Consider the following 959,222-nt stretch of genomic DNA (forward strand, 5'->3'; position numbering starts at 1 on the left):
CATTTTGTGACTCCCACCTTAAACCAGGAAGTTAAATCTGCAGCTGTTGTTTGAGCCCAAATGCCACAGAGGACTAAGGGCTAGGAGCCAGATGTAGGTACCTAATACCGGTCGGAAACGGCCGATTTCGGCCGTTTCCGACCGGTATTTGGCCTACTGAGATGTAGGGGACCTTTTTTGTCCGATTCGGTATTTTACCGATTCGGTAAAATTACCGAATCGTAAAAATACCGAATCGGTAATTTTACCGATTTTTTTTAAATTTGGGATGTAGGTGGGACTACTTTCAGTCCCACAGGCCCTTCAGATTCGGTATTTTAACACCCAATCCAATTGGGTGTTAAAATACCGAATCCAAGTGTGCATGCACATGTGTGCATGCACACCTATGCCATGTGACAGACCGACATGCCCTTAGGGCATGTCTGTGTGCCACATGGCTCACATGCCTTTTTTTGGGGTGCTGGAGGGTGTCAAAGTGACACCCCCTGCACCCTTGCACAAATCAGTAATTACCGAATCGGTAATTACCGATTCGGTAATGCCCATTGATTCCTATGGGCTTCAAGGCCCATAGGAAGCAATGGGGGATACCGAATTGGTATTTACAGAATCGGTAAATACCGAATCTTACAGATTCGGTATTTACCGAATCTGAAATACCTACATCTCCCCCCTCTAATTTACCACTTCATAAATACCGATTCGGTATGATTCGGTATTTATGAAGTGGTAAATGTAGATTTACCTACATCGGGCCCCATATGTAGGTAATGAAAATTTACCGATTCTAAAATACCGAATTTTACCAATTCGGTATTTTATAATCGGTAACTGCAATGTAGATAAATATTTGGTAAGTATTACCGAATCGGTACGATTCGGTATTTCAGGGGTGTGGAAATTTTTCAAAAATCTACTTGGCCAATGGACAAAATGTTACAGAAATCTACTTGTCCTGGGAAGATATTTGCTTGCCCCACCTATTCCATAAATCACCAAAGTGGGGTCTGCACGGCAATCAGTGCAACATACTGTGCCATATATACTGCAAATGCAAGTCCAATTATGCAGTGCATAGTCATACACCCTTAAATGCAACTGTTGTACTGGCTGGATATACAGCATGTGTGCAGATGTGTCTGTGTGCACTGGACCCAATTATTAACCAGTATGCATGTGACATATTTTCAAATTTAGAGAGAAAGTAAATACAGGCCGATGGCAGACTGGTAATTGAGTACATTTCTTGAAGAGTATTTGGCATAGACTGTGTTGGAATGTGAACCTGCAAGACAGAAGGGTGTTCTCTATTCTAGGGCCAACTCATAGCTGTCCAGTTTAAAAAATACTCCCATGTGATCATGCTCTGATAGACATACAGATGAGGATAACCACTTCTCGGCGGAGCTTCTGAACTGTTCATGGGGCAGCAAAAATAACATAGCAGGTGTGTTTAGTTCACTGAAGCAGTATCCACAAGTACAAATACACAAGAGGCAGCAAAGGACAGTTAAATCAATCTCTCCTTTTACACTCCTGGGCAGGTAAGGTGTGATTATATTATTGTGCACTTACTGCTACAACTCCACATTATTCTACCACACAAGGAGCATATGCAGCTCTGGCAGTAGCAGTACAGGGTTCTCTTGTGCACAGTACTGGTTAGTAATGTCACCAGCAGAGTAAGCTTCCCTAACATGAAGAGGTGCAGGTCAGCAATAGATGTGCGCGTTTTTCTCACTGAGATTTGTAAAGTACTCACTTTTTTCTTCAAAATCCACGTTCTCTGCCACTTGTCTCTCTCCTTTCAAACTCCCCAGCACCCCATTGGCCACCCTTTACTTCCGGGAAGTCCTTACAATTCTGTTGCTGAATGCGGACATACGAGTATTGGAAAGCCTGTTCAAAGATACGGTTTTAACATTGCAGCAACTTGTGCAATCAGTTTCTTTATTTCAGAAGCGGAGCATCCGGAGGGTCTGTGGGATGATGCTTGGATAGTCGAAAATGGGCACATACATAAAGAAGGCACAAAGCCAGGCACCCATTGGCATATCATGTAGGGAAAGAAAAACAATCCTTTGTCTAGATAGGATGAATACTCCCACAGGTGGCAGAGTCACTTGTCCTTGGATCTGGTATGGGCTTATTTTTTACTGCTGGCGTAACTGTGCAAAATAAATGCAACACTACAGGGATTGCATACAATTCTGAGGTGGGAACATTGTTTATTTTTACCCAGTTGTCAATAAAACGTGATTGTGAGACCTACAATTTTGTATTTTGATCATTTTTGCTTTATCCTGAGCTTCCTCCAGCAATTTCAGCCATTTTATATTGTTCCACATGAAAGATGGTCCCCCACTTATGGCAGGTCCTGTATATACATGATTTATATATAGAGCCACTCTAATTATGAGATTCTATAGCTGAGGCGTTTTCCCACATAATTTGCCATATAATCCAACACATGCTGCCTAAACTGTATATTTTAACAAAAAATGTAAATGCTAGCTCAAACAGATCAAACGTTACTAAAAAGGAGGTAACATGTCCTGCTTCACATCCAGAGGAAAAGCCCATCACAAGCAGTGACTGGTCTCATTGATATTGGTGTATTTAAGTCTTAATCTGAAAGTAATGAGGCAAAACATTTATACAGGCAGTGTTAATGTGTACATACGTCAAAATAATAAAGTAATACTATCAACAAAAATGTGCTGCATTATGCTACATAATTCTCATTTTTGTGGCTATATAATCTAGTCACCCCTGCCGCATAATTTAGACCTTCTCTACCGTTTCATTACAGTGGCTCTGCTTATTTAGCACAAACTGCCAGAGCATTATGAATGGTGGGGGCTGTTTACAGTAGGTACGGGAGACGAGAAATGCAACCAAATAAAAGTTACAGGCTAACGGGAATGGGCCCAAAATATGGAGAATAATCAGTTTCTTGACAGGATTAAATAAAAATCGGCACGGACGTGAGGCTTTTCCTCTGCCGCAGTGGCAAGATTAAAAGTGAACTTGTGGACACTGATTAAGAGAGAAGCCATGAAGCGAAGGGGGAGGTAACGAAATAAGGAAAAGGCAATATAGACTGTAGCGGAGGGTATTGGTAAAGGAGACCTCATCTTGGGCACAAATGTGGACATTGCGACCTTTCAGATGCCAAGAGTGGATCACATATCAGTGGGCAGGGTGAAATACGCTGCACTCACAGCTTTGCCTGGAATACGAAGATACTTTCTGCCTGCTGCATAAGTGGCGTTTCCTTTATTCAACTTTAGCTTGATTTATTTTACACCAGGAAAACTGTGCAATTTAAAACCTGTTTCTATTAACAGCGCCTGCATAATCGTAGAAGGCTGCATTTTCTGTAAGCTTTCCAGGTGTTTAGAGTAGTATTGTTTGCTCGGTGCACCCAAATGCGACCTCATCCATAAAAGCAGAGACTAAGTAAAGGTCAATGTCTCTCTATATTACACTTACTTTCATCGTGTTTTCACTCATCAACGCTGCACTGATTCTATTGTTACATTAAGATAGGAGAGGTTTCCGCCTTATTGTAAATTGTTAACATGCCACACACATTTAACCCTGCCCCCACGCTCTCTGAATCCAGACCATTGTACGCAGAATTACAATTAACATACTTTTCTTCAGACTCGGACGGCCGCAAAACCCATTATCTGACTGACTTGCCTGTTGGGGGATGCATAGTTTGTCAGAGACGCCGATTTCCCGCTCCTGATTCCAGGAAGTGCGCAGGAGCGCACCAAAGATATGTGGCCTGCCTTCGACCGATCCCACTGGACAGGAAGATCGAGCATGCAGCAAACAGCAGCCGAGAGACCACCAGCCCACTCTGCGCACAGCGCAGGGACCTGGCAGCAGAAAAAGTGTTTCCTGCCTCGGGGCCTGCCCTTGAACGTTCGGCAGCTGCGTTCCAAGAGCAGGTGGCCTGCACCAGTGTTGAATCCGTCTTAGAACACTGAACCTTAGCTCAAGATTCCTGCAACCAATCACGTGCTAGATAGAGCCCAGTCATGGGCTTCCAGCCAATCTAAGGCGTCCAAAGGCTTTCTGGCAGCATTTCTAATTGGCTGTGACCCCAGAGCACCCGCAGCTCATATATTTTTTTGTGATTTCCTGTCTACTTGTCTGTCGGACAAAATAGACAATAAATCTTCTTGCCCATAATTAAAATCTACTTGGTTCGGGCGTCGGGCGATACGATTCCCCCACCCCTGGTATTTACCGAATTGGTATTTACCGATTCAGTAATTCCCATTCATTCCTATGGGCCTGGAGGCCCATAGGAATGAATGTGAATTACCGAATCGGTAAATACCGATTCGGTAAAATAGGGAAACAGTCAAGGGTGGGCAGGGTGTCACATTGACACCCTGTTGAACCCCTGAAAAGTGCTTGTGTGGACATGTGGTACACATACATGCCCTAAGGAGGCATGTATGTCTGCCACATGGCACTGTTGAAAATGCACTGATTTGCATTTTCAAAGGTATTCGTTATTTACCACCTACTAATACTTGGTGGTTAATAACGAATCCTTAAATGTAAAAAGCACTCACTTGAGTGCTCTCTACATTAAGAATTCGGTGATTTACCGAATCGGTATGTTAAGAATTCAGTAATTTACTGATTCCTTAAATTACAGATTCGGTAAATTATCGAATCCTACTATAGGGCCACCGACATCTGAAAAGCCTAATTCCGGTCGGTAACGGACGAAATTCGGTCATTTCGGCCGTTACCGACCGGAATTAGGCTTCCTACATCGGGCCCTAAATGTCTTGGGTTCAAATTGGGAAAAGCAACTGTTGCTAGTGAGAAGGCAGTTTAAACTATAGTCTGTATAAAGAATGGGTTTATCATGTTCATTAAATCAGCTTTAAGTTTGTAGCTTGTTTCCCCTTTCAAAAAAGGACCTCAGTGGCATGATCTGCTTTCATCTCTTAGGGAATGTGATTTAGGTCTAATATAAGTATGTATCTTTTTTTTAATATAACATATTATGGGGTCACTATATGCAATCTTTAGGGTGTGCCTTGTCTTCACATCGTGGGAGTGCTGCTTTCCCTGTCGATGACACTTCATGTTTTGTCCTTTCTGCTGGCCAATCACTCCATTTGTCGTGGGGTGGTTGGATGACTCCATGCTTCGACCTTCAGCTCCACATCCCAGCGACTTAACCTCTATGCAGATCCCGTCACTCCCGGTAGACTCCCACCTAACAATCTCATTCCCTGCCGGATGTATCATGGTATTGCACGTTGTTATGTTCACAGTCCATCTCCCCTGGCTGAAGCCCTAACCTCACTGGGAAGCCACAAGGAGGTTGGTTAAGCTAGAGTCACCAGAGTGCGTCTTGCCCACTTAATTGGTGTGGGGCGGAAGCAGTGTAAGGCTATGAAATAAGGTGGTATGACTGCACCGGACCACCTCAAAAGGCCTACCATTTGTATCTAGGAGGTTGTGGAGAGTACTCGTTTTCACACCAGCCTTGGGCCTCCGATGCCATGGAACACAGTGAAGTAGGTTCGTTGCAATTATGGAGTCATTCCAGTATACTTGGTAGGACATAGACATAACCCCCTCAGCCCAGGGCTCATTGTGCAAGGTTACAGCCTGTCTTTGGTTACAATCCATCTCCGCCAGGGTGCTTAGAGGGGAATATTGCTGGCCTTAAAGAATCTACAAGAGCTTAGTGGGAGCACCCCTAGGCCACCTGCCTATGAGGTCAGCTGTTTTTTTTCTTTCTAGTTGTTAGGCTGTACGGTGGGGTGAGAGGACATTCTCACTTCTGGTAAACAGCAGCTCGGACCCCCTATAATCCTTGCCACCACAGGTATATTGCCACAAGCCATTTTTATATTTTACAAAAGTGAATGTAATTTGTTTCGTTAAACATTCCTTTATTAGATAAGTCACTGTGGTGAATTAAGAGACTGAAAATGCAGGAGGCGGAAAGACGTTTTTGCCACTTTTCAAAGGGACTGGATTAAAAATCCAGGAAAGATGGAGGAAGGTGGACAGGCCTTGAAAAATAATAAAAATGTTACTAAACCTGAAGGTCTAGTGACTTAAATAATCAACTCGACCTTTTGGTAATGCTCTTGACCCATAAACTGGTTTCAAATTATGTAATGGGGGAAATATTTTAATTAATTGAGCCGACATTTTCTTCTTTATCACATATGAGAGCACCTTCAAATGTGCGAGTTTCAGCTTGTCTGCTGTACAAAAACTGTTTTGTTTGATTTAATAGACTAAACTCTTTTCCCCCATATATAATACAAATCCAGCCAGATATAGGATACACATGACCTCTGACTTGCCTCTTAGTTCATTAACAGCATTGTCATTAGGACGGGGGCAGGGATGTTTGTCAAATCATGTTTAAAACTATCACTTAATAAATACATAACTAAAGAATGAGTGGCAGCACACTGGCATTAGTGATCAGCAGGTTTTAGATTGAGATGGCCACAAGTTTGCCCACTGACATGCGGCTTTACTGATACTATATAGTATAAGAACAATAATGTTTGGAAATAGAGTTTCTGCAAATATGTCATTTGCACATCACCAAGTAAAGTTTTCTGGTTTGTTTTGCTCCTACCTAACTCTGTGTTTGCATCATACTTCTTAATCAGAAAGAAATGTGCTTTTGTTATTCCTGGTATATTTTGAAATATTTGCAGTATTAATTACTGACTATTCATATAAATGTTATGTGTTAGAGATTTTTCTCAAGTGAGCTGCCTGAAGATGTTTCTCTAACTCTAGTAAGAGAGAAAGAACTGAACATTTTCCAAGCAGCAATTAGTTAAAAGACAAACTGACATTTGACCTCTTTCCTTGAACAGTCAGCAAATGTGTCAAGATAAAAAAAAGATTTAATGGCATCTTTATTGCATTCACTTTCTGAATGAACAGAACACCTGTTCCTTTCCACCCGAATATACTCGCCAGATGGGACTAGTTGGTACTAAACATAGTTTGACCTGATGCAATTACGAGTGGGCAAGTAGATTTTTCGACAACTGGTGGGGTTCTAATAATGTCTCTCGACCGTAATACATGGGACATTACTGTGTTTACTAAGGGCCTGGTGCTTTCAGGCAAGCCTTACATTTTTCGATATGGAGTACATTTTTTCAAACCTATGGAAAATTGGATCTTATGATGTTCCACCACGTTCTTGAAGATTCATTAAAACACCTGCTTAAATTCAGTGTACAAATAATTATTTTGGGCGAAACTGTATATTTTTGTGTGACGACAGGAATGGGACACATCAAGGCTGCATTACAAAATAGTTATCACTGGCTGCTCCCTTGTACCAGGGTAGGATTAGAACTGACAGTGCACTGCACCACGATTGCATGCAGTAATACCCAAATTATTAAAGTAATGATGCAAGATCAGAAACCCATCACCAGCAATTGATTGTAAACATTTGCAGAGAAGAAAAGGTTTCAAGCACCTCAGAGAAAGGAAATGGAAGGATAGGGAAAGTGCACATTGGTCTCCACTGTCTATGCCATCTACTTTAAATATGTGACACAAAAAATGTATTTGGCTCAAAGACAGCGCACTCTGATCATCATCCCTCTCTTTCGTGAAATGATCTGCTCTATTAAGTCCTCAGAATCTAGACAATGTTACTAATAGAAAAACTAAACATCCTGTTATGGATACGATCCTCAGAAGTCTCCTCTCTCTGAGCCTTCATCAAAATAAGTACAGTCAAGTATGCTTAAGAGCCAACACACATGGTTTGAGATTACGTGATGGCCTGCCTGAGCACCTAGGCTTCTTTTCTTTGCTTTTCATTTTCTTTTTATATTTATACATTACTTCAGACAAATTTTCTCCAGTGTCAAGTTCCACAAACATGTAAGTGTGCACTCTGAGGATCAAGTAAGTAGTTTCTTTCTTAAGTTAAGTTACAGAATATGGTGGTTGCAAATGTTCAACCAGCTTACCTAATAGTTCACGCATACACCGATTGACCTGCTGATTGATGTAGGGATGGATGGAATAAAGATAAAATAAGAAACCAATTAACAAAAGAAAGAGAGGAGGAAGCATAGGCGCTCGTTCTTTGAGTTTGAAGACATGCTGTTTCTTCAGGCATACATAACGTCGATGGGCAGTACCTTCTCCCCAAGTGTGGCAGGGCTTGATGTCCATGATTTTGAAAAAAGATACATCTTGAATACCTGTAATCCCTTTATGCCGAAGATAAAATTCTGGAAACGCTATATCGACAACATTTTGTTGATATGGGAAGGATCAAATATCACTTTATTGGAGTTCCGTGGTTGGCTGAACAATTGTGACACCAACCTAAAATTTACCTACACTGTGGAAATGGACAGCATTACCTTTCTGGACATACCCATTATTTATGAGAACGCCAGTTTACAGACGAAAATTCATTACAAACTTACAGCGGAGAACACCTTGCTGAAGTTCGATTGTTTTCACCCCAGGGCTCTGAGGGGAAACTTACCCTACGGCCAGTTCTTAAGACTACGAAGGAACTGTAGCAAAATAAAAGATTTTAAAACTCAATCAAAAAATCTCACAAAAACTGAGGACCAGAGATTATCCGGAGAAAATCATCAATAATACCTTGAAAATAGCTAGAAATCAGAACAGAGATGCACTATTAGAAGATACTGACAAGAGCCTCACAGAACCACCTCTGACTTGCTTAACTATTTACAGTACGATCTCCAATTGGATGAAAAAGGTCTTCAATAAAAACCGGAGGACCATACAAACAGGGAACCTTAATTGGGAAAAACCCAGTTTCTCCTTTAAAAGACCACTTGGTCTCCACACGCCCAAGAATACCGCACCCTTAGAACACAGTATGTAGTGCTTGGTGATTACCAGATGTAACGGGCCACTATCCTTGTGGCAACTGTAGCGTGTGTAACTTGACCTACAGGACAAAAACTCTGGACTTGGAACCTAACAAAACATGGCACCTGAAAAAAAAACACCAATTGAAATTCCAGCAACGTCATTTATATGATAACATAACAAATGCGAGTTACGTTTCATAGGAATGACAAGTCGGAAGGTCAAAATAAGAATCTGTGAACATCGGAGTAACATCAGATATAAACGCAACACATCAAAAATGATGGCCCATTTCCTAAGATCCAACCACACGACCAATGACCTGAAATGGGTGGTAATAGACATTTGGATATACATCTAGATGACCCTCAGAATGTACTCCTGTAAAAGGAACAGATAATGCTGTACCGCCTTTCTACGCATCCACAGGGCCTAAACGATGACATACGCTGGAATTCCCTAATGCCCAGGAGATGAGAGTAATTTGCACGGACGCCCTGTTCTTAGTCACACAGGGCAACCTCATAACGGAAAAGGCTAGACTCCCTGCACAAACAATAAAACGCCTAGACCTCTCATAATGGAACAAAATTGTGTACCCCAGAAAAAGAGATGAACCCTCCCTATATTTCTCTTTGGCCTAACTTTTTTTACCTTAACCTTTCTTTTCCCAAAAAGGAGTTGTTCTCTGTAAGAATGAGCTACATGCTTTAACCCCTTCACTGCTAGGCCTTCCCCCCGTGCTAAGCCTTTGTTTGGCTATTTGGGGTAGTTTGCGCTAGGCCCCTGTAACTATTTGACCACATAAGGTAACCACGCCAATTTTGTGTCCTCTTCTTCAAACATCATGGGGATTCTAAAGGTAACCATGGTTTGTGGATTCCCCTGGAGTGGACCCAGAAATTAGCCAAAATACAGCTATATTTTGTTTTCTTTGGGAAAAAAGGGCTACTGATGAAAGCGTCTGGTTTTCTCCCTGCAAATGGTATCAACAAAGGGGTTGCGGTGCTGAAATCACCATCTTCCCAGCTTTCAGGGACAAGCAAACTTTTGTCAGAAAACCAAAATGTTTTGCACAGTTTTGGCATTTTTCTGGGACATAGCTTATGTTTGCTATTTTTTGTGCTTTCAACCTCTTTCCAGTTAATGGTAGTAATTGGTATGAAAGCAATAATGCATCCTTCCTGCAAAATCCTGAATTCAGCAAGGGGTCATTTGTGTAGATCCTTCAAGGTTTCTTTATAAAAACTAACTGTTGAATAGAGGGAAAAATTGCAAATTGGTTAAAAAAAACAGCTATTTGTGTCAACGTTTTCACCTGTAACTTCTTCTAATTATGACAGCTGTTTGAAAGCAATATACTGTTACATCTGCTGGACCTTTCTGGTTGTGGGGATATATAGGACTTTTAGGTTCACCCAGAACCCGACGCACCTAGAGCCAATAACTGAGCAGCATCTTGCAATGGTTTTTTATTATGTACCGGGTATATAGCAATATATACATGGAAAAATCGGTATGAAAGACACCTATGTATTTCTGAAATTGGAACAAAATATAGAGTTTAGATACAGTATATATTTGTACATTTCCGAAATTGTGAGTACCCATACTAGCATGAGAATTATAGGTCATTCTTCAAAATGACTTCTTTTTTTACACATTGTAGCTCTGCCGGCACCTAGGTAAACAAGGCAAACCTATACATTTTTAAAAACTAGACCCCCAGGGGAATCCAGGATAGGGTGACTTTACTGGCTCTCACCAGGTTCTGTTACCCAGAATCTCTTGCAAACCTAAAAATATGTCCAAAAAACCCCACATTTTCCTCACATTTCTGTAGTGGAAAGTTCTGGAATCTGCGTGGATCCACAAAACTTCACCCACCCCGCGTTCCCCAAAGTCTTCCGAGAAAAATGGTTCCTCACTTGTGTGGATAGACCTAGTGCCTGCAACAGGAAACTGCCCAAAACGCAACGTGGACACACCGCATTTTACAGTGAAAACTGACCCTTTTTTTGCAAAGTGCCTAGCTGTAAATGTTGAACCCTAGCTCTGCCGGCACCTTGGGACACCTAGCAAACCTATAAATTTTTTTAAACTAGACACCCAGGCAAATCTGGGATAGGGTGACTCGTCTGGCTCTCACCAGGTTGTTACCCAAAATCCCTTGCAAACCTCAAAATGTGTCCCAAAAAAACAAATTTTTCTCACATTTCTGTGGTGGAAAGTTCTGGAATCTGCATGGATCCACAAAGTTCACCCACCCAGTATTCCTCAAAATCTTCAGAGAAAAATGGTATCTCACTTGTGTGGGTAGGCCTAGTGCCCGCAACAGGAAATGGCCAAAAACGCAACATGGACCCACCACATTTTCGCAGTGAAAACGGACCCTTTTGCAAAGTGCCTAGCTGTAGATTTTGTAACCCTAGCTCTGCCGGCACCTAGGAAAACCTAGATAACCTATACATTTTTTTAAACTAGACACCCAAGGGAATCCAGGATGGGGTGACTTGTCTGGCTCTCACCTGGTTCTGTTACCCAGAATCACTTCCGAACCTCAACATCTGTTTAAAAAAACCTCAGTTTTCTCACATTTCTCTGGTGGAACGTTCTGGAATCTGTGTGGATCCCCAAAATTCCACCAACCCGCATTCCCCAAAGTCTTCCGAGAAAAATTGTACCTCACTAGTGTGAGTGGGTCAAGTACCCACGACAGGCAAGGGCCCAAAACCTATTGAGGCGACATCAAAATTACCTATCGCAAAACAACCTGGTTTTGCAAGTGGGGTCCCATGAGTTTTTGGCCCCGGGCTCGGCGGCCATCTAGGGAAACCTATCAAACCCACACATTTCTGAAAACTAGACACCTGGGGGAGTGCAGCAAGGAATGGCTTGCATGCGTCCCCCAACATTTCCCTACCCAGAATCCCTTGCAAACCTCAAATTTAGCTGAAAAATCACCTTTTTCTAATATTTCTGTGTGGGAAAGTTCTGGAATCTGCATGGGTGCACAAATTTCCTACCACCTTGCGTTCTCCCAGGTCTCCCGATAAAAATGGTACCTCACACGTGTGGGTGGTTCAAGTTCCGGCGACAGGCAAGGGCCCAAAACCTATTAAGGCGACATCAAAATTACCTATCACAAAACCGCCGAGCCCGGGACCAAAAACTCATGGGACCCCCTTGCAAAACCAGGTTGTTTCGTGATGGGTAATTTTTATGTCGCCTCAATAGGTTTTGGGCCCTTGCCTGTCGCGGACACTAGGCCTACTCACACAAGTGCGGTACCATTTTTCTTCGAAGTCTTTGGGGAATGTGGGGTTCGTGCAATTTTGTGGATCCACGCAGATTCCCGAACTTTGCACCACAGAAATTTGACAGAACCTGGTGAGAGCCAGACAAGTCACCCTATCCTGGATTCCCCGGGGTGTCTAGTTTTAAAAAATGTGTAGGTTTGCTAGGTTTCCGTAGGTGCCTGAAGAGCGAGGGTTCAAAATCTACAGCTAGGCACTTTGCAAAAAAAGGGTCCGTTTTCACTGTGAAAATGTGGCGTCCCCGTTGCGTTTTGTGTCGTTTCCTGTTGCAGGATCTTGGCCTACCCACACAGGTTAGGTACCATTTTTTCGGAAGACTTTGATGAATGCGGGGTGGGTGGAATTTTGTGGATCCACGCAGATTCCAGAAATTTCCACTACAGAAATTTGAGGAAAATTTGCTTTTTTGGGACAAATTTTGAGGTTTGCAAGGGGTTCTGGGTAACAGAACCTGGTGAGAGCCAAACAAGTCACCCCATCCTAGATTCCCCTGGGTGTCTATTTTTCAAAAATGTATAGGTTTGCTATGTTTCCCTAGGTGCCTTAAGAGCTAGGGTTCAAAATCCACAGCTAGGCACTTTGCAAAAAAAGGGTCCGTTTTGACTGTGAAAATGTGGTGTGTCCACGTTGCATTTTGGGCCGTTTCCTGTCGCAGGCACTAGGCCTACCCACACAAGTGGGGTGCCAATTTTTCTCTGTAGACTTTGGGGAATGCGGGGCGGGTGGAATTTTGTGAATCCACACAGATTCCCGAACTTTCCACCACAGAAATGTGAGGAAAACATGTTTTTTAAGACAAATTTTAAGTTTTGCAAGGAATTCTGGGTAACGAAACCTGGTGAGAGCCAAGTAAGTCTCCCCATCCTGGATTCCCCTGGTGTCTAGTTTTCAAAAATGTATAGGTTTGCTAGGTTTCCCTAGATGCTGGCAGAGCTAGGGCTCAAAATCTGCAGGTAGGTACTTTTCAAAACAAGCATTTGCAATGCAACAGGTCTCACATTTGCAAGAGTTAAAGCTTTTGGCAATGTAAATGACAATGCCTTTTATTTATCTGTTTTGCAAATTAACACATAAATAAAAGGCACTGTCATCTACAATGCCAATAGCTTTAACTCTCGCAAATGCGAGACCTGTTGCATTGCAAATGCTTGTTCGAGTATGCCAGACCAGTAGCCGTGGGCCCTGGTGCAAGCAAAGAAAACTGCCCACTTGCCTGCTGCTGAGGTAGTAATAAGGAATTAGTTACTTACCTGTACACTATAGTTCTCCAGTATTATCTTTCATAGATTCACATGCTTGTATCTTCCCCGTCGTCATGGTGGGAGTCTCACGGTAACAGAATGACCAAGCAGTATCATAGAGAAGAAAAACTGCATAGAAAATCCCCATAGGGGCTGTATTATTTGGTAACCAGACCATTTCTTTGTTTTGGTCCAAAAGCCAGCCAATCAGCATTGCTGCCCTGCCCTCACACTCCCCAGCAGCAGCTTCCTGCCTCAGATTTCCGTCCCCGAGTGAGAGACATGGATAAATACCGAGAAACAGGATCTGCCTGAGAAACGGGGAGGCGGGCGGGCGCATGTGAATCTATGAAAGATAATACTGGAGAACTATAGTGTACAGGTAAGTAACTAATTCCTTCTCCAGTATTACATCTTTCATAGATTCACATGCTTGTATCAGAGTAGTAAGCAGTGCCCACCATACTTGTAGCGTTTCCAGGACAGAACTCAGAAGGAAGCTCTGCCGCAAAGCAATGATATAACAGTAGCTACGAAAGCATCAGCAATACGATAAATGCATGGATAAGTACAAGCCAAAGCACTGTATAGTAAAAAAAACAATATGCCATTAGACCATACCTTACTGGAATAGACGCTTCAGAACAGCCTGTCCCACTGCCGTGTCCTCCTTCCACGCAGTGTCTAGACAGTAGTGTCTTGTAAATGAATGCACACTCTTCCACGTGGCTGCTCTGCAGATGTCTGGCAGTGCCACTCCTGCGAACAAGGCCATCGAGGTTGCCATCTTCCTCGTTGAATGTGCATGCACTTTAGAACATAGCGGCTTCCCCGCTTTTTCGTGACATTTCAGGATAGCTGAGGATATCCATCTAGCAATACTCAGTCTCGACAATGGAAGACCTTTCCTCTGCCCTTCAAATGCAATGAATAATTGCTTGGACTTGCGGAACGTTTTTGTCCGTTCAATGTAGAACTTTAGGCATCTAGAAATGTCTAGAGAGTGTAAGGCTCTTTCTGCTTCCGAGGAAGGCTTGCTGAAAAAAGTAGGTAAAATGATGGGTTCGTTGAGGTGAAAAGACGTCGCCACCTTGGGAATAAAGGTAGGATTTGTTCTCAATATAACCCTGTCCTGACGAAATTGTAAGAAGGGTTCCTCCACTAAAAAGGCCTGGATTTCGCTAACCCTCCTTGCAGATGTTAAGGCGAGAAGAAGGGCTGTTTTCCATGACAGGAACTGCAAGTCTGTCTTATGTATGGGCTCAAAGGGTGGCCTCATAAGCTGCGATAGAACTGTATTGAGGTGCCACGGCACAGGTGGGCGCTGGATGGGTGGGAAGACTCTAAAAAGTCCCTTGATAAATTCCTTTATTACTCTGGATGACCAGAGAGATGGTTCATTTGGCTTCCGCCGGAATCGTGATATTGCTGCTAAATGCACTTTGACCGAAGCATGCGACAGACCTGACTTAGATAGTGAAAGCAGGTAAGGCAGGATACCTTCAGGCTGAACCTCAAACGGATGCAAGTTTTGTCTGTTGCACCAGTGGCAGAAACGGGTCCACTTTGCTGTATATGTTTTGTTCGTCGATACAGCTCTAGCTTGAGAGAGAATATGCCTGCATTCTTGCGAAATATCTAGATTTTGAAATTCCCGCTCATGAGGTTCCATGCTGACAACTTTAGAGAGTGCAGGTCTGGATGCAGAATCTGCCCTTCCTTCATGGAGATGAGGTCTTGAAATGTCGGGAGCTGGATCTTGTCGCCCCTCGACAATTGAAGGAGGTCTGAAAACCACGCCTGTCTTGGCCAGGCTGGTGCAATCATTATAATCCGGCACGGTTCCAATCTCATCTTGCGCAGGATGCGCGGTATCAACGGGAACGGAGGGAACGCGTATGCAAACCTTCCTGTCCAGTCCATGAGGAATGCATTTCCCTTGGAGCCCTGTTGACGGTACCTGGACGCAAAATGAGCGCACTTTGAATTGTTTTGAGTCGCGAACAAATCTAATGTGGGAGTGCCCCACCTTTGAAACAAAATGCGAATCTGAGTGTCGTGTAGTTCCCACTCGTGTGTCGCATTGGGAGTGCGGCTCAGGGCGTCCGCCCGAGTGTTGAGGACTCCCTGTATATGCTGAACTTGGATCGAAATTTCGTTGGTTATGAGCCATTTCCAGATCCTTTGCGCCAACGTCGACAGCTGTTTGGATCTCGTCCCGCCCTGTTTCAGCAGGTAAAACATGGTCGTGGTGCTGTCCGTTTGTATAAGTACTGACGATTGGCGTATTCTGGGAAGGAATGCTTGAAGCCCTAGGAACACCGCCTTGAGCTCCAACATGTTTATGTGAAGCTGAGCTTCCCAATCTGACCAAAGGCCCTGAATTTCCAGCTCTTGAAGATGCGCGCCCCATCCTTTCAGCGAAGCGTCCGTCGTCATCACGAAGTCGTGATCTCGAGGAATGAAGCTCAAGCCCTGGTCCAGGTTCTTTAGGATCTTACACCATGACATGGCCACCTTCATACGGTTCGTGATGACAATGCGATCCTCGAAGGTTCCATCGGCCTGAACCCACTGTTCGTCCAGCTGTTCCTGCAAAGGTCTCATTCGAAGACGACAGTTTGGTACCAATGGGATGCAGGATGACATCATCCCCAACATGGACTTGTAAATCCTCACGGAAGTGGACTTTTTTGCTTGAAGGGAAGCCGTTAATCCCCTGATCTTTCTCATCCGATCTTCGGAAGGATAGGCTTTCCCTGCTCTGGTGCATATCCATGCCCCCAGGAACTGGATGCCTTGGGCCGGAGTCAGCGAGGATTTCTCTAAGTTGGTCCTCAGACCTAATCGCTGAAACAACCGGATGCAGCTCTGTAGAGCTTCTGCTGCGTCCCTGAAAGATGGACCTGTCACCAACCAGTCGTCCAGATATGGGTAAATGTAATGCCCTTGCAGTCTTAAGTGGGCCGCCACCGGGGCCATGCATTTGGTGAATACCCTCGGGGCTGATTTGAGTCCGAATGGCAGGACTTTGAACTGGAAGTGGCGACTCTCCACAACAAACCTTAAATACTTCCTGTGTTTCCGATGAATGGGAATATGGAAGTACGCATCCATGAGATCCAAGGACGCCAAGTAGTCTTTGTCCTTTAACATGAGTAAGATCTCTTGCAACGACAACATTCTGAAGGGTATCTTTTTTATGTACTGATTGAGATCCCTCAGGTCCAATACCTGTCTCCATTTCTGGGTCTGTTTCTTTTTGATGAGGAAGAAATGCGAATAGAAGCCTCTCCCTCTGAGATGCTGTGGTACTTCCTCTATGGCTCCCTTTTGCAGAAGCGAGAGAACTTCCTTCTGCATTTCTTTGCGATGATGGTTGAGCCTGAGTACTGGGGGGTGGTCCGGTGGTATCTCCACAAATTCCAGCGTATGGCCCCTGCATATGACATCCAGAACCCATTTGTCCGATGTTATGGACATCCAGTTGGTGTAGTATTGAGACAGATAGTGGTCGTTGTCCGGGATCTTTTGTGTGGGGAGCGCCTGCCTGAAATCATTGACGTCTATTAGACTGCTGATTTTTCCCCCTGGCGTTAGGTTTACCTCTGGACTGTTGTTGGTAAGAGGAGTTAGAGGATCTGAACTGGTTGTTTGTGTTAAACTGACGATATCCCTGCTGATTGTACGGTTGATATCGGTTGGATTGAAAAGAGGGTCTTTGATTAAATTGGCCTCTTGCGCCCCTCTTTCGAAAGAACTGAAACTTTCCCTGCTGAAGAGATCCCAGCGCTCTAGCCGTATCCGTATCCGACTTTATGCCTTGCAATGCCTCATCAATATGTTTCCCAAACAAATTTTCACCGTCAAAGGGCATATCGACAATCTTCGCCTGCACCTCTGGCCGAAAAGAAGTCGCCTTGAGCCAGCCCTGTCTGCGAAGCGAAACCGCCCCGGCCATTTGTCTGAAGGCCAAGGACGAGACATCCATGGCGATGTCGATAGACTCGGCAGACGATTTTGCTCCTTCTTTGAGAAGGGCTGCCGCTTCTTCCTTTCGGTCCTCCGGAAGCGCTGACAGAATGGGTGCCAGATCTGACCATATCTGCCTGTTGTAACGGCCAAGCAGTGCCATAGCATTTGCCGCTTTAATGGTAGAGGCTGCCAGGACCGCAAACCTCTTACCTGCTCCATCCATTCTCCTTCCTTCCTTGTCTGGTGGCACTAGTGAAGTAGCCACCGGGTTTTTAGAATTTCTTTGCGCCGCCTGTGTCACAACTGATTCCGGCCTGGGCTGTCCAATGAGGCAGGCTGCCGTAGATTCTGGAGCTCTGTATTTCTTTTCAATTCGTGGAACTGAAACCGCTATAGAAGCCGGTGTTTTTAGAATCTTGAGGCCTTCCTCCCAGATATGAGGGATAATAGGTATTGAGCGAAGTGACCTTTTGTTATCATCCTTGAAATCGTACAAGAAACAATCCGTCTCTTGCACTTCCACATCCAGACTGAATCTCTTGGCCGCTCTTTCCATTATATCATGGAAGCCTCCGATGTCTTGAGGAGGGGAGGTAAATTTGAGTGGGTCAGGTGATGCAGCCGATGGCAAGACGTATTCGTCCCATTCCTTCCCCGAGGCATCATGAACCAGCTCTCCGTCTTCGGGCTCTTCATCTTCATCGGAGTCCGTTAGGTCGTCCCTTATAGTAACCACCTGCGGAGATTTAACCCCTTGATCTTGAGGGGCAGGTGCTTTTTTAGGTGTCTGCGGGGGAGGCGTCTGCGTAACTGGTTGCGAGGAATTCGCCTCTGGGAAACGACGATAGTAGTCGTTTAGCATCAATCGAAGATCAGACACAAGTGTGAGGGGTATAGAAACCGTCTCTTGACGTTCTGCCTCCCGTGAGTCCACGTGCTGCTCTTCTTCATCATCATAATCACCAGATTCCTGGAATGATTCATATCTGGAAGATTGTGGCCTGTCCCTGAAGGAATAACTTTCCTCCTCATCCGTATCTTGGCTTTTTATTTGAAGCTGAGAAGGACTGTAGGCGGCACCTGAGGACTCCTCTCCATCTGAATCCTGCTCCAGCAGCGATGATGGTGGCAAAGGAGAAATCTTTGTCCATGAGGTGAACTCTGCGGATTTACTGATGGTAGCCGAACCTCTCGTCGACTGAAACGAGCGGATGGAGATCATGGTCTTCGACTGAGGAGAACTGTACGCTTTAGCCGATGAAAGCAAGATTTTCGTCGACGGAACCATCGTCGACGGAACCACCGCCGACGGAACCATCGTCGACGGGACCATCGTCGACGGGACCATCGTCGACGGGACCTTCGTCGACGGAACCTTCGTCGACGGGACCTTCGTCGACGGAACCTTCGTCGACGGAACCTTCGTCGACGGGACCGTCGTCGACGGGGCCTTCGTCGACGGGACCTTCGTCGGCGGAACCATCGTCGACGGGACCTGCGTCGACGGGGCCCCCGTCGACATCCTCGACATCGAACCTGTCGTCGACGGAGTCGTCGTCGACGGTCCTTTCGCTGACAGAGACATCTTACTCATCGATGTCGTTGCCGTAGACGTCGTGGTCGTCGACGCAGCCTTAGATCCTGTCGTCGACGAAGCTGTAGTCGATGGAACTGAAGTTTTCACCACAGACTTAGTAGCCGAAGCCATTGAACTGGTAGAAGGTGCAGATTCAGGTCCTTTAAGACTTGACTGCTTCTCCAGAGGAGTAATAGGAAGAGATGATGTCGATTTTTCCTTAGACTTACTCCTTTTAGACTCCACTTTCTCCACAGAAACAGAGGCCTTTCTTTTCTTGGGAGTGGAGTGAGAAGATTCTTCCTCAGAATCTGAGCCTGATGTGGCCTTCTTCTTCTGAAGCCATAACAGTAATCTAGCCTCTCTGTCACGTTTAGTTTTGTCAGAAAATTTTCTACAAAGCTTACAGTCCTTCACCAGGTGTTTAGGGTAGAGGCAGTAAAGGCAGTCCTCATGTGGGTCCTCAGAGAAAAGTCTGGCCTTCCCACAGGATCTGCATGGCCTGAACAGCCTCTTTTTAGAGCTTTCAGCCATCATAAGTAAGATAAGTACACACAATACCTCAATTTAGAAGAAACAGGATTCCAAAGGGTCAAAAGTTCACACAGGAACAGAAGAAAACTGAGCAGAGCTCAGGGAGACTCCTTTCTCACACGAAGGCGGTTGGAAATCTGAGGCAGGAGGCTGCTGCTGGGGAGTGTGAGGGCAGGGCAGCAATGCTGATTGGCTGGCTTTTGGACCAAAACAAAGAAATGGTCTGGTTACCAAATAATACAGCCCCTATGGGGATTTTCTATGCAGTTTTTCTTCTCTATGATACTGCTTGGTCATTCTGTTACCGTGAGACTCCCACCATGACGACGGGGAAGATACAAGCATGTGAATCTATGAAAGATGTAATACTGGAGAAACAACAATTATTGGCGTTCAATGGGCCCGTGCAGTCACTGTGCGTCATGTTCTAGTTCCAGTGAATGAGACACTCATCCATCTCTGTGATGGGCGTCAAACCGCCCCCTGGCCATTTGTTCACACTTACAGCCAGTTATCTCTGGCTCACACATGTGCCAAACAGGACGGCCAGCCTGAGACCCCAGAGAAACGGGACCAGTCCCCCTTCCCCGTTGTCTGCATTCCAGCCTGGGCTCATCAAGGCTGCTTCCTGCGCCCGTCTCCGCACACAGTAAGGAAGTGTAAACAATAACGCAAAATTTATGTTTGCAGTTTTTTTTTTATAGCGCGAACTTGGCCAGATGTTATTGTAGCTTATTAGGCACTGATTTCCCCAGCATGTTGAAACGACACCGGTTCACCAGTACCAAGGGCAGTAGCGCTGGACAGCTCGTAGAAAGTAATACTGCTGGAAAGTTCATGTGACAACTGTCGTGAAAAATAGGGGGATGGAACACATAGAACCATACACAAATTCAGCTTGTCATACTGCACTCAAGTCTCAAGGAGCTCCGAAGTGCACGTGCTGGCCCAACTTGAACCTTCCATTCAAACGCGCTGGGCTGCATGCATGCCTCCGAGGGACACAGAAGGAAGCTGGCCGTTTACACTGTAAAGAAGGTCGTACATCGTAAATGAGATGAGAGTCGCCTAGGCGATATACATACTGCGGCTGCCGTGGACTGTCCCTCCCCCCGTGCAGGACGGCAGTAGGAAGGTGGCAGCTGCTGTTCCTAAACCCACATGCCATTAACACCGGAGGGTCTTTAAACTGGACTCCAGACAGATGTTGCTGCTGTTGATGAGGTCTGTGCCCTTTCTAATGAGTTCGCTTTTAGTGCTGGACAAGTTCCTTTAGTCGTTTCCTGGTAGGGACGGGAAAGTCACTAAGGGGCAGTGAGTAGCTCTAAGCAGCACGGTACATACATCCCATACATAAAAGTATATATATATATATATATATATATATATATATATATATATTACCTACTGGCAGTCACCAGTAGGTATATATAGTTAGGATTTTTTTGAATAGGGATTTCTGAAAATTCTATGTTGAATAACTTTGGCGTTGAATGATGGAATTGGCTGAAATTTTTAGGAAAATGGCACATTTTGTTTATGAGCGTCCCCTGAAAGTTTGGGGGGGTTTCTTGAAGTGGGGGCCGAGAAAAAAGGGGGGTCCCAAAACGTGTTTTTAACATTGAGTTTTCCATAGGGCGGGAATGTAAAGCAATTTGTTTTACCAGTCTATAATCTCTTGAATGACCAAATTAAAGGAGAACCACACCAGGTATATATATATAAAATATATGTATTTATTCTAAACACACCCTACTAGCCTCTTTATGAGGCTAAAGGTAAAAGCACTTATGTTACACTTAATATCACACAGTAAATTAGCACAATATACATTGAGCCCTAGGGGCGTACCAAACCATATATTAAGAAAGTGGTATAAGCACCACGACTTGACTAGACACAAGGCCTAGAGCCTGTAGAATCGCTGGGCCCACAAAGAACCACTCAAGGTAATGACACAGGGAAACAACAGGGGATGCGTGCAGTGTGAGAACACAGCAGCGAGACGATGTTAGCTTCTATGAGGAAAGTGGCAGTTAGAAATTTAAAGATTAAGGACACTTAGGAGAGGACTTTGAGTAAACCCCTTTAGACTTAAGGGGTTCTAGGTCCAACACCCATGCGAGCACAGGAGTACTCGAGTTACCTCAACCAGGGAAGCCGGGTGCATAGGTGTCTTCTGGTATCAGGAATCGGCATTGATTTCAATGGCCAACTGCTGCAAAGTGCTGCTGCCGTCGAAGTGGAAAGTGTCCGGTGTGATCCAAGCCTGGCTCAAAGATGAGAAGAACCTGAAAGCAGAGGTACAGAGTCTGGTTAACTTGCCCGTGACCAGGGGCATGATAGTCGAATGCCCACCGATGTCGGGTGATTTCAGAATGAAGAGGTAGAATGGAATGGAATTGGTTTTTATAGAGCGCGATAGCTACCCTGAGGCATCCTAGCGCTGTGGACTGGCGTGTGTGGTTCAAAGATGGAGCTGACTTTATTTATTGAATAATAGGGTTTTTAGCTTTTTACGAAAGGATAGAAGGTTGGGCTCTGATTGAAGGGGAAGGGGGAGGGAATTCCACAGTCCTGCTGAATTGAAGGAGAATGTTCTGCCCCCGCACCTGGCTCTCCGAATCTTGGGTATTGTGACTCAGAAGGCATGGGCGGATCTAAGCTGCCTGCTTGGGTGGTACGGGGAGATCAGAGAGTGATTGATGATAGCCCCCTTTCTCCAGAAGGTGCGATGTGCAATGCACATGCTCTTAAATTCAATTATTTTCCTAATAGTTAGCCAGTGGAGGTCTCTTAGTTCTGATTTTACAGGGAGGCGGCGGGGATCTGGAGGAGGGTTCGTGCGGCACAGTTCTGGATCACCTGGAGCTTCTTTAGGGTTGATTGGGGGGCTCCCAGGTAGAGGGCATTTCCAAAGTCCAGCCGGGAGAGGATGAGGCCATGAATCATAATCTGTCTTGCCTTAAACGGAAGGAGGGGAAGGATTTTATGGATGAGCCTGAGTATACCAAAGCAGGTGGCTGAGAGTTTGACTGCTTGGAAGGTGAAGCTTGACTCTGCAGCCACGAGGACCAGAAGCATCGATGATGACGAGAAGCTGGATTCAAGCTGTCCCATTAAGGTTGTCGAGTGCCGTGGCATCGGTGATCGGATTGGACCCAACAAGCCTTCACAACAGCAACCCACGCAGAAAGTGAAGAAATGCTTTGGTGCGGATCAGCAAGGTTAGAGGGACTCACCAAATGGTGGAGAGTCAAGGCATGTCTGGAACAACCAGGAAAACCCATGGAAAGTCAAAGTTGCCTTCTCAGGGACCCAGCAGTTGAAGGACCAGGGATCACAAAGGTACCTCGAGCTGAAATGCAAAGAGTGAGCTCACGGAACACTCGTGGAGTGTAGGCCCACAATCTTCAGTGCAAAAGGTGCTCGGGTCTGGGCTACAAGTAACCCAATGCACAGCCTCAAGGGACGTTGAGATGCTGATGCACTTGCAAATGTGCACTGTGTCCAGGAGTTCCGATTCCACATCACTCACGAGGGCTGTGGGTCTCAGCTTGGCTGGGTACTTGGGTCGGCCTCTGAGAAGTCTGAAAATACACTTCCTGGGGTGCAAACACTCCAGCGTCCGGCGGGTGCTTTGGAGATGCAGACCGGTCAGATACATCTTTGGTGTCTGTCAAGCAGGGGAGTAACTCCTTTACTCCGAGGGAGATTCTTCAGTCATCTAGTCATGTAGATCATCGAAGTTCCAGGATATCTGTAGCAGAGTTTTGTTCAGGTGTAATCTAAAGTCCTGTAGTCAAGGGTTCCTTTCTTATACCCAAGGAAGGGGTTGGACTAACTCTGGGGACCCACCTATGGAAGGGTTTGGAAAGACGGGTGGCTACACCCATTTCTTTTGTCCAGTTTCGTGCCATTCAAAACAATTAGAATCCAAAGGACTAAAAAAAGAGAATATTACAATATATATCTCTTGAACTGTAGTAGTTCGCTCAATGTGAAATGTGAAAATAAAGAAAAGGCAACACAAGAAATGATAGTACTCAAGATCGCCTCGGGATAGCTGGTATCCCATTAATACACATTCATGTGCCCAGTGTCCTCATCTGGGAATCCAAACACTTTTCTTCCTGTCTCTCTTCTTAATCAGAGAGAACAAAGAAGGAAAACCGTATCCTTCTATGCGATATTTCTCTCAAGAAGGAAAAAACAAATCGAATGTGTTTGTCAAAGAGATAAAAAATAAAGGTAATCTCTGAGGTGCAGTGCAAACGTTTATTTAGTGTAGAAAAATGTGCATGTTAAAAAGGATGAGCTAATGAGATAGTATATCTTTCCTACTGCAGATTATTATGTCAATCTCTCATAGTTCTCCTCTTAAAAACAAAGTGAAAAGTGTAAGGCAAATTTATAAATGGTGCAGCTTGAAACTAATTACTCAATTAATGGTCAACATGTTTTTAGCCTTAGGGGACAGCTATCCCCAGCTTTCTTCAGGACCAAGATTTTTCTGTTGTCACTGGCTTCAAAACAAATATATAGAAAATCATACATACAATCTTGTTGTCATGATCGTCGAGTTCAATCCCTTGTGAAAGTATGAAGGGTAAACTCCATCTATAGAAAATAAATAACATGTCTTTGTGTACCATTTCTCATCATAATTCACATTTCCAATATTGATTTACATTGTCATATGAACTTAGTTTCGATGGGCTTACCATTACTTAGTCATGGGTAAGCCGCACCTCACTCGGCACCAGCTCAAGTAAAATTCCTGAGGCCCCGCTCTGCAAAAGAAATGACCAAATACTGATGGTTTGTCTGGAAAAATGTTGATGTTATGCAATCATCAACCCTTCCAAATTCATCTAAAACTCCAAGAAACATCACATGTAGCATACTGTAAAAAAAACAGTTATGAAGAAAAAATGTCGACTGGATCATGTGTTTAACTCTTCTTTATTTATGCTCTCAAGATGGAGATGACTCATTATCGCATGTGTCTCTCGAATTCACGTTCGTTTCTACCGAGAGAACGGTTATAATCAATGTACAAGATCTTGATTGATCATTTTAACGGAGACTCACACCCATGTATATAGATTTTAAAACGATGTTAGGGCTCCGCTGTAATTAATAGTGGGTGTCTCGAAGGTATTATTAGGGACAAGTCATCTGCCCCATCATTTCATAGGTTGTACTGCGGTCGACCCACTAGGATTCTTCACATTATCAGACTATTTTTATAAGTCCCGTGTGCACAAACAGGGCGTGAAAGAATAACAGTTTGCTCTTAACGAAAGCTAACGTTCGTGCAAGTAACAGTCCTAGCATATTGTGTAATAACTGTGCAAGAGCACTCACCTGTCTGTCGGTTCCCCTTCACAAAGAGTTGAACTGGAGTGGAGGTACCGCCACGGATGCTGCTCTGCCATTTTATTATTGTGTTGTGGGCGTTTCCCATTCCACGCACGAAATGCATGTCACTCAATCGCCCAGATGATAGTAATCATGGGAAATTAAGTTCGATTCGTTATCCCAATGATATACTATCCTGCCATTCCTTCATATACGTGAGAGGACATAAGTGTTCCATTCAGATCATAATCATTTATATTTAACGTCGTTACTTAGATCATGTTAAAAATAAAAAATTAATAAGAAATAAAAGTTCGTAACGAGGTTATCCTGTCAATGAAGTTTTGTCAATGAAGTTTTATTGTCAATAAAGTTGTGCAAGAAAAAGCATTTTTCATTGAAAAGTATCATGCTCGATCTTCCTGAGACCCAGTGTCTAGCTTGTCGGCGGTGCACAGCGATCTCATCTTCCACAGAAGATCATTTCTCCGCAACAAATGTGTTACTGGGAATTGCAGTTCTCAATATTCCAAATTAATGGCTATTATGAATGTGAGAAGTTGGCCTGATATATAATGTTCACTATTCTAGTGAGCACTTTGTATCAGTCCAAACAACCCTTATGGTGATTGGTTGTAAGTCAACCTTATAGACCAGCTATCCTAGTAGCGTGGATACGAGCAGTCTTCGGGCTAAACTCTAGAGGGCGTGTTAAGCCAGCTGTTATACCATCACATATACCCCTTGAACACCAAGTGAAAGGACACCACACAAGTGTTATGAAAATAAACAGGGTATTTATTAGAATCACAACAGCCCTGTACTCTTTATGAGGACAGGGTACTAAGCACAAAACAAAACTCTTACGAAAATACTTGAGTTCGCACAAATTACACAAATGCCCGAGGGGCACGGAAAACCATATACTACAAAAGTGGAATGCGAAATTACTAGCAGGTAAGTACTGTACTAATAGGCTTTGGAATCGCTAGGGCTTGACTACTGAACCTTTAGATTACTAATAGGAGGCCTAGGGGACTCGGGTGCAGAGTGTGCACTCTCACGCGTGATGCGGGACAAAGTCTATGGTAGCTAGATTTCACAAAGTTAGTGTTCTCGGGCGAACCCGACCTGGTAGGAAGAAAACGACAGTGGATCCTGACCCTTGGATAGTGAGGCTATGCTGGGGCACCGAAATGCCGAAGTTACCTAGCCCAGGGGCTGCAGCTGCATATGTCTCAAAAGACGTCGGGAATCCTCGTTGACGAACCAGGAGCCTGAAGAAAGGAGGGGCTGGCAGGCGACCAGTGAAGATAGTTCGAGTTGATCCAAGCCTGGATCTTGAAGATAGATGACACCTGAAAGCAGAGGGGACCAAGTTTGTGACTACTAGCCAGTAGTCAGGTGGCACCAGGAGGGCACCGGATGGTAGTCACCTCAACTAGGTGAGTGGGCGACGCTGTGCTCTGCAGATCTCACGGACCAGGAGGCGTTGTCGGCGACCAGGATGGAGGTGCGAGCTGTCCCACGATGGATGAAGCTGTCGACGTCGCTGGACCCAGGATTGGGGCAACAAGTCTTGGCTAATTCAAGCCCACGCGGTGGACTCAAAATGGCGTCTGGAGTGGACCAGGAGGGTCCGGGGTGCTCCTCTTTTGGAAGGGAGCAAGGGCCAGTCTGGAGCAACCAGACCAGCAGCAGTGATGTCGTTGGGCGTCGTTAAGAAGGCCACAAGCCAGCGGGCTAGTAGCCAAACAACGCGGTGAGCAGCAAAAAGCAGAAGGGCCTCACGCAGATCGTGGAGATGCTGGGAGGCTGAACTTCGGTGCTGGAGCTGCTCAGGGTCGGGGCTTCTCGGACCCCAAAGCACTCACCAGAGGATCCCTCGGCGGTCGTGCTGGAAAGAAGTCGTGCAGTCTTGAAGATGGCCGGTCCCTCGAGGTCTCGTCGCACCCACGGTTCTCAGCTTTGCTGTAGAGGTGGGTAGAGGTCAGAGGTGCCAGGGAAGCCGGTTCTCGTCGAGCTGGGCAGTCGGATTCCGGAGGAAGGACTTGCAGCAGACCGCAGTGTTTCTTAAGATGGTGCCTGCGGATGCAGGGTGACTACTCCTTAGTCACAAGGGAGAATCTTGAAGAAGAAATCTTGAAGTCCTTTCGTAGAAAGTCGTGTCTTGATTCCAAAGATGATTTAATTTGGAAGGGTCCCCGCTCCTGCCTTTATCCTAAAGAAAGGGGTGGGTATGCGACTAGGTCCTGCCCTAGGGGTGGGACCAGGAAGGGGGGTGGTTACACCCCTCTCCCATGCTGGACTTTCCCCAGGCCAGGGGCTGGTGTGCCCCTGGAACTGGTTCTAGCCGGCAGATGCGTAGTGAGCACCGGGGTGCCACTCAGCAGTCACCTTCCTGTAAAGCCCTGCCTACCCAGGATACACAAAACCCTGTCTGGGATGGTGCTAGCACCGCCCCTGACAGGAAACCCTTTGTCTAAGCTCTCCTCGCTGGAAGGACTCCCAGCAGCAGGAGGTCAGACTCGTGTCTGTGGTGGCAGCATCCATTTTGTGGAGCTGAGGCTTCGTTTAACTTTAACCGGGGTTCACAGTTACATACATGTCGTGTCCCTCTAGAAGGGTGGAATGCTAACCCCGTCGCCAGAATTGGCGAGGGGTTAGTATTCCAATTAGTATGACACCTTACTCGACATGTTTTGATAAAGCAATACCAAAGATAGCATTTAACCGCGAGGATTATAATGCACTTAAGAGTATATGGTATGCGTTATCATGGAACAGCTATTAGGACTTGGTTCCGCAAGCTGCAAACGGGCTCAGCTCATGCCAGAGCACAATTTCACACGATTCCAAGCACTCTGCCTTCAGGATTGTCAAGGCCTGCTATAGGAGTGACTGATAGGAATCTGTGTGTCCACTTTTAGGGTTAGATATAGGTATACCATATCTAAAGCAAAGGGTGATTACACCACCTTGCCCCAGCTGTCGTGCAGCCAGTTGTGTCAGATTTAGATGGCCATCCAGGGGTGGCATAATACATGCTTCAGCCCCTGTAGGCCCTGGGTACACCTATGCCCTGAGTTACAGGGTCTGATAAGGTGGCCCAGTTCCAATTGGATCATGCACCTAAGGTACACATGTCAATTTAGTGAGAGAACAGCTAGGCTGTGGGTCTGATTGGCAGGCCCACAGCCAGGGAAAGTCGTAAACCAGTGAAACAAAAGCAAAAAAATCTGGGTGATCATAGGATTGCAGACCCTACTCTCCTACATGACCCCCCCCCCAAACTTTGGGACAATAAACTAACCTTGACCAGGTGAGTCTTCTTGCTCTAAGTGGAAATACCTGGAGAGCCCATCTGCATTGCCATGATCAGCGCCATGTCTATGCTCCACTGTAAAATCCATCCCCTGTAGGGAAATGGACCACCTAAGCAGTTTGGGGTTTTCACCCTTCATCTGATTTAGCCACAAGAGGGGCTTATGGTCGGTCTGAATCTTGAAATGAGTGCCAAACAAGTATGGCCTCAGTTTCTTCAGGGCCCAAACCACAGCAAAGGCCTCCCTCTCAATAGCTGACCAATTTTTCTCTCTGGGGGTCAGCCTTCTGCTTATAAAAGCAATGGGCTGGTCTTGACCATCAAAATTCAGTTGAGATAGAACAGCTCCCACACCCAACTCAGAAGCATCTGTTTGGACAATGAATGGTTTGGAGTAGTCTGGACTCTTGAGGATAGGTGCTGTGCACATGGCCTGCTTTAGGTCATCGAATGCTTTTTGACAGCCTGCTGTCCACTGAACCTTTTTTGGCATTTTCTTACTTGTCAGTTCATTAAGTGGAGTCACAATTGATCCATAATTTCTGAAAAAACTTTCTGTAGTAACCAGTCAGGCCCAAGAAAGCTTGAACCTGAGTCTGGGTGGTTGGAGGAGCCCAGTCCCTGATTGACTGTATTTTGCTCTCCAGTGGTTGAACTTGGCCTCCACCTACAAGGTGGCCCAAGTACACAGCCTGTGTCTGTCCTATCTGGCACTTTGTGGCCTTGATAGTGAGACCTGCTGCTTGCAGTGCCTCTAACACTTTCCTCAGGTGGACCAGGTGATCCTCCCAGGTGGAGCTAAAGACAGCAATATCATCAAGATATGCTGCACAGAAGTCATCCAGCCCAGTGAGAACATGATTCACCAACCTTTGGAAGGTGGCAGGTGCATTTTTCAGACCAAAGGGCATTACCACAAATTGATAATGCCCACCAGGGGTTGAAAATGCTGTCTTGGGCTTGGCATCCTCAGCTAACCTGATTTGCCAATACCCAGCTGTCAGGTCAAATGTACTTAAGTAGTTGGCAGAAGCCAATCTATCTATAAGTTCATCTGCCCTTGGTATTGGGTGGGCATCAGTCTTAGTGACTGCATTGAGACCCCTGTAGTCTACGCAGAACCTCATCTCTTTCTTACCACCCTGGGTGTGAGGCTTTGGCACTAGAACTACTGGACTAGCCCAAGGGCTATCTGAGGGTTCAATGACTCCCAACTCCAACATTTTCTGCACTTCTGTTTTGATGCAGTCTCTAACATGATCAGGCTGCCTGTAGATTTTACTCTTAACTGGCAAACTGTCACCAGTGTCAACCTCATGGGTGCACCAATTGGTCTGACTGGGTGTTAGAGAAAACATATGTCTGAAGGATTGAAGAACCTGTTTACAATCCTTCTGTTGATGTTCAGAGAGGCTGCCACAAAAGACAACACCATCTACTGACCCATCATCAGGACTCTGAGTGAGCAGGTCTGGGAGAGGGTCACTCTCTTCCTCCTGTTCCTCATCTATGGCCATGAGCAAGCTCATGTCCTTCCTGTCGACATATGCTTTGAGCCTGTTAACATGGAGCACCCTGTGGGGGCTCCTGGGAGTTCCAAGGTCCACCAGGTAGGTGACCTCTCCCTTTTGCTCAAAAATTGTGTGGGGCCCAGACCATTTGTCTTTGAGTGCTGCTGGGGCCACTGGCTCCAACACCCACACCTTCTGTCCAGGCTGATAAACAGTCAGGACAGCCTTTTGGTCATGCCAAGCTTTTTGAAGTTCTTGACTGGCCTTAAGGTTTTCAGATGCCTTCTCCATATACTCAGCCATCCTGGAGCGTAGGCCAAGTACATAGTCCACTATGTTGGTTGCAGGCTTTTTGAGAGGTCTCTTCCATCCTTCACCAAACACAGGGGGCCTCTCACAGGATGCCCATACAAAAGTTCAAAAGGGCTGTAGCCAACCCCCTTTTGTGGGACCTCTCTGTAAGCAAACAGAAGGCAGGGTATCAGGACATCCCATCTACGCCTGAGCTTTTCAGGTAGTCCATGAATCATCCCTTTTAGGGTCCTGTTGAACCTTTCAACAAGCCCATTGCATTGTGGATGATAGGGTGTAGTGAACTTGTAGTTGACACCACATTGCTTCCACATAGCAGTTAAGTAGCTTGACATGAAGTTTGCACCTCTGTCAGAGACAACCTCCTTAGGGAAGCCCACTCTGGAGAACACTCCAACTAGGGCTCTTGCCACAACAGGTGCTGTAGTGGTCCTAAGGGGAATAGCTTCAGGATACCTGGTGGCATGATCCACTACCACCAGTATAAACTTGTGCCCTGATGCTGTCTGGGGTTCCATTGGACCAACAATGTCAATCCCCACTCTTTCAAAGGGCACCCCCACCACAGGCATTGGTATAAGGGGGGCCTTTGTTGTGCCACCTGACTTACCACTAGCTTGGCAAGTGACACAAGAGCGACAAAACTCCTTGGTATCCTCATTCATATGAGGCCAGTGAAAGTGTGAGACAAGCCTGTCCCAAGTCTTTGTCTGGCCTAAGTGACCTGCTAAGGGAATCTCATGGGCAAAGGTAAGAAGGAAACCTCTCTGAGTCAAGGGGATAACCAGCCTCCTGGTCATGCCAGGCTTGGGGTCTCTTGCCTCAGTGTACAGGAGTCCATCCTCCCAGTATACCTTGTGGGTACCTGTGGCGTTCCCAGCAGCCTCAGCAGCAGCCTGCTGTCTGAGGGGTTCAAGGGAAGGGCAGTCTAATTGTTCCTTCCCCAGGTCTTCTCTTGAGGGTCCCCCTGAGCCCAGGAATTCAACTTGATCAAGTTCAAACTCTTTAGGCTCAGTTTCCCTCAGTTCCTGTAGGTCAGCCTCCTCTGAGACTTGATCCTCAACCTGGGGCAAGGGGGAAGGCAATGCCTTAACCCTACTGCTCTTCTTCTTGGAAGGTGTCTGGTCCATTGTTCCAGGATCCAGCACCTGTTCAGTGGGGCATCTTCTGGCCTGTGACCTAGTCACAGCAAGCACATGTGCTGGCAAGCCTAACATCTCCATGTGAGTCCTATGCTCCACTTCTGACCATTGTGATGACTCCAAATCATTGCCCAACAAACAATCCACTGGGAGGTCTGAACTAACTACAACCTTCTTTTGGCCAGTTACCCCTCCCCAGGAGAAAGCTACAATTGCCATACTATGACTGGTAGTGACATTGCTTGCCTTGGTCACCAGGAATTCTGTACCTGGCATGATCTGTCCAGGGTCCACAAAGTTAGGTGTCACCATTGTGACACTGGCACAAGTGTCCCTATAGGCCTGAGCCATTTTTCCATTAATAAAAGGTGTCTGTCTGTATTTGCCCAAAGTATTGGGACTGACATCAGGGGATATATCCACATCCCCTGTACAGACAAGGACAGCCTGAGTGAGTGTGCCAACTAAGTTGTCATACCCCTCAGAACCCAAGGTTAACCCAACTAGTCCCTTGGGAGGTGCACTACTACTGCTGGCTGTACTAGGGGGCACAGGTGCCTTAGGGGCTGCAGTAGTAGGAGCCTGCCCTCCTTTCTTGGTGCACTCACTAAACCAGTGAGTTTTACTTTTACAGTACCGGCACCACCTTTTAGATTGGCCTTCTTGATTCTTCTTTTTCTGGGAAACCTGACCCCACCCTCTTTGGGTTGTTGGGGACCTGTTGAAGACTTCTGGTCATTTTGTTCACCCTTAGAATCTTTACCCTTCTGGTCTGCTTTCTTCTGACCACCCTGGTTCTGGCCCTGGTTTTGCTTGACTCTTGTTCTGACCCATCTGTCTGCCTTCTTTCCCAATTCTTGGGGAGAGGTCAGATCCGAGTCAACAAGATGCTGATGCAACAACTGGTTCTGACAATTGTTTAAAATTTGTTCTCTCATGATCAAATTATACAATCCTGTGTAATCAGTAACCTTACTGCCCAGCAACCAGCCCTCCAAAGCCTTAGTGGCACAATCTACAAAGTCAGACCAATCCTGAGACTGAGTTTTCTGGGTATCCCTGAACAGCAACCTGTACTGCTCAGTGGTTAGGCCAAACCCATCAACCAGTGTACTCTTCAGGACTTGGTAATTATTAGCATCCTCAGCTCTAGTAGTGATGAGCTTGTCTCTACCTTTACCTTCAAAGGAGAGCCACAAGATAGCTGCCCACTAACTCTGGGGGACACACTGTACAGTGCAGGCCCTCTCCAAAGCAGTAATCCATTTGTGGATGTCATCCCCTTGCTTAAAGGGGGGCACTATCTTACTCAGGTGCCTAGTGTCTAAACTCCTGTTTTCCCTTAGGGGAATGCTGCCACCAGTGGGAATTGTCCCACTCAACTCTTGCTCTCTAGCAAAGGCAAGTCTTTCTTTGGCCAGGGCATGTTCTTCCCTTTCAATCCTCAGATTGACTTCCCTTTCCTTGGCTTCATATACTCTCCTCTGAGGGGATGTCATCCTCCTCTGAGCAGAGGCCTGAGAGCCATTGGTTCGAATGGATCTGTTAGAGCCTCTTGATAGAGACCTAACTCGTCCATTCCCAATGTTAAGCTGGCCTGAGAGGGGCCCCAGGGGTCTCCTAGTACCATTCTCATGCCTGCTTATGTTGTCCCTTGTTAGCTGGCTAACTACTTCTGGACCTTTGTCTGCCTCATCCTCAGATGGCTCTAGATCCTCATCCTCCTCTTCACCTTCTGCAGAGAGATGGATAAGGTCTGGGCCACCTGAGGTTCCCTCTAGGGGAGGCATGTTCCCATCTGGATTAGAAGGGTCTGGGTTAACAGCCCTCCTGGCATCATAAGTCTCTAAGAGACCAATCAGAAAGGGAATTGTGGGGTTAGACCCCTGTTTTAGTTTCCTGGAGGTACACACTTGTCTCATCTCCTGGAAGCTAAGAGCAGCATACCTGGAAGTGACCTGTGGAGGGTCCACTGACACAAGGGGAGACTCAGAGTTTCCTCCTTTGTCTGACATGCTGATTCTAGTGTGGTGTAAGTGATGCACCTACCTACACTATATGTTTGCCTACTGATCCCTTGCTAAGAGTTGCAGCCAAGGGGTGCTAAGCCTTGAGGAGCTACAACAGCTGGTTCAGTAGAACTCAGAGTATTCTAAGCTAAGTTATATGTACCTGAAGTACTTATGTGATCTTTCACAAGATATTCTTAGGATACGTGTGGTAAAACAACAGCAAGCTCAAATCCCAACCGCTGCTCACCAATGTGAGAAGTTGGCCTGATATATAATGTTCACTATTCTAGTGAGCACTTTGTATCAGTCCAAACAACCCTTATGGTGATTGGTTGTAAGTCAACCTTATAGACCAGCTATCCTAGTAGCGTAGATACGAGCAGTCTTCGGGCTAAACTCTAGAGGGCGTGTTAAGCCAGCTGTTATACCATCACATATACCCCTTGAACACCAAGTGAAAGGACACCACACAAGTGTTATGAAAATAAACAGGGTATTTATTAGAATCACAACAGCCCTGTACTCTTTATGAGGACAGGGTACTAAGCACAAAACAAAACTCTTACGAAAATACTTGAGTTCGCACAATTTACACAAATGCCCGAGGGGCACGGAAAACCATATACTACAAAAGTGGAATGCGAAATTACTAGCAGGTAAGTACTGTACTAATAGGCTTTGGAATCGCTACGGCTTGACTACTGAACCTTCAGATTACTAATAGGAGGCCTAGGGGACTCGGGTGCAGAGTGTGTTCTCTCACGCGTGATGCGGGACAAAGTCTATGGTAGCTAGATTTCACAAAGTTAGTGTTCTCGGGCAAACCCGACCTGGTAGGAAGAAAACGACAGTGGATCCTGACCCTTGGATAGTGAGGCTATGCTGGGGCACCGAAATGCCGAAGTTACCTAGCCCAGGGGCTGCAGCTGCATATGTCTCAAAAGACGTCGGGAATCCTCGTTGACGAACCAGGAGCCTGAAGAAAGGAGTGGCTGGCAGGTGACCAGTGAAGATAGTTCGAGTTGATCCAAGCCTGGATCTTGAAGATAGATGACACCTGAAAGCAGAGGGGACCAAGTTCGTGACTACTAGCCAGTAGTCAGGTGGCACCAGGAGGGCACCGGATGGTAGTCACCTCGACTAGGTGAGTGGGCGACGCTGTGCTCTGCAGATCTCACGGACCAGGAGGCGTTGTCGGCGACCAGGATGGAGGTGCGAGCTGTCCCACGATGGATGAAGCTGTCGACGTCGCTGGACCCAGGATTGGGGCAACAAGTCTTGGCTAATTCAAGCCCACGCGGTGGACTCAAAATGGCGTCTGGAGTGGACCAGGAGGGTCCGGGGTGCTCCTCTTTTGGAAGGGAGCAAGGGCCAGTCTGGAGCAACCAGACCACCAGCAGTGATGTCGTCGGGCGTCGTTAAGAAGGCCACAAGCCAGCGGGCTAGTAGCCAAACAACGAGGTGAGCAGCAAAAAGCAGAAGGGCCCCACGCAGATCGTTGAGATGCTGGGAGGCTGAACTTCGGTGCTGGAGCTGCTCAGGGTCGGGGCTTCTCGGACCCCAAAGCACTCACCAGAGGATCCCTCGGCGGTCGTGCTGGAAAGAAGTCGTGCAGTCTTGAAGATGGCCGGTTCCTCGAGGTCTCGTCGCACCCACGGTTCTCAGCTTTGCTGTAGAGGTGGGTAGAGGTCAGAGGTGCCAGGGAAGCCGGTTCTCGTCGAGCTGGGCAGTCGGATTTTGGAGGAAGGACTTGCAGCAGACCGCAGTGTTTCTTAAGATGGTGCCTGCGGATGCAGGGTGACTACTCCTTAGTCACAAGGGAGAATCTTGAAGAAGAAATCTTGAAGTCCTTTCGTAGAAAGTCGTGTCTTGATTCCAAAGATGATCTAATTTGGAAGGGTCCCCGCTCCTGCCTTTATCCTAAAGAAAGGGGTGGGTACGCGACTAGGTCCTGCCCTAGGGGTGGGACCAGGAAGGGGGGTGGTTACACCCCTCTCCCATGCCGGACTTTCCCCAGGCCAGGGGCTGGTGTGCCCCTGGAACTGGTTCTAGCGGCAGATGCGTAGTGAGCACCGGGGTGCCACTCAGCAGTCACCTTCCTGTAAAGCCCTGCCTACCCAGGATACACAAAACCCTGTCTGGGATGGTGCTAGCACCGCCCCTGACAGGAAACCCTTTGTCCAAGCTCTCCTCGCTGGAAGGACTCCCAGCAGCAGGAGGTCAGACTCGTGTCTGTGGTGGCAGCATCCATTTTGTGGAGCTGAGGCTTTGTTTAACTTTAACCGGGGTTCACAGTTACATACATGTCGTGTCCCTCTAGAAGGGTGGAATGCTAACCCCGTCGCCAGAATTGGCGAGGGGTTAGTATTCCAATTCGTATGACACCTTACTCGACATGTTTTGATAAAGCAATACCAAAGATAGCATTTAACCGCGAGGATTATAATGCACTTAAGAGTATATGGTATGCGTTATCATGGAACAGCTATTAGGACTTGGTTCCGCAAGCTGCAAACGGGCTCAGCTCATGCCAGAGCACCATTTCACACGATTCCAAGCACTCTGCCTTCAGGATTGTCAAGGCCTGCCATAGGAGTGACTGATAGGAATCTGTGTGTCCACTTTTAGGGTTAGATATAGGTATACCATATCTAAAGCAAAGGGTGATTACACCACCTTGCCCCAGCTGTCGTGCAGCCAGTTGTGTCAGATTTAGATGGCCATCCAGGGGTGGCATAATACATGCTTCAGGCCCTGGTAGGCCCTGGGTACACCTATGCCCTGAGTTACAGGGTCTGATAAGGTGGCCCAGTTCCAATTGGATCATGCACCTAAGGTACACATGTCAATTTAGTGAGAGAACAGCTAGGCTGTGGGTCTGATTGGCAGGCCCACAGCCAGGGAAAGTCGTAAACCAGTGAAACAAAAGCAAAAAAATCTGGGTGATCATAGGATTGCAGACCCTACTCTCCTACAATGCACATAAGTATACAACTGAGATTAAGCCAGTTTCGTGCCATAGCAGGGGCTGGTAGCCCCTGCAACTGGTTTGAACTGTGCTATGCACAGGCACACCAAATGTTCCCCCAGTGCAGACTTCAAAGGACTTTCAGAGTGCACCCACCCAGCCACAATACACTAAAGCCTGTCTGGGAGGTGTTTACACGTCCCTGCGACAGGAAACCTATTGTCCAGGCCTCCCCTGCCAGAGTTTCATCCCGCAGCAGGAGGTCAGACTTGTGTCTGTGGCTGCAGCATCCATATTGTGATGCCAGGGTTCTTTTAAACTGGTACCGGGTATACTGGTGTGTACATGTCTCTCCCTCCAGAACGGTGTAATTCTATCCCTGCCACCATTACTGGTGGGGGGTAAGATTCTAAAGTGTTTGACACCAAACACAACGTGTTTCCGTGCAGCCATTCCAAAGTTAGCATTTACCGCAAGGTTATAATGCCCTTAAAAGTATATGATCTGGCTGTATCACAGAACAGCCCCAGAGAATAGGTTCCGAAGGCTGCAGAGGGGTCCTGCTCATGCATTGGCACCCTCTCACACAAAACCAAGCAACCTGCCTTCAGGATTGATAAGGCCTGCCATAGGGGTGACTGATAGGTTTCTATGTGCAGTGATTTAAGGTAGATATAGGTAACCTATATCTAAGTAAGGGTTGCATGCACCCCCTTACCCAGGCTGCAGTAGCAGTCCGGTGGTGTTATTTTGGAAGGCTTCCCAGGGGTGGCATAATACATGCTTCAGCCTCTGGCAGGCCTCTGGGGTACCTATGCCCTTAGTACCTGATGTACCATATACTAGGGACTCACAATGGTACCCCAGTAACCAAACTGGAGTGTACCTAAAGTACTGGGAATCAATTTATAGATGAAAGCATATAGGCTGTGGTCCTAAATAGCAGGATCCCAGCCAAACTAAGTCAAAAACCAGCAGAACACCAGAAAAAAGTGGGGGCAACCATGTAGTCAATTTCTATCTTCCTACATAACCCCCCCCCGTCCCCCACCCCCCCCCCAACGAAAGGAGATGAGGCTAACCTTGTCCAGGTGAGCCTTTATTGACTAAGTGGCCATATAAGGAAGTTCCTGCACTAGCATGGTTACCCACTGTCTTATGGTCCACTAAGCAATCCCTCATCCTAAGGGTATGAGAGGGTCTCCGCCATTTGGAATTACTACCTGTGGTGTGTTTTGGTAAAGTACCAGGCTGGTGAGGGGTCTGAGTAGGTAAGTGAGACCCTAATAAAGTTGGTCTCAGCTTCCTCAGATCACTGGTCACATAGACTTTCCATGACTGAGTTGCATCTTGCTCTAAGGGTCAACCATTGGCTGCCTACAGCGGAGGGTTGGGCCCCTTTGGTTGGAACACAGGAGAGGCATGGTACGTTTGGGTCCTTTTGGTTCCGGGTTGGCCTTTGCCTAACAGAGTCCATCTGGGGGTGGCCCCAATTCAATGTCAAAAGGGATCCCTCAGGGGGTTGAGGAATTTTCGCCTGGCTAGGGCTACTAGACTGGGTGCTCCTAATCTGCAGATGGGGGGTTCCTCTGGACAGGGAGCCCTGTGGGGTCCATTGACCTCCCTGACCTCTTCAGCCTGGGTTGACTGAGGCAGGGTAGAGAGGGCCAGGCTACCTGCTACAGACTGGGTACCACCTTGGAAGGGTCCCCTGCCATCAGAGGTGTTTCCGGGACAGGCCTGACTGCCACTGGGGCTGTTCCTTCACAAGGAGTAGGATGAGTTCCCTGAGGAGGCTGACCCTTACTGTTAGAAATGGGATTTCTGGTTGGCTAAGGCTTGCGCCAAAGCCAGGCAGACACCACCACTCTAGTCAGGGCAAGGGAGTTACACGCCAAGATAACACTTCTCACCTCATTGGTAGCTTGGCACGAGCAGTCAGGCGTATCCTGAAGGCAATGTGTAAAGCGTTTGCGCAATACACACATACAGCAGAAACACACTAGGTACACCACAAAAAGGAACTCCACACAAGGTTATATATAAAAATAGCCTTTGTATTACATTAACCCATTAGATCCTAATCACACAATTACACTGTGCCAACTGGCACTGGACAGTATTTACAGGGGATTATATACACATGACAGGGCCACATGGGCCACTGTCATAATCAGCACTTAGCAGAAATAGCACTTCTAGAACATAGAATAATTGTAGCACAAAATAACAATTGGAGGACAATTGGAGGACATAACCACTGGTACAAGGTAGGAACACACTACACAATACTAATCACCTTAGGCATAGATCACGCAGGTAAACATAAACTCAGTAGTATAAACTGTACTAGGCAAAACAACCTCCTATGCATTAAAACACATTTAGAGGTATCACAGGCATAAATCACATTAGGCAATTGTCATCACAAACATAGTAGGTAATCACATTGAGCAAAAATCACATTAGATACTGACCCCAGGCCACTGGCCTTCCACAGGGGCTCAAATGCCCTTTGTCCAAATAATCAAGGCGTGCTGCCTAGGCAGCCACAGCAAAGATGCTCAAGAGTTCGGGCCTAAACGTGGCAGCTTCCCACTACTTGCTGGGAAGCTGTGTAATCCCAAAGAACCTGTACCCTAGAAAAATGAAGAACCTAAACGGTGCAGCTGCCCACTACTTGCTGGGCGGCTGTGAGGCAGGGACAAATGCGGCAAGGGCTCTCAGTAGCCCTTTTAAACAAATTGCGCCAAACGTTGGAGCCCTCTAGGCTCTGAAATCACCTATGCCCCCAGAGCCCACTGGCTCCTTAACTAATTATGCACCAGATAGAGGGGAGAACGGGGCCCCAACCATTGTAGAGTCATCTGGCACTCTAAATCAACAAGCCCTCGAGGTTGAAGCGGCCCGCTGCCATCCGGGGCCGCTCTAAATGTGGGACCGGCCTTGGCCTCGAAGGACACCACCCGGGGCAAGAACACAGGCCCCTCTTGGCCCTCACTGGGCGTCCCAGCGCTTGTTGCAGGGGGGGGGGCGGGGGGGGGGCGGCCCGAACCGGGCGAGGCTGCTCCTGGAGAAAAAACACAACACTGGAGGCAGGCACTAATCGCGTGCCTCGGTATGAGCCCCCCTCCCCACCGGCATCACTCACAGGCAGATACAGGCGGCTCTCGGGGCGGACACCGTGCTTTCTCCTGGTCTGTGCGTCGCTCGGTCCCTCCTCTGGGACCGAGCCTTGCTAGCGCTGCACCGGCGGGGCTCTCTCTCAGCGGAGGAGAGCCCTGCCTGGGATCTTACGTTCAGGGCAGCACGCGGGCCCCTTCAGCTCACGGGAGCCCCGGACACCTCCACCTTCCTCCTCAGTTCGTCGGGTGATGCCATGGGCGCGGGGCTTCCCTCGGAAAGCGGAAGTCCCGCCCCACGTCAGGCCTTGCACTGCCTGACTTCCTGTGGCCGACTGGGCCCGCGGCTGTGATTTTCTCGGGGCAAAACGCGGGTTAGGCACCCTCTTGAGTAACATTATGTTGAAGTGGGGTGGGCACCCGCGTGGGCACTGATGAGCGGGGTGGGCACCCGCATTAGTTACAAAGCAAATACGAAGACACAGGGTGGGCACCTGCGAACTGGGGATAATTAAGTATAAAACAACCGAACACCATGCAGCAATGGTGCACAGCCCAGGGCTACCAGGAGAAGACGAAGCACTCCTCAGGAATATAAAGCGCTTACCCAGGATGAAAAAGAAAGCGCTTCCAGGCACTGGAGAACCAAAGTCCCAGGAAAGTCTTGGAAGGAAGGCAGGTTGGGGGCAAAGGCTGGGCCCAGGGCCCAGCTCACAGGGCCCTCCAGGCAGGGAGGCAGTCCCCAGTGGCGGTACCTCCTGGCGCCCAGCAGCAGCAGCAGGCCCCCATCAAGATAGGATCCAGAGAACACCTCTCATGGGGTCACAGCCCCTTTTTATACACACATATCCTTTGTCTCCTAGCACAGGGTTAAGGGAAAACCAGATGCAACTGGTTTTGGAGCACTTTGTTGTGCTCAGCCCCTCTCCCTATTCACAGGGCAGGCTAGGGACATCAGACGCACCACAGGGGGCGGAGCCATCATTGTGGAGGGAAGGCACAGCCCAATTCAGGTCCCAGGTGCAGCTCCTCCCTGCAATCAACATGCAGATCTCCCCATTCACCACCGGGCAGATCCATCCTGACTCCTGGACCCAGGCACACCAGCCAGCTCCAGTCAATCACAAGCCAGACAGTCAATTCACATTCACTGCACAGACATGCCAACTTCTAAAAGTGGCACTTCCACACTAGAGGCAGTAAATCTGCGCACACCGTCGTGCAGCATTTAATCTCACGAGTTCGCACATACCAAACGCGCCCCTGCACTCCCCACACATCAGGAACTACCATGGACACACATATTCCCCACGAATTCCTATGAGAGGGCAGGCCAATCTCACCACACGCACTCAGATTGCGCACCCACTTTACACTGGGACACAATGTTAAAGTGCGCAGAAGCCAAAAACAACTAACACCAGGTCACCTTTAAAAGCAAAAAAGTCTGGGGGTGAACCTGCCAAACGGGCCAAGTCCAACACTTACCTATACGATTCAGAAAAGGGGGTGGTGATGAACAGAGTGTCTGAATTAAGCAGACCACTCTTACCCAGTCCAAAGATCAGGGTTTGATCCATCACCGTTATTTATCTCACTGCACCATCCCAGCTCAGAACCTGGCTATATGCAAATCAGTCTGTCCCTGGCCCAGTGCATCATGGGAACAGGGCAGACTAAAGTACCAAGCCAATTCTTCACCAGAAAGGAGACAAGCTACCGGGGACCGGTTTCTGGCATTTCAGCCGTCTTCGGCCCGGCTTGCTTGAATCCTGATGGTGCAGTGAGAAAGGGACTCATGTCTGAGTATACCCTGCCACACCTATAGTGGCCAAAAACGATTCAGAAAAGGGGGTGGTGATGAACAGAGTGTCTGAATTAAGCAGACCACTCTTACCCAGTCCAAAGATCAGGGTTTGATCCATCACCGTTATTTATCTCACTGCACCATCCCAGCTCAGAACCTGGCTATATGCAAATCAGTCTGTCCCTGGCCCAGTGCATCATGGGAACAGGGCAGACTAAACTACCAAGCCAATTCTTCACCAGAAAGGAGACAAGCTACCGGGGACCGGTTTCTGGCATTTCAGCCGTCTTCGGCCCGGCTTGCTTGAATCCTGATGGTGCAGTGAGAAAGGGACTCATGTCTGAGTATACCCTGCCACACCTATAGTGGCCAAAAACGATTCAGAAAAGGGGGTGGTGATGAACAGAGTGTCTGAATTAAGCAGACCACTCTTACCCAGTCCAAAGATCAGGGTTTGATCCATCACCGTTATTTATCTCACTGCACCATCCCAGCTCAGAACCTGGCTATATGCAAATCAGTCTGTCCTTGGCCCAGTGCATCATGGGAATAGGGCAGACTAAACTACCAAGCCAATTCTTCACCAGAAAGGAGACAAGCTACCGGGGACCGGTTTCTGGCATTTCAGCCGTCTTCGGCCCGGCTTGCTTGAATCCTGATGGTGTAGTGAGAAAGGGACTCATGTCTGAGTATACCCTGCCACACCTATAGTGGCCAAAAACGATTCAGAAAAGGGGGTGGTGATAAACAGAGTGTCTGAATTAAGCAGACCACTCTTACCCAGTCCAAAGATCAGGGTTTGATCCATCACCGTTATTTATCTCACTGCACCATCCCAGCTCAGAACCTGGCTATATGCAAATCAGTCTGTCCCTGGCCCAGTGCATCATGGGAACAGGGCAGACTAAACTACCAAGCCAATTCTTCACCAGAAAGGAGACAAGCTACCGGAGACCGGTTTCTGGCATTTCAGCCGTCTTCGGCCCGGCTTGCTTGAATCCTGATGGTGCAGTGAGAAAGGGACTCATGTCTGAGTATACCCTGCCACACCTATAGTGGCCAAAAACGATTCAGAAAAGGGGGTGGTGATGAACAGAGTGTCTGAATTAAGCAGACCACTCTTACCCAGTCCAAAGATCAGGGTTTGATCCATCACCGTTATTTATCTCACTGCACCATCCCAGCTCAGAACCTGGCTATATGCAAATCAGTCTGTCCCTGGCCCAGTGCATCATGGGAACAGGGCAGACTAAAGTACCAAGCCAATTCTTCACCAGAAAGGAGACAAGCTACCGGGGACCGGTTTCTGGCATTTCAGCCGTCTTCGGCCCGGCTTGCTTGAATCCTGATGGTGCAGTGAGAAAGGGACTCATGTCTGAGTATACCCTGCCACACCTATAGTGGCCAAAAACGATTCAGAAAAGGGGGTGGTGATGAACAGAGTGTCTGAATTAAGCAGACCACTCTTACCCAGTCCAAAGATCAGGGTTTGATCCATCACCGTTATTTATCTCACTGCACCATCCCAGCTCAGAACCTGGCTATATGCAAATCAGTCTGTCCCTGGCCCAGTGCATCATGGGTATAGGGCAGACTAAACTACCAAGCCAATTCTTCACCAGAAAGGAGACAAGCTACCGGGGACCAGTTTCTGGCATTTCAGCCGTCTTCGGCCCGGCTTGCTTGAATCCTGATGGTGTAGTGAGAAAGGGACTCATGTCTGAGTATACCCTGCCACACCTATAGTGGCCAAAAACGATTCAGAAAAGGGGGTGGTGATAAACAGTGTCTGAATTAAGCAGACCACTCTTACCCAGTCCAAAGATCAGGGTTTGATCCATCACCGTTATTTATCTCACTGCACCATCCCAGCTCAGAACCTGGCTATATGCAAATCAGTCTGTCCCTGGCCCAGTGCATCATGGGAACAGGGCAGACTAAACTACCAAGCCAATTCTTCACCAGAAAGGAGACAAGCTACCGGGGACCAGTTTCTGGCATTTCAGCCGTCTTCGGCCCGGCTTGCTTGAATCCTGATGGTGCAGTGAGAAAGGGACTCATGTCTGAGTATACCCAGCCACACCTATAGTGGCCAAAAACGATTCAGAAAAGGGGGTGGTGATGAACAGAGTGTCTGAATTAAGCAGACCACTCTTACCCAGTCCAAACATCAGGGTTTGATCCATCACCGTTATTTATCTCACTGCACCATCCCAGCTCAGAACCTGGCTATATGCAAATCAGTCTGTCCCTGGCCCAGTGCATCATGGGAACAGGGACAGACTAATTTGCATATAGCCACTTACCTATAGTCTGGAGGGAAGAAGACTGGTCTTCATCCCTTGTGCTCTCTTGTAGAAGAGAGTGGGCCATTCTTTCAGGCTCCATCACTCCAAAAATGTCCTTGGGTTCGGCTGTGGCCCTCACAGCCCCACTAACCCTCTCAGGGACGCCCAGCATTCTCAGATGGGCTTGGTGTTCAACCTCAGCCCAGGCTGAAATTTCCAGATCATTGGCCATAAGGCAATCTGCAGGCAAGTTTGGGGACACTGCCACTCTTTTTGGGCCTGTGACACCTCCCCAGCTGAGATTGATTATGGCCATGGGGTGATCTGTTCTGACACCACGTATGATGGTCACCTGGTATTTAAACTCAAGTAAAAGCTGTTGAGGGGGACAAGTCTCCCTGTCACCATGGTGACACTAGCCCCTGTGTCCCTGAATGCCACAGCTTTCTGACCATTAAGTATAGGCTCCTGTCTGTACCTGCCCAAAGCATTGGGACTCATGGTAAAAGTGGCAAATCTCATGTCACCATCACAGACTAAGGAGGATTGTGAGGAGGACCTGTCTAAACTATGGCCCACCTCTGTTCCCCATGTGAATGCACCTAACTTTTTGTAGTGTAACACTACCGCCTGGGGGATTACTACTAGTAGTACCAGGAGGAGTGGTCGTGTTAGTTGTAGGAATATTTTCTTTATTGCCAGTCCTGGGGCAACTGGGATCAGTTTTCCAGTGGCCAGGCTTTTTACAAACATGGAAATATGGTTTCTTTTTAGGCGAGAAAGGAGTTTGGGACTTTTGGGGCCCTGTAGGGGACTTGGCGTTTGATTTATTCCCACCTTTCTCTTGGAACTTGGTGTGAGAAGGTGGCCTGATATGCAGTGCTCACTATTCTAGTGAACCCTATGTATCAGTCCAGCAACCCTTATTGATGATTGGTTGTAAGTCAACCTTATAGACCAGCTATCCTAGTAGCGTGGATACGAGCAGTCTAAGGCTAAAGACTCGAGAGGGCGTGTTAAGCCAGCTGTTTACCACACAAATACCCCTTGAACACCAAGTGAAAGGACACCACACAAGTGTTATGAAAATAAACAAGTTATTTATTAAGATTCACAACAGCCCTGTACTCTTTATGAGGACAGGGTACTAAGCACAAAACAAAACTCTTAAGAAAATACTGAAGTTAGCAAAGTATATACAAATGCCCGAGGGGCACGGAAAACCATATACTCTGAAAGTGGAATGCGAAATTACTAGCAGGTAAGTACAGTACTAATAGGCTTTGGAATCGCTAGATCTTGACTATAGAATCTTCAGATTACTTCTAGGAGACCCAGGGGACTCGGGTGCAGAGTGTGCACTCTCACGCGTAATGCGGGACAAAGTCTATGGTAGCTAGAAATTGCAAAGTTAGTGTTCTCGGGCGAACCCGACCTGGTAGGAGGAAAACGAAAGTGGATTCTGACCCTTGGATAGTGAGGCTATGCTGGGGCACCGAAATGCCGAAGTTACCTAGCCCAGGGGCTGCAGCTGCATAGGACTCAAAAGACGTCGGGAATCCTCGTAGACGGACCAGGAGCCTGGAAGAAAGAAGTTGCTGGCAGGCGACCAGTGAAGAAAGTTCGATGGATCCAAGCCTGGATCGATGGAAGATGACACCTGAAAGCAGAGGGGACCAAGTTCGAGACTACTAGCCAGTAGTCAAGTGGCACCAGGAGGGCACCGGATGGTAGCCACCTCGACTAGGTGAGTGGGTGACGCTGTGCTCGCAGATCTCACGGACCAGGAGGCGTTGTCGGCGACCAGGATGGAGGAGCGAGCTGTCCCACGAAGATTGAAGCTGTCGGCGTCGCTGGACCCAGGATTGGGCAACAAAGCCTTGGCAAATTCAAGCCCACGCGGTGGACTCAAAATGGCGTCTGGAGTGGACCAGGAGGGTCCGGGGTGCCTCTATTGAAGAAGGAAGCAAGGGCCAGTCTGGAGCAACCAGACCAGCAGCAGTGATGTCGTCGGGCGTCGTGTAGAAGGCCACAAGCCAGCCGGCTAGTAGCCACACAGCGCGGTGAGCACGCAAAAGCAGAAGGGCCCCACGCAGATCGTGGAGATGCTGGAGGGCTGATCTTCGGTGCTGGAGCTGCTCAGGGTTGGGGCTTCTCGGACCCCAAAGCACTCACCAGTGGAGCACACGGTGGGCTTGTTGCAAAGAAGTCGTGCAGTCTTGGCGATCGTCGGTCCCTCGAGGTCTCGTCGCACTCACAGTTCTCAGCTTTGCTGTAGAGGTGAGTAGAGGTCAGAGGTGCCAGGGAAGCCGGGTCTCGTCGAGCTGGGTCGTCTGATTCGTGAAGAAGGACTTGCAGCAGACCGCAGTGTTCTTAGGATGGTGCCCGCTTGATGCAGGGTGACTACTCCTTAGCCACAAGGGAGAATCTTGAAGAAGGAAATCTTGATGTCTTTCGCAGAAAGTCGTGTCTTGATTCCAAAGATGATCCAATTTGAACAGGGGGCCCGCTCCTATCTTTATACTAAAAAAGGGGGCTGACCCGGTGACTAGGTCCTGCCTATGGGTGGGACTAGGAGGGGGGTGGTTACACCCCTCTCCCCTGCCGGACTTCCCCAGGCCAGGGGCTGGTGTGCCCCTGGAACTGGTTCACACTGGCCTATGCGTAGTGAGCACCGGGGTGCCACTCAGCAGTCACCTTCCTGTAAAGCCCTGCCTACCCAGGATACACAAAACCATGTCTGGGATGGTGCTAGCACCGCCCCGGACAGGAAACCCTTTGTCCAAGCCTCCCTCGCTGGAAGGACTCCCAGCAGCAGGAGGTCAGACTCGTGTCTGTGGTGGCAGCATCCATTTTGTGGAGCTGAGGCTTTAGTTAACTTTAACCGGGGTTCACAGTTACATACATGTTGTGTCCCTCTAGAAGGGTGGAATGCTAACCCCGTCGCCAGAATTGGCGAGGGGTTAGTATTCCAATTCGTATGACACCTTACTCGACATGTTTTGATAAAGCAATACCAAAGTTAGCATTTAACCGCGAGGATTATAATGCACTTAAGAGTATATGGTATGCGATATCATGGAACAGCTATTAGGACTTGATTCCGCAAGCTGCAGACAGGCTCAGCTCATGCCAGAGCACCATCTCACACGATTCCAACCACTCTGCCTTCAGGATTGTTAAGGCCTGCCATAGGAGTGACTGATAGGAATCTGTGTGTCCATTTTAGGGTTAGATATAGGTATACTATATCTATAGCAAAGGGTGATTACACGACTTTGCCCCAGCTGTCATGCAGCCAGTTGTGTCAAATGTAGGAGGCCAGCCAGGGGTGGCATAATGCATGCTTCAGCCCCTGGTAGGCCCTGGGTACACCTATGCCCTGAGTTACAGGGTCTGATAAGGTGGCCCAGTACCAATTGGTAAATGCACCTAGGGTACATGTTGTAATTTAGAGAGAGAACAGCCAGGCTGTGGGTCTGATTGGCAGGCCCACAGCCAGAGAAAGTCGTAAACCAGTGAAACAAAAGCAAAAAATCTGGGTGATCATAGGATTGCAGACCCTACTCTCCTACATGACCCCCCCCCAAACTTTGGGACAATAAGCTAACCTTGACCAGGTGAGTCTTCTTGTTCTAAGTGGAAATATCTGGAGAGCCCATCGGCATTGCCATGATCAGTACCAGGTCTATGTTCCACTGTAAAGTCCATCCCCTGTAGGGAAATGGACCACCTAAGCAGTTTGGGGTTTTCACCCTTCATCTGATTTAGCCACAAGAGGGGCTTATGGTCGGTCTGAATCTTGAAGTGAGTGCCAAACAAGTATGGCCTCAGCTTCTTCAGGGCCCAAACCACAGCAAAGGCCTCCCTCTCAATAGCTGACCAATTCTTCTCTCTGGGGGTCAGCCTCCTGCTTATAAAAGCAATGGGCTGGTCTTGACCATCAAAATTCAGTTGAGAAAGAACAGCTCCCACACCCAACTCAGAAGCATCTGTTTGGACAATGAATGGTTTGGAGTAGTCTGGACTCTTAAGGATAGGTGCTGTGCACATGGCCTGCTTTAGGTCATCGAATGCTTTTTGACAGCCTGCTGTCCACTGAACCTTTTTTGGCATTTTCTTACTTGTCAGTTCATTTAATGGAGTCACAATTGATCCATAGTTCCTGACAAACTTTCTGTAGTAACCAGTCAGGCCCAAGAAAGCTCGAACCTGAGTCTGGGTGGTTGGAGGAGCCCAGTCCCTGATTGACTGTATTTTGCTCTCCAGTGGCTGAACCTGGCCTCCACCTACAAGGGGGCCCAGGTATACAACCTGTGTCTGCCCTATCTGGCACTTGGTGGCCTTGATAGTGAGGCCTGCTGCTTGCAGAGCCTCTAACACTTTCCTCAGGTGGACCAGGTGATCCTCCCAGGTGGAGCTAAAGACAGCAATATCATCTAGATATGCTGCACAGAAGTCATCCAGCCCAGTGAGGACTTGATACACCAACCTTTGGAAGGTGGCAGGTGCATTTTTCAGACCAAAGGGCATTACCACAAATTGATAATGCCCACCAGGGGTTGAAAATGCTGTCTTGGGCTTGGCATCCTCAGCTAACCTGATTTGCCAGTACCCAGCTGTCAGGTCAAATGTACTTAAGTAGTTGGCAGAAGCCAATCTATCTATAAGTTCATCTGCCCTTGGTATTGGGTGGGCATCAGTCTTAGTGACTGCATTGAGACCCCTGTAGTCTACGCAGAACCTCATCTCTCTCTTACCATCTTGGGTGTGAGGTTTTGGCACTAGAACTACTGGACTAGCTCAAGGGCTATCTGAGGGTTCAATGACTCCCAACTCCAACATTTTCTGCACTTCAGTTTTTATGCAGTCTCTAACATGATCAGGCTGCCTGTAGATTTTACTCTTGACTGGCAGGCTGTCACCAGTGTCAACCTCATGGGTGCACCAATTGGTCTGACTGGGTGTCAGAGAGAACATATGTCTGAAAGACTGAAGAACCTGTTTACAGTCTTTCTGTTGATGCTCAGAGAGGCTGCCACAAAAGACAACACCATCTACTGACCCATCATCAGTATTCTGAGTGAGCAGGTCTGGGAGAGGGTCACTCTCTTCCTCCTGTCCCTCATCAATGGCCATGAGCAAGCTCATGTCCTTCCTGTCGACATATGCTTTGAGCCTGTTGACATGGAGTACCCTGTGGGGGCTCCTGGGAGTTCCAAGGTCCACCAGGTAGGTGACCTCTCCCTTTTGTTCAAGAATTGTGTGGGGCCCAGACCATTTGTCTTTGAGTGCTGCTGGGGCCACTGGCTCCAACACCCACACCTTCTGTCCAGGCTGGTAAACAGTCAGGACAGCCTTTTGGTCATGCCAAGCCTTTTGAAGTTCTTGACTGGCCTTAAGGTTTTCAGATGCCTTCTCCATATACTCAGCCATCCTGGAGCGGAGACCAAGTACATAGTCCACTATGTTGGTTGCAGGCTTTTTGAGAGGTCTCTCCCATCCTTCCTTCACCAAACACAGGGGGCCTCTCACAGGATGCCCATACAAAAGTTCAAAAGGGCTGTAGCCAACCCCCTTTTGTGGGACCTCTCTGTAAGCAAACAGAAGGCAGGGAATCAGGACATCCCATCTACGCCTGAGCTTTTCAGGTAGTCCATGAATCATCCCTTTTAGGGTCCTGTTGAACCTTTCAACAAGCCCATTGCATTGTGGATGATAGGGTGTGGTGAACTTGTAGTTGACACCACATTCCTTCCACATAGCAGTTAAGTAGTTTGACATGAAGTTTGCACCTCTGTCAGAGACAACCTCCTTAGGGAAGCCCACTCTGGAGAACACTCCAACTAGGGCCCTTGCCACCACAGGTGCTGTGGTGGTCCTAAGTGGAATAGCTTCAGGATACCTGGTGGCATGATCCACTACCACCAGTATAAACTTGTGCCCTGATGCTTTCTGAGGTTCCATTGGACCAACAATGTCAATCCCCACTCTTTCAAAGGGCACCCCCACCACAGGCATTGGTATAAGGGGGGCCTTTGTTGTGCCACCTGACTTACCACTGGCTTGGCAAGTGACACAGGAGCGACAAAACTCCTTGGTATCCTCATTCATGTGAGGCCAGTGAAAGTGTGAGACAAGCCTGTCCCAAGTCTTTGTCTGGCCTAAGTGACCTGCTAAGGGAATCTCATGGGCCAAGGTAAGGAGGAAACCTCTCTGAGACAAGGGTACAACCAGCCTCCTGGTCATGCCAGGCTTGGGGTCTCTTGACTCAGTGTACAGGAGTCCATCTTCCCAGTATACCTTGTGGGTACCTGTGGCGTTCCCAGCAGCCTCAGCAGCAGCCTGCTGTCTGAGGGGTTCAAGAGAAGGGCAGTCTAACTGGTCCTTCCCCAGGTCTTCCCTTGAGGGTCCCCCTGAACCCAAGAATTCAACTTGATCAAGTTCAAACTCTCTAGGCTCAGTTTCCCTCAATTCCTGTAGGTCAGCCTCCTCTGAGACTTGATCCACAACCTGGGGCAAGGGGGAAGGCACAGCCTTAACCCTACTGCTCTTTTTCTTGGAAGGTGTCTGGTCCATTGTTCCAGGATCCAGCACCTGTTCAGTGGGGCATTTCCTGACCTGTGACCTGGTCACAGCAAACACATGTGCTGGCAAGCCTAACATTTCCATGTGAGTCCTCTGCTCCACTTCTGACCATTGTGATGACTCCAAATCATTGCCCAACAAACAATCCACTGGGAGGTCTGAACTAACTACAACCTTCTTTTGGCCAGTTACCCCTCCCCAGGAGAAAGCTACAATTGCCATACTGTGATTGGTAGTGACATTGCTTGCATTGGTCACCAGGAATTCTGTACCTGGCATGATCTGTCCAGGGTCCACAAAGTTAGGTGTCACCATTGTGACACTGGCACAAGTGTCCCTATAGGCCTGAGCCATTTTTCCATTAATGAAAGGTGTCTGTCTGTATTTGCCCAAAGTATTGGGACTTATATCAGGGGACATATCCACATCCCCTGTACAAACAAGGACAGCCTGAGTGAGTGTACCAACTAAGTTGTCACACCCCTCAGAACCCAGGGTTAACCCTACTAAACCCTTGGGAGGTGCACTACCACTGCTGACTGTACTAGGGGGCACAGGTGCCTTAGGGGCTGCAGTGGCAGGAGTCTGCCCTCCTCCTTTCTTGGTGCACTCACTAAACCAGTAAGTTTTACTTTTGCAGTATTGGCACCACCTTTTAGATTGGCCTTCTTTCTTCTTTTGGGGAGCCTGACCCCCCACCCTCTTTGGGTTGTTGGGGACCTGTCGAAGACTTCTGGTCATTTTGTTCCCCCTTAGAATCTTTACCCTTCTGGTCTGCTTTCTTCTGACCACCTTGATTCTGGCCCTGGTTCTGTTTAACTCTTGTTCTGACCCATCTGTCTGCCTTCTTTCCCAATTCTTGGGGAGAGGTCAGATCTGAGTCAACAAGATGCTGATGCAACAACTGGTTCTGACAATTGTTTAAAATTTGTTCTCTCATCATCAAATTGTACAATCCTTTATAATCAGTAACCTTACTGCCCAGCAACCAGCCCTCAAAAGCCTTAGTGGCACAATCTACAAAGTCAGACCAATCTTGAGACTGAGTTTTCTGGGTATCCCTGAACAGCACCCTGTACTGCTCAGTGGTTAGGCCAAACCCTTCAACCAGTGTATTTTTCAAGACTTGGTAATTGTTAGCATCCTCCACTCTTGTAGTGAGGAGCTTATCTCTACCTTTACCTTCAAAGGAGAGCCACAAGATAGCTGCCCACTGACTCTGGGGAACACCTTGCACAGTGCAGGCCCTCTCCAGAGCAGTAATCCATTTGTGGATGTCATCCCCTTGTTTAAAGGGGGCACTATCTTACCCAGGTGTCTTGTATCAAAACTCCTTTCCCTATTGCTAGGTACAATGCTGCCACCAGTGGGGACTACCCCACTTAACTGTTGCTCTCTAGCAAAGGCAAGCCTCTCTTTGGCCAGGGCAAGTTCTTCCCTTTCAATCCTCAGATTGGCTGCCCTTTCTTTAGCTTCATACACTCTCCTCTGAGGGGATGTCATCCCCTTCTGAGAGGAGTGTTGAGAGCCATTGGTTTGAAGGGATCTGCCAGAGCCTCTGGATAGAGACCTAGCTCGTCCATTCCCAATGTTAAGCTGACCTGAGAGTGGCCCCAGGGGTCCCCCAGTACTCATCTCATGTCTGCTTAAGTTGGACCTGGTTAGTCTGCTGACTTCTACCTGTCCCTTGTCTGCCTCATCCCCAGAGGGATCCTCATCCTCCTCCCCCTCTTCAGTCTCAGCTGAGAGGTGGATTAGGTCAGGGTCTCCTCTGGTTCCCTCAAGGGGAGGCATACCTCCATCTGGATTAGAAGAGCCAAGAAGTTTCTCAGCTTTTCTGGCATCATAAGTCTCTAAGAGACCAATCAGAAAGGAAGTTGTGAGGTTAGACCCCTGTTTAATCTTCCTAGAGGTACACACCTGTCGTAACTCATGGAAGCTAAGCACAGTATATCTGGAAGGGAGGACCTGTGGAGGGTCCACTGACACAAGGGGAGACTCAGAGTTTCCTCCTTTGTCTGACATACTGTTTCTAGTGTGGTGTAAGTGATGCACCTACCTACACTATGTGTTTGCCTACTGATCCCTTGCTAAGAGTTGCAGCCAAGGTGTGCTAAGCCTTGAGGAGCTGCAACAGCTGGTTCAGTAGAACTCAGAGTATTCTAAGCTAAGTTATATGTACCTAACAGTACTTATGTGATCTTTCAACAAGATATTCTTAGGATACGTGTGGTAAAACAACAGCAAGCTCAAATCCCAACCGCTGCTCACCAATGTGAGAAGGTGGCCTGATATGCAGTGCTCACTATTCTAGTGAACCCGATGTATCAGTCCAGCAACCCTTATTGATGATTGGTTGTAAGTCAACCTTATAGACCAGCTATCCTAGTAGCGTGGATACGAGCAGTCTAAGGCTAAAGACTCGAGAGGGCGTGTTAAGCCAGCTGTTTACCACACATATACCCCTTGAACACCAAGTGAAAGGACACCACACAAGTGTTATGAAAATAAACAAGTTATTTATTAAGATTCACAACAGCCCTGTACTCTTTATGAGGACAGGGTACTAAGCACAAAACAAAACTCTTACGAAAATACTTAAGTTAGCACAGTATATACAAATGCCCGAGGGGCACGGAAAACCATATACTCTGAAAGTGGAATGCGAAATTACTAGCAGGTAAGTACAGTACTAATAGGCTTTGGAATCGCTAGATCTTGACTATAGAATCTTCAGATTACTTCTAGGAGACCCAGGGGACTCGGGTGCAGAGTGTGCACTCTCACGCGTAATGCGGGACAAAGTCTATGGTAGCTAGAAATTGCAAAGTTAGTGTTCTCGGGCGAACCCGACCTGGTAGGAGGAAAACGAAAGTGGATTCTGACCCTTGGATAGTGAGGCTATGCTGGGGCACCGAAATGCCGAAGTTACCTAGCCCAGGGGCTGCAGCTGCATAGGACTCAAAAGACGTCGGGAATCCTCGTAGACGGACCAGGAGCCTGGAAGAAAGAAGTTGCTGGCAGGCGACCAGTGAAGAAAGTTCGATGGATCCAAGCCTGGATCGATGGAAGATGACACCTGAAAGCAGAGGGGACAAAGTTCGAGACTACTAGCCAGTAGTCAGGTGGCACCAGGAGGGCACCGGATGGTAGCCACCTCGACTAGGTGAGTGGGTGACGCTGTGCTCGCAGATCTCACGGACCAGGAGGCGTTGTCGGCGACCAGGATGGAGGAGCGAGCTGTCCCACGAAGATTGAAGCTGTCGGCGTCGCTGGACCCAGGATTGGGCAACAAAGCCTTGGCAAATTCAAGCCCACGCGGTGGACTCAAAATGGCGTCTGGAGTGGACCAGGAGGGTCCGGGGTGCCTCTCTTGAAGAAGGAAGCAAGGGCCAGTCTGGAGCAACCAGACCAGCAGCAGTGATGTCGTCGGGCGTCGTGTAGAAGGCCACAAGCCAGCCGGCTAGTAGCCACACAGCGCGGTGAGCACGCAAAAGCAGAAGGGCCCCACGCAGATCGTGGAGATGCTGGAGGGCTGAACTTCGGTGCTGGAGCTGCTCAGGGTCGGGGCTTCTCGGACCCCAAAGCACTCACCAGTGGAGCACACAGTGGGCTTGTTGCAAAGAAGTCGTGCAGTCTTGGCGATCGTCGGTCCCTCGAGGTCTCGTCGCACTCACAGTTCTCAGCTTTGCTGTAGAGGTGAGTAGAGGTCAGAGGTGCCAGGGAAGCCGGGTCTCGTCGAGCTGGGTCGTCGGATTCGTGAAGAAGAACTTGCAGCAGACCGCAGTGTTCTTAGGATGGTGCCCGCTTGATGCAGGGTGACTACTCCTTAGCCACAAGGGAGAATCTTGAAGAAGGAAATCTTGATGTCTTTCGCAGAAAGTCGTGTCTTGATTCCAAAGATGATCTAATTTGAACAGGGGGCCCGCTCCTATCTTTATACTAAAAAAGGGGGCTGACCCGGTGACTAGGTCCTGCCTACGGGTGGGACTAGGAGGGGGGTGGTTACACCCCTCTCCCCTGCCGGACTTCCCCAGGCCAGGGGCTAGTGTGCCCCTGGAACTGGTTCAGACTGGCCTATGCGTAGTGAGCACCGGGGTGCCACTCAGCAGTCACCTTCCTGTAAAGCCCTGCCTACCCAGGATACACAAAACCATGTCTGGGATGGTGCTAGCACCGCCCCGGACAGGAAACCCTTTGTCCAAGCCTCCCTCGCTGGAAGGACTCCCAGCAGCAGGAGGTCAGACTCGTGTCTGTGGTGGCAGCATCCATTTTGTGGAGCTGAGGCTTTAGTTAACTTTAACCGGGGTTCACAGTTACATACATGTCGTGTCCCTCTAGAAGGGTGGAATGCTAACCCCGTCGCCAGAATTGGCGAGGGGTTAGTATTCCAATTCGTATGACACCTTACTCGACATGTTTTGATAAAGCAATACCAAAGTTAGCATTTAACCGCGAGGATTATAATGCACTTAAGAGTATATGGTATGCGATATCATGGAACAGCTATTAGGACTTGATTCCGCAAGCTGCAGACAGGCTCAGCTCATGCCAGAGCACCATCTCACACGATTCCAAGCACTCTGCCTTCAGGATTGTTAAGGCCTGCCATAGGAGTGACTGATAGGAATCTGTGTATCCATTTTAGGGTTAGATATAGGTATACTATATCTATAGCAAAGGGTGATTACACGACTTTGCCCCAGCTGTCATGCAGCCAGTTGTGTCAAATTTAGGAGGCCAGCCAGGGGTGGCATAATGCATGCTTCAGCCCCTGGTAGGCCCTGGGTACACCTATGCCCTGAGTTACAGGGTCTGATAAGGTGGCCCAGTACCAATTGGTAAATGCACCTAGGGTACATGTTGTAATTTAGAGAGAGAACAGCCAGGCTGTGGGTCTGATTGGCAGGCCCACAGCCAGAGAAAGTCGTAAACCAGTGAAACAAAAGCAAAAAATCTGGGTGATCATAGGATTGCAGACCCTACTCTCCTACACTTGGTAGAATCTTTCTTCTAGTCACCACCTTGATTTTTAGGTCTTACTCTGGTTCTGACCCATATGTCTGCGTTCTTTCCCAATTCTTGGGGAAAGGTCAGATCAGAGTCCACCAGGTACTGGTGTAAAAGCTGGTTTTGACTGTTTCTAAGGATCTGCTTCCTTATAATTAAGTTGTACAATCCTTTGAAATCACACATCTTACTGCCATTTATCTAACCTTCCAGAGCCTTGATAGCACAATCTACAAAGTCACCCCAGTCTGTAGTCTGTGCCTTTCGGGTGTCTCTGAACGTAATCCTGTATTGCTCAGTGGTTAAGCCAAACCCATCAATCAGAGCACTCTTCAAGACTGTATAATTATCAGCATCCTCTTCTCTAACAGTGAGGAGCTTGTCTCTACCTTTGTCTGCAAAGGAGACCCTCAAGATTCCCCACTCTGGCAGGGAGGAACAATCTTGTTTACATTCATATGGCCATGAGACCTAACTCTACCACTAAGAAAGTTGCTGCTACCATGGGACTCTAGTCCCATCGTCTTTCTAAATCTTTGGAGTTATAGGGCCTCCCTTTCTAGAAGGCTTGCGGTCTTCTGTCTTCTGATTCTAACTTGAGCTTCCTCATACTTCAGCTGCCTTTCTCTCTTCTCCTGGGAGGATTTCTTCCTATGAGAAGAAACAGAGGTCGCTATAGATACACGAGAATGGTCAGAATCCTCAGAAGGAGATCTGGGCCTTATAGGCATACCTCCAACTCTTCCTGGTGGAACAAAAGGGGGGTCCTTCCTGGCATTCATCCTCATTTCCAAGAGGAGCTGCATTATCCAGGTCAAGGTCATTGTAACCTTCCTGGTCAGCATCAGAGCTCTGGTCCTGGTCATCCTCACCGTTGAGCCTTTCCTCATCTGCTGCCCCCACCCACTCTGTCTACCTCCTCAGGCACTGATGCCTTTCTGAGATCATCCAACAGCCCACAATCTTCGGTACAAAAGGTGCTCGGGGTGGACTACAAGTAACCCAATGCACAGCCTCAAGGGATGTCGAGAAGCTGATGCACTTGCAAATCTGCACGGTGTCCAGAAGTTCCAGTTCCACGTCACTCACGAGGGCTGCGGTTCTCAGCTTGGCTGGGGACTCGGGTTGGCCTCTGAGAAGTCTGGAAATCTACTTCCTGGGCTGCAAAGTCTTCGGTGTCCGGTGGGAGCTACGGAGATGCAGACCGGTCAGATGCATCTTTGGTACCTGCCAAGCAGGGCAGTAACTCCTTTACTCCAAGGGAGATTTTTCAGTCATCTAGTCTTGTAGATCATCGAAATTCCAAGATATCTGTAGCAGAGTTTCGTCCCGGTGTAATCTAAAGTCCTGTAGTCAGGAGTTCCTTTCTTATACCCAAGGAAGGGGTTGGACTAACTCTGGGGAACCACCAATGGGAGGGTTTGGAAAGAGGGACGGCTATACCCATTTCCTTTGTCCAGTTTTGTGCCAGAGCACAACCGGTTTGAACTGGTCTATGCACAGAGACACCAAATGTGCCCCCAGTGCAGACTTCAAAGCACTTTCAGAGTGCACCCACCCAGCCCCAATACACAAAAGCCTGTCTGGGAGGTGGTTACACCTCCCAGCAACAAAAAACCTATTGTCCAGGCCTCCACTGCTGGAGTTTCGTCCAGCAGCAGGAGACCAGACTCGTGTCTGTGGCTGCAACATCCATTTTGTGATGCCAGGGCTCTTATAAACTGGTACCAGGTATTCCGGTGTGTACATGTCTCTCCCTCTAGAAAGATAAAATTCTACCCCTACCTCCAGGATTGGTGGGGGGGCTAGGATTCCAAAGTGTTTGACACCAAACGGCATGTTTCCGAACAACCATTTCAAAGTTAGCATTTACCGTGAGGTTATAATGCACTTAAGCGTATATGGTCTGGCTGCATTACAGAACAGCCCCAGAGAATAGGTTCCGAATGCTGCATAGGGGTCCTGCTCATGCATGGGCACCCTCTCACACGAAACCAAGCACCCTGCCTTCAGGATTGATGAGGCCTGCCATAGGGGTGACTGACAGTTTTCTATGTGCAGTGATTTAAGGTAGATATAGGTAACCTATCCCACCTTACCCAGGCTGCAGTAGCAGTCCTGTGGTGTCATTTTGGAAGGCTTCTCAGGGGTGGCATAATACATGCTTCCACCCCTGGTAGGCCTCTGGGGTACCTATGCCCTTAGTACCTGGTGTACCATATACTAGGGACTCACAAGGGTACCCCAGTAACCAAACTGGAGTGTACCTAAAGTACTGGGAATCAATTTAGAGAGGAAAGCAGATAGACTGGGGTCCTGAAAAGAAGGATCCCAGCCAAACTAAGTAAAAAACCATCAAAACACCAGAAAAAGTGGAGGCAATCATGTAATCAGATTCCACCTTCCTACACTCCCCCCCTCCAAGAACGTACTCTGTCAGCGGTTCAACTGCTAGCACTAACAATAGCGGGGACAATGGGCAACCTTGTGGAGTCCCACAGGATATTGCTTATTCTAGGGAGAGGGTTCCACTAGTTTTGACCCTTGCTGTCGGGGAGGTGTATAGTAGCTGGACCCATTTGAGCCAATCCGGTCCCAGACCCATTTTCTGCATAACCCCAATTAGGTAATCCCAGCTGACCATGTAGATTGCTTTCTCCAGATCCACAGAGAGCAGAGCTGCTCACTGTAGATTCTGGGACTCAGCATGTTATAATACCGGGTACAGGTGCCGGAGATTATAAGATGTGTTCAGAGAAGGAACAAATCAATTTTGGGCATGGTGAATCAAGTTTTTCATATGAGGTATCAATCGTAATGCTAGGATTTTACTCAGTATCTTGAAATCAATATTGAGCATAGACAAAGGCCTTTAATCTCTTACCCCTGCCTCCAAGCTTTCGGTCTTAGGAAGTGGTATTACCATTGCAGAGCGTGTGGAGGGTGGTAAGTTTCCCATTCTAAAAGCCTCATTATACAGAGTAACTAGACACGGGGCCAAATGTGGCCCCATACTTCACATAGAACTCTGTAGGTAGACCATCAGGACCCAGAGTTTTACCCCCGGCTAAGAATGCTATGGCACCCCTGACTTCCTGGAGCATAACTAGTCCTCCCAATCCTCCACTGCTTCCTATCTTGACCACCTTCAGGGCCAGGGGAGCCAGGAAGGTGACAATTTCATCTTGTTATGCTCCTCTTGGGGCTGTATATAATTGTTTATAATATGTCTGGCATGCGCTATTTATCGTGTTCGGGTCATGCTCGATTCTATCCTCTGCAGTCCTGATCCGAGTGATCAGAGAACCCGTGATTCAGGCCTGACGAGCAAACCCAGTAATACCCTGCCTTCCCCTTATCACTCTGTACTCTATCCATGCACGTTCTATAGTCATGGGAACGAAGCCTTTCCGGTGCCTCATCATATTGCTTTCACTTTGCAAGTAATTGCTTGCGTGTTCAGCTCCCTGGCCCATGCATATTATCTAGGGTCCGCAGTTCCTTCTCAAGCCCTGTGAGCTCTCTATGCAGCTCTCTTTGTATACTAATAGTCTGCCCCATACAAAATCCCCTTACCAAAACTTTAAACGCCTCCCATTCCACGATTGCCTTGGAGGGGGTATCCGCATTTTCATTAAAGTATATGTCCACGGTAGCACGCAAAGACTCCGCAAACGGCTTACCTTCAAGTGTTTAACCACCATGTGAGTATCGGGGGCCTACACCTCAGAGGGCAATATGTCAGCAACAGAGGACTGTGGTCAGAGTATGTGCGGCCTAAATATTCGGTAGATTGGGTAAGGGAGCCAAAGGACTGGGAGCACCAGAATGCATCTATTCTCATGTGGCGGTGATGTAGGTGCGAGTAGAATGAGTATTCCCTAATCCCACTATACTGTACGTGCCATATATCATGTAGGTTCCAGTGTGCAATCCATTCCCATGACCCCATGGCCGTCCTATGTGTTTGGGCTCCCAGCAGTGGTGGATGTGAACGATCCAATAAGACATCTGCCATACAGTTAAAATCGCCTCCCAACACCATCTGCCCAGATGCCATGTTCAGTATGTGCGTATAGCGTGAGGTCAAGTATGTCAGTTGGTCTTGATTGGTAGCGTAGCAACAACGAGTGTTATCTCCTGACCTTGCCACCAGTACATATCATCCCTCTTTGTCTATTGCATTGCGAGTTGCCTCAAAGGGGACTCCCAGTCGAATCCAAACAAACACCCCTCAGGCAAACGCTGCAAAACCAGTTGGTCCCCTCCATCACCTCCCCAGCCTCTCCATCTCCCCCTTGGTCAAGTGGGTTTCCTGCAGTAACGTAATTTGCACACCCCGTCACTTCAGATAATTATAAATCTTATAATGTTTAGCCATGGTACCCATTCCCCTGATAGTCCAGGTGAGCAATTTCACTCCTTGTTTTGCCATCACCCACCCGTCAGGCTATGCAAACCACCCACCCAACCCCCCATCCCCTGGAGACAGCAAACAACATCAGCCTGGCACCCCCATATGCAGCAGAATCATGACTGACCAATTGTAATGAACCCAAACTTGAAACAACTCCCTGGCCCCAGAGCATAATGGCAATGGCCATCTGCCCAAACATCCCCGTATCAAAACTACAAAGCAATGAAGGCCCAGACCATATACAGGGGGGTCGTGGTTATGCTACCTTATCAATTCTATCACAACCTGTAACAGATCAAGTCCTGCGTGAACCACTACATGGACTTCAGCATCGGCCCAGTCACATACAGTTCAAAGCGATCGCTCCCAATTATATAATGTTATCCACTGTGTGTGGGGTCACCACTGGGAGCTCCAGGCTACGTTTGCCAGACGAATCTGATTCCATGTCACTAGACTACTTTGTAGATCTGGAACCCTGTTCCGACAGGGGGGCCCTCCCCGGGCTATCTCCGCGACAGCATGCAGTGCCAACGCTATTTCCAGTTCGGTCTGAGATGAGTTTAGTTTCTTCACTCCTATCCTTTCTGACCATATCTGGGAGTGCTTTTCAGCTCTCCGGTCTCTTGCCGGCCACTGGGTTTTTGGTGCCATACCTTGCTTTTCAGTGCAATAGTATTCTATCCAATTCCAAACCATTTGAAGGGAGTCACAGAAGAGAGTCTTGCCATCAACTGTGATGCGGAGTTTGGCTGGGAACATGAGCGGCTACTGGACCCCCTCCTCTCGGAGTGCCTTTTTGACTTTAAAGTGTGAGGCCGGTATAGTCCGGGAACATGGAAATCTTAGCGTTATCAACTTTGAATGGGCCTTCCGCACTGGCTTTCTGTAAGATAATGTCCCTATCTTTGTAGTGTAGCACCTTAGCCACTACTGGTCTTGGGGGATGACTCAGTGCCGTTTGGCGGCCGGCACATGTGTACCCTTTCTAATTTGAAGAACTGTGTCAATGCTCCAGGGGCCACCACATCTTTGAGCCACGGCTCCAGGTAAGCCACCATGTTCCCTTTTTCAATTCCTTCCGCCATCCCCAGAATTCTTATATTGTTGTGGCAACTACGACCTTCTCCATTCTCTGTCCGTTGCTCCAGTATCCGGACCTTGTCCATAAGCTCCGTCACTCGCTGGGAGAGGACCTTATGTTCTGGCGTTAGTTCCTCGAGTCCCGTTTCCACTCCTTTCACCCGCTCACTCAATTTCTAATGCTCTGCACGGAGGAGGCCCAGGCCCACTGACACCATACTTATATCTTGGTGGAGCGTGGCCTTTGTGTCCAAAATGGCTTGTAGTATTTTGTCCAACTGCTGCTGGATGGGATCTGATCTCCGGTGGAGTGCAGGGCTACCCCTCTGTTGCTCAAAGAGCTCCATTTCGTGCTCAAGGACAGTGCTGGTTTGTTTCCCCAGTGGTCTCCCCATCAGTACAGGCTTCAGATGATATGGTGCCCAGCCACAACGCATAAAAAGAGGCCTCAAGATGCACTCTGTTGGGTCACAGATCGCTTAGCGGGCCTTCAGCACACAGTATTAACCTCACTGGTCGAGACCAGTGTCCCAAGGCTGCGTCAGCCTCTTCCTCTGTGCCCTTTGCTATCCTGGTGCATCTCTCTTGGGGTCCCCCTCAATCTTGCACTTACGTAGTTCCGGCACCACAGAAGAATTCCCCCAGGCTGATCCCCTATCTGGTTATTGTTGTGCCTACCGCCGGTTCCACCATGGTCCAATTTAGGCCGACTGTGCCAATGATCTGATTGCTTAGCATGGACCTTAAACCCTCTGCTGCACCCTGATGGTGCAGCCCAGTCTCTCTATGCTCCCCAGGCCAGTACTCCATACAACTTTCACTGTGCAGCAGGGGCCCCACAGTGTGACTTGCTTTCCCTCTACCACTTCAGGAACAATCGTCTCTCCACTGCTCGTGATTTGCCATATTGATCACTTCAGCGTATCTGCGTCACAGCCGTTATGCTGGGGGCTCCAAAATAGGCCTCCAAGGAAAGCCAGTGTACTTTCCACAATGATGCGTAGAAGAATCTGTCTCAGCGGGTTTGTCACTTCAAGGCTGGGTCCCTCTCCACTCCCTCTGCTGAGCGGCTCCGGTAACTCTCTAATATGGCAACCCCAGGTGATGCGCTCGATGTCCTACCTCCCGGCCGGGAGGGTTGTGCCGATCCGGGGTATTTCAACCAGTCACCCACCTCCAGGCAGCAGTTGTCCACCTCTGCAGGGTCATCTTCATTTGCTCAGGCCCCACAGCTCTTTGTAGTGATCGCCTGCCAGCTCTGGCGTCCCTGCTCCAGTCCAACACTCGAGGCCAGAGCTCGGAGCAAGACCACTGACTCATTGTCAGTGAAATGGCTCTCCCTCCATCGCAGCTACACCATTAAGTGAGGCCTTCCCCCGAGCCTCGGCACTCTCGAGTGTTGGTGTTCGAGGCTCTCCTCCACCCGCAGGTTTCACCTTGGCCTCATCTCTGGTGGTCCAGTGGACCTCTGTCTCCATTCTCTTGCTCTGCTTTTTCTCTTCTTTTTTACTCGTTTTTTTCCTCACTTCTATCTCCCCCTTCACTCTCCTTCTGGGTCTTAACCTCCATTTTCCATTGTTTTCCCCCCATTTCAAGCTCTCCCCTTCACTCTCCTGTGTCTTTCCTCCATTTTTCACTTGTTTTTTACCCTCATCTCAATCTCCCCCTTTCACTCTCCCGTGTCCTTTGTCTTTCCTCCACTCTTTCTTGCACTTTTGCTTCCTTATTTGCACTTTTCTCTCTCTTTTTGCCTTTTTTAGCCCGTTTTTCCCTGCTGCTGCTGGCCCCCACGGCCCCTCCCCCCAGCACGATCAGTGCGACCGGCCCAATCCAGCTCCCCTCCCCGCTCACGCCTCCGAGCTGCTCAGTCCTCCTCGACCGCTACTTAATGGCTGCCACTGCGGGGACAGGCAAGCAAGACCACTGACTCAGTATCAGTTAAATTGCTCTCCCTCCCTTGTAGCTCCACCATTAAGTGATGCCGTCCCCTAAGCCCCTGCACTCTCGAGTGTTGGTGTTCGAGGCCCTCCTCCCCACGCAGGTTTCACCTGCGCCTCGTTCCTGGTGGTCCAGTGGACCTCTGTCTCCATTCTCTTGCTCCGCTTTTTATCTCCTTTTTACTCGTTTTTTCTCTCACTTCTATCTCCCCCTGTCACTCTCCTTCTGTGTCTTAACCTCAATTTTCTGTCGTTTTCCCCTCATTTCAATCTCCCCTTTCACTCTCCTGTGTCTTTCCTCCATTTTTCACTCGTTTTTTTACCCTCATCTCAATCTCCCCCTTTCACTCTCCTGTGTCCTCTGTGTCTTTCCTCCACTCTTTCTTGCACTTTTGCTGCCTTATTTGCACTTTTCTCTCTCTTTTTGCCTTTTTCCTCTTGCCTTTTGGGTGCCCGTTTTTCCCTGCCGCTGATGCCCCCGCGGCCCCTTCCCCCCAGCACGACCAGTACGACCGGCCCAATTCAGCTCCCTTCCCCGCCTCCCAGCTGTCCAGCCCTCCCCGACCCCTACTTAATGGTGGGCACTGCGCGACTGTGCAGCGGCGGCGCCGCCGGGGTGACAAAGGCAGGCCCTTCTGCGCCCGTCCGAGACCTGACTGCGACCAGCGCCAGGAACCCTGGATCTCTGCACCGCCAACATTACGACCCAGCAGCACTCCAAGTTCTCAACCCAGGCCGCAACAACTGCAAGCTAGCATCACCAGCCGACACCCACGGACTCTTCAGCTGTCACCACTGCCGGCACACCTGCAGCACTGCCAAGGCCACTGACCCTGCAACGTCCGATCCCTCCACAAACAGGCCAACGAAGTCTGGGACCTCCTCGACAGCACTACCCCGGACGTAGCATTCTTTACTGAAACCTGAACCAACACCACCTCGGGAACGGACATCGCCATCGCCAATCCCCAAGGATACAAGATCTCCAGAATGGACCGCCCCACCCGCCCTGGAAGAGGAATCGCAATCGCCCACAAATCCACCCTCCACCTGAGCACACTCCCCGACGAGCCCACAGACCTGATGGAACACCTTCACTTCAAGATACTAGCCTCCCCTACCTCCACCCTCCGTGGAACCCTCATATACCGACCCCCTGGACCCCGCAGACTTTTTGCCAACTCCATCACAGACATCATATCCCCGTATGACTTCGCATCCACAAACTACACCCTACTGGGAGACCTCAACTTACCTCTCGACAACCAACTGGACCCCAGCACCAAATCCCTCCTGGAGAACCTCCACAACATTGGACTCCGCCAGATAGTGACCAAACCTACACACTCAGCAGGACGCACCCTCGACCCCAAAACAGGAAACTCCATCACCTTGATCCACACCACCAAACTCCCATGGACTGACCATCAATGCGTCAACTTCACCTTCAGAACACCCACCATCCACAGACACCAGCACCTGCTCCCACAAAGAAACCAGAATCACCGACGACCAGCTAACCTCATCACTCAGCAACTCCACCCCAACCATCGCAGAAAACGACAAAGCCAACACCGCAGCCCGAACCCTGCACAGATGGATCTCCGACAGTGCCAACACCACAGCCCCCCTCAAGAAAAACAACACCCACGCCAAGAAAGCTAGATGGTTCACCACCGAACTTCAAGAGTCCAGATGCACTTGCCGCCACCTCAAAAAGGCCTGGAGGATCACTAAATCCACAAAAGCCCACAACAACTTCAGAGCCGCCTCCAACGCCCACCACCAACTCATCAGAAAAACGAGGAAAAAAGCGATTGAAGACTGAATCTCCACTCACGCACACAACAGCAAAGAACTCTTCAACATCATCAAGGAGTTCGCCCAACCCACCAGCGAGTCCACCGACATCCCTCCCTCACAAGACCTCTGCGACAAACTCAGCACCTTTTTCCACCACAAAATCAAGAGCATCTACGACATCTTCACTGAACCCTCACCAACCACCTCTGACACCCTCAAGCAAGTGATCGACAACTGGACAGCCCTCACCACCGAAGATACACTGAAGACGATGAAGTCAATCCACTCCGGGGCCCCCACGGACCCCTGCCACCACCACATTTTCAACAGAGCCACCAACACCATCGCACCCATGCTCTGCCACACCATCAACCACTCCCTGGCAACTGACTGGAAACATGCTGAGATCAACCCCCTCCTGAAGAAACCCTTGGCGGGCCCCACCGACCTGAAAAACTACAGACCCATCTCCCTGCTCCCGCTCCGAGCGAAAGTCATCGAGAAAGCCATCAACAGCCAACTCGCCACATTCATCGAAGAGCATGACATCCTCGACTCCTCACAATTCGGCTTCATAAAAATCCACTGTAAGGAAACTGCCCTCCTTGCCGTAACCGACAACATCCGTATCTTACTAAAGGAGAAACAGCAGCCCTCATCCTCCTCGAACTCTCAGCGGTGTTCGACACAGTCTCTCACCGCACCCTAATACGCAGACTCCACGACGCAGGGATCCAAGACAAGGCCCTTGACTAGATTCGCTCCTTCTTCTCTGGCAGAACGCAGAGGGTCAGACTCCCCCTTTCCTCTCAGACCCTACACCTGCCAGATGCGGAGTCCCGCAGGGGTCCTCCCTCAGCCCTACGCTCTTCAACGTCTACATGGTACCGCTCGCCCCATCGTCATAACCTACGGTCTCAACATTGTGTCATAGGTAGACGACACCCAACTCATCCTCTCCCTATCCAACTAACCCAACACCACCAGACACAACTTTTGAGATGGCATGGAAGCTGTCGCCAAATGAATGAAAAACAGCTGCCTACAACTAAACACAAACAAAACGGAAGTACTCATCATGGGCCCAAACCCAGACGCCTGGAACAACACCTGGTGACCCCCCGCCCTCGGAAGCCAGCCCACCCCCACGGACCACGCACGCAACCTGGGAATCATCCTGGACTCAGAGCTTAAAATGGACAGCCAAATCAATCAACTCCGTCTCGTCCTCCTGCTTCCACACCATCCGCCTCGTACGTAAGACCTTCAAATGGATCCCCCTCGAACACAGAAAGACCGTCACTCACGCCCTGGTCACCAGCAGGCTCGATTACGGTAACGCACTCTATTCCGGAATAAACAAAAACCTCACCGGCAAGCTACAGAACATCCAAAACGCCACCGCAAGACTGGTCCTCAACCTGCCAAGCCACTGCTACATCTCCTAGTACCAGCGCACACTCCACTGGCTCCCTATCAAAGCTAGAGTCACCTTTAAGATGCTAACCCACGCTCACCAGGCCCTCCACAACACCGGATCTGCATACCTGAACAGCCGACTCAAATTCCAGGCACCCCAAAAGACCCTACAATCAGCCCATCTCTTTTATGCCGTGGTCCCCCACACCAGAAAGACCAGATCGGGAGGCCGCTCCTTCTCCTTCCAAGCAGCCAGTGCCTGGAACAACCTCAGACAGATAACATCACTCCCCATCTTTGCAAGAAACCTCAGAGAAGTGTGGCTCAATGGTTAGAGGAGGCATACCCGGAAGCTGAGGTCAGACCCGGGACCAGGGTTCAATTCCCGACGCGGCAGGGTCTGAGCCCAAGTGTCCACGGACTCGATAATTCTCACTTCGGTGCCTTCTCGAATCACGGGTTCACACTCTGCAACTCTGGGCAATAGCTTGCTTAATCTCCACTACGCCCCCCCGCGGCGGGATGCCTGGCTTTCACCTTGGGGATGCCCAGTACGGGTTATCTCACAGAGAAAAGCCAGGACGGGTTCCCAATGCAAGCGCCGGGACACCCCGTTGGGGTAGCTGTGCGCTATATAAGATACACAAAAAAAAAGCCTGGCTCAACAGAACCCTTCTTGATGGACTGGAACCTGCAGACTCCCCCACACCCCCAGCGCCTTGAGTCCCTTAAGGGTGAGTAGTCACGGTTAACAAACACCTGATTTTGTTTTGAGGGCTTTAGGGTCCACCCCCTCCCCAGTCCGACACTCGTAGCCGGGGCTTCAGGCTCCACAGCTTCACTCGATAACCCCTTTCCAGCAGGCCGTGTCGCGCCTCCATGTTACCTTTTGGAGTCAATGCCTCAGCTCTTCACAGCGGAACCATAACACACAGCTTGGAAAATGGGTTTGCGCCGCTCATTAGGTCGGATAAGTTCAGAGCCAACGTGGAGCACTGTGCTTACCCGTCCGCCATCTTCGGCAGCTCACCACGCCCCCCAACTTTTTTGCTTCTTCCTCCTATTTTTCATGACGTGTTTTTTGTTGGCTTTAGGACTCTGGGCACTTTACCACTGCTAATCAGAGCAAAACTGTTTATACTCTCTGAGTAAATTGTTACTATGATTGGTTATCCATGATTGGCATATTTGATTATTGGTAAGTCCCTAGAAAAGTGCACTGAGTGTGCCATGGCCTCTAAAATCAAATGCTACTGGTGGGCCTTCACCACTGATTGCGCCACCCACATAAGTAGCCGTTTAAAAGGTATCTCAAACCTGCCACTGCAGTGTCTGCGCGCTGTTTTAAACTGCCATGCCAACCTGGAAAGTGCATCCACTTGCCAGGCCCAAACCTTCCATTTTCGTACATATAAGGCACCCTTCATGTAGGCTTAAGTTACCCCCATGGGCCGGGTGCAGTTTAGGTAAAAGGCAGGACATGTGCTGGTGTGTTTTGCTTGTCCTAAAAGTGAAATACTGCCAGTTTTGTTTTTCACTATTAAAAGGCTATCTGTCTCATAGGCTAATATAGGAGTTACTTTGTAACATCTTACAAGCATAACTTTCCATTTGGACAAGATAGAGATTTGGAGTTTAGGCTCTCTGAAGTCAGAATTTAATATCACATCATTTTAGGGAGATGGTTTTTCAATTGTATGTTTAAAAATGTAACTTTTAGAAAATAGGCTTTTTCTTTTTTAACCATTCGGTGTGCCTCTGCTAGTTTGTGTATTTTGGAATGACAGGGGATGGAAATGTGCATTCACTGTAAACTGCAACAAGGGGGGTTGGGGTGTGTTCTGCCTTTCCTGGATGACTCAGAGCTGAGATGAATAGACCTTGGCTGCATTTAGAGTGGTGGGAGGAGTTTTACTTACACCTGAATAGGCAGTGTCTCCTCTGCACAATGCTGTCTCCACCTCCTGTAGTGATGCTGCACTAAAGAGGACAGAACTGGTTTGGACTTGGTTCAGATACCCTTGCTACAAACTGAACAAAGACAACATGGGGTAAAAGTAGTGGACCTTAAACCCCAGAGAATTAGATCACTTCTGGATTCAAGCAGGACCTTATGTCAAGGAGAAGAGCTGGAGAGCTGTAAGGAGGAGTACTGCCCCTTTGCTGTGTGCTTTGCTGGGTTAGCTTACTATTGCTGCTTCTACCAAGGAAGAGGACAATGACTAGACCTTTGCTTTGAAACTGCTTGAATAAGAATCTCCAAGGGCTTTGCGTGTGTCGACCCCCTGTTCTGAAGCCTCAGACACACAAAGACTTCACCACCAGTTCGCCTGTACTCCACTGCTGGAAGTTGTGACCTGCCAGGAGGTACCTATTCCATTTTTGGGCCTCTGGAGGTTGTTCCTGCTATTGGGAGCTGGAAGAAACTTAAAGAAAGCAAGAAAAACAACTTTGACACCGTCAGCACAGCCACCAATGATTCCGTGACCTGCACCACCGAGGCCAGGGAAACCACTTGTAAAGTGTGTGACACAGAGCCCCACATGCACCACAGCTCCGACGCCTGCAGTTATCAGCCTTCCCAATGCCAGCACCCGCACCAATGCAGTCATCGTCAGAGCTAGCATACTGTCATCGTGGAACTGATAACCAATGAGGGTGACTTCATGAACTCTTCGACTTTGCATCGCCTCATCGGAACGGACACCTCCTTGGTGACCCAACGCCTCGGTTCCCCTGTGGCAACCAGGGAACCAACCTCGACCTCAGCACCATTGCCTCACCTCCATGGTGCCATGAATCGTCCATGGACTTTGTTTTCCAACGTACTGTTGTTTGGGGGATCCTTGTGACTCTGTGCCAGACACCACCTACCTCACGGCCGGTGCCGTACTTTGGATTTATGCCCGTCACGACGTTGTACTAGCCCCAAGTGGAGCTATTTGTTTCTACAAGTGCTATTTCTTCAAGTAACTATTTTTAAGTGCTATTTTGATATACGTAAGGTGAATTTTGGTCATTTTCGTCTTGTTTGGTTTAGATACCTTATTATTTTTCTAAACTGGTGTGGTGTTCATTTGTGGGGTTTTCACTGAGTTACTGTTTGTTTTGAGTACAAATATTTCCACATTGCCAAGCATACTAAGAGGGTGAGCAGGGGTTATCTAAAGTGTGTATTCCCTTACCCTGACTAGAAGCAAGGATCCCTACTTGGACAAGTTAGTCAAGGATAACAAATCTTGACAGCAACAGCTAGTAATTTGTTTTAAAAAAAAAAAATGTATTAAACTATTCTCATATAACTTTGTAATACACTATATAAAGACAATTAACCCCTTCGCTGCGGGGATAATTCCCCCGCTGTGCTGGGGGGGGCGCGCACAGCGCCCGCATGCTCATGACGAGCTCAGCTCGTCATGAGGCACGGCGCTCCTGTGCTCATGACGAGCTGAGCTTGTCACAGGTGAACAGGCTCCAGTGGAACGCTCAGCACAGCAGGGGAATTCTCCCCGCACCTGAGCGTTCCACAGGCCATGACGAGCTGAGCTCATCATGAGCACCGGAGCGCCGTGGCTCATGACGAGCTCAGCTCGTCATGAGCATGGGAGGGGTTAAAAGAAAAGGCCACAGCCTGAATTCAAATGCTAGCAATCCAGATGTTCACTATTAGGTCAATTTATTAGACCGAACATGCCACAAATGTGAATGGGCATAGCTAGGAGATTGAATGTTCCGGTTATTTACCAGCAATCTTCATTACTCCAAGTTCAGGTCTTCCCTAATACAGTCCTGTATTCCCACTCTTCCAATCAGGAGGTGAGATTGATTATAATATGGAAGTTTGTTTTTGAATGGAAGCTTGTGAAATGGACAGAAAGTGATGTTGGTTATCCTCCCGTTGATACTGACTGCTGCGTAATTGCAGCCATATTGGGAAGTTTTTTAGATTAACTAGGGAACAGGTTTTGTAGGACGGAAATGAAATCTTGCAGGTAAGGACTGGATTGGGGAAGATTGACAAGGATGTAATGATAAAGAAAGTCTCTTGAAATATTGCTACATTTCACAATTTGTATAGATGTATCAAATGGCACGGCAACATACTGGAATATAAATCAACAAAATGTTGTTAATCATAACATTCAAAATAAGTTTTCCATACGATATTATAAATGTGCCTCTCACTTCCTTTATATAATTCTTTCAAAAGATGCTACCTGAGACCTTCTGGAACCACTGGTTTCCATTCAAATGGAATAGCTCTATTGGCAAACAGAAACACCAATAAAGAGTATATTAACACATTCACCTTTTTTATTTAGTGAATTTGCAGAGTGGAAAAGGATTTTTTTTTAAGTACATTTTATAAAAGGACCAATGACCAGATATATCATTACAACAGTATCAAACAATGAGCCCTGAACTTTGTCACACTTATTGAGTATATTCTGTAATGCTTCACCTCATATTTGTATTTCCAGCATTAATTTTAATCTATCAAGTTGAACCTGTTAATTCTCCTGGATGTTCAACATTCGATCCTCTAGGAGATCATTATTTTGGTATCCAAGGCTCATCAAAAGGGATTTTTACATATGATGTTGTTACACAATAATAAAATGGTCAGCTTTGAAGAAATGGAGACGGCTCTTTTTCAAATGGGAAAATAACAACCCAGTACACCTCAAATGAAATATTGTCTGCCACACTCATTGGCCATGGTAATATAATTCCTTACATAACTTGTACATTTCCAGCACACATTTTAATCCAGAAATGCTACTTTGGGAGACACTGTTACATAGGAAGGTTGTTGTAAAATAATGACATGGTCAAGTTTCAATAATTATGGACTTTAAATGAAAAGTAATCACCCTATTTTAATTAACGGTGTATCGTGCATTCTGGCTAATGCATGCTAAGGAGAATAATACTCCAATGATACAAATCGATAAAGTGCCAACGCCACACAATCGAGACTGTTTATATAACACTGAAATTGATTTGTTAATGAATACAGACAATATTGAGTAGAAATAGTCACCACTACAATTCAAATTGTGTATATAAAATTAACTTAAATAAAGAATCGATTCTATGCTTAAACACTTCAAGATAAAATATCACGTTTAAGAACACACTTGTTCATGTTATTGTCTACATTTGATATCACATATGTATCTTCCCATACGAACTCAACTTTAAATATTGCGGAATATATGCATCCGTTCGGGAGACTGATTTGATAACTGATTGTGAAAGATGTCTAGTTTGGTTATTCTTTTTTTATCCATATCAATACTAGTGGAAAGCTTTGGGTTTAAACGGTATGTACTCTTGATATTGATTGGTTTCATCCAGCTACCAGCTGTGGTAATTTGTCGATAAAGATGAGTCATTCGTATGCCATTTATTTAGTACTGCAAGCCTCCGTCACCCTTCAGAACACCAAGCAACAGATAGGTCATGGAGAAGTTGAGGTAGGATGAAATGGATGAAGATGGTGAGGGCGAGAGAAATAGATGAGAGATCAGTGAAGGGTGGAGGTACACTATGTTGAAAATAACATTTTTTGGCGATATTCTGAAGCAAGTTCCCCGTTTTCGGTTGTTTTTGAATCAGAAAATGATTCGTTGACAAGGCTTGTCATGGATTTGATGGCCAGCCATTTCAAGCCAAATATTGCAACCTAGTAAACGGGAACATTGATTATATTGCTTCTGCCAAGTTTAACTAAAATAAAACAAAAATATAGCGAGCAGATTTGCTCCTTAGGCTGATCCTTAATAAGCCTAATAAAAAACCTAACATAAAATAGGTACTGTGCAATTAGATATTGCGGCGCATGTGGCTGAAATATTTAGGTCTCCACCCAAGCAGTATGGAGAAAGACAGCAGCTTAAGTTGGTATTCAAACTTAGTGAAGCCTTACTAGTTTACCCTCTATATGAAGAGCTGCCTTTGCATGATGCAAAATGTGTACAAACTAATGTTTACATAAGCACAGTATGCCATATTAGTGAAAGTATCTTCAGACACTTCAAACCATAATATAACACTTGAGTTTACAAAACTTTAATCATACATCATACTTCATCATCAGCAGTTGGCGTAACTCTCATTTAAGAAAAAGTCAAATTAAATGTTCACAGTAGTACATTTAATTGCAGGAAAATTTGCCTATAATGACAGGGGAAAAAACTCAAGCACCTCCTTAGCCATAAGTGGTTCATAATCTAGCCGCCAACAAGCCACACTCATTTAGAAACCTTGTAAATTAGCCTGCTCTTTAGCTCTCATTGCCAGTGCAAAAGCATCGGAACCCTCAGTTAATTGATATCCATCTGAATGAGGAGTTTGCCAGTCACTCGCATCGGGTACACCTTCTTTTGTGTATTGTTCATGCCCCTCTGAATCATCCTGTTGCCCAACTTCCTTGGCAAGCTGCAGAACCTCTGAGCCAAATGTCTTCATACGTGACAGCTGGTGGTCTTCTGATTCCACCTGCTGCCTTGCCCCCAATGCCAATGCCAGACCCTCAGAACCTCCTCCTCTTATAACTGGTGGAGGATAACCTTCTGGCTCAGCCTGCTGCTTGGCCCTCATTGCTATTGCCAAGGCGTCTGAGGACCCTCTTTCCTGACTTGGTGGTCGATATCCCTCTGAAACAGCCTGCTGTCTTGCTCTCATTGCAACTGCCAGAGACTCAGAGACACCTTCTCTCATAGGAGGATGATACATTTCTGAACCTGCAAGAAAAAGGAGATTGCATTGTCACATTATGTGCCTTCATATGAGATAATGCAAATATTTGGACATCAAATCGCAAGCTGGCAAGAAGCTTTTTTATAAGGAAATTCATATTGTAAGTGCTTCTACTAGGTAAGACGTGCATGTCAAATCTTGCCCTTGTTAAAAAGTACACGGCGAACTGGCAATATTGAACAGGTTATCTCTCTTCAGTATATGTTGGGACGAGGATATCCATTTGCCAAAAGGAGGTTCAAAAAGCAAAAGGCGCATCATGGAAGCTGAACTGCTGGTTGCTCTGTAAATAGCACTGGACATGCTGGTTTATATCAGATTGTGGATGCGGGCCACCTGGGTCCATACTATCTTCAGTATTATTAGAAAAATGAGTCCAAAAGTATTTGGAGATCTTGAGCTTAATTTGAAGATGTTTCTAAACACTGCTTTGGGGGAGTTCTAGTGTTCGAGGTGGAATGCGAGAGTGCTGTTGCTATTAGACTGTTGCTTTGAATGAGGGCATGTGTGGTCTACTTTTCTTTCTGTTAGCTGCAAATCACAAGCAGAACCCCAGCTCCCTGGGTACTTGTTAGCCCCAGGCAAAATGCATATAGAGAAGGTATTACTCCCCACTAACCAGGTGTACAATTGCCAGAGAGAGCTCATGCTGTCTTCCACTGGGAAATTGACAGACTGCCTGTTGTATGTTTTCCTTACATCGGTAGCACACAAATAAGGAAGCCATTTCTGTCTGTCTCCACAATCAGTAACATCCAGTATCTGGAGCATTGGTTTGCAATTAATGACCATCATTCTAGAAATTTGTGTAGCTGTACTCCCACGTTTTGCTTTATCTCTGCCCTAGTTTAAACGGCTGGCTAAAGGACTTTGAACCTTTGCAGCCCGTCGACTCTTTGTACTCCAATTTACGTACATATCTTTCTGCCTTCTTCTTTCTACCCCTCGTCTAAATGAGGAAACGGAAGGTCGCAGCAGTCATGGTAGCCCCTCCTGGGAGTAATAGAACTACCTTAAACAGCTTCTCAAAGCGTGCAGTAGCAGTGATCTCCAAGGAAATTGAGTTAGCGGAACGCTGCCTCTCAATTTCATCACCACCAGGATGGGACCAATTTTGGGTGTTCAAAACAGCGTTGGGATTAATAAGAAATCTACTACTTCGAGGAGCCCCTAAGTACTGAGACCACTGTGGTTGCTCCCCCTGTGGATGAAATAAGCATAGACATGAGCAATGAAGCTACTGGGGGTCAAGCAGGAAACAGGAAAGGAGCAGTGGTGTACTTTAAGTGGAAAGAATCCCGTATAGCTCCTATAGCCCCAATACACTCAGTGAGTGGTAAAGATATGACCGACTCAGCTGGCTTCCACAGGTCCCTGGAGACTTTTGTCAATGATCTTAAAGCGGCTCTATTGGATCACATTTCAAGCTGTTTTGGCTCCCTCCTGATTGAAAGCTATTGAGGCCAAGTTAAAGGATCTGACCCCTTCTGCCTTTTTCTTTTCCCAGAGCTTTATATAGCGCTAACTTGTCCCGAAGGTATCAGAGCGCTTAACATGAGCACCAAATGGGTTACACAAGGACACATTCATTTTTTTGTTAGGCACAGGGAGGTTAAGTGATTTGCCCAGAATCACAGGATGTTGAGTGTCATTGCAGAGACTGGAACCCAGTTCCCCAGATTTGAGATCGACCGCCTTAGCTGTTAGGCACATCCTCTCCTTAATGCCACAAAATAGCATTTCAATCTATTATTAGAGTGGGGGCAGGACCGGGGGTAGGACCGGGGCGCCCAACCCGCTATGAACCAAACCACTGGTTGTGGTCTCCCTATGTGACTACCAACTCCTCTAAAGGCATGCTTACTCACTTACATGCATGCCCATGCACCAAGAGTGCGAGACAGCTAGATAAAAGGCCTGCTTCTAAACCGGACTAAGTTGCCACTAGGAAAAGGTATATCTAGGGAAGTTCCAATCATTCCAGAATCTAGGCATGCCTAACCCCAACTCCCCCCGGATGTACTCATTATTATTATTATTTTTTTTAAATGTATTTTTATTTCCGCCCCCCAAAGGGCACATAAAGTATAAAACATATGCAAATCAATATACCATACAATAATACCAAAAAATCATAGATAACCATAAGCATGACTTTAGGCTGTTTAAACATACAGGTATTAAACAAATATTTTTATACATTCTTAAATTATAAAAGAGAAAAAAAGAAGAAAAATATAAAAAGAGAAAGTACAACGACTAGAGGAGAGGGAAGCTAGACCACATGTAGAACATGATGCGGTCGCTCAGATAGGGAGTGATTTAAACCTAAGGGGGTTGCTTTTCCTTCCATTTGTTAATGGAGTCCCAGATTTTAAACCCAAGCGCTCTTCCCCTCTTGCCCTTTCTTGCATAGATCCCCTTCTCTAGATTGTAGGTATTTAACAGCTTAGCCACCCATTGATGTAGAGTGGGTGGTGTTCTATCCAGCCATGCTGATGCAATGCAAATTCGGAATACTGCCATAGCGACGAATAAGAAGTAGTCATATTGGCACAGGAGCAGATCATCCACAACCCCTAATAGAATCCTAATTGGGGTCAGCCTGACCTCTATTCTTAAGAGATTTTTCATAATTAATTTAATGGAGTTGAGTTGAGGCTGTAGGTGAGAGCAAGTAGCAAAAATATGTATTAAATCTGCCTCTGAGCTATCACACCGTGGGCAATTAGTCCCCTGTGTTCCTCCCCATTGTGCAATCCTGGCTGGTGTGTAATATAATGAGTAGATGGTCTTATAATGCTGTGCTTATAGGGCCGACGAGCAAAAAAGCTCCTGACCTAGCTGCAGCAACAGTTGTAAAGCCTCCTTTTCTACTCCTAGCTTAACTGCCCATTTGGATTCATATTTTGCAAGATCATCCTCTCTACTTTCGATAAGCTCAGTATAGAATTTTTTGATTGAACATCCATTTCCCCTTGAATGGCCTCCAAAATTGTGTTTTTCTCGAACCCGCTTAGACCACCTTTTTTACTGATTAGGAAACTCCTAACCTGCGTGTACTTAAAAAAATACCTTGGATTGAGGCCAAATGTCACCTGAATATCCGCGAATTGGCGCATTCCGTCCGGCCCAATCAAATCACCCACTTTTGTAAGCCCCCGACTCCCCCATTCTAAAAAGATCGTATCTGAAAAGATCTCTTGCGGTAGTGTAGGATTCTGTGTTAACCTAATGTATGCATTGAATCTTCCCAGAGCGAACCTTTTCATAAATGCCTTCCTAACCTTATGTGCTGCAATAACAGTTTTGAATTTGGTCCTTTTGAAATAACTGGGGTCAGTATACTTCAGAAAAGCATTCTCCGCAACTTCCCCCATGACTAATGCATTGTGATACAGGGCCGTCCCCTACCTCGCTGATGTGGCGCCCACCAGGGCCGTCCCCCCTCTCGCTGATGAGGTCCCTTCCAGTACGATTCCCCACTTCAGAAAACGACCCTGAAGCGTCCCTGACGACCGGGACTCCACCCCTCTGTCCTTCATTGCAGGACCCAATCGGAGCCGGAGACAAACCGGAAGCACCATCCCGTGACCCCGGAAGTCCCTCCCTAGTCCTCGAGCCGGAACACGGAAAAGACGGAGCCCAGGAGAGAACAGCGTTCAAGACGGCGAACTCGTGGCAGGAGAGTCGAGCGTACAGAGAATCGGAGAAGGCGACATCGGAAGAAGAAGAGGACGTGTGGAGTGAAGACTGGTGGAGTCCGCAGGAGGTGGCTGGAGAGCTGCCGCAACTCTCGGAAGAGTTGCGGCGGGGCATGTGAGTACCATCATTCCATGTCTAGTAATTGTGGCCCCAGTAGAGTTGTGTGTACAGAGTAAATATTTGTATATAGAAGGATAGCACCACCTCGGGAACAGAGAGGCACTATAAATATATACCCTGTACAGCAGCACCGGAGCTCACACGGACACCGTTGTAATTAGACTCATCACCTGCCCCATACCTAGCACCTTCTTTGTCTTACCCAACCTTACCTACCTATCTACAAAAATACCTCCCCCCTTCCTTCCTCACAGTCTCTTTTCATCCCCCACAACCCGGTGTCGGTATCAAGGTGACCATTCCGGTCCAGTTGGACTAACAGCCCTTCTTTCTTCTGTCTCTCTCCATACCCTCTGAGGACACACCAGGACCACCAACCGAAGACCCTGACGTCCTGTGTCCCCTTCACAGAAAAGACCCTGACATCCCGCTTCCAAGTGAAGGAGAAGACACGGACCCCATCCCTGCGTGTTCATCCATGTGTTTCCTTCTAGAACGTTATATGAACTATTGTACAAAGCTAATAAAACCAGGGGAACTATCGCCCACTATATCCGGCCTCCACGCCTGTTATTCCGGTCCGCCACACCTCCACGACCACAGTTGATGTCAGAAATGGGATACACCGGAATCATGGAGGCTGCAGTACAGAAATTGGCAGAGACCCAGGAACAGCTGGGGAAGATGATGGAGCAGTTCCTCAAAACGGCCGAAGACGATAGGGAGCAACTACATGATGTTCTTAAGGGACAAGGAACCGCCCAAGACCAAGCGATGGGAAGACTCACTGATGTCCTAAGACAACAAAGACCAGTGGCTTCTCTCCCTTTGGTTATGCTACAGAAATACGTACCGGGGGAAGGCCCGGACTATTTCTTCACTAACTTTAAGCGTCAGGCACAAGCGGCTTCTTGGCCCCCTGATCGTTGGGGACAATATTTGGGACCCCTGCTGACAGGAGCCCTACAGTCAGCCTATCAACAAGCCAACATCCAGGAACAGACTCCTAATGAGGACATCAAGAGATGCATTTTGGAATGTTTGAAGCTCCGTCAGGCCAAGGAAGGTCCCCAAGAAACTCCCCGGGCTCTGTCTTTCCGTATTAGAGACCTGGCTAACCGGTGGCTAAAACCTGCAACCGCAACAAAAGAGGAAATCCTCGGGGGGCGTGGCCAGCGACATGGAGGAGTGAGACGTGCCTCGGCTCAGCTCCCGGCCCGCTGCCTAAATCCGGCGAAAATTTCTGTCCCAAACCGAAGGAAACCCCACAAAACGGCAACCAGAAGCAGTGCGGATGTCCTGACCGCGACTTCGCCGGTTATTCTGCCGATCGGAGCCCGAAAACTACCTAAGAAGGAACGGAGGCTGGAGCGGCGCTGCGGAGGCAAGATGGCGCCTGTGGGGAAACGGCCAGCCCAGTCCTGATCGGGGCTACGCCGCGGCACGTCGGCCCGAGAGATCGCCGGCGGGCGGAGTAGAGAGAAGGGGAGGCTCGGAGAGGAGAGGTTCGGACATCCGCTCGGCGCTTCCGCACCCGGTGAGTGCCTGCCTGCCCGAGTGGTGTGGTGGATCGGCCTGCCAAAGGCCTCTACCTCGGAGCGGGGGGGCCTGGATCTGGGCTCGGTGGAGACATCGAGAAGGCCGCGTGGGAGCGGCGCTTCCCTGGGCCCCTCTTCCCCCCCCCCCCCGGTGATTGCAATCTGGGGGGGCCAGGAGTGCAACAGAGGACCCGTCGCAGAGGGGGCGAGGTGGGCTTGCTCGTGCGGAGGTCCCTGCCGGAGCGGAATTGCCTTAGACCCTGGGACGCCACGGACAGCGTCTGGACACCAGAGCAGGCTTGATTGGCCGGGGGCCCACCGCGCTACCTCGTGGGTACTAGCAGTTAAGCGCATGCAGAGGGGGGTTTTGACCCCTGATATCCCTTGTGGCTGCCCAGTGGTGCCCGATTTATTCGAACACTGTGTGCGGGACGGACGCGCTCTGGGAGAGTCTTTGGGACTGGCCCCCTCTTCGGCTGTGTACTTCACCCTCCTGCGCGTTTGTATTTGGCACGTGGAGAGCTATGGGGAAAAGGGATCTGCCTGCGCGAGCTGCCAGGCAAGAATTCATTGAGAACTACACAATGGCGAAAGCACAGAAAGAGCCACCCCAGAATCCCCCTGAAAAGCACGCTGATATGGCCGCACTCTTGGAAGTGATTCAGGCCTCTAGAATTGATATCAAAGACTCCAGAGCAGCGCTGGAAACTAAAATAGGAGAAGTGGGATCCGAAGTGCTGCTGTTGCGCCAGGACTTTCGCAACCTCACTGAGAGGGTAACTACAGCGGAATCCAGAATCAGTGAAACGGAAGACTCCGTCGCCACCCTCCGGAAAGACATGGCAGAACTGCAGGCGTCACACAGACAGTTGCTGTGACGGGTGGATGACGCAGAAAATAGGGCAAGACGGAATAACCTCCGCTTCGTGGGCTTTAGGGAGGGCATTGAGCGGACTGACACGGCAGCCTTCCTCCAGGACTGGCTGCGTACCACCTTCCCGCATGCCCAGTTCTCTAACTGTTTTGTTATCGAAAGAGCACACTAGGCACTGTTGGCGAGACCGCCGGAGGGGGCGAGGCCGCGGCTGATCATTGCACGCTTTCTGAACTACGCAGACAGAGATCTCATTCTCTGTGAAGCCAGGAAGGCGGGGGAGCTGACCTTCGAAAACGCGCACATTATGATTTTCCCGGACTATAGCCAGGATGTCCAGAAGCTGAGAAGGTCGTATGATTCGGTCAAGGCGAAACTCCGAGACCTACATATCTCATATATGCTGCTCTTCCAGGCTAAGCTAAAGGTGATGTTCAAAGGCAAGTCACATTTCTTCAGCCGCCCAGAGGAGGCCTGGCAATGGCTGGAAGAGAGACCCCTGCTTCGAGAGGCGAAGGAAGAGGGCCGCAGGATCCGAACGGAACTCGCGGCAGCTAACTTTCGGAAAAACTCACCGAAACCCCGAGGTCCCAAATTCCGCTAATGCGGCGAGGCTCACAACCGTCACCCTATGTGAATCCCCGTTTGAATGGCAGAGGAATGATGGACTGCGATGCATCCACGGAACATAGAGAGACCAGGACCAGAGGTCAAGCTCCTCTGTGCTCAACGGACGAGGGAGAAATGGACAATGGGTCCCTATCGGACGTGGATGAGGCACCGGACCGCTCAACGCATCCGCTGGAGGTGCTGATCCGGGAGATGGAGCAAGGGGCGACTGGTGGCACAGAGGAGCAGGACATTGATACACAAGACTCACATTCGTGAAGAGGTTTGGGACAAACATCCGTGTCGGCAGCGGGCCGCTGCTGATACCATGCAAGTTGTACACACTTTTTCTTTTTTTCTTTCCATAAACTCAGTTAGATACTTGAGGGGTGCTGTTGTGGGATATGTGGTCTGGTTTGCTCCAGATACGACAGGACTCGGAGCACAACGCACTCATGGAGTTGGCAGCCATGGTGGAACTCTAGTTTGAACCCTGGGGCTAGTTTGATATCTGATCTAGTGGATGGGCGACAGACCTTTACCGCCTGAAAGTCCTAGTTGTACATGGTTTCCTGGATGGGCTGGATGGGGGGAAAAGGTGGGGAGGGGGGTGGAAGGGGGGGTACAGTTGATATAGTTTTTTGCGGGGAGGGGTCCTGGTTGGGGGGTAGGGGGGCTGAGTTGGTTATTTGCAGTCAAGCAGTCTGGTATTATGTGCAGTACTTTCACACCGGAGGTCCCCTGACCTCAACGCCCGGATGGCAAATACACTGTTGGCATCAGCTATGGATAATGGGAAACTCCAGGTTCTGATATGGAACGTAAATGGTCCGGGTAACAAAATAAAACGGGGTCTGGTGAGTAACTACCTAAAGAGAATAGGCCCAGACATCGTTTTCCTACAAGAGACTCACCTTAAGGGCACGGCCTGTGCATTCATAGCGAGGGGTAGATACAAAGTGCTGGGACACGCGGGATACACGACTGGCTCCAGGGGGGTGGCGATCATTGTTAAGAATACCTTCCCATTTCGTATCACCCGTACATGGGGTGACCCACTAGGAACATGTGTAGGAGTACAGGGGACTTGGCGTAGACGCACCTACACTCTTGTCTCAGTGTATGCTCCTCCGAAGTTGCAGGCAGCGACGTTGAAGAAACTAGCGACCATACTTCTAGACACCTCAGACTCTATTCAGATAGTGGGTGGGGATTTTAATGATGTGATGGACAAGGGTGTGGATAGATCAGGGACGCCCAACACTCGAGGCCTGCGGACCCCCCTCACTCAAACAATGTCTGAAATAGGCTTGACTGATGTCTGGCGGCTGCTGCACCCAGACGCTGTGCATACTCCTTCTACTCTGCTGCACACAAGGTGTTCTCTAGGCTGGACTATGTATTCATACACAGACAGGAACTAACCATGGATGACACAGCAGAATACCTGGCAAGGGGTCTCTCTGATCACTCGCCACCCCTAGTGTCGATTGGCCGCTCGGGGTATAGAGGAGAGACCTCATGGCGCCTTGCTGCCTGGGACCTCACGAATAAAACAGTACTTAAAGGCATTAGAGCTGACACCCGGGTTTACTTGGCTGACAGTGACGGATCAGTGGATTCAGCCGTGACTCTATGGGAAGTGCTGAAGCCTGTAATGAGGGACAGAATAAACAGAAGATTAGGGGAGGAGAAGAGGAAACAGCAGGAGGAGGTGGGGAATGTTGAGCGGGATATAGTAGAGCTAGAGAGAGAACACATTCGTACTAAAAGCACCACGATACTGCGTAAACTTCTAGACACTCAGAGGCACTATCGAGAACTAGTTTCAGAGGAGGCAAGAACGCAAAACCTGGCGACACTCCATCGACTGTATGACGTAGGGGATAAGTCGGGCAAACTCCTGGCATGGCTTAGTTGTAAAGAGAGAGCGGCGAGATGGGTAGATGGAGTCATGGATGACAGGGGAAGGTTGGTATGTTCAGACCCTCATATTGCAGACACGTACGCGACGTATTATGAACGCTTCTATGCAGCCAGACCACTGGGCACGTGCGAGGATGCCCTTCTCTACTTGACACAGGTTACTCTACCTGTGGTGGACGCTGCGGCCCTTCCGGCACTGGAGGCCGACATCTCTCTGGAGGAGGTGAAAGCCGCCATCTCGGGACTGAAGCCGGGTAAGGTTCCAGGGCCAAATGGTTTTCCCCCCGGAATTCTTTAAGGGTACGGCTGATATACTAGCGCCCCAGCTGAGAAATCTCTTTACTGAGGCCTGCCGGGAAGGAGGCCTGCCGGCTGACCTCGCCATGGCGATCATTATCCCTATACATAAGGAGGGCAAACCACGCGGGGATTGCGCCTCATACCGACCCATTTCCCTGTTAAATACGGAGGTGAAGGTCCTCGCTACGGTCTTGGCTCGACGGCTAAGGACAGTAATACCTGACCTGATACACCTAGACCAAACTGGGTTCTTGCCGGACCGGGCCACGAAATTCAACCTCAGGCGCACGCATAATTGGCTGCAGGAGGTGAGGGATAGGGAACCGCCACACTGGTTCCTCTCCTTAGATGCCGAGAAGGCCTTTGACTCGGTGCACTGTCCGTTCCTAGAAGCCGTGCTGCAAAAATTCGGCCTCGGTCTAAAATTCCGTACATTAATACGTCTCTTATATACCAATCCACGTGCCAGGGTGAGGGTCAATGGCAGGCTCTCTCGCGAAATAAATATCCAAAGAGGCACCCGACAGGGCTGCCCTCTATCGCCACTTCTATTCACATTAACTATTGAAGTGCTGGCAGCCAGGATTAGGCAAAACCACAGGATCTCAGGCTTCCGGGTCGCTGGCACGGACGACACACAGGAGAAACTATCCCTGTACGCGGACGATGTTCTTTTGTACATCACGGACCCGGAGACCACAGTGCCCAAATTGATCGGAGAGCTTGAGCGGTATGGCAGCTACTCCGGTTATGCCATCAACTGGCACAAATCTGTCCTCTTTGACCCTAGAGGAGTTGCCCGTGGGGAGGCGCTGCCGGATCGACTGGTAGTCTCTGAGGAAGGCTTTCAATATTTAGGGGTATACATCACGCTTGACAGGCAACTGTCACGCCACAAAAATGTAGAGAGAATACTCGTGAACTCCGCATCGGATATGGACCGCTGGCGACAACTTCCCTTGACACTTCTATGCAGAGCAGCGATGTATAACATGATAATACTACCCAAATACCTCTACGCCCTACAGAATGAATACTACCAGCTCCCAGACAGCGTACTACGTAAAATCCATGCAGACCTTCGAGATTTTATATGGTTAGACAGACAGCCGAGAGTGGCGTTGACTACCCTCCAGCGCCATCAGTGTAGTGGTGGAATCTCGCTCCCCAATCTTGAAGCCTACTACTGGGCGGAACATATATCCCCCATTAACGACTGGCTCCATGCCCCGGCGGACCACCCCACGTATGCACTGGAACTGGCCAAACTATCCCCACATGCTCTACTGACATATCTGTATGGCAGATCAGCGACGAAATCGCTGCACCCGGCCACGAACGTCACACTCCGAGCCTGGAGAATGGCCACAAGACCTACCGGTTGGGATAAACGGCCTACCAGACAGACTCCGCTCTGGCACTGTAAGTGGCTCCCGGAGCTGTATAGACTTACTGGATTTAAGAGATGGGACGATATCGGGATATCCACGATTGGAGACGTAATCGCTAGAGGTGCGCTGAAACCCTTCACGACCTTACAGGCGGAATATGGTCTACATTGAACACAGTTTTATAAATACACCCAACTGCGACATGCGTGGAGGGCACAGGCGCTGACTTTAGAAGGCCTTCCCGAGTATGCCCCGCTGGAAGGTAGACTATTACAGGAACGGATACCGAATAAGGCCGTATCGCTCACATACAAAACACTTACCAACAACATGCTGGGGGACCTGGCGAATCTTAGAAGAAACTGGGAGACAGATGTGGGCACACTTGAGGATATCGATTGGGACACGGTTTTAATGCACCCCAGGGAGGTGGCTATTAAATCTCGGCTCCATCTAATTCAATACAATGTGTTAGACAGAACACACATAGATAGGGTGAGACTGTTTAAAATAGGGAAAACCTTGGATGCCAAATGCCTAAGATGTCAATGTGAGGGAGGGGATTTCTTTCATATACTGTGGACGTGTGATAGAATACAATCCTACTGGACCCTCATATTTACTGAACTTAAAGAAGTCTTGTCTGTGCCGCTTGAACAGGAGCCCAAGCTGGCCGTCCTGGGAATGACTAATGATGTTGATCTCCCACGTCCTTTGCTGGTGTTCTTGACCTTGGCGCTGGTAGTGGAAAAGCGTGACATTGCAAAGTATTGGGGGGCGGGGAATGTCCCTACTGTGGAAGAGTGGAGGAGAGGGCTAGACTTATACATGGCAGCGGAGAGGGTGACATATAAAGCGAGAGGTTGTCCGACTACGTTTAAAAAGGTCTGGTCGAAATGGAGACACTATCACGGATTGGATGGAGGGCTGGGAGTGGGGGGCCCGTGAGCATGACTGATGCTGTGGAGGGGTCGAGAGGGGGCCGAGGTGAACCTCATGTGTTTAACTTCTGCACCAAGAAACGCACTGCCGGATGAACATTCTTATACTAAATGTCTACCGGGCGGGGTGGGGAATGGGGACTGGAGGAATTATATAGAGTCACTGCTACGACTGCTAGTTAAGTTCTGAACAAGAGTTGTTAAGACGATTTTTTCATGCACACTATGATGTTTGTTCTGGGGAAGGGGGGGGGGGGGGGGAGATAACAGAAAATGCAGTTGCCTAGATGGTTCATATGAGCGCCTCCTCTATTACGTTGTTGTTATGTAGAGAGAATACCACTGATGTTGTCGGATTCATTCTATTGTACGTCTTGGAGAGGGTCGGAGGGCTCCTTGGGTTTATTTTGAAGTGTACCAATGCTTACTCTGAAACATGTATGTTAATGTGGACTTACTTCCATCTGAGCATCTGCAATAAAAATAATTTCCCCCCAAAAAAGAGGAAATCCTCTCCAAAATCTATCTAGAACAGTTTCGGGCCTCTTTGCATCCAGCCACCCAAAAGTGGGTCCGTCAACACGCACGTCTCACGTTGGAGACTTCCAGAAAGGAAAATACGACCACCCCACACGGTTTCAACACCCTGGCGGATCTCGACCTCACAGGGCCCCCCTACCCCGGAAACCGGACCACGTCCCTCTTTTGCCTTATCCTGTGATACCCAGGCCACCCCCTCCCGTGCCACAGTGTTACCACTGCGGGAGTTTCGGCCACATTGCAAGAGTGTGGCCACAGAAGGAGGAGCCAATGAACGTGGGACTGGCTAGGAACCTTGTTTGTATAACCCCGGGTTCTACACCTCCACAATTGTATTGCCCTGTAAGGATCAATGGGCACCCTGTTCTGGCTCTTGCAGATACTGGTTGCAGGCAAAGCGTCATCCGGCCTCAGGAGTTACCAATACAGGTGGGTCCTACCACCGGGTCTGTAGCGATTCAATGTGTGCATGGCGACACGAAAAGCTATCCCACTGTGCGAGTGCAAGTTCAGCATTCCACGGATCCAGGAAGCCTACTCACAGTTGGCCTAATACCCAACCTGCCAGAACATGCTATTCTGGGGAGCGACTATTCTGGCCTTTCACCCCTCCTCCTGGACACAACAACCTCCTTGGAGAAATGGTGGTCAGAAGCTCCCTTTTCCCATGTCCCAAGATCCCCGGGATTCCCCGCTTAGCTAAGGAAAACAAAAAATAAAAATAAGAAAGGAGAAAAGAAGTCACGTTACAGCTTATCCAGTTCACCTTGATAAACATCCCTGGGAGACGGACAGAGAATTCCATGCCGCTCAGCAAGAGGATCCTGTCTTACAGGATGCATGGGGAAGAGCCCTGGACAATAAGGACCCCCTACAAGTAGGTCCTTACTTCTTCAAAAAGAACGGTCTCCTGTACAGAAAAGTGTTATTTCTTGCCCACAGCCATTTACTGAGAGGCCATTTCAGTGATGGGAAAACGAGCCAATCCATTCTCGAGAAGTTCTACTGGCCAGGTGTTTACCAGCAGATTAAAATATATTGTCGCAAATGTCCAGTATGTCAGAGAAACAGCAGATATCGGCCCCCCAAAGTATCTCTCCAACCCCTACCCCTCATTGACATTCCCTTCAGCAGAGTGGGCATGGACATTATAGGCCCTCTGCTACCTTCCCGAAGCGGTTGCCGGTACGCCCTTGTCCTGGTTGATTACGCCACCCGTTTTCCTGAGGCCGTGCCCCTAAGACAACCCACCACTCAAAACATAGGTAAGGCATTGATTTCGATCTTCTCTAGGGTTGGTTTCTCTAGAGAGATCCTAACGGATCAAGGGACCCCGTTCGTTTCCGCCCTTATGAAACAGGTGTGTTCCCAACTAGGCATCAAGCAGATTAGGACCTCCGCTTACCACCCCCAGACCGACGGGTTGGTCGAGCGATACAACGCCACACTGAAATCCACCCTGAAGAAACTGTTAGCACTAGAGACCAAAAGGTGGGAGGAAATGTTACACCTAGCCCTGTTTGCTATCCGGTGCAAAGTAAAGAGTTGCACCGGATATTCGCCCTACGAGCTACTTTATGGGTGGCCCCCCCCGAACCCTTCTGGATATGGCTCAAGAGACCTGGGAGACTGAACCAGATAGGACAATACCCCTCCATGAATATGTAGAGAATCTCAAGACCCATCTGGGGAAAATTAGGGACATTGTTAGACAAAATATGGAAAAAGCACAGACGTCCCAGAAACATCAATACAACAAAGGTACCAAAACCCAAACCCTTGCTGTAGGAGACCTGATACTCCTGCTAATGCCATCTTCTGACCAAAAACTGTTGGGTCAATGGCAAGGTCCCTTCTCTGTTCTGAGACAAATAACCCCGGATACCTATGAGATTGAGTTAGATCCTGTTTGGGGTACGACCCAGATCTACCACATTGACCTGCTCAAACTGTGGGAGGGATCCCGGCCGGTACTAGCAGGCTTGGGTCCCTCTCCGGATCTCTCTTATGAGAACTGTATAGACCAAGACTTGACCGAAACACAGAAACAGGACCTTCGGGAGGTCCTATCGCCCCTACAGAAGGTATTCTCCTCCAACCCCGGTCATACTACCATCATTGAACATGCTATTCAGACCGATCCGGGGAAGATCGTACGCCGAAGGCCCTACTGAGTGCCAGAAGCCCGTAAGGCTGTCATCAAAAAAGAGACGGACCAAATGCTCCGCATGGGAATCATTGAGCCTTCCATCAGCAGTTGGAATTCTCCCATTGTACTGGTCCCTAAACCGGACGGTTCGATAAGATTTAGTATCGACTTCCGCGCAGTAAACAAAATCTCCAGCTTCGACACCTACCCGCTCCAGCGTGTAGACGAGATGGTAGAAAGCATAGGGAGAGACAAATATATAAGCACGCTTTACCTCTGCAAGGGATATTGGCAAATACCATTGAAAAAAGAAGACAAAAATAAAACAGCCTTCTCCACACCAGACGGGCTGTTTCAATTTACCGTCCTTCCCTTTGGCCTTCATGGCGCCCCTGCCACTTTTCAGAGAGCCATGAACCAGGTATTGCTGCCCCATTCCCTATACGCAGGAGCGTACTTAGATGATATCATTGTCTATAGTGACAACTGGGAACAACACCTACACTACTTGCGACAGGTAGTCTCTTCCCTGGGTTCCTTTGGGTTCACCATCAATCCCGCCAAAACCACCCTTGCCGCGCAAACCGTGAAATATCTTGGTTACCTCTTGCGTGAAGGTGTCATCCGACCCCAAAACGACAAGATAACCGCCATTCAGTCCATTCCCTTTCCCCAAACCCAGAAAGAACTTAGAGCATTCTTAGGGCTTTTGGGATACTATAGAAGATTCATCCCTAATTTCTCCCAAACAGCTGTACCCTTAACAGATTTTCTAAAAAAATCCGCTAACCCAGAGGAGACCCTGAGAAATCCTTCACCCCACTTATTACAGGCTTTTAATAAACTCAAGCTTTCCCTTATGTCTGATCCTGTACTCATTAGCCCCGACTATTCGCAACCATTCATCTTCCAAACCGATGCCTCAGACCAAGGATTAGGGGCCGTTCTCTCCCAAAAAGACAGGAACGGGGAAGAAAGGCCCATCCTTTACCTGAGTAGGAAGCTCTTCCCCAGGGAAATACATTATGCAGTAGTGGAAAAAGAGGCTCTTGCCATCAAATGGGCTATTGAAATTGATATTACCTGGACGGACGAGACTTTATACTTTATACAGACCATGCCCCACTCGAGTGGATGGCCAGGAACAAAGGACACAACGACTGTGTCCTTAGGTGGTTCTTGTCCTTACAGCCCTATAGATTCAGGACCCTACACCGTAAGGGGGTAGACCAAGGAAACGCTGATTATCTCCCCAGGCATCCTCCTCCTCCAAAACATACAAGAAGGACTGCTAGGGGAAGGGATGTGATACGGAGCCGTCCCCTACCTCGCTGATGCGGCGCCCACTAGGGCCGTCCCCCCTCTCGCTGATGAGGTCCCTTCCAGTATGATCCCCCACTTCAGAAAGCGACCCTGAAGCGTCCCTGACGACCGGGACTCCACCCCTCTGTCCTTCGGTGCAGGACCCAATCGGAGCCGGAGACAAACCGGAAGCATCCTCCCGTGACCCCGGAAGTCCCTCCCTAGTCCCTGAGCCAGAACATGGAAATGACGGAGCCCAGGAGAGAAGAGCGTTCAAGACGGCGAACTCGTGGCAGGAGAGTCGAGCGTACGGAGAATCGGCGAAGGCGACATCGGAAGAAGAAGAGGATGTGTGGAGTGAAGACTGGTGGAGTCCGCAGGAGGTGGCTGGAGAGCGGCCGCAACTCTCGGAAGAGTTGCTGCGGGGCATGTGAGTACCATCATTCCATGTCTAGTAATTGTGGCCCCAGTAGAGTCGTGTGTACAGTGTAAATATTTGTATATAGAAGGATAGCACCAACTCGGGAACAGAGAGGCACTATATATATACCCTGTACAGCAGCACCGGAGCTCACACAGACACCGTTGTAATTAGACTCCTCACCTACCCCTCACCTAGCACTTTCTTTGTCTTCCCCAACCTTGCCTACCTATCTACAAAAATTCCCCCTCCCCCTTCCTCACAGTCACTTTTCATCCTCCACAACCCGGTGTCGGTATCAAGCCGACCATTCCGGTCCATTTGGACTAACGGGCTGTTAGTCTCCTTTCTTCTGTCTCTCTATACCCTCCGAGGACACACCGGGACCACCCACCGAAGACCCTGCCGTCCTGTTTCCCCTTCACAGAGAAGACCCTGATGTCCCGCTTCCAAGTGAAGGAGAAGACCCGGACCCCATCCCTGTGTGTTCATCCTTGTGTTTCCTTCTTGAACGTTATACAAACTATTGTACAAAGCTAATAAAACCAGGGGAACCATCGCCCACTATATCCGGCCTCTACGCCTGTTATTCCGGTCCGCCACACACCCACGACCACATGCATATATCGCCACAGACCCTGCTGCTTCCTCCAATTCAGACTCCGCCCCCCCCATCAGTCCCATCATTTGCTGGAGGGCTTCTGCCCAATAATATAACATATAATCTGGCAGTGCCCAACCCCCTCTATCCCTAGGAAGTGACATGTATCGTAGTGCTCTTCGTGTTTTTCCATATGCCCACACAAATCTATTTATCATCTGTTCTAGGTTGTTAAACTATTTCCCTTCAAACATAAGCAGGATTGTCCTGAACAGGTATAGAAACTTTGGGAGAAGGATCATTTTAATGATGTTAACCCGCCCAACTATAGACATGTGTAAGTTATGCAGTCGGTCCAGATCTTTCTTGGCTTTGTTAACTATGGGACCTATATTTATCTCAACCAGCCTGTCCAAATCCGCTGTTATGTTTATCCCTAGGTAAACTCCTGGCGGGACCACCCGTGAATCTGTACAAGTTGCCTGTGCATTTTTAATAATTTGGGTTTTGGATTTATTCAGGGCATACCCTGCGATCCGGCAAACCGCTCTGCTTCCTCCTCTGCCTCTCTGATGGATTCTGTAGGTACTGGTGTAATGACCGCCACGTCATCGGCATAGGCCAACACCTTGCAAAACTCCCCTTTAGTCTCTAGTGGGTGATTCTGGACATTCTGTTCCAGCTTTCGAATCAACGGGTCTATCAACATAGCGAACAAGAGCTGGGAGCACGGACACCCCTGTTGTGTGCCTCGAGTGATTTGAAAGGGAGAGGTGTGTCCTGCATTGACCCGAATACATGCTCTGAGAGCAATGTATAACGCTTGTATTGCCTTATTAAAACCCTCCCCACACCCGGATCTCCTTAAAACTGCCCAGAGAAAATCCCAAGAGACCTGATTGAATGCTTTTTCCGCGTCCAGAAGCATAATTGCCATCGGGTCTCTTGGGATATCCGCTGCGTCAAACAATGTGATGACCTTACGAAGTGGTGAGTAGTTCCTCTTCCTGGTATGAAGCCATGTTGGTTTGTGTTGACCAGTATGCCTATGTCCTTTAGAAAAAATCTTTACATCTGAATTCATCAACGGTATTGGCCGATAGGAGCCTGGCTCAGTAGCTGGTTTCCCTTACTTTAAAATGATTACAATATCCGCTCCCGCCCAACTATCCAGTACAGACCAGCCTACTTGCGCCTCCTGTAGTGTAGTAACTAAGTCATGAATAATTACATCGAAAAAGACCTTATATAATTCCCCCGGTATTTGGTCTGGACCAGCTGCCTTACCTGAGGCCAATCCTGCCAGCAGCTATCTCGTCTTTCCCTAGTATATCATCCAGCGATTCCCTATCCTCGTCCGATAATATATAATTGTGAGTGTCCTGCAGGTATCTTTTTATTTCTACTGGATCTTTAGGTTGTTCTTTATTGTATAATTTACTATAAAACGGTCGAAAAACGTCCCGAATTTCATCAGTATCTGAGACAAGCTTCCTGCCAGAGTCCTTTAACTCTTTGATTTCACCTAAGACTACCTTCTGTCTGGCCCGGACCGCTAATATGTGGCCCACCGCTCACTAAATTCGTGGCATTTCTCCCTTTGGGCTAGAAAAATATCTGCAGCTTTAGTTGCAATTCTCTCTCCCGCCTCCGTCTTTGCCCTGGCAACCTTAAATAATGCCTGATCAAGTAATTCCCCAGTTGTCGTACATTGTGGCAGGTTCTGTTCAGCGCCTAATAACGCTGTAGTTAACTGTTCTGACCTTAAAGCTTCTTTCTTCTGTTTGGAAAGGCTAAACCTGACCCCTCCCTTAAAGGCATCCCAAGCAATCCCAGAAGCAGTACTTCCTCTATTAACCTCCCAAAAGTCTTTGATCCATGAATTCATATGCGTGACGTAATTTGTATCCCTCAATAAACCCCTTTCAAATGTCCATCCCCGGTCCTGCCATTGTATTGCCGCTGCTTGTATTGTTAATATTAAAGGGTTGTGATCGGAAATGATCCGGGGGAGTCTTTCTATCTGTACTTTGGATATTAAAGAGCAGGATATCATAAAGTAGTCCAATCTAACACATATCTTGTGAGGAGCGGAGTAGTAAGTGAATTCTGGATCATTAGCTTTTAATTTCCCCCATACATCCATTAACGCCTTATTTCTAGCCAGTCTCAGAATTGCCTGACAGACCTTCTTTTTACGGCCCTGATATCTCCCGCCGGAGTCCAAACCTAACCCTTCAGCCCCATTGATAGTAAAATCTCCAGCTAGGCTAACCCGTGGAGCCCATGTTTCTAAAAAGTCCAAGATCTCCGGGTCGTCTTCAGTTGACCCGTAGATTGACCCCAGCGAGACCCAGCCCCATCAATCAAGCATTCTATCAGGACCCACCTACCCCATTGATCTTCAAGTTTCTTCCTTGTCACCACATTACTGAATCTAGATAAAATAGCCAGCCCTCTGGTCTGGCCCCTTGCCTTGAGTAAGCCAATAGATGAAACCCCAGCTGCTTCAATAAAAAGCCCTTAGATCCCTCAATGTGCGTCTCCTGAAGACACACAAAATCTGCACATGTATTTCTAAGCAGCACTGCTACTCGCTGCCTCTTTACCGGATCATTTAAACCACATATATTAAGCGTTATTATTTTCATGTTCATTAGGGTGCATCCATTGGCTGTCCTACCCCCATCATTCCAGACCATCGCCCTCAACTTTTCTCTAATGTCTAGGACAAATTTCATGCATTTCCTGACCACAGTCTCAAGTTGCCTTCTCTCCCCTATGAAAGAATCCTGTGTAGAATAGTGCATTTGTGCCCTGTGACCATAACCACCCCAACCCCTACCCTCTGCCTTCCACCCCTTCACCGCCCATACAGGCAAATAGGTCAATCCTGACCTATGTGTGACAGCTTTAAGCCCACAGGGAATTGCTGCCCCCCCTCCAAGCAGAAAAAAAGAAATATATGATCCTATGTGATTATGCCAACAAAGTGCTTCTAATACTTTCTAACTATAAAATTAGTAGACTGCTCTGGCAACCAGTCTGGGGATTCACCCATCTAATCTTATCTTGATTATCTATCTGCAGTGATAGAGATCCTCTGACCCCTCTTTTCCTGCTCTGCCAAAAATGTTTGAGCCTTAGGCTCTGAAAAAAACATCCTAGTTTGTCCATCCACTATCACTTTGAGACGAGCTGGGAATAACAGATAGGCTTCACATCCCATCTTCTGAAAGGGCACATTTAGTTGTCTTAATCGCCACCTCCTTTCTACTGTCACATGGCAAAAGTCTGGGTGTGCGAAGAATGTTATTCCATTAAAGGTGCGCTGGGACTGCGGCTTTGCTTTGTCCATAACTTCTTGCCTGATTAGAAAGTTCCCAACGTAGACCAGCATTGCCCTGGGTTTGTTTGCCTGCGATGTAGCATAGCCCTTCCTCTGAACCAGGTGGAACCGGTGTGCGCGCTGCACCTCGCTCTCCCAGTTCCAGGCCGAGAGGTCAGGGAAAGCCCCCTTTATTAGTGAGATGACAAAGGGCCGTGCATCCTGCCCCCGCCCCCTCTGGAATGCCTAGGAGCCTGATGTTATTGCGTCTCTGCCGATTTTCGAAATTTTCCAACTTCTATTAAACGTCCTCCGTGGCTTTCTCCTGGGCTTCTTTAAATTCCTTCCAACTTGAGACCTCGTCCTCCAGCTTCCCCGTCCTCTCTTCCACCTCAGTGACTCTCCCTGCCATTTCTGCACATAACTTATTCATTTTGCTCAGTGAGCCTTGAATCTTCTTGTTTGCCTGCTTAGCTCTTCTGCTCTCGGACCTAGCCTCACCCTGCATCTGCTTCAATGTGGCATAGAGCAGGTCCAAGGTTGGAGTCTGAGGTATGGTAGAAGCTTGCTGTTGCTGTTGGCCGTTTGCTCTTTCATCCTCGTGATACATAAGTGAAGTGGCGGAGTAGTCCCAATCCAATTTTTTAGCCACTTTCAATTGTGAGGGGCTGGTGGGCGCCTTTTGTTTCAAGCGCGGTCTGTTCTTCAGCTGCTTTGACCTTTGGTTCAATGAAGCCCTCTGGATTGTATCCTCTACCGATAGGGCGGTGTCTGAGTCTGAACCAGTGGTGTAGCTTTCCCCACTCTCCTCAATCTCGCCAGAAGATGAATCGCCGTTCACTGAGAAAAAAACAATTGTCACTGGGTGAGCCTGGGCCAGGGCCAGGGCCTGGACCTGAGCCATGACCTAGGCCTACTTCGAGGGGGGGGAGGGCTCTCTGCCCCACTAGGGATGAACCCCCTGCGCCACCAACCTCCTCCAAATCCGGGATTTTTGCTCCTACAATAGCCATGTCATTCTTTCCTTTTTCCAGTCCCCCAGTACTTTTGTATATGAGATCCTCCTCCTGTTGGGCTTGTACTGGTGGGATTGCCTCTGTCTCATTCACTTCTATTATTGTCCCACTGCCTCGCTGCCCCTGTGCCCCCTCCCGGGCTTCACCTCGCTCAGTCAGATCCGCACCCTGTGGATCAGCGTGGCTCAACACAGCGTGCCCGTCTCCTGCCTTGCTCACCTCGATCCGTCGCACTTGCTCCGCATCCCTCCCTGTCTCCTGGGAGGGCTTGTCCATCCGCTGATCCTCGAGGGCTGTGTCAGCCGATGTACTCCATTCTCCTTTCGTTTGCGGTGAGGCGAGAAGCCAATCGGGACTGGAGCCGACCGCCATTGCCTCTGCCTCGCTGGATGAATCAGGATTTGCCGAGTTAAGAGCGACAGCAGAAGCGGTAGAGAATGATTCAGCTAAGGTGAGTTGCCGTAATGTGCTCCCCTTTGGAGTGTTTGCGCTAGACTCCTTGTCCTTTTGCTTACTCTTACTCCCCTTCTTTTTAGCTGTGTCGGCATCCTTCAGTCTCGTTCCTCTCATGCCTAGTCCCGGGCCATCTGTATTGCCTATATTTTTCGTGGTCTGTGTCCTTGTCTGGAGCGCGAGGCCTCTGGCGGAGCCAGGTGCGGTGGCAGGGGCTTTCGTGGCACTCAAGTTTAAAGCATCCTTCGGTTCTTTTGTTTTCATTACCTTTGGCGCCATGGTAATCTTCCATGAACAGGTTTTCACTGCGGCTGGTACAAAAAAAATCTCTGTTGTGCCTGTAGCATAACCGGCGTGAGCAGACTACTTGTCAGGCAGCGCAACCAGCCAGAAGCACCTAACATCCTTCAGCATTTTATCCGCACATTTCACACTGCAGGGAGAGAGGGCTAGTACGACTTCACCCTACGGCCGGTCAGCGGCCATTTGCGCTCGTACTCATTATTTTTTAATGTTAAAACATGTCCCTACTCTTTGGTAACATGTACAGGAGGACTTCCTAGGCCTGAAGAACAACATTATTAATTGTTTCAAGGATATGGGGGCCTGGATGGTGGACCTCCTTTCCGAAATATTGATGGTCCAGAGAACCCCCTGGCTGGGCCCTGGTAGAAAGGAGTCAACATGAGACTGTGTGATTGTTCACTTTTAGAACCCTGATGGCAGCAAATATCCTTTTGGATGCGCAGGGTACCTAATCTCAATCCTTAAGTAACATTCAGGTGCTTCCTCTAAGATATTTTTACAGACCATCAATACTATCCAAATCAATCTTGCCCAAGTTAAATACTGTTTAACTTCAATTAGTCGCAGGTACAACATCCCAACTGGGAATTTTTTCGATCCTCTGTCCACACTGGAGAAAATTGACTGACACTGCAAGAAATCATCTTTATCCATTTGCAACATATTGGTCAAACCTGCAATACCTCTACGTAAGCATGAGCGGATTTTGCGGATTGGCAATCCGCGAATTTGCGGATTTGCAAACTCGCAATCCGCAAAATCCGCGAATTCCCGCGAATTTGCGGATTTTTTTTTTTTTTTGTGTTCGCCCGTGTTTCTGCCAGTTCGCGAGGGTTTTTACAATTTCGCAATTTGCGAACTTACCTGTCGGGTCGCAAGTTTTGCGAACTTGTTGTTTCTACGTGTCCAACCTGTTTGGGACACTCTTCTTCATCACTGCCACTCTCTGTCACCACTGCCACTCTCTGACTACTCATGCCACCCTCTGGCCCACCCATGCCACCCTCTGTTTCATCACCACACCCTCTGGTTGTCCAGTGTACATTATTTTTGGCAAAGCAAAGCACACCTTCCCTGCCTCAAGTGACCTGAATTAATTTGGGGCTGATTAATGTGTCACAGAATATTTTTTTAGCTGGCACCTGCTTCCTTAGTGCGCCCTGATTAGTGATCTTTTGCACTTGCTAAGTGCTTTCATTGTTGCAAAATTAGTTACAACACCTGCCCTGCCCCAACTGACAATAATGAATTAGGGGCTGATTAATGGATTTTAACTTCCAGCCTGGCTCCTGCTTGTCTCCCTTAGCTGTAATTCAGGACCTTTGTGGCATATGTGTAACTATTCTGAGGTTCAGAGCAGGGTCACATAATAGTTTCAACTGGCAACTGAACTCTGGAGGGGCCCCTCAGGAAGCACTACAGGAAATGGCTACTAATGATGAGCCTGAACTTTTGAACCTGGTAAGTAGTTACTTTCAGTTTTGCTAAAATCGTATTTCTGCAATTTCGCACTTATTCGCGGGGCGCGAACTCACGCGAACAGTGCGAGCAGTGCGAGCAAAATCCGCTGCTCGCGGATTTGCGGATTTTTCAGGAAATTCGCAAATCTCGCGGATTGCGGATTTCCCGAAAATCCGCAAAATCCGCGAGCGGAACGGATTTTCCGCCCATGCCTACCTCTACGCCTGAATTCACTGCACCCAAACAAGGGAAGACTGCATATAGGAGCAATACATTGACTGTGGTCCCAGAGAATTGGTACAGTTCCAGGCTGAAGTAACTCGTATGGTATGTCTAGTATATATAGTTTGGTCTCCTGGAATATTGTGGGAGCCTGTCCAAAAATAATGAACCCTGATTTTATAAATGTTATAAACACCCATGACATTATATGATGTCAATAGACCTGGAAGCAATCAGATTTTAACCTAAATGGGTATTGGGGCCTTTTTCAACTTACTTTGCCTTCACAGTCAGGCAAAGCAAGAGAGGGGTTGGCCACCTTTCTTTCCATTAAATTCACGGATACAAATATCACAACATGTTGGTCTTCCTCCTATTTTCTTGTTTCTCTTTTACTATTGTGGGGTGATTTTGCTATACTGTTAATTAATTGTATATTAATATTTGTAATCAGTCATCCAGGAACCTCATTGATCATCTATGTGATTTTCTAAAGGATTTCTTCCAGAATGCCAAACGTGCTGTACATAATTTTTGGGTTGGTGATTTTAACATCACCTTATTCAGCTTTTCAGATGCTAGGGTCTGTGGCCTTAGTGACATCATTTTGGTAACCCCACCAATTTCTCATTCTGTTTATGGCGAGGCACTAAATGATCTGGCTCTTGAATATAACTTTGTCTTCCCTAACAACGTTTAGTGGACAAAAAACGCCTGTATCCCAACACATCTAGGGAACAATAAGAGCAGTACTGTAGATTATATTGTATTGTCGTACAAACTATGCCCATTTTTAATCAATTTTGTGATAACCAGTAGCTGTATAAGTGATCATAACCCCCTTTTTATTAAATTGAATTCTCTAATTAAAACCCCTAAAGTAAGCCGGCCAGATAATTTAGAGCAGATTAGGAATAAAGGTCTCAGAATAAAATGAGATAAGATCTATTTAGTCGCATTTAATCATTTCATTGTTGATGAAGCAAGGACTTCTATTATGGCGTTTCTTTCAGAAGAGATGAGACTGGCCCGATACAGCTTGAATTCCCCAAAATCTGTAAAACTATTTCCATTAATCTTACGTTTCCTAACCCTGCCCGGGAGAGGAGACTTCACCACTAGTTAAATTCGGCATGTTAAGCCGCACATAGAACTTTGCTAGCTACACTAAAAATATTTCCCAGGGTAGCGTCGGAAGTCAAGCAAGATAGGGGCTTATATAAACAGGTCATGGAAGAGAGAAAGGCCAAGATTAGAAGTAAAGCTTGGGATGACCTCTAAGAGGCCGGTAATTTGAAAGATAGTAACCTAATTTTGGTAAGTGATCAATAGACCATTTTTTAAAGGGCATTGCGATCCTGGCATCAATTTTTTTTATCTTCATGGAGGCATTGGTTGTGTATTATTCAAGAAATTTTGCCCCTGAAGATGCGTCCCCCTTACGTGGCCATGACTGTAATTCACCTTTACTCCCATGTGATTTTCAATCTCCTTTTGAAGTTCATGAGGTTATTAACTCTATAAATAGGAGTATAGGAGGCAAGGTTTCAGGCCTAGACGGGGTCCCAGTGGACTTTTAAAAATCTAATTCCCTCCTTAATGGCACCCTTACTTACTAATGTGTTTAGATCCTTAGTGCATGGGTCGATTCCTGAGTCCTGGAAGTCCGCTATCATAGTCCATATTTTAAAAAAGGGAGACCGGTCGCAGGCTACCTGCCTCCCGCCGATCTCTTTGATCGACTCTAGTGCTAAGATTTTAGGCCAAATTTTATTGTCACATCTCGAAGACTAGGCTCTAGCAAATAACATCTAATCAGATGTCCAATTTGGTTTTAGACATAGTGTCGGTACAACTGAGCACTCCCTATATCTGTATTTGATTTTGGGGAAGTATGTGATGGCTAAGAAAGGCTCTTGCACCTTGCTTTTTTCTATTTATCCAGTAACTTCAATCTTGTGAATCGCATGAAGCTGTGGGATTTAATGGTCAAAATGGGAGTGAAACACAACTTATTGACATTTATTATGCATGTAAACCAGGATCTTACTTATTGTTAGTGTCCAATATGGCCTTCACGTGAATACTCACTCCACATCAACTAGGGGCATTAGGCAGGGGGGCATCTTGGCCCCTTTTCTTTTTCTGCTATATATCAACGGTATTAGTAACCATTTAGAAGAACATTGCAAAGATGTACCTATGGGCTAAAAATCCATTCCCATTTTATTATACGCAATAGCACGGTTCTGATCACAAGTACTGCAAATAGCCTTAAGTCCCTTTTAGAATTGTTTTTAATGTTTATGGAGGACGAGGATCTCAAAGTAAATTTCTCACAGTCATATGTAATGACATGCGCCCGCCCCAGTACAAACTCAGAGATAAATATTTTTAATTAGCTAGGGCTTTTGTTTAACCAGTCACTGAGTTGGACCCTACTTTTAACACTTAGATAGCAGACTTTTAACCTGAACATTGAAGTGATAATAAGATTTGCATGTAAGCTCCAAATTAACCAAATTCCAGAAATGCTGAATCTATACAGGAGCAAGTGCATCTCAGAGGGGGTATATGGTGCTGGCCTCTGGGGTTACAAAAAGGTAGATAATTTACAATGTACAAAAAGTAAATGTTTGTGTAGGCTACTTTCAGTCCAAGGGGGCCCAGCTACCTTAATATGCCATGAGGAGCTTGGGATGCCTCACCTGGAAGCTCATATTGGATTAGCCCCTTTATTATTGTGGGTTAAAATATGTTCATCTCCAGGGGCTGGTCTGATTAGATCTTGCATTTCAGACTGCATGCCATTAGATGTGGTAGACCAGATACAAGGGCTAAGATATTAAAAGGCCAACTTTGAAACATTAGCTCTCCTCGATCTTTATAAATTCCCCCAAACAATTGGTCCCAATCACAAACTATGGGTTAAAGACCTGTTTTTAGAGCATTGTATGAATAAACGTTTGGCCACCACTCAGGCCAAACAATCAATTGTAAACTATGCCACAGTTTCAACTACTTGGGGTTTAGAGCCTTACTTGAGGTTGTGGGTTTCCCCTGCATATCGTCACTGGCTGACTTTGTTTAAACTTTGGACTTTGCTCTTTAAATTTGCTTTTCCATTCCCGGGGACGCAGCAGCAGGATGTATATCTTTGTGTGCGTGACAACTTTTCGATCCAAAGCACCGTCTATTTATTTTTGTTTTGCCTATTGTATCAAGATCCAAGACACCATTTTTTGGTGCCGTTGCTGCGCAAGGCAAATTTAAGACGGCATAAGGAAGGGTTTAATTTTCATGCAGTCTTTAGACTCACCTAAAATCTGTTCTGCCGTTTTAAATATTATAAAATCAGTGTTTCACGTGAGGAAGAGATATGCATTTTAAGGGCTATTTTTCAATGTTTTAGACATGATTTAGACCATCTGAATTGGCTCTTTTAAATATTTTATCTCAGAATTGCAATTTGAAATTTGGATATTGTCTATGATTTTGTACTAGATGAAATCTTTAATCCATGTCTATTTTATGCGTGCTTTTATAGCCTTTGGCCGAATAAAGTTAACTTTGACTTGACTTGTGCAGCTGTACAAAGAGTCCTCGGATATTTCTGACACTCAACCCTTGAGGAATAATTGCAGCTCTTAAATATTGGGGGATATATTCTCCATGAGTGTCTATTCTTTTTCTTTTCTTTTTTAGTGCTAACAGCGTGTTCCAATCATCGTTCAATAATGGGGCAATGTTAGTTTGGTCATCAATGACATCTGACTGCCCACTAGTTTTGCACTAGTGTCCCCCTGTTTTTCTTTTTATATTCTATAACATTCCTCCCATCCGGGGGACTGTGGGACAGTTCTGAGCCATCTTCTGCCCCTCAATTAGTAAATATGGTTATCCTATCCAGAGTATGTTCCCAATGCAAGTTGCCAGTTGAACCACATTTTGCAGTCTCTTTTTTTTTTTGATAATCAACTTTATTGAGTTTATAGAACATCGAACAAAATTAATTGGCAGCAGCTCACAAATCAACATAGATAGCAGGTCTGAATCAACAAGACTTTAAGGCAGGGGTAGTCCATTCCAGTCCATCATCTCATCCTGCAGGACAATAGTAGCAAATCTTAAGACAAGCATTCTGGTTGGAGTCATGGCGGGATCATGTTGAACCATTTCCCCCATATTTTGGGGAACAATTCCAGAGAACCTCGGGATGCAAACAGGGCCTCCTCCTGGGTGCCGCACCAGTCCACCCCCCTCCTCCACCCCCCCACAGTGGGCGCAGCACCTCGCGACCAGTGTATCGCTATGTCCCTCTTGGCCACGGCCACCACTGTCCCAAGTAGGTGCTTATCCATCCTGGAGCCGTCCAGGCCATCAAAGATCCCCAACAACATGCGTAATGGGTCATGAGGAACCTCCCAGCCAAGGGCCTGCGTGAGTTCCCGCTCCACTCCCCTCCAGAACCTCGCAAGCAAAGGGCAGAGCCACACCATGTGGTAGAAGTCAGCGGGGGATGAACCACATCTCGGGCAGTCAGGGGAGGGTCTCAATCGTGCACGGAAGAGTTGCTCTGGGGTGAGGTAGGCCGCGTCGAGGTAGTATATCTGCACCAGGCGGAGTCGTGAGGACGTGGTGAGGGTACGTGGAGCCATAAGGGCGTCCCTCCAATCTGCTTCTTCTAGGGGGACCACCCATCCCTCCCATCGGGCGCACAGTTTGTCTATGGACGCAGGGCCGTTGTTCACCAGGGAACGATAGATGAGGGATACTCCGCCCTTACCCAGATTCCCCATCATCACTTGAGCTTCGAGCGGGCTGAACTCTGGGAGAGTGACTGGAGAGGGGAGGTGTGTATGGATGGCATGACGCAGCTGCAGGTATCTAAAATGCTGGGCATGGGGAAGGGCGTGGCGCTGCTATAGGTCGGCAAAGGCACGGATATGGTCCCCCACCCAGACGTCTCCGAGGACCGAGACACCAATAAGATCCCTTCGACGCAAGCCATTTAAGGACAAGACCTTCCGGAGCCATGTACCGTGCCAGAGTGGTGTTTGTCGGGTAAGTTTACGGTCCCATCCCGTGTGACGTAGGGCGGCGTGGCAGGCCAGGAGGACCGCGCTAGTGATTGGCGCCTTGGTGCGTGGCACTGGGCACCCGTAGAGGAACGCCTGGATCTGTGAGAAGTCCGTATCCTCTAGTTCCACGCGATATGCTGGATTGGACCAGCCGCCCACGTACCAGTCGTGTATGAGTAGCAGTTTGGTGGCAAGGTAGTAGAGGTAGAGGTGAGTCACCCCCAAACCCCCATCGAAGGAGGGGATGTGGCTGTGTGCTAGAGAGATCCGTGGCCGTCCGCCACCCCAAAGGAATCGGGATAAGGACCCGTCGAGCTCACGGAACCAGGTGCGCGGGAGGGGAATGGAGATATTTTGTAGGATGTAGAGGAAGCGGAGAAGGACCATCATTTTGAACAGAGCGCTTCGTCCTAGGGGATTGAGGGGAAGGGATTGCCACTTTTTAAGATCTGCCCTCATCTGGGTCACCAGGGGTGTGATATTGAGCGCCCATTCTAGCTCCGGCAAGAGGGCCACCCATATCCCCAGGTATTTAACCGAGTGATGTCTAAGGGGAATGGATGACTGCCAATGGTAGCAGTCTCAAGAGGGATGCAGCGGGACCAAGGTGGATTTGGCCGCGTTAAGTCGGAGTCCGGAGACCCTCTCAAAGTCGCAAGGATTTGCAGGCACTTGGGGCCCGAAGTCGCCGGGTCCGCCAGGTAGAGGAGCACGTCTTCAGCATAGAGGGTTATTTTGTCTACGTGGGTCTCGTTCCAGGTCCACCCCTTAACGAGGGGGTCTTGCCGGATAAGCGTCACCAGGGGTTCCATCGCTAGCGCAAACAGGAGTGGGGAAAGGGGACACCCCTGGCGCGAGCCTCTACAGATCGGGAAGGCCTCTGAGAGCGCCCCATTGACCAGCACTCGGGCCCCAGGGTTAGCGTATAGGATCCCGATGTGGCAGCGGAACACCGGGCCAAAGCCCATCGCCTTCAGCACGTCCTGCAGATAGGTCCAGCCCACCGTGTCAAAGTCCTTCTCAAAGTCGAGGAAAAGGAGGGTCAGATATGGGGTCAGGCGGGCGCGGCGGGCCAAAGCTAAGTGAAGGCGGCGTATACAGTGACGGGTGTCCCTAGCGGGCATAAAACCACATTAATCCTGGAGGACCAGATCCTGCAGGAGGGGCTTGAGCCTCTAGGCCAAGATCGTGGCAAAGAGCTTGATCTCGGTATTGATAAGGGAAATTTGACGGAAGGCCGTGCAGTTCGTGGAGGGTGGCTGGGTCTTGCAGATGACCACGATCGTGGGCAGGTCTGATTCAGGGGGGAAGGAGCCATTCTCCACTACGTGTCGAAAGAGGCCCAACAGTCCGGGAGCCAGGATATCCCGAAAAGCGGCGTAGTACTCCTGCGGGTACCCGTCCGGGCCAGGCGTCTTACCAGGGTGGAGAAGGGGGATAGCCTCCAAGACCTCGTCCAGAGTGAAGGGCTTCTCTAGGGCCTCTGCGGCTTCAGGAGCAAGGGAGTGGAGCCGGGCACCAGCAGTGTTCAGGAGGGTAGTCAGGGGCACGTCCGTCGGCCGCGCCGCATAGAGGCGAGCGTAGAAGTCTGCAAAGGTTCCGGCTATGGGCACAGAGGTTTCCTGGAGGGTGCCATCCAGTGCACGGACCTCCGGGATGATGCAGTGGACCTTGGGGTGAGAGACCAAATTATGGAGGATTTTGCCATTTATGTCACCCCAGCCATGGAGTGGTGTGGATCACTGGTTAGAGGTGGCAGACCCGGAGGCAGAAGTCGGCCCGGGACCAGGGTTCAATTCCTGACGCGGCAGGGTCGTGGACCAGGGTCAGCGGACTCGATAATTCTCGCCTCAGTGCCTACTCTAACCAGGGGTCCCACTCAGCAACTCTGGGCATTAGCTTGCCTAATCTCCACAATGGCCCCATCAATGCCGGGGATGCCTGGCTCCACCTTGGGGACTCCCAGTAGGGACCATCCCACAGGGAAAGCCAGGACAAGTTCCCCAGCGGTATACAGCGCCAGGACGCCGACAGGCAACAGTGCGCTTTACAAGTAAACTTTACATTTACATTACATTTACACCCACGCAGCCGACGATCACCATAGCATTTGGGTCGAATCCAGTGAGAGCTGGCGAAGCTCTTCTCGTATCAGCGCCAACTGCTGGGTGGGGTTCATCCCGTCCAGCAGAGGCTTGCTCAGCCCCCAGTCGGGCAGCCTGGGACTCCAACTCCGCGAGCCGGGCCACTCGGTCCGTCCGCTTGGCGTGGACCAGCCCCCTCGCCACCCCGCAAATCACTGCCTTACCAGCCTCCCAAAGGGTTCCCGGCGAGGGGACCGACCCCTCGTTGGTAGAAAAGTAGTGGGTAAGCTCCTTCCCCAGCGTGTCCACCAGTGCAGGATCCTGTAGGAACCAAGCGCTAAGACGCCAGACCGCTCGCGGCCCCATCGGGGCAGAGCCAAGTCGGAGGGAGACGGGGGAGTGGTCGGACAGTCCCCTGGGCATGATTAGCGCTCCAGAGACCAGAGGGCAGTCTGTGGCCGGGAGCAGGAGAAGGTCAATGCGGGAGTGGGTATGGTGGGAGGCCGACGTGTGGGTATATTGGGCTTTGCAGGGGTTCCAGACTCGCCACAAGTCACAGAGCCCCAGAGCCGAGGCCCAGCTCGATAGAGCTGCTGCTGCGGAGACCCGGGCCAACGGCGGGGTACCGGTTGTGACCCGTTGGGGCTGCATGACGGCATTAAAGTCACCACCGACTATCGTAAGGCCGAGTGGGAAGGAGGAAAGAACCTGTGTGAGGCATCAAAGCGCCAGGGACAGGAGGGCGGGCGGGCTGTAGAGATTCAGGATATTCAGGGGGCAGCCCTCCATCACGCCCGATATCGCCACGTATCGTCTCTGTGGGACAGCGAACGCCTTAACCAGGGTAAAAGGGAGACCTCTCTTGAGCAGAATTGCCACCCCCCGGGATCCGCGTAGAAACACAGAGTGCCAAACCGTCGCAAAGCCGTATCGGGCCAGGAAGTTGCATTGCGTTACTAGGAGGTGGGTCTCTTGGAGAAGAAGGACGTCCACAGCGTGGCGGTGCGCCACCCAGAGAACAGCTGTGTGCTTAATACGGTCAAGGAGACCATTGACGTTCCAGGAGAGAACGTGGAGGGGTCTAAGCAGCGCGTATGTCGTTAGGGGAGGGGGGATGTAAAGGAGCAGGGAACACAAGGGGGGCACACCCAGAAGGAGAGGGCCAGCAACGCCGCGCCGAGGCAGAGGGAGATCAGCAAGGCTGATTAGCAGAGCGGGGCGCCGGGGTCCAGGCAGGGAGCAGGGGAAAGGGGGCCTCCGCCCGCGGCCGCCCCCTTTGGCGGCCCGTGGGCCTCCATAGATAACAAAACATCGGGCAGCAGGAGGTGTGTGTCAGGAGTGGATATACCCACCGCATCTCGTCAAGAGGAGGAGCTGCAGCCAGCCACCCACAGGTAGCATCAACAAAGGCCAAGGAGCGGCTGAACAAAGCTAAACTAAAAAGCGGCCCGTAGGCGGCTGAAAACAATAAACCAGTGGGAAACAATGGACCCCCCCCCCCCCCCCCCCGGATACCCCCCAGTTCCGCCACCCTACACTTCGAAACAGGAAGCATCTGTAGCCCCAAAATCCAATTAACCAGAGGAAACCCCGCTAGGGGAAGATATTAAACTTAAAACGGTTAGTAGGGAGCAGTAGCACCAATCAAGAGTTTGCTAAGGAGGACCCACCTCCACATTGCCGGATAAATGGCAGCAGCTTTAGACATTAGAACTTCAAAGGTGCGTACATTTCAGGGTAGTGGCAACAGTCTCACAAGTGACAGAAAGGGATGGGGTACCAGATAGGAAGAAGACTGAGTAAGAGCACAGAGTAAGAGAGTGCGGACAGTTCAGGTTCTTGCCCCCATGGGGAGCCTCTCTGGGCATCCAGCTCTCCAGGCGGTGAATAAGGCCTGGGCGGCCGGTCAGGGCACAGCTGGCCGGTCGGGTTCAGCCAGCGAGGAGCAAACAGCAAGTGGCTCTGGTTCAGGCCTCAGCATCAATTGGGGTTCCTCGGATCACAGGATTTCCGGACAAGTCCGATTTCGATCTTGCCCTCCGTAGGTCCGCACTCGACTCAGAGATCCGATCGATGACGACCAAGGAGGAGGACGCAGCAGAAGGGGGGGCGCCCGGGCCAGGGGCGGAGATGAGGGGCACCGGGACCCCCCCCCCCGGCGAGTGAGAGGCCTCCGTTCGACGGCGGCCCCGCCTTCGGGAACCAGTCCGGCGGCGCCACGGCTTGGGCACCTCGTAGTCTAGGCGGGGCGTGGGCCCCCGGACAGGGGACGGAGTCCGCCCAGGCATAAGGGGACGCTCCTCTGTGAGCCAGGTCCAGGCCCCCTGCGGACAGTCAAAGAAGAAGGTCTTGTCTTGATAAAGGACCTTGAGGCGGGCCGGGAAGAGGACACCATAGCGCAGCCCCAGTGCCCTGAGCTTTTGCTTGACCTTGTCGTAGGATCTACGCTGGGATTGGACCTCCCTGGAATAGTCGGGAAAGATCATTATTTTAGAGTTCTGGAAGTGCAGGGGGCCCAGATCCCTAGCAGCCCCCAAGATGGCATCCCGGTCCCGGAAGTTGAAGATACGGAGGATGAAAGGGAGGGCAGGGGCTCCAGGGAGCGGCTTAGGCGCCAGGGAGCGGTGGGCCCGTTCTATCGTGAACCAGGGGGAGAGCTTCTCCGCAGGCATCCACGAGCGGAACCAGGCTTCGAGGAAGACGGCGGTGGGACCCTTATCCACTCCATCCGGAAATCCCAGGAGGCGTAAGTTGTTCCTGCGAGCCCGGTTTTCGGCATCCTCCACCCTGTGATGGAGATCCGACGTCAGCGTCTGAAGACGGGCCACCTGGGTCTTCAGAGTGGTCAGGTCATCATCCGCCGTGGAGATACGAGATTCCGCTTCGGTGATGCACGCCGTGGCGTTGCGGAGGTCCTGCTGAATGAGGGCTACGTCCACCCTCACCTCTCCGATCTTATTTTCATCAGAGGCCTGGGAAGTGCTGATCGCCTGGAGGATGGTGGACAAGTTCCCCGCCCTCAGCCCCGGATGGGGGTGGGGGCCAGCAATGGACTCGTGGTCGGGTTTGGTGAACTGATCCATTCACATCTGGGTCGGGGGACCAGGGTCTGCGTGGTCTTTCTCCTTCCCATGGTCGCTGTAAGCCGGGAGTCGGCGTGTGAGGGGTGGTGTAGTTGCAGGTACTCACTCCAGAGGATCTGACTTCCCGGCCTCTCGGAGGGTTCAGGTCCCCGGATTGTGGCGATAGTGTGGTAGACATAGACCGCAGGCCCCCAGGAAGACAGGGCGAGCGAGGGATCCCCAGGCGACCCTGGAGGACGAGGTGTCGGTGACCAACGGGCTCAAGCAGTCACCAGGGGAGCGGAGCAGGGCTACAGCAATCCGGACCGCGGGATCCGACGCCCGTTGCAGGCCCTCCCGCTGCCAAAGCCCCGGAGATGGGGCAGTAAGGGGTCTAAGGCAACAGTGGTGAGCGGGCGAGGCGTTCTCAGGCCTCCAGGCCCGTGGGGAGCAGGTCCGGAAGCGGGCGTCCGGTGGGCGGGCGTCCGGCCGGTCCGACACAGTGTCCAGTAGAGCGGAACGGGGCCCAGCAGTGCAGTCCGCGGGCTCCGGCGCCACCGCCAGTCCTCGCACCGCCGGAGCCTCGGAGAGGGAACGGTGAGGGTCAGCGAGAGCAGGGGTAGGCAAGCAGGGCGCTCATGGCCTCCAGGCCCGTGGGTCGCAGGTCTGGAATGCAGGTGCCCAACCGATCCGGTGCCCCAGTCAGTTCAACACCCCCAGGGTCCCGGGGGCCAGGTAGTGAGCAGACGGAGGGGGGCGGTCAAGGGTCGGGCGTGGGGGCTGTCTCTGCCAGTGCACTCCCAGGGCTCCCAGGCCTTCCAACCCCGGCTGAGCGGCACGCGGGCGAGACCACTGGGGAGCCCTCCGCCCCGCCTCAGGCCTCTCCTCACCTCAATGGGGCTCGACAGCCCCCGATCGCTGGACAGGGTCCACCGATGTGGCGTTGGCGCGGCCGCTGCCGGATCAGCCTCACAAGATCCCACAGCGCCCCAATGGCCTAAACGGGGTGTCCTCAGGAGGGCCCCACTGCAGGTGGCGCTCTCGTGGCTCCCCGGCCTCCCCGCCCTCTCTACCAACAACACGGGCGAGGCCATGGGGTGCCTCTCGCTCCAGGGCAGGCCCCCTCTCCGCCGCCAGGCCCGCAGCAGCCTCGGGTTTCAGCCGGCTGCAAGGGAAGGGCCGGACGGCGCCGCAATGAAAGGATCCGGGGCGGCCTCACCACAGCTCCCGGGATCCGCGCTTAGTCTTAGGACTGGGCAGGGCAGCACGGCGGCTCCGGGAAGGCTCCGCGCCCAGGTGGGTGGACCGCGGTTGGAAACAAGCCACCGGAGTGGCCTGCTTGTCCGGCGGAGGTGGAGAGCCCGCCAGGTAGCCAGGAAGTGCCGTTCATCGCTCCCAACGGCAGGTCGCCTCGCCGTTCAGCTGTGGGGCCGCCATCTTGCGGACCTCTTGGCCGGGAAGTATCGTGCCGGCGGAGGCGCTGCCAGACCTCAGGGAGACCCCCAACACCACCGGTGAGTAAAGGGCAGCCAGGGGAGTGCAGTAACCCAGGGGCCGTCCACCGATGGTAGCTGCTGCAGGCGGATGATGGGCGGATGATGGATGGGGGTCAGAGCACTCTTAGAGTGCGACCGCCATCTTACGCCTCAGGCCACGCCCCCCTCTTTGCAGTCTCTTACATCCATAGGCCCAAGCATGGTTTTGCTCTTTCATTTAATTTGCACACTCCAATATTTTTTAGTTGTAGAAAGCGACGGCTCTCTTGATTTCCTTATTTGCCTGAGCTCTTGCGTTTGCTCTTTCATTCAGTCTACACGCTCCAATACTTTATAGTTGTAGGAGGGTATGGCTCTCTTGGCTTCCTTATTTACACGGTACCAAAGTAGTGGGGACCTCTTAATTAATTGCTTTTCCTTTTATTCTTACAACAGCACATCTAATCATCGAAATAAATTGTTTTTCGTATCAGACTCTCTAAAAAAAAGCCTACCTTGGAGGTCCTGAAATTGGGAATCCATCCAGTTCTTTATAGGTATTACATGTTTGTAACATGGTATCCATTTTGTGATCATTTGCCAGATTTGGCTGACTTACGTACCAGAGGCTTTGGTTTCCTCTCAAGGTTCCACTGTAGTCATCCATTCCCACTGTGAACCTGTGAGCCTATACCGCGCATTGGTCTCTACGTTTATCAGACCCCCACCTCATTTTGGTAGGTTTATATATAGTTTACCCACTAGCTGGACTTGTAAGGTTCTGGTATCATCTGCCTTTTCCAAGATTTATCAAAAGCACCATGCACACAGAGTATTAAGGATCACTATTGGAACATCTTTTGGTCTTGATGAGATATAAGGTGGATTTGATCACAAAACAAGCAAGTGAAGTATGTGGTTGACCACGTGGAGACACTTAAACACTGGGCTTGGTGATTTGGTGTTGCACATATGTTGATAGTAAATCTGCGGCGCAGTAAGTTTTGTCGTTATTGTTTTTAGGTTGAGAACTTATGAGGGATGTTTGTACGTCGCTATACTGAAGAAGGCAGCAGGTGTTTAGTGATAAGCATGTAGATTTCCATGCAAAAGCCATGCAATTCATTGGACATGTATAAAAAATAAATATAAGGAAGAAGTTGTATCTATTTTCTAAAAGTGTATATGGCATGTTGATACGATCCTTGCTAGGACAGGACAATTATATATTCTCATGTCTGTATGACAGGGAGTTCAAATCAACATACCACATGAAAAACCTATTCTCTTTTCCTGTTTGGAATGTTGATGTGATGAAGATATGAATTTTTTATTGCATCAGTACGTTTTTCTTAGATACAACCCCAGTGTAAATGACACTGTAATAATGTGTTTTTTTTCGTCTGCACAGTTATGATAAGAAATATGCAGGCACATGCATCTAAGGAAAAACCAGTTGCAAACGGGCAGATTCTCAGAATCTACCCCTTTGCGACCGGTATTTTTGCATTTGGATGCATCATTTTGCATGGAGCAATTTGGGAGTACCTACTGGTACTCGCAAATTGCTCATGCAATCTCCAATTCATTCCTATGGGCCTGGAGGCCCCCGGGAGCGATTGGGACAGCATTCCTAAATTGCGACTAGCAATTTGCAAGTAGAAATTAAGGAATGTGTAGGAATCGCCATTTTTATAGCGATCCCTACATGCATAGGCTTTTGCGATTCCTAAATAGTGATTCCTTAAAAATCGCTATTTAGGAATCGCAATTCCTTTTGTAGATGCATGTGGCAGATACTATTTACTAATTTTTCAATGTAATGTATGAACTATTTTGTAAGGAGAAATCAATAAAAAATAAGAAATTACATGCTAGAGTGGATTGTGCCGCAAATGTCCTCCTTTTGAATGAGTGTTTTTATTGTCGCTTTAAATAGATAGGTTGCCGGGGGAAGTCTTTTCTTATTAAGGCATATCAATAACTTGGAGTCACCATAACACATAATCTTTTTTTTCAAATCACACAATCTTAACAGATGACCAATGCCAATTCAAGTTCCATGGAAATGCTACAGTTTTTAAAGCAACACGAAAACATGACATCGTATTGCTGTAAATGCCGAAGATACAGGTACTCACACTTCATGGCTTTAATGCCTTGTTGGGCCTTGTTAAAATGGAAGGACATTTATGGACAGCTTACTTAACTTACAACAAGGCACTTCAGTTAGGGTATATGATTGGATTGGGTTTGCTTGGTTGCTTGCTTGTGCGCCGGGACGCTCCTTCGCTGGAGCAGCCGTGCGCAATACAAATAGCACTAACATAACATAACATTGGTATAATGTTCAAAGGTTGCATACTCCTACAGGATGGTTACAAAACGTTATTGCACAAGTCTCAATCCAAGAATTGGAAAGTAAAAAGAAGTTTTCACTTATGTTACAATTGTATGTGGGGATTTCGAAGCTCACATTTGGGGCCCGATGTAGGTGCCCTAATACCGGTCGGAAACGGCCGAATTCGGCCGTTTCCGACCGGTATTAAGGTTTTCTGATGTAGGGCATGCATTTACAGAATCGGTATTTTACCGATTCTGTATTTACCGAATCGGTAAAATTACCGAATCTGTAAATACAGACTCGGTAAAATACTGATTCTGTAAATGCAGATGTAGCTGGCACATGTCAGAGTGCCACAGGGCTTTAAGAATCGGTATTTTACCACCCAATCCAATTGGGTGGTAAAATACCGAATACAGGTGTGCATGCACATCTGTGCATGCACACCTGTGCAATGTGAAACACAGACATGCCCTTAGGGCATGTCTGTGTGCCACATGGCACACAAGTCCGGAATTGGGGTGCAAGAGGGTGTCAAAGTGACACCCCCTGCACCCTTGCAAAAATCGGTATTTACCGAATCGGTAATGACCATTGATTCCTATGGGCTGCAATGCCCATAGGAATCAATGGGCTTTACCGATTCGGTATTTACAGAATCGGTAAATACCGAATCTTAACGATTCGGTATTTACCGAATCTGAAATACCTACATTTCCCCCCTTCTAATTTACCACTTCTTAAATACCGAATCGGTATGATTCGGTATTTTAGAAGTGGTAAATTAGAATTACCTACATCGGGCCCTTGGTGTTTTATCACAAGCCACAAAAAATGAAAAGGCAGTTGAAAGGTATCATAGGAGCGATATGATTATGACTTGTCTCATTATCTTAAAATGAAACAGCTGTTTAATTAAACCATGATTCAAAAAACAATCTGGTATCTTAAATCTTATTTATTCATTGGACAAACCACTTGGGGCCAGATGTAGGTAAGTATATTTTACCTAATTCATAAATACCGAATTTTACCGATTCGGTATTTATGAATCTGTAAAATAGAAGGGGGAAGATTTAGGTAGAATCGGTAATTGAATTACCAATTCTGTAATAATCGGTATTTACCGAATCGGTATATACCGATTCGGTAATGCCCATTGATTCCTATGGGCATTGAAGCCCATAGGAATCAATGGGCATTACCGAATCGATATTTACCGATTCGGTAAATACCGAATATTGCAAGAGTGCAGGGGGTGTCACTTTGACACCCTCTAGCACCCCGAATTCAGGCACGTGTGACATGTGGCACACAGACATGCCCTAAGGGCATGTCTGTCTGTCACATGGCATAGGTGTGCATGCACACATGTGCGTGCACACCTGGAATCGGTATTTTACCACCCAATTGGATTGGGTGGTAAAATACCGATTCGGTAAGGCCTGTGGGACTCAGAAGAGTCCCACCTACATCTGAAAGTTACCGAATCTGTAAAAATACCAATTCAGTATTTTACCGATTCGGTAAATTTACCGATTCGGTAAATTTACCGAATCGGTAAAATAGGGCCCCTACATGCCAAATACTAAATACCGGTCGGTAACGGCCGAAATTGGCCATTACCGACCAGTATTTCCGCTCCTACATCTGGCCCTAGGTGTTCAAAGATGAAAATGTATGGTTGAGGGGAACTATTACATGATCCTCACTATTTCCATCATCAACATGTTTCTGTCTTGCGGCTCTACTGAGTCTGTAGTATTTTTCAGGACAAACAAAGGGGCTCCTGATGAGGCAATGTTGTACTAAGAATTGCCTCGTTTGTAGGGTGACCTGTGTCTGCCTCTAATCTAAAACGGTTCATAGATACCCTAACGTAGCGTCTTCAATGCCCCATGGAGGAAGGGCTAAGGGACACCTGTAGTCACACTTGCGTCAAGGTGCATCCCTCGCCGTACACCTACACACGTCTGCTCCTTCCTCTCGGGTAGCTTAATTTGTGTACATATAGTAGGTTGGAGGCTGGCTCACCATTAAGTACCCATATCCTCTAGTTCGCTCCCCTGGATATCCCTGGGGGGTGGTGCTGATAGTTTATTGACAGTCATAGAAAAACCAGGTATCCAAGGGTTACCCTGGCCAAATTTGCCGTGCTCAACACATGAACTGTGTAGGAAGTGGTAGTAAAGCACGGTAAAGTCTAAAACACAGCAAAACTGTTCGATACAAACAATCCAATGCACTGGACAAAAAAGAAATATTTAACTAAGTGGGATCAAGGGATTTAGCATTTGCACCCAATAATTACTACAAGACAACACTGTCCGTCTTCCTCACCCCAGTCCTCGTTGTACTGTCACTGAGAGTACAAACTAGACATTACTTGGATTGGATGTAGTTCCGCTGGAAGTGGTAGTAAAGCACGGTAAAGTCTAAAACACAGCAAAACTGTTCGATACAAACAATCCAATGCACTGGACAAAAAAGAAATATTTAACTAAGTGGGATCAAGGGATTTAGCATTTGCACCCAATAATTACTACAAGACAACACTGTCTGTCTTCCTCACCCCAGTCCTCGTTGTACTGTCACTGAGAGTACAAACTAGACATTACTTGGATTGGATGTAGTTCCGCTGGTTGGGGCGGTTTCTTTCCTTTCTGATGCTTCTGAATATGTAATAGCAGATTCCTAGATGTGTAGGCACTTATTAATTAACCCACTGAGATCTAAATTCATGAGCTTGAGTATAAAATAACAAATAGTAAAAAAAGTAAAATTCTACGGTACCGGCTCCTCCGCAATTGCGAAGGAGCGCAGCCCCACTGGCTCAGAGCCAGCAGGTGAAAAATAAAACTGTGTCCTATCATTGTTTTATTTTTCATTTGCCCGCTCTGAATCAGCACATGTGTGGAGGGGTGGGCCATGGGAGGAGGGAAGAGGATTGCTATGTACACTTCTAAGTGCGCATGTGTGTTTGGCTAGCAGTCCCAGGTCTGCCAAACACACATACGCACTTTGGTATCTCCAACCCGAATGTACTGAACAGCCAGGTTGAAGAAACAGCACAGACTCCCTGTCCTGAGCGGAGTGTCTTTTCAGCCCGCTCAGGCCAATCCCAGTGCGGCTCTCATAACATGAGAGAAGCACAGGGATTGCACAGGGAGTATGTTCCAGTGTCTGCTGGGACCAGGAAGAACAGAGAGGCGTGACACGGGAGGCAGCCAGCAGCTTCTGGCATGTTCCTTTTAAAAAAACATTATTATTAACCCCCCGCACTACCTCCCCTCCTCTTTCTCTTACGCGCTACCTCTACCTGCCCCACTGCCCTTTGTTTTGTGGCAGTTCTACAAACAGTTTGATACAATGTTTGTATGTTATTAGTGAAAGTCTGCTTACCATGAGCGAACTGATTTTCCTCTGGTGACCTGTATGATGTTTGAGGCTGAAAAAGAATAACTTTTACATCTTTTATTTTATTATGTAAAAGGCATTTAATTAAAACAACAATTAGAACCTTTTAAACCACAATTATTTCAGTATCAAGAGATTAATTCTTTATAAATGTCAAAATAGAATTGCATATCAATGGTATTTTAAAGGTAATAATGTTATTGTGATACTAACTCCAATTTGGGTGCAGATTTATCATTGAGTTGTGTCGCCCTTGAGCCAGGCAATGGAGTGCAAGGGCGGTGTAACTACTAAGTCAGATTTATCAAGCCACGCAATGCCACCTTGTGTGGTCTTGCATGGCTCGATAAATCTAGAGTAATGCAACGCAGTTTAAATCGCTACATTGCATTACTCTGCCACAGAGAAGCGTTTCATGGGTAGAGAATTTACCATTACTGGTAGATGGGAATGCGTGAAAATGCTATGCCTCCCTCAGGTGAGGCGCAATGAGGAAGAATTTTTTTTTTCTCCTCGTTTTTTCCTTTTTCTATGTGTGCCTCATTCTGCAGCACACATATAAATAGCAAAATGCCTCTTAGGATTGTTTATGTGCAGGAAGGTGTTCCTTCCTGCTCAAAAAACATCCCATGTGCAATCAGGCACCCTTGCACCAAGGGGCAGGGGTGCCTTCATTGACACTAGGCAGCACATTGAGCGCCAGATCTAAGAAGGAACTGGAATGCGCCGTATGATCTGAAATATGGCACACTCCTGCCCTTTACCTTTCACGAAGCACAGTGCAGCAAGAGGACTTGCTGTGTTGCATGAAATAATGATAAATCTGCCACTTAGTATTTTATGTGGCCTCAACAACACCATTACAAAGGCAGGAATCTGGGCAGAAGTGAAAACCATGGACTAATGTGAGAAACACCAGTCAAGTGTTAAACTCCTCGCTTTTTAATGTATTACTAGGTTAGGTTTTTTTTAAAGTAAATGGGAATGCGTGACAGACCTGTTGAAGTACTTAGTGCCTCGTTTCTGTGAGAAATAAAATAAAACATAAAGGAAAAAATCACCTGAACACATTTAAATACTCTTTGAGAACGCAGTTAAAGCAGCAAATGTGGTCTGGAACACCAGGTTAATACTCTAGAAATAAGCATCATTTCTCATCCCTGCTCCAGGTAATAGACGTTCTATTACTCATGTAGGGCCTGATTACGAGTCTGGCAGTCCAAGGACCACCAGACTCATGGTGGCACAGCGGTGGAAGCCCAGCCACTACCGCACCGGTGGTCCGACTGCCCTATTGGGTGGTAGGAAAGCCACTGCACTGCCGCAACTGCCTGGCAGCGGCGTGGCAGACTTGAGGCCGCAATATGCTTGGCAAGACTGCCAGGGTCCTGACAAGCATATTACGAGTTTCTTCTCCGCCGCGGTTTTCATGGTGGTTCCTCTTCCATGAAAACCATGGCAGAGAGGAAACACAGGGGGCCCTACAGGCCCCTCTCAGGCCTCAGGGCCATGGGGTAAATGCATGGGGGGTTCATGCTGTGCCCCACTGTGTGCATGCACCCCAGTACCTGCACTGCATGGACTGCACCAGTCCATATAGTGCAAATACTCCCTTAGAAGTTACCATTCCGGTGCCTATTTCATAGGCCCTGCAGTGGGAATGCCAAGGAACCGCCCACCAGTGACAAAAAAAGTCATAATCTGGCAGGCGGTGTGCACGTGGGTTTGGCAGAGTGGGAGCGGAACACCAGTGTGGCAGTCTCGCTCTCGCACCGCCAAAGTCGTAATCAGGCCCTTAATGTGTAGGTCTCCAATGAAGTGGAGATTCTGATGGGACTACTGGCATAATTTTCTTTCAGTCACAAAGGAAACTGTGTAACAGGGAGGTCTCCTAGATAAGTTGGAAATGGTGGACAGACAGTGGTGGAAAATGGACGTATCTACCCTATAAATTAGATGTAAAAAGCCCTATGCCTTGTGGCGTGCCAACTCTACTCAAAACTTTGAGCAACACATTTGTATACATAGAAAACCTGGTCTGCTTAATCCTTTTTGTGGCATGCAGGTCCAGGAGAACATCTACCAGGAATTCTTCGCAGTATCCAGAGTGCTTGTCATTGTCTGGAGAGAACATGGACGCAGGAAGTTTTGACAAATTACAAAGAAGATCCATAGATTATTGGTAACCAGAGTTCACTGTCATATTTCCGGGATGACTATGGCTGCTATTACTTGAGACGGAGTGCACTACTCTTTCGTTGTACTTGATGTAGTTCTACTTTTGAGGACAAGGAAAAGGACTGTGACCTCCAACTTCTAATTACAATATTTTTTCCACCTTTTCCCATCCCTTCCAGTTCCGCAAGTAAACTAGATGAAGAGGCACATCTCCCTTTGCCATATTGTGCCTATTGCTTCTGCTTCATTTTGCAGGCCTCTTGCTCCTTTTAGCAGAAATTTGAACCTCTGGAAAGTGGATATAGAATTTAACCAGCATGTGTGACACACCGGTACTCAATGCATGAATTTGTTCTGGTGGCGAAGGCAACATTGTAGTTCTCTCATACCAATGGGTGATAGTGAAAGCAGCTGCAAACAGCACTTGGTCTCTCGGCCTTCAACATTTCAACACTAGATGCTTGATTATCCAGCAGCCATCTTGAAAGGACCACTCTTAATATTTTGGAACTATTGCACACATAATTGTTGTAAGCTGTTTAATTAGCTCTGTAACTGTTGCATATCATAGGTACTGCTGTGAAGAAAACACTTGCCACCCATTGATAGTTGGCGTGTGCCCAAATAAAAACATCACTCTTGATGAAATATACAGTCAGTGCCAAATTGAATTGAGACTGCATGTAAAAAGATAAAATCTTGCATCAACCAGTCAGTAGAAGCCTGCTTAATTAAAGATTGGTGAATAGCATAACACCAACATATGTTGCCATGCTCAGGTCTAGATCATGCCACCACACCTAATCCATGAATGCACTTTATGTATAATGTAACCTCTGCAGATGATTGCATTTGCCTTACATACTAAGTAACTGTATGATACTACTAAGTAAATAACATTTTGCTCTTGTACTAGAGTATTTTTAGCATAATTCAATAATGTATGTATGCCTGCATGGACACATGATCTACTATAAGTGTGTATTTATGTCTGTGCTAGAGACACCTATAAAATACACAATTATGGGGGTGCGTGGCTAAGTCGCACATGGAGTGAGATGTGTTTGCTTGGGTCTCCGCTTCATGGCGCTTGACTAAAGCTGTCTACGCCGGTCGCTGGGGCTCCTGCCTGGTGTCTTATTGCTGCTAAAGGATTGAGGGTGCTTCCGGTTGCCCGTGGGAGATCCTACCTGTCCTGCCGATCCGATATCCTGAGCCAACTCCCCATTAAAGCTTGGTAGCCGCCATTTTAAGCGAACCTACCAGCAATGCGGACGGCCTTTCCAGACCCAGGAATCAAAGCGGCTGAAGCGGCGGAGGGAGAGGCCCCGCTCAAGGTGTCCTGGTAGGTGAGATCAATCTGGTGCAGCAGGACTGACGAGCTGGTATCCTGAGCTGACTCCGTACCGAAGCTTGGTTGCCGCCATCTTGGAGGAGCCCCCACACAGCGCGGACCTCGCTGGGCGGTCTCCCTTGAACTGGACTCACAGCGGCTGGGGTTGTGACGGGGGAGACAACCGATATCTCTGCATTCCCCTAGGCTTCATGCGGAGGCCTACATGGAGGCTCCCTCCTCAGGTTCTACGAGATCCTGTAAACATAGCTGACATCCGTAAGGAGATCAAGGGCTTTTTTTTGGTGAATTACCTCACAGACACTTCTGAGGTCATCAGGTGAGATGCTTTTAAGGCTACTATCCAGGGGGTTAGCTTTACTATCTCAATTGCGAGAATCCTTGAATGCCGCCTTGTAGAGAACGGACTTACCGTGGACATTAAAACATTAGAACGAGGGGATCACCTCCAGCTATCCCTTCAAAATAAACGTCTCCTTGCGGAGATACAGTGTCAACTACATTTACATCGCACTAATAAGGCGGAGAGATTGTTACTTGCCCTTAACCAGAGATTTATGCGGGTGGAGACAAGGTGGGGACATGTCTTGCGTGGTGTCTTCGGGCTCGGAACACGAGAACGCATATAGCCAAACTCAAGGCCCAGATGGTACATGGACTATCTCAGAATCCACTAAGTCTACAGTTCGCTCGGATTTTTATGAGGCACTTTACGCAGATGCTCCCGGCCCTCATGAAGAAGTCAGGGAATTTTTGGACTCCTAGCTTGATACACTATTAGTGCCCATCATAAGGGTAAACTGTAAACTTCGTACTTGTATAGCGCACTTATACCCTGAGGCCTCTAGGCGCAGTACCCATACTGCTGTGGAACCCTTCCTGGCTTTTCCCTGTGAAGTGCCCACTCCTGGGCACCCCCAAGGTGAAGCCAGGCATCCCAGCGCTGTTGGGGCTGTTGTGGAGATTAAGCAAGCTATTGCCCAGAGTTGCAGAGTGGAACCCATGATTAGATTAGGCACCGAGGCGAGAATTATCAGGCCCAAGGAAATTGAGCCCAAGACCCGCCAAGGCGGGAATTGAACCCTGGTCCCGGGCCAGACCTCTGCATCAGGGTCTGCTGCTCTAACCATTGAGCCACACTTCTCCACTGATGGAGGAACCCATTTTGCAGGAGGAAATAGCGAAAGCTTTGAAACAACTCCCAATCTGGAAAACTCTGGGACCCAATGGTCTACAGGCAGCATTTTATCAGATCTTTTACCCACAAATCCGAGAAATTTTATTACACCTTTTTAACAGTTTTATGGAGGCTTTAGGCCTTACTCCAACTATGGCGGAGGTAGAGATCGTTCTTGTGCCAAAACCTGGCAAGGATCATTCTCTCCCTCACTCGTACCGCCCAATCGCCCTCTTAAACACAGACGCTAAGATCTACTCTAAGATTCTGGCGAACCGGCTAGAGCTCCATCTTCCGGGTCTGATTGACCCTGATGAGGTCAGGTTTATCCATCAATGGCAGGGAGCGGACAACATTCGCCGAATCGCCCATATAGTGGAGAAAGCGCAGATCAGGGATATACTGGCTTGTCTGATGTCCTTCAACGCGGAGAAAGCCTTTGATCAGGTAGACTGCTTTCTTCTGGAAGTCCTATGGAGGGTGAGTCTGGTTCCACAAATAATCTCTGGATTGAGGGCCTCTTACACGCATCCTACCACCCGTATTCAGTTTAATGGACGCCTCACTGCTTCCATCCCGATTCTTTGCGGTACCAGACAGGGATGCCCTCTGTCCCCTCTGTTGTTTGCCCATGTGGTGGAACCCCTTGCTATTGCCATTAGACGCAATACTGAAATCCAGGGTAGTCCTTTTGGGGGATATAATCATAAGGTTTCCCTTTTCGCAGATAACCTTTTGCTTTCTCTTACCTCCCATACTCCTCTCTTCCAGCGTTAGCCACACTTTTACGATCTATCAAGATAGCATCGGGATTCCGAATTAATCTTGCTAAATCTCACACACTCAACCACACCCTATCAGCCTCGGAGGCTCATGACTTAAAAGGTTTACTCCCTCTCCAGTGGACAGATAAGTCGATCAGATACCTAGGATTAGATTTGACCTCCTTGCTTTCTTCTTGGACATCGACAAATTGGCCTAGATTTAGGGGGGCGATACAAGAGGAATTATGTAGATGGAAGGATCTCCCTTAGGCATGGCTGAGATGCATTAATGCTAAAAACATGTCACTTCTTCCGAAGATTTTGTATTTATTCCAATCCCTACCAACCCCAATACCTCAGGCTGACATTCTTTTGCTTCAGTGGGACTTCACCTCTTTCATATGGGGGCGAGCACGCCTGCATTTTTCTAACAAGAGCATGATGTTACCTCGGGACCAAGGTGGGCTCGCCCTAATCTTTTGGAATACTATTGAACATGTCACCTTCTGTACATTTCAGAGTGGGTGGTCCGAGAGAGTGAGAAACATTGGTTTCATATGGATTGGCTGTTTCCTGTAGGACCTTGTGGGACCTGGCATGGCTTTCTCGTGGAGCTCGTCCCCGTAGTGCCTACATTGCTACTCCCACTAAAACTGTTCTAGAGATTTGGGGCAAATTGGCGGTATCTCATGGTCTGACTACTTCCCCCTCTCGTAAACTCCCATTATGTGTTATCTCAATGTCCATCCCCCCCCTCCCCCCCCCACCCAATTGCACCCTCGGCCTGCCGAGTCACCCAAGATTTGTTTCAAGGCAACAAATTCCTCTCTTTTGATCAATGCAAACAGTCTTTCCACCTTACAGAGGGCGCTCAGATGCAATACTATCAGTTACTAAGGCACTGGTTGCTTGCTCAGGCCTATGCCCAAGGAGCCACTCGAAAACTCACAGATTTTGAAACTCTAGTGTGTCAATTTACTGGGTCAAGGGGACTAATCTCTCGCACTTACACCGTCCTGCAACACTCACATCAGCCCCTGCCTCACACTTATCAAAATCAATGGAATACTGACTTAGGGGAAGACATACCTCCAGAATTTTGGGCCTGGTTGTGGCAGGATATCCCAAAAATATTACATAGCATACCCCAGCGTGAATCAGCGTACAAGCTTATGTTGCGCTGGTACTTCACCCTGGTTCGACTTCACCAGATGCTACAAAACTTCCCCCGACTTGCTGGAGAAGTCAAGCTGACAGAGGAGACTTTCTATATATTTGGTGGTCCTGTCCAAGTCTTGAAATGTCTTGGACAGAGATCCTCAGTCAGATAAAGGACGTAGTGGGTTTCCCTATTCCCTCCTCCCCGATGGTCACCATACTAAGCATTAGACCCCCGACAATGACGGCCATGAAATATGCAGACTGGCGGTTGATACTGCAGAAGTTGGGTGCAGACAGGCAATCCATAGCTTTATTTTGGAAGACCCCCCCCCCCCCCTATGGCCATCTGGTTTCTACGTTTGTGGCATGTTTACCACTTGAATTGCTCACTGTACACATCAACCACGCTGATACCAAATCCACCCAGGTTTGGCAGCCCCTAATACGACATCTTTCTAGTATGGAATATTCTCAATTGGCTCCCCCTAGGTTACGTGCCCTGCAGCTGCTTGACGACTCCCTTGAACCTTATGCACGGGCCCACAGGCAAGACTCTCCTGAACCAACTACTTCGTAGAAAAGGCCTCTAAACCAGGAGCTCTGTCCCCTTCCGACCACAGGCTATATTTAACTCAACTTCCCTTGCTCCCTCGCTTGGTTGAGCGGTTTGACCCCCCTCCTCTTTCATTCTGTTTCCTTTTCTTTCTTCTTTTCTATTGTTTAATTTGAGCGATGTGCCTCTAGTGTCGCTCAATTTGATCTAATAGGTTGTTTAGTGCATGAGCAGGTGAGCGTGCTATCCTTTCGGTTGCATTATATAAATCACCTAATGCTGTTGGCTGGGGAAACCTCTATGAGACCTTAGTGATGCCTCCCCTGTGTCTTTCTCGAACTCTGAGAGAAGTTATGTAATTGTGACAGGATCAGTAGCATATTGTTGCTTCACGCTGTACTTTCTCTCTCTTCCCTGACAGAGTGGGCTAGGGTGGGAATGTACTAACTCCTTTATTTCCATTTTATTTGTAATGCTCTGACACCCAAATTGAGTGACGATGCCCTTTTTATGTCTTTTTGGTGGGGCTACATAGGCTTCACTTGTCCGTTACATTTTCAATAAACAGATTTGAAAAAAAAACAATTATGTAAAGTTCTGATCATCAGGGGGCCATCAGTCTGCAGTGGAGGAGATGAAAGGGTAAATTGCACACAATATTTCATATTATATCAGCTGCAGGGCCTAGAACCATCATAAACAAGGGAGTATCATAGATAGGGATCGCAGAGTAACGGACCCAGTAGGGAGCAATTCCCTATGTCGAGTCCAGGAGACACAAAGACCAGGCCCAAGGGCAACACAAAGCACTGTGCAGGTCAGCGGTGTTGAAAGATGTGGCCATTGCCTATTTTTAGTGAGCTTAACTATGGATTTCTTTTCACAGACTCAGAGGTTTTCTCACTCAGGTATGGAAAGCAAGAAAATGATAGTATATACGTTGGCCGCGATAATATAGGTGTAACATACATTTCCCAGGGATCAATTACTTCTAGTGCTTAGGGATAGAAATTACTATTTCCTTTGAAAAATAATAATTTTGATATTTAGTTCCAATTACATGACAGTATTACTTATTATGGTGTAAAACTGGTGAATTTCAAGGCCCACTAACCTCTTTAAAAGCACTTTCATTTGTACTTGAATGAGTTGTGCTCGCCACTCCATATCTTTTCTGTAGCTGGTTAAGTTCTTCTAGCAGAAACATTTTTTTCTTTCCTTCCTGTTAAAACAAATACATCCACAGGTTATCTCAGCACATTCAGGTTGCAAAGAGTAGTGTTAGCGATGACATCACAGACACGTTCATTTTCCACAAAAGACCCAGCTTGCCTCGCTGGAGTTTGTTTGAGCAAACAACAGTAACGTGGTAACATATAACTGAAAAAGCATCTTTTATGTGGCTTTTGTGGCTGGGGCAGGATGGCCACCCAACTAAAGAATGTCTATTAGACAAATTAGGCCTGATTGCAGGGTGTGCGGAGCAGAATTCTCACTTAAAATGAAGGTCTACTCATTTGCAAGTGGCCTGGTATCATGCACACATTTTTTTATGTGCCACATTTACTGCACCTCTGGGAGCGCTAACTAAACCTCTTCATTCAACAGGAGTGGGTTGGTGCATATCACTTGAATGATGGAGTGGGGGACTTGAGAATTATTACCAATCAACGGCTGCTGCAAATGTCAAGCCAACAGTGATGCACCAACATCAAATCCACAGGATGACTGCACTGCTACATTGCACAAGTTGGTAATACCATGGACAAATCAGTTCTTTGGAACTTTGGGGCCTGGCTCTGATTTGCTTGGAAGCTCAGATTGCATATTCTTGGAAATTGTGCAGAAACGCTCCATTCTGGAAAACAAGATTGATACTGGATCTTGATGTTGGGCTCCTCAGGGATGATACCCCCAGAAGGGGTAGGTGCATCTGAAAAGGAATGGGCTAAAGATGCAAAAGTGCATGTCATCCTAAAATTCCAACCAATATATCCTGGTCTGCACTGCGCATACCTCAAGAATAATGATTCAGTAAAACCCTGAGGGATTCAAGCACATAAGAGGCACAGAATGCGATAAAGAAAAAGTATGCCTAAAACTGCTAACAGAACCAAGGTATGCAACTAACTGTGCTTGGGGCATGTTAACCCTCACTTACCAACTCCATTGCAAATCCTCCGTCATTTCCCAGTACGTACGCATTATAACGATTCTTTTTCAAAATCACTCCTTTTCTTTTGGATATTCAATGTTCCCAATGATTTAAATTGGTGACATGGCTTTTGTTTAGTTCACTTTTGGCAGCAAACAAAGGCTAGATCATGGCATTTAATTTCTGCCCTTGGTTGAGCTCATTTTCAATGAGTAGAGCCCCCGTGCAAAGGCACGAGTGTCGTCCTTGCAAGCTAAGTGTTTGCACTAGCAGTGCATGTGCTGACATTCTTTGCAGAGGAAACCAGTCCAAATATCAGACACGCAAAGATGACCAAAAATGTGAATACTCTTGAAGAAGCCCTTACAACGTTACACCTTTGACCCCCAATACTGCGGGGTTCCCTGCAAACATCTACACATTCCGGAAGTGGTGATAGTACACAATCTGAGAGAGGTAGACAGTCAGACCCTCACCAGGCTGGTGTACACTGAACACTTACTTCTGCACTCCACCAGCAGAGCAGGACACATAGGCATGATTCGGAAAGTTATATTTCTTTTATAAGTGCAAAATAGCTTTTGCATACAAAGTTGAATCCAGCCTGTATGTAAAAAGATACATTTTTGCTTCAACTCACTAAAGTCATTTTGCCCATGCAAAACAATTTATTCACATTGAGGTTTCTCTTGTGAGAGGGCGGTGGGTTTTCTGGGGATAAGCACGTCCTGGAGATTTGTGACCATCTTTGTGGGTATTAACACACGCCTCTCCTAGCACTTTCTTCCCTGCCCTGGAAACAGCAATTTTATTCTGAGAAGGGCTAAATTATACTCCTTCAGGGCAGGTATGAACAGTGGATACCCCCAAATTAGAAAAGGGGTGCAGGGTTTATATGTTCGCATGAGAAATATGAATTATTGAAACCTTTTCGGAATTGTGCTGAAAGCTGTGACTTTCCAGGCATTAACACAAAAGTCATAATTCTGCACCTATGCAATGTAGTAAGCAGGCGCGTGCAGACTTATGACTGAGAATTAGTTCACATTGAATACAATACTAGGCTCAGCAAAATTTTACACCTGATGCAGCTTACCTTACACTCATACCTCTCAGTCCATTGCGGCTCGTAGTAGTTAAGTCAGGAGTTTGTGTCTAGTGATCGTATTAAAGTTAATGCACAAGAAAACAACTTGGAGGGTGTGCAAAGTTTGCAGGGTAGGTGACCTCATTAAATCTGACAATGGTACCTTAAGTTTGAAGTACCCGTGAATCGGCTTTCCTTTTACCTAATTATAAAAAAGAATTTGTATTCAAGGCAAAGCGTATTTGTTTTTCAGTTTTCTTTATAAAAATTTGAAGGTTATTATTGCCTCATCTTGATATCATTCAGTCTTTGTCATGGCTCCTTTCCAAAATACTCAGTCTCTGTGTTAATTTGAGGCCTTTGACTCACAATAAGGTGTGGTATACTTTGCTTCTGAGCCATGACAGGCACGTGTTCAGTAGGCTACAATTGGCCATTCATTGGTTCTGTCTCCAGAATTTTTGGTATGTTCACTGTCTCAGGGAGGCCAAGAAAGAAGCCCTTTGCGCATTGAGGCAAGCATTGAGGCAAGCGCCAATCACCCCAAGGACCTCTTCAGCATCGTCAGGGAATTCTCCTGCCCCACCACCAACGAGAAAACAATCCACCCCTCTCAAGCCCTCTTTGGCGTACTACTTCCACCACAAGATCACCGACATCTACAGCAACTTTGACCCACAACCCACTGATATCAACCACCTCTGCACCCAAACCAGTGCCCCCACTCCCACCACATCATCGCCCGGAAGTTACTCATGACCGAAGACACCATTTCCATCATGAACTCCATCCACTCTGTGGCCTTCACCAACCCCTGCCCGCTCCACATCTACAACCTAGAAATGGGGGTCAACTGCAGCGCCCTTACAGAAATCCTCAACACATTCATTACCACAGCCACCATTCCCGATGTTTAGAAGCATGTGGAAATCAATCTCCTCTTGAAGAAACCCTTTGTCATCCCCAACGAACTAAAAAACTACCTTCTTCCCTTCCCCGGCAACGTCCTGGAAAAAGCCATCAACTGCCAGCTCACGGACTACCTCGAAGAAAATAACCTGCTCGACCCCTACCAATCTGGCTTCCGGCCCAACCACAGCACCGAGATTGCCCTGATCGCAGCAACAGATGATGTCAGACGCTTCCTCGACATACGTGGAATGGCAGCCCCCATCCTCCTCTACCTCTTGGCGGCCTTTGATAATGTCTCAAACCACACCTTTGTTACCAGACTCTACCACATTGGCATCCAAGGCAATGCACTCCACTGGATCTCCTACTACCTTTCGGGCTGAACATGAGGATCCACAAACCTCCCTTCTCCTCCACCCCCAAAGACATCATCTGTGGCATACCCCAGGGCTCCTCCCTCTTCAACACCTACATGACACCTCTTGTAGACATCGCACACACCCACAGACTCAATATCATCTTGTACGCCGACGACACCTATCTCGTCCTCTCCCTCACAGAAGACACTGACACCACCAAGACCAACTTCCGTAACACCATGACAAATATCGTCATCTGGATGAAGGCCAACTGCCTAAAACTGAACTCGGACAAATCAGAAGTCCTCAGCTTCGGAAACAAGCCCTCCCCTTGGGACTGGACCTGGTGGCCCAACACACTTGGCCCCTCTCCCACTCCCACCAGCCATGCATGTACCCTCAGAATCATCCTGGAAATCCAAATGACCATGAATCAGCAGATCAATGCTATCGCCTCTGCCTGCTTCCACACCCTCTGCATGCCTGCAAGATTTCTGATGAATCCTCGTCTCAATCAGGAAGGCAGTCACCCAGGCCCTCTTTTCCAGCTGACTCGACTATAGCAACGCACTCTACGTCAAAACCACCAAACAGCTCCTAAGCCGCCTCCAGACCATTCAGAACTCAATAGCTAGACTCATCCTCAACCTTCCCAGAACCATCAGCACCTCCCCCCACCTCAGAGCCCTCCACTGGCTCCCTGTCTGGGAAATAAGCCTCTTCAAACTTCTCACTCATGCCTACAAAGCCCTCCACACATTTCAGACCCGCCTACATCAACAACTACCTGACGTTTCATCAGCCGAGCAGGGAGCTCCACTCTTCCACGCTAGCCCTGGCCCACATCCCAGCATCAACAGACGCCGCTGCAGAGGTTGTTCCTTCTCCTACCTTACCGACAGGTCTTTGAACAACCTCCACCTACGCAGATCTCCCTCACTGGAGCACTTCAAGAAGAAGCTCAAGACCTGGCTCTTTGACCACCATAGCCACCCGGCCGAGGCTCACAGAACCCCAGCACCTGTAGACTCCCTGGGGTGACAAGTTGTGCGTTACAAGACTGTATGATTGATTGATTGATCAGTGGGTTACTCTTAACCCTAACCCAGGTACATACTTTAGTGCTCATGTGTAAAGGTATAGATGACTTAGATTGTATAGTATAGTCCTCCATAACAAAAGGAATCAGCATTTATGCAAACATATCTCTGGCCAAGGATGACTACTTGCTTCACAGCCCACCTTAGGATAAGAAACTCCTAATTCATGACTGCTTGGCCTAATCATTTTGCCCATTATGTTTGAATAGTGCAGGTACATGAGGACCTCTGCAGTAAGCAAGCCAACCCATGTTTATGTTACATTGTTGGTTAAGCTACGGTAATTGGCTTTTACCGGTAGTTTTGTTTGGATGAAGTCTGGGCTAATTGCCCTTTGTTTGGTCTCCCCAAGCTACGCCTCAATTTTTTAAATCATCTAGCTTATTTCATTCTGTAGGCCCATATTTAGGCTGCACTGTGACTTTACTAAAGCCAACAACTTAGCATTCTCACTCCTATTTAATTCTTACTTTGCTCAGAGACCAGCAAGGTGCATCACTCCCTGAAATGGGCCTTCTTTGATCAGCTGGGGAGTGAAACTGCCACCTCAACTGTCACTCTGTAGGGACCATGGGATCACTAAACACCGGGAACCTTGTCACTACTGACCACTTACAAAGCATGAGGGGCAAATCATCCTTAATTCTGTAGAAGATTTTCTCCACAACAAAACACCTACTGCCTTCGCTCACTTGTTTCCGTCTTTCCATTGTCATTATTAGGAGATCAGTCTATACGTTGGAGATCTACCTTTGTGGATTTGCCTTACCAGCAGGCCCCCAAATAACACTTCCCTCAATATATCCTTCCAATTTAGGACCCAAGACAAGGGGATGGGATCTCAACTGATTCTGTTGCTACATAGCCCAGTGGTGGTGGACCGTCAATGAAAGAGGAGGCATGACTGATTTGGTGCTGCTTCTGTTACATTTCATCCTGTTTATCCCTTTGTAAGTCAGAACTATGAGTACCAGAAGACAAGCAAAAACTAGATGAGCTATTCATGCACTGACCTGGGAAAGTGTGACTCGTGGTTGACTCTGCATGGACAGCCATCCAGCTTTGCGTGCCAGCTGGAGACCAACAAATTAGTGTCACGTGCACTCATGGTGCTACAATCAGTCCCACCAATTAGAAAGCCAAAACAATACAGCAATGAAAATCTTAGCATGGTTTTCTGCAAAGCACAGAGCTTTTTGGGTTCTCGTAAATGTACTAGACAGACGTGTGGCCCTCATTCATAAAACACAAAAAGGCCATGGAACAACACAACAAACGTGAGGCTCTGATTCCACGTGGTTTTAGAATATTTTGTAGATATTTGAGTAATCAGTGCTTTCTCATTCTATTGAGCACACCTTCTTTAGATACATTGATTTACACAAAAGCAGAAACAGCATATTCAGGCAAATGTATGCACTCACAGACATTTAGTGGTAAAAAGTGGGAATGGAACATACATTGGCAATCTGTTCTTGCAGGAGCTTGACCATGATCTTTCTTCCTTGTATGATCTGCCAGTAAAGGTATGAGATAATTCTGCAAAAGAAAATAATGTGTAAAGAAGTAGCTTCACTGCCGATGCACCCTGAAGAGTTTTTTATACATGTTATCAATGTCACTATATGATATTCTAACAATAAATTCTATTTATTGGTGAAATCAAAACCATCTACAAATGAGACATGTTCTCTTAAAAAATGAAAAGATTTATTTTTCTTTTTCAAACATATCCTGCTTTCCTTTAAGGAAAACGGGCTGCATTTTAAAAAAAGTATTGCTTTATTTAAAAGCAGTTACAGGCATGGTGGTCTGCTGACCCCAGCAGGCCACCAGCCCTGTGTTTTTGTGATTCCCAATGGGTTGCAACCTGAGACCTACCGTAACAATATTCATGAGGTAGGTCTATTTGTGACCCACTAAGAGTCAGCTAAATGTGTAAACCACAAAATGTACATGGGTGTTTGCGATTACCAAATAGAGAATCGCAAAAATTCACTACTTGGTAATCACAAACAATTACCTACATACATCTGGCCCTCAGGGTATTTTGAAATCAGTAATTCAAATCTGGACATAAAAGGATGCATAACTGCCTTCATATGGCGATTATTCCATTGCACAAAACCTTGGAAATGATCTTTACTTTAAATACGCATTATAAAGCTAATAGGCCACTATCAGAGCTACTGACTTTGATAATGCTTGTTTAAAGTTGGCAGGCATCTCAAAATGATTTCTTCCATTCTTTATTATTAAGAAAGGATTCAATAACCATTCAAAGATGTCCGTATGCAAGGGTTCGCATGCACCAGCATCCATCTTGAAATAGTTTTGAATACTATACTAATAATAACAAGCATTTGCAATGCAACCAGACTTGCCTTTGGTACCTTACATGTATTTAGCTATGCAGCACATTAGCCTGGGTGCTGAAACATCTACTGTTCTTTAACATGGAGGGAAAGTAAGCACCAAACTGCGTGGCACGCCAGGTATGGAAACACATGGAGAGAAATGTTGCCTTTCAGCGGTAAACAGTATAGTCCAAAGCTCTGTTTTGAATAATAAATACATGATTTAAAAAAACTATTATTGTCTACGGGTCCTTCTGGAAGACATTTACTATGGACTGGAATCTAGAGAATGCAAAAGTGATTCTGGTATTTTACTGGCCTCTGCTGGCCGTTTTCTGGCAAGAAACTCAAATAGAGGTAGTTGCCAGAAATTTTTTTAAAAGAAAGTCCCCCAGCAGAAAGCAATTCTGGTATTTTACTGACCTCTACTGGACGTTTTCTATCAAGACAGTTAATTTGAGGCAGTTTAACAGAAAAAAGTCCCTATGGGGAAGTAGACAAGTCCTAGGGCTGATCTCCAGAGCCAGCACAGTACATACAGATATAAGTATATACTAAAGTATATACAAGAGGTCTCAAAAGCTCGACCTAAAAAACGGAGACCCATTATAAAATTGCAGACATATCTTTGTCTGTGTGGGATGCAGGGCACTGCAAGCAGAAATGAGTGGCATGGTAGTAGTGTCTGAAAAGGTGCTGGGCCTTTGCCAAAGTAAAAAAAGAAATCTGTAAAAGGAACAAGTAGTGTTTATTTAAAAAGAAAGAGTACAGTGACCCACCAACCCTTACACCAAAGGGGCTATTTTTAAGACGGATGCACACATAGTGTACGAGCAAAATGCCATTACTCTCAGAGAAAGGAGACAGTTTCTGAATGAGGCTGATTCTCTGCCCCATCTATATGGTCAGGTGGGAGGAAGCAAAATATGAATGACAATGTTACAGACCCATCGATGATGGCTGCTGACTCTAAGTTCATCAATGTATGCATACTTATATATGGGTTTTATTTGAGAATTAAAAAACAATATGAGCTGGAAAGGCAACTAAATGTTCCCAGGGGCCAGACATGAAAAGAGTGCCTATTCATGTGAATATTCTGTCATCACCTTGCAGAGATGAGAAACAAAAAGGGGAGCCACCAGCATGTAAACATTCATCTTCTTCACAATAGCAACTGCATTGTCACTGTGTAAGAATAAAACAGCCAGCTATACAATTTCCAATCCATTAAGTAAATAGTTAATATGGGAAATGTACAAAATACATCTATTTCAATATTTGGGATTTTACCTGGGCAATTGTGGGCGTTTATGCAAATCCACCATATGCACATTTGCAACTCCTATGTTAATTTATTTTCTTTGTTATAAAGTCTTTAAAACAGTCACATATATTTCTTAGAGTTTCAAACTAGTTTTAAATAGTTTTTCCTAAAAGATGTCCCTAAAAGTAAAATAGCGTTCTCATTATTTCAACAAAACATTTCAAGCTGAATGATGAGCCTGGTTAAGTGTATTATTTACTCAGCATTTATACATATCTATTTAAGAACCGCATCTCCTCAGGAGCCATGTTGAATTAATATGTATAATAACAAAAGAATACGAATATTTTGTATATCTACATTATTTACCTTCACTTCTGCTGACACTACTGTTGCGTGTTTATCTAGGTTCCTGATCGATACTGTGACCTTATGCCCCTATTCGGCTATAAATCCATTTATTCCCTATATTGGCATAACCGTTCAAGTGCGATTTTCTGAAAAGTCATCTCTGGCCTCACACGAACAGAGCCACATTCCAGCATGACTCTCTGCTACTTCCTTTGCGACCAATTAGTGCAATGACAGAGCAGCAGTCACTATCTGATATTCCTAGATAACACTCCGAGTTCTTCAACAAGATAAAAACTCAGCAAACTTGGAAATCCCCGCTTGCTATGTTTTGATTAGTAATGGAACTCTAATGAGCAACTGATAACTATCACTTCCTAGTGACATCTTTAATTGACGTCTTATGTCCAGCAAACTTGCGTCAAACCCGGCACCTGTCAGGTATAAATATTACCAACGTTGCCTTAAGCAATGTTCGTTGCCTGTTGCTGATGCCAGCTGCCTGCATGACCCTGTGTTGGTAAATCTAGCACTCTGTCGCTGCAGCCTGCTATCCTGTGGTGGTGAAGCTGCTGATTACCATTATCGCCGCTACAGCGCGAACTATGGTGCAGTACGCTTAAGGAGCTGAACAGCCGTCCTCTGCGAAGACATCCAGCAGATTCCAGCTGCCCGTGGACGCTGTCACCCCTCCTTCCTCGACGCGCTGAAGAGCAACCGCTGCCTTTCTCGTGCAGAGAAATCCAGTCCCGGCGCTTCCGGTTTACCCTCGCGGGTGACTGGGATATCGAGAGAGACCCCTGAAGGAGATACCAATCCTCCATCATTCTATTCAGAGGTATGGTGTTGACGCACAAGTTACTACTTGTGTAACGATATATCTGTAAGAGACATTAGTTAGTGATAGATTCCTTACCTTAGAATATCCCCAGGCGTCAGACTGGATCCGGAAATTTTTGCGTAGCAATACCCCTGCGCGCTGGTAGGCGTCGTCTGCGGCTCCGCGTCCGTCGTCGGCGTCGTGAGCGCCGGGATGACGTCATCGGAGTATATAGACGGCGCCCATGCGCGCTGACGTCAGTTCTGATAACACAGCTTTTCCGCGCCAGATACGCAGAGCCATGATAGAACTAACACTGGTGCCATTGAAACTAGGGCCCTGAAAGGGGATGACCTTAACCCTAAATATCGGTTCGCAGAACGGGGAGGATGGGAGGGCGGTAAGGAATCTATCACTAACTAATGTCTCTTACAGATATATCGTTACACAAGTAGTAACTTGTGCATCTGAAAGAGACACGTTAGTGATAGATTCCTTACCTTAGAATAGATACCCCAGCAATACCAACCCCGGTGGTGGGTCTGCGAACCAATATCACACCAGAAAGTCCTGGAGGACGGAACGGCCAAAGAAGCCATCCCTCCGGACTTGACTGTCCAGGCAGTAGTGTCTTGCGAACGTGTGCAGCGAGGCCCACGTGGCTGCCTGACAGATGTCCTGCAGGGGGACACCGCGGCCCAGGGCAGTTGTCGTTGCCGTGGCCCGAGTGGAGTGAGCCCGCAATCCAGCCGGGGGCTCCTTCCTCGCCATGGAGTAGCATGCTTGGATGCACAAGATGATCCACCTGGAGATGGTCCTCTTGTGTACAGCCTTTCCCTTCTTCGCGCCCACGTAACCAACGAAGAGTTGGTCATCCACCCGGAATTGGCGAGTGCGGTCCAGGTAGTAGGAGAGCGCACGTTTTGGATCCAGACGGTGGAGCCTCTCTTCCTCTTTCGAGGGATGCGGAGGCGGAAAGAAGGTGGGCAAGGTGATGGACTGCCCGATGTGGAAGGCCGTGACAACCTTGGGCAGAAAGGAAGGTCGTGTACGCAACACCACCTTATCAGGATGAACAGACAGGAAAGGCGGAGAAGAAGAAAGAGCCTGGAGCTCACTCACCCTCCTGGCAGAGGTGATGGCAACCAGGAAAGCCGTCTTCAGCGTAAGGAGACGAAGAGGACAGTTATGAAGTGGCTCAAAGGGAGCACACATCAGATAGGTGAGAACAAGGTTCAAGTCCCACTGGGGCATCACGAAGGGAACAGGAGGGAACATGTGTGTGATGCCCTTCAGAAATCTACTCACTATAGGGGACTTGAACAAAGAAGGCTGATCTGGTAGCCTCAAGAAGGCTGAAAGAGCAGAGAGGTACCCTTTAAGAGTGCCCAGAGCAGAGCCCTGCTGGGCAAGGGAAAGAAGAAAGAGCAGCACTTCCGAAAGGGGTGCAGAGAGGGGATCCACAGCCTTTGCTGCGCACCATGCCACAAATCTATTCCACCGGCAGGCGTATACCGACTTAGTGGAGGGACGCCTGGCTGCCAGAATGATGTCACAGACTTCGGGAGGCAAGTCAAATGGCCTCAACTGCCGCCGCTCAATCTCCAAGCTTGTAGGTGGAGACTGGACAGGTTCGGGTGCAGGACCGTCCCCTGCTGCTGCGACAGAAGGTCCTCCCGAAGAGGCAGACGAATCGGGGGATCGACTGACATGCTGAGTAGCTCGGGATACCAGTATCTTCGAGCCCAGTCCGGAGCCACAAGGATAACTTGGGCCCGGTCGCGCCTGATCTTCTTCAGCACTCTGGGCAGAAGTGGTATAGGCGGAAAGGCGTACAACAGGCCGCAGCTCCACTCGCGACGAAAAGCGTCTCCGAGCGAGTGCCGCCTTGGAAACTCCAACGCGCAGAACTGCTGACATTGCGCGTTCTCTTCTGTGGCGAATAGATCTAACCAAGGCTCTCCCCACTGTCGAAAGAGACCTTGCGCCACGTCCGAGTTCAGACGCCATTCGTGATCCATCATGCACCGGCGGCTGAGTTCGTCCGCCCTGGCATTCAGAGAACCTGCCAGGTGTTGAACCACCAGAGTCACGCCCTGATGTTCCAGCCACTGCCAGAGGCGCAGAGCCTCCTGGCAAAGGGTCCACGACCCCACACCGCCCTGTTTGTTGCAGTACCACATGGCGGTGGTGTTGTCGGTGAACACTTGCACCACGCTCCCCCTGACATAGGGGAGGAATGCCTTCAGTGCAAGACGAATCGCCCGCAGCTCCAGAAGGTTGATGTGGAGCCGGGACTCCGCCGGAGACCAGAGGCCTCTGATCTCCGCCTCTCCCATGTGGCCTCCCCAGCCCTGGAGGGACGCGTCCGTCACAACTACGTGCTCCGGCTGGGGTAGAGAGAGAGGTCTGCCACTGACCCAGTCGCGGTCCGTGAGCCACCACTGCAGTTGTTTCGCAGTGCCCTCCGAGATCAGGACATGATCGGACAGGTTGCCCTGATGCTGGGCCCACTGAAACTTCAGGTCCCACTGCAGAGCCCGCATCCGCCACCTGGCGTGACGCACCAGAAGGATGCAGGAGGCCATCAGCCCCAGAAGCCGCAGCGTCAACCTGACCGAGACCCGGGATAACGGCCCGAAGATAGGAATCAGAGCCTGAATATCCCGAACCCGCTGCTCGGGTGGGTAAACCCGAAACTGCGCCGAGTCGAGAACCGCTCCGATGAAAAGGAGCTTCTGAGAGGGACACAGGTGTGACTTCGGCACATTGATGGAGAACCCCAGCAAGTGCAGGAGGTCGGCCGTAGTCTGGAGGTGGCTGACGACTGTCTGGGGCGAGCCCGCCTTCAACAACCAGTCGTCGAGGTAGGGGAAGACTGACACCCCTTGCCTGCGCAGATGGGCTGCGACCACCGCCATCACCTTCGTGAACACCCGTGGGGCGCTGGTAAGGCCGAAGGGGAGCACGGTAAACTGAAAGTGCTCGTGGCCTACCGTGAACCGCAGGTAACGCCGGTGGGCCGGCAGGACGGGGATGTGGAAATAGGCGTCCTGCAAGTCCAACGCTACCATCCAGTCTCCCGGGTCCAGGGCAGCCAGGACCTGAGCCAAAGTGAGCATCTTGAACTTCTCCGTACGGAGGAAGCCGTTGACGTTCCGCAAATCCAAGATAGGGCGTAGGCCCCCTTTGCCCTTCTTGGGTACCAGAAAGTAGTGGGAGTAACAGCCACGTCCTACTTCTGGCCCAGGAACGCGCTCGATGGCCCTCTTGGCCAAGAGGGCCGAAACTTCCTCTTGCAGAAGTCGCAAGTGATCCCCCGACACACGGTGGCATTGAGGTGGCATGGATGGAGGGGAAGACTCGAAGGGGAGGGAGAAACCCCTTCGGACAATTTGCAGCACCCACCTGTCCGAAGTGACTGTATGCCAGTGGGAGAGGTGATGGCGAACCCTGCCTCCCACAGGCGTCACATGGGCCTGAAAACTCGGACTAGGAAGGTTTTGAGGCGGGGGCTGCTGAGGGAGGTGTGGACTGGCCTCGCCGCTGGCCCCGACCACCGCCACGGCGGTTCCCACGGCCGCCACCGCGTTGCTGAACATTCTGCGGCGCGTGGCTGACGGTCCGTGGTGGGGCGCCCCTTCCGTGGCCACGAAAGGAGCGAAAGGCACCCGATTGCTGGCGTGGGGCCGCAAGGCCCAAGGACTTGGCCGTGGCCCTGGAGTCCTTAAAACGTTCCAGCGCATGGTCTGCCTTGTCGCCGAAGAGGCGACGGCCATCAAACGGCATGTCCAGGAGAGTGGCCTGGACATCGGCCGAAAAATTGGCGGACCTCAACCAGGCGTGGCGTCGAACCGCCACCGTCGTTGCCATCGCCCTGCCCAGTGAGTCCGTGGTATCCAGTCCACACCGGATGGAAAAGCGTGCCGCATCTCGGCCGTCCGCAAGGGTTTGGCTGAGTTTAGCCCTGACCTCCTCAGAGCATTGTGGCAGCACCTCCGCAACCGTGTCCCACAGAGTGTGGGTGTAGCGGCCCAAGAGACAGTTGGTGTTCACTGACCGGAGCCCTAGGCTCACAGACGAGAAGACCTTCTTCCCGAACTGCTCAAATCTCTTGGATTCCCTGTCGGGCGGGGCCGACGGGAATGCGGACTGGGAGTTGGAGGCCTGGATGACCAGGCTCTCGGGGGTGGGGTGGGTGGACAAAAAGCAAGGGTCGCCCGGTGCCGGGCGGTAGCGTCTGGCCACGTTCCTATCCACAGGGGGACCTGTGGCGGGCTTGGACCAAGTGCCCAGCAGAACGTCACACAAGGCCTCATTGAACGGCAGAAGGGGCTCCGCGGAGCCGGACTGCTGTTTGAGTACCTCAGTGAGGAGATTAGTCCTCACGGCCGCGACGGGGAGCTCAAGGTTTAGGGCCTTAGCTGCCTTCGTCAACACTACACTGTAAGCAGAACCCGCCTCCGAAGCCACAGTCGGGGGCGACGTAAATCCAGTGTCTGGCGATGTGTCAATACCACTGGCCTCCCCAAGCTCATATGTCCAGTCCTGATGAGACTGGCAATCCCGTGCCAGAGGGTCCTCGGACCCCTCCCACTGCTCCTCGTCACCCAGCTCCTGGAGACCAGGATGAACAGCCAGGGCCTCCTCATGGAGATAGAATTCTCCGACGGCCGACGGAATCGGCGCCCAGCGGCGCCCCTCCGACGTCTGAGGCGGACCGTAGGAAGCATTGGGGTCGGCAACCACTACGGCTGCCGGGGACGACACCTGAAGGGACGTCGCCGGTGAGGTCGCAGGGTCGACCGGTGAGGTCCCGGATCCGGAGCCGGATCCAGCGAGGTCGCGCGGCGCCGGGACCGAAGTCGCCAGCGGCGCCGGGGCCGAAGCACCCGACGTCGTCGGGGCCGAAGCGCCCGACCCGGAAGGACCTCCAGACGGAGCCGATCGGCCCGAAGGCGCCACGGGAACCGACTGAGGAGGGAGGGCCCTCATGGCCATGAGGTACCTCTCGACCTCCTCCTGCGACGCGCCGTGCCCAGGGACCCGAAGGTGTGGGGCAGGCGGCGACGCTTGTGACTCCCGCGGAGCCGCGTGGGCGGTGTCGCCCGAATCCCCGGTCGCATCGTGCGAGCGACGGGGCGGGTCGGAGGACCGATGGTGTCGCTCCGACCTCTCATGCCTCTTACCTGAGGACTTGGAACCAGACGATCGGTGACCACTCCCGGAACGTCGATGACTCCGACCTCGCGACCTGTCCCTCGACCTCCCGTGGGACCGGGACCGGGACCTGGAGCGGCGCGGGGCCGACTGCCTCAGCTCGAGACGCTTGCGGGACCGCTCCCGCCTAGCCTTCGACGTCAGGGCCCGGCAGTCGTCACAGGTTCGATCGTCGTGGTCGAGGCCTAAGCACTTCAGGCACCGGCGATGGGGGTCCGTGACCGACATGAGTCGGCCGCACTTCGAGCAAGGCTTGAACCCGGGCATCCCTGGCACCGATAGTCGAGAATCGACTAAGTAGAGGATCAAAAAGATCAAAAAAGTTTTCAGTCAAAAAGTGACTGGGGGTAGAGCTTCTTCCGGATCTGCGCTAGCTGGCGCGGAAAAAAGAAGAACTGACGTCAGCGCGCATGGGCGCCGTCTATATACTCCGATGACGTCATCCCGGCGCTCACGACGCCGACGACGGACGCGGAGCCGCAGACGACGCCTACCAGCGCGCAGGGGTATTGCTACGCAAAAATTTCCGGATCCAGTCTGACGCCTGGGGATATTCTAAGGTAAGGAATCTATCACTAACGTGTCTCTTTCAGATTAAACCCTTAGACGAGAATTCTTGAAACAAACCTTGGCAAAACCAACTTAACTTAAAGCTACTTACTTACTCCCCTTTTCACGTGTTAGGCTTAGGTCAGGCACACTGGGGTAGGCTTAGTTAGAAGCACCAGTTGAGTATGTTAGCCTAATGTATATATGACTGTATATATGTTTTATTACTTTTAAACCATTGTATGGCTAAGAAACCATATCAATGCTTTTACAGTTCTATTTCGCAATACTTATCTTACTGTACGTACTTTTTATAATAACAATTATTGCAATTGTGGCAATACGTTTCTCTTGTACGAGAAGAAAGACTGTTCAATAAATGTTAACCTTTATTGATACACGCCCGTCTCTCTATTCTCTACATCTGTGAAAGTAAACTGCACTAGACTGACTGAGTGAAATCTATGTCTATTGTTTCACACGACCCTAGAGATCGACTCTTGATCTGAGGAGCAAAGTTGTCATGTTGCACGGTTGTTGGAAAACTGAATCCCTTCTTGTCTGTGCCAGGGAAGCTGATCACTTCCTATGCAGAGATGAAAGTTTCCAGTGACCTCTGAGCTAGTTGGTAACACAACCCAATTAAGTTTAGCATAGTCAGTGGAGGCCTGGAATATAAGCAGTTCCACGTCGATACTACTGTTTATGTTATTCCAATGCGCAGGGCTTAGTGGGAAACTAGGAACTACACTACATGGCGCCCTAACGTTTGGTAAGGCGATAAACTAACGCAAGACTTGTAGAGTAACTCAGTCGTGCATATTTCACACCCCTTTCTCCCGTAAATACTCCAATAGACGTCTGGAGTGGGTGAAAGGTTAAAATCCGCCCGACCTTAGTAGGAAGAGATTCCTATGTAAAGCTCTGGTTTATTCAACGTTGAAGGATACAGTGTTCCAAAATATTGTGCACCTAATCTTTGTCTCCTTGGAGACCTACTCTGCAAAGCCTGCATTTTTTTAAAAAAAATGTCAGACAGTGAAGAAGAAAGGGAAGCAGCTAGGCTGGCTTCCATACTAATAGAGGAGGACTCGAGTCTCCTACAGACAGACCCGGATGCTATTATCATCCCGGTCCAGTTAAGAAAATCTATAACTTCAAAACTTATAGAAAACGGACTGACACCTCAAGGTGGTACAGTAATTTTCGTGATAGAGGCTCACGAATATCGGCAGACAGAGGTATTCTATTCATGGATAAACTTTCCAGCGGTAAACGCTAGAACAAAAGAATTTCACTATTACAAAATAGAGAAACCCCCGGAAGAGTACGCTCCTTTCGAGGAGATTGAAATTCCACTTAAATTTCAAGAGCACCTGCTCTGGTTTAATGGCGCCCTAAAACACAATGATCACATAACTAGGCTCGGTCCACTAGGTAGACCAGGAGCAACGTGGCCGGTTCTAGCCAGCTACACACCACATCCTGACATTGCAAAAATGTCTAAAGAAGAGCTGTTAGTACAGCTAAACACATTAATAAAAATACATAGGCAATTAGTCCAATATGTAATGCGGACTGCAACAGTCCAGCCAGCTGTTAATACACCACAGCTGACCCCTCATCAGGGGAACACAAATAAAATTACACCACAGAACATACAGTCATGTCTTGGTAAAACACCCGTAAAACGGGAACAAATTCCTTTCTGGTTAGCACAGAAAATCACTCAAATAGAGGCAGTATTTCCTGATACTACCCCTATTGAGAAACACAGAATCTTGACCATCTGCCTTCCTATGGGAATCGCACCACACGTGGAGGACTGCGACACTTGGGGTACAGTCTTTGCTTCCATTTACACAAAAACACACGGTGTTCCGTCTATGGCGGTAATACCAGAAGTGCTAAAACAGATTCAAAATGAATACGGTCCAGAGCCCGCTTTAAATCTAGGTATGAAATTACTGAAAGATTTCAAGCAGGTCTCGGCTATATTATTAGCCAATATAAGAGGAGAAGCAGCATCTGTGGCGATCCGCCAGAAGTTGAGGGAAACAGATATAAAAGATCCTGTTGAGCTAGCAAAAATCATAGAGAAATGCTATGAAGAATTAGGTAGAGACAGCTTGGGTGGAAAACCAGTTAAGCCCCAACTGCTCGAAAATCCTGAAAAATTATTTATTAAAAATAATTTAAACACTCCTAAAAAGAGCTGGGATGGAAATAAACAATCCACTCCCAAGGAAAAAGTTTTCCAGTCCAGAGGAAGGTCTCCTCGACGGAGGGAAAGAACTCCGACTCGAGAACGCCAGTCTCCCCAACGGGAGCCCTCTGAGAAAAGATATAACCTTAGAAATAGGGATAATATAAAAAAACCTGATAGATATCAAAGTATTGATACACGTCCCTCTCGATCTCTTCCACAGAATTCGGAAAGAAGAGGACGGTCAGACCCAGGAGAGCACACCAAGTCCAAAGACAAGGAAACTGCTCAAAATAAGAAATCTCAATTTCAGACAAAGAAGGTAGCCAGTATTAGAGTAATCAACCATGCCGAGAATACTGAGGACACAGTTGAAAAACGGGGAGTGGGCATTGACAATGTTGGACAGTGCAGCAGAAATCAGTATAGCGCGCAAGATCTTGATGAGTCATCTGGAGACAGTGGACACGAATGAATACATTCAGGTTGAAACTGCCGACACCAGACTTAGCGAGCCCCATAAAATATACGAAATAACATTGCGTATAGAGGGTGATAAGACTAGGAAAATTAAGGGTCTATTTTGGGATAAGCTCTCAAAAGGCTATGATATTCTGTTAGCTGAAAAAGATTGGCCCCCAGAGTTTGTCAGGGAGTGCCCTCGTGGCGAAGAAGTGATTATGCCTGCCTTCTCGAATCACATTCCGATTCACAAAAAATATACCTATGCAAGGAAATGGGCAGTAGCCCAGGCACCTGCATTATATAAAAATCATGTAGGATGGGATGAGGATTCACCTCCTCACAAAATCCAATTAAAAAGTGAACCAACTGCCCAACGGCAGTATCCCATAAAGCAAGAAGCTAAAAAACAAGTCAGGGAGATCTTAGATCAACTTGAATACCAGGGGGTGATTGAAACATGCACCTCTCAAATGAACAATCCTTTGTTTCCTGTCTCCAAGCCAGACAATTCATATCGTCTAGTTTTGGACTACAGACATCTTAATACATGTTGCAAAACCTTTGCAGTACAAAACTCGCATAGTGCAGCCCTAATGAATAACATAGTTAGGAAAAAATATAAAACGACATTAGACATTTCTAATGGTTTCTTTTGTCAAAACATTGCACCAGAAAGCAGATATTTGACCGCTTTCTCCGCATTTGGGTCGCAGAAAAAATTCTGTCGACTCCCACAGGGGTTCAAGAACAGCCCAGGACTATTCTCAGCTAGGGTAACAGAGTTACTACAAATCTATGATGATGAAGCATTATCTTACGTAGATGATATTTATCTCACAGACGACGACTTGGATACTCACTTGAAAAGAGTGAACACCATTATACTTGGGTTCGCAGCAGAGGGTTACAAATTCAACTTTAAAAAGTCTCGAATTGCCCATCTGACAGTACTATTCTTAGGGTACGAATTATCAAGTGAAGGGAAAAGCCTAGCGGACAACTTCTTAGAGCAGTGCGCTGTACTCCAAGCTCCAAAAACGCTGAAGAATTTACAATCCATACTAGGTTTTCTGAATTTCGGAAGAACTTACATCCTAAATTACGCAGAGAGGGTTAAACCTCTCTACGAACTAATTAAACCTGATTTAAAACAAATCAATTGGACTCAAAAACACACAGAAATTTTGAGATCAGTGCAAACAGACATGTTAGCAAAAACTAAATTAGATACACGTGACAACACACGTGATCTTGTAATCCGAGTCATCCCAGGAAGATGCGGATTCACGTACCTAACCTCTAATGAGGGAGAAAAGGTACCCATTTCAATTAAATCTCACTTGTACACACAAGCAGAAAAAACATTCAGTCACACAGATAGAACTGTGAACGCAGTGCAAATCGCATTAGCAAATGAACGAGAACTAGCACACGGCAAAAGGATTAATATCCTCACAGCGGAATCCGCCTTCGAGGCGCTATTCAGCCCAGTAAACCTGCCTACAGTGTCACTGGATCCGAAATGGATACAGTGTATAGATTCTCTAGGAGCGGAAGATGTGAAATACTATTTCGCCCCGCAATACGAAGAACTGAATGATTTAGAATATGAAGAAGAATATCCTCTGCCAATCGAAATTCTGCCTCTCCCACAATACGCCTGTATAATATATACAGATAGCTTTGTACAGCATTTCAACGTAGAGAGAAAATCCTACGATGCAGCATGTGCGATCATTAAAGGTTGTTGGCTGTGCGGTAAATTCAGACCGAAAGTAACAAAAACTTAATCTGTAAGAAACTGTTCGGTTCAGAGAACTGAAATCAGATCTTTAAAGATGGCGCTCGAAAATGCAGAACGTGAATTCCCGACACTTATAGTGTGCGATTCTCATTTTTGCGTCAACTCTTACAATAACAAACTGCAGAGTTGGATCGAAAACGACTACAAAGATGACACAGGTGCCACAATAAAGCATAAATTGCTTTGGGAACAAGTAGCTCTTTTACATAAAGAACTACAAAAGACTCACGTGATTCACGCACAGAGTCTTCAACGTGATGGCGTTCACGTTGCAGGGAATTCATTGGCTAATACAGCCACCGCGGAAGCAACTAAACCGGCTTCCGTAGCCACAAAAAAGCGTACAGATAAGTACATAGACGGGGAAACCATGCTGGCAGTAAAAACGACCGTAAAAGGCGACTGTGCAGCACTACCCGTAAACTATCCACTCAATTATGCATACATCATCGATGCAAACTCCGTTCCTTTTGCTCGAATCCCTGGAGTGGGGGACAGAGTAATTCCAAACAGGAGCAGGAGGGGCTTCCTATTACTGGAAGAACACATGGGGTTGGGTCTGAAACACCAAACAATCAAAGCCTCTCTGAAAGAATTGCAATCAGAGTACTGGTGGCCAGGAATGAGTATAGATATTCAATGTTTTGCTCAAAATTGTGAAGACTGCAATAGAGATCGCAGTAATGAACAGGCCAGTGTAGTTTCAGGATCCCTTCTAGACAGCATAAGGCGGTCTATCTGCGCAATCAAAGAAGAGAAGCGCGTCCCAGTGTACACCATTAAGACGAAAAGCACTTTAAAAAAAATGAGGCCTCCAGCGCTCGGCTGACGCTAGAACGGTTATAAAAGATTTGCGAGTCCATATCGGCATATACGCAATTACCACATTCCATTCTGACCAGGGTCCTGCTTTCAGCTCTTGAGCTTATAAGGAGGCCATGGCCAGCATGGGAATTGGGTTGCGGTATTCTTGTCCGTCATACCCCGGAAGGGAAAAGTGTGGTAGAAAGAAAAAACCGGGACATAAAGCAATCTATAACAGCGAAGGTATTAGGTTCAGGCGCTGGGTGGGTCAAACATTTAATAAGTGTCCAGACTAGTCTTAACAACATGCCAAGAAATTCTCTAAAAGGTTTCAGCCCATACGAACTATTGTTCGGAATTAGAATGCGCGTTCAGGACCTCGATAGTCAGATGTCAGTGGTACAAGAAGAAACAACGCACTTTGATGTAAAGGATCGTTTGGCTGTTTTACAGGAACTGAATGAAACAAGAAAATCTTTAAGCAACATAAAGTTAAAGCAACAGCCAAGTACCACTGACGAGGCACCACCCGCAACAGCCCCAGCAAGGCCTGTCTGGATTCCAAAGATTGGGGATCTAGTCAGAGAAAAGATCGCGGTTAAGAAGGAATTTGGGCCTTCTTACAGAAAAGCAGTACCTGTCTTGGCAGTCACCGGAACAAGATCAGTTGTGCTACCGCCCCTTGCTGGAAAAAAGGAGAACAGAATCGTGTCCATTGATCTGGTAAAACCACAAGCATGTGGCCTATAATCAACAGTAGGCCCAGTGGACTCCCAAGAAACAACAGAATACCCAAACTTGCAACAATCCAAGAGGTTCAAACTGAAAGACTCATCACATTCGATCAGCCTGCAGTGCACAATGAAGGACTATGCAATAATGCCATGGAACTCGTGCCTCTTGAAACACAAATTGAAACAGTTCGTCAAGAAACATCACCAGTCTACACTAACGTGGCATCAGAAAGTGCCACCGAGAGACAGATTGAAAGAACAATCCCATCAATTGACAGAACTGCCTCTGGTTATTTCATCAACTTCGACAACTTCTCTGAAGATCAAAATGAGCCCGAAGTGATGCCAGAAATAAAAAAGTCTTTTAAAGAAAAAGCAATGGAACTCTTTCATCAATTGAAGGAAATCTACCTCATTTCCCCTTGGCTAGAGTTCTGGTTCGGTCTAGGTGTATTTTTCCTCCTGCTTTGGCTCATCATGGTACTGTGTTTGGGAAAATTCATTGAAGGAAAATATATTACAATGGACACAGCAAGTCAGAACATCAACCTAGTCCTGAAACCACACAGGTCATCCCACGTGAAGAAAAGAGAACTGTCAACAGTAAATGTCACAGCAATTCCAATACCTGGTGGGGTAGTATGGGAGAAAACAGACTATGAGATCTATGGTCCGGTCGAAATCCTGAAGTATCCTCATCAACTAAAGGTTTCCTTGAGTGACTTTGTGACTCCTAGTACATTCTCTGATGATTGGGACTTTAACAGTATTAATGACATGATGTCTGATTTAGTAATGTCAGCTAGATTCACAGATCATGATTATTTACAAGGTTCATCTAGTTATGAGCAGTTATTCTGTTACACCCACTATGGGGATCATTACTTGCATAAATCTGCACAGCCTAGAAATGTTTTTATGTATAATCAATGGGAACATTGTGCTACACCACCTAAAAGCAGTTCTAAAGCATTTTTTGAGAAATTCAAATATTTTTCAGGGTTTAACACCAGTGATGCAGAAACGTTTTTTTATAAACTGTTAGATAAAACAGGAATGAAAACAATGCTGACAAATTCTAAATTGATATATTCAGAAGCATTTTATGACAAAATGATGACAATTGGTTTTGATTATTGGAAAAATAATATTGAAACGAAAACAACTTGGGGTACAAAAGATTGGCAGGTGCAAGGCATTGAAGCACTATTTAGAACCTGCATGATACCAGAACAAATGTTATTTTTAAATGACACTGTACACCAAACATCTTGTCTTGGCCTAGCTAAGAACAAAGACCTTAAAACACTGTCTATACCAAAGCCAATAGCTGAGAATGCAACCACAGATATTGAGTTAGACGTGTCACAAATTTTACATTTCAACAGAACACATCCTGATTGGAAAAAATGGTTAATCTGGCCTACAGACACAAATAGCTGTCAAGATAGATTCCTGAATAAAACACAGGGTTTAAAAATGACCAGATTAGACTCAAGATATTCCCAGAGACAACATCCAGGGATTATAACAACATACAGTGTAGGGAAGCTCTGCCTTGAATGGCTAAAATCATCCACACTGGCTGAAATTAAGCAACACTTGTCTTTATTGAAAGATGGTGCTGATTTGCGCGATTTCATTCTTGGACCACGCAAACAGCGTCAAAAGCGTTTCATAGCGACCAGCATCTATGCTGCTTACAACGAGGCTTGGAAAGTAAAGCAAATTGAAACTGCTGAAAAAATACGAGAAATTGATCGTATTAATTTGGAGAAATCACTTTCTGTGGTAGACAATGGGTTAATGACTCTGTCTTCCAGAATATATTCGTTGGACAATATTGTATCCTCTGCCTTTGATGTGATAGACAGAGATTTGCTAATGTTACAACATGGCCAATCTCAATTACGCTCTATTATAGAATTAGGCTGGACGCTGCAAAATCTTCGTTCAGGCTATGTGCCTTGGCGTTTAATCAACACAACGTCATTATTTTCCAGTTTTAACCTTACTGATAAACAGATCAGTTTGGCACAGAAAGGAGCAGACTATACAATTCTGAGCATCGAAAAACTCGAGCGATTACCATTGACAATGTCAGAGAGTCCTGTCATTGAATGGATAATACACGGAATTATCACAATTCCGATAACAACTTTCCGATTTAAAAAGTGCCTTGAATACATACCTGCTGGCCAGTATGAACAATTGGGTAAAGGATATGTAAAATCTATATGGAAATTACCATACACTCATTCTTGCTATAGTGACAGCGACAAAAATGTATTTCTTAGTGGTGATAACTGTAAACATTCACTAAGCGGTATACTTTTGTGTCAGGGTATTAATTTACACGGAGCATGTGATGGAAATTCAAACAACCTTTCATGCCACCAGCTAGTCACACCTGCAACTCAGATAGAGCCCTTCTTTATGCAACTCGCAAACGGGAGTTACATTCTTAGAACGGATCACAGGTGTTGTGGCCTCGCGCCAGGGAAAAGTTATCTAGTACAAGTAACGTCCATGGTCAAATGTTGTATGCAAGCATTGTTTCCGAGCGGGCCTCCAGACATAGTGACTCCCATCTGGCCTCGTCTGAATCTCTATTCTATACGAATTGATACATTAAGCAAAATGAAATCTGTACTTTTACAGACAACAGTGCCTATAACGTCATCTAAAGAGACGTATGATCTTCTAGTCGCAAGGACGGCTACTGAGGTTCATGACCTTTTATCAACAAATTGCCCCGTGCATTTCGTAGAAATGTTCAGCCAACTCCTTAACATGTCTAGTGCAACAAGCATCCCAGGCATATTTAAGACAGTCTTTACGGGACTGCTAACACCCTTCCAGGCAATTTTGGGAATCTTTCCTAATTTTGTGCACTCCATTTTTGGCGGCATACCATTATTTTTGGGACTCGTTGCAGGGATTCTATTTTTGACCCTCCTGCTACGTTATGGCAAGCCTCGGCTCAGACATAGCTCCCATGGGAATGGAAGAAACAATCCTAGCAATGCGCTACCGGGACAGGATAACTAACGTCCTCGGATTGGCCAGGCTGAGAGATCTAAACATGACCTGGTTCCTTTCATTCAGACCGATATGGCAAAATTGCATTTTACCTGTGCTACGGTGTATGCTTTGCGGCGATGAATGCGTGTTGGACATCTGTCTTTCACTTCCATCAGCAGTACCAATGGACGTCGATACTTTGCTCAGTCCAATAACGGCTCACGCATTGTGTTGTCCCCAGCGGCTACCAATCCTGATGACGGCATTCGTGGAGACTCCTGTACTACAGCCAAGTGGTAACAGTGGAGCGAGTGACAAAAGCAACATCATCCAGGTACAACGTTCCGTGAGCATTGCTGGTCCTGCCTTCGATGACAGCAATCATTCTCACTCCTGCCAAGTTAAAGCGCTATCTAATTTGGTTGAACTATCACCTGAATTTGTAGACCAATTCTTTGAGAGCCTGTCTGATACGATGTTCTCACCCGTAGAGAAACAATAACTTTAAGAAGCTTTTCCGACACACAGTGTTCCCATGAACTCTGAATTCGGCCTTCAGTTTTGATCAACAAAAACTGCCAAGAGCTTTGGAAATCTATTTTCTTTGAATTGGACAATTTTTCTAATATTGACCTTTTTTGGCACGAACAATTCTTTGCTTAACGTAAAAACTATTCTTAGAGAACAGAAGCTTCACACTTCTATTTCTAAACACATCTAGAGACATAACAACATAACACCAGCCTCTAGCACACATGTTATTACAAAGCATTTTTATGTGATGATTTATCTCGCATTTCTTCTGTCAGAGATACTTCATGTGTAATTCTTTTTGCATAATCGTTCATTGATTTCATATGCAATACTTTTTGAATGATTTCTATGCTTTTAAAAAACGTACAGTACCTAAATTCCATGTATTACAAGTACGCCTATTTCGAATGCATTTATGTATTTTGGGGTGGGCAATGTTACACATGCATCTAATTGCTTAGTTTTAGTAATTTTGATGGACATTAACCCGTGGAGTGGGTGTTGCGTGTTTATCTAGGTTCCTGATCGATACTGTGACCTTATGCCCCTATTCGGCTATAAATCCATTTATTCCCTATATTGGCATAACCGTTCAAGTGCGATTTTCTGAAAAGTCATCTCTGGCCTCACACGAACAGAGCCACATTCCAGCATGACTCTCTGCTACTTCCTTTGCGACCAATTAGTGCAATGACAGAGCAGCAGTCACTATCTGATATTCCTAGATAACACTCCGAGTTCTTCAACAAGATAAAAACTCAGCAAACTTGGAAATCCCTGCTTGCTATGTTTTGATTAGTAATGGAACTCTAATGAGCAACTGATAACTATCACTTCCTAGTGACATCTTTAATTGACGTCTTATGTCCAGCAAACTTGCGTCAAACCCGGCACCTGTCAGGTATAAATATTACCAACGTTGCCTTAAGCAATGTTCGTTGCCTGTTGCTGATGCCAGCTGCCTGCATGACCCTGTGTTGGTAAATCTAGCACTCTGTCGCTGCAGCCTGCTATCCTGTGGTGGTGAAGCTGCTGATTACCATTATCGCCGCTACAGCGCGAACTATGGTGCAGTACGCTTAAGGAGCTGAACAGCCGTCCTCTGCGAAGACATCCAGCAGATTCCAGCTGCCCGCGGACGCTGTCACCCCTCCTTCCTCGACACGCTGAAGAGCAACCGCTGCCTTTCTCGTGCAGAGAAATCCAGTCCCGGCGCTTCCGGTTTACCCTCGCGGGTGACTGGGATATCGAGAGAGACCCCTGAAGGAGATACCAATCCTCCATCATTCTATTCAGAGGTATGGTGTTGACTAAACCCTTAGACGAGAATTCTTGAAACAAACCTTGGCAAAACCAACTTAACTTAAAGCTACTTACTTACTCCCCTTTTCACGTGTTAGGCTTAGGTCAGGCACACTGGGGTAGGCTTAGTTAGAAGCACCAGTTGAGTATGTTAGCCTAATGTATATATGACTGTATATATGTTTTATTACTTTTAAACCATTGTATGGCTAAGAAACCATATCAATGCTTTTACAGTTCTATTTCGCAATACTTATCTTACTGTACGTACTTTTTATAATAACAATTATTGCAATTGTGGCAATACATTTCTCTTGTACGAGAAGAAAGACTGTTCAATAAATGTTAACCTTTATTGATACACGCAAGTCTCTCTATTCTCTACATCTGTGAAAGTAAACTGCACTAGACTGACTGAGTGAAATCTATGTCTATTGTTTCACACGACCCTAGAGATCGACTCTTGATCTGAGGAGCAAAGTTGTCATGTTGCACGGTTGTTGGAAAACTGAATCCCTTCTTGTCTGTGCCAGGGAAGCTGATCACTTCCTATGCAGAGAAGAAAGTTTCCAGTGACCTCTGAGCTAGTTGGTAACACAACCCAATTAAGCTTAGCATAGTCAGTGGAGGCCTGGAATATAAGCAGTTCCACGTCGATACTACTGTTTATGTTATTCCAATGCGCAGGGCCTAGTGGGAAACTAGGAACTACACTACACTACAGAGATGCTCTCTTCAAAATTGAAAGTCAAGGCTAATAAATAGAAATGTATAATCTGCTAACTTTACGATTTTTACTGCTAGCTGCTGTGAACCTCTTTTTTACTTTGACATCCTATGCGCAGAGGTTTTACATAATGTGCTGTGGTTAACATGTGACAAAATCATCTTGAGCCATGGCTACACTGGAGGATGGGAAGCTATGGAAGGAGACACCTCATTCATTGGAGATGAAATAAGAGGCGTGGCAACACACAGAATTGCCTCACGGTTTCCTTAAAGTGATGTTTGTCACTGATACAGTCCTATGTGTTTCTAGCTTACTGATATCAACACCTGGCTTCAAAGGGTGACTATAGGGCAGCATGTGCAGTTAAATTCGTCTCTGGATGACTACACCTAAGTATGCATTCTTGCAAAAGTTATATGCTCCCCTTTATGCCCCTGGGTTGTAAAGTGGGCAACTGCCTCAATCAAGCAAATAAAAAGCAGAAAGTGAGGGAAGCACAAATCCAAAAACACACGTGAGGTAATCCAGAAGTGCATCTCCAGTCCAGAGACCGCAATACAAGGGCAGGCAAATGTATCCCTTAAATGTTTACACCAAAGGCTGGTAGAAGCAATGGTATATGCGTTACTCTGGCGATATGGCAACACATTTAGATAAGCCAATGAATGGAAAGTGCCTTAACGACTTATAAATAGAGTGCAGGAAAAGACAAGAATGGTTGCACCCTATGATTCTTTATACCTAACAATATCAAACAAAACCTTTGAAGGACTGGGTTATTTAGGACCCAGCGGTGCCAGGGGACAACACCTGAAACCTTCGTGGGTAACCTGCTCCGGCGTACGAATCACAGAGACACGGGACACTTCCTTCGGCGTCAAAGATTCAAGGTTTATTTGCTGCAGGGAAACACAGAAGTCACAGGAAGTACAACGAGTGTAGTTCGGGGAGACTGCTTCAAATTGGTTCAGTGGATTGCTCCTTTTATACAGAATTCTCCCATAGGTTTGCATAGCACACAAAGGTTTACGACCCGGTTCCCATAATCATCCCCCAGAGGGGTCGCTTTGGTCACTTTGATACATACAAGGTCCGGAACATAAGTGCGGAAACATTTGGCGGTTCCCAACTGTAAAAACCCATCTTCCCACCATTAGTACATTCCAATCAGCAGTAAAACAGATCGAAGAAGGAACAAGGACAGGTGCAGAGGAAGATGGAAACAGTGGGGAGATTGGAATAGGGTGTAAAAGGGGAGGTATCGGGAAACACGAGCTACAGGCATCAAAGGGACGTGCCTAATGAGTTGCACGGCTGAGACAATAAACCGGCACGGCGAGATGAGCCTCGAGCGGGGCCATCTGCCTTACAGTATCATCCCCCTCGTCATAAAGACACTCACAAAGAACATGTGTCTTCCGCAAATATCTTGGGAGTCCCAGGGTCGCGAAGCGGACAACGTCCGTTCGCTGGCTACTTGAGGGCAAGAGACAAAATGGATGCCGTATCTAAGATGGAACGCATGGGTACAGATAGAAAAACCCACGTAACAGACGAACGGTTTAGGTTAGCACAGCGACACTGCGTACACCCACTAAACTCGTCATTTGCGGTTCGTAGATACCAGACTCGACCATATTCGTGCGAGTCGAAAACACCATTTACAATTGTATTATTGCTGCAATTCTCTCTGGGGTCAACCGCCTTCCCTCCTTTGACAATAAGTGACCTAAATAGGTGACTTCTTGACAACAATATTGGAGTTTAGAAGGTGACACCTTGTGATGTAAATCGCAGAGATGTTGCAGCAACGACACCGTAGCAATTTTGCAAATGTCCTGAGTATCTGCAGCTACCAATAAGTCGTCGACGTATTGGATTAAGGCCGCACCAGCCGGCAACATAAACGCATCCAGTTGACCCTTCAAGGCTTGACTGTAAATCGATGGACTTTCACAGTAGCCCTGAGGAGCGCGTTTAAACCGGAAGCTGCGTCCACCAAGAGAGAAATCGAAAAGGTCTCTGCTCTCTTCTGCGATCGGGATGCTGAAGAACGCATTCTTCAAATCAATCACCGAAAACCAAGATGCAGAAGCTGGGATCAGAGTCAGTAGCGCCGTAATGTCAGGCACAACGGGGAACTGAGGAATCACAATTTTATTTACCTCCCGTAAATCGATAACAAAACGATAAACAGGTGGTTTCGAAGGATCAGTACGTTTAAGAATGGGCAGTACAGAGCTGTTGCACACGTTTCCCCGAGTCTCCTCAATAACGTCTTTCTCGATCAGATCATAGATGATCGCTAACAGTGCTCGTTCACCGTCAAGAGAGATACGATACTGGGGAATACGTGGCAATCGCACATTAGATTTCAGCTGAACAATATGGGGTGAGATGTCAAGCAGGCCCACATCATTGGGACCTGTTGCCCACAAAGACGCAGGAAGAGAACTCAATTCCGGTGGAAGCTTATCGATAGACAAGTACATAGGAGAGACAACCTTCTCTCCCAACGTAAGCTTTACACCCGCAGGAGAACAATACAAAGTTGCATACAAACGTTTAAGCAAATCCAGGCCCAAAAGATTTTCACCACAACCAGTAGTCAAAATCAACGGAGCTTGCAGCTCATGAGGCCCAATTGTAAGGGGCAAAGGGCGCGAAACTGGATTGCTAACGGGGGCGCCAGAGAATCCAACGGAAACATTTGTTAAGCCAGACAAAGGTGCGCCAGGGAGTTTCGAATGCATAATAGAACTTTTCGCTGCACCAGTGTCCAACAGAAAAGGCTCAACGACGCCCGATGTAGCAACTGCGACGTAAGGCCCTCTCTGATCAACCGGAACTGATACCACTCCCTCTCCTTGTCTATGGCTGTCCTAGTAATTACTGTCGTCAGTTCCCTGATCGACGTAATAATCGTCTACATTGTACTGCGCAGATCGACCTTGTGATGATCCACGTTGATCAAAACAGTTATTAGAATTCGATGAGTTATCTGAACGGTCATTCTGAGCACCACGACCCCTACCGCGTGACGTCTGCTGTGAACCACCACGACCTCCTCTAGATGAATTACCGCTATTACGATCGTTTAGAACAGGACAATTAAATTTTAAATGACCCTCCTGTCTACAATAGGCACATTGATTGTACCCTAACGAAGATCTTTGGGAAGAGGAGTCATTTCGAGATTGTGATCGGTTCGATTGCGACTGCGATCTATTTTGTTGCGGAGCATTCTGATTCGAACGTGGAGGATACGCTTGCTGTAACAACACCTTAGTTTTAAGCTCTTTCGTCTTTTTATCAGCACGGTCGTTCTCTTCTTTCTCTCTATTCTCATAATATTGTGCTGTGGCCAATATCTGAGCTGAGGTAGAAACGGCCCACGCACTTTCCGAATTCTTCAATTTATTGCTCAAATCGGGCAATAAGTTAGAGACGAATTTATCCACGAACAACCGTTGACCACCCTCAGTGCCCATATCCTGACCACTATGGTCGATGAATGCCTCCTCGAATCTCGTAAAGAAGTCGGAGACACTCTCGTCCTTCTTCTGTCTACAAGCTGACAATTTGTCCCAATTCACCCTCATAGCTGGCATAAGAGTTTTCATTAGCGTGATTATTCTTTGAGGAAGAGCAGCAATCAACTGCTCGGGTTTAGCACCACCAGTTTGTCGACCATCTGCCGCTATAATGGCAGCCCAATCACCACCTAATTCATTCGGATGATTTTCCTGACGAATCTTAGCCCACACCGGTTGCGGTACAACATTACCAAAGAGCATGTCAATATCGGCAAGATTCATTACCGTAGCGTCTACGAGCTGCGATAATTCTTTATAATACCCTGCAGGATTTTTGCGAGGGTCAGGCAAAGATTGCTTCACCTGCAACACTTCTGAGCGTTTCCAAGGGAGATGTATCCACACTCTCTGAAAGTATGGTGGAATAATGGGGTTAGCATTAGGATCGCCTGGCATCCACACTGGTGGAACCTCACGCATAGGAAACTGGCCAGACTCATCTGACTGTCTTTCAACATCCTCAACAAACAAGGCTTGAGGTATAGGAGTGGGACGGAAAGATAGCAACCGCTCAACAGCACGTCGAACGTTGGTATCCACTATCAGTCCATTCGAGAACTGAAGCTGTAGATCAGACAAAGCGGTCAGCACCTCGTCAGGTGCATCGGCAGATATTTGATCACGAAGGACCTTACACATTTCTTCGAACACGAATCTTTGGGTTGGTATATTGAATTGACAAAACGTATCAAGTACAACACGTGGTGGATTTCTAAGAGGATGTGTCATCCAACCCATCGCCATGTTATATAGCGAAGCGCGTTCCCTGTTACCAGGAAGCTGACTACGTCTCTGAGGACCATCTGAACCAGCGGACCCAAGAACGGGTCCGAGAGAATGAAAGAAGCTAGCCGCAAGAGGAGAAGTACGACTACGAGTAGAGGGAGAAGTATAGCACAAAGGACTAACAAGTGAAGGAGTAGAGACAGAAGCAACAGCAGGGGTTAACAGAGCAGGAGCAGTAGCGGGAGCAGGAGTATGTGGAAGCGGTGGAGCAGTAGGGATAGCAACGGGCAAAGGAGCAGGAACAGTCGGAAGAACGGGTGCGGGTTGAGGAACAGGCGGAGGAACAGGTGTAAGAATAGGTGGAAGAACAGGTACAGGGGGGGCCACAGGAGCTGCGGCACCCTGTACATACGGAGGTGGCGACTTCATAAGATAGGACATTAAAGGATCCTCAACTATTTCTTCCTTCTTTTCCGACTCCGTAGGCAAAGCAGGATAGCATTTATCTGTAGTCATGCGCTGTAGCCTATCAAACACTTCCTTTTCCTTAACCTCCTTGTCACGCTGAAATTGCTCTGCTTTCTTTACAATGGCAGCAACACCGTCTCTCTGATTTAGTTTAGTCTGTCTGATTTCCTTCTGTCGGGCTTCTTTACGCCACAACCGAAAGGCATCAAACATGGCCGGCCTTGACTTTTTCTCGAACAATTTAGCCTCTAGATTATCTAAAATCGGGGTCTCAAAGCTACCATGAGGTGGCCAACTAAGGACACCGTCCTTCTTAGTATAGCGAATCCAATAATCATTAAAAGTAATCGGGCCTAGCCCGTGTTTGCTGTACAGTTCATAAGTCGGAGTTCCAACCGGAGGTATCGGACACGAGTCCTCCAGTCGGGAATCCGTACCACAACGTCTGAAACAACTAAACAAAGTACTGCGACCAGGCATCTTGCACACTAGCCGAGTTTCACAAACGTCAAGGGTTACGGGATTTACCAAGTCCCTGCAAAGAGCAAAAACCCTCGGTTTTTGGCGGCTGCAGTCGTCAAACAACACAACAAAGTACCAAGAACCACAAATGCAATGGAACCATGCAACAACTAAGCAACCACAACCAAGAACTCTGGGAGCGACCCACAAATACTTAACTCAAAGATCGATGGCGTCACCAGGAAGGCCCGTCAATCGTCTCGCTCTACCAAGGTCTACGCCAGGCGCCAAAACAGGTCTACAGTCAGGGCAGCAGTCCGTCGCAGCCGTCAGGAGGCGGGAATCTTCGCGGGAAAAGTCTTCGGGCCACTTGTTTCGACAACAGGATCGATGAAGCGGAGTGCACCTTCCCTCGGAGATTTCACACGAAGTTCCTCACGATCGTCGGGCTTGGACCGGTACCACTGATGCAGCCTCACGTTGGGCGCCAACTGAAGGACTGGGTTATTTAGGACCCAGCGGTGCCAGGGGACAACACCTGAAACCTTCGTGGGTAACCTGCTCCGGCGTACGAATCACAGAGACACGGGACACTTCCTTCGGCGTCAAAGATTCAAGGTTTATTTGCTGCAGGGAAACACAGAAGTCACAGGAAGTACAACGAGTGTAGTTCGGGGAGACTGCTTCAAATTGGTTCAGTGGATCGCTCCTTTTATACAGAATTCTCCCATAGGTTTGCATAGCACACAAAGGTTTACGACCCGGTTCCCATAATCATCCCCCAGAGGGGTCGCTTTGGTCACTTTGATACATACAAGGTCCGGAACATAAGTGCGGAAACATTTGGCGGTTCCCAACTGTAAAAACCCATCTTCCCACCATTAGTACATTCCAATCAGCAGTAAAACAGATCGAAGAAGGAACAAGGACAGGTGCAGAGGAAGATGGAAACAGTGGGGAGATTGGAATAGGGTGTAAAAGGGGAGGTATCGGGAAACACGAGCTACAGGCATCAAAGGGACGTGCCTAATGAGATGCACGGCTGAGACAATAAACCGGCACGGCGAGATGAGCCTCGAGCGGGGCCATCTGCCTTACAGTATCATCCCCCTCGTCATAAAGACACTCACAAAGAACATGTGTCTTCCGCAAATATCTTGGGAGTCCCAGGGTCGCGAAGCGGACAACGTCCGTTCGCTGGCTACTTGAGGGCAAGAGACAAAATGGATGCCGTATCTAAGATGGAACCCGTGGGTACAGATAGAAAAACCCACGTAACAGACGAACGGTTTAGGTTAGCACAGCGACACTGCGTACACCCACTAAACTCGTCATTTGCGGTTCGTAGATACCAGACTCGACCATATTCGTGCGAGTCGAAAACACCATTTACAATTGTCACGGAACCTCACCTTGAGGAAAACAACTAAAATTACTTCTAGATACTGGAATTGGGTTTTCTTGACCTTAGAAATAGCGAGTGAAGGATATTGGAAAGTCTTTTACAGAATACTGTATCATGCAGGGAGGACCATTGTTTATAAATCCGGACATATCAGCTGCATCATAGACAATTAAAAAGGAATGGAAAAGAAGAGACCGGAACAAATATGAGGGAAGTCAATTTTAAGAACAGACTGTATTGAAAAAGACGTTTTCAAGGAGAGAAGCACCCACAGCTGGGGACCCACTTGGTTTTACACACAGCCTACACTCCCTACAGAAGACAATGAAACTGTATAGACTTGGAAGGGGCAGGCACTGAACCACTGGGAAATACAGTTCAGAAACCAATTCCGACCAAGATCATAATCTGTTTACAGGTGCTACATTAATACAATGTGAGGTGTATTTCATACAACTGTAAGCCCTGTCAGAGATGCTATATTTGTCTGAAGCAATATCAATGGCTTAAAGTTGATTCATTTTGAAAACTAGTTACCCACTTGTTGACGGTGGCTAAATCAGTGATCTCATATTAGCTGAAATATTTGTTTGCCTAATTTTTCATAAACATTGAGTGGAAAACACTATGAAATTGTTATGACTTGAATCCTTCAATCTATATTCAATTCTCAAGAGCCCAAGATGTCCAGCCCTTAGTAGAGGTTTAGGAGAAGGTTCTGGTGGGCGTCAGAGTTAATTGCCACACTCTATACGTTGTATACAGAAAGAACCTTATACATATCTGTTGTTAAATACTCCAAAATAAAAATCCCATAAATTTAACTAGAGCATTGGTGACAAACACCGTCTGAGTGGAAATAATTTCATGCTTATGTGGATGCACACAAATTAATCTATGCTCGATATTATTCAATAGATTTTTTGATTTGGTAATCTGTAAGGTGATAAACAAACTACTAGTAACCACTACCGAGAGCCCTGTAAGGAAGGGAAGGGGAGTGAAACAAAAGGACAGAAAAGTGCAGCGAGAAAATTCACAGCTCTCTGACACAGTATATCTATTCCATTTCTAAGGTGCAACTAATATTTTGTTTGAGTTGGACTGTCAGAACACCTTTGAGAGGGCCACTGGTCACAAAAGGGTTACTGGGCGCAACCATGGGGGTTGAGGCCTTATACGCCTGTTGTACGGAGCCTAACCTACTATAGATACAGAGCACCTGGGCCAAGTAATGTTTCTGCACCTGACTCTCAGTGGTAGTTGTGGTCAAACAGTCAAAGCTCCCATGGGGGGAGATGTAAATACAGGTCAGTGAACCCAACTCATAACTCAAAGGGAAAACCGTACGAATAATAAATCAATGTCCAGCCAAATATTTGCTTTTATGAGAAAAATTAGTATTTTTATTTCTAACTCTACACATGAAAATGCATACGACATTCAGAAGCAACCACACAATCCCTTTGAGGTCAGAGCTCTAGTAGTTGTTAGGAAAATCCATGTCTCACCCATTTTGTGTAACATGTTTGAGGTTAGTTCTCCTTTACTGGTGGCCGCATCTAGGGAATGCTCACTATTAGGCCACAGTCAAGAGTTTACTTTTGACTCTTCAGGTTTTAGTCAAGAGTGTCTATGGTGCCCCAGCGCCATTAGCAGTAAGTCCCCTTGGGCACAACAGGCCCCGTTCACGTCTTAGCCGCTCTCGCAGCATGGAATAGTTAAGTGGTGCAGAGGGTCAGGTGCCCTCACCACAAGCACCCACGAGTCCTGCTACACTGAGAGAATATGGGCTTGTCGTGGACCAAACGAGCGCACACTAGGGCAAGCTCTCTCTTCTGATCGATGCTGTGATGTTTTCTCAGATATCAGAGCAGCTCCCAGCTTGCAAAGACGCAGTAAGTTGGCTTTACCCAGCTTGGGCAGGGGAGAAATGCTTTCTTTCGTTTTTGACTGGAGCTGATGAAGGTCTGATGTCATTCACAGCATCCTCAGCAGTCCTCAATACTGAGTAGGGGAAAGTGTCCTCTCAGTGCGAGTCAACCCGCCGAACATAGCTCAGTCTCTCCTTTGAGCGGCAGCCTTAATCCTGTGGCAGCATTGGCAATGGCAGCCACTCCTGACGTAAGGGGTTACTGCGGAATGGAATAATATTGGGGAAAGCTCCTCCAGCACAAGCCTGGATGTTGGTCACAGTGATATGTGTTTCCAAAGGTTAATCCCAGACTCCCAGCTCTCCTCTTTATGATTCCATTACCAACCCCAGGTCTTTTCCTGAGATGTGTCCAGTCCCCTTCCTTTTGATCTATCACAGAATCAAAGAGTAGTCTTTTAATGTGTAAAGGGTCGATCTTCCTTTCCTCCTCAAGTGTGTGCCCCAAGATCACACAAATGCAACAATACACAAATCTGAATGGAGGGATTCCTCTCCTCCTCGTGTCTTCACCGGGAAAGCCTGGGCTTCCCAAAATGGAACCCATGGTCCTCCATGTTATGTACCATTGCAGGCACACTACCTCAGTGTTCATTCATAGCACATTTACTGTCCAGCACTGCTACCTCCATGTATTATACCATTACAGGTACACATGCATTGAGCACACACACTCCGTCTGCACACACTGTTTAGCACTGAAGCTTTTCTATATTTAACCAGGATGAGATATTTACAAACACACTCACTGCCGGTACACACACACACCATGTGCACGCTGCACAAAACGTCATCCTTTATGTATTGTACTTTACGCAAGCACACTTATACCCAGCACATGCATTAATTTCACAGATACTGCAATGCACTACATCTCTTATGTAATGTGCTCCTCACAGGCATACATACTACAACCAGTACTTGCACTAACCACACATGCACTAAATAGTACTGCTCTATTCCTTACTTTACCCTTCCAAGGCAAGCATACATCCAGCGCAGAATCACTACCTCCGCTCTGAGCCGCACTCCACTTCTACTTGATGTCTGATGTAGGCCAAAGGGTGAGTTAATTACACAGCAGCATTACTTTAAAAAGGTTAGGGAGACTGTCGGCCTCCTTCCAGGGACACAAGGAAAAAGGTCCTTTTCACTACTACTGATCACTACGCTGCAAGCTGCCATCACTGCCCTCGTGCTGCTTAACTCTTAGTAAAGACAGTAGCCTTCCATCAAAATAAGGGTATCGCTTTAGGTGCCACTTCTGGTCCAACAAGATTGCAATCCATGAGCAGGTCCATGTCATCGTACACACATAAGATCCATATGCCAATGGCAAAATAATCTGCATTAAGGTTCCAGATTACTGTCAGTTGGGCAGGGGTATATGTCTCTTACCATGTAAAGAATTGCCATTGGTGTGCAATGGATACAGGGATGGGCTGACATTTTCTCAACAGTCTGTTAAGACTTGATGTCACTTTCGCAACTTGATGTCACATTCGGATGACCCTGATGAGAAACTGGGCAGTCTAAGTTCCCCTCTGTAACAGTACATTTTTTGCCAAAATGCAGGCAAAGTTCCTCTACGCTTTCTTATCAAGCGTAAGCTCTTACCCCAAATGCTGCAAAAACAGCAGAAGCTAGATTATTGATTCTGCACCCACAGCACAAAGGTCATACAGCCTGTTTGGATCACAGATATATAACACGGAGGAAGGTTCAACTCCCCTTCTGAAAATTGGAATGAGTGCAGCTCAAGTTCACCCGCACATTCATATGTGGGTGTCCCCTTATTTGGCCTCGCCTCTTTCAAATGATATAGTCCTATGTGCATGGTGCATGCTTATATTACTAAATCATGTACAGTAGCAAAGAGGCTTGGGGTGACATGCAAAATGGCCGGAGGTTCTGGATATTTTGCACCCCTCTCATGAGAGCCCTTTGAAGACCCCAGGAGAAACCCCTTACACGGACTGCAGTAATAAACCCATGGGGAGTTTCTCATCTGCTCTTCCAAGAGGCTGGAAAGTGGAGTTCACATGTGTAGAAAAGGTCAGTAATGCAAGGGCCTCAATTTAAATCTCTGTACTTTGGGCAAACTGCACCCTCGTCCTTGAGTGAGTACTAAAGGCCCCATATTGTGGGTGCAGTTTGGGATAGCACTCACCCTCATGAAGATCTTCACCATCAATGGTCATAGAGATTCTCAGCACACAGACCCAGAATTTAGATTTGCACAGTTTGGAATGTTTGCTGCATTTTTCCTTTCACAGGGTGCTTTTTTTTAGATGGCTTGCATGACAGAAGAAGTATTTTTTGTTAATGGGTGGCATTGCACAGTGGGCAATTCAAACGCCCAGATAGGGTGCACACATGCCCACACCAGGTTGCAGCCCACAAGCCACCACTGCTGTTCATACTAATTGCAATTTTTGATTATAACAATATTCAAATTCCAACTCTCACTTAACAGAAACAATAATACATTAAACAATAGAAGCTCTGCTTCACTCATATGTTGATGGCAGAATGGGTCATGCTTGTGTTTCTCTCCCGTGCCCACCACAGCATCAAGAGGAGGGCCCTGCTGAAAGACTTGCTGCTTGATCCCTCTCTCAGTACTACAGACTTAAGCAGCACACATTGAGATTTAATAGATATCTCTTTTTGTTTGTTTGAGTGTATGTACAGCTGGTGTGACTGCAGCCACAGCCACAGGAGCTGGGGCAACAAGGCCCCAGGAGGTGGGATGGGTTGTGGTGCAAGGGTGTTTTGCCACTATGGTGAACCAAGCAATGTCTGGTGCGGTTTACGATTCCTGACACGATTGATAATCTGAGAATTTTTACAGTATCTGGTGTTGACTTCATGTGGTAGTGGCAGAATCAATAGCTGCAGGAGGTGGGCGGCGGGGCTCCTGGAGGCGGGGCGGTTTGTGGTCTATGACTGCTTTGTGGCTACAGTAAAGCAGATTGTGTCTGGTACAGTTTGCAATCCCTGCCTCGCCTGATAACCTGAACATTTTTACAGTGTTTGCTGATGACTTCATGTGGTTTTTATCTCACTGTGTCACCTGGGTTGGAGTGGTCAAAGTGACTAAAGTAATCAGCGCCAGAGAAGCACAGCCTGGGAAAGCCCTGAGAGTACTTAGAATATGTGGACCTCATTGTAGTCATCATGGTAACCACTGAACATTAGGAGCTGGAAATAGTCAAGGTGTTCAACAACTTGGGTGCCACCGAGGTGAAAGAATATAGATTTTGTTTTCACCACACTACAGCTGTTGTTACGTATCATTGCGAACAGAGGTCAAGTTTGGATACAACCTTTTGGGATTTTTGATTTTGCTACCTGTGTCATGGTGCATTTCTATAGTCCTTTAGAACTTTTGTTGCTGAATAATATTTTATGTCTAAGCTATACAAAGATACAGTGAGCCACATCTAGTTCTGACAGAAAAGGGTTTATTGCATTTTTGTAACCATTAAACATTAAAGTTGCACTTTTTTAAATTAAACATTTATATTTCTAAAAGTCCAGTCACTGGTCTATATACAAGTGAAGTTCAGACTCTATCAATCATCATTAACATGAATAAGGTTGAATCCCAACATTGGAGGGCCTATCATCACTAGTCAAGAGTCTGCAACTGGAATTTGCTTTAACTTTGTGAGTTATCATCCCTTTTCTCAGGAGGATCGTTACTTTTATGCTCTTTCATCTGTTTAAAAAGGATCATCTGGCAAAACCTTTCAAGTGATCTTAATCAGAAGTATTTTCTTTCTAAATAGGTTTCTTTTTCTGTAAAGGCCTAGGGCTGTGCATATTGACCTGTTGTTCGAGGACAACTGGGGTTCCTACTCAGGGGGTCCGGAACTGTTTTACATAATGAAATAATGGTCAAATAATAAATTAAAGTTAATGAGGTAGGCAAATAAAGAAGCAAAACTGAAAATGTGAAAACTTTTTTATATATATTTGATTGTGAATTAAACAAAATATCAAAATATTTGAGCATCTGTTTGGTTTTATATTTTTGGGTATTGATTCAAAACCTAAAATTTGCTTAGGAAATGGGTCCCCGGTTTCCAATAATGACTCAGTAAGGGGGGGGAGGATTCCAATAATCATTTAGTAGGTATTTATAGAAGTCAAAAGGTTAGCAACTGCTGGCCTAGGGAAATACCAAATCATAAATCTTAAATCAATTCACTCTATTTGGTATGATATAAAGGCTAGGAAAGACAGCGAGATGCAAATGTTTTGATAAAGATTTTGTCTATTGTTGAATCAATCACGATTCAGAAAAGGGGGGTGGTGATGAACAGAGTGTCTGATTTAAGCAGACCACTCTTACCCAGTCCAAAGATCAGGGCTTGATCCATCACCGTTTTTTAGCTCACTGCACCATCCCAGCTCAGAACCTGGCTACATGCAAATTAGTCTGACCCTGGCCCAGTGCATCATGGGAACAGGGCAGACCAAACTACCAAGCCAATTCTTATACTGGGAAGGAAACAAGCTTCCGGGGACCGGTTTCTGGCATTTCAGCCGTCTTCGGCCCGGCTTGCTTGAATCCTGATGGTGCAATGAGCAAGGGACTCACATCTGAGTATACCCTTCCACGCTTATGGTGGACAAAAACGATTCAGAAAAGGGGGGTGGTGATGAACAGAGTGTCTGAATTAAGCAGACCACTCTTACCCAGTCCAAAGATCAGGGCTTGATCCATCACCATTTTTTAGCTCACTGCACCATCCCAGCTCAGAACCTGGCTACATGCAAATTAGTCTGACCCAGGCTCAGTGCATCATGGGAACAGGGCAGACCAAACTACCAAGCCAATTCTTATACTGGGAAGGAAACAAGCTTCCGGGGACCGGCTTCTGGCATGTCAGCCGTCTTCGGCCCGGCTTGCTTGAATCCTGATGGTGCAATGAGCAAGGGATTCACATCTGAGTATACCCTTCCAAGCTTATGGTGGACAAAAACGATTCAGAAAAGGGGGGTGGTGATGAACAGAGTGTCTGAATTAAGCAGACCACTCTTACCCAGTCCAAAGGTCAGGGCTTGATCCATCACCGTTTTTTAGCTCACTGCACCATCCCAGCTCAGAAACTGCCTACATGCAAATTAGTTTGACCCTGGCCCAGTGCATCATGGGAACAGGGCAGACCAAACTACCAAGCCAATTCTTTTTTTTTTTTTTTTTTTTTTTGTCCTCATCCACGCCCTTGGTATCTGAGTAGTAGTGCGTAGAGATAAGTGTACTGTCACAGATATACTGGTATAGGCATTGGATGTTATGAGGTGGTACGCCCATCAGTACTTCTATATGCTCCCACAACACCACGTCAAGATAGCCATCAGGGTAGTATGCTGCAGTCAAGTACCCAATCCTGTATCGAATCGCCCTATTGGGTATACAGACGTAAAAGAAAATGATTTCCAAACAGCGTAATCATTGGACTTCGGGGAAAAAAAAAAAAAAAAAACCAAAAAAAAGAAGAAAAAAAAAAAAAAAAAAAAAAACCCCGATTACATACTCAACTATGGCCAATGTAGTAAAGACCAAAAGTTTCTCTTATCTGGATTGCCCGATCTTTGTAGGTCCATTTTTGATGTTTGTAGAACTGAAATTCGCCAGTCCTGCAGGGAGGGGGGTAACGGATCTTTCCACTTCTTGCAGATTTCCCGTCTGGCTAACAAGATTCCAAAAAAGAGTAAGTTCTTTGCTGAACCCTGGAATTCTGGTGCAAACCCAAAGATTATAAGAGCGGGGCATGGCCGGACTTGGGAACCTAAGGCGGTAGTGAGTGTAAGACAGACCGCATTCCAAAAAGAAAGTAGCAAAGGGCAATCATAAAACATGTGTAGATCAGAAGCCGCCACCAGACCACATTTAGGGCATGCCACTGCTGAATTGTTTGGGAACTTTGAGAGCCTCTCGGGCGAGTAATACGCCCTATGTAGGGTAAAAAGGTGGTTTCGGCGTAACCAAGATGGTTTCACTATATTCCACAAGATCTTAAGGGACTCAAACCACAGGTTCTCCACATTTTGATTTGGGATGTGTGCGGCCCACAATGTGTCGGGCAAATGAAACTCACCATCAACCTCCTCCAGTAGTAGGTTGTACCAGAATGACACCTCTTTCTTTGTTATTGGCTTGTCAATTAAGAGGGAGACCATGTTGCTATTACCCCCTAACTGAAATCTACCCTTAGCAGAAACCTGTGAGTGTGCCCAGCTACGTATTTGCAGGTATTTAAACCTGGAGAGCCCTGGCCCTATCCTAGAGAATAACACCTCCCATGGGAGTAATCTACCCTCCACAAAGAGGTCCCCCCACTCCTGCAATCCTGCCTCTCTCAGAGGTGCTGCGAGACCATCCAAAAGCCAACTCGGGGACCCGGGTGAGTTCCAGAGTGGAGATCTACCAGAAAAATAATCAAGTTTTATGGAGCGCCTAAGTTTCGACCATGTTTTAGATATATCTCGCAAAACCTTCAATTTTATTTTCTTAAAAAACTTGGGGTCTCCAAACTTAAACAAGAATGCATGCTCAGCTATTTTTTCCCCTCTAAGCAATGCTGCAAACATATACCCACAGGCAGAGTTAATGGGTGATTTTAACAACATCCTGGCGTGTGAGAATTGAAAAGCCCACGCATATAGCTGGATATCAGGGGCCGCCAAACCACCCTTTTCCCTACGGCGCCTTAGTTTCTTCCAAGCTATTCTAGGGATGTGATCATTCCAAATAAAAGACCTTATATCACTTTGAAGTTTGGCTATTATAGAGGGTTCAAAAAAAAGAGGGATGGTATTAAACAAAAAAGTAACTTTAGGGAGAATAGACATTTTAATTAAGTTGACTCTGCCCAATAGAGATAAAGGAAGCGAAGACCATGATTTCATCAATCTGCGACACTCCTTAGCAGTAGACGAAAAATTTGATGGAACTATTTCGTTTATATCATTATATATATTTAGGCCCAGGTAGCGTAAAACAGAACTTAACTGAACCCCTGCCACAGGCTCAGGGTCGTTCCAGACCATGATGTCCGTCTTCGAGGCATTGATTTCATAACCAGACACGTTACCATAATCCTGGGCCAAAGCAATTATAGCTGGAAAAGCCGAGCGGAGTTCAGAGGTAAAAACAAGGACGTCATCCGCATACAGGGATACCTTCTTCTCCCATCCCTCGAAGCTAAAGGGCTTGATGTTACAGTCGTCACGTAGCCGCTGAGCGAAAGGCTCAATATATAGGTCGAATAGGAGGGGAGAAAGAGGGCAACCCTGGCGGGTCCCCCGCGTGATGTTAAATGGGTTAGTTAATTCACCATTGACTAACAAAGAGGCAGATGGATTTTGATACAAAAGTCTAACTGCACGCCTAAATTTTTCGCCGATATTAAATTTTCCCAAGACTTCCGATAGGTATATCCAATTGACCCTATCGAAAGCCTTGGTGGCGTCTAGAGTGAGAACAGCCAGTGGAAGGGATTTTGCAGAAGCCATATCAATTGCTCCTATGAGATCATAGGTCAACTCATAGAGCTGGCGTCCCTTTACAAACCCCTTTTGATCTGAGTGCAGGATACTTGCAGCAACTGCCCCCAACCTATTTGCTAACACTGATGCAAAGATTTTGTAATCAGAGTTCAGGATAGAGATTGGTCTATATGACCCACTACAAGTTGCCGGTTTTCCTGGTTTCAGTATCAATGTTATTGAAGCACTGTTCCAAGAAATAGGAGGGAGCATTCCATCTTGGAGGATATCATTAAACAACTCGGTAAGGAAAGGGAGGATTGTTAAATTCAAAACCTTATAAATTTCTGATGGCAAGCCGTCTGGGCCGGATGCCCTTCCCTTTTTACTATTAATAATTGCCAATCTCACTTCTTCCTGGGAGATTGGATCATCTAAAACAACACGTTGTTCTAATGTAAGTGTAGGAAGAGAGACTCCCGTCAACCAACCTTCAACTTGTTCGATTTCAATTTTTTTGTCCTCACGGTATATTTCACTAAAAAATTCCCAGAGAACCCCCCTGATTTCTTCATCAGTAGAGTATGTTATACCATTGGAGATAATTGAATAGATATTATTTCTGACCTGCTCGGTCTTTGTTTTCCAGGCTAGTAACTTTCCAGCCCCCTCACCATACTCAAAATGAGCCAACTTACCTGCCTCCCATCTCTCTAGAACCCGAGCGTTCAGAACTGAGCCCAATTCCCCTTTTAGAGTAACTACTTTATTTTGCCACTCCTGTACTTTGGTCATAGGGGCATCCGGGTGCATGACTATTTCTGTCTGGACTCTGGTCATTTCCATTTCTAAGGAAGTCACAGCTTCTCTATAGATCTTATTCTTATGTGTAACTTTATTTATTATAAGGCCCCTTAAGAAGGCCTTTAGTGAATCCCATACACTCCCGGGAGAAGCTGTTCCAACATTATCCTCCAGGTAATGCTGCACCTCCACATTGAGGGCATTGATAACATCCAACGAGGAGAGCAATGAACGATCAAATGACCAGTTTCTCATACGACTCTTAGGAAACCCCTCCAGTTCTAAATAGATGGCTGCGTGATCTGATAAATGAAAAGGTAGGTGAGAAACTGATGTCACCAAATTAACCAAAGATTGACTTATCAAAATAAAATCAATTCTTGACTGGTGGTGGTATCTATAATTACGAAAAGTAACACCTCTTTGTTGTCCATGCAAAGATCTCCAAATATCATTGTACCCTAGTTGCTTCATGCTATCCTGCAGAAAAGACCTGGTTTTAGATAGAGGCCTAGCTCGGTTAGAAGGGGACTTATCCAATAGGGGATCTAAAACTATGTTAAAATCTCCTGCTAGAATAACCGGCTCAGGGAATGTATACAGGTGGGAAAAAAGGGTCTTCAAGACTGACGGGTCGTCCTGATTTGGACCATAATATCCTATAATAGTGATTGGGGACCCTGCTATGATCACTGATACAATTACCCACCTTCCACAAGGATCAACCAGTTTAGAAACCAACCTAGCTTTTATAGATTTTTTAAAGATTATTGCCACACCTCTAATATGTACAGACTGCGACGTCGTTATATATAGATCGATCCACCTATTCTTTTTGACCAACAGATCCATTTCAGGTTCATCAAGATGGGTTTCCTGGAGTACTATAATCTGCGCATCAGCGTCTCGAAGGTACTGCATTATGTTACCAAGCCAATTCTTATACTGGGAAGGAAACAAGCTTCTGGGGACCGGTTTCTGGCATTTCAGCCGTCTTCGGCCCGGCTTGCTTGAATCCTGATGGTGCAATGAGCAAGGGACTCACATCTGAGTATACCCTTCCACGCTTATGGTGGACAAACACGATTCAGAAAAGGGGGGATGGTGATGAACAGAGTGTCTGAATTAAGCAGACCACTCTTACCCAGTCCAAAGATCAGGGCTTGATCCATCACCGTTTTTTAGCTCACTGCACCATCCCAGCTCAGATCCTGGCTACATGCAAATTAGTCTGACCCTGGCCCAGTGCATCATGGGAACAGGGCAGACCAAACTACCAAGCCAATTCTTATACTGGGAAGGAAACAAGCTTCCGGGGACCGGTTTCTGGCATTTCAGCCGTCTTCGGCCCGGCTTGCTTGAATCCTGATGGTGCAATGAGCAAGGGACTCACATCTGAGTATACCCTTCCACGCTTATGGTGGACAAAAACGATTCAGAAAAGGGGGGTGGTGATGAACAGAGTGTCTGAATTAAGCAGACCACTCTTACCCAGTCCAAAGATCAGGGCTTGATCCATCACCGTTTTTTAGCTCACTGCACCATCCCAGCTCAGATCCTGGCTACATGCAAATTAGTCTGACCCTGGCCCAGTGCATCATGGGAACAGGGCAGACCAAACTACCAAGCCAATTCTTATACTGGGAAGGAAACAAGCTTCCGGGGACCGGTTTCTGGCATTTCAGCCGTCTTCGGCCCGGCTTGCTTGAATCCTGATGGTGCAATGAGCAAGGGACTCACATCTGAGTATACCCTTCCACGCTTATGGTGGACAAAAACGATTCAGAAAAGGGGGGTGGTGATGAACAGAGTGTCTGAATTAAGCAGACCACTCTTACCCAGTCCAAAGATCAGGGCTTGATCCATCACCGTTTTTTAGCTCACTGCACCATCCCAGCTCAGAACCTGGCTACATGCAAATTAGTCTGACCCTGGCCCAGCCAAGCAAGCCGGGCCGACGACGGCTGAAATGCCAGAAACCGGTCCCCGGAAGATTGTCTCCTTTCCGGTGAAGAATTGGCTTGGTAGTTTGGTCTGCCCTGTTCCCATGAGGCACTGGGTCAGACTAATTTGCATATAGCCAGGTTCTGAACTGGGGTGATGCAGTGAGCTAAATAACGGTGATGGATTCAGCCCTGATCTCTTGACTGGGTAAGAGTGGTCTGCTTAATTCAGACACTCTGTTCATCACCACCCCCTTTTTCTGAATCGTTTTTGGCCACTACAGGTGTGGCAGGGTATACTCAGACATGAGTCCCTTGCTCACTGCACCACCAGGATTCAAGCAAGCCGGGCCGACGATGGCTGAAATGCCAGAAACCGGTCCCCGGAAGCTTGTCTCCTTTCCGGTGAAGAATTGGCTTGGTAGTTTGGTCTGACCTGTTCCCATGAGGCACTGGGTCAGACTAATTTGCATATAGCCAGGTTCTGAACTGGGGTGATGCAGTGAGCTAAATAACGGTGATGGATTCAGCCCTGATCTCTTGACTGGGTAAGAGTGGTCTGCTTAATTCAGACACTCTGTTCATCACCACCCCCCTTTTCTGAATCGTTTTTGGCCACTACAGGTGTGGCAGGGTATACTCAGACATGAGTCCCTTGCTCACTGCACCACCAGGATTCAAGCAAGCCGGGCCGACGATGGCTGAAATGCCAGAAACCGGTCCCCGGAAGCTTGTCTCCTTTCCGGTGAAGAATTGGCTTGGTAGTTTGGTCTGCCCTGTTCCCATGAGGCACTGGGTCAGACTAATTTGCATATAGCCAGGTTCTGAACCGGGGTGATGCAGGGAGCTAAATAACGGTGAAGGATTCAGCCCTGATCTCATGACTGGGTAAGAGTGGTCTGCTTAATTCAGACACTCCGTTCATCACCACACCTTTTCTGAATCGTTTTTAGCTACTACAGGTGTGGCAGGGTATACTCAGACATGAGTCCCTTGCTCACTGCACCACCAGGATTCAAGCAAGCCGGGCCGACGATGGCTGAAATGCCAGTAACCGGTCCCCGGAAGCTTGTCTCCTTTCCGGTGAAGAATTGGCTTGGTAGTTTGGTCTGCCCTGTTCCCATGAGGCACTGGGTCAGACTAATTTGCATATAGCCAGGTTCTTAACTGGGGTGATGCAGTGAGCTAAATAACGGTGATGGATTCAGCCCTGATCTCTTGACTGGGTAAGAGTGGTCTGCTTAATTCAGACACTCTGTTCATCACCACCCCCTTTTCTGAATCGAAACAATCAATCAATCAACTTTAATTGATCTTTTTCTGCAAGTTGGAGAAGGTTAGTTTTACTTAAAAGCAAATTTAAATCCTGAAGTGATTAGATTTTATATGAATTTTAAACTAGGGTATTTACCAATAGGCAAATATATTTATCTTTCTTTTACTAAAAGTCTAAAAACCAGGGTTATTCAATTGTTATTGCAGAACATCAAGATATAAATCATGTACTTTTTTGTCTCTTTCTATTATGTTATTAATTTTTTTACTTAAAAGCTATAATTATATTGTGTAATCCTAGTTCATTTTTTAATGCCTTGTCCCTCTCGTGTCTTCCTTGCATCAGTAAATGTTTGGTAGCGATTGTATACATTTTTATTGTATTGTAATTTGAATGTTCTTTGTTTTATTTCTTTTACTGTATTAATCAAATGAATATTCCTGCGAAATATTTCAATAAATAAATTAATAATGTTAACCATAAAACAAAATAAAATGAGTGTATGAGTTTTCTTCAAACATGTCAAGAGGCTTATCTTTGTATCTCATTAGCTTTAATTTAGATTGTTAGTCTCAGCTACAGGCAGTTTTAGTGGTCTGTTGCTTAGAAATTTTGTTTCCAATACATTCCATATACTTAGAGCATAGGTGCTGGACGCAGGGGTGTTAGACCGGGCCGTTTCGACAAGTTTATCCCCAAACTTTTTATCTTTTTCCTCCTACTTTTCTGACCCTGTTTTCATTGGCTATAGGATTCAGGGCACTTTACCACTGCTGATCAGTGTTAAACTACATATGCTCACTGAATAAATTGTGACAATGATTGGTTATCCATGATTGGCATATTTTATTTACTGGTAAGTCCCTAGCAAAGTGCACAGTGTGAGACAGGGCCTGTAAATCAAATGTTATGAGTGGGCTTGCAGCACTGGTTGTGCCATCCACATGATTAGCCCTGTAAATGTGTCTCAGGCCTACCACTACAGGGACTGCACATGCAGTTGTGAACTGCCATGTTGTCCTGGCAAGTGCACCCACTTGCCAGGCTCAGACGTTCCCTTTCCTCACATGTAAAGCACCCCTAAGGTAGGCCCCAGCTACCCCTATGGTTCAGGATGCAGTGTATTTGAAAGGTAGGACATGTACTGGTGTGTGTAGCATGTTCGATAGTGAAATAATGTGTATTTCGAATTTCACTGTTGAAAGGCTATCTGTACCATAGGCTTGCCCTGTAACATTTTTACACGTGTAACTTGCAATAGGGACATGATAGGAAAATTAAGTTTAGGCTCTCTGAACCCAGAATTTATGAAAGCGGTTTTTGAATTCTGTGTTTGAAAATGCCACTTTTAGAAAGTGGGCATTTTCTTACTTTACCATTCTGTGTGCCTCTGGCTGTTTGTGTATTCAGCGTCTGGTGTTTTGAGTGGTGGCCAGTCTAAATATCGAGTTTTTTTTATCGACTGGACAGAATATCAACATGGCAGTAATATCGAGGTAAGTAATATCGATGTTAATATTATCGATTTTTAAGTGTTTTAAAAAATATCGAAGTATAGAATATCGAGTAGTTTATATAGAGTGTAGAAAATATTGAGTTTTTGTATAAGTAAAAAATATCGAATGTCAAAATATAGAGTGTCAGAATATCGAAAGAGAAAATATCGACTGTTAGAATATCTATTTGTTGAATGTAGAATTTTTATAATGTTGTACTTTTAATTTATTTTTGTAACATTTTGTTTATGTCTGTTATTTAATGTAATAAAATATATAAATAATTTAAATAAAAATAAATAAATATGTAGTTAAAAAAATATTAGGAGCGGGTAGAGGGTTTTTAGGGGAATAGGGTGGGAAGTGTTTTAAAATATATAGAAATAAATTATAAAAAATGTATAATAATTGTAAAAATGTATGTTTTAGTAGTGGGTTGTGGGTTTTTAGGGGAATAGGGTGGGAAGTGTTTTAAAATATTTAAAAATTAAATATCGAAAATATTTTACATTTATTTGTTTAAATTTAGAAATTTTTATAAATTGATTTGTAAATTAATGTGAAATTATGTATTTAAATTTAGAAATTAATTTGAAATAATTTCGAAAATAATTTTAAATTTATAATTTAAATTTAGATAACTATTTGACAATAATTTCTAAATTCATGTGAAATTATTTATTTAAATTTTGAAAATAATTTGAAGTTAATTTAGAAAATAAATATAAATTATTTTTTTAAAATTTCAATATTTATTTGAAAATAATTAGGAAATTAAATTTAAATTAATACTTTAAATTGAGATATTTGATTGAAATTAAAATCAAATTTAATTTGAAATAATTTATTTAAATTTGGATATTTATTTGAAATTAATTTCGAAATAAATTTAAAATTATTTATTTAAATTTAGATAATTATTTGGCAATCATTTCTAAATTTATGTGAAATTATGTAATAAAATTTAGAACATAATTTGAAATTAAGTTAGAAATTAAATCAATTAAGTTAAAAATAATTCGAAATTATTTATTAAAATGTAGAAATGTATTACAAATAAATTATGAAAATATTTTGAAGTTATGTATTTATATTTCGAAAATTATTTAACATTGTTTTATTGTGTGAAATATTTATTTTGTATGATTGTGTAGTGTAATTAATGGGTAATAATGTAGGAATATTTTAAAAAATAGAAATGTAAATGTATACATTTAATAAAAAATAATTTATTAAATGTATAAATTTATACAAAATTTTACTTTTATTACATAATTTTGTTTTGAGACTGGGTTGTTCCTTTTTTGGGGATTAGGCTAGGAATTAAAAAAAATCAAATTTAAAATTAGAAAATAAATAAAAATATTACATGTAAATTTGTAAAAAGTTTCTACACGTAATATTGTATGAAATATTTAAATATTTGGGAGTGTTTTGTAGAATTTTTGTAAGTTATATGGTTTTAGTGTCCAGTATCTTTAATGAGTTTATACTTGGTGGAGTGGGAATGGGAATTTATATGGTTTTACTGCCCAGCTCCTTCCCTGAGTTTAGACTTGGTGGAGTGGGAATAGTAATTTATATGGTTTTATTGTCCAGCACCTACCCTGAGTTTATACTTGGTGGAGTGGGAATAGTAATTTATATGTTATGTTATTGGTTTTTATACCGCGCACAGCTGCCCCAGCAAAGGGGCGTCCTGGCGCCAGGAAAGGTAAACACAACATCACAGAACGCAGCAAAGTCAGGAAATATTAATTAAAAAGAAAAGTTTTGATGGCACGTCTGAATAACAATAAATCCTCCATAGCTCGGATTTCACTGGGAAGAGAGTTCCACAATATGGTTTTACTGTCCAGCACCTTCCCTGAGTTTATACTTGGTGGAGTGGGATTAGTAATTTATAGGTGTTTACTGTCCAGCACCTTCCCTGAGTTTATACTTGGTGGAGTGGGAATAGTAATTTATATGGGTTTACTGTCCAGCACCTTTCCTGAGTTTATACTTGGTGGAGTGGGAATAGTAATTTATATGGGTTGAATGTCCAGCACCTTCCCTGAGTTTATACTTGGTGGAGTGGGAATAGTAATTTATATGGGTAAAATGTCCAGCACCTTTCCTGAGTTTATACTTGGTGGAGTGGGAATAGTAATTTATATGGTTTGAATGTCCAGCATCTTCCCTGACTTTATACTTGGTAGAGTGGGAATAGTAATTTATATGGGTTTGCTGTCCAGCACCTTCCCTGAGTTTATACTTGGTGGAGTGGGAATAGTAATTTATATGGGTTTACTGTCAAGCACCTTCCCTGAGTTAATACTTGGTGGAGTGGGAATAGTAATTTATATGGGTTTACTGTCCAGCAATTTCCCTGAGTTTATACTTGGTGGAGTGGGAATAGTAATTTATATGGGTTTACTGCCCAGCATCTTCCCTGAATTTATAGTTGGTGGAGTGGGAATACTAATTTATATGGGTTTACTGTCCAGCACCTTCGCAGACTTTTTACTTGGTGGAGTGGGAATAGTAATTTATATGGGTTGAATGCCCAGCACCTTCCCTGACTTTATTCTTGGTGGAGTGGGAATAGTAATTTATATGGGTTGAATGTCCAGCACCTTCCCTGACTTTATACGTGGTGGAGTGGGAATAGTAATTTATATGGGTTGAATGTCCAGCACCTTCCCTGACTTTGTACTTGGTGGAGTGGGAATAGTAATTTATATGGGTTTACTGTTCAGCACCTTCCCCGACTTTATACTTGGTGGAGTGGGAATAATAATTTATACGGGTTGAATGTCCAGCACCTTCCCTGACTTTATACTTGGTGGAATGGGAATAGCAAAAACTTTGTAGAGATATACATTTTGGTTGGTAGAATATTACAATTATTATTTCTATGTAAATATATTAACTATAGTAGTAATTGTATTTATTGGTATATTAGTAGTAGATTGATAAAGAAATCAACATTTTTATGATTTGATAAAAATTATTAATAAATAATTAAAAATATATTTACATTATATTTTATTTAGAAAATTAAAAAACAAGACACACACATGTTTAAGTGAAAACATTTTATTAAGATGTAAAAAGAAATGGGAAGTAGAGGAAACGTTTTTATTTGCAGTTTAATTTTGTAAGTGAATAGTTTAAAAAAAAAATTAATAGCAAGGTAAATATTTTTATATTAAAAACATTCAAAAATTGCAATGAGTTAATGTTTATGTTAATTCACATATATTGGAAATGTAAATTTTTATAACAAATATAATTACATAGTGTACAATTTATTTTATAACAATTATTTTGAATCACATACAAAATAGAAATATTTTAATAGTAAACATGTTGCAAATAATTGGTATATTTGTTGTAGATAAATTTTTTGTATTTTATAGTACAAATAATTGATAGATACATTTTTTACAGATCTCAAAATAGTAAAATGTTTGTTGGTTACAAAATGAAAATATTTTTTTTATAAATTAATAAAATTATATTGAAAATATTAATAATATTATTTTTTACAAAAGTAAATAATGAGAAATAATTTTTAAACTGTACATACATTTTATAATCACATTAACATAGTTATAAGAATAAGATTTAGCAGAAGGTGAATGATAAAAGTAATTTCAACATTATAATTAATTACAAAGTGTACATATAAATAATATTTTCTTTTTCATACTTCATTAAATATTATTGTACCTCATTTTTTAAAAGAAATATATATTTATAAATATTTTAAAAAAATATTAGGAGAAATAATATATAATGTAAGCCTATATTTTTAATTTTTAAGTGTAAGAAAATAGAAAATAAATAGGCTTTTCAGTTATACAGGGACTATTTTTTAACCGCGTAATGTTATTTTGTTTGATTTGGTACTGGAACAGCTTGCGGTTGGATGCTGCGTCGCGTTGGAGAGGGTACGTTTGTTTTTGTTGTATTTTATAAGGTAGTAGATTTAATTTATGTGAATGTGTGGTGTATTTAGCTTGAGTAGGATTGCAATATATATCGTACATTGTGTTTTAGGTGTTAGCTCGAGTGTACGATATTTAGTGTTTATCGCGTTTTAGTGATAGGTGTGTGAAAGATGTTTATATGTTTAAATGTTACTAAATGCTTATGTTCATAGTGTAAATATGTATTTTTATATGTGTATGGGTGTATTTTTGTGGGTGGGTATGTGTTTTTTCTATTTTTAGGTTGTCGTCACCCTTTTAGTTTTTGGAGGAGGTCCATTTTTTTTAAAGTAGTGTGACGAGTATTATATACTCAGATTTTTACACACATACTTTGTTTTTCCGGTTTTCCAGGACCGTTTATTTTTTTAAATTACTACTTTCGGGTTTTGAATGGGTATACTGTGTGGATTACATTGGAGAGGAGTCGCAATGGATTTGCTTGTATTTTTTCATTGGTTTTGGGCTTCCTTGGATTGTATGGACATTTTGGATTATTTGCTATGGATCTTTCAAGATTGGATTACTTTTGAAGAAGCGACAGAAACTGTAAGTATATAAAGAAATGTTTTTGGGTGGGAAATCTGTTTAAATTTGTTATATTGCTATGTTATATGTAACAGTTTGAAAGTAAATTATCATAATACATTTAATAAATGTGTTTATAATTTATTTGACAATTTAATTACAATTTGTTACATAGGGTAATGGTGGGAAAATGTGTATTTATAAAAGGCTAATGTATGTATAGTTGTGATATATTTTATAGAATCGTTTTAGCTATCATTGAGCGATATTCGAGTCCTCTGGTACTTGGATAGAGGGTAACTTGACTTTGGAGTGTGTTATACATTTTTTTGGTTTCTTTAGTTAATTTTGGTCCTATCAGGGTTACTAATTGCTCCATTCGGAGCTCTTGGTAACTCTGTTCTTTTTGTAGGGATTGAATTAATTTGTAAAGAGTAGGTGTTCCTCTGCCTGTGGTTGCTTGGAAGGCGTTGTGCCATCCTTCAACTGCGTTGTTTATTTTTGCTTCCTTATTTAGGGTGTTAAGGTAGACATTCCACCAGGCTATTTGATATTTAGGTTGTCTTCTATGACCTGATCGGTGTAGCCTTCCTACCCATGTATCTTCGAAGTAGTCAAGCATAGGGCTTAATCTTTCTTCGTTTGTTTTATAGTAGGGGCTGTCTATTAATAGGTTATAGTGCTCTGCAACGTCTGTTACAGGAACATAGGCTAGAGAAATACGTTTTTTAATTTGATAAGCAAAGGTGCTATCTGTGGCGTATTGGACACTAAGGGGCCTAATCCTTGCGGTAAACGGGACCGCCCGCCTAAAGGGCGGGGGGTCCCGATGTGGGCATTAGGATGCACCCGCCACAGTGGCGGGCGGATCATGCATTAATAACATTGTGGCTGCCGGTTTTCACACCAGCACCTGCTGCAATGCTATTAATGCTTGTGATGCATTTGCATAATGAAAGCGGCAGGTACCGCGCGGTGCCTGCAGCTTTGATTATGCAAATGCAGGGGGGTACCACAGGTACGAATGTCTGACATAATATCGACAGACAGAATATCGAAATACAAAAATATCGGCACAAAAATATCGACATCAAAAATATCGGAGTCATATCTTCATAAAGGTAAGTACAAAAATATCGAAAAAATAATAACGTAGTACAAAAATATCGAAATTAAAAATATCGTTTTTTAAAATGTATTAATAATAATGTAAAAATAATTTTAAAATACATATAATTTTACAAATATTAAATAAAAATATTAAAACAAAATTAAAACTAATACATATACATTTAAAATAAATAAAACACTTAATAATTTAATGTAATTTTATTTTTTTTAATTTAATTTAATCCATTTAATGTAAAAAAATAATATTTTTACCCTGTACGCCTGTACCCCAAAAACCCAAAACTGACCCTGAACCCTAAAAATATCCCTGTACCCTAAAAACCCAAAACTGACCCTGAACCCTAAAAATATCCCTGTACCCCAAAAACCCAAAACTGACCCTGAACCCTAAAAATATCCCTGTACCCCAAAAACCCAAAACTGACCCTGAACCCTAAAAATTCCCCTTTACCCAAAAACTGAAAACTGACCCTGAACCCTAAAAATACCCCTTTACCCAAAAACTGAAAACTGACCCTGAACCCTAAAAATACCCCTTTACCCAAGAACTGAAAACTGACCCTGAACCCTGACCCTGAGTGGAGAAGTGTGGCTCACCGGTTAGAGGAGGCAGACCCAGAAGCAGAGGTCGGCCCGGGACCAGGGTTCAATTCCCGACGCGGCAGGGTTTGGAGCCCAAATGTCCATGGACCTGATAATTCTCGCTTCGGTGCCTACTTGAATCAGGGGTTCACGCTCTGCAACTCTGGGCAATAGCTTGCTCAATCTCCACTACGGCCCCCGTGGCGGGATGCCTGGCTTTCACCTTGGGGGTGCCCAGCTGGGCCATCCCACAGGGAAAAACCAGGACGGGTTCCCAAAGCAAGCGCCGAGATCCCCTTTGTGGTGATACGTGCGCTATATAAGAGACTACATTACCATTACCATTAACCCTAAAAATACCCCTTTACCCAAAAACTGAAAACTGACCCTGAACCCTAAAAATACCCCTTTACCCAAGAACTGAAAACTGACCCTAAACCCTAAAAATACCCCTTTACCCAAAAACTGAAAACTGACCCTGAACCCTAAAAATACTCCTTTACCCAAAATTAATTAATATTATTTAATTACCAATTAATTATTAATTAACAATACCAATAAAGTAAATATATTAGCACATTAGCTGTAATTAATTTAAGCTAATAATTAATATTATTTTTCCCAATTAATTAATTAAGAATAACAAAAAATTATATATAAAAATTACTCTAATTAATGTAATTAACTAATTAATATTAATTATTTACCAACTAATTAATATTTAAAAATATGTACAAAATTATATTAATTAATTAACTAATTAATATACATTAATTACCAATTATTTAAAATATGTACAAACATATATTAATTAATTAATTATTATTAAATTACTTCCCACCCTATTCCCCTATAAACCCATAACCCGCTACAGAACATATTTATCAATTAATCAATTAATTAAAATTAATTAAACATTAATTCTCAATTAAATATTTAATAATTCCTACTAATTAATAATTTAACATAATTAAATTACTTCCCACCCTATTCCCCTATAAACCCACAACCCGCTACAGTAGTAAAAGACAATATTTAATTAAATTACATTAAAAATAAATAATAAAATATAATAAATACAATATAATATACACTAAATTTATTTAAAAATTGATATTAGTAACATCGAAGTTATTATTTCGATATTATTGACCTCGATATTTAAAACTTCGATATTACTGATATCATACTAATATCGATATTAAGACTGTCGATATTACTTACCTTCGATATTTTGTCCCATCGATATTTAAACTTCGATATAATTGTATATCAAAATTTAAAACTCGATATTTTGTCTGTGTACCACAGGTACCCCCGTGTGCACCCACTACTGTCCTTTACTCAGGGGGCCCGCAGGGGGCCCCTAGAGTGAAGTCCGCATGCCTTTCCGTGGCGGCATTGCCACCATGGAAAGGCATTGAAATTTGGGCATCATAATATGGCTGGCAGTGTCTGATAGACGCCGCCACCATATTATTCCTTTTCCGCCCCGGCCGCAAGGCGACCGGGCGGAAAAGCGGCGGACGGTCTTTCCGTCCGCCGAGGTCCCCCCGCCATACTAATATGGCGAGGGGGAAAACTAGAGATGATGGCGGGCGGAATGCCCCCGCCAGCAATCCGCCCACCATCATAATTGGCCCCTTAATGTAGATTTCTGTAGATGTCGCCATATACATTGATTAAAATGATAATAGCAACCTTGTATTGCTGAATGTGGGTATATTTTTAGGATACGGTTTATCATTGCTTTTTCGAAATCAATGATAATTTTTTGTGGGAAAGAGTCATTAGTTAGTTGTTTGACTTTGGTTAGGATTTCTTGGTAGGTAGATTGTTGTTTGTTTGGTAGGAGGGCATATAGGAATGGAATATTATCATTTTGGAAATGACCATGGTTAGTGTACAATTGGTAAAAAGGTTTAGGACATACTGAAAAAGTACCATCCATCATCCAAGTTTGGCATTGGTTTAGTTTAGTCATGTTGTCTGCAGTGGCAAACAGTATTATTCTTTTATCTTTTGAGTTGTTGTCATATAGTATAAATGGTTCATTATTATGAGTTACACAGAGTTCAGGGGGAAATTGCACTTCTTCAAAAGTTTTAGGTGTGGTTGGAGTAGTTGCTGTAGCTCTTTTTTGTCTAGCTTTGGTTCTTTTAAGGGAATCTATACTTGGTAGTTAGCTAGAGGCATGTTGGGGTAGAGCACTTAATTGTTGTTTTAGAATAGAAGTTGTTGGTATATCAGTAGTAGTGCTAGCTTGTTTAAGGGAATCAAGCACTTCTCTAATCTCTATTTCTGTAACATTGGGTGGGAGGTTATGTTCCTTAGTATAAGTTACAGTGGATTCCTGACTTATAGCTCTCCCATAACATTTGTTAGAATAGTATTTAGTGCATTTCCAAAAAACTTTCATATCTTTCTGTTTCTCTTGAGTGTATACATATCCCATGTAACAAAGAAGCATTTTCCCTTTCTGAGAATACACAAATTTTGCTCCTTCAGTCATATTTGCTTTTTGGTGCTAGGAGAAATTAAACATTACATTATTAGAAAAGTATTTAAATAATGTATTTAGTATTATAAAAACATTGATTTGCACGTTACTTATTTACCAGTTTATTTCTTGGTTGAATTCAGTTGGTGCTTTTCTTCGAATTATTCTTTTTGCTGTATTTCTTCTGTACCTGTTAAGATGGAGATGTGTTACAAGAATGTATATTTTTTAAAGTTTCTTTTGTTGTGCTCTGCTAGCTAATTTGTCCTTAGTTTTCTATTTATTAAGGTTTTTAGTAATTGTTTTGATTAGATACCTACTTTTTATATTTTTTATTTGAAGTGTTGATGTTGTGCAGTTTTTCAATAATTTCTTTTTATCTGTAGAAAATAGAGCAGGAATAAAAGAGATGCTTCAGTTATTTGTTTTCAAAATACCAGTTAGAAGTTTTAGATTAACGTTTTATAAACATATAAAGGTGGTAGTACTTACTGTAGATAGGTGTAGCTGGTTTTTGGTAGAAGTAAATCCGTTTTCTTTCAGCAAAGTGGCAGAGTTTCTCCTTCTTTTTTTTGGTGTTTTAGATTGCGATTTTAGCAGGTGTAATTCTTCTTTTTATAGGGTGTGTTAAATTGTTTCTGAAAGTTTATTGGTTATCCACTTTGATAGCTTGTTCTTATTGGTTTATTTGATTTTTTTTTACTTGTTTTGGTAATTGTTTCCCTTAAATGGGTGACGCCAATTAATAATTTTTTATGGGTAAAGCGTTTTTTTTTTAATGTTTAATGGCGTTTTTTTATATTTAAAGTGAAAGAATATTTATTATGTGTGTTAAGCAATGTTTTATTATTTGCAATGTTGTATATGTATTATGAAATGTATATTTGATGTGAATGTTTTTTTTAAAATTTTAGAAATGTTTATTGTATGTTGTATCCTTTTTAAAAAATATATTATGTATATTTGTGATGCGTATAATATGTGTTTTTTATTAGAAAGCGTATTTTGTAAAGTCGATAATATTTAATTTTCGGTGTTATAGTATTCTATATAGTGATGGTCGATATTTTGACTGTTTTATGTTAAAGATTGCTGGTCGATATTTTTTACATGCGATAATATAGATGGTCGATAATGTTGTAGTCAATATTTTTTTATCGATATTGTTGTTTTGATATATGTGTTATTTCTTGTTTAAGTATTGGGAGTTGATATTTTTGTACTCGATAATTTGTCATCGATATTTTGTCTAGTCGATATTCGGACTGTCGAGGTTATGTCAGTGATTCGTTTTGAGTGACAAAAGCTGGGATATGCATTCACTCTAGACAGTAACGGGGGGTGGGGGTGTGCCCTGCCTTGCCTGGGTGACTCATTGGAGGTCTGAATAGACCTCGTCTGCATTTAGAGTGGTGGGAGGAGTTGCGCGTTCACCTAAATAGGCTGTGTCTCCTTTTTCACAAAGCTGTCTCCACCCTCTGTGGTCATGCTGCACCAAGGAGGATAGGACTGGTTTGGACTGGGTTCAGAGACCCTGTCACAAAGAGACCAATGACATTTTGGGGTATAAGTATTACACCTTAAACCCCAGGACTTTAGATTACTTAAAGAATCAAGGGGGCCCTGCCAAGAAGAAGAGCGGAAGGACAGTGTGAGGAGCCCTGAATTTTCTGAGTGAGGGGTGGGTTGGCCTGCAGATGCTGCTTCTCTCTGTGGTGGAGGAAAAGGACTGACTCTTTTTGCCCTCCGGTGGCATCCTGCTTTTGAAGAGAATCTCCAAGGGCTTGTGTGTGCTGGCCTCCTGTTGGAAGTCTCAGGGAAATCAAAGACTTCAACCTAAAGTAACCTGCCTGGAAGGAAGGCTGGGAGCTGTGTTAGGAACGCTGCCCCTAACGTGTGTGGGGTGGGTGGGCCTGAGGTTACTGTATCTGTCTAGAATAGAAGGAGGACTGGGCTGTTCTTTGCCATTTTACTTTGAAACACGAAGGGAGCGCTGTATTCTTTGTCAGCTTAGTGCAGGGGGAGTGCTTGTCTTTGCCCCCAACCTCTGAACACAATAGTGCTGTTCTTCCCAGTCTAGAGCATGCAGAGAGCCCTTTGCAGGTGGGAAGTGCATGGTAAGAGCTACGTTGGGCGAGTCAATTTTTGTATGCAGTCTAGCACATGACGAGCGCACTCTATACTTTGAAGTGTGTCCTGGCTTCTGAGGCAGCCACACCAGGATGGGTCAGGGACCGTGCCCGAAGCAGTGGTACCGGAAGGAGCCACATACGTAGCCCCCACAGGTTGCTGCAGCAGCGAGAGGAAAATCTGAGGAGAAAGCAGATGAGGTTCACTGACTTCCTGCTGGAAGCGAGGCCAGGGGTTAGAAGCCGCTGGCATTGAAGTTAAACCAGGAGTACTGCGACGGTTCAGTCCCAGCAAATGCCTCCACACCCATGGCGGGGCTGCCCAACTTTTTTCTGGCTAAACCATAGTCTCGCGGGCAGCTGTTGGTGCCATCTGGAAGGAGCGGGACCCAGCAGAGTGTTCCCAGTGATACCTTTGGAGGAGTAAGCCCCGGAGATCACTTGCACCTGCACCGCGTGGTTGTGGACAGGTGCATCCTGTAATTGCAGTGTTTACGGGCGCTGCAAGCGGAGGCACCCCCAGCACCAGTGAAGCTGCACCCCTCTTTGCAGGCAGCCTCCTGAGATTGCCCTGCGCGTGGCGGTCCAGGCAAGGTCGCTCTGCTGAAGGGTACCATGCGAGTGTCCCCCATGCCTATGCGCATACCTGGGAACACTCGATACACAGAAATTTGTTGTATGCCTTATGTGGGAAATCATTAATGGAGGCTCCACTCTAGTGTGCAATGCCAAGGAACTACAGTAATTTCTGTGGTAGATGTACCGGTGTCCCTGTCACCTACGTGTTGTGAAAAGTCCAGTATGAAAGCTAGTAAGAGTACAGAGGGTGCTAACAGATAAACCTACTGCATTTTTATGTCCTGAAGGCAGGATTGATGTCATATTATGCCCTAATGCTATTACGTGATTCACATTGGTGTGTGCATTATCTCACTGCCTCATGTTCAGGAGTTATATTGATATGTACAGCGATGATGCTCTTTAATGGCAAGTGCAACCTATAAGTAGTTGCTTTATTGGACTAAATTTGGTGTTATGAACAATTGCCTGATTGGCAAAATTATTTACAATTATTTATATAACCTTGTAGGGAGTCTCTTTTGTGTTGTGCCGAGTGTGCCACTGGTATGTGAGTGAGTTGAGCAAAAACTTTACACATTGCCTCTGGAATAAGCCTGACTGCTCTACCAAGCTACCAAGGGGGTGAGCAGAGGTTATCGTGGGTGTGTAACTCCCTTACCCTCACTAGAGTGGTGAGTTATGCCAGGCCTCTGTGTACACCTTAGCCAACCAAAACCCCCATTTCTAACAAGGGGTGATGGGGAGTGCTGCAACACCCTTGGAAATAATAAGAGTTCAGAAGATGAATGATCAATAAATATGACTACATTTTGTGAGTATCCTTTCACATTTGTTGCACGTTCAAAGAAAAGCTCAAATTTCAGACTAGACAAATTACTGCTCATTTAGGAAACTGGATTTTACGTTTGTTTTGCTGATTGCAAATTGAGAGGATTTTGTAAATGTGATCTATGCTACAATCCTGCTAGGGTACAAAAAACGAAAGGAAAGGCTGTAGAATATCATGTTTCTTTCTAACACAGAACAATAATTAAATATCAGAATAGGAACTAAACACATATTTGAAATTATATCAACAATTAGGTAAAGCACACATGAAGCACTTTTTGTAATTCTGAAATGTAATGGTAACAACAATTTTAACAGGATAAAAAAAATCATGTTACTTTATTTGTATGTGCTCTAATGATAAATTTTCACTGAAACTGATTTCCACACATATTCGCTTTTGCACCATATACTTTTACAAGTAAAACAGCATATCTATCCAGATTTAGTGGATATTTTAACAGAAAATGTGCTGTCTGTAAATGACAGTACACTGCCTCACCAGTGCTCCAGAATGTACCACAAGCTACATACCTTACCACTCTCCTAATGAAAGGGCATGGTATATTTTCTACACATTGTTTTTGTATGCTGTTTGGATCTTTCACAGTCCCTATGGATTTAGTGATATACAATTTATGGCAACAACTCCACTCTAAAAAATATTCCAGCAACCGGGGCGAGGGTAACAATGTATTACCACTATTGTACAGACTGATTAGTTTATATCTAGGTGGACATCGTGAACAGGGCTAGGGTGGGACCCGGGAGGGGGTAGTTTTACGGGGTTAGGGGGGTAAGGGTAGTTCAATGCCAATGTTTTATCCTGATTACTGTATTGATTGCTATTCTTTGCTTTTTGATTATATGCTCACAGCTCCTCCGGTGTTCGCAGTACTGTGGATGTCTTGCAATCTTATCTGAAACAACAATAACATTTTGTTCTGAAAAAATATATATATATTCCAGCACCACTGACTTGGAGTGGGTTTTGGATAAGCAACTTGCTCATGATTGGACGTTTTCTCTCTGTCTCACTTCCCTACACCTGATTAAATAGCTTTCTGCCCTTTTCTTGTGTTTGTCCTGCCCAGGAGCATTTTGGTCTCACAGTATTCAGACTGGATAACCAGTAGAAGGAATTGGCTATTTTCTTCCCCTCTCTCGAGTTGCTTTCCGTTGTCCTCACTCTCCTTTCTTCACCTCATCACCACATCTTCAACCCACCTAGCAATCCTTGCCCCCTGACATCCTTGTTTGTTTTTAACAATTAGAATTAGTTGACTTCCATGTTAAAATGTTTTTCTGACCATTCCAATATGGCCACACATACCTCAGAGGTGGGCATCTCCAAAAGGGTATTGTTTTATTTGAACATATCCCAGTCAAAGATGGCCACAATGGATGTGCTAATATCCATGGCAGCAATTATTTAAAGGAATTTGTTAAAATAAAATGCATTCAATATGACACCCCGCAGATACATATGCATCCACTGCAGCTGAACGAGTCACCCAAAAAAACTGACAAAGCCATGAGGGTTCACAGTCGAAACATATTAGCTTTTCCAATTTTTTTTACTATTTCAACAAGAGGCAGACAACATATTCCACAGCATTCTCTATTTCATTACTTGTACTTACAGGAATTGTGTATTAAGACGAGTTTCCGACTAGATACGCAATGCTTTGGATGTGGGAACTGAGAAACAGAAATCTATCAATGTCACATATAATCCCAAGATAGCCCCCCAAAGTTTCTCCAAGTATGGATATATCGAGTAATGGGCAAGCTAGGAAGGTCAGTATCCAGATTCCCCAGGCATGTGATAAGGCACAGGAAAATTGAATGTATCTCCAATGTTGGGAGGATGGAATCACTAATTCCCCTCTCAGGTCTGAAAACAACTTGATAAATCCGTTAGAGACAAGGTCCTCAAAGTGATGGATATCATGAGCAATCCACATAGGTCAAAAAATGTTTTCCTCGCTGGCCGTAATGGTTGCACTGAAAAACAATGGGGCTTTTACCCCAATACCACTCAAAACTTGCACCAGCTTGTGAGCTTATTGCCAAGGGTACTAGGAAGTGTGAATGATCAGATTACTGAGGGGAGTAATTAAAGGTCTTGAAGTGTAATAGACAGCTAGATCTCCGGAAGACTGCAATATGTGAAGTTCCATCACTACCAATAAGGGTGTGGCCCTAGAAGTGGGCAACCAATATTAGCCAGCCAATGACCCTCCAAAGGTGGAAGACATAAACCATCCTTCTCTGATGTGGAGTAGAGCTTAACACCCTGGAATATGGGTCTTTCCGACCCCCAAATTAATTGAGAGATGGAGCGCTATATGCTCCGCAGACAGGTATACGCAAATGATGATGATTGAGATACTCTACTGGTGGATTATAATAAAGGACTATGGGAAGCACGCCTTAAGTATAGTTTTTTTAAGATCCTGCACTATTGGCACTAGTCCTCAGTAAGGTTATTCAGAGTCCACCTTGCTGTGGATTCATGATGTTGGAGAATGTGGCCTTCTGAAGGCTTTCTGGATGTTGGTTTTGGATCATACGAGAAGGGCCCTTGGGGTGGACAGACCTTTGACAGCCCGGTTGGTGTTACTACATGACACGTCTGACCTTCCTTCAGTGAATCAGCATGTTTGTAGATGGCTATCCACTGCTCTAGGAGTTACTAAATTGGTGATACTGAATTTTTGGAAATCAACTCCAATATCCACACCACAGACTCGGTTGGACAAAATGTATGATATGGCATGCTTTGAGCATCCTATTTATAAGTTGAATGACAAATTGCAGATATTTGACTGGGTTTGGGGCACGGTTCTTAATGATTGAAGTGTCAAGCTCACCTATTCATTTAAGATGTCTACTTGAAAGTGAACTGTTTCATATTTCATACCAATCCCTATTCTCCGCTCCCTGGCCCATCCTTTCTGGGGTTTCCCAGCTTTGACCCCTATTGCTGGATGTGTTGGAAGATGTGGATAGATAGCCATCATATCTTATTTCTTCCCATATGGGCGTTAATCAATTTATTATTTCCTTCCCATTGCAGGTGCATGTCTTCCATTTCCTTCTCCTTTTCTTCCTTGTTGGTTGTGTTCTTCTTTTTCTTCATTTTATTTGGTTTTAGTTATCAATTAATATTTGCTTTAAAGAAGAGATGGCATACAGTTGGACTTTGGATTAGCATTTAATTATGTTGATTTTCTTGCCCTGTGTGGCGACTGGCTTTTCAATTTTTATTGTACAACTCTTGTTACAGTGATAGGAAAACTCAATAAAAAATTGAAATATCATTAGCTGTACTTACAAGATAATAAGTGTAAGGATGAAAAAGAAGAGAACACTTTCAATCAAATTGTGATAAATCCATACGACCCATTTTAAGTTGGTGGTCCAGGATATTGAGTCCACCCAGATGGAGATGGCACTGTATGGATGATCCAGGTTTCGGAAAGGACCACATGTTGATGAAGAATTCCGACTGGAGAATCAAAAGAAAGGCCTATTTATTAAATCAATTATGACAAATGTAAGACATCCAATACTTGAGTGTTGCATGGCATCATCCCCTGCCTTTCAGCAGAATTATAAAAATTACTCTGGTCAACAACCAACATTATTAGAGCTTATGGGCAGTAGTATTTCCATATAAATGACCACACGGTGTATGAATATAATTTTAGTTTTAAAATCGAGCCAATCAATAAGTTTATGTGCAGCTTATTGATGACGATGTTTCTACCTTATTTGAAGTGGACATGTCTCTTCGGGACAAGTCTCTTCAGGACAGGTGATAACTGGACACCTTGAGCCCCAAAGCCCGCCATCCTATCGGAAATCGGGACCGCCCGCCCTAGGGGCGGGGGTCCCGCACGCACCATTAGGATGTGCCCGCCACAGTGGCGGGCACATCCTGTATTTATAGTATTGTGGCGGGCGGAGCTCTCTGCTCCGCCCGCCACAATACTAAAAATGCTTAGCAGCCTTTACGTAATCAAAGCGTCAGGCACCGCGCGGTGCCTACCGCTTTGATTATGCAAATGCAGGGGGGTACCACAGGTACCCCCCCGTGTGCCACCCCCCTTTGGCCTTCACTCCGGGGGCCCACAGGGGGCCCCCGGAGGGAACACCGCCTGCCTTTCCGTGGCGGCATTGCCGCCGCGGAAAGGCATTGCTCTCTTCCCATTGTAATATGGCTGGCGGTGTCTCATAGACACCGCCACCATATTAATCATTTTCCACCCCGGCTGCAATGCGACCCGGGCGGAAAAGTGGCGGGCGGTGTTTCCCTATGTTGCGGTCCCCCCCGCCATTGTAATGTGGCGGGAGGGGGGTAAAGGGTGGCGGGCGGTCATTTCTGTCGGACGGATCGCCACCGCCACCATGGAGGTGGCGATCCACCCAACATCCTAATGGAGCCCCTTATGTTGTAAGAGGGGCCATATTGCTTAAATCTGTGGTTCAAAGAAGAGCCAATGTTGAATACTTCAGTTTAACACCATTGGTGAGGATAAAGAGATGGTACTTACTTAATGATTCAATAATGAACCATCAAGTTTTGTGGTAGGCCTGTAGTTCAGTCACGAGAAACAAGGTTACTGAGCTGTAGCACCATTGGCTGCTCAACACAGTAAGCCAGTTTAAGGTCGCTCGACCACTGACCATCAATGTCTCGCAGTCCTGGAAGTATCCAATCTAAGTAAGGGATAAATGGCTGATCAAATTAAAGACAGCCTGAAGCGTGCAGGAATTCATATAGCTTGTTTCTCAGCAAATGCTGGAGAAATGTGAAATCATTATTGTCTATGACAGGAGCATTCGTTTTTGGTAGCAAATCATGTATGTGCATATAGAAAAAACTTTAACGCTACATTAGTGCTTCCATTAAAGTTTGATTTGAGGATCTCTCACATCCCTGAAAGCAGCCAAGTGCTTCCCCTCAATATTCCACCTTAACATCGACTTCAAAATATGCTACCAAAATATCATGTAGAAAATATTGAGAACCAAGATATCGACAAGGTAAGTATACGTTTTCCTTTCTTAAATCTACGTATATGTACCATGGCGAAATATATATTTTCAAGGAATGTAGATTTGGGGTTAAGAATTGTACATCTCTTCTTACCTTTATGCACTTGTTGATATTTTGACCTCAATATCTTGGCAACAATATTTTGTTAGAGCGATGTTTCTTTCAGGAGTCGATATTTTGTCATACAAAGAAACACTCTGCTTACTTTGCAGGTGAGGTGGTCCCCTGTCCTGTATCTGTTTCCATGGGTATGTCGAAAATAGCACCAATAATGCTAGACTAACAACAACATGGCCTATGGTCAACAACCTGCATTTGTCCAAAGCAATCTAATGGATTTAAAACTCAAGTCTCATTAACATGCAACTCAGCAAGACACAAAATTCACAAAAATCTAAATTAATTATGAAAAATGCAACATACAACTGTGGCACACTTTCCTACCTCCAAACGGTAATGCCCACAACTGAAAGAACTCCAGTGAATGATGGAAAAAAGAGGAGAAAAATAAAGAGTGTCGACATCTGTGAAGCTCTCCAGGCTCTTCGGGGTGGCACACAGTTCATCATCAGACTGACCTGAAAACAACCAGGCACACAAATACCATCAACATAAGTAAATTAGGTATTAAAAGGCCGGTGTAGGTACGTGTACAACCATATAGCAACACCCATCACAAATTGAACTCAATCATAGTTTAGTAATGAGCCCCCAACAAAGCAAAAACATCCATTAATAACATTGGAGTCACATTTTGAACTCCTTCCCTGGATGTCAGAGCTGTTGATTTGGTGATTTGTATAATTATGCTTTGACAGATGCTTGGTTAACTTCTATTATTGTTTAGGCTTCACCAACTCATCCATCATATGAATGAATCCTCACTTGTATTGTACTCATCATCACATAGGTCTACCTTTTAAAATGGTAGGAGGAAATAGCAAAAAGAGCAGGTTTAAAGGGTATTTAGATCATTAGAATACTGGAAGTTCTACTGAAGACAAGGAAGTGGCCAGGGCAAATAATGGCTGGTACTGGACTTGGCCCTTTCTGCAGGGTCATCCCCAAAATGTTTGCCTTCCTCCTCTTTTTTTTCCGGAGTTCTTTTTTGTTGTCTTTAGAACTCTTTGCTCTTTACCACTTCTAACCAGTGCTAAAGTGCTTGTGCTCTTGTCTCTAAACATGGAAACATTGGCTTATACCCAATTGACATATTTAATTCACTTATAAGTCTCTAGTAAAGTGGTACTACATGTGCTCAGGCCCTGTGAATTAAATGTAACCAGTAGCCCTTTAAACATGCCTTAGACTTGCCATTGCAAAGTCTGTGTGTGCAGTTTTAAACTGCCATTTTGACCTAGTAAAGTAAACTATTTTTCCAGGCCAATCCTTCCTTATTAATACATGTAGGTCACCCCTAAGGAATGACCCTGGACAGCCCCAAGGGCATGGTGTGGAGTATTTAAAATTGGGGACATCTGTTTTTCAGTTTTACATGACCTGGTAGAGAAAAACAAATGTTTCACTAGTGCAGCATTGCATTGCCTTATTACATTTTATAGGTGTAATTTACAAATAGGAAGAGATAAGCTCTTCACGTTTGGTGTCTCTGGAATCACAATTTAGGATCCTAACTATTAGCCCCTTCTGATCTTATGTGGGAAGGTTAAGCTTGACACATGTACTGCATTGAGTTTTGTGGAAATGTTTGATCATAGGCATAAAGATTGTAATGGGTGTGGTTTTAGGATACCCCATCTGCCCACAAGTTCACTAAATATTCCCCATAGTGTAATTACACCAGCTCAGTCATGCAATGTTAGAGGGAGATCGGAACCCCACACCCCAAAGGGTTCCTAATCAATGCGAGATCCATGATAAAACACAAGGTAGAGTTAGGAGAGTGTTTTAAAGGCTCACAATCTTGACTGTGTTTTTATTACTGAATCTTGGGCAAACTAAGCTTTGGGTCCCAATCTAGTAGATACTCAACACACAGGCCTGATTTTAATGCATACATGACAACCTATTGTATTCTTGAATTGCTGGGTATCAACTATACCTCCTAGGCAAGATATGCTTACACTCTTTTAGTCATACCCACCATATGTGTATGGTTATTATTAATAAAAGATTCAACCAGAGCCATGCCCCAGTATTCCTAAAAGCATTACAGATAATACTGGCACGCTAGTCATCAACAGTGTGAAACAATATAGAAAAAAGTGTGAGGTGGGTTAGAGAGTGCCTCACGTAAGCAACCACCACAGAGCTGCTGGTAGGTACCAGGTCACCAGTGTGCTGACTATCACCATCATGAGAAAATTGTATTTTTTTTAATATAATAATTTTAACTACCATTACATCCCCGTAATATGCAACAAAGATTCACCTGAACTCCCCATTAAAATAGGCTGTGAACACCTATCATATGTATTTAATGTTTGTCTAGTGTTCACACCCACTTAAAACAGGCTTTTACAATGCAATGGTCTAGGCATTATTCAAGGTAGAGCTATTGGCATTGCTCATGACATTTTTTTCATTCTTTTTTTTAAAAACATAAATAAATGGTATTGTCATTTACAATGGCAATAGGTGAGCATTAGAGTAGTAGAGAGTATTCGCGGACACAGAGCCACACACACAGAAAGCCACACACACACACAGAGCCACACACACACACAGAGCGCCACACACACAGAGCCCCACACATACACACAGAGCACCCCACACACAGAGCCCCACACACACACAGTGAGCCACACACACACACACAGCGAGCCACACACACAGCGGGTCACACACACACACACACAGCGAGCCACACACACACACACACAGCAAGCCACACACACACACACACAGAGCGCCCCACACACACACAAAGCCACACACACAGAGCCACCCACAGTTACCCACACACAGCCACCCACACACAGCCACCCACACATAGCCACCCACACACAGCCACCCACCCACACACAGAGCCACCCACACATAGAGCCACCTACAAAAATAGCTACCCACACAGAGCCACACAAACACACAGACAGAGCCACACACACACACACACAGAGCCAAACACACACACACACACACAGCCCAACACACACACACACAGAGCCCAACACACACACACAGAGCTCAACACACACGCACAGAGCCCAACACACACACAGAGCCCAACACACACACAGAGAGCCCAATACACACACACAGCCCAACACACACACACAGCCCAACACACACACACAGCCCAACACACACACACAGCCCAACACACACACACAGAGCCCAACACACACACACAGAGCAAAACACACACACACACACACAGATCCCAACACACACACACAGAGCCCAACACACACACACACAGAGCCCAACACACTCACACACACATAGAGCCCAACACACACACGCAGAGCCCAACACACACACAAACACAGAGCCCAACACACACACAGAGCCCAACACACACACACACAGAGCACAACACACATAGAGCCCAACACACACACACACAGCCCAACACACATACAGACATCCCTCAGTCTAGGTCAGCCACACGCCCATCTCTGCCCAGTAACACCCCTGGAAACAGAGGCAAGAAAAAACAAGCAGTTTATTTGAATCCTCTCTACTGGTACCTGCTTGTAGTGTCCTAGGATTTAGCCTGCGCTCCCGGGGTTTGTTGGCTGACAGTGCAGGAGGGATGTATGAAGTTCTGGGTGTCTCCTGCTGCCTCTCACGGAGGGTCCATTGCTTCTTGGCAACCAAACTGCGTTCAATGCTGGTGGAGCGGATTAGAACATCCCCTGCTGTACTTAGAGACCAGACTGATATCTGAGCCGCTCAGTGCCATTGGGTAGTAAAGCAGTACATAGGTGCTAACCAAGGAGAAAGTAAGGCGCTATACAGAAGAGTCAGATGATACTGAGTGGAAGAGGACGCGGGAAGCGGCGGAAGGATGGGGAGAGCGGGGATTGATGGAGAATGCTGCGAGGGTACTTGCTGGCAGGGATTGCTCTTGGATACCGTTGCAGCCCATATTCCAGCGAAGCCCGGGGACAGCTGACACACCGCTGGGATGGCGGGCACGTCTTAGGGGGTCGCCTATAAACGAGATGTTATGATGGGTATTGGGTCCCACTAGAAACTGCGGGGGGCGAGGTCGGAGATACCTCCTTTAATAAGGGTGATATTAGAGGGAGGGGCTAACACACCTGCCTCGATAGGAGGCCCCTGAAAGGGTGAGTGCTCAGACCTGCCTCGCTCGTGACAGTCCCACGGGAGGGGTGTTGGCTTTGATCTGTCCGTGTCCTGGGCCTCCGTGGCCCCCCGGGGTCCCTGCACACCAGCTGCCCTCCGGCGCTCCCCGCGCATCCTCCGGGCCCGCAGAGGCAGCGGGCAGTGTCCTTCCAGAGAGACCGGCGTTCAGTGCATCCTCTGCAGCGTGGCTGTCTCCACAACACCGGCTCTTAGTGCATCCTCAAGGGCCTGCTCGTCCCCGAGAGCCCCGTTGCCCGTCCCCGCTCTCCACGGCTCGCCTCTGCTCTATCTCTGCTGCTTGCAGGCGGAGTGCGCCCCTGGAAGCGGTGGGCTGGTCTCTGATAATGTGTTGTGCTCCCTGTCTGTTGTCGGTGACCTGGGGCGCCTGACAGCGGGGCGAGAGGGGGCTTCCTCTTGTGTTCTACAGTCCATCTCGAGCTTCCGTCCATGGGAGCTTGTGCCGTCTATGAAGATTCCTGCCTTTCTCTGACGTTCTGCATCCATCATCCACTATATCAAAACAAAAATGGAATTCCGTGACTTTTTCGCCCCGTGCCCTACGCAACCCCAAACACAGTTAAGCGCTTACTACCACTGACGAGGCGTTCAAGTGCCTAACGCTGGGTCGCACACTGCTCTAAAAAGGCGAGCGCAGCTAGGGAAAAAGGCAAGAAAAAGACGCGCGCAGCTAAAGGCAAGAAAAAGATGAGCGCAGCTAGGGAAAAAGGCAAGAAAAAGACGAACGCAGCCAGGAGGCAGAGGCAACCCCCTCAATCCCAAACAGACGGGTCTTGAACGGAGTGACCCCCCTCTCCTCCAATATCTGGCCTCCGTTTAGGAAGCCAGCCAATGGAGAAGAGGGGCATGTTCAAGCCCCATTCTTAGAAACATTAAATCTTCGGACCGAACTGCGCAAGCGCAGCCTACGGTCCTCGACCTAAAAATGGCATGTTTAGGCCAGTACCTACCAGCAGCTCTGTGGTCGATGCTTACGTGAGGCACTCTCTGACCCAGAGGATTTCGCAGCATGGCTAGGCACAGCTGCGGATAAGGTTGCTCCCTTGCGGATTTTTGAGCAGAAGATGACACAAGGAACATATCTGGAGAAGGAACGATGGGGAGCATGAACGATTGGCCTATAAGTCCATAATTAGGGATTGTAAGAAAGCTTTTATAGAGGAGAAATCAAAATACTTTACGATACTCATTGAGGCTACAAACTCCTCTAAAGAACCCTTTAAAATTGTTCCGCTGCTTTCCACTCCTCTGGCCCCTGCGGCCTTTGCTGGTTCCTATGAGTTTTGCATTAAGTTTGTGGAGTTTTTACAAGCCAAGATTGCTAATATCTATAAGGAGCTTGAATCGACAATACAAGCAGCGGACAGTTCGTAGAGTGCAGCAACCATAGCCCTTTAGCTCTTCTAATCTCATGGAAATAACTACAACACGGCTCACAATGTTTCCTTTTTTGACTCCAGAACTTGTGGAAGATCTTCTACTCAGTACTTAGGCTGGTTCTCCTTTAGAACCCTGTGCTCCTAAGATCCTTCATATGGTGGCGAGTCTGTTAGCGCACCCCTTCGCATCTATAATGAATGTAGCCATCTCCTCCGAGTGTTACCCTCAAGTATTGAAAAAGGCAGTTGTGAAGCCTCTTTTAAAAAAACCTAACCAGGACCCCAAAGATCCCCAAAACATCCAACCGTTATCCTTTCTTTCAGTTCCTGCCAAGATCTTGGAACAACATCTTAAAAGATACCTGATGGCTTGTGGGGAAGAGCAGAACTGGTTAGATGTGTTAACCTCTTCGGTGCTCATGACGGGACCAGCTCGTCATGAGTCACAGTGGAGCTGTGCTCATGACGAGCTGGTCCGCTCTGCCCACGCGCGATTGATTCCCCGCCTGCGCGGGCAAATTAATCAGTGGGCGGGGTCGTGACGAGACCAGCTCGTCATGAGCACAGCGCCACTGTGACTCATGACGAGCTGGTCTCATCACGAGCCCAGCGTCGCCGCTCTCACCCCCCATGCCCCCTACACCGTGAGGGAATTATCCCAGCAGGGAAGGGGTTAATATGTGGATTCTGTAAAGATCACTGTACTGAAACTGCATTATTGTTGGCTATGGATAGTATCAGGCAAAATGTGGCACTGGGCAAGTAGCAGCTCTGATCCTGATGGATCTGTCCACAGCCTTTGACCCCATCTTTTCTGACTGATCGTCTATACGAACTTGGTGTCTCAGGCAGAGCGTTGAAATGACTGGCCTCTTTCCTCAATGACAGATCTCAGAGGGTGGCAGTGAATCATTAACTATCAGATCATTTTTCTTTGCCATGTGGGGTGCTACAGGGCTCATCCTTAAGACCCACACTCGTCAATCTGTATCTCTCCCCCCTTGGCAAGATTATTTGCTCATTTGGGCTTCAAACACCAACACCCAGCTTATCGTGTCAATCTCAAAAGTCATGGTAGCAACAGCAGTCAATTTCAACCATTGCCTTACAGCAGTAGCTGGGTGAATGAGGAGGAACTATCTGAAGCTCAATGGGGAAAGGTTTGAGGTCTTGCTCTTTGGAAATCAAATCAAATCTGGAATCACAGTTGGTGGCCAGAGACACTAGGCAATATATGCCTACTGAAAAGGCTAAGAACCTAGGGTTCTTTTGTTAGATTGTCACCTCTCTTTAGACCCCCAGGTCAATCGTGTGGTTGCAATGTGTTTTTGGTTCATCAGGATGTTAAGATAAAATGTTCCTTTCTTTTCCCGTGCTGCATGGAAGCAAGCGGCTTTGGCATTAGTCATGTTGAGAGTCGATTACTGTAATGCCTTATATTTAGATACCAACAAGAGCACCCAAGCTAAATTACAGCAAGTGCAGACTTCACTGGCCAGGCTCACCTTAGACATTCCCAAATGGCAGTCAGTGAATACTGGGTTACAACATCTTCACTGGCTTCCTATAAGGAAACGTATAACGTTCAAATTTGTTTACGTAGTGCATAAGGCCCTCTCAGAGCTGGCTGGCAGGACTGATGGCTAGGTTTCATAGCTACATAACTGGTAGAAATCTTCGCTCTGCTCACAATAATTTAGTGACAGTGCCCAGATTTCTGAAGAAGAAGTGGTGAGTGAGAGCCTTCTCAACCATAGCAGCTAGACTGTGGAAATTCACCGGCATTAGAGCTAACGCCCCCTCCCTTTAGGAAAGCCTTAAAGACCTGGTGTGGCATCTGTAGCTTGCTGTGCTGCACTGCCATGGTTACCAGGGAATGTATTCTCTGTGTTGGTATCTTAGTTAGAAGAGGAGTTGGAATGTGATCATTTGAATGATCTGGTGGACTGTTGGTGGACCCAGCTGCTGGGATCTGAATGGGATCTTCTTACTACAGAATAAACTTGTACTTCTTTCTGAGACCTGCCTTGAGTGATCCTTTCTGCTGATACCAGGATCCTACATTGGCGTAGTTGGAAGCTCAAACATTGTGGGGAGAATAGTGGCAAGGCAAGAAAATCTCAACAACCTCAACAGTCATTTTGACAGTTACAAGAGGTCGTGAGTACACACTTACCTTGACTTTTGCGGTCTCATATCCTGCGGGCTCTGTGTCTCACTTTGCTTGCTTTCTACAGATTTCTTCGTCCTACTTCTACTGTGTGCTGGGCTCCACGCTGTACTGAGTGTTGCTCTCTCCACAGGGTCCCTTGCGGATGTCACAGTGCCCTTGCTGGTTTTCGTGGGTTGCGGTGCTCGTTTGGGACGCTGTTTGGATTGAGAGTACCCCTCCGCATTTTAGGCCGCCTTCGACTTCATTTGCGGCAACAAGTACTGAAGGAAAACATGTTTTTTGGGGCTTTTGCTGACGTCGGTAAAACAGTGGCCAGTGTGTGTGGTCATTTTGGCTGTTTCGCTCAATATCCCTGCTGTGTCCTTGGTGTGTGCAGAGGTCCCTCTTGAGTTGGCACGGGCGCGCCCCTCTCACGAGTGCTGCTCCATTTCACCGGTACATGCCGAGGCGTCCTTTTGGTCTTGCAGAGGCGTTCTCTTGGTCACGTGTAAGCGCGTCTTCCCAACACACCTTCTCAAGTACTCTGCTGGCTCGGCTGCCTGACGTGACTGTTTCCACGTCGCACTCGGCCATCACCATAGCAACCCTTTTTATGTGCATTTTGCTGATTTGCACAGCCACGTCTACGGAAAGTCTTCATGTTGTGAGCTCACAACTCATGTAACTATGGAGTGACCATAGCCACGACACGTCATGTTTGTGTATACGCACAGCCACGTCTCTGCTTCACTGGTGCTTATCCTCCATGCTGATAGGCACAGCTTTTTGTCTGTGCTTGTCCTCGCTGTGTCTCACAGCCATCTTTTTTATTACAGCAAGCTGTGGGAGTTTTTGGAAAAGTATATTGCACTCACTCTCCTCGCTGGTGAGCACAGCTAATTAATATGCACAGCCCTTCTTTTCATATAAATGTTTCTTTTTATTCCTTCACAGTGACAAGCAATCTTCACCTGGAGCAACTAATATTCTTAAAGAGCTATTGCCGGTAATCAGTGTCTGGTGCACTGTATTGTAGGAAAACTATTGTTATTGTGTTTTTCTAACCTTTAAAAACGCAAAATGTAACTGCTCCTCCTTTCTTTAGAATGTCTCCTGGTGAACCCCCCATGAAATGGCAAAAGTGAAAGAAAGTTTTTGAACGTTATGCTAATATATGTGGCGCATCATTGAGTGCAGAATGCAGGTCTTCACTTTTACTGCACTGATTGGGGTCAGAGGGACAAGACGTTTTTGACCATCTCCCTGAGTTGATTGATCCTGAAGCTGTAGTCTTGAACGAGTATGATGTTTGTATTAAAAAATTAGACAAACATTTCCTCCCCAAGGTCAGGACGATCTTGGAGAGATATCATTTTGCGAGGAGGTTGCAAAGTGATGGAGAGACGGTTGAAAGTTACATTACTCAGCTACGAAAACTTGCTTCATCCTACAAATTTGCCAATCTTCGGGATGAGAGAATTAGAGACCAATTCATGCTTGGATGTAACATTGGGAGGACTAGGGAAGAACTGTGGATGAGGGGTGAACCCATTCTTGATGAGGAGATACAAGTTGCTAAAAGAGTCAAACACTCCTTGAAGTGTGTGGATACCACCGAGAAGACAGTCTACTGTTCAAGTGGTGAAAGAGGATACTAAGAAACATGTGGTTAAAATTGAGGGAGGTGGAATGAGAAGTAAACCCACTACACGCAAGTGCTAAAGGTGTGACAAGCCTGGGCATTTGGAAAATTATTAGAATTGCCCTGCGTTAAAAGTAGTTTGTTCTAAATGTAAAAAAGAAGGGACACCTTGCCATCATTTGCAAGGCGAGGTTGACTTCTACTACCGTGAAGAGAGTTGAAACAGAGTACATTGAAGAGGATTTTGTTTGTGGGTAGAATTGGTTCAAGTTGACACGCCCAAAATTAAGTGCAAAACATGTCCTGTTGATACCATCCTAGAGGGAGGAGAACCCACCCTGGTTCTCTTTGATTCAGGTGCTAATATTACAATTATCTCCAAGTTGTTTTTTCAATATAAGCTTGCACACAAGATTTCCTTACACAAACTTGATAAATATCCACTAGCGTATGGTGGCGAACCAATACCCCTGCAAGGTTAATTTTTAGGTTGGATTGAGTATGAGCAATGCTACACCTCTGGGAAAAAAATGTATGTCTCTGAAAAAGGTGACATTATAATAAGTTGGTTTCACCAAGGTGACTTGGGTGTTATGCTTGACCCGATTAGTGCTACACCCATCCTGTTGAAAGATAAGATGAACATGATTTAAGGGAGCTTGCTTCTCAGAGATTTCCTAATGTGTTTAGGGAAGAGATTGGGTGCCTCAAGGGCTTTCAGCATGAAATACATTCATGTGCTGGAGCTCAACCTTCATGCTGCAAAGTAATAAGCGTACCTTTGGCTGTTAGAGAATAAATTAAAAAGGAATAAGGGAAACTTAAGAAAGGGGGCATAATTGAAGAGGTGGAAGGTAGTGAATGATTGGCCCCAGTGATCGCTGCTCGCAACACTAATGGAAGGCTTCGTCTTTGTGTAGACTTAAGGCAGCCTAGTAAGAGTGCCATTGTCATATCCTCATCCAAATATTTCAGAATTATTGATGTTGCTGGGAGAGGACCAAGGTGTTCAGCACAATTGACCTGGCCTCGGCTTACCACCAGATATAATTGAAAGAGCCTTCAAGAGATTACACAGCCTTCATTACACCATTTGGCACGTTGAGGTTTGTGAGGATGCCGTTTGGCTTAGTATCAGCAGCATTCGTCTTCCAGTATGCCACGGAAAAGCTTCTTACAAGTTGTGAGGGGGTCTGTGTATACCAAGATGACATCCTTGTATTTGGTAAGGATGAAAAAGAGCATGGGTGTTGTCTTGGTATAGTTCTAGAAAAGCTTGACAATGTGAATCTTACTATTAAGGCTGAGAAGTGTCAATTTGCCACCACCACCATCAATTATTTGGGTCACACCATCTCTGGTGATGGTGTCATGCCAAAGTCTAATTTGGTAGATACTATCTCTCGCATGTGTGCCCCTACTTCCAGAGAAGAGTTGATGACATTTTTTGGTATGATTGAGTACTATAACAAGTTTGTTGAGAACTTTGCGGAATTTAGTGTCAACATGAGGATGCTTTTGAAGAAAGGGGTGGAGTTCAACTGGAATAATGCTTGTGAGAAAGAGTTTACAATCCTCAAGGAAAAGCTCAATTGTGCACCAAGACTTAAAAGTTTATACCCCTCAAAAGTATCTATCATCACCACTGATGCAAGTCTTAAAGGTTTGGGGGCAGTGTTTCAACAAGAAGGTGATGAGGGCACGAATACTATTATGTTTGTGTCACATGGGTTGACGGGTGCTGAGTCTCGCTATTCAATCATTGAGCAGGAAGCTCTGGCTGTGTTCTGGGCTATCTAAAAACATAAGACATTTTTGTGGGGAACTAAGTTTCTTGTTAAAACAGACCACAAGTCTGTGTGCAAAATGTCCACTAAAAAAGGTATAGATCTGGTTTCAGGCAGGATAACCAAATGGGTGATTGCCTTACAAAAATATAATTTTGAAATAAGGTACATGCCAGGCATAGAAATGGAGTCGCTGGCACGTTGTATAGATTGCTGGGAAAGGTCGATGAGAGTGAGACTGGTGAGGATTTTGAGGATGATGACGTTCACATGTGCTTGTTGGATGATGATATTGTACCTGAGGATCAGTGGCAAGAGGAATTATTTTCTGATGCAGTACTTCCTGAAGTTTTGCTTCTGGTTAATAAAGGGTGGCATTCCAAAAAAAGGCTACTGAGAAAGCTGGAAAATTTGGGGGTTTGAAAGATGAGTTGGGGGTGTGTGATGACCTTTTACTTCGTGGCACAAGATTGGTACCTCCTCTGAAACACTGTAGCAAATTGATCGATTTGGCTCATAGTTCTCGTCTAGGAATGTCCAGGACAAAGGAGAGGCTTCGCTCCTCATATTGGTGGCCCGATATGGACTTACAAGTAGAAAGGCTGGTAAGAGATTGTTTAGCATGCACGATGTGTGAGAAGTCAAAAGTTGTGAGAGTACAACCCATGGTGGTCAGAGAGTTACCTTGTGGACCATGGAAGGAAATAGCCTTGGATATTCTTGGCCCCATTCATTTGGAAGGACAGCAGCTGTTTGTCATAGTCGGTATAGACATGTTTTCGAGGTGGCCAGAAGTTTGCTTCACGAGTGGGATTGAAACTAAAACGTGATTGTGTTTTTGGAGAATCTCTTGGCTAGGGAAGTTACCCAGACACCATTTTAACTGATAATGGCATTCAATTGGTTTCTCGAGAAATGGAAAGGTTCTTAAAGAAGCATGGCAGCAAGCACAAGAAGTGTTCCCTGTATCATCCTGAAACCAATGGCATGGTGGAGAGGGTTAACAGAGTTTTGAAAGAGACAATTGTTTTGGCTAAAGGTAGCAGTCTTAGTTGGAAAAAGGAGGCCATAAACAAAGTGGAGGTTTATAGGTTAACTCCTCACTGTACAACTGGGAATTCTCCATTTACTTTATTTAGAGGTAGATCTCCTTGTACTCTAGTGAAGCCATCATGAATAAGAGACTTGGAAGGAGCTGCAACCAAGAATGTACGCACTGATGAATGGCTTGAGAGAGAAGCTGGAAAATCTTAGCAAGGAAATCTTACTTTGACTCTAGAAAGGCTGCAAAGAATACTGTGGTTGTGTTGGTGACATGGTGGTTATCAAACAGTCTGGATTCAGTTAAAATTTTCCAAGCCCATTCGGGTAATCAAAGTGTTTGAGAATGCCATTAAAATTGAAGATCACAGTTTTTGGAAGCTAGGGAGAGTTGTTCCATACAATGTTCCTGTGTGTCTCTCTGATTCTTCTGTAAAGGGTAATGACAACCAGGGACCGGTTGTTATTTCCAGATTGTCCTATAGGGTCAGCAAGGAGCCATCCTATTTGAAAGACTTTGTACAGTAGTTTGGAAGTGCAAAGTTTTAGCCTCTTTGAGCAATCCTTGCCCTTCTATCCTTTTATTTCCTTTTCTTTACTATCACTGTTGTATGGTGTATTTTTTCTTTCTTTTCCTCTTTTCTTTTCCATCTTTTCTCTCTTGCCCCACTCTCTCTCTTTCAATTGTGTACACAGTTTTTTATGAAAGAAGGGAGGTGTGTGGCATCTGTAACTGGCTGTGCTGCAGTGCCATGGTTACTAGGGAATGTACTCTCTGTGTTGGTATCTTAGTTACAAGAGGGGTAGGAATGTGATCATTGGAATGATCTGGTGGACTGTTGGTGGACCCAGCTGCTGGGACCTGGATGGGATCTTCTTTCTAAAGAATAAACGTGTACTTCTTTTTACAACCTGCCTTGAGTGATCCTTTCTGCTGATACTAGGATCCTACACTTGGCTTTTCACATTTAAGCTCTTTTTTGCTGGACAGTGTGTTCGCTACTCATAGGTGGACCCTTATAAATGCAACCTTTGCGCATTGATGCCTTCGGGCATTTGTTGCGCTCTACAAATACCTTTCACATCATATCATGTAGTGAAGCCGGATTTCTGAAAAAGCCTCTTTTAGAAAGTTTACGTTTTCTTGCCTCAGCCATTTAGGGGCATATGTATCAACCTCTGTGTTTGCGATTCTCAAATAGCGATTTTGTAGAAATCGCTATTTGAGAATTGCAAAATGGAATGTATTTAAAATTTCTTTCAAATTCTTAATATTCCTTAATTGTGATTAGCAAATTGCAAAATCGAAATTTGCGATTGTTAAGGAATTGCAAATTTTTCGATTCCTTAAATTTGCGATGCGATTATCCACATAGATACTGTTTTCCGAATTTTGAGTCTGAAACGCTGCATTTTTGCGATTCGCAGCGTTTGCGAATCAAAATTCAGTTGATACATATGCCCCTATGTGCCTGCAGCCTGTCTCTGGGTCCCCTGACTGGGCGTGGTTGACAGTTGGCTTTGTGTATTCTTCCTAGAAAGCCATACACTATTGGGAGCTTAGATGGGGCTGGATGGGCCATCACTGGCAGTGTGGGAGGGATGAGCTGGGCACAGCCCTACTTACACTTGAATAGGCTGTGGCATGGCTCCGCAAAAAGGGCTGCATACCCCTGTAGTTAGTCTGGAGCCAGAGCAGGGAAGGCAGGTCATATGTGCACTTCAAAAGCATGCCTCTAAAATCCTCTCTCCCTCCAAAGGAACACATGTCCATAAAAGAGGGACCTCACACACCAACTCTTCTGTACACTTCTGGACCTGAAAAAGGATTGCTGTGCTGCTTCAAGGACTGCCACTTTGCTGGACTGCTGCTCTGAAGAAACTGCTGTCCTGCTGCAGTGACTGCTGGTGCAGGTAAAAGTAGTGGAACGGTGGGGAGTCGACAGATGACGACGAGGAAAAATAAAATAAAAAGAAAACCACTTACCTTGCGATCACTGCATCGCCGAGTGCAAGGTCATTTTTTAATGTTTTTTTATTTTGTTTTCCCTCCTTGTCATCTGCTGACACCTCCCCCCGCCCCACTGCTCTTACCTGTACCGGCCGTCAGTGCCCTTTTGCCTTCTTCCCTCTTGCCTGGGAAAGAAGAACTGGACCTGCAACTTTATCTTGAGCCCAGGAACCCAGAGTGGCTTAAAGGGTTAGTCTGCCGGCCTCCTGATCTGAGTCTCAGGGACATAAAAGGCTCCCCAACCAGCTCCAGGACATAGCTGCAGCATGTTGCAACCCACCAAGAGATAACTCTTAGATACTGGATCCTTTGTGTGGCTCACAGGCTCCTAAACCATGGTTTTATTTTTTTGCGGCTGAAAAGGGCCAAGTCGTACTGAGACAGTGCCTTTCGCACAGAAAATCAGAGCGAGCCGCCGCAAGCCAGTCTCTTCGCCCAGCAGCACCGACAGCCTGTGAGGGACCACCAACAAGAAGCATTAGCCTGCCAGTCCACACCGCCTGGCCTGCTCTTTGCACCATGCCGACAACCACCTGCTATGCTCTCCGCAACCCTCTCCAACGCGAACTGGACTCTTGCCACCAAACTTGAGACAGTAAACCTTCAGCAAGACTAATTTGAAACTGCATCCTACGCGCGCTCCATCGTGGTCGGCCTGCACAGGGTATCACATCCCTTGAGAAAAAATAGAGAGAAAAACAATAGAAGGGAAGAAAGGGAGGGAAAGTGGCATGTGTTGTGTTGAGTCAGATCCCAGTGTTGTATTGGGGGAGTAATGGATGCTGAAATTAAATCACATATAGATAATTGCCCCTACTAAGTGGGATCTTGACTGATGTGGGTCAAGTGCAAAATTCAAAGGTAAGTAGGGTAGGTTAGTTCTTGGAATTCGTCTGAGAGGTAATGTATAAGAAGTGTCCTCACCTTGTCAAAGGATACTAGTGTTTGTTTTGCCACTACCATCAGCTCTTCAAGCCCTAGTAAATCCCATAGTTTGTGGAGCCAATCCCTGTGGGTCAGGACAGTATCTGAGCCCCATTGCACCAGCAAAAGTTATTTTTCTACTCCTAGTGCTAGGGTGATAGCTCAAGGGATATATCAACAGGTTCGGGGCCCTACTTGTATGCAGCTAGGAAACTGGGATTTTCTCTTATATATTGTGTCAACAGCATCTAGCACTTCTTGCCAGTGTTGATTTTTGGTCACTGCCATATAATGTGGGTTAGTGTTCCCCTCTGCCCGCATTGCCACCAGCGTGCACAATCTCGGCTCACTTTCCAGTGTGCAATTCTCGCTGGGGTATAATACCAATAATGTGCAATCTTTAGAAACATTTCTTTACTGGATGTGCTACGTGGGGAGGCACGAGCCAGGTGAAGTATGTCTCACCATTCTCTATCTGTAAACATGTGTTTGCAGTCCCCATCCCATCTGTGTTGTGCTGATGTTTTGGGTAACTTCTGTGGTGTAATGAGCAAGGCATATATGTCAGACAGCAAGCATTTCTCAGAGTATCGTATAATTAACCCCTTCTCGAATGGTGTGATGGGACTACTGGTGTGAGGATGAATCGTGGGGTGAGATGGATTAGTTACTTACCTGTAATCCTAGTTCTCTTCCAGGGGTATCCTCATCAAAGTCATAAGCATTAGAATATTCCCGCCCATGCACAGGACCCCGGAAACACTATATTATATGTGCCCCACATATATATACTCATATATATATATAAATACATATATATATATAAACATGAAATAGCAGCCAAATAACATCAGAGCTGAAATATGCTGTGAAGAATTTCCACCATACATGAATAATAAGCATTAGAAACATGAGAAACAACATCAAAGATTGTTTAGAAACTGTTTTAATGCTCAGAAAGCAGTAGAAATTCTCATAACTCACTAGAAGCATAGGAAGCTCCCAGGCTGCATTGCAAACACACAGTCTAAAAAGACTGAAAAGCTAACCTGTAGCTGAATAGCAATAAACTGACACCGTGCCTTTAAGGCACCCATGACCCCCTGTATCCCATCATGCCCCAGGGGTGACAGTTAGGTCAGTTGTTCTTTTCGGAGACTGAAAACAAACCCAGTAACAAATAGGTTAACTATATCTCCTTATTAAAGAATGTCCTTTGCCCAGGGAGGCGGGAGGGTTGCTTATGACTTTGATGAGGATACCCCTGGAAGCGAACTAGGATTACAGGTAAGTAACTAATCCTTCTCTTCCATGGGATCCTCATCAATAGTCATAAGCATTAGAATAGAATAGCGAGCCTCTCCTCTTCCCTGCGGGCAAAGGAATGATAAGACAGTAATCTCATCAACAAGTCTGAGTAGGCTATAGGCTACCCAAACAGATTCCTCAAGGAGGCCTGCCCTACTTGAGTATCGGCCCTGGAATCAGATTCGAGACAGTAATGCCTCGTAAAGGTATGAACTGATTTCCAGGTTGCAGCTTTGCATATTTCTGACATTGGAATGTCATGCAAGAAAGCTACCGTAGCGGCTTTCCCTCTAGTGGAATGCGCTCTGGGTGACCCCAACAAAGGCTTGCCTGCAAGCTGATAGGCCAATTTAATGCAAGAGACAATCCATCTAGAGATGGACCTCTTGGCCGCTGGAAAACCTGTCCGCATTGAACCATAGTTCACAAACAGTTGATCCGTTTTCCTAATCCCTTTAGTCATTTCCAAATACAACTTGAGCACTCTCTTAAGATCTAAGGAGTGAAGTGACCGTTCGGCTGGGGTCGTAGGATTTGGAAAAAACGAAGGGAGGGAAATGGACTGATTTATATGAAAATCAGAAATGACTTTAGGCAAAAAAGATGGATGAGCCTTCAGGACTACTCTATTGTGATGGAAAACAGTATATGGTTCTTTCGCACAGAGCGCTTGTATCTCGCTTACTCTGCGCGCAGAGGTAATCGCCACCAAAAAGGCCGCCTTCCAAGAGAGATGTTGCAAGGAGGCTTTGTGGATGGGCTCGAAAGGAGGTGACATTAACCTGGACAGAACCAGGTTCAATTCCCATGGAGGAGAAGGGTTTCACACAGGGGGATACACTTTTTTCAACCCCTGGAGGAAGTCCTTAACCACTGGAACCTGAAAGAAAGAACTCTGATCAGGCGATTTTCTGTATGCTACTATGGCTGACAAATGCACCCTAATAGAAGTGTACTTTAAACCAGCAGTTGCCAGGGAAAGGAGGTATGGCAAGATGACGTCCTCCTGCCCTTTAGTCGGATCTAAGTGATGATCCCTACACCATAAGTAAAACCTTTTCCACTTGAACGCATAGGACGCTCTCGTGGAAGGCCTCTTTGCCTCCTTTAAAATGTTCATGCATTCGGGAGGCAAGTTCAAATGTCCATATATCAGGACCTCAGGAGCCATGCTGTTAGGTTCAGTGATGGGAGGTTGGGATGCATTATCCTCCCGTTCATCTTGCTCAACAGGTCCGGCCTGCAAGGAAGTCGTCTGTGTGGACACGCAGACAGATGTAGAAGGTCCGGGTACCACCACTGCCGCGGCCAATCCGGAGCTATCAGGATCATTTCCATGTTCGACCTGAGGAGCTTGGAAACTACTCTCGGAATCAGAGCCAGGGGAGGAAACGCGTAAGCGAATGTCCCTGACCAATCCATCAGTAGAGCATTCCCCTGCGTTCCTGGCCGGTGGAACCTGGACGCGAAGGCGTGGCATTTGGAGTTTTCGTCGTCTGCAAACAAGTCTATGGTTGGACGACCCCAGCAACGAAAAAGCTCTTCTACTACTTCGTCGTTTAGCACCCAGTCTGGCTGATCTTCGAAGTGCCTGCTGAGTGCGTCTGCTTTTACGTTCAACTCGCCTGGAAGGTGCACTGCCACTACTGTGAGCCTCTCAAGAGAGTGGGCGAGATCTTGTGCCTCCTTGTTTGTTCAGATAGAACATGGTGGTCGTATTGTCCATCTGAACTAGGACTGAGTTGGACTCTATCGCTGGAAAGAAAGCTTTGAGAGCCAGGAATACCGCTCTGAGTTCCAGCATATTGATGTGGTATGTCTGCTCCTGCGCAGACCACTGGCCTTGAATTTGAAGGGGACCCATGTGCGCTCCCCAGCCTTGCAGAGAGGCATCCGCCACTATAGACTGGGATGGAAGAGGTTGGTGAAACAGTACCCCCACCAGTACATTCTTTCTCTGAGTCCACCATTTGATGGCATCTTTCATCGCTTGGGAAAGAGTGATACGATCTTCCCAACGTCCTGTCGCTTGGTCCCACTGGTCCTCTAGAGCCTGCTGTAGAGGACGCATTCTCAGCCTGGCGTTTGGGATGAGAAAAATGCAGAACGCCATGGAACCCAGCAGGGATGCTACTTGTCGGGCTGTTGGAAGCCGAGACTCTAGCAGAATCCCACATTTCTGACTCATGGAAAAAAGTCTCTCCTCCGAAGGAAACGCTTTTCCCACTCTTGTGTCCAGAACGGAGCCTAGGTAGTGGATGGACTGTGTAGGCCGCTGGACTGACTTCTCCAAGTTCACATGGAGGCCGAGCCTGTGCAACTGGTGCAGGCACAGTTGTGGATCGTGCGTTACCTGTACCGTAGATGGGCCTTTTAGGAGCCAGTCGTCCAGGTATGGGTAGATGAAGAGTCCCTTTTTGTGAAGAAAAGCCGCCACCACTGCCATGCATTTGGTGAAGACTTGTGGTGCGTACTTGAGACCGAAGGGTAACACCTTGTACTGGTAGTGTTTGTTCCCTACGACAAACCTCAAGTACTTGTGATGTTGTTGAGCAATTGGGATGTGAAAGTACGCATCTTGCAGATCCACCGAACACATCCAATCTCCGGCTTGAAGATGTGGGCATATTTGGTGAAGCGCTAACATGCAGAACTTTTCTCTGATGATGACTTTGTTTAAAAGTCGCAGATCGAGTATTGGTCTGAACTTGTCCTCCTGATCTTTTTTGGGGACAAGAAAGTATCAGGAGTAAACTCCCTTTCCTCTTTGAGCAGGAGGAACTTCTTCTATCGCTCTTTTTTGCAGCAGGACTTTCACCTCTCTTCGGAGCAAGCTTAGCTGGTGAGGGCAAAAGCTCTTTGGAGGAATGCTCTTCGGAGGCGCATGGAAACGTAGCCTGTATCCATTGCGCAGTATATTCAGCACCCACTGATCCTTTGTGATGCTGACCCACTCTGCCAGGGGTTGTGAAGCACTTCCTCCCACTGGAGTGGGTAACGGCGCCAGAGGAAGCCACTGTTCAGGCCTTTCCTCCTCTTGTGGTGTTAGAGGATTGTTGATGACCTCCTCTACCTCTGCCGGGTTTGCCTCGGAACTGGGATTTCCCCTGGCTCTTATTTTGGGACCACTGAGGGGTTTGAACCCTCTGTTGAGCCCCTCTCCCCCTGTTGGTCTTGAAGCGGCGTTTGAATTCTTTTTTCTTCTCCAAACCCACCGCTTTCACTGTATCTAGTTACGTCTTCATTCGGGTCATTTCTTCGTCAGCATGTTCCCCGAAGAGAGCGGAACCCGAAAAGGGGAGATTAAGGATGCTTTGCTGAGCATCCGGCTTCAGACCTGTAAGGCGCAACCAGGCCGACCTCCTGGCGCAAACGCCATGTGAATAGGAATGCGCTGCAAGTACAGCACCATCCGCAGCCGTGCTTATCATCTGATTCGCCACCAGACATCCTTCTGTCACAGTCTCTTCAAAATCCTGCTGGTCTTCCTTTGGCAGTTTGGATTTGAACCTTTCCATGGAGTCCCATAAGGCTCTATCGTATCGACCCAGAAGCGCAGCCGCACTAGAAACCTTAAGAGTGGATGCAGCTGAGTTGCAAACCTTGCGACCCCAGGAGTCTTGAGATTTGCTGCGTGCGTCTTCCTCGCCACTGCCATAATGACAGAGTCTGCTGGAGGGTCAGATCTTACAAAAACCGGGTCAGAAGAGGCCGGTTTGTATTTCTTCTGAATGCGGGCTAGCACCGCTCTGATAGTCGCTGGAGTTAGGAAAACCTCTTTGACAGGATCCATAATCCCCGGGACTAAAGGCAGCAGTGGACGGGAGATAGCTTTTTTGTGTAGAGTCTAAAAAATGACTGTCGTTGTAACCTGAGGAACAGACATTTCAATGTTCAGTTTCAGTGCTCCTCTTTGCAGGACACCCATATACGTGCCAATGTCATCCACTGAGGAGGATCTGGACGTAGGACTGTCCGTCAACGTAGGGGAGTAGTCCCTCTTGGAAGACCTGGAAGAAGAGGTAGATGAAGTAGACGGCGTTCGTCGACGTCTACGGTGAGCACTGTGTCTCCTCTCCTGCGATCTTTTTGAACGCTCCTCCCGTCTAGGAGAGCGAGATCTTATCCGATCTTCTGAATGAGGTCTTCTTCTGGGAGATCGGGACCTTCTGGGAGATCTGGTTGGTGTTCTCACAGGTGATTTGCGCCTGGGAGGACTACGCTTGTCCATCTCCTCTACTAGATTTTGAAGAGGAGACTTGTGTTGTGGGCTGGCATATTCTTGCATACGTTTGGTAGCCCCAGAATCTCTCCAATGGTCCAAAGACTTGTACCATCTAGGTGATAGTCTGACTTGCTCGGCCGAAGGATCTGGCCGACGCTCAGGAGATCTGCGCACAGGACTTCTGGACTTAGAAGATGCATTTGAGGAGCCAGAGGACCGTGAAGTGGAATGACGGGAAGCTGACTCCGTTACCATGATCACATCTGAATGCCTCGACGTCGAGCGTTCTTCCCTCGCCACCGAACGCCTTCGGGGAGTCGGCGGGTCAAACAATCTCGACTTTGAATGTCTATGTGAGGATCTATGGTCTCTCGACGTCGAGCGGCGATGACCAGCCGTCGACGGAGTTCTCTGTCTCGACGTCGAGCGGCGATGACCAGCCGTCGACGGAGTTCTCTGTCTCGACGTCGAATGGCGATGACCGGCCGTCGACAGAGCTCTCTGCCTCGACGTCGAACAGCGATGACCGGCCGCCGACGGAGCTCTCTGCCTCGACGTCGAACGGCGATGCCCGGCCGTCGACGGAGCCCTCTCTCTCGACGTTGAACAACGATGTCCAGTCGTCGACGGAGCCCTCTCTCTCGACGTCGAACGACGATGCCCAGTCGTCGACGGAGCTCTGTGCCTCGACGTCGAACGGCGATGACCAGCCGTCGACGGAGTTCTATGTCTCGACGTCGAACGGCGATGACCAGCCATCGACGGAGTCTTCTGTCTTGACGTCGAGTGCCTGTGCAACGACGGCGGAGGGGTATTGGACACCCTCGACGCCGAGCGTCGACGAGACACTGACGGAGACTGCGTCCTCGACGCCGATTGACGAGTTACTGTCGAGTGCGGAGGGGTCTTGGTCCTCGACGCGGAACTCCACTTCTTGGACGACGGCGGAGGGGTCACACTTCTCGATGCCGGTCGTCGCCTGGATGACGACGGCGGAGGAGTGACCTCCCTCAATGTAGATCGTCGCCTGGTTGACGACGGTGGAGGGGCCTTTGATCTCGACGCCGACCGTCGCCCGGTTGACGGCGGCGGAGTCACATCTCTCGACGCCGATCGTCGCCCGGTTGACGACGGCGGAGGGGATCTCGACGACGGAATTGGATCCTTCGACGTCGTCGACGTACCTGTTCTTCTTTTCGATGGCGGGCCCTCCGTCGACGTCCTTTTTGATGCCAAACGATCCACCAGTAGTTCTTTCCTCAGCGCCAAGCCTGACGCTGAGGCTGAAGGGATGGAAGACTTGTGTTTGGAAGATGTTTTAGTCTTCTTGGAACCCTTCTTCCCCGGAGACCTTCCTCTGGATGACCTATGAGCCAGGCCATAGATGCGAATTCTCTCCCTGTCTTTGAGAGTTCTTCCTGACAGGTGCTCGCAGTGAGGACAGGTGCCTGGATCATGTTCTTCAGACAGACACAGGATACAAACATCGTGGTTGTCTGATTTTGCTTTCTTGTTACCACAAGAAGGACACTTATCAAAAAGTGAAGGCATTTTCCACTGAAAATGCCCAGTAAACTGACTTAAAAATGGGGTTCCTTACTTGACAAGATGAAAAATGTCAAAGTAAGTGAAAAAAGTTGTTCAAAGAGAGTAATTTTCTGTCAGAAAACAGAAATTAGTGGAGCTGTGTAACCAGGATCCTTCCTGAAGGAGCCGGAAAGAACAACTGACCTAACTGTCACCCCTGGGGCATGATAGGATACAGGGGGTGATGGGTGCCTTAAAGGCACGGGTCAGTTTATTGCTATTCAGCTACAGGTTAGCTTTTCAGTCTTTTTAGACTGTGTGTTTGCAATGCAGCCTGGGAGCTTCCTATGCTTCCAGTGAGTTATGAGAATTTCTACTGCTTTCCGAGCATTAAAACAGTTTCTAAACAACCTTTGGTGTTGTTTCTCATGTTTCTAATGCTTATTATTCATTTATGGTGGAAATTCTTCACAGCATATTTCAGCTCTGATGTTATTTGGCTGCTATTGCATGTTTTTATATATATATATGTATTTATATATATATGAGTTCACAATTCACAAAATAAGACGAAAGATTTGTTTAAAATTGTGAACGATCTTAGTAATAGTGACAGAACTACTCCTCTTGTCACCCCTACACAGGATCTCTGCAACTCACTGAATGTTTTCTTTTTAAACAAAATCAGTACTATAAAACAGAGCATCTTAAACTCCCTGCCTTCCCCTCCCCTGGATGATGTGTACCATAATCCTTTCACGTTAGAACTCTTTCCCCCCATTGATGCAAAAATGTTGTCTGATCTTTTTGTAAGGGTTAAATCTGGATCGCCTGATGACATCTGTCCTCCTCATATCCTTAGAGAGGTGGGGTTAGCAATCCCACAGGGCGTCCTTCCGCTGTTAAATGGTTCACTTACACAGGGTAAAGTGCCTAGCTGCCTTAAGAAAGCCCTGCTTATTCCTTTGATTAAGAAAGCAGGAGCAGATCCGCATGATCCGATAAATTACAGACCAATATCTCTGTTACCCTATACATCTAAAATACTGGAAGCCCATGTTTCCACAAATGTGTCCAAATTTATAGAAAAATCTGAATATCTTGAACCCAATCAGGCAGGCTTCCGTCCTTGTCATTCAACGGAAGCGGTGATCTTGGCGGTTCAAAATACTTTAAGGCGGAATGCTGATAAAGGTATCCATCAGGCCCTTGTACTTCTCGATCTCTCGGCAGCGTTCGACACGGTTGATTATTCCATTCTTATCAACCGTGTCGAACAAGCCGGTCTCAGGGGCCCAGCTTTGAACTGGATCAGTTCCTTTATCACAGGGCGCACACAATCAGTAAGATTAGGCCCTTTCACAGCCCCCACTATCCCCACCACTTGCGGTGTGCCTCAGGGCTCAGCATTGTCACCTTTATTATTTAATCTGTATCTTCGCCCACTATTATACTCCCTAAGGAATGCTAAAGTTACCATCTACAATTACGCGGACGATCTCCAACTCATCTTTCCTCTTAACACCAAGGACTCTGTGGTGGAATTTCATAATACCATGACACATATACAGAGATGGATGAGCCTTAATCACCTGAAACTTAACCCAGGCAAGACAGAACTGATCTTGCCTGGGAAAAGTGAATTAAGTTGGAGTCCATGCTTCTGGCCATCTAGTATGGGGGCTCCACCTGAGAGATCGTCCTCAGTTAAAAGCCTGGGAGTTATACTTAGTGAGGATCTTTCTTTGAAAAGACAAGTTGGCACTGTAGTGTCTGCCAGCTTCTTTCAACTTAAGAAAATAAGAAAAATTGCCCAGTTCCTTACGCGGCCCGCTCTTACCCAGGTCAACATTGCCCTTGTCCTGTCCCGACTGGACTTCTCAAATAGTCTTTATTTGGGACTTCCAGCGGGCATCTTAAAAAGACTCCAGCTGGTTCAGAATCAAGCCGCAAGGCTTATTCTTGGACTAACGAAGTGGCAATCCATTAGACCTGGTTTAAAACAACTGCACTGGTTGCCTGTGGCACAGCGAATCGCGTTCAAAACTGGGTGTATCATTTTTAAAACCTTACAAGATACAGCCCCTAAGTTTATAAAAAACCTTGTTTCCAGATACAATCCACCACTAAATCTTCGCTCTGCTCAAAAAGCTTTGCTGACTGTTCCATCCTTTAAAAAGAAACGTCTTGGCGGAGGCTGCTTTGACCATCTTGCAGCCACCTTCTGGAATTCGCTTCCGCTGCACTTAAAAATGAGTGGAGATCTTCTCAGTTTCAGACACTCTCTTAAAACTTGGCTGTTTATCCAGGCCTACTGCTGAGCTGTATTTTATTCTGTGTTCTATTTTATTCTGTGTTGTGTTCCCTCTGATAGCGCCATGAAGCCCCTGGGCGTACGAGCGCTTAATAAATGTATATTAACATAACATAACATATATGTGGGGCACATATAATATAGTGTTTCCGGGGTCCGGCGCATGGGCGGGAATATTCTAATGCTTATGACTATTGATGAGGATCCCCTGGAAGAGAAACCCAGTGACGCAATGTAATGTACTGCCAAATAGCCTTGGAGGAGAGGCCATAAGCCTCCTGTAGCTGAGAACATTCCATAAGACCCTCACCATCAAAAAGGTCTCCCACTCTTTTACAGTTGGCTTCCTGCCATTTGTTGTAAGAGGAGCCCTGCAGTGAGGGGAAATGGGAGTAGACAGTCCCTTCTGTACTTGTACTTTGTGCCATACCCCATAGTGGCATGGAGTATCTGAGAAATGGTTACCCCAGTCGGTCGTTGTGCCTTTGGCAACCACTGTACCTTTCAAACATGCACTCCCGCCACTACATGGTCAATAAAACACTAACGTTTTTCAGTTTGGGGGCATGACAACTCCACCATGTATCGCAGCTGTGCAGCTTGTTAATAGCTCTCCAGGTAGGGAACTCCCAAACCCCCTAGCCTCCTGTGGCAAATATGCCTGTGCCTTTGCCATCCATGACTTTCTCCCGTCCCAGAGGAACTCCCAGATAAGAGTTTGTAGTTTGTCTAATGTCTGCTGTGGCGAATGGAGTGGCAGTGTCGGCATGACAAATAGTACCATCTATAAAAAGTCATCTCTACCGCTGCCAAGCTGCCCAACCATGAGAGACCATAACACTTCCATTTAGACAAATCAGATCATGCCCTTCCTACCAATACGGTATAGCTCTATTCAGCCGGTGCAGTGGTAGTGGGGTGTATCCGCAGCCCTAGATATTTCACCCCTTGTGTAGCCCTAGAGAATGGAAAATCTGACTCCAGCGAGGACCTGTCCGCCTAAGGGATATTGAGATTGAGTATTGATGTTTTTTTTAAGTTGGTTTTGAAGCTGGAGGCTCACCCCAAAAGTCTTGAGGTCCTCCATAACTGCAGTTTGAGATGTGTATGGGTCTATTAGGGTAAACAGGACGTCATCCGCATAAAGCACTATTTTACGGGATCTGCCTCTCATGCTAACACCAGAGAGCCGCTGGTTGCCACAAATTGTTTCAGTGAAAGGCTCCATATACAAGAGGGGTGATAAGAGGTAGCCCTGACAAATACATCTCACAATAGGGACAGGTCGGGATAGAATTCCATTCACCCTCATCATTACCTTAGGGGAGGCATAGCTACTCACAATCCAACTGCGAAACCTTGGACGAAGGCCAAAGCGCACACGTACTACTTGGAGATAGGGCCAATGTACTCGGTTGAATGCCTTCTCTGTGTCTATAGTAAGGAGTAGGGCTGTAGTGCAGTAGCTTTATGTCTTATCAAGAAGGCGACAGAGTTGCTTAGTGTTATCGCCGCAACGCCTTTCGGATATAAACCCTGTCTGGTCTGGATCTACCAAACGTTGCATATAGGGGGCTAGTCGATTTGCCAAGATACCTGTAAAGATCTTGGTATCTATATTAAGTGAGGATATAAGGGGATACGAGGAGCAGTGCCTTGAGTCCTTTCCGAGCTTAGGGATAACAGAGATCGTGGCCAGTTGCATGGCAGGTGCAAGGGAACCCATGGAGCTAAAAGCATTGTAACGCCTTGCTAGGATAGGGGCCAGGAGAGTCCCAAAAGTCTTATTAAAATCTGCACTAAAACCATCACAACCAGGCGCTATACCATTCTGTAGAAACTGTATTGCCATAAGAAGTTCATTGGGGGTTATGTCCCTGTCAAGGCCATTGGCGTTTGTGGGGGGGGGGATCCGGACTAAGGGGATCAACTCTAGGTATGTCACAATGCTGTCAGCATTAAGACTCTCCTCGGAGTACAGATATGTATAGAAGGACTCAACCTCTAGCAATCAGCTCGATCTGATGGATCAGGGTGCCATCGGACCTCAGCAGCTCGTTCACTCTGGTGGACCACCTGAGAATGGAGGCGTGGGCTAAAAGATGTCCCGCTTTGTTCCCCTTACATAATACTTTTGCTTGACCCATAACAGGGCATATTCCGCCCTATGCATGTCAATTGCTTTTAATTGTTTACGAGCCATTGTAAGTTTGAGCCAGGATGCCAGTGAGTCTGTAACGTTATGGGTGGCCTGAGCTGCCTAACCACAGCATCTAGCTGCAACCATTTGTTACGTCTATCAGTGTTGAATCTCATTGCTATGGCAATAAATAGGAACCTCACCACAGCTTTTAATGCGACCCATAGTAGTGTAATGGGAGTGTCCAGTGTGTCATTCTTTGCCAGAAAAGTCTCTAAAGTGTCTTTAATCTCAACAAGCATAGTGTTATAGGTGAAAGTTTGGCATTAAGACGCCAAGTGTGGGGTGGGGGCGAGATGCCAGGTGTCATGAACCGTAACGTAAGGGGTGAATGATCGGATAAGGCAGCTACCACTATGTCCACTGCTAATGGAGCCTTTGAAATGCATGGTGAAGTAAGGAAATAATCAAGGCAAGCGTACAACTGATGCACCACTGAGAAGAAGGTGAAATCTTGTGTAGCTGGGTGTATCTGTCGCCATATGTCCGAAAGACCAATTTCAATCAGCCATTGCTTAAAACCTGCAGATATAGCCTAGGCCTGCCTCTGTCTCTGAGTGGACCTATCCAGCTGCGCTGTCTGTTGCCCACATGTCTTACCTTTCGCTTGTGAATTAATCTCGTAGGGAAGACATGAACAACAACCACCACCATCTCCCACCTTACCCTAGAAATAGCATATGTACTGACCAGGATGAAGATGGGGACCGGGGAGGAAGTCCTAGAGATATGGGAAGATATCCTTTAGGAAGACATGAATGGTGTACCCACTGGTGGTCTCGGTATCCCTCTAGGATACACCGTCTATAAGGAGAAATATATGGGCAAGCACTATCACCTCTGATCTTACTCACACAGACTCATTCACAGTAGTCAACAGTGCTCAGTCAATCATATACTCACCTGAGGCTTGGTACGATAACAGATGGAAAGGTTGTCTTCACCAGAAGTAGAAAGGAAAAGAAATACTGAGCGTCTGCGCCTACTACCTACTCCATGAACCAAGTATGCGCTCATGTGCGCTCCTGCGCATTGAGTCCCATAGAAAAGAATCAAGTAAGTGCTCCTGCACGTTGTGTTCCATAGAAAGGAACCAAGGAAGCGCTCCTGCATTTTGTGCCCCAAAGAAGCGCTCCTGTACGTTGTGCCCCAAAAAATAGAACCAAGGAAGTGCTCCTGCGTGTTGTGCCCCAAGGAAAAGAAACCACGAATGCACTGCTGCGTGTGTCCCAGAACACCAAGCGTTCCTGCGCTTTGTTTCTGAGGCACCAAGATAAATGGCTATGCGCTCCAGCGCTAGCAGTTAGGTAATGAATGACCAAGTGCTCCTGCGCTTGCCTCAAGTTGGTAGAAGGAGCCTTGTGCACCTGCACAAGCCACAAAGTTCTTTAACATGCAATCGTTCCTACACTTGTTTCAGGATGCCATGACAAGGGGCTATGCATACCAGCGCTAGCCGCAAAGAAAAAGGAACAATCAAACGCTCCGTCATTAGGGACGTACATATTAGCCAGCGTGAATCAGTACAATTTTATGTAAATGTGTAGTGACAAAGGTCTGCCTGGCATCTCAGTGTGTGTTTGTCTCACCCTACCAGGGAAATGCATCACAAAGAGGATCACCAACCCAGCCTTTTTAACAGGTCCCGAAGAGAAGGACTGGCGGTCAAACCACATGTACCGTAGCCACCTCTAGTCAGTTTTAAGCAAATTTGTTTCCTGCAATAGACAAATACCACATTTAACTTCTCTGAGAAAGAAGAATAATTCCAGACATTTTATAGGGGCATTCATACCTCTAATGTTAAGGCTAATTACATAAAACATGGATCATACAGATGGTATTCTCATGTATGCAACTTATGTGCCCACTTGTAAAAAGAAGACCCTCCAGGATCATCCAAAAGAGATATCTATATTGGTATATAACCCAGATGAATCTCCATAGGGGAAGAAAAGGAGGATAAGACATAAAACCATGTAACAAAATGATTCTCCGCCTGGGATCTCAACCAATAAACCTGTGAGGGTCCATGTCATCTAAACTAAGTCCACTTTTTGTTGACATAGTGCCCCAAAGGGAACTCCACTACTCAAAAAGAAGTTCGCTTTTATGGGATGCAATGTTATCTGAGACCAGGACTGGTAGTCAAATAGGAAAAATCAAAGTGGTCTGTAGGTGGCACCCACCCCAAGGCCAGACACTGCCAGGAAAGCCGGGGATGTCCATGCATCAATGGGCACTGTCCGCCTCTGAGAAGTTATACTTATGTTGTAGCTGGCACAGAAGTGTGGTTCCCTACCTGCAACTCTTAGCCTCCGAAGGTCTGTGTATCTTAACCTTTTTTGTGTGGGAAGAACGACGGGGCCTGAGTTTGTGAAGACGTCGGGGTCCTGAAGGAATCCTGTAACTTTGGCATGTCAGTTAGTGAGTGGACACTCTGGGTTTCATTGTTCCATACAAATTGGAGGTGAAATGGATGTACTCATCTATATCTGACACATTTCTCATAAAGTATGTCCATCAAGGTTTGGAGCGCTCGACAATGCTGCAGTGTCAACGGTAAGAGGTCTTGATATTATCCGATCTCAAATTCTTCAAATTCAATAGTAGGTTTATGATGGACCGCTGCTAGCATGGACTCCCTCTGCCTGTAGTAGTGTAGACAAGTAAGTAGTCCCCGTGCTTGGCTGGGAGAGTAAGAAGAGCAGCCAGCCATATGGATGCTCTCAAGAATGATCTCCTGGTTTCCGAGCTCCAGACCCCCATGTCGAAAGAAAGGCATGGTAAACTCCTCAAGGCTCCCCATGACAGCCCGCACAGGAAATCCCTTAATTTGAATATTAGAGCTACAAGAGCGATTTTCCAAGTCCTCCAACTAGTATTGCAAATCCAAATTCTTATCCCAAAGTTCAAAGAGTTCTCTATGGTGGCTATCCATCTCTTATTCACTGGCATCATAGGTTTGTTCAAGGGAATCCAGGTTGTTTTGGCCCAGATCTCCAATGTCCTTTCTAAGCTCGAACACCTTCGAAGCTATGTCTTGTTTCAACGTGGCTCTGTCATCCCTAAGGATCCAAAAAAGTTGTTCCAAGAATGAACACATCACAGGGGCCAAGTCGTCCGCCTGTACCTTTTTAGGCTGTTCTGCTTTCTTCGCCTGCGTCTTCGAAAACAGATCTCTTAATGTACCATCCTGCTTACCAAGAGCGTGGGAGGCCATGATGATAGGTAAAGAGCACGGCCCATTTTATAAAAGAAACACAGGCCAGAGTAAGGCAAGCATAGGATCTTCTGTCCACATAGGTTCAATCAGACCCCGAGGACCCCGTCCTTCCGCAGAGCAGGAGGCTCCAAAAAATGCCAAAGTAGAGATGTAGGCGTCTCATCCACTAGGCCCAGGCAAATCCGTCGAGCCAGTGCCCTCTCAACATAGGCTACGCAGCAAACCAATGTCCATTGATTGTGTCCAGACGTTGGCCACCCCTCTGCCAGATGGAGGCCACAATCTATCTTCTACTGGTCTCAATCACGGCCCACATTGTGTATGGCTGGAAGTGCGGGCCTGCCAGGTTCTGTTCGACAGGTGCAGGGCGACACGACCAAGGCTCCGGGCCTCGCGTAAAGCGTCTGCCCGACTCTCTTCACCTGCAGCCGGGTGCGCGTCTGCTGGAGCACTGGTGCTTCTTGACCAAAACGGCTTGCAGAAATGGCGGCAAGGTCTGCTCCGGGGAGCTAAAAATCTCCGGCGAGCTTCCCCGCCGTATGGGCTGAGACACTGTGTCTCGGGGGGGGGGGTCGTGGAAGTCACAGGAAGCAAGACGTCATAGGGCTTGCCACTCTGTCCACCCCTCACCCATGGTCAGAAGGGCTCAACGAATCTCGAGGGTGTTGCAGGCCACTCGGCCACAATCCAAGCTGTCTGGTCTCGGGCGACAATCAGGGATGCCAATGTACACGCCCCTGGTCTGGTATAGAGTCAGGCTGGGCTGGATCTGCTCCGATGCACAAGGCAAGCAGGGGAGCCTACTCCACTCCTACTCCATCTCCATCTTGGGCACGTCCTCCGCTTTATGCTTTTAGGTGCTATTTTGCAGTTTATTCTTTTAAAATTCATAACTCCAGTTTTACTGATTATATTTTTGTTATTTGGTCTTTTTTTATTTATTAAATTAAGCTCTATTTTCTAACTTGGTATACAATCTTTTTGTGTGGTGTTTTCACTGTTTTGATGGTGTGAAGCATTGCACAAATACTTTACACATTGCCTCCAAGCTAAGCCTGACTGCTCTGTGCCAAGCTACCAGGGGGCTGAGCGCAGGTTAATTTGGGGTTTTCTTGTGCCTTACCCTTGAGGTGGCGGGTTTTTAGGAACCCGGTGGTGCCAGGGGATAACACCCGAAGACCTCTGAGTTCTCCCTGTTCCGGACCACAGAAACAAAGAGTCTTCTAGGTAAAGTCAGAGATCGAGTTTTATTGGCTGCAACTAAGTAACAAGTGTCCTAGAAGTACAACAGCACGGGATGTAAGTTCTCAGGAGACTGTTCGTTTTTACAGAACCAGCCTTCTCCTTTTATACAAAAATAACAGCTGCAGGCAAGAATTCTTCAGTTTACAATACAGTCATATACATATTTCCACAATAAAGCAAAAAGCAAAGTCATGTCGGCCAACCCATATTTTAGATGTCCAGTTGGTGATAGATGGCCCAGCCCGGCCCAGAACTACTACCAGATATCGATGAAACCCCAATAAAATCGGGCACCTCCTCATCGTAAAACTGGCCATAAACAAGAAACATGGACAGTTGTATGTGTGTAGAAAACAGGGTCTGTATGTAGTGAATGGTTTATGGCATGTTGTGCCTTGATGCTATCTTACTCGGCCACTGGGCGAGGAACTGCCCGAACAGGTTTGGCTGGAGGCAGTGGAGTCAGCTCGGCCAGGTCATGGGGAAGTCAGCTAAGGTGGACGTGTCCTTTCAGATCAAGCTCGGCCTCAATCAATTGACTATATGAGGGCAAGCCATAAGATGGATGCCGTTCACAAAATGGAGTCCGAGGGTTCGGAATGGAAACCACGATTTAAGGGTGTTAGCATCACTCAATCACGACGCAAATGCATAGGGATAATGTCCTACTCATTACCGGTCTGCCGACACCAAATTCGTCATGGTACGATGATATTTTGTGACACGAGGGTTGGGCCTCGGTACCATGTTACAGCAGGGTCCAGAATTTCAGAACCACAGACCCTCCTTTTGCCCTCATATTAGGCAATAACTCATGCTAATCTGAGTCCAAATCTGTATTCATGAATTCATGGAGATGCTGCTGTAGCATCATTCTGTTGCTCAATTCGTCCCTTGACACAGGCTTCCTTACACATGAAGTAGCACAGAGGCTACATATTGGAGGAGCGCACTGCACAAACAGGCAGAACATAAACAGAATGGCTAAGATCATCCCAATGAAGATCAGAGTTTTCCATCCCCAGGCAGAGATCAGTTCCCAGGACCACCCTAGCAGGGACCAATCCCCTTTATCCACGTGCAGGGAATCAGAGATTTTGTGCAGTTTGGAGATGGCCTGGTACACTGTCGGAGCATTGTCAGGGATGAAAATGCAGAAACTGGATTGGATCACTCTACATACACCACCACGGTCTGCAAGTATGACATCTAGGGCAACCCTGTTCTGAAGAGTCATAAGTCGGTCCGACTGGAGCTCAGCTGTCAAGTTACTAAGGGCACCGGCCGTTTCGGTCACGGCGGATTCAACTACCCTCGTTAACTGGCGAATGTTCCTGCTGTTCACCATAGGCCCCCAAAACGGCAGAAAACCCTTTGCGAAGTCTCCAAACTCTTGACCCGGTGTCGTCTTGACTCACGACACCCCTAACTGTCCTTGTCCGATGGTAATCTGCCTCGGCCGTGTAGGTGGGTGGCAGCAGAAACAAGATAAAACATGTGCCGGAGAAGTCAGGGGCAACCAAGTGTATGCTTTGTCATGGCAGACGAAGTAGGTACCCTTAGCCGCTAAGAATGGAGGGGAAGTTCGGGATGCAAACACATACGTTTCCGTGCATACGCTCTTCCCCAACTGTGCTTTGGGATCCCTGCCAATACCTTGCAGACATAGGTGACCTCGGTGGGGTACTATCCAGACCGGGGAGGATTTCTTTGTTTTCTGGCTCTCACTCAAGGAAATCCCATACTTAGTGATGTTCCATCTACTGTACGGGGTAAACTCATCTTTGGGAATCGTTCGATACGTGTCGATATCCCTGCTCATATTCCTTATTCCTGCCACTAGTGCCTTGTTGCCGGAATTGCTCCCTGTGGGACGCGGGGGATATGGTTCTATGGCAAACAGGAACATTGTCTGGAAAGCCCACAGAGAACCATAGTAACTGAATGGCAGGACAAAATACGGGATACCCTTATCAGTGGTGTGTGGCATGAGTCCACATATCCAACAGTTCGATGTGTTCATTATAGACTGGTGCTGGTGTAGGAGCTGGATGAATGAGTTATTTACAAATTCTAGTCTTCTGGCAGACTCGTGTTCAGGTAGAGGGTGAAAGGAGTGCGGAGAAACAGTAGGAGGAGGTGTGGTCTGAGTGCTATTTACAAAGGTAACTCGAAATGTGAATAAAGTATAGCCAATCAAGAACATCGTTATGCTACACAACATTAAAATACATATTATCAAGAATCTTTTTCTGGCCATCACAGTGCATATTTTCTTTTTAAAGTTCGTGGATCTAGCAGGTCTCTCTACCCTTGGAAACTCCATCCTCTAGTTGCTGCCCGCGGTGGGAGATTGATTCTGCCAAAGAGTGCTTTCTGTTCAGCCCAGGGTAATTCCCTCGGACCAACCAGAACCGTTGACCTAAACGTCTCCAGCTGCACTCCCCAGACTGTCAACCGCGACCCTAGCAGCAGAACCGGATGGCGGTTCGAAAATCAAAAATGAGCAAGTTCCCGGGGCGAGAGAGCTGTAAAGTCAAAAATAGTTCTGGGGGGAAAGGTCTTATTAGTTTGTTTTCATTAGTTCGTTTCTCTTGGCCTCAGATTATACCGTTGTTTCCCAGGTATGGTGTGGTCTTCAAACAATGTTTCAGGTTCTGTAGTGTCCAACTGCATTGACGGTGGGACAAATCCTTGCAGAATACGATCACTCTCCTTTTCGGTACCAGATACTTTCAATCGTGCATCGCTGAAGGGTGCAAAGCGTGGTACGGACTCGGTCTCAGAGTCAGCAATTCCCTCCTGGACCCACCGGACATATGGAAGAGGCAGAGGGATCCGTTTACAATGGATCCCGTGGATCCAGTTCTTCTTTCCTTCCACCCGAACGGCTGATCTCGTGGAAAGAAGTACGAGGTATGGGCCGGTCCACCTGGGCTGTCCGTTCTTTGTTCTCTGAAAGTTTTTCACCAATACCCAGGTGCCAGGTTCAATTGCGTCACCTGGATCATCAGATGCTGGCGAAGAGGAACCGTGAACCTGTTGGTGTAAAACACGCAATTTTGTTGTCAATTCGCACAAATAGTCAAGCAGTACAGGGTGCTCTATCTCGCTTAGTTTCTTGGGCCTTGGCACTCCCCATATGTTCGTTGGGCGCCCGAACACAATTTCGTGGGGGCTAAGTCCCAATCTAGAATGGACAGTCATTCTGGTGGATAGGAGTGCTAAAGGCAAGGCGTCAGGCCATTTAAGACCTGTGCTGGCTTGGATCTTGGCCAATTTTAACTTTAACGTGCCGTTGTAGCACTCTACTAATCCCGCTGATTGGGGGTGATTTGCAGCGTGGAACTTCTGGTGTATGCCTAGACATTCGCACACTCTCTTCATCACTCGTCCCACGAATTCACTTCCATTATCACTCCAGACCATTCTGGGCATACCAAATCTAGGGAAGAATTCCTTGACAAGGGTTTTGGCAGTTGACAAGGCAGTGTTGTCCTTAAGGGGATACGCTTCCACCCACCTGGAGAAGGCGCAAACAACAACAAGCACATATTTCAGATTGTTGCATCTTTCCATGTGGATGAAATCGAGCTGCAAAACCTCGAACGGATACGTTGGAGGCGCAAAATGACCAGCTGGAGTTGGGGTTCCCCTACCGGGATTGTACTTCAAACACACCATACAGTTCCTGACCAAATTCTCTGCGCATTTCGGGATACCACTATTCTGCCATATTGGGGCCAACAACTTACAAATTCCTTTCGCACTAATGTGAGCCATTCCATGGGCCATTGTCACCACTGCAAGCACATATGCATCGGGTAACAGCCATCTTTGATGCTCTGATAATTCGACCCAACAACCATTCGCATCCAATCTACCCTTGCTTTCTCTCCATTCATTCACCTCTTTTTCAGTGGCATCAGATTGTATAGACTTCACACTTTCGATAGTGTCCTCACACATACCCACATCAGCAATCCATCTCGCAGGACCTACAACATACATTCGACTCATCGTGTTCCTTGCAGTCTCTTTTGCAACTTCATCTGCAAATGCATTCCCACGACCAACATCATCTTGAATCTTTCTGTGTGCACTGCATTTCACAATTGCAACTTGTAGTGGCAAGGTCAGTGACTCGAGAAGCTCGTTCACTAGCTGACCATGTTGGATTCTTGCACCATGTGACGTCAGGAACCCACGTTCACGCCACAATCTTCCAAAGCTGTGAGCCACGCCGATGGCGTATTGGCTATCTGTATACACATTCACTCGCTTTCTTTTTGCCAACACACACGCCCTTGTAAGTGCAACTAACTCGGCTGCTTGCGCGGAATTATGGGGAATGCGCGCAGTCTCTACAATCGTGTGCAATGTTGTTACAGCGTATGCTGCAGTCGTATCACCATTCGGCAACTTGAAGCATGAACCATCAACCCATAAAGTATCATTACATTCAGGAAGGGGAGTGTCCTGCAAGTCTACTCTCCCTTTTGTCTCTTCTTCTGTCCTAAAGCAGCAATCATGCTTTTCAACCTCATCTGTCTCTGCCGGAATAGGCAATAACGTAGCAGGGTTGAGTGCATCACACCTCTTTATGTGTATGTGACTTGCTAATAGTGTCCGCTCATAACTGTACAGTCGAGCACTAGTTAAATGCTGCGTCTTCGTTCTGTTTAGTAAAATGTCCACTGCATGTGGGACCATAACGATCAGTGTGTTATTCATGACTAACCCAGCAGACTGTCGAATACAGACAGCTGCTGCAGCAGTGGCCCTCAAGCAACTTGGTAATGCCTTAGCTACAGGGTCTAGAGTCGCTGAAAAATACGCGGATGGGCGCTGTTTGTCCCCAAAGTATTGTGTCAGGACTGATAATGCGCAACCTTCCTTCTCATGGACATATAATGTAAAAGGCTTACTGTAGTCGGGGTTGCCCAACACATGAGCCGAACACAATGCATCACGCAACTCGTGGAAACTTGTCTGACAATCTTCAGACCAAGGCATAGGATCGGGTGTGTCTTTACAGATTAGTGCCAGCAAAGGTTTAGCCAATAGTGAAACATTCGGTATCCATTGTCTACAGTACGATGTAATGCTCAAGAAAGCACGCACTTCTCTTTGTGTCCTTGGGACACTCAATCTTGCAATTGCCTGTATTCTTTCTGGGGTCAGTCTCCTTCCCTCCTTCGATAAGATGTGACCTAGGTAGGTCACTTCTTGTCGACAAAATTGCAGTTTTGAAAGAGAGACTTTGTGCTTCATGTCACATAAATGATGCAACAACGACAATGTGGCTTGCTTGCAAATCTCTTCAGTATCTGCAGCGATCAGCAGATCGTCTACATACTGAATCAGAGTCGCACCATCAGGCAGAACAATCGTGTCAAGTTGTGTTTTCAGAGCCTGACTAAATATCGATGGACTTTCACAATAGCCCTGAGGAGCGCGTTTGAAGCGGAAGCTTCGTCCTCCTAAATTGAAGCCAGAAATATCTCTGCTCTCCTCAGCAATCGGGATGCTGAAGAAAGCGTTCTTCAGGTCAATCACCGAGAACCAAGTGGCTGAAGCTGGAACCATAGTCAATAGGGCAGTAATGTCAGGGACAACTGGAAACTGTGGTACAACAATCTTATTCACTTCTCTGAGTTCAATCACAAATCTGTACACAGGGGGCTGTGAAGGATCAGTACGCTTTAAGACTGGCAAAACAGGACTGTTACAAATGTTGCCTGTTGTCTCTTCAATGACATCTTTCTCGATCAGATCGTAAATGATCGCTAACAACGCCTTTTCACATTCGCTAGAGATCTTGTATTGGGGAATACGTGGCAACCTAACATTGGCTTTCAATGGTATGACATACGGCGCTATCTCCAAAAGACCCACATCATTAGAACCAGTAGCCCAAAGTACATCTGGGAGAGATGACAATTCTGTTGGGATGTTTCCCTTGACAGATACATCGGAGAAACCACTTTCTTACCAAGGGTAAGTTTTACTCCTGAAGGAGAACAGTACAAAGTTGCATATAATCTCTTTAACAAATCCAAACCTAACAAATTTTCCCCACAACCTGTTGTAAGAATGAGGGGTGCTTCTAATTCACATGAGCCAACAGAAAGGGGCATAGGACTAGAGATCGGGTTTCTAACCGGGGCGCCAGAAAAACTGACTGAAACATTCATTTCGCCAGACAAAGGTGCGCCAGGAAGTTTTGAGTGCATAATCAAACTTTTTGTAGCACCAGTATCCAGCAGAAAAGGTTCTGACACTCCTGATGTAATCACCTCAACATAAGGTCCATTCTGATCTACTGGAACTGAAACAACTCCCTCTCTTTGTCCATGGCTGTCCTAGCAATTATTATCCTCATTCTCGTTTTCTGCGTAATAGTCATCAGCATAGTACTGAGTTGTCCTAGAAGACGCATTATTCTGTTGATCAAAGCTATTCATAGAATTCTGAGGCGGAAAAGAAGTGGCATTCTGGGGGAAATTTCCACGACCCCTACCCCTAGGAGCCTGTTGAACACCTCTACCTCTTGCACCAGAAACACCATTTAAACGTCGCAATAAAGCTGGATAATTATTCTTGAAATGACCCTCTTCCTTGCAATACGCACACTGATTCGGACCATACGGTAAACGCTGATGAGAAAACTCGTTTCCTTGTGAGTTTCTCGAATACTGCTGTGGTTGCTGATAATTGGGCTGACTAGGAGTACGAGGTGGATAGGCTTGCTGGAGAAGAACTTTAGTTTTTAAATCTTTAGTCTTTTTGTCTGCCTTATCTAGCTCGTCTTTGCGCCTATTTTCGTAGTACTGGGCTGTGGCTAAAATCTGCGCTGACGTGGAAACAGCCCAAGCACTCTCTGAATCTTTCAATTTATTACACAGTTCAGGAAGCAAATTATGTACAAATTTGTCTACAAACAATCTTTGGCCACCCTCTGTAGCCATATCCTGACCACTGTGGTCGACGAAAGTCTCTTCAAACCTTGTGAAAAAGTCAGACACATTCTCATCTTTCTTCTGCTTGCACGCAGACAACTTGTCCCAATTTACACGCAATTCAGGCATTAAGGTCTTCATGTACGTGACAATTCTACCAGGAAGTTCAGCTACTAAAGGCTCAGGTTTGGAACCACCAACTTGTCTAGCATCTGCAGCAGTAATATTAGCCCATGTGTCACCTAATTCTTGGTCATGGTCTGTATGACGAATCTTACTCCACAAGGGCTGAGGAACAACATTCCCAAACAACATGTCTACATCCGCTAAATTCATTATACATGAGCTTGCAGTCTGTGATAACTCCTTATAATATCCTGCAGGATTTTTGCGAGGATCAGGTAATGTCTGCTTGAGTGCTAAAACTTCAGATCTTTTCCAGGGGACATGTACCCATACACGCTGGAAATGTGGTGGAATGGGTGGATTTGCATTCGCATCACCTTCCCTCCAAACTGGAGGAACTTCTCTCATAGGTTACTGTCGCGCCTTTTTCCTACAAGACATGTCATCCTCATATAGTAATCTAGACACGTTTCCCTTACTCCTATAAGATAACAACAAATCTATTGCTCTTTCAACATCGGCACCTACAATCATGCCTTCATAGAATTTGAATCGCATACGGAATAATTCCTGCATTTTGCGTTTGGGATCATTTGTCTCCAAATCTTCGCAAAGATATACACACATCTCTTCAAATACGTATCTCTGAGTGGGTGCATCCCACTGTCGGAAGACTTCCATAACAGACTGAACATCGTATCTAACAGTATCAGTAACCCATTTGCGTGCTAACTCATTCAGCACTTCTCTTTCCTCATAATCAGGCAGTTGACAACGCAACTGTCTACGTCCTGTTTTAGGGGTCGTTTTAGGCGACCCAAAGAAGGTGAGAACAGACCAGTGACAGTACTTGCCACTCTCTGTCGAACAGAAGGAGAAGCTTGCGGAGAGGCAGATGTGCCGGAAAAGACAGGCTGATAAAAAGAGGAAGTCGAGGCAATAGCAGAGGGAGTCGAGGCAGTGGCAGAAGTAGTATCATAAAGAACAGTTGGAGCCGTAGGTAAAGTCGTAGGAACAGTAGAGGTAGTATGTAGCAAAGGCGGTGGCCCTTGAGAAGGCTGCGCCGGAGAAGTAGGAACCAGCTGAAGAGGAGCTGGTGCTTGTGCAAGAGCTGCATTTCGTGCGCCAGGGCACGGTATAACAAAACGCTTCAGGGGTCCAGTAATACTCGATGAATATGGGGGTGGTGAATTCAATAAATGGGACATTAATGGATCTTTCTCGGATGTTCCCTTCGAACCTTGTCCTTCATGCGGCAACATTGGGTAGCATTTATCTACTGCTAACTTCTTGCTTCGGAGCATTTGTTCACTCTCCTGCTCTTCCTCATTATCCCTGTATGCAATGGCAGCTTGCACCATTGACATACCTCTTTTATTTTTCTTAGCTAGTTTTATTTCTTTCTGTTTGGCTTCTTTGCGCCACAAGCGAAAATAGTCAAACATCGCCAGCCGGGCTTTCTTCTTGAAGAGTTTGACCTCGAGGTTATCTAAAATTTCTGCGTCAAAGCTACCATATTGGGGCCATTTTAAAACACCATCTTTTCTGGTGTACTTTATCCATACCTTATTATATGTGATAGAGCCTACTCCGTGCTTTATATAGAGCTCATATGTTGGAGTTCCAATTGGAGGAACCAGACACGAATCCTCTAATCGGGAGTCCTTACTACAACCAAGACAAAACAAGTTTCCAAGTCTGCTAAGACCAGGCATCTTTGCTCACTAGTCTAGCTTCAAACTTCAAGGGATTATCGAGTTATGATATTCTCGTGAATACACGAGTCCCTCGGTTTTGGTGCTTGCAAGTTCCAAACAAGGTGTATCTCATAGATACCAAAACTAAGAACAAAACTAAGGACTGGGAGACGCTCCACTTATACTTAACTGAAGTATTGAAGATCGATGACGTCACTAGAAGACTCGTCTATCGTTTCGCTCTACCAAGGATCACTGGGTCCAAAACAGGGTGATAGTCAGGGCAGCAGTCCTTCGTAGCCGTCGGCACGCGGGGAACCTCGCAGCAAAGACCTTCGGAACCACGTCGACATACAGGGGTCGCTGAAGGGGCTGGCCGTCCTCTGGAATTTTCACACGAAGCTTCCCACGAACATCTGGCTTGGACTGTCACCGCTTGATACCGCCCGAGTTGGGCGCCAACTGAGGTGCCGGGTTTTTAGGAACCCGGTGGTGCCAGGGGATAACACCCGAAGACCTCTGAGTTCTCCCTGTTCCGGACCACAGAATCAAAGATTCTTCTAGGTGAAGTCAGAGATCGAGGTTTATTGGCTGCAACCAAGTAACAAGTGTCCTAGAAGTACAACAGCACGGGATGTAAGTTCTCAGGAGACTGTTCGTTTTTACAGAACCAGCCTTCTCCTTTTATACAAAAATAACAGCTGCAGGCAAGAATTCTTCAGTTTACAATACGGTCATATACATATTTCCACAATAAAGCAAAAAGTAAAGTCATGTCGGCCAACCCATATTTTAGATGTCCAGTTGGTGATAGATGGCCCAGCCCGGCCCAGAACTACCACCAGATATCGATGAAACCCCAATAAAATCGGGCACCTCCTCATCGTAAAACTGGCCATAAACAAGAAACATGGACAGGTGTATGTGTGTAGAAAACAGGGTCTGTATGTAGTGAATGGTTTATGGCATGTTGTGCCTTGATGCTATCTTACTCGGCCACTGGGCGAGGAACTGCCCGAACAGGTTTGGCTGGAGGCAGTGGAGTCAGCTCGGCCAGGTCATGGGGAAGTCAGCTAAGGTGGACGTGTCCTTTCAGATCAAGCTTGGCCTCAATCAATTGACTATATGAGGGCAAGCCATAAGATGGATGCCGTTCACAAAATGGAGTCCGAGGGTTCGGAACGGAAACCACGATTTAAGGGTGTTAGCATCACTCAATCACAACGCAAATGCATAGGGATAATGTCCTACTCATTACCGGTCTGCCGACACCAAATTCGTCATGGTACGATGATATTTTGTGACACGAGGGTTGGGCCTCGGTACCATATTACAGCAGGGTCCAGAATTTCAGAACCACACCCTGACAAGGATTGTGGTTGCTGCTTGACCAGGGCTCAGATCCCAGTCAACCAGCAACCCAATTTCTCACATAAGCCTTCTGCTCCAACATTCCAATGTTTGTCTGTTTCGCCCTTTTTAATTTAGAACATTAACACCTTCGCTGCTAAGGCAATTCCCCTCCTGTGCTGGAAATTGCTATTTTCATTGTTTTATGACGAGCTGGGCTCGTCATCAGCACACGACCACTGTGCACCATGACGAGCCCAGCTCGTCATCAGCATCGAAAGGGTTAAACCCTCAATGGGGGAATGTTCTAATAGCCTTATTGTCCTGCCTGATGTTGTATGGTTGTTAAAGGCCCTACCCCTCTTTTATAGGCTCTTGCCTGCGTCTCAGGTATAACTCGGGTTCTAACCCTTTAGCAGCTGGAATAGCATTCCGCAGTGAGCTATAAGGCTACATATAATATACTATGACAATAAGAAAGACAGCATGAGTCTGTGAGATAACATTAAACAGAAAGTGTAACAGAATTTTTTTATCTGCTTCAATCTTAAGTTGTGCAGGCTCACAGCACTCGGAACAGTTTACAAATCAGTGCAGCTGACAGTTGGTGAGGATGGCGGCAAATAAAACCAAAGAAACAGAAGAGATTATGATGTTTCATAGGCTGCAAAAGATTAACATACCTTATGGGCTGCAAAATGTTTGCGGGTCCTGAAGAAAGATATTTATAAATAAGTGCAGGAAGTGTCTTGGATATACTGTTTATTTTTGTGACTAAGATATTTTGCAGGTTTGACATGGATGCAAGTGATGTGAGCCAGAGTCTTGAGTGTACTGACCTCATGGTGTTGCTGCTGCACTCTGAATCTGGGGAAATGTAAAAGTTAATGTTCTGGCAAGTCAAGATGGAATAGGTTGGTCTACTCGAGTCATGAATTTATGGGAAATCCCTCATCTTCAAGGGGATAGAAGAGGGGATTCAATTTTCCAAGCTTAAGTTGTGTGATGTGCTAGCAACAAAACTAATGTGGACACAAAGAGTACATTTAAAGCTGAGGATACATCCTAGGTTTTTGGCCTTTAATTTTAGGGTGGTCGCCTGACAAAGGATAAATGGAAGAGTGGATGTGGAAGAGTGGATGGATGAGAAGTTGGTAGTATCTTTACTGCTATTCAGCTTTGGACTTGATGCATTGCATTCAATGGTAGATGGTTTTAGGGTCTGATATTGATTTTGCCTGGTAATTTGTAGCTAATGATAGGTGTCATGAGTGAGCAGGATACCTTTCTTTGGGTGCATATTTGTGAAAGGTATGAGTTCTCCATTGTGCCTAATTGCACTACACCCTTCACATACTTAAGATCCCTGGTATCAGTCACTTTCCTCTTAGGCTCTGAAATCCTCATTGACCTCCTCGCTTAAAAAAATGCAACTTGACTCAGTCCTGGGAGTGCACGCTAAACCTGTAACTTTAATCCTTCCCCTTTCCACACTATTTTTTCTGCCTCCTATTAAAATTCCAGTAAAAAGACCTTGTCTTCAATGAATATCAATACTCCAGCATACGCTAAATCACACTTTGCTTCTTACTAGCCTTAACAAGCTCTATATGTATATGCTTTAACTAACTCTAGTATGCCTATATGTACAAGACTTTGAAACTGAATTCATCCATAGTGACTTTAAAGCCCTACAAAGCACAGATCAATTTGTGGAAGAGGTATATAGATGATATTTTCCTGATTTAGTAGGGCACCTCAGAGGAAGCAGAGACCTTCTCTTGGTGCCCCTTGAACCCATCCCTTAAATTCATTAAGAATATGAGTAAACAGGAACTAGCGTTTCTTGACTTTGGAATTTATTTGGTGGAAAGGACGCTAAAAACGGAGGTGTACTACAAACCCACAGACAGGAATAGCGTACTCCATTTTGGAAGTTTCCATCCACGCTCATTAGGAGAGAGCCTTCCAGGGAGACTATTTCTATGGTTGAGACGCATCACAGATATCAATTAGTATATTCCATAAACATAAAGAATCCTACTCGGGGTGTACACCTCAGGAAGTGGGGGACACCCAGTGTTGTGTTTAATACCCCTCACACACCAACAGGCCCCTTGGTGTCATGCTTCATCATCGGGGTCTTCGCACCCCGCTAGAGGGATGCGGCGTGCTACGACCAGCGGCTGCGCGGGAGCACTAGAGTGGTTGACTATGTGTGGTGTGTGTTATGTGCTTGTGCTGGGGTACATGGGAGAATGTGAGTGAAGGGTGTGGTGAGGATTAAAAAGACACCTGGCCAGTAGGTTGTGAGAAAAATTTATTCGAAAACTCTGGCTGGTGCTATTAAAAAAAGTGCAAGGCGAGGTTAGTAGTCTTGATTATGGACTCTACCTCTGGTGTGCGTACACCACAAGCACATAACACACACCACACATAGTCAACCACTCTAGTGCTCCCGCGCAGCCACTGGTCGTAGCACGCCGCATCCCTCTAGCGGGGTGCGAAGACCCCGATGATGAAGCATGACACCAAGGGGCCTGTTGGTGTGTGAGGGGTATTAAACACAACACTGGGTGTCCCCCACTTCCTGAGGTGTACACCCCGAGTAGGATTCTTCTTGTTTAATTATCAGTGCCCGTGGAGTGAGAATCCTATCTCCATACTCTACCTCCCTCTGTTGATACTTGTTATTCCATAAACATGCAAGAAAACTCACTGAGAAACTTAAAGAGAAACATTATCACAAGAGGTTTATCAAGAATGCTAGAAAAAGGGTTACAAATAATAATAGGGACCAACGGTGAATTATTCAACACAGATTGGAAATTGCAAGACCCATCAGTGTGACCATACTTTCTCCTAGTTCGAACAAAAAACGTTGTGACTAAACATTGGAACATTTTAACTTCAGGTGCTATCAAAATAGAATAGAAGGGGGCAGAGTCTCTATGACATGTTGGTACACACACGTCCAAGACTCGGGGAGCAGAGAAAAAAGCTTCTACTTTATAGAACCTACCACCAGCCAAATGACATTTCCCTTGTGGAAGCTAATGAGTTAGGCGCTTTACAAGGAAAACCAGGGATCTGGACCTGGGTCCCTGTACTCCGTAGCATCTGAGTGGATTAATTGACTACAACTCGAACAATGTTATATATGTGTTAAAATGCCTTTGCCCATTAATACAAATGGTTATGACTACATAGAAAGTATAGGTCAGAATAAATGAGCACAGGAGTATGTTAGGTGCAAAAAGGACAACATGAAACTGACAAGACATTACCTTGAGGAAGGTGACACCGAGGATGACAGAGAGTAGTGCATCATTGAGAAACTGAAACTACTACATTGTGATATGATAGCCACCTTACTAAAATAAAAACAATGGTGGGATTCCAGGTACAACACTGACACACAGGGCCTGAACTATGAAATCCCTTGTGTACAGCTTAAAAGTTATGTGCAATAATTTAGAAAATTTACATTTAGAAATCTGGCAGCAATCCCAATTGTCAACTCTAGCATGTTGATCATTACCTACCATAGTCCCAGTGGGGAGGCCATGCTAAGCTGCCTTTGGCTAATGTGACACAAAATATTGTAGATCTGCACAACCTACTCTTTTCTGGGTATCAAGTTTAAAGATGTTTTTAATGGTATGCAATGATTACCATATGTGTTAGGTACTCACAGACTAGGCTCTGCACACAGGCACACATTGGTCCCTTCAGGTATGTCAGTGACATTACCTGGGTACTGCATTTCATGCAACACATTCAAGTATAGGATTGGAGTTTAAACTCTTATATATTTATTATTAGGAGAATAACCCTAATGTTACTAGGCTAGTTCAGACCTCATTTGTAACTACTACATCTCTCTATCTATATCACTGATTGCTTATGGAATACATTTCGAACCCACTTTAGAATGATATTTTACAAACAACATGATTTGTTTTTGAGTTCATTCAACAAACTACCAATAGTTCAACTATCATGCTTCCTGACCAATATTTAATTCAAGTGAAAAATTTGAAGGACTGAATGGACTTTCTCACCAATCACCTAGCACTTGTGTTGTTTGTGTCATTTGCAGTAGAACTTTCTTCTCACATGTGTTCATAGAAGTGCTTGTGTCACACTGTATTACAGAGCATGATTTCGGGAACCAACAAATCCTAATATGATGTTTAATCTTCCTGCTAGGTTGGCCTATAAGACCGGTGAAGGTAGGAATATCATGTCTCACTTGGTGTATTTGCATAGAATATGAGAAAACAGGGATCATTGCACAGCCCTGATGAATGCCCCTGACCAACCCCAAGGCACCTGTATGGGCAGAAACATGTTGCCACTTGAAAGGATGATAGGGCCATTGCACCCATAACCATCCTAGTGTAATCTATGTGTCTTATTCATGCATTACCTTATCTCAAGAACTATATCAGAGAAGAGTTTGAGACTGCCCTGGTAGTACCATCTTACCAGGGTAGGGTCAGGTCACCAATGATGAAGCATGTCACATAATGTGGGTGAGGCCGCTTCATCCAAAAATGACTACTTTTTAGGTTTTGCCCTGGCCATAGCACGCAGTGCCCCGCCCAGGGCGAAATCTTATGATCTCCAGTATGGGCCTTCGTCCCGCCTCTGTCTTCCATTGGCTAGCTCCATAAATGGAGGCTAGCCATTGGAAGAGATTGGCTGTCAATCACGCTTTCATCGTGAAATTGCGATTCGGGGGCGCTTCTCTGTCTTTTTTTAAGTCCCGCCCCTTTTTGCCGTCATGTCTTTCTGGGCTCCGCCCCACTCTTGTTCCCTGCCGTGTCTTTTTCCCGCCATGAAGATCACCGCCGCCAGCCTGGGGATCCTGTGAGGCGCAGCGTCGTGATGTAAAGTATTATCGTATGGAAGGCAAGAGCAGAGAGTGAAAGGGGCAGGGCAGTGGGTGTGGAATGGGAGTGGCTGTGGGAGGGAATCGCACAGCAAATGAAAGCATCACTTCCTCCCGGTAGCTTAAATCCCTCCTCTCCAAGCTCCATGGCTGCTGCGTGACACGGGCTTGCAAGAGCTGCAGCAGCAGGAGAGAAAGAACCCAAAGGAAAGAGAGGGGAAACCAAAAAGCAAAATATAGTATACAATTATATGCAGCGCGAGCGGGCTTATTGACGTGAATGCCTCGCGCCCGGGGTGACTGCTCTTGGGAGGGCGGGAATGACTGGTGAGGGTGCTGCTTGCTATGCTTTCTCCACGTTCCTTCAAGTAAGCCGCCCGAGGGAGGCAGTGCACACTTCATGGGTGAGAATTGTAATATACCTCACAACATCTAACTGGCTCCAGAATGCTCTCTCCCCTGACCTTCGGTGTACCGTGAAGGGCCGGCGCGAACTGGACCTCTAAGTTCCCCTCTAGTCACGCTCCCGCCATTGCTTGTTTTTAAAGGCAGGCAGGCCGCACCAGCAACCCTAGGCGAGAGGCTTCTGCCCCCGGAGAACTCCACCCGTTGTACTTAATGCACACTGCTCATTTCTAGGTGACCACGGGGTCGTCCCTCCCTAAAGGTCCTGCCTTCGCTCACCCCTTCCAGCTCCCATCAGGCCACTGTAGCTGCACCCACTCCGCGCTGTCTGACTGGCGTCACTCCGGGATCAGTAAGTAGATGTTAAAGGTGAAACCTACATGTTTCACTCCAGTTGCTTGGCCTTAATAATAATCATGACGGATCCTGCTTTTCTGGTTTGCTCATGGCGAGCGCTTGTTATTATCATCTGGCCTGTCTTCCCTGCTCTCACATTAGAGCGTTTTCCTTAGCATCATTCTTGAGAGAGGGGCTGTACCTCGTGAAGCACTGAGAGCCACCAAGTGCTGTTTGAATTTTAAGCTCGGACTGAAAGGGGTAAAGGGGCAGGAGTGGGTCAGAAGTAGCGAGCAGTGCTGTATAGGCAGCTAAGACTTTCTGGAGAGTGCCAGTAAGGGTAGATAATGATGATGTACAGAGCGCAAGGAGTGCCTGTACGCATAGATGCCAGTACTGTACCGGGAGCGAAGATTGCCTGGAGAGTGCCTGTACATAGAGTGTCTGTACCGGTAGATTGTAGCACTGTATATGTGCCTGAGTACATGGAGAGTGCCAGTACGGTGGATTACAGTACTGTACATGGAGCTGAGCACATGGAGTGTCTGTACGGGTAGGTAGTAACACTGCACATGGAGCTAAGAGCATACAGATAGTGTATATACCAGTGCATGCAGTGGGAAGCTTAGACTGTCTGTAGAGTTCCTGCACGAGCAGATAACAGTACTGTCCTTGGAGATAAGGTTGCTTGGACAGTGCATCTACAGGTAGATAGCCGTACTGTGCAGTCCGCTAAGACTGCCTGTAGAGTGTCTGTACTGGTAGATCACATTATAGTACAGGGATGTATTATTGCTTGGAGTGTGCCTGTAAAGGTAGATAACCGAACCGTACTGTGCAGTTCGCAGAGAGTGTCTGTACCGGTAGATAACAGTGTTGTCTGTACAGGGAGTTACGATTGCTTGGAGGGTGCCTGTACGGGAAAATAGTGCTTTACATGGAGCGAGGAGTACCTGGAGAGTGCTTTTACGGGTAGTGCGTGCAGGGAAGGCGAAGATTACACGTAGAGTGCCTGCACGGTTAGTTCACATATAGGAATCAGGAGATCTTGGCCACGGCCCCATTGCTACTGCGCAGCCAGTTCACAGTGAGGCAGGTCAGGGAAGCCCCATGGAGGAGATGAGCCATCCGTGCTCAGAGAAGGGCCTACGAGTTCAGCTGAATCTCCAGACGTGAGCATGTCCCTACGGTCGGTCTCTTCAGCTCACTTTTCTAGCTGAACCAGGTCTAAGGGAAAGTGAACCCAGAGAAAGGTTCTGATTTTGTTTTTAGATCTAAGCATGAACAATGTATTTGGAATGTAAACTGGACCACAAGCCATTATAATAGTTTGTTTTTAATACAATGAAAGTTGCACTTCTACTGGGGAGAATTGTGACAAGTGCGTATTTATTGGATTAGTCCTCAAATAAGCCCCTGGGGTCTCAAGACAGGGTATATTGAATAGGAACAAGGGTGTGAAAGCACAAACCTACACCAGGTGCTCCCGAACAAGCCTCATTTTGTTATCCTTCGTCAACTGCAACTTAAGATAACACTCCTCAGACTGGTGTAAATGCAGCCTCGCCATGCCCGTCTCATCTTCTCAGACAGGAGTAAGTGCAGCCTACACTCGCCCGTGTCACACCTCTGACAGCAGTAAGTGCAGGCTGCTGCTGCACAGAGCCTCCTTAAGGTGTTCCCGTCTTGTCAGCACCCCCTCAATTCTGACTCTTTGATTTTAATTATATAGATTGTTCCGGCTGTTTGCATATCTCCTCGCCGTCTTGGTTCTAAACACTAGGAGCTTTTAACTGCTTGTGACCCGGTTTTCGTGCCTCTGTTCCCTGCTTGTGCCTCTATTCCCTGCTTGTGCCTCTGTTCCCTGCTTGTGATCCAGTTTTCGTGCCTCTGTTCCCTGTTTGTGCCTCTGTTCCCTGCTTGTGCCTCTGTTCCCTGCTTGTGCCTCTGTTCCCTGCTTGTGAACCGGTTTTCGTGCCTCTGTTCCCTGCTTGTGATCCGGTGTTCGTGCCTCTGTTCCCTGCTTGTGACCCGGTTTTCGTGCCTCTGTTCCCTGCTTGTGCCTCTGTTCCCTGCTTGTGCCTCTGTTCCCTGTCCATTAGGAGCAGTGTCAACCTCACTTTGAATATTGTACCAATTGCTGTCCCACATTTTCATAACTGGACCCATTTCCTTATGGAAGTACATCTGCACCACTTTCTCTACTCAATTGACCGTAACTCAATTTGAAAGGAATATTGTTAGTAATTTGCATTTCACCACTATTCTTTCAGCTACAATTTGCTCCTCTTCAAGCTCCACCAAGAATCATTCTATAGTTGGACTGATCCCTTACGGTAACCACTCTAGCTAGCAACATTAACAAGCATTTGCAATGCAATAGGTCTCGCATTAGGAAAGATTGAGTTATTGGTATTGTAAATGTCACATTTTTTATTTATGTGTTGGTTTTGAAAATAGCTAAATTAATAGCTTTGTCATTTACAATGCCAATAGTTATACCTTTCGCAAATGTGACACCTATAGCCTTTGTAATGCAATATGTGTTGTATTTACGTGACTTAGATGTATTGATATTACAAATAACAATTGCTTTTGTTTTTAAAAAAAATTAATACTTAAATAAAAGTTATTGTAATTTATAATGGCAATAACGTAAACTTTTGTAAATAACTTTTGTGAAGATTATGTTCAGTGTATTTTATTGTGACGAAAATCCAAGAACAGAAGTGAAATATTCACATTTGTTTGTGACATTTGTAATGAAGCTTGAAACATTGAGAGAACATATTTGAACCAGTTGTTGTTAAATTGTTGCACAGATTGATGCTGTGGTGGCGACGAGTGATGCTGTGGTGGCGACGAGTGATGTTGTGGTGGCGACGAGTGATGTTGTGGTAGCGACAAGTGATGCTGTGGTAGCGCATAGTGATGTTGTGGTGCCCCTGAGTGATGCTGTGGTGGTGCTGAGTGATGCTGTGGTGATGCGGTAGATAGACACATAAATAAAAATGTTGTCATTTACAATGCCAATAGCTCTAACTTTGGCAAAGGCGAGACCGTTGCATTGTAAATGCTTGTTTTTCTTTGCCTCTTGGTTTCTGACTGTATAGGAAAACAACTCTATTCCCTATAGCTATTTAGTGTGCTCTTTAATGTTATTGAGTTTTTATCTATCTCACCATCACTCCTTGTGGACCCCTTCCCCCTCTTTCCACCCTTTCTTGGCTGAAGCTGCTAGGTGAAGACCAAACACCTTGTAATATATACATATATTGTACATATGATCTGTCTACTGTTCTACCCTTGCTCTGTTGCAATGTTACATTTCCTCCAGGCAGCATGTTTAACAAAAATAAATCATCAGATTCCATCTTTCAGGAAACTATATCTCGCAATTAAAGATCAAATGATGTTATTTTAGCAGACATTTATAGCAGGTCAAACGGCTAAGCGGTTGATTACTCAACTGGCACAGTGGAACATGTGTGGAAATTGTAATCATTCAACATTGATAGATAGGTAATAAACTATCACCCACAGACCTTCGAATGGCTTGGGAGAAGGTCTAAAGGTGTTCCAGTTACATAAGCTGGTAAGTCACACATTCATAATGAGTTGGGAACAAGGAACCCACAAATTAGAAAAGCATACTTTCTTTCGACTTGGAATAATTACTACAATGTGGTGGTTTAGGGTCGGACAGAGATCATTTACAAGTATGAAATGTTGGTAGGATACTTTGCTAAATACTTAATGTAAAGCTCTGGTGGGCGGTGAGGATACAAATGTGTGCTAAAGTTGAGAACGTGAAACGGCTTGTGAGCAGGCACAAGGTGTCTCTCAAACTGTATAATGTTCAATATGTTTTTACATTTTGAGGAAATATTGTCTAATATCTGGTGAAGCTTAGAATGATAACACTTGAAATTGGGAAACATATGAAGGGGATAATATTTTAATACAATTCCCTAAACAGCATGAATATCGTCAACACACTCACTCAAAGGTACATTTAGAACCATACCTTTTTCACGTAGAATATAATGAAAAGTTTTAAGATTTGAATCAGTGGCAACAAAGGTGAGAAAAATATGCCAATCCTGCAAAAAGAAAAAAAGAATATTATTGCTTACTGAAAATGAAATTCTTTCGATATTATGCTTAATTCTGCAGCTTTTTTCTCTCCCCACCAAGGCACTGATTTTGAGTTGGCCAGAGCGATATCCCTCATGTTGATACAGCCCCATCTAATAATAAGTGGCCAGGTGTTCCTGCACCTAGATTACGGTGGTGGCGAGTGGCAGAGCGGACAGGAGGATGTGCCCTTGCAGCATTAGATGCTTTTCCATATCTTTGAGGACATGGTATAGGGCCAAGCTGCACCACAGCCAATATCCAGGGCAATTTTACCAGGCAGATTGCTAAGTCAGTAAAATGAGGTCTAGTATTTCAACTAGACCTCATTTTACTGACTTGGCAATCTGCCTGGTAAAATTGCCCAGGATATTGGCTGTGGTGCAGCTTGGCCCTATACCATGTCCTCAAAGATATGGAAAAGCATCTAATGCTGCAAGGGCACATCCTCCTGTCCGCTCTGCCACTCGCCACAGGCAATACCCCAACCCTGCCTCACACCACGCCTCCTCCTATATTTACCACTTGCTCAGAGCAGGTACTGACTGTGTGCATTAAACACCCTGGAGCTGGGGATTCTGTGTGGAATTCTGTTCAATAAATCCAGGCCAATGCAGTTATTTCTTATTCTGTAGGTTTAATTCGTAATAGACTGATGCATGTATGGAGATGTTGTCCGTTAATGGAAATTCTGCCTATTTATCCGCCTGACTCGTACCTGGCCCCTAAGATTAGGCGAAGACGTATTTTTGTTTATAATAACAAAGCAATATACTCGATTAAGTCTGACCCAACATTCAATTATGAACTTCAGAAGGCTACTTAGTTATAGTCAGGATAGATAGAGAATAAGCAGTAAAATGATGAAGCATTTTTTTTTAGTTCTCTTTTGAAAGTATAAACAATGGTGTGAATAGCAGGAGGAATGTCATTCAAGGCTCGGCAAAGTGTATCCCTACTTCTTACCAGACTATACCATACCAACAGTTGTGAACTCAGATTTTTCTGGGACAAATTCATCGGATGAGGGAACCACTTATTCAGACTCATGGGCTACCGACAATGACCGAAAAAGAGGGAACAAACAGGGAAACAGAAGAAGGCCATGGGGAAGTGTGGTTCCGTGGTCCCGAATTGGGTTCGACAGTTCCGAAACCCGATTTATAAAGATCGTCGGAAATGGACGATTTTGGTGTCAACAGACCGCAAATGGCGAGTGTAGCGTGTCTGAGTGTTTTCGTATGAATCGATATAGGGGAACACTCTGCATTTGAGGATTTAGTTTGAACCCTCGGGTTCCATTTTGTATGTGGCAGCCATCTTGTGTGGTTGCCCTAACATAGGCCCTATGATCGTGGCCGAACGAGTCCTTGACACGTACGCCTTAGTTGACTTCTTGTTGACCTGGCAGAACTGACTCCTCGCCTGGGGCGAATCCCGCTGAGCCAGTTCCTTGTTCAGCAGCTGCACTCATAAAGATCAAAGAGCAGGACGTGCCCTGACTTTATGGCACACCGTTCCCACTCCTCTATCTCCTTTCCATCTGTTTCTGCCTTTCCTTTACGACAGGTTCATCGATCTGGGTTGAAGGTTTTATGGTGGGTTTGTCCGGCCTGATCGAGCAGGAACTTAGCATATGTGCGATCGTTTTGGTGGGCTGGACAACGGAAAGTGGGATTAACTTTGACTGTCGTGATTTGTTACTTTTTGAAATGCTACTTGTTCATTGGTTAGTTTGTATGCACCAAATGTAAATTGTGATGTTGCCAGAGGTGTAATTTTCGGCATAAAAGACCGAGTTTCGTTCATTGAGTTGGTGCAGTCTCTGTCGAACTACCCGTGTGTACTTCGTAGACCTCTGTCCCTTGTTGCAACCAATAAACTTTGGTCTTTGACATCATCGAGAAGTATCCCGTGTCTCTGTTTGCCAAGACAGGGGAATCCGGGGTCTTTGGGTGTTGCCCTGACACCGCTGGGTTATTTCTAATAGTATTGGTTCAGAGAAAACCCAGTACCTCATTTGGCGCCCAACGTGGGGCGACTTCAGCGGTACCGGTCCAAGCCAGAGGTTCGTGAGGAGCTTCGTGAGAAAATTCCAGAGGTTGGCCAGCCACTTCAGCGACCCCTGTATGTCGACGTGGTTCCGAAGGTTTTTGCTGCGAGGTTTCCCGCGTCCCGACGGCTACGAAGGACTGCTACCCTGACTGTCGCCTGTTTTGGAGCCTTAGACGTTTGTAGAGCGAGACGATTGACGGGTCTTCTGGTGACGCCATCGACAATTCAGTTAAGTATAAAGGGAGCGTCTCCTAGTCCTTAGTTTGTTTTGTATCCTTTAGTGGATAGCTTTGATTTGGTACCTGCAGGCCCCAAAGCCAAGGGATTCGTGTATTCACGAGCTTATCGATTTTAGATTACCCTTGTTGTTTGAAGCTAGACTAGTGAGAAAGATGCCTGGTTTTAGCAGTTTTAGGAATTTGTTTAGTTGTGGTACGTTGAGGGATTCCCGGTTAGAGGATTTGTGTCCGGTTCCTCCGATCGGAACTCCTACATACGAGTTGTATGTGAAACATGGAGTAGGTCCTATTAGCTACAATGAGATTTGGGTAAAATATACGAAGAATGACGGCGTCCTACAGTGGCCCCGTTATGGTAGTTTCGAGACAGAAGTTTTAGAACCTTGAAGTGAGGTTGTTCAAGAAGAAAGCCCGGCCGGCAATGTTTGACTCTTTTCGTATATGGCGCAAGGAAGCCAAACAGAAAGAAATTAAGTTAGCAAAGAAGAATAGAAAGGGTATGTCAATGGTGCAAGCTGCCGTTGCATACAGAGATGACGAAGAAGAGAAAAACAGTGAGCAGATGCTTAGAGTGAGGAAGTTAGCGGTAGACAGATGCTACCCAGTCTTGCCGGCTAAAGAGCAGAAAGACGATAAGGAGCTTGTGATGTCGCATTTGCTAAATTCACCACCACCTTATGTGCAGAATGCTACGGCACCACCACCACCTGTTGTAGCCGCGCAAGCACCTATTGCTTTGCCTCCTGTTATTCCTCCACAGCCAGCTTCTTCGTTGGCTGTTGTTCCTTAAGCGCAGCCTTCTCAAGGGTTGCCAACTTTGTCTCTTCCTACTACTACTGTCTCTATGCCTGTTCCGACTATGGATCCTACTACTACTACTACTGTTTCGTCTCCTCTTGTCCTTCCGACTGTTCCTTCTCCTAGACAGCGGGTGACCGCTGCCTTTTCTAATTTTCTAACTCCTTTGTTGGGACAAATGGGTATGTCTCCTGTGAGTGAGCGTAGACAATCACGTAGCCAATTGCCTGATACAGATGAGCGAGTGGTTTTGGACCATATGGCACGTAGATGGGTGACGTATAGGTCCCAGTATGATCTAAAAGGTAATATGGATGTTTTCCGACAATGGGAAGCACCAAAGCAGCGCTATGTTTTTGAGCTTATGTGTGCGTTCCTCCATGAACAATGGATGGACGGATTGGGTAGAGTTCCTGTAGAATTGTCTCAATTACGTTCAGAATTTGCTAAAGGAATGATTGTGAGTTTGCTCGATGAGGAGAAAGCAGTATCAAAGTTATTGTCACTTCGTAGCGATGTCCCTACTGAACGGCTGTTTGAGCCAGATTCATCAGTTAGAAGACATGCGCGTCAATATCCGATGCGAGAGGTTCCTCCGATATGGAGACCTGCTGATGCTGCTGCTAATCCACCTGTTGTTGCGCACTTTCAGCGAGTGTGGGTTCATATACCATGGAAGCGTGCAGAAGTTTTAGCGCTTAAGCAGACCTTACCAGATCCGAGGAAGAATCCTGCAGGATATTATAAAGAACTTACGCAAACTGTGAGTTCGTGCGTTATAAATTTGGCGGATATAGATATGTTGTTTGGGAATGTTGTCCCACAGTCCATCTGGAATGTCATTCGGCATACAGATAATGATCATGAATTGGGCGATTCATGGGTAAATCTTGTTGCAGCAAAACGATAGACAACTTGGAGGTGCTAAGCCTGAAGATGTTATTGCTGAACTCCCTGGTAGAATTATCACTTTCATGAAGACTTTAATGCCTGAAGTCCGTGTTAATTGGGACAAATTGTCAGCCGGTAAGCAGAAGAAAGACGAGTCTGTTTCAGACTTTTTCTCGCGTTTCGAGGAAACTTTCGTTGATCATAGTGGTCAGGATATGGCTACTGAAGGTGGCCAGAGATTGTTCGTTGATAAATTTGTGCACAATCTTCTTCCTGAGTTGTGTACTAAGTTGAAGGATTCCGAGAGTGCTTGGCCTGTTTCTACGTCGGCGCAAATTCTTGCTACGGCTCAATACTACGAGAATAGGCTTAAGGATTAGTTAGAGAGAGCGGATAAGAAGACTAAGGAATTGAAGACTAAGGTTCTTCTACAACAAGCTTATCCACCCCGGGTTAATAATCAGCGCGATTATCAGCTGCCTCAACAGTATTCGAGGAACTCGCAAAGAGACGAGACTCCTCAACAACAGCGTATTCAGTATGGGCCTAATCAGTGTGCATATTGCAGAGAAGAGGGCCATTATAAGAACAGTTGTCCGGTTTTGTTGCAACGTACTAATAGTGCTCCTGGTGTTAGAGGTAGAGGTGCTCAACAAGCGCCTAGAGGTAGAGGTCGCGGACAAAACGCGCGCCCTTTGCCTCCGCAGAATTCAATGAACAGTTTCGATCAACAGCAGAATTCTTCTGGTAGGTCTACACAGTACTACGTAGATGATTACTATGCTGAAGGTGATGAGGAGCAAGGTAATGATTGTTAGGACAGCCATGGACAAAGAGAGGGAGTTGTTTCAGTTCCGGTAGATCAGAGTGGACCTTACGTGGAAGTGATTGCATCAGGTGTGTCAGAGTCTTTTTTTTGCTAGACACTGGTGCTACAAAGAGTTCTATTATGCATTCTAAACTCCCTGGCGCACGTTTGTCTGGCTTTAATAATGTTTCTTTAGGTTTTTCTGGCGCCCCCGTTATGAATCCGATTTCCGTTCCATTGCCTCTTTTTGTTGGTCCTCGTAGGTTCGAAGCACACCTTCTTTTGACTACAGGTTGTAATGAGAACTTGCTAGGCCTTGACCTGTTGAAGAGATTGTATGCGACTTTGTACTGTTCTCCGTCAGGAGTACATCTTACTTTGGGTGAGAATGTGATCCCTCCGATATATGTTTCGAAAGATTGTCTTCCACCTGAGTTGTCTTCGTTACCGGATTCGTTATGGGCTACGGGTCCAAATGATGTGGGCCTGTTAGATATTCCCCCATATGTTGTGACGCTGAAGGCGAATGCTCAGTTACCGCGCATTCCGCAATATCGTATTTCAAGCGATGGTGAACGAGCGCTTTTGGCGATAATTTATGATCTGATCGACAAGGGTGTTATTGACGAGACTCGAGGTAATGTGTGTAATAGTCCGGTTTTGCCTGTTTTGAAGAAAACTGATTCTTCACAGCCTCCTGTATATAGGTTTGTTATCGATCTTCGTGAAGTGAATAAAATTGTTGTTCCACAGTTTCCTGTTGTACCCGATAGTAATGTATTATTGACATTGATTCCGGCTTCTGCTACCTGGTTTTCGGTGATTGATTTGAAGAATGCTTTCTTCAGCATCCCGATTGCCATAGAGAGTAGAGATATTTTTGGATTCTCTTTAGGAGGACGAAGTTTCCGCTTTAAGCGCGCTCCTCAAGGTTATTGCGAGAGTCCATCTATCTATAGTCAAGCTCTGAAGACGCAACTTGACTTGTTGGCCTTGCCCGAAGGTGCAGCCCTTATCCAGTATGTTGATGATTTGTTGGTCGCTGCCGATACAGAAGACATATGTAAGGATGCCACCGTGGGTTTGTTGTCTCATTTGTCTGAATGCCATCATAAAGTTTCTCTCTCGAAATTGCAATTCTGTCGCCAAGAAGTAACCTATCTAGGTCACCTCTTATCGAAGGAGGGAAGGAAACTGACCCCAGAAAGAATCCAGACTATTGCGAGAATGAGTGTCCCTACGACACAGAGAGAAGTACGTGCGTTTTTGGGCATTACGTGGTATTGTAGACAGTGGATCCCAAATTTTTCCCTTCTAGCGAAACCTTTAATAGCTCTTACGGTTAAGGATACTCCAAATCCGATTCCTTGGACTGAGGAATGCCAAAAGAGTTTCTCTGAACTACGTAATGCGTTGTGTTCGGCTCCTGTGTTGGGTACTCCCGACTACAGCAAGCCTTTCACATTGTATGTCCATGAGAGAGAGGGATGTGCATTATCGGTTTTGACTCAACAATTTAGTGGGAAGCAACGCCCATGTGCGTACTTTTCGTCAACATTAGATCCTGTGGCTAGAGCATTGCTGAGTTGCTTGAGAGCAACTGCAGCAGCGGCTGTTTCGATTCGACAGTCTGCTGGTTTAGTTATGGACAATACATTAGTGGTTATGGTTCCACATGCAGTGGATACCTTGTTAAATCGGACGAAGACACAGCACTTGACTAGTGCTCGGTTGTCAGGGTATGAGCTTACGTTGTTAGCAAGCCATGTGCACATCAAGAGGTGCAATACCCTAAACCCGGCTACGCTGTTGCCGATTTCGCTTGAGACAGACGATGATGGCGAAGAGCAACACGACTGCTTCTTGAGAACAGAAGAAGAAACCAAAGGGAGGATAGATTTAAGAGATACTCCTCTTCCTGACTGTAATGATGCTTTGTGGGTTGACGGCTCATGTTTTAAATTACCAAATGGCCATACCACTGCAGCATATGTCGTGACGACTTTACATACAGTTGTCGAAGCTGCACGTATCCCGCACAATTCTGCGCAAGCGGCGGAATTAATTGCACTCACGAGAGCATGTGTGTTGGCGAAAAAGAAACGAGTGAATGTGTATACTGATAGTCAGTATGCATTTGGAGTGGCTCATAGCTTTGGACGATTGTGGCGTGAACGTGGATTTTTGACATCGCATGGGACAAAGATTCAGCATGGGCAGCTGGTGAATGAACTTCTTGAATATCTTACGTTACCTTTGCAAATAGCGATCGTGAAATGCAGTGCCCATAAAAAGATTACGGATGATGTTGGTCGTGGTAATGCGTTTGTGGATGAAGTTGCGAAAAAAACTGCTAGGAATGTGACGAGTCGAATGTATGTTGCGGGTCCAGCGAGATGGGTTCCAGAGAAGAGTATGTGCGAAGACACTATTGAGAGCGTGAAGATTATCCAGAGTGAGGCCACTGAAAAAGAGTTGAATGAATGGAGAGAGAGTAAGGGTAGGTTGGATTCGAATGGTTGTTGGACTGATTTGTCGGAACATCAAAGATGGTTGCTGCGAAACGCGTATGTGCTTCCAGTTGTTACAATGGCGCATGGATTGGCACACATTAGTGTGAAAGGGATTTGCAAGTTGTTGGCTCCGGTTTGGCAGAATGTGGGAATACCCAGATGTGCAGAGAATTTGGTCAAGAACTGTATGGTGTGTTTGATGCATAATCCTGGTAAGGGAACTCCAACACCAGATGGTCATTTTGCTCCTCCTATGTATCCGTTTGAGGCTTTGCAGCTAGATTCTATCCATATGGAAAGATGCAACAACTTAAAGTATGTGTTAGTGGTTGTTTGCTCTTTTTCTAGATGGGTAGAAGCATACCCCCTTAAGGACAATACTGCTCTGTCCACTGCCAAAGCTTTGATAAATGAATTCTTCCCTAGGTTTGGTTTGCCGAGAATCATTTGGAGTGATAACGGAAGTGAGTTTGTGGGTCAAGTGATGAAGAGAGTGTGTGATGGTCTCGGAATTAGACAGAAATTTCATGCTGCAAATCACCCCCAATCAGCTGGTTTAGTTGAGTGCTATAATGGCACTCTGAAACTTAAGTTGGCCAAAATTCAAGAGAGCACTGGTTTACAATGGCCAGATGCCTTGCCCTTAGCACTTTTGTCCACCCGAATGACTGTGCATTCACGAATGGGTTTGAGTCCGTATGAGGTTGTGTTTGGTCGCCCGGCGAATGTTTGGGGCGTTCCAAGACCGACGAGGTTTAGCGACCTCGAATATCCTGTTTTGCTTGATTACTTGCATGAATTGACAACTAAAATGAGTGTTTTACGCCAACAGGTATATGACTCCCTTCCACAAGCTACAGAAGATCCAGGCCACGCCATAGAACCTGGCTCTTGGGTCTTCGTCAGGAATTTTCAGCGCACGAAGAACGAGCAGCCCCGCTGGACTGGGCCCTACCAGGTCCTGTTGTCGACGAGATCTTCGGTGCGAGTACGTGGGAAACGCCATTGGATACACGGCTCCCACACGAAGAAAGCACCCTTACCTTTGCCGTATGATAAGTGGGTTCAGGATGGTCTCGCAGATTCTGAAACAGAAACAATACCGAAATTTGTAACGTGCAGTGGAGAGCAATCGTTTTTTGCAAGCATCAATACCCCCTGCAGATCGATTGGACACTACTGAGCCTCATCTTTTGTTTGCTGATCAAGAGTTACCTGGAAGAAATCGATACAATTTGAGATCGAGAACTAGGGACAAATAAAAAATTAATAAAGTTGATTTTTTTTTACTGTTTGCAGGTTAACTCTCCACCAAGGATCTACGTATTTTTGTTTTTCTGAACTGCCATCCGGTTCTTGCTGCTAGGGTCGCGGTTGCTACCAGTCTTGGGAGTGTAAGCCTGAGACACTAGGTCCTTGGTTCTGTTGGTCCGAGGCAGTCTTCCTGGGTGCAGCAGAGGCACTCTCAAGCAGAATCAACCAACCACCGCGGGCAGCAACTTTAGTTTAGGATGGATTTCTTTGAGTTGGAGAGACCAGTGCAGACACTGACTTTTAGAAAACGCATTTGCAAAATAATGTCGAAGAAATGCTTTTTGATACCATGCATACTTTTACTACTGAGTTTCGTAATTTTCATAGTTGGTTATGTAGCATTTCTTTTTAAAATGACGTCTAATTCCACTGTGCAATCTACACCTTCACCTACTGTTTCCTCTCATTCTTTCCACCCTTTGCCCGAATATGAGGTAGTCAGACGTAAGGAATTCTCCAATAATTCCTTCATAGGGGGAGGAGCTTCGCGGGCGAGCAAGATGGCCGCGTAAGCTCGGAGCTCCGCAGACCCTCCGATCCTCCGCACATATCCTGGACGAAATCCTGATCCACGGTGGTGGATTCTAATTGGCGAGTGGCCGTAGATACGGGATCCACTTTCCGTTTCTGAATCCGACATTCCTTGACGAAGTTATGTCGTGTTGAACTTTGTTCAAAACAAATTGGAGGTTCCCCTGTTATTTGTAGCAGGGAGGGGGATAGTAACGTCAGAAAACTTGGAAGTCCCTGTTTATCCAAACAATGGGCAGAAAATTCCTGTATCCTTAACTATGAAAATGGTCTGGCTAAAGGAATAGTTTTTCTATAAAGTCCTAAACATTGTACAAGTAACTCACTAGGCAGAGGAAGATACTGAACCACAATTAAACAAACTTAAGACCACAGTTAAATGTGACGGACAAACACTTTTTGTAAAGTTAAAAAAAAGGATAGAATTTATTGCTTTCCTCCCAGCTGGGTTACAATCTAAAACAATATCACAAATTCATTAAAAGACCACAGACCGTGGTGTTCCAAACAATATATTACGCTCAAAACAATGGTAAAAAAACCAGTCAAAAACAGTCAGAACAGTCGACGCAGCGTTTCGGTGCTTTCTTTCTTTTGACACCTTCTTCAGGACCTTAGGACTTTTGAGTCAAAAGTCCACATTTAACTGTGGTCTTAAGTTTGTTTAATTGTGGTTCAGTATCTTCCTCTGCCTAGTGAGTTATTTGTACAATGTTTAGGACTTTATAGAAAAACTATTCCTTTAGCCAGACCATTTTCATAGTTAAGGATACAGGAATTTTCTGCCCATTGTTTGGATAAACAGGGACTTCCAAGTTTCCTGTGTTGAACTTTGTGCCAGGGGTGCACCATTGTCCCGGAGATGGCCGACGGCCGAGATGACGCAGAGCATGAACGATATGCTGAGTGAGCGCTCTCTGATTCTGCTGGCGGAGTGAACGTAGCCGCGGAGTTGCCTGCTGTTGACTTGACATTCGTGGTGGCTACGCTACGCGCCCGTTTGAGTGCTTGCAGCGACATCGGACTACTACCCTTTGTTCTGCCCGGACCCAACATGGCTGGCAGGGGTGATCTCGACAGGACGGCGAACCGGGCCAGCAGGAAGACGGTCCAGCCCCAGACCAACAAGATCGACCGGTACGCCCAGCAAAGGACCTCGCCCACTGTTGTCGCTCAATCTAAGGACTCCCTACGGGCGGGCTCGCCCGATGGGTCGGAGCCCACTCTCCGCGACATCATGGGGGCTATCGCTGGCATCAGGACTGAGATGCATAAACAACACGAGGTCCTGGCGCATAAGGTGGACACCCTAGCTGTTGATCTCAATCTGATTAGGGCCGACCTGGGCAAAACTAACGATCGAGTGAAATCGCTCGATATCAAAACTTCTAGCCTCACGACCGATGTCTCGGACCTGCAAGCGAAGGTCCGTACCTTGCGGTCGGTTAATGATCTGTTCTCAAGGCGGTTGGAGGATTTCGAGGGACGTGCCAGGCGGCAGAATGCGCGCATTATTGGGGTACCGGAGGGAGCAGAGGAAGCGGCTGCTGACCTCTTTGTCGAGGACTTGGTTAAGACTCATCTGGCTCCAGCAGGCCTCAGTCACTTCTTCTCGGTCGAGCGGGCCCATAGAACACCGGGCGGCCCTCCGAAGACGGGCGTCGCACCGAGACCCATCATCGCCCGTTTGTTCAACTTCAGAGATCGAGATGCGATCCTACAGGCTTTGAGGCGACATGGGCCTCTCAAGTTCCAAAACGCGGATGTACACTTTTACTCGGACTTCACCAGGGCTGTTCAGAGACAGCGCCAAAGTTTTGCGGGAGTGAAGCGGCGCCTCAGAGACTTGGGGCTGAAATACTCTATGTTGTTCCCCGCTAAACTGCGCATTGAACGCGATGGCCGCGCTCTGTTCTTTGATATGCCTGAGTCTGCGAGTGACTGGCTGGACACTTTGCCGCACCGGCGCGAGGAGCAGGAGGAACATTCTGAAGGCGCCTCTGGTGGCCCCGGTCCTCAGGAGTAGTACTTCTCGCACTACCTTTGTCGGTTGGTGTGACCGTTGACTATGACCAATAATGCCAAGCTGTTGCACTTTATTGGATATATCCTATTCTCTCATGGAGGGTGGCAGGGGGGGACTGCGGGGGTTCCTTTCTCCTCTGGGGTCTTTTTGTAGCTTAGTTTATGGGGCGACAGGCACACTGCTGGTTGGGGGGCTTTTTAGTCTGCTGCAGGGGTGCAGGGTGGGGGGTGGTATGAGGGTTGGTTTTGTGTGTGTTCCTTGTTTCTTTCTTCTTTCTCTTAGGCAACGGGTTGTAGGCTCTGCTTTGTTCCATGCATCGGTAGGGCCTCTGGGGGCTGGCGAAGGCTTGGGGTACGACGATGGGGGGTAGGAATTTGAAAGTTCTTTGTTGGAATGTCAATGGCTTGGGTGATCGTATTAAGAGAGGGGTGGTATTGCAACTGTTCAAAAGACATATGCCTGATGTTGTTCTTTTGCAGGAGACACACTTGGTGGGGAATACGTGCCGAGCTCTCAACAGGAAGGGTTTCAAGATGGTGGCACATTCGGGGTTCTCTTCGGGGTCCCGGGGGGCGGGTGTTATGGTGCGCGCGTCTCTCCCGTTTGAGATTGACTCCACTGTTGTGGACGAGAGGGGGCGGTATGCAGCCGTCGCAGGGCGGTGGGAAGGGCGTGTCTTGATTCTGCTTTCGGTTTATGTTCCCCCCGGGCTGCAAAACAACACTTTCCAGGACCTTGGAAGCGCCATTTTGAATCTGCCGGCAGGGTTGCTTATTGTGGGGGGTGACTATAATTCGGTTTGCTCCAGGTCCTTGGACAGACATCCGCCTAGAGACCTCCGTAGCTCGCAACTGTGGCTGCCCACTTTCCTTGATACTCTGGGGTTGGTCGACTGCTGGAGACTCCTGCATCCCACTCAAAGCCAATATTCTTTTCACTCTGGCGCACATGGTAGCCTCTCGAGGATTGATTATGTTCTTGCCTTGGCTGCTCATGCACCGGCGATCTCTGAGGCCCGCTTCTTGGCGAGGGGCATCTCGGACCACTCCCCGTTATGGGTCTCATTCGATTTTAACATTGTTATTACGGACCGACCGGTGGTGGTCAATCCGTGGTACTTTCGAAACCCAAAGACGCGTGGTCTCTTGGCCAAGGCTATCGAGCTCTATTTTACAGAGAATGTGGGATCAGTTACATCGGCTGCCACCTTATGGGAGGCGTTTAAAACGGTTTTGCGGGGTGAGGCATTTGCCCTCATAGCGGAAGCTCGCAGGAACAGAGACGCCGACATGGTGCACATCGAGACGGAGATTATGGAGTTGGACTCTCAATTGGAGGAGGGCCCCGTGCCCGAGCTGCTACATAATCTCTCCCTTAAGCAATTGGAGTATCGAGACCTTGCCACCGACACTGCTCTCGTCATGGGTAGGGAACAGCAGGGTCGGATTTACGACGTTGGTGACAAGGCGGGCAAGCTGTTAGCTTGGCTCGATAAGAAAGAGAGGGCCAGCCGCGTCGTCCCGGAGATACTGGGTGACGACGGGTTGTTGGTTACTGACCCAAGCGCAATCGCTGAGTCATTCTCGGATTACTTTCGGGGCGTTTACTCCTCTGTCTCGGACCGGTCTGAGGCCGTCTCGGGCGCTCTCCTGGCGGATATTGATCTCCCGTGCCTGTCGGAGGAGGATCGAGACGATTTGGACAGGGACATAACTGCGGACAAGGTTGCACTCTCTATTCGCTCTCTGAGGTCTGGCAAGGCGCCTGGCCCTAACGGTATTCCGGTAGAGCTATATAAAATCAAACCGGACGTAGTTTCCCCGCACTTGCGGAACATGTTCTTGGAGGCGCGGGAGGCTGGCATACTTCCCCACGACCAGAGGTTGGCCACCATTGTGGTTATCCATAAGGAAGGGAAGCCAAGAGATTTGTGCCGATCATATCGCCCCATTTCTCTGTTAAACGCGGAGCCTAAGATTCTCGCCAAAATGCTCGCCAATCGACTGATTGGCGTCATCGGAGACTTAGTGCACCCGGACCAGTCGGGCTTTATTCCACACCGCAACACTGCTCTTAACCTTCGTAGACTTCATGGGGCCCTCGCCAGGGCCCATACTCTTGAAGAGCCGGCTGTCCTGGCGTCGTTGGATGCCACAATGGCTTTTGACTCTCTTGAGTGGAGTTACCTGTGGGCAGTGTTGGCGAAGCTCGGTTTTGGCCCGGAATTTGTGGGGTGGGTCAAACTCCTATACGCCGGTCCGCTGGCTAATGTAGCGGTCAATGGTCGAGTTTCAGCACCCTTTGTTCTTCAGAGGGGCACTAGGCAGGGCTGTCCTTTGTCGCCCCTCCTGTTTGCACTTGCACTCGAACCGTTGGCGGCCTGGCTACGCAACCACCCCGACCTACATGGTATCCGGTGGTCCCCTGACTTCGAGGACCGAGTGTCACTGTATGCAGATGACATTCTTCTGTACCTCACCTCCCCCTGCAAGTCCCTTATTGTGGCCTGCGATGTGTTGCGGCTTTTCGGTCAGTACTTCGGCCTAGTTATTAACTGGTCCAAGTCACATTTGTACGTCCTGAAAGGGGGAACGCCTCGCCTTCCGAGAGGCTGCGGCATACAGGTGGCGAGCAAAGGCTTCAAATATTTAGGGATCTACATCTCCACTAACTCCAAAGCGCGATATGAGCATAACTTGCTTCCCCCTCTTCTCCGCCTTCGGAGAGACGTAGAGGGGTGGCGTAAACTCCCGCTCTCTCTGCTTGGGCGCGCGGCGTTGTTCAAAATGATGTCCTTGCCCAGGTTCCTTTACGCCCTACAAAACACTCAAGACCCGGTCCCAGCCCGATACTTCGGTGAGATTGAGAGCCTGCAACGCGCCCTACTTTGGGATGGTCGCCCTCGCATCGCTATCACGAAGCTTACGCTACCGTGGTACGATGGGGGGATAGCGCTGCCTGATGTGCGGAGGTATTACTGGGCCTCCCAGTTAGCAGCCATTAATCATGGCCAATATGGTCCAGTGGACAACCCGGGGTATGCCATGGATCGGTGGCTTTTGGGTGGTGGGAAATATCATAGGGCACTCTACACGAGGTCTCTTGACCGGTGGATGTCTGGTCCAACGAAAACCGCTGTACATATTTGGAGAGCAATTACAAAGGCACAGGGATGGAAAGATAGGCTAACAAAGGTGACCCCACTCTATGACTCGGACATACTGGGTAGATTGTGGCACACTTAAGGCTTTGATTAGTGGGACTTGATTGGCATCTCCAGGGTGGAGGACATGTTGCTGCGTGGTGAGGTAAAATCTTTTGCCCAGTTACAGACAGAGTTTCAGCTGGGTGAAACGGAATATTTCCGGTATGCTCAGCTGAGACATGCACTATTGTCCGCCATGCCAGAGGGTGAGGCGATTCCCGACAGTTCTCACTTGGAGGACAGGGTACTGGATGGCCACATGCCAGACAGTGCCATTTCACTGACATATAAGAAGCTTATCAATGTCCGTACAGATCTCCTCCTGGGAGTGAGGGACCAATGGGTGCGGGAAGGGATAGAGATTGACGACGAGGATTGGCAGAGTGCAGTATCATCCCTTAAGGAGGTCGCTGTCTCTTCCCGTCTTCGGCTGGTGCAGCTAAAAATCTTGCACAGAGTCTACGTCACTGGCCCCAGACTTGTACATATGGGACACTCTGTTGATGGCCTCTGTAGGCGTGGCTGTGGTGCCCTCGCCACATTCATGCACATTATTTGGGAATGTGATGCAATAGCTTCCTACTGGCGACGCGTGCACTTGATCATGGGCGAGGTGACTGGGGTGGAAGTACAGGCAGAAGCCAGAAGATGCCTCCTGAATATATGGGGCCCGACAGATTATAACGTGGCCCAGACCCGAAGGGTGACCCTGGGTAATATGGTTGCGAAACGGGACATCGCACAGATGTGGGGAGCTACAACGGCTCCGAAGGTTGTACAGTGGAAGGCCAACATGGATTGGTGTATGTTCCGGGAAAAGACTGTGTATGTTGCCAGGGGTAAGCCTAAAAAGTGGCAGAAAATACGGGGGGCTTGGAACAAGTATAGGGGTGACATTTGCGTACCTCCAGAAGCAGCTCCACAGGAAGAACACTTGTCACCGTAGCCTATGATTCCAACCGGCGATTTGATACTCTGCTATCCTGTGTTTCCCTCCCCCTGCATTCCTAGTATCCCTATTGTACTGGTTATTACTGTGTTCACTGTGCTTGACCGGCCCCTTCACTACGCCTGACTGTACTTTAATTCCATTGCCTTCTTTATTGCGCCAGTTTCGGCGCTTCTTTCTTTCCCTTTTTCTCTTTCTCTCGTTCGTTATAAAACTTTGAAAATTAACCTTCACTCGTTCTGATGTACTGATTCTTGCACTTTGATTTACTGTGTTCCGCTCTGCTGCCTAGCCTCCGGGATGTAAGGCTGAATAGCTGTGTGCACTGTTTTAAAATAAAAGTTTTAAAAATCAAAAAATAAATAAAAATAATTCCTTCATACAGCTTTTGCACCAGCATCAGTTAGTGATCAATACAACGAACTGCTAGATTTGTGGTTGGATGCCTCATACAACCGATAAAGGAATTCCTTATTTGGTCTTGCCCTTTAGTTTGAATGGTTCGATTCGAGCTTATAGAACCATGTTCATATATGCCCACAGTGTTGACCCCTTACGTTCACCGAGAGATAATCCGAAGAATAGTCCTATAGCTAGAGGCATAGTCGACATGATTAAAGGGACTAATGCAGTAGAGACTATTCCAAAAGATGAGAGGCAACCATATAGTGGTTGGAACGTAACTGGATATGGAGTTAGTCTGAGTATTAACCAGCGAGCGAAAAGTCCTCTACCGATCTGGATAGTGCCCCATAAGGGCTACTATTGTCGACAGGGCAACGGTAAGAATCCGAAGGCTCAGTTAGGGAAGAGCGTTTGTGCTGAGACTATGTGTTTCCGTCTCAGTCTTCTCCAGCGTTCCTAGCTGCTAAGGGTACTTACTTTGTTTGCTATTACAAAGCGTATACATGGTTGCCCGCCGACTTTTCGGGCACATGTTTTGTTTCCTTTCTGTTACCCCCCACTTTTACAGCTGCGGCAGATTACCACAAGACGAGAATTGCTAGAGGTGTCTTTAGCTAAGAAGACACTGCAGGACAAGAATTGGGTGATTTCTTCAAGGGTTTTCTGCCGTTCTGGGGACCCATGGCTAACAGTAGGAACATTCGTCAGCTTACGAGAGTGGTTGAGTCCACCATGGTGGAGATCGCCGGTGCCCTTGGTAACCTGACTGCTGAGCTCCAGTCGGATAGACTTATGACACTTCAGAATAGAGTTGCCCTAGACGTTATTCTGGCAGATCGAGGGGGAGTTTGTAGATTGATTCAATCGAGCTGCTGCGTTTTTATTCCTGACAATGCTCCGTCAGTCCTCCAGGCCATTTCCAAATTGCACAAGATCTCCGATTCTGTCCATCTGGACAAAGGGGATTGGTCTTTGATGGGATGGTTATGGGGATTGATATCCACTTGGGGTTGGAAGATTCTGATGGTCATTTGTATGGTTTTAGTGATTTTGTTCATGTTTTGTCTCTGTGTACAGTGTGCTCCGGCTATTTGTGGCCTTTGTGCTACTTTGTGCGTACGGAAACCTGTCCGGAGAGAAATGCATAGTAATAAGATGATGCTACAACAGCATATCGATGACTTGATGAATATAGATCCGGATTCAGATTAAAATGGGTCTGGGTTTATTGCCTATAATAGGGCAAAAGGAGGGTCTGTGGTTCTGTGGTCCCGAATTGGGTTCGACAGTTCCGAAACCCGATTTATAAAGATCGTCGGAAATGGACGATTTTGGTGTCAACAGACCGCAAATGGCGAGTGTAGCGTGTCTGAGTTTTTTCGTATGAATCGATATAGGGGAACACTCTGCATTTGAGGATTTAGTTTGAACCCTCGGGTTCCATTTTGTATGTGGCAGCCATCTTGTGTGGTTGCCCTAACATAGGCCCTATGATCGTGGCCGAACGAGTCCTTGACACGTACGCCTTAGTTGACTTCTGGTTGACCTGGCAGAACTGACTCCTCGCCTGGGGCGAATCCCGCTGAGCCAGTTCCTTGTTCAGCAGCTGCACTCATAAAGATCAAAGAGCAGGACGTGCCCTGACTTTATGGCACACCGTTCCCACTCCTCTATCTCCTTTCCATCTGTTTCTGCCTTTCCTTTACAACATGTTCCTCGATCTGGGTTGAAGGTTTTATGGTGGGTTTGTCCGGCCTGATCGAGCAGGAACTTAGCATATGTGCGATCGTTTTGGTGGGCTGGACAACGGAAAATGGGATTAACTTTGACTGTCGTGATTCGTTACTTTTTGAAATGCTACTTGTTCATTGGTTAGTTTGTATGCACCAAATGTAAATTGTGATGTTGCCAGAGGTGTAATTTTCGGCATAAAAGACCGAGTTTCGTTCATTGAGTTAGTGCAGTCTCTGTCGAACTACCCGTGTGTACTTCGTAGACCTCTGTCCCTGGTTGCAACCAATAAACTTTGGTCTTTGACGTCATCGAGAAGTATCCCATGTCTCTGTTTGACAAGACAGGGGAATCCGGGGTCTTTGGGTGTTGCCCTGACACCGCTGAGTTATTGTAATAGTATTGGTTCAGAGAAAACCCAGTACCTCAGAAGACCCTGGCAAGGGTACAACTATCCACCAATGCCACAGGTCTTTCAACCTCCCTTTCAAATACAGGGCCAACACATGATGCCGTGGGGTCCCCCCTTTAACCCAATGATACTGACACAGTTCACAAACACCCAACGCCCAACTTTTTTAGGTAGCGGACAGGGCCAAAGGGGCTGAAGAAAAAAAGACCACAGAGTACATTGAGAGACAGAGGACTCACAAGTGACGACGCGTAGCATGACACACGTGCCACAGGGACCCATCATGTCAACAAACTGATAATACAGGAGTGACGAGTTCAGAGCGGCCAATCAGACATGCTGTTACATACAAATAAGGTCTGAGTGGGGCAAGGTGGATTTTCGATCCGTCAGTGAGACCAGAATTACTTTGGTCAAGTTGGCCAGAATGTTTCAATTTTTGAGGTTTTGTTCCGGGGGGAGCGGTTTTATTCCAAGGAGAAATATAAGCTGATGATGACAGCTGTCGAGCATGGTGTTGATGTGCTTCCAGAGGTTGTGTTGAGAGTCAGGAGTAAACCACAGTTTATATACATAGAGAAGTACATTTATATGAGCTGGAAGAGAGAAGGCTGCTCGGTTCCTGACAATATATAATTCTGAAAAGCATTCTAGTTTGTTATAGACACAATTCTTGCAAGTGAACTGTTGAGAGTAAAATAATTGTTGCCAATTTATTCTTAATAATATGATTTCAACCTGTAGTAGAATCACTTTCCTCAAACCATCGCTGCTTTCAAAATACAAAATGATATGCAATTGTTTTTAAAGAATATCCTTATTTTATGCTTGAAGTATAAAATACTTTTGCTAGTATGGTAATTGCTGACATAAGATTGTGCAACACCAACTAGAAAAATGTGCATTGAACAAATACTGTGTAAAATTGCGAGGATATTTTTAGAATATGATATTTGCTAAGGATATGACCTCAGCGTCCTGAACAATTGAATCCTTTACTCATTAGCACTTAAGGGTTAAAATTGTAAGGTCCCTTGGCCATGTTAATGGGCACTATACTAATCCAATTACTGCTGGCCCCTGTTAACATTGTTTCTGAAAACCTTTTTTAGTTCTCCGCCACAGACAGCTGGGCATGTTTAGATGGCGATATTGTCTATGCGTTGTGCAGTCAAAGCAATGTGTCAAATATGAGGAGCTGTGGAGCTGCAATGCAGGAACCTCCGTCATTGTCTGGCCTGCTGTTGAGAAAAGATTTGCAATGTGAGTGCCTGTGTTGGGAAATCCTTACACAAGTGGCGGTTCCAATGTGGGCTTCAAGGATGATGCGGAGTTCTTTGCATCAGGAGAACCCAACACAGCAGAGGCGATGCGTCGGTTCTGCAAGTGGTTGCTCCACACAACAGAGGAGATGCATTGTTTCTGCTGGGTCCATAGATGGACTGGCCAAGTACCTTCAGGCCCCCTTCCAAGAGTCCAGGACTGAGGTGGCACAACTTGGCAGGGCATGACTCACAAATGGCAGAGTCCAGGTGCTGGGTTGAAGGTTGTTGGAGCCTTCTGTCCCTGAGGATCTAGTCAGGAGGCCAGCCAACAAGCCCCTGGAGTCACTTTAGGTACCTGGATTCAACAGATGCAGGTACAGTCCTTATCTAGGCAAGAGGGCAGCAGGCAGCAGGTCAGCACAGTAGGGCAACACTTCCTTCAGAACAGTAGTCCAGCAAAGTGGCAGTACATTCAGCAGCAATGTGCCGGTTTCAAGGAACTGTAGAGCTGCGAAGCGAGAACCTGTGTCGCCGAGGCTGACATCGACAAGACATTTACAATGCAAAGCATCGCAAGCAGTGGTTCCAATGCAGGGTTTAAGGTTGGTGCAAAATCATTTGCGTTGGGCCCACTTCCAAGGGTCCAGGTCTGGGGTGGCACCAACACTTGGCTGAGTAGGACTCACAAATGGCAGAGTTCAGGTGCTGGGTTTAAGGTTGCTGGAGGCTGCTGAACCTGACGCTGTATTCAGGTGGCTGGCCAACTAGCCTTTGGAGTCACTTTGGGGTCCTAGGTTCAACAGATGCAGTTCCAGTCCTTCTCACCCAGGCAAGAGAGTAGCAGGAGCTAGGTCAGCACAGTAGGACAGCAGGACCTTCAGAGCCACAGTCCAGCAGAGTGGCAGTCCTTTCAGAAGCACAGAAAACCTTCTTCCTGGCAGAGAATCCACATGCCCAGAAATCTACTGAAGAGGTGGTGTCTCAGGTCCAATATTTCCACGCTCGGGAAGGTGGGAGAGGGTTCTAGCAATTCTCTTTGAAGTGCACAGGGTACTGCCTCCACTGCATTGGCTCCAAACTATACAGGGTGTATGCAGCCGTGTATGGAGTCAGGACACATCCTATTCAAGTATAAGTAGGTCTGTGCCCATCTCCGCCCTCCCGTCCTGCCAGTGATGACTCATCCAGGCACACCTACGCTCTCAGTTGTGTGCGGCTGTCTATATGGAATAAACAAAGCCCAACTATCAGGTCCACCCAGTCATGTGACCCAGGGACAGACTACAGGCACTACATGACTAAGGAGTAAAATGCAAACTTTCTAAAGGTGGCATTTTCAAAATTTGAATTTAAAATCAAATCTGACTTTACCAGAAGAAAGGATTTTTCATTACAATTCCAAAGACACCAAACATGAACTGATTACCTACTCCCATTTAAAAAGTTACAGCTAATTAAATATAGTAAGATAACTCCAACGGTACTCTAAATGAGAGGCCTTGAAGTCGTGAAAAATGAATGTAAGTGTTTTCACTACGAGGACATGTAAAACCTAAAAGTACATGTCCTTCCTTTAAAATACACTGCATTCTGCCATTTTGAGCTGTTCCGGGCCTACCCTAGGGGTGACGTGTGTATTAACAACGAAGGTTGGACCTGGCAAAAGTGTTATTTGCCAAGTCAAAATGGCTGTTCAAAACTGCACAGATTGGCTGCAATGACAGACCAGAGACATGTTTAAAGGACTACTTAAGTGTGTGGCACAATCAGTGCTGTAGGCCCACAAGTAGCATTTAGTTTACAGGCCCTGGATGCGTGTAGCACCACCTAACTCAGACTTAATAGCCAATGAAATATGGCAATTAGTGATAAACCATTTTACCACGTTTTAAAGAGTGAGCACATGCGCTTTAGCTCTGGTTAGCAGTGGTAAAGGGTGCAGAGTCCGAAGGCTAGCAAAAACAAGATCAGTCAAAATAAGGGGAGGAATGTAAAAATGTTTGGAAGAAGACCGCCCTGACGCTGACATGTCTAACATTTACCTTGCCCTGTGGCTATCTTCACATTTTGAACCTGCAATTTTTGCACTTTGACATTTACGGATTTTTCCTAATGCAGTTTGAAATAAGTATTCTGAAATGATGCCACGGGATCACTACAGAAAGCAAATGTTTTATATGCAACACTGATACACATCTAAAAAAGTGTTTGACAGTTTGACAGTTTGTAATCACTGATCCCATGCTCATCACTTCCTAAAATACAAACATGAAATGCATTTTGAAAAATGTGTAAACTCAGATTTAGAAAAGCAGTAATATAATTCAAGGTGTCACACTAAGACAGAGGTCATCGTTTTTGGTCATGAGGCACAACTATGGTCTTAAAAATGATGGGTACAACCCATTGGAGCTGGGGGAAAGGACTACCCGGTATTTCTCACTTGCCATACACCGGTCACCTTGGAGGTTTTCTAGACAATGCACGGTTAGGAAGCAGGCATGAGTGGGTGGCATCTTTATCATGTAAAGTCATGGACGTTACATATATGTAACTGAGTGCGCTAGCAGCTCCAGTCCCACAGTACAGGTCCCCATATGGTGGTAGCTGAGTGTCTAGTGAGGGATCCCGTAATCCTTGCCTAGCATCTTTGCGTTTTACTACAGCATCCTGCCTACACTATTGTTGGCACTCGGATCCTACATCTCAGCACTTCTTCGCTTTTTGCGGCCTCTTTGTATCTTTCTCTACGTTCCTTTTGGAGGTTAGTTCCTGAACCTCTTCCTGACTTGTCTGAACTCTGCTCCAACTTACATCATCTTCTGAAACTGATGTATTTTTCTAGGTCGTGGTGACGGTAATCTTAGATTTTTCTGTTTTCTAGCTTGGTATCAAGTGTGAGTATTCTAGGTTTCATACTGACTGCAAATTAACTTGATAGCCTCAGATCAGCACATTGCTAATGCATGTTTCTCTACAGTTAGACTTCTTCAGAAGAACTCGCTTATCTCCTAACTCTTTTAGGGTATTTCTACCACCTACATTTTTAACCTTCATTGCCTTTTGTCTAGATTCCAGTAGTTCCGGAATGGTGGTACACCTTAAATCCAGATTTGAAAATGTCTGACATAGCTTCTCTGACTCAGGAACTGTGTCTTTGTTGCAGTTTTATCTAACAGGTAGATTTTTGCCTGCCTTACCCCATGTCTTTTTATCCTCGGCACATTTAGTATCGTTTTTGAAACCCTAGAAACCCACAAATGCATCCAGAAGAGACCATATCCAACTTGTCAACTGGATTTCTCTTGGGGGGAATATTACATTTCTCTGTATTGTCTACTGAATAATACATCATTCGGGGGACTCATGTTACAGGGCTGGTGAGACAGATCAGAACCCTCTGCCCAGTAGAGAGTGAGGACAGGATACGAACTATAGCCCTTTAGAAGAATTACATTTATTGACAATGTCTATGACCATAAGAATGTTCATTGACTTTAAAGTTTGCGTTGACTGTTTTTTATGGAATCTCCATTCCTGAGATTGATATGAGATTGTCGCTGCCCGTTAAAGCATGTGAAGCACGGAGAGGCGCTAGGGGGCGCACAACGGAATGGCTGGGTAAGACCGCATCTCCGCCGGACGGTCCAGAACGAGACGCCCAGTACCGCTAAAATGCCCTAACACACACTTTCAGAGCGCCGGCCCGTGTGTGTGAACGTTATCGGCACAGAATGGTGTAACAGCGGGACGTTGGCGATCGCTCTAACCGCAAGAAAACGGTGAAGATAGCCCCGCGTCCGGGAGCGAACAAGATGGCGGCCGCAGCTTCGCCACTGGAGCCAGCACACTGGCGATAGCGGCGATCACCCGGACTAAGACTGGGGGCAGCGCCGGAGGCTGACAACAAGTACGGGAAGAGCGTGCTGCCGGTCCGACTGCAGCGCGCCACGGAGCGAACGCTTTGGGAGCCGATTACCGGGAGGAGGAGCATAGCAACATGGCGGCACTGAGACAGACGAGTCTGACCTACAGCGGTGAGTGCTCCTGGCGTGCTGTGCGCTAGCATTCACGGGTGGCCGGCGATTGCTCCACAAGGGTGTGACATGAGACATGTGCAACTGAGGCTGCACCACAACGCAACCTGCCGAAACCTGCTCGAGGGGGGGTGCTGCCGACATGTGGAGCGCGACTCCTACTGAAACCTGGGGACCTGGCCGTGTAGCCCTCGGGATTGGCACACTAGCTTGCGAGGGACTGCACACATAACCTCCCAATCACTAGCGAAGCACTCTGCTTGATGCGGACCACGAAAGGGATCACGACCAGCCACACTACATCAAATTGGCTATTGGAGCGCGTTATCTACCACAACTACGCGTAAGGGATCCTCAAAATGGCGCAGCACCACCCCTCTTCACCAGGCACCAGTCCCTGCGGGCCGGTAGCTCACGCAGACTGCTGAGGACGACACGCAAGAGACATTGGAGGTCTAGTGTGTGCCCCGAAGATCGGGGAGAGCCTTGGGTTGCCATAACGCAGCTACCCCTCCTCCACTGCTCGCCGTCAGTCACAGACCACCAGTGCTGGAACCGGCACGTTCTGCGAAGAACCAACACGGCGACGGCCAGCAGGAAAACGAGACCCACCCCGCGTGAAGAGACGACGCTCACCCCCCCTTCATCGACAATGGTGAGGCCAGACAAGCAGCAGCAGAAAATCTCCTTTGATTCAAAAAAGACGCCCAAATCCACCGACACGACGCCTGTCACGATGAGCGGATCACCGAGCGAACAGACTGCTGGTAGCAATATGGAAAAGATACTGCTCGCGATCCAATCTAACTTGCAAGACATCAATGGTAAATTACACAATCTAACATGCAGAATGGATGGCATGGCCGCCAAATTGGAGAAACATGGAGAGAGGCTAGAGACGGCGGAAACACGACTCTCGGCGGTGGAGGACGAGTCACATGCCACCACTGTTAAGTGCACGTCTATGGAGCGGGTTCTGGAGGTGATCAAAGTGAAAGAGGAGGAATTGGAATCGCGCTCTAGACGCAATAATATTCGCATCACGGGTTTGCCGGAGTCGACCAATACAGGCCGCATGGAGCAGTATATCGAAAAACTGTGCAAAGACATCTTCGGAGTCGACTCGATGTCGCCAATTTTTGTAAGAGAAAGGGCGCACAGGTCCCTTGCACCACGTCCACCTCCTGGGGCGTCACCGCGTCCAATCGTTGCAAGGGTCCTGAATTACCGGGACAGGGACACCATCTTGCGACTGGCACGAGAGAAAGGCCCTATCACCCATCAAGGTAATAAGCTGGAGTTTTACCCCGATCACACTGTAGCCGTGCAACAAGTTCGCAGGGAGTACACAGCGGTGAAATCCAAGCTCAGGGAACTTCAAGTCAACTACTCCATGCTATACCCGGCAAGATTGCGGGTGCTATGGGAAGGCAAGCCTGTCATATTAACGACTCCAAAAGCTGCGCAGGAATTTGTGAAAAAAATAATTTTACAAAATAAATCTGGGGCTCGTGAGGCAAGCTGACACGGAATGAACACAGTGGTCCCCAGGATGATCGAGACTGTCAGTGAGTATGACAATGCATATTGCTCCGCAGGTACACCTAACTAATATTGCCTGTGAGAATAACTTTTGCGTGCCCGCAATAACCATGCTGCTTTGAGCCACCTGATGGGGACTGGTGACCAAGCAGACCAGAGCCAGACTTGCGTTTAGCCACTGCGAGGATGCTTGATTCCCTACTGTCACCGGTTCTATGGGAGTGTCTCATGGTGGACTAGCGAAGGAGTTTTAGGTACACTCTCCTGGATGTTTTAAACTACGTTTTTTGTTGCATTACCAGCGCTAGAGCCGCTCATGACCTTTCAATACTTAACGTCTAACATACTTACTGATATGCACTATTGTTATGGGTATGACCATGCCTACGTTGTCACCGTTTCTGCACTCTATGACAATTATGCTTTGTGAGTAGGGGACATGGTACATCTGCAGAGAGATGCATTGGGATCCTAGCTTTTCCAAACCTGATTGGGTTGTTCTGCAATGCAACTTCTCCTTTGAGTTCGGGCTAGGTACAAACGACATTGGCCGAGCTCTCATATGTAAACCTACTAATATATATTCATACGAAGGGCTGGAGCGGCCTGGGTGTTATGACACAGCGAATATGTTTTTCCTAACGCATGTAACGCCGTCCACTTCCATTTAGTTGGAAGGAGAATTGCGCCTCCAGCGGACCTCCACTAGGGAGTTCCCCACACAAGTTCGACGACAATGGGTTTGATGTTTAGCCCCGATCTGTTGTCGAGGGCACTGGGGGGGAGAGAATGGCTTTGGCATGTTTGGGTTGCTGGAGTGGGAGGGGGTGGGTGGGATGAGTTACCTGTTGATACTATGAGAACTTCACGACAGAATTATGGCTGTCACCTATGTTATATGAGACCAGGGAACTTTTACATGTACATGTTTGCAATTGGACACTTCTCGAATGTCCCCCGACACCACTACATAGCGCACCACATACAGATGCCACTGCCGTGCCGATGACCCAGAGGCCGACTCAGATTGCTAACACACACGTAAAGCTCCTAACGTGGAATGTGCGAGGATTGACTCGACCCAAAAAAATCAGACAAGTGTTTGCTTACCTAAATAGACATTCAGTAGACATCGCGTTTCTACAAGAAACGCACATTGCTCCGAACACACATCACGCTATAGGCATAAAATGGGCCGAATCTGTTCATGTCGCTACATACTCTTCCTATTCCAGGGGGGTGATGCTGCTGTTGCGTAAAGGGCTGAATTTCACGGTGATACAGGACCTAGGAGGGAGGTATGTTATAGTGTCAGGGAAGTTGAGGGGTAAGGAAATAACTTTACTTAATGTCTATGGCCCCAACGTAGACTCCCCCGACTTCTTTCAGACTCTGTGGGGACATCTGCAACGCTTTACACACACTATGATACGATGTGGGGGCGACTGGAATGTCACGATCGCTGATGGGTTGGACCGATCTGCACAATCCACGAAACCTCACAAAAACACCAGAGCAAAATTACAACATATAATGGCTGACATACAACTAACAGACATATGGCGACACAAGTTTCCCATGGAACCAGGTGCCACGCACGTTTCTGCATGCCATGGCAGCTGGTCCCGACTGGACTACTGGCTGGGTACTAGGGACATGGTATATTGGACTAATAAAATAGACACCCATCCGAGGTCATTATAGGACCACAACCCGGTATTATTGACGCTCTCCGTTCCTGATCATGTTCCACCCCCCTATCAATGGAGGTTTAACGCACGAGCATTGACAGACATACTGTACGAGTACGCTATACACACTGCAATTAAAGACTATTTCCTACTGAACGAATCGGCGGTTGATGACCCATGCCTCCTGTGGGAAGCCTTTAAGGCGACGATTCGTGGGGTATGCATGAGCACGACTATAGGAACACTACGCGACATACGACAACGGATAAACAGATGCGACACGCAAATGAGGGAGTTGGAAAGGGCATACGAAACTACCCAGGATGTAGCCTATTTGGGTAAATTGCGCACATTACATACCGAATACCAGAACCTAGTGGATGATGAGATAAAGTACATGGATAAAAAACACACTGCTAGAGCTTTTGGTGAGGGAGGTAGGCCGGGTGGACTTCTGGCGGCAAAAATTTGTGAGGGCAGGAAACACACAGGGATACTTGGCATCAAAACTGACAGCGAAGTTGTACTGACACAAACGGAAGATATACTAAAGAGCTTTGTCGCTTCTTATAGTGCCCTGTACACATCACAACCAATTGCATCCACAGAGGCAATAACGAGTGCTTTACGGACGTAGCCATAGCGTGGCTGTCTGACCACCAACGGGAATACTTAGCGGCTCCCATCACAGTTGAGGAAGTCACGGAGGTGATCAAGACACTCCCGAATGGTAAAGCACCAGGCCCGGACGGGTACACAAACGAATTTTACAAACACTTCGTGGATATTCTAGCTCCCAGACTGACAGAGATGTACGGGGCCGCATTTGATCAGGGCGAACTCCCTCCAACACTCCGAGAAGCGGTGATAATAGCTTTATTGAAACCATCCAAAGACCCGTCCCAATGTGATTCATACCGCCCGCTGTCACTAATAAATGTTGACTCTAAAATACTAGCTAAGATTATGGCCACGAGATTACCACCGCTGATGACCAATTTGGTGCTGCCTGACCAGGCGGGATTCGTTCCGACTAGATCCACGTCCCACAATACCCGAACGCTGTTTGCCCTAGCTCATTGTCTCAAGCCAGAGATGAAGGCAGTGGCGGTGCTACTGGACGCTGCGAAAGCATTCGATTCTATCAAATGGCGGTACTTGATCGCGGTGCTCCATCGCATGGGCTTCCCTAAAAGATTCGTCCAATGGGTGTCCCTACTTTACACTAACCCACGAGCCAGGGTACGCATCAACGGGTATTTATCTGATAGCTTTGCTATAGAGCGTGGCATCAGGCAAGGCTGCCCGCTCTCCCCCCTGATATTTGCCCTAGCGTTGGAGCCCCTAGCCTGTATTATCCGACAGAACTATAAGTCATCTGCCCTGCAATTTCCCGCCAGACCACTCCACATATCTTTATACGCGGACGACATGGTGCTCTACGTGCGAGATCCCGCTATACACCTAAACCAGCTGCTGCGTGAATACAACAAATTCGGTGGACACTCAGGCCTCACAATAAACTGGTCGAAGTCCTCCATCATCCCCCTCACGGACACTATGTCCCCTTTTGACATTGACTACCCCCTAGAATGGCAGGCAGACCCGGTGCGATATCTGGGAGTGATGTTCCACAGAGACCCGGACGTAGTGATCCGCGCAAATTATGGCGTAACAATAGCTAAATTGGAAGATAAAGTGAAGCGCTGGATACAGCTGCCACTGTCCCTGGGAGACCGTATTGCGATAACTGAAATGAATATATTGCCAAAATTACTGTATTTATTCACTAACATACCCATCACCCCGCAGGGAGAAGTATTTTGTCGCATCAACTCCTTGGTCTTACAGCTTATTTGGGCGAGTAAACAGGCGAGGATCGATCTCCAAACGCTGACGCTCCCATATGCAAAAGGAGGCTTTGGAGTGCCAGATTTTAAGCTATATTATATATGCGCGCAGGCACAGCATGCGGCTTACTGGTTCCACAAGGTGCCGTATCTAACGCACACAGCGATAGAAGAAGGAGATGCACATCCGATCCCTCTCACTGCCATCCTTTCACACAAACGTCCACCGCTACACGCCTGTGACATAAATACAATCGACACAACGGTTAGGGCGTGGCAAGAACTTGGCAGAATGACACACAAAACCCCACCGTACGCACGCAACATGCCGCTACACTACCATTCAGCGCTATCAGTTACGCACGAAAAGGTGGGAATGTCGCTATTACAACAGGCGGGCATTATGCAGCTGGGTGACTTGTATCAGGAGGGTAGGTTCATAGACACTGCAGACCTCCAGTATATTCACAATAAATCACAGATGTTCTACTTCACACATTACAGACTGAAGCGTGCGGTGAAGGACTTCTACCCCACTTTTCCTGAGGAACCGGCCACACTGGACACTCTACAGCTCCTCATTACCACACAGGACCTATCACACCTCACATCACGGCTATACTCCTCAGCTCAAGCTGAACTCCCACATTCTACAGTTAAGGCCAAGGCTAGATGGGATCTAGTATTAGATAACCCACTAACAGACAAAGAATGGGAACAGGCATGCGCACTCACACAGATTCTGACCCCCAACGGTAATCTCAAACTCACGCATTTCGGATACATACATCAGGCATACTATGCCCCTGCGCGAATGTGCAGATATGGTTTGCAAGATGATAGCAACTGCAAAAGGTGCAGGGCAGACAATGCTGATTTTGTCCACTTGGCCTGGTACTGCCCCAAACTTCAGGAGTACAGGAGAGAGGTAATCACTAAGCTGTCCGTGATGGTGGGGGTGGAGGTTGAGTGTACAGTTCGTTGCTGCTTGTTGGGACTTGTGCCACATCTTAAGTCCTCTAAACGTAAATTCTGCGCAATCGCCTTGTTATTGGCCAAGAGGCAGATCTCGCGATGTTGGCACTCCACTCAAACACCCACCGCTCTGAAATGGCTTCAAGACATGTCCAGCTGTAGGGACAAACTACTGACCTATGAGGAGAGCCTACCACTGCGATCTAGGCCAAAGGACTTTTGGCTATATCTCACTGAATATTTGGCCACAGTAGAAAGTGACACGGAGTGACATTGGAGGATGAAAGGGTGGTAAATAGACTGTAATGGCGGGGCTGGGTGGGGGGACACGAGAGGTTCGGAAAAAATGACAGGACATATGCACAATTGTACTTCTACATGTGTACAGCTGACAGTGGAGGTCTCGTTGTTGGGGTTAATGGTTTGTTTTTATTTCATTGACTTTTCCTTTCTGTGTATGTTCTAATACACCAACAAAATTGGAAAAAAAGGCCTAATTTATGAGCTTTACGCCGCCGGACGGATGTTGTCGGCTGAATGGCTGTGTAATATCTACATTATAACGCTCAATCATAATACTGCAGCTGGCCTCAGGGTTGTAGGCTCCCGGCTGTGTATACTTTTTATTTGCTGGTCTGAATAAAGGTCTACCAAAAAAAAAAAAAAAAGCATGTGAAGCACAGTAAAATATGAAACTTCTTGTTTGCAAAAGTGGAAGAGCTGCTGACAAGATGTGTCAGATTGTAATTTGCAGCTCATTAAAAAGACTATATTGGTGATGACATATGCATGGTAATGGTCCATTCTCACTGCAGTATTGACTGAGCTGTGAGCTTATGCAGAAACAGGTAAGATAGTGTAAGAAACCGATTGTGATGATATACTTTATGTCTGAAATTTATGAAAGCGATTGCCTGGCCAAATGGACTCATCTTTTGCTGAACTGATTTGGTCACTCAAGGACTTTTGGTGTGCTGCGATGAAGAGCCTCTAGTCATTTTCTGTAGAAAATTGAGAGACTGTAGTTTGGCAATTTTAATGCGCCTTTAGTTAATGAGATCCATCTCATGGGCACTGGGGATTGGATCCCACACTAATAATGTGAACAGATTCAGACATCCCAATGAGAATGTGAAGGTAATACTTTTCTGCCATGTCTTAAGATCTTTGCATTATGTGTGCAAGTGTGAGTCACATTTGTAGCTGTGCTGTAAAGAATTGCTCCTTTGAAAGTACAAGTACCTAAAGTAACAGGGCACAGCTCTTATCCAGGAGACCAGGACCTGCATTGTGCTGTGGGGTAAACCATCAGCTTCAGTGAGCGTCAGGGTGCTGACATCACATTTCTTATCTCAAGAGCCTGATGGTTAGAGCGGCAGACCCTGATGCAGAGGTCTAGCCCAGGACCAGGGTTCAATTCCCCGCCTCGGCGGGTCTTGTGCTCGAAAATTCCACGGACCTGATAATTCTCGCCTCGGTGCCTATTCTAATCATAGAGTCCCACTCTGCAACTCTGGGCAATAGCTTGCTTAATCTCCACAACGGCCCCCACAACGCTAAGGATGCCTGGCCTCCACCCTGGGGGTGCCCATGAGTGGACGCCTCACAGGGAAAGCAGGACGGGTTCCACAGCGGTATTCGTACAAGCGCCTTGAGACCCTTGCGGGTGAGTAGTGCGCTATACAAGTATCAATTTAATTTTTTTTTTACATTTTATCATACTCACTAAAATGTTCATCTTAAAGCCCATGTCCCATCCCTCTATTGAATGTGTGCGAAGGTGGAAGATGTTTCTCTGTATTCTCTAACAGAGTACCCGGGATAAGAATGAGCATGTTCAGTTTTGAAACCCTTATAAAACCCTGTCTCTTTCCTTTATAATTTGTATATTCACACTGTAGTTGTATTGCTAAGATCACATCAACGTAGTGTACAATGAATTTTACCAATACATATTCCTTATTTTTAGGCTATCACCTACCATGCCAATGTTTGAGCATATATCAGATCTAAAACATTTCTTGCAATGTCAAATTCTGGCATTCCAAGTTTTTTGCAACATTTGGTGCCAATAATCCTGAAAAATAAAGAAAAAAATATATAAAGTTTGGAAGATACAGTAATAGCAGATAAAGAAAAATGTATAGTAAAAAAAGCAAATAGACACCTTACAGTCTTGCAAACATTACATCTTCTTTAGGCTAACTCATATTTTTGTTTACTATCTTTCAATACAACATTGTTCTCTGCCTTCGAAGTCATAACGCAAAAAAGAAAAAAAAGATACTTTAAAAGGAACAGCACTCTAATCACATTTTACTGTTTGTCAAAAAGCGAACACAAACACCTATATCTCTGAGTTTGTACGTGAACCGAATCTAGTACTTTATGCATGTCACTGCCAGCTACACAACCAGGAACATGGAAAATAAGTCAGGTTAAAGGTGATTTCTCTCCATTTAGGAACAATTGCTGGTGGAACCCCGGCTGGAATTTGTTTTATTCTGTAGATAGATAGATAGATAGATAGATAGATAGATAGATAGATAGATAGATAGATAGATAGATAGATAGATAGGTAGATAGGTAGATAGATTGTTGTATTCTTCGATTGGAATATTATTTCTTCTGTGTCTCTGAAACTGGCATATGAATGTGCCAGGTAACATCTTTTGAAGAGTTACATGCAAGACGTTTTATCATCTAGTGTTCAGAGGTTCAGAATTCCATTCTGAGTAGCCTGTTTGTTTAGGGTTAGAGCCGCAATCCTCCAGTGTCTATAAACAGTAGTAAAGTTGTTCAGAATTGTTGTTAGAAAAGAATAGAGCAGACCGAAGTCAGGATATTGGTTTGAGGTGTCACCGTATGCATAGGCAGAAAACTGGACTTGATCTTAAGCTGGGATTTTTGCTAAAGAAGGGTCTTGGGGGTACTGGAATTCTGTGGTGCTTAGGCTTTGGGTGAATTAAACTTCAATAACTGCTGGAACTGAATTAAAAGAATGGCTAATTTGTTTAATTTATTTTTGCTATTTCTTCTGGTGAGGCCCTTTTGGGGTGGAATTTGAGTCAGCTGTTCAGGTATGTTGGTCCAGTGTCGTGGAGGGCCTTGTGAGCATGGGTTAGCATCTTGAAGGTGACTCTAGCTTTGATGGGGAGCCAGTGGAGTGTGCGCAGGTGCTGGGAGATGTGGCATTGTCTTGGTAGGTAGAGGACCAGTCTTGCGGCGGTGTTTTGGATGTTCTGTAGCTTGCGGTGAGGTTTTTGTTTATTCCGGCTTAGAGTGCGTTGCCGTAGTCGAGCCTGCTGGTGACCAGGGCGTGAGTGACGGTCTTTCTGTGTACAAGGGGGATCCATTTGAAGGTCTTACGTAGGATGCGGAGGGTGTGGAGCAGGAGGATGAGACGGAGTTGATCTGGCAGTCCATTTTCAGCTCTGAGTCCAGGATGTTTCCCAGGTTGGGTGTGTGGTCGGTGGGGGTGGGCGGGCTTCCGAGGGCCACCAGGTGTCGTTCCAGGTGTCTGGGTTTGGGCCCATGATGAGTACTTCTGTTTTGTTGGTGTTTAGTGGTAGGCAGCTGTTTTTCATCCATTTGGCGGCGGCTTCCATGCCTTCTCGAAAGTTGTGTCTGGCGGTGTTGGGTTCGTTGGGTAGTGAGAGAATGAGTTGGGTGTCATCTGCGTATTACACAATGTTGAGTCTGTAGGTTCTGACGATGGCAGCGAGTGGAGCCATGTAGACGTTGAAGAGCGTAGGGCTGAGGGAGGACCCCTGGGGGACTCCACAGGTGGTAGGTGTAGGGTCCAAGAGGAAAGGGGGGAGTCTGACCACGCTGCGTTCTGCCGGAGAGGAAGGAGCGGATCCAGTCGAGGGCCTTGTCTTGGATCCCTGCGTCGTGGAGTCTGCGTATTAGGGTGCGGTGAAAGACTGTGTTGAACGCAGCTGAGAGGTCGAGGAGGATATATGTGCATCTTCAAAGAACAATAGTGGTCCAGGTGAACAGTGGTAGAGACAGGTGCAGTATGTTTGCTGAGGGTGGCACTGGTGTGTCTGTATGTCAGAATAACGACTAAAAAAAATTAAAACCATAAAAATATCATGACCAGAATACCCACTGTTAAAATATTGTGAAGGCAAGTGTACATATGTAAATATACATTTACTATTCTTATTCCCATTTCTAGGTACCTTGAAGATATATATATTGGCAAGTATCACATATGTGGAGTTAATTATAGTAGGCAGTTGAGCGCTGTAAAGTTTCACTGACAAACAGAAAGTCAATAAATGGTAGGAATAGTACCTAAGTTGTAGATGGTTAATGTAGTGTGATATAGAGTTCCTTAAAAAGGTGAGTCTTTAACTCCTTCCTAAATTGGAGCATCGTTGGGGCGGTCCTTATGGACACAGGGATATTGTTCAAGACCGCGGGTAAATAGATTTAAAATCCCTGCTGCTTTTTACACTTCTTAGTCTACTATCTGATGGCGTGCTAACTGTAGGTGTGCCAAGAACAACAGAGATATTATGCTTGTCCACAAGATAATAGGAGTGCTGGTCATAGCTTCTTCATAAATGATGCCGTCAGTTTTGAGAGGGTGTGGGCTGACCATGGGAGTGAATGGAGTTCCATTAGGATGGGGATGAGCATATTTTCTCAGGTCTTGGATGTAGCATGTCCTTAACGGTGTGAGTGTGGATTATCAGAGGCCATAGAACTTGATGTTACCACCATCCAGATGCAAGAGTAAGCTCTGTAGTTGCTTTCTGAAAGAAATGGTTTCAATTTCTTTGGAAGAGAGAGTTGGTAGCAAGTCATCTTTGAGTTTTTGCCAATAGGTTCCTTGAGGTTAAGGTTGGTGTCCAGGGTGAATCAAGTGACTTGGATTTCAATGAAAGTTGGGGTTCGAAGTTGTTTAGGTAAATGTCATTGATTCAGGTTGGTACAGGTTTAGTTTTTGTTCATCACCTGTAAGAGGAATTCTTTCTTGGCTGGATTGAGCTTCAGCTAGGTTCTCTATTATCAACATATGGCAAATATTGATGCTGTTATGTGTACCTATAGCAACAGGTGACTACATGAAGAGACTGAAAATGACAGGAAACAGTATGAAACCTTGGGAGACACCACAGGTGACAGGCATCTTGTAGGGCTTGGAGGTGCCAACCTGAACAAACTGGTGTCAGTTGGAAAGGCAGCTACAGTGAAGGACATTTCTGATAAATCCTATTCTAAGGTGAGCATGAGGTGGGGATATTTGATTGAGTTGAAGGCCGCTGAGCTGTTTGACAACAGTATATGCTTAATTCACCTGCACATCTTTACTTCACACTAGTTGGATAGTCGATATTCTTGTCTTACAGTGTTTGCAGTTCTATATCTAAAAACCAATACTCTGGTGGAAAATCACTGACTTGTACCTAGAATGGCTTACTTTGCACAATGAAGCTGCTAGGCCTTTAATGAGGTTAACATAAGCAAATTGAAGAAACCTTTCAAGAAAGGAAAATAGAACTTGATACTGGACCCAGGAACTGTGTTAGAGGAAGCTGCATAAAGGTGTAAACAAAGTGTTAAATATAACAGTTTGCATGCCACCTTTTTCCCTTTGTTTGTCTTCTTACCCACTTTTACTTTCTTTTGATCACTACTAGGAAGCATTATTAGCACAGTAATTATTACATTGTTTATATTAAAATCATAACCAGTATCTATAAGGAGTCTAAATAGGCTACAAGGACTGCGATTGGATACTCAAAGTTATACATCGTCTCTTGATGTTAGTACAATATTTTGAAGTGTAAATATATACGACACCCATACCTGTCCTAATGCAACACAGCTGAACTTATATTGTATATTTACCTTCGCATAAATTCTCCGAAGAAAGATCCCAGTAAGGAAAATATAAAATCAAACATGATCAGCCGATATATATCCTCGCCAACAAGGGTCTCCCAACACTAAGAAAAGGATAACAATGCTTTAGGCATCACATTAGAAAAAATCAAACATCAGCATTGCCAGATATATAAATAAGTTTGGTTTCTCTTTGTTGTGCTGTAAATTGGATGCAAAATCTATATACAGTGAATGTGAATAGAATGATACTATGTTACAGGCAAAGTGATGATACAATTGTTATCAATCAATATATTAGTCTATTGAAATATTGTTTGGCCTGCAGACAGAGGCTACTTTCTTCTGTCTGTTTAAAAAGAAAATCTACATATCAATTCAATCCTTTTTTTTTATTCCTCACACAGAATTTGATTGGTTGAACAATGCTGATTATTCGTAGTTTTTCACATTTTAATGGCTCCACAAACAAGACCTCTTAGAAATGGGGGTTTCTAGTTGGCATGTTGTCCAAGTAGGGACCCTTCCTTCTCGTCACCACGAGGGAGTTACACTTCTAAAATAACCGCTGTTCACCCCCTTGGTAACTTGGCACAAGCAGTCAGGCTTATCTCAGAGAAAATGTGTAAAGCATCTGCACATAACACACAGTAATACAGTGAAAATACATATAAAGGGCACCACACCAGTTTTAGAAAAATAGCCAATATTTAACTGTGTAAAACAAGACCAAAACCATAAAAAGATATGCATTTTGCAAGGTACACTTAAAATACAGTTCCTTGCAGTCAATATCTCTGTCCGGGGCTATCTTGGTGTCATGAACAAACAAATTCAACAGTTCAGGTTGACCATAAGATTGTGGGCGAGGTACAGTGTCAGAAAGACCAGCAAACAGTACCTTGAAAAAGCATGGCGTCATGGACCTTGCGATGAGCTCCGTAGAGGCGGCATCGGCAGGCGTCGTAATTGGAGGTCGGTGTAGGAATCATCAGGCCCTGGAAGTTACACTCGTTGTAGAACAGACTCCGTGAGGTTGACATCAGGAGCAATGGTAGGCATCGGTGCTGTGGCGTGATGTGGAGCAGTGTGGCCTGCAGTGCCCTCAGGATGAGTTGCAGTCAGCGGCTCAATGACGGCATCCAGTGGCTTTGGTGAGACAAGGGTGGCGGTTTGAAGTGGGGCGGGGCTCTTTGCAATGCTGACAGGTCATAGTGCAAGCAGCAGCGGCATCGTTGCTGAAGTGTTGTTGTCGGTAGACCCAAGGCTGCAGTGCCAAGTGGGCCAAGACGGTGTGTGGGGCCCACAGGTCACGGTGCAGACAGCGTGATCGGTTAATGATCTAGAGTTGATGGCGCTGGCCTCCGTGGACCAAAGCTGCGGTATGGGATGGGGCAGTGCTTGTATACCTTATGAGCGGTGCCTTCAGGCCACGGTGCAGGCAGAGGCGTTGTCATCAGCTTGGCGCGTCGTTGTTGGTCAGTTTTGGACAGCGATGTAAGGTGAGGTGGTGCGGCGTACGATGCTGACAGGTCACGGTGCAAGCAGTGACTCTGTGACAGTGAAGAACTACGTGGGTAAGACCAGTGTTGCAGTGCGAAGTGCGGCAGGGTTCGTTGAGATGCCAACAGGCCACGGAGCCAGCAGTGGCGTCATTGATGGCATTGGGTTGCTTTTCTCTCTGTGGAAGCTGAAACAAACATGTACCCAGAGGATGGTGAAGTATTTAGTGTGCCTGAGACTTCCAGCAGGAGGCAAGCTCTACTTCAAGCCCTTGGAGAAACTCAGGAAATAAGTTGCAGAAAGTTAAGTCCAGTCCTTTCACTGCCCCAGACAGAACCAGCCACTGCAGGCCAACACAGCAAAGCACACATCAAAGTGGTAGTTCCTCTTGACAGCTTCTCCAGTTCTTCTTCTTGACAAGTCAAGTTCCTTAGTCCAAAATAATTCTAAAGTTCAGGGATTTTAGGTCTGATACTTAAACCCCATTTTCCCATTGAAGTGTTTGTTCATGAAAGCCCCCCTTGCTCAGTAAAACCAGTTCTGTGGTACAGCCACACTACAGGGGGTGGAGACAGCATTGTGCAGGTCTTCCACAGCCTATTCAGGTACTAGTGACAACTCCTCCCACCACCCCAGCCCTGGGTGGCCCATTAGCATATGCAGGGCACACCTCAATACCCTTTGTGTGAGTGTCTGGAGTGAATACACAAACAGCCCCTGTCAGTCTAAAACCAGACAGTGAATCCACAAGCAGGCATTGACAGACCGGATGGTTAAGCAAGAAAATGCTGACTTTCTACAAGTAGCATTTCCCAACACACAATTTAAAAACCACTTTTGCTAAAAGATGTTTATTAATTTGTAGCTCAGGGAGCCTAAACTCCTTTTCTCTATTGTTTCCTTTTTTTATTTTTTTTATTGACAGCACAGAGTGAAAACATGTCAAGACGTTGCTAATATACCAATAATATCTATACAAGAATATATACAGAATGGCAAAAAAAAACAAGAGTACAAAATACAAGAAATATACAATGTTAAACAAATTATTCATACCATTTTAAGTGAAATCATATGCACGAACAGATTTTAAATAAAGTTGGCCAAAATGTTCTCAAATTTAAGCAAAGACCTGGTACCCTTAATTCGGGCTATTCCTGCTTCCATGCTATGGATTTCATTGACCAAAGCCCACCATTGCATAATATGTGGCGGCTGTGGCGATATCCATGCCCTAGCTATCGTATGTTTAGCACAGGAAAGTAAAATAGTAATTAAAGCCTGTTGCGGTAAGGTACTACTATGAATATCTAGGAGTACAGTAGAGGCAGAAAGCAATGGTGGCCTAGCTAATTTCAGTTTCAAAACTTTGTCCAAATTAAGCCAAAAATCATTCAATAGCGGGCAGGAAAATAACATATGTTCTATATTAGCGCCCATCGTATCACATTTAGGGTATTTGGTACGCTCGGAGTATTGTACATTTGAACACCAATTAAGAATCACTTCCGGGGTGTGATATAGCAGACAAGAGGTTTTAAATTGTTGTAATCGTAGGCTGGCGGATTGTACCAAGTTATTGATTTTAGAGAGAGAGTGAGCAATCTGTTCTGGATAGATTGTCAGTCCCAGTTTAGAGCTCCATTTCTCTGCTAACTTGGAGCAATAGTATTTTACATAAGATATTAAACAGCTATAGCCAGTACTTATTACTGATTTGGTCTTAGATGAATAGAGGCACTCCCAAATATCAGAGTCTGAGATAGTTAAAATGTTCATTTTACGGATCAAAAAATCGTGTATCTGAATATATTTAAACCTCATAGGCTCTGTAAGATGGTATAAATTTTTTAATATCTCACAGTCTAAAAAGCTATTGGTGCCATACAGGTCCCCCAAGGTTGCAATACCATGAGTTGCCCACACATTAGCCTGGCTGCCAATAAATATCCCCGGAAATCCTGGGTTATCCCAAAGTCGTAATTTAAACTGAAAAAAAGAGGTCTTACAAAAAAGCAAAATGCTGAACCAAATCTTGGCAATATCTCGAGCAGTCTTAAATTTGACTCTTTTGTAAAAATTTGGGCCATTCAATCTAAGCAAAAACATGCTTGCATCAGAGTTCAGCATAATGGTATGAACAAACAAATGTTTTGAATCAGAATTAAGCAGGGAACGAAGACGCCCAATAAGGTAGCCCAGAAGTAAAGTTTATATCAATATACCCTTTTAATGAAGATAAGCTTTTACGTGCTTTCCGGTAACCCCAGATGAAACTGCTGAAAATTCCATAGAGTTTCTTAAAAAAAATATTATTAACTGCCAACGGGATAGAACGAAAAAGATAAAGAAACTTAGGAAGAATTTTCATCTTGATTAAGTTTATTCTACTAATATTATTTAGTGGTAATTTATGCCATTTTTTAAGAAGCATCTTGGTTGATTTAACATAGTTGATGGGGATTATGTCACAGATTTTTTATGACATTTTTACCCCTAAATAGTTAGCAGCCTGACATATCCCTAAATTTACCCCCATAGGTTTATAGTTGACCACTATCTGGGTTTTGTTCACATTTAATTTATAGCCGGAAATATTGCCACATTTTTCTGTTTCGACCATAAAGCCCTCTAATGCTGATGTGACATTGGAGGAATATATTGCAATGTCGTCCGCATATGCAGTAATTTTCAAGCAATGGGATCCTGAGCTAAATGGAATTATCCTAGGTTGTACAAGGAGTGCCAGCAGGAATGGCTCCATGGACAGGGCAGAGAGCAGAGGTGACAGCGGGCACCCCTGCCGAGTGCCCCGTGCAATTAAAAAGGCAGAGGATAGCATACCTGAATAGCTAATTTTAGCCGTGGGTTTATCGTATAGAGCCTGAATCCAGCTGACCATTTTGCCCCTGAAACCAATGAAAGACAACACGGACCAGAGATAATCCCACCCCACCCGGTCAAAAGCCTTTTCGGCATCTAATAAGATCATGCCGAGTGGGGAGGTTTCTGTCTCTGCCATGTCGAAAGCTGTGATAGCTGTGTTAATATGGGTAGTAGTGTCCCTGCCCAAGACAAATCCGTGTTGTTGTTCACTAACGATCCGAGGGACAACCACGGCCAGCCTGTTTGCTAAAACCTTAGCGAAGGCCTTCGCGTCTGAATTAATCAAAGAAATTGGCCTGTACGACCCACATTCTTCAGCTGGTTTGCCCTTTTTTAAGAAGAAAATTATTTTCGTTGTGTTTCAGGAGTTCGGGGCCTTCCCTTTTGCCCCAATATGTTGTATAATTAGGAGTAAAAGGGGAATTATTTCTTCCATACAGATTTGATATAATTCCACCAAAATTGAATCCTCCCCTGAGGCCTTCCCCTTAGGTAAGGATGAGATAGCCTGCCTTAGTTCTAGCTCGGCAATATCATCCGACAGATGTTCTAAGCCTGATAGATTGCGTTTTTCCTTAAAGTTATTTTCCAAATAAACTGAAATATCAGATGTGAGTAGTTGGTTCTCTGGGATATAAAGGGTGTTATAATACTCCGTAAATTGCGTCAGTATCTGCGCCGGTTGGTTATAAATAATTTGATTTGCGCCTTTTATACATTTAATACGGGTCTGAGCTCTATCATCCGCTACTTGATAGGCCAATAGCTTGCCAATTTTATCCCCCCCTTCATAATACAGAATGTTAGTCTTATGCATTTTAGCGCAGCTTTTTTCAATAAAGATTGTCTTGAGATTAGATTTTAATGTTTCAAGTGTAAGCTCTGTTTCAACGGTATTAGTGGAGCACAGACGAAGCGAGTCAGCCAATAGAATTTCATATTCCCTAATATCTGCTATTAGTTTATTATTAGTTTTACGGCATTCCGAATTCTGTTTATAAATATATTGTTGTGCATGGCCTCTAATGCTGGCCTTACAAGTGACCCAAACGCAGATGTGAGAGGCCGTATGAAGATTTATTTTAATAAATTCACTCAAATGCAACTTGAGCTGAGAAATGTAAGCAGTATCGGTCAATAGATAACGGTGAAATGAAAACAATCTTGGAATATTTTGGCCTTCAGAATAGCTATATGCTAATAAAATAGGGTTGTGATCTGAGGACACCCGGGGGCAAATTTCCATAGAACTATTCTGGATTATTTGATCCGTTGCCCATGCCATGTCAATGCGTGAACAAAGTTTATGAGGGGCTGAGTAAAACGTATAACCAGGTATGTCTGGATAGAGAGAGCGCCATACGTCTTTAACATTGTGTACCCTACTGATATCTAAAATAGCAGCCCTCACTTTATGCATACGCTGAAAAGTACCCAGCCTTGTTGTATCCTGCTGTTAATCCATAATACAATTAAAATCCCCCATCATAATAACTGCTCCCTTCCACCCCAACAATTCCAAGTTCAGTTCATCAAAAATAAAAGCTTCATCCGTATTAGAGCCATAAATTCCACAAAGTACATATTTATGATTGCCGATACAAACTTGCGCTATCACCCAGAGACCCAGTTTATCAGTACCAGATTTGATCGTTCAATTCTACATCTTTTGTCTTTTAATATAGCAACTCCCCTAAGCTAAATCTGTTGAGAGGAACAAACTACAACCTCATAACCCAGCTGGTTAAGTAACTTTCTATCTTTATAAGAAATATGTGTCTCAGATAAAAAAATTAGCTGAGGGTTGTACAGCCTTAACGCTTCGGAGATAAGTCTTCTTTTGTTTTTACTATTTAGGCCTGATACGTTCCACGCTAAGCATTTTAAAACATGCATTTTAATCGATAATTTCAAACAGTTTTGCATAATGTACATTATTGAGCAAAAAATATAGTGACAAACAACAATACATTCATTTCAAATTTAAACCTTCCACACAAGGTGCTGTCTTTTTTAATTTTTTGATCCTACCCCAAACAGCTACCCCTCGGAGAACCTGGGCCCACCCCCCTTCCCTCCCCTACCTTTACCCAGAACCAGAGGGAGCCCCCTATGTGACTGCTGCCGTTAGATGGGCAGCTCAGAGCACAACAGCACCGGGGCCCCTAGACCACCCGCCTTTCTCTTACAAACATCAACAAAAGATAAGAAAAAGAAGAATTTTAGTTGCTATCCCCCCAGAACTAAAAAAAAGTCAAGGGGAAAAAAAGAAAGTAATACTCGCTCAAATTTTTAACTCAAAGCTTAGCTCATCTTAGACAGCATTATTTCTGCCTCCTTCTTATCCGAGAAATAATAAGTATGAGCTCCTTTAATGACTTAAACGAGCAGGTTCCTGCAAAAATGCTTGTCCCCCAATGGCTTTAAAGGGGTCTATCAGCTTTTTTAATCTCCACCTCCTATCCATTTTAGGTTTGCTCAAGTCTGAGCGTACAAATAAAGACATATTCTCAATCTTGATAGGAGAGTTTGGGTGTGCTTTTAAAGCTACTGCCTGCCTTAACACCATGCGCGAGCCGGCTTTTCCCGCTGCGCGCTGACTTTTAAAAAAACCTGCGTTACATGACGAGCTCGGCTTGTCATGAGCGTACCAGAACCGTAACTCATGACGAGCTGAGCTCGTCATGAGCGTCGAAGGGGTTATGAGAAAATTCCCAAAATAAATAATAAAGGGCCTTGGGTATTTGCCTTCCCTATTCTTCTGAAATGGGGGAAGATGATGCGCTCTCTGGACCCGAGAGGCCCAATCCCAATCAGCTAAATCAGGTAGGGCTTTGTTTAGTAATTTCACCATGTACGCCCTTGCGTCTGACCCCTCAGCCCCATCCGGAATGCCAAAGAGTCTCAAATTTGATCGCGTTGGCGGTTCTCTACGTCCTCAACCTTCAATTGTAAAGCAAGAATCTGACTTTCGTGGTCATTCAGATCTGTTTCAGTGTGAGCTGCGCTCTCTTGGATACCAACAACTCTCTGCTGAAGGTTCTCTATTTCCTGTGACATCCCTCCTAGTTTGGAGGTCATGTCTGTCAATGAATTCTGAAGCTTGGTATTGTCTCCACGTAATTGCAGAAAGCGTTCTTGCTCCTCAGCATGATGGCTAGTTAAAGTGTGTAGAATAACCTCAAAAGGGGACATTTCAGAGCCGCCTTTCTCCATGCCGTCTGACGAGATATTATAGGGAGAATCCGAGTTGCCAGAAGGCATACATGTCGTAAAGCCAGGACCATAGCTTAATGTTTCGAGACTGACAGGGGAAGTTATCAATACTGAGCTTGATGCCCCATTAGTAGGGCCAAGTAACGGGGGAGTGTCTACATCCACAACTGGAGCAGGGGGAGCTGGGGAAACTGGGGGAGACAGGCGGGGGCCTGCGCAGTTTTCCTGAGATTCTTCAACAAGAAGGGTGGAGCCCAACAATCGAAGGGTCATATTTTTCACTAGTCCCTTAGCCTGAATCCATTTTCTAAGAGGACTTTTGTCCAAATTTATATATTTTTTCATAGCTTGAGCGGTGTTACTAAGGGATAAACCCTCTGCTGGTGGTCTTTTGCCTTTCTTGCTTTTGGCATTTTTCTTTTGTTTAGCTTTGCCCCTCCGATCCGCCATGTATTTGGCTGTGGAAACTCTACCCCAGTCCCATGCTCCTCTCCCTCCTCTGTCTCCTCTGTCTCCTCGTATTCCGAGTCCTCAGGAGAGCAGCTTCTCGCTCCTTCACCTCCACCTTCACCTCCACCATCATCATCCCTATCCTCCGCCCCCCCTATGGGAGGTGTCACAGTCACAGTAGCTGAACTAGCGCTGTTTTACCCAGTAGAAGATTCTGGGAGATTATCAGAATCCAATTCCAATTCCGGCTCTAAGATAGGGTGCGAGTTGTTTGTTTCAATCGCACTAGCAGGACAAATACCATCAATAATCAAAGTAGGAGGGCGCAGTATTTATTATTATTTATTTAAGAAGCTTATAGAGGGCACGGCTACCTCCAGCGGGGGTGTCCCGGCGCTAAGACTACTTGTTAATCAGAGAGGGGGTTACCTGGTTCATGACTATCTGTCACAAGAGCAAGTCTGCACCAGAATTTGCTAGCTAGTGCTTGGAAAACAGCCATGTTTTCAGTTTGCGACGAAAGACAAGTTCAGATTCGGAGAACCTGAGGTCCAAAGGTAGGCTGTTCCATAGCTTGGCGGCCGTAACGGTAAAAGTTCTGCCACCAGTGCGAGTGAGTCTAAATCGAGGAACGATCAGTAGGCGTAGACTGTTGGATCTCAGGTGCCTTACCGAGGAGGCTATCTTAAGCCTTCTGCTCAGATAGCCAGGGCCAGTGCCATTAATTGCCCTAAAGGCAAGGATCAGAACCTTGAAGTCAATGCGACGGGCTATGGGAAGCCAATGCAGCTCCTCTCGGTACGCTCTGATCGAGTTACGGGGGGGGATGTTGCCAATAAGTCTAGCTGCCGCATTTTGTATAATTTGAAGTTGATCAATGAGATATTGGGGGGCACCGGCATAGAGGCTGTTGGCATAATCAAGGTGTGCCATGATGAGTGCCTGGACCACTGTCTTACGGGAAGACTGGGGGAGAAAGGGAAAGATCTTCCTGATCATACGCAATTTGTTAAAACGAACCGCCGCTACTTTATTGACCTGGGTTTTCCCGGACAAGGTGTTATCAAATATAAAGCCCAGATTGCGGGCTGATTGCACTGGTATAGGAGGTGGGTCAAGAACGCTGGGCCACCACAGAGTGGCAGGGGGAGTAGTTTTCTGGCTGAAAAAGAGGACCTCTGTCTTTTCAGTATTGAGGGCGACATGGTTAGCAGCCATCCAGGTGCAAATGTTGCCAAGGCAGTTTCGAAAGTTGGAGAAGAGGGAGTCAGAATGGTCTCTAAATGAAAAAACAAGCTGAGTATCATCAGCATAAGAGACCACCCTGACTCCCGAGGACTCAACTACCCTGGCAAGAGGGGCCAGATAAACATTGAACAATAAAGGGCTCAAAGCTGAGCCCTGGGGCACGCCACACAAGAGGGGTTTGTCTTCGGATTGAAATGAATGTAACAATACCCTTTGGGTCCTTCCGGACAGAAAGGATTTGATCCATGCCAGGGCAGTGCCATCAATCCCCAGCTGTTGCAGTCGAGCTATAAGAATGACATGGGAAACCGTGTCAAATGCAGCGGATAGGTCGAGGAGGACCAACATGGCCTCCTCACCCCTATCCACTGATTCCCTGATTGTTTCGGAGACTTCCAGCAACGCTGTCTCGGTGCTGTAGCCGGTGCGAAAGCCGGATTGGGAATTGTGTAACAATTTGTTAGTTTCCAGAAATTGGGCCAGTTGTTTCTGAACAACTTTCTCCAACACCTTAGCTGGCTTAGGCAGGAGCGAGATAGGACGGTAACTGCAAAATAGAGAGGGATCGGCATTAGGTTTCTTGAGGATGGGAAGTAGCCTAGCTTGTTTCCAAACCAAGGGGAAATGACCCTGGGTCAGGGAGGAGTTCCAGATGGAGAGGAGGGGATTGATGAGGACAGGGGCAAGATTACCCATCACTTTAGCAGGTACTGGGTCCAAGGGTGAGCCAGACTTGATGAAGTAGTGATAGGGCAGAATCAAATGGTAATTCACTGAAGGAATTAAAGGAGCATGAAGTGAGGTGAGAAGGGTCTGGGGGAGGGTTGGGCGAGACAGAAACAAATGAGGAAGCAAGTTTGGTAATTTTGTCCTGAAAAAAATCCGATAGACCATTGCATAGGTCTTGGGTGGGACTGCATTGGGTTTTGATGGCCGAAGGGGTAACAAAATCTTTTACAATCTTGAAGAGGGTTTTGGACGAGTTCTGCGCCTGTTGAATGAGGCTAGAGAAATATGTTCTCATGGAAGAGCGTTTGAGCATTTGAAATTTGTTTAACACAGTTTTATAAGCCAGTTTTGCCATTGGATCGTAGTTCTGGCGCCAAATACGTTCCAGCCTTTTGCATTTGCTTTGTTCCAACGGGGAGAACCAAGAGGCCGACGGACGAGATCTGGCAGACGCCAAGGGCGCAAGAGGAGCGATGGAGTCAAGTGCTGAAGTGAGGGCAAAGTTGTATCTTGCCGTTTCCTTATCCAGATCTTCCGTATGATTAGGATGGTACTGAAATCGGGATTCAATAGCCTCGCAGGTAACCTTGGTCCATTTACGACCACTAACTCGATTGAGGGAAGAGGGAGGGGGAAGGGAAGGTCTGGAAATATAGAAGGGAATAAGGAAGTGGTCAGACCATGTAAGGGGAAGTAAGGGAAGGACATTTATGCCAGGGTGATTTGTAAAGATCAGGTCAAGCGTGTGGCCAGCTTTATGCGTGGGACCTTTAACTAATTGGGACAAGGTCAGTCCTTGTAGGGTTTCCAAAATTGAAGAGGCTAGAGCACAGGAAGGGTTATCAATATGGAGGTTAAAATCTCCCAACACTGTGAAGTGCGAGTGTTTAAGGGAAAAGTCCGCAATTGAATGCATCAGGGCATTGAGGGAGGAAGCAGTGACGGGAGGGGGGTTGTATATCAGGATACCGGCAAAAATAGTGCATGCGGCATCCTTAATTGTGAAATACATGGCCTCGATAAGACCGAGGTTAGCAATTTTAGTCGAGCTCAGAGTAAGGTGGGATTTAGCAATAATCGCGAGACCCCCTCCAGGTTTGATGTTATCTCGATTAATACCTAGTAATCGGAAACCAGGGGGAATGGCCAGGTTGATATCTGGCATGGACGAGTCTTTAAGCCACGTTTCTGTGAGAAATAATAAGTCCCACTTGCTCGACTCTAGCAGCAGCCAGATGTCCGACGCATGTGCGGGAAGAGACCGGCAGTTAATTACGGCAGCATGTAAGGTAGGTAAGAGAGAGCAGTGAGTGCCAGTATTGGGTGGTGGAGTCCGTTTAATGAAGGCGGGAATGGGATAATTGCAGCAAAGATATAAGTAAGAGCCGGTTTCCAAACTGTGGGGATTGCAGCATATAGGCGGGGTGCAAGTGTTGCGGCGAAGAAGTATGAGTTGCTCCGAGGACCAGGTAAGCAAAGAGGTGCGAGAGGCAGGGGGACTGGCGCTAAGCACGGGTCCAGCGCGGACGGGCGCAGACGGGCTTGCCTTAGGCGCGCCCGCTGCGCCCGCCCGCTGCGCGGACGGGAGAGCCCCTTCCTTATATCCATGTCTTGCTGAGAATGGGAGGAGGGTGGGAGGCGTCCAGGAGCTGGAGCGCTACCCTGCCTCCCCCCAAGATGGCGGTTCAACAAGCAGTACCTGTTTGTTCGCTCCGATGGCTCCCACCGGTGATTTTGCAGGTGGTTTTGCTGTAGTGTTTGGCAGGCTTGAAGAAGCCATGATCGTAGCTGACACAGCTGTAGTAGGAGCCACAGTTGAGACCCGAGCCATCAATGGTGTTGTTACTTGGTCGATTACCACGGTTTTAGCTGTCCAAGTGGATCTAGGTACATTTTTAGGAGCCATTTCTTCCACTTTCTGTAGCTTCGGCAGGTCTTCTCCTCCCCAAATTTCGCACTCCGAGGCGCTCGTCCTCGTCCGCAACCAAGTCGCCAACCGGTCCAGCCGTATACCGATCCCTTGCTTAGGTAAGCCAGGCGCTGGGTGGATTGTTGCACCAAATGGCGAATCAGCCAGAGCAAAAGCATTCAGCACCCTCCAGCAAACCTCTTCCTATGCTATGAAATAATACGGCGACGGCACCGCCAGAGAATACCGACTGTCCCTTATATGCAGTTCACCGTTGACAACTTGCCGGCATGTCCACAATATAGAAAAGCTCAATGAAACGTGAGACCATCAGCGAGTTCTTTACCAGAAGAAGAGGAAGCATATGAGCTCACACAGGCTATTCTCATTGCTTTCTGGTACTTGCAGTGTTGTTCTCTTTAAACAGACAGAGCTTAATGTCCCCTAAGCGCAGAGAAAATATAGGCACGGCACACACTCGACTTAAAAAAAAATATGTGGAATGTCATGTTAGTGTGCTCTGCCTTCTCCTTTTATCATTTACCAGCAGCTTCTAACAGCCGACTTCTCTCTGTCGGCTCTCACCCAGCTTCCGTCTCGCCTCCGCTGTAGGCATCAGAGCCCTCGACGGAGATCGCCGCAGATCACGTTGAACGACAGAACCTTGCCGGTAAAAAGACACCTTTTCATCTCATCATAGTCGCCACCTCCATCGAAGTGCCGAAATGTCGGAGGTTTCTCAAGCTCCACAGACCTCAGATACAATAGCGTGCTGGGTGTAAGTATAACTATTGTTAAGTATACAAAGCCTCTGACACCATGGATCACACAGGTTATTTTTTGTTCAAGTCCTATTTATTGACAATGAACGCTCATGTATTAGCACATTATTTTGGGATTCAAAAAGGGTACACATTGGGTGTGAACAGCTCAGCTTTGAATATCTCCTTATGACATAAAGTACATTCACTATTTACAACAAATAACTTGTTAGCTACTAGGTAAATCAACGTGAGGAAAACAAAGTGACAAAATTACAGTGAAAAAATTAATAAGTTCAAATAACAACAATCCACAAAAAAAGTGAGTTCGTGTATCAACAAAATCTTATTTACAATTGATATTTCAGGGTCCTACTATGAATCTAAGGGAAATTATATTGGTATCCCAGGGGAATGTTATCAATTTGTCCCTCTAAGGGAAAAGTTAGTTGTCCTGTATCTTGCCAGGGAAAGTCATGTATTCAAAAGTATTTAATGCCTAATTGTGAGATGCGTCTCTCACTATATATGTCCCAATTGTTTAGTTAGATCATATGGCATATGTCTCTCCTGGCACTGGAGTTGAGCCTACGCGTTTCGACCTTGATAAAAATCTTGACAGGGTGGGAAGTTTGGGCAGGTCTTCATCAGGGCTCGCAGTAGGTGTTGAGGACCATCATGTTACACCTACGGGAAAAAATTTTTAAGGAGCATGTTTTAGTGGTTGGGTATGGAATATGGGACCAGTTACAGTGCTTATAAGTAATATTTACAAATATTATCAAATATGAGTTATTTAGATTGAAGATCACGTACCCAAGTGTGGGAAAATCGGTACTGCATACAATGAATACAGTTGAGTAACAGGAGGCGAGGTTTCTCACACGCCGGTGTGGTGAGGCTGTGTGTCCGCAGTCTTTAGTTACTGTGGAGAGAAGCAGGGAAATTGGGTTCAGAACTTCGTGTGGATCAAATAGGTCCTGTGAGCTTCTCTAGGTACTGAGTTTAGTGCCTGTTTTATAATGCGTACGAAAAAAGCGGCGTTTGCCATTCTCAATTGGTGTTAAGCTGGCATGAGGCGTATGCACTTTGTTGTTAATTACAGGGTTATGGATAGCCATGCTTTGTCTGTAGTTTGCCAGGGCGTCTTGTACCTGGGGGAGTCTGGAGGATTCTTCAGTAGCGCCACGGCGTTGTCGTTGCGGGACAGTTTCTCCGCAAGGTGGAGGAGCAAGGGTGCATCACATTCCCGGCGTCTCCTCTCAAGGGCGTGTTGCTTCTCTCTCCGCTACCGCTGTAGTGAGTTTACACAGCGTTCAGAAGGCTTAGGGTCTTACGTCTTGGTCGAGGATGAAAGCGAAGCTCTCATAGGCGTGTTCGCCGACTTTGGTGTCTCAGCGCTTCTGATAGGACAGCGTGATCGCGTCATGTGCACATGCGCTTGTTGCTAGGAGATAAGGACGTTTTTTTCGGCGGAAGCTTCCGACATCGCGCTGGAGTTTGTATTGTGTTTAACACATGAAACTGGAAATTTCCGATAGTTCATTAAGTCCGTGGTTGACTGTATCTAGATACATGATTGTCTTGGCTTCTTGCTTGGACAAGTTATCGGCCACATTTTTACCTTTCACTTGTTTCACCACAGTCCATTTCAGGTCATCTGGTCCGTGCTGTTTTTCAATGCAGTGGGAGACCATGGGTGCATTTTCCTTTTTGCATCGAATTCTGGAGCGATGTTGTGATATTCTTGTTTTTATGGGTTGGCTTGTTTTACCAACGTACGCAAGTCCGCAAGGGCATATGGCACAGTAGATAACGTTGCAGGTATTGCAGTTTGTAAATACCTCATGTTTGATTTGTTTCAGGCCATAGAAAAAAATTGTTCCTTCTATGGTGCTACTACAGGAAATGCAGTTGCCGCATTTATGATGTCCTTTGACTGGCGGAAGGTTCAGGAGTGACTGAATTGAACTGTCTTGCCTTGGTAATGTTGTGTCAGCTCGAACCAATTTGTTTCTCACACTCTCATTCTTTTTAAGTGCGAAGATAGGTGGACCTTCAAATGGTTTCAGGCTCCGTACTGTATTCCAATTTTTTGTGACTATTTTCTTGATTTCTGCGGTTGCTCCGGAGAAGGTTGTCACACATACAATTGGGGTGTCTTCTTTGTTCTTATCTTTAGGAGTCAAAAGGGTATCTCTCAGGATATACCATGCTCTCTTCATGCTTCTCTTTAGTAATTTCCTGGGATATCCTCTTTCGATTAGTTTATGTAACAGCTCTTGGGCATGGTGGAAATAGTCAGTTTTCTTGGTGCAATTCCTGCGCAGTCTCATGAATTGGCTGAATGGTAGGTTTTCACGGAGATTGCGTTGGTGAAAACTGGAGAAGTGTAAAAAGGTGTTGCGGTCAGTCTCTTTGGTGTATAGTGTGGTATACATGTTGCCCTCTTCATGTTTGACCATTAAATCCAAGAAGTTTATTTGTGTTTTGTTATATGTCAGAGTGAATTGGATGTTGGGATTACGGTCATTGAGCCAGACAGCAAATTCTTTCAATGTTAGTTCTTCGCCTCGCCACAGCATGAAGACGTCGTCTATATAACGTCGCCAAACTTTTATATGTCCTTCGAATGGATTGTTGTTATAAATCCAAGTGGCTTTGTATAGAGCCATGTACATTATAGCCATTTCCGGCGCGAAGGGACATCCCATGGCCGTCCCCATCGTTTGGAGGTATTGTACGTTATTGAATTTAAAGAAATTGAATTTCAGACAAATTTCCGCTAGTTTGATTAGGAAATCAGTAGGGACATTGTGTGGCCTTTCTCTCTTTTCGAGGAAAAATTCAAGTGCTCCCAAACCGTCTTCTTGCGGGATATTCGAATATAAACTCACGATGTCCATGGTGACCAGAAATTCCATTGATTCATCAAAGGGTTGGCCATCTAGAAAATTTATCGCTTCCATCGTGTCTTTAATGAAGCTTGCAGTCTGGCCAACAAGAGGTTTTAAAAACGTGTCTACGTATTTAGCCGGTCGTTCCAGGATTGAGTTCACCCCCGATATAATCGGGCGGCCAGGAGGGTTCATGGGGTCCTTGTGGACTTTAGGTAGAATATACATCAAGGGCGTGCGTGGGTTCTTGTTTATTAAATATTCTCCCTCCTTTTTGGATAGCCATCCTTCTTTTCTACCCTGATTGGCCAGCGTTTCTAGGCGATCTTTCAGTTTTTCGTTCCAGTTGTCATTCGTTTTTTTATAGTATTTTTCATCTGTGAGTTGCCGTAGCACTTCAGCTTCATACATTTCCCGTGGGAGGATAACAATCCCCCCACCTTTGTCTGCCGGCTTGATGATGAGACTTTTGTTGTCTTGGAGTCCCTGTAGGGCAATTTTTTCATCCAATGTTAGATTCCATTTTATGTATTTTTTCTTCGTTCTCTTTTCTAACGTGTCTAGGTCACGTAGCACGTTCTTCTCGAACGTTAGTAATTCCACGGGCATCTGACTAGAATTGGGAAAAAAGATAGAAGGATTTTTCAGTCCAGAATAGTTTCTAGTCATTAGGTCTGGTTGGTTTTCAAAAAATATTTTAAGTCTCATTTTTCTAAAGAGTTGGATGAGTTCCAATTTGGTTTGACAGATATCTGGACGGACAGTCGGAATAAATGTTAGGCCTTTCTGTAGCACACTTCTTTCGCTATCTGACAAGGTGTGGTTGGACAAGTTGAAGACTGCGTTTAGGCACGGGTTTACCATCGGTAAACTCGTCTCCTCGTTGTGATCTCCCCTTGTTATTGTTTGTAGGGGCGGTTGAACCACCTGTTGCCTCTCGGGCGGCCACGGGATCTGCCTCTGCCTCTGTCGGAAAAAGGTGCCTGTTGGTAAAATTGGCGGGCTTGGTCGTCTCTGTTGCTGGTGGAGGCGTCAGCGTCACTTGAATTGGTTGATGCAGAGGAATCTTCTGAGAATGTTAGGAATTGTCTTCTACTTCTGCCTCCGTATGTGCGTAAGGCGCTGGTGTTCTGTTGTTGTTTGTAATAGTCCTTATCCAGATATGGGTAAGTTTTTTTCTCAGAATAGTTTGTAATGTCTTTCAATAGTTTCTGTTTTTTGAAGTCTTCTGTTGTTTTCTGGAAGATTTGATTTTCTTTTTCTAATTTACTTAATAGTGCCAGGGCGTTCTCGATTGCTTTGTTATTCTTGAAGGCTTCTTCCAGTTCTTTAATTAACTCCTGTTCTTTTAGTCCTATTCGTTCAGCAGTTTTGATTGAATGAAACATCCAATCTCTTGAACATTTAGTGCCGATGTGGCTGAATCCTTCCAAATATTCGGGATCGTCTGTAAAGATCACCGGCACATTTTTTACTTGTAAACCAACTGGAGTGGTTCCCGCTCTTAGGTGTTCTAGTAGTACTTCCCCATGGAGGGATGTTCTAATTTGTTTTTTCTTAAGGCGGGCAATTTTTTCCAATTCAGTGGATTGGCCAACTTGTAGTGCGGTATTTCCAGGATTCAATGTTGATGGTCTCTTCAACAGTGTTTCGATGTCTTCCTCTCTAATGCTCAGAGTCTTCGGTTCTGACATTTAGATATCGACAGGTTGAAATTTTAATTGGAGTTCTCGGGTACGTGAAATTCTAGGCTAGCACTGTTTGTAAGGGATAGGTTTTGTGTTAGGTTGGGTGTCACACCGGTGTACCTTGGATTCGTTTAAGCAGAAAGTGAACTTATGGTTCTGCTAGGTGGAGCATGTCTCTCCGGTAGGGAAACTTGGATTTCCAAATAATCCCTCGTAGACTTGGTGTCTACACTAAGTTTTGCAAAAATCACAGGGGATTGATTCTGTTTAGGTAATCAGAGGCAGGAATCAGAATAGATAGGGTGTAAGTATAACAACATTTCTTCCAGCATCAAAAACGGGTATATCCACGGGAGCCCCGGCGGCAGCTGTGCTCTAAGGCGTCCTCACTCCGCCATCTTGGACCGCCTCCTCCTCACTCTGCCTTCTCTATTGTTTCCCAATTGAAAGTTACACTTGTAAAATGTTACAAGGTGACTCCAATGATCACCTATGGGAAAGACAGCCTTCCACTGGTGAAAAAACAAAATACATAGTATTTCACTTTCAGGACATGTAAAACACACCAGCACATGTCCTACTTTTCACATTCACTGCACCCTGCCCATGGGGCTACCTTGGTTCTACCTTAGGGACAACTTATACACAATTAAACGGAAGGGTTAGGCTTGCCAGTTGAAACCTGCATGTGCAGACACAGCACTGGCAGGTCTGAGACTCCTTTGAAAGGCTACTTGGGTGGGTTGCACAATCAATGCTGTAGGCCCAATAGTAGCATTTGATTTACAGGCCCTGGACACATGCAGTGCCCCTTTACTAGGGACCTACCAGTAAATCAAATATGCTAATCCTGGATAACCAATCATAAACAATTTACAGTAGGATCACTTGCTCCTTGGCACTGAATAGCAGTGAAAAAGTGTGCAGAGACACTTAACCATCAAAAATGAAGTCTAGCATAGCATCAAAAACAGGTCAGAAAGTAAAAAGACAGGGGAGACACACCAAAAGATGTATTTTTAGAAAAATATATGGAAAAGTATATTTTTCCCTACCTGTAACCACGTTTCTAAAGTGGTAATAGCCAGGGAAAAAATATAAAACTGAATACTTACTTACATCTAAGACACGAAGTAATTCATTATCGAATCAGATAATGACTTACCATCACCATGTATCATGGCAGTTTAACAAAATTTAGCAAAGTTCAGTAAAAGTCCCACAGTCACAGAAATCACTATGAGTGAATGTCTTATAACTTAACAAATTACTTACCCAACTTACCTGCAGTACCCAAAATGGATTATCTGTGCACCATTATAAATAATCCTGCCAAATTTCATGAAAATTTGTTCAGCTGTTTTCACGATATGTTGAATAAAATAGTCTATGAAATATGCGTTGGTGGAAAAACACATTTTGCCCCTCCCTTTTTATCTTTACAAACCCTTAAAGATTGACCACAAACATTTACATTACAAAATGTAGAAAATTCGATAGGTTTGGAAAGTTTTGTGGTGATTTTCAAACAGGTGGAAAGATATTAGGGAGCAAAAATCTGAGGAATTCCTACCTGGGAATTCTAACTAGAACTACAGAGTGGCAATCAGACTTAAGCGACTTCTTTCTTTTTATCTAGTGTAATTGTTATGTATTTATGTATTGGTTGGATAATCATGTGACCATAAATATGTCTTTTAGTTGTTCATGTAGTAATTCCAAATCTTTACATATGCAGTGTAGCTTATTTTGTGGGCTTCCTTGCTACTTTTTGTAGTATTGTGCTGCATATGAAGCTCAAAGTGAATTAAAGTCAATCGCTGTTGTCATAAAAATAGAGATTTTGTTTTCCTAGTTATCAATCATCATATCCTCCATATAGAAGTTTGTGTAGTTCACTGCTAGGTCATGTTTCCATTTCGTTGCATAGGAGTGAATAATAAATATTGTTTTTACTTGACTTGCTGGGCACACATTTATTTTGTGAGCCAGAGAGCATGCAAGGAAAATGTATGTAGATTAAGATGTATTCTCTTTGTTGTCTATATGTATGATGGTTTCCATTTGCATAAAATCATAAATGGATCTTTCAGTTGTTCACATAGTAAATCTGAAAATGTACATATGCAGCCTAGTTTATTTTTTAGGCTTCCTTGCTACTTTTAGTAGTATTGTGCTTCAGATATCACTAAAACTTAGGCCCTTATAACTTGATAACATCACTTGCAATAGCAAAAAAGAGCAATAAAAGCAAAACATTCCATCATCTGCCAATGTAGAAGGAAGCTTTCCAAGTGAGGTCCAGAGTCCGCCAGGTTTGTTTAATTTCACCTTTTCTCTTCGTGTTGGGAATAGACTAGATCATAAAGACATTCAAAGCAAGGAGAGGAAATGGAATCCAGTGGACTCATTGGATGCAGCTAAATGACCTGGACTTTGCTGGCGACCTGGCCCTACTTCAATATTTTTGTTTGAATCTGTTTTATTAAGTTTTGAACAAGAGTAAGTAGTTGACATGTCAGGACAAGTGATATTTCCTTTCATGCTCAGTTACAGCATGTAAAACGTTGGTAAGCCTTATTATGCTACCAAGTGCGTAGTACACAGTATTGCAATATGTAACAGATAACCAGGCACTTGGTAATTTGAAAATACCACACAGTACATGCGCCTCAGTGTAATGTAGTCCCGGACAAATGTTCATGATGGGCCAACTGCAGGATCCAAGGCCTGCGGTGCTGGCAGAGGTACAAATTATTTACGTAATCAACAAAAAAGAGGGGGCAGCTAACTAACCCCCCCCCCAGTGGTGCCACAGAGGCAGGAGTGGTGTTGCTGTGTTGTAACATAGCAAGTCTGTAAACAAGTGTGTGAGATGTGTGCCTGTCCCCGTGGCATATAAGTATTGCATAGTAAGGTGCACTGAATGTTCCCGCATCATGTGGCCCCGTTTTGCCACCCAACATAGTGAGTAGTCAGTTGTGTATAAGAAACTGGTAAGGTGGTAGGCCCTCTTCCTCCACCAATGAGTTGTAGGGGCCAAGGGCACCATCCCGGTAAAGGTCCCCGAGGGTGTGTAAGCCAGCCTCCAGCCAGGCAGATAGTTCCACAGACGCAGAGGTGGTACCAAACCTAGGTGTGCCGAGCAGGGTAACGCTGGTGCACATGGGATCATGGTTCGCTTGAGGTAAAGACATCGACAGTAACAATGAGACTCGACTCAGAGAAGCAGTGAGTCTGGCAGTTCACCATTAGTGCATGGGTAAGAGAGTCGAAGAATCGCTGGGAGAGTCCAGGCCAGCGACAGCATGGCAGTGTCGGACAGGTGTAAACCTGCCAACCGCCTGGCTACCCATTTGAATTTGGAGGTAAGTTAATACTGTTCCATGTTCAGCACTGCAAGTCTATCCGGTTCTGTGTGAAAATAAAGTTGTGACAGCGTCACCCTACAACGCGAGAGACTACAGATGAACTCTCTCAAAAGATCAAAATAAGGGAGGTGCAATGTATAGATGTAAATTGAATGAGCAACCAAGGTAGAATCAAGAGCTATGCAGTCAGTCACAGACAGTGGGAGTTTGCGCCAGAAAGACATCTGGGACCTAATGGCTGTTGTAGCACTCACAAAGTTAAATCCAACAAGTCACTTGGCAGATAATACACCCTGACTCCCAAATATTGAGATGTGTCAGGGTGACAGGGTATTGGTACTCCAATAAGGGCAAAGGTCGAATCAGTGTAAACCTGCCAACCAGCTGGCCACCCACTGGTTTCGAGAGGCAAGGTAATACTGTTTTGATAGCTATGCAGAAAAGTTTAATGAGCTCCTGTGTAAATGCAATCTTGAAGTCTTAGTATCCAGCAGAGAAGAGGGAGAATCACCTAAACCATCTTTCCAAGGTAGAGGTAGCCCAACATGTATTGATCACATTATAGTGTCTACAATGGACTGAAATATTGTGGGCCACTCCATATTGGATTCACAAGTTATAGCGATCATGCTTCTCTGACTCAGCCCATAAGTGCTAAAAAAATAGGATTGAGGCTAAATTATTGTTACCAAATATAGCGGTAGCTAGGAAAAACAGCATCAGCATAAAATGGACAGGGATAAATGAATATAACATGCTGCAAAAGGTGTTTAAAGACAACATAGAAAGTTTCTCTATCTGTACAAACATAAATTCTTCTCCTGATATGGTAGTGACCTTCCCATATCCCTTCTTGATTCATCAGTAAAGATCATGGGAAGAATAGTAGTCTGGAGATTGGAGGCATGGGCTATTGACAGTAACATATTGACAGAATCTCAATATGGCTTTAGGGTGAGATGGGGACAGTAGAACAGTGTATACATCTCAATTTAATCATTGGTAAATACACGCTGGCCAAGGAAGAACATATCCATTTATGCTTTGCAGACCTGAGCTCTGCCTTCAACTGTGTAAACCACGCTAAACTGTGGGAGGCAATGATTGATATGGACGCCCCAGATGTAATTGTGTCATTCTTATCTTATCATAACTCTATGCAAGACTTATGGCTAGAGTAAGGTATGGGAGGGTGGGTGAATGCACCTCAAGCTTCAAGTTGTCTAGGGTATTAGACAAGGTTGTGTCATCGCACCCCTCCTCTGCTCACTATACATTATTTAAATAGATAACACCTTCAAAGATTTGAACACTGACGCCCTGAAAATAGGCTCTCGTCCAACCCTGCTGCTCCTGTATGCAGACGATGCTGTCTTAAATTATAGAAAAGCAAATGGACTACAATTGAATGAAACCTTTGCCTCATACATGGAGCAAAGAGACCTAAAATTAAATCTCACCAAGCCATTAGTGATGATCTGTGGACAGGGTAGCACCAAGAAAAAAAACCACAGCTTATGGCAACAAAAACTGACAGAGGTTCAAAATTTCTCCTATTTGGGTATCTTATTTTCTCACAATAACAACTGAGGTCCTCATATAGACCAGACAAGACTTAAACTTATTTAAACTATGGAGGCTATGTTTAGATTTTGTAATATGATAGGCAGGAGGTCTATCCGTGAGATGCTGAAACTATATGGAAGCAACTATATGGAAGCAAATGCTTATCAGTAGCAACCTCTGGCTCTGTAGTATGGGGGTAACGCTTGTGTGAATATAATACAATCCTGCGAGAAAAAAAAATTCTGCCGTATGCTGGCTGTACCAAGGTCTATATCTGTATATCTCCTACCTAAAGAACTCGATGCACCATATGTTGCTGATCTAATACAAGCCAGAGCTTTATGTTCCTGGCAGAACATTTGGCGCTTGTAGGGAACAAAGTTTACCAGGCATATAATTATGGACTGCAACGCATTGGAACATTTTAATAAAATCCCTTGGCTAGCGTTTATGGACAAGCTACTGAAGGAAGCTGATAACGAGCTATCAGTGACAAATACTGTAGGAATTGTGCACCCATCCTCGCTTTAAAAAAAGCATTCAAACTACAGCTAACCGTGTTGTGCACCTCCCACTTTTCCTTTTTTGTAAATACTGTAGGAATACTGCAATACGGCAAAAACATAATGAAAAAGATCTACATTTTAACTGAAAGGTTACGATTGGGCACTGGTGGCTTTTCCAAAACATGAAAGATGGCAGAAAATAGTTTATAGATGCCATGTGACGGGAAAGCCACTCAGTCCACGATGCACTTGAGCTGTTCTGCAAGTTTTACCGAGATATAAGGCAAACATTTTTAAGGCCAATTTTCATGGCAAAGAAACTTTTTCTTGTATAAGGATGTCATGAATTTTATATGTCCCCTTGAAAACGAATTAGCTTGTTGAGCTTTTGCAGGATATATAAGCTGGCCTATAAAAGTAAGGAAATCCCTTACATTTCTAGATAATTTAGTTTACGATGTTGACTGAAAAATGATTTTAGAATGATTGTTGATCAAACCTTTTAACCTTTAACTAAGAATAATTTACGTATGAAGTTTTAACAAACAATTGAATGAATCTTACTTTTATGTATGATGCTCTGGAGCCATTGAATGTCTGATTTTTTTTTTATCTTATGTACTTTTATGTATTGATAAAAGAAGACTGTTCTAGGTTCAGCATTGCAAGCCTACACTGGTTTGTGGGTAAGGATTAGTTACTTACCTGTAATCCTAGTTCTCTTCCAGGGGTATCCTCATCAAAGTCATAAGCATTAGAATATTCCCACCCATGCGCGGGACCCCGGAAACACTATATTATATGTGCCCCACATATCTATACACATATATATATATATATATATATATATATATATATATATATATATATATATATATATATATATATATATATATATATACATGCAATAGCAGCCAAATAACATCAGAGCTGAAATATGCTGTGAAAAATTTCCACCATACATGAATAATAAGCATTAGAAACATGGGAAACAACACCAAAGATTGTTTAGAAACTGTTTTAATGCTCAGAAAGCAGTAGAAATTCTCATAACTCACTGGAAGCATAGAAAGCTCCCAGGCTGCATTGCAAACAAACAGTCTAAAAAGACTGAAAAGCTAACCTGTAGCTGCATAGCAATAAACTGACACCGTGCCTTTAAGGCACCCCTGACCCCCTGTATCCCATCATGCCTCAGGGGTGACAGTTAGGTCAGTTGTTCTTTACGGAGACTGAAAACAAACCCAGTAACAAATAGGTTAACAATATCTCCTTATTAAAGAGTATCCTTTGCCCGGGGAGGCGGGAAGTTTGCTTATAACTTTGATGAGGATACCCCTGGAAGAGAACTAGGATTACAGGTAAGTAACTAATCCTTCTCTTTCAGGGGATCCTCATCAATGGTCATAAGCATTAGAATAGAATAGCGAGCCTCTCCTCTTCCCTGAGGGCAAAGGAATGATAAGACAGTAATCTCATCAACAAGTCTGAGTAGGCTATAGACTACCCAAACAGATTCCTCAAGGAGGCTTGCCCTACTTGAGTATGGGCCCTGGAATCAGATTCGAGACAGTAATGTCTCGTAAAGGTATGAACCGATTTCCAGGTTGCAGCCTTGCATATTTCTGACATTGGAATGTCATGCAAGAAAGATACTGTAGCAGCTTTCCCTCTAGTGGAATGCGCTTTGGGTGACTCCAACAGAGGCTTGCCTGCAAGCTGATAGGCCAATTTAATGCAAGAGACAATCCATCTGGAGATGGACCTCTTGGCCGCTGGAAAACCTGTCCGCATTGAACCATAGTTCACAAACAGTTGATTTGTTTTCCTAATCCCTTTAGTCCTTTCCAAATAGAACTTGAGCACTCTCTTAAGATCTAAGGAGTGAAGTGACCGCTCGGCTGGGGTTGTAAGATTTGGAAAAAACGAAGGGAGGGAAATGGACTGATTTATAGGAAAATCAGAAATGACTTTAGGCAAGAAAGATGGATGAGCCCTTAGGACTACTCTATTGTGGTGGAAAACAGTATATGGTTCTTTGGCACAGAGCGCTTGTATCTCGCTTACTCTGCGTGCAGAGGTAATCGCCACCAAAAAGGCCGCCTTCCAAGAGAGATGTTGCAAGGAGGCCTTGTGGATGGGCTCGAAAGGAGGTGACATTAACCTGGATAGAACCAGGTTCAATTCCCATGGAGGAGAAGGGTTTCGCACAGGGGGATACACTTTTTTCAACCCCTTGAGGAAGTCCTTAAAGACTGGAACCTGAAAGAAAGAAATCTGATCAGGTGATTTTCTGTATGCTACTATGGCTGACAAATGCACCCTAATCGAAGTATACTTCAAACCAGCAGTTGCCAGGGAAAGGAGGCATGGCAAGATGACCTCCTCCTGCCCTTTAGTCGGATCTAAGTGATGATCCCTACACCGTAAGTAGAACCTTTTCCACTTGAACGATAGGACGCTCTCGTGGAAGGCCTCTTAGCCTCCTTTAAAATGTTCATGCATTCGGGAGGCAAGTTCAAATTTCCATATTGCAGGACCTCAGGAGCCATGCTGTTAGGTTCAGTGATGGGAGGTTGGGATGCATTATCCTGCCGTTCATCTTGCTCAACAGGTCCGGCCTGCAAGGAAGTCGTCTGTGTGGACACACAGACAGATGTAGAAGGTCCGGGTACCACCACTGCCGTGGCCAATCCGGAGCTATCAGGATCATTTCCATGTCCGACCTAAGGAGCTTGGATACTACCTTCGGAATCAGAGCCAGGGGAGGAAACGCGTAAGCGAATGTTCCTGACCAATCCATCAGGAGAGAATTCCCCTGCGTTCCTGGCCGGTGGAACCTGGACGCGAAGGCGTGGCATTTGGCGTTTTCGTCGTCTGCAAACAAGTCTATGGTTGGACGACCCCAGCAACGAAAAAGGTCTTCTACCACTTCGTCGTTTAGCACCAAGTCTGGCTGATCTTCGAAGTGCCTGCTGAGTGCGTCTGCTTTTATGTTCAACTCGCCTGGAAGGTGCACTGCCACTACTGTGAGGCCTCGAGAGAGAAGCCAATGCCAGATTGTCTGAGCCGCTCGAGAGAGTGGGCGAGATCGTGTGCCTCCTTGTTTGTTCAGATAGAACATGGAGGTCGTATTGTCCGTCTGAACCAGGACTGAGTTGGACTCGATCGCTGGAAAGAAAGCTTTGAGAGCCAGGAATACCGCTCTGAGTTCCAGCATGTTGATGTGGTATGTCTGCTCCTGCGCAGAACACTGGCCATGAATTTGAAGCGGACCCATGTACGCTCCCCAGCCTTGCAGAGAGGCATCCGTCACTATAGACTGGGATGGAAGAGGTTGGTGAAACGGTACTGCCACCAGCACATTCCTTCTCCGAGTCCACCATTTGATGGCATCCTTCGTCGCTTGGGAAAGAGTGATACGATCTTCCCAACGCCCTGTCGCTTGGTCCCACTGGTCCTCTAGAGCCTGCTGCAGAGGACGCATTCTCAGCCTGGCGTTTGGGATGAGAAAAATGCAGGATGCCATGGAACCCAGCAGGGATGCTACTTGTCGGGCTGTTGGAAGCCGAGACTCTAGCAGAATCTCACATTTCTGACTCATGGAAAAAAGTCTCTCCTCCGAAGGAAACGCTTTTCCCAATCTTGTGTCCAGAACAGAGCCTAGGTAGTGGATGGACTGTGTAGGCCGTTGGACTGACTTCTCCAGGTTCACATGAAGGCCGAGCCTGTACAACTGGTGCAGGCAAAGTTGTAGATCGTGCGTTACCTGTACCGGAGGTGGGCCTTTTAGGAGCCAGTCGTCCAGGTATGGGTAGATGAAGAGCCCCTTTTTGTGAAGAAAAGCCGCCACCACTGCCATGCATTTGGTGAAGACTCGTGGTGCGGACTTGAGACCGGAGGGTAGCACCTTGTATTGGTAGTGTTTGCTCCCTACGACAAACCTCAAGTACTTGCGATGTTGCTGAGCAATTGGGATATGAAAGTACGCATCTTGCAGATCCACCGAACACATCCAATCTCCGGCTTGAAGATGTGGGCATATTTGGTGAAGCGCTAACATGCAGAACTTTTCTTTGACGATGACTTTGTTCAATAGACGCAGATCGAGTATTGGTCTGAACTTGTCCTCCTGATCTTTTTTGGGACAATAAAGTATCTGGAGTAAACTCCCTTTCCTCTTTGAGAGGGAGGAACTTCCTCTATAGCTCTTTTTTGTAGTAGAACTTTCACCTCTCTTCGGAGCAAGCTTAGCTGGTGAGGGCAAGAGTTCTTTGGAGGAATGCTCTTTGGAGGCGCACAGAAACGTAGTCTGTATCCATTGCCCAGTATATTCAGCACCCACTGATCCTTTGTGATGCTGACCCACTCTGCCAGGAGTTGTGAAGCACTTCCTCCCACTGGAGTTGGCAACGGCGCCAGAGGAAGCCATTGCTCAGGCTTTTCCTCCTCTTGTGGTGTTAGAGGACTGTTGGTGACCTCCTCTACCTCTGTTGGCTTTGCCTCGAAACTGGGATTTACCCTGGTTCTTACTTTGGGACCACTGAGGGGTTTGAACCCTCTGTTGAGCCCCTCTCCCCCTGTTGGTCTCGAATCGGCGTTTGAATTCTTTTTTCTTTTCCAAACCCACTGCTTTCACTGTATCTAGTTCCGTCTTCATACGGGTCATCTCTTCGTCAGCATGTTCCCCGAAGAGAGAGGAACCCGAAAAGGGAAGATTAAGGATGCGATGCTGAGCATCCGGCTTCAGACCTGTAAGGCGCAACCAAGCAGACCTCCTGGCACAAACCCCATGTGAGTAGGAATGCGCCGCAAGCACTGCACCATCCGCAGCTGTGCTTATCATCTGATTCGCCACCAGACGCCCTTCTGTCACAGTCTCTTCAAAATCCTGCTGGTCTTCCTTCGGCAGCTTGGATTTGAATCTTTCCATGGAGTCCCATAAGGCTCTGTCGTATCGACCCAGATGTGCAGCCGCACTGGAAACCTTCAGAGTGGAGGCAGCTGAATTGCAAACCTTGCGACCCCAGGAGTCCTGAGATTTGCTGTCCTTGTCTGGTGGGACTGAAGAGGAACCGGCAACTGCGTGCGTCTTCCTCGCCGCTGCCACTATTACAGAGTCTGCTGGAGGGTCAAATTTTACAAAAAACCGGATCAGAAGAGGCCGGTTTCTATTTCTTCTGAATGCGGGCTGGTACCGCTCTGATAGCCGCTGGGGTTAGGAAAACCTCTTTGACAGGATCCATAATCCCCGGGACTAAAGGCAGCAGTGGACGAGAGATAGCTTTTTTGTGTAGAGTCTCAAAAATGACTGTCGTTGTAACCTGAGGGACAGACATTTCAATGCTCAGCTTCTGAGCTCCTCTTTGTAGGACATCCAGATAAGTTCCAATGTCACCCACTGGGGAGGATCTGGACGTAGGACTGACCGTCAACGTAGGGGAGTAATCCCTCTTGGAAGACCTGGTAGAAGAGGTAGATGAAATAGACGGAGTTCGTCGACGCCTACGGTGAGCACTGTGCCTCCTCTCCCACGATCTTTTTGAACGCTCATCCCTTCTAGGAGAGCGAGATCTGACCCGATCTTCTGAACGAGGCCTGACCGGCTTTTCTCTTCTGGGAGATCGGGATCTTCTGGGTAATCTGGTTGGTGGTCTCACAGGTGATTTGCGCCTGGGAGGACTACGCTTGTCCATCTCCTCTACCAGACTCTGAAGAGGAGACCTGTGTTGTGGGCTGACATATTCTTGCATACGTTTGGCAGCCCCAGAATCTCGCCAATGGTCCAAAGACTTGTACCATCTAGGTGACAGTCTGACTTGCTACGCCGAAGGATCTGGCTGACGCACCGGAGATCTGCGCACAGGGCTTCTGGACCTTGAAGATGCCGTTGAGGAGCCAGACAACCGTGAAGTGGAATGACGAGAAGCTGACTCCGTTACCATGATCACAGAGTTTCTTTCTGAATGTCTCGACGTCGAGTGTTCTTCTCTCGCCGCCGAACGCCTTTGGGGGGTCGGCGGGTCAAACAATCTCGACTTCGAATGCCTTGACGGTGATCGATGTGAGGATCTATGGTCTCTCGACGTCGAGCAGCGTTGACCAGCCGTCGACGGAGTACTCTGTCTCGACGTCGAACGGCGATGACCAGCCAACGACGGAGTCCTCTGTCTCGACGTTGAACGGCGATGCCCGGCCGTCGACGGAGCCCTCTCTCTTGACGTCGAACGACGATGTCCAGTCGTCGACGGAGGCCTCTCTCTCGACGTCGAACGACGATGTCCAGTCGTCGACGGAGCTCTCTTTCTCGACGTCGAACGGCGATGACCGGCCGTCGACGGAGTTCTCTGCCTCGACGTCGAATGGCGATGACCAGCCGTCGACGGAGTCTTCTGCCTCTACGTCGAGTGCCTGTGCGACAACGGCGGAGGGGTATTGGACACCCTCGATGCCGAACGTCGACGAGACACTGACCGAGACTGCGTCCTTGACGCCGATCGACGTGTTACTGTCGATGGCGGAGGGGTTTTGATCCTCGACACCGAACACCGCTTCTTGGACGACGGCGGAGGGTTCACACTTCTCGACGCTGGTCGTCGCCTGGATGACGACGGCGGAGGAGTGACCTCCCTCGACGCTGATCGTCGCCTGGTTGACGACGGCGGAGGGGCCTTTGATCTCGACGCCGACCGTCGCCCGGTTGACGGTGGCGGAGTCACATCTCTCGATGCCGATCGTCGCCCGGTTGACGACGGCGGAGGGGATCTCGACGACGGAATTGGATCCTTCGACGTCGTCGACGTACCTGTTCTTCTTTTCGACGGGGAGCCCGCCATCGACGGCCTTTTTGAAGCCAAACGATCCACCAGTGGTTCTTTCCTCAGCGCCAAGCCTGACGCTGAAGCTGAAGGGATGGAAGACCTGTGCTTTGAAGATGTTTTAGTCTTCTTGGAACCCTTCTTCCCCGGAGACCTTCCTCTGGATGACCTATGAGCCAGGCCATAGATGCGAATTCTCTCCCTGTCTTTGAAAGTTCTTCCTGACAGGTGCTCGCAGTGAGGACAGGTGCCTGGATCATGTTCTTCAGGCAGACACAGGATACAAACATCATGGTTGTCTGATTTTGCTTTCTTGTTGCCACAAGAAGGACACTTATCAAGAAGTGAAGGCATTTTCAGCTGAAAATGCCCACTAAACTGACTTAAAAAGGCAGTTCCTCACTTGACTATTGAAAAATGTCAAAGTAAGTGAAAAAGTTGTTCAAAGTGAAGTAATTTTCTGTCAGAAAACAGAAATTAGTGGAGCTGTGTAACCAGGATACTTCCTGAAGGAGCCGGAAAGAACAACTGACCTAACTGTCACCCCTGAGGCATGATGGGATACAGGGGGTCAGGGGTGCCTTAAAGGCACAGTGTCAGTTTATTGCTATGCAGCTACAGGTTAGCTTTTCAGTCTTTTTAGACTGTGTGTTTGCAATGTAGCCTGGGAGCTTTCTATGCTTCCAGTGAGTTATGAGAATTTCTACTGCTTTCTGAGCATTAAAACAGTTTCTAAACAATCTTTGGTGTTGTTTCTCATGTTTCTAATGCTTATTATTCATGTATGGTGGAAATTCTTCACTGCATAATTCAGCTCTGATGTTATTTGGCTGCTATTGCATGTTTTTATATATATATATATATGTTTATTTATATATATATATGTATATATATGTGGGGCACATATAATATAGTGTTTCCGGTGTCCCGCGCATGGGCGGGAATATTCTAATGCTTATGACTATTGATGAGGATCCCCTGGAAGAGAAATAAAGTTTTGACGGCGCCACACTGCAGCGTGAATTACTGCAGATGAACTCTCTCATGGTTCCCTAAAAAGAGCGAAAGAAGGGAGGTGCGGTGCATAGTAGCCCATTGGTAATGCAATAGAGCAACCGAGGTAAGGGAACCATTTTAAGAAGGCTTAAGGTGAGTCACAGACAGTGGGATTGTGCTCTAGAAGGGCATCTGGGACCTAATGACTGTTGCAATCCTCACAATGTTACCATCGAACAAGTCAGTTGGTAGATGATACACCCTGACTCTCCCATATCAAAATGTGTCAGGCTGCCAGAGTGTGAGAACTCCGTTGAAGGCAAATGTCGGATGGGGACATGCAGGGGCGATTGGAAACAAGCATGATTTGACCCAATTAACCTTCAAACCTGAAAGAGTGGCGTAGTCGTTTAGCATATGGGCTACAGCATCAGGAATGGAGTGAATGTGTCAAGTGTACAGGAGGAAGTTGTCAGCACAGAGAGAAATTGCATGAGTAATGTCTCCCAATGGAGGGCCCCAGTCCTCGCCTTGAGCCTGGGTAGCAGCGGCAAGTGGTTCTATGGCTAAGGAGGAAAGTAACAGGGAGAGTGGGCAAACTTGAAGGGTGACCCTGTGTATTTGAATTGGGTCTGATATATAGGAGCCTGTTCTGAATATAGCGAGCGGTTGGGTGTGGGACAGCCAATTCAACCGGAGAAAGCGACTCCCAATACCTTATTGAGGCAGGGGGGCAAATAAAAAGATTCATTCTAGGGAATCAGAAGCTTTCTCAAGGTCCAGTACCAGACACCCAGAATGAGATCACTGATGTGAGGAATATTCAAGACACAAAAGAAGCACCATAATTTTAAGGAGGCATTGCGAACCGGGACAACCCCGTTCTGGTTCAGATGGAACCAATGATGGGCCTAAGGGTGCTAGGCAGTCTACAAGAACATTGGCCATTATCTTGTAGTCAGTATTGAGTAAAGCCAAGGGTCTGTAGAATCCCAGAGGGGTGGGATCCCTGTCTGTTTGAGTAAGGAGATGAGCAGGGCCTCACACAGGGATTCTGGAAGGCAGGAAGCCAATAGGGCTTCTCCATACAGGGTGTGTAGCTGAGGGACTAATAAAGGAGTGTAAGCTTTATAGTACTTAGCTGGTAAGCCATCCAGTCCCAGAGACTTTACCATTGCTACAGTCCTGATAGCCTCCTGGAATTCTGTGTGAGTGATGGGTTCTTTGAGCTCTGCCAGCTGCTCAGGTGTGAGTCTGGGCAGGTATATTGAGGAAAAGAATGCCTCAATGCCAACCTGGCTAGCTTCTGTTACCGATTGGTGTAATGATGTGTAGTGGGGTGTCAAATCTGTGTGTACATTGTGTTGGGTATTGGGTATAGAGTAGTTGACCCATAGAGGAGTGTAGTGAAAGGAGAGGGTGCCTGATTGAACTTGATGTAGCAGCCATGCCAGTAACGGGCCCACGTGATCTGAGAATGAAAAGCCAAGATCCTGAAAGTTAACACAGCCAGCCCAACTGCAGTCACTCTTGCAGGTGATGCACTGCAAGATTTTGAAGCTTTCACCTACCTGGGCAGCGTAATAGAAAAGCAGGGCATCACAGATGCCGATGTCAAGACAAGAATCGGCAAAGCAAGAGATGCCTTCATTCCGCTAAAATGAATCTGAAGCTTTCAGGGTCTAACGCTGCAAAAAAAAGATCAGGCTTTTCAACACCAATGTAAATCAGTCCTTCTGCATAGAGCAGAAACTTGTAGGACAAGAGTGACCACCACTAACAAAGTCGAGGCCTTTAGCAACTTCTGTCTAAGTAAGAGCTTCCAAATCCACTGGCCACACACCATCAGCAACAATGGCCTATGGCAGCAAAGTTTTAAACTCACTGCAGAAGAAAAATTGATGAAAAGACGGTGGATTGGATGGGTTACACCTTCTACAAACCTGTATAAAACATCACCAAGCAAGCCCTGAACTGGAAACCTCAAGGGAAAAGGAAAAGAGAACACCTGGCGCTGACACCTTGAAGCTGACTAGAAGGAGATGGGGTACACCTGGAGTAAGATTGAAAGAAGAGCCCAGGGCAGAGATGGCTGGAGGGTCATGCTTGATGGGCTATTCCGCAGAAGGGGAAGTAGGCATAAGTAAGAGCATGCAATCAAAACCTATCTAGATTAAGATGTATTCTATTTGGTATTTATTTGTTTATTGGTTTCCATTAGCATTTTTTATGGGTCTTTCAGTTGTTCATGTAGTAAATCTGACACTTCACATATGCAGCCTAGTTTATTTTTATACATCAGTAATGCTTAACCTAGTTATACAGCAGCACACATCATCTGTATGATAAGAGAGGTTGCATATTTTATTATTATTTTAAAGCGCGTTCAATGCAATTTTACGAAGCTTACATGGCCATCGCGCTGCAACTCGCTCAAAGGCTTTTTACGACATTCTGTAGCAGCGGAGTTTCCATGTTAAGGTAATACTCATATTTCGGCGCTTCAATGTGGGAGACCAATGCACACATGTAATGCACTACTTAACATTCCTTTCCTAAAATTGGCAGCCCAGCAATTTAAACTGCAACCGCATAAGAGAGGAGCGACAACTTTAGCTCAAAACAATGTATTCTTTAAAGACAGGTTAAAGAATTTTACTAGTTACAATGTGTTTTGGCAACTATGTTTCAGTGTATACCACTTACAGTACATTTCAAAGTAAAACATGTCAAAAAGCACCCATCAAATGAAGGCGTTTCGTTCAGACAGCGTGTTTGATGCAATTTCACAAAGCTTTTTACATTAAACTTTATTAGCGCTATGGCAATCCTTGCTGAACTCCGGTCGAGCGAAAGTGTTTGGATCAAAATGCAAACAAGACCCCACTGAAAGAAAAGCTGTCATTTGAAAACAGGGGCAGAAACAAAAGAAAGCAATATAGTGTTTAAACAAACCTGCATGCACAAAAAGGCAAGACAAAATGTAGTAGGGTCAAACTCCATTGTAAGGTTCGCCACACGAAAGAGGGGACATATAATAAACACTGACCACAGAGAAGCAAGCCTTTAAGAAGGATAAGCAAAGCAACAAATCAAAAGTGAGCCCACAGAGTAGATACAAAATGTCTAGGTGAGACTTGAAAAGGATCATCTACATAGTTCAATATACATTATTGGGAAATTTAATTGCAATCTGTTGACACTGATGTCATCAGTGATGTCATTTGAGATGTCATCAGTGATGTCACTGACCATGTCATGAATGATGTAATATGTGACATCATCAGCAGTGGATTGCGGGTGCGCGAAATATAGTTAGTACAACTAACTATATAGGAGCAATTTCAATGGTTTTTTAAATTCTAATTCCTAACTATATAAGGCCTGAAACCTATGGTTTTTTAAGTGAATTTGCAAGTTTTTTAAAATGCTAATTCCTAACTATATAAAGCCTGAAACCTATGGTTTTTAAGTGAATTTGTAAGGTTTTTAAAATGCTAATTCCTGACTATATAAGGCTTGAAACCTATGGTTTTTTCAGTGAATTTGCAAGGTTTTTAAAATGCTAATTCCTAACAGGCATGAAACCTATATTTTTTTTTCAATAAATTTTAAAGGTGTTGTAAATGCTAATTCTATTAGAGGATAACGTTTATATATGTATTATCCTTCTGGGACCACCTGAGCAGCCATCTTGTTTCTCAGGAGAAGTGAGACACAAGAGAGCACAAAACAAGAGTGGAAAACGCGAAAAGGGGGCAGGGTTGAGACCCCTGACCCCCTAGCCCTTCTCAGTGGGTCCCAGAAGGACCACCAAGTGCAAAAATGTTTTTTTTTTTAAATCGCGGGGTACGCGCACGGCACGCAGTGAGCGTACCCCGCGATTTTTAATTTTTTTTTTTGCCCTTGGGGGTCCTTTTGGGACCCCCTGAGAAGGGCTAGAGGGTTGGGGGTGCATACCCTGCCCCCTTTTCATGTTTTCCACTCTTGCTTTGGGCTCTCTTGTACCTCAGTTCTCCTGAAGAACAAGATGGTGGCCAACACTTCCTGGTTTGGACAGTTTGGAATGCTGACAGTTGACTGCCAGCCAATCAGAAACTCGCTCGCGCACGTAAGGGTACGCGCACGTACACGTACCGTACGCGTACCGTACGCTTACGGTGCGCGTACGGTGAGCGCATATAGATATATAATTTGCTCAAATTCAATTTTCTCAACAACTACTGGAGGGATTTTCACCAATTATAGAAAAGGCACTACTGCATACCTGTCCCTACCATTTTGCCAAGTTTGGTGTAATTCCGTTCAGCCGTTCGGGCTGTAGCCGTGTCTAAAGGTCCCATAGAAAATGCCATTTGAAAATTTTCAAATTCAATTTTCTCAAGAACTACTGGAGGGATTTTCACCAAACATAGCGAAGACACATCTGCATACCAGGCCCTACCATTTTGCCAAGTTTGGTGTAATTGCATTCAGCCGTTCGGGCTGTAGTCGTGTCTAAAGGTCCCTATGGAAATTAACATGGGGAAAACATGTTTTGGGACCCCCCTTTCGGCCCCCGCTTGACAAATCCCCCCCGAACTTTCAGGGAAGGAGCGGAGCTGGCCAAAATTCTGGAAAATTACACACAGATTCCTCAATCGGCGCCAAAGTTATTCCCAATAGAATGTTGAGCGCATATAGATATATAATTTGCTCAAATTCAATTTTCTCAACAACTACTGGAGAGATTTTCACCAAATGTAGAAAAGGTACTACTGCATACCTGTCCCTACCATTTTGCCAAGTTTGGTGTAATTCTGTTCAGCCGTTCGGGCTATAGCCGTGTCTAAAGGTCCCATAGAAAATGCCATTTGAAAAATTTCAAATTCAATTTTTTCAAAAACTACTGTAGGGATTTACACCAAACATACAAAAGGTACTGCTTCATACCAGTCCCTACCATTTTGCCAAATCTGGTGTAATTCCGTTCAGCCGTTCGAGCTGTAGCCTTGTCAGAATGTCCCTATCGAAATGAACATGGGGAAAACACGTTTTGGGACCCCCCTTTTTTCTCAGCCCCCGCTTGACGAATCCCCCCGACACTTTCAGGGAAGGAGCGGAGCGCAGCGAGGCAAATTTAGGGAAAATTACAGGCAGATCCCTCAATCGGCCCCAAAGTTATTGCCAATAGAATGTTCGGAATTTCCTATGGTAACTAGGTCCTAACTATATATACCTACTGGCGACTGCCAGTAGGTAATATATATATATATATATATATACATGTATATATATATATATATATATATATATATATTACCTACTGGCGGTCGCCAGTAGGTAGTTATAGTTAGGATTTTTTTCAATGTTAAATCTCAAAATTCTATTTGGAATAACTTTGGCACCGGTTGACGAATCTGCCTGAAAATTTCCTCAAAATGGCCTCGTCGAGCTCCGGTCCTTCCCTGAAAGTTTGGGGGGGGGGATTCGTCAAGCGGGGGCCGAAATAAAAGGGGGGTCCCAAAACGCGTTTTCCCCATGTTAATTTCCATAGGGCTGTCGATTTCACTTTTAGCCCGAACGGCTGAATGGATTTCCACCAAATTTGGCAAAATTGTAGGGACTGGTAGCCCGATGTGCCTTTGCTATGTCTCAAGATATGTGCTCCAGTGGATTTTGAGTAATTTAGGTTAAAAAAATATATATATCTATAGGCGCGCTCCGGTGCGCGCACCGGGGAGCGCACCAGGCGCGACACGCGACTTGCGCGCGGAAAGCTGATTGGCTCACGGGTGTCTGTAAACATTCGAAACAGTCCGGAGCGGCCGCCATCTTGTGTCTCGGTAGGATCGAGACACAAGAGGTGACATAAAAAAAGGGAGAAATGACTATAAGGGGGCAGGGTAGACCCCCTCCTGACCCCTTAGGTTTAATGTGGGGGCTAAAATAGGGTCCCGCGGGACATTTAATTTTTTTTTTTTTTTTCGATTTGCGCGGGGGGAGCGCGGGGGGAGCGCGGGGGGAGCGCCCGGTACGCGCTCCGGGAAGCGCACCAGGGAGCGAAGTACGGGGAAAATCCAGGACCTTATTTATGAAGGCCTTGCGACAGTTTTGTGCCGCCTGTGCGTCACTTTTTGTGACGCACCAGCAGTGTAAAAAAATGCGCATTGTTGCGCTATATTTAAAAATTGACGCATCTAGGTAGATGGGTTACTTTTTAAAACCCTGCGCCACATTATACTTGCGTCAGGTATAATGTATGCAGAGGGGGCGCTCCCCCGCAAAAAGCTTGGTAATAGCGACGCAGTGAAATCTATGAGATTTCACTGCGTCACTTTTAGGATGCTGTTGTGTCAAAATCTTGCGTCTGCCTCACAGCAGGTGTAAGACTGACGCAAGACCTTTCACATGGTGCTTTCCCTATGTGAAAGGACGCATTACTGGAGTTGCGTTACTTTTGTGACGCAATTCACAAATGCGTCACTTTTGTGTTTACAGATATGTCAGAAAAACTGACGTATCTGTAACTCCTTGCGACATGATTCGTCATACATTAAATATGACACATCTGGAATGTCGTAAGGAGTGCGCACAGAAAAGTGACGCATCGCACCAGCGGTGTAAAAAAATGTGCCTCATTGCGCTATATTTAAAAAGTGACGCATCTAGGTAGATGGGTCACTTTTTAAAACCCTGCGCCACATTATACCTGCGTCATGTATAATGTATGCAGAGGGGGCGTACCCCCGCAAAAAGCTTCGTAATAGCGACGCAGTGAAATCTATGACATTTCACTGCGTCACTTTTAGGATGCTTTTGCGTCAAAATCTTGCGCCTGCCTCACAGCAGGTGTAAGACTGACACAAGACCTTTCACATGGTGCTTTCCCCATGTGAAAGGACGCATTTCTGGAGTTGCGTCACTTTTGTGACGCACTCCAGCAATGCGTCACTTTTGTGTTTACAGATACGTCAGAAATACTGACGTATCTGTAACTCCTTGCGACATGATTCGTCATACATTAAATATGATACATCTGGAATGTCGTAAGGAGTGCGCACAGAAAAGTGACGCATTGCACCAGCGGTGTAAAAAAATGCGCCTCGTTGCGCTATATTTAAAAAGTGACGCATCTAGGTAGATGGGTCACTTTTTAAAACCCTGCGCCACATTATACCTGCATCAGGTATAATGTATGCAGAGGGGGCGTTCCCCCGCAAAAAGCTTCGTAATAGCGACGCAGTGAAATCTATGAGATTTCACTGCGTCACTTTTAGGATGCTGTTGCGTCAAAATCTTGTGCCTGCCTCACAGCAGGTGTAAGACTGACGCAAGACCTTTCACATGGTGCTTTCCCTATGTGAAAGGACGCATTACTGGAGTTGCGTTACTTTTGTGACGCAATTCACAAATGCGTCACTTTTGAGTTTACAGATATGTCAGAAATGCTGACGTATCTGTAACTCCTTGCGACATGATTCGTCATACATTAAATATGACATCTGGAATGTCGTAAGGAGTGCGCACAGAAAAGTGACGCATCGCACCAGCGGTGTAAAAAAATGCGCCTTGTTGCACTATATTTAAAAAGTGACGCATCTAGGTAGATGGGTCACTTTTTAAAACCCTGCGCCACATTATACCTGCGTCAGGTATAATGTATGCAGAGGGGGCGTTCCCCCGCAAAAAGCTTTGTAATAGCGAAGCAGTGAAATCTATGAGATTTCTCTGCGTCACTTTTAGGATGCTGTTGCGTCAAAATCTTGCGGCGCCTGCCTCACAGCAGGTGTAAGACTGACGCAAGACCTTTCACATGGTGCTTTCCCTATGTGAAAGGATGCATTACTGGAGTTGCGTTACTTTTGTGACGCAATTCACAAATGCGTCACTTTTGTGTTTACAGATACGTCAGAAATACTGATGTATCTGTAATTCCTTGCGACATGATTCGTCATACATTAAATATGACACATCTGGAATGTCGTAAGGAGTGCGCACAAAAAAGTGACGCATCGCTGTTTTCACGCAGCGATGCGTCACTTTTCAGAAATGAGGCCTCCAGTTTATTCACTGTGTCACCTCTACGACCCTTTCTTGTGTCAATACGTTCCTTTTGCATACATTACACCTGACGTAGGAATAATGTGGCGCAGGGGTTTACAAAGTGACGTATTTACCTAGAAACGCCACTTTGTAAATATGAATATATAAGGTGCATTTTTTATTGGACTGATGCGTCACAAAAAGTGATGCTTTGGTGGCGTTAAAGTGACGCATGGCTTCATAAATGAGGCCTTCTGCCTTCAACTACAGCAATGCATCTTTTCTTATCCCCTTCCACACCCCTGTTCCTTTTCAACATTTTCTTTGAATATCAACATTCCCCATATTCACTTCTCTTCTCCTTACTTTCCTTCCTAACACTCACCTTCTTTCAGTCCTCCTACTTCACTTCCTTTCTCCTCTCATACCTTTCTGTTCTTTCTTACTCATTCTCCTTTCCATTATCAATGCACTCTATTTCACTTACTCTTTTTTCTTTTTTTTTAGAATATAGCTCTTTGATGAGAATTGGAGGTAGTTCTGAAAAGAACTTTTGGTTTTCTTCTTTTTTCTAAACAGGAACAAAAACAGGGAATGGAAACTGCTCAACAGGAGCAAAAAAAACAAAAAAAATTAGGGGTGGGAAGAGCAGCGATGGTTTTCTAATGCTCGAACCATGAGCTGTACACTTTGTTCTCCAAAGGTAAGCAGTTGATTGCAGTATCTGCATCTGAGGGCACCATGGTTAAAAGCAGGTTGAATGTTCGGAACCAGCTCTTGTGATCTCCCCCTCCCAGAAGAAGTTGCTCCTCCGGTTGATGTAGAGGCCCCATCACTGGGAACCTCTTGTGCCAGAGCCCTGACACTTTCCCGGGCAAAATTCTGGGGGTGCTTCCTCTCCACATGTCGGATCATCGTGTAGTTTCCAAATGAGTACTTTTTTAAGGGGTTACCCCGCGACAGCACTTCTTTGCAGATCCTGCACTCCACTTTTGGAGCATTCACCTTTTTTTGATTAGGTGGGATTTTAAAAAATTTCCAAATAAAATGTTCCTTAACTTTTCGTTGAGGAGGCTCTTCATTAATTAATTCTGGCTCTTCCTCACTGCTGGATTGTCTGGCAGCCATGGTAAAACCAAGAAATATCCAGGAGCAAAAAGGCAGGTCTTGCAGTCACAAAAGTGAAAGAAGAAGTGAAGGAAATGGGTGGGGATTTCATTCTTTGTAAAAAAAACTGTTAGCAACCAATGAAAAGTGTTATTTTAAGGTCACATGACTTGACGCGCTGACGCTGCGCGCTCCGGAGCGCTTCCGGGTGCGCACACGCGGCGCGAACGTAGGCGCTTCCGGGGCGCATACGCGGCGCAAACGTAGGCGCTTCCGGGGCGCATACGCGGTGCGAACGTAGGCGCTTCTGGGGGCGTACACGCGGCGCGAACGTAGGCGCTTCCGAGGGCGCTTACGTTGCGCGCCGAAGTGACGTCATCATACTTTTACGGAAATGCATAATCATTTTCCTCATAAAAAAAACTGCTTTTATTTGTATAGTACGAAATGTTTTGCATTATTATTAACTTTTCATTCTTATTTTTTTCACGAACGAAAGTAGCACTCTGGGTGCGCTTTCCGGAGAGCTTACCGGTGAGCTTACCGGAAAGCTTACCGGAGAGCTTACCGGAGCGCGCACCCAGAGCGCTCCAGGCAAAAATGATATAAAAAAAACCTCAAAAATAATACTTACACAAAACAGCAAATTGTAAAAAAAACATAGGTTAGAAACTTGATATAGAAAGGAATTAGCATTTAAAAAACCTATGAAATTCACTGAAAAAACCATAGGTTTCACACCAGTTATAGTTAGGAATTAGCATTTATAAAACCTATTAAATTCACTGAAAAAACCATAGGTTTCACACCAGTTATAGTTAGCTGGAAATTTTATTGACATAAAACTATTGAAATTCCCACGTTATAGTTAGTTGGACTCACTATAACTTGCGCGCCTGCAATGCACTGCTGATGACGTCACATATTACATCACTCATGACATGGTCAGTGACATCACTCATGACATCACTGATGACACCATCCTTGTGACAGAGTGACAGACCTCCTTTCAGTGTAATGTGAGCCTTGAAACACATATTCAAGAATAGTATTTAACATTTTCAAAAAAGTGGAGATACCCATACCAGTTACAATAAACAATTCAGTAATTCCACCATCTATATACACATCCACTCATTCACAAACAGTTCTATATAGTCACTTATACATATACTTACTCATTATATGTAGTGATACACCTATACATCCTGTTACACACCGACAGTCATCCAAAAGTTACTCACACACATTCACACATGCAAAAAAGTAATGAACATTCATTTATTTGCATATACAGCTATACACACACTACCACTTTACTTCTAAGAATACTTACACATACTTACTCTCTTAAACAATCACTTATATAAACACATACTAATTTAAACAGGAACTCTTATAATCTCTCACTCTCACATATACTCAGTTTTATAAATCAATACTCACATATACTAGATTAAAACATGTCGGTACTGAAAAAGACAATAGTGAAACAGTTGTTTACTCAATAACATACACATATACACACTCATCTATCCATAGAGTCCTGCACATATGCTGTCTTCAAAACACATACAAACAGTGAGTCAGTCACCAACCCATACAGCCACTTATACACAAAGTGAAACACTGATACATACATTTCAATATATAAAAGTTACTTGCTAATATATGTATTCACTAAGATACACTTAATAAGGCAGTTAACCAATCAATTCTTTTAAAAACAAACATACATTTACACACTTATTTAACCATTTATTCTTCCATCGTACTTTACAAATACATAAAAAAAAATATTTTTCAGAAAGACACATTCACTGGATGGTGTCATCAGTGATGTCATGAGTGATGTCACTGACCATGTCATGAGTGATGTAATATGTGACGTCATCAGCAGTGCATTGCAGGCGCGCAAGTTATAGTGAGTCCAACTAACTATAACGTGGGAATTTCAATGGTTTTATGTCAATAAAATTTCCAGCTAACTATAACTGGTGTGAAACCTATGGTTTTTTCAGTGAATATATGTATATATATATATATATATATATATATATATATATATATATATATATATATATGTATATATATATATATATATATATATATATATATATATATATATATATATATATATATATATATATATATATATATATAAAATTTATTTATTTATTATTGATATTTATTAAGCGCGAACGAATACCCGTAGGCGTCTCGGCGCTAAACCAACTACGATCTTAAAAGAGTGTTTCGCTACAGTTTTATTTGTTAAAAAGCCAGGTCTTTAAACACTTGCGGAAAAGGAGAAGTGAAGGGCTGGTCCTAATGGATTGTGGAAGAGTGTTCCATAGCTTAGGGGCCGACACCACAAAACGGCGGTCACCCCAGGTAACCGTTTTTGTCCGTGGCACCGCTAGCTGATTCAAGGTGGCAGAACGAAGATTTCTAGAGGGAGTATATGTAATTAACTGATCCCTGAGAAACTGCGGGCCTTGATTGTGTAGTACTTTATAAACTATGCATAAAGTCTTAAACTTGATTCGGTTATGAATCGGCAACCAGTGATAATTCCTTATTATGTCTGAAACAGATTTAAATCTAGATGTTTTAGAAAGGAGTCTGGCCGCCGCATTCTGGATGGTTTGCAATATATTAATCACTCGAATCTGCGTATTTATGAATAGTCCGTTGCAGTAGTCCAGGAAAGATAAAACTAGGGCAACCACCAGGGTTTTTCCAGCTGTGTCAGGTAAAAAAGGAATAATTTTCTTTACCAGTTTTAGTTTATGACAAGCTGTAGCCGCTGTTTTCCTGGCATGGGCCATGAAATTGAGGCCATCATCAAATGTCACTCCCAGGTTCCTCACCTTAGAGGCTGGCTTGGGGGGAACTCCAAAAGATGCTGGCCACCAAGCTGGAGACCATCCTGGTGAGAGAGGTCCAAAGATGACCACCTCCGTTTTCTCAGAGTTTAACTTAAGACAATTGAAGGCCATCCACTCCCCGATTGCTAGCATGCCTCCTTGAAAACGTTCTGCTACCCTGTCTCCATCACTATTTATGGCCAGAACCAGCTGTGTGTCATCTGCTTATGAGGTTAGGCTCATCCCATGGGCTTTGATGAGTTTGGCCAGGTCCGACACATAGATATTAAACAGTGTCGGACTTAGGGATGAACCTTGAGGAACCCCACACGGCAGAGACAGCTGATCTGATTGGAAGGATCCTAGGGTGACCATCTGAGTCCTGCCAGCCAAAAACGAAGCCAAAAAATCTTTGGCCAGCTGTTGGATGCCCATTTTTTCGACACGGTCTACTAGAATCTTATGGTCGACCGTGCCAAAGTCTGCAGATAAATCAAGCAACACCAGGACAGCTGTTCCTCCCTGGTCCCGAATGACTCTAATGTCATCGGCTGCCTTGATTAGTGCTGTTTCCGTACCATGGAATTTACGGAATCCAAATTGGGTGCTGTCCAGCAGGATATGGTCCTCAATAAAATATGAAAGCTGTTGATTCATGGCTTTTTCAGCTACCTTTGCTAGGAACGGCAGGCTAGCTATAGGTTGGTAGTTTTTTAACTCGTCCCTATCCAGGTTTGATTTTGTTAACAGTGGTTTTAGGAAGGAATTTTTCAATATGTCTGGGTAGATCCCAGATCTAAACATGGTGTTACATAGTTGTGTGATCACCGAGACCAGAGAGTCCATTACCGGGGGCAGAACTCTAAAAGGACATGGGTCTAAGGCTGAGCCTGATTTAATGGATGAAATGCGTTACTTACCTGTAACAGCAGTTATCCAGTATTGGTGTCTTTCATAGATTCACATGCCTGAATCATTCCCCGTCGTCGAAACGGGAGCCTCCGGTAAATAAAAAAGTAATGTCCATAGACATACATAGAGAAAAAGGGTCTAAGGGCCTCCCCTTAGTAGCCTTTCCTTGTCCTTATGTAAAAAGGACCAAACTCTCACAGTCAGCCAATCAGCTCCGACCTCCCTCTAGAACCTTCCTGGGAGGAGCCTCAGTCCCTCAGATTTTCGTACGCACCCAGCTAGGTTGGCGTAATATAGTCCGAGAGGGAAGTGAGTCCTTCCAGGGGAGGCGGGAGGGTTGCATGTGAATCTATGAAAGACACCAATACTGGATAACTGCTGTTACAGGTAAGTAACGCATTTCTTATCCAGTATTAGGGGTGTCTTTCATAGATTCACATGCCTGAATCAGAATAGCTAGCAATCATAGTAGCACATTTGTAAAGTAGAGTTGCTCTGCCGTCATGTTAGATAATGCATATAATATCATACAACAAGGAGACAGCATAGATAGAACATCATCAGAGCAAGAATGTGCATACCTGGAAGGCGGGATGTAGGAAGGCTCACCTCACTGAAAGAGATGGCGAAGCACCGCCTGGCCCACTGCCGCATCCTTCTGGAGTTCGATATCCAGGCAGTAGTGTCTTGAGAAAGTATGCGGTGACTTCCAGGTCGCCGCTCTGCAGATGTCCAGGATCGGCACTCCAGCAAACAGTGCCGCTGACGTGGACATTGCCCTGGTGGAATGAGCAGTAACATGATCATTCAGAGGCCGGCCGGCCTTGTCGTGGCAGAAGGAAATCGCAGAGGAGATCCATCTGGAGATGCTTTGCTTCGTGAGAGGCAGGCCCATTCGTGGTCTGCTGTATGCCACGAACAGTTGTGAAGATTTCCTGAGAGCCTTAGTCTTGTCCAGGTAGAACTTTAGGCATCTCATAAGGTCCAAAGAATGCAGCGACCTTTCCGCTGCTGTAGAAGGGTTGGCAAAGAAGGACTTAAGGACTATTGGTTCATTGAGATGAAAGTCCGAAGGTACTTTTGGAATGAACTTAGGGTTTGGTCGCAGTATCACCCTGTCATGTCTGAATTGCATATATGGTTCCTGAATGGACAAAGCTTGCAGCTCGCTCACCCTTCTGGCAGATGTTAGAGCGAGCAAGAGCGCCGTCTTCCATGAGATGTGTTTAAGAGATGCCCGATGAATGGGCTCAAACGGGTGACGCATGAGTTGGTTAAGTACCAGATTAAGCTGCCATGTAGGAGGTACTTTCCGAGGCCTCGGAAAGGATCTGTATAGCCCTTTGAGGAATTGCTTGACTAGCCGACTTGACCACAGAGAAGGACCTGTGACAGTCCTGGTGAACCTCGAGATAGCCGCCAGGTGAACCTTGATGGACGCATGCGCCAGTCCCGACTGAGCCAAATGCAGGAGGTATGGTAATATCTGTTCAGGGGTGATGGTGAGGGGCCGTAGGCCCTGGTCGGAACACCAAATGCAGAACCTCTTCCATTTGAGAGTGTAGGTTTTGTTCGTACTGTCCGCCCTTGCTTTGGCTAATACATCCCTGCAGTCTTGTGGGATATTTAGGCCACCGAACTCTCTGTGCTCAGGAGCCAGGCTGATAATTTGAGCGATTGGAGGTTCGGGTGTTGCACTTGCCCGCTGGACATCGTCAGGAGGTTCGGGTGTTGTTTCAGGCGAATCGGTGATCTGATGGAGAGTCGAAGCAGATCCGAGAACCAGTGTTGCCTCGGCCAGAACGGGGCAATTAGGATCAGGGTACATGGCTCCACCTTCATCTTCTTGAGGAGCCGTGGGATCATCGGGAATGGAGGAAAGGCGTATGCAAAGGCGCTGAACCATCCGATGGAAAATGCATTTCCTAGTGACCCTTGTTGGGGATGCCAACTTGCGTAGCTTGGGCATTTGGCGTTCTCCTTGGTGGCAAAGAGGTCGATGTTCGGGACTCCCCATAGAGAAAAGATGTGAGTGAGGGCGCTGTCTGAAAGTTCCCACTCGTGGGAGAGGGATTTTTGCCTGCTCAGGGCGTCCGCGATGGTATTGTCCTTTCCTGGGACATATTCCGCTTTGAGCGGGATTCCATGCAGCACTAGCCAGTTCCAGATCTTTTGCGATTCGCGTGAGAGAGAGAGCGAACGCGTTCCCCCCTGTTTGTTGAGATAGTGCATCGTCGTGGTGTTGTCTGTCCTGACGAGCACCGGGGAGTTCTGGATGCGTGGCAAGAAGGCTTGGAGAGCCAGATACACGGCTCGTAGCTCCAAAATATTTATGTGGAGCGATTTTTTGTGGGTGTCCCATTTGCCGCTAATCTGAAGGTCCTGGAGAACAGCTCCCCATCCCTCTAGGGAGGCGTCTGTGGTTATCACTAGCGGTGATGCTGGAAGGAGAAACGGTAACCCTACAGTTAGATTCTGGCGACGTTTCCACCATTGCAGAGCTTTGGACATTTTTGGTGTGATCCGAATAATGTCTTCGAAGGAGCCAGTACTTTGAGTCCATTGGCTCGTGAGTGCCTCCTGCAAGGGCCGCATTCTGAGTCTGCAGTGCGGGATGAGGAGTATGCAGGAAGACATCATCCCGAGGAGGGAGGTGTAAGTCCGAACTTTTTGGTGCGTTTTTGCTGCCACGGCCGTGGCTAGGGATAAGATCTTGTCCGTCCTCTCCTTCGAGGGGAAGGCTCTTGCGCACTCTGTGTCCAATGTGGCCCCTAGGAAAGTAATTTTCGTTGCGGGGACAATGCAGGATTTTTTGAGATTGAGCGTCAATCCCAGTCTCTGAAAGAGATTGGTGCAGGCGTTGGAGGATGTGACTGCGTCTCCAGGTGAGGGTGCTTTCACCAGCCAGTCGTCTAGGTAGGGGAAGACTTGGTGGCCCAGTTGACGCAGGAAGGCTGCCACTGGCGCAAGGCATTTCGTGAAAATCCGCGGCGCAGACTTGAGGCCGAATGGCAGGACTTTGAACTGATAGTGACGGCCCGCCACCTCGAATCTCAGGAATTTCCGGTGATTTCTGAGGATGGGGATGTGGTAGTAGGCATCCTGGAGATCTAATGATGTCATGAAATCTCCTTTCTCGAGAATGCCCAGAATTTCTTGAATCGTCACCATCCTGAACGATTGGCTCCGTAGGAAGGTGTTCAGCGCCCGGAGATCCAGGATGGGCCTCCACTTGTCCTCTTTTTGCTGTACCAGAAAGAAGTGGGAGTAAAATCCTTTCCCCTTTGAGGAGGCCGGTACCCTTTCGATTGCCCCTTTCTGTAGCATTGTCGAAAGTTCCTTGAGAAGCAGGCGCGGGTGTTTGTGCGTCCGTCTGCGTGGAGGGGTATTGGGAGGGATGGAGGTGAATTCGAGAGAATGGCCGAATCGAATAATTTGAAGAACCCACCGGTCCGTGGTGATGTACTGCCAATTGGTGAGGAAATGGGTCAGTTTTCCTCCAATTTGAAAGGATGGAGAGGGTGCGTGGACTGGCTGGAGTAATCGGTCACTGGCGGCCGCCAGCGCCCCTCTTGGTATTTTTTCCTCTGTAGCTAGATCTTCCAAACGAAGATTGGCGGCCTTGTTGCTGTTGGTTTTGGTATTGGCCTTTGTGATTGTATGAAAACGAGGACCTGTTCTGATAGGAGCCTCGATAAGAGGACTGTCCTCTGGACCTGTTGCCCCGAAAGGACTGGTTTCTGGACTGCAGAGTGCCCAGTGCCCTTGCCGTGTCCGTGTCCTTCTTAATGGCCTGCAGTGCCTCGTCGATTTTTTCTCCAAAGAGGTGTTGCCCGTCGAAGGGCATGTCCAGAACCTTGGATTGTACTTCCTGGCGGAATGATGTCGCTCTCAGCCATCCCTGGCGTCGTAGGACTGCAGCCCCCGCAAGTTGACGGAAGCCTGTCATGGCTGCGCCGATAGCACAGTCAATGAGTTCCGCTGCCGAAGATTGACCTTCCACCAGGAGCGCCTTCACCTCACCCTGGACTGCGTCAGGTAGTTCCTTCACGTAAGGGGCTATGTCCTCCCAGAGTTGGCGATTGTAACGCCCCAGCAAGGCAATGGAGTTGGCCACCTTGATGGACATGGCCGATGTGGATGTGAAACATTTTCCAATCGTGTCAAGTTTCCTGCCCTCCTTGTCCGGGGGAGCGGACAGTGGTGAGGAAGGGTTGCGGGAGTGTTTCTGGGCCGCCTGCGTCACCACCGAGTCCGGTTTGGGGTGACCATTGAGGCAAGCCGCCGCAGTAAGTGGTGCTCTGTATTTCTTGTCTAGGCGTGGAACCACTGCCGGTACAGAAGCAGGCGTCAGCATTAACTTCTTTCCTTGTTCCCACAAGAATTCTATAATTGGAATAGCCTTTGCGGACTTTTGAGTCTGTTCCTTAAAATCGTGCAAGAAACAGTCCGTTTCTGTTGATTCCACAGCCATATGGAATCTCTTCGCTGCTCTCTCCACAAGCTTATGGAAGCCGGCAATGTCTACAGGCGGGGAGTCCGCTTGACGTGGTTGTGGTGAAGCTGGGGATGATGCTACATATTCATCCTCTTCATCCTGGTCTGAGTGGTCTGAGTGGTCCGAGTGTACCTCCTGGACCTCTCCTTCCTCTAGTTCTTCCTCCTCCTCATCATCGTCCGAAGAGACCACCACCTGAGGCTGGACGTCATGGTGGGTTTGAGGGTGATGCTGAGTTTGTTTTGGTGCGGAGACCGGTACTTGGACTGTAGGTGTCCGATTCCCCTTGTCCTCAGGCGCATGACTCTTAGGCGCTTGACCGCCTCTGTCCGCCTCTGGAAAGCGTTGCTTGTAGTCTTGTACAAGGAATCGTAAGTCATCAACAAGTGTCGCCGGTAAGCATATCATGGGGGTGACTTCCGTGCGGACACTAGTATGGACAGAGTGTTCCTGATAGGTGAAGTCTTCCTGCTCTTCATCAGTGCTTTGGCATTTTATGTTAAGGTCCGAGACCGAAGTAGCGGGATCCAGATGGTCATCCTCTTCGGATTCTTCGCTTTGGAAGATTTCCTGAGGTGGTTGCTTTTCCACCTTGCTCAGAGACGTCGTTTCTGGGGTAATTTGTGGTTTGTTAGGCTTGCCAGACTGCACAGCAGAGCCTGTCGTCGTTGAGGGAACCGTCGACGGCGGTAGCATCAGGGTCGATACCTCTACCAATTTCGATTTTTTCCATGGTTCCGGCAGCGCCTCCTTCGACGACGAGCTCTCCGTCGACGGTGTCGTCGTCGAGTCGTTCGTCGACGGAGTCTTTGGTGTCGTCGACGAGTCCTTCGTCGACGGAGTCTTCGTCGACGGGGTCAGCGACGACGAGCCTTTCGTCGACGGAGTCGTCGACGAGGTCCTCGTCGACGGTGGAGTGGGCGAAGGGATCTTGGTCGTCGACGACTGCGGAGTCGTCGTCGACGTCTTCGTCGACGGTGCTTTCGTAGACGACGTCCTCGTCGTCGAGTCTCTCGTCGACACCTTCGTCGTCGACGGTGGGATCCTTTGAAGCGCCTTCGACGACGATGGGCTCGTCAATGACGACGGCGTCGTCGACGGTGTAGTCTTCATTGTCGACATGGTCTTTGTCGCCGACGACGATTTTAGAAGAATAATAGAAGAAACAGGTCTACCTGAAGATGAGGAGGACGTAGTCGTTGTCGTCGACGCTGAAGGCGACGACGCTGACGTGGTAGACACTGTGGTCGTGACTGAGGTAGTCCTCTGGGCTTGTCTAGAGGACGGAGCAGGCTTCTTAAAGGTTTTATCCTCCTTAGCAGACACTGACGATGTCGCAGATCTCGCCTCTGAAGACTTTTTGTGGGTCTTCGTAGGAGGAGTGTCTGAGGGGCCAGGGGAAGACTCCCTAGGCCTCTTTTTAGAGACAGCTGAGGTCCTGGAAACACTGCTCACAGAGGAGTCCAGATGGTCTCTGTCCTTAAGCCTGTCCAGCCAAATAAGAAGGCGGCCTTCTCTACCTCTCACGGTCTTCTTTGGAAAAGACCTACAAATCTTGCATTTGTCTGAGACATGGTCCGGGTAAAGGCAATACAAGCACAGGTCGTGCTGATCATCCACATGGATTCTTTTCCTGCTACAGGAAGAGCAGGCCCTGAACAGGGCTTTCTTCTTCGAGTCAGACATGGAAGAAGCAGTGGAAAAAACACACTTACTGTCCAGACAGTGTAGTGCAGTAGTCCTTGAAGAGTTGAGGGTTTAGAGAACACTTTCCAAGAAAGTTTGATGAATTTTGAGTAATCCTGAGGAGAGCTCAGGCTGGAGACTCCCTAGCACAACGTGCGGTAGAAAATCTGAGGGACTGAGGCTCCTCCCAGGAAGGTTCTAGAGGGAGGTCGGAGCTGATTGGCTGACTGTGAGAGTTTGGTCCTTTTTACATAAGGACAAGGAAAGGCTACTAAGGGGAGGCCCTTAGACCCTTTTTCTCTATGTATGTGTATGGACATTACTTTTTTATTTACCGGAGGCTCCCGTCTCGACGACGAGGAATGATTCAGGCATGTGAATCTATGAAAGACACCCCTAATACTGGATAACAAATAATATCCATTGTCTGGTTGTCCGTAAGATCTGTAAATTGCAGTAATGGGGGGTGAGAGACAATACGACAACTGGAATTCAAGAGGATATCCATTTTAGAACGAAAAGCCAAATAAATGTCATTTACTTTCGTAAAAGAGAAATGTGCGAGCTCATCACATAGTGATTGAGAGGGTATTGGCGCTAAATCAGGAGTAGTTCCCGCCAGTTGTTTTGTTATCTCATAGAGTTGCCTGCTGGAGTTTTTTGCCTTATCTATTTGCTCAGTAAAAAACTTCTTCTTTGCCTCGGCAATCATAGCTTTATAAATTGAGAGCATTTCCTTGTAGCTAATTTTGCTCTCTGAGCTGTAGGATTTTCTCCATTGCCTTTCCTTGTTCCTGCAGAGTTGTTTTTGTTTCCTTAAATCCTTATATATAGGTTTCAGACACGTTATAGTTGGGAATTAGCATTTAAAAAACCTTAGAAATTCACTGAAAAAATAATAAGTTTTGGGGGTGTTATAGTTAGCTGGACATTTCACTCGTACAAAACCATTGAAATTCTTCCGTTATGGTTAGTTGTACTAACTATAACTCGTGCGCTTGCTATCCACTGCTGATGATGTCACATATTACATCATTCATGACATGGTCAGTGGCATCACTGATGACATCAATGATGACACCATCCACGTGACAATCTGATACACCTCATCATACACTAGTATAACCTTTCAACACTCATTATAAAATATGGAGTGCCATATCTGAATGCATTGCCACACCAATACAAGTTTCTAAAAACCCACTCAGTGATTCCTACATCACTGAGTGATCCCCGGGGCTGGGGGTCCATCACAGACCCCCCAATGTACATATTTAGAGCCCCGGGGAGGTGGTGGTCGTCGGGGCGTGTGGGGGGGGGGGTTCAAGCCCCCCACACAGGTTTTTTTTATTTACTAAAAAATAAGCCCTGGGGGGTGGCGGTCCCCGGGGCTGCGGGGGGGCCTTGTGACCCCCCGCAATTATACGAGGGGTGGCGGATCCCGGGGCAGTGTGCGGGGGCAAACTGCCAGAAAAGTGATTGGAAAGCAATGACATATTTCGGAATACATGTGGTAAATCCGAATGAACGAGGAGGAAACAGACAAAGGAAACTAAGACAGATTGAATCACGCTTCATAATCAGACTTAAAACAAAAGTGCCACGTGGGATGAACTTCGATGAGGAGCTTTACGTACACCTGGACTAAAGAGAAGAGGAGCTTTACGCAAATCTGGACCAAAGAGATGACCATAAAGGTCCCAAGAACAGTAAAAACTTGAGTTAAAAAAAACGGGTACTAACCCTTAACACAGAACTCACTTGTAAATAGACACAACATCAGGAGAATACTATATCTCAGCAATGAATATGTATGTAATCTGAGTAGGTACAATCATATACATAGAATGTGTCGAGAAACGCTAACTGCGCAAAAGCTGCTGCACAAATGCATTATGAGAAATGTAAATCAAATGTAAATTGAAAATGTATTGAAAAACTCTGCTGCACAATGATCAAGAGCACTGCTTGTCACAATATAGCAAATGTATAAATGTATATAGTTTTCAACTACTGATCCCATAATACACCTTAACAGCAAAATGGGATAAAGAGTAAACACAAAGGAAACATCACTTACCGTGAACAAAGCCTTAGTCAGGCTGAAATGCGTCGGCCCGAGCTTGAAGGTTAAATAAATAAAAAATTAACATATCCAAATGCTGAGTGCTGCGTCCCTGGTATGCAAAAATTGTGGAAATTGGGCTAGGATCAGGCCCCCATGCTGAGCACCAGGAATTAAGCGCACGAAGTTCAAGGATCACATTGTGGCAAAATATATATATATATATATATATATAATAAGAAGGTTGTCGCTTCTGTGGGAGGCACTCACTGGGGGTAAGCCAAACAGGAAGGCAGCGCTTTCAGAGCCTCTCCCCACGCTGGTACTGCCGAGGCGTTTCAAAATATCTTTCTTCCTCTGGGCAGTTTGAAGATAATGAGAGGCAAACAACAGGCCAGCAGTATATCCCCTCTTTTAGTTCCAAAAATCAGGTGAGTAAAAACTTGTATTGTGGGACTGGTAGTCTTAAATCTGGGCTGCAACAGAGACAAACAACTTGCAGGGAATTCATTTTTAGAGGCCTACACGTTTCAGATATCCCTGTCCTTGATCACAGGCGAAATGTATGGCTATTCAGAAAAGAACACTGCAAGCACCTGTTAACATTATGCCCTTAAGTGGGCCTCCCAAGTGAGTTACAAGCCAGTGTATGTCGGTAGTTGAAGTTCTGCAATATACATTTTACCCAATTGGATTTGTTTTAGCCAACCAGAAATAATAACAATGTATTTAACCCAACAGTGGGCAAATTCCATGTTACCTTGCTGTTTCTGTTGCAAATATCCAACCTGTTGTTCCATTCATGACTAAGAGTAACAGTCACAGCAGACCTGCTCCTTTATGCAGCGGAGCTGCCTCCACGGCTGGACTGGCCATAATATTTCACAGAAAAAGTTTGCCCTCGAATGGAAGGGCACACACAAATCAGATTTTTTTTTTATTACGGACTGCAACAGAGACAAACAACTTGCAGGGAATTCATTTTTAGAGGCCTTACACGTTGTAGACATGCATGTCCTTGATCACTGACTAAATGCGTGGTAATTCAGAAAAGAAAACTTCAAGCACCTGTTAACATTCTGCCCTTAAGTGGACCTCCCAAGTGAGTTACAAGCCAGTGCATGTTGGTAGTTGAAGTTCTGCAATGTACATTTTTCCCAAGTAGGTTTGTTTTAGCCAAACAGAAATAATAACAATGTCTTTAACCCTACAGTTAGTAATCTAATGTTTTTAAATTAGGAAAAGAATTCATTTTCTAACATCAAATGGATTGCAATTTATTACATTTAAATTCAATATAATTTAGTTTTTATTTATTTACATTAAGTTTTGATATGTAATTTAATGTAACTCTATCTGTACACAAACCCTAAAAAACTGTTACCCTGAAATAAAACATTTACTTGACCTCTAAACCACCTGTGCCACCCTGAACAGTACTCATCCTTGAACCCTAAAAACAACTTTCTACCTTTAAAACACAACCTATCCCTGAATCTTACAACCCAATACTACCCCCAAATGCTACCCATCCCTGAATTCTAAAAACTCTTTATTGCTCCAAACACTGACACAATTTAAAAAAAAAAAATATATATATATATATATATATATATATATATATATATATATATATATATATATATATATATATATATATATATATATATACATATATTTTTTTTTTTAAGTGGTAGAATTAATTTATATTGACAACTATATTATTATCCTGTTTTTTCTTTAGGGCTTAACCATGAATTACCTTTAGCATAATTTGTTTAAATAAGTCTACTTTGTAACATAAATAATGTACAACTAATTTAAAAAATACAACCATAACATTGTATGTGTATATATTTGTAAACACATTTCGCAATGGCAGTTGCCACTGTGTAGTTATAGTTAGGTCAGACTTCCCATAGGAAAGCGTTTTTTGTTTTGATAATAACATTGCTGTCACTAGACAAGTGTTCAAGAAAATCTCCATACAAACAGTTTGTTGACCTCAGCTACTTCCTGGAAAGTTTCAAGGTCATCAGTCAAGCGGGGAGGTCAACAAAATGGGGGTCCCAAAACGCATTTTTTCCCACGGAAATTCTAAGGCATGTTTCAGAAAAAACAGCTAAACTGAATTTTGCCATATTTTTCAGAAAGCTAGATCTATACTTAGGAACGGCGCTTTTTGTAATTTGGTCTACATCTATTCAGCCAAATTAAGGGTCAAAGACTAGTGATATCTGGATGGTTGGTCCCGTGCTACTCCTGCAGTATCATAAATTCAAAAAATAAACCACTCTGATTGCCCAAGAGGGCTGTTTTCCCCATCGGCCACTTCAGTACTGATACATTTGATCGCCTATCCACAACATCAACAGAAATGTTGCAACCACCATTACAGGACATAGGGACATGCTCCCTGTGTCCTAAATTAAGCAAAAAGTGAGTCATACAGGGGCTGGTGGAGGTACCCTGTTCCCCTGGTCCGTTTGTCCAGAGCGACTCCCTATGGAGTCAACTGAAAATAAATATTGTGCAACAGGTCCCGCAGTACTCTGTGTGGGACTCAGCAAGGCCCACGCGGTACATGGGACTCTTTCTAGACCCAGCATGGCCCTCCCTTGTGGTCCTGTGGAAGTTCTGTGGTACCGAAAAAAAATTAGGGGTAGGTGTCTGTGGGGGATTGTGTAACTCTGAGGAGTTGTTCAGCAATTGGGTGTTGGCCACCCTCTGGGTGTTGGACAACTGTGGTGGTGTTTGCCAAACATGCCTGGTTGGGTGCAGAGTCTGGCCCTGCTTACAACCCTCTACTATGCACAATAGTAAGGTATGCTCAGTGAAGGAGTTAGGTGCATAGGATCGGAAAAACCCAGATATTCAATGGAAAAAAACAAAGGTTAAAGTGAAGTTATAGTTAATTATGGTAACAATACCGAATTGTACAATAAAAGAGCCTAGAAATTCACTGAAAAAGACAAAGATTAAAGTGACATTATAGTTAAGCCTTGTAATAATAGAAACATATTTTACAACAAACAAACACTGAAATTCATCATTTATAGTTCACTGAACTAATTATAACTTGCACCCCCATCATGCACTACTTAGAAGCTCAATTACTACACCACTGATGGCATGCTAAGTAAATTTACTGAGGACATCACTTATGACATTTCCAATCACATAATTGCTCTAATAACTGATGATATCAAACAATCCATTTGACACCGTTCTATAGGGTTTGTGGCCTTCGTGTAATTAAATGTACTACAGGTGTGGACAATTTTCCATTCACCTTAATGAGATTACTCACTTAAATCCTAATTTTGAGCCACAATTTTAAGTCAAGAGCTTGATAGGTAGACATTTTCCACTGTAAAAACACTTTCTTCCAGACCCTATGGACAGGACTTTTTAGTAGTTTAGTAAAATGCACAGCACACGTTCCTGAGACGGGCACAGTGGCATAAAGTAGATCCATGCTTACAATACTAGTGAGATATAAACCTCCTCTATGTGGGACACCTCTACTTTTACATTATTCAGAAATATACAATGCCTCGAAATCGTCAGTGAAGTTCTGGAAATAAACATATACACTTTATAAATGTTCTTGCTACATAGAATTTGCCTAAAGCACTGTACTACAACTATTGAACATGGGCATGTGCCAAGATAGACTCTGGTGGATAATTATTGTCAACAAAAGGTTAAGTCTTTCTCACAGATATTTTGGACTAGGCTTTGGCTTTACGCTTCAACCTGCTTTGAAACATATCTATGCAACCCACATGAGGTGCGCTCAGCCTTTACCTTCTTTAACAAAGAGTCATACTAGACAGCAAACCTCAGTGATTTGTTTAAGGTACACCACATAACTTTCAACATACACAATCACACTTGCTTCCAGGGCTTAAGCTATTTCCATGCTAAGGACCCACACATGTACATTAAGTAACTCTATGCTGTATACATCTATAGTGTTATCAGTGATGCCATTTAACATGCCATGAGTGTTGTAAAATGTGAGTTAATAAGAAGGGTATGGTGAGGCTGTAAGTTATAGTTAGCTTCATAAACTATACTTGGTGAACTTCAGTTTTTCAAACATTCATTTTACTTTACACTCTCATATGCTGTTAAGGTTAGGTCACTTACAACTGGGCAGTAAAGACTTTGGATGTAACTTCCATGATGTAATGACTTTTAGAGTAAAAAATCCAAAATATTGGTAATTAGCCCTTCAAGAGTATGGAGAGAAGATAAAATTGTCCAGAAAGATTAACTTACCTCCTGGAATAATGTTATTAGCAGTGAGTCCCTACAAGTGTGGCTATGTCATGAAACACATGTTCTGTCCCAAAAAGGAATGAAACCATTTTTTCTAGGAAGCTACATCTCTGACAATCTGGGAATTTGTGTGTGAGTATGTTGCTTAATTAGGACCGTTTACTATGCATTATACTCTCAGGCACAAAACAAAACCTCCAGAGATGTAGTTGGAGGGGACCTCCTGAATAGGTTGGCATCATCAATACCATTCTTGCTTGTAGAGATGGTTGAGACTCTGGAAACAAAGTAGTTCCCTCCTCTCTAAGTGAGGCAGGCAGTACTTAATTTGAACAGGTGGTTTCTGGTACTCGGCACTGGCACTTAATTGTCAACAGTGGCATTTAAGATAGTCTGCTATTTGGTGGTGCTGTCTATCTAGATTAGAGATTAGAACAACAACAGTTGTTTATTCATTTAATATAGATTGGAAATTACTAATATCTACCACCCAAGCCATTGTTATAGCTTTGGAGGGGCGTGGCATAGCCTGAATTGTCACATTTGTAGGAGTGTGATGGTTAGTAATTATGTTTGGGGTGTCATTGGTAGCACTGGCTGAGGCAGTGGGTGGCCAAGCTGCTGTGGCCACTGAACGAGGGCCTGGCACTTATTTATTCACAAATTAAGCACTGGAGGCAGAAGAACTGAGAGTTGAGCACTCCAATATTCCATCACCACCCTGACTCTAAATGAATGTCATAATATGAAAAGTTAGCCTTATAATGATGATTCTTCACTTTATTGTGTAACCTTAATATATCTATTATACCAATGAAGTAATAATGGATTCTTCTGAGCGGTGCAATTAGACACAGGAACTCGAGTGAAGAAGAAGTCACTTTTATTTAGTTAATCCAGACAGCACAACAACAATCCCCATCCAAAGCTCAGGCTGTCAGCTAACATCTGACTCGCCTTGGAACTCTAACTTCTGAATCTACTTCACCCACATTCCATTTGATACATACTACCCCATGGACACAAGAACACAAAACATCTTCCCAATTAACAACACAACACTAACACAGTCAACAAACAAAACACTACAAATACCACACCACCTAACAAGCACCAACACCCTAGCGCAGACTAAAACTGACACCACACCAAAAACAAGCCCAACCACATAAACCAGAACTCTTAAGCATGACCAACTGATGCCCCACAGCTGCAAAACTGGAGCATCACTCCAAAACATATTCCTTCAAATACTCAGGTAGATGCACCCTTCTCTTTTTCATTAGGCTGAGCTTGCCCAACCTGTACAGGTTCAGTCTGTTCAATCAACCACCATCCTTCTGCTTGAGAGCTCTCCTTGTCATCATCCACTCTCACATTACTTTTGTCTCCTACTAGGATAACTTACACTTCACTTGCTCCACCACTTTCCATTCTCAACCAAAACTGCATGTTTAGAGACCTTAACAATATGTGTTCTAGACACAAAATTAGAATAGCTCTTTTTGGCTCCCACTGCTCTTTTCACTCTGACCACATCCCCCCCACCTGAAAGGGAACCACCCTCGCCTTTTTGTCCTTGTCATTGCTTATTTTTTTTTCAGCTGAGCCCTCTCCTCCTGTTGAAAAAGGTACAGGCAGAGGACCTTTTCCGAAAGTTGCCCGGCGTTAGTCGCCTCTATACCCACTCAAGTTTACCCAAACAAAGAGGCAGGCGCTGGAGACTGGAAGGCAGGAAACAGAAGTTTTATTCCGACGGAGCAGAACACATCAAATCAGACAACAGGGTATCTTCTCGAGGTGCTCTAACCGCATCTCTGAGGCCTGGCCTCTTATACACAAGTTTATTGTTTTATTAGGTTAAACACATCTCTGTCATTTACTTTGATGTAAGGAAAGACATCCTCGGAATCCCCGCTTCAGGCCCGTTCCCACACACATTTACAGTTGAAGTCCCCACCCCGGTCACAACAGGTGATGATTGTCGCGCAGCTGGACATTCCGCCGATTCACGGAATGTGTGAGGTTGATCGGATCTCATGGGGTGGGGGCTTTGATCAACTCTTGGATCCTTTGATGGGGGAAACTTCCTACTGTACAGGAGAGGGGGGCAATGACAGTACCCGCGGGCCCAGGTGGCGGCCTGGGAACGAGGAAGACAAACGGGTACAGAGGAAAGGGGGTTTTATCAAAGGATCCGGGACCATGAAAGGAATGGTGGGAGGTGTCGCGCTGGGAACAGGATGAGGTTCCGAGGCAGAGCTGTGTGGGAGAGGGGTTTACGATCCAAGGTATGTGAGAGCTGGGGCTGTCAGCGTGCGGGGGATGCTTTGCGAGGTCAGGGGAGAGAGAGAGAGACGCACTGGCTATCAACGATGGGCAGAGAGGCCATGGTACTCAAAATGGCTGTCGCTTACGTGCATGAATGGGCTCGAAAAGGGGGGCAATATGGCGCCGATAATGTTGATGCTGCGACCTAAGGTTTAACAGTCCTCCCTTTTCAACATATCTAGCCAGCTTGCCTATTCGATATCAATCTTCATTAAATCCCTGACCTCGGCATCATACAATGCTCCCATGCGTTCATTTCTAAAGTCCACAGTTTTAGGGCAAATACAATTTGTGCATAGTGAACACAGAGGTGGCAGACATTGAATTCCTAAGCATAGACCACATATCACAACTACAGGAATCAGGATAATGGTAAACAGTCTCCAGCCCCAGTTCTTAACAGTACTCCAGAACCATCCACCAAGCGACCATTCTTCCTGTTCCTGGTGGACTTCTGAAGAGAGTCTGTGGAGATGTTCGATGGCTTTGTACACTGAGGGTGAATTGTCCGGTATGAATGTACAGCAGCTGGACCCAATAATCCGGCATGCTCCACCACGGTCCGCAAGAACCACATCTAGGACAAGGCGGTTCTGGAGTGCCACCAGGCGGACCGCTTGAAGTTCGGCGGTGTTGTTAGCAAGGATTCCAGCTGTGATATTCATTGTTGTCTCAACTGCCTGAGTCAGATGTCGGATGGCACGGCTGTTTGCCATTGGGCCCCAGAGCGGAACAAGTCCCTTCATAGCATCGAGGAACTGTGCTCCTGTTGAGTCGGCTTGTTCAATGTCCATGGCTCGTTTTTGTCTATGATGGTTCGCTGGAGCCACATAGGTCGGAGGAAGGATGAAAGAGATGAAACAAGTGCCCTCCCAGCCTTTGGGGAGCCAGGTGTAAGCCTTTGTGCCGCAGACGAAGTACATGTTTGGGGACGACACAAAGGAAGGTGGATCGGTGGAGTCCAAAGTTCTGGTGAAACGGCAGGCACTGCGGCCTACCAGCTGTGTCCCAAGCCCTTCTATGCACATGTGGCCTGTGACGTTGATGACTGACAGGGCCACAGTCAGAGTGGCAGCCGTTCGTTTCCGCAGGTAGGAGAAGGTGGGTCTGGTTGTATTGTTGAACACCTGCATTTCAATTCGTTCTTTAGCAGGGATGTCCATGTGGATTGAGTCGTTGGAGGTCTGCGGGCAGAAGTGTGTCTTTGTCCGGTTTCGCCAGACCCCATGATAGAAGTGTGTCATGGTTTTGCCGGAGGTAGCATTGTCTTTATAGCTTTCTTGCAGGAGGATCAGCCAAGCAAGGCAGGAGCCGTGAACTGAAAAGGGTGAAGGGATGAAAGGTATCGAGTGTCCAGTGGCGTGGGGTAGCAACCCACAGATCCAACAGTTGGTGGCGTTGGTGGCAAGATTGTGCTGGTGCAGCAACTGTACAAAGGAGTTATTCCAAAATTCCTTTCGCCTCTCTCTGAGTTGAGGAGAGAGCGAAATCAGGTAATGTTGCTTCATGGTGGTAGGCTGAGCAGTGGTCAGGAATGTTTCGTGAGCAGGTGCATTTTCTTCCATAATCCAGAGCGTGGTCATGAGGAGAAAGCAGAAAAGGATCGTGATAAAAAGTGCAATTGTCTTTGAGCTGTGGAGTCTGTCTGCTTTCGGGTTTCTGTAGTGGGTATTTCCTGTTGCTTCCATCATCTTCTTATTTGGCGCTTCCATCATCTTCTTATTTGGTGCTTCCATCATCTTCTTGTTTGGCGCTTCCATCATCTTCAAGGTGCTCGGTAGTGGGCAGAACCACAGACTTTGTTTAGCGTCTCTCCGGGTGACCCTTGGTGATGTTTAAGTCACCGTTCTGAGATTTAACTTAGTCCGTGGTCTGCTTAGCCGGAGCTCCCTCCTTTCGTCGCAGGAAATACCCTTCTCTGGATGGCACAGTAGGATCAGAGAAATTTGCAAGTTCAAGGGCTTCGGAATCAGGATAGCAGGCTAAAGACGGTCGGTCCTTGTTCAGGAGCTCTTCTTGGTTGTCGATGTTTTCTGTTGTGGTCAGGGTCGAGGAGACCTTCTTGCAGTGGTGCGCGTGCAGCCAGTGCCGTTTCCCCTCCACACGAAGAGCCGTCCGGGTGGTGAGCAGCACTTGCCAGGGGCCCGTCCACCTGGGTTCCAGACTTTTCGTTCGCTGAAAATTTCGGATCAGCACGAAATCTCCAGGTTGGATGGCGTGACCCGGACCCCTGGAAGCATCGGGGATGGCCTGCTGCACCTGCTGATGAATAACAGACAGAGTTTCAGTCAATTTATACAGATAATCAGACATTAGGACGTCCGGGACGTCATGAATGGAAGTTGGTTTCGGTGCAGACCAGACACTCATGGGTCGACCAAAAACAACTTCGTAAGGTGTCAAGTGGTGTTTGGTGGGGGTGGAACGCATCGATAGCAATGCCAGTGGGAGGGCGTCTGGCCATTTCAGACCCGTGGTAGCCACTATCTTGGCCAATTTGAGCTTTAGGGTGGCATTGTGTCGCTCAACGAGACCCGCAGACTGGGGGTGAAAAACTGCATGGAACTTCTGCTTGATGCCCAGCCCCTTTATGATGAGCTGGATGACTTCGGCTATGAAGTGGGGGCCATTGTCGCTCCATAAAATCCGACAAAGGCCGTAGCGAGGGAAAAATTCCTTTAATAGTACTTTTGCAGTGGCCATAGCAGTGTTGTCACGGGTTGGGTATGCTTCCACCCACTTGCTAAATGCGCATACTACTACAAGTACATATTTCAGGCTTTGGCATTTGTCTAGCTGGATGTAGTCCATCTGCAGGACTTCAAACGGGTGATTTGGGACCCCAAACCCTCCCCGGGGTACTACAGTTCCTTTCCCGGGGTTGTGTTGCAGGCATATCAAGCATTGTTGGACCAGACGTTTGGCAGAGTCTGTGATTTTATCATTGTGCCAAACTCTGGGGACAAGTTCAACCATGGGGGCTGATCCTATGTGGGCAGGGGAGTGTGCCATAGTCAGTATGGGAATCAGGTACGAGTCAGGTAGCAACCATTTGTTTGTGTCTTTTGTCCGCCAGCAGCCTTCGTCATCCTTTAATCCCACCCGTGTCCATTCAGTCAGTTCGTGTTGTGTGCTAGCCATTTGAATGTCTCTAATAGTGTCCCTAGCGTCAGTCCATTTTTCTGCTTGTGACCTGGTCACGTACATACGTGTTGTCGTCCTATTTTCGGCTGTCGTTCGGGCAGTGATGTCGGCTAGTGCATTTCCCTGTCCAATAATGTCCGTCACCTTCTTGTGTGCCTGGCATTTGATGACCGCAAGCCTCTTGGGGAGAAGGACAGCTTCGATCAAGGCGGAGACTAGATCTCCATGCAAGATGGGGGTGCCGTGTGAGGTCAAGAATCCCCTTTCTCTCCAAAGGAGCCCAAAATGGTGAACCACCCCGAAGGCGTACTGGCTGTCAGTGTAAATGTTCGCTGTGGTTCCTGCTGCTAGAATGCAGGCTCGAGTCAGGGCAATCAGTTCCGCTGCCTGGGCAGATCGTTGCGGATGCGGGCTGTCTCGACTACAGTTCGAGCCGTGGTGACTGCATAGGCAGCTGAAGTGGTGCCATCGGGGAGTTTGATGCAAGAACCGTCCACCCACAGCTCTCCGTCAGGGTCAGGAAAAGCCGCGTCTCTGAGGTCAACCCTACTTCTAGTCTGTTCGTCCGTAAGAGTCACGCAGTCATGTACAGGGTGCACATTGGGATCGTTCTCTGGTAAGGGTAACAGAGTTGCCGGGTTCAGTGTGGTGCATCTTTTCAGGGTGATATGGGGTGCAAGCAAAGTCAGCTCGTATCCAGTCAGTCGTGCACTCGTCAGGTGTTGCGTCTTGCCTTGGTTCAGGAGGGTGTCAACTGCATGGGGTACCAGTACTGTGAGGGGATTCGAGAGTACGATCCCCTCACTCTGTCGGATAGAGATAGCAGCGGCAGCGGCAGCTACAGCTCGAAGGCAGGCAGGCAAGGCTCTGGCTACAGGGTCAAGAGTGGCAGAGAAGTAAGCGCACGGTCGTTGCTTTGGGACAATGGACTGGGTCAGGACAGACAAAGCGCACCCTTCCCTTTCGTGAGTGTAAAGGGAGAAGGGCTTTGTGTAATCGGGGGTACCTAGGACAGGGGCCGAACCAAGGGCATCTCGTAGTTCCGTGAAGGAGGTTTGGCATTCAGGGGTCCAAGGGAGTGGGAAGGGGACATCTTTGGCTAGCAGAGAAAGCAGCGGTTTCACAATGAGGCTGAAGTTTGGTAACCACTGTCGGCAGAAGGAGGTGAGGCCTAGTAGGGAGCGAACCTGTTTCTGAGTCTTAGGGACAGGTGTTTCGAGAATGGTTTGGATCCGGTCGGGAGTGAGTTTCCTTCCGCCTTTGGACAAAAGGTGGCCTAGGTAAGTGACCTGGGGTTGGCAGAATTGCAACTTCTTCTTGGAGACCTTGTGGCCGTTTTCCGCAAGGAAGTGCAGGAGTTGAATGGTGGCTGCAACTGCTAATGGAGTGGTGTCGGCTGCCAAAAGGATGTCATCGACATATTGTACTAACACCACTCCATCGGGTAACTGGACTTGATCCAGTTGTCTCTTGAGGGCCTGGCTGTAGATGCTAGGGCTTTCTGTGTAGCCCTGGGGTGCTCGGCAGAACCTATATGAGCGGGCTTTTAGGGTGAAGCCGAAGAGATATCGGCTGTCTGGGTGGATGGGAATGGAAAAGAATGCGTTTTTGAGGTCAATGACAGTGAAGGTGGTGGCAGTAGAAGGAATCAAAGTCAGGATGGTGGTGATGTCTGAGACCACGGGGTACTGGGGTACCACCACTTTGTTGATCTCTCGAAGGTCAATGATAGAGCGGTATGCTTTCTCATCTCCCTCTCCCTGTTTCTTGATGATGGGCAAGATAGGGCTGTTGCAAACGTTGCTAACCACTTCCTCTACCACTCCTGCGTCTATCAGTGACTGAATGATCTTTACCAATGCCTTCTCGCCCTCAGGCGATATCCGATATTGTGGAAGTTTTGGGAGTGTTGCGTCTGGTCGGACAGTAATGTGCACTGGGTCAATCATCATGCGTCCTACGTCCGAGTCCGTCTTGGCCCACAGATGCGAAGGCAGAGTGTTAAGCAGGGATGTGTCAGCGTCAGTGATGGAAAACATGCGTCGGGGAGGGCAATGTCTAAGCAGAACGGGGTTGTCGTAAAGGAAAACTCGAACTCCGTCTTGAGAACATCTGATTGTCGCTCGGAAGTGTTTCAATAAGTCAAGTCCCATAATGGCGTCAGGGCTATTGGCAGAAAGCAAAAACGTGGTGTCAGTAGTGTTGTTCTCTAAGTCGAAGAGGATCGGGGCAGACAAAGGGTTAGTGGAGGGCGTTCCATCGAAACCTGTCGATGTTATGAGTGAGCCAGACAAGGGTGCCCTTGGAATCAGTCGTTTAGATAACGCACTACGTGTTGCGCCAGTGTCTACCAGAAATGGAGACTTTGTACCCAAGACCTTAGCAGTGACGTAAGGGCCTTGCTGGTCAACATAGAGCTCGACTGGATCCCTCCCTTGCCCTTGGCAGTCCTATGCAAAGTCGTGGGCGTTGTCATAGTCAGATTGCTGGTATTGGTTCTGTCTGGGTCGATCAAATGTATTTGGTCTGCCTGATCTGTCATTAGTCGTGTCATTTGAAGGCCCTCGCTGTTGTCCCTTATTTCTCGGTCCATTTGCTATGTCCTTGGGGTCTTTGTTTCTGATTATTTCCAAAAGGATCGGGCATTGGGATTTCCAATGGCCAGTTCCTTTACAGAAAGGGCACTGGTCCTCTCTAATGTCTGTACGTCCAATGTGGGGAGTCGAAGTACGGTCCTTGGGAGGTGCAGTCTTAGGGACGTTCATCTGATAGTTTCCGCTGTATTGGTCACGTCCTATAGTCACCCCTTGCAGTTGTGCGATCATCACCCTCTCTTTCAAGTCTTTCTTCTTTTTCTCTGTTGCTCTATCGTTTTCATTTTTCTGATGTTCGTAATATTGGGCCATTTGGAGGATAGCCGTAGGTTTGGAGGCTGCCCAACTACTCTCGCTGGCCTGCAGTTTCTGGGAGACCTCTGGTGACAAACCCTTAACATAATTCTGGACGAACAGATGGTGTCCGGTTGCAGAGGTCATGTCCTGGCCGCTGTAATCGGAGAACACCGTTTCAAACCGGGAGAAGTAATCCGATACATCCTCCTGGGGTCTCTGGCGACAGGCCGTTACTATCGACCAGTCCACTTTCTTTTCTGGAATCAGGGTTTTTAATTTCTGTACGATCTTATCTGGGAGGTCTAAAATGGATTTCAAAGGCTTTTGTCCAGGTTCTCGTTGTTTATCAATGCCATCGAGTTGTGACCAGGTATGTCCAAACAGCTCAAGGTGGTCGACTTTCCGGATTTGCTTCCACACATCAGCTGGTAGACATAACCCGAAGAACAAGTCGATGTCAGCCAGGGTCATAATCGTTGAACCTAGGGCTGTAGCTAACTCAGTATAGAAGGCAGTGGGGTTTTTACGTAGATCAGGCAGGGATTTCCGAAACGTCAGAATCTCTTGCCGGTCCCACGGCTGGTAGACCCAGTTGTACACTACCCTTCCTTTTACATCTTTGTTGTTTGCATCATCGTGAGTCCCTTCACCTCGTGGAGGAACCCAGTAAGGGGCAGCTTCTCGTATCGGCATCATGGCGTTAGATTGCTCAGTTTGTGGTTCGGTCACTACGGACGTCGTGGTTTTAGTTCCCGATTCTTGTTCAGTGAGGTGGCGGAAAACCTCAAGCGTGCGCGTAAGGAGGTCCGCCACATCACACTCGCCCTCATCCCCGATATCGACCTTCTGGTACAGAGTCGTTAGGCTCTCGGGACCTTTGTCTCGATATCGATCCTCGTATGCGTTCAAGACATAGTAACACAGTCGAACGGTAAAGTGTCGTCTGTGACTTCCTGTATACGATTTAAACATATCTGTGATATACTCTTCATCTTCCTTTCTTCCTACCAGTGTCCTTGCTATCTTGTCAATCCCTGCTCGCTCATCTTTGTTTAATCTGTTTGTTCTTTCAGAACCAGCCCTTCGGGTCTCAGAGTCGCCTAGCGTTGTCGTTTGTGTAGGATCTAGTACAAGGGGTTCGGCCGGTACGGAGGCCATGGGGGCCGAGGCTGTGGCGCTACTCTCGTTTGTACCTGGGGGTGGTGGGTGCTGTGCTAAGAGTTGGGAAGGGGAATATGGAGGGGGCATGTAGATGATCGGAGGACCTAACAGCAGATCATCGTTGGCTCGTTGTTTCGAGGGTAATTCAGGATAGAGCGTAGGGGGCGTTCTAACCGGACACTGGTTTGATGTTTCTATTTCTAGTTTCTGTTTGGCTTCCTCTCTTTCTTTTATCTCTTCTTCTAGTTTCTGAGCAGCTAGGTGGGCTGCTTTTCGCAGCTCTTTTCCCAACCTACTCTCAGTTTTCTTTTTACGTTTTTCAGTTTCTTTGCGCCACATGCCGAAACTATCAAGCATAGTTTTTACCAAGGGCTGTTTCTAGCGCGCTCATTTTATCATCATCGAAGGATCCTATCAGTGGCCACTGACTTTCTCGATCCTTTTTCGTATATTTATGCCACAGCTTGCTATAGGCTATAGCGATTAATCCATGTTTCATGAACATGTCCTTATTAGGGGTGCCCTCCAGTGGAGCCGGATGGTTCATGTCTAATAAGCGGTCCGGGCTAAACAGGCTACCAATCAGTGGGGAGAAGACAGGCATGACGGATCACAATGGGGACAAAAGTCAGCACTACCTATCTTATCACTGCGTGCAAAGACTAGACAGAATATTTCTATTCTACGTTGTTTGCAGGCGGTGAATACCTCAAGAACCAATATCAAACAGTCAATGCTCGGTCAATCAAACGATCAGTGGGGAGAATAAATAGGCACGCAAAGGTCTGCGTTCCCTACCCTTTCACTACCTGCAAAGAGGGAACCTGTTCTTTCCTGTTTGTAGACAGAGAATCTCCAGAAAGCAATCCGCGAACAGTAGTTCGGGTTCAATCAATTAATCAGTGGGGGAGAAAGATAGGCACGACGGCTGCGTTACCTATCCTTCACTGCTTGCAAAGAGAGAGAGCCTGTTTCTCCGTTTGCAGACAGCGAATCTCCAAATAAATCAATCAAAGAATAATACTAGTATTTTCAAAACAATCAAACAATCATTTCGCAATTCGTCGTGTTTACACGACCTTACCCGGACCGCATGGACAGTTTCTTGTCTTCCGAATCCAGCGCCCGATCGTCCTCTATTCTTCGTATTCCTCGCGGCACTCCTGATGGTTCCCAGTCAGGACCGTAGATCACTCGAGAGAGGTCTGTTCGGAACCAGTGAAGTTCGGATGATCGGCTGTCAGACGAGGGTCTATCGGACAGGTGCACTCCCGATCGTTGCAGCCGTTCACTCTGTCGTCAGGACCTCTCCCACTGGATCCACTGGTCGCTGATGGGCCCTACGTTTGGGACGCCAATTGTTGAAAAAGGTACAGGCAGAGGACCTTTTCCGAAAGTTGCCCGGCGTTAGTCGCCTCTATACCCACTCAAGTTTACCCAAACAAAGAGGCAGGCGCTGGAGACTGGAAGGCAGGAAACAGAAGTTTTATTCCGACGGAGCAGAACACATCAAATCAGACAACAGGGTATCTTCTCGAGGTGCTCTAACCGCATCTCTGAGGCCTGGCCTCTTATACACAAGTTTATTGTTTTATTAGGTTAAACACATCTCTGTCATTTACTTTGATGTAAGGAAAGACATCCTCGGAATCCCCACTTCAGGCCCGTTCCCACACACATTTACAGTTGAAGTCCCCACCCCGGTCACAACAGGTGATGATTGTCGCGCAGCTGGACATTCCGCCGATTCACGGAATGTGTGAGGTTGATCGGATCTCATGGGGTGGGGGCTTTGATCAACTCTTGGATCCTTTGATGGGGGAAACTTCCTACTGTACAGGAGAGGGGGGCAATGACAGTACCCGCGGGCCCAGGTGGCGGCCTGGGAACGAGGAAGACAAACGGGTACAGAGGAAAGGGGGTTTTATCAAAGGATCCGGGACCATGAAAGGAATGGTGGGAGGTGTCGCGCTGGGAACAGGATGAGGTTCCGAGGCAGAGCTGTGTGGGAGAGGGGTTTACGATCCAAGGTATGTGAGAGCGGGGGCTGTCAGCGTGCGGGGGATGCTTTGCGAGGTCACGGGAGAGAGAGAGAGAGAGAGACGCGCTGGCTATCAACGATGGGCAGAGAGGCCATGGTACTCAAAATGGCTGTCGCTTACGCGCATGAATGGGCTCGAAAAGGGGGGCAAGATGGCGCCGATAATGTTGATGCTGCGACCTAAGGTTTAACACTCCTTGTTGCAAACCGGTCCCAGAATAGGTAATCTATCCATGCTCCGTGTATGTACCAACACCCAACTGGGACTCAATTTACAAGACCCATACCTTCCCTTAAGCAACACAAAGGGAGAAACTCCTCTGAGGGAGTGGTTTAATAGCACCATAACTTGTCTTGCACATCTACATCTGCTATGATAGCCAAATGAATTGCCTCCTTCAACATCCTATTCACTCTCTCCATCATACCATCACCCTGTGGGCTATACAAGGCCACCAACTGGTGTTTGACTCCATACGACTTCAAAAATGACTGCATCATCTGTGACTTGAACTGGACTATACTGTTCGTAATAGTTCTGGGAACACCTTCCCTATGAAACATGCCCTTCAACATTCCTACAACCGCTTAGATAGTTGGTTCTTTCAAACACTTGCACTCGACCCATTTCGACAAATGATCCACCAGCACCAACACATAACCCTAGACAGAATTGAGAATATACATTGGGCCAAAGAAATCCATCCTCAACTTCTCCTAAGAGCCATTGGGGAATTTTACTTGGTGGAGAGGGGTATTGCTCACACACAAAGTCTTGTCTGTTTCTTGGCAACTCAAACACCTGCCACATGCATCTCAACTTCGGCATCCATCCCTGGCCACCAGTAATACAGGTGTAGATCTTGATACCTGTCATCCCAAGATGCCCCTGATGGGCAAGAGGAATTAATCTAGGTCTTATTTCCAAAGTGGGCACTAGTAAATTTCCCCTCATAATGGCATCCTCCTCAATGGTTACTTCATCCTGGACGTTATGATAGGACTGAAAACCATCACACACCTTTCTTTCCTCTGGCCAACCCTTGACAATGAGTTATTTAATTTTCTTTTGAGACTCATCCCTTTTGGAACCCTCCTTCCATTTATGTTTGCCAATAGCTCCCTCCAGCACCACTAACTCATCAACCAAACCAACGACTCATTTCACCTCCTCTTCCGATTGATTACTCTGAATGACATCAATGGGACATCTGGAAAGAAAATCTGCACAGGAAGTCTTCCTGCCCAGAATATGCTTCACCTCAAAATTAAACTTATACTTCTTAGATAACAACCTCACTAACCTCGGGCTGACCTTATTGTGAGCCTTTTAGTCCATCAAGTACACCAAATTTGATCAGCAACATGGAGGAACCTTCTGCCCCATTAAAAGGTCTCAAAAGGCTTGGGTGCCGAAAAAAGCTTACAGACTGTTATCGATGGCCTCCACCAGATCTGTTTTAGGCTCAATCCCTGCTCCAGAAATGTGATGCCCTGAGCTTTATAGACTTTCAGGGTCAAACATACATTTCTCTTTCTGAACCATGAATCTATGTTTCTCAAGCATACTAAATAAGTCACTCAACAAACCCAACTGCTCATCAGTAGTACTGGAAAAGATCAGAATATCATCCTGATATGCCAATACATTTTTACATTCCCCAAATAATTTAACCATCAACTTTTGAAACTCGGAAGCCACAGAGGCCAAACCAAATGACATTCTTACAAACCTGAAAGCCCCAAAAGGTGTATTAAATGCTGTCAAAGAACGTGACTCCTCTGCCAATTTCGCCTGATGATATGCTGCCATCAAATCAATGCATGAGAATATTTTGGCACCGTCCAAGCAAGGATTTCCTCTATTTTACGCAACAGGAAAAAGGTAATTTAAATATTCCTGTTGAGTGCTCTCAATTCAATGCAAAGTCTAAAGTCCCCCGCCTTCTTTTTTTCCACTACAATGGGTGAAACCCATTGCAAGGAGTCAATAGGTTCAATGACCTTCCCTGCACACAACATTTCTAGATGCTGTTTCAATTGGCTACGAACACTCAGAGGAACATTCCGCACCTTATGGATGACAGGCACTGCATCATTTTTTGAGTATTCCTCTGTGTTCATGGCCCTGCACCGTACCCAACTTGTCCTCAAACAGAGATATGTGTTCACTTAACAGCCGCTGAAGTGTCTCTGTCAGTGCTAGGATCACTATCAATGAAAATGGACAAGACGTACCTGGTCTCAAAACCATTCAAAATTGACCTTGGTCTTTCCACTTTAAAATGTTGTATATTCTCTTTGCCACATATACTTTAGTGAAAATCGACCTGTCTTTGTAATGCACATAATCCGAAAAATAGCCCATCATGTCTATGTCCTGTCTGCCAAATGCCACAGTGCAGACATCTGGTAGTCATAACTGAGTGGAGTTCCACTCCTTGAAGTACAAATCATTGATTACAAAAGTAATCAGAGACCCTGAATCCACTGTGACCTGAACTTATACATCTTCCTTTGCAATTGTACCTAATATATCCCCATTGTCCTTCACACACAAGGTTGTATCCACAGTTTCTACGGAAAACATGACCCTGTTGCTGCCTTGAAATGTACATACACTGGTATCTAAACTTTCATCTCGATGTTCTAGCATGCCAACTTTCTGGGTATTTATGCACACGTGTGCAAAGTGTTTACTTTTCCTACGCAAATGTCTTAACTGTGGACGGATCATTCTCCGCACTAACTAAGTCTGAGCTAGACCCAGATCTAAAGCAGTTGACAAGCCTCTTGTCCTCTGGAGCCTACGGTATAAAGGTTTTGGGTTTAGTCACCACAGCATTGACAGAATATACATTCAACTCATCCTGGACTTGTTTAATTCCTTTGAGGCTAAGATTGATCTTTTACTACCCCTTGCGATCTCCAGTGTTTAATTTAAGCTGGAGTTTCTACAACACAGGAGCCTCTCTTCGTTTTTTTGTTAAAATAATTCATCACCAATTGATCCCTTAAGCAAGAATGAAGGTTACCATCAAATTCATAAGTGGCTATCAAGATACGTAGTTCAGCCAAGAAATAATCATTAGACTCATGTTGTAATTGGTGTCTCGTATAAAAGCGGCGTCTCTCTACTATGATGCCTGTGTCATTTTTGAAGTGGTTACGTAGCCTTCACCAAGTTTCCTCATAAACATTCCAGTCAGTTTCAGAGGTTTGAGTAGCCGCAGGTAAATGATCAAAATATGTTGGCTTTCTCATTCTAAACAATGGTATAGGAGGACCAACTTCCAAACCAGTTCAAACTTGGGACCTTCAATTGCAATTAGGTAGCTGTCAAACCCCTTGAACCATTGTTTCCATTTTGTTTTCTGGACGTCAACTTCCACTAAAAAATTTACTGGATAATTTATATTCTGCATGTTATTCACCTGGTAAAAATAGTAAAAACTAAGCAAACATAGGGAATCTTGGCAAAGAAAAATTATCTGTATCTTATATGTGTTGTGTACAACTTCAGTACAACATTAAAATCACTATAATGTCCCACACACAAACAAGGTTAGTGTACTATGCCTGTGACAGTTCAATCATAGATGAACCAATCACATAAATGACAAGGGGGGCCGATTCACAGAACTAATCTGAGATAAAATCCTACACTTACTACTTTTGGTATTCACAAAAGACATTTAGTAGTAGTAAAGTTAGGACTCCTAACTTTACTACTACTAAATGCCTTCTGTGAATACCAAAAGTAGTACGTTTAGGATTTTATCTCAGATTAGTTCTGTGAATCTGCCCCAAGGACTTGGACCAATCAAAAGTCTTGAACCTTGTTCACTTTCTTAACGGGGGACATGACTGCCCAGGATATTGAGTGCAAGTTACCTGCTTCACAAGAACCATGCCAATAAGAAACGCAGACAATTGAGTGAGATTGCTTGTAACACCTGAATTGAGGCAGTGGGTAGGGAGCTCCGTGGCTCAGGGGGAAAGAACCTCCAGGATGACGCACAGACAAAATGTGATGCAGCGCATGTAGGCTAGCTGCTGTTGGGGTGCGCGAGCAGGTGCCAGTCAAGATGCTACTTCACACGTAACTCACCAGCACTCTGGCCTAGCTCATCTGTTTCAGGCCAAGTTTTTCAACTATGCTACTTAGAGTCCAATTTAGAGCCTGCGCCACCGTACCTTACACAGTGCCAAATGAAGGTAACTCCGATTACATTCGCAACTACAGTGATGAAAACTCCCGCTGTGCCATTAGAATGTGCTGCCTGGGCCCAATCAACGCTACATTTTGTTGGGTTCTTCTGAGTAGCTTAAATAGACACAGGTACACATGTGAAGAAGTCACTTTAATTTAGTACATCTAAACAGCACACCGACAATCCCCATCCAAAGCTCTGGGTGTCAGCTAACAACTGACTTGGCTTGGAATCCTAACGTCAGAATTTACTTCCCCCACATTCCATTTAATACGTACTACCTATTGGATACAAGAACACAAGTTATTAAGTAAGACAGTCCACGATGTGACTCCTGGAAACCGTGAGGTTGCTTCCTAACCTTTATACTTTTTTTAAGGGAAGTAGTTTCAAAGTAAAAATATGCACTAGTGTAAAACAGATAACAAAAAGTTTCTGTTTCCTGCTCAAGGGCATAATTCTAAAATTAGTTTCCTGAATTTTCATTTCTCAATATAAGATTGGAGGCAATTATTACAAAAATTATAGCAGCACTTAAAAGTGTGCTGAGTTTGGTACTTTCATCCTGACATACTATGCTTAGCAGAATACAAAGGGTGGTTAAATGGAAGGACCGAGGGAGAATGTTTAGCCAGCAAGAAGAGAGTCCCAATTCATGTTAAATGGTATGATGGTTCAGTGGGGTTACGTGAATGAAGCGCAGAGCCCACTAAATCAGATAGTGGGAAACTACCAATAACACAGCGCACTATACAACACACATGTAACATATAGAAATATTGTGTTAGACCCACTATAGTGCTACAAAATATGATGACACATAATATACTGATTAGCTGAGTTATAATTGTAGCAAGTCCTACTAAAAAAACAGTGCATGAGACAAAGCAATATAAAATCTTAATGGTTTTCACTGTGTGTCCATCGCACACAGTACACCTTGATTTGTTTTGATGTTACTAAAAATAGTAACATCATACTTCGTATTTAAGAGGTAATGTCACTGCTTAATTTGAGCCGGTGGTTGCAGGTAGGGCCCACTAGCACTAATTTTGGGGGACTTGCACTTTTTTTCTTTATCAGACATTACACCAGAGCAATACAGTGAGAACGTAAAAGGAGGAAAGGAGAACGAGCAGACATCCGGAAAACTGTTTCTCTGGTAAAATACACAGGATTTACACCTCACCACTTGTAATCTTACTTTGGATTTTTTTTTAGCTATAATGGGATTACTAGGACAGTCTGAATGAGCGCTATAAAGTGCTATACTTTAACTTCGAGCCACAGCTAGACTATCCATTGGCAGTAATTAATTAAAGTTCCCATAGAGTACTACTGACTCAGTGTTCAGTAGCTTTGCCAAACTCTTAGCTTAATTCTTCATTAATGTAAATGAATGAGATCTATTGATTTAATAGAGATTTCTGTATTTGGTCATCTGATAATGTAAGAAACCTAAGAGGACCAAACAAAGCTGGTAATAAACTGGTTTCTGTGTAGGAGCATAATGTAGTTATCTGTGTGTTAACTGCAGGTTCCACATTTTAATCTTGAGTAGACCAACTAAGCCTTTCATACTTCAAACGTCGATAAAATTATATAATCACCATGGATTTGAGTAATATAATATCTTCTATTTGAGTGCCAGGAGCCAATTCACAATTAGGCGGGGAGAATCAAGACATGGATGTGTTAAATATTTTCAAAATAGTGCATAGGGCCAGGCATAAATGTATCAGGGTAGAATACTGAAAAACTCATGAAGGCCTAACAAGGGACCTTGGGATTGGCACCCGGGGAATATCTGTGCCTCAGAAATCATAGAGAACTGCTAAACCATCACTTACGGCTTGGGGTTGATAAACCCTCAAGTGGCATTAGAAAGGCAGCGGCTACAATATGGGTATCAGAGTGTACATCTCACTGTGTCATTAAGAGCCTGGACCTAGGTACAGAACAGTGGAATAATCAGAAAGTGTGCTAGACAGTGAGGTAGTGCCAGGCCCCCCAAAGCTGAAGCCTCAGGGCAATACCAACGTTTTTAGACTTCTACTTCATTGTAAATGGCCTGGTGCATTAGTATTTCCAAGGATTTGCTGACTGGATTACTACCATGGGTCTTTGATATTCTATGGTATTGTGCTCACCTTCTCTTCTTTTCCATCCCTCCCCACTGAGAGCAGGCAATAACTCCAATTGCAGTGCACTGGTTTCGCGAGGTATTGTTTTAGGGACACCAAGATATTACTGATGCAAATGTGATCACTATTTGTTCCAGAGATGCTCGGTACTTTAATACACTTTTGTTTTTGTATTCTTCTCTGGCTTTATGTTTTTGATATCCAGTTCCACATGGGATCTGGGGGGACCTTGTATTTGAAGGTTTAAGTTGCCAAGGAATAGTCCTTGTGCTCAGACCATTTCTCATGCAGGATGGTTGTATCACCATCCCATCTACCTTTTTTCAAATCCCCACCATTGCCTGTCTCTGGACTTGAAGGTTTATTAGCTTTATTAGCCTTCACATCTTACACTGTTGCACTTTCCCTGAGATGCACTTGTCACAGTAACAGCGCCAGTTGTCTGGCCCTGCTCAAAGTGCACATTGATTCAGGAAAAACATTGCCTTTCTGTCCAGGGGCATAAGCTGTACCTGTTTCTACTCTTCCTTGTGCTGGCTTACATACAGATTGAGGGATTCTAATGGGTTGCTACTGCTGGTGCTGTAGGTGGTTCCCTTGGAGACTGTTGCTCATTCTCCTGATGAGATATTATATTTAGAATCTTGAAATGTTCTACTGTTGATGTTTTTACTACTCAACAATTCCAATAACTTTTTATTGTGGTTGCCCGCGGCTCAGAATTACAACTCAATGACTTTGTACTGGGCGGGTGTCTTGTGGCCTTCCCCCCACTATGTGCCCACATTTTCAAGTCAGTCATTTTCCTTTTCGGACAATTTTGCCCACAACTTTAATGACATTATATAGATGGAACTGGCCTTCTTGGAAAACAGGCTGGTATTTCCCTTGCTGAGATACCCGGTAGCACTGCCACATATTTTGCACAGGTTGAGACTGATGTAGAAATACAAAACGTTTTTACAAGCCTGTTCCTGTCTTTGCAGAATAGCAGCAGATTAGGATGCCATTTTTAGAGAATAGAACAAAGGACGTCCCTCACTTCCCAATGGACAGGAAAAAAGAACGTTGTATTCCCGAGATCATCAGATTTAACAATAGAGAAGAAATTCAGCTCACACCCACAATGTAATCAAACTGTTTGGGACTTACAGTTTCACTCCGATCGCTAATTCACTTCTTCGCACACAGGCCCTCGTTGCAAGTGGACTGAAATATATCTTTTTATTTCTCCAACCCGGAACCACCAGTCCTGGAGGTCCCGGGGTTCCAGTGGAGGTTCAATAAGGAGGATTATGCGGTTGTGGGGAATAAACATGTGGAGGTTGGTCATTCTGTTCCGATGTCCGTGTGTTTTTCTCAGTTATTCTATCTTGCAGCAGGCGAAATATCAGGGTGAAACACCACAGATAAACAGCATTACTCCAAACCGCCTGTCAACAAACACATCTGAATTGAACGGCCACTTGCAATGAGGCCCACAGTGTTCCAAAAAGGCAGTAAAAGACCTATATTTAGACACCACCTTATGCCTTATTTATTATGATGTCCTCATGACCGAACTGCTCCACCCTGGCATTCCCTGACTCCTTGTCTCTCCTATTACCTTACTTATTTTCTTCTCCGCACCTCTTTATGCATTTCCCCTAGAACACCTTTTGCTGTCTTCATATGGTTATCTGGAATGTGATCCTCTGGCATGTCCTCCTAGATCATAATACTTTAAGTATGGCCTCAGGATGCTTAAGGACCCCCTGACCTTCACATGCGGTCCCCTGGTCAACAGCAGCACTGGACTGCTGTTTATTTGAGAGAACACTAACATTTACAAAGATGTTGAATAAACAAGCTTTTATTTACGCGTAGACGCAAGAAAAAGAAAAGACGCACATAAGGTGTCCTGCACCACTTAACTTTGGGAAAACCTACATTTTTAAAGACCTCTTGTAACAAAGGTGTGAAAATATGATAAAGTCACTCGAGTATTCCAAAGTCTATTTCATTAACATGCAGAAGTATTTCACCTTAGTACATCTGAATACATCAGTAAATTGAGAAGTATTTTTTTTAAAGTGACAGCTTAAATAGAATGAATGTAGAAACATTCATAACCCGCCCACCCTGAACTAAGCGGTAAGTCAGTTGTGATGTGGATACCTCTGGATGGCTTGGATTATTATATACATGGACAACATTATGGTTTATTAAATCCAACACAAGTTCACTGTTGTACAGCGTACACCCAAAAGTCATGTATTTCAAGCTGCTCTTGTATGTGATAATGAAGAAAAAGGAGGCAAAGTGAAATAAAACAATTGCCTAGGATCATAAAGTTTGGGCAAGTGGGAAAGCGGGATTGGTTCCAGTTTTATTGGTTTCACATTGTGCAATTCTATTTAATTTCAAGTCAATAATGAAATTACTTCCTTTTTATACTTGACTCTCCCAAGCAAACAGGGAACGCTTACCCCAAGGTGCAGTAAAGGTTTATCGGTCTAGATACATCCTAACACAGTAATGTCAAATCGATACCTCCTCTAGAGAGTATTATTATTCATTCCTATTCTTAGCATTTGTAAAGCGCACTGTGACCAGACTGGTATCTTGGCACTGAAGCGTAAAGTTGTTTACTGGGGGAGAGGGGGCAAAGTATATTTACTGCTGTAGCCATCTACTGCTCTGGAAATAACCAAGTCTTCAAGACTTTCCTGAATCTCAACAGGTCCGTGTGTACTCTTACATTAGGTGGAAACTAGTTCCACAACTAAGCAGTTTTCTAAAAATGCTAGTCCCCCTTGTCGGACCTTTCGGAAGCTGCTTATCTGATTGAGATTTTCAGTGGTAGAACGAAATGACCTCCTGGGGACATATCTTTTCAGTCTACGTTGCAACAGCACAGGGCCCTAGTTATGAAGGGCCTTGAACACAATGCACATAGACCTAAAAAGGATACTCCGTTCCATGAGAAGCCAGTGGAGTTCTCCAAGGGCAGTCAAGTCAAGTCAAGTCAAGTCAAATATACTTATATTGATTCGTTAAAAAATCGTAAAAGGATGGCAAACCATCATAAAACACAATACATTAAATGAAAATTTTTTTTAAAACATGAGAAGCGTGAGACGTGACCACAGTTAAAAAGCTGACAAGCAATTCAATAAAAAAAAATTAAAATTCCGGCCAGTAGGTTGTTTGTTAACTTGTCCGCTTAAATCAATTTTTCCAGTTCCTTAGCAGCTATTTTCCAGAGTTTTATGGCACTGCAGGAGAGGGGAATTGAAAGCCCTCCAAGACACCTGATGACTGCAACTCTGCAAGTTCTTATTTTGTTCAATTCGAAAAAACTCCGGAAGAATGGATTTACGGATTTTCAGTAGGAAAGGGCATATGCATAGTAAGTGTAATAGTGACTCCTCCCCTTGATGACAGAGGCGGCATTCCTTGGATGGCCATGTAAATTTCTATTTTGGGGTCAAATCCTTTGAGGGGAATGATCCCATACGTAGCAGCATCAGGTAATGCTTTTTATGGTAGGAGAGGTGTTCGGTCAGATACTGCTGCAGCTTAATCCTCTGGTAGGCCTGTATCACAGCCCAAGCGTGATTTTTTTTGCGTAGTTCATTTTATCGGTTGACAAAGAGGTCCGCTTGATTGCGGAGTTCACGATGCTTTTAAGACGCGAATACGTTAATGGTGTTAACCAAGCCTCCTCTAGCTGTAATGCCGACAAGGATTCCTTTAGGATTATCGTGGTCGAATTAGCTAGTCTTCCTTGATTTTCAATCTCAACCCAACAGCGGTGGGCTGGGTGTTGTCTTCTGACTCCCTCATCCTCCAATAATACTTTACTAGGGCACGTTGTCTGGCAATGATCTGATTTTTTAGTCTGAATTCTAAACGGATTTGTTCCTGCGAGGTATGTAGCGGTATAAAAAACAGTTTTTTTAAAGAATATCGATTGTGCTGTATTTAATAAAGTAGCATCTTTAGTGTTCAAAATTTCAGAGCCATACGAGATGGAAGTTAGGAATTTTGCGGAGATCACTTTAAGCAGATGACCAGTAGAACAACCTATAAGCTTTTTCTTCAGGATTTTAAAGGCAAATAACAATTGTTTTGCTTTTGTGCGTCCTTGTTCCACGAGTAGCTTAAAATTGAGCTTGCCATCGAGCAAGAAGCCTAGATAATTGTAGGAAGTAACACGGGCCAGTGGTTGTTTGCCCAGTTTCCAGGAAAAGGAGTGCCTATTCAATGTTTTATTATGTTTGGAGAAACACATGACTTTTGTCTTCTGATGATTGATTGTAAGATGGTTTAAGGTGATATAAGCTTCTAGTCCTGTGATCAATTTCTGCAGGCCAACTGGTGTTTGTGATATCAATACAATGTCATCTGCGTATTGGAGGCACGGTGTCGGTATTTTGCCCAATTTTGGGGGGTCAGCTGGGATAGACTGGAGGCACTTGTCGAGATCTGATATGTATATGTTAAACAGGCACGGCGCTAAAACACAACATTGTTTTAACCCATTTGATGTTGGAGTCTTACCGGTTACGCTGGACCCGTCTCCTTTCTTGATTTGAACCCACGTGTGGGAATACAGATTGATAATGGTATCCAGGAGCCTTGAAGGAACCCCCCAGGCTTGCATTTTTGCCCATAGAGAAGCTCTTGGAACTTTATCGAAAGCCGCTTTCAGGTCTACGAAGCAGGCATACAAGGGCCTTGATTTTGCAAAGGCTTGGTTGGCTAAAAGAGTAACCGCAGAGATGTTCGTAAGGGTGCCCATCCCAGCCCGAAATCCAGTTTGCGTGGGAGGTATTAAGTTTGTTTGACTGGCCCAAGCGTCTAGCTCTACAAGGAGATTAGATGCGTACATATTTGCCTCCACATCTATCAGCGCAATCAGACTGTAGTTGGAGGGGTCTAAACGGGAACCTGCTTTATAGATTAGATTAGGATGCTTCCTCTCCAGGACTCGGGGATCAGACTATTAGCTTTGACTGTGGAGAAAAGAGGAGTCAGGACTTGGGACCAGAATGGAGGGTCATGCCGGAATAGAGCGTTTGGTAGTCCGTTCGGACCTGGAGCTCCCTCCTTTTTTAGATTTTTTATAGTTTTCAGAACTTGGATTTCCGGGAACAACATGAAATCATTGGGGCATTCATAATTCGTTGTATAATTGGCTTTACCTTGACCTCCAGCCTCCTTCCCTGAGGGTAATTGGCAATTTGGGGCCAATTGGGGTATAGTTTCATTGTATAGGCGTTCGATATGAGCTCTCCATGTGGCCTCCAATATGTCCGAATTATGATGTCGGTTCCGGCCATTGATTAGTTGGTTGATGTGTTCCCAAAAAAACTTGGAGTCCCCTAATTTACAAGCATAAAGGAGTTTCGCCCAAATTTGTTCTTGATGTTCTTTTTTGGTAAATTTTATATCCTTTTTTAACTTTTTTCTTGTTTTTGCAATTAAAAGCAGGAGCTCCTGGTGGCGTTCTGGTCCCTGAGATCGTAGCTGTTTGATGTATTTATTTAGTTGCTGTTTTTGTTTCCTCGGGCTATTATTGAACCAGGCTGCCCCTTTTTTGTATTTTGCTTTATTAAAGTGGGATTTTTTAGAGAATTTCTTAATGATTTCATTGATAAAAGACTCCCAGGCTTCTATGGTTGATGTTTCAGATTTGGGTTTTTCCAAAAGGCTGGTGTAAGTACTTGTAATATCTTCAATGTTGTCCTTATTTCAGCGGAGTCGTTTTAAGTTGTAGCATTGTGTTAATGTTGATAACGCTTTTGATTTCTCATGGGTTGTGAATGATTTAATAAAGTGAAGGATTGCGGCTGGTGGTCACTTTCCGCCCTGTCTTTTATCCGGAAGTTCACAATGTACGGGAGGAGGTCATAATCCGTAAAGGTGTAATCAATAGTAGAGCGTGTTTTTTGTGTAACCCTGGTGTTAGCTGCGGGCCGATCACTCGGACATTGGCCATTGTGTACACACATTGAAAGGTCTTTCAAGAGGGCCGCGCAGTTTTTGCCAGATGTGTCCTGTCGTATTGGGGCTGGTATGGCCTCCGTTTCACCCTTACTCCTGGTGTGTTGTAGATTCATATTAAAGTCACCTGACATAATAGTTTTGGCATCTGGATAGGCGAGTTTTAATGTTGTTAATGAGGTAATTAGTTGTTCTGTTCTTAACTTCTTTTGTTTGGATGCGGGGTGAATATAGATGTTGAGTATGAGCAGAGTCTGGGACTCCGAGACGTCTATTTTAACACACAGCATCCAAGAACAGTCTAGGTCTATACTCAAGGCGTGCCGTGGGATTTCTATTGAAATAAAGGTAGAGAGACCCCCTTTTGCTCTTTCGTGTTTTGTAGCTCTGTTGGCTGGGTTCAGGAATTCTTTAAAACCGATTATTGGAGATGAGGTTATCTGCCAGGATTCTTGAAATAGAAGAATGTTGTATTGTGTAATAAAATCCATGAAGTCTGGGTCTTCTAATTTTGAGTGGAGGCCGTGCACGTTCCAGGAACATATGTCACAACCTTGGTGTGTGTGTGAAGCAGTTGGCGAGATTGTTCATTCCATTCCCAAGGTTGTGCCTTCTGCTTTTGAGTCCCAGGAGCCCAAAAACTTACTGGCTTATGGATGATCAAAAGTAGTAGTAATTTTCCTTGCCGGGTACTCTTTGTCCCTTGTTTGGCTATGGTGATCCGAGCCTTTAGCCCCCTTTAGAAGACTTGCAATGTGAGAAGAAGGTTGTAGTGGGTGTGAGAAGTTGGCCTGATATATGATGCTCACTAGTTCTAGTGATCACCTTGTATCAGTCCAAACAACCCTTATGGCGATTGGTTGTAAGTCATCCTTATAGACCAGCTATCCTAATGGTAGCATGGACAAAGCAGTCTTAGGATAAACTCTTTTGGCATGTGAAGCCAGCTGTTTTACCACATATAACCCCTTGAATACCAAATGAAAGGACACCACACAGATTGTTATGAAAATAAACAATATATTTATTACTAACAAAACACCTCTGAACTCTTTATGAGATCAGAGGTCTAAACACATGACAAGACTCTTAAGAAAAATACGTTAAAGTTGCACAATTTACAATGGTGCCTTAGTGGCACGACAAACCATATACTAAGAAAATGGTATAAGGAAATCGATAGAAGGAATGGAGCTGTCCAGAGGCTGTAGGATCGCTGGGACTACACTACCCTAACCTTAGGTAAGGGGCAGGAGGCCCACGGGACGCGAGTGCAGAGTGTGAACTCACACGCGAGATGCGTAACAAAGTCAATGGACACTACAATTTACGAAAAGGTAAGTATTAGACAGTTACGACTAGTTAGGACTAAAACGACTGGATACCTGGACACTAGGAGAGGCAATCTACCCTTGAGCACCGAAATGCTCTCGTTACCTCACCCACGGGCTGCGGGTGCATAGGTGTGAAAGTGTGAAGTCAATGGAGCCTTGAAGAAAAGATGCTGCACGACCAGGAGGAAGATGTCCGGAGAGATCCAAGGGTGGATCGAGGAAGTTGAAGACCTGAAAGCAGAGGGGACAATGTTCACAGTCACTAGCCAGTGACTGGAGTGGAACCAGGAAGGAACCAGATGCTTTCTGGACTTTCTCAGTTGTTTTTCGCTCTCGCTTTGATAAAAGCTTAGGTACTGTTAGATCTCTTTCAAGAGACTGGTTGCATTGTTCTTGGGATAAAAGGTCCTGCACGCCGATGTTGTCGAGAACACTTGATGGGTTAAGTGTTGGTGTTATTGACTTAGTAAGTTTGATCGATACACTGGTTGACACTGTTTCACTGCTTTTTTGCCCCGCTGGGTGGTAGGGACTTTCGAAATCGATATCCTTTGGGGATGCATTTTCATTCTCTGTTGTTATTGCTTTTTCATTCCCTGTTGCTGTTGCGACTTTCCTTGTTGTACCCAGTAGGCCAGTAAGTATAATTGGAAGTCTAAGGGCAGTCGATGCAGAGGAACTTCAGGGTCTATTTAATGTTAGTTTAGCAGCAGCTGTCTGAACCCTATTCGATCTTCTAACCAGATACTCAGGGGTTCCAAGGAGAACAGCATTACAGTAATCAAGTCCACTCAGTATAACGCTGTTGGACCCGGCCTCATGGCGTGGTCCCCCTCCTTCCACATGGCAGGCCCTGGACGACATCGACCCCTGTCCTCCGGCCAGAAGCTACCCCTCTCCAACCTTCACGAGAGTCGCCACTCCTGGCGACCCCCGGCTCTCCCCCTCCGGAACTCGGCGACCCCTACTCGCCCCACTCTGCTGGTCCGACCCCTATCCCGGGCCACCAGCTCAGGCCCCGACTCCATCTTGGACCCTCCACATCCGGCCCCGTGGCCTCGGCCCGACCCCGGCCGCGGCCCCAGCGAAGCCCCGACATCGAGGCACCAAGATCCGGCCAGGTGGTAAAACGGCCACTTGACTTCGATGGCCCTCCAGCCGTCCCCGGACGCCTGGTTTCGATCGCCCTCCGGCCTCCCTGGGCGCTGGCTCCACCCCCCTGCGGGGTGTCTGGACAATCTCATCCCAGCCCCTCTGACCCCCAGGCGCGAGGGTCCGGACATCAAAGGACTCCAGACCTAAATCTGGGGCAGCTCTGGACTGGGTGGGCAGTTGTATACTGGAGTCGAGAGACCCTGAGAAGAACTCGCGACTTTGAACCCTGAAACCGTCTTTGGAGCCCTGCTGGCGCTGCCGCGGCCCGACCTCGCTGAAACTGTCTTTGGAGCCCTGCTGGTGCTGCCGCGGCCCGACCTCGCTGAAACCATCTTTGGAGCCCTGCTGGCGCTGCCGCGGCCCGATCTCACTGAACTATCTCGGAGCCCTGCTGACGACGTCGCGGCTCGACCGTGTGGAACCTCCAGCTCGAGGACCGCAAGCTGAGGGTAGGGTATCCCTGTGCCAGGCTGGTACTAAGACTGTCCCGCTACCCTATTCCCCCAGTTACCGAGACATTAAGGATCCCTCAATACGATTGTACCTATTGCTGAAAGAACCTGCCTTGATTGCTGATAAAGACTCTAAAAATCTATCCTTGTGTGGTGTCCATTTGTAGTGGTGTGATTGCTCGGCTGTACGATTCTAGGAGAGGAACCTCGCCAGGAGGCCTCTCGACGGCGCTCGGCCAACTCCAGAAGGAAAGGTGGGTCTCGGGGTGGTCGGCCAGACAACTTCTGCCTCCCCCTAGGATCGCCTTTCTAACATTGATGGCAGGAGGTGCGATCCGAGCCGGCGCAAATCGTACAGAGAGCGACTCACCCACTACTGACAGAAACACACTACAACCATGACTACCAAGGAAACCAGACCGACCGCGGAGTTCCAGAAGGAACGGTTGGAAGACTATAACCACAAAGAATTGAAACAATTCTGCAAGGACCTGGGCATCGCTACCACTGGACTAAGCACCAAGGACGATTTCACGCAGGCCCTACAAACATGGGTAGAGGCAGGAGCAACGCCACCCCAGAACGAAGATAACACGATCCCAGATATGCACCCGGAAACCATCACAACCCCAGCAGAGGAAAGAAATACCAACGTAAACGCGGGCCTCTCCTACGAAGACGCCCGAGAGCGAGAAAGGAAACGGCTCCACGAATTGGAGCTTGCCCGACTCCGTCTGGACGGAGAACTACAGCTGGCCAAGAAAAAGATAGCCCTTGAGCAACTAAGGCTGCAAGGGGACCTGGAGGAGAAACGAAGGCAGAGGGACTTAGAGGAGAAGAAGCTCACGTTCGAGCACGAGCGTGGCTTAAAAGAACTTGAGATCAAGGCCAAAAATGGGGAGGCCAGCGCCTCCGGGAACCGGAGCCCACCTCCTCCTGCGGACACGAAGGTCCACATCCCCAAAGATGTTGTGAAAGAATACTATAAAAACGACGACATCCAACAATGGTTTAAGGCCTACGAGGTAGCCATGACCTCGCACCGAGTACCCCAAAAAAACTGGGGTGCCGGCTTGTGGGGAAAGTTCGTCAACGAAGGGAGAGACCCCCTGCTGGAGCTCCCAGACGCCGAGATGACCTCTTACGAACATATGAAAGCCGCCCTCCTTACTTGCTATGGACTCACCCCCGAGATGTACCGGCCGGGATTCCGAGACTGTAAAAAAATCCCCGGTACTACATGGGTGGAGTATGTGAACTGCTATAGTAGAGCCCTAGAGGGGTGGATCAAAGGCAGCCAAGTCACCACCTACGAGCAGCTGTTTAACCTCATTGTATGGGAGCACGTCTCCAACAACTGTTTTGGCGAACTCAGGCAGCATCTCCTCGACAGCAAGCTGACCGAGCCACGTAAACTCGCCGTTGAGGCCGATCGATGGGAGAGCACCCGGGTCCCCCGGAACTCGATGGGAGACCACGGCCGAGCTCCCCAGGGGCCCCACCGTCTGCGAGGCGGCGAAGGAGGCCAGAACAGGAACCGAGACTCCCCCGTGGTGCCTCCCCCGACCAAAACTTCACCATCCCTGGCCAGAAGAGGGCCCCCCCCAGCACGGCCAGGGCCCCGCTCGAACGTTATCTGCCACAAATGCCAGCGACCCGGTCACTATGCCAATGACCCCAACTGCTCGATGAACCAGCGACCCGGCACCACCGGTCCGCCAAACCGTCAGATCGCGGCCGCCTCCCTGGGAGAGGAAAGGGGCGAAGAAGAGAACTATGACGAAGACCAGACCGAGTGGGAGCCCGCCGCCATGTCCCTGGTATGTCTAGGCGAAAGAGACATGGTCCCCCGGGCCCCGATTCCGGGCAACACTCAGACGTACCGCCAGTGGGTCACCATTAATGGGCACTGGGCAGAAGCCCTCCGCGACACCGGAGTCAGCGTGACGGCCGTCCGTTGCCACTTGGTGACCCCTGACCAGATCCTGCCCAATGTGCTGTGCCCAGTACGGTCGGCGGACAATTCAGAGAGCCTGTGCCAGATGGCCCGCATCCCCTTCGAGTGGGGGGAGTGTCGGGCATGCTGAAAGTGACCGTCCGGGACGATGCCTCCGTGGACTGCCTCCTCGGGAACGACCTGGAAAGTTCCCACTGGGCCGACGTCGAGCGAAGAGAGCATCTGGGGATGCTAGGCCTTCCCGAGTGGGTCTGTGCGACCACCCGATCCATGACCTCCTGGGCCACCGCCCCAACCGAAGAACCGGAGCGGCCCGCGCCTCCGCGGCCCTCCGTCCCCGAAGACGTCGACCCTGAGCCCGGTCCACTGGGGCCCAACCTTGAAGAAATTGCCACGCTCGGCGACCTCCCGGAACTGGCCCAATGGCGCCAAGAAGGTGGCCCCACCCGAGAACAGTTCCGTCAAGAACAGAAAGCATGTCCCTCCCTCGAGGGGACCCGACAGCAAGCCGCCGCTCAAGCCGCCGGAGACCCATCGGGGTCCCACTGGGTCTATTGGGACAACGATCTTCTCTACAGCGAACAAAAGCTTGCCAAACTGGGGGCCAGCCGGGTGCCGGTGGTCCCCCTCCGGTTCAGAGATTTCCTCCTGAACCTGGCACACGATGTGCCCCTCGCCGGGCATCTGGGGCAGGACAAAACATACAGCCGCCTGGTGACCCATTTCTACTGGCCAAAAATGAGGAATTATGTGAACAATCACTGCCGGACGTGCCCAACCTGCCAAGCCAGCGGGAAGAGCGGCAGGAAGCACAAGGCCCCCCTTCAACCATTCCCAGTCATCAACACCCCATTCGAGCGGGTTGGGATCGACATTGTGGGGCCCCTGGAGCCCCGAACCTCTCAGGGTCAACGTTTTATTCTCGTACTGGTGGACCATGCCACCCGTTATCCCGAAGCCATCCCTCTCCGGACCGTGACGGCCCCCTTGGTGGGCCGGGCACTGATGGGGATCTTCTCCCGGGTGGGCTTCCCCCGAGAGGTCGTCAGTGACCGGGGTACGAACTTCATTTCCCGATACATGAAGTCCCTGTGGCAACAATGCGGGGTCACGTACAAGTATACGACCCCCTACCACCCCCAAGGGAACGGACTGGTGGAACGTTTCAATCGCACCCTCAAGGGGATGAACATGGGCCTGGAAGAGCCCTTGCGGCGCCAATGGGACGTGTTGCTGCCCTGCCTCCTCTTCGCCTATCGGGAGGTCCCTGGGGTTCAGCCCCTTCGAACCATTGTACGGACACCCCGTCCAGGGTCCCCTCAGCGTGGTCAAAGAAGGCTGGGAGGTTGCAGCCCAGGAGGCTTCCCCCGACGTATACTGGTACCTCCTAACCCTCCGAAACCAGACTCGGCGGTTTCGGGAACTTGCCAAGGACAACCTCGAGGCCAGCCAAGAAGAGATGAAACGCTGGTATGATCAAAACGCCTCTTCCATTGAGTTCGAGCCGGGCCAACAGGTCTGGGTCATGTCCCCGGTCGAACCATGCGCCCTCCAGGACAAGTGGACTGGGCCCTTCAAAGTGGTGGAGCGCAAGAGCCCTGTCATCTACCTGGTGGACATGGAATCCCCCAGAAACCCCCTCCGGGTCCTCCACACCAACAGGTTCAAACCTCACTTTGTCCGAACGGAACTTAGCCTCCTGATGGCTACTGATAGCGGGGCTGAAGACGACTCCGAGCCCCTACCAGACCTCCTGAGCACCTCCGAGAAAGACGGCTCTGTGGAGGGAGTCCCCCTCTCCTCCGCCCTGACTCCAGAACAACGCCAAGACTGCCAAAAACTGTTGAGGCAATTTGCAGACTTGTTTTCTCTCACCCCCGGAGTCACCCAGTGGTGCGTCCACGATGTCAACACCGGGGACAGCCCGCCTGTGCGACACCGGGCCTACCGAGTTCCCGACCGAGTTCGGACCTGCATTCAATCGGAAGTCTCCAAGATGCTGACTCTGGGGGTAGTCGAACCCTCTGACAGTCCGTGGGCCAGTCTCGTCGTCCTGGTTCCAAAAGCTGCCGCCCCGGGCGCCTCTCCCGAACTAAGATTTTGTGTAGACTACCGGGGATTGAACGACGTCACTCAGACCGATGCCCACCCCATTCCCCGGGCCGATGAACTGATCGACCGCCATGGGGCCGCCCGCTACCTAAGCACATTCGACCTAACCTCCGGGTACTGGCAGATCGGACTAACGCCGGGCGCCCAAGAGCGCTCCGCTTTCTCAACCCCCGATGGCCACTACCACTTCAGGGTGATGCCCTTCAGGATGAAGAACGCCCCCGCAACGTTCCAGAGACTGGTGAATAAGGTGCTGGCGGGGCTAGAAGAGTTCAACGCCGCATATCTGGACGATATTGCGGTGTACAGCCTCCACTGGGCCGAACACCTCCAGCACCTCCGGGAGGTCTTGGCGGCCCTCCGCCGGGCCGGACTGACCATAAAAGCCAGCAAATGCCAGATCGGCCAAGGTTCCGTGACCTATCTGGGACACCAAGTGGGGAGCGGCCAGGTGGCCCCCCTCCAACTCAAGATCAACGCCATCTTGGCCAGGGAGCCCCCGGTCACCCAGACAGGAGTCAGAGCCTTCCTGGGGCTCACTGGGTATTACCGGCGTTTTGTGAAGAACTATGGGAGCATTGTGGGCCCCCTCACCGAACTCACTTCCAAGAAGCAGCCACAGAAGGTGCACTGGACACCCGAGTGTCAGGCCGCCTTTGAGACCCTAAAGACAGCGATGTCTACCGCCCCCGTGCTCCAAGCCCCCGACTACAGCCGGGATTTCGTAGTCCAAACAGATGCCTCCGAGCACCGTGTCGGGGCGGTCCTTTCCCAAATTAACGCCGAAGAAGTTGATCAACCGGTGGCCTTCATCAGCCGACGTCTGCTGGCCCAAGAGCAACGCTGGAGCACCATTGAAAGAGAGGGCTTCGCCGTGGTGTGGGCCCTCAAGAAACTCCGACCCTATCTCTTCGGCACCCACTTCCGGGTGCAAACTGGCCACCGACCTCTGCGGTGGTTGATGCAGATGCGAGGGGAGAACCCAAAGTTGCTGCGTTGGTCCATCTCCCTACAGGGGATGGACTTCACTGTGGAACATCGCCCCGGCAGCGACCACGCCAACGCCGACGGCCTGTCCCGCTTCTTCCGCCTCGGCGAGGAGAACCCCCAAGAAGATGGGTGACTCTCCCTGCCTTCAGCTGGGGTGGACGTGTGTTGGACCCGGCCTCATGGCGTGGTCCCCCTCCTTCCACATGGCAGGCCCTGGACGACATCGACCCCTGTCCTCCGGCCTGAAGCTACCCCTCTCCAACCTTCACGAGAGCTGCCACTCCTGGCGTCCCCTGGCTCTCCCCCTCTGGAACACGGCGACCCCTACTCGCCCCACTCTGCTGGTCCGACCCCTATCCCGGGCCACCAGCTCAGGCCCAGACTCCAACTTGGACCCTCCACATCCGGCCCCGTGGCCTCGGCCCGACCCCGGCCGCGGCCCCAGCGAAGCCCCGACATTGAGGCACCAAGATCCGGCCAGGTGGTAAAACGGCCACTTGACTTCGATGGCCCTCCAGCCGTCCCCGGACGCCTGGTTTCGATCACCCTCTGGCCTCCCTGGGCCCTGGCTCCACCCCCCTGTGGGGTGTCTGGACACTCTCATCCCGGCCCCTCTGACCCCCAAGCGCGAGGGTCCGGACATCAAAGGACTCCAGACCTATATCTGGGGCAGCTCTGGACTGGGTGGGCAGTTGTATCCTGGAGTCGAGAGACCCTGAGAAAAACTCGCGACTTTGAACCCCGAAACCGTCTTTGGAGACCTGCTGGCGCTGCCGCAGCCGACCTCGCTGAAGCCGTCTTTGGAGCCCTGCTGGCGCTTCCGCGGCCCGACCTCGCTGAAACCATCTTTGGAGCCCTGCTGGCGCTGCCGCAGCCCGACCTCGCTGAAACCATCTTTGGAGCCCTGCTGGCGCTGCCGCGGCCCGATCTCGCTGAACCATCTTCGGAGCCCTGCTGGCGCTGCCGCGGCCCGACCTCGCAGAACCATCTCGGAGCCCTGCTGACGACGTCGCGGCTCGACCGTGCGGAACCCCCAGCTCGAGGACCGCGAGCTTAGGGTAGGGTATTCCTGTGCCAGGCTGGTACTAAGATTGTCCCGCTACCCTATTCCCCCAGTTACCGAGACATTAAGGATCCCTCGATCCTATTGTACCTATTGCTGAAAGAACCTGCCTTGATTGCTGATAAAGACTCTAAGAATCTATCCTTGTGTGGTGTCCATTTGTAGTGGTGTGATTGCTCGGCTGTACGATTCTAGGAGAGGAACCTCGCCAGGAGGCCTCTCGACAGCGCTCGGCCAACTCCAGAAGGAAAGGTGGGTCTCGGGGTGGTCGGCCAGACAACTTCGGCCTCCACCTAGGATCGCCTTTCTAACAAACGCTATGTGCTGTTAGGGATTTTGCATGCACAGGTGGCACTGGGAGCAGCTTGCTGAGCCCACAGAGCAGTGCAAAACAAACCCCAGCCACTTTAAAAACATACCTCTCAAGAGAGAGATGTTCATCAAAGGTGACTTCCAAATTATGAACAGCCTCAGAGGCGTGCAACTCTGTCTCAGAGGGTAGTGGCCAGAAGGTATGGGGTAGTGGCATCAGGACTTTATTGGCTGAACAGAAGAGTACCTTGTTTTAGCCCCATTTATTTTAAGGTAATTAACATTCATCCACTTTACGATGTCTGCTAGACAGGTCTGAAATAAATGTGCCACATCCTGCTGACTATTATCAAGAGACAGGATCAACTTTGTAATATCAGCATTGTTAATCAAGGTAATATGCATTTTTATTAAAGAAATTAGAAACTTCATATAAATATTAAACAATATACTGTTGACCACCTCTAAAGACAATCGATAGGGTTGTAATTCAAAGGCCTGACAATGGTCCTACAGGTAGGATTTTATCCACTCTAACACGGTACCACCGACACCCAGAGATGTTAGCATTGCTAGCAGGTAGTGGTGGTTACCCGTGCCAAAGGCTGCCAACAAATCAGGCAAAATTAACTTGTGGAGTGGCCACTGTCAAGCCTCAAATACATCTCACCCATGGCACACGGCAAGGCTGTCTCAGGCATGAATCCTAAATGTTCTTCTTCCAACAAGAAATACATTTCCAGGTAGAGAGAAAGGGTCCTACTCACATGGGGTTCCGGTATCTTCACTGGGAATGGAAGAAGGGAGATAGACCTATGATCTCTAAAAACTGTCGGATCTACTGATGGCTTTTTCAATAAAGGAGTAATTATGGCTTTTTTCCAACTACGCAGTACTACCCCCAACAAGGGGCTTAATTTAGATGGCAGTATGAAACGAAACCCTCAAGATAACTGCTTGACTCAGCACACCATGTACGTGCTTCGCCTTCCTTACGGCCACCTAACACCACAACCCACATTCAAAGCGCCACTCCTACCATGCTCTCATCAATGCAGTCCTCAGGCACATCTAATACCATGCTGTTTGGCCCTCGGAAAATGTATGCGAATGCCCATGTCCTAAATGATCCAAGATGAATGGTATCCTAGATGAATGTTCAAACAAGTTAAATATAGGAAGTCCTGGGTAACATTGAATGGCATCTTAAGCGTCCCTAAGAATTTGGGCTTACTAAATCAAGAATGCTATGCTTATTGTAATGGAGTATACCCCTCAAACATTGCTAGCCCTGACATTTCCAAAAAATTATGAAACACATTGCCTCCATTTTTAATGTTGATGAATTAGGAGAATAAATAACTTTTGGAACTTACTGAAGACTAATAGACTTATTCTTAGAACATCTTATTGAGTACATCCCACTTCAACATTATTTCTTTCTTCTTCTTTCAGCTGGTACTGGTGGAAATACACCAAGCAAGACACTAACAACTGAAAAGTGCTGTATTCTCTTTGCCACAGCTGCTGTTGCAAATTGTTCCGTGTGATATGTGCTGTAAATGGGAATTTTACAAGTGGAAATGTACCTTGGTTCGGTCAGTAGATTCAGCAACGACTTCCATCCAGTAGTAGCAGAGAACTCCAATTATTGAAATTTTGAGGAAGACATTTCTGCAATGAAGAAAATAATTTATCTTGACAATTTATCGACTACAGGCCCAAAGCGAAAAAATACAGTGATAAAGATTGCAAGGATCACTGTTAGCATGAGCTGAAAGCCATTTTGTACTTGGAAGCTATCTCGGTTAGCCATGTGCTTGCCATGTGCTTTCTCCCTCTTCCAGAGCATTGCACATGCTCAGAAAGGCCTATCTGATAGAATGCACCTGCTCCTAGTATAGAACTGACAGGCTATTCTTGCTGATGTAAGGAGAAATGTCTCTCCTCCCACTTTGTTGAGCAAGCAAATTTTGTTTAGCCATATTAGGCAGTAAGCATGCTGTTATGTGCCAGGACCTCCCCTTGGTTTTATGCTGACTATGTAACCTATGCATATATAAGGCCCCTGTTCTCTGTACTCCTTAGAATGCTTCCTACAGTGGCCTGAGGGTACTGTGTGACGTAGTCTCCCTCATCTGAGGTTAATAAAAATGTTGTTTTTATATTAAAGCTTCCGTGCCAATCTCTTCTTTGTTGGTTAAAAGGACCAGGTGTATCAGTGAGAACCCCTTAGGAGGTTTATATTTCTTCAACAGGGTATACAGTTGTAAAGATTGTGCAGGTGCCCTTTTTTGTTTTCTGCACACATTTTTCAATCTCTAACATAACAGACTTGGTTGTACTTTTCCACATTATCACATTAAATACTGTTGTACATGGGATGCACACGTACCTCCTGCACCCTGCACAATTCTGAAAAGTGCAGTGTGGTATGTCCTGCAAGGGTAGCGCACAGCTAAAATGCACTAATGCTGAAGTTGAAGCACATGTGGGACATTAAATCATGTTATGAAGGGCAGATCCCTCACACAAAAGCGTTACAGCCTCTGCAATGAAGAGAGCAAGCATGCACTACACACAGAGAAGCAGTATAGCAAACACAATAGCAACAAGATGGTGGGCCGCTGACCAGGTGAATTCCATGTCATGTTTAGAACCAGGGGCATAGCTTTCAATGGTGCAGCTGTTCCCGTGGCACCTGGGCCCAAGGTAGACAGTCCTAATGAACCCCAATTATTTCTCTATTTCACTAGTCAACAAGTGGTCATCTTTTTATGTGCAGTACTTCCCAAGGCCCTCTTGCTTCTCAACATTGTTGGAGCTTTGGGTGGTTGAGGGACTTTAGCGGAGGCGTATAGGAGTGGGGGGAGGAACCATATAGGGGGAGCTGTGAATATCAGCTTAAGCCCTGTGGATCTGAATGGATGGGTTCCTGCAGTGGTGAAACAACTGTCGCCTATGACCAAGTGGGAAGCAAAGGAGATAGAGAACTAAAAGAGTGAGGGATGAAAGTGGGTAGAGTTATCATGACTAAAGTCAGAATCAAATACATCCCTCAGTTTCAGCAGGAAGAAAATATGCGCGTAAAAGCATTACATATTGCCAGGTGTGTTTCATACATCATGAAAAAGTATGAATTGTGCAGGGTGGAGATGTCATCTGTATGATTTGTAATCGCCCCCTTAATATCCAGTTCTGGTAACACATGCAAACCTTCTCTTTTGAAAATCTCTGACAAAGATTCTGACATGAACCTTTGATTTGATGGTATCAGTGGTCTGAGCAGTAATCACAACAAGCATTATAAAAGCCAATAGCTTGTGCCATTGAAACATGCTGACTTTGCCTGTGCTTGTTTACCTTTGAAGATGGTCAATGTGAATAACCATACCTCTGCAATGGTCAACTGTAAATGTAATTTCTTAGATTTTAAGAAATCCCATGTAGAGATGGCCACTGTGTATGGGAGCACATTAGCGGTGGCCATCTTTGAAATTAATTTCTTCAAATATGAAAAAATATATATTCAAAGATGGCTGTCACGCATGCATGTACATGCACTAAAGGCCATCCTAGAATTGTTGAAACTAATTTTAAGATGACTGCTGTGAGGAAATTACCCTTTTTGCATGATCACTCTCATGTTTTGTGGATTGACGCTTCTGTTTTTTGTTCTGTGCACTGGGACCCAGCTAACGATGCCCCAGTGCATGTGCTCTGACCCCTTCAAATATATTAAAATTGGATACACATCTAATTTGCATTTTTAACTTACGTATAAATCCCTAGTAATATGGTACAGAGATTACCCAGCGCCGGTAATTTACAAGTCACAGGTGGACTGCAGCACATATTGTGCCACCATAAAGGGTGTTCAGTTTTAAATTCCTATTTCGACCTGGCAAAGCAAATCTTTTGCCAGGCTAAACCCTTCCTTTTAAATACTTATAATTAGCATCAAAGGTAGGCCCTAAATGCCCATAAGGCTGGCTCTCCTATAGGATAACACTGGGTTACAGTATAAGAACTTCCAATGCTTAAATTAATTTGGAAGCAGCTAGAAAAATGACTCATTTCAACAGTAATTTAAACTCCAACTTAATGGTCAATTCAGATTTTATAACTATTTTGGAATCATCATGTATGTAAAATTGTCATTTTCCTACCTAAACCAAATGGGCCTTTCTGCCAGTGTCCAGTGTCATGTGACCAATGATAGCTCCACTCTGCTGCGTTGAGGATTGCCCCCAGGCAAAAGACAAAGGACTTGGATATGGGGGAGGTGTTTTACTTCCTTGGGCACAATGGCCTGGTGTCAGGTCTCATGCCTCATGTTCTATATACTGAAACAGGATATAGGCCTTTTGGTTTTTGATGCATGTCTTGTTTAAGTATACTCTCTCTTTTGAGATGATCCCTTAAAATACACAGGTACAGACATACTGTGCATTGATCCACGCTCCCTTTCTTGTTAAACATGGCCTCCTCAGAACAAGCCCTCGCATGGCTTACTGTTCCTGACCTTGTAACTACGTCCTTTTTTAGGTCGAAGCCTGCATTGCAGGGCATGCCCTGCTGCAGGCAAAGAGATATTGTGAGCAGGGGAATTCAGTATGGCGTGAAGCCACGCCCCTTTTTCCATTGGCAGGCCTCTAGAAACGGAGGCCTGCCATTGGAAAAAGCTCCTGTTTAGCAGATTTGTCTGCTCTGGATCCCGCCTCTCGAGGACTCCATGACCTGCCTTACGGTAGCACGACAATATTTTTAGAAATATCGCCTTGGCAACCATGAGGCAGGTCAGGGAGTCCTGGAGGGGCGGGATTCAGTATCCTGTTTCCTCGGCGGTGCAGCTCGCTCAGCGTCACAATATCGAGCATCCTGTGCATTCCAGAGCGTGCCACGACCAGCAGAGTGAAAATTCGGTAGACTGCTTGAATGCCATTTCGTTAGGACCGGGAAGGGCGAGAGGCATCGTATACTGGAACGCACCTATACCTGCGCAGAGAAATATAGGCTGTAAATTAGGTAAGAAAACAATAACAGTGTAGGGATGCGTGTCTTCACTTTTTACAACCGATGAACAATATTAAGTATCTAAATTGTCTAACACGTTTATTTATTGACTCCATTGTACAATCTATTTTACTCTTTAAAGTTTTCTACTCGCTTGTGGCCTGGAACCCAAGTCGAATATATATATTTCAAGATGTCTACTGACGTACCCACTCCCCTCTGACCCACATTGGCTGGTTACTACGATGCCATATACACGATGAAGGCCCCCACGCTGCGCTACGGTAGTTCCTCTGCGTGCTGACGTTCAGCGTACTACGTCGATCGTACTGTAGGATCCGGATTTTGCACTTGTGTCGAAGACTGAAGATGTACGGGCGGGCCAACAGTAGCGGGTCTCAAGGAGGGTAAGAGTAGGGCGTATTGACACGAGAAGTCCGAGGCAGGGAATAGAACCCCCTGCGGCGCTAGGGAGAGTGTCCCAGGTCCGTGACCTGATTGAGCCATACCGGAGTCGGTGTTCACAAGGGTCCAAACAACCGCCATAACGGAAGGCAAGCCCACGATGAGTTGGAGGAGTTTTGCGGTTGTGGTGTTGACTGAGAGGGTCGGTCCTGTGTGGGCAAATGAGATGTGTTGAAGATAATGTATCTGTGATTCCAGCAGAAGGGTGGTGGTGTGCACGAGAGGGTCGTTTGAGAGTGGCCTAGTGGGTAATGTACGTGTCTTGGGAGCGGTTGTGGTTTAACTGTAGGTGCGATGACGGAAAAGACCCTAATAGCAACCTTGAACATCCAAACCCCATAGTATTTATTTTGTAAGAGCTCACATTGTGTTTGTGCAAGTTTGATGCTAACATTCAAGATATATTTCATTTGTGGAATGTTTTTGTTGTTGTTTGGAAGATGTATTATCTTACAAACAATGAGGAGGGAAAGAAAAGCTGTGATCTTTTCGGCTTCCAATACTTAGTACTAAAAATCAAAATGGTCCTGTATAACAAGGGTCTTGGTTGTGTTGGTACCGTCATAAAAACTCTCATATACGTACACAGAAGCAGTATTAGAAATTACTGTGTCCCGGTCTTTGGAACGCAGGGAGACATTATGCCCATGAGTAACTAGTTGCTCGAAATGGGTTCTTGTCGATTGTAGCACAAAGGAAAAGGAGCCTAATTTATTGACTCGGACAAGCATTCTTACACTATTGTTTTCTCCGGTTGGGGTACATTTTTATTTGACTGATCGCCATACCGTTGAGGGCTATTTGCATATGTAAGTATAAATATCTATTTCAGTGTTTAAAAATTCTGGAAGTGGGGACTTCCCTAGTTGACAAATGGCTCTCGTAATTCTGAACCTGGCCCTTGTGCAGCACACATGTCGAATTCCTTCATACCCATACACTTTTCAAACAATGTTTTCCGAAAGCTAGCACCAGATTTTGTCAATATTTCTTAAATCAGATCCCTCCATATTTGTCAAACGGCCCCAATGTATGTTTCTTGTTCTTGTAGGTTTTATTTGGAAGTAACATTTCGTATAGAAATGTAACAAATGAACAGGAACCGGTACATATAGATTCAGACTGCTATGTTGTTAAGAAACAATGTTTGGATATTGCGATATTAGCTATAGCTCTGTCGGTCAAAACTAGGATTACCTGTGTAAAGGTAAGCTGCAGCTAGTTGGTCAGAAATTGCAGCTTCCAAAATGTCACAGAAAATAGAAAGGCTGGTGACGAGACAAAATCCTGTATGGGTGAAGGCAACATGTTCTAACTGGTGGCCTTATATTGGATCTTTATTGTCAAGGGAGAGTATCTTTTAACTTTTGTAACAATTCAATTGCAATCGAATACTTATACTTTCCACCTTAATCCTCTGGCACACTCAAAACAGCTGGGCATTATATGACTCTGTCATGCTTTGTGTCCTGTGTGACTTGGCGGTAGTCATGCAACCCCAAGTGTTAAGGTGCAGGCAGAAGGGCAACGCAAGCCAGCCTCATCTCTACACGTATAATGTATTTTATTGTATTGCAACGTTTGTATAGCGTTTACGTACCCCCTATGTAGGGGCATTGGGGTGCTTGCCTACATGGATAGCACACTACACTGTTGTAGGGTGTGTGGTTGAAAAGATGTTTTTGTTTTGATCCTGTGTGGGGAAGTTTTTCCAGGTTGTGTGCGAGGACTATCAATGTGCTGTTATATTATGGGACAATTCTCTTGGCAGTGTGATGGATTAAGAAGGAGATGAGATAAGCCCACCATTTAGGTTTTTTAGGTATGGCCTGTCAATGCACTTGCGCATTGAGCTTGCGAGAATATAGGGGCTTAACGAGAGCTTAACCATCGGGCGATTTCATGCTGTGCCCGTGAAAAGCAAGCTCAATGCGCAAGCGCATTGACCTGAAAAGCGCGTGCACATGAAAGCCAGCCATCTGCCGCCAGCAGCTTCACTTGAAAGGGATCATTTCGTACTTTTCACGGCTGTGTCGCATTTCTCCTCCCCCCTCCCCCTCAGAAATGCCCTCCGTCTCATTTTGTGCTGCCAAAAGCTTGTTTTTCATGCTTGCCCTCGCACTCTCCCCGCATTAGCCTCTTGATACAGGCATTTCTCCTCCCCTAATTATTCACGGCCGGCCGGCCGTACTTTCACTTTCACGGCCGCCAGGCCGTGTCTCTCGTTTCTCCTCCCCCTTCCCCCCTCCCCACAGCAATGCCAAGAGCTGGCTTGTTATGCATGGAGAGATTAAGTGATTTTCCCAGATTCACAGGATCTTGACCCTCCCGCCGTGACTCAAACTCTGTTCCCCGGCTTCAAAAGCGACCGCTCTAGCCGTTATGCCACATCCTGTCTTGGCGGCCGTGTCTCTCATTTCCCCTCCCCTCCCCACAGCAATGCCAAGAGCATGTTATGCTAGCACATATGGCCGTCCTTTTGCCCCCACCCTCCATACAAGTGCATGTGTTTGAACTCAGTCTCCTGTGTTTTTTCTTCACTTTAATATAACGCAAACTCGGCTTGATGGTATCGGAGCGCTTTACATGATGAGCCAGTTGCAGTGCACACAGACAGATTCATTTTTTTTATGCATGGAGAGATTAAGGGATTTGCCCAGATTCACAGGATCTTGACCCTCCCGCCGAGACTGGCTTGTTATGCATGGTGAGATTAAGTGATTTTCCCAGATTCACAGGATCTTGACCCTCCCGCCGAGACTCAAACTCTGTTCCCCAGCTTCAAAAGCGACCGCTCTAGCAGTTATGCCACATCCTGTCTTGGCGGCCGTGTCTCGCATTTCCCCTCCCCCTCCCCACAGCAATGCCAAGAGCATACTTTGACTGTGGGTAATTATTTCTGTCCTCTGGCACGACGCTGCAAACCCTACAGTTGTCCAACACAGGATATTGTTTTATGTTTATAAACATTGGAACTGCACCGCCTATGATCCCATTTTAATAGCGAATATGTTTGAAATAACGAAAGACGGCAGACACAACATTAAGCTCGGGTGCTGGACGCATTTTTTCAGCACCACCACAGCATCGCTCAGCACCCCCACATTAGCACTCAGCACCACCACATCACCAATCAGCACCACAACAGCATCACTCAGCACCACCACAGCATCACTCAGCACTACCACAGCACCACTCAGTACCACCACAGCACCACTCAGCGCCACCACAGAACTACCACAGCATCACTCAGCACCACCACGCACCACCACAGCATCACTCAGCAACACCACAGCATCACTCAGCACCACCCCAGCATCACTCAGCACCACTCACCATCACCACATCATCACTCAGCATCACTTAGCACCACCACAGCACCACTCAGCATCACCACATCATCACTCAGCGCTACCCCAGCATCACTCAGCACCACCACATTATCACTCAGCACCACCACATTATCACTCAGCGCCACCCCAGCATCACTCAGTGCCACCCCAGCATCACTCAGCACCACCACAGCATCACTCAGCGCAACCACAGCATCACTCAGCGCAACCACAGCATCACTCTGCACAACCACAGCATCACTCTGCGCAACCACAGCATCACTCTGCGCAACCACAGCATCACTTAGCGCAACCACAGCATCACTCAGCACCACCACTGCATCACTGGTTCAAATATGTTCTTTCAATGTTTCAAGCTGTTTTCAAGCTTTCAAGCTTTATTACAAATCACAAAAAGATGTTAATATTTCACTTCTGTTCTTGGATTTTCGTCACAATAAAAAACACCGAACATAATCTTCACAAAAGTTATTTACAAAAGTTTAAGCTATTGCCATTACAAATTAAATAAATTATTTAAGTATTAATTATTTAAAAAAACTAAAAGCCATTGTTATTTGTGATATCAATACATCTAAGTCACGTAAATACAAAACATGTTGCATTACAAATGCTATAGGTGTCACATTTGCGAAAGTATAACCATTGACATTGTAAATGACAGACCTATTAATTTAGCTATTTTAAAACAACACATAAATAAAAAAAATGTCATTTATAAGACCAATAGCTCAAACTTTACTAATGAGAGACCTATTGCATTTCCAATTCTTGTTTTCTACACCGCCCGGAATTCGTCTATTGCTTAGAGAAGACGAAACATTGTATCACGTCTCAGTTTCAAGTGCTGAATTACCCAACCGCGTTCCTTCTATATACGCGAGCGGCGTAAACCTCCAAATCACCGTGACCATCGAACGTAAACTATAATCCCTCCATAGTTCGGTCCCGGCTTTCCCGCTTCCTCTCAGCTGTGATGGATGCTACGACCATTTGCACTGCATCAGTTAAGGAATTCCCTCACTCCTCTCACCGTCATCGGTGTCTTTCACCTATTCCGGCGCTGCAACCTTCCTCGTTGTCCTTCCTGCTGGTATACACCCTTCCTCTTACCGCTACCACTGCTCTACCGCTCCAGACTCTGCCGAGTGGTGTGTGCATTGTTATTACATGTTAAATATCACAGACTACATAGGCAACACATCTTTACAAGTGCCTCATTTGCAAAGGTAGAGTGGTCTGCCTTTAAATGAAGAAATGTGAACATTGCTGAGATATTGTCGTTTTGTGAATGAGAACTAATTTTGACCCATTTTAAATACTGCCTCATTTTCTACGAGGAATCCTGTTCCTGAAAGCTAATGGTGAGTGATGTTAACTCCTTATATTTTTCAATTTAAATGATTGGGAGTGTGATAGCTGGTAAGTGGCTTTGTGTTCTTATTCAGGACATACATTAAATCTGTTATATGGTGTTTCTAAATTAATTATACCAAGTACTAATAGGTCTCCCTGTTCCCTTTCAGCCCTCATCATTTCCCGCTCTCCTTCCCTGGTCTAACCTGTTTCTCGTGTAGGGGGAAGAGTGGTGGTCACTTTATGAATTCTTCCCCATATCTCCTCTGGGATAGTGATCTGTGAATGAGTGTTTATCTGTTATTCATTAAGACACTATTTTTTGGGAGTGCAGAACTCCTTTTTGCTCCTGTGGAATCTAACCAGATACAGGTTAGTGAGGGGGCCCTGTGCATGTCACCTGGGGATTGTGCCCAGCCTCTTCCTGCACTTTAAAGGATGCTTCCCTGTCACTGGCAGATGCGGGTCACACCTGAGCCTACCTCCTCTATTGTCCTCCTAGCCAGCTAGGCCCCAAACCCCACCGGGAGGGGAGCTGCCCTCAGGACCAGTTTTGAGTGGCAAAACGGGGAGGGTTTGCTCATTTCCATGTTCACACATCTAGAGTGGGCGCAGGAGCTCTACAAAAGGAAGGAAAAGCCCTGCCATTTTGGTTTCAGGTAGAGAGGTGCACTGTGGGATTGTTTACAGTAGTGCACACAGGAATCCCTGCAAAGGGGAGTAGGGTTACGCCTAGGAACATTTCCCCTATTGATTAGGGAAGGGCCAGTAGTTACCCTCACCCACAGGCATAAACCTAACTCACCTGGGCATCCTGTTCAGAACAGTACTGGACCTATGGAAGACAGAAAATGACTTGCTCCTGATGTTGCAACCTGAGAGGAGAAGCCTACAGGGGTGCAAAAGGTGCAAGAAGCCCACTTTCCTGTAAGAGCACAAGCAACCAGCTCTAACTAGACATGTCCTGTACCTTGCTGGGGGCTTCTGATGGAGTGAGGCATGACCCCAAAGTACTATTCCTGAGGTCTTGGAATCTTCAGCTATTGTCAGAGTGTACTCCTCCTGCCCAAACCTAAAACCTAGACATTAGAAGGATAGTGGCATTAGTACTTGTAGAGGACAACCATCTACCCCAACTAATAATCCCCTTCCACACAGTACTCACCAAAGATCCGAACTGCTCTAAGAAATGTGTATGCCATGTAGCTCTGCTTTGAAGCTAGTGATTTCTGTATTTCCTTGTTTGAATGTATAACTTGTTAAATCTAACCGACCAACTGCCTGTGATCACTTCCAAGGAAAGAGATAAGTGAAGGCCACCAGGCCAGAAAACAATGTTGCACAGGGAAAAATGGTGGCAGTGAAATATAAATCTAAAGTAAGGTTGTAACCTTGTTGGTGTAACACAGCTATGCTTTGTGAAGAACCCCGGAGTAAATGGTCTACCAATGGCCATTTGGAAATATTCTACACCTGCTTGTCTCCCTATTAGGTAACTAAGACTATTGGCAACTGTAATTGAAAAATAACAGTAAATATATTTTATTAAAACCCAATGAAAGAATCCAAAGCTAGAAAAAATAGTTACAATAAAGATGGCCTGAGCATTGGGCCTGGCCCTTTTTTGAAGGGTTCCCCCAGATTCTTACATTTTCTTGCTTAACCCATTTTTGTTGGCATTGGGATAAGACCAGTACTGGGTTCTATGTTGATCCACCATCCCAGGAGGTGCTGCTCACCAGTGTTACTTGGAAGAGCCTGTGGTTCGGGCAGAACTGGTGTGAGAAGAGGCTGTTGCATGTAGAAAGGATGCAGGATTGCAGCTCTGACTGAAAGTGGTTGTCTATTAATAATGTTCAGCACCAGCTCCAGGACATAAGAACCCCTCCTGGCAACCTAGTTTATTAACTACCCCCACTATCTGTTCACCAGGAGCCCAGAGGAAGAGTTGTCACCTTCATCTACTGTTGAAGGTGTGCCTTCTCTATTCCTAACCCTGACCATGCTGCGTGTCAACCTATGTGGACATTCCAGCTGTCTCAGTGAACTGGAGGATTTCCTAGACTTAGCCTACTAACTTGGGGACTTTCAGAAGTAGCCACAGCAGGTTGCCTCAAATCCAGAACCAATGACTCCATCTTTCTAGTTTCAGAGTTATACACATTTGAGCTCTCCTCCCCAACCCCATAACGTACATTGTATCCAGCTCTGTCCTCTGCCCAGGCATAGAATTTCTCACCTGCAACTAGTAGTTGTCAAGCTGCAGGTCATTTAATTCTTTCTGACAACCTACGAGGGTGCTCTGGTGTACTGGCTAATATGGGCCATCACCCTCCCTTTAAATCTTTTTTCTAGCACTTAGCATGTAAGTATAATAATGTTTTGGGTAATATCTCTGCCCAGGAAGATACTAGAGACTACTGGTGATCTACTTTGGTTTATTTGCAATGTATTTTTCTTATGTGGATTAAAGCTATAAGTAAAGCACTGAATGGGCAACCAGTTATTATAGTGTCATGCTATGTTCAGAGTGTCCATGAGTATCCATACCTACAATGCATCTTCGAGTAAGCAATTGACTGCTCTGCCACACTACCCTAGGAAAGTCAGGTGCCAAAGGGCGCCACTTGGTCATTCAGTATTGGGGTCCAACGGTACAGTGACCACTGAACATCAATGGTAAATTACTGAGGTAATAGAAATTTTCAGGTAGCTAATGTGTCCCCCACTCGCACCCTATCCATGCACCCATGTTCCTTGTATGTTGTGTAACTTCTGTTCCGTACATGCTAGAAAGACGCATATGCATTTGCGTCCATCCTTAACATGTCAGTTACCCATTCCTGCAAGAAAATCCCGTTAATTAGGCTTCTAGGCCTATGGTGCCAACGTCTTTACATAGTGCACTTTTGAATCTCGCACACGTTTTCTCCATGTTTCCTGGCCCAGTCGAGCTAGGCCCTTAAACGAGGCCCGAGTCTCATCTCTCCTGTCTCCGAAAGCTGTATGCATCCCTGACCCCTGCCTTACTTCCTGCCAGCGAAGCGGTGCCCGGCTCGGCCTGCTTGCCTGCCAAAATCGTATTTTGCCTACAGTTATCTGCTCAGCCTCCTCGAAAACACATTCCAGTCTAGTGAAATAGGTAAACATATTCCCGGCTGCAGAGCAAAGGGCCCGGCCTTCCTGTCCTCCTTGCAAGTGATTTACTGAATCCGTTACCATGGTAGGCCCATGGCCCCGCACATTGCACCAAGACACGTATGCACACACTAGCATTCAGTATTGAACGGCCTTTGCACTAAAGACCTTTTACTTCAGACACTAAATCCTCCAAACATGAGATACCAGATATGTTATAGGTACAGGTTGCCCTGACATTCCAGACTCCAGTCTCCTCTACTAGTGCTAAAGTCAAAGCCCCCAGTTCTCCCCAGTTCCACGTCATGCTCAGTTGCGCGCGCATTCAGGTCATAGTTTTCTGCTGATCCTGCAAACTTTCTCTATGCATCCACCCACATTTGACGTTTTTTGTGACGTTTCTCTGACATGTACAGTGCACGCCCATGTGTACGCCTTTTTACACGCCTCCTGTTACGCACATGTGTTCTTACCTCACTCTTTTCACCTGTTACGCCTACTGTATTGGTTTCAATCGAACTGTTTTACTATATATAATGTGTAATGCTAATAAAACGTTGAATGTCCCTTCCTGAACCTTAGTGGTGATGGAACATGATATCCGATCCTCGAGGATCCTTCATTAAAGCCCGTATGACTCAGATCCCACGGACTCTGCCTCTCATTTGAATGAGCTGTCTTTTATAATTAATTATATGGAAAAATGATACGGTAAAATTAATTTACCACATTACTCCAATTGTCACAACGGAAGTCTAATAATGACTGACTTGTATGTGTAATCAATGGGGAGGGGGCCATAATGTTGTTCCTTGGGCTCAGTAGGTCTGTTTTGTCTTCCCTGTTGAATAGATTAAACCACTCAGTTTGGTAAAACCTTTCTGCCAGTAGGTAATGTTAGTTATAAAATTAAACACTTCTTTCACTTTCTATCTATTTTTGTGATCTATATACTAAACAGGCCTGTGAGAGCAGGGAATACATTGAATGTGAACGGTATGTGCCCATCAACATTGGGGAGGAATTCAACGGAAATGTTATGTGAACTGAATGTGAGTGATATCATCGAAGTGTCAGAAGAGTTTGCTCCAATCATTGCCTCTTGAAAGTACAAGATGTAGCTAGGGATTTGAGTAGACATAAGAGTTCCTAAGGGGAAAATATGAATGAATTGATAGCCATTGAAAAATATATATGAAATGTTGGCTACACTTGGGAGAGCATAGATGAGTAATCACTCTACATATTCAATTGACACTAAGGGTGATCTAACTCTACTGGAAAAAGTGTGGTTTGTGGTGGAGAAGATTGTGAAACCACCACACATTAACTGAAAAACAGGCAGTTGAAATACTTTAATCAAGCTCCTGGCTTGTTCACTCATGCCCGTGCACATACATACAACAAAGAAACAATATGATACTGTACCTAAGAATGAGGACGTAGGCCTCATGGCGAGGGTACTTAAATTTTTCTACAAGTCCAAATAATGAGTAGATGAATGGCATGATGAGATTTATGATAGCTACCACAACTGGAAGAACTAATGTTGTAGCTTGAAGGTCAAGTTCACTTTTGCTTGCAGCCTAAAATCATATAAAAAAGAGAAGATTTCTCATTACACATACCATTCATTACAAGCAACTGTAATGTGAAATGCTATGATGGTGTAACTCTGACTACAATTTGTGATTGCATGTTTGAATAGAGAAAATAATGATGAAGTAAAACACAATATCGAACACCACAACAAAAGACCAACCCCATTTATTAAGGAAACATCGGATCCATCTGTGTTTATTAGTGTTGCCGTGACTGCACCAAATAGCACTGCAGATCATTATGTCATCACAATGGGAGACTATCCCTTACCTGATTAGAAGCAGTATAATGTATGCATTAAGCATTATGATTACCTGTTGTGTGATCAGTGGAAACACTAAGCAGGTGTTTAGCAGAAGTGGTTCTTGTTGGTTGGCAATGGCACCTGAACATAGCTAATCTGGTTTCAAGCTGTCGGCAGAAGTGCCTAGGACTACACTGTGACCTACTTTTCCTACAAATGATATTCTATGACTCTTTAAACCTTTATCGAAAGGATCATTGCAGAAAGCAAATTACCCTGACGGCCGGCTCATTTACATTTCAACACAGTGGTGTAACAGTATGACAATGATCAACATGAGTCAAAATCATTGTACATTGACCCTACCTCATCAGACAGGAAAGATTGTCTTATAATTTATGTAGAGTTTTGAAAGTACAGATGTTCAATCAGACTGTCAAAAGCCACAGCACATTCAGAGGGGGAGGAAGCAGAAGATGAAGGTATCTGATTCAATCAATCAATAAGGGGTTGGTAAAGTGCAGCTACTCACCTGCTAGGGTCTCAAGGCGCTAGGGGGTAAGGGGGTTGCTCCGTTGAGTCCTGAGTTAATCTGAAGAGCCAGGTCTTGAGGTCCTTCCTGAACAGGAGGTGTAGGGGGAGGTCGCTTCAGGGCTTGGCTGTGAGATGGGAGAAGGACTTTCTTCCTGCTCTGGTCTTGTAGATGTGTGGGATGGTGGCCAGAGAGAGGTCAGCTGATCGTAGGTGTCTCATGGGTGCGAAGAAGGAGGGGCGCTTGTTCAGGTATGATGGTCGGATGTTGTGGAGGGTGTTGTATGCATGATTGAGGAGCTTGAAGGTTATTCTTCTTTCAATGGGGAGCCAGTGAAGATCGTGGAGGTGTTGGGTGATGTGGTTGTGACGGGATGTCTAGGATCAGTCTGGCTGCGGCGTTCTGGATGGTATTGAGTTTGCAAAGTAGTTTCTTGTTGATTCCGGCGTCAAGAGCGTTGCCCTAGTCCAGTCTGCTACTGATGAGGGCGTGCATGATCGTTTTTCTGGAATCGGATGGGATCCATCTGAATGTTCTTTTGAGTATACAGAGGGTGTTGACGCAGGCCATGGATACGGCTTTGATCTGGCGGTTTATTGTGAGCGATGAGTCTAGTCGTGCATAGTCTGTTGGGGTGGGGGTGGGGGTTCTGAGGGTGGGGGGCCACCAGGTGTCGTTTCACATGGAGGGGGTGAAGCCAAGGATAAGGACTTATGTTCTCTCTGAGATGAGTTTCAGGCATCTCTTCTTCATCCAGGTGACGATGACTTTCATCCCTTCTTGGAAGTTGTGCCTGGTGATGTTAGTAAGGGAGAGGATGAACTGGGTGTCGTCAGCATAGGAGACAATGTTGATCCTGTGGTTTCTGATGATGGTTTCAAGGGGGGCCATGTAGATGTTGAAGAGGGTGGGGCTGAGGGAGGATCCCTGGGGCACAATCTGGTCTCTGTTGTTTCTGAGAGGTAGGGCGGGAGTCTGACTCGCTGAGTTCTGCCTGTAAGAAATGAGCATGTCCAGTCAAGGGCCTTTCCGCTGATGCCGGCGTTGTGGAGTCTGGTGGCTAGTGTGCGTTGGGAGACGGTGTCGAAGGCATCTGAGAGGTCCAGGAGGATGAGAGCTGCTGTTTGGACCTGGTGCAGGAGGGAGCAGTTGCTGCCGGTAGCGGATGTCTAGGACGCTGTTGTCTTCGGTGAAGTTTGCTAGCTGGGTGTTGACTGCCCTTTCAATGACCTTACCTGTGAATGGAAGCAGGGAGACAACCCTGCGGTTCTTGAGGTCCGTCAGGTCTGCAGAAGGTTTCTGCAGGAGGAGGGTGACTTTGCCATTTTTCCAATCATCGGAAATGTGGCGGTTTGGAGGCAGCAGTTGATCGTCTGGTATTGTTCAGGTGCGATGGCCGTGGCTGCTCTGTGGAATATGTTGGGTGGGCAGGGGTCTGAGGGTGCGCGAGTGGTCTTTATGGTGAGCAGGGTCTGTTGGGTGGTGTGGCTGGGGGTGGGAGCTGGAGCGGTGCCAACTCCCTTCAACAGGTATAATTTGCATATTGGTCACCAATATTTTAAATACATATCACTTAATGCTGATGTCAAACCACTTTATGAAACCCTCAAAGACCTGATTCTTTTAATTGTTCTACTCACCTAATTTCAAGTTAGTCCATGCCTCCACTGGGAGTTAAAATCAGCCCTGGAAAATGTTTCTTACCAGCATTGAAATGAGCACGCACTTAAGAGGGTATAATTTTAGGTGATTCTGTAAGGGCGTTATTTTAGGAGGGGTAATTTTTGCGCACTTTCATAGCGACCTATACTTTGCCTCTTTCCTCTAAAGACCAGGGTCTCCCTGTGCCTCTCTCTGCCAGGGACCCAGGCTTTGGCGGGATTGCTTTCTCTGTTAGAGCTGAAGCTCCCCATTCACTCAAAGCCAGGTCTGACATGTAAGAAATCTGGGACCCCAGCCCCCTGGCAGGGTACAACGATGCAGTGCATCACGGGTGAGGGGGGGCAGAGGAGAGTGCATGGGATTTTCATGCCAAATTCTCTCCTCGAAACAGATGTGCTTCTTTGCAAACACGGAATGCAAGTATATCTCATTTTTCGGCAGGCCGTCATCACAGGGGCGTAACACAGGCCCCCGCAGTGCGGGAGTCCCCTGAGCTGCAGGGGGCCCCCTCATCACAATACTCAGGCCCAATAGCTCCAAGTTTAATCTGGAGCGGGGACCCCTCCATGTGCGTGGCAGGGGACCCCCCTCAACTTTGATTACGACATTGCGCAATCATGTCTATATACTTATTGGCTCTGAAACGGAAGCACGTTAGAAAGACTACAAGAGGAGGGTTGTCATTAACCGCACCCCTTTAGACTTTGACAATGCTTGTATGATATGCATGAGGCTCCTTCTTAACAGAGCCAGTGCCATGTATTTCCCCTCCATAATATTACATTTTATTTAGCGCTCCGTACACACTTCTAGTTTTTCACAGTGCTCTAACTGTGGAAGTTGGGATTCGACCTTTTGTTTCTTTTTTATTTCCTTTTGTCCCTTTCTTATTATCCTGATCCTCCCTTCCCCCTCTGTGTACATGTTCTAGATTCTTGAGTCATATTCAGGAGACCTGTGACTGTCACCATTTTTTCTTGCTTATCCACCGCTGTACTGCCCTTCATCTCTGCGTTTTTCGGGATATGTCTTTTCGAGAGGCGAACATGGTACACTTTTGCTCACCTAATACAATTATTTCTTACTTACTTGTCAGAAGCCTTGTGACCGTTTAAAATGTATGGACTTATTTGTACTTTTGCACATGGCTGTGCAGCACTAGTGATGTCACTGCACATGTACATGTATTTATTGTTTCCCTTTTGCACAGGACAGGGCTGGTGTCAGGGCATTAAGCTCTTTCAAGCAAAATGGGCCCAAGATCCCTCGTGAGCTGCCACATATGTTTGGGGGAGAGGGGGAGAGACAGGGGAGGCGGGGTGGTTGGAGCCTCCATCTCAAAGTCCAGGCTGGCTTGCAGCTTTCACGCTATGCTTTATTTCCCACTCCTCGTGATCACAATCTTCCTTTATATAGGGGGTTGTTGATTGTGTACTTTGCCCTTTTTATTTTTGAAGCTATTTTACGTCATGGTATTGGTAATTGCTCCTGGAAGAGAGGGCTCTCCCAGAACTGACGTGAAATGGGCCACCCTTTATCCTTAACAGGCGTGTTATTTATTTGTTAGGTGCCCTGCGTCACTATTAGATGGGTTGGATATTAGCAGGTTAAGGGAGGGCATGTGAGCTCATGCAAATGTTTGGTGGCATTTATATATGTCAGAGTAGGTAGTGTTAAGTTGCAGGGGTATCTCTTTCCAATAAAGGTGAGGTTTATATCTTTTAAGTGGGTTGTGGGCCATTTGATGAAAGTCAATGGTAATTTAGGCAAACATAAGCGTGTGTTAGGGAAAGCTATGCTCAGAGTAAAGATTCATGCAGAGGATGGAAAGGAAGGTGAGAGTCATTTGGAAGGAGAAAGAAGAGCTGACACTCAGAAGTGTTTGTTTATGGCCTGAAAATGGCTTGCACCCTACGTAAAGTGATTTGATGTAAACAGGGACTTGCAAATGCAAGAAATAAAATGCAGGCCATGCATCAAGACATAAACAAAAACACCAGGCCTCATCAGAGACGGTTTAAGGCATTGACAAAGTGGGCTCAGCTGGCCCAGGGCCCCAGAATTTCATGGGTCCCCGTATAGAGCCAACTCTGCTCTGCAGAGATTCTTGCCCTGATGACATTGAATAATTCTTAAACAAACTGTTTTAAATACAATTTTCCTTTAATTTATTTTGAATGTAGGTGGTGTGAGAGGCTATTATGGGCATTTTTCAGAGAAATGCTGTGTTTGTTTCATGCAACATCCATATAAAAAAATTCTTTTAAATCAAAACAGGACCTCACATGTGAGAAATTTAAGGTCTTCACAGAGATTATTTGCAGTAATATTAGTGAGCATCATTGATGTTAAAACTAGAATGTAACAATTGCTTTATTAACCTTCTTGCTTTCTCAAATATGCTTGAAATTGCACCATTTGCCCGCTCTTTTTTTCAACATTTTCTCGGGGGAGATCCACCCAAACATCCCTTTTGGCTGTCAGGCTCGCTCGCTGTGCGCGCTCGCCACTAGCCACTCATCAAAAACTTTTACACCCCACCACTTTCACGTCTCACCAGCAGCCACTGGAGTGAAAGAAATAATGGGACCTCTTGATAGTGCAGATTAAATAAAGGGCAGAAGTAGAGATTGAGGAGAAGGACATTTTTTAAAACACTGAAAAGGCTACAACAGACTTAACAACAATTAGAAAATGAAAGTAGAAAGTTTAAGTATATTTCATAATTCGACTTTATCCCAGTGGAAAAGAAAGGCAGATAAAGGGAGAAAGAGAATGAGTCAGATTTGAAAAGAATAACGAAGGGAGAAAGGACGAATAAAAAAAGAATCTGCAAAAGTGAGTTAAAGAGACAGGGTCCCGATTTTTTTTTTAATAATCTTTATTTATCTTATACTCAACACAACATATAGCTGTAAAAAATACGACATCGTTAAGTACATATTGTAGTACTAGGGTGCCGTTTGGCTGGTCCTGTAAGATGTCCTTGGTGGTCAGTATTGCAGTGCTAAGTGGTAGCACCTTTAACCACATTTTCATGAGAACAGATTTGTAGCGGTGGCTAAATGTGACCGAAATATTTTGTGTTGCATTTTTTGTGATGCGATGTTTTGTTTTTTAGTACCAGTATATTTTCTACTGCATTACTGTAGTTCGTTGATTTTTTTTATTGTGTTTCATGCTGTTTTGCCTCTTTGTTGTATTGTGTACTGTTATGTTTATGTTGTTTTTGTAATTTTGCTTTTAGTTTTGGTACTGGTTTGTGATCTGTGATTACTTTATAGATGTCAAAAACTTTTGCTATATTTACAGTGAAAAGCAGCACCTTCCTTTAAAGCTCCAGTGACAAACATTTACCACCGCCTAAGTAGTAATATAATCCTGTTCCAGTTCTTCAACTATTTAAGGCACCTGTTGACTTTAAACTGTGGCAGAGACTCTGTTTGCATTTGCACTTCTAGCGTTAACTTTATAAGATTTGGCCACAAAAGTGTGGGGCAGATTAAGAAAGAGAAATGAGGGGGAATCAAGACTAGGCAGAGTTGGTATTCGGTAAACTTTTAAGGAAAACTTTGGAACCCTATATATATTACATTATTTTATTTTTACAAATAAAGAAATGGATGTTAATAATCAGAAAATTAATTGTATTGGCTTGTAGATTGTATAAAGTTGCTATATTTCTTGACTTTTTCGCTGCCCAAAATGAAACACTTGATTAAAGCAGGATGTGAAGTAAAGTCAAGTAATTTATGTATGCTTCTTTTGGATACATAACTAAGGCCTCTCATTATTCACCTGTTCTCTCCTTTTTACGTTAATCCACCTGCATTGTAAACTAAGCTATGTTACATGCGGGAACAGGTATGTATGTAAACAGTGTGTTTTTGTGGGTTTTGAAACAGGCTCCTTGTATATAGAAATCGCACCAATCCTGTTTAACGGGATCTGTCTGCTGGCATGCTTCATTGTCATGCATGCAAATGCTTTCAGTGCAAACATGTGTTGCCTATTATTTACCACTGTGCTCTGTCCAGCGTCTATCCAGAACAATTACGTCTTCACGCAGGGCCGGAAAAACTTGTTTTAGGTCGCGCTGGTGTAAGCAGTGCGAAGCGCTGTTGGTCCAGCGAAGACCTTGTTGTTATCCACTTGCTGGGAATGTGGGACAAGGGATGGGCATGCGCAGGGCCGTGGGCGATTTCAGCATGTCTGCGCGCACGTACAGGCCCGCGCTGTGCACATCTCCTGTCCCAGTTCCAGAGCAAGTGAGCCTCCTGCAAGCAATCACACATGCACACACAGACACACTCGCACACAGACACACGCGCATACACACACACGCGCACCTCCGCACCCCACTCGCACACACAGACACACACGCGTGCATACACACACACGCGCACACACACCCCCACCCCACCCCCCTCAAGGGCTCTTTCCTCGCTGCTCTGCTACAGGCTCCGTCACCCCGCCGCATCACCTAGCACACGCTCTCTGCGAGAGGGCTCCATGCCTCCATCACACGGGCTACAACACGTGGGGCTCCCTCAGCTCACGGGAGCCCCGGACACTGCTGCGCGCTCCAAGCCCCAGGCAAAATTGGCTGCATGCATGCGCAGGTGTGTGTTCCTGTGAGGTTGCGCGCTTTCACTTTCCTTACCCCCTTTGGCTAAACCCATCTGCTGGTCCTGCCTCTAAGGAACACTCATCTCCACCCTAAGTGCTCCAAGCTTCTCAACAAAGACCCACAAGCTTGTTTTCTAACCAGTCGCGTGATTTATAGGGAAGTACTGGTATTAGGTTACCTGCATCAGTGCTCACTTATTTTAAGTTGGATAAAGTCGAAAACAGAAGAGAGGCAGTCTCGGTTATTTAGCATCTTCTGTCGGGAGGAGGAGGTGAGACTGATGTTCGGAAAGCTTCTGGTTGTTTTTGGAGACTTCACTTGCAGAAGAGTGCGAGCAGGGAAATGGAGCCCCTAGATTAGGGGCAGAGTGGGAGATTACGGGTCAGGGCAGTGAGCTGTCAGACGAGGCTGCTGAAGGGAGTGCGAGAGTCAGTTTGTTGGGCTGGGGCAGAGGAGGAGGTCTAAAGCTTGATGGGGAGTGGAGGGGGTTGGCAGGCGGGGGACAGCAGTAGCAAATGATGGAGTCACTGAGTTAAGAGAACACCAAAAAGGCAAGTTTTAAAATGATTGAATTAGTGACTGGTCCAAGGAATGTGTGAATCTCAGGAGATATGGAACTTTTTAGCAAAGGTAGCAGAGTTGAACTAGTGCCATGAACAGAGCAGATTTCTTGCAGGACAACAATAGTAATAAGTTGCAATGGTACATATTAGTGAGAAATGAGCAGCGTCTTCAGGAGTTTTCTTAATGTCATTAACTGACCAGAAGCTCTCAGACTTGTACGAGGCAATATTCTAATGTTGGGTCGCTAAAACTGAGAAAGCTTGTTTTTAAAGCCGATTATAAGGATGTGTTCGACGGGATTTGTGTGCACAGAATGTAAACACTTTTTCCCTTCCACCTCCAACCCCCCCCCCCCCCCCCCCCACCCCGCATACCACTGGACTCTGAGCACGAAAGTCCACGTGGAAGAGATTATGAGTTTTGTGCCCTCTGGAGGAAGTTTAAACTGCATTGTTTGTTCTTGGCATGCAAAGGGATGTTTTGACGATCTTGCTTTTACACAAAAGTACATTTCTCAAATGTGTGCCCTGTAGGTAAAGCACTTCTAGAATAGGACAGCAGCGTTTCAGGGATAAAATAAAGGAGTAGTGCGCATGAAAAGCAATATTGTGCATCCATGGCGTTTTCTGCATTAAGGGAATTTGCCACACTCACAACATAGTCCTTCATCCATGTAATTTGCAGATTTTAACAGTAAAAAATGTTAGGATCAACTGATCAGAAGTTGTTAAAATGTGTGCAATGTTGCTGCAGACACTTAATGAAAGTAAACTGATAACCATCAGCTATTAATTTCTGTAATCACATGTAATAACGAGGTGACAGTAGTGTTCAGACAGTGTAAAGATTCCCATGTGATGGACTTTGAGAATAACCTACTTATTTACTACCTACTGGGGCGGGAGTTCTCAATGTTCATACACAGCTCCAGATCGGGACGATCAACCCGCTGAGCTATGTTGGTCCGACTGATGTGGTCCTATTTTTGAACGCGTAATACCACAGGGTTCAAAGTGGAGAACATATTTTATAGCCCGGTCACCAGCAGGGGACGGGCAAAATGGGTGTGGGTGTGTGGCAGATGGACTATGAAGAAAGGGGCTGGGAGGGTGAGTGGTGGTGAGCGAGGGTGTGTCTGCGGGCCCGTACCACCAGGGGAGTGCAGAACGTGTGACTTAAAAATGCACAGCTCTGCAGCAGCGGCCTGCTCTACCTACTGGGGCGGGAGCTCTCAATGGTCACACACAACTCCGGATCGGGGCGATCAACACGCTGAGCTATGTTAGTCCGACTGAAACCTACGACGTGAATGCAAACTTAATGCGTGTTTGTTTGTGTGGCTGTTGATCCGGTATTCCTACTTATTGTTCGTTTTGTGGTGATTTGTCTCCATATGTTTTTCTGTAACTGTGAACGACAGACTGCGGTCGAGCCATCGACGATAACACCTGTAGTAAGTGATGTCGATCGCTCTCATAGTAGCGTAAGCATGTCCGTATCCCTTTCCAGTCTAAGTGATGTCAATCAAGTGTCTTGATTGTCTGAGAAATGCTTCAGCATGGGTAGCTGTGGGTGCCCATTGTGGCGGTGCTTATTAAACACGCTTAAATTACAGACATGTTCTCACTGCCCACGTAAGATACACTAAGCATTTTTGTAAAAGGGGTTTGTCACTGGCGTTAAATACCTTGCATCGTTCCTTCCGTGTTTACCAGAGCTCCAGCCTGTTTTGGAAAATACGAAAAATGCTCATTTCATCAAGCCCAGGCACACAGTACACATTCAGAGAAAGAGGCCGTGTAGCTCACGTCTTCTATCTTCTTCCATTCAGGCCATTTTTCCGGGACCACTGAATTATCGAGCTCTTCAGAGAATAAAAGCAAGGGCTCTCAGGTCGGGCCTTTGGTACGGAGACCGTATTTCCTTAAACCAAGAAGCGATCTTAGAACTAACTTGGTGGTTAGACAATCTAGATGCATGGAATGGGAGAGCGATTTTTGGTTCAGCACCAGATTTTATTCTTGAATCAGATGCCAGCCTTCATGGCTGGGGTGCTTGTCTTCAGGACCAGAATACGGGAGGAATTTGGTCGCAAGAAGAATCTCTGCACCATATCAATTATCTAGAATTAACCGCAGGTCTTTATGCTCTAATGAGCTTCAAACATTTTCTCCAAGGAAGATCGGTTATACTAAAAATGGACAACATGTCTGCTGTAGCGTACATAAACCGCTTAGGTGGGACCAAGTCAGAAGACCTCTCCAATTTAGCCAAAAAGCTTTGGTTTTTCTGCCTAGAACACAAAATCTCTCTCAGAGCAGAATACCTTCCCGGGAATTCCAATCTTTGTGCAGATTGGAATTCAAGATTTATCCTGGATTACAGTGATTGGAAACTCAACACTTCTGTTTTCAACTCACTCAATCATTTCTGGGGTCCTTTCCAAATAGACCTATTTGCAAGCAGGTTAACGACCCAATTGGTTTCCTATTTCAGCTGGATGCCCGATCCTGGTGCTCTAGCAGCAAATGCTTTTCTCCAATCCTGGAAAGGGATCAATGCTTATGCCTTCCCTCCATTCGCAATGATTCAGAGACTTCTTCAGAAACTGAGACAGGAACAATCCTCAATTGTCCTAATAACTCCCTTCTGGCCATCTCAAGCGTGGTTCCCAGCAGTTCTGGAACTAACTTACGATTTTCCCTTCCTTATTCCTCCTCTGACAGATCTTCTCACAGACGTAGACGGTCATATTCACCCTCTTATACAGACAGGGAATTTGAACCTTCTTGCCTTGAAGGTGTCAGGAGATCTAACGATCTCGCAAGACTTTCGTCTACAGCTTCAACTCTCCTTGGAGAGTCATGGGCCCCTGGGACTCATTACAGATACAACAACATTTGGAAAGTCTGGTCACGTTGGTGCTTGGAAAGGGACTTGGATCCCGTGGAGGCACCTATCGTTGATATAGTCAATTTTCTCGGAGAACAATTCGATAGAGGATTAAGTTACAGATCTCTCAACTGTTTTAGATCTGCTATTTCTGCCGGACACTCTCTAATTAACAATAAAACGGTAGGTAAAAATCCTATTATTTGCAGAATTCTTAAAAGTATTAGACTTAGAAGACCTCCTCGTCCTAGATATCAATCTCTATGGGATGGTAATTTAATTCTCCAGCTTTTCTGCAGTTGGCCTATTAATTCTCTCCTTAATAGGAAGAATCTTGCAATTAAACTAGCTACTCTTCTTTGTTTAATTTCATGCAGGAGAGTCTCTGATGTTAAAGCTCTTGATATTTCTTACAGATCTTATGATATGTTCGGAGTTAAATTTGAAATACATAGAAGAACTAAGACTATGTCTGATTCTATTTTCTATCCTCGCTTTGATAATTGTACTAAACTCTGTGTTGTTCAATGTATGAAAGAATATGACATTAGGATGAATTCTCTTCGCCCTTTGGACGTTTCTCAATTACTCATTTCTTTTGTTAAACCCCATAGAGGAATTTCTTCCTCCTCTATTGCTAGATGGGTTAAGATAGTCATGAAGCTTGCTGGAATTGATCTGAATATTTTTAAACCCCATTCTATTAGAGGCGCAATGGCCAGTAAGTCTTTCTGGTCAGGTGGTAAGTTAGATGATATTCTTAAAGCAGCTGATTGGTCTAATTCTAGGACATTTGCTCATCATTATTGCAAACCTGTATCTCATATGTCTGATGTTGTGTTACAAGGCTACCAATATGCATAATGGTAGCCTCCGGTCTTGTAATGAAATTGCGATTTTCCTATTACCATGACCAGAGAATCTGGATTTCATTAAAGACACGGAGGCTAACATTATCCCTCCCACCCTTTCCCTGGGTGGTTGATTTAATAATTTAATATGCTTTTTCTTTACAAGAAAACTTTGTTACAAGAAAAGTTTGTTACATGCTTATTTACTTTTGCTAACATTTTTTCCTTTCGCAAAATGTACTTGCTTAAATTATAGGATGTATTAACATCCTTTCTTTTCTTTTCAGATAATCTTTCTGGATGAATCTTCCATCTTTCGGACCATCTTTTGGATCTCTCATGGATGGATGATGTTTTGAATATATTCTTTCTTCTTCTTCGATCTTGATGTTACTCTGGAGTTTATTGGACCTTTCCTTTCTTTTGTCACCACATTTAAAAGAGGCTGATTGCCTAGTGATACTTGCTATTGTTGGTTCTAAGTTGGAACTTTGCTTTATGACATATGCGGCTGTTTGGAACTGCATTAAAAGTTGTATGCATAATGTTAGCCTCCGTGTCTTTAATGAAATCCAGATTCTCTGGTCATGGTAATAGGAGAATCGCAATTGTCTGAGAAATTCTTCAGCATGGGTAGCTGTGGGTGCCCATTGTGGCGGTGCTTATTAAACACGCTTAAATTACAGACATGTTCTCACTGCCCACGTACGATACACTAAGCATTTTTGTAAAAGGGGTTTGTCACTGGCGTTAAATACCTTGCATTGTTCCTTCAGTGTTTACCAGAGCTCCAGATTGTTTTGGAAAATACGAAAAATGCTCATTTCATCAAGCCCAGGCACACAGTACACATTCAGAGAAATAGGCCGTGTAGCTCACCGATACTGCCTGTACTAAGACCATTGACCCTCCCCTCTGACCTCAGGGCGGATGTCCTATAGTGCTAAATTCCGTCTTCGTCACCGGTGTCAGCAGATGGCAGTTTGAGCAAGTAATTGAAACAGGTGAGCACACAAATCTGTGGATTGGACCTATTGTGTATGGTTCATGGTTTAATAAAAAGGTGTAACATCTCATCAACGATATTTTGGCATCCAAAATGAATACATGTTGCCAGAAATGTCTGGTATACAACTTCCATCCCAACATCTTCACCCGCAGGTGTGCACTGTGCCCCAAGTTTGTCATGCCCCAAGTTTCTCATGCACTCTGCTTTTATTCTCCCGTAATCTCTGCACTCTCCCATCCTTTCTCCCTTGCTGTCCGTCTTCGTTTTTCCCATGCACTCTGCCTTTGTTTTTCCCTCTCACTCTGGGACACCACCACATCACTCTGCGACACCACCACATCACTCTGCGACACCCCCACATCACTCTGGGACACCACCACATCACTCTAATACACCACCACATCACTCAGCCCAACCACATCATCACTCGGCACCACAACAGGACTGTCCTTGCTTGCTACCAACAAGCATTGCCATAGCCAATAGGACTCTCATTAGGAAAGTGCAAGCTAGTGGCTTTGTGAATAACAATGCTATTAATGTATATATTTTCAAAGCCAACACATATTAAAACAAGCATTTACAATGCACTAGGTCTCGCAGCATTAAAGTTTGAGTTACTGGCATTGTAAATGACAATGCTTTGCATTATTTATTTTTTTAATTTGCAATTGGTATATAAACATTGTTTGTGAATGGTTAGCTCACACACTGCTCACTCTGCATGCTCACACACTGCTCACCCTACACACTCACACACTGCTCACCCTACGTAATGCGAAAAGACCTAGCTCTGCCCTTTGGCCTGTGTTGTAATCGTACAGTAGGTTGTGAGTAGTTGTGCTTGATTGGTTGGGGCGTCCCCTCCTTGCTGTTCCCCTCACAGAGGGCCGGCTGCCTCCATGAAGCTCCCAAGACACGTGTTCAACTGTTCTTTGTTTTAGGTCCTGTGTGTTAGTGCACCGTGTAAGTGCACAAGCATACCCTGCTCTCTCTGGAACACTGACACTGCTGAGTCACTCTCACTCTGCAGTCACTCTCACTCTGCAGTCACTCTCACTCTGCAGTCACTCTCACTCTGCAGTCACTCTCACTCCGCAGTCACTCTCACTCCGCAGTCACTCTCACTCTGCAGTCACTCTCACTCATGCAGTCACTCTCACTCATGCAGTCACTCTCACTCATGCAGTCACTCTCACTCATGCAGTCACTCTCACTCATGCAGTCACTCTCACTCATGCAGTCACTCTCACTCATGCAGTCACTCTCACTCATGCAGTCACTCTCCCTCTGCAGTCACTCTCACTCATGCAGTCACTCTCACTCATGCAGTCACTCTCACTCTGCAGTCACTCATGCTGTCACTCTCACTCTGCTGTCACTCTGCTTGGGTTGGGATGATGTGGTTAGAAGGGACTTTTAACCGCATGCGCACGGCAGGTTTTCCCGCTGCGCGCTGAAGTTTTCAAAACCCCGCGGTTCATGACGAGCTCAGCTCGTCATGAGCGCGTGGCAGGTTACACTCATGACGAGCTCGTCATCCGCCTCGAAGGGGTTAAGCTTCGTAGGATATCCTCATACATTCTGGATATTCTGTCTATAAATAGCTGCCGCAGGCCATCACAAAAATATTTGTACTCATTTGTACTCAAACCTTTCAACTTTTAGAAAACTAAGTTTAGGTTGTCCATAGGCCGGGGGCAAATTGTTCAGATAACCTTTGAAACAATCAAATGTTCAGGTCATTGAAAGTGGTTCTCCAAACTTCCACACTTGGAAACAGTTCAAGCCTGTGTTTCATTGGGAGCATAGCAGTGAGAGTCTGCAAAATGTGAAACGTTTCTAATATTAATTTAGCATTATTACCAAACGTATCATTTAAAAAATATCAGTATGAGGTCAAAATGAGATGTCGCGACGCCCCTGGCCACTACCACGTATTTTAATTTTTGGGGGAAAGAAAGGGGCGACGAAATGAGTTAATTAAGATTGATTGAAAAAGCTTTATTCGAGTTATGCACTCATAAAAGCACAAACATATAAAATTACACTTTTAAAAAGCTCTAAACATACAGTAACACTTAATTTACAGCTTAAAATACACAGTATAAACACATAAAATATTCACCACAAATTAATATAAGCTTTCTCATAATATACAGAAGCTAAATGCGAGTTAAAAGGCAAAGTCGACCACATTATTAACCATAAACAAAATTGTACAGTCAAAACTCCTTACGGGCATTTAGCAACATATTATAGCTAAAATTCATAATTCTCTCCCTCGGGATTTAGCAATGCAATTCATACAAGCAAGAAAACGAGATTCAAGGCCTATTCGAAGATAGAGCCCTCCGCCTTATAGACCAAGCCCACCCCAGGTATTTTGCCGTTCCTACAACTATAGGCAGTTCGGTTGAGGAACAAATAATTCTCAGCCCCTCTACACCGCTTGAGACACCAAGGTTCCTGCAAACAGGTGCCAACCACAATTTCCTTGGGTTTACATAGCCCTCGCACATGAATAGAAAATGTGCTATACTTTCATTGGGGGCGCCACATGTCGGGCAACATGAACTACTATTAGTTCCCCAATTAGACGTCAATGACTTCAGGGGGAGGGAGCCTGCCCTTAGCTGGAAAAATAATTTCCTGTCTATCGGAACAGTTAAAGTGTCCCAGTACTGTTCTAGTGCAGGCCTCATTTTGAATTCCATAAACCTACCCCCCATAGATTCTGAGGTCACACTCCTCCAAGACTTCTGGTCAATGTAATCCCAATATATAGCTTTTATAATTGTTTTACTGGGGAACACTTCCCCAGAGGGATTTTCCCAAAGTTTGGAGAGGCCAAGCTCAGCAAGGGTGTCCCTAAGCTTTTTTAGCCATTTAATTTTATGAAAGACGTCTGATTTAACTAAGGCAGAAAACCCCTCAGCATAGTGTCTAATTTCAGGGGTCGTCCACAACCGTCTCCAGTAGAGGATAGGCCTTAGTCGGGCACGATCACTAAGCGATCTTCTTCCTAAATCCAGGCCAAGCGGTATTAATGGGGTACTTTGGGGAAGACTAGTTATCCCTCTCAGAAACCTGTTCTCAGATCTTTGGAGCGTATCGAACCTCTCAAAGCCCCAGACTTCAGCCCCGTAAAGGGCTGCGCCCAAGGCTTTTGCGTCGTATACCATGAGAACAGGTTTAATAGGCCTGGTTTTAGATTTTGCTTGTTCCACTCGAAGCGCTCCTGAAATCTGCTGATGTTTCAAAACCGCCTTCTCGATATGTCTTGACCAACCAAATTTACTTGATATCTCCACCCCTAGGTATGTAAAAACATTTACTACCTCTAGTCTAATACTGTTCAGAGATACCCTGGGTTGGGCTTGGCGTTTTTGCCCAAAGACCATCAGCTTAGTTTTATTTACATTGACTTCGAGACCCCGTTCCTTGCAGAACATATCAAATATGTTCAAGGCTTGCTGGAGTCCTGCCGGGGTTTTGGACACAATCAAAGTATCGTCGGCGAACATCAGGATCGGAACCCTGATGCCCGCCAGCGAAGGTGCGTCAACCCTCGCATCCAACATCCTATCGACTATACCATTGATGAACAAGGAGAACAACAGGGGTGCCATGGCACAACCCTGACGTACCCCCCGCTCGACTGGGAAATTGATGGATGATTCCCCATTCCTCCCCCACTGGACTTTAGCGAAATTGCTTTCGTGGAGGCGCATTATTAATGTGAGCAATTCAAGTGGAACCCCTATCTTGCTCAAGACACCCCACAGCATACTCCTGGGCACCAGGTCGAAGGCAGCCCTCAGATCTACAAATGCTACATAAAGGCTGCCCTCGCCAAGGAGTACAGTCCCCCACCGCAGCATAGTAAAACGAAAAATTTGGTCAACCGTGCTGGTAGCTCGTCTAAATCCTGCCTGGTAGGGGGATAAGGCATTGTTTTCATCTACCCAGGCCATAAGTTTGTCGACCACCATCTTGCCCACCACTTTCTGGATAGTGGCCAGCAAACTTATAGGTCTATAATTTGCCGGGAGCGACCGATCACCTTTCTTGAAGATCGGAATTATAATTGCCCCCTTCCATACATCTGGGATTTTTGCCCCTTTTGCAAGGGCATTTCCCAGCACAGTCGCATATTTTGCCCAGCGGACCTTATCGTGTTTGAAAACATCTGAGGGAATTCCATCCAACCCCGGAGCTTTCCCCCCCTGCAGTGATGAAATTACCAGTTCTGCTTCTTTAGTTGAGAATAAGTCTCCCTTGGAAAATACCACAGGGATTGGTTCAATGTCCATTATATCCCTATTCTCCGCATACTGAGGTTGGAAATACTCGACCCATGAAGCTTCATTAACATTATTATCGGGATTGTTTGGCGTACCACCTCTGCCCCATTTCATAATTTTCCAAAAGAGTCTTGAGTCTTTTTGCCCAGAGGCCTCAAGTAACTCCTCCCAATATTCCTCGTCCCAAAGTTTCTTAGCCTTGCAAATATTCTCCTTATATTGTTTCCTAGCAGTGCTAATCAGAGCCTTATCCCTGCTTTTGATTGCCCTGCCCAGCTCCAGTCTGGTTGCCCTGCACTGCTTGTTAAACCACCTTGCCTGTTTAATGGGAGGTTTTCTATTTGCCCTAACTGATTTAATAAAGTACGGTTTTATCAAATGGAAGAATGTGTCGTGTATGTCTGCTATTAGAGAGGAACCCGGTGTTACAGGGTATACTGATTCCATGGCGGCAATAGCGTTATCCACCTCCAGATTAATGTGCTCCACAGTGGCTAAGTTGGCCAACACATTTGGCCATTTCACCCTTCTTGAATCGTTAGCTATAACAGGTACAATTTCACTACCTAACACAAGGTGGGCAGGCGCAGCCCTCCACCATGAGTGGGTAACACTGAGGGGGTTATGATCACTTTCTATTCTCCCCACAATTTCCATGTCGCCCACGCCACACCATAGCTCAAGACTGCAAATGACATAGTCGATCCTACTCTTACTATGCCAATTGTCGAATGCGCTATTTCCACCTTGATCACTTTTTGTCCTGCCATTAAGGGCCCTCAAACCATACTCCAGACATAACGCATTCAATAACAATACATCCTTGGTCCACCGCTTCACTGGTGGAAGGTTTAGGATTGGGACGCCCCATAGAGCATCCTCTTCTTGTCCTATCGGATGTTCAGTATTTTCGAAAGGCTCAAAAGTCCTGTTCAGGTCACCTGCCACCACCAATCTATTACCAAGTGACTTGGATTCAAGGAAGGTTGATAGAGCTTCAAGGGTGGGAGAATTCCCAGCACTTAAACCCCTAGCATAAATATTATAGATATCTATCACACCACCCTGTCCTAATGTTAACCTCAATAATTGTATATCCTTACAGCATAGGTCGATGACTTTTATTTTGACCTGGGAATTCTGCTTAACCCAGGCTGTTAGGCCTCCCATAGGTCTGCCCCTAGGGCCCCTAGTCGCTGGTATACAAAAATTTAGATAACCTGGCAAATAGATAGGCTCACAAGCCCACGTCTCCTGGAATAGACACATTTCAAACCCAGTAACAAAGTCTAACCAATCTTGGGACAACAATCTGGAGGCCAAACCTGCTATATTCCATGAGAGGAACCTCCCAGTGGTGTCACCTTTGCCAATCCCCCTTTCAGTATCTACCATGACCGGTGAATTGATCAAAATCTCACAGTCACCACCCTCTCCCATAGCAATATTTGCACAATTTGCCACATTTGCCTCATTTGTACCAAGACTTAATGGTAGTCTGGGATCATCCCCCCAGTCGTCCTGGCATACCTTATTGACCCCCCTCATACTTCCATATTCCCTTTCTGGGACCACTTCTACTAATTTACACATTGCATCCCCCTTAGGTGACAGAATTGGCTCCACAATAATTTCCCTGTCCATTTGTACAACAGAATCCAAAGGTTCAACTGGATCCCGTCAGCATCCCCATCTCGTGTACCCTACTCCACCATCACAGTTATATACCTGTTTGTAACTATCATTTGGATGCAAGATAGGGGCAGGGAAGGAGCTGACCTCTACCAAGGGAGGCAGAGTAATTCTCATTGACTCATTACACCCCCCCGGATAAGAGAACACAGATCTGGGATAGAAAAAAGTCAAGTCTACAACCCCAATCCCACCAAAACTAATATTCCATCCCGGTTTCGTAATCAACCCTACTACCCTTGGGTCTTGAAAGTTGATTATGATACACTCACCCCCCTGCTTTTTTAAAGTGTTCCCAATCCAATTGACCCTTCTAACCCCAATAATCAGGCCGTCCACACCCCCTGGCAGGGGTCTATTGACCCGCAGCCAATGCATGACTTTATTTTTTAACATGTCATATGTTTCCCATTGACCTTCCGATAAGAGTGGGACGTTGGTGAGAATGGCCACATATGGGTGGGAATCAGGGGTGAGTTGAACCGGGGGAATCCGAATTGTGGGTTTGTTGGGATATGATTTTGATGGGCATCGTTCTTGGACAGCAAGGCTCGAAGGAGCACTATTTCCCACGGCCATGCTAGTGTTGTTTCCACCGGCTGTGGTGTTGCTATCCCTTACCTGGCCTCCCCTATTTACTATCTGAGAGGCAAGAGGCCCGTTTGATCCATCAACATTCTTACCCAGATTTTTATCTGTGTCTATCAAAGTACCCTGATTACGTTCCATAGTAGTTGGTAAGGGTGAACTATTTTTATTAATCGCTGGGGCACAGTTTTTAATGCCATCTTTTGTACCTTTAGCCGTTGCACTAGTACAGCTGGTCTTTGTTCTCCCAGAACTACAGTTATTTACAGAGGGTAAGGGTACTGCTATGTTCTTGTTGTTCTGACCCTGATTCAGCTGAGTAAGTACACCATTCACCATTGGGGGAGTCAATTCGACCACAGTGACACCAATATCCCGCTCGGCTAGCTTATGTTTTGACCCATTCTCTCCCAATTTATTATGGGACTTAATTAATGAGTTAATTAAGATGCTAAGAGCTAGACACTTCAAAACGCCTGAGTGGAGATGTGGTTTTGTGACTAACATTTCTAGCTGTGTTTCCGGATTTACCACACTGTGTGATCCTGGGCATATGGATTCACCCTTCTTCATTTCCTTTGTCTGATAAACTGGCCAAATTAATAACTCCTGGAAATGGGTTTAAAGCCACAGTTAAGCTATATATAGGTGGACATCTGCATCTGAAAAGAGCATCTTCGTCTCCTGGGGAGGCCCTTGGCGGCTGTGCATTCAGTTATTTGACGGAATCAAAATGAGAATTGTCTTTTTGTTCGAGTGGTGGGCCCGCCGCCATTTTAAAAGATTAGCAGCAGCTAAAGCTGCCAGAAGGTACTTAGTATAAAGCCGACAGTGTGTGTCCTTTGATTTTATAACGCCTGCACAACTCTCAATACCCATTCCGGCTAACACACGTGCCAAGGCGGGTGTGATGCCAGCGTAGGCACAGAGCTGCCTGCCAGCGATGTCACGCATTGTTAAAGTGGTGCGCCAGGGGTGATAGAAGGAGCGAGAAGGCCTTGCTCTGCCCTGACCCACTGGGCACACGCCCGTGTTTATAAGTGGCACACAGCTATTATGAATCATGGTTTTGTGTAGCGCTTAAACACAAGCCCAGCGATCATTTAACGATATTCAATCAACAACAGCAAAATAAAATGCTACATGTGGGCCCCTTGAACCAAGTCACACGTATCTTTGCAGCAGGCACACCAACCCACCATCTTATCATTAGTGAAAATAAATCAATTGACGGTATAGACTTACGAAGATTCACACATTCAGTAAAATACTCTTCATTGGTTGAGTTTAAGGTGACGAAAGGCCAACTCCAAGTGCCCGTCGGCCTCCAGCACTGCTGCAAAGTATACAGAGAGATCTTTCGGGACAAAGTCACAGCCACAAGAATGCTTTAAACGAGAGTATGGGTGCGCGCTGTATACAGCTTAAAACACCCTGGGTCTGGCTGCCTATCTAGTTCAAGCATCGGCAACCCAGCACCAACGCCGCTGAACACGTCGGGGGCACACTTCACTCCAAGGAACCGCACAGCCTCTCCCTTAGGGTCAAAGACGGACAAATCCCTTCAAACTCCAGGTCAGGGCCCCGCCTGACCCCAAGCGTCGTGCAAAATCCGCACATCCCAGTCTAACGGCAACAACCAGGGCCGCTCCTCTTTACGTCCCCAGACGACCAACTGCCGGCACCCTCTAAAATACACGCATCACTCACTTCTGTACCTTTGCATTTTATAATATGACAACTTTTCAAAATGTGTGAGGTGATCCTCACGGCAAACATTCCCAGGCATCTGTTTTTGGCTTCAGTAATGTAATCTGTTAAAGTGATTATATAATTCCAGCTCACCTACTCAATTATACAGGGAATTTCGGGGGCACGGAGAGGTCACCTGCCCATTAAAGGTAAATACTCCTGTTGCGTTTTTTTAAAATAAAACATTAAATAGATACTGTACCTCCGCTTGGGGTCCGATGGAGGAATACGTTTCAGCACACACCACGCACTCTCGCCCGTCCGCGAGCGCGACGGTCTGCAGATGAAGCCCCCCGCGGCCGGGTCCCTGGTGGGTGGGTGGGGGGGGGAGAAGGGGCGCGTGGCAGCCCAGCCCCCAGAGTATCACAGATGGCGGCGTGGCCAGGTGGCTGCACCACGCCGCCGCTACTAATGCTACCGCAGGCGGGACTCCTCTACGTGCAGCGGGTGCTGCTGCTTATCATGCCGGGGGCCGAAAACTCGACAGAAAATGCGACAACTAAATGAAAGGAAATACCTAAAACGGGCAAGCCACTATTTAAGGGAAGACAAAAACAGAAGCATGCAGATTTATTGATGTTGTGATTGGATTTACAAAACAAGCATTACCCCTTCCTCCGCCTCCGTTGCTGCTCGCCGTGGGACATCAGACCGCACCGCTGTGGGGAATGTCCCCCAGGGGACCCAGGCATCGGGGCGAACCTCCTGCGCTTAGGAGACTGGGACTGGGGGCTAAGCAGGGCCTTGAACTCCATGGGCCGCTTCAGAGTGGCACCGCACGCCATGCTGCCTTCCGTGAAGCCGGCCAGGAAGAGAGCAGTTATCGGCGCGCGGCGGAGACGCTGGCGCCGTGAGCGTGCTTGCGACCAAATCTGAGCGTGGCCACCTCTTGTCGCTCCGTCTCCAATTCGCAATGCTGCGCACGTGCACAGCTCTTGTCTCGTTTTGTCGGATTTTGGCGACTGAAACGATCGCTATAGTTCTCTGGCGAGAACGCGCTTTGCGCGTTTCTACCCGAGACCTAAAAATGTGTCATTTACAATACCAATAGCTCCCACTTTTCTAATGCAAGACCTATTTCATTGCAAATGTGTGTTTTATATACCAGGCGTTTCTCGGTGGACTGGAGCGCTCCAAGGCTTGCTTTGAAATCCCAGGAGGGATCCTTGGGTCCTCTGTCACTTTCCACACCTTCCCGGGATCAGTTACAACAGGAACTGGGAAGATTCATGCAACAGAAAGGGGGAAGGAAAAGCAGAGAAAAGTGATCAGAGAGGAAGTAGAGAGGAGAGAAGGAAAAAGAAAGAATGGATGGATAGAAAAAGAGAGATTAGATCACATTTGCCAGGGCTACTTTTTGTTCCCCAGTCTGGCCCTGTCTGCACGGTGAGAAATGTGCTATGTATAGTTCTGCATACAACTAATCTCTTATACTACACTGAAGGGCAATTTTGTCCTGTGTCGTGGAAAAATACCTTGCTTCTAGGACAACACCTTTTTTGCTCTAAACTAAAGGTTTTCCGAGCTGGGGAGGTTTGAGCATGGCCTGCTATGAAAGGAGGGCATTTAGTCCACTGCCAAGGTCGTGGGGCCATGGATTCCAGGAGCCACTTCAACGTGTCACCATTAAACATGAAACTGAATAAGCTGGACTCAAAGGGTACATTACATGATGGATGTACCAATGACACTTCATCAGTTGTAAATCCTTTCAAATAGTCTGGCTTCCCTGCCTCACATCTAAATCTCAACCCACTTACTCTGCTCAAATTCACTGGTCCACTTTATCCCCTCATTCTAATTCAAAGCTAAACCTACTCAAAATGCAACCACACTCTCCGCAGGCTTGATGAGGACATGGGCTCTACACCCTTTTATTTTGTGGGAATCTTCTGGCCATCACCAATTGCAAATTTGTTTAAAAGCAAATGACAGTGAGGCAGAGGTGATGATCTTGGGTGGCAGTGATGAACTCTGGGTTAGTAACTTATAGCCAGACAGAGTTAAAGTATTTTATGTTTTTGGCAGCACAGCATAATGGTGGAGTATTGGTGGATGCACAAAGAAGTAAACACTCTGAGGACAGAATGAGAAGGATGCAGTAAAACAGACACACAAAGAAAGCATTTACAAATATATTCACAGGTCTAAACAGACCCACCTAAAACAATATCACAGACACAAATGCAGGAACTGACCGGTCTGGCTCTGGTTATGTTGATGTTCAATGGTTAATAAAAATCTATTCTAATTACAAACATGTAATGCTTTGTTGAAGATTGCTGTGACCATACAAGGGACTCGTTGTGATGTAAATGTGCCACAAACAAAACACCCAATAAGCAGCTTTTCATTAACATTGGGTATGTCTTGATTGCTGTTACCCCTTCTTGTGAGCCCTAAGTCCATTGTACTTTATGCTATTTTCACCTTAAGATCCATAATAAAGTATTTTAGTTTGTCTCACCTGATAATCACATGGCAGAGTTTATAACAATCATGTCGCCCTACTTTGAATATGGGTATTCTGTCAACTCGGGTATGTCCACCTACACAATCATTAGTTTACAAGCAGTTCAAATTATTGTTGCCCTCTTGGTTTAAAAAAACAGTTTTCATTGAGTTTACAAACCATTACAAGAACATGGCACAATATCCTCGGGTCACATGCCAATATATAGCGGTACAATTTGGAGCAATAAAGTACATGTTTGTGAGTTGTACAATGCTGAAAATCTGGGAAGAACAATCTTCTCAGGGTAGGCAGGGATGGGGAGACATACAACGAGTAGAACTGGTGGTGTTCAAATAAACACTTGTACCAACAGCATCACCTGCTGGGGTCTGAGGGTGAACAAGGGACCATCGGCTTCCTTACTAGCTTGTATATTAAAATGGGGATCTGACTCCCCAAAACGAGCCAATTAAGTTGTCAAGGGGTCCCGGATGTATCTTGGCCGGGAAGCCAGGATCTGTAGCTGTGTATAATGTTCACTAAGAGTATGCAGCCGCCCGAGGCCACCGTAGGTGGCCACTCAAGAGGGCGGCCCCTTTAGTAACATTGGGCTTCCCCCGCCCATGGCTTAACACCCCCTCGTGTCCCCAACGGGAAGGGTGTTGCAGAGGAGGAGCCTCGTGAGGGGCCTCGGGCTCAACATCACATCCGGTGCTGCAGGTAGGCAGGGTGATGGGTACTTAAGTCCCCATCACCATTTTCCTAGCCTCTTTGTGGCACCGGACGCGCCGTCGAAGCCTCGCTAGAAGGACACGCAATCTCTGCTCACCTGGACCCCAAGATTTGGGTCTCACAGTGAGTGCTGGTCCATCCAACCCCCCCTTCGCTCGCTCCCCCCACTTTGGGGTTGAAGCTGGGCTGGGCGGCCTGCTTAGGCACGGGCTGCTGTTGGGGGGGTGATTGGCTGCAGTTCATGACCGGGCCTTGGGGTCGCTTTGGTTGCCCGGCCCTGGGAGAGCTGCGTACATTAGGAAGGGATGAGATGAGAGGGCAGCTGTGCGTCCACCCCCTCGACCACTTTTCAGGTCATGGGAGGTCGCGGAGAGGCATCGGTGGGGATGGGCCTGTGGGGCTCGTTCCTATCGAGTCAGTGTCCGGTGCCATTTTGGGGGGCCAGGGGTCGAGTGCCCCCCATGCTCCGGTTTGGGGCCACCGGGGTGCCGGCATCGTATCAGGCCTGATAATGATTAGTGCAGAAACAACAGTTGATGGACAGAATGCAGAACAATGTCATACATTCACCCCAGTACAGAGATCTGGGCCTAAATCCATTGTTTGTTTGCACTCCACACCACCCCAGTTCAGCCATGGCCATATGCAAATCAGCCTCCACCCTGTGCCTCATGGGAACAGTCCAGCCCGAACTGCCAAGCCATGTCTTTCCTGGACCGGAATCAAGCATCCTGGGACCGGTTTCTGGCTATCAGCTGTCTTCAGCCAGGATAGCTTGACTCCAGTGGTGTGGAGAGCATGGGACTCACATCTGAGCGTACCCATCCCATTCGGGGTGACAAATGCAGAAACAACAGTTGATGGACAGAATGCAGAACAATGTCATACATTCACCCCAGTACAGAGATCTGGGCCTAAATCCATTGTTTTTTTGCACTCCACACCACCCCAGTTCAGACACGGCCATATACAAATCAGCCTTGACCCTGGGCCTCATGGGAACAGTCCAGCCAGAACTGCCAAGCCATGTCTTTCCTGGACCCGAATCAAGCATCCTAGGACCGGTTTCTGGCTATCAGCCGTTTTCAGCCAGGATAGCTTGACTTCAGTGGTGTGGAGAGCATGGGACTCACATCTGAGCATACCCATCCCACACGGGGTGACAAATGTAGAAACAACAGTTGATGGACAGAATGCAGAACAATGTCATACATTCACCCCAGTACAGAGATCTGGGCCTAAATCCATCGTTTTTTTGCACTCCACACCACCCCAGTTCAGACATGGCCATATGCAAATCAGCCTTGACCCTGTGCCTCATGGGAACAGTCCAGCCCGAACTGCCAAGCCATGTCTTTCCTGGACCAGAATCAAGCATCCTAGGACCGGGTTCTGGCTATCAGCCGTCTTCAGCCAGGATAGCTTGACTCCAGTGGTGTAGAGAGCATGGGACTCACGTCTGAGCATACCCAGATGCTTCGTCCATCACCAGCCCCTTTTGTACCGATTTGTTCGCCATAACTTGGCAGGGTATGCTCAAACGTGAGTCCCTTGCTCACTTTGCCACTGGATTCAAGCAAGCCTGGCTGAAGACGGCTGTAATGCCAGAAACCGGTCCTAGGAGGCTTGAATCTGGTCCAGGGAAGGCATGACTTGGCAGTTCGGGCTGGACTGTTCCCATGAGGCACAGGGTCAGACTGATTTGCATATGGCCATGTCTGAACTGGGGTGGGAGAGTGGGCTAAAGAACGGTGATGGATTAAACCAAGATCTCTTGACTGGGTGTGAGTGTTTGATTGGTTCAGATGCTCCGTCCATCACCACCCCCTTTTGTACCTCTTTGTTCGCCATAAGTTGGCAGGGTATGCTCAGACGTGAGTCCCTTGCTCACTTTGCCACTGGATTCAAGCAAGTCTGGCTGAATACGGCTGTAATGCCAGAAACCAGCCCTAGGAGGCTTAAATCCAGTCCAGGGAAGGCATGACTTGGTAGTTCGGCCTGGACTGTTCCCATGAGGCACAAGGTCAGACTGATTAGCATATGGCCATGTCTGAACTGGGGTGGCAGAGTGGGCTAAAGAACGGTTATGGATTAATCCCAGATCTCTTGACTGGGTGTGAGTGTTTGATTGGTTCAGATGCTCCGTCCATCACCACCCCCTTTTGTACCGCTTTGTTCGCCATAAATTGGCAGGGTATGCTCAGACGTGAGTCCTTTGCTCACTTTGCCACTGGAGTCAAGCAAGCCTGGCTGAAGATGGCTGTAATGCCAGAAACCGGTCCTAGGAGGCTTGAATCGGGTCCAGGGAAGGCATGACTTGGCAGTTCGGGCTGGACTGTTCCCTTGAGGCACAGGGTCAGACTGATTTGCATATGGCCATGTCTGAACTGGGGTGGCAGGGTGGGCTACAGAACGTGATGGATTAAACCCAGATCTCTTGACTGGGTGTGAGTGTTTGATTGGGTCAGATGCTCTGACCATCACCACCCCCTTTTGTACTGCTGATAATGATTAGGGCACAATAGTAAATGTAAATGTATGTAAATGTATAGGCATTTATATAGCGCACTACTTACCCGTAGGGTCCCAAGGCGCTTCGACCGCTGCGAAACCCTTCCTGGCTTCCCTGAGAGATGGTCCCTTAATGGGTATCTCCAGGGTGAGACCAGGCATCCCGGCGGTCTGGTGGGGCCGTTAGTGAAGATGAGGCAAGCTAATGCCCAGAGTTGCCGAGTGTGATCGCTGATCAGAGTGGGCACCGAGGCGAGAGAATTATCGAGTCCACTGACCCTGGTCCAGAAACCTGCCGCGCCGGGAATCGAACCCTGGTCCCGGGCCGTCCTCTGCTCTCGGGTCTGCCACCTCTAACCAGTGAGCCACACTACTCCACCAGTAGTCAGGGGAGCGGCCGGGTTGTCCGCAAGTACGGACAGTGCCGGGCCACGGTTACCTCCACCCCCACCCCACAATCCTATCGCCCCGCACGGTGCAGCATTAGAGCGGGGTGATAATCCGCACCTATATAGGGTGTAGCCAGACGCGGGTGGCGAGGGGGTCAACCGGGGGGCGAAGGGGGATCACCGCATGCATTACTCAGGCGATGGACCTCCGGGCTCAGTGAGGCTTTGATAAGGTGCGTACAAGTGAGAGCACGTGGGGTCTGTTCACCTGGGTGTGAGCATTTCTCCTAGATCTCCAATGTTGCCGTCGTGAGTGCGTGGTTCGCTCACTGCCCTGGGCCATCTACGGCCTTTGGTCCATTGCCACCGATGCGGCGCCCCATTTCCTCTACTGGGGCTAAAATGGCGCACACACGCTTATGACATCGCACCCCCCCCCCCCCCCGGATCGGGTAAAATGGCGTCCCCACAATTTTATGCACGGCAGGTACGGACCGAAGCGGGCGGTCACGCGGGGTTGCAAGCCTGCTTCTTGGGCGGGAAGATAATATATAGAGACGCGAGGAATTTCAGGCATGTGCATTTATAATTCAAAGGCTGCCCGCATCGCGTCCCACGCGGATTCGCAGTAGCGGGGTACATTATGACCAAAATGTGTTCTATTGTCCAGTTTGGCAAGCGTGATTTAATTAACCATCTTAATAACGAAGTGTCATACATAGCCCGAGGGGGGGTTTGCACGGGCCACCTTCGATTGGAGCAGCTAAATCGGGCTCCCATCCTCGAGGATCCAAGGGGATTGCAGAGGGTAGGTACTGGGCAGGCAGGAATGCTGTGAGTGCTGGCAACAACCAATTAAAGTTAAAAAATATATCGAACTGTAGTTTTAGTTGTGCACGGAAATCGCAGGGAGCTCTTAGCCCAGTCCAGTGGTTGTCGGTCTTGAATGTCGGTTGAGGTCGGGTTCGATTCTGTTGGTCTCAATGGGGAGCAGGATTATCTGCTTTGCACGCTACAATCCGCGGTTGTTGTAAACCTCGGCAAGGGCTGTCACCGCTGTAGCGTTCTAGTGGTCCGAGGGTCTCGGCTGAGCCCCGGAACCACTTGCATACTTTGTATCACCTTCAGGTCAGGCATGACCTGAAGGCTATAAATAAACGGAGGGAAGTCGCTCGGGACTTCCGGTCCAACCGTCCCAGTAACTGTGTCAGTGTCCTTTATTACATTGCCCCACACAAGCTAGCCGACCCCTACATTTTGGACGACGAGGGCGGGATCGCACATATCCCTACCTGCAGACGACGCCTATCTGTGGCGAGTCTGGATCCAGAGTGACGCGTGGTCCGTGAAGTTGTTCGTGAGGGCGTCGAAGCTGTTCCCCACCCGAAGCTGTGTGGCGCTCCTCAGCCCACGCGAAGGAAAAGACACCCCGGTAAGCAGCGTAAGCGAGGGCCGCGTCAGGCACCGGGCGGAGAAAGAAAGTAAGATTGAGGCCCAGAAACGCCTCAGGAGCCGCGCAGGACACGCGCATGCGCAGAAGCAGGGTCTGGCGCCCGATTAGGCCTCACACGCTGAAGCTGACGAGAACACGAGCGCAAAGCAGCGCTTTCGACAGAAACTGACAGAAACACGAGCGCAGAGCAGCGCTTTCAACAACAAGCAGGGGAAGGCATCGGCGAAGCCGATTTTAAGTGCGAAGAAGGCCCAGCTGCCCAAAGCACACCACAGAAAGGAAAATTAAACAAAAAATAATATAACAACAAGCATTGGCAAAACCAACGCAAGAGAAAAAAAAAAACAGACAGACAGTCAAAGTTGGCAGCTATATCGTGGCAAAATAACACAACAGAGAGACATTACGGGGACACTTTGATGCCAACAAGCATTGGCAAAACCAACGAAAAAAAAAAAAAAAAAAAAAAACAAGCACCTGGCAGAACCCTGCCAAATCACCTAAGAGGACCATCAGCAACCATAATGTCTGACTTACCAGAGGCAAACGGAGAAGAAGGCCCTTCAGGTACTGCAGCAGTACAGCCTCCACCACAACAACCCGTACCGATCCAACATTCATCACACGCGCAGGTGCAAGCATTACCACCATTCAGTGGGCTGGCAGACCCATCGACGGCAGCACCTAGGTGGGCTACGTGGCTTGGGAGGCTAAACAATTATTTCATAGCCACCAGGGAAAAAGATGAAGAAGTAAAACGGTCACTACTACTTCATTTTGGTGGTGAAGAGATATACAAAGTATTCGCACACCTCCCGAACACAGGAGAATCAAACAACTACGATGCCGCAGTGCAAGCACTCAATGCGCACTTTGATCCTCAACTTAATCCACACTATGAGAGATTCAAATTTAGGCAGTCAAGGCAAAGGGAAGGAGAAAGCATGGATGCATTCCACGCACGCCTGCGTGAACTTGTCAGCACGTGCACAGAGGATGATTCAAACAAAGAAGTCACAGCCCAGCTTATACAAGGGTGCAGAAACAAGCCCCTAAGGACGCTGATTCTTCGCCAACCGAAAATTACTCTAGAAGAAATCCTTCTACTGGCAAGATCGTATGAGTTATCGGATGTACGCTCCTCAGCAATGGAAGCAGTCTTGAATGCCAGCGCGAACAACGGAGTGACAATTAAAACGGAGAGAGTTGATGCAATCAGCAAACCCAGCCGAGGTGGAAGAGGCAGATGGCCAACCAGAACACCGAGACAACCACAATGTGGTTACTGTGGGCGTGAAGCACATGAGGCAGGGAGTTGCCCAGCACGTGGGAAGACCTGCTCGAACTGCGGAATCCCGAATCATTTCTCCAGTGTATGTCGAGGAAGAGGCAGAGGAAGAGGATCGTTCAGGAAGAAGTCAATATCTGGAGCGATCCGCCAGCTAGAAATTGAAGGGGAACAATCACCACGAAGTGGTAAATCAACATACCAAAGGTGTGACAGGCTCGATGACTCATCGGAAGATGAAGATGGTGAGTGCTACTTTGTCTCGTTCACCAATGAACTGAAGCAAAGACGACGACCGCAACCCAAGTGCAACATATTAATAGATGGATCCCCGACAACTGGGGTGATTGACACAGGCGCCACCGTGAATGTCATGGGCATCCAGCATTACAAAGCTTTAAATCCTAAACCAAAACTAGTTCCATCCAAGGTTCGAATATTCACATATGGCGGGAAAGAGCCACTCCCGCTGCGAGGCAAGATGGTAGTCCAAGTAAAAGCGGAAGAGCATGAAGTCACTGCAACTTTCCATGTGGTGGATAAAGAAGCCGACCTTCTGGTTGGAAGCCACACAGCTGAAGACCTACACCTGATTGCATTCGCGAACGCCGTCAAAAGTATCCAAGTGGATGAGTTGTTGCAGCAGTTTCCATCGCTGTTCAAAGGTTTGGGCATGATCAAAAGACCACCAATTAAGTTGCATATCGACAAAACAATACAACCCATCGCTCTCAGACATAGAAGAATACCCTTCCATCTTAGAGCAGCAGTAGAAAAGGAGCTAGAAAACCTAGAAAACCAAGATGTGATAGAAAAAGTCACTGGTCCAACCCCATGGGTTTCACCAATGGTGATCGCCGAAAAACCCCGTCAGCCTGGAAAAATACGCATCTGCATAGACATGCGCATGCCAAACAAGGCAATAAAACGAGAGAGACATATTACACCAACAGTTGATGATATTCTAGCTGACCTCAACGGAGCTAAATGGTTTTCTAAGCTCGATCTCAATGCCGGATACCATCAACTCCGACTAGCGGAGGAGAGCCGCTATATCACAACATTTTCCACGCACCTGGGCCTGCGGCGCTACAAACGCCTGAATTTCGGCATCTCGTCAGCGGCCGAGATTTTCCAGAACACTGTTAAAGAGATCCTATCAGGTTTGCAAGGCGTAATGAACGTGAGCGATGATATCCTCATCCACTCAAAAACGAGTGAGGAACACCACCAGCGATTACGTGCAACACTCAAACGACTATCGGAACATGGAGTCACACTCCATCAAGAAAAGTGCAGGTTTTTCCAGAAATCAGTCGAGTTCTTCGGATACATATTCGACAGCAATGGAGTAAAGGTGGATCCCCGCAAATCACACGCCATAAAAAATGCACCAGCTCCATCTACAGCATCGGAGGTGAGGAGTTTTCTAGGTATGGCGCAATACTGTGCACGATTTATCCCGGGCCTAGCCACCATAGCTGAGCCACTTCGCAACCTGACAAAGAAAGATGCACCGTGGAAATGGGGTAAAGAAGAGGAGAAAGCATTCACAAAGATCAAAGCAGCTCTGTTAGACACGACAACGCTTGCATATTTTGACATCTCCAGGAAAACAGAGATCCTAGTCGATGCTAGCCCGGTGGGGCTCGGAGCATTATTAACACAGGAAGCAGAACCAGGTGTATGGACCCCATTGGCGTTCGCCAGCAAAGCACTTACGGCCACAGAGTCCCGGTACTCACAAATTGAAAGAGAAGCACTGGCAGTGAAATGGGCCTGTAACCACTTCCATCTGTACGTAGCAGGATGCCCGTTTCGAATGGTCACTGACCACCAGCCACTGATACCACTGTTCAGAGGAACCGCTCCACATCCACCCCCAAGGATAGAGAGGTGGGCAATTCAAATACAACAGTACCAAATGGACCTCATTTATAGACCTGGTGAAAAGAACCCAGCTGATTTTCTGTCCCGTCATCCGGCCACAGATGGAATGGTACCTGAGGAACAAGAAACCCTATTTGAAGAAGAAATCAATCTCCTGGCTCAGAGCGCGTGCCCGCAAGCTATGTCCATTAAAGCAATAATCGAACATTACCTACAAGACAAGGTGTTACAAAAAGTGGCGAACACCATCCGAACAGGAACATGGAATGGATTCCTAAAAGACAATAATGACTGGTCAGAGGATGACCGTTCTAGGATAGGCCAAATATGGAAAGTTCACAACGAACTAAGCATGGCAGAAAATGGACTGATACTCAGGGGACGTCGCATAGTACTGCCCCTCAGCTTGCAAGAACAAGCCACCATGTTGGCGCATGCAGGACACCAAGGAATACGGCGGATGAGGAGCCGAATGAGAGAGAAGGTGTGGTTCCCAGAAATGGAGAGCAGCATCGACACCCTAGTAAAGAATTGCAGACTGTGCCAACTCACCAGCGCTCCTGAGAACCCAGCGCCTGTCATCACAGAAGAACATGCCCCTACACCCTGGTCTTGGGTAAGCATGGACTTTGGGAGCTTCCCAGATGGGAGAACAACAGTTGTTCTCATAGACTCATTTTCCAAATATCCCATCGTGGAATTAGCTGAATCCACCAGTTTTAGAAATGTTCAGCCGATATTGAGCAAAATATTCGCCATGTTTGGTCGCCCCCAAATCATCAAGACAGACAATGGACCTCCTTTTCAGGGGAGTGATTTCCGTGATTTTATGAGCACACTAGGGATCAAACATCACCGCATCACACCACAATGGCCGCAAGCCAACGGTGAGGCCGAAAGATTTATGCGAACCATCAACAAAGCACTAAGGATAGCAAGCATTGAGGAAGTTGACCCTGAGTCAGCATTGCAACAATTCTTGGGAGAGTATCGGAGCACGCCACACAGCACAACACAGAGAACACCGTGGTCGTTAATGTTCGCCGGAACTCGGCAAGACAGTCTCCCGATGACCGAAGGCTGGACACCAGAACCTTACATGCCCAGCGAGACCCAGCAAAGGAGAAGAATGAACAATGAAAGGATCAACACAAAGAGGAGAGTACAGAGTAGAGAACTGGCGCCGGGAGATACGGTGCTACTGCGGACACGAAGACCAGGAGGCAAGTTCAGAACACCATATGAACCTGAACCATGGGTCATCAAAGACACCAAAGGCACGGCAGTCACTGCGCACAGGAATGGAGAAGAGGTGACCCGCAATGTATCCTGGTTTAAACGCATCCCAGCGGGAGCAACAGAAGCTGATGAAAACCTTGAAAACCACAACATCGAACAACCAGCGGGTCAACATGGAGAAGAACCCAGGGAAACACCACATGAAAGGGAACCGACTCCACCGGCACCAATATCACCAGTGCAATCGCCTGTGCGAACAGCCACACCAGCGAGGGGAAGGCAGATGTACCATCTCCGGCCTAACCCTAAGCCCAGTCAGAGACTGGCAGAATATATGTGCTACTCATGAACAACATATGAACACAACAAGAAAAATAAACAAAGAACTAACTTGGGAAGGGATGTAGCGTTCTAGTGGTCCGAGGGTCTCGGCTGAGCCCCGGAACCACTTGCATACTTTGTATCACCTTCAGGTCAGGCATGACCTGAAGGCTATAAATAAACGGAGGGAAGTCGCTCGGGACTTCCGGTCCAACCGTCCCAGTAACTGTGTCAGTGTCCTTTATTACATTGCCCCACACAAGCTAGCCGACCCCTACAACCGCCACAGCTCATTTCATGAATCAAGGCGCCTCTCCTTAGTAAGTGAAAAATGCGCGCAGGCCAGATGTGCAAGTTAAGTCCCAGACAGCAACAAGAAGAAAGAGGAACTCAGGGTCCCTTTTTCCAGGTTTTGTCTTTTCCAGCTATCAACGCTAAGTGGAGTAATTCAGAAGCGCATTTCTCAATAGAAAGAGTTCGGCTTCCTGTGTTTGTTGTAATACTTCCTTTATTATTTGGTTTATTGGTCGTAACTTTATAGCACATAGCAGCAGAATTTACTGGGTTTTGTCATCTCGAAATGTTGTTGCCACTATAACCTACTGCCTGGGGTTCTGCATTTAGAAAATGAAACTAAGCACGAGATATGCAACCGTAGTAGATGTTGGAGTCTGCTCGATTCCAATGCATAGACAAATAGTATAAAGGACGCTTACGATGGTGTGTGCTTAATCGCCTGTTAATTTCTGTGCAGGTCTGAAGGATATGAGGCAATTCAGAGCAACCTAAGCTCCACGCAAACACTCTAGGAGCAGGTAATTTGTGAGAGGTGAGGCGTGTTTGGGGTCCCTAAGCGGGCAGTTCGTCTTCCTAAAATTGAAATGAGGGGCACACGGGTAACAGGTGGAAGGTTGGCGGCAGCTAAAGCCTTGATGGGAAGGTTTGGAAGGTCCCAGCAGGGAAGGTGCGCAGGGACCATGCCGCGATCACCAGGTATCCTAGACACTGTTGGCAGGGAGGCGTACTCAAGTGTGCTGTCTTTCTTTTTCAGCCTCGCCAGTACTCTCCGATATTCATCCCATTTAGGGCAAAGCACAGTCCACGGAAGGCACTTGGTGGAGGAGATCTCCTCACCCCCGGAGTCCCCCCCCCCCCCCCCCTTTACCCCGACGGGAGGGTCCGTGGAGTCAGACCGCTCTGTCAGCATAGTAGCAAAGAGAACTTAGCCCGAAGTGCCGGCATGAATAGCCAGGGATCCCCCCGCTTTTCTCGCAGACGTCCCAGGTGGAGGATTCCCTGCCCGGAACCTCCCAAGATGCGCAGCTGGCAGCAGTGATGGAAATTGTCAGGGCAAAAGGCGTGGTTTGGGCCAGCGAACTATTGAGAGCAAACAATCCGGGTTACTCCGGAATCGGCATGTCCGTTCCCCCTATGGGGCAGGAACCCGCTGAGGACACAGGGCTCACCAGGTCCAAAAGGGCCACAGTCAGATACTTCCTTGCGGAACCATCGCCAGCAAAGAGTCGGAACACTGAACTTTCAAAGGGAACAGTAATCGTCCCGGCAGCTCCCGTGCCACCACCCGCAGCTGGACCGGTGTTATCCCTAGCCAGACTTTATGGCAAAAGTAAGAGCCGGCCTCCGAGTGGCCAGTAGCACTGGTGGGGCGGGCAGTACAAACGGGGGCGTGGGGGTTGTGGATGCAGCTTCACCAAGTCAGGCACAGGTTGGCACAACATTCGCACAAGTGTAGGTTGGGGGAGAGGTTTCAGTGGAGACGCAGCCAGGGCCGAGTTCAGGCAGCAACCACACAGGGGGGGAATTGCCGGTGGGCGCTACAAAGAACTCACAGTGCCTCAGACAACAGTGCCTTCCCCACCATGGGCATCCGCTACCATGCCACCTCCTACTCTTGCAGCGACCAACACCGCTCTCATTACAGCAACTCAGACAGTGCCTGCGGCATCAGGGCCAGTAGTGACTATGGCCCCTCTCCTGTCTGGTCGCTGCTCCCTAGCATGGCAGGTGCCATTGGCAGCCAAGGAAGGTATTGACATTTTCACACTATTGATGCATGGGGCAGAGTGGGTAGACACTAGGGAAATGGGCGGGAAGGACGACAACGAAAAGGTGCACTTTCAGGCTTGGCCGGAGAAGTCGAGCAAGACATGGGGACAGGCCTTTGCTATCTTGACAGCTGTAGTGATGGAGCTCTTCCCAGACAAGGGACAGGGTCTGTTCCAATACGCTAGCATCATCACCAATGAGGCAGAAACCAATGGGGGCATGGACAAATATGATTGCGAATTCAGGAAGAAAATAGCCATTTGCCCAGAGCTTGACTGGGACCAGATGGAGGTGCGGCAAATGGGCAAAGGACGGGCAGAGTCAAGAGAGAAGGCTGTGAGCAGCTACAAGAAGGGGGAGTGGAGTAAGGGACAAAAGCAGGACAAGAAGTTTCAGCCTAGGCAGTCCTTTCAGGGAGGCCGCGGTGGGGGACAGAAACAGGGAGCTAGGAGACCATTCATTGGAACATGCAGGCTTTACAATGGGGGGACATGCACTTTGGGGAGGGCTTGCAGATTCTCCCACACATGCAGCAAGTGTGGGGGTACCCATCCGGCAACAGCGTGTGACAAGCAGGAGTCATCCTCGGGGCCCGCTAGACAGTAGAAGTAAGATTTTGGGCCGGCCGAGTGATCCAGGAAAAACCCACCCCCCCTTCCTCCCACTCCCCAGTAACTATGCCTCTCCAGCTTGCGCAATCAAGACCTTGCTTGGTCAAAGGCCCCTCACCCACTGACATCCCAAACTCGCTACCCCTACTATGGGAGTACCCCACTTCCAAAGACAGGAACGTGTTAGCGGAAGGATTTGTGGAGGGTTTCAAAATCCCTTATCAGGGCCCCCTGGTCAACAGGGATGCTGAGAATCTCAGGTCAACCAGATACAGGCTGATACAGCACCTATCGTATCCAGAGGGTGACTCAGTTAACTTCTGGCTTGATGAGGGTTCTTGCTCGGTCTCATACTGTTCCTTTGACATGGCTGTCAATATGGTTCGGAGGGCAGGGAAAGGAGCTTTGTTGGCGAAAGCTGAAATTGAGTCAGAATTTAGACTACTGCCTGTACACCCTGAGAGTCAACACCTCCTTGACTTCAAGTGGCAGGGTGAGTTCTTCTTCGACAGATCCATGCCGATGGGTTGTGCTGTGTCGTGTGCCTTTTTCAAAGCCTTTAGCTCGTTCCTGCAGTGAGCACTCTCCTTGAGATATGAGGTGGACAATGTGACCCACTACCTGGATGACTTTCTGTTCATCAGGGGAGCGGGCACGCACAAATGCAGCCGGGGACTCCATGCCTTCCAGGATTTGGCCTGACACCTAGGGGTGCCTCTAGCACCCGGCAAGACAGAAGGCCCTGCGCAGGTCCTCACTTTTTTGGGCATTGAGTTGGTCACGATAAAAGGCGTGCCAAGACTCCCTACTGAGAAGGTGCAGGCGCTGCAACTGGACATTCGGTCACTGCTGGGGAAAGACAAGGCGCCACTGGGGGTTATCCAGAGCCTCTTGGGCAAACTTAATTTCTCAGCCAGAGTGATTCCGGTAGGGAGGGTTTTTGCTAGGAGACTGTCCAGAGCCACTGCCAAGGTGACAAAAAAACACCACTTTGTCAAGCTCTCTCTAGGCCTGAAGAAGGACTTGGCTATGTGGGGCGAGTTCCTGTCCCAGTTCAATGGCACACTTATCTGGAGGGTCCCATGGGTTGACAGTCCGGAACTAAGCATGTTCACGGATGCTTCAGGGAGGGAGGGCTTTGGGGAAATCCTTGGTAAACGATGGTGTGCACAGGAATGGCCCAACGCCTGGCGCAAGCGCGGAATAACGTCCAAGATCACTGTCCTCAAGCTCTTCCCTATTGTCATCGCACTCCACCTTTGGCCAGAGATCCTGTCAGACAGAAAGGTCCTATTCTGGTCGGACAACATGGCAGTAGTACAGGCAATCAATGGGCAGACAGCCAAGTGCCCTTTGGTGCTGTGCTTGCTGAGTGAGTTAGTGAGAGGGAACCTGCGCTGCAAAATTAAGTGTAGGGCGAGACACATAGAGGGGTTCAAGAATGTGGCAGCTGACACTCTCTCTCGTTTCCAGTGGCACCGTTTCCGGGAGGCTTGGCTGCAGGCGAGAGCAGAGATGACCCCCTTTTCGTCAACCCTTTGGCGAATATTGGAGTGGAGCAAGAATTTAGAGCCATGGGAGAGCGGTCTTTGGCTCCAGGCACCAGGAAACGTATGGGAGCCAGCTGAATTCTTTCAACAAAGCGGTGAATGCATTGGGCTTAGCCGAGATACCACTGGAGGGCAGAGTTCAGGCATTTGTGGTATGGGCAAAGAAATAGGGTAGTTCACATTCCTGGGTTTGTGGGCATCTGGCGGCCGTCAGTCATGATGCGAGGTTGAAAGGAGGTCAAGACCTAGGCAAGTCCTTTGTCATCAGGGCGGCTCTGAAGGGTTGGGCCAGGGAAGAGCCCAGGGTTCCAGAAAGCAGGTCTCCCATAGATTTCCCCATATTTCAGGCCATGGTTGGCGTACTAGGAGTGGTCACCAACTCGCCTTTCGAGGCTTCACTATTTGCGGCAGCATTCTGCCTAGCTTTATTTTGGGGGGCCTTCTGCATCAGCGAGCTTGTGGCGCGCTCGAAAATTGACCAATCAGGGGATGCATTGGGGGTAGCCGACATCAGCCTAGATGACAAGTTGACTGTTCACCTCAGGAAATCAAAGACAGATCAGGTAGGCAAGGGAGTAGATGTGGTGTTAAGTACGTTGGGTGATTCCAGATACTGCCCAGTGGGAAAGGTCAGGGAAAGGTCAGGCAGTACTTGGCGCTTTGCCCAGGGCAGCCGGCTATTTATTGATCCACGAGGACAGGGGGCCCTTAACAAAGTATCAGATGGAGCGCATCATGGGGGCATGCTTATCCAGGGCTGGCATCCTGCGCTCGGGCAAAAGATACTCCAGTCGCTCTTTCAGGATTGGAGCCGCCACGTCGGCATTCACATCAGGCATGGCTCCATCAGAGGATTAGGAAAGTGGGACGCTGGGAGTCTGTTAGAACTGGGGGTCTCTAGTTGGCAGAGGTAGGTACCACTGTCCAAATAGGGACCCTTGCTTCTAGTCAGGGTAAGGAGGAAACCCTCTGAGATAACCCCTGCTCACCCTCTAGGTAGCTTGGCACAAGCAGTCAAGGCTAATCAGAAGGCAATGTGTAAAGTATTTGTACCAACACTTACAGTAACACAGTGAAAACACCACAAACTGACTCCAAAACAGTTTAGAAGAATAAAGGTATTTAATCTAAACTACACAAGACCAAAACGACAAAAATCCAACATACACAGTTCAAGAATATGGTTTCAAAAGAGTTCTTAATGTTCTTAAGGTTAGCAATAAAATTATCCACAGTTGCGTCACATTTTAGCCACAGTACCATTGTTAGCGATAAAAAGTTCCAAGCACAGAAGCTGTAGCGGTGAAAAACAAGCGATGCGTTGCTCCTGAGACCCTGGGGAGGCGTTAGCGACAGCCCCGCTGCAGCAGCGGGCGTGTTGCGACTAATCCGGTCTGTATGGGGAGGAAGGCCACTTGTATAAATTCCGGTGCATAGGTTCTGTAGGAAATTTTCTCCCGCAAAGGCACGATGCGATGATTCTCGGGGCTTGCGATGATCTCCGGGGCGACAATGCGCGGTTTAGCGGCGATCTTTCTCTCACAACTCCTTGAGGCGATGGCTCTGCGACGATTCTCGCAGCAACGTGATGGGATGATCTCACACAGCGGTGACCGGCTCCGCGATAATGTTCGCAGGGGCGGAAATCTTCCCTCTAACGAAGGATGCGACGATCTCGGCCTCCGTAGCGGCGGGAATTTCCTCGCTCTGCCGGGTTAGCGATAAATTTTCTGTAGCAAAGTTCCGACGATGTTCGCAGCGGCAGAAATCTTCCCGCTAACGAAGGATGCGACTATCTTGGCCTACGTAGCGGTGGGAATTTCCTCGCTCTGCCGGGTTAGCGATGAATTTTCTGTAGCAAAGTTCTTTAAAGTCTTGGTTTCCAGCTTCCCAACTCAGGTACAACTTCCAGAGGCACCACACATGGGCCACGCACTCCAGGAGGGACAGAACTCTCTCAGTAGAGTTCAGGGAAGCTGGGGGTGAAGTCCTTTTGTTCCTGGGACTTCAAAACAGGGAGCCAGCTCTTCTCAGGCCCTTGGAGATTCCTTCAAGCAAGGGGACACAGCACAAAGCACAGTCCTCCCCCTCTCCTTGGCAGCACAGCAACAGCAGGGCAATCCAGCAGAGCAACAGCTGGACAATATTCCTTCTTCAGTTTCAGCTTTCTACTTGGCAGAGGTTCCTTCTTGATTCTAAGATGATCTAATTTTCTGTTGTCAGGGTTCCTGTACTTATACCCCTAAAAGTCTTTGTTCTCTTTGTGCATGTGGGCCCTGAGCCCGGTCGGAACCAGTTCTGGGTGTTTCTTGAGCACTTTGTTTTCCTGGCTTCTCCTTTCCTTTCAGAGTGAGGGGCAGGGTCGACAGCCGCCCAGCAGGAGGTGGAGCCATCATTGTGGAAGACAGGCACAGCCCTATTCAGGCCCAGGTGCTATCTCCTCCCACCACTCAAGTTGCAAATGCAGTCATTCAGCCTAGGGATGACTCAGCCAGCCTCCTGGGGAATCCCCAGCCCCTGTCACTCTCAAACCAGATAGTCAATACACAAACAGGCCAAGGCACACAGGAAGGTCAGACAAGAGAACAGCAAATTTCTAAAAGTGCTGTTCTCAAACACAGGATTTAAAAACAACCTTTCCTAAAAGATGTGTTATTAAATTCTGAGTTCAGGGATACTAGACTCTTATGTCCTATCTTGTTCCTATGGGAAGATATGCTGGTAGCCACTGTAGACCAGCATCCCCCATGATAGCCTATGGAGCAAGATAGCCTTGCAATAGTGAAAAACGAAAATGGCTGTAATTCACTACCAGAGCATGTCACATGCACCAGTACATGATCTACCTTTCACATACACTGCACCCTGCCCAGAGGGGTACCTTGGGCCTTCCATAGGGGTGACCAATGTGCACAAAAAAGGAAGGGTTAGGCCTAGTCAGTGAAGACATTGACCAGGAGGACATGGCAGTTCACAGACTGCACACAGGCACTGCGGGGGCAGGCCTGAGACACCATTTTAGGGCTACTCATGTGGGTGGCACAATCAGTGCTGCAAGCCCACTAGTAGCATTTGTCATCACCAGCCCTGGCACACCCAGTGCACTTTACTAAGGACTTCTTGGTGATACAACTATGCCAATCATGTATATCCAATTACAATAACAATTTACACCGAGAGCATATGCACTTTAGCACGGATCAGCAGTGGTAAAGTACGCAGAGTCCTATTGCCAACAGCCACGGGTCAGGAAAAATAAGGGAGGAAGAAACAAAAAGTTTGGGGATGACCCTGCAAGAAGGGCCAGTTCCAACAGAGTGCCAATGTTACAAACGTTATATCCGCCCTTGAAGGTGTCGATTTTGCAGTGTCGTGTGATATTATTGTTTGCAGTGTTGTGTGTCTTACAATTGCGTGATGGAGATATCAATAAAAACAACAAGTTGAAACGTGTCCTTTGTTTTGTCAGGGTCCAAAGTGTGGGTCATTGGGCACTCAGCTATCTCCAGTTTAGCCTGCTGGGCAGCGATCAGGAACTGGACGCGTGAATTTCCACAGACTAAGTTTGAGTGGTTGGGGCACCAAGGGATGCGCTGGAACAGCTTCATGAACAGACTCGAGCACTCGCTAGCAACGTTAGGAGGCCACCCCAAATGTTTGGTAATACATTTGGGGGGCAATGACCTTCCTACCTCTGGAAGGACTTTATTGCTGCACAGGATGAAGTTTGACCTGGGTGAGGTTAGCAAGCGCATGGGTCAGTGTGAGGTCTTGTGGTCGGAGATCGTGCCACGTAGAGTGTGGCATGGGGCGAAATAATCGCAGGCAGTCGACCGATCCAGGAGACGAGTCAACAGCTCCATGCGTGAGTTCATGGAGCAGAGGGGCCTGGGTTTCATCAGACACGAAATTATCCAGGAGAGGGTAAAAGGTTACTTTGAAGAGGATGGGGTCCACCTAACAACAGTAGGGATGGGCTTATTCCTCTTGGACCTTCAGGAAGCGATACAGCTGAGGGGTTGTAGGTAAAGACACAGGAGCAGAGTAGTGTGGGGGGGCCCTGTCAACGACGGGGGTCGCCGCCAGGGCTGTGGCAGAGTTACAGGGCGATCTGAAAGCAGATGGGTACAGAAGGGTACCTCAGCGTGGCACATAGGGATGCCAGGGCCTAACACCAGGGGCCTCATGTGAGGTTCCAGCAACCGATGTCGGCGCGCCAGTAGTCCTTCGGGCGGTTGTGGGCCTGAGCAACCGGGGGTTTGCCTAGCTACGCTCCGTCCCGAAAGGGGTGTGAGGCAGAAGGAATTATGGTTCCTCAGGCGGGTGGGTGGCTAGAATGCTGCCTGCCCTTGGATCGCCCGTAAGCTAACCCACAATGATTACATAACGTTGTATGTAATAAACCTGCAGCAGGTTTTCCCAAGTTAACATTGGTGTGGTGTGTGTTATTTGCGGGAATGCATGCTATGAGGGGTGGGGTCCTGTTGCCATGATGTTACTATTGCAGCATTCCAAATCTCCATGCCAGTCCTGTTTGCGCTGCGCCATGATACTCCCCAGCACATCGCTATGCACCTCTTTGCCAGCAGCAGGACAATTACTATGAGTCAAAGCACCCCCTTTGGGAGCTGTTTCACAAAGCCCAGGAGGGCAACCAGGCACATGAGCTCCAACCGAAATTTAATTATCTCAGCAAAACAAGTCCAGGAGAACAATCCCATGCTAAATGGAGAAAGTCTTCATAGTCATGGGAGCACTGAAGACATTGATTTGAGTGGCAAGGGTCTATTTTAGCCCGGTGGGCAGGTATGGAGTATGGTATTCAGACAGAATATTGAGTTAAAATTATCGACAGACAAGAGTATCAAGTCAGAAATATTGTGACATGGAAATATCGACATAAATATTATCAATGTCAAGAATATCAATTTTAGTAGGTAAGTAATGTCAATTTTTAAAATACAGAAGTCAATAAAATTGTTTGCAAAAATATAGTTGTTTAAAATATAGTTCTTTAGTTATTGTTATGTATTTTAGTATATATTTTAAATGTTTTTGATGTAATTTTTTTAAAATTATTGTTTATGTTTCATATTATATTAGTTATATTTTTAGTAGTAATGAAATGTAATTGAATTAAATGATGGGGCCGATTGCTATGTCAGTCGTAAAACCTCTACGACCGACATCCCCGGTTTAAATTTTGACTGGCTGATTACGATACTGGCGGTCAGAATTGAAACCGGCAGGTCATTCCAGCTGGCTTCCGAGTCGGAACTGGCAAGTAATCCATATTGACAGCGGTTTATGCCATCCGGATTATGAATGCATGGTTCATGGCAGGGTTTCTATGCTGGCCTTTCCGACATGGAAACCCTGCCAGGAAGAATGTTTGGTGGCCCCTAGCAGGGCCCTCGTTACCTTGTGGCCTTCGTTTCGAGGCTGGACCACGTTAATCCCCGCACCTTGTGGTAGGCATTTTGAGGTGCTTGCCATGGGGTTCAGGAATTAACACAACCTAGTTAACTATGGGAGCTTTTGTTATGGCCAGTGCAGTCGCATCATAATTAGGCAGTCGGGACAGCCGGCCAGTGGTCGGTTGGTCCCATTTCTGCCACGGTGTCAGTCGGAGGAAACTCCGACCAACAACGTAAGATGCCCCTTAGTGTTTTATTAGTTCTGGAGCAGGTTGTGGGTTTATTAGGGGTATAGGATCAGAAGTCATTTAATTATAATACATCAATGAATATTTTGTATTTAATATTATTTATTTAATTGATAGTTTATTGCGCTAATAATTTTTGGGTGTAAATGTTTTGTGCGGTGGTTGTGGGATTTATAGGGGTAAAGTGTGAGAAGTATTTTAATTTGAATTAAAAACTAATTAGTTGTTAATTAATATTAATTAATTAATATTTATGTTAATTGTTTAATTACATTTTTTTTAGGTGTGGATTGTGGGGTTTATCCGGAGTAAAGGATGCGGAGTTAACACATTTTAATTAATTAATAATGATTTGATAAATGCTATTAAATATTTCATTGTAAATTCATTATTTTAATTGTGCTATTATTTTTTTAGTTCAATTTTAGGTGACGGGTTGTCGGGTTTGTAAGGATAAAGGGTGGGAAGTTAATTATTTTTAATGAATTTATATTTATATTTAGTTTGTAATAAATAATATTTGTTTAATTGATATTTAATTGTGTTAATTGTGCAATACTTTTTTTTAACTATTTTAGTTGTGGGTTGGGGTTATGTAGGGCCATGGGGTATTATTGATTAATTTGATCATTTATTATGTTAATTGTGTAAATAATTTTCTGATACATTTTATAAGTGTGTTGTGTTTTTTGTGGGGGTACACTGTGGAAAATACATTAGTTAAAAAATTCATTAATAATTAATATTTAACTAATGATAATTGGATTGTTGATAAATTGTCACAATCATAGCGAGATAGGAATGATTGAATGCGGGATTTAAAGGATGGCACTACATCTCCCAGACTACCTAACTCTCGATCTGTCTTCTGTTTCTCTTAGTTACTCCCTGCTTCCTATGTAGGGCCCTCCTTATCCTCTGTTCGGTGCTTGTCACCTATTCATCACGGTGGAGTCTTTCACAGAGGACTTATCGGAGCCTGGAGTTATCTTGCCGCCTACCGGATTTATCGTAGGCTGTTCCTTGTGTACCCGGCGGCATTTTCCTGGCGCCGCGGGTAATCCTGTTGTATCTTAGAACCTGCTACGAGACTTTCTTTGGCAAGCCGCGAACGCGCTGGAGCGCAGACGTGACCTTTGCCTTTTTCTGCAGCATCGGGGATCCGCGCTGCAAGGAATCCTTTGATTATGCCGAGCGGAATGATGAGAGCTTATGCCTTGCGCCTTGCTGAGCCACGATTCCCCTTCCAGAACCCCGCCTCGTATCTCAAGGTCCCGCTAGTGAAGTAACTAGCGGCAACTTCCTGGATAGTTAAGGCTGGGTTCTCGTGTTCATTTTTTGAGCTTCGCTTCTTTCACGGAACTGTGAGAGAGTGGAATACTTTACCACGTTTAGGACCTGCTGAACTCGGAGCTTCTGGGATTATTCATGCTATCATAAACAAGAGACCATTGGCAGATAAGTAAAGGTTCTTTTGCCTTTAATCATCTGGTGACTTTCTTTTTGGATACAGGACTACAATAGCCTTTTTTATTTCTTAGCCTTTTCTTTATTTTTGTTTTCTTTTGTGCCTTTTTCCTTGGATGCTAGTGGCAGCATATGTGAGTGAGTGCTCTTTATGATTATATATATTTATAGCCTATCAAGCACAGTAGTATAAGGGGGGAAGTCTAATGTTTGTTTAATATGTCTCTTATTTAAGGTTCCGGATATAGACATTAGAGTGAAGCTTAAACTTCCTTCAACCCAAGCTGTAGATGGTTTCTGGCTGCCACAGTGTGTTATGTTGTGTAATACTTGTCATATCACTTTAACTGTGTTCATTCCACATTCCATCTTATAGTGTTCTTACCCAATGTTCTCTCCAATGTGTTCCAATGTTATTCAGTTGTTACTGACTGCTAAGCTGTCTGGCTGTGTACCTGCTCTACTCTGTATTAAACTAAATTCAACCTACTTGGAGTATTATCTTCAATTCAACACTGGCGACGATCAGGATTTGATATTTATTCTTCATTATACCTTGGAACCGCTGTATTAATTATTTAATTATTTTAACTGACATTGGAGCAGAGACGACGTTGGCAGTGCTTAGACGGCGCATTGGGAACTATTTGCCTGGACGAGCAGCTAATTCCGGTGAGCGACGCATTTTGCCAAAAGAAGTTATGCGTTTTTAACAATTTTTTTTCACCTTACTAGCGCTCGAGCTCTTTGGAAGTTCACCGTTGCTCTCCTTGAACTGGACGCGCGATGGTCTTCACGTCATTTTTCCTGTGACGTTTTCCACGCTATCTAGTTTCCCGAAGGCTCGCTGCTTTCCTTCCTACGTCAGACGTTCTTTCTGAACGTGGCGCGTCATGTGATGCGCGGCAGCCATTTTGGATTGGGCAGGCCTACTCGCATTTATTGAAACTATACGAGGCATTTCCAAATTACCGATTTAGACAACCTCAGATTGGTTTTGGATAGCGGTTCAAGGTACTGTTCATAAACGCTTCGTTCTCTTATATTGGAATTATATTCTTTTTAACATTTAAAAAAAAAAAATGATTTCTGGCATTTTCCTGGATCTGGTGGTGAAGATTGGACAGTGTTAAAAGCTTATTTCTTCCTTGTATCGACACACTGAACAATTCCACCTCAATTATCTCTACAGGCAGCATTTTTATGTTTTATATCCTACAAACATCTTTAGTGACTGTTCTGTTTCATTTTTTTTTTTATTATTATTATTATTATTTTTTTTTTCTTTCAACATGAGTCAACAAACTTTTTCTTTAAGTAACCCTCAAGATTTCTGGTCTAAAGGTTCCGAACCAGATTTGAAATGGTTGGAGTGGAAAGATTACTTTCTTAATTATATTGAGACTGTAGACTCTGATGGTAAAATGTCTGCTGAACATAAGAAGCGTATTCTTTTACACTCTTTAGGTCCGCAAGGTCTTAAATGTTATAACCAAATGAATAAACCTATTGTTGGGGGTGGGGACAGTAATGTTTTCACGGATGCTTTATCTAATTTAGATAAATATTTTTCCCCAAAAGTCTGTATCGGCATTACGCGATACAAATTTTTCCAAAGGAAGCAGTCTAAAAGCGAATCTGTTGACGACTATGTTGGAGAATTAAAAAAAATGGGGAATGATTGCGCTTTTGGTGGGTTACTAGAAGATTTAATTCGTGACCAGGTCGTAATGCATGCAAACAATCCTGCCATTCAAGAACGTCTCTGGATGAATGGTGATGCTTGTTTGGATGACATTTTAGCCTTGGTTCGTAAAGCTGAAACCTCCAGCAGGTGTGCCAGTGCTTTAAAATCTGAGAACGTTAATAAAGATATAGTAGCTAAAGTTACTTCCAGTTCAAAAAAGAATAACAGTTTTAAACAAAAGAATGAAACTTGGTCTAAGCCTAGGTATAGCGGTGATTCTCCCAAGTGTTATAGATGTGGGAGTTCTGAACATTTAGCTTTTGCTAAGTCGTGTCCTGCTAAAAAAAGTAAATGTGGTGCTTGTGGACTGTATGGTCATTATACAAGAGCATGCAGAAGAAGGACAAAGACAGTTAAATGTATTCAAGAGGATGTTGTCTCTGATGACAACGCTTCTAGTGATGATGACCAAGCTTCTGAGTGTGCTATGGTCTTAAAGAAGAAACTTCTTCTTAACATCCTTGATGGGTGTTTACTAGTTGAAGACAAGCCTGAGTGTTGGATGCACATAGGTGGTGTGCGTGTTAAGGTATATGCGGATTCTGGTTCGCCCTATACAATTGTCAACGAAGATGTTTGGCTTAATACTTTTGTTCACAGGGTTGGTCCAAAATTATCTTCTCCAGATATTGACCCGGAGGGTTATAATGGTGGGAAGATTGACATTATTGGTTTTCGTTGGCTCAAATTTGAATTTAAGAATCGCAAATCTTATGGCAAGTTGTACGTTTCTAAGAAAGGTCCATCAGTGTTGGGATGGAAAGATCAAGGGGAATTACATATAATTCTTGATCCCAATTTGGTGGAAAAGGTGTTAGTGGTGGATGAAGGCACTAAAACTGGTGGAGAACTTCTAAAAAAATTTCCTGCTGTGTTTCAAAAAAAAATTGGCAAATTAAAGGATTTTGAGCATAAGATAATTTTAAAAGATTCTGCAGTGCCAAAAATCCATAAAGTTAGAAGTGTGCCAATTGCTTTGAGGCAGGATGTTGCATCCGAACTTGACAGATTGGTCTCCTCTGACATAATCGAGCCAATTGAGGCATCTGCTTGGGTTTCTCCTTTAGTTGTTGTGAAACGTACAAATGGAAAATTGAAATTATGTGTGGATCTTCGCCATTTAAATGATAATATTGTAGTGGATCAGTTTCCTCTGCCAAAAATCAATGAAATGTTAGCCTTACTGGATGGAGCTAAGTGGTTCACCACAATTGATTTATCTTCCGCATACCACCAGATTCCCTTGTTTAAAGACAGCAAGCAGTACACTGCTTTTATAACCCCCCAAGGATGTTTTCAGTTTAAGAGAATGCCTTTCGGCCTGGCTTCGGCTGCGGCTGTTTTCCAGCGCTTAATGCACAGGTTGTTTTCCACTGTAAAAAACACTAAGTTTTTCCAAGATGACATTCTTATTTTTGGTAAGGAAAAGGCTGAACATGACAATACTTTGGAGAAAGTTTTGAGTATTCTAGATGATAAAGGGTTGACTGTTGAATATACTAAGTGTACTTTTGCTAGTGACTATGTCACTTATTTAGGCCATGTAATTAATTGTGACGGTATCAGACCTAAACCAAATTTAATTGATGCGATCAAGTGCGCTCCCTCTCCCAAAGGGAAAGATGATGTTAGATCCTTCATTGGCCTTGCTGAATTTTGTTCTAAATATATTCCAAACTTTGCAACCAGAACATATAATATTAGACAATTGTTAAAAAACAAAAACAAATTTGTTTGGTCCAGGGAATGTGAACAAGATTTTGAGGACATAAAAAGCTGCATCTCTAACATCGCTTCTTTGAAAAGTTTTAATCCTGAGGCGCAAACTATCATCACCACTGATGCCAGCATAAAAGGTTTAGGCTCTGTTTTATCTCAGATTGGTTTAGATGGTAAGGAACAAATTGTGGCATATGCTTCTAGGTCACTCTCCCCTACTGAAGAAAAATATTCTACAATTGAAAAAGAAACTCTAGCATGCGTGTGGGCTGTTAATCACTTCAGAGCTTTTGTCTGGGGTAAAAAGTTTACTTTACGCTGTGATCACAAGCCATTACTCAGGGTCCTAACCACTGAAGGTACTATCAATACTTCTGCAAGAGTTGCTAGACTTGCTATCAAGCTACAAGATTTTTGTTATAATATGGAATACATACCAGGGAAGGAAAATTGTATAGCTGATTTCCTTTCTAGAATGCCTAAACAACTTGTTGAATGTGAGGATGATTTATGGAATTCTTTTCAAGTTGCCTATGTTCAGGACATGGAAGGTGCAGGCATTTTGAAGGAGAAGTGGGATGAAGAATATCTCAATGATGAGGAGTTATCTTTAGTGAAGTCTCATCTTGCTGAGTCCTGGCCAAAGAAAGTTGATAGTAAGCATCCTTTAAAGTCTTTTTGGGAAGTTAGATTTGATTTAAGTGTCAGAGATGGTAACATCTGGTTTGGCGAAAGAGTCATACCTCCAAAGTCTTTGCGTTTGCCCATCATGGCTTTATGCCATGAGGGACATTTTAGAATTGTCCGTTCTAAACGCACCGTTAAAACTTCATTTTGGTGGCCTGGCATGGATGTTGACATTGATAAATTTGTGAGGAATTGTAAATCTTGTCAAGCTGCTGATAAATCTTTGGTTATGTGTAAGCATTCTATGGGTAATATGATTGCACCTAATTCTCCCTGGGAGCACGCAGCTATAGACATTATGGGTCCCATTGGTAGTGAGCAGAAATATATTTTAGTGTTAATGGATTTGTTTTCTAGATGGCCTTTTGTAAAAGTTGTGAGTAAGGCTGATACGGACACTGTTTTGCAATTTTTGGATAAATATTTCACTTTGGAAGGGATTCCTTCTATTTTGTTAAGTGATAATGGTGCTCAATTTACGTCAATTAAGGCCAAAGAGTACTTTAATAAATTGGGAATCAAGCATAAAACCACTGCTCTATACAACCCAAACAGCAATGGAATGGTTGAGCGTTTTAACCGTGTTATCAAGAACACCATCCAATTGTCAAGAAATAACAAGGATTGGGAAACTCAAGTTTTGAAAATGGTTTGGTCTTACAGGACTTCAATTTGTGAAGCTACCGGTTTTCCCCCTTTTGTACTTATGCGTGGTAGAAATCCACGAACGAAGTTTACACCTGGTTGGTTGTTCAAGTCCAATGTGGTTAATTGGTCTGAAAATTTTGTGAAGGAAAAAAGTCAAGCTTCTCATCTCAAGAGCAAGATTTGGTATGATTCAAAGCATAATGTGAAGGATGTGGATTTAGTTCTTGGTCAGTGGGTGAGAGTTAAGAAACCTGGTAAATCTCCTAAGGAGCAAAGTCGGTTTTATGAACCTATGCAGGTTGTGGAAATTTTAAATAACTCTGTTCGCCTTTCTGATGGTCGTGTATGGAATCTCAAGAGGGTTGCTAAGTGTTCCCCTCCTCAAGTTTGTCCTTCTACTTTAGTTTCTTCGGAGAAATCCTCGGATTTGTTTGATTTGGAGGATTTGTTGTGTGCTAACTCTTCTTTGCTACCTGTTACCATGAGTCAGGATGTAGTTTCTGATACTTCTAGTTCTCCCCTACCAGATGTTTCAAGTTTGCATAGGTGTGGTGAGCTTTCTGATTTGGTTACCTCAAGTTCTTCTAGTCTGGTCAGTCAAGATGTAACAAATGTTTTTAGGAACCCTAAAAGTGAGAAAAGACCTCCTGTTTGGTTGGCTGATTATATTTCTGAAAGTTTTCCTCTCTGATTTCTCCTTGTCTTTTTCATTTTTGTTTTTTTTTATGGTGGGGGGTGGTGTTGGTTACAAGTTATTGCTTTTCTTCAATTATGTTCCAAGGGGGATGTGTTATGTTGTGTAATACTTGTCATATCACTTTAACTGTGTTCATTCCACATTCCATCTTATAGTGTTCTTACCCAATGTTCTCTCCAATGTGTTCCAATGTTATTCAGTTGTTACTGACTGCTAAGCTGTCTGGCTGTGTACCTGCTCTACTCTGTATTAAAATAAATTCAACCTACTTGGAGTATTATCTTCAATTCAACACAGTGTTTTGGTTTATTTCTCCCTTTTTTCCCTTCCCCTGTTGGGGTCTCATTTGGCGAGTGTTTGATTACAAGCTTGTGGGTGTGGCCGCTAAGGAGGAAAGGATAAACTAGCTTCTGCATCGCTCCTTCTGTATCCCGCTCTAGCTCCTACTTCGCTCCTGCTGTATCCGGCTTTTGTAAGGTTAGTCTACTAGCCTCAACTGTGACAGAAATATTTATATTATTAGTGTATATAAGTTTTAGTTTTAGTTAAGGTTTAGGTGCAGGTTGTGAGTTTTATGTGGTTATAACTGGGAAGTAACTAAATTAAATGTATGTAATAAATATTCTTTTGTTAACAAATACTTTCTGAAGAAAACATTTTTTTGGTGTGAAAAATGATTTTTGTGTTTATTTATAATATTTGTAGGTATTGTGCTATGCATATAACACTGTAATATGGTTTTTTTTAACATCACATTTATTTGTATTTTTTATTCAACATATTTATATTTTAATTTATGTATTAATTAATTTTATTATTTTGTTCCTTTTAAAAAAAATGTTTTATTGTTTTAAATGTCAGCAGACAAATCATCAGTACATTAATTCCAGACAATGCCATCAATTCATACATTTTACACTTTAACAATTTATCAGACATGGTTTAATGAAACAATCTATAATCAGACATCAAATCTTAACCTCCTTAAAGCCTTAACCAGTTTGTTATAGGAGACCACATATTTGTCCTGAACATTTTCTTTCTAATACCTTTCCTTTTGTACAGAGACATCTCTAAATAATATGTAGACAATAGTCTAGATTGCCAGTTCAAAAAATTTGGTGGATCGATATTTAACCACTTAGATGTGACACATAAACGGAATATGGACATGCTAATAAAAATAAACCCTTCTTCAGGCGGGGACCGTCCAGCAGCCACTGTTTCTTGAGAACCAAAAATTACTAATTCGGTCGACAGTTGCACTCGGATACCCAACCTGTTTGTTATAAAAATTTCAACCTCATGAATAAATTGAGAAAGTTTCTGACACAAGAAAAACATATGGGGTGCATCTGCCGCCAGCAGTCCGCATCGATTGCATTTATCTCCTCTAGTTGATTTCCATCTACCAATTTTTTTTTTTTGGTTCAAATCTGTTTTTATTGTGAACACAGCGATAAGCCTACAACCCCGTGTCGGGGCCGGCCGCGCAGAAAAGAGCCAGTAGACATATTTAACCAGGGGAGGTTGAAGCATTAACACAGCGCCCTGCCTACAACCCCCGGAGGGGGCCGGCCGCGTGGCTTAGGGGTAAAGATAGCAAGAGGTGGCCATATGCTGGCGATGTATCGTTGTGCGGGGGAGGCGCGTATGGGAGGGAAAGCAGTGGTGTCACATTTTCCAAAGGCCCAACGGGGACCAAACTGCCCCAAAGAGGGGCGGAAGCCAGAGTGGCAAGTAGGAAAGAAGAAGAAGTTGGAAGAGGAGTGAGCAGTAGCGAGATGGAGAGGGGTCTGGGGGGAGAGACTGTAGTCGCCGGTAGGGGATAGGAGACGCAAACCAGCACTGGGGGAAGCGACTAAGAGCCTAGTCTGCTCGGGTCAGCGGGGATGAGGGCGTCCTCGAATAACTGCAGAGCGCGAAGCCTGGGAGGCATGTGGCGGGCATAGCTGATGGAGCACAGATGACGCACAAGAGGTTCCCACACTGCCTTGAAGCGTACCCCCCTCAATTGTATCCGCGCCGTGAGCAGCTCCATAGTCAGGACCTGCCAGAGGCGCACAAACCAGGAGGCCATCGGCGGTGCCTCAGCCCGCTTCCAGTACAGAGCAATGAGTTGCTTGGCAGCGCCTAGCATGTGAAGGGTGAGGATCCAGTCGCTGCGCGTGAGGGCCCTAAGTGTGGGGGGTCGAATGCCCAGCAGGAGCGTGCAAACCTCTTCAGGGAGGGGAAAACCCAACACCTTCTTAATGTGACTAAGGACCTCCTTCCAAAAGACAGCTAGGGTAGGGCACGACCACCAGATGTGTACGAAGTCGCCAGTCGCAGTGCCACACCTCCAGCACAGCGGCGAGGAAGTGGGAAACATTTTGCTGAGTCTCAGGGGGGTGTAGTACCATTGCGTTAGCATCTTGTATGCGTTTTCCTCTGTGGGATGCTGCGATAGGTTTTAGGGATGTCATTCCACAGCCGAGCCCATTGAGATGGCATGATATCGGCGCCAGTCGCCGACTGCCACTGCCTCTGGTAGGGATGCGCGGGCGGAGTGGTGGGGTGTTGCAGGATGTTGTAGATCTGGGAGATGAGCCGTTTCAGTCCCCCGAGGGAGCGTGCCAACTTCTCGAATGGAGTGTATGCCCTGGTAGCAGCCCGATACATGTCGTCTCCCGAAGTCCAGTGGCGCAGTTGCGCATATTGTAAGCTGGCGGTTAAAGGGAGGCTAAATTCTTCCCTGCAGTCCAGCCATGATTTAGGTGACCCTCCAAGAAAGAGGTCTCCTGCAACCCTGCAGTCCCCTTGTGTCCAGCTCTCAAAAGCTCGGGTCCGGGCAGCAGGGGGAAAGTGCGGGTTACCTGCAATGGGGGTGTGTGGAGAGGGGAACGTGGTTAGACCCTTGGACACTGTCACTCTGTCCCACACGTCAAGAACCGTCCTCGTGGGGACCGCCATGTATGCACTTCTGGAGCGCGCCACACGCGGTAGCCAAGGCAGGTCCCATATGGTGCGCCCCGTGACCACTCGGTCCATGTGGAACAAGTACTTGTCGCTTTCGCGTGCACCCCATTCTATCACGAACCGGAGATGCGCCGCCCAGTAGTAGTGGAGGAGATTTGGGCAGGCGAGGCCACCCCTGTCTCTCGGTTCCATGAGGACTTTCTGCGAAAACCGGGGTCGTTTGCCACCCCATATGAAGGACGTGAGGTCGCGTTGGAGATTCCTGATGCAGTGGAGCGGGACCGGGGTGGGTAGGCACTGGAAAACATATAGAATACGGGGGAGGACCGACATCTTGACCGCATTGAGCCGCCCCAGCCAGGAAATCATCAAGGGCTTCCATTTCCGCAGGTCCGCCAGGACTTCCTTGCGGCAAGAAGCCCAGTTCCTCGAGGACCACGAGTCAAGGTGGGGTGTGAGGTCCAGACCCAGGTATTTAATGTGATCTTCCGCCCAACGGTAGGGCGTGACCCCCTTCAGGAAGGAGACCTCCTCCTCGGGGATGGTGAGGTTAAGTGCCCAAGATTTGGTGTGATTAATCTTAAGGCCGGACGCTTGCTCAAACAGTGAGAGGGCTTTATGCACAGCTGGGAGAGAGTCCCGAGGGTGCGTAAGAGTAAGAATCAGATCGTCCGCGAATAGCGCTACCTTGTTGGTGCGCCCCCCGTGGGGGATACCATGAATGTCAGGAGTGCGCCTAATCAGCTCCGCAAGCGGCTCCACCGCTAGGGCGAACAGGAGCGGCGAAAGCGGGCATCCCTGCCTCGTGCCCCTGTGAATCGAGAGCGGCGATGTCAGTTGGCCGTTGACCCGAATTCTGGCCTGTGGCCCGAGGTAAGGGGCCATGCACCTGAGATCATGTTAGGGCCAAGACCTAGTTTCCAGAGGACCGCCCGCAAGAAGGTCCAGTCGACCCGGTCGAAGGCCTTTTCTGCGTCTAGCGAGAGGAGGCAGGCCGGGATATTCCAATGCTGCACCTTCCCCACTAAGTGTGCCAGCCTGCGAACATTGTCGGCCCCCTGACGATCCCGTATAAATCCCACCTGGTCCGGGTTTACTAATCCCGGCATGTACGGGTCCAGCCGTTTGGCCAGGATCTTAGTGTAAATCTTAAGATCAGTGTTCAGGAGGGCGATGGGGCGATAGGAGGCACACAGGTCGGGGTCCTTCCCAGGTTTGGGGATCGGGCAATTTCCGCCAGGCCCATATCGGGGGACGGGCCAGTGGTGTCAGAGAAGGAACCGTATAGCCGCAGCAGATGCGGGCGGAGCTGGGTCAGGAACAGGCGATAGAAGGCCAACGGCAGGCCGTCTGGTCCTGGGGTTTTCCCAGTGGGGAGGTCTTTGACAGCTTCCGTTACTTCCTCCTCCTGCAGGGGGCCCTCTAGTGTAGCTGCACACGCCGGGGACAGTGGAGACCCCTCGAAATCCGCAAGAACGGCCTCCCGTGCCTCCGCAGAGGTGGGCTCCTCAGCATACAGAGAAGAGTAGTAAGCGACAAATGCGGCCTGCTTGGCTTTCTCAGAGGTGGCGCAGGTGCCATCCTGCCGCTTGACATTGGCGATGTGGGCCCTAGCGGCACGTGCCCGCAGCCTGCCGGCCAGCAGGCGGCCAACTTTGTCCCCGCCCTCATAGTAGCGTTGTTTGAGCGCTAGCAGGGAGTGTTCCGCCTTGTTGGTGCGCAGAGCGCGGAGTTGCCCCCTGAGATTGGCGAGAGTTCTCTTTGACGACCGTGAAGGGGAGTCCCGGTCCCGGGCCTCCGCTTGTTTGATCTCGCTAGCCAGGTCGGTTTCCATCTTGAACGCCTCCTTCCTCCGCGCCACCGCCAGGGAAGTGATGTGGCCGCGAATGGTGGCCTTGAAGGCATCCCAGACCGTGTGAAAGGGCAGGTCAGGGGTGTCATTAACGGCGAAATATGAGTCTATGGCGTCACGGATGCTGGCGACGTCCTCCGGGTCCCGAAGGACTCTCGGCGGGAGCACCCATCTGCGTTCACAAGTGGCATGGGCCAGGGGGTCCTGTAGCAAAAGTTCCACGTGGGCGTGGTCCGATAGGGAAATGTCGGATATAGCGGCAGCTAAGGAGTCTCGGGCCAATTCAAGGGAGGTGAAGAGATAGTCGATTCGGGAGTATGTCCGATGGGAGTGTGAATAGAAGGAGTAGTCCCGGGTCCCCGGGTTGTGGTAGCGCCACACATCCACGAGCCCCAGGTCTGTAAGCTGCGTTCTAAGGGTAGAGGACATTGCTCCCGCGCCATTGAAGGGGGCCCCCGCACGATCCAGCTCGGGGTCCCAGACAAGATTGAAGTCTCCGCCCAGGATCACGTTAGGGTCGCCCGATGGGAACTGATCCCGCAGAAGTGTCTGGAGGTATTTGTCCTGCGACTGGTTGGGCGCATATACACATCCTAGGGTGAGCCGTACACAGCCCACCTGCACCGTGGCTCGGAAGAAACGCCCGTCAGCGCTCTTGAAGGGTTTCGCGGGTCGTCGTCTAATGCCAGCCCTGCAGAGGATTGCCACCCCCGCTGTCTTGGTGTCAGAGGATGCCCAGAACTGTGTGGGGTATCTAGGGTGCGCCATGCGTTTGGTGTCTCCCTTGAGAAGGTGCGTCTCCTGGAGGAGGATAATGTCAGGGGAGTGGTGTAGGAGGTAGCGCCATATCTGATTCCGCTTGTTGGGGGAGTTGAGCCCTTTGACATTGAGGGAGAGAACCTTCAAGGGTGTAGGGATGTTCACTGTCATAGCACTAAGGGGGAGTGGAGCCGCGCAAGACCCAGCGTAGCAAATCCCCCCGCAGACAGGGCAGCGGCAGCCTCGCCTCGCCTCCAGCGCGCCAACCCCCGTAGGACCCACCATGCCACCCCTCCGCAAGCGCGGGGAGAGAATAGTAAGAGAGGGCAGTGCGAGAGAAAAGTAGGAAGAGAAGAGAGAGAAGGAAGAGAAAAGGCGCAGAGAAGAAGTATAACCAAAACAGGCCAACAGGGCCAGTGTACATTGTCCCAGATACCGGACATCCTCTACCCGAGGGTTTGGATGAACTCAGGAATGTCACTTCCTACGGGACAAGGGAAGGGAGCGGAGATCTGGGTAGATGAAATGGAATCCAGTCGTCTCGCAGCTCGTCCACCCGCTGTTGCAAGGTAGTCCGGGGGTGCGTCGAGTCGTGGGGCCCACATGGTCCGTCCAGGTGCCGATAGGGCGCTGGGGCTCAGTGATGCGGTACATGGCCCGGAAGAGGCGAAGGGTGTCGTCCATTCCTTCTGACCCCCACAGGGGGGGGGGGGGAAAGCCGCGGAGGCGGCCCGCTAGTGAGAGGGGGGAGCCCCTCCCCCAAGAACAGTAGGGATAGGCCACCATGGCGCAGGAAGACAAATCCATGTGCCCAGTGGGCGAGTGTATGCTCAGGGCAGCGTGAGTCTCAGTAGCAATGGTTAGCGGCCTTCCGGAGTCGAAGGACGATCCCCACCCTCAGAGCCAGAGGCGAGAAGCTGGGAGGCCTGCTCCTCGCGGTCGCCCTCAAGGGAGCGGATGTGAGCGATGATGTCTTGCTTGGTCTGCGAGGCAGGGAGGGCGTCCACTGGGGGGGACCGTCGACGTTTGCGCACAGTGGACCATTCTGGGCGCGGAGGAGCCTTCTCCGGGTGATGAGGGCGGGTTGGGCTGTGATCCGGGGACTCCGGCATATCGAGCAGTTGTGCCGCTTCTCGGTAGGACCTGAGTGCCCTGCGCTTGCCCTCCCACCTGAAGATGAGAGCAAAAGGGTGTCCCCACTGGTAAGAGATGTTGAGGGTCCGGAGCCTCTCCGTGATCGGGCGGAAGACCTTCCTTCTGTGGAGCGTGGTGGGGGCCAGGTCCAGGAAGATCTGGATCTTGTGGCCTTCGTACCGCAGGTCCGGGTGGTCCCTAGCCGCCTTCAGTATGGCCTCCTTCTCCGTGAAGTAGTGGAGTCTGGTGACAATGTCGGGTAGGAGGCCCGCTTTACCTCCCGCTCCGAAGACTCGGTGTGCGCGATCGAGGCGCGGTGGGGGGGCGTCTTCCTCGCCCCACACCACGTGCAGGAGTAGGGCCACATAGGCCATGGTATCAGTCCCCTCTTCTCCAAGTGGCACACCCCGTATGCGGAGGTTGTTGCGGCGCCCCCTGTTTTACAGGTCTTCCTGCTTGATCTGGAGCTGGATATGCTGCTCTTCAAGGGTCGCCACTCTCTGCCAGATCTGCTCTAGGTCCTCGGTGCGGGAATCAACCGTCTTTTCCAGGCCGTCAACCCGGTCGCCGAGGTCGGTGACCTCCTTGCGTAGTTCTTTGACGCAGGTGTGGACCTCCGTCCTGAGGGACCCAATCCCAGACTTTAAATCAGCCATGAAGGAGGACATGAAGGCCTGAGTCACCGGTGGAGAGTCGGCTGGCGGTGGGGGCTTCCCCCCTGATGATGATGGGGGGCCCCCGGAGGATGATGGCGAACCCGCCTTGCCCCACATGGAAGCCACTGATGTTCCTCTGGTCGTCGTTGGCGGGGGGTCCGGCTTGTTCCCCTTGCCGCGGGTCATGGTCCACTCAGGGTGTCAAGGGGCAGTGGGGGGCAGGGCCAGCTGTTGCGCACAGCCCCTGGTCCGTGGTGGGGGAGAGTCCGAGGGAGGCCGCACTGGTGCCCCTGTGATCTAGCAGCCCAGGTCCCACGGTCAGGGGCTCAAGACCACGAGGCAGAAGATGGCGGGGCGAGCTGTGGCCTTCACAAGCCCGAAGCCGGGTCAGCCCGTTGATAGTAGGCGGGACGCGCTCGAGCAGTAGGAGTCCAGGATGCAGAGGGGCCGCTGGAGCGGGGGCAGATGGCTCAGCCGGGGAGGCAAGGCAGCGTGTAGGCAGGGGGGGCGTCGGGAAATCGTTGTCAGCAGACGCCCCACGGTAGTCAGGGCCTGGGGCCTACAGGCAAAAGGCCTCCGATGGCTTGTGGCGTGATGCAACCTCCTGGTCCCGCCTGAATCAGGGCCTTCCCCCAGCACGGTGCCCAGTCGGCCCCGCAGCAGCGGCCGGAGAGTGTCCAGGAGGGCCCCCCTCGAGCTTCCCAGCGTCCCAGCAATAGGAGGCCCAGGGTCAGGGGCGACTTGGTCGTGAGGCAGAAGGTGGCGGAGGCCCCCGGGGTCCCTGCAAGCTTGAGACAGGGTCGTCCAGTCAGTAGCCCACCAGGCTCGGCAGGGCTGTAGGGGAGAAACGGCCAGGGGATGTATCCTGCAGCGCTGGGGCCCTCCAAGGCCCGGGCCTCACCAACACGCGGCTTCCGATCGGCTTCCCAGCCCGCCGCCTATGTGCCCAGGGCAGCAGGGAGCACGCAGATAGGGGTCGCTTGCACTTGGGAGCCGGTCCTCCACCGAGGGGAGAAGATGGCGGGCAGACCCGCGGTCGGACCCCTCTATCGCCGGGCCCCTCCGGGAAATGACAGGGGGGGGGGGCGGCGCGCTGCAGCTCACCAGTTGTGTCCAGCAACGGGCGATGGAGCCGTGACCAGGTCTCGCGGGGAGGGGGCCTCCGGCGACCTCTCCGGTCCGGGCCTGCTGTTCCCGCCAAAGCCGGGGACTCTCGTAGTCGCGGCGTCCAGGCCGCTGCTGTGTTCCCCGCCGGGGGCAGCCCGGCTCCAGCAGCCTCGGCGCGTCTCAGCAGGCGGCAGGCAGGTTCCGCTGGTGGAATGTAGCTGCAGGTGGGGCCAGGGGTGCTCCGGCGCCTCACCCGGACCGCTATGTAGGCCTTCTCCGTGGGAGCCAGTCCAGACGTCCCGGCAGCAGACCCCGCGGCAAGATGGCGGCCAGCGGCCGATCGCGGGGGTCCCGGGGCTCCGATCGGTGACAGCGTGAGTTTCCACAGCCGTGGCTTGCCGCCAGAAGGGATCACTGGCAGGGTCGGCAGTGCATAGGGGGTCCCCAGGAATAGAAACCCCCCGGACTACGCTGAAGCAAGCTTAATGGAGCAGCGGGGCGACGGAGCTCGCACGAGACGCGTCTGCTCACATCGCTGTCTCGGCCACGCCCCTCCCATCTACCAATTTTACTCGGGGTATATTAAAGTCCAATTATAGACATAAGATGTTGGCTTTTTAGCGAGCCATTAAATAATACACGGGAAGCTATTTCTATACTTTTTGCTATATTAATGTATTCAACCCCCAGTTTGTGTTGCCATTTTAACTCCCAATCTTGTAGATCATCTTTCGATTTATCCATGAATAGTTGATATATAGGACTCATCTTAGATCTTAGTTTGATTACTTCAAAGATTCCTATATTGCCCAATGTAATCTGGTTATTGATTATTTTCTGCTTTAGGAAGCTCCGTAGCTAAAGGTATTTGAAAACGTCAGTTCTAATTAAATTATATGTCTTCAGTAAATATTCAAAAGATACTAGTTGGTGCCCCTGGAATAAATCTCCAATATGATTTATTCCAGCACTATCCCATCTAACCATTGTCTGGTCACTAAATATATTCGGTAATAAAGGACACTTTTTAAATGGAGTATAGAAATTCAAGTTAGCACCAACACCCAAATATTTTTTTGTTTTTCTCCATGTTTCTGATGCGGCTATAACAACTTTAAATTTAGTTTTCTTGTAGTAGCTATGTTCAATAATCCGATTCAAGCATTGCCTCGCCTCGGACCCTAATAGCATCATCATTATTTTGTTCCTTATAATATTTTTTTTTAATGTTTCACTGACTGGAGAGAAAATAGTAAATGTTACCCCTCTGCAATCCAACACTTTGCCTACTATTGCACTTACTGGTGTGGGAATATTATTTTTTTTCCCTCTGCAATCCAAATCTTTCGCTACTGTTGAACTTACTGGAGTGGGAATAGACCATTTTTACCCCTCCTCAATTCAACACTTCCCTACTTTTGCACTGACTGGAGTGGGCATAGTAAATTTTACCTCTCTGAAATTAATCACTTTCTCTACTGTTATATTGAGTGTAGTGGCACTTGGAAATTTTACACCTCCTGAGAATGACACTTTGCCCTTGTTACGATGTCGGTCGGAGTTGCTTCTGACGGACACTGTTTTGTGGAAGGAACTGCCGGACCATAGGTTGCCAGTTCCGACAGCGCAATTAGGATGCGACCACACATGGTGCAGTCCTAAACTTCCTTTTTGAAAAATGTAAGTTTTTAAACACCCTGCACTGCGTGGCAGGCACCATACATTGCCTGCTACACAATGCAGTGATGTTAAGGGGGGGCGCCATAGGGGCCCCTCAGGGCCAAATGCAGTGGGCCAGGGGGGCCCTGTTAGGGGTCCCCAAAGTCAGTTTTCGACAGCCTATCCATGTCAGAAAGGCCGGCATGGATTGGCTGTCGGAAACCAGCGTCATAATTCCAACGGTGGAAAAGCAATCCTTAAAGTATTATGAGGGCTTTTCAACTGACCAACTGGTTCTTTGAGCAAGTCGGAAATGCATTGGATTACCCAGGCCAGTTTAAACTCCAACCTTCCTCATCATAATACGGCGGTTGGACTTTAAACCCACCATGTAGGTCGGAGGCTTTCCAACCGACATCATAATCAGGCCCTATGTCTACTCTTGTATATATTGTAGTGGAAATAGGGAATGTGCTAATTTAAAAAAGTGTAGTTTGCTTTATGTTGTTTAAATGTATATAAAATATTGGGGGGTAATTAAAATTATAATTTCTATAATTATTAATGTTTTTAATATTTTATTTATTTTAAGTAAATATAATTTTTTATTTTGTTTCAATATTTATTTGTATTTAAAAGGGTTTGCTTTTGAAAACAATTATCTTATTGGATATATGTATATATATATTTATTTATATATTTACATTTTAAAAAGCTTTATATTATAATATAAATGAAAAATATTAATACATTAGATATATGTAAATTAATATATATTTATTAATATATGCTTGTTTGAATTTTTTTTAAATTATAATTGTTATATTTTTCAAAAAAACGATTGAATACCTTTTTATAGTATATTAGTATTATTATTTAATGTAATTAATATTTACTGTTTTAAAATGGCTATTTTAGACAACTATATTAGTGAAAGCGAAATATTTTTTTCAAAATGTTTGTAAGGATAAGTTACTTACCTGTAATCCTAGTTCTCTTCCAGGGGTATCCTCATCAAAGTCATAAGCACTGAATATTCCCGCCCATGTGCGGGACCCCGGAAACAATATAAAAATATATATGTATAAAACACATATATCTCGCTCCACATATATGTATGTACATATATCATTTTTCTCACATCAATGCAGCCCCAAAACTGAGGCTAAACAATGCAAACACATATACATGAACTGCAATTAGTAAGGAATCAAAAAACACATTAGTTCAAAAAACCCTTGAACTTTGTGTTTTAATGAGTCAAACCACTCATAAATCCTGAAAATTGCTTATAAATAGACATTGTTAGCCCTCAGGCTGCATTGCAAAACAATATCATAGAAAATGAAACCATTTTTACAATAACTGGCACTGTGCCTTTAAGGCAGCCATGACCCCAGGCTTCCCATCATGCCTCAGGGGTGACAGTTAGGTCAGTTGTTCTTTGCATAACCCTGAATACAGGGTTCAACCACAAGATTGAAAAACAGTACCAAATCTCATTTACCTGGGGAGGCGGGTGGGTTGCTTATGACTTTGATGAGGATACCCCTGGAAGAGAACTAGGATTACAGGTAAGTAACTTATCCTTCTCTTCCAGGGGATCCTCATCAATAGTCATAAGCACTGAATAGAATAGCAAGCCCATCAACCACCTGCAGGTAAATGAGAAGTACATGAACCAACCAAATCATAACAGCCAAAAAACTCTAGCTGTTAAACAGATTCCTCAGGGAGGCCTGGCCCACCTGGGTATCTGCTCTCGTGTCAGAATCTAGACAGTAATGTCTGGTAAATGTATGGACAGACCTCCAGGTCGCCGCTTTACAAATCTCAGACATGGGAACATCCTGCAGGTAAGCCGCCGTGGCTGCTCTACCTCTAGTAGAATGCGACTTAGGGGAACCCCCTAAAGTCTTCTGTGCCAATTGGTAAGCAAGCTTGATACACGAAACGATCCACCTGGAGATAGAACGTTTCGAGGCTGCATGACCAGTTCTGATCGATCCGTAGTTAACAAACAATTGATCAGAATGTCGAATAGACTTGGACCTGTCCAGATAGAACTTTAAAACCCTTTTCAGGTCCAAAGAGTGTAGCACCCTCTCAGCTGGAGTAGAGGGATTAGGAAAGAAAGTGGGTAAAGAGATAGACTGATTGACATGAAAATCTGATACCACTTTAGGCAGGAAAGAAGGATGCGTTCTAAGCACCACTCTGTTCAGATGAAAACTGTATACGGTTCTTTAGTACATAGGGCCTGAATTTCGCTCACCCTACGGGCTGACGTAATCGCTATCAAAAAAGCAGCTTTCCAGGAAATATGCTGTAAAGAAGCTTTATGAATAGGCTCAAAAGGCGAACCCATCAATTTTGATAGGACTAGGTTCAGCTCCCAAGGCGGAGCAGGAGGCCGTACAGGAGGGTACACCTTCTTTAGACCCTGCAGGAAATCTTTCACTGCAGGAAGCTGAAAAAAAGAAGTTTGCGAAGGTGATCGCCTATAAGCTGTAGTAATAGCGGCTAAATGCACCTTAATGGAGTTAAACTTCAAACCTGCTTTAGTCAGGTACAACAAGTATGGGAGAACTGCTTCTTCCTGACTTTTTACCGGATTGTGATTATTCTGCATGCACCACATATAGAATCTCTTCCACTTGCATGCATAAGAATGTCTAGTGGAAGGGCGTCGTGCTTCTTTCAGAATGGACATGCAGTCCTGTGGCAGCCCTAGATGGCCGTACTGTATGACCTCAGGAGCCATGCTGCCAAGTTCAGTGACGGAAGGTTGGGATGGTGAATCCTCCCGTTCATCTTCGACAACAGGTCCTGCCTGCATGGAAGCCTCTTGTGAGGAGACACTGATAGGTGAAGTAGATCTGTGTACCACCATTGTCTCGGCCAGTCGGGGGCAATCAGGATCATCGTTGTGCACGAGTGGTTCAGCTTGCTCACCACCTTCGGGATCAGCGGAAGGGGTGGAAAGGCGTACACAAACTGCCCTGACCAGTCCATTAACAGAGCATTCCCTCTCGTTCCTGGTCGATAGAACCTGGAGGCGAAGCTTGGGCATTTGGTGTTTTCGTCGTCTGCGAAGAGATCTATTGAAGGACGACCCCAAGACTGGAAAATGTCGTCTAGCACTTCGTCGTTGAGAACCCAGTCTTCTCTGTCTTCGAAGTGCCGACTTAGTGCGTCCACCCTCACGTTCTGCTCTCCTGGGAGGTGGACTGCCTGAACAGACAACTTGCGAGCTAGAAGCCAATGCCAGATGCGCTGAGCTTCCAGTGACAGAGTCCTTGAGCGTGTTCCTCCATGCTTGTTCAAATAGTACATCGTGGTGGTGTTGTCCGTCTGTACTAGAATCATTTTCTCTTGAAGCGAGGGAAGGAACGCTTTGAGAGCCAGGTGAACCGCTCTCAATTCCAGCAAGTTGATATGATAAGTGCTTTCCTTGGGAGACCACAGACCCTGCACTTGTAGGGGTCCCCTGTGCGCTCCCCATCCTTGCAATGATGCATCTGTGATGATCGTTTGTGTTGGAGGAGGTTGATGGAAGAGAACTCCCACCTGCATGTTCTGTCTCTTTGTCCACCACTGGAGGGAAGATTGAGCTACCTCCGACAAAGTGATCCGATCGTCCCATCGATCTGAGTGTTGGTCCCATTTGTCCTCCAGATCCTGCTGAAGAGGACGCATCCGAAGTCTGGCGTTCGGTACTAGGAAGATGCAGGAAGCCATCGACCCCAAGAGTGAGGCTATCTTCCGCACCTTCTGGGACCTGTGGAGAAGAACTTGCTGGCACTTGAGGGCTATCGAAAACTGTCTCTCCTCCGAAGGAAACACTTTTCCTACTTCGGAGTCTAGCAAAGCTCCTAGGAAGTGGATCTTCTGAGTGGGTTGTGAGACAGACTTGTTGTAGTTGACATGTAGACCTAGACGCTGACAAAGTTCTATGCATGTCTGGAATTGATTCCTTACATTGTCTGGAGTTGGACCTTTCAACAGCCAATCGTCTAAGTATGGGTATACGAAGACTCCCCTGCGACGTAGAGCTGCCGCCACCACTGCGACACACTTGGTGAACACTCTGGGAGCCAATTTCAACCCAAACGGAAGGACTTTGAACTGGTAGTGAGAGGTCCCCACCCGGAATCGAAGGAATCTCCTGTGATCTTGCCGTATTGGTATATGGAAGTACGCATCTTGAAGGTCCATCGAACACATCCAATCCCCCTGCCTGAGATGTGGATATATCTGGTGAAGCGCCAACATGCGAAACTTTTCTTTTCGGACATGCAGATTGAGTGTTCTCAAGTCCAGAATGGGCCTGTATTCTTCCTTTTGGCCCTTTTTTCTGACCAGAAAATACCTCGAGTACACTCCTTTCCCCCTTTGGGACACCGGAACTCTCTCGATGGCTTCTTTCTCGAGGAGTGTAGCTACTTCTGCCTTTAACCTTTGTAGCTGGTGGCTTGATGTTGACATCGGGGAGACGTGTGGAGGTAGACGATGGAAACGAAGACAGTACCCATTCTGCAGCGTAGACAACACCCATTGATCTTTTGTGAAGGCCTGCCACTCTGTCCTGTGATGCGCAATGCTTCCCCCCACTGGAGTGGGTAACGGCGCTGGGGGAAGTGAAGACTCATTGCTTCTGTTGAGCTTTATTGAAGTTGTTGCCTTGGCGCTGATTTCCATTTCCCTTGGAATTGCCCTTGCCTTTGTACTGTGCCTTTTGCTGGCCCTGCTGGTTCTGGCCTTTCTGCCATTGAGGGGTTTGAACCCTCTGCTTCGAATAACCTTTGTTGTTCGAACGGAATTTCTTCTTGAATTCCTTTTTCTTCTCGAGTCCCACCGCTTTGAGAGTGTCCAACTCGGTCTTCATCCGCTGCATCTCCTCATCCGCACTTGCTCCAAAAAGAGATGTGCCTGAAAAAGGAAGGTTTAGGATTCTTGCTTGAGCCTCTGGTTTTAATGCTGTGAGGCGTAACCAAGATGTTCTCCTTGCTGTAACTCCGTGCACATAGCCATGCGTAGCCAGCGTTGCCCCATCTGCTGCCGATCCTATAATCTGATTGAAGACTTGACTGCCCTCCATCAGAACCTCCTCAAAGTCCTTTCTATCTTCCTCAGGAAGTTTTGCGGTAAATCTCTGAAGTGAGTCCCACAGAGACCTGTCATACCTGCCGAGCAGGGCTTCCGCGTTGGAGACTTTGAGGAAAGAGGCTGAGGTGTTACACACCCTTCTCCCCCATGAGTCCTGCACCTTGCTATCCTTATCCGGAGGTACCGTGGATGAGGAAGCCACCGCATTGGATTTTCTTGCCGCCGTAATGATCACTGAATCTGGCGGTGGATCAGCTTTGAGGAACAGAGGATCCTCTTCCGGAGGACGATACTTTTTGAGAATCCTCGCTGGAACGGACTTCACCGTTGCCGGAGTGAGGAAGACTTCATTCACATGTTCCATTATACCCGGAACCAACGGCAACAACGGTTTGGGTGCTGATCTATGTTGCAGGGTTTCGAATATGACAGTCGTCTTGACTTGTGGAGCTGTCATCGGTACTCCCAGTTTCAGGGCTCCCCTGCCCAAGATATCTTGGAACAAGAAAATATCCTCAGTTGGAGACACTCTTGAGCGTGGACTGTTTGTAAGAGTCGGGGAGTACTCCCTGTGAGATCGCGTTCTCGACGAACTTGAAGAACTACGTGTCCTCTTGGACCTAGATCTTCTGCTAGAACGCGTCTTGGAACGAGATCGCTCTCTGTGACGAGAATGTCTCTTACTTGAGTGTTTAGAACGAGACCGTTCTTTGCGGGGAAGAGGTTGGTCTCGATATCGCTTTAGGCGATCTGCCGTCTCCTTGTCCTTTGCCCAGTGGTGAAGAGGTCTATTCCACCTTGGGGAAAGATGAACAGAAGGAGACTTGTGGACGGGATCCTTCGCAGGTGTACGTGACCGTGGAGGTTGATCCGTTCGATCCTGTTGCGATCTTGCAGGGGATTCAGACCTCCCCCTATTAGATGCGCCGCTCTGTCCATCCGAGGATCTGCCACTCCGAGATGATGAGGAAGATGAGGAAAGACTCACCAGAGATCCAGAGGAAGACCTTGAGCGAGATCTTTCTTCTGCGATTCTCCGTCTCTTGGCAGGGGGATCCTGCACTGGAGATTGTTCCACCTCCGCAGCCGATGCTGAACCTGGAGAACCCAACTGTGGCTCTAGGACATGAGTCTGGTCCAATAAATCACTTTCCTTGTCCCGAACCACCTCCTTTGATTTTGCAGGAGTAATGTTCTTTGTCTGCGAAGAACTTCTCTCCCTGGATCTTTGTTGATCCCTCGACGGTGGTTGTATCGACGCTGAGCGCCGAGCAGGAAGGCGCTCCCTCGACGTCGACCGTGATTTCTCTAACGTCGACTTCGGGTGGCGATGGCTGTCCTTCGACGTTGAAGGCTGTCTGCTCGACGTCGATGGAGGCTGTTTCGACGCCGATCGCCGTTGATTTGACGGCGACTGGGCGTGCCTCGACTCCAAATGCCGCTCCGACGTCGAACGCTCTCGTCCAGGCGTCGACGTTGGCTGCATCGACGTCGACCGATGATGTGTCGACAGAGGCTCCCTCGACGTCGAACGACCATGGCTAGTCGTCGACGGAGGATGGCTCGACGTCGAACGTCGATGGACCGACATCGACGGAGAATGCCTCGACGTCACAGCATGACGATGCTGTTTCGACGTCATACGGCTCGCCGTCGAGCTCTTCCGCTTCGACGGCGACCTGTCCCTCGACGCTGACTGAAGCGGAGGTACCTTCGATGTAGACGCTGAAGACATCTTCTTCGTCGCCGTCGACTGCTTCTCCAACGCCGATCCCGACGTCGAATGTGAACCAGTCGGGGCTTCTCTCGACGTCGACCGCGTCTTCCGACTTTTCTGCTTCTTGGGAGATCTTCCTCTCTCAGAAAGCCCATAAGCCCTAATCATCTCCCGATCTTTAAGAGTCCTGGAAGATAAAACCTGGCAGTGTTCACAGGTTTTAGAGGAATGAGAGTCTGGTAGGCACAGGATACAGACTGAATGAGAGTCAGTCTTTGCCTTCTTCCTTCCACATGAAGGACAGTTGTTAAAGAGAGAAGGCATCTTTGACAGGAAAAATACCTTTTTTAAGTACAAAAATTGTTTAAGCAGCACTCTATGTCTAAAAGACGTCGAGTGAAGTCAAAAATTCTAATAAAAGCTGAATATTTTTTGACAGAAAGTCAAAAAGAAAAGGAGCTGTTTCACCAGGGTCCTGACTGAAGGAGCCGGAAAGAACAACTGACCTGTCACCCCTGAGGCATGATGGGAAGCCTGGGGTCATGGCTGCCTTAAAGGCACGGTGCCAGTTATTGTAAAAATGGTTTCATTTTCTATGATATTGTTTTGCAATGCAGCCTGAGGGCTAACAATGTCTATTTATAAGCAATTTTCAGGATTTATGAGTGGTTTGACTCATTAAAACACAAAGTTCAAGGGTTTTTTGACCTAATGTGTTTTTTGATTCCTTACTAATTGCAGTTCATGTATATGTGTTTGCATTGTTTAGCCTCAGTTTTGGGGCTGCATTGATGTGAGAAAAATGATATATGTACATACATATATGTGGAGCGAGATATATGTGTTTTATACATATATATTTTTATATTGTTTCCGGGGTCCCGCACATGGGCGGGAATAATCAGTGCTTATGACTATTGATGAGGATCCCCTGGAAGAGAACTTCAATTATAAGTATAGGAAGCCGATATTTTTGACATAGCTATTTTTGACTAAATTTTTTGTATGTAGATACTTTGGTAATTGATATTCTGTCAGAGAACTGTGGAGTATAAGTGATGCAGATATTTAAAATGTATGAGTTTATGCTTGTGATTTATTTAAATCAGTTTGATTTGCGTGATGCAGTACTTCCCGTGGGGAATGGTGGTTTCAGTTCCTAAATCTCTACTCCATGTAAATGTAAATGTAAATGTACAGGAATTTATATAGCGCTTATATAGCGCAAATCACCGAGCGGTTTCTAAGCGATTGCTTAGGGAACCCATCCTGGTATTCCCCTGTGAGATAACCCCGGCAGGGTATCCACAAGGTGAAAGCCAGGCATCCCGCCGCGAAGGGCCGTTGTGGAGATTAAGCAAGCTATTGCCCAGAGTCGCAGAGTGTGAACCCGTGAATCGAGTAGGCACCGGAGCGAGAATTGTCGAGTCCATGGACATTTTAGGACTCAAGACCCCGCCGAGCCTGGAATTGAACCCTGGTCCCGGGCTGACCTCTGCTTCCAGGTCTGCCTCCTCTAACCAGTGAGCCACACTTCTCCACGCAACTCTAAATCTGTCCAGGGTGTCAGTTTGTGTTGCAGAGCATGTTTTATGAAGATAGGATACCCATTTGGTGTTTTTGGTAGAGCGTATAATCAATGGGGTAAGTCTAGAGGTTCGTCGGGGAAGCCAGGCATACCCACCTGAACAGCATGACTCACCAACAAGTAGAGGAAGTGGTATAATGAGGGGGGCATCTTCACCACTCAACTGCTCCACTGTGGCAAATGCATGTTGGGGTAAAGATAGCTTACTTCCAATTTCATCAATACACGCTGTACTACTCTGTCAACCCTGGGTGCTAGTAGTAAGTTATTTAAAATCGATATGGTTAGTGAGTATAAGCTAGGGTGGCCTAGTCGTCCACTCAGCCTTTTCCAGGCCCAGCAGGTGGTTGCAGTAGCCTTCAGTGTGTTGCGTCTCTAGGGAGGCCCATCAGGAGCGTCTGGAGGGGTGTGTCACAGACATGATCTATTTGGGTTGAAAGTAGGGGTGTCTGGTGTCAGCATACCAGTACCTTACATAGTAAAATTGTGCTTCTAAATATTAGAGCTCCAGGTGTGGTACTTCTAGGCCCCCTCTCATACAGCAATGTGTGAAAGTGCCATCTTATGAGGTGTTGCCTATCGATCCATTTAACTTTTATGAAGATGCTATGGACCATTTTGAAAATGTACCGGGGAGCAAAATGGGATTATTGACAAACAATAGAGAAAACAGGGAGGAGCCACTATTTTAATGATGGCAATTCCGTGAGCCTTTGACAAGGCTAGCTTAATCTAGAGCACCACCAGTGTTTCTAGCTGGTTGAGCGCAGGGCCATAGCTTTGTTGGACTAAAGCCTGTTTGTCACGATGCAGTTCATAACTAGATATTTAAAAGTGTCAGTGACCCAAGGAATTGGGTATTCTAGGGGGGCCTGCAATTTGGAGTCCATAACGAGGAAAATGTCAGATTTCACTCAGTTGATGGTTTCGCCAGAGTGATGGCCAAATTGTATGATCTCACGGATTATGAGAGAGAGGTGGGACCCCGGTTCATTAATGAACAACAGAATGTTATCTGCCTACATGGGCAAGATACGGGCCGTGAGCAAAAGACAGGACCCCCGTGTGAGTGGTATTCCTGCAATTGGCTCACCAAGGGGTCCATGGCCAACAAGAAAAGCAGAGGGGACAGGGGGCATCCGTTTCTCGTGCCTCTGGATATCGATGTAGGGTCAGTTTTGGAGCTAGTTACCAGAATATGGGTAGACTGGTTTGTGTAAAGTAACTTGATAAGTGCATTAAAATCCGATGGAATGCCCACCTTTGTCACCACTAGAAATAGGAACGGCCACTCCAAAGTATAGAAATCCCTTCTTCACATCAAAGAAGACCGCTATCGCAGGTACCTGTGGGAAAATCTGATCTAGCACTGCAGAGAAAGTATGCAGGTCGATGGATATTTGTGCCTGCTCATTGCTGAGGGCACTTAGACACAAGTATATCTGACCAGCTTTTGCCACGGTCTACAAGCTCCCAGTCAATCAGTGAATCAAGTTCAAGGCACTGACTACTGCACAGTGCATACTTTTTTTCAGACACGGCCCTACCTTAAGGGAAACTCTATAATATATTCCAACCTGACTAGGAAAGCTGTATCAAAACCTGTGCACGAATGCCCTTATTTCTAGCATGGGAATGTTGTAGTGACTTTCTGGTCTTGATGCTGGTCCTTTGGGAGTAGCTCCACCTTCCAATTCATTCAAACGACGGTGAATTACTGGATACTCACTGTGTAAATTATTGGTAGATTGTTCAATCTGGTTTAGTGTGCCACATGTCAACTTCACTTCAGCAATACCTTACCATTACCATATATGGAAAGTATACCTTTGCTAAAGAAAATCACATACAGAAGTAATAGTAGCATACTACCATTCACCAGAAATGATTCAATATCATACACATATACATTTGCTTATGAAAATCACACACTGCAGTAATCATAGCATCTACCATTCAGCAGAAATCATTCAACATCAAATACATGTACCTTTGCTGAAGAAAATCACACACTGAAGTAATCGCAGCACACTACCATTCAGCAGAAAGGATTCAATATCATTCTTCTTTGATTAGCAAATGCCTGCTTTGTTTACAGCTGAAAGTTTATTTTATTTAACTGCTTTTCCCATGTATAGTATAAAGTTATTGGCCATTACCTGAGACTTCAATACTTCGTCTTTAGAGAGGTAGTAGATGGCAGCACAGCAGCCTGCAGCTGTCCCCATTGAAAGAACCCAAGCAAGTAGGTGAATAAGAAAACGAACAATTCTTTGTCCAGTAGAGAGCTTTAGTTTTTCATGGAGGATGTCAGACAGTGCTTCCTGCAACAAGGTCCAAATAGTCAGGTAAACAACTTCTTTGTGTTCTATATCAACATTTCCATAAGAACATTTAACCATCTAACTCATCACTTACTAATTCATCATAACTTCAGCAACCATTGTAATCTAAGGTGGATCTTAAAGATCAGTATTAAACTCAATAGTGCCAGATTAATAATTGTTAGTGAGCTTTCGCTACGGGCCTTTCACATATCAATAGGCTCACAGGGCAAGAAATGGATTTTATAATATTGATGCTAAAGTGAATGAACCTGTTGGGCAGAGATAGAAAATATCCACACTCTCAATTCACTGAGATAGAGCCATGGTATGGTACTAAACACCAGAATAATATCAATATCCCTTTAATCAGTTAGACGCTTGTCAATCCCAGAATACAGATTTATCTAAAACAGGCAATTATGTAAAATGTACAGATGCTGACTGAGTAACTATGGTGTGCAGTAGACAACATTTTAAATATACATTTCTATGTTTTAAATCAATCTCTCATAACATTTAAACAGAGATTTAAACATTTAAACATAGAACTAACTGACTGGTCAAAATAAAGTTGATGCCATAGCAATATGAAAGTTGAGGATGCATGTGTGACCGTTATCCAGGATAGTGGTAGGTTGTCTGTGATGAAAAGTTTGCCTTCCCAGCCTCTATGACTCTTGGCATCAGTTGGTTCAGTGGTCAAAATACAGCTCAAGGAGATGGTGTGGTTGAGTTAATGTGGTTGAGTTAATGTCTCGAGTGAATTACTGTAACTCACTCTACTTGGGCACTGGAGAAAAACAATTGACAAAGCTACAGGCTATCCAAAACGCGGCAGCTAGAGTCCTACTGAATCTGTCAAAACGTCATCCCACTTACAAAGCCATACGCGAACTTCACTGGCTCCCAGTTAGGCGTAGAATTCAATTCAAGGCCCTCTGCCTGGTCCATAAATCCCAGTACGGGAAAGGACCAGATGAACTCTCCAAACTCTTTCCTTGTTACACTCCACAGCGCACATTAAGATCAGCTAGCCAAGACCTGGTGTGCCAGCCCAGAATTCGGAGAGCCCGGTGGGGCGACAAATCCTTCTCCTATCAAGCCTCCAAATTATGGAACTCGCTGCCTTCTGCACTGCGATCTGACAAGTCTAAACTGAGTTTTAGGAGGGCACTAAAAACCTTGCTCTTTTCCATGCCCTAACTTGCTCTATCCTGTGCTATAGCGCCAAGACGCCTCAGCAATAGAGCGCTTTAAAATATTTCAGTCAGTCAGTCAGTTGAAGTACAGTGCAGCCAAAATACCCCAGTTGCAATAAAGACTTGACTGTCTACTCGAAGTTGGGAGTTTTGTTTAAGTATAAAGCACTTTAATGATACCTTTGCTGCTCATTATTAGGAGCGGCCGGCAGTGGGAGTACCTGCAGGGCGGTGACATGGGGAGCGGGAGGGGCAGGCTGGGGGGTAGTAATGTATGGATTACAGAGTTTTACAGGTAAGTAAACATTTAAATAAATAAAACTAATTTTGTTGCGCGCACTGCATCGCATTTTGGGATGCAGTGTACTCAACGAAATACATTTTATTTATTTAAATGTTTACTTACCTGTAAAACTCCGTAATCCATACATTACTACCCCCCACCCTGCCCTTCCCCCTCCCCAGGTCACCGTCCTGCAGGTATTCCCACTGCCGGCCGCGGCTGCTCATTATCCCATTGACTGTGAGAGCCAGTAACCAATAGTAGAAAGCAACATAGAGGCAAATTGTAAAGCAATAAACTTGTGTGTTCAAACAAATACTAGGGGCCCCATTTGGATGGCGGGCGGACTTTGCCCACCCGCCATCCTCGTGGTAATAGGGACCGCCCGCCGTAAGGGTGGGGGTCCCGTCGCCGGCATTAGGATGCGCCCGCCACAGTGGCGGGTGCATCCTGCATTCCTACCATACTAATATGGCGGGGGAAAAACGAGTGTGGATGTAGCCCCCGCCAGGCTGGCGGGGACTACCGCCAGCCTTGCAGGGGCAATCCGCCTGACATCGTAATGGGCCCCAAAGTTCTCTGACATCAGTATTTGCAGGATGAATATAGGGAACATATTTTTGTCATCATAGTTCAGAGGTTTTTGTCCTTGGTGATGTAGTATTGTTGGTGCATGTGAAATCCATGGGAACAAGTAGAGTGAGAGACCACAGGCATCGGATTACACACTGGAATCACTTGGGTTCTTCCTAGGATCTCGCAATGTGGCAAGCATGTGTGCCAACTGGGTAATGGATCTCTAGATGAAAGGGTAAGGTCAGAGGGTAACCTAAACAATAAAAGATGTGTAAGAGTAGAGTATACTCACCGCTATGCTCATCTGTCCTTGTACATAGAGTTGGACCTTGTGGACGCCCTCTTCTAGTCTCTTTTGAGAGAAAATAAGGGAGCACACAACAAGGAGTGAACTTGCCACTCAGATCCCTGACCAGGAAAGTGTTTCTGGTTGTAAAATAAGCAGAAAATAGCTCTTGACACTAAGCATGTAAAAAGCTATGAATTATGGAATTTCATTTTACAAAAAAGATTTTCATTGCATTCTCTACTCCAATAGCAATACATTGATAGGTAAGCATACCTAGTTTTCTTGGCAGTTATGATTCCATTCATTTTAGAGGTTGTTCTTTTATTGCAGAATTTATCAGAATGCTGCAGTTAACCTGGCAGTGTGAAGTGATCTGCTTGCAAATGTGGCTTATAAATGAGAGGATAGGTAGCATCATATTTACGACTCATTCTCCAATAATCAGAGGTTTTTTCCTTGGTTCTCTATATTTTGCATTTATTTAGTACTTGTAAAGCCCAAACTATCACCCTATCCAGGGTATATTTGCACTAAAGGATTTCATAAATAGGTGGACGGGGGCATTCATAAAAAGCAAGATCACTAAAAGGACTAAAAGGACTAAATGGACCTTTTTGCACAGTCAAAAAGGTTATTCTAGAGGTAGAATCCATGTTTTAATGCTTCCCTTAACTTTAGATTGCTTTCTCTCCTAAGATGAATTTGCATCTAGTTGCATCTGTTAGCTGCAGCAGCAGAGAAGGTGCAGCCTACCAGTGTGGAGAGAATACAACTTTGATATTGTAAGTCGAGCTTTAGAAGCTGACCTCAGCACACAAGCAGGCTGGTGCCACCTGAAACAATCTTTTAAAATACTATGGGAGCTCCGGCTGCTGTATGTACCAGGCATCATGAGAATCTTCTTAACCTATTAGAATACAGGATCGGTCTCTCCGGTACTGTATTAAAAGGTTGTCTTCATTCCTAAAGAATAGATCTCAGCGCATTCTTAACAACTACGCTTTATCCGATCAATCTTCTGTCATGTAGGGCATACCCCAAGGTTCTACTCCATCCCCTACTCTGTTTAACATGTACACAGAGCCCTAAACGAAAACCTCAAACTCTCACACATCTCCAACCGACTGTATGCAGAAAATACTAAATTCTACTTGAAAATTACCTCTCCGAAGACATCAACATTCTTATTAGCACACTGACAAAACTGGCTGACTCGTAATGCACAAAAAACAAATTCTTACTGATCTCCCCAACCAACATCACCACTAGGATCCAAGACTGGCTACTGCCTTTTATTGCCTTGAACTGCACCCCACATATTATTGATTCAGCTAAATCTTTAGAAATAATTCTTGACAATAACCTTTCCATGAAAAATCACATCAGGGCCTGCACCAGAGGAGCTAACTATCAACTTCAAGCACTAAGGAAACTAAAACCTTTCCTTCCAACTACTGATCTCAAAACTGCAATTCAAGCCCTTATACTATCCAAGCTAGAATATGGTAGTGCCACCCTTGTGGGTCTTCTAGAAATTAAACTTGCACCACTGAAGGCCCCCCTGCATGAGACAGCAAGGCTTATCACTGGCTAAAAAAAGGGTCATTTCCTCCCTGACGTCCTATCATTGAATTGGCTCCCATTTGATCCATTTCAAAATTGCCTGCATGACACATAAAGCTCTTCACCACAACACTACCGCTTACTTGACACAGACACTAACTCTATCGGGTGGAAACAGATCTTCCTGAAGTACAAGCTGCTTTCTATTTAAACCCCAAAAATTCAACAAGAAGAAAATATACAATTAGGCAATTTCCAGAATCCCCCCATAAATATGGTACTCTATTCCTCCGGAGATCAGGTCCAATCCTTCTACTTACTTCTTCAAAACTAGAAGTAAAGCTTCTGCTAACAAATAGCTTCCTCTCACTTTGAAACTTTACTTCCCCCTCCTCAAGCATGTTGCCATTTCCTGCTTATCAGAGACCATCATGACATACATTGGAGTTTACCCACTCCTTTACTTACAAGTGACTATTTGCCCTGTCTCCCATCCTATTACCTGATTATGTAATTTTTCCTATTTGACAAATCCTTGTTGACCTCTATTGTTTATGGTTCGTACTGTAACTACCTTTCATGTTGCTATGAACTGCTCTGTCACCTGATTGGATCTTACCAATACCTTGTTTTTTTATATTGTTTTTCATGTGCACTACCAATATGTGTTGTTCTTGTAAAGCGCTCTGATACCCAAGTAGGTGTTGTTCATGCTATATAAAACAAAAAAAAAGAAATGAAATAAATAAAATAAAAACACCTTTGATTACCGGTAGCCAATGTAACAACACAAGGGCCTGTGAAATAGGATCTCTACCTCCCAGGCCTAAAAGGAACCTGGTTCGGTAAATTTGAACTGCCTGTAACCTACTGAGCAGATAATCTGAGAGCCCTAGGTATCAGGTGTTACAATAATCTAGTCATGAATATACATAAACACATATAATAGCCATTTTTGAGAGAAAAGGAGAACAGATGTAAATTTCATTTGCGAGTTCACAGCTGAAATAAATATGATCTGATAAATTCCGGATGCTGATCACTGCTCACTGCTTACCACTGGAGACAGCTGCCTTCGACCTCCAGCCCAGATCTCTTTTTGTTGTTGACCCAGCATGGGGCCCAGCACTGGTGTGCACTGGCGTGCTTGTGCCCCCTGCAACACGACCCCTGTGTTCGGGGGGACGTGTAGAAGCAGCACCATCGCTGACAATTATATTTGCAGCCCTATTTTGCCGTCTTTTGATGGGCAGATGGACTTAGCCCGGCTGACGTCAGAGCACCAAAGGTCTGGCTGCAGACTCCGGCTCTGTTGCAGCCATGGTCCGCTTCTACCTGGGGTTGGTGGTGGGCCACGTTACTAGTGAACTTTAAGGCCCCCTAGCTTTGTTTGCCATAAGTTGGCAGGGTATGCTCAGACGTGAGTCCCTTGCTCACTTTGCCACTAGATTCAAGCTAGCCCGGCTGAACACGGCTGTAATGCCAGAAACCGGTCTTAGGAAGCTTGTTTCCGGTCCAGGGAAGGCACGGCTTGGCAGTTCGGGCTGGACTGTTCCCATGAGGCACAAGATCAGACTGATTTGCATATGGCCATGTCTGAACTGGTGTGGCAGATTGGGCTAAAGAACGGTGATGGATTAAACTCAGATCTGTTGACTGGGTGTGAGTGATTGGTTCAGATGCTCCGTCCATCACCACCCCCTTTTGTACCCCCTAGCTTTCTAATCACCAGCTGTCACGCTGCAGCACGCTTTGTTTGGCCTTGAGGCAGTGAGGTCATTGTAGAAGCTGGAGGAGTAAGAAAAATAATAATGAAAGGCAAGTGGCGAGAGGCACGGGTAGTGGGGAAAGGAGTCAGCTAGGCATACTTGATATGCAAAAATTAGGGTTGCAATAAGGGTTAGTCGAATGCAGTTTTAGGTGCTGTGGCATAGTGGAAGAGGCCTGCATCTGCAGAGGCAGCCTGAGTACGTCCAGCTGCGGCTCATAGGGCATTGGCATGCCCACTCGCTTTTCACCCAAATGCAGCCCAGATTAGCATCTTGGAAAACGGATCATTTAAAATCTTAAACTGGTTCTGGAGCCAAGAACGTATCTGCAAAAACACTTTGTTCCAGTGAACCTCTAGCAGATTACTTGTACTCACTTGGGTAGCGGCCTTGAGTTTCCCCTGGAGGATCCCAGTATCACATCTCAGGGAGACATTGCTAAGAAAAAGGCTGAGTCCCTAGTTTGTGATATTCTAAAGGATTAATAGCTGAGATCAGGCCGCTTAATTCAGGGTTCAAAGACTAAATCTAATCCACCTCAGAACAAAGATGGTCCTGTAACGATGCTGAAAGGAAGGACCCAGATCTTGTGGGACAAGGAAAAACCACCACAAGAAGAGTTGATGCGTACATGTAACCTATTGGGGAGCAAAATGTAAATGCTAATTTGCATATCATTGGACCTGGGGTTTCTGGTGATAAGGGGGAAGAGGTTTTTACTTAAAATGACAATAAACAGTGTTCCGAGGATCTATCAAAGTTACCCACACTGGTGTATCTCCCCACTCGACCACCTCAGGTCCACCTGTATATGCTTCTGGGACAGAACCTGATTCTTCCCATGCAATCGCCCCAACAAAAACTGTTCTCCAACAGGGGCAACTGTACAGGAGGAGGATTTTACTTTACAGGACTTGAACATAGACCTATGTAGGAAATATTGGCTGCAGGATAAAAGCAAGATTTTGGAGTCCGTATGTACTCCCTCTGTGGTGGGCCCTATGGGTTTGAAACTCTTTAGTAGTACTCAGTTTAATAAATCCTCCTTGTTATCCAACTTCTCTGCAAGCCCTTATCTTGATGGAAGTGGTATTCAACGTTGTCATCCTCCCAATGAAGAGGTAAAAGTATCAGCTTCCTTAGTGTGCTTAGAAAGGTTATTATCCTCTATTCTTAAGCTGTTAAAGAATGTGTGGGTGGCTCTGATTGTGTCCTTGATACAGTAACAAAATTATTAAGGGAGCTGGTAAGCAATAAAAAAGAAAAGGATACTGTTCTTGGAGTTCCAGTGGAAAGAGAAGAGGTCTCGAGGTACAATAATGTGTGTGACCAGATGATGGTTGATTGTCAAACTGACTTTTGTTCTCAGACTGTAAAACCACAGTGTAAAAACTTTAGTAAAAGGTCTTACACACAGAGAGCCCAGTTGAATCTATAAAATGTATTTTTAAAGCTACTTCTGGTACAAAGAAACTCTCAGGGTGTTGAACAAGGCGTGTTTTCAATCTTTAAACCCCTGCCTAAGCAGGAAGTAAACAATGGTGTCTTAAGTGTTCCACTGTAAAAGTGGTAGAGATGGGGGAAAGCGAAGGGGAAAGAAGAAGATTCACTAAGAGGAGGCGATGGAGATTACATTTTAGAGAGGATGTGGATGTTTTGTTTAGTGTAGAGGGCTCAACTTGACTCTAGCAAGTGTCTAATCAAGTTATGGTCCCCGATAGTAGACCCCTAAATGTAATGGCTGAGGGGCCTGTAGAAGTTATAGTAGATAAACACAGTATGCATCTTTTTATTCCTTCATTGTTTAATCTAATGGTTGTGCCCTTCCAAAATATTGTTATAAAGGGAGGCCCCTCGGTGTTAGAGGGTCTAACCCTTTCTAATGTAAAATGGAAACCTATACGCTAGATTTTATTCCATTTATTTGATGCAGTTATAATTTTAAATAGGTCCTTGTTCCTTTAATGTATTTCTGAGACTGAGAATTTGAAGCCTATCCAAGGTAATGATATTGATTTGGTCTCCCTTTTACCCTCTGAAGTTGGTTTTAAATCAAGAGTAATGTTTTATTCCAAACTTACGGCAAAGTTGATATTTAGCTTGTCTGAAGGTCAGCAAACTAAGGGATTGACATTATTCTAATTCTAGAAGAAGCGGGATTGTGCATAGTGGACAAAACATTTCCATCTCATTCTCTTTTAGAGGGTGGTCTATGACTGATGTAAAGGGGATTAAAATTCATTTTGATGAATATGGCAGACAAGTATCTGTTAGAGAATCTTCCACTCACCTTACTCAACGAATTTCCAAGATGAGCCCTCTAAATGGAATTGGTTACCTGTAACTCTATCCAGTGTGTCTCGGAGTAGTAACCTGTTATGCCCAATTTATTTTGCAATGAGTTAAAAATCATGTCCTGGAATGCCACATGAATAAAGAATAGGAGGGAGAAATGGTAATATAATTTAAGTTCATTTGAAGCAGATGTGGTTCCAGAAGACTTGGTGTGTAGAGAAAATGGTTTGCGATGATTATATCACTTTAAATTGTAAACTAAAACCCTCAAGGCGGTGACATGCAAAGGTAGAGGAGGCATGTTTGCTATCTAATAAAATTGAGTGGAGCTATGAATGTTATAAAGACCCAAGTAACTATTTCTTAGTTGTAATTCTATATAATCATGGCAATCCTCAGAACTCCCCTGCTAATACTGATAAATATTTACGTTTCCCTGGGTCTTTTTTTGATGCCCTCTTATATAAGGCCTTTTCTTATGTTAGAAAAGTGTCTGATAAGGATGGGCCCCACGATATAATTCTGGTTGGGTATTTGAACAGAAAACTATTACATTTTACACTAGAACAGTTACAGGACAGTGAAAAAGAAGAAGCTATATGGATACTCCCAGCCATTTTCCACCAAAAAAAGGAACTAATAGAGGAAAATATAAGTTATCAATTAAAATGGCTTCCTCTGGGGTCAAATTTTTAACCCATATTTTATAGCTTGTTATGAAATGAAAGAAGTCCCTCCCTCCTGGAAGAGGAGTGTCATAGTCCCACTTTTAGGAAGGGAGAGCATAATTTACCCGAAAGATATAGGCAGATTTCCCTTCTTGATGCAGTGGGTAAAGTCTTTGCTAAATGCTTGCTGACCCAAATTAGGTGGAAGATCATAATATTATTCCAATGGAGCAAACCAGGTTTAGGAGCAAGTATGGAATGATTGTCAATATGACTGCCCTTCAGGTAATAATTTAGAAATGTCCAAGTTAGAGGGCTTATGGTATATATGGCTTTTATTGCTTTTTCAATGGCATTTGACAAAGTAAACTGTCTTTTGCTGTGGAGTAAGCTTTTAAGTTTGGGTATGCCGGGTACCCTTTTAGACTTAGCTCGGTTCCTTTACAGTGATACTTGGTGCAGAGTTCTTCTGGGTGGTGAAAGGGGTTTGCCTCCTTCGAGGGGTTTAAATAGCCTTCTGCAGGCCCTTCAACAATTTGTAGGGGCTCGTCATTTAAAGATCAATGTATCTAATAGTAAACTTATGTTTGTCCACAGGAAGAAAAAGTTGAAGTATGGCACTATGGTGTGGCATCTGGGTGGTCACAAATTGGATGTGTACCTTTTTGGAGAAGATAGTATGTTGAAATTTAGTGAAAAGCCCATATAGAAAATAATATGTACAAAGCTGTTTCTCAGGCTAAATGCCTGGGGTCCCCCTCTATAGGGCAACAGGGAGAAGGCATTTTGCACCTTTAAAGAAGGCCTATTGCACTAAAATTCCGGCCTCTCTATTCTATGGCATAAAATTGATTGATGTTTTGAAATGGGGTTTCTTAATTACAATAGAAGGTCGGGTTCTTAGAAGCTTGGCATCAATTAATCCAGCTGTTGGTGCTTTAAGGTTTGAATTTGGGCTGAGAAGTACTTTTGTGCAGGGCCTTTTAGAAGATGTACATTGGACAGTGAGTCTTACAAAGAGCGATCATAGCACACTTAGTTTGGGTTAAGAAAAGATATATTAGATGGCCCAAAAGAAAATTCATTAATCTATCGGAATTTCGCTGGGGCAGTAGATTTACTGCACCTAGATCTTCCTTCGTTTTTTTCGCTATCACCACAGCAATTAAAAGTTACCTTAAAACAAGCCTTTTGGTACCTGAGCTTTAACATGGACAGGAAGACTTGTATATCAAAGAGAGGCTATAATCTGACTATTAATTCCTGTGTGATAAATAATGCACACGTTTATATTTCTTGGAACCAGCTGCATGGAGTGCGGTGCTTCTGGTTACTCCTAAGACAAGATATGTTACCTTTAAATCCACTCTTAGGCAAATGGTATGGTACTTCTGTGATTTGCAACTTGAACAAAAATTATATTCAAGCTTTAAACCATGTTTAATTTATTTTCCCTGTTTTTTAACTGTGCTGGTGGAAATGGCTGAGGCTGATATGTTTGCAGTTGTCTATTCTTTCAACCTCTGCATTATTACAGTCAATGTATGTACCTCTGAATGAAATGTTTTGAAGAGAATTTGTAACTTTTTAAAGGATTTTTGTATGTTATATTAAGGACATTTGTATTATGCTATTGTTACTAAATTGCTCTTAATCTATGCCTCGATGGCATGAAAGACACTTTAGGTACTGTTTTACTGCTAGCTTCGAAACTGCTTTTATTGCACCTTGGATTTTTCACCTTAGATTTCCCTTACGATGTTTGATCTTTTAATTTATTTATTTTATTATATTTATTGGTTCACAGCATAAATACACATCATGAATACGAAATCAAAAATAAATGAAATAGTACCACAATACAAATGAAGAGAAAACAGAAAATACAAGAGAAAAAAATAGTTCAACTAATATATATGAATGAAGAATGGCTAAAATACATCCGAAACAGCAAGGCCATAAACTCAGTTATACATGTGCACAGAAAAAAAAATTTGCAATATATATAAATATGCTTCAAATTTCATAACATAGGATACTTAATCTTCATAATAATCTGAGAAAGCCCCCCAGATTTTCATGCCCATTTTTTTCTTTCTCCTAGACCCAGAAACTGAAAAGAGACCCCACTCCAATTTATATAAGCTGTACATTCGTGCTCGCCATTGTTGAAATAACGGTGGCTTTTCCTGTAGCCACTCTGTAGCAATACATAATCGTGCAACAGTCATAGTAAAAAAATAAAATGGCGAAAGCTATACAATCTGTCAGCAGGGTTATCATTAGGTATTTTCCCCAGCACCAACATCGAAGGGGTGATCGTCAGGCGAAAATTAAGCACTAAGGACATAAATGTTTCAATATCTTCTAAGAATCCAGCCAATCTAGGGCAGGAAAAAAAAATGTGTAAACTATCTGCATGATCAGTTTTACACCGAATTTTTTTTTCCATTAAAACCCTCCCCCCATTTGGACATTCGTTCAGGTGTATAATATAAATCAAACAAAGTTTTAAAGAATTGTGATTTTAAGTTAGCTGACATTAAAGCTTCTTTGGACAACAAAATAAGATCTTCCACAACCACTTCTGTATCCCCTAGACTGTTGACCCATTTTACCCTAAATTTCTCAAGATCGTCCCCCTTCTGATCTACAAGCATTTTATACAAAATACCAATTTTCACCTGTCCACCAATCCCCTCGATAACTTGGTGCTTATGTACTATTAACTTTTGTCTATTGAAAAATTCCCGAATTTGTAAAAATTTTAAGAAATAACTTTTGGGCAAATCAAACTGATCAGATAATTCCACAAAAGATTTACACTTGCCATCCATCATGAACATGTCACCCAGCCTTTTAACCCCTTTTTTTGCCATTTTAAGGCCATTCCATCCAAAAATATATTAGGCAGTAATCTTGATGCACAGAAAGGAGTATAATACGAAAGCTTCCCAATTGCAATTGTTCGAGTTAACCATTTCCACGTCTTATAAGCTCCTATTAATACCTTAAATCGTGTTCGCTTATAGTAGCTGCCATCAATTTCAATAAAAAAACTCTGCTTCATATAGGGCCCCAGCAAGATTTCAAAAATTGATGGGTGGTTATACATATACTCAGTTGACTCTCCTGTAATCAAAATTCTCATTTTTAATAAAAAGCAAACTATATAATAAAGAAATAAATCTGGTACCCCTAACCCTCCCCTTTCAGTTGGTAGCATCATATACTTCATAGCCCGTCTTGGTTTTCCGGGGCTCCAGATACATTTCCCACATAGAGATTACAAGGCCTGTATTTTAGACTTTGGAAATTCTAAAGGTATTGACCTAAACAAGTATAACACTTTAGGTAAAACATTCATCTTTATAACGTTAGTGCGTCCAATAATAGTCAAATATAATCGTTCCCATCTCTCAAGTGAAATCTTAATTTTGTCATATACTGAGTTCCAATTAGAGTCGATTAGATCAGTCATGTTGTTCTTAATCAGTATCCCGAGGTACATAACCTCCTTCACCACCCTCTCATCTTCCCAAATTAGGGCTTCCGAACATAAAATCTGTGTTTTTGATTCATTAAGCTTATAGCCTGTTGTATTTCCAAAATCCTTAGCTAGCCTCTCAATCTCTAAAATGGCAGTATTTGGCCTAACAGTAACCACCGCAATATCATCCGCGTAAGCGAAGACAGAAAAAGCAAAATCAGATATTATAAAGGGGGGTATTAAAATATTTAGATTTAATTGTTCAATAAAGGGATTAATATTTAACGCAAATAATAACGGAGAACAGGGACAACCTTGGCGAGTCCCTCTGGTAATGTTTAAAGACTTGAGACAGAGCCCCTAAAACAGAAATTTTGGCAGTTGGTTTAGAATATAAAGATTTAATTGTCTTAACGTATTTCTGACCAAATCCCATTTTGGCCATCAATCTCCATAAATAATCCCAGCACACACGATTGAACGCTTTTTCTGCGTCTAACAAAAAAGGCGCTAATTTCTGATTATTTACTGCGACATAATCAAACAACGTAATGACTTTATTTATGTGATCAACCGTCCCTCTTTTTGGTATAAAACCGTGCTGTTGTCGAGAAACTAGAGATGTTACAACCTTAGATAATCGATTGGCCAAAATCTTTGAATAAATCTTATTATCAACGTTCAATAAAGATATTGGTCGATAGGATCCCACATTATCCGCAGGTTTACTCTTTTTACAAAAAACAGCAATAGTCGCGTCAGACCACGTGTTAGGTGGGTTTCCCTGCTGTGCTTCCAGCATAACATACAACAATTCGTCCTTTAGAGTATTACAAAATTGTTTATATACTTCCGCAGGTATTCTGCTGGGCCAGCGGCTTTACCAACTGCTAAGCTCTTTACTGCCATTTCTGGCTCTACCATCGTTATTGGTAGATCCAGTTCATCTGCAACTAAAGGATCTAAAACTTTCAACCCTGTCTCCAATCTGGCACACCATTGAGTGGCTGCATCTGAGCTTTCATCCTTCGAATAAAGTTCAGCATAAAAATTTTGAAATATACTAAGAATGTGTTCCGGCTCTGAGTGAGATACACCTTGAGAATCCTTCATTGAGTTGATGTTCCGAGCAGACTGCTTCATTCGCAGTCTTACCGCTAATCTTTCACCAATTTTTCCCCAAATTCATAGCTTTGCATTTTAGAGGTTAGAAATCTCCTTGCAATTTCTGTATCCCAAAAGCCAAGAATATTAGCTCTAGCCTTTGCAACCCCGTTCTCAACCTCCCAGAGCTCCTTCCTACCCTGAACAACTTCCCTAGTTAAAAGGATCTCTGCATTTACCAACAATTCATATAGTTTATCAAGTTGTTCTTTAAATTTCTTTTGCTGCCAAGATGAAAAACTAATGCACTCTCCCCGGAACCCTGCTTTGAAAGTGTCCCACACTATACCTATATTAGCCGTTCCCTGATTATTACTAAAGAAAGATCGAATCCAACTTTTCACATATGTATTAAATTCATCATTCAATCCCAATTTTCGATCATAAGAAAAAATAGAGGATGTTAATCTCTTCTCTCGCCTCTGTATTTCAATCATTATCGGAGAATGATCAGAAGTGATTCTGGGGTAAGTTCTTATTTAGCACCTTCCAACAAATTTTCTGGGGCAAAAAAATAATCTAATCTAACTAATTTTTTATGGGGATATGAATAAAAAGTAAACCCATTATCCCCCCACGAAGCTTTCCCCATACATCAATCAGTCCTTGATCATGTAATAAATTAACAAGGGATTTATACACTCTTGGTTTTCGACCTGTATAATTTCCATACCCCCCTTGTATTGCATTATTCGTCAGATTTATATTCATATCCCCACATATCACTATCGGTTGTGGAAAGTTAACTAGCTCCAAGTTCATTTCATCCAAAGGAGCGGGGTCGTCCAAATTCGCTCCATATACAGTAGCTAACGTTAACAGCATGCCCCCACTCTTACACTCTACAATAGCCCAACGCCCATTTTTATCCACAACTTTCCGACCGATAATTATAGTGTTATCTTTATTTAATATAGCTACCCTCCTTATCATACTGGTCTGTCCAGAGGCAGCAACTAATGTAAAGCCCAGATCTTTTAACACCCCTCTTTTTGACCATGGGATATGCGTTTCCTGTATACACACTATGTCAGGTTGGATATATTTCAATTCTGCGGCTATTTTCTGTCTTTTTATCGGATTGTTCAGCCCGGACACATTCATTGAGCAAATTCTTAACCCTTTATTCGCTATTGTAATTGTAGTTGTACTTGCAAGCCCAAAGCTGCCACAATCTGTCTATCACCCTCCCATCCAAACCGCAGGAAAAATCAATAATAATAAATGCTGCTCAGCCATTCTTTTCTTTTAAACATTTAACCACATATTCACCATATATTTTGCTGTGAACACTTTTTTTCCTCCTTTTTTGCACCCCCCCTCCCCCCCCCCCCCCCCTGTCCCCTCACCCCACCCAAACCCCCTCTTCGGACTCACCCACCCTCTCCCACCCTGCCCTTCTCCCTTGATAGAGGCTTTAGGACTTATGGTCCTGTGATGCGAGTTTGGCCCCAAACCCCCTGCCGTCCCCCCTCAGAGTTTTATCTACTTAGTTCTCACCAAACGTAATCCCCCTATTCCGGTGAAACCTCTTGAGAGAGCTTAAACATATACAAAAACTAACAAAAACTAACAGCTTCATTGTTCTCACTATGCAGAACTCGATTAAGCTTGCGGCATTTTATATTCAATATATCAATATATCTCTACATTTACAAAGTCATCAAAAACTCCTTAGCTGCAATGTCAGACAAAAAAAATCTTGTGCGTTCCTTGTGGATGACATTAGGTTTAGCAGGAAACATTAAGTATGCCTGTGCTCCTTTTTCTTGAAATTTAGAAAGAAGCTGTCTTAGCTGCCATCGCACTTCTACAGATTGCTTGCAGAGATCTGGTCTTACAAAAAACTCACACCCGAGAGCCTTACATTTTTTATCAGGGCGAGCTCTCAAAAATAATTCCTCACAGGCTTGGAAGCTGTTAAAGTTTACCAATATAGCTCTAGGTTTCTGATCCCTTGAATTAACTCTGAAAGGAAATCTATGGGCTCTTTCCACCTCCCGATCCCAATCCCATTTGTTAACCTCTGGCATTGCTTCTTTCAAGAGTGATACTATGAAGCCTCAAGTATCAGACCCCTCTTTCCCCCCCGATCTGCAAAAATCTCAAATTGTTTCTTCTGGATCGATTTTCAATGTCAACCAATTTCAAATTAACGTCTTCCTTCGTGGCCATATGCGCTTCTATAGTTTTTTTATGTTGAGCTACCTCATCTTCTAACGAAGAAATCCGTGATTCTGCCTCCGTAGCCCTGGTCAAAAATTCTGAATGCGATTTCACCAACCGCCTCACAGAGTTCTGCAACTTTTACAAGAATTCTACACTCTTAAGCTATCCTCTCGTGTCTCCTCCCTATTCTGCATCATAGTTTGATAGGTCAAGCCCAGGGAAATATCCTCCATTTCTAAGTCAGTTGCCACAGCAACTATGTTTAAAGTCTCTTCTGGTTTCTCTTTGTCTCTTATATCTAAGCGCAACCTCCGAACAGTTCCAGGCTCTATCCCATCTTTCTCCATTAAATCATTCAAACTGCTGTGGCCACTTTCTTCCTCCAAGCCTCCATCCTCCATACTCATACAAGTAGCATAGAGCTCTGCTAAGTCATCAGTGGATGACATAGATTGTTCTGACATAGAGAAAAAGTCAGCTGAATCAGTCTCGCCCCCAGTAGGTATCGCTAACTCATCGCTATTTTGAAGGTCTGTCCTAATATCTAATGGGGTACCCACGTCATCTCCCCTCTCCGTAGTGGTAGAGATAGTCAAAACATTACTATCAGAGCGAGTGCAGCTACTAAATGTAGGTGAAGCCAAAATTATATGTTTGATCTCTTAATGTGATGGTTTGAATGTATTATATATTCAAAATTGTAAATCACAATTTGTTTTTTACCATATGTAAATCATTTTGAGTTTTATGTGGACCTCCTTGGAGTTCCGTAACATAACCGAAGATAATCTTGAAACTTGACTTGATTACTGAGTTCCTCAGATCATGATGAATTGAAGCTGAGTCAGCTAAACCTGTCACAGTTTATATGAAGTTCAGATGCGTGATGTGAGCAAGATATTTGTTAATACACATGTGCTTTAGATAGGGTAGTCAATATCAACAAGAGAGGTAGGGCATAAATAGGCACTACTATACCCCAATGAATCTATATTAACAACAAAGGAGTGACTATGATAACAAAAATGAACTAGTGAGGTGTAATGATAATCCGCTGTGTGCCGCAAATGCGATCAATGCTCACACACGTGCGTGCACACAGCGAATTCTCTCCCTGTGTACGCCCTTTTAGGTCCTCCTCTAGGGAAGAAACCTGGTGGGCTTGTTGGTCACCCGGTGTAAAAGGGAGGGAAATAACCTTACTTGTTAGAAGGACCCTCACTCACCACTAGTTGGTGACATGCTGGGGTGACCGAATGTCTCCCCAGCGTGCTACAACGCCTGGTTACAGTGGAGCAGGATGTGGTGAGTGCAACAGTGCCCAAATTAGGAGGTGACTAAATGTGAATGTGTGAGTGTATTAAAAAATGCAGAAGTTGTGCCTTTACAAAAATCTTTAATAATGGCCAACTTGCATTAGATAAAAACAAAGTGGGCGGACTCCCCTTCAGTATACCTGCTCTCTCGGCTGCTGTCTTCCGGAAGACAGCAGCCGAGAGAGCAGGTATACTGAGGGGAGCCGCGGTTGTCCAAATGTACACCGCGTGAAGATGTCCCACGCTGTCTTTTCCGAAGGGGCGTGATTATGCCTCGTATGAAGATTTTTTCATATCCCTACTGAAACTGTAGTGGGTTACTGACGGAAATTATCCGATCATTCCACACTGTATATATTGTTTATATTTTTCACATTTAGAGCCTCCCGGGAGGGTACGCCTTAGCACGCGCACACCACAGGAGGACTTTTGCTTAGGTCCTGAAGAATGCTGAGCTAAATGCAATTTAACAGCAGAAACATGTTGACCAATGTGGGATCCTAATTAGGACTCCGGTTCCTTAACTTAGAACCTGGGGAGTCTGCCCACTTTCGGGTGAGGACTCCCTTCTTAAAGTAAGGACTATGACTAAAAAGAACCTGACTTGAACTAATGAAGATTATTAGTGAGTAATAGTTGGGATGTATGACGTTACCACGCGATCAAAATGATTGCCGTACATCACAACGCAGCTTTTACAAAGCAAGTCGTTACCACGACTTGCGCTGTAGGGTGCTGAACTTAGGAGTAGTACAATTTACTATTCCAACTACGGCCTACGTACAGTTGGGAAGGTGTTGGAATAGTAAATCTACTATTCCTTAGTCTAGAGCGCCCTCCAGTGCAAGTCGCGGTAATGACTTGCGTTGTAAAAGCTGCGTTGTGAATGTATTGCGGTGTTTTGACCGCGTTGTAAAGGTTGTTTACCTAATAGTTGATTTTTTTTATTTGAAATTTCACCAGAGAAGAATCAACTGATTAGTAGGTAACAACTATGAGTACAAGCATGCAAAATTGTCAAAGGGTCAATTGGCAGGGCAGTGCTTAATTTAAGGAGGTGCTTTTCCCAGAGTTCACTTCAGACCACTGGACTTAAAGAGTTGTAGCCAATCATTTTGCATTAAAGAACAGTTTGATTACTAGTGCGGAACGAAAGCAGACGTTTATTTCATAAGTGGCACTTTTATCACAACAAAGCGGTAGTGGTGATATTGGCACACATGACTTTTCCTAGGTACTGCACAGCTATAGACAATTGATGTCTCATTCAATTTCTCCAAATAAATGCAAAGATTCCAAAATAACATAATAACATATACACATAGTAATCCTTTCTCATATTATATTTATATTTCGAAACTTTCAAAAACAAATCAGCATCCCTAGAAGCTGTTTAAGTTGCAATAATGCTTTTTAAATTTCTATGAGAAACAAAGTAGAATGTTCAAGATGCCATATAACATCAGTAATTCCATATGTACATTTTTACAAACAAGGACATTCCCAATGCATTTCGGGTTTGTATCTGAACCCTTCGTCAGGGAATAGATGTTAAGTCTGTCATATTTGAATACAGATGATAATGCAGTCCTCCACAGGGATCTATAACAAAATTATTTCTTTGTTACATAAATGACGGATCAGAATTTGCACTCTAAAAAAAGGAAAAATGAGAGTATGCTACTGCACGTAGATAGGATGTACCGGATGATCATTGTGAAAGAAGAGAACTGAAAGGCTCAATATGCTAATCAAGATGTGGTGAAGTAAAAGTGAGAATCCTGTGCCGTAGTGTTGTTACCCATAGTTGACTCAGGTATGCCAAACCGAAACCCAAAGTGGCAGTCTTTATCGATATGTGGGCTTGTGCCTAAGTTGAATCCTTATAACCCACATTATGCTGTTAAGCAAACCGTTACAAAAGTAAATAAAACTCACCCGAACGGGGTGAAGTTTCTGCAGATATAAAGAACGCGCTTTAATGACCTCATTTACATAGCGTGATAAAATAGGAAATGTTCACAGGTATGCTCTCTTACCCGTATTTCGAGAAGAGCTGTAGAGTATAGAACGTCACGTGTTGCTGTACCGGATTCAACACTCCCTGTCTATAAGCAATGCCATGAGAGACAAAGTGTCTAGGGTATATTACCAATGTACTTAATGCCATGAAATGAGAACGCCGTCTCACCTTACATTCAGGAGTATATTGGCAATCATCAAATTCATATGTGTGGAGCCGTACCCGATATCCAAAATGTGGAAGTTCTGTGAATGTAACCGGTTTAATATACCGTTAGTCCAAAGGATATCAGTGGAAGTGCCACTGTTCTAACCGTAAAGTCAAAGTCTCACCTTCAGTTTTGAAATAACACCACCGACCTCGGACCGATCAAGTTGCAGACTGAAACGTCAACAAGCGGGACAACGCACATGTCCTTAAACTACCGAACAAGTTTAAAGGGGCCGCCTCATCGCTAACTTCCATCATGTGATGATTGAAAACGCGTCAACAAAACTTTATGTGCACTTTGTCCCTAACAACGTTTCTAATTTCCACCCTATATTCAATTAATAAAGTATGGTGAAAGTGTTCATATTGAAGCGATGAATAGTACAATCGAGAGGTGTGATAATTGCAATGCACTCAACGGAAGTCATAGTTGAAGTTAACCCGATGGACACTCCTATTGTCCAACAAACCTAATGTCGAGTGTATTGTGTTTGAGTAAATCTAATTGAATGTGTCAAATGTGCATTATCGAGAGAAGCAAGAGAAGATATCGAGATGAGTGGAGAAATAAATTAAAACTAAAATTAGAGTGCAAATTCTTTACAGAGGATAAGCTAACATGATTGTAAGTAATATTGTAACTAATTATCACAAAAAACATACCATCTCGTAGTGGTCATTAAGCCCCCCAGGGGTGACTGTTCCCAGTTTTTTGATCCAGTGTGTTTCTCTTCTAGCTAAAGATGTATTGATGTCTACCCCTGAGCTTATCTTGATTTGTTCAAGGACAGTGAACCGTAACTGGGGTATTGTCTGGGAAGTTTGTTCCCCATGTACTGCTAATGGAGAGGTGGTATTGTGGTTGCGAATCCTGCTCTTATGTTCAATTATCCTGGTTTTTATTTTGCGGTTGGTTCTCCCTACATAAACCAACCCGCATGGACATTTAATCGCGTATATAACTGCTTCAGAGTTGCAGTTAGAGGTATGTTGCAATTTTAATGACTCTCCAGTGTGTGGATGCATGAATATGTCTCCTAAAATGACATTACTACACTGTCCACAGTTATGGCACTTGCTCATTCCCTTAAACACTTGTTTGATATCGGTGATTTTTGATTTGAGTAGTTCCCGTAAATTTCTTAAACGTCTTCTTATTATTCTTTTTATTTGGGAAGCTTGACTTGAGTATTTCAGTACAAATACTTCTCGTTTTTAGGTTTTTTTTGTACTAGGCTTCAGTAGTGTCTTTTAAAGCAATGATCTGTTCTGCTTGTGTTAATGTTTCAGGAGGATAACCTATAGCTTTAAATCGCATCATCTTTTTCTCAATTTCTATGGCGCAAGGGTGTTTATCTGAAGTAATTCTTTTGATCCGCATGAGTTGTGAAACTGGTAGGTGTTTTTTGAGATAAATGGGATGAGCACTGGAGAAGTGCAAAGCATTATTCACGTCTGTGGGCTTCCTGTAAACTGATGTGGCCAAACCTTGTGTTGACTTCATGATTTCCACATCCAGGAAATGTATGCTGTCATTTCTTTTATCGTATGTGAATTGTATCCTGGGATTTTGTTGGTTTAGTTCAGTGATAGATTCTTCTAACATCATTTTGGAACCTTTTCAGATTACCAATATATCATCAATGTAACGGAAAAATGCCACAGTATTTGCTTTCCATGTAGGGTTGCTCAAGATGTGACTGTATTCAAAAAAGGCCATGAAGGTGTTGGCATAGGAAAGGGCCCCGGGAAACCCCATGGATGTTCCAGTTTTTTGTAAATAATATTTGTCCTGCCAAATGAAATAACTATGGTAAAGTGAAAAATTAAGTAATTCAAGAAGAAATACAGCTTTATCTGTAGGTAAGGATGATGCCAGCAGCCGCCTCTCTGCAGCTTCCAAGTCTTCCTTGTGGGCTATCGATGTATACAGAGCTGTTACATCTATTGTGCATAGCCAAATATCATCTGTGAATGCTTCACAAATAGCTTCCAATTTCAGTAAGATGTCGGTTGTATCTTTTATATACGTTTCCCAGGCTTGAACCAAAGGTTGTAGATGGTGGTCCACGTAATATCCTATAGCCTCATGGATGGAGTTGCATCCAGCTACTATTGGTCTAAATGGTGGTATCCGGTTAGACCTTTTCAGTTATCTTCTTTCACAATGATCATCTGGTACATCCTATCTATGTGCAGTAGCATACTCTAATTTTTCCTTTTTTTAGAGTGCAAATTCTGATCCATCATTTATGTAATGAAGAAATAATTTTGTTATAGATCCCTGTGCAGGACTGCATTATCATCTGTATTCAAATACAACGGACTTAACATCTATCCCCTGACGAAGGGTTCAGATACGAACCCGAAATGCATTGGGAATGTCCTTGTTTGTAAAAATGTATATATGGAATTACTGATGTTATATGGCATCTTGAACATTCTACTTTGTTTCTCTTCTTCAGCTTCTAGGGATGCTGATTTGTTTTTGAAAGTTTCGAAATATAAATATAATATGAGAAAGGATTACTATGTGTACATGTTATTTTGAAATCTTTGCATTTATTTGGAGAAATTAAATGAGACCTCAATTGTCTTTAGCTGTGCTCGACCAAGGCTGCGGGGCTTCCTCAGCCCTCTTTTGTGTTTTGTTACCCAGAGATAGGTGGGCCTCATCTCTAATTCAGGGTTGATGCACGCTCATTTTGTTAAGATTGAGCACTTTTTGGTTCAAATTAGAATACACTGATTAACAGGTGTGCAGGTTCACCTCTCGTTGCAGTATTTAATTCTCCTAGGTACTGCCACACCCTCAGACTATCATTGGCTGATCTAGGGCAAGCTGGGATTGGCCGAAGCTGGAATGTCAGTGCTTCTCCTGGTGAGTGATTCAGCATTGTGGCACTGACCAGTGGCTGGCTGGATTGGCAGTGACTGAGCCAGATTTGGATTTAGAGTAAGAACCCTAGCCCAAGCAAATAGCAGCTCTCAATTTTATCCATGTCAGGACAATATTCTATCCATTTGTATTTTAACATACAACTGTGGTACTTTTAGTTCGCTTTCTATTATACGTTCTAGACTACAAACACCAGAATGCACAGGAAAAGGGCACTAGATAAGCTGTTTTTACTATACATGGAAAAAGTGAGAGTCATTTAATTTATAAATACATGTGGGAAACATTTTGAAACAAATGAGCAAAATGAAAAGTATGCATTGGTATTTCTATGGAGATGAGTAAATCTTGTCCAGGTACATGCAATGATGCACAAAGCAACAGGGTTGACATTAGACCTTTGTCAGCTATAAAGACAGCACAATAGAAACAGATGGGCTCTTTCAGTGAGCAGCACTAGATGTGAGCAGCACCGATGATAAACCGCAAATATCTTTGGACCCTGACAGTTATTTTGTTTTTTAAAACTAAACATTTACCAAAGGTATTGTGTAATTAAAGCTATTTGCGAAATGAGATCCTTGTAGGGATGGATAGTGACAGAAATAGAAACACGTTTTATATGTCAGTCAGTCAAACAAAACTTTATTTGATTTGTTAAAACCTTAAAAGTACATTTTCCACATTCAGTGATAAGAGAAAGGACAGCAGCAAAGCATTACAATATTCAACAAAGAGAAAGAACAGCAACATAACATGATAATATTAAAACCACAATTACACCTCAAGATACATGTAGTTTAACTTCTCTTGTTCCTTTTAAAACAGAGTATTATAGCATTTATTTGTTAAAATTGCTAAAATTTTGCCTATACATAACTTCTTTAGAATGCAGTTTTTACTACTGTTATTCCTTGGTATTTCTACCTTTATTCAAGGGTAAGGGCTGCACTATACATGTTCTTCTGCGCATTTGAGGAACAACCTAACTTTATTCATATATTTCCCCAACGCACAGGCTATGTCTAAATTCTCCATTTCCACCAAAAGAGTAGCAGCTTGCATTCTGTGCGTAATCTTATATTTTTTAAAAATCGGACATAAAAACTCCTTTCGAAGGTCTAAAAATCTCGTACAATCTAATAAAATATGTAAAATATCGCAGGTGGTTCCTAAAGTGCAAGTGCATTTCCCATTACATCCTATCATTAGGTTTCGAACCCCGTTATTCGCATAACCTGGGTTTATGCCAATTCGCATTTTCAAGACTTCTCGCCTCAGACTATGGCTGGGTAGCCGATCCACGTAGGGGAAGTGTTGGCTGCTCTCCCAAGCCACTTTCATGTGTGCTACCGAGGTCTTTTGAGCAAGGTAGTCCCGATCATAACTATGGGACATATTGACCCCTTGAATCTTTAATTCTTTTTTCCCAAATATTGTGGGGTCTTGCGGCAAGCATACCTTCAAATCTAACACCCCATAAGCCTTGCTTATTGAGGCTCTCCCCTCTTTTGCCCAGGGAGGCTCACTAATGGTAATTTCCTCCTTCGCCCATTGGGAGATTTTAGCGATTTCCCCTACTCCCAACCGCTGCCAGAAGCGTACAAGGCTCATACAAGCTGTTATAGCCCAGGAGGTTATTCCCAGCTCCGATCGTGCTGCCTGCACCATAGAGGAGTTTGGCAGAGCGAATAAGCTTTTTATGATATTTCCCTCCTCTCTATCCCAGGAGGACTTGCCAGTGAGATAAATAACGTCGGCTCCATACAAAAATTGTGGGGGGACCATTGCTTGAAAGGCTTTTAAGACCGGCCTATCTGACCTTTCACCATAGGTATTATTGAATCTTTTTAGGCCTTTGACCGACGCCAATGCCCTTATTTTTAATGCTTGCAGTTGTGTGTGCCATTTCAAGTTACCTGAGAACCACATTCCCAAATATCTGTAGTTGGTCACCCTCTCAAGCAAAATTGTGCCAAGATACCACGAGAACTTCACTTTGCTTCTCCCAAAACATACAATTTTAGTCTTGTCCATATTTACCACTAATTTTTTAATCGTACAATATTCTTTAAACCTATTTAGTTTTCTCTGGAGGCCTATCTCCGTTTGATCCATAATTACTAGGTCATTGGCATAAAGGAGGCACGATATGTGCTTTCCTCCCAATTTCGGGTTCGCCCCTCTGACATCTCTTAATACTTGGGGTAGGTCAGCTAAAAACAGGGCGAACAGCAGGGGGGCTAGGACGCACCCCTGCCTTAAGCCGCTCCCAATAGGAATTCTCCCGGTCAGTCCTCCATCCGTGTCCAATATTATCTGTGCCCAATTTTCTGTATGTAATGCTTGGATAAGGACCAGCAGGTCATCCTGTAGTTCATACCCTACTAGTGTTGACCACAGCTGTTCCCTGTCCACAAGATCAAAGGCTGCATGGAAGTCAACGAAACAGCAGAATAAATTACCCCTCTGATCAATTGACTTCCGTGTGATGGACCACAGAGCAAAACAATGGTCAATCGTTGAGTGGCCTTCTTTGAATCCCCCCTGCTCTGGGGGTATTATCTGTTTGTCTTCCACCCACTCCTTTAGTATCCCTAGGATTACCTTGGAAAAGACCTTTTCACCTATATCCAAAAGGGTTATTAAGCGGTAATTTTTGGGGGAGTTTGCATCACCTTTTTTATGGATTAGCCTAACAATAGCCCCTTTCCAATTTACAGGGAATTCACCTGTATTTAGGTCCCTAAAACATATTTGAAAGGAACTCTGCCCACCATTTTATGTTTGTTTTTATTATGAGAGCTGGCAGGTTGTCAGGGCCAGCTGCCCGTGTTAGGTTTAACCTAGATATTATGGTTCTAATTCGATCTGGGAAAAAGTGGGTTTTTAATTCTTCACTTATTCCTGGCCAAGCATTTACCATTATTCCCTCCCTCATTGGCCATTTCCCATAAATGTCCTCTAGGTAGGTCAGCCACTTGTCCTCTGGCACTGAGCACTGCATGGTCCCTTGTGCTTTTCCCATACAGTCATGTATTAACCTCCAAAAGCCTTTCACATTTTTATCTTCAATTACCACGAGTAAGTTATCCCAACATTTGTCCTTAAAACTCCTTTTATATGGATTTCCTTGTATTTTATTTGAAAAAACGATTATTTTGCAACAACTATTACTTTGAAGCAAGCACACTTTAATGCAGTGAGAAGCAAACAACAAGATCTCTTTTGGAGGATTTGAGCAGAAATTTTAATGTTGAAGATTGGTAACATGGTTCAGGACATTCAACACCAACTCATATTTAAGCACTGGAACAGTTTCTTTCATACTAATATGAGACAGGATGCTCTACCAGGATAAGACTGACTTGGTTGGGGTTTGAAAGTGGCTTGTGTTTATTGTGTTAAAACGTGAGACATATTTGTGACACTCTCGGGTGTTATGAGAAACTCAATGATGTTGCCAAGAAAGTGAAGACAACTGTTGAAGCTGAGGGTCTGATAAATTGTACAAGCATGATACGGTTGAAAATGATTGTTTTTTGTAGTTGGATTATAAGCTTGTTGTGTTACAATTTCGAGGTGAAATGTCATTCATTATTAGGTGATAGATTTTGTCTTGTACAGAATGTTTCTTCATATACAGCACTATATTATTGAGGTTTTTTTTGTATTATGCAATTTCGTGACTAGAAGGCGGTATCATGACAGATACTGTCTGCATACGACAATGCAATGGCAACATCCTGTCCGGTACAAATGAATAGATTGAATTACATCCTTATAGGATTGTGAAATATTGGGATCAGTGAAGGCAATAGTGAGTAATCACCAGTGTTCCCTCTAACGTGCGCGGCTGCGCTCGCGCGCACCTTTAAGGCACCGAGCGCGCATGGTACAATGTTAAGCGCGCACACGTTCTCGCCGCCGCCATCCGCTTTTTAAAATGCGAGCGGCGAAAAACAGCAATTTTCCTGGTTGTCTGAGTGAGTCCTTTGGGAAAGTATTCCTGTTAATCACAGCGCCCGTCAGGTGCTGCAATTAACGGGAATATTTTCACACTGGCCTACAATCAGCACCCAGCGGCGCTGTATTTAGAAAAGAAATGAAGCAAGTTTGAAATCAGGACGTGTAAAGTGCACGTCGTGCTTTCAGACTTGCTTAATTTCCTTTCTAAATACAGCTCGACTGGGTGCTGATTGCGGGCCTTTGTGAAAGGATTCCTGTTAATCGCAGCGCCCGTCATGCGCTGCAATTAACAGGAATATTTTCACAATGGCTGGGAAGGGCACTGGGCGACTCGGGTGACTCGTAACATGTCACTGGTGGAACTCCGGGGGTTGCCCACTTGGGACGTCTGCGGCTTCGTCATCTACAAAGAGTAACAAGTGCCTGAGCCCTCCTGGTACCACAACTGCGTGGAGAGCTTCAGCAGCACACGCTCGCCAAAGGTTTCCAAGTCGATTTTTTTTTTTATTGTTTTCCACCCACTTGGATGTCGATAATATCATATTGAGAGCTACCCCAGGAGAATACTATGCTATATAAGAGGCAGCCGGGAGCGGTGATGGTGTAGCCTGCTCAATTGATAAATAAATGGGCCAGGTCTAGCCACGCAGATAAAAAACAGAGTGAAGCTGTTCTTGTGACTCGCACACACGCAGCCTGCATGCCATCCCGTTTTACACTTTCAGAATAAAGTTGCAGAGGCAATTTTAGGGAAAGAAAACACGCAGATATTGTGTATAAACAAGTGACATTAATCTGGATAGGGTGAAGTATAGTAGCATATCAGGCCGTGACAAATAAAATGGAAATATTTTGCCCCAAGTTGTGACTGTCCATGAAAGAAGCATTGCAAACTGAGCATGTTTGGCTTGCTCTTGGAGTCCTAAACCAGTGCTTTAAATGGGCAGTACTGTCCGGTGCCAAGTACCTGCGCTTTTTTAATTTGAATACTGGCACGTTTCAGAAGTGATGCAATACATTTAATTGGGGAGTACATGCACCCCTCAGGAGCAAGCAGGTACTCTAAATAGTAAGTCCCTGCACTTCTATAGTTCCCTTCAGAGCACTGGCTGCAAACTTTTATGATAAAAGGTAGGGGCTGCTGTCTCCTCTGGTGCTTCATCTTTCACGAAAGAGGCATCGAATTCAGGAAAGGAAGGCACACCTGGAAGTCTTGTCAAAAGCAGGTAAATCATCGGAGGGGGCATGGGGGTGGGGTGCTATCTATTTGATGTCACACTTCTGCTTACTTATAAGACTATGTGCAGGTTCCTGCTCCAGTATTTGAAATACTTTAAACTGTTTGTGGTAGTGGCACGCATGCATCAATCACTTTTAGAATATTTGGCTAGGCAGGCAGACCCTCGAACGGACGGACATACACACAGACAACCAGAGCAGCGGAAAGTTTCCCAAGTACGAAGGTAGATAAGACAGACATTCCTAGGAGACAGGCGGCCACGATGCAAGCAGGCAGAAACAGAAAATGAGAGAGAAAGGGACGGACACATAGCATTAATACACAGGCACAGAGAAGCCAGCAGGGACAAAAGCCCAAAAGACAAATATAGACAACACACTTAACGATGTACTGACTGACAAACAGTTGTACACCGAGGTAACTGGATAGACAGAGATAAAAAACATACACTGGCAAATACAGAAAAAGTTGAAAGAAAAATATAAATGCATACAGCTAGTGGATAGTTTATGTACAGGTTGAATGACAATATCTAGTTAAAAAGATAGACATGCTGCCAAAAAGACAAAGGGGAGGGAAGAATAGAGAAAATATACAGAAGGTACCCACATTGGCAGACGTAGATGTACTGAACACACATATTTGTCTGCATTCTCTCTGCAGCTAGACTGGCAGACAGACAGACAGACAGAAACAGATAGATAGATAGACAGACAGATAGATAGACAGATAGACAGATATATATATAGATTTATTTAAATTCGAGATGTGCTGATGGATGGACTCTAGATGGACGGGTTATGGGTTTGGGAGCTGGCTGGGTTTGAGTGGGTGAATGAGCTGTATGTAAGGATGGATGAGCTTAAGGGGTAGCTGGATGGGTTTGAGTGTGTAGATACGGAGGATGTAAGTTTATGTGGATGGATGAACGAATGAATGGATGGATGGATTTATTTTACTTGGATGCTACATGAGTGACACTATGGGTTGGATGGATGAGCTTAAGGGGTAGCTGGATGGGTTTGAGTGTGTGGATAGCGTGTATGTAAGATATGTGGATGATGAATGGATGGATGGATTTAGTTTACTTGGATGCTAGATGATTGACACTATGGGTTGGATGGATGGATGGCTAGGGGATGGATGGGCGGATGGGACGGGGGTTTGTATACAGACATAGTCAATGGAAGAATGTATTGATGAAAAGGGAAGTGTTCAAATGCTCAGTAAATCTGTTTAGAACAATATTTAAGCAGAGCCTGTCTGCCCTGCAGAGTGCATCCAGCACAGCAGGCAGGCTTCCCTAAGCTGAATTCTTTGTGCATACAGCAGTTCTTCATACATGAGAAGTGCAGGGAAAGTGCGTGGGTGATGTTTGCATATTTTTGACAAGGGTCTTGCAGTTTTCCTCCCGTGAACATGTGTTTGCGTCTCGCAGCGGGAGCCGTCGGAGGCTGTCCCCAACTGCCTGACCGCCATGAGCCATCCGAGGAGCCCCTTTCTGGAGGCTGCAAAGAGAGAACTGAGCCGGTCGAGCTCTGAGACAGCGCCGTCCTCAACCTCATTATGGACATCATACAGGACTTGAGAAACTACCATTTGGCCAAGGAAAACAGGGTGCAGTTTTACTCCAAATTCTCAGACTACAAACTGGACGACAAGGAAGCCCCTGAGTACGGGCACTATCAGGATGAGCAGAGAGTCGGGGAGTCTCCCATTTTCACTCCTCTCGTTAGTTAGCATCCGCACTATTCTGTTAGTAAGAAGGTGAAACCGGGCAGAGCCCGAGCACACTATTATGGCTGGGCTTGTTGTGTTGAGAGGTAGGCAGGGCTTGGGTCAGGTGGGTGGTCTCTTTGGACTGGGATGAAGTAAGATTGGGGCAAATCTGTTGCACTATATGCTAAAATAGAATTGTATTGAATTTACATATCCTCCAAGGAGATCTGTTGTTACCACCTAACAATTAATATATTGTGCGGCACAGTTAGTGCAGTAAATTATATCAGAAACAAAGTGTTTGGCTACAGATATTGCACAATAACTTCTAAACTATCTATTTGTGTCCATTAGTGCCATCGAGGGTGCTCTGGTCAAAGTATTTATAAGTCACACGGCAAAACAAGCCCCACGCGGCCATAAAAGTAACAGCTGCGAGTATTTTCATCCCACTCAAAGCCCTGGTCTACACGTGCGGTCAGGTTCTTGGCGCACATAGCCTTGGCTACAGCGCACAGAGACCTTACTCTGCCGCACACAGAGGAAAATAATTAGAGGGAACATTGGTAATCACTATGATTATCTGAAGATTAGGGTCATGAGAAGACTATTTTGTCATCCATATTTTCCATATTTTTACTACAACCCATCATTTTAACACAGTATAGCTTAATGTTGCCATCATGATGTCAAAATGATCACTGGAGACCACATAATGTTCCCTTAAGAATGCATTTCTACATCTTTATTGCATGATTCATCAATGCACGGGACACTCTCAGATAACAATGCTCTTTAGAAGCTTATTGTTCATCTATTCTTTCACTCACAATTGGATTGAACATGAAGCTTTACATTACCTTTATTTGAGTGCTGAGATTTGTCTGCCTTTCTTTTATTGCCTTTTCATGGGTTACGCTGAAGTCCCATGCACAGAGCAGTTTTGTTGCATGTGTAGAAAATGTATTTGGACTGATGAAGTTCTCACGAAAGGACTTTGCCATGCTGTGGGAAAAGCAAAACATGTCACTTGTAGAATGAGGAACTGAGATATACATTTTTAGACTTGCCTTGTTAAAATAAAAAACTGCAATTAAATTCACTGATACAATGTAAATATTCCAACCAATTTACAGCATGATGGGGAAAATATGCCAGACCAAAAACTCTATTAGAACGTTTTACAGTACCTTTAGTCATCGACATATATATATGTATATATATATATATATATATATATATATATATATATATATATATATATATATATATATATATATAAATCAGGTTTGATAGAATAGCAAAATGAAACAATTTAATAGTAGACCTGTGTAACAACATAGTGCACAACAGAAAAACATCCTTGTGTCGCCCCCTCCTAAATTTGGAGTATTTACCTCATAGTCATGATTGTCAATTATGGGTAGGTAAATGTAAATGTAGAGTATTTATATAGCACACTTCTACCCGGAGGTCTCGTAGCGCTGTATTCATACCGCTGTGGAACCCATCCTGGCTTTCCTGTGAAATGTCCACTCCTGGGCACCCCCAAGGTGAAGCCAGGCATCCACAGTGCTGGCTTCCCCATCACGCTGTAGGGATAGTGGCTTCACTGCTTGCCTCCCCTTTGATTTTCCTGGCATTGCACTTGCCACTCCTAACTACAGAGTCTTGAAGCCAACTGTTTGAAAAGAAAGCAAACAGGCCTTTTTGATCCTTGTTTGCTTTCTGTAGTTTGAATCCTTGCACTTTATCTAGCTCCTCAGCAGCAAACAGAGGCTACTGAGTGGCAACGTGTGGAACAATAGACAATCATGTGTTGTCAGTGCCGTTCAATAGGTGTGAGTTGTAATATTTGCTACTCCTGGCATTTTGGTGCTTCGATTTCCACCCTGATAGTCGCAACAATATCCATGGTGCGACCAGAACCCCACATAGTCCAGGTTCACAGGTACCAGAGGGGAAAAGGGGCTTGTTTACCTCCTCAAACCTGAAATAAATTCCATGGCATGGCATGATCTTATGATTTCCCCACCCCATGAGAACTTCCAAAAAGACACCCACTGGACAGAATGCACAATGTAGATCCTTGAACTGGTACTACATGGAGTTGAAGTCCTTGTGGGTAGTTCCACAATCACCCAAAAAGTGCTGGGGTTATGATATGGACCTCTTCAATAAAGAACCATTTAAAAAATCATCTTTCCCAATATATCATATAAAAGGTCATAGTGTTAGAGCTTTTGAAAATGTGCAAATTTGGGTAACAAATATTGCAGGCGAATTAATGATAAATAGTAGTCGTAACCGATGAATTAATGATGTTGCATTTAAAACGAATTAATAGAAATGTTTGGATGTATGATTAATAATGCAGTTTAGTTACGCCACATTTTCACAAAAACACAATTTTATTTAAAAAGTATGCAGTTTCTAGTGTTCTGTTCATCTTGCTACTTTCTCGTTCAACCTCTCAATCAATTTCCCCTTTAAGAATTCTCTCCTCATAGTTTACAGGGAGCACAATGGAGTGTGATACAGTTATCTGACTCGTTAGAATGAGTGTATTATTAATTAATCTTGCCATTGTGTTCCTCATGTAACCTGATGCAACCTGAAGAAGGGCATTCGCTCTGAACGGCGGATACCCGTTTTCTAGCACATTAATGTGTTGTTCTTTGTTAAAGAATGTTTCATATTATGTTTTGCATCTCCAAATTTCGGTTGCTTTAGATGGTAATGGAAAATGTTGATTATTCTTAAAAGTGAGATAGTTCTATAGCCTAATTTGCTACACTACATTTTCTGATTTGTCTAAAATGTACTGTCAATAACCATCCAATGCTAAATTTGCAATATTTCTGATTGTTTTTTAGTAAAATGTGTATAAAAACCCCTGGTTTTATTTGGATGGTGGCAACTTTTGCTTTTCTTCACTAAACTCTATTTGTTTGAGGTTTTATTTACACATAGAACTCTATTTACATGCGAGAGACTTTAAAGTTCCTCATACCTTGGTAATCTCACCCTTTAAAAACAATGTTAGCATTGTTTATTTGAACCTGACAATTCAGACTTCGGACTTGTACCTCTGTATCTGAGCCCAAATGGCATGTTTGGATTTATTTTTACGACCTATTTTGAATTTGTAATAAACCTATTAACTTCCCATTGATCTAGAACTCAGTTCTTGAGTGGTGTAAGTTTCTATTTTGATTTTGCTCTGCTATTCATTGAACCGAATTTCGTGGAGACTGGTGTATCTTATCGTTAGATCAGGAGTACTGGAGCCAGATCAGCATAGGTATTTTTGGGGTGATCAAAATATTGGGCTTCAGGCTGCTACAAAAGTTTAAGATGAAGTCTTGAAGAAGAGGTCATGAATCAATCCAACAATTTAAGAATTGCATTAATACCAAGGAGATGATTACTCCCCATCATTTCCTACAATAGAACAATGTCCACATTAAACAACTGAGAGCCTTGAAAAGCACTACATGCACATCTACCAAATGTTTATTTAGCACTATGTGAAGCCAATGTTATACTTTTTGCACTAGCTGAAAAACACAATTGTAAACACTGCGACAAGAAAGATAGAGGGCCAAATGTACCCGTTAGGTGATCCACCAATTGTCAGTCAGTTGTTCTTAACCTGTTGTCCAGGGACATCTAGTGGTACGCAAAGCCTACTGAGAGGGTCTGCGACTGCTTAGACACATAAACAGATTAATAAAGTGTATACAAAGAAAAAAGCTAAATGTAAATTTGAGAATTTTCTGTAAAGGTAAAGGAATTTGAAATTATAAGCTAAAAAATAATTTGGCATCCTCAGATTGTTTCGTGGCACAGTGCAAGTGCATCAAGCATGATATAAAATAGACAGTGTTTTGCCTTTATTGGATTAGAAAAGCTCTCACCTTCCCATTAACATTAAAATTGTTATTTTTTAAAATATTTGTTTGTGAAATAAATAAAACAGATCTGAATTTCTGTATTGTTCTGTGGTTCCAATCATAAAACTTGCTTTGTCTGGGGACCCTGGCTTCAAGTAATGACTTAGTTAAGGTGCACGGATTCCAATCATTATTCAGTAACAGGGTCCACAGATTCCAGTACTAGTTAAGAGAAGGTCCACAGAAGTCAAAAGGTTAAGAACCACTTCCCTAAGTGATGCCCATAATCTTCAATTCACTCTTTTTTGGTGTTTTTCATGACTATGTGATATATTTAGAGAAAAAATAGGTGGGGTGATTTTGCTAATTGAGTGATAAGCAGTGTTGCTAGGTTTTTACTGAACCACAGAGTAGTCAAACAACATACATTCAATGAAGAACTATATGTATTAAGAGGGGAAACAGTTTTTAATCCCATTCTAATGATTGATCAGCTCTGCTTCTATGTGTTCAGCTTACCACTTATAAGCTCTCTCACCTGTATATAAGGCTAAGGAAGCAGATCAGGAGGTAAAATCCAATAGTAAAGATGTATGCAAGCTGCATGTTGTAAGCAGTAAGATTTACGTTGGTGTGTATTGTTGAATTGGTGTAAAATCCATAATAAAGTACAGTTTCCTGGAAATAACCCTATATAAAAACAGAGAAAAAGGTTAGATATGTAATGTAACGATATACAAAAGATGGCCCTCTGAAGGCATAGATCATTGTATGTTTATAGCTTAATTTGCAATAGTCAAAAAATGTGTAACATAATTTACCCCACAGACGAATGGGTGTTTTGCATAAACTCCTCTAAAGAAGCATTTGCATTCCATAATATAGTGAGATAAAAGACACTGAGGCATTTCCGGATGAAACTAATTGCACTTCTCACAAAGTAATTTTGCCGAAATGTGCAAAAAAAATAATTTTGCACCAGTTGGGACAATTATCAATGCGGATATTAATACATATTTGTAGTAGTGCAATCTATCTACATTGGAAAAGTTTGAGGCAAAATTGCACTAGATTCAGAACATTCAACGTATTTCCACTTGGGTTGTGAACCGCTGCTTGTTGCAATTGCACATTTCACATTGGTGGGGAGTTGCACTGCACCTGTACTGGGTGCATAGGCTGATAATACACATTTCCAGAGGTCCTGTTAACATTTCCTTAATTAGTTCACTTATTTTTGTTGCAAATAGCTAAAGAATCGAGAGGCCCCTTTAGGTTAATTCTTCCATTCAAGTATACACTGTGTCTTCTGTGGCAAACTTTGACCTGTCTCCAAGCACTGGCCATTGCTGGAGGCATTCTGAGAGCTGCAAGCCCACCTTTCCGGTGGATAAAGCGGACTCCAGTGTATGTTGCCCTCTATTGCTACTGATCTTCCACTCAGACACGTACCAGAACAATGAGCGACATTTCAAGTGCTAATTTAGTTGCATATGTTGAACATCTGACCATTGTATGAGTACAACTTATTTTGTTGACCAGACTCATGCTTCTGCCCTTCTTCACCCAAAGCCTAATTGTGTGCTGTGTTGATGTGCCCTATGTTGAGGTGTACTGTGTTGAAGTGTCCTATGTATAATACTGTAGCTGGACTCAGCCCCTCTTTTTTGTAGCATGCTAGAGTTATCATGGTTTTAACACCCTCAGTGCACGTCTGAGAAACTTTCAGGTAGACTTACCAAGGATACTTCTGACCCTAGCATATGATTCACAAAAGCCTACTGCCCATACCCTAGAAATAATATCTGATAATTCCTAAACCAGTTGCAAAGCTAGTAATTCTGGAGGATTTTTATTTAAGTCACATTTTTATATAGGCAACTACATATGGCTTTATTAGTGTGTGTTGGCATGTTCACAACCACACAAACAATATGCCTTCAACACATATAAAGGCATCAACAACGTCTGTAGGATCAGAAGTCCTGGTTGTCGTCCCGGTTAGGTTAATAGAAATGTACAAAAACTTATTTCCACTCAATGGAGAATCTTGTAATTGCTTGTCATGTTTTAAACTTGGGAGATTCTGGTAGTAAGATGTTTTTGCTTTTGGAGTCTCTAGAACCAACAGAGAATGTCAAAAGGTTGGCTAGGTAGGTGGGCCTTCTTTGGTGGATGGCTTTGTGAGTTGAGAAACTGATTTAGATTTGTATTTCGGACTTCCAATGGAAGCCAGTAGACATGTAGAATTAGTATGATGTGGCTGGATTTTTTGGAGTAATTAATCTTGCTGTAGTGTGGAATGGTGCATTGATGGGAGGGAGGTGGCGGTTAGGGTCCCCGTTATAACTGTGTTCCTGTAATTGATTCTAGAAATTATGGATGCATGTTTTCACATTTTAGCTAGTTGCTCATGTGTAGTTTTCCCAACATGGTGACCAAGAGAAAGATTGGGGTTGACTGTAAAGTATAGTGACTTAACAGTGGGTTCCAGGCTCGGGATACAACCATCGATTTTTAGTTCCTGAAGTAGTTTTTAGCTTCCTTTGATTTTGGACTTGGGGATATCGGTATGAATTCTGTTTTCTGTGGGTTTAGCATTATGAAATGTACATTCATTCATTTGTGTAGTTTCTTCAGAAAACACTAGAGCGAGATTATGTCTTGCTATTGGTAAGGTTTAGATATAACTCTGTATCATCTGAATATTTATATGATGTGTATGCTTAGTGATTTATATACAGGTTGAATAATGTTGTGGATAATACAGAACCTTTGGGATGGGCATTTCTTTTATCTGTGTTGTTTGTTTGCCTATTTGTATCAGATGACGTCTGCTGTTAAGAGACAACCAGTTGAAAAATTGAATATGAAGGTCTATTCAGTGATGGCCAGTAGCCTTCCATTATCTATTGCATAAAACACTAATTTTAGATCCAACATGACATGTTTTCTTCTTCATCCAGCATCTTGTTGAGTACTGTCATTCTAGCAGTCTCCTTACTGAAACCTTCTCTAAAAACGGTTGGCAGCCCACCAAGAAGGGAACTGGCAGTAAATACTCATTGATTTGTAAAGTCACACATTTCAAATTTGACTTTTGCCGTCCTTAATATTGGTATTATAGGTCAATTTTTCAACTGCCATTGAAGGTGTTCTTGTTTAGGGCTGTATTGATGATATCCTGCCAGCACGGAGATATGAAGGAGGAAGTGGTCCCTCAGCAGATACTCTGAATACCGGATCCTTTTGTGTGGTACAGGGTATTGAGTTTTAATGTGTAATAAAGTGTTTCTCATTTTACAGAGATAAGCAATGAGGTGGACAATCAGGTTATTACACTGTTGCATGTCTGTGGAGGACTGAGCTTGTTATACCCCCCTCCCACATTTACCTCCCTGACAAATTTGTGACTGTCCATCATCGGTACCATGGATACTCAAGGGCTGTAAGGGATGTCCTTGGCCCAGTTTGCAGAGCCATAGTAAGATGGGCCCCAGGACATCATAAGCAAACAACCCAAGGCCGCAGGACTGTGGCTCAGTTGCCCCTAATTGCCCGTTTGCGCCCCCAAGGAGGATCTGATACCAACTGTTTTATTTCATTTTGGTATTCAGCTATAAGTTATCATTTTTCGAGCAAAGAGCATTTATTTTTGGAAAGACAATGGTCTCTCTTGGAAATTCATTTATTTTGTTAAGTGGGAAATCCAAGAATTGTGATTTTGTATCTTTTAGTGATGTGGCGATTTCTTGGTGATGATATTAAATGGTATTAAGAAATGTCAGTTTTTGTATGGAATGTAACATTTTCCAGTATGTCATTATTAATTGTAGGATGTGATGTTCCGTGTGTTTTGGGTTGGATGAAAACTGCCTCACGTAGTGCAGTTGGAGCAGTGGCTCCAAGGGCCAGATGAATGAAGCATTTTACCACCCACACACTGCCCATCAGGCTGTCTCTGACCCTAAAATGCTTTTTGCCATATACCAACCTTATTTTGCGATTCAGTAACCTATTACTGGCTCGCACAATAGGGTTGCGAATCACTATTAGGAAGATGCACGTTTAGGACGTCCCTTCCTAATAGTGGGTTGCACTGGTATGTACGAATGTTTTGCTACCAGGAATGCGGTCGAAAAACATTTATAGTTACAACCAACTTCAAGTTGGTGGTAACCCATTTGCAAATGGGAAGAGGTCCCCAAGGGACCCCTTCCACTTTGCGAATGTGGACACCAACATTTTGTAGGAGCAGGTAGTGGTTTTACGGACCACCGCCTACTCTCAAAAAAATGAAAAGGTAGCTTTACATTTTTATTTTTGAAATGCATCCAGTTTTTCTTTGAGGAAAATGGGCTACATTACAAAAGAAAATAGTTTTATTTAAAAAGCAATCACAGACATGGTGGTCTGCTGTCCCCAACATGTCACCATTCCTGCAAAACATACCTCATGAATATTAATGAGGTAGGTCTATTTGTGGCCGAATGGGAATCACAAAATGTGTCTATGACACAATTTTGCATGGGTATTTGCGATTTCCAAAGTGGAAATAGAAAACATTTGCTATCAGGAAATGCTAAACTGACTGTTTTGTACATTTGGCACCATGTTTCCAATAACTGTGACAATTTATTTCCCCAGTCTATGTTTAAATCCCCATGTAAATATCCGTGGGACAAAGCAAGTGGTTTTTGATGATGGAATAGTTGCTCAGTAAAATTGGCCTTAAGATTTAGCAGTATATAAATCACACGTAGGTAAGGGGTGCCCCAGCAGACTGACCTCTTGCTTGTTATAATCCTGGCCCCTTGATAAACCTCCATGAATAAATAGTTGTCTAGAGATTTTCCCTTTTGATTTTTGTTTTTGGATCATTAGAGAAGTAATTTACCTTGGGTAGGCATTGCTGATGCAGTCTGGATTTTTCTGGACAACCTTTTTAAAATGGCAGATGTGTTGCAGTGATGATGTCATATTTCAGGAACCATAAGACCTGCACACTTTATTATAGTATCAAAGAAAACAAGTTACTTACCTATAACTTTAGTTCTCCAGTATTGGAAGCTTTCATAGATTCACATGCCTGAATCATTCCCCGTAGTCGAGACGGGAGTCTCCGTTATATAAAAAAGCAATGCTTAGTAGTATAGCAAACTGAAAAGAGGCCTAGGCCCATTCCCCTTTTGCAACCCATAGCCTTTGTTATGTAAAAAAGGCCCAAACTTTTCCCTGAACCAATCAGAGCTCCTCACCCTCTAGAACACTCCTGAGAGAACCTTCTGCCCCTCAGATTTTCGCCCAGTTGTGCCTCAAGAACACTTGTGGTGCTAAATCCAAGGTAAGCCTCTCAGGGTAGGAGGGTGGGTGCATGTGAATCTATGAAAGCTTACAATACTGGAGAACTAAAGTTACAGGTAAGTAACTTGTTTTCTTACTCCAGTATTGGAACTTTCATAGATTCACATGCCTGAATCAGAATAGCGAGCAGTGAGATTACAAAGCACATTTCTCTGATACATTTCATAATCATGTAATACAACTTGAAAATCAAGCATAACATATAAAATGTGACTTTGTAAAACAAGAGAAATTACGGATGGAGGGATGGAAAGAAGGCTCACCGTTACTGGATGATATTCCGCAGTACCGCCTCTCCCACCGCCGCATCCGACTCTGCGGCTGCCTCCAAGCAGTAGTGCCTGGTGAAGGTGTGCGTAGATGCCCAGGTCGCTGCTCTGCAGATATCCTGGATTGGCACTCCTCCAAATAGTGCAGTGGATGTGGCCATTGCCCTCGTGGAATGAGCACAAACTCGTGCATTTAGGCTTTCCAGCAGCTTGATGACAGTAGACAATTGCACTGGAAATCCATCTGGCAATTCCCCTTTTTGATAAAGGGAAACCTTTCCTAGGTGCACTGAAAGCGACGAAGAGCTGAGAAGATTTGCGAAAGCTCTTAGTTTCTTTCAAGTAGAACTTCATACATCTTTGAACGTCTAGTGAGTGTAACACTCTTTCTGCCGCTGTTGACGGATGAGGAAAGAAACGTTTTAACACCAAAGGCTCATTCAGATGAAAATCAGTTGGCACCTTAGGAATTAATTTTGGATTAGTCCTAAGAATCATTCTATCTTCCTGAAACTGTAGGAAAGGCTCCTGAATAGTGAGCGCTTGCAGTTCACCTACTCTTCTCGCTGAAGTTAGTGCAATGAGAAGAGCCACTTTCCAGGACAAGAACTTAAGGTCCGCTCTGTGTATCGGCTCAAACGGTGGTTTCATCAATTGTGACAGTACTATATTGAGATTCCATAGTGGTGGTGTAGACTTTACTGGAGGAAAGACCCTGAATAATCCCTTCATAAACTGTTTGATGATCCTTGATGACCATAAGGACGGGCCTGATGAAGACCTCCTGTAGCGGGATAAAGCAGCCAAATGTACCTTGATGGAAGCGTGCGCCAATCCTGACTTTGCTAACAGCAGAATGTAAGGTATAATCTGATGAGGTGCAGCAGTAAGAGGGTGAGTGTTATGCCTCTTACACCACAGACAAAACCTCTTCCATTTCATCCTGTAGGTGTTTTTGGTACTGTCTGCTCTAGCTTTGGACAGGATTCTCCTACATTCGTGTGAGATATTTAGATGACTAAACTCAGTGTTCAGGAGAAAGGCTGCTAATCGCAAGGATTTTGGGTCCGGATGGAGCACCTGACCCCAGCGATAGAATTGGTCGCAGCCAAACTGGACGGTCCTCTGACAGCAGCAGGAGTTCCGTGAACCAGTGTTGTTTGGGCCACCACAGGGCTATTAGGATCAGCCTGCACGGCTCTTTCTTGATCTTCACCAGTACGAGGGGGAGAAGAGGAATTGGAGGAAAACCGTAGGCAACACGCCGGACCATGCCATGGAAAACGCATTCCCCCCCAAGATCCCTTCTGGAGAAGCCAGCTTGCGAAGTACCGGCATTTCCTGTTCTCTCTTGTGGCGAAGAGGTCCACTATTGGTGTTCCCCACCTTTGAAAGATGCTGTCCAGGGTCCCCTGGTCCAGCTCCCATTCGTGGCAGGACGATTTGAGCCTGCTGAGAGTATCCGCCTTGACGTTTTGATCTCGCGGGAGGTGTTCCGCTGACAATGAAATTCCTTGTCGAAGAGCCCATTCCCACATCTCCTGGGCCTCCTGAGATAGGGAGAGAGATCTTGTTCCCCCTGCTTGTTTAAATAGTGCATCGCCATAGTGTTGTCTGGTCTTACCAACACCGGCAAACTTCGTATTCGTGGTAGGAAGGCTTGCAATGCTAAGCGGAATGCCCTGAGTTCCAGCAGATTTATGTGTAATCGCTGCTCGTGGACCTTCCAACGACCGCTGACCTGACGGTCCTGAAGGAAAGCTCCCCATCCTTCTAGGGACGCATCTGTCGCCACCACTAATGGAGCCGCTCTTGAAAGAAAAGTCAGACCCTGAGATATATTTTCTTTCTGTGTCCACCATGCCGCTGCCTGCACCATCACTGGTGTCACTCATATTGTGTCGTCGAAGAATCCCTCCACTTGACGCCACTGAAGATCGATCTGTTCCTGCCATGGGCGCATCCTTAATCTGCAGTGAGGTACAAAGGGAATGCAAGATGACATCATGCCCAGCAAGGATTTTTACCTGCGGACTGAAAGAGACTTTTTTTTTACAAAGTCTTGGAAAAGGGACACAATCCTCAGTTGCCTTTCTTCGGAGGAAACGCCTTGTTGCAGTCCATGTCTAGTATTGCCCCAGATATGTGATCACTCTTGCTGGTTGGAGGTTTGACTTTCCTTTGTGAAGAGTCAAACCCAGTTTGGCGAACAAATCTATGCAGGCCTGTGTTGACGCTCTGGCTTGTGCTTTCGATGGCGCTTTGGCTAACCAGTCGTCGAGGTAAGGAAATATTTGATGTTTTTGCTTCCTTAACACAGCCGCCACTGGTGCCAGGCATTTTGTGAACACTCTCAGCGCTGACTTTAAGCCGAATGGCAGTACCCTGAATTGGTAATGTCTTCCGGCTACTAAGAACCGAAGGTACTGTCTGTGTGCGGGATGGATCGGCACGTGGAAATACGCGTCTTGTAGGTCTAATGTAGTCATATGATCTCCTGGGTTCAATAACGGAAGGATGTCCTGTAGAGACACCATCCTGATAGATTGCTTTTTGAGATAGGTGTTTAAGGATATGAGATCCAGAATAGAACGCCATTGGAGCTTGTTTTTCTTGACAAGAAAAAAACGGGAGTAAAACCCCGTGTTTTCTTGGGCATTCGGTACCGGTTCTATTGCTCCCTTTCGGAGCATTGTCCGAATTTCCTGCCGGAGTTGATGCAGATGGTTGGCTCTCTGATGCCTCGGTGGAGTACAAGGGGGCGTTTGAAGAAATTCTAGGGTGTGACCGAATTGAACAATTTTGAGGACCCATTGGTCTGTTGTTTTCCGCCAATTTTGAAGATGATGAGCAATCTTTCCACCCAGGGGAGCACGTGATTTCTGGAATGTTGACATAGCCGGAAGATGGAGGTTGTCATTGCCGTTGGGTGTTGTCCTTCCCCTGACGGCCATCCCTTCCTCTTGGAGCTGATTTCGTATATCCTCCTGAATTACGCTGATTGTACTGTTGACGGTAGGGCTGCGATGAGGCAAAATAAGAGGAATATCTCCCTTGTTGATATCCTCCTCTATACGAGGACTGCCCTCGACCTCTGGAGCCATGAAAAGGGGTTTTTCTGTACTGCAGTGTTCCCAAAGCCTTTGCAGTATTGGTATCCTTCTTGATACTCTGCAAAGTATCATCAATATGCTTCCCAAATAGATCTTCTCCATTGAATGGGATGTCCAGAATCTTGTTTTGAACTTCCGACCTAAAAGCCGTTGCTCGTAGCCATCCTTGCCAGCGCAGGACTGCTGCTCCTCCCACAGATCTAAATGCCGTCGTCGCTATATCCTAAGCGCAGTCTATGACTTCAGCCGAAGTCTTTTCCCCTTCCAGGAGAATCTTCCTGGCCTCCTGCTTCTCCGGTTCCGGCACCTGGTTAATGTATGGACACAGGTCACACCACATTTGCCTGTCGTACCTTCTCAAAATAGCGAGGGCATTAGCGGTTTTATCTAGCAGCGCCGACAATAAGGAAAAACGTTTGCCTGCCTTATCCAGTCTTCTGCCCTCTCTGTCTGGAGGTGTCGTGATTGGAGCAGATGGGTTTCTGGACTTCTGCTGTGCCGCCTGAGTAAATATAGAATCCGGCTTGGGATGACCGAAAAGACAAGCTGGAGCATCTATAGGCGCCTTATACTTTTTGTCTAGTCTGGCCAGAACCGGTGTCACCGTAGCTGGCGTCTCCATGACCTTTAATCCTTCCTCCCAAATATGACTCACGATAGGCAAGGATTGCATAGATTTGCGATACGATTCCTTGAAGTCGTATAAAAAACATTCCGCTTTATCCTCAGTAATGGTGAGTGCAAACCTCTTAGTGGCTCTTTCCATTAAATTATGAAAACCACCAATGTCCTCCGGTGCAGAATCTACTGTCTTCGGCGTAGGAGTTGAAGGTGAGGGGATGAGATAGTCATTCCACTCTGCACTTGGTTCCGCAATCTCTCCATCCTCGTGGTCATCATCCGTGGTATCGTGTTGTGACGTTGGTGGTGGAGACCTAGCAGTAGGCTCCGGCAAAATTTCTCTCCTACGCACTGGCATCCCTGGTACAGACCGTGGACGCGGAGTAGCCTCTGGAACCTCCTCAGTGGCTGGAGCCGTTGGATATCTTCTTCTATAATCCTCCAACATGCCCTGGAGGTCTTTCAAAAAAGAGGATGGTACACTTGTCATATCCTCATGCTGCTGTTGGTGATATTGGTGCTGTTCTTGGGGATGCTCTTGAAAACCCCCATATTCTTCCTCAGAATCGACCTCCTGGTACTTGACTTGTAATTGCGAAGGGCTACTCGCAAAACCATAAGGATCCTAGTCATCCTCTTCCTCCGAATCTTCCTCTTCCAGCAGGTGAGATGGAACCAATGGAGACACCTTGCTTGGTGATGTAACCTCTGGTGTTATAGGCTTTTTCCAGGGTACCAATCTTTTCTCTGGTGTCTTTTCCATTGTCAACGAGCCCGTCGACGAGATCCCGGTCGCCGTCGTCGACCAAGTTATCGTCGTCGACGCCACCGTCGACGTTGTAGTTACCGTCGATGCTGTCCTCGTCGACGCTGCTGTCGACGATGTAGATACAGCAACGCTCGTCGACGCCTTCGTCGATGATGAAACTGTCAATGATATCGCCGTCGACGGTGAAATCGTCGACGCTGCCTTCTCACCAGCTTTTACCACTTCTTTTCTCGTCAATGACGACAATGGTTCTTTCGCCGAGGATGACATCTTTTTCGTCGATGGTCCCGTCGAAAGTGCTGAAACACTCCCTTTCTCCTCAGAAGGTGCAGAGGAAGTTCTCTTGATGGTAATCTTGACTCCATGAGGCGATTTTGGAGGTTCTGAGGCGGACTTCTCTTGCTTTACCTCAGAAGCAGAACCCTTCTTCCCCTTAGCTTTACCTGAAGGGGATTTTGAGGGACTGCGCCCTGAAGACCCTGGGGTGGTCTTTTTTGGCGCCTTCTCAGGTCTTTCTCCTGAGGAATGTGTCTGAGGAGACCTAATTCTCTTTTGAGATCTCTTAGACAATACAGACTTCTCCTCACTCTCACTTGAGAGGATTTCTTTGCTTGTTTTCACCTTCTGGAGCCAAATCAGCAGCCTTCCCTCACGATCCCTCAAGGTTTTATTTGAAAAGGTTTGACATACCTTACGATCTGCTGCCTTATGGTCTGGATAGAGGTAGTATATGCAATCTTTGTGAGGGTCATCTGTATAAAGTCTCTTCTTAGAGCAGGTGGAACAAGCTTAAATAATCCCTTTTTCCCCTTTTCAGACATGGTTAGATGAATAAGGAATTCCAATAAGAAGAAATTAGAAGATGAGAGACCTCAAATCTCAGTCAAAATACTGTAAAAGTAAAGAGTTTGAGCGGAGCTCAAAAGAGACTCCCTAGCACAACGTGCGGTAGAAAATCTGAGGGGCAGAAGGTTCTCTCAGGAGTGTTCTAGAGGGTGAGGAGCTCTGATTGGTTCAGGGAAAGGTATGGGCCTTTTTTACATAACAAAGGCTATGGGTTGCAAAAGGGAAATGGGCCTAGACCTCTTTTCAGTTTTCTATACTACTAAGCATTGCTTTTTTATATACCGGAGACTCCCGTCTCAACGACGGGGAATGATTCAGGCATGTGAATCTATGAAAGTTCCAATACTGGAGTAAACATAGGTTTTAGGGGTCAAGTAGTCTTATAGAGATAAAAAATAACTCTTCAGAGAAACTGTTCTGCCATTTTCTAAAATGGCAGCTATATTAGAGGAAGAAGAGACATATATAGAAATGAAACAAAGAATAATGTGTTTAATCCTTTAATGTAGACACCAAACAATGTTTATGATCTGAATATGAGAAAAAATAATGTTTATCACTCCTGTTTTAGACCCATTTTCATAGTTCACTTTATTTGTTTCGGCACTCTCTTGTAGTACATTTGCAGAATGTTGAACATTTGATAAGAGCATATTGACAGGGGCATCTTTTTGTAGCACAGGCTTTGCAAGTACATGTATGTGTAAGTTCGGTGGGTAGAGGCTTTAGACATTTCGTAGGTTTTAGCACCCCCATCAATATATTTCCAACCAAATTCACATGGATGTTTCTGTACATATGCATGATCCAAAACATCCACACCTCTCTTATCAACTAGAATGCTATTTTAATGTGCCTACGCACAGAATATGATGTAGGTGGTAGGTCACTTAGTGGAACTGATCTCTTGAACTCACTGTACGAAGATCGTCAAATGTGTGACGGTCAGAACTGGTTTTCCACACATGCACAAGGTATTTTTCTATGTCTTGAAAGCCACATTCTTCTTCTGTCCAAGCAAATCCTTTTAGAAACTTGACAAGTTTAAGAGTTAAAGTTCCAAGCTTTGTTCAAATTTTGCTCACAGTGTTATCACCCATAGGAATATGTGCCTTGATAGGAACACTGGGCAATTCTACATCAAGTCTCTCGTACAGAATATGGAGGGCATTAAGTGTCTTTTCTCGCCTGTTCAATAATGTATCTATAACTCTGACAATCCTTGACTTAGAATATTGTAAAACATCTAAGCAGCCCAATAACATCTGTGTCATTAGCCAGTACAATGACTCGATTTGAGCCAATTCGAACAGCCCACTTAGCTTTTGGCACAACACGAAGGTCAGCGTCCTCAAATTTGCTGTTAAGTTCTTGATCAATATGGCTTGTACCTTTTGAACAATCTCTCCTGGCACCAACTCCTCATTAACAATCATTCCACTTGCAATAATTGGACATCTAGTGTTCACTGAAGCATCAGCAATGTTTTGGTGAGTCAACATTTCCAAGTTCATCTTGTACGATGTTGATGACCAGACTTTATCACTTTGAACAGGTATAGGTGTCGAATTTTCAATGCAGGCTAGGTCAATTGTTCGAATTGTAGACATTTGTCTGACTCTCTCACATTCTTTGATAGATAGTTTAATATAACTGACAAAGACAATGTGCAGTTCTTGCAAGGTGCACACTGACTTTGACATCTGTAGAACAGTCTGAATGACCGCTCTGAAGATTTGAATGGATGAAATCTTAACCATTTGCAATTGTGACATATAGTCCACAACAACAGCAGTTTTCAAGGAGGCTACTTTTTCAAATTTAAATTCTTAGGGTGTTTTTTTTTCTAGCTCTTGTACTAGTTTGTGCTTCGCTGGTTTGGATGCATAATCCCCATCAAATAATGCATTTGTTGAAAGAAGATCATACAACCGAATGTCCAGGATAAATTCACCCCTTTCTTTTGCTACATCAATCTCTCTATGTGCTTGCGAAAGCTTTTGTAACCTGTTTTGTAGTGGCTGGTTGGATGAAACTCTTACTATGGCAATTGAAGCTTGGAAGTTTAGCTTTAGTGATTATGTCAAACAGCCTTTTCTCTTTTAATACAAATCTCTCATGCTTCAATTCTGCCTATAATTTTGATCCATTTTTAAAGGACATCTAGTAGAGGATTCTTTATATCGCTACACACATATTGTTTGGTCACAAAGTTGTGTAGGCACACAGGCTCAGTGATTTCAAAGGAGTTTCCTTGGTGCTGCATGAAATGAAGATAGCTGTCAACATATTTATTAAAACGTTCCTCTCTCTTTCCTAGAAGTTTGTGGTGAGGACCAGTTTCATAATAGTGTATTAATTATGAATTTGTCATTTCTCTGAAAGCATTGCACATAGAAAGTACTTCATAGTAAACTAGTTGCCATTTAGCAACATATTAACTTTTACGTGTCTGACCAAAAATTCCCTCAAAGCTTTTCTGTGATCTCTGAATCACCTGTTTCAGTTTCATATCTGGAGCCATAGCATCCTTCCCACTCTGTCTTTCATCACAAAATGTCTTTAGATTATTTTTCTCTAGAAGTATGGTTTTTCCACTTCTAGCTTCTTCACACTTTCCAAATACCAGGACCCATATCTCAGGTAGTTTGTGTAACCGAAGTTGTGAAACACAGTAATCAGTGACTCCACAGTCTTCACATCCAGCTCCCAATCACCTTTTTGATCAGCATGTACCAAGTTTTTCTCTAACAATGTCATGTGTAAAATATTTCCAGAGTACTTGCAAAGTTCTGATTTTACTTCACACTATTTGACAAATTCTACAAACTTGGTTTCCAGTTTTTCTGCTTTTTAACTGAGTGTATTGAAAGTTGCCTGACTTTGCATTATGTCTTTTGAATGAAGTGCACCCTGTGCCTTGCTCACTTCTGAGATAAGATAAGCAAAACTGAATTTGTCATTCTTGTTCCAGAAAGCATTCCAACGCAATGTCTCTATAGCCTCAGATATGATGAGCCTACCTTGTAACGAACAAGGATAAAGAGTTACGTTCAATACTAACTAGACAGTTTTGCTTCCAAAGATTTTAGCCTCACTAAGTACATTGTCAATACTACATCCACTGAGATAAATTTCTGAACACCCCAACACAAACTTTATCACATGAAAAATGCCCATCATTGGATGAAGATCATCAAATTCTACTGGATTGCTCATAAAAATGTGAGCTACAATACGGAAAACACCTTCATTGCAGAAAATTTGCAGGATAGGCTGGTTTTCAAGCTGAGCATGCATATTTTATAAATTGTTTAGAGATGTGTATACTGTTGCATAGTTTGCAACTGGAGATGGTAGTACTGGTAACAACCCAACCTTCTTTGGTTGTATGGCATTTTGAGAGATCAGAGTATGAAATCCAACCCACAGTGGAAACTGGCTTTTCTCCATCCTTCAGTCAGCACCAAGTGATATGATAAATTCAGTTAAATCAGCTTTGCAGATTGCAGCATCAGGTAAAAGAAGATCCATGTCCTCAGCCACTTTTAAGCTTTCTGGTAGACTGGGACGTGTTAATGGCTTTTAGTGATTTTGTCCATGTTAGCTAGTCAGTGTGGTTATAAGTTTGCAGCTTCATTTGTTTATGCCTACAGCTGACTCATCTTGTTTTCCAACAGCTAAATCATTGGTACAGTCTTGAAAAAGCATCATGGCAGTATCATGTTTGCTGGATTTTCCAGTCAAAGAAGAGCGGTCCTCAAAATCAAAATCATCCAGAGCAGCAATTTTAAATCCTTTCCTTGTAAAGTTTCTTGGAAGTGGTGTGCTGTCCGATTGACAAGGTTTTACAACATGAGCTGCTAACCAGTTGCTGCTCCGTACTATGTCATTATAACTTGTTGATCCACCAATCCTATTAATTTAAGTGATTAGCTCAGTACTTTTGCACTGGTCATATTGCATGGGCAGTCTTCATGTGTAGCAGAGTTTTCTTTTTGCCGTGATGTAATTCATAAAACAAGATTTAGGAAAAACTACATTTGCACAGCATAAACCTGTGAGTTCATGGGATTGTCTTCCACTTCTTTGCTTATTTCTTCAAAGCCATCATTAATGATGTCGGCCTCTGTTCCGTACTCAAGAAGTCTTGTTTGTAACAGTTTTGCTTTGCTGATATTAAACAGTGAAGTAAAAAATGTTAAGACAACATTAGGCATTCTAGTTGACTCCCATGATTTGCGAAGCTCTGGGGCATCACAAAATTTGTCAGTAAGTTCAAAATATAAATCTCTCAGGATGTTTCTTAAAATAGTTTGTGCTGATTTTAATGCATCCTGTGGTCTTATTTTGGCTGCAAGAACTTCAGGAGTCAAATCAGCTGAGAGCACCATAAATGGATTATGTTTTTGGTTAGACTGACAAAAAGGAATTTGTCATTGTACATTCTCACCAGAAAAATCCTAATTTCATTATTATGGATCAATACTGTTTCATCAATGTTGACCATTATTTCTCTGATCTCACTGAGTTTGAACCCATAGCCAGCACTCAAGAGTGGCTTTAAAACTTCATTTGCTTTTTCAAAAAGTGCAAACGCAAGCAAAGGCCCACAGGTACTTTGCTGCTAGGAGCTATTTGTACATTCATTTTTTCGAATGTACGCAGAGATTCAGATCAAGTGGGCATCCAAATCTGATGCAAATACATTCACCTCGTTGTTTAGATAAGCTACTAGGCTGAAAACTTAATCTTGGAAGAAACTCGCTGCAGATAAAAACATGTTAGCCTTTTGAGACTCACATACTACTTTGTTCTTTCGTCATTCCATTTGACTCCTGTTCTGCCTAAACTACAGATAGCACATTGAAGATCCTCTGCTTTCTGATCAGCTGTTGGAGGTGGACAAGGGGTAGCCATTTCTCTTCTAAGTCGATAGACATTGGGTTTGGTTGTCGTGGCTTTCTCTGAAGACTTGGATTCTTGTTGTGATTCACTGGTTTCTGCTATTGTTTGAAGATTTATTTTCCAGGTTTTTTTTCAATTGTATATAACATGTAGCACTTGTTACAATTATAAAATGTTTTATCCTCTTCACCCATCAGTTTAAATCTTTTGTGACCTTTGTGTTGCCGTATTTCTGCAGCATCTCAAACTCTCTTCTGTCCAACCTAGCTTTTTTTATGAATTAGTTTTGCCTATGACACATTTTTCTTTGTTGAAGGAGTCCTCAGATCTTGTAGTTAGCTATACAATGTCAGGGGGTAAAAAGCCTCTGCTACCACATGCTTTTCTCAAGTTTACAAATGTTTAAACCTGAAACAAAAACAATTTTTAAAAAACAATATTTGAAAAGAATTACTGATATGATGGATAAAACACATCATTATAGAGCCCCCATTTTGGAAAATGGCAGAAGGGTTGCTCTTAGAGGTTATTTTCTGTCTCTATAAGTACTTGACCACCACATAATATGCTTTGACAAGAAAATGAAGTACATAGGTCTCATTGTTCCTGAAATATTATATCATCACTGCAACACATCCACCATTTTTTAAAACGTTGTTCAGAAAAATTGGCCCAGATTAGCAATGTGACCCAAGCTAAATTACCTCTCCAATGATACAAAAACTCAAATTAAAAATGAAAATCTCTGGACAACCATTTTTTTACCGAGGTATATCCAGGGGCCAGGACTATTAGGGTGAATGTTGAAACAATAAGCCAATGGTGTGAGGAGACTGGTCTCCACTTCAGATAAGATGCTGTATAAAAAGTAACCCATGCCTTTTAAATGCAGCTTTGTAAGATTTGTATGAGAATTGATCTGCAAATTAGAGAGTTTTGTTTTGCTAAGCGAACCATACAAAATCTTATTTTCAAAGTTATAACAATGTTTTTTCAATGTTTTATCAAGGTGTTTGATGAGCTTGATGACAGGTCTCCTTCTCAGTGGCCTCTTTAGTCAGCCAAAGTGGCAAGAATCTTGGATTTCAAGTCAATCTAAGACATATCTTAGGAAGACAAGTTTAGGCAATATCTACCAGTTTTGAACAATCAACATTGAAATTCATCCCGTAAAGCTCAGGGGAAATATGTATGCAAGCTCTTAGAAATATATATATTTTGTACAACCACAGTGTCAACTGTTCAAGTTAACAATAATGCACTTAAGCTGTGTGACCTCCTTGGCCAGATTTCGGCCAATTTGTGGTTGGAGATCAGAGCCTAAAATTAAGTCAACTTTGATAGGAGAATCAATTATTATAAGAAAAGTGTTTAATAACTGTTAAACCTGTAAGCGTTGTCCTCTTTTTATACCTATTTGTGCATTTCTCTGTATGAAAAGACGTTTTCAAATCTGATACCTTGATAAACCAATAGTCAGATGTTTATACCGGTACTTACAGCTCCAGTGAGAAGCTCCAGACCACTAAAAAAGCGGTTGCTTGGTGGCAGATCTACAAGCTGTGGGATTGTTATGAAGCTAAAGTTCACAACAAATGAGAAGATGTTAAAAGTTAGCAACCACTTCAAAAATATGAAATAGGAGAGAACGCTTGTTCCAAACTTTCCGCCAATTTTTTTCAGGGTCTTGTGCCAAATTCGCAATGATTGAAACACATCTGAGATAAATTCTTTAGATCCTTTGAAGGACTGAAATGAATAAAAGAAAAATATGTTACTGCAGTGTAAACATAAAGTTCATTTTGCATTATATATGAATAACTGTACAAACAAAGGCTTTCAAGAGAATCCGTTTATTGTATTCTCACGGAAACGACTTAGGTTCTCATTGCAAGTTTGTTGGAACATGGTTGGGAATTTACCATATGTGGTAAAAAAAAACATTTGCCACATGTTTACTACCTCCTATTCAGAGTTTTCATCAGAAAAATTAAGCATAAACTGCAGAATTGGATTTTAACGCACCAAAATTTCACGTTTTCCCTTTTTTACGAACCTTTTTCCCTCAGTAAATTTCAACACGTTGGCCTGCTGGAATTTATCAAGGGATCACTTCGAGGGTATGATAATTATCACATAACTCACAATTTCAATTACTGGTAAACAAGTATTTGCATAGGGGGCAACACTTTAAACTCGTAATGAGGACCAAAGGGTTAATTAAGTTTGCTGACAGCAATTCACCACAAGGGCCTTTCAAGCGATTTTCTAACTCTTGTGCATTTTATACTGTATATTATAGATTATTAGTCCAGCTTCTTCTTGTCTCCACAGCCTTTGTTTGAGGTAAATAGTACATATAGGTTGTCCTCTAATTTGAACTTAACCATTACACCTACATTTTATCTCTTATTCTTATCATAAACGCCCTCATTATGAGTAAAGTGGAGTGATAAACTTATTTGATCTTAGTAAAATGACCACACTCTACAATAACACAATTTAATTTACAAGATGCTAATTTGCACATAAAAAACCAAATGGTTTTCCGTTCACATTTTCCACTAGCAGAAAGCATTCCTTTTGTTGTGCTGGAATAAATAATCTATATAATCAAAGCAAAATTGAATTTGCCTTCATGCATCATTTGAGACTGTGCTGAATCACTTAGTTGAAAAAAGAATCATTAAATATATAATTTCAAAGATTTGTAAATGTATTCTCACAAATCTCATGACGGAAACACTCGTATTCATAGTTATTGCATTGTTTGGCTTGATTTGCATACAATATTAATAAACCATGTTTCATAAATATCTAAATGCATAAACAATAATACATTTGATTGTCCATGTTGTCAATAAATGTGAAAAGATTCTAAAGAAAATGTAAAGGTTTTGCATCTCTATGTGACGATTTCTAACGAAACTATTTGCCCAAGTGGAAAAAAGTAGAAAAACAATTAAATCAAGGAATGTAAAGTTGAATGTGATCCTTTTCAATAAAATGAATAAAAAATGTATTGTGCTAAAACAAACTAGGGTATGTTATTCTCAATACAATGTATGTTTGATCCTCTTCTACTAGTTGATATATGGCAGAACCCCACGTGATAAAGCACACTTGTTCATTCCCGACACCCCCTCTAGACCTGCAGCCACCTACAGCTTATTGGACCATCTCCTCATGTACTCGGTTGTAGGCAACACGTCATGACTGACACCTCTCTACATGTCAATGCTAGCCACAAGTGATCTGATGTCAACTGGAAACATACATCTGTTGCTGTTACCCAAAATGCACTCTTTCTGCACTAGAGGCTATCCAACCCAATGAATCCTTTAATCTTTCATAGCATAAACAAATCTTACTTTTATCTCCTACCTCAAACTGTCCTCTGCCATCAGTCCTGCCCAGCCACAATTCTCTCTCCCCTCCAATATGGCCCAAAGCCTCGCCAAGCCTCTGAGCACACTGAACATCAATTGCCTATCCCTAGGAGGTTTGCTCACCTCAGAAAATGTGATCAAACTTTGTATCAAGGAGGCATACCATGGGTGGCACATGGGATTTCCTTTCCATCCACTGGGTGATTTGTATGCTAAGCTCCATCTATTAAAAAAGGTAGTCATGAATTTGTGCCAAAAATGTATGTCTCCTAGATGAGGGTGTAGTATTGAAAAAAGTTTTCTTTTCTTAAAATGTTTCCAACTGTGCATGTGTGCTGTAATGTACATCACAATAATAATAACTTTGACATCTATAAACTACGTCTATATAAAGTATTTCGTACTGGAAGGGTACCCTCTCAGTAAAAACCTATATTAGACATCAAATACACACCTTTGTACTATGGTGCAAGGGTAAGCGTGTGGTGCCATGTTGCCTAAAGTGCAACAGGACAGAGGGAGAGAAAAATAGCACCAAATCTCACTAGATATGGCCCTGTTCTGTTATCTACCTTTGATGCAACAAATCAACACCAGCATAAATGCTCCTATTCATTAGATGTGTACTGTGCATTAAAGTAGACACTCAGTTGGTTGTTTGGTGAAATGAGCACATCATTTAGGTGTTATTTTTTTATGTGGGCCTGTAACGGTAATCTTAGTAGACCGACCTGTGTGTCAAAACCTATAGGTGTTTGCACTGCAAAAAGTTCATCTTTCAAGCGCCAAATACCTTTTGCGCTGGTTTGTAAATAGCGTGCGCCACTTTGGGTCATTTTGCATCGTACTAGTGGTGGCATGACTTAGCAAATCTCTGCCTTTGTCTCAAAATACATTGAGGGAAGGGTGGAGTTAGAGAAGTTCCCCTGGAATTTAAATTTCCTGTAAAGCATGTGAGTGACATACATTTTGGCCCTACCTGGTTCCCGGAGATCACTACACCCTCCTAAGCTTGAAGAACTGCAACCACATAATAACTTTAAGAGTACGTATTGCCAATGTTGCTTTTTAGGGAGGGGGTAGAAAAGAAGTGAAAGAAGCACAAGGTATGCATCATTCAAATCAATACCAACACTAACATTCAGAACAGTAACGCTCAAAAGTAAGCATATTCCATTGGGTGGGTAAAGCAACAAGTGCAAAAAAACAACAGTAGAAGAGGTGGCTTAACAACCAGAGCTACCGACTTTCGAGATAAGAAATCAGTAGTGCTTAATTTCAGCTAGTGATGCTGGTGGGGCACACCAGCACTCATTGTTAGGGACCAGCACTTATTTTTATTCTCACCCAGCGCAAGAAAAAAATAAACGAAGGAAAAAAGCAGGAAAAGACAGAAAACCAGTGCCAGAGGGAGAAAATAAGGGTGAAAAAGAACCTGCCAGAGTGAGATAAAGAGGCCGGGATGGGGGGGAGGGGGTGGGAATGAAAGAAGCATGAGGAAGAATCAGGACTACTAGCCTTGGTATACAGTATACCAATCTTCAACAGCGCTTTCCGTGAGATTCTGAGCATAAATGTGGGCCTTTGAACTTATTATATTACAAGTTAAGTACTGGGAGCCTGGTTTGAGGTTCAGATACAACTCAACATCCTGTAGGTCTGAGCAAACAACTTAAATCACTGCATATCTTAAAAATGAATCTGCCCCTGTGTAATGTAATCTGGTGCTCAAGTAAAGCGCTATAATACCCATGTTTGCATTTTAACATAATGCATTGTGAAAAGGCAAACAAAAAAACATCCAATTTCTTCTCTTTCTTAGAACCTATCACAAAGCTTTATAGACAACGAAACACCAATAATAGTATTACATTTTTCTTAGTTATTTATAATGTCAAATTTGTTTGAAGGAAATCGCACATTTCGATATACATTGTACAATTAATGTTTGTGTACTGTACTTTTGATACAATTTAGTAAACATATATTTCAAATAGAAAACAAGTTTAAGAATATGAAATTAAAATGTATGAAATATGATAAGAACTTAACTTACCAAAGTTATGGAGTACATGCACTGGGTACAACAATTTATACTGCCACCTTTCTTTGATTTCTTATTATTCGCTTCCTGCACCTTATCCCTGGGAAAAAAGAGAGCATACATAACACAACTGTGCACATCTCAAAGCAACAAGGTTGCCATTGGCAGCATAATAAATATCTGCACATTCAAGTTTCACTCATGGGACATACACGGATCCTGTGTCTAAAAGACAAAGGTAGGCACACTCACCATGAAGACCGCATTTTTTAATTCTTGAAAATACAGTTGCGGGATTTATTTGCATATAACACGTGTGCATCTCTTTTAAATTAACATCATATATTTCATGTGTCTCTGACCTGTTACCTAATGGCCCAATTACTTCCCATTAATGTGCATACTCCGAGGCCTGGCCATATAGGTCTTTGTTAATAGTTGTATAGGACACCCCGCAGCTGAAAGGTATCATGGAGGTATCAGCCTCAACAAGAGATTATTAACCCAAATTCCATCTTTTGACAATTTTCTGGAATGACACCATGACTCTTGGGGAATGGCCAACCTCTATCTCCTTTCTCGCGCTCCGTTTTTCACTCGTTTTCCACATTTTTTTTCAGTCGTTTTTCTACCGTCTTTTTATTCTCCTTTCTGCACTTTTCTGCATTTCTGCTCCTTTCTGTTCTATTTCCTTTTTCCTTTACTCCTCCTTTTCCCTCCTTTCCTTGCCGCTTTCCCTGCCGCTGCTGCCCCCGTGCCCCCCCCCCCACCCCCTCGGCACGACCAGTGCGACTGGCCCAATCCAGCTCCCCTTCCCGCTCCCCCCTCCCAGCTGTCTAGCCCTCCCCGGCCCCCACTTAATGGCGGCTGCTGCGGGAACAGACGAGCAAGATCACTGACCCATTCTCTGTGAAATTGCTCTCCCTCCCTCGCAGCTCCACCAATAAGTGAGGCCTGCCCTGCACTCTCGAGTGTTTGGTGCTTGAGGCCCTCCTCCACCCGCAGGATTCCCTGCGCCTCATCCCTGGTGGTTCAGTGGACATCTATCTCCTTTCTCTCGCTCTATTTTTCACTCATTTTTTCACTTGTTTTTCACTCGTTTTTGTCACTCGTTTTTCTACCTTTTTTTATTCTCCTTTCTGCACTTTTCTAGATTTCTGCTCCTTCCTGCTCTATTTCCTTTTTCGTTTAAGCCTCCTTTTCCCTCCTTTCCTGCCAGCTTTCCCTGCTGCTGCTGCCCCCGCGGCCCCTCCCCCGACCCAATCCAGCTACCCTCCCCTCCTACCAGCTGTCCAGCCCTCCCTGACCACCACTGAACGGCGGCCGCTGCACGGACGCGCCATTGGCGCACCGCAAGCCCATCTGAACCCGTGTGCGACCAGCCCCAGGAATCCTGAACCTCCACAATGCCAACGCTTCGACCCAGCAGCACTCCACACACTCCCCCAGGCAACAACTGCATGCTAGCCTTACCCTCTGACACCCACGGACCCTTCAGCTGTCACTGCTGCTGACAAACCTACAGCATAACTAGGAACACGAACCCAGCACAACCTGACCACAAGAACACACCCATACCGTGGACCTTGCAATGCATCCTCCTCAACGTCCGATCCCTCGACAAACATGCCACCGAAATCTGGGACCTTCTGGACAGTACCTCCCCGGACTTAGCGTTCTTCACCAAAACCTGGACAAACACCACCTCTGGGCCAGACAGCGCCATTCTCTAGGAAGGACCGTCCCACCCGGCCGGGATGAGGAATCGCCATCGTCTACAAATCCACCCTCCTCCTATGCACACTCCCCGATGAAACCACAGACCTGATGGAACACCTTCACTTCAAGGTACTGACCAGCCCTACCACCACCCTCTGAGGAACCCTCACAAGACCTCTGCCACAAACTCGCCACATTCATCGAAGAGCACAACATCCTCGACTCCTGCCAATCCGTCTTCAGAAAAAAAACACAGTATGGAAATGGCCTTCTTGCTGCAACAGACTACATCCACACCCTACTGAAGGACAAAGGAGAGACAGTAGCCCTCATCCTCCTGGACCTCTCAGCGGCATTCAACACAGTCTCTCACCGCACCCTAATACGCAGACTCCTCAATGAAGGGATCCAGGACAAGGCCCTTGAATGGATCCACTCCTTCCTCTCCGGCAGAACGCAGCGCATCAGACTAACCCCTTTCCTCTCGGACCCTACACCAATCACCTGCGGAGTACCTCAGGTGTCCTACCTCAGCCCTACACTCTTCAATGTCTACATGGCTCCACTCGCCCCCACCGTCAGAACCTACGGACTCAACATCGTGTCATATGCAGATGACACCCAACTCATCCTCTCCATATCCAATTAACCCAACACCCCCAGACACAACTTTCGAGAAGGCATGGAAGCCATCGCCAAATGGATGAAAAACAGCTGCCTACAACTAAACACAAACAAGACAGAAGTACTCATCATGGGCCCAAACCCCGACGTGTGGAACATTACCTGGTGGCCCCCCGCCCTAGGAAACCTCCTCACCCCCACGGACCACGTACACAACTTGGGAATCATCCTGGACTCCGATCTCAAAATAGACCGCCAGATCAACTCTGTCTCGTCCTCCTGCTTCCAAACCCTCCGCATCCTATGTAAGTCCTTCAAATGGATCCCCCTCAAATACAGAACGACCGTCACTCAGGTCCTGGTCACCAGTAGACTCTACTACAGCAACGCACTCTATGCCGGAATAAACGAAAACGTCACCAGCATGCTACAGAACATCCAGAACGCTGCTGCAAGACTAGTCCCCAGCCTGCCAAGACACTGCCACATCTCCCAGCACCTGTGCACACTCCACTGGCTCCCCATCGAGGCCAGATTCACCTTCAAGATGCTTACCCAGGCCAACAAGACCCTACATAACACCGGACCAGCATACCTGAACAGCCAACTCAATTTTCACACACTCCAAATGACCCTACGATTAGCCCAGCTCTCCTACGCCATGGTCCCCTCCACCAGAAAGACCAGATCGGGAGGCCACTCCTTCTTCGCGGCCAGAGCCTGGAACACCCTTCTCCTCCACCTCCGACAGAGAACATTGCTTCCCATCTTCGCAAAAAACCTCAAAGCCTACTTGATGGACTGGAACCTGCAACCCCCGATCCCCAGCGCCTTAAGACCCTTACGGGTGAGTAGTTGTGCTTAACAAACAACTGATTGATGGTAATTTAATGTATAGTGGGCAGATTACCAGGCTATATTTTGAATGTTCTTGCATTTTGAAGTGCTGTTGGCAGTCACTGGACGCCAATGATAGGAAGGGTGCCATGGTCAATATTACATCCAAGTCTTCATTATCACACTTTGAGGGTGAGAACTCATAGCTCCTCATTGCGAGTAACCTGGTAAATTGCACCACTTGTGCAGTAGCCACTATTATAAATTAGACAGATTTTATCAACACCTGGAGCTGAATTTCTGCAGGTAAATTCAGGGAACATGCTGAATTAGGTGGTACTGCACCAAAATCTGTATTAACAGCATTTATTTGGACCAATAAGCAACAAATACCCAGATGGGCCGCTCATAATGAAGATGATGGATGAGGAGGTTATTTAGGAATCACTCTTTGTGGAATAAGAGCACTCAATTATCTATGTGCATTTGCCCCAGTTCTCTCCCCTTATTCAGAAAAACATCAGCAGAAACGTTTGTCTAAAATTAATTATTCATTAGGTATTATTCACACGTCAACAACTCAACCATTTCCATTCCACAGCAGCCCTTCATGGACCAGTCCAAGTGGGCAACTGGTACTAATACCTGACAGCAGTGATTACTCTACCTCGTGGTATTACGGCTGGTTTTAGGGCCCGGCAAAAAAGTGAGAGAATGACTAGTAGTAACAAGATTACAACTGATTAATTATACGTTTCCCAGTTCTTTATCATTGGCCTTTTTCTGGTAGTAATCAATGATGAAATTACCTTGAGGAGCTACAGCAACTCTACTACTGTTCATAACAGAAAAGAGGGTCTAGTATGAAAAAGTGTTACCTCTCTGGTATGTTATGACAGCCCTATACAAAGAGAGTGTATGTTAAAAGACATCCCAAACTTCCATTTTCTTTACATACTGGTGTCTAGGTCTAACCTTGCAGGCTTTATTTTCCTGGTTTACCAAGCTAACTAAACACCTGTGGGTCTGTGGCTCTGTACTATTTGTAAATCGAGATAAACAAGCGCTCACTCACATGTTTTTATGAAGAATATTTACCTGGTGTTTTTTATATTAAATACAATTGCATTCTAGTATGTGTATCGCATACATAACAACATAAAATACATTCTGGTGTACATAATCATCTTTCTATTGCAGATTCTTTATGAGGGTTGGAATCATGTACACACTGTAACGAGGGGGGTAGTAAATGATCCTTTCTTTTAAGGCAGGTCTAAGATCCTCGACCTACCATATAGAAAACATGGTAATGGTTTTCAGAACATAAACATTGAATATAATTGGATACATATGGTTCATTACTTAAGAAAGAAAACCAATATAAAAATGTGGGTTAGTAGTTGGGAAGGATGTGAATCCCTCTCAAATAACAAGTCTGCCAACTTCCATTGTATCAGTTGAATCTCTGAGGAAAGCGAAGCAGAGCAGTCCAAGGCCTACTCAGAGGTGTAGGCTGCAGGCACACAACAAGCAACGCCCCATAATTGTCTAGTCAGTGCTTCTACTTTCAAGAAAGCATTGCTTTATTCCACACACAACTCAATACTAAGCATTAAGTTCCAACTATGGGGCTGATTCCGATGTCGGACAGACCGGAGTTTGTCCGACATTGGTCAGGAACTGGAACCAAACAACCTCTTGTTGTCGGTTCCTGACCTGCAAATAGGATACAACCGATACCTGTTCGGTCGCAATGCTATACTTAACAATGGGAGCATATATTCTGAACAGAATGCATGCTGTCATTGTTAAGTGCAGAGGTGTAGTTCATCCCTGCACCCCGTGGCAGGCACTCCAAGGTGCCTGCCACCAGGTGCAGGGATCAACAGGGGGCCACCATTCAGCAACCTTGCACACATGGGGGCCCTGCTGGGGGCCACTAAAGACAGATTCGCACTGCCTCTCTGTGTTGGAAAGGCCGGCACAGAAAGGTAGGGGGACTGCCATTGTACTCCCGTGGCCGGAAAGAGATGGCCAGGGGGTACTGAAGGGTTTCCGGATGGCGGTCAGAAGCCATCCAGAAAACCGACTCAGATTCTTTTCCGACTGAGCCCATGGGAATGGCTTGGTTGCAAAGGAATCCAAATGGTTTAGAGGAGCAGGAGGTTGACTGGGAGAAGGAAAAACAGGAAACTGAGGCCCTTTACTACTGTAGTGAATTGGGAATGAAAGATAGGTTACAGTTCGGAAGCAGTTTTTTTCTTGCAGAGCAGTGTTTTGGAGGTCATCCGAAATTAGAAGGCCAATCATTGGGCAGCATGTCAGGCATTGAGCATCCGTCTGGGTAAAGGACATTTTGTGATGTATGTTGGTAAAATCTAGATGCTGTAGGAGTCTATTGCGACACATGAGAGAGTGAATATGATTGAAGCTGTGAGTGTTACAATGTTGGCTTCTAGACAGGTCAAAATCTAGTCTGATCAAAACATTGTTTGTAGTGTTTGGAGAACAGAAGTAAATGGCCTAATTGTTATCATAGTGGCACACCTGGTTGCCTCTTGACATATAGTTGTCCATAGTTCCAAAGACCTAATATGCAGATTTATTGAATGAACCAGTCCACCCTTATGCTTTATGTCATAAGAACTGTTTGTCACACTTTGGCCTCTTGAAATCATTCATATATTGAAGAAAGAGACTGTTCTGCTTTCTGAAATTCTGAACGTGCTGTAGATAAACCTTTAGATACTGCTTGGATAAAGTTGATGCCTCAGAAATGCCATTTTTTAAATATGTCTTTATAGAACACAAACCACTCAGTTTGCTGTCTCAGTTGAATATGACTGGGTTATAGATGTGGAGCCTGTTGCCATTGCTCTATTTGGTTTTATATATTCTAAAGAGGAGAAAGTCTTTTAGAAATACTTCTCATAAAATCTACAACAGGAGCATTGTTTCTCCTCAATCACTAGTTGGATCAGCATTGACATTTGTATACCAATTATGGGCCGGATTTACAACGGGCCTCCATATTTGTGACAGAGGCCCCACAGTCGCCAGGGAGTCTCTGCACTCAGGGCGGAATCTCCACTATGAGAATTCTCCTTGCAGAGATTCTGTCCCGAGTGCAGAGACTCCTCCATGGCTGCAGGGTCTCCGCCACAAGTGCGGAGGCCCTTTGTGAATAAGACCCTACGTTTTTAAATCCTTCCTTTTCTTCACTGCAGAAAACTGAATAAATTGACAGTAAATTATCGTTATCCCCTTCATGGATTCAGTCACCTTCAATACTGTAAATTACTGCTAGGCCTGGCATCCTTGGCATTATTTCCTTCTTAACCTTTTGTCTGCAGAACTCCTGTTTTTGCTGACTTTATTTTGCTGGCCTTGGTACTGTGCACACTTTACCACTGCTAAACAGTGCTAAAGTGTTCTTTCCCTTTAACATTGGGTTATACCCAATTGGCTTATTTAATCTACTTGTACATCCCTAGTAAAGTGGTACTACATGTGCGCAGGTGCTACTAGTGGCCCTGCAGAACTGGGTGTGCCACCCACTTAATTAGCAACTTCAAAAATGCATCAAGGCTGCCATTGCAGAACCTGTGTGTGCAGTTTAAATTTGCATTTTGGCCTGGCAAAGTAAACCTTTTACAAGGTTCAAACTTTCCTTTTTAATACATGCAAGTCACCCCTAAGGTAAGCCGTAGACACCCTATGGTCAAGGTGCTGTGTATTTGAAAAGCTGGACATGTACTTTTACGTTTTACAGCCCCTGGAGTTTAAAAAACACTGTTATTCACTTTTCACTACTGCAAGGCCTACCTTTCCCACAGGATAACACTGGAATTACCTTATTACATATTATAAGTGTAATTTCCACACAGAATGGGAAAATGTAACTGGTTACGTTTGGCATCTCTGGAATCCAAATTTAAAATCCTAACTTATGGTGAAGTCGGATTTTAAATGACAAATCTTAAAACGTCATTATTTTAAAGTTGATATTTTCTTGCTTTAGCCATTTGGTCTCTGGGTCACAAGATTGGGCACTGGTGACAGTTGGGTTGTGTGTATTCCTCCTAGACAGCCGCGCACAATGGCTTAGGTGTAACTTGAAGGGGCATCCATAGCAGGATGGGAGGGAGAAGCTGGGCACAGCCCCACTCACACTTGAATAGGCTGTGTCCTGCCTCCACACAAAGTGCTACATACCTCCTGTAGTTAGTGTGGAGCCAGGCCAAGATGGCAGTCATCTGTGCACTTCAAAGGCATGCATCTAGAAGCTTCTCCCCACTTATAAGGTGATAGAATTCACTTTTCGATGCTCTAATTACCCTATGATGACGTGTGAGTTAGCATCATATGACTAACTAATGCATTTCGTATATACACCTATGCTGAATACATATTCTTACTTATTGCCTATATTCAAATGTATGCGTGACCATATTAGTTTCTTAGCTTAGCCTGTGTGCCACCATTTTGTGTAACTCTCTGTGCCTGCGGGCTCTGCTCGCTCATGCCCCTCCCGCAGGAATACAGAAATATACTAAGACAGCAGTTTTCGTTTCTCGGCTTACTGTGGTCGAAACTAGCAAGTTCCGTTATCAGTAATGTTCTCATGCCCAGAGACGCCGAAGCCTAGCTCCATGGCCTTGAGCAGAGATAATAATGTATCCCTTGCAGGTGCAGATGCCTGATGTATGAGAGCATTGTCCACTGGGCTGAGGCTCGGTAATTTTCCACAAGGGGCGTACCCCATTTACTGTATTGCATTATAATGTATTGCTGTGATGCAGAGAGTCAGTCCTCTCGTTCGCACTCCTAGGAGTGAGGTCGGACAGGGCCCTCTCATATGAGTGTTGTTTGGCCTAATAAAGACTTTGTTTATACTTCTCCACTGTCCGGCTGACTTCCTATAAGGTAATTATAGGTGAGTGCTGTAAGTCACTCCAGTGGATTTGAGCCACGCTTATCAGATGGTGCCCGAATAGGGACCCCGCGATAAGGATCTTTCTCACCCGTAAGTGGGTGGCAGAAGACCGGGGACCCGCTGGTCGGCACGGTGGGCCCGGGATCCCATTTGATGCCGAGCTTGGTTCTCGCAGCGCTGCCCCACCCTGCTGATCGGGAGAGGTCCCGGTTCGGATCTTACGCCGGGGTCCAGAAGGCGGAACTTGAAGCTGACCGTGTTGGTCCTGGCAGCCGGAGGTGGAGAACGGTAGAGGTCGGTGCCGCCTACGGAAGGTGAGTGGTCCACCTGTGCTTGCTGCAAGAACGGGAGTGTTCCGAGAGACTAGAGTGTCTCCGATGGTTTGAGGAGCCGGTGTGCTCCTGGGGCTAGTGTGCTCCGGGGAACTCAGAGTACGAGTTGGTGCTCTGACAGACTTGACGGGGTTGGGGACGTATGTCGAGGTAATTGTTTGTAGTGATCCGACCGAATGGTACTGTGGTGAAGGCGTGGCTCATTGTGGGCAGACTCTGGTGCGCTTACCCTGAACTCCTAGTGTGGTGATTCAGTGGAGGTGTGATCTGGGTTTCCCGCGGTAAAGTGCGCAGCGACCCATAGTGCCGCACGGGTGACGGATCCGTTCCCCGTCCTCAGAACAGTTAGCATACTGTTCGGTCTGCGGTAGAGTCCAGGTTCCCCAGGACTTGGTCGACGGGCCTTGTCCCATTTGGTAACACGTGTTTGGAGATATTATATATGTGTACGTGGTTCTCTGATGTCCGTCTATATGTTTGTGTGTGAATGAACTTGAGTTGTGATTCAAGATAAAGTAAAGATGCCGTGTTTTAGCAAGTTACGATGTTTTGGATGCTGTTGTCGACCCTCAGATACCAGACTGGCCGAGAGCCAACCTGCACCTCCTGAAGGGACGCCGAGTTTTGATATGTATGTTAAACATGGACTGGTCCCGATTTTGTTTGGTACCTTGTGGCATCGATACACTGCTGATAATGTGGATTTACAATGGCCTTTGACGGGTTCTTTTGATGAAGCTAAATTGGATTCTTTGCAAGATAAACTGTTTGCTAGGCGTAGCCGCCAGAGTATGTTCGACTCTTTGCGAGTATGGCAGAAAGAGGCCAGGAAACGTAAGATGCGAGAGGAGAAAGAGGAGTATAAAAAGTCCACTCAGACTATGGCGCAGAAAGCAAGGGAACAAGTGGGGAATGAGAACGCACTACGCATGGAGCGCGCAGATAGACTTTGTAGGTTGAAAGAAAATAAAAGTTATGTGGTACGAGAAGATGACCCTGATGAGATGGAGGACATTTTGAATGCCCGACCCCCTCCCCCTTATGCCCCACAGCCCTTGTACCCCTCCTTGCCACTTTCGGCCCCTAGTAGTGCCATACCAGGTCCTTCAGCGAGTGCCCCCCAACTATCCCTGCCCTCGACACCCCTCGTTTCTCTACTCCAGACCACTTCACCTGCCCTCTCACCATTTTCTTTAGCACTTCCTACTGTTTCAGCTAGTACCACCCCCAGTCAGGAGATGCTAACACCGAGTCGCGGCGCAGGTAGCGGATTGTTTTCACAGGTACGGAAGCTGCTTACACGTTCTACAGTTGGTTTGGATGAGAAAAGTATAGTGGCTAATCAGGCATGCCAATGGGCCAGGAACAATATTTATTCGTTCGAAGACATTTGGTCCACCATGAAAGATTTTGAGCCCTTGATGCAGCAGCACGCTTTGTGGCACATGGCTGGTGTATTGATACCGCTATGGGAGCAGGGATATGGAGGTGTGGCTCCGGCGGTTTTACGGGATATACAGGCTGGAGCGTACAGAACGAACACGGGGGTGAAGGAAGTGATGAGTAGTCTGCGCGCGCTATTGCAATACAGGAATGAATTACCCTCTGTCGGTACACCCCATTTCCCAGGTCTCCACCCAATGCGAGAGGTGCACCCTATTTTTCATCCTGAGGTCCCCGAATTGTTAGACCCAGTCACGAGGGCTGTCACACGGAACAGAATTGATGCGCATTTTCAGGAGCAATGGGTGTATACGCCATGGAGGAGAAGTGAAGTGTTGTCCTTGAAGGCACAGCTGCCGGATTCCAGGAAGAATCCGACCGCCTATTACAAAGAGCTTACGGAAGCGGCGTCTTCTACGGTGATGACGTTGGCCGATGTTGAATTGTTTTTCGGGCTTTTGGTCCCGGTTGATGTGTGGCGGCAAGTGAAAGGTACAGATCATAGGGAGGAACTGGGAGGTACATGGCAGGAGTTACAGGATTGGGATAAGGAGCGTAAGCCAGGGGAGAAGCCGAAGGCTGAAATATTAGCTTTACCTGGGCGCATAATAAAGTATATGCACTCCCTTATTCCCCCGAAAAAGGTAGATTGGGACAAGTTGACAGCTTGCAAGCAGAAAAAGGATGAGGCGGTCTCAGATTTCTTTACGAGGTTCGAGGAAACGTTCATGGATTTTAGTGGACAGGATGTGTCACAGGACGGAGGGTTGCGACTCTTTGTTAACAGGTTTGTCACAAATTTATTGCCTGAAATATCAGCTAGATTGCAAGCGTCAGAGAGCACGTGGACGACGTCCTCTCCTTCGGGAATACTAAGTATGGCGCAATATTACGAGCATAGGGAAAATGAGAACAAGGACAAGCAGGAGAAGAAGGCTAAAGATTTGAAGACGAGGGTTTTGTTGCAGCAGGTGGCAAGAGGCAGAGGAAGAGGTGCGGCGCTGAGTCGCGGAGGTGGTTTTGGGAGAGGTGAGAGTAGGGAAAGGCTGGGACCGAACCAGTGCACCAAGTGTAAGCAGGAAGGGCATTGGTGGCGAGACTGCCCGCTGCTTCAGTCAGGTACTGGACCAGGCAGAGGACGAGGACGAGGTAGTGGTGATTTTGGGAGACAGGCTGGGCGATCAGAAGGAGGCGGGAGACCGGGAGGCAATTATTTTGACAACGGGACAGATAGACAACAGTCACAGAGGAGCGGGGGCCAGTATTACAATGATGATTATTCGGTGGACGATTTGACAGGGTTCTCCCACAACTAGGACAGCGTAGGACAGAGCATGGGACTAGTACTTATGGAAGTTGATCAGAGGGGACCTTATGTCGAAGCCGACTTACTAGGGTCTCAACAGAAATTTCTAGTGGATACGGGTGCAATGAAAAGTTCAGTGGCTCGTTCTCGGGTCCCAGGGGCGGCTCTGTCTGGCAAGAATAACATATCCGTGGGTTTCGCAGGAACTCCGGTGATTAGCCCCATTTCTAAACCTCTCACGTTAACGATTGGTCCCTTTACTGTTGATTCACCGTTTTTATTGACATCCAATTGTGGAGAAAATTTGCTGGGTTTAGATTTATTGAAGAGATTGCATGCCACCATTTATTGTTCTCCGGATGGCGTGTACCTTACTCTAGGCCCCAATGTTGCCCGCCCACTACAGTGCTTTTCAAAAGACGACCCGCTGCCACCTGAGTTTCGAGGCATACCCGACAGCTTGTGGGCTGTCAGTGACAATGATGTAGGGAGAATGGATATTGCCCCGGTGTCAATAAGAGTGAAGGTGGGAGCCAAATTGCCCAGAATTCCACAATACAGAATACCTAGGGAGGGTGAGAAGGCCTTGTTACAAATAATTCAAGATTTAATACAGTCTGGAGTAGTGGAAGAGACTGATTCGAATATATGTAACAGTCCTATTTTGCCTGTACTTAAAAGACGGTCACCTGATGCAGCTGATAATACTCCTGATGTCTATAGATTTGTAATTGATTTGCGGCAGGTAAATAGAGTAGTGGAGCCACAGTATCCGGTGGTCTCGGACATCACTACGATATTGACCATGATTCCACCTTCGGCCAAATATTTCTCTGTCCTAGATTTGAAAAACGCTTTCTTCAGTATTCCAGTACATGAAGAAAGCAGGTATCTCTTCGGATTCTCATTGGCTGGCTGACGCTTCCGCTTCAAGAGAATTCCTCAGGGGTACACTGAGAGTCCTAGTATATACAGTCAGGCTCTAAAGGCACAATTGGATGACCTGGAACTTCCACCTGGCAACGTAATGTTGCAGTACGTGGATGATATCCTAATAGCATCGGATGATGAGCAGGGTTGTCGGGATGCTACTGTAAAATTGTTACACCATTTGGCAAAAAGGGGGCATAAAGTATCCCTTCCGAAATTTCAATACTGCCGAACGGAGGTCACCTACCTCGGTCACCTCCTTTCGAAAGTGGGGAGGAGATTGACGCCGGAGCGCATAAAGGCGATCACTAACATGCGAATACCTAATACGCAGCGAGAGGTGCGCGCGTTCCTAGGCATAACATCGTATTGTCGTCAGTGGATACCTAACTATGCGCTACTAACAAAACCCCTACTGTATCTGACTACCAAAGAAGTGCGCGAACCCCTACCCTGGACCCCCGCATGTCAGGAAGCGTTTGAGTCACTAAAAACGTCTTTGTGTTCTGTGCCGGTTCTTGGAACACCTGATTACCAGAAGCCTTTTGTTCTTTACGTGCATGAGGCGGAAGGTTGCGCGTTGTCTGTCTTAACTCAGTGTTTTGGGGGGAAGCAGAGACCGTGTGCGTACTTCTCTGCAATGCTCGATAATGTGGCAAGAGCGCTGCCGAGTTGTCTGAGAGCCACGGCGGCTGCTGCGGTCTCTATAAGACAATCGGCAGGGCTCGTGCTGGGATCAGATCTCACAGTAATGGTACCGCATGCTGTGGATATTTTACTGAACAGGACACAGACGCAGCATTTAACAAGCGCTCGTCTGACGGGTTACGAGATGACTCTTTTTGCGCCCCATGTAACAATTAAAAGGTGTGCCACATTGAACCCCGCCACCTTGTTACCTATCCCCACAGATACTGACACAAATGACGATGACATACATGACTGTCTGTATAGGACTGAGGAGGAGACAAAGGGGAGGGTGGATCTGACAGACAGGCCCATGGAAGAGCCAGACGGGGAACTGTATGTCGATGGATCCTGTTTTAAATTACCAGACGGGACATCGACAGCAGCATATGCAATAACGACATTACAGACGGTGGTAGAGACTTCTAGAATACCTTACAATTCTGCTCAGGCTGCCGAGATTATTGCCTTACTGAGAGCATGTGAGTTGAGTGAGGGGTTGGATGTGAACATTTACACCGATAGCCAATACGCTTTTGGCGTGGTTCATAATTATGGGCGACTTTGGGCAGAACGGGGATTCTTGACCTCCCACGGACAACGCATCCAACATGGTCCACTGATATTACGACTGCTAACGGCACTGACATTACGCAAAAGATTGGCTGTGATAAAATGTAGCGCACACAAGACAATAGTGGACGATGTCGGGCGAGGCAACGCTTTTGCTGATGAGACAGCAAAAGAGACTGCTAGAGAGAAATTACCGCGAATGTTTGTGGCAGGGCCAGCACGATGGGTCCCAGATATTCATATGTTCGCAGACACGGTACAGAGTGTCAAGAACATACAGGGCAAAGCGACGGATGAGGAATTAAGAGCATGGAAGGATGGGCAGGGACGACTGGATGCGGATGAATGCTGGACAGATGTGACAGATAAGAGACGATGGATGTTACCGAATGCGTATGTCCTTCCAGTAGTGACGATGGCACACGGACCTGCCCATGTGAGTGCCAAGGGCATTTGCAAATTGTTAGACCCGGTGTGGAGCAATAAGAATATCTCTAAGATGGCCACCAATTTGGTTTGTCAGTGTATGGTGTGTTTGAGACACAATCCTGGAAAGGGTACCCCTGTCCCAACTGGAAATTTTGCACCCCCCTCTTTCCCTTTTGAGGTGATTCAGATGGATTACATCGAAATGGAAAGAGTCAACAACTTGAAGTACGTCCTTGTAGTCGTTTGCGCCTTTAGTAGGTGGGTGGAGGCGTTCCCAACGAAAGACTGCACGGCTATGTCTACTGCAAAAATGTTGATAAAGGAGTATTTCTCCCGTTTCGGATTACCTAGGGTGATCTGGAGTGATAATGGCACGTCCTTTAATGCTGAATTAGTGAAAAATATATGCAAAGGTCTACACATCACCCAGAAGTTCCACTCGGCCTTGCATCCTCAGGCGGCAGGTCTGGTGGAACGGTTTAACGGCACACTCAAGTTAAAAATGGCCAAAATATGTGAGAGTACAGGTCTCCGTTGGCCAGACGCACTTCCCTTAGCCTTGCTATCCACAAGAGTCACTATAAATGCAAAAATGGGCGTCTCCCCGCACGAGGTGGTATTTGGCCGCCCGGCCAATATCTGGGGAGTGCCCCGACCAAAATGTTTTTCCGAAGTTCCTTACCCTCTGTTGACAGATTATCTGTATGCTTTGACTAAAGATCTTCGTTCTATTCATCAGCAGGTAGCAGACACTCTGAAGCCGTTGCCGGAGGGGCCTGGACACACCATCCACCCAGGGGATTGGGTCGTGGTGCGACAATACCAGCGGAAGTCCTGCTTGGAGCCGAGATGGTCTGAGCCTCGTCAGGTGCTCCTCACCACACGCACGGCACTGCGGATTGACGGCAGAAAGGCGTGGACCCATGCCTCTCATGTGAAGAGGGTCCCGCTCCCGTTGCCCTATGATCAATGGGTACAAGATGGCATCGCTGACCAGGAGTTCGAACATATCCCGAGGTATGTTCCTTTCTCGGATGCTTCACTGATTGGAGAAGAGCGAAGCGGAATTGAGAATACTGTGAGCTCTACCACTCCTTTTGTTGCTAGCAAAGAGATATCGGAAAGTTCAGCGTCTGCCACTGATACACCTGCTTTGTTTTCTGACCCCGAAGTGCCAGGGAGCACTCGCTATAATTTGCGGCCCCGAAGAAAATAAGTACAGTGCTGGAATATGATGGACTAAATACTGGAAGAAGGGTTTAGTGGATATTCTGAAAAAGAAGATTTAGTGGTAGGGATGGACTTGTAAGAGCCCTGGTGTTTAGCCGAAGATTGTGTTCTTTGAGACTATAGAGTGGCGCGGGGCCCGAATTAAGTGCTTCCCTTGTTTCAAAGTGTTGACCAGCGACGTTGGAGTAGGTATGAACGGTAAAAGCCTGCCTGTGAGGCTTTGAAGGACACAGGGAGAAGATCCCTTTTTTAAGGGTTGAAGAACCCCTCTGGCCGGTTGAGGATTGTCTGGGACTATTTTTTTTTAGTAACAGTGTGATTTTTACCTTTTTGATTTTTGATACTTTTGAACGATTATTAGAAATGTATCCCTTTGGGCGGCCCATCCCTGATGAGGAGCAGCCTTTTGCAGCTCCCCCGAGACGTGAGCCTGATTCCCCCTGGTTGGCCCTTTCCCGAAAAGGAAAAATTGTAGTGGTCATAATAGTTTTAATTGCCTTTCTGGTGACTCTTGGAATACTGTTCTTCCTAGATAAACATTATCCCGTTCATATATTTGCACCCACACCTACTGCTGTTCCGGAACATAAAATGCTAACTGTAGATTATGGTGAGAGGATGATACGAAAAAATTATAAGGACAATGTTTTTATTAAGACTTTGCATCATGCACATGCCACTACCAACATGACAGATTGCTGGGTTTGTGGGCTCTTGCCTTCTGCGGCTTATAAGAAAGATAGATTTCTTGCTCTTCCTTTGACTCCGGTAAATAGTTGTGTGGGATGGTACACCCTTATAGGTCTTGTTAAATATTTCCAACAGCCAGATTCCTTGACTCCACGTCTGCAGAATAGGGGGTGGACAATGACAATGCGAGTGCGGCCTTTGCCTTCAGCTTCCCTTGGACGAATATACACTGACGGACGTTTTGACCAGACTTTTATAGAGACATGTGAGAAAAAGTTGGGTCGATTCTTGACACCTAATGATACTGATCGACTCAGGGATAGTTTCATGAAATTGAACGCCACTTTGTCTTATAGGCATCCCCCTAAGACTAACGACAGCTCCAAGTCTTTGATACCCCTGGCTGTGGTGGGTCCTCCTCCATTTTTCTGTATAGAGGGAAGGGGTCCCATCAAGGTTGGAAATAGCTCTTGTAATGTGACTGCTTCAATACGCCTGCCCGTTAGCCCCTCTCTGATTGCCCCACCCAGTGTCTATTTTGTTTGCGGTGAAAATGGATACTTATGGTTGCCCGAGGGTTGGGGTGGGGTGTGCTACCTGGCTTATATGATTCCTCCTGTGTATGTGGCTCCCTCTGATTACCACAGAACTCATCGACGATTCCCCAGTCCTCAAGAGCAGCCGCAAGAGCAGCGTAAAAGGAGGGAACTTCAGGTAGAGGACGTTGATCAGACAGATACCTCGTATCAGCAATGGACTGATTTTTCTAAGGGTCTGCTTCCTTTCTGGGGTCCTATATTCAACAGTAGAGCTATTAGACGACTTTCTAGGGTAATGGAAAAGGTGGTTCTGGTTGAGGCTGACATTACGACTAACATCTCTGTTGAGGTTCAGGCTATGAGATTATTTACGATCCAGAATAGGATGGTCCTTGACGTCATACTGGCTGATAGGGGCGGGGCCTGTCGCGTCATCGGGACCTCTTGCTGTGTTTATATCCCTGACTCCGCCCCGACTGTTAACTTGGCAGTGCAAAAATTGCATAGATTAGCGACTGAACTGCACCAAGATAATGGGACATGGTCTCTCCAAGGGTGGCTCTGGGGTGCCTTTTCTTCCTGGGGCTGGAAAATACTCATGGGTTTGGTTGGAGTGGTGAGTGTAATTCTGTCATGCTGCCTTTGCATATATTGCCTCCCTCCATGTTGTTCAATGTGTGCTGCAAACATACGTCCGAAAAAGAAGTTACATGGTCAATATGCCACTTCTATGATTACTGAAATTCCTGCTGATGCAAGCTGGTTAATGTTTATTGCAGAAGATGTTCTAGACTGAAGTAGTAAAGTCCTGCCCCTAGAATGGATGTCGGCACTACCTTTGGCAAATAAATGAGGCTATAGTTAGCCAATGATGCTAAAAGGAGGGTCTGATAGAATTCACTTTTCGATGCTCTAATTACCCTATGATGACGTGTGAGTTAGCATCATATGACTAACTAATGCATTTCGTATATACACCTATGCTGAATACATATTCTTACTTATTGCCTATATTCAAATGTATGCGTGACCATATTAGTTTCTTAGCTTAGCCTGTGTGCCACCATTTTGTGTAACTCTCTGTGCCTGCGGGCTCTGCTCGCTCATGCCCCTCCCGCAGGAATACAGAAATATACTAAGACAGCAGTTTTCGTTTCTCGGCTTACTGTGGTCGAAACTAGCAAGTTCCGTTATCAGTAATGTTCTCATGCCCAGAGACGCCGAAGCCTAGCTCCATGGCCTTGAGCAGAGATAATAATGTATCCCTTGCAGGTGCAGATGCCTGCTGTATGAGAGCATTGTCCACTGGGCTGAGGCTCGGTAATTTTCCACAAGGGGCGTACCCCATTTACTGTATTGCATTATAATGTATTGCTGTGATGCAGAGAGTCAGTCCTCTCGTTCGCACTCCTAGGAGTGAGGTCGGACAGGGCCCTCTCATATGAGTGTTGTTTGGCCTAATAAAGACTTTGTTTATACTTCTCCACTGTCCGGCTGACTTCCTATAAGGTAATTATAGGTGAGTGCTGTAAGTCACTCCAGTGGATTTGAGCCACGCTTATCAAAGGCACAACTGTGCATAAATACTGGACCTCAGATGGCAACTCTTCAGTACACTTTTAGACCTGCGGATACTCTTCCAGGAAGAAGGACTGCTGTGCTGATACAAGGACTGCCACTCTGTTGGACTGCTGCTCTGAAGAAACTGCTTCCTTGCTGTGCTGACCTGCTGCCTGCTGCCCTCTTGTCTGGGTGAGAAGGACTGCACTTGCATCTCTTGAACCCAGAACACAGAGTGTCTCCAATGGCTAGTTGGCTGGCCTCCTGATCTGAAACCTCAGGCATATATCAGGCTTCTAACTACCTTGCGTCTGCACCTGGACTCTACCATCTGTGAGTCTACCCTTCCAAGTGGTGCCAACTTAGTCCTGGACCCTTGAAAGTGGGCTTAGGGTGCTCTGCCAGCCTCTGATGATCCAGCAGAACCCATGCATCTCCTCTGCTGTGCGGCACAAACCCAAGCAGAACTAACGCATCAGGTGATTAATATGTAAAACAATAAGTGCCAGGGCCTTCATCAGGAAGCCACTGCAGCATACACAATCCACTGCCACCACCAGCGCTTCCAATGACAATCCCAACTCAACAACTAACCATCTAGCTCTAACAAGGGTGATAATTACAGGTCCACAAATCTATAACAATGGCTTGGGTGGCAGTTATTAGTCATTGTTCATGTATATTCGCTTAATAAACAACTGTGGTTTTGCTCATTCCTAATTGGGCAGACATCGCCACTATGTGGCAGACAGTCATAAGAGGCGGTGCTGGCATTTAAGTGCAGGTGCCAAGCACCGGTAACCACCTGCTCAAATTAAGCACTGGGTGGAACGAAGCTGCTGTGTTGAATGGACCCGTTGTAAAGACCATCAATATCCAATATCCAAAGGTACCCCCTGCAGATTGCATTCATGTTTGGGAGAAGGGGGAAGCAAAAAATAGTAAATCTTTTCCGAATACTCCCACTAGATCTATATTGCTTTTATATAGGCTGACAACAGCTCTATGGGGCTTTCCATAATTGTAACATAACAAGCTTACAATTTTTAAGTCTTTTTATTTTGTTATTCATCAAAAAGACCTGAATTGTGTCACAGTTCATCAGAACCTCTGCATCGTTTTGACCTCATGATGCATCTTCAGCACAGTCCCTCACAACTCCTGGTCAAAAGCAGCCTCGATGACGATGCTAGACTCTGCATCGCAATCTCACAGCTCTTCGGAAGCGGGCCTCATCCATGATGCCAGACTTTGCATAGTAAGGCCCATCAATGGAATGAGAAACGTCGTTTACAACGCGGTCGTTAAATCGCCATGCCATTACATTGCGGTTTTTAGAACGCAAGTCGTTACAACGACATGCGCTGGATGGCGCTCTAGGACAACGAATAGTATAATTTACTATCCAACACCTTCCCTACTGTATGTAGACTGGAGTTGGAATAGTAAATTATACTACTCCTAAGTCCAGCGCCCTCCAACGCAAATCGTTGTAACGATTTGCGTTGTAAAAACCGCAATGTAATGGCATGCAATGTATTAGCATGCGTTGTAATGTCCTACAACCAATGGAATTCTTGATGATGATGCAGGCCCTCGAATCGCACCCTTGCCACAACTTGGAACCAGCGCATCACTTCGGCTGTGCCACTCATCGTAGACGCGGATCCACGCAATGCTCCGCAAACCAGGATTTAAAGTACTTTGTTCAGTGGGCCTAACTGGGACATTATAGCCAGCCCTGATCCATCACGGTCAGCTTGAACTTGTGGCTTTGTGCCGGTCCAAGACGACCAGATATCCACAGTTGGCACTTTGTGCTTTTTGGCGCTAGAAGGCAATGGAGTGTCTTACATTTTTGTTAAGCTAGACTGGTGTTTGTATGGATCCTTGTCACATTGCAGTAGTCACTGACAGTACATCAATGTCTATCAAGAAACGTCAATTTTTTTGTTTTTTTAAATTATGCAATAGGAAATTTATCAAAAACAATTTCTGTTTTTCTTTTCATCTCGTACGTTTTTTTCTTTAGATGCTTTATCAAAAAAAAGGCTTTCAAAACTTAATGAAGGCTTTTGTTACATCCCCAGTTCTCTTCATCAGAATTTACAAGAACTGCAAAGCTAGTACATCTGACAGACAGCTTCTGTTGCATGGAGAAGATGATGATATTCAGGAACTTTCAGTTTCATTCCCCTCAGTCTCTGATTGTTTAAAGTGGTATTCAGTTATCGATAGAGAACATTTTGGCAAGAAGATTGAGCTTTAAATTGAAGCCCACATTCTGATTAAACTATGACCAAACCGTAGACAACTACAAGTGTGAGGGCTGCAACACTGTTGCAAGAGTCATCTAGCATGTTGAGCTAATTTGCTTTCTCAATATGAATGTGTTCTAATTCATGTAACAAACACTAGCAATGATGAAATTGTGCCTTATCTTGAGGTAAACCAAGAATTCCAATCCTTTATCTGAAAATGCTCTGCTATGTCCTACTCATGTTTTGTTCTTTTTTATTATGTTTTCTTCATTTATGTTCCAAACAAATCTTTTAAAGACTGGATATTTAGGTTTAAAACTATCATCTTGTTCATTACCATCGAGAGACTTGAAGAACATATATTTGCATGATATTGTGAATCTCTGGCTGCCAGTCTTGAAAAAAATTCTATTTCAATACTGGCTCATAGTTGCTTCCTTTGCCCTAGTATACATATATCTTCAATCTTGTTTTGTTTTGTACATGCACATTTAAGCATTGCATCAAAGACCTGTAAATTGGATTCACAAATTGCATGTGGCTCCAGAATCATGGCATACAATTCATAGATTGTTTTGGTACTTCTGTTATCTAAGATTCATACTAGAATAATGGCAACTATCGATTGTTTTCTAAGATGGCCTTTTTTCTCCTGTGCAGAAAATGCCTCTCAACTGAAATTACATATTTTTTAAGTTCTGAAATTTTGTCTTCATTTTCTACCACTCAACGCCCTATCAGATTGTAGATCACGATATATTTATTCATTTTAGAAGTCTGTTTTTTTGTGAATGTCAAACATGGAGGGACCGTCCGCAATGGCAGCTGCGGTCCCTCCATGCAAATTAGAATGTGACCGCCACCCTGGCGGTGACACCCTGTTCCTTTAACCTTGCGAAGGGTGCTGCTTGAAGCAGCACCCGCCGCAAGGTTAAAAATGCATGTTTAACATGTACATGCACAAAGCGGCAGGCACCGCGCGGTGCCTGCCGCTTTGTGCATGTAAATGCTGGGGGGTACCATAGGTACCCCCCATGTGCACCCCCGACACCCAGGGGGCCCGCAACGGGCCCCCAAACACCAAAGACCACATGCTTTTCCACGGCGGAAAACCCGTTGTGGAAAAGCATGTTTCTGCATGAATCCTAATATAGCTGGCGGTGTCTGATAGACACCGCCACCATATTAGACCTTTTCCGCCGCGGGACCGCGGCGGAAAAGCGGCAGACGGTCTTGTAAAAGATGGATAATTAGTTGGCCCTCTGTTGAATGAATACATTAAAGTGAACCGTAGTTTATATTAATTTATGTTTGTCATCTGCCTGTAAATGATATGAGCCACTCATAATGGAAGGTAGCTCCATGCTGCACAAATGGTTAAAATTAAGTTGTCTGAAATTCAGCTGAAACCAAAAGAATTGCAAGTGAACGTGTATGTGTCCATTCTGCTGTAACTCCAACTTGTTTAATGATTCACTAGCCTTCACCTGTGTACAGAGCCAGTTCAGCGAGTCAATTTCTAGAAAGGGCTCGCTGACCTAGGACGTGTCAAGTTTGCTCTGCCCTTGCCTGAGTAAAGTGAAAGGGTAAAGTGTTTGCTCAGCACAAATAGCATGTGCGTCATTTGCATGGGGAAAGCAGAAAACACGGGCCTCTGCTGATTAGATCAAACAGTGCACATTGTTGTCCCTATTCACAAATTTTGTGCTTTTACAGATGGCGCCGTAACTCGCTGGGGACTGCTGGTTCCGGCAGGGGTTGAAGTACTGCGGTCTCAGGACTCTACGGGGGCCTTCAACATCTTGGTGTATGCTGCGCAGCTACTGAGAGGACTTGTTTCCTGACACGCCCAGACGACAAGGCTCCCGTTGATAAGCCTTTGACACCAGACACCTGCAGCTCCCTTCGAGACATCAGGAGGTTTTCTTCCACAAAAAGAAGGACACATACAAGGGCATTACTGATCAGATGATCAGGTAGGCAGTGCATAATACACTGAACTGACTTTTATAAATAGAATGTTGTTCTACTGATACCTCAAAGGGTAGACACTGGAATTCATTAGGAATTCCAAGGGGAGGTCTGAGGGCACCTTTAACATAAGTGACTGAGGAGGACTGTCCAATCTGTGAAAGATCATAAGGATCCCAAGGACAGAAGAGGGACTGTGAGAGGTTGCCTCAGAGGGACCGTGGGTGGTTGCCTCAAGACAGAGAATGCTTCTGAAAGACGTCTAAAAAATATGCATATTGTTGAACAGCAGTGTATTTCTAGAAAAAAAATAAAAAGTGATAAAGGAAAAAAATAAATAATAATAAATAAATTAGTAAATAAATAAAAATAAAAATGCTTAGTAAATTATTTCTGAGCACAGCTAAAGGCCGCAGGGCAGCGTTAGATGTCACTCAACATACAGCCCCTTGCGGTACCCCAGCGTGGTACGTATCAAAGAAAAAGGGATACTCTGCAATTATCCATCTAGATCAATGGACTCATTAGACCAGGAAAAATAATGAATTGCAATGGCCAGAATATGGCCCGTTTGATAAAGCTAAAATGCTTTATTTAGAAGATTGTTTAAGGGAACGTGAAAAGAAAGGGAAGAAGGTACGTTTGTTGCAGTGGGATGCTTTTCATGCGTGGCGATCATATATAGCTTCAAGATTCTCAGGTGAACCTAAAACTATGAGAAGAAAAGCTATGGTACATGATAGGGAGAAAGGAGAAGAAAGACATGTAAGTCATTGTAGGGAAAAGGAAATGGAAGTAGACAAATGCTTCACAGTTCACAAGCCAATACCAGATATTTACCCAACTCTACCTAATGCTCCCTTTAGAACAGGAAGATTCCGAAGACCCTGTAATAGAAGGTTTATTGACAACTCCACCACCATACAGCCCGCAAACAATGCAAGCTTCATCAGCAGCACACACACACACACGCCACACACACCACAAGTTACATCACAAACTAGTAAGACAATACCTATACAACTTCAAGGTACGCCTGTTTCTGGCTCAGGTAGACAAGGGTTACGGATAAAAATATCAGACAAAGAACAGAAAGTGGTACACGAGTGGGTGATGGAGGTTATGAAAAGTGGTACTTCTACATGGCGTAATGCAAAAAGCTGCTTCCCGACTGATTTCACGCCTGCACTTCAACGCAGCGCTTTGGAAAAGTTGGACAAAAAAAGTTACAGCTGGTTTAAAGACTGGGACAAATATTGGCCTGAGGAAGACGGCTACCCCCAACCTGACAGGTTGTCCCGTGTTCATAACGGCACAATATCAGCAGTAATGGACGATGTAGGGGCAACAAGCACAGAAATATTAGATGCTGTCCAGATATTAGCTGAATGGATAAATACACTACTGATACTAGAACAAAAATGTACAAAACTTAAAAAAAGCAAAGAGGAGGAAGCTAGTACTCTTTCTCCTACTCACACCATGCCATTAAGAGAAGTACCAGGAAGTCAGGAAGGGAAGCCCACTATTAAAGTTCACACACCATGGTCAAATGTTGAATTACATAGATTTGCACTTCAGTTTCCAGACATTAGACAAGAAAGAGAGGAATGGTATAGACAGACGGAAATAATATTAAGAGTTGGCACTCTAACACTAGATGACATAGAACAGATGTTTTCCATAATATTGCCACCAGACCTTTGGAGAAAGATAAGAAGAGAAGATGATGAATGCTTAAAAATAAAATGGGAAAGTATAACTACAGGCAAGAGGGAACAAGGCGAAGATATTTCAGAGGAAATTAAAAATTTACCGGCTAAAATAATGGCTAAAATAAATATACTAGTACCAAGAAAACAAATTGACTGGTCAAAATTAAATGCATGCATTCAAGATACTGAAGAAACAGTATATGGGTTTTTCTCTAGAATACAGAAGGTCTTCACAGCTTCAAGGGGTTTAGATACTGAAAAAGAAGCAACACAAAGCGCACTTGTCTCCTGTTTTGTAAATAATTTAAAACCTGCAATTAAAAGAGGGATTCTAGAGTACAACCCTACTTGGTCATGCAAACCTCTAACAGAAGTTTTACAATTAGCACAGTATTACGAAATGCTAGGGAAAAAGGATTTGGAAAATAAAAATAACTAAATAAAAGAATTAAAAACGAAAGTCTTGATTCAGCAGGCTCACCAGTATAGCAGCCGTGGTCCAAGAAGCAGGGGGAGAGGAAGAGGCCGTGGGGGCCCACAAAGGTCATTCTCTGCACCCCCAACACAGCATACAACCACAAATGAACTAACACACACACAGGGATGCTTTAATTGTGGGGACCATGATCATTGGAGAGCGCAATGCCCACACCCCGTCAAGCAGTCACAGAGAGGTGGTGGGATGGGGAGATCAAGAGGCCGGGGAAGGAGCATGGGAAGAGCTGGATATCAACAGCAAGGACGTGACTCACAACCTGGCCCAACAGGGTATCCCCCCAACACAAATTTTTTTGATAATGAACAAATACCAAAAATGCAGGTGCATCACCCTTATGATGGGATCTATCAGGAAGGGCCCCAAGGGGAATGGGACTATTATGCTCGATAGGGAGGCCCGAGAGAGTTAATACAGAGGATGGTAATCCCTGTAGATCCCACTGGACCATATGTGAGGGGTAAGATTGAAGGTACACCTGTGGAATTACTAATAGATACAGGGGCCACCAATTCCTCCTTAACAAAGAAAAAGTTTCCAGATGTTCCTCTCTCGGGAAAAATAAATAAGTCAGTGGGATTCACAAACATACTTGTAACAAGCCCAATTTCAGCACCCTTGAAATACAGTATAGGCCCAATTCAGGACACGCATTCATTCCTTATATCAGACAAATGTGCATTTAATTTGTTGGGATTGGACTTGCTAAAAAAGATGAATGCCACAATTAAGTGCACTGCAGACGGAGTTTTCTTGGAAGTAGATGGACCAATGATAGAGGAAATGGGCAACTGTTTCCTATCAATAGGAATACAAAATATTACAGCACAAATAATGGACCAGATAGATTCAAGAATATGGGCAAAACACAAAAATGACACTGGGAAAATGAACATCACACCTGTAACAATTACAGTCAAACAGAATGTGAAATTACCAAGAATACCACAGTACAAAATAGCTCCAGAGGGTCTAAAGGGATTGCAGGATATAGTAGCTGACTTATAAAAGAAGGGATTGTTAAAGAAATATCAGGCAGTCCTTGTAACAGCCCTATTCTTCCGGTCTTAAAAAAAGGCGATGGAAATACTGATGAAAAAAGTTACAGATTCATAGTTGATCTCAGAGAAATTAATAGGATTGTGGTGACACAGTTCCCGGTTGTCCCAAATGTAGTATCAATATTGTCAACATTGTCACCAGAAATGACATATTTTTCAGTAGTGGATTTAAAAAATGCCTTCTTCTCAATTCCAGTAGATGAGGGTAGCATGTACCTCTTTTCATTCTCTGTAAGCGGGAGGAGAACTTTCTGTTTCTGTTGTATTCCCCAGGGGTTCACAGACAGCCCGAGCATTTACAACCAGGCCTTGAAAAGAGAACTAGACACATTCAATTTATCACCTAATTCTGTGCTAATACAGTACATAGATGACCTGCTGATTGGTAGCATCTCTGAGACACAATGTACAACTGACACCATTAATTTGTTAAATTTCTTAGCTGAACGTGGTCACAAGGTTTCACCAGAGAAAATACAATTTGTTCAACAGGAAGTATCCTACCTAGGACACATCCTGTCGAAAGGGCAGAGAAGATTGGATGATAAGCGCATTAAATTGACTCTACAGACACCAGTGCCACGCACCCAAAAACAGGTGCGAGCCTTTTTAGGTATGGCCAGTTATTGTCGACATTGGATTGCTAACTTTTCCTTGATTTCAAAACCCTTATTGGCCCTGACCCACAAGGACACGCCCGAACCCCTTCAGTGGTTGCCAGAACATGAACAAAGCTTCCTTGCCATTCGGCAAGCTCTCTGCTCTGCTCCTGCTTTAGGCCTACCAGACTATTCTAAGTCTTTCCAACTCTATGTTCATGAGTCTGACGGGAGTGCTCTTGGGGTTCTATGCCAGCAGTTCGGTGACCACAAAAGGCCATGCGCATATTTCTCTGCCACCTTGGATACTGTAGCCAAGGCTTTACCTTCCTGTATACGTTCTGTTGCAGCAACTGCCTTATCACTACAACGTGCAGAAAGCATAATAATGGGACATGAAGTTGATGTCTATGTACCACATGCAGTGGAGCTGATATTGAATAAGACACGTACTCAGCACCTCACAAATGCCAGGCTTACGCAGTATGAGATCTGTTTGTTTACAGCACATGTAACACTTCACAAGTGTAATGTTCTAAATCCTGCCACTCTGTTACCTGTTCCCACTGATGATTTAGTGGATTCAGACCATGATTGTATTCTGTTAACTGAAGAACAAACGAAAGGTAGAATTGATATGACTGATACATCCTATGCAGATGCTGAAGGAGAATTGTGGGTGGATGGGTCCGGCCTTAGAACAGAGGATGGAAATACATCAGCAGCCTATGCAGTTGTAACAAATAAAACTGTAGTTGAGTCCTGTAAGATACCCGAGTTGTCTGCACAAGCAGCGGAACTTGTGGCACTCACACGAGCTTGTGAGTTATCTGAAGGGAGGTGTGTTAACATATACACAGACAGCCAATAAGCCGTTAATGTGGCACATTCCTTTGGAAGACTCTGGAAAGAAAGAGGTTTTATTACCTCACAAGGCACAAAGATACAGCATGGAGTGCTGATCACTAAATCACTTAACTCCTTGGCACTTCCAAAGAAATTGGCCATAATTAAATGCAGTGCTCACAAGAAGGTTACTGACAAGGTAGGCCAGGGAAATGCATTTGCTGACATAACAGCAAAACAGACAGCAAGAAATAATTCAGCACTAGTACTAACGGCCCAAGAATTACCTGATGAAGTGAAGTCACTAGATCTAACAACTGAAGGTATAAGACTAATGCAACAAGGAGCAACAGCAGAAGAACCGATGGGTTGGTCAAAGGGCGGGTCATTTGTTCAAGGATGTTGGATGAATGACACCAAGGAGAAATATAAGTTACCAGACAGGATGGTCTACTCCATGTGTTTGGCCATGCATGGCCCGGCACACATATGCAGGGATGGCATAGTAAATTGTATGGACAAGTTCTGGGTGAACAAGAATATAAGAAAAACAGCACAGGAAATATGTCAAAGATGTATGGTATGTGCACAGTACAATGTGGGTAAGACTGCTCCAGTACCCAAAGGCCACTTGAAAAAACCAACAATGCCATTTGAAGCCCTGCAAATAGACTATGTGGAGATGCCACCTACCAATAAGTATAGGTATATCCTGGTGGTGGTGTGCATGTATTCAAAATGGATAGAGGCATACCCGGTAAAACACAATGATGCCATCTCAACAGCCAAGTGCTTGATAAAGAAGTTGATCCCACGTTTTGGGGTCCCAAAAACAATATTTTCAGACAATGGCAGCCACTTCTGTAATGAAATAATAAAATTGACATGCAAAGCCTTGGGAATACAGCAGAAGCTACACTGTGCCTATCATCCAGAGGCGGCTGGTGCAGTAGAAAGGAAAAATGGCGTGCTAAAGAGCAAGATAGCAAAAATATGTGCTGACACAAAATTGACCTGGATGGATGCCTTACCTATTGCCCTAATGAGCATGAGGAGCACACCAGATGCCAAGACCAAACTCAGTGCACACGAAATAGTCACTGGGTTGCCAATGGTAGCTTGGGGAGTTCCAGACAAAAATGCTCTGCCTATGATGACGAATGAATTGTTGAATGATTACTGCATGTCACTTACACCCACTCTTGCTTCTATCAACCAGCACATGAAGGGGGTTCTTCCAGAGCCACTGCAAGTTGAAGGACACAAATTCAAACATGGGGACTGAGTGCTCATCAAGGCATTCCAGAGGTCCAACTGTCTCCAAGCTCGCTGGAAGGGTCCACAGCAAGTCCTGCTTGCCACGAAGACTGCGGTAAAGTGCACCAACAACAAATCCTGGATCCACGCCAGCAACATCAAGAGGGCACCTCCTGACACCACATCCAGCCAAGACCCAGGTCAGCAGCACATGCCAACACCGGAATTGATCAAAGAGGAGAAGAGGTACAATTTACGGTCAACAAAGAAGACAGAGACGAAATGTCAATAATACCTATAATTGATCCTTTCCAGGAAATAGATGAAGTATTACTGCTAGATATCATCCTAACAGATATTTTAACAAATATCTTTGACTTTGGGAATAACGGTGAAGAAAACAACGAAAGCGCACTACTGTACATCCAGGAATCATTTGATCAGCTAGAATATGAGCTAATGCAAGACCTAAATAGTATAGCATTACGAGAAGCTTTAGACAGAGTACTTTCTGACTGACAGAATTCAACTAGGGTATATTGCACACTGCCACCAGAAGTAATCGCTCAGTTGCAGAATAAGAAAAGTTTAGCACACTTCATCAGGAAGTTATTAGTAAAAAGTGGGCCAGTACAACATTGAGTAGATGAACTGATCCGGGAGGTATTTGCGAGTCCTCCTGTCACTGCGAGTACCCGTGCTGCTGCAGCAACCAGCAAATAACTTTTCACAGGTTGGCAAGACAGCCTGCTTTAAAAAGCTACCTTTAGGGTGAGGTGCAGTGGACAATATTGTAAAAATTAAGTAAGGCTGCACTAAAGGTTGATATACGTGACCAAAGGGTCGTGCATTACAAGAATTACATGCATATCTTTGGGAGGCGAGAAGTGCCAAGAAATTCTCAGAGGCCATCTGAAATATTAACAATAGCTGTTCACAATATATTCTGTACTACAGCCTCACCTTATATGTGTTCATGCTTTTTGTGTGTTTAGCTTATATTATATTATATTATAGTAAAGATTCACAGTGATAATTCACAACATAGTGTCATCAATAGCACTACATTTAATTAAAGAAAGTAGAGGAATAGATAGGTATGGATAGGGAATATACAGCTCTAAAAATGGAGAAAAAATGGTACAAGTCTAAAATGTGCATACATGGGGTGATATTCTGTCTGTTATTGCTAGCATTAATTACTGTATATCTATTGGACGTGTTCTATCCCATTGAACAGTTGATCCCAACACCAACACCCCCTGCTACAATACCTGCATACACTTTGTCACCTGAAGAAATAGCCCACAGAGAAGATATGCACCACAATTCCGTTGTGACTTTGTTGCATCATACCAATAAGATATTACCAAGGGGAAATTGCTGGATATGTTTGCAATTCCCAGCTTCGGTGGACCAAAGTTTGCCCCTGGTTCAAGTGCCACTGCCTTTTGCAGCATCCTGTTACGCCATTTACATAACAATAGTAAAAATAGAGCTAATAGCTGTTTTGTAGAATTTAAAGAAAAGTACTGCTGGTGCAGGGACAACTATGGCTCCACCTGCAGGAACATTATATAACAAATATATTCTGACTCTGGGGAACTGCACGGAAGTGATAAAACAGAATGCAACATTACCCCTGTCTGACATCTTTACTCCGCTCTTTCCAACTCAGAATACAAGCACTGGGATAGCAGGCCCATCAAAAGAGGCAAATAAGAATATACCATTTTTGAAGTTAAAATTAAGAAAACACAACGCAATAGGGAGTATTTGTGTTAAGAGTAATGGGACCTATCAGGTGGGCAATAGTACAAATTGTAACATGACATTTGAAATCACGGCCGGAAATATTAGCATTCCACTTTACGTAGGTGACTCAATTTATTTCATTTGTGGAGAGAGGGCTTATTCATGGCTTCCAACAAGTTGGAGTGGTTGTTGTCACCTAGGTTTTGTATTACCTGCTATAGCAATAAAAGACACAAAGGAAGTACGAGGGGACATGCAAAGACATGCACCACGGCGAGGCAGGAGAAGTGTGGATCAAAGAGATACAGCATCACAGATAGCGGGTGATATATTTAAAGGGGTGATACCATGGATTGGTCCATCTATCAACTCATGGGATATACGTAGATTGTCCAGACTACTAGAAACAACAATAAATGAAACAACAAGTATACTTGAAAATATTACAGTAGAGCTTCAAGCTGTGAGATTAGTCCTGCTCGCCACGAAGACTGCGGTAAAGTGCACCAACAACAAATCCTGGATCCACGCCAGCAACATCAAGAGGGCACCTCCTGACACCACATCCAGCCAAGACCCAGGTCAGCAGCACATGCCAACACCGGAATTGATCAAAGAGGAGAAGAGGTACAATTTACGGTCAACAAAGAAGACAGAGACGAAATGTCAATAATACCTATAATTGATCCTTTCCAGGAAATAGATGAAGTATTACTGCTAGATATCATCCTAACAGATATTTTAACAAATATCTTTGACTTTGGGAATAACGGTGAAGAAAACAACGAAAGCGCACTACTGTACATCCAGGAATCATTTGATCAGCTAGAATATGAGCTAATGCAAGACCTAAATAGTATAGCATTACGAGAAGCTTTAGACAGAGTACTTTCTGACTGACAGAATTCAACTAGGGTATATTGCACACTGCCACCAGAAGTAATCGCTCAGTTGCAGAATAAGAAAAGTTTAGCACACTTCATCAGGAAGTTATTAGTAAAAAGTGGGCCAGTACAACATTGAGTAGATGAACTGATCCGGGAGGTATTTGCGAGTCCTCCTGTCACTGCGAGTACCCGTGCTGCTGCAGCAACCAGCAAATAACTTTTCACAGGTTGGCAAGACAGCCTGCTTTAAAAAGCTACCTTTAGGGTGAGGTGCAGTGGACAATATTGTAAAAATTAAGTAAGGCTGCACTAAAGGTTGATATACGTGACCAAAGGGTCGTGCATTACAAGAATTACATGCATATCTTTGGGAGGCGAGAAGTGCCAAGAAATTCTCAGAGGCCATCTGAAATATTAACCATAGCTGTTCACAATATATTCTGTACTACAGCCTCACCTTATATGTGTTCATGCTTTTTGTGTGTTTAGCTTATATTATATTATATTATAGTAAAGATTCACAGTGATAATTCACAACATAGTGTCATCAATAGCACTACATTTAATTAAAGAAAGTAGAGGAATAGATAGGTATGGATAGGGAATATACAGCTCTAAAAATGGAGAAAAAATGGTACAAGTCTAAAATGTGCATACATGGGGTGATATTCTGTCTGTTATTGCTAGCATTAATTACTGTATATCTATTGGACGTGTTCTATCCCATTGAACAGTTGATCCCAACACCAACACCCCCTGCTACAATACCTGCATACACTTTGTCACCTGAAGAAATAGCCCACAGAGAAGATATGCACCACAATTCCGTTGTGACTTTGTTGCATCATACCAATAAGATATTACCAAGGGGAAATTGCTGGATATGTTTGCAATTCCCAGCTTCGGTGGACCAAAGTTTGCCCCTGGTTCAAGTGCCACTGCCTTTTGCAGCATCCTGTTACGCCATTTACATAACAATAGTAAAAATAGAGCTAATAGCTGTTTTGTAGAATTTAAAGAAAAGTACTGCTGGTGCAGGGACAACTATGGCTCCACCTGCAGGAACATTATATAACAAATATATTCTGACTCTGGGGAACTGCACGGAAGTGATAAAACAGAATGCAACATTACCCCTGTCTGACATCTTTACTCCGCTCTTTCCAACTCAGAATACAAGCACTGGGATAGCAGGCCCATCAAAAGAGGCAAATAAGAATATACCATTTTTGAAGTTAAAATTAAGAAAACACAACGCAATAGGGAGTATTTGTGTTAAGAGTAATGGGACCTATCAGGTGGGCAATAGTACAAATTGTAACATGACATTTGAAATCACGGCCGGAAATATTAGCATTCCACTTTACGTAGGTGACTCAATTTATTTCATTTGTGGAGAGAGGGCTTATTCATGGCTTCCAACAAGTTGGAGTGGTTGTTGTCACCTAGGTTTTGTATTACCTGCTATAGCAATAAAAGACACAAAGGAAGTACGAGGGGACATGCAAAGACATGCACCACGGCGAGGCAGGAGAAGTGTGGATCAAAGAGATACAGCATCACAGATAGCGGGTGATATATTTAAAGGGGTGATACCATGGATTGGTCCATCTATCAACTCATGGGATATACGTAGATTGTCCAGACTACTAGAAACAACAATAAATGAAACAACAAGTATACTTGAAAATATTACAGTAGAGCTTCAAGCTGTGAGATTAGTTTTGTTACAAAATAGAATGATTCTTGACATGATGCTAGCAGAAAGGGGAGGAGTCTGTGCAATTATAGGGGCCTCCTGTTGCACCTATGTCCCTGACTCCTCTGTTACTGTCAGGGAAGCAATAAAAAGATTGCATCATATAGGTGTAGAAGCACATCAGGATTCTGGTACATGGGATATAGGAGGTTCACTTTGGAGTTGGTTGAGCGCATGGGGTTGGGAGATAGGAATGGTGTTCATAACAATTTTCCTACTAATAATAGGCTGTTGTCTATTAATTAATTGCCTGCCAATGTGCTGACAACTATTGGGACAGCTGACAAAATGCCAAGTGAGGAGATAAAAGGAAAAAGAAAGAATGCTGATGCAAACAGTCACTACTGGGTTGATGAACATAGACATTTCTGACAATGATAAGAATGGACAATATAATTATTAAATTGTAATATGCTTCGTGATGAAATTATTTTAAACTAAGGTTCAAAGGGTCGTTTGTAAAAGATGAAAAATTAGTTGGCCCTCTGTTGAAAGAATACATTAAAGTGAACCATAGTTTATATTAATTTATGTCTGTCATCTGCCTGTAAATGATATGAGCCACTCATAATGGAAGGTAGCTCCATGCTGCACAAATGGTTAAAATTAAGTTGTCTGAAATTCAGCTGAAACCAAAAGAATTGCAAGTGAACGTGTACGTGTCCATTCTGCTGTAACTCCAACTTGTTTAATGATTCACTAGCCTTCACCTGTGTACAGAGCCAGTTCAGAGAGTCAATTCCTAGAAAGGGCTCGCTGACCTAGGACGTGTCAAGTTTGCTCTGCCCTTGCCTGGGTAAAGTGTTTGCTCAGCACAAATAGCATGTGCGTCATTTGCATGGGGAAAGCAGAAAACACAGGCCTCTGCTGATTAGATCAAACAGTGCACATTGACATTTCAAGATAACCGACCAAGGCTGTAGGTCAGGAGGTAGTGGTGTAAAAGATTAACCAGTATCTGCATGGTCAGATGCGTCACGAATAATGTAAAGTGTGAACGTAGACATATTTCTGAAATGCACCATGATGTAATGTACACGTGGCTGAGATGGTCACACCACAATGTAGTGGTTAATGAATAATGTGTCAGGGGTCTGTGAAGCATACATAAAGACTGATTTCCTCTCTGTAAAACCAGATCTCTTTGCAGTCCTGCAAATTGTCTCAGCTGCAGCTTATTGGCAATAAAACCATTTTCTTTTGAAACCTTGTATGTGCCCTTCTTGTCCCTATTCACAAATGTTGTGCTTTTACAGTCTTCACGTCCGTAGATGACCCCCCTGCCATCCTAATCTGGCGGGGGGGTCTTTGCAATCACCGCAGCGGTGAATCCGCATCCTCCGGGCCGGCGGTGGCTTCCGCCGTACCGGAGGCTGCGGAATCACCGCAATCCTAATCGGCCCCTTAGTTTGGACCATTTTGTCCTAGAGTCATGCCTGAATTTTTCATCCTGAGAACATTGCTCTTGATATTTGTCCTTTTTCAGAAATCATCCGTGCTTCGAACAACAGTCATCCACAATTTTCAAAGTTTCAAAGATGCCATGAAGTCTGGTCTTATTCTTCACCAAAATACTTCTCCTAAGCGTTCATTAGAGACAAGGTGTGCGCCATATTTTTGCCTTAATATTTAATTTTTTTCTTCAAAAATAAGATAATAATTCTGGCTAATGTGTTCTTACAGATCTGCCTCTTTTCTTTTTATGTGCAGAGCCAAGCTCTCGGATTCAGCACCTCTACTAACATCATAACGTCACTTTATCACTGGGGAGGCGATGCTGTTCTCCACTGCATAGCGAGAAATCTTTTGGCCAATATCAGCACAAGGTCTATGAATCTGTTATCAGCTCTCTTAGCCTTTGGTCCTAGGCATAGTACAAGGAGGCATGCTTCTAGTACGTGCTAGCTCCCAATATCCAAGAGTCTCAATTTTCACGACCACCATCTTACAAAATACCTGCACCTCCAAACAACTCCAGACCATGTGTTATGATTCTGCATCTGTCAACCACTTTTAGGTAAGGCAGCACAGTCTGCCACCACATGAGGATAAGTATTTTCAGGGTCATGTGTACATAACTGAAAAGGGAAAATTGGAGCTAGACATTTCTAGAGAGCTTGTATGTGTGATAAAATCTTCTCCCGCTGTTTTCTAGAAAGTGACTTTCTCTGGCTGCTGTTCCACTTAGTTTAATACATTCCAGTTCAGGTTTGGTCACTTCCAGCAAGGATCAATAGAACAAGTGATACGTTTGTAACTATTAAATATCTGCTGGTAGTGATGGATGCAAAACTTTGTGGGAGTTTTCGCTCTGTTGAAGTGGAGCTCTAACTACCTTTTATTTTGATAAGTGATTGCTCAGTGCATCAGGAACTGGGAGGAGTACTGGATACAGCTCTATCTCTATCAGGCTATCAAGTGGGATTAAAAGCCCCTCTTCAAATAAATTGGCAACCTCAATAGACTTGCCTCTGTCCAACATGCCTGCCTTAGTTCCTTATCTAAGTTGGCACATCAAATCTATGGTTCCTTTGTAATTGGTTGTTTACAGTAGCCCTGGACTGGGTTGAATATATTGTTCACCTTTTTGGAATATTGTCTTTTCTTCCACATATTTCATGTTTGTGGTAACTTTTTTAGTTTAAGTTGAACCTCTTCACCATGATTTTATTAGTGGAATCCTGGGTTTAAGTTGAAGAAGATTTGTGAATTGGTCCCTTATTAAGTTGTTTCACATTTTGATGTCTTTGTTATTCTTTTCATGAATCAGCCACCATTGGTTTCAGTGATTTTTCATTTCTTTGCATGAAGAAGAATGGCACTTGTGGGAAAGGCGAAAGCTGTCACAGTCTAAGCAGGAATGGTTCTTGAGAAAGATTATCAGACTTATCTTAAAAAAGGGGAAACCATCCAACCCATAAAGTAAAGGGAAAGGAAACAGCCTATGAGTGCCAAAATGTCACAAAAAAACAATACATAAATCAGTGCTCAAAAGCATTTAATAAAATGAAATGAAAACACAAGGTCGCTCAAACAATTACACTCACAATTACTACATTTAAGAAAACATAAACATATACAATCAAAAAAACAATGGCAGAGACTGATAAACAAATCACAATATACACAATACACAGTGAAAAAATAATAATGTGATCTCTGATTTAGGCCATGTACAATGCGAAGACGGCGTTTCAACCCAAAATTTCTTTAAGGGTCATCATCCGGACAGATTAGCTTCAGGAGTGAAAGCGACCACTTGATAGACTTTCTGTGGTATCAGATATATTCCAACAGGGAAACCTGGCAAAAAACGAAGTACCAAAAATTGGCAGACCTCCGGGTGCAAATTAACACACAGGTTTCTCACCAAAAAACACCAGCGGGCGTTTTTAGGTGAGAAACCCGCTCGTGGACTGACACCCGCTAATTTATGAAATTATTTGGAAACTGCTGTTGCGTGGGCGAGTCCATGTAATCTATTGCGGATCATGTTCTACATTCCTCTGTTAATTTGTACCCTGAGGTCTACAATTTGTGGTACTTTGTTTTTTGCCAGGCTTCCCTGTTGGAATATATCTGATACCACAGAAAGTCTATCAAGTGGTCGCTTTCACTCCTGAAGCTAATCTGTCCTGATGATGACCCTTAACGAAATTTTGGGTTGAAACTCCGTTGATGCATCGTACATGGCCTAAATCAGAGATCACATTACTATTTTTTCACTGTGCATTGTGTATATTGTGATTTGTTTATCAGTCTCAGCCATTGTTTTTTTGATTGTATATGTTTATTTTTTCTTAAATGTAGTAATTGTGAGTATACTTGTTTGAGCGACCCTGTGTTTTCATTTCATTTTATTAAATGCTTTTGAGCACTGATTTATGTATTGGTTTTTGTGACATTGTGGCGCTCATAGTCTGTTTCCTTTCCCTTTACTTTATGGGTTCGATGGTTTTTCCTTTTTTAAGATAAACCTGATAATCTTGCTCAAGAACCATTGTTTGGAGTATATTGTTTGTTATCCCTGGTTCTTGTTCTAGGGTCGCCCTTGTGGTTAACTACTTACAGTCTAAGCAGGGACACTTCAAATTCAGGTTTGCATTGGTGATGGAGTTGACCCTTATGGTGGTTGTAGTGTTCTGGACATTTGCATTCACACGTAATGCGCTTGCTCTATTTGGTTTTATATAGTATATGTTTTAATTCTCAATCGATTAATTAATCAATCAATCATCCTATTTGTAGAGCGCTAAAAACCTGATGTGTGACTAAGCATTACCTCCGAAAGGTGTCCAGAAAGTGTTCTACAGGTAACAGCTATAAAGGGAAGGGATCTGCCCCCAACACTTTATGGAGTGTTGGTAATTTTCTGATAGAAGATCTGAGGGCCACAGTGGGGTGAAAAGGCATGAATCACCTCTGAAAAGATCCAGGAGCTTTCCCATGGAGCACTTTGTGGATCTTGTTCCTCTTTTCTGCACTAAAGCTATATTGACAATATACAGAGTTCCACAGAGCACACATGCAGAGAGGTCAAGTATTTGCACTCTAAAGAGAATTCATGCTGTACACTGGATCATACTTATATTTCTTACCAAGATCTTTGAGGATAGCATTCTGAATAATATTAAAAAAATTACAACTGTATTCAAATCAGAATTGCGCGATTTGACGTATTTCGAATAAAAATATGACAATGAAGGGCAATAACATAATACATAGGCATAAAGCAGAATGCTAGATGTATTTTCAGTAGTGCTGCCACTGTTATTCAGACTTTGTATGATGAGAAAGGTATAGAGCCAAGCGTGCCTTTGCAATGCCTTAGTTCTGTAGTTATTGCTAAGAAGATGATGAAATCAATCCCTGTGTGGGCCTACACAGTCTTAATGATACAATCTGGGTTAATTGCCACCCACTACAAATAACTAATGAGTCAGTGTTTGCTGTGACTTATTTACCCTTTATTGACCTCATGACAAAATTTCGAGAGATAGAATTGCTTTTTCCACACCTAGGTAGTTCTACTCTTTTTGTGAAAACCATTGGGACTCTCTGTTCTGTTGCGCTGTTTCATATAATAAATATTTGGTCCTTTCCTTGATGTACTTCCACTACAGGAAAACATCCTGATCTATGCCAAGAAGACAGCTTAGCATATATTATTGTGACATGTCCTAAGCATTTTGCAAACACTGTGTTTTACAGGTCACAGGATAATACTCACAATAAAGCTGTGCATTGTATTGTCTTGTAATTGCATTTATATAGCAATTATTACCCATGACAAGGCGTCAAAGCGCTTTTTCGGCGAGTAGCATGCAACTCCGGGACCCATAAAGGATTAGTGTTGAATTAGTATAGTGAAATATGACAGTAATTTGAGTGATGGATAGGTTAGTCCGTCATTTGGAAACAGAAGGATAGCGGAGGGAAAAAAGGTTTGCATTTATATAGCGCTTGTTACCCCTGATGAGGTATGGAAGCTCTTTTTTGGTGAGTAGCACGCTACTCCGGAACCCATAAAGGATTAGTGGTGAATTAGTAAAGTGAAACTGAAAGTAGTTTGAGTGGTGGATTTAAGTCCGTTATTTCGATTGAGAAGGGTAGCGGAAGGATAGAAGAGGAAAAAAGGTTTGCATTAAAGAGCTTGCTACCCCTGATGAGGTGTTGAAGCACCTTTTCGGCAAGGAGCACGCTACTCTGGAACCCATAAAGGATTAGTGGTGAATTAGTATGGTGAAATATGAAATTTGAGAAGTGGACATGTTAGTCTGTTATTTTGATTGAAAAGGATAGTTGAGGGATGGAAGAGTGAAGAATTTACCCTTTTTTGGGTGGTCATAGCAGTAGGAGGAGGCATGGGATGAGTAAAAGGGATGTGGAGTGGAAGAGTCTGAGGGAAGAGTTTAAAAGACTTGTTGAGGGGGATCGGTATAGTAAAAGAGGTATCAGATGATGCAAGGAGGGGTGATTTAGTCTGCCGATGGAGGTCTAAAATGATTCAGCCATATTGAAACTTGTTAGAGGTTGTCAATTTCAAATTACACCTCACTAGGGGGAAATGTGACCTAGTTCTAAAGATGGTAATCAAGGAAGATGCTCTTTCATGTTTCTCAAATGAACTATTTACAAATTCTTCTGCCGTTACTCAAAAAACATCAATCAGGATAATACATAGGATGATATTTTTACATACATTAGAAAATATTTTTTCAAATTCAAACTAGCTTTTCAGAAAATAATGTCACCAACTCCACAAATACACAATAAATGTATATTAAGAATTGCCTATTCCCCACATAAGCATCATACACAAAAACAAATATACAGCATATCCCTCTGTATATACGCATTTATTTGTACTATAGATATGTAACTATATATGTGTATTGCTTTGTATCAGCATGTAGAATAATTGTTTAAAAAAATACTAATAATAATTAAGTACAACACTTGAAAACCAGAGTTCATCGTAAAGCATCTTTAATCTAGTTATGCATCTATACACCTTCCATGTACTTGGATCTATATATTTATTAATTTTCTCCTAAAAAAAGCATATGCAATGCACTGCCCTAGTTTTCACCCTATACCAATATCTATATTTTTTATCTACATATACTTACTTTCTTTATGCATCTATATACTTTCCATGTACTTATGGATCTATATATGTATTGCTTCTAATTCAGCATATCCAATGCACTACCGTATTTGTCAGCCTATGCTCTCTCAATATATCTTCTACCTCAACTCTGACTCATCTCAAGCATCTTTCTACTTCTCTTTCCAATGCACTACTATCCACGCCGGAGGGGTGCTGCACCCATGGGTGATTGGGAAGACTCCCAAGTGTTATGAAATATGAAGAGGGATATGAGCGAGGAGGAACTGCCCATTTTTTAATCCTTGTCTTTTCTTTCTCCCCCTTAAAAATACATCCTCTTAAGAAAAATCTCTAAGCCCTTCTTAGCATTTGGTTTGTCTCTGAAGTGAAACAGTGTTCAACAATGAGTACTAGAACTGGCATGAGTTGAGCTTCATGCAGAAATGTTAGGGAGAGAGCCGCTGCCTAGTCCCTAACAGAGACATAACCCCACTTACAAAAGTAAAGCGACAGCTGCTCTTAAAATATGACCATCCTTGTTAAAGCTGATCCCAGAGCAGAAATGCACAGGCTACTTGAACATTTGCTCCCGCTCTTATTGCAGTGGAACTTGATGTCACTCCATACAGGAGTTCAAATGGATATTTGGTTCTGGTGTGAAACATTATTAAAGTCAAAGCTGGTCAAACTAGTGCCTTGTGTTAAGACATGCATCCTCCTTATAGTGACTAATGTTTTTTTGGGGGTTTTGTTAAATGGATTACAAATGCATTCCTCGGTTTGTGACAATGACTGAACCAATAACGGAATTGCTTACTTAATAGGAATTTTTTTACATAATGAAAAAATACAGACATTCTTTGAGCAGGTAATCACATCTGTTATGAATGCCTTAGCTTTACATTTATTTGAGCTTGAACATGACATATATTATTCATGATAAACTTTCAAGATGCCCTTGACCGGGTAAATAAGAGTACCTTATCTTCTAGGTTTTCAAATGAATGTGGTTAAACAGAAATACAACTCATAACATGTTACCTGAGTTCCCTTTTTCTTTTTAGAACTATTGGAAGCTTCTGGATTTCTTTAGTTCTTTCATTTGCTGACATGCTTGCAAGTTTCTTTATGTACATTGCAGTTTCTGTAATCAGGAAATACACAGGAAAGTGAACACGTTTTAAAGAAAACACATATTTATGTGCATTTACCTCTTTTCTCTATATCCAATGTGTCCTCTCTCCCTTTAGCAACCATCGGAATGATCAGCGATCAAGTGTCATGATTTTGTAATGTACCTCAGCAATAAATTACCAGATGGGAAGTCACATATCACACTACACATTCCTCCTAGACCCTCCGGGATGTGTACCCTTACTTTCAATGTCCTATCATGTATAATCAACTGGTTACTAAAAAGAATGGTGACTGAAGACATTATGGCTTTTGCCAACTGGTAAATATAAAAGGCCACTGGGAACGGAAGGGAGTTTTGAGTATTGATCCATGATTTGAGATGCTAGATTGTCAAGACAACTTTCCTGCATTACATGGGAATGTGTAATGCACACAAGATTTTGATCATAATGCACTATTTAATAAGTAAATAAACATATATATGCCATAAACCATTCTCACCAAAAGAATGGTTCAAAATTATAAACTATATAACCCATTTTCATTTAGCATTATCTCCAATAGAATCAAGATTGCATAGAGAAAGTTTGTCAGCTCTGTCTATGGTTTACCATAGGATATATTCTACATAGATAATTCCAGTGAATGAATTCTATAGATTGGTGTATTTAATATGTAATGCATATTAGAAATAATTATGAGATTTGGATAAACATGTTATCTGTATTCCTCATACAATTGGGAAGTTCCTCTTTCATGTCTATGAAATGGTGTTACTTATATTGATACGGGATGGAGCACTTTGTTAAGATTCGATAAAGACTAGGGCAGAAAAGCATCACCAGTTCTAAAAATAAAGGATTACATCTTTTCCTGGAGTGCCAACATAGCTTGTCTATTTATATCCTATCATAACTAACTAAGTGTCAGACTAAATATATATAAACTCTAGTAAGACAGTCAAATTAAATGTAAAAATAAAACAATACATTTAAATGTGGCCGAACATGGAATTGTTTTAATATAAATCAAGCTAATAACTTGTTATAACTTGATAAAAACACTTTGTCCATATATATAATATAAACTAATATTTTAATCTAGTATCATTTAATTGTAATTTGTATTTTTCTAAATTATATCTATCTATCTATCTATCTATCTATCTATCTGTCACTTTTCTGTGTTTTTCTCCAACACTGCATGCCCAGCCATTCATAGAGACAATCCTACCTCTTTAACAGCAGCAGTATTTCTTAAACCTACCCCTATTCACAGAGTAACCAATACTGACCCTTGCGTACAGAAGTACAAAGAGGATGGCAAAAAGCGGGGATGAATGCATAGATGCCAGTATGTGAAAAAATGAGGGTAATACATTTGCCCATTTATATGTATTTGAATGGGGAGTCTTTTAAGTGGGAATAAGCTAACATAACTATCTTGGTTTAAGACTGTGGAGTTTCCCACCGAAATTGGTTGTGCTGGCACTTAAGTGAATTCAAACTTTCAGATGACATAGTGTACCAGTTTGAAGAGATGAAGGAAATAGGACAGAAAGGTATAGGCCATTATTGGATGCTGCTCACTTTTTTCAACAGTATTAAAGGCAATATATACAGCCGTCATACCCAGAATGCGTCCTGGAGAAAATTGACTTCAGCAAAGATACAGGTAAAGGGAATGGCACAAATTGCCTACCTTGTTCAAGCAGTGAATCTGTTGCAGCATTGTTTGAAGCATTGATTAGATGAACTGGAAGTGTACTTTGTCTGTTGCGCCTCCGAAGCAGGTTTTCATTACCTAAGGAAATAAATAAAATATTACTCGAGTTATTGACTAATGATACAATTACTATACCTATTTATTTGGACATAAAATTAAGATGTTTTAAGACATGTTCAATGTGAACAACTGCCCAGGAACTCCACCGTTTCTTCCAGAAAGAGACTTCATAACTAGTCTTCAAGCCGTCGTACTTTCGCATATCAATGGAGGTAAAGCCCTACCTGATGTCCTTTCAGACGAAACACTGGCATCCCTTAAGGGTGTCCTAATGTTGCAACATGTCTCATCCAGTGCCTGAAGAAAAACTATAAGATCACTCCCATTCTGATGGAACTCCATTAGCTCCCCTTGGCTCATGACATCTTCTAAACCAGCTGCATCATTTACAAAGCCTCACAACCATCACACTATTATCTTGCAGACAAGTACACCATCTCTGGTGGGTCTCAGCATGCCTGCAGCCAGGACACCATCAGACTGAAGACTAAGAAGAGTAAAAAAGAAAACCCAAAGCAGCAGGCCATTTCCATCTATGCCCCAGGATCTGGAACAACATGCTTGAATACATCAGGATCACCCTAATGCTGCTCCAATTTAGGAAACAACAAAAGGTGTACGTCCTTCAAGAACACTACATGACAATGGAATAACTGCCACAAAACTAGCTACCTCTTCTATCTCTTGATTTAATGCTTGTCTTTGACCCTGTAAAGTGTTATGCTGCCTTTTGGCTAGGTTTGCGCTATAGAAATAGCACATGCATAACTTCAAGAAGCACCTTTGTAAAGGGATTGAGACAGTCAGAAGCCTCAGCGAAGTAATAGTGTGGATAAAAAAGCCGATTATTTTTTAATTTGACATCTAGACATACATACTTCACAGAAGCTTAGGGCCTCATTACGATGTCTGTCGGAAACCAAACAGCCTGACTCCTTGACAGATTTGGTTCCGACAGACTCCCGGTCAGCGGTTCTGCCCGACCGATTATGATGCTTCAGAACACCGTTCGAAAGGACTCCAATTGATTTCAATGGAAGCCTATGTTCTGTTCTGACCTACAACACATGCTCCTATGGGAAAAATGGGTGTCTGCAGAAAACCTTGCACCCTGTTGCAGACACCCCATGGTGCCTGCCACACTGTGCATGGTTTTACAGAGGGTTCCCTTGGATACCCCCTTGACCCTAAACTAGAGGACTCAGGATGAAAGTGGGCCTGCTAGAGGCCCCCAAAGTCCGTTTCCGACAGCCTTTTTGTGTCGGACTCACCGAGTGGGAAAGGCTGTCAGAATCCAACATTGTAATTGGTCAGTCGGAAACGCTGTCTGTAGAGCTGTACGAATCGGCTCTGACCAACTTGGATTCACGGAGTGTCAGTCAGAACCGATTCGAAATCACCGAACGGTTTCCCTTCCAACCGCAAGCATCGTAATCGGTCAGTCAGAATTGTTTCCCACCAAGTCGGTCGGAAGGGTTCCGACACGGTCTAGGAGAATCCAACTGTCAGTCTGAGCTTTTCCAACCAACCTCATATTCAGGCCCTTAGTTTTCATGCCTGGCAAAAAATAACTCTCACACTCTCTCTACCTCACTTTGTCCACCTTACCTCTCTCAATACACCTACCACTAACACACATTTCACTACCCATCTCTTGTGCAGCCCAATTGATTTTGACTACGTTTGACGCAAGAGGGTTGAGAACATGGTGGAAGATCCAGGTCTAAGCTTTCCTATGCACTTGAACTACCCTCTTTACCCTGGCCATGTTCTCCTCCACTGTATAGTCAAGCAGTGTACAAAGGGGAAAGTGTTCCACAGGTGACTTGGAGTGAGGCCTGAATAAGACTCGTGGATCCCCTTTTGACCAAGGCTAACCTAAATAAAATAATTTATGTACCAATGTGTAGGAGAGTAGGGTCTGCTATCCTATGGTCACCCCAATTTTTGCTTTTTGCTTCACTGGTTTTCGACTTACTGAGGCTGTGGGCCTGCTAATCAGACCCCCAGCCTGCTGTTCTCGCTCTAAATTCACATACATGTACTATAGGTACATAACCCAATTGGAAATGGACTCCTTGTCAGCCCCTGTACCATGCACTATAGGTGCTCAGGGCATAGGTGCCACCAAGGCCTACCATGGGCTGCAGCATAGCTTTTGCCACCCCTGGCTGGTTCTTAAATTGACACAACTGGCTGATCACTTAGCTGGGGCAAGTTGGTGTAATCACCCCTTGCTTAGATATGGTTAGGCTTTCCTGTTTTCAGTTTCTATTTTTGGGAAATTCTGGTGGTGTTTTCTCAGTGTTTTCCAGTGATTTCAATACCTCAAAAAAACAGTTATTTTCAGTGGTTACTCATTTTCGCGCCATAAAAAAACAATTGAAACAGTGTTTTACCGGTGTTTATGGAACGCTTTGCTTTTATTATTGCTTTTTCCATTTTCCTTTAGAAATTTTATACTGCTCTACATTTCAGAAGCTTAATACAGTCATGAAATACTTTCCATTGTCATTTGATGCTGCAGCTCAGATTTAACAAGCATTTGCAATGCAATATGTTTCGCATTTATGCAAGTTTTAGCTATTTGCATTGTAAATGGAAAAGCTTTATATTTATGTTTTAAAAACGAATTCAAAAATAAAAGGCATTGTTATGTGCAATGTCAATAGCTCAAACTCACCTAAATGCGAGACCTATTGCATTGCAAATACTTGTTTTAAATGAAAACGTAAATTGGTCCCTCAGCAAGTTGGAAGTTACAGTCTGTGTTCCAGAGTCACTACCCCTCTTCTGCTCAGAGAGTGTTGCACTCCACGAAGGACATGGTCACCTGACTAGTGCAGTGTCTGCTTCTTAAGCGTGTTTCTGGTAGCCTACCAACTCTGATTAAGGACTTGGTAAACATCAGTTGTATAGTTTGAGTTTGCAGTACAATGAAGACGGGGTATCGTGCACATTTAAAAAAACAAGCATTGGCATAGCCAATAGGCCTCACCTTGAGGAGCACATGGTTATGAGAGGGGTCGGCCATTGGGTTGCTACAGGTGAACATGTGTTGGGAAAGGGGCTCTCTTCCATGTATTGCATAAGAAACATGGCAGACTCAAATGAATCCTTCTCAGTAGGGAGCCAATGTAATCTATGAGTGAAAACAGACACATGCTCCTGTCTCCTCAAACCAAGTATTAACTGGAAGACTGAATTCTGTACTACCTGAATTTTGGACAACCCAGCATTTGAAATGCCAAGATAGAGACTATTACGATAATCCATGCTTGACAGAATGAGGGCTTGTACAGCTAATTTCTGAGTATTGTGTCTTGTTTTCCTTTTTATTGCGTAACCACAAGTAAAGTAAAAGCTGACTTTTAATGGTTGGAATAGTGCTATTTGTTACCAACACCATTTAGGAAACTTCATTAATCAAAAATTAATTGCGAGTTTCCCCTGAATGTGCTTTCACACCAAGCTAACAAATATAATCGTAATAAAAACTTTGACACATCGAGTATGTTGCGCTGCTGGCATTTCAGTGACAGCAATCTGTTAAATGCATGTATGGCACGAAATTTCCAGAGCAAGCGTTTCCTCAGATGGATAGAGGTAAATATCCTAAGCAGGGAAAATGTAGAATCCAGGACTGCTACAGGTATCGTGCTGCATGCTGCTAGCCACGATGTATGGTTTTAGACAAACAGTTTTACAGCGAACCCCTTACAAAGGCAATTCCGACGAGGCAACCATCTTACATGACCAACCTTTCCTGTCCCGCATTATTGATTAAAGCAGCAAACGTGCACTACGTCATTGTATCAGCAGGAGATGGCACATGGTCACCCAGTTCTTGGAAATAAAAGAGCATAAAGTAAATAGGTGTCAGAATGTATCCCCAAATGGCGTGGCAAAAACATCATTGGCCCTTATGTAAGCATTTCTTAATTCTATTTAAAAGCAAGGACTCAAACCTTTAAAGCTCCAAATCAGGGATACAACACTGGAGCTAGATGATCTCAATGTTAAACAGATCTGGAAATTGAGCCCTAGACTTCAACGGGCTTATTTACAAGGCCCATGCGCCACTTTTGTGTCATTTTTAACATGGAGAAAGTGATGCAAAAGTGGCGCAAGGGGCTTGTAAATCTGCCCCCAAGTTCTTATCACTGGGTCAATTTACGTCTGGCTGCTGATGAACAGGAAAGTCTTTTTTTTTAAACTGTGAAACTGAGGACTTTGTTTTTTAACAAGCTAAGCAGTGCACTCAAAGGAGATTGGAATACCTCACGGCGCTGAACAATGCCTGCTCATGCCACCCAAAAATATCTATATGACGGGCAATTAAGGCCTTAAAAAGACTGCTACCTCCTCACAAATATTAGTCAATCTAGGATTTATGAAACACGGGGACCTCCAAGAATTACATGGTTCTGCTATCAAAGGCTATTTTAATAAACCGTTCATAGAAATATAATAACAGACATTCATCTTTAAAAATGTTCCGACCTTTAGACTGGAGAGACCTTGCTTTTGGAAAACAGAAGTACTAAGTACTACACATACCTCGAAGGCACAACGGACCTGCCCTGGACAAATGCCATGTGTTTTCATGAGCACCCTGAACAGCTTCATTGGAAGGGCTTGCATATTGTTTTTATTGCATCTAACGCGCGCCGTGAGTCACTGTCTGGCGCAGCTCCACTTACACGGGATCCTCCCAGCAAGAGCCCTGACCCAGTTGTCTGAGTAGGTGAAAGAAAACTCAGCAATAGTGAAAAGGAAAAACAGCGCCAAAGACTTAGGAATACATGGGCCCGAGCTCGGTAAACGTCCCCGACTCCCACACAGTGTGACATGAGTGGTCAAAATGGCAAAAGAAATGCTGCAGTGTGGTACGCTATGGCGGCGCGGCCACGGTCTGCACAAAGCAAAACCCCCTCTTCAGATTTTGCAGTTAACCATTGCAATTCTTCCATGATTGTTTAGCTCTTAAAAAAGACTGGCTAATACCAGGGCAGAAACTAGAGGGAATTACTACATTGAGAGCAGAGCTGTGAGTGAGTATGGCCACAACGAGAGCCAAGCTACGAGAGAGTGGGGGTGACATCGAGAGCAGAGCTCCGAAAATGCGGTTTAATAATATCCTGATCAGACTTCGGAAAAGCTTGGTAACACACGTCCGGGTTCAACGCCATCAAGGAAGGCAGCAATAGACTGGATTGTGGTAGGCGCCTGCAGGGCTGCGCTAGGTGAGAACTAACATGCAAGAAACTTGAGCGTGTCGCCTCTTTCTCTGGTGCCCGCCCCCCATCGCCCACTACTTTCTTAACAAAGCCTTGTTATGTAAATGGTCTTTTGAAAGACCTGTAAAGTACTTGTGCGCGGCCGGCTGCAGTAAGACGCAGACCACAACAGCTCGTCTCCCCCCCCCACGTGAGCCAGGCAGGGGGCCTGGTGTTACTCCGGCCCTTGGGCCATTCACACCTCGGCTGCCCATTTGCAGAAGCAGTGTTTTCCCCAGACACCTCCGTGTCAGACACTACAGGCAGGCCAATGATTTGTATTTCGTTTGCTCCATCAAGTGGCCAAGAGGCGCTACAGCAATGAAAATCAGTGAGACTCGGTTTCAACCGAGTCAGCGGATTTTCATTCAGTAGTGTATTGTCGTTTACAATCGGTTTTAACCGAATTCCGAACAGCCTAGATATGGTATACCTATATCTAAACCTATATCTGGACACATATAAACCTGTGAGCCACTTCTATGGAAGGCCTTATCAATCCTGAAGGCAGAGTGTGTGGTTTAATGTGAGACGGAGCTCCAGCATGAGCTGAGCCTGTCTGCAGCTGTCAGGAACAACTCCCTAAGCTGTTCCGGGATAATGCCATACCATATACTATTAAGTACATTATAATCCTCGCGGTTATATAGCAACTTTGGTTTGGCTTTATCAAAACATGTCGTGTAGGTGTCATACGATTTGGAATACTATCCCCTCGACAGTCCTGTCGACGGGGATAGCATTCCACCCCTCTAAAGGGAGAAGACATGTTACTTTACTGAAACACGGTTGATTTTTAAAAGAGCCTCAGATCCACAAAATGGATGCTTCTGCCACAGACACAAGTCTGACCTCCTGCTGCTGACCGAAACTCAGCCGAGGAGGCCTGGACAAAGGCTTTACGGTCGCAGGGAGGTGTTACACCACCCCAGACAGGAGATAGTGGATTGTAGCAGGGAGGTTTGAAGGAAACCAGACACTGCCTGGGGAGCACAAGGCTTCCCCTTGCATAATCCGGCCAAACCGGTTCTGGGGCACACAGGCCCCAGTCCCAGCGCGACCTGGATCAAAGGGAAAGGGGTGTATCCACCCCCTTTCTGGGTCCCACCCATAGGAGGGGACCTAGCAGGTAATCCAGCCCCCTAGATTGGTATAAGAATGGGAGCAGTGCCAACACACTCAGAATATCCTGATGAAACTTTTGAAACAAAACTCTGGACCCTTCGACATCCTACTCGACGTAGAAGACTGAAGAATCTCCCTTGTGGTCAAGGAGTGACCACCCTGTGCAAACAGGCACCATCCAGCACCTTCACGTCTGCTTTGTTGCAGTTCCCGCCGGAACTCGAGCGACAGAGATCGACAAGATCATGCTTGCCTGCCTTCTAACAGCCCGATCCACAGTCCCTGCAGAGCTGAGACCCGTGGAGACGACCGGAAGCGTGGGGCCCACCATCTTGAAAAGACCACGAGACGCTGACCGTGCAGCCCACGAGTGACCCTCGAAGCTGTACAACGGGGTTTGAGAAGCCCCAGCCCTGAGCCACTTTTGCACTGAAGTTCACCCGACGAGTGCTGCGTGGGGCCCTTCTGCTTCTTTTGGCTCAACGCATTGGCCCGGTCACTTGCCCGCTGGCTTGTGGCCCCTGTGCCGACGAAACTTGAAATCCGACTTGTGATTCTGGTTGCTCCAGATTTGCACCCGCTCCTCTGAAAAGGAGCACCCGCTCTGACCCTCCTGGTCCGAGTGAGAAGCAATCTTCCAGTCCTGCGTGGATTGCTCTTGCCAAGTGTTGTTTGCTCCGATCTTGAAGCTGACTGCGCAGATGGTGAGAGCCTTCGTGGGACAGCTCGTGACCAGCTCCTGGACGTCGCAGATGCCCCAGAGCTCACGTGGCAGCGGAGAGAAGCTCCTTGACAACCACCTGATTGCGCCCAACATTGCCTGGTCCCGTCATTGCCTGGTCACTGCTGAGTGACCCAGACTCTGTCCCCTCTGCTTTCAGGTACTTTACGACTCTGATACACCCTTGGATCGCACCGGACACTTCCCCTTCACATCGCCTGCAGCATCTTCAGCTTCAAGCACCAACAACCTGCGTGACGAAACCCGACGCCACTTCGACCCTATGCACCTGCTTCCTGTGGGTGAGGTAACTCAGCAACGCCGGTGTTTCCACACTGGTACACACTTCTAGGGTCTGTGTCTAAAGTTTTATCCTTCTAGGTTGAGCGGAAGTATCCTTAAACTCTAACTGTGTAACTTTTACGCACCATTGACTTTGCATTGGTGCATGCGTGTGCTTTAAGCGCTGCACCCGAATCCCGCGGGTTTTTCCCGACTTCAGCATTGCTTGTCCCGACTGCTCCCAGCGATTTCCTAGGCCCTAGGCCTAACCACTGTTCGATTGGTATCTCTTATACCACTTTCTTAATATATGGTTTGAGTGGCCACCCGCCCTCATCCATAATTGTGCAACTTTCATATGTTATACTGTGCTTTTGTTTAAACGCTTGTGACCCTTTGCTCATAAAGAGTACTGGGGATTATTTTAGTAATAAACACATATATTTTTATAATATATACTTGTGTGGTGTCCTTTCATTTGATATTACAGGATTGTGATTGGTAAAACAGCTCGCTTAACACGACCTCTTGAGATTAGCCTTTCAGACTGCTTAGTCCATGCTACCCCTAGGATAGCTTGTCTATAAGGTTGACTTACAACCAGAACCCATAAGGGATTGTTAGGACTGATACAAGGTGGTTCCAGAATTGGAAACATCATATATCAGGCCAACTTCTCACATTGATGTGCAGCGGTGCGGATTTGAGCTTGCTGTTATTTTACCATTGCAATCTTTTTATCAAATTGAAAGATCACATAAAGTACCTTAGGTACATATAAAAAGCTTAGCATATTTAAGTTCTACTGAATTTAGTAGTTGTAGATTAAAGGGATTAGCACACCCTGACTACAACTCACTAGCAAGGTACAGTAGGAAAACACTTAGTGTAGGTAAGTGCACCACTTGCACCTCACTAGCAGTCATGTCTGGCACAGGAGGAGCTTCAGGCTCTGCCCTTGTGACAGTTGACCTTACCAAGGCAACTTCCAGCTATGACAAACTTAGCCATAACGACTTGAGTGCCTTATGCTTTGCAAGAGGGCTAAAAAGGGGTCACAACCCCACCATTCCTTCCCTGATAGCCATCCTGGAAAAGGATGACTTAGATAAGGTGAGTGCAGTTCCCTTAGATGCAGGAGATAGAGTGAACACCCCTGAGAATGAGAACACTCCTGAGGAGGAAGAAGAGGAGGAATAAGAGGAGGAGGAAGGCTCAGAAGTAGATGAGTCTACTCAGAATCAGAGGGGTAACCAGGTTGTAGTTGCCAGGCTTAACCAGGCCAACTTAGACCTACATGGGAATGGAGAGGGCCAGCACCTCCCCAGATCCTATACCAAAGTACCTTCAGGCAATAGAAGGCTGAGATCTCCCTCAGGGGACTCTCATATTTCTAGTGTCTCCAGGGAATCTCAAAGGGGAATGACTTCCCCCAGAGAAAAGAGCCTAGGGTCAGAATGAGGGCTGTCCAACTCCAAATAGAGAGGGAAGAGATAGCCTTGGCTCAAGCTAAACTTGCTTTAGCAAGAGAACAAAAGTTGTGTGGCTTAGATGCCACATGTGGCAGCATAATTCCTAGAGAGAAAGACAGGGGCTATGATAATAGAAACCTGACAAAAATTGTGCCCCCCTACAAGGAAGGAGATGACATCCACAAATGAATGACTGCTCTTGAGAGAGCCTGCATGGTACAGCAGGTTCCTCAGGATCAGTGGGTTGCAATTTTATGGTACTCCTTTTCTGAGAAAGGGAGGGATAGGCTCCTCACAGTTAGACCTGAGGATGCCAAAAACTACTCTGTCCTGAAGAGTGCTCTTATTGAAGGGTTTGGCCTAACCACTTAGCAATACAGGTTGTTGTTCAGAGACACCCAAAAAGCACAGACTCAGGACTGGACTGATTTTGTTGATTGTGGCACTAAGGCTCTGGAGGGTTGGCTGCAGGGAAGTAAAGTCCCAGACTATACAGGATTGTACAATCTTATAATGAGAGAGCAGATCCTTAATAACTGTCAGAACCAGCTGTTGCATCAATACCTTATTGACTCTGATCTGACCTCTCCCCAAGAATTGGGAAAGAAGGCGGACAAATGGGTCAGAACAAGGATTAAGCAGAAACCTCAGAACCATGGTGGTGACCAGAAGAAAACAGACCAGAAGGTTGGGGATAAGAAAGATAAAGAAAAAGACCAGAAGTCTTCTTCAGGCACACAAAATTCTAATAAGGAGGGTGGTTCCCAAAATGGTAACAAAAAGTAGAAGAATGATGGCCCGAAGAAACCTTGGTGTAATTCCTGCATATCAGTTTCACACTGGGGCAGTGAATGCACCAAGAAAAATCCAGTTCCTACCACTGCAGCTCCTAAAGCATCTGCACCCCCTAGTACAGTCAGCAGTGGTGGTACACAACCCAAGGGTTTAGTAGGGTAGACCCTGGGTACTGAGATTGAATCTGGCCTAGTCAGAATCCCTACTCAGTCTGTTCTGCTTTATGATGTGGACTTGTCTTTGTCCACAACTGTGAGCCCCAGTAACCTGGGCAAGTATAGGCAGATGCCTTTGATAAATGAGAAACTGGCTCAGGCCTACAGGGACACTTGTGCCAGTGTCACTATGGTGACACCTGACTTTGTGGACCCTGGACAGATTGTACCAGGTGAGAATTACCTAGTGACCAATGCAAGCAATGCCACTACTACACATAGTGTGGCTGTTGTGAACTTCTCCTGGGGAGGGGTAACTGGCCTAAAGAAAGTTGTTGTGAGTGCAGACCTCCCAGTAGACTTTCTGTTAGGCAATGATCTGGAAAGCTCAGTTTGGTCAGAAGTGGAGTACAGGACTCATGCAGAAATGCTAGGGACTTCAGCACATGTCCTTGCAGTGACAAGGACTCAGGCTAAGAAGTGCCTTCCTGAACCAGTGGTGGATCTTGGAACAATAGACCAACCACAACCCAAGAGAAAGAGCAAGAGGGTTTAGGCTGTGCCTTCCCACTTGCCCCAGGTTGAGGATCAGCCTCCACAGGGAGATGATTCTGCAGTCCAGGAGGAGACTGTCTCTGAGGAACTTGAGCCTGATCAGGTTGGGTTTCTGGGGACAGGGGGACCCTCAAGGGCAGACCTGGGGCAGGCCCAATTAGATTGCCCTTCTCTTGAACCCCTCAGACAGCAAGCTGCTGCTGAGGCTTGAGGAAATAGAAATTTTTAGTTAATCAATGTGTCCCCCACTCGCACCCTATCCATGCACCCATGTTCCATGTATGTCATGTAATTCCCTTCCCGTGCATGCCATAAAGACGCATATGCATTTGCGTCCAACGTTAACATGTCAGTTATTCAGTCCTCCAAGAAAACTACGTTAATTTGGCTTTTAGGCCTATGGTGCCAACGTCTTTACATGGTGCACTTTTAAATAACACGAAGCACACGTTTTCCACGTTTTCTGGCTCAGTCGAGCCAGGCTCTTAAGTGAGGCTCCGAGTCTCTTCTGTCTCTGAAAACTGCAGTTTAGGTATGCATCCCTGACCTCTGCCTTACTTCCTGCCCAGCGAAGCGGTGCCCGGCTCGGCCTGGCCTGCCTGCCAAGACAGTATTTTGCCCACAGTTATCTGCTCAGCCTCCTCGAAAACACATTCCAGTCTAGTGAAATAGGTAAACATGTTTCCGGCTGCAGAGCAAAGGGCCCGGCCTTCCTGTCCTCCTTGCAAGTGATTTACAGAACCCGTTACCATGGTAGGCCCATGGCCCCGCGCATTGCACCAAGACACGTATGCACGCATTAGCATTCGGTATTGAACGGCCTCTGTCCAAGAGACCTTTTACTTCAGACAACACTTCAGACAACACATCCTCCAAACATGAGATACCAGATATGCTATAGGTGCAGGTCGTTCTGACATCCCAGACACCAGACTCCTCTACTAGTGCTAAAAGTCAAGCCCCCCAGTTTCCCCAGTTACACGTCTATACCACGTCATGCTCAGTTGCGCTCGCACCCATGCCAAAGGTTTTTGCTGACCCTGCAGAATTTCACTATGCATCCACCCACCTATGACACTTCTGTGACGTTTCCAATACACGCCTACGTGTACGCCCTCTTACACGCCTCCTGTTACGCACATGTGTTCTTATCTCTCTCTTTTCACTTGTTACGCCTACTGTATTCATTTCAATTATACTGTTTTACTATATATAATGTGCGATGTTGATAAAATGTTGAATGTCCCTTCCTGAACCTTAGTGGTGATGGAACTCGATGTCCCGGTTCTCGAGAATCTTAATTAAAGCCCGTATGACTCAGATACCACTGACTCTGCCTCTCATTTATTGAGCTATCCTTTATTGTCATTTAATGTATAGAAAAATAGTCCCGGTAATTTTATTTACCACAGGTTGCAGGGAATGCTCAAGGTACCCATAAAGTATATTGGGATGATGGGCTCCTTTATTCAGAGGCTAGAGACCCAAAGCCTGGTGCTACCAGGAGGTTGGCCATACCTTAGAAATTTAGGGGCTTCCTTCTTACCTTGGCCCATGATATTCCGCTTGCAGGAAACTTAGGCCAGAACAAGACTTGGGACAGGCTTGTCCCTCACTTTCACTGGCCTCATATGTCAGAAAATGTCAAGGAGTTTTGTTGCTCCTGTGTCACTTGCCAAGCCAGTGGTAAGTCAGGTGGCACAACAAAGGCCCCCCTGATACCACTACCTGTGGTGGGGGTACCTTTTGAAAGAGTTGGAATAGACATTGTGGGTCCCATGGATCCTCAAACAGCACCTGGGCACAGATTTATATTGGTGGTAGGGGCTCATGTCACCAGGTACCCAGAAGCAATTCCCCTGAGGACCACAACAGCACCTGTTGTGGCAAAAGCCCTCATTGCAGTTTTCTCAAGAGTGGGCTTTCCAAAGGAGGTTCTTTCAGACAGAGGTACCAACTTCATGTCTGGATGCTTAAAGGCAATGTGGAAGGAGTGTGGAGTAAACTACAAGTTTACCACACCCTATCACCCACAGTGCAATGGGCGTGTGGAGAGATTCAACAAGACTGTTACAAGAAAGCATTTGTGGACAGGGGGGAAATGAGCTTGCTCATGGCCACAGATGGGGATCAGGAGAAAGAGAGTGACCCTCTCCCAGACCTGCTTTCCCAGAACCCTGGTGATGGTTCAGTTGATGGAGTAGCCTTGGCAGGCAGCCTCACTGAGCAGCAACAGTTGGACAGCGGACAGGTGTTGCAGGCCCACAGATACATGATTTCACTCACACCCAGTCAAACTAACTGGTGCAGTCATGAGGTGAACACTGGTGACAGTCTGCCTGTGAAGAATAAAATCTACAGGCAACCTGATCGTGTCAGGGATTGTATAAAGGCTGAGGTGCAAAAGATGTTAGAGCTTGGAGTGATTGAGACATCAGGGAGCCCATGGGCCAGCCCAGTAGTCCTGGTGTCAAAACCTCATACCAAAGATGGAAAGAGAGAAATGAGGTTTTGTGTGGACTACAGAGGTCTCAATGCTGTCACTAGGACAGATGCACATCCCATTCCAAGAGCAGATGAGCTCATTGATAAATTGGCTTCTGCCAAGTTTCTGAGCACATTTGATTTGACAGCTGGCTACTGGCAGATCAGACTAGCTGAAGAGTCAAAAGCCAAAACAGCATTCTCTACCCCTAGTGGACCTTATCAATTTGTGGTAATGCCCTTTGGTTTGAAGAATACACCTGCCACCTTCCAAAAGTTGGTGAATAAAGTCCTTGCTGGGTTGGATGACTTTTGTGCAGCATATCTAGATGATATTGCTGTCTTTAGCTCCACCTGGGAGGATCACCTGATCCACCTGAAGAAGGTTCTGGGGCCCTGCAAAAGGCAGGCCTGACTATCAAGGCTACCAAGTGTCAGATAGGGCAGAGCAAGGTTGTGTACTTGGGCCACCTAGTAGGTGGGGGTCACGTTCAACCATTGGAGAGTAAGATCCAGACCATACAGGACTGGGCTCCTCCAACTACCCAGACACAAGTCAGAGCCTTCTTGGGCCTGACTGGGTATTACAGAAAATTTGTAAATAACTATGGGTCCATTGTGACACCATTAAATGACTTGACATCCAAGAAGATGTCCAAAAAGGTTCAGTGGACAGTTAGCTGTCAAAAGGCATTTGATGACCTGAAGAAGGCCATGTGCTCTGCACCTATCCTGAAGAGTCCTGACTACTCCAAACAGTTCATTGTACAGACAGATGCTTCTGAGTTGGGGGTGGGAGCTGTGCTTTCACAACTGAATACAGATGGTCAAGACCAGCCCATTGCTTTTATTAGCAGAAGGCTGACCCCCAGGGAGAAACGTTGGCCAGCTATTGAGAGGGAGGCATTTGCTGTGGTTTGGGCCCTGAAGAAGTTGAGGCCATACTTGTTTGGTACTCACTTTCTATTTCAGACAGACCATAAGCCCCTCTTGTGGCTAAATCAGATGAAGGGTGAAAACCCCAAACTACTCAGGTGGTCCATTTCTCTACAGGGGATGGACTTTACAGTGGAGCACCGCCCATGGACTGACCATGGTAATGCAGATGGTCTCTCCAGGTACTTCCACTTAGAACATGAAGACTTACCTGGTCAAGGTTAAGTTTAATGTCCCTGCGTTTGGCGGGGGGTTGTGTAGGAGAGTAGGGTCTGCTATCCTATGGTCACCCCAATTTTTGCTTTTTGCTTCACTGGTTTTCGACTTACTGAGGCTGTGGGCCTGCTAATCAGACCCCCAGCCTGCTGTTCTCTCTCTAAATTCACATACATGTACTATAGGTACATAACCCAATTGGAAATGGACTCCTTGTCAGTCTCTGTACCATGTACTATAGGTGCTCAGGGCATAGGTGCCACCAAGTACCTGCAGCATAGCTTTTGCTACCCCTGACTGGTTCTTAAATTGACACAACTGGCTGATCACTCAGCTGGGGCAAGTTGGTGTAATCACCCCTTGCTTAGATATGGTATACCTATATCTAAACCTATATCTGGACACATATAAACATGTGAGCCACTCATATGGAAGGCCTTATCAATCCTGAAGGCAGAGTGCGTGGTTTAATGTGAGATGGAGCTCCAGCATGAGCTGAGCCTGTCTGCAGCTGTCGGGAACAACTCCCTAAGCTGTTCCGGGATAATGCCATACCATATACTATTAAGTACATTATAATCCTCGTGGTTATATAGCAACTTTGGTTTGGCGTTATCAAAACATGTCATGTAAGGTGTCATACGATTTGGAATACTATCCCCTCGACAGTCCTGTCGGCGGCGATAGCAATCCACCTCTCTAGAGGGAGAAGACATGTTACTTTACTGAAACGCGGTTGATTTTTAAAAGAGCCTCAGATCCACAAAATGGATGCTTCTGCCACAGACACAAGTCTGACCTCCTGCTGCTGACCTAAACTCAGCCGAGGAGGCCTGGACAAAGGCTTTACTGTCGCAGGGAGGTGTTACACCACCCCAGTCAGGAGATAGTGGCTTGTAGCAGGGAGGTTTGAAAGAAACCAGACACTGCCTGGGGAGCACAAGGCTTCCCTTTGCATAATCCGGCCAAACCGGTTCTGGGGCACACCAGCCCCAGTCCCAGCGCGTCCTGGATCAAAGGGAAAGGGGTGTATCCACCCCCTTGCTGGGTCCCACCCATAGGAGGGGACCTAGCAGGTAATCCAGCCCCCTAGATTGGTATAAGAATGGGAGCAGTGCCAACGCACTCAGATTATCCTGATAAAACATTTGAAAAAAAACTCTGGACCCCTCGACATCCTACTCAACGTAGAAGACTGAAGAATCTCCCTTGTGGTCAAGGAGTGACCACCCTGTGCAAACAGGCACCATCCAGCACCTCGACGTCTGCTTTGTTGCAGTTCCCGCCGGAACTTAGGCGACAGAGATCAACGAGATCAAGCTTGCCTGCCTTGTAACATCCCGATCCACAGTCCCTGCAGAGCTGAGACCCCTGGAGGCGACCGGAAGCATGAGGCCCGCCATCTTGAAAAGACCACGAGACGCTGACCGTGCAGCCCACGAGTGACCCTCGAAGCTGTACAATGGGGTTTGAGAAGCCCCAGCCCTGAGCCACTTTTGCATCGAAGCCCACCCCTCTACACTCGACGAGTGCTGCGTGGGGCCCTTCTGCTTCTTTTGGCTCAACGCGTTGGCCCGGTCACTTGCCCGCTGGCTTGTGGCCCCTGTGCCGACGAAATTTGAAATCCGACTTGTGATTCTGGTTGCTCCAGACTTGCACCCGCTCCTCTAAAAAAGAGCACCCGCTCTGACCCTCCTGGTCCGAGTGAGAAGCAATCTTCCAGTCCTGCGTGGATTGCTCTTGCCAAGTGTTGTTTGCTCCGATCTTGAAGCCGACAGCGCCGACGGTGAGAACCTTTGTGGGACAGCTCGTGACCCGCTCCTGGACATCACAGATGTCCCAGAGCCCACGTGGCAGCGGAGAGAAGCTCCTCAACAACCACCTGATTGCGCCCGACATTGCCTGGTCCCGTCCTGGTTCCACCCTGGTCACTGCTGAGTGACCCAGACTCTGTCCCCTCTGCTTTCAGGTACTTTACGACTCTGATCCACCCTTAGATCGCACCGGACACTTCTCCTTCACATCGCCTGCAGCATCTTCAGCTTCAAGCACCAACAACCTGCGTGACGAAACCCGACGTCACTTCGACCCTATGCACCCGCTTCCTGTGGGTGAGGTAACTCAGCAACGCCGGTGTTCCCACACTGGTACACACCTCTAGGGTCTGTGTCTAAATTGTTATTCTTCTAGGTTGAGCGGAAGTATCCTTAAACTCTAACTGTGTAACTTTTACGCACCATTGACTTTGCATTGGTGCATGCGTGTGCTTTAAGCGCTGCACCCGAATCCCGCGGGCTTTTCCCGACTTCAGCATTGCTTGTCCCGACTGCTCCCAGCGATTCTCTAGGCCCTAGGCCTAACCACTGTTCGATTGGTATCTCTTATACCACTTTCTTAATATATGGTTTGCGTGGCCACCCGCCCTCATCCATAATTGTGCAACTTTCCTATGTTATACTGTGCTTTTGTTTAAACGCTTGTGCCCCTTTGCTCATAAAGAGTACTGGGGATTATTTTAGTAATAAACACATATATTTTTATAATATATACTTGTGTGGTGTCCTTTCATTTGATATTACAGGATTGTGATTGGTAAAACAGCTCGCTTAACACGACCTCTTGAGTTTAGCCTTTCAGGCTGCTTAGTCCATGCTACCCCTAGGATAGCTTGTCTATAAGGTTGACTTACAACCAGGCACCATAAGGGATTGTTTGGACTGATACAAGGTGGTTCCAGAGTTGGAAACATCATATATCAGGCCAACTTCTCACACAATTGTTTGCTTTTAGCTTCAGCGTTTCTCCTATGATTCCAGCTCATTGTTTTCAGGCATAGGGTCAAGACTGATTTGCATATAGCCTGGTCTGAACTGAGGTGGCGAAGTGAGCTAAAGAATGATGATGGATTCAACCCAAATCTGTGACTGTGGGCACTCCGTCCATCATCTCTTTGTGTTTGCTTTATTCACCCTAAGTTGTCAGGATATGCCTAGACATGGGTCCCCTGCTCACTTTGCCACTGGATTCAAGCTATCCTGGCTGATAAAGGGTGTTACCCAGAAACCGGTCCCAGGATGCTTGCTTCCGGTTCAGGGAAGAGCTGCCTTGGCAGTTCGGGCTGGACTGTTCCCATGAGGCACAGGGTCAAGACTGATTGTCATATAGCTGGGACTAAACTGAGGTGCCGAAGTGAGCTAAATAATGATGACAGATTCAACCCAGATATGTGACTGGGGGTGAGTGTCTGAAAAGTTTCAGCACTCCGTCCATCATCTCCTTGTGTTGGCTTTGGGAAAGTAAAAGCCCCATTTGCAGAACTATTTTCAGACTCATAGTAAAGAAGTTCAATAAACACTCTGTTGCACCCAATGCTTCTCAGGTACCCCCTATCATTCTGGAATTCCCAACCTGGAGACCTGGGATAAAGAGAAGACCTTGTTCAATTTTGCAAAAAAATTGTAAAACGTACTTGTGTAAACTTTGTTTTGCATATAAAATCTTCTTATAATTCTTGTTTCTCCTTTTTCAAAACTTTCTTTTCCACTACCTTCTGCTGCCTATCCTCTCCTTCTACCTGTCATACAATACCCAAGTTTGCTTGGTGTTTTCAATTACTTTTCTGATGTAGAACTAACCAATCTGCTAGATCTGCAGTGTGGATTGTTCTGAGATGGGATTGAGTGCGGATTGATCAGAGAGTGGGGTGAGTAAGGACTTTACTTTGAGCTGTAGGAATGGATGTTTGGAAATGCAGTGAAAGTCTGGCTCTAGTCTAAACTGGTTTAGTTCAGACTATTAAGTGCTGAGTGGTCAGGGAATTATTCAATACCCCAGTTAGTCTTTGTTTTACTTAATTATGTGGCTTAGTTTGAGATGTGCAACAGAAGTGGTCATAATACTACACATGTTATGGGGATGCACAAAGCTGACATTTTGTTCTTTAATATTGGTCGTATTAAAAATAGGAACCCAATGGAAACACCGGAGGTAGTGGTATTAGGCTAGCAGAATTCAAAGGCAGTGGTTACAGCTCCTGATAGGCTTCTTTTGGGACATTTTTTACATGCAACAAAGCAACTAATTTCAATAAAATGGAACCTGAGCAGCCAAGATTTCTTATGTACAGTCATAGCTTGTGCAATGTTTTTGTTATGGAAAAAGATTTCATATGTCCTGATAGCCCATGATTCCAGAGAATATGAGACCACACATTGACAAGGATAGACAGCATACAGATACAGCCAATGCACTTCAGAGTCTTGGACCTACACCATTCCTACTGTCTGCACAGCAGATACCCAGAGACACCCTGTTCACGAAAAAAGGAAAGGAGGTTAACGACTGAGGCCTGCTCAGAAAGAGGAACTAATATGCTTCATCACTGTCAGACTGCTGGAATTTCCTTCAAACCAGCGGGGGAGGGGTGACGCGGCACAGGAGCGCCAGAAGAAGCATCATATAACTGCAAGAGACGTCCCCAAGCGCGGGAGCCTCCATCACTGTCGGACTGCCAGATGTACTCTGATCCTGCACAGGGTCATCTACATGGCCCCCATATCATATTAAGCAACAACCCAGCGCTCCTTTGGGTCGGCCCCACAACAATTATCGAGAGGACGACACTAAGACGTCCGGTACGTGCTTTTTCTGTATCTTTGACGGTTTCATATAACTCGGTATGCCATAGCAGTACTACTGCTTTCTTTTGGAGTCTCCACTCACAAACCAGCGCACCTTATCTCTGTGTGGTCATGGTGGCAACTACCAGAGCCGGGTTGTATATGTAATTGGCACAACAAACCATAAACAATGGGGGAGCTTACTACAAATGACACTCATCAAGCACAGCCCCAACTAATACCCCTACCTCTGCCACAAATGTCCATTGTTTGGATGCTCCAGAGGGCCACAGGGGTTAGTGGCTACGAAGATAGAATTAACCGAACGCCGGTTGTCATTGACCCCTGAAGTCCGGTGTACTCCGACTGACTCGGCCACACTCACAACGAATACCGATCTGGAAAGAACCCCGGTGTAGTCCCTGCAAGCACCAGATATCGAAGGGGGAACCATACCCCAAACAATCTACACGGAGGGTGGGGGGTGAGAACAAGGGTATAGCCAAGACTAACAAAACCAAACAGTCCACAAGGGTGGGGATAAAATAGGAAAAATCCAATGACATGGGAACCTTGACTAACCAGGTCCAGGTCCCTGACAATGGCCAAAGTCTACAACTGGATACGGCATTTCCGCCATGGGTGGTCTCCTTAATGGAGGATCTTAGAGAACAGACCAGAACCATTGTGAGAGATGAGCTTGCCCCTGTGTTAGCCTGACTTGATAAACTGGCTAACCTGTGCACCAACAGAGATGAAAAACCCTTGTAATCCCTACAACACTCAGAACGAGCTAAACTGACCCTGTTGGTCACATACCTAGTGGCACTGCAGAGGCTATGGAAAGGCCCAAAGCACCATGTGAGGAGGTCCCTAATAACGTAGCTTTGACAAACGCTAGCTCAGACTCTGGACTCAAGCAGGGGGAACGGGTGCTACCAACCTTAGGTGCATTGACCAACAGTATGGATAGAGCTGAGCATCAGAACTTGGGGGGGTCGATTTACCAACAATACACCTTCCCCTGGCTTCAACTCCATATGTTGTTGTTCTGGCAGGAGTCCCTGTAGATAAAGAGGTCCAGAGGGAAACCCAGCTAGAGCTCATAAATAAGTGTTTGCACTGGCTGGCTAGATATCAGCAGTTCGCTTACTCCTATGCAAACAAAATCCTTATGACCCTCAGGTTTAGCTGGGTGGGAAACAGGCCCAAAGATCAATGTGGGGATTGTGTCATATTTAATTTTAAAAACCCACAGATTGTACAACACCTCTTGCAACTGAATCATCCAGTCCAGGATCAGGTACCTTAATTAGGTTACTCTCGCTCATTTACTTCTAAATCCCTAGATCATTGATCCAAACCAGGGCAAGAAACAGAAGACCACAGGATGACTGGTATCAGAACCAGGCACTGTTGGGTATTGGGTACCAATACACGAGACCTCAAATATTTAATCTGCCTGTGACAAACAGACTTGGGGTCTTGCAGAATTTGATTGACTTGTATTAAAATCTAATTCCGACCCGCAAATTACCTGTCCTGGGACCGTAATGGGGAGGGGCATGTGGCTGAGTTTGTTACACGACTCTGTTTTTCTGCACAGGGAAGGGAGGGACCTTAAAACGGCGCAAACAAGAGAGGTTCCAATGGGTACGGCAATGGATGCCAACATTGAAAAGTCTAGGCCCATTAGCCAGGGTCCCAGAGATAATCCTGTGAATGCGCCTTTTAGTTCTACTGATTCCCTCACACTGTTCAATCTCTCAGGTTCATCAGTAACATTAAACTCTAAGTTTAATACATTGTCACCGGAAAAAGCCCATTCCAGCCCTATAAATTTATATGCCCAATTTCATAAGCCTGGTGTACTAGAAACGCCTGTAGTTATAAAAAAAATAGGGCGACACCTGAAGCTTTCGCTGGTAATATGAGCGGGTGTCGCAGTGTGTCTTCTGAGATAGTAGAACCGCTATAGCTTAAAACCCTGGGTGGCAGTCTAGCTAACCAAATAGTAATGAAGAAACATAGGGTTCTATTGCGGAATGTAGTAGGCCTCAAGAGCAAACTGAGTGGTCCTGACTGGAGAGATTGTGTGGACCTATTTGACATATGCGCATTACTGGAAACCTGAGCAAAGGAGGAGACCCGCGCGTGGGGTTTCCAACCATCAAAATACCTGCCATATCACGGGGACTGGGTAGACACTGTGGAGTGTTATGTATCTGGGTAGGTTCCCATCTAGGATGCATGGCCACTCTGGTAGAGTATCATTCTGATGACATTCTGTGTATCATGTTAACTTTCTCAACAAATCTTAAACTAGTCCAAGTTAACGTGTATTCTAGGCCTGTGAGGATCGGCCAAGAATCCCCGACCCTAGACCAACTAGATGGCCTAATCTCCAGTCTCCCCAGTAATATTCTGGTGGTCTTAGGGGGCGATTTTAATTGGCAATTTGAGCCAATGAAAGATCTTAACGATACACCACCCACAGAGAGGGATGCGCTTTGGGCCATCCCTGAGTCTAACATCCGCCAATCGGGGATTGGACACCACTGGCTCTCCAGATCAAATTGTTTACCCTAAAACACTCTCTGCGAGCCTGCAATGGCCGAACCAGTTCTGACACTCCTGGGAGGTTTAGTTTTAATAGGGCTGGTCACTCGTTCACCATAGACTACATCCTGGTACAAACCAGGATGTGGGATAGGGTTGAGGACTTCACTGTCTTGCCACAACATGACAGCGATCATAATGCCCTAACTCTGGAGCTGCTGTTCCCAGTTACTGGGGGAAATCCTGATCCACCCCCAACAACAGATAATAGACTAACACTCACCAATGGTAGGCGGAAAGTAAGGTGGGTGTGGTTGAACACTCGCCCAAAAGAATTGCCCTTTTAAAAAAACTATCATACCCACTTGTTTGGAACTAGTCAAGTTCTTAACAGCAGACGGCATTGTCGCATCTCTAACAGATGTTGCTAAGATCCATGAGGCCATGACCGCCAAATTGGCGATATATTTTTGCCATTGGGTGCCCACAGGGGCAGGACAAAAGTAAAGCAGTCCTAGTTTAGTGGTAGCTGTCGGGAGGCAAAGAGGGCATTAATAGTGGCTATGAAATCCAAGAGTGGAACCCAAATAAAAACAGTGAGGGTCCACTATAAAGATACTATGGCACTTGCAAAACAATCTTGGGTAATTGACCAATGGACAACCCTGAAACAGGCCTTAGCGGCCAAGGACATGAAAGCATTCTGGAATATCGTAACAACAGCCTAACATAGCGGCTGATAGTAGGAAAGAGCATTTCCAGGCCCTTTAAGCTCCCCTTGAGGCTGAGGCTAGTATTCAGTTCTTAGCAACCCAGCCATTACCCCTGAGTTAACCTAGGTAGAAGTTACCGGAGCTGTAAGAAGAATAGCTCCTGGTAAAGCCCCAGGATTGGACAAGATACATGGGGATCTTTTTCGTGTTGAGCCTAACATCTGGGGTCCCTATTTGTGGGTGCTCTTCAATGATATTTTAAAAGGGATTCAATTAATATACAACTTGCCCCTCACACACTTCTTTGTTGCTTGATAATACAAGCACATAAATCAGGACTACTTCGGATTATGTGGGTTTATTTAGTTTCACCCTTTACTTTTTTTCATTCAAATACAAAAGTGGATCTCTATTGCATGTATGAGAAACACACGAAACATATAACACTTAATAACAAATATGAAAATCATGAATGACAATACATTAATTTCAAAACATTAAATCCAACATAAATGAAACAACACATTGCACAAATCAATAAATGTAATATCGCAGTGAGTCCTGTGCACTTTGTAGCCTTCTTGGTGCCGACGCGTTTCGCTCCGTATTTCCGACTGTGTGCTAAAGACTGCTGGATCTTTCTATGCAGAATTCCTTTTTATAAAAGACTGAGGAGTAACGGTGCCGCATTGCCAAGAGATCAGTTCCACGTCCGTCGAGGGACGTCGCCCTCTAAGGAAGGACAAATCATACCGAGCACTAACCCCCAGAAGTAAAACACTAACAGAGCACAGAAGAGAATAAGGAGGAAACGGAGAGAGACTCCAAGAGCAGGGATGCCACAAATAGAGTATCCAGAGACACAGAAAAAGTAAGAAGGCTGTTGAACCTTTTGGATCCGGCTACACGCAGAGTTACAGATATAGAAAGGATAGAAGTGACAAGGCCCTGATGAGACTCCGTTTATTGAGTTAACGGGTTTGAAGCGCGTCGGCACCAAGAAGGCTACAAAGTGCACAGGACTCACTGCGATATTACATTTATTGATTTGTACCTATTAGCCCTCTTGCAGACTCTTTGTCCTTCAATGATTCTATGAAAATCATCATTTTTGATATAGGCATTATTGTTTAAAAAACTTCTGAACATTTGCCGCAAAAGAAAACAATGTGCAATGTGTTGTTTCATTTATGTTGGATTTAATGTTTTGAAATTAATGTATTGTCATTCATGATTTTCATATTTGTTATTAAGTATTATATGTTTCGTGTGTTTCTCATACATGCAATAGAGATCCACTTTTGTATTTGAATGAAAAAAAGTAAAGGGTGAAACTAAATAAACCCACATAATCAGAAGTAGTCCTGATTTATGTGCTTGTATTATCAAGCAACAAAGAAGTGTGTGAGGGGCAAGTTGTATATTAATCGAATGTGATATGGTCCAGCTCCTCCCACGTCCCAGGACCTAACTCCTTAAGCTTCAGCATTTTAAAAGGGATGGCACTCCCTGCAACATGGGCAGAAGCTGAGATTCTTCCAGTATACATAAAAGGGTCGCTCTCATTACCCATCAACTACAGTACGGTCAGTTTGATCGATGTATCGAAGAAAGTTTTTGCCAGGATACTACTGGATCAATCTACAGACCTGGTTGGAAGAACACAAGGTCATGAGCCCTTTACAAGCTGGCTTCAGGGGAAAAACATCCACTATCAAGCAAATGTTTAGGCTCCAACTCCTCTACTGGAAATCAGTGTATTTGGAAGGTGGTAATCTTTATTTGATCTTTGTGGATCTCAAAAGTGCCTTTGATGTGGTCCCTAAAGATGCCCTCTGGGTGGTCCTGAGCGACCTTGGAATTCCACACTATCTCCTGAACATGTTCAGAAGACTGCATTATGGCAACGATGCCCAAATTAGGTTTGGGAAGCACGGGGCACTCACTCCACCTATTCCAATTAACAGAGGAGTTAGAAAGGGTTGTGTTCTTGCCCCTATACTGTTCTAAATTTACATCAACAGACTGGTAGATGTGCTGAGCAGACTGAAGGACATAGATGCCCCTAAGTTAGCACATAAGCTAATCCCAGCAATGATGTTTGCAGATGACACCCTCCTTTATTTTTTTTTTTAATTTTTATTTTGTTGCAAGAAGTGACAAAGAAAAAAATCATTACATTTCAATTCCATACAAAACATATATATACAACAGGTACAGACATAGAATAGAGGAGTGGAAACAATACAAAATATAATGCAATCTAAACTTCATGTTAGCTCTACCCTTGAAATAATAAGCTACTAAAGCAGCAGAACACAGTGAGTATAGGCCTAATCACCTTTCTTGCCCTTCAAAAAAATGCTTCCATATCCTTTCTTTTCTCAGAAGGGCTTTTGGACCTCTAAGTTTAGCTAAAGAAAACTCCATAGTTCTAATTTCGTGAACCAATGATAATAAATCCGCAACTTTAGGGGGTTCTTTAGATATCCATACCCTAGCTACTGTTAATCTTGCACATGCTAACAAAATCGTTAAAAGATCCTTATTGGGACATTTACTATCTTGGATGTCTAGTAAAACCATTTGTACTGTAAGATCCGGTGTATTTATCTGGTTAAATCGAAGATGATAGGATATTCGATTCCAGAAAGTGACAAGAGCAGAAAGTCAAAATAAAAAACCACGAAAGTTCACTTTTCCCAGACACTTATTAGCTGATCTAACATTTATTTCATTACTTAAAAAACATATACAGGAGTTTATTCCACTAAATGTTAACTCAGCTAGTATTAATACTGTATGGGACACTTGTAAGTGTAGTATTAGGGGGTTTGTCCAGCAGTATGTATTCAGGCTCAATGCAGAAAGTCGCAATAAGAATAAAAGCATGACATCTAAATTATTAGACCTGGAAGAGCAACTGGCTGAGGCAACATTGCACTCAACAAATAATATCGAGTTGCTTAGAGCACAATTGGCTGAATTACAAGCAGGACTTAAAAAAACGTTGAGAGAAAGGTACGCAGTAAAACTACAAAAATACAAATTAGATCAATATGAAGGTGGTGATTGTATTGGTAAAATATTGGCCTTTAAAACTGCGGATAGAAAAGCGAAAACCAAAATTAAGGAAATAATTGGATCAGATTCAGTGATATATGGACGAGAGGATCAAATACTTAATCAATTTGTTAAATTTTACCAACAACTGTACACACCAGAGGAGATACCAAATAAAATAGAGATAGTAAAATATCTTGATCAGCACTTAAGACCACCTCGAGTTCTAAATCTTGAAGTACTTCAACAATTAAACTCTAATATTACCACTGAGGAGATAAAACTTGCTATTGACCATCTACCAGTAGGAAAGGCGGTTGGTGAAGATAGTATACCAGGTGAACTATATAAACTTTGCTCTCAAGAATTGTTACCATTACTACAAAAGGTGATTAATTCAATTATTGTTTCTAAACAAGCACCTTCTTCTTGGAAAATTGCCAAAATTATATTCTTTCTGAAAAAGGGAAAACCTGAAAAAGAGTGTGGTTCGTATCGGCCCATATCTCTACTTAACTCGGACGTGAAAATCTTTGCTAAAATTTTAGCTTATCGGTTAGCTCCCTATATGCCTGATATTGTTAATCCCCAACAGCATGGCTTTGTAGTGGTAGAGATACCACTTTGCATGTAAATACTTCAATAACAGCTTTTGATGTAGCAGAAACCACAAACACCCCACTCGGTATGATAATGTTAGATGCTGAAAAAGCATTCGACCGAGTGGGGTGGGAATATCTGTGGACAGTATTAAGCAAAATGGGTATAAATGGCTCCTATTTAGATTGGGTTAGGTCAATTTATGACGAACCACGGGCGGTGATTAGCTATGGAGGCATAGATTCAGCTAATTTTAAGATAGCAAGAGGTACAAGGCAAGGATGCCCCCTCTCCCCACTACTGTTCGCCCTTTCTTTAGAACCTTTTTTAAATGCTTTAAACGACCAAATCAATATAATACCAGTATACCATGGGGAAATAACTCTCAAATTAACCGCCTTCGCGGACGATATAGCAATATATACATCGGATGTTAATAAAGCTATGCCAGCAATTGTAAAAGAAGCACAAAATTATGGGAAAATCTCTGGGTATAAACTAAATGTGAACAAAACCCAAATTATACTCAATCATACCCCGGCTACACGCGCTTATGAAACCTGCAAAGAAGCCGTATACTTAGGTATTAAACTTACTGCTGAAGTGGGGAAAATTGTGGAATTAAACTATGAGTCATTCCTTAAAGAAACCGCTGCTAGCTTTAAAAAATGGCATAAAATACCCCTGAGTCTGTTAGGGAGACTTAATCTGATTAAGATGAAAATTCTACCCAAGTTGCTGTATTTGTGTAGAGCCATACCGCTACAACCAAATAAGCTTTTTTTTAGAAAGTTGGATGGCATTTGTAGTAGTTTTATTTGGGGGTATAAAAAGGCACGAAGGGCGGTTAAATTCTTGACACTACCAATTTCTAAAGGGGGACTTACCTTTCCGGATTTTAGCCTTTATTTTCTAGCTACCTTTCTTTTACGCATTAGGAGCTTATTAAAAAATACTCCTTCTTTATTTTTCCATCAGTATATGTTAGGGGCTGACTCAAATCAATTTCTATTACGGGTCCATGATCCAAACTACTTTAAAAGAGTAAAATTTAAGACTGCAAAACATGCTATAAGAATCTGGGACAAAATTCTGCACATTAGTAACAGCTCATTTTTCAACGCCGAACTTAGACTATGGAATAATCCTGGCCTCCCGGGAATATTTTCGGACGGTTCGGGGAATTGGTGGATAAGACATGATATAAATACACTAGGAGACCTTTTCGGTACTAATGGTTTGATTGATTTTGAGAATTTAAAAATTACAAACGGGCTTACGGATGATATGCACTTTAAATATAGACAATTGAGAGATTTTTTCTGTAATAAATTGAGAATAACGGAAATTAAACAATCTGATATTCTTGAGGGTATTTATTCTGATAAAACAAAATCGTTAATCAAATTGGGATATCAATGGCTTATTAAGGATAAGGGAGAAAATACAACCCAAATCGCAGCCAAATGGTCCCGTAGATTGAATCTAAATATAAATTCAGTACAGATTGGAAACGCCCTAACTCATTTAGGTGATATAGTTCATTCTTCTAATCTCAAAATGCAACTATATAGGACAATCACTGAGCTGTACTACACGCCACAAAAAATATCAAGCTGGGCGCAAGGTAACTCGATATCAGATAAATCTATGTGCGTTAAATGTAATACTGCTGCGGCTGGAATAGAACACATGCTATTCTCTTGTCCTGCTCTTGTCACTTGCAGATGACACCCTCCTATGTTCAAAATCTCAGATGGGCATCCAGAGAATCCTTGACGGGTTCTGCAACTTATGCAGAACTAGGGGGTTGGCGGTCAACCTACAAAAGACAAAATATATGGTTGTCAAACCTGCTCGCTCAACTCGCCCCAACCCACAAATGAATGGTATCCAACTGGAGCAGGTATCTATTTTTGCCTATTTAGGTCTCACCCTAACAGAAAAAATGGACTGGGGGTCTCAAGCGGATAAGCCTAGCCTAAAGTTGGCCCAGACCGCTTGCGGGCTGGCCAAGATATACAGAAACTCTTTTCATAAGCCTGTAGGACTGGTTATAGAGATACATAAAACCCAATTCAGGAGTGCTGCTTTGTATGGGGCTGAACTCCGGGAGTATTGTCTCCATAACACCAAAAAAATTAAAACCGATAAAAGCTTCCTTAGACAGCTGTCTGGTCTTCCGGTAAGTTCCCCACTAGTTCCACTGCGTTTGGATCTAGGGGTGGGACCCATTGCAGAGGAAATTGGTTGTAGACCCATGTTATTTTGGCGGCGTCTATGGGTAACCCCAGAACTGGCCGAATATAGATCTGAGCTACAAGATATACTGGGTTTTCCCGGTACAGGTAAACTGGCTTGGTTCACACGCATCAAGGAAGGTCTCCATATTATGGGTAAAGACACCCTATGGAGCAACCCGGAGATAGCTTGTGCTGCAATTTCACGCAAACAACTAGTTAGCAGCTACAGGGAGGGAAAACTCGCCCAACTCTATGAAAACTCTGCCACTTGTTCTCTTACAGACATTTTTTGGTAATAAAGGATATGTATAATCTGGAGCCAAGCTTAGATGAAATATAACCAGTCCTAGCTAGGAAATTATATGTACAATTCAGTCATGGCTCTTTCACTCTGTGTGCATTTACTAACAAATGGTCTGGCAGTTTTGATTGGGTGGTACCCAGCATGCAGTAGGGGAGAGGAGACCGAACTTCACTTATTCTTTTCCTGTTCTGGATATCAAAAAATGCACCAAAGATGGTTGGTACAATTGTGCAGGGAACTTAGGTACACAATGCCATGAAGAAGCATTTAGGCTCCTCAAATATAACTCACAAATGCCAATTGTTTATGCTGTATCCTGTTTCTTAAGTTCCATGTGGTGGGCACGAAAGGCTTTTCTAGGAACCAGCAATGGATCTAATACGGATTGCTTTATAATGGTTATTGTAACAATTTTAGCCTGTTTTAGCTGTTTTTTTATTTTTTATTTTTTAGTTTATTGCTTTTTATTTTGGCAAGCATGTCATACCAAGAAAAAAAAACATTATATCAAAACAAATTTTTGAGTGATTTCAGGGAGAAATCCAGTATACAAAATATGCAAAGTAAAACATCGTATTCTTACACATGATAGCGCATCAGCCTGACAGAAATACTAAGATATAAAAAATATATACAATATATAAGAAATCAATAGTAAGCAAAAAGCTTTCAATCTTCAAAGTACAAAGACCCTAACCATTCATCTTACATCCTATAAAAGTTATACAAAATTGGTCCATATCCTTTCCATTCTTTCTGCTGCCTTTCGGCTACTATTCTTAGCAAGAGCCTTTTCCATAGAGTATATTTCATGGATTAAGGTTAACCATTCTGTCCTACATGGTGGATTCGGTGAAATCCATGCTCTAGCAACCACCAGTCTAGCACAAGATAGTGCTATGTTTAACCAGCCTGTATGGTTGTTACTTCTCGTATTTAAAGCAAGTAAGACCATAGGTGCAGTAAGTGGGGAGTAGATTAGTTGTTTTTGAATTAGGAAATTTTCTATTTCTTGCCAGAATGAAGCCAGCATAGGGCACAAATAGATCATATGAATGAGATCTGCTGCCACCAGATCGCATTTAGGGCATTTAATAGGATCACTATTTTGTGACCATTTGGAGATTTTCTGCGAGGTATAATAGAGTTGGTTGACCGTCCTGTATAGTTGAAGCTTTAAGCTCGAAGAGTGGTCTATTTTATTAATATTAACCAAAGCGCTAGATATGTTCTGTGGTGTCACATTTGTTCCCAATTCTGTAGTCCATTTTTGTGCCAATCTCGGGCAATCATCCATGTTATGTTGGCTTAGGAGTTTGTATCCAGAGCTAATTAAAGATTTCTTTTTTGTACTATATAAGAAGTCCCACAAATCCGAGCTTGTGATTTATTTAGCTTAATTTTTCGTATTAAGTAGTCCCTGACTTGTATATATTTGTATAGCATTTCCCCAGGCAACTTATAAAGCAGTTGTAAGGTTGAAAACTGAAGAAAACCATCAGAACCATAAAGGTCTCCCAGTATCTTGATCCCATAACTGGCCCAATCTCTACCAACTTTATCATTAAAAATGCCTGGTAATCCTGGATTGTCCCATAGTGGTAAATCTGTATGAAAAAAAGAAGTATCACAAAGTTTCATGATCTGATTATAAATCGCTACCGAGTCTCTTGCTATCTTAAATTTGACCCTTTCAAATTTTTTAGCAGTTTTAGCTGGGTTTTAGCTTTTTATATACTGTATGTGTTGTGAATGTTCATTTATGGTCCATGGACCGAAATAAAGAAAGATTGCATTGGATTGGATTGGATTGAATCAGAATATGCTGAATGGGTAATGGGTGGTGATAGCAAGTGAGGGAAGTTAAAGGTTTGAGAATGGATTTCAATTCTGTGTTAAAATGTGAAATTACATAGCATGATTCTTCAAATTTGTACTGTGTAAATGATCCAATCATCATGTTGTTTCTTTTTTTAAGTGAGAATGTTGAAGGCTATACTACCTGATAATGTATAATGTCTGTTAAGATGCAGTGTAGTTCTTAATAAAATGTTTGAAGGATACAAATAATAAGTCATTTCATTGTGGCCATCAAGGAAACAGCAGAATAATGGGTGTGATGCTTGTACTTTTACCAGTAGACTAATTTAATGCAGGATCTCCAAAAGATGAGACAACTTTGACTGTGTTTTTAATTATGGAGTTTAAAATTGTGAAACTGGCTGGGAATTAAAGACCAACAAGCATGTTGGTCAACATGTATATTTCCCTATACAATTTTGTCAATACCTTTGTAGTAACTAATACCCATTTTATTTAAAACAACACAGCAAAGCATTGATCCATGAATGATTAATATTGGATATCATTTAGTACATATATCTATATTTCTAGTCAATTGCTGAAAGAACATTCTGCAATACATTTATATGTGCCCTTAAATTATTTTATTGGTAAGTTAGTTGGATCCACAGTGTTGGAAAATTGCAATCTTACCATCAACTTCAGTGTGTCGTTCGGAGTTGGATTTGGTATATCCATCCTGGCCATAACTGATGGAAGTAGGTCTGTCTGCATATTCTGTTTCACTGTCAAATGCGGGATTGTCTATAGAGAAGATCATATTTAGATGAAACATTGCTTCTCCAGTACTTGCAAAGAAAAACACATCTGTTTAATTTGTTAGCCAACAAAAGTGAAAAGAGGCATATTTACTTTTAGTATGAAAATATTTCCAGTTGCACACATGATGGCTAGCTATACATAATATTGTTTTTCCATTTATCTGACTTTGTGGCACCCAGTTCAATTCAATATTTTATTGTTTCAGTTAATTAAAACCATAACAATGTCAATTCTAAAAGTACAACAAAGGACAACAAAAAGCAATAATAAAAAAGTTTTTTGTGCGTTCCCTAAGATTTTAAATCATTCTTCAACAGTTGGTAACACTCTAAATTGGCACCCAATATTTAGAACAACTTTAACCTAAGATAAAGTACTTTGAAATGCAATATAAAATTCACATGAATCAAAGATAAGTTGTCGTGCACCTCTCCTAGTGTTCGAACAGAATCAGCTTTCAGACCAGTAGGTCACTGCCTACGTTCTCAAGCAGTTAGTAGGAACCTGCACCAAATTAAAATGACTACTTACCAAGATCTATGGCATGCCCAGCTCATAGGCATTTCTTATGCCTAAACAGAGGAATACTAATGCCATGATGAAAGCACTGTAAACTCTATTACACAATTTAAAACCTGAAACTCATATAGAGTGTAGCTTATGGCCCTACTCTTGTGGCAAACATACTCACACCTGCATCGGTGTTAACCTCATTTCCTACATTTTAATTGGACATTTGTATTTTTTCGCTGAAATTGAGATCTTATTGTAGGCCGCGCAATGGTGGCAGAAGAAAGTCTATGGCCTAAAAGAACAGAGTTGCTGGCGCATAAATTTAGCTTACTTTCTTGTACATGGCTCAGCTGTTACCAACCAATGATACATATAACAAAGCAGAATGGTTAATAACTAAGGGCCTGATTACGATCTTGCTAGGAAAGCCCTTCGTACAACTCTAATCCAGGGAGCTTTCCTATGGAATCGCGCTGTGCTATTCCGACCGAACGAGTATGATGCAGCTATATGCAGACAAACTCAGTTTGGTCAGACTCCCATTGAACTCTATGGGAGCCTGTGTACCGAGGTGTACACAGGCTCCCATGGGTGGGGAAAAGCGTACACCCTGTAGAGGCCACCCCATGTTGCCCTCCACACTGTACATGCTTGGATCGGTGGGACCCATGCGCACGCCCTTGTGGCCAATTCGGAGGGTTCTAGGTGAAGGGGGGCCCGCTACGGCCCCCCGAAGTCAGATTTCGACAACTGTTTCAACTTTCTGAGACCGAGGCGATACAGCTGTCCGAATTATGCATCTGACTCACTCATGTGGAATCCTTTTCTATTGCGCGGCACCATTCAGCTCCGAATGAGTCGGACGGACAGGATAGGTTTGGAGACAATTCGGTTGACGCGGACAAGATCTTCACATCGTACCTGGTAGTTCAGTACGGAGAACGATTTGGTCAGAAACATGGGCTTTGAATCGAATTTGTACGTTCTAGAACCCGTCTGGAGGCCTTTCTAGCAAGATCGTAATCAGGCTCTAAGTTGCAAAGTGCAGATGATTTCTTCAAGGGACAGAGGCAGACTTGTTTTAAAAATTTGACTTGCAGTGAAAGACAATGCAGGAAACAAGATATGACTGTGGGAATAACACTACGCTATAGCAGGAGCTAAGGAAACAACGGGTTTGGGACTCTATTTTAAATAATTGTCGCGAGCTGTTAGCTCTTCACTTTCTTAATAATTTTAAGTTGGTCACTTTGAATTGTCTATTGAGCCACACACTTGCACTATAAAAATCTTTATTCACTCACCCGCTGTTTGAGCGGGGCAAAAACCACTTGTGAAGTCGGACCTCGGATATCATAGCAGCGCCATCTTGGGTGAGGGAGAAACTGTCCTGCTGTCTTTTTCGGCGCCATCTTGCGAGGCACTCTAGAGGCTGGGCAGGGCTCTCTGGCAGCATAAAAACGGGGAAATACAAGCAAGCAGCCCTAGACTGTGGGAAAAACACTACGCTATAGCAGGAGGTAGAGAAACAAGGTATTTGGGACTCTATTTTAAATAATCGTCTCGAGCTGTTAGCTCTCCATTTTTTAAATAATTTTAAGTTGGTCACTTTGAATTGTCTATTGAACCACATACTTGCACGATAAAAATCTTTATTCACTAACCCGCTGTTTGAGCGGAGCAAAAACCACTCGTGAAGTTGGACCTCTGATATCATAGCAGCGCCATCTTGGGTGTGGGAGAAACTGTCCTGCTGTCTTTTTCGGTGCCATCTTGCGAGGCGCTCTAGGGGCTGGGCAGGGCTCTCTGGCAGCATAAAAAACGTGGAAATGCAAGCGCGCAGCCCTATACTGTGGGAATAACACTACGCTATAGCAGGAGGTAGAGAAACTATGTATTTGGGGCTCAATTTTAAATAATCGTTGCGAGCTGTTAGCTCTTCATTTTTTTAATAATTTTAAGTTGGTCACTTTGAATTGTCTATTGAGCCACACACTTGCACTATAAAAATCTTTATTCACTCACCCGCTGTTTGAGAGGGGCAAAAACCACTCGTGAAGTCGGACCTCGGATATCATAGCAGCGCCATCTTGGGTGAGGGAGAAACTGTCCTGCTGTCTTTTTCGGCGCCATCTTGCGAGGCGCTCTAGAGGCTGGGCAGGGCTCTCTGACAGCATAAAAACGGGGAAATGCAAGCGCGCAGCCCTAGACTGTGGGAATAACACTACGCTATAGCAGGAGGTAGAAAAACAACGTATTTGGGACTCTATTTTAAATAATCGTCTCGAGCTGTTAGCTCTTCATTTTTTTAATAATTTTAAGTTGGTCACTTTGAATTGTCTATTGAACCACACACTTGCACTATAAAAATCTTTATTCACTCACCCGCTGTTTGAGAGGCGGACCTCGGATATCATAGCAGCGCCATCTTGGGTGAGGGAGAAACTGTCCTGCTGTCTTTTGCAAGCGCGCAGCCCTAGACTGTGGGAATAACATTACGCTATAGCAGGAGGAAGCGAAACAACATATTTGGGACTCTATATGAAATAATCGTCGCAAGCTGTTAGCTCTTCATTTTTTAAATCATTTTAAGTTGGTCACTTTTAATTGTCTATTGAGCCACACACTTGCGCTATAAAAATATGTATCCACTCACCCGGTGTTTGAGCGGGGCAAAAACCACTTGTGAAGTCGGACCTGGGATATCATAGCAGCGCAATCTTGGGTGAGGAAGCAACTGTCCTGCTGTCTTTTTCGGCGCCATCGTGCGAGGCGCTCTAGGGGCTGGGCAGGGCGCTCTGGCAGCATGAAAAACGAGGAAATGCAAGCGTGCAGCCCTAGACTGTGGGAATAACACTGCGCTATAGCAGGAGGTAGAGAAACAACGTATTTGGGACTCTATTTTAAATAATCGTCGCGAGCTGTTAGCTCTTCATTTTTTTAAATAATTTTAAGTTGGTCACTTTGAATTGTCTATTGAGCCACACACTTGCACTATAAAAATCTTTATTTACTCACCCGCTGTTTGAGCGGGGCACAAACCACTCGTGAAGTCGGACCTCGGATATCATAGCAGCCCCATCTTGGGTGAGGGAGAAACTGTCCTGCTGTCTTTTTTGGCGCCATCTTGCGAGGCGCTCTAGGGGCTGGGCAGGGCTCTCTGGCAGCATAAAAATAGGGAAATGCATGCGCGCAGCACTAGACTGTGGGAATAACACTTCGCTATAGCAGGAGGTAGAGAAACGACATATTTGGGACTCTATTTTATATAATCGTCGTGAGCTGTTAGCTCTTAATTTTTTTAATAATTTTAAGTTGGTCACTTTAAATTGTTTATTGAGCCACACACTTGTACTATACAAATCTTTATTCACTGACCCGCTGTTTGAGCGGGGCAAAAACCACTTGTGAAGTCGTACCTCGGATATTATAGCAGCGCCATCTTGGGTGAGGGAGAAACTGTCCAGCTGTCTTTTTCGGTGCCATCTTGCGAGGCGCTTTAGGGGCTGGGCGGGGCTCTCTAGCAGCATAAAAATGGGGAAATACAAGTGCGCGTCAGAGACAAACCCGTCTGCTCCCGTCCACGCCCAGGACGCGCCTAGCGCTAGCCACGCTGTCCGTTTGGATGTTGCTCATGGGCACCTGGTCTACGACAGGAATCAACTTATAAACTTTGGTAAGTTAAACAGCAAGGTGATATACTCTATAGCTCATGAGCCAACTGTGGAAAAGCTCCTCATTTGTGGACTGATTAATAGTCGGTCACTTGTCAAGCATCATGTAGATGTTTCAAGTCTGATCGAAGATATGGGATTAGACGCTCTGTTCCTGACAGAGACATGGATTACTGCCAAGTCGACCGTGGAAATAGGGCTTGCTTGTCCTAATGGATACAAAATCCTTCACAAGCCAAGAATCATAGGCAGAGGGGGAGGAGTGGGAATAATCTTGAAGGAGGAGCTGAACTTTACGTCCCTACTGATAGATGAAGCAGAGGGGATAGAAATGATGGGCTTTACGTTGCAGACATTCAGGGGTAGCTTACTCACAGGACTGCTATGTTATAGGCCAACTGGCAGCACCACGCAATATCAAAACTTCCTAGATATTAGTACCAACTTAACCCTGACACATACTAAAATGATTATACTGGGAGATTTAAATCTTAGGGAGGATGGGAATTTTAGTAGCCACCTGAGAGATTTGAAGCATACGTTTGCCAACTTCAATCTCTTACAGTTAGTGGAACAGCCCACCCATCAAGGGGGCCATATTCTCGACTTACTGTTCTCCAATCAGGCTACCTCCAGGATACTAAATATACTACCCCAGCCCTGGAATGACCACTATTTAATTCAGTTTGAGGTCGGGCGGCCCTGTTCAAAGACCAAACCTAGCCAGCACAATTCCTACAGGAGCGGTAGGGAATGGGCAAAATTAGATAAGATTGGTTCCCTCCTACCTGTTAAGGAGGATAATTATTTTTCACCTATGGTGACGGCTGAAGAGAATTATAAGATCTATACCATTATATAACAGACAGCCTAGATCAGATAATCTCAATAAAGAAGTTACAAAACAGGAATAAAACCATGGCCCCCTGGTATAATGAAGACCGAAACAGCTGTGTACACTCCGCAAGAAGGCGGAAAGGAGATGGAGAAGGGGACATACTGATGAAGATAAAAAAGATCTGAGATCAATACAATTGAAATAAAAAAGAACTTATTCTTAAAACAAAGGCTGCATTTTATGCCACCTCTAACTTACAAGCACCGAATGGAGAAAAAGCCCTTTTTAAAATCATTAAGAACCTGTCTGCCCCTACCTGCCTAAACAACAAGGTAGCAGCATCACAAAAACTATGTGATGACATCTCATTTTATTTTCAGGATAAAATTACTAAAATTGTTAACACACTTAATCCCAATAATGAGTGCCTAGTTGATCTAGAACAATCATTGGCTGAAGACTCTCCACAGCCAATGGTCCTGGATAACTTTCCGGTCCTCACTGATGATGTTTTTAACAGCTTAGCGCACAGTGTTACGTCGAGATCCCCGCTCGATCCCCTTCCTCATAAAGTTTGGAAGTCTTTTGGCAAAGAAACCTTCCCATAGCTGAGACAGATCTGCAATCAATCACTGGTGGAAGGAACTGTCCCGGATAGCTGGAAACAGCCGGTGGTGACCCCGTTGATCAAAAAACCCACCCTTGATCCATCAATCCCGGCCAGTTTCAGACCTATCTCTCTACTGCCCTACCTGATCAAAATCCTGGAGAAAGCAGTCATTAGGACACGGTCGTGCTTCCTGGAGGACAACCTCCTGCTTGATAGAGACCAATCTGGTTTTCGACCAGGCCATGGGACCGAGACGGCGCTTGTCACCATGATGGATAACCTGCGCATGAGAGCCAACAACGGGAATGATACTGTTTTAGTGCTTCTCGATATGTCGGCAGCATTCGATACGGTGAATCATTCCATCCTAGTGGAGAGACTTAGAAGGCTAGGGGTGAAGGGAAGAGCACTGCAATGGCTCCAATCCTATCTGATGGGGAGACAGCAGGTAGTGTCCTTAGCACCATTTTCCTCCAGCAAATCTCCGGTAATACACGGAGTGCCACAGGGTTCTGCGATCAGTCCTATTCTTTTTAATGTATATCTGCAGCCCCTGCTTCCTATTATTAAATCCTTTGGAGTCAGCTTAGTTAATTATGCTGATGATACTCAGCTAGCGTTCTCCTTAGATGGTGAACATCTCCCAGGACACATTTCAGCAGTGCATGCAATGCACGGCTGGCTGGCTCAGGAGAAATTCCCTTCAATTTAACAGCGGAAAGACTGAGGTGCTGTATTGCTCCTCTGTGAGGATACCTAAACCTCTACCTTGTGAATTTAAATTCACTCCTGAGGAGGAACCAACAGCGCCGGTTAAGAAGGTTTTTAACCTGGGGTTTTGATTAATACGGATGCTACGAAAAATACTTCCGCTATTACCAACTGATTCACGCTCACTGGTGGTAAGAAGCACTGTGTTAAGCAGGCTTGATTCATGCAATTCTCTGTATTCGGGTGCTCCAAAATATATTATCCAGGGATTGCAGAGAGTACATTCAGGAGCAGCGAAATTAGCACTCAATAGGCCGCGGAGCTCATCCTCCACTATGGCTTTGAGAGAGCTACACTGGCTGCCCATTAAGGAAAGGGTCCAGTTTAAATCCCTATGTCTGATTTTCAGAGCAGTGCATAAGCTGGGCCCAATCCCTCTGCAGGAAAAGTTCATGTGGTACCAACCCAAGAGGCAACTTCGTTCCTCCAGTGCAGGCCTATTGTCGTTCTCCAGGTTTAAATGTGCCAGGTCAGGAGGGAGGTACAAAAAAATAGAGTGGTGATTGACGGAGCATCTGAACCAATCAAAGGTCAGGAGGGAGGGCATTCAATGTGGTGGGTGCCCGTCTTTGGAATGAACTTCCCCTGAATCTTAGACAGACGAACACTTTGATAGAATTCCGAAAGAGCTTAAAAACCTGGCTCTTCCCCAAAGCTTAACCTCTGCCTCCTATACACTCGGCCCGACCTTCTCTTCCACTCTGGTCACCCTCTACAGTAGGAAGCGCCAGGATACCAGTAGGGTGACAGTATGCGCTATATAAGTACTAAATCATCATCATCATCATCATGTCTCTTGCCAACCCATATTTATAAATTTGCATGCTTTTGCTGGGTAAAAACGCAAAAATAGAGGTCCCTCACAGACTTGATTTATATAGTTGCAGGGGTTCACCTTCATATGTATGCGGGGGATTTGCAACCTCGTGCAAATGTGCATTTTGCGATCTGACAGATTAGTACAAGCACATTAGCTGCAGTACAAAAGAAAGTTCACGTCACAAACCAGTATGTTTGCAACCAACATTTAAATAAGGCTATATATTACTAATTTGTTGAGACTTTCCCCCAAATTTGTAAACTAGAGTCTTACAGTCATTTATCAAGTGAGGACTGAAGTACTGTAACAAACCGCCCATCTCAAAAGACCTCAAACTGCGGACAGCTTAACAACACGGTAGCACGAACATACCACAAAATACATTACCAGAAAAATAATGCATTGAAGGCATTCTACACACTCAAAAAAAGACAAAACATAGAGAACAAGGTTTGATGTACACAACATAAAACATAAGTTATGTTGTGTGCATTAGGCCTTGTAATGTCTAAGAAAGGAGGAAACCTGTGAACCCAGTATGCCTCCAGCTGGATATGTTCACTCCTAGCTGGTTAACTTGGAAAGACTCAAAAGAAAGAAGGCCTGAGGATGACCACCTACAGTGTTGGTCATTAATTGGAAGGACAATAAGATTTGTTTCTCTAAAGTCACTAGATAGGTATCCATAGTTCATGGCATATTTAAACATGCCCCCTGAGGGGCTTAACGACTCCATACCATGGAATTCGCTTAATACTTAATTTATGAGGCTTCCTTTCCCTCTCCATTCTGTGCATAGTCCAATCCTTCTCACATTTATCCACCTCAATCTTAAATATCCCATACATCCAATTGCTTCTATCTAGTGTCCATATCGTTCTTTTTTGACACTTTTTGCTCTTTATAAAGGGTTTTAATACATACTAGCGCTACCAGGAGCGCTGATACACTCTTCCACGCATGCGCGGCAACTCCCACGCATGCGCGGTAGCCTCATTTAGCCTCTACCTACCCGCGCATGCGCGGAGTGGCACTACCTGTAGGCGCATGCGCCGGATAGGGACCGCTACTCGCTGAACGCATGCGCAGAGCGCGCATGACATGGCGCTTTCAGCGCGGCACCCCTCCCTCTGTTTCTACCCTAACCCAGGTGCAGCCAATTACGGAACCTTTAAATAAACATGCTCGGCCAGCCCTCTTTCACATCCGGGCGCCGCAGAAGGATTACAGGTCCAAGGAGGAACCAGATCGATAGTTTCGTGAGTAATTGAGGCTGCGCACTACAGCTACTGTGGGGGTAAGGTGTTGAGGTTTTCCCTTACAGGTCGGATAATTATGTAAAACCAATACCACCTTCTTTCAGGGTCTTTTTCTCTGCCAGGCGACCCAAGGAGGCTTTGATCAGCTAAATACTGTGTGAGGACAATAATTGAATTTCTTTCACTTACCTGAACCTCACATTGGCATTTTCGTTTTCTAGATCACCACTGCAACCGGCTTCTAGATAACTATCACATGAGTCTTGCCACTGACAAGACCACACTTTAGCCATGTATAGTTCGCTCACTCACCTTACAAGACGGTGGAATGACGACTGTTTTTGCAATAATATGCTAATATGACTCTACCCTGTACGTCTGTATGTCTCCCCTTCTATGTTATATGTAGCAAAGCGAGAGGGAATCCCCTTCTCACCCATATAGCACCTTAGTGCGTGCTACACATAAAATCCTAAATACACTCACTGTAAATTAATTTTATAACCCCACACATACTCACTTGGTCCTGAGGAAAGCCTGTTTCAAAATTAAGAAAGGCCAGGCTGAAACATGTAGACCACACAGGACACTGGAGGTCATAATCCATACTCCACTGTGTCTGTCTGCCTTTTAACTTGCCAACAGATACCCAGTTTCATTAAAATAGTTTTTACCCTCGGGTGCTGGGATTTTTGTATGGCTTTTTAATCTTCACCTTCACACTCACCACATTGCACACTCAGCAATTATACCAGCTCCGCAGTAACCTGGCGTCGAAGCACACCCGGGGCACGTTAGGTGCCACTGTGGTGGGGCCCGATGATGAAGCATGCCACCAACTAGGTTGGTGGGTGAGGGCTTTCAAATAAAACCTACTGGTTTTTCCTTGACATACGTACTCCTTTGAGTCTTACCTGTATAAACCTAGCTAGTCTCTCTTGATTTTGGATATATAAAAGCGGGGATTCAGACTAGCTTATCTAGTCCTCCCTCTCTCCTTTGATTTAGTGATATTTAAACATGCTCCTTTTTAAACAGCTGTTCTGCTGATGGTGTGTCAGTGATAAGATTCTCCAAGCCTGTTCTAACAGATTGCCCCCCTCACTATTAATTAACTTTTTTCAAACCACTGCAGAAAATGTAAAGTTGATTTACAGAACTCCACTTATTTGGACCAACATCAAGGTGTGAAGGGCCAATGTACCAATGGACTGCCTGCTACTATTGAAACATTCCAACCGTGATCTGGTGCTCAGAATGTGGTAAAGGAACCATGAGAGCACATGGTGTGTTCTACAAATAAATACTGTTGGTAATAGAATTACCCCGTGTAGGATGCTAAGAGTATGCTGGGCAGGAGAAGCTGCAGATCAAGTCATTACATATTGCAGGCACTGGAAAGTGACATTAAGAACTTGGGTCAAAAATTGAGTGGGGAAAGCTTCCTCACCTAACACACACCTTTGGCAAAATAACTTCCTGAAAAATACATTGTTGTTACAAATAATTTATTTAGGCGTAGCCTGATTGCGTTTGGTGTTGCAGGCTATCGGCCTAATGTTTCAGCGATCTGTCCTAAAGTTTATTTTAACTTGAATGGATGGATTGCTGAGGATTTGCTGAATGTACACTTTCAATTTGACTAGTCGGTTTCTAGATATACCATGGCCAACGACTTAACATATTCAGTCTGTGTTTTTTTTTAAATAACATTTTGAGTTTCTTTGATGTTCCACCAGGAGCCTTTTCAATGATTTCAAGGGAAAGGTTTGTGTGATCTTTTTTGTTTTTTGGACTTAAAATATTCGGGCAATTTTGTGTTAATTGCATTTTCTATATCTGTTTTAGGTAGCCCCCTATAGATAATGTCAAAATAATTAAACCATGTTAATACATGGTATCTGGTAAGTTCTAAGGAATGATTGGATAAATGCAATGTCTTATCCGACTCCAGCAAATTCAAATGAAGGGGCCGATTAGGATTGTGGTGATTCCGCATCCTCTGGGCCGGCGGAAGCCACCGCTGGCCCGGAGGATGCAGAATCACGGCTGCGGCCCTTCAAAACACCCACCGCCAGATTAGGATGGCCGTGGGATCAGCGGCGGACAGCAGATCCGTCTGCCGCTGATCCGCGGGGTGTTGGCAGCAATTTGGTGGCGTTGTCTGCAAGACACCGCCAACCAAAATACAATGTGTGTATACACACGCTTTTCCGCGGCGGATTCATCGCCGTGGAAAAGCATGTGGAAAATAGCTTCTGGGGGGCCCTTGCGGGCCCCCAGGGTGTCAGGGGGAGGGGGCTGCACATGGGGGTACCTATGGTACCCCCCAGCATTTGCATGTACAAGGCGACAGGAACCGAGCGGTGCCTGGCGTTTTGTGCATGCAAATGGAAAGCATGCATATTTAACCTTGAGGCGGGTGCTGCTTCAAGCAGCACCCGCCGCAATGTTAAATATACAGGATGTGACCGCCAGGGTGTCGGTCACATCCTAATTTGCACGAAGGGACCGCCGCTGCCCCTACGGACGGTCCCTCCACTACGGGGTGGCGGACGGACGCAGGTCCGTCCGCCATCCTAATGAGGCCCGAAGTTTGTTCTCTCGTCTTTCACATTAATTTGTAGGGAAAGGCATAGCTCTAGGATGAGCAAGAAATCTAGGAATTTTACTGTTACTGGTCATTTTTAAAGTGTGGCGTTCACTCAAGAAGAGTCTCTTGGTGAATTAAATGCTAAATGCATGGCATTGTATCAATATGCAGTTTTCATAGTGTGCAAACAACCAGGTTTTAAGACCTTTCCTAATTGAAGATGACCGAGGTAATATGCACATGAAGATGCAGATTGTTCCAAGTATCGCAGCTTGAAATCTATGCGATCCTTGGCCTCAGCTTTTCTATCTGGTGGCAGTTAGGTCAAACAAATGTAAAATGCTAGAATAAATCTGTTTATCCTAGGAATACACCTTTGGCACTTCTTGACTAGGAATTCAGGTCCAAGATCCTAGACAACTTGATGCATTCAGCATGATGACTTGGAGTACTCTCTTTTTTACTGGAAGCAAATAAAGATGTCTAAGGTATTGTGCGACATTATCATATTTTCTAATTTAAATAGAATCCTGGTAGAAGCAGACTGAATGATCTGATTCTCTTTCTTAGGCAAACCAAGGTTCATGGTATTGCCCTAGTCTAGTCTGGCCTGCATTAAATCATTGGTGAGTAGAACATTTTGAAAGAATGATAAGAAAAGAAAATATGGCAAATAATGTCTACATATTGAAAAAACAATTCTTTGTGGTTGAATGAGGTTACTTTCTCCATGGAGCGTGAGCTCGGTGTCCAAATGTCCAAAAAGTTCCCATGGTATCAAACGTTTGTGGAAGTGGAGGTGGTAAAATAAGTGACTATGACTAAAAGTTTAATTTCCCTAAGTGGCAAGACCACCACAAATAAAACTCTGTTTTTTGACAGATTGAGCTTTCAAAAGCTTTACATCCATCCAAGCAGAAATGGCACCAAGAGCCAGTGGAACATTAAGCAGGTATTACTTAACATGGTCTTGTAAATTAAGTAGGAACTGTATGTCCTCATTGTGATAAATGCTAGGTAGAGGTTTTGATAGTAGAGCCTGGAAAAGAGTAAATTATAGGGGAGAGAGAGAAGTGTCCTGCAAACCCACCTCACCTAGTGATCTTGCAGCGGAAGGATACTGACCACTTTCTAGTGCTTGAGTTCATATGGACAGAAGCCACGTCAGTGTTTTAACTTGGATGTTATAGGAGGCCAATCTTTAAATCGGGACAATATGGTTGATGATGGTGAATGCAGATGAAAGCCCTTCTACCAAAACCGCACCAACACCACTTTGGTCGATGATCATCTATAGATCATCCATGATGGGGATGCCTATGGATTCAGCCCTAGCCTGTGCTAACTTTGTCTTGGTCTGTTGGGCTATCTGCCAACGTCTAAATGAGCCTGTTAGTGTCTCATTTTAAGTAGAAAAAGAATACCTCTAACTATCATGTTGGTGAATGCAAAGGAATTTCATCAAAGGTAAAAAACTATTTCATGAGGAGGACAAAAAATAGACTTTGAAAATGTTACATTGATTTGCACACAAGGTGGAAAATATGCCAGAGTAAATATCACCCAGTAGACATAAATTCTCGAAACATACGATACTCCGAGCATTTCAGCAGTGGTACCGTGGATGTTTGAGTGTTCCCAGAGCGTCAGGGAATTTATAGCCGTGGAGTTCAGATCTTTCACTAACGGGGCTTCATAACTCAGGCTCCCGGTTTTTCGTTTAAACGGCTTTTTACATATAAATACAGACGGAAAAATATTTTTCCTTTGTCTGCATTTATATGTAAAAACAGAAAAATGCCAATAAATCGGTCTCGAAGACAAGTCTATCCGAGCTCAGCCAGGGAGAGGGCTTATCAGATTTCAGCTGAGTCAATACAAAGTCGATGTTAAGGGGCCATTAGGCCTCCTTTTGTTTATTTAAGTATCCTTGCTTGGAGCTATTCTGGCGGGAGCAGAGGTGCGTCGGGATGCACACCTAAAAGAGATGAAGGGAAAACAAATGCACTAAGCTAATCACTTCACAGATACTTGAGAGACATGCTTTTGACATTGTTATGTGTGACATTTTCATAATTTGGCAACGTTGTTAAGGTCCTCTTTAAGACTGTGGTGGGTGCTTGCAGGACCAGTGAAACTTTCACTGGGAGTTCTGCACAGCACTGTATTTACTGCAGAGTACCGCAGCATTTTCAGTCTGGGGAGATATTTCTTTTAGTACTGCTAGGTCAGTGACAAGACAATATGCATGAGTACCAATGTCAAATAGTGATTTTATCTAGTCTAAAACATAATTCTTTCACCTCTACTCAAATATTGTTTTCCTGACTAATATGTGATCACCACAATGCTATTCACAATCCCTGATTTTTTGAGTTAGTTCTGAAGTAGCGTGCTACTGGATAAAAAAGCGCTTCAATGCCTCGTCTAGGGTAGTAAGCGCTATATAAATGCAATTACAATACAATAAATCATGTGTAAATAAATGCAGATGATGTGTTACATATGACAGTGAGGCTTACAAGGCCCTTCATAGCTCACTACCTTATATTAGAAGGTTTGCAATTTATTAACAGCAAGTAACAAAAGGATCTCTTTGTTAAATGCAGTAACCCATTTACCCATCTGCATAAATCTATCTGAACCTAAAACAACCAAGCACGCATTGCATTTTTAAATAAATGTGAATAAATACTAGCTACAGCGTCTTTTTTTTGCTCGCGACTAAATAAATATGGATAAATACTGAAAAAATGACCCAAAAATAAATATGGATAAATACAGACGGAAATGTTAAAAAAAATACCATAAAACCAGGAGCCCTATTTATAACGCAGGCCCCAAAGGGGTGTGTATGACAGCTGACCAGGAAGGAAAAGCCATATAGGTTGTAAAATATATATATATACTTGCACACACATTATAAATGATCATCCAACTCTCCAGTTATAGAACTTGGATTCATTGTCACTATTAGAAGCATGTGAAGAACTATGTCTCACTAGCAATAAGTAAATTATTTATTTCCAATTATAAAAGGAGCTCACGTCCAGCACAGCCTACCCCGGTTGCCTGTGAGTCCAACTGCCTACTGGCTTCGCTGGTCAGAATACAGAGAGAGGATAACTGGAACGTGAAACACCATACAAATAACAACAAAATATAGTTCAGGTAAGTAAAGTGCTAACATCTTATACCTTACATCACTTTCCATTATTTAATTAAAACAATTTTTTTACTGTTACTTTATAATAAAATACTAAACTATAAATCTTTGTTTTCCTTTATTGCACATAAAATGATTTATACTTTGCAAGCAACAGACACATTACAAGGCACTCTACCACTGTTATCAAGTAACTCTTCATCTAGCTGTAAATTAGAAGAAGGTTGAGCAAACAGAATCATCACTATCAGAGTTGTTCAATGCATCTTGCCGAACTTATCGTCCTGCATCAAAATCAAACAATGGTCTGCTGTTTGTGAACTTGAGTTATTTAAGAGGGAACTTGCACTGTATCATTTCTGATGCCATAAAGCTTCTAACTGATAATCAACAGTGATATTGGAATTCCCCAGTTTTTTGCACTCAAGATCTTCTTTGCTTGTTTCTGGACAGCCTTAATCAACCATCTCTTGCTCCACCATCCTTTTCCATCAAGCAACACAGAACCTTTCGACAGTTTGACAATTTAAAATGGAGATGTATAAAATGATTCCCCTTTTTTAACCGTGTTTTGCATTCTAATTAGAACCCAATCACCACTTTGCAAATACAAATCCTTTGTACATTTTGTCAAAATAGGATTTACTTTAGCCTTGTTTTTGGGAACCCCTATTAAAAATCTTTTTATTTCTATTGCATGTGTTTTTAGTATTATTTTTCAAAGTCTTAACCTAATCTGGACATAGCGTTTACCTGGGATCCCTTTTACGTAATAGCTTAAATGGGGATACACCAGTCGTGTGTGTGGAGTGATCAAATATATACAAATTTCTGATTCGAAAATTCTTCCAGAGGTACCCAATAGATAAAGTAGGTCGAATACCTTCCATTAAAACTTGTTCATCCTATCAACTAAGCCATTGGAAGAGGTTCATTATTAAGCTAAACATAAGTGGTTAATGTGATGTGAAGCAATCAAATCTCTCATTTGAGATGATGTGAAATGTGTGCCATTATCTGTGACCAATTCTTTTGGTGGACCATTTTTTTCAATATTCTACGCAAAAATGGGATCACCGATATAGGTGAAGATGTAAATTCAAAACAAACCCATTTTGAAAAATAGTCAATTAAGACTTGTCACTTGTCAATATGCAAATGAACCTGCAAAATTCAAAGCTAACTTGCACCAGACATTGTCAGGTAAAGGAACCATATGCAGAGGAGTTTGATGTGTTTGTCAGAAAGTAAACGTGTGTAAGAGGAAATCAATTAAAGGCCACCAAAAATATTGTTTCAGGTTCTTACACGTTTTCCCTACACCAAGATGTCCTTCATGAGCAGCCTTAATTCAAACCTGGTGAAGCAAGACAGATGGAGCATACATGTCATGTTGCATTAAAATACAAACAACAACAGACAACTCACTGATAACTTGTGTAAAATAATTCAAAATGGGCCCTAAAGGCCTTACTTTCAGCCAGCCTTGTTAAACAAATTTCAACAAATGTTGCCGCTAATTTATTTCTGTTTTGTGCGGCAGTGTAAGACCTCTGTGTGCTGCAGTCAACTCTATGTGCACCAAGGAACATATCATGCATGCAAGTGCAGTGCTCCGCTAAATAAATATATAGCAATCACCACTCCAAACATTTATTTAAATCAGTGAAAACAGATGCATTTCACACGTAGAGCTCCATCAAATAGGGGTTTGCAACAGTTTTGCAATGCAGATGCACACTGTCATGACATAAATTGTTCACTCTAGTGGCACTTACACTTCAGGTTTAGTCAAAAACAGGACTCGGAGGTTTGTATGAATATTTGATTTTACTGAAGGTACTAAAGTGTCATGATGACAATGATCTAAAAGTGTTAGAACATGTTAATGCAGAATTTATGCCCCGAGAATAGGGGGTTTGGGTGGTGGTATTAGCTTCAACATGTTGCAATAAGAAAACATCCCACATAATGAGCCCAATGGCAAACAAGTCATTAGAGACTAATGAGTTGTCTTACATAGAAGAGCATGAGCCTGTTCTCTGTGATGTTCTGGAATTTCAGCGTGATCATGGCTAGGTAAGAGTATGGACTCTTGCATAGCGTTGTTTCTTTTTCTTTCACTTTACTTTCTCATTCTTGCTTTGCTCCCTCCGAGTCTAGTTCCCTTGCACTGCATGCCCCTTCTCCTCAGGCTGTCCTCCTTCATGGAATCCAGGACCTTAACAGGTGTTAGGTCTGTGGATGTTGAACTCCGCATTATCCACTTTCCTAATGAATCACCATCCTTGTCCAGTCACTCCTGGACAGTCCCGCTATACCACTCTCTTCATTGGAGTTGCTGTCTGATAAGCCACCATGAAGCTTGGACCGCAGGTGAAAGTATTTGTCACAACCAAAGGGGATGATGGACGGAGTGTTGAACACTGCAAGCACTCACCCCCAGTTATCTGATCTGGGTTTAATCCATCATCATTCTTTAGCTCACTCCGGCACCTTAGTTCAGACACGGCCATATGCAAATCAGTCTGACCCTCTGCCTCATGGGAACAGTCCAGCCCGAACTGCCAAGCCATGTCTTCCCTGGACCGTAAACAAGCATCTTGGGACAGGTTTCTGGCTAATCAGCCATCATCAGCGAAGATAGCTTGAATCCAGTGGCAAAGTGAGCAAGGGACCCACGTCTGGGCATACCCTGCCAACTTAGGGTGAACAAAGCAAAACCAAAGGCGATGATGGACGGAGTGTTGAACATTGCAAGCACTGACCCCCAGTCAACTGATCTGGGTTTAATCCATCATCATTCTTTAGCTCACTCCGCCACCCTACTTCAGACATGGTCATATGCAAATCAGTCTGACCCTCTGCCTCATGGGAACAGTCCAGCCCGAACTGCCAAGCCATGTCTTCCCTGGACCGTAAACAAGCATCCTGGGACAGGTTTCTGGCTAATCAGCCGTCATCAGCGAGGCTAGCTTGAATCCAGTGGCAAAGTGAGCAAGGGACCCACGTCTGGGAATACCCTGCCAACTTAGGGTGAACAAAGCAAAACCAAAGGGGATGATGGATGGAGTGTTGAACATTGCAAGCACTGACCCCCAGTCAACTGATCTGGGTTTAATCCATCATCATTCTTTAGCTCAGTCCGCCACCCTACTTCAGACATGGCCATATGCAAATCAGTCTGACCCTGTGCTTCAAGGGAAAAGTCCAGCCCGAACTGCCAAGCCATGTCTTCCCTGGACTGTAAACAAGCAACCTAGGACTGGTTTCTGGCTAATCAGCCGTCATAAGCCAGGCTAGCTTGAATCCAGTTTGCAAAGTGAGCAAGGGACCCACGTCTGGGCATGCACTGCCAACTTAGGGCGAACAAAGCAAAACCAAAGGGGATGATGTGCGGAGTGTTGAACATCGCAACCACTCACCCCCAGTCAACTGATCTTGGTTTAATCCATCATCACTCTTTAGCTCACTCCACCACCCCAGTTCAAACATGGCCATATGCAAATCAGTCTGACCCTGTGCTTCAAGGGAAAAGCCCAGCCCGAACTGCCAAGCCATGTCTTCCCTGGACCGTAAACAAGCATCCTGGGACTGGTTTCTGGCTAATCAGCCGTCATCAGCCAGGCTAGCTTGAATTCAGTTTGCAAAGTGAGCAAGGGACCCACGTCTGGGCATGCACTACCAACTTAGGGCGAACAAGCAAAACCAAAGGGGATGATGTGCGGAGTGTTGATCATCGCAAGCACTCACCCCCAGTCAACTGATCTGGGTTTAATCCATCATCACTCTTTAGCTCACTCCACCACCCCAGTTCAAACTTGGCCATATGCAAATCAGTCTGACTCTGTGCCTCATGGGATTAGTCCAGCACGAACTGCCAAGCCATGTCTTTCCTGGACCGCAAACAAGCATCCTGGGACCGGTTTCTGGCTAATCAGCCATCATCAACCAGGCTAGCTTGAATCCAGTGGCTAAGTGAGCAAGGGACCGACGTCTGGGCATACCCTGCCAACTTAGGGCGAACAAAGCAAAACCAAAGGGGTATTTGTCACATCACAATAGAGAGTGGCAACTAGGGCACAGTGCTTTTTTTGATTGTTGAATAATTATGAGAACTGTTGCACTTGGCTGTCAAAGTCAAGTTTATAAAGGTACTGGGATAAGACTGAGACATTACTGAAAGCTTTTGCTTGGAATACTTAAACATAAAACATTGGAATTTCCCATTCAAAATCTTCATAATGCTCCTCTACTTGAAACTTGATTGTGGGATGAAATCCTACAAGACAACAGGTAGGTTGAAAGGGGCAAGCCAGTATATAGATAGTCATAAGTGTGTGAAATTTTACAAGACATTACAGTGGATGACTTTGTTGTGTTCTAGTACTCACTATCTCATTGGGATTTGTTGCTAAATACGAATATAAAGAAATTGATATGCTAGCTCCCAACTACAAAAACTACAATGTTCATTATGTCACTTTTAATTCAGTCTGCCTAACAACATTGACGTGATATAGTGTTACCCACCCAAATATCTTGTCCTGTCGGCAGGCTGAATAAAGAAGACAGTTTAAGAAAACTGCATTAATTCAGACCAGCCAATGATCGCATGTCAGTTCTGACACCCAGCGGCGGCTGGCACAGGTAAACGTGGTGAGGCAGGGCACGGCACAGCACAGGGGGAGCAGGCAGATGACAGAATTGTTGTTATTTATTTAACTATACCTATTTCGTCATCTGTCACCATCACCCCGCTCCCACCCCGCCGGTCCCACTGCTTTTACCTGTGCTGGCCCCCGCTGCTGACACCTCTGGTCAGTACTTTATATATATTTTTTAAATGCTGGGATTTTTGCATCCATGCAAGCTTTGGTTATAAGGAGGTGTTTATAATGGCCCACGATGAAGAGCTCTGGAGTTGAGGCTGCTGGAAGTGTGAGATTTGCAGAATGTCTTTCAGTGGCTTAGAGTAGTGTTCAGAATATTGAGCATACAATTGTTGGCCCCTCAGCAGAGCGCACAGAGTATTGGTACTATTATAACTGTGATTTTATGCAAAATGTGAGAAAAGGTACAAAGCGCCTTAAACAGCGACAGGGCAAACATAAATGAAAATGCAGTTTTAAATGTGATTGTGACACTGACGAACACTATGCCTTCAACAAACCACAGTTACAGTTACATTTATTTTTGCCATGCCCATTTTAGAGATTACCCACTTTTTCATCCCACTTAGATCCTTGGAGACAAGTATGATTTCTCTTTTGACTGGCAGCATGCTTAAGAAATTATACAAATAGACTGAGGAATAGCCCATCCGTGCCATGGAATGGACTGGGGGCAAAAATGAACAGTTGTCTGCAACCAACACTAGAGAGGGGAATGAGTAGAGGTGGGCGAGCCAACAAATTAACAGGAAGCACAAGTTACTACTTGTGTAACGATATATCTGTAAGAGACATTAGTTAGTGATAGATTCCTTACCTTAGAATATCCCCAGGCGTCAGACTGGATCCGGAAATTTTTGCGTAGCAATACCCCTGCGCGCTGGTAGGCGTCGTCTGCGGCTCCGCGTCCGTCGTCGGCGTCGTGAGCGCCGGGATGACGTCATCGGAGTATATAGACGGCGCCCATGCGCGCTGACGTCAGTTCTGATAACACAGCTTTTCCGCGCCAGATACGCAGAGCCATGATAGAACTAACACTGGTGCCATGAAACTAGGGCCCTGAAAGGGGATGACCTTAACCCTAAATATCGGTTCGCAGAACGGGGAGGATGGGAGGGCGGTAAGGAATCTATCACTAACTAATGTCTCTTACAGATATATCGTTACACAAGTAGTAACTTGTGCATCTGAAAGAGACACGTTAGTGATAGATTCCTTACCTTAGAATAGATACCCCAGCAATACCAACCCCGGTGGTGGGTCTGCGAACCAATATCACACCAGAAAGTCCTGGAGGACGGAACGGCCAAAGAAGCCATCCCTCCGGACTTGACTGTCCAGGCAGTAGTGTCTTGCAAACGTGTGCAGCGAGGCCCACGTGGCTGCCTGACAGATGTCCTGCAGGGGGACACCGCGGCCCAGGGCAGTTGTCGTTGCCGTGGCCCGAGTGGAGTGAGCCCGCAATCCAGCCGGGGGCTCCTTCCTCGCCATGGAGTAGCATGCTTGGATGCACAAGATGATCCACCTGGAGATGGTCCTCTTGTGTACAGCCTTTCCCTTCTTCACGCCCACGTAACCAACGAAGAGTTGGTCATCCACCCGGAATTGGCGAGTGCGGTCTAGGTAGTAGGAGAGCGCACGTTTCAGATCCAGACGGTGGAGCCTCTCCTCCTCTTTCGAGGGATGCGGAGGCGGAAAGAAGGTGGGCATGGTGATGGACTGCCCGATGTGGAAGGCCGTGACAACCTTGGGCAGAAAGGAAGGTCGTGTACGTAACACCACCTTGTCAGGATGAACAGACAGGAAAGGTGGAGAAGAAGAAAGAGCCTGGAGCTCACTCACTCTCCTGGCAGAGGTGATGGCAACCAGGAATGCCGTTTTTAGAGTAAGGAGACGAAGAGGACAGTTATGAAGTGGCTCAAAGGGAGCACACATCAGATAGGTGAGAACAAGATTCAAGTCCCACTGGGGCATCACGAAGGGAACATGTGCGTGATGCCCTTCAGAAATCTGCTTACAATAGGGGACTTGAATAAAGAAGGCTGATCTGGTAGCCTCAAGAAGGCTGATAGAGCAGAAAGGTACCCTTTAAGAGTGCCCAGAGCAGAGCCCTGCTGGGCAAGGGAAAGAAGAAAGAGCAGCACTTCCGAAAGGGGTGCAGAGAGAGGATCCACAGCCTTTGCTGTGCACCATGCCACAAATCTGTTCCACCGGCAGGTGTATACCGACGTTGTGGAGGGACGCCTGGCTGCCAGAATGATATCACAGACTTCGGGAGGCAAGTCAAATGGCCTCAACTGCCGCCGCTCAATCTCCAAGCTTGTAGGTGGAGACTGGACAGGTTCGGGTGCAGGACCGTCCCCTGCTGCTGCGACAGAAGGTCCTCCCGAAGAGGCAGACGAATCGGGGGATCGACTGACATGCTGAGTAGCTCGGGATACCAGTACCTTCGTGCCCAGTCCGGAGCCACAAGGACGACCTGGGCCCGGTCGCGCCTGATCTTCTTCAGCACTCTGGGCAGAAGTGGTATAGGCGGAAAGGCGTACAACAGACCGCAGCTCCACTCGCGACGAAAAGCGTCTCCGAGCGAGTGCCGCCTTGGAAACTCCAACGCGCAGAACTGCTGACATTGCGCGTTCTCTTCTGTGGCGAATAGATCTAACCAAGGCTCTCCCCACTGTTGAAAGAGACCTTGCGCCACGTCCGAGTTCAGACGCCATTCGTGATCCATCATGCACCGGCGGCTGAGTTCGTCCGCCCTGGCATTCAGAGAGCCTGCCAGGTGTTGAACCACCAGGGTCACGCCCTGATGTTCCAGCCACTGCCAGAGGCGCAGAGCCTCCTGGCAAAGGGTCCACGACCCCACACCGCCCTGTTTGTTGCAGTACCACATGGCGGTGGTGTTGTCGGTGAACACTTGCACTACGCTCCCTCGGACAGAGGGGAGGAATGCCTTCAGTGCTAGACGAATCGCCCGCAGCTCCAGAAGGTTGATATGGAGCCGGGACTCCGCCGGAGACCAGAGGCCTCTGATCTCCGCCTCTCCCATGTGGCCTCCCCAGCCTTGGAGGGACGCGTCCGTCACAACTACGTGCTCCGGCTGGGGTAGGGAGAGGGGTCTGCCACTGACCCAGTCGCGGTCCGTGAGCCACCACTGCAGTTGCTTCGCAGTGCCCTCCGAGATCAGGACATGATCGGACAGGTTGCCCTGATGCTGGGCCCACTGAAACTTCAGGTCCCACTGCAGAGCCCGCATCCGCCACCTGGCGTGACGCACCAGAAGGATGCAGGAGGCCATCAGCCCCAGAAGCCGCAGCGTCAACCTGACCGAGACCCGGGATAACGGCCTGAAGACAGGAATCAGAGCCTGAATATCCCGAACCCGCTGTTCGGGTGGGTAAACCCGAAACTGCGCCGAGTCGAGAACCGCTCCGATGAAGAGGAGCTTTTGAGAGGGACACAGGTGTGACTTCGGCACATTGATGGAGAACCCCAGCAAGTGCAGGAGGTCGGCCGTAGTCTGGAGGTGGCTGACGACTGTCTGGGGCGAGCCCGCCTTCAACAACCAGTCGTCGAGGTAGGGGAAGACTGACACCCCTTGCCTGCGCAGATGGGCTGCGACCACCGCCATCACCTTCGTGAACACCCGTGGGGCGCTGGTAAGGCCGAAGGGGAGCACGGTAAACTGAAAGTGCTCGTGGCCTACCGTGAACCGCAGGTAACGCCGGTGGGCCGGCAGGACGGGGATGTGGAAATAGGCGTCCTGCAAGTCCAACGCTACCATCCAGTCTCCTGGGTCCAGGGCAGCCAGGACCTGAGCCAAAGTGAGCATCTTGAACTTCTCCGTACGGAGGAAGCCGTTGACGTTCCGCAGATCCAAGATAGGGCGTAGGCCCCCTTTGCCCTTCTTGGGTACCAGAAAGTAGTGGGAGTAACAGCCACGTCCTACTCCTGGCCCAGGAACGCGCTCGATGGCCCTCTTGGCCAAGAGGGCCGAAACTTCCTCTTGCAGAAGTCGCAAGTGATCCCCCGACACACGGTGGCATTGAGGTGGCATGGATGGAGGGGAAGACTCGAAGGGGAGGGAGAAACCCCTTCGGACAATTTGCAGCACCCACCTGTCCGAAGTAACTGTATGCCAGTGGGAGAGGTGATGGCGAACCCTGCCTCCCACAGGCGTCACATGGGCCTGAAAACTCGGACTAGGAAGGTTTTGAGGCAGGGGCTGCTGAGGGAGGTGTGGACTGGGCTCGCCGCTGTCCCCGACCACCGCCACGGCGGTTCCCACGTCCGCCACCGCGTTGCTGTACATTCTGCGGCGCGTGGCTGACGGTACGTGGTGGGGCGCCCCTTCCGTGGCCACGAAAGGAGCGAAAGGCACCCGATTGCTGGCGTGGGGCCGTAAGGCCAAAGGACTTGGCCGTGGCCCTGGAGTCCTTGAAACGCTCCAGCGCATGGTCTGCCTTGTCGCCGAAGAGGCGACGGCCATCAAACGGCATGTCCAGGAGGGTGGCCTGGACATCGGCCGAGAAGTTGGCGGACCTCAACCAGGCGTGGCGTCGAACCGCCACCGTCGTTGCCATCGCCCTGCCCAGTGAGTCCGTGGTATCCAGCCCACACCGGATAGAAAAACGTGCTGCATCTCGGCCGTCCGCAAGGGTTTGGCTGAGTTTAGCCCTGACCTCCTCAGGGCATTGTGGCAGCACCTCCGCAACCGTGTCCCACAGAGTGTGGGTGTAGCGGCCCAAGAGACAGTTGGTGTTTACTGACCGTAGCCCTAGGCTCACAGACGAGAAGACCTTCTTCCCGAACTGCTCATATCTCTTGGATTCCCTGTCGGGCGGGGCCGACGGGAATGCGGTCTGGGAGTTGGAGGCCTGGATGACCAGACTCTCGGGGGTGGGGTGGGTGGACAAAAAGCAAGGGTCGCCCGGTGCCGGGCGGTAGCGTCTGGCCACGTTCCTGTCCACAGGGGGGCCTGTGGCGGGCTTGGACCAAGTGCCCAGAAGAACGTCACACAAGGCCTCGTTGAACGGCAGGAGGGGCTCCGCGGAGCCGGACTGCTGTTTGAGGACCTCAGTGAGGAGATTAGTCCTCACGGCCGCGACGGGGAGCTGAAGGTTTAAGGCCTTAGCTGCCTTCGTCAACACTACACTGTAAGCAGAACCCGCCTCCGAAGCCACAGTCGGGGGCGACGTAAATCCAGTGTCTGGCGAGGTGTCAATACCACTGGCCTCCCCAAGCTCATATGTCCAGTCCTGATGTGACTGGCAATCACGTGCCAGAGGGTCCTCGGACCCCTCCCATTGCTCCTCGTCACCCGGCTCCTGAAGACCAGGATTAACAGCCAGGGCCTCCTCGTGGAGATAGAACTCTCCGAAGGCCGACGGAATCGGCGCCCAGCGGCGCCCCTCCGACTCCTGAGCAGGACCGTAGGAAGCATTGGGGTCGGCAACCACATCGGCTGCCGGGGACGACACCTGAAGGGACGGCGCCGGCGAGGTCGTAAGGTCGACCGGCGGGGTCCCGGATCCGGGGCCGGATCCAGCGAGGTCGCGCGGCGCCGGGACCGAAGTCGCCAGCGGCGCCGGGCCCGAAGTACCCGACGTCGTCGGGGCCGAAGCGCCCGACCCGGAAGGACCTCCAGACGGAGCCGATCGGCCCGAAGGCGCCACGGGAACCGACTGAGGAGGGAGGGCCCTCATGGCCATGAGGTACCTCTCGACCTCCTCCTGCGACGCGCCGTGCCCAGGGACCCGAAGGTGTGGGGCAGGCGGCGACGCTTGCGACTCCCGCGGAGCCGCGTGGGCGGTGTCGCCCGAGTCCCCGGTCGCATCGTGCGAGCGACGGGGCGGGTCGGAGGAACGATGGTGTCGCTCCGACCTCTCATGCCTCTTACCTGAGGACTTGGAACCAGACGATCGGTGTCCACTCCCGGAACGTCGATGACTCCGACCTCGCGACCTATCCCTCGACCTCCCGTGGGACCGGGACCGGGACCTGGAGCGGCGCGGGGCCGACTGCCTCAGCTCGAGACGCTTGCGGGACCGCTCCCGCCTAGCCTTCGACGTCAGGGCCCGGCAGTCGGAGCAGGTCCGATCGTCGTGGTCGAGGCCTAAGCACTTCAGGCACCGGCGATGGGGGTCCGTGACCGACATGAGTCGGCCGCACTTCGAGCAAGGCTTGAACCCGGGCATCCCTGGCACCGATAGTCGAGGATCGACTAAATAGAGGATCAAAAAGATCGAAAAAGTTTTCAGTCAAAAAGTGACTGGGGGTAGAGCTTCTTCCGGATCTGCGCTAGCTGGCGCGGAAAAAAGAAGAACTGACGTCAGCGCGCATGGGCGCCGTCTATATACTCCGATGACGTCATCCCGGCGCTCACGACGCCGACGACGGACGCGGAGCCGCAGACGACGCCTACCAGCGCGCAGGGGTATTGCTACGCAAAAATTTCCAGATCCAGTCTGACGCCTGGGGATATTCTAAGGTAAGGAATCTATCACTAACGTGTCTCTTTCAGATAAGCTGAGCCACAGGTAGGCTCTGACTCTAAGATCCTTTGTACGAGACTAGCCCTCAAAATATTTGACATGTAAATCGTGCACCAAAAAACCACGCTAGAATATGATAAGTTGTCTTCAAGATTCAAGAAAGATTCATTATTGACATGCAGGAGCTTTTCACTTTGGCATATCAGTCTATTTGAAAAGTATTTATTAAAAGAGGGAGTTTTTAAACATGATCTGAGAAACATACCTGCCCCCGCTCTGATGACCATGTTATAAGTGAACAAAGAGGCAAGTCAATTGTCATGTATGAAGAATAAGTGGCCTAGATTCCTATTAAAGATAGAACAACTTTATAGGTAATTAAGTACAATACATGTCTTTGTACACTGCACATCCTGAACTCAAGTATTAAAGCTGCCCTCATATGTGGTAATGATCAAAAAGAATGCTCAGTGAAATAATGTCTTTGCTTAGGATCACACAAGTTGGTAAAGCCGGTAATGATACCAGATTTTCCAATTTCATGCTGTGCAAATCATCCACCAGAATGATATTCCTTTCTGCCAGAAAATGATAATGCTTTGTACTTAAAAGGCTCTGTGCTTAATTCCTAAAGGATGTGATTAGATTTTGGTGGCAAACAGAATCCAGTTTCCTTTGCCCACTTTTACATAGCGCGAACTTTGGACAGGTTTACCCAGTGCTTTACAAGAAATACTGTATATTATTCTTATAAGTGCCGCTACCAACAGTAGATATATTCCTGGATCAGACCACTGGATGCTGCTGCTGCCGAATGGTTGCAGGCCACTTGCCCCTAACACTAATAAAGCAAGAAGCTTGAGTAACAACTGCCTGCTCCAAGCTTTGTGGCACACTGTGACAAAACCCGTGCCTAGAGGAAGACTTTGGAAGTCGTTTTGCTTGCATTCTGCTCATCCTCATGGCCTTCAAAATTTCTGCCACTGCTCCTCGCATTTCACATTCAACAAAGTGACACGTTTCCTTGCCGACCGTGGTTTTAATCCCAGTGGCTGACCAACCGTATTCAGCAAGGAACTGCTTTGGGAGAGTGTTTGCGCATGTTGACAGCAGGTAGTGTGCGTGAGTGCACATGCAACAGGGAATTAAGATTTCAACACAGTTTTGAAAAATAAAATCCTTTTTCAATGCATTCATTCATTCCTGTGTAGACAATTCCTCTGGATTCCAAAATGTCATCAACCAATGCAAAAACACACACTATGTCATCAAAACAATCATCTTGAATCACCACACCAAAAAGCATTCTTGAAAGGCAATGAGCCCTAGTGTTTTTTCCACCAGGAATATATTTGGTTCTATAATTAAATTCCTGCAACCAGGACAATAATCTGACCAAACTCGCTGACGTTTTTTTGAACCATTACCATCTAGCATGTGCATCAAAGTGTTGTGGTCAGTAAGTACATCAAAATGAAAACCCCCATAAAAAACGTTTGCATTTCTACACTGCCCAACAACATGTCAATGGTTCTCGTTCAATCTTATTATAGTGTGACTCAGGTTGTTTTAAGCAATGAGAGGCAAAAGCAATGGTCTATTTCTTATTATCAATCCAATCAAACAAACCAGAATCCAAACTTGACTTGCGTTAATACCTTCAGAAAAGCGCTTGATCTTTTCAAATGCATCATTGATCACATCGGGTCAGTCAACATCAGACCTTTCTTCAAGAGATCATGTAACAGGTTAACCACAAAGAGCATACCCTTGAGTAAACAACAGAAATATTTACTTAACCCTAAGAAAGATTGGGGGCGTGGCCAAGAGCATGTCCGGGTAAAACGTGCCCGGCATCGGCTCCGACGGGCAAAATTAATCCTGCCGATATCCTGGGCAAAAACGGGCTGAGCATAGAATTAAACCGGACATAAGAGGTCCGAGATCCACCTGACGGCGGCGGACCCGAGAAAAAGGTGCCACGACTTGTTTTGGGGCAAAGCGACAACAGAGCGGGCGGTCTCGGAATCGCCAAAATGGCGGCCGCCATATTTTGACGGGCTCCGGAGCGGCGTGCATCACTAGTGCCCCTGGGAAGCTGCGGAGCCACAGCAATGGGGAAGGCACAACCCTGTACGCAGAACCGGAGTAACGCCGGGATCCCCAACTGCATCGGCGTTCGGAGCGGGCGGCTCCAGGCCGGGACACCCGGGAGAGAGCCGGACCGGAGCGGCAAGAAGAGGCAGCCGCCTGAGAGGTCGGGACACTGAATACAAACGCCGGACCCGAACACAGAGGAGAGTCGGGGACGCACCTCCTTGGGAGCTGAGCAGAGATCGGCGGTTGGAAGCCCGGGCCCAACCCCTGGTGAGTGAGATCCCGGGAGGGCTGTGGGGCGACCCGGGAGGCGCCACTGGTTGCATGCGGGCCCGTACATTGACAAGGACCCCAGCTGCTAAGGGAGGGCGACGGCATAACCTAGGCCGGCCACCGGGGCCCGTTGAACCGGGCCGGAACACCTGACCCACCCACCCGCCTTCCGGGGAACGGGACCTGAGGCCAGACCTGATTGTCCGCCGCAGAGGCCTGCGCCCCTCTTATGCGACAGAGCCGACGGGACGGAGGTTGCGCGCTGTGATCCTGGGTGGAGGCCTTGAATGAGAAATGGAAGACTGCGCGTTGGGAGGTAGCTGTTAGTCTCGCGGGATATCCATTCTGCTCTCTGGATTGGTCTTGGCTCTTCGCTCCCCCCGTACCTGCACTCCTGCATGAAGAGGGGGAACACCTGACGCCTGCAGCTTAATCACTCCAGCCCATAAGACACGGCCATTTCGCACGTGCCACAGTGCTGTAAGTCTCACAGTTACGCAGAAGACTCCAGGAGATTACGTGGACCCCCGTGGACGCTGCGCTCTCCCTGGCACCAGAGTACGGGGTCCCAGACCTTGTGGTGGAGCCTGCCTGACCCCAGACATCCCGCGGTAGGTACCAGGTGCTCGACAACAGGTAAATCGGACTGCACCCTAGGTGACCGGGACTGTTTCCTGGGACTTGCGCAACCAACTATGACCAGAGATAGGGTCCTCAAGCCACCCAGACAGTGCAAAATGGATAAGTTCACCACACAACAACACCCGCCTGCCCAGGAGGTTCCGCAGCGGAACGGGGACACTGAGACTCTCCTACAGGCTATAAGAGACTCGAGGCAGGCCTTGGAGGGAAAAATAGGCGAGGTCAGCACGGAAGTCTCACTGCTGCGCCAAGACATGAGAAACATGGCCGCTAGAGTTACGGAAACGGAGACCAGAATAGGCGAGGCAGAGGATGTATTGCGGGACCTGCGAGGGGGTATCTCGACACTCCAGGCCACTACCAAAGACCTGCAATGGAGGGTGGACGCCACCGAAAATAGGGTGCGACGGAACAACCTACGCTTCTTGGGATTTAGAGAGGGAATTGAAGGTACAAACGTTGCGGCATTCCTCTATAAATGGCTCCGGGACACCTTCCCCAAGGATAAGTTCTCAACTTGTTTTGTGATCGAACGGGCACCCCCCCCCCCCCCGGAGCGGCGCCCCATACGATCATAGCCCGCTTCCTCAACTTCCTTGACAGGGACATGATCCTTCAAGAAGCTAGAAAACAAGTCGGTCATATTTAGTCCCAAGGAGGGGTACGACTGGCCATCCTTACCCCACGACCTACAAGTAGCAACCCATGGCTTCACCTATTTGGGGATCTATCTTACACCTGACAAACAGCGGTCCTATAGAGAAAATGTACACCGAACACTACTCGCATTCAAAGAGGATGCCCAACGTTGGAAGGCGCTTCCACTTACCATAATAGGCCGAGCGGCCATGTTTAAAATGATCACATTCCCAAAGTTCCTATATGCCCTCCAAAATGAAGATTTCCCCCTCTCGCAACAGGTGTTTCAAATGATCAACGCGGAGCTACGGTCTCTGCTATGGCTGGGGAAACAACCCAGAATTGCCCTCGCCACGTTATGCCGCAACCAATACAATGGAGGAATATCATTGCCAGATGTAGAGGCTTATTACAGGGCGGTACATCTCACCCCGATATCAGACTGGCTTCATGCGGAAGCAACCCACCCCACGTATAGACTAGAACGCTATAAAATGGGTAAGCACTCCCCTCTTCATTATTTATATGGCGGGAAAAAGCACGCAGGATTGCCTCAGGCCACCCAGACAACAATCGCTCTGTGGCACAGTGCTAACAAAACGATGGGATGGCACCGCAAACCCACGAGACAAACCACACTATGGCACTGCACGTGGCTACGAGAAATCCACAAGTTGCGTGGCTTTCAGCCGTGGAATAATCTGGGCATATCCACTTTAGGAGATGTAATGACGGACTCCTCCTTTAAACACTTTCAGAAACTCCAAGCAGACTTTGGACTCAGCAACACACAACATTATAGATATCTACAATTGAAACACGTATGGCAGGCGGAAGGGCCCTTTTCCTCCCCACTGCAAGATTACGCGCCACTGGAGGGTCGATTGCTCCAGGGACACCTACAAGAAAAGGCAGCGTCATACACGTACAGAACCCTAATCAATAATGCCCCAGATCACTTGGCAAAATTGAGAGAGACATGGGAGAGTAATGTTGGGACATTTGATACCACGGACTGGGAATCGGCCCTTATGCACCCCCGGGAAGTGGCAATCAAGTCCAGATTGAGACTTATCTATACTACTATAATAAAGGAAGAACTTTGCACCTTTGAGGCGGGTAAACTCGGGAACCACAGCGCCAATCCACACACCCAATACATCATTGTAATCGTCAGGGTGTGCAGATGGACATAGGCTATATAAATAAAAAAAATATACGTGATTTAAAATATTGACGATAAAAAAAAAGTAGTCCCTTGCAAGTAGTGCCGGCCGCGACCTGCATTGTGACATCAGGAGCGCGGGGAGGAGCGGCGTGCAGGAGCGGAAGAGGAGTGGTGGACATGGCGCGGGGGAGGAGCAGTGACGAACGGCGGAATGGCGGTGAGGACCGGCGGACAGGCAGGAGGAGCGGTAAGCGGCAAGGAGCGGCGGAGCGGTAAAATGAGAAGCGCTGGGGAGGAGCGGCGGCTGAGGTAAGGCTCCGGGCAGGCGGGGGTCGGGGCAGGCGGGGGACGTGGGCGGGCAGGGGCCCGAGTTGCTTGACAATGTCAGGGCGGGCGGGTGGCCGGGGTGCTGCACAATGTTCGGGCGGGGGTCCGGGAAGCTTGATTGCTCGCGGGGGACGGGGCGGGCAGGGGCCCGAGCTGCTTGACAATGTCAGGGCGGGCGGGGGGCCAGGCTGCTGCACAATGTCAGGGCGGGCGGGGGTCCGGGAAGCCTGATTGCTCCCGGACAAGGTCGGGACGGGCTGCTAGTTCAATATAAAATACTACATAGGATCTATTATGATTGAGCCCGGCTACATAGGATGGGTAGGGCGAGCGACCCATGTTGCTTACAGTGTGGCCATGAAAAAGGGGACTTCTATCACACGGTATTGGACTGCCCTGTTATACAGAAATATTGGAAAATGGTGGCGATGGAATTGGGGAAGGTGCTGAATGAGGAACTACCACTAGACCCAAAATTTGTCCTCTTGGGTGTACCCGGGGATGTGGATCTGAGTCGCCCCCATCTTACATTCGCCGCCTTGGCTCTGGGTGTCGCTAAGCAAGACATTGCTAGGAACTGGGGATCTGCACAGGAACCACAGATGGGGGCATGGAAGTCAGGGATGGACCTATACATGGCAGCTGAGAGGGTCACGTATAGAACTAGGGGATGCCCCAAACATTTTTAAAAAGTGTGGGGAAATGGAGGGCCTACTACGGTATGGATGGGGGGATAGGTCAGGAGCCCCAGATAGACGTAAAAACATCACAAGTGTGAAACAGCGTAGAGGGGCCGTTTTCACTAAAGAACAAGAGGACTTGAGGGGCCGAGCCACAAAGAGCACACAGAGAGAGGCGGGATTTGGCCCCGCGTGGCATACGCGCTATGTAACTATTGATGTACTAGAATGATGGTGATGTACTGTACCCAGCTCAAATGACAAATTTACTGCATACCTTGATTGTTTATGGTTTGTTTTACAATGTAAGAAGAAACTTAATAAAAATATATATATTTTTTTAAATCCTAAGAAAGATTTTAAGGTATTTTTGCTTTTAGGAGGAGTTATTTCTTCTTTTGCTAGGATGACTGAAAATGTGGGTGTGAAGTCGCTAGAAGTGACACAATGACCTAGATAATCTAGATAAACTAATTTTGTGGTCCAGAAATTGACATTTATCACATCTCGGAGTGATATCAACACCTCTGAAAATGTCACATTATGTTTATTAACTCTACCCGCAAAAAATCAAAACATCATCATGATAAGCTAGTACACCCTTAATATCTGCATAAATTGTATATTTTAGTTTTTGAAACACTCTCAATGGGAGCCAACCCAAAGGGTAAACCCAAGAAATTATGTGTCCCAAAGGATGTAACATAGGTGGTTCATTCCTGTGACTCAGCAGTGAGTAGGATATGATGATAAGCTGATCTAAAGTCCAAAAGTGAAAAGAATGTTGTGTGTCCAATATGAGCTAGCAAATCTTGAATTTTATGTAATGGGTGACAATTTAAGATGATATTTTGAGTGTGCCAATATTCGCAAATAAACCAATGTCAATTGTCTTTTTTTTCTAACAATTACAATGGAAGTAATGCCCTCAGAAGAGTCAGTGAACTGAAAAATACCTTAATCAGTGAGCCTATCCAATAATATCTTAAGGTCTTTCCTAATACTGAATGGCGCTAATCTAACTTTATGTATAATCATTACTGCCTCCATTTTTAATCTGATCAACGGTTCACATTTGTTTACAGAACCAATTTTAGGAATAAAGCATCAGGAAACCTTTCAATAATCTTGCCTAGAGATGTATTAGAATTGCCTTAAATCATTGAAATAGATGCATTATTAACAGCAACTGGAGTATCAGATCCAGGTACAAACATCACACCAAACTTTACAAAGTGTTGCTTCCCTACAATGTTTATTCCTTCGATGGCTACGTAAATCTTACTCACAGTTTTCCCTCCAAGACATAATAAGGTATCAATAAAATATCCAAGCATGTCTATATCTTGATCACCATATGCTTTTGAGTGTATGTCTGGTCTAAATAAAGATGTGGTTCTAGCCCAATGCTTGTTAAAAAAAACATCTTAACCTTGCAGGTATCAGTAATGTTTGTGGTAGTTGTAAGTACCAATTGATGTAAATCATATACATATACATCAATTTTTACGTTCACTCTACTAACTTGGATGACATTTTTACCAGTCTTGCAGACACTCTGAAAATTTCCAATATTTTTAAATTTGTTGGAGCATTTACCAATTGCTGGGCAAGTTGGATTATTACTCAAATTTGTTTTTGAACCATACCTGAACCATGAAGGAGAGAGCTTCTTCAGAAATTGCTAAGTGTCCTATCTTTGATAGATAATTAATTCACAGAATGTGACTACTATAAAGAATTAACTGGGGTTAAAGGAGCCATAACATATTCATTGGCTATGTGTTTACTGGACACAATGGTGCATTCAATTCACTTTGCTGTCAATCACCTCAATTAAGGATGGGTCCCTCAGCTCAACAAGCGTTGCTATATTTTCTTGGAATAACAGCTATATACAAATTAGTCTCTAATATTTACATCCAATGAATTCCCAAAATTACATGTGGAAGCCAAAAATCTTAAAGCTGAATACATATTCTTCTCCATTTTCCTCTTGATTTTGTTCACGCTGAAAGAAAGTAATTCTCTCCAACAAAACACCTGGTTGCTCTGTAAACGTATTCGAGAGTCTGGTGACTAACTGCAGATGAATGTTTTCAAAAAATCAAGAGAGTTAGAAATAGTGAATTGAGGTATGCAAAAAGGATTGGAGCTTTACGTAAATTTACTAAAATCTGGAAAGATTACTTTGACTGAGAAAAGCGTACAACGCTGGATATCTGGGATCTGGGACAGTATGTTTTTGTTTAAATACAATCTTTTGTTTGATCTGTACCTATCTTGGGCAATTTCAATGTATTTTCAGTTTAGTATGTTTAGATTTACATGTCGGATATTTGGTAATCATTATGTCATTGATTCTCTGCCAAGAACTTAATAAAAATATGTTAAAAAAAAAAAAAAAAAAAGAGAGTCTGGTGACTAACTCTGTGTATTCCTTCCAATTACCAAATTCACCATTTGGTAGGTCTACTTCAGGAAAATTGTCAAAAATCTGTTGACCTTCTTGATCAAGATGGCTAAACAGTAGTGCTTATTTTCTTTTTGGTTCACATTTTTCTGCATCTGTTGCCACCAAGGGAGGGGCGTGGCTTGAGGCTCGGCAAAATGGCCGCACTGTAGTGTAGCTCTGCTAGCCACCAACAATATCCTGCAGTTATCCTTCCCCAGCTTGGACGTGTCGGTGCTTTATAGCTGGGACTGCGCTTCAGCTCCGACGGGCTGTCTGTGGAAGTCCGGCGCTGCTGAAACGGTGCTGGAGATCGCATCGCTGGTGACTGCGTGGCTGCCGAGATAGATCTTGTAATGGCGGCCCGCGCTTAACGGCTGAGGCGGTGGAATACATAGGGCGCAGACCTGAAAAAACCCCCGATGGGCACCTATGGAGATGGGAAGACACCTGATCAGACTGCCGGCGGAGGGGGCATCTACGGAGGTGATCCGGAGGCGGAGACAGTAGTAACGGAGAGCTCCCGCTGGGCGCGTCTCATCACGCGAGACCCCGGCGCCAAGGTGAGGTACGGGCCGCACAGCGCCACACAGCCCCCACCCCCCCGCTCTTCAAGGACCTGCACCCCCCCCCCTGCCTCCCAACCAGCCAGGCCCGCGCTAACCACCAGCAGGAACGCAGCGGTGTTCACCTCCCCGGAGGATTGCGGCGTGGACCCTGAGGCTGCTGTGGAGAGGACTCAGCGTGATCTAGGGGGCGAATTACCCGTGATTATAACGGGGCCACTATACACCCCCCTGCTGCCCGCGAGACGCTCCGGAGCCTTACCGCTGCTGTCCTTGACCACTGTATGGCCCTACTGGCTCGGCCACAAGTGCATAATCTGCCTAGTCCTATGCTCCATCAGCGCTACACCGACAGCTGGAGCCCCGACCGCCATATTCCTCTACAGGGGAGTTTACCAGGCAATTTCGTCAGGCAGCCCTTCCATCCCTTCTAACAGCGCCAAGTAGGCACGGTGCTACTGAGGAATTTGATGCGCCACCTGTGCTCTCGCCCACACTGTATGTAACGCCATAGCTAGACTGGGTTGCAGGCCCCGTCCCCCTGCTGAGATCTCCGCAATTCAGTGGGCGCCATATTGAGGGTCAGCGGCCTGGGCGCTGTTTTTTACACTGCCACAGCGCTGCAAGTCAACTGCTGCCACCACCACGAACAACTGGGGGTTAAAAGTACGTCAGATACATGCTGGAATCCCACGAAGTACCTACCACCTCATTACTGCCCTAATCCTGTATTCGTATCTCTGGTGCTAGCACAAACACATAGTTGGGAGGAGCTGAAGGCGCTTCCTACCAGAAACTGCATCACCTTGTAGGAGACATGGGTAAGCCTGACAAGACCCAGCCCCGGCTAACGTTTGAACTGCGAAAAGGGACCAAGCCTGGCCAAACCGTGACGCCGAACGCTGAGATGGAGGCGCCAGCAAGTTCCCCCACTGCGCTCGAGGAAGCCCTGGCAGCCATCCAAGCGAGCTTACAGGCCATTGATGGCTAGATAGAGGCGCTCAACGGCAGAATGGACCAATTCTCATCTAAACTAGATAAGCAGGCGACGCGGATTGGGGAGGCTGAACAGCGTATTTCGGATGCGGAAGAGGGGCTCCAGCAAGTGGCGGAGAAAACCTCAGATATCACTAAGTTGCTAGAAGTCATCCAGGCCAAGAACATCGAAGCGCGCTCGCGCCGGAACAATATACGAATTTTGGGCCTGCCAGAATCGACAAATGTGGGGCGCCTCGAAGAATACGTCGAGGAGATGCTTCCTGACATCTGCGGAAAGGACAAGTTATCTCCCCTATTTGCCATTGAACGTGCGCACCGATCGCTTGCGGAGCGCTCACCACCAGGGACACCCCCGATGCCCATAATAGCGCGACTACTCAATTTCAGGGATCGAGATACAGTTCTCCGCACCACCAGATTGAAGGGATCGATAACTTATCAAGGCAATGCATTGTCATTTTACCCTGATTTTACGGCAAACGTACAGGCAGCTCGCAAGGAATTCCAGACCATCAAGAAACTGCTTCAGAAAGACCAGATCCCATATGCGATGTTATACCCAGCACGTCTACGTATTGGCACCATGGAAAATGGCAAGATCTTCACCAATCCCAAGCATGCGATGGATCACGAAAAAACTCTATGGCGCCAGAGACAGCACTCACCTACCACCCACACGTCGGACATTGACGACTGAACAGTACGGGGGATACGGTGCGACCCATAGCAGGGCACGCAATGCTTAAGTGGGGGGAGCGGTGAATGGTTGGTAATGCCCTGCATGAAAAGCCTTTGACCTATGCAGTCACCTGCACTTTTCTCATTGGAATACACACTCATTGCACTGATGTAAGAGCTGGGGGGTGACACTGAACTATTTGGGGCACCACTCCCTTTTTCACCAGGGAGTGGCTACAGCCGACACGACCCCCAATGGGTGATCCCCAATGGGAATTACGTTCACTTTTATTGGGGTTATCAAGGGAGTTAATTGAGGGCCATGTCTTTGGCAGGTTGGGAATGCTAAATTGGGAGGCGGGTGGGGGGTTTGTTCTTGTTTCTTGTATGCCAAAGTCAACTGATGCACAACTCGTCATCCTATACTATTCTGTCTACTGGGAGCACCCCAATACTATTAGACCAAATGCTGGGGTCAGGTTCTGACACACGACACATGGCTGCTTCCACATATAACTGTAACAGGGGGCTAAACTCACCGAAGAAAATTAGACAAGTACTAGCGCAATTAGATAGGCACCATGTGCACCTCGCACTACTGCAGGAAACACACCTGACGAAAGCGACGGAGGACAGGGTGGCCAGGCGCTGGGCATCATACCGACTGGCCTCTTCTTACTTCTCCTATGCCAGGGGGGTTCTTATACTAGAGAAACAGGGTGTGGCCTTCACGGCTCTTCGTACACACACAGACGGGGAGGGCCGTTGGGCGATTGTGATGGGTAAACTGGGCAATGTGCTGGTGGCAATTGTGAACGTATACGGCCCAGTGGTGGACGACACGACGACCTACTTGCAGATGTTCGCGGTACTACGAGACTGGCCTGAAACAGAAATTATATTAGGTGGTGACCTTAACACATATCTTGACCCCGCCATTGACAAATCTAACCTGCAGAGCACTAGGAAGGCCCGGGTTGCCAAATGTGTGAATGATGGCATGCTAGAGTTTGGCTTGAGAGATGCGTGGAAGCACAGAAATGCGGGGATCCTGTGGGGGGACACATGTCACGCCTGCGACCAATGGCTGGTCTCGTCTAGACTATTGGCTGCTAGGTGAGAGCGCACAAACTTGGGTCCCGGATGTCCGCAACCTTCCCAGAACGCTTTCAGATCATAACCCGGTGGTCCTGGCTCTGCATGTCCCACACAACCCGCACAAACCATTCAAATGGCGCTTTAGAGCGGAGTCTCTCCTCGACCCGATATACGTCGACACCATCCAAAAGGCCATAGTACAATACTTTGAGAATAATGTAGGGTCGGTAGACAGTCAGGAAACACTGTGGGAGGCCTTCAAGGTCACAATTAGGTGCGCATGCATTGGTAAATCCGCAGGGATACTAAAAGACATCAGGGGTCGCCTTTCCACAATAGAGACAAAATTAAGCGAGCTCGAAACACAATATGATCTCATGCCATCATGCCTTGCGGACAATGAGGTGAAATACCTCTCCAGGAGACACATAGCCAGGAGGTACGGAGAGGGGGGGCAGAACACTGGCGGGTCGGTTGCAGAGTAGATCCTGTCAACTCCAGTGTGAAGGGTTGATCCCTACCTCGGGGGTACGACGGAGCGCTGTGGACTCCTATCCCTCCGGAACTACTCCTCTCTCTGTCTTCCCGCAGGCTCCATCGGTAACAACGATACAGGACGGATTGGAAACGTCCCTCCATGACCCCGGAAGTTGGGTCGCTAGTGAAGGACCGGAAGTGAACTCACCTAACCCCGGAAGTCATTCGACCGGATACAGGCAGGAGAGTAGAAAAGCCGACGACCCAAACGTCTCGGGGTTCCCAACAGCGAGCTCGTGGCAGGAGTTTGCAGACCTCGGAGAACCAGCAGCGGAAGAACCGAAGGACAGGAAAGAAGAAGCAGACGAGGAAGACGTCTGGTGTGAGGACTGGTGGCGTCCTCAGGAGGTGGCTGGAGAGCGGCCGTAACTCACAGGAGAGTTACGGCGGGGCATGTGAGTACCTCGTTACCATTTCCCCCTGTTTCCACTGGTAGATGTGTACATAGTGTAAATAGCGCTCTGAACCACTTTCACTGTAAAAACGTGCACCGACACTGTATAGAATTGCGCACTATTTCCCCATCCCGTCCACGCTTGCGTTCACCCTCTACCCGTCTTTACCTCGTCCCGCAACCCCACCCCGTCACGTCCTACCCTAACCTTCCTCACACAGCCCAAGGTGTTGGTGACAGTATTGAGACGAGTTTTGTTACCCCTGAACTAATCGCCCTGTTTTCGTTCTCTTTTCCTCCGAGTGACTCACCGTTCCTACACCACGGAAAGACGACCACAGCCCAGCAGCGAACATCCCCACGGAACCTTCCCGGATACCTCACCTCTACAACCCACCTGGATTTTCACCCGAACCTTTTCGTCCTTTGACCCGTGTTTCTTTTGTATGAACAATAAAGTTTTCGCTAATCATAGCGCACTTTATACGGCCTCCACGCCTGCTATAGTGGAACAGTTTTGTGCTTTGTACTTCACACTATTCACGTCCACGGGAGGGATGGATGAGTCAAAAAAGGATGACTACCTCGACGATATCGCCTGTGCGTGGCTATTGGACGTACACCGCAAGTACCTTAGTCTCCCTATAGACTTAGTGGATGTCACAGACGCCATCAAGGCACTTCCAAACGGGAAGGTTCCCGGCCCGGATGGCCTGACAGCAGAATTCTATAAAGCGTTTGTCGGCATACTGGCTCCCCATCTCTTGGAGATGTATGCTGAGGCATATGACTCTGGCCGTCTGCCCCCCACGCTGCGCCAGGCGCTGATCATCACTCTGTTAAAAAAAGACAAACCTCCTGATCGCTGCGAATCATACCGCCCACTATCCCTTATCAATCTGGATGCAAAAATCCTAGCGAAAATTCTTGCCACCAAATTACAACCCCTGATGCCGCTTCTTGTGCTTCCCGACCAGGCCGGGTTTATTCCTGATCGCTCCACTTCTTTAAACCTACACACAATCTTTGCCATGCTACATGTCCTGAACCCCGACCTCCCTGCTTCCGCGGTCCTACTGGACGCCGCGAAGGCATTCGATTCCGTAAAATGGCGATACATAAGACACATACTGCGTAGAATGGGCTTCCCCTCCGTTTTCCTGCAGTGGATTCAGATACTATAAACGGAACCATCCGCGAGAGTCCGTGTGGGTGGAGATACGTCTGAGCACTTTGCGGTGAGCAGAGGCACCCGACAGGGGTGCCCTTTCTCCCCGCTACTATTTGCCATTGTACTAGAGCCGGTGGCTTGTAAAATACGGCAGATACACAGAGCAGCAGCCCTGAATTTTATTAATCGCCCAGTGGGGATTTCGCTGTACGCGGACGATATGGTCCTATACATTCGGGATCCGTGCACATACTTGTCCCCCGTTTTATGGGAATACGTTAAATTTGGCTTGTTCTCCGGATTACATAAAAATTGGGATAAATCGGTAATCATCCCCCTGACGGAAATAACTACCCCTCCCACGGTTGAATATCCGCTGATCTGGTCTGCAGACCCTGTTAAATATTTAGGGGTGTCGATACACAGAGACCCTCAGACAGTGATAGCTGCAAACTATGGGGCTGCATACACAGCCCTGGCCACGCAGATAGACAGATGGCAGTGTCTCCCGCTATCCTTGGCAGACCATATCTCCATCATAAAAATGGTGGTCTTACCCAGGTTTTTATACCTCTTCTGTAATATCCCAATCCCGGTCACTTCGCATTTTTTTAAAACGATGCAGACGCAAATGTTGCGATTAATTTGGGGCATCAAACCACCACGGATAAGCTGGAAAACCTTGTCTTTATCTTACGACAGGGTGGGATTCAACGCACCTGATTTTTATGTCTATTATTTGTGCTGTCAATCACGCATTCTACTGGTACAAGCCACACTGGTTCATTCCGCATGTCGCAGTTGGAGAGGGAGATGCCCACCCTGTCCCTCTGCGCGGCATTTTAACGCACACTTATCGACACACTCCCAGGCTAGAGATCAATACTCTGGACACCACGGTGGCTGCGTGGCAGGCGATTGGCCGTCGAACACAAAGGCTTCCCTTATACGCACCCGCTCTACCTATAGAGGGGCACGCAGTGCTGTCGGTTGCCAGTGATCGGGGGTCGGTCAAAGAACTCAAGGAAGCGGGCAACACACTTATGAGCGACTTGTTCCTAGACGGTATGTACATATCGGGAGACGACCTGGCGTACATCCAAAACCCCATAGTACTTTTTCAATTTACATGCTTCAGATTACGGTGTGCGATGAGGGAGCACTACACATGCTCCCCGGACGAGCCTGTGACTCTGTCCGCTTTACAACTAACCATCACCGCACCCACGAAACGTAAGCTGGTCACCAAGCTCTACAGGGCCGTGCAGAAAGATACACCCCATAGTTCTGCCCCCTCCCTAACACGCTGGAATGCCGACATTGACCCTCCCATAACGGAGGAGGAGTGGGCGTGAATTTGCTTGACAAAGGGACAACTGACATCCAACAGCAACCTTCGTATTATACACCTCAAATTCCTCCATCAAACCTATCACACTCCCCACAGGCTGTGGAAAATCGGGTTGAGGGCGACTTCCGACTGCAGGAGATGTGGGATGGGGGAGGCAGACTTTGTACACCTGGCATGGCAATGTCAACGAGTCTTCCAGTACTGGGAGGAAGTGGTAGGTCTTCTTATGAGCATGACAGGGTTGGCTTTATGTAACACTCCAGCACTGTGCCTGCTGGGTCACAGCTCACACCTGAAGGGGGTTTTGGGGAGATTTGTACAACTGGCCTTGCTCTTGGCAAAGAGGCGTACCCTGTTCACATGGGACTGTAGACTGTATCCTAAGACGGACGACTGGCTCAAGGATATGGTGTACTGTTGGGATCAGCTGGAAACTTACGCTGAGGAACTGCCTCGTGCCTCACGTCCGAGGGACATCTGGGCTCCCCTGCGAGAATACTTACTGGCCCAAGTCGAGAAGGCCTCTGAATGACTCTGCCAGCACGAACTAACCTTTGATGTAAGATAAATATATATAGGTGATTGATACGATGATGCCGCTGTGTTTAGAAGGGGGGGCATGCCCGGCAGGATACACTAATATTTTGGCAGGCAGAGATGGTAATGATGGTCATATGACACTATGGGATTTGACTTTTGGCATTGTTTATGTTTTCTTTTTTTGTTTTTTTTCCTTGGTTTTAAAGTTTTTCCTGGATTGTTCGCTGAAGAGCGCAATACTTCTGTAACATGATAAGCCATAAAGCTTTACAAATAAAAAAATTAAAAAATCTGTTGCCACCAAGTACTTTTCAAATGATCGAAACCAGGTTTTCCAAACTACAGGTGGTCTCCCAAGTTGCAACAGAAATAGAGCAATATAGTGAGATGAATCCAGCTCTTTAATCAAATATGACCCACACACAAAGAATCAAATGCAGCAACTCTAAAGGTATCCTGCATATATTGTTTTACATTCACCAATATACATCAAAGTAAAGTTTGCATACTTATCACTTGAGGATAAGCTGGGTTCTGCCCAGTTATCAGTTAAGGATCAAATGCTGCTGATTAGGTGGTCAGAGATGTGAGGAAGCAGTGACAAAATAACCTTTTTGTCAGATGGCAAAATTCCAATTGTACACAATGGGACTTTTTCCAAGCAAAGATGGCTGCTGCATGCTGCTTAATGATGTCACTCAGTCATGTGACTCAACGCGTGTCACCTGAACAATGAGAATGAGCACCACAATTCTATCAATGCAAGAGATTGTCTCCCCTTTTCCGATGTGGGCGGCTGTCCTGCAGCAGGTGACGGCTAGCACCACCTTTTCCGATGCCTAGAGATTTCTTGCACTGAGAAACAGATTGTAAGCAACACACACATAGGTGAACTGGAACGTGGCACACTATTCCCATAACAACAATGTAGCCTTCAGATAAGCAAAGGGCTAAAATCTAATACGCTATAAGACAGTACATTTAAATGATGGTATTCTAAAGAGACTGATTTGTCTAGTTCCTCTTTTTTTGCTAATGTTAAAAAGCTCAAGGTTAGTCACCTTTGCAAGCGTCTGTCATCAGATTTGAACCCACCTATTGAACAGCCTTATGAAGGCAGGCTTAAAAATGAATTAATGTGATTACACTGAATGAAGGTTATTAAGAAGATGTATCCATTTGAAAACTGTTGAAACTGTGTCTTAAAATTGCAGTTTAGAAGATGTAACCTTCTGCTTAGTCCACCATTGTTGCACTGTAAAACTTTAAAAATATATTTAAAAGAAACTTTGCTGACGACTTCCAGCAGCAGACAACTGAATTTTGTTACTTAACACATAAGAGGGGAGAGGGCCAAACAAATACACTCTGCCACCCCGAGCCCCCATAGGTTCTCAAGTACACACACAGAGGGGGTGGAGAGCATAAGACAAAACTTATAACAAAGCAGACAAACTCATCTGTTTGAAAAAACTGCCCTCACTCACATACCGAAGTATGTGACATGCTTCATCATAGGGCCTGCTTACAATACGCCCTTGTGTAGCCACACACAGGGCGGAGCATAAGGAAGGGGAAAAATAATAAATTCCACACAACACAACGTACGACCATGAAACTCAACATATAAAACACGTAACATATAGTGTGAAAAAGCAGTGTCAATCACCAAGTGGCTCAAAATAGTACTGCGACAAAAAAGGGTGCAGTTAATTGGAAGTGGTTTAAAACTGGTTTAAGGGTGCCAACCAAAACATTTTTTATTATTCTCAGGTTCCCCTACCAGGGTTAAAAAGAAAAAGGATGGGTAATGTGAATTTTGTTAGCAAGTTTAAAAAATTGCTAATGCACTGATCACAATGGGATTGCCTTTGAGGAGTCAAATTGTATATTAGTAAATTTGCGATAAGTTCACAAATTTGCATACCTGTGATTTATGCCCAAATATGTGAGAATGATAAACAACAAGAAAACACAGGATTTTATTGAACAATACTGCATACACAATACCTGAATCTATGCCATCAGCTTCCATTATTTCTGCACAGGTTCCCCAGCCACAAACCAAGGGAATAAATACCTGTGATATGTGCAGTGATCTTAATTCCCTTTTGGTCCCATGTTGGAGTTTGCATCCAAAACTATCAGTCAGTCAGTCAATAAAACTTTATTCGGTTTTTTACAACCATAAAAGTATACAAATAGGCGACATATCATTCAATAAAATAAGTAGGTCAGAATCATAGAATACTCAATACGCATTCTTAAGCCTATAATCCTCAAGTCTTTTAAAAAAAAAAAGTAATTTATTAAAATCAACAATTACATTTTTGGGGCACTTAGGGGCCGATTATGATGGCAGGAAGTCTGCCACCAACGGGCCCGCGGTGGTAGATTTCCTGCCATCACCCTGAATATTCCCACCGCCAAATTAGGATGGCGGTGGGAATAGGAAAGGTACCGCGGTGGATGGAAAGACCGGCCGCCGTGGTCCCGCAAGGCGGGCCTTTTTGGCCCACCTTGTGGGACCAGGTACCATGGGGTAATGAAGGTGGTGCCGTGCAGGCACCACCGTGGGAATTATGATGCCTGTCTTTTGCGGCGGAGTTCCCGACGCAAAAAGACATGCGGAGAATGCCTTCGGGGACCGGCTGTGGGCCCGAGGGGGTGGGGTGCTGCACGTGGGGGTACCAATGGTACCCCCCCGCATGTGCATGTACAAGGTGGCAGGCACCGCACGGTGCCTGCCACGTTGTACATACACATGCAAAACTTGTATTTTTACATTGTGGCGAGTGCTGACACCCACCACAATGTAAACATACAGGATGCACCCACCAGTGTGGCGGGCGCATCATAATTCATTTTGCGGGACCGCCGCTCCTATAGCAGGCGGTCCTTTTTGCAGCAACGATGGCGGCGGACTTTGTCGGCCCGCCATCGTAATCGGCAACCTAGTCCTTCAAATATCTCTCGACACATTATTATTGTCTTTTTATAGCTCATTCTCCTTTTAACTTAGAAGATCTAAAGGCCTGTAATCCACTAATGTAAGAGATATGTCAGACATTTGCTATACTCATTTATTAGGCTTCACTATCAGAGCCTATTCTCCTCGTTTAATAGTTGTGTTGAAAAGTTGAAATGAAGAGAGTTTGAAATCAGAAGTTTAACAATCTAGAATTCTATATAAACAATCTTAATTTTAGTTAGTTTTATTTTTATTTTCCATTATGAGATGATTTTTTTTTAACAAGTGACGCGGTCCTCTAACAATGTCAAGGACTAGTTGCAGTTAAGGTCTGGCCTGATTTCTTCTTGATTGCCTGGGGAAATTATAACTCCTCCTAGTTGCCACTGTTTGGCTCTGCCACATAAAAAGTGTCAATTGTCTGCTTATGAGTCTCAGTTTGGTGGAAAAACAGTAGGGCAAAAATTATCCACTGCAATCTGGCAATGCTGGATTGAAGACGTAGATTTATTGTGCATTAGATGGACCATTCATCAACTCCCGCCCCCACCAGGCATCAGGAAAGAGAAAAGTCAGTCCAGAGAATCCACAAAGAGAATCCACATCGAATCCAACTAGAAGAAGCAAAATCAAGGACAAAAACAGAGAACAAGAGGGCGATGAATTCGATGGAAAAAAGGGAACTTGGGGCTCATTATGATGGCAGGAGGATCGCCACTACCGGCCCAGCGGAGGCGATCCTCCCGCCATCATAATGTGATTCATCCACATTAGGACGGCGGGGGGATTCACATTGGTTCCGCGGCGGACGGAAAGTCCGTCCGCCATGGTCCCGCAAGGTGGTCTATTTCCACCTGCCTTGCAGAACCCGGAACCAGGGCATCATTGTGGTGGAGCCGTACAGGCACCGCTGTAGTGTTTACGATGAGCCCTTCCGCCTGTCTTTTTGCTGAAGATATTCTGCAGCAAAAAGACAGGCTGAGGCTGGCTTTGGGGGCCAGTTGCTGGCCCCCTCTGTGAGGGGGTGGACTGGAGGGTGTATCCATAATAACCCCCTACATTTCCATGCACTAGGTGGCAGGCACCTGCCAGGTTGTGCATGGAAATGTGCATGGTGGCATTTTCACAATGCGTACGGTGCTGCAGCCAGCAGCATCGTCTGCAATGTGAAAAGGCCAGGATGCGCCCGCCAGTGTGGTGGGTGCATCCTAATTGGGCTGGTGGGACTGCCGCAAGTCTTGGGGGCGGTCCCATCACCGTTATGATGGCGGGCGGACCCTCCATCATAATGAGCTCCTAAGGCATTGCAATGTACCTTATATTTGTGATTGTCTCTTTTGTGGTGTAGAGACAGAATATTGAGTACAAAATGTCGAGATGCAGAAATATCGATTTGGAAATATCGTGGGTCATAAATATCGACAGCAAGAATATCGAGGTCAAGAATATCGAATTCAGGTAAGTAATATCGATTTTAAAAATACCGAAATCTTTAACATCGTTAGCAGAAATAAAGTTGTCAAAAATATAATTTTGAATTATTGTTATGTATTGTAGTGTGTTTTATATATATATATACTATCAGCACGTCCCGACCTTGTCCGGGAGCAATCAGGCGTCAGGGCCCCCGCCCACCCCGGCCCCCGCCCGCCCCGACATTGACCGTGGGTCCTCCGGAGTAGCAGCCCGTCCCGACCATGGCTTCAGGGCCCCCCGCCCGCCCCGACATTGTCCGTGGGTCCCCAGAACCTTACCTCATCCACCGCACCTCCCTGCGCTCCTGAGTTCACCGGTCCGCCGCTCTTCGTCGCTCCTCCCCTCTCCTCCCCGCCTGTCCGCCGCTCCTCCCAGCCTGTCCGCTGCTCCTCACCGCTCCTCCCCACCTGTCCGCCGCTCCTCCCCGCGCTCATGTCCGCCGCTCCTCCTCGCGCTCCTGGACGTCGCTCCTCCCCGCGCTCCTGATGTCAGCATGCTTGTCGCGGCCAGTGCTACTTCCATGGGACTACTTTTTTTTGTCGTAAATTTTTTAAATAACGTATATTTTTTAAATTTATATAGCCTATGTCCATCTGCACACCCTGACAATTTCAACGATGTATCGGGTGTGTGTATTGGCGCTGTGGTTCCCGAGTTTACCCACCTCAAAGGTTCAAAGTTCTTCCTTTATAATAGTAGTATATACCTTTGGAGGCAACCCACACTACTTTAAACTGTGGGAAGGACACACAACCTTTTAATGAAGGGATTATCAGCTGCAGTGGCGACTTACTCACCAGGGGGGCATTTTGAAAAAGGAAAGTAAACCCCCGAAACGCGTCAATGCCCATGGTGTAATATGGAAAATAAAGAATTGAACGGACCTCGAGTGCTGCCTCAAGTCTTCTTCTTGTGGGGGAGACGTTTGTGGAAAATTAAGGCGTGGTTAGCTGTGCAATCTGTCGTGTGGCTGCGCGCTGGGCTAGCACCCCCCACAAGTGTTAAGGGGATCGCGAAATGGAAGATCCTCTGACTGCCCCGCTCGAAATCTGGAGTGGGCACAGCTGCGGATGCGCAGTCCATACTTTATGGGACTACACCTTACTTCAACGGTGTTCTCTGCACCACAACGGATGGAAGTGCATGGGAGGGGGAGAGGACCGTGATTGACTTTTAAATGCCCCGAAAATCAGCTACACTCCCTGCCTACTCACACAACCCATCGGCCACTTACCAGACAAACGCACCGATGGATGGGGTCGCCGCCAGCATAGGAATGATGTTGCATGCTGGGAAATGTGGTTCACCTGCGAGCACAGAGGCGATTCCATACCGTGTTTTGGAGGCAACCCACACTACTTTAAACTGTGGGAAGGACACACAACCTTTTAATGAAGGGATTATCAGCTGCAGTGGCGACTTACTCACCAGGGGGGCATTTTGAAAAAGGAAAGTAAACCCCCGAAACGCGTCAATGCCCATGGTGTAATATGGAAAATAAAGAATTGAACGGACCTCGAGTGATGCCAAAAGTCTTCTTCTTGTGGGGGAGACGTTCGTGGAAAATTAAGGCGTGGTTAGCTGTGCAATCTGTCGTGTGGCTGCGCGCTGGGCTAGCACCCCCCACAAGTGTTAAGGGGATCGCGAAATGGAAGATCCTCTGACTGCCCCGCACGAAATCTGGAGTGGACACAGCTGCGGATGCGCAGTCCATACTTTATGGGACTACACCTTACTTCAACGGTGTTCTCTGCACCACAACGGATGGAAGTGCATGGGAGGGGGAGAGGACCGTGATTGACTTTTAAATGCCCCGAAAATCAGCTACACTCCCTGCCTACTCACACAACCCATCGGCCACTTACCAGACAAACGCACCGATGGATGGGGTCGCCGCCAGCATAGGAATGATGTTGCATGCTGGGAAATGTGGTTCACCTGCGAGCACAGAGGCGATTCCATACCGTGTTTTGGAGGCAACCCACACTACTTTAAACTGTGGGAAGGACACACAACCTTTTAATGAAGGGATTATCAGCTGCAGTGGCGACTTACTCACCAGGGGGGCATTTTGAAAAAGGAAAGTAAACCCCCGAAACGCGTCAATGCCCATGGTGTAATATGGAAAATAAAGAATTGAACGGACCTCGAGTGATGCCAAAAGTCTTCTTCTTGTGGGGGAGACGTTCGTGGAAAATTAAGGCGTGGTTAGCTGTGCAATCTGTCGTGTGGCTGCGCGCTGGGCTAGCACCCCCCACAAGTGTTAAGGGGATCGCGAAATGGAAGATCCTCTGACTGCCCCGCACGAAATCTGGAGTGGACACAGCTGCGGATGCGCAGTCCATACTTTATGGGACTACACCTTACTTCAACGGTGTTCTCTGCACCACAACGGATGGAAGTGCATGGGAGGGGGAGAGGACCGTGATTGACTTTTAAATGCCCCGAAAATCAGCTACACTCCCTGCCTACTCACACAACCCATCGGCCACTTACCAGACAAACGCACCGATGGATGGGGTCGCCGCCAGCATAGGAATGATGTTGCATGCTGGGAAATGTGGTTCACCTGCGAGCACAGAGGCGATTCCATACCGTGTTTTGGAGGCAACCCACACTACTTTAAACTGTGGGAAGGACACACAACCTTTTAATGAAGGGATTATCAGCTGCAGTGGCGACTTACTCACCAGGGGGGCATTTTGAAAAAGGAAAGTAAACCCCCGAAACGCGTCAATGCCCATGGTGTAATATGGAAAATAAAGAATTGAACGGACCTCGAGTGCTGCCTCAAGTCTTCTTCTTGTGGGGGAGACGTTCGTGGAAAATTAAGGCGTGGTTAGCTGTGCAATCTGTCGTGTGGCTGCGCGCTGGGCTAGCACCCCCCACAAGTGTTAAGGGGATCGCGAAATGGAAGATCCTCTGACTGCCCGCACGAAATCTGGAGTGGACACAGCTGCGGATGCGCAGTCCATACTTTATGGGACTACACCTTACTTCAACGGTGTTCTCTGCACCACAACGGATGGAAGTGAATGGGAGGGGGAGAGGACCGTGATTGACTTTTAAATGCCCCGAAAATCAGCTACACTCCCTGCCTACTCACACAACCCATCGGCCACTTACCAGACAAACGCACCGATGGATGGGGTCGCCGCCAGCATAGGAATGATGTTGCATGCTGGGAAATGTGGTTCACCTGCGAGCACAGAGGCGATTCCATACCGTGTTTTGGAGGCAACCCACACTACTTTAAACTGTGGGAAGGACACACAACCTTTTAATGAAGGGATTATCAGCTGCAGTGGCGACTTACTCACCAGGGGGGCATTTTGAAAAAGGAAAGTAAACCCCCGAAACGCGTCAATGCCCATGGTGTAATATGGAAAATAAAGAATTGAACGGACCTCGAGTGCTGCCTCAAGTCTTCTTCTTGTGGGGGAGACGTTCGTGGAAAATTAAGGCGTGGTTAGCTGTGCAATCTGTCGTGTGGCTGCGCGCTGGGCTAGCACCCCCCACAAGTGTTAAGGGGATCGCGAAATGGAAGATCCTCTGACTGCCCCGCACGAAATCTGGAGTGGACACAGCTGCGGATGCGCAGTCCATACTTTATGGGACTACACCTTACTTCAACGGTGTTCTCTGCACCACAACGGATGGAAGTGCATGGGAGGGGGAGAGGACCGTGATTGACTTTTAAATGCCCCGAAAATCAGCTACACTCCCTGCCTACTCACACAACCCATCGGCCACTTACCAGACAAACGCACCGATGGATGGGGTCGCTGCCAGCATAGGAATGATGTTGCATGCTGGGAAATGTGGTTCACCTGCGAGCACAGAGGCGATTCCATACCGTGTTTTGGAGGGGGGATCAGCTGGAAACTTACGCTGAGGAACTGCCTCGTGCCTCACGTCCGAGGGACATCTGGGCTCCCCTGCGAGAATACTTACTGGCCCAAGTCGAGAAGGCCTCTGAATGACTCTGCCAGCACGAACTAACCTTTGATGTAAGATAAATATATATAGGTGATTGATACGATGATGCCGCTGTGTTTAGAAGGGGGGGCATGCCCGGCAGGATACACTAATATTTTGGCAGGCAGAGATGGTAATGATGGTCATATGACACTATGGGATTTGACTTTTGGCATTGTTTATGTTTTCTTTTTTTGTTTTTTTTTCCTTGGTTTTAAAGTTTTTCCTGGATTGTTCGCTGAAGAGCGCAATACTTCTGTAACATGATAAGCCATAAAGCTTTACAAATAAAAAAATTAAAAAATCTGTTGCCACCAAGTACTTTTCAAATGATCGAAACCAGGTTTTCCAAACTACAGGTGGTCTCCCAAGTTGCAACAGAAATAGAGCAATATAGTGAGATGAATCCAGCTCTTTAATCAAATATGACCCACACACAAAGAATCAAATGCAGCAACTCTAAAGGTATCCTGCATATATTGTTTTACATTCACCAATATACATCAAAGTAAAGTTTGCATACTTATCACTTGAGGATAAGCTGGGTTCTGCCCAGTTATCAGTTAAGGATCAAATGCTGCTGATTAGGTGGTCAGAGATGTGAGGAAGCAGTGACAAAATAACCTTTTTGTCAGATGGCAAAATTCCAATTGTACACAATGGGACTTTTTCCAAGCAAAGATGGCTGCTGCATGCTGCTTAATGATGTCACTCAGTCATGTGACTCAACGCGTGTCACCTGAACAATGAGAATGAGCACCACAATTCTATCAATGCAAGAGATTGTCTCCCCTTTTCCGATGTGGGCGGCTGTCCTGCAGCAGGTGACGGCTAGCACCACCTTTTCCGATGCCTAGAGATTTCTTGCACTGAGAAACAGATTGTAAGCAACACACACATAGGTGAACTGGAACGTGGCACGCTATTCCCATAACAACAATGTAGCCTTCAGATAAGCAAAGGGCTAAAATCTAATACGCTATAAGACAGTACATTTAAATGATGGTATTCTAAAGAGACTGATTTGTCTAGTTCCTCTTTTTTTGCTAATGTTAAAAAGCTCAAGGTTAGTCACCTTTGCAAGCGTCTGTCATCAGATTTGAACCCACCTATTGAACAGCCTTATGAAGGCAGGCTTAAAAATGAATTAATGTGATTACACTGAATGAAGGTTATTAAGAAGATGTATCCATTTGAAAACTGTTGAAACTGTGTCTTAAAATTGCAGTTTAGAAGATGTAACCTTCTGCTTAGTCCACCATTGTTGCACTGTAAAACTTTAAAAATATATTTAAAAGAAACTTTGCTGACGACTTCCAGCAGCAGACAACTGAATTTTGTTACTTAACACATAAGAGGGGAGAGGGCCAAACAAATACACTCTGCCACCCCGAGCCCCCATAGGTTCTCAAGTACACACACAGAGGGGGTGGAGAGCATAAGACAAAACTTATAACAAAGCAGACAAACTCATCTGTTTGAAAACACTGCCCTCACTCACATACCGAAGTATGTGACATGCTTCATCATAGGGCCTGCTTACAATACGCCCTTGTGTAGCCACACACAGGGCGGAGCATAAGGAAGGGGAAAAATAATAAATTCCACACAACACAACGTACGACCATGAAACTCAACATATAAAACACGTAACATATAGTGTGAAAAAGCAGTGTCAATCACCAAGTGGCTCAAAATAGTACTGCGACAAAAAAGGGTGCAGTTAATTGGAAGTGGTTTAAAACTGGTTTAAGGGTGCCAACCAAAACATTTTTTATTATTCTCAGGTTCCCCTACCAGGGTTAAAAAGAAAAAGGATGGGTAATGTGAATTTTGTTAGCAAGTTTAAAAAATTGCTAATGCACTGATCACGATGGGATTGCCTTTGAGGAGTCAAATTGTATATTAGTAAATTTGCGATAAGTTCACAAATTTGCATACCTGTGATTTATGCCCAAATATGTGAGAATGATAAACAACAAGAAAACACAGGATTTTTTTGAACAATACTGCATACACAATACCTGAATCTATGCCATCAGCTTCCATTATTTCTGCACAGGTTCCCCAGCCACAAACCAAGGGAATAAATACCTGTGATATGTGCAGTGATCTTAATTCCCTTTTGGTCCCATGTTGGAGTTTGCATCCAAAACTATCAGTCAGTCAGTCAATAAAACTTTATTCGGTTTTTTACAACCATAAAAGTATACAAATAGGCGACATATCATTCAATAAAATAAGTAGGTCAGAATCATAGAATACTCAATACGCATTCTTAAGCCTATAATCCTCAAGTCTTTTAAAAAAAAAAAGTAATTTATTAAAATCAACAATTACATTTTTGGGGCACTTAGGGGCCGATTATGATGGCAGGAAGTCTGCCACCAACGGGCCCGCGGTGGTAGATTTCCTGCCATCACCCTGAATATTCCCACCGCCAAATTAGGATGGCGGTGGGAATAGGAAAGGTACCGCGGTGGATGGAAAGACCGGCCGCCGTGGTCCCGCAAGGCGGGCCTTTTTGGCCCACCTTGTGGGACCAGGTACCATGGGGTAATGAAGGTGGTGCCGTGCAGGCACCACCGTGGGAATTATGATGCCTGTCTTTTGCGGCGGAGTTCCCGACGCAAAAAGACATGCGGAGAATGCCTTCGGGGACCGGCTGTGGGCCCGAGGGGGTGGGGTGCTGCACGTGGGGGTACCAATGGTACCCCCCCGCATGTGCATGTACAAGGTGGCAGGCACCGCACGGTGCCTGCCACGTTGTACATACACATGCAAAACTTGTATTTTTACATTGTGGCGAGTGCTGACACCCACCACAATGTAAACATACAGGATGCACCCACCAGTGTGGCGGGCGCATCATAATTCATTTTGCGGGACCGCCGCTCCTATAGCAGGCGGTCCTTTTTGCAGCAACGATGGCGGCGGACTTTGTCGGCCCGCCATCGTAATCGGCAACCTAGTCCTTCAAATATCTCTCGACACATTATTATTGTCTTTTTATAGCTCATTCTCCTTTTAACTTAGAAGATCTAAAGGCCTGTAATCCACTAATGTAAGAGATATGTCAGACATTTGCTATACTCATTTATTAGGCTTCACTATCAGAGCCTATTCTCCTCGTTTAATAGTTGTGTTGAAAAGTTGAAATGAAGAGAGTTTGAAATCAGAAGTTTAACAATCTAGAATTCTATATAAACAATCTTAATTTTAGTTAGTTTTATTTTTATTTTCCATTATGAGATGATTTTTTTTTAACAAGTGACGCGGTCCTCTAACAATGTCAAGGACTAGTTGCAGTTAAGGTCTGGCCTGATTTCTTCTTGATTGCCTGGGGAAATTATAACTCCTCCTAGTTGCCACTGTTTGGCTCTGCCACATAAAAAGTGTCAATTGTCTGCTTATGAGTCTCAGTTTGGTGGAAAAACAGTAGGGCAAAAATTATCCACTGCAATCTGGCAATGCTGGATTGAAGACGTAGATTTATTGTGCATTAGATGGACCATTCATCAACTCCCGCCCCCACCAGGCATCAGGAAAGAGAAAAGTCAGTCCAGAGAATCCACAAAGAGAATCCACATCGAATCCAACTAGAAGAAGCAAAATCAAGGACAAAAACAGAGAACAAGAGGGCGATGAATTCGATGGAAAAAAGGGAACTTGGGGCTCATTATGATGGCAGGAGGATCGCCACTACCGGCCCAGCGGAGGCGATCCTCCCGCCATCATAATGTGATTCATCCACATTAGGACGGCGGGGGGATTCACATTGGTTCCGCGGCGGACGGAAAGTCCGTCCGCCATGGTCCCGCAAGGTGGTCTATTTCCACCTGCCTTGCAGAACCCGGAACCAGGGCATCATTGTGGTGGAGCCGTACAGGCACCGCTGTAGTGTTTACGATGAGCCCTTCCGCCTGTCTTTTTGCTGAAGATATTCTGCAGCAAAAAGACAGGCTGAGGCTGGCTTTGGGGGCCAGTTGCTGGCCCCCTCTGTGAGGGGGTGGACTGGAGGGTGTATCCATAATAACCCCCTACATTTCCATGCACTAGGTGGCAGGCACCTGCCAGGTTGTGCATGGAAATGTGCATGGTGGCATTTTCACAATGCGTACGGTGCTGCAGCCAGCAGCATCGTCTGCAATGTGAAAAGGCCAGGATGCGCCCGCCAGTGTGGTGGGTGCATCCTAATTGGGCTGGTGGGACTGCCGCAAGTCTTGGGGGCGGTCCCATCACCGTTATGATGGCGGGCGGACCCTCCATCATAATGAGCTCCTAAGGCATTGCAATGTACCTTATATTTGTGATTGTCTCTTTTGTGGTGTAGAGACAGAATATTGAGTACAAAATGTCGAGATGCAGAAATATCGATTTGGAAATATCGTGGGTCATAAATATCGACAGCAAGAAGATCGAGGTCAAGAATATCGAATTCAGGTAAGTAATATCGATTTTAAAAATACCGAAATCTTTAACATCGTTAGCAGAAATAAAGTTGTCAAAAATATAATTTTGAATTATTGTTATGTATTGTAGTGTGTTTTATATATATATATACTATCAGCCCGTCCCGACCTTGTCCGGGAGCAATCAGGCGTCAGGGCCCCCGCCCACCCCGGCCCCCGCCCGCCCCGACATTGACCGTGGGTCCTCCGGAGTAGCAGCCCGTCCCGACCATGGCTTCAGGGCCCCCCGCCCGCCCCGACATTGTCCGTGGGTCCCCAGAACCTTACCTCATCCACCGCACCTCCCTGCGCTCCTGAGTTCACCGGTCCGCCGCTCTTCGTCGCTCCTCCCCTCTCCTCCCCGCCTGTCCGCCGCTCCTCCCAGCCTGTCCGCTGCTCCTCACCGCTCCTCCCCACCTGTCCGCCGCTCCTCCCCGCGCTCATGTCCGCCGCTCCTCCTCGCGCTCCTGGACGTCGCTCCTCCCCGCGCTCCTGATGTCAGCATGCTTGTCGCGGCCAGTGCTACTTCCATGGGACTACTTTTTTTTGTCGTAAATTTTTTAAATAACGTATATTTTTTAAATTTATATAGCCTATGTCCATCTGCACACCCTGACAATTTCAACAATGTATCGGGTGTGTGTATTGGCGCTGTGGTTCCCGAGTTTACCCACCTCAAAGGTTCAAAGTTCTTCCTTTATAATAGTAGTATATACCTTTGGAGGCAACCCACACTACTTTAAACTGTGGGAAGGACACACAACCTTTTAATGAAGGGATTATCAGCTGCAGTGGCGACTTACTCACCAGGGGGGCATTTTGAAAAAGGAAAGTAAACCCCCGAAACGCGTCAATGCCCATGGTGTAATATGGAAAATAAAGAATTGAACGGACCTCGAGTGCTGCCTCAAGTCTTCTTCTTGTGGGGGAGACGTTTGTGGAAAATTAAGGCGTGGTTAGCTGTGCAATCTGTCGTGTGGCTGCGCGCTGGGCTAGCACCCCCCACAAGTGTTAAGGGGATCGCGAAATGGAAGATCCTCTGACTGCCCCGCTCGAAATCTGGAGTGGGCACAGCTGCGGATGCGCAGTCCATACTTTATGGGACTACACCTTACTTCAACGGTGTTCTCTGCACCACAACGGATGGAAGTGCATGGGAGGGGGAGAGGACCGTGATTGACTTTTAAATGCCCCGAAAATCAGCTACACTCCCTGCCTACTCACACAACCCATCGGCCACTTACCAGACAAACGCACCGATGGATGGGGTCGCCGCCAGCATAGGAATGATGTTGCATGCTGGGAAATGTGGTTCACCTGCGAGCACAGAGGCGATTCCATACCGTGTTTTGGAGGCAACCCACACTACTTTAAACTGTGGGAAGGACACACAACCTTTTAATGAAGGGATTATCAGCTGCAGTGGCGACTTACTCACCAGGGGGGCATTTTGAAAAAGGAAAGTAAACCCCCGAAACGCGTCAATGCCCATGGTGTAATATGGAAAATAAAGAATTGAACGGACCTCGAGTGATGCCAAAAGTCTTCTTCTTGTGGGGGAGACGTTCGTGGAAAATTAAGGCGTGGTTAGCTGTGCAATCTGTCGTGTGGCTGCGCGCTGGGCTAGCACCCCCCACAAGTGTTAAGGGGATCGCGAAATGGAAGATCCTCTGACTGCCCCGCACGAAATCTGGAGTGGACACAGCTGCGGATGCGCAGTCCATACTTTATGGGACTACACCTTACTTCAACGGTGTTCTCTGCACCACAACGGATGGAAGTGCATGGGAGGGGGAGAGGACCGTGATTGACTTTTAAATGCCCCGAAAATCAGCTACACTCCCTGCCTACTCACACAACCCATCGGCCACTTACCAGACAAACGCACCGATGGATGGGGTCGCCGCCAGCATAGGAATGATGTTGCATGCTGGGAAATGTGGTTCACCTGCGAGCACAGAGGCGATTCCATACCGTGTTTTGGAGGCAACCCACACTACTTTAAACTGTGGGAAGGACACACAACCTTTTAATGAAGGGATTATCAGCTGCAGTGGCGACTTACTCACCAGGGGGGCATTTTGAAAAAGGAAAGTAAACCCCCGAAACGCGTCAATGCCCATGGTGTAATATGGAAAATAAAGAATTGAACGGACCTCGAGTGATGCCAAAAGTCTTCTTCTTGTGGGGGAGACGTTCGTGGAAAATTAAGGCGTGGTTAGCTGTGCAATCTGTCGTGTGGCTGCGCGCTGGGCTAGCACCCCCCACAAGTGTTAAGGGGATCGCGAAATGGAAGATCCTCTGACTGCCCCGCACGAAATCTGGAGTGGACACAGCTGCGGATGCGCAGTCCATACTTTATGGGACTACACCTTACTTCAACGGTGTTCTCTGCACCACAACGGATGGAAGTGCATGGGAGGGGGAGAGGACCGTGATTGACTTTTAAATGCCCCGAAAATCAGCTACACTCCCTGCCTACTCACACAACCCATCGGCCACTTACCAGACAAACGCACCGATGGATGGGGTCGCCGCCAGCATAGGAATGATGTTGAATGCTGGGAAATGTGGTTCACCTGCGAGCACAGAGGCGATTCCATACCGTGTTTTGGAGGGGGGATCAGCTGGAAACTTACGCTGAGGAACTGCCTCGTGCCTCACGTCCGAGGGACATCTGGGCTCCCCTGCGAGAATACTTACTGGCCCAAGTCGAGAAGGCCTCTGAATGACTCTGCCAGCACGAACTAACCTTTGATGTAAGATAAATATATATAGGTGATTGATACGATGATGCCGCTGTGTTTAGAAGGGGGGGCATGCCCGGCAGGATACACTAATATTTTGGCAGGCAGAGATGGTAATGATGGTCATATGACACTATGGGATTTGACTTTTGGCATTGTTTATGTTTTCTTTTTTTGTTTTTTTTTCCTTGGTTTTAAAGTTTTTCCTGGATTGTTCGCTGAAGAGCGCAATACTTCTGTAACATGATAAGCCATAAAGCTTTACAAATAAAAAAATTAAAAAATCTGTTGCCACCAAGTACTTTTCAAATGATCGAAACCAGGTTTTCCAAACTACAGGTGGTCTCCCAAGTTGCAACAGAAATAGAGCAATATAGTGAGATGAATCCAGCTCTTTAATCAAATATGACCCACACACAAAGAATCAAATGCAGCAACTCTAAAGGTATCCTGCATATATTGTTTTACATTCACCAATATACATCAAAGTAAAGTTTGCATACTTATCACTTGAGGATAAGCTGGGTTCTGCCCAGTTATCAGTTAAGGATCAAATGCTGCTGATTAGGTGGTCAGAGATGTGAGGAAGCAGTGACAAAATAACCTTTTTGTCAGATGGCAAAATTCCAATTGTACACAATGGGACTTTTTCCAAGCAAAGATGGCTGCTGCATGCTGCTTAATGATGTCACTCAGTCATGTGACTCAACGCGTGTCACCTGAACAATGAGAATGAGCACCACAATTCTATCAATGCAAGAGATTGTCTCCCCTTTTCCGATGTGGGCGGCTGTCCTGCAGCAGGTGACGGCTAGCACCACCTTTTCCGATGCCTAGAGATTTCTTGCACTGAGAAACAGATTGTAAGCAACACACACATAGGTGAACTGGAACGTGGCACGCTATTCCCATAACAACAATGTAGCCTTCAGATAAGCAAAGGGCTAAAATCTAATACGCTATAAGACAGTACATTTAAATGATGGTATTCTAAAGAGACTGATTTGTCTAGTTCCTCTTTTTTTGCTAATGTTAAAAAGCTCAAGGTTAGTCACCTTTGCAAGCGTCTGTCATCAGATTTGAACCCACCTATTGAACAGCCTTATGAAGGCAGGCTTAAAAATGAATTAATGTGATTACACTGAATGAAGGTTATTAAGAAGATGTATCCATTTGAAAACTGTTGAAACTGTGTCTTAAAATTGCAGTTTAGAAGATGTAACCTTCTGCTTAGTCCACCATTGTTGCACTGTAAAACTTTAAAAATATATTTAAAAGAAACTTTGCTGACGACTTCCAGCAGCAGACAACTGAATTTTGTTACTTAACACATAAGAGGGGAGAGGGCCAAACAAATACACTCTGCCACCCCGAGCCCCCATAGGTTCTCAAGTACACACACAGAGGGGGTGGAGAGCATAAGACAAAACTTATAACAAAGCAGACAAACTCATCTGTTTGAAAACACTGCCCTCACTCACATACCGAAGTATGTGACATGCTTCATCATAGGGCCTGCTTACAATACGCCCTTGTGTAGCCACACACAGGGCGGAGCATAAGGAAGGGGAAAAATAATAAATTCCACACAACACAACGTACGACCATGAAACTCAACATATAAAACACGTAACATATAGTGTGAAAAAGCAGTGTCAATCACCAAGTGGCTCAAAATAGTACTGCGACAAAAAAGGGTGCAGTTAATTGGAAGTGGTTTAAAACTGGTTTAAGGGTGCCAACCAAAACATTTTTTATTATTCTCAGGTTCCCCTACCAGGGTTAAAAAGAAAAAGGATGGGTAATGTGAATTTTGTTAGCAAGTTTAAAAAATTGCTAATGCACTGATCACGATGGGATTGCCTTTGAGGAGTCAAATTGTATATTAGTAAATTTGCGATAAGTTCACAAATTTGCATACCTGTGATTTATGCCCAAATATGTGAGAATGATAAACAACAAGAAAACACAGGATTTTTTTGAACAATACTGCATACACAATACCTGAATCTATGCCATCAGCTTCCATTATTTCTGCACAGGTTCCCCAGCCACAAACCAAGGGAATAAATACCTGTGATATGTGCAGTGATCTTAATTCCCTTTTGGTCCCATGTTGGAGTTTGCATCCAACACTATCAGTCAGTCAGTCAATAAAACTTTATTCGGTTTTTTACAACCATAAAAGTATACAAATAGGCGACATATCATTCAATAAAATAAGTAGGTCAGAATCATAGAATACTCAATACGCATTCTTAAGCCTATAATCCTCAAGTCTTTTAAAAAAAAAAAGTAATTTATTAAAATCAACAATTACATTTTTGGGGCACTTAGGGGCCGATTATGATGGCAGGAAGTCTGCCACCAACGGGCCCGCGGTGGTAGATTTCCTGCCATCACCCTGAATATTCCCACCGCCAAATTAGGATGGCGGTGGGAATAGGAAAGGTACCGCGGTGGATGGAAAGACCGGCCGCCGTGGTCCCGCAAGGCGGGCCTTTTTGGCCCACCTTGTGGGACCAGGTACCATGGGGTAATGAAGGTGGTGCCGTGCAGGCACCACCGTGGGAATTATGATGCCTGTCTTTTGCGGCGGAGTTCCCGACGCAAAAAGACATGCGGAGAATGCCTTCGGGGACCGGCTGTGGGCCCGAGGGGGTGGGGTGCTGCACGTGGGGGTACCAATGGTACCCCCCCGCATGTGCATGTACAAGGTGGCAGGCACCGCACGGTGCCTGCCACGTTGTACATACACATGCAAAACTTGTATTTTTACATTGTGGCGAGTGCTGACACCCACCACAATGTAAACATACAGGATGCACCCACCAGTGTGGCGGGCGCATCATAATTCATTTTGCGGGACCGCCGCTCCTATAGCAGGCGGTCCTTTTTGCAGCAACGATGGCGGCGGACTTTGTCGGCCCGCCATCGTAATCGGCAACCTAGTCCTTCAAATATCTCTCGACACATTATTATTGTCTTTTTATAGCTCATTCTCCTTTTAACTTAGAAGATCTAAAGGCCTGTAATCCACTAATGTAAGAGATATGTCAGACATTTGCTATACTCATTTATTAGGCTTCACTATCAGAGCCTATTCTCCTCGTTTAATAGTTGTGTTGAAAAGTTGAAATGAAGAGAGTTTGAAATCAGAAGTTTAACAATCTAGAATTCTATATAAACAATCTTAATTTTAGTTAGTTTTATTTTTATTTTCCATTATGAGATGATTTTTTTTTAACAAGTGACGCGGTCCTCTAACAATGTCAAGGACTAGTTGCAGTTAAGGTCTGGCCTGATTTCTTCTTGATTGCCTGGGGAAATTATAACTCCTCCTAGTTGCCACTGTTTGGCTCTGCCACATAAAAAGTGTCAATTGTCTGCTTATGAGTCTCAGTTTGGTGGAAAAACAGTAGGGCAAAAATTATCCACTGCAATCTGGCAATGCTGGATTGAAGACGTAGATTTATTGTGCATTAGATGGACCATTCATCAACTCCCGCCCCCACCAGGCATCAGGAAAGAGAAAAGTCAGTCCAGAGAATCCACAAAGAGAATCCACATCGAATCCAACTAGAAGAAGCAAAATCAAGGACAAAAACAGAGAACAAGAGGGCGATGAATTCGATGGAAAAAAGGGAACTTGGGGCTCATTATGATGGCAGGAGGATCGCCACTACCGGCCCAGCGGAGGCGATCCTCCCGCCATCATAATGTGATTCATCCACATTAGGACGGCGGGGGGATTCACATTGGTTCCGCGGCGGACGGAAAGTCCGTCCGCCATGGTCCCGCAAGGTGGTCTATTTCCACCTGCCTTGCAGAACCCGGAACCAGGGCATCATTGTGGTGGAGCCGTACAGGCACCGCTGTAGTGTTTACGATGAGCCCTTCCGCCTGTCTTTTTGCTGAAGATATTCTGCAGCAAAAAGACAGGCTGAGGCTGGCTTTGGGGGCCAGTTGCTGGCCCCCTCTGTGAGGGGGTGGACTGGAGGGTGTATCCATAATAACCCCCTACATTTCCATGCACTAGGTGGCAGGCACCTGCCAGGTTGTGCATGGAAATGTGCATGGTGGCATTTTCACAATGCGTACGGTGCTGCAGCCAGCAGCATCGTCTGCAATGTGAAAAGGCCAGGATGCGCCCGCCAGTGTGGTGGGTGCATCCTAATTGGGCTGGTGGGACTGCCGCAAGTCTTGGGGGCGGTCCCATCACCGTTATGATGGCGGGCGGACCCTCCATCATAATGAGCTCCTAAGGCATTGCAATGTACCTTATATTTGTGATTGTCTCTTTTGTGGTGTAGAGACAGAATATTGAGTACAAAATGTCGAGATGCAGAAATATCGATTTGGAAATATCGTGGGTCATAAATATCGACAGCAAGAAGATCGAGGTCAAGAATATCGAATTCAGGTAAGTAATATTGATTTTAAAAATACCGAAATCTTTAACATCGTTAGCAGAAATAAAGTTGTCAAAAATATAATTTTGAATTATTGTTATGTATTGTAGTGTGTTTTATATATATATATACTATCAGCCCGTCCCGACCTTGTCCGGGAGCAATCAGGCGTCAGGGCCCCCGCCCACCCCGGCCCCCGCCCGCCCTGACATTGACCGTGGGTCCTCCGGAGTAGCAGCCCGTCCCGACCATGGCTTCAGGGCCCCCCGCCCGCCCCGACATTGTCCGTGGGTCCCCAGAACCTTACCTCATCCACCGCACCTCCCTGCGCTCCTGAGTTCACCGGTCCGCCGCTCTTCGTCGCTCCTCCCCTCTCCTCCCCGCCTGTCCGCCGCTCCTCCCAGCCTGTCCGCTGCTCCTCACCGCTCCTCCCCACCTGTCCGCCGCTCCTCCCCGCGCTCATGTCCGCCGCTCCTCCTCGCGCTCCTGGACGTCGCTCCTCCCCGCGCTCCTGATGTCAGCATGCTTGTCGCGGCCAGTGCTACTTCCATGGGACTACTTTTTTTTGTCGTAAATTTTTTAAATAACGTATATTTTTTAAATTTATATAGCCTATGTCCATCTGCACACCCTGACAATTTCAACGATGTATCGGGTGTGTGTATTGGCGCTGTGGTTCCCGAGTTTACCCACCTCAAAGGTTCAAAGTTCTTCCTTTATAATAGTAGTATATACCTTTGGAGGCAACCCACACTACTTTAAACTGTGGGAAGGACACACAACCTTTTAATGAAGGGATTATCAGCTGCAGTGGCGACTTACTCACCAGGGGGGCATTTTGAAAAAGGAAAGTAAACCCCCGAAACGCGTCAATGCCCATGGTGTAATATGGAAAATAAAGAATTGAACGGACCTCGAGTGCTGCCTCAAGTCTTCTTCTTGTGGGGGAGACGTTCGTGGAAAATTAAGGCGTGGTTAGCTGTGCAATCTGTCGTGTGGCTGCGCGCTGGGCTAGCACCCCCCACAAGTGTTAAGGGGATCGCGAAATGGAAGATCCTCTGACTGCCCCGCTCGAAATCTGGAGTGGACACAGCTGCGGATGCGCAGTCCATACTTTATGGGACTACACCTTACTTCAACGGTGTTCTCTGCACCACAACGGATGGAAGTGCATGGGAGGGGGAGAGGACCGTGATTGACTTTTAAATGCCCCGAAAATCAGCTACACTCCCTGCCTACTCACACAACCCATCGGCCACTTACCAGACAAACGCACCGATGGATGGGGTCGCCGCCAGCATAGGAATGATGTTGCATGCTGGGAAATGTGGTTCACCTGCGAGCACAGAGGCGATTCCATACCGTGTTTTGGAGGCAACCCACACTACTTTAAACTGTGGGAAGGACACACAACCTTTTAATGAAGGGATTATCAGCTGCAGTGGCGACTTACTCACCAGGGGGGCATTTTGAAAAAGGAAAGTAAACCCCCGAAACGCGTCAATGCCCATGGTGTAATATAGAAAATAAAGAATTGAACGGACCTCGAGTGCTGCCTCAAGTCTTCTTCTTGTGGGGGAGACGTTCGTGGAAAATTAAGGCGTGGTTAGCTGTGCAATCTGTCGTGTGGCTGCGCGCTGGGCTAGCACCCCCCACAAGTGTTAAGGGGATCGCGAAATGGAAGATCCTCTGACTGCCCCGCACGAAATCTGGAGTGGACACAGCTGCGGATGCGCAGTCCATACTTTATGGGACTACACCTTACTTCAACGGTGTTCTCTGCACCACAACGGATGGAAGTGCATGGGAGGGGGAGAGGACCGTGATTGACTTTTAAATGCCCCGAAAATCAGCTACACTCCCTGCCTACTCACACAACCCATCGGCCACTTACCAGACAAACGCACCGATGGATGGGGTCGCCGCCAGCATAGGAATGATGTTGCATGCTGGGAAATGTGGTTCACCTGCGAGCACAGAGGCGATTCCATACCGTGTTTTGGAGGCAACCCACACTACTTTAAACTGTGGGAAGGACACACAACCTTTTAATGAAGGGATTATCAGCTGCAGTGGCGACTTACTCACCAGGGGGGCATTTTGAAAAAGGAAAGTAAACCCCCGAAACGCGTCAATGCCCATGGTGTAATATGGAAAATAAAGAATTGAACGGACCTCGAGTGATGCCAAAAGTCTTCTTCTTGTGGGGGAGACGTTCGTGGAAAATTAAGGCGTGGTTAGCTGTGCAATCTGTCGTGTGGCTGCGCGCTGGGCTAGCACCCCCCACAAGTGTTAAGGGGATCGCGAAATGGAAGATCCTCTGACTGCCCCGCACGAAATCTGGAGTGGACACAGCTGCGGATGCGCAGTCCATACTTTATGGGACTACACCTTACTTCAACGGTGTTCTCTGCACCACAACGGATGGAAGTGCATGGGAGGGGGAGAGGACCGTGATTGACTTTTAAATGCCCCGAAAATCAGCTACACTCCCTGCCTACTCACACAACCCATCGGCCACTTACCAGACAAACGCACCGATGGATGGGGTCGCCGCCAGCATAGGAATGATGTTGCATGCTGGGAAATGTGGTTCACCTGCGAGCACAGAGGCGATTCCATACCGTGTTTTGGAGGCAACCCACACTACTTTAAACTGTGGGAAGGACACACAACCTTTTAATGAAGGGATTATCAGCTGCAGTGGCGACTTACTCACCAGGGGGGCATTTTGAAAAAGGAAAGTAAACCCCCGAAACGCGTCAATGCCCATGGTGTAATATGGAAAATAAAGAATTGAACGGACCTCGAGTGCTGCCTCAAGTCTTCTTCTTGTGGGGGAGACGTTCGTGGAAAATTAAGGCGTGGTTAGCTGTGCAATCTGTCGTGTGGCTGCGCGCTGGGCTAGCACCCCCCACAAGTGTTAAGGGGATCGCGAAATGGAAGATCCTCTGACTGCCCCGCACGAAATCTGGAGTGGACACAGCTGCGGATGCGCAGTCCATACTTTATGGGACTACACCTTACTTCAACGGTGTTCTCTGCACCACAACGGATGGAAGTGAATGGGAGGGGGAGAGGACCGTGATTGACTTTTAAATGCCCCGAAAATCAGCTACACTCCCTGCCTACTCACACAACCCATCGGCCACTTACCAGACAAACGCACCGATGGATGGGGTCGCCGCCAGCATAGGAATGATGTTGCATGCTGGGAAATGTGGTTCACCTGCGAGCACAGAGGCGATTCCATACCGTGTTTTGGAGGCAACCCACACTACTTTAAACTGTGGGAAGGACACACAACCTTTTAATGAAGGGATTATCAGCTGCAGTGGCGACTTACTCACCAGGGGGGCATTTTGAAAAAGGAAAGTAAACCCCCGAAACGCGTCAATGCCCATGGTGTAATATGGAAAATAAAGAATTGAACGGACCTCGAGTGCTGCCTCAAGTCTTCTTCTTGTGGGGGAGACGTTCGTGGAAAATTAAGGCGTGGTTAGCTGTGCAATCTGTCGTGTGGCTGCGCGCTGGGCTAGCACCCCCCACAAGTGTTAAGGGGATCGCGAAATGGAAGATCCTCTGACTGCCCCGCACGAAATCTGGAGTGGACACAGCTGCGGATGCGCAGTCCATACTTTATGGGACTACACCTTACTTCAACGGTGTTCTCTGCACCACAACGGATGGAAGTGCATGGGAGGGGGAGAGGACCGTGATTGACTTTTAAATGCCCCGAAAATCAGCTACACTCCCTGCCTACTCACACAACCCATCGGCCACTTACCAGACAAACGCACCGATGGATGGGGTCGCCGCCAGCATAGGAATGATGTTGCATGCTGGGAAATGTGGTTCACCTGCGAGCACAGAGGCGATTCCATACCGTGTTTTGGAGGCAACCCACACTACTTTAAACTGTGGGAAGGACACACAACCTTTTAATGAAGGGATTATCAGCTGCAGTGGCGACTTACTCACCAGGGGGGCATTTTGAAAAAGGAAAGTAAACCCCCGAAACGCGTCAATGCCCATGGTGTAATATGGAAAATAAAGAATTGAACGGACCTCGAGTGCTGCCTCAAGTCTTCTTCTTGTGGGGGAGACGTTCGTGGAAAATTAAGGCGTGGTTAGCTGTGCAATCTGTCGTGTGGCTGCGCGCTGGGCTAGCACCCCCCACAAGTGTTAAGGGGATCGTGAAATGGAAGATCCTCTGACTGCCCCGCACGAAATCTGGAGTGGACACAGCTGCGGATGCGCAGTCCATACTTTATGGGACTACACCTTACTTCAACGGTGTTCTCTGCACCACAACGGATGGAAGTGCATGGGAGGGGGAGAGGACCGTGATTGACTTTTAAATGCCCCGAAAATCAGCTACACTCCCCGCCTACTCACACAACCCATCGGCCACTTACCAGACAAACGCACCGATGGATGGGGTCGCCGCCAGCATAGGAATGATGTTGCATGCTGGGAAATGTGGTTCACCTGCGAGCACAGAGGCGATTCCATACCGTGTTTTGGAGGCAACCCACACTACTTTAAACTGTGGGAAGGACACACAACCTTTTAATGAAGGGATTATCAGCTGCAGTGGCGACTTACTCACCAGGGGGGCATTTTGAAAAAGGAAAGTAAACCCCCGAAACGCGTCAATGCCCATGGTGTAATATGGAAAATAAAGAATTGAACGGACCTCGAGTGCTGCCTCAAGTCTTCTTCTTGTGGGGGAGACGTTCGTGGAAAATTAAGGCGTGGTTAGCTGTGCAATCTGTCGTGTGGCTGCGCGCTGGGCTAGCACCCCCCACAAGTGTTAAGGGGATCGCGAAATGGAAGATCCTCTGACTGCCCCGCACGAAATCTGGAGTGGACACAGCTGCGGATGCGCAGTCCATACTTTATGGGACTACACCTTACTTCAACGGTGTTCTCTGCACCACAACGGATGGAAGTGCATGGGAGGGGGAGAGGACCGTGATTGACTTTTAAATGCCCCGAAAATCAGCTACACTCCCTGCCTACTCACACAACCCATCGGCCACTTACCAGACAAACGCACCGATGGATGGGGTCGCCGCCAGCATAGGAATGATGTTGCATGCTGGGAAATGTGGTTCACCTGCGAGCACAGAGGCGATTCCATACCGTGTTTTGGAGGCAACCCACACTACTTTAAACTGTGGGAAGGACACACAACCTTTTAATGAAGGGATTATCAGCTGCAGTGGCGACTTACTCACCAGGGGGGCATTTTGAAAAAGGAAAGTAAACCCCCGAAACGCGTCAATGCCCATGGTGTAATATGGAAAATAAAGAATTGAACGGACCTCGAGTACTGCCTCAAGTCTTCTTCTTGTGGGGGAGACGTTCGTGGAAAATTAAGGCGTGGTTAGCTGTGCAATCTGTCGTGTGGCTGCGCGCTGGGCTAGCACCCCCCACAAGTGTTAAGGGGATCGCGAAATGGAAGATCCTCTGACTGCCCCGCACGAAATCTGGAGTGGACACAGCTGCGGATGCGCAGTCCATACTTTATGGGACTACACCTTACTTCAACGGTGTTCTCTGCACCACAACGGATGGAAGTGCATGGGAGGGGGAGAGGACCGTGATTGACTTTTAAATGCCCCGAAAATCAGCTACACTCCCTGCCTACTCACACAACCCATCGGCCACTTACCAGACAAACGCACCGATGGATGGGGTCGCCGCCAGCATAGGAATGATGTTGCATGCTGGGAAATGTGGTTCACCTGCGAGCACAGAGGCGATTCCATACCGTGTTTTGGAGGCAACCCACACTACTTTAAACTGTGGGAAGGACACACAACCTTTTAATGAAGGGATTATCAGCTGCAGTGGCGACTTACTCACCAGGGGGGCATTTTGAAAAAGGAAAGTAAACCCCCGAAACGCGTCAATGCCCATGGTGTAATATGGAAAATAAAGAATTGAACGGACCTCGAGTGCTGCCTCAAGTCTTCTTCTTGTGGGGGAGACGTTCGTGGAAAATTAAGGCGTGGTTAGCTGTGCAATCTGTCGTGTGGCTGCGCGCTGGGCTAGCACCCCCCACAAGTGTTAAGGGGATCGCGAAATGGAAGATCCTCTGACTGCCCCGCACGAAATCTGGAGTGGACACAGCTGCGGATGCGCAGTCCATACTTTATGGGACTACACCTTACTTCAACGGTGTTCTCTGCACCACAACGGATGGAAGTGCATGGGAGGGGGAGAGGACCGTGATTGACTTTTAAATGCCCCGAAAATCAGCTACACTCCCTGCCTACTCACACAACCCATCGGCCACTTACCAGACAAACGCACCGATGGATGGGGTCGCCGCCAGCATAGGAATGATGTTGCATGCTGGGAAATGTGGTTCACCTGCGAGCACAGAGGCGATTCCATACCGTGTTTTGGAGGCAACCCACACTACTTTAAACTGTGGGAAGGACACACAACCTTTTAATGAAGGGATTATCAGCTGCAGTGGCGACTTACTCACCAGGGGGGCATTTTGAAAAAGGAAAGTAAACCCCCGAAACGCGTCAATGCCCATGGTGTAATATGGAAAATAAAGAATTGAACGGACCTCGAGTGCTGCCTCAAGTCTTCTTCTTGTGGGGGAGACGTTCGTGGAAAATATATATATATATATATATATAAGACACAGTTGCAGAAACCCATTCGAAGATAGCCACAAAAGGTTAAGTTTATCACTCGGTTTAATGGGAGTAATGCTGACAGCTTGCCACAAATGGAGAAAAGCTTCTTGCAATTGTCATCCGCCAGACGCGTTTCAAGAGCTCCATGCTCTCTTCCTCAGTGGCGTGTGAAGCAGTGAATACCAGCGCCAGTGCTGGTGCACAGTTAATATCATCATCTGACCAAAAGGAGGCGTGGCCGACACCACGGCCTTCTGGGATATGTAGTTATTTGTAATGTCCCAAGTGGGTGCGCTTATGTATCCAAAGTTTTTAAAACACAAATTACTTCCCAAGTGGGTTGAAGTCATCCTCATTCGGCAAGTTGTCCTGCTTTGCTTGCTTCCATGTGCACGAGCAGGTGTCTCTCTGCAAAAACACCGACTCGAACCTTTTCCTTCAGCGAGAAAGGCTCCAATCAGGAATCTTCTCAGGACTCGCACAGAGGCGGTGGGCAATCTTCGCGACCGGGTTCGGCCGCTTAATATAAGACACAGTTGCAGAAACCCATTCGAAGATAGCCACAAAAGGTTAAGTTTATCACTCGGTTTAATGGGAGTAATGCTGACAGCTTGCCACAAATGGAGAAAAGCTTCTTGCAATTGTCATCCGCCAGACGCGTTTCAAGAGCTCCATGCTCTCTTCCTCAGTGGCGTGTGAAGCAGTGAATACCAGCGCCAGTGCTGGTGCACAGTTAATATCATCATCTGACCAAAAGGAGGCGTGGCCGACACCACGGCCTTCTGGGATATGTAGTTATTTGTAATGTCCCAAGTGGGTGCGCTTATGTATCCAAAGTTTTTAAAACACAAATTACTTCCCAAGTGGGTTGAAGTCATCCTCATTCGGCAAGTTGTCCTGCTTTGCTTGCTTCCATGTGCACGAGCAGGTGTCTCTCTGCAAAAACACCGACTCGAACCTTTTCCTTCAGCGAGAAAGGCTCCAATCAGGAATCTTCTCAGGACTCGCACAGAGGCGGTGGGCAATCTTCGCGACCGGGTTCGGCCGCTTAATATAAGACACAGTTGCAGAAACCCATTCGAAGATAGCCACAAAAGGTTAAGTTTATCACTCGGTTTAATGGGAGTAATGCTGACAGCTTGCCACAAATGGAGAAAAGCTTCTTGCAATTGTCATCCGCCAGACGCGTTTCAAGAGCTCCATGCTCTCTTCCTCAGTGGCGTGTGAAGCAGTGAATACCAGCGCCAGTGCTGGTGCACAGTTAATATCATCATCTGACCAAAAGGAGGCGTGGCCGACACCACGGCCTTCTGGGATATGTAGTTATTTGTAATGTCCCAAGTGGGTGCGCTTATGTATCCAAAGATTTTAAAACACAAATTACTTCCCAAGTGGGTTGAAGTCATCCTCATTCGGCAAGTTGTCCTGCTTTGCTTGCTTCCATGTGCACGAGCAGGTGTCTCTCTGCAAAAACACCGACTCGAACCTTTTCCTTCAGCGAGAAAGGCTCCAATCAGGAATCTTCTCAGGACTCGCACAGAGGCGGTGGGCAATCTTCGCGACCGGGTTCGGCCGCTTAATATAAGACACAGTTGCAGAAACCCATTCGAAGATAGCCACAAAAGGTTAAGTTTATCACTCGGTTTAATGGGAGTAATGCTGACAGCTTGCCACAAATGGAGAAAAGCTTCTTGCAATTGTCATCCGCCAGACGCGTTTCAAGAGCTCCATGCTCTCTTCCTCAGTGGCGTGTGAAGCAGTGAATACCAGCGCCAGTGCTGGTGCACAGTTAATATCATCATCTGACCAAAAGGAGGCGTGGCCGACACCACGGCCTTCTGGGATATGTAGTTATTTGTAATGTCCCAAGTGGGTGCGCTTATGTATCCAAAGTTTTTAAAACACAAATTACTTCCCAAGTGGGTTGAAGTCATCCTCATTCGGCAAGTTGTCCTGCTTTGCTTGCTTCCATGTGCACGAGCAGGTGTCTCTCTGCATAAACACCGACTCGAACCTTTTCCTTCAGCGAGAAAGGCTCCAATCAGGAATCTTCTCAGGACTCGCACAGAGGCGGTGGGCAATCTTCGCGACCGGGTTCGGCCGCTTCGAGTCGCCTCCTTTTGGTCAGATGATGATATTAACTGTGCACCAGCACTGGCGCTGGTATTCACTGCTTCACACGCCACTGAGGAAGAGAGCATGGAGCTCTTGAAACGCGTCTGGCGGATGACAATTGCAAGAAGCTTTTCTCCATTTGTGGCAAGCTGTCAGCATTACTCCCATTAAACCGAGTGATAAACTTAACCTTTTGTGGCTATCTTCGAATGGGTTTCTGCAACTGTGTCTTATATTAAGCGGCCGAACCCGGTCGCGAAGATTGCCCACCGCCTCTGTGCGAGTCCTGAGAAGATTCCTGATTGGAGCCTTTCTCGCTGAAGGAAAAGGTTCGAGTCGGTGTTTTTGCAGAGAGACACCTGCTCGTGCACATGGAAGCAAGCAAAGCAGGACAACTTGCCGAATGAGGATGACTTCAACCCACTTGGGAAGTAATTTGTGTTTTAAAAACTTTGGATACATAAGCGCACCCACTTGGGACATTACAAATAACTACATATCCCAGAAGGCCGTGGTGTCGGCCACGCCTCCTTTTGGTCAGATGATGATATTAACTGTGCACCAGCACTGGCGCTGGTATTCACTGCTTCACACGCCACTGAGGAAGAGAGCATGGAGCTCTTGAAACGCGTCTGGCGGATGACAATTGCAAGAAGCTTTTCTCCATTTGTGGCAAGCTGTCAGCATTACTCCCATTAAACCGAGTGATAAACTTAACCTTTTGTGGCTATCTTCGAATGGGTTTCTGCAACTGTGTCTTATATTAAGCGGCCGAACCCGGTCGCGAAGATTGCCCACCGCCTCTGTGCGAGTCCTGAGAAGATTCCTGATTGGAGCCTTTCTCGCTGAAGGAAAAGGTTCGAGTCGGTGTTTTTGCAGAGAGACACCTGCTCGTGCACATGGAAGCAAGCAAAGCAGGACAACTTGCCGAATGAGGATGACTTCAACCCACTTGGGAAGTAATTTGTGTTTTAAAAACTTTGGATACATAAGCGCACCCACTTGGGACATTACAAATAACTACATATCCCAGAAGGCCGTGGTGTCGGCCACGCCTCCTTTTGGTCAGATGATGATATTAACTGTGCACCAGCACTGGCGCTGGTATTCACTGCTTCACACGCCACTGAGGAAGAGAGCATGGAGCTCTTGAAACGCGTCTGGCGGATGACAATTGCAAGAAGCTTTTCTCCATTTGTGGCAAGCTGTCAGCATTACTCCCATTAAACCGAGTGATAAACTTAACCTTTTGTGGCTATCTTCGAATGGGTTTCTGCAACTGTGTCTTATATTAAGCGGCCGAACCCGGTCGCGAAGATTGCCCACCGCCTCTGTGCGAGTCCTGAGAAGATTCCTGATTGGAGCCTTTCTCGCTGAAGGAAAAGGTTCGAGTCGGTGTTTTTGCAGAGAGACACCTGCTCGTGCACATGGAAGCAAGCAAAGCAGGACAACTTGCCGAATGAGGATGACTTCAACCCACTTGGGAAGTAATTTGAGTTTTAAAAACTTTGGATACATAAGCGCACCCACTTGGGACATTACAAATAACTACATATCCCAGAAGGCCGTGGTGTCGGCCACGCCTCCTTTTGGTCAGATGATGATATTAACTGTGCACCAGCACTGGCGCTGGTATTCACTGCTTCACACGCCACTGAGGAAGAGAGCATGGAGCTCTTGAAACGCGTCTGGCGGATGACAATTGCAAGAAGCTTTTCTCCATTTGTGGCAAGCTGTCAGCATTACTCCCATTAAACCGAGTGATAAACTTAACCTTTTGTGGCTATCTTCGAATGGGTTTCTGCAACTGTGTCTTATATTAAGCGGCCGAACCCGGTCGCGAAGATTGCCCACCGCCTCTGTGCGAGTCCTGAGAAGATTCCTGATTGGAGCCTTTCTCGCTGAAGGAAAAGGTTCGAGTCGGTGTTTTTGCAGAGAGACACCTGCTCGTGCACATGGAAGCAAGCAAAGCAGGACAACTTGCCGAATGAGGATGACTTCAACCCACTTGGGAAGTAATTTGTGTTTTAAAAACTTTGGATACATAAGCGCACCCACTTGGGACATTACAAATAACTACATATCCCAGAAGGCCGTGGTGTCGGCCACGCCTCCTTTTGGTCAGATGATGATATTAACTGTGCACCAGCACTGGCGCTGGTATTCACTGCTTCACACGCCACTGAGGAAGAGAGCATGGAGCTCTTGAAACGCGTCTGGCGGATGACAATTGCAAGAAGCTTTTCTCCATTTGTGGCAAGCTGTCAGCATTACTCCCATTAAACCGAGTGATAAACTTAACCTTTTGTGGCTATCTTCGAATGGGTTTCTGCAACTGTGTCTTATATTAAGCGGCCGAACCCGGTCGCGAAGATTGCCCACCGCCTCTGTGCGAGTCCTGAGAAGATTCCTGATTGGAGCCTTTCTCGCTGAAGGAAAAGGTTCGAGTCGGTGTTTTTGCAGAGAGACACCTGCTCGTGCACATGGAAGCAAGCAAAGCAGGACAACTTGCCGAATGAGGATGACTTCAACCCACTTGGGAAGTAATTTGTGTTTTAAAAACTTTGGATACATAAGCGCACCCACTTGGGACATTACAAATAACTACATATCCCAGAAGGCCGTGGTGTCGGCCACGCCTCCTTTTGGTCAGATGATGATATTAACTGTGCACCAGCACTGGCGCTGGTATTCACTGCTTCACACGCCACTGAGGAAGAGAGCATGGAGCTCTTGAAACGCGTCTGGCGGATGACAATTGCAAGAAGCTTTTCTCCATTTGTGGCAAGCTGTCAGCATTACTCCCATTAAACCGAGTGATAAACTTAACCTTTTGTGGCTATCTTCGAATGGGTTTCTGCAACTGTGTCTTATATTAAGCGGCCGAACCCGGTCGCGAAGATTGCCCACCGCCTCTGTGCGAGTCCTGAGAAGATTCCTGATTGGAGCCTTTCTCGCTGAAGGAAAAGGTTCGAGTCGGTGTTTTTGCAGAGAGACACCTGCTCGTGCACATGGAAGCAAGCAAAGCAGGACAACTTGCCGAATGAGGATGACTTCAACCCACTTGGGAAGTAATTTGTGTTTTAAAAACTTTGGATACATAAGCGCACCCACTTGGGACATTACAAATAACTACATATCCCAGAAGGCCGTGGTGTCGGCCACGCCTCCTTTTGGTCAGATGATGATATTAACTGTGCACCAGCACTGGCGCTGGTATTCACTGCTTCACACGCCACTGAGGAAGAGAGCATGGAGCTCTTGAAACGCGTCTGGCGGATGACAATTGCAAGAAGCTTTTCTCCATTTGTGGCAAGCTGTCAGCATTACTCCCATTAAACCGAGTGATAAACTTAACATTTTGTGGCTATCTTCGAATGGGTTTCTGCAACTGTGTCTTATATATATATATATATATATATATATTTTTTTTTTTTTTTTGTTTTTTTTTTAATTAATATGAATTTTTCACTTTTAGTTCTGTAGCGCATTGTTGGTTTATAGGGGAAGAGGGTGGCAAGTAATTTAATTATTTTAAATGTATTGTTTAATTTTTATTTATTAAGATTTGTGTTATTGATATTTTATAGTGCTAAATGTGTAAATGAATTTATTATTAATTAATTAATATTAGGTTGTCAATTTAGGTTGTCAATTATTTTAATTAATTATTAATTCATTATGTAATCAATTCTAGGTGTGTGTTGTGATGTTTGTAGGTATAAATGGTGGAAAGTAATTTAAGTTTAATTTATGAATTAATGATTGGTTGTTAATTCAATTTGATTAATTAATTGGAAATTAATTATGGTAATTGTCTAATTATTCTTAGATGTGTGTTGTGGTGTTTTTAGGCGTAAATGGTTGGAAGTAATTTATTTGTAATTTATAAATTAATAATTGGTTGTTAATGAATTTTAATTAATTAATTGTTAATTATGGTAATTGTGTAAATAATTGTAGGTGTGTGTTGTGTTTGTAGGTGTAAATCGTTGAAAGTAATTTATTTTTAATTTATGAATTAATGAGTGAGTGTTAAATAATTTTCATTAATTCATTGTCATTTAATTATGGTAATTGTGTAATTAACTTTAGGTGTGTGCTGTGGTGTTTATAGGTCTAAATGGTGGGAAGTCATGTGTGTTTAATTAATATATAGTTGGGTGATTTTTAAATATGTTTTTGTTATATTTATTTTTAAAAGGGGTAAAGGGTGGGTATTACATTTTAATAATTTAATTATTTGTTGTTAATAGTAATTGATTGTAATTTTCGGATACGTTTTAAATGTGTGTTTATTATTTGATAGTTTAATTTAGTTTGTGTTGTGCAAATTATAATGTTAAAGTGTGTGTAGTAGATTAATGTTTATAATTTTTTATTAGTAAGAATGTTTTAATTGTTTATTAATTTTATAAAATATGTAAATACATTTAATTATAATAAATAACTGTTTTGTTATTGGTGTGGTATTATAGGTTAGGACATTAAATACATTTATTTTGTCGTTATTTCTTTTGTAAATATTTGGTATTTTAAAATAAATATTTATTGGTAAATGTATTTATTATTTCATTACATATAGTATTTATAACTATTTGATATATGTAACTACTATTGTTATATGTGTTCTTTTCATGTTTTAAACATTTAATTGTAATTTTTAAAATATTGATTAATAATTTGTATTATATTTTTGATTTTGTTCTATATATATATATATATATACATATATTTAAGTGTTTCAGTATTAATAGTATTTATTTTTTTACTACATTATCCAACACTTTTCCTACTGTTGTACTCACTGGAGTGGGAATAGTAATTTTTACCCCTCCGCTATCCAACACTTTCCCTACTGTTGAACTCACTGGGGTGGGAATAGTAATTTGTACCCCTCCGCTATCCAGCACTTTCCCTACTGTTGCACTCACTGGAGTGGGAATAGAAATGTTTACCCTTCTGATTTCCAACCCTTTCCCTACTATTGCACTCACTAGAGTGGGGATAGTAATGTGTATCCCTCCTCTATCCAGCACTTTCCCTACTGTTGCACTCACTGGAGTGGGAATAGTAATGTTTACCCCTCTGCTGTCCAACACTTTCCCTACTGTTGCAGTCTCTGGAGTGGAATTAATAATTTTACCCCTCAGCTATCCAGCACATTTTCTACTGTTGCACACACTGGAGTGGGAATAGTAATTTTTACTCCTCCGGTATACAGCACTTTCCCTACTGTTGCACTTACTTGAGTGGAAATAATAATTTTTCCCCCTCCACTATCCAGCAGTTTCCCTACGGTTGCACTCACTGGAGTGGAAATAGAAATGTTTACTTCTCCGCTATCCAACACTTTCCATACTGTTGCATACACTGGATTGGGAATAATAATTTTTACCCCTCTGCTATCCAGCACTTTCCCTACAGTTGCATACACTGGAGTAGGAATAGTAATGTTTGCCCATAGTAATCTTTGCCCCTTTGCTATCCAACACTTTCCCTACTGTTGCACTTAATGGAGTGGGAATAGAAATGTTTACCCCTCCGCTAGCCAACACTTTCCCTACTGTTGCACACACTGGAGTGGGAATAGTAATTTGTACCCTTTCACTATCCAGCACTTTCTCTACTGTTGCACTCAATAGAGTGGGAATAGTAATTTATGCCCCTCCACTATCCAACACTTTATCTACTGTTGCATTCACTGAAGTTGAACATTTAATTCAAGACTTTTAAATAGTTTTGTCTTTTATTTTATAATATAATGTTTTTTTATTAGACTTTATGTTATAAGTGTATTCATATATATAATTATTTATACATTTTTATAAATAGAATGCTAAAATACATTAAAATAAATAGTTTATTAATTGTTTTAAAGTAAATATATAGATCACATTTTATATACGTATGTTTAAATTTTTTAATTAAATGTATTTGTTGTATTTATTCAAATGTATATTAAATATAATTGTTTAATGTAATTTTCTTTTTTATATATTTAATAATATATATATATATGTATATATATATATATCAAAATCGATATAGTGTACAGCTATATCTTTTACATCAATATTTTCCCCCGATATTTTTTGTATTTATATTAATAAATATAGGATGCCGATATTTTTGACATCAATATTAAAAACTTATAAAAAAATTGTTTATGGGGATATTTTGGGGGTCGATATTCTGTCAGTGAACACTCTTTTGTTTGTCATTCAAACAGAAACTTACATCACACAGAAGACTCATGCTTGATCTTGGATTAGAAACCTTCAGTGGATGTCTGGACAATCCACCATCTTGGGATGGGTATTTTATGAGCTTAATCACATATTTTTCCTATAAATCATGGCACTGGCCAAGCTTGACAAAAGGAAGAACAAGTTTGACATCCTTTACCCGCTGCTAGATTCTGTGACTCCACCACCACTTGTCTTGAGTAAGGACTCCAAATATACTGTGAACACCCCTCTGCGTAACTGCAATCACAAAACCATCAACAAGGCCCAGGCTGATGGGGGGCGTGGCTTGGGCGCCGATGGCGATGGTCGCCTGAGAGCTCGGCTCCGGGACTGAGCCCGGGTTTATCCTGTAAATCGGAGGCCGCGGGGCACCCCAGACCCCGCATTCTGCTGAGCGGACCGACGAAGACCTGCCGGGGCCCCTGGTGGGGCTCGGATGAGGGTTGCTCCGGAGTAGAACCGAAGTTTGCGGAGTCGCGGAGTGCGACCCAACATGGCGCCCGGACTTCTTTGTCCCCCTGGTCGGACCCACTGACTTGGAGGAGCGTCGCGAGCAGTGACTTGCGCCCGACTTCGCCATCCCCGGCTGCTCTGTGCACTGGCTGTCTATTGGATCGGACTTCTCACAACGAGTTTGCACTCGGTTGGGTGGCCGGGCGGGTGCCCACGTTACAGGGGACCCCGGGAGCGGACGCCCTATGACCCAGGCGGTGGCCCGTCTCGCGACTCCGCACCTAGCTACGTCTTCCCGGCCAGTCCACTTCCATGGGAGGCGCGACACTTTGGCGCCACACGTCGTCCGGTAGAGTTGGTGACCCTCGCCCCGGATCTCTAGCGGGTGAGCGGGCCTGCCCGACTCGACGACGGTTGTCTCCGCCCCCTCATCGGTGCCCTCGGACGCCGTGGCGGTGGCGTGAGCCGAAGCGGAGAAGTCTCCATAGGCCCTGGAGAAGGAGGTCTCCCATACTCGATTTGAGGACCAGTAACCGGGAGGATCGTGGTCGACATCTGCACCCGGAGACACCTACTCCGGGACTTTCACGGAGTGCCCCCGGCGACATGGGGAAACCTAGAGGAGCCAAGGGGACTACCCCGACCGCCTCGGACTCGGAAGCCCAGGACAAAGAGGAGCATGGGGACCCAAAGAGTTCTGGTGGCGCGTCGATGCAACAGCAGTTCGACCGCGTCCTAGAGGCGATAACGACCACAAGATCGGCCCTCCAACAGGACATTGCCCAGGTGGCGGCGAGCCTAGGCCTCCTCAGAGCGGACCATGGCAAACTTTCGGACCGGGTCAAGGAAGTGGAGAGCTCGGCGAAAACCTTGGAACCGGCGCAGCGAACCTTGGCTGCGACGATGAAGGATGCCCTGTCCCGAATTGCGACCCTGGAGCAGAGGGCGGAGGATGCGGAAGGCCGCAACAGGAGGAACAACATTCGTGTAGTGGGCCTCCCGGAAAAGATCGAGGATGGCGACATGGTGACGTACTTGGAGACCTGGCTCCGTGACACGGTGGCCCCGGAGGGGCTATCCTCCTTCTACACTCTGGAGCGTGCCCACAGAGTCCCGGCACGGCCACCGCAACAGGGACGCACCCCGAGGCCGGTGGTGGCGCGATTATTGCACTTTCGGGACAGGGACTTAATCCTCAACGCCGCCAGACATAATGGTCCATTCAAAGTGGCGAACAGTCAGGTGAACATCTTTCCGGATTACACCTACGAGACTCAACGCAAGCGTTTCTCCTTCCTGGCGGTCAAGCGCGAGCTCAGGAGCGAGGGCATCCAGTACTCGCTCCTCTACCCTGCAAGGCTCCGCATCATAGTCGATGACAAAACTCAGTTCTTCGACACCCCGGAGGATGTCTGTGCCTGGCTCGAGCTTTACAGGACAGGGAAATATGGCTTCGGCTCCTCGTCCCAACAGGCAGATGAGCCGGAACAGAGACGGCGATCCAGGAGGATCAGGAATCGCCGCGGCCGCACGGGAGGGCCCTCAACTGCAGAGACGTCGTCGGAGCGGAGGGGTGTGTTGGAAGTATTGTCGGAATTGTCGGGTGCACGGGACGAAGCCATTGAGGAGGAGGAAAACCTGGGTGAAGAGGAGGCACCATCGGACTCGGAGGACTCAGTGACTGATAGTGCCCATACACCGGTAATCACACCGAAATCGGTGGAGGACCTTTTGGATGGACAAGGGTAATGGGGTGTGCTGCCTTATTTTGGGTGGGGGCCCGGCAGGGGGGAGGCGGTTGCCGTCCATTGCTGCTGACAAGGAGGGTGGGAGGGGGGGGGTGCCCCTGTTTCTGCCCCGAGAGAGGTTTTTGGCACTGTTTAGGGCTTGATATAGTCCTGGTGGCCTGAGCGCCGAGGGCCCACTGCCTCCGCCCGGCCCGCACCTGGCCCTTAAGGCCTTCCTACGGTGGCGACCGTGGGATTAGTAGGGGTTATTGGGTTGCTGGAAGGCGAGGTTTGGATGGGATCTAGATGGTGCAGTTTGGGTCCTGTTCTGGGGTGGGTGGGTGAGGGTTTGGTTCATTTTTGGGTTGTTTGGTTTTGGTTGGGGAAAATGGCCGCCATCAGTGCTGGGAGGAATGATGTCTTTTCTTTGTGGGGACCCGGATGGGGAGACTGTGCGAGAACGTTATGGGACAATGGCTGATGTCGCTAACTTGAAATGTGTCACTTGGAACGTAAGGGGGCTTCATACTATGTCCAGGCGCCACAAGGTCCACGCTTATTTAGTGCGTAGGGGAGTGCAAATGGCGCTGCTGCAGGAAACTCATCTGAACAAGGCGGAAGGGGCGGCGCTACAGCGTAGATGGCGGGGGCAGGTCTTTTCCACGTCGTACTCCGCTTATGCCAGAGGGGCGCTAATATGGATCAGGGCAGGGGTCCCCTTCCAAGTCACGAGAACAGTGATAGATCCGGAGGGGCGTTACGTGGCCATCTCGGGCACTCTAGGAGGGAGGGACTTGAACGTTTGCTGTGTGTATGCTCCTAACATAGACCAGACTGCCTTCCTTTCCAGGTTATCGGGCTCGTTGGCCCACTTCTTCTCCGGGCCCCTTCTGCTTGGAGGAGACTTCAACTCTGTAGTGGACGTAGACATTGATCGCTCGCATCCACCGCTTCCCGATTCTCCGGTTCGTCGCACAGCTAAGGGTCGTCAGGATTGGCAGACCCGCTGGGGTTTGACGGACATCTGGAGAGCGCATCACCCCGCATCTAGGGATTATTCATATTTCTCGAGCCTTCATGAGTTACATGTCAGACTTGATGGCTTTCTTGGGTCGCCCGAACTGGTTTCGGCAGCGGTCCGATCTGAGTACTTATCCAGGACCATTTCGGACCATAACCCCCTCCTGCTGGACCTTCGCTGGTTCCCCGGACCGCCGGCGGTGCCCACCTGGAAGCTGCGACCCGAGAACCTTGAGGACAGTGTTTTCAGGGCGGACCTGGGGGACAAGGTGTTAGAATATTTTGCATCCAACGGCGGCACCGCGAGTACCAGAGCGTTAGAGTGGGATGCTTTCAAGGTAGTGGTGAGGGGTTACTGCATTTCTAAGAAGGTGGGCATGAGGCGCGTTATCCTAGCTGACTTAGATGCAGCGGATCGGAAACTCCGCGAGCTTGAACTTCGCCGCCCGGGACACCCGGAATTGCAAATACGAACGGCGGAGGCGTGGGAAAAGGTGGCCGCAGAGGTCGAACGGCTCCGCTGTTTTGACTATAAGGCCTACACGGTCCGATCCATTGCAGAGGGAGACAGATCAAGCGCGTTGTTGGCGTGGTTGGCAAACCCTACGCGCCAGTCCCAATTGACGACAAGTATGCGTAAGGCAGACGGAACCGAGGTACACACCCAACCGGAGATTCTTAGCTGCTTCCGGCAGTATTACGAATGTTTATACCGTGGTCGCTCCGCACGAGACCCTGACCGGCTTGATGATTATCTACGTCCACTGGAGCTCCGCACGGTGGAGCAAGAAGTGGCGAAAGCCCTGGGATCCGACATTGAATTGGGGGAGATCCGCGGGGCCATTAAACGGATGGCGAGAAACAAGACCCCGGGCCTGGATGGCCTGCCGGTGGAGTTTTATGCAGCTTACGCTGACCTCCTAGCCCCTCGACTATTGGTGGTCTACAGGGAGGCGAAGAGGCTGGGGCGACTCCCGAGCTCGATGTGTGAGGCGTTGGTGGTTCCTCTCCTTAAACCAGGCCGAGACTCGTCCGACCCGGGGTCTTACCGTCCCCTATCGATGCTGACGGTGGACTATAAAATACTGAGCAGCATATTGGCCTCGAGGCTGCTGGGACACATGAGTTCCCTGGTGCATGAAGACCAAGCTGGGTTCATCCCACGGCGGAACACGACTATGAATATTCGCAGGTTGTTCCGTTTGCTAGGGGAACCATTCGTGGATGCCCCGTCCCCGGTCGTCCTGTCGGTGGACCTAGAGAAGGCTTTTGATAGCCTGGAGTGGGACTACCTCTGCTCGGTGCTGCGGAGATTCGGCCTCGGGGAGGGCTTTATCAGGTGGACCGCGGTTCTATATGCCTCGGCATCGGCCAGGGTCCGGGCGGGACCACTGGTTTCCTCGCGGTATCCGGTAGAACGAGGCACGCGGCAAGGGTGTTCATTGTCCCCGCTTCTCTTTGCGCTGGCGGTGGAGCCACTCGCGCTGCACCTTCGATCGGGAGCCCACTATACGGGCTTGTGGACGCCTGCGGGCCCGCATTATGTTTCGCTGTATGCGGACGACCTGTTGCTCTTCCTGGAGGACCCGCTCGACGCTTTACGTGGAGCGGCGGTGGCGCTCACAGAGTTCGGGGAGGTCTCGGGCCTCCGAGTGAACTGGCCCAAGACCTGTCTTTTTCCGATACGCAGGGGCACTCCCGCCCCTGCCCTAAGTAGGGAGATTAGGTGGGAACCCGACTGCTTTAAATACCTCGGGGTATTTGTATACCACGACCAGCCCGACCTCCTAGATGGGAACATTGCCCGCAGCATTCGAGCACTCCGAGGCAGCATGGCCTTTTGGGCCACGCTGCCGCTCTCGGTGGCGGGACGGATCGCCTTGCTTAAAATGGTGGCGCTTCCCCGGCTATTATATTACTTCCGGACTCTACCGATCTGGGTCCCACCGGCCACGTTTCGACTGTTACGCTCCATGGTGGTCGGATTCCTCTGGGGTTCGGGCCGCCGGCGGGTGGCCCTCAAAACCCTGATGAGGCCGAAAGACGAGGGGGGGCTCGCGGTGCCGGACTTTGAAAAGTATTATCTGGCGGCGCAGCTCCAGACCTACACCCAGGAGATCGCCAGGGAATTCCGGGGCCCGGAAGACGGGAGGGGGACGGGCATGGCCAGGCATGTTCTATCCTTTATAGCGTTGCGACAACGTTTGACCCTGCGGGACTTGACGATGGAGGAGCGGACTATCCGCCTGTGTTGGAACCGGGCCCACGCCCGGGGCCAACTGAGGATACCATATGCGCCTGAAATACCGTTGGGGATGTTGACGGCCCTCCCCCATGGAGGGGATTGGTCACGCTTGGCGGCCTGGGAGGATGCCGGCTTACAGCTGGTTGGGGATCTGTACGAGGACGGAGCGCTCTTGTCCTTCCAGGATCTTATTGACCGCTTTGAGATCCCCCGTGGTGACTTTCTGCTACACTCGGCCATTATGCGAGCGATCCAGGCACACTGGAAGAACGGGCAGGAGGAACCCCCCTTGTCTCAGGTGTGCCAGTACGTGATGATGTCGGCGGGCACGGTGAAGGCGGTCACTTGCCTCTACGGCAGGTTGATTAACGAAGGGTTGGCTCCGCTCACCACTCTAAGAAACCGCTGGGAGGAGGACATTGGTAGGGAGATCCCGGAGACGACTTGGTCCCAGTTGGTGAGACGAGCCTGGAAGGGCACGCGCAACGCCGTTTTCAGCTGGTCCACTATTACGTTCTCCATAGAGCGTACCTGACCCCGGTGAAAATCAGGCGGTATTTTGCCACGAATTCGGCGGCGTGCCCTAGATGTCCGGCTCAAGAAGCGGACCTCCTACATATGTTATGGGCCTGTCCAGGTCTGTCATCTTACTGGCAGGAAGTAGAGACGACCCTGGAGGAGGTGACGGGGAGATCCTTATCATTCGACGCGGCGGTGGGGCTCCTGCACTGGTTCCCCCATACCCCCAGGAATAAAATTTCTAGTAAATTTGTCGACCTAGGGCTCCTCCTTGCTAAACGAGAGGTGACCAGGAACTGGAAGGCACGAGTTGGTCCGACAGGCAGCAGGTGGCACAGTGAGCTTTTGAAATGGGCGGCGGGGGAGAGCGCGCTGAGGTATCAACTAGCTTGGAGGCAGCGCAATGAGAAGGCGCAGGAGGCCGCGTTGGAGTGGGAAATGTTGGTGCAGGCCCTCAGGGATTATTGTGCCCCCAGCGACTCCGAAGGTGAGGGAGCGACTCGCCCCGAGTCCCGATAAACGTTTGTACTGATAGTCCTATTGCTTTCCCCGTGGGTCCCATGGCAGATCCTGTGTAGGTGGCTCCCTGGCGCTGGTGGTGGGGTTGGGTGGGTTTTCTTTTGCTTAGTAGTCCTTTGAGGGTGGGGGTTTTCTTTTGGGTTTATAGGCTTGTTTAGAAAAGCAGATGACGGACAGTGAATCATCCGGACCAGCTCAAGCATCCTACTGATCCCCCATTGCATTTCGCCGCCCGACCCCAGGGTTGTGGGCCGGATGGCTGTGTTCGGGACTTACGGTGGGGGGCCAGAGGGTCTTATTCTGTTGATATTGCTTATGATACAAAGCTGGTCGATATTGTAATGATTTACTAATTCCTGCAATAAAAATATATTTAAAAAAAAAAAAAAAAACAAGGCCCAGGCTGATAAAATGCCCAGATACATGTTGTGCACAGTATCCAGAAACATGACATCTTAGCAAGCGGTGCATGCTGTCCTCCACTGTCTTCCTGAAGGGCATTTTCATTGGTGGGTTATGCAAAAGATGGTTTCTATCAAGATGAATGAAAGACAGAACAATCTAGCAAGTGCGAGGCAATTTCACCTAGAAGGCCAGAGGACAACAGTCATTAGTGATAGTAAATGGGTTAAAGAATCGTTGTCTAATGGGGACATCCTCCTTCAGTGCCTGGGAGTTGTGAAGGAGCTTGCCAAGGAAAAGATCCAAACAGCTTCCATCTCCTTGCCTGGACGCAGGCACACACCTCTGTGCCCTAGCTATAAACCCAGACACTGCTGTGATTTTTTCTTAGGCTAAGAAAAAATCCAAATAGCGCTCAGCACCTTGCTTGGGCACAGACATACACCTCTGTGCTCCATTGAGAAGCCCTGATACTATTTCGATGTTTTCTCATCCTAAGGAAAAATTCATTTGGCACCCGGCACTTTGCTGGGGTTGACAATCCAAACCAGCTCCTTGTTGTGGCTCAGACACAGGTCTCTGTGAAAAGTGAGGAGTTGGGAGGATGGCGTTCGGGTTTTTTCCTAGCCTTAGAAAAAACCTAAACAGCTCCTGGGCCCTGGCTGTGGCACAGAAACACACTTCCGGGCCTGGGGTAGCCTGGCACATGGATAAACCTACCAACTATAGGCATTTCTAAAAACAGACAATTTGAGTAGTCCTGGGTGGTTTGTCTTCTGAGCATGCCACCACTTTTTTCTTACTCAGAATTCCCTGTACAGGCCAAATATTGGTTAAAAAAATGTCCTTACATTTCTGTGATTTAAATGTTTTAAATGTGTGCAGAACGTCAAACTTCCAACCACCCAGAGCTCCCACATTAGTACCAACAAAAATAGTACCTCTAATGTGTGGGTGGGCCTAACTGACAGGAACAAGCCAAGTATTCCACAGTGTGGTGTCAATATAGTGACATAATTCCAAAAAGAGGATAACCCCTCGATACCGAAGGAGAACCTATATTAAGTATTACTCAAGAAAATTAGCTCCCCACGAAACACAAAGGCCCTTACAATCTCAAAGTAATTAATTCCTTACTTTTGCTAGCTTGTGGTGCATTGTAAAGGACATCTCTGTGCTCCAATTAAAAAATATAGTGATATTTATTAAGCTAATTCAAAAAGATCACAATATTTTTTTTAAAGTCTCATAGAACTGGCATTACCGTATTTGGGAAATATATTTGCTAATAATCTGACAAATGTAATGTTCAGGGTGTTCTACTGGCCAGCTAGGCATGGCAAGGAATGTCTGACTTACACTAATATATTCCTTAGGAAGTGCTTAATAAGAATATATTTATATTTTTTTTAACTTTCCATTGAGTCCCGAGTCTTCATCAAATATACAGTGCACTATCGACCATATTTCTGCCAAAATGTCGTGATCTTTACTAATATTATTTGTTGAGGATGTTTGTGAACTTGTGAATCTGAAGATGATGCTATGTAGGAGAACTAGAAATACACTGAAAATACCTGGCATCTGTCGATGCACTTATACCAGAAAATAAACAGAATTTTGTAACATTTCAGCTACAACAAGCAACGGTGCTTGCTGGAACCTAAGACCTCAAACAAGGCCTAACAGTCGGACTGAGAAGGCCCATATGCCTCCTTGGCAGACGAAGAAGGTAGCTACAATACCTTTAAGGGCTGGCAGTATTAATACCTTAGCAACACATAAGATTTAGTTGCAAACAGAGTCTACTGTAGATTGCTCTGCATTTCCCCCTCCGAGTCTCGGGTACACTGTGGAATGTGTGAGTCTGATAATAGCCCCTGACTTGCAAAGTTGAATATTTACATTAATGTTATGGCATGAAGGCCTTCCAGGCTTGGCAATTGGAACATTTGCAATGAAGAATAATTTTAGATATATCCTTCATAAAAGCTCCTTTCCAGAAGAAAAATGACTTAGTTAAAAACATAAAAATAACTGTCATATAAAGCCAATCAGAAATGTTAATTTCACTTGGTGTTGGTAAAATAGTGAAATGATTACATACAGTATCCACTTCCATATGGATTCACATTGTGCATGGAGGCGGCAGAAATAAGTTGGATATTTTCAGTCCTCGGGTTCATGGGCGACAGTGGTATGGCAGCTGAATAACCCATCGTACTTTGTCTTCCTTCATCCACATCTTCATATGTATCATAAGGATTCTGACGAAATGATGTGTTCATTTGAGGAGAGACTCTTCCATGTTGTCTATAAAAGTTCATAAATAAATGAAGAATATGTTAACATATATTCTGAAAACAGAGAAAAAAGATTACTCAGGAACTTCAGTGTGAATATATGTTATAAGCTTTGATTGCTGGTAATTCATCACCACTTTTATTTACGGAAATTCTTGTATTTTCGTTGTTAACATTAAAACTTGTTTCAAGTGTTCTAGTAGACTTGGAATATAAAAAAAAAGATATTTATATCCTGAAGAGGCAAAAAGCACATTTTAGCCTATCACAAAATATGTTGTATGATATGTTATTTTAATCTATTTAGAATGGTTAAAATGATGCTCCAACATGGACAAATATATAGGAAGGTGTACATTTTGTTCTGCTCTATCTCCGTCCAGGAAGCAGGCACGGGAGCATGCAACTCTTCCCCTTTTCAAATGCTGTGAGGGTAGTACATAGATCACCTGAGCTCTTCCTACAGGCCGCTGTGATGAATACCCTACTCCCGCCTGTCTTAAACAGCATGTTGCTGTGACAAAGGCTGCTTGCTGTCTGGTTGTTGGAGCACACTTGGGGTTTGGGGAAATTGGACAGACAGATTTATTGATGAGAAAAGGAATATTGGGCAATAGGGAAGGTACATATTTTCAAAGAAAACTCTACCCCTTATGACTACAGTCTCCAGACAACAAAACGTAATCACCAGCTTTCTAGCTTCAAGAATCTTCTCCTCAGCTCTCAAGGCCTCCAACTTTAGTCCACTCACCAAGAACAAGAATACCAAGTGATCAGAACCAGTAGGTTACCAACTAATCTCCTTTCATCTATTCATAAGAAAACTGACTAAAATAGCTGCCTTTACTCAGGTCTCTGACTTCACAGAACGAAGCAACCTTGTATGGAAATGCCTCTTTTTGCATGATCACCTTTAAAGCTTTGAACTGGTGCTGCTGGTCTTTCAACTCTGAAAGTGCCATGAGGCCTGCTATCCAGACCTCACTATCAGTGCTCTGACCCTTGAAAGTCTATGTTTGATTGGCTTATTCCCAAGTGGCATAACTTTACTTGCTTATAAGTCCTTGATATATGGTACCAAGGGTGGCCAGGGACTGGACTGTAAATTAAATTTTTGCATCAGGGATGAAGCATTCTTTGTGCCACTCTGAATATGACAATGTGCTTCAAAGGGAAGCCGCCTTTGAAGGGTAAATGTTGGACACACACACACAAGAGGGACTGCTCTTTTTTTCAGGTAGACAGGTTAGCATAAGGTACAGAGAAGGGAGACCAGTTGCCAAACAGTTTTTATTGTGGGCATGTAGTCCTTAGATAACCAAACCTCTCGGGTGGTCTAACAAGTTTCACACACCAAAAGGGAAAGGTCCTAGTAGTCCATTGGCTAGTAACCGCTGCATCCCCCAATGACACGTTCTATGCATAAATATGGCACCCCTGATAACCAGACCTCAGATCACAGCTGGACATGAAAGAGGACCTAAGAATGACTGCTCTGCTATTCTCTGGACCTGGCAAGAGAGGCTGCAACAAATGCTGGGCTGTACCTGTTGATCCTTGGACTAGCAAAGAGAGGACTATGTCTGTGATACCTGGCTTGTGGAAAAGCCACTCCTGAGCACCAGACAGAAGAGCTGACCTACAAGAGTTAGTTGGTTGACTTCCTGTTACAGCACCAGGGCCACAAAAGCTAAAGAAGCCCATTGTGGCTATTCAGTAGCCGCAATCACCTGATCGCCACTGACCGAAGACGTGCAGCTGGCGAAACCAAGTCCCCATGCTCATGTACTGCACCCAAGTCTGCTGGACCTCGGTGAGTCACTGGAGTGCAATATGGTCACCAAAGATGGACACAAGCCTTCACCAAAGGTAACCTCTGCTTTCTCTTTGACTGGACACCAGCAGTCCTGTGGCAACAGAACTTTTGATGGACCAAAGAGGACTTTGAGGGACACTGACCCCTGGGTCCAAAGTTTCCCACCTGAACCTGAATTGATGCTGAGATACCACTTCAAACACAGTTCTTCGTGACCTGAGGAAAATCAAGGAATTATAAATCTACAACCATCTTGAGGTAATTGAAATTTTTATGGTCAGATATGTCCCCTAACGTGTACCCCAACGTCTCCATGTACGACTTTTAAGTGCATGTAACTTCCCTCCGCAACCGAATCTGAAGACGCAAATACATTTGCATCCAACGTCAACATGTCCTCTATCAGATCCACCATGAATGGATTGATAATTCAGTTCCTAACTATGCCATGCCAACGTCTTTACATGGTGCACTTTCACGTTTTCCTGGCTCTGCCGAGCTAGGCCCTGATTTCTGCCTTCGAACCACTTCTGTCTCTGCCTCTGAAAGCTGCAGCGCGGAGATGCATCCCTGACCTCTGCCTTACTTCCTGCCAAGCGAAGCGGTGCCTGGCTCAACCTGGCCAGCCTGCCAAAACAGTAATTTGCCTTCAAGTTATCTGTTCAGCCTCCTCGAAAACACATTCCTGTCTAGTGATTTAGGTAAAACATATCCCCGGCTGCAGAGCAAAGAGCAAGTCTTCCTGTCTCCATGCAAGTAATTTACAATTCCCGTTGCCAGAGTAGGCCCATGGCCTCGCACGTAGACACGTAGACACATATGCACGCACTAGCATTCAGTATAGTATAGCCTCTGCCCGAGAGACCTTTTACTCCAGATAATACATCCTCCAAACATAAGATACCAGATATGTTATAGGTCCAGGTCGTTCTGACATCCCAGACTTCTGTCTCCTTTACTAGTGGTAAAGTTCTCCCCAGTTACACGTCTATGTCACGTCATGCTAGTTGCGCGCGCATCCGCACTTCCTGCTGACTCTGCAGAATCCTCTATGCACCCACCCACTTATGACACGTTTCTGTGACGTTTCTAGCACACACCTCCGTGCACACCTTTGTACACGCCTTTCTGCTACGCACATGTGTTCTTATCACTTGTCACGCCTACTGTATCCATTGCTATTACACAGTTTTACTATATATGTCATGTACTGTTAATAAATCGTTGACATCTTTTTGCCATCATTGCATATACCCCCGAACCCTTGTATTGATGGAATTGATTTCCATGGCTCGAGCCATCCTGATTAAAGCCCGTATGACTCAGACACCCCGGACTCTGACTCTCATTTGATTGAGCTATTCTTTTACTTGTCAGTAATTATATGGTAAACTAGTACAGTAAATTATATTTACCACATAATTTGGCGCCCGAATAGGAACCCCTCCCCCACCCCACACGCCGGCGATGCGTCGCAGGCCTTGCCCCCTGCCACAGCTGTGACGGACTTCTATGCGCATCTGCAGGTTTTCCTGTATCTCCCTCAGGCCTACGGAGCTGACGGAGACTGCGGTCGACATCCAGACGAGGCGGTGAGGAGTGCGGAGGATCCCGACCAGAGCCCAGCCGAGAGTGCAGTGTCCGAGGTGTCCAGAGGCCCACCTGTCCGAAGCGTCGAGGCGCATGCGTAGTGCGCAGTAGCAGTGACGTCGTAGCAGTCCAGTCCAGTCGAGTTTCCGAGGCCTTCCGTTCCGTGCTTCCCGGTGAGTACCGTTGCTGGGGACGCATCAAGACGGGTGCATTGATTTGTATCCGGTCAAGACGGGTTTGGGTACACAGATCCGGTCTGCACTGTTTTAGCAGTGTATCTGTACTGTTTAGCAGTACATCTAGTAATTCAGTTATTCAGTGATTCAGTATTTTAGTTATAGTACTTATTAGTCAGTATCTGTTCGAAATGTCTCAATGTGTTTAATGTCGTGGTATGAGTGATTGTTTGCATTTCATTACTGTGTTTATTGTGTACACGTCCAGAGTAAGGTAACCATGCCGGTATTCTCAAAGTTACGACAGATAGGAACTAGGAAAGGGATACTTGAAGAAGCAGTTCCCGTCCCACCTAGGGACACTCCAGGACATTTTATGTACCACAAGCATGGCTTAGATGCCATACTGTACTTAGACCTGTGGGTAGACTATACGAAAGACTTGGAAGAGAATCAGAGATGGCCCGTTACAGGGACATGGGATGCCAAGTGCATCATGAGAGCAGAAAAAGCATTATGGAAAAAGAAAGCCAGACAATCACAGAAAGATGCCATAGAATTGTGGCGCAAAGAATCGCATAGACGGACAGAGAAAGAACTCAGAAAAGCAGAGAAAAGTAGAGAGGATTCCGAAAAGGCTAGAGAAAAAGAACTACTAGAAGAAGGACAGCGAGTCAGAATGGAACAACACGACAGACAGAGTAATGCCCTTATAACAGGACTGTATCCGGTTCTGGCCGAGGGCCTGCCCAAGGCGACCCCGGTAATACCAAATGATCTGCCACCTCCATTGGTTCCGACTAAAGTACGTCATAAAAAGACCGCAGCAGACATTTTCCTTTCTTCCAATTTAGATGATGTAGCTCCCGCATATACCAATGTACCCGTACAACCCGCTAACAATAATCTGCCACAGCATATTCCTGCTGATCAAGCCACGACCCCTCCACGTCAGCATATTCCCGCACCTGTTGTCACTTCCCCTATTGGTCCCCCTACTATTGGTCCTCTTAACCCTTTTGCTACAGATGCGACTCAGGGTCAGTCGTCCCCGATAAATGTACCTTTCCCACACCCAATGACGTCCAGTCATGCTCATGCCTCAGGCGGTGCCTCAGGAGGTTCCTACCGCACTCCGCCATAATTACATCGATTGACAATGAGAGAATTAGCAATGCAGCGTACACCTAAAGCAAGCCCAGCTGAAAAGATCAAACAAATAATTGGAGATTGTAGATACGATCCTGTCCCTGGCAAGCAAGGGGACCTGTTGTTAGCATCATTACGTTTAAGACGTGTTACAGATTATTTGATGACGTTACCAGAAATGCCAGAACATCTAGACAAAATATATCACTTTATTCGATCGGGGGAGGGTCCAGAATGTGTTCGTGAGGCCATGGCATATCAGAAAGTCGAGACTCAGGGGTTAATATTACGATTTTTGATAAATTGTCTGGTAAGGGAACAAGATCAGCCAGATTATTCTCAAAAAGAAATGGAAGGATTGACAAAATGGAGTCAGAATATTACAGATTGTAAACATGACAAAGAGAAATGTATAGATGCCATGTCCAGAAAGATCCGTAAAGAAATAGTAGCCATACATGCCCGACGCAAAGCTGATAAAACACCCGAGTCAGACGAAAGGGAATCCTCAGAGGAGGAAGAACCAGAGAATCCCGCAGAGACTCAAGACCTGATGGCGTACGTAGGTAGAGAAAAGCTCCCTAAACAGTATTCTCTTGATAGACCTTTCGATAGACCCATTCGTCCAGAAAGCAAGAAACGTTACCTTTCCCCGATACCAGAGCAATGTTCCCTTGAACATATTTTCCAAGTTACTGATAAAATCCTGAAAGAAAGAATAGGTTATCATGAACTCAATACCTTACGTGATCAGGAACTAGCCCGGTCAGCAGTCCAATGGGCCGGGAATGACAGTATATATAAAGATGATTTAGTAGTACAAACATTTTTAAGTCTTACTCCAGAAGAACAGCGACTAGCTGGTATATACATGACTCAACATCTTATTGTACAGTATGAAAACCAACAATCTGACCCAGGTCCGTTGTATAATCTATTGCAAGACTTACTCCTGAGAAGATGGAGAGGTCTAGGTACCGATTTAATTGACATCATTTTAGAACAACGTCACAAATAGAGAACTTTCCTGACTCCACGTCTTGTTTCCGTTCCACCCCCAGTAAGACAATCATATCACCTAGATAGACAGAACCCTTTACGAGAAGTACATCCAATCCGGAAACCAGATGATACACTTGAACGCGTATTTGTATACACGCCCATAACTAAAATGGAATTATTGGAAATGAAGAAAATAGTGCCGAGTCATGATAAAGATCCAGCAGGGTTTCACCGTGAAATAAAAGACATGTTACTCATGGGAGATTACACATATCCCGATATCATGAAAATATTAAAAGTGTTATTGCCTGCCGGTATTTACGAGAAACTCAAAGAAAAAGAATGGGAGGTGGGAGATAAAAAGATTAATTGGGCTGAATTGGAAAACGAAGAAACGACTCGAACCCCAGGTCTAGGTCTTGGGGAGAAAACTAAAGCATTACCAGGATTATTAGTACAGGTTTTGCCAAGATTATTGACAACTAAAAAGGAGGACTGGGATGCAATCTCAGCCTGCAAACAGAAACACGATGAAGACACTAGTGATTTTTATTCTAGATTCGAGAAATGTTTTATTATTAATAGTGGCCTGAAAACAAGTAGCGAGTCTTACCCACACCTGTTTGTGACCAAATTAGTCGAGAATTCATTACCCCAGGTTAAGAACCGTGTATTGAAAGTCGAGAGCACATGGCAAGCAAATACGCCTTCCCAAATGTTACAAATGTTACAGTACCACCAGAACAGAATTAGGGAGGAACATGATCACGAACAGAGACGTATGAAAGACACGAAAATGAAAGTGCTAGTTGCTCAGTCAGTTCCAGCTGATGGTCAGAAAAGGGGTACGACACAGTCCAATAATTCGGCAGCTCCTGTTAAAGGGACATGCAACTATTGTAAACAGCCAGGTCACTATGTAAACGATTGCACAGTTCTGAAACACAATATAGCCACAGGTAAAACTAAAGAGAGACCACGCCCACCTAGACAGGACCAGGTCCAACAACATATCCCGCAGAATATACAGCCTATGCAGATTCCACAACAGACCGTAGCGGTACCACAGCCCCAGCCCATTGCCGCGACCCAACATGTCACACAGCAGATGTACCAGTATGCCCAATCCGATTACCCTGATTATCAGCAGTACACATGAAACAGCCTAGAGAGGGAGGTTGGCTTGCCTCTTATTGAGGTTCCTGTAGATCAAGAGGGTCCTTATGTACATAGTCAGGTATTAGGAAAGGATAGAACATTTTTGATTGACACAGGGGCAAGCAGAACTACCATTAGTCATGACGAGGTTCCAGGGGCACCCCTCTCAGGCTCACAGAATGTTTCCCTTGGATTTTCAGGAAAGCCTATTGTTAATGAAGTATCGAAACCAGTTCCTCTTGCAGTTGGTCCATTATCCCGTACTACATATTTATTGCTTACAAAATCATGTCCAGAAAACTTGCTTGGTATTAAAACGCTAAAAGCTCTAGGAGCTGTAATCTGTTGTTCTCCGGAAGGAGTAAGGCTGTTCCTTCGTGATTTTAAGGGACATTATGTGTTGAGAGATTTTGATCCCAGGTTACAGAATGTTCCTGCACATTTATGGGCACAAGGCCCCACTGATGTAGGTTGTATGCACATTACACCATACCGTGTTACACTCAAGCCAGGAGTTGTACTGCCCCGAATCCGACAATACAAGTTACCACCTGATGCTGTAGTGGCTTTACTGAAAATCATTGACGAGCTCATTGCACAAGGAGTGGTTGTAGAAACCGACTCCAATGTTTGTAATTCCCCTATCATTCCGATTCTTAAACGCACTGATCCGAATGCACCTCCAGTCTATCGTTTGGTGATTGATTTGCGAGAGTTAAATAAATGCATTGTACCACAGTACCCAGTGGTCCCAGACATTTCGTCACTATTAACAGCTATTGATTCAGAGGCGACGTTCTTTACTGTAATCGATCTCAAGAACGCCTTCTTTAGTGTCCCCATTGATCCGGAAAGCCAATACCTTTTCGGATTCTGTTTAAATGGCCGTAGCTTCAAATTTGCACGCGCCCCTCAAGGATTCACAGAAAGCCCCAGCATCTACAGCCAAGCATTGAAAAGATAACTTGACAGTATCCACATGCCTGCTAACACTGCCCTACTCCAATACATCGATGATCTATTGATCACCGCCCGTAGTGAACAAGAATGTGAACATGCATCACTGACAGTTTTGTATTTCCTGGCGGACAAGGGACACAAGGTGTCTCCTTCGAAGTTACAATTCTGTGCCCAGCAAGTGGTGTACCTTGGGCACTTGCTGTCCAAGTGGGGTAGACAGCTGACACCTGACCGCATCCAGTTAATTGCACATCTTCCACAACCCACGACACAGAAGGAAGTACGAGCCTTTATTGGACTCACTTCTTATTGCAGACAATGGATTCCCCAATATGCATTTCTAGCTAAACCACTTATACAGTTGACAATACAGGAGGCAGCGTCTTCGTCTGTCCTCCCTTGGACTCAGGAACATACACAAGCTTTTGACGAATTAAAGAAAGCCTTATGTCAAGCACCTGTGTTAGCGACACCATGTTACAGCAAACCTTTTACACTTTTTGTCACAGAACGCGATGGCACAGCGTTATCGGTTCTCACTCAGGTTCAAGCAGACAAACAGAGACCGTGTGCTTATTTTTCGAGTACATTGGATCCAGTAGCACAGGCCCTGCCTGCGTGCTTAAAATCAGTTGCAGCAACAGCTCTAGCAATCAGACAAAGTGACTCCATTGTATTGGGACATCAATTGACAGTACAGGTTCCACACTCTGTGGAAGTTCTCCTAAACAGAACACAGACCCAGCACTTGACCATAGCACGACTGACAGGTTATGAATTGACATTATTCCAACCACACATAGAAATCAGACGCTGCAATACACTGAATCCTGCTACACTTTTACCATCGAGCACAACAGATCCTACTCCACATGACTGCGTGGATGTCATTAACACAATTACGAACCCCAGACAAGACTTGACAGATGTTGCATTACCCGATCCAGACCTGACACTTTATGTGGATGGTTCATGTATGAGAACAAGTACAGGAGAGCTAGTGGCCGCATATGCAGTGACCACTGAAACTAAAGTCTTAGAAACACATCGCATTGACACCCTGTCTGCTCAAGCAGCAGAGCTCATTGCTCTGACCCAAGCCTGTATACGAGCCAAGAACCTTAAAGTAAATATATACACAGATTCACGCTATGCATTTGGAATCGTACACAACTTCGGTGTTCTCTGGCAACAGAGGGGTTTCCTGACCTCTCACGGAGCCAAAATCCAGCATGGTCCCCTCATCCAAGCTCTGTTGGAAGCAATACATTTGCCTACAGCCATAGCCATCATGAAGTGCAAGGCACATACAAAAGTGACAGACACTATTTCCCAGGGTAACGACCTGGCAGATCGAACAGCGAAACATACAGCCCAGACTCATTCTCATACAACTGATATGACAAAGACTGACGTATCTTCACTGACACATTGCATGCCAGTAAGGGACCACACACAAGATGTCATTGACATACAGACACATGCCACTCCAGATGAAATAAAGAAATGGACTGAACAAGGAGGGGTCCAGACAGAACAGGGATGGATGACGAAAGGAAAGACCACATGGTTTCTCCCCGACTCTATGGTTCAAGTTATCATTAATACAGCACATAGTCCAGCACATTTGGGAGAGAAAGCCATGTTAGACAGTTTACAGAACCTCTGGTTTAACAAACACTTACGAGCAGCAGCAAAACAGAAAGTGCGTACCTGCATGATCCGTTGTCAGTTCAATCCAGGAAAAGGTATTCCCGTGGAACGAGGTGGATTTCATCTTTCCGACCATCCTTTTGAAGTCCTCCAGATGGATTATATCCAGATGGAACGTTGCCGAGGATTTAAGTATGTCCTTGTAGTCGTATGTGCCCTATCCCGATGGACAGAAGCATATCCCGTCCCAGATTACACTGCCCCGACCACTGCCAAGCAGTTGGTTCGTGAATTTTTCCCACGGTACGGCTTGCCCCGTGTCGTGTATTCAGATAACGGTGAGCCATTCTCGTCTGAACTCATGAAGCAGGTTTCACTTCTGTTAGGTTATCAATGGAAGTTCCACTGTGTACGACATCCCGAGGCAGCTGGCCTCGTGGAGAGACACAATCAAACTCTGAAAACCCGTCTTGCCAAAGTGTGTAAAGAGAAAGGAGTAGATTGGATAGTAGCTTTACCAGTTGCCCTCTTTTATATGCGAATGGTAGCCCATTCTAGGACAGGGCTATCCCCGTATGAGGTGGTCTTCGGTAGACCTCCTAATATGTGGGGGACGCCTATGCCACGTAAAATAACCGATGTTGACAGTACAATGCTGACAGATTACCTTGCTTCCTTGATGTCTGCACTACTATCATGTCGTTCACAGGTCGCGGCAGCCTTTCCAGACAACACCGAGGTGAAGCCGCACGAGCTGGTCCCAGGAGATGTCGTCGTAGTCCGCAACTTCGATCGGTCAAGCCCTCTGGAGCCCCGCTGGAAAGAACCGAAGATCGTTTTGTTAACCACAAGGACTGCAGTCAAGATCGAGGGGAGGAAGGGCTGGGTCCACTCCAGCCATGTGAAAAAAATGTATGGACTTCCGCCAAAGACTGATTCCCAGGACTTTCGCATTCCAGACACTGATACTAAACTCCCCCTGGTAGAGAAAACTCCTCAGCAGGAGTATCGAATGAAATTGAGGTCTAGTAAGTCAGACAGTTTAACTGTTTAAGTCCCCTCCTGGGTGAAGCGGTTAGACAGTTTCTTGACATGTATAAGTTAGACCCCAATAGAGAGAGAGATAGACAGGAGATCAAGAAAAGACGTTATTGTAAAAATCTCCGAAGCCGTTGTATCTGCACGTTACTTATTATGTTTTTTCTGAGTCTTACGTTAATATGCATCAGTTGGATGTTGTATATGTACTTTCCCATTGCACATTCTTTTTCTAATATCACTGCAGAGCACACGTTTAGTGAACTACCCCCACACGAATTGTCTTATCGCCTTGCACTGCGCAACAATACATTCATCCGTATGTTACACCATTCTCACCAGATCAACAATGCTACTAATTGTTGGATATGTGGCCGACTCCCTCCCTATCAGGACTACAAGGGAGCTCTGCCCCTCTTTCCTTACCCGTTTACACATAATGGTTCCTGTGGTGCATGGTTTAGTTTAATATCTTCCTTAGACACTGAATCCCGTGTTTCCCAAGGCAAATGGATATGGGGAAATCTGAACACAGTCATGAACAAAGCATGTTTCCCAGACGAAGAAGGTCTTCCACAAATGACAGGGACCGATCTAGAAAATGAAGTGTATGGATTAGGTAATTTTACACTTGACCTCATGATTCTAAATGTTCAGTCAGAAACCAGTCCAGACTTGCCATCTATATCAGTTTTACCTGCAAAGGGTGTATTATGCGTCAGAAAGAATGGTTCAGTACATCTAGGTCATAGTGAATGTACTACTGTGGTCGAATTCAGTGATGAAGGCAAGTCTACATTCAAAGCTTCCCGACATTCCTATTTTATTTGTGGTCAGACGGCCTATGTACGTTTACCTCTAGATTGGGATGGTACTTGTTTCATTGCATTCCTATTGCCACCAGTTTTTCTAGCCCCATCTGATTATCACAGGAATTCCCGCCTCACTCACGTTAGACAAATGAGAGGTCTCCCAATAGTTGATCAGACTGAAACTACATGGGAACAATATACAGATTTCAATAAAGGATTCTTTCCTTATCTAGGCACTGTCTCAAATAGTAAACTGATACGCAAATTAACCAGAATCCTCGAAGCAGTAGTGAATGAGACTACTTCCGCTTTGGGCAACTTAACAGAGGAGCAGTCTGCTATGAGACTTGTTGTTCTTCAGAACCGCCTTGTCCTTGACGTCATCCTGGCCGATAGGGGCAGAGCTTGTAGAGTCATCGGATCCAGTTGTTGTGTGTTTATTCCTAATAACGCGCCATCAGTCTATAAGGCCATCACCAGACTTTACGAAATTGCCCATCAGATACATCAGAACCCAGGCTCCTGGACTTGGTCCGGTTGGCTCTGGAGTGTAGTAACAGCCTGGAGATGGAAGCTACTGTCATTCCTAGGGATTGTATTGGCCATAGTATTCAGTTGCTGTCTGTGTCTTCAATGTGGGCCAGCGATTTGCGGCTTGTGCGCCACAGCTTGTATTCCTCGCCCAAGTTCACGTTCCCATTCCCGAATAAAGAAAGAAGAACAGATGATGTTATATGAACAAATAGATGGTCTCATGAAAATAGATATATCCTGAAGGGTCCGTAGGGGACAAGGAGGGAATGAGGTAATTGAAATTTTTATGGTCAGATATGTCCCCTAACGTGTACCCCAACGTCTCCATGTACGAGTTTTAAGTGCATGTAACTTCCCTCCGCAACCGAATCTGAAGACGCAAATACATTTGCGTCCAACGTCAACATGTCCTCTATCAGATCCACCATGAATGGATTGATAATTCAGTTCCTAACTATGCCATGCCAACGTCTTTACATGGTGCACTTTCACGTTTTCCTGGCTCTGCCGAGCTAGGCCCTGATTTCTGCCTTCGAACCACTTCTGTCTCTGCCTCTGAAAGCTGCAGCGCGGAGATGCATCCCTGACCTCTGCCTTACTTCCTGCCAAGCAAAGCGGTGCCTGGCTCAACCGGGCCTGCCTGCCAAAACAGTATTTTGCCTTCAAGTTATCTGTTCAGCCTCCTCGAAAACACATTCCTGTCTAGTGATTTAGGTAAAACATATCCCCGGCTGCAGAGCAAAGAGCAAGTCTTCCTGTCTCCATGCAAGTAATTTACAATTCCTGTTGCCATAGTAGGCCCATGGCCTCGCACAAAGACACGTAGACACATATGCACGCACTAGCATTCAGTATAGTATAGCCTCTGCCCGAGAGACCTTTTACTCCAGATAATACATCCTCCAAACATAAGATACCAGATATGTTATAGGTCCAGGTCGTTCTGACATCCCAGACTTCTGTCTCCTTTACTAGTGTTAAAGTTCTCCCCAGTTACACGTCTATGTCACGTCATGCTAGTTGCGCGCGCATCCGCACTTCCTGCTGACTCTGCAGAATCCTCTATGCACCCACCCACTTATGACACGTTTCTGTGACGTTTCTAGCACACACCTCCGTGCACACCTTTGTACACGCCTTTCTGCTACGCACATGTGTTCTTATCACTTGTCACGCCTACTGTATTCATTGCTATTACACAGTTTTACTATATATGTCATGTACTGTTAATAAATTGTTGACATCTTTTTGCCATCATTGCATATACCCCCGAGCCCTTGTATTGATGGAATTGATTTCCATGGCTCGAGCCATCCTGATTAAAGCCCGTATGACTCAGACACCCCGGACTCTGACTCTCATTTGATTGAGCTATTCTTTTACTTGTAAGTAATTATATGGTAAACTAGTACAGTAAATTATATTTACCACAATCTGGTCAAAGGAACTTGAAAGTCCACCATCTACATCAACTGAAGCATGAGTACTCGGAGTGATCATGAATTTTAAACCTTCCTCAAATCAATCAGGTCACCGAAAGCACTTTGAAGACCATACAGACTCTTTGGTGCATCTCCCTCTCATCTAAACAATCTGCTGAAACAGCGGCCCAGTACCTGTTCGCGTGTCTCTATTAGACTATTCAAATGATCCTCAACAAGAAGCCCCTCTTTTCTTCTTCCAAAAATTACAGTTTCTCCCCTTAGTGAGATGCACTCCTTTCAAGGCACACAGCATTGTCCACAGGGCAATCCAAAAATATCCAAAAATATTCTCAGGACACTGTTTGAATCTATGACCTTGATTGATCACCTTCCCACTCCATGAAGAAAGGAATTGGTGAAACCTCCTCAGTATACAAGGTGAAATGACTGAACTCCCTCCTTGCAAATAGAAGAAACATTCATGACCACTTAAAATTCAAGAAGGAAGTAAAGACCAAGTTCTTCCCAAACTAATGATGCAGAATCTCATCGAACAAAGAACAAAAGTTGTCGCCCACAAGGAATATATGAACATCAGATTATATGGAACAAATATGGTACATTATAACACAATGCATTACATTGTGTGCTTTTATCACGCGGTTGTTGCAACAACCGAGTTGTTATTATGAGATGCATTTACATTGCAAGTCATTACAACAACTTGCACTAGGGGGCGCGCTGGACTTAGGAATAGTATTATTTACTATTCCTGCTCCAGTTTGCGCAACAGTAGAGAAGGTGTTGGATTTAATTTCCAATACCTCAGCACCCCCTAGCGCAAGTCGTTGTAATGACTTGCGATGTAAATGCATCGCGTACTAACAACGCGGTCTTTGTAAAGACCGCATTGTAATAGTACTGCGATATAATGACAGCGTTGTAAACGCTGTTTCCCATATGGAACCATTCTCACTGAAGAACCAGAACTTACCCCAAACAGGTATAGTAAGTACACATGTACACCAAACTCGCACTCCACTTTGACATTGTCTGCCAAATATAGGCACAGCAACATAACTGTAGTGTCATGAGAACTGTATTCCACTGCTCATCACCCTCAACACTTCATACTTAGGCCTCAGCCACAACCCACACCCTTCAGCCATGCAGAAAAAAAATTATATAAAGTTCATGCGTTCTATCCCTCACTCATCTGCACCCTATTACCCGCTGAAGCTTATTGACCCTTGTCAAATAGCATGACACCAACACACTGCATATGAAGCATAGCATGACACCAACACACTGCGTATGTAGCATAGCATGACACCAACACACTGCATATGTAGGCCAAATTGAAGCACAATATTTGTCAAACCAGTACTTTCTATGGTGCAGCGTGCTACACTACTGCTAATGCACTTTCGCCCTGCACCATTGATTATGAAAGACTTTATAAAATAAATTACAATACAATACAAAATGAGTACAGGGCCGAGTGGGAAGCTGCACAAGTGTGTAGAGGAAAGTAGGATCATTCATCTGGACTGTATAATCAAGTCCATGGAGATGTCCTCTGTGACTAAAGAAAGAATCCATGCATCCAAAGCACAAACACATACGCATTGTGAGAAAGGAAACTTGTGTCTAAAGACCATGTGGCCTTTTTCTCTTGACGAATGTGTCTGCATCTCTTTCTATACATCCAAAAGACCTAGAATCAGAGCGATGAGACAAAATATTGCTGCTATATGTTTATTTGAACACTTTCCCATATAAATCAATTCAAACAAAATCACACATTCAAATCTATGGGAAACGCCCTTGTTGGAGTACTGGGAAACATTTTTCTTCTGACAATCCTTGTTTTTTGAATGTCAGTAGTGAATGGCGGACTAAAGCTTTCATAGTGGGGATATATCCGTTTTTTCTTCACTGTTTAAACCTCAATGTATAATTTACAATATTTATTTATCTAAAATATAATTTTAGGCAAAACTTTTCTAACCGGAAATTATATAAAGAACCAAAATATTAAAAAAATAAATTATAATAATATGATGAATACATACCCAAAATATACCAAAGATGGCCTGAATACATATACATACTTTCACTGGTGTGTATATGGCAGAAGTCCATGTTAATGAGGGGTCTGGTCACTTTTTGAAGTTTGTGTATCTTGCACCTTATTTATTCAGTTGTCATCATCATCAGTAAATGTGAAAACAATGCTCTTCGCATTCATTCAATCAATAATAAAAATGATAAGGTAGAGAGATTTTTGTTATGAAATCTTATGGAACTCCACATCATACCTCAAGTGATTCAGAGGCCGCACCTTTAGTTGCTACCTTTTCAACCAGTTTCTGTCATATTCAGTGCTTAATTTGAGACTGTGCTTTCCGGTGCTCAGCACCGGCACTTAATTGTCAACACTGGAGCTTGTGGCAGTGTGTCACAAGGAGCTGCTGTCTATGATGACCACAACAACAGTCAAATATTAATTCAGTATACATTCAAAATTACTATCACTTGCCGCCCAAGCCATTCTTACAGCTTTGGGGACTGTAATAGACCGAATTGTCCCACTTGTAAGAGTGTGAAGCAAGTTGTTGGGTTTTTACTATCCTTGGCAGAGCAGACAGGAGCAATGTGTGGTGCAAGCTGCAGTTGCCTCCTGACGAGAGTCCTGGCACTTGTGTTTTTACAAATTAAGCACTGGATATGAGTAGCAGATTAAAAATACCATAAGATGCCATTTGCCAAGAACCCTTTAGTGTGGCACTCTGTACAATTCCTTTCTAACTACGAGCAGCCCTGTTAAGTGGTACACACGAAGGGCAACAACCACTGGCAAAGTCAGTCGGTCTGGCATTGGCGGCCGACCTTTTAGCTTTGCCGATGCGGATGTGGATGATGCGATATATTTTTATTATAAACAAAAGGTTTTAGCTAACACCAGACCTAAAAATTGCCTATTGTGCTCTTTCTGCCAATGCAAAAAGAGTTTCATGTTTAAGCTCAACTTACCACTGGGGACGCTTATCTGTGACAAATAGCAAAGAATACCTAATACAATCAATCGGAACCTACCCAATGTATGCCTAAAGGTTGCCATTTAGTGAACAATGCAGAGAAACTCGAAGAACCACTCAAACACGTTGAATTGCAGCTTAGCTGTCACTCACACTCATGGGAAACCTCAAAGAGAGAGGATAAGACCACACAACAAAAGGTGGGCCCTACATAGGAATTCACTGCAAGACCAGAATGACAAGTGCATCTACAGATTCAAACTCAACAACATCTATTATCTTCTCCACCTCATACCTCCCATGTCACATGCAGAAAAAAAAATCCCTACTACCTGACTACAGAGATCAAGCTACCAGGCATGTTGCGCTTCTATACTACAGGGTCCGTACAGAGAGTTACTGAACGCAGAGACAGCTTAAGGATTTTAGGGACCCTAGGCCAAACGTATTTTGGGGGCCCCTGTTCTGAACTGCTTTGAGTTTATGATCCAATTTCAACCCTTCGATGCCCTCTTTGGACAGTTCACTGATAGTACACAGGCTCACTGGTCCAAAGTTTAAATGTGTTCACATTTAATATTCAGGGATAGTGATGTGTGTTTTCACTTCTGTAACACAGGAGCAGCTCACTAATATTACTGAAAATAATCTCTTGGAAGCCCTCCTATTAATCATATGTAAGTTCTTGTTTTGATCTAAAAGAAACTTTTTTTATGGATGAAGCATGAAACATAAACACAACATTTCTCTGCAAAATGTATGTAATAGGGTGTCATAACATCAATAAAATAAAGGAAAACGGTATTCAAAACAATCTATTTAAGCATCATTCGAGGTCATTAGGGGATGACCGTGTGGAGAACAAAGGTGCAACTATTGTGTGTGGGGGGAGGGGGGGAGGCTGGGGCCCTGGGCCAGAACTCACTTTGCCCATACCTTAAAACTCCTCTGACTGAACGCACAATCAGGCAAATCACATGCGCTCAAGGTGTGTGTGGTACTCCGTTACCTCCCCCCAGACACCATGGCAGACACAAATACGAGGGGACGCCTATCACACTGGTAACTTCCACCCGCCATGGAGGCTGTCACTACCGAGCATAGCTCACATGAAGTTACTGGCTGGATTTAGGAAAGTGACCTTGGTTTCATCTCAAAACTCAAAAATTAATTGGAGTTGTAAGAAATGGTCCGACCACCTTGATGCGTTTTGAAGTAACTTGGTTTATTGTAATGCACCAACACAGGCTCCGTGTAGTACGGCGCTCAACAACGCCTCATTTCAGCCAGGCCCCAGCTGTCAACATTCCAGTGGTGACAGCTGGTGAGATCGGGGTCAGTGATACGGTGTCCGTAAAGGGACACATGGTAAACATAACACATATTCCCCCTTAAGGGAAAAGAAAAAAAAGAGAGAGAGAGATGTGGAAGAAAGGTAGGAAGAAGAAAGGGGACATTGCAGTGGGTACAATGTATAATGAGGATAAAACGGGTAATGATATGTACAAAGCATCATTCACAAATATAGTCTGACAGTTTAACTGGTGGTAATAACCTCTACCCGCCCTGCTGGGGACATGGGTGGGACCAGTGTTGGGTGTGGGAGGTAACATTCTACTCGTTCTACCCGTACTTGTGGTACACGGCCCTCTGAGGGTGGGAGAGGCATTTGTTAGCTCTGAAGTGAAATTCACAGCCGCGTTATGGGTGCAAAATTCGCAGTCCATTTCCTCATGTGACAATCCAGTGAACGCACTACCCAAGGCATGTGTAAGGGTTTGGGTATCGTAGTTGTGGTCAACCCGGGTGTCTTTGCATCGTGAAAGGGCTGAGAAGTGCCACACCCTACCATCACTGAGCAAGGCTGAATTGCAGAACACTTTGTGAACAGAAAGGGGATGTGTGAATCTGTCATTGCCCTTGCTGATGTGACCGCTCTTTTTAACTTTAACGGTGTCCCCAACTTCACGCTTGACAGGTTTGCACCCATGCTTCAAATCATACCTTTCCTTGCAGCAGGCTTGTGCTACCTTGAGCTTACTCCTAACTTGCTCTGTAGACCAATTGACTCTTTTCGCTGCCTTTACCCAACCTACATTGTCCTTTGACAAGGGAGTTCTTCCTCGCATCATCTCAAATGGGCTATGGCCAGTAGTGACACACGGTGTGATGCGGTATGCCCACACGGTTTTGAGTGTTTCCTGTTTCCATTCCCGTTTATTTCTATTAGCCAGTTGTACAATTCCCTCCATGGCTCTGTTGAACCTCTCCACCACTCCGTTACCAGCGGGGTGATGTACAGAGGTGGTTTTGTGACAGATTTTGTTTCTCTGAATGTAGCTCTTGAAAGTGTCGGACATGAATTGAGGCCTGTTGTCCCGGACAATGATTTTGGGTAGCCCCTCACGTGTGAAGACTTCGTCTAGAAACTTTACAACACCTAAGGAATCTGTCTGAGTGACAAATTTGATCTCGGGCTATTTTGAGAAATGGTCTATAAGGACAAAAATGTACACCTGTTCCCTATTTTCCATTATGGGCCCCATAATGTCTACTCCCACTCTCTCCCACGGCATGGATGGGCAGGAAATGGGTGGGCATGGGTTGTAATGGGGGTCTAAAAGTCACCTATGATTTGTCTGAATTAAGGCATAAGGTGCAGTCCCTAACAGCTCTCTCAACTGCTAGACTTACACTGGGCCACCAATAACTTTTCTTGATTCTATTCTTGATTTTTGCGATGCCTAGATGCCCTTCGTGGCAGATCTCGAGTACTTTCCTTCTTAGCGTGTTAGGCGGGACAACTTTTTTCCCCTTTAACAGAAACCCATTTTCATGGGAGAGTTCATGTCTCACCTCCCAGAAAGGTTTCAATCTTTCAGGCAAGGTGTTCTTACTACTCCAACCCTATGTCATCATGTCAATCACTTCACACAATATTTTATCTTTGTTTTGTTCTGAAATCCATTCACCTAGAGAGATTCCCTTTATTTCCCTGTTTATACTAGTGATATATAGTTCATCACTTTCAGCACGTTTCTCACGTTCTGGTATGGGCATGCGGCTTAAAAAGTCTGCAACTACATTCTTTACCCCAGGGACATATTCTACAACATAATTGTAATCAAACAATCAACCCTGCGTACAATCCCTTAGTGGTAAAGACTTTTGTCAGTGGCTTATGGTCACTGCGTAGCATAACCTTGCCACCCCAGACAAACTGCCTGAAGTGCTCAAGGCCCCAGACGCACACCAGTGCCTCATGCTCGATGACTGAAAAGTTTTCCTCACTCGGAGTCAGGGAGCGTGAGGCAAAGGCTATGGTAGACTCTTCTCCTTTAACATCTCTTTAGGTTAAAACAGCACCCAGTCCCCGCCATTTGCATCAGTTGTGATAATGTTTTCGAGTTGAGGGTCAAAACCCTGCAATGGAGCAGTTTAACACATTTCTTTTTTTAAAGAATTTAAAGTGTCCTGACAATCCTCATCCCATATGAATTTGTTCTTCAATTTTACTCTTATTTTTTTTTCCTTTACGCGTGGATCCTCGTGTTGGTGTTCGTCGCCATAAATTATAAGAAATTATCCGACCACCTTGATGCGTTTTGAAGTAACTTGGTTAATTGTAATGCACCAACACAGGCTCCATGTAGTACGGAGCTCAACAACGCCTCCGCTCAGCCGGCCACCTGCTGTCAACTGTCAACATTCCAGTGGTGACAGCTGGTGACGTCGGAAGCAGTGATATGGTGTCCGTAAGGGGAGACATGGTAAGCATAACAGGAGTGCTCGCTTACTTGGCTAATATTGCCTAAGTATTACATTGCCTGTGTATTATAATAACAAAAACTTGTATTTTCTCATTTTAGCACATTAAGACACGCATTGGAAAAGCCAACAGGTCTGGCTTCTAAGTTCTTCTACTTTGACAGGCGATTTAAGTGTGGATGTGGGTGGATGTCAAAATGAGTTCACGAGTGGATGACTGGATGGGCGAGTGAGTAGATGTATGGAATAATGTTCTGACTCATTCATTTTACTCATCCATGCAAGCACTATTGGAGTAATGTCCTAAGTACAAAAAATACATCTGTGAGTGTACATGAATTAACATAAAGAACATTCATGAACTAGTATACCGGGGTGAATTAATACTGCAGTACACAAGTTAGTACAAGAAGGAAAAATGTTACATATATGAGTTGAATTGCGCAGCAGTTAATGAAGGAGTGAGTGAACAGAAGTGAATGTGTGTAACAATTAATGAATGCTTCACTTAGGGCCAGATGTACAAAAATCTAGAATTGGGATTTCCAAATTACGATTTTAACTGACTATCTCAATTCCAGATTTGAAATAACGATTCCTAGTGGGTCACAAATCAGTGGCATAGCTAGCCACTCAGCCGCCCGTGGCGGTCCCTGCATTTCCCGCCCCACGCATGGAAGAGTGGAGGGAGGGTACCGCCGTCCTCAAATCTCATGGCACCAGGGCCGGACCACCCACACCGCCCCCCTTACTACGCCACTGTCACAAATTGACCTATCTCATGAATATTAATGAGGTAGGTCACAGTTTGCGACCAATTATAAATCACAGCCATCCATGGGTGGTGGCCTGCTGAGGTCAGCAGACCACCAGATCTGTAATTGCTTTTTAAAAAAGCAATTTTTAATGCAGCATGCTATTTTCAAAGGAACAGTACAAAAGATTTGACTCCATAGGTAAAATAAAATGTTGCAGCTCTTGTCTCACCTCCAGCCGCGCCTGGTGCAGGTAAGAGCGGTGAGGCAGTGGGGCCCGGTGGGGAGGATTTCGACAGACGATGATGGGGGGAAATAGTTAATTTTCCGGCGTCATCATCCGTGGAAATCCCCCCCCGCCGGCCCCATCGCTTTTACCTGCAGCGGGCGTGGCTACTCACCTCACTCCAAAAAAGCGCTATCAATATTTGTAGCCCTCACCTCTAATTTTGGGGTCCCACCTGCTCTCTTGTGGTGGTGGTAAAACAAAGCCTGACACTGGTGCCCTCTCTCTATCAGATGCAGTGATCCCTCAGTTACACAAAGAATAGTCATTCTACTCGTTCCTCAAAAACTTTTTGATTTACTATAAATAAATATATCTTTTTTAAAGCGGACTTGGTCCATTTTCACTCAAACATGTTTTATTTCACTTCAAATGAGAAAATACAGGAAATGTGCGTTTTTTTTAAAGAACAATAATAGACGGTGTAGTGTCCTGCAGGACACGTTCTAGTGTTTGCAGGCTTTAGTATTTCCCAGCCACTCCCTTGAGGGCTGGTCACACTTACACCCCCACCCATCCATCACGGGTGTCACGAGTGACATGGCACCGCCAATAAAAGGGCCCGGGTGCATGTGCTTGTGGCAGTTTACTGTACCACAACACTGGGTGTCTGTGTCAGTTATTGCCATCATGTGGACCTGAGGCCAAAAATCACACTAGCAATGAGGCGGGTAGCTGAGCTAGCATGCCTGCTGATCTGCGCTTCATCTCGTGGGGGAGGAAAGGAGTCCGGCAGGTGGCACCCCCTGGGGCTGTTTTATGCCACCCGTGACTGCGGTGAGGATTGAGTACCTCGTGTCACCCAGTCACCTCCTCCTAGACCCGAGAGGATCAGCGTTGTCTGCACAGTGGCTTACACATGATCCCCATGCCAGCAGGACAGCCATGGCCGTTCTGCAGAGGACGAAAGACAATGTGTGCCTGAACTAGCATCACAGCAGAGGACTCGGTAGGTGCCAGGAGACGCACAGACACACTGCCGCTGCTACAGTCCTGGTGCTGGCCAGCCCGACAGCGAGAGGTCAGTGGAAACGCCAGCAAGCCCCGAAGCGTCCGCAGGCTGTCCCGTCTGCCCTGTCTGCACCGAAAGCAAAGGGAGAAGGGACTGCTCCCAGTAACTGCCAGAGTCCCGGGAGAGCGCCAAGCCCCCTGCAATGCTTGAAATGTACCCGCATCTGCGCCCAGGCGGCCGCCTCCACAGTTGCACAGTCCTGTGACCCCCCCAACGGGCAGCGATAGGGAGACGCTCAAGGCCTGCCCCGCTCTCTATAACCGTGCAGCCGGAGGCGCCGGATAGTCATTGTACACTGACCGCTGTCTAGCGTGGAGGTGCCACAGAAGGAAGAGACATCAACATCGCGAGAGGCCCTGCACCGGTTGCTTGTGACCTGCTTTAACGCCCCCGAGTAAGAAGGAAGCTGCCGCAGGTAGCAAAGGGGTGAACCTGCAGGCAACGCCACCTAGCGCCCACCTGCCTGTGCCCCACCATAAGCTTATTTATTTTTTTATTTATTTATTGAGTTTATAAAGCGCGACAGCTACCTGTAAGGGTTTTCCGGCGCTAAATGATCAAAAGCAACCTGACACCATACAAGGAAAAGTACTGATTAAAAAGCCAGGTCTTCACTGCCCTTCGAAAGCAAGCATGGCTGTCCTCCATACGAATAGCCAGAGGGAGGGAGTTCCAAAGTTTGGGTCCTAGAGTAGAAAAGGCACTACCACCCATTCTGGACAGCCTGAACTTGGGTACACAAAATAGATGTTGAGAAGAAGAGCGGAGGGAACGAGAAGGAATATAGGGCTTAACAAGAGACTGAAGGTATAGGGGAGCTACACCCGCCTTAATCTTGTGCATGTAGCTGAGGGCTTTGAACTTTACACGGCTTTCGATGCGGAGCCAATGGAGTGCCCTCAGACGCTCCGTAATATGGTCTGTTTTTCGACAGCCGCAAAGGAGCCAAGCAGCGGCATTCTGGACCAATTGGAGGCGGCGAGTGACCACCTTGGTGGACCCCAGATAGAGCACGTTGCCATAGTCCAGTCTGGAGGTCACCAAGGCATCCACCACAGATCCATGGGTGTCCGAAGGAAGTAGCCAGAAGATTTTTCGGAGCCACCGCAGGATGGTAAAGCAGGTGGCTGCTACCTTGTTGGCTTGGTCCGTCATGGATAACCCCTTATCGATGGTCACTCCGAGGTTACGCACACGTTCGGACGGAACCGGCAGGGCACCCATGGCGGAAGGTCAATGTCTTGGGCTCCAAAGATCTGGTTTGTTGCCCAATACCAGGACCTCCGTTTTCCAGCCATTTAATTTAAGCAGGTTGCTGTTCATCCAGCAAGCTATGTCGCTGAGTCCAGTTTGCAAATGGGATGGCAAAGTAGGGTCAGCATGGGATAGGGAAAAAAACTATTTGAGAATCGTCTGTGTAAGTAAATAAATTCAGCCCAGACCTTTGAGCAATCTGAGCAAAGGGGGTAACATAAAGATTAAACAAAAGAGGACTCAGGATAGAACCCTGGGGTACACCATGTGGGAAAGAATACACTTTAGAGGTGGATGAGTGAGAAAAAGTTTGAAAAGGACGAGAGCCAATCCAAGGCTATACCCCCAATGCCAATGTTCGCATGGGCTCTGATGAGGATGTTATGGGATACGGTATCAAATGCCGCACTGAGATCGAGCAATATCAGTGCAGCCATTTCCCCTCGATCCAGAAGCAAGCGTAGATTTTCAGTCACGCACAAGATAGTAGTCTCGGTAGGAAAATTCCGGGCGGAAGCCGGACTGAGAAGGGTGTAATAAGTTATTAAGCGCAACGTACTGAGACAAGTGAACGTGAATGTGTCTCTCCAGGACTTTAGAAAAAATGGGCAATAAAGAAATGGGAAGATAATTGGAGGAAACATTGGGATCAGCAGTGGATTGTTTCAAAAGTGGGGTGACCATAGCGTGCTTCCAGCAGCTGGGGACAATAGACGAATTTAAAGAGTGAGAAAGCAAGGTGCAGATGGTAGAAAGCTGGGGGAGGTCCAGGGAGCGTAGTATGGAGACAGGCACCGGATCCAATGGCGAACCAGACTTAACCTTGCTCAGGGTCTCCAAGAGGGTTGAAGGAAGAAAAACAGGCCAAAACAGGAGTGGAACCGATAGCTGTGTTGGGGAGGCAACGGCTCCACCTTAACTCTCTCGTTCACAAGCAAAAGCACACGCAGCATCAAGCTGCCCTGCCGGCCAGCATGAGCGACGGAGCAGCACTGCCGCCGCAAGTTAGCTGTTGGAGGTAGAGTCTTAGCACACACACATACAAGAAACAGGATAGTGCCTCCTGTCACGGCACCCATCCACACAGGACAATTGTGGTTGTCCACTTCGGCGACCATACAGCACTGCAGTCACCCACCAGAAAAGGCAAGGATAGAGGTAGATGCACATGCATACTGTACCCTCTGGTAGTCCCCTGCAGCTTCAGCCACAAGAGAGGTTGCTGCCTGCTGCAACTGCCCTCGCCAAGTCACAAGCAGAATGGGAGTGACACCATGGTCACCACCGGGGTCTTCAGCCCCAATGCATAACGGAAAGGAGCCCACAAACCCCATTCCCAGGCAAGACAAGCTGAAGAGACTGAGCACTGCTCCCAGCGCCACTGCAGAGGTCAGCCGAAGGACGATCCCAACAGAAGGGGAGGACCTCCAAACCCACACCTAGCAAAAAGGTACCAGGGGCCCAGGACTCCCCCAGCACTGGACAGCACCAAGACGCAAAAGACAGGAAAGCCCAGTAAAGCAGCAAGCCCCAAAAGAAACAGACGAAGACTGGATGCAATGCAGGCCACCCCAATGGGCTGCCTAGACCTGCAAAGGAGAAAGACTGTTGCACGTCACCAAGGGCCCCCAGGAAGCCCGAAGCTTCTCCAGCCCAGGCAAGCGCCAACCAAATACAAGCGGCAACACCAAAGACACCCCCCCACCAGCATGAGTGGACTACCAGCCAGACAACAACGTCTCGAGGTAGCTGTCCACACTAACAGCACAAGAAAGACTGGTGCAGAGCGTGCACTACAAGTGACTGCCCAATGCCACTGTCAGAGAGGAGATTACATCACTCGCTCCTGCTGGTGTACAGACACAACTGCAAGCTACAACACAGACACACCGATGCCAGAAGAGAACGCCCAAGAAGAAGACGGAGCGCACCAAGTCAGAGATGCGCTGAAGGCGGCACCAGCAAATCTGACAGCACGGGTAGGCGCCCGGTAGATAGAGACTTCTCCAGAGAGAAGCCCTGCTGAATGCAGCACGGAGAGCAGCTACATCTCTACTGCATCAGCGAAGCCCCGCAGTGGGCCAAAGACAACACAGTGTGTCCTCCCTCACACTGCCTCAAGACGGAGTCGTCGGTGACCCAAGGCAAGAGAGGAGTTGCACACTCCATGTGGCAGGCCGCCACAGCAACATGTGCTCCAACAACAGGCGACACGTGGCCGGACGTCACGTCACACAGCAAGCAAGGAGCACGTCACACGAAGTGACCAGTCCTGACAAGCACACCGGAACGAAGGAAGAAGCAGGCACCACGACGGCACCGCCTCAAGGTCCAAGCGCAACGCCCTCGAGGGAAGAATAGTGACAGTCCTGTCACCCTGAAGAACCGTATGAACAAAAGTGCGCTGAATAGGCCTACAAGGGAAAAAGACCGAGGACTCACACAGCAAGCCAAGAGCACACCCAGACGCACCAGACAGCCACCAAGGCGGACCGACATCCCTGGACACAGCCTGAGGGAGAACTGAACATAAGCCGCAGCAAGCGCAAACCGTGTCTCTCTGCATCGCTTCCCCAGGTGACCGTCCATCCACGAGCGTCGGCAGTCTAATTCCAATTGCATCACTGCTCCTGACCGCAGATGTCATGGGTAAAAATCAGCACCGAGTGTCCTTCCTCACACCGCCTCCAGATAGAGTCGGCAGTGGCCCAAAGACAGGCAAGAGAGAATTCGCACACTCTACGTGTCAAGACACCACCGAAGATCAACCTCCACAAGGCAGAGACACATGGCTGCTGAGTCCCTCCTGAATCCAACTCTCCCAGCAAGTCACCACCACCTGTCATTCCAACTCACCACATGGCTGGCAACTATCACCACCCCAGCCCTCAGCACATGCGCCAAACAACACCACTCCCAGAGTACCGATGGACTGGAGTCCTACACCGTTGCCACACCAGCCAACAAAAGAAACCAGAGGCTACCTGTGAACATGGCCTACACCTGAACCGCGGCAGTTAGAGCAAGTCTTGGCCAAGACTCATCCACCCTCAAGGGTTCTGAATGCGTCTAAGTAACGGCTCATTTGTGGTCCTGCAGCTGCCTCCAGTCGGCACACAAGTGGCCCCAGCGCAGCCCTCCTGCAGCCCTCCTGCAGTCCCGTAGCAACACCGACAATGGGCCTCCCCGGGTGGGAGAGTGAGAAGAGACATTGCCCCAACAACAGGTTATCGGTTACAGCCAAGCGGTTCAACAGAGACAATTGATCAGGCAACACCTCCATAAACTCTCACCATGGACTCCATCCATGCTCATGACGCATCCCATTGTATGAACTGTTAGAACTCACCATAGACCATCCCCGTCGTCAGCAAAGAGGACCTAAACAAGACTACAAGACATGTCATCATCAGTGAACTGACAGTATGCAGCAGACGTCTCCAAGCCAGCGGTCGTGTCCTGAACCCTCAGGTTAAGCTACGAGTGCCCGCCGAGATGGTCCTGTAGCAGACGGGGTCACCAGCCCATGTCTGACGTCTTCTCGCCACCTGACTCGTAAGGCTGATGAAGCCTGTGGTGTTCAGTTAACTGTTTGATTGTCCCCACAGGTTGAACCAAAGTTTGGTGCTGTTCTTCAATAAAGTTGGGGAGAAATTGAGTGTCCTGCAGGACACGTTCTAGTGTTTGCAGGCTTTAGTATTTCCCAGCCACTCCCCTGAGGGCTGGACACACTTACACCCCCACCCATCCATCACGGGTGTCACGAGTGACATGGCCCCGCCAATAAAAGGGCCCATGTGCACGTGCTCATGGCCAGTTTACTGTACCACATCACTGGGTGTCTGTGTCCGTTATTGCCATCATGTGGGCCTGAGGCCCGACACCACAGAGGGGAAACTTTACTTTCTCTTTAGGCTCATTTCTGCTGTGCTATCTGTTGAGTATGATCCCGGACGAAAGAATGTGAATAAAAAACTTTCAGGGTTTACTATGAACATAATATATGCATTATATATGCACCAAATAAGCTGGAAGAAGCTTGTATATACAACCCATGACGTTTTATAATGTAGACTATTCAATATGTAGAGTTGCTAATGTATGTATAGAGCAATCCTGATTTAAGACTGAGATGAATGTTTCTCATTACTTTTTTCTCCTTCAGAGCCTTGCTTTCTGTTGCACGTTGATATGATAAAAAGCCAGAATGTGTTCGAATCTTATAAATACAATTATGTTTTTTTTTAATGATGTAACGAAATGCATTTGTTAACTGAAAGGGCGTGTTGTCGCTTACCTCCGGTCTACCTCGAGAGTCTCCGAGTAATGGTAGGCGGAGTTATCAAATCCTTCGTCATAATTATACGACATGATTGATGCAAACTCTTCGGATTGCTGAAGTTAACTTTCATTTAAAAACAGCTTCAGTTGAGAAGCTTCCAATGTTGACGTCTCAATCTGAAAATGTAAAAAAATAAACGAATTAGTATTTTCACGCATTTACAAAAAAAATGCAAATGATAGAGATATGTTTTACAATTGCTAATAACATTTAATATAAATATAGGATTATTCATCGTTGGAAAGAAGGGTCAAACAATACAATGACTATGGAGAAGTCAAGGTACTACCTAATCAGAGGTATTATTTTAATCAGAGGTATTATTTTAGTTGCTTTCTGTTTGATGTATGGAACAGCAAAGTAGTGGTGGATGAAAAACAGGAGGAGTAAACATCAAAGAAGACAAGAATGCAACTGGGAACGTTATTGCGCTAATAATATGCAAGTCCATCACTCAGTAAATTCCTACTGAATTGTTATAATTAAACTTCTCCAGCAGATGGCAATCTTACTCTAGAAAGTGCCTCGAATAGGTCCATTCGGGAAGTTTCCTCACAGATACAGAAGAAAAGGGCTGAATGGAATGACACTAAATTTGGCACAAAATTAGGTTATTCAGAAAGCGTGTTTTTCCGTTCAACTGTTTTCAAGAAATTAATATTTAAAGAGAGAGACTCTGGATGAGCAGGAAGGGGGTATCTCTCAGAACAAAAGTTAGCGATATTTAGACCATTATTTATGGTGGTCCCAAATAGCGATATTTATCGCTAAATGCGCTTAGCGCATTTTTTTTATCGCTGTCTATCGCCGGATATTATCGCAGAGATAGCATGCTATTAGCAATGTTTATCTCTAATGCGATAAAATATCCGTAAATAACGTTGGAAATCCAGCGATATTCAGGCATTAACGCTAATGGGGACTTAACCTATATATCCACCTCCCATTGGATATACAGGTTAAGTCATGGTCTGAGCAGGTGTTAGCTTCTGGCGAGAATCGCGCTTAGCGCGACTTTTTTAATCGCACAGCCTGCCTTGCTATTAGGCGATAGCTGTGTTAGCGACTGCTTTCAGTCGCTAACAGGTTGGGTACGCCCTCTTTGCATGTCATTAGCGATAAATATCGCTGACATGCAAAGTGGGCCCCAAACCGGTCGCTATATCCTAAAAGCAGTCGCTAACTGCTGTTAGCGACAGCTTGCTAATAGGTTGATAAAATTATTGCCGCTTTAGCAGGAAAAAGTCCCGCTAAAGTGGCGATAGTGCCCTTGCTAATGTTCCCCATAGTCACTTTTTTAGGCTGCGGGAGATCTATCTCCTGTTCGCCATTTTGGTACCACCTCTACGGAGAAGGGCCCATGATACCCAAATGATCTGATTGGCTAGCCACAACACTGGTGAGCATTTTGTAGCGGTCAGTACAGGATTCGGGGACACTGTCCCTGTGTATTGAAAAAAGTAAGAAAGGGCACATAAGAGGGCAGGGTAAGCATACTCTGACCCCAAGACCATGTTGAGAGGGGGTCCTCAAGGGACACTCCCTAAGGTTAATATGTAAAAAATATATATTTTTGGTTGTACAAGTTATGGTCCCAGTGGCTTTAATTGCGAGACCCAGCGAGGCCCTCTGGTGCAAAAAAAGTTTTAAAAAGTTAAAAGGGTCTAGTCATAGACCAGACTCTGCGGTCAGTCACCTGCTAAGGAGCCTTTATGCCCTACGGCGCCAAGCTACCCCTCTTCCCACAGCTGTCCAGTACGAGCTCAAGAAAAGTCCTGGGGTCCAGCACGCCACCTTCGCCCACCACCACCTGGCCTTCTATGGCCAGTACCAGTTCGAGGATCCCTCCAGGCCCAAGAACACCGCCCGTGAGAGCACTAGCACCTTAAAGGCCTGGCTGAACGAGCACCGCAACTACTCCACCAACCTCAAAAAGATCAGGCTCTGTAAATATGTAACACACATTTGTCCAAACCTAATCGCTTCAACTTTTCCTAATATGCAATCTTGAGTGAATTTGCAACGTGTATATCTGTACCTCTAACCACGAGTAACTGTAGTAGACATATGTATTGTCACTTACTACCATTCTTTTTGAGTTTAGAGTTTATCTGTTTCATATCTTTTATGTAATTCATGTACTCTGAAGTCCTTATGTATTGTAACTGGCTCTATTGTAAAGCACTCTGACACCTTCAGGTAAAGTACACGCTATGTAAAAACGCATAAATAAAATAAATTCTGCAGGCCTTACTGAGCCCCACTGGCAACCAGCAGCTCAAATTAAGCACTATGGAATGCTCCAGTACAGCTGGTCCCTGATAACTGCCCCATCAAAGGTGGGAGTGAGGGCACTTGTATGTGATTGCCACTGAGAAATATTTAGCGCTGAGGCACATATCACTGTTTGAGCGAATGCGGCACCTGTGGGTGGCTGTGGCCAGCTTTGCGCGACATCATACTTGCAGTGTTTTGAGCGTTACATGATCATTTCCTTGTGAATGTGTGAGCGAGCATGAGCTGGCACAAATTTCTCTTCACAATACTATTCTAGGACCTGCAGTTTTTGTGTTTGCATTTATCTTGGATGCTCTAGGCTATGGTTTTAAGCGTTTTTAAATTACACTTTTAAAAATGTACTCGTACTGATTTTGCCAAGGACAAAAAAACAGACTGTATTAACAACATTCACACAAATTTGTGTTGTGAATATTACATGTGAATATTAAATGATTTGCCTATTATCACAAGATTGCGACACAGGGCCGGACTGGGAACCCAAAGCAGCCCTGGCAATTTTCTCAGACCAGCACCTGGTGAAGCACGGACTAACCCCAGAGGCTGGAAACTCTTGCTTGCTTCTTTTATTACTGGGGTCCGATATTGCATCAGTGCTGCAAAACGGTCTCTCAGTAATAAAACAGGCCCCGACCACTGCGAAACCAGCCCCCACCTTTCGAGCCTACTGGGGAAGCGCCCAATTCCCGGTACAGCCAGTTGGGACCTCACCATAACTCGTGCGATTCTGGGCAAATCACATATTCTTACTCAGCTTCAAATATAAATATATGAAATGCAACTGAGTACTTCAAAGAGGTAAAGTCTCCACTTACATCGTTGACCAACAACCCCATAATGTATAGCACATGGTTGCTCCCTAGGTAGGTTTTCATTACGTGAATGCCAAAGCAAACATATACACAAAATATATATGGCACTGAAACCTCAGCTATGCCTATTTTTTTTTCTTGGTCCTGTGTAGCACTGTGCTGCCTTCTGGCTAGGTTCTTGCGGTAGGAATACCATATACACACATCCATTTCAAAAGCCGCAAATGTATCTTGCCCAACTAAGCAACAACATACTTTGCAAACGTCTTCAATATCCTCCAAATGTGTACGCTTGTATCAGTCATTTTTAGGTTTCGTTTGCACAGTGCTTGCACAATCTATTGTATTTAAAAATATATATATTAAACGGGGCTTAAAGTCTATCCATTACCTACCTCAACTTACCATTGGCTGACTTCCACACCTCTGATATTACTTTACTTACTATTGGCTGGCTCCCACGTGGATCTTGTTTCCTTTATTCCTATTAGTCAGCAGCTCCTCTTGGCCAAAGACTTCCTCCTACTCTTTGGATTCTTCTTCCATGCTGTGGAGCTTGGACCAAGTACAGCTTCCTTTGGCTAGTGTCCTTTCACTGAACTGGAAGTATTATTTTTTAATTACTTTTGAACATGCACAAGTGTATGTGTCTGTGGTCTTTCATAAAACTATCGCCTAAGCAGTATGACAAACAGGGCTGTCTAGCTTCTTAATACAATGATGGGCAGAGCTTACTGCTGTTGCCCTGCTATATGGAACACATCCCCTGCAAACTACGCCCACGTACAATCACAAAAAAAAATCCTGTGACGTAGTCAAAGCTGGCCGCATCATAGTTCTTTTTTTAACTTTAAGCCATGTTGCATAGAAGCTCAACTGCTGTTCAAATTGTAAAAATAATGTACAAAGCCAATAGATTTTGCATAGGCAAAACTTATTGGCTTTGCCAATGCTTGTTATATACACCAGTGACACAGTCTTTCGGCATGACCCTATGCCCATTTACAAGTTTGCTTCTCTTCCTTGTTGCTTACATTATCAAATTCAAACCCCTTTTATCCTAACATGTCACTAGATATATGTGACATTGAAGGCGTAGCAGAGGTGCCGTGGGCCCTATTACAGGGAAGGACAAAGGGCCCCATGTGCTCCAGGTTGGTAATAAACCACATACATAATTAGGCTCCATTGATCCCTTCATGCAATCTGGACCCAAGTGCCACTGCTCCTCCTGCACTAATTGTAGCTACAGGTATCCAAGTTCCTCATTCTAGCAGTCTTTCCCGCTCCCTATTTTCATTTCTCTCTCACCTCTGTCCTCCTTTCATGCTCTCCCCTCACTTCTTATTCCCCTGTCTCTCTTTCCCTTCTGTCTCTTACATGGCCAAATCTCCATTCTCTCGCTCACATTTTCTCTCCTCACTTCCTTTAAACTCTCTTTCCCCCCAAGTCTCTCATACCCTCTTTCCTCTATATGCATCCCACTCTTTTTCCCTCCTGCATCCTCTTAATCTACTTGCTCTCGCATCTCCATCTGCCCTTTCCCTCATCTGTATTTTGTCTTTGCTGCTTCTCTCTCCAAACCTCGCATGTCCAGCCTCCTGTTCTTTCCCTTAGATCCTTATTGCTGAACATTTTTCATTCTTTTCGTCATCATATTTATTTGTAGTTTTCTCCTCCTCATTGCTGTTACTTTTTTCTCCTTTCTGTTGTTCCATATTTGACCCTTTTCTTTTTTCATTCCTTTCCTCTCGCCTCTCCATGTCTCCCTTATCCTCTACCCTCTCCTGACTAACCCCTCCACCCAACTCCACCATCCACCACGAACTGTAAACAACGTGCCATGCCGCTGGAAGGCTCTGTAAATAAACCATTCGGAGCAGGTGACCTCTCATCTAACTGAAGCAGCTACACGACAGGCTGGGCCCACATCTGAGCCAGGGTGCCACTACACTGGCTGCACCACTCATAGCTACGCCTCAGTATGCCTCCTGTGAAATATTATTGATGGTCCAGTGAGCTAAAATAAGCTTTTTATTTTGCTGACATGCATACCTTATGAATAAAGGCCCTTCTCTGAACCTAAATGGTCACCCATACAATGCAGGAAAAATTGTTAGGTTTACAGTGTGATTAACACCACACTCCTTAACTCAAATATCTTCTCTGAATACCTATCTAATTTTCAATCAACGGTATAGAATACGAGTCCATCACAGAATCTCTAGGACACATCAGACAAACATCAGACTTACAGGGATATTTCTGGTCAACTGCTCATGAGTTAAATAAACACTACCCTCGAATGGATTTTATAGAAAATGGAGGGTGCACTATTATAGTTTTATTTCTGTGGATTATTTAAACGGGTTCCTAAAGGTTCTCATCGATTTCATGACTTAGAAATGGATCTCCTTTTTTACAGACTTTTTCATTTCGTAGATCAAATATTCTTACTATTAATAATCATCAGATTGCGCTTTATGGACCTTCTCTTGTTTCCTATTATCTGCCTAGAGGCACATAGCTCAATATTATTAGAACGAAACGCCTTCTCTTGATCAGTTTATCAAAGTGCAGTTAAAATCAATTTTAGGTGAAATATATGCCTAAATGAATCCCTTCCCAACTAGCTGTGCAATCAAATTAAAGACGTTTCTAACATTGCGCTAGAAAATGTCGATTTTCTTATTGCTTACTTTGTTAAAGAAGTTGTGTCAGGCACCAAGGTTTGTTTGCTCAGCAGCCCGCAGCCAGGGCTATTGAATTTTAGTGTGCTGCATACCAAGACTGTTAGCCTTGATTGTATCTTGTGCCTCTTTAATCCGCAAACAGGCACTCCCTGCCCCTTTGTCTCTCTCACCCAGCTTCCTCCTCGCTACCTTTGTCACGGGATTCCCAGCTTTCACTTCCTCCTTCTTTCCCCCTTGTGTGTTTTTCACTTTCTTGCTCTTGGTCAAAGTAGCCTGATGAGGAATAAGAAGTGCTGGTCCTCAAAATGAGTGCCAGTGGGTCCCACCTGCAACCACCGGCTCAAATTCGGCACTGGATTAAAAAAACATGCCTGAAAGACCAAAAATAGTTAATGCAGGGAACCATTCATACCATTAGGGTTATATGGATACAGTGGAAAGAAATACAACTGAGATATCTCCACCACGCCCATAAATTACTTCAGCAATCGTCTTGGAGATACATCGACTTCTTTTTGGTACAGCCGAGTTCTGCTTTCCTCTTGAACCTTTTCTAATAAAGATGAGGACAGGTTTTTAGTATGGCCGGCAAACCTCCATATCTGGAAAACCTATACCTCCCTATTTAATAAGTGCCTATGCAAGTACTGTAGATAATGTGAAAGTTCAGAAAACAAAACTTTAAACTTCTTTCTTAGATTCTCAACCCGGACTTTTGCAATTTCACATAGAACAATAAGAAAAAAAGAGCCTTAGTCGAAGTTCCATTTAAAAAATATTTAGGTTCATGATGAGGTGATATGCTTAGCCTTCCAAACTAAAAAATAAGTGAGTAGCCTATTAGTCCTTTCAGACATGTTTAATCTGAATTACTTTTTAAGAGACAGATAACATACCCCGGACATATACATTTTATACTCAAATGCTCTTGAGATACTCTAGAGCGGTAAATCCCAAACAATGGTGGTATATTTTGGGGATTGGTATTACTCCTTTATATAAACCATTGAGTAAGTGGCACCAAGTCCATTCCCTTGAGTGTGTGAGGCCGGTGCATTGTTGATTCCTCCCCCAAAGGCTAGAAGTGGAAAGGGTAGCAGCTTGTTAATAAGAGAATTCTGGAATGAACTACCCAGTAAGTTAAAAAATTGTGAAAAACTAATTATGTGTAAGGTAATAAAAATGCATTGCGTTCTCACAATGTGCGTGTGTGTGTTTTACCGTGCATTGCACAGGAGACACAAGATGTATATTTTGGGAACTCGAAACTTCTTTATTGTCTATAAAAAAGGCACCGTAAATATTATTTCTTTTGGAGGCACAAGGACACAGGCGGTTGATCATTACTGGCTTACTACTGTTATCCCTAATTACAGACTGGGGACTGAGGGGCATATGAACAAGCCCCTATCGCCACAGGAACGTCACTTTTTGTGACGTTCCCGTGGCGATAGGGGCCTTGCCTTATGTACAAGGCAGCGTTAAGCCACTTAACAAGGCTTAACGCTGCCTTGTACATAAGGCACCCTTCCACGCTAAGTTTAGCGTGAAAGGGGCGTGCAGTGGGTGTTGCGGTGGGCGTTCCACCGCAACACCCATTGTATTTGGCGCTGCCCCCTATGTACAAGGGTGGTGTACATAGGAGGCAGCGTCAAAAGGTCTTAAGTTGGCAAAACGGGGAGAAATGCATTATTTCTCCTCGTTTTTGCTTTTTCCGTGTGTTGCCTTGTGTAGCACACATGGAAAAAGCAAAATGCCATGGTTTGTTTATGTTGAAGAAGGTGTCCCTTCCTCTACGTAAACAAACCTTTTGGAAAAAATGCCATTTTGTAACTTTCATGTGTGCTCCATGAAGCAGCACACATGAAAGTTACAAAATGGCATTTTAGGATTGTTTATGTGTAGGAAGGGACACCTTCCTACACATAACCAATCCTCCTATGCACATAGACACCCTTGCACTCTGGTGCAAGGGGGCCTGCGTTGGCGTTAAGTTGTTAAACTTAGCAGGGGGAAACACAAGGCTGCACTACATTCTTGGAAATATGGTGCAGCTTTGCATTTCTGAAGTGGCGGAGCGTGTAGTTAATCCCAGAAGGATAACAACATACTCTGCCACTTCGATGCACATATCCCCACAGTCTTTTTTTTAATTTTTTATAAAAGGCGAGGCAATATTCGAAGATTGCTTGCGCTTCTGTAAGGTTATTATCTACATGTTTGTGAATGTAGGCACACACGAGGAATAGCTGTGCGATGTATTTTTCATGCCTGAGATTCAAAGGAAATTCCTATCATGTTAGCACCCACATTATGGTGTTTACAAGCGTGCTAGTGCATTATGGGTGACCGACGAAGGCGTCTGGTGAGTTAGACAGTAAGGGGTGGGGATGGGCGAAGTAGGGAGCTTCAGAGTCAATGGGAAAGAGAGCGATTCAAGGGGTATGTGGTGGAGAGTAGGTGGTAGCAATATTGGATAGAATGGGGGAGGTTAGTTCCTAAAGGGAGAGCTTGTACTGGAATAGCGCATGTGCTGTTCTGTTCTGTTCCATACAGGGTTTCACCACAAGCTAGGCAGGGTACCCTCCTCGGACCTTAGGTCCCCTGCCCACATTTGGAACTTTCTCCCACAAGGCACCATCTTGAAGGTGCATTTCTTCTCTGTCCCTTCTTAATTTCTTCTCTCAGGGCATCCTGCTCAGGGTTCGAGATGAAGGGAGGAAGGCTATGGGTGTGTTCTTGTAGTATCTTCCTTCTTGTGGTCTGTTAGGGCTTATGATGGCCTCGGACTAGCACCCTTACCCAACGCATTTCACTCTCCTGCATTCCTTCCTTGATCTATCACCAGGGCCGGACTGGCCGGAGCTGGTATCGGATGTTTCCCGGTTGGGCCAGATCTTTGGGGGCCAGTTTTCTAGCCATGGGGGTGTTTTGTCACTGAGGGCCGGTTTTGCAGCAGTACTGCAATATCAGCCCCCTGTAAGAAAAGCAGGAGCAGTGCGTTTCACTAGCACCCTCAGCCTCCCTCCCTTAGGTCCCATGGGGCAGCAATCAGCAAGGGCTGCTTGCTGTTCTCAGTCGGCCCTGCCCATCTCCCTCACTCCTACCTTCTGTTTATGTAGGGAAACAGCGTTTAAAACACTGTCAGAACAACGCAGTACCATTACAACCCAGGCACTACAATGAACGCGTCGTTACCACGCGTTCCATTACAACGCAAGTCATTACAACCACTTGCTTTAGGGAACTCATTGTTGGATTTTAAATCTAACATCTTCCCTACTCTTGCACAGACTGGAGTTAGAATAATAAAATATACTATACCAAACTCCACACGCATACCAAACTGAGCAAGTTGTTGTAAAAACTTGTGTTGTAATGGAACGCATGGCAATGACACGTTCTTTGTATTGCCCGCAGTGTAAAGGCATGCGTTGTAAACGCATGTGTGAATACGTGGCCTATCCGTTTAAGTAAGCTGAATAGATTGCTTCCACAGATAGAAGTCTCTCACTTCTATTCAGTGGCGTAACTAGATCTTTGGCCGCCTGTGGCGGCCCCTGATGTCTGCCGCCCCCCTTTGTTTGCCGTGATGACTTCAAGTAAGGGGGCGGCACCGCACCCAAAACATGCACCTCACGGGTCGGATCGCCCCCGAACCTTCTCTTGCTTCCCCCTGCTGGTCTCCGTCACGTTTCTATACTGTATTTTCCTGTTCTGTGTGTCTGCAGCCAGGACATTGATGGGGCCTCTACTGGTGACCACCAGCTGGGGGCGACACCACAAAGCCTCTGTGTGGCCAGTGAGTCGAAGCGGTCGAGGACAAACCCCCCAGAAGCCCGGCACTGAATGAGTTAACATGATGCAGGGGCTCCTCCTGTGCTGGTTTATGGCTGAGGGTTCTTTGCTTCTCTCTGAGTCACAAGTGAATGATAACCCTGGAGGGACTGCGAGCGAGCGTGGGTGGGGTCGAGATGGTGGGGTGAGGGTGGCGGGGGCTGTAATGCACGTCTACCCTGCCATGCCGGAGCCCCACCATTAGCATCCCAGACTAGGGTGATCAGATTTTCAGTACAGAAAAAACGGGCGGCCATAGACAGAGAAATCGGAGTGAATGTCCCATTAGGACCTGTGAGGTCTCAGGGCTTCTTATATATACTGTCCGGGCTAATTCCAGATGTTTGGTAACCCCTGTTTCAGACACACGCACAACTTCTGCAGCAGTGCTACCGAAGACCAGTGGTCGAAGTAGGGAAAAAAAAGTAGGGGAACTGTGGGTGGAGAATCAGGGGGCGGGAATAACCGAAGATTGAATCAGTGGGCGGAGTCAGGGGAGTGGCTAGAAATAGCAAAACATACCAATTTTTTGTACGTTTAGCATTTCACTGACCAGTTACAGCTTATAACGTTATTTAATTTAAAAAATGGATAAACATGTTTGAGGTTTAATTCGGTAAAAAGCAAACAGCCATAGGGAATAAAGGTTTATGTAAAGTTTGTGAAATATAAGCAGGAACAACATGTTACCTTAATGCTTTTACTCAATGTTCAGAAATCCATGATAAATTTTTGTCTCAAACATTGAGGTCATGAATACAGGGCTCCTCCTGTACACATGTGTTAAGCAGGGCTCAGAAGAGAAAGGGACTCTTCAGGAGAATCTAGACTCACGGAAACCCACAAAGGCTCCTTCATATTCATGTCGCCAGCTAGCTGCTCAATCATAATATAGCAAAAAGAACAACTGAATGCAGAACAATATCATACATTCACCCCAGTACAGAGATCTGGGCCTAAGGTTGTTTGGAAGCGGAACAGAACCAGAGGCCGCCAAATCCCCCTGCCAGGGGCCGCCACGCAAATATGTATCCATCGTCAGAGGATTATTATATTAAGGATATATATTGTCGTGGTGGCCCCTGGGGTTTGGTGGCCCTGTGCAGGTGCACAACTTGCACATGCCTAAGGCCGCCCCTGCTCTCATCATGTGCTGCTTGACATTAGAAGTGTAGTTCAAAGTTCGGGGCATTCTGATTTTCTGGCTTCTCCCCTGAGCAGAGCCTCACACCTTAAAGGCCACAGGATCGCAGAGGAGGGCTTATGATCACGTTGTCCTCCAGTTAAAGGGGTCTGGCAGTTTAAAGGAAAACCCTGTTCTCTTTATCAAGACCTGTATTTCGAACAATCCCCAACAAAGGCATCCCACGATGTACCCTTGTTCAATTATGTCTGCTGGGTGTTGAGACTAATGTAATATTCGCCGGATTTCCCCTTTAATACATCACGTACCGAGCAGCAAAACACACTTATAAAAACACAGCTTAGAGCACTCAGCAAAATATATATTCCATAAAACGCATTAGAAGAAGCAAGCACCCTCGGTCACGCCTTTGACAGCCACAAGTGTTTTACAAGTATACTGTCTATAAAAATAGCTTGATCAAATGTAATGCTTTTCCTCGCCTCCTTCGCGTCGTCGACGTCATGGTTGTGTTTTCCAAACAGCAGATAACACTGCCCACAGCGCACCTCTCACGCCCCAGCGGGATTGTTTTAAAGTTTTGATTACACATTTGCAGACCCGTATATTTGTTGCACAACGAGCCATGGCCTGCACCCATATACCAGAGACACCTCATGCAGATCTCGCTGGCATATGCTAACGGCAGGCAGCTGGGTGGGCGCATTGTCATTCCAAAGGGGATAATTAGCCTCAATCGGAATGACAATGGGCCGCCCTCGGTCTGTGCGAGCTCAGGCAGGGGCTGCTGCAGCCTCTGGAGTTCAACAGAGAAGTGCGAGCAGCCCCTGGAAGCTGAAAAAAAAGTTATCGTTTTTAGTAGGACTATTCTCTCCGTCCCGGGATGCTTTTTTCAAAGAAAGAAGTAGGGGAACGGGCTGAAATTATTTTTAGAAGTAGGGGCACGCCGTGCCCTTCCGTCCCCGCCCACTTCTACCGCTGCCGAAGACTGACTACCACACACAGGCCTGCAGGAGCCGCCTAATGCTGGGCAGCCCCCCAGTATTGCCAGACTCTATCCAAGGAGGCCTCTTCACTCACCCTGAGTGTGTCCGTCAGTCAGGGCTTGCACCAGTGCTACCAAAGGACTGACTGACACACCCAGGCCTGCAGGAGCTCCCTAATCCTGGGCAGACCCCCTATATGTCCGTTTTTCTTGGTTATGCTGCTGGCTTGCTTCAGGTAGTCACATCTGTACAACCGATGGGCGTCTGCCCACAAGTTATTAAAAGGAGGGTGGTTACTCACCTTCCAGCTACTTGCAATATTCAATCTAGCTCTTCCCATCTATAAAATTATTACACTCCTCCGCCTTATACTACAAGTCTATAAAGATACATCAGTGACAAACAAAACCCAATTAGCAATCCCACTGTTAGTTTTAGTACAAGAGTGACCAAACAGTGCCTTGCAAAATGCATGTACCGTAGAGGGTTGGTTCTGCTGCAGCAAATCGCCCAGCACTGCCACTGCCCCAGACTTGACTCCTCACAAGAGCGTGTGCTGGGTGGTGGAGCGCGTGAGGAGTCACTGCTGTGTTTCAGCGCAAGGGCTGACCAAAATGATGCCCAAGGCCGTCATTGGTAGCACTACAGGAATGACGGCCCTGGGACGGGACCCACAACTACAGCCGTGGTACGTCGCGCACCGCACTACCACCACTACGCTACGTGGTGGTGCGTGCGCAGTGTGCTGCAGGCAGCATTTGCAAGCAGATGCGCTTGCACTTCACGTAACTGCACGCCACTCAAATGTGCATTGATTGCTCCGGGACAGTCACAGCCGCAAGTAATTGTGGGTGTGGTGGGTGTACTATGTACTCACTGTCAGGGCGGGCGCTGCGCAGCACTGGTGGTCCGTTGCGGAAGACTTTATCATTTATTTGGGGACATTCACTGACAATAAAAAAGTGACTGACAGTAAAGTCAGTGAGTGACCCCAAATAAATTATATAGGCCGCTGCCGCCTAAAATAGTGCAGCCTGGGGCGGACCGCCCCCACCGCACCCCCTAGCTACCAGGCCCGGACTGTCCGTTGCGGGCACCGGGCAATCCCCCAGTGCGCCGCTCTGGGGGCCGTTTCGGCCCCGGCAAAGAGCTCGGCCGCACCCCCCCCCCTCTCCCCCCGCCCCCGCCGGATGAGCACTTTGCCAGGTTCGGTTTTGGTTCTCAGTCCGGCCCTGCTAGCTACATCAGTGCTTTTATTACCCCATTACAGAACACCCTTGAAAGTCTGGCTAGCACTCCTCCAGCGTGGCCATTGAAGCCCATATATCTTGATTGCTCCCTACTAGCCCTCACTGCTTACATTATGGCTAGATATCCAATGGATGTTCCCTGCTACTCCAGGGATGACAACTTATAGGGAATGGCCTTCTGTTTACCTATGTAATCCATAAAGGATGCATTGGAAGCTTGATAGTGTCTTCGTGGTTGGGTTTCTGTTGCTAGTGGTGGACTTCATATAATACCTACTAATTACATCACAGTCTCAGGCCTTCATTGCCACTTTTCCAGTCAATTCTGCTCCCTGCACAAATAGCTGCCTGCACAGGAATCAGATTTCTCAGTTTTGCAGCAATTACCGCATCCCGCACATTTTTCCCCAGGCAAATGTCAGCCAGGCTAATTTGTCGAAATTTACTGATGAACAAAATGCTTGTCAGATTTTGAGGGATGCAGAATTTAGTGCATATCATTCGCCTGTAACATTTGTTTAGGAAGGTACTGCCCAAGACTGCAAGATGTGTGTAATTATTTTATTTTTCTAACCTGCCCCTCCAAGTAGATTTTCTGCCACAACACGTTTGGTCTTTCATAGTTATTTCAAAGTGTTATCCGTTATTAGTTAGTGTTAATTCACTGCTTGGCAGAAATGATATACCACGGGGAATGATTATGCACTGAAGCAGTTTCCAATTTGCTTTGAAGTAATCTGGTTTCCGGCTGAGGTATTGTGGCAAAGTTGATGTTTATCTCAAATCAGATGGTGTTGGCCAGCGGATTACTAGGAATATTCATTTTTCACCTTTAAACACTTTGCCAATGCTTAATTTGTGAAAAAAGTAAGTGCCAGTCCACTGCTCAGGAAACCACTGCAGCTTGCAGCATTCATTGCCCCTGCCAGCACTACCAATGCCAGTACCAACCAAACTACTAACCATCACACTTCTAAAAGTGTGACAGTTCAGGCTAACCCTGGCCACCTAAAGCTCGAAGAATGGCTTCGATGGCTAGCATTACTAATTGTGCGGAGCAACATCCTACACCAGCTCAAATTAAGCACTGCTTTGCATCACCATAAGGATTCTGTATGCACCACCTCACGAAGGAATATTAATGTTGGTGGCGTACTAATACACCACCAACAGAATTTCTACTTTAATAGGGCACAAAATGTTTTGAGCAATCGTAGGACCTATGTCAAAACAGAGAGTCACCTGGGTTTAAAATATATAAAAAAACATATCAAGAATCAGAAAAGTAGCACTAGGGCGAGGTCTGTCAAGGTACACATTTACTTGACATAAAATTTGCATTTTACATGCATGAAACAATTTTCCCCTGTTAGCATATCACACAGAGCCTCATTATGAGGAATCTGGTAACTCCAACAGGTTCAGTAGCTCTCAGAGTTTCAACAGCTGCACTAAGCAGAAAGCAGCCCCAATGTGTGGAGGAAACTCTAAGGGGGAAATAAATAAACTTTGGAATAGGGTTAGGAGTTTCCAGTTCTGTTGGATATTCCTCATTTTCAAGGAGAGGTCCAGGGTCCACCTCAGAATCCCCCAGTAATTCTTCCAGCCCTGCAGAGTGATAGATACCCACCTAGCTCTGGGGAAATAGGGGCAGAGTTACCATACCATTTATAATGAGGTCCTCATTCAGCAAGAACAGATCTATTTAGGATCGACCTCAGCCTAATCAATCTCTAATTTCTTTGGTACGAAATTGGGCAAAAAAATGCGGATTAAAAACTGAAGTGACAGATTATTTAAATGGCAAGCTGTCATTTAGTCAATTTGTAAGTGTTTAAATTGAGCAGGTGGTTGCAGGTGGTGCCCATTGGCACTCGTTTGATCCAGAGAAAGACACAAAAGGGGAAAAGAAGGGGGTAAAGAAAGACGGAAAAACAGTTGCAAAGGGAGAAAACAGGAATGAAATAGAACCTACAAGAATGAAATAAAGAGACAGAGAGTGACTGGTGGTGGATGAAAGTGGCATCAGGTGGATCCAAGACTACGCAGCGTTGGTATTTGGCACTCTCACCTTTGATAGCTCAATCCGCTGGCTTTTTGAGCAAAACTTTAGGCACTGGCACTTATTCATCTATAAATTAACCACTAGTCAAACAAATTATGATTTAGGGAAAACAATGACCCGGATTTGAATTCAGGGTCCAGAGAATCAAATAAATGGAAAGGAAACTAGAAAAAAAAAATCTTTCTTTTAGGGAATTGGAAGATTCGTTCAAACTTTCATAAGAAGACTTTTTCAGGGGCATTTTTATATTTCTACCAGGTGGACAGGCCAGGAGAAGCGGCGGAAGGAACAGAAAGGATTTTCGAGAAGGAGTCTCGGAGGAGTGCGTTAAGGGATAGAGGGGGAGTAAGGTACAGCAATCAATAGACTCACAAAATTGAGAAACTTACATGAATTTTAAGGAATGGAGAATGCAAATGTTGTGAGAGTCCTTAGAAAGAAACTGGTGAACTAAACAAAGGTTTTGTAATATATGCTTTGAAAAGGGGACTCACCGCACTGGCCATGAAAAGGGAGAAGCGACAGAGGAAAATTGAGGGTATGAGGTTATTTTTATCAGTAAGAAATGGAATGGGAAAAAAGAATACAAAGACTCTTCCCTGATATGGCAAAAAACAACATTTTTGTCAAGTCGAATTAGTCAAAGCAGGCTTTGATAGACTGACAAGCATCACCATAACAAAAAACTGTGGTCCTGGGGTCATCGAGATTACAGCAAAGCTGCAAATTCCTGGGGACTTCGGCTGCTTTGAATAAGCAAAAAAGTGTCCAAGAATGAGGAATCAAATGCAGTAAATCCGATTCCCCAAGCATCGCACAATTTCTCAGTGGAACCAAATTCTAAATAGGGCAATTTTTCCAACACTAGTGTTACCGTACTGGCCAGTAACAGTAAATTCAGAAGGCCAAATTTAGAGTCCCAATCAAAAGTCTAATTTAAGGTATGGTTTCAACCACAGTCTTGTGTTGTCAATAATCTTATATCTTAAATATTTGAAGAGCTGCGTTACCTGTAAGTTGTTAACTTAGACATTTGTGCATAGTTATTCGTGGCTGGAACTTTAAAGGAAAGAGCTGCTTTTGACTGGAAATGTATCCGCATTTGTTCAAGACCATATAAGTAATTATGTAGCACAACATGGGAACATTACACAAAATCACAACACACCAAAATAATTAGGACACAACATACCAACCAAAGCAAAACACATAAACACAAACAAAATGCAACAGAAAAACGCAACATCACAGAAAACAACAGAACACATCACCACCCCAACAAAATGCACAACAATAACGCAAAATAACAACACAAAAACGCAACTTAAAAACACAACACATAAACACAACATAAGAATGCAACTAATAAATAAAAGCACTTACCTTGTGCTCATCGCATCGCTGAAGACTGCGATGCGGCAAACGCATGATAAGTGATTTTATTTATTTATTTAGTTCGTTTTCAGCAGGGCACAAGTCCTAAAAAAAGAAGTGGGGGGATGCTGTCACCGGAAGTGATGTCACGACAGGAAGTGACATCACGAAAGGTGGCTTGCACCATCGGGCTTATTGCCTCCCCTCGCTCACCCCTTTAGATGCGATTGCATCTGAGAAGTCAGCGCGTGAGCAGCGTGCTATGAGCTCTGAGCTCCTCTTCCCAGAGAAGCCAAAGAGTTAAGTCCAGCTGTTTGGCAGGGGGGACGGCGTCTACCCGGTAAAATAAGTGGGGGGACGCCGTCCACCCGCGTGGTACCCCAACTCGAGCCCTGGTTTTCAGATTGCCCGCCTCACCACCCCACAGCATTTTCCAGTGCGAGCCGCGGCTGTCCTCAAAGCGGATTTCATAATGTGGTGGTGTAAGGTGTTTTTTACGGAGCACGGAGTTACTAACCACAGGGGACATATAATAACCTCAGTCACTAATGATTTGTCACCTAGCTGAATGTGGTGTACAGACAACAGAAGGGTATGTGTGGATTAAGCTGAAACACAGATGTAATGGTGCATATTTACAGTTCATTGTACATAAAGATAAAGAGATTTGGCCAGAATCACATATTTTTAGTCAACAACAGAGTCCAGGATAGATGTCAGGGATTTCAAAATAAATGGCATGTAACTGACGGCCGCATGTACGAATCCCTGGTCGCGAAATGCTGGTCACAATTTGTAACCGGTATTTTTGCGACCAGAGTGCTATTTTATAATCCCACATATAGCCTAATGGATCGGTTTGCCAAATATCGATTCACTGTGGGTCGCAAATCGTTCTACTTGAAGAATATCAATGAGATCGGTTGCAAAATGCGACCCACTATGAAACACAGCCATGACGGATTGTTTTTAAATAAATCATTTTTTAACTGCAACCAGTTTTCCTTTAAAAAAAATGGTCTGAGTTAAAAAAAATTAAGAGTAGGCAGTCGTCCATAGCTCCACTAACTATTCTTAAAAAATGATGTGTTAAAATACACAAGTCCAGTTTGCGAAGGGGATACAACTACATGTTTGTAGTCAGTAAAATATTCAAGTTTTGCCACAGGATTTAAGTTGCAAAACATTACTACATTCCATTCTGATTTGGTATTTGAAATGAGCACCATGAAATGCCCCTTCAATATACCAATCTTTTATTTGGTCCTAAATCAAAATTGTGAATTAGTAACATGTTACTAACTCACAATTTGAGTTTTGTACATACCGAAAGACATTTTTGCAGTCACAAACAGCCCGATTCTGTGCCTCAGACAATTTGTGAATGCAAAATGCTTTAGTATGTCTGGGACTGAGACTCCAATTTAATATCCTCTACCTTGATACAGGTAGTGATCAATGTAATGCTGATTTCATGAACAAAACATCTTTAGCAACTTTCTCACCCTTGACCTTGCCTTAACTACAATTCTGAGAAAAGCAAATGTACCTCTCTTTGAACATAGTAAACCCTGCTGTTGAAATAAGTCAGCTCTTGAGGAAAGATCAAATACTCCTCTCTGGGAATAGGTGGGCACTAGCCCGAAGCCTTTTGGTAGCCCACCGAGCCTTCCTAGGCTATCCTATACAAATAGCGAACTATTTTAGAGAATAGATGCATAGGACGACAGGATCGCAGAATTACAAGAAGGAATTCAGCCACAAAATAGCAACAAATGTATTTTTACCCTACTAATGTAAGAGAGATTCAAACTGTGACTCCTGTTGTAGTGTAGTTCCTATTTTCCCTATAGGCCCTGTGCATTGGAATAACATAAACAACAGTATAGACGTAGAAGTGCGGTCTTCCAGGTCTCTACTGACTATGCTAAACTTAATTGGGTTTGTACCAACTAGCTCAGAGGTCACTGGAAACTTCCTTGACTGAATAGGAAGTGATCAGCTTCCCTGGTACAGACAAGAAGGGATTCAGTTTTCCAACAACCGCATAAACATGACAACTTTGCTCCTTAGAATAAGAGTCAATCTCTAGAGTCATGTGAAACAATAGACAGCTATTTCACTCAGTCAGTTGTGCAGATTACTTTCACCAAGATGCAGAGAATAGAGAGACGGGCGTTTTCAATAAAAAGGTATTATTTATTGAACAGTCTTTCTTCTCGTGCAAGAGAAATGAATTGCCACAATTGCAAGACTTGTTATTATAAAAAGTGCGTACAGTAAAAAGAGGATTGCGAAATAATACTGTAAAAGTATTGATATGGTTTCTTAGCCATACAATGGTTAAAATGAATAAAATATATACATTCATATATACATTTGACTAACGTACTCAACTGGTGCTTCTAACTACGCCTACCCCAGTGTACCTGACCTAAGCCTAATACTTGGGAGGGAGTAAGTAAGTAGCAGTTTAGTTAAGTTGGTTTTGCCAAGGTTTTGCTTCAAGAAGTCTCTCTAAGGGTTTAGTCAACACCATACCTCTGGAATAGAATGTTGGAGGGCTGGTATCTCCTTTCAGGACTCGATATTCCAGTCACCCGCAAGGGTAGGCTGGAAACGCCGGAGCTGGATTTTCTCGGCAGGAGAAAAGACAGCGTCTTTCTCAGCGCGTCAAGGAGGATGAGGGGCAGCGTCCGTGGGCTGCTCGCATCTGCTGGGCTCTGCAAGGGACAGCTGTTCTGCTCCTGTATTCACCACACCATCGCATTTGCTTAAGGCAACGTTGGTAATCTTTATACCTGAAAGGTGCCTTGCTTTCCCAGGTTGTTGGGGGGTTTTATCTTGTTGAAGAACTCGGAGTGTAATCTAGGAATCTAAGATAGTGGCTTCTGCTGTGTCATCTACTGTAATGAGCTGCAGAGGCGAGATTCTGAAATATGGCTCTGATCGTTTAGGCCAGAGACGAGTTTCTGAAATATGGCTCTGATTGTTTATGCCATTATAGGGGTATGGATGGATTATAGCCGTATAGGGGCATAAGGTCACAATATTGATCGGGGTCCTAGATTAGAACACGACACTGTGAAGGTTTAAAAATAAAGTTCTGCAAGAGAGAAGTGAAACATCTCGGTGGCTTATTTCTATCCTATGTTTGTTCCATCATGAGAGGTTATCCTGAACACCATAGGTGAAAGGAAGTGACGTCATGATTGCACCTCAACCAATCGGAGCTGTCGCCGGTGTTTTCCACTCTATCTCCTGCCCTTTTTGAGAAAAAGATACTATGCATGTCTGACGTCAGAGCAACCTGCAGCTCCTCTGGGATAGGGCTAATCCTCTTGAACTCCTCTGTTACTTTACATTTAGATAATGATTCTTATATAAGACAATCCCACTGCTCATCCGTAGCCCAGGGTGGCAACAATATATTTTTGTCAACAGCAGAACTTTAACCATGCGAAATATGAACTCTTCACAAATGACATGAATAAAAAGCTTACATACTGTTGTTTTGCGAGCTGAACACAGGAACCCTAGATGCACCTTTGTAGCCTAGGAAAAGTAATCTCATCATACTTCTGCACATGGTCTGACAAAAGAATGATCTATTATTTATGAAGCCTTTCAGTGGGCACTGGCTGAATGGCCTTGAAACTGATACACCCCTCAAATTAGAACTCCATGAAGTCGAAGCCCGAGTTAGCGAAGATTATATTACAGAAGTGGTGTAAATGGCCCTGCAGCCCGTAAACACCGTTTACCACCAGCTATTAATGTAAAAAGCCTCAGGATCTGTGGAACCAGGACCAAACCGCCTGGGTACATATTCTGCACTGAACTCATACAGGATCTCCGACCATATCCGGAAATAAATCAAGTATTTTTCTCCCTGGCCCCTGTCCAGGCAGCAGAATTCTTTAATTGTTTTTTCCGGTACTATGAAGCAACTTATTAAAAAGTGTAAAACATGCTTTCAGTATAGGGATGTACGAAAATTGTAAGTATTTTCGTGAACTTTTGCATAAATATCGAATAAAAAACACAACAGCAGAAAATATCCAGCAAGTGAAATGAGCTGAAAGAAGAAAGCAGACTGCCAATTATTTCATAACAGCAGCAAGTTGATCAACAAATAATTTACATCTAAAGACAAGTTTAAAACATGGTCCTTTCACAGACCACTTCTCCTATAAGTAGAGAGCTCTCCTGCTCTTTATACCCTTTTGGAACCTACACCAGACCATTATACTAACCTAAAGTATTATTGAATTAATGTGTAAATAGAACTTTTTTTCACACGCTGACTAACTTTACATCCTCATTTCACGTTAACTCACTTGCAATATGCACGATAACTTTTTTATATAGTAGAACTCTGCTTTTTGAATTTGCATGTACTTGATTTCTTTTTGCTGGCATAATACAGAAACCCATTTGTATTATTGTTTCATATCCTCATTAGGCTGCTGCTTTGCAGGTATTTATATTATTTTAGTATGCATAATGCGGATTTATTTTGTTCCATTATTTATTTATGATACTGACACAATGTTTTCCAGCTTTTATCCATAACATGATACTACTGTTTATAATTCAACCCTAGAGGCTCACTGTTCCGCACTGTATGTTCATACACAGATTTCTGTGTACACAAGGACACCCAGTGCTTAATTTGCAAAAAGATAAATGCTAAATGGATGGGTGCCAAATGGTTCCCAAGAAGTCTGCCACCGAGGCTGCAGATTGCTGGTATTGCCAAATACCAATGCTGTTTTAGTCCTGATTCCACCTCACGACTCTTTCTTTTTAAGTCGAGCCTGTGCAGCGCATGCGCTGTCTCTTCGAGACATGCTGTACTCACTATGTGGACTTACAGCCCACCCATTGCCAATTTTATTTGTTACTTCGTTTGTCCTTAAAATAGGCTTGCTTGCAAGTGGTTGATCTTTCCTCTTTGTCCTTTACAGTTGTCATTGTTTCTCCCAACGGAGCAGTACATAACCACTGATATCATTCCACTTTGGTGCAAATCTTTTCATGTCTGGGACTATTTTTTGTCTTTCTTTCCTGCTTGTCACTCAGTGTGGGGGCTCTGCGAGCCAGCTGATGCTGTGGGCTTTTATGGGTTGAGAAAGGAAGGGGACGGGACTCATCATTTACTTAAGTCCCAAGTTCCAGTTTTGTATATGTGCTGCTGCAGCAAACACAAACCCAAAGCTGCTCGTGTTGATATAGAAAGCTACTTTTTATATTATTTCAAAGAAAGGTGCTTATTTAAAGTAGACGTTTCAGCCAACGAATTAGTCTTTGGCTATGGTTTCTTATGTATTCTACTGAATTGTTCCCATCTTAACAAAAAGTCTTTGAAACAACATTGCCTTTCATTCTATTGATAATGCGTAGCATAATGGATATGCAAACATTGTCAATGATGTCAGGACAAGACCCTCTCTTCTTTATTGTGACAGCCGAGCCAGAAATGACAGAACTGCTCCTTACACCTCTGTTTTTTTACTGCCCCCCTGACCCCCTCCAAAATGGGAGTGCTTAAAAAACAAATAAATACCCAGCATTACGCACTTTTGTAAAACATGACATAAGCCTGCCTACCTAGGTTATTAAAATGGCTCATTACAGAGACGATGCACAAAGTTTGAAGCCAATTAGGCATTTACTCAGATTAAGGGCCGACAAGAAAAAGCCATGTGCCCTGGTGTTACTAGACCTATCCATGGCATATGACAACCATGACCAACTAATGTCACGGATTTTGGAGCTGGGCATCCAGGACGCGCCCCTCGCATGGCTGACATCTTTTCTCAAGAATCGCTCCCAGAGAATACAGCTGAGCGACCACGTGTCTGACCCAGGATTACTTTTGTGTGGGGTACCAGTCTTCCCGTTCCATTTCTGAGCCTGTCTCTCCCTCCCTGTTTTTTTTGTTTCAGATGATTGTATGTTTTTACTTATCTTGGGTTTCTTTGGTATTCTCAGGATGTTGTTCTGTCGTACTTCCCCTTATATATATGCCAGTCAGTGTAGGCAGCGCCATATTGGAGGAAGTATTATTAGTTGCTCTGATAAAAGGTTTCTGTAGAGCAGATACGCTGCTCACTTGGAAGGAATGGAATAGGAAGACCAGGACTCAGAGTAATGAAGATTACCAGTGATAAAGCGGCCAGCACAGGATCAGGTGCAGCTGCCTGCTCCTCCTCCAAAACAAAATAAGCTGGTGAGTTCAGACTTTCTCCAGTTCCTAGCAATAATGCTTGGCTTGCCTCACCTTTTTATTTTCTACAGACCTACTTGTCTCTCGGTGGCATCGAACCAACATGTGCCTTAATTGCCCCCTGACATTCAGAAGGCGCTCGCCTGTAATAAGTATGTCTGTACCCCAAACTATATGTCTTCAAAGTCACCAGCCTGATATGAGAGTGACTTTACACAAGCCCTTCTGGCTCCTGAGTTGAGACAGACTCTTTCCCAGTCCCAAAGTTCATTCTGATCTAGTCTGTTACGGGGCTGTCAATTCTGTTTATTTTACCTGCCAGTTCGGACCCGATTTTATAGGCTCTAAGTTAGTACAGAGTGTTAATGCTCCTAATGCAAAGATCTGTCTAACGGGTCCCCTTCTAATTCAGCCGACCTACCCATATCCAAGTTCAATAAAACTTGTACTTTGTTAAATTATGTATTGAAAGTGGTTTAACTAGTTGTAGGTGAGTACTGACCATGTAATCATGCCTTCATCACCCTCATCCCCTCACCCAACCACCTGCCTATCAAGTGTGCGTCGAAGAAGCCAATGCATTTAAAATCAATCTAACACACATGCATTTCATGGAGTGTTCTTTAATTCTCATGTTTCCCTAACTTCCTTTGCGGATGATTTTTTAACCCAAAGATATTGTTTAGATATGCCAATCCAAGTACGATAACTGAGTGGTTGTGCGCCTGGTTGAGAAAACGGTGTGATAACTGTACACCACTGATTCCTGTCCCAGTATGAGAGACTTTGGGGGTCTGTGCATTGTGTAACCCTTATGGGACAGATTCCAAACCTATCAAGAGAACCAAGAACGTTAATGTACTTTCTAGGCACAACTCTGATTATCCTGCAGGACACAGTATCGAATAACATAAGACAGCTCATGAAGTTTGTGTTCCTGTTGCAGAGACCTTCCCTTTTGCAGGCCCAAAGTCCATTTGCAGTACGACGTCTCAGCAGGTCTATAAAACTACTACAAATATCTCTCTATAGCCAGAAAATCTCACACTCCTGCTAGATAGCCTTGTAGGTTAGTGTACTTGCTGCTGACATGCATGTCGCCTGCAGGTTATGGGTTAAAAATCAAGAAATATAACCCAGGAGGTTCATGCAAGTGCTCCAGAAATCTAGGTGAAGCACACACATCTCTGTTTCAAGCCTGCTTTAGACATGTGGATGAGACAACTGCTGCAGAGATCTTTCAAACGTCCATGTCACAGATTTCAGTGTTAATAACAAAGCACAGGGCCTTATTACGAGTTTGGCAGTCCTCCTGCAGTACCATGGCTGCGCTGGCAGAAGGACCGCCAAGCCCTTTGTGCGCCCGCCCGCCAGATTATAAGTTGAATCAAGGGCAGGTCGGTGGTGCTGCAGCAGTCTCACAGCAGTGGCTGTCGATCACTTACATAATATAGAATGACAAAATATAGATTTCCTAAAATATCGTCGCCAAAATATAGACTGCAAAAATATCGAATTCCTATCTACAAACAGGTAAGTACAAAAATATTGAATCAAAAATATAGTCTGTAAAAAATATAGTCAGTCAAAATATCGAGTTTTTTTAAATGTCTTAAAAGTAATTTAAAATTAATGAAATAATAAATAAAATTAACTAAAACATACTTAAAAATACTCAAATAACCTTAAAATTAAGATATAAATAATTTAAGTTAAAAAAACATACAATTGTATTTTTTAATACATATATATTAACGTAATTTTAATAAAAAATATACAATATTTTTACCGTAGGATAGCAGGAGGGTAGAATTTAATATTACCACTCCAGTGAGTGCAACAGTAGGGAAAGCGTTGGATAGCCTAGGGGTAAAAAATACTATTCCTACTCCAGTGAGTGCAACAGTAGGGAAAGCGTTGGATTGCGGGAGGGTAAAAATGACTATTCCTACTCCAGAGAGTGCAACAGTCGGGAAAGCTTTGGATAGCGGGAGGGTAAAAAATACTATTCCCACTCCAGAGAGTGCAACAGTAGGGAAAGCGTTGGATACCGTAAGGGTACAAATTACTATACCCACTCCAGAGAGCGCAACAGTAGGGAAGGATTAGTTATTTACCTGTAATCCTAGTTCTCTTCCAGGGGTATACTCATCAAAGTCATAAGCACTGAATAGTCCCGCCCTCGTGCTGGACCCCGGAGCAACAGCCAATTATATGCATATATCTCATATATATATATATATATATATACTAGCAGCCCGCCCCAGCGTTGCCTGGGGCAGAAAGGGGCTGGGGGCAGCATTGTAAGCCTCTATGCACCGCACCCCCCCCGACATTGCCCAGTCCGCATGCCTCCCGCCCCGACATTGGCTATACCGCCTCCCGCCTCCCGCTTTGAGCCCGCCGCCCGCCGCCCCGACATTGAGCATAGTGCATAGCGCATACCGCCTCCCGCCTCGAGTCTCCCGCCTCCTGCCCCGGCTTTGTAAACCCCTCCCCCAAGGTCCCGACTTACCTCCCCGCGCTGCCACTGCTCCTCCGCTTCTCACCGCTCCGTATTGCTGTTGCTGGTGAACTCCGCTCCTCCCCTCACGCAGACGCTACTCATGTCCTCGCTCTTCCTGTTGCTGTGAACGACGCTACTCCCCTCACGCATACGTCGCGGCCAGCGCTACTTGCAAGGGACTACTTTATTTTTATTTGTAAATATTTTAAACTACGTTTTATTTTTATTTTTATGTAGCCTATGTCCTTCTGCTTGCCCTGAGGTTTTCTAAGATGTCTTGGGTGTTCAGATTGGTGGTGTAGTTTTCGAGTTTACATTGCCAAAAGGTGCAAGTTCTCTCTTTATAATAGAAGAATAGATATAGATAGTATATATAGTATATAGTATAGTATAGATTGTGTTTTTGTTGTTATTGTGCTTGTAAGTAGTGTGACTATTGTAGTGGTAACACAGACTTGAATTGTTATGTTGCTGAAAGTGTATTTTTCTTTTTCCGTATTTCTACCCCTTTAAAAATAATTTTTTTTTTAGGATGGGTGTGAGTAGTGCCACAGTTTCAAAATAGAAAATGTTTTCTGATGAACGTTTTTTTGGGAAGTCTGTTTCTTTGTTTTACGTTTTTTATGCCTTAAATAAAGTTTCTGTTTCCTTTGTTGAATTGTGTGGGCAACCCTTGGCACTGTTCAAGTGTTTTTGGGCAGTTGTGTTATTTTTGTAATAGTTCGGTATTGCTAGTATCGTTTGATGTTGTCCACAAGATGGGAGGAAAGTGTTGTGTGACCTGTTCAATGAATCAGCTTTTATTTTCAAGTCTGTTGTTTTCCTTTTTGTAATCCTTTAATAAACTTTCCTTTCCTGTTTGTCAATTGTGTGTGCAAGTCGTGGCACTGTTCGAGTGATCAGGGCCAGTTGGGTTATTTTTTTTGTTCGTATGTATTGCTTTCAGCGTTTAATGTTGTCCGGAATGTGGGAGGAAAGTCTGTTCAATGTGCACTTGTTTGCATTTCGACCGTGAAGAAATGTCAGCTTGCTTTCTTCGAGTTTCCTCCCCTTATCACGTCGTTGGGCAATGGTTAAAGAGTTCTTATTTTTTTTCTGAGAAGTCGTGTGCGTATTTTTATTTCCGCGTTGTGATTGGTGTACTGTCTGAATAACCTTGACCCCTGTGTGACGTCATTTTGGAGTCATCTTCGATGGAAGTCACGGCCGCTTTTAAATGTAATGGGATGAATGCGTTTTTTAGGTCGAAGCCTGCATTGCAGGGCATGGCCCTGCTGCAGGCAGAGATATATTGTGAGCAGGGGATTTCAGTATGGCTTGAAGCCACGCCCCTTTTTTTCATTGGCAGGCCTCTCGAAATGGAGGCCTGCCATTGGAAAAAGCTCCTGTTTAGCAGATCTGGATCCCGCCTCTCGAGGACTCCATGACCTGCCTTACGGTAGCACGACAATATTTTCAGAAATATTGCCTTGGCAACCATGAGGCAGGTCAGGGAGTCCTGGAGGCGCGGGATTCAGTATTATGTTTCCGTCCGTTTTTTTTGGGGGGGGGGGGAGGGTTTGGTTTCGTTTGTGCCGTCATTCCTGTGCGTCCCTGGGTGGTGGAGGAGGTAGGGGAGAGGCGGTGCTGGTTATGTTTGTTGCAGGATGCCTTTTTTTAAAATGCAGATGATCCTTTCACGGCCGTGCAGCTTTACTGCTGCGCGGCCAATGCTTGTATTCTTAAGCTTACATTTTTCTCATGTCGGGGCGTGGGGTACAGTCTCTTTGTTTACGCGCCCAGAAAGGTGACGTATCACTGCCTGAAGAAGTTTCATGTTTACTGAGACACTGTGGGGAAAACACAATGTAATGGGATTTTAATAGTTTGCACTTCATCCCACAGACACCAGAGTTCGGCCTGACCTCTGTCCTCTCCCCGTGCTATCGTTTGCCCGTGTTTGCCTCGCATTTTATCACAGACAAGGGGTGCTGCACGTTCTCCCAGTGTGTTGTTTTGCCGCACCACGCTCCCGCAGAGACAGTGTGCAGATGCACCGGTGGACAGCCTTGATATCCGCATGCAGACTCCAGACCACGGCGGGGTTTATTGTGGATGCTGTCCTTGTGCAGCGCGGCCACTGAACGCCTAATGCGCAGCGAGACATCGCAATGGCGGGTAGCACATACAGTGTAGGACCAGTGGAGGCAACATGCTGAACGGGTGACCGCATGCTCCCAGGTCTGCCCCTGCAGGGCACGTGTTCATCCGTATCTAACAGTGTCTCACAGTGCGTTTTTTCCTCGTAACGTTCTACCCATTAAACAATGAGGCCGCGCCTCACTGGATCATTGAGTTGGCTAAAAATGTACTCGGGCTAATGCAATTAGGGTATGTAATTGAGGCAATAGGCATTAAGTGGCTGTTCTTAAACGGGCACTGCAACATGCAGCGTGGCCACTCCCGAGCGCAGCACCTGCTTTGGGGCATGGGCTTGCGGCCTGTGGCTCCTGAAGGGGCCAGCGGGAGTCCTGGCCGCCTGTGCTCCTACTCAGCGTGGAGAGCCGGATCCCTCCCGGTCCCTGAGCGGGGCTGGGCATCTGGCTCCAGTGAAGTCCACTTTTTCCCCATTTGGCTCGTTAGGTTAATCCCGAGCCTCAGTTTTTGTTAGTTTTTTTTCTTTCTAAGTTTAACACTCAAGGCGGTGTCCTTTATCCGGGCGTTGCGCTCAGTGTTAAAGGTAAAAGAAAAACAAACAAACAGAGCGCGGTGTTCCTGAAGTGGACGCTGCGAAAAGATGAATAAAAAAAAAATAAGTGAGCGCGGTCCACGCACATTAAAGAAATAAAGAAAAGTAAAAACATACAATTTAAGGGTCTAACGTTTTTTTCTAACTTTAACACTAAGCGCAGTGTCCTTTATGCGGGCGCTACCCCCCGAATTGAGTCTTCCACATGTACGTAATCACCCCGGATTAGCAGATGTATAACATTATATAATGTCACAGGGGTTCCCGGAACGATACTAAACACATACTGCATGAAGTCTCAATTGAGGCATTACACAACATCGATACAAATAGCAATGATGTCCATACAGAGGATAGTGAGGTTTAGTGGGAGGGTGTATTCGAGCTATACAGAAACTACATTTTATCTATAGGCTCCGGCAAGAGGTGAGATCAAAGTACGTTTTGCCTTTCCAGAGTGTGCCTTGCATTTAAATGTTTCTGACTTATCCGCTGTCTGATTGAGCCTGTGTCCCTTAAACACACAAAATGCTCTGAAACTGCCAAATATATCTGGTAAAGCTCCTTGAAGCACAACTGCAATCACTGTTCTTATGTTCATTTGTTTACTGGCACCTCGCCATAAGCTAGTGAGAGTTCAAGAAAACCGATCTCTGTTCCCAGCCAATATCTTAGATTGTAAAAACAAAACAAATAAAATGCATCCAAGTGGAAATACTGGCCGTGGGAGAGAAAGAAAGGATGGAATGTAAGAGGATGAAACGTAAAATAAGGAAGACGTGTGAAAAACAAGTAGGGGGAAGCGAGGGAGCATTTGCACATTGCAGACTGCATTTCACTTTTTTATGATCTTAAGCAGGAGTAACCTATTAAACACTACTTCAGAATTACGTAAATGAAACAAACACCCCGCGTGTCCCCGGACTGTTTGCTGTGCTACCAGGAGGCAGTTCCATCTAACAGAAGTGTGGTTCTGGGGCAAACCAATTGTGCACTCGATGTCGGCTTGTTTTCTTCCTGTTTCCTCCCCCTTATGACGTCCGTGGCCAATGGTTAAAGAGTTGTTATATTTTGTATCCAAAGTCCTGTGTATGTTTTTTTTGCTGCCTTGTGATTGGTGTACTGTCTGATTAACCCTGTCCCTTGTGTGACGTAATTGTAGTCTTCGTAGATGGAAGGCACGCCCGATTTTTAATGTAAGGGGACGAAGGCGTCTGGGTAACTGCAAGGAATGTGTGTGTTTTACTACATTTGTCATTCCGCGCTGTATGTGTATACATAAATAGATTGAAAGTGCATTTCCGATGTATGTTTTGGTATTTGCAACTGTTTGTTATAAATTTAGTGAAAGTGCATTTCCTCTCTCGGTCTGCATATTATGCGTTATAAATTCAGTGAAAGCGCATTTCCGGTGTATGTGTGCAATATAAGTGTGTTGTGAAGGCATGGCCCTGTAAACGCCCACATTTGTTGTTTGAGACGCCCACGGCCACGTTCTTACACACAACCAGGCCCCCAAGGGACTACTTTGACACTTTTGGCGTTTTTGCTTTTTCAATGTATATGGTGTAGACATGAATAGCCCATGTCCTTCTGCTATATCTCCCCTTTCAAATGGTGTATTGGGTGTAGTGATTGGTGCATTACTTTTGTAGTTTACCTGGCTCAAAGGTTTGTGTTCTCTCTTTATAATAGTAGTATAGATATATATACACAAATACGCATAAAATAACTATATATATATATAGATAATATGCATATACATATACATATGCAGCCCAATATAACCATACTAGGCTCAAAAAACTGCCCCCAATTGCCTGTAAAATCTTTACATTTGTTAAATAAAGACATATAAATTACATTATATGAAATGCAAAGACGAAAGCACTGCCTTTGTTGTCTTTGAAACACACAACCTTTATTTTCAAAGGTAAAAACAGGCAGGATCATAGAGGCAGCATTGTAACAACAGAAAATCTGGCGCCGTGCCTTTAAGACCTCTGTGAGCCTCCAGGCTCCCATCATGCACCACAGGTGACAGTTAGGTCAGTTCTTTTTGACGGCGTATAACAGTGTGATAACAGCATGGGTAACATGTAAAATAGCCAGTTCTGGTATTCGCCCGGGGAGGAGGGAGGGTGTGCTTATGACTTTGATGAGTATACCCCTGGAAGATAACTAGGATTACAGGTAAGTAACTAATCCTTCTCTTCCAGGGAATACTCATCAATAGTCATAAGCACTGAATAGAGTAGCAAGCCCATCCCATACCCTGTGGGCGAATACCAGACCCTCTAAACAGTACACTACTGTATGTATTACCCAAACAAATTCCTCAGGGATGCCTGACCAACTTGGGCATCCGCCTGAGTATCAGAATCAAGGCAGTAATGGCGAGCAAAGGTGTGAACTGACCGCCACGTAGCTGCCTTACAAATTTCATGTACAGGAAAATTTTTAAGCATTGCTATAGTAGCAGCCTTTCCTCTAGTGGAGTGCGCTCTCGGTCTACCCGGGACAGGCCCGGACAGGCCGTTGAAGGCACCGGGCAATCCCCCGGTGGGCCGCATGGTTGGGGGCCGGTTTTGGGCCCCTGGGGCCGTTTTTGTTACAGGGCCGTTTTTGCTGCAAAAACGGGCCTGTAACAAAAACGGCTGAAAACCGGCCCTGGCACTGAGCGCGGTCGCGCCCCCCCCCCCCCCTCCTCCCTCCCTGGGGGGGGGTGAGAGGGGGCGCGGGGGGGGTGTTTGGGGGGAGTAGGGGGGCCGGCCGAGCACTTTGCCAGGGCCGGTTCTGGTTCCCAGTCCGGCCCTGACCCGGGAGCTGTTACCGTGCCAACTGATAAAATAACAAAATGCATGACAGAATCCATCTAGAAATGGACCTCTTAGAAGCAGGCAAGCCCGTATTCAGAGGACCGTAGTTCACAAACAGATGATCAGTCTTTCTAACACTCTTAGTTTTATCAAGGTAAAACTTCAAAACTCTTTTCAAATCCAAAGAGTGCAGAGCTTTTTCAGCCAAAAAGCTCGGATTAGCAAAAAACGTAGGTAATGTCACTGATTGGTTAATGTGAAAATCCGAGACTACCTTAGGAAAGAATCTTGGATGAGTCCGAAGCACCACTATTCGCATGGAAAACGAGATAGGGTTCTGTTGCACAAAAAGCCTGAATCTCGCTCACCTTGCGCGCAGAAGTGATAGCTACAAGGAAGGACACCTTCCACGACAGATGTTGAAGGGAGGCTTTATGTATAGGTTCGAATGGGGGACCCATCAATTCAGACAAAACCACATTAAGCTCCCAAGGAGGTGAGGGAGCCCTCACGGGAGGATACACCTTCCTGAGACCCTCTAGAAAATCCTTCACAACTGGCATTTGAAAGAAAGAAACCTGAGTAGGGGACTTTCGATATGCTGTTATTGCTGCCAGATGGACCTTAATAGAGGAATACTGTAAACCTGCTTTGGCCAAAGAAAGTAAGTATGGCAACAGTACCTGTTCCTGACCTCGAATCGGGTCATGACCCTCAGCAGCACACCACATGAAAAACCGCTTCCACTTGAAAGCATATGTCTTTCTTGTAGAAGCTCTCCTTGCCTCTCTTAAAATGTGCATACAGTTCTGCGAGAGGCCTAGATGACCATACTGGACGAACTCAGGACTTATACTGCTAGCTTCAGGGACGGCAGGTTGGGATGGAACACCCTGCCGTTCTCTCTCGTCAGCAGATCCGGACAGCAAGGAAGCCTCTTGTGCGGCACTTTGGATAGATGCAGGAGATCCGGGTACCACCATTGGCGAGGTCAATCCGGAGCCACCAGAATCATGTCTGTCTTGGACTTGTACAACTTCTTGATCACCAAGGGAATGAGTGGAATCGGTGGAAAAGCGTAGAGTAATGTCTCTGACCAGTCCATCCATAGAGCATTCCCCTTGGATCCTCGTTGTGGGTACCTGGATGCGAAGACGCAGCATTTTGCGTTGTCGGCGTCTGCAAAGAGATTGATTTCTGGTGACCCCCAGGTCTGGAAGACATCTCTCATTACTTCGTCTTTTAAGACCCAGTCGTGTGCTTCAGCGAAGTGTCTGCTTAGGTCGTCTGCTTGGACGTTGAGGACACCGGGCAGATGGACAGCTCAAATTTTCATACCTCGAGCCAGAAGCCACTTCCAGATTGCTTGCGCTTCCAGCGACGGAGGTCTGGATCTCGTTCCGCCCTGCTTGTTCAGATAGTAAATCGTTGTTGTATTGTCCGTCTGAACAAGCAGGGAGAATGTCTTGAGCACAGGAAAGAAAGCCTTGAGAGCTAGATGGACAGCTCTGAGCTCCAACATGTTGATGTGATACAGCCTTTCTTTCTCTGACCACACTCCTTGAACTTGAAGGGATCCAGATGGGCGCCCCATCCCTGCAGGGACGCATCTGTCACCAGCGATCGCCTGGGCATGTCCTCTTGAAAGGGCACTCCCACTATCAGATGATTCCGCTGCATCCACCATCGAATGGAGATCCGCACCGACAGAGGTAGTGACAGTTTGTCTTCCCAACGGTTTGAAAACTGGGACCACTGATCCTCCAGCGACTGCTGCAGAGGTCTCAAGTGCAGCCTCGCGTTTGGAACGAGGAAAATGCAAGACGCCATGGATCCTAGCAGAGACGAGATCTGTCTGGCCGTTGGTCGAGGAGTCTTTGTTTGACACTTGAGGAGAATGGAGGATAGTCTCTCCTCCGAAGGATACGCTTTTGCGTCCTTTGAATCCAGAAGTGCGCCCAGATAGTGTATCCTCTGCGTGGGATTGAGGATAGACTTTTTGAAGTTCACGTGTAGGCCTAGTCTCCGCAGCTGATGTATACAGAACGTGAGATGTTGCTGAAGTAGAATCGGAGAGGCACTCTTTAGCAACTAATCGTCTAGATAGGGATAGACGAAAATATGTCTCTTCCTTAGGAAAGCCGCTACGACTGCCATGCACTTTGAAAAGGTGCGAGGAGCTGACTTTAGCCCGAAGGGCAAGACTGCGAACTGGTAATGACTGGTTTGTATGCAGAACCTTAGAAATTTTCGATGCTTTGGGGCAATGGGGATGTGAAAATACGCATCTTGAAGATCTATGGAGCACATCCAGTCCCTTTGATGCAGAAGTGGAATTATTTGATGTAACGCCAGCATTCTGAACTTTTCTCGCCGAATGAACTGATTGAGGCGCCTGAGATCTAGTATGGGCCTGAACTCCTTGTTTGGTCCTTTCTTTTGAACTAGAAAGTATCGGGAGTAAATGCCTTGCCGACGCTGCGCCCTCGGAACCTCCTCAATGGCTTTCTTTAGGAGTAACACAGACACCTCCTGCTTCAAAAGATGAAGACGATGGAATACAGTCTTTTGAGGAAGAATGGAAGGAGGAGGAGACTTGAATCTGATTGCATATCCATTTTGCACAATATTCAGCACCCATTTGTCGTTTGTGATGTTTTTCCACTCCTCCAGGTAAAAACGCACACTTCCCCCCACCGGAGTGGTCAACGGGCTCAGGGGAAGCAAATGCTCACTGTTTTTGTTGTTGCTGCTTGTTTCCAGGTGCAGACTGTCTGGATATACCGCCTCTTCCTCTACCAGGACGATGCTGGGAGAACTGAGATCTTCCCTGATTTTGTTGTGACGACCATTGAGGGGTTTGAACCCTCTGTTGGCTCTGTCTCCGATCATAAGGACGGCATTTTTTCTTAAAGTTGTCCTTTCTCTTTTCGAGACCAACAGCTCTCACAGTATCAAGCTCCGACTTCATTCGTGACATCTCATCGTCAGCATGAGACCCAAAGAGCGATTTACCATTAAACGGCAGATTTAGAATTCGGTGTTGGGCTTCAGGTTTAAGACCCGTAAGCCTTAGCCAAGCTGAGCGCCTTGCACAAAGACCATGCCAAGCCTTAGCCAAGCTGAGCGCCTTGCACAAAGACCATGAGCATAGCCATGCGTCGACAGATCAGAAGCATCCGCAGCTGCGCTAATCACCTGGTTAGCCACTAGCCCAACTTCATGAAGGATTTCCAGAAAATCATTATTGTCTTCTTTGCGAATTTTCTCTGCAAACCGGGATAAGGAATCCCATAGTGCGCAGTCATAGCGACCCAATAAAGCGGAGGCGCTGGCGACCTTCATGTAGGAAGCAGCAGTGGCACACATTCTTTTCCCTACCGAATCCATAGTTTTGCTGTCTTTGTCCGGAGAAACAGAGGATGACGTCGCTCCTGTCTGATTTTTACGTGCCGCTGAGACGATGACCAAATCAGGTTGTGGCTCAGATCTCAGAAATAATGGGTCATTGTCCGGAGCCTTGTACTTCTTTGTGATCCGTGAAGGAACCGCTCCCAAAGATGCAGGAGTCAAGAACTTATGCTCAGCAGGCTCCAAAAGACCTGGGACCAGAGGAAGTAAAGGTCTCGATGATAATTTTTGATGCAATGTTTCGAAGATAACCGTTGTCTTCGCAGTAGACACAATCATCTCGATATTAAGTTCCGCTGCTACACGACAGAGAACTTCATTAAAGGTGATTACGTCATCAATCGGTGATATCCTACTTGGAGGAGTTGATGACAGCGACGGTGAGTAATACCTCTTCGAATCTGTAGACCTTGTCGAAGATCTCGCATCACGTCTCTTGGATGAACGGTGATGTGAAGACCTCGGAGAGGGTGAAGTCCGCCTCCTCACTGATGTATGTATGTATGTATGTGTGTTCTTATACTGATGGAGACTTCCTCGGAGGGGTACGCTCACGCCTTCTCGGAGAATAGACCACTCGTATAAGAGGTGACCTTGATCTTTGTTGGAATTAGGTAGCCTGGCCTAGGGCAAGACTAACATTCAGAGGCACAGTGTAAAGGTTGCAGACCACCCAAAAGTAATTTCACGCAATAGCACTCAAAAAGAAAACACTACACCAAAATTATATGAAAATACGTACTGCTTTATATAAAAATAATGTTCTCTTTGTTGTCAATTATTAGAAGCTCACATATAAATAGTTCAAAGCAGTTTAGATCACTTTCAGGGTCGGCAATTACACTTTGTACGTTACTAGCAGAGTATCACTTTTTAAATTACTAGCAGTCACTGTATTTCTGAATTCTTATCACACTTTTGCATTTGGAGAACCTGTACCTTAGAATCAATAATTACTTTTGAAGCTACTAAACAATTTATCAATAGAATTTCTATGGTGCATTACACTTGCCAGTTAATCAATAATGACACTTTCAATTATAACAAATCCACATTCAGCAGGATTAACAGTTTACCTCATCAAGCACTGTGCTTGTTTAACCTGTTAAATTATAGCTTCCTATGACTCTTCAAAGAGATAATACCAGTACTTTACTTTAGATAAGGCTCTAGTATTCCAGATTTGTAGATATAATCCCCTCTGCCACAGTTGAACCTTAACTCACTAAGAGGACATGTAACCTTTCCCTCTTCAGCAGGCACTTTCAGAGATATTAAATTAATTCAACATTAATAGTGCAGTTAACTAGTCTCCAGAGTCACTGGATGTGGCTAATATGCTGTACCAATAACTTCCTCTTTCTAGCTCACAGTCAAAGAGGGTTTCCTCAGGCTTCCCACCACTTTATGAATTACAGTAGCTGAGAGGAGCAACAACCATTAATGGATCACCAGATGATTGCAGGCTCTAGCGCCACCTTCCCCCTCCAGATGACCTCCTTACTGTCAATTTCAGGCTCCTTCGAGGTCCCACCGGCCTCACTCCACTCCCTCCTGCCAAGCCAGCTGCCTGTTTAGTGCTGGGGCGGGGGAATAGTGAAGCGCACTCGTCTCCTTGACGCTGGGGCAGAGGATCAGTGAAGCGCACTCGGTAAGGCCCCCTTTCCGCTCGCGCCGGCTCCTTTCTGAAGCGCCTGAGCGAAGGGGGAAAACGAAGCCTCACACTCCCTGGCCGGGGACGCGCTGATCACGGGGGCATGCGCAATGCGCTCCTCGCTCCTCAGCAGTTGCTCCCGCCTTCCTTGATCCGGCTCCACCTCACGGAGCCCGGCGGCGCCACAGAGCATGCGCGAAGGATCAGCGTCTTACCGCTGGAGGCCGCGCTGTACTTCCGATGCTGCTCTCTCCTCCCGGCTCACTTTAAACGCTGCCAAAGACTTCCCCGGCTCCGCTCCTCACTTCAGAGCCCTTGGCACAGCTCCACAACCGCGTCGCTCGCTCACACAGATGAAAGGACAGCACGGCTAACTGAACGACCGGTCTTGCTCCTTCAGCGTTCCCACACCGACCCAGGTGTAGAGCAACTTGTGGTCCCGCTGTCTCCGCTTCTCCAGCCCTGGTGGTCGCAGGTAGGGGTTTGGCACCAGGGGGGGCGCGATTTCAACAGATAGGCAGCACTGGGGTACAAGCAGAGCAAGGGGAGGGGCACCAGGATCAGCCCCTCTCCGTAGGAGAGTCCTTCTTTACAATCTTCTCCAGGGGTTTACAAAGTAGGGGTCAGTCTAGGACAATTTACCAGTCTCTGGACTCCCTATGCTGGGCAGAGGACTGCACACCGCAGCGCTGCAGTCTCCTTCTCCTGAAGCTGTCCCTGTATAATTTTAGACAAGGGGCTAGCTAGGCGCCCAGGGTCTCCAGTAACTTCCCACAGCGGGGCCAGGACAAGTAACCAAAAGGGGAGTAGTGGGTTGGACCAATAGGCAGTTTCCCTAAGTCTAACCTCTTCCCACCCTCAGCTACCACCTGTCCTCCAGCTGACTTCCACAGGTAGACAAAATGGCTGCCCCGCATTCCGCCTTATATAGGCTGCCCTTCAGTGGTCCAGAATGGACCAGAAGGTTCTGGAATGCCCTATGTTAGGCTATGGCCAAGTTCTGTTGGTGACAGTTGGGGCAGTTGGTGGCCACCATTTTAGGTGGTGCCAACTTTCCTGTCAGAACAGGCCTCTGGACCTGAGGTAAAAAACTATGAGGGGGAGAGGGAACACCTATCCCCCTGGCCAACACCTATAAAAAGTCAGTAGACACAAAAATTAATAAGGGTTTGAGGGGCAAAAAGGGGACAAAATAAATAAAAATTAGGAGGGACTTCGCCAAAAAGCCAGACAGGTCTAACACGCGTCCCCCCAGCTGAAAGTGGGGAGCACTACCCAACCCCTTAGGAGTCCTCATCACTAAGGCGGAAATACCTGGAGAGACCGTCTGCATTGGCGTGGTCCACTCCAGGCCGATGTTCCACCCGGAAGTCCATTCCCTGTAGGGAGATGGACCACCTCAACAACTTGGGATTTTCCCCCTTCATCTGCATCAGCCAACGAAGGGGTCGGTGGTCAGTCTGAACCAGGAAGTGCGAGCCAAAGAGGTATGGCCGCAGCTTCTTCAGAGCCCACACCACCGCAAAAGCTTCCCTCTCAATGGCACTCCACTTCTGTTCCCGGGGAAGCAGCCTCCTGGATAAGAAGACTACAGGTTGATCCAGGCCCTCTTCATTGAGTTGCGATAACACTGCCCCAATGCCATGTTCTGATGCATCCGTTTGGACAATGAACTCCTTGGAGAAGTCTGGGGCCCTCAGGACCGGTGCCGCACACATTGCCTGTTTCAACTTTTCAAAGGCTTGCTGACAAGCCTTTGTCCAAACTACCCGTCGAGGTTGTTTCTTGGAGGTGAGCTCTGTGAGGGGCGCTACAATAGTGCCATACCCCTTCACAAAGCGACGGTAGTATCCTGTGAGGCCCAGGAAAGCTCGGACCTCAGTCTGTGTCTTGGGGGGTTCCCAGGCCATGATTGCCTCAATCTTAGCCTGCAGGGGCTGCACAGTCCCCCTACCCACCAAGTGTCCAAGGTACACAACCGACCCCTGCCCAATCTGGCATTTGCTGGCTTTGATGGTCAATCCAGCTTGTCTCAGGGCCTGGAGAACGGCCTGCAAATGCTGCAGATGGTCCTCCCAACTGCTACTGAAGACAGCAATGTCATCCAAGTAAGCAGCAGAGAAACTCTCCATTCCAGAGAGGACCTGGTTCACCAGCCGCTGAAATGTGGCAGGGGCGTTCTTGAGCCCAAAGGGCATCACACAGAACTGGTAGTGTCCCTCAGGCGTGGAGAAGGCTGACCTTTCCCTTGCTCCATCTGTCAAGGAGATCTGCCAGTACCCTGAAGTGAGGTCAAAGGTACTTAGATATTGGGCAGCTCCCAGCCGGTCAATCAATTCATCCGCCCTAGGGATCGGATGAGCATCAGTCCTTGTCACTGAATTCAGTCCTCGGTAATCCACACAGAACCTCAGTTCAGGTGTGGTGCCTGGTGGTGCGGCTTTTGGCACGAGCACCACCGGACTGGACCAAGGGCTGTTGGAAGGTTCAATTACTCCCAGCTCTAGCATTTTGGCAACTTCTCCATGTATGCTAGCCTTCACCTTGTCAGACAGCCGGTAGGTCTTGGACTTCACTGGTGGGCTGTCTCCTGTGTCCACATCATGGGTACACAGGTGGGTCCTTCCCGGGACAAGGGAGAACAACGAAGAGTACTGCTCCAGTATCTGGCGGCAGTCTTCCCGTTGCTCAGGAGTGAGAGTGGGAGAGAGAATCACTCCCTCCACTGACCCATCCTTCTCTTGGGACGAAAAGAGATCTGGGAGAGGTTCGCTTTCCGCTTCCTCTCCCCCGTCAGTCACCATCATCAGCATGACTTCGGGCCTCTCATGGTGGGGCTTGAGTCGGTTGGCATGTAGCACCCGTAGGGGCTGTCGAGGGGTCTTAAGGTCCACCAGGTATGTGGCCTTACCCTTCTTTTCCAACACCTCAAAGGGGCCTGTCCAGCGATCCTGGAGGGCGCTAAGCTCTCCAGGCTCCATCACCCACACTTTCTGTCCAGGCTCCAGTTCCACCTGGTGAGCGTTGTGGTCGTACCACTCCTTCATGACTGCCTGGCTGGCCTCCAAGTTGTCAGAAGCTTGCTTCCACAACTTCGCCATTTGGCTCCTGAAGGCCAGCATGTAGCTCACCACATCCTGGGGGGGTTTCCTGGGAGATTTCTCCCAACCATCCTTCACCAGGCTGAGAGGACCGCGTACAGGGTGCCCATACAGAAGCTCAAAGGGGCTGAAGCCCACTCCCTTCTGGGGCACTTCCCTGTAGGAAAAGAGTAAACAGGGTAGGAGGACATCCCATTTCCTCCGCAGGCTCTCGGGCAGACTTCTGATCATGCCCTTCAAGGTCTTATTGAACCTCTCAACCAGTCCATTCGACTGGGGGTGATAAGGAGTGGTGAACCGGTAGGTCACTCCACACTCCTTCCACATGGCCCGCATGTAAGCTGACAGGAAGTTGGTCCCCCTGTCGGACACAACTTCCTTGGGAAATCCCACTCGGGTAAAGATTCCCATTAGGGCTCTTGCCACTACAGGTGCAGTGACTGTCCTCAGAGGTATTGCCTCTGGGTACCGTGTGGCATGATCCACCAGTACCAGGATAAACCTGTGACCAGCTGCTGTCGGTGGATCCAAAGGCCCTACAATGTCGATGCCCACCCTCTCAAAGGGGGTGCTAACGACTGGAAGTGGTTCCAGGGGAGCTTTTAGCTTCACCCCTGTTTTCCCACTGGCCTGGCAGGTTACACATGTCCTACAGTATGTGTTGGACGCCGCTTTCATCTGAGGCCAGTAAAAGTGGAGGACAAGCCGTGCAAAGGTCTTGTCCTGGCCTAAGTGTCCTGCCAGGGGTATGGCATGAGCCAGTTCCAAAAGAAAGGCTCGGTACTGTTGCGGGACTACCAAGGCCCTCGATGAACCAGGCGAGGGTACCTTGGGTTCACTGTAGAGGAGTCCATCCTCCCAGTAAATATGGTAATGTCCCGTAACATCACCTGCTGCTTGGGCTTCAGCCTGTCGCCTCAGTCCCTCAAGGGTGGGGCACTCCCTCTGCCCCTTACAGAATTCCTCTCTGGTAGGACCTCCCTCCACATGCCACTCCGCAGGGATGGGCAAATCCTCCAGAGAGTCTACTTCCCCCTCCACGGACTCCTGGTCCACCACCGCAGGTGGCCGATCTGTCTCATGGGGTGTGGAAGCCGGAGCAGGCTTTCTCTGTCTCCGGGTCTGTCCCTTCTTAGCAGCGGGTTGGGCCATTGTTCCAGGCTCCAACCCAGGCGAACTCCCTCTCCGGGCAGTCGCAGACCGTGTGCTGACACAGGCCCAGTCAGGTGTACCCAGCATCGCAGAATGCGTCCGGTATTCCACCTCTCTCCAAGTGTTGTGTTCCATGTCATTCCCCAACAGACAATCGACTGGCACGGCAGGGCTTACGGCAACTCGAAGTGAACCTGCAACCCCCTCCCACTCAAAGGGAACCTCAGCCACTGGATAGTGGCCCATTCTGCCGTCAGCCATCGCGGCGGGGTGGAGTACATTAGGAACAACCTGCTCTGGGGACACCAGCTGACTTCTCACCATAGTCATGCTGGCTCCTGTATCCCTCAGAGCCTCCCCTCTCTGGCCATTGATGGTAACCCATTGCCCATACTTGGTAGTATTTGGGGGCACCTGGATCTTTGGCACCATCTCCCGCTCTCCCAGGGACACTAAGGTGACACCCGCCCACTCACCCCCCTTATCTAAGGGCATCTCCTCCCCGAGCGCTACACTAGCTACTCCCGGTGACTTTCCTCCGGTGGGAGGGGGTGGTCTCTTTGGGCATCTGACATCTCCCTTCTAATGTCCAACGCCACCGCATTCAAAACAGTGGAGAACCCTGGGCTGCTGGCTCTGGCCAGGATGAGGGTTCCGGGGCGGGTTTGCCCTAGGGGTGAAACCTGCTCCCTTCCCTTGGAAGTTATTTTGGGGAACTTTAGAGAACTCTTTCTTTTTCTCCCCCCAATCCTTCTTCTGGGGGGCGCCCTGTCCGGCTTTTTGAGATTCCCCTCCAGTCCCCTTGGAGGACACCCGGGTACTTGTCCAGATGTCCGCCTCCTCTGCAAGCTTCCGGGGATTGGTCAGCTTGCTGTCTACCAGGTGTTGGCGCAGCTCGGGAAAACATTTCTCGAGGAGGTGTTCTCTCAAAAACAGATCGTACAGCCCCTCATAATCTTTTACCTCACTGCCCTTGACCCAACCCTCTAAGGCCTTTCTGGCGTAATCAAGGAAGTCCACCCAGTTCTGAGTGCCCATCTTGTGGCTCCCCCTGAACTTCTGTCGGTACCTTTCTGGGGTGAGCCCGAACTTCCTCAATAACGCCAGCTTCATGGTGGGGTAGTTTGTCTGTTCCTCTAGATCCAGGGCCAGCAAGGTGTCCCGACCAGCAGGAGGCATGTACTTGTACAAACTACCCCCCCAGTGCTTCTCCTGCACTCCATGAACCTTCAGAGAAACCTCATAAGCGGCCAGCCACTTAGCTACATCGTCCCCCTGACTGAAGCTCGCTATCAGGTCCTTTGGGATATAGGGTTTGGTCTCCCTGGCTGACTCTTTCGGTTCGCTGCCACCATTCCTAACAGGAGAGGACCCCCGTTGCAGACTTTGGAGCTCCAGTTCCTTCAGTCTAAACTCGTGAACCATCCTCCTCTCCTCTTTCTCCTGCTCCAACTTAGCCAACTCCCACTTTAGCTGTCTTTTCTCCCTCCTATCGGTGAGCTCGGCTTCTGTTAGGCTTTTCCCAGAAATGCTACTGCCCTTTCTGGAATAGGACACTGGTCCGGTGAGCAAGTTTTCCCCCTCATGGCGGAATAACTCCTCCACCTCCCCCACCGTGTCCTGGTCGACCTCTTCATCCTCCTCCTTTGTCTCTTGGTGTGCCTCCACCCAGGCCCTGAGGCTAGTCTGGAGCTCCCCCTTCCTAGCACCATGTTTGAAAAAGACCCCCATTTGTTGGCAGAACATTCTCAATTGGGGCACGGAATAGACTTCCAGGTTTTCCACCGCAAACTCCATTGTGAGTCTGGCAAACCTGGATACACACCAGAAATTCTAGAGTGGCGAGGGCAACCTAAAACCAACTCCACCCACCACCAGGAATAAATTTAGAAAAAAACAAAAAGACTAATTGGGAGGGCCGCAAGGAGAAAACTCCTGGTGTAGGTTGGGTGTATTACGTCAAATTACTAGTAAGTAGCTGCAACCAAGTCCGCAATCCCACCGCTAGGCACCAATATGTTGGAATTAGGTAGCCTGGCCTAGGGCAAGACTAACATTCAGAGGCACAGTGTAAAGGTTGCAGACCACCCAAAAGTAATTTCACGCAATAGCACTCAAAAAGAAAACACTACACCAAAATTATATGAAAATACGTACTGCTTTATATAAAAATAATGTTCTCTTTGTTGTCAATTATTAGTAGCTCACATATAAATAGTTCAAAGCAGTTTAGATCACTTTCAGGGTCGGCAATTACACTTTGTACGTTACTAGCAGAGTATCACTTTTTAAATTGCTAGCAGTCACTGTATTTCTGAATTCTTATCACACTTTTGCATTTGGAGAACCTGTACCTTAGAATCAATAATTACTTTTGAAGCTACTAAACAATTTATCAATAGAATTTCTATGGTGCATTACACTTGCCAGTTAATCAATAATGACACTTTCAATTATAACAAATCCACATTCAGCAGGATTAACAGTTTACCTCATCAAGCACTGTGCTTGTTTAACCTGTTAAATTATAGCTTCCTATGACTCTTCAAAGAGATAATACCAGTACTTTACTTTAGATAAGGCTCTAGTATTCCAGATTTGTAGATATAATCCCCTCTGCCACAGTTGAACCTTAACTCACTAAGAGGACATGTAACCTTTCCCTCTTCAGCAGGCACTTTCAGAGATATTAAATTAATTCAACATTAATAGTGCAGTTAACTAGTCTCCAGAGTCACTGGATGTGGCTAATATGCTGTACCAATAACTTCCTCTTTCTAGCTCACAGTCAAAGAGGGTTTCCTCAGGCTTCCCACCACTTTATGAATTACAGTAGCTGAGAGGAGCAACAACCATTAATGGATCACCAGATGATTGCAGGCTCTAGCGCCACCTTCCCCCTCCAGATGACCTCCTTACTGTCAATTTCAGGCTCCTTCGAGGTCCCACCGGCCTCACTCCACTCCCTCCTGCCAAGCCAGCTGCCTGTTTAGTGCTGGGGCGGGGGAATAGTGAAGCGCACTCGTCTCCTTGACGCTGGGGCAGAGGATCAGTGAAGCGCACTCGGTAAGGCCCCCTTTCCGCTCGCGCCGGCTCCTTTCTGAAGCGCCTGAGCGAAGGGGGAAAACGAAGCCTCACACTCCCTGGCCGGGGACGCGCTGATCACGGGGGCATGCGCAATGCGCTCCTCGCTCCTCAGCAGTTGCTCCCGCCTTCCTTGATCCGGCTCCACCTCACGGAGCCCGGCGGCGCCACAGAGCATGCGCGAAGGATCAGCGTCTTACCGCTGGAGGCCGCGCTGTACTTCCGATGCTGCTCTCTCCTCCCGGCTCACTTTAAACGCTGCCAAAGACTTCCCCGGCTCCGCTCCTCACTTCAGAGCCCTTGGCACAGCTCCACAACCGCGTCGCTCGCTCACACAGATGAAAGGACAGCACGGCTAACTGAACGACCGGTCTTGCTCCTTCAGCGTTCCCACACCGACCCAGGTGTAGAGCAACTTGTGGTCCCGCTGTCTCCGCTTCTCCAGCCCTGGTGGTCGCAGGTAGGGGTTTGGCACCAGGGGGGGCGCGATTTCAACAGATAGGCAGCACTGGGGTACAAGCAGAGCAAGGGGAGGGGCACCAGGATCAGCCCCTCTCCGTAGGAGAGTCCTTCTTTACAATCTTCTCCAGGGGTTTACAAAGTAGGGGTCAGTCTAGGACAATTTACCAGTCTCTGGACTCCCTATGCTGGGCAGAGGACTGCACACCGCAGCGCTGCAGTCTCCTTCTCCTGAAGCTGTCCCTGTATAATTTTAGACAAGGGGCTAGCTAGGCGCCCAGGGTCTCCAGTAACTTCCCACAGCGGGGCCAGGACAAGTAACCAAAAGGGGAGTAGTGGGTTGGACCAATAGGCAGTTTCCCTAAGTCTAACCTCTTCCCACCCTCAGCTACCACCTGTCCTCCAGCTGACTTCCACAGGTAGACAAAATGGCTGCCCCGCATTCCGCCTTATATAGGCTGCCCTTCAGTGGTCCAGAATGGACCAGAAGGTTCTGGAATGCCCTATGTTAGGCTATGGCCAAGTTCTGTTGGTGACAGTTGGGGCAGTTGGTGGCCACCATTTTAGGTGGTGCCAACTTTCCTGTCAGAACAGGCCTCTGGACCTGAGGTAAAAAACTATGAGGGGGAGAGGGAACACCTATCCCCCTGGCCAACACCTATAAAAAGTCAGTAGACACAAAAATTAATAAGGGTTTGAGGGGCAAAAAGGGGACAAAATAAATAAAAATTAGGAGGGACTTCGCCAAAAAGCCAGACAGGTCTAACACGCGTCCCCCCCAGCTGAAAGTGGGGAGCACTACCCAACCCCTTAGGAGTCCTCATCACTAAGGCGGAAATACCTGGAGAGACCGTCTGCATTGGCGTGGTCCACTCCAGGCCGATGTTCCACCCGGAAGTCCATTCCCTGTAGGGAGATGGACCACCTCAACAACTTGGGATTTTCCCCCTTCATCTGCATCAGCCAACGAAGGGGTCGGTGGTCAGTCTGAACCAGGAAGTGCGAGCCAAAGAGGTATGGCCGCAGCTTCTTCAGAGCCCACACCACCGCAAAAGCTTCCCTCTCAATGGCACTCCACTTCTGTTCCCGGGGAAGCAGCCTCCTGGATAAGAAGACTACAGGTTGATCCAGGCCCTCTTCATTGAGTTGCGATAACACTGCCCCAATGCCATGTTCTGATGCATCCGTTTGGACAATGAACTCCTTGGAGAAGTCTGGGGCCCTCAGGACCGGTGCCGCACACATTGCCTGTTTCAACTTTTCAAAGGCTTGCTGACAAGCCTTTGTCCAAACTACCCGTCGAGGTTGTTTCTTGGAGGTGAGCTCTGTGAGGGGCGCTACAATAGTGCCATACCCCTTCACAAAGCGACGGTAGTATCCTGTGAGGCCCAGGAAAGCTCGGACCTCAGTCTGTGTCTTGGGGGGTTCCCAGGCCATGATTGCCTCAATCTTAGCCTGCAGGGGCTGCACAGTCCCCCTACCCACCAAGTGTCCAAGGTACACAACCGACCCCTGCCCAATCTGGCATTTGCTGGCTTTGATGGTCAATCCAGCTTGTCTCAGGGCCTGGAGAACGGCCTGCAAATGCTGCAGATGGTCCTCCCAACTGCTACTGAAGACAGCAATGTCATCCAAGTAAGCAGCAGAGAAACTCTCCATTCCAGAGAGGACCTGGTTCACCAGCCGCTGAAATGTGGCAGGGGCGTTCTTGAGCCCAAAGGGCATCACACAGAACTGGTAGTGTCCCTCAGGCGTGGAGAAGGCTGACCTTTCCCTTGCTCCATCTGTCAAGGAGATCTGCCAGTACCCTGAAGTGAGGTCAAAGGTACTTGGATATTGGGCAGCTCCCAGCCGGTCAATCAATTCATCCGCCCTAGGGATCGGATGAGCATCAGTCCTTGTCACTGAATTCAGTCCTCGGTAATCCACACAGAACCTCAGTTCAGGTGTGGTGCCTGGTGGTGCGGCTTTTGGCACGAGCACCACCGGACTGGACCAAGGGCTGTTGGAAGGTTCAATTACTCCCAGCTCTAGCATTTTGGCAACTTCTCCATGTATGCTAGCCTTCACCTTGTCAGACAGCCGGTAGGTCTTGGACTTCACTGGTGGGCTGTCTCCTGTGTCCACATCATGGGTACACAGGTGGGTCCTTCCCGGGACAAGGGAGAACAACGAAGAGTACTGCTCCAGTATCTGGCGGCAGTCTTCCCGTTGCTCAGGAGTGAGAGTGGGAGAGAGAATCACTCCCTCCACTGACCCATCCTTCTCTTGGGACGAAAAGAGATCTGGGAGAGGTTGGCTTTCCGCTTCCTCTCCCCCGTCAGTCACCATCATCAGCATGACTTCGGGCCTCTCATGGTGGGGCTTGAGTCGGTTGGCATGTAGCACCCGTAGGGGCTGTCGAGGGGTCTTAAGGTCCACCAGGTATGTGGCCTTACCCTTCTTTTCCAACACCTCAAAGGGGCCTGTCCAGCGATCCTGGAGGGCGCTAAGCTCTCCAGGCTCCATCACCCACACTTTCTGTCCAGGCTCCAGTTCCACCTGGTGAGCGTTGTGGTCGTACCACTCCTTCATGACTGCCTGGCTGGCCTCCAAGTTGTCAGAAGCTTGCTTCCACAACTTCGCCATTTGGCTCCTGAAGGCCAGCATGTAGCTCACCACATCCTGGGGGGGGTTTCCTGGGAGATTTCTCCCAACCATCCTTCACCAGGCTGAGAGGACCGCGTACAGGGTGCCCATACAGAAGCTCAAAGGGGCTGAAGCCCACTCCCTTCTGGGGCATTTCCCTGTAGGAAAAGAGTAAACAGGGTAGGAGGACATCCCATTTCCTCCGCAGGCTCTCGGGCAGACTTCTGATCATGCCCTTCAAGGTCTTATTGAACCTCTCAACCAGTCCATTCGACTGGGGGTGATAAGGAGTGGTGAACCGGTAGGTCACTCCACACTCCTTCCACATGGCCCGCATGTAAGCTGACAGGAAGTTGGTCCCCCTGTCGGACACAACTTCCTTGGGAAATCCCACTCGGGTAAAGATTCCCATTAGGGCTCTTGCCACTACAGGTGCAGTGACTGTCCTCAGAGGTATTGCCTCTGGGTACCGTGTGGCATGATCCACCAGTACCAGGATAAACCTGTGACCAGCTGCTGTCGGTGGATCCAAAGGCCCTACAATGTCGATGCCCACCCTCTCAAAGGGGGTGCTAACGACTGGAAGTGGTTCCAGGGGAGCTTTTAGCTTCACCCCTGTTTTCCCACTGGCCTGGCAGGTTACACATGTCCTACAGTATGTGTTGGACGCCGCTTTCATCTGAGGCCAGTAAAAGTGGAGGACAAGCCGTGCAAAGGTCTTGTCCTGGCCTAAGTGTCCTGCCAGGGGTATGGCATGAGCCAGTTCCAAAAGAAAGGCTCGGTACTGTTGCGGGACTACCAAGGCCCTCGATGAACCAGGCGAGGGTACCTTGGGTTCACTGTAGAGGAGTCCATCCTCCCAGTAAATATGGTAATGTCCCGTAACATCACCTGCTGCTTGGGCTTCAGCCTGTCGCCTCAGTCCCTCAAGGGTGGGGCACTCCCTCTGCCCCTTACAGAATTCCTCTCTGGTAGGACCTCCCTCCACATGCCACTCCGCAGGGATGGGCAAATCCTCCAGAGAGTCTACTTCCCCCTCCACGGACTCCTGGTCCACCACCGCAGGTGGCCGATCTGTCTCATGGGGTGTGGAAGCCGGAGCAGGCTTTCTCTGTCTCCGGGTCTGTCCCTTCTTAGCAGCGGGTTGGGCCATTGTTCCAGGCTCCAACCCAGGCGAACTCCCTCTCCGGGCAGTCGCAGACCGTGTGCTGACACAGGCCCAGTCAGGTGTACCCAGCATCGCAGAATGCGTCCGGTATTCCACCTCTCTCCAAGTGTTGTGTTCCATGTCATTCCCCAACAGACAATCGACTGGCACGGCAGGGCTTACGGCAACTCGAAGTGAACCTGCAACCCCCTCCCACTCAAAGGGAACCTCAGCCACTGGATAGTGGCCCATTCTGCCGTCAGCCATCGCGGCGGGGTGGAGTACATTAGGAACAACCTGCTCTGGGGACACCAGCTGACTTCTCACCATAGTCATGCTGGCTCCTGTATCCCTCAGAGCCTCCCCTCTCTGGCCATTGATGGTAACCCATTGCCCATACTTGGTAGTATTTGGGGGCACCTGGATCTTTGGCACCATCTCCCGCTCTCCCAGGGACACTAAGGTGACACCCGCCCACTCACCCCCCTTATCTAAGGGCATCTCCTCCCCGAGCGCTACACTAGCTACTCCCGGTGACTTTCCTCCGGTGGGAGGGGGTGGTCTCTTTGGGCATCTGACATCTCCCTTCTAATGTCCAACGCCACCGCATTCAAAACAGTGGAGAACCCTGGGCTGCTGGCTCTGGCCAGGATGAGGGTTCCGGGGCGGGTTTGCCCTAGGGGTGAAACCTGCTCCCTTCCCTTGGAAGTTATTTTGGGGAACTTTAGAGAACTCTTTCTTTTTCTCCCCCCAATCCTTCTTCTGGGGGGCGCCCTGTCCGGCTTTTTGAGATTCCCCTCCAGTCCCCTTGGAGGACACCCGGGTACTTGTCCAGATGTCCGCCTCCTCTGCAAGCTTCCGGGGATTGGTCAGCTTGCTGTCTACCAGGTGTTGGCGCAGCTCGGGAAAACATTTCTCGAGGAGGTGTTCTCTCAAAAACAGATCGTACAGCCCCTCATAATCTTTTACCTCACTGCCCTTGACCCAACCCTCTAAGGCCTTTCTGGCGTAATCAAGGAAGTCCACCCAGTTCTGAGTGCCCATCTTGTGGCTCCCCCTGAACTTCTGTCGGTACCTTTCTGGGGTGAGCCCGAACTTCCTCAATAACGCCAGCTTCATGGTGGGGTAGTTTGTCTGTTCCTCTAGATCCAGGGCCAGCAAGGTGTCCCGACCAGCAGGAGGCATGTACTTGTACAAACTACCCCCCCAGTGCTTCTCCTGCACTCCATGAACCTTCAGAGAAACCTCATAAGCGGCCAGCCACTTAGCTACATCGTCCCCCTGACTGAAGCTCGCTATCAGGTCCTTTGGGATATAGGGTTTGGTCTCCCTGGCTGACTCTTTCGGTTCGCTGCCACCATTCCTAACAGGAGAGGACCCCCGTTGCAGACTTTGGAGCTCCAGTTCCTTCAGTCTAAACTCGTGGACCATCCTCCTCTCCTCTTTCTCCTGCTCCAACTTAGCCAACTCCCACTTTAGCTGTCTTTTCTCCCTCCTATCGGTGAGCTCGGCTTCTGTTAGGCTTTTCCCAGAAATGCTACTGCCCTTTCTGGAATAGGACACTGGTCCGGTGAGCAAGTTTTCCCCCTCATGGCGGAATAACTCCTCCACCTCCCCCACCGTGTCCTGGTCGACCTCTTCATCCTCCTCCTTTGTCTCTTGGTGTGCCTCCACCCAGGCCCTGAGGCTAGTCTGGAGCTCCCCCTTCCTAGCACCATGTTTGAAAAAGACCCCCATTTGTTGGCAGAACATTCTCAATTGGGGCACGGAATAGACTTCCAGGTTTTCCACCGCAAACTCCATTGTGAGTCTGGCAAACCTGGATACACACCAGAAATTCTAGAGTGGCGAGGGCAACCTAAAACCAACTCCACCCACCACCAGGAATAAATTTAGAAAAAACAAAAAGACTAATTGGGAGGGCCGCAAGGAGAAAACTCCTGGTGTAGGTTGGGTGTATTACGTCAAATTACTAGTAAGTAGCTGCAACCAAGTCCGCAATCCCACCGCTAGGCACCAATATGTTGGAATTAGGTAGCCTGGCCTAGGGCAAGACTAACATTCAGAGGCACAGTGTAAAGGTTGCAGACCACCCAAAAGTAATTTCACGCAATAGCACTCAAAAAGAAAACACTACACCAAAATTATATGAAAATACGTACTGCTTTATATAAAAATAATGTTCTCTTTGTTGTCAATTATTAGTAGCTCACATATAAATAGTTCAAAGCAGTTTAGATCACTTTCAGGGTCGGCAATTACACTTTGTACGTTACTAGCAGAGTATCACTTTTTAAATTGCTAGCAGTCACTGTATTTCTGAATTCTTATCACACTTTTGCATTTGGAGAACCTGTACCTTAGAATCAATAATTACTTTTGAAGCTACTAAACAATTTATCAATAGAATTTCTATGGTGCATTACACTTGCCAGTTAATCAATAATGACACTTTCAATTATAACAAATCCACATTCAGCAGGATTAACAGTTTACCTCATCAAGCACTGTGCTTGTTTAACCTGTTAAATTATAGCTTCCTATGACTCTTCAAAGAGATAATACCAGTACTTTACTTTAGATAAGGCTCTAGTATTCCAGATTTGTAGATATAATCCCCTCTGCCACAGTTGAACCTTAACTCACTAAGAGGACATGTAACCTTTCTCTCTTCAGCAGGCACTTTCAGAGATATTAAATTAATTCAACATTAATAGTGCAGTTAACTAGTCTCCAGAGTCACTGGATGTGGCTAATATGCTGTACCAATAACTTCCTCTTTCTAGCTCACAGTCAAAGAGGGTTTCCTCAGGCTTCCCACCACTTTATGAATTACAGTAGCTGAGAGGAGCAACAACCATTAATGGATCACCAGATGATTGCAGGCTCTAGCGCCACCTTCCCCCTCCAGATGACCTCCTTACTGTCAATTTCAGGCTCCTTCGAGGTCCCACCGGCCTCACTCCACTCCCTCCTGCCGAGCCAGCTGCCTGTTTAGTGCTGGGGCGGGGGAATAGTGAAGCGCACTCGTCTCCTTGACGCTGGGGCAGAGGATCAGTGAAGCGCACTCGGTAAGGCCCCCTTTCCGCTCGCGCCGGCTCCTTTCTGAAGCGCCTGAGCGAAGGGGGAAAACGAAGCCTCACACTCCCTGGCCGGGGACGCGCTGATCACGGGGGCATGCGCAATGCGCTCCTCGCTCCTCAGCAGTTGCTCCCGCCTTCCTTGATCCGGCTCCACCTCACGGAGCCCGGCGGCGCCACAGAGCATGCGCGAAGGATCAGCGTCTTACCGCTGGAGGCCGCGCTGTACTTCCGATGCTGCTCTCTCCTCCCGGCTCACTTTAAACGCTGCCAAAGACTTCCCCGGCTCCGCTCCTCACTTCAGAGCCCTTGGCACAGCTCCACAACCGCGTCGCTCGCTCACACAGATGAAAGGACAGCACGGCTAACTGAACGACCGGTCCTGCTCCTTCAGCGTTCCCACACCGACCCAGGTGTAGAGCAACTTGTGGTCCCGCTGTCTCCGCTTCTCCAGCCCTGGTGGTCGCAGGTAGGGGTTTGGCACCAGGGGGGGCGCGATTTCAACAGATAGGCAGCACTGGGGTACAAGCAGAGCAAGGGGAGGGGCACCAGGATCAGCCCCTCTCCGTAGGAGAGTCCTTCTTTACAATCTTCTCCAGGGGTTTACAAAGTAGGGGTCAGTCTAGGACAATTCACCAGTCTCTGGACTCCCTATGCTGGGCAGAGGACTGCACACCGCAGCGCTGCAGTCTCCTTCTCCTGAAGCTGTCCCTGTATAATTTTAGACAAGGGGCTAGCTAGGCGCCCAGGGTCTCCAGTAACTTCCCACAGCGGGGCCAGGACAAGTAACCAAAAGGGGAGTAGTGGGTTGGACCAATAGGCAGTTTCCCTAAGTCTAACCTCTTCCCACCCTCAGCTACCACCTGTCCTCCAGCTGACTTCCACAGGTAGACAAAATGGCTGCCCCGCATTCCGCCTTATATAGGCTGCCCTTCAGTGGTCCAGAATGGACCAGAAGGTTCTGGAATGCCCTATGTTAGGCTATGGCCAAGTTCTGTTGGTGACAGTTGGGGCAGTTGGTGGCCACCATTTTAGGTGGTGCCAACTTTCCTGTCAGAACAGGCCTCTGGACCTGAGGTAAAAAACTATGAGGGGGAGAGGGAACACCTATCCCCCTGGCCAACACCTATAAAAAGTCAGTAGACACAAAAATTAATAAGGGTTTGAGGGGCAAAAAGGGGACAAAATAAATAAAAATTAGGAGGGACTTCGCCAAAAAGCCAGACAGGTCTAACAATCTTGAAATAGGTCTTTTCGACACAGGAGACCTGGACTTAGATCTTGGAAGGTTGATTCTTCTTATCCTCCAGTCTCTGAGTTCTCCCAGCCATCGTGGAGAGATATTATCCCCTGTAGGTGAAGGCGCTCTTGAGGGCTCTGGAGAGATTTCTACAATCTTCAGCCCAGGGGAGGAAGAAGAACTCCCAGAAGACCCCACAGAAACCTTAGATCGGTCTTTGGACACCGCTCTAGGCCTCTTAGCTGCAGGAGACGTTGACGACAGTCTCCTCGACGTCGATCTTTCCAACGGCGATCCTCTCGACGGAGTTCTTCTCATTGACCATCTTCTCGGCGGCGAATCCTCGATGGCGACCTCCTCGGCAGCGACCTCTTTGGCGACGACCTCATTGGCGTCGACTTCCTCCACGGCGACCTCCTCGGCGTTAAGTGTCTCTTCGGCGTTGACGCCATGCGCCTCGACGCGATGAATTTCTCGGCGTCGTGTGCCTCGACGCCACATGACTTCGGCTCTTCAACGTCGAAACCTCCACTGCCCGGTTCGACGTCGATGTCATAGCATCTCTCGACGGCGACCTTGACTGATCTTTTGAGCCTCTCGGCGGTGATCGTCGACGACGTCGAGTCCCGTCCTCTCATAGTCGTATGAGAGCCAGACTTGGATCGCCTACGCTCATGACGCTTCTCACCTCGCATCGACGGCGAATTCTTCTTCGACGGCGACCTCGACGTCGACGGATGCTGTGACGCTGATTTCGACGATTTTGAACATACAGGAACTTTAGAAGAAGAACTGTCCCTCGAAGTTGAAGGGGAGCGATGTTTTCTCTTCTCCCCTCTTTCCTTAGGTTCTTTTTGCTGAGAAGAAGGTTTTCTGGAGTGAAAATCTTCTCCTCCACTCACGGTTTCTCCTCTGTCATGCAGGGACTGAAGCCTGCTCTTCTCTCTCTCTCTCAAAATTCTGTTTGACAACTTGCTGCAATGGTAGCAGAGTTCTGGCTTGTGTGTAGATGGAAGGCAAGCCACACAGACCGAATGTGGTTTTTTTTTTACCACAGGCCGGGCACTTAATAAATAAGGCCGGCATTGTGACTGGAAAAAAGGCCAAAAAAAAAACACAAAAAATTGTTGAATTAGTCAGATAATGACTAAAGACGTCGAGTAAAGACGAAAAATTTGAAGAACTACCAGAAGAAAGTGAAAAAAAATATCACCAACTGGCGAGCTCAATGCTCCAGGATCCTCACAGAAGGAGCCGGAAAAAAGAACTGACCTAACTGTCACCTGTGGTGCATGATGGGAGCCTGGAGGCTCACAGAGGTCTTAAAGGCACCGCGCCAGATTTTCTGTTGTTTCAATGCAGACTATCTAGGCTAAAGCTGCCTCTATGATCCTGCCTGTTTTTACCTTTGAAAATAAAGGTTGTGTGTTTCAAAGACAACAAAGGCAGTGCTTTCTTCTTTGCATTTTCATATAATGTAATTTATATGTCTTTATTTAACAAATGTAAAGATTTTACAGGCAATTGGGGGCAGTTTTTTTAGCCTAGTATGGTTATATTGGGCTGCATATGTATATGTATATGCATATTATCTATATATATATATATATAGTTATTTTATGCGTATTTATGTATATATATATATATATATGTAGATATATGCATATTATTGGCTATTGCTCCGGGGTCCCGCACGAGGGCGGGACTATTCAGTGCTTATGACTATTGATGAGTATCCCCTGCAAGAGAAAGCGTTGGATAGCGGGAGGGTAAAAATTACTATTCCCACTAAAGAGAGTGCAACAGTAGGGAAAGCGCTGGATATTGAGAGGGTAGAAATTACTATTCCCACTCCAGAGAGTGCAACAGTAGGGAAAGCATTGGATATCGTAGTGGTAAAAAATACTATTCCTACTCCAGAGAGTGCGACAGTAGGGAAAGCGTTGGATAGCGTAGGGGTAAAAAATACAATTCCCACTCCAGAGAGTGCAACAGTAGGGAAAGCGCTGGATAGCGGGAGAGTAAAAATTACTATTCCCACTCCAGTGAGTTTCACAGTAGGGAAAGTAATCATTTAATATATTATTAAAAATAAATTAAATATCAATACCAATAAAACATTAATTGAAATTAATAACCAATGTAATATTATGTAATAATTCATTAGAAATACAAATAAATATTAGTTAATAAAATTAATTACCTATTCATAATTATTTAACTAATCAATTTTCAATAATAAAAACTAATTAATAATGAAAATTAATATCAAATAATAATTAACAGTAAATTAATTATCAATACACAAAAAGTATTTTAATATGTAAATAATTACAATTTAATTACCTCCCACCCTATTCCCCTATAAACCCACAACCCGCTACGGAAAATAAATTAAGAAAATTAACATGATTAACAATTAATCAATTAATACACATTAATTACTAATTCATAAAAATGAATTACCAATTAAAAATTAATAAATTCAAAATGAATACCAATAAATAAATAAAAGTATTTAATTAATTACAATTAAATTACTTCCCACCCTATTCCCCTATAAACCCACAACCCGCTACAGAACTAAAAAGCAAAATGTAATTAAAAATAAATAATAATTGCTAAAAATTATTATTTAATTTAATATAATTAAAATACTTCCCACCCTATTCCCCTATAAACCCACAACCCGCTACAGAATTAAATTACGCAAAAATTAAATAACATAAAATTAATTACTTAAAATAAATTAAACATACATTACAAAAATTAATATACACTTTTCACACATATACTAACATACAAAACTCTTTAAAAAAATCGATATTACTAAAAATTCGATATATTTAATGCCTATATTGTATATTTAGATATTTTGACTTCGATATTTTGACAATCGATATTACTTACCTATGATTCGATATTTTTAACCACTATATTGTGTCCATTCGATATTTTGTCCATTCTATATTTTTACTTCAATATTATGTCCATTCTATATTTTGAAATCGATATTATGACTGTTTACCGTGGCTGTGTCAGGCACATAGGAGAGCCTTAACAGGAGACCGCACCTGTGACAGTGCCTGCAGCACGTTCCTGCCCGGTGTGGCAAGCACAATGTTGTGGATGCTGCACCATGCAGGAACGGGGGTGCAATACAGGGGAGCACAGCATGTACCTCCCTGCATGCAACCCCAGGCACAAAAGCAGCAGGGGGCCCTGTTAGGCCCCCCAAAGTTGCATCTCTGCCACCCTTTTCATGCTAGGCTCACGGCCCCACCAGAATATTTAAGCCACTTACTGCTGGATCCCAGAGGAGGGGCGGTCTTGTGGTGGTCCACGCTCAAAGTACTCCAGGCGGACTTGCAGTGGCCGCAGTGGTCGGAGCCACACCGCAAGTACGGAGGTCCTAAGCAGCACTCATATTAAAGCCCTTAGTGCGTTCATGCATCTGTTGCACACAAAAAATATATTTTCTATGGACCACAAACACTGCTACTGGAGTTATGCAACAGTGTTAACTAAACTAAATGGTAAGGAAATATGCATTATGTGGCATATTATGCTATTTTAGGCGACTTAGTCAACTCACTTTGGGGTATTCGCTATGTATCCATATTGTCATTGTACCACACAGGCACAAAAGTGACCTCAGTGTTACAAAAACACAAAGGATTCTAATGGAAAACAACTATACACACACGAACAAATTAATTTAACAAAGTTAATCATCAACAATAAGCTGGCCATGCCTGAAGCACAGACAAGCCTTTTATTAACACTGTCCTTCCTAAGTTCCAGAACAAAACAATTTTTGTGAAACAAATGCAATGTTACACTGAGCAAAAGGCAGACTGCATGTGTGTGTGTTTCTTGTAAAAAGAAGTTGCCCGCATTTGTGTGGTACAGTATAGCACAGCTATACGCTAAAACATGTCTTTTGTTTGGGGGACCATGCGGTGGTGACCAGGAGGAACCTCTTTCCCTCAAGCAGTGCAGTATGCTGATGTGGAATGAAAGTGTCTCAAGAGGGCACTCTAGAATATAAAACATTGGACTTTTATAAAGATGCTATTCTTTCTTCACTTTATTGAATAGCAGCCATTCAAAGTTAACATACAAAACTACCATTTGAATGAGTCCTTGGGAATGAGACAACAAAGTTAATAATGGAGTTGCACAGATAGACTGTTCCAGTCCTTTCCACCAATCATGGGGTTTTCATCAGTTCATAGTCCTCTGTCAATATCCAATCCCCTCTTTCTTTACTACTCGCAGCCAGATAAGTGTGCTTTTTTTGCCTCTAATGTTGATTTGGTTTAGTGGTTTAAACACGATTATTGACACCTTTATGCATGTTTGATATTTAATTACCGATTGCCTGAAGCGGCTTCTCTTACTAATTGTCCTTGTGATACGCGATTGCTTGAAGCGGCTTCTGTTATTTCTGTGGCCTTCTAGAGTGGCAGCGCACACCCAGGGGCCCTCGCTGGTGCGCGTCCTGCTGTACCACAACTTCTATGTGCAGTTCACTTTTTCCCTCACTAAACATCAGAATTGTATTAGCGAGTCACTCGCTACTCTGGTCGACTTGATTCCGGCCGAGGGAGCGTCTGTGCTCCCTCATGGCTCATGGCCGTGTACCCGAGGTGCCGGCTCAGCGGAACGTTCCTCCAGTTGGCATCTTCAAACCGCGGCGCGCCAGATCGGAATTTTGCGCTGCGGGGAACCTTTTCCGCCTGCTGATTTTGCGCCCTGTCTTCACGGGTCTGTACTGCTGCCGTTAGGCGGTTCATTATGTATACACGCCCTAGAGGGTCTGCACCTGCTTTTTCCTAATGTTACGCTCAGAGTTTGAGTCTGTATTACAGGGTCTATTTATAGCCCTGCAGGGACCCTTATCAGCAGGCTGCCCTCAGAACCAACTGCGCCTGGGCTGCAGGGCCCTGGGATTCCAGCCCACCTGATTGTGAGCCTTGCCCGCCCAAAGTAGTGGCTGGCACCCAGCCCCCCATACCGGACATATCCTGTCACACTCTATTGCTATGGATCCCTACATAGAAGACCAAGGGGAGGAGGACCCCCTTGCTGCGCTACAGTGGGATGACGACTTTTATGATGCCATGGATGCATCCAAACATAGGGCAGTCTCTAAAGCTATGGCCCCCTCAGAAAGTCTCCTGTCTCACCAAATCGCGCAGGCATGTGAGAAGCTGGCAAGGGCTGCGCCAGGCCTGCCGGCCACTGGCCCTCCTGACGAGCCTCCCATGGATCAGCAACCCCCACCGGCACAGGGCGCATGCGACACGGGTGGATGCTGACACTTTTGCCCGCATGAAACAGGAGTTCCAGGCCAGTATGTCCCCGCCAGGGCCCTCCACTGACCCAGGGGATGACGATCATACTGATGATGATGCCGGCCCGTCCCTCCCTTTGCGCCCCTCTCACCCACCACCTACCCAGGATGATCATGGTCTTTGCGCTGATATGTTGGACCCAGATGACATATTTCACCCGAGGTCTTCGGACTGGACCCCCTCGGACAAGGTTGCCCAATATGTGGCGAGTCGAATCCGCAGGCTTTGGAGAAGGATTTCCACAACTGCCTTCTGGCAGAATGTCCATGCCCATCCTTGGAGAACAAGGTGGCCTTAACACCAGATATTGATCCCCCTATTGGTACCTTCCTGCAAAATTTTGTCAAGGACCCCAAAACGGGGATCGATAGGTGTTGGGGGGCTTGCCAAGACAAGCTTTTGGATACCCTAGGCCCGCTTACAAAGATCCTAGATATGGTGGAGGAGGCCAAGTCTTCATGATCCGTTATCTCTCCCAAGGTCCTATCTTCCTGGGCACAATGCGCAGTGATGTTCCTAGGTAACGCCAACTGCGCCCTGTCTACAGAGCGACGCAAGTTCATGCTCATTAAAGTAGACTCCAAGCTGGGGTACCTAGAGGTCTCGGAAGCGGTCCCGGTAGCACACAGCGGCGTTTTCAGTGAACCTTTTATTAAAAAGGCCAGGAGAGCCAGAGTAAGGCTGGAGCTGGGGCTTTCCCGCCCAGACATGTCTTGCCTGGGGGATACAATAAAATACTATATCAGCACTTTGAGAGCTCCAGCAACAGCCTTGAAAGCTCAAATTAAATCAATCTTTGAAGAAAACGGGTCACCATGGCAAGCACAATTGACAGGAGCTATTCAATCGCTAGAAATAGAGGAGCAAAACCGGGTCAATATTAATATTTCAATTGCCGCATGGAAAAAAGCAGTGAACAGACAGGGGAAGCACATTTCATTCGCGAGAGATCTGGAAAGTCTGCATAACCATCCAAATCTTTCCACACTGGATGCCTCTTACAAATTGGGAAAAGCACAGCCTTATTTTGAACAAGCACTATCAGTTCAAGTTCGAAAAAAGATCACTTATATGAGGCTTTTGGCATTACCCATTGTGGAGTTCAATCAAAGTTGGGCCCGTGCAGACAAATTAGCAGCATGCAGACTTTGTGACTACCATCAGGAATCCTGGCATCATTTGCTGTGCTGCTGCCCAAAGCTAGCCAGTGAGAGGCATCGCTTGGTCATCCCAATCTGCAGAGCTCAGGGCCTCACCCGATGCAGCGAAATCTCGGACTTGTGCTTTTCGTCCACAGAAAGTCAAATAGCAGCACGGCTGGGGAAATTTACAGACCTAATCCGTGCAGGACTAACCGCAAAGGCTGAGCCGCAGAAATAAATCTGTAGGACTGGAAGCAGGGGAGAGGTGGACAAACCTCTATTTTAAAAATGAACGCTCTTTGTTCTAAAACAGTATTAGTCGAATATGAAACTGTAACGAATGTTTTAGGTCAAATTAGACTGGGGCAATAATCAGGGGTTTTAACCTATTTTGTTTTTTTAGATAATTATTTTAAAAAGTTACTATATTGTAATTATTTTAGAATGTTAGTATATTGTAATGATTTTAATTAATCGAACAATAAAAGCTTTTTTCATTTCATTTCATTTTTATTAAAAAGCTCTGGAGGTTCGTCACACTTTTACATCCCTGGGCACCGCCCAGTCATCAATCAAAAAGGTGTTTCACCCAGGAGTTTTCCATGGGGCCGGATGAGGAAGGGTCGCTCGTCCAGCCGCCCTAATCAATACAGGGGACAAGGCTCCAAAGCAGGCTAGTATCAGGACCAGGCTAGATTTGGGAACTTTTACCCAACCAGAGGAAGGCGCGGCAAACATAGAGGAGCTAGAGGCGGTGGCGCCTCCAACACTTCTGGTGAGTGTTCTCCCTTCTTCCCTTTTAAAGGTAAGGGGGGTCTGGCGCATTTTTTTCCAGGCCTAGACTTCCATCAGGGGAGACGCCTGGGTCCTCCAAACAGTGCAGGGTTTCCGCATAGACTTCTACGGGGAAACCTCTCAACCCACTACTCCTACTCTGTTTTTCGATGGCAGACAACGCTCAAGTCGACCAGGAGGTTCAGTCCCTCCTGGACAATGGAGTGATTGCCAAAACTATGCCTCATCCCAGAGGTTTTATCAGCAAATGCTTCCTGGTGGACAAGACTAACAGGGTAAGCGGCCGGTTATCAACCTTCACGAATTCAACGAGTGGCTGGTCTATCGCCACTCCATGTTGGAGGGGATCCATCTTCTCCGAGACATCCTCAGACTTCACGACTGGATGGTGCGCCTGGATCTCAAGGACGCCTACCTCTCAAGTCCCATATTACCTCCCCACAGGAGGTACCTACAGTTTTTCTGGAGAAGCAGGACTTACAAATGTACCACTCTGCCTTTCGGCCTATTCTCAGCACCATGGTGCTTCACCAAGGTCCTCCGGCCAGTAGTCGAAAGCCTAAGGGCATAAGGCATGAGGCTCAAAGTGTACCTCAACGACATCTTGCTGATGGCCCAGTGCCCCCAGACTCTCGCCCGTAAACTCCAGACCGCGGTCAATCTCTTACAGAGCTTGGGTTTTGTCGGCAATGAGACCAAGTCCACCCAAGTTCCAGCTCAGAAGGTAATTTTTCTGGGTTTCTTGAGCGACTCTGTAGAGTCTTCTCTCAGCCTCCCATCACTGAAGATGACAAAGATCCATCACGAGATTTGGAGGGCACTCACAAAACGGCGTAACTCCCTGAGGCAGCTGGCCCACATCATCGGACTCCTCTCGTCCTCGATCCATGCCATCTTTCCAGGGCCATTGCACTACTGGGCCCTGCAGCGCCTCAAGGCCACGCATCTGCGCAGGGTTCTCTTCTACTCCCATAAGGTGAACCTCTCGACGGACGCCCAGGAAGAACTCAACTGGTGGCTCGCCAACATGGAGGCTTGGAACTGGAGAACGAGTTTTGCTTCCGCACCATATATCGTTATAAATTCAGACGCCAGCAGATCAAGCTGGGGCGCGAGATGTGGCCAGTTCACCACAGGAGGTGTGTGGTCTCCACTAGAACAATTGCATATAAACAGTCTGGAGTTACTCTCGGGTTTATTTGCGATCCAATGTTGGACCAAGGACTTGATCCGGTCCTCTGTACTCCTCAAGCTGGACAATATATCGGCGGTCAGGTATATAAACCATCTCAGGGCACAAGATCATAGGCCCTCCCCTGGCCGAGAAGACGGACGCGTTCTTGCATGACTGGTGTGAGGAATTAGATTATCCCTTTCCCCTGTTCGCCATGATAACGAGGGCCTCGACCCAAGTTTGATGCCAAGGGGCGAGTGAGGTAATGATTACCCCGATTTGGAGATCACAAGTCTGGTTTCCAGTTCTAATGGAACTTTCTTGGGATTCTACAATCCCTCTCCCCTGCTTTCCAGCACTCATTCTCAATCAGGACAAGGATCCTCACCTGCTCATCGTGCAAGGCTCTCTAGCCCTGATGGCATGGTGGATTACAGCGGATGATGGGCGGTCCCAGACCTTTCTGGAGCAGCTGAGAAGTTCATGTCCAAGTACTGGGCTATCGCTCCACCTGGAGAAGGTGGTACCATTGGTGTTTGCGACAGGGTCTCAATCCATTGTCAGTAGATGTGACAGATATCCTGAATTTTTTGGCCTCATTGGCTGAGGAAGGCTTGTCTTATAGATCCATTAACACATTCCGCTCGGCCATTTCAGTGGGACACGCAATGGTGGATGTATCCCCAGTGGGGGAACACCCCCTTGTCTGTTGCCTCCTCAAAAGAATTTGCCTTCCGTTACCTCTGGAGCCCCGTTATTCTCTGGGATGTAAACCAAGTGTTGAATCGGTTCCTGTCCTGGCAAGCGAACAGGTTCTTCTCTAGAAAGGATCTCTCGGCGAAGTTGGCCATGCTCCTTTGCCTGATTTCTTGTCGATGTGTTTCATATGTGAGGGCCCTGGACATTTCCGGGAGGATATTTTCACCTACTGGGGTTACTTTCATGATCCGTAGACACACTAAGTGTGGGATAAAATCCATCTCATTTCCAGCCTTTCTGGATTCTCCCAAGCTGGGCATAGTCTCTTGCCTTAAAGCCTATGAGGAGATGTCGGAAGAGTTCCGCCCTCCAGGAGAGCGTCAACTTCTTATCGCTCTAAAAAAAAACCACAATTGCTGGTTGGGTAAGGTGGGTGATGCAGGAAGCAGGGATAGACCTACGTGCCTTCGGGCACACTCTACCAGAGGAGCTTTGGCCTCTAAAGCTTTTTCATTGGGAGCTCGTCTAGAAGACATTCTTAATGCAGCAGACTGGTCTTCGGACTCTACTTTTAAGCAGTTTTACTTTAAACCGGTAATTCATATGGCTCACTTGGTGGTGAGTAAGCTTAAACTAGTATAATCCTCGCCTCCGGTCCAGACATAGAATGAAATATTTCCTAGCTATCGTAACTGAATGTTTAAATTCTATTAAGGACTCGGAGGCGAGGATTATCCCACCCAGAGTACAATTTCATCTGTAGCTTCCCACCTTCGTAGTGGAGTAAGTAAATTCTTTTGTCTACTTATGTTCACATTGGTTGTGCATGCCTTTCTCTTAGGTGCTTCTATGCTGTTTTTTTCACCCTTGCATGGTGGTTCTTTAGCCATCCATTACTGTCACCTAAACTATGTTGTTTGCTTTCGGGAGGGGATTCCAATCAACAAGATTCATGAAGCGTCCATGCTGGCTGTTCTCGAGCAATGAAAGAGGGGGAATGGACATTGACAGAGGACAATGAACTGGTGGAAGCCCGATGATTGGTGGAAATGATTGGGACAGTCTATCTGTGCGACTCTATTATTAACTTTGTTGTCTCATTCCCAAGGACTCATGGGAATGGTTAGTTTTTTATGTAAACTTTGAATGTCTGCTATTCAATAAAGGGAAGAAAGAATAGCATAATCCTCACCTCTGAGTCCTAAATAGAATTGAAACTTTCCATTACGATAGCTAGGAAACTTTTCATTCCTGTCACGTTTTAATTCCCTCTGGAAAGAACTGTCACTTTGAGAACACTTTCCAGGGACAACATAACCGTGTATACTATGAAAAATAATCAGAACAAAGAAGAAACAATTCTTTCTGCATTCAAATTGCATTTACACATTCTGGATTTTGGTTTCCTACTACAGATAAAAGCCTAGTGGTGGCTCCTCCGTAATAGTGAGGAGCGTGACCCCACATTATCGTTTTATTTTTCACTGACAGCCGATGATGCCAAGTCTAGGGCGGGGCGGGCCGGGCTGACCTGGACAGACAACAGAACTGTAAGTGCGCATGTCAGTTTGGCCAGCGGTTTTAGGACGGCCAAACTGACAAGCACACTCAGATTTCTCAAGCCCAGCTGTATTGTACAGCTGGGTGGAGAAATGGCACAGGCTCTAAATCCCATAGAGAGCACTTAACCAGGCCGCTCAGACCAATCCTAGCATTGTTCCCAGTGCATGAGAGCAGCGTCTGGATTGGGTAGTAAGTCTGGGAGCCTGTGTTGACCCTTGGGCGTCTTCAATTTTTTTATTATTATTATTGCTTGCGCACCCCTCACCACACCACTTTGTTTTGGCTGTAGCGGCCCCTCCAAAAGCCCTTCTCTAAACCTTGGGAAAAATAATGTCGTTAACATACTCCACACAGAAACCAGATGCTGAGGGTGACCCATTAACCCTTGCAAACAGAGAGGCTCTGCTCTGGACCTGTGCACATAATTGTCAGAACTGTCAATCTTTTTAAGATAGAAACAAAACAGATTATGTTAAAAAATGGCAAGTGCAGCTAATTTATATGCCCAAATTTTCATTTTTCCAGGGACCCTGGTGCAAAAAACTCCAATCACAACAGCGCTTCAACTGCAGACAACTCTCTATACCCTACTGATCACTTTGTTTTCATTGCAGTGAGATAGCGCAGTGAGTTAATAGGTCTGCTGCAGAGAGTTGTGTGTAACCTACATGCCATATGTTTTAATCTCATTACGCTAGCACAGTGGGTTGTGTAGATACTGCACTCCTATGTATGCAACCTGCATTTCACAGGCACCAATACCAGAAACACAGCTCAGTGAGGTAATGCACCATCAGTCAACATGGATTCAAATAACATAAGACAGGAAAAGATCACATGGTTGAACAAGCCTTCCATGTTCTCACCCACTGCAGCCCCTGTACTCTCTATATAGTTTCCAGCACTTCCCATTCCGAGCTCTGCCCAAACTCCCGAGGGATAGACCACTGCATTAATTCCCTCATGAATTTGATCATCTTTCATCAAAACACATTATGTATCCTTAAAATGTATTATGTATCACAGGTAATTGCCCATAATTTCACGTGTTCAGTGTGTTCTTCAAAGACATCCTGCTTATCTTTTGTATGTATTGATTGACGCTGGAAAGTGACTGTGAATCTTGTTGCTTTCACCATTTCACCATTTTTCTTTTCACTCTCTGTCTCCACTTTCCCCCGTCCCAATCAACTCCAGCCAGATCGCCCTCACATCCAATCATGCTTAATTTAAACACTCTACAGAGTGCATCTTTTCGCTACCCCATCTCACGAACCTGCAAGCACTTCTCACTTCATTCCTTTTTTTTTTATATTTATATAGTGCGAACGAAGGTATCAAAACGCTTCACATGAGCACTAGTTCCTTTACAAAAATGTGCCCAGAATCACATGATGTAGAGCCTCCACCGAGACTCGAACCCTTGTTCCCCAGCTTTAAAGTCGGAGCACTAGGGTAACCCCACATCCTCTGCAAACAACACTTGCTAAACACACTCTCCACACAAGACCAAAGGAAAAAAAAATAGACCAAAGGAAAAATAAATACATCCGCAAAGTACAACATAGCTTAAACATATAAGCAAAGCCATAGGGGAGACATATTGGCTCTCCTAATACTTGTTTACACTTCCTGTCTCTTTATCTGGCTCTTGCAGGTTCCTTTTTATCCCCGCTTTCTCCTCTGTCACTGTTATGTTTTTATTTTTCTCTTTCTTCTTTGTGCACCGCCCTTTTTGTTTTTGATCTAAACTAAATATGAACAAGAATCCTTGGTTACTACTGCCGCAGCAAATCAAATTAAAGCATTAAAATGCCCTCTGACGGCAGCACCCACAGAAGACCCAGGGAGAATAGGTGACATCATGATGGCACACTATGACTCTATCTACGGTAAATCACAAAGGGTTAAGGACCAACTGCTTGCTAAATTCCTTCAAGAAAATCCATCCTCAACCCAGTCTGAAATAGATAATCAATCTATGGCGAGCCCTTTTTCCTTGTCAGAACTGGAGGAAGTTGTAAAAGGCTTGGCGAATAGCAAGGCCTGTGGTCCAGATGGACTATCCGTAGAATTGTTTAAGGTCTTTTTTGGAGCACTTTCAGATTTTTTTTAATCCTGATTGATTCTTTATTAAAAGGAGGGCCTGTTCCGGAATCTTTTAGGCAGGGGAACATTGTAAGTTTCCCAAAGAAAGGTAAGGATACGATGGATCCTAGCTCCTATCGTCCGATCACGCTGCTGAACTCGGACTACAAAATCGACACAAAACTTTTATCTTGTAGGTTCAATACATTCGCAGCACAGTTGATCCACCCCGACCAGAACGGGTTTCTAGCTGGAAGACAATTGGCCACCAACACCCACTTTCTTGCAGAAGCCCTGGATTACTTTGAGGGTCAGAAGATTCCGGCTCTCATTTTATTATTAGATGCAGAAAAGGCCTTTGACCTTGTGGTCTGGGAGACATTATTTTTAATTTTACACTCTTTTAATATCCCAAGGTCATTGATACTTTTAATTCAGAGCCTATATGCGAACACGATGGCCAATATAATCATCAATTCGGAAGTGGTAGGATCTATTAAGATTAAGCGAGGCACGAGGCAAGGTTGCCCTTTATCACCGGTGCTATTCGCGTTCTTTATTGAACCCTTAGCAACAGCTATCCGTAATTGTGTCGATATTCGTTCTCCAATTACAGCAATGCCCAAAATAAAGCTGTATGCTCATGACATCATGCTTTTAATTAAGCCCACAGTTGAGGTGCAAGCCAAGAGCTTCAAGTTGTTGAGGACTTTGAAGCTTTAGGGGGATATCGGATTAACAAGGGCAAGATGGAAGTTATACTGTGTGGGAGTGATGCTATTAATCTACACCCCGATAACCGGGGCTTTGATAACTCTATTCCAAAGAGATATTTGGGAATATTCTTCTCAAATCTAATTGATGATCTATATAAATTAAACTTCGATCCCCTAATAAAGAAAGTTAAAGGGTTGTTCTCCCGATGGAATTCACTTCCTGTGTCTATTATGGAACGAGTGGCTCTGATAAAGATGTCTGTTTTACCGTTATTTAATTTTTTGTTTGCTTCAATTCCGTGCACTTTATCAAATTCCTTTTGTTCTCAGGTTGAGTCATTGTTTACAGCTTTTATATGGGCAAAGAAAGTTCCACGCCTTGCACTTAGCACTTTATATGAAGACTTGGATCAGGGTGGTTTAGCACTTCCCAATCTTAAAAGCTACTATGATGCGTATTTTGCACAATATTTATCGAGGTTTAAGCCTGCACCACAAGGACATTCCTTTATTAATTTTTTTATTAATCTTATGTGTCAGGATAGCCAAATTCACTCTCCCCTGTTAATGTTTAGATCTCGAAAGCTGGCCGCTATAAGAGCTTGCAATGGCTTTTCAAAAGAAGGCAGACATTCTTTAAAAAATATTCCATACCTGCAATCAACTCTGCTTCCCTGTTAGAAGAAATTCTCCCCTTTATAGGTGTTAGACAACACAGATATCTGGCCGTAAAATGAGCGGAAGCGGGGTTTGTTAATTTTATGCGGGACGGTAACTGGGTGTCTATAGTAGATATGCGCCAATTATTGACCAATGATTTTATCCTAATGAATTCTTATGGTACTTTATTTAAATATCTTTCTGAAACCAGCACTAATTCGTTCTTGGTTCAGAATCAGTTGGTGGAGGATCTTTTAGTTAAAGTATCAGACAGGAAGCCTGGTGCCTGGTAGAAATATTTGACCTCGGTAAGGGGGGGTCGATGTTGAAACTAAAGCTTTAAGGAAATGGTCATAGCAGGAAAACTGTGAAATCTCCCCCTATATCTGGACCACTATTAACAGGTTGAATTTCAGCTCCTTAAGAGGGGCAAACTGGCGCAGGATGTTATTCTTTAGTAAATGGCTGCTGTACCGAACCCCAGCTGCCCTGGCTAAAATGTACCCCAATCAGGTTTCCCAATGTTTCCGATGTTTTAATTTTCCTGCTGCTAATTGGTCACATATTATGCTCCGCTGTCCAAAGATTATTGTCTACTGGGACGAGGTATTTATGTATCTCGAAAAAGAATGTAAATTACAGTTGTAAGTAAATGACAGTTTAATTCTATTTGGCTTTGTTCCGGATCTCCATTTTGAAGACTCAGTAACTAGATTACTGTACATAGCTATGGCGATCGCAAGATCACTGGTCCTTCAAAATTGGCGTTCCGACTTAATTCCGTCAGCCTTGGAATGGGGGCATAAGAAGAGAAGGGTAAAGAAAAGTGAATATACTTTTGCAGCCAGAAATGGGGGACTTAATAAATTTGATAAAACATGGGGTTCGAGTTTTGATTAAAACAGAGGGAGAGGATGCAGTGGCCAGTCTGTTTGGTGGAGGGCGGGAATGAGATTTTAGACCTCGTCTATTGTTTATTTATCTATTTATTGTGTGAATGTTTACAGGGGGGCTTTTTACTACAGGATTTTTGTACTTTTATACCTGATCAACTCTTCTTGATGAAATGTATAATATGATTGTGTTTTGTTGCTCTGCTTTCTGCTATGATATAATGCTGCTTTATGTAAATGTCTATGTTTGACAAACCTTGGCTTCAATAAAAAATTAAAAAATTAAATTAAAAAAAAGAAGCCCTGGTTTCCCAAAATGAGGGCTGATGCCCACCTCCTGCAACCACCCGTACTCCGCATCGGATTGGGAAGGCGGGCAATCAGGCATTGGCCGATGAGCCAGTGCCTAAGGGTCACCTGTGGGCCGATTTTTTTGTTTTGTTTTGTTAGCTCTATCAACCGGCCCTCAGAGCCTTACTGTCTCTTCCCCGCCTCTTGCTCTGTCAGTATTTTGGCCACTGGGAACTTTAGCTTGGCCCCCGTGGGGCCGGGGCAGACACTCAGAAGCAGTGTCCCACTTCCCTGCTGTTAAACTGAGGCGCCTGGCTGGGAGCAGGTTATGCCATTGTTGGGCCATTAATGCTGGTTAAAAGATGGGCAGGTGGCAAACATAGACACATCAGGGGTTGTGGCCTTTGGGCCACTTTATTTCACCTCACTCGCCCAGTCAAAAGGTAGTGAATCTGGCTTTTACCAATGTTTCTGGCTCTATGTGCTTTAAAATATGTAATTTATAAAACATTTCTCAAAAAATGTGTCCAATGCGATTAGCCTAATGCTGTTTTATAAATGGGTGAAATCCGGGAATGTGGGACACTTTTTTAAGTTGTGCCCGGGGCAAATCGTGATCCCAATCCGACCCTGCCCGTACTAGCTGACTGGACTGAGCTCCTTTGAAGATTACCATTTTATCAGCATGCGAGCTTGAGTTTTAGATATGCCTCCGTTCTGAATGATTCTTGAGGAATGACGCTTTCGGGCCATGGGTACATAGGCCTGGAGTATTTCAGAAGTAGTTTTTCTTAATACTTCACTATGTCACTCTCATTTGATGTCACATGTTTTCACAGTGCATTAAGTTAGACACACAATAACAGTTTAAAACTAGTCTTCGAGACCTATCTAACTTGCTCGAGGTCCATATTTGAAGGTTTTACAATAAGAAAATTCATTATCTGCATAAATTAGAGTTAAAAGCATAAGTGGGTGGTTTCAACCTAACGTGAGAGGCAGACACCAGCTGTGAGAATATCTTGTTGAGGCGAAGTAAAGCAAAAGAAGCACAAGCAGAGCACTGCATTCCAGGGACTGTCAATGAGGATAAGTGTTTTTACTGAGGTAAAGATTCATGGGCAGCCCCTCCATAGACTCTGCTGCTTTTTCGACTTTAGAGTTGGTCATTAGCAACTGATCTTTTTACTTGAATTAAAAACAGGCATTTTATTTTTTTGTAATTTTAGACAGTGCAAACTCGAACCCGCACTTTACATGAGCGCCAGTTACTTTACACAAGGTCACATTCTTCTTTTTTTGGTAGGCACAGGGAGATTAATAGATGTGCCCAGAATCACAGGATGTTGAGTCAACACCGACACTCGAACCTTGTTCTCCAGCTCCAAAGTCGTCAGCTCTGGCCGAAAGCCACATTCTACATGCATAATTAAGCGGTAGTTTCGAGAGGAGGACGGCACTCCCAGTAATGTACAGAATTGGGAAAATGGTCAGAGGGTCCCAAAGCAAAGCTGTAGATCCTAACTAATCTGATGGTCAATATCAATCGGAGGGAGCTTTCTTTCACCGGTCAGACTTACTGTTTGAAAATGGATCCCACGTGATGATGGAGCCTATTTACTTGCACCATTACCTGCTGACCACAGGTGGAGACTGGAGATTCACCGGCCTTGAGAACATGGGGCTATTTTCACTTGATACTGTGGGTAGGACCAGGGTCATCCCTCTGCTGCATGGGACCATGCCCCACTCCCCGACAGTGGTTATCTATAGGATCTATGAAGGGAAACCACCCTCACTTCTGCTTCCTCTACTGTGAGCCATGAATTACACGGTAAAGTCATACATCTTAAAACTTCCTATTGGATGCTGACAATTTAGCAGTCATAGAGACCCACCCCATAGGAGGAATCAATGTTAAACAAGCAGCGAGAAAATACTCCATTCAAGCATGAAACCAAACACATCTATGTTCTTCCAGCCGGATGCTACTCTGATTAGAAGGCGGGACAATCCTCCCATTCCAGCCTGATTCCATAGGTTGTTGAGGACTCAATAAGAGACCCAAAGCTCTGGAGCCTTGGATGCAAGTCCTGCACAGCCAAGCCCAACGCGGAGGGTGTACAGTTCATGCAGAGATGCCTGTAAAATCCATTGCAGAGCCAAAAACTATATTCCAACAATGTGACTGAGGAAGAGTTGGCGGTCTAGTGTTGCAAAAGCTGAGTGATAATCGGGATCAGGAACTTCCTCCTCCCCATTGCAACATCAGCAGTTTCTTGTGCATGTCATTCTAATAAGGAGAGGCAGGTCTTGAAATTCCTTTCTAATAATGAGGGGCTTGTATCCCTGCCTGCATCCACACGCCTTTATGTGTAGCACCTACTGACTCCATTATGGGAACCCAGAAATATCTTGATAAGAAAGTTATTGCTAGCAGTTCCAGATGGTGACAGAATTCCCAGCAGATAAGAGACCCAGAGACATGGCTTGTACGTACAGGTGCAACTACGGGTGGGTGCGTGTTGCACCTGTACCTCAAGTTCTTGAATTGGAAGCATTAAACGCCCCTACAAAACAGGCTGTTGGATTGAATGCTGCAATGACCTGAAGTCATATTAGGAGGATCCTTCCACGGATGAAAAGCTGCAAGGATTTAGGAGATCTCTATCCTTACTTGAGGTGGGGGTTTCTCTCACTTATATTCCTGTTATGTTTTGGTGTCTTTAAATGCTATTTCTTTAAAAAGAAATATATATTTCATTGAAGGATTTTAGTGTCTTTTAATACTGAGAAGGGGGGAACTTATAGGACCTTACGAGAGACCTCAGAGAATACCTCAAGCGTAAGCTAAAGCCTATATTCCCCCTTCTGTCTCAAACATGAACCCATATCAGATTTTACACAAAGCAGTGAGGGCAGGCATACTTTTTTTTTCCAGGTATAAATATACCAACACTTGCCTTAAGCAACACACGGTGGTGTGGAGCAGAGCGGCTATCTACTTATCCGAAGCCCAGCTGATGCGAGAGCAGAAGGAAGCCGCCCCTCCCCTTTGACACACTGGAAAGCTGCCTTTTCGCACGCCGAGAAATCCAGCTCCGGTGTTTCCAGTCATCCTTGCGGGTTACTGGGAGATCGAGTCCTGAGAAACGAGATACAAGACCTCCTTCATTCTATAACCAAGGTACGGAGCTGCTTCAAACCTTAGAGAGAATTCTTGATTCAGATTCTTGGCAAAAACCCAACTTAACTTAAAACTGCAACTTACTTACTCCTTCCCACGTATTAGGCTTAGGTCGGGTACACCGAGGTAGGCGTATCTTAGAAGCACCAGTTGAGTTTGTTAGTCAATGTTTTCTGTATGTAAATATTTTATCCGTTTTAAAGTATCATATGGCTAAGAAACCATATCAATGCTTTTACAGTATTATTTTATAATACTCCTTTTACTGTACGCACTTTACTTCATGATAAGTATTGCAATTGTGGCAACTCATTTCTCTTGCATGAGAAAGAAGACTGCTCAATAAAATAACACCTTTTATTGAAAACGCCCGTCTTTCTATTTCTCTGCACCCTGGTGAAATTAAGCATGCACGATTGACTGAGTGAAATAGCTGTCTAGTGTTTTCACACGACTCTGGAGATACACTCCTTATTCTGGGGGAGCAAAGTTGTCATGTTATATGGTTGTCAGAAGCTAATCCCTTCATGTCTAAATTAGGGAAGGTAACCCCTCCCTATTCATTCGAGAAAGTTTCTAGTGACCTCTGAGCTAGCTGGCAAAACTAATTAAGTCTAACATAGTCAGTAGAGACCTAGATGACCTCAGTCCTACGTCTACACTGCTGTTTATTTATTTATTTATTTTATTCATTTTCAGACTCTTATATAGCGCATGGCTACTCGGGAGCATCCCAGCGCTTGTACGGAGCCCAGAGAGTACACAGCGACGGGATCAGGAGCTATTTACAACACTGTATAAATCTAGCTTTATACTCTGCTGAAAAGCCAGGTCTTCAATTTCCTTCTAAAGATCAGCAGGTTGGGTTCATGTCGAAGCGGGGGGGGGGGGGGGGGTAGCGAATTCCACAGCCTGGCTGCGTTCAGAGAAAAGAGACGCCCCCCGGTCCTAGATCTACGGAATCTCGGGATCTCAGCTAAATTCTGATCATCTGAGCGCAGGTCTCTCCGGGACTTATAGGGCCTAATCAAGGTCCTCAGAATGGCCATACCCTGTCCATGCATGACCCTATGTGTAATACATAAGGCCTTAAAAGAAATCCGTTCCCTCACTGGGAGCCAGTGGAGCTTCTTCAGGGCCGGTTTAGCCGACATCCTAGGGCCAGTGCCTGTCAGGATTCTAGCTGCAAAATTTTGTGCGATCTGGAGCCGCTGGATTACCCCTGCAGGGGCGCCCAGGTAGATGGCATTGCCATAATCTATCCTTGATAGAACCAGAGATTGGACAAGTGTCCTTTTTGCTGCCTCAGGTAACAGGGGGAGGATCTTACGGATCATCCTTAATAATCCAAAACAAGAGGCCGTGGTTTTCCTAGCCTGATAACGGAAGGAAAGCTCCGTGTCAAGCCAGAAACCAAGGCTCTTGATCTCTGGTTTCGGCAATGGTCCTAATCCCATACAGAGTGGCCAAGCCTCTGAGTTATCGAGGGAGGCTCCCTTCCCCAGGAGCATCACCTCCGTTTTTCCTCCATTTAGCTTTAACTGTGACTGGTCCATCCATCCCGCGACCGCCTCAAGGCACATCCTCAGATTAACAGAGGAGGACCCGTTCCTGTTCAAGGAGACCACAAGCTGGGTGTCATCAGCGTAGCTCACCAGCTGGATCCCGAATGGTGCCACTAGTCCCGCCAGGGGAGCCATGTACACATTAAACAGCGTGGGGCTCAGGGAGGATCCCTGCGGAACCCCACACTGCAATGGTACCGGGCACGAGGAGATGTTTTCCTCGAACACCTTGAAGGCCCTTCCCTCCAGGAAGGATTTGAGCCAACTCAAGGCGCTCCCCGTGACTCCCAAGTTGTTAAGGCGGGCCAGAAGAGTATCATGGTTCACCATATCGAACGCGGCGCTGAGGTCCAGGAGGATAATGGCCATGCTTATGTTATTCCAATGCGCAGAGCCTATTGGGAATATAGGAAATACACTACATGGCGCCCAACATTTGGAAAGGCGATAATCTAACGCAAGATACTAGAGTAACTCAGTCGTGCTTTTCACGAAGACCCCTTTCTCTCGTAAAAACTCCAATCGACGTCTGGAGTGGGTGAAAGGTTAATATCCGCCGAAACTTAGAAGGATGAGAATCCTAAGTATTAGTTTACGGTATAGTCAACATTGAAGGATACAGTGTTCCAAAATATTGTTCATCTAATCTTTGTTTCCTTGAAACTTGATCTGCAACAAAAAAAAATTCTGTCAGTAAAAATGTCAGACAGTGAGGATGAAAGGGAAAGAGTTAGACTAGCAGCTCAACTCCTAGCAGAGGACACAGTCATCCAAAATGCAGACCCGGATGCAATACTCATCCCGGTCAATATAAGAAAAACCATATCTATAAAACTTATAGAAAATGGGGTATCACCAAGAGGTGGTACAGTTGTATTTGTGGTAGGGGCACATGAGTATCGGCAGACAGAGGTATTCTATTCCTGGATAACTTTTCCAGCAGCACATGCTGTGTCACGTGAGTTACACTACTATAAAATAGCGGAATCTCCAGATGAATACTCTCCTTTCAAGGAAATTGAAATTCCACTAACATACCAAGAGCATCTGCTCTTATTTAATGGCCCCCTAAAACATCAAAATCACATTACCAGGCTCGGTCGACTAGGTAGACCAGGAGCCATGTGGCCGGTTCTAGCCAGCTACACACCACACTCAGACATTGAAACAATGTCAAGCGAAGAACTCTTAGTTAAAATAAAAGAATTAACAACGGCATATAGAGATTTAGTTCAAATTACACTTGACGGTACAACCTACCGATTAGAACAACTAATTGAAAATCCTGAAAAAACCTTTATTAAAAACAATCTCAATTCTCAAAAGAAGAAATGGGAGGGTAATAAACAAACTACTCCCAGAGAAAAACAATTTCAGTCCAGAGGAAGGTCTCCCAAACGGAGAAATAAGTCTCCAGGAGGAGGGGACAAGTCTCCCCAAAGGGAGCCCTCTGAAAAAAGAGATAACCTTAGAGATAGGGATAAATTAAGAGAACCTGACTGATATCAAGATATTGATACACGTCCCTCTCTATCTTTTCAGACTTCCTCACAGAAATCAGAAAGAAGAGGACGGTCAGAACATAAGGAAGATCACGTCAAGTCCAAAGGCAAAGAACCTGCTCATCAAAGTAAAAAAATCACAATTTCCCAGAAAGAAGGTAGCAAGTATTAAAATTAAACATGCAGAGAATCCTGAGGACACAACTGAAAAACCAGAGTTTGTCAGGGAGTGCCCTCATGGCGAAGAAATGATTATGCCTGCCTTCTCAAATCAGATCCCAATTCATAAAAAATACACATTTGCAAGAAAATGGGCAGTGGCCCAAGCTCCTGCTTTATATAAAAATCATGTAGGAAGGGATGAGGATTCTCCTCACCACAAAATCCAGTTAAAAAATCAACCTACTGCACAAAGGCAGTACCCAGTTAAACAAGAAGCTAAAAAGCAAGTCAGGGAGATCTTAGATCAACTTGAATATCAAGGGGTGATTGAAACATGCACCTCACAAATGAACAATCCTTTGTTTCCTGTCTCCAAACAAGACGATTCATATCGTCTAGTTTTGGACTACAGACATTTAAACTCCTGCTGTAAAACTTTTGCAGTCCAAAACTCTCACAGTGCAGCACTAATGAATAACATCGTGCGCAAAAAATATAAAACGACATTAGATATCTCTAATGGATTCTTCTGTCAAAACATTGCACCTGAAAGCAGGTATTTGACCGCTTTCTCAATAATAGGGTCGCAAAAACAATTTTGTCGACTCCCACAGGGATTCAAGAACAGCCCAGGATTATTCTCAGCAAGGGTAACAGAATTACTACAAATGTATGATGATGAGGCATTATGCTATGTCGATGACATCTATCTTACAGACCTGGAGACTCACTTGAAAAGAGTGAACACCATAATACTTGGATTCGCATCGGAAGCTTACAAATTAAACTTTAAAAAGTCAAGAATAGCCCATTTAACTGTCCTATTTTTAGGATATGGATTATCAAGTGAAGGTAAAAGCCTAGCAGACAATTTCTTAGAGAAATGTGCAGTACTTCAAGCACCTAAAACGCTGAAGAATTTACAATCAATACTAGGTTTCCTGAATTTCGGAAGAACATACATTCTAAATTATGCAGAGAGCGTTAAACCTCTCTACGAATTAATAAAACCTGATTTCAAACCAAATAAATGGACTCAAAAACACACAGAAATTTTGAGATCATTACAGACAGACATGTTAACTAAAACAAAACTGCAAACACGCGCAAACGAACGCAATCTGGTAATCCGCGTCATCCCAAGAAGATGCGGATTCACATACCTGACCTCTAATGAGGGAGAAACGGTACCAATAGCTTACAAATCACATTTGCACACACAAGCTGAAATGAAATTCAGTTCTACAGAAAAATTCTGACAGCGGTTCAAACTGCTGTAGCAAGAGAAAGAGCCCTAGCCCAAGGCAAGGGAATAACTGTTTTTACATCAGAATCAGCCATTGAGGCATTAACAAGCCCATGCAATCTAAATTCTGTGGCATTAGATCCTAAATGGATAAAATGGGAAAATTCTCTTGCTACAGAAGACGTGAAACACTATTTTGATCTGAAAATGAAAAAAATAGAAAATCTGGAATACGAACATGAATATTCTCTGCCGACCGAAATCCTGCCTCTCGAACAATACACCTGTGTTCTCTACACAGACAGATATACACAACATTTTGTTGTGGAAAATCAAATTTACAACAACGCGTGCGCGATTGTAAAGGTCGTTGGCGCTTAGGTAAATTCAGACCAATGGTCACTAAAACGGAATCATTCAGAAACTGTACAGCTCAGCGAGCTGAAATAAGATCCCTAAAGATTGAGCTTGAAAATGCCGATCGCGAATTCCCCACACTAATAGTGTGCGATTCACATTACTGCGTCCAATCTTACAATAAGAACATACAGACTTAGATTCAAAAGGGTTTCAAAGATGACACAGGTGCCACAATAAAGCATAAAACGCTTTGGGAATAAGTAGTTCTTTTGCAGAAAGAACTACAAAAGACTCACTAGATACATACACTGAGTCATCAACGTGATGGCGTTCACGTTGCAGGGAATTCATTGGCTGATGAAGCAGCGAAGACAGCTGTGCAAACGGCTTCCGTAGCTGCAATCACCCGCTCAAAAACAAAAATAGACAGCGATATAATGCTAGCTGTCAGTGCTTCAGTAAAAGATGATAAAAAGACACTCCCGAAAGGCTTTCCAGTAAAGTGCTCGTACATAACTGATGTGAATAATGTTCCTTTTGCTCGAATCCCTGGAGTGGGGGATAGGGCAATTCCAAACATGGAACACAGGTTAGGACTAATTTTAGCGGCACAGGAAGGGCTCGCTTCTGCACACGCTGGTGTTTCCGCCACAGTATCATTATTAAAACAGAGATATTGGTGGCCACGAATGAGAAAACAAACTAGGAATTACGTTCTAGTATGTGGAATATGCCAAAGAATGAAAGTATCAACAGTAAAACGACCAGCACAGACGCCCCTTCTAATCTCAGATAAACCATTATCATGTGTTTACCTGGACCACTGTAGTCAATTGCAAAGGGATGGCAACTATAAATATATCATGGTCGCAGTGGATTCCTGCACGAGATTCATTTGGATGTGGCTCCAGCGCTCGGCTGACGCCAGAACTGTTATAAAAGATTTGCGAGTCTTTATCGGCACACACGCAATTGGCATGCTACATTCTGACCAGGGTCCTGCGTTTAGCTCTCGAGCTTGCAAAGAGGCCATGAGCAGCATGGGCATTGCATTCCGGTACTCTTTACCCTTCCATCCTGAGGCAAATGCGATTGTGGAAAGAAAAAAAGTGACATAAAGCAATCTATAACAGCGAGGGTATTAGGTTTGGGTGATGGTTGGGTCAAACATCTAACAAGTGTCCAACGTAGTCTTAACAATCTGCCAAGAAATTCTCTGAAGGGTTTCACTCCATACAAACTATTGTTCGGCACTAGAATGAAAATCCAGGATTTAGATTGTCAAACTTCAGTGGTGGAAGAAAAAACCTTTGATATCAAAGATCGTTTGGCTGTTTTACAGGACTTGAATGAAACAAGAAAAAGTCTAAGTAACATAAAGTCTAAGCCAACAACCACTGAAGAACCACCTGTACCAGCAAGCCCTGTGTGGATTCCAAAGATTGGGGATCTGGTCAGAGAAAAGATCGCGGTGAAGAAGGAATTTGGGCCTTCTTACAGAAAATCAGTACCTGTCTTAGCTGTCAGCGGAACAAGATCAGTAGTACTACCGCCACTTGCTGGTAAAAAGGAGAACAGAGTTGTATCCATCGACCTGGTGAAACCACAATCATGTGGCCAATAATAAGTAGTAGGCCCAGTGGACTCCCAAGAAGTAGCAGAAGACCAAATCTTGCTACAATCCAAGAGGTTCAAACTGAAAGACTAATCATTTTCGATAATCCATCAGTAAATAAAAAAGAGCTATGCAACAAAACCATGGAACTTGATCCTCTTGAAACCCAAATTGCAACAGTTCAAGAAACACAAGTCTACAACGATGTAGCCTCGGACTATACAAATGTAACAAAAGAAAATGCAAAGATCAATGGAAATCCGGAAGCAATCCCACCAATTGACAGAACTGCATCTGGCTACTTTATCAACTTTGATGACTTTTCCGATGATCTGAGTGAACATGGAGACAAGCCAGCAACAAAAACTTTCAAAATGAAAATTAAAGAACTATTTCATCAACTCAAAGAAACATATCTGATTTCCCCTTGGATTGAACTATGGATTGTGTTAGGTGTACTTATCCTTCTACTTTGGCTAATCTTAGTTCTTATTTTGGGTAAATGTATTACACTACAATGGGCACAGCAAGTCAGAACATCAACCTGGTCCGGAAACCACACAGATCCTCTCACATAGAGAAAAGAGAACTATCATCAGTGAACATCACAGCAAAGCCTATACCTGCTGGTATAGCATGGGACAGAACTGACTATGAAATCTATGGCCCGGTAGAGCTCTTGAAGTATCTACACCAATTCAAGATTTCATTAAGTGACTTTGTGACACCAAGTTCTTTTTCTGATGATTGGGACTTTGAAAATATTAATAATATGATGTCAGATTTAGAAATGTCAGGAAAATTTACAGAACATGATTATTTACAGGGCACATTGAATTATGAAGAGATGTACTGTTATAACCCCTATGGTCATCATTATCTGCATAAGTCAGCGAATCCTGTAAATGTTTTTACGTATAATCAGTGGGAACATTGTCCAACTCCGCCAATAGGCAGTTCGAAAACGTTGTATGAAAAATTCCCATACTTCTCAGGGTTTAATCACACTGATCCAGAAATGTTTTATTTCAAGATGTTAAATAAGACAGGAATGAAAAACATACTAACAAATACTAAATTGATTTATTCTGAAAAATTTTATGACAAAATATCAACTTTTGGTTTTGAGTTTTGGAAAAACAACATTGAAACAAAAACAATCTGGGGAACAAAATAATGGCAGGCACAAGGTCTAGAAGCATTATTCAGAGCCTGCATGATCCCAGAACAAATAATGTTCCTGAATGACACAATTCAGCAAACAACCTGTCTTGGCTTAGCTAAGATAAAAGATTTAAATAACCTGTCTATACCAAAACCTATGCCTGATAGAAACACCACTACAGATGAGGGGTTAGACGTGTCCTATATTTTAAAACAAACCATAACAAATCCTGATTGGAAAAAACGGTTGATATGGCCCATAGACACAAATAACTGTCAAAATAGATTCCTGAACAAAATACAGGGGTTCAAACAGAACAGGCCAGACCCTAGATATCCCCAGAGACAACATCCAGGGATAGTAACAACATATAGTGTAGGAAAACTATGCCTTGACTGGCTACAGAAATCCACACTTCCCGAAATAAAGCAACACTTAACTTTACTTAAAGAAGGTGCTGACTTGCGAGATTTCATAATGGGACCTCGCAAACAGCGTCAAAAACGTTTCATATACACCGGTATATACGCAGCTTACAATGAAGCTTGGAAATTGGAACAAATTGAAAATGCAGAAAAAATACGGGAAATTGACCGTATCAATTTGGAGAAATCACTTTCTGTAGTGGACAATGGGTTAACAACTCTGTCCTCCAGAATCTATTCACTGGACAGCATCGTATCATCTGCTATTGATATAATAGACCAGGACATGCTAATGTTACAACATGGCCAGTCCCAATTACGTTCTATTGTACAGCTAGGTTGGACGTTGCAAAACCTGCGTTCAGGCTATATGCCATGGCGTTTAATTAACACAACGTCATTGTTTTCTATCTTTAACCTTACTGATAAACAAATCAGTTTGGTACAAAAAGAAGCAGACTATACGATACTGAGCATTGAAAAACTTGAGAGATTACCGCTGACAATGTCAGAAAGACCTGTCATTGAATGGATAATACATAGCACCATTACAATCCCGATTACGACTTTTCAGTTTCAATACTGCCAAAAATATATACGAGCAGGCCTGTATGAAAGGTTGGGTAAAGGATACATCGAATCATCCTGGAATTTACCTTATACACACAAATGTTACAGTGAAGAAAAAGAGGTATTTCTAAGTGGTAATGATTGTAAAATATCACTAAGCAGTACACTCCTGTGTCAAGGTATTAACTTGCATGGGGCCTGTGAACAACCTTTCATGTCATCTTCAGGGCACCCCTACTACACAGATAGAGCCATTTATCAGACAGCTTTCCAAGGGTAGCTACGTTCTAATAAGTGATCACAGCTGCTGTGGCATGGTGCCAGGAAAACCCTATCTCGTAACTGTGACGGCCAGGGTCAATTGCTGTATGCAAGTATTGTATCCAAACAGCAATCCAAACATGGAGGCGGCAATATGGCCTTATGTGAATATCTCTTCTATTCAAATTGATACTTTAAGCAGAATGAAGTCTATTCTTTTACAGACAACTGTGCCTTTAACCTCGTCCAAAGAGACGTATGACGTGCAAGTTGCAAGGACAGAGGCAGAGATACATACCCTATTATCGACAAATTGCCCGGTGCATTTCGTAGAAATGTTAAGTCAAATCTTAAACATGTCAGATACCAGTGGCATCACACATGTATTTAAGACACTTTTTTCGGGACTGCTAACACCCTTCGAAGCAGTTCTTGGCATCTTCCCGAATTTTGTGCATTCGCTCTTCGGTGGCCTGCCTCTTATTTGGGACTCGTAGCAGGAATTTTATTTTTGTTCCTTCTGCTCCAATATGGCAAGCCAAGTCACAGACAAAACTCTGGCTACGATGGAAGGAACGATCCTAGCAATACGATATCGAGACCGTATCACTAATGTCCTCGTATTGGCCCGGCTAAGAGATCCGAATACTACCTGGTTTCTTTCATTCAGACCAATTTGGCAAAATTGCATCTTACCTGTGCTTCGATGTCTGCTATGCGGAGAAGAATGCGTGTTGGACGTTTGTCTTACACTACCATCAGCAGTACCAATGGATATCGACACTTTGCTTTGTCCGGTAACGACTCATGCAACGTGTTGTCCCCAGCGGCTACCTATTCTGATGACGGCATTCGTTGAGACTTCACCATTACGATTAAGTGGCGGTGAGGTACGAGATGAAAGCGGCACCACACAGGTACAACCTTCTGTGAACATTGCTGATCCTGACATCGATGATCGCAATGCATCGCACATATGCACTATTTCCACCTTTTCGGAGTTGGCCCAACTTTCACCTACTGTTGTAGAATTTTTTTTTACCGGCCTATCAGAAGTAATGTTCTCCCCTAACAACGAGAATAATATTTGAAAAAGCGAGCTCACAGCGTTCCCTGAAGTCTGAATTCGGCCTTCAGTTTTGATAAACAGAACTCCAAAAAGACAGTGAAACTATTATTTTTCTCCCTTCCCGAGAACGAAATTATTTTCCCCTAATTTCCAAAATATTTACCATTTTTTGGCATATGGTACTCTGCTTAAAGTAGAACTAGTCTTAGAGAACAGAAGTTCTATTTTTAGAGACTCTAGAGACAATATTTTGAATCAGCCTCTAGCATATGTACAATGTTATATAACTTTGTGATGAAATGGTCTCGACCTTTTTTCTGTATTCAGAGCCATTTCATAAATGTAATTTTTGCAATTCATTCAGCCTATATTCATATTTGCATTTCCTGAATGATAACTCTGCTTGAAAGCGTACAGTATGATACTCATTTCGTGTATCTATACCATTTCAAATGAATTTTCATTGTTTTTTGGGGTGGATTGGAAAACACATGCATACCTATATGTTTATATATTGCTTAGTATTTAGTAATGATGGACATTATACGTGGAGTGGGTGTTGTGAATGTATCTAGGACCCTAATTAAATATTCCTGATTCATGCCCTTATGCGGTTATGATAAATCATGTTCTAATGAAGGCATAAGAATCTTACCCATATTCAGTCATAGCCCATGCAGCCCAAATACGGTGTAATGGCAGAGTTTTTGGCTTTATTTAGCAGTGATATAGATCATTATTCTTGCTCGCATCTAGTATAGGTATTCTTAGCCTGTGTTGGCCCTTTTAAGCCCTTTTTCCAGACCTAGAAGAGGATAGCTGCTTAATATGCCTTTATTCTTGACTTTAACCTGTCTATTGCCTATTGGCTTTGACATATTAGACATATTGGTATGGTTTATGTAGGTATTCTGACAGAGCTAAGGAGCATTTCACCCCTTTCAGGCCTACAGGCCTAAAGCTAGAGAGACTCCATCTTGATGGAAGCAGAGAGGCTTTTTAGGGCAAAGGCGAAGTTTATAGTTAAAGCTGTTTTTCACTTGGAGAGAACCGGTCTGGGCCAGTCCTTATCGGTAGGCTGTATTATTCTCTGTGTAGAAGACACAACAAAAGGCCGGCCGGCTGGGTGTGTGTCCTTGATGCGAGGTGATGCAGAGACCTGGTAAGCGGCGGGCTGATGGATGGAACTTTCCATGAGGAAACAGCATTCTATATTTGTGAAGTGCAGAGGCGGAGTCAGTCAGTCAAGCAGAGGGGAGTCGAGGAGAGAGTCCAGCAGAGAGTACAGCAGTGGAGTGGAGTTGGCAGAGAGAGAGAGAGGGTTCAATCTGGAGAAGAGCTGAGTTGAATAGTGAGCTGGAACTGAAGGAAGCAGTCAGAAGCAGTTGCTTATCAGGAGGAGGTGTGAATAGCTGGAGTCTGAAGTAATGCCTTTTAGAAGAGATAGAGGAGAGCTCGTGGATTAACCTATGGGAGCAGATGGAATTGGACATTGGCGCAGAGACAGAGTGAATAAGATAGTGTAATGAACGGTGATCAGAGCGGCAGGAACCATTAAGATTGAAGACGGAAGGTGGAGAGACAGTTCGTGTGGGGGAGAGGAGTCCAGAGACAGAGTGATCAGCACAGAGGTGTACCCAAGAGTGCAGGAGAGAGAGAGAGAGAGCCTGAGATGAGCCAAGGCACAGACGAGAGAGGAACCCAGATGACAGCTAGAACAAGACTTCACACTAATCAGGTGATATTGTTTTCATCACATTAGCTACACTTAATCTTTTCCCTTTCAGCGGAGTGTTCCTGTTATGTGTAATCCTTCTCTTTCAAGCGGTGTGTTCTACCTATAGTCTTTGTTATATTTGTATAAATGTTTATATTGCTATAATAAACGATCCCCAGTTTATAACAAACTGGTGTGTAGCCCCTATTCTTGTTCACTGAAGGTAAACATAGCTTCTAGGTGCTTGCTAGGCACGTGAATGGATGAGTAATCCCAATCAGGTAAGTGGTGATCACATAAATAGGGAGTGAGTGAACCTTTGATGCCAAGAGCAGAGAGTACATCATATAATCTGGAATTATATTCAAAGTCATTATTGTAGTTTCATCCCGAGTAGACAGCTGAGATAATATCCCAACATATATATATATGTATAGGTGTTCATAGGAATGTGGTCGTCGTTGATATGCGGCGTTAATGAGAGCGTCGGGGAGGATACCGACGTGTAAATCCACCAGATTGTGGCTTGAATAAGTGAGAACGTCAGGAAGGACACTGACGCGTAGTTTCGCAGGATCGCGAACAATTTGGAAAAGGGAGCATTGGGTTCTGCAGGCCCGTGTGTAGACGCACCAGATTGTGTGTCAGATCTGCCCTAGGGTAGAACGGTCTGGGTCAGGGTGGCCGCGAGACCAACTGATGTGAATAAGTGTGGTGTAGGGTATGGATATCCCTAGTAATCAGTGAGTATTCTTAGTATCCCTATAGATTTAGTGGTGTTCTTAATAATATGAGCTTGTATATTGCGAGTTCCCCATCCTCAGGTAGGTACCAGGTGCCTGGATAGAGGAGTCCTGAGGAGGGAAGAAGGTGAGTACGTTCTGGCTGGGTTGGAGGGGCCCCTGGGGGCTGATCCCACCTACTCAGAAAATCCAGCCATTACATTTTGGCGTAGTCGTCATCTTACGAAGCCTGTGTGCCTGGCCATGTGCTTAGAGAGTTTCCCATGTGTTCTGAGGGAATGCCCTGAACGCTGGTTCCATCTGGCGTAATGTTGTAGTTTATGTAGCCTGTTAGACCTATTGGCTTGAACAGTTGCAGCGTGAGGAGATTGCATTACATCATGGCATTTGGTTTATTCAGGGTGGAAGGAATGGTTTTCATCTTGGTGTTTAAACTGTCAGAGTTGAAGGATGGCATTACATGAGGAAGCCAGTTACATCTATGTGATGGTCCAATTGTATAAATGTGTGTAAAAATGCTTTTAAATTGCCCATTCAATTGCTTGCTGCATCTGCTTATGCTGTGCAATGTGAAATGTGTTCATTGTTCTATGATATGTGGAGTTCTTTGAATATAGCTCCTTGTAAATATGACTTGTGAATAGCGCCATATTAATGTGACTTGTGAGGTGCATGTTCTCATGTTGATCTATTGTGTTCCTTGTGCATTGCGCCTTGGAAATGTTGTTTGTGAAAGGCTTGTCTTGTAAATATGGCTTGTGAATAGCGCCATGTGGTCATGGCTTGGACAGGGCATGTTATCATTACGTTTGGCAGGAGAGAGCTGGATCTTTCTCGGGTGCTTGGGGATAACGTTTTTGAAAATATGTGTACGTGTCATTTGTAAACGTGAAGAAATGTGCTAATGATTTTCCCATGTATAAATGGACGTTGGGAAATGTTTCTATTTGAGCTGCCAAAGGGTTAATATCTTGAGTTGAGATGGCAGCCTTTATTTTTTACATGCTGTCAACATGCATGGTTATCTGACCTGACTATAAAAGTCAGTGAATTATTTTAAGGATTATTTGATGGTTTGATTTTGACTTTTTTTTTGATTCCTTGGTCAGCCTACGTACTTTGTCAGTTTCTTGACGGAAAGGTAACATCTTGTGTTTTGAGAAGGGTTCTGTTCATTTCACATTCCTTTTGAAATGCGTCTACGAATTTGTGTGGGTTCACCTTGGAACTGATGTGGTTATAAATCAACCTTACGGAGAAAGCTGTGTTCTTTTAAAATGAGTGAAATGTTAAAAAGATAGCCCGTTAGAGTGCACGCTACGAGCTGTTTTCATTAATTATTTCTGTGAGGGGTTTCCATCTAGACAGGAATGTGCTGGTTTAAGAATAATAAATCTTGCCCGACGGTGCATGGTAACATGTGCTTTTAATTAGTGGAATGCAACCATGTGCCTTTGAAAGAGGGAAAAATGTTAAAATGCAACATTATTATTTTCCCAAATGTAAATTAAAATGTATGCTTTTATAAATGTGTCATCAAAAAATGTGAACTTAAATACAATGTTGAAATGTATCTGCATTTTATGTTGTTTTACAAATTATTTCTCTTTGACAAATGGACCATGTTAATTCGTTTCTCAAATGCAGCATGTATAATATTGTATGCCAAAGGTAGTTTCCCCTTTCTAAATAAGTGCCCATATTTTAAATGTCTTGCCTTTAGTTGAGTTAGTTGGACTAACGTCTTTTTAAAAAAAAAACTGGAGCTTTTTTAATTGGCAATACACTGTAACAGAATTGTTTTTTGTTAAATTTGAGCTTCCGTTAGTTACAAAATAAGGCATGAGAAATTTGTTTTTCGACCTTGGCAGACCAGCTGGTTTGTGCCTTCATTCTGCAAGTTTCGATCACGTCCCAGTGTGTTATGATTGGCTACAGTTCAATTTTCTTCCGCGCACGGCTTGTTTATTTAAGGGCGGGGTGGCCTGGCTCTTCCCTTGGAGTTAGTTAGTTTGATGGGCCTGGGCGGACTTCTCTGACCAGGGAAATGGGAGGCTTGCAGTGCCCTGCTGATGCTATGAACTCATCCTTTGGCGTTAATACAAATTCTTTTTTTTCACACTATAGCATGGCTCCTGCTCTGAAGGGTGGGACTGGCTTAGTAAGGATTAGGGTATGGTTAGGCCCTGCATAAAAGTTATTAAAAGTTAAATTTTGAATGTTTTTAATTAATTAGGATATTTTCTTTTCAATAATGAAAGGCACCCGGGGTGCTTTTTAAATGGAAAATTTTATTTTACAAGAATAATGATACTTGTTCTCTTGTTCCTAGGTTGCTGGGGTGTGGTTATTATGCGTGGATCGGCCCACTCCCTTTATTTGTTTTAGCTTTTTATTTTCATGTTTTTATTTTAGTTTATTGTTTTTGGATGATGGAACCAGACCAGACCAGACCAGACCGGGTGATGGATGGCCGCATTGGAGGAAGTGTCCAGGATGCAGGGTGGTGGCCTACACTGAAGACTTTTGGACAGAATTTTAAAAAAAATGGATTTGATGATTAATTCCTTGGCCTGCAATTTTGACATCACTACAAGCAGGCCCCACTTTTAAAAAAAAATATGTCACCTATTATAGTTTTTCTGTTTTCTTCAACACAAGTTTTTGCCAATGAAGAACTTTTTTCAATGATAGTGCGCACATGTGTTCCACCGTGTGATTTAAAATGTTTTTGGTTACTGTTCTTACATTTTCACCTTGATTGATCAAAGGGTAGTTACCTTAAAATTTGAATTGTTCTGGGTGGTGTGTCTTTTAGTATGATTATGTATTAATGTTTGCCCAGACCTTGCAACTGTATTTCTCAGATTTCACTTTAAATTGACAAATGTCAGCAGGTAGGCCTCATTTAGGCCTATTGTTATTTTCATCTCACATATTAGCACCTACACCAATAGTTTCATGTGTCATCATTAGCTTAAGTTGCCTATAGTACGTAAGGCTCATTTAGGCCCTTTCTTGTTTTCTCATTAGAAGTTGAAACACATTTAGTTTTTAAGTTGACAATAGTAGGTAGGCCTCATTTAGCCTTAAGTTGTCCGAAGTAGGCCCCATTTAGGCCCCTTGCTGTTTTCATTCAACACATAAGTCCCTACATCACTAGATTTCACCAGTTATCATTAGAAGTTGAGGCACATTTAGTTTGAGGATGCTTTGGTTAGTTTCTGTTGTTATCAGATCCAATCTCAGATATGTTTCAGCATTCAAGTCAAGGATGCTTTGATTTGTTTTTAGGTTTCTATTCCCTACAATTGAGTTTCAGGTGGAATTTCCTTGAGTTGTCATTGTTTTTAGGGAGTTTTTTAGGTTTTTGATTTGTTGATAGATTGTGTTGATGTTTGTTTATTTAGATGTTATTGTTTGTCAGATGTTCGCAAGATAAGGATCTAAGGGTGGATGGCAGAGATATTTAGCAGTGATATAGATCTTAATCTTGTTCACATCTAGGATAGGTATTCTTAGCCTATGTTGGATAGATTATGTTGATGTTTGTTTAGATGGTTGTTGTTGTTTATAAGATGCTCGCAAGATAAGGATCTAGGGTGCAGTGTAATGGCAGAGTTTTTGGCTTTATTTAGCAGTGATATAGATCATTATTCTTGCTCGCATCTAGTATAGGTATTCTTAGCCTGTGTTGGCCCTTTTAAGCCCTTTTTCCAGACCTAGAAGAGGATAGCTGCTTAATATGCCTTTATTCTTGACTTTAACCTGTCTATTGCCTATTGGCTTTGACATATTAGACATATTGGTATGGTTTATGTAGGTATTCTGACAGAGCTAAGGAGCATTTCACCCCTTTCAGGCCTACAGGCCTAAAGCTAGAGAGACTCCATCTTGATGGAAGCAGAGAGGCTTTTTAGGGCAAAGGCGAAGTTTATAGTTAAAGCTGTTTTTCACTTGGAGAGAACCGGTCTGGGCCAGCCCTTATCGGTAGGCTGTATTATTCTCTGTGTAGAAGACACAACAAAAGGCCGGCCGGCTGGGTGTGTGTCCTTGATGCGAGGTGATGCAGAGACCTGGTAAGCGGCGGGCTGATGGATGGAACTTTCCATGAGGAAACAGCATTCTATATTTGTGAAGTGCAGAGGCGGAGTCAGTCAGTCAAGCAGAGGGGAGTCGAGGAGAGAGTCCAGCAGAGAGTACAGCAGTGGAGTGGAGTTGGCAGAGAGAGAGAGAGGGTTCAATCTGGAGAAGAGCTGAGTTGAATAGTGAGCTGGAACTGAAGGAAGCAGTCAGAAGCAGTTGCTTATCAGGAGGAGGTGTGAATAGCTGGAGTCTGAAGTAATGCCTTTTAGAAGAGATAGAGGAGAGCTCGTGGATTAACCTATGGGAGCAGATGGAATTGGACATTGGCGCAGAGACAGAGTGAATAAGATAGTGTAATGAACGGTGATCAGAGCGGCAGGAACCATTAAGATTGAAGACGGAAGGTGGAGAGACAGTTCGTGTGGGGGAGAGGAGTCCAGAGACAGAGTGATCAGCACAGAGGTGTACCCAAGAGTGCAGGAGAGAGAGAGAGAGCCTGAGATGAGCCAAGGCACAGACGAGAGAGGAACCCAGATGACAGCTAGAACAAGACTTCACACTAATCAGGTGATATTGTTTTCATCACATTAGCTACACTTAATCTTTTCCCTTTCAGCGGAGTGTTCCTGTTATGTGTAATCCTTCTCTTTCAAGCGGTGTGTTCTACCTATAGTCTTTGTTAGATTTGTATAAATGTTTATATTGCTATAATAAACGATCCCCAGTTTATAACAAACTGGTGTGTAGCCCCTATTCTTGTTCACTGAAGGTAAACATAGCTTCTAGGTGCTTGCTAGGCACGTGAATGGATGAGTAATCCCAATCAGGTAAGTGGTGATCACATAAATAGGGAGTGAGTGAACCTTTGATGCCAAGAGCAGAGAGTACATCATATAATCTGGAATTATATTCAAAGTCATTATTGTAGTTTCATCCCGAGTAGACAGCTGAGATAATATCCCAACATATATATATATGTATAGGTGTTCATAGGAATGTGGTCGTCGTTGATATGCGGCGTTAATGAGAGCGTCGGGGAGGATACCGACGTGTAAATCCACCAGATTGTGGCTTGAATAAGTGAGAACGTCAGGAAGGACACTGACGCGTAGTTTCGCAGGATCGCGAACAATTTGGAAAAGGGAGCATTGCGTTCTGCAGGCCCGTGTGTAGACGCACCAGATTGTGTGTCAGATCTGCCCTAGGGTAGAACGGTCTGGGTCAGGGTGGCCGCGAGACCAACTGATGTGAATAAGTGTGGTGTAGGGTATGGATATCCCTAGTAATCAGTGAGTATTCTTAGTATCCCTATAGATTTAGTGGTGTTCTTAATAATATGAGCTTGTATATTGCGAGTTCCCCATCCTCAGGTAGGTACCAGGTGCCTGGATAGAGGAGTCCTGAGGAGGGAAGAAGGTGAGTACGTTCTGGCTGGGTTGGAGGGGCCCCTGGGGGCTGATCCCACCTACTCAGAAAATCCAGCCATTACATACGGCAAGGCTACTTCCTTAGATTCCTAGAGAGCACAACGAGTTCTTTCAACACACCAAACCTTCAGCAAGCTGGGAATTCCCCATGTCTTTGTTTTGATTTGTCGTTGAACTCCTGCGAGCACTAAAGGAACAGTCAGTTCTTAGTGACATCTTTTATTGACGTCTTATGTCCAACCTTACGTCAAACACGGCACCTTCGAGGTATAAATACACCAACACTTGCCTTAAGCAACACACGGTGGTGGGGAGCAGAGCGGCTATCTACTTATCCGAAGCCCAGCTGATGCAAGAGCAGAAGGAAGCCGCCCCTCCCCTTTGACACATTGGAGAATCTGCCTTTTCTCACGCCGAGAAATCCAGCTCCGGTGTTTCCAGTCATCCTTGCGGGTTACTGGGAGATCAAGTCCTGAGAAACGAGATACAAGACCTCCTTCATTCTATAACCAAGGTATGGAGCTGATTCAAACCTTAGAGAGAATTCTTGATTCAGATTCTTGGCAAAAACCCAACTTAACTTAAAACTGCAACTTACTTACTCCTTCCCACGTATTAGGCTTAGGTCAGGTACACCGGGGTATGCGTATCTTAGAAGCACCAGTTGAGTTCGTTAGTCAATGTTTTATGTATGTAAATATTTTATCCGTTTTAAAGTTTCATATGTCTAAGAAACCATATCAATGCTTTTACAGTATTATTTTATAATACTCCTTTTACTGTACGCACTTTACTTCATGATAAGTATTGCAATTGTGGCAACTCAATTCTCTTGCATGAGAAAGAAGACTGCTCAATAAAATAACACCTTTTATTGAAAACGCCCGTCTTTCTATTTCTCTGCACCTTCGTGAAATTAAGCATGCACGATTGACTGAGTGAAATAGCTGTCTATTGTTTTCACACGACTCTAGAGATACACTCCTTATTCTGAGGGAGCAAAGTTGTCATGTTATATGGTTGTCAGAAGCTAATCCCTTCTTGTCTAAATCAGGGAAGTTAACCCCTCCCTATTCATTCGAGAAAGTTTCTAGTGACCTCCGAGCTAGCTGGCAAAACTAATTAAGTCTAACATAGTCAGTAGAGACCTAGAGGACCTCAGTCCTACGTCTACACTTCTGTTTATGTTATTCCAATGCGCAGAGCCTATTGGGAATATAGGAACTACACTACATCTTCTTAAGATGTTCAGGGAGGGGGCGCGTCTGATGTCGATCGGGAGCTCGTTCCAGGTCTTGCCCGCGATGTAGAAGAAGGTTCTTACACCTGTTCTGGCTCTGCGGATGCGTGGGGTTTCAGAGAGGGCAAGGTCAGCGGATCGGAGGATTCTCTTGGGTAGGTGGAAGGAGATTCTTTCGTTAAGGTATTGGGGTCCGGTGTTGTGGAGGCATTTGTAGGAGTGGACGAGTATCTTGAAAATAACTCTCTTCTCCATGGGGAGCCAGTGGAGGTTCTGCAGGTGTTGGGTGTTTGTGTTGGGGGATGCGAAGTATGAATCCGGCTGCTGTGTTCTGTATGGTCTGGAGCTTGCAGAGATTTGTTCATCCCGGCGTAGAGGGTGTTCCGTAGTCGAGTCTGCTGGTTATGAGTATGCTTATTAAGACAATTAAAGGTGCTATTTAGGCCATCTATATTATTACTGTGGTAGGGGAAAGGCAATTCCTGCACTAGGTTTGAGAAGTACCTACCTTCCTCCCTATAAAGGTATCATGAAGGCAGCTTTCAATGAGCATTTCAAAAACTTAAGAGTTCCTCATAGATCGTTTTTCAGACCATTCACCAGTTCTCATAGGAGACGGAAAAGCCCACACGTTTGGGGACAAGGAGTTAGAAGATGCGTTTTTTAATGTAGACCAAGCCTTCCAAGATGAGCTGGCAGCCTCCCCAAACCAGAAATAATCAGCTGGGGGGGGCCCATTTTGAATACTTTCTGAAATACCATTTGCAATTCCTTAACTGCCTCCTCCCTCATCATTTACTTATCATTCAGAAAACTGCCATTTAGCTCTTGATTACACTTTTGTTGTGGCACGATTTTTTCTTGTTGTTGAACATTTCTACTTCATTAGCCAAAAAGAGATCAGCTAGTATACCCCAGCATAAAAAAACAATGCAAGTGTTACTTCTGTGGGTGTAAAGCAAGAGCATCAAAAGGAATTGGGTCATAGGAGTGCTTGAAGAATCAGGTGGTTGCTTACCTAAATCAGCAACTAAACGTTTGGATAGACAACCAGGCTTGGTATGACTACTACAACGTAATATTAACGTGCTCTGAAAATGTGTCTGTCTCAATGTTTGGTAAATCTCCTGCTTTTGGTGAACTTCCTCAGTTACTTTGTCTAGGGGAACCTAGTCCTTTCACCAAGAGATGGGCTAGAAAAGAAAATACTCGTTTGTTCACAAGGATCCTAAGTCTAATGAGAAACTCTTATGGACAGTCTGGCATAGAGCCTAAATTAAAATTAGTATGGCTCAGTGCATCGGTAAAGTTAGGTCTCTTTAAGAGACTCCTCAGATGTTGGTTACTCATTAATGGAAGCCATAAGCCTATGAAAAATAAATGTGTCAACATCTTTGAGACTAGTAAGTCAAACAATGATAGGTTTTTGGTGACTATTGGTGCAAGGTTGCTCACATACAGTCAACTAATTTCTCCTTAGACACTTTGACTGCTTATATCCAGTCGTCCTCTGGTTATCACCCAGCTGACTTTTTCTCAGTTTGACCCTGTTCCAGACAATTGATTGCGTGGGGGCAATACCTTCTGTATCGAAAGGTACTATATTGTAGCCATCTTTTCTAAAAAGTCGCCATTCAGGTACAAAAAAATTATAGGCTAACTAAGCTTCTTGATGCCAAAAGCAAATTGGCAAACAAAAGTTGGAAGAGCCAGCTGATTGAGAGCAGAACAATCACCTATTGCCTATGAACCAAAGGGTTTATTGCAAGCTGCTCAACTCCTGATTATATTATGGTAGCATCCACTCTGGAAAGGCAGACCATTGATCAACGTATACTTTGTGGACTATAGTGCCACCGTTGGAAACATGGACATTGTTACTGCATGGTCTAAACTGGTCTACTGAGGTACTTAATATTCATTGCTTCAATTATTAATGGAGTGGCACACCAATACCTGGGTTTGTATCTAAATGAGGTAATGAAACCAGTGGTGAGCCAAGATACTGACTTTTAATAGCATAAAGCAGGGACAGGATTTCTCCTCCCACTGCTTTTTAATTTTTTTAAGGCTTTACTTGATCTAATAAATCCATTACCCCATCTGCCTTATTTCCCTTTGGTGTTTGCTTTCATATATGATACTGTGGGTGACACTGTCCATAGGGACCGCACTTCAGTAGGACTTCATTGACTTTGACCCAGCTACTCGGATACAACTTTCATCTCCAGCATTAGCAAGACTGAAGTCAGGTTGTTTGGTCGCAGAAAGCACAATTTAACGGGTTCCTTTGTTCTAAGATGCTGATCACTTTTTCTAATTATTGCAATCTGGAAGCAATGTTCGACTGCACAATAAGCTGGACCATATGCACGGCTAGCAAAGGATCAAAGGCTAAAGGAGCCACAGTGGGGATCACTTGATTTTCTAGAACTTATGGGTGAAGCTGCTTTACCTATGCTAAAGGACCTGGAGGCTAAGCTTCTCGCTTTTGTGGGATGAAATTGTTAGCTTGGGTGAAAGACGCCCTGACCAAGAGCATATCTAGCACGGAAATTGCTGGCCGAAGTAAATGACCAACATCCCAATGATTAATTTGACTGGACCTTAGGTTGGCCTCAGTAGCTAATCAACTGAAAGGAGGGTGTCTTTGCTTTATTGTAGGAATGTCTTAGAAACGCACTCCTTCCTTTTCCTGCTATTTCTCGTGTGAAATTTGTTAGAAATGTGTTAGTCCTCTTCTCAGCAAAGGAGTGGTCTAGCCAGGTAGTTCAGTACATACCTAGGTTAATAGGGAATTACAGGCTTCAGCTAGGCCTTCAAAAACAACATTAAGGAAAAGCCTTGTATACTCTCATTTAGGTTCAACTGGAAGTACTCAGTAAGCTAAACAATGGCCTTCTATTAGAGTTTCATGTCTCTTTGTCACCTCAGAGAAATCTGCATGCAGCTGAGCAATTGTTTCTCTACATGAGGTTCATGCAGCTGCCTTTGCCTAACCCTTGAGCCAACTAGTAAGTTGAAGGTAGCACTGTTTACACACGTGTAGGCTTTTCCAATCAGCCAATTTATCCCTTAAAAAAACGGCTTCAATCTTTTTATTAGTGTAAATGTTGGCACTTGAAATCTATTTTTGGCTTTCTGCTTAAAGGCCAAGACGAATGTGGTGTGTGTCAGGGTATCAAACTTTTTTAATACATCTCTTGTTGTATTGCCTCTGTGCCCTGGGATCCACACCATATGGGGCTGAGTTATCGAGTTTCAGTGACGCTACGGACCTGGGGACATCGCAGAACACATTTTTAAGATCATTAGCCTCTCTTCCGTCCTTTAAACCATTGTACCATCTATCTCTGGATACGGGCTTAAAAGAAATAGCTTACAAGGCATCTTTACACCCTTTACTTTTTTGGCTGAGAATTAGGGCTAGGCCAGAGTTGGCTCATTAAAATACTGTCCTACAAGACATCATTAAGATAGATAGACTCAACAAAATCCCTTGGTTGCTTTCGATTAAAAAACTGCTGCTCTCTCTAGACCACCCAACTGCAGCCCAAATTCCATCCAAGGGTACATTGAAAAAACTGTATTAGGTATTAATACTACCCATGGAGGAACAACAAGATGTGTGGACTACACTGATGGGGAATTTTTAAAATTTTAAACCTATTCACGGCCTAGAGAAGTGTTGGGATCTGATCACAGTTCCACTAAACAAGAAATTATACCATCAATTCAGAGTGGGGATACTCCCCCTGAAGTCATTTACTGTAAAGTGGGTGGGATCAGACTCCATAACCTGCCCTTTCTGTGATGTCCACACTGAGTCCATACCCATAATTTATTTGGGTGCCTGGTATACGCCCAGTGTTAGACCTGGCTTTTTCAGCGAGCTTACCCCCAGACTTTTTTCTTTTTGGCCTCATACCTTCGACCCTGTTTTTGTTGGTTTTATGACTTTGGGCACTTTACCACTGCTGATCAGTGCTAAAGTGTATATGCTCTCTGTGTAATTGTTTTTATGGATTTGTGTTTCCATGACTGGTTTGTTTGACTTACTACTACGTCCCTAGTACAGTGCACTGTGTGTACCCAGGGCCTATAAGGCAAATGCTACTAGCAGGCCTGCAGCACTGATTGTGCCACCCACACACGCAGACTTGCAAAAGGTTCTCAGACCTGCCACTGCAGGTGCAGTACCAACTTCCATTGTCTCCAAAGTAAACCTATTGGCGAAGTAAGGCCTCCGGAGTCGTCGGTACATAAACTAGAAGAATCCGTGAGTAAGTCCTCCAAACGATCCCGTGTACGGCAGATTGACAGCCAATAGGTTTGCGTGCCCACGAATTTGGAGACAACGGAAGTTGGTACTGCACTGAGACCTTAAGATATATGGGATCCACACAAGGCCTGGGAATACTGGAGATATTGTTCATCAATAGTGACGCACCTACACAGCGTCCACCTTTTGTATGTTTTATCCTGGCACCAGCATACTATTAGTTTTAATCTTGCCCTGAAAAAGCCCTCGTGAAGGGTAAAACGTGTTGGCTGTTTCCACAAAAGACTTGTATCAGACACCAACAACACCTGCTAAACAAACTCTTCTTTCTGTGTCTTGAACCATTGTTGCTCTTTTGTCTTGCCTCTCATCAGCTTGTTGCTCTTTTATATTTTTATATTGTATTTTATTTTATTGGGAACTTTTATGGCTCTTGCCGAAATAAAGTTATAGTTATATGACTTTGACTTCATATTGCCTCTGTGTGTACTTTACTCTTTGAATGTGGCTTTTTGATCATGATAGGGAGTTTTAATAAAATGCTAAATAATATAGTTAAAAATATATGTGCCGTATTATTGTGCAATTTATATTGAACCGAAAAGACATTTAAAATGTGCAATTTGAAGTAGGCAGTTAATAATTTTTGTACTAAAGCCCAAAATGCTTAAAACAGTATTGCTTCACAAGAAGCCTGAATAGATGTGCTGAAGCATGCATACAATGTTCAGATCTTGACCTTTCAACAGCCATGTCTTTAATGAATGCTTCACATAACTAAGCAAAATGTTTCTGAAAAAAAATAATAAAGCTCGAAATGTTTGCTAAGAAACTTATTGTTTAATGTCTTTATGAAAAATAATCACCCAAAGACATGCAATGCTTGAAATGAAATGTTAACCTTTTAGCCTATTTTTTTATTCTAACGGAAGATGGAGTACTAATAATTTTATATTTACAGCTAATGTTTTGATTTTACATAGCTCATTGTTAAGCTAATACACAATTTTTTTTATTAGAAGGTTAGAGATGTAGTCATGGTCGTAGGAAAGGAGGTTTGAAATCAAATGCTAATAATTTTATATTTACAGCTAATGATTTGATTTTAAATAGCTCATTGTTAAGCTAATACACAATTTGTGTTATTAGAAGGTTAGAGATGTAGTCATGGTCGTAGAAAAGGAGGTTTGAAACCAAAAGACCTCATATGTAGTTATAGTAATAACACATTTTCCCACAAAATATTAACTGTCTGAAGTTCATTGCGCTCTGCGTGAGAAAGGAAGGAGTGAGCCTGTTCTCAGAAGAAAACCAAAAGCTGATTGGACGAGAGGTGGAGAATATGCAACACGGTCTGGTACATTTCCTTTTGGTTGTTTATATTAGTGGGTGTTCCTAGAGTAGAGCTGCACATCCCACTCTTGAGTCTGAATGCTGAAGGCATAAAGCTGAATGCTGACTTGCCATCTTTCCAGACCTTATTGCTGATTGCAGTTGCCACTGCTATTGCATGACTATGCCATCTGATTCCTGATTACTTTGAGACACGACTGAGTTTTGTGAACCTTTCTTTATAAGAAGTTCTGGTATTATTGGCTAATTGAATTTTGAGCTTTATGCTCTATCCCACTCTTTTCTTTATAATTAGAATTCTTCATGGTTTCGTACTGACACCTTTTAGCCCATTCTTAGAATAGGGATTCCTTCCTTATGGAACACGCTTAATTCGTTATTATGATTTTCATTTAACTTTATTTGTATTATCAATTCTGTTAAATGACTGGAATATCAAACTAATCGAATAAAAGATATTTTTGAATGGAAATCGAACCCTTCAAAACTAATTTAAAGTCTCATTATTGACCGAATTTAGAATAGAAATTGTGAAAATTTGCTCCTAATCTTCTCTAACACGGCGCCCAAGGTCTGTCGCACTATTGACCAGAGTCGGAAGGAGGTAGAAAAAAGAGAGCGGATCAGCAGTGGGTGAGAAGGTAAATAATAGTATTTAAACCATTCTCATCTCCAGCAATCACCTGGATTGCCACATGACTCGTTTTCCCCAGCACTGGTCCATATATTTAAGACCAGGCTGGTAAAAATGCTGGCAAACGCAGTGAAATCCGGTAATGTTCCCTTCCAAAACCTTAAACCTATAACAGCAAACACATAACAATCATTTGCAATGCAATTGGTCTCGAAATTGCGAGATTTTGAGCGGTTGGCATTGTAAATGGCAATGCCTTTTATTTATGTGTTTAAAAAACCTGCAATAGTAAAAGGCATTGTCATTTACAACACCAATAGGTCAAAGTTTCTAAAATGCGGGACCTATTGCATTGCAAATGCTTGTTGTTTACAAACGCTCCATGCTGCGCTCACGTTAATAGAGGTCACGCCCCTTTCTTTAGACAAGTTGTGTCTAAAGAAAGGTCTGCGGCCGCTATTAAAGTGAAAGCGCAGAATGGGGCGTTTTTACAAAAAACAGCATTTGTTTGTAAAGTTGACAAACAAGTGACTTTTTTTTAAAAAGCGCCCCATGAAAGCGCAAATTGTGTGCTGAATTCGCTGAATGTTGCAGGAAAGCATGTAGGACCTGCAGTAGGAGAAAGTCATTAAAGAAAATAGTGCTTACAGATTAGAAAAGACGTATCGTTCAACAACCGAAGGAAAAGAGCCAGTTCTCTTGAGAGGTTACAAATGAAGACAAGGCGGCACAAAGGAAGACCAACAAGCTTATTAACGAATCAGAAGCCAGCATTTACGAAGGACAATGACACGAGCCAATGACAAATATAAGCAGAGAGTGGGCGGAGCTTCAAGTCCATACCACAATACAGCATGCCTCGCAGAGCAGAGCATGTGCTGCCCAGGCTCGACCAGCAAAATGTAAACAAATGACTTTGTCTTTTTTTTTTAAAGATTACGACACTATGAAATAAAAAATAATTACTATAATGAGTGATTTTGTTATGCATGGCTTCCATATGAAGTCTCTATCGATCATGCCAGATTCTAAATCCTTAGTCCTAGCAGTTACAAACAGGGGCAGATGATTTTGTAGGTCGCACATACCATAACATTATAGATGGGTTACTGGGATGTTTTTCACCGGCGGCTGCTGAGTGACATCATAGACAATTAGTTCGAGTAAGTTGTCTACGATGTTACTCAGAACACTTCCTGAAGAACATCCCAGTAACTCACAGTAAGCCATCTATAATTCTATATATGTTGCTTGCATGTTTTGCTGAGCCTTCAGTACTACCCAGTTCTTAGCGCTTGGGTAGTCAGAATGGTAGCTCTAAGGGTGTGTTGTCAATCTACTACATTTAGTATGCTTTATACATTGTTGTATATATCTTTTACTTTAAGAGATGAAAAATAACTATATATTATATTTTTGTTCTGGAGCCTGATCTTTGTCGTTTTTTGTGCTCGCCAGCTTTGTTTCTCCTGCTCCCTGATATTTTGTTGCATCTTACCTTCAAACTCATTTCTTAGCTAAGGTCCGCACCTCCGGGAGCAGGAAGTGACGTGAACGGTCATTTTGATGGACCACTTTCTCCTTCCCCATTGTGTCGCCAGTCATGAGTGTCTTCAGCAGACTCCAGAATTTTACCCTATTTTGAATATCTTGTATTTTGTCCCCACTGGGTCCCATATTCTTTTTGAATGTTTCCTGATTTCGATATGAAAAAAGCTCTACTGAGGTGACAAGGTGGTGCAAGAAAATAATGGCAGATGGACGTTGTACGCAACAAATGTTTTCTAGAATACACTTACTTTTAGATTGTCCTTTGTTTTTAGCATTGCGGTGCCTATATTTTAATCCTGCTTCTAAAATATGAGACTTTTACTTGGCAGAGGCAGTTGCGCTTATGCACCAAAAGGAAAATTTCGAGATAGCAAAAGTCCTTGGGGAACTATCTCTGTACTATATAAAACAAAACTGAATTGTTTTCATACAAATTTATGTAATGCATAATTACCAAGGTTAACTCAAGGTAGACATATACTGAAATCAAGGAAAACTGTTATAAATGACTGTCTTAAAAATGATAAAAGCAGAAAGCAGGCAATTGCCTCACCATGAGCCAACTGTCACTGTATTGTTATTAACTCAGGAATTACTCTCTGATAAACTATGCTAACTAAAGGTTGCTTGAACTGATCTGATTACCTGATTTTTGCGATAAGGTCAGAGAATTAAAGGCCGGTGCCATACTTAATAATTGTGGAAAATGAACAGTAAAAAAAAAAAAAATACACTAAGTCGGTCAGGAGACAGTGGATGAGAACCGTATGTATCACAGCTCATGACCTAAACCTAGGACTAGAGTGTCCAACGTAGGTAAAGCAGCCTGGACCCATGTCAGATTGTCGGATAGGCTGAAACCATTCTGGAGTTGCCTGTACTTCCATTTTGAGGGGACCTGTCTTTGCAGCTCAGGCTGGACTGATCGTAGGCTGCTCTGCATATGGCTAGTTCCGTTCTGAGGAAGTAGGCTGAGCAATTAAAAAACACTGGAGTGCGGCCAGGGTAACAACCAGTGGCTGAGATTATCTCAAGTATTCCAAATATCACATGTTTGTATTCCTCAGTATAACACCCCAAGTGTGAAGGGTATGCCCAAATGTGGCTCCCACGCTCACTGTGCAATAGGACTCAAGCTACACCCAACTGAGGATGTCTGAATAGGCTGAAACTGTTCAGAGAGGCTCTGTCCTGAAAGTCTGGGCTGCATTGTTCAGGACCAAGGCTGATTTGCGTACAGCTAGCTTCTGTCTTAGGAGGCATGATGGGCAAATAAATTATGGCCAGGACTGTGATCTGGGTAATTGGCAGTGGTTGAGGTTAATTCAAGCATTCTACCCATCATGTATTTGTATTCCTCAGTGCGACGCTATAAGTATGACGGGTATGCTCAGACATGGGTCCTATACTGACTGTTCCATAGGGCTCAAGGCACAACCTATTGTCAAGGCACAAATAGGCCGCGTCTGGTATCATGTTGCTTGTATTTCTGGTTAGAAGAGAACTGTCTTGCTAGTTTGGGCTGAACTGTTCCTTTTGCAGCAGTACCAAGGTGGATTTACAAATAGTTGGTTTCTGCCTATAATGGCGTTGTGAGGAAAAAAGGATGGACTGGAATGCGGTCGCGAGTAAATACTAGTGGCTGAGATTATTTCAAGCATTCTACCCATTATTTTTTGTTTTCCTTAGAAACACAATATAAATGGTTCACATTTAAATTCACTCTATTTAAATGTATCTTACTTGGATATCCTGTAACTGGTTTAAATCAGACTCACCTGGACCTATGAAGGACACCACTATTTTAAGATATTTGCCTCTTTGGAAATATTTGCTGCATCTGGGGAAATGATTTAAGAATGATTTGGAAGCAAAATTGGTATTACATGGGACTCTCTGTTACAAGAGGCTATATGTTGAGGGCAATATAGATGTTTGGGAGCTAACTAATTAGAGAGAACAAGGGTCCTCAGGGAATGCAATAAAGGGACAAATAAACATATAGACCACGATAAGTGCTATAGTTCAGCTTCCCAGCCCAGCCGGGCAGGGAATATTTAATTTTCAAATTTTATGAAGAATCAAATTTGACCAAGAGGGGGTCATATACAAAGAATTAGATAGGGCACAATCCTGTACCTAACCTGAAAGATAGAAAAACAATTAGAATAGAGAAGGAAATAAAATGAAAGAAGTTTTAACAGGCAAGAAAAGTTTTGGAGCCAGTTGTCGCTTGCGAATTAATAAACAATCAAAGCAAGTCTCGACATACAGTGTATGCAGAATAGTACACAATTGAATTTCAGCAACACTGTTTCAACAGTTTTGCTGAAATTCAATTGTGTACTATTCTGCATACTTCTTTTATTTTATTTCCTTCTCTATTCTAATGGTTTTTCTATCTTCCAGTGTCAGTGCAACCTGGTTTTGAAAGGTTTGGCCAGAGTGGCTGCACGCGATTACAGAAGAAAGTCAATTGCATCACTGTTCTCACCTGTTAATGGGCACCCTTGAGGTGGATGCACTGACTGCGTGCCACCTCTTTATGTAGTGATTGCCAGGGCCTGACTGGCCGTACCGGGGACCGGACATTACCCCACTGGGCCACCTTAGTAGGAGCCGGTTTTGGGCCCCTGAGGGGCAGTTTTTATTACCGAGCCGCAATATCGCCCCCTTTTAACAAAATCGGACAACCAAACAGATCAGCTGCAACTCCAACCCCCAGGGGGACCGGCCGAGCAGTTTGCCTGGGCTGGTTTTGGTTCCCAGTCCGGCACTGGTGATGGCCTCTTTGCCTCTGCACCTATGCAGTATTACAGATGCAAAATGTTTCTTCATTTACATGGGGCCCCTTCCCCATGCAAATGAGGGACTGTACCCTTGCAATCATACCATTGCTACATGTATTACTGTATTTTGTATCACAGAATGGGCAGCACAGCACCTGTGTCCCTTTTGTAATACCACATTTCCTTGGAGGTCCACAAAACAGGAACACACCCATTGCTGGCACCAGGCACGTTGATAAGACAGCCTCTGGTGGTAAATTATTTGAATGCAGTGGTATTTACATTACCGTCACTGATTACTGTTGCCAAAAGCAACAAAAATGAAACAGTGAGATACCTCTGGACCGGTATAAATAGAGCCAAACAACGGAACCAGCTGTTTGCTAGGTGCAGTATCACTTAGCTTTGGACAAGTCATGTAACACCAGTAGATGGGGATGCATGTTGGAATCATGAGAAGTATACTTGAGTGCCCTCAATCTTGAGTCATTTACAATGAATGCATTAACTTCAATTTATGATCATATTTACAATACCCTCGAGACATTTGCTTTAAGTGCATTTGACAAAATGTAAACGCATTTTTACACCTGGGTACGTATTAGAAAAGTGCCCCAGGGGGGCAACAGGAGTTTCTACCAGCTTACAGCAAGCACTCCATGTAGGGTGACCAGGCGTCCCGGATTTGCCCGGACAGTCACGGGCTTTCGCCAGCTGTCCCGGCAGATTTCAAGAAATGAAGCTCATGCCCCGGTCTTTAGAGAGGGTCGGCTGAAAACGGTGGGAGGTATCGTTTTATGTTTTGCAAAGCAGGTATAGTTAGCAGCTGTGTGGTAACGGTCTAGTTGTCAGCTAGACCCGGAACCGGAAGTGCAGTTACCGGAACCGGAAGGCGGCCATTTGGTGTGGCGCCGGCCGGGTTAAGAGAAAGGACGTTGTCCCGGCGCTCCGAGGATTAAACTAGTTAAACCTTATACTGGCTCATGTCTTGCATTAAGGAGGTTCCTATAATGGCGACGAGGTGAGGCACGAACAAGCGACACTGCAAATAACCTAATTGCGAGGCGAGATCGCCGATGAAACCGAGTGAAGTCGGTGCTGCATGGTGCTGCATTCTACGCAGGGAGAAGTGAGTGTTGTTCCCGGAGCGCGGCAGAGGGCGAGTGGCTGAGAACCGGCAAGAGTACTGCAGAGCGCCACCACGACCTGCAAGCTGGGCGTTACCGTCCAGCAAAGGGACGCTAGTGGAGGTGTGGCGACAAGGACTGAGCGCCACGAGGTGCACGTGACAGCTGCACCCCACGCAGCGAAGGGCAGTGGCACTACCCCAAACCAAGTGGAACCCCACCACGCCACGCTGGCGGGCCGGCAGGAACAGGGTGAAGGGCCAAGCACTGTAGACGGAGGAGAACGGCGATCTCTCCCAGCGGCGGAAGGCGCGTCAGGAAGAGCAACCAGCAGGGAGCACAGTGAGGAGGACGTGGACACGAGACAAGCGCCACGTAGCCCCCCAGCCGGGCGATCCCTGCAAAAGCGGGCCCCAGAGGGAACGGAAGGATGGCGTCACAATCCACTTCCCTCACCCAAATGGCACCATTTCTCCCGAAAAGAGGAGAACCCACGATGCCCTGGGAGGATTGGAAGCAATACTTTCAAAATTATCTAGAGGCGTTGGAAGATGAAAGTGAGGCGGCGTATTCAAGCCCGAGGAGGAGGAAGATTCTGTTGCACAACCTGGGTCCTGAGGGGCTCAGAGTGTTTGACACCATCGTCAAAGGCCAAAGGGACGCGACCGACACCGATGTGTTTAGACACGCCATTGAGGATCTAGACAAGCATTACAGGCCAGTGTTGTGTGTGGCCATCGATAGACACAATTTCTTCCAGAGGAAACAAGAAGGCGGAAAAACGGTCGATGAGTATGTGGCCGCACTACAGAAACTTGCACTAACATGCAAATTTGGTACTCTCCATGATGAGTTAATAAGGGACCAAATCATAATGCACACTTCCAGCACACACGTTCAGGAGAAACTGTGGGTAAACGGTGACGCCCCCCTGAAAGAAGTCTGGGCCTTAGTGAAGAAGGCGGAGATGTCCAAGCGTTGCGCCCAAGCAGCCCGAAAAGATGCAGGAGGCACACAGACGGTCTGTAGAGTCATGACGCACTACAAGGGCGAAAGAACCAAGCAAAAGGGCCCACCAAAAGGCCCAGAAAACAGAAGGAGCTCGCAATCAGGAGAGGCAGCCCAAAAGGCAGGAAGAGGAGTAAGACCAAGCTGCTACAGGTGCGGTAGCACGTCGCACATGGGAAACGACAAAGTGTGCCCAGCATTTAGGGCAAAGTGTGCGTACAGCAGTATCTTCGGCCATTATGAAAAGGTGTGCCGCCGGAAACCCAAAGGGGCCACTGTCAGGTACATAGACCAAGAGAACCCAGAGGAAGATGACACTCAGGGGGAGAAAGACGAATTGGAGGAGGTACTCTACTTTGACGCCCAAGTTTTGGACGTTGGGTGTAAGGAATCGGACAAACCAAGGCTCAACATGCACATAGGTGGAGTACCCATTGAGATAATAGCGGACTCTGGAGCCCCCATCACCATAATACAAAGGCAGGTGTGGGAAGAGAAATTCATGGCCAAGGTAAAGGAAGAAATGCGCCCCATGGATGTAAGACCGGTCACGTACACGGGGCAGAGGATACCCATGCTGGGCTACTGCCCGTTGCTCTTTGAATTCAGAGGCCGTCAAGCACACTGCAAATTATATGTGGCAGAAAAGGGACCGTCAGTGCTCAGCTGGAAGGACCAAGGAGCGTTAGGAATACAATTGAACCCAGGTGGCATAGAAAAAGTGCTACTAATGAAAATGGAGGAAGGAGGTGATGACGAAGCCTGGCACAGAGAATACCCCAAGGTGTTCAATGGACGAATAGGAGAATTGGCAAAGTACAAACACCTAATAAGGTTGAAAGAAGGAGCGAAACCAGTCATCCACAAGGTGAGGAACATTCCCTTCCGGTGTCAGGAGGCAGTGCAAGCGGAACTTGACAGACTGGAGAAAAGCAAGGTGATACAGGCCATAGAGCGTGCAGAGTAGCTCTCACCCTTGGTGGTAGCTCAAAAGCCAAATGGAAAGGTGAGGCCGTGTGTTGATCTCAGGGAACTTAACAAAAACATATTGATCAACAAGTTTCCCCTTCCCCGCATTATTGAGATGCTTGCTAAGACAAAAGGCATCAAATGGTTCTCGACAGTGTACCTATCATCGGCCTACCACCAGGTAAAGCTTCACCCTTCATGCAGTCACCTTACGTCATTCATAACACCATTTGGATGCTACAAATTTGTCAGGATGCCATTTGGGCTGGCCTCGGCGGCCGCCGTATTACAAAAACTTATGCACAGACTCTTTCGGAAGGTGGAAGGAGTCCAGTTCTTCCAAGATGAAATTCTGGTCATGGGAGCATCCAAACAAGAGCACAATGAGAAGCTACACACTGTGCTGCGCACCTTGCAAGAGAATGGACTCACAGCCGAGTGGACCAAGTGTAAGTTTGGCGTTCCGTCAGTGACCTACCTCGGTCACGAAGTTAGTGAAAAAGGGATAGAGCCAAAAAGAGCCAATATGCAAGCAATAATGGACGCGCCCGCTCCCGGGAGGAAAGAGGACGTCAGGTCGTTCCTGGAAATGGCTGAATTTTATAGCAAATTCATTCCCAACTTTGCAACCAAAACGCATTGCTTGCGCCAGTTACTGAAGGAAAGAAATGGCTTCAAATGGTACAAGGAAGAGCAGGAGGAATTCGAGACGTTGAAATGAGAAATGAGTGAAGCCATACCTCTGAAAGGGTTCGACACGGAGGCTGAGTCCATACTCACAACTGACGCTAGCGACCGAGGCCTGGGAGCAGTGTTAATGCAGAAGTCAGGCAGCGGAGAGATATCGACGATCAGCTTCGCCTCAAGGTCCCTGGCACTCAACGAAGAAAGATTAAGCGTCATCGAAAAGGAGATGTTAGCTGTGGTGTGGGCGATGGAGCGCTTTAGACAATACCTGTGGGGTGCCAAGTTCTTAGTCAGAACTGACCACAAGCCCCTGATAAAGGTTCTCACATCAAATGGTCATGCCCACGCTACACCTAGAATAGCCAAATGACACTGTTAGACTTCCTGTATGAAGTGGAGCACATACCTGGACCACAGAACAAAGTGGCAGATTTTCTGAGTTGAGCCGCGGCCAAAGAAAGGGCGGACGAGCAAGAGATGCCGAGGTGGGAAGGCTACATGGTGGCAACCATACAGGACACGGAGAAAGTGATCAGTGCGCAGGAGTGGGAAGAAGCCTACAAACTGGATGAAGATCTGGAGGTGGTAAAGGGATATGTCGTCCATGGATGGCCAGAGAAGAGACACCTGAAGGAGACACTAAGGAGGTAATGGGAAGTAAGGGGTGAGCTGTCACTGGGAGACAACCCCTTGTTCCTTCTCAGGGGCGACAAAGTAATTCCACCCCAGGGGATCATAGATCATTTGATGGCGTTGTTGCATGAAGGACACCAGGGGATCACAAAGACCAAAGCCCTAGCACAACAAACGTATTGGTGGCCAGCAATCGACGCGCAAGTGGAACGATACGTAAGGCTATGTGAGTCATGTTCCAAGGCGGACAAATCTCAGTCCATGTTGAGACCACCGTTAGAGAGATTCACTGTGCCGGATGGACCCTGGGAGATGGTGTCCATCGACATCATCGGACCCATTTTGAATATGGAGGGCATACAGAAGTACGCCATTGTACTGATCGACAAGTACTCCAAATGGCCAGAGGTGGAAGTGAAGGACGCAGTGGACACCGAAACGGTGGTAATATTTCTGAGTGCCATATTCATCAAAGAAGGTATCCCCAAAATCATCACGTGCGATAATGGACCGCAGTTCACCTCCGCGAAATGGGAGGCTTTTGTGTCCAGGAATGGGATTGAGGTCAAGCATACCCCCATATACCACCCCGCTGGGAACGGACAGGTGGAACGTTTCAACAGGGTAATAATGGGCACAATACAAGCGGCCATAAATGTTGGACAAGACTGGGAGAAGGAGTTGCCCAAGATGTTGTGGGCCTACCGAATCACACCAGGCAGTACAGGATACAGCCCCTTTAAAGTCTTGAGGGGGAGAGAGCCATTTACGAAGGACAATATGGCATGGAGAAAAATGGTGGTACAGAGCAAATGGTCACCAGCCATAGTCAGGAGGAATCTCGAGAAAGCGCAGGAGACGTACACTGAACATTTCAACAAGAGGCGAAATGTACAAGGAGTGTCACTAGAGAAGGGTGACTGGGTGAGAGTGAAAGTAGCGACCATGAGACAAAAGGGGGAGAGCAAGTTCACGCCGCCCCTACAAGTACTAGAGCCATATGCCAGGTCGGCACTGCTCAGCGACGGGAAGGTCTGGTCGCAAGACAGGATGGCAAGATGCAGTAAGATCTTGAAGTGGGAAGCGGAGACCGGAGAAGAGGAGGAGTATGTAGATGGGCGAAGTGAGGAAGGTCGTGGAAGGAGAACAGAGCAAGTAGAAGAGGGCACGCAGCAAGTAGAAGAGAGAGACTTGGTATTGGACGGGAATGTCAGAGAGGAAGAGATGGGAAGTGGCAAGAGCAGGAAAGGAACAGAGGAGGAGATGCCGGGAAGAATACATGAGGGCGCGGAGACACGAGGCAGGCTGTCGGAGGAACAGGGAAGAGAAAGAGAGGATGGAGTGAAAACGGGAGCTGGCAGAATAGTAAGGACCCCCGCGAGATTCAAGGACTTTGAAATGGACACTAAGTAAGAAATGTAAATTTGGTTGTATTGTGTTGTCTGCATAAAGGGGGGGAGATATGTGGTAACGGTCTAGTTGTCAGCTAGACCCGGAACCGGAAGTGCAGTTTCCGGAACCGGAAGGTGGCAATTTTGTGTGGCGCCGGCCGGGTTAGGAGAAAGGACGTTGTCCCTGCGCTCCGGGGATTAAACTAGTTAAACCATATACTGGCTCATGTCTTGCATTAAGGAGGTTCCTATAAGCTGTTATAAGGAAGCAATTTAATTAACAGGTATGCTACTGGCTTTAAAATGGCATTTTAGTCCCGGTTTTTGGCTTTAAAATTCTGGTCACCCTAAGTCTCCATGGCTCTTTAGTATTACAGAAGGGGCCACAGATTCATGCCCTTTCTTTTCTAGAATAGAGTGATCACAAGGGCAGCGTGGGTCCATACAAATGGGTAACCACGGCTTTGTAACTGCGCTGAATTACAGACATGGGCTTAGATTCCGGGAGCTGTCGGGCGGGAGAACGATTGTGGGCCCTACAGACAGGTGGTGCACTCCAGTGAATCCTCTAAGACTGTGCATTCTCAAGAGGGCATAGGGGTTCAGAGGTCAACCAAGCATCCCCCTGCTGGCAGGTGCAGTCACTACCTGCATCTGCCTCCAGGGTGATCTCTGCCAACCTCTGAAACGCTGGTCGGGTAGCCGTCTGCAATGAGGAAAGGACTGGAAGGTTCAAACAGTCAGACTGCCTTTCACTAATGCGTTACTTCACACCTACGCTCTAAATGAACATAATATTCGCTATATTAAGACATATGTCCTGCTCTGTGGGCTTTCAGTGCACTTTGCTTGTGTCTTTTTTTTTTTACTGGGGCTTCTTTAGCAAGGTCCTAAATTTCTTCTGTTCTTGCATTCAACCTATTTGCCCTGTCTCCTCTCCTTCTAATCTTTGCTAAACATTTTCCTTATTTTACACCCATATTTCCTTTCTCTGTGGGTCTTCTGTCTATTCTAATACTTGCTCCTGCATTTTTGCAATGCCTGCCTGCTACCTCTTCTTTTTTTATCCCTCTTTAAGTCTGTCCTGTAAAGGCAGAAGTTATCCTATGATTAGGACTAAACGATTGCATAGTTTTGGATGATGAGACATTAGAGTCAAACTTAATAAATCTCGAAAACATGGAATTTAAAAAAATGCGTCTTGCGAGTTAGAATCAGTGCACTTAATGTAAGGTGTTAGGCCCAAACTCATGAGCTTACCCTAAAAACTGGATGTCCAACTTAGGCAAAGACGCAGCAGCGGCCCATGCAGGTAAGAGCGGTGGGGCAGTTTGGCCGGGTGGGAGTCGGATTTCAACAGACGACGAAGAGGGAAAATTAATTATTTATTTGATTTTCCCATTGTGGTCATCTGTCGAGTACCTCCCGCCCGACCCGGCCTCACTGCCTCACCGCTCTTACTTGCACGGGCCACACCTGGGCAAAGTAGCGCAGCCCCATGCCAGATTCTCTGCTATAGTCTCCAGGTTATATATCTTGTTGTATAGAGATCTCTGGGTGCTAAGGAAGGCAGAGGGCTATGTCTGCTTATTTACATGCAGGAAGTAGGAACTTGAGCTACATGTTTAATCAGTCACTAGAAGCCACCACGGTGCAAATTGATTACACAAGATAAGAACAAAAACAAACTACTGCAGTGTGTTATACTTCCAGCGCTGTTTTTGAGTCAGTGCTTTTGTACCTTTTAGGTGTGGGCATTGAATCAAACCTGTCATTTACAGACACACACTTAGGCAATCCCTAACACTCAGATTTCAAATGAGCCATCTGCTGATATTCTAATGAGGACCTATATTTCACTTCTTTGTTCCTGTTTGAGAGTCTTACACATTTGATCTCTATCCCCGGGTTTAATGGTGCCCCCTCTAGCTCCCTAATCAGCCTTCTGTTGACAAGGCACAGTAGCAGCCGCTCCTGCAGTTTGCACCAGTAAAATGAGAGCGGCAGAAGCAGTGCCTGATCAAGATGTAGGCGAGATTAGTGTGATTGCTTACTCTCCTCTACTCTCAAGTGCATAACACATGCTACCCCCCAGACTTACAACCCTCTCTAGAGCAGAGAAACAACAGGAGGCTCCAGGGCTGGAGAAGGGTAGGTTGTGAACTAAGAAAACAGAATAGAGGCATGTTGTTACCAGCCGCCCCACCAGGACACAAGTCCTAAAAAAAGAAGTGGGGGGGTGGGGGGGCTAACCAGGTTAGCCAGTATTAAAGTGAAATGTGCCATCACAGTGCATGATGTCACGACGCATGACATTGTACGTGAAATAACAGGAAGGGACCTCACTGGAAGCGACATCCCAAGAAGTGATATCAGATATTAAGTTGTCATCCATGTTTTTCAGGTATAACAGGAGTGCATTTAAGCACATTATGAGTTTAAACAAATTAGATTTGGCGTTAAAGTTGGGCCAAAAAAGTGGTGTATTCCTGATGCAGAATCTGGGACTCACCTAATATATATATTTTTTTTAACCCTGTCATAAACAAATTGACAACAAGGAGAAGAATGGCAGTAGATCTGTTCTGTTTAATTGGTTGCTAAGTCCGCATTTAAAAATATCTTATGGGTTTAGGCATCTGCTGTAAAGGTGCCCAGTAAATCGCAAGAAATAATAATAATGCTGAGATAACTCAGGAGGTTAATGCACTTGCTGGAGAGATCTGTGTTTTGTGAAGCTCCAGATTTGAATCAAAGTCGTGCAGAAAGATAATGTATTTCCTGCAAAGCACAATCTGCAGCATGCAGATGACAGATTTTAATTTTATGTAGATAGTAAAGTGGGTTACTGCTTTGAACACAGATCATTTTGTTACCTGCAGTTCATAAATTATAATCCTTGTAATATAGCACAGTGAGCTATGAAGGACATGCAACTACTTCACCTTGTAACCCCACATGTACCTCATTTTGTAAATCAATTTACACATGTACATGATTTATTGTCAATTAATAATGTGTATGTTATGTAAGGAGCACTTGCACCCTGCATTGGGTTGCGTAGCTCTATAAAAGAAATAAAATAGTGCTATTGAAATTGTTATTTGTGTCAATACTGGGACAGACAAACACACCTGACATTCTTACAGTGCATGCATCTATAATATACAGGGACTAAACAAAGGCACAAGCATGCCTCTCTAAAGTACCTTTGAAGATATAACAAGCTGTGTGCCTTTGTTTCCCCTCCCTGTCATTTACATTTAAGTGTGCTGGCCCAGGCCCCTCCAGTCAGGATATTCAAACAAAAGGAGCCCTGATGGCCCCTTAATTCCGGCCTTTATCTTTGGCCCAGCTGGGGGTGAAAAAAAGAGCACCCTCACTGCCTGCACGTTGCTGCTGGGAATGGAAAGCAGACAGTGTGCAGGCACTGCTGAACGTGTCCCGGTGTCTGAAAATTACACGGGGACAAGAGCAGCATATTTCTGTGGGGCCCAAATTCTTGCAGGGGGAACGGGGTCCACCCTGCGAAAATAGTGGGTGGACGCCGTGTATCTGCGTGTACCCCCGACTTGTGCCCTGGGTGCCACAGCCTATTGAGTTACACCTATGGCACAACCAGCAACACACTGATATATTGGACAAAGTCTGGCATATTGAAAATCATGTTATCATGTTAAGTAGCACCCCTGAGCTATGGCACACTCAGTAGTACCCTTAAGCATTAAGAAGCAACAGTGGAAAATGCAGAACCACCATTACCTATTCAGCAGCACTCGCAGACTCCTGAGCAGCATGGGATCATTCAGTAGTAGGACATACAATGAGTACCAGCCAAAGAAATTAAGCCGCATCCAACATGTTTGTCAGCACAGCGACTAGCACTACAAGCTGAGACCAGAACGAATGAAAGAGTGAACATCACCTCTGATAAACTGAGTAGCATCCTTTCATACAGTGTGGAACCCAGCCACAGTGAGCTGTACCACCAACAAATTCAGCAGCCCCCATTTCATGGTGTGTAATAGCCCTGGATTCATACTCTGCACCTTGCAAAATGAAGCAGCATCCTGATATTACTGACTGTGCTGTGCCCTATTAAACAGTACTTACTTTCTCCTTGATTTTCCCCAATTTTTCACTGTGTACTCCTTTTTTCCCCTCATTGCTGCTCTGGCCTGCTGCCCGTTTTCCCACTTTCCACATATCCCCACCTTCTGCCCCTCGCTCCTCCTAGGACCTACTTAATGGAGGCTGCAGCATGGCCCCATTGAGCAGGTTCCAGGCTTAGCTATTCCTGTGCTGCTGCATCACTTTTGTTCCTGTCTTCCCACTGCTAATTTTTTCTGTTTTTTGAGTGCTTTCTCCTCGCTTTTCCCTCATTTTTCATTGCCCTCTCCTTCCTTTTCCAGCGTTTTCTTTTCCCCTGTTTTTCATTGCCTTCTACTTCCTTTCCTCCCGTTTTCTGAATGATTTCTCCTTGCTTTTTCCTCACTTTTCACTGCTTTCTCCTTCCCTTTCCCCTGTTTTCTGAGTTCTTTCTCCTTGCTTTTCTCCCATTTTTCACTGCTTTCTCTTTTTTTCTCATTGCTGCTCCTGCCTGCTGCCTGTTTTCCCACCTCTCAGCAAGCCCAGCCTACTGCCTCCTAGCACCCCTCCCTCCTCCTTAATGGAGGTCGCAACGGGGCTCCATTGAGCAGGTTCCAGGCCCAGCTCATCCTGTGCTGCTGCATCTCTCTTGCTTCTGTCTTCCCATTGCTTTTTCCCCATTTTCTGAGTGCTTTCTCCTTGCTTCACTCTTGCTTTTCATTGCTCTCTCCTTCCTTTCCCAACATTTTCTTTTCCTCCGTTTTTCACTGCTTTCACCCTCCTTTTCCCCCTTTTTCTGAGTGCTTTCTCCTTGCTTTTCCCTTGTTTTTTACTGCTTCCTCCTTCCTTGTCCCCTGTTTTCAGAGTACTTTCTACTTGCTTTTCTCTCATTATTCACTGCTCTCTTCTGCCCTTTCCCCTGTTTTCTGAGTGCTTCCTCCTTGCTTTACCCCATTTTCACTGCTTTCTCCTTGTTTTTTCTCTAATTGCCGCTCCTGCCGGCCGTCTGTTTTCCTACCTCTCGCACACCTCTTCCCTGAGCACTTTTCTCTTCCCTGGACCTACTTAATGGAGGCCGCAGCACCCAACACACCGACCGAGACGACCACTGCACAACTCCAATCCATTCTACTCTATGTGCGATCACGCATCCAACATCTGGTACATGATCTCGTTCCTCACCCTGGATGTCAGCTTCTTTACAGAAACCTGGCTGAACCCCGCCTCCATGCCAGATATCGCCATACCTGAAGGCTACATGATAACACCGGGACCGAATCAACAAACACAGAGGTGGAATAGCCATCACCTACAAGGACACCATCCGCTGCACAACCCACTCAATGACCCAACCTCGATAATGGAGCATCTCAAGTTCACACTTTCCCTTAGATGGAAAAAGCACCAGAAGAGGCACCTTGGCATACAGACCACCACGACCAAGCTCCCACTTCTGCAACGCCATCCCTGACCATTACCCACCCCCCATTGTCATTGGCACTGAGCACTACATCTTCCTAGAAGATCTTAACTCCCACCTCACCGACCCCGATGACACTACACAGCTGAACTCCTAGAAAACATTATCAATATTGGCCCCCAACAACGTGTAACCCACCTGACCCGCATCGCAGGACACACGCTTTACTCTATTTTTACGTCCGGCAACAAAGTCAAGTACAATCACAGCTCACCTGGACCGACCACTACAACCTCCCTTCATCATCTCAGGATCTACTAACACTGGCATCATGCCCCCAAGCTCCACAGGCAGAAACTGGCAAAAGATATCAGAAGACCAGTGGAACAACCCTCTTGACTCCAACATACCAGATACATCATCGGACCCAGAACAGGCTGTGAAGAACTTCTTCTAGTGCGCCAACATAAGCCCTCAAAACCCAAAGTACCGGCCAGAAGAGCCAGCTGGTTCACTGTGGAGCTGAAAACCTTCAAACGTAACTACCATTAACTAGAAAGGAAGTGGTGTAATAGCAGAAGGCAGGAGACCATACCACCTTTAAACCAGCACTCGACCAGTACCACGCCTCCTGAGGGAAACAAAGTAGAACGTTCTAGAAGACTGCATAGAAGCCAACATAAACCACAGAAAGCTGCTCTTTGACATAATGAAGGAGATCTCCAACCTTGCAGCCTCCGGGAACTACATCAAACCCTCCCAAGAACTGTGTGACACCCGGGCGGACTTATTCCACTTCATGATCTCAGCCATTTATGAGAACTTCAAACCCCAACCTTCCTACCACCAACAGCATCAGCCATCTCACACCCATGAACACAAACCCGAACACCTGCTCGTCCGTTCGGACACCCACACAACTCAAGCCAAAATCTCCATCATGAACTCCGTACACTCATGGACCCATGTCCCCGCCACATCTTCAGCCTCTGGAGCAAGACGATTTGTGATGAGCTCAAGAAAGTCCTGAACGCCTCCATCATAACAGCCTCATTCCCTGAGGACTGGTAACATGCTGAAGTGAGGTCCCTCTTGAAGAAACCATCTGCAGACACAGCAGATCCGAAGAACTACCGGCCCATCTCCCTGCTACTCTTTCCAGTGAAGGTGCATGAAAAGGCAATCAACAAGCACCTCACCGAACACTTAGAGCACAACAAGCTCCTGGACCCCTCTCAATCCATATTCAGAGCCCAGCACAGCACAGAGACAGCCCTGATGGCAGCCACCAACTACATGAGGGCCCTCCTGGACTGCCGCAAAAGAACAACCCTCATCAGCTGCCTTCGCCACAGTCAGCCACCACATCTTGATAAACAAACTAAACCAAATCAGAATCCAGGGGGAAGCCTTCAAATTGATTGCCTCATACCTCACTGGACGGACCCAGAGAATCCATCTCCCACCACTAACCTCGAAAGTTCGAACCCATGAATATCATCTGCAGCATCCCATAAGGACCATCCCTCAACCCACCCTCTTCAACAAGTACATGACCCCCCTGGCCAACACTGTTTGATCGCACAGACTCAACATCATCTTTTATGCCGGCAACACCCAGATCATCCTCTCGCTCTCAGAAAACCCCTCCCCCTCCAAAGCTAACTTCCACAGTGTATGATGAACTTCACTGACTGGATAATTGACCACTGTCTCAAGCTCAACACAGACAAGACGGAAGTTCTCATCTTTAGGAACAGTACCTCACCATGGAACGACGATTGGTGACCTGCTGAACTCAGTACCTCCTCTGCCCCGACAGACCACGCCCTCAACCTCAGCTTCATCGTGGCCCAGGGCCGGACTGGGAACCACAGCCAGCCCTGGCAAAGTGCTCAGCCGCACCCCCTCCCACTCGCAGGCGTTGGAGGTGCCACCGAGCTCTTTGCCGGGACCGGTTTTCGGCCGATTTTGTTACAGGGACGATTTTGCAGCTATGCTGCAAAAACGGCCCTGTTACAAAAACGACCCCCAGGGGCCCCAAACCGGTGGCTCCCAATCAACACAGAAGAACCATCGTGCTCAGGCGCTTGGACTACCGGATCACTCCCTATATAGGAATCACTACTCGCCTCCTGAAGTGACTACAGACAATACAAAACTCCACTGCAAGGCTCATCCTCAACCTCCCCAAACAGATTCACACAACCCTGCCCCTCAGGAAGCTACATTGGCTAACTATACAGACAGATAATAGTTTAAGATGTTTACCCAAGCATACAAAGCCCTGCACAACGAATGGCCAGCATACATCAACAAACGAATGACCTTCTACCATCTGACCAGACACCCGCGATCGGCCTCCCTCTTCCTCGCAGACACCCGCTGGATCTGCCGAACCAACAGCAGAGGACTCTTCTTTCTCTCACCTGGCGGCCAAAGCCTGAAACGGCCTTCCCCTGCACCATAGGAACGCTACATCGCTCCGGCTGTTAGAATGAACAGTGCACCGCGAAGCAGCTAGCAACTTCAGCGCCTTGAGTCCCTAATGGGTTATTTGCAGCACTTTATACATCCTGATTGATTGACTGATTACTAATCTATTACTAGCAACTGCATAACATATTGCAACTAATCAGGATTTTATTGATCACACATTGAATACGCATTTGCAAAGAGAATAGGTCTGGCCTTGGCAAGTTGGTGTGATGGTTTGTCTTTTTATTGTGTATTTTTTGGGAAGTATATGCCACAAAAAGTAAAAGAAAATGGAAAGCATGCTACCTTAAGTGGCGGTCATATGCTTCCAATGTAAGGTGTAATTAAAAGAATGACCACTGCAGACAATTGTGTATTTCAAATCTGGCAAGGGTACCTAGTTATAATGCGCATTACAAGACAGACAGTATGATTCTTACTGCCACAAACAAATGATACTATTGCATTTGAATTGCTATAATCAGAGCGACGTTTAAACACAAATGGAACTGTAAAAATTATTTAAAATTATAATAAAGAGTGGAAAAGGTATTACCAAATTAAAGTATTGTCCCGCTATCCCCGGTACTGGAGTGCACTTCTTCTGAGGCGGTTGTGCACATGCGATAAGGTCAAATGCAATGACTCATTATTCAAGATAGTCAGTGGCTAAAGTGGGACTTTCCAAGAAACCATTCAGCATTTTTGGTGAGCGGAAGTAAAATGTGAATGACAACTGAATAGACCAACGGGTTGAGGGCTGACTAAACTCCTATCGGTATGTATATATGTATATGTTTTTTTATTTAAGATTTGTTTTTTATTACATGAGGCTGCAAAGACATCTAAAACAGTCTGTCTCTAGGGCAGACCTAAAAATGCAATCAATCCCATATTTATTTGAATCACTGACTCACCTGATAACGAGATAAAATGAAGTGATGAGTGTGATCAATTTAGATCTTTAAAAGCTTTAACTTTGCTCCACCCGAAAGACTTATGAACATGTATAGCAGCTTTTTAAATAGGAGGTGGTTTGACAAACTGAATAATGAACCTTCTGAGTAAATGGCAACAAAGAGTGATCTTAAATGTAGTTAGGTGAAACGGAAAGGAGATTACAGCGATGTGCCAGAAATATTGCGCATCAGTTCTCTCATCCCAGCTGTCTTTGGCCTACATTAGGCAGGAGATTTGATATTGGAGAAACCAAGTAGGAACCGTTACCAGTTTCAAGCACACTAAACACATGCACAGAAAAATGCAAAATCTCATGGCTTTGTTAGTGTTTTTTTCTGGGAGTAAACTCCCACATTCTGAGTTGTATCCTGTGATTTAAAACATGAAAAAGGGCAAACGACACTGCTAACTCCTCAACTGTGGAATTAGTCACTGTTGAGGGGAAGTAAACTCAATGACCCATGCAGCTCCATCCAGATTCATTGTGAACCCAAAGCCTGCTTTCTAGCCCAAAGATATTCAGACTTCTCTGGCTCACTTTCTCATGTCTAAGGCTACATCTCTATCAAATCAATGTAGACAGAGGCAGAGCAAAGAGATATAAGCAATCCAAGAAAACTGATCATTCATTACACGGGTGCCACTAACTTCAAAGCCTCAGTGACTAAGTCAATGACTGGATACCAACAGATCCAGAGGTCAAATGAGCCCTCTCCTAAGGTTAGTTAATACAGTGAGCATTCTGAAGGACACACAGATGTGACCTACAAAAAGTGAAGGTTATGTACCTGAGGCCCTCTTACACTTTGACCTTGCAAGAGTGGGCAGATCATACCTTCCCATCCCTTCCAGTTCCCCAGCCAGCAGACCCCACACCTCTAAGATTCCTAGCCGAGGTGATGTCAGACTTTTGTCTGGTAGACGTAACGCAAACTCATATATACTGTAGAAAGGCGAGGCTGAATTTGGGCTGGAAATCCCTGGGCAACATAGTAAGATGCAGGCTGTGCAATTAGAGCAGAAACATTGGTAAACCTACTATGTTGCTGCCCCACACTATTGCAACACTGATATAGACTGTTAAAACCAATGCTCTTAAGGCATTGGATCAGAAACTGCAGCGCAGTGGCACTGCTCCAGTCCAGCACGGAGCCCTGGGACCTGGCCAAATTTGGCAAATTCATAAACATCCTACGAAGGGCCCTAACTGAACATATCACAGAGGAAGATCATCTAGTTGCAATTGGCATGTCACCTGGAGTAACTGAGGGAGACGAGTGGTGAAGAGTCCCCACCAGGAAAAGACCACGTGGTCCTCACAAGATCCCCAATGTACTAAGTGACTCTCTCAAGTACAGATAGGAAGAGAGACTTTTTCTACTATACAATTTTCAAACCAATGAATTTTAGAATGTATCTCACATTTTAGAAATGGTTTGTTACTGTGGCATAATTGACACTTTTAACTTTTATACACGATTAGATATCTTTAATAGAATGGCGTGCGACACGTATTTTAGCATAATTTTGATAATGCACTGTAACTTCGCAATGATTTTAAGTAGTTATGCAAATAAAAAACTATTCATATATTCATTCACTCAGTTTAGGCCACCGCAGAGTAGCGACCCCCATTGCTGATTGGCCCTGTGGTTGGTTTCTTTTCACAGTTTACAAGATGTCCATCATTGTGAGCATGTATGAAAAGAATAAAACAAAGGTCCCAAGACACTTTCATGACTTGATTTTGATTTATAAAACATGAAAACATGCGAGGCCCTTTTAGACAACGTAATATACTTGATGATCAGTGACCATGTGTGAGGCTTTGCAAGATACAAAGGAGCCAGGCTCTACAGGTATCCCAACATGGAGGCTATAAGACTTGGGGTTCAGGGGCATTGATTATGAAGACGTTGATACATACTTTAAATGTAATGATGGCAGCATAAGCAATTCGAGAATCTGATGGCAGGCATTTAAAAAACTGATTAGAGGGCATCTCAGAACATAATGGACCTCATTTAGCATGTGCAGATGCAGGACATCCACCAAAAAGTGGCTGAATGCTTAGATACCAATAGGGTCTCAATAGGGCAGATGGGACATCGCTACTTTTTGGCTGAAGTCATGCATCTTGAAACTCTAAATTAGGCCCAATGTGAGGGTTGAGGAAGGTGTTTGTGAGGAGATTGGATGACTTGGTCAGATCAGTTAAGCCTCTCCCAACAGGGTTTCATAACGACCCAGAGGAGGAGCTCAACCTGGCAGTGCAGGACTTACTAACTTGAGCAATTTCAACTACTCAGAAGCTACCCCGAATAGTATACGTGGCTAATTAATCAAAGGGCTGTAAAAGTAGGACACCGTCGGAATTGCGTAGAAGTCAGAAAGCCTGAAGGTGAGCGATCACTAGAAGAGAGAACTGATGGATGTTTGATACACACTCATGAGGAGATTTAGTCACGTTTTAAGAAATATTATGAGTTAATGTACACACACCCCTCCCACTGCCAGATCCAGAACAGTCAGGGAAACTTTTAAAGAAGTACTGACGCTGTACAATAGCAGGTGTGCTATTGAGTCTATAAGAAGGGGGAAGGCTCAGTCACACTATAAGGCGCTACTTCCACTACAACTGCTGAAGTCGAATTTGCACATTAAATACAAAGGTAGCTTCTTGGCAATAGTGATGAAGACAGAAATGCTGCAAACAATTGGAAATTATGATCTACAGAATCACTTTCCCTAACAGAAAGACCAGTAAGGGAGCACTCATTTATCGCCCACCAGTAACATGTCCAAGTTTCTCCCTATCCCTCCTAGAAATACTTGGCCCACATATACGAGCCAAAGAGGATTTCCTACTTCTAGGGGATTTTAACATACATACTGATCAGCCTGAACTATCGGACACTAAGAGCCTGTCTGCTGATCTGGCGACCATAGGCCTTACACAAAAAAACGAGGGTCCCACACATGAAGGCGGACACTGCATTGGACCTGATATATACAAATTTCGACAACATATCTTGCAATAAACCGACACAACTAGATTGGACTGACCACTTTTTATTAGAGTTTAACATACTCAAAATCAACAAAGGTTCCAGCAAGAAATCCCTACCCCCTATAACGCGCAGACAGTGGCATAAACTTACAATGGAGGCACTACAAAAGGTCTGGGAAAAACCCGACATCAAGGACACAGATGAAGTGGAACACAGTCTAAAAACATTTCAGGATTATCTCACTGTAGCCATTGACAAAATTGACCCCCTGAAAGCATTTAGCCAATTTCCCGTGGCTAAACAGGAAAAATGGTACACAGAGGCTCTTAGAATGGAGAAGCAAGAATGTAGGAGGATAGAGAAGAGGTGGAGAAAAATCCACTCGGAGGAAAACAGGAAGGCCCACCGTGTAGCACAAACAAACTATTATAAACATGTTAAAGCCGCTCGTAAAAATAGCATAGCCCAACAACTTACGGAAGCTGGCAATTCGCCTAAAGAGCTATATAGGATTCTTGAGACATTTGTCAAGCCTATGGCCTGTGTAAGCCCGGATGACTTCTCACAAAGTCTGTGTGAGGAAGTCTCCTTATATTTTGAAAACAAAATTGCCTCCATCTACGGTAAGATCCTAGCGTCCCAAACAGAAAAAGGCACCCTGAATGCTCCTCTCCCCACTGAGAATACAAATTTCTCACTGACCACCTTTCCCCCTATTAATAGCAGAGAGCTTCAAATATTAATGACCCACGTAAAATCTGGGTCTCCGGAGGACCTTATTCCTGCCAAAACCTTAGTCCCCCTGAGTACTTTGTTGGGCCCTCACATTCAAGACGTAATCAACCATTCCTTAAAGAAGGGACACGTGCCAACTGAGTAGAAGAGAGCGGTGGTGAACCCCATTCGTAAGAATGCTGCTCTCCCCTGGACGGAGCTTTCCAACCTCCGGCCCATCTCCCTCCTACCCTATCTTAGTAAGCTTGCCGAGAAACACGTCAACGCGCACCTGTCCAATTACATCGAGGCAGCGGGCGGCCTAGACCACTCTCAATCTGGTTTTAGGCCAAACCATAGCACAGAATCAGCTCTCCTGTCAGTGACTGATAACATCAGGATGTCACTTGACGGGGGAAGCTCAGTGATTCTGGTGCTATTGGATTTGTCCGCTGCCTTCGACACGGTGTCGCATAAAATTCTTCTCGGCCGCTTGAGGGAGGTGGGAATAAGAGGGACCGCCATGGCTTGGCTAGAAAGCTTTCTTGCGGACCGTCAACAAGGTGTCAAATTAGGCTCCCACAAATCCATCTGTAGGGAGCTCACCAAGGGAGTGCCACAGGGCTCATGTTTAAGCCCTACGTTATTTAACGTGTACGTGGCCCCCTTGGCGGACATTATAAGATCTCACGGGTTCTCCCCAATCTCCTACGCTGATGACACCCAGTTGCTGTATCCCTTCCAAACCCTCACACCGACAGTTATACAATCTTTTCAAAATGGTATGAGAGCCGTGGCAGATTGGATGGCCCAGAACTTCCTCCAATGCAACATGACCAAAACTGAAGTCATGTTGTTTGGAGGGGCCACCCTGCTATGGTCCCCCGACTGGTGGCCACTTGAGCTGGGACCTGTCCCCGTACCAAAACAGATTGTCAAAAACCTGGGAGTGCGCCTAGACCAAGCATTGATATTAAAAGATCATGTCAATCAAGTTACTGGAACTTGTTTCCGAGTAATTGGGCTATTACGACGCATTTTCCCCTTCCTGCCTGACATCCACAGGAAGACGTTGGTACAAGCATTGGTCATCGGTCGGATAGACTACTGCAATGGACTCCTCATTTCTGCCAATCAAGAACAACTGAGCAGACTGCAGGTAGTACAAAACACCGCAGCTAGACTCATCTTGAATGCTTTTCCCCGAACTCCTTCACGCCCACTCCTCTCTCACCTTCACTGGCTCCCGGTGAGACAACGTGTCAACTTTAAAGTATGCTGTATAATGCATAAGTGTATTTATGGGTCTGGCCCTAAATACCTAAGAGACATATTCGTCCCTTACTCACCGGGACGTGTCCTGTGTTCCAGCAGCACTATGTTGCTGCAGGTGCCCAGAGTGACGAGAGCAAGACAGGGAGGACGGGCCCTCTCACTTAAAGGCCCCATGTTATGGAACTCTCTGCCTCCACAGCTGAGACACACCCCTAATCTCCTCTCCTTTAGAAAGAAATTAAAAACATACCTCTTCACACAAGATCAATAATTTCTCCTGTTATCCGCGCAGTCTCATATCTCAGGCTGTTTCCTAATACCTTACCAGAAGCTACGCGCGGAGATACCCCTTCGGGGCTGATTCAGGCGCGATACAAATACATAAATAAATAAATTGATGATGATGAGCTAAAACTAGAAAGAGGTCTAAATGGGAAACGTAGCTCATTATATAATCCTAAATCTAAAATGTTACGACTGCCAATAAATAAAACCCCACTAAGCTCCAAATACTGCTTATCTTCCTAGTCCACAGAGAGTAGGCTGGTGATGGTCACAGGAAGAGTCACTCCAGTAAATGAAGGCAATCGTTCCATATCATTGTTGAGGAACCAGAATGACTGCTGGAGTAAGTGGTGGTTATTCCTGCAGCCATTGCACAGTAGGTTGTGACCATATTATGTGGTTGAGTGTTGTGTATCTAAGATGACTTTTTACAAATGGAACATTTTCTGTGTAGTTATGGATTTTCCAAATGTGCCACATACCCCACCAACTGCTACATAATTTTCAGATTTCAACAAAAAGCTTTCCTTAATCTAACAGATCCAAAGTTACCAGTAATATAACAATGAATTCCAGTCTCCATTTTCCTCCCAGTCCCTTATTTAACGTACTAATCTCTGGAGAAACCCATTTAGCTCCCCCTCGGCTCAGTTTTCAACCCGAGGCAACGACGGAGAGTGCGTGGCCTCCTTCCAACCTGAGCTGTTGCCAGGTGAGGTGAGGTTTGTTCTCCCTACAATTAGGGAGAAGATACACCATCTTCCTCTGAATCTATTGGAGAATGGTTAAAAATCACGTTCCATATCACGATAAGTAAGTGTTGCAGTAGCATATCATAGGTCCTGAAGAAAGCCGTTATAGGCTGAAACATGTCGACCAACTAACACACATGATAGATAGCAATTCCTTGCATGCTATCAGCATACTGCTTTTAATGATACCATTTTGATGGTCAGACCCAATAAAGTTTTTTATGTCATCAAAGTAGGTATTTTTAATCACGAGGATCATTTTCTTTTTCTCTTCTTTTTTCTGAGCACTGCAACTTTTGCCCCTTCCGCTCACACACTGTCTTCTGTTGGTTGGATGCTTGATCCCAGGGTCCATTATTAGGCAACCTCAGACTCTCCCTGAGGAGGAGCCTAGAGGACACCTTTTTTCCAACAACCCAGATGACGAGACTCCACTTTTGAGTGGGCCGATGGGTACTTTTTCTAGCCTCCTAGACTCTGTATCTTCTCTGTCTCACCTCTCTGATATAATATTGTCATTTGTTTAGATCAACGGCGTGGTCTGAACACTAATATGGGACACAATTAGGTTCCAGTAGATTTCTCATTTCCAGACTTTGAGTACCTCTCGTGTTTTTTGCTGTTTAGTTGGGGGACAAGGTACCTTCTCGGTTCTAACTCCCCCAGGACCCTCCACCACTCTTTGTTTTCTTGAAACCCATTTAGCGCCAACATCAGTTCTGGAAAATGCCCTCGATTTTCTGGGAATTATGTGGATTGGAGTGGAGTTGAATTGTGGGCATTTTGTAGAGTGGAGTGGACTTGTGTGTCATTGTGAGGAGTGGGTTTGTGTGATATGAGTGGAGTAGAAGTATGTGGAATTGTGTGGCATGGAGTGGAGTGCAATTGTGTAGCATTATTTGGAGTGCAGTAGAGTGGCAGTTTGTGATATTGTCTGGAATGGAGTGCAGTGGACTGGAATTGTGTGGCATTGCGTGGAGTGGATTTGTGTGGCATTGTGTGCAGTAGAGTGGAATTGTGTGGCACTCTGTGGAGTGCAGTGAAGTTCAATTGTGTGACATTGTGCGGAGTGGAGTGGAATGGAATTGGGTGGAATGAAGTGGCACTGAATTGGATTGAGACTGAGTGAGTGTAGTGGAATTGTGTGGGGATTGAATTGTGTGGAATTGTGTGGGGTGGATTGGAGAGGAATGCAAAGAGTGGAAAGGTTAGACATTGTTTGACATCGAATGGAGTGGAATTGTGTGGCATGGAGTAGAATTGTGTTGCATAGTGTGGCGTGGAGTGGAGTGGCATTGTGAGGCTTAGTGGAGTGGCATTGTGTGGCGTGGAGTGGTGTGACGCACATTGGAGTGAAGTAGAACATTGTAGCCGTATAGTAGAATTATATGCATGGAATGGTACGTAGTGTAATCGTGTGGCATTGTGAGGCATGGAGTGGAGTTGTGTAGCCTGGTGTGGATTAGAATATTGAGTGGCACTGTGTGCAGTGAAGTGGATTGAAATTTTGTGCATGGAGTGCAGTGGAATTGTGTGGCATTGTGTACCATGGAGTAGTGTGACAATGTGTGGCATGGAGTGGAGCGGAATTGCATGGCAATTTGTAGCATGCATACAAATCTCTGTCACCCTCTCTCTCCGGTTTAAATTGTACTACTTCTTCACATTTCACCAGAGCTGCTCGGATGATTGGATTATGCTTGCTGTGATGGTCTGGGCAGGCAGATTTGTTTCATTTTTCTCCAAGCATGGTTTTTTACTTTGTGATAAGACGTTCGGTTCTGATGAAAAAAGGTTCAAAATATTAGAGCAGCATTAAGAAATTAAAATGCAAGGAGCTGGAGCTTTTTCGTTTTTATATAGATATTAAACAGTGCACATCATCACAGTAAAGGAGAATGTTTGCATACATAATAAATTATGGCAATGAAATGCAACGCGCTGGACGTATGAGTTGCACACTGCAGACGTTAAGGAAACAGTATCGTCTGCTGATTTATGAAGTGTCAGACCGGTTTCAGAATAAGGTACAGCATGAGCGTAGCAACAAGTTTGCGGATAGACAAGACTGGCGAGTTTAAGAAGGCATTTTAAGAATGGTAGAAGAATTATGTAAACACACAGCATGACATGACCAATGAATGGACTCTAAGATGAATCAATCTGTGCTTAGTCCATGCTCCACAGATGAAACAGAAAGGGACGCCTGGAATGCACTGGTCACTTAGGAGGCAGCAAAGAAGAGGGACAATCATGCCAACCAATGGTAAGCAATGGTGGACTTCAAGCCCTTTACGGTAAACAATACCCCTAGTAGCTTCAACAGTGCATGAGCTGTTGGCGGGCGAGACCTAAACATTGTGTAGCTGCACATTGATGGTCATTAGCAGCACCTCTGTACAATGAACAACATTCAGAACCCTATCATCTAAGCAGCCCTGTTCCTAGAAACTCCTGGACAGAGCTGATGTCCATGTACATGGGTGTTGAAAGAAGGTGGGCTGAGTGAGGCCAGGCCCTGCACCAAGAACCGCTGGGCATGGGTGAAGGCCATTCACTATGAGCTTTAGAGGTAGGAATGTGACCACAGCCTACAATTTACTACCTAATTGGACCCTGGGCTCGGCAATCTACTCCACAGATCTGGGTTTGTGCAACGCTCTTGCACCCCTTCCAGAGCCTGCTGGCCGTAACTGAAGGTTGAGTCGAATCGATTGTGGGACGTGTGAACACTGTACAACTTTATTGATGTCACTGATAATGTGTGTGGTGATGAAATATGTAATATTACATGTGATTGCATTAATGGTGTTATTTGTGATGTTATCTGTGACATCACGTGAGAGGTCGTGAACAGTGCATCGCGAGAGTGAAGTATGCCATGTACATTGTTTATATAGTAACTTTGAATTGCTCTCTGAATTGAGTCTCTGTGAGCAAGGCCTCGGATTCTGAGGAGACCCCGAGGAGTAACTACCGCTGTATTGTATGTATGCTGCAAATGCTATAGTTGCTGTCCAACTAAATTGAACTCGGAATTTAAAAAAATATATATGTTCACCAAGCAACCATTCCACAACCTACATCAGCAGCAAAACAGGTCAGAGCTAATAAGGGTTGGGGGAAAACAGTTAAGATGCTGGTGCTAGGGAGTTGTAATTCTTTGGGATGCATGTATTACTTGAAGCAAACAATAAGGCCTAAAAACTGTAACTGAGTCTTCCCACATCAGGAAACTATTTGTGATTAGCAGGGCTAGTCTCATTGATAAAATCTGCATCGGGAGATTTTTTTTCATTCTAATCCTTTTGCTTAATTACAGCATGTACAGCATGCAAACTCGAATCCCACAAAAGAGGTGTTGGGGGATAAACAATTTTAAACAAACACTGTCAAAGTCAATAGACCTGGCTTCCAATTGGAGTCCAAAATTGTTTTGCTAATGCCTACTGTAGTAAATTAAAAAAAATAAAGAATAAAAATATATATAATGCATCTGTGAGATAAAGAATATAATGCATCATGAGTCAATATACTTTTGATATGTAAAATAGTCCCTTGTGCATTGCAATGTAAGCACCCCATAGCAGTCGGAGCGATACACCAAACTGTCAACAGCATGCGGTAAGGGAGAAGTACTCCTCTGAGCAAAGCTAAAGCCCACTCTATGTATATTTAAATAACTGTCAAAAGCAGTTAATCAAAGAGTTATTCTGTTACTCCAACCCTACAAGTGGAGTCGAAGATTTCACTCTATATCAACGTATTTGAAATATATATGCTAAAAAACCCTTACTTTTATAGACAATTATGAAGAGAAAGTTTTGAAATATTCTATGAATTCACGGTCTGACATACGCACTGAAAACGAAAAATAATTTCAACACCAACAGACTATGTGTGTCTATGTAGGAACGTGGTTCACTGCTTCCTTCATTCTGCATTTTGGGCTCAATGGAGAACAAATATGTCTTTATTGAGGTTCATGTGGATGGTCATTATTCAATGACCCTCATTCATACATCACTCTATTGAATAATATTCAGGGGCAGCTACTCCTCTGGAGCCGAGAAGTGTCGCCCCACTTAAATGACCCCAGAAAAGCCTCAGAGATTAAAAATGAAATGGTAATGAAGTTAATTCATTACCATTTTATTTTTGTCAACCCGTCCCGACTCAGGAAGGGGCAGAGTCTGCTGAGTGGCTGCAGTGGTGGGCTGCCTGTGCACTAGTTTACACTGTGCATGACACTTTGGCCGGCCATTTGCAACGGCCAGCCTGACATGCGCACTTTCAGCCTCTCACCCAGCTGTCAGCTGGGTTGAGAGCCTGCACAGGCCTCTCTGCTCTTTGGATCACCGAGAGGCGCTGCATCCTCCAATCCTGGCGCTTCTCCCATGCTAAGAGCTGTACCAGGATTGGTAACGTAGGTTAGTTGGGGCCCTGGATGTGATGTCGGAAAAGAAGAGGACCAGAGCGAAGAGGACGTGTCTGCGCAACCAGTTAAGTGATTTTTCATTTATTTAATGTATTAATGTTGTGTAGTTATTTTATGCTCACACCAATTTGCTCACCTCTCCAATCGGCGTACTTGCTAGCCGCCACTGTTAGCATTCCTAAAACTTAAATTTATCCAGCAATACCATGAATCCTGAATCTCGATATCGCGATGTAATTTGTTACACCATCACAAAGTTTTGGCTTTCTAACCAGCACCACATGGCATTCTGGGACTTGCAGTTTCATATTTCCAACAATTAAAACTTTTTTTATATCAGCATTTTATACAGCTCTGTCATTTAAGTGCTTGTAAATTGCGGTTGTTAATATTACTCAGTTAATAGTGCTCAATTTACATATTTTGGGAGGATGGAACACCAAAGCTGCCTTGTGGTAATCAAACTCATCACCTCCAGGATAATGCATTTGTCACCACTGAAACCTCAGCTTGCGGAGCTTTCCCGCCAGCTAAGTGGGAGAGGTATGGCACAGTGGCAGAGCGGCTGACTCCAGGGTGCGTGGTTCATAGTTCGATCCCATGCTTTTGCAGCAGCTCAGCTCAGCATCATGTGACTCTGGGCAGTAGCTCACTTAATCTCCTCAACGGCCCCCGGCACCTGGATACCCTTAGGGGTGATAAGACACAAGTGTGACTTTCCAAGTCACAACTCCCTGCAGAGCAAGTGCTGCTGGCTAAAGTGTTGAGGGTGTTGCGTGTGACATGGGGGAACCTAGAGCATGGTACATTAGGAAGAAACAGGAGGCATAGCACAAGATAACCAGGCTGGCTGTCACTACTTCAAGCAATCCTAGATAATCAGACAGGACCTGAAAGTGCAAGCATTGGCAAAGCCGAAAGGTTTGATGCTTGCACTAGACAGATGACAAAATCTATACAAATGCCTGTTATAGTAAAAAATAATTTCAAATGTATTTGTTTGAGTATGCAATGCGTGGATGAGATAAAGAATGAAATGTGTGATGAGAGAATGTGCTTTTCAGATGTAAAACTGAGCCTCGTGCCTTGCAATAGATAAGGAAGTGCCATCTAAATAGACAGTAGAAAGAAGGCAAAACTAAAATGCTCATCTGGGCTGATCCAAGATGTTTTTTACAATGCCTCATGCCGATAGAGGAAGATTCCCCGGCCAAAGAAGCCAATGGTGAATAATGCTGAAATAAAGCTCTTTGCATTGTGCATATAATACAATACGTCTGCCATTAACGGCACGAGCACTATTACAAACAAATCTAAAAGATGTAAACTATTACACTATGCAAAGGTGGCAACACAGAAATTAAATCCGTCTTGAAGAAAACGTTAACCAGTTCAACCTCATTTTTCTGCTTCTATTCCCGTATCACAACTTTAGTTCCAGGTTTTTAGCAGACTTTTGTCATGAAGAGGGGACCAGGTGGCATTCTATACGCTGTAACTGCTCCCGCGAAGAAAAAAAAGACATCACTGTCCACAAAAGGAATTTCGGTTAGTAATAACATTCTTATTCCTGGTGAAAAAAATACCCTTGCTAGCATTTGACACTGACTAACAATGGCCTTCTCTGTGCCTGGGGCAGGGAATGGATTACAACCCCTGACCGAGCAGCATTGTCAGATCTCAAGTTGCTAATTGTCAAGAGTAAGTTCTTGCAGCCAATCCTGGCTTTCTACCAGGCATAACACTGCAAATTGTAGTTTTACCTTAGAGATCAAGAAGAAGTGATAAGGAAAGGGGGTGGCTGACGATTTTACACTTGAGAATGGAAAATGTAAAAACAGCAGTAGAGCCACAACTAACCACTGAGAAACAGAAGGATCACAATCTTCTAATTATATGACTCCATAGACCGCACACGCTCAGATACATTGAGCAGCGCCCTGGCATACCGAGGCGCATTATTACATATGTTGTAACACCCTGCCACAGTGAGCGGCAACCAGACACACTAGCCAGAAACACTGAGCTTCACCCGAGCGCACTGAGCAGCACCCCGGCAAAGCAGCTAGGAAAACTAAGCAGCACCTTCAACAGTCAGCAACACTCTTGCAGCACTGAGCAGGCACCTTGCCACAACAACCAGCAGCTTAGAAAACTAAGCAGCAACCTTCTACGCTGAGTAACACCCCTCAAGCACTGAGCAGGCGCCCTGCCACAGCAACCAACCACTTAGAAAACTAAGGAGCATCCTTCTAAGCTGAGTAATACCCTGCCCTGAAGCACTGAGCAGGCACCCTGCCACAGCAACCAACAGCTTAGAAAACTAAGCAGCCATTTTCCAAAATGAGCAGCACTCCTGGAGCACTGAGCAGACACCCTGCCAATGCAAACCAGCAGCTTGGAAAGCTAAGCATCAACCTTGTAGACTAAGCAACACGCCTGAAGCACTGAGCAGGCGCCCTGCCAATGCAAACCAGCAGCTTGGAAAGCTAAGCATCAACCTTGTAGACTAGGGGGCGTGGCTTGGATGCCGAGGAGGTAGGCAGCGTGAGCCCGGGGCTCCGCGCCCGATCCCGAATATCATCCTGATTATTTGAACAAATCCCAGCGAAACTGGGAAAAACCAAAATCTGAAGTCCTCACGGAAGGTGCGGCGCTCGAAGTGGACGACCTAAAGCTGTTCCTGGCCCTGAAATCTGACTTTGAAAGTTGGCACCAAGCGTAAGGCCATCGAGCTAAGATGGCGCCCTGAGCCTGAGACAAAGAAACGACGGGAGCACGAGGCCGGACTCTTCTGCTAGCCTGCTACCAGCGGTGCTGGATGGGTTGACAGGCCCCTCCTGACCACCTCGGCGGGCACGGGCGAACTTTCTTCAAGTTGATGTGAGCTGTTGGGCATCGTAACCACAATTACGGTCACTGGAGGAGCGATAAAATGGCGACGGCCCTGTGACGACGGTCCCGGCTATCTGAGCACAGACTGGCATCAGAAGGCTCAACGGCGGCAGCGGACCCTAGAGTGAGGCTCCATCTAGAGTGCTTGGAGCGGAGCCCACAGAGCTAAGCGCATCCGAACTATCTGATCCTATTGCCCGGGGAATTTCCTAGTGGTGGAGCCCTGCTGTGTGAAGTGGGGGTGACAAGGTGACCCTAGAGGCCGCTACCATTTGCAGCCGAGATGGTGAAATCGAAAGGGAAGGGGGAAGGAGCGACCGACACAGAGGCTGCGGAAGGAGCGGATCGTGATCAGTCTGCTCTTCAACGCATGCAAGACCGTATATTGGAGGCCATCGCGACCACAAAAGACGCCCTACAGCAGGACATAGCCCAGGTGGCGACGGGCTTGGGTCTCCTGAAAGCAGATCATGACAAGCTTAAGGATAGAGTGAAGTCTGTGGAGATCACTGTTCAGGAGTTGGCTCCGGACCACGCAGAGGTGAAAGCGCAGGTGGCAGATGCCCTAGACTGGCTGAAGGTGCTGGAGAGGAGGGCCGAGGATGCGGAAAATAGGAGCAGGCGCAATAATGTTCGCCTCGTGGGCCTACCGGAAAAAATTGAGGGCGACGATATGGTGGGCTACCTCGACAACTGGCTGCGCACCGAAGTGGCGCCGGAGGGATTGTCCCCTTTCTTCCCCCTAGAGCGGGCCCACAGGGTACCGGCTCGACCACCGGCCTCGGGCCTTCCGCCTCACCCGGTGGTGTTCAAGTTGCTCCACTACAGAGACCGGGACTGGCTGCTACAGAAGGCGAGAGAAGCGGGACCTTTTCAAGTGGATAATAACAGAGTCACCATGTTCCCGGACTACACGTTTGAGACTCAGAGACTCAGGGCCAACTTCTTGTCCCTTAAGCGTGAGCTCCGTGGTGAGGGCATAAAATATTCCCTGCTCTTTCCAGCGAAGCTAAGAGTGGTGGTAGAAGAAAAATCGCTTTTTTTTTACGACCTCGGCGGATGCCTGGGCCTGGTGGGACACTTATAAAGCTGGAACGGATGGAGCTAGAGCCAGGGCGGAGGAGGCTAGAGTGGCGCAGCCGATCAGGAAGTCCCAATGGATTCGAAAGAATCGTCGGAGAACTGGTAAACCATCCGTGTCGCAGACAGAGACAGAGAGGAAGGCGGCTCTGCAGGCAGTTGCGGACCTATCTAGCGTGACCAGGAGCCAGTCCGGGAAGGGCACAGACTCTGATGAGCAGGGCACGGGATCGGAAACAGGGCTCTCGGAATTTGGTGGAGCCAAAGGCCATGTAGTGACACCGCAGACTTCTGGGGAGATCCTTGAGGCGTGACACGATGGACGGGAGGAGCGGCCTACTGGTCAGACACTGGGGCGCTGTGCCCGTGAGCGCAGTACAATGTTATTTGGGGTTTCGTGACTCTGTAATGAGGGGGTTGTGGGGCGGAATGTGCGGGATTGATTTGCTTAGACGAACCTTTCGACATCGATCCGCGCCCTACTGGCCCTTACGGTCATCGCAGTGGAGACTGCGAACACTAGTGCCTTCTTTTGAGGGGTAGTTGGGTGTGACAGTTTGGATGGGGTCACTTCAGATTGTGGGGGGGCCTGTCCTGGGGGGGTGGGAGCTGAGAGTAGTTGGGGTTGCTCCGGTTGTCTTGGGGGGGGGGGGGTTTCATTTGTTTGGAGTGGGAGGGATGGGCAGCAAGTGGTTGGCAAACGCGCATGGTCGATGACTTCTATTGTTCTATCTGTGTGTGCAGAGGGATATGGCTAGCACCGGGGCTCTGAAATGTGTGACCTGGAACGTGCGGGGATTACAGACTATGACAAGAAGGCACAAGGTTCAAGCGTACCTGAAGCGTAGGGGTGTGCATATAGCGTTCTTACAAGAGACGCATCTCAACAAACAGGAGGGGATTGTGCTGCAAAGGAGGTGGAGGGGACAACTGTTTAACACGACATATTCAGCCTTTGCAAGAGGGACGTTGATTTGGATACGTGCGGGGGTCCCTTTCCAAGTCACTAAGACGTTGGTAGATCCGGAGGGTAGGTATGTAGCGGTGGAGGGGAGATTGAGGGGCAGGGTGGTATCCCTCTGTAGCGTGTACGCCCCCAATGTGGATTTGCCCGCTTTCTTAACGACACTCTCGGGCAAACTGGCGGGCTATCTAGCAGGCCCAGTGCTCATGGGGGGGGATTTCAACTCGGTGGTAGATGTTGATTTGGATAGATCCCATCCCCCGCTGCACGCGTCCCCAGCACACAGGGTGGCCAAACGCAGGCTGGAGTGGCAGGAGAGTTGGGCCTTGGGAGACGCCTGGAGGACACTGCACCCCACCACTAGGGATTATTCCTTTCACTCGCATTTGCATGACCTGCATGTTAGGTTGGATGCTTTTCTGTGCTCATCACATATGCTCTCCACGGTGGGTGGCGCGGAGTATTTGGCTCGAACGATGTCGGACCACAATCCTTTGTTGTTGTCCCTGAACTGGATGGTGGAAGTTAACCGTGTACCAACATGGCGACTGCAACCTGACACCTTGGATGACTTGCTTTTCAGGGAGGCCCTAGGGGAGCGAATAGAGCGCTACTTTGAGGAGAATAGTGGCTCCGCCTCTACTAGGGCGGTGGAGTGGGACGCATTTAAGGTGGTGGTCAGGGGGCACTGTATTGGGAGCGCTGCAGGGGCTCGTAGGACTTTGCTGGATGATCTTGAGAAGACGGAGAAACGGCTGAGGGAGAAAGAGAGGGAACGCCCGAATCACCCAGAGTTACAGGAGGGGCTTAGTGGTGCCAGGGAAGCACTAGCGGTAGAATTGGAACGACTGCGTATCTTTGACCATAAAGCGTATATGACTAAGGCGCATGCGGAAGGTGATAAGGCGGGGTCGATGCTGGCGTGGCTTGCCAACCCGATCAGACGGGGCAGGCCGATCATGGCGATTCAGACGGTGGGGGAGGAGCTATGCCACACCCAAGCCGGGATTCTGGATAGGTTCAGGGCGTATTACGAATGTTTGTACGAGAGCGGAGAGACGGGCGGGGTGGATGAGCTGGGCACCTTTTTAGAAGGCTTACAGCTTCCGCAATTGGAGGAATCGGAGGCAGAGGAGTTGGGTCGGCCCATTACGGTCGGGGAGATAGGGAGCGCAGTGAAGCAGATGGCTAGGAATAAGACTCCGGGGCTTGACGGTCTCCCGATCGAGTTTTATAGTAAATATTTGGAATACCTAGCTCCGCAACTGCATTTGGTTTATAATGAAGCGCAATCGCGTGGTCGGCTCCCGAGCTCAATGTGTGAGGCCCTCATGATCCCATTGTTAAAACCTGGCAGGGAGGGCACTGCCTTACCCTCCTACCGTCCGTTGTCCATGCTTACGACGGACTACAAGATCCTGAGTAAAATCCTGGCGAATAGACTACTGGCCCACATGACCGGTTTGGTTCACAAGGATCAGTGCGGCTTTATCCCTACCCATAACACTACCCACAATATCCGCAGGCTTACAAGATTGATGGGGGCCGACTGGTCGGACGCCACCACTCCGTTTGTGCTCTCCATAAACATCGAGAAGGCCTTTGATAGTCTTGAGTGGGATTATCTGTACGAGGTGATGCGGCGTTTCGGGCTGGGAGATGGGTACATCAACTGGACCAAAGTCCTGTATACGGAAGCCGTAGCTAGAGTCAGGGTTGGATCCCTGATCTCGAAGCAGTACCCCGTGCGACGAGGCACCAGGCAAGGGTGCTCCCTCTCTCCCCTCCTGTTTGCTTTGGCAATGGAACCCTTTGCAGTGGAGGCCAGATCGGGCCGCCACTATGCAGGACTGATGTACAGGGACAGGCCACATCTCATTTCGCTGTACGCGGATGACCTACTGATGTTCCTGGCTTTTGCGGAAGCGGATCTACTGGGAGCGAGACGTCTGTTGGAGCGGTTTGGGCGACTGTCGGGCCTGAAGGTCAATTGGCCCAAATCCTGTCTATTCCCTCTGAAACACAGAGAGCCGTGCCCTCTCACGGCGCAGGAACTCCGGTGGGAACCGCATTATCTACACTATCTTGGCGTTTACGTCTACCATACCCCGACGGATATGCTGGATGGTAATATTAACCGTTGCATTACCGCCCTGAGAGGAAGTATGGATTTTTGGTCCACTCTTCCACTGTCACTGGCTGGTCGGATCTCCCTACTTAAGACGGTGGCTCTGCCCAGGCTGTTGTACTACTTTAGGACGCTCCCGGTATGGATCCCGGGCTCTGTTTTCCAACGCCTGAGGTCACTGACCATAGCGTTTCTTTGGGGCACAGGTAGGCGACGAATCGCGCTGGACACCCTCTTGCGGCCCAAGGATGAGGGAGGCATGGCGGTGCCTGATTTTGAAGGCTATTATCTGGCGGCTCAGTTGCAGGCTTTCACCCAGGAGGTCGCTAGAGTATATAGAGTCCCGGAACATGCTAGAGATGAGGGCACCCCGCGGCATGTGCTGGCATATATCACACTACATCAGAAACTCTTGGTTAGGGACCTGACAGTGGAGGAACAGACATTTCGACTCTGCTGGAATCGAGCGCGCAAACGAGCGGGGGTCCGCCTTATGTATGCTCCCGAAATTCCGCTGGGGATGGTTACAGCCCTTCCTCATGGAGGGGACTGGTCGCGTTTACTGGGTTGGGAAGAAGCTGGGGTCCAAATGCTGGGCGACTTGTACGAGGATGGGGTGCTGCTCCCGTTTCAGGACCTGCAGGAGCGGTTCAACCTCCCACGAGGCGACTACTTGTTGCATGCGGCGGTAACGGGCGCTATGCAGGACCACTGGGGGAGAGGGGTTGCAGGAAACGGTGATCTCCATGGCGTGCCAATATACGATGATGACAGCCGGGACATTTAAGGCGGTAACCTGTCTCTACTCCAGAATGTTGCGGGAAGCTCTGCAGCCGCTCGCGGCTTTGAAGGCTAAGTGGGAGTTGGACCTCCAAATGGAGATCCCTGATGCGACTTGGGGTCAGCTGCTGCGACGGGCACGGAAAAGCTCGAGAAACGCCAGGTTCCAGCTAATACATTTCTACATTATTCATCGAGCATACCTTACACCTGGGAAAATACGGCAATACTTTGGGGTGGAACAAGCGGCCTGTCCCAGATGTAACACAGTTGGGGCGGAGTTGGGTCACATGTTGTGGGACTGCCCTGCATTGGGGGATTACTGGCAGGAGATTGGGAGGGCTCTGAACAATGCAACGGATCGTGACATACAGTACAGCAAGGCAGTGGGGGTTCTACACTGGTTTCCGCACACGTCCAAGATTAAAAATACCAGTCGGTTTATCGATTTGGGGCTGATCCTAGCAAAGCGGGAAATCACGAGGAATTGGAAGTCGAAAGCCGGGCCCACATATAAGCGATGGTATGGTGAATGTTTGCGGTGGGCAGCGTGTGAAAGCACTTTGAGGTACCAGATGGCTTGGAGAACGAATGATGAGAAGGCTATGGAGAGGGCGACAGCATGGGAAGTGATGGTACAGGCGCTCCGAGACGATGTTGATGAGGGGGATGAGGAGATGGAGGAGTCAAGGGCAGCTAACCCCGCTAACACACCCGGGGACACACCTTAGCGAATGTATAAGGCCTTCCTTCAACACACCAGACTTCACTCTAACTGGGATTTTGCACAGCGCGGCCACAGGGGGGGGGGGGGGGGGGGGGGGGAGTTCGAAACTGTTGGGGCGTTGGAGGGGGGGTGTTTGATAGGGGTGGGGGAGGGGCGAAAATTACAAAAGCAACCCACTTTTTCTTGCTAATGAGACGTCGGCCGTTGAATTATGCAGCAAGGTTTGACCTAAGCGTTAAGGCGGAACGGTCTTCTTATTGGGGACATGCCAATCATGATGGGGAAGGAAAATCAATACTGTGTCATCTTGCCATGCTTTATATTTACACTGTGCATTTAATGTCTGTACATTTATTTTGGTGCTGCAATAAAAACGATGTTACAAAAAAAAAAAAAAAAAAAAAAATCAACCTTGTAGACTAAGCAATACTCCTAAAGCACTGAGCAGGTGGCCTGCAACAGCAACCAACCACTTAGAAAACTAGGCAGCAACCTTCTACGCTGAACGAGACCTCTCAGGCACTTAGCAGGGCCCTGCCACAGCAGCCAACCACTTAAAAAACTAAGTAGCATCCTTCTACGCTGATCAATACCCCTGAAGCACTGCACAGGCACCCTGCCACAGCAACCAACAGCTTAGAAAACTAAGCAGCCATTTTCAACAATGAGCAGCACTCCTGAAGCACATAGCAGGCACCCTGCCAATGCAAACCAGCAGCTTAAAAAACTAGGCATCAGCCTTGTAGACTGAGCAACACCCTGAATCACTGAGCAGGTGCCTTGCCAATGCAACCAACCACTTAGAAAACTAAGCAGCATCCTTCTACACTGAGCAACACCCTTAAAGCACTGAGCAGTCGCCCTCCCACAGCAACCAACCACTTAGAAAACTGAGCAGCATCCTTCTACGCTGAGCAACACCACTAAAGCATGGAGCAGGTGCACTCCCACAGCAATCAATCACTTAGAAAACTAAGCAGCATCCTTCTACGCTGTGCAACACCCCTAAAGCAGTAATCAAGCACCCTGCCACAGCAACCAACCACTTAGAAAACTAAGTAACATCCTTCTACGCTGAGCAATACCCCTGAAGTACTGATCAGGCACCCGTCCACAGCAACCAGAAGCTTAGGAAACTAAGCAGTATCCTTCTAAGCCGAGCAATACCCCTGAAACACTGAGCAGACACTCTGCCACAGCAACCAACAGCTTAGAAAACTCAGCAGCAATTTTCTACACTGAGCAACACCACTGAAGCACTGAGCAGGCACCCTGCCACAACAACCAGCAGCTTAGAACACTAACCAGCAACCTTGACACTGAATAGCACCCCATGTTCAATTAGTATCACCCGACACAGAAGTTAGGAAAACTAAGCAGCACCTTTCTACATTGAGCTGCACACCTGAAGCACTGAGCAGGCGCCCTGCCACCACAACCAGCAGCGAGAACACTAACCAGCAACCTTGACACTGAATAGCACCCCATGTGCAATAAGTATCTCCCGACACAGAAGTTAGGAAAACTAAGCAGCACCTTTCTCCATTGAGCTACACACCTGAAGCACTGAGCAGGCCCCCTGCCACAGAAACCAGCAGCAAAACAAAATAAGCAGAAACCATGTCACTGAAAAGCACCTCAAAGTCAATGAGCAGCACCCCGGCACAGCAGTCGGGAAAACTAAGCAGCACGCTACTACAATGAGCAGCACCCTTGAATCACTGATCAGGCACCCGTCCACAGCAACCAGCAGCTTAGAAAACTAAGCAGCATCCTTCTACGCTGGGCAATACCCCTGAAACACTGAGCAGGCACCCTGCCAAAGCAACGAACAGCTTAGAAAACTAAGCAGCAACCTTGACACTGAACAGCACCCCATGTCCAATAAGCACCACCCGACACAGAAGTTGGGAAAACTAAGCAGCACCTTTCTATATTGAGCTACACACCTGACGCACTGAGCAGGCACTCTGCCACAGAAAACAGCAGCAAAAAAATAAAATAAGCAGGTACCATGGCACTGAAAAGCACCCCAGATGCAATGAGCAGCACTCAGGCACAGCAGTCGGGAAAACTAAGCAGCATCCTATTACAATGAGTAGCACCCTTGAAGCAATGATCATGCACCCGTCCACAGCAACCAGCAGCTTAGAAAACTAAGCAGCAATTATCTACACTGAGCAACACCACTGAAACACTGAGAAGGCACCCTGCCACAGCAACCAGCAGCTTAGAACACTAGCAGCAACCTTGACACTGAATAGCACCCCATGTGCAATAAGTATCTCCCAACACAGAAGTTAGGAAAACTAAGCAGCACCTTTCTACATTGAGCTACACACCTGAAGCACTGAGCAGGCCCCCTGCCACAGAAACCAGCAGCAAAACAAAATAAGCAGAAACTATGGCACTGAAAAGCACCTCAAAGTCAATGAACAGCACCCGGCACAGCAGTCAGGAAAACTAAGCAGAACGCTACTACAATGAGCAGCACCCTTGAAGCATTGATCAGGCACCCGTTCACAGCAACCAGCAGCCTAGAAAACTACGCAGCAACCTTCTACACTAAGCAACAACCATGAAGCCCTGAGCAGGCACCCTGTCACAGCAACCAGCAGCCTAGAAAACTAAGCAGCAACCTTCTACACTGAGCAGCACCCACGAAGCACTGAGCAAGCACCCTGCCACAGCAACCAGCAGCTTAGAAAACTAAGCAGCAATTATCTACACTGAGCAACACCACTGAAGCACTGAGCAGGCACCCTGCCACAGAAACCAGCAGCAAAACAAAATAAGCAGAAACCATGGCACTGAAAAGCACCTCAAAGTCAATGAACAGCACCCCGGCACAGCAGTCGGGAAAACTAAGCAGCACGCTACTACAATGAGCAGCACCCTTAAAAGCATTGATCAGGCACCCGTCCACCGCAACCAGCAGCTTAGAAAACTAAGCAGCATCCTTCTACCCTGGGCAATACCCCTGAAACACTGAGCAGGCACCCTGCCAAAGCAACCAACAGCTTAGAAAACTAAGCAGCAACCTTGACACTGAACAGCACCCTATGTGCAATAAGCATCACCCGACACTGAAGTTAGGAACACTAAGTAGCGCCTTTCTACATTGAGCTACACACCTGAAGCACTGAGCAGGCACCCTGCCAAGGAAACCAGCTGTAAAAAAAAAATAAGCAGAAACCATGGCATTGAAAAGCACCCCAGATGCAATGAGCAGCACACCGGCACAGCAGTCGGGAAAACTAAGTAGCACCCTATTACAATGAGTAGCACCCTTGAAGCACTGATCAGGCACCCGTCCACAGCAACCAGCAGCTTAGAAAACTAAGCGACAACCTTATACACTGAGCAACACCCACGAAGCACTGAGCAGGCACCCTGCCACAGCAACCAGCAGCTTAGAAAACTAAGCAGCAATGTTCTACACTGAGCAACACCACTGAAGCACTGAACATGCACCCTGCCAGAGCAACCAGCAGCTAAGTAAACTAAACAGCAACTCAAGAGTTTGATCAACATCCCAAGCGCAAAGAGCAGAACCCCGGCAAAATAAACATCAGTTAAGAAAACTAAGCAGGGCCATAGCAGGTTGATCAAGAGCCCGGAAGGACTGAGCAGCACCCTGACACAGTAAACACCAGGCATGAAACCGAGCAACACCATGATACTGAGATGGGCTATTTTATTTGCAAACAATGCAAATAAGATGAGTTCTGTCTAAAGGCATTTCGCTAAATAAATACAGCTGTGGAAGGGAAAATAGAAGGTAATCTCTAAATACATTATGATATTTATTGGTCTCATAAAGTAAAAAATAGCAGCCTTGAAACTTCAAGGCGCCCTTCTTGCCCTCTGCGGAGACCTAATATGTTCCTTGCACCTGTGACATACGGAATTTCTGAAAACATAGTCTGCACTAACGAGGCCCGCCGTTCAGAGGCAGTTTTCTGGTCTAGAGTCCAACATCGATTTGCATTTCCTTATTAGCTCCAGGGTCCAAAGTTTATGAAATGCCATCAGTTTCCTTTTCGAAAGGAATTCAGAATAGACAGTGTTAAAAGGCAATTGCTAGGTCGTGTGTCATACCGCAATGTTTCCAATAAAATTGGGGAAAGTATAGCTGGATTGCAGCTGAATTAATGTGGCATTTCTAAAATGAAAACATTTCATAGTTAATGTGTTAATGCAAAGGTAACCAAAGAGCTACCAAACACAGGAACATGGAACATCGGAAAGGGACCATATCGTCCAAAATAGCAGCGAATGTGAACAGATTCCTGGAGATACAAACAAATCTCAAACCACTGACCGCCCCAACCGTCCACTTCGTATCTCCCGACCCCGGAGACAAAAATCCTCACATTCCTAGTCAGAGAAAGGAAACCCCCGAAATACCGCCTAACATCTTTACCTTTAGAGAGAGAGAGGGGGCGCTAGACAACCCTGAGGAGAAGGACAGACTCCTGGTGAGAAGAGAAAAGACCTCAACCCCTTAGGCCTTGATAAGTCTGGAACTTAACAAGGTCCAAAATCAACGCCCTCACCCCATGCCTATCGCTTAGAAAGGGGTGAGGATGGAGAGCCCCGGAATAACATGTTTCTGGGGAGAACAGGAAGATTAACCTCTTTCTCCCCTCCTTCCCCACACACATTCAAATGAGTGTGGCTGCATGGTATAAGAAGCAATTAGACACGTATTTCTGTGGAGAAGACAGGAGACAGGAGTCCCTCTGGGGAAAAGGTTCCCTTTCAAGTGTAGAAAGCTGAATAAATGGCGGAGGAGAGGATGCAGAGATGCCTCAGACACAGTCTGATTACATCCTCAGAAGGAGAGTGCAGACTCCCCCCCCCCCCCCCAAAAAAAAGAGGGTGCTGAGTGGGCGCCCCATAGAAAGCATGCACAACATGGCCCAGAGAAAGGGTGAGCACAGCCACAAAACAGCGTATAACAGGACTAGGAGGATGCTCAGACCCTTCCACGTCACCAGCATGGACTATCCTTAGATAGGACACACGGGCGCGCACAATGAGGACAGTAAGGGGCCATGACGAGACCATGCACTGACCCCTGGAGAGGGCACAGTGACCTAAATAAAGAAACGCAGTGTCTCTGTGGAAACAGGAGACGGAGAACTCCACGCCCTCAGAAATAAAACACAGGAGACCTCGGGTCGATTATTATTCAGGGAGAGTATCTATTGTATATTGTATTTATATAGCGCTTACTACTCCTGGCGAGGCGTTGAGGCGCTTTTGTGGAGAATAAGAGGTGACAGCGCGGATCTCAGGAGAGACTCCCGCGCGCACCTGTGGTGAATATAAGAAGAATATAAAGAAACCCAATCCAGAGAGAAAGGCTGGTCTGTACCTCTGAATAGCGTGGGGTCCGGTGCGTGGATCTCCGGAGTGGGGGCGAGGGGAGTACAACGCTTGAAATTTGGGCCGGTCGAAGAGCCCTAAAATACCCGCGTCCCCCCAGAGATTAGAAGTGAGTGAGGGCAAGAACTGACTAGAACGAGCGGAAGAACGGTAGGTGCCGCGCTCCGTTCCCGCCTAGCCGTCTGCCTCCTCGAAGGCACTGCCCTGAGCCCTCACCGGGCAGCCGGGCTCCCCTGAGCCCCTCAGAGCCGCCGCACGGCCCGCCCACCCCGAGGCTCACCTGCCGCCGCTGCCTCCCGCGCCGCAAGCCTGGTAACTCCGGGAGACGCGGACACTGGATCCTGCAGGAGGGCGCCGCGGAGCGCAGGTGTCGCTGTGCGAGGCGCCTGTCCCGGAATCCCTTCCTGGAGCTGCTGGGGCAGCGGTGACGTTACCCTCGCAGCAGCGCCCTCAGCCGAGGGGCCATAAAGCGGAGCTGCCTGCCCCTACTGCGCCACAGAGCAGGGATCATCGACTAGGAACACAACACAGGAACATCCTTACAAGCCTAACGACTCCTGTAGCCCGCCAGTTAAACCATTTGACTATTTTTTCAAAACGCTTCCGTTATGGAGTAACTTTGCAGTTTGGACCTCAACTTTGGAGTTGAATTATTCTTATTTTTTCAAATGGTATTTTTATTTAACAAACAAAATATTTATTTTTTGAGGTGCGCAGAATTATGCTTATTTTTCCAAATTGTATTTTTATTTAAGAAACAAAATATGTATTATTTGAGGTGCGCATGTGCTGTGACTGATTCCAGTAACGGACCATTTGTAACTAGTCGACTGGAATTTACACTGGGGCTTGAACGACTTGTCTAGAAGGAGTGGCCACCACCATAATTAGCAGAGGAATGGATCGTTTTGTAGCATTTGTTTAGCGCCTTTTACCTAATTGTGATTGAAATTTATGATTGAAATTTTTTCTTGTTTACACTTCTTAAATCAAGAAAATCCACGTGTTTACCAGTGACTCAGATCTGTTGCCTTGATGAATTTATTTATTTTGAAAGTTTTCTATAGCGCGAACATGACCGCCGGGGGTATCAGAGCGCTTTACAATTTATATCAAGAGTAATACAGATACATGCAATCAAAACAGGACCCGAAAAGCAGAAGATACAAAGTCATATAGAGTAAAGTTAAACTCGTGACCATAGCAGCTGGGCCACAGAACTTCGACAGTGACCTCAGTATCCACTGAAGAGGACAATGGAAGGGTTCACCCTGACTTAAGTGGGGAGGGGGTCCAAATCCTCAGTGCAACACCTGAGAAGGCTTGATTATAGGTTTTTTCTTCTTGAATTGTTGTGGTCTGAGTAATAGGGGGCTGGCTCTTCTGGAGGCGCGCTCGCCACATGAGAGTTCCAATTTCTGAGCAAGATACAAAGGGGTATTGAAGTGAATGGCTTTGTGTGCCATGCAGGCAATAAAAAAAAAAAAAACTTTATAGTTTTTCAGGTATAAGAAAGAACAAGCACTGGCGTTGCCAATAGGTTTCGCATTTGGAAAGTTGGAGCTATTGGTTTTGTAAATGACATTTTATATTTATATATTGTTATTGACAATGCCAATAACGATATATAAATATAAAATGTCATTTACAAAACCAATAGCTCGCTGGCAAATGGCCGGAGGGAAGCCGGATCGGAGCGGGAGAGCCTGGTGGGGGGGGCGGGAATGCGAGCGAGGGGAGGAGAAGTGTGGCAGGCGGATTAGGGAGATGCGCGGAGGGAAGCCGGATGGGGGAGGGAGAGCCTGGTGGGGGGGGGGTGGGAATGCGAGCGAGGGGAGAAGAAGTGTGGCAGCCGGATTAGGGAGATGCGCGGAGGGAAGCTGGATGGGGGCGGGAGAGCCTGGTGGGGGGGGGGGGGCGGGAATGCGAGCGAGGGGAGGAGAAGTGTGGCAGGCGGATTAGGGAGATGCGCGTGCTTGTGTGGTCACGTGACCCGCTTTTGTGGTCACGGGACTCACATGCACTGGGGAAAAACCGCAGTGCTTTGACGAGTCGATGGAGCACTTGAATTCTCACCTATTACATTCGCAAGCGAATGATAATAGGCGAAACCTAAAAACAACGTTACAAAATTGTGCATCGTGACATACATAGCGATATAGAATCATATTTACAACAAGGGGTGGTGAAGGACAGAGTCTCTGAATTAAGCAGAAAGCTCTCTCCCAGTCAAAAGATCAGGGCTAGATCCAACACCGTTTTTTAGCTCACTGCACCATCCCAGTTTCAGAACCTGGCTGTATGCAAATTAGTCTGTTCCTGTCCCAGTGCATGATGGGAACAGGGCAAACCAAACTACAAAAGCCAATTCTTACACTGGGAAGGAAACAAGCTCCCGGGGACCGGTTTCTGGCATTACAGCCGTCTTCGGCCCGGTTTGCTTGAATCCTGATGGTGCAATGAGCAAGGGTCTCACATCTGAGAATACCCTTCCACGCTTAGGGTGGACAAAAATATTCACAACAAGGGGTGGTGAAGGACAGAGTCTCTGAATTACGCAGAAAGCTCTCACCCAGTCAAAAGATCAGGGCTAGATCCAACACCGTTTTTTAGCTCACTGCACCATCCCAGTTTCAGAACCTGGCTGTATGCAAATTAGTCTGTTCCTGTCCCAGTGCATGATGGGAACAGGGCAAACCAAACTACAAAAGCCAATTCTTACACTGGGAAGGAAACAAGCTCCCGGGGACTGGTTTCTGGCATTACAGCCGTCTTCGGCCCGGTTTGCTTGAATCCTGATGGTGCAATGAGCAAGGGTCTCACATCTGAGAATACCCTTCCACGCTTAGGGTGGACAAAAATATTTACAACAAGGGGTGGTGAAGGACAGAGTCTCTGAATTAAGCAGAAAGCTCTCACCCAGTCAAAAGATCAGGGCTAGATCCAACACCGTTTTTTAGCTCACTGCACCATCCCAGTTTCAGAACCTGGCTGTATGCAAATTAGTCTGTTCCTGTCCCAGTGCATGATGGGAACAGGGCAAACCAAACTACAAAAGCCAATTCTTACAGTGGGAAGGAAACAAGCTCCCGGGGACCGGTTTCTGGCATTACAGCCATCTTCGGCCCGGTTTGCTTGAATCCTGATGGTGCAATGAGCAAGGGTCTCACATCTGAGAATACCCTTCCACGCTTAGGGTGGACAAAAATATTTACAACATGGGGTGGTGAAGGACAGAGTCTCTGAATTAAGCAGAAAGCTCTCACCCAGTCAAAAGATCAGGGCTAGATCCAACACCGTTTTTTAGCTCACTGCACCATCCCAGTTTCAGAACCTGGCTGTATGCAAATTAGTCTGTTCCTGTCCCAGTGCATGATGGGAACAGGGCAAACCAAACTACAAAAACCAATTCTTACACTGGGAAGGAAACAAGCTCCCGAAGCTAGCGATATAGAATCATGACACCAAGACTTTACTTTTTCCCTCAACTACCATATAATTCTCAAGTTACAGGAAGCATCGAAACATATTCATGCCTGGGTCTAGTTTTAGTAATCGTTGTACTAATATACAGAGCTATTCCGTAGAAACTCACAATCAGGCACAGAGGCACATGAACTTATCACTTCTATGCACCATTTATCAACAATCACAGAAGTAGATGGACTTCCCCCCCCAAATGCACCGGTAGTGTTGTTAACATATAAAGGACAGGAGCCTAAAAGGGCATTATCAGGTACACGGTCGTATATCTCGCCATCACTCACCAGGCACAATGGACGAGTCAGAAGATCAGGGCTAGATCCAACACCGTTTTTTAGCTCACTGCACCATCCCAGTTTCAGAACCTGGCTGTATGCAAATTAGTCTGTTCCTGTCCCAGTGCATGATGGGAACAGGGCAAACCAAACTACAAAAGCCAATTCTTACACTGGGAAGGAAACAAGCTCCCGGGGACTGGTTTCTGGCATTACAGCCGTCTTCGGCCCGGTTTGCTTGAATCCTGATGGTGCAATGAGCAAGGGTCTCACATCTGAGAATACCCTTCCACGCTTAGGGTGGACAAAAATATTTACAACAAGGGGTGGTGAAGGACAGAGTCTCTGAATTAAGCAGAAAGCTCTCACCCAGTCAAAAGATCAGGGCTAGATCCAACACCGTTTTTTAGCTCACTGCACCATCCCAGTTTCAGAACCTGGCTGTATGCAAATTAGTCTGTTCCTGTCCCAGTGCATGATGGGAACAGGGCAAACCAAACTACAAAAGCCAATTCTTACACTGGGAAGGAAACAAGCTCCCGGGGACCGGTTTCTGGCATTACAGCCGTCTTCGGCCCGGTTTGCTTGAATCCTGATGGTGCAATGAGCAAGGGTCTCACATCTGAGAATACCCTTCCACGCTTAGGGTGGACAAAAATATTTACAACAAGGGGTGGTGAAGGACAGAGTCTCTGAATTAAGCAGAAAGCTCTCACCCAGTCAAAAGATCAGGGCTAGATCCAACACCGTTTTTTAGCTCACTGCACCATCCCAGTTTCAGAACCTGGCTGTATGCAAATTAGTCTGTTCCTGTCCCAGTGCATGATGGGAACAGGGCAAACCAAACTACAAAAGCCAATTCTTACAGTGGGAAGGAAACAAGCTCCCGGGGACCGGTTTCTGGCATTACAGCCATCTTCGGCCCGGTTTGCTTGAATCCTGATGGTGCAATGAGCAAGGGTCTCACATCTGAGAATACCCTTCCACGCTTAGGGTGGACAAAAATATTTACAACATGGGGTGGTGAAGGACAGAGTCTCTGAATTAAGCAGAAAGCTCTCACCCAGTCAAAAGATCAGGGCTAGATCCAACACCGTTTTTTAGCTCACTGCACCATCCCAGTTTCAGAACCTGGCTGTATGCAAATTAGTCTGTTCCTGTCCCAGTGCATGATGGGAACAGGGCAAACCAAACTACAAAAAACAATTCTTACACTGGGAAGGAAACAAGCTCCCGAAGCTAGCGATATAGAATCATGACACCAAGACTTTACTTTTTCCTTCAACTACCATATAATTCTCAAGTTACAGGAAGCATCGAAACATATTCATGCCTGGGTCTAGTTTTAGTAATCGTTGTACTAATATACAGAGCTATTCCGTAGAAACTCACAATCAGGCACAGAGGCACATGAACTTATCACTTCTATGCACCATTTATCAACAATCACAGAAGTAGATGGACTTCCCCCCCCAAATGCACCGGTAGTGTTGTTAACATATAAAGGACAGGAGCCTAAAAGGGCATTATCAGGTACATGGTCGTATATCTCGCCATCACTCACCAGGCACAATGGACGAGTCAGATCCCTCCTCATTGCCACTCAGGAGATAGGTTTGCACTGGTCCCCATATGTCCTTTGGTCTAGAGGCCAGCGGCATCAATTCAGCATGTATTGACGTTTTGAGGAAATATAAATTATTGGTCAAGTTGTGTTCCCTAGCGAGTACCCCACCGTCTCCATGTACCAGCTTAAAGTGCATGTAACTTCCCTCCTGTCTCAGCTATGAAGACGCAAATACATTTGCGTCCAACGTTAACATGTCCTCTTTCAGACCCACCCTGAATGGGTTAAATAGTCCGTTCCTAAGTATGCTATGCCAACGTCTTTTTGTAGTGTACCTTACACGTTTTTCAGCTCTGGCAAAGTAGGCCCTGAATTTCTGCCATCGAGCCTTTTTTCTGGCTTCTGACTCTGAAAGCCTCAGCCCAGGCTGCCTCTGTACCCGTGAACTCTGACTTACTCCCAGCGCGGCCCCCGCGCTCAGCTCAGCCTGCTGCCTGCCAAGACTGACTACAACCTTCGAATTATCTGTTCCGCTCCTCGAAAATACATTCCTGCCTACTGGTTCCAGTAAACATCCCCCTCAGCTGCAGAGCAAAGGGCCGACCTGTCTCCGTGCAAGTAATTCATAGCCTCTGTTACCATGCTCCTGTGAAAGGCCCATGCCCCCACGCTTCTCATGCAGACACTCAGGCGCTTATACACGCACTCACAGTCAGTATAGAATAGCTTCTGTCCCAGAGACCTTTCCCGTCCAGATAATATGGTTCCCAAACATCAGATATCAGATATGATAGAAGTACGAGTTGATCTGACATGCCAGACTTCTGTCTCTTTCCGTCAGTGTAAATGTCAAGTCCCCTGCACCCCCTAGTTTCACGTCAATCACACGTCATGCAGCTGCGCGCGCATCCAAGCTTCCGATTTCTGCTGACATTGCAACATTTCTGTTTGGTGCCACCCACTCATGACACCTACCTGTGACGTTTCTAGCACACACCTCTAGTTCACGCCTAGTCCACGCCTTCTGATTACGTACTAGTAACACGTGGATACTGTTATCTTGTCTTCTCTCAGCTGTTACGCCTACTATATTGCTTTCTATGGTGTAAATTAAGTATATAAGCTATGTATTGTCAATAAAACTTTGCTCTATCCCTTCTTCCACCCCTGTGGTGGGAAGAACATGATATCCAGGTCTTGACCATTCCTTTTAAGGAATAAAACCCCTAAGAACTCTAACACCACGGACTCTGGTTCTTTCTTTCCGATTTGAGTTATTATTGATTAAGTACTTACCTGCATAGAAATTAAGACGGTAAATTATATATTTACATCATTTTGGCGCCCGAATAGGGACCCCTCCCCCACCTCACGCGCCGGTTGGTGCGTTGCAAGCTCTGTCCCCTGCCATCAGTTAGAGGGAAAACTACGCGTACCGGCAGGATTTCCTGCATCTCCCTCTGGCCCACGGAGGTGACGAAGACTGCGATCAGTACCCAGACGAGGCGGTGAGGAGTGCGGAGGATCCCGACCAGAGCCTAGCCGAAAGAAGCAAGGTCCGAGGTGTCAAGAGGCCCACCAGTTTTCCGAAGTTTTCCGAAGTATCCACGTGCCGAGTCGAGCCGAGTCGAGTCCAGTCCAGTCGAGTTTTCCGAGGCCTTCTGTTTTCCGTGCTTCCCGGTGAGTACCATTGCTGGGACGTATCAAGACGGGTTTGGGTACACAAACGCGGTCTGCACTGTTTTAGACAGTGTATCTGTACTGTTTAGCAGTATATCTAGTATTCTGAAGTTCTGCACTGTTTTACCAGTGTATCTGTACTGTTTAGCAGTACATCCAGTATAAGGGGTAGTCATATATGTTTCAAAATGTCTTTTCATGTGATTAATGTCGTGGTATGAATGTGACCGTTTTTTTAATGTGCATTATTGTGTTCTTGTATAACTAGCTGTATTCAGTATTAAGTAGTTAGGGTTGAGCATTCAGTATTAAGTAAACAAGATGCCGTTTTTCGACAAATTAAAGCAAATAGGAACTAGGAAAGGGATACTAGAGGAAGCAATTCCTATCCCCCCTAGGGACACTCCTGGAAATTTTATGTACCATAAGCATGGCTTAGATGCCATATTGTATCTAGATTTATGGGCCGACTATACTAAGCATCTAGACGAAAGACACAGATGGCCTGTTACCGGAACATGGGATGCCGAGTGCATCATGAAGGTAGAAGAAGCACTATGGAAAAAGAAAGCCAGACAATCTCAGAAAGACGCCATAGAGTTTTGGCGTAAGGAATCACATAAGCGTGCTGAAAAAGCACTACGTAGAGAAGACAGACTTAAAGAATCAGACAAGGCCCAAGAAAACGAGTTATGTTCCGAGGGGATCCGAGTGAAATAAGAGCAAGTAGGCCGCGCACGAAATAACCTCGTAAACGGTATGTATCTCGCGGCCGAGGGTTCGCCTGAGGCCATTTCAGAAATACCGAAAAATCTGCCGCCACCATTAGTTCCAACTAAAGTAACTCATAGGACTACTAAAGACATATTCCTGAATTCCTATCTAGAGGATGTAGCACCCGCTTACACCAATCTGCCTGTCCGCGCCCTGCCTAACGACAGGGACGGGGGTGGTAACACGCCCCAAGATCATATTCCGCCAGTACCACAACAGAATCCTCCTGTTCCACCACCTCCGCCACTTCCCGTACCTAAAGTTGATCTACCGAAACCACTTCTACCTGATCCTTCTAAAAGACAAATTCAAGTTCAGGTACAGACTCCACAGAGAGATAATGCCCAAGCTTCCGCCTCAGGGGGTGCGACCGGGGGTCTCCACACCCCGCCATTAACACGCAGGTTACAGCTCGGGGATTTACGGAATCCTTTTACGTTCAAGTCACCCCGCCTTGACATATTCAAAGAAAAGTTTCAGTTTGCAGATATGATTCAGTACCGGGTAAAGACAATATAATGATGATGGCATCACTACGGTTAAGATCTGCTACTGATTTCCTGCTGTGTTATGCAGGAATGAAGGAGCGCCTAGATAGAATATATGAGTTTGTTCAGACTGGGAAAGACCCTGACAGTATTCAGGATGCCATGGAGCGTCAGAAAGTTGACGTTCAAGCACAGATACTACGTTTTTTCATAAATTGCCTAATAAGAGAACGAGACAGGCCTGAGACAGATCAGAGTGAATTAGATGCACTAAACAAGTGGGGTCAAAATATATCTGAAGGAAAACACGACAAGGGAACTTGCATAGCCAGTATGTACAAGAAAATTAGAAAGGCAGTGATAGATATACACAAAGAAGAGAAAGAAAAGGCTTCCTCCGAGGAGGAAGAAGAACTTGAAGAACCAGAAAAGACTACAGATACTATAGCGTATGTAGGTAAGGGAACTTACCTTAGGAAAGGTATCCGTCCGGAAAGCAAGAGAGTTTTCCTCTCTGCCTTAACAAACCCGAATTCTTCTGAACATCAGTTCCAGGAAACTGATAAAAGACTCCGAGAGAGAATGGGGTACCACGTACTCAATTCTATGGATGAACAAGAACTAGCCCGGTCAGCCATATTATGGTCTGAAAATCCAGACATATACAATGATGACACGGTAGCACAGACATTTCTGAACGTTTCCCCAGACGAGCAGAAATTAGCAGGTGTATACATGATTCAGCACCTCCTCACGAAATACAGAAACCAACATTCTGATCCAGGTCCCTTACACGAAACATTAGAAGCACTACTCATGGATAGATGGAGAGGTCTAAGTACCAAGTTAATACAAATAATTCTAGAACAACGACATAGATATAACACTTTTGTAAGCTCCGAATATGTTCCCGCTCCGCCCCCAGAAAGAAAAATGTATCATATAGAGCGTCTGCGTGGTCTTGAAAGTCAGAACCCCTTACGAGAGGTACATCCAGTTATAGGTGAAGATCGTACCTTGAAACGCGTGTATGTACACACGCCACTGACTAAGTTAGAACTGTTAGAAATGAAGAAACTAGTACCCTGCCATGATAAAGACCCTGCAGGTTTTCACAGAGAACTTAAAGACATGTTACTGATGGGGGATTACACATATGAAGATATCATGAAAATGTTAAAGGTACTGCTGCCCACGGGCATCTACGAGAAATTAAGGGAAAAAGAATGGGAGGTGGGAGACAAAAAGATTGCATGGGCAGAAATAGAAGATGAAGAGAACAAACGTGTCCCAGGGGTAGGCCTTGGGGAGAAAACTAAAGCATTACCAGGTTTGATAGTACAGGTTCTGCCGAGATTATTGACAACTAGAAAAGAAGACTGGGATGCAATCTCAGCATGTAAACAGAAACCCGACGAAGATACTAGTGACTTTTATTCAAGATTCGAGAAATGTTTTATTATTAATAGTGGTCTTAAACCAAGTAGCGAGTCGTACCCGCATCTTTTTGTATCCAAGTTAGTTGAGAATTCCCTGTTAGCAGTCAAGAATCGTGTGTACAAGGTTGAGAGTACATGGCAAGCAAATACGCCATCTCAGATGTTACAAATGTTACAATACCATCAGAATAGAATTAGAGAAGAACAAGATCAGGAACAGAAACGTATGAAAGACACAAAAATGAAAATGTTAGTAGCCCAGTCGGTCCATACCGACGGAAACAGAAAGGGTACGACCCAGACAAATCATTCTGCAGCTCCCGTTAAAGGGACATGCAATTATTGTAAGCAGCCAGGTCACTACGTACATGAATGTCCAGTTCTGAAACATAACATATCCACAGGTAAAACTAAAGAAAGACCGCATCCACCAAGACAAGATCAGGCCCAGCAACAGACTTCACAGAATGTACAACCTATGCAGAACACACAGCCTATGCATGCTTCATCTCATACAGCACAGACAGTAGCGGTACCACAGCCCACTGCCTCGACTCAACAAGTTTCCCAACAGATGTACCAGTATGCCCAATCTGCTTATCCTGAGTATCAACGATACACATGAAACAGCCTAGAGAGGGAGTTTGGCTTGCCTCCTATTGAAATTCCTGTAGATCAAGAGGGTCCTTATGTACACAGTCAAGTATTGGGAAAAGATAGAAAGTTTTTAATTGACACAGGGGCAAGCCGCACAACGATCAGTCATAATGAAGTCCCAGGGGCACCCCTCTCAGGCTCACAGAATGTTTCCCTTGGTTTTTCAGGACAGCCCATTGTAAATGAAGTATCTGAACCAGTTCCCCTGGCTGTGGGTCCATTATCACGAGTTACAGATTTGTTACTTACGAAATCATGCCCAGAAAATCTGTTAGGAATTAAAACGTTGAAGGCTCTAGGAGCCATAATCTGCTGTTCCCCGGAGGGGGTTAGACTCTTTCTGCGGGATTTCAAGGGCCATTATGTCTTACGAGAATTCGATGTCAGATTGAAAAATGTACCAGATCACTTGTGGGCAACAGGCCCAACTGATGTAGGTTGTATGCATATCACACCATACCGTGTTACACTCAAGACAGGAGTTGTTCTACCGTGAATCAGACAATACAAGTTACCACCCGATGCTGTAGTGGCTTTACTGGAAATCATTGGAGAGCTCATTGCCCAAGGAGTGGTCGTAGAGACCGACTCCAATATCTGTAATTCACCAATCATTCCAATTCTTAAACGTACTGATCCAAATGCACCGCCAGTATATCGGCTGGTGATTGATCTAAGAGAGCTGAATAAATGCATTGTACCACAGTACCCTGTGGTCCCCGATATCTCTTCCCTATTGACTGCTATTGATTCAGAAGCAACGTTCTTTACTGTAATTGATCTCAAGAACGCCTTCTTTAGTGTACCTATTGACCCAGAGAGCCAATACCTTTTCGGATTCAGTTTAAATGGACGAAGTTTCAAATTTTCCCGCGCACCTCAAGGATTCACAGAAAGCCCCAGCATCTATAGTCAAGCACTGAAAAGACAACTAGATTGTATTCAAATGCCAGTTAACACCGCTTTACTGCAATACGTCGATGATCTGCTGATCACCGCATGAAGTGAGCCCGAATGCGAACAAGCATCACTGACAGTCTTACATTTTCTGGCCGACAAGGGACACAAGGTGTCTCCTTCGAAGCTACAATTCTGTGTTCAGCAAGTTGTGTACTTGGGTCACTTGCTGTCCAAAGTGGGGAGACAGCTCACTCCCGATCGCATTCAGTTAATTGTAAATATGCCACGACCCCAGACACAAAAGGAAGTGCGGGCCTTTATAGGCCTCACCTCGTACTGCAGACAATGGATTCCTCAATATGCATTTCTAGCTAAACCACTCATCCAGTTAACGACACAGGAGGCAGCGACTTCGACTGTCCTTCCTTGGACTCAGGAACATACACAAGCCTTTGAGGAATTAAAGAAAGCATTATGCCAAGCACCAGTTTTAGCGACACCATGTTACAGCAAACCGTTTACACTTTTTGTTACAGAACGTGATGGTACAGCATTGTCTGTCCTCACTCAAGATCAAGCAGGTTCACATAAGCCTTGCGCTTATTTTTCAAGTACATTGGATTCAGTAGCCCAGGCACTCCCTGCGTGCTTAAAGTCAGTAGCAGCAACAGCATTAGCAATCAGACAGAGCGATTCAATTGTTTTAGGACATCAGTTAACAGTACAAGTTCCACACTCTGTAGAGGTTCTGTTAAACAGAACCAAGACTCAACACTTGACTATAGCACGACTGACAGGTTATGAATTGACGCTTTTCCAGCCACACATAGAAATCAGGCGCTGCAGCATTCTGAACCCCGCAACACTGTTACCTACAATTATGACAGATCCAGCCCCGCATGATTGTATAGAAATCATTAATGCAGTAACAAAGCCCCGACGAGACTTAACAGATGTTCCACTGACAAATCCAGACCTGACACTTTATGTGGATGGTTCATGTATGAGAACAAGTACAGGAGAATTAGTGGCCGCATATGCAGTGACCACTGAAACCGAAGTTAAAGAAACACATCGTATTGACACACTGTCTGCTCAAGCGGCAGAGCTTATTGCTCTGACCCAAGCCTGTATTCTAGCCAAGAACAGAAATGTCAACATATACACTGATTCCCGTTATGCGTTCGGAGTTGTACACGACTTCGGCATGTTATGGCAAGAACGAGGTTTTCTGACCTCTCATGGTGCCAAGATCCAACACGGTCCCCTCATTCAAGCACTGTTAGAAGCAATACATCTGCCTTCAGGCATATCCGCCATGAAGTGTAAAGCACATACTAAAGTTACAGATTCCGTTTCCCAGGGTAACGACCTGGCAGACCAGACAGCAAAACATACAGCACTGACTCACACTCAGACAACTGATGTGACAAAGACAATAGGACCGACAAATTGTATGACAGTCAGGGATCCCACACTAGATGTTATAGATATTCAGACACATGCTACCCCAGATGAAATAAAGAAATGGACTGAACTAGGAGGGATCCAGACAGATCAAGGTTGGATGACGAAGGGAAAATCTACATGGTTTCTCCCTGATTCTATGGTTCAAGTCATGATCAATACAGCACATAGTCCAGCACACCTAGGAGAAAAAGCGATGTTAGACAGTTTACAAAATCTTTGGAGCAATAAACACTTACGAGCAGCAGCAAAACAGAAAGTGCGTACTTGCATGATCTGTTGTCAGTTCAATCCAGGTAAAAGCGTCCCTGTAGAGCAAGGTGGATTTCATCTTCCCGATCTCCCTTTTGAAGTCCTCCAGATGGATTATATCCAGATGGACCGTTGTCGAGGATTTAAATATGTCCTCGTAATTGTTTGTGCACTTTCCCGTTGGACCGAAGCTTATCCAGTCCCAGACTATACTGCCCCGACCACTGCCAAGCAGCTGGTTCGAGAATTCTTCCCACGGTACGGCTTGCCTCGTGTCGTGTACTCAGATAACGGTCAGCCATTCTCATCCGAATTAATGAAGCAGGTTTCCCTATTGCTAGGATACCAGTGGAAATTCCATTGTGTCCGACATCTCGAAGCCGCAGGCCTTGTAGAAAGACATAATCAGACATTAAAGACACGCCTTGCTAAAATATGTCAAGAGAAAGGGGTCGACTGGATAGTCGCCCTGCCAGTGGCACTGTTCTATATGAGGATGGTTGCCCACTCGAGATCAGGACTATCCCCGTACGAAGTGGTCTTTGGTAGGCCACCGAATATGTGGGGGACGCCCATTCCTAAGAAAATTACTGATGTCGATTGTAATATGTTGACAGATTACCTTGCCTCCTTGATGTCTGCACTCCAATCATGTCGTTCACAGGTTGCCGCAGCCTTCCCTGACAACACTGATGTAAAGCCACATGATGTCCGCCCTGGCGATCTGATTTTAATACGGAACTTCGACAGGAAAAGTCCGCTGGAGCCCCGCTGGAAGGAGCCAAAGACCGTCCTTCTTACAACGAGGACCGCAGTAAAGGTTGAAGGAAGAAAGGGGTGGGTCCACACGAGTCATGTTAAAAAATGCAACGAACTGAAACAAGATCTAGACTCGTCCACCCCCACCAAAGACTGTATCAAGCCTAGTGACTTTAAAGTTTCCGAACGAGAAAAAACTCCCCAAGAGGAGTACCGACTCAAGCTTCGATCTAGCAAGTCAGACAGTTTAATTGTTTAAGTCCTCCCCTAGGTGAATCGGTTAAATAGTTTCTGACATGTATCCCCTAGATCGAGATAGAGAGAGAGAGAGACAACTCAAGAAACGTACATATTGCAAATCATTGCGTAGTCACTGTATAGTGACATTGTTAATAATGTTTTTTCTAAGTCTTCTGATAATAGTTGCAAGTATACTTCTCCCTATGTATTACCCTATTTTCAAGCGTGAACAATCTGCTTACAATGTTTCTGCTGAACATTCTTTTAGCGAGTTACCTCCACATGAACTTTCTTACAGACTTGCGCTGCGCAACAACACATTCATTAGTATGTTACATCACTCCCATCAGACTAACAATGCTACAAACTGCTGGATATGTGGCCGACTCCCTCCCTACCAGAATTACAAGGGAGCTCTGCCCCTCTTTCCGTACCCGTTCACTCACAATGGCTCCTGTGGTGCATGGTTTAAAATAATTAATTCCTTAGATCCTGATATTGCTGTTTTCGACGGGAGCTGGGTTTGGGGAAACTTGAACTTGGTTCTGCTCGACGTCTGTTACCCTGATAAGGAGGGACTCCCCACTAGAATAGGAACTGATCTAGAAAATGAAGTATATGGATTAGGTAATTACACAATTAACCGTATGATTCTTACTGTTGAATCTGAAGCTGCACCAGTTCTGCCCGTTATGTCAGTATTACCAGTCACTGGTGAATTATGTGTCAGTAAGAAAGGTTCAGTACACTTAGGTCATAGTAAATGTACTACTGTGGTCGAATTCAGTGATCATGGTAAATCGTCCTTTAAAGCTACCAGTCATTCCTATTTTGTTTGTGGTCATACCGCATACATACGATTACCTCCAGATTGGGATGGTACCTGTTATATTGCATTCCTTCTGCCACCTGTTTTTCTAGCTCCTCCTGATTATCACAGAAATACAAACCTAGTAAAGAATAGACTCAGAAGAGATATCTCACTTGTCGACTACACAGAAACGGCATGGGAGCAATACACAGACTTTAATAAAGGATTCTTTTTCTTTTTAGGCCCCGTCCAAAATAGTAAATTAATACGCAGATTAACTAGAACACTTGAAGCAGTAGTAAATGAAACTGCCTCCGCCTTAGGTAACTTAACAGAAGAGCAGTCCGCCATGCGGGTTGTTGTTCTTCAGAATCGTCTTGTTATTGACGTCATCTTGGCAGATAGAGGTGGAGCCTGTAAGGTCATCGGGTCAAGCTGCTGTGTTTTCATTCCACAAAACGCGCCATCTGTATATCAAGCTATTACACGTCTCCATAAAATTGCAAATCAGATACATCAGAATCCAGGCACCTGGACTTGGTCCGGTTGGTTCTGGACAACGTTAACCGCTTGGGGATGGAAGATCCTATCCTTCCTAGGCATTGGCCTAGTCCTAGTATTCAGTTGCTGCCTGTGCTTACAGTGTGGGCCAGCGATCTGTGGACTGTGTGCCACATCTTGTATTGAACATTCCAGTTTCCTCTCAAAACGTGAGAGGAAGAAAGAAGAGCAAATGATGTTACAAGAACAAACTGATCGATTCATGAGGATCGATATATCATGAAGGGTCCGTAGGGAACAAGGAGGGAATGAGGAAATATAAATTATTGGTCAAGTTGTGTTCCCTAGCGAGTACCCCACCGTCTCCATGTACCAGCTTAAAGTGCATGTAACTTCCCTCCTGTCTCAGCTATGAAGACGCAAATACATTTGCGTCCAACGTTAACATGTCCTCTTTCAGACCCACCCTGAATGGGTTAAATAGTCCGTTCCTAAGTATGCTATGCCAACGTCTTTTTGTAGTGTACCTTACACGTTTTTCAGCTCTGGCAAAGTAGGCCCTGAATTTCTGCCATCGAGCCTTTTTTCTGGCTTCTGACTCTGAAAGCCTCAGCCCAGGCTGCCTCTGTACCCGTGAACTCTGACTTACTCCCAGCGCGGCCCCCGCGCTCAGCTCAGCCTGCTGCCTGCCAAGACTGACTACAACCTTCGAATTATCTGTTCCGCTCCTCGAAAATACATTCCTGCCTACTGGTTCCAGTAAACATCCCCCTCAGCTGCAGAGCAAAGGGCCGACCTGTCTCCGTGCAAGTAATTCATAGCCTCTGTTACCATGCTCCCGTGAAAGGCCCATGCCCCCACGCTTCTCATGCAGACACTCAGGCGCTTATACACGCACTCACAGTCAGTATAGAATAGCTTCTGTCCCAGAGACCTTTCCCGTCCAGATAATATGGTTCCCAAACATCAGATATCAGATATGATAGAAGTACGAGTTGATCTGACATGCCAGACTTCTGTCTCTTTCCGTCAGTGTAAATGTCAAGTCCCCTGCACCCCCTAGTTTCACGTCAATCACACGTCATGCAGCTGCGCGCGCATCCAAGCTTCCGATTTCTGCTGACATTGCAACATTTCTGTTTGGTGCCACCCACTCATGACACCTACCTGTGACGTTTCTAGCACACACCTCTAGTTCACGCCTAGTCCACGCCTTCTGATTACGTACTAGTAACACGTGGATACTGTTATCTTGTCTTCTCTCAGCTGTTACGCCTACTATATTGCTTTCTATGGTGTAAATTAAGTATATAAGCTATGTATTGTCAATAAAACTTTGCTCTATCCCTTCTTCCACCCCTGTGGTGGGAAGAACATGATATCCAGGTCTTGACCATTCCTTTTAAGGAATAAAACCCCTAAGAACTCTAACACCACGGACTCTGGTTCTTTCTTTCCGATTTGAGTTATTATTGATTAAGTACTTACCTGCATAGAAATTAAGACGGTAAATTATATATTTACATCAGTTTGTTCCTGACAGTATAGGACATCTTGCATCCACTCCTTGAATTTGGGGGCCCTTCCCCTGCCCCAACAACATGCCACTCTACGCTTTGCCAGTAACAGTAAAATATCCAAGAGTTTCCTGCTGTGCCTAGGGATAGGCGCCGTGTAACCCAGTAGCATGATCAGTGGGTCCCTCTCAAAATCAGTATCCAACATACTGGCTATGGCCTCATGCACCTTGTTGGAACCTGGGATGTCAGGTCACCTAGGGTAGCCTGGCCTAGGGGTAAGACATGCAATTCTAGAGGCACAGTGTGAAGGTTGCAAACCACCCAGCAGTAAATCCACGCAATAACACTTAATAAGGACACTACACCAATTTGTTAGGAAAATATGAGCTGTTTTATAAAATAAGATTCTCTTCGTTTTAGCTCTTAGTATTCACAAGTGAAAAATTTACACATAGATCAGGAGAAATGGTAACGCTTTTCTGTCTGTGGAAATAACATTACAACTCAATACATTCAACCTGTAAATATCCTTAGTCTTTCACAGTTAATAACTCAACATCTTACGCAGACTTCCTTTTAGAGATGATAGCTCAATACAATATAGTCAGGCAATTGATACAGTCCCTGCAGAAATGCTAACTAAAATCATCAATTTCACATCACTAGTCCATTTACTCAGATTCCAACATTAATTAGGCGTGGTTACGATGTAGTGCTCTAAACTTTCTCCCACTGCAGGTAACTTTCCCCACAACAGGTAGACAGCCCTAGAGGGGATTTAGAAACTCAGGATTTTATAAAAGCACCCACACTTTCAATGAGGAACTGATGTCTCTTTCTGGAAAGCAGGCACCAGCAGCACTAGTTCCAAAACATGTGTCCACCAACTACTCCCCACCTCCTGTACACTGCTGAAGGGAAATGAGCAATTTAAAAGTTACTGTTTGGCCGGTTCCACTCTTCCCCCTTTCTTGACAGAGCCCTCAAGGACCCCTCTCCTTACTGTACTGTGGAGACGGCTTTTCCCAGTCACCACGCGTCTCTGTTAACCGGAGGCTCCTCCGAGGTCTCGTTTGCCCAATCTGCTTCCTTCCGCCCAGTCAGCTGCTCACTTTATGCTGGTGCGGAGGAAAAACGGGGAACACAATCCTCCCTTCCCGCTCGCGCCAGCTCCTTCGTGAGGCGCTCGAGCGGGGGAAGACGATGCAACACACCTCAGCCTCTGCTCGGCTCTCGGCGCCTCCCCGCCTGGTCCCGCCTCCGCCTTCCTGAAGGGAAGCGGCGCGACCGGGCATGCGCGAGCGAGCAGCGGCTTCAGCTGGAGACTGCTCGGTTATGTTTCCTCCGGCCCCGCCCACAAACACTGGCTCACTCGCTCCTTGGGCCGGGTTAGCGCTGACAGGACACAGCACAGGGAAACGACCTTCCACCACAGCGTCCGCCGCCACCACAGGCCACAGGCACACAGGCGGCCCGATCAAACAACCAGTGCTCCACGCAGCACCTCGAGGAGAGCACGCTCCCAGCCCCACTTCAGTCACTGGGAGTTCACTTGTGCAAGGGCAACCCCAGGTACAGGGAAAAGGGGGGAATAAACTTGTGATACGTGGCGATAGACTCCTCACCAGCTCACAATCCTTACAGCCACTGTAATGATATCCTGGGGATCACTTCCCTTAAGTTCCTTTACTGGGCAGAGGACTGCGCTCCGCAGCGCTGCAGTCTCCTTCTCCTGTAGACTCCCCCTGTATGATTTAGACAAGGGGCAAGCTAGGCGCCCAGGGTCTCCAGTAACCCTCAACAGCGGGGTCAGGACAAGTAACCCAAAGGGGGGGTAGTGTGGTGGATCAGTAAGGCAGCTTCCCAGTCCAGGAGGTCAACCCTATGTCTAGCCTCTTCCCACCCTTAGCTACAGCCTGTCCTCCAGCTGACTCTCTCAGGTAGACAAAATGGCTGCCCAGCATTCCGCCTTATATAGGCTGACCCTCAGTGGTCCAGAAGGGACCAGAAGGTTCTGGAACGCCCTATACTAGTCTATGGGCAAGTTCTGGGTTTGGCAGTTAGGGCAGTTGGTAGCCACCATTTTGTGGTTCCAACTATTCCTGTCAGAACAGGCCTCTGGGCCTGAGGTGAAAAACTATGAGGGGAAAAAGAACACCTATCCCCTTGACCAACACCTAGAAAAAGTTAGTGGACAAAAATTATTAAAGGTATGAGGGGCAAAAAGGGGACAAAATAAATAATAAATTGGAGGGACTACGCAAAAAGCCAGACAGGTCTAAGACACCTGTGTCCAATATTCGCACACCCTGGGGCATTCCCACGCCAGATGCATAAATCCCGCTCCAGCTGAATTACACATCTCACATCTGTCATTGTCAGATAGCTTATACTTGAATTTTTTGGCAGGGGTATAGTGGCAGCACTGTAAGAACCGGTAATGAATAATATTAAATCTACAGCTAGCCGACACAGAACCCGTAATATCACAGCAATATTGCCACTGGTCATCAGAGAGTTCTTGTCCCATGTCTATACTCCAGTCCCTGCGAGCAGAACCTTCCACCCCCCTCTGCTGTGCTCTCCCACTACCATACTCTCCCGATACCAAGTGTTTCCCATCAGAGGAACTGAGAAGGAAATGCAGGGGGGCAAACATTTCTGGTCCATGGGGAAAGTCTGGAAGTACCTCCCTCATTCCCTGACGCAGTCGTATATATAGGAAAACCTCCATAGGTGTAGGGCGTATGCCTTGAAACAAGTGGTCCATAGTACGAAACTTTCCATCACAGAATAAATCCCCCCATGTGGTGACTTGTAAACCCTTGCATAAGGCCAAGAATCCCTGTACTTGGAGAAGTACCATTTTAGGGTGATATGTGAGTGGGAGTCGCAGTGAATATATTAGCTGAGATTGCAGCATGTGTGCCATGCGCCTCCAGGCATCCACCGTACAAACCACAGTCGTGAATGGTGGCTCCAAAACATTTACAGGACCATGTATGAGACCACTCAACGGGAGAGGGTGTGCTAACCAATCTTCCACTGCCAGCTGAGGCATAAAGGGCGTGGGCACCATCTAATGATACGCATAGTCGCCTGCGCACTAATATAGTAGGCCTCAAAATCAGGGATGTCGAAGCCCCCTTTAGAGTATGGTTGCGTCAGGATTGCCCAGGAGAGACGTGGTTGTTTGCCTCCCCATAATAAACGTATTAATTCTGTGCATAAAGATCTGAAGAAGAAAGCTCCAGGATAATAAGGGATGTTGAGAAATAGATATAGGAACTGGGGGAGTACCACCATCTTTATCAGGGATGCATGCCCAGCCAAGGATATAGGTAGGGAGATCCAGAGCGACACATTATCCGCCAATCTCATGATCGCCGTACCATATTTCAAGCGGAGTGTTTCTTCCCTATCCCAGGACACCTGAATACTCAAATACTTAAGGTCAGAGGTGCACCATTCCAGGGGAAAATCCAGGGGGAATTGCGTCACAGCAAGCGTCAGGGGAAAGAATTGCGACTTATTCCAATTTATATTAATGCCCGACAGCTGTCCAAACACCAGGAATTCTCTCAGCAAGGGATTAAGATTTTGCCGAGGGTCCCTGATATACAGGGTAATATCGTCGGCATATAAAGAAATCAGTACCTGACGCTGAAAGCACTGAAACGCCTTTTCACGATGGAGTTGTCGCAGTCTGGACGCCAAAGGCTCAACAACTAAGGCAAAAAGTAGCGGGGATGACGGACACCCTTGTCGGGTGCCCCGCGATATGGAGATAGCCGTGGACATATGTCCATTAATTATCACCGTGACCGAGGGTTGACTATACAACAACTGCACCCATGAAATGTATAGATTAGGGAATCCCATCCTCTGGAGGACCTTGAATAAATAACTCCACTCCACAGAGTCAAATGCCTTAGAGGCATCTAGGAAGAAAACCGCCAATTCAAAATCCGGTGCTTCTGTCTGTATCAGTGAGAAGAGGGTTCGTAAATTGTGTGATGTGGTCCTACCGGGAACAAATCCAGACTGGTCAGGGAGAATGATCATATTCATAAGCAGTGTCAGACGCGTCGCTAAAACCTTCGCCAGAATCTTTGCATTGCAGTTAATAAGTGAAAGCGGCCTATAGGAATCGCAGTGTTGGGGAGATTTGCCAGGCTTGAGCAAAGATGTGATGACCCGTAGAACTGGTGCCATAATGTCTATATAGCATTTGTAAAATTCAGCCGGAGGCCATCTAGACCTGTCGCCTTACCATTTTTTAACGACATAATAGCGTCCCTAATTTCATCAAGCTCGAAGGGGGCACTGAGGAACTTTCTGTGAACATCGCTAAGCCAGCATATGGCCACATTCCCTAAACTACAAATACTGTGTATTTTATCCTATGCCTTTGTGGTTTAGGCTATGTTGGCGAAACTTCTAGATCCATCCAAGTTCGCCTTACTGAACACAGATCTGCCAATAGAACAGGCAAACTTGCAGCGCCCTTAGTAAAACATTTTTTAGAAAAACAACATAAATCAGATGAATTCCAATGGCGCATTCTAGAAAAAATTAGAACACCTGACAGTAAAGGTGGATGCGCCATTAGTAAAAAGAAAGAAGTGTACTGAATTTTTGTTTTTAACACTTTTTCTAAAGGATTGAACAGCGAAGTCCCTTGGGAGAACGCAATATTCTAATGGATAATAACAGCTCCTTTTTCCGTATATGATATTCCTTCTGTACTTTTAATCATTATTAGTATGTCTGCCGAAAATGTATAGGTAAATAGGCCTCTAATCGAGAATTGAGGATCACAATATTATTATTTGTCCTGGCTGTCTCTCCGAACTAATTTTTGGATATATACTACTATGTGGTTAAAAAATGTTTTAATATTGAAATTTTCATATACCACACCTCCAATAGTGATGACACTAAGTCCCATTGATAGTTGCCTGGTGAACTATTTTATCTCGCTTCGTTGTTCGGAGAATATTGCCAAATTCTGGACCATTCCAGAATTGTTATATGAATGCATTGCCATTACTTAGTATTTACAACAAGGATCGATACGAATGTAGGCACGTTTATACCTCCCTTCTCCCGGCCCCTTTAAGGGTGGATAGTTACGATCGTGAAAGTTCCCTCCACTAGGGTACTGTATCTTTAAAACACACAGGTAGGTCGGCATGTGACTCACATCCAGAAAGTATTTAAAATACTCACCGGGTGTGTTTCAGGTTGCAATTATCTTAAACGGACGTGAGACGCCGCCAGCCACCCCTTGTGTGAGCGTCTTTCCGCTAAACATCCAGCCGTTACCGCGGTAAGTCTGTACCTTCGTTGCCGGTTTCCGACAAGGAGTTTATGTAACGGTGCCTTGTCGGTAATCCTTATATTAGTAGAGTATTTATCCTTTATCTTCACGTTATAATATTAGCCGGTTTGGTTCCTTTTTATTTTTAGACTCACATATCTTGAGTCCCGTCACTCGTAAATTGAACGAGCAACACGGCATATTTCCGGCTTGTATCAGCAAGTTAACATGTCTCTGAATATTTATTTCAGAGCAAGCGAATAACTCCTCTATTCCATTTGGACGTTATTTATACAGTTCCTTTGGTGAGTTAGATTCACTTTTTATAATAGGCCAGAAAGTTTCCCATTCATTACAATTACGTGTTTGGATGTAATATCCGATACTATGCTTCCTTCTTTCCAGATACAATCTCTGCAACATTTTGAAACATATCGTTCTGGGAAACGTGTAATTCTTTAACCTTCGACCGAGTGCCTGGAGAAATCTCGCCTTTTTAATGATAGCTGCAGTCTTTATTATAAAGGTGAGCTAGCATGGTTTACGCGAGAACCTGATTTAGCTATTTTCGAGCTTCACTACAAATTTTAATTAACATTCTCATCCCGCACCTAGGTGACTGTTCGAAAGAACATAGGATCATATTGAATTTCCCAGGATTACTTTGCATGGTCTTAAGTTCTTCTGTATACATCTAAGAGACCTAGGATACGTTCCTTTCTCTTTTTTAAGTAAGTCAATGTATATGAATAATATGAACTCTATATGCCCAGACCAAATGCAGCTAATTAGAATCATATAAGGTTATGTCCACATATAATGTTGACATGTTTGAACACATCTTGTTGTTATGAACTTTTTGTATTGATATTTGCTATGCTTTGCTATATAGGAATTTCCCTTGTGTCAGTTTCACTGAAACTTTATTAGAATGTGAATGCTCTGTTCTTTCATCTTGATGCTCAGTTATACGTTCATGTTCGAATTATTTAATCATGTTATTAGGGACAAGGTTTATAATTAAGGAGGACATTTTTCATTATGTAATATGAGATCTGAATGTATTTTATGTAAATGGTTTATGTTATGTTTTAAATTATGCACATATAAGACTATGAATTGGCATTTATTTTCTCCTTGTTGTTTATTATGTGTTTCAGAAATTTATGTGGCTCCTGAAGAAGGCGTTTTGTCAAACGCCGAAACCCGCGTCGACTACATTAATTGCCACTTTTATTATTAATTGTGTGTGTTTCAATTGAATTTTCTGTAAATTGGTTTCATACTACGGTCCTATTCCTTTTTGTATTTCTTTGTGCATATATTATGTTGAATATGAATTTTGTTTGTATTTATATTTTAATATAATTGTTTATTAAACAGTATATGGTTTTATTATAGAGTATATTCCTTTATATCCTCCAGTTTTCACTTGTTCCCTTTGTCAATATTGTGATTACCTCGGATTTGTTACACACATATCATTCAGCCCTCTCACATTCCAGGATAGGACCCGCAAATCTTCTTCATCCTCCTTCCCAGACGTCTCGCCTTCTACAACCAATACAGCTCTGCATCACTATAAGATAATTCAACGCCCCTTCAAGGTGTATGTCTCTCGTCATATGTATGAAATTCCAAAGAATGTCATCGATGCTGCGAAGTCCCGGTACCCTGCCTCCCCCCACCCACTGAAGCATCCCAATTATGCAAGAATCTTGTGGTCCCCCCCTCCCAACAACAAATAATAACAAAGCATCCCGCCTGTACTCAACTCTGTCTTAAGTGAGCCAAACAAGCACATACCTTCTCCCCATGAACGGGAAAAGGGAGCACAAAGAACCCATAACATTGTAATTATAATGGGCTATTCCCTAATGGGAAGCAAAACTAGGTAGCACAACAACCCCTCATACCAGACCCAGCTGCACGCTGACCACATGTGCCTTGCAGGGTCTAACCCGAGGGTGACCGGCAGTTCAAATATCTATCCTACCTTCTACATATGCTAACGAATATTGGAGACTTAATCAAAAAAGCGAGATTGAATTAAGATCATTTTCTCATTTTCAAACGTATTCTCACCTTTAACAGTACTGCATGTAACATTCCAACATGTTCAATCCCCTTTTGGGGATAGCGATCCTTGTGAATCTTCCTGGGTTCGCTGCAGTCAGTTCTGCTTTCTGAGCTGTTTCAAATAATCCTCCACTTGTTGCGGATTGATGAAAAAGTGTTGCGTCCCCTGATGGGTAACACGGAGGTGAGCAGGATAAAGTAGAGCATAGTCTATCTGAGCTTTCCTGAGCTTTTGTTTCAACCACAGAAATTTGCGGCGTGCCTCCTGAACATGGGCCGTGAAATCCGGGTACACTGTAAATGTCAGGCCGTCGTAGGTCAGTTGCTTTTTCTCCCTAGCAATCCTTAGGGCCACATCTCTGTCCCGGTAGTTCAAGAGGCGCGCAATGATAGGCCTGGGGGCACTGACTGGAGGAGGACGCTGTCCCAACGACCTATGGGCACTCTCCACCACAAATTGAGAGGATAACAGTTCAGCGCCCACCACCGCTGAAGGCAGCTTTTCGATATATTCCTCCATTCGGCCTGAGCTAGTACTCTCTGGAATCCCAAGGACCCGAATATTGTTCCTGCGACTTCGGGCCTCAATATCCTCATTTTTGTCCGCTATAATTTTGAGCAGCCAATCCATCTGTGACAATGCTTTCTTGAGCTTGCTAGTGGTGTCCTCAACTTCAGAGACGCGATATTCCACCTCCTTAATCCGAGTCACGTGCCCCTCAATGGTGCGCACTATTGCATCCATCCTTGTAGACACCGTGTCTATTTTTGATGTCATAGTGGCAAATCCCTGCCGGACTTCCGTGAGGATGGATCGAAGATCTTCATTTGCCGTGAATGTGGAGTCCTACTGAGGGGCTTCCGCCTGAGCACTCTCCTCTGTATGCTGCTGTTTGGAGGTTTTTTTATTCTCGAATGTGTGCTTTGGCTGGGGCGTATCCAGACGCCCCATCCCGGCACTCATCTAGGGCACCAATATTATGTTGTAGCTGTAGCCAAATGCCCGCGACCTCAGCCTCGCCCAGCGTTGATTAACAAGGCAGCCGCAGATGGTCACTCTCCAGTATACAACAGCGCTGCAGCTAGGACGTATCGAGGAGCGTCAGCAAGCGCACCATATCACTAATTGCCAGCAGCTGCAGGGTCTCCCATCAGATACAGGGCATGAACTTACTCTTGTTCAGGCCTGCCCAGCGTAACACTCAAGGCAGGCACACTAGGTACCGCTACCCTCCATGTACAAGGACCACTGTGTAAAATGACTGTCGTCAGTCACCTCCGCCAACTATAGTGCTCTTAACCAGAAAAAAAACATGGGCAGCCCATGCAACAGTAGTCCTAATCCCGCATGATCCCCACCACCAGGCGTCTCTTCAGTCCTCACAGTCCCAACGAGGCTGCCCACGGACAAGGCCGTCGCTATCAGCACCCCCCCCAGGCAGCCTACAAATGTCGCAGCACACCACTTATCTCGCAGTCCCCAGAAGGGTGCCCTTATCTTCAGCAATCGTCCGCAGCTGTATTGCCAACAACAGGAAAAGAACAAGGACCATATAACTCCAGACGCCACTGCTGCAGCTGCCCAATCTCTGTGTCCGAGACCGATGGGGGACAATATGGCGGCTCACTAACTGCTCCCATGCCACTGCCTCTCAGTCCGGCACAGCGTTCACCCCGCTACGCATGTCAAATTGTTAGCAGCACTCCTGAGCAGTCCATTCCTCCTCCAAGGTTCCCTACTAATATCCTCACCAGTTGGTATAGGAGATGTCGGGCATCCACGTCCTCCGCCGCTGTCCGCAACAAGATGGCCGCTCACAGATCCGCAGCGGAGGTCATGACCAAACTCCACAGGGCCGCAGGAACAGCCTCCTATCGGCCGCTATTGCGGAGCACTTGTTCAGCAAGCTCCGTGAGGCAGACCCCTCTGATCGCGTCGTACTGCACCAGCCGTCACTCGAATTCCTCCATTGTGTACCATCTTAGGCCCACACTCCTCGTGGCTGACCGGAGACTCGCGTAGACGTTCTCCCCGCCGCGCAGCTCCAGGCACGTACCGATGACAACGCGCCCGAAAAATTCCTCACACTACAGAGTGCAGCGGCGCTGTCGGCGGTCAGGATTATTACACCGCCAGTAGCGCAGGGCATTCAGCTTTCGTCTCCCGCAGGTCAGGGCTTATCTTTCAGGCAGATATCAGGATAATTAAAGGATAATGGAGCCGGTCAACGGTAGCCTCACCTCTCGGTGGCCATTCCGTTCGTGCGCCACCTAGCACCCCTGCCATGCAGGCAATTTTTAATTGTATTCAAGCTTCATAAGGCAGCCAGTTCAAGGACAAAAGATCAGGGATGATATGGTTGTATTTTTTGGTGCCTTTACGAGCCTAGCAGCTGAGTTGAGAGCAGCCCTAAGAGGAGCACTCTTCACTCTTGGTAGGCTGCAAAGGGTTGCGCTACCATAGTCCAGCTTTGATAACACTAAGACTTCCACTGCCACCTTTAGGTCATGAGCAGGGAGGTAAGGTTTGAGTTTCCTTAGAATGCTGAGTTGGAAGTTTGCTCCTTTGGAGAGGGGCTGATGTGCCTTTTCATGTTCAGACTTTTGTCTAACATAATTCCCAGAGAGGTTGCAGAATTAACAAGGTGCAGCCTATAGTTAAGAGCAGTGAGATGATTCAACCATTGTTCGATGACCATAGATTGCTTGTGTGGTGCGATAAGTAGGAATTCTGTTTTGAGAGCGAAGTCTTTGTAAGGTGAAACGCGTTGGCTGCGCTATCTTGGAAGCACGCAATAAAGAAAAATACTACACTAATAACCAAGACCTAAGAGCGAGCATCTGTTTAATGTTGAATGTGGTATTTCACGATTGTTTCTGTTGCATCTCTATCTTTAAAAAAACAATAAAGTAATAGTTGAATCTGTGCACAACTTTCATAAGGCAGGGGAAAAGCCTTATTTGATATTATCTGTCTGCTTGTCTGTTGAGTAACTAAAAAACACTTTCCTTAACAGACTTGTTGGTTGTCTACTAAGAGACCATCCATTGAACTCCATATACAATATTTACATTTCATAAAAAAGTTCAGCTGAATTTGTCAAAAAATGGAAATCTGACTGTTTAAATATGTTAAATATATAAATATATATATTTTTAAAATTTGTTTTCCATTTTTAAAAATTACATTACATTAAAAATAGCATTTTAAAGGGACATTAATCAATATTTCTATAAATGGTAAAAAGCAGAAACATATTTTACAAAATGTTTACATTAATTATTATCAAGTTATTAAATACATTCTTTTAAAACTAATAAATACCAATAAAATATAGTTTTTAATTTTTGAATCAATATAAGTACATATTTAAAATGGATCTTTGGATTAGAATATCTTCTAATTTATTCATCTTTTCATTACTTATTTTAAAAATACTACCCACCTTATTCCTCAGTTAAACCCCAAAAAACAGAAAAAAGATTATTAACAAACAAATCATTAATACGAACAAAAATACGCAGGATAATACATATCACAGCCTAATTAATTAAAACAACAGAAGCATACAAAATATTTGTATTTGATAAAACACTAACATTTTGAAATTCTACCCACCCTAATACCCTAATGAAACCTAAATACTGGAAAAAAACATAAACAATAATTATGAATTAAATTCATGAATAAAAATGAATATTCAAACATAATTAATTCAACCATCAAAAAACTATGAAATTATATATTTGTTTTATAAAACATTACCCACCCTATAGCTTAGCAAACCCAAGCACCAAAAAAATCAATTAAAAAAACGGTTTATAAAATATTTTATGTCATTATTCACAATATAACTGCAACAAAAGCTCTAACTACATGTCATATAAAAATAATACTAACTACTACAGTATTTTAGTGATAAATAGTTTAAACTTCAATATTATTGTAAAATAAGATATACTTATACCAATATTTGAAGTAAAGCAGGCACGAAATACTCAAGAAAAGTTATCAATGACTGTCTTGCTCTTGAGTATTGTAATAAAATACCCTGGCTGGCTCATGCTAATATGTTAATAAAGGAAATTGATGCAGATCTTCAAATTCAGAACCCAGTGAATATGTAACAGTTTGGTAAGAGAGAAATAAAAGCCATCCTTATGAATAAGTGAGTAGTCAAGAGAGAAATCAAAGAAAGGCAGAAAGTCTCAGTAACCAAATATCTCGATGGGCCTATATAACCTGGGTTGCAGGGATATCTTGTGACAGTAATACCAGCCCAAAAAAGATTCTACCTTACCAGGCTTCGATTAGGTATCATACACCACCTCATAGCTATGCCAAAGGGAGATGCGTGGTCCAATACCCTCCCTAGATGCCCATGTGAAGGAGATTCATTACAATCCTCAGTGCACTTTATATTTATTTGTAGATTCTACAGTGCGATTAGGGCACGTTTTCCGCATCCAGTTTTACAATCTAAGAATTTTATAATACACAAGGAAGCTTATAAGTTTTTATGTAGTTCTGAGTTCGACCATATTTGCCATGTGCTTCATTATTTATTTGGAGTGCTAGAACAGAAAGGACAACACTCTCAATTTATGATAAACTGGTATATGAAAATGATTAGTTTTACTAGTATACACGGTGTTTTTATCCTTTTTATCTATAATATGAATACCTTGTTCTTAATATGTGATTTTCATCCTGGATTTTATCTATGATAGAAGAAATTTTGATAAATGTATTGAATTATATACGCTTTCATGATTATCGAAACATGAAATTGAATAAAGCTGATTTGACTTTGACTTTGATATACTTCCCCTCAATATTTCCTTTCCCTATTTTTGTGATCACAATTTATATACCTTGCTGTTATGAGCAGACAGTATTCTAGAGTCGAAATTCAGGAGCCATACCATTATGCACATGTTTTACTGTCAGTGTAAATAAAGCTTGTTTCTGTGTCTAATCACTGAGAGGACATCTAGGTGTTGACACTGCATGCATGTAATAGTGCTTGTATAGTGCACAGCACAGATGTATAATCTAGGGTCATTCAAAGGGGCAGGTAGCTAAGAAATAGTGCCCTTTGAAAACCTGTCTGCTGTTTTTTTCCGGATTTCAGGTGAGTTTGAGCAGGTTTCATGCCTATGGATATATTATTCCTGATCCTAAGTGCCTGCATTGAGCAGGCCTACATTCAGTTGTTTTACCTTCTCACACTTCTTCTACTGCAGTTTAGCAATGTCCTAGCTCCGAGTATGGTAAGTGGTTAGTTCCTTGGCCAGTCATGTTGGGAGGATGTTGTTTAAGATGGCCTTGTAGGCGATGCAACTGATCTTGGGAATAATGCGGGTTAGTAAGGGGAGAAAAGGTAGTTCTTCAGGGTTGTGGTGATGTGATCAACTTTTGAAGCTCTTGATTAGTGTTGCTGCGGTGTGTACGCACATTTAAGCATGGCCATAGTGGTACAGGGAAGGCCGTGAGAAGAGCATGGCCTCCAGTCACAACTTGAATTATTGGTCTGAAATCAGCTTCTGAGAGGAAGGGGTTCACTATTTTTATGTGGGAGAGCTAGTATCATGCTGTCTTAGTTCTCTTGACAATGTGTTCTTTGAAGGCGAGTTCTGTTGTAAGCCTTAATCTGAGTAATTTTACATTGTGACCATAGGGGTGAAGCAGAGTCTAGGTTTGTGTCTGATAACTAGCCATGAACGTATGGTTGTCTGGAGCTGATGGTGAATAGGAGGAATGTATTCCTTGTTGGGTGAGCTTTAGGCCCCAAACGCAAGTGGACCAGGAACAGGTTAGGTATCTACTGCACTCAGCCAATATAACTACCTCAATGTGTGCGATATTTGCTGGGTGCAGTAAGTGCCTCATATTCTGAAAGTCAAGCTATCCTGGCTGAAGACGGCTGATAGCCAGAAACCGGTCCTAGGATGCATGATTCCGGTCCAAATGTCTGAACTGGGGTGGTGTGGAGTGCAAAAAAACGATGGATTTAGGCCCAGATCTCTGTACTGGGATGAATGTATGACATTGTTCTGCATTCTGACCATCAACTGTTTTTTTTCATATTCTGAGATGACACTCGGAAAATGAAAAATATTAGAACATTATTTTCCCTAAGTTTTACTCCAGTGTGTTTTAGCATGTTAAATCAGCCAAAATTTATCAGGAGAAAGTTGCAACAAACTCTTGCTTACAGAGTGATGAGAAATGAACCTTTTACTCTTAAAGTTAGGGCCTCAGGTGGGTAATTTATATCAATATCTGACTTAGTTTGAGGCTGGTTCTGAGTTGAGCAACCTATGGAGAAAGCTTAGATGCTGGGGCATCTCAAATTCCCTGCTCCAAGCCATCATAGCCCTATATATTCAACCTGGGTCCAAGTCAAGCTAAGTCCAACAGTGGTCTTTGGGAAGATCAAAACAGGCTATGGTCTCAAGCCAGGTTGTGTGCGTGTGCCCATGCTCTTCAGTCTGTTCACTGCCGACATGGGCTCAGTGCTGCAACAAGCGAACCTGATCCCACCGAAAACTGGAAGGACTAAAGTCACAATCCAACAATGCGCCGACAATAGTTGTGCTTTTGGACTACTCTAGAATTGGCCTACAGAGAGCTCTTAAACCCCTGCATGACTATAACTTGGACAACAAGATGGCGGCAAAGGGCTCCAAGACCAATGTCTTAGGGCCTGAGTAATATTTTGGTGGACGGGTTACTCTGTTACAATAGTGACGGATATCTCGTCCACCAAAATATAAATCTGATAGGACATCATGGTATTTGTATTTTGGTGGATGGAATATCCTTCACCATTGTGACAGAGGAACCCATCTGCCACAATCGAAATCAGGTCCATGGTCTTTGGCAACCCTATTAAAAAAATATTTTCACCTGGAACCCCTACAGATCGAAATAGCAGACACTTATAACTAATTGGGCATCTGGGTAACATCAAAAGGAGGTCCCAAAAAGCAATTGAGGCATACCACTACAAAGGCGAAGTCAATAATAATCAGTGAATGTATATTGAATAATTCTCTGGAAAATACTGTCCCAATAAAACGCGTCCTGGCTGCAACTCTGTTACCAACTATTACACATGACCAGGAGGCAAATACCAAATCAAGGTATGCAAAAGGGTTTTTAGGCTTCCAACTTACCTTCGAAGCTGCCTGATATGGTTAGAATTCTGTCTGGACATTCAAATGTGGTCGAGCATGGCGTCCTTTGTAAAATTTTACTCCAGGGAAATTAAAGCACCCGCTAACAACATGAAGGCTGTCCTCCAGCACATCTTCGCTCAAAAAGGTAATCCCTGGTCACAATATCTACAACACTCTATTGACTCCCATCAAATTGACCAGACTGTATTAAATAACATACAGCTCATTTGTGTCACACTTAAAACCATTCTGAAAAAAGCAAGAATTTTTTCAAAGGCAACTGACATGGACAAGCTTAAAAACTCAAGAATACTGCAAGCGGTGGGTCTGTCATACATTAGTGCAAAGACAGATTTTCTCAGACCATAACCACATCTCTCCAGTGCGCTTCGCAAAGGTCGTCTTAGATAATGTTTGCAAGACTTTTGGGATTACAAACTAAGGGAGCTAATCTGAGATGGCTCCCACTCTCCAAAATTCTAGATTGTAGACTCTGAAACTTTAAATTTGAGTCCTTCAACCACCTATTATACTGTTGTCAATCACTTATATCACCACACCGTAGACTGCTAAAACCACTTTTTTCTTGACCATGAAACTCAAAAGTGTAATAAGACCATAAATCTGGTGTTTACTATTTGAAAGCCAATGGAATTGGTAAAATTTGGCAAATATGTCAATACTACGCAGTAATGCATACAAGCAGCGAACAATGGTAACATTCTTACCCTTAGATACGGCCGGCCTAGGTCCCGACCTTTTACCAACAAATAACTGCGCCCAATTTGCTTGGTCAAGAGACTTCCTAGTAAAGAAAAAAGTATGCTCAAGTACAATATTGGCAGGGCTACTGGAATTATGTGATTGTGCACAGTGGAAGGCCCTTTGCAAAGCCAGACTCATCACCTATCTGTTGCTTATTGCTATATTTAGCTGCTAAACTGGCATTAATGAGGTGCAACCAATGCCCATACAGTGTTACCAAGTTAAAAAATGACGAAATAATGAAATAATACTGGTAATCGGAACTCGGGGGGGGCCTCCTATCTGGGTGCTGAAGGGACGACAGGTCGCAATGTGGATTGGCGCCGCCGGCGAAAGGTGAAACGGACAGAGGAAAGTGATCCGGCATTGGCGCCATTTCTGAGGTAATGCACTGTGGAACCTTTATCAAAGTGGAGAGGCGGCGGAGTGCGTCCCATGGCCTTGTGAGGCAGTGTGGTTGGGCCCCTTGCCCCCTTTCAAATACAGCGCAGTACGACGTTCATTTTGGCGAGGTGAGGGCTCCAGACTAGCCTGCCTGACCTTAAGATGGCAGCGGTTTGGGGTCCGATGACGGCGGCGGAGTGGGGAGCGAAGCCCTGAATGAGCAGCAGCTGATGTAGAGCGGTGAGGGGGCAAGGCGACCGATATTATCAGGGAAACCGACATTTGATCAGGAAGCGGTCCAGTCTATAGCTTCAGAGGAAGCTCCAGCAGGACATACCTTCCAGGTGGGTGGCCTAATAGCGCTTCTTGCCTTGTGGGTCTAGTCCAGTGCATCGGATGGGGGTCTGATTTACTTGGACATAAAGAGGACTCCTTGAGACACGGACCCCCGTTATTTAGACCCCTACCAGGATTTCGACATCACTGGGAAGTGCGCATTTTTGAGGAGGGGACCCTATGCCTCCCAAGAAAAACTCCAATAAAGTTTCCCAATATTTTAGGGCCCTTTGTAACTGGACTCTTCCCCGAACTTCTTGCACCTCAACAACTCAAAATCAAACTAGACAGAGTTCATCGTGTGGGTATGCTACAGGCAGGGAGTTGCAAGCGCCCTCGAGATGTCTTGGTCAAGCTCCACTCCTTCGGGGTGAAGGAAGCCATCCTCGCGCCGCAAGGAAAAAGAAGGAGGTGTCCTTTCAGGGCCATAGTTGCTCTCTCTTCAAAGACCTGGCCTCCGCAACACCGGCCCACCGGCAATCACTGCGACCAATTACCGCCAAACTGCAGGAAAATTCGCTATCGTTGGTCTTTTCCCATTGGTCTCATCTTTGAACTTGGCAACAAAACTCACCGAATTTCCGAACTTTCAGAGGGTCTACGTGTTCTGGGGCTTCCCCTTCCAGAAGATTCTCCAAGCTCGGGGACTTCAGCAGAGGCAGCACCATCTAGGGGTAGCCCCAACCCTTGGCACACAGTCTCGATAAATCGTTGATGCTTCTTTGCCCTATAGGGGAGTTCATAGCTTCACGAGTGCCGGTTCTGTGATCAATGGTCTCTCCAAATGAAGTCTGATGTCGGCAGTCCCATGGACGGACGGTTCGGCGAGTGGGGCCTCGAAGGTAACAGAGGAAGCCGGACTTGCTCACCATGGCCTCTGAGGTTTTTATCCCTGGGATTGCCCGGGCCAGAGGAAGTTCCCACTTCGACGTTGTCAACGGAGGCTCAGGAAGAGCCCCAATTCTTGGCACGCGGCCTCGAGGAATCGCTGTCGCTTCCCATCCCCTTTGGGACTTTATATCCTCCCGCCTGCTCAGCATGTGACCTTGAGGCTTTCCATGTCGTACTGGATAATGGCAACGCCGCTGTTGGGCTCACCGGCAGGGGGGCCACTGAGGCGTTGATGGTTGCCTGACTTGTATACCAAGGACACTGAAGAGTTAATTTTTCTTGTTTACTCGACATTATGCTGTTCCCTAGTTTTCATGGCTTTGCGATCGGGGGTGGGGGTCTTGTCCGTGTTACCCATTATTCCTCCTTTTGTGCCTGGAGGGTGTTTGGGCCGTGGACCTATGGGTCCTACGGTTTGGGGTTTTTGGGCTAGTTTGTGGGGGGTTCTGGGGGGGGAGGGATCCCAGTGGTGACTGTTGGGGGTGGTTCTCTGTTCTTTGTTTTTCCTTTTTTTGAGAAGCTGGCTTATAACCTACTAGTGGTGAGGGGGGTGGGCGGGGGGCTTTGTTGGTGGGGTTGGACATGTGGTCAGTGTAAAGCAACTTGTTCGGTGGGGTGGTGGACAGTGGGATAGTCTGGGGGAGGGCCGGGGTATCCTTTTTGACGGTTAACGTAGGTTCTTGGAATGTTAAGGGATTGAACTCCCAACAGAAGCGCCAGAAAATTTGAAAATATTTGAATGACCGCAAATTTGAGGTAGTAGCAGTGCAAGAGACTCATCTCAAGAGGTCAGAGGTCACTAGGCTGCGTCACAGGGGCTATCCGATCATTTATACCGCCTCTGCCGCTACAAAACACAATGGGGTGGCTTTGCTCTTCCATGTTACAACAAATTTCCAACTCAAGGCTGTCAAATCCGATAGGGAGGGGCGACTGCTGTTAGTTAAAGGCCGACTGAGAGACACGCTCTGCATTTTTGTCTCACTATACGCTCCTAACTCGGGGCAATATGTCTTCCTTTCGCATGGTCTTGATCAAATAGGGGGATTTGCCAAAGGTCCCATTGTGCTTATGGGGGACTTTAATCTTATGTGGCAGGGGTCCCTTGATAGTTCTAGTAATAATAGGGCTACCACTAGCACCTTTTCTAGCAGGGTTCGACAGAAAATCTCTGACCTGGGGTTACTTGATGCTTGGCGTTCCCTACACCAAAATACCAAAGAATATACACATTTCTCCCATGTACATAGGACGTACTCCAGAATTGACTACATTTTTATTAGCCAATCCCTCTTAAGGGTACTCCAGGCTGCCCAGATACTCCAGATAGCTGTCTCAGACCACAGCTTGATCACCCTGGGCCTTCTCTGGAGGGGGACCTCTCTCCGAGGTCTCCTCTGTGGTATTTCCCGTTGGCTCTCACCTGAGATCCAGTGGCCAGAGAGGACATAAGGGCGGCCATTGCTGACTTTTTTGTGCATATTGACGAGCAGGACACATCCCCACAGAACACCTGGGATGCCTTTACGGCCCTGATTGGGATTTGCCTAAGGTCCCATTGTGCTTATGGGGGACTTTAATCTTATGTGGCAGGGGTCCCTGGATAGTTCTAGTAATAATAGGGCTACCACTAGCACCTTTTCTAGCAGGGTTCGACAGAAAATCTCTGACCTGGGGTTACTTGATGCTTGGCGTTCCCTACACCAAAATACCAAAGATTATATACATTTCTCCCATGTACATAGGACATACTCCAGAATTGACTACATTTTTATTAGCCAATCCCTCTTAAGGGTACTCCAGGCTGCCCAGATACTCCAGATAGCTGTCTCAGACCACAGCTTGATCACCCTGGGCTTCTCTGGAGGGGGACCTCTCTCCGAGGTCTCCTCTGTGGTATTTCCCGTGTGCTCTCACCTGAGATCCAGTGGCCAGAGAGGACATAAGGGCGGTGTCCCAGGTTGAGGTGAGACGTAGGGATAGAGCTGGCCACTTCTAGTGAAGGACTGTCTAGGGAAGCAGAGCAGGAGACCTTAAATAGGCTTTTAAGTGAAGGTTTTATTTGAGTGTAAGTCTTTCTCCTCCTGCTGGTGATTCTTTCTCTTGCAAACGCTGCTGAGTCAAATACAGGCTTGCGAGGGGGATCCAGCTTGCCTCTGGGATCTTATCAGCTCGTCCAGCAGGTTCAGCCATCTCCGTATGGAAATGAAAGAGACAAGGACGTATTAGGAAAAGGGTTTGGAAACTATTGTACGTCAGGACCGGGAGTGAGGGAAACCAGTGCTAAGGTGAGTATGGACATGTAATGGCTGTGGGGTACTGCTAGTGAGGTAAAGGGAAACAGGAGATGAGGACTTTACAAGGGGCTGTACAGATTTACAGACTACTTGGTAGGTTGGACCGGAAGTGCCCATCCAGCCCCCCACTCTGCCCCGTACATGTTCGAGCCACGCTCCTCCTGCGGAAGCCTGGCGGGCGACGCGTGAAGATGTTGGCCTCCTGGCTTCTACGTCTCTGCTCCGGTCTTCGGGTTGGTCTCGTTATCTTCACACTTTCTGCACTCTCCGTCGCTGTTTTCACTCCTCGCCTCCAGGGAAACATCGTCCGTCGCTTCCTGGTTTCGGCCCCCTTTTGACGTCGGCGTGACACTCCATAGCGGTGGAGGTTCATCTGTGGTGTACTCCTCTTTAAAGGGACAGGGTTCCATTCATTCCACTTTTGGCCACCAGTATTCGGGATCTCCTGTCGCCCACTCCTCTGCTACTTCGCGACCAGGCTGCTGTTGTGAGGGAACGGAGGTACATGAAAGCATGGTGGCGGACCACCAGTCCAGTTCTGGAGTCTGATCCTCAGTTAGGGGACCCGCCGTGTCACTCAGGGGGCCCGCCCTGTCACAGGCGGCCATTGCTGACTTTTTTGTGCATATTGACCCGCAGGACACATCCCCACAGAACACCTGGGATGCCTTTACGGCCCTGATTGGAGGGAAATTCATTCAACTTAATTCAACACTAAACAAACAAAGGACGAGGGAAAGGGAGGCTCTTGAGAAAGAACTGGAGTCTGTGGAACAGGCACACAAAGCCACCCCAACCTGAGTTCTCCAGAGACAACTCACCGCTCTCAGGGGTAAACTACAGTCCATATATTCCTATCGGGCGGAATTCACTCTGCTAAATATTCGTCAGTCTTCCTATGCACAGGGCAATAAGGTGGGCTCGCATTTGGTGCGCCAGCTTAGGGTACAAAGGGAAAGGAACTTCATTGGGGGGATTTTAGATCGTCAGGGACACCTCACACACTCCCACTCCGCTAAAGCAAACATATTTGGGGATTTCTATGGTCAGTTTTCTCAGGGCTTGTGATCGTGGGGGTGTGGCGGACCGGAATAATAGGCGTGGAGGCTGTATGTAGTGGGTGATGGTTTCCCTTGTTTTATTATTCTTATACAACAGTTCGTGTTGTGCAAAATATGAAACACAAAGATGAGCTTGAAGGGAGGGGTATCCGGGTCTTCTCCCTGAGATGGAACCGGGACGTCGGGTCTTCAGTCTGGGTTGCTCTGGATGGGGTCCTCGGAGGGTATAGGGAAACAAGAAACAAAGGGGCTATTAGTCCAACTGGACCGGAATGATCGAGTCTTTTTACCGACACCGGGGTGTGAGGGATTGGAAAGAGACCGTGAGCAAGGAAGGCGATTGGATAGGGGTAGGTAGGCAGAGAGAGAGAGCAAAGTCGGGGGGGGGAAGGTGAAAGTGAGGGGTAGGTGAAGGGTTTAATTACAATAGTGTCCAGCGATGCTATACAGGGTTTAAAAACAGTGCAGCTCTAACCCCAAGGTGATGTTTTTTTATATACACGGATATATACATAGCACCTAAGTTGCTACAGTGCTACAGACAATAGACTTGGAGATATGTTACTCACATCCCGCCGACACCAGCCCACCCGCCGGACCTACGACGCCACCGAACTCTACGCACTAAACGCCGGTAGAACCCCGGGCTGCTATCGAGCCACCCCGAGACGCACCCACGGACCCTTCTGCTGCCACTCATGCAAGTTCACCTGCATTCGGACCTGCACCACAACAGCACCGACAAAGTCGAACTCCAGCAGCAACCACCTCAAGTGCATCCTGCTCAACGCCCGCTCCGTCCACAGACACACCGTCGAGCTCTGGAACCTGCTCGACACCACAGCCCCAGACGTCGCCTTCCTCACGGAAACCTGGATGAACGCCTCCTCAGCGCCCGACATCGCCATCGCCATCCCGGACGGCTACAAGATCATCCGGAGGGACCGCGTCAAGCAGACAGGAGGAGGCATCGCCATCATCCACAGGAACACCATCCACATCACGACCAACACCGACGACACCCTCGCACCCGCCGAACACCTGCACTTCCAGATCCACATCAACCCCAAGACCACCCTCCGCGGCACCCTCATCTACAGACCCCCGGGACCACGCACACAATTCAGCGAAGACATCGCCAACTTCATCAGCCCGCACACCCTCCCCTCCGCTGACTACATCCTCCTCGGGGACCTCAACTTCCACCTGGAGAACAACAAGGACCGCAACATCACCACCCTGCTGGACAACCTCGCCAACCTCGGTCTCAAACAACTGGTGACCACCCCCACCCACTACGCCGGACACACACTCGACCCCGTCTTCTCATCTAGCAAGGACATCGCCTTCAGCCACACCACTGGACTCCACTGGACGGACCACAGCTGCGTCCACTTCAGCTTCACAAGGACCACGATCCACCACCACCAGCAACAGGTGGCACGCAGAAGCTGGAACAAGATCACAGCCGACCAGCTGGCGACCTCCCTGAGCATGAACCCTCCCACCAGCGCAACGAACCCAAGCCAGGCGGCCACCAACCTCGCGAAGTGGATCAGCAACTGCGCAGACGACCTCGCCCCTCTGAAGACTCCGCCTAGCAGACCCGGCAGCAAGAAAGCCCCATGGTTCAATGACGAACTCAAGAGCTCCAAAAAGAACTGCCGAGCACTTGAGAAAGCCTGGCGCAGAGACCCAACACCAAACAACATGACTGCCCTCAAGCTCGCCACCCGAAAACACCACCAACTGATCCACGCCACCAAGAAAACTGTATTCAAGGAACGACTGGACAACAACGCACACAACAGTAAGGAACTCTTCAGCATCGTTAAAGAGCTCTCCAACCCCAACGCCGGAAACAACGACATCACCCCTTCGCAGGACCTCTGCAACTCCCTCGCCTCCTACTTCCACAACAAGATCGCGGACATACACAACAGCTTCAGCTCCCAACAGACGCATGCCACGACTGAACCACCACCCCCCACCACCACCCGCCTGGACCCCGATCAGCACCGAAGACACCATCCGCACGATGAACTCCATCCACTCCGGATCTCCGACCGACCCCTGCCCTCACCACATCTTCAACAAGGCCGACGCTGTCATCGCACCCCACCTGCGGGACATCATCAACACCTCCTTCGACACCGCCACCTTCCCGGAGAGCTGGAAGCACGCCGAACTCAGCGCTCTACTAAAGAAGCCATCAGCCGACCCCACCGACCTCAAGAACTACCGCCCCATCTCACTGCTCCCATTGCCTGCTAAAGTCATTGAGAAGACCGTCAACAAGCAGCTGGCCGCCTTCCTCGAGACGAACGGATCCCTCGACCTCTCGCAGTCTGGCTTCTGGGCCAACCACAGCACAGAGACCGCCCTGATCGCAGCTACCGATGACATCTGAGCCCTGCTCGACAACGGAGAAACAGCGGCCCTCATCCTCCTAGACCTCTCCGCGGCTTTCGACACTGTCCGCCACCGTACCCTAGTACAGCGCCTCAGCAACGTCGGAATCCAGGAGAAGGCACTGGAATGGATCACCTCGTTCCTCGCCGGAAGGACACAGAGAGTCCGCCTCCCCACATTCAGATCAGAAGCCACCGAAGTCATCTGTGGCGTTCCTCAAGGCTCCTCGCTCAGCCCAACCCTCTTCAACGTCTACATGAGCCCCCTCGCAGCCATCGCACGCCAACACAACCTCAACATCATCTCCTACGCCGACGACACCCAGCTGATCCTCTCCCTCACCAACGACCCCGCCACCGCCAGAGCCAACCTACACGAAGGGATGACAGACGTAGCCAAGTGGATGATGAGCAGCCGCCTGAAACTGAACTCGGACAAGACGGAAGTCCTCATCCTGGGATCTTCACCCTCCGCCTGGGACGACTCCTGGTGGCTCCCCGCCCTGGGCAGCGCACCCAAACCAACAGACCACGCACGCAACCTAGGCTTCATCCTGGACTCCTCCCTCTCCATGACCAGACAAGTCAACGCCGTCTCCTTGTCGTGCTTCAACATCCTGCGCATGCTACGTAAGATCTTCCGGTGGATCCCCACCGAGACCAGGAAGACGGTCACCCAGGCCCTCGTCACCAGCCGTCTGGACTACGGCAACTCCCTCTACGCCGGAACCACCGCCAAACTCTAGAAGAGACTCCAGCAGATCCAGAACGCCTCAGCACGACTCATCCTGGAAATCCCCCGTCGCAGCCACATCTATGGACACCTGAGAGATCTGCACTGGCTCCCGGTCAACAAGAGAATCACCTTCCGTATCCTCACCCACGCACACAAAGCCCTGCACAACCAAGGACCAGCATACCTCAACAGCCGCCTCAACTTCTATGCTCCCACACGCCAGCTTCGAACGACCAGCCACTCCCTCGCCGCCACCCCCCGAATCCGAAGAGCCACCACAGGAGGAAGACCCTTCTCCTACCTTGCCCCCAAGACTTTGAACTCCCTCCCGACCCACCTCCGCCTGACCCAGGACCACCTCGCCTTCAGGAAGCAGCTCAAGACCTGGCTGTTCGAGCAGTAGCGGACCCCCCCCTCCCCCCCTCCCCGAGCGCCTTGAGACCCTCCGGGTGAGTAGTGCGCTATATAAATGCTGTGATTGATTGATTGATTGACATGCCCGCCGCATTTCTTACGTGAGTTGCGGCCGCTCCCCAGCCACCTCCTACGGACTCCACCAGTCCTCGCTCCAAATGTCTTCCTCCTCTTCCGGGGTCGCCTTCTCAGGTTCCGTGTTAGTTCGAGCCTCCTGCCACGAGTTCGCCGGGTTGAGAATCCCTCTCTCCTCGGCTCCGTCTTTTCCGTGTTCCAGCTCCAGGATCAGGGAGGGACTTCCGGGGTCACGGAATAGTGCTTCCTGTCTCACTCCAGTTTCGATTGGGTCCTGAAACGAAGGAGAGAGGGGTGGAGTCCAGGTTGTCAGGGACGCTTCAGGGTCGGGTTCTGAGGCAGGGGATCTTGCTGGAGGACGCCGTATCGGAGAGGTTGGGGACGACGCCATATCACAGGGCTCTACTCCAGACACGGCACGGCAACAACAAGTTTTAGATACTCTTACTCTCCCGCAGTTATCCAGGGCGTCAGCCGCATCGTTGGATTCCCCCATAGCGCAGGAGGAGGTTCGGGAGACTATTTCTAGACTCAAAATACATAAAGTCTCGGGGCCTGCCGTCCTTACAGCTCATTTTTACAGGTGGTTTTCAGCAGAGCTCATTCCACCTTTTACGGCTTTATTTCAGGCCATCGCCTCCGATGCGCAGGTCTCTGGCTCTATGGCGGAGGCAGTAATCATGGTAATCCCCAAACCAGGTAAGGATCCGCAACTCTGCTGCTCCTACAGACCCATTGCGCTTCTTAATTTGGATGCTAAACTTTATTCCACAATCTTAGCAGCGCGTCTGGAGTATCTGATGCCGGAATTAATCCATCCCGACCAATCTGGCTTTATAAAAGGAAAGCAAACACATGACAACATCAGGCGTACTGTCCATCTGATCGAGAAAGCTTCTAGGTTTAGGATGCTCGTAGTCTTAGTGGGTCTCGATTCGGAAAAAGCCTTTGATCGGTTGGATTGGGCTTTGCTCTTTTTAACTATGCGGAAGTTCGGGTTTGGAGACACTTTTCTTAATATGGTGAAGGCCAACTACCATCATCCCACCACTCGCATGACGGTAAACGGTTGCTCCTCCTCCCCTTTTGCTCTGAGCAGAGGCACCCAACAGAGGTGCCCCTTTCACCCCTCTTGTTTGCCCTTAGTATTGCAACCTTGGCGGTCTGGTTCAGGTCTAACGACGGGATCTGGGGCATTCCCTTTGGCGGTTTTGAGCATAAGGCCTCTTTTTTCGCAGATGACATCCTCCTTTCGATTGCGGACCTGGTGATTTCGCTGCAGACGGTACAAGGAGAACTATGCAGCTTTGAGCAGGTAGCTGGGTTTAAGATAAATTTCACAAAATCCTTCATACTTAATCTTACCCTTCCTCCTGCTGAGGTGCTTCGCTTGAAACACCTGACGCCTTTTCAATGGGCTAAACACTCTTTACTCTATTTGGGAGTGTGTCTCATGGCTAAGCTGGGTGAGCTGTACAAAACGAATTACCCTCCTCTGCTGATTCAACTCCAGCAGGACCTTAAACGATGGTCGCCCCTCTCCATTTCCAGGCTGGGGTGAATTAATGCAATCAAAATATCGGTTGTACCGAAATTTTTATATTTCTTCCAAGCACTCCCTATCGAGTTGGAAGAGTACATTGTTGCCGAACCTCCGCACTCTGATCACTAAATTCATCTGGCAAGGGGGGAGGGCGCGCCTGCACTATCATGTGCTCAGACACCCTCGAGATAAGGGCGGATTAGCCCTGCCTGACTTTACTTTATATTATAAAGCTGCTAAGTTACTGGTAACAGCTGAGTGGTCGGCAAGGGAATCAGACAAGCATTGGCTCCACATGGGCCGCGCCTTAGAGGGGCGATATATATGGGATGTGCTGCGGAAACCCAGGAGAGATCGTCCTCCCAATGCATATCTTAGCACCCCACCCGCACGACTTTGACCATTTGGGATAAGGTTACACACAGGGAGGGTTGGACATCATTTCCTTCCCCTTACACGCCCATTCATTTTAATCCAGAATTCCCCCCAGTGCTACATAAGGGGACCTTTGACAGTTGGAGGGATGGGGACTGCCTCAAAATATCTGATTTGTTTAGTTATGGGGAGGTCTTCACATTTGATGAGTGTAATAAGGATTTTGTGATCCCGCAGAGTGAACATTACCACTATCTTCAGCTCAAATATTGGGTCACGACACCTCACATTAGAGAGGCGGCTACTAGGGATCTTACGGAAATGGAGACGTTTGTGGCCCATAGGGCGGGCTTCATGAAAGGCGCTATCTCGGCTCTCTATGACATGCTGCTCCACACCATACACTCTCCATGGGCACGCTACATGACTTTTTGGGAGCAAGTTTTAGGTATGGAGATTTCAGACAGGGAATGGGTACATATATGAGGGTACATTTCCAAGCACAACAAGTCCTTGGCTCTGCGAGAAACTCACTATAAAACATTACATGATTGGTACCAATACCCCACTAAGCTTCGATGAATTTTCCCGGACACCTCGGATCTTTGTTGGCGGGGATGTGGGCTTCAGGGGGACTTCAGGCATATATAGAGTTTGTGGAAAACCCTAGGGATAGGGGAAACTCACCCACCCTTACCAACTTTGTTACCCCACCCACAGAAACTCTCCTAAAAATCTGCAGATCTGTAAAGTCAGGTTCCCCACGGGACCCTACCACTCCCAAACGCCTAAAAGACAGCCTGGGGGCCTTGGAGCCCTACATTAGGCATCTACTGGATGTGTCTTTTATGACAAAGACGGTGCCTAAAGAATGGAAAAAAGCGGTGGTCCTTCCTCTCAGGAAAAAACCTACCATCAGCTTTGATAAATTAGACAATTTGCGGCCCATCTCTCGCTTACCATATCTGGCCAAGGTAGCAGAAAAAACGGTCAATATCCAACTTATGGATTTCATAGACAAAGCTGCCTTACTGCACGACACCCAATTTGGCTTCCGCCCCGCCATTCTACGGAATCGGCACTACTGACGGCTGTGGAATCCCTACGACAGGGGGTGGATGAAGGTCACACTATGGCCCTTATCCTATTGGACCTGAGTGCGGCATTCGACACTGTAGCTAATTCCACCTTGCTACAGTGTCTGAATGATGGAGGTATAACTGGAGCCGCAATCCAATGGATCCAATCCTTCCTAACGGGGAGAAGTTTCCAGGTCCGTCAAGGGGACCACTATTCCCGAGACATAGAATTGGGTCAGGGCGTTCCTCAGGGATCGTCCCTGAGCCCAACTCTTTTCAATCTCTATGTCTCCCCAGTGGCTCCAATTGTAGTGGGACACGGACTACAAATTGTTACCTATGCCGACGACACACAGTTAGTTGTCTCCCTCTCGCGTACACCCGGCATTGCTATGGACAGTTTCAGGGCTTGCATGCAAGATCTTGCAACCTGGATGTCCACCAATTGCCTGAAATTAAATGGCAACAAGACCGAGGTGCTCGAGGTGGGAGGCAGCCCATCTGTCTGGACGTCGGCATGGTGGCCACCATGCCTAGGTGAGGCCCCCACACCTCGGAAGGAAGACAGAAATCTCGGGGTCTGGCTAGATACTGACCTGTCTTTCGGACCACAGATCAACAGGGTGACGGGCATTTGCTTCAGCATTCTAAAAACTCTGCGGAAGGTCCTAATTCTCCTTCCTACGGCCGCCCGCAGAACACTGGTGCACGCCCTAGTCACCTCACGCTTAGACTTTGGCAACCTACTCTATTTGGGAGCTACCTGTAAAGCGATAAATCGACTTCAGGTGCTACAGAATGCTGCAGCCCGCCTTATCTTAAACCTCCCTAAAAGATCGAACTCCAAGGCCGCCCTCCAGTCACTCCATTGGCTGCCGGTGAGGAGCAGAGTTGAATTTAAGTCCCTCTGTACCTGCCACCGTATCCTCGCTAAGAAGGCGCCAGCACCACTCCAGAACCTTATTACAAGGTATGCACCAACTCGTGCATTACGCTCCTCGCAAGGAGGCTTACTTAAGGTCCCTAGGGTGAAAAAGGCCCGTATGGGAGGAAGATCCTTCCGATACCTGGCGGCAAAAAGCTGGAATAATTTACCTCTCAACCTCCGACTGGACCACTCCGAATCTAGTTTCCGGAGGAAATTAAAAGCTTACCTCTTTTCAAAATAAGTGGGCTCCTCCCCTACTTCTCTTTCAGAGTGTTTCAGTTCAGCGCGGGGACACGCATTCTGCGTAACCAGGCGCTCTATAAATGCCCCTTAATAATTAATAATAATATGGTGGGATTGCCCTAAGATTCGATCATTTTGGGATGAGATTTTATCTCATATCAAAGACATATTGGGTTATCCAATTCTGGTATCCATTGACTTTGCTCTCCTTTGAGTTAGAGACCCCATCTGAGCCAGGCAAACTAAAACTGACAAAGCGATTATGTGGGCGTGTCTGGGGGCAGCCAAGCTCACTATTGCAGCTGCATGGAAGAAGACGGATACCCCTGTGACATCGCTGTGGCATGCCCGACTGTGGAGGATACTTTCCATGGAACGTCTTGCAGACATTTTTCAAGTCAATTACGAAGATTTTGTGCTCAGCTGGGGTCCTCTGGAAGCCTTTCTGTCTCAGGGTCTGCCTTCTGCGGTTTGCCCTCCGACAGTGCCGGCCATGCACCTCTTCCAAATATAGGTTTCCCTTTTGACACATTGACACTCTGGGGCCATTAAGGTATACTTTGGGACTGCCTTAACCTCTCCGCTAGTCACTATGCTAAGTCAAAACTTGCCTCCTTTGTATTATTTTCTTACTTTTCCATTGTAATTTAGCCACCCCCGGGTGGGGGTTGTTTGTTCTTGGGGGGGGGGGGGGGGGGGGGGGGGGTTATATTTTATCATCACTCATTTTTCACGGGGATGTAGCATGCCTTGGCATCATGTGAAGCTGAACCCATCATAGCTGACTGTATTGCAACCCCGGAACCTGCGCGCCCTCGGGTGCCTTTGAGGTCATTACCCTCTTTGTTATGCTTTGTTTGATGCTCAATAAGAAGAAATTTTGACAAAAAATTACGAAATAATGAAATAATACAATGCCCCATAATCTGAGTGTTTCTTGCCACATAATTTACTCAACCCTGCCATATAATTTGGCCCTCTCCTGCCGTATAATTCCAATGGCCCACCTTATAGCCTTGCGGGCCAAAGTCTACAAGCTGCAACACATGAGACTGTGATGCTCTGTGCAGGCATTACAGCAGCCAATCATCTTAACTCAGTTGGGAGAACTGAATGATGGAAGATGTTTTAAGCATTTTAAGTTCAATTAAGCACTTTAAAGAATTGTTTGCTCTTACTTAACATTGCTTATTTCCTTTTTCCCCAGCCCCATCAGGCTTTAAATACTGCATTATATTGAGACTCTATGCAATTGCACCTTTATCCTTTAATGAGTTTTAGGTTTTACTGATTTTATGTACCAGTGTTTTACTACTTGGATCCTTTTGACATCTTATTTGATAAATATTTGTATTAATCATACACAAAATGAATTATTCATTAAAAAAAAAGATGTCATTGGTTGTGGAGATTTTGAGGTGGCATTCAGTGTCATCTGTGTATTGATGCCTTTTGACATTAATGAGCATGTATCTAAAAAAACGTCCATGCCAAGTTTGTACGTGATGGGAGAAACAATGGATTCCTTAGGTAGGTTTTGGAGTCTAGGTCGTCTTGACTACTTAAAGAGTGTCCATCTTTGTGCTGTAATGTCATCTGAAAGTGGATTAGTAGTGGTGGAGCAAGGTTTCACATATATCGACACTTGCTTGTATTCAGCCCTCTCTAAATAACCTGTAATACATTAACCAACATGTTTCGTTCATTAATATTTGCATTTCACACCATTTCTAGTATCTAGGGGAAGCTTGCCTATGTGCTTTTACTAACCTTAACCCGAGTGTCTTAAAATGGCCGCCGAAAACACGGGAACTGTGCATGCATCCGCCACATCTACATGGTGTGACGTATTTCTGCTTTGGAGGGAATTTTTCGCTTCTGCGCACTAGTGCCAGAAATGGCCGCTTCAAACCTCACAATCTAACGCTAATGCTGCAACTTACACTAAGTTTGTTCGTTCTGCTTAACCATGACTGCAAAAGTTAAAATAAAGTAATGGGGTTAGAGTAGAGATAAGTGGTATACAGTGCATTCATTTATTTTGTATTCTACTGTGTTTTTCTTTGATTTTGCTGTTTGCTCGTACTTGGGCCTGAATACTGACTCATTCTCCAACTTGGACAAAACTGCACATGCGCACTCAGACTCCGAAATTGCAGAAGCATTGCCATTGAATGGCTGCCAACACCCTTCTTACCCACGATGTTCCTGGGAACCTGCTCTACTGACCTCTGAAGAGGAAGCAAGAAGACTCAAATAAATACAATGTATATAATTTGTGTGCCAATATTGTTGAGCGGAGTTGGGAAAAATAAATTGTGGGTGGAGACTTAATCAATACCATTCAATTGAGATAATCTCATCGTAGTATGGTGTGATGACCTCTCCGCGTCTTTCCAACCAATCACTGAAGGGGAACACATAGATTTGCAACATTTAGGAGTGATACACTGCCCTCGAAATGGTATAACTAAGGTAGGTTTAGATAGAGAAGTTGTCTGACTTGCCCGAATAGCTGACCTGTCACTGACCCAACCCACTCAATAGGCGATCAAGAACAGAGGTGCTGGAGGAGCACTCTGTCAGATGAATCGATGACCTAAATCGGGGTACTAATTGGCTTTTCCTAGAGAGAGGGGTGTAACCTGGCGTTTCACTTAGAGGAGGTCACCTGTCCTGATCTGCACCTGTCTTGTCCCGCGGGCAGCTGATTAGTCGGGAGCCTAGCTTGGTCTTTTTGTCCCAACCCATGACCAGGATTGGTCATTGCACCATTCTAGGTAAATATAATCTATATGGTATGTCCTTGTGCAATTTCCTTTTCTCACCCATCCCAGGTACCAATGTATAAAGGTGTTACTGTGATTTCTTACAAACTTTATGTCCTACTTGTTATATTCTTGCTCGTAAAATTCATAGTCACAAGATTTGTGGCTTTTTCATTTTGACTCAGAAAATCTTTCATAGATAAAGGTTTAAAAACTTTCCCCGAGGCTGTGGTTATTACAGGAAAGATAAATGTGATTAAATACTGCCTGCTTAAAAAACAAACTCCCTTTTTGATCCCCAGGACTTATAGTAAGGGTGGCAAGGATTGGTATGTCATGGTTTACAGGTATAAGTCCTGAAAAGACTCAAAGTACTGATAGGGTGATTAAATTAGTAATCAGTTAGGCAGGACTGCTAATTCAAAGTGTGAATGTTTCATGGGCCCAGGCGAGTATTGGTAAAATTGAGCTAGTTAGTCCCTTCGGCTCTATCAGTAGTCTTATAGAAGATTGTTCTTGTTGATCTGGTCTTGCAGTTGGGTGGAAATTGCTTTCTCAACTACTTTTGTTCTGAAGACTAGATGGGTCACAGGGCTGACATTGACAGGTGGCCTAGCCCTATAGTCATGATTTTTTTTATCAGGTGTGGTTTTGTCCTTTCTTCAGGGCATCCAGGAAGGGTTCTTAGATGAGATACGATTTAACAGTTTTGATGAGATGTGTAGGAAGTTAGGGTCTTTTCTGCACGGTTACCCCCACTTTTTACTGGTGTTTTGATGTTTTTCTGACTAGTCTGACTGGGATCCTGCTAATCAGGACCCCAGTCTCTATGCTTCTTCCCTAAATTGGACATGGTGAGTACTTAGGTACACTCTGGATTGGCTGATGGTGTAACCTTGTAAGTCCCTAGGATATCCTGCTAAGGTACCAAGGGCATAGGTACACCAGGGGTCTCCGATGGGCTGAAGCATGTATCATGACACCCATGAGAGACCACTCAAATTGTGACTACAAGCCTGCTATTGAAGCTTGTGTAACCTGGTGCTAGTACCACTTACGACAGATATACGTTTCCTTATATCTGAGGTCACTGCACTTAAAACCTATGTCACCCCTAAGGCAGGCCTTTCAATCCTGAAGGCAGGGGGCTCAGTTCTAAGTGTGAGGGGGCCCCTACATGAGCAAGACACCCCAATAAACTTCGGAGTCCATTCTCCCAGGTTATATGTGCACTAGCCATGCGTCATTACTCAATGCCCATCTCTAAACTGGCTGTACTAAACCCTGTCGTGTTTGGTATCAAACATGTTGGAATCATACCCCCACATCATAAACGCTGTGGGAGGTATGATTCCATGCACTGTAAAGCTCCTCTGGGAGGCCCTCAGTGCTCCTGGTACCAGTCTTCTAGACCCGGACAGCAAACTATGGCTGCAGGTGACTAGAGACACAATTCTGCCCTCCTAATGCTGAGCCAAGCTTGAGCAGGGGAAGGCAGGACAATAGGTTTCTTGTCACAGGGGTGTGTGACCACCTCTCAGACAGGAATTAGTGTATTGGGACAGGGTGGGGGTGCTTGCCAGCGCCACTAAGACTGACTGAAGGGCACATTTGGTGCCCTTCTCGCATACTACAATTCAAACCAGTTAAGGGAACCATTGGCTCCCGCTCTGGAGCAAATGACATGGGAGTGTCCTCCCCCTCATCTGGGAGGGACCCCTGAATCATTCCAAGCCTTTCCCGGGGTACTTAAGGGCTTACCTGTGGGTGGGTCCCCAGATTCATCATGGGAAAAGATTCAGATCTGATGCCACTTCAACTTCGACCATCTGGGCACTCTGGACATCGCTGGACTTTGCTTTTAGAACAGAGACTGCAACTGGGAAGATTCCTGCTGCTCCTAGTCTTGTCACCCTCCAAATCTGCTGCAATGTCTGTGCCTGGGCTCCATACAGGTTCTTCACCAGGCCTGTGGATGTCCAAGACACCTGAAGGAATCTCACTTGGAGTGGAGGAGTCACTTCCCTGCATCTGCAGGCACCGTAACAACGCTGACCGGTCTGCTGTTCCTGGGCTCCTATGGAATCCTAAAGGTTCACACACACAGGTGGTGGTTCTGCAACTCCCTAAGGGCCTGAACTGTCTTCCCAGCAAGTTGAAAGCCAGTATCCCTTGTCGGAACCGCTGGTGCAGTCCTCCCTTTGCACCCTGTTGACTTGCCGTTGCCAAGGCTTGTTGACTCTCTCCTTAAGAGTTCTTCGGCCTCCAAGAAGCTTCAGCCTCAAGCATCTCCTGCAGCTAAGATCTTTGCCTGCAAAGAATCCTTTGCACAGCGGGCCTTCATCCTCTGGCAAGCTGCTCAAGGACCTCTTGCGCCTCCTGTGCCTTCGGCCTGTGGGTTCTCTTGAGAGACTGCTTTGGCTCCAGGGGCTCCCCTGCTTGCTCGGTGCCTGCTCTGACTTACCTGCTCATGGTGAGTCACCTGAACCTTGCTGGTCCCAACACTGCACCTTTTTCATCAACTATGTTGTTTGTCACTGCCAAGGCTTGTTGGTGCCCTTGCAGGACACTGACCTCTTGATGCTCGACATCCGCCGTGTGACAGCTTGTGCACAGCTCCTGGTCCATACAGCTGCAACTTCAAGGGCACTGTCAACTCTCCTGCATCCCGACATCGGTGGGCATTCGTCTTCTGTGCCTCCTGGTCACTCGTGAGTGGCATGGACTCTGCCCCCTCTCCTTGCAGGTACCTCTCTTCCTGAATCCACCTTTGGGTTACACTGGTCACTTTCACCTTCCTCTGCAGCGGCATCTTTTACGAAGTCCTCCATTGTGGTCTACGGAGATGTCCGACGTCACTTCACACCTATGCACCCTGCTTACCTGGTGTAGGTATCCTGCTTCCGGGGTAACCATGTGTGGGGTGACTCACCAACCTTCCATCTTCCACTGGGTTTATTTGGGATCCACTGGGAAGGGTCCTTTTCTTTAAAATTGCAAACTCGATTTACCCATTGACTTCTATTGAGTACGCAGTCAGGTTCCCACTCTGCACACTAACTCAGTGGGGTTCCCAGATACTCCCCTTCAGTGGTTCCATGGGTCCCCAACTCTTCCACGTCTTCTGGGTCCACTCTTGACTTTGGTCGTGGTTCACGTTCCACTATTTTAGTATATGGTTTGGTCTCCCCCTGGGAACCATTGTATATTTGTGCTTCTCGCTTATTCTATTGACAAAGTATTGTGTGTATTGTGCATGTATCTCTGGGTAGGAGATACTTTATTGTATTAGTGTGTGTTAATAATAAATACATAATTTTTTTATAACTTCACTGTGTGGCTCTTTTTCACTTAACCCATACCATAAGATTAAGTGCTGGTAAAACAAGCTGCTTTACACTCCTTCTGGACTAAGCCTGTAGGCTGCTCTCCACAGCTACCACTTAGAGAGCTTTCTAAGGTTGTCTAAGACCACTAAAATCACCATAAGGGTTGTCTGGATGAGTGCAGGGTGCTACACTAACACAACTGCGGTACAAAAAATAGGTGCCTCTCGGACCATTGATTCTCAAATCTTTTTACTAAGCAGGTCTCTTATTGGTACCTCGGAGTGTGTTCACATAATGAACTTGGGTTTCTTCAATTCTTTTTTAACAGTGAGCCATCGTTTTCCCAAAGATCAATACAATTTGGACAGTTTACTTGTCATTTCAACAATGCACAATTACTTCATTCTTTTTTTACTTTAATTTTCTCCTTTGAATCAAATAATCATTATTGCACAGTGATGATTTTTTCTCAAATTGCTACCTTTTTCAGCAAATGCTACACATAAAAACTCTATATACAGTGCATACAGACAAATGTAAAAAATCTGAAAATTTACAAACAATATATAAACATCACGGTGTGAATTTGGACAGTCCTACTGTATTAGTGTGTATCGGGACCAGTTTTCCTCTTACTCCTCGATACTGATTTAATATAGGGCCGATAAATAGAGGTCAGAGAACACCTGAAGAAGTCCATGGCTAAGCCGTCTAGGTCCAGCTTAGACTGTGTGTCCTTGAACACTTAACCCCTTGTATGCTGATGACGAACCCCAGCCGTCATACACTACGGTGCTCGTGTGCTGATGACGGCTGGGGTTCGTCATGGCCTGCCCCTGTTCTTTTGTTTACCGCACAGCGGCGGAAACGGGCCAGCAGCGAAGGGGTTAATTGTTCTAAATGGAGATACTCTTGGCCACAGAGATGGGGAAGGGGTGTTGTGCGGACACATTTCGATCTTCGTGTGGGGACCATAAGGATTTTAGGAAGGTCTTCCTCAGGGCTGGCAACTTCTGTTTAGGACACTAGTATATATCATGGTTTATCTTATCCTGGCATGATGCCCAGAAGATGTGGCAAGGCGTCTGGGTTGTATGTATTCCTTATTTGAAAGTTTGTATTGCTAGTGGTATAACTTCTAGTGTGTGGAACCCGCGCTGTTATTTGTTGATTTATTTTGACAAAATATGATAAGGCACATGGACAGACAATTGCATACACTATGTTTTTATTATTGTATTCTGAATTGCGCCATTTGGTACCATTATGGGAAAATTCAACACCTTCAATGGTTGAATCGCAAGTCGCACACATTCCACATTTATGATGGCCCTCAACAGGTTTTAATTGCCATTGCGATCTTAAAGATCTTAAAGATTGTTTATTTTGGGAGGCATTTAGTTAATTCTGAATGTGGCGAGTGTTGAAGGAAGCTATTGGATAAAGGATTGATACACTATTCAGATACTCCTTTGACGCTGGAGCTGGAATAACATATGTGGTTCATAACATTGGATATGTTGGGGAGGAGCTTCGCGGGCAACCAAGATGGCCGCGTAAGATCGGAGCTCCGCGGACCTTCCGATCCTCCGCAATCATCCTGCCTGCTATCCTGATCCACGAGGGTGGATGCTTGTTGCTGATGGTCCACTGAGGCGGGAACCGTTTTCAGATCACGAATCGGTGTTTCCTACGCTGAGCTACGTCGAGTGGGACTCCGTGCCAGTGCAGTGCCATTGTCTCTCCGGACTCCGCCTCTACCCACTGCCGCTCCGCGGAGTGCCTGCCTGCCTTCACCAACGACGAGGTGTTTTGGATAGCGGAGCGTTCCTGAGACGGCCTCCTACGGTCCAGCCCGTACAGGTCTCCGGCTCATTGGGCTCGGGCTTGCCTGGCATAACCCTTTGTTCTCTCGGACCTAACATGGCGGGCAAGGGGGACCCCGATAAGACATCGAACAGAGGCGTCCGCGGCAAGACACAGCAACAACAGAACAGGATTGATCGCTATACCCAACTGAAGACGCCGCCTGCTACTGGTCCCTCTGCCAGGAACATCCCGCACTCGGGCTCGCCGGACGGCTCTGAGCCCACCCTGAGCGATATTTTGGGAGCCATCACAAGTTTCAGGGCGGACATGCAGCAACAGCATGAGGTCCTTACGCATAAGGTGGACACTATGGCCGTCGACCTGACTCTCATTAGAGCCGACTTGGGTAAAACTAATGATAGAGTCAAGAATCTGGACATTAAGACATCCAGTCTGACGGGAGACGTCTCGGACCTACAAACGGAGGTCCGGAACCTGCAGAGAACTGCGGATCAATTCGCAAGGCGGCTGGAGGACTTTGAGAGCCGTGCCAGGCGGCAGAACGTTCGCATTGTCGGAGTACCGGAGGGGTCAGAGGAGGCGGCGACGGACCTTCTCGTGGAAGACCTGATCAAGACCCATCTGGCACCGCCTGGCCTTAGCAACTTTTTCTCGGTGGAGCGAGCCCACCGAGTGCCGGGTGGCCCGCCGAAGTCGGGCGTGGCACCCAGACCCATCGTAGCCCGGCTGCTCAATTTCCGAGACAGAGACGCGGTCCTGCAGGCTTCCAGACGGCAGGGACCGCTTAAGTTTCAGAATGCCGACGTCCATTTCTATTCGGACTTTACCAGGACGGTGCAGCGACAGCGCCAGAGCTACGCTGGGGTGAAGCGAAGACTGCGGGACCTGGGTCTCAAATACTCCATGATATTCCCCGCCAAGCTCCGGATCGAACACGAGGGCCGTGCCCTCTTCTTTGACTTTCAAAGCTCAGGATGAACATGAGGGTGGTGCTGCTGGTGGCCCGGACCTATGAGACTTGGCTCTGTGGATGATTCATCGACTGTTATTTTTACCTCACACGACTATCGGATGTTGCTTTATGATATCGTTTTAACTTTCCTGTTTGTACATGGAGGGTGGCGGGGGGTGTTCGCGGAGATTCCTCACTCCTCTGGGAGTCTTCTTGTAGAGTAGTTATGGGGCGACAGGCACACTGCTGGTTGGGGGGGCTTTTCAGTCATATGCAGGGGTGCAGGGTGGGGGGTGCAACTATGCAAGTTTCATTGTTTGTTTGTTATTTCTCTTTCTCTTTCTTAAGGCAATGGAATGTGTTTTTTACTGTAAACTTTATGATTGAGTTGGTTGGAGTCGGGTGGGGCGGGCTGTTGGATGATGGGGGGTAGGAAATTAAAAGTGCTTAGCTGGAATGTCAATGGACTAGGTGACCGAGTTAAGAGAGGGGTGGTAATTCAACTGATAAAGAGGCGCATGCCTGATGTTGTGCTTCTGCAGGAAACGCACTTGGTGGGGAACTCCTGTAGGGCCCTGAATCGTAAGGGTTACAAAATGGTTGCCCACTCTGGGTTCTCCTCGGGCTCCCGGGGGGCGGGCATCCTTGTGCGTGCGTCCCTTCCCCTTGAAATAGACGTCACGTTGCTTGATGAAAGGGGACGCTACGCAGCTGTGGCAGGAAGATGGGAGGGGCGATCTTTAGCGTTGCTTTCGGTTTATGTTCCCCCAGGCCTCCAATCTAGCACCTTTCAAGACCTTGGTGGCGCCATCTTGTCCCTGCCTTCGGGCTTGCTGATCCTAGGGGGCGTTCTCAACTCCGTCTGCTCTGGCACCCTTGATCGCCAGCCGCCGAGGGACCTACGGGGTTCCCAAATGTGGCTGCCGTCCTTCCTTGACTCCATGGGCCTAGTGGATTGTTGGCGGCTATTGCATCCTGCGCTCCGCCAATTTTCGTTCCTTTCCGGTGTCCATGGGAGCCTGTCCCGTATAGATTACGTTCTCACCCTGGCGGCGCATTCACCTGCCGTTTCCGAGGCCCGCTATTTGGCAAGGGGCGTCTCTGATCACTCTCCGTTGTGGGTCTCGTTCGATTTTGGTATTGTCCTGTCCAGCCGTCCGGTGGCGGTGAACCCCTGGTATTTCCGCAACCATAAGACACGTGCGCTCCTGGCTAAGGCCATCGCATTATATTTCACTGAAAATGCGGGCTCCGTTGGCTCGGCGGTCACCCTGTGGGAGGCGTTCAAGACTGTACTGCGGGGTGAAGCCCTAGCTCTCATCGCGGAGGCTAAGCGAGCTCGTGATGCCAACCTTCTGCATGTGGAAGAAGAAGTCCTGGATCTCGAGTCCCGTTTGGGGCCTGAGCCAGACCCTTCTCTCCTACACGAACTCTCCCTGAAGCAGTCGGAGTACCATGATCTCGCTCAGAATGCTGCCCTGGTTTTGGCCAAGGAGCAACAGGGCCGCATTTATGATGTCGGTGACAAGGCCGGCAAGTTGCTGGCCTGGTTGGACAGGCGAGAGATGGCAAGCCGGGTGGTTCCGGAAATCCTGGGTGAGGACGGAGTGGCGGTCACAGACCCGAGCGCTATTGCTGAGTCTTTTGCGGACTATTTCCGGGGTGTCTATACAACCAGTTCAGACCGCTCCGAGACCGATTCAGCTGAGTTTCTCTCAGCGATTGACCTCCCCTGTCTTTCTGAAGAGGACCGTGCCGATATGGATCGAGATATAACCGCGGACGAGATTGCTTTGGCGATCCGCGCCTTGCGGTCGGGTAAAGCTACTGGCCCCAATGGCATACCGGTTGAGTTATACAAGATCCGGCCGGATGTGATCTCTCCTTATCTGAGAGATATGTTTCTCCAGGCCCGTGAAGAGGGAGTCCTTCCCTTAGATCAGCGACTGGCCACCATAGTGGTCATTCACAAGGACGGCAAGCCGCGGGACGTTTGCAGATCCTACCGCCCCATTTCTCTCCTCAACGCGGAGCCCAAGATCCTGGCTAAGCTACTTGCTAATCGGCTGGTCGGTGTTATCAGTGATCTGGTCCACCCGGACCAATCAGGTTTTATTCCCCGCCGCAACACTGCCCTCAACCTGAGACGATTGCATGGGGTTATGGCCAGGGCTCACGCTCTGAAGGAGCCGGCGGTACTTGCTTCCCTTGATGCCACGATGGCCTTTGATTCCCTGGAATGGAGCTATTTATGGGCAGTGCTAGCAAAGCTTGGGTTTGGACCGTGCTTCCTGGGCTGGGTGCAACTTCTTTATGCATGCCCACTGGCTGCTGTCACAGTTAACGGTCGCATGTCCGCTTCTTTTGCGCTTCACCGTGGTACTAGACAGGGTTGCCCCTTGTCTCCGCTCCTGTTTGCCCTGGCTCTGGAGCCACTTGCGGCTATGTTACGCTCACACCCTGATTTGCATGGAATCACCTGGTCCCCGGGCTTTGAGGATAGGGACTCCCTGTATGCGGACGACATCCTACTCTACCTTACCTCTCCCGGTAAGTCCCTCATTGTGGCGTGCGACGTGCTCCGGCTGTTCGGGCGCTACTCTGGCCTGGTTATCAACTGGGCCAAATCCTCCCTTTACATTCTTAAGGGTGACACGCCGCGCCTCCCTAGGGGCTGCAACATACAGCTGGCCGGACAAGGTTTTAAGTACCTAGGAATCTATATATCGAGTAATCCTAAGGCGAGGTATGACTGCAACTTACTCCCGCCTCTCCAACGACTGCGGAGGGATGTGGATAGTTGGCGCAAGCTTCCGCTCTCCCTTCTGGGCCGGGCGGCATTGTTCAAAATGATGTCTCTGCCCAGGTTCTTGTATGCCTTGCAGAATACCCAGGACCTAGTTCCGGCTCGCTATTTTAGAGAGGTCGAGAGCCTGCATCGTGCCCTGCTTTGGGAGGGTCGGCCCCGCGTCGCTGTCCAGAAGCTCACATTGCCGTGGTATGATGGGGGCATCGCGCTACCAGATGTGTGGAGGTACTACTGGGCCTCTCAACTTACTGCTATTAACCATGGCCTGTATGGCCCTGTGGACAGCCCGGGCTACGCTATGGACAGGTGGCTTTTGCAGGGAGGCAACTATTACCGCGCCCTATATTCCAAATCCTTCGATCGGTACCTCACAGGCCCGACCAAGGCGGCGGTCCACACGTGGCGGACGATCACCAAGATACAGGGCCGGCAGGGTAGACTGACGAGACTTACCCCTCTGTATGATTCCGATATCCTAGGCAAGCTCTGGCACACCAAGGGATTTGACAAATGGGACCTTATAGGTATCTCTAGGGTGGAAGACATGTTAGCTAAGGGGGAGGTCAAGTCATTTCCACAACTACAGGCTGAATACCATCTGGGTGGATCGGAGTTCTTCCGTTATGCCCAACTGAAGCACGCGCTAACTGCCGCTAGGCCAGAGGAGGGCGAAATCCCCGAGAGCTCCCCCTTGGAGGACAGAATTTTGGACGGACATATGCCTGACAGCGCCATTTCTCTGTCCTACAAGAAGCTGATCAATGTCAGAGTCGACCTCCTCCAGCGCCTGCGAGAACAGTGGGTAGCCGACGGCCTGGAACTGGACGACGAGGACTGGCAGAGTGCTGTGTCTTCCCCTAAGGAGGTCGCCATTTCCTCGCGCCTGCTGCTGGTACAGTTTAAGATCCTCCACCGGGTGTATGTTACCGGCCCCCGGCTTGTACGCATGGGCTTCTCGCCTGATGGCTTTTGCCGTCGTGGCTGCGGAGCCCTAGCTACTTTCATGCATATCTTGTGGAAGTGCCCCGTTATTGCCCCTTACTGGGAGAGAGTACACAGAGTGATGAGGGAGGTGACTGGAGTCGAGTTGGCAGCGGAAGCGCGTAGGTGCCTCCTCAATGTCTGGGAGCCGAACGATTACAACACGGCGCAGACTCGTTGGGCTACACTGGGCAACATGGTTGCTAAGAGGGATATAGCGCAGAAATGGGGCGCTAACACGGCCCCCCTGGTGGTGCAATGGAAGGCCAATATGGATTGGTGTATGCTACGGGAGAAGACGGTGTACGTTGCCAGGGGGAGGCCTCAGACATGGAATAAGGTGTGGGGGGCATGGAATGCTTACAGGGGTGACCTGTGCCTACCTCCGGAGCCAGTTCCCCGCGATGAACACCTGTCGCCGTAGACGACGACACCAGCTATATTACTCATGTTGTAATTCTCCTGTTCCTTCCTCTCCCCCTTCTTACATCCTACTTACGTTCTTCTCTAAATTTTTACCTGGCCTCTGACGCCTCCTACTGACTCATACGCATCTCTTTCTTCCATTGCCTCTCTTTTGCGCCCTTTGGCGCCTCTGTATTGGTTCTTGTTCCTATATAAAATAAAAAACAACCTGCATTGTCCTGATATGAATCGTTTTGCACTCTACTCCTCCTGATATCATGCTGCCTTGCCTCCGGGATGTTAGGCTGAATAGCTGTGTGCATTGCTACAATAAAGGTTTTAAAAAATTTAAAAAAAAAAAACATTGGATATGTTCATGTTTATTACAAAATTTTGTCTATGATGTAAATTTTCCTAAAAATGTGTTTTGCATCAGATTAATGTATGAATTAATTAGCTGATTTTGTAATGTTGCAAGCTGTTGCAAATAATTTTTTTACAGTTTCTTAGTCCATTTTGTCTTTAAGTGTATGTTATAGTGAATTGTATATACGTGTAAGTTCATGTGTGAATTTGATAAGTCTATGTTTCTTTTTCAGTCCCCAAAAATTGTTTTGATTAACTTTTAAAGAAACAGGAATGGTCCAATAAAAATTCTATTCAGAAAGATAAAAGAGTTGAATGTTTGTGACTCCATGAGTAGTAGGGGTGTACGGTAGTACGGAGCCGGGTTCATGGTTTTGTGTTCTTTATTTTGACAGCCCTACCTGGCCCCTGTCCTTTGGGCTTAACCCCTATAGGTTTTTGTACTTTTAGAAAGTTGGCATTTTCTTACTTTAACTATTTGCGTGCTTCTGCCTGTCCCTAGAATCCATGTCTGGGTTGGATGACAGTTGGGGTTTGTGAATTCACTCGAGACAGCCACACACTAAGTGACCCTTTAGTGGGCTGATGGGTCTTCCTGAGCTAGAGTGCTGGGAGGAGTTGACACTTGCACCTGAGTAACCTGAGTACAGCTCTGCCTGTCCACACACAAAGAACTGCATAACCCCCCTGTAGTGTGTCCGGAACCAGGTCCAGGCAGGGCAGTTCCTTGTGCACTACAAAGACCTTTCTTTGATGTCCCCTCACTTCAAAGGCCAAAATGGGTATAAGTACTAGATCTCTAAAACCATAGCGAGAGAAACAGAAACACTTCTGGACTGAGGACATTCTGCCAGAAAGAAGAGCTGTTGAACTGCCAGGAGGGACTGCCACTTTGCTGCATGGTTTGATGTGTTGGCCTGCTGTCTGCTGCTTCTTGCCTGGGAGCGTGAGGACTGGATTTTACTCTCTGCATCTTGCTTTCTAAAGTTTCTTCAAAGGGCTTGAGTTGAGTTTGTCTCCTGTTGGAAGTTTCAGATCCATCAAAGACTTCACCTGCATCTTGCTATCATCATCTGGGCTTCTCTGCTGTGAGTCCTGAACCACCAAGTTGGGCCAAACCCAAACCTGGAGCATAAAATGGGATTCTGGTGCTGCAACTCAGAAATCAACGCACCGACTCCAACTCGCGCATCCCTGCAAAATCGACGCATCCACGCTGCCTGCACCAAAGCTGTGGTCCCTGCTCGTTAAGTGTGCAAATAATGATCGCGATTTACAGGCCAAGCCCCAATGGTGCTGTAGCTCCTCCAAAGTACTGCAGCCGTGTGAGTCTCGAGTGCTGCTCCAACGAAGTTCTTGATGCAGCCCTCCAACTCTGACGCGCAGCCATTAGGGCTCTAGGTATGTGGCGGTCTGAAATTCCCACACACTTAAATAAAAATAATAAATAGATTGATTTGTTTAGGTCTGGGTTGTCTGTCCCAGGGTGCCTGCCCCGCCCCCCCCCCCCCCTCGCTCCGAAGCAGGAGGCAGAAGCCAGGCAGTAAATCAACTTTCTGCATTATGATGCATGAAGCAGGGCTTACAATTCTAAAGCCTTTCATTGCTATTGTGGTCTATGGTGGTATCCAATGTAGGCCAGTGATGCTATCATCGGCATGGTTTCAGGTGTTGGAGTTTGCATCCCTGCGTGATGCCAGACGTCTATTATTCACAGGCAGGGATCCTACACTTTCCCATTTGTCACATGAAGGAATGGATGCAAGAATGTGTGATTTGGTTCCTTGTTCTCTGTAATCGTAAGTGTTATATCGCTAATCTTGTGTTATGTGCTGAGGCCCCTCTTCATCCCCACTGTGACACCCCAGGCCCTGGCTGCAGGTCGCTACCACTTTAGAATTGGAGCTGCTGTATTTGTTTCCCTGTGAAATTGATCCAAAAGACAAGAAGGGTTCTTGTCCTCTTGCAAAGTTGATCCAAATTTACGAGTCAAGTGCAAAGAGAGAGAGATATGTGCTTTCATTAAACTCAGTTATCTGCTGTAAGGCATTCAAACTGGCCATGTCTTCATGCCCTTAGCATTAATGCCAAAAACATGGATTGATTTGCGAACAATGAATGTTAAAATCGTTAAGGTAATGCATGTCGGCGATTTGGTTCCTCTCTAATTTCACATGCTTTAATTATGCTTGCATCCCCCAAGAGAATTAGCTATTTCATCATGTTGTGTTCCTGTATTGTTTTTGTGCATCTTCTTACTCTTGCATAGTGCATACTTTGAGTTGTGGCAGGTGTTTATAAGGGGTTTGATTGAGATTGCTGAGCCTGAGGCTTAAGGCAAAGCAAAGTGCCTGTCAGTAGGATGAAGTCACTGTAGAACAGCAGAACAATGCTCATGTATTCCACATGCAATTGAAATTTTCATGTAAATGCGTATGAAAGGGGATCACAGATGTAAAAATATTTACAAGGAAAAAGCAAAGGGAAAGAAAGTGCTTAGATGTGAGTGCAGTTTATGTTTGGGGGTCGTTAAATGAGAGAGATGCGAGGAAGTGGATTCGCGAGAGAGTGAAAAGAGGTTACTGAAGAGGAGAGAGGAGGTTGAAAATGTGCAGATGGATGAGATGTGCAGAGAAAAAGGGAGTGCATATGTAACATAAAGTACACATAACTGAAGACTAATACTCCTTTCACAGGCCTCAATCATTTTAATTTAAAGTCTTACAATTTCAGAATTGAAACATTTCTAATGTCAATTATTTATAACAAATAATTATTGTTGCTCATATATCTTAAACAGCTAGCAAACATTGACAAAGCCAATCATACTGACAGGTTTTAGGTGATTGTCAGTTGTTGTGTTATATATCTGGATGCAATAATATCTCAGAGAGAAACCAAAATACTGGTCTGTTGGTACACTATGGAAGTCACAGACATTTATTTTGCATGTTCCCTTTCAGACTAATTGCAGCCAGCAGCTGCGAGTGGTCCCTGAAGCCTAGTTGGAGCATTTTCTTCCAAGGTTGATGATGAATGCAGTGCAAGACTCTGGGCAAGCAAACACTTTAAAGGGCCTGAAGTTGCAGCGCAGTACAATTTGCACATTAAAGTGACTGATGGACATATTAATGCAGCAGGATATGGGGCAGTTTTGAATGTGTTTAATATTTCAATACCCTACATTCCCATTGCTTTATAAACCTTGCATTCTCACAAAATTCATTAGTTTTCAAATGCATCATTTGTCAATCATTTTTCAATGTATTCTCGGGAGGAGGACCCACCCTGGACCCCATGTTTGTCCATTTAGTGTGCTCGCTACATAAAATTCACACCCATCTTTTTTTCATCACCACTGTCAAATGTCACCAGCCGCCACTGAGCAACAGGCCCAAATAACGAAGAAATATTGATGTTCGTATTAAAATTTCTGCTGTTTCAGGTGTTGCAGTTCCACAGGATCTAAAACCAATACATTAGTATCTGTGACTCTCAGTAAAAGCACATATGATTGGTTGAAATGACTGTATTTATGCATCCGGAAGGAATCCCATCCCATTTCCCTCAGTAGGGATTTGCACTTGGGTGTGTTAACATCTTGTACAGCGCTGGGTGACATTTCTTTCAGGCACTTTACAGCTTTTTTTTCGGCGGTAAGCCAAAAACAAAAACCTGGTATATGGGAAACAGGAGACACTGGATGAAAATCCTCAAGAGCAGAAAGAGTTGCAGAGTACCACACCAGAATCAATTGCCTGGCAAGTAGTCACATGTAATTTGTTCTATAAAGATTTCAGCAAGAGGACTGGGAAGAAGTACTCTTTTGGCACACCAGGTATGATGAAGCACCCTCATGTGTACCACAGTCAGCAGTTGAATGCTGCAATGCGGTGATAGGAAGAGGAAGAGGGGTCTTCAACAACTTCTGTTGCAGGTGTATTTGCTAACTAGGAGATCCTGTAACACCACAAGTCCTTGTGAAACAGTGTGATATGAACCCTTTCTAAACCGATTTAGGGTTGTATTGCACCAGGTTCTGTAAGGTGATTTCTGTGGGAGAGCAGAGCCCTGTAACTCAGGACAAGCTCATAGCTGCTCACCAAACTGAGTGCAAAAAGCAGCAAAAAAAATCTTTGCATCCAAGTTCAGATGCCCCGTTTGTTTTAGTGGTACTGTACAAAAATGTAACAAGTCTAGAAAAAAACGTAAAAAAATGTTTTAAACCCATCCTCAAAAATTTTTCTTCTTCAAGCTATCTTTCTTGTTTTAAAAATAGAAAGAAATGTGTGCTTGTCATGTCTCTGCTTTGATGGTAAAATATATTCAGCTGAGCACAAAAGGGATTGGGCACAGGGCCAGGCCTATGAGCACACCCTACATCACCCCCCTCCCAGGAGTGGGCAGCGTCACTGTATACGACCATTGACTGTCCACAACAGTGTTGGCCGCTGGGCCTGGCCACAGACATTGCCTTCACCACTGTTCAAGCAGGTCTTGGTTGCAGAGCCTGCACCCAACTCCCTGGGAATAGGCAACTGCAGCTGTGCATGGCTTTCGTCTGTGCACAGAGGGGCTGGCCAAAAGGAATGGCCAATGCCTTGCACCCCAACCCGCTATGGGACAGCGAAATCCCCCTACAAAAGGCATTTTGTTTTAATTATTATTTTCGGAATGGCCGTACTCTTGTTGTACAGGGGTACTGTGGGCATGCACCTGGATCACCTGTAGCCACATAGATTCTCATAGTACTGCCACGGTACCGCTGACAAAATCAGCATTTTTTAATAAAATTGTAATTATTGTTGAGGATCCCCGTGGTGGCCCATCCACCTCGACCTGGGTTCAGGGTCTACTCATTATGACCGTTGATGTGATCATGTTTCTACAAATTCAGGATTTAGGGACATATTGTTCAATGTTATATCAGGCTAATCAGATTATTTTAGTACTGTGAGACCGGGACTGGTCCCACAGGACCTAAATGGCAGAGGGGAGAAAAAGCTCAGATGCCCAATCACAAAAAGCTATGTTTTTTCAGCACTGCAGGGATAGAGAAATACCTACTTTTTTTAGGTTTAACCCCTTCATGTCCATCCTGAACCCCTCTTTGAACATTAATTTCTCGAAAACAGTTGAGAAAAGTTCTAACTTTTTGCCAAATGTAGTGTAATTCCTTCAGCCACTTTTCAGTATCTGATAGCAAAGTTTCCTATGTGAATTGCATTGCAAATCACAGTGTAGGGAATCCCCTTTTTCTTGACACCGCCCGACAAATAGGCACAACATTTTCCATGAAGGAGCCAAGGCGGATAAACTTGTTTTTTTGAACGTTTTGTACAGATTCATCAAATGGTGTCAAAGTTATTTTTTTTAATCATCTTTCTAAAGAAACCCTGACTTAACTATAACTACACATTAGCAATGCGTGTGTGTGTGTGTGTGTGTGCATGCGTGTGTGTGTGCGTGTGTGTCCAAAAGCAGGATGCTTCACAACAGTGGCCATTGTTTAAGCTTTCTCTCTGTACCAGTATATCATCCAACTTTCTGGTTTTGCACCTTTTTAGATTTTTGTGGTTGTGGCACCCCTGTGGTTCATCTGTTCATCTATGTCTCTTTGAACTTTTATCTTCATTCTATTTGTTTTTAAACCAGGCAGCTCTGCTTTGGCTTACTCTAGATAAGGCAGCCTGCTTGAAGAACAGGGGAGTGCGCATGACTGTTTTGGGCAGCCCTAGAGAGCCGACCGACCAGTCACTGCGCACTTAGGAGTGTGCAAACCGGACAGGAAACATGAAATGGCAATAACTCTAAGTTATTGTCATTTTATGTTTCTCACTGCTTAAAAGCTGTGGGGCGACAGTTCTCCACCAAAGCGGAGGAGCAGCCTCTGCTTTGCTCCTGCCTCTTTCATGGTATTCCTGGCAATTCATACCCTCCTGGACATGATTTGTAGTGGGGGCCCGCAGTACCATGTATAATATTTCAACATCTCGCAAAGGATGCGTATAGAGCGCGCTGCTGTATTGCACAGTCATTTAACATTTGTCTTAAAAGAGAAGTCATTTGCAGCTTTAGTAAGGTAATCAGTGGTGTTAATAATGATGTGATACGTAAGGTAGTTGGCAGGGTCGAACTGGGAACCAAAACCGGCCCTGGCAAACTGCTCGGCCGGCCTCCCTGGGGGGAGGAGGGAGGGTGCAGTAGAGCTTTTCCCTAGGGCCTGTTTCGGTGTATTTTGTTACAGAGGGGCGATATTGCCGGCCCCCTGTAACAAAAACGACTCCCCAGGGGCCTAAAACCGGCCCCCACCCTGGCGGGCCACTGGGGAAACGCCCGGTGCCCGCTTCGGAAAGTCTGGCTGAGCTCATCGACGAAGGCATGTGCGATGTCATCTGTGACGTGTGTGTGTGTGGTTATGATCATCAAAGTGAAGTTATTGGATTGCATTAATCCATTAATAGTTTTATGACTTATGAAAAAGAAAACATTAATATCTACATTTGAAAACAGTGTGCCTAAGTTCTCTGTTTGGTGGATATAAATAACAGGACTTGCGCATACTTGAATCAACCAAATCTTATTGTTACCTAAGACGTATGTTTCAAATTATTTAACCTGGGATCTTCATGTTGATACTTAAATCTAAAATCGTGCTAATTAAAAATTCGGATAGCTGTTCCTCACATGCATTCACTTGTGTCTTAAAGGGCTACAATTACCAATTGTGACTTATGGACTAATTGTGCCAAAATTTTAAAATACAAAAAGTTGATAAAAAGGAAGGTCGATTTTAGTTACAATTATTGAAGTCTGAAAGCAGTAAGAGCTCAGCTATAATGGGATGTGAACTTCGTCATGGAACTTCACATAAATATGACCTCCTTTTCCTGACTGAAACATGGTTAACCAATGATACCACTGCCATTTCCAACCTGGCGCTTCCCCCGGGGTACCTTATATGTTCCCAGAATAGACCTAAAGGTAGAGGAGGTGGCATAGCAGTGATCTTTAGAGAAAACTATTCCTGTACCCTTAAACCTACAAACATAACTAATTGTGAGAGTGCGGAATTTAAGGTACGGGTTTCTGATACTTTTACCCTTACGGGGATATTGATCTACCGGCCCCCCGGACCAGCCAGCGCTTTTCAAGAGTCGCTGGTGGCAAATATCACTGCGCTGGCCTTATAACCAGCAAACTTCAGTGTTTTAGGGGACCTTAACCTTCATCTTGAATGTCGAGAATCTCCCGCCATACTGAGGTTTCTGGGAGACATGGAGGCGTGCCAGCTCAACCAGCTGGTCGAGGGGCCTTCACACATGGCAGGCCATTTATTGGACCCGGTGTTCACGAACATCCAGGAAGCCTCTGTCTCCACTCCCAGCCCCCTGAGTTGGACGGATCATTTCCCGGTTTTCATCTCAATTCAGATACCAGTTAGAAGCAGGGAAAAGCCCCCACCTCTGCTGCGAAGACGCCCCTGGAACAAACTCGACAACATAGAGTTTGCAGCCAGACTCCAGACTTCGTGCCCTATTTGGCCGAGCAATCTAGATAAGGCTGATACAGCCTATAGAGAGTGGATAGAGGAATCTCTGAATCATTTCATTCCTATGAAATGCATCAGGCCTAGACGGGGCCAAACTCATCCATGGTATTCCGAGGCTCTTGCAATAAAGAAAAAACAAAGCAAACAACTGGAGCGTTTATGGAGGAGGTCTTACGACCACCTAGCTAAAACCAATTTCAGAGTAGCTACTAAAGCATACCATAAACTTATAAAACGATCAAAAGCTGAATATTACACAAATCTGATCAACTCCAGTACTAACCGCTCCAAAACCATTTTTTCCCTAGTAAAGGATCTGACCAAAACTCCGGAGGGTCCTGGTAATCTCATTGTATCTGATACACAATGTGAAGAGCTGGCCTGTTTCTTTGTAGACAAAGTCAAAGGGATCTATAAATCCCTAATGTCAGAGGGACCCATTGTACATCCCAATTTGGAGGGTCCTGCTGACATGCCTTGTGCACTACAATACCTACCACTTATCGAGCAAACGGAGATGGACTCCCTGATAAAAAAAATAAAGTCAGGCTCCCCGGAAGATCCTGTTAAGCCAGAACTGTTCAGACTATTCCAGGATCCTATTCTGCGGGAAGGACTGAAGTTAATTAACAACGCACTTCAGTCGACCATCATTCCTTCATCCTGGAAACATGCTAAAGTGGTTCCCCTGTTAAAAAAACCTTCATTAGACTCCACCAGACCGGACAGCTATAGACCCATCTCCTTGCTTCCGTACCTTTCCAAGGTGATGGAGGCCCATGTAAACTACATTCTAACTACATATTTGGAGTCGAATGGAGTTTTGGATGAATCTCAGAATGGATTTCGTGCTAGGCATAGCACAGAGTCTGCTCTGTTAGCCGTCACAGAACATCTGATGGAGGGGCAGGACCAGGGCATGACATCGGCCCTGGTTCTACTGGATTTGAGTGCGGCCTTTGATACGGTCTCCCACAAGATCTTGCTTGCAAGACTGTGGGAGATCGGAATTAGGGAGAGCGCCTTGGAATGGTTTGTGTCGTTTCTATCTGACCGCTCCTTCCAAGTGCATGCCCCGCCGTACTCATCCAGCATACATCCCCTGGAGTGTGGAGTCCCGCAGGGCTCCGCGCTCAGCCCCACACTGTTTAATGTGTACGTCCGCCCCTTGGCCATGTTGGCTCGAGATCGGAACATCAAATTACAATCTTATGCGGACGATACACAACTCATTTTCACCTTTTCCAAAGACATAGGGGCTGACCAAGCGAAGTTCCAGGAAGATATCTTAGCCATATCAAACTGGCTAGCACAGAACTATCTCCAGCTTAACTCTGCTAAAACGGAGATACTTCTGGTAGGGAAAGATACTCAGAAATGGGATGAACACTGGTGGCCGCCAACTCTGGGCCGTCCTCCCGCTCCCAAAGAGGTTGTCAAAAATCTGGGCGTGATGTTAGACAATTCACTCTCCATGGAAATCCACGCTAAGAGAGTGGCAGGCAACTGTTATGGTCGCCTACGCTCTCTGAGACCTATTCTTGGCTTCTTTGAGCCTTGTGTCCGTCAGATTATAATCCAGGCTTTAGTCTTATCCCATCTAGACTACTGCAATGTTTTGATGCTGGGTTCTAATCAGGCAGTGATACATAGGTTGCAGAGAGCTCAGAATGCTGCAGCTCGCATTCTGTTTGGGCTGCCAAAAAGATGCCATATTTCGCCTATTCTTCACCGGCTACACTGGTTGCCGATTAAACAACGTATCCAGTTTAAGAGCCTATGTCTCACCCATAAAATCCTGTATGGCACTGGTCCAAAAACCCTGCAGGGACTCTGCTCCTTCTATGTCCCTACGCGTGCCCTCAGATCGGCTGATCTATCTTTGGCACGCATGACCAAGATCCATAGATGCAGAGCAGGCGGTCGCGCTTTTAGGTATCTGGCGCCGAAACTGTGGAACTCGATCCCACTTACGGTTCGGGGCACTTCTAACCACTTTCTGTTTCGCAAACAAATTAAAACTTGGCTGTTTTCCTCCATTTAATCTCCCTGTTGTGTTGTCTGGTATCTAGGTCTGTCCGCAGCGCTGGGACGCCCCATTGCTGGGGTAGCCATGCGCTATACAAGCAGATTTAACATAACATAACATAACATATGCTAGACACATTCATTTTAACTATTGAGCAAAAGCTTGTTAATGGGAAAGATCCTGTGTTATTGAGCCATTGCTGGCTGCTTTGTTTCATACTGTGCTAGGAGGCGGATCTTGGGCATTTCTACAAACATCATATTGAATATTGTCATGTTTTATCGTCATGTGTTAGTGAAGTTTATATAGTGTCTGACTGGCACATGCATCAAGGTAGGCTTTTGCAATTTCTTTATTGCAATTATTAAGGAATCTCAAAAGCCTATGCATGTAGTAATCGCTATAAAAATAGCGATTCCTACACATTCCTTAATTGCGACTGGCAAATTGCGAGTCGCAATTAAGGAATGGCTTTCCATTCATTCCTATGTGCCTACAGGCCCAAAGGAATGAATGGGAAATTGCATGCCCAATTTGGGAGTACCCAATAGGTACCCGCAAATTGCGCATGCAATTTCAAGGGTGCAAAGGTGTCAAAAGGACACCCTGTTACCACCCCTGAAATTGTAATGTGCACCCATGTTGCTCACACACATGCCCCAAGGGCATGAGTGTGTGTGTAACCTATAACACACTTTAGTGCATTTTACAAAGTTTTTGCAAATTACCAACCTGTTTTATTTTTCGGTAATTTGTGACCCCAGATAGCAAAATCGATATTTTAAATTGCTTCTAGCATTGCATTTAAGGATTCACAATTTGTAAATCCTTAAATGTAATTGCAATTTAGGAAATCACAATAAATTTCGATTACCTAAATTGCGAGTCCCACAAACTGTCTTGAATTGCAAAAGGCCATTTTGCGATCACAAACGGATGATTTTTGCGAATCGCATTGTGTGCCCCATAGTCTTTTATTAGTATGACCCTGTAGCTCTGTTTGTCATCGGGGTTGCCTTCCATTTGTTTCAGAGGTTTCCATCATAGACTGATTTATCCAACATTAATCTGTATTATTCATAGAATAAACGTCAGTATGAATATGCCACCGTTCGATCACTCTTTCACACTGACATATTAACCAAAGACGACAATTGCTAAACATTATAAAGGCCTGTTAAGCTACTGCAAATTGTAAAAGCTATATTTTCTAAAAAAAAAAGAACCTAAGTTACTATCCAGTAATTTCGTCACAGTAGATTTCATTGAAAATAATTCTAACAAAAACATTTAATTGAAACACAATTTTATTAAAAAACAAAATCAGGGGAATACATTTGATTGAAATTAACATAAAAAGCCAAGACATATGGTACAGTTAGTGACATTTAGGACTACAAACAGAGTTATGTTTAGGCTTGTTACAATTTTTAGGACAAACGTTAGAGTCAGAGCTAGTGCTAGGGGCACAATTTGGGTTTATAACTGGCGAGTGCTAGAGTAAAGTAACTATAAAAGTTAGGGAAGCGTCATGGTTAGATTATGCGTAGGATAACATTAAGAATAGGGGTTAGTGCTAGGTCTGGGGTATTTTAGGAGTTAGGGTTAAGGACAAGTTCACGGTACAGGTAAGGATGAGTGATAAGATGAGGGTATTTTCTGACACTAAGGAGTTAGGTCCTTAACCATGAAGTCAGCTGGACCATCAATTAAATGTGTACAAAAAAATTGCCAACTTCACCTTACTTGACACCTCCCAATTGAGGAAAACAAACCAGTATTACTATATGGTCTGTTTGGTATATTTACTTAATACCTTTTTGCTTTTTATTTCATTATATTCAAAAAAGTCAAGGTACAAAAAAGACACTTAAATACATTCAACAATTCCAACATAAATTTTCAAAACAGATGACATTCCACATTGCATATATAAACACCACATAAATTACATTACATATATAGACACCATATTCATTTTGATCAACAATTAGACTCACATAAATGATATCTAACTAAACAAAGGACAAAGTGAACATTTAGATACTATTATTCAACAAGTAGCAAATTAGTGCATTTTACATTTGTCAAAGTCATTAAATGTACTGCAAATTAATGCATTCCTGATTCAAAAGCCGACGCATTTCGAACCCATTCCTGTCACTTTATGGGTACTCATCAGGGCTCTGTCTCTTTTATTTATCTACAGGATATATTTAAAAAAAATGAGATTCTATTTTAGTATTTGGATAGAATTCTATGGTAGGCTGTGTAGCAATGCTTTTGCATACAAACTCCCGAGCTCTCAAAGAAAATAAAAATCCTGATAATGATACTTTACATTATAGATAAAGAAACACACGATCTACAAAGTGAATACTAGAGCATACGACCAGCAACGATTCAGGTACTGGTTTCGTCATTCCGCGAACGGTAGAGAGGTGATTGACAAGAATTCTATCCAAATACTAAAATAGAATCTCATTTTTTCTTTTTTTACATATATCCTGTAGATAAATAAAAGAGACAAAGCCCTGATGAGAACCCATAAAGTGACAGGAATGGGTTTGAAACGCATCAGCTTTTGAATCAGGAATGCATTAATTTGCAGTACATTTAATGACTTTGACAAATTTAATATGCACTAATTTGCTACTTGTTGAATAATAGTATCTAAATGTTCACTTTGTCCTTTGTTTAGTTAGATATCATTTATGTGAGTCTAATTGTTGATCAAAATGAATATGGTGTCTATATATGTAATGTAATTTAAGTGGTGTTTTTATATGCAATGTGGAATGTAATCTGTTTTGAAAATTTATGTTGGAATTGTTGAATGTATTTAAGTGTCTTTTTTGTACCTAAACTTTTTTGAATATAATGAAATAAAAAGCAAAAAGGTATTAAGTAAATATACCAAACAGACCATATAGTAATACTGGTTTGTTTTCCTCAATTGGGAGGTGTCATGTAAGGTGAAGTTGGCAATTTTTTTGTACACAAGATGAGGGTATTGGCACATTTGGGTAGGGCCAAAATAAGGGTCAGGAAAATGGTTTGGGTGAGGTACTTGTTGGGTCAGAGTTACAATTTGTGAAGACAGCAACGATTATGTTGGGACATATGTTTTGGACTAAGTTTGAGGTTTTAGGGATTTCTAAAAACATTTTAGAAAAAAATGAAGTAGTAAAAAAAAATATGTAGAGTCCTATTAAAAATGTATAAATATTTCAGAGAAAAGGTTTTAGCCTTTTAGGGTAGGAAAGGAGTTTTGAGATTGCCCTTTCAATGACATGTCACTTGACAACTTTACAGCATGTTTTTGTTTTCAGTAACTGATCTCTGGACCAATAAAGTACATTTAATTGACTACATCTAACTCGTAAAATTCAAGTCTTAATTTGTTTTACTTATTAGTGATATATTGAACACTTACAGTTAGTGGAGGCATTTCTACACAATTGTTGATATTTTTCGGATGTTCATTTACTAAAAACACACAACTGATTTCTTTCAAGTGCATTTGGTGTTCCTTTCAGATATTTGAGTATTTTGCATGTTTTTTTGCATCTGGTGAACGTTTTTGAGACAATAGCAGAATGCCAAATAATTTTCAGGAAATAATGCGTGCAAGAAAGTGGAATATTATGTGGAATGGCTGGGTGCCGTACCACGTAACATTATTACAATCCCCCAAATATGGTCCTTGGATTCACACTAATAAATGCTTAGCTCAGTCCTGGTAGAGTGTCAAAGAGCATTCAGGCTTTACTAAAGAACCTTGTTGAGCATTTCAGAGTACCGATATGGACGAAATTTGATTGACATTACTCAAGAGAAATCCAACACCGATTTATAAAAATAGAGTGTATTTTCATCTTACTTCAGACACTAAAACAAATGGGCAAACCAGCATGTGGGGGACTTTAAACTCCTTAGCCACAGGGAACTGGGCAAGACCGCTTATGACTAGGTTCAAACCAAAATCCCCAAGAAAACCCTGAGAGGTGACCAGAAGAAGAGTAGTCAGGCCCCCTTCAGGAAAAAGAGACTTGTAAAGATAAAAAGAGAGCCCCAAAGAGTCCTCAAAAAGTCAAAAGGGGGAGCCTGATTCACATCCTATTCAAAGGAGTGTATTTTCATCATAATTCAGACACTAAAACAAACGGGATATCATACATATAACTGGTGTTATCAATTTTTGAAGCAATATTAAATCAATTCAGTAAAATACATAGATAAATAACATTGCGTTCAATGACAAAATCCACTAGTGACAACCGGTTACTTGTAGGTTGAGCATCTTGGAACCCTTACAGGCCACAACAGTCAGATCAATTTTACCTAGCCCGTGGAGTCTGGGTGCAGAGTTGCTCTGGCAGTCCTTGGTGCTGAATGGGAGCTGCAGGTGCTGCCTTTTTTACTGCTTATAAGTGCTGAAAGAAACAAAATGTGAAAAACACAACAGGTACACACCTGTTGACATTGGATGATGGGTGTAACGATGTTCTCTGCAGCTGCAGCGTCGAATGTGGGGGCCAGTTGCTAGACTGGTGACCAACAAGCCATGGCAGTGGTAAGCACAAAGAAAAAGCTTTGGGAACTTTACTGGGTCCGGGGGAGTAACTGAGGTGTCTGAGACTTCGGGGCAGGCAAGACTACAATGGCAACAATGCACTGGCCCTCCTGGATTTGGGCGATCCCTCGGAGGGACCGATGGCCAGCAATTCTTTAGATCCAGTGAGCGGTTTTTACCTGCAGTTTGCGGGGGACTAGTGCTACTTGTCCAGGGGACACTCAAGATTTTTCTGGCTTCTACAAGGGTCCCTCTCTTCGGGAGTGTCGAGTTTTGGCCAAGGACGCAGATTTTTCACTCTGCTCCAAGTCTGTTGCCACAGAAAAAAAGAGTTCCTCTTTTGCTTTGTGCTGGTAGGCAAAGTCCTGTTGTCGTGACACAGGTCTCCATTTGTTCTTCATTGAAGGAAGTTGTTCAGATCTAGGGTTCTAGTGTAATGGGTGCGACCCTTAAATCCTATATTTAGGGGTGTGGGAGCTAGTAGCCAATGGCAGCTAGTCCTTATAGCTATTCCACCCCTGAGGTGACCACATCCAGTGGTGTAGTCACCTTTTCTACAAAGAACACACTATTTCTGCTCTCCTAAAGGAGGCAGAATTAAATTTTAGGTGTACAGACCACTCTGCCCACCCTAGAGGTGTGCCCAGCCTTCCTGGGAGTGTATAACTCCTGCAAAGGTAATTTCCTGTTTACCGGGTGCAAATGTGCCTGGGGTAAGGGGAGGGCTGTTTCTTTCTCAGGGGGATAGCACAAATGCATATCAGTGGTGGTTTAGCCTTTAAAGCTCACACTCTGATGTGCCAATTCACTAGACATCCAGGGAGGGGGGAGGTGTGACCTCCTTCCTGCTCAGTCTGTGTCTCTGACTCCTGAGAGTGATCAAACTGCCTGGAAGGAGGTCCGAATCCTATCTTGATGGGCACAGGAAAGAATGGGCTGGTCAGCCAGAACACAGTAAAGCTGGGGTCAACCAGTGGGAAACTCTAAGGTGCCTTCTGGGTGCATGCCATGTCAATCAGGTCCCGAGAATCGTGCCGGCATATGAGGGCACGTTGTTTGATATCAAACATGACTTATATTAGAGGTACCATTATGGAGCTGCCAATCTCAAGGGTGCCTGGCTGGCCACCCATGTTATCCTATAGACCGCTAACACATATTGTGGTTTCCAATGGTGAATGCTACTATAGGGACATATAGGATTGCCCTTGCATGTCCACACCTTACATATAATTTATCCTGCCTCCTTGGCTGAGCAGGCTTTCCTTAGGGGTGCTTTACATCCATTAAAGGCAGTGTATGCGGCTGTGCCACACATGGTGAGGGCACAGTCGAGTTTGAGCAGTTAGCTCTCCTCCTGCAGTCTGCAATGGCAGGCCTGCTGTCAGTAGGTTGCATGGGATGCCCAGGGTGGCACAACCCTGTGCTGCAGCCCTGGGGACCCCTTTACCAACAATGCCCTAGGTACCCCTGGTGCCATATACCTGAGACTTATAAGCGGGTAAAGCTTTTGCCAAATGGGGATTGTAATGAAGTTAGCAGTCTAGTAGTTGGGGGGGCGGAGCGAGTTGGGTTGAGGGGAAGAGGAGGAGTCAGGACAGGATGAGGGCAGTTAGAGTAGGGACAGGGTTGATACAGGTTGTACTGAATAAAGCTCCAGTAAACTACAACCAGTGTCTGTGGTTATTAGTAGCGCGATGCTACAACTGGCGACGAGGGTGGGATGACCAAGCCCATCGCTCACGGAACCCCACGAGAACACCCTGTCCCAGGCAGCGTCGAGGAGAACGCTGCCAAGGGAAGCCGAGCTGCCGCCTGAAGTGAAGAGGCCAGCAGCAGGTGACCCTGCCCCTCCAAAGACCGTGAGGGAGCCGAGAGGGGCCGCAGGAACGGGCGCTGAACCGCCCGAGAAGAAGGAAGCCGATCGCGCCGAAGCGCGACTCACGCCGGAAGCGTATGCTGTGGGTGAGTCCTGGTATCGCAGAAGTCGGGAGCCCACTCCGACCCTGCCTTGCACCCAAAAGCGAAGAAGTGCCCCAGCGTGGAGGACGTTGTCCCCGAAGGTCTGTTGGCGAGCGCCGCTGAGCGCGTTGAAGTTGGGGTTTGAGCACCCGGCAACGTCGGAAAACCTCATGCCTGATGCGTGAGTCTTGGCACGCTGTCGCCAAGAAGCGCGAGAAGCTGCAGAACAAGGCGGGAGCCCACCCCAACCTCACCTGGCAGGAGCAGTAAGTGGAGAGAAGGAAATCCTGACGTGTACTGCCTTCCGAAATTGCTTGCTGGTGAGTCCAGAGTGAAAGAGGACCGAGTGAGCCATGAGAGAAAGCCTCGTGTGCATGCAGTGACGGCGGCCATCTTGGAGTCAGGCAATTTTGAAGACAGACCCCTTGATCGTTGTAGAGCGGCCATTTTGAAGTCAGGCATACAGCAACAGAAACAAGCACTGACAAGAGCAAATAAACAAGCATTGGCGAGAAGAAATAAACAAGCCTTGACAAGAGCAAATACACAAGCATTGGCGAGAAGAAATAAACAAGCATTGACAAGAGCAAATAAACAAGCATTGGCGAGTAGAAATAAACAAGCATTGACAAGAGCAAATAAACCAGCACTGGCGCGAAGAAGTAAACAAGCATTGTCAAGAGTAAATAAACAAGCATTGGTGAGAATAAATAAAGAAACAGGCACAAACAAAAGGGTGAGAAGAAAACAGCGACACAATGGTGACCCCCGACACCTCACCACAGCGGAAGCCCCTTGTTGCGGGAGGATCACACCTGCGAGCTCCGGAACCTCTGACCGTGACCACGGGAGGGAGTATGGGCCCCAAGTGGCAACAATGGTTAGAAGACTTCGAAGATTATATCGAGGGATCCAAAGTGACGGAAGACAAACAGAAGTTAATTGCCCTCCGCAACCTAGCAGGCCGGGAAGTAAGCAAAATTATCAAGGACCTTTCGCCTGCAGATACTGGAACCTATGACAAAGTGCGTGAGGCACTGATCAAGAAGTTTCTCTATAAAAGAAACGTGGACTATGAGCGCCACGCATTTCATCAAGCGCGTCAAGGAAAAGAGGAAGCAATTAGTGCATTCATCACCCGGTTACGACGGCTGTCGAGACACTGTGAGTTTGAAACCTTCTCGCCTGACGCTGCCATCAAATCGCAAATCATAGCCGGCTGTCACTCAGAAACACTCAGGAGGCGGCTACTGAGGAAACCCCACAAATTGGAGGAGATTGAAGAAATGACTTGTATACACGACCAAGCGGAGGAACACGCCGCCACCTTTGAAACAGGACACAACGTCAGTCATGAGCAAGCACACCGCGTTCAAGAACAACCTCGTAGCAGAAGGAAGTATTCGCAGGAGAATCAATGGAGACCTAGACCGTCATCTCGCCAACGACGCCCAGAGTACAGGAGAAGAGAACCAGGGCGAAGGGACCGAAAGCCAGAAAGGACTAAACAATGTTATCAGTGTGGATATGACTATCCTCATATAGACACCTGTCCAGCCATGGGTCAGCGATGCAGGAAATGTGGGCGATCCAACCACTTCGAAGCAATGAGCGGGGACTATCACAAGGAAAGGCGAAGTGAAACAACGAGATCGTCCCGCTCAGACATAAGAAAACATCACATACGAGCTGTTCAAGGAGAGTCCATGCGGTCCCCAGCCTCATCACATTCCAGCCGAGAATCACGCAGGTCACGATGGGAACGCAGATCCCCATCTCGGGACTCGAGATCATCATCCTCCAAAGACTCGACCTACACTGTGGAATACTTGAACATGATTGCGGATCCTGATCAACTGAAAAAGTATCCACGCCTAGACATTAGAGTGGGGAATCACAACACCAAATTTGTAATGGACAGCGGAGCCTCGCTGAACTATATTCCAGTTACGGAACATGAGAAAATGATCCCGAAACCCCCACTAACTTTTGCACCAGTCCGCGTCTTCACGTGGATGTCCAAAAAACCACTCCCCTGTCTGGGTAAATTCCACACAACACTTACCCATGACGACATCACCATACAGGCGGTCATACATGTCATCAAAGGGCCTGAAGCCGACTGCCTAGTCAGCCTCCCCACTGCAGAGCGTCTTCGCCTGGTGGAAATCTTATTCAAAGTCAACGACAATCAGAACTGTGTCAGCAAGTTTCCCAAATTATTTCAAGGCCTAGGCAAGCTGAAAGGTTGTCAAATTCGGCTGCACATTAACGAACAGATCAAATCCGTTGCGCAGCACCCACGACGTGTTCCATTTCATCTTCAAAGTGCCGTCGAGGACGAACTTCAGGAACTTCTATCCGCAGACATCATTGAGCGCACGGATGGCCCGAACCCTTGGGTATCGCCGGTGGTCATCGTACCTAAAAAAGGGACTCCCAACAAGGTGAGACTGTGCGTTGACATGCGCCTACCCAATACCGCAATTGAAAGGGAGCGACACCCTGGACCACATCTGAGCGATATGATCGCTGCACTGAATGGCGCAGGGGTCTTCTCGAAGCTAGACCTGAACAAAGGTTATCACCAGCTAGAATTAGACACCAAATCTCGCTACATCACCACGTTTGCAACTCACCTAGGACTTTTTAGGTACAAGCGGCTGAGCTTTGGTGTCTCATCCACCGCGGAAATCTTTCAGGAGGCAATCCGTCAAATCATTCGGCACATCCCCAACACCTTAAACTACAGCGACAACATCCTGGTCTATGGGTCTGATGTTCGTGAGCACGACATCGCTCTTGATCGCGTTTGCCATGCCCTGTTGGATGCAAATTTGACGCTGAACAAGGAGAAATGTGAGTTTTACCAGGCCACTTTGAAATTCTTTGGCCACATTTTCTCAGATGAGGGCATGAAGCCTGACCCGGACAAGATCGCGACCTTGAATAATGCCAAGAGTCCACAGGATGTCAATGACTTGAGGTCCTTCTTAGGGATGGCCAGCTACTGTGCCCGCTACATCCGTGACTATGCGACCATCAGTCTCCCCCTTCGGATTCTTACCAAGCTTGGTCCACCATTTGACTGGACCCCTGAGTGTGAGCGGGCGTTCAAGGACATCAAGCTCGCTGTAGAGTCGGCCGACAGCCTCTCATACTTCAACCCTCAACGGAAGACTGAGATTACCGTCGACGCCAGCCCCGTTGGATTGGGGGCCATCTTGGCTCAATATGATAATGACTCTGACCAGAGGCGGATCGTTGCCTATGCCAGCCGCAGCCTGTCTGATCCTGAGAAGAAGTACTCGCAGCTGGAGAAGGAAAGTCTTGCTGTGGTCTGGGCATGCGAACACTTTCATGTCTTCATATATGGCAAGCACTTTACCCTGATCACTGATCATCAGGCGTTAGTCACCATCTACGGCAACCCGAAATCCAAGATGCTTCAGAGAATTGAGAGATGGGGTCTCAGACTTCAGGAATACACTTTCACTATTGTTCATAAACCGGGGAAGGCGGAGAACCCGGCTGACTACATGTCCCGCCACCCTCAGCCATCTTCAGAATCCAAACCATCGATTGCTGAGGAGTATATCCACTTTGTGGCTGACCAAGCATTGCCACCTGCCATTCCCATGGACGTCATTTGGGCGGTCACGGCCCAAGACACCATCCTGCAAATGGTACTCCACCGGATCCAAACTAATAGATGGAGATATAACCCGCAAGAAGAAGACACAGACTCTACAATCCGGAAAGAGATACAAGCTTTCCGGCACGTCTGCGATGAACTGTCGGTCACCACCGATGGAGTCATCCTGAGAGGTCAACGACTTGTCATCCCCAGTCAACTACGGCAGGGAGTTATTAATTTAGCCCATGAAGGCCACAGAGGAGTAGTATCTACGAAGCGAGCTCTATGGGAACGCGTCTTGTTCCCCTTTCTGGACCAAATGGTGGAGTCTACACTGAAGGATTGCCACCTCTGCCAGATGACCAGCAAAAGCAATCCACCGGCACCACTACAAATGACCACCCTACCCAGTGGAGTGTGGCAAGAAATTGCCATGGACTTCTATGGACCGCTGCAGTCTGGAAAATATGTGGTAGCCATAATCGATGAATATTCACGATTTCCCATCGCACAAATAATATCGTCTACAAGCGCCTCCTGCACTCTCAAGGTGCTAAATGAGGTATTTGCAACATGGGGTGTCCCCAAAGAGGTCAAGACGGACAATGGGCCCCCATTCAATGGACACAAATTTAGTGCCTTGCAAAACACATGGACTTCAAGCACAGAAAAGTTACATAACTCTGGCCACAAGCAAATGGCACCATTGAAAGATTTATGGCTATGATCAAAAAGACATTTCAGCAAGCCACTGCTGAGAAGAGAGAACTGCAGGCCGCTCTGAATGAAGTTCTCAGAGCTTACAGGACAACTCCCCACTCAACCACCGGACAATGCCCTGCAACCCTCATGCTAGGGCGGCCAATGAGAAATCGCATCCCGACATGGGAAGGTGCTTTGCAAGCGGTATCGCCAAGTCACATTCACCAGGAAATGGCTGTGACTGACAAGCATAACAAGGACAGAATGAAATCATATGCCGATGCCAAAAGGAGAGCGAGGTCTCCATCCTTGCATGAAGGGGACCATGTCTTTGTCAAACAGGATCAGCAGAGAAAGACTGACTCCCGATTCCGTGACGAGCCATTGCTAGTTACCCAACAGAAGGGCACCATGTTGACGGCGGAATCTGAACAACGCCGAATCACCAGGAACATCTCCTACTTCAAGAGGTGTCCGCGAGACATGAAAGGACCCGGAATGAGCCCGACTGGCACTCCTACACTTGAAGAACCTGACCTTGGTGATACAGAAGGCAGAGGTCAGCAGAATGAGCCCATGCCGAGTGTGTCCACTGGGACGATGTCGTTGCGGCCACGTTGTGATATCCAGCCACCAAAGAGACTCATTGTAGAGCTGGACTGAAGCACTGTATGTTTGTTTTATTAAGAAAAGGTCAGATGTAACGAAGTTAACAGTCTAGTAGTTGGGGGGGCGGAGCGAGTTGGGTTGAGGGGAAGAGGAGGAGTCAGGACAGGATGAGTGCAGTTAGAGTAGGGACAGGGTTGATACAGGTTGTACTGAATAAAGCTCCAGTAAACTACAACCAGTGTCTGTGGTTATTAGTAGCGCAATGCTACAGGGATTTCCAAGTCCAGCATAATAGTTTTAGGAGAGAGCACAGGTGCAAAGGTCTGGACAGCAGACTCTAGTGCACTATCAGAGCCAAAGCCATTAGCATTTGGAGCAAAAAGTGGGGGTGACTATCAGGGCTGAACTGGGAATAAAAACTGGCCCTAGCAATTGTACTGGGCCAGCGATGGGTTAGGGTGTCTCAGTGAGGTGCAGTGCTATGGCACTTAAGCATCAATGCTGCCGCTTTTATTACAGGGGGCCAATATTGCAGCACTGCTGTAAAACCAGCCCCACAGCTTCAAATCCAGCCCCCACTGCATCAAAACTGGTCCCCGCCGTTCCAACCCACCCGGAAAACGCCCGGTGCCCGCTACAGCCAGTCCAGCCCTAGTGACCATACAAAAAGGGGCACTTTCCTACAATGTGGGGTGCTTATAATACGTCAAAATAAATTATGGATACTGTATTACTAGAAAGTCCTGATCATACAGGCACTATTTTTCTTTATGAAACTCTCTCTCTTCATATTCTCCTAACCATAACCAATATCTGAAGATGTATAATTTTTTTTGATTGGTCCCTTGGATGTATTACTTAGTAAATGTTGCTTTACAGGACTCTTTTCTTTAAAAACATGTATTTAGATATTGTAACTACCTGAAGTAAGTGCAGATTGTATTCTGGTTCTGATTTGCATTCATTTCTTTATTCTTTTTTAGTATTAGTAGTTTTTCTTCCTTCTCTTCTCCTTTTTATTTAGTGGATTATTCAATGTTTACTTATTAGGGTACACTATATTTGATCTCAGATGACAACTTGCTCTTACGTCTCTGGTACGTTGATGAAGATCATTTTTCTTATTTTTCCTATTGATAAGTGTACTACTTTCCCCCAGCTGTGGTATAGTGCTAAATGTTGCATTTTTGTAAACTTGACGAAGATTGTAGTCATTTGTGTTTTGTTTTTTTATGAAAATATCTAATAAAATTGTTTGAAATCATAGAAAGTCCTGGGTTGACAAGAAGGTGCACAGTCACCTCGTCAACAGTTGAGAAAGTTGGAAAGACGAGGAAATATATACTCTTTTGAGAGTTTGTAGGAAAAGCCAAGATATATTTCACTGATTAATTTAAACGGCTGAAGAATGAGGAAAAAGAACAGTTTAAAAAAGGTGTGGGGAAATCCCTGAGCAAACAACAAAAGGAGCCGGTATCCTCGAAGGAGTGGAGAAGGTCGAGAAACATAAAGCTCCCCCATATTGAAAACAGTAAACACCATCAGATTGTCCCATGAGGAAATGAACGGGTAAAAATAACTCCGGGCTGGCCTGCTGAGGGTTAACAGCAACAGATCACAGGTGTCGCTGGTAGACACAGAACCCGATGTACATTGGTTTCATCACACCTGCTTGCTCAGATACCGTTGGCCCTGAGACAAACCTAAAAAGAACATTTCCTTGTGCTCACAAAAACAGAGAACTGCATGCAAATATTTTGCAGTATAGTCGATTTGCAGTGTGCGATTGTGGATCTGTTTTGTCGTGTCTGCAGTTATTTATGCTTTTGTGTGTTTTCTTTACGAGTTTCTCGTTGTCTAGTTCTTGGGTTTTTTTGTTGTAGGATTGGATTGCAATTTATTTTTAATTTCATTTTCCGTTTCCTTCTTGTGTGTATTGGCTTTAGTTTGCCTCTTCTGTCCTCCGCTCTGCCCCTCACGGGTAGCCATTGGTTTTCAGGTATTTCTTTAAATTGTATTTAATAACTTCTTTTCCCACTATCCCCAATGGGAACTGTGTCACAATCCATTACAATTTAAAAATATATGGGAGTTACTACAAGGCTGTGGCCTCGGCTGGTTCAGATACTTCTTTGCTCTTTGTTAGTGAGTGAATGAATGAGAGATGAATGAATGAATGCATTTGTAGAGAACCCCATGGGCAACTGATTCGCCTCTAAACACTTTGGGGTTCATTAGGATTTCGGGCGGACTTTGCCCGCCCGCCATCCTCCCGGGGATTGGGACCGCCCGCCATAAGGGCGGGGGTCCCGTGCATGAGATTAGGATGAGCCCGCCACAGTGGCGAGCGCATCCTGTATCTTTACCATTGCAGCGGGCGGTGCTGAAAGCACCGCCCGCCGCAATGGTAAGGATACATGTCGTGCATTTCAAAGCACAACGTGACAGGCACCGCGCGGTGCCTGCAACGTTGTTCTTTGAAATGCAGGGGGGTACCATAGGTACCCCCCATGTGCACCCCCCCCCCCCCCGGAGTCCCTGGGGGCCCACAAAGGGCCTCCGCAGGGAGTCTCCGCATGCCTTTCCGTGGTGGAAAGGCATTGAGAAATGAAGCGGCGGACGGTCTTTCCGTCCGCCGCGGACCCCCCAGCCATCTTAATATGGCGGGGGGTCATTGCAGCAAGGATGGCGAGCGATGCGCCCGCCATCCTAATGGGCCCCTTTGTGAGAGAGGCAGTGGGGGTATTCACATATGAGTTCAAACATGACTTAATTATTCCCAGAACCCTCCCTTCAGGCACAAGATGACTACTGCTGGTCGACATTGTTCACCATTTTAGTGCTACTGTGTTTTTGTTTTCTCGCATCACAGTTGTGTGCAAGCAAATGCATGGGTCTGTCTCGAGACCTGACCCTCTTTGCTTTTTATTATAAACCCGTTTTACAGGACTGTCCATGCTTAGGGTGACCTGATTTACAACTACCATGACAAATGAAGAGTTACTCAGTGTTGTAGAGGGCAAGGTCCACCAGTTATTGTCCTGTTGGCCTTCCTGTAACTTTGCATTCGTGCCTGGGATATGATGTCCAACCATGGTGCTACCCTGCCTCAGCTTCACAGCTTGGTCGATGGCTCTCACCACATCATGTGAGAAGCCGAAACAGGGTAGCAATGGGGAGGAGCTATGTTTCACTGCTGATCTCTTACTGTTTCTTTATGTAGGAACGCACTCTACGCCGGGACCAACATGAACCTCACCTGCAAACTCCAGAAAGTCCAGAACGCCACCGCCAGACTAGTCCTCAACCTACAGTTCCACTGCCACATCAGCCAACACCTACAGACATTGCAGTGGCTCCCCGTTGAAAAGAGAATCACCTTCAAGCTTCTCACCCACGCCCACAAAGCCCTCCACAACACCGGATCTGCCTGCATGAACCATTGCCTCTCGTTCCACGCTTCCCAAAGATTCCTCCGCTCAGCCCAGCTCTCTCTCGCACCAGAACCCTGCATCAAGAAGACCAGAACAGGAGGACGCTCCTTCTCCGTCCTTGTGGCCAAGGCATGGAACACCCTCCCTCTCCACCTCCGACAGACACCACCACTCTCCAGGTTCATGAAGGACCTCAAGACCTGGCTCTTCAACAAATCAACCTGATGCAGCAAGTGCTGCGCACCCCCGCCCCCCTCCCCCTCAGCGCCTTGCGACCCTATCAGGTGAGCAGCTGCGCTTTATAAACCCCTGATCGATTGCCTGATTGATTGATTGATTGATTGATTGATTGATTGATTGATTGATTGATGTGGACTATGGGTTACAAAGCTGAGGTACGAGGTCCGTTGCCCCTGGTCCTGAAAGAGAGTAAGCGATTGATAGTGTCTACTGAATATCTATAAAAGCCTTATTTTGTCTTGCCATTTCTAATCTTTTCAAACTGCATTGGCATGACATGAGCACGAGCCTAGGCGTGAATTTAGGCATAGTCAATTGTTACCCTGGCTTAAGTTTGGGCTACTTAGGTTCTGTGTGACGCCTCTGGTAGGTGCACAGTCCCTGGCGAAGCTGTTTTCCTGGCAAAAGGTGAATTTAAAGTAAAGGGATTTGCAGAAACTAAAATAACCTGTCTGAGACAGCACTGACTTTTCTTTGGAACACACCTTGCGGCTGAATGAGTTAAAGGCTAACCCCCCACGGTCAGTCTCACTAAATCACTGGAAGTTGGACAAGGCCATGTTTGCACAGGGAAGTAACGACGCAATCAGTCATGTGAATTGCATTGAAGTGTTGACAGCATTGTGATGCAAGACTGAAAAGTCAGCGGGGAGCAGGGGTGCGGAGAGCAAGGGCACAAATGGCACAGGTGTGGACAGTCTGGGGTTGGTCACTGCTAGCCAATAAACGAAACCAGCACATTGGCCTGGCAAGGTTCCGAGGATTGTCTAACACGTTCAAGTTTTTCGTTTCCTGTTTGAGGCCCCTAGCATGGGGCTGTGCCTGAAGACACTAGCCACGGCTGCGTGCAGCAGGTGGAAACCAGAACAAACAAACAAAAAATCATGACCATTGTATAATATTGAATGTCTTTTGTTCCACAGTTGTCGAATTGTCCCTGGTCATCCACTACTGTTTTTGCATTCTCACACTTGTGGTTTTTCATTTCCCTCTAAATGTGGGAATTCAAGTATCCACGAAAAAGCATGTTTTGCCATAATTTCAGATCTGAACTTGAGCGCCTCATGTACTAAAAAATATTAATTAATTAGAAACACGCATACATGTATACACACACAGGGGCTTGGGTCAGCCTTCTTCATCCATTGGTCCGTTCAGCTGTCATTCACATATTCTTTCTGAATACACCATGAGACAATGGTTCAGCCCACTTCAGCCTTCTGCTCATTTGCACTGTGAGCGACGGCATTTTGTCAGTTTAAATGTGCACATCTGCCTAAAAAAGAAGTGCATTTCAGTGCTAGGGCTGGTGGACCAATAGTTCACTTCGTCAATAATTTTTCTTTCCATTCTTTATCCTTTTTTTATATTTTTTGTCAATCGCTGTAATAATTTGTCGGCTTTACTTCACCTTCCTATGCTCTGTGGGCATGTAAACGCAATACTACAAACTCAGTAGTTCTAAGTGCATTCCAGGCATGGAAAGGCTGCGACTGCACACGGAATGCTGGTCTAGGGAAAAGGAGTGGTCCACAGGAAAAACCAAGTCTATATCAGTTTTCACGTTTCATGTATTGAAGGAAACACACTCAAAAAACTCTGGACCGCTTGAGTTTTGTAGCAAATAAGTCTTTGAAAAGGGATGATGAGTGTGTTTGACCAGATTGTTGATATCCTTAGGCTGAATCCTTGTTCATGTAATCAGAATCAGGAGTCCATATGATGTAGAAAAATTACTTTTATTAAATACGATTAAAACATGAACAGCCGACACGTGTTTCGCCCCCTGTGGCGAATTGCGCCGGGGCTTTTTCAAGGCTGTAAAGAGATCAAAAGAGTACAACTGTGAGCACGAATAATTTAAGACAGGAAGCCTTTGACCCAAGTGCCTGTGAGATGGAGAGAGGAAAGGAAGGGTGAGTAAGTGTGAGCTGGAAAAACTAGCGTGATTTAAAGGGATGAGTATTCTAGAGAGAATTAATGGATAGAAGAAAGCCCAGTTGTAATTATAAAGTACAAGAGGGAAGACGGATGCATAGAGGCCTTAAGTTTATCTCCGCTGTGAATTATATAGATTTAGTAGTTTGTGGCTAACGTTTTAGTGAGGATATTTACAAAAAGTGCGATTCAGAGTATTCAGGGTAAAGTAACATGACCAAGGTGGTATAATCATAGGTGAACAGAATAAACCGCCAGTAAAGTGTAGGGCGAAAGGAAAAGTTCAAAGTATCCTCTGCGTACCTATTTACAATGTCATGTGTTCATTTTACAGGTCTTCATAATATTGACTTATTTTCAGAATCTCCGATTATTTTTCAAGTTTCAATCTGTCAGATATAATATATATACATTCAGAACAGTATATTTAAATTGTATGTTAGAACATTTTATAAAAGGCATTATATAGAAAAACATTCTATCAATTCAGTAAGATTGCTTATCTGGGCATGATTCACATAGTAATACATTCACTGCATTTAATTTACTCCACAAGATTAGTTGCATAAGCCATATGCCATGTTTTCATGGGTTATTTTTAAATATATGTGGGGCAGGTATAGCTGTGAAGCCCAGAAAGAAAAATATAAGCAATTGTTTAAAAATGACCTTGTGGGGCGAGTAATTAAAATTGCAATTGTTCAATACTTTAATGCTGCAGCCCGAGGGAAGGCAACATTATTGGAAAACTGGGACAGGATTGAAAGCGTTAACGGATTGTAGAAGGTTAGCTTTTGCGATGGAAGTATTCCAGAATATTATTTGAACTGTCGCGTTTAGCAAGGATTAGAAAGCCGACATGAAATCATAGTGTGGCAAGTGGGGCGTCCGGTATAGAGTAAAGGTTTCAATCGGCGACGGACAGTAACCCAACGGGAGTGTACATAACAGATGAAAGCCACTTACTTCTCAAGGTGTAATCCCCAGGTCACGTCTATTTCGTCCGCTCGGTGTTGGCCGCTTTCGCGATTTGAAAGCCGACCTGCTGCCACTTTTAACCCGGATGCAGAGTGTGGCTGACCCGGAAGTTAGGGTCTCCCGATGTTGTTCTCTTATTGAGTTGGTTCAAAAAAGTGCCTTCTCTTGACAGCGGGAATGCTGGTGCAGCTTGGTGAAAGGCTTCTCTTCTCCGGAGAATACACTAAACAGTTTAATATTAAGGGTGGCCGGAATTTGCGTAGTGGCGCTATGCAAAGCTCTGCGAAACGGTATAAAATCTCCGCGAGCACGCAAAAGATCTGCGAACACGCGGAATTGCTTGTTCCGCCCATTTGTGATGCTTTTTTCCTGTTCGCGAATGCTGTTTGCGTGCTCGGGGAGAAATATCTCACAAACACGCATTTTGAAAGCACGAACAAGCAAAAAATTCTGCGAAGCCGCGGATCGCAGAATATTTGGCAATTTAGCATTCTCCGCGGAACGCGAAATTACCCAAATTCCGCAAGCAAATGGAATTTACCGCCCAGGCCTATTTAATATATTGAAAATGTGCTGTGACAGACCAGAGGCCATCTGGAAACAGGTTTTCTCAACAACAAAAAAGAAGAAAACCAACATGGAAACCCCTGTGTGTGCACTCAACATGACGTGACAATGCGTGTGCACGTGTCCTCATGCACAAATGGCCATTTTTAGGTTTCGCTGGGGAACGGAGCGTAAGCTCCGCCTCCAGAGAAATCTGTAGTTTCTAGTATGGGTGCCTTGAATACGCCCCTCTGCTTCATTGGCTAGCTCCATAAATGGAGGCTAGCCATTGGAACAGAGAGGCGTCGGTCATGGCCGGACCAGATTCTGGGGCGTTCCCGAGAATTTTTGGCTTTTGGCTACGTCAGCCAAAAGCCGGGAACGCCCCCGAATCTGCACGGCCTCCGCTCTCCCCCTTCCCTCCCACAGCAGATCCCCGCCTCCCCCTCCCCTCCCACAGCAAATCCCCGCCTCCCGAGCCGCAGCTGATCCCGATCCGCTCTCCCCGCCTCCCTCTCCCCTCCCACTGCAGATCCCCGCCTCCCGAGCCGCAGCTGATCCCGATCCGCTCTCCCCGCCTCCCTCTCCCCTCCCACTGCAGATCCCCGCCTCCCTCTCCCCTCCCACAGCAGATCCCCGCCTCCCGAGCCGCAGCCGGTCCCAATGCCGTTGTAACACGGCCTCCGCTCTCCCCCTCCCCTCCTACAGCAGATCCCCGCCTCCCTCTCCCCTCCTACAGCAGATCCCCGCCTCCCTCTCCCCTCCCACAGCAGATCCCTGACTCCCGAGCCGCAGCCGGTCCCGATGCCGTTGTAACACGGCCTCCGCTCTCCCCCTCCCCTCCCACAGCAGATCCCCGCCTCCCTCTCCCCTCCCACAGCCGATCCCCGCCTCCCTCTCCCCTCCCACAGCAGATCCCCGCCTCCCTCTCCCCTCCCACAGCCTCCCTCTCCCCTCCCACAGCAGATCCCCGCCTCCCTCTCCCCTCCCACAGCAGATCCCCGCCTCCCTCTTACCTCCCACAGCAGATCTCCGCCTCCCTCGTCTCCGGCCGGGCTCCCGGCTGTTGCTCTGGAGGCCTTCCTGGACATGGCAGCCCACATGGCCGCTCAGGAGGAGGCGATCCGCCTGCTGACCGGGGAGATCGGCCGTCTGACGCAGCAAGAAGAAGCGGCCAGCAGCCCGGGACGGGAGCTGCAACACACAGGCAGCCACTGAGTACAGTCAGCCACTGCGAGGTAACACACAGGCAGCCACTGAGTACAGGCAACCATGGAGGGGTAGCTGGCAGGAATACACTGACTACAGGCAGCCATTGAGTGGCAACTATCAGCCATGCACTGGGTACATGCAGCTATGAAAGGGAATTTGTCAGGCAGGCATTGGGTACTATAGGCAGCTACGTATGGGGTAACTTGCAGTCAGGCTTGCACTTGGCACAGGCAGCCATGGAGGGGTACCTCGCAGGCATGCGCAGAAGTGTCCACAGCAGGCGTTCTCTAGCGGCTCCCAAGAGTGACAAGGCAGCAGTGCAAGAGGTGGGCATGGTGCAGGCAGCCAGGGTCCTGGAAGTCGGGCCGGGAGAGCAGGTGCACAAGTAAACCTAGGCCCCCAGTGAAGGGAGGAGACGGGGTCAGTCTGCTGCATTGGGACTGACCTCCGGTACAGCAGAAATCCCGCCTTTTCCCCGGTCCATCGGCCGCTTTGGCGGTGGTGTCTGCCTGCTCTGGCGGTGGTGGAGGGGCAGTTTTGCACCAGGGATGGGCAGACATGTTTCTTCTGCACGGGTGGCACCGCAGCCAGTGACCTGCCCGACACATCTGGGGGGTCCCACTGCCCTGGGGCCGGGTTTCAAACCTCTCCAAAATGGGGGGTAGGGGTTCCAGAGTGGACTGGCCTGCACGCCGGTGCCTCACAGGCTGGGGCGGGGCTGTCACTCATCCGTCCGACGACCCCCACCCCCAGGGGCCGCACGCCTCCTTCAGTTTTTTCGTAACCCCCCCCCCCCCCCCTATCACTGATGTGCGGTCTGCCCCCATTTCTAGAAATAAAGCTATACTACTACTACTACTACCATTTCTAGGATGTGGGCTTGGCCATGTATCTCCCCCCCCCCCCCCCCCGGCGCCCCAGGATGTGCTGGTCCACAATGTACATTGCCCCCCACCCCCCCCATGTGGTCCATGCCCCCCCTCCACCTAAGTCTTTGGCTGGAGCCCCTCCCATGCCTCAGCGCGCGCTGTCCTTTGAAAAGCCCCCCCCTCGCCTGCATGTCTTCCCCTCCGGTGTGCTCCCGCCCCCGCATCTGCCCCCCAGGGCTCTCTTGCTGCTGTGTGTGGGTGTCTGACGTCATCGAGGCTGAATGACAGCAGCTCGTGGCTAAGCGCGGCCCCCTCCCCCGGGCCCCTCCCTCTACCATCTTCATTCTTCCTTTATCTGCCCACCAAGGCTCTTTCTCTCTTGCCATCCCCGCCGCCCTGTCCCTCTGCCCTCGCACTGCCTCACCCTGCCCCTCTGCCCACTCACTGCCCCTCTGCCCACTCACTGCCCCTCTGCCCACTCACTGCCCCCCTCACTGCCTCACTCACGGCCTCACCCTGCCCCTCTGCCCACTCACTGCCCCACTCACTGCCTCTCTGCCCACTCACTGCCCCACCCTGTCACACAACATTGAGTCTGTGCAGCACTTAAATAATCATAAATATGTTAGCATGCATCCTTCCTGTCACAGACCTTGTTAAAAGTGCAGGCAGTCATTTACTGTGCTTGAATTGCGTTTTTATTTTGGCACAGCACCTTCAGTCAATGTGCATTCAGTGTGGCTACAGGCTCTTTTGTCTGGTTTCACTGACAGAAGTCATTATGCAGAAGGTCGCCAGCAGTGGCCTTTCCCCTCTGCTGAGCCACGTTTGAAATCTGTGGAGACTGCTGCGACCTGACCTTTAACCTACTTGTAACGGACCTTCGTGTTTCACACCACAAACCCTTACGTTTCTAGGATGAGCCAGTGCAGTGCTGGAATGTTTCAACTATCAGCTGGTCCTTGGTCTGTTTTGTGCCTTCATTTGTGGAGTCAAGTTTGCCAACATAGTTAAAATCCACGAACGGAACGACAATAAAAACGGAGGCCAGCTCAACAGAGACTTCAATTGCCTGTGATTCTCATTAGATGATTATTAAGCGTCAATAAAATGCGAAAGATCATTTGCTTAGAGCATTTCCTGTTTCCTTCTGTTTATTGGAATGCCTAGATATTACTCTTAATAGCAGAGATTCACCTGTTAAAGGCGCTGCCAATGTTGGCAGGTACAGAAACAGAGTCTCAGGCTGATAGAGGGCATCACCTGGGGTGACGTCATTGAGTCGGAGGAGTGCCCGGATGATAGTTTATGTCTCCTTCTCCCAGAATCACCAAACGGTTATTTCCCACCCCTACATTTAATTCTATCCCTGGAGTCTACTAATGTGCGCCTCTTCCTCAATTACTCTTCCCCATTTCTCTCTCACGACCTGGCTTCACTACTCCCCTCTCCAGGCCCCTGCCCCTTTCTCTCAGTGCTCCTCTCCCCCTCGCCATCTTTGTCCTTGCACTGTCCCACACGTGCCCGCCCTCTTTGTGCCTCTCGCTGAATGCATCCCTGTCAAACCCTCTTCATCTTGCACCCTGTTGTCAGCTCTTGTCTGGCTTCCCGTCAATAAGAGGATCACTTTCCGGCTCCTAACCCACGCACACAAAGCACTCTACGAAATCGGACCAGAATGCCTCAACACACGACTGTCCTTCTACACCCCCTCCCGCCAGCTACGATCATCCAACCAGGCCCTTGCCACTGTACCCCGCATCAACAAAACCACCATGGGAGGTAGATCCTTCTCCTACCTGGCAGCTAAAACCTGGAATTCACTTCCCACTTACCTTCGCCTTACCCAGAACCACCTAGCATTCAGAAAGCAACTTAAAACGTGGATATTTGACAAGTAATTCCCCACCCCTCCTCAAGCGCCTTGAGACCCTCTGGGTATGTAGCGCGCTATATAAATTCTTTGACTTGACTTGACTTGACTAGCCAGCCCCTCGTGACGCGACGCGCCATCCACCCCGCCTCACCCTCTGTCTCAATGCTTGATCTGCCTCCTTGACATCCATTTCAAACCCACAGAGGCATGAGACAGGCGCGCAATTCATTAAGCAACTATGGGGCTCGCTTTGGTTTTCCTGCTTCTGCCCAGAAGACCACGAGCGGGCTCTGCGGTGCCACCAGTGGGCAATCTAGGCCCCCCAGTCTCGTGGCTGAGTGGGTAAAGTGCTTGAGTGGACAAAGTGCTTACCTATAGACTTGAGGATGCTTCACTTAAACGAGTGGTGCCACTATATCCCTGTCATAATGCCATCCGACATAAATGTGGAAGACTCGAGACAGATGGCTCAGCTGGAGGTACTCTTGAGCCCTGGAGCCCAAAACGAGCCCAGCTTTCAAGTGGCTTCTTTCTGCCTGCAACCCACACTTTAGACCCATGCACAAACTATTGAAGACAAGCATTAACCTTTTGATTTAAAACAGGCGAGAGAAATACATCCCAATCTAAGCCTGTGATCAATCCTGGTTCAACGTCTGACCAATTGTGTTATCCTAGTCTGCTGAGCTTGTCCGTAGGGTACAATAGGTCTCACATTGCGAGAGATTAAGCTAATGGCAATGTAAATGACAAAACCAACACATAAATACAAATGTTGTAATTTACAATGCCAATAGCTCTAACTTTTCCAAAGGCGAAACCATTGCATTGTAAATGCTTGTTGTTTTTAAGTTTAATTTACTGATGGAGGCTGGACAATCCCCTTTTTTTTGGGAAAACAGATTTTATTGACAGATTGCATACATGGCGCAGCACTCCGCATTCCGGAGAGAACTGCAAATCAAGTACACAGCATCAGATGATTGGCAATCTATGTATCATTTGAATCAAATAATAACAGCAAAACCTACCAATTCTACACCCCCCGCCCCTTATCCCACCCCTTCCCCAAACTCCCCCCACCCGGATCCCACCCTTCCCAGCCGCACAATATCATCTCACACTTCTTATAAACAATTCTCTAGACTGATAGTGTACATACACCTTCCATCCTGGCCCCTTTATGCCGTCACCGGGCAATCCTCCTGTTCCACCGGTGGCTCCAACCACAGACCCCGATAGTCCGCCCAGCGCTTCCATATCCTGTAATGTTTCCTTGGGTAGCCTCGGGCCACAAAGATTGGCCGCTCCAGCCCCATACAGAAGTCTAGCCCCTTCTTCCACACCAGCACTGAGGGAGCCCGGGGATCTTTCCATGCCTTGGCCACATCTCTCTTGGCTGTGGCTAGGCCTAGTAACAATAGGTGCCTTTTATATGCGTTACCCCCTAACCCCTCTAGCACATGAAGTAGACCCAACTGTGGAGTACGAGGGAGCTCCCATCCCAGGACCTCAGACATACAGTCCCACACCCCTTTCCAGAACCTAACCAAGGAACTACAACTCCATACTGTGTGGATCAATGTTCCCACCTCCTGGCCGCAGCGGAGACAGTCTGGGGACGCAATCAGGCCTGCCGGCCACAGTCTCTCCCTTGTGAAGTAGGCCCTATGTAGGTATTTGAATTTAATGAGTCTCAGGGGCATCGCTATGGCCGCACCTCTAGGGGCCTCTAGTGCCTCCCGCCAATCTTCTTTCTCCAGTGTCCCCACTTCCCTTTCCCAGGACTCCCGAAGTTTCTGCAATGATGTGGAGTAGTGTGTAACTAAGGTCTGATATTTGCGAGATATCTTTTTATCCCCCAGGTCACCCATAAATACCTTAGCCTCTAGTGGGCTAAATTCGGGTAGGGAGTCAAGGCCATTCAGGCTCGGTGTAATGGCGTGGCGGAATTGTAAATAATTAAAGAATTGGGACCAGGGCATGCCATATTCCTCACTTATATCGTGGAAGGATTTAAGGGCCGTCCCTGACATCACATTTCCCAGCTTCGAGATTCCTATATTGTCCCAGCCTCGGAAGCCCTGAAGGGACGCCAGTGCAGACAGACGTCCATTATGCCACAAGGGAGTCTCCTCAGTTAATGTGCCCCACCATCCCATACGACGTAGGGCCTGCCTCCAAATTTGGAACACTACCTGGGTGGCCAGTGGCAACCTCTTCTGCAGTTGCGCCGAGTATAGGACTGTATGTAGAGTGTTGGACCCCATAAGATGTCGCTCCAAAGTATACGCCGGGTCCCCCCTGTCCCCATACCACCATTCGTTCAGGACCAGGAGATGGGAGGCTTGATAATACGACTGGATGTCAGAGGTTGCCAACCCACCACAGTACATCGACAAAAAACAAGTGCGCAGCGCAACCCGCACTGCGCCTCCCGCCCAAAGAAACTGCCCCAACGCCGAGTCAACCTGTTGGAACCAGTGAAGTGGAATCGGGTAAGGGTGGTTTTGTACTTGGTATAGCAGACGAGGGAGGGCCACTATCTTAAAGATGGCCCACCGACCATAGATAGTGAGGGGCATATGGGACCACGTCTTCATCTCTGTCCGGACCCGTTCCCAAACTGGCGCTAGGTTTGGCTCCCAAGAGACCGTAGGAGTTTCAGATAAGAACACTCCCAAATACTTAAGCCCTCCCACCGCCACCTGCAGCGTGGATGCCCAGGTCCGAACCCCAGAACGTTCTCCCAGCACCCGGAGGGTTGATTTGTGGGTATTCATGTAGAAATCTCTAGGATACGCGTCCCGACCTACTGAGATTTGTAAGGAAAAACAGGACATCATCTGTGTAGAGCGCAATTCTATCCGACGGTCCGATCTCCCATTCAAAGCCACGCAGTTGCGCATCAATGCGCACCCACGCCGCCAGCGGTTCCATGGCCAGGGCGAACAAATACGGCGAAAGGGGGCAACCCTGCCTAGTACCAAGTCCGATGGGAAATTTAGAGGATATGGCCCCTGCCACCCTAACCGAGGCCGTTAAGTCTGTGTATAAAAGTCGCAGATACGACAAGAAATGAGGCCCTAGGTTGAGTCGAGGCAAAAGTGCGAACAGGTAAACCCAACTCAATGAGTCAAAGGCCCTGTCCATATCAGCTAAAAGGAGTGCTGCTTGCTCCCCGATGTCTCTAACTGCCGCCACCGCCACATGGGCCCGTCTGATATTGTGTCTAGTCGCCCTGTGGGGCATGAACCCGGCCTGATCCGGGTGGACAAGCCACGCTATGTAGGGTAGGAGACGGTTGGCCAGCGCCTTGGCCAATATCTTAGCCTCCACGTTCAGGAGAGATATTGGTCGGTATGATGCATGATGATCTGGGGGCCTGGCTGGCTTGTGGAACACCACCACCTCCGCGTGTCTCCAATCTGCGGAAAGGCTACCTCGCTCCCTGGCCTCTTCCAATGCCGCTCTATAGTGCGTACCCAGTTGTAGGTGGTATTTCTTAAAAAATTCACTCAGGAACCCATTAGGTCCTGGAGCCTTCCCGGTATTAAGCTCCCCCAGGGCCGAACCCAACTCCTCCTCCGTCAACGGAAGCTCGAGGCGCTCTCGCACCTCATCTGATACCGCACGTGGCAGTAATTCTGCAATAAATGTATCTACCACGTCCGCCGGGAGGCACTCCTGCGGGGCATATTGGGTGGCATAATATGTTGCAAAACTTTCGTCCAGGTCCTTTGGGTCCGTGATCGGGCCCCAGCATCATCCCGGATCCCCGGTAAGGTCTGTGCTTGGAACGTACTTTGGCATAGCCGATGTAGCATAGTTCCCGATTTATCCCCATTGATAGATCCTACTGCGTGTCGCCAGCCACACCTGTCGCGGCTCGTCCAGCAGCAGGGACGCATAGGACTGCTGTGCCAAGAGGAGTTGCCCCACCATCTGACTCTCTCCATCTACGCTGCAGCGTCTCTCCAGAGCCTCTATGTCAGCTGCGGCCCTCACTAAATCCGCTCTGCGCTTCCTACGGGCAGCCGCACACCAAGCGATGTCCACTCCTCGAAGTGTGGGTTTCAGAGCTTCCCACACCGTCCCAGCATCCTTGACCGACCCAACATTTTCCACCAAGAAGTGTGCTATAGCCTCCCCCATGTGTTTCCTATAATCCTCATGTTGAAGGTGCCATGTGGAGAGGCGCCATCGAAAGGGCTGCCGCCCTCTATCCAAAAGAAGTTCTATGGTAACCGGGGAATGATCCGATAGCGCACGCGATAATATGGCCGCCGACTCCACCCTGCCAATGACTGCTTGAGGGACAAATATATAGTCTATTCTAGAGAAGGATTTGTGGACCGCTGATAGCAACGTATATTCCTGGCTATGTGCATGTAGGTATCGCCATGTGTCCACCCAGTCCATCCCCCGAACCATGTCTCCTAGTTTGGTGGATGTTCCGGCTACCTGGCCACCCCCAGGCCGACATCGATCCACACGGTCGTCCATAACATTATTCCAGTCCCCCCTACCACCTCTAGTGCCTCAGGAATGTCCGCCCATACTTGCAAACAATTTCTCTACCAACGACCACTGCAGAGGAGGTGGGGCATACACACTCCCCAGCACCAGGGGTTCCTCTCCAACCATCCCCTTGATAAATATGTATCGGCCCTGTGGATCGACCCACTGAGTTGAGTGAATATAGGACAGTCTGCGATGTACCAGTATGGCCACCCCCCGGGATCCCCTGACAAAGCCCGCATGATAAACCTGTTGGTAACCATAAATCTGTAAACATGGTATTTTATTGCCTAACAGGTGAGTTTCTTGTAGTAACAGGACATCAGCTCCCTCCCTTTTCGCCTGCTGCAGGACCGCCCCCCTCTTTACCTTGTCTAGCACTCCCCGTACATTCCAGCTAATGACACGCATGGACGCTCTGGGGCTCAGCTGCCTAATCCCTGCAGCTGCCATCCGGTAACATGTATAGTAAGTACCCAAAAGGTGGGCCATGTAGGTGTGTACACAAGAGCCATTGAGACCCCCTAGCTATCGTGCGACTCAACCCAAACAAACCCCCCCCAAAACTGACACCACCCCCCCTCCCCCACCCCCTACTCCCACCCCCATACCTCAAAAACCCTGAAGTACCTGTCGTGGCATGGACAACCCCCAGCCCCAAACGCAGGACCTGAGACCATCCACACCAATGGATCCCCAGCAAACAGCTCATACACCCAACTCCCCCCCCCAACAAGCCCTAAGCAATGAGAAAGGTCCGCCCCTCATACATCTCCCCCCACCCCGCCGCCCCATACAATCATAATCGCTGTAGACCAGGAATCTCAAGGGCCCCTTCTCAGCCCTATGGCTACGCAACAGTGGCGCCCCCAGCCTACCAATTACTGTAAAGGCACATGAATGTCAAAGTTCCGCTGCCTGCAGGCCGAATGTTCAAGGATCCGTTGTCGGAGGTTCAGGGGCATTGGAGTTCTGGACTTTTTGGTTCCGTCCAGAGGTGTCAGGGAACAACACCCAAAGACCCCGGAGTTCCACCTGCCTTGGTGCACAAATGAACAGAAACACGGGCTTCTCGATGGTGGCGTCAAAGACCAAAGGTTTATTACTGCAGGGACACAGAAGTCACAGATACTACACACGGGCAGAATCTAGGAGCCTGTTCGATTTGTACAAAGAGGGTTGCTCCTTATATACTAAATTTTAAGCTTGGGGCAAATTCTTTACATGTAATACATTCCCAAAACCTTTGTGTCTAAAACAATAAATATTTGGCGTTACACAGGAACCGTCGATAATATCTGAGGCCAAACATTACGAATAGAGGGGTTCCCACTAGTTTGTCACAATTCTCTGTCAATATTGCATTCAGGACCCGGACCGCCTCATCGTAAAGTTCGTTACCTCCCCCTAATAAAGATTCAGAAAGAAAGAAACAGAGCCAGGTGTGGAAGATAGAAAAGTGGGATAAGGGATGTTTGTGGGTTGTAAATGGGCAAGGCTACCGGCTTCGGCCGCCTAATCATGATCAGGACAATGGACACGAAGACCAGTTTGGCAGGGCTGGCCTCGAGCAGAGGAGGCAGCCTTTGTCGAGTCATGCAGCTACAGCGTGATCTGGTCTAAGGTGCACATGTCATGAAAGAGGTGAATCTCCGGCTAAGGTTACGTGTCCTTAATCGAAATGGAGTGATTAAAGGCTATTGCGTATGTGAGGGCAAGAAACACAAAATGGCTGCCATGATCTAAGATGGATGCCGTGGGTAGATCAGAAATGTGTTTATAAAAGGAGTGCTCTTGCTCGTAGCGTAGCGAAAACACCAGGATATACTAAATGGATCATTTGCGGTTCGCTGATACCAATATTATGTATTTCCGACAATGTTGAAAACACGGGTTCAAATCGTCACGGAACCTCAGACCCTCCTTTTGCCCTTACATAGGCAATTACTCAGTCTATGTCAGAATCTAATTCTATGCTCATCAGGTCAGTGACATGCTGTTGTATCATCATCCTTTCTCGTGTCTTTTCTCCAAACGCAGGTGGTTTCCTGAGACAAGTTGCAGCACAAAGACTACACAGAGCAGGACCACACTGGATAATCAGACAACATGAGAATAGGAATACTAAGATGACACCAATGACCATCAGAACCTTCCATCCCCACGCTGATATCAGAGTCCAAAACCACTCCATGAAGGACCAGTTTCCCTTGTCTACATGTATGGAGTCGGAAATCCTGTGTAGCTTAGAGATCGCCTCATAGACTGTTGGAGCATTATTAGGAATAAAGACACAGCAGCTCGATTGGATCATTCTGCATACCCCACCTCGATCTGCAAGTATAACGTCTAGAACCATACGGTTCTGCAACGTCATTAGTCTATCCGCCTGAAGCTCAGCTGTCAAGTTGCTAAGGGCACCAGCAGTTTCGGTAATAGTAGATTCAACTACCCGTGTTAGCTGACGTATGTTTCTACTATTGGCCATAGGCCCCCAGAACGGAAGGAAGCCTTTGAAGAAGTCTCCAGCTTCCTGACCAGCGGTATCTTCCTTGCTGAAGACACCTCTCGCTACTCTGGTTCTGTGGTAATCAGATGAAGCAGTGTATGTCGGAGGCAACAATCGAGCAATATAACATGATCCTGAAAAGTCAGCAGGCAACCATGTATAAGCTCTGTCTCGACAAATGAAGTAGGTGCCCCTAGCAGTGAGAAAGGCAGGGGAAGAGTTAGCCGGAAACACATAAGTCTCTACGCACTCACTCCTCCCTAGCTGAGCTCTTGGATTTCTCCCATTACCTTGCAGACAGACCTGACCTCGGTGAGGTACGACCCAGATTGGAGTTGAGCTTTTACGCTTGCTTTCTCCTAAACTAAGGCGATACTCTGAAGTATTCCAACTTAAATATACTCGTAATTCGTCTCTAGGGTATGATGGAGTATTATTGACGTCCTTGACCATGTCAATAATTCCCTGGACTAAGGCTTTGTTGGCAGAGTTATATTTAGTGGAACGGGGTGGACGTGGAGGATAGGTTTCAAGGGCATAAGAAAAGATGGTTTGAAAGGCCTGAAATGATCCATTGTAGCTGAAAGGCAAAACCAGATAGGGAATACCTTTATCCATAGTGTGGGGTATCAAGCCACACACCCAGCAGTCTGTAGTGTTAACTACTAGTTGGTGTTGGTGCAAGAGCTGTACAAAAGTGTTGTTGGTGAATTCTGAGCGTCGAGCTTGCTCATGTTCCGGAAACGAGTGGAAAGAGTGTATAGAAGAAACAGTAGAAATGGCAGGATCAAGGGGAGGTACTGTAGTAACTGGCACAAAAATCAAATTTATACTAAAGACGATTCCACCCACCAATGTTGCTAAAATAATCAAGAATGTAATGGCACATTGCATCAAAAAGCATTTGCTATGAAGAATTCTGTAAAGTCTGTTTCTGCGAACATAAATCACATTTTCTCGTTGCAGCGCAGGAAGCTCCATCTTCTACAATCCGCTCGCGACCACTGATGATGTGTACGTAGGTGAAAATGCCTCTATCAGCCCTGGGAGTTCCCAGAACCAACAGAAAGATCGACCTTGTGTCAGACCCCTGCAGATTCAACTAGGCACACAGCCACGACCCTACGGCTACCCAGACGGCAAGGCAATTTTAAAAACAATAAACAATAGCAAACTTCCTGGCTGAAGGCAAAAGTTCAATATATCAAAATCACAATATGCAGTTGCCTGCTTTATTTGTCCATTTTACGGCTTCTTAAGTTATATCTCTGTTTCGCTGGTACTGTCTGATCGGCAAATAGTGTATCACTAGCAGCTGTTGCAGTGTTTAAGTTCGCAGATGGCAAAGTTTCTTCTGATGCTGGAGACAAATGTTCAGTGTTCAAAGGAGTCTTTTCAGGAGGAGAGTCAGGTTTTAGAGTGTCAGTAATCAATTCGGCATCGCTGAAAGAGATGAACTTCGGTGTGCTTTCAGATTCGGAGGCACCAATTCCCTTCTTCACCCAGTCGTCGTAAGGGAGCGGCAAAGGGACACGCTTAACGTGGGATGCGTGTACCCAGTGCTTACGGCCAGCTACACGAACTGCTGTCCTCGTTGCAAGTAGGATTTGGAAGGGCCCCACAAATCTCGGCTGAAGGTTCTTCGTCCTCGCGAAGTTCTTGATGACAACGAAGTCTCCCGGTTTCAGCTGATGCCCTGGACTCTCCGGAGGTTTTGGCAAAGCATCGAAAACCTGTTGATGAATAAGACTCAATTTAGCAGTCAAGTCGTAAAGGTAGTCTATCAACATAGGATATTCTATGGAGCAAAATTCTTTAGGCCTTGGCACACCCCAGATATTTGCCGGGCGACCAAAGACTATCTCGTAAGGGCTAAGCCCTATTCTAGAATGTACCGTTGCTCTCGTTGATAACAAGGCCAAAGGAAGTGCGTCTGGCCAGGCTAAACCTGTGGATGCTTGTATCTTAGCTATTTTCAGCTTGAGGGTGCCATTGTAACCCTCCACTAAACCAGCAGACTGGGGATGGTTTGCACTGTGAAATTTCTGTTTCAGCCCTAGGCCGGCACACACACTCTGCATAACTTTCCCTATAAACTCACTTCCGTTATCTGACCATACAATCCGTGGCATTCCAAATCTAGGGAAATATTCTTTGAGAAGAATTTTGGCAGTCGATAGGGCAGTGTTGTCCTTTAGTGGATATGCTTCGATCCACCTAGAAAAAGCACAAACTACCACCAGGACATACTTCAAATTATTGCAGCGCTCCATGTGAATGAAATCTAACTGAATCACTTCAAAGGGGCAGGAAGGAGGAGCGAAATGACCAGCTGGAGTTGGAGTTCCCTTGCCAGGATTATGCATCAAGCACACCATACAATTTTTCACCACTCTCTCTGCACACTTACTGATTCCCTCATTCCTCCAGACCGGAGCCAACATCTTACAGATCCCTTTAGAACTTATATGCGCTACTCCATGCGCCATCGTCACTACTGCAAGCACATACGCATCGGGCAACATCCAACGCTGCTGTTCCGTCAAATCAATCCAACATCCATTCGAGTCCAACTTGCCCGTACTTTCTCTCCATACACGTTTCTCTTCCTCAGTTGCTTCTTTCTGAATCTCTTTCACACTTTCCATAGTATCCTCGCACATTCCAGACTCAGCAATCCATCTTGCAGACGTAGCAACATACATTCTGCTCATCGTGTCTCTAGCTGTTTGTTTAGCAATTTCATCAGCAAAAGCATTCCCACGACCAACATCATCCGTGATTGCTTTATGAGCACTGCACTTCACAATCGCAACTTCAGTCGGCAAGGTTAGAGATTCCAACAAGTCATTAACTAGCTGGCCATGTTGGATCTTAGTCCCATGGGACGTAATGAAACCTCTTTCTCTCCACAACCGGCCAAAACTATGGGCCACGCCAAATGCGTACTGACTATCTGTAAAGACATTCACTCTCTTTCCCTTAGCTAAAATACACGCTCTTGTTAGAGCTATTAATTCTGCAGCTTGGGCAGAATTCTGACTCACTCTTGCAGTCTCCACAATCGTCTTCAAAGTCGTTACTGCGTAAGCAGCAGTCACATCACCATTCTCCAATTTAAAACATGACCCGTCCACATACAGCGTACCATCCGGATCGGATAACGGAGTATCCTTCAAGTCAATACGTCCTTTTGTCTCTTCCTCCGTTTTAAAACAGCAATCATGTGGCTCGGAATCACTCGACTCTTGATCAGTCGGCAACAGTGTTGCTGGATTCAATACATTACATCTTTTGATCTGAATATGACTCGCTAGTAATGTCAGCTCGTAACCAGATAATCTCGCACTAGTAAGGTGTTGTGTCTTCGTTCGGTTCATGAGCGTATCCACTGCATGAGGAACCATGACCACTAGCATGTTGTTCATCACCAAACCAGCAGATTGTCGAATGGAAGCCGCAGCTGCCGCTGTAGCTCTCAAACAACTAGGCAACGCTCTGGCTACCGGATCTAATGTTGATGAGAAATACGCACAAGGGCGTTGTTTATCACCAAACTTCTGTGTCAGAACACTCAACGCGCATCCTTCTCTCTCGTGAACATAGAGCGTGAATGGTTTGCTGTAATCAGGTGTACCCAATACAGGAGCTGAACACAAGGCTTTTCGTAATTCGGTAAAACTCTCTTGACATTCATCAGACCACGGCACTGGACTCGGAACATTTTTCCCAGTCAAGGCTACCAATGGTTTTGCTAAAAGAGAAAAATTTGGGATCCACTGCCTACAGTAAGAGGTAATACCTAGAAAGGCACGTACTTCTCTCTGTGTGCGTGGAACACTCATCTGTGTAATTGCTTTTATTCTCTCTGGGGTCAACTTCCTTCCCTCCTTTGACAAGAGATGACCTAGGTAGGTCACTTCTTGGCAGCAGTATTGCATTTTGGAAGGAGACACCTTGTGATTCAAATTAGACAAATGATGCAATAACGAAATCGTAGCTGCTTTGCAAGTTTCCTTGTCATCGGCAGCCACTAAAAGATCGTCTACATATTGCTCTAGAGCAGAACCTGGAGGAAGGACAAAAGAATCTAACTGGCTTTTTAATGCTTGACTATAAATGGATGGGCTCTCACAATAGCCTTGTGGAGCGCGTTTAAATCTGAAACTGCGACCTCCTAGACAGAAGCCGAAAATATCTCTACTTTCTTCGGCTATCGGAATGCTGAAAAAGGCATTCTTCAAATCGATGACTGAGAACCAATTAGCTGTAGCAGGAATCAATGTTAACAAGGCAGTAATGTCTGGCACTACAGGAAACTGCGGGACCACAATTTTATTAACTTCTCTAAGGTCTATGACAAACCTATAAACTGGAGGTTTTGTAGGATCAGTTCGTTTCAAAATCGGCAATACAGGGCTGTTACAGACATTTCCTCTCGTTTCTTCGACTACACCTTTCCTAATCAAATCTTGCACAATCAATAGAAGTGCACGCTCACCTTCACTAGATATTTTGTATTGAGGAATTCTTGGAAATTTCACATTTGCTTTCAAAGTCACTACATATGGTGGTATTTCTAAGAGACCTACATCATTAGGACCAGTCGCCCAAAGAGAATTAGGGAGTGAACGCAGCTCTGGCGGTAGTGCATCCATTGACAAGTACATCGGAGAAGTGATATTTTTACCCAATGTAAGCTGTACTCCTTCCGGAGAACAGTACAATGTCGCATATAGTCGTTTTAACAAATCTAAACCAAGCAGATTTTCATTACAACCTGTCGTCAAAATCAGAGGTGCTTTCAAGTGACATGGTCCAACAGAAATAGACAAAGGACCAGATATCGGGTTGTAAACAGGGGCGCCTGAAAAACCTACGGAAACATTTGTTGAGCCGGACAAAGGTGCGCCAGGGAGTTTCGCATGAATGATAGAACTTTTTGCGGCACCAGTATCCAACAGAAATGGTTCGACTACACCTGATGTTGCTACTGCGACATAAGGCCTACTCTGATCCACTGGAACTGATACTACTCCCTCTCTCTGTCCATGGCTGTCCTAGTACCCATTTTGTTGAAATCCCTCATCCACTTCACAATAGTCCTCAACAAGATATTGTTGAGATCTGTTTTGCTGAGTAGATTGTCCATTTCTTTGATCAAAGTGATTGGAAGGACGATCATTCGTTTGTGGAGGCATAGCACCTCGTCCTCGACCTCTAGAATTCTGCACAAAACCACCACGACCTCTCTGAGCTGCTGCTGCATTATTTTGCGCCAAGATCGGACATTCATTTTTATAGTGACCCTCTTTCTTACAGTACGCACACTGGTTCCACTGATATTGAGGTCTTGATGTACTATAATCTGTCCTTTGGTACGAACCTTGTTGTGTATTACTCTGATTTGTGCGAGGCGGATACGCCTGCTGTAAAAGAACTTTGGTTTTTAAATCTTTCGTTTTTTTTTCTGATTTCTCCTTTTCCTCTTTATCCCTGTTTTCATAGTACTGTGCAGTCGCAAGTATTTGCGCTGTTGTGGACACAGCCCACGCACTTTCTGAATCTTTTAATTTATTGCATAATTCAGGTAACAAATTATGCACAAATTTATCGACAAATAGTCTTTGCCCTCCTTCTGTACTCATGTCCTGACCACTATGATCTACAAAAGTCTCTTCAAACCTCGTGAAAAAGTCAGAGACACTTTCGTCTTTCTTCTGCCTGCATGCTGATAACTTGTCCCAATTTACACGCAATGCGGGCATCAAGGTCTTCATTAGATCAATTATTCTACCTGGTAGATTAGCAATTAAGGGTTCAGGTTTTGCACCACCTATTTGCTGACCATCTGCTGCAGTGATAGCTGCCCAATCACCACCTAAGGCAGCTTGATGATCCTCTCTACGAATTTTAGCCCACACTGGTTGCGGAACTACGTTACCAAACAACATATCGATGTCCGCTAGGTTCATTATACAAGCCTCAACTGTCTGTGTTAATTCCTTGTAATATCCAGCAGGATTCTTACGCGGATCTGGCAAGGCCTGCTTCACTGCTAGCACTTCAGCTCGCTTCCATGGAATGTGTATCCACACTCTTTGGAACTGCGCTGGAGCGGCTGCAATACCAGCATTATCATCACGTGCTACTGCTTCGCGCCAGATTGGAGGAACTTCCCTCATAGGATATTGACGACTTAGCTTCATTTTTCCCTTTTCTAAATCTCTTGGCGAACGAAGAGATGGATCATTCCTAAAACTTAAAATAAGTTCCATCGCTTCTTTTATATTCTCACCCACTATCATTCCAGCAGCAAACTCTTTCTGAACTTTAATTAAATCTTCCAAATCTGATTCAACATCATCTTCTTCTATTTCTTCACGTAACAACGAGCACATCTCATCGAAGACATACCGTTGCGTTGGTTCCCCCCACTGCATAAATGTGTCTAGCACATCTCTCGTACTATATCTTCTACTCTTCGAAATCCATCTGAGAGCCGTGGAATCTAAAATTCCCCGTTCTTCAGTACTTGGAAGCTGACTACGTCTCTGAACTGAGTCAGGAGTAGGAGTCTTAATTAAAGTTTTATATAAAGGAGACAGCATATTAGTAACAGAATCAGTGATTCTTCGACGAACAGAAAGTGGAGTTAGCACACTCGCAGACGTGGAGAACGCAGTAGAGGTAGGAATAGATAACGGAACAGTAGGAGTATCGAGAAAAATAGTTTGTGGAATAGTAGGTACAGAAGCTGGCAGTTCAGGAAGAGGAGGAGCTGTAGGAACATTCACATTCATCACAGGAGGTACGGGAACTTGATTCTGGGGGACAGGAGCAGGAACACCAGGTTGTCCAGCAACCGGCAATTGAACATTCGGGACAAGTGGAGCCGTAGCACCTTGTGCATACGGTGGAGGTGACCGTAACAGATAAGATAACAGAGGATCGTTTTCGGAATCCTCCAGTATCTTAGCCATTTTCGATGGCAAGGCAGGATAGCACTTGTCAATCGCTAAGTTATGCTCTCTAATGGCTACATCTATGGCCTTCTCACACTCGTTAGCCTGCAACTGCTTAGCCGCTTGCTCTAGAGTCAACTCTTCTTGTTTTTTCTGTTCTTTCTTCAACCTTTTCATTTCTCTCTGTTTGGATTCTTTTCGCCAATAACGGAAAGAATCAAACATTGCCGGCCGGGCTTTCTTCCTAAACAATTTCGCTTCTAAGTTGTCGAGAATCTCGGGTTCAAAACTACCATGCAGTGGCCAACTAAGGACACCATCCTTCTTACAGTAACGGACCCACACCTCATTATAAGATATAGGACCCACACCAAATTTACAATATAACTCATATAGGGGAGTCCCAATCGGAGGAACCAGACATGAGTCCTCCAATCGTGAATCACTGTTGCAACTAAAACACGACAACATTTTCCGACTTACCATTTTTAGTCCGGAACACAAAACAAACAAAACACAAAACAGGTATGTGCACTTGAACCAAGAATTTAGGCCTACCAAAACGAACTGATGTATCGATACCCAAACTAAACCAAATAGATTATCGTAACTAGAACAACCAGTGATAATCTTACAAAACCAAACCAAACCAAGAACCGATCAAGGATTTTAGCAACCCTCACAAAGTAACCAGCTAGCTATCACTAAATACTTAACTGAGGCACTGAAGACGTCACCAAGGAGAAACCCGTCACGTTTCGCCGTACTAAGGACTGCACCTCGGGTCCAAGACAGGGCGACGGTCAAGGCAACGGCCCACTGCAGCCGTCCTGAACGGGAAACCCTCGTGGAAGAGAACTTCGGGCCACTTTTGCGATATGCCGGGATCGATGAAGTGGGGCGCCTCCCTCAGGAATCTTCACACGAAGCTTCTCGAACTCTTCAGGCTTTTGGACCGGTACCGAATGACGTCGCCCCACGTTGGGCGCCAATTGGAGTTCTGGACTTTTTGGTTCCGTCCAGAGGTGTCAGGGAACAACACCCAAAGACCCCGGAGTTCCACCTGCCTTGGTGCACAAATGAACAGAAACACGGGCTTCTCGATGGTGGCGTCAAAGACCAAAGGTTTATTACTGCAGGGACACAGAAGTCACAGATACTACACACGGGCAGAATCTAGGAGCCTGTTCGATTTGTACAAAGAGGGTTGCTCCTTATATACTAAATTTTAAGCTTGGGGCAAATTCTTTACATGTAATACATTCCCAAAACCTTTGTGTCTAAAACAATAAATATTTGGCGTTACACAGGAACCGTCGATAATATCTGAGGCCAAACATTACGAATAGAGGGGTTCCCACTAGTTTGTCACAATTCTCTGTCAATATTGCATTCAGGACCCGGACCGCCTCATCGTAAAGTTCGTTACCTCCCCCTAATAAAGATTCAGAAAGAAAGAAACAGAGCCAGGTGTGGAAGATAGAAAAGTGGGATAAGGGATGTTTGTGGGTTGTAAATGGGCAAGGCTACCGGCTTCGGCCGCCTAATCATGATCAGGACAATGGACACGAAGACCAGTTTGGCAGGGCTGGCCTCGAGCAGAGGAGGCAGCCTTTGTCGAGTCATGCAGCTACAGCGTGATCTGGTCTAAGGTGCACATGTCATGAAAGAGGTGAATCTCCGGCTAAGGTTACGTGTCCTTAATCGAAATGGAGTGATTAAAGGCTATTGCGTATGTGAGGGCAAGAAACACAAAATGGCTGCCATGATCTAAGATGGATGCCGTGGGTAGATCAGAAATGTGTTTATAAAAGGAGTGCTCTTGCTCGTAGCGTAGCGAAAACACCAGGATATACTAAATGGATCATTTGCGGTTCGCTGATACCAATATTATGTATTTCCGACAATGTTGAAAACACGGGTTCAAATCGTCACGGAACCTCAGAATCCTTCTTTCCTTCCACAGCCCCACCCGAGGTGGAGCGCCTCCTGGATCTGGACCTCCAATTCCCTCTGCTCCGCGATCCCGGGTGGTCTGCGATTGTGCCCCGCTCAATGAGGAATCTGAGTCTGGGCCCGGCGGGGTATGCACCGTCACTTTCACCGTCTCGTCAGTCCAACGAAATACTTCCTCTGGGGTGTCAAAGAAGTGGGTGCAAGACTGAAAGACCACCCGCAGGCGGGCCGGATAGAGCAAGGCATAGGGGAGCTTGAGGTCGCGAAGGCGCGCCTTGGCCGCTGTAAATGATTGCCTCTGTTGTTGCACTAGTCTTGTATAGTCTGGGAAGATCAGAATCCTCTAATTTTCATAAAGGAGGGGTTCCTTCGCCCTTGCCTGCTGTAGGATGGTATCACGGTCATGATAGTTCAATAGCTTGGCTATCACAGGCCGGGGACGGGCCCCCACTGGTGGCTTTTGCACGAGAGCCCTATGTGCCTGCTCTATCACGAAGCATCTTCATAGGGATTCAGTAGAGAGCCAGCTCTCTAGCCACTGGGCCAAGAAACTCTCCATGTTGCCTTTCTCGCAGCCCTCCGGGAGCCCAACGAATCGCAGGTTATTCCGCCGGGCCCTCCCTTTGGAATCCTCTGCTCGGAGCGCTAGGCCTTTCTGGATACTCTCCATGCTGGCAACCTTGGGCTTCAGGGCCGCCACATCGTCCTCCACTACAGAGATTCTGGTTTCTGCCTCCGTGATGCAGGCCACAGCATTGCGTAGATCCTGGCGCAGTAAGGTAACATCTGCACCCACAGCTCCTATTTTCGCGTCCAGCACATCCCTAGATTGGGTTATAGCTGCCAACAGCACCGCATTGTCTGGCCCCGGGTCCTGGTGACCACCCGCGGCCCCGGTGCCTCCACTCGGCCTCGTGAACTTGTCGATGGGCCCATGCTTCGTAGTCCATCCACCGCTCCCACCTCTTGTCATTGTCGACTGTAGCCGGGGACACTCACCGAGGGACCAGCAACCTTGTCCACTAGTAGATCGTCTCTGGTACCGCCGGCACTGTGTGCTCAAGCCCCTTTCACAGCCTCAGGTCGGGTGCCAGTCAGTCAGGCTAGGCGCCAGGGTCCGTGCACCGCATCTACCCTGCCAAATTTCCAAGCAGGAGGGCGACCCCAACCCCCTCAGGCCACCTGCAGTGTGCACTAGTCAAATGTCTCCTGACCACCAGCCACGGCTCGTAGCCCCTCACACCCTCGCCGGTGCCTCCATCAATCTTGTGGCCCCAGGGCCCCAATAAGGCGATATACTTCCCGCCAGTCCCGGCGCACTCCAGGTCGACAGTCCACCACCACTTCGTGCCTAATGGTGCTGGTCCCCACTCCAGGTCATGCACACCCCTTTAACACTCCGGCCGCTCCCTCCGAGGGCCGACCTGCCCCCGATCACCTGCTGATCAATTCCGCTGCAGAGGCTGCCTCCTTGGGCGGCGCTAAACTCCAGCCCCCGGCTCCGCCACAAATCTCCAGGCCTCACGATGCGGAAGCCCTATTATCGCTGCAAAGGGAAGGTCGGGCCCCCACAGTGGCAGCCCGCCACCAGCAGGAGCCTCTCGGGGGCCTCAGATGTTTCCCGGAGTAGTTTGGGAAGCACCCACACCAACGGACCTCACTCCGCTCTTCACAGTCGCCACCAGCGCGCCGGGCCCGGGGTACATGAAACTCGAGGCCTCGGCTTCACCACCCTGGACCAGGCCGCATACTTCCGCGCCTCTCCCCACGGTCTCTGGGCCCCTCAGCGTTCCGCAAATACCACCGGAGCATAGCAACTCGGTCCGATGCACGATTCCTCTCCTCCGGGCAGCGGGGCAGTCCGGGGAGACAGGATATTACTCGGATAAGTCGCGGGCTGGACGGAGCTCCACTAGGCTGCGTCCGCCATGATGGCCCGCTTAGCCACGCCCCGGTCAATCCCTTTTTTGAGTAGTAAATTACATTTAAAAACTGCACAAGTGTGCAAAAAACTGCATTTCCAAGAGAACTCTCGCAATGTTTGGAAACTGTGGAGATCCTTTTTAAGTTATCAAGCATAATTTTCATTATTGTTCAGAGTGTCCTTTCTAGCAGTCAAAATACTTTGTTGCTGAACCCAGCGCCTTGTTACCAGACCCTGTAAAAACCATTAAGACTGTTTTCTTTTGGGTACAAGTTAAAGCTGAATAGAGAGAAGTTGTCTAAGGAATTGAATAGTAGTTTGGAAACAATCTTGAATTCAATATAATGTATCATTTCAGAGACAAAACTTTGAAGTTTTGAACTATTTTTTGTTTTCCTTTAGATGATGAGCCACTTGAGGAACACGAAGGATCAACATCACCTCAAAAGACTGTGCAAGTTTTCACCATGTTTATATTGCATTTATTGTAGTGTTATATGTTTAGAGAAAAGATGGTTCACTGATACTAAAGTGATCTATAGAACCCGGATGAATGTTCATTTACTTTTCAATTTACTGAACAATCTTTAGTACATACTGGAACCAAAAGGGGTGCACCCACACAACAGAGGATTGTTACCTTATAAAAGGGAGTGAGAGTATGTCAAAACGTAAGTTTATAATTTACTAAGATTCCATTTGTTTTTCAGTTCCAGGAACACGCAAGTTCCATCTATATCCCAGATAGTTTGAGGCATATTGATATTCTGGAGGTATATCATCTGCTACAACAAGCCCCCACCATTTGGAATAAACTACCGGAGGTCCTTCGCAAAGAATCTAATCTTCTCCGTTTTAGGAAATCTCTGAAGACACTTCTATTCAGGGACGCTTTTGCATCCTTGTAAGATAGGCCGGTAATCTGTACTCTTATTCACCCTACTTCTTGTTGCTGTACTCTGTCAGAGGCGCCTTGAGACCTGTCGGTGATTTGGCGCAATATAAAACTCAGATACAAATACAAATACATGACTCTACGCAGATGCTAAGAGATATTCACTGTCAACCAGCAGATATCAGCACCGGCAGAGTAGATATCAGCACCCAGTAGAGTGACAAGGCAGAGTTGTGATATTCTGTGTTTCTTTTTCTCTCTCTAATCCTATTCTCCTTTCCCTGTGTTTTGCTGTTCACCTACATACTTCTATTATGTATGTCTGGCTGTGGATACCAGGAAGCCCGTACATCACTCCAGATGGGTCCAGAATTTAATAGCTCATCCTAAAAACCTTGTGCATTTAAAGTAGTCTTAAGGTTACAGTAATTTAAAATAATATAACAAAAAAGAACACGTTTGCTACTTACTCAAATATAGTTGGAAGTACGGGATTTCCATAATTCTTAAGGCTGGAGTAACTTGGAACCCACAGGGTGTTTTTAAAGAACCCTCACTCACCAACCTAGTTGGTAACATGCTTCATCATTGGGTTCCCACCCTGGTCGCCGAGTGCTTCCAGGATGTGCTATGAAGCCTGATTACACCGGGGCTGGTTTTTCTTGTGATTGTGACAGTGCATGTGATGGTGAACAGGGATGTTAACATTGGCTCCAATACTCCTACAACAACTAGTGATTTTAAGAATGGAGGTCCTGGTCAACATTTAAAAACAGTGGTGGATATTTCGGGAATTTTAATTGATCCCACTTAATCCTCAATATGGTCAACACTTTTCAGCCATCCGTCTCAGTGCCTCTGAGGGTCAATGTGGCTTTTGTCAGGACCAAGAAATAAAACAAGAATGCATGCTATGGCACGTGAAATTGTAGTTTGTACTTACAAACCTGTTTAATTGTGGAGACAATCACTTCTTGCAATCAATCCTGGAAGAACAAGGTTATGAGAAAATACATTACTGTAATGTAGGTAGACCTAAACATGGGCCAAGTGCAGCCTTTCTTGTGCCACCCCTATTGCCCCTATACAACACTTTGTCCCTGTGTCCGAAAGTATTTTGTATATTAAAATTGCATAGTCCTAGTTTCATACTCTAGAGACCCAGATTCTTAGAAAACGATGGGCACATACAACAAATAGCATATGTGATCTAGACAAGCTGGACACCAGACAGACAAACAATGTAAACATAAGAACATGCCTTTTATTTTTTGCGGTGAAACCGTGTTTCTCTTTTTAAAAAAACCATGAGCATAAAAGACACTCTAGTACAAAATCAGGCATCGTACAATGACCAATCTGTGGGTGTTACCAGAAGTAACAGGTCCCTACCCTGTAGCAACTGCAGTGTCAGCCTCCTGACTAGAACAGCAAAGTCCTTAGAACTCCAACCAGGAAAGACTTGGACAATACGTAAACATACCAATTGTAACTTAATGAATGTAGTCTATCTGATCAAGTGTACCTGCGGTATAAAATATGTGGGTATGACCATAAGAAAAATAAAAACCTGGATTAGCGAACACCGTAGAAAATAAGGCGCAAAAGAAACCCAACCAAACTGACGGATCATTTGTTGCCTCGAGGACACACTCCCAATGATATGACCTGAGTCATTATAGAACAGTTATAAAATACAGTGGAAAGTATAGAGAAACATCTGTTTGAGAAGGAACCATGATGGAGCTATCAAATGCCAACCCCAAAAATTTATTGTATGACAATATCCCTTGGAACACAATTCTGTAACTTGTTTGTCACTAGCATGACATATGAATTTGAGAAGCTGATGAGAGTTCACACCCTGGATTACACAAAAAACAGGACCCCCACGTCTACAAATATTTGTTAACACCAGTTCCCCCATTACATAGGAAAATACATATATTTCCTCCTCCCAATGATGCATATATAGGAGGTAATTAATTAAGATCAGTATTTGTGCACTTATAGGAACAAATATATCGGAAGTACTGAGACTCATTTAAACCAATATGGAGTAACAAACATATTCACTTAGAGTCATATAACATGTTTCTGTTTATTATGATCAAAAAAGAGAATGGTAGAGACGGGCGGTGGTCACTAGTTTCCCTCTGTCACACCGAGGATTTTTTTCTATTGGAAGGAAGTTTATCTGGCACAGTGCGGGCTGGTTGACACAGCGGAAAGCGTCGGAAGCCCCCAGGAGCAGCAGGGTATGTTCATAGACCTTGAAATGGTCCAATTTTTCTTTTTATTAGTTTTTCCCTTGCCGCTCCCAGCACCCAGCATTTAATGGCTGCCATTTTACGAGCTTCTCCGCTCGTTTCTCCTTAGGTGTTTGCGCGCCGACTGCGTTCTCTTATTTCAGTGTGGCAATGTCGCCTGAAGTAACTTGAGACTTTTTTTTCTAAAATGAAGACATTCATTTTGTTGACTTTCTCATGATCTTTACATCTCTTGGGCAAATTATAAAGGCAGCATGAACATTATAAGTGCATAATTGCATAAAGTGTGGACCTGACAGAAGCATACTGGTATTTTTAAATTGTCATCCTTTGGGAATTGGTCTGTGATACTAGTCTTCTTCATTGCAGCTACGCATTATCTAATTTGTCTCTTCGTGGGTATTGAAGGATTACATATGTCAAATGTCAAATGTCAGATGCTTTTATATAGCGCACTTATCACCAAAAGAGGTCTCAAGGCGCTTTGCAGAAGAAGGGCATTGACCTACCGGAGTGGAGACACATCACAGGGAGACTTTATTTGGGAAAGAGCCACGTCTTTAAACCCCTTCGAAACTCCAAATGATTGGAGAGGGACAGGAGATAAGTGGGTAACTTATTCCATAGTCGGGGGCCACATATGAAAAGGATCGGCATCCATTCCTGAACGTCCGGACTCTAGGCTGAGACAGCAAGAACTTAGAGCTAGAGCGAAGGGCTCTGGACGGGGTATACCAAGCTAATTTTTTTGTCAAGTAAGAAGGGCCGATGCCGTGAAGGAGTTTATGGGTTAAAGTCAAGATTTTAAAATGGCATATTTGGCGCACAGGTGGCCAGTGCAGTTTTAGGTTTCGCTGGGGAGCGGAGCCGATTAGGCTCCGCCTCCAGAGAAATCTAATGAGTATAGTAAGCACTATGGAACACGCCCCCCCGTCCGATTGGCTAGCTCCATAAATGGAGCCTAGCCATTGGACGAGGGGCCTGTCCATCAATGCCGGACCAGACACGGGGGCGTTCCCGAGATTCTTTGGCTTTGGCGACGTCACGCGACGCCGGGAACGCCCCCGAGTCTGGTCCGGCCGGGCCGTGCTTGCTGCTGTCCTGCCTTACTCTGTGTCCCTCCTCCCGCCGTCCCCCTCCCCCCGCCCCCCTCCTCGCTGTCCTGTGCACGTTTCCCGTTTTTCGACCACGGCCGCCGGAGGAAGCCCTGGTGAGTGCGTGTTAAATCTTGCCTTCCCGCCCCCTCCTCCCCCTCCCCGTGTGTCCGTTCCGCCCCCTCCCCGTGTGAAAGGGATTTGTTTCTGGAGCTCGGCTCGGGTCCATTCCCGCCCCCTCCCGCTTCCCGCCCCCCCCTCCCCCCTCCCGCTCGGAAGTGCGTGTGCAGTTGCTCATCTTGCCTTCCCGCCCCCTCCTCCCCCCTCCCCGTGTGTCCGTTCCGCCCCCCTCCCCGTGTGCAAGGGATTTGTTTCTGGAGCTCGGCTCGGGTCCATTCCTGCCCCCCTCCCGCTTCCCGCCCCCCCCTGTTCTGTGCCCGTTCCCGCCACCCTCCCTCCCTGTGCTCGCCCCTGTCCTGTGCCCGTCCACTTAAACTGCATCCTCTGATGCATTTGTTTTTGTCTTCCAGTGCTCGAACTCTCCCTGCTGGTTCCAGTGTGCGGACAGCACCTGTCCCCCTACAAACTTTAAAGAGAGCACACGTGGTGCCCGTTAGCTCGGGTCCATTCCTGCCCCCCTCCCGCCCCCCCCTGTTCTGTGCCCGTTCCCGCCACCCTCCCTCCCTGTGCTCGCCCCTGTCCTGTGCCCGTCCACTTAAACTGCATCCTCTGATGCATTTGTTTTTGTTCCCGCACTCTTTCGATCAGGGAGCCATTCTTCCAGTGCTCGAACTCTCCCTGCTGGTTCCAGTGTGCGGACAGCACCTGTCCCCCTACAAACTTTAAAGAGAGCACACGTGGTGCCCGTTAACATGCGTGGCCGCCTGCTTGCCGCCGTCGACTGAGTCCTCTGGCTGTCTCTGTTGTGACCGTCACACTGTGTGATCTCTGACCTGAGAGTTGCTTGTTTGAAGAGGGGTGCGGGGGACGGTGAAGGTATGAAAGCTGGGCCGCGGCTTCCGAGCCTTTATCGGTAGACTCCAGGCAGCGGTGCAGTGCTGAGGGGCGCGGGGCTACGGGGGCCACTTCCGGTCACAGTGAAGAGGGGCCAGGGGGTGCTGGGCCCCCCTCGCAGGGGGCGAGAGCAGTGCGGACAGATAGGACGCAGGGAGAGATTACCAGCTGCCACTTTTGAAACTTTTTTTTTTAACTTCCTGCCCCTGGTGTGATCTGTGTTTGGCTGCAGTCTTCACCCCCTTGAGTGTGCGCAGCAGCGTGTGTCTCGGTGTTCACGGCTGCTGGTGTTTCTCTGTCTCAAAAAAAAAAGTGCGCAGCAGCGTGTGTCTCGGTGTTCACGGCTGCTGGTGTTTCTCTGTCTCTCTCTCCCAGTGTCTGGCTTTTCTGGTCCATATATTTGTCTGCTTTCTGTGTCTTAGTCTCTCTTAGTCTCTCTGTGTGTGCAGCTCTTGTCTGTGTGACTGTGTCCTCTGTTTCTACCTGTGTTGCCATCTCCCAAGGTGTGTCTCTTCTAGTGTCTGCAGGCTCTGTTGTCCGTCTGTCTCTTAGTGTCTGTGTCTCCCAGTGTCTGAGTCGTCTGCGTCTCCCATTTGTTTGATTCTCCCTTTGTTGCATCTCAAAGTCTGTATCACCAAGTGTCTGTGGCCCATCTCTTTTTCTTTGTTTCTTAGTGTCTTTCTCTCGGTGTCTGAGTCACTCTGTCTGCCTCTTCCATATGTGTGAGTCTCCCTGTATTGCTTGTTGCATTTCGCAAAGTCTGTCTCTTCTGCTGTCTGCAGGCTCTGTCGTCCATCTGTCTATTGGTGTTTGTGTCTCCCAGTGTCTGTGAGTCACTCTGTCTGCCTCTCCCATGTGTCTGATACTCCCTGTGTTGCATCTGCCAAGGTCTGTATCGCCCACTGTCTGCGAGTTCGATGGTCCATCAATGTTTCTCTGTGACACAGTGTCTGTATCTCCCGGTGTCTGTGATACCCATGTATCTGCCTCTCCCATGTGTCTCTCTCTTCCATGTATCTCTCTCTGCCATGTCCTGGTATCTACCATTTGCATCTCCCAATGTCTGGCTCTTCCAGTGTCTGCGCGATCTGTGGCCCATCAATGTGTCTCTCTCTCTTAGTCTCTGTGTCTCCCGGTGTCTGTGATACCCATGTATCTGCCTCTCCCATATGACTCTCTCTCCCAGTATCTGCGGGTTCTGTGGTCCATCACTGTGTCTCTGTCTTAGTGTCTGTGTCTCCCATTGTCTGTGATACCCATGTGTCTTTCTCTCCCACGTGCCGTCATATCCCATATGCATCTCCCACGGATTGTCTCTCCCAGTGTTTGCAGGTTCTGTGGTCCATCTGTGTCGCTCTTAGTGTATGTGTCTCCCATATTCTGTGTCTCTGCGTTATGATTCCTATGTGTCTGGTCTCCAGTGTACATCTCCTATGTGCCTGCATCACCCAAAGTCTGTCTCTCCCAGTGTCTACGGGTTCTGTGGCCCACCTCTGTGTCTCCATGTGCTTGTTTCTCCCATGGGCTTGTTTCTCCCATGTGCATCTCCCATGTGTTCGCATCTTCCATGGTCTGCCTCTCCCAGAGTCTGCAGGCTCTGTGGTCCACATCTGTATCTGTGTCTCTTAGTGTCTGTGTCTCCCAGTGTCTGTGATTTCTTGTGTCTACCTCCCATGTGTCCACATCTCCCATGGTCTTTCTCTCCCAGTGTCAGCAGGTTCTGTGGTCCGCCTCTGTCTGTGTGTCTTAGTGTCTGTGTCTCCCATTGTCTGTAACTGCCTGTGTTTGCCTCTTCCTGCGTTTCCATTTCCCCTACATCTGTGACTCCCTTCTGTCTCCCAGTGTGTGTTCCTCGTGTCCATGCCTTCGCCCTCTGCTGTCTGTCTCCCAGTGACTCTCTAGTGGCCCCTTCTGTCTCCACACATGAGTGGGTATAAGTGAGGAGAAGAGCTGAAGTGTGATTGAGGACTGCACTATCAGATGTATGTGATTGGCAGCTCGGCAGACACCTCTGATGATCTTGTAAATGCTGCTTGGCAGCTGCAGTGGGTCCCTGCCAGTGCTTTGATTCTGGGGTGAATGCTCCTGTTAGAAGTAGGGAAGGGGGTGTGCGGTGTATTTGTGGTCCTGGGGAAACGTTCTCTTTAAAGCCAGAAACTTCAAGGTTTTTCTCCTCCATATTTGTTCATAATTATTGATTTTTTTTTTAGCTGTTAGATCTATGCAAATCTCTTGTTTTGTGGTTATTTTTTGTGGCAGCTAGTCTGAGTAAACAGTCGGTGTGTCTTTTAGATGAGGAGCGTGTGGCAGGGAGGTAACAGATTTGTCCAGGATCACAAGTGGGAAAGCCAGCTCTAAAACTTCAGAATCTTGGTTTTAGTGTCAGCAACGAATTTGTGTATATATTTTTACATCTAACTTAATCACTGAGCCACGTGTCCTGGCGTTATCGCATTTCTTAAAAACGACTATCTAGTTTTTTTTTCTTCTTTTGCTTTGGTAAGCTATGGCACATTTTTTTTCTTATTTCTATTGTTTGTTCCACATTTCCTGTAGCCCTCACCAAATAAGATTATTATTATTAATTCCAGATTTACATCACTGTGCTTCTCCTTTCTGGTCAGGCGAAATCTTTTGAGAAGCAGTATGTGGCTTTGTCCCGCCTCTCTCTTCCATTGACTAGCTCCATAAATGGAGGCTAGCCATTGGAAGAGAGATCTGTCAGTCATTGTCCGAGGCGATTCGTGGGCGTTCCGGTGACTTTTTCCCTCTCCGCCCCTTTGTTGCCTTCATTGCGGCGGTGGGTGTTGTCTTATTTTTTTTTTCCCCAGGATGTTTGCGGCCAGCATTTTTTTCTAGGAGCTAGGGCGAGCGGGTGGGTTCACGTAATGCTCCTTTCTCGTCAGGAACCTCCTGCAGCCTCTCCCTGCCCTGCCAGAGCCGAGGAGACACAGCCGTGGCATTTCTCCCCGTTCTTTCCACCCCCCTCCCAGTCCGATGCCTTCTCTCTGATCTTGCAGCCGTGGCATTTCTCCCCGTTCATTCCACCCCCTCCCAGTCCGATGCCTTCTCGCTGATCTTTTGTCATTAGGTAAATGCAAAAATGTGTGCTGCGATTGCCCCTCTTGCCACGAAGGACGAGGAAAAGAGCTGAAGCCGGTGCCGCGCCTGACGGTGGGCGAGGCCGGCCGGGACATAGAGAAGAGCCTCGCAGGCTCCATTTCCACTTCTCCCGGCTGGGAGGAAGCTATTGGCCAAGAGAAAGGCAGGAAGTCCACGGGAGCCTACCCAGTGCTCCTCCACCACCGGATTGTAGCCAGCGTCTCTCCCCGAGGCTCCCCCAGCGAGAGGAGGGCGAAGGAAGCAGACCAGCAGCCAGAGAGTCCCGCATGCCGGCAGCAGAGTGACCTTATCGGAGTGGGACCGGAGCAAGGAGAGGCTCAAGGGGCATAATTGAGTGAGAGCCTGAGAGGCTCCCAGGGGCATTTCTGATTTAAAGCCCACAAGGGCTCCACCTGGGCATGGTTGGTACCGAGTCCCCTGAGGAGGGACTCCCACATCTGGGCATAGTTGCTTTAGAGCCTGCTGGCTCAAACACAAATAAGACCCACCTGCACCCTAAGCCAATGAAGACTTTTACACTGAAGGGCATCCTGAGGTTCTTTACTCCTCCCTTCGGTACATAGGTGATGATGATGTTTTTACAGTCATTAACCAGTGACTGGGTGATGGTAACTTTAATTGCGACATGGAATATTTTATTTTTAGTATTTTACTTTTAGTTCCCTGCCCCCTCGCTGTGCTTGCTCTCCTGTGTGTGTGTGGCTCTGGGTGGGTGTGTGTGTGGCTCTGGGTGGGTGTGTGTGGGGCTCTGGGTGGGTGTGTGTGTGGCTCTGGGTGGGTGTGTGGCGCTCTGGGTGGGTGGGTGTGTGTGGCTCTGGGTGGGAGGGTGTGTGTGTGGCTGTGGGTGGGTGTGTGTGGCTCTGGGTGTGTGTGTGGCTCTGGGTGGGTGGGTGGGTGTGTGTGTGTGGCTCTGGGTGGGTGTGTGTGTGTGGCTCTGGGTGGGTGTGTGTGTGTGGCTCTGGGTGGGTGTGTGTGTGTGTGGCTCTGGGTGGGTGTGTGTGTGTGGCTCTGGGTGGGTGTGTGTGTGTGTGGCTCTGGGTGGGTGTGTGTGTGTGGCTCTGGGTGTGTGTGTGTGTGTGGCTCTGGGTGTGTGTGTGTGTGTGGCTCTGGGTGTGTGTGTGGCTCTGGGTGGGTGTGTGTGTGTGGCTCTGGGTGGGTGTGTGTGTGGCTCTGGGTGTGTGTGTGTGTGGCTCTGGGTGTGTGTGTGGCTCTGGGTGGGTGTGTGTGTGTGGCTCTGGGTGGGTGTGTGTGTAGCTCTGGGTGTGTGTGTGTGGCTCTGGGTGGGTGTGTGTGTGTGGCTCTGGGTGGGTGTGTGTGGCGCGGTGGGTGGGTGTGTGTGGCTCTGGGTGGGAGGGTGTGTGTGTGGCTGTGGGTGGGTGTGTGTGGCTCTGGGTGTGTGTGTGGCCTTGGGTGGGTGGGTGTGTGTGTGTGGCTCTGGGTGGGTGTGTGTGTGTGGCTCTGGGTGGGTGTGTGTGTGTGGCTCTGGGTGGGTGTGTGTGTGTGTGGCTCTGGGTGGGTGTGTGTGTGTGTGGCTCTGGGTGGGTGTGTGTGTGTGTGGCTCTGGGTGGGTGTGTGTGTGTGTGGCTCTGGGTGGGTGTGTGTGTGTGTGTGGCTCTGGGTGTGTGTGTGTGTGTGGCTCTGGGTGTGTGTGTGTGTGTGTGTGTGTGGCTCTGGGTGTGTGTGTGGCTCTGGGTGGGTGTGTGTGTGTGGCTCTGGGTGGGTGTGTGTGTGTAGCTCTGGGTGGGTGTGTGTGGCTGTGGCTCTGGGTATGTGTGTGGCTGTGGCTCTGGGTATGTGTGTGTGTGTGGCTGTGGCTCTGGGTATGTGTGTGTGTGTGGCTGTGGCTCTGGGTATGTGTGTGTGTGGCTGTGGCTCTGGGTATGTGTGTGTGTGGCTGTGGCTCTGGGTATGTGTGTGTGTGTGTGTGGCTGTGGCTCTGGGTGTGTGTGTGGCTCTGGGTGTGTGTGTGTGTGGCTCTGGGTGTGTGTGTGTGTGTGTGGCTCTGGGTGTGTGTGTGTGTGGCTCTGGGTGTGTGTGTGTGTGGCTCTGGGGGGGTGTGTGTGGCTCTGGGTGTGTGTGTCTGTGTGGCTCTGTGTGTGTGTGTGTGTGTGTGGTAGTAATTGCTGTCTGCTGAGCTCGTCCGTAGGGTACAATAGGTCTCACATTTGCGAGAGATTAAGCTAATGGCAATGTAAATGACAATGCCATTTATTTATCTGTTTTTAAAACCAACACATAAATACAAATTTTGTCATTTACAATGCCAATAGCTCTAACTTTTCCAAAGGCGAAACCATTGCATTGTAAATGCTTGTTAAGAGTAGGTTTAGAGGCTGACCTAGGAAGCAGACCCAGCACTATTCTTGCCGCCGCGTTCTGAATGGTTTGTAATTTAGTCAGCAGATTCTCATTTATGGAGGCGAACATGGCATTTCCATAATCAAGCCTACTGACGATCAATCCCTGGACCAGGGGCTTTCTGGCTTCAGGTGGGAGCCATTTAAAGATTTTACGCAGTTGCCGAAGTATACCAAAACAAGTCCCGACAACCTGGTTGACGTGAACCTTCATGGAAAGATCCCCATCGAGCATGATCCCTAGGTCTCTTACGGCTTCTTTAGGCTCAGGGCAAGGCCCTAGATCATGAGGCCACCAGTCCTGAGACCAGAAGGTCTTGGCCTTGCCGAATAGTAAGATTTCAGTCTTACTGCAATTGAGTTGAAGTTTGTTATCACTCATCCAATTCTTAATGTGAATCATACATTGTTTAAAACTGGTGCAGGTTTCCTGGGAATTGGATCTACAGGTAATAAGTACCTCAAGGGAGGGTTCAGAACTGGAAGAAGCCTCCCCACTTAAAACCACTTTTTGAGGAGAGGAAGGAAATGAGGAATATATTAGTTGGATCTTACTGTGGAAATGGGAGGACAGTGAGTTCACCCACTCCAAGGAGGGGTCAAATTCTGATTGCTCAACCTGCGGAGTGGTAAACTCCTTAACTATTATGCCATCTTGCCTGTTTCCTTCAGCTCAATAAGAATATTGAGTGTGCGCAGTCAGCTAAATTGCAGTCTACCAGCAACCCTAATGCTAATAATCACAAAGGACTTGGAAGCAATGCTTACAAAAGGGTTAGGAAGGATCCCTCTTCTCTGAATAAATCACTGTTACCTTTGACTCTGGAGGACATCATGGATGAGCTGAAAAACATAAAACCTTTTATGGCAGATACCAATGCAGCGCATCAGAGAATTGATGAAAAATTGTCTCATCTGGATTCTAGACTTACAGAGGTCGAACAGAGGGTTAGCGATGCTCAAGATGTGGCCGCTAAGATCAGCTGGTCGGAGAACATGGCAGCCGTGAGCTAAGTGGTCGCTTGCCGCGCTGGTAGCTCTCCTGCTTTGATGTCGATGTTCCACGTTACGTTTGCCCTGGAGGCTATGGCAATGCTTGTATGAATGCCAACGTAATCACGCTATTGATCTTAAAGTAAATTCTTTATCTGGTGGTGGCGCAGGCGATGTCCGTTGGTGCCTCTGTGGATCTGCTGCGCTGTCTCGTTGCCGCCTTGGAGCTGAGGAGGGACTGGAGATTGGCGGCACGTCGGCTGCTTCGTGTCGGACTCTCCCGGGGGGCTTCCAGAAGCGTGAGCGGCAGAGTCAGCACCTGTAGGGCGGTGGGAGCCACCGGTTTCACGCTGGACGAGGAGGCAGTGGAGCGACACGCTGCTGAGACAGGTTTGGCCGCGGAGGTCAGAGGAGGGGTGGCGGTGACTGTTCCGGAGGCGCAAGAGCGCTTAATAGAAGGTAAAATAGTGGGCCTTTTATCGGGAGAGCCCCCAGGACGTCATATTGCACCATATTGCCTGAGAAGAAAGGGCACTTCTACCACCACCACTGTCTCTGTCCATATGAGATGTGGTTTAAGGGCAAGGAGGCAGGGCAGTTAGAGGCTGTGGCTGGGGGCGAGTTTGAACTAAATAAACTTGGTAAACCGGGCAAAATAGGTAGACCAAAAAAACAGCTAAAGCTAAATTAAAAGCCAAACTTGAAAAGCAAGTAAACAAGGAGGGTAGTGCTTCAAAAAATATCACAAAAGTGTCTTTTGAAAATAGACAGCTACTCGAAGGGGAGTCAGCGGAAAATACTGACGAAAGCTCTTCCCCCTATTGAGTACATAAGGGAAAAGGCCCAAAAAATACTAAAAGAAAAGGCCCCCCTTCGGAGACTAAAGTTAAAGTAACTCCCTCGCTGAGGTCATATTTTAAGGTTTGGCCTCAAGTTTTGGACATTGTAGAACAGGGGGAAGCTCTCAGGACAAATAGTGTGCAGTCTCATTCCTCTTCTAATATGGCAACTGAGAGCCCTCAGCCTGTGCCGGGGTCATGCCCCCAACTAAAAACCAGCTCAGACACCTCGCTAATTTCTGGCCTGCCTTTGAGTTCTTCTATTTAATCAGAGTTGCAGCCGCAGTTACAGTTACAGTTACAGCCGCAGCCACAGCCGCATAGTAAATTGCAGGACGGACAACTACCTCAGCTGAAGGAGTCCGAGGCACTAGGAGCCTCTGAAATTAATGAGATTACAAGCTTGAAAAATCTCCCTACAGGTGGAAGTGACAAAGCTGTTACTGTCCACGGAGTGGTGGATGTAAATACGGGTGCGGGGCGGTGGTGAGTGATGATTTTCCCCCAGGTACTCTGCTAGAGTCTTTATTCCTCACTATGCATCTGATATTAAAAAGGGTTTTGCAATCTCTGAGGCAAATCAGGGGGACCTTAGACTTTTTTGTGAAACCCTAGAGAAAAAGCTAGATATTCTGAATTCCAGGATGGGGGTCCTAGAAAATTCGGTGGTAGAACTCAAGACAGACCTGGGAGCAGCTAAAGATGATATGGCCTTACTTAGAAAAGAGGAAGCTGCACTCAGAGACCAAGTGGAGTCACTGGAAAACCTCTCAAGGCGCAATAATTTGCACCTTTTGAAGGTGCCAGAGGGGAAAGAAGGGGAGGACTTAAAATCCTTTATTATAGCCCTCATCAAGGAGGTAGTGCAGATTGACATATCAGAAGAAGATTTGAGGCAAGACATCCAGAGGATACACAGAGACCCTTATAGGAAAAATCCTAATCATACAAAGACAAGGAGGATCTTCATCAATTTCCTCACTTTTGAAATAAAAGAGAAAATTCTAACGGCGGCTCTTAAATTAAAATCTTTGAAATCAAGAGACTTCATTTTTGAGATTAGGTCGGATCTCTTGCGTGTCACTCTGGATCGCCAGTTGGAGCTGGGGAGGAGAATGGAAGACTTTAAGAAATTGGGGGCTGTGGTCCAACTTAAATTTCCGGCCCAATTGAGGATCATGTTAAATAATAAGATGAACAATGTGCGAACAGTGCAGGAGGCAGATGACCTGCTAGAGAGTCTTAAATAATCTTTTTCACACTATGACAAATCATGTATACTAGGTAGCCACCTGCCAGAATTTAGGTGAGTTCCATGAAGGGGCTGGCTAAGTACTATTTCACTAGATGTAGATATATTTAATATACACCAGGTGTATATATATATGAATTAAATTCTATATTTGATAAATACACATACACAAGCACTGTCATAAACCAAAAAATTCAAATTAAAAAAAAGGCAGAGAAGGGTCTACCGGCAGGCAGAACCTGGTTTCTCCAGGTAAATAGGGGCCGGGTTCTCCAAGGGGGGTGGGGTAGGCTTAAGGGGGGAGGTAGAGTTAGCACAGAGGAGGGAGCAGAGGGGTAAAATAGAAAAAAAGTAACCCTTTTAGGATTTATTTTATTCTTCCATTGCTGCTGGTCAGGAGCAGATTCTGTACAGGGTGGGGTAGGGTCAAACTGTGGTTCCCCTATTTCTCCATGAAAACGCTTCAATGTCTATCATGGAACGTAAATGGCCTCCGAGTCAAAAATAGGAGAGAAAGAATTTTGCAATATTTAAAGGATTCACCCGCACAAATAATTATCCTGCAGGAAACCCAACTTATTAAAAAGGAAGTTTCTGAAATATGTCATAAGCTTAGGTGGGTGGAACACTGTCTCTGTTCTGGTCAGTCATCTAACGTCAGGGGGGTTGCTATATTAATCAAAAGGCAAGCTAATGTCATTGTTCAGGATGTGAAGACAGACTCAACTGGTAGATAGGTCACAGCAATGATTTCAGTAGAGAATACCCCTATCACTGTAGTCAGTTACTACGGTCCTAATCAGGATGATCCTTTAACTTTAAAAACAATCTTTCTACATCTACTGGGGCTTCCTGGTAAGACAATTTTCGCTGGGTATTTTAATATAGTTTTAAATCCTCAATGGGATAAATCACCAAATAGTAGAGCTAATATCCGGCCTAAATCTAGAGCCTTCTTGAAATCTATGATGAGGCAATATGCGCTAATTGATATCTGGAGGGAGAGGTCTGGTACCCAATTGGGAGTGTCTTTCTATAACAAAAAATATAGACACAAATCTAGGATAGACTATATTAGCAATATTAACGATATAGGCTATCTGACCCCCCACCTTTCGGATCATGCAGCTGTTTGGATGGAATGTGATCTTGGAGGGAAACCCCAACAAAGAGTTTGGTCGTTTGATCGAACTATTCTGTTAGATAAAGAGGGTATTACTTTTTTGTCCCAGGAAATTAAATCCTTCTTAGATATCAACATTGGTTCTGCCGTTATCACTGTGGTTTGGGACACTCTAAAGCCTTTATGAGGTGATTGGCTATGAACTGGACCTCATATAAAAATAGGAAGTATAGGGAGGAAATCTCACAAATAGAGGGTCAAATAAAAGAGTTTGAAAAAAACATAATTGAAGAGTTAGATCAGGAGCAAACTCAAAAATTAAAGGATAAACTGGAATCTCTGAAAGCACTTCTGGAAAGCATAGTTCAGGCTAGATCTCCAGTAGATGGGCAGTTAGTAAGCTTGCTCATTTTGAATATGGTGAGGGGGCTGGTAGATTATTAGCCTGGAAGGCTAAATCAGATAGAGTGCGCAATTTGATTAAGGAGATAGAAGATGTAGACTCCAATACAATAACAGCTAATGAGGTCAAAATAGGAGATGCTTTCCACACCTATTTTAAGGAATTATATGACGAAGACAACAGCATAGATAAAACTGCTGCTAGAGACTGGTTAAACTCGATCCATCTTCCAGCTCTGGAACCTACTGAGAGGCAAAATCTAGAGGTAGAAATCTCGCAGCAGGAAGTTAGGAAGGCACTCTCAGCTTGCAAAACTGGGAAAGCGGCAGGGCCGGATGGTCTTCCAGCGGAAGTCTATAAATCTATGGGTGAAGTCATAATTCCATATATGACCACACTCTTCAATAAAGTCCTAGTAGAGGGGGTTGAACCACCTTCTTCGTGGGGAGAAGCAAACATCTCTTTGATCTTGAAACCAGGCAAATCCTCCACAAATTGCGGGTCTTATAGACCCATTTCGCTCCTTAACTCTGATTATAAGGTCTTTACTAGGATCCTGGCTGACAGACTAGGAACAGTTTCAGGAGATCTGCTGCATACAGACCAAAAGGGGTTTTTAAAAGTTAGAAACCTTTTTGATCTCACGCACGATTTGATAGGTGCGATTGATTTCTCTTCTAGTTTTGCCCTTCCGTTGGCGGCCATGACGCTTGATGCAACAAAAGCATTCAATAGGGTAAAGTGGAATTATCTTGCTGCAGTTTTGGAGAAACTGAATTTTGGCCCAAAGTTTTGTAGAACTATTAAACTCCTATATAGTGACCCGTCTGCAAAGTTAGTAGTTAATGGCAATCTGACAAAGCCTTTTAGCATTAAGAGAGGAACAAGACAGGGCTGCCCTCTCTCTCCCCTGCTCTTTGACCTGTACATAGAGCCATTTGCTCATAGTATTAGGGAGGAGCCAGCCATAATACCATTCAAGAGCGGCACATGGGAGAGAAAGGTAGCCCTGTACATGGACGATATTATAATCTTATCGTCAGATTTAGATACATCATTCCCCCAAGTCATCAGATTAGCAGAGTGTCCGGCTACGAAGTTAATGCAGGAAAAACTGAAATCATGACTTGGAATCTGCCAAGGGGTCTCTACCAAACTAAAGATGATATGAGGTACTTGGGGGTTAAAATTGTTTCTAGTATTGAGGAAATAGCTACGGTGAATCTTTCAAATGTTCTTAAAGAGAGCCAAAATCAAATGAGATCTTGGGCTCATCTCCCCTTGACCACCCTGGGTGGAGTAAACTTGATAAAAATGGTTATTTTACCAGGAGTAACCTTACTCTTTAATACTATCCCATTACATTTTGACCAAGAACTGATTGACGGATTTCAGCAGGCAATTAATTCATTTGTATGGGCCTACAAGGCAACCAGGATCTCCTGGAAAAAACTGAGACTGAGAAGGGAAAAGGGGGGTCTTGCACTCCCGGATGTCCAGCATTATGCGTGGCCATTTCAATTAACCAATTCAAGAATGCTGTTAAACTGTCCAGATGATTCGGATGGGGGGAAAATGTTTAAAGCAATGCTCGACCAGTCGGAGCTTCCCCAAGAAGGCTTCCTCTTTAAATACGGAGATAAACATTTTTTCAAAAAGGTCAGGCTGAAAGTTCTATGTGGAGCAGCCCAAATATGGGCCAGAATTAAAACAATAATGGGCCTGGAGTATTATTCAAGATTAGCCCCGTGGTGGGACAGCCCAGGGTCTCCTAGTTGCCTTAAGGATGTGCTTGCCATACCATTAAAAACAGCAGGTTTAACAACATGGGGAGACTGAACTGAAGATGGTTCTCTACTTCCCTGGGCAACATTTGATGAGAAACTGGAAGGGGGCATGTTGAGATTTAAATACATACAGCTAAAAAGTTGGTCCCAAAATCACAAAAAGCTGATTGGATTGGGTAATGATCTTGAAGAACTCCTGGTTAAAAAGCCAGCAGGCAAGAAGGAGGTAGCTTCTTTTTATTGGGCAATTGAGGGTGCAATAGCTGGAGATTTCAGATTAGCCGGTGAATTATGGGAAGAGTTGATTGTGGAGGGGGATTGTACTGAGTTATGGCAGGTCTCATATAACACTTTGTTTTCAGTTGTGAAGCCAGCCTGACTGAGAAGAAATCATTATTTCACAACACACAGGGCTTACCTGTCCCCTGCTAGACTCTCCAAGATGTCCAACGATCCATCGGCAAGATGTAAAAAATTTAACATGGAAAGGGCCCCTGACACACAGATGTTTTGGACCTGTCCGGCTATCTCGGACTTCTGGCAAAAGGTGTCCTCCACTCTTACCTCTATTTTAGGACAGCCAGTACATATTACCCTTAGCCTAATAATTTTTGGTATTCAAACTGAAATTACTGGACATACTAGGAGTTTCCTCTTCTTTGCTATTCTGCTGGCCAGACGAAAAATATGCAAGAAATGGGCAGAGGTTTTGCCTCCCACACATTCTGAATGGCTTTCATCAGTGTATAAAACATCTATAATTGACTTGGCAAGACTGAAAAATAGTAAGAAGAGAGCAATTTGGGACTGTCTGTTAAAATGGCTTCCAGCCCAGACAGAAGGATAATCAAACTTGTCTCTGTAACTTGTAAAGATAACCTTCTTTTTCGTCCTATGTTTAGGCCTCATGGGAAGCTTTCAGACCGAGATGGATGGATCCCCTTGGTATCACTAGGTCATCAGGTAATAGTTACCTAAGGAGGGTTCTATTTACAACTCTGGTCTCTGTTTTTTTTTAAATTGGTAGAGAGCATGACCACCCTCTCATAAACAACGAGAGGTCAGCAACAGGTGGGATGCAGGTGTACCACTGGTAGGCTGGCGATATGGTGTTGGGGCAGTACCCCAAAATGAAAAACCTACCTCTCCATAGCGAGTAACAGTGGAGACTGAAAGATTACTAGTTTGTGGGGATCAGAGACGAATGAGGATAACATTTTTTTTTTAAAGATGTGGCTGCTAAGGTTGATAACTCATCAAAAGAAGTGTCTCAACTAAAGAAACTAACAGAGGAACTGGAGAACCAAACCAGGTGCAATAATCTACACATTTATGGCATACCAAAATGTTCTGAAGGCCCGACATGATCACCTTCTTGAAGATTCATATACCGAAAGTAGTTGGTCTACTGAATCTTGCAGATCTCAATACCCAAAGGGCTCACAGGATTGGTCCCCTTGGTGCTTCGACCTCACATAGACCACGAGGGATCTTTGCCTATTTTCTTCAGTACTCAGCTCTAATGATAATACTCACAGTAGCTAAACAACGCAAACAAATGCTGTGGTCTGGTCAGATGATTTTCTTCAGTCAAGATTTTTCCAGAGCTACAACTCACCGCGGAAAGGAGTTTTTAAATCTCAGACCTATGCAGCAATTCATGAATGCTCATTATGGCCTTCTCCATCCGTGCTTTTTCAAGGCCACTTATAAGAACAGGACTATAACTTTTGCAGACCCCATTGAGGTCACGAAGTTCATGCATAAGGGAGAAGTCATGGAACTCAGTAACTTTTAAAATGTTGCCAATTTAATTTACTCTCTTTTGCAGGTCCCTGGCTCTCTCTTGTTTCAATGTTGGTGTCTGTTCAATAGCGTCGCCTAGTCCAATGTCTATGTTTTGCTAAGTCATGCTGTTCCCTTACAGTTTGGTAAGTCCCATTAGCACTATGATTGTTATGTCCTTTCATTTTTTTTATTTGTTCCCTCCTCATTTGTTGATACTATGTTCATTTAATCTTGGTATTTTGTCTTTTGAGCGGTGTCTGTTTTTCCTCCTCGTTCCCCCATCAACATTAATGTCTCTTTTGTTCTTCATTCTTATGACTGAGGTCCAATGGCTTGCTGTCATCTCTCTTTTCTATTTACATCAGGGGAAACCTTGTTCTTCCCTAGTTCCGTTCTTTTCTTCACCTCCTTTGCTCTTGTGTCTCTCTTTAACTTTTCTCTTTTCCTTTTTTCTGCTATGTAGCGAACTTTCTTTATGTAATTTTCTTTGTGATCTTCCAACATTTTCCTACGGATTCCTTATGGATGGATACATTACATTTTTATTTTAAGTCTTTCTACTGTTTGTGCTCTAGCTATTCTTCAGGTTCTTCTCCATGAGTCATTTACGTATTGTGCCATGGAATGTTAACTGTCTTCGTAACCCGGTTAAAAAGCAAAGGGGATTGTCTCATGTATCAAAATTAAATTGTCAAATTGCCTTATTACAAGAAGCTCACCATAAGGAACAAGACATAGCTTCCATATGGGTTGGGAGTGTTTTTAGTTCCCCCGCTGTAAATAGCAAAAATGGTGTCCTTATACTGTTTCATAAATCGCTAAGTATTCAGCTCTTGAATGAATTGAAAGAGGATGCTGGAAGATGGCGTTTGTTAGACATTAAGATAACTAAAACACAGTTTTCAATTTGTAATGTCTATGGTCCAAATGGAGTAGATATGTCATTCTGGAATGACTTTTACTCTCTGTTATCTTTCCATGCATCAGAGAATCTCATTGTGGGGGGGTGACTGCAAGCAACTTATGGAACCCTTTTTAGGTCTCACCTGCAGTATTGCTTTAGCAATGCTTGTTTGTCGAGATTATAGCAAGGCTTTCAAAAGTCTACCCAAACTGCGGATTTGGTACAGTTCATGTAAGACAGGTGCGTGCTAATCGCCAGCCACATCGCACACCATTCTGAGCCTCAGCATCAGACTTCAAAAGAAGCCACTCCCCCACCCCCGCCCCCGCACCCAGCCCCAAACCGATAGCTCGCTCTGCGTGGCATTTGCTCTGGACAACTCTCATTCCCCTGCAAGCATTTGGCTTTCACCCAGCACCAAACCAATGTCTCGCTCTGCGTGGCATTTGCTCTGGACAAAACACAGTTCAAAATATGAAAGCGCTCTTACCAGGCTCGCGTGCATTGAATATAATGAGGAATGATAGCTGGCAGCAGACGTTCTCATCCCCATCTCATGTCATAAAGTGTTCAGTGAAAGAAGGAGATTTACACCACTCCCATGGTCGTAACGCTTAGAGCCCTCGCTGCTTTTGTTTTTTCCCCTTCGTGTGCAAATTTGCTTAATTGAGAAGGTTCTTCTTGCTGTGACCTCGCCCACTTTATTCAGCCTTCGTTTCCTCCACGCAACCTTTCAACTTCCGCTCGTAGTGCCCAGACAAAGCGTTGCCCCGGGCACCCTCTTCTGGCTCTCTTCCCCTCCTCACCCTCCCACTGCCCTCATTCTGGCCTCCACATTCGCACTGTTCTCTCGCTCTCTTAAATACAGGCTAAAGCACAGTTGCCTGGCCCAGATCCCCAGCCTTCTCGCTCCCAGGTGTTTGTTTTCCAGTGTTGAATGAGATAGAGCATTGTCTGTAATGTCTGAAGGTCTGAGATGGAAAAGAAACACGCTGACCATCCCTACTGAACTGTTGTGTGCGTTCTTAAATCGGAAACTATTTAACATGTTCCAGATTCTCTCTCCCAGCGACCCGATTTTCCTTCTTCATTTTTTTATTAATTTAGTTTTAGAACTATACTCCTAATATCGGAAGATATTAGTCTCTTTTTTCCCCTCTTAAATCCTCCAGATATTCCCTTCATTGTGCAAAATGTTTTTGCTTCTAGCCTTTATTATTTGTTTTTTTCAGATTGAGAGCCCACCAGCTTCACAAACAATGTTTTGTAAAAAACACAAAACAAACATTAACCCCTTCCGTGCTCATGACGAGCTCAGCTCGTCATGAGGCACGGTGCTCGTGTGCTCATGACGAGCTGAGCTCGTCATGACCACATCCATTAACATTATGGCCCAGCACAGGAGAAGATCATCTCAAGCAGCCAAGGTGTTAACAAAGGCAAAACCAGACTTACTGGCTTTGTCAGTTGCCCTTTTGCTTTTCCAGTGTTTTTGTTTATTTCTGCCTGCTTCCTCTCACCTTGCTGCCTTACCCCCATCTCCCAGCCCCTTCCACCCTGTTCCTAGTTGTTCGCCCCAGGCTCCCTCCTTAGCTCCCTGCTCTGCCTCATATTTCCAAACTGGGTGCCTTGCTTTCCTCCCTGGTGCGGATCATTCTGCTGTTCCGCAAAGCAAAGCCTTTTACTCTCCCTATACCATGCACTTTCCCCCATATCTTTTTTTTCTTGAACATTTAGTCTCCACTTAGACTATGAACTACCCCTCCTAAATTTTATTCTCCTCCAAAATACATGCCTTGTGCTTTCTTCCCCTAATATGTTCGGGTCTCACCCACCCCTTGCCTCTTGTTCTTGTTTACCTCACTGACCCTAATGGCCCATGTGCTTAGTCCGTTATGCTATACAAACCAAGCCTTCAATTGCCCCGGCGTCTACCTTGCTAATCCATATTTGCGTGGCCTGCTTATGAACCCTCAACACCAATCACTTCCATTGCATGGTGTGCTTGAACACACACCCTTACCCCCATTTGCCTGTGGTATTCCTATTGTTTCCCTTCACATGTGCCCTGTCAGTCATCCTAACTTGATGCATGTGTCGGTCACCCTTAATTTGTGCATTACTCCCTGTGTGAAAGCAACCGGTCGCATGACCTTCTTTACTGCCACCATGAGCAACAGGCTTCAGCGTCTCCTGTTCCTCCAGGTGATCCTCAAGGCCCGACTGAGAATGGCCATAAACAGATGGCGATTGCGTCGCAGTGCGATGTTGAAAGTGTGCCTTCATGTCACAAACCATGTACCTGGAATTTTTTTTAGATGAATTCAGGAGTTGATCCTCTTCATGTGGAGCTGCTTTCTATTATGTCCTTATTTTAATTAATATATTTGTAAAGCACAAACCTTGCTTTAAGTAGACAGAGCTCTACAGAACATTGCGTGCTGCATTACACAGAAATAAAATCTCTAGAAAAACAGCATTGGCAAAGCCAATAGGTCTCGCCTATACGTGATCTATTGGCCTTGTCAATATCTTTTAGCCATGTTGCACAGGAGAGCAGTAAAGAAACTACAAGTGCTATAACGCAACCTGTGTTGGCTGCATCATATTGATTTTTTCTCTTTTTACTTTCAGCCATAATGCACAGCGGCAAGGCCAATACTGTACAACAGGTCTTAAATTTTTGGGAAAAAAGCTTTATGACATGGCCAATGACAGGGGGAGTAACAAGGACACATGAAAGCGGTGGGAGGTACAGGGGAAAGCAATAGGAAAGGGGAAGGGGTAGGATCAACCAACAACTATGCGGGGGTGGGAAGGACAGGGCAATCAATCTCATTGCCAGAGTGGGTGGGAGGGGCAGGGGTAAGCTGCAAAAACATGCACTCTTTTGGAATGCTAGCCTAATAATAAGCATTTGCAATGCAATAGGTCTCGCATTTACGTGAGTTAAAGCTATTGGCATTGTAAATGACAATGCCTTTTATTTATATTTTTAAAACGAAAACAAAAATTAAAGGCATTGTTATTTGCAATGCCAATAGCTCAAACTCGTTTTAGGTAAGCCTCTCTTGGGGTCTGAGTCGTTATGCAGTCAGGCAGAATACAAACACAGAAGCTGTGAAGAAAGTGCCAGTGGCAGGGTTTATTTATTTTTACTGAGACTTGTGGGAGAGCTGACATCGCCTACACTAAAATAGGTGCACAACGCTATTAAGCTCAAAGCAAAGGTATCAGGACAACGGCACTAAAATGCTTAATTTCCCACTACATTTCCCTTCTGACAGAGCCCTGCCATCAGGGTGGGCCTGGGCGCTGTCGGGAGGCGTCAGAGGGTCAGTCCATGCGGTCTGAGGGTATCTATCTATCACCCTCACTCTATCTATCTATCTATCTATCTATCTATCTATCTATCTATCTATCTATCTATCTATCTATCTATCTATCTATCTATCTATCTATCGCCTTCACTCTATCTATCTATCTATCTATCTATCTATCTATCTATCTATCTATCTATCTATCTATCTATCTATCTATCTATCTATCGCACTCACTCTGTCTATCACCCTCACTCTATCTATCGCCCTCACTCTATCTATCTATCTATCTATCGCCCTCACTCTATCTATCTATCACCCTCACTCTATCTATCTATCTATCTATCTATCTATCTATCTAT

The 959,222-nt window shown here is 46.0% G+C and overlaps 1 protein-coding gene across 1 annotated transcript; it reads right to left on the bottom strand.

Annotated features, from left to right (window-relative positions):
* Positions 1–70,629: 70,629 nt before the first annotated feature.
* On the bottom strand, positions 70,630–827,837 carry TMC5 (transmembrane channel like 5). Its single transcript, XM_086940869.1, has 22 exons — positions 827,566–827,837; positions 688,006–688,166; positions 660,085–660,290; positions 574,875–574,985; positions 544,174–544,275; positions 542,377–542,479; positions 502,290–502,377; positions 498,345–498,593; positions 481,493–481,644; positions 477,919–478,063; positions 448,050–448,214; positions 377,319–377,476; positions 364,152–364,236; positions 273,283–273,380; positions 269,399–269,494; positions 238,071–238,146; positions 187,441–187,574; positions 185,269–185,442; positions 127,353–127,431; positions 121,394–121,501; positions 113,078–113,123; positions 70,630–72,410 (listed from the first exon to the last, which is right to left on the bottom strand). Exons 2-22 carry the CDS (start codon positions 688,077–688,079, stop codon positions 71,923–71,925), a joined length of 2,937 nt encoding a protein of 978 aa, XP_086796995.1. The 5' UTR covers positions 688,080–688,166; positions 827,566–827,837; the 3' UTR covers positions 70,630–71,922.
* Positions 827,838–959,222: the final 131,385 nt, after the last annotated feature.

This window comes from Lissotriton vulgaris, chromosome 10 (genome assembly GCF_964263255.1).
Source record: "Lissotriton vulgaris chromosome 10, aLisVul1.2, whole genome shotgun sequence".
NCBI lineage: Eukaryota > Metazoa > Chordata > Amphibia > Caudata > Salamandridae > Lissotriton > Lissotriton vulgaris.

Coding starts and splice junctions, on each gene's coding strand:
- TMC5 (XM_086940869.1), bottom strand. CDS start 688,079: ATGTCGTATAATTATGACGAAGGATTTGATAACTCCGCCTACCATTAC. Junction 574,986..660,084: donor TCCATATGGAAGTGGATACT/GTATGTAATCAT, acceptor TCTTCTCTATAG/ACAATCCCGCATTTGACAGT. Junction 269,495..273,282: donor TTCGGAGAATTTATGCGAAG/GTAAATATACAA, acceptor TTTATTTTTCAG/GATTATTGGCACCAAATGTT.